Source organism: Homo sapiens, chromosome 8 (genome assembly GCF_000001405.40).
Source record: "Homo sapiens chromosome 8, GRCh38.p14 Primary Assembly".
NCBI lineage: Eukaryota > Metazoa > Chordata > Mammalia > Primates > Hominidae > Homo > Homo sapiens.
Window position 1 is genome coordinate 54,906,966 of NC_000008.11, and position 1,020,300 is coordinate 55,927,265.

The 1,020,300-nt window shown below is 40.4% G+C and overlaps 4 protein-coding genes, 6 long non-coding RNA genes, 1 other non-coding gene and 2 pseudogenes across 29 annotated transcripts in view, besides 54 other annotated features; 7 read left to right on the forward strand and 6 right to left on the reverse strand.

Moving 5' to 3' along the window:
- Nucleotides 94,451-94,651: a silencer, noted in NCBI's record as "peak7023 fragment used in MPRA reporter construct". NCBI's record gives its function as "represses an SCP1 promoter by STARR-seq MPRAs in K562 erythroleukemia cells {active_cell/tissue: K562}" and the evidence as "EXISTENCE:reporter gene assay evidence [ECO:0000049][PMID:32103011]".
- Nucleotides 103,981-104,481: an enhancer, noted in NCBI's record as "H3K4me1 hESC enhancer chr8:55923506-55924006 (GRCh37/hg19 assembly coordinates)". NCBI's record gives its function as "activates a minimal SCP1, AML or CMV promoter by ChIP-STARR-seq in primed H9 embryonic stem cells {active_cell/tissue: H9 hESC(primed)}" and the evidence as "EXISTENCE:reporter gene assay evidence [ECO:0000049][PMID:30033119]".
- Nucleotides 143,334-143,833: an enhancer, noted in NCBI's record as "H3K4me1 hESC enhancer chr8:55962859-55963358 (GRCh37/hg19 assembly coordinates)". NCBI's record gives its function as "activates a minimal SCP1, AML or CMV promoter by ChIP-STARR-seq in naive H9 embryonic stem cells {active_cell/tissue: H9 hESC(naive)}" and the evidence as "EXISTENCE:reporter gene assay evidence [ECO:0000049][PMID:30033119]".
- Nucleotides 151,391-159,215, reverse strand: LOC107986886 (uncharacterized). 3 transcript variants are annotated; one of them, XR_001745709.1, is made up of 4 exons: nt 159,124-159,215; nt 158,905-159,006; nt 154,583-154,648; nt 151,391-151,523 (listed from the first exon to the last, which is right to left on the reverse strand). It is a non-coding gene; the product is annotated as an uncharacterized LOC107986886 (long non-coding RNA). The 3 variants fall into 3 exon arrangements; XR_001745711.1 differs by having other exon boundaries at nt 159,099-159,169; XR_001745710.1 differs by lacking the exon at nt 151,391-151,523 and adding an exon at nt 152,652-152,736.
- LOC107986887 (uncharacterized) lies at nt 152,649-168,089 on the forward strand. Its single transcript, XR_001745712.1, has 3 exons — nt 152,649-152,727; nt 155,848-156,022; nt 168,058-168,089. It is a non-coding gene; the product is annotated as an uncharacterized LOC107986887 (long non-coding RNA).
- Nucleotides 171,760-172,586: an enhancer, noted in NCBI's record as "NANOG-H3K27ac hESC enhancer chr8:55991285-55992111 (GRCh37/hg19 assembly coordinates)". NCBI's record gives its function as "activates a minimal SCP1, AML or CMV promoter by ChIP-STARR-seq in naive H9 embryonic stem cells {active_cell/tissue: H9 hESC(naive)}" and the evidence as "EXISTENCE:reporter gene assay evidence [ECO:0000049][PMID:30033119]".
- Nucleotides 194,137-194,306: a silencer, noted in NCBI's record as "silent region_19200". NCBI's record gives its function as "represses an Ori minimal core promoter by ATAC-STARR-seq in GM12878 lymphoblastoid cells {active_cell/tissue: GM12878}" and the evidence as "EXISTENCE:reporter gene assay evidence [ECO:0000049][PMID:35858748]".
- Nucleotides 194,718-195,385: an enhancer, noted in NCBI's record as "H3K27ac hESC enhancer chr8:56014243-56014910 (GRCh37/hg19 assembly coordinates)". NCBI's record gives its function as "activates a minimal SCP1, AML or CMV promoter by ChIP-STARR-seq in naive H9 embryonic stem cells {active_cell/tissue: H9 hESC(naive)}" and the evidence as "EXISTENCE:reporter gene assay evidence [ECO:0000049][PMID:30033119]".
- Nucleotides 195,063-635,089, forward strand: XKR4 (XK related 4). Its single transcript, NM_052898.2, has 3 exons — nt 195,063-196,329; nt 450,713-450,912; nt 616,316-635,089. Exons 1-3 carry the CDS (start codon nt 195,524-195,526, stop codon nt 617,260-617,262), a joined length of 1,953 nt encoding a protein of 650 aa, NP_443130.1. The 5' UTR covers nt 195,063-195,523; the 3' UTR covers nt 617,263-635,089.
- Nucleotides 196,054-196,719: an enhancer, noted in NCBI's record as "H3K4me1 hESC enhancer chr8:56015579-56016244 (GRCh37/hg19 assembly coordinates)". NCBI's record gives its function as "activates a minimal SCP1, AML or CMV promoter by ChIP-STARR-seq in naive H9 embryonic stem cells {active_cell/tissue: H9 hESC(naive)}" and the evidence as "EXISTENCE:reporter gene assay evidence [ECO:0000049][PMID:30033119]".
- Nucleotides 221,264-222,156: an enhancer, noted in NCBI's record as "OCT4-NANOG hESC enhancer chr8:56040789-56041681 (GRCh37/hg19 assembly coordinates)". NCBI's record gives its function as "activates a minimal SCP1, AML or CMV promoter by ChIP-STARR-seq in naive H9 embryonic stem cells {active_cell/tissue: H9 hESC(naive)}" and the evidence as "EXISTENCE:reporter gene assay evidence [ECO:0000049][PMID:30033119]".
- Nucleotides 234,508-235,009: an enhancer, noted in NCBI's record as "H3K4me1 hESC enhancer chr8:56054033-56054534 (GRCh37/hg19 assembly coordinates)". NCBI's record gives its function as "activates a minimal SCP1, AML or CMV promoter by ChIP-STARR-seq in naive H9 embryonic stem cells {active_cell/tissue: H9 hESC(naive)}" and the evidence as "EXISTENCE:reporter gene assay evidence [ECO:0000049][PMID:30033119]".
- Nucleotides 235,010-235,509: an enhancer, noted in NCBI's record as "H3K4me1 hESC enhancer chr8:56054535-56055034 (GRCh37/hg19 assembly coordinates)". NCBI's record gives its function as "activates a minimal SCP1, AML or CMV promoter by ChIP-STARR-seq in naive H9 embryonic stem cells {active_cell/tissue: H9 hESC(naive)}" and the evidence as "EXISTENCE:reporter gene assay evidence [ECO:0000049][PMID:30033119]".
- On the forward strand, nt 254,490-257,486 carry LOC105375844 (uncharacterized). The gene is made up of 2 exons (NR_188097.1): nt 254,490-254,679; nt 257,153-257,486. It is a non-coding gene; the product is annotated as an uncharacterized LOC105375844 (long non-coding RNA).
- Nucleotides 263,353-263,538: a silencer, noted in NCBI's record as "fragment chr8:56082878-56083063 (GRCh37/hg19 assembly coordinates)". NCBI's record gives its function as "represses an EF-1alpha promoter that drives an FKBP-Casp9 reporter gene in an ReSE screen in K562 erythroleukemia cells {active_cell/tissue: K562}" and the evidence as "EXISTENCE:reporter gene assay evidence [ECO:0000049][PMID:32094911]".
- Nucleotides 305,404-305,698: a silencer, noted in NCBI's record as "tiled region #131; K562 Repressive non-DNase unmatched - State 24:Quies". NCBI's record gives its function as "represses a minimal TATA promoter and a strong SV40 promoter by Sharpr-MPRA in K562 cells {active_cell/tissue: K562}" and the evidence as "EXISTENCE:reporter gene assay evidence [ECO:0000049][PMID:27701403]".
- Nucleotides 351,448-352,647: an enhancer, noted in NCBI's record as "BRD4-independent group 4 enhancer chr8:56170973-56172172 (GRCh37/hg19 assembly coordinates)". NCBI's record gives its function as "activates an origin of replication core promoter dependent on BRD2, P300/CBP, MED14 and CDK7 cofactors, and independent of BRD4, by STARR-seq in HCT116 cells {active_cell/tissue: HCT116}" and the evidence as "EXISTENCE:reporter gene assay evidence [ECO:0000049][PMID:35650434]".
- Nucleotides 406,563-407,064: an enhancer, noted in NCBI's record as "NANOG hESC enhancer chr8:56226088-56226589 (GRCh37/hg19 assembly coordinates)". NCBI's record gives its function as "activates a minimal SCP1, AML or CMV promoter by ChIP-STARR-seq in primed H9 embryonic stem cells {active_cell/tissue: H9 hESC(primed)}" and the evidence as "EXISTENCE:reporter gene assay evidence [ECO:0000049][PMID:30033119]".
- Nucleotides 456,892-457,586: an enhancer, noted in NCBI's record as "H3K4me1 hESC enhancer chr8:56276417-56277111 (GRCh37/hg19 assembly coordinates)". NCBI's record gives its function as "activates a minimal SCP1, AML or CMV promoter by ChIP-STARR-seq in naive H9 embryonic stem cells {active_cell/tissue: H9 hESC(naive)}" and the evidence as "EXISTENCE:reporter gene assay evidence [ECO:0000049][PMID:30033119]".
- Nucleotides 458,281-458,975: an enhancer, noted in NCBI's record as "H3K4me1 hESC enhancer chr8:56277806-56278500 (GRCh37/hg19 assembly coordinates)". NCBI's record gives its function as "activates a minimal SCP1, AML or CMV promoter by ChIP-STARR-seq in primed H9 embryonic stem cells {active_cell/tissue: H9 hESC(primed)}" and the evidence as "EXISTENCE:reporter gene assay evidence [ECO:0000049][PMID:30033119]".
- Nucleotides 460,928-461,429: an enhancer, noted in NCBI's record as "H3K4me1 hESC enhancer chr8:56280453-56280954 (GRCh37/hg19 assembly coordinates)". NCBI's record gives its function as "activates a minimal SCP1, AML or CMV promoter by ChIP-STARR-seq in primed H9 embryonic stem cells {active_cell/tissue: H9 hESC(primed)}" and the evidence as "EXISTENCE:reporter gene assay evidence [ECO:0000049][PMID:30033119]".
- Nucleotides 465,511-466,137: an enhancer, noted in NCBI's record as "OCT4-NANOG-H3K27ac hESC enhancer chr8:56285036-56285662 (GRCh37/hg19 assembly coordinates)". NCBI's record gives its function as "activates a minimal SCP1, AML or CMV promoter by ChIP-STARR-seq in naive and primed H9 embryonic stem cells {active_cell/tissue: H9 hESC(naive and primed)}" and the evidence as "EXISTENCE:reporter gene assay evidence [ECO:0000049][PMID:30033119]".
- Nucleotides 466,138-466,763: an enhancer, noted in NCBI's record as "OCT4-NANOG-H3K27ac hESC enhancer chr8:56285663-56286288 (GRCh37/hg19 assembly coordinates)". NCBI's record gives its function as "activates a minimal SCP1, AML or CMV promoter by ChIP-STARR-seq in naive and primed H9 embryonic stem cells {active_cell/tissue: H9 hESC(naive and primed)}" and the evidence as "EXISTENCE:reporter gene assay evidence [ECO:0000049][PMID:30033119]".
- On the reverse strand, nt 542,232-548,356 carry SBF1P1 (SET binding factor 1 pseudogene 1; annotated as a pseudogene). The gene has a single exon (NR_027765.2). The product of NR_027765.2 is annotated as an SET binding factor 1 pseudogene 1 (transcript).
- Nucleotides 546,757-547,140: a silencer, noted in NCBI's record as "fragment chr8:56366282-56366665 (GRCh37/hg19 assembly coordinates)". NCBI's record gives its function as "represses an EF-1alpha promoter that drives an FKBP-Casp9 reporter gene in an ReSE screen in phorbol 12-myristate 13-acetate-treated (for megakaryocytic differentiation) K562 erythroleukemia cells {active_cell/tissue: K562(+PMA)}" and the evidence as "EXISTENCE:reporter gene assay evidence [ECO:0000049][PMID:32094911]".
- Nucleotides 610,222-614,013, reverse strand: XKR4-AS1 (XKR4 antisense RNA 1). The gene is made up of 2 exons (NR_134323.1): nt 613,970-614,013; nt 610,222-610,821 (listed from the first exon to the last, which is right to left on the reverse strand). It is a non-coding gene; the product is annotated as an XKR4 antisense RNA 1 (long non-coding RNA).
- Nucleotides 611,111-611,240: an enhancer, noted in NCBI's record as "active region_27373". NCBI's record gives its function as "activates an Ori minimal core promoter by ATAC-STARR-seq in GM12878 lymphoblastoid cells {active_cell/tissue: GM12878}" and the evidence as "EXISTENCE:reporter gene assay evidence [ECO:0000049][PMID:35858748]".
- Nucleotides 611,251-611,300: an enhancer, noted in NCBI's record as "active region_27374". NCBI's record gives its function as "activates an Ori minimal core promoter by ATAC-STARR-seq in GM12878 lymphoblastoid cells {active_cell/tissue: GM12878}" and the evidence as "EXISTENCE:reporter gene assay evidence [ECO:0000049][PMID:35858748]".
- Nucleotides 614,032-614,121: an enhancer, noted in NCBI's record as "active region_27375". NCBI's record gives its function as "activates an Ori minimal core promoter by ATAC-STARR-seq in GM12878 lymphoblastoid cells {active_cell/tissue: GM12878}" and the evidence as "EXISTENCE:reporter gene assay evidence [ECO:0000049][PMID:35858748]".
- A 140,414-nt stretch (nt 635,090-775,503) lies between the features above and the next one.
- On the forward strand, nt 775,504-776,056 carry LOC105375845 (uncharacterized). The gene is made up of 2 exons (XR_928904.2): nt 775,504-775,744; nt 775,846-776,056. It is a non-coding gene; the product is annotated as an uncharacterized LOC105375845 (long non-coding RNA).
- A 12,296-nt stretch (nt 776,057-788,352) lies between these two features.
- LOC105375846 (uncharacterized) lies at nt 788,353-823,390 on the reverse strand. 2 transcript variants are annotated; one of them, XR_001745917.2, is made up of 4 exons: nt 818,405-823,390; nt 818,151-818,294; nt 797,155-797,283; nt 788,353-789,869 (listed from the first exon to the last, which is right to left on the reverse strand). It is a non-coding gene; the product is annotated as an uncharacterized LOC105375846 (long non-coding RNA). The 2 variants fall into 2 exon arrangements; XR_001745916.2 differs by having other exon boundaries at nt 818,151-823,390.
- Nucleotides 823,391-831,792: 8,402 nt separating this feature from the next.
- Nucleotides 831,793-866,413, reverse strand: TMEM68 (transmembrane protein 68). Of its 9 annotated transcripts, none has more exons than NM_001286657.2 (8): nt 866,304-866,413; nt 856,971-857,015; nt 855,670-856,063; nt 849,279-849,446; nt 843,999-844,192; nt 838,096-838,156; nt 836,516-836,655; nt 831,793-833,253 (listed from the first exon to the last, which is right to left on the reverse strand). In NM_001286657.2, the coding sequence occupies exons 3-8, from the start codon at nt 855,992-855,994 to the stop codon at nt 833,167-833,169; spliced, it is 975 nt and encodes a 324-aa protein (NP_001273586.1). In that variant the 5' UTR covers nt 855,995-856,063; nt 856,971-857,015; nt 866,304-866,413; the 3' UTR covers nt 831,793-833,166. The 9 variants fall into 9 exon arrangements, 8 of the variants coding, with proteins under 8 accessions (NP_001273586.1, NP_001350105.1, NP_001350106.1 ...); NM_001363176.1 differs by having other exon boundaries at nt 866,262-866,413; NR_156454.1 differs by lacking the exon at nt 838,096-838,156.
- Nucleotides 838,267-838,377, forward strand: RNA5SP265 (RNA, 5S ribosomal pseudogene 265; annotated as a pseudogene).
- Nucleotides 865,315-865,818: an enhancer, noted in NCBI's record as "NANOG-H3K27ac hESC enhancer chr8:56684839-56685342 (GRCh37/hg19 assembly coordinates)". NCBI's record gives its function as "activates a minimal SCP1, AML or CMV promoter by ChIP-STARR-seq in primed H9 embryonic stem cells {active_cell/tissue: H9 hESC(primed)}" and the evidence as "EXISTENCE:reporter gene assay evidence [ECO:0000049][PMID:30033119]".
- Nucleotides 866,040-866,169: a silencer, noted in NCBI's record as "silent region_19201". NCBI's record gives its function as "represses an Ori minimal core promoter by ATAC-STARR-seq in GM12878 lymphoblastoid cells {active_cell/tissue: GM12878}" and the evidence as "EXISTENCE:reporter gene assay evidence [ECO:0000049][PMID:35858748]".
- Nucleotides 866,260-866,449: a silencer, noted in NCBI's record as "silent region_19202". NCBI's record gives its function as "represses an Ori minimal core promoter by ATAC-STARR-seq in GM12878 lymphoblastoid cells {active_cell/tissue: GM12878}" and the evidence as "EXISTENCE:reporter gene assay evidence [ECO:0000049][PMID:35858748]".
- Nucleotides 866,481-919,480, forward strand: TGS1 (trimethylguanosine synthase 1). 5 transcript variants are annotated; one of them, NM_024831.8, is made up of 13 exons: nt 866,481-866,754; nt 875,783-875,847; nt 878,754-878,926; nt 879,273-880,095; nt 883,217-883,334; nt 885,733-885,819; nt 889,013-889,187; nt 891,949-892,255; nt 895,492-895,641; nt 897,928-898,071; nt 903,916-904,132; nt 906,075-906,153; nt 917,616-919,480. In NM_024831.8, exons 1-13 carry the CDS (start codon nt 866,654-866,656, stop codon nt 917,736-917,738), a joined length of 2,562 nt encoding a protein of 853 aa, NP_079107.6. In that variant the 5' UTR covers nt 866,481-866,653; the 3' UTR covers nt 917,739-919,480. The 5 variants fall into 5 exon arrangements, with proteins under 5 accessions (NP_079107.6, XP_006716548.1, NP_001350113.1 ...); XM_006716485.3 differs by lacking the exon at nt 903,916-904,132 and having other exon boundaries at nt 906,090-906,153; NM_001363184.2 differs by lacking the exon at nt 875,783-875,847.
- Nucleotides 866,590-866,919: an enhancer, noted in NCBI's record as "active region_27376". NCBI's record gives its function as "activates an Ori minimal core promoter by ATAC-STARR-seq in GM12878 lymphoblastoid cells {active_cell/tissue: GM12878}" and the evidence as "EXISTENCE:reporter gene assay evidence [ECO:0000049][PMID:35858748]".
- Nucleotides 910,832-911,032: a silencer, noted in NCBI's record as "peak7024 fragment used in MPRA reporter construct". NCBI's record gives its function as "represses an SCP1 promoter by STARR-seq MPRAs in K562 erythroleukemia cells {active_cell/tissue: K562}" and the evidence as "EXISTENCE:reporter gene assay evidence [ECO:0000049][PMID:32103011]".
- Nucleotides 911,890-911,939: an enhancer, noted in NCBI's record as "active region_27377". NCBI's record gives its function as "activates an Ori minimal core promoter by ATAC-STARR-seq in GM12878 lymphoblastoid cells {active_cell/tissue: GM12878}" and the evidence as "EXISTENCE:reporter gene assay evidence [ECO:0000049][PMID:35858748]".
- Nucleotides 935,465-935,759: a silencer, noted in NCBI's record as "tiled region #11739; HepG2 Repressive DNase matched - State 23:Low". NCBI's record gives its function as "represses a minimal TATA promoter and a strong SV40 promoter by Sharpr-MPRA in HepG2 cells {active_cell/tissue: HepG2}" and the evidence as "EXISTENCE:reporter gene assay evidence [ECO:0000049][PMID:27701403]".
- Nucleotides 936,425-936,719: a silencer, noted in NCBI's record as "tiled region #4705; HepG2 Repressive non-DNase unmatched - State 3:PromF". NCBI's record gives its function as "represses a minimal TATA promoter and a strong SV40 promoter by Sharpr-MPRA in HepG2 cells {active_cell/tissue: HepG2}" and the evidence as "EXISTENCE:reporter gene assay evidence [ECO:0000049][PMID:27701403]".
- Nucleotides 937,524-937,583: an enhancer, noted in NCBI's record as "active region_27378". NCBI's record gives its function as "activates an Ori minimal core promoter by ATAC-STARR-seq in GM12878 lymphoblastoid cells {active_cell/tissue: GM12878}" and the evidence as "EXISTENCE:reporter gene assay evidence [ECO:0000049][PMID:35858748]".
- Nucleotides 937,924-938,003: an enhancer, noted in NCBI's record as "active region_27379". NCBI's record gives its function as "activates an Ori minimal core promoter by ATAC-STARR-seq in GM12878 lymphoblastoid cells {active_cell/tissue: GM12878}" and the evidence as "EXISTENCE:reporter gene assay evidence [ECO:0000049][PMID:35858748]".
- Nucleotides 940,381-941,212: an enhancer, noted in NCBI's record as "NANOG-H3K27ac-H3K4me1 hESC enhancer chr8:56759905-56760736 (GRCh37/hg19 assembly coordinates)". NCBI's record gives its function as "activates a minimal SCP1, AML or CMV promoter by ChIP-STARR-seq in primed H9 embryonic stem cells {active_cell/tissue: H9 hESC(primed)}" and the evidence as "EXISTENCE:reporter gene assay evidence [ECO:0000049][PMID:30033119]".
- Nucleotides 940,381-941,433: a biological region, named in NCBI's record as "CRISPRi-validated cis-regulatory element chr8.1663". NCBI's record gives its function as "regulatory_interactions: LYN".
- Nucleotides 940,874-941,433: a transcriptional cis regulatory region, noted in NCBI's record as "candidate enhancer chr8.1663 targeted for multiplex CRISPR interference". NCBI's record gives its function as "positively regulates LYN gene expression with high confidence in K562 cells {active_cell/tissue: K562}" and the evidence as "EXISTENCE:mutant phenotype evidence [ECO:0000015][PMID:30612741]".
- Nucleotides 968,067-968,176: an enhancer, noted in NCBI's record as "active region_27380". NCBI's record gives its function as "activates an Ori minimal core promoter by ATAC-STARR-seq in GM12878 lymphoblastoid cells {active_cell/tissue: GM12878}" and the evidence as "EXISTENCE:reporter gene assay evidence [ECO:0000049][PMID:35858748]".
- Nucleotides 971,964-972,053: an enhancer, noted in NCBI's record as "active region_27381". NCBI's record gives its function as "activates an Ori minimal core promoter by ATAC-STARR-seq in GM12878 lymphoblastoid cells {active_cell/tissue: GM12878}" and the evidence as "EXISTENCE:reporter gene assay evidence [ECO:0000049][PMID:35858748]".
- Nucleotides 972,614-972,673: an enhancer, noted in NCBI's record as "active region_27382". NCBI's record gives its function as "activates an Ori minimal core promoter by ATAC-STARR-seq in GM12878 lymphoblastoid cells {active_cell/tissue: GM12878}" and the evidence as "EXISTENCE:reporter gene assay evidence [ECO:0000049][PMID:35858748]".
- Nucleotides 972,824-972,883: a silencer, noted in NCBI's record as "silent region_19203". NCBI's record gives its function as "represses an Ori minimal core promoter by ATAC-STARR-seq in GM12878 lymphoblastoid cells {active_cell/tissue: GM12878}" and the evidence as "EXISTENCE:reporter gene assay evidence [ECO:0000049][PMID:35858748]".
- The window catches only part of LYN (LYN proto-oncogene, Src family tyrosine kinase), a 134,335-nt gene continuing 86,904 nt past the window's right edge, over nt 972,870-1,020,300 (forward strand). For all 3 annotated transcript variants that reach the window (NM_002350.4, NM_001111097.3, XM_011517529.4), the window contains exon 1: nt 972,870-973,138. The gene's annotated coding sequence lies outside the window, so the exon portion shown is untranslated. The remainder of the gene's footprint in view (nt 973,139-1,020,300) is intronic.
- Nucleotides 972,904-973,073: a silencer, noted in NCBI's record as "silent region_19204". NCBI's record gives its function as "represses an Ori minimal core promoter by ATAC-STARR-seq in GM12878 lymphoblastoid cells {active_cell/tissue: GM12878}" and the evidence as "EXISTENCE:reporter gene assay evidence [ECO:0000049][PMID:35858748]".
- Nucleotides 973,154-973,443: a silencer, noted in NCBI's record as "silent region_19205". NCBI's record gives its function as "represses an Ori minimal core promoter by ATAC-STARR-seq in GM12878 lymphoblastoid cells {active_cell/tissue: GM12878}" and the evidence as "EXISTENCE:reporter gene assay evidence [ECO:0000049][PMID:35858748]".
- Nucleotides 973,474-973,653: a silencer, noted in NCBI's record as "silent region_19206". NCBI's record gives its function as "represses an Ori minimal core promoter by ATAC-STARR-seq in GM12878 lymphoblastoid cells {active_cell/tissue: GM12878}" and the evidence as "EXISTENCE:reporter gene assay evidence [ECO:0000049][PMID:35858748]".
- Nucleotides 974,853-974,962: an enhancer, noted in NCBI's record as "active region_27383". NCBI's record gives its function as "activates an Ori minimal core promoter by ATAC-STARR-seq in GM12878 lymphoblastoid cells {active_cell/tissue: GM12878}" and the evidence as "EXISTENCE:reporter gene assay evidence [ECO:0000049][PMID:35858748]".
- Nucleotides 978,499-978,778: an enhancer, noted in NCBI's record as "active region_27384". NCBI's record gives its function as "activates an Ori minimal core promoter by ATAC-STARR-seq in GM12878 lymphoblastoid cells {active_cell/tissue: GM12878}" and the evidence as "EXISTENCE:reporter gene assay evidence [ECO:0000049][PMID:35858748]".
- Nucleotides 978,499-978,899: a biological region, named in NCBI's record as "Sharpr-MPRA regulatory region 4485".
- Nucleotides 978,605-978,899: a silencer, noted in NCBI's record as "tiled region #4485; K562 Repressive DNase matched - State 5:Enh". NCBI's record gives its function as "represses a minimal TATA promoter and a strong SV40 promoter by Sharpr-MPRA in K562 cells {active_cell/tissue: K562}" and the evidence as "EXISTENCE:reporter gene assay evidence [ECO:0000049][PMID:27701403]".
- Nucleotides 981,385-981,514: an enhancer, noted in NCBI's record as "active region_27385". NCBI's record gives its function as "activates an Ori minimal core promoter by ATAC-STARR-seq in GM12878 lymphoblastoid cells {active_cell/tissue: GM12878}" and the evidence as "EXISTENCE:reporter gene assay evidence [ECO:0000049][PMID:35858748]".
- Nucleotides 981,525-981,584: an enhancer, noted in NCBI's record as "active region_27386". NCBI's record gives its function as "activates an Ori minimal core promoter by ATAC-STARR-seq in GM12878 lymphoblastoid cells {active_cell/tissue: GM12878}" and the evidence as "EXISTENCE:reporter gene assay evidence [ECO:0000049][PMID:35858748]".
- Nucleotides 984,519-984,568: a silencer, noted in NCBI's record as "silent region_19207". NCBI's record gives its function as "represses an Ori minimal core promoter by ATAC-STARR-seq in GM12878 lymphoblastoid cells {active_cell/tissue: GM12878}" and the evidence as "EXISTENCE:reporter gene assay evidence [ECO:0000049][PMID:35858748]".
- SNORA1B (small nucleolar RNA, H/ACA box 1B) lies at nt 995,758-995,890 on the reverse strand. Its single transcript, NR_145767.1, has one exon. It is a non-coding gene; the product is annotated as a small nucleolar RNA, H/ACA box 1B (small nucleolar RNA).
- Nucleotides 1,007,106-1,007,606: an enhancer, noted in NCBI's record as "H3K4me1 hESC enhancer chr8:56826630-56827130 (GRCh37/hg19 assembly coordinates)". NCBI's record gives its function as "activates a minimal SCP1, AML or CMV promoter by ChIP-STARR-seq in primed H9 embryonic stem cells {active_cell/tissue: H9 hESC(primed)}" and the evidence as "EXISTENCE:reporter gene assay evidence [ECO:0000049][PMID:30033119]".
- Nucleotides 1,007,607-1,008,107: an enhancer, noted in NCBI's record as "H3K4me1 hESC enhancer chr8:56827131-56827631 (GRCh37/hg19 assembly coordinates)". NCBI's record gives its function as "activates a minimal SCP1, AML or CMV promoter by ChIP-STARR-seq in primed H9 embryonic stem cells {active_cell/tissue: H9 hESC(primed)}" and the evidence as "EXISTENCE:reporter gene assay evidence [ECO:0000049][PMID:30033119]".
- Nucleotides 1,012,548-1,012,647: an enhancer, noted in NCBI's record as "active region_27387". NCBI's record gives its function as "activates an Ori minimal core promoter by ATAC-STARR-seq in GM12878 lymphoblastoid cells {active_cell/tissue: GM12878}" and the evidence as "EXISTENCE:reporter gene assay evidence [ECO:0000049][PMID:35858748]".
- Nucleotides 1,012,685-1,012,979: a silencer, noted in NCBI's record as "tiled region #838; K562 Repressive non-DNase unmatched - State 5:Enh". NCBI's record gives its function as "represses a minimal TATA promoter and a strong SV40 promoter by Sharpr-MPRA in K562 cells {active_cell/tissue: K562}" and the evidence as "EXISTENCE:reporter gene assay evidence [ECO:0000049][PMID:27701403]".

Below are 1,020,300 nucleotides of genomic sequence, written 5' to 3' on the forward strand. Positions count from 1 at the left end.
AAGCTAAGAGTTATTACAGAAGAGTCAAAAAGTTAAAAGAAAAGTTTATAAACTAAAAAAGTTACAGTAAGCTAAGGTTAATTTATTAAAGAAAAATATTTTAAAGTTAATTTATTGTAGCCTAAGTGTACAGTGTTTATAAATCTACAGTAGTGCACAGTAATGTCCAAGTCCTTCACATTCATTCACCACTCACTCAAGGACTCACCCAGAGCAACTTCCATCCTGCAAGCTGCATTCATCATAAGTGTCCTATGCAGGTGCACCATTTTTAATCTTTTAACTGTATTTTATTGTACCTTTTCTATGTTTAAATACACAAATGTTTACCATTGTGTTACAGTTGCCTGCAGTCCAGTGTGTGCGGGGTTGTAGCCTAGGAGCAATGGGCTGTACCCTATAGCCTAAGAGTGTAGTAGGCTCTACTATCTAGGTCTGTGTAAGTGCACTGTATGATGTTCACACAATGACACACAAAAAAGCCTAAAAATGCATTTCTCAGAACATATTTCCTTGTCAAGTAACCTATGACTGTACAAACAACCTACAAATACAGCTTTTTTTTTTTTTTGAGACTGAGTTTTGCTCTTTTGCCCAGGCTGGCTGGACTTCAGTGGCATGATCTCGGCTCACTGCAACCTCCACCTCCCGGGTTCAAGCCATTCTTCTGTCTCAGCCTCCCAAGTAGCTGGGATTACAGGTGCACCACCATGCCAGGCTAATTTTTGTATTTTTAGTAAAGATGGGGTTTTGCCATATTGGCCAGGCTGGTCTCAAACTCCTGACCTCTAGTGATCTACCCGCCTTGGCTTCCTAAAGTTCTAGGATTACAGGAGTGAGCCACCGCGCCTGGCCAAATACAGCTTTGTTTAGACTTTATAATAATTGTCAGCTCCCAGTCCTTGCATATTATGACTTGATCTCATGCTTTCTCCTTTCTCATTTCTCCCATTTCTTCCATGTATTTAGGGAAAAAGATTGATCTGGACTCCACCACAACTTCAAATTGAGGCGCACTCCCCAGGCTTATGGAAACAAACACCATCAATGTGAGTTGGACACAGACCAGATATGACATCGTCCACATGGTCTTTTATGGCACTTGGATCTCAAAGAGATGGCCCTGCAAATTATAGGAAGTAGAACACAAACAAAAGTGATATAGCTTTTGCTTATTAATTGAATATCACCCAAGAATATTTGAGAATGCTCCTGACTCATGGAGAAATACTAATTAATTTATGAGTATTGTCACCCTGCCAAGGGACAGTCTCCGTTAATAGTTAACCTTCACTTCTTGTTTCTTCTGCTTTCACTACCAAATATGTGTTTTTGTGTTGCTGTTTTGCTTTAAATTTCCTTTTCTTCACAAAAAAATGATGTCTTCATGACTCCACATACTGTTATAAATTATATTTTTAACTCATATTGGTCTTACAGCACCCAGAAAAGGCACCTCTCAAAGACCACTCCCATGGTGGCTGGAGGTCTGAGCCCCTGAACCTCTCAGACTTTAAAGATGAGATGATTCATTTTAATTCTATTTTTTCATAGTCACCGGAGACCGAGACACTTTTTAAAGCTAATTTCTACAGCACCAGAGTTCTTGCTCATAATGGGAAAGAGATTATGGGAGAAATGAATGTGTTACTGGGTTTATGATCTTGTCCTGTCCTACTGACCAGCAATCAGAATTCTTCACAGATCATTGACTTTTTTTTTTTTTTTTTTTGAGGAAAACAAATTCCTGTGAGTTCTGGACATTGAGGACCAGAATTGTATTTTACATTACTAAGTAAGAAATATCCAGAATTATCTGCTTTGTAAAGTCTGTTAAATATTATTTATGGAGCAGGTCTTGGGTTTAGATGTTAAGCATTTGAATACACAAATGGACGCCTTGCTGGTTTTGTGGGTCGGCTGATAAGAGCTATTAGTGACACTCGTAGTTAGCGAGTTTCTTCAGTGTTGAAGGGCTTACATCAATTAGGCTGCATAAGCATCACCCAGGGTATTTGTTACAATTCCAGTTTCCAGGCCCTATGTCTTGGAAGCTGCATTTTTTAAACAAATGCAATACATGCACACATATCATTGGAACAACTGAGCTTGCCTCTCCAGGTCAACTTTAAATGAAAAATGTCTGTTGACTGTCTACTCCTGTAGTACCTGGCAACTCTGAGACAGAAATAATCAGAAGTTATCCAGTGTTTAAACTGGAAGGGTTCATTTGTTTTTCTGTTTTTTTTCAGAATATAAGGAAAAATATGATCATAATATAGCAACTGCTTTTGAAATCTTCATTATCTAGATATTCAATACTGTTAATTTAATTACAAGTTCTACTAATCCATTTAAAAATGTATATTTTTGCCAATTGGGAATTAATGAAACAATTAAGAAATTACTATATTGTTTCTCTTAGGCAAGGCTTAGAAACAAAATCATCAAGGCTCAAGTTTCTGCAGTGCAGTGAAATGATCTTCAGGAATCAGAATTGATCACAATCTGCTGTCCAAATTTGAATACATTGATCAATGACTTTTTTTTTTAAATAATCCTATATTTTATTTACAGATGCATATTATATATATTTTTGTTTGTTATATTACTTTTAATTTTTTTCACATTTAAGTGTTTTCTACAAAACATACAAAGATAGTTAATGAGATGTGAACTATGATAAAAAATACAGGTATTGAACAAACACTGAATCTGTTTACACATAGGACCTAATATTTATCAACTCTGGATGATTATGGTTACAAAGAAGAAATATACATTCATAATTTTTGTAACATAAATATAACACCAAACAAAAAATGGAAAGTAATACTTAGGGAAATAGGAGGCTACTTGTTTATGTGTATGATAATCTTATCTTCCACAGTGGAGATTAAAATACTTGAAGCCGATAGTTGAAAGTACTGCAACTTCTTCAGTTTTTCAGATTTGACTTTATAAGTACAGAATAACTTAGGATAATTTAGGAACTAATATTTCTTGTAATAAAAAATATTCAAACTTCAGCAATATCTTTAGTTTTACTTCTATTCATTGTTCCTCAAAGTCAAGTAAAAAAAATGTAATGATTTTATTAAGAACAGGTTTATAAGACGACACTATTTTATTCTCTAGATTACCTCTCTCTATCCATCCATAAATAGGCAGAGCCAGACACCTGAAATGGTTTTCTCCAAACTGAAAATATTAATTACTTGGAGAGAGGGAAACATGTTAGTAATTGTTATTTTTTAAAATTTGAATTTGTATGGTAAGAATAAAAATATTTGCAAAAAAATAATGTAACCAGGACCAGGCACGGTGGTTTTTTGAAATTTCATATTTCCTCCAGGTGAAAGCCTGCTCGTCCTTAAATTGTTCTTGAACTTTTTCCACTTCGTTTGTGTTCTTTTTAAAATCCCTTGTCTCATACTTTCTGTTTCTGCCATGTTGTATTTTATTGCCTTAAATATTTTGTAATATAATTATTGTACTATTTTTTCTTTTTTTTTGGTATTTGAGACAGAGTCTTGCTCTGTCACCCAGGCTGGAGTGCAGTGACGCCATCTTAGCTCATTGCAGCCTCAATCTCCTGGGCTCCAGCGGCCCTCCTGCTTCAGCCTCCCAAAGTGCTGTGATGACAGGCATGATCAATGACTTTTTAATGTATCAACAAGATAGTAAGCTGATCTGGAATCTGGACCAATGGAAATGAGATTGATGACTCTTACATGATTAAGACAAACATAATATCCTCCCAGCTATTGTCAAATATTCCTTTTAATAAGGCATAAGATTTCTTATTGCTTTTGAAGCTCATTTCCTCAGGGAAAAAGCAAATGTTATCTGGCTAAAGTTCTTAACCTGCAAATATAGCAGGAAGTCCATGTAGGCTCTCCTCTCTGGGTCTAAACCAGTAGTCTAGCACATTCTGAAGAACCAGGATGATTGTTTTATAGTAATTGAGTTCTCCCCTGGTGCTCAGAGAACTTTGTAAGTGATGGGGGCATGGGGGTTCATGGGGCATGAAAGCTCATATTCATGAATTTAAGTTGTATTAATTGGAATTTAAGGAAGACTCACCAGTGTTTTATGAGATAAAATATTATACTGACTCAAAAAATACGGAGGGCAGTTTGTTTTCTTCTTTCTCCCAGGAGGTGGGATCAATATGCTTTAAGTAGCAGAGAAGTCTGTGCACTCCTTCCTCCTCCACACCATACCTGTTCACCCAAGTTAGGAAGTGGGCTTGTATTGGTTTTGGCGGTATTCTCATTCTCCCGCTGTCTTTCTCTCTCAGCTCCCTGCATACGGAATGTTGTTTGCTACAGACCTCCAGACCTGGACTGTCCAGTATGGTAGCCACTAACCACAGGTGGCTCTTTACATGAACATTAACTAAAATACCATGAAATTTAAAATTCTGTTCCTCAGTCCTATTAGCCACAGTTCAACAGCCACAGAACACAGATCCAGAACATTCGTATCAGTGCAGAAAGTTCTATTGGGCAGTACTGATCCAGACTCACATGTAGTTTTCTGCCCACCAGACTACCCAGATTTGGCCCAGGCAAATTGAGCCTGCTTGAAGTGGCTTGCAAGAGCCATTGGTGAATATCCAGGAACTTTGCAGGCCAGTTAGTAATGCACTGGTAGCTCAAAATTGGCCATGGTGGGAGCATCTATACCATGGGAATGGTCTCAATTAGAGTTTTTTTTTATTTTTATAGAGATAGGATCTTGCTCTGTTGCCCAGGCTAGACTGCAGTGGTGCAATTATAGCCAACTGCATGCAGCCTCCACCTCCTAAGTTCAAGTGATCCTTCTGCCTCAGCCTCCCAAGCAGCTGGGACTACAGGTACACACCACTATGCCTGGCTAATTATTTTCCTTTTTAATTTTATTTTTTATATGGACTGGGTCTTGCTACGTTGCCCAGGCTGATCTCTAGCTCTGGCCTCAAGTGATCCTCTCACCTTGGCCTCTCAAAGTGCTGGGACTACAGGCGTTAGCCACCATGCCTGGACATTTTTTTTTTTTTTTTTTAATAAGAGGCCATTAACTATTACACCACTACATGACAATGTTTATTTTAAGCACTTACAAGGAAGAAACAACCCAGAAAGTTGATGCCCTTACCATGGGGCTGCTCAGGTGACATCCTTAGCAGGGCCACCATCCTCATACTAGTGGATATTAAAACCTGGGGTAGCATAGGTAGCATAGCTTATAGGAAGAAGTAGGGAGTTGCAGTGCTCAAAGAGATTGCGTTATGAGTGTTCTAGTTCGTAAATAGTCTTAGTAGCTTCTGTCCTACTTTTCAGCTACATCATATTACTCTGTTACAATAGTACTCTAGAAGAGCACCCATGCTATATTAATATAACACAAGTTGCATTTGTCAATTTAAATTTCCTGGTACTTAAAACAAGTGAAATTAATTTAGTAACATATATATTTTAACCAAATACATCCACATCATTATTATTTTAATACATAATCAATATTAAATAGTGTTAAAGGAGACATTTTACATTCTTACTTTTTCACAGAAAGTGCATGTCTTTATGCCCATAGTGCAGAGCAATTCAAGTTAAACACATTTCAAGTGCCCAACAGTCACATGTGGGTAGTATTAGACAGCACAGCTCTAAGTGAAAAGGATAAAACAGTTTAATAATTGGCGAGGTAGGACTGGTAGAACTTGGAGAGTGATTAGATGTGGGAGAGACTGTACATCTAGACTAGAGAGAAGCCAAAGGGAACACTCGGGAGAGGCAAATGGCTATCCCATGGCAACCTCATTCATTTCCATGGCTTAAGCTCTACGGAGGCACAGAATGCTCCCATCTTCAGGTCTGGCTATGCGCCTGCATCCCGTATGCACACTGTCTTACATGTGCGACCAGAATCATTATCTTTACCTGTAGAGCTGCTGTCCCCCGACTTCAATCTTGTCAAACATTACAGGCTAAGACCCCCAGCTGCCGTCCCTCTTGCCACCTGAAATCTGCAGTTATTTTGCCTCCATGATATCTTCCAGGTACCCACCCTCTAGTGCTGTCTTGGTACAGAAGGCATCACACTGGCCCAAACTGGTCTAGTATCTGAGTAGCTCCCAGCTAGTCACGCTGTTTTCTCAATGCATTCCCTTTCCTATCATCCTTCGCCCTGCTGCAAGTTTCCATGCCAAACGGCATCACTGGTCCTGTGGCCACACGTTAGGTAGAGAATAAGATCAAACTTCATGTAACATCACATGACTTTCAAGGCTCTTACTCCCCCCATCTCTTCTCTAGGACTCCTCCTTCACTCTTCTCGCTGCTGAAACTCTTACTGGCTCTGCCCTGCACCCTGGACTTCTCACTCTGTGTTCACTGATTTACATGTTCTCATATCTGTGCCTCCAAATCGTCCAACTGCTACTTCTCAACAGAGCCACTCTTCCTTAGAAAACCATCACTCAGGCAGGGCGCGGTGGCTCACGCCTGTAATCCCAGCACTTTGGAAGGCCGAGGGGGGCAGATCACGAGGTCAGGAGATCAAGACCATCCTGGCTAACACGGTGAAACCCCGTCTCTACTAAAAATACAAAAAATTAGCCGGGCGTGGCGGCAGGCGCCTGTAGTACCAGCTACTCCGGAGGCTGAGGCAGGAGAATGGCGTCAACCCGGGAGGCGGAGCTTGCAGTGAGCCGAGATCCCGCCACTACACTCCAGCCCAACGACAGAGCGAGACTCCGTCTCAAAAAAAAAAAAAAAAAATCCATCACTAAACGACCTTCCGCCTGGGGATGGGTAAAACAACCCTTATGCGGGTTCAACACCTGCACATGAGCGTCACTGCCCTCACACCATGGCATTGCTATCATTCTCATACGCGTCTGTCTCCTCCACCCCACCCCGGGACTGTGCTCAGCCCCAGCATGCTGTCGACCATCAGTGTATACTTGCTGCCCAGCTGCTTTGGGAGCTTTGCCAGATTTTCCTGGGTAGACCTTCCACAACATTCCTCCGGGGCATTGTTTGGTTCCTGTGATGTCTGGGGTGTACCTCTGGTTCGACCTGTCAAATCCTGTGCACTCTGTTTGTTCCAAGTTGTTTGCTCTGTGCCCACAGGGATCCTCCCTTCAGTTGTACTCCCAGCTTTGGGTCTGCAGAGTCTGGCTCACACCTGTAACCCCAGCACTTTGGGAGGCCGATGTGGGAGGATCACTTGAGGCCAGGAGTTGGAGACCAGCCTGGGCAACAGAGCAAGACCCCGTTTCTACACATTTTTTTTTTTTAAATTAGCCAGGTATAGTGATATATGCCTGTAGCACAGCTACTTGGAAGGCTGAGGTGGGAGGCTTGCTTGAGGCCAGGAGTTCAAGGCTGCAGTCAGTGAGCTATGATGATTGTGCCACTACACTCCAGCCTGGGTGACAGAGCAAGACCTTATCTCAAAAAAAAAAAAAAAAAAAAAAAAAGAAGAAAAGAAAAGGAAAAGGAAAGAAAGGAAAAAAAGAAAAGAAAAGAAACATGTTTGGGTCGCTTTTGCTGATGTGCCATAAGACAGGAAATGCAGGAGGGAATGTTTTCTAATTACCAGGGTTATTCCCTTTTAGTGCTGCCTACCGTGGCTCTATGCCTGGATACAGTAGGCCACTCCGAGAGCTCCCTCACCAACCTTTCAGCCCCCTCATTGCAAGGAATGCATTGAAAAAACACCATTTCGAATCTGCCAGTCATTTTTACCTTTCAACTTCAAAGTACTTCTCTTCTATCAACTCCTAGGACCATGCCTTATCTTTGAGTTGTTCTGAAAACTTTTTTTAAAAGCAAATATACATTTTAATATGATATTTGTCCCCCAAATGGGGGACCAAGTTATTGAATACCCTCCTTCCAGAGGAAACCAAGGCTGAGACATCAAGGGCTCCCACTTTGGCATTCGAGAGATTTCTGGAGCTCATGGGTCCCTTTAGCAAAGCCTACAGCTTTAGAAAACTTGCTATAAAAGGACTTGGTGTCCTGAACCCAGCCTACCAGGGCTGGCAGGCTGTTGCTGTTTCCCTGCCTGCATTCCACTGCACATTAAACCACGTACTGAAACTGATAAATACCAGGAAGTGCTATTGAACCGAAGGGAAGGCTATTTAACTCCGTTCCAAAGCTATATGTAATATTTATGAGGAGGACAACTTTAGCCCTACACTCAGAAAATCTCTGCTCAGAAAATTACCTATAACTATTGACCATAGCCCTAAAAATTTATGGATTGGTGCTTTTTAATATTATTTGAATAATTTTAACTGATAGCATATTTAATGTTTGTTCTTGTGCTTGAACAGAAGCTAACCATATGAAGTTTGCTAGTTACACTAAAAATTTGCCTTCCCTTTTATGGGTTTTGTGCACTTTGCAATAAGAAAATCAGAACATTATTTTTCTCTTATCAACATATGTCATTGCAGGCATGACACCTCTTCGTTAGATATATTGATTTTAGATTTAACCACCTCTCCCCTATCTTTTTTTATTCCTCTTTTCTCAAGACTATGCAAAATTGTGTTTTTTCAATAGCATTATGTTCTTTTTGGCATTTGAGAAGTATTTTATATAATGACTGCATCAAATGTCACAATATTTGGAATTGAGCCCTTTCATTATATCATTCAATATGGAAAGCTTATGAGAAGAGCTGCAGGAACTCATTTAAAAATAAATATCCTGAAGATATTTTTCCTATCACCTGTGAACCAAAATAACTGTCAGCATTGTGTCTTGTCCTTAGCTCCACTCCCTCTTTAATTTATTTTGACGATCTCTCCATCAGTCATCTTGCAGGTATTGCACATAGCCACTTTCAGACGAGTCTTGTTTTAAGCCTTTGTTTTCACTGTGTGGATTAAACATCACCGTGGGATCTGGGCGAATCCATGAGATCCTGGAAGGAGGGGGTGCATATCGTGACTGGGGTGCGTGGTGGCATGATTCAGAGCGTCCTGAATGTTCAAGGGTGCTGCCGGAAAAAGACGAAAAAATCCACAATTAAGACGAAAAAATCCACAATTGCCTCATGAATTGCCATTGCATTTTTTTTTCTCTTTTCAACATTGTATTCAGGCAAGAAGATTACTGTATGCACCATTCCAGACCAATAGAATCACTCAAGACAGAGAAAATGACAGTGTTTTTCCCACTGGCACCCCTCCATCTATTGCCTTTTTCTAGTTCTGAAGACTGTGGCAACTTTGAAGAATGACAAATTATCATTAGCAGCATCCCCAGCATTAGCTCCACATCATTACCTCAGATATTTATTAATCAGATATTTATCAAGATGCTACTGAAATATAAAAATAGAAAACATGACTTCTGCCTTCTATGTGGGCTCAATCTCTTTGGAGAGATAAGACACGGGCGCCTTTGCCAACATAATAGCATAATAAAAATGTGGTAATTATAGTTAAAATCATTATCGCCATGTAGTGTTGACTTGTGTTTTCTTACATGGATAAGGCTGAGCATCTTTGCATAGGTAGCCATTTCCACTTTTTAAATTGAAAGAGCATTTTTCAGCTTATTTTTCTATAGCACCATTGGCCTATTTTCCCCTCTATTTTTTGATACTCTTTATATATTTAAGGGATATAACCTTTATTGTGAGATAAGTTACAAATACTTTCCCTAGTTATTATTTTTAATTTGTAAATTATTTTTATGACAGTGTGATTATTTCAACTATATTCAGTCTTACTTGAGAACTATCAGTTTGGTTGTACTTAAGGTTAGGATGCAACCTAGATGATCCTGACAAGATGAGACAAGTTGTTTTTAAAAACTTAAAATTTGTTATCAACACTGGAGAGCCCTTGAAGACTGAAAAGGGAGGTGACCTGGTGGACACAGGGATTGGGTACAGGGTAGACTGAAGGGGAACTGGGCAGGGAGGCAGGTAGGAACTGTTTTTCTTGCTCTTGGAGGGCAGAGGAAGATGCGTGCCCACTGTGCTCTTCTGAGACAGTGGAGGCTGGCCGGAAAACATAGCTCTCACGTACTTGACAGGGACCAGTTGGGAAGATCAGTCATTGCTGACTGGGGACACCCTTGTCATGGAATGCTGAGGGCAGAGGAGGCTACTGACTTAGGCAGAGTTTGGCTGGGCCAAGACCCCTCCCTGCTCCACTCCTGTCCTGGAGCTGGGCACAGTGTCCATCTGCAACTTTCCTGCCCTTGAGCCCATGCACTGCTGCCCTTGGTAATTAGCGGAGCCTGAAATTCAGTCAGCCAAGGCATGTGCGTAGGTTGCAGTCTAGAACCTTGACTCTCCTTTCTCCCTCCCTCCCTTTTCCCCACAGCTCTCCCAGGCTTGACAGCTCTTTTAGGAATGCAAGCTCAAAGGCCACCACCCCCTTTGGAATAGCCACTGGCTATTCTTGGAAAGGCAGAGGACTCTAGCATCTTTAGCAGACCTCTAACCAACCAGCAACAGCCATGTCTCTATTCAAAACCCAAAAGAGCTGATTATCTTTCAATCTTCCCATTATAAAGTTACTCACCCTTCTCCCTCTTAAAGAAAAGTAACTGAGTGTCTTCTGGAAAGGACTTATTCTCTGTCCCTTCCTTCATCATCATGGGGCAGCATGTAGGAAACTAGAACAATACGGTCACTGGTTTAGAGCTGAATTCCCTTTGGGAGTCAAGCCCTCTTTCAACAGAGTGGGAAAGACATGTAAATTTAATGTCTAGGAGAAACCCTCTGTGTGTCTTCGTCTCGCTCTCCATATGCATACATATCCACACATACCATACCTGTGTATACATATATGTATGTGCATGTGTGTGTTATTCCTTCTTTTTTTCTTTTTATGGTTTTGGGAGTTTGAGGATTTCTCTTTCTCCAAGAATAAGCTGTTGGTAAATATTCTATCCCTTCTCTGTGACTTCAGTTTATCTCTGCATTAGCTAAGCACATACATTCCCCGTGCTCTCATCACACATGGCCAGTTGCCAGTTTAAATGAAGTGTTTTAGTATAATTTTGGAAGACAGTCATGCACCACTTAACCACAGAGATATGTTTGAGAAGTGTGTTGTTAGGAGATTTTGTCCATATGCAAACATCACAGAGTGCACTTTCATAAACCTAGATGGTTGAGCCTACTACACACCTAGGTTATACGGTAAAGCCTGTGGCTCCTAGGCTACAAACCTGCACAGCATGTGACTCTACTGTATACTGTAGGCAATTGGAACACAATAGCATTTGTGTATCTGAACCCAGCTAAACCTGAAACAGATATAGTAAAAAATAGGGTATTATAATCTTATGCGACCTCCCTTGTATATGCAGCTTGTTGTTGACCAAAACATCATTATACAGTGCATGACTATATCTGTTCAATCTTTTGGCTTGAAATCTCAGAAGGCCCACCCCAAAAGGGATTCCTCTGTTCAAATCCACTGACTAACCAGGTTAGACTAATGAGGCTGTCTTGTGTTACTGAATGAAAATGCTTTACCTATAAACTATCATTTCAGAAAGAAAATGATGAAATTCAGATATTTTCTTTTTTTCAGTTTAAATAAGATATAAAGGGAAGGAGCTAGCTAGGCATTTTGTGAATGTGAAGTCCTTCTGGGATTTTGAAGTCATCCTTGATCAGATTTTAACACAGAGAGAGAGAGGAGCTGAAAGTTCACATCTGAAAGGGATGACTACTTCATAATACATTTTGGTTTTCTGATGAGAATTTATCTGCTGGAAATAGACACAGTTGAAGCAAAGTAAAAGCCTATTGTGACTTAGGAGGAGGGCCATTTTGGTTCTGTTCAGGCTTTGTTTCCCTGGTTGCATGTAAGATGAGAATCATTACTAATCTAAAAGGAGAAAAAGTGAATACTACTACTAGAAATTGAAAAAAAAATCACTCCTATCATGCCTATCAAACAGTGTGACACCAGTACTCAGAAGGGAGGTGAGTCAAATTCATTAAGTGCTCTCTGGCTTAAAAACCTATTATGTAAATTAAAGAGCGTAATATCCATTCCAATCAAAACAGCAGAGGCTTAAAAATAGCTCATAAAACAAATATTTATCCAAAAATGCAAGAAAGTTTCTACCCATAAACTGATACCAATATTATTAGCTGTTCTTAAACAGTGAAGGGAGTTTATTTGATCTCAAATCAGATTTGTAAGTCATAATGCCCAGGTTTCTTAGACTTGACTTTCTGGTACACGTTCCATGCATAGATTTCAACTGAGCTCCTTGAACTTGCCTTTCAGTGCATGGCTCTAGTAACCCGCAATACCTCTGTTCTGCTCCTGACCCTGCAGGAACCTTCCCTCTGCTGGTCTTGGGAAACCTTGGCCTGCGTACGTGCAACCCAGCCCTCAGCCATGGACTAAGGCTCATCACACAGATTCAGGGGTCACCTCTATGCAGTTCTCTCCTGTTGGGGTCCTGCTCTGTGGATTTCAGCCTCTTGAGATGCTCCAATGCTGATCTCTGCCTCCACAGCTCAGCAAACATCTTGCTTAGCGTGGACTCCGCCCCTTGTGCCATGTTAAGATGTGGTTCCAGGCAGAGAATGGGAACAAGAGGCACAACTCGGAATTTCTCCCTCTCGGGGACTGCGGTTCCCTCTACTTGTTGACCCAGGCTGCATCATTCAGTCCTATTTTATACTTGTTCTGGTGGGGACACAAGTGCGGTTCCAGGTTAAAATAGAATAATTTTCCCACATATTAGCTCTTTTCACACTATTGCCTGATGTCTAGGCATTATCAGATGTATTATAGGGTGTCCTGGAGTTTTTTATGATGTACTCTAAATTATATTTTGATATTGATCATAACTAGAAAATCATATAAGGGTATTCTAGATCATGCTATGGATGGCTAATTTATAACATAGCACTATTATATTAAGGTATACACTGCATGTACATCTGTGTTTCGATTTGTGTTGACATTGGTAGAACTTGCCTTACACTTGCTAAATGAACAAATCTCAGGGATGGACTCATGTAGATGATGTAGCTTGGTCAAGTAAAGGCCAAATGGCCTTATAGTTTGCCATACGGAGGTTTTATAATGGACTGATTAGAGAAAAGTTGAGGGAGAATTGAGTTTCTATGTGCTACAATGGTGCTAGAGTCTGAATGTCTGTGTTCCCCCAAAGTTCTACTGTTGAAGCCCTATCTCCCAAGGTGATGGTATGAGAAGGTGGGGCTTTGGGCGAGGTGATTAGGTTATGAAGATAGAGTCCTCATTAATGGGATTAGTGAATTCACCCCTTCTAGTTGGTGAGGACACAGCAACAAGTGTGCCGTCTATGAACCAGAATGCTGGCCCTCGCCAAACATTAAATCTGCTGGCATGCTAATCTTGGGCTTCTCAGCCTTCAGAAAAGTTTGTGGGAAATAAGTTTATGTTGTTTATAAACCACCCATTCTAGGCAAGGATACAAGGTAATATAAATATGTCAAACTGAAAAGAACCTGCACCCCAATAGTTTGTACACTGGGAAGTCATGATTTATATTCAGAAAGCAGTATTATCAATCCCATTAAATATGTGTAGATAATTTGAGTTGTATTTTCTCAACTTTAGTGTTGTTTTCATTTAATTTGTAAATTTGGTTTTGGTTTAGAGTAATATCAGAACTATTAATAGAAGCACAAGCAATTTATTTATACCTTATGTTTTATGTGTGCATGTTTAAGGAACATTATAACAAAAATAATTAAAGTAACACTAAGGAGTCCATATAAGTTTGTTTTTGTTATTGTTTGGTTTTGACTTTTGTAGAGATGAATACATGACCTAGATTTGAGCAGTGCTACATGGTATCATGATATGGAGTTCATTTTTGTTTTCTACCCTAGTCTGCAATCAAGGTGTCTGTCATTTTTGTTTGTGCCAAAATCTACATGAGATGAATATGGGAAGGGCATTGCACTGAAGTTAACCCTGGATTTCAGACCAGATGTACTGCCACGGAATTGATCTTTCAGGCCTGTGTCTCCCTGACCATGCAAGAAGAACATCACCATTCCCTTCCCATCCTATTGTTTCCAATTAAATACATTCTGCCAGAAACATTTGTCAACTGTAAAACTCTGTGAAAATACTTGAGGCACCTTCTTAGTAGTGCGTTGTGATAACAGCAATAAATTATTTCTTAGAAGGCTTTCAGTGATGTTTCAATCCATATGGAGTATTTAACCTTTTTAAATATGGTTTAACCTGCACCCTGATAGTACTTCATTACCTGTATATCTATACGCTTAAGACAATACTTTATTCATATTTTCTTATAGATGAAAACATCATTATGTATTTTTTGATCCAAAATAACAGATATTGGCTATTATTTTGTGTAAACAGAACAAAAGTTTACAAAAATCACAAAAAGAGATGCTGATGGGAAAAAGCAGTTTAAAACATAAAGAAGACTCAGAGATTAAAAAGAAAGAGATTCAGAGAGGATTAATGCCGGTGCAGGAAAGATACAGAATATTACGAAGCAGATAAAAGTTAATACTCCAGATTTGTACAGATTAAAGCTGACATTATTTATTAGACAACTGTCTTCAATCAAATGCCCAGGACACATAAGTTCATAAGCACTACTGATGTCATTGATAACTTTCTGTGTTCAAGCTCCTAAGAGCAACTGTGCTTTTCTGGTGATTTGGCATGAGGTTCTTGGCCAGCATTGATATATAACCCCAGTCATTCAGAATTGAGTGGTAACAATCTTCCTCAGAAACATAAAGTACCCCAAGATTCCAGATTTCTAATGCCAAATTCTTGGTTTATTCATTATTTTTATACCCACATATACAATAATTTTAAAACACTTTTAATTTTGTAACAACATTGATGAATTTTTACTAAAAACCCAAGATACAGTCAGCCCTCCATCTCCGCAGGTTCCACGCTTATCCATGAATTCAAGCAATTGTAAATTGAAAACACTCCAAAATTACACCAATAAAAAGTAGCAATACAGCAATAAAAATAATACAAATTAAAAGACCAGTACAGTATAACAGCTGTTTACATTGTATTAGGTATTATAAGTAATCTAGAGATTATTTAAAGTTTACAAGAAGACGTGCATTGCTTATATGCAAATACTACACATATAAGCACACAGTTTTATATCAGAGACTTGAGCATCCATGAATTTTGGTATCCTCCAGTGTCCTGGAATCAATCCCCCATGGATACTGAGGGATGTCTGTACCCAGTTCTAACATCACACTGGATGCTTATAAGCATATATGGAGTGTTTCCATGTGGCAGGCAATGTGCTGCCTACTGGGAATCTATTGACAAATAAACTATGAGTTCTATCTTAAGAACACAGGGCACAATGGATGGGAACAAATATCTAGGAAAATATTTAGAATATTGTATGTTAAATTTAATGCTAGGAGAACCATTTAAACAGATAGCACAATGAAAAAGAGATTAAATGTATTTGGGGTAAGTAGAGAAGGATTCACTGAAGAGAAAATTTCTGAGCTGGGTTTTGAAGTATGAATGGAAGTTTTCTGTGCAGATAAGCAGAAATCATTTTAGCAGAGAGAACAGCATATGCAAAAGCAAAGAGGCTTGAAGTCACATTGCACTTTCAAAAAACTAGGGGCATTATAAAACTCCTGAGTTTTTAAGAAAGGGACAGTGACACACAAGAGAATAAAGGCAGAAGCCAGATCCTGTTAAGGAGCCTAGGTTTTATTCGAGGGTCATAAGTCATGATAGCATAGAAGTTTTGCTGGGGGTAGGCTGAGGGAGGACAGTGTGGAGTCCTGTTTTCAGGGAAAAGGAGCAAGAAGAGGAAGGTCTGCTAAGAGGACTGTAGCACCTACTAGGTTCATATTCGTACCTCAACCAAGAAGAGGAAGAAAGGGAAGATGATAGCTAGAACAGGGAACAGAGGCTTAGTGGGTGTTTGTTTTATTTAAAAATGGGAGAAACTTGAGCTTTGGGAAGGGAAGCAGAAGGGAGGAATTGAGAATCCTTTCAGTTATGGCAACAAGGCAGATGAGCGAATGCATTCCTGCCCTGGACACATGCGTGGCTTCTGAGCAGATACCCAGGGAAGTGTGAGCATCAGTGCAGAGATGCAGTGGTGGGCCTGGGGCTGAGAAAGAGGGCAGCATGCAGGGTCTGCCTGCAGAAGGAATGGTGGCTCCTCTTAGCAGCACTCTGCCCTTTGACCTTGGAGGTAGCGCCAGAAAAGAAGTCTTGTCTCTGCTTGGGCCTCTTAGTGGAGGCTAAAATAAAAATTAGGTCTGCACAAATGTGTGTAGGGTGTGCTTCCCCTCTCTTATTCTTAACCTATTTAATAAATAAATAAACTGAGCACTATTTTTAAAATAGGGAGATTTGAAACAATTAAAATTACAAGAAATAAAAATATATCCACTGAAATTTAGACCCACTGAAAAATATACCCAAGAAATTTCAATATTCTTGAAAGACAGAGTTGAAGACATTATGAGAATGCAGCAGAATGCTAAAAACACTCTGTTACCAAAATGCAAAGAGACTACCAATCAAAAGCAAAGCAAAGCAAAGCATAACAAAACAAAACAAAGCTGAATAGGTCTCAAACAACTGTATGGATATTCAAAAACATACATAAATAATTCGTGGATCCAAAACTCAATGGAAATATGAAGTATGAAAAACTAAACAACAAAACGCACAACAAACATAAAATCTTTTTAGATGCATCAAATTTCCTTTGAAGGAAATAAATTGTCCTCAGTGTATATTTTCAAAAAGAAAAAAGATTAAAAATGAATGACCTCACCATTCAATTAAAGAAGTTAGAAAGAAATAAAACACCATAAATTTAAAAAAGATGAAGGAAGAAAATCATAAAGAAAAATCAGAAAATAATTTTTAAAACTCAAGAATAGCGTCGGTAAATCCAAAAACTAGTTCGATAAAAGAATTAATAAAGTAGACATGCCTCTGGACAGAAAATAAATGGAAGAAACTACATAAACTTATAATATATATATATAATTTATATGTAATATATATACATTTCATATATATGTATGTATAAAACATGTACATTTATATAAATCTAAGTATAAAATTCTAAGTAAAATATTTACCAACTTTAGTTAGTAATTTAGTAATAGTGTCAATAATATGTTATGGTGCCAACAATATGAATAATATGACATGAACAAGCTGGCTGTATTCCAATAATGCTGTATAATTATACAGGCCTTGAAAGGCCATCCCTACAGTTCTGTAGGACCAGAAAATGCTGATGGGAAACCCAAAACTTTGAGGTCATCCCACAGCTGGCTATTTGACTCTGTCTCACTCATTTCCGAAATTTCCCTGCTGAGAAAATGTAGGAAAAAGAAATAGATTTCATGATTTCCTTTGGGAATCACTTGACAAAGGGAGAACATATATTTTTGGACAACTTATTGGAGACTCCTGACAGGTCATCTGGCTAGAGGGGGAAGTGGGAACTGAGGCTCCGAGTTCCAGAAGAGTTTTGTGGGTTTTTTTTTTTTTTTTTTTTGACAGGTCTGGAGTGCAGAGGTGTGATCATAGGTCACTGTAGCCTCAAATTCCTGTGCTCAAGTGATCCTCCCACCTCAGCAACCCAAGTAGTTGAGACTATAGTCTCACACCACCATGCCTCGTTAATGAAAAAAAAAAAAAAAATTCTTTGTAGAGATTGAGTTTTGCTATGTTTCTAGGGCTGATCTTGAACTCCTGGATTCAAGTGATCCTCCTGCCTTAGCCTCCTGAGTAGCTGGAATTACAGGTGTGAGCCACTATGCCTAGCCTCAAGAAGAGTATTTAATGCAGCTTCTTATATGGTATTTTTGTAGACCTATAAAATCCTACTATGAGTAGACTGCTGTGGTGTAAGAAAAAAAAGCCAGCGTTGACATTGCTGGAATTTACAACAATCCTGTATCCCATCTGGTTGGCAATGAGGACTACTGAAGTTATTGAGTTGGTAGAGAATCAGCATCAAACACAGGTTTCTTCTTTACACGAGTGTCTAAAAAAATGCTGCATAGGCTCAATAAAATTCAACATTCACTCATGTTAAAACCACCACCACAACAAAACCTTAGCAGCTAGCAATCCCCAGGGAATGTTCTCAACTTAATAAAGGATATCTACCAAAAATCAGCAGTAAACAATGAGAAAAGGAAATAACAATTAAAAGAATATACATCAGAATAGAATAGGAAAAATAGAATTGTCTGTATTCACAGACAATATGATTGTCTACATAGAAAGTCCAAAAGAATTTTATGCAAACAAGTAGGTTTAGAAATCATTCTGGATTTAAGATTCATTTTTAAAGATAAACTACATTCTTGTATGCCTGCAACCACTAATTAAAATATAATAAGTGAAAAGGAAAAGTATCAGATTATAGGAATAAGTTCTACAAAAGATGTGAAGAAAAATAAAACTATTTAAAAAACAAAATTGTGAGGAAAAATATGGTGGATAGGAGACAGGACTAACTTGCAGCTCCCACTTGGATGGACAGAGCAGCATGTGGAGACCCACATAATGAACTTTCACTCCAAGAACTACTGCAGGAACATATCAGGAAAGCTGAGAGAATCCACAGACTCTTTGAAGGAGGTGGATTGCTTCTGCAGGCTCCATGGGACCACAAAGGAACTGTGAATCTGCTTTGCTTTCTCAGCCAGAGGCTGGTAGCCTGTGGCAAGTGCTCAGCCCTGGTCACCAGCTGCCTGGAAATAAACTCAGTCCTGTTGGTGGGGGAGCACAGTGGGAGTGAGACTGGCCTTTCAGACTGAGGGCTGCATGGGAGGTGGGCGAGGCCTGTGGCCGCTGGCTTTCTCCTACTTCCCTGGTGACCTGTGTGACGCAGCACAGACATCCATAACCCCCCTGGGAACATAACTTCATTGACCTGGGAACCACAGCCCCATCTCCCACAACTGTAGCAAACCCCACCTAAGGAGAGCCTGAACTCAGACATGCCTAACCCTGACGCCACCTAATGGTTTTTCTCTATCCACCCTGGTAGCTGAAGTCCAAGGACATAACCTCATGGGAGCTCTAGGGCCCCACCCACTGCCTGATCCTGCCTATACAACCACAGCTGATACACTCTTGAAAGTGCCACCTCCTGGTTGGAGGCCAATCAACACAAAACCAGCATACCTAACAAAAATACAGTCAAGGACCCTCACAGAGTCCACTTCATTCCTCTCCTACCTCCACTGCAGTAGGTGCTGGTATCTATGACTGAGAGACCTGAAGATGGATCACATCACAGAACTCTTGGCAGACACTCCTCAGTACCAGCCTGGAGCCCAGTGGCTCCATTGGGTGGCTAGATCTAGAAGAGAAATAACAATCACTGCAGTTCAGCTCTCAGGAAGCCCCATTCCCAGGGGAAAGGGGAGAGCACTACATCAAGAGAGCACCCTGTGGGAAAAAAGAATCTGAACAGCAGCCTGTGAGTCCTAGACCTTCCCTCTGACACAGTCTACCCAAATGAGAAGGAACCAGAAAAACAATTCTGGTAAGAAGACAAAACAAGGTTCTTTAATACCCCAAAAGATCACACTAGCTCACCAGCAATGAATCCAAACCAAGACAAAATTGTTATATTGCCCCAAAACAAATTCAGAAGGTGGATTATTAAGCTAATCAAGGAGGCACCAGAGAAAGGTGAAGCCCAGCTTAAAGAAATGTTTTTAAAAAATGATACAGGATAAGAGTGAAAAAATCTCCAGTGAAATAGACAGCACAAATAAAAAACAATCACAACTTCTGGAAATCAAGGACACACCTAGAGAAATACAAAATGCACTGGAAAGTCTCAGCAATAGAATCAAACAAGCAGAAGAAAGAAATTCAGAGCTTGAAGACAAAGTTTTTGGATCAAAGCCTCCAAGAAGATTGGGATTATGTTCAACAGCCAAACCTAAGAAAAATTGCTGTTCCTGAGAAAGAAGAGAACTCTAAATGTTTAGAAAACATATTTGAGGGAATAATCGAGGAAGACTTCCCCAGCCTCGTTAGAGATCTAGGCATTCAAATACAAGAAGCTCAGAGAACACCTGGGAAATTCTTTGCAAAAAGACAATCACCTAGGCACAGAGTCATCAGGTTATCTAAAGCCAAGACAAAGGAAAGAATCTTAAGAGCTGTGAGGCAAAAGCATCAGATGAAATATAAAGGAAAACCTATCAGATTAACAGCATATTTTTCAACAGAAACACTATAAGCTAGAAGAGATTGGAGTCCTATCTTTAGGCTCCTTAAATAAAATGATTATCAGCCAAGAATTTTGTATCCAGTGAAACTAAGCTTCTTAAAAGAAGGAAAGATGCAATCTTTCTTAGGCAATCAAATGCTGAGAAAATTCACCACTACCTAGCCAGCACTACAAGAACTGCTAAAAGGAGCTCTAAATCTTGAAACAAATTCTAGAAATACACCAAAATAGAATGTTCTTAAAGCATAAATCTCACAGGAACTATATAACAATAACACAATGAAAAAAACCCAAGGTATTCAGGCAACAAATAGCATGATGAATAGAACAGTGCCTCTTATCTCAATACTAACATTGAATGTAAATGGCCTAAATGTTCCATTTAAAAGATATACAGTATGGCAGAATGAATAAGAATTCACCAACCAAGCATTTGCTTTCTTCAAGACTCACCTGACACATAAGGAGTCACATAAACTTAAGGTAAAGGGGTGATAAAAGATATTCCATGCAAATGGACACCAAAAGTGAGAAGAAGTAGCTATTCTTATATCAGACAAAACAAACTTTAAAACAATAGCAGTTAAAAAAACAAAGAGATACATTATAGAATGATAAAAGGACTAGTCCGAAAGGAAAATATCACAATCCTAAATACATATGCACCTAACACTGGAGCTCCTAAATTTATAAAACAATTACTACTAGACCTAAGAAATGAGATAGATGGCAGCACAATAATAGTGGGAATTTCAATATTCCACTGACAGCACTAGACAGGTGGTCAAGACAGAAAGTCAACAAAGAAACAAGGAACTTAAACTCTACTCTAGAACAAATGGACTTAACAGATATATACAGAATATTCTACCCAACAACTACAGAATATACATTCTATTCATCAGCACATGGAACATTCTCCAAGATAGACCATATGATAGGCCACAAAACAAGTCTCAATAAATTTAAGAAAATCAAAATTATAGCAAGTACTCTCTCAGACCACAGTGGAATAAAATTGGAAACAACTCAAAAAGGAACCCTCAAAACCATGCAAATACACGAAAATTAAATAACCTGCACCTGAATGATCATTGGGTCAAAACCGAAATCAAGACTGAAATTTAAAAATTCTTTTAAGTAAGTGATAATAGTGACACAACCTATCAAAACCCCTGGGGTACAGCAAAAGTGGTGCTAGGAGGAAAGTTCATAGCATTAAATGCCCACATCAAAAAGTCTAAAAGAGCACAAAATAGACAATCTAAGGTCACTTCTCAAGGAACTAGAGAAACAAGAACAAACCAAACCCAAACCAGCAGAAGAAAGGAAATAACAAAGATCAGAGCAGAGCTAAATGAAATTGAAACAAACAAAAAATACAAAAAGTAAATGAAACAAACAGCTGGTTATTTGAAAAGATAAATTAAATTGATAAACCAATGGCAAGATTAACTAAGAAAAGAAGAGAGAAGGTCCAAATAAGCTCACTTAGAAATGAAATGGGAGATATTACAACTGATACAACAGAAATACAAAAGATCATTCAAGGCTGCTATGAACACTTTAATGTGCATAAACTAGAAAACCTAGAAGAGATGGATAAATTCCTGGAAATATACAACCCTCCTAGATTAAAGTGGGAAGATACTGAAACTCTGAATGAACAATAACAAGCAGTGAGATTGAAATGGTAATTTAAAAATTGCCAATAACAATAACAAAAAGTCCGGGACCAGAAGAATTCACAGCTGAATTCTGTCAGATATTCAAAGAAGAATTGGCACCAATCCTATTGACACTATTCCAAAAGATAGGGAAAGAGGGAATCCTCCCTAAATCATTCTATGAAGCCAGTATCACCCTAATACCAAAACTTGGAAAGGACATAACAAAAATAGAAAACTACAGACCAATGTCTCTGATGAACATAGATGCAAAAATCCTCAACAAAATACTAGCTAACTGAATCCAACAGCATATCAAAAAGATAATCCTTTGTGATCAAGTGAGTTTCATGCCATGGATGCAGGGATGGTTTAACATGCACAAGTTAATAAATGTAACCATGTAAACAGAATTAAAAACAAAAATCACATGATCATCTCAATAGATGCAGAAAAAGCATTTGACAAAATCCAGCATCCCTTTATGATTAAAACCAATAGCAAAATTGGCATAGAAGAGACATAACTTAATGTAATAAAAGCCATCTATGACAAACCCACAGCCAACCATATACTGAATGGGGAAAAGTTGAAAGCATTCCCCCTGAGAACTGGAGCAAGACAAGGATGCCCACTTTTACCCCTTCTATTCAACATAGTACTAGAAATCTTAGCCAGAGCAATCAGACAAAAGAAAGAAAGAAATGACATCTAAATCAGTAAACAGGAAGTCAAACTGTCGTTACCTGTTGATAACATGATCGTATACCTCGAAAACGCTAAAGACTCATCCAAAAATTTCCTAAAACTGGTAAATGAATTCAGCAAAGTTTCAGGATACAAAATTCAATGTACACAAATCAGTAGCCAAACAACATCAACAAATGCATCAACAGCGACCACGCTAAGAATAAAATCAAGAACTCAATCCCTTTTACAATAGCTGCAAACAAAACAAAACAAAACAAAAAAAAAACAAAAAGCAAAAAACACTTAGGAATATAGCCAACCAAGGAGGTGAAACACCTCTATGAGGAAAACAACAAAACACTGCTGAAAGAAATAATAGATCACACAAACAGATGGAAACATATCCTATGCTCATGGATGGGTAGAATCAATATTGTGAAAATGACCATACTGCCAAAACAATCTACAAATTCAATGCAATTCACTTCAAAATAACATAATAATTCTTTACAGAACTAGAAAAAACAATCCTAAAATTCATATGGAACCAAAAAAAAAAAAAAAAAAGTCTGCATAGCCAAAGCAAGACTAAGCCAAAAGAACAAATCTGGAGACATTACATTACCCAACTTCAAACTATACTATAATATAAGGCCACAGTCACCAAAACGTCATGGTATTGGTATAAAAATAGGCACATAGACCAATGGAACAGAATAGAGAACCCAGAAATAAAGCCGAATACTTACAGTCAACTGATCTTCGACAAAGCAAATAAAAACAAAAAGTGGGGAAAGGACACCCTATTCCACAAGTGGTGCTGGGATAATTGGCTAACCACATGCAGAAGAATGAAACTGGGTCCTCTTCTCTCACCCTATATAAAAATCAACTCAAGATGGATCAAAGACTTTAATCTAAGACCTGAAACCATAAAAATTCTAGAAGACAACATTGGAAAAACCCTTCTAGACACTGGCCTAGGCAAAGACTTCATGACCAAGAACCCAAAGCAAATGCAACAAAAACAAAGATAAATAGATAGGACTTAATTAAACCAAAAATTCCATCAAAATGTGGGCTAAGGACATACATAGACAATTTTCAAAAGAAGATATACAAATGGCCAAGAAACATATGAAAACATACTAAACATCATTAATGATCAGGGAAATGCAAATCAAAACTGCAGCGCCATACCACTTCACTCCTGCAAAAATGGCCATAATCAAAAATTAAAAAAAAATAGTAGATGTTGGCATGGATGCAGTGAAAAGGAAACACTTCTACACTGCTGGTGGGAATGTAAACTAGTACAACCACTAAGAAAAACAGCATGGAGATTCCTTAAAGAACTAAAAGCAGAATTACCATTTGATCCAGCAATCCCACTCCTGGGTATCTGCCCAGAGGAAAATAAGTCATTATACAAAAGATACTTGCACACACATGTTTATAGCAGCTAAATTTGCAATTGCAAAAATATGGAACCATTCCAAATGCCATCAATCAAAGAGTGGATAAAGAAAATGTTATACACACACACACACACACACACACACACACATATATATACACACACACATCCAATGGAATATTGCTCAGCTGTAAAAAGGAACTAATGGCATTTGCAGAAATCTGGATGGAATTGGAGACCATTATTATAAGTGAGGTAACTGAGAAATGGAAAACCAAACATCATATGTTTCCACTCAGAAGTGGGAGCTAAGGATAAGGACACAAAGGCACAAGAAGGATACAATAGACTTTGGGGACTCAGGGGAAAGGGCGGGAATGAGGTGAGGTTTAAAAGACTACAAATTGGGTACAGTGTACACTGCTCTGGTGATGGGTGCACCAAAATCTCGAAAATCACCGCTAAAGAATTTATTCATGTAACCAAACACCACTTGTTCCCCAAAAACCTATTGAAATAATTAAAAAACAATAAAATTACAGACCAATAAACTTTATGAATAGAAAAAAATACAAAATTATGCTTAAATATATACAGAATAATACTGTTTTCACAGATGAGATAACTTAATACTCATATTAATTTAATAATAGCTATGATTTTAATAAAACACCAAGAAGACTATCAATCTATCTTTCTCTCTCTTCCTCCTTTCTTCTGATTTCTCCCTCCCTCCCTTCCTTCTTTCTCTTTTACTTTCTTTTCTCTTTGTAGAACTTGGCCAGTTGATTCTAGAATTTATGCAAAGTAATCAAAGACCAAAGAATAGCTAAGACAATATTGGAGAATACCTGAGAACAACCCTCCTAGATAGCAATATGCATTTTAAAGTTTAGTAGTTAAGGCCCATGGTATAGACTCAGGTTTAACCAAAAAGAATGAGGCAAAATAAAGGGCTGAACATAAACCCAGGAGTGTAACAGAAGTGGCAACACAAATCAGTGGTTGTGGATGAATTTTCAACAAGTGGGACTTGATTATCAACACTTAGAAGAAGATAAAATCTGATCACTACCTAACACCTGTCAAATTCAACAAGTGGATGTCCATTAGCCTATGGTTGTCACCTTATTCGTACTATGAGTTTCTCTATAACAAACTTAGTGCCTAAATATATATGTTATAATCTAACTTACCACTTAAAAAAGTAAAAGCCTAATTTAAGAAAATACTTTTTGTAACAAATAGCTGGGTTTCTGCTAATCACAGACAGCCAAGCTTCAGCCAATCACAGGCAGCAAAGTCATCACACTGTGCCCAAATAACGTAAATGCCTAACTGTGGCCAATCAGGTGATTTATCTGTTTTGTATCTGAGCTTAACCTATAAAAGCTCACCACTCACACCACTGGGAAGAATTATCTAACTTCTTCTGGTTCTGGGTGCTGTTCAACTCATGAATCATTCTTTTCTCAAATAAACTATGTTAAATTTCATTTCTCTAAAGCTTTTCTTTTAACAAACTATATACCAAAATCACACTTCTGTGAAATACTAAAATGTGAAAAATAAAAATTTAGAAGTATTAGAAGAAAATATAATAGAATATTTATATTTATTATAAGGAAAGATAGCTTAATCAAGACACAAAGATTTTAATGAATAGACATATTAAAATAAAAAAACTTCTGTATAATAAAATAGAACATACTAGAAATGAAAACATAAATCTCTGAAAAAGATACCTGCAATTTATGTAGATGAAATATTACTATGCAAGTTAAACTTACACAATTCATACAGCAAATAAGATATTAGTATCCTCATAAGAAAAAGTGAAAACCCTGATAGGCAAATGGTTAATGGATATGACCAGGTAATTCACAGAAGAGGAAAACCAAGTGCAAGCACTGAGGAGGATTTTTCAGTCTTGATACTGGACTGATAGAACAGGTAGGACCCTAGGACAAATAAGAAAGGAAAATGAGGGTGATGGAAGACAAATATTGAAGTAACTGACATTATGACATAGGTTAGTTAGGGAATGAAATGAAACCAGCAGAACTGATTAAAGGCTAATTGAAAAAAAATAAGGAGATAAATATTGTCAATGAGCAGGTGTAGAGGAGGTGAGGAAATGAGCAGCCAGCTCTGTTTGGCCCATAATGAGAGAATGAATTCTTACTACTTAAGATTTCAGAGGTTTGAGATCCCTTATGATGACCAAGCCCAGAGTTTGCCCATGAAGGCAGTAAGTGAAGATGAGTGAAGGTCATTGGGCAAGAGGAGATCAAGAGGTGGATGGGTCCATAGAACACTGGAATTGCTGGAATGAGAGACAGTTTTGGCATAAAGACTGTAGTGCTTAAAAATTCACCATTTTATTTAACCCCAGTTTAATTTCCACTATAAACTAGTAACAGAAAAATAAGAATGTAAAATCTTTGTCTTTGACAGATCAAAATTATCCTGTGTATTGACCACTAAGTTAATCTAATCAGAAAACTGTGTTATTCTACTTCCCTTGAGAATACAAAAAATAATGTAAAAATATCAGTCTCTTTATTTGGAGGAGATAGAATATTGGTAGTAATCCAGCAACTCTCACCCTAAGATTAGTGGATCTTCATACATTTTCTCTTTATTCTCTATAAAGTGCTTGATTACTAATTGATCATCCACCATTTCTTAGTTCTGCACTTCTGAAGAAAAATACCTCCAGGAAAAACATTACTTTTCTTCCTTCCTCATATATCCTGCTCATGATAAGATTAAGTGGTTACCCAAGTTTTGGTTTCCTTCGGTACACTTTGCATGCTGTTCTCAACTCCCGAGACTTAAAAATCAATTCTAAATCATTCTCTGTGGCCCTATGAGCTCATGCTGGCTGCATGCTGAGTATTTAGAGTCTGTAATAATTGATGGGGCTTCTAGTTTTCCTTTAAGATACACTACCTGTCTTCCTCCACAAGCTCTCATGTGTCATCTTACTTAGTTATGCATGTCCCAACAGCTGACAAGCAATGATATGCTTAGTGGAACTTTAAACAGAGCATGGATGCTTTTGAAAACACTGTATATCGTTGACAGCAGCTCTGCTTAAAATTCCTCAGTACCTCTTACAGCAGTGGAGTTCAGAGTACCTGGCTGAGACTCGGGGTACCTGAATTCCCATCCTGGCTGGCCATTCACTAGCTCTGCATCCAGGGGCAACTCAGACTCCCAGCCCTTTAGTTTCTCCATCTATTAAAGTTTCCTAAAACCTTCAAAAATAAGAGAGTTATTTGAATTGTGTCAGTGTTGTATTTTTAAGACGTTAAAGGAAATCAATACAAGTCAAATGCATGCAAAAATATTCACAAGCTGCCAAAAAGGGGAGTAAAAGTCACATTTTAAATCAATTGGTGCACTAAACGTTACATTGTTCATTCAGCATTCCCAGGGTGCTTGTTTTAATCACAGGTGGATGCTTTCAGAGTTGGAATAGTGCAGCCAGTCAGGCTGCAGCAGTTCACATTGCATCCTGGATTTTTAAAAAGGCACAGTGTTTTAAAACTTAAAATAATTAACTGCAGTGGCTGGGCGCAGTGACTCACGCCTGTAATCCCAGTACTTTGGGAGGCTGAGGCGGGCGGATCACCTGAGGTCAGGAGTTCGAGACCAGCCTGGCCAAAATGGTGAAACCCCATCAAAAATAAAAAAAAATTAGTGGGGCGTGGTGGTGGACGCCTGCTACTCGGGAGGCTAAGGCAGGAGAATTGCTTGAACCCGAGAGGTGGAGGTTGCAGTGAGCCGAGATCACTCCACTGCCCTCCAGCCTGGGCAACAGAGCGAGATTCCGTCTCAAAAATAAATAAATAAATATTAATTAACTGCAGGCTGACTACACCACTTTGTGATAGGTTAAACATATCAGGGACATTTAATGAGGAGCTACTATTTTAACTTCTTGTATTATTCCCGATTAATTCTGTATTGATCTTCAGTAATAAGCAGAATTTAATTCTCTCTCTAAAATAGTGAAGTAAAAACAACATATTAAGATAGAACTGCATTCAGGTCTATGATTTCCAATGTGTCTAATCCTTATTATTATTGTCATTTTATATATTTATTTATTTGAGACAGAGTTTCCCTCTTGCTGTCCAGGCTGGGGTGCAGTGGCAAGATCTCGGCTCACTGCAACCTCCACCTCCAGGGTTCAAGCAATTCTCCTGCCTCAGCCTCCCCAGTAGCTGGGATTACAGGTGCCCGCCACCGTGCCCAGCTAATTTTTTTTTATTTTCAGTAGAGATGGAGTTTCACCATGTTGGTCAGGCTGGTCTCGAATTTCTGACCTCAGGTGATCTGCCCACCTCAGCCTCCAAAGTGCTGGGTATTAACAGGCCTGAGCCACCGTGCCTGGCCTATTGTCATTTAAAATAAATCTTTGTCTTCCTTAAAGAAAATGATTAAAGTCTAGGCTTACTAGTAGGTTTTCATTTAGTATTATTTAGGCTTGTTACAATTAACTTCCGTTTCTCAAAGCAAGTGTTTGCGTGGGGGTGGGGGAATAGTAATTTCCAAAGAATTATATTGATTTCAAGGATCTTATAAGTTAGGAGGTTTGGGGTTACAGTCTTATCATTCTCAATAGACTTCCTTATCAGAAGGCATCAGTGTTCACTGAAGAAAGAGAAGTGAACATTCAAAGTGTTCACTTCTGAGTGACAAACCAGGAAGGGAGAAATATGGTGAAAATGGCTGCAATTTTCAAACTGCTTGTTATACTTTCCAGAATTTCAGACTGGAGTCTGCCTACACTTTAAATCATGAGATATAAAAGAATGAAGCCCCGTAGAAAATATTATTTCCATGTATTAGTTTCTATTTCAATTTAAAAGTAGCTCAGCTTGTTCAGATTGGAGTCCAAATATAAACGGGTGTGTAATCTCAACACATGCTGCCACTCGAAAACATTTACTTTGTACAACATCAAGATGAACACTCTGCCTCATCCTGACTGAATATTATAAAATATAAATCAAAATACTGTTTGAACCTACTTCAGCAGTATTTAGAAAGAAATTCTAATTTATTTATCATCAAAATCCAATAGTGATTGGAACACTATGAGCAAGAAACATACTTGGTATCGCCCATACGTCTTAATACTACTTGGCACTCAAGAAATTTTTGTATAAATGAATCTTCATTCATGGTTTTACGATGCATGTTAATACACACCCAAAGGCAAGGAATACAGGGATTATAGAATCTCATATTTCCTGAGAATTACCTTTCAATTTTCACCTATAAAAGCCAAATAAAACATTAGCTCGGAGGTTTTGTGGATGCGACATGTGAAATTCTCCCCTCCTCTGCTGTAACTCTGTATCTTCCATGGCATTCGTCTGCTTTAATTCTGGTCTGCACATTAGATATCAATGTAAGAAGGTGTTACACAAAGGATTGATTCAACAGTAAAAAGAACTTTGAGACATGATTATATTAATGCACAGGCCCAGGAACGTGACACAGAAAAGCCTTTGGGTAGAGATCAGCAAGTGATGTTTCCACTGTCATCCAAGTGGTCTTTTCTAATTGTTCATTCATATTACAGGACATTAGCCAGTTTCTGTCTCTTGGGAGTGTGCTTTCTTGCCAATTAAACAATAAACCCTAAGCCTGTTTGTATACATTGGTCACCCTGGGTAGGGTGATATCCCACATGAATAAAATGTATCACTATTTATCCAGGCTGAAATATCGAGATGATCATGCTGCTCCATTTTCAGAATCTAGCTTTCTATTTCAGGTACTCCATGTGGCTCTTGACTTTAATAATATAGTCATGCTCTGAGGGTTCACAAACAGTAAGGTGGATCATAAACATTTTTTCAAAGAATGTGATTAATTTTGAAAAGTGTGCATTTATTTTTGCCAGCAATTTTTTTCTGACTCATCTAGTTCTTGGCATTCACCTCTAGGATTTCGGCAGACAATGTCGTTTATTATCCAGAGAAAGAGACATTTCTTTTTTCTGACTGTGTGTATTTTGAACATCATACTTAATTATTTACCATCTAATGTAAAGAATCACTCTCCCTGTTAGGATTTCCATGATATGGGGTAAGCGATAGTAGCCATTGACCATCATTCAACTTTATGGTAACCACATCAAATTTTTAGTAAGGCTGCATAAAATCTGCTTCTTACATGTTTTTATTTTCATATATTGTGTTTCTTTTGTATGGCTCCTTTCAAATGTGTCATGGTGCACATATTTGTGATATAATACCATTCTATATTAAAAATGGAAGGCTTTGAAGTCATGCTTTTACTTTTTAATTTTCTTATTTTAAGTTGGTAAATGCAGCCGTATATCCAATGCAACTGTTCAGAATAGACTGTGGCTTATCCAGAAAGGAGAGTGATTATTCTCTCACAAAGTGTAGGCCTCAGGTAGGGTGGCCCAAGCCTCCATGAAGCCATTGGATCCCCAACTTCTCTCTAGTTATTGGTTCTACCACCTTTAGGGTGAGAACCACAATCCTGCACTCTGAAGAAAGATGCCATTTCTCTGCCATCATCAGTTTCAAGCAGAAAGAAGGCAAAGAAAGGGAAAAGAGGAGAAAGTGTCTATGCCAGCTAGTCTGCTCTCATTCAGAAGCCTCCCCAGTAGCCCTGCTCCTCCAGTTGTTTGTGTTTATATCTCTTCAGCCAGGACTGCTCCCACAAAAATCCTCAACTTGCAAAGGAGGCCAGGGAATGTAAATATTTTCCTGCACATATTACCACCCCAAGCAAACTCAGGTGATATAGGAAAATAAAAGTAAGTAGGCAACAAGCAGTCAACTGATTTATCCAGAAACACTAAATAAAGTTAGGATGGACAATCAATAGAGTATATCAGTGGATGCATCTTCATAAATCTTTTATCTTTTGGAATAAAGAAGATCTAAGTAAATGGAAAGTGATGACAAATATACTGCAGCTATAAAATTGTTTCATGTTGATAAGAAGTGAAGTGTTGAGTGGGAAAAGAGCCAACTGCATGCAGTCATGTGCTCTTTTCCAGACCCTTGGCATTCCAATCAGCAATGCTGAGATGAACACCTTTGTTATCTACGCGTGAGGTCAGAGTGACCATTTGAAATGTGACACTGAATACTGAAGGTTATTTAGACCAAAATTATGGATTGTTTTGTAACCAGACCCCTTGAGATTTTAGTGCCCTAGCATGTATAGTGACTAAAATCATAAAAATTCTTGATTAGGCCCTTGCTTGCTTATACATGTAAACCACTCACTTTTTGCACAGCATCCCTTGTTCCCACAATATAATTATAAACTACTGATACATTGTTTCTTTGTCAAGCAAAATAAATAAATAAATAAATAACTTCAGGGTCACAAAAAATTTTGCAGAAGAAATAAATGTCTTTAAGGACTTGTGACCAGCTGCTGATGCCCAGAAGTCTGGCTGCTCAAGATGTTATCTGAGACTAAAAAAACAGACTTTCCCCTCAGTTTCCAGAAACTGAAACTCCCCCTCCCTTACTCCCTAGCCACATGAAAACTCCTTACTTCATCGCTTTATTAAAATGTATCAGAGCGATCTTACTCTCACACCTTCTAGCTTTGGCCAAATCAAATAAACCTTTCTCTATCTCCAAGCACTGTGTCTCAATGTTTGGCTTCAAACACACATCGAATACACAAACCTAAATTTGGGGTTCTATGACAGTGTTACCAAAATCAACTGTCTGAGTTGGGGCAGAGTTTCTTTTTCATTTGTTTTTCTTCTTTTTGTAGCTTATTTAGCATGTTAATTATCATTAGAATGTTAAGGGTTTAATTTTTTTAAGAATTGTCATAAAGTTTACAGGAAATAAACATGTTCTCCCTTATATATTTCAACCAGATGATTTGTTCCTGGTGAAACTGTCGTAAAGAAAGGCCAAACCTCTACCTTCTCTCACTGAAAGTCATATCAATCTTATTTCAATCTTAATATTTATTTGACTTAACTAGGGAAAAAAAATGGTAGTTTCTCTTATAAAACCAAATTTCCAACTACAGCGTAAATTTACCTAATTGTCTGGGACTACCAAAAGCTTTCAAGATACATAGATAAAGCCATAAAAATTTTATGTGTTTCTTTCCCACATTTGTGTGCTTATTATTTACATAAGTTTGTTTAAACCTATTGCATCAAATAGTTCATTATAAAAACTTCTATTATATATTACATCTTATAAAATGTTGATTATTTTCTACCTCCTAATGAAAATAAATTCATGATTATTTCATACAATGAAAATGAAAAACAAATTTCTATGTTGATTTGAAAGTGTGTGAGAGAATCCTTTTTCAGAATTGTTTTAGGGAAATGGAGCAAAAGAGTGAAAGCAGCTGAACTGGATGATGCCAGAAAAGCTACTCATTCTCTCTGCCTCGGTTTCCTTATCTGTCATGCTTTGCTCATGGAGTGGAGTGAGAAGAAACTGAACTCTAGGGTGCCTGGCAGAGAGACTGGCACTGGAAAGTACCTGGCGGCCATTAGCGTCTTCATTTGTCTGAGCCTGCCCTTCCCAGCGCTCCATAAATTGCCCTGTGTTCTTGGACCCACTCACACTTTCTTCCCTACACTAATCTCTACTCCAACCCCGACCAGCTTCCAGATGCTTTGCTGATGTGCTGTGTTCACTGTTAACGCGACTCCCCATCTTGTCAACCCCCATTCCTCTCCCCTCTGTTTATCCAGAATGCATTCTTCTCTCAGGGCACCTGCAAGACCCGCTCCTGCCCAAGAGTTCCTCCCATGATCTCGTGCACAGGCCCATTTTACCCTTTGCTGAACTCTCATAACACAACATGTCTTTACTACTCGTTTTGGCACTTAAATGCTGGCAGTGAGGTTTAAAGTGCCGCAGCAAATATACAACGCAATATGAAGGGGAAAAACTCTTTATGTAACAAAATTTCCTCTGCATTGACTCCTATGAACAATATTTACACATGTGAATTATTATTATTTCAAACTTTAGGACTAAACAGGCACGTGATATGATAAATGAGGAGAGTCCACGAATCCCTGTGTCATGCGGCAGTCCCTGTGGTGAGTGACCGACTCTGTTGGAATGACATGAGAATCTACAGCACAGAAAATTAAAAATTTGAAAAAGGACTCATATTTGATAGGTTTCTTTTAAAAATATTAATTTTAATCACATGTTAGGTTATTGAGAGAATTTGAAAGAGTTCACTGAACCAGATAAGAAAACACAGTGTTAGATCGCTGCCCACCGTGGTGTGATTTGCCATTTTAACCCAGACAGATAAAAAAGTAACATAACCAAGAGATGTAGAAGGAAACCTGTGGTCGGAACATTTGGAATGACTTCTCAGACATTTGGGTTTGTAGCAAAACCAGAATTATCTAAGAAAACTTATTTTGCAACATTCTGCCAAATCCCAAATGCCAGAGAATCTTGGCAGACTCCTTGATAATTCAGTCTAGCTCTCAAAATCATTTTCCAGAGACCAAGTTTTGTGATGCTATATGCAAGAGGAGTGTTGAAAGGAAGCAAAACTGCTCAGATACCATCCTTTTTTAGAAAAATGCCAGCAACCAAATATGCTTTGAATTCCACTATGGGAAGATTCTTGTTCATAGTGCCTTTCTATTCACTTTGGTTTTGTGTCATTTCACAGTTGCATGTTGAGGGCATGGTGCTATAATTAAAGTTTCTTTTCTATTACCTCACCTATGTTGAAGAGGGGAATTACGCTACGGAAAATACTGTTCAGTATTGCATATTGATTTGTTACATTTAAATGAATACATGTAGTATATCATTAACAGATCAGAGCCTTTAAGGAATATCTTGCATTTCCTTCTTTTATGACATTTTAATTTTTATTGACAGTGAAATGAAATTAATTGCTGTAGTCAATGTAATAGAAAATCTTCATGTAGCTGAATTTCATTGTTTCATAGGTAAGGGGTTAAAAATCTAAGGAATACAGAAAATTTTAATTTTTAGATTAGGACCAAATCTAAAAATATGACTCAGTAACTTTAGAGTTAATTTGGAAATGTCATGTGAGCTTGGGGCTTGGAAAATAACTTATTTCTTAGCAATCTCACTAAAATGGCCTATTTCTTTGACCAATAGCAGTGCTCATGTGAAATCATCCAATATACCACCTTCTTTGGGGTTATTTTCCAGATAAGGAACCCATTTCTTTCAGAGTAGCTAATTCCATTTTGAGGAACAGGAAAGAACCCAAAGGCTCTTGGAATATCTTACTATTGCAAGTAAGCAAAGACTTTTTAAAATGTCTAAGGTAATACGAAAAGCCAGCTGAAACCTGCTGCGCTTCTCCAAGATGTGCATATTGACCACCAGTTTTTTTTTTTAAGTGATTATCATCAATGGTAACAAGTTGAGTTTGTGTCTATGAAAAGCCAAAGACTCAAAATGATACTCAAATAAAAGTTTAAAGTCTGTAAGTGCTGGTTTTAATGCAATGGGAGGGAATATAACACGACACTTATTTTAATGAACTTTAACTAGGCATTGGCACACTTTGAGTGTTTTATTGTTTCTATCAAGTGTATGTCGGTTTATAAATTACTTTATATATTTTTCTTTCCCTGCAAGTAGAAATGTCAAGACAGAAAATTTTGAGTAATCTGAGTGGTTCTGGAGAAAGAAAAACTGCCTTAAGAGTAAAAAGAACAAATGATCTCCTGGTGGTCAACACTATAACAGGGTGGAAGGAGTCCCACAGTGAGTGGCAAACTGATAGATAAGCCACAGGTCATACAAGACACTGTACACATAAATCACTGCACAGACTCTCTCCCTCTGTCTCATCTCTTGAGAGAGAAAATTTCAGGATTTAAAAAAATAATCCCACTAATTATAGCAAAATACTAATAAGACATACATCAATTTGCAATATTGGTGACCCATCAGGTCAATATAAGATATTGACGGGATGATGAATTGTGAAACTTGAAAGTACATCATTTTGGAGAAAGGTTGCATTTAAACGAAACTGAAACCTGTGTGAAAGGCATGAGCTTTAAAAGTTCTACAGAGGTAACACTCAAAGCTTATCTATAAAATGGGGGCGTGTTTGAAGACCACAGGAAAGAGAACTTGCAAATGCCATTTCACTGGTAAGATTGCTAAAAACGGAGGAAGGCAGAGAATATTGTTCTAGCCCTCGGAAGGTGTAGGAATAAATATCAGGTATAAATACGGTGCCAGATCGGCCCAGGCAGGCACTGTTTCAGGTTCTTGCCAGGCAAGGCAGAGTCTGGAGCTGGTGCATCCTGGGTGCCAGTCTGCCACTCACTGCATCCCCAAGAGTCCCACCCCACTCTTGTATTATTTGCTCAGAGGCCTTTCTTCTTTTTTCTCACCCCTCTCTGCCTTGCTACCCTCCACGTTTCTTCTCACCATCCTCCTCCCCCACAACTGAACACTCTTCTTTATTTCATTATGTTCTTTTAAAATTTAGGGGAAGCTTACGAGACAGTATCCACTTGATTTGAGCCTTTTTTTGTGGTTAATGCGTATAAATTTAAGGCATGCTAGTACAGTTTTGTTACTTAGATATATTGTACAGTGGTGAAGTCTGGGCCTTCAGTGGAGCCATCACCTGAATAGTGTAAATTGTACCCAATAAGTAATTTCTCATCCCTCACTTCCTCTCACTCTCCACCCTTCCTAGGCTCCAATGTTGATCATTCCATGCTCCATGTCTACATGTGCACACTATTTAGTCCTCACTTATAAATGAAATGCAGATTTTCTGGGTTCTTCTGGAGACATAGATTTTCCAGCCACTGTTCCCTGCGTCAGCTTCTCATTGGATAGTTAGCCTAGACTATTTTGGAATTTAGAAAAATGGGCAAAGCAGGGCTCCTTCTGTCTGGAGGAATCATGCCCCGCATGCCACTTCCGACTGCCTTTTCATGTGGCTGGCTCATGCCTATTCCAGATTCATAAGGGCAATCTTAATATCCTAGGACCTGCAACTGTGGGTGACTCCCACCACTTCTGTGGCCAGTGATTTAACGTCTCTGAGACTTACATCCTTCTCGTTAGAAACTCAGGGACCTTATTATAATACTGTTACTGCAGCATAACCCCAATTCTTTCAGGAAGCTCAAAAACCTGTGAAACTAACCTGTGATCCCACCTGTGCTTGCTTAGAGAAAGGAAGGCCAATGCCCATAACCACGAACCAGCCACGAGATGAGCTGAGCTCAGCAGTGGTGCCTTGACCTGAATTCTTGCTTCATTACCATGCTAAGATCTCTGCCCAGTGGGAAGAAGCATACCTTTGACATAGGGTTTTTCTTGGCAACTTTGCCAGCCAGAGACCTCTGGCTGATGATGCCCCTGCCCAGGTCTCACTTGGCCCCAAGTTCACCACAGGAGGTGCCCTGCTCACTTGGCCCACCAGGCCGCACCTGACTTGTGCCCCAGCACGGATTCCATGGCCACTGTGACTGCATGCTCAGCCCCTGGCTGGAGGGGGTGTGTGGGTGAGTAAATGCAGGGTCCAGCTGGCCACTCCAAGCACTGGCATAGGAGTGGACTCCATGCAAAGCTTGTGGCTGGACCAGGTGTGTCGCAAGTGACTCCTCTGGCAGACTTTGGTGTCCAGATGAGGGGAACGTGGTGGCACCCAAACAGGGAAGCCCATGACCCTGAAGCCGCAGAGCAGCTCTTTCGGTGTGCTATTACCTTTTTTTTTTCTTATGGTCTCTTTAATGTAATTTATTTATTTATTTATTTATTTTACTTTAAGTTTTAGGGTATACACAACGTGCAGGTTAGTTACATATGTCTACATGTGCCATGTTGGTGTGCTGCACCCATTAACTTGTCATTTAACATTAGGTGTATCTCCTAATGCTATCCCTCCCCCCTCCCCCCACCCCACAACAGTCCCTGGTGTGTGATGTTCCCCTTCCTGTGTCCAGGTGTTCTCATTGTTCAATTCCCACCTATGAGTGAGAACATGCGGTGTTTGGTTTTCTGTCCTTGCAATAGTTTGCTGAGAATGATGGTTTCCAGCTTTATCCATGTCCCTACAAAGGATATCTGCAGACCGATGGTTGGAAGTATGTTAACAGCTCTATCAGTTCTGTTGCCCTGCTCCAGCCCATGGCTCCTGGGCTGGCTCAGTCCTGCCACTGCTTCCCCTCTTGTGGGGTGGCTGCCCTCCAGTGGCAGAAGGTGGAGGGCCACAGTGTTACAGCTTTCTTTGTATCTGCATCTGTTGAGTCCCGAGTTCTTGTCTCGCATCCAACAAGAATGAGGTTATGCTGAGAATTGAAGGGTGAGGAGGACAGAGAAGAATTTTACGGAGCAATGAAACAGCTCTCGGTGGAGAGGGGACGTGAGGGTAGTGCCCCACCTGAAGTCAGGTGGTCTTTCTCCCAGTGTGGCTGGGTCCAGGGCTTTTATGGGCTCAGTATGGGGTATTGTGGGCTGATTAGTTTGTGAATATGCAAAAAAGGCTAAAACAAAGGCACCATTCAAAGATGGGCACAACAGTGTAAAAAACCAATGAGGGAAGGGCAGGTTTATGTAAAATTGGTGAAGGGTGGGGATCAATCAGAGGAAAATGTGCCAAACGAGAAGAGAGGTTATCAATTTGGTCTGTGGATTCATCTGAGACTTATACTTGGCTTTTGGGCTTTAAACTGTCTTTGGTTTGAAGGCGGGGATTCACCAGGGACCCACCCCTATCTGCCTAGGGATTTGTCTGCCTCCTGCCACTATCACCTTGCTGGGCACAAAAAGTGTTGAGTGCACAAGAAATGATATAACTGCACAGACTTGGCTGGGCACAGTGGCTCACACCTATAATCCCAGCACTTCGGGAGGCTCAGGTGGGTAGATCACTTGAGGTCAGGAGTTCAAGACCAGCCTGGCCAACATGATGAAACCCCATCTCTACTGAAAAAAAAATTACAAAAATTAGCCAGGCATTGTGGCACATTCCTGTAATCCCAGCTACTCAGGAGACTAAGGCAGGAGAATTGCTTGAACCTGTGAACCTGGGAGGTGGAGGTTGCAGTGAGCTGAAATCATGACACTGTACTCCACCCTGGGGGACAGAGTGAGACTCTGTCTCAAAAAACAAAACAAAACAAAAACACCCAAACTCCACAAACTCCAGCCCCTCCTGGAAGAACCCCCCTTTCCCCAGGAATCCCTGCCCTAGTCTCCACCTATCTGCCCTAAGACCCTAAGAGCCCTTAAAATCCCCCTTTGCCCTTTCTCCCAGGGGAAGCAAGAGCTCCCCTTCTCCATTTCTTCATCAAGGAATTGAGTTTCTGCTCTGCTTTGCTGAACCTGGTCTTGTTCTATTGGTGTGAACTACACAGACCAGGGTCAAGCGACTCCCCTGAAGGGTGGGTAGCAATACTACCATTAGCAATGAGTACTATGCGTGAGTACACACTGTGTGCCTGGAGGTGTACTAGATGCTTTACATATGTTATTTCATTCCCTTCTCCTAACTTTCACAGGTAAGTATAATTATTCTCATTTTACAGACATGGCAACTGAAGAGACTCTGAATGAGTTTCATAGAGTCAAAAGTCAAATGATGACCAAACACCAATCTGACTCCAAAATACTTGCTTCTGCTGCTCCACCTCATAGCTGCCCTCCAATGACCACTGTGTGCAGAACACAGCAGCACAGTTTGTTCAAACTGTAGATCAAAGCCAGTTCATTTTAAAAATGACACTGTGATGGAAGGAAATCACAAAAAATAGCCAAGTGTATCACATATAGTATTTTTTTACAAAATTTTATTCATTTATGAATGTGTGTGAATAGGATTACAACATAAAAGAGCTTCTCATTATTGTCACGGTAAAAAATGTTTGAAAATTGTTGCTATTGTGTTTGTCAACAGTACCAGTAGTCTCCAAAAAAATAAAAGCAAAACACACACACACAAAATCAGTGGTATTAACATGATCCAATGGGTTCCGGTAAGACATCATTAGCATTTCTATTTATTAAATTTGTTTTTACTGTTAAAAATATGAAAGAAATTAAGTTTGACAAATACATGAGGGTGGGCACTATCTGCATTTTGTATCTGTGTTTCATAAAATATGAAAAGTTAAGATAAATTGTGCATTTTATAATGCACTTTCAATTAAATTAACTCTCACAAAATGGACAGATGGCTAAAAAGGAATCTTGCAAAGAAACTATGGTGAAAGTTAATGTCAGGCACAGTAAGAAATAAAAGCATTACTACTCATTCCATACCTGATATTTGTGGGCCATACTACTAGGTAAAAGCAAATGGAAATTTGACACAAAGTCATGCCAAAAAAGCACCATAAATTGTGAAGAGTGTTCAGAAAATGGAATTACGTCCACTATCCTTAACAATAAATTTTTTCTTAAAGTAGACATAATACCTTTTGATATTAACAAAAAATGGTATGGAGCCATCCCATCAACATATGCAAGGCATTTAACAACTGAGCCTGTAGATTATGAAAACAAATGTCAGCATATGTTTATGAAGTCTCAATTATGCAATACACAATTTGTATTTTATGAAACTTCACCAAACTTTATAATAAAGGTTTAAGACTTCATCTTGATTTTTTTTATTTTTATTTTTTTACTAATAGCAGAAGACATAAAGCCACATATGCTTGGAGAAACATTTACTCTTCCTGGTTATAGCAGTAACAGTAGCTAAAGTGACAAATGGGTAACAATATGAAAACAAAGTATATTCTTTTGCAAGATACATATATTATTGGAGTATACGTAGAAAATATTGCTTAAAATGGAAAAAGCATGTATTAAAATAAATTATCCAATTTTGGACAAATGCTTACTATAGGGTTAGATGGAAGTATATGCAAATGTTTCTAATATGTTATAGCTATGATAGTCAATAGCCTGTAAAGAAACTATGAAAGGTAATAAAAACCACTTTTTTTGTGGACTGCTAAAGGAAAGAGGTAACAGAAAACATAAGAAATAAATGATACCTTTAATTAAAATAATATTTTGTGGAAAAGATGTGTCATTGCCAATGAAGAAATTGCTTTCACATGAATAAAAAAACAGAATATCATGACAAGGTTATAGAGCTAGAACCTCTTATAATATTTTATCACTAAATTTTTCATAGGCTCATTATTACAGCAAAGAAGCTGAACCCAGGAATGTGCAAAGTTCTACACGACAGTTAAACTTTAAAATACGACCCTTAAAACATGGTAGACTATTTACAATATTTGGTAATGAAATGGGGAGTGATCATTAAAATATCTTTAACATAGGATTCCCTTATTTTTTCATGGAAAAGTACTTAAAGTAGTGACTGAACTCAAAGATGTTACTTTTTTATTTACAAAAAAATGGCATTTCAAAGTTGCAAACATTTTCTATGATAAGTTACAGATCAGTATTATGCTACCAAGCACAATTTAAAAAATGCATTTAATTATTATCTCGAGATTAAGGTGACTTAAAAAAAGATACAAAATTTTACTACTTTTCAAAGAAGCTCATGCCATAAAGAGAGAATTTTGAAAATGGATATCAGGAAATATTTTCTCCTTTATATTATTTGTAAAAAACAATACATGTGCTACCTATAAAAATATTTGTATAGGCTGGGCGAGGGGGCTTGCACCTGTAATCCCAGTGCTCTGGGAAGCTGAGGTGGATGGCTTCAAGCCAGCAGTTCAAGACCAGTCTGGACAACATAGTGAGACCCCGTCTCTACAAATTTTAAAAATCAGTTGGGTGTGGCGAGTGTGCCTGTAGTCCCAGATACTCAAGAAGCTAAGGTGAGAGAATTGCTTGAGCTCAGGAGTTTGACATTATAGTGAGTGATGATTGTGCCCACTGCCACTCCAGCCTGGGAGATAGAGTGAGATTCTTTTCATGAAGCACCTTCCTCAACTGTGATGGTCTAAACCCAAGTATCTAAGTAAGCAGAAATTAAGGCCAGGCGTGGTGGCTCATGCCTGTAATCCCAGCACTTTGGGAAGCTGAGGCGGGACGGTCACTTGAGGTCAGGAGATTGAGACCAGCCTGGCCAAGATGGTGAAACCCCATCTCTACTAAAAATACAAAAATTAGCCAAGTGTGGTGGCACACACCTGTAATCCCAGCTACTTGGGAGGCTGAGGCAGGAGAATCGCTTGAACCTGGGAGGCAAAAGTTGCAGTAAGCTGAGATTGCGCCACTGCACTCCAGCTTGGGAGACAGAGCCACTCCGTCTCAAAAAATAAATAAATAAAATAAATAGTAACAAATAAATAAATAAATAGAAACTAAAACCAACACTTCAAACTGATGTAACAAAAACATGTTGAAAATATTGAGCTATTATTTATAATAATATGAGTTGTGGTTTCAAATAGACCAAAAATGTGAAGGTCTTACCAATGGAGAGATTTATTCCCAATGCATTGACTCAGCACAGATTTTCCGGATCAGTGGCTGACTGTCCTCCACACTGTGACTGCAGGAGCCTAGGCTTCCTCCATCCCAAGGCTCCACCACCCACTGTGGTTTTGCATCATCTGTATCCAGCCAGTGGAAACAGAAAGAAAGGAGGAAAACACTGGCTTCTTAAAAGCTTTGCCCTGGAGATAGTACATCCATTGGATGAAATGTTGTGGAATAGGATACTCATGCTTTTTCAAAGCATCATTCCACAATTTAATCATTAATAAATTGCAGTGCTTTACAATGGAGAGACCCAGTGGATTCCACCTTAACCAAGTGAACAAATTTGATGTTACCAGTTGTAGGACAAATGACACATGTGACTCTTGCCAAAAATGTTGACCTGAATCAGGAATAAAATCAGACAAATCCAGTTTGTGGGACATTCTACAAAACAACTGGTCTTGATTCTGAAAATATCAATTTCCATGAGAGGCAGAAAATGGTGCAGGGGACCATTTTAGATTAAACAGATGAAACTGACATGGCAATAAAAGCAGCACATGGTCTTTGTTTGGATACTGAATTTTCAAAAACTGAGTTATGAAGGCTATTTAGAGATAATTGGGAAAATTTAAGTATATACTATATACTAGATAATGTTATTGTATCAGTGTCAAATGTGTTGGGTATGAAAATGGTATTGTGTTTATATAGGAAAGTGTTATTAGATACATACTGAAATATTTTGAGGTAAAACGTCATGATGTCTATAATTTATTTTTAAATGATTACCAAAAATTATGTAAGTATGTATACACGTATTATATTTGCATATGTCTAGCTAGCTAACTATGTGGAAAGATAAAGCAAATATTGAAAAATGTTACAATTGGTGAATCTACATATAAGGTGTATGGAGGTTCACTCTAGTAGTCTGAATTATCTGTAGATTTGAAATTTTTCAAAGGAAATAGTAAAGAAAAAAGCATATTCTTTTAGAACAATATTACTATTATTGTAGATGCTCACTTGCTTGACACATGTACATAATGGTTAATTTCATTATTATCATTGACCTTTACAGAATGCAAGGTCATATTTGCACTTACTACTAAGTATTCTGCTTACATGTATAAATTAAAAACCTTAGGGAAGGAAGCTGTCAGAATAGAGAAAGAGGAAGAGAAAGAGAGATAAATTTTAGTTAAATGAGTATCTTCCAGATAGACATAGAAATATGTAAAAGGGAACATATAACTAACATAACATATCATTTCTATGATATTTCAAATCTCAACACACAGCACATTGGCTGTGATTTCAAAATGACTCTGTGTTTTTTTGGCTAATGACTAATGAAAACTGCCCCAAAGCAAGTAGTATATGGCATAGGAAGGCAGATGGCCGCATAAAATTTAGGCACAGGTAATAAATCTAGTGTTGATAGGAAAAATTACTTGTAATCACCAAAAATAATAGTAAAGAGTTATCTAAGACTAGTTGAATTTGTGTGTACATCTGGGATGATTTTCTTTTTCTTACAGCTTTGGCTTAAAGACATGGCCATGGAGGAAGAGCTAGCCTTTCCAGCTGTAGACATGAAGGAGTGGGTGGCCAGAGGATGCACCCGCCTGGGGAGGGGTTGGCCTTTGAGGCTGCAGTAAGCTCCTAAGTCTCTCCCCAGTTGTTGTTTGTAATGCATCTCATCTCAGGTGAAGACAGTCAATTGCAGAAGCCTCTCTAGGACACCTTGATTTCAAAATACTTCATCATATCACTATTTTAGAGATTAGTGGTTTCAATTTTATTTCCCTGCTTACTATTGTAGAAAAGCAGCATTTTGCGTTAAACACACTTTAAAAACCTATAATTTTTTCACCACAAATGCCTACTATCTAATGATTATTTGTTTTGGAAACTTAATGCTAAATAAAGAAGAGGTATTTAGAACAAATGGAGAGAATTTTGACAACATAATTTGCAACACTTTAGATGAAACAATGTATGTACATACCAGTTTGTGCACTGTAGACAAAAGGAAGGAGTCTTTGTGGCCCATGGAAAATATACGTTTGTATGTCTGCTTGGGAGAATGTTGATTGAGAATACTACACAGGGCTGGCTGGCCAATGGACTTCAGAGCCAGACCATCAGTGACAGTGCATAGTGAGGGGTTTTGTGGCATTTAATGCCACAAAGAGTTGATGCAACCGTGATAAAATATTTCTGACATGCTGACTAAGGAGCATACACTGTCTAACTGTGTGTTGTCATCTAGAAGACATGATAAATGATCATTATTGTCCCGTGTGAAAAGTGTTAATGCATTGTGATTGGAAGGGTGGAACCTCTTTCTCAGACCACATTAATTGGAGGTGACAGCAATTACCTCCCCGACCATCTATTCCACATGCCTCTAATTTAGAACAAAAAGTACAAATATAAAAAGTACAAGTTTTCTTATTTTTATTCATAAAGTTCTAGAGCTAGCGAAGAAACTGTAACTACCCAAATAGAAGCAATGTTTTAGTTTTAAACAGAAAGCTGAATTAGAATATAGATTTGGGCTTTGGGGAAGCATCTAAAATATTGACAATGTATAAAGTCATTAAAGAACACTGAATAGGGTAACTCAATCTAGAAATATTCTTTATAAAGTTTTGAACATCTGTGTGGAAGTTTGGAAGTTTTTGGGGAAGCAAATATAATTGCACTCATTATCATATTTCAAGGAAACATACCCTTGACAAAATACTTTCCAATATTAATTCTAGATCCAGGAAATAACAATTATCTGTGAATAAGGCTTTTTTTTTAGTATTTGCATTAGCAGTGACCTTTAGGTTGCCTTGCATTAAGTTTTTTCCCATTAAGTTCTTTCTTTACAGATGTGCTTTGCTTGGCGAGCGTCCATACAGAGGTATAATCTCTTTCCCAGGATAAAGGCACCTTCATTCCCTATTCGAGGAACGTGATCATTCGTGTAAAATAAAACTCAAGTGTTCTAGCATAAAGGAACATTTCAGAAAAGGAGAGATTAGTAGAAATAACAGAAGACAGTTGTGAATGTAAATTCTTATATCCCAGCTTACTTAGAATTCAATTTCTTTAACAAAGGCAATTAAAAATAATTTATTTAAAACCATATTGTAATATATATAGAAGATTAATTTTTAAAATGAGTTTATTTTAAAATATTTTGCTAATTATATTTTAAGTGAAGATTTTTTAAATGGGTGTTTTTTTTCTTGATGGTTCCTATATGTTGGTGTTTGAGCTAACATTATTGTAAACGAGTAAATTGTAGATTGTTTTACTGAAATGTCAAGTCTTGGAAATTACAATCTACATAAAGTACCTGTGAAGACACTATAAATTCTCTTTGAACAATTAAATTGACAACTTAAAATACCATAAACATTATATTCACAAGGGAATACACAATTCACAATGGGAAAAAGAGTCAAAACCAAGTCTGCTGATACAAAAGTAAAACCAGAAAATTCTTTAAGAAGCATAAATAAAAATAAATAAGAAAAAAATTAGTTCAATAACTAATATGAAAAAAATTGATAGTATTAGGAAGAAAATCTAAGAAAGAACTTGCAGCTAACGCTAAAATAATACTCTAACATTTATCCTCCCAACTTCTTAATTTGCTCCCAGTGTAATAGAAGAGTTCTCAACTTTTTTTTTTTTTTTTAATTTTAGACTGTGGTCAATTTAATTGGGAAAATCTACTTCACAGTTCCTACTTTTCAGGAAAAAAGAAGTTAGAGATAACAATTAGTATCAGAGTACAGCAATTATTTCAGAAATTATTTATAAATCCGCTTCAGCAGTAGAAATAAGGTTTTTGAACTGCAGACTATATATATCTTAAGGCTAATTATTGGAAAATCTTAGGCTAAAATATTGTTGAAGAAAGTTGACATTGCTTCCATTGGTGAATTTTAAACAAATAATCCATAGTCATCTAGATTATTAAATTAAAACAATTGAAAACTGTAATTAAAAAGTAACAGCAAATCCTGACCAACATAAGACGGTATTGACAATACCCTCACTGACCATCCCCTGGAACCTGTTGAAAATTTACTAACTATACATGCTCTAACCAACCCAATGAACTTCGACAGATCAATAAATCTAAATTTTTCCATCCAAACTACCCATTTTTCTTATAAGTAATTACACCTGAGATGTACTTTTCTTTGGTCATTGAGTTTTTACATTATAACATTAGCATATGGAAGGAATGAAGTGGGAGAGAGAAAATGAGAAAAGGTAACATTTTAATTATCTTGCTTTACTTAGGGTCCCCTAGGAAGCAGATCCCAAGATGGGATCAGAAGTGCAAGAGACCTTTTCAAGAAGGAAGCAGGAAGAGGTAAGGAAGGCTTTCATACTATAACATAGGAAGGAGGGAGGGAAGGATTCAGTGGAGAGAGATTTGAACTGCAGCAGAGTTCTGACAGAGATTTTTCCAGGCCAACAGGGAACCCTCAAGCCAAAGTTATGGCTTCACGTAGTCTCATGTCTCAGCAGAACAGGACTGCCTCAGTACCCTACCATGCCCAGTCCGAGCTGAGAGTAGCCAGCAGGAAGTGTGGCCACAGAGTGGTGGATCCAGAAGGCAGCAGCAGAGGCCAACACACAACTGTGTCCCCTGCAGCAGGAAACCTAAGTGCTGCATTTTCATTCTCACTGCAGTTCCCTGTCTTAAACTGCACAGATTCACTTCTCCATGCAGGTTTGGGAGTAGCTCCTCTATAATTCCTATGGGCTTCTTTTCCTGAGAGGAAACTTGGAAAAGGAAGCTTAGTGGGAGGACCTATAGCTTCTGCGGTTGCAGTTGATCTGGGCGCTACAACTAGTTGTAATCCTTACTATCCTGCACTAATCATCTAGATTTTTCTTACCCTAGCTATCACTTTGTGGCTTACCTGGTGATGTGACTCAAACCTTTATTTCTCAAGGGTTTGAGCCCTTGGCCATCATACACTTCTCAGGCTGAAGTTACTGCTCATGTACATTCATAGTTATTGTGGGGCAAGGGAGTATCTAGAGACACTCAAGTAGATCATGTAGGCTCCACACGTATTATCCCCATGTGTAAAGCGCTATCTATGTTAGGAGTGCCACCTCCTCCTGCAGATCAGAATGGTAATGCCTACCACAGTGATGACTGTCTTTCTTGTCTACAAAACCCTGGGCATAAAGGGTCAAAGTTCCCTGGCAACAGCCATAACTTGCAATTCAATAAGACCATTAAGTGTCCTCTGGAAAGAATGTGCCCCCCAGGGGGCCAAGAACTCCAGCCCAGAGCTGTGGGAATTATAAGTATGAAGCCCCCCAAGTGGATCACTGAGAACAATGGCAAGTAGACCCATAAAGTCTCCCTATTGGGAAACATAAAGGTTTCTAATTTGATGCATCTACCGTATTGTGAAGGATAAGAGTTGCCATTAAGCTGTCAACTCAGCTTTCTTTAGAAGACCATTTCAGTGCTCTGTGAAGCTGGCTGCTTTCAGATGGTGTAGCATGTGATATGACCAGTGGATCCTGTGGTCATGGGACCATGCTTACCTCTTTTGCTGCAAAATGATAGATTAATTCCCTGGATGAATGCTATGATGTGTGGGAGGTGTGCTCATGGATCAGGCCTCATGTAAGCCCCAGACAGTGATATTGGCTGAAAATATGCAGGCAAGAAAGCCAGACCCAAACCCTGAATGGGTCTTTATCTGTGTGAAGATGAATTTCTGCCCTTTGAAGACAGAAAGGGCCCAATGTAGGTGACTTGCTCAAGTGGCTGGCTTTCTCCTTGAATAATATTATTTGGTATCAGGGACAGGGCATTGATCTGTCTTGCTGACAATGAGACCTTCAAAGGCATAAGTAGCTAGATCAGCCTTGGTAAGTGAGAGTCCAGGCTACTGGGCCCATATACAACTTCCATCTCTGCCCCCATGGTGACCCTTTTCATGTATCATTGTGCTAGTTCTATGAGTTCCAGGTGCCAATAACAAATGGCTTCAGCCAAATGGCTGCATCGTTTTGACTACTTAACTGTTCAATGACTCTTCTGGCAGATGCTTTCTGCAGTATGTTAATATGTGATATGATAATCTTCACTCTTGGTGGCCACTCTCAGACATCTGTCTACATGCCTCTACCCAGACCTCCTTATCACAGTTCCCTCTTTTTCCTCCCCAGATCAGGCCACTGACCACTATCCAGTCATCTGGATATGATTTTTTTTCTTGGATCACTTCTCTTTCCACCTAAAGTTGTCTGTCAGTTCAGAAGATTTTTTTCCTCTCTATTGTCTTTTAAGTCCCCTTCTCTGTGTGGTGGTGGTGAAGTCTCCATCATTTTAGGTGAGTACTCATTCTCGGTGGACCTATTCATGAACTGAGATTGGCCCTCTCCTCCTTCACATTTGGTCATGTGAGGATACCCACACCCCATCTGACTACAGGTGTGAGTTGGGGAACACAATGGGTAACTGGGTAATGTGGGCATCTAGGCTACCTGCTCTGGATGCTTACTCATGCCCTTCTGTCCTACTCAGGCTCAATCTCAGATGCACCATATCCATTGTACCATCAAATCCTACTGGGCACATATGGCTTTATGACATGCTGGGTCTCACAGAACCCTGCTCACATTGAGCAGTTCTGCACAATGGTTTGTTGATGCCCCATGGGCAAGTCTTCTGCCTCTGGCAGGATCCAGGAATACTCCAGCTTCTCAAAAACTATATAATTTTCTGCTGCTAATGGCATTGCCTTGCTCCAGCATCCCAGAGGCTACATTCTTATTCTCACCCTGGGACTTGCGTTGGCTGTGTACTGCATCTCTCCCCACAACTGACATGGACCAAGTCATAAGACTGCTTTGAGCACAGGCCAGACTTACTACAGAGCCCTTTTCTGCTCTGAGTCCTTTCAAATTTGGCAGCATTTTGTGTCTCCTGTATATGGGCTGGAGTAATATTCTCAGATGTGGAATGTATTGTGTTCAGAGCCCTCAGAGGACAACTGGGCCTTGGGTTTCCTTCTTTGTGGTAGGAGATGCAGGATACAGCAATTTTTCTTTAGCTTTGAATAGGATATCACTCCTTGTCCCAACCCCCAAATGCTGAAAGCTTCAATCAATTGGTAAGTCTCTCAATAGATGATAATCTATAAAGATTATTGTTCTCTGTACACATGTCTTACTAAGGCTTCTAGCACATTAAAGCATAACAGGCCAGGTGTGGTGGCTTATGCCTGTAATCCCAGCACTGTGGGAGGCCGAAGTAGGCAGATCACGAGGTCAGGAGATTGGGACCATCCTGGCCAACATAATACAAAAAATTAGCTGGGCATAGTGGCACATGCCTGCAGTCCCAGCTACTCAGGAGGCTGAGGCAGGGGAATCGCTTGAACCTGAGAGCTGGAAATTGCAGTGAGCTGAAATCGCACCACTGTACTCCAGCCTGGTGACAGGGCAAGACTCTGTCTCAAAAAAAAAAAAAAAAAGTATAATAGAGGACAGGAAAGCAAGCAAATAAAACCCCAAAGCAAACTTTAAATGAATATTTTTGCTCAATCTATGTGAGTGTAAGAAATTTTTAATTTTCTTTCCTTTTCAAAATGAAAAAGAATGCACCTGTAAAATCAATGGTGGCATACTGTGTACCTGAGGCCTTATTCATCTGATCCAGCAATGACATCATGTCCAGCACAGCAACTGGATCAGGGTTGCTACTTGGGAGAAGTTATGGTAGTTAAGATTTATTCTCTGAGAGCCATCAGATTTCTGCAGAGGCCAGACTGGCAAATTAAATGAAGATATGATAGAAGCCACCTGTATTAGTTTCCCGAAGCTGTCATAACAAACTACCACAAATTTGGTGGCTCAAAACAATACAAATTTATTCTCTCACGTATCAGGAAGCCAGAAGTCCAAAATTAGTTTGTCGTCAGGGCCATACTTTCTCTGGAGGTTCAACTGGAAGATTCTGCCTTTGCTGCTTCTGCTTCTGGCGGTTGCTGGCTTCCCTGCAAGGTGTGTGCTCACATTTTTCTGCTCCATCTTCATTCACATCACCTTCCCCTTACTCTGACTCTTCTGCTCTCCTATCTGCTATAAGGACATTGTCATCAGGTTAGGACCCGCCTGGATATTTCTGGATGAACCACATCTAAAGATCCTTAACTTAAATATATCTGCAAAGACCCTTTTTCCAAACAAGGTCAAATTCACAGAGTCCAGGGATTTAGATGTAGACCTATCTTTCTGGAGGCCATCATTTAACCCACAACACCACCACTCTTGCATCTTTGAGATCCTGAAGGAAGGCACTAATCTGTCATTCCCCCTAGAGCACAATATTACTTTCGATTTGCTATCCTGGCTAGAGTCTGGAAAAGGGCAGTTTCAGAGGATTCTCCTTCTCCTTTCTCACTATAGTAGCCAAGGACCCAGTGTGAGAATTATTCCAGTTGTTCATTATATAAATTCTAGTTACACATTTGGGAACTTGGGAAATGACCATTGGGCCTATGTGGGCTGGACTTTATCTCATCAGTTAATCCCTCACCCCCACCAAAAGTTCCCATTCGAAAAGGGACCATGATGACACATTGGATCTTCAGTTATAACATTAGTTGAGACCCATTTTCAGGTAGTGTTCCAAATGTCTGACTGTCCATTCACCTTCCCTCAGTGTACATCACCCAAGCCAGTGCACATAAGTCTCTGGGACAGACTGAGAGCATCATTAGAATATATACGTTTTGTAGTGTTTTAAGATCCTTCTTCCTAGGGGCCTGGACACTTCTTCAGTCAATAGATTCTAGATCTGAATGTTCACTGAGACCTGGGAACTGAGAAAGAGGTTGTGATTTTTTGGGGGGCAACTGCCCTCAGCCTTCTTCTCCCCATTCTTGTCTGTTTGGGTTGCAGATGCCAAGTAACATCATAGTTGATGGCCCTTCCCCTTCTATTTTATCTCTGTGGAATCATTCCTCTATTAACAAGATCTACAACCCCCGGAGGCCAATCCCAATGGGGTACCATCTGTTGTTGCTAGTCACGGCAATTGTGAACCCCTGGCTTCAGGTGGTTAAGTTCTGCCACCAGGTCTGTATAATTTGGAAGTGCCATCATTCCCATGCATGTGAAGAGCTGGCCTAGGACAGCCTCTCCTACTGTCTTGCCTGGTGCAGAAGAGCCACCACTGAGCTTCTCAGTGATGGTGGTGCCATTCTCACCAGTACATTCCCTATGGCCTTAGTGAAAAATGTCCTCTGAGTCCTTTTGTGGAGTGTAATCCCCTGGTAAGTCTTATAGCTTCACATAAAATATCCAACCAACCCCTATCTCCACCTGAGCTTTTTAGTCCTTACCCTACCACCTGACAGGGTACCTTGGGCATTTCCCTTTGCTCAGCATTGGCCACCGCCTTTTATAAGCTTCTAAGAGCCTCCATCACAGTGAGTCTTCCCATTCCCCTCATCCTCGCCAGGATATCAAATTTCATGCCCCAAGAAAGTTTCTTTATATTAATAGATTCTTGCTTATGCAAGTCCATCCTCCTTTCCCTTCAAGAGCTTTCCTAGTACCCAGCCAGATAAAATGTCTTTGTGGCGTTGCGCTTCATGTTTTCCCCAAACCTGAATCATCTCACCTACAAAGACAGTCCCCTGCACATGACTTTTTCCCTGAATACCACCAGTGAAATGTTTAATAATTAAGCCACTAACTTATGCCAGGAACTAGTGGGACCACACCAACTGGTCAGGCTGGCATCCTCTGCACCCAGTGGGCTGGGAGTGAGCTTGTCCCACATCCTGAGCTCATAGACTATCTCCCTGGACCACTCCTAGTACACTTTCTGTTAGTCTATGTCTCTCAGAAGGCAGGCACAGACAGGATTATTCATACAAGAGATTTATTAAAAGAAGGAGTGGAAAGAGGTGGAGTTGTTTCCGGACTATGCAGCAGGTCTGGCACCTATGGAAGGAGAGAGAAAGGAAAGGAGATTGCAGTGCAGTTCCAAGAAAGTTTTGGCCAAGCCCTGAGAGAACACCCATGAGCCCCAGAATTGCCCCTTAGAGGATAACCCCGTCAACATGAGACAGATTCCAGAGGCTGGCAGAGGGACCAGAAGGTCAGTAAGCTATGTCCTGCAGAGGTGTGTGCCGCATATTTTCATGACTGCCTTATGCATTACTAAAATAAGAATGAGTGAGAAGCATAATTTTGTAGTGGAACAAAACTGAATTTGAATCCTTTGCTTTTTAACTTTGAACAGGTTCTTTTAACTTTTTCTGAGTCTTGATTTTTTTTCAGCTGTAAAAATGGAGATATTACTACCTCTTTCTTAGTGTTGTGGCACGTATAAAACATGATGATTTATATAAAGCCCTTAGCACATGATATGGTTTGGCTGTGTCCCCACCCAAATCTCATGCTGAATTTTAGTTCTCATAATCCCCACATGCCGTGGGAGGGAGCCAATGGGAGGTAATTTAATCATGGGAGCGGTTACCCTCATACTGTTCTCGTGATAGTGAGTGAGTTCTCACAAGATCTGATGGTTTTATAAGGGGCTTTTCCCTTCCTTCGCTCTGTCCTTCTCCTTGCTGCTGCCATGTGAAGAAGGATGTGTTTGTGTGTTTGCTTTCCCTTTCACCATAATTGTAAGTTTCCTGAGGTCTCACCAGCCATGCTGAACTGTGAGTCACTTAAACCTCTTTCCTTTAGAAGTTATCCAGTCTCAGGTATGTCTTTATTAGCAGCATGAGAACACACTAATACAGCATGGTTTCTGGTACATAAATGTTAGTTCCTCTAAGTTTTGGGATACAAGAGCCTTTACACTGTCTGAACAGCTGGCTGTTTCCTACTTCTGCTGTAGAATGTGCAAAATGCAGTCAATCATGACAAAAGGAAACTCCTTATAATTTGTATGAGGAACACAGATAGACTTACTAAGTAAGTCCGTCTATATTAGTCAAAATAGTATATAAAATATTAATAATGCCATAGAATGCAGACAAACAATGTCAGTTAAACATTACTTTAGAATCTATAATTACTAATACAATAACTTTAATAACATTTATGACAAAGAAGAAATGGTGTACGCTATATGTTTTGGAGTTTCTTAGTAGCTAGCTCTTTTGAAAGTCACAACCCATTTCTCGTAACTCTCAAAATAATGTTCAAAGGAAACAATGACTTTGTCATAGATGAGTAATTCGTTCTCATTTAGTGGTTAATTTAAGAAATTGCAGTTTCATGCTACTTATTGTGAATTTAATGTTAAATTGTAGATTAACTTTTTTATCTTTGGCCCAGTTGCTTCTATTATCATGAATGTGAATTCTAAATATTTATTTGAAAATGTCTCCTTTAAATTAGGTTGATCATTTTATGACTATTCAATTTTGAAAATTTTATATTATCAACCATTATGCTATAGAAATCAATACTTCCATAAGAGAAAAATTAATCCTTTCATACGGAGAAAAAACCAAGAAGGTAAACATGATGCATAAATACTGCTTTTTAAATAATAAGGAAGTGTAATGGAAAATATAATGAGAATTCATTTAAAACAATGACTAATTGTGTTTACTGGTATCTAATGACTAGGAATTGTTATACCAAAGTCTGAGTCTCTCAGTTGAATTATGTTGTAGGGAAAAAAAATGTGAACAGAATCCACATAGTCTAGATTTTTCTAAGTGAAGAGTCATCTAGACTGACAAAAAAATCTGTTCTTTTTTTATTGGTTAAAGAAAGAAAAAATAGCTTTGAGGGCAAAAATGAAGGTAGTAGTTATACTATTCTACCTGCTGTGTCTCTGGTGCTTTCCTTAGAGAAGCTGTAGTGATGCAGACAGGAGTCAATCATGGTTAAGGATTCCTCTTCCCATTCCACAGTCACCCTTCTAGGTGCTCTCTGACTGGTAAACTTTATACCAGACAGCAGGTTTCTGGGATGGGCAAGGAGAAGTTAGACTGGATGCCAAATTGGTCATGTCCCTCTGGCCTCAGGCACCCCTGGATCATGCAGTGGTTGGCAATGACCAGTCTGACTCCTCTCCTCGCTCCCACCTGGTCCCCTTATGCCTCCCACACACTCACCCACGTGCCTGCCTACATGTGTACCAGCCAACAGAGTGTGGGGGTGATTATCTGAATACATCAGCCTAAAACACAGCAACTAAAAGATTCATTTTTAGTTAGAAAGTTGGAAAAATACCAATCTAATTAATTACTTAAATTTTCTTTGAGAATTTAAAATTGTGTTGTTATAGCAGTAGCAGAATGAACCCAGGATTAAGAGATTGAGCCTCCATGTCGTCTTACAATTATTGTGTAGGAATTATGATCAGCTTTTTCACAATATTTTGGGGACCTAATGAATCAGATGCAACTAACCTTATACTTGGGGATAAACATCTCACATCTCCTCTCTACCTTAAAATCCATCTGCTTTATTACCTGTATCATTCTGCTTATGTCCCAAACGTCTATAGCACACTTCTCCCCCAGTCTAACCTTCTGATCCCTTCAGTGTGCCCTCACTGGAGGCAAGTTGGTGCATGAAAATGATTATAATGGTGATGAGATACGGATCCCCTCAGCTTTCAAACAGCATGGGGCCAAAATCTTTAGGCTGGTCCTATCCGGTGTGAGAATTGTACATTTTATTCAATATGCTGACAAATTCTGACATATTATTAATATATGTGTGAAGGCATGGAGAAGCATTGTCCTACATTTGCCCATGACCTTTTTCCTCTCTGCCTCCTCCAGAGCTCCACCCCTTCTGATCCTGACCCCCTCTAGCTTGCATCTTCAGTCTGTACTCTGTGCCCTTTCCCTAGGGACACAGCCTGATCAGGTTTGCCCAGTCTAGCATCCCCAAAGCAAAATGAGCACATACAGATGCTGCTGCCCCTTTCAAACTTCCTAAATTACCTGTAACAACACATAGAATGAAAAACAGCAAGAAAACCCTATCTTTAGTTAAACTTGGGGGTGCCTGTAAACTTAAATCACAATAATTGAGGAAGGGTCACCAAAAGTTGAAAGGAAGATGAGTAAGAGTTGAGAGGATGCCTATGGCTAGAGATCTCAGACAAACTTTCTCAAGAACAGTTTTCTACTCAGTTTTCTAAAGCAAGTGTTGTATCCTAAAAGAAAAAAAAAACCCTAGATATATAGATAAAGATATAGATATATTCCTTCTTCAAGGCAATGACAAATTGGTTCACAAATTGGTTGTAGCATTTTCCTCAGGCCCATTTTGGCAAGGAGGGTGGAAAAAGAAGTGGGGTAGGCACGCCATATTTTTAGGAAGCAGTCTGTTGGTGAGGGGAGAGGAGAAGGGCTCTCCATGGAGAGTAGCTCTGTCACCACTGGTCTTGTAGCCTGGGGAGAAGTGAAGGGCTGGATACTTCATTCACTTACAAAAAATTCAGTCATGAGGAATTTCACTGTGTGCCAAGGAGGATTCCGGACAGCCTTAAAAACAGCCCTGGCCCACTCATCATCTAAACTTCCCACCTGTACTGGTCCAGGAAGAACTATTTCCCATTCAAAATTCTTCTACTCTGAATAGAACACACCAAATAATATTTTTAAAAAAGGAAACAAGACAAGAAATAGGAAAAATAAATTGAAGGTGAAGATCGCTTAGAAAAATACTGGATGGAAACAGTGAAAATCTTGCCCAAACATGTTTTTATATATAAATTCAAAAATTCGATAGAGTAAATTTACTATAAGATATAAATCAAAGCAGAAATTTATTACAGCATATTAAATGGCTTCTAGAAGAAGAGAACTACTACTTCTTCTGGGTCCTGAAACATTGTACCACTCCTGGGTAAGAACTCACCTCAGAGAGGAAGCCCCAAGCAGTGCTATGGTCCCTGCCTGTGCTCTGGTCCCCACCAGCAGATGAATACCCATGTCCTTCCTGATACTCAAGGTGCTGGTCACTAGACATTGAGCTGCTACAGGAAATCTCTACAGCACTCTCACACTTGCCAGCAGAAATAGCAGAAGCAAGGCCCCCATCTCACCTCTGCCACCCAGGAGCGTGCATCTCATTCATCAGACCTGAGTCTTCTGGAATCCTGGCTGTAAAGGAGTCTGCAAATTAGAGCCTTTAGCTTTTCAGCCACTGCAATACAGGGCAACAGTTAAAAGGAAAGTAGATAGGGTCAACCTGCCATATCTATCAGAAAATACTTAAGGATAATACTAAGGTAAATAATAGAACCAGTGAAATACGGGTGGTGTAAGAGAGTAAAGAGAGTGGATAATGTATAAATACATGAATCCTATCTTTGCTTATGTCAGGTAATAGATATCTAACACAATGCTTTTCAGGGCCACAAAGAAAAGAATGTGCACAATGCAGCATGTAGATGGGCCCTGCCTACTGCCCTGTTACCCATGACATGTCTATAAGCCATTGTGTAATATGCTGCGAAATACATTGAGGAGGTCTCTTCTAAAGAATAAGAGAATTGGCTGGGCGCGGTGGCTCATGTCTGTAATCCCAGCACTTTGGAAGGCCGAGGCAGGTGGATCACGAGGTCAGGAGATCGAGACAATCCTGGCTAACATGGTGGATCACGAGGTCAGGAGATCGAGACAATCCTGGCTAACATGGTGAAACCCTCTCTACTAAAAATACAAAAAAATAGCTGGGCGTGGCAGCAGGCACCTGTAGTCCCAGCTACTTGGGAGGCTGAGGCAGGAGAATTGCTTGAACTCGGGAGGTAGAGGTTGCAGTAAGCCAAGATCGCATCATTGCACTCCAGCCTAGGCAACAAGAGCAAAACTCCATCTCAAAACAAGACAAAAAAAAAAAAAAAGGCATGAAACAGCTTTATGTGTACCAATACCAAATGGTATCTGACATATACATTAAGTAAATGCAGCCAAGTAAAAATAATTTGTGTTAAAATGAAGACACGTCATGGCATACATATGTTTTGAATGTTGGGGAACCTGTGCTGGTGACCTCCATCTCCTCCAGGTTCATGCTTCTTACTTCTCTGCCCCTGTGGCTCTTCTGGGAGGTTGACAGATGGGTTACATCACTGAGCTCTCCTGCTTTCTGGTTTCCTGTTAACCTCCACAAATACGGACCACCGAGAAAAGATTGGAGGGGGTGAGAAGAAGGAATCCAGGGACTTACTACCCACTCAGCTTTGCTCCTTCCCTATGGATCATGATGAATTGCTTATGGAGAATGTATGGCCTCTTATCTAGTTACCAGATCTAAGCCAGGTTCTGGATATAAAGCCTTTTGCTTGGAGGATCAACTGAGATATGACTCTGTATATGGTTTCTTCTCTCAAGACTTCTCCCAGAGGCAACTTGACCATTTATCAGGGTGACTGCCCTAGGAAAAGGGAAATAACTAGATTATTGAGGGATTATTGTTATTGGATTTAAATGATTGCTAATAACCAGAGACCAGAAATACCCATATGGTAGACTAGTCAAAATGGGACCTTATGGAAGTCAAGTAATAGATGACATACTGGCTTGAGTCTGTCTCAGAGAGGGTCTGTGGGCTTATTCTGTGGTTATTTCCCCAATGTCTGAATATATAGTGGGAACAGATATACTTAGGAACTGGCAACATGTTCAAGCTGATTCTCTGGCCACAGGAGTGAAGCTGATGTGAAGGGCCAATCTGAAGCTGCCTTTAGTTCCAAGATGATAATCTGTTAGAATTTGAATGTGTTCCCCAAAAGTTCATATGTTAGAAACTTGGCCCCCAATGCAGCAGAGTTGAAAGGTAGGATCTTTAAGAGGTGATTGGGTCATGAGGGCTCTCCCCTCCTGCTTGCATTAATTTGTAGATTAATGGTTAATGGGATACCATGGGAATAAGTTAGTTATTATAAAAGTTAGTCTGTTATAAAAGCCAGGTTGGTTCCCTCCTGTGTGCCCCACACCATGGCATGCTTGCACCACCTGAGGACTCTGCAGAGTCACCACCAGCAAAAAGGCCCTCACCAGATGTGGCCATTGACCTTGGACTTCCCAGCCCCCAGAACTGTAAGAAATAGATTTATCTTTTTCCATTTTTTTGGCCTAATTTATATTTATTTATTTATTTACATAGTAGTTGTACAAATTTTGGGGGTACATGTGATATTTTGATATGTATAAACAATGTGCAATAATCAAATTATGGTAACTGGGATATTCATCACCTCAAACATTTATAATTTCTCTGTGTAGGGAATATTACAATTCTTCTAGCTATTTTGAAATATATGATGAATTCTGGTTAAATACAATTTCTTTACTGTACTGCTGAATTAGAACTTATTCCTTCTATGTAACTGTGTTTTGTACACCTTAGTGAACCTTTCCCTAATGTATGCTTCTAGTGCCTTTGTCAAAAATAAACTGGCTGTAGGTGAATTGAATTATTTCTGTGTTTTCTATTCTATTCCATTGGTCTATGTGTACCATGCTGTTTTGATTACTGTAGCCTTGTAGTATAGTTTGAGGCTGGGTAGTGTGATGCCTCCAGTTTTGTTCTTTTTGCTCAGGATTGACTCCTGTGTCTCTGTTATAGCAGTGCTGCTGGCAGCCCTAAATCAACCCTAACTCGGGTGTGACTGCAGGAGTTTTTTATGCATCTTACAACTTGTAATCAGTTTTACCCTACTCTGAACTGTATCACATGATACCCTCAGCTTCCATCACTACCTAACAAGAATTACCATGTGTCCTCATTTTTAGCAAAAATAAATTGCATGCATTGAGAAGAATTTGAAAGCTTATTAGTGAAGGTTCAGGGATCATCTGTATGCTACAGCATATGAACTGTAAACACTGGTGTTGGCACGGTGAGATGAAATTGATAAGCTTTGGAATGGGTTGTGGTTGAAATCCTCTCTTTAAAAGATTCTTACAGATAGAAATTAAAAGCTGCTATTAACCACCTTGGTATTTCTATATTGATCTTTCTGTTAATTCTGAAAAAAACAAAAATCAAAAAACCCACAAACCATATTTGCTTAACAGAATTTTACTCTCACATTCAAAGACATGTGACTATACCTGTGTTATTTCTATAATGTGTTCTTGATCAGTTACACACATTCACTCTGCGTGCAGTGGACAGGACGGGTGAGACAGGTGCCAGTTGAACATCTGCAAGAGCGTGCTGGGTGTTATCTGGACCAGATGGCCATCCAGCATGGGCAGAAGCACGCAAGCCTTCACCTCTCCCAAGCAGCAGTGCTTTGATGTGAAGTTAAGGGTACACAAAGGTGAAGGGAGTTGAAGATCCTTGGCTGTATCAACAAAGAGATACTGCCTGATTGTAGTCAAGGTGAGCTGTCATTGCCAAACAACTGCTGGCCACAAATGGCTTTTATTCCCAGTTTTATAGTGAGTGTGGAGGGGGCAAGAGAAGGGGAAGGATGCTTTTTTTACACAAACACTTTTGGTGATACTGCTTTATATATTTTAAAAACTTATCCTTTAAAAAAAGTAAACTCTATGATAACATGTAGTTAAAGAGCTTAAATAACTAGCTTCTTACAGATGTCCCCAAATTGTGTATTATTATTATTTCAGATGATATATTATTTAAAGAAAAGGATCCACACACAAAGCAGAAGCTTCCTTATTTACTCAAATTAAACAACCTAACATTAATCCTTTAAAATTTAATGAGATATGTAATCGCCCACATTATGACATGTCTTGGGGAATGCTCCATGTGCACTTGAAAACGCTGCTCTTGTTGGGTGTGGCGTCTCTTGCAAGCAACTAGATTAAGAGAGTTTATAGGGTTGTTCAAATCTTCTATTTTTTTTGGTCTAATTGTTTTATCAATTACTGACAGACAAGTGTTCAAATATTCCACCATAATTGAATTTTACTATATTTCTGCCTTTAGTTATCTCAATTTTAATGCATTTATTTTGAACCTCTATTATTTGCTAATAACACATCTAGGATTATGTCTTCCTAGTGAATTGGCATCTTACCTCTGATAATATTTCTTCTCTTGAAGTCTACTTTGATGTTAAATTGGCCACATCAATTTCTTGTGCTCAGTGCTTCACAGACTCGAGTCTTACTTTGGGCTTTTTGTGCGCATCGCACCCAGAGAGTTGACTATGCATTTGTGGTCTGTATTCAAGGACTTTTGAGATTTTGAAATTAACCAACTGGATACACACTACATTTGGCTAATACTCTAAAATGTTTGGCAGACTATGTGTTCTTGATGCTTTATACATTTCAACAAATGTCCACATTATTTCAAATAATAGTAGCAACAATAAAATATAATGAGGTAGCCCTAGTAAAATAGGATTTTGATTTTTCAGATTTTGATTTATCAGTGTCATTCTCTTATCTGTGGCAACAAGTTGCATAAGGTAAGTTTTGGGGAAGAATCAGGGAGAAGCACGAGGCAAACAGATTGGGCCTCATAAAGTCTCAGTCATTTCCAAAGTGCAGGAGTGATGTGTGTCGCTTCACTGTCTTCCTCTTAAATATATTTGTGAACCAACAGACTCACTCTTTTAATGCCAGCAATTTCCTAAACAAAAACAACTTTTTATTCACCCACGTAAGATACTAGATTTTTTGGAAACCAAAGGAGAGAAACCTAAAGCCACAACAGTAGTTTCAAAGGCATCAATTGTAATGTTCCCTCAAATTACCTTGTCAAGCTCTTGGACTGATTTGTCTTAGAAGTTAAATACTTAGAATGCTTTGAAATGGAAACAAAACCATAATTCCTTGCCTCTTTGTATTTGTTGAATGTGTGTAATATCCTATTGCAAAACTCGATTCAAAATGCTTGCAATAAAATATTTTGTTTGTCATATTCAGAGCAGCAAGCTAAAGGTAACAGTCACAGAGCTTGGTCTGGTGACTTAAGCTATCATTTAAGGTGCTAAGGACACCCTTTCCAGAAAGTCCAGGAAGCCTAAGCCTACCTGTTTCGTGTGGAGTAGGGAGTGCTCTGTGCAGGTGTCTGAAGACTTGTTTCCGAGATTTACCACTTAGCACATGTTTGTGAGCTTGTGCAAGTCATTTATACCTATTGAATGATGTCTTTACCTGTGACATAGTGGTAAACATACCTGCCTTATAGGCTTGTGTAGGATCATGTTAGGGGAACTGTAAATAATTCAGTATGACTAGATCATGGGGTTGGTTTAGGGGAGAGGGGAGCAAAGAGGCTAGGACAGAAAACAGAGACCAGATGACAAAAGACACAGAAAACCATGGGAGGGACCTAGGACTTTATTCAGCAGGTTTTGCATGAGTTAGATGTTTATAACTGAACTGTGCATCTTTTAATATTATGTTTTATTCTCAATTAACCTGTTCACTTCTTTGTGAAGTCTCTAAGTAAACAGCATCTTCAGGTATCCTTAGGGAAAATCACACTTTATTTCAAATAAACTTCACCTCTAGCAAAGACACTACTTGATAACATTTCAACCAAGGACAAAAACTAAATAGTCACACTGAATGAACATTGCCTAAAATACATGTGGTCAAATTCATCACAGGCATTAATAGAAGACCAAAATTTACATGGGGCAATCTAGACCTGTACTGTACAATATGATGGCCACTGATCACATGTGGGTGTTGAGCACTTGAACTGTGGCTAGTCCAGATTGAGATGTACTCTGAGTGTAAAATACACCACAGATTCCAAGTGCTTAGTATGAAAAAACATAAACGTAAAATCTGTCATTAATAACTTTATACTGATTATAAGTTGAATGAGAATATTTTTGAATACTGCATTAAATAAAATGTATTATTATAATTAATTTCACCTGTTTCTTTTACTTACTAGGAAATGTAAAGTGGCATATGTGGCTCCCATTCCATTTCTATGAGAACACATTGTTCTGGATCATTCTGGAGCGGTGCTGGAAACAGGCAATATCTCAGTACCATTCTTTTCACTTCAGATACTTTCTGAAGAATAAATAAAGGTACTTGAAAACAAAAGTTATGTATATTTTTATAATTCATGGAGCAAGTGCAGTCTATATTGAAGGCCATGTGTATAAGTATCTTTTTGTGTTTGTGTTTGAAAGAAATAGATACTGGAGGTCGGGCGCTGTGGCTCATGTCTGTAATCCCAGCAATTTGGAAGGCCAATGAGGGTGGATCACCTGAAGCGAGGAGTTTAAGACCAGCCTGGCCAACCTGGTGAAACCCTGTCTCTATTAAAAATACAAACATAGCCAGGTGTGGTGGTAGGCGTTTGTAATCCCAGCTACTCGGGAGGCTGAGGCAGGAGAATCACTTGAGCCTGGGAGGTGGAGGTTGCAGTGAGCCGAGACCATGCCACTGCACTGCAGCCTGCGGGACACAGTGAGACTCTCTCTCAAAAAGAAAAAAAAAAGAGAGAGAGAGAAAAGAGAAAAGAAGAGAAGAGAAGAGAAAAGAAGAAAAGAGGAAAAGCAAAGAGACACTGGGAAATCACCGTGGAGTCTAATGAACTTCCCCACTAAAGCTTGAGCCCTGAGATGACCTTTGTAGTTTGCTGGGAGCAGGATTTCTGTGCTGCAGTGCAGGTCCCAGAAGACTTTCTTTGGATAATACAGGTACATAAGATGACAGTACGAACAGATGGGAAAAGAAGGCCACAAAAATAGTTGGCCTGCAAGACACAGATGCCAAAAATGGAGACATCTGCCACTGCCATCAAGGAAAATGTTAAAAAACATTTGCATTCTCTTACTTGTTGTGTTTGTATGTCTCCTTTATTTGCAAAGTCCTGGAGGACAGAAACCATACATGGGCCCAGCATGTTGTTCCATACAGACAGGAATTTGATCACTCCTTTTCAAAGATAAACTCTTAGCATAATCTGGGTTTGCTCTGTTACAACAGTGTTAATGATATGTACTACTGCAGAAGAATCCTAATTTTTAAACAAATTTTAGCTGCTAAGTCTCAGCATTGAAGATTTTACATATAATGAAAAATTTACCTCTTGTGAAGTTTTATGAAATGATGTATGAACTGTAAGGTTATTATTAACTTTATGTTAGTTATATAAATTAGTTACATAATGACAGTAAGTTATTACTAAGTGTAAGAGAGCAGGAGACTGCTAGCAGAGTCAAACTTCAAAGTTATCCCAGTTCAATCCATTTTCACTTATGTAAACATGCAAAAGATCATTACCATAGTTCCAAATTGGCTGTTATGTGTTCCAGACATATAATCCCAAAGAGGTACTGAAGTTGGATTTTGCCTTTTGACAAAAATATCTGCCACCTTGGTTGACGTGCTAAAAATGAATGCACAGTTCAAGTGTTTGAGATGCTGAAGATAATCCTCTGATTACATCAAAATTGCTCTGCAAGTACAGAAAGAGTAAGCAGATTAGATCCTGATCCATTTGTCCTGGCGATAAAGAAAAAGAGCAAGGAAAAAAAAAATGCTAAGTCTCTCCTTTGAAGGTTTACAAGCCTATATCTAAGTACATCTTGTTGTTGTTTTTCTTTATAAGAATAGAAAGAAAACTTCTTTATCAGTTGTTAAGTGCCAAAGTGGGTAGGATGATGAAACAAACAGAAAACATTAATCTGCAGGCCCACCTGCCAATTTCACCTTCATCTTCCTGCAAAAGATGAACACATTTTAGTCAGTTTTAAAATGAGTAAATCTAAAAAGCTTCTGCACAACAAAGGAAACAATTAATGGAGTAAAGAGACAGCCCACAGATTGGGAGAAAATCTTTGCAAATCATATTTCGGGAAAGTGGCTGATGTGCAAAATATACAGGGCACTCAAACTACTCAATAACAACAAAACAAGATCCTATTAAAAATGGGCAAAAGACTTAAAAAGACATTTCCCAAAAGAAGACATACAAATGACCAATGGATATATAAAAAATACTCAACATCTCTAATCATCAAAGAAATGCAAATTAAAACCACAGTGAGATATCACCTCACTCCTGTTAGATTTGCTATTGTCAAAAAGATGAAAGATAACAAGTGTTGGTGAGAATGTGAACAATAGGGAACCCTTGAACACTGTTGGTGGGAATGTAAGTTGGTACAGCCATTTTGGAAAACAGTATGTAGGTTCCTCAAAAAAAATAAAATTAGAATTACCCTATGACCCAGCAATCCTACTGCTGGGTATATATCCAAAGGAATTAAAGTCAGCATGTCCAAGAGATATCTACACTCTCATGTTTATTGCAGCACTGTTTACAATAGCCAAGAGAGGAAAACAACCTATTTCCATCAACCAATGAATAGATAAAGAAAATATGATACACACAATAGAAAACTACAAGGAATTCTGCCATTTGCAACAACGTGGGTAAACCTAGAGGACATTATCTTAAGTGAAATAAGCCAGGCACAGAGCGAACAAATACCATATGCTCTCACTTATATATGAAATCCAAAAAGTCAAACTCACAGAAGTAGAGAGAGAATGGTGGTTACCAGTAACGGGAAGGGTGAGTGGTGGTGGGGTTGGGGGTGGACAGGGAAAGGGGTGATTTAGGTTAACAGGTACAAAGTTTCAGTCAGATAGGGGCAATATGTTCTGGTGATCTGTTGCACAGCATGGCGACTATAGTTAACAATAATGTATATTTCAAAACAGCTAAAAGAGGGGATTTGAAATGTTCTCACTCCAAAGAAATGATAAATATTTGAGGTAATAGATATGTTAATTAGCCCGATATGATTATTTCACAATATAGACATGTATCAAAACATTATGTCATACCCCATGAATATATCAGTTTATAACAAAATATGACAATAATTACTTGTCAATTAAAAATAAAATAAAACAATAAAAAGCTTGCTTATGGGGGTCTCAGTGGCAGGCCCACAGGAACGGCTGGAACTTGGTAATTAACTGCTGCTTCTGGATCCTCAGCAAAAGACAGTAGTGATTCAAAACCATGTTCAAAGAGGAGAGTTCCTGGAATAATAATAATAATTCAACCCTGAAGGTTTTCACAGCTGTTGTGTGAATTGGGCATTGCTGCTCTCTTGAGCTGTTAAGTATGTCAGATTTTCTTATGAAAAACACAGAGGGTCCCACTGCATGGAATGTTCAGGTCTGAAGAGCTTAATAATAATCACACTCATTGGTTCTATGCCCACCCCACAGGGGTAATTAGCTAATTGTCTGTGAAGCCCTTTGAAATGAATATGCTCAGAGTCAGAAGTTGAGATACATGCTTGAACTTGAACGGATGTCAGGAATATTAGATTTTTATGTCAGTCCAATAGCACCAGACATAAAATAACATACATTAATGCATTATCTATTTAGGTACATGATCATCCTTCCCACCCATAAAAGCTGTTTTTTTTCTCCTTGCCTATTTATATAAGGGACTATTGTTTTCAAACTGCCATTATTAATATTGAATTTCCTACAAAATATATTGTTTAACAGTCTTTAATTTTTTAAACATGTTTTATTTTTATCCCTTCCTTCCTTCCTTCCTTCCTTCCTTCCTTCCTTCCTTCCTTCCTTCCTTCCTTTCTTTCTGTCTTTCTTTCTTTCTTTCTTCTTTTTTTTTTTGAGACAGGATCTTGTTGTGTCACCCAGGCTGGATTGCAATGACAAAATCATAGCTTACTGCAGCCATGAACTCCCAGGCTCAAGCATTCCTCCCAATTCAGCCTCCTGAGTAGCTAAGACAACAGGTGCACCACCAAAACAGGCTAGTTTTTTTTTATTTTTTGTAGAGACAGAGCCTTGTTGTGTTGCTCAGGCTGGTCTCCTGGGCTCAAAAGATCCTCCCACCTCTGTCTACCAAAGTGCTGGGAATACAGGTGTGAGCCACCACACCTGGGCTTTAACTTTTGAATATATACTTGTTGACTTGATCTTCTTCTGACATTAAAAAACAGCAAGGTAATTTTGATAGATTTGTTTAAAACATACAATAAACGAGACAAATATGAATGACTAAAAATGGTGCCATAGAAAATCTTCAGCTATTTTTTTTTTTTTTTTGAGATGGAGTTTCACTCTTGTTGCCCAGGCTGGAGTTCAATGGCGCCATCTCAGCTCACTGCAACCTCTGCCTCCCAGGTTGAAGTGATTTTTCTGCCTCAGCCTCCTGAGTAGTTGGAATTACAGGCACGTGCCACCATGCCCAGCTAATTTTGTCTTCTTTTTTTTTTTTTTTTTTTTTTTTTTAGTAGAGATGGGGTTTCTCCATGTTGGTCAGACTGGTCTTGAACTCCTGACCTCAGGTGATCCACCCGCCTCGGCCTCCCAAAGTGCTGGGATTACAAGTGTGAGCCACTGCGCCTGGCCTCTTTAGCTATTTTTAACTCAATTTTTCTTTGGGCAGATGCATAGATCCACTGAATATTTTAACTGAAAGATGCTTGATGATCAGTCAACGAAATCTTTCATTTTCCATAAGTTAACTGTTTGCCTCTTGGTTGCTTCCGAGTTTCTTGAGCTTCCAAGGTCTACCTTGGTCATAAGCCCTGAGTCACAAGGGCGAGTCTCCAGCTCCCTCACACACCATTCCGTGGGCCTGACTCAGCCATTTTCTGGCCTCTAGCCTCGGAACCCAGCTCTTGCAGCTGTAGCCCTCTGTGTGCACAGCTTTGCCCCACAAGGACACACCCCACTTCCTTCATCCTAAACCCCCTGATTAAAAGCCTGACTGTGATGATTTGGGATGACAGAAGAAAAACAGATCATGACAATCTATTTCAAACTAAGTTTTTGAGACTCATCCTCAAATTCCTGGACCATTTCCACCAAGCCTCACTTCTCTATCTCAGTACTAAGCTTAACTAAACATAACCATTAAAGTGCCTCTCCTGAGTGGAGGAAAGAGCAGAGAAATCCTCTCCCAAAGAGCAATGATATCCTCCTCCTAGGCCACTGAGCCCTATATCTAGCCAGGCTTAAAAATACAGTATCAATGTGACATATTCCTTCCCATGACCTTCAGATGAGAAGTCTGGAGATGCACAGACTTTTGCCCAACACCACTCAGCCAGGGAGCTGTGCAGCTGGCTTGCAACTGGATTTCCAGGTTCCCACCCAAGTGCATATCTTACATTGCAGCAGACCAACTGCAAAATGAAACAAGAACACCTTAACTGAGGGTAAATATCAGAGTGTCCACAAAGGGGGCACTATTAAACCATAGGTATCAGGAAGCCCAGTTGTGCCCTGGCCCGATATTGACTTGCAGCCTGTCTGGGGACCATATCTTGGTGGTTTGTGTTGCTCCAATGGCATTCTAAAATAGAGGATATGTTCAGTGTTACTTCGGCTACAGCATTTTATTGCCTCCAAAATAGAAGATGCCCATCTGGGAGCACCTGATGTTATGAAGAGCAAGGGAACAAGCGCAGAATAATATTAAAGCCACAGGGTTCTAGCCAGAGGCAGACCAATGCTTCTGGGCTTACCATTTGGACAGTCATAGAGGCAATTTATATCACAGCCATTCAGCAACTACTGCATTATCTTTCCCAGCTCTGTTCTTTCTCAGAACAAAAATTGTATAATTGAAACAGTAGGTATTTTACCACAACCCCTGGGTCATAATTTGAATAATAGATGTTTATCGTAAGGAATTTTTCACCCTCTCATCTGCTGAGATTTGTTCTCATAAAGTACAGATGGTGACAATGGAAGCAGGACAGGGTGAGGTTAAAGTGAACCGAGAGGGACTCTGGTTATAGGCTCCACAATTCCAGATCAAGTGATGGCTGTGGAGTAAGCACAGCCTTATGCATTGAGGACCCAGATTTGAGGTCTGCACTCATTAGTTTTGGGCAAGATTCTTAACCGCAAAGAGCATCAATTTTCAAATCTGTAAATTAGGATTAGTTTAACTAATGCCTACTTATAAAATTGTTGTAAGGATTACGTGAGCCAAGAGGTATAAAGACACCAAGTAAACTGGCAAACATTCCTCAAATGTTAGCTACCACCAGCGTCTTTTATCTCAAGTCTGAGAATTATAGGCCAAATAGGAGGAGACTACAATCTGATAAAGTCTAAACTTATAATGAGAACATGTATGTGGAGGGCTCATTATCTATTGATGAAGATTTGCAAAGATGATTGTTAAAGAAATATTCAGTTACTTGACATAGAATACCAAAGAAAATTTTTTTCAAAAATTTAATTTTTAAATAAAAGTTCTATGATGCACTTAAACTTCTTAAAGGAACAAATGGCTTAGTCACCTGAAATCAAGGCAGATAGTTTTTGCCCAAATTCAGTAGGTGTTTTGATATAAGCAAAGTTAAAATCTAACTTCGGTCTGTGATATGAGAATGTATAGCTCTATTTTTGATGTTTCTTTTCATTCTACAAATCATTCAAATACGTGATTGGTGTCCTTTGGAATTTTTGTAATCAAATACTTGGTTAATGTCACAGACATTTAATTGCATGTTAAGTGGTTTATTAGTCTGTCTTTGTTTGAGTATTTACAACTCAGGAACTGGGAAACTGAAGTTGCTTAGAAAAGTTACTGACTCATGTCACAGTGACAGCTACCTGGTGAGCCATGATCTTTCTGTCTGGCTTCTTTTACTTATCATATTTTCAAAGTTCATCCATGTTGTAGCATGTATGAGTTCTTCATTTCCATTGTATGGATATGCCACATTTTATTTATCTGTTCATCAATTGATTGACATTTGCATTGTTTCCATCTTTTGACTGTTATAAAGAATGCTGCTATAAATATTCGTGTAAAGGATTTTGCATAAACACATGTTTTCAATTATCTTGGGTATATACATAGAAAGAGAATTGTCAGGTCAATGGTAAATGCTACATTAAACTTTTTGGAGGACTACTAGACTGTTTTCCACAGTGGCTACAACATTTTACATTCTCAGCCACAGTGTACAAGGGCTTCAGTTTCTCCACATTCACATCTAGAGTTGTTATTTGACTTTTTAATTTTACCCATCATAGTGAGCATGAACTAGTATCTCATTGCAGTTTTGAATTACACTGTCCTGATGGCTAAGGATGTTGAACATCTTTTCATGTGCTTTTTGGCCATCTGAATATCTCCTTAGGGGAATTTCTACTCAACTCCTTTGCCATGTTTTAATTGGGTTATTTGTTTTTTCACTGACTAGTAAGAGTTCTTTATGTATTCTAGATACAAGTCCCTTCTCAGGTACATAATTTGCAAATATTTTCTCCCATTCTTTGGGTTGCCTTTTCACATTCTGAATGGTTTCATTTAAAGTACAAAAGTTTCTAATTTTGATGGTATCCATTTTTTTTCTTTCTTTTCATGTATTTAGTGTCATTTAACAAACAATTGACTAATTCAAAGTCATGGAGATCTATGTCTATGTTTTTTTCTTAGAGCTTTATAGTTTTAGCCCCTACATTTAGGTCTTTGATCCATGGACATAACTTCATTATTATGTAATGGATATACTATTGTCCCAGTAATATTTGTTGAAGATAATTTTCTTTTCTCATTGAATTGTCTTGGCAGCATTATCAATAATTAGTTGACTATACATATGAGAGTTTTTTTCTGTATTCTTAATTCTACCCCACTGCTCTATATATCTATCCTCATTCCAGTACCACATTGTTTTAGTTTCTATAACTTTATAGTAAGTTTTAAATTTTGGAAGTGTGAGTCCTCAAACTTTGTTCTTCTTCTTCAAGCTTGTTTTGGCTATTCTGATCTCTTGAATTTCTATGTACATTTTAAGATCAGCTTGTCAATTTTTGCAAAGAAACCAGGTGGGATTTTGATAGAGATTACACTGAATCTGTGGATTAGTTTGGGTAGTATTGTCATCTTATCAAATTTAAGTATTCTGATCCATGAATGTAGGTATCTTCCCATTTACTTGGATTTTCACTACTATTTTCAACATGTTTTGTACTTTTCAAAGTATAAATTTTGTACTTTTTTTGTTAAATACATTCCAAAGTATTTTATGATCTTTGATGTTATTGTAGTTAGATTTTTAAATATCATTTTTGTATTGTTCATTACAAGAATATAAAAATATAATTGATAATAAATGGATTCCCGGGCAAGATGGCTGAATAGGAACAGCTCTGGTCTGCAGCTCCCAGCGAGACCAACACAGAAGGCTGGTGATTTCTGCATTTCCAACTGAGGTACCCAGTTCATCTCATTGGGACTACTGGTTAGACAGTGGGTGCAGCTCACAGAGGACAAGCAGAAGCAGGGAGGGGTGCTGCTTCATCTGGGAAGTGCAAGGGGTTGGGTAACTCCCTCCCCTAGCCCAGGGAAGCCATGAGGGGCTGTGCCATGAGGGATAGTGCTATCTGGGCCAGATACTATGCTTTTCCCACAGTCTTCACAACCTGCAGACCAGGAGATTCCCTTGGGTGCCTACACCACCAGGGCCCTGGGTTTCCAGCACAAAACTTGGGGATTAATTGGGCAGACACCGAGCTAGCTGCAGGAGATTTTTTCATACCCCAGTGGCACCTGGAATGCCAGGGAGACAGAAATGTTCACTCCCATGGAAAGGGGGCTGAAGCCAGGGAGCCAAGTGGTCTTGCTCAGCAGATCCCACCCCCATGGAGCCCAACAAGCTAAGATCCACTGGCTTGAAATTCTTGCTGCCAGCACAGCAGTCTGAAGTTGACCTGGGATGCTCGAGCTTGGTGAGGGGAGGGGCGTCTGCCGTTACTGAGGCTTGAGTAGGCAGTTTTCCCCTCACAGTGTAAACAAAACTGGGAAGTTTGAACTGGGTGCAGAACCCACCACGGCACAGCAAAACCACTGTAGCCAGACTGCCTCTATAGATTCCTCCTCTCTGGGCAGGGCATCTCTGAAAGAAATGCATCAGACTCAGTCAGGGGCTTATAGATAAAACTCCCATCTCCTTGGGACAGAGCACCTGGGGGAAGGGGTGGCTGTGGGCACAGCTTCAGCAGACTTAAGTATTCCTGCCTGCCAGCTCTGAAGAGAGCAGCAGATCTCCCAGTATAGTGCTTGAGCTCTGCTAAGGGACAGGCTGCCTCCTCAAGTGGGTCCCTGACCCCCATGCCACCTGATTGGGAGACATCTCCAAGCAGGGGTCGACAGACACCTCATACAGGACAGCTCCGGCTGGCATCTGGTGGGTGCCCCTCTGGGACAAAGCTTCCAGAGGAAGGAGCAGGCAGCAATCTTTGCCATTCTGCAGCCTCCGCTGGTGATACCAAGGCAAACAGGGTCTGGAGTGGCCCTACAGCGAACTCCAGCAGAACTGAAGCAAAGGAGCCTGTTAGAAGGAAAACTAACAAACAGAAAGCAATAGCATCAACATCAACAAAAAGGATGCCCATGCAAAAACCCCATCTGAAGTTCACCAATTGCAAAGACCAAAGGTAGATAAATCCATGAATATGCGGAAAAAACAGCGCAAAAAGGCTGAAAATTCCCAAAACAAGAATGTCTTGTCTCCTCCAAAGGATCACAACTCCTCACCAGCAAGGGAATAAAACTGAATGGAGAATGAGTTTGACAAATTGACAGAAGTAGGCTTCAGAAGGTGGGTAATAACAAACTCCTCTGAGCTAAAGGAGCATGTTGTAACACGATGCAAGGAAGCTAAGGACCTTGATAAAAGGTTCCAGGAACTGCTAACTAGAATAACCAGTTTAGAGAAGAACATAAATTAGCTAATGGAGCTGAAAAACACAGCATAAGAACTTTGTGAAACATACACAAGTATCAACAGCTGAATTGATCAAGTGGAAGAAAACATGTCAGAGATTGAAGATCAACTTAATGAAATAAAGTATGAAGACAAGATTAGAGAAAAAAGAATGAAAAGGAAAGAACAAAGCCTCCAAGAAACATGGGACTATGTGAAAAGACCAAATCTATGTTTGATTGGTGTACCCGAAAGTGACAGGGAGAATGGAACCACGTTGGAAAATACACTTTAGGACACTATCCAGGAGAACTTCCCAACCTAGCAAGACAGGCCAACATTCAAATTCAGGAAATACAGAGAACAGCACAAAGATACTCCTTGAGAAGAGCAACCCCAAGACACATAGTCGTCAGATTCACCAAGGTTGAAATGAAGGAAAAAATGTTAAGGGCAGCCAGAGAGAAAGGTCGGGTTACCCACAAAGGGAAGCCCATCAGATTAACAGTGGGTCTCTCTGCAGAAACCCTACAAGCCAGAAGAGAGTGGGGGCCAATATTCAAAATTCTTAAAGAAAAGACTTTTCAGGCCAGAATTTCATATCCAGCCAAACTAAGCTTCAAAAGTGAAGGAGAAATAAAATACTTTACAGACAAGCAAATGCTGAGGGATTTTGTCATGATCAGGCCTGCCTTACAAGAGCTCCTGAAGGAAGCACTAAATGTAGAAAGGAAAAACTGGTACCAACCACTGCAAAAACATACCAAAATGCAAAACCATTCACAGTATGAAAAAACTGCATCAAGTAATGGGCAAAATAAACAGCTAGCATCATAATGACAGGACCAAATTCACACATAACAATATTAACCTTAAGTATAAATGGGCTAAATGCCCCAATTAAAAGACACACACTGGCAAATGGGATAAAGAGTCAAGACCCATTGGTGTACTGTATTCAGGGACCCATCTCATGTGCAAAGACACATAAGCTCAAAATAAAGTGATGGAGGAATATTTACCAAGCAAATGGAAAGGAAAAAAAAACAGGGGTTGCATCCTAGTCTCTGATAAAGCAGACTTTAAACCAACAAAGATCGGCATTTAAAAAAGACAAAGAAGGGCATTACATAATGGTAAAGGGATCAATGCAACAAGAAGAGCTAACTATCCTAAATATATATGCACCCAATGCAGAAGCATCCAGATTCATAAAGCAAGTTCTTAAAGACCTACGAAGAGACTTAGACTGCCACACAATAATAGTGGGAGATTTTAACACCCCACTGTCAGATCAATGAGACAAAAAATTAACAAGGATATTCAGGACTTGAAATCACCTTTGGACCAAGAGGACCTAATAGACATCTACAGAATTCTCCACCCCAAATCAACAAAATGTACATTCTTCTCAGCACCACATTGCACTTATTCTAAAATTGACCACATACTTGGAAGTAAAACACTCCCAGCAAATGCAAAAGGACAAAAATCATAACAAACAGTCTCTCAGACCACAGTGCAACTAAATTAGAACTCAAAATTAAGAAACTCACTAAAAACCACACAACTACAACCTGCTCCTGAATAACTACCAGGTAAATATGAAATTAAGGCAGAAAAAAATAAGTTCTTTGAAACCAATGAGAACAAAGAGACAACGTACCAAAAATTTCTGGGACACGGTGAAAGCAGTGTTTAGAGGGAAATTTATAGCACTGAATGCTCATTTCAGAAAGTGGGAAAGACCTAAAATCAATGCCCTAACATCACAATTAAAAGAACTAGTGAAGCAAGAGCAAACAAATTCAAAAGCTAGCAGAAGAGAAGAAATAACTAAGATCAGACCAGAACTGAAAGAGATAGAGATATGAGAAAACCCTCCAAAAAAAATCAATGAATCTAGAAGCCAGTGTTTTGAAAGGATTAACAAAATAGATATACTGCAAGCCAGACTAATAAAGAAGAAAAGAGAGAAGAATCAAATAGACGCAATAAAAAATGATAAAGGAGATATCACCACAGATCCCACAGAAATACAAACTGCCATCAGAGAATACTATAACCACCTCTATGCAAATAAACTAGAAAATCTAGAAGAAATGGATACATTCCTGGACACATACATTTTCCCAAGACTAAACCAGGAAGAAGTTGAATCCCTGAATAGACCAATAATAAGTTCTGAAATTGAGGCAATAATTAATAGCCTGCCAACCAAAAGGAGTCCAGGACCAGACAGATACACAGCCAAATTTTACCAGAGGTACAAAGAGGAGCTGATACCATTTCTTCTGAAACTATTCCAAACAATAGAAAAAGAGGGACTCCTCCCTAACTTATTTTATAAGGCCAGGATCATCCTGATACCAAAACCTGGCAGAGACACAATAAAAAAAAGAAAATTTCAGGCAATATCACTGATGAACATTGATGTGAAAATCTTCAGTAAAATACTGGCAAACCGAATCCAGCAGCACATTAAAAGCTTATCTGGCTGGGTGCAGTGGCTCATGCCTGTAATCCCAGCACTTTGGGAGGCTGAGGTGGGCCGATCATGAGGTCAGGAGTTTGAGACCAGCCTGACCAACATGATGAAATCCCATCTCTACTAAAAATACAAAAATTAGCTGGGCGTGCATGTCTGTAATCCCAGCAACTCAGGAGGCTGAGGCAGGAGAACTGCTTGAACCCAGGAGGTGGAGGTTGCAGTGAGCCAAAATTGTTCCACTGCAGTCCAGCCTGGGCGACAGAGTGAGACTCCATCTCCAAAAAAAAACAGGCTTAAGCACCACGATCAAGTCAGCTTCGTCCCTGTTTCAACATATGCAAAACAAAAAACATAATCCATCACATAAACAGAACCAATGACAAAAACCACATGTGTATCTCATTAGATGCAGAAAAGGCTTTTGATAAAATTCAACATCACTTCATGCTAAAAACACTCAATAAACTAGGCATTAATAGAACGTATCTCAAAATAATAAGAGCTATTTATGACAAACCCATAGCCAATATCATGTTGAATGGGCAAAAGCTGGAACCATTACCTTTGACAACTGCCACAAGACAAGGATGCCTTCTCTCACCACTCGTATTCAACATAGTATTGGAAGTTCTGGCCAGAGCAATCAAGCAAGAGAAAGAAATAAAAGGTATTCAAATAGGAAGAGAGGTTCTACTATAAAGACACATGCACACGTATGTTAATTGCAACACTAGTCACAATAGCAAAGACTTGGAACCAACCCAAATGCCCATCAATAATAGATTGAAGAAAGAAAATGTGGCACATAAACACCATGGAATACTATGCAGCTGTAAAAAAGAATGAGTCCATGTCCTTTTCAGGGACATGGATGAAGCTGGAAACCTTTATTCTCAGCATACTAACATGGGAACAATAAACCAAACACCACATGTTCTCACTCATAACTGGGAGTTGAACAATGAGAACACATGGGCACAGGGAGGGGAACATCACACACTGGGGCCTGTCAGGGGGTGGGGAGCAAAGGGAAGGATAGCATTAGGAGAAATACCTAATGTAGATGATGGGTTGACGGGTGCAGCAAACCACTATGGCACATGTATACCTATGCAACAAACCTGCACGTTCTGCACATGTATCCCAGAACTTAAAGTATAATTTAAAAAGAAAGAAATGATAAATGTTTGAAATGATGGATGTGCTAATTTCCATGATTTGATCACTATACTTTGTATGTATCAAAATATCACTGTGGGGTGAGGTGGGTGGATTGCTTAAGATCATGAGTTTGAGACCAGCCTGGGCCACATGGTGAAACCCTGCCTCTATTAAAACTACAAAAATTAGCCTGGTGTGGTGGCATGTGTCTGTAGTCCCAGCTACTTTGGAGGCTGAGGTAGGAGGATGGCTTGAGCCTGGGAGGCAGAGGTTGCAGTGAGCTGAGATCATGGCACTGCACTCCAGCCTGGGCGATAGAGCCAGACCTTGTTTCAAAAACAAACAAACAAACAAACAATCACTATGTACTCCATAAATATGTACAATTATTATGTATTAATTAACATACATAAAATATAGAGCTTATGATGGGATACAGAGAGGAAATTGAATTGAGAACTGGGGGGGATAAAGGAAAAAGGCAATAATTATATTTAAAAATTTAAAAAGTGGGGTTTAACATGGATAAATGATGATAGCTTGCTAAGAAATTAATATTATAAACTCAATTCTGTACATCTGAGGTTAAAAAAGAAGTCTCTGCTAGTAATTCTCTGAGCTATACCACTTTTGGAAATAATTACACTTTTATTTAAATATTATAGTTTGGTTAAGTTGTCTATACATACATAAAATAAATGTAATATTTTTGCTTCAATCTTGAATAAAATTTGTTTTCAATGAGAAAAAGAAATATGATTGATATTTTTGTATTGGTCTTATATTCTGAAACCTTGCTGACTTAATTTATTAGTTATAATGCTTTTAAAAAATATTATTAGATTAAACATGATAAGATTAATCATATTAAAATTTAAATGTCAATGGCATTTAGTATGTTGTACAGCCACCAGTTCTGTCAAGTTCCAAAATATTTTCTTTCACCACAAAAGAAAATCCATAAATGTCCCACAAGCAGTCACTTCCTTTTCCATTCTACTTGTAGCAGCTGACAACCATCAATCAGCTTTCTGTATCTACGGATTTATCTCTTCTGAATATTTCATAAATATGGAATCAGTTGACCATAGGTGTATGGGCTTATTCCTGGACTTTCTATTCTATTTTTTTGACTATATATTTATCCTTATGCCAGTACCATACTGTTTTGATTACCGTAACTTTGAGGTAAGTTTGAAATAAAGAATTGCGAGTCCTTTAGTTTTGTTCTTTCCAAGATTCTCATGACTTCATAGTTCCATGTCTTGCATTTAAGTCTTTAATCCATTTTAATTGGATTTTTGCATGTGGCAAGAGGCATTTCCCTTTGCAATTCCATATGAATTTAAAGATCAGCTTTTTTATTTCTGCCAATTAAATAGAAGAAAATTTCCTTCTATTCCTAGTTTTCTGAATTTTTCTTTTCTTCAGAAAAGGATGTTAAGTTTTGTCAAGTGCTTTTTCTGCATCAATTGAGATGTTATTTTCTTCATTCTATTAATGTGGTATATTCATAGATGTTTTATGTTTTGACTCACTCCTGTATTCCTGAAATAAATTCCCCTTGGCCATGGTGTATAATACTTTTACTGTTACGTTGGATTTGGTTTTCTAGTATTTTCTTGAGGTTTTTTGTATCCATATTTATAAGGAATATTTATCTGTAGTTTTCCTGTGGTGTTTAGTCTGGCTTTGGTATTGGAGTAATACTGGTTTCAAAGAATAAGTAAGAACTGTTTCCTCCTCTTCTATTGCCTTTGTATGTAAAAAACTTGAGAAGTGTTGGTGATAATTCTTTAAATCGTTGGTAGAATTCACCAATGAAGCAAACTGGCTTGGACCTTTTCTGTTTGGAAGTTTTTGATTACTGATTCCTTTACTTTTTTATTATTTGCTTAGTAGTCACCAGTTTACAACAAACACCCAAATCTGTAACAATCTAGTTTGAATTGACACCAACATAGTTTCTTCACTCCTATGTAAGGTCCATCCCCCTTATATTGTTATTATCATAAATTATATCTCTGTATATTATATGGGTATTAACATATATTACTGTTTTATGTCAACAAAATGTACTATTTTACTAATTTGTCTTTTTAGGAAATAAAAATAATTTAAAAACAAAAATACAATAATACTGACTTTAATGTTTACATATATAGTACCTTTTCCAGAGTTTTTAATTTTTGTATGTGGCTTGGAGTTACTGTCATACTGTACTTTCATTTCAGTCTGAAGGACCTTTTTATTCCTTACCTTTTGTAAAGTAGGCCTACTGGTAAAGCACTCCCTCAATTTTTGTTTCTTTAGGTGTGTCCTAGTTTCTCTCTCACTTTTTAAAGATAGTTTTACCAGATATAAAATTCTTGGCTGACAGTTTTTTCTTTCAGCACTTAAAAGTTACATCCCACTGCCTTCTGGCCTCCATATTGTCTCATGAAAAATTGACTAACAGTCTTATTTAGAATGTCATGTGCATAAGTCTCTTCTCTCTTGCTGCTTTCAAAATTCACCTTTGGCTTTGGCGTTTGACAATTTGGTTACAATATGTCTCTGTGTGAATCTCTTTGCATTTTTCTTTCTTTGAGTTTAATAAGCTGGTTGGATTTGTAATTTCATGTCTCTTATAAAACTTCATGAGTTTTTATCCATTATTTTTTCAGATTTTTTTTCTGCTTCTTTTTCTTTGTCCTCTCCTTCTGGGATTCCTACTATGCAAATGTTGGTATCCTTGATGGTGTCACAGATGTGTCTTAGTTTCATTCTTTTTTTCTTTCTTCTACACTGACTGCATAATTTCAATTGATCCATCTCCAAGTTTGCTGATTCTTTTTTCTGCCCATTTAAAATGTGCTATTAAAATTCTCTAGTGAGTTTTCAATATGTTGTTATGTTTTTTAGTTCCAGAATTTCTGTTTGGTTCCTTTTTATAATTTCTATCTCTTTATTGATATTCTCTGTTGAAATGTCATTCTCCTAGTTCCCTTTAGTATTTTGTTCATAAATTATTTAGCTTTTGAATATATTTAAGGTCATTGATTATAGTATTTATTTGCCTAATAAGTCAAGTATCTGTGCTTCTTTAGGGATAGTTTCTGCTCAGTTCTTCTGTGAGCAGAAACTTCTGTGGGCTATAGTTCCTTATTTGTTTTCATGCTTCATAGTTTTTTGTTGAAAACTGGAAATTTTGATTATTATAAAGTCATAATTCTAGAAATCAGATCACATTCTTCTCCTTCTTAGAGTTTGTTTTTGTCGCTTTCTGTGCACTGTAGCTATCTGTTTGATTAGTGAGTCTTCTGTACTATTATTATGAATTTTGTTTTATTTGTCATGTGTGCTCTCTGAAGTCTTAGTTCCATTAGCTTGTGTTCAACTCATATTTTGACAGAGATTTTTATAACTATCAGGAGGAAGCAGAAGGAAGAAAGGAAGGAAGGAAGGCAGGGAAGAAGGAAGAAAGGAAGGAAGGAAGGAAAAAAGAAAGTAAGGAAGGGAGGAAGGGAAGAAGGAAGGAAGGAAGATGGGAGAAGGGAAGGAATGGAGGGAGAGAGGAAGGAAGGGAAGGGAGGAAGGGAGGAAGGAAGGAAGAAAGAAGGAAAGAAGAAAGAAAGAAAGGAAAGAAAGAAAGAGAAAGAAAGAAGGGAAGGAAAGAGAAGAGGGAGAAGGAGGGAGGGAACAAGCGAAAAAAAAAACCCTCTCTCAATATTTGCTGACTGGCTCTGTGTTGGAACACTCCTTCAGTGCTTTTTCAGGCTGTTCACAACTCTTTCTCAGCCTTCACTTCCTGCTAGAACTGAGTCCAAAGATCAGCCAGAGATAAAAGCTTAGGGTCTACTCAGGTCTTTTATGAGCATGAATCCTGACTAAGACATGTGCGTGGCTTTCTAAATTCCCCAGTATATATGAGCTCTTTGAATTCACCAATTTCTTTAAGAAAATTTTCTTATATTTTTCTCTTAGGCTTTTGGCGCTATATTTTTTCCCTCAACTGTAATCTTTTGCCCCGGGTGACAGCAATTGCTCATTTTCCTTACAATTTTTTCAAGGGGATGCCCACTTCTTTTCTTCTCTTAGTGAGCTCTGAGTTGGGAAAAGCAAGGGAAAAGGCTTTGCCTCATTCCTTAATATAGCCTCCAGACAGATTAGAACAACCACAATTTTTTTTTGCCATTCCAAGATGGCCAAATAGGAACAGCTCCATTCTGCAGCTCCCAGCGTGCTTGACGCAGAATACGGGTGATTTCTGCATTTCCAACTGAGGTACCTGGTTTGTCTCATTGGGACTGCTTGGACGGTGGGTGCAGCCCACGGAGGGCAAGCTGAAGCAGGGCAGGGCATCACCTCACCCGGGAAGTGCAAGGAGTTAGGGGATTTCCCTTTCCTAGCCAAGGGAAGCCATGACAGATGGTACCTGGAAAAACAGGACACTCCTGACCAAATACTGTGCTTTTCTAATGGTCTTAGCAAACGGCACACCAGGAGATTGTATCTCGTGCCTGGCTCAGTGGGTCCTGCGCCCAAAGAGCCTTGCTCACTGCTAGGGCAGCAGTCTGAGATTGACCTGTGAGGCAGCAGCCTGGCAGGGGGAGGGGCGTCCGCCATTGCTGAGGCTTGAGTAGGTAAACAAATCAGCCAGGAAGCTTGAACTGGGCAGAGCCCACCGCAGCTCAGCAAGGCCTGCTGCCTCGGTAGACTCCACCTCTGGGGCCAGGGCATAGCTGAACAAAAGGCAGCAGAAACTTCTGCAGACTTGAACCTCACTGTCTGACAGTTCTGAAGAGAGCAGTGGTTCTCCCAGCATGGTGTTTGAGATTGGAGAACAGACAGATTGCCTCCTCAAGTGGGTCCCTGACCCCCCATGTAGCCTAACTGGGAGACACCTCCCAGTAGTGGCTGACTGACACCTCATACAGGTGGGTTACCCACAAAGGAAAGCCCATCAGACTAACAGTGGATCTCTCAGCAGAAACTCTACAAGCCAGAAGAGAGTGGGGGCCAATATTCAACATTCTTAAAGAAAAGAATTTTCAACCCAGAATTTCATATCCAGCCAAACTAAACTTCATAAGTGAAGGAGAAATAAAATACTTTACAGACAAGCAAATGCTGAGAGATTTTGTCACGACCAGGCCTGTCTTAAAGAGCTCCTGAAGGAAGCACTAAACATGGAAAGGAACAACCGATACCAGCCACTGCAAAAACACACCAAATTGTAAAGACCATCGATGCTAGGAAGAAACTGCATCAAGTAACGGGCAAAATAACCAGCTAACATCATAATGACAGGATCAAATTCACACATAACAATATTAACCTAAAATGTAAATGGGCTAAATGCCCCAATTAAAAGACACAGACTGGCAAATTGGATAAAGAGTCAAGACCCATCAGTGTGCTGTATTCAGGGACCCAACTCATGTGCAGAGACACACATAGGCTCAAAATAAAGGGATGGAGGAAGATCTACTAAAAAAATGGAAAGCAAACACACACACACACACACAAAACAAAACAAAAAACAGGGGTTGCAATCCTAGTCTCTGATAAAACAGACTTTAAACCAACAAAGATCAAAAGAGACAAAGAAGGCCATTACATAATGGTAAAGGGATCAATTCAACAAGAAGAGCTAACTATCCGAAATATATATGCACCCCATACAGGAGCACTCAGATTCATAAAGCAAGTCCTTAGAGACCTACAAAGAGACTTAGGCTCCCACACAATAATAATGGGAGACTTTAACACCCCACTGTCAATATTAGACAGATCAATGAGACAGAAAGTTAACAAGGATATCCAGGACTTGTACTCAGCTCTGCACCAAGCAGACCTAATGGACATCTACAGAACTCTCAAACCCAAATCAACAGAATATACATTCTTCTCAGCACCACATCACACTTATTTCAAAATTCACCACATAATTAGAAGTAAAGCACTCCTCAGCAAATGTAAAAGAACAGAAATCACAACAAACTGTCTCTCAGACCACAAATTAGAACTCAGGATTAAGAAACTCACTCAAAACCGCACAACTACATGGAAACTGAACAACCTGCTCCTGAATGACTACTGGGTAAATAATGAAATGAAGGCAGAAATAAAGATGTTCTTTGAAACCAATGAGAACAAAGACACAACATACCAGAATCTCTGGGACACATTTAAAGCAGTGTGCAGAGGGAAATTTATAGCACTAAATACCCACAAGAGAAAGCAGGAAAGATCTAAAATCGACACCCTGACATCACAATTAAAAGAGCTAGAGAAGCAAGAGCAAACACATTCAAAAGCTAGCAGAAGGCAAGAAATAACTAAGATCAGAGCAGACCTGAAGGAGATAGAGACACAAAAACCCTTCAAAAAATCAATGAATCCATGAGCTGGTTTTTTGAAAGATCAACAAAATTGATAGAACGCTAGCAAGACTAATAAAGAAGAAAAGAGAGAAGAATCAAAAAGGTGCAATAAAAAATGATAAAGGGGATATCACCACCGATCCCACAGAAATACAAACTACCATCAGAGAATACTATAAACACCTCTACACAAATAAACTAGAAAATCTAGAAGAAATGGATAAATTCCTGGACACATATAACCTCCCAAGACTAAACCAGGAAGAAGTTGAATCTCTGAATAGACCAATAACAGTTCTGAAATTAAGGCAATAATTAATAGCCTACCAACCAAAAAAAGTCCAGGACCAGATAGATTCACAGCCAAATTGTACCAGAGGTACAAAGAGGAGCTGGTACCATTCCTTCTGAAACTATTCCAATCAATAGAAAAAGAGGGAATCCTCCCTAACTCATTTTATGAGGCTAGCATCATCCTGATACCAAAGCCTGGCAGAGACACAACAAAAAAAGAGAATTTTAGACCAATATCCCTGATGAACATCGATGCAAAAATCCTCAATACAATACTGGCAAACCAAATCCAGCAGCACATAAAAAGCCTATCCACCACGATCAAGTCAGCTTCATTCCTGGGATGCAAGGCTGGTTTGATATACTCAAATCAATAAATGTAATCTATCACATAAACAGAACCAAAGACAAAAACCACATGATTATCTCAATGGATGCAGAAAAGGCCTTCAACTAAATTCAACTGCACTTCATGCTAAAAACTCTCAATAAACTAGGTATGGATGGAATGTATCTCAAAATATTAAGAGGTATTTATGACAAACCCACAGCCAATATCATACTGAATTGGCAAAAACTGGAAGCATTCCCTTTGAAAACGGACACAAGACAGGGACGCCCTCTCTCACCACTCCTATTCAACATAGTGTTGGAAGTGCTGGCCAGGGCAGTCAGGCAACAGAAAGAAAAAAAGGGTATTGAATTAGGAAAAGAGGAAGTTAAATTGTCCCTGTTTGCAGAGGACATGATTGTACATTTAGAAAACTCATCGTCTCAGCCCAAAATCTCCTTAAGCTGATAAGCAACTTCAGCAAAGTCTCAGGATACAAAATTAATGTGCAAAAATCACAAGCATTCCTATACACCAACAACAGACAAACAGAGAGCTAAATCATGAGTGAACTCCAATTCACAATTGCTACAAAGAGAATAAAATACCTAGGAATCCAACTTACAAGGGATGTGAAGGACCTCTTCAAGTAGAACTACAAACCACTGCTCAATGAAATAAAAGAGGACACCAACAAATAGAAGAACATTCCATGCTCATGGATAGGAAGAATCAATATCATGAAAATGGCCATACTGCCCAAGGTAATTTATAGATTCAATGCCATCCCCATCAAGCTACCAATGACTTTCTTCACAGAATCGGAAAAAACTACTTTAAATTTCATATAGAACCAAAAAAGAGCCCGCATTGCCAAGACAATCCTAAGCCAAAAGAACAAAGCTGGAGGCATCACACTACCTGATTTCAAACTATACCAAAAGGCTACAGTGACCAAAACAGCTTGGTACTGGTACCAAAACAGATATATAGATCAACGGAACAGAACAGAGGCCTCAGAAACAACACCACACATCTACAACTGTCTGATCTTGGACAAACCTGACAAAAACAAGAAATGGGGAAAGGATTCCCTGTTTAATAAGTGGTGCTGGGAAAACTGGCTAGCTGAAACTGTAGAAAGCTGAAACTGGATCCCTTCCCTTCCTTACACCTTATACAAAAATTAATTCAAAATGGATTAAAGACTTAAACGTAAGTCCTAAAACTATAAAAACCCTAGAAGAAACATAGGCAATACCATTCAGGACATAGGCATGGGCAAGGACTTCATGACTAAAACGCCAGAAGCAATGGCAACAAAAGCCAAAATAGACAAATGAAATCTATTTAAGCTAAAGAGTTTCTGCACAGCAAAAGAAACGACCATTAGAGTGAACAGGCAACCTGCAGAATGGGAGAAAATTTTTGCAATCTACCCATCTGACAAAGGGCTAATATCCAGAATCTACAAAGAACTTAAACAAATTTATAAGAAAAAAACAACCTCATCAAAAAGTGGGCAAACGATATGAACAGACACTTCTCAAAAGAAGACATTTATGCAGCCAACAGACACATGAAAAAAATTCTCATCATCACTGGTCATTAGAGAAATGCAAATCAAAACCACAATGAGATACCATCTCACCCCAGTTAGAATGGTGATCATTAAAAGTCAGGAAACAACAGATGCTGGAGAGGATGTGGAGAAATAGGAACACTTTTACACTGTTGGTGGGATTGTAAACTAGTTCAACCATTGTGGAAGACAGTGTGGCGATTCCTCAAGGATCTAGAGCTAGAAATACCATTTGACCCAGCCATCCCATTACTGGGTATATACCCAAAGGATTATAAATCATGCTACTATAAAGACACATGCACACGTATGTTTATTGCAGCACTATTCACAATAGCAAACACTTGGAACCAACCCAAATGTCCATCAATGATAGACTGGATTAAGAAAATGTGGCACATATACACCATGGAATACTATGCAGCCATAAAAAAGGATGAGTTCATGCCCTTGTAGAGACATGGATGAAGCTGGAAACCATCATTCTCAGCAAACTATCCCAAGGACAGAAAACCAAACACCGCATATTCTCACTCATAGGTGGGAATTGAACAATGAGAACACTTGGACACAGGGTGGGGAACATCACACACTGGGGCCTGTCATTGGGTGGTGGGGTGGGGGAGGGATAGCATTAGGAGAAATACCTAATGTAAACGACAAGTTAATGGGTGCAGCAAGCCAACATGGCACATGTATACATATGTAACAAACCTGCATGTTTTGCACATGTACCCTAGAACTTAAAGTATAAAAAAAAAAAAAAAGAACAAACACAATATTTAAGAAGAAAGTCTGCTATGCTCCCTCCAGAACCAGGAACCAGGGTCCCACACTGGGAATCTGAATTGCCATCTTAAAGATTGTCACTGAGCCGGGATCTTGGATAGAGAAAGAACAAGCAAAATACTGTGAAGCTTTATTATCACTTTTAAATTGCTTTATTACCACTTTTAAATTACTTTTTCTTGATTCAGCATTTACTTAGTTGCTATGAACTTTTTACTGTTTTTTAGAGCTATGACAAAGTTGGTTCTGAGAGTTTTTGCTTGATTTTTTGATGTTCCTGTGAAGGGATAGAACCTTTGAGCTATCTACTCTACCAGTTTTGCTATAATAACATCACTCTTCTAATCATTTTTTTAAATGGGATTGCTTAGAATCCTGTATATAAATGCATTTCATATACATATGGAGATGATTTTGTTTCTTCCTTTCCAATCCAGGTATTTTTTTTTCCTTGCCATATTTCCCTGGCTGAAGCCCCAGCACAATAGTAAATAGAACTAGTGAGAGCAGACATTCTTATCATGTTACTGATCTTAGGGGAAATGCTTTCAGTCTTTCACTATTAGATATGCTGCTTGCTATGGGTTTTTCATAGATGTCTTTTATAAAGTTGAGAAAGTTTCCTTTTATTCCTAGTTTGTTGAATTTTTTGTTTATTTTTGTTCTTGATATTGTTTTTTAATCAAGAGTGTTGGATCTTGTCAAGTCCCTTTTCTATTGATATGGGGCATTCCATTAATTCATACATTGAGTTGACCATGTGTGTCTTAACCAGTTTAGGCTGCTATGACAGAACACCATGGACTGGATGGCTTAAACAACAGAAATTAGTTCCTGAAAATTCTCGGAAATGTGAGGCTAGAAAGCCCAAGATTAAGGCACTGTTAGATCCAGTGTCTGTCCAGCGTCTGGTGAGGGCACTCTTCCTGGTTTGCAAATGGCCATCTTCTTGTTGCATCCTCACATGGTGGTTGGGGTGGGAGGGTTGGGGGAGAGAGAGAGAGAGGAAACAAACTATCTCCTGTCTTATTTTTAATAAAGGCACTAATCTCATTTATAAAGGCTCTACCCTCATGACCTAATTATCTCCCAAAAATTCTACCTGTTAGTACCATCACACTGGGGGCTAATTTTTTTTTTTTTTTTTTTGAGACAGTTTAGCTCTGTAACCCAGGCTGGAGTACAGTGACGTGATCTCAGCTCACTGCAACTTCCACCTCCCAGGTTCAAGCGATTCTCCTGCCTCAGCCTCCAGAGTAGCTGGGACTAGAGGCACGCACCACTATACCCGGCTAATTTTTGTATTTTTTGGTAGAAACGGGGTTTCGCCATATTGGCCAGGCTGGTCTCAAACTTCTGACCTCAAGTGATCCACTAGCTTGGCCTCCCAAAGTCCTGGGATTACAGGCTTGAGCCACTGCACCCCACCTGGGGGTTAATATTTTAACATATGAATGGCGGGCACAAACGTTCAGTCCATAGCAATGTGGTTTCTGTTCTTTATTCTGTTGATATGGGGCATTCTATTAATTCATTTTCAAATGTTAAAAGAGGCTTGCATTCCTGTGATAAATCCCACTTGGTCATGGTGTATAATTTTTTTTTTTTTTTTTTTTGAGACGGAGTCTCGCTCTGTTGCCAGGCTGGAGTGCTGTAGCAGATCTCGGTTTATTGCAAGCTCCGCCTCCTGGTTTCACGCCATTCTTCTGCCTCAGCCTCCCGAGTAACTGGGACTACAGACGCCCGCCACCACGCCCGGCTAATTTTTTGTATTTTTAGTAGAGTCGGGGTTTCACTCTGTTAGCCAGGATGGTCTCGATCTCCTGACCTCGTGATCCGCCCTCCTCGGCCTCCCAAAGTGCTGAGATTACAAGAGTGAGCCACTGCGCCCAGCCTAATTTTTCAATATATTGCCAAATTTAGTTTGCTACTGTTTTGTGGAGTTTTGTATCTATATTTACAAGGGAAATTGGTCTATAGTTTTATTTTGTTGGGACATCTTTCTCTGTTTTGGCATCAGGGTAATATTGGGCTCATAGGATGGGTTGGGAAGTGTTTCTTCCTCTTTTAATTTTTTTGGAAGTGCTTATTATGTATATGTGTTAATTCTTATTTAAATATATGGTAAAATTCATCACTGAAGCCATCTGGACCTGGCATTTTCTTTGTGAGCAGTGTGGTGTTTTTTGTTTGTTTTGTTTTAGTTGCAAATTCAATTTCTTGTTATGGTACTGTTCAATATTCTCTTTCTTCTTGAGTTAGTTCAGTAGTTTGTGTCTTTCTAAGAATTTGTCAGTTTTATTAAAGTTACCTAAATTGCACCATGCAATTGTTCTTAATAACCCCTTATAATCCTTTTTGTTTCTATAAGGTCATTTTTCTTTTATTTCTGATTTTAGTAGTTTGAGTCTTCTGTCTTTTTTTGCTTGATGGATTAGTCTATTTGGCCTGCCATAACAAAATACCAGACTGGGGACTTAACCAAAATTAACTTTCTCACAGCTCTAGAGGCTAGGAAGTCCAAGGTTAAGAGTCCACCTGATGTGGTTCTTAGGGAGGGCTCTCTTCCTGGCTTGTAGAGGGCTGCCTTCTTGCCGCACTCACACAGGGCCTTTCCTTGGTGCATGTGTGGGAAAACTGAGGTCTTTGATGTCTCTTCTTCTTAAAAGGACAGTAATTCTATTAGAGCAGAGTTTCACCCTTGTGACCTCATTTAACCTCAATTATCCCCATGTAGGCCCTGTCTCCAAATACAGGTACAGTCACATTAGGAGTTAGGGCTTCAACACGTGAATTTTGGCGTCTCATGATTCAGTCGGTAGTACTTGGTCAGTCCAGCTGAAGTTTTATCAATTTTGTTGACCTTTGCAAAAAAACAAAACAAAAACAAAAAACCCTGGTTGTGTTGATTTTCTGTATTGCTTTAACTCCTACTTTTATATTCATTTATTTTGTATACATTTTTGAATAATAGCCACTATGCCAAAGTTTGGGAATATACATGAAGAAGTCGTATATTTTGCCCTCATGGAATGCATTGTCTTCTGCACTAGTTTCACATTTTAGCATGAATAAGTATCTTCTTGTAAGATTATTCGAAACTGAGTTGATCATTTATAGATATATTCTTTTAGTAGCTGGGCTGGCCGATACCGTGTAGTTAATGTTACCACTGCATCAAACACCAGCTGAAATGGAGTGTGCCACGGAGGAGGTTTTAATGTGCTAAATGCATTTTCACTAAAATACGAAAAGTGATCCCTAAGAAGTTGCTTTGTTTCTCCCTGAATATCTTGAACAGCACTTTTATTGATCTGTTTCTAATTTTAGATCCTTCAAATGGGCCAGCTTAGTAGACACTTGTCACTTGGACACAAATGTGTAGATATGGTTCAAGTGAGCTATAGGAGATTAAACTTGGGATAGGTGATCAGTTGGCAGGATTATAAGGTCATGGACAATCATCTAACTTTTGTGGATCTCCGATTTCTCCTCTTTTTATAAGCAAGCTTCAATTTAAACTACTCTATATGTGTGATTTTCAAATTTCCAATGTTGTGAGGCCTTAGTTTGGATGGAAACACACTCTAATTCATTGTCTAATGTAATCATTTTATTCTTTCAAAGTTTCGCAGAGACTAAAATACTAGAAAGGTCAAAGCAAAAAACTGATGTCTGTAACAAGGAAAAAGCAGCTCAGTGCTGCCCGAAGAAGTGAAATCACGTTTTAGTAAAATAAACATTACTCTTAATAAAATTAAGTTTAATTAATAACTGAAATGGAATTGGTAATGCTGAACTTGCCTACCTTTAAGTACCTAGGTAGAACCAGAAATCTCAGATGGTATGAATAATTACAGCTGTAAACATTTGCACACTTATTGTGTGCTGGGGTTCATTAACACTCTGTATGTATCTTCTCTTATCTTTCTCATATTTACACTGGGAGATAGGCACTACTGCTATGTCTTTCTTTTCTAGAGGATAATGGAGGCTGAGAGACATTAGACAACTTGCATAATGTTCCACAGGTGATCACTGCTGTCGGGGGAAAAGGAACCCAAGTCTTTTCTTTGTTTGAGACAGAGTCTCTCTCTGACACCCAAGCTGGAGTGCAATGGTGCTATCTCAGCTCACTGCAACCTCTGCCTCCCAGGTTCAACGGATTCTCCCGCCTCAGCCTCCCGAGTAGCTAGGACTACAGGCACCTGCCACCACACCCAGCTAATTTTTGTATTTTTAGTAGAGATGGGGTTTCACCATGTTGGCCAGGCTGGTCTCGAACTCCTGAAGTCAAGTGATCTGCCTGCCTCAGCCTCCCAAAGTGCTGGGATTATAGGCGTGAGCCACCACACTCAGCTGGAACCCAAGTCTTTCTTCCAGCAAAGTGGGTAATCTCAGCTCAGTCACACTTAGGTTTCCTATTTTTATAGAAGTGAAAAGTAAGCCCTAGAAAGCTGCTTTAGCAAGGCCAAGGAAAAGGTTATCTTTGTGATGAAAAGTTTGCTTTTTTTGAAAATGACCCAGATTTCACTCCTCATGCTTTATTGCTCACACTGTTCTACTGAAAAATACCATTATTTCTTTAATTTGCCTTTTTAAATCACATGTGGTTTCATCATGCCATCCTTATGGAAAACACGACATTTATCACATCTGATAGTTGCATGCACATGGACATGCATGCACAAACACCCAGACCCACACCCTCACTTAGGGACCCTCATGGAGGCTCTTCCATGCCACATACACAGCTGGAAACATGGGAAATGACAGACTTTCAACATATATAGTTTCTATTTATAGTGTTGGAACTAATGAGAGTGCTTCAAACTAAGATTTAAACCTAAAGTCACGGACAAAGAGTTTTGTGTGTCATCAAATCATATGGTAAAATCAATGACTCAAAGGTCTCGAATTTGTTGTAGCTCAGTGTTTCACTGAATATGAAAACTAATTTGGTCAAGAAGCCTCTCCTTTCATTGCTACTGGGCAGTGCCCAGGGTTGGACGCTGTTGCTGAGGAATAGGCCATACTGTAGAGTCCTCACCAGCCACTGGGCAGAGGAGGCTTTGCAAGAAGGAAGAAGAGGAGGGAAACTGGGTGATACTTTTTAAGATTTGCTGACTTTAGCTTGTATTTTTGTTCTTCTGAATTATGGTTATAGCTTGGTGTGAGCATTCCAAGGTATTATTTTATAGGCAACTTACTTCTGCAAGGAATCAGATAATTGCTTTTTCTTTTTTTTTTTTTTTTTTTTTTTTTTTGCACATGTCTTAAATCCCTTTGTGGCTGTAAGAGGGAAAAGATGACCAGGTGCCTTGTCTTAAAGAGGACAGTCCTTTGTTTTCATACTTTCTCTTCCAACCTGTTCTATGGGATTCTCCCCACAGATGCTTATTTTTCTCAGCTGAAAGCATCCTTCTTCCCAAACCTCACTTTATTTGCCCTCTGCTGATGCTTCTCCAGCTTCTTTCCTTTCCTTCCAGCTCTCTTACCAAGAACCAGTTCTTACAGTTCTGTGTCTCTTCACTCAGGGCCAGCACAGTGGTAGTTGGGAACACAGACTTCACAGAGAGGGCGCCTCAGTTCAATCCTAGCTTCACCACTAAACCACTCTGTGTCACACATATGTAATATATTTTTAATTTATAAAACAAAGATGAAAACAGTACCAACATCCCAGAGTTTCTGTGAAGTTGAGCCATATAAAACACATAGAGCCATATAAAACACAGCATTGCAGCACGTGCCTGGCACTTAGTCAATGCTCGTCGTAACCTTGCTCTCCATCCTATGCTGATGGAGATATGTAGGAGACACAAATATAACCCCTAACACACAGAATCATTTAAGATGGGTGCCTCATTTCCTTCATTTAGAAAACGAGCTGATAATTCCTGTCTATATCAGAGCTATTTTCAGCGTTTGAGCTGCACCAGTTTACAATTCCTTCACCTTCTGATGGTAAATGAATTCTTCACAATTGTTGCCATATTCTTTAGGAAATAGCTCACTGCTTCATTAATCAAAATAGAATAACACTGGCCTAAATGAGACTCTACGCCTTCAAAATGTAAGTGTCTTCCTCTGCAATTTCTGGTAGGATGTTTGAAAATGACCTTGCGCTCCAGAGAAACATGTCAAAGTCCCAGAGGGACACTTTTCCTTGGGTTAAGTAGTCATCACTTTGCCCTGAGGCCACAGGTGCTTCAAAATTCAAAGAGGAATTCTCCTTTTGAAGATAATATGTTGCTCTAAGAAAGATTGCATGTCTAAGCAATTTCTTTCCTGGTGTGTTATAACTGATTAGAATTAAATTACATCAAGGGCAGTTAAGGAATTCACAGTGAATAACAGACTGACCAACTTATGCCAATTTATTAGATAAAACTGTGCAGAGTACAAATGTTATTTTCTTTCTCTTTTCCTATCTTAACAGACATCTTAGTCTCCCTCTTCAGAAGTGGCAGTTTATTACAAGAGTCCTGGCTTTCAGCCTGAGAACCACAGGTGTAAATAGCAAATGCAAGTCAGCCATAGGGTGTAGCAGTATCCAAGAGTCAACATATCCTTACACTGGCCTACTATTTTAGTAACTGCTAAGGACGTTACTGGCCTGCAGCAACATTATGGATGCATTTCCAAACTCCTGTCTTACCAGACTTACCAACCTGGCTGGTGGTTTCTGATGAAAGAAATGACTAAAATTCGAAGACGGGCTGTAGTTCGAGATCTGTCATACCTCAGAGTGAAGGAGCTCAGAAAAAAACTTTGTCTTCTAAGCTCTCTGAGTTGATGGGCTTTAAAATGCCACTTGATGGGCTTTAAATTGTAATCTTCTGCTCCTGAACTGATCTCATAATATCTAAGTGACTCTGAGCATGTAAATTGTGTGCCTCTGGGAGTTGGAGCTGCACTTCCAAGCCTGGGGAAACAGTGGGGACATAGCTCCACTGTGCTGTATCTAAATCCCAATAAAGGCAGACTGAGAGCAAGGAGACAAGGAGCCATACAAAATTGCCATACCTTTTTTCTCGGGCTTTACCAAGACTTCAAAATAAGCATTTATCTTGCAGAAATATTGACAAGGCAGGGCGCGGTGGCTCACTCCTGTAATCCTAGCACTTTGGGAGACCCAGGGGGGTGGATTGGTTGAGCTCAGGAGTTTGAGACCCGCCTGGGCAACATGGCCCAACTACTCTGGAGGCTTGGGTGGGAGGATTGATTGAACCTAGGAGATGGAGGTTGCAGTGAGCCGAGATCTCTCACTGGTGCACCCCAGCCTGGGCAACAGAGTGAGATCCTGTCTCAAAAAAAGAAATGATTGGGCTTAGTGTTTTTGTCAGATTCAAATTTGACAGAAGAAAAATTAATTGTATTGAGTTCTTCCATCATTCCAGGCACACTTTGTATGTATTAAACATTTAAATTTGGAAAGAATTATATAATTTAGGTGCCATCATCTTCTTTTTGTAAATGAGGAAACTCAGGAACAATTAAGTTAAATACCTTGCTCTTGGTGATAAAGTATAGCTAGAAGATTAAAAACCAAGGTTTGAACCCCAACCTTAAACCTAATCCTAAACACAACCTTAACCCCAGACCTAAGCCTAAATCTGAACAACTCTAGCCCTAACTTTAACCCAAATCCACTTTCTCCAAAAGCCACACACTGAAACACTATGCTATAATAAACTATTACATGCTGATCAATAGTATTTGGAAACTAGTGGAATTGTTTAATACAAAATAAAATGCATGAAACTACTATTTGGTGAAAATTATAAGATAATTATATTAAATAGATTGATGAACTCCATGAATGACCAAATATTCTGGCTTTGGGCTAGTAAGTTAAGAAAGATATTTATTTTTATTTATTTGTATATTTTTTTAAAAACCAGTCATTTACCCTGACAGAAGAAAGATATTTAAAAGGTATATTTGTCATTTTTGCCCAAGTTCCAGGTAGCTATCAAGTAAAAAATGTTCCCAAGACTAGAAGCTGAAGCATTTTTAAGGGTAATCAAAATGGGATTTTCATTTTGAAAGTTGCATTGGCATTCAAAAAAGTATTCTTATTTTTAATAAGACTTATCCTGCCTCAAAGACGCTAGTAAACAGCAACTATATTTTACCATTGAAATGACTGCTGTCAAAATATTAAATTAGTTATAAAACAGTCCAGCTACTGGGAACATAAATATCAGGTCTGTTGTACCCCAAAGATTAGCAAGGTACAAAAGAGAATGGAAAACATCAACATTCAAATGTATTTGCCATGGATGGAAGGCTCATTTAGAAAATGATAAATTCTTCCCCCTTGTGAGCCAAACACCAGCTGTAGGGGCAATGGAAATTAAATTTCACATTCAGTTTTATATTCAAAGACGGTAACAATGAAAATCAAATTCCGGATCCACAAATAGGTGAGGTAAGTCAGGCAAAGTGATTGCAGAATAATACATTCTGCTGTCCATTTTCAGGATTTTGCCCCAGGAGCATTTAGAATAGTTCTTATACATCACATAGGTGCTTAATACCTACTTGTCAACTGAATGAAGGAAAAAAGTCATCATGGCTGATCTATGTATTTGAATGGATGAAGAGAGAGAGAGACTTCAATATACAGATGAACCATACATATCACATAATTTTACCTTAGCTGCATCTTTGAAGAGCATGAAGAGAGGATAATACACTTTTCATGTGTTTAGTTTTATTCTTAACTGAAAGAGACATAAGTTGCTTCAACTCATTAAAGAGTCTAAACATGTCAAAAATCACTTCCGATAAAAATTTCTGTTCAAAATAAAATTTCTTTAGGAGTAATAACTGGAGGCTGAATCTATGAACTGTAACCATTTATGTAAATTGACCAGATTATTTAAGTTGACAAGATATTTTGGTAGAGAAGGAAAAGAGGAATGCAAAACAGCAAGTTGCGGCCTTTTCCAGTCTGTTCCCTTATAACAGTAGAGGCCACTACTGAGCGTGGTCTTCTGAAAGTACTCAGCGCTAATTCAACGCAGTCACCATTGCTCGTCTTTTCTTTCATGGGGACTGAATAGTAAGATTTACCATGTATTTCAAGTTGGGCTAGCTGCTTCATAGAAATATGTGACAGAATGCATAAAAGATCATGTCACTCTCTTAAATCCATTCATTGGCCTCTTGTGTCCTCAGAATAAAATCTTACATTCTTCATAGTGACTTCCAAGACTCTCTCAGAATCTCCCCACCCCTGATTTATTACACTACATCATTTTCTGTCATTTTCTCTCTTAATCACATCTTCAGTCAATATGTTTTGCTCATAATATTTGGTTCCATTTCTTTTTGCTTATCACCATTTATAACCATGGATCCATAGGTATGTTTATTTGTTCAGTGCCTTTTCTTCCATTTGACCAGGAAGACAAATGATTTAGAATGTGTGCTTGTTAAATAAATGAAGGAATAACTCTCAACTTCAAGGACACTTGGAATGTTTTTGGGGGTTAAAACTATAAGCATGAAGCAGAGAATTATACAAAAGAAGAATATAAAATATGCAACATTCTCTGACCATATTGTATTATTGTGAGCGATCTACAGCAGAGTCTTTGGAGAAGGTCTGGGTGGGCATTAGACCTGAATGGGTATTTTAAAAACTGATGGAGAGAGGTTGTTTAAATTGGGAAATGACATGGGTAAAAGCTCAGACGTAGGAAAGATAATTGCCTGTGAGGGAGCCAGTAGGGGAAGGAGAGTCGACCAAAACAGAGAAAATAGATTTGACCAGGTCAACATTTGAGGTGTCAGAGCACTTATGTCAGATGACGCTCCTGAGCCCTGACTTTGCCCAGGATGTGAACTTCAGCACAGGCATGATGGGGTACAAGTTGTACACAATTACCAGAACTTTATGAACTCCTCTGAGTAATGCACTCAAGACACCATAAGCTAATAAAAATGTGAGAGCAGCTGAGGCCAGGGCCTCTCAGACAATGGGAGAGCCCTCAGCCAACTCTTTTTTTTTAGATTCATTGTGTAATAAAAACTAAAAAAATACAAATAATCTTACAAAAATTTTGATATATTTTGCTATGCTCATTTAACATAAAACAGTACCAAAAATTTGCAATGTAGTGTAATTGTGCTAGTCACAAAATAGGAGATTTTGGAAAAAAAGAATACACTATTGAGGATGCAGTTTAAAATAAAATAAAAGCTTAAATTTGTATAATGAACATCTTTGTATAGCGTCAACCGAAGAATACTTTAAAAGTCTGAATTCGAGGCTGCACTATTTGCGTGTGCCTGGCACTGTCCATGGTGCTGAGCATAGCACGAGGAGCAAGGAGGAGGCTCCTCACAGAGCTTATGGGCTGACTGGAAGAGAGGTGGGCCTCCTCTTGGAACTTATGAAGTCATTCAAGGCCCAGTAACCAACACTGAACTAGAAAGAAAGTGGTCAAACTTTAATAAATGTTGGAGGAAAAAAACCATTAAAAATGTAAATCAAAGTGGCTCTATGGTAGGCTAGGGCTGTTGATAAAAAATGGCAGTATTAGAAGAGAGACTTATGGGCACAGATTATAAGTCAGGTTATATATTAATATGAGTTTAGGGTGATGGTAAGGTAAACAAGTGAGAAACTACTTAAGGTTTTAAACATATGAAACTAAAGAATAATGGGCAGACGAGAGCTGGGGTTACCACGTGAGAGTTCTAGTTGGGAAAATAATTACAGGTGCAAAAAAGGGCATGGGGGACAGATTTGGCATGAGGATTTTAAAAAGAATTAAACACAGTGCTCATATTTATCTTAATTCTTCCCCTTCTCCTAAAAAAGAAACAGAACCTCAGTTAAGGATGAACTAAATCATAAATTGAGACTGCATGTAGGTAACACTGGAATCACAAAAAAAAAAAAGAAAAAAAAATGGAGTCAATGATGGCTACACTGAGACGTTTCCCAAAAGTTCACTTTCAGTCTTCACCAAGCCCAGGGCCTCCACTCCTCTTCCCCTACATGACTCTCCTCTGGCTGAAGTCAATGTGGCTAGTTCCTCCCTGCAGCTGTATGCTTGCTAAGAATAGTTTGATCACTGTGTGCATATGTTGAGAAATAGCTACAGAGACAATTAGCAATTTAGTGTTTTGGATTAAATATTGCCCTATTTTCTCAGTTATCTTTTCAAAAGTAAATACTCCTTGATGTTGAGATATACTAAGTGATTAACATCTTGGTGGAAATTAACTTTTCAGTTTTTTTTTTTTAATTTTAAAGTATTTAATTGACAAATACAGACTGTGGACAACATGGTGATTTGATATATGTATACATTGTGTAATGATGATCAGAATCAAATTAATGAACACATCTTCCACCACCCATGCTGTACGCTAGAGCTCCCGATCTCATTCATCTTATGTCTGATTAAAATTTTTCTTTTTGATGGTAGAAATTTTTGTGCAGACAGGATATTTGGGTTGGTGTGAGACCCCATGGAAAAGATGAGTGGAGTAAGGATGACAAATGTAGTGCACCCATGTGAACACTGAGCCCACCCAATTCACCACCGAGGCAGCCACATTCAATAGGATGTTTATAAACAGATCATCTGAAGGACAGGATCTGAAGCATCCAAGGCCAGCCTGCCAACAGCACCTCTGCGGACTCTAACCACTGCAGACAGGGATGTCGGCCCAGCGCATTGCAGCCCTCACAGGAAGCAATCCCATTCCAGAGCTCCTCTCACACCCACTGTGCTGATGGGCCTGGCTCACAGGCTCCATTCTCTGCTTCTGAAACCATTCCTTTCTAAGACATTGGAGTTGGATTCCCTAGGGCATGCAGCCCAACTTAACTCCTCCCTACAGTGGCATTAACTTACATCAGAGCTGCACAGTGCTGAGTTACAGTATTGGCCACACCTCATTTTACCATCAGGACTAGCCTCAGAAGGACAATAGTTTAGATTCTTTCAACATTCACTGAAGGCCCCACACTTGATTATGAGGCTCTCCTTGCATGCCAGGTTCGGAGCTAACCTGGGGATAAGGGATAAGCAGACAGAGCCCACTTCTGTGGCCTGAGGGTTCTGACTGTAAGCCCAGGGCTCCTGCATAAACCATGGCATCTGCCCAGGTGGACTGGGAAGGACCTCTCTAGATAAACAGATAACTTGTTTGGCATGCTGTTCAAAAGGCTTTATAAGTAAATTAATCTTCTTTACGTGAACAAACAGTGTATGCCTCCAGAGCCAAATTGGTACTGAATTTAGTGATTAAACAACACTATCTTTTCTTACTGAGCACTTCACATTTTGTGAGTTCTCTCAAAGTTTGAGTTGTTGCTCAGTATTCTGGACAAGAAAAGGAACAGATCCTTCTATTGCATCCAGGGGCCTTTTAATAAACATCACCACTGTAAAGCATTGTCATCTTGGCTGCTCCTCATCTGGAGTGCCCCTGAATGCACAGGTTTTTCTGTGGCCATGAAGGAATGCAATGTCTCTTTTGTCTTTAGGCTGTAGCTTTGGATAGACAGATTCCTTTTTTCCTTTAGATGTGTATTTTTTCCCCTTCAACTAAAATGTTTTGGGCTATCACGGGTATTTCTCCTGGGTTATTTTCATATGAGTTACCTACTTGAGAGTTACTAAAACAGTCATTCTGAAATACAGTTGTTTATTTCTCCTCCCTGAAAAAAAAAATTCCTTTTAAGAAACCAAACTTTAATATAACATCAATATGACAATGCAACAAATAACTTCTTAAATATAAAAAAATCATAAATCACTCTTTTCTTTACATCTGAAAGATAATAAATTAAAATATAACCTTCCCTCTTCCCCACTCCCCCCAAAAAATGGCACAAGAATATTTATTTTTTTCTTTGCTCCTCAAATTTGTCTTTTAGTAGTTGAGAGCAGATGAAATCTTTTATCACTATATTTAGACGTCAACCAGGCAGGTTGCTGCCATGGTAACTGCTGCACAAAGAAATGCTAGCAAGGGAGGGGCTTGTGGGCTCTAAGGAGGTACTTACTTAGTGCCAACCGAGAGAGAGTAAAGATGCTACCTGATCAAGGCTTCCAGCAGCTCCTCTACCCACCTGTACCCACCTGCCTGGCTGCATATGCCAGCTGCTTCTGCATCCACCTGCAATAGGGCAGGCAGGACTTCTGAACACCACCGCCGCCTCTGTGCAGCTAATGTCTGTAAAATAGGGAAAGATGGTACAAAGGAGTCCCTGCACTCCAGGACCCCCACCCCACATCCAGGTTACTCTCTAATCCCCAACAGTGCTGCCTTGGCTTTAAGCAATCCGACTCACCTTGAATCTCAGGATAACTCTAGACGCCCACTCTGTAATAAGAGATCAAATAAGTATATTGCTTTGCATGTTTATCTCATGTTATTTCAGCACACCTACCGCATGGTAAGAATTCACAGGGCTGGCCGGTTGTGGTGGCTCATGCCTGTAATCCCAGCCCTTTGGGAGGCCGAGGCGGGTGGATCACGAGGTCACGAGATTGAGACCATCCTGGCTAACACGGTGAAACCCCGTTTCTACTAAAAATACAAAAAAATTACCCGGGCGTGGTGGCGGGTGCCTGTAGTCCCAGCAACTCGGGAGGCTGAGGCAGGAGAATGGCGTGAACCCGGGAGGTGGAGCTTGCAGTGAGCCGAGATCGCGCCACTGCACTCCAGCCTGGGCAACAGAGCAAGACTCCGTCTCAAAAAAAGAAAAAAGAATTCACAGGGCCAACAAATTCTTAATTAGGGCTTGCCTTTTTCCCAACACTGCGTTAGGCACTAGAAATAGAAAAGAAAAGAAAAAAAAGACAGGCACGGTTATTCTTTTCTTGGAGCTTAAATTCACTAAGAGAGAAACACGATAAAACACAATAATAAACAGCAGTAATCAACATATAGTAGACATACATTTTAAAATGCCATATTTCTAAGTGATGTGAAGATTCCAGAGAGGCAGTTGTCATCGGAAGGGGCCGGTTGTTGGGTGGAGAGCCAGGAAGGGTGGCTCTGAAAGGCTGAAATGAATTGAGACTTGAATGGCGGGAGATTAGCCATACCAGATATGGAGAAAGGGCAATGAGGGGAGGTCAGTAGGTGGAGAGATGCGCCTGCCTGTTCCACAAAACAAGCCCAGTGCGGCGGGAGTTAGGGAGTTCCCGGCACAAACAAATTCGCCCTTGTCTAGTCACCCCCTGCCTGCTCTTCTGGAGCGCACTTGGCTTCAGGCAGCCCTTCAACAGCTCTGGGCGTCCCCAGGAGGTGGTCTTCCGTGAGATCTAAAAGAAAGAGCTCACGTCTACCGGAAAAGTGTCCATTTTCCTGACTTCCTGAGAGCTCCAGCTCATTGCAAGTGAGACAGAAGCCCAGAGAGGCTCTTGTCCTTGGAGACTGAAAGACGCAGCTGAAGTGGTTGCAGCTCCTACAGGGCAAGGAAAAAGGAGATGCTTGATCAAGGGCTGCATTCTGGCTTTGCAGCCGCCTCCCAGGGACTCTTGTGGCATCCGCTGCAGCCTCATTTCCTGCCCGCCCGTAGGCACCAGACTGCCTCAGCCTGAGTGCTGGGGCTGCCACAGTGACCCTTATGCTGATGCCAGAGTGATTTGGAAAAACTCTCGGCTTCTGTCATTCTTGTGTGGCTGTCTTCTTTCTCTAGGGCTCAGGAAATCTGGGCCATAGGCAGCACCCCTGGCTTCACATCCACCTTCACTCTCCAGCCTTTGACCTTGCCTGGAGCACCCCCACTTTCGCTTCCTTTGGGAGGAATTATTTCTTTCTTGTCCAAGAGCCTCCTTAGTTTCTCATGTGGTGGTACCTACCCCTATCAATCTTCCACAGTACAGAGAAGCCTCAGAACAGACCCAGCATGGGTTCAAGCTCGTTCTTTTAAAGAGCATTTACGTGTTAATCTGTCACCGGTGCCCCTCTCCCCAGCACTATTCAGGAATGCTTGTGTGGATTGGACAGATTTCCATCGTGTTTCTCAGAAAGGAGTAAGAAAGCCAGTGGTTTTCCTTTTCTGGATGGTAGGGCTTTCTCTTCTTGTTTGATTACAACAGGATTTACAAGATCTAGGTGACAGTACATTATCCTTCTATCCAGCAGAGTGGGCTTACATAGAATAGAGGAGTCTTTTAGTAAAACGTGTTTTACTGACAAAAGAAAAGGTTTCTCAAGCCTTCACCCAGTTTCTACCTAGCCTGGTGGCAAATGCTGGAAAAGGAGAAGATGCAGAATGCATAGGAATGTGGGGGGTGGTACCAAAGACAAGCCTTTTCTTAGACTTGCCACTTGGCCCTATTCTGTGTCTAGTGGAGAATAGGAATTAGAAACCAAAGAATTGATGTTCTTTAAAAAGAAGATAAGGCACGTAGGCAGGGCACATATGGAGCTATAGTTGTGGAAATATGCTTTTCGGTCTGAAATATAACTTATTTTATTTCATGTGAACTTACTATTAAAATGGGGGAAGTGGATCTACCTCTTTGAGAAACTGACCTTGAAATAGTAGGAAATTTATTATTCCTCACATATTCATGGGAACTTTGGAAAGAGTCAAGACATTTGGCAACCTGCTCAGGAGATATTATGGGATGCCTACCAAGTGGAGGATACTGTGCTAAGACTTTGGAGTGGTTGAGCCCAAGCAAGGGCAGAGCGTTGTTACTTCTTCACTCACCTAACTGCACATTTATTGAGCGCCACTGGGTAATTTACCTCTGACGGTTTTTGCTTCTGTTCATATCTGTGTTATTAACACTTTCTCCAGGGTTTCTTGTGAAAAATAAATGGGATAAAGTTGTTTAGCAATACTTGTTAACAGGTAAGAGATTGGTAAACAGTTATTTCTCTATCCTTTGCCACACTTAGAATAAAATAATAAATTCTTTGTGTGGCATTTATGACCCTTTTTAAAACCAACCCACATACCTATCTGGTCTTATTTCCCAGGACTTCCATGTCTGGAGCGCCTATGAGAACAGTGTACTAGTTTGCTGGAGCTGCCATAACCAAGTTCAGTACAAACCTATTACCTCCCAGCTCTGGAGGCCAGGAGTCCAAAATCAAGGTGTTGGCAGGAGTCCAAAATCAAGGTGAGGGCTGTGAGGGCAAGATCTGTTCCAGGCCTGTCTCCTTGGCTTGTAGATGGCCATATTTTGTATGCATCTTTCTTGTTTAAAATTCCTTTCTGTATAAGCCCACCAGACATACTGAATAAGGGCCCACACTAATGGCATTATTTTAATGTAACTAATCACATCCGCAACAACACTATTTCCAAATAAGGCAACACTCTGAGGTACTGGGGGTTAGGACGGCAGCATGTGAGTTTGGGAGGGAGACAGTTTAGCCCATGACAAGGGGTCTTGTTTTTCTTGCAGAATCGGAACTCACCCTGTTCTCCTCTCCACTCTTGCTCTCTCTGGTCTCCTAAAATCCTTTCCTAGTGAAATTTGTCTCCTCCTGCAAGTCAAATTAAATGTTCACATCCTCTGTGGAGCTTCTTCTGATTTCTTTAACTGAAATTCACTGACTGCTTTTGAATCACACATGCAATTATTTTACCTTATTTAAAAAATAATTTTATTTTAGTGATTATTTTCTATATCACTTCTTGTATAGTACAATTCAGTTAATAAATATTTTAATAAATGAAATTATTTGTGAAGATGTTTCTTCTTCCTAACTGGGCCGTAAACTCTTAAATTAAGACATCATGTTTATACTTTTCATAACGAATATATTTTTTTAAACACAGATCCTTGTACGCAGGGGAGAAGAACAGAGACAATACTCATGTGGGAAAGAGGAAGAGCCTTTGGGGAAGGCCTCATTTAGACAAGGCTGCAGAGGATGGCTTTTCCTTGGTAGACACTTCAAGGTCCTCTACCTGTTAGCTTTGAAAGTTGGTTCCAACCGCAAATGGAGAGTAGTTTTATCTAAAGATAAATGCATGCATGGGATTGATGGAAAAAATCAGAACATCGATGTATTAACTCACAGTGAGAAATGAACTGTCATAAACACTGAAGGGCAGTGTCTTCTGATTATCTCCTATGGAAAACCAGATATAATCAAAAGTTTGCTGGATGAGCCTGGAGTCAGACCAAGGGAAAATCAATAAAGGATTTGAATATTTAATGGTATCAGTTTAAGATAGTCTGACAAATTCATCTCCATGGTGTCAGCTGCCAATGGAATAACATTCTTGAGTCTATCGGCTAAATGAGCAGGCACTAGCAATGTATGAATCTTGAGCTATTCTTCCTCTTTGTGTAATACGATTATTCTGAGTTTTATAATCTGAGATCACACCTTCCTTTTAATAACCAAATTTAAAATACTTTATGGCTTCCCTATGGCGTGACTATAAACAATTCAGCCACCTCTCAAATATTTCTGAGAATTTCTTGTCCTGCTTGTCATTTATTATCTCTCACTCTAAACTACTCCCAAGTTGCCTTGTTAGTCACTGCTTGCCATCTTATTACTATCCCTGTATGTTGCTTTAGCTAGCACTAGTTCAGTACCATCACTGTATCCTTCCTCTTTCTCCCTTACAAGAGGGTCACTTGACTGTACTCGTTAACTAGTTTGCAGGAAATCTGCAGGGAATTTCAAAACAGGAAAGGAAAAAATAATCAACCAGATATCACCGCTCCCAAAGAGCACTGGCCATGGTCCATCACAGACTATCCGTTAGTGGCAATTTCTCTACCACCATGTTGTTGAAACTCCTATCCTACTCAAATTAGAGGCCTCTTTTCTATCTTCTCTCTTGCTCTCTTCAGCCCCAAAGTTCTCAAACTGCCCTCTCCAACCCATATGGAAAAACAATAGCAAAATTCCTTCTCTAGAGAAAAATCCCAACCACATTCTATGATGGTGCTATCATTTCCAGAAAATGTTTATTAAATGCTTACTGTGTACCAAATACTATGGAGGGGGAAGAACAAATATGGCCCATGTTCTTAGGAAGTATTCATAAACAATTTTACAAATGAGTGCATTATTACAAAGTGAGGTTAGTGTTCTGAGAAAAGAAACATGGCACTTGGGAACATTTAACAATGGCATCTGGGCACAAGCGACTCCTCTGGCAGGGAGTCATGAAATACTAATCAGTGGACAAGCAGGATTAAAAGGTAGAGAGAGGGGCAGGTGGAGAGGCACAGCCCCCAGGCAGAGAAAGGCACTGCATGGGAAGGTGCCTGGATCACATGGGAAGCTAAGAAGTCTAATGTGACTAAGAGCAGAGGGGCAGAGGAGAAAGGTGTGAGCCCAAACAGTGAGGCCAGTGGCAGAGGCAGAGAGGCCAGACCATGTAGGAATTTAGAGGCCTGCTAAAGCTTAGATTTGAGTTTTGAAAAAATAAAAATAAAAAAGTCACTCTACCTGCAGCATGGAGAATGAGCTGGAGGTGGACCAGAGTCTGTACAAGAAGATAATCCAATTAAGAGATGATGGATGTTAGAATTAGGAACAACTACCAACCAAAGTGGAGAGATGAGGAAGGATTTGACAATTATTAAGGGGAGAATATCAATAGGAATCAGTGATGGATTAGAGATTATCAGTAAAAGAGAGAAAAGCCACAGACATGATCCCTAGACTTGAAATTGCACATCTGAAAAGATGAAAGTATCGTTAAATTGAAATAGGAAATTTTCAGAGAAGAGCAGAATTTAGAGGCTAAAATTGTGGGGTGAGTGTTGGTCATGTTGAGTTTGACATGCCTCTGAGACATCCAAGTAGAGTTTTTGGCTGGATATGCTGACTGGAGCTCAGGAGTGGGATCTGGGCTATACTTATTTAAGCAATATTTGGCTTAAAGAGGTAGTTAAGGGTAGATGAGATTGTCTAGGAAGATAGTACAAAGAGTCAAGGGGAGCTGAGAAGAGCAGAGGGTCTAAATGTGAGCTGTAAGAACCAGCACAGTTCATGAACAACTTGTCCACCAGAAGCTCTCTATAAAGCACAAGCAAAGCAAAAGGACAGTGTTTAGATAGTGATGTGTGAAAAAGAAAGGTTTTGGTTATCATTTATGTAATTTAGTTGGGGGAGTTTAAATGAAGATGGCAATAATAAGGTTGATAGACATGGATTATACTAGAGAGAGAATAATTGATGACTTCAGGTCTCTGAGGCTTAAAACACTGGTGCAGGGATTACCCGTGGATAGCAGAGGGAGTCTGCTGAAACACGGCAGGAACAAAGTGGGTGTTTCCTCCAATTTTGAGACAGAGTCTTGCTGTGTCTCCCAGGCTGGAGTGCAGCAGCACAATCTCCTCTCACTGCAACCTCTGCCTCCTGGGCTCAAGCGATCCTCCCACCTCAGACTCCTGAGTACCTGAGACTACAGACACATGCCACCATGCCCAGCTGATTTTTGTATCTTTTGTAGAGACAGAGTTTTGCCATGTTGCCCAGGCTGGTCTCGAACTCTGGGGCTCAAGTGATCCTCCCATCTCAGCCTCCCAAAGTGTTGGGATTATAGGCATGAGCCACCATGCCTAGTTGAATGTGGGTGTTTCTAGACACAGGTTCGGTGACAGGTTTGGACAGTGAAGAGTGTTTCAAATGATAGCTTCAGCTTTTTCTAAGTAGAAGGTTAAGTGTTCGCTTAGTGAGAGAGTTGTTAGGTTAAGTTGTAGGTTGGAGGAAAGTGGAAACATTCTGAAGTGGTCATTGGAATTGGTGGAGAGATGCAGTGTGGTGAGTCCAGGTTCAGCTGGTGGTCCTCAGCCTGCAGTGACACCACCGTGTGCTTTGCAGTGTTCTTGCAGCGGTGGTGAAGGTGAAGAGTAGATGGGAAGAAAGCAGATAGAAGGGTTAATCCAGGTTTTCTCCAGAAGGCTATGATGAAAAGAAGGAAAAGACAGTTCAGATATTGGCAAAACTGTCTCTAAAAGGAGGACTATGGAATCAAAGTTGGATAAAGATGGAAACAAGGAGAGCGGAAGGGAAAGTTGGGTGACTAGGACACAGCTGAGGCTTTCTTGAAGGCCCACTGTAGCCAAAACACCACATACTAGGAAAAAGTAGCAAGGCCATGAAAGGCAAGGCAGCTCTGGCAGTATGTGGAATACTCAGGGGTGGATCAGTTTCAAGGGGTGAGTAGTCCAGGGAGTGACTCTGAGAATGTTGGCTGACGTGGAGAGAAGAAAATCTTTTTGCAGAAAGAAGTCAAAGTACTGAAAGGCTGAGGCATTGGATGGGCCATGGTAATGAGAGCAGAAGTGCAATTAAGGTTCTCATGATCTCATCCTATCTTTCCAAACTAAATCCTGCACCATACCTCAAACCAAAAGAGTCCATAGGCATGTTTTTCCAATCTGAAGATGAGCTTTTTCCTAACTTGTTTCCATCCTGAGTGGTTTTTTCCGTGACATCAAACATATAATATATTTTCCAACACCAATTCTCCAGTTCTCAGACACTAGCTGTTATGGACCGAATGTTTGTGCCCCTTTGCCAATTCATACATTGAAACCCTAACCCTCAGTGTAGCTGTATGTAGAGTAAAAAAACTTATTAAAGATGGGACTCTGATCTGATAGGATTAGTGTCCTTATAAGAAGAAGCACCAGAGATATCTCTCTTTCTCTCTTTCTCTGTCTCTGTCTCTCTCTCTCTCTCTCTTCCCTGCATGCATGCACCAAAGAAAGCCCACGTGAAGACACAGGGACAAGGCAGCCGTCTGCAAGCCAGGAAGTGAGTCCTCACCAGAAACCAACCCTGCTGGCACCTTCATCTTAGACTTCAAGCATCCAGAGCTATGAGGAAATATATTGCTTTTTATTTAAGCCACCCAGTCTATGGTATTTTGTTATGAAAGCTCAAGTAGAATAATACACTAATTATCCAGAGCTAGTGCAGACCCCACAGGTTAGCAGATTCAGCTGAAGATTGCCCTTGCCTTAGATATCAGCTCCCAAGTGTACCTGCCCTTCTGTCTGTCATGGCTATAAGTCCAAAGGCTCCCATGATCCTTCTTCATTTTCATAATTCATTACAGCAACCCACAGAATGCAGGGAAATACTTACAATTACTGGTTTATTAGGAAAGATACAATTCAGAGCACTCGAATGGAAGAGAAACAGCGGGCAAGGGGAGTGGGGAGTCCATGCAGAGCTCTTGTGACCTCTCCAAGCATGTCACCTTAACAGTACCTCATGCATTCCCCAAGGGAGAGGCTCTCTGTACCATCATTTCAGGAGTTTTATGGAGGTTGCATTACATAAACATGATTGAGTAAATCATTAGCCATTGGTGATTCAATCTTCAGCCCCTCTGTCATCCCCAGAGGTTGAGGAATGGGCTGACAATTTCAATTCTTTAATTGCACTTTGGTTTTTCTGGTGACCAGCTTCCATCCTAACACTATGTAGGGGCCCACGAAGAGTCACCTCATTAGCATAAACTCAGGTATGGTTGATAGGGGCTTGATAGGAACTTATTCCTACGATTCTTGTCTTACAAGAGGTTCTATCATCCTTATCACTCTGGAAATTTCAAGGATTTTAGGAGCTCTGTGCCAGGAACTAGGGACAAAGACCAAATATTTATTTTCTGTTATGCAATACACACTCTTTGGATGCTGACATGGCTACAGACAGCTCTAGAAATAGCAGCCACAGCTTCTGCTGCTGTCTTCATGGATGGCCATACCCTCTTCTTTTTGACCAAGCAGACATTCTGTCAATGTTCAGCTGCAATCAAACCATACTGGTGTAACAGCCATCATCTCTTTCCAAGATGACTTTCTGGATTTCTTTTCCAATTCATTATATCTTGATTTTAATCTTCAACTCTCAGAATTCTTTTATTGCCAAATTCTTCAGGGATACTTCATGGTAGACTTCATATACCCAATAAATAATGTATTGAGTGGGTAAGTCCCACAAGAGCACAGAAATAAATAAAAAGATTAAATGGCTACTTTTTGGTTACTTTTTATAATTGTTCTCTGTTTGAATGTTTCATATTAATATGTAGAGAGGAAGTTCATTAATTTTTATTTTGTGTTGCTTAAATGATTCTGTGTGATATCTATAAGTGCACCTATTTGACTACTACTTTCCATATCTAATGCTCACTTTTCTGTGCTCAAAGATAAGCTGCCATAGGTCTGATTGTCACCTGCTATCAGTGTCTTGGCAAGTACATACAATACTGTATTCTGGGATAAAACAAACTACTCAAGAAGCCACAATTAATCTCGAAATTATTTAAATGAAATGATAAACCATTACCATAGAAATGTTCCAAATTGATAAAGTGTTTTTGGACTTACTACCTGATGCCTTTAAAACATACATTGAGTACCTTCCCTTGCCTAAAGCATCAGGTTTGTAATATTAACTTTGTCTTATGAATAATGACATATACACAAAAAAAAGCTTCAGGTGATTTTCTCAGGGTGTTTTAAAGTTTAGAAAGGAATTTGGGTTTTTCCTTTTTCTTCTTTTGGAGAAGAGTGGTTAATTTACTAAAGAATACTAAGGTTGTTATACATTATATATTTCAGAGTGAAACCCATTATAAATGGCATAACAGCAGCACTTGTTCATAAGATATTGTAAATAGCCTTTTCTAAAACTCGGAAGGATCTTAGTTTTATTATTAAATCAAATCACATAGTTTTATAGATGAGAAAGTTAGGTCACCGAGAGCAGCCTAGATTGAAATTCACACTGGGCTCCCCTAGACCGACAGCTCCCTCCTCTTCCCAGAATGATAAACGGCCTTGGAAGCAACAAATCAACATGAAGCGGGCAATGCCAGTTGTATTCCCACTTCTTCGCCTTATATTTTACTAGCAAACTGCTCAAAATTTCTTTTTCAGAAATAATGTATGGCTTTCAAACTAAGTTGAGCTGCCACACAGAGCCCAGAGATTCTACACTTGATATTTTTTATTACAAGCATTTGCAGCTGGGAATCATGGTGACACCATGGCAAGCAGTATGTCTTGAAGTCACGCAGATAGAAAGCAGCAGGACCTAGTGGAGGAATAATGAGCTCTGGGGTCAGGCAGAGCATCCCTCAGAGTTGTGACTTGGTCACCGTGAGACTCTTGGTTGCTCAGAGTCCTGACTGGACGAATCACTTAACCCCTTTGAGGCTTAACTTACTCATCTGTCAAATGAGAAATAAGTTGCAGGGTTATGTAAGGACTAAATGTACAGTGTCTAACACAGTCAACACAGTCGAAGACGCTGAATAATTGAAAACTCTTAAAGTTGTTTCTGTATTTTTGGTCGTTTACTAAGTGACCAAATTTTCAAATTTCGGCAAATTATTTAATCTCTCTGAGACTGTAGGCTCATTGGCAAAGTAGAAAAATAATATCAATCTTACAGGATCGTCATGAGAATTAAATGATAAAAATACATATAATAGCCTTCAATATATATTTCTTCATTTTTTTCTGCCTGCTTTTCTCCTGCCAATAATGTGTCTGGTTAATCTCAATTAGTGATGAGTTTAGATTGAATTTTCAATGAAGAACTTAATGGCAAGGGTGTCTATGTCTTCATTTTAGGTGGTACGTCATTGACCCTTACACTCTAAAAGTCAGAACCACTAATGGATTGAGTTGTGGTTTCCTTGATTTTGGGAAGCACCTCTTCCAAGAGGTTTCTGATGAAAGGTTCTTGCATTAATCATTGAAACTCTTAACTCTGTGGAGAGTTGGTGATGTTTGCCCTGGAAAAGCTTACACATCCACTAGTATGTAAAATGTTCATAATATAAGTTTTCAAGTTTATCTCACAAAGAGAAGAGGCTGGAGCTTATGACTCAGCCCCCAGTCTGGAGTCAGCTGGTTTTCCTAGAATGAAAGTTTGGCCACGCGTCTTTCAGGGTGCAGAGAAAGATTTTGTCCTTGTTAACCGTGATGTAAACTCTGGCAGGTGAATGTGTTTAGATCAGAAGCAGTTGCCTTTGCACTTTTGCAAACAGTGGATGTGAAAAAGGGCAAGGTCTTGACTGGCACTTGGAAAATATTACTGTGAGAAAGGCACCAGTGGATACAAAAGAACTGCTATTTCTTTTTTTTTGTTTGAGACAAAGTCTCACTCTGTCACCCAGGCTGGAGTGCAGTGGTGGGATCTCGGCTCACTGCAACTTCAGCCTCCCAAGTTCAAGCAATTCTTTGCCTCCACCTCCTGAGTAGCTGGGATTACAAGGCACCCACCAACATGCCTGGCTAATTTTTGTATTTTTAGTAGAGAAGGGGTTTCACCATCTTGCCCAGGCTAGTCTTGAACTCCTGACCTCGTGATCCACCTGCCTCGGCCTCACAAAGTGCTGGGATTACAGGCGTGAGCCACTTCACCTGGCCAAGAACTGCTATTTCTGACTCAGACCTGCCCATAAATGAAAGAATATTTGCTGGTTACACTAAAAATTACAGGTGATTTCTTCTTCTTTTTCTCCTTCTTAAAAAATCTTTCTTATAAAAATTACTAATTTGTTCATACTTTTCTAAAACAGATTTGGGAGAGAAGTGATACAGCCAAGCATTTTTGTTGTTATTGTTGTCAGAGAGCATCATAACTGTTTCCACTGTATAGCAAATAAAAAAGCTTGGACTAGACTCAGCATAACAGACAATGCTGGAGTCAGCAGAACTTGATTTTATTTTGGAACTTACTTATTGGGAGAATTTGGAAAAAGAAAATAATGCATTCACTCCAGCAACAACAAAAGTTAAATTCTGAGACAGATTGTGAAATTAAATCGGATGATCCATGCTTGTAATACTTATCACAAAACCTAGCATCGTGTACAGAACAGACTATTCCTGCATCTCATCTTGTTTAATTAGAAAACACAATTGGAAGTTCAGGTATGCCTGGATACTTATTAAATCCATTTAATACTGTTCTCAAAAGATCCTAGTGTCATCCAATTGCAAACAACAAACTGCTTACCTCTTATGGATTTTATAATTTTTCATACTTACTCTGCATTATTTCCATGGTATGATAACCTGATCTGCTGGTGTTTATGAGTATGTACATTGTTATCTAATTTTTAATTATATAGCTTTAATTTTATTACTTTTTTCAGAGGAAGTGTATCAGTGTCATCTGTTTATAACCAATTAAGTTATGGACTATGTGCCATTAGCAACCTTGAATAAGTCTTGATAGTTTAATAATTCTTATAAACAACAGATATTCCAGAGTCTGGCATGAAGTACTTTATGAACCACAGGACCAACAAAAGCTTTCACTGACTCTACTACAATATCATAAGTGAAGAAGTTGTATTTTGTGGTATACAATTATATCTTCTTCTGTTTTAAGTAATTAGTTTGATATTAAAAGTATCCGATTAATTCAGAACATCCAAACCAGTGAGAGCAATGATTATGTAAATGAAGCATAAACAATTAAAAATGAAAAATCATGAGTGTCTGGATCTAAAGGCTTTCAAAACACTGGGTGTGTTCTAGAACCAGTTCATCTTCAGAGCAGTGTCTAGGAGGGTAAAGTTAAGTAGAAAATCACATTGTAGACTTCTCAGTTTAATCTTCATCTAAGTGATACTCAACTGCCTAACAACAAAAGAATAGGTGTGCTCATTATCATTTAGATGCTGTTTTACCAAAACATTAATTTAGATTTCAATCCCCTTTTCAATTAAAAATTCAGGAAAGCAAAAATGTAAATGCCTTGCCACGGACACACCAATATTGGAAATTAGGTGAGACAGATGCCCTGCCACCTATCTTGTATCTAGTCAGATGTTAGTTATTAAGACTATGTGAACATTTTCTCTTGTTAGAAAGTCCTGCTACATTTTCCTCTGCTACTCAAAAATAAAAATAAGTTTAGAGAATATTGTCTGATCAAAATAACAGCCGGGCACAGTGGCTCACATCTGTAATCCCAGCACTCTGGGAGGCTGAGGCAGGTCGATCACCTGAGGTCAGGAACTCGAGACCAGCCTGACCAATATGGCGAAACCCCTTCTCTACTAAAAATACAAAAATTAGCTGGGCATGGTGGAGGGTGCCTGTAGTCCCAGCTATTCAGGAGGCTGAGACAGGAGAATGGCGTGAGCTGCGATCATGTCATTGCATTCCAGCCTGGGCGACAGAGCAAGACTCCGTCTCAAAAATAAATAAATAAATAAATAAATAAATAAATAAATAAATAAAATAAAATAAAACAAACATTTTTATTTACTAGAACCATTTCTTTTTGGCTTTTAAGTTATTGTCTGGGGGCCAGGTGTGGTGGCTCACGCCTGTAATCCCAGCACTTTGGGAGGCCGAGGCGGGTGGATCACTTGAAGTCTGGAGTTCAAGACCAGCCTGACCAACATGGTGAAATCCTGTCTCCACTAAAAATGCAAAAATTACCTGGGCGTGGTGGCACATGTCTGTAATCCCAGCAACTTGGGAGGCTGAGGCAAGAGAATTGCATGGACCCAGGAGGCGGCGGTTGCATGCTGCACTGCCCAGATAAATACTTGATTGAAACAAAGAGAAAATGTATTTCCTTTTTCTGGATTTTTTGGCTCTCACAGTTGTTATATTTATTTTACATTTATTGTTACCTGATATAATTTTGTCAGAAGACACATGGTAAATATTCCTAAAGTTTCAAGGAGAGCCAGTACAAGAATGTGAAAAATCTAGACTAGGTACAAGAACATGACTTGGGGAGTGGGGAACGTTGGCATCTGGAAAGATGGAGTAGGAATACTTTTCCATATTCCTGCCGCTTAGCGCAACTGAAAACCCTGGACCGTGTATGCAGAACAACCACAGGAAGGTTCTGAAAGATGGAGATGGAAGACCAACAGGGACATGGGGACACTGGGGCCTGAGGAACAACCCTGCGTTTTTTATTTGCCTCACATATCAGGCTGAATAGTGGACAGGCTAACACCTGGAAAGGCCAACCCTCCAAATAAAATTTCCGCTCCCTCCAGACAAATGACAAGGAAAGGGCAGCCTACAAAGACAGAAAAGCTTTCAAACAATGACCACTCTACTCCAGCCAAACACCATAGAAACAAATGGGTCTGCTTCTTCACTCCCTGCCACCAAAAGCTGAATGGACAGGCCATATTTCCACACTCCCCAGACCATAATAACTTTCCCAAATGCCCTGAGCAGAGTGATATCAGAGAAGAAGGAGGAGAAAGCCAAAACTCTCATCCCCACTGGAGGGTAATGAGGTCCCTTTTCCACAAGATGACAATGAAGACCACATTGGGATCCTGGACTTCCAATTCACTGGCAGTAATGAGGTACCCTTCCTTCCCCTATCAGAAGAGGATCAGTGAAGTGTCAGGACCTTCACCACCACTCAGGGGCAGCAAGGATACTCCTCCCCACAGTGTGAGCGGAGGCCACATGGGGCACAATGACAAAGCACTCCTGCCACTCCCAGCCAGGGTGGTATCTGTGGGGACCCAACAAGGGGCAGTAGCTCCTATCCCACCGAGTTGTAGTGAGGATCACTCCCACTCCAGGATCAATACAGGTCAAGTGGGGAAACTGTACTTCCACCCCCTACCTGGCAGTCATGACACAGTGACCCCCACCCCCACTCCTATTAGAGTAGTATCAGAAAAGTCCACATAAAACAAAGGATTTAAATAAGATCCAGAGTTTTAGAACATAATACCCAAAGTATTATGTAATTAGAAATCACTCATTATGCTAAGAATCAACTTAAATGAGAAAAAGCAATCAATAGACCAAAAACACCAACATGGCAGAGATGTTAGAATTATCTGGCAAGCATTTTATTGTATTATTTTTATTTTTATTTTTATTTTTACTTTTTGAGACAGGGCCTTGCTGCCACCCAGTGACATGAATGCAGTGGCATGATTATAGCTCACTGCAGCCTCAACCTCCTGGGCTCAAGCAATCCTTCCATCTTAGCCTCTGGAGTAGCTGGGACTACAGGTACACATTATACCTGGTTACTTTTTGTATTTTCTGTAGAGATGTGGTCTTGCTTTGTTGCCCAGGCTGGTCTCAAACTCCTAGGCAATTCTAGGTCTCAAACTCCTAAAGCAATCATCCTGCTTCAGCCTCCCAAAGTGCTGGGACTACAGGTGTGAGTCACTATGCCCAGCCTGACAAGGATTTTAAAGCACCCATGGTGAAAATGATCCAATGAGCAATTATAAACAACCTTGAAATTAATGAAAATATAGAAAATCTCAGCAAATAAATACAAAAAAGAAGACCAAATGGAAATTTTAGCACTTAGAAAATACAGTTACCAAAATACAAAACTCAATGAATGAACTCAAGAGCAGAATGGAGGAAAGAATCAGTGAACTGGAAGACAGAACAAGAGAAACTACCCAAGCTGAATAACAGAAGGAAATAGACAGGAAAAAAAAAAAAAGTTCACAGCCTTAGGGACCTGAAGAACCATAATAATAAAGATCTAATGCTTATGTCATTAGAGTCCCTGGAGGAAAGTAGCTAAAAATATTTGCAGAAAATAATGGCTGAAAATTCACCAAATTTGGCAAAAGACATATGCCTATAGATTTAAGAAGCTATATGATCCAAACAGGGTAAATCCAAAGAAATTTATATAAAGGCACATTATCGTCAAAGTTCTAAAAAGCAAAAATAAAGAAAAACACTTGAAAGAAGTTAGAGAGAAAGAAAAGCTTACATTTAGAAAAAAAAGCAATTTGAACAACAGCAGATTTCTTATTAGAAAACATGGAGCCCAGATGAAGAAGCACAATATTTTTAAGAGCTGAAATAAAAGAAGTGTCAACTAGAATTCTATAGCCAGTGAAAATGTCCTCCAGGAATGAAGGGGAAGTCAAGTCATTGTCAGATGAAGGAAAAATGAGATAATTTCTTGCTCACATACCTACCTTAAAAGAATGGGGAAAGAAGTTCTCTAAACGGAAAGGAAATAATAAAAGAGAGACTCTTGAAACATTAGGACAGAAGAAAGAACAAGATAAAGAGAAAATATATGAATGAATATTAATTTTCTTCTTTCTGACTTATGTTTGAAAGTTGAAACAAACATTATAACACTGACGAATGTGATTCTCAATGTACGTAGAGGAAATACATAAACAATTATAAATGGGAGAATAAAGAGATGGATTTCTACACATCACTCAAGCTGGTTGCCTCAGGAGACTGAAATAAGCCATATATACACATGCACAAACACACTCACACACATACACAAATATGTGATATATAAACCACTGAAAATCTTTGTATACAAACTTATATAAAGAGATACACTCAAAAAATCTATAGATAAATAGAATTACTGGAATTATAAAAATAAATTCAAATAACTCAAAAAAGATAAGAAAAGGAAACACAGAAACACAAAACAGAAAGAACAGATAACAAAAAATAAAATGGCAGATGTAAGCCCTATAATGCCAATAACTCCATTAAATGCATCAATTCAAGGACAGAGATTGGTAAATTTAATTTTTAAAAAACCATGACCTAACCATATTCTGTCTACAAAAAACTCTCTTCAAATATAATGATCTAGATAGGTTAAAATAAAAGGGTGAAAAAAGGTATACCATCAAAACACTAATCAATATTAAGCAGGGTGGGTATATTAATATCAGATAATGTAGACTTCAGGTCAAGGATAATTACAGGGACATTGAGGGCCATTACATAAGATCACTTCTTGATCTATCCACCAAGAAGCATAGCAATCCTGGTGTATCCACCAAACAATAGAACTGCAAAATATGTGAAGCCAGAACTGATACAATGAAAGGAGAAATAGACAAATCCACAATTATATGTGGAGACATCAACATCCTTCTTTCAATTACTGACAGAGCAGCTAGACAGAAAATCCAAGGATAAAGAAGAATAACACAGCAGCTGACATTAATAGAACATGTTACCTAACAACAGAATAGATATTCTTTTCAAGTGCCCCAGGAACATATACTAAGATAAAACATATCCTGAGTCATGAAATAAACCACAACAAATTTAAAAGAATTTAAATCATTCAGAGTGGACTGTGTGACCACAATGGAACCAAACTAGAAATCAAAAGCAGAAAGTAACAGGAAAATCTCCAAACACTAAACAACACACCTCTAAATAAGCCATGAGTCAATGAGAAAGCCTGAGGGGAAAAATGAAAATTACATTTAAATGAATGGAAATTAAAATACAGACTATCAAAACTTTCAGAACACAGGTAAAGCAATGCTGAAGGAAATTTGCAGCACTAAATGCTTACATTAGAAGAGAAAAATTTTAATCCAATAATCTAAGCTTTTACCTCAATAAACTATAAATATAAGATCAAAATGATCCCAAGGAAGCAGAAAGAAATAAATTATAAAAAAGCATGTATCAATGAAGTTAAAAACAGAAAAAAATCAATAGAGGAAATCAATGAAACAAGAACCTGGTTCTTTGAAAAATTGATAAAATTGTCAAATCTTTCACAAGCTTGACAAAGAAATAAAAGATAGAAGACAATTACTAACTCAGGAATGAAGCATAGGATATCATTGCAGACCTTACGTACATTTAATAAGGAAATGCTACGCACAACCTCACAAATGTAAACTTGACAACTTAGATGAAGTGAATCAATTTCTCAAAAAGCGGGAACTATCACAAATCACCCAATATGAACTATATCATCTAAATGGTCCCAAAGTTATTAAGAAATTTATATCCTTAGGGCCGGGCGTGGTGGCTCATGCCTGTAATCCCAGCAGTTTGGGAGGCTGAGGCGGGAGGATCACAAGGTCAGGAGATCGAGACCATCCTGGCTAACATGGTGAAACCCCGTCTCTACTAAAAAATACAAAAATTAGCCGGGCGTGGTGGCAGGCACTTGTATTTCCAGCTACTCCAGAGGCTGAGGTAGGAGAATGGCGTGAACCCGGGAGGCGGAGCTCACAGTGAGCCGAGATCGCGCCACTGCACTCCAGCCTAGGCGACAGAGTGAGACTCCGTCTCAAAAAAAAAAAAAAAAAAAAAAAAAAGAAAAGAAATTTATATCTGTAATTTAAAACTTTTCAAAGATTATGGATGGTTTCACTAAAGAATTCTTTGAAGCATTTAGGGAGAATTGGCATCGGTGCTACACAATATTTTCCAGAAATAGAAGGAACACTTGCCAATTCATTTTATTGAAGGCAATACAGAAACCAGACAAAGATAGCACAAAACAAAACTACAAACAAATACCCCTCATAAGTATAGACACAAAAATACTTAACGAAATATTAATTAATTTAATTCAGTGATACAACTATTTATACATACCTTAACCAAAATACGTTTATTCCAGGGATGCAATACTGGTTCATTAATCAAAAGTCAATGTAGTCCATCATATAAACATAAAAATCACATAATTCTATCAATCGATGAATCATTTAACAAAATTCAGTACTTATTTGTGGTTAAAATCTCAGAATATGGGAGCATCAGAGTAAATAAAAATTAAATAAAAAATAAAAAAGAAGAAAATCTCAGAACACTACGAATAGATTGGATGTTCCTCAACTTGACAAAGAATACCTACAAAAAACCCACAACTAATATGGTATTAATGGTGAAAAATGGAATACTTTGTCTTTAAAATAGAAAAGAAGCAAGAATGACTAGCTCTATCACTGTTATTGAAATAGTACTAGAAGTTCTAGCCACTGCAATAAGGCAATAAAAAGAAACAAAGGCATGCAAATTGGAAAGGAAGAGGCAAAAATTATATTTGCTGATGATGTGATTGTATGTGTAGAAAATCCCCCCAAAATCTATTAAAAAAAACAAATATTTTAGAACTAATAATTTAATTCAGCAAGGTGACAGGATATGAGATCAACATACAAAAATCAGTTGTATTTCTCTATACCACATGTCTACAATGGAAATGTGGACACTGAAATTAAAAATATGATAACATTTATGATCCCTAAAATATAAAGTGGGGAAAAACTTATATGTAAATCTAACAAAGCATATAAAAGACTTTTATGTTGAACACTACAAAAAGCTGATAAAAAGAAATCAAAGAATATCTAAATAAATGAAAAGTAATATCTGTTCATAAACCAGAAGGCCCACATAATATCAATTCACCCTAAGTTGATATACAAGTTTAATGTAATTTCTATCAAAATAACAGTAAGATATTTTGTAGACATAGAAAGTTATTCCAAAATAATATGTGGGAAGGCAAAAGAGCTGGAATAATTAAAACAATTTTGAAAAATAAGAATGAAGTAGGAAGAATAAGTCTATCAACTTATTATATAGTTATAGTGATCAAGACTGGGTGGCATTGATGGAGGGATAGACATATAGATTAACAGCACAAATTAGAAAACACAGAAAAATCCCTACACAAATATGCCTAACCGATCTTTGACAAGGGTTTAAAAGTGATTTAATGGAGGAAGGAAAGTCTTTTCAACAAATAGCACTGGAGCAATGAGACATTTATAGCAAAAAAGAAATAAACTTCAGCTTAAACCTACCACCTATGCAAAGCAAATTAACAAAAAAAAAACGGAAAATGTTCAAGATGGATTATAGGTTTAAATGCAAAATATAATAAAACAATAATATGTTTAGAAGAAAACAAGAGAAAAACTTCAGGGCCTATTGTTCACCAAGAGTTCTGAGACACAAAGAACACAATTCATAAAAGAGAAAAAAATAATAAATTGGACTTCGTTAAAATTAAAAACATTTGCTCTGCAAAAGACCCTTTTAAGATGACAAAAAGACAAGCTATGGACTGTGCAAACCACATACCTGTCAAAAGAGTCATCTCTAGATTATATTTTTTTAATTCTCAAAGCTCAATAGTAAAAAACAAAAAAACCCAATCCAGTTAGAAAATAAGCAAAAAGCATAAAGAGACATTTCACTAAAGAAGTTATAGAGAGAGCAAATAAGCACATTAAAAGATGTTTTGCATTAGGAAAATGCAAATTAAAACCACAATGAGGTATCACTGCACACCTGTTAGAAAAACTACAGTTTAAAAATAATTGATAATACCAAATGTCTGGGAGACACGACACAGAGAAACGCAATCTCTCATTCATTGCTTGTGGGAATGTAAGATGGTAGAGCCACATTAAAAATTAGCTCAGCAGTTTTTTAAAAGAAACTAAACGTACACTTAAAATTGCCCTTCTGGACATTTATTAAAGAGAAATAAAAACTTAGGTCCACACAAAAACCCATGCCTGATTGTTCATAGTAGCTTTATTTGAAATAGCCCCAGAGTAGAAAGAAGAAAAATGTCCTATAATAGGGGAATAGTTAAACAAACCTATACCATGGAATACTACTTGGCAAAAGAGAAGAATGGACAAAAATGAAAAGGAATGGAACAACTTGGATAGACCTCGAGAATATTATGCTGATTTTTAAAATCCAATATAAAAAACTGCATATTTGCTATATGATTCCGTTTACATAACATTCTTACAGTGACAAAAATTGGACTTCAGAGATGAAGAAAATATTAATTCCAGGAGACAGAGATGGTGAGGAGGACGGCAAGGGATGGAATCATTGTGCATCTTGATTTCCACAGTAGTTACAGAATCTACACATGTGATAACATGACATAGAACTAGGCACATACTTTATATCATTGTTAGTTTCCTAGTTTTGACCTTGTGCTCTATGTAAGAGGGAGTCAACGAGAGAAACTGGGTGAAGGGTACACAAGTCCTCTCTGTATTATCTTTGCAATTTCCTATGAATCCATAGCTATTTCAGAACAAAACATTTAGAAAAGTTCCTAATTTGGCTGTGATATTCTATGGAACTCACAATCTATATTGACATCCTGTGCTTCAGAATCAAAGGACTTTTAAAGTATATATATATATATATATATATTTATTTTTTTAAGTGAGGGGGTTGTTCAATCAGGTGTTAATTTGGGTCATTGCCTTCTAGGTTCTTATCCCATTAACTTGGAAATGATCAATAAAGTACTACTTGGGCTGACGACTTTGAGAAGCAACACGTACCTGTCTTTATTATTTTAAAACGCAGAATAAAGCAACAATGGACATGTTTAGTCATTCTATAAATAAAACACTTCCTCTTCCTTTTAATGGAGACAGATGGATCGAGGCCCTGCTGAGTGACCATTAAGGGAAGCACTGTCTGTGAGGTCTCTAACTAGCTGTATTGAAAATGATAAATGATCCTAGAGGCTAGTATTATCTCGTTGACATTTTTCTCAAAGCACTACTTTTTTCTGTATGTTTAAAAATTTGTGAAAAGCCATCTATTACTCCTAGATTTAATTCTAATTAAATTGGAATTCATTTGGTTTTTGTTTTAGAATTAGCATAACTTAAAGCAAGTTAAATTTTTTCACACTTAAAGCTTTTCTAATAATGCATAGCTAAATGTGACTTTGCAAATTGCTCTACTTTCACATCCTTCAGCATCCTTCAGTGCTACTTTCTAGTGCCAGGGTGGCTCAGATCATAAAACTAGAAAAGACCTCACCCACCATCTGGTCCAGAGGTCTGGAATTGGCAGCCAATAGGTATGTTATCTCTTGGAACTTGACTTCTTTATTTTCCTGAAATGTGAATGTCTTTAGATTGGGCATGGGGTCTCCCATGGGCCACAGCTCATGCCAGCATCTCTGGGTTACCTCCACTGTTTTTCCCACGACCCCTTTCCTTGGTTGGAATTTGATTGTGAAATGCTTCCTCCTTCTTCAATACTCCCACAGATGGAGAAGCAGGGTATATTTTATCAAGGTCACATAGCTAATTCACTGCAAAACTCATAACATGCCCGTGTCTCAGTCTCGTTCTGCACTTACTCTAATGCCCTCTATACCCCAGAGACATTTTTTTAAAGGGGTTGTGGGGCAGGGCTGGTCCTGAAGAGACAGCCAGAAACCTCACATGTACAGAAGGATTTCTTTGTGTCCAAAAATGCTTGAAGGTGCAGCTCAGCACAAGACCCAGGCTGAGTACAGAGTGAGTTCTTGTTGCTTAATGTGGATCAGACCTGACGGGAGACACAGCCTGCCTCTCCACCAGCTTCCTCCCACCTCCAACCCCAGTTCAAATTGATTTTGTGCTTCCTGTTTTTCTGTGCTTGACAAAGGAAGCAAAAGTAACATGCTGTCAGTGGGTAGTTGCCAAAAAGCAAAGTGGCCCAAATCACCCCCTTCAAATTTCCAACTACAGTTCAAAGTTGTCGTGCAAGCAGCCACTGCAATTTGCTAATAAAATGCTAAATCATTAAGGTCTTCTTATTTGTCTACTGATTGTTTAAGTGGGATGTTATGACAGAGAAGTATTGGTGCTAGTAGTATCGACCCACCTACAGGGTGTTCTTAAGCAGGCAACTCCACCATAGGCATTCCACTAACTCTGATATATTGCCTGTCATAGCCATTTCATCGTGACCCTTGACAGTCTTTTAGGAACTTTAGCGTTCTGGAAAAATTGAGAAAATAGAGACTTTCATATAAAAATAACATTAATAATTATGTATTAAGTGGTTTCCCTGAGCCAGGTAAGATGCTAGGATTTTGGCCTATATTATTTCTAACACAGCAATGCTACACATAGGGATTGTTATCTTGCTTGTACATTTGGTGAAAATTGGGCTCTGAAAGGTGAAGTCACTCTTCTAAACTCTCATGACTGGTAGTGGCTTTGTCAGAATTTGAACCTAGTCCATCTGAGTTGGAGTCCATGCTCTTAAATATATTGGTACATTGCTTAAGAAATAACTCAAACTTACTTGATCATATTTCTGGTATCAGACTTCTGGGGTGTCAGATAAGGAACGATGGCTGAGTGAGTGAGTTGGAGAGTTCCAGCCTTCGCTAAAGCCAGTTCTCCTCCCATTGGTAACAAGGCAAAGGACACTGGGAATGGAGTGAGTCCAGCAGAGCAGCGTCCCCCTGTGATGTAGAAAAAAACACCCATGATTCATGCACATGCTTGGCACTACCCAGAGCCCAATGCACACTGCTGGTGGTCTAGATACACTTGCTGACCCTCCAGCCCAAGCCTCCAGGGAGGCTGAACAGAGGAGAATGGGGAATATTGGCATTAGGAAGGTTACTTTGACACATGGTAAAACACATAGTGTTAAAAAATAATAGTCAAGTTTTTTAAAAGGTTAAGTAAATTACAGAATGGTTTTTAAATTGAGATCCATGGAGATGTCTCACCAGACAGAAGGCTGGAGAAAGAGACAGGAAGAAGAGTAGAGGGAACTGGAGTGACAACACATGGGGTCCCCACTGGCTTTGAGCAAAGAGGCATTTGTCTGTCATTATACATTCGAGAAAATGTATAAGCTTTGTCCAATAAAGAGAGTATTCTATGTGGGAAAAACCCTGAAATAGGAGTTGAATTGGCCTGAAATATCTGGAAACCAATCTGAAATGTTCAACTTAATTAAATTAAATTACTTTAATTTAATTTAATAACTAGAAAATCATTTTAGAAAAATTTATATTTCTTGACGATTCAGGTCTCTTCTTCTCTGATGTGGTTGAAATGTGCCCCTCAAAATTCATGTGTTGGAAATTTAATCCCCAGTGCAACAGTGTTGGCAGATGGGGCCTAATAAGAGATGATAAGGTCACGAAGGCTCTGCCTTTATGAATGGATAAATGTCATTGCCATGGGAATGGGTTAGTTATCTCGACAGTGAGATTGTTGAAAAAGTGAGTTCTACCCACTCTTGCTCTCTTGCTATCTGGAGTGCATGTTCTCCTGCTGCCTTCCTCCATTGGAAGACACAGCATGAAGGCCCTCACCAGATCCTGGCAACTTGATGCTGGACTTCCCAGCCTCCAGACTGTGAGGCATACATTTATTTTATTTATAAATTATCCAGTCTGTGATATTCTCTTATAGTGACACAAAATAGACTAAGACATACACACTCTCTCTCACTATTCATTTAGAAAGTAGGATTATTTGACACTAAAACTATCCTGACTATAGACCTCCTTCTAGATTTCACCTTGTCAGCAGAGCTTGATGCACTGTAACCACATGCTAACTCTCCATTCATGCATTTCATGGATTAGCTTTCTGTCAAAGGGCCAGCCATTATATTCCACTGAGCAATTACTAACAACATTCCTTCTGTCATCAGGGACTAATAGTTTTCTTGCTGCCTTTGCTCTGAGCTTCAAAAAGCCTCTCTTATTTTCATGGATTTTTTTTTCCCACCCACAATACCTTTTTCTTATCCATGTCTTCATTCATTAATCCTTCTTATGCATGACTCATTTTCCCTGTGTACAAGACAGCTCTCTTGGCTGCTTCTACGCCAATTGTTTTTTCACTAAGCTTTGGGTTCATTTCAAAGTCTTTCTAAATACCTGTTCCCCTTTCTTTCCCTTTTCATTTCCTCTTAACATTATTTACTTAAAGCATTTAAAAATGAAATTTCAAAGCCCTTCCCCAGACTTGGCTCTCATCAGCTGTGTTCCCTAGAGAAGAACAAGGTATCATCAAAAATTAGATAGAAAATCTAGCATTGTTTATATTTCAGTTCAAGGAACATTTGTTGAATCCTCCTACTTAAGTCACATGCATAGTACATAGAATCGCATAATTAAAATAAATTCTCAGTGCCAGAAACTCTCCGGTCCAGCCTCTGTATTCCCATAACCTTTGTCCTGGCGACTTGCTCTCAGCATATAAGCATGCCTCTCCCATACACACATACACACACATACACACACACACACACCCCTGAACCACACTCACATACAATTGATGCTGTCAGCTTCACAACCAAGCTTTTTAAAATGAAATATTATATTTCCTGTCTTCACCCCTTCAACTCCTATTAAATGTTCTAATCCATTGCAACTTTCTCCATCTGTTAACATACCACCCATACTACTCCTACTTTTTAAAAAATATAACCCACTATTAAAAATCCTCTCTGATTATTCACCCTGCACTTGCATGTATTTATTTGTAAGTCTGCTTTCCTTAGCAGACTGATGCCCATGAGGACAAGCATTACATTTAACTTTGACTTAAATCCTGATTAATTACTGTTTAAATTGCTATTAACTGTGTTTAACTTATAAAAACAGCGATTTTGGTTCAACCTACTATTTATGTGTTCTTAGCACGAAATACAGTGAGTGGTACAAAGCTTAAGTTCAATAAATACTCAATAACCGAATTAATAAATAAAATATCCATAATTTATAGACTTGCAGAGTAGCTGTTGCAAACTTCAAAACTTACATTTATTTTTCCAAATGTATCTTTTCTTAAATATTTTCTTCTCAAAAGCTTCAAGAACCAAAATATATTTTACTAAAAGGAAAACCTATATATATATTAGAATCTAATATATTGTAAACCTTATTCTGTAAGTGTATAAGAAATCACATTATAGATTTTAGAAATAAAACATTTAACTAACATTGTTATTATATTACAATTATTAACATCATAGTAAAAATTTGGAACTTATATTATTTTTTATGAAAATTGTTTCAACTTTCTTTCAGTGTGTTTCCTTAAATGAAAAGATAATACTATAATTGAGAAGTAAAGTTTACATTTAGAACAATAACCTATAAGTCTGTTTCTTATCACAGGGCAGTGTTTAAGAATCAGGTGACACTGATTTCTAGCCATTTTCCTGAGTTGGAGAGTTTACTTTACCTTAAAATTTTATCTTTGGAAACATTTGAGGCACAAAGATCTTTTCTCTAATCAGAAACCACATCCAAAAAAAGGTAGAAAGGTATTCTACCTTTCATTCTTTCTAGAAAATGCATTTCATTTTTCCTTTGCCTGAGTTAATAATGTTTTTCCAATTCTCTTTTTAATGGCTTGATCGTGATCCCGGACATTATTTTTGTTGCTCTTATAATTTTTTGTCCTGGAGGGTGTTGAACTGGGCAAATTATATCATATCATCCTTTATATTATCAAATCAAATGTATTATTTAAGTAAGCTAGAAGAGTTGAAGGAAAGTGTATTCAGTACAGATAGCTGGAGACATAGGAAGCCTTTATATCAAGCAGGAAAATTATGGCTCAGACATTCACCATGTAAGCATGGAAGCCAAAGTCCACCCTGGGACTGCACTCCTATTCGCCTGAGAAAGCCTGGGAAGTGCAATGGAACAAGTGTCACTACTTGTGCATCCTTGTGGGGGAAGGACACGCTCAGGTGGATTTGTTTGCCTGTCTTCTGTGAAAGCCTATTGGAAACAGAGGGTACAGCAGTCCTAGCAAAAGGAGAATTCCAATAACAGAGGGAAGGAAACAAATCATTATTGTTCAGAAACAGTGTTGTATACACCTTTACATATCCATTTGTATACAGTATTGGATACAATTAGGTAACCTATGGAAGGCTCAAAATTCTGTTTTTCCAAGAAAAGTCCAAATGACAGTGCTAACTAGATGGAAAAATGTTTATAATGGTGCAAATATCACATTGGCTGATTCATTTCAAAGAAAGAACTCAACTTTCTAAAAGGGAAAATGCTCATGTAGAATTGTGTGCTAGAAAAACAAAATAGTTTGAAGCCAGATGAGGTAGATTAGAATTGAATTTTGCAACTTTGGGCAAATTGCCTGAGTCTTGGGACATGGCTTCCTCAAATGGAAATCAAAATAAGAATTTATGCTTTTAACAATGGATAGATCAACTAGAAAGAAAATTAATAAGGAAATACTGGACTTGAATTGCACTTTTGTCTAAATGGACCCAACATACATTAGTGGAACTTTCCATGAGCAGCAGCAGAATACACATTTTTCTCTAGGCACGTGGATTCTTCTCCAGGATAGACCATATGTTAGGCCACAAAACAAATTTTAATAAATTTAAGGAATTGAAATAATATCCAGGATCATTTCAGATCATAATGGAATGAAACTAGAAATCTACAGCAAGAAGAATCTTGAAAAACTTACAAGTATGTATAAATTAAACAACAACCTCCTAAATGGCCAATAGGTCAAAGAGGAAATCAAAAGGAAAATTTAAAAATATCTTGAGACAAATGACAATGAAAACACAACATACCAAGACCTATGGGATGCAACAAAAGCTTAGCTGTTCTAAGAAGAGCAATAAATGTCTACACTTGAAAAAGAAAAGAGATCCCAAGTATATATTCTAACACTAAGCCTTGAGGATGTAGAAAAAGAGCAAACTAAGCCCAAAATTAGCAGAAGGAAGGAACTAATAAAAATCAGAACAGAAGTAAATCAAATAAAGAAAAGAAAAACCACAGAAAGAATCTATAAAACTAAGGGTTACTTTAAAAAAATAAACTAAATGTAAAAACTTTTAGCTACTTTAAGAAGAAAAGAAGACTCAAAAATAAAATAAAAAAATGAAAGTGAAGTTACAACAGACACCTCAGAAATAAAAAGGATCCTAAGAGACTATTATGAACAATTATATTCCAACAAATTGGGTAATCTAGGGGAAATAGATAAATTCCTAGAAAATACAACTTACTAAAATTGAGTCAAGAAGAAATAAAAAGCCTGAATAGACCAATAACAAATAAAGAGATTGAAGAAGTAAGCAAAAACTGCCCAAAGAAAAGCCCAGGACCAGATGGCTTCCCTGCTGAATTCTGCCAAATATTCAAAAAAAGAGTTACTACTAATACTTCATAAATTCTTCCAAAACTACAGCTAGAGGAAATACTTCCTAACACATTTCATGAGGCCAAAATCACCTTGGTACCTAAGCCAGACAAAGATATCACAAGAAAAGAAAACTATATGCCAATTTCTCTGATGAACATTGATGCAAAAATCCTTGATAAAATATGAACACTGAATTCAACAACATATCAGAAAGATTATATATCATGACCAAGTGGGATTTATCTCTGGCATGCAAGTCTGGCTTAACATACACAATCAATCAAGGTGATACATCACATTAGTAGAATGAAAGATAACCACATGATCATCTCAATTGACATGGAAAAAGCATTCAACAAAGTCCAACATTCTTTCTTGATTAAAAACTCTCAATAAGTTAAGTACAGAAGGAAAGCTCCTCAACAAAATAAAGGGCATTTATTTTAACTCCCACAGCTAACATCAGCGGGGAAAAACTGAAAGTTTCTCCACTAAGATCTGGTACAAGGCAAGGGTGCCCACTTTTACTACTATTTAGCATATTACCATAAATACTGACAAAGGCAATCAGTCAAGAAAAAGAAATAAAAGGCATACAGAACTGAAATTATCTCTATTTGCAGATGATGTGATTCTATATGTAAAAAAACCCAAAGATTTTACCAAAAAAATCCTGTCAGAACTAGTAAGAGACTTCAGTAAAGCTAAAGGATACAAAATCAACATACAAAAATCTGTAGTGCTTTCACACACAAATAATGACCTAGCTGAAAAGAAATCAAGAAAACAATCCCCTTTATGATAGCATGAAAAATACTTGCGAAAAATTTAACCAAGGTGAAAGATTTGTAACTATAAACTGTGAACTATAAAACATTCATGAAAAACATTGCAAAGACACAATAAATAGAAAGATATCCAAAACCCATGGGGTGGAAGAATTAATATTGCTAAAATATCCATACTACCCAAAGCAAGACATAGATTCAACACAATTGCTATCAAAATCTCAACAACCTTCTTCACAGAAACAGAAGAAAATCCTAAAATTCATATGGAAACATAAAAGACCCCAAATAGCCAAAACTACGTTGAGCAAAAAGAACAAAGCTGGAGGCATTACACTTCCTGATTTAAAATTATATTACAAAGCTAAAGTAATTAAAACAGCATGGTACTGGCATAAAAACAGAAACACAGACCAATGGAACAGAATAGAGAGTCCAGAAATAAATCCAAACACACATGGTCAACTAATTTTTGATAAATCACCATCAAGAGGACATAATGAGGGAAGAACAGTCTTTTCTATAAATGGTGCTGGGAAAACTGGATTTTTCACATGCAAAGGAATGTAATTAGAATCTCATCTTACATGATATGCAAAAATCAGCTCAAAATGGATAAAAGCTCTAAATGCAAGACCAGAAACTATAAAATTCCCAGAAGAGAACACAGGGGAAAAGCTCCTGGACATTGGCCTTGGCAATGATTTTCTGGATATCACACTAAATGCTCAGGCCACTAAAGGAAAAATAAATAAATGGGACTATATCAAACTAAAAACTTTTCTACAGCCAAAAAACAATTAACAAAATGAAATGGCAGCTTACAGATTGGAAAAAAACAAATATGCAACCCATACATCTGATAAAGGGTTAATATCCAAAATATGTAAAGAACTCATACAACTCAATAATAGAAAAGCTAATAACCTAATTAAAAAATGGGCAAAAGACCTGCATAGACCTTTCTTCAAGGAAAACATGAAAATCACCAACAGGTATATGAAAAGGTCCTCTACATAATTAATTATCAGGGAAATGGAAATCAAAACTACTGAGATAACACCTCACGCCCATCAGGATGGCTATTATCAAAAAGTCAAAAGACAATAAATGTTGGCGAGGGTGTGGAGAAAGAGGAACTCTTGTACACCACTGGTGGGATTATAGATTGGTACATTCTACATTGGGAATGTAGAATGTAGATTGGTACAGCCATTATTAGAAATAGAACTACCATGAGCCAGCAGTCTTTCTTTGGGGCATATACACAAAGGAAATGAAATCACCATCTCATAAAGATATCTGCACTCTTATGTTCATTGCAGCATTATTCACAGTAGCCAAGATATGGAAACAATCTAAGTGTCCGTCAATGAACGAATGGGTTAAAACACCTGTGGTATATACATACCATGAAATATTATTCAGCCCTAAAAAAAGAATGAGATCTTGCCATTTGCCACAACATGGATGAACTTGGCATTATGCTAAATGAAATGTTAGACCAAAAAAATGCATAATCTCACTCATGTGGAATTGTTTTAAAAAAATTCAAACCTACAGAGCTGGAGAGAGAACAAAACAGTGGTTACCAGGGGCAGAGTGTCGGGAAGAAATGGGAGATGCAGGTCAGAGGATACAAAGTAATAGGAACATAGAATGAGCAAATCCAGAGATGTAATGTACAAAATGAGGACTAGAGCTAATAAAATTGTACTGTATTTGGGTTTCATGCTAAATGAATACATTTTAGCTACTCGTGCCACAAGAACAACAAAAAAGAGGTAAGAGTTGATAAATATGTAAATTGGAGTAACTATATGAGTTGATAAATATGTAAATTGGAGTAGCTATATGAACTGATAAATATGTAAATTGGGATAAATATATGAATTGTTAATATGTAAATGTTTGACTCTAGTAACATTTTTACCATCTATATGTATCCATAACATCATGTTGTATACCTTAAATGTACACAATAAAACTTACTTTAAAAAATTTAAAAATAGCATGATTGTTACATTCAGCAGTATTTGATGTTCAACATGCAGCCATTTGGACTTTCTAAAGTTTAGTTAAATAATAAACCACTTGAAACATGGGAGAAAAAAGAATTCATGCTTCTCAGGGGGTATTGTGAACATTGAGCCTTTGAAAGTGTTTTGTATGAATGAAATCTGGAACTAATGTTAATGACCTTAGCTTCTACTTTCAGAGAGGTAGTTAGCAAGCTACAGCATAGTTGCCTGCTTTTTAGCCCTCTGGCAGCTGCCTTGTATTTGCTCACTGGGCCTTGAAAGAAGGTCATCAAAGCAGAAAGACTGGGGTGAAGCCAGACCTTACTTTGAATCCTGGCTCCATTACTGACACGTTGAGTAACCCTTAGAAAGTTATTTATTGGGAAGGTAGTGTGTGTGGTGGTCAAGTGAATTGAGTATGTGTTTCGAATTTCATCTCTGTCACTTAGCAGTCTTGTAACCTTGGGGATGTTGTTCAACCTCAATTAATATACTTGTTAAATGCAGATAACAATGTATATATTTCTCTTAGTATTGAGAGGAATGATAATAATTCGATATTCATAGCCACATCTGATGGAGACTCATAAAAGAGAGTTCATTTGTGTTTTTGAAATGAATCAATAAGTTTTATCCTTAAAACTCACCAGACAATCTGGTGTGTAGGGACGTTGGGAGGAGGACTTTTAGCAAATAGGTAGACTTGGAAATCTTCCCCCATATGTGAGAAAAGCAAACTGTCTCATGAAGGGTCAAATGTTTCTGCAGAGCTCAGGACACTAATTCCCACACTACATTCCCGTACCACATGGACTGACTATGACTATGAAATAAACTTAAGAAGGAATAATGCTTTAAACATAGTCTCCTGTACACCCGTAAATATGGGTTGTCTTTGGAGACTCTGGTGACTGCCTTTATGGTGCACAATTCACATTGTTAAGACACAAGGCAGAGGTTCTAGCAACTGTAAACCCTGTAGATCCTTCTCAGTCTCCAAAAAAGGGCAGGGGATGAGACATGTTCACATACAATGAGATGAAAAGCCAAACATCAGAGAATTGAACTCTGCCATCTGGGGCCTATTTCACATTTGTCATGAAATCCGGGCACGGATCAATTAATGACAGGCAGCAATACCAGTTGTGAAAGGTGATGCAGCGTCATAAATAACATGGTTTGGGGCAGAAAGAACCGGAGCTGCAAGCTGTCTTCTGCCTGGAGATTCAATTCTATTTTTCCATATTCTATTTGTGACCAAAAACACAAGAAAGATGTTGGAAGCCCAGCTAAAACTTCTTATGACTGGAAGCACATGCTACCAGAGCATCTGTCTCTCTCTTTATTATAGCGAGTCATCAGTCTTCCACTGGGTGAGACCTAACCAATCCCTCTCCTTACAGACATTTAGGTTATAATAATAATAAAAATAAATAACTATTATTATCCATAGAGAGCTTCATAGTTTGAAAAGTCCTCTTTTATATATTAGCTCATCTACTTCTCACAATAATCCCAGTGAATAAATGCTATGCGTTATAGGACAAAAACATTTGGCTGGAATTCTAAAATAAATTCTTGGTTAGCTGTCTACAATCATCACATATGTTGAAGGAGATGATCTCATAGAATTATCCAGGCAAAGGAAGACTCTAATACTATGCAAAGCTTCAGTTCCAAATCATTTTACTATGGCAAAAAAAAAAAAAAAGGCTGGACAAAAGGTAAGATTTCTTTCTTCTTTTAAATCACTTTCCCCTGATCTTATGCTTGTTCCCACCCACTTGATCATGCAGAGATAAAGTCACCTTTTCCTAAGTGTGAGGGTGATGAGCTGTAAGAGAGAAAAACATTCCAAAATGGAAAAAGGAGACCTAAACAAGATCAAGAAGTAAATAGATAATCTAGAGCCATCAGTTTCACAGAAAAGAGAAAAGCAACAACTCTGTTCTCTGTCCCAAAGCTCCACCTCTGGCTTACTACCCAGGGGTGTCATTTGCGTGATATTTCTCAGCAGTTCTCCTCTACAGAAAGGAGAAGATGGAGGAGATTTTGCACTCCACTCATGAAGGATCCAAGTGATGCAATGTCCCACTCAAGAAGGGAGAAATGAGATTGCCATACTAGCAGAAAAAATCTTTTCTTCGTCCCTCTGAGGCCAGTTTTCCAAACTAGCCTCTGCTTCTTTGTATTCATGTCATAACAATTGACATTGACTCTTCACACCTCTGAAAGGTATGCTTCTGGTTAAGATGTGGAAAAAGATGAGACTTTCATTCCCTTGATAACAAGCAGTAAAACCTGGGCAAAATTTTGAGGGTGTTTTCGACAGGGTTAGCAAGGAATGGTGAATGCAAGTGAGCCTCGATGCACCAAATTAGAAATTACCTCTAAACAGATAAGCCAAAACCAGTGGCAGATTGCATAAATAGGACCAGGTACCTAATATAGTTATTGTCAGGCAGAAAGGTTAATTAGCTGTAGATAGAGAGGCATTGTAGAAATTAGGAAAAAACAGCTAAGCCTTAGACCACAGTGTAGGCTGGCAACACTGATACTTTTTTTTAATTTTTGATAAAAATTGTAGACCTATAAATTCAAAGAGCTGAAATAATTATTCAGGAGGAATAACTACCATATGACAGAGGGAGAGAGATTTCTAAAATAAAAAGACAATTAAAAAAAACCAAAAAAACATTAAAATAGCAAGAGAAAATAACACGTTGCTTAGAGATAATCAACAATAAGAATTATAACTGATTCCTTATCAGAAACAATGTAAGTCAGAAGATAATAAAGTGACATCTCTATAGTGTTATAAGAAAAAAAGATAACAACCCAAAATTCTATTATATTATTCCAGAAGAATAGTCTTCAAACATTAAGGTGCAATAAAAATATTTTCAAATAAATGAAAGCTGTGAGAATTTGTCACCAGTATATTTGCACTTTAAGAAAGGCTAAAGGAAATCCAGTTGTCTCTTGGTATATGTGGGGGATTGGGTACAGGACCCCTCTCTATAAAAAAAAACTGTGCATACTCAAGCCCCACAGTCAGCTCTACAGAACTCACAGTTAAGTAGAGTCTGCCCACTGTATGCTGATTTCACATTCTGCTAATACTGTATTTTTGATTTACTTTTTGTTGAAAAGAATCTGTGTATAAGTGGGCCTGTGCAGTTCAAACCCACGTCATTCAGGGTCAACTGCATTTCAGAAGAAAGAAGTTATACCATAAAGAAACTTGACTCTATAGGAAGAAATGTATATATGTATTAGGTAAATACAAAAAAATAATTTTTGCTTTTTATATTTATGTTAAATACCACTTAATTTTTTTATAGAAAAATAAGCAAAAATAATAATATATCAGTGGGTTATAATGTGTAGAAGACAAAAATTGACAGCAGTCCAAAGGATAGAAGGAGTGTAGATTAAAGTACAGCATTGTATTATTTTACAGAAAGTAGTATAATATTATTTTAAGGTTGATTGTGACAAGTTCAACGTATCTATAATAACTGCTAGAGAAACACTAAAAGTAGAATAAAGAGGCATACCTAAAAAGTCAATAAATAGAAGACACAGAATACTAAAAAATACTTAAAAAGGTCCAAAATAAGGCAGGAAAGGAGGAACAAAGAAACAAATAATGGATGGGACAACCAGATAAGAAATTTAAAAAAAAATAGCTTTAAATAAAACCTTATCAAAAATAAATTAAATGTAAATGAACTAAATGCTATCACTAAAATTCAGAGATTTTCAGACTGGATAAAAACATAGCATATTATGTTTATAGTTTCAAATATAAAGACAAGTTGAAAGTGAAAGATGAAAAATGATATAAAATATAAAGCACTGAACACAAGAAATTGATGTGGCCAAATTAACATCAGGGTAGACTTCAAGACAAGAAATATTATCAGAGATAAGTTGCCCATTTCATAAAAATAGAGGCCAATTCACTAGGAAGACATAATCCTGAATGTGTTTTTAACCAATAATAGAGGTTCAAAATAAATGCACTAAAATTGAGAGAACTAAAGGCAGAAATATAGTCAAATTCAATTATCATGGAATATTATAACACTTCTCTGTAACCAATTGATAAAACAATTAGGCCAAAAAAATCAGTAAAAATATAGAAGATGTGAACAACACTATCAGCTGTCGTAACCTAATTGCCTTGTAGAAGACGCTCCACCCAAGAGCAGCCTTTTCAAGTGTGCATGAAGAATTCCCCAAGATATGCCATAGAGTGGGCTATTAAATATCTCATTAATTTTTTTTTTTTTTGAGATGGAGTCTTGCTCTGTTGCCAGGCTGGAGTGCAGTGGTGCGGTATCTGCTCACTGCAACCTCTGACTCCCTGGTTCAAGCAATTCTCCTGCCTCAGCCTCCTGAGTAGCTGGGATTATAGGCACGTACCACCATGCCCAGCTAATTTTTGTATTTTTAGTAGAGACGGGGTTTCACCATGTCGGCCAGGATGATCTCGATCTCCTGACCTCATAATCCGCCCACCGCAACCTCCCAAAGTGCTAGGATTACAGGTGTAAGCCACTGTGCCCAGCCCTCATTAAATTTTAAAGGATTGAAGTGATATGTATTCAAAACCGTTAACAACAAAATGTTGTGAAATTCCGCCTACAATTAGAAATTGAGCAATGAATACTCTTCAAGGAAGAAATCACAGAGAAATCAGAAAATACTTTGAATGGTGGTATGAACATAGCATATCAAAATTTATAGGCTGCAGCTAAGTCAGTATTCAGAAAAAAAAGTATTTGTTGGATTTTTATATTAGAAAACAGAACTGTTTTAAAGTCAATGACTGTGCTTCCATATTAAGAAACCAAGAAAAAAAGCAAATTAAACCCAAAGGAAGTAGAAAAAAATAAAATAATAAAGAGGAGAGTAATAATCGATGAAATAGAAAACAAACAATAGAGGAAACCAACAGAACCAATAAGTGGTTCCTTGAAAATGTTATTAAAATTGTTAGATGACTAGCAATGCTGTTCAAAAAACATAAAAGTGACCAGTTACCAATATTAGGAATAAAATGGAGGATATAAGTATTGATCATACAAACAATAGGGAAGCATATTATAAACACCTTTATGCCATTAAAATTTACTGGTTACATGACATGGACAAACTTCTTGAAAGACATATGAAGAAACAGAAAATGTGAATAACTATCTGTTAAATAAATTGAATTGATGATTAAAAACCTTCCCATAAAGAAAATCTCTAAGCTCAAATGTCTGCCATGAATAATAGCAAGCTTAGACAAACTCTTTTAGAAAAGAGGAGAAATTATTTCTTCCCAACTTATTTAATGATATTAAAATAGCTTGACAACAAAAACATGACAAGGAGCATTATAAGAAAGGAAAATTAGGCCGGGCACGGTGGCTCACGCCTGTAATCCCAGCACTTTGGGAGGCCGAGGCAGGAAGATCACAAGGTCAGGAGATCGAGACCATCCTGGCTAACATGGTGAAACCCCGTCTCTACTAAAAATACAAAAAATTAGCTGGGCGCGGTGGCGGGCACCTGTAGTCCCAGCTACCCGGGAGGCTGAGGCAGGAGAATAGTGTGAACCCAGGAGGCGGAGCTTGCAGTGAGCCGAGATCGCGCCACTGCACTCTAGCCTGGGCGACAGAGCGAGACTGCGTCTCAAAAAAAAAAAGAAAGGAAAATTAAAGACTAATATTCCTAATGAACCTAGACATAAAAAGCTTTTACCTAGTATTAGCGATTATGCTAAATTATATTTAAATATATAATGTAATTAGTATATATAATGTAATTATATGTAAGTTATGTAAGTATATATAAGTATTTATATAAATTTAAATATAGTTATATATTTTTAAGTACATATAAGTACAAATTATTGAATTAGTATAATTTAAGTTATACTAAATATATATGAGAGGACTTCAAACACTTTGTGGAAAATGGAATTAAAAGACGAAAACAAGAAATGCAAAGTTTATTTTTCAATATAATCTCCATCAAGTTCAAGACAATTTTGTAAGTGATGATACCAGCCATTTAAGTCATCCCTAAATAACTGAGAGTCCTGAAAATTTAACCATGTCAATGCAGTCTTTTTTATATTATTAACTGAAGAAAAATAGTTGCCCTTTAAAGATATTTTTAAGATTAGGAAATAAAGGGAAGTCAGAAGGAGTCAAATTAGGACTGTAACATGGACACCTAATGATTTCTGACCAAAACTCTCACAAAATTGCCCTTTGATTAGAGGAATTGCAGGAATACCATTTTGGTGGAGAACTCTCTGGTAAAGCTTTCCCTGCCCTTTTTTTTTTTTTTTTTTTTTTTTTGCTAAAGCTTTGGCTTTCCCAAAATACTGTCATAATAAGCCAATATTATCATCCTTCAGCCCTCCAGAGAGTCAAGAAGCAAAATGCCTTGAACATCCCAAAAGCTATTGCCATGATTTTCGCTCTTGACTGGTCCACTTTGGCTTTGACTGGACCACTGCCACCTCTTGATAGTCATTGCTTTGATTGTACTTTGTCTTCAGGATCATACTGATAAAGCCATATTTTATCTCGTGTTAAAATTATTCAAAGAAATGCTTCAGGACTTTAGTCCCGCTTGTTTAAAATTTTCATTGAAAGCTCTGCTCTTGTCTGCAACTGACCTGGGCACAACAGTTTTGGCACCTGTTGGTGGAAAGTTTACTCAACTTTAAGTTTTCAGTCAGAATTGTGTAAGCTGAACCAATTGAGATGTCTGTGGTGTTGGCTATTGTTTGTGCAGATAATAATCAGGTTTTTTTTTAGTTAAGGCACAAGCAAGATTAATTTTCCCACACAAATTGATGTGGCTGGTCTGCTGCTGTAGGCTTCATCTTCAACATTATCTCATCCTTTTTTAAAATGAGTTATCCATATGTAAACTGCTAATCTGGGGGACAGACATTATCCGCATAAACTTTTTATAAAGCGTCAATAATTTCAGCATACTTCCACCAGAACGTCGTCATAAATTGGATGTTTATTTCTGTTTCAATTTTAGCAGAATCAATATGGTTTTGATAGGGGCTCTTTTAAAACTGATGTCTTATCCTTAGTTCCTCAAACTAGATCTGTTCAGATATGGTATAATATGATAGTAGTATATTTTAGTGCAAAAAGTAATTGAAATCCATGTATAGTTTTTTGCATAATATATATTTTCCATGAACATTTTGAAGACTCTTCACGTGTGTGTGCGTATGTGTGTATGGACAGTGGGGAGGAAGAGAGAGAGTATGAGGAATTGCTTTATGCAATTATGGAGATTGACAAGTTCCAAGATCTGTAACTGGCCAGCTGGAGATCCATAAAAACTGATGATGTAGTTTCAGTCCAAGTTTGGAGGCAAGAAAATCCAATATCCCAGCCTGAAGACAGTGAGGCAAGAGGAGTTACCTCTTGCTCTTTGAATGGTCAGCTCTTTTGTTCTATTCAGAGCTTCAGTGGATTGAATAAGGCCCACCCACATTAGAGAGAAAAATCTGTTTTTATTTTATCTACTGATTCAACTGTTAATCTTATCCAGAAACACCCTCATAAACTCACTCAGAATAATGTTTGACCAAATATCTGGGTGCCCTATGGGCCTGTCAAGTTGACACACAAAATTAATCATCACGCTCCCTAAGATCAGGAACAAGACAAAAATATTCCCCTTTCACCACTTCTGTTCAACACATAATGGAGTTACTAGCCTGTGCAATTACATAAGAGAAAGAAATAAATGGCATAAAGATTGGGGAAGAAAAGTAAAGTTGTCTTTATTTACAGATGACATGATTATGTATGTAGAAAACTCAAGTAAATCTACCCCAAAATAAAAAAGCTATTAGACTTAATAATTAAAGTTTTTGAGGTAATGAGATGTAAGATCAATATACAAAACTCAATTGTACTTCTATATACTAGCAGCAAACAATTGGTGAATGAGATTCAAATAAAACCATTCACATAACAGCATCAAGGAACATAAAACAGGAAACAAATAATCAAATGTGTATTAAACCTTTACTCTAAAAACTATAAAACATTTCTGAGATAAATTACAGTAGACATAAATAAAAAGACATAGCATATTTATTGATGGGAAGACGTAAACTCTCCCCAAACTGACCTATAGTTTCAAATAAATCTCAAATCAAATTAAAATAGCAGCAAGTACATTTTTGGTGAAGTTTATAAACTGGCTACCAAATTTATATGTAAAAGCAAAGGAGCTAGAATAGCCAAAACAATCTTGAAGAAAAAGTTGAAGTCCTTACACTACTTGATTGCAAGATTTACCATAAAGCTATGGTAATTGATAAAATTTATTATTGGTGAAACAATAGGCAAATATATCAGTGGAACATAATAGATCCCACAAATATTCTCACTTATAGTTACCTTATTTTCACAAAAGCATCAACAATTCAATGGGGAAATTTTTTTCAAAAAATTCTTTTAGAACTGGTTAACCAATTGAATAAAAGTGAACTTTGACAGGTACATCACACTTTAATAGAAAATTTATTCAATAAAAATCATAACAATTAACTCAATAAAATGCAATTTTGAAGGCAACTAGGCATCAATATAGGATAATATATTTATGACCTTTTGGTAGGCAAGGATTTATTCTAACACAATGAAAAAGCAAAGGATGTCAGCAAGATGGCCAACTAGAGATACCTGCCATTTGTTCTCCCCACTTAGCCACAAAAAAAGGACCAAAAGCAACAAATAAACAGCTAAAATTTGACTGGAGTATTGAAGGGAAAGAGCTGGAGTACAGTGGGGTAGTGAAGAGGCACCTGTGGTGATTGGAAGTTTAGGAAGGCAGAATGGAGGCACTTGGCCTCTGAAGCCCCATCTTCCCCATCCAGATTAGATCTGCCTGGAATCAGGAGGGACTTCCTGTTTTGGGGAAAAGGTAAGCACAAGATCCCCGGTGACCCCCATTACCACCAAAAACACTTACAGTCCTTACAACAGAAGAAACCCAGTCCTTGCAAGCCCTGAGCCCAGTTTGGAGAACTGTCAGGAATTCATGCAGCTGCATTGCCGCAGATTAAGAGCACAAGATATGCACTCCCCACCCCCTACACAACCCTTGTGAGTCAAGCTGTTGCAGCATGGTACCATCATGAGACCAGAGCCACCTCTGGAGTGCATCATGCTGTGGAGACCAGTAGCCACTGCACTGGGGCTCCATCTTCATTCCACCAAGCCCACAGAGGTGGTGGAACACCACAATTCCAGCTGTGTGGAGCCTGGGCCCAGGATTGGCTGTGACTCTGGTCCGGCACAGCAGAGAAACCAACCCCTGCTTCTTCCCTTCCCACTAGAGGAATAGATTGGCAGTACTGTTGAAGGCAAACCCACCTTTGAGTTGGCCAAACTGCTTCTTGCCCTTTCTCAAGATGGAGAGGCCCCCAAGCCTCCAAGCAGCTGATAGGTTCCCAGGCCAGAGGAACAGCTATGCACTCATGCTCAGAACCTGAGAAACAGACCTGCAGAATCCCCACCAAGCACAGCCTGCTCAATGGGCCTGCACCTATAATCAGGGACTAAGAAACAGTCCCACAGGCCCCAGGCCAGCCAAGTAGTCAAGAGTTTAAACTACTGCAAGGACAAAAAACCAAACACCGCATGTTCTCACTCATAGGTGGGAATTGAACAATGAGAACACTTGGACACAGGAAGGGGAACATCACACACCGGAGCCTGTCATGGTGTGGAAGGAGGGCGGAGGGATAGCATTAGGAGAAATACCTAATGTAAATCACGAGTTAATGGGTGTAGCACACCAACATGGCACATGTATACATATGTAACAAACCTGCATATTGTGCACACGTACCCTAGAACTTAAAGTATAATTAAAAAAAAAAAAAGAGTTTACAACTTGAATGTGAGAAACAGCCCCATGGGCCACTCCTGGTGGGTAAGTCCCAGACCAGTCAAGCAGCCTTGTTGCAATGTCACAAGCCTGATGCAGGGCCTTGTGCCCACAGACACCACCCCTAAGACCACCCAAGCAGCCTTGCACCAAGATCTCAGGCCAAAGAAGAAGAGCTGTTCCTAGCAGGTATGCCTTCCACATGCTTGCGTTCCTAATCAGAGTAACAAGCCTGAGGCCACAACCCCAGCAAGTCAGATCCCAAATTGGTAGATGCACTGTTAGCCTCTGAACACCACGATATGAGAAATATCTCAGCAAGCACCCCCGACAAAGCTGTACTACCATCACTACAAACTCTCTTAGCCTAGGCTACTGAAAACCTCACAAATTCCATCAGTGTGGATTACAACTGAAGAAAGTAAATGGAGAATGAACTACTCCATTCACTTAGAAGCAAATCCAGTTCATTCTACTAAATTGACACCCTAAGACTCATTCATAGGAATAAGTCTTTCTCCATGAAACCTACTTCATAAAATTGGAAGAGGCAACTTCTCTACCAGATACATAAAAATCAGTGTAGGGCACATCAAACAGGAATAAGGAAGGAAACATGATACTCCAAAGGGAAACAATAATTCTCCAATAACAGCCCCCAATCATGAGAAAATATATGACACACCAGAAAACAGACTTCAAAAAAAATCTTAAGGACACTCAGTGAGATACAAGAGAATACAGATAGACAATTCAACAAAATCAGGAATACAATTCAGATTTGAATAGGAAATTAAAAAAATATATATCATTAGAAAGAACCAAACAGAAATTCTAGAACTAAACAATTCAATGAATGAAATTTAAAAAAAATACAATTGCAAGCTTCAACAACATACTAGACCAAGTGAAAGAAAGAATTTCTGAAGTTGAAAGCAGATCTTTTGAAGTAACACAGACAGTCAAAGAAAGAAAAGAATAAAGAATAAAAAAGAATTTAAAAGGCTACAGGTTTTATGGGACATCAGTAAGTGAAAAAATGTTTGTGTTATGGGCATTCAGAAGAAAAAGAGAAGGTGAGGAAAAGGTATGTAATGAAATCATAGCAAAAATATCCCCAAGTCCTGAGAGAGAGATGGACATCCAGGCAAAGGAAGTTCAAAGAACTGCAAATAGTTTCAATGCAAACAGGTCCCCATTCAGGCAGAGTATGGTCAAGCTGTGGAAAGTCAAATACAAAGAATTCTAAAAGCAGCAAGACAAAAGTATCAAGTCAAACCTAAGGGAATTCTCATTAGACTAGCGGCTAATTTCTCAGCAGGAACCTTACAGGCAAGGAGAGAATGCAATATTTCAAAGTATTGAAAGAAAAAAAAAGCTGCCAGTTAAGCATATTATGGCCAGCAAAGCTGTCTTTCAAAAGTGAAGGGGAAATAAGTATTTTCACAGACAAGCAGAAACTAAGGGAATGTATTACTCTTAGACCAGACCTGGAAGAAATTCCCAGGAGAGTTTTACTTCTGAAAGTGAAAATTCAATACCATTGTGAAAAAACACACAAAACCATGAACCTCACAAGTAGAGCCAATACACAAAGGAGAAAGAGAAAGGAATAAAATGTTATCACTACAGAAAACCACCCAACCTCAAAAATAAGCAATAAGACAGGAATCAAGGAAAAAAAGACATACAAAACAATCAACAAAATGACAGGGGTAATTCCTCAAACATCAATAATAATCTTGAATGCAAATGAGTTACCTTCCTTATTTAAAAGACATAGACTGGCTGAATGGATTAAAAACACAAGACCCACCTACATGCTGCCTACAAGAAACTCACCTCATCTCCAAAGACACACAAAAACTGAAAGTGAATGGATGGAAAAAAAATCCCATGTAAATTTTAACCAAAAATGAGCAGGACTAGCTATATTTATATCAGACAAAGCAGAATTCAAGTCAAAGGTATAAAAAGAGACAAAGAAGGACATATAACAATAAAGGGATCAATTCAGCAAGAGAATATAACAATAGTAAATATTTATGCACTCAACAATGGAGCACCCAGATATATAAAGCAAATATTATTAGATCTAAAGGGAGAAATAGGCCCCCAAATAATAGTAGTTCTGGACTTCAACACCCCACACTGAGCACTGGACAGATCATGTAGACAGAAAATCAACAAAGAAACAATGGATTTAAACTGCACCACAGACCAAATGGAATTAACATTTACAGGACATTTTACCCAACAGCTGCAGAATATGCATTCTTTTCATCAGCACATAGACTGGCCATATATTAGGACCCAAGGCAAATCTTAACATATTTTTCAAAGTCAAAAATCATATCTGACCACAATGGAATAAAATTAGACATCAATAACAAGTGAAACTTCAAAATTATACAAATACATGGAAATTGAACAACATAATTCTGAACAAACAGTGGGTAAAGGAAGAAATTAAGAATAAAATTTAAAATAGAAACACAATATACCAAAACCAATGGCGCAGCAGAAGCAGTATTAAGAGGCAAGTTTATAGCAATATATGTTTACATAAAAAAACTAGAAAGATTTTCAACAAACAATCTAAATCATTAAGTTGTTCACTGCAAGGAACTACGTATTAGTCAGGGTTCTCTAGAGAGACAGAACCTAGAAGAACAAAGCAAGCCCAAAATTAGTAGAAGGAAATAAATAATAAAAACCAGAGCAGAAATAAATGAAATTGAGACTTAAAAAACAATACAAAAAGATCAACAAAACAAAAAGTTGTTTTATTATGCCTGGCATGATAGCTTGCACCTGAAATCTTAGCTACTCAGAAAGCTGAGGTAGGAGAAAAGCTTTAAGCCAGGAGTTTGAGACTAGACTGGGCAACATAGCAAGACCCCATCTCTTTAAAAAGTTGTTTTTACGAAAAAATAAACAAAATTGACAAACCATGAACTAGACTAAGAAAAAAGAGGAAAAACATAAATAGATAAAATCAAAAATGAAAAAGTTGTCACAACAGATACCACAGAAATACAAAGGATCATTACGAACTAGTATGAATAAGCCAATAAATTTGAAAATCTGGAGGAAATTGGTAAGCTTCGGTACACATATAACCTATCAAGACTGAAGCAAGAGGCAATAGAAAACCTGAAAGAGATGGAATCAGTAATAAAAAGTGTCCCAACAAAGAAAAGTCCAGGACTGGATGGCTTCACCACTGAATTCTGTTGAAGATTTAAAGAGGAATTAATACCAATACTTCTCAAACTATTCCAATAAATTGAAGGGGAAATAATTCTCCCTAATTCCATGAGCTAGCATTACCCTGATACCAAAATCAGACAATGACACAAGAAAAAAAGAAAACTACATGCTGATGTCTCTGATGAACACTGATGCAAAAATACTCAAGATAACACTAGCAAACAGCAACTAACAACACATAAAAAAGATAGTACACCATGATCAAGTGGGATTTATTCCAGAAATGCAGGGGGATTCATTATCTGCCAATCAATAAACATCATACATTACATCAAAAAAATGAAGAGTAAACACCATATGATCATCACAATAGATCTAGAAAAACATTTGATGAAATTCAACATTCATTCATGATAAAAACTTTCAACAAATTAGGTGTATAATAATAAAGGCATAATAGAGGCCATATGTGACAAACCCACAGCTAACATCATACTAAATGGGGGAAATCACGAAGTTTTTCTTCTAGGAACTGGAACAAAATAAGGATGCCCACTCTCACTACCTTAATCAAATGGTAATGAAAGTCCTTTCCAGAGCAATTAGGCAAGACAAAGAAATAAAAGCCATCCAAATTGGAAAAAAGGAAGTCAAATTGTCCCTGTTTGTAGATGACATGATCTTATATATAGAAAAACTTAGACTCGACCAAAAACTCATACAACTCAGCAGCAAATTCAGTAGTTGCAGTATCCAAAATTCATATACAAAAATCAGTACTGTTTCTATATACAAACGATGAACTAGCTGAAAAAAAATCAAGAAGGCAATCCCATTTACAATAGCTACAAATAAAATAAAATAAAATAAAATGCCTAGAAATAAATTTAACTAAGGAGGTGAAAGATTTCTATAAGGAAAATCACAAAACACTGATGAAAGAAATTGAAGAGAGTACAAACAAATGGAAAGACATCCATGCTCCTGAATTAGAAGAATTAATTTTGTTAAAATAACAATACTACACAATAAAATCTACAGATTCATTGTAATTCCTATCAAAATACCAGTGATATTATTCATGGAAATAGAAAAATAAACAAATTGTATAGAATCACAAAAGAACCTGAATATCCAAAGCAATCATGAGCAAAAAGAACAAAACTGGAGACATCACACTACCTGATTTCAAAATTTACTACAAAGCTATAGTAATCAAAATAGCCATGGTGTTGCCATAAAAACAGACACACAGACCAATGGAATGGAATAGAGAACCCAGAAATCAACCAACCTATCTACAGCCAACTAATTTTTGACAAAGTTACCAAGAACACTCATGGGGAAAGGACAGTCTCTTCAATAAATGGAGCTGGGAAAACTGGATATCCATATGCAGAAGAATAAATCTAGACCCCTACCTCTCATGCTATATAAATATCAACTCAAAATAGATCAAAGAACTAAATGTAAGAACTGAAACTTAAAACTACTAGTAGAGGCCGGGCGTGGTGGCTCACGCCTTTAATTCCAGCACTTTGGAAGGCTAAGGTGGGCGGATCACCAGGTAAAGAGATCAAGACCATCCTGGCCAACATGGTGAAACCCTATCTCTACTAAAAATGCAAAAATTAGCTGGGCATGGTGGCACACACCTGTAGTCCCAGCTACTTGGGAGGCTGAGGCAGGAGAATAACTTGAACCAGGGAGGCAGAGGTTGCAGTGAGCTGAAATGGCGCCATTGAACTCCAGCCTGGGTGACAGAGCAAGACTCCATCTAAAAAAAAACTGCTAGTAGAAAATGTAGGGGACATGCTTCAGGATATTGTTCCAAGGAAAGATTTTATGAATGAGAGCTCAAAAGCACAGGCAACACAAGCAAAAACAAATAAATGGGATTATATCAAACTACAAGCTTCTACACAGCAAAGAAAACAATCAAGAAAATGAAAAGACAACCTACAGAATGGGAGAACATATTTGCAAACACTCATCTGACAGGGAATTAATATCCAGAATGTGAAAGAAACATAAATATCTTAACAACAATAACAATGGTGGCAGCCAAGATGGCCGAATAGGAACAGCTCTGGTCTACAGCTCCCAGTGTGAGCAACGCAGAAGATGGGTGATTTCTGCATTTCCATCTGAGGTACTGGGTTCATCTCACTAGGGAGTGCCAGACAGTGGGCGCAGGACAGTGGGTGCGGCACACTGTGCGTGAGCTGAAGCAGGGCGAGGCATTGCCTCACTCGGGAAGTGCAAGGAGTCAGGGAGTTCCCTTTCCTACTCAAAGAAAGGGGTGACAGACGACGGGCTTAAAAAATGGCGCACCAGGAGATTATATCCCGCACATGACTTGGAGGGTCCTATGCTCATGGAGTCTCACTGATTGCTAGCACAGCAGTCTGAGATCAAACTGCAAGGCAGCAGCAAGGCTGGGGGAGGGGTGCCCGCCATTGCCCAGGCTTGCTTAGGTAAACAAAGCAGCTGGGAAGCTCAAACTGGGTGGATCCCACCACAGCTCAAGGAGGCCTGCCTGCCTCTGTAGGCTCCACCTCTGGGGGCAGGGCACAGACAAACAAAAAGACAGCAGTAACCTCTGCAGACTTAAATGTCCCTCTCTGACAGCTTTGAAGAGACCAGTGGTTCTCCTAGCACGCAGCTGGAGATCTGAGAACGGGCAGACTGCCTCCTCAAGTGGGTCCCTGACCCCTGACCCCCAAGCAGCCTAACTGGGAGCCACACCCCAGTAGGGGCAGACTGACACCTCACAGGGCCGGGTACTCCTCTGAGACAGAACTTCCAGAGGAACAATCAGACAGCAGCATTCACGGTTCACAAAAATCCACTGTTATGCAGCCACGGCACTGATACCCAGGAAAACAGGGTCTGGAGTGGACCTCTAGCAAACTCCAACAGACCTGCAGCTGAGGGTCCTGTCTGTTAGAAGGAAAACTAACAAACAGAAAGCACATCCACACCAAAAACCCATCTGTACATCACCATCATCAAAGACCAAAAGTAGATAAAACCACAAAGATGGGGAAAAAACAGAGCAGAAAAAATGGAAACTCTAAAAAGCACAGTGCCTCTCCTCCTCCAAAGGAATGCAGCTCCTCACCAGCAATGGAACAAAGCTGGACGGAGAATGACTTTGACTAGTTGAGAGAAGAAGGCTTCAGACGATCAAACTACTCTGAGCTACAGGAGGAAATTTAAACCAAAGGCAAAGAAGTTAAAAACTTTGAAAAAAATTTAGACGAAGGTATAACTAGAATAACCAATACAGAGAAGTGCTTAAAGGAGCGGATGAAGCTGAAAGCCAAGGCTCGAGAACTACGTGAAGAATGCAGAAGCCTCAGGAGCCAATGCGATCAACTGGAAGAAAGGGTATCAGTGACGGAAGATGAAATGAATGAAATGAAACGAGAAGGGACGTTTAGAGAAAAAATAAATAAAAAGAAATGAACAAAGCCTCCAAGAAATATGGGACTATGTGAAAAGACCAAATCTACATCTGATTGGTGTACCTGAAAGCGATGGGGAGAATGGAACCAAGTTGGAAAACACTCTGCAGGATATTATCCAGGAGAACTTCCCCAATCTAGCAAGGCAGGCCAACATTCAGATTCAGGAAATACAGAGAATGCCACAAAGATACTCCTCAAGAAGAGCAACTCCAAGACACATAATTGTCAGATTCACCAAAGTTGAAATGAAGGAAAAAATGTTAAGGGCAGCCAGAGAGAAAGGCCGGGTTACCCACAAAGGGAAGCCCATCAGACTAACAGCAGATCTCTCGGCAGAAACTCTATAAGCCAGAAGAGAGTAGGGGCCAATATTCAACATTCTTAAAGAAAAGAATTTTCAACCCAGAATTTCATATCCAGCCAAACTAAGCTTCACAAGTGAAGGAGAAATAGAATACTTTACAGAGAAGCATATGCTGAGAGATTTTGTCACCACCAGGCCTGCCCTAAAAGAGCTCCTGAAGGAAGCATTAAACATGGAAAGGAACAACTGGTACCAGCCACTGCAAAATCATGCCAAAATGTACAGACCATCAAGACTAGGAAGAAACTGCATCAACTAACGAGCAAAATCACCAGCTAACATCATAATGACAGGATCAAATTCACACATAACAATATTAACTTTAAATGTAAATGGACTAAATGCTCCAATTAAAAGACACAGACTGGCAAATTGGATAAAGAGTCAAGACCCATCAGTGTGCTGTATTCAGGAAACCCATCTCATGTGCAGAAACATACATAGGCTCAAAATGAAAGGATGGAGGAAGATCTACCAAGCAAATGGAAGACAAAAAAAGGCAGGGGTTGCAATCCTGGTCTCTGATAAAACAGACTTTAAACCAACAAAGATCAAAAGAGACAAAGAAGGCCATTACATAATGGTAAAGGGATCAATTCAACAAGAAGAGCTAACTATCCTAAATATATATGCACCCAATACAGGAGCACCCAGATTCATAAAGCAAGTTCTGAGTGATCTACAAAGAGACTTAGACTCCCACACAATAATAATGGGAGACTTTAACACCCCACTGTCAACATTAGACAGATCAATGAGACAGAAAGTTAACAAGGATACCCAGGAATTGAACTCAGCTCTGCAGCAAGCAGACCTAATAGACATCTGCAGAACTCTCCACTCCAAATCAACAGAATGTACATTCTTTTCAGCACCACACCACACCTATTCCAAAAGTGACCACATAGTTGGAAGTAAAGCACTCCTCAGAAAATGTAAAAGAACAGAAATTATAACAAACTGTCTCTCAGACCACAGTGTAATCAAACTAGAACTCAGGATTAAGAAACTCACTCAAAACTGCTCAACTACATGGAAACTGAACAACCTGCTCCTGAATGACTACTGGGTACACAACAAAATGAAAGCAGAAATAAAGATGTTCTTTGAAACCAACGAGAACAAAGACACAATACACCAGAATCTCTGGGACATATTCAAAGCAGTGTGTAGAGGGAAATTTATAGCACTAAATGCCCACAAGAGAAAGCAGGAAAGATCCCAAATTGACATCCTAACATCACAATTAAAAGAACTAGAAGAGCAAGAGCAAACACACTCAAAAGCTAGCACAAGGCAAGAAATAACTAAAATCAGAGCAGAACTGAAGGAAATAGAGACACAAAAAACCCTTCAAAAAATTAATGAATCCAGGAGGTGGTTTTTTGAAAGGATCAACAAAATTGATAGACCACTAGCAAGACTAAAAGAAAAAAAGACAGAAGAATCAAATAGACGCAATAAAAAATGATAAAGGGGATATCACCACCAATCCCACAGAAATACAAACTACCATCAGAGAATACTACAAACACCTCTACACAAATAAACTAGAAAATCTAGAAGAAATGGATAAATTCCTCGACACATACACCCTCCCAAGGCTAAACCAGGAAGAAGTTGAATCTCTGAATAGACCAATAACAGGCTCTGAAATTGTGGCAATAATCAATAGCTTACCAACCAAAAAGAGTCCAGGACCAGATGGATTCACAGCCGAATTCTACCAGAGGTACAAGGAGGAGCTGGTACCATTCCTTCTGAAACTATTCCAATCAACAGAAAAAGAGGGAATTCTCCCTAACTCATTTTATGAGGCCAGCATCATCCTGATACCAAAGCCTGGCAGAGACACAACCAAAAAAGAGAATTTTAAACCAATATCCTTGATGAACATTGATGCAAAAATCCTCAATAAAATACTGGCAAACTGAATCCAGCAGCACATCAAAAAGCTTATCCACCATGATCAAGTGGGCTTCATCCCTGGGATGCAAGGCTGGTTCAATATATGCAAATCAATAAATGTAATCCAGCATATAAACAGAACCAATGACAAAAACCACATGATTATCTCAATAGATGCAGAAAAGGCCTTTGACAAAATTCAACAATGCTTCATGCTAAAAACTCTCAGTAAATTAGGTATTGACGGGACGTATCTCAAAATAATAAGAGCTATCTATGACAAACCCAAAGCCAATATCATACTGAATGGGCAAAAACTGGAAGCATTCCCTTTGAAAACGGGCACAAGACAGGGATGCCCTCTCTCACCACTCCTATTCAACATAGTGTTGGAAGTTCTGGCCAGGGCAATTAGGCAGGAGAAGGAAATAAAGGGTATTCAATTAGGAAAAGAGGAAGTCAAATTGTCCCTGTTTGCAGATGACATGATTGTATATCTAGAAAACCCCATTGTCTCAGCCCAAAATCTCCTGAAGCTGATAAGCAACTTCAGCAAAGTCTCAGGACACAAAATCAATGTACAAAAATCACAAGCATTCTTATATACCAATAACAGACAGAGAGCCAAATCATGAGTGAACTCCCATTCACAATTGCTTCAAAGAGAATAAAATACCTAGGAATCCAACTTACAAGGGATGTGAAGGACCTCTTCAAGGAGAACTACAAACCACTGCTCAAGGAAATAAAAGAGGATACAAACAAATGGAAGAACATTCCATGTTCATGGGTAGGAAGAATCAATACCGTTAAAATGGCCGTACTGCCCAAGGTAATTTATAGATTCAATGCCATCCCCATCAAGCTACCAATGACTTTCCTCACAGAATTGGAAAAAACTACTTTAAAGTTCATATGGAACCAAAAAAGAGCCTGCATCGCCAAGTCAATCCTAAGCCAAAAGAACAAAGCTGGAGGCATCATGCTACCTGACTTCAAACTATACCACAAGGCTACAGTAACCAAAACAGCATGGTACTGGCACCAAAACAGAGATATAGATCAATGGAACAGAACAGAGCCCTCAGAAATAACGCCACATATCTACAACTATCTGATCTTTGACAAACCTGACAAAAACAAGCAATGGGGAAAGGATTCCCTATTTAATAAATGGTGCTGGGAAAACTGGCTAGCCATATGTAGAAAGCTGAAACTGGGTCCCTTCCTTACACCTTATACAAAAATTAATTCAAGATGGATTAAAGACTTAAATGTTAGACCTAAAACCATAAAAACCCTAGAGGAAAACCTAGGCAATACCATTCAGGACATAGGCATGGGCAAGGACTTCATGTCTAAAACACCAAAAGCAATGGCAACAAAAGCCAAAATTGACAAATGGGATCTAATTAAACTAAAGAGCTTCTGCACAGCAAAAGAAACTACCATCAGAGTGAACAGGCAACCTACAAAATGGGAGAAAATTTTCGCAAACTACTCATCTGACAAAGGGATAATATCCAGAATCTACAATGAATTCAAACAAATTTACAAGAAAAACACAAACAACCCCATCAAAAAGTGGGCGAAGGACATGAACAGACACTTTGCAAAAGAAGACATTTATGCAGCCAAAAAACACATGAAAAAATGCTCACCATCACTGGCTATCAGAGAAATGCAAATCAAAACCACAATGAGATACCATCTCACACCAGTTAGAATGGTGATCATTAAAAAGTCAGGAAACAACAGGTTCTGGAGAGGATGTGGAGAAATAGGAACACTTTTACTCTGTTAGTGGGACTGTAAACTAGTTCAACCATTGTGGAAGTCAGTGTGGCGATTCCTCAGGGATCTAGAACTAGAAATACCATTTGACCCAGCCATCCCATTACTGGGTATATACACAAAGGATTATAAATCATGCTGCTATAAAGACACATGCACACATACGTTTATTGGGACACTATTCACAATAGCAAAGACTTGGAACCAACCCAAATGTCCAACAATGATAGACTGGATTAAGAAAATGTGGCACATATACACCAGGGAATACTATTCAGCCATAAAAAATGGTGAGTTCATGTCCTTTGTAGGGACATGGATGAAATTGGAAATCATCATTCTCAGTAAACTATCGCAAGGACAAAAAACCAAACACCGCATGTTCTCACTCATAGCTGGGAATTGAACAATGAGAACACTTGGACACAGGAAGTGGAACATCACAATCTGGGGACTCTTGTGGGGTGGGGGGAGGGGGGAGGGATAGCATTAGGAGATATACCTAATGCTAAATGACGAGTTAATGGGTGCAGCACACCAGCATGGCACATGTATACATATGTAACTAACCTGCACATTGTGCACATGTACCCTAAAACTTAAAGTATAATAATAAAAAAAGACATACATGTGGCCAAGATGCATATGAAAAAAAGCTCAATATCACTCATCATTAGTGAAATGCAAATCAAAAACACAATGAAATACCATCTTATACCAGTCAAAGTGGCTATTAATGAAAAATTTTTAAAAAACAGATGCTGGCGAGGTTTTGGAGGAAAGGAACGCTTATATATTGCCAGTGGGAGTGTCAATTAGTTCAACCATTATGAAAAGCAGTGTGGCAATTTCTCAAAGAATTGAAAGCAGAACTACCATTTGACCCAGCAATCCTATTTCTGGATATATGCCCAAAGGAATATGAATCGTTCAATCATAAAAACACATACATGTGTATGTTCCTTGCTGTACTATTCACAATAGCAAAAGACGTGGCAGCAACCTAAATGCCACATTGTCTCTTTATCAAGTCTAAATGGTAGACTTGATAAAGAAGATAAAGGATAGCCATAAAAAAGAGCAAGATTATGTCCTTTGCAGGAACATGGATGGAGCTGGCGGCCATTATCCTTAGCAAGCTAATGCAGGAACAGAAAACCAAATATTGCATATTCTCACTTATAAGTGGGAGCTAAATGATGAGAAGACAAGGACACAAAGAGGGGAACAAAAGACACTGGGGCCTGCTTGAGGGTGGAGGATAGGAAAAGGGAGAGGATCAGAGAAAATAACTATTGAGTACTAGGCATAGTACCTGTGTAACAAAATAATCTGTACAACAAACTCCCATGACACGAGTTTATCTGTATAAAAACCTGCACATGTACCCTTGAACCTAAAACAACAGTTTAAAAAAAGAGGAAAAAAAAAGAAATCATTATTCATGAGAGAAAGATAAAATCACAAGGAGATATATTTTTATTCTACTAGAATAGCTAATTAAAAGGGCTAACATCACTAAATGTGGAGGAATTAGAACTTTCATACATTATTAGGGTGAATGTACAATGGTACAACCATTTTGAAAAGCAATTTGCCAAATCTTTACAAATGTAAACACGGAACTCTCCTATAACAAAGCAATACCACATTCCCATATCTGCAGGAAAATGCTTGTGTAATAATGTTCATAGCAGCTCTCTTCATAATTTCCTATAACTGAAAACAACACAAATGTCCATCAGTAAGAGAATGGAGAAATATATGATGCATTCCTACAAATAAATACTTGTCAGTAATAAAAACAGCCAATAACCAACAACATGGATACATCTCAAAAACATAATCTGTTCAAATAAAAAATACATAAATAGAGTATGTGCTATAGGATTTCATTCATGTGTAGTTTAAAGAACGGGTAAAACTAATTTACAGTGGCAGACATCAGAATAGTGGTTGCCTCTTATTGGGGAGAGGATTAGTGAAGAAGAGGAAAAAAGGGTTTTCTAAGTCAACATTCTTCATCTCAAACAGGGTGTTGAGCACCTGGGTACATGCATTTGTCAAAACTCATGAACTATAAAATTAAGATTGATGCACGTAATTGTGCAGTAAATTATGATGACATTAAGGGAAGAGAAAAAAACACACTTAGACCATCTACTAGGTCAGAAAACCATCCTCATCTCTGTTATCTTGAGTTATGCTCACCTGCATCAACCAACAAAGCCCAGCAGATGAAATTAAATATTGTGTACTGGATTTCAACACTGTTCATAAAATAGAATAACAGCAACATAAGTGGCTTAAATTTGTCATCATCTCATAAATGTTTAGTCGTATTCATTAAATAACTCTTTTGAATCTTTCTAACTAATTTAGAAAAATGTAAATTACAAGACATGCACAAAGCTTCTTCCCTCTCATATTTTCCTTTTGCTCAGCCTTGGCAAAAGTGTTCCATTCTAAGGCCTGATGTTGAGAGGTGAAGCCGGCTGGGCTTCTGGGTTGGGTGGGGACTTGGAGAACTTTTCTGTACAGCTAAAGGATTGTAAACACACCAATCAGCACTCTGTCAAAACGGACCAATCAGCTCTCTTTAAAAAAGGACCAATCAGCTCTCTGTAAAATAGACCAATCAGCTCTCTGTAAAATGGACCAATCAGCAGGATGTGGGTGGGGCCAGATAAGGGAATAAAAGCAGGCCACCCACGCCCACAGGGGCAAACTGCTGGGTGGTCTTCCATGTCTTGGGAGCTTTGTTGTTTTGCTATTCACAATAAATCTTGCTGCTGCTTGCTCTTTGGGTCCGCACTACCTTTATGAGCTGTAGCACTCACCGCCTAAGGTCTGTAGCTTCACTTTTGAAGCCAGCGAGACCACAAACCCAGCAGAAAGAAGAAACTCCTGACACATCTGAACCAGAAGGAACAAACTCCGGACACACCATCTTTAAGAACTGTAACACTCACCGTGAAGGTTGGTGGCTTCATTCCAGAAGTCAGCGAGACCAAGAACCTACCAATTCCAGACACAATGTGAGCTGGGGTCACTGGCTGGTAGCTGAAGGTCAAGTCGGCTTCCACTGGAATTCATCCAGCTGTTTTCTCCTGGAAAGAGGAAATAAGCTAACGCTGACACTAGCCCATCTTCATTTCAGTTTCAGGAGCCAACTGAACACAGCCGTGGACTGTAGCCACCACATCTGCAATATGTCCAAAGCACTAAACCCCAGAGCGTAATGACACCTCTGCAGTAGCCAATACCCCTAGTACATTTTTGTAAATGTCCCCCTAGCAAACGGGCTATTCCAGAACCAGACAATACTGCCATCAAGATCTGTATGTCATTATTAGCTGGACAAGAGAACAGAGACAGTGGCTATGTCTGTTGTCTAGCAGGAGGAAGCAAATAGAGAAAAGGGAGGAGAAGAAAGATAAAGGGATTTTAGTTTTTGTTTATACCAGTTATCAAGACTCTATCACCAGTGATTTTATTTTATTTTAGGAAAGTCTAAAATAAAGGCCAGGGCTGCTCTTGAACAACTGGCCTCAAGGGCTCCACCTGCTTTGGCCTCCCAAGGTGCTGAAATTAGCAGAATGAGCCACCATGCTTTGGGCACACCAGTGATTTTAAAAATGCATTTGGCGGCGGGGCGGGGGGCAGGTGGCTCACGCTTGTAATCCCAGCACTTTGGGAGGCCAAGGCGGGCGGATGACGAGGTCAGGAGATAGAGACTATCCTGGCTAACGCGGTGAAACCCTGTCTCTACTTAAAAAAAAAATATATAAAAATTAACTGGGCGCCGTGGCGGGCGCCTATAGTCCCAGCTACTCGGGAGGCTGAGGCAGGAGAATGGCGTGAAACCGGGAGGCGGAGCTTCCAGTGAGCCGAGATTGCGCCACTGCACTCCAGCCTGGGCGAAAAAGCGAGACTCCGTCTCAAAAAAAAAAAAAAAAAAAAGAATGCATTTGGGGCAAGTTAACCATAAATAGGTTAACTACAGAATTAAGATTTCCTCAACTGTACTGACCATCTCCTCTGCAGGAGAATGCCTCCTGAAACTGTGTTTCTAACTACCTTTAGAAACTTTAAATACTGCCAACACTGGCGCTAGGGTCTTCCCTGAGGCTTTTTCATTCTCTTTAGCATCCTTAATACATATTTAAAGAACACTCTTTTAACCTTTCTCTTTAGCAGTTCCATTCCGGATGCTTCGCTCCTGAATTGAATAACTCGTCTAGGACAACCTTTCCGTCTGTGAGCATTTGTAATAGAACGTTTTCCAAGCAACACCAATGCCTGCGTCCTTCGGTAAGGGAGCTAAAAAGAAAGAGTACCGCTGTTTCATTCACCTGTGTCCCAGAGCCGCTGCTCAGAATCTCTCTCTGCCTCTCCAAGGGCAACCTGCTTGTCCTCAGAGGGATCCTCCTCCCTGTTGTACTCAGGATGTACACATCCAGGACTGCAGCCACTTTTGCTGCTTGAGAGACCTAAGTGAGACTGCTTTACCCCACCCGTGAGCAAGCTTCTCTCTCAAAACTTTACCTCTTAAATAAAAATGGATCCATGAGCTGTGCAGCTGCTCCAGCTTGGGGCTCCTGTGTGACCCAGCAAATAACCAAACTCAACTTTGGTTTGCTGAGCACTGTCAGGCATTCATCATTCTCAGGAAAAGGGACTCAGATAGGATCCCAAATCTTTGATTGCCTAACATAGCCAAAGCCCAATAAAATCCTGGGAAAAATAAATGCAAGAGGACACTAACGGCAAAAGCACATTCTGCAGGACTGAGTTCTAGCTTTGGGCCTAAATTCTAGCTCGGCTCTAACCATTGTGAGTTTGAGTGATATATAACTAGACTAGGGAGGACAAATTAGTGAGCTGCATGCTCTGGGACCTCCTGAAACACCCCTGGCAGACACTGATGATCCATAGTGACCCAGATGTGGCCTCAGAATCCTTCCCGACACAGCACTTTTTGGTACCGGAGAGGAAACCTATCTACAACCTTGCACTAGATTAAGCGTAGACCTAAGAAGCCTGTCCATTGGCCTCTGTCCTAGTCTTTGTTCTTTCTTGTCTTTGGAGGGTGGGCAGGTGTTGTAATGAAGGAGGTCTCTTCTCTCCAAACGAGAGGCATTCTAAATCCCCTTGTAGCCCTAGAAGAGAATTCTTAGAAATTCTTAAAATTAGGGATACAAAAGGGCCTGAGATTCACCAAACAATTCTCCAAGTAGAAACAAGACTTTTTAATGCTTTACCCCAAACTGTGTTCTGGATCCATTTCAGATTGCTTCCTCTCTCGGCTAGCACTGGCAGGAAGGGTCATAGTGGGAGGGAGGATTGGAGTCTCCACTCATGTTCAAATGTGTAACTAATTGTAGGGATTTGCATTGCCATTGTTACATGAAAAAATATTGTTATATCTTCATTTTAAAGATTAGAAATCAGAGGCAAAGGTCTTGAGGTCATAGAGCCAGCAGGGGTCAGAGCTGGACTGAAAAATGCCCATGGCCGGGTGAGGTGGCTCACACCTGTAATCCCAGCTTCTTGGGAGGCTGAGGAGTGAGAATCCCTTGAACCTGGTTGCAGTGAGCCAAGATCCTGGCACTGCTCTCCAGCCTAGGTGATGCAGCAAGACTGTCTTAAAAAAAAAAAAAAAGCCCATGGTGCGGGTCCCTTGCTTCAACCTTCTCCTAGGTAGTCCCCTTGACAAGAGGACTAGGAATCAACAATGTCTGTGGATCACAATAGGACTGGGCTTAACAGTAAACTGAATGATAATGTGGGCTAATGAAAAAGCCCACCACCTCCTCACCACTGCTCCTTCCGCACAACCTCCCCTCACATACATCTGCCTCAGCCCCAGTGCCCTGGTCCCTGGCACTCTACAATAAAGAATTCATCGTTTTGGAGTAATCATAGCTTCCACTGGCCATTCTTTTTTTCCCGTCAAGATACCCCTGAAAAGAATACACTTCCTTCATCACTCTCACCTTAGCATGGTAGTAGGCTGACAGAAGGCTTTTCTCTAGCACAAAACTTACCCCAGCTTTAGGGATGCACTAGCTACCTTGTTAGAAAAAAGGAGAGTATCTCCTACAAAGGCAGAAGGAAGCTTGGACTTGACAGCTGGACAGAAAGAGCTCCACCCCCTAATACTCACTCAGGTGTGGTCATCCCCCTGTGGTTTCACTTTTCTTGTTTTCAGTTAGCCATAGTTAACTGCCGTCTGAAAATATTACATACAATAAGATACTTTGGGAGAGAGAGAGAGACCACATTCACATAACTTTTATTAAGTATATTGTATTATTATAAGTGTTCTATTTTATTATTAGTTACTGTTGTTCATCTCTGCTATAGTTTGGATGTTTGTCAAGTAAACCTCATGTTGAAATGTGATTCCGTATGTTGGAGGTGGGGCCTGATGGGAGGTGTTTTGTTCCTGGGTGTGGACCCTTCATGAACAGACGGATGCCCTCCTTGGGAGTGGGAAGACAGTTAATTGTCTCTCCGTTAATTCTCAAGAGAGCTGATTTTTAAAAAGAGGCCGGCCCCTCCCTACCCTCTCTTGCTTCCTTTCTTCATGGGATCTGCATATGCCAGCTCTCCTTCCCCTTCTGCCATGAATGGAAGCAGTCAAATAAACCTCTTTTCTTTATAAATCGCCCAGCCTCATTTATTCCTTTACAGCAGCACACATGGACTAAGACAGTTCTTCCTGTGCCTAATTTACAAATTAAACTTTATTATCCATATGTATGTGTAAGGACAAACATAGTGGACATGGCATTTGGTACTATCTATGGTTTCAGGCACCCACTGGGGGGTCATAGAATGCATCCCCCATGCTTAAGAGGGGCTTCCTGGACTAACAGCCTGGCCTTTTCTAGATGAGCACAGATTGGCCCAGGGCAAGGAAGATGACTCATAGATTCTACTAAGTCTTGAATCTACTTGTCCATTTTAGCTCTCCTCCGTGGTGGGGAGTGGGTAGTCCTCCTCAGAAAACAAAGGCTTTCCAGAAGACAAACTTCCAAGCTTGTTACCTGAGTTTAACCCATCCTTTTTCTTATGCTTTCTGGCTAAAGTGCTAACAAATCTCATTTTCATATTGATTTACTTGGCAGAAAGTTCATTATGAACACTGATAAGCCAGAAATTCAAGGAAAAAAAACTCAGCCTCTTCCATTATTAATTAAAAAGAAAAAAAATTGGCTGAGTGTGGTTGCTCACATTGATAATCCCGGCACTTTGGGAGGCTGAGGCAGGAATTATCACTTGAGGCCAGGAGTTCAAGACCAGACTGGGCAACATAGTGAGACCCTGTCTCTGCAAAAATAAAATATTTAAAAAAAAATGAGAAAGAAATAAACAAATTTTAAAAACAGAGCCGACTCTGGTGCTGAAATCATTCCTAATTCTCAGGTGACAAAGGGCCTGGATGCAGTCTGGGGACATATCAAATGAAGGTGCGTGCAAGTGACACTAAAGCTCCAGGACGTGATGCAGATGTCCGCATAACTGGCTGGGACAAAGAGCGCATCTGAGCCTCTGCAACTCTCTCATCTCAGGACCTCTCAGACCCCTTGGAAGAGGAAAGGTGAGTCTCACATCCTGTTATATTAAACCTATTAGCGTTACTCACATGACACTATCATTCTCTTCAGGTTCTGACAGGAAGGAAATCTTTGTAAAATGTGATATTTATGGGTCAGCTACTTTCTTCCTTTTTTGAGACCCCGAGTATTTTCCACTGCTTCAGCTACCTGAGCATAGGCCAAGGAGCAGGCTGGGTGAACATGGGGAGTGTTGGCTGTCCGGGCAGAGTCAGGTATTGTGATGGATGAGCCTTGGCTCCTGTTCCTTGGAGTTAAACGCTCCTATCTTGTTATATCTGTTCTCTTTCCACCCTCCTGCTCTGTCAGTAATTCCTGTGCTGTGCCCGTGATAGGTGTGCAGGTCTGTGACCATTTTCTGAAGTTGTTTTCTTGATCTTCTTTCCCCATTTATTACTAATCAGTTCCAAAATCCTTCAAGATTTTCTTTGCTACCGAGAGATGTTTACCTTGACAACCACATTTTCAGGCTATATCTCCAAAAATAGATTTACAAAGGAAGAAGACAGAGAGACCAAGGCTAGCAAAGGGCTTCTTACACTGCTGAAGATATTTTTAAATGTCAAATCGCCAATGGACAAGCTACTAGAGAAGGAGGCCGGGAAGGAACATCAAGGGGCTTTAGGGGGGCTTGGTGGAGGCCACAGAGAACAGCAGGTGGAGGGGCAGGACCAGGATCTGAATCCCGAAGACCTGAGCTTCCCATTCTGAAAACAGAGCTCAATAATAACCTGCCCTACTTTTGTCAGAAAGCATCGTGTTAATTATTATTACTGGCACAGCCTATGGAACCATACTTCTTTTTTCTCATCTGTATGTTTACAGTGCTCTAGAAGAAAGAGTCTAATTTGATATTTATTGCCATCTTTTAAATAACAGATGATGAGAGATAATATCATATTTCAAAACTAAAAAGAGGGTGAACTTGAGCATCATGACAACATCCAAAGCACTTATTACATTTTACTCCTTTCCATCTCTGAATATCCTGTGGACAGAGGGCAAGAATAATAAAAAGTAAACTATCTGACTAGATTGGACATTTTCTTAAATTGCGGTTCCAACCATGTCGCTTTCCTGCTCAAAACCCTGCAAGCTGAAATCCCTTCATACAGGACTAAGCCCTCCCGTTCAGCTTTTTATTTTACATCCTAATTGGATGACTTTATAGGTTCCCAAGTTTACTCTGCCCCCTCCCAACTTCAAAATCTTCACCTGTCAAAACCCTGCTAATTCTTCAAGGTCCATCTCCAAATCCCTTCTTGATTCCTTCTCCTTGATATAAATTCTATCTCTCTCTGTTCCCTTAGGGCATTTGTGGGTTTTGTGTGTGCATTCGTGTGTGTGTGTGTGTGTGCACTGAATCCACTGTGCATTATAGTAACAATTATTTGTACCAGGTATGCCGGTGTCCGAGTGTAGGTGCCTTCCTAAGGGACAGGTGGATTTGTTCATTATTTGGCTGCCTCTTCAATTCCTAACACTGTTGGTTGTGCAGTGTTCCCAGTATTAAATGCCTGCTTACTGAGTCCATTTGTCAAATTATAACTGAATGGGGACCTCATCCCTCCACGTACCCCACTTCAAAGTTAGGAATTATCAGTTAATAACTTGGAAACTATATGTTTCATGTTTGAAGAACAGAATATTAATTCTGAATGGATGCACAAAACATCCTGTCATTTTTCTATTTGGAGCAGTCACCACCCTGACCCAGCCTAGATCGTGACTTTTAATGCTCTGACTTTATGTTTTAATAGCCCCATCTCTTTCTATTTTAAAGTCTGAGATATTCCATATTAAAAAAAATCTGGGACAACTAGAGAGAATTGAATTTGGGCATAATGGAAAAGGACTTGGTAAGTCCTCCTTATGCAAAATTTAACTGAATTGGAGTTATCCCAGATATCTATCAGTGTCTTTTATACTCAAAGAAACTGCCACCGACTCTGTTACTAAATATGTGCAGCAGGAAGGCTGAAAGACCAATGTGACCAGCTGTCCTTTCTGCAGTGCATTTGAATGAAGGCTGTTCTTTCCTGAGCAGCTGTAGATGCTGTTTGCTGAGCGTGTTGCTATTTTTGATACTGCCTTCTTCAAAAGAAGAAAAAGGAAAGAAAGAAAGGAAAAGTCACACCATCTTTGACAGCCCCATACCCAGCTGCTCTCTGTGCACCTTCCCCAGGCTTGGGACTATAAATCAGCAAATATTCCTAGATTTTCTGTTCCATTTTCAGCTCACTTTATAGCGATTGCTACTAATTGAATCTATGGTCGTACATTTGTCTCACATCTGGATCAGCTGAGAAGTTGTAAGCAATGTTTCAGTAGAGCCGGCTCACTGGCTGCATTCCAGGGCTTCATTTTTTTGTTCCCATCTAGCAGCTTATTAACGGGTATTGGTTTCTGGGTGACACTGGTTAAACTGCCCAAAAAGATTCATGTGAAGTCTGGAGGCGAATCTGTCTCCTGGCCACATGGCTGCAGGTTCCAGCATTCTGTCAGCATTTAGATCTTCTCCAGCTTGACGCTTCACTTGACCTGGCAGAACCTGCACAGGCAAGGCCACCATCTTGATTGATCTCTCTGCGCTGTGGTCTACTGATTAGACAACTTGCCTCTTGGGAAGCAGAGTACAATGACTGCTTCCAGATCTTTATTAGCAAAGGAAATCTTTGGCTTTCTGCAGCTGCGTGTGTACCCTCTATTCCCCACAGCTCACTCCCCTATTGTGCTGACTGGCCAGTCTAACATAATTGCTTGCAGAATCCTCCTGGCTCTAGACATTTATACCTCTGGCCTACATTAACAGATGTTAGAGAACATGCACTCCTGCCCTCCAAACCCTCCAGCATCACTAGGGTACCTTGTTCAGCAGGGCCCACTACCCCTCAGCAAAGCAGCTCAGGCCTTCCAGCTGTGACCTTCTTAGCCAGCTTCAATATTCTTCTCATCTGTCAAGGACTTCCTACAAGAAAACAAGGCCTCTCTAGTATTTCCCAGTAAACAGTGCTCAATGGAAAACATTCTAAATTATTCGTATGAAACTTATAAACTGACCACAGTGTAACTGAAATAAACATACAAGATCCTTCAAAGGAAATCCTACTCCTTCACCTCTTCATGGTGAGGTCTCTGTGGGGTAGGGGCTCATGGTGAGGTCTCTTTGGGGTAGGGGCACAGGCGTGGCTCTGAAACTTGGTGTCCTGAGCTTATCACCAGCCTCTGTCTATTGTGAGCTCACAATCTTTGGAAGCTATTCGTCTTCTCTCTTTCAGTTAAGTCATCTGTACAAGAATAATAATAGTACGTACATTGTGGAGTTGGTACGAGAAATAAATGATTTAATATATGTGCATATTATACAAATAAATATAAATTAATTAAGCTATGGAAAATTCTCATTTACATAAACAATTTGTATGTAGTTTATAAAAATCTACTAAATCCATAGTTTTCAGAGTGTTTTAGCTGGCCAAGATGTTGCCAGCACTACCAGATGAATTGCTTTGATCAGTTTTTATGATCCTCCCTCCCCTTCCTGGTTGTGATCATGATAAAGATTTTTTGAAATCCTTGTCTTTCCTCAGCAGCTTAAAGGTCAAGGAAAAAATTATGTAAAATAGTTAGGCAGCCTCTTCCACCTATGGTTTTAAAATATCAAAGGCAGATTGTCTACCTTTGTGAGCCAATTTCTGTATATGCAATAGTTGTTACTAAAATATTAGTGTGCAGAAAGACATACATTTCAATCAGATTTTAGTGAGCATTTGCAAATGCACTTAAATATGCTGGAGTCTACCATTGTCTTCGTGTGCTTGCCATAAGTCAAATCAATGAGTTACACATCAGCATTTCTCCTTTGAATGGTGGTAGAAAAGCATATTTCTTATATTTTGTGAACACAAATCAACTAGACTGTCGTGATTGCTTAGGCCAAGAAAACAATCACTCATGTTTATTAAATGCCAGAACTATGCTGAAATGTTAATGAAGAAAGAACTGAGTCTGTACAAACAAGAATACATAGCACTGTTCTTTGAGATAAGTGTTTGTATTAGTGGAAAGTTACAATTTAGTGGGGCCACATGATTTACAACAATCATAATTTTATCAGTGAAGTAACTGAAGCCCAAAAAGATGAAGACCACAAAGCTAATTGTCCTTTAACCAAGTTCCTTCCTTTCAACTGCACTGCTCAAGTCAACAAAACAGCTCTCAAATAGAAAATACAGCCAGTGTGAAGTGCTCAAAATAGACATCTGTAATCCTTATTAGGTGCTTGCCAAAATCTCAAATATATTAGATGAGTAAATAGAGTGCAAAGCCTGAAGGTGATGAAGTAACTTCTACTTTAAATCTGATCTATTTAAAAATCTCTGTTTTTCTCAGGGGGAAAAGAAAATCTCTGGCCAGGTTTCCGTGGCTCATGCCTGTAATCCCAGCACTTTGGGAGGCCGAGGTAGACAGATCACTTGAGGTCAGGAGTTCGAGGCCAGCCTGGCCAACATGGTGAAACATCGTCTCTACTAAAAATACAAAAATTAGCAGGGTATAGTGGTGGGCACTTGTAATCCCAGCTACGCGGGAGGCTGAGGCAGGAGAATTACTTAAACCAAGGAGGCAGAGGTTGCAGTGAGCCGAGATTGCGCCATTGCACTCCACACTGGGTGACAAGAGCAAAACTCTGTCTCAAAAAAAAAAAAAAAAGACTGGTTGTCTTACCTGGCCAGAGCACCAAGATCTACATTGTTGGGCTTTACTCACATTCTTTAATAGCATTTCACAGTAGGAGAAGCAGGAAAAATTAAAATGTAGAAATTGGTCCTGCATTGCCTCATGTTGCTAATTTGATGTGATTCACTAAGCTGCTGTTTGGACTGCACTTTAAATGAGATCAAAACTCACCTTCAGGATTTCAGGCTTATCCTCAAAACCCCCACCACTAAATAACTTTCTAAAATGATCTGAATGGTTTATGTTATGGCTTTTGGTATAGGGTATGAGGAAGATAATAAATACTTCTCAGGCAGTATTTCTGTACAAACCTCAAGCTAGCGGTAAGAAGAAAAACAGAGAATCTTTATCTATGTCTGAATGTGCAGCATATTAAAATATTTTGTCACTTGAGTATTTTTCCCCTACAGCTTGTGGATGTTTGCTTTTTTAAAGTAGAAATTATAGAAATATCCAGGGAGAAAACACAGTTCACAGTTCCTTCTTTGCAATACATATTTGCGTTTTTGTCTTGGAGTGAAGCCATCTTATAATTTATATAGTCTTCATCTATTGATATACTTTCACTTTCTACCTCTGGGATTTCTATCTTTCATCACTATATTAAATCAATTGAATGAAGATTCTTTTGATTCTAAGAACTTACTCTAACTTATAATAAGTTCATATTAGCTCAACTCAAAAAAAAGGAAATTTGTTGGTTTGGGCCTATGGGAAAGCCAGAGGTAGACTGTGGCTCAAGCAAGGCTGGATCTACAAACTGAAACAATGTGGACAGTTTCTCTCTCTCAATTATAATTTCTTTTTTTCATAATTTCTTCTGCATGTTGGCCTGATTACCTCTTCGTGAAGATGTGCTTACTCTATTTTAGCAGGATGAAGGGCAAGGTGGAACCTCAGATTTACATGCCAACTTGGTATCACTGGTAGGAAGAGACTCTCTCTTTCCTTTCTACAAATAGCAGTCCAGGGAATGGGCTCTGAATGGCCTTCTTGAGTCAGATCCCCAGTAGATTAACATGTGCTGCCAAAGGCATGGGTGACTGTTACACATGCAGCCTGGGTCACATGCCCACCCTTCAGATAGAGGTTGCAAGTGGGGCACCATCGCTGGTATTTCCATCAGAACCTCAAGGAATGGGTAAGGAGTTCTGCAAACAAAAGGGAGTGCCGAAAGCAGAAGAAAAGATAGGTGAAAATGTGCTAGGCAGACCCAAAACAGTAACTGGCGTGTTCGGCACACTTAGCTTTGGCTTTTTTAGCAGGGTTGGCCTAAAGATGAGACACATGACCCCAGTAGGCATGCTACACTGCTGCTAGTGACCAACCCACCATCTGAGGGGCATCGCCTTCTTCAGCACCTCAAGTGTTCTTTACTCTTGTCCCTTATACAAGCTCCCACTTTATTCTCTGCAGGAGTACGGGGCAGCTTTCCTGCCAAGGGCCAGGAAGTAGACCGCTGAGGTGTGCCAAAGGCGATACAATGGCTGCTGGGAAACATGTATAGTTATCAGAGCACAGGCTTTGGTATCAGAAAGGACACACATTCAAATTGTAACGAAGAAACAGGTTAGTTGCTTTCCACATGAGAGTCCAATTAACAAGAGCCAGGTCTGATACAAAATAAGTGAATTCATTCTGAAGTTAGCTTGGGGAAGGGGCACAAAATGTTCCGCCTTTAAATGTGCCACTCCACCTCTGGAGCAGAAAGCAGGCACTTATATAAGGTTGCGAAGAAAATGAGTAAGGACAGGGGTACACCTGCTAGCTTGGTGTCTTATCTACTGGGCAGTTGAGGTGGTGCCTTCCTGGGCAGAAGGAAGCTGTAAAAGTGTTCACACGGGCATGCTTTCCATGAGCCCTCCTGATGGATGAAAGTTCCGAGGCAACCCCATGGAGGTGAGAGTTCCATGGCGGCTGTGCTTTAGTCCAAGAAGAGATCTGTCTTGGAGCACACAGAACTTGACCTGTATGGAATGTCTGTGACGGGGCAGGTAAAAGGCTATACTTGCATTTCTGAAGGGCTAAGTAGGAAACAGGGAGCCCAGGAATACGAAAAGAAGAGGGAGAGGAAAAAAAAAAAGCCACCTCTAGAACAATGGGGGCACTACGTTACAAAACCCCAGCTTGACAATTTAGCAATTTTGTGACTGATTTTTCTGAGCCTCAGTTTCTATCTCATTGAGTTGTCAGATCTGGTTGAAATATTATTTGTAAAGCATATAGCATAGCACCTGGTGACAGGTAAGCTCTTAATAAACAGTAGCCACCATTATTATCAAAGATATTATTATTATTTCCCTCCTTCCACTTCTCAAGCTAGGAATAAAGAGCAGCAATTTGGGATGATGGAGCCCTCTTGAATTAGGAGCTGCCTAGTACAATGACATACACAATGTGATATAGGTGCACAAAGCTTTTTCATACAATAGCTTTGTATTCTCTCATTTAGCCTTCAAAGCCCCCACTGAGCTGGATGCCATTAATATCTAGTTTTCAGGTGAGGAAGATGACGCCCAGTGGGACTGTGATTTTATTAGGTCACATAACTGGTAAGTCACAGAGACAGGATTCAAACGTAGGCTTTCTGAATCCAGATTTTGTTCTCTCTTAATTATACCACACTGTAAAGACCTATTTTTCTGAGAGCCCAGCGTGTGCCCTGCTAATCAGATGGCATAATGGGCAAGAACAGGGCCCGAGAAGACCTGGAGAATTCTCATTGGGTCACCAAGGTTTTGAACGCTTTTACCAGGGATGGTTCCAGAAGGTGATAATAGCTGGCAAGCTGTGACCTGTTGGAGGGAAGAGAGGAGAGAAAAGTTAAGAAGAAGGAAAAGAAGCAGAGTGGAAGAAAGAAAGGGATTAAGGTTGGGGTGAGGAAAATTAAAATCTAACTGATTAGAACTAGCAAAAAGCCAAAGTAATTTTTTAAACCTTAATGTACTTTTTGATTAAAGAAAATCTTTGCTCAAAGGCAAGTATTACTTAGACAGCCTAAGAAAGGAAAACAAATGATAATGCCCATTATTTTTGAAATGAATTATAAGATTTGTCTGTGAATCTTTTAGATTTTAACCCTTGGGATGTGATATCCTTAGGGATTTCAATAAACACAGACTTATTTCACTTATTTATTTCATCCTCCTTTCCATATAAAATCCCCCAATTTTAATTTATATATCCTGTTACTCAAAGTATCATCCTCTAAAACACTCTTTATCCAATATTGACATGGAGATTTCATTTTTAATTACTATTCTAAACCCAATTTTCAGCTTCTCTGTTTTTCTCTGATATTTTCACCTTCTTTCAGGAAAGTCTTGAAGCTGTCTTGAAGAGAATGGCAAACACGTAGAGATGAGGCATGCAATATACACTTGAGATCTATAAAACGCCGAAAGATGCATCTATACGATGAAATCACAAACCTGTCATCTGATCTCTTCATTTTTATTCATCTAATTTTTATCTTTTGAGTTTCAGCCATTCTCTTCCCTACATGTGCAGGCAAAAGTCAGAGAGTATGCATGTATGAACAAAAGAAATGTCATAGAGGCTTCAGTCAGCCATTCCTTTGAGCAAAACTGTGCTGGGAGGAGGAAGGCAAGACTGAGGCCTTGGACCTCTGCAGCAAGCAGTTCTACGATAACATGGGAGCGGAGGCCCTGGCTTACGTAATTTCAAAGTAAATAGAGACTAAAAGTGAACTTCCGGTTTCCGATCCAGGAGGTAAGAAGCTTGGAAATCATTTCATTCATCTACCCAGCAAGAAAAAAAGCTGAGTGAATGAAAACTAACAACTTTCTTAGATCCATCAGATAACTAAGATCACAGGACAACCCTCCGCTCTTCAAATTAGAGAGGCAGACGGGCAGATGGGGAGGATCAGGACTTAGTGGCACAGGAGCCCAAACGCAGAAACCCTCAGGGGAACCAGAACCGGAGTTAGAATTGACTAATTGCTGGAGGCTCAGTGCAGACAACGCTGAGGGTTAAAAGCTCCAGGGGGACCCAGTCATGGATGGAAGGAGCCCACACTTTTTTGAGTTTTACCTCCTTCTAGGAGCCCTAGCAGGTTCTCATGGTGAAGATGAGAGAAAATTCCCCTCATGTCTCCATGGGCGGGGTGGGAGTGGATGGGCTGAGGGGGTTGGGGGTGCTTTTGAAAAACTCCAGAGCACTCTGTCCTTATAAGTTCTGCCCTCAGGAGACACAAGCCTGGGAGCCTGGCTGAACTGGGGGAAGGGAAACACAACTCCAGGCCTCTCTTGCCTGCCTCTTCTCACCCAGGGGAAAACAAAACAAAATAAACAAGACAAAACTGAGAAGCACTTGTGAAGATCATACCCCAGGGACACAGGCTCAGGAAAAGACTGAGACCCAGTCCTTAGGATTAGCAAAACTAAAACATATCAGGAGAGACAAATGTTCCAATAAAGTTTCTTTTGTTTCTAGGATTTAAAATCCATTCATACTTGCTCAAATATAATGAAAAAGTCTTCTTTGAAAGGAAGCAGAGAGGTCTTATAAGAACTCGGTGTAACGGGGCAGGGGGTCAGGGGGGGGGGTGGGGGAAGTGTCTCTGAGGCCAGATAAAGGGCACTACTGGAGCCTACATGGCCTGTGCCCTCAGCCTCCCCTCTGTGACTCTCCCTCCCTGTCACCCTCACTCCCTCCTCTGAGCCTCACTGGCCTCCTGGCTGTGATGCCAATATGCTGGGGGGCCCTCTAGCTTAAAGCATTGGCAGGGACTCCCTCTGCCTGAATTGTTCCTCCCCATCTATTAGCATGACTCACTGCTTCTCCATTCAGGCCTTTACTCAAATGTCACCTCACGAGCGTTGACAGAGGCCTTCCTTAAGGATCTGATGATGTTCCTTGTTCCTAGCTCCCTTACCCAGCTTTATCTGTCCTCAGAGCCCTTATTAGCACCCACTTGAACAGTAGCCCCTGCTAACCCACGGTGGGTTTGTTCCAAGAGCCCAGTGGATGTCTGACCAAACCCTATGTACACTATGTTTTTTCTTATACATACATGCCTATGATAAAGCTTAAATTGTACCTTAGGCACAGGAAGAGATGAACAACAACAAATAATAATAAAATAGAACAATGACAGCAGGTTCTCAAATAATGTCATTTTGTTCAATGTTGTTTTATTGATGATTTTAAAAAATCAGCTCCTGGCCGGATGCTGTGGCTCACCCCTGTAATCCCGGCACTTTGTGGGGCAGAAGCAGGTGGATTACTTGAGGTCAGGAGTTCAAGACCAGCCTGGCCAACATGGTGAAACCCCGTCTCTACTAAAAAAACAAAAATTGGCTGGGTGCAGTGGCACATGCCTGTAATCCCAGCTACTCAGGAGCTTGAGGCAGGAGAATCATTTGAACCCGGGAGGCGGAGGTTGCAGTGAGACAAGATGGTACCACTGGACTCCAGCCTGGGCGACAGAGTGAGACTTTGCCTCAAAATAAATAAACAAATAATAAATAAAAACATCATTTCCTGCCAGATCCACTGCATGGATGGAGTTTGCATGTTCTCCTCATGTCTGCCTGGTTTTTTGCCAGGTTCTCCAGTTTGCTCCCACATCCCAAAGCTGTGCCCTTTAGGACAACTGGCATGTCTACATGGTCCCAGTGTGAGTGAGTGTGGGTGTATGTGTGAGTGAGTGTGGATATGGGCGAATGCAGTTGTGTGTGAGTGCACCTTTGTTGCGGGAAGTCAGGGACCCCAAATGGAGGGACTGGCTGAAGCCATGGCAGAAGAACATGGATTGTGAAGATTTCATGGACATTTATTTGTTCCCCAAATTAATACTCTTATAATTTCTTATGCCTGTCTTTACTGCAATCTCTAAACATAAATTATGAAGATTTCATGGACACTTATCACTTCCCCAATCAATACCCTTGTGATTTCCTATGCCTGTCTTTACTTTAGTCTCTTAATCCTGTCAGGTGAGGAGGATGTATGTCACCTCAGGACCCTGTGATAACTGCGTTAACTGCACAAATTGTAGAGCATGTGTATTTGAACAATATGAAATCTGGGCACCTTGAAAAAAGAACAGGATAACAGCAATGTTCAGGAAATAAGAGAGATAACCTTAAACTCTGACTGCCAGTGAGCCGGGTGGAACAGAGCCATATTTCTCTTCTTTCACAAGCAAATGGGAGAAATATTGCTGAATTCTTTTTCTCAGCAAGGAACATCCCTGAGAAAGAGAATGCGCCCCTGAGGGTAGGTCTCTAAAATGGCCCCCTTGGGTGTGGCGATCTTCTATGGTTGAAACTGTAGGGATGAAATAAACCCCAGTCTCCCATAGCACTCCCAGGCTTATTAGGAAGAGGAAATTCCAGCCTAATAAATTTTGGTCAGACCGGTTGCTCTCAAACCCTGTCTCCTGATAAGATGTTATCAATGACAATGGTGCCTGAAACTTCATTAGCAATTTTAATTTCACCCCGGTCCTGTGGCCGTGTGATCTCACCCTGCCTCCATTTGCCTTGTGATATTCTATTAACTCGTGAAGTACGTGATGTCTGTGACCCACACCCTATTCGTACGCTCCCTCCCCTTTTGAAAATCCCTAATAAAAACTTGCTGGTTTTGCGGCTTGTGGGGCATCATGGAACCTACCGACATGTGATGTCTCCCCCGGACGCCCAGCTTTAAAATTGCTGTCTTTTGTACTCTGTCCCTTTATTTCTCAACCCAGCTGATGCTTAGGGAAAATAGAAAAGAATCTATGTGACATATTGGGGGTGAATTTTGCCCGATATCTGGCTGAATTTCCCCCGTGAAATACTGGGGGTGAATTTTGCCTGATATCTGGCTGAATTTCCCCCTATACACCTTGCGATGAGATGGCACCCTATCCAGGGCTGGTTCCTACCTTGCACCCTGAGCGGTTGATAGGTTTAGCCACCTGCCACCCTGAACTGCAATAAGTGGGTTGAAAAATAAATGAATGAATACAAATGGTTACCATGTAAAAATATTGTAAAAAGTATACAATAATCATGCAAATACACAACAATATACAATGCTGGACGAAAGCAAGCCACCATGTTTATGATAGTTTTTTTTTCTTTTTTTTGACAGAGTCTCGCTCTGTCACCCAGGCTGGAGTGCAGTGGTGCGATCTCGGCTCACTGCAGGCTCTGCCTCCCAGGTTCATGCCATTCTCCTGCCTCAGCGTCCTGAGTAGCTGGGACTACAGGTGCCTGACACTACACCCAACTAATTTTTTTCTTTCTTTTTTTTTTTTTTTAAGGAGAGATGGGGTTTCACCGTGTTAGCCAGGATAGTCTCGATCTCCTGACCTCGTCATCTGCCAGCCTCGGCCTCCCAAAGTGTTGGGATTACAGGTGTGAGCCACGATGCCCGGCCTTGTGATGGTTTTTGAACTGCACGATGTGAGGAGGTGCTCCTAACAATTTTTTCTTCACAAACATTTATTCCTTGATTTAACTCACCACCACTTTGACCTCTGTTGCTCACTAATTCACCAAAAATTGAGTAAATCATTTTCTTATTTGTTATTAATCATTCTTTTTTTTTTTTTTTTTTTTTTTTTGAGACAGAGTCTCGCTCTGTCGCCCAGGCCGGACTGCGGACTGCAGTGGCACAATCTCGGCTCACTGCAAGCTCCGCTTCCCGGGTTCACGCCATTCTCCTGCCTCAGCCTCCCGAGTAGCTGGGACTACAGGCGCCTGCCACCGCGCCCGGCTAATTTTTTGTATTTTTAGTAGAGACGGGGTTTCACCTTGTTAGCCAGGATGGTCTCGATCTCCTGACCTCATGATCCACCTGCCTCGGCCTCCCAAAGTGCTGGGATTACAGGCGTGAGCCACCGCACCCAGCCTTAATCATTCTTAAATGTATGTACAGCTCACATTTATTTCAATGTTTAATATTAGAAGTGTTCTGGGTCACTACTTAGTTTGGTGACTTTTTTAACCAGTAATGTGTTGTAGCAACTGAACTCTTGCTTATGTCATTTGCCATGGGGAAAATGGTTTTCTTATAATTAATTTTGCTCCAACAGCTATTGTAATAAACATGTAAATGGTCTCTGTCTCTCTCAAAATATCTTCCTGTACTGTACTCATCCTTCTGCTTATGAAAGGGTGAAATGATCAAATGCTTACCTGATGAGATGAAGTGAGGTGAGCGTTATAGGCATTGTGATGCAGTGTTAGGCTACTGTTGACCTTCTGCTTTGAGTGATTCTGGTTCCTCGAGCCTTGACAACGTCAATGGATGAATGTCAGGATCAGGCGATGTTGATGGTGGGGAATCCTCAATAGTAGAAGGTTTTTTGGTTGAAACTTTCTGGAAGAACACTGTAATCAGAAGGTGTTGTCTCTTTTTAACTCATCAAAGTGTTTCTGCAGAGGTTTTAATCCTTCATTGATCATATGGGTGACTTTAATGCTGTGTTCCATTTAAGAATCATATTCCACAATTTTGTCCTTTAGAGTCTGTGCAACTCAAAACACTTTGGCAAATTTTGGTAATTTTCATATTGCTGGTTCAGCTTCAGTTCTTCTTTATCTTCCTTTTCCTCTGCAGAGGACTCAACAAGTTCTTCCAATTCTTCATTTGTTAATGCTTCTCAGTGGCCTTCAATATGTTCTTTCATGCTTCCAAGCATGTTGGCAAATCTTTCTTCACCAACTTGTCTTGCTTCACGAATGGTCTTCCTAATTTCTCTGATGCTCCCCAGAAAGCCTTTTAAATTATTCAGGTCAGCACTCCATAAGTCTGTCCAGTAGCCATTTACAGCTTCTGGTTGTAATCCATTCATTGCAGCTTTGATAAATGCTGTTGCATCAGCACTGCATTATGTTCAGATTGGTGTTTGCATTAATTGCTGATCATGTGTGATCAAATATCAGGCAGTTGTATATTGACTTGACAAATCAAATGATGCCCAGGTAAATGAGCTGAAGCAATAAGATTGTATTTGGAGGTAAAAATATGACCTTGACTTTTCATTTTCACAGCAAACAGATTCAGGATGGCCAAGTGCGTTGTCTATTATTAATAGGACTTAAATTTCAACCCTTCCTCTTCCAAGTATTTTGTCATTTCTGGGATGAAGCATTGGTGGAACCATTCCATAAACAAGATGGCTGTCACCCACACTTTCTGATTATGTTGCCAGAACACAGAGACATAATTTTTGTTTTTTGAGAACACAAGGGTTTCTTGTTCTGTACACTATGCTTGGCTTTGTTATATGCCCTGCATCATTGCTACACAGCAGCAGAATTGATCTGTCCTGCCATGTTTTATGCCCCAGTGTCTCTGTTGTAGGTCCTCTTAGGCGTTTTCTTCCAGAAGAGCCAGTTGAAGCCTTGCTTTGGATGCTAGTCTTTCTTCTTAATCAACTCTTCATTGTCAGACACAGACTTTCCTGTAATTTTTATAGTTTTCAGTTTAAGCCCATTCCTGAATCTGTGTAACCATCCCTTACTCTCTATGTAACCATTCCTTACTTTTAATAAATGGCTTGGTGTCACTCCTTTTCAAGGACCCCTTGCTGAAGGCTTCACATAGGCTCAGTGCTTTCTGGAGCACATATTGCCATCAATTGGAACATGTTTTATCTTCATGTATTCTACTCTCAAAATTACAACCATAACAGGCCCATTGCCCGATGCACGTGGCAAATCAATATACCAAGTCATGGGGTTGCTGCAGAAAAAGAAGTTTAATTATAGGGTCACTGAATGAGGAGTTGGAGAAAACTTCAAGTCCGTCTGCCTGAGGAGTTTGGCACTAGGGTTGTTAAGGATTTTGGAGTGGGCTGAAGTGTGGAGATTGTTGGCTGGCCGAAGAGGACAGGGTGAAGTCATGGGACAGGGAGAGGAAGAAATTGTATGCTCATGATGTTTCCTTCCTTTGTGGGGATCTGCAGACTGGGTGGCATTCGCAGTTTTGCTACAATTTGGGATCCAAAAAACATCTTAAGCAATTCTTAAAAGCTTTATGAGTCTAACATAAGAAATCCTATCTAGCTTACACAGAACTCTTATGATTCTAATGTCAGAGATCCTACCTATAGGAACAATGGAAATGCAAATGGTATCTACTGGGCCAAAGGGCAGCTTGATTAATGCTTAATTATAACTATACTATTAATTATACTTCTGTCCAGAATTTTTGTTAACCCTGTGAGGATGGCTTCAAAATTTAATGCCTTTTCTATCTTAACAAAGCACTTATCAGACACTGTGGCTGTAACTTTTGCAGTTGAAGTATGACAACAAAATTAGCACAAATTTCTTTTGCCTCCTTTATAATTTCACAGATAGAAGATTTGCTCTTACTGTAAATCCTAGCAACCTCAGCATACAATTTTTTTTCTTGGCTTATTAAATTGAGAACTTTCACCTTTTCACTTAAAAAAAAAAGCAATTTAGGGCTCCTCTTTGGCATATTGGAATAGCCAGCCTCACTACTCTTTTGCTTTAAGGCCACTATTAAGTAAAATAAAGGTGACTTGAACACAAGCACTGCAATATTGTGACGGTCTATCTTATTACTGAGAAGGCTTCTGAGTGACTCACGGGCAGGGACTGTCTACAGCACAGATGTGCTGGACAAAGGCAGGATTCGTGTCCAGGGTGGATGGAGTGAGAGGACGCCAGACTTTGTCACACTACTGAGAATGGTGTGCAGTTTAAAATGTATTAATTGTTTTTCTGAAATTTTCCATCTAATATTTTCAGGGGTTGACTGGGTGTAATTGAAACGTCAGAAAGCCAAATCGTGGATGAGGAGGGACTGCTGTATATGCCTTTCTGTTTATTTGTTTTCTCTTTTCACCCTAGAATGGTTCACAGTAGACTCTTAGTAACTATTTGTGAAGTATTTGTGGAATAATTAAACAAATGGGTAAGCAAAGGCAGGTTTTAAGGGATACCAGAGTCTATCACCCCAAAATATGCCTCTTTGGCATATGAATTGTTTTGAGTGAAAGGCCATTGAGAACCAGCAGAGGAAGGAAAGATTCTAAAAACAGCATCTTCCTTTTGGAAAGGAAATTTACATTTATAAAGGAAATTTTCATTTTTAGAGAGATCTGCCTCTCTGCACTGGGAAGAGGGAAACTCTTAACAACTCTTAAGGATGAAGAAGGCACAGACTTAAATCAGCATAACAAAACTTACTAAACAACCCTGGTACCAGGGCACGGCAGATCACACCTGTAATCCTAGCACTTTGGTAGGCCAGGGCAGGTGGATCACCTGAGGTCAGGAGTTCAAGACCAGCCTGGTCAATATGGTAAAACCACGTCTCCACTAAGAGTACAAAAAAAAATTAGCCGGGCATGGTGGAGGGGCACCTGTAATCCCAGCTACTCGAGAGGCTGAGGCAAGAGAATTGCTTGAACCTGGGAGGTGGAGGTTGCGGTGAGCCGAGGTCGTGCCACTGCACTCCAGCATGGGCAACAGAGTGAGACTCCATCTCAAAAAATCAAAACAAAACGAAACAAAAAACAACTGTGGTTTGCCTTACTTTTCCTGGTCACCTTCCCATAGCTTGCTTCTTCCTCATCCAGAGGCTGCAAACCCCTTTTCCTTTAGCCTAAGATGGTAGATAAGCCTAAGTTCTAAACACCCCCTTTGAGCTACTCATCTCTGGGTACTGTCGTGTGTCACATGCATGATGTGCATGTTAATGAACTTCTATTGTTTTTCTCTTGTTAATCTATCTTTGCCCTGTCTGATTCAGTATAGAACCCTAGGTGGAGAATCTAAAATGGGTAAAGGAAAAGATTTTTCCTACCATACAGTACCAAGTCGGCTGTAGAGATGAGCTTGGATCTTACTGCTGCCTTTTAGCTTTGAGAAAGAAAAAAGCCTTTTATCTGAGGAATGCAAGCCCCTCTAAATTATCAGGCCCAGAGAGGCATTTAAAATGTAAAAGCGGTTATGTCTCACTTTCCCTGTGCTTAATAGTTACCTCTGGAAGCCACTTGCTTTGCAGGCTCTAAACTGATGCCTCGTAGCCATAAAATGCCACATACCCTGTAGTTCAACAATGTATAGCCAGTCACTAACCAGTGTTATTTCTGCAAACCTAAGAGAAGTCCTGGTGAACAGCTTTTGTAATCACTCTCATGAGTCATCCTTTAGTTCTTTAATGACTTGATCCTCGCTTTTGTTCTCTGGAGCACTCCCCAAGGCAACTTGGAAATGTGTCCTGGACTGCAGTCCTTAACCTTTGCGCTTGAATAAACTCTCTTTCAACTACATTCTGACCTTTTTGATTACCTTAGGTTGACATCTTCTCTCTGTGTGTTTGCTTAATTTCTCTTGTTCTCCCACCTAGCTTCTGACTCACTGCTCCCTATGACATTGGGGAGCAATCACCTAAAGACCTGCACTCAGCCTCAGCTCTGATGTTAGATCCACTGAAATGTTTATCTCCACCTGCTACTTTCCTAAGTCTCTTAGTTCAGGGTCATTACTTGTCCAGCAGGAGTTTTTCTTAGTTCTGGGTTTTCGTTTTTGGGGGGTGCGGGTGGAGGAATGAGGTATCACAGACTCTGTACCTACTTCTTATAGGTTGGGATTCTTCTGGAGGGAGTATGGAAGGAGAAGGAATGCACTTGAAACATGTCTTGTCAAGGTAAGATTTCAGTCAAAGGAAGGAACTAATATTTACTTGTGGAGCCCCTGCTAACTGCCAAGCACTGAGCTCAGCATATGGAAAGCAATTCACTCAACCTTTCTATCCACTTTCCAAGCTAGATATTATTCTCACCATTTTCACAGAGAGGTGCTTGTGGGAAAAGAGAGAGAGCTCTCTGGGGTCTCTTCTTAAAAGAGTACTAGTCCGTCACATCAGAGCCAATCCTCCTGACTTCATCTAACCCTAATCACCTCCCAAAGGCCCTACCTCCAAATACGGTCACATTCGGCATTAGGGCTTCAATACATGAATTGGAGTGGGGGTGGTATAAACACTTGGTCCGTAAGATAGGCCAATCCAAATAAAATAAGAAAGATAATTAATATGAAGATACCATTAGAGTGACCACCTACCTCCTGAGAGTCTGTTTCCTGCTTGAATCCATATGACTTCTGAAGGACCTGGCACCCAAAAAGGCAGACTTGGGAACTCAAATGGAGACTTCAAAACTGAAGGAGATCTTTTGTATAATGCCACTCAATTTAAAATTTTCCAATAGCGCTTTCTGCATAGACAAAATATGAACTGCTGTTCAAACCCAAAATGTTCCTCCAGGTAATTCAGCTGCTCTCCTTGCTCCAGTGTGGTCCACAAATCCTTATTGACTGTCATACAAAAGGTTTATGAACCAGGAAGAAAGCCTATAGCTCAAGAAGCATCTCATTGATAGGAAACATAAAGTGGGGATTTTCTCTTGTCCTGAAATATCCAAATAATCCATCCAAAAAGATGAAATAATAAATCTCTCACTTGAGCTCTTCGCTTTGCTTTTATCTTCAGATTTACTTCTCAATTGTCTCATCCTGGTACAACCAGCTCAGAATCAGACACTAATCTGTGTATGAATGATATACAGCAGGACAGGGAAGGGAATGAGCATTTTTCAAACACCTGCTCTCCACCACACTTTATACATATTTCGTTGTAGAACTACCGAAACCCTAAAGAAAGTGTGTCCATAATGGGTATACATAGGTGAGAAAACTGAGGCTCAGAGAGATGCAGCTGTTTGTCTGAACAATCCCTGGTTAGTCAGAATGCCAGCTGCGAAACCAGGGATCATGTGCCGGCATTTTTGCTACCTGAGCTGTTTCCCAGAAGCCTGTAACATTGAAATCGGCAGGATTTTAGTCACTCAAAATAGGTTGTAGTCTCTTAACAAGCCTTTGCAAAGCTTTAAAATTCCTCTAGGTCAGGATGCCAGAACAGTGCTTATTAGATCTCCCTCATCCAAAGGCTGAGAGAGATGGTTGTGGAGCTTCACCCATCATTTGCTCGTTATCATTGAGACTCCCAGGACTTAGGAGTGCATTTTGGTCCTTCAGGGATACTAAAGGTCCCCTGTGAGAGGCCGCTTTCCATCTCCTTGGCAAGATGCTTCTGTGCAGGCTTTTGGCATTCTGCTGCCTTGCAGTTGAAGCCTCTACTTCCTTTCTCACTACAGACGGTCCCAACTTACTATGGTTTGACGGTTTGACTTTACCATGGTGCAAAAGCGATATGCATTCAGTAGAAGTGGTGTGATAGATACTCTCTCACGATGCTGGTAGCATAGCCAGAGAGCTCCCAGTCAAACACATGGTCACGAGGGTGAACAGCTGATGCTCTAGAGTGTGCTGTGCTGCTGGATGACTTTCCCCAACTGTAGGCTAGAAGTGTTCTGAGCACGCTTACAGAAGGCTGGGCTCAGCTATGGTGTTCAGTAGGTTAGGTGTGTTAAATGCATTTTTAACTTAATGATATCTTCAACTTATGATGGTTTTATCTGATATAACCCCACTGTAAGGTGAGGAACATCTGTGGTCTGAACTACACTTTGAAAGAAGGTATATATTGTCCCTGGATTTTTACTAGCAATTTCTATATTCCTCAGTATCTTCCATTCACCTACATAATGCACTCAACCAATATCTTAAAGAAGTCACATATTTATTCCTGCAGCAAAATTTTATACCAAACAAATAATATTTATAAAAATTAAAACATAATAAAGTTCTTCACAAGAATCCCAAATCTTTTTCTTCTATCACCTCACAGCACCTAAGAAAACTAGGAGCAGAGAGCAGGTTTTCAATGAGTATCCACTGTGTGTGTGTGCCTTGGGGAAAGTCTTAGACGACAACCAATTATTTCTTCAGTGTGTTGGATGAATCACAGAAATAGCAATTTAGTTCATTTTCAAGACATAAGCAGGATAATTGGGTTTCAGATGAAGTGAGGATTAGTCCTTACAATTAGGGAACGTATTTGCTAACCGCCTCTTGGATTTACAGTGGGTTGTACCGATGGCCAGCAAGTTTTTCTCTCTCCCCGACATGGGTCGCTGGTGGAGTGTGAAAGCAATGGACTCCTTGTTATGAAGCTTTACCCATGAATCTGCTTTTGGGTTTTCCAGCATTTATTCTTCATGTACTTCTCCTTTTTTTTCCCCTCAAGTAAAAGCTTATTTTATTTCTCACATTTCTTCACCTGAAATTATAAGCATATTATTATTATTTTATGAAGCATGTCAAAACAATACACTAATAGCATTGTAGTGTTTAAGGCTCTTTAGTATATAACCTATTTATAGGCAATAATAAGTAGCTTTGCTAGAATAATGAGTAAATAAAGAAAAAATGAAGACACATGCTGGCAGTTTGCCATCTTTGTACATTTTCTATATTTGCAAGCTAGTTCATGGGCAATTCTTTGAATTAAGAAATTGTCCTTACATCTAGTAGCTGATTGTCCATATGGCTTTTAATAAGATGATATGAAGGAGTGATGATTATATGTGGACACATCCTTTTTTCTCCCAGGAATTTTTTACTGGATTTATATGGAGAAACATGGCATTGTGTTAAATTAATATAGTTAAAAGCTGAACTGGATGTGGTGATGACCTTTCCTCCTTCTCTTTCCAAAAGTTCCCAGCTGTGGACTTTGAGTGGGAGTAACATTATTCTCTGCTGTAAGGGTGAGCCTTGGCTTAGTCCAATGGCTGTGTTTCTTCTGTCTGAAATTTGTCATGGATGAACATACATTGCAATTTGGGCCAATAAGACAGATGTTTACTAGGGACTCTGGAAAATTCATTCTTTGGAGGCTGTCAGAAGAGAGATAATTTCTTTCTCTGGATAGTGTGCTATGGGATTTGAGGTTGAAGCTGCTGCAGCTATGTTGCTGGCCAGAGGGGGTCATCCTGGAGATGATGATCCCACGCAGAGGAAGCCGATGCTGAGAGACTTTGGGGGAAAGAAAGGCTGATCGTAATGACCCGGGAAGCTCTGGATTCAGTCTCTCCTGAGTTAGATCTGCTATTCTTTAGTTATGTTAATCAATATATTACCAGTGTTGCTTAAACCAGATTGAATCATACTTTCTATTTCTGGCAACCAAAGCATGCCAACAAATGTAACTTTCCAGCTACCCAAGCAAGAGAATCCTGCATCTACTTCACATTGATGGTAGTTTTTAAAGAGCCGTCTCCCCGCCCCCACTTTTATTTTTTGATTTTTCTATGCCAGAAAAGCCTTAATTCATTTTTTTTTTTTTTTTTTTTTTTTTTTTTGTAGAGACGGAGACTCACTATGTTGCTCAGGCTGGTCTGAAACTCCTGGCCTCAAGCCATCCTCTCACCTTAACCTCTCAAAGTGTTACAATTAGAGGTGTGAGCCACCACACCTGGTGGCTTTAACTTTATTCAAATTTTCAAAAGTAATTTAACCAAGATGCTCTATGGAGTTCCTCACCTGCCTCTTAAATGAGTTTGAGATTCAATTTTTCAATCAGAGTTTATTGACCACATACTATGTAAGTAGCCATCACCCTTTCTTCCAAAAGAGCACTTCCATTTTTATGCAGCTAAATATATGAACTACTGATTTGGTCTAACCTCATCCTGATGATTACAGAATTGAGCCTAAAGGAGGCTAAGTGATTTGTTTGAGGTCTCCTGGTAAATTTCAGAGTTGAAATGAAACTCCTGGTTTCTTGATCCATGATTCAGTGGCCTTTTGTTAGATTCTACTGCCTTCTCACATTGATTGTCACTACTTTCGATAATAATTATGATATTATTATTTTTTTCCAGGCTTTAATATCCAAATCAGTTTGGTCTGCAAAAATTGAATCAGAAAGCTAACAAGAACTGACTTTCCTATGAAATTTCTAGCACTTCCTATTTTCAGACAAGCTAGAAATACCCCGTGAACAGCCTTTCTCATGAGATTTGGCATCTGCCTCTTGCTATGATCAGAAATAAAAAGTGTAGAAGTTGGAGAAAATTAACTAGAAAAATACACCTGAAATGTCTTGGGTCTACATACACATGGGAATTTTCAAATATCAGACCCAGGTCCTAACACTGCTCAAACTCTGTTGATTTTTCCCTATAGACCAAAGGTTTGTCTGGACTTGTCGTGTTTTCACAGTGATCATTTTCCTATTTCGAAGCGCTATATGTTGTGATAATAATAATTTCAGAATTGAGATGAAAATTCTTTTTTTGCTTTTAACAATCAGATTCAGAAATGATTATTTACTGATCATCTCCTGTTAAGTTGTGACCTTTCTCCCAAAAGAAAACTACAGGGTCCACTTGGACATTGATCTTGGAAGTTTCTCTGTGTCCTGAATGGTAATAATGCAAGTGGCCCCTGATAGGATCCGAGAAGACAAATAAAGACATAAAATCAGCCCTTCAGAAATATAATTTCCTTACTTACTGCTGCAGTAGGGACTGGAATGGATTTTAACTCCAATCCCAGGAGTGCAGTCGGGTTACTTAGTATCAGTGTTCATTATACTAAACCACTTTGTGATCCACTATGTGCTTTGTTTCATTCCTGTGCCTTTCATTAGTTGTGTGTAACATAATTCTCTTTGATGCCATATTTGATTTTCATGTGTAAATAAGCCCTGCCTAATCTATTTGTTTTCCTTTAGTGGCTGTGTTGCTTATTGGGGTGGAGGATTCACCCTCTACCTCATCTGTCCTTTGTCTGATGAGTGTACTCATCTGGGGCGGATCAGCATGGGAAATGTATCCTAATCTTAAAACTCACTCAAAATATGTTGTTTTTATTGTGATCAAGTAGTGAGGGTAGTCACTTCCATCTCTTATATTAGAGACTGTCCTTGGAGACTACAGTCCCAGGCTTTCAGAGAGCAATGCCCAAGTTGCTTATATAAATGGAATGTTGGAAAAATCAACTGAACGAATAACTATAAATATTTTATTTGAAAAGAAAAGAGGAAGTATAAACTGAAGAATGGGGTATCCCATTTTAACAAAGAGAAAAAACATTTCTCTTTCTGCCGTGGAGTGCAGTGGTGCCACCTCGCCTCACTGCAACCTCCGCCTCTGGGGTTCAAGCGATTTTCCCACCTCAGCTTCTCAAGTAGCTAGGATTACAGGTGTCCACCGTCACTCCCAGCTAATTTTTGTATTTTTAGTAGAAACGGGGTTTCACCATCTTGGCCAGGCTGGTCTCGAACTCCTGAACTCAAGTGATCCACCCATCTCTCAAAGTGCTGGGATTGCAGGCATGAGCCACCATGCCCGGTCTCTCTTTCTGCTTTCTAAACTTTCTAATATGTCATATGAATATTTTATATAGGAGATTCTGGATAGGCAGATATATAGGTAGACAGGTGGATAGATAGATAAATGGATATACACATATATGCGTGCATGTACTTAATTATGAGGTATTTTTAGTATGTAGATTACTCTGAAACATTCATTAAGTCAGGAAACAAATAGGAGATTTTTTAAAGCATTAAGGTAAAAAAGATCTGTAGAGAAATTTAAAAAATTATACAGACAAATATTTATTAAGTGAATCCTAATAACTTTGATTCTATCTCTTTTGGCCATCATCACGCTACAAGAAAGTTGTTACCCTGTTGTCTATAATAGTTAAATGATGGACAGGATGCAACAAGATACTGAGTCTTGTTCAGTTGAGTCTTTTCCAACAATGCACACTTGAATACATCCACTCTAGATATATTAGAGTTGTTCCTGATATAATTAAAAACAAACACTGCTCAAAGTTTCCTGATGGTCAAATCATGTCAGTCATCTCTTCTATGGTGTAGGCACCTGCAATGAACCCTCACAGTGTGATTTCAGTATAATGAGCTTAGTAGTGCGGCTGAGTGCTTTGTTTTAAAATCCTCAAAATACAAGTTTGGTTTGCTCATCAGTTTCATCTGACTGATTTACTTAGTTGGTAAGCACGATCAGAGCCAAATCCTGCCCTAAGAGTTTATGTGTCCTGTCACTGTGGACCAAGAGGGAGCAACACTGTCCTGATACCCCAGGGGCTCTGGTTAGCAGCCAACTGTGTGGTGATTGACCCAGTGTTTCTGAGTGACGATCACTGTCCTCTTTCCCACATTCACCTTCTTTTACAAGTCTCTCTGTTCATGATTTCAACACTACTGGACACATAACCATCCCCAAGGATGGCTTGGCAAGGATCCTTTGGTATAACCAGGAAACACCAGGGCTTCCAGCTTATCCTGCTTATCAACAGTGACATTTTCAGGATTCAAATGCAACACAAAATGGGTCTAGAGTGGACTTAACTCAGGCATCTGAAGCTCATCTCTATTGACTCCAGACTCTATTGATCCTAGAACCTCATGGCAGTGAAGACAGGTCTTGACCCTCCTCACTTCACCCTGGTCTCTGATTCTCTTCTTTCCTAATGAAGTATCTTTTATACTAAAACCTATGACCTATAGATAAAAAGCTGTAGACATCCCCATTTTCTTGATTCAGGGAAGCCATTTGACTTCGTCACGTTCCAAAGATAAGAAACTGAATCCAATATTCAGAAGAACAAAGTCTGACTGACCTTAGTGCCTTTGACCTTGATGACACCCACAGTTTAAACAGCACCAGACTCTGTGAATGAAGCATGTGCCAATATCATGTATAATCCACTTATTCAAAAACATACTTGTGTTGAATACATGATGTGACATTTGCTCTGTAACTACCCCCTGGATGTTGGAATTCTCGGGGAGGCTGTACTGGGCGGGCAGTCCACACAATATTCACTATGTATCCACAGCATGCTTCAGCAAACCAAATTTCTCATTTGAATCTGCCTTCTGAGAGTTATTTCATCAAAACCATATTTCTCCTTGCACTTGTTCCTATGTGAAGCAGACAGTTACACCTAACCTTTGTAAATTTAGAAAATAAAAATTGCATTTGAGTAGAAAAAGCATTTGGTAGGCTTTTCAGGCTATTTAACTTAATTATTTCCATTAATCCTCTGTATATTTCTAATGTATTTACACATTTCCTTAAGAGTTTTACAGCATCTCAAATAATATCATTGCATTTTGGTGGATGTTTTACTAAATAATGTCTGTTTGTTATCACCTTAAACAATTTGTCATGATTCAATTTAATTCAATTGAAATCAAATTCTCCTGAAATTGTTTATGTAAAAGATTATCAAATATTTTATCCATCCTGACAAGTGGTTTATTATAGTTCTACAATTTATGGGTAACACACACTAGAGGCTTGGGGAAGCAGGGAAGCAGCAGGAACATTAAAACATTAAATACCTGTTATAATTCTGTCTGGGTGTTGAGTGTTTTTGCTTGTTTTGGTTAGGTTTGAGGATTTTTTTTTTTGAAAGTACAGTATAAGCTTGAGTATGACAGAAAAGAGAATTATCCCAGCATTGTACATTTTCATTTTTATGTTTTATCTTTTTATCAGAATGATTAAAACCAATTTCAATCTACATCTAATTTGCAAAGAAGAAAAGTTGAACTGCAAAGCCACTGGGTTTTTCAATATCTTCCAGTTTTAGACAAACAATAGGGAGTTTCCATTTCCGCTGCTTTCTGCATCTTCATATTTTCCAAGGCATGCATGAATCACCTCCGTTTGTTATAATGCACTTTCTCAAGGAACTTTGGAACTTAATTAGGAAAAAGGAGCTCAGCAGCGGCTGGAGCAGGGCCCAGTTCTCTCCAGACTTCAAAGGGAGCTCCTGCTGGGAAGGTGATTCAGGAGTAGGAAAGAAGAGGTGAGCATGGGGTCTCTGGACCCTCTGGAGCTGCTCTCTCCACTACCTTTGAATGAACGAAGCCCTGGGAGCCAATCTAGAAGCAGATTAAGGATAGTGAGGATCAAGTGCTGTGGGACAGAATTTGCTCACATCAATACCAGAGACATTGATGTTAGAGCAATTCAGATTTTGATGGGCCCATTTTTCCCTCATCATCTTTTTACACCTTGAATATATCCCTTTAGGTGGACGGTTTTGGAAATTCTCTTCTCTCCATGTACTTATCTTCTTGTGAAATTAATTACACATAATTCACTAAATGTGCCATGCATGATTTCATGCACATGTCTCTACTCTGCTTCCCTGCTGAATTCCTGCTAATTCTTTAGGAGCCCTCATCACACATCATCTCCTCTGCAAAGCTGTCCCTGATTCCAGAGTTAATTATACACTACTTGAATTCTTGTTTTATGTTATATGTATCGCTAATATACTTTTCATGTTATATTATTGGTATGCATGTTTATTTGCCAAGGTAGAGCAAAAGCTTTTTGAAAGAGTGATCTACATCTTCTCCGCATTTTTTTTTTTAATTTGAGACGGAGTCTGGCTCTGTAACCCAGGCTGGAGTGCAGTGGCACGATCTCAGCTCACTGCAACCTCCACCTTCTGGGTTCAAGAGATTCTACTGGCTCAGCCTCCTGAGTAGCTGGGATTACAGGCGCCCGCCACCATGCCCAGCTAATTTTTTTGTATTTTTAGTAGAGATGGGGTTTCACCATGTTGGCCAGGCTGGTCTGGAACTCCTGACCTTGGGTGATCTACCCACCTCAGCCTCCCAAAGTGCTGGGATTACAGGTTTGAGCCACTGCGCCTGGCAATCTTCTCCACTTTTTATACTCACCCATCGGGTACCAGAATGAAATTGTGATTGGCTGGATCTTAAAGTCCAGCGTCATTTAAGGCACCGCTATGCTCACTCCCTGCAGCTGTCTACACTTAGAAAGTGTGCCCTCCGTGTTTGTTGCATTAATGAAGTAATTAATTTGAAAACTTTTGGCCACACTCTTGATACTTGAGATCTGTGCTACATGTGTGATGATCAGTTTGCGGTCAACTAAGAGAGATGCTCGGCTCTAGGAATAATAGACCTTAACAGACAGAGCTACTGCATCTTCTCTGGTTTTCCAGAAAATCCCCCTGGAGTAGGCGCTGCATGAATATAAATAGCGGGGTCCACAAAACACCAATGCACCCTCCATATGTTCATTCACACAGAGACCCACAGGCTTGGAGGACATGTCACATGTTAGGCAGCTAGCAAGTAGCAAAGAAGGGACCAGTGCAGAGGGAACTTGACAAGAATTGGTGGCAGTCGGGATTTCTGATGTGACATGAAGCCAATAAAGCTTTGATTACTACTTATTCCCTCTGTTCCTTATCACTAGGCACAATTTAGCCTTTCATCTTTCTATATCTCCTTCTTTATTAAATAGAACTGGCAGAGGGCAACCTGGATCTCTTTGTTGTAAACCATAATGCCTTTACCTTTACCCTTTGTAGAATTCCTTGATGCCAATTGTGGGGAAAGAACCTTCCTTGCCTCTTCCAGTTTCTGGTAGTTCCTGGCATTCCTTGGCTTGTGGTGACATCCCTCCTACTGCTGCCTTTGTTTCACATCATTTCCTCCCTTGTGTATCTGTGTGCCCTTTTCTGTCTCTTATAAGGACACTGTCATTAGATTTTTTAGGTCCTACCCTATTAATACCAGGATGATTTTATCTCAATCTTTTCCTTAATTATATCTGCAAAGACTCTGTTTCCAAGTAAGGTTACTTTTTGTTGTTGTCGTTTTTTGAGGTGGAGTCTCGCTCTGTTGCCCAGGCTGGAGTGCAGTGGTGTGATCATGGCTCACAGCAACCTCCGCCTCTTGGGTTTAAGTGATTTTCCTGCCTTAGCCTCCTGAGTAGCTGGGATTACAGGCATGCACCAGCACACCTGGCTAATTTTTGTAGTTTTAGTAGAGACAGGGTTTCACCATGTTGGCCAGGCAGGTCTTGAACTCCTGACTTCAGATGATCTACCTGCCTTGGCCTCCCAAAGTGCTGGGATTACAGACGTGAGTCACTCACTGTGCCTGGCCTAAATAAGGTCACATTCTAACCTTCCAAGTGGACATGAATTTGGGGAGACACTCTTTAAGCCACTACAATGGAAAAAAAGTGTCTCTAAAAGTGGCTTGAAAGGTGGCCCCTGTCCAAAGAAGGCACATGGTGCACACTGCATGCCCTTCCCACCAGGCTGCCCATCCTCAGCCACTCTCCACTGCCAGCAAACCTGAGCTGGGGGGTCAGTCACCTGGCCACCTGTGAGTGAGTATATTCCTGATCCAGTGTCTTCTCCCAATACATCCTTTATTCTGCCCTCCCAGGCATATGTGAACACCTGGAATAATGGAATCCAGTGTGCAGAAAAGCCCTGCCTTGTGCCATTCCTGCATCTGGAAGAGGAGCACCCAGAAGCAGGAGGGGATGCCCTTGTCTGTGGTTCCATGCTATCTAGTCCTGGGCTGGTTGTGCCATGCTATGCCCACTCCCTCTATTTGCCTCATTTGGTCATTTCTGCAAGTTCATCTCTTTATTAAAACACATCGTGTTCTTTCCATTCCTCCTTCTATCCCTCTTCTGAATTCCCACTGATCTCTCACAGAAATCTTTCCTCTTTCTTGTCTTACTCCCTCTCCCCATCTCATGTGCATTTTATTTCTTAGCCCTTTACATCCCCAAAGCCCTAAAGTTAAAAATACTAGTGATATATCTGCATCAACAAAAAGGAAAACTATAAATTTTGAAGTAAAATCAGAAGAAAGAACCTGAACCATCAGCTTTTAATGCCCCTGAGAACAGGAGGCTGTCCACTCTGTCCCCCAGGTGAATGAATATCAGAAAGACTTTTTTTCAAATTTCCTCCTCCCAGAAAGAGAGGAAAATGTGTTTTTCTGATTAGTGACAATGGAAAAAGCCTCTTCCTGGTTCTGTCTCCTCCAGCCCCTTATCTAAGGGAAACACCCTTGGGTAAGAGTTCAGTCTTCTCTACACATCCCCCTGCAGACAAGTCGTGCAAAGCCAGAGCCAGGGACCAAGATTAGGAAGTTTAGTGCAGATGGATGGAAGCCACACTACCCAATGCACCTTAAAAAAAACATTGAAGCTGATATTTTGACCTACAGATGTGTGAAACTTGTTTCTGGTTCTCAATTGATTTGGAACTCAGAAGACTAGAATGGGATGCTTGTAACTCTTACCTGCAAACCACAATAATTGAAATTGGAAAAAGCAATCCCATTGGCCTATCTGTAAATTTTCAAAATAAAATAATATGTGTTCCACCATTATAGAGAGCAGGCACCATATTTTTTTTTTATTAATTTGGGCAGGATTGTGCTGTCCATTATGGTAGCCACCAGCCACACATGGCTACTGAGCGTTTGAAATGCATGGCATGGATTAAGAGGTGCTGTAAAAGTCACATACACAACAGATTACAATAACTTGGTTAATAAAAAGTAAAATATCTCAGTAATTTTTATGTGGATTATATCCTTAACATAGCAATATTTTTGACATAAGGGCTCAAATAAAATGTATTATTGAAATTTTTAAAAAAGAAGTGGGAAGGTCTCCTTCAATATATTTACAAAACCCTCCTAGGTGTTTTTTCCTAAAAGTTGATGAATTTATTGGTGTAAAGTTGCTTATAATATGTCCCTATCATACACGTGTGTACTTTCAGCTCTATGCAACTTATCACATGTGCAGGCTTGTGTCTTCCCCACCAGTCCAGAGGCAGAACATTCTCACCATGACAGGATCTTTTTGTAGCCATCTCCTCCATCCTTAACTCCTGGTAAGCACTAATTTCTTCGTCGTTTCTGTATTTTTATCACTTGAAGAATATTCTCTAAGGTTATACCACAGTATATAACTTTTTTTTTTTTTTTAGACAGAGTCTTGCTCTGTCACTAGGCTGGAGTGCAGTGGCGCAATCTCGGCTCAAAGCAACCTCCGACTACCTGTTCAAGTGATTCTCCTTCCTCAGCCTTCTGAGTAGCTGGGATTACAGGCACGTGCCACCACGCCCAGCTAAATTTTGTATTTTTGGTAGAGATGGAGTTTCACCATGTTGGCCAGAATGATCTTGATCTCCTGACCTCGTGATCTGCCCATGTCGGCCTCCCAAAGTGTTGGGATTACAGGTGTAAAAACCACACCCGGCCCACAGTATGTAACTTTGAACTGCTGAGTAGTATTTCACAGTGTGAATGTACTGCAGTTTGCTTAACCATTCACCCATTGAAAGGTGTCTGGATTGTTCTGTGTTTTTTTTTTTAGGATAATTACGAATAAAACTGCCATGAACATTCCTTTTCGTGAAAATGTAAATTTTCATTTCTCCAAGATAAATGCCCGAGGCTGCAATTGCTGAGCCCTATGGTCATTCCATGACATATTACCTTTTAAATTCTAGTGGAATTTGAAGTGACAGCCTCTCTTTCACACTGGATATTGATAATTTTTGTTTTCTCTTTTTCTTGCTTTTAACTTTATTGATTTTATTAATCATTTCCAAGTACCAGTTTTTCCAATTTTAAAAAACGACAAATTTTAGAGTAGTTTTAGATTTACAGAAAACTAACAAAGATGGTACTGAGTCCCCATATACCTCTCATTGAGTTTCCCCATTCATGACATCTCACATTACTATGGCACATTTGTCACAACTTAGAAATCCACATTGGTACAATACTTTTAACTACCTCATAGGCTTCATTCACATTGCACTGCTTCATTCACTAATGTCAGCTCCAGGATCCCATCCAGGACACAACATGACATTCAGTCATCACATCTCCTTTGGCTCCTCTTGGCAGTGACAGTTTTTCAGATTTTCTTTATGTTCAGTGACCTCGACAGCCTTAAGAAATACTGGTCAGGTGTTTTGCAGGATGTCTCTCAATTTATGTTTCTCTTTTGTTTTCCTTATGTTTAGACTGGGGTCATAAGTTTTGGGGAAGAAAACCACAGAAATGAAGTGTCCTCATTCCATGTTGACAGCGGCCATCCCTTTTGATGTTGATCTTGATCACCCCGCTAAGGGAATGTTTGCAATATTCTCCAAATAAAGTTATTCTTCCTCTTCCCACACTTTATTCTTTGGCAGCAAGCTGCTAAGCGCAGGCCACAATAAGAGGGGCCTGGTGGGAAGAATTAAGTTCCTTCTTCTGAAGGGCTCATTTACTTTTCCATTATCTTACTTTTCTCTCAAGTACCAGCTTCTAATAGAAATAAAACTCTCTTGATAAATCTTAATTTTTTAATAATAAGTGTCAGTATGGAAATGATATGTTTTCTGCTTTTCTATTGCAAATTTACGTTTCAGCGCTGTCAGGGTTAAACAGGTTTTATTGGCTGTCTTGGGGATTTAATCACCATTTATCATTTGTTCCTATTGGAAAATGATGTCAATCTTTTGATTGACATCAAATCTAAACCTGTGTTCAATCTTTCAATTGACTTCAAATCTAAACCTGTGTTCCCAGCATTTGAGATACTTCATTTTGGACCCTAACCTACATTCTTTGTGGTTTTTTCCTTTACTTAGTTGATATTGCTATGCCAATATGGAAATTAAAATTTTGGGACAACTCAACCCCCTCAATTCCTCTAATGACAATTGTTGGTACTTGTATCTCTTAGCACTAACCTGCTCCTTCTTCAACTAACTTTTAAACTTTAGTCTTTTAACATTGCCCTCACTTTTTCTGAACAGTCATTTTTGCTGATTTTTTGAGTAGCATTTCGGCAGTCTCTATGCTGTTCAAGCTTTAGCATTTCAAAAGCAACAATTATAGTTCTAACAATCCTCAGAAGAGCTGCAGAGTATTTGTCTGGGAAAGCTTTTTCTAGAATATTTATTAAATGTCTGTTAATATGCCAGACACTGTGTTAGGCTCTGGGCATGGAGTATACATGAGAGATTAGTGGACTATCATAAATCAGAAAGGTTTTATACAAAGTCGCCCTTTAATTCTCCACTCTGCTACCATAATGCATATTTCAAAACACAAAACCAGGCATGCCACTCTTTTATTTTAAATGCTTCAAGAGTCTCTGTAGTTTTGGGAGAAAAACATTACATCCTCTTAACTTATCCCATAGGAATTGTGGTATTGGGCAGTCTTTCAAACTCTCAAAGTCTTATTTGACTCTCTCTCTCTCTCCTTCTTTAAATAGTAGTAGTAGATCTGTCTGGGTTTATTTCACAAACGTGTAATGAGGCTTTAGTAAGGCAATGTATTTGAAAAACATAGGGCATAACATAATTTTATTTCCTCTTGGTTGTAAGCTTTTAATCTCATAGTTTAACATTACATTACAGAGCCATGTGTTATTCCCTTTATTAAATGGATATCTGGAAAGTTAATTACAAAAACGGATTTTGCAGCCTGGGCAACATATTGAGACCTCATCTCTACAAAAAATTAAAAAACAAAAATAGCTGGGTGTGGTAGCACACACTTGTAGTACCATCTACTTGGGAAGCTGAAGTGGGAGAATCACATGAGCCCAGGAGGTTGAGGCTGCAGAGAACTATGATCATGCCACTGCACTCTAGCTTGAATGATAGCTGAGACTCCATCTTAAAAATACATAAATATTTTTGACTATTTCCTACCATCCTCCCTGATCCCCCTGATTTGACACACAATTCTCTCAGCTAGATTCTTGTCTTCTTACTGGTCTTTCTGTTTTCACCCTTGCTTCCCTACCCTCAGCAGAGCAGTCAGTGATCCTTTTAAAAAGCATGCCAGATCACACTATTCAACTACTCACTGACTGCTCCTCAGAGCTGGCTACATAACTTGTGGGGCCCAGTGCAAACTAAAATGCAGGACCCCAGCCAGGGTCAGGGAAATAAATCCCCCTTCCCATTGACCTCCACCCCAACCCACAGTGGCTAAGCAATTTCTAAGAGAGTGTGGTCTTTACCTGGACATGATCAGCACCTGGATCCCAGGTGGGTGACAGGCCCCAACTTAGTCTTTGGCTGAATGCACCTGGTGCTGCCAGCCCAGGGAGGAGAGAGTCACCCTTTCTCATCCTGAAATGTCATGGGGCACATGCTTGACTCTGACACCCACACTTCTATGCCCAAGCCCCCACTGGGGTGGTGGGCAATAGCACAGAGGGAGTAGCCAGGCAGGCTACTCCAGGAGGTAGTTAGTAAGCATCTGGAGTCCATCCTAGGAAGACAGGGAGCCAGGAGCATATGTGAGCTGAGGCTCCAGGTCCCTGGCACATGCTCTGTCATCCCATTGCACTTCACTTACAAAACACACATTCAAAGATAAAATGTTGGAGACATGAGAGCACTGAAGCATGAGGACATTCTGAGCATGGAGCCCTGTGTACCTGCTCTGGTTGCACACCCATGAAGCCAGCCCTGGCTTATAGTTGTCCAATATCTTGTCATCTTGCACACATGAAAAGGAGAGTTTTTGTATTAGCATACAAGGTCCTACATAATCTGACCCCCAGACAATCGGTTTTTCTCTAACCCTATTTCTGACTCCTTAGCTACTCTTTTCATCCACTCCAGCTACACTGTTCTCCTTACTAGTTCTCAAACACACCAGGAAAGCTACTGCCCCAGGGTGGTTGCATGTGCTGTTCTTTATTCCTGGAATGTTTTTTTCCAAGTAGCCATAAGTCTTGTTTCATTTTCTTTACACCTTCACTTCATATCCTCCTTTGGCTATCCTTATTGTGAGTGGGGTACTCTCCTCCCTTCATTCAGATACCTAATTCCTACCTCTAGGCCACCTTCAAGGCGGTCTTGCTCTGTTACCTGCCTACCTAGGGCCTTATAATTCTGATTTCCAATCCAAGATTCCACCTCACTTTGTGGTGACAAACATGGGGAAACAGGATAACTTCTCCATTCTGCAGAGAGCCTACACACTTCCCACTGAACTCTGAACTTATCCTAGTAGACGCCAACACAGAAGCCACACCAGAATATGCATTACTGCTAACATCTGACTGGGCCTCACTATGTTGCCTAGGCTAGTCTTAAACTCCTGGCCTCAGGCAATCCTCTTGCCTTGACCTCCCAAAGTTCTAGGATCATAGGTGTGAGCCACCACACCTGGCTTCAAAAATGTAATTTGAAGTATTTTCTGGCAGATGAGACAAGGGGTCTAAGAAAAAGATATAGTCAAGGATGACGACCCTATTTTGGCTTGAGAAACTTAAAGAACAAAATTGTCATTAAAGGAAATGAGGAAGAAGCAGCAGATTTTGAAGGGGGAAGATCTGGAGTTCAGTTTTGGATGTTTTAAATTTGAGATGCCTAGAGGCATCCAAGTAGAGATGTTGAGAAAGCAGTTGGGTGTATTCTGGGATCCAGGGGGTTTCCAGCCTGGGGAAATAAATACAGGAGTCACCAGCATATAGGTGTAATTTTAAACATGACATTTTATGAAAGTATCAAGAGAGTGAGAATAGGTAGTGATATGGTTTGGCTGTGTCCCCACCCAAATCTCATCTTGAATTGTAGTTCCCATAATCCCCATGTGTCATTGGAGGGACCTGGTGGGAGGTAACTGAATCACAGGGGCAGTTACCTCCATGCTGTTTTTGTGATAGTGAGTGAGTTCCCATGAGATCTGATGGTTTTAAAAAAGGCTTTTCCCCTGCTTAACTCAGCACTTCTCCTTGCTGTCGCCATGTGAAGAAGGACATGTTTGCTTCTCCTTCTGTCATGATTGTAAGTTTTCTGAGGCCCCCCTAGCCCTGCAGAACTGTGAGTCAATTAAACCTCTTTCCTTTATAAGTTACCCAGTCTCAGGTATGTCCTTATAGCAGTGTGAGAATGGACTAATACACGTAGAGAAAGATATGAAGACTGAACCAGCTTAAAGGTAGGAGAAATGAGAAGAAATTAGCAAGGGACCCAGAATTAGCAAAGAAGTAGACTTCAAAACGGGAAAACCCCAGAGTGTGTGATATAGTGAAAGCCAAGGGAAGAGCAGATTTCACTGAGAAGAGAAGGTTCTACCATGTCAAATGCCACTAGGGGGTCAAGGAAGGTGAGACTGAAATGTTCAGTAAGGTGGCAATAGGCTGCCAGCGACTTGGTAAGAACAGTTCCAGTGGAGCAATTGTTGGTTTATTTGAATGTGTTCAAGAGAGGATCGAAGAACAGGAATTGAAGAAAGCAAGTTTAGGCAACTTTAGAGAGCTTTGTTGCAAAAGGTTTCAGGGAAGTGCAGTGGTGACTAGAAAGGGAATTGGAATCAAAAGTTTTGTTTTGCTTTGTTTTTTAACTAGTGGATACATAGGAGTGTGTTTGTACACTGATGTACAGGAGAGAGGGAACATTGATAATTGAAGCAATGAGTGTGGAATTGAGCTCTTGAGCAGTAAGAGGGGTGGGGGCTGGTGAACAGCAAGGGAGTTGGCCTTGTAGAGCAGGAGGCTGAGTGGTACACGTGCTGGCAGGTGGGCAGAGAAGGTGCTGAACGCTTGTGTGGGTTCTGCTCTGGTCGCTTCATCTTTCTCAGTGAAATAGGAAGCAGAGTCATCAGGGGAGAGTAAGAATGGGGAAGGAGGTGTTTAAAGCTTGAGAAAGGAAAATATAAAAAGACATAATTTAAAAGAGCAGGAATGCAAATGGACTGGGAAGATGAGGTGTGACTGTGGAGCAGCCTTTGGGTCCACTTCAGGGTAAAGGTCCAGGATAGAAAGAAGTGCAGTGTGCAGGGCCACGCCCCTTCTCCAGCTACAGCCAGTTACACAGGGTCAGGCCTGATGTAGGTGGAGAACAGAGTTTAACCAGGGCTGGTGTTTTGTCGAGTAAGAGGGACAACAGAGATGAGGAAGTGTGTGAGAGGTGCCTATCATGATTGAGCATGGAATTTACATCGTGTAAGAAGAAAGGGGGGGCATGAAGGGGTTAAGGGACATGAAAAGGAGGTAGAAAACAGGTCCAGGGGTACAGGAGAGAGTGAGCTCATGAGTTAGGAGGGGTTAATCAGAGTGTGAGGTATGTAAAGTGGAGATTATGAAGCTGTTGAGTAATGCTAAGGTTTAGGTTATACCAGCTGTCTCCAACCCTTTTGGAAGTAGGGACCGGTTTTGTGGAAGACAATTTTTCCACTGGGGTTGTTGGGGGGATGGTTTTGGGATGAAACTGTTCCACCTCAGATCATCAGGCATTTGTTAGATTCGCACAAGGAGGACACAACCTAGATCCCTTCAATGTGCAGTTCACAATAGGGGTCGCACTCCCATGAGAATCTAACGCCTCCACGGATCTGACAGGCGGCGGAGCTCAGGTGGTAATTTCACCCTGCCTGCCACAGCTCACCTCCTGCTGTGTGGCCCAGTTCCTAACAGGCCACTGACCTATACCAGTTTATGGCCCAGGAATTGGGGACCCCTGGGTTATACAATGAGAATAAATCTCTCAGATTGGATGGAAGACAAAATCATTGATGGAGAGATCACATTTCTGATAGGCCAGGAATCTGTAAGAAACAACAACTGATTGTGATGCAGGTAGTCCAAGGACTGTGTTTTGAGGAACTCTAGTTTTAAGTAGAGATGGAGAGCCAAACACAAAAGTTTAGAAGCCAGAAGACATGAGGGGGCTGGAAGAAACAGGAAAGATATTAACAGAATGTTGTGTGTGGAGTGTGCTGGACACAGCGTTAAACAGTTCACATGCCTCCTTGTTATTAGTATTAGTATTTGTTTCTGGCAACAAGACCAAATTCTAGAGATCATTATTGTCTCTATTTAACAAACGATGAGCATGAGGGACAGGCAAGTTAAATAACATGCACAAAGATAAGTCCAAACTCTGAACTTGCAACCATTATGTCCACCTGCCTTGACAGGTGCAATGATTATGATAGAGCAGTTAATATTAAAATCTATATCCTAAAATGTGATTACTAGACTTATGAGATTAGAGACTCTTGAGAACAGTATTGTATACAAAGCCCTGTAATATACATGATCTCATCTAATCCTCATATTAATCCTGTGTATTAATTTGCTAGGGTCATGGGGCCAGTAATTAGCAAAGCCTGGATGTGAAGCTCATCCTCTGACCTCCTGCTTGTAAACTCCTGCCACTAACTACCCGTCACCATTACTTTCCAGATATGGTTCAGACAGCAACCTTAAAGAGACTTTTGAATAAATGTATTGATAAAGAAACCGTTACTAGTTATTTCTTTTTAGAACCTAACATAAAAAGTTTCATAATTCCTGTGTTTCCATGGGAACATTCGTTAGCACAGAATGCAGCATTCTTCCTGTCATGGAATGTTCTTTCTATAAATTCATGCATTCACTCAACTAATATTTATTGAGCAAATAGTCTGTGCATGTGCTGTGCCAGGTGCAGAGGATACAGTCGAATAAGAAACATCCTGTTTTAGGGGAACCTTTAGTCAGCCCCAGGTCTTCAGCACCTCAGATACTCTGCAGGGCCTTTTCATGCCTGGTGTAATTTAAGACACTGCATTTGACCTAGAATACACTCCATCCCTTAGGACCCAGTTACCTAAGAGATCATTTCTCTCCCTAGTGGTTTGGCAGAGAGTAAGATCAGCAGTAGCACCCTGGAGATGGAATCTTAGATTTGGACTCCGGAGAAATAGAATCAGGGTGTTTTCCAAAAAAGGATTCTTCTACTCCAAGAAGACCCAATTTTAAAGCTGGATTTAAAAATATACCCGCTTGCCTGGCATACTAAGCATCTTAGTGGGACTGTGTTGCCCCTCAGCCATCACTTGGCTATTCCTTTCGCTAGAAATACCGGATTTGTACATGCCATGTAATCGTGTAGAGACTCTATGACTCAACACCCTCCTGCCAAAATGTCAGGTCAAGGCCAACCAAGGGAGGGTCCTGGGCACCAGTCTGTGAGAATAAAAGGCAATGAATCCAGAGCGTGGGGCAAATTCCACTTTATCCAGGTTGGTGATGACACAGCCCTTGATACGTAGCACACAATGCGTGAGGCGGCTCTTTCCACGTGCAGAGAAATCCGTGCACTTCTATTTCATAATGTTACTCATTAAGAATGGCACTGTGTACTAGTTCGAACTCACCTGGCGCCTACCAGAGAGAAGCGGGGGTGGGTGGGGGGTGTCATGGTTTGCCTCCTGATTTAGAAGATCCAACTGGTGCTCCTAGTGGCAGTGTAACTCGTGTTGCCTCACTTACCTCCCAAGTATGTGAGTCACAGTATAATTTAAGAATTACACTCTCTATTTCTTACATTTGCAAAAGCTAAGTGAGACAAATCAAAGCTTAAGTTTCCTTATTAAAAAAATGAAGATCCTATATTTTATTGAGGTTTTAAAAATCTCTTAAAACCACAACATATTTTGTATTCTCCTTGAATCACTCCGATCACAGATTTAATTTTTCGAGTCATTTCTGGAGTTGTGGGACCACACAGCTAGTTTGCAATCCCTATAGCTTTAAGAGAAGGTATTTCTAGTTTTGGAGTAAGGAGTAAGGGAGGTGGCGCCTGCTCCGGGCTCCGCCACTCCCCGCCCGCGGGCCGGGGGTGGGGTGGCACTCGGTTTCCCGCGGCTGCCGGCCGCGCCCCGCGCCGCCGCCAGGGGTGCTGCGCTTCCCACCTGCCGCAGGACGCCTCGAGGGCCGGTGCGGTGCCCACTGGGCTGCCGCTCCTCCCGGCTCAGAGCTTTCCAGCCGCCGAGAACGTGCGAGGGACCCCGGCGTCGGGCAGGGGCCTGGGCCGCGAAGGGCGGGAGCGCCTCCGCACCTGCCTGAGCTCAGGCACCCCCGCCCGCCGGAGAAGCCGGGAGCCCTCGGAATGCCGGCTGCCTCCACCGAGGGCGCTGGCTCGGGGCTCCCAGCGGACCCGCCCGCCCTCAGCTGCCGGCGCGGCACCAGGCTCCGCGCTCCGAGCCCCGTACGCCTTTCTCTCCCCTGCACTCTCTGGCAAGGCCGGGCACGCCCACTGCCGCTGCTGGCCTCCGAGCCCGGGCGCCCGAGTTACACCCATTCTCCCCACCATCGTCGGCCAGAGCCGCGCTCCCAGCCCTTCTCCAGGTGCTGGCGGCTCCGACCGGAATACAAAGAGGCCTGCTCCTCCCTGGCCCTTGCTGCCGCCACACCCGTCCGTGCCCACTCTCCGCCGTCCTCCGCGAGGGCTGCACGCAGGGACCCCTCCTCTCAGCGCGCTCCTCCCCCTCCCCCAGTGTCGCTCAAATCCACCCAGCGTTCCGAAATCCCGGGAGTGGGGGCCTTCGACTGTCACCCTCAGGCCCCCTTGGCCGCTCCTCCCGGCCCTTGGGACCCGCCAGGGCAGTCCCCCAACCCCCGCCCGCCGCTCCTCTCGGTCCCGGCCCCTCCTCCGGGTCCCTCCTCCTCCCTCGCCCCTCCCGAGCCAGGGTGGGAGCGACGGCAGCTGGAAGAGAAGGGATGAGGTCATCCTCTCCCTCGGAGTCAGCTGGTGGAGGAGAGGAAGCGGGAGGAGGGAGCGCGCGCGAGGGGAGGAGAGGAATGTGCAGGTCCGAGGAGCGCCGCGGCGGCCGCTGCTGCTCCTGCTGCTGGCGGCGGCGGCGGCTCGGGCGGCAGCAGCGAAGCCGGGACGGCGAGGAGCGCGGGCGGCGGGCAGGGGCGCGCGCGGGGCGCCGCGAGCAGCTTGGCTCCGCGCAGGCAGCCAGGCGGCGCTCCTGCCGGCCCCAGGCGCGCCGCTAGCCCGGCCCAGCGCCCAGCCCGGCGGGCGGCGGGCGGCGGCGGACGGCAGGCGAGCCGACGCAGGAGCAGGAGGAGGGGGAGCCGCACCGCCTGGGAGGGAAGCCGGGGCGAGGCGAGGAGGTGGCGGGAGGAGGAGACAGCGGGGAAAGGTGTCAGATAAAGGAGGGCTCTCCTCCGGTGTGGAGGCATCATGGCCGCTAAATCAGACGGGAGGCTGAAAATGAAGAAAAGCAGCGACGTGGCGTTCACCCCGCTGCAGAACTCGGACCACTCGGGCTCGGTGCAGGGATTGGCTCCAGGCTTGCCGTCGGGGTCGGGAGCCGAGGACGAGGAGGCGGCCGGGGGCGGCTGCTGCCCGGACGGCGGCGGCTGCTCGCGCTGCTGCTGCTGCTGCGCCGGGAGTGGCGGCTCCGCGGGCTCGGGCGGCTCCGGCGGCGTCGCCGGCCCGGGCGGCGGCGGGGCGGGCTCGGCTGCGCTGTGCCTGCGCCTGGGCAGGGAGCAGCGGCGCTACTCACTGTGGGACTGCCTCTGGATCCTGGCCGCCGTGGCCGTGTACTTCGCGGACGTGGGCACAGACGTCTGGCTCGCCGTGGACTACTACCTGCGCGGCCAGCGCTGGTGGTTCGGGCTCACGCTCTTCTTCGTGGTGCTCGGCTCTCTGTCGGTGCAAGTGTTCAGCTTCCGCTGGTTTGTGCACGATTTCAGCACCGAGGACAGCGCCACGGCCGCTGCTGCCTCCAGCTGCCCGCAGCCTGGAGCCGATTGCAAGACGGTGGTCGGCGGTGGGTCTGCAGCCGGGGAAGGCGAGGCTCGTCCTTCCACGCCGCAAAGGCAAGCATCTAACGCCAGCAAGAGCAACATCGCCGCGGCCAACAGCGGCAGCAACAGCAGCGGGGCTACCCGGGCCAGTGGCAAGCACAGGTCTGCGTCCTGCTCCTTCTGCATCTGGCTCCTGCAGTCACTCATCCACATCTTGCAGCTCGGGCAAATCTGGAGGTACTGTAATGGGTGGGGGAAAAGGGAGGCTTGCTGCTGCTACTACATCCCCACTGCTTTGCTTTTGCACGGAAATCTTTCAGGGTTGCTTTGGTAGTAACCCTAGTCACACTCTTCCAGTTTTTTGGGTTTCTTTTGAACTGGGGCTTGCATTTTTAAAATTTGCAATCTCAGTCTAGGGTGGGAGGGAAGTGAGAAGCAAGGGAAGGACAGCAAAGTGGTTTCGATCACCTCATCCCTTCTGTCTTCCCACTCTGCCTTACTGGCTTCTTGCTCTTGGCATGCCACAACCCCCCTCCCCGCTTCCCCATTTTTAGTGATATTGTTTCAGTGAGTAGGAGAGGATTCCTGTCACATCTTCTAAAATTCCTTTATTATTATATTGAATTTGAGGTGTGTGTTGCCATTTGGATGGTTTCTTTTGTTCCCTGGGGAAAAAAAATTGCTAATTCTAGTGAAATGGGAGTTGCTGCTGCTCAAAAGTACCCACATATTAATGATCACTGCTGGAGAAGTGCTTTACTCAAAGTAAAGATCCTAATAGGCAAATGACTTTGTATATATATATATATATATATATATATATATATATATATATATCCCCGAGCATGATTCAGTAAGCTTTATGGGGCCCAGATTTACTTTTAGAGTGCCCTTTCTGATTATCTTGCAATATCTCCATATCTAATTTCTCATATAATTACAAGCCTTTGGAAAAGGGGTGGGGCACCATGTTAACTTTAGTTGTACTTGGTATCTTCGTTGGCTACTTTGCTGCTTGTCATCTGATCTACCAAGTCTTTTTACACAGGGATCACTTCAGTTATAAACTGGAATACAAGGCTAAACTTGGGCAGAGGGAAACCACCACTTGAACAGTCACTGCATGGACTTAGGAGCAGAATGAAATAGTATGCTCAGGAATACATTCTTTTGACTTTTATATGCTACTAGCAGATTTCGAAGCAATATTTTACATCTATAAAAATTACTTATATGGAAGTCTATAGATTCTAACATGTCAGAGCTTTTTTGGTTTTAAAATAACTTAGTAAACAGGTGGTATAAGCGAAATGAGGACAATTCCTAGAAAGTACACCAATATGGGACTACACTCTGTGGTACTGGTGCTCTTTTTCAATTTTATTTGTGGCTATTTTTGTGATAAAAGATGTGAGTTCTTGACTATGCCGAAGTATCACCTGTGGAAACAAGTTAGAGGATTTGTGGACTAGAACCACAAACTTCTTTTTATTTATGATGAACAACCATATGTTCACCTGAGAAGAGCAAGTGTGGTGATTTCACAACCTTTCCTGGGACCAGAGCTTTGTAAAGCAGACTGAACATTGCCATAGATGGTGACCTTCCAGATTGTGAAACATTTTTTTTCAAGCACACACTTTCTGAAAAAGTGATATTTGATATGTAGTCAGACAAATTGATGTTGGAACCTTCATACATATTTTGGACTCAAAGTAACTTTTTGAAATTCTAGTTAAATATGATAGCTATATTTCCCATGGATGACTATTGGGAAGACTTATAGCTTGATGCTCTTCAAGTATGATGAAGGACTTAAGTGCTTAATTTACTTACTGAAATTACTGACTGGCTAGGATGCATCTGATTAGCATTTCTAATCTGATAATTTGGTAAATTAAGCTTAACATTCCATTTGTTAACTTTTTCAAACTTTATCAAGATTTGGAAATCACTTAATTTTAACCACCTTTCAAGTTTCTAGACTTATGTAAATAATTCAAATACTTCTCTATCCTGTTAACTGAAAAACTGTAATTTTTTTTACAGATTGATTCTTTATGAAAAATCTGATATTAAATTCTGTGAACCGAGGAAGTCCTTTTAATTATAGTTGTGTTTACTATACCTTCTAAACCAAACATCTCCCCAATTGAAAAATGATTCTTAATTTTCTAGGGGAATAATATACAGAATGTGAGAAATAATTAGGAAAAGATATGAGCCTAAAAACATGTCAGAGAGACCATAGCCACTGGGCCAACTTATCATACAGAAAAGTTATTTCAGAGGTAGGGAGTGGGGGCGGGGAGAGAAGGGATGGAAGGGTAAGGTTTGAATGTAGAAAGAAAACCGCAGGCTGTCAGACAAATGTATTAACTGACCCAGACTTGGAGAAACTGTGGTCACACATGGCTCCTTTTAGTTAAGCATTTCTATAGTATTTTCCTTAGAGGCTTTAAAGTTAATACTGATAATGCATGATCATCTAGGAGGAATATTGTAGTTGGAAATATTATCAGATATAATATTCTGGAAATATTTGTCAACATTTTCAGAATAATGTGTGTAGTAGATAAGTTTGAATTATCATCTAATCTAACTATTCTCAGATTCTGATTAAAATATTTGGGGGATGCCAGAGTAATCTGGTGAAAGCGTGATCTAAGACTAATCAGCATCATTTTCTGTTTATGAAGTATATTTTTCAAAAAAACAAAACTTTAGCCTAATGTAGGAAGTTGGAAAGGGATAAGAAAGCTTATGGAACTTAACACTCAGATGCGCTCTAATATGTTTCTATTTCTCTGAGTGTTGAACATTCATGTGGAACTTTGGGGGAGTAGACGCATCTTTGCTAATAAGCCGACGAAGTGCAACTCATCTCAGATTTTTCTATTAGACTCACTATGATTCCTTAAATTAGAAGCATCCCTGTGCCTCTTCTAGCTTTTCTTTTCAATACATTATACACAAATATTGCAGAAACACCAGAGTACTGAGTGGTTCAAAGCACAGAGGTCATTATTCATGTTTTAACATGCTACTTTCTGGGATCAATAAAATAGATTTTAGCTAGGTTGGTAACTGCTTCTTGTGTTTCCATGAAATTCTAATTATTTTAGGGAAGGACCAGATTCTAAAAGCTTTCTCTAAATACAGTCTTTTGAAATAACATCAAAGCATTTGCTTGTTTAGAAATAGCCATTGAAACATTGTGGGTAAGATTTGCATGTATTTATACATATGTTACAATGCAACTGCTAAAAGCAATGATACATATTCATTTTAATTAAAGTTTACTAATGGGAAATTAATGGCAGCTTTTAAAGTCGCAGGAGGTGAGCTTGGGAAAGAGCTATTTGAAATAATAAAGTGAATTTTTGCTACCATGTGAAAAGAGCAATTATGACTTTAAAGGAACTGTGCCTGTGAATGAATGCGAAAGTACTTTCCTTTCTTATTTTTCTCATATGATTCCAGAAATTACTAAGAGTGCAGTTTAGCCAGTGGGAATCACAAATTCCCTAAGAGAACAGTTTTTAGTCCTCATGCTTTTGATCAATTGCCTCCAAATGTCTTTTTCCTTCAGAAATTATGAAGTTTACTCTTAAAACTCTACCTGAATTTCTCCTATGTATGTATGTACATAGTTAATTATTTTCCAGAAAATATGCACATTGTAAATAATGAGTCAGTGGATGGTAGAGTGGGGAGCATTTTCACTATTCTTACTCTTCTGGGTTTTGTTTTTGAGTCTCCATCATGAGAGTCATCTGGGAAAAATGTGAGGAAAATGCAGTTTTTTCTGCTCTTGTCATGCTTGCTATTCCAGAAGGCACTGATTGTGTCCCATGTTCAAATAAGTTGGGAAAATGACAGATTAAACAAAGTTAAACAGCTCTCTCTACAGCAGGACTTCTCAGAGCCTTTTATAAGCTAAGGTACAGTTATCAGTTAAGTTTTTAAAGTCACATCTATTAAACATTCTTATAATGATGCATGCAAAGCACTTGGATAAATATGCCATTCTTAAAACTGGCCAAACAAAAATAATAACAATTTTATTGGCACTTTAAAAATATACAAATGTTTTTTTCTACTTTTTATGTCATCTACATTTTAAAATAACCTAAAAGAAAATTATTAGTATCTGTATATGTGAGACAACTGTCTCAGAGAGGTTAAGTAAGCGGCTTAACCTCTTAATAGGGTCACCCAACTATTATGTAGTGTAGTTAGGATTAAAAACGGGGCCCATTTTACCATACAGTCTATGCTTTTTCTGGCTGAACTGGCTACCTCCAAATGCCAACTTGGATAATGATGACAACAATGTATAAAAATAACAATTTACCTTCACTGTGGATGGCAAAGTGGGAAAGGGAGCTGCAGTTTAGATGGATTAGGGGATCTTTCCAATAACACACTGGTAGTTAAACAGTAAAACAGAGACTTGAGCTTAGCTCTTTGAACTCCCAGTTCATTGCCTAACTTACTATACCATTTGGACATACTGAGGTTGTTTTATTAAATCCCAGCTAAGGAACATGATCTCGTAGTAGTTTTAATGATTACATGGCATAATGTATGTGAATATGTGAAAAGTTAATTACAAATGATAAAGAGGTTCTAGAGATAAAGAATGGGTAGAAAAACTAAGGAGGATATAGGTTACACCTTTGACTATTAAAAAAGGTGGTCTTCAATTCTGAGTTAGTCCTGAATTCTGATATAGATTAGGCAAGATTGGTGCCATTTGCTGAGTTTATCAAATGGTTATTTTCTGCATATATGTGTTTCCTCTCTATACATATAAATTAATTAGTCATTCAACACACACTGAGCACCTGCTATGTGCAAGGCACTGTGCTTGTTACTAATTATTCCAAGATGAATAACATATATATATTTCAAGGAATCTACTCTCTAATAGGGAAGACAGAAAAGTCAGTAGACCATCTCAATAGAAGAAAATAAGCACGATAGAAACAGGAAACGCAAACTGCCTTGATGGTTCAGGTAAGACTCTCTGGAAGAGGGGATATCTGAGCAAAGGTTTGAGGGATGAGAAAAATCTGCTTTCTGAGTAAAGTGGGACATTGACTTTAGAGCCCTGGATGCAATGTGTAAAGGCAGAGAGGCAAGAAAGAACAAGGCAGGTTAAGTGCATGCTCTACATATGGAGTGAGGGAGGGAGAGTAGCTAGAGATGAGATGAAGAACTAGTTGGGCCAGATAATGAAAGGAATTTAGATTGTATTTTGAAGGCATGAAGGAGTCATGAAGGATTATAGGGGGTGAGGACTGTTAAGAAAAGTGTTAAAACACTGTTTTATTCAAAGGAATGGCAGAAAGTTGAAAGCTTCAGAGGCTATGTCATTATTCATCTCTGACTCAGTCATGTCTCTGTCATTCATGGAAATCTATTGGCTTCACAGGCTTTGAGTTTGGATGTCATTGGGACATATAAATAGACCCATCATAATGGGAGAGTCATTTTTCAGAAAAACAAGTTGGTTGAAAGTTTTAATTGTATTTATATTAAAATAATATTAAAGTAAATTATTGGCAAAACTTTCTTTGGTGTTACTATTTGAAGAGTTATTTTCTTAGGATACAGTGGTTTTTACCTTATTGAAAGTTAGTTCTTCTGATCCATAGAAATATATTCCTTATGTTTATTAGTCACATTTAACTGTCCAGAGAGCTTCTATGTTCTATTTCTTATTTGACCCTTTGAATGATCTTGGAGGTAGCACTTCTATTTTGCAGATGTGGAAATTGAGAGAGAGAATTTTAATTGTTTTCCTCCTTGGGTCATATATTTCTGGACAGATTTTAAGCTAGAACTCAATACTGATATGGGAGGGGTGAAAGCAACATGGAAAATGGCTGATGGTACTGAGGATGATGAGGTAGAAGAGAAGCCCGAAAACTTGAGAGCTCCATAGTAAGTGCTGAACTGTTGTAACCTGGAAGAGGCATTGGACTTTTGTGTAGGCCCCCTGGGACAAAATGGGTGGGACCTATAGGAAGAGATTTTGAATTGATGGAAGGAAGAAGTTTTTTAGTAGTCGAAGATATTTGCAGATCAACTGGGCTTCCTTAGAAGCAGTGAGTTTCCCATCACTGGAGTGTCGAAGCATAGTCAGGAAAATTAGGTAGAGATGTGGTAGAGAGACTAACTCTCATACAGAGGGTTGTACCAGAAGATCATCTTCCAGCTCTGAGATTTTGTGATAATCTCCATCATAACATGCTGCTCCAAACATATTAGACTAACCTTTGCTTTTTTGTGGATGAAAGAAGTAGAATGAATTTTCGTGCAACACTATAATTGTGCCACTTTAAAATCTATTCGTTGGTTTATAGACTCAGTATCTTCCCTGGAGCATCACAAATCCATATGCCACCCCTGAGTGCTGGCTTTGGCATCAAGATCTCTGAGTTAGCTGACAGGTATAAATCCACACACAATCAGACAGCTCCTTGTGCATTTACCTGGGTTTCTGTATGAATTGGAATAATTTATGTATAAATCTCTGTGGTGGGTATATCTCTGTGATGTCTTTGCAATAACTAGTGCAAAGATTGTAAATTTTTTCCATTCACTTGAACTATGAAGTGTTTACTTCACAAGGGTAAATATTTTTATACTTATTACTCCCCAACCGACTAACTTAACAGAACAGTTGAATGTGTAGCATCTGTATACATGTATACTATCAGTTTTGAACAATGTCCACAAATCCTTGGAGCAATAGCTTTGAAAGTCTTTGCTCAATCTCTTACAAAATGTTTCTTCATGATTGAGTATCCAAGCACACAACTTGCTAGTAAATATATTTTATATGTTACAGTTTGAATGATATAGTCCACCTATGAATTTAAGTAACACAATCACTGTCTAACAAATAATGTACTGATTCTCCTTCACATGGACTTACTGGCTAATCTGATTAGTACATTTCTTTACTTACTTTAGAAATTTGTATGGAACAACTAACTGGACCTATGGAAGCAAGACCAGAGATTAGAGTTGGATTTATTATTCTTATGCATTTTCACATAAAAGGCTCAGTATGGTGCTAGTCAGGAGGGAATGTTTTATCAGGTGTGATCTTGCAATGTGTAATTGTTGTTGGAATTTAGGGAAAATTATATTTAATAATACTCTATAAGAAATATTCTCTTAAATGGCATTGCATGATTCTGACCACCATAACAAGTGACCTCATCCCAACAACATGATGGTGTCCTTGGTAAGTGACAGCATGGCTGGTCAGGAAGGAAGACCATGGCAAGTTCTCATGAAGTTAGTCTAGTGGTTGTGGAACTTAAGGTAAAAGAATACATACTCAGTGAATATCTGCTGATCTGTGAATAGAACCCAGGCACTATTCTTTCTTCTTGATGAAGGTGTAGCTAAACTTACTACTTAGTGGCTTCTCTGAGATTCTAATGGTGTGGTGAATCAGAAAAGGTGCAATGTCATCTGGGAAGGATAGGAAAAATTACCCCAGCTCTTTTTTTAGATTACTAGTGTTGGGAAAATAGGGGTAAATTTTGTGAATCGCTAGTTACACTCTGAGAAAAATGCAGCTGGAAGCCCAGCTTTGTATTCCTGGTTTTGCTGATAGAATAGTCAGGGTGGAGAAGCTATCTGATAGGTATTTTTCATTGAATTCTTACCTATACTTGACTATCTGAAAATATACTTATATATGGAAGAATTTTTGGTATTTTTTATGCTTCAGTCTACTCAAAACGTTTGCAGCCTCCACTGTTACTACCACCACCATCATCACTGTAATTCTTATCATCATAAAACATCAATTCTACATCTAGTATATGTATAGAACTGATATAGATTGCTGATTGTAGGAGAAACTAGAGAAAGATTAAAAGGAAAATCCCTGAGGTGGTCTGAGTGACACCATTAGGTCTTTTTTAACCCTAAAATAGACGGAGAGGGTCATAGTTAGAATGTCAGTGATAAAGCTTATTTAAAGAGGCATCTGTCCTTTTGGGAATTGGACTAAATATGGGGTATCAGAAGAAATGATTTGGTCTCCAATAGCAGCAGATTCCAGGCAGGCTACCTGACTGCTCTGGGTCATGTGCCATTGTGGGTGCAGATGACACATACGGCCCAGCTCCTGGAGCCTCATAGACTAGATCTTCTTTTGGTTTCCTCCTTCTGGGTCTTAATTTTCTATCTGTATGATGCGATTGGTTAAAAATAATATCCTAGGTTCTTTCCAGGTCTAAAGTTCTGATTCTGCTCTTATTATACATTCTTTTCACTTGCCTAGTACCTAGGGTATATGCACTAGAATGTCTACAGGTGTTCTAAGACCACTGTTGTAGGCTTTCTCTGTTTATGTAAGTCCAAGGGGATATACAAGGGACTTTCCAGGGTTGATAATATTAGTGTCTAAACTCCCAGGAACTGGCATGGTTCATACATAGAGAGTCTTAAGCGTATTTACATAATGCAATTAACCTTATGTCATTTCCAAATTTTAGCTATAATCAAATAAAACAATTTTCATTAAAAACACATATCTACATATTCGAAATGATGTCAAAAGTCTTCCGTGTCACTGATTCTAAGATATATACCATATAGACTGGAGAAGCCAAAATTGCCATCTAGATTTCATGTGGTGAGGTATGCATAGCTGGAGTGCTGTGATTAACAAATAAGAACAACGCTTCACAGGCTTGAAAGAACTATCCATTATGTCAATGAGAAAAATGGTTGCCAGAGCTAGATTTGCTTTTAAATTAAAAGCTTGTCCTGGGTCACACTGTCACTGATTTAATATTCTGAAAATTGGATTTAAAATTGGATTTAAAACAAAGATATGACATCCAGGCCTATCCTTGTTAAAAATAGGGGTATGGTGCACTCTGCTAGAAGAACAGAGCATTGCATTAGCCTTCCCTGAGAACTCCCTGGGGATAGGAATTCCCTGGATTCTAGGTTCTTAGAAATCTGATGTGAAGCTGAACGATTTTTAACCCCATGCCAACATTTCAGATTTAAAATTTTTAAAAACCTTAAGCATCCGTTTTAAAATTATCTGAACAAAGTATGTCAAACTATTTTCTCATCTTTATGATTCATAAGTAGGCTGTTTGAATCAGTTCTACTTCTTTTGTTTAATTTATACACATGCCATATTTCCCTGTTGGGGAATCCTTTTATATAAACAGAGCAGTGGGCATTGTGTGGGGTGAGTAACGATGAGTCAAATAGAGAATCATGCACATATAGAAGTAGGATCTATAGGGAACACCACTTGAAAAAGACTTGAGATGACTGGTTTGACTTCCCCTCAAGTCCATTCTATTTAAGAAGGACAGAGTTGCCTTTCTGAATCACCAATCTGACAGATTTCATCCATGTGAAAGCAGTCTGACTTCTTTTATCTGCAGTACAGGTAATAGTCATGAATAAAGATCTCAGTCTGGGGCTGAATTCTTTACTTTTCAGGTTTTTTTTTTTTTTTTTTTTTTTTTTAGGGAGCAGAGAGTCAATAATCAAAGCAAAGGTAGCAATCGTAGCAATAACATCAACTAAATGATTCCCTATAACTTCTATCATTAGTTCATGGCATAGTCACTGTATCAGTGTGACGGTAACAATGAGGAAATGATCCTTTAGTGAGGCAAGGAAAGGATTTGTAAAGGCTTTTTTTGTTTTGATAGACTTCCAGCTCATTAATTAACTTCCTGTTTTGCAAGAGTAAAATTAATAACAATCCATTTTTAAAATGTAGGCTAATTCCAGAAGACTGTCCCAAACAGTTTATAATACCTGAATTTGTTATTATAACATAAATTAAGAGGCATGTCTCAATAAAGTTTTGTATTTCCAGGAAATCTACTACTCGTAAGAGTGGCAGTCACAAATACATACCTTGTGGGATTTTCTTCCTGATGGGGTGATGGCTAGGTTTGAAAACTTGAGTTCTAGAGGGGTGTGGGTTTCCTTACCTCATCCTAAGGAAAGCACCAATATTAGTTGAGTTCTTACTTCTGAAAAGTCATAAAGAGTTACAATTATTTAAGGATATAATATCTACCTACTTTGAAATAAGGTTGGGATCAAATGAGAAAGAGGGAGGAAGCCTGAAGGTTTTATCTAACAAGCATGTCCAAATACTCTAGAAAATATCACTGTGTTGCCTTCTCTAATCTGCTAATAGGAAAGTAGCATGTTGTCCATAAGGCATGCATCTGTTAGCTAGTGGAAGAAAAATTTAGCCCTGAGAGAAATGAACAAAAAGAAATAATTTTATTCCACAATCAGAGAGCAGATTTTCAGTTCTTAGAAGGAGTAGGAAAATCGTACTGACCTCCATTATGAGATACATCACAGCTAAGCTTAAAGCAGGGCTTCGCCAGCCAGGCCAAGCTCCTCTTAGATGAGTTTTTTCCAGGGGCAAAGAAAGAAAAACTTGAGTTGTGATAATGGTCAGGTTTATGAGGTCAACTTGATATATATTTATTTAATTTTTATAGATTAACTGGGTGCATGTACAGTTGTTTTACATGGATACATTGTATAGTGGTGAAGTCTGGGCTTTTAGTGTACCTGTCACCCAAAGAGTGAACATTGTACCCAATAGGTGGCATTTCATTCCTCGTGCCCCTTCCACCCTCCCACCTTTTGGAGTCTCCAGTGTCTGTTATTCCACTCTGTATGTCCATGTGTACCCATTGTTTAGCTCCTACTTAGAAGTGAGAAGATGTGTTTTTTGACTTTCTGTTTATGTCATTTCACTTAGGATAATGACCTCCAGTTCCATCCAGTTGCTGCAAAAGTCATGATTTTACTCTTTTTAGTGGCTGTATAGTATTCCATGGCATCTATGTATTACATTTTCTTTATCCAGTCTGCTACTGATGGGCATTTAGGTTGATTCTATACCTTTGCTATTGTGAATGGTGCTGCAGTGAACATACACACACATTTGTTTTTATGATAGAACGATTTATATTCCTTTGGGTATATATCCAGAAATGGGATTGCTGGATCAAATGGTAGTTCTATTTTTAGCTCTTTGAGGGATTGCCACACTGCTTTCCACAATGTTTGAACTAATTTAGACTCCTGCCAGCAGTGTATGAAAGCGTTCCCTTTTCTCTGCAACCTCACAGGCGTCTGTTATTTTTTGACTTTTTGATAATAGCCATTCTAACTGGTGTAAGATGGTACTCTTGTGATTTTAATTTGCATTTCTCTGATGATTAGTTGTGTTGAGCATTTTTTTCATATGTCTGTTGGCTGCTTATATATCTTCTTTTGAAAAATGTATTGAGAGCACCAGTGGGGTCAGCAGTTTGTGCATGTTTGACTGAGAATTTTATGTTATCAGAAGTGTACAGGAAGTCAGAGTCCAGAGGGTGAAGGCCAAAGCACATCATCACAAATGGGGCCAAAACACATCATCCCAACCCTGGGAATCCAAGCAAAGGCCAGAAATAAGCTTACTAATTGAAGAGGTGGGTGAGAATCTGAAATCAAGGACATCAAGACAGTAAACCATGCCCATGCTTCAAAATGTAAAACTGAAGAGAAATTTGTTTGATTTATATTCACAATAGATCTACTTCTGTTCCAACTGAGGGGAGGGCAGAGAGCTGGGACTGCAGGCAGGTTCTCACTCAGGGACGTCAACTGCCTGCAAGCTCATGAGCAACTCATCTGCTAAACCACTGCCTGGTCACTAAGATCAGTTGCTGAGAATAAAATGACTGAAATAAGCAACCAGTGTTAGCCCCTTTATTCATGGACTCCACAAACATCTGCTTAGGGTCATAGTAAGGAAAATGCATTAAAATAATATGTTTTCAAAAAGTCTACTCACTAGGAAAGCAGCCTAGTCATGGGCATCCCCCCTAAATCTCTTTGTGATGATGCGCCAAGGACAGAGCTGTGGGCTTGTTACTGAAGGTGGAATCTGCAAACCCAAACTGTCAGCATCTCTTGGAAGCTTCTCAGACGTGCAGAATCTCAGGCCCACCCTAGCCCTGCCAAATTGCCACCAGCATTGTAGCAAGATGCCCAGGTGATTAGTATGCACATTAGAGTTTGAAAAGCATGGAGCAACTACTGCTGCTACAGAGGAGGGAAATTTCAGCTCAAATGGTCAGAAAGGCTAATGTGAGCTGGACATTTATGGGAAATATGGTTGCTCCAGATATTTGTAACTGGCTTTCTCACCAAACACCTAGTATGAGCTAGGTTATATAGCAAGTGTAGTATAGCAAGGGTTGTTGCTTGGAAACTTAACAGTGATAGGTGCATACACACACACACACACACACACAAATGAATCTCCTTATAGACAATGCTTTAAGCAAAATGTGAAATGTTTTGAATGGCAAAAGAAGTGAAAGATTGAAGTCTTTATTGAAAGTCCATTATTTGCTGGGTGTGGTGGCTCACACCTGTAATCCCAGCACTTTGGGAGGACACGCTGGGCGGATCATGAGGTCAAGAGATCGAGACCATCCTGGCCAACATGGTGAAACCTCATCTCTACTCAAAATACAAGAATTAGCTGGGCATGGTGGTACGCACCTGTAGTCCCAGCTACTCTGGAGGCTAAGGCAAGAGAATTGCTTGAACCTGAAGGTGGAGGTTGCAGTGAGCCGAGATCATGCCACTGTACTCCAGCCTGGTGACAGAGCTTCATCTCACACACACACACAAAAAGTCCATTATTTTATGGTTTTATGTTGCAGAACCAATCTCTAAGAAGATAATTAAGCACATTGACTGCCTACCTCTCACAGTTTTATGCAGTACTCAGACCTTATGTCATTTGGGCTTTAGGACTGGAGTCATCAAAGTGGACAGGAGGTGGTGAGAGAGGGACCAGGCCTTCACAACAGTGGTGGATGCTGAGGGAACCATTGGCTTCAGAGTAACCAGACACCAAGAATAGAGAGTGAAGAGCTCTGACCAAGACATGATAGTGGTTGTCTTTGCTCAGAGAAGTGGAGTGGGCTGGTTCTGGGCTTATTTTTATATTTTTCTGAAAAAGAAGTAGTGAGGGTGGACAAAGTTTGTGTATGCTGGCTGGATGGAAGGGATAGTGGAGAGCGAGGCTGGGTTTCTGAACATTCCTCTGCCTTAGCTTTTAATCTCCTAGACTGAAGAGCCTCTGTATCTACACGGAGAAAGAACTGAGATAGGAACTGAGGAAAATTGAACTGGGACTCCAGGTGTGAAGGACTAATCCCCAGCCAGGAGTTAGCTGCATATTTAAATAAAACAATACAGAAAGAGTTCTGGTGAACAACCTGCTCCCTGCACTTCCCCTCCTCACAGTGACCCCTGAGGCCCACAAGGCACAGGTTTACTGTAAGGAGAAATAGGATGGCTCAGTTTGATGGCATGCTTCACCATTTGTCTTCCTACGTGAGAAATGTAACGTTCAACAATATGACAAGACATGTCAGTGTCTATAGTTTAGAATAAAGGGATAATGAGAATGATGCCTTATAAAATGCATATTTGTGTAGACATGTTATTGATTTCCTTATTTCACATTAAACAAGATAGAAATGGATGACCTTCCCAGAAATGCCTCTTTTCAAAGTAATAGTTTTCTGATTTCCCTTTCATGTAAGAGCTGGTGTTGCTATGCTGTCACTTTTCTTGCTAGGGTTCCCTCCCCCATCTATGTGCTGGGAGGTGATTTTTTGGTTCAGTGTTCTTAAATGTTTCCATGGAGAGTTACTAAGGTAATTTTTTTAAGTCTCCTCTTTCAGTAGGTGTGGTCACCCCACATGGCTTTCCATATGCTTGCTACTACCCACCTGTGTCCGCTGAGCACTTGAAATGGGCTGGTCCCTATTGAGATGTGTTCTAAGTGTCAAATACCCAAGGGATCTTAAAAGACTTGATGTGAAGAAAAAAGATAATATCTATCGTATTATTTTTATTCTGATTTCACGTTGAACCAATAATGTTTTGGATATACCAGGTTAAATAAAAAATATATGATAAAAGTTAATTTTACTGGTTGTTTTTTACTTTATAAATATGGCTACCAGAAAATTAGAATTGTGTATGTGGCTTGCATTATTCTATTCTATTGGACATTGCTGAGCTAGATGATGTCAGATCTTTTTGAGGAGTGAGAAGAGGGAAATCCAAAGTGAAATATTTCAAAATACTAGATAAGAATTTACTAGAAGTTACCAGGGAAAGGGCAGTGAGTTATTTTGCTGCTGAGGCAGGTTTACTTAATGGATTTTGCAAATAAGATTAGCTGCTGGTAAAAATGGACTCTTTAGGAGACAAAATCCCTAATATGAGTAAAGCTCATTGCCTTCCCTGCTTCCTGCCTTGCTTAAGGCCGAGCAACATGCTGTGCTTATTTGGTGGATTAATAAATAGTACTTGATGATGATGATAAGGAGTAAATCTTTGTAAGTGCCATTGTAGCTTGCCATGCACATTCATTCTGTTAAACCATCCGATCTTCTCATCAGGCTCCCAGGGTAGGTATTATTGCTATTCTCATCTGAGGATGAACCAGCTGAGGTTCAGAGAGGGCAAGAGACTTGCTCAAGTGCACACAGCTACCAAGTAGCAAGTACCTGGGCTCACTTTCATGACTTTTGTTTCCGAATCTCATGCTTTTCCCACTATATCTTACTATTCCAAGGTTAATCCAAGACTCACCTGGAGAAGCATTTCTTGACCTTTCAGACTGTGCTAAAAATGGTAATGAGTTCAATGTTACCATAATATCAATGAGAACTAATTAAGACCAATTATGGGATTTTCTGCTGACCACCAGGGTGACCACCAGCTGTTGGACTCAAATTTGAGTCTTCACTTAGTGCTGTTAAATTCTCAGCTATAAAATGTTGGGTGGGAGTGAAATCAGATCATTTCCGGATCTTTTCTAGTTCTGCAGTTCTATGAAAACTGGCACCTAAACCGAGAATATCAATTCTTTTTATATACCTTATTGAATATCTGCGTGTGGACTGATATTCACATTTTATTGACCTGGGCTAGATTTCTGATAAACTATTCCTGGGATTGATGTGTCACACAGATTTCAAACACGGAGACTATAGGTCAGTTTTATCTAAAATGTGTCAAATTCATTTGATACCTACTGGTAAAATACATATTATTTCCATTGGGAAATGCGTAGTACTAAAGAATGCTAAGTATATTCCATTCCCATGTGAATAGTACATCATTAGCTTGTATTTATATCCTCATTTTGTATGTAGTCATGCTTTGCATATACTAGCAGCATTCTACCCCACATATGTTCATGAATTATGAATTCTACTACAAGCATTCAAGGCAAAGCTCCTCTGTCAGTCACATCTCTCTCTCTCTGAGGCCACTAGGATTTATATCTATGTGACATACTTCAAACTGACCTCCTAAGACCTATCTCAGAGGACCAACTCTAACAGTCCAGCATAGGCAAGTGCTAGAAGATTCATCACTCTCAAATGCATGCAATTCAAAATTTTCAGTATCAGATACAGCTAGTCTTTGTATAAACAATGCCAAACGTTCATTTCTAAAAATCAAAAGAATTCCCTTGTTCCCGTTCAAAAGATGCTTCTCAAAAGTGAATATGACTTGCGTTGAAAGGGCTCACCAACTTTATTCTGGTCCTTATTTTAATTTCTTTGTAGCATTCCATGAATAATTGTGCAGTATCATTTTTCTTTTAGTTAAATGATTTTATTGCAAAGTATGTTTTTTTTTGGAGAGACTAGGTGATTTCTAAATATGTTTTTCGAAGTTCATGGCACAAAAATTTGTTCTAATTTACTTAGATTTTTGATACTAATATGCTGTAAGAAACATGAAAATCTATAGCACTTTTTTTTCATGATTTTCTTCCATATATACATGTGATCATGTAGTTATATAGGTTAGGATGTGTGGGTAAAAGCAGACATGATTTAATTAAACTCAGATACTGTGGAGTGAAAATGCCTTCACTCATTCATTTAATAAATATTTACCAAGCATTCACTCTAAGCAGGCTCTGAGCACGCACACGTTATTAAAATGTGCTCTCTGACTTCAAGGAATTCACTGTCCTGCAAGAGTCTGCCATTTATAACTGTTTATATCCCAAAGGTGCCCTGCATTATCAGCAAGGGCAGAGAGAATGTAGTCTGGGAAGGGACTCCCATACTGGGAAGTCCCTCCCAGAAGAGACTCTCAGACTGGGAAGTCCCTCCCAGAAGAGACTCTTAGACTGGGAAGTCCCTCCCAGAAGGGACTCCTGCTGGGAAGGTTTCACAGAGGTAGGAGCTTTTAAGTGGGACTTAAGAGAATGTTAAGCAGAAAAAAAAAGGAATGGGCAAAGATATCTTCTGCTGTGTTGTGTAGAGGGCTGAAATGGAAGGGGAGAGGGAGAGAAGGACAGCAGATGAGAAGGGGGTTTGGGGCCAAACTAACCAGCAACTTGGGCGCTCTCTTAAGGAATCCGAAGTTGACTGTGTTGGGGAATGCGCAGCAATGAGTGTCAGGGGAGGCTCACAGGCCACACTCAGACATGTATTTTCAAACAGTTTCCTTTTCAAAGTGGGAAAGAATCAATTGCAGTTTGAAAGTACTGGAGAAAGAAGTTTCCTGTACTCTTCAGAGGTGGGGAAAAGGAAGTGTGAGTGAGGGGTGGACTTGAAAAATCTTCTGAGCTTTAAAAGGCTCCATAATGAGTGGAGTGAAAGCATTTAAGTGGGCTTGGCTGAGTTCTTACTAAAGATTCTGGTAGTGCTGGTTAAGAACTCTACTTAATGAATTATTGGAAAAGGCATAAACATAAACAGAGTTGGGAGCATGTTAAATAAAGATGCTCTGTAAATGCAGGCTGGGCAATTAAAAAAGATTTACCAGAGTAAAGCTTAATACAGTATAGTGGATAATTAATGAGCCTGTGACAACTCAGTAATAACTACCCTGAACTTTTACAATGGTGCATGAACATGTGTGCAAGTCAGAAGGAGGGTTTGTTTTCACAGTCAGCTCCAGTTAGCTAGGAAATTTCTCGACAGAAGTTAATTAGGGATTCCTGGTAATGGAGCCTGCTGCTTAACCAACCTCCTGTGCCAAAGGTAACTGACTTTGCCATTCATTCATGGGTTTCTTGTTGAGCCTAAAGGGAGTTTGGTTGTAAATTTGATTCTCCCTTTTCTCAGTTCCCTAAGCTCTCACTGTAGCACATGTTTTGAGTTTAAGTAGGGCTTACCTTTCTTACTTTAAGAAATGAACTTCTGTTTGTTTTATAGGCGGGTGAACTCCACCCTGGAAAGACCTCTGTTGGTGAGCTATAGGTGCCTGACTGGTCCAGGAAATTCAAATTATTAGGATGTGGTGAATTCTCTGTCTTTGATACTTTGGGAACATGGGTTAGAAACTGCTCAGTAAATATTCTTAAGAAAATGGTACTTTTGAGACCCCTGTCACCTTTTATTTCAGTATATCTTCATTTGGGAAGTTTTCGGTTTACAGAAGAATTGAATGGAAAGTACCGAAAGTTCCCATATGCCCTCTTCCCCTTCTCCCACCCACCATTTCCAGTTTCCCCTATTATTAACATCTTGCATTAGTATGGTACGTTTGTTACAACTGATGGAAAATATTGATATATTATCATGAACTAAAGTCTATAGTTTACATTAGGGTTCATTTGTTGTGTTTTAAATACTTGTATGATGACATGTATTTATCATGACGTATCATACAGAATAGTTTCATTGTCCGAAACCTTCCTTGTGCTCTGCCTAATTCACCTTCCCTCCATCCCCACAAACTCCTGGCAATGACTGGTGTTTTTACTGTCTGAAGTTGTGCCTTTTCTAAAATGTCGTGTAGTTGGAATCATATAGTATGTAGCCTTTGCAGATTGTCTTCTTTCACTTAGCAGTATGCATTTAGGATTCCTCCATATCTTTTATGGCTTGATAGCTCATTTGTTTTTAATGCTGAATAATATTCTGTTGTCTGGATGTACTACAGTTTATTTATCACTTCACCTATTGAAGGACATCTTGGTTGCTTCCAAATTGTGGCAATTATGAGCAAGGCTGCTATAAACATCTGTATGCAGGGTTTTGTGTGGACATAAGTTTTCAATTTATTTGGGTAGATACCAAGTAGCATGATTGCTGGATTATATGGGAAGAGTGCATTTAGTTTTGTAAGCAACTACCAAACTGTCTTCCAGAGTGGCTGTACCGTTTCACATTCCCACACTTACCAATTTCTGAGCACCTACCCTGTGCCAAATGACCCTATGTTGGGCAACAGAGTAGTGAACCAGGGCACACGATGTTATTCTAGAAAGAGTTAAGATACCGTGAACTTGTCCAAGTTACAGACACACTAAAATTAGGGAGTAGTTTGCTGTTTAGAATTTATGCTTTATAGTACAGATCACATAATTATGCTTGATGAGAAATGGATAAAATAATAAAAATTTAAATTACTGTAAAAGATTGTATTTATTCTAGTGATTAGGTAGTTCTGTGGAATTATTCTGCTGGACATGTAGACATTGAGTTCTGGTACCAACTCTCTAGATTCACATGGGGGAAATAAAAAACTATTGGAACAAAACTTGTCTTTGTACCTTGGGAATTAGTGATTTTTGTGGGTTTTTAAACTTGCTCAGTATAATTATTACTTTACAAATGTAATTATGAGGTAAATAATTTTTATGTTACAGAAAAAAGGCACGGCACAAATACAACATTACACACACACACACACACACACACACACACCCCTTTGACATACTTTGGAGCTCTGCCTGAGAGTTGGACAGTTGCCCTGGGGTGGCAGCCTGATTCACTCACCTCTGCTCCGCTTGGGCTCTGCCTCTAATGGACCTGAATGGAGAATGTATGTATAAATGGCAGAAAATCTTCTTTTTAAAAAATATTTTAAAAGGCCTTGCCAGAATCTATAAATTGTTATAGTATTAGCTAGGATTGAGCTGAATTATTTTTATAATTTTTAAAAGCAGATAATGAATTAAAAATTTCATCCTCATTTGTTTGACTAAAGCCAACAAATAAGATGGCCATGTTAATAATTTTTGGCCTAAATTATATAGTCAGATAATTTTCTTGTTTACTTTGTACTGTATAGAAACAACTTTGGTGTCAAATGTCAGTGTCACATGTCAAAGTAGTAGAAATGTCTTTTCATTTTGCATAAAAATTTGTTTCATCTGTGTTCCCAAATTTGTTAATATATCTTAAACCTTTTTGGTTTTAAAATTTTATACAAATATCTGTGAAACTGAAAATTTTACATGATGCATTATGACTATTTTAATAAGGCTGAGAATGACACTAAAACCTTATTAAATTAATTAAACATAATCAGTATTCTATCTGGTTGACGCCTCTTAGCTTTGAAAGGGATTGAGACTTTTACCTCTCAGGAGTGAAAATAATTTGTAAGTCTGTTGATTAGAATGGAATGACTTGTGAATAGTCAGTATGTGAGCATGTCTTTCTGTTTTTGGAATTAGCACGTGTTAAAGAATCACGTTTTCGTGTGCTTCAAAGGAAAAACAAAGTTCTACCTGATTTAGAGATGAATGCTCTGAAATTCCACTGGACAAACGTGAGATGCAATAACAATTGAATGAAATATTGTTCAAATGAACTCTATTCTAAATGCTGTGACTTGCAGCAAAGTGCCTGCCCTTTTTTTTTTCCTTCTGTTTAAGAAATGATTAATTAAACCTGTAGTCACCTGAGGAGTTTACTGTGGTCACATGGAGGGGGTCTTCCAGCGAATGAGAGGAAAGTGAACTGGAAGGATGGGTGAAGACGGAATGGCAGGGTGTGGATTGAGCTTCATGGGGTGTGTGTACAAGCTCCTCTCTGAACCCACTTGTACCTGACATTTATCTGTTGGCTTGCACTTCTTTCCTAATACCTTCCACTTACTGTGGAACAGGGTTATTGATTCAGATTGACTCTTGGTTTTATTAGCCTCACACTGGTTAGTTTCTTTTCTAAATTCTGCCACTTTCTGAAATGTGCTCCTCATGGAAAGAGAAACACTTTAATTTGCTCACAGTAGTATCCCCAGCATGTGGTATGGTATATGGTCCATGTCATTTAATACATATTTATTGATTGAATGAATGAAATGGAAATCAGCAAATTATTAGAGGACTTTATATTCATTCCCATGAAAACTGAGTAAATTCCTCATTTCTAGATACTCTGTTTTACTTGTGAACCTCATCCACAGAAATGAAAAGGCATATGATGCCCAGGACGTTCCCATGAAGCATGCCCCTGGCCTCCTTGTTGAGTTTAGCAGCTGGCATCAGGCCAGTGGGTGGAAGGAGTGGATTTCTGCAGTCAGCACTCCCTTTGAGCCCAGAGCATAGGCTCAGGAATCTCAGAACCCTTCAGTCCATGATGACACTGCATTGTCTAAGTCTGCCTGTTGGTTCCCTTCGAGAACATCTCAGGAGCAGCTATCCACTGAGAAAATGGGAGTACCTTCCATCCCAGACTCAGGACAGGCCTGGCCCTTAACAAGTAGCTTTGGTCCTGCTGGTTTCACTGCTCCTTCTCAGAAGCAGCCTCGGACACGTGCCTCTATGTAATATCCTCCTGCTGTGTGTGTGTCCCACAGGGGACACCCCCGCACCTCCAAGTGACAGCCATGATTTATTGATTTATCAGTGTGCTGATCCCATTCTTGTTTTCTCTTAAGGACTGAGAGCAAACAAGTGATGAAATTTGCACCATTTTTTTAGACTCTGAAACTACAATTTACAGTTAACAATTCTCATTGGACAAAAATCAATGGCAAGAGTAATCCTAGCATCCCCCTAATCTTGACCTGCCTGCATGTCACCATAAACTGTTTTTAGGTATAGCAATCCCATGAGATCTACTTTTTTGTTTTGCCACTATCTTTAAAACAAGGTGAGTTTTCTTGTCTTAAATGTGGCCCATACCCTCTCTCTGCCCTCCTCAAAGCTGTCATCTTAACACCATGCAGATTTACAAATGCCTCCCCTAACTTCCCCTGATTTCTCCTGCCTGACTTGGAATGCTGGCTCAGACTTTCCCAAGCTGGCGACGCTGCTCACTCTCCATGTGGTTCCTTCTGCTGTGCTCCTTGGCCATTCATCTACTTGCTTGCTCCTATCACCACAGCCTCTTCTCAGCTCTTTGTGGAACCTTCTTTAGTAGAGCAAAACTACATTCCTTCTCCCCAGCCTCTGGTTCATACAGAGTAAACAGCATTGTTCCCTGAAGGCGGGACAAAAGGAGCTGTGGTGGTTTCCCTTTTCAAGGTTCCTTTTAGTTTGTTTCTGAGCAGCAGCGCTGCTGTAAGATTTAAAGCTCATGATTGTTTATTATTATTACTGTAATATGGTATCTCCTCGCATTCAGTTGGTGTCATTTTTAATCTTTTCCATTAACTTTTAAAGCTACATTTTTAAAATCACAATTCCTTCTGTAACATCAGAGTAAGCGTTGAGCTTCAGAGGAGCTTTCAGCATCTCAATAATTTAGTGACATTTGGCCATGGTTTTTGCTGTTTTCTCAGACATACATGCCATCCAAACCATTTTCAATATCCTTTTATTTTATTTTTTATTCTTTTTAGATACAGCATTTTGCTCTGTCACCCAGGCTGTAGAGCAGTGGCATAATCATAGCTCACTGCAACCTTGAATTCCTGGCCTCAAGCAATCCTCCCACCTTAGCCTCCCAAAGTCAATATCCTCATTTTTACTTGGAAAGCTAGATGGAGATTTCTAAGTGCAATATAAGATAACCATCATTTTATTCAAAGGTGATTAGTCTATCCATGCTTGAAATATTACATTTGATAATTCATCAGAGTATTTAATAAAGTTCTATCAAGTGCTAGGCAGCCAATTGTGGCAACATCTAGCCTCTGCTAATTCTATGAAGGTATTTTAAACTCATAAGTTTTAACATGAAGCTGTTTTCCTACAAAATGCTGTTGATGGTAGAAGTAAGTATAACAGATCTTACCTATTTTTAAAAAATCCATTTTAGCAAGTGCTTCTCATAGGGTTATAGATCGTAAGAAGTTCTATTTGCAGTTATTATTATTAACTTGCTGGTTTTTCTTTTCTTTTTTCTTTTTTTCTTGAGATGGAGTTTCGCCCTTGTCACCCAGGCTGGAGTGTAGTGACACGATCTCAGCTCACCGCAAACTCCGCCTCCTGGGTTCAAGCGATTGATTCTCCTGCCTCGGCCTCCCGAGTAGCTGGGATTACAGGCATGCGTCACCACACCCGGCTAATTTTGTATTTTTAGTAGAGATGGGGTTTCTCCATGTTGGTCAGGCTGGTCTCAAACTCCCGACCTCAGGTGATCCGCCCGCCTTGGTCTCCCAAAGTCCTGGGATTACAGGCATGAGCCACCATGCCCAGCCTTGGTTTTTTATTTCTTCACAAACATTGCCCATTAATATGGTAAAATCCTTTTACAAAATAAGTAAAGGAAAAGCCATAAACAGTCCAAAGACATCGCAAACTGGAAAAATTTATTTGCAATATATTAAACACAAAAGCCTATTTTCCCTAGCATCAAATTTCTTACCAATTAATAAGAAAAAATGGCCAACAACTCGTTTTAAAAAATGAGCAAAGAATATGCAAAGACAATTCCCAGAAAAAAAAAATCAACATACAAAAAGATGAACAAGTTCATTTATGAGTAAATAAATCTGTCCTTGTTTTAAAATTCTGTTTGTATCTGCTCAATATCTAAAATCTGCCTCTCTTGAAACCAAATACAAGGCCCTTCTAAGTGTGAGCCCTGTGTTACTACACAGGTTGTATGTCCTTGAATTGGGCCCTGTTTGTAGTCCTCACCTGGAGAGGTGGAGAATTTTGTATTCCTTTTTTTTATGAGCAGTTATTATAGATTGGCTCACTGGACACCCACACCAACTCACTTCTGGTGCATCTTATGTGATAGAAACTGAAAGCTACAGAAATAAATTAATTAATAAAAGAAAGAAGGAAGGAAGAGAGTGAGGGAGGAGGAAAGAAAAAAAAGTTTCAGCCCTTTCATGCAGCTAGAGAACCCATTTCTACCAAAAACTTGTATTGGTGGTAACTTGGAATGATGAAGTGAGCAAGTTAAGGTAATGGCTGTGTGCTGGGAAATGTTTTGTTCTTCTGGGGAAACAGTGACGGAGATTCTAATGTCTTGTCCCTGTTGTCCTCCTTTGAGCAGCAGGTCATAGCTCCAGTAGAGCTGCTGGAAGTAAAGTCTCCATTGTTGTTCATCATTGTCCAGCTGCATTGCTCCTGGCCATGGGGCATCGAGGCTTGGTTCTGCAATCCCTCCAGAAATTCTTTAAGTCATATAATATCTTGTAATAAATCTTTCTCTACTTAAACCAGCTGGAGTGGATGCAAAAAATACAATTTAGAAGGCAAAATTGTGCTTTGGCAGTCATAGGGTAGAGGTGGAATATGATGGGGAGAACAGAGGTACATAAAGAAATAAGCCCATCACAACCCAGAGAAGTTCCATAAAAAGTTCCCATCAGACTTTCAGTTCTAGCTACTTCACTGCTGAAAAATACAGTTTGTCAATTACAGCTAAATTTGCTTTGGGGTCTCCCTACTGGAATCCCATAAAATGCTATTTTTAGGCATTCACTCATTCATTTAGTCAAATAGCATGTATCAATCAAGTGCTTCACCAGGTTAACCACGATTAGAGAATTCAAGTGACTTTGATTTATGCAATGTCTTTTCCTTAAAATGTACAAAAGCCCAAGTAATAACTTGCTATTTTCAAAAAATCTTAAACAGGAATCCTTTTTATAAAACAAAGAGAGTTCACAGGTAAACAGGATGTGGTTTCTGACCTTCAGGGAAATTTCATCCAGTTGGATAAACAGATCAGAAAACTAATCATACATAGCAAGTGATGAGTCCTGTGCTAGTGGGTTGCATGGAGTACTGTGGGAAGACAGTGGCATGCAAGAAACTGGTTAACAAACTCAAGATTTCTCCACTTTTCACCTATTCTCGTATGAGCCAGCTAAAATGCCCCCCAAAAGAAGTGTTAAAACCTACTGAAGGCTATCATTTGCTATCATTTAAGTTTAGGTGCCTAACTCTTTTTTTTTTTTTTCATTTTTTTTAATTTTGAGACAGAGTCTCACTCTGTCGGCCAGACTGGAGTGCAGTGGCATGATCTCGGCTCACTGCAACCTCCGCCTCCTGGGCTTAAGCAATTCTCCTGCCTCAGCCTCCAGAGTAGCTGAGATTACAGGCATGCACCACCATGCCCGGCTAATATTTGTATTTTTAGTAGAGATGGGGTTTCACCATGTTGGCCAGGCTGGTCTCAAACTCCTGAACTCAGGTAATCTGCCCTCCTTGGCCTCCCAAAGTGCTGGGATTACAGGCGTGAGCCACCATGCCCAGCCTGGTGCCTAACTCTTTTTTTTTTTTAATTTTATTTTATTATTATTATACTTTAAGTTTTAGGGTACATGTGCACAACGTGCAGGTTTGTTACATATGTAAACATGTGCCATGTTGGTGTGCTGCACCCATGAACTCGTCATTTAGCTTAGGTATATCTCCTAATGCTATCCCTCCCCCCTCCCCCACCCCACAACAGTCCCCAGTGTGTGATGTTCCCCTTCCTGTGTCCATGTGTTCTCATTGTTCAGTTCCCACCTATGAGTGAGAACATGTGGTGTTTGGTTTTCTGTCCTTGCGATAGTTTGCTGAGAATGATGGTTTCCAGTTACAACCATGTTCCTACAAAGGACATGAACTCATCATTTTTTATGGCTGCATAGTATTCCATGGTGTATATGTGCCACATTTTCTTAATCCAGTCTATTATTGTTGGACATTTGGGTTGGTTCCAAGTCTTTGCTATTGTGAATAGTCTCGCAATACACATACGTGTGCATGTGTCTTTATAGCAGCATGATTTATAATCCCTTGGGTATATACCCAGTAATGGGATGGCTGGGTCAAATGGTATTTCTAGTTCTAGATCCCTGAGGAATCGCCACACTGACTTCCACAATGGTTGAACTAGTTTACAGTCCCACCAACAGTGTAAAAGTGTTCCTATTTCTTGACATCCTCTCCAGGATGTCAAGAACAGGAAACCTGTTGTTTCCTGACTTTTTAATGATCGCCATTCTAACTGGTGTGAGATGATATCTCATTGTAGTGCCTAACTCTTAAGCAGGGCCAGTGCTCTACTAGAACTTCTGTAGTCTCAGCTCTCATGCACATAGAAGTGCAAGCATCCCACTGAGAGGTAACTGAAGACACTCACAGGCTGCTGAGCTGGCCTTGACTTGGCTTCAGCCAAGAATGGTCATTCATGTGTCTCTGGATGAAGACACAGGGATGCAGAGTGACTTAGTCAAGTCTGACTTTGAGGCAAGCCTTCAAAGTCAGTATTCAGTTACTTCATCTTGTAAAAGCACCACACTTCATGTGACAAAGTAAGTGAAAAAGTAGCTGAGTCTGTCTTGGATGACTGTTTAAACTCATTTAAACATGTCGGAAAAAAACACAAAAACCAGCAAACCAAACGTACCATGATTGCTGACATTTCAGCTCTTTATGTTTGACCTGTGCAACAAACAGACAGATTCTTGTTTTCTCATTCTGGAGAAAGCTTATGGGAGGTTTCTCTCCAAGACAATGAATGACACAGGTAATCAAAGTGCAAATGGCACCTGCTGTCATCCATGCAGCAGTACTGTTATTCAGGATGTTGAAATGCAGATGCTTAGTCAGGAGGTGGATTGAGGATTGGAATTTGGGAGAGATGGATACCAACATTTTGTTTATAGGATCGTCTAACCAACAATGGTGATAGGCTCTCAATCTTCATCAGCACAACCACAGGAGACCTGGAAGCTTCTACAAATATTCTCACATGCCAGCTGAATTTAGAAGACTTTTGACTCAGAATAAGGTAATATTAAACTTACAGTGAGAACAATATTTTTCATAAAGTTTTTGAGACAGCACGAACATCTGTTGAGTTTTGAAAATGGAGAGAGAACCCAAAGATTTCAGGTTAGAGGAAAATATAGTTTTTTCTTTCTGGTTACAAGGCTGGTTACCCATACGATATTCTGAGTCAAGAAAAGAATTTTCTAAGACAAAGAAATAATGCCCTCAAAGGACTTCTTTCCTGTAGGCAAATTCCAATGAAAAAAATTCTCCTATCCGTTCTCACTCCTGCAGGTCGGGTGCCGGGAGGTAAAACTGCCTTGCACTCTGAGCTGAACCTCCTGATGAGGAGAGGTGGGGTTACAGTTACATTTCAGTTTTACAAACCATTCTCTTTACTAACCTGCAATAGTTTGACCTCATTTGTGTAGATCTTAACTCCTTGACTGTGGCTTGTTTAATGGATTTAGTAACATGGAAACCCAAGTAAGAGCCATTTTGCTGAAGTGTGGTGGCAGAGGCCAGATTTTTGAGAGTGGTGGACAGACTCGGGGTGAGAAAGTTGACCCTGAGGACCAGAAGAGGGGATGGAGAGGAATATAGGTCCAGGAAGGTAGGAGTCTTCAGTTTACTTTTTCTTTAGGGCCTTATTGTTATATTTTACATGAGAGAGTCTGGAACATGTTTGAATATAGTTGAAAAGGGTGAGGGAGGTGGTGGGAGAGGGAGAGGAAGATTAAAATTGACATGGATGATACTGGAGACTGAGTTTTATTCTACCTGTAGGGTTTCTGAGACACAGAGAGGAGCGGTGTTAAGAGCACGTGTGGAAGAAATGGTCTGTGTTGGGTGGAGAAAGGAGGAGACAGGTGCAGATTCAGGGATTGCTGTCCATCTGGTCACTTCCATTATCTTTGAATTAGGAGGCAAGGCTATCCGCGGAGGTGTGGGGTGTGGGTAGAGCAGGATTACAAGTTTGAAGGAATGATGGTTGAAATCATCACTTAAGAGAATGGAATAATAAGCTGACTAGAGAAACTTTTCAGCTCCAATCAGCTGTTTTGATATATCAGGTACTATTATTGGCATCAAAGATATAGCAACTTACATTCCAGAGAGGAAATACAGATATACTCAAAAAAGCTAATAAATAGGTAATATGTCAGGTGTTATCTGCTACAAAAAAAGTAATAAAGCAGAAGGAAAAGAGAACAGGGAGAAGGGTTCCATTTTATACAGAGTGTTCTGCTAAGGTGACATTTGAGCAGAAAGCTGAAGCAAGTGAGGAAGTCAGCTATGCAGAAACCTGAGACAGGAGCATTCCAGGTAGCAGTAACACACCTGGTACAGTGACAAAAGCAAAGGGGCTGTGTGCCTGGAGCACAGGGAGCAAGTGGCATCAGAGGAGGAAGGAGGGACAAGCAGGGAGCCATGCCCTGGAAGTCTTGTCAGCCAAGGTGAGGACTTCGGATTTTAATTTGGGCAATTGGGAAACTCAGATTTACTCTATCTGCCTCATACCAGCCCCTTTGGACAGAGCCTCAGTTTGCAATGTCTGTGCACCTGGTTCCTGGCTTTGCCTTCACAGTGTTCCTAGATGCCAATCTGTTAGGTCAGGTTGACCAGATGACTAGGCCCCCATTATCTATGAGGGGGTTCATGTAAGTTGTAGTGTATATGTGCACGTGTGTGTGTGTGTGGACATGACACAAGTTTCTTTGGTAAAGGAAGTAAAAGCCCTGACAATCTGAACATAATCTATTGACCTTTCACGGCCTTGCTACTCCAAGTTTGACCTCACCTTCTTGTTAGAAATGCAGACTCTTGCGGTGGCTCACGTCTGTAATCCCAGCACTTTGGGAGGCCAAGGTGGGCGGATCACCTGAGGTCGGGAGTTTGAGACCAGCTTGACCGACGTGGAGAAACCCCATCTCTACTAAAAACACAAAATTAGCCAGGCATGATGGTGCACGCCGGTAATCCCAGCTACTCAGGAGGCTGAGGCAGGAGAATCACTTGAACCCGGGAGGCGGAGGTTGAGGTGAGCTGAGATCACACCATTGCACTCCAGCCTGGGCAACAAGAGCGAAATGGCTGTCTCAAAAACAACAACAACAACAACAACAAATGCAGACTCTTGAGCCACGCCTCAAATCCATTACATCACAATCAGATTTTGCATTTTAATGTGTTCCTCAGGTGATTCATATGCACTTTAAACTTGAGAAGCCTGACTTTAGAGATCCTCAAAGAAAACAGGAAGGTTTTCCTCCTGCATTTAAGTTCATTTTTCAGGGATCCTTCTCATTCTAAACACATTCTAACAGGCCTTCTCTACTTTCTCTGAATGAAGTGGAAACATTTCTATGATTACTTTGTTACACAGTGGAGCATACATCTAATTATTTGTGTAGTGGGAAATCATTCCTTTCTCTCTTGCCTATTCTCAAGATCCAGATCCTTTTGTCTTTCTAGATAAGAGTCCTCTCGCCTTGCAGTTTGAATCTCTTCAGCACATTAGATGCCTCGCATTAGCATCCCCTGAACTGAGTGGAGTTAAATAACTCAGTGCGCGATTGACATGCTCATCACAAGGCCTTTGTAAAAGATATCCCAGCATCTTCTTGATATTGAGTTCAGTAAAGGAAGTAAAAGCCCTGACAATCTGAACATAACTTTTTTCTGTTTCTTTTCTTTTTTTTTTGAGATAGAGTATTGCTCTACCGTCCAGGCTGGAGTGCAGTGGTATGATCACAGCTCACTGCAGCCAAAGCTGCATAGCCAGGACTGCAGGCATTGGGCCACCATGCCCAGCCTCCCTAATATTTGTTACAGTGAGCATGCTGTTTACACATGGCCTGTGCACAGTCTTAATGAGAGCCATTCTGGGGATAAAATGATCAGATGTCTGCCCTAGAGGAGCAGTTTCATATGGCAGGTGTAGCGCAGAGCCCGAAGGGTGTGGCACTACCAGATCATTGGTCAGGCCATGGGAATGTCCAGGTAACCAGCAGTCAGCAGTCATTATAGATGGGCAGAGTTTGGGAACATGGCCTGACAACAATGGGTTCAATTTATTGAGCTTGTATCATGCACCAGGCAGTGTGCTTCACATTAACGATCTCCTTTAATTCTCACAGTCACTACAGAATATGCACTGTTGTTCCATTTTACTAAGAGGTTGAAAGAGAAGTTAAGGGGCCTGCCCACTATCATATAATTAACAGGGAATGCTAATTTTCCAATCCATGTGTATAGTTGTCCCCCCTTATCCACAAGGAATACACTTGAAGACCCCTTGAAAGTGTGGATAGTACCAAACCGTATATATACTGTTTTTCCCTATATGTACATACCTATGATAAAGTTTAAATTAGCCACTGTAAGAGATTAACAATAATAACTAAAAATTAAATAAAACATTTATAACAATATACTGTAATAAAAGTTGTGAATGTGATCTCTCTCTGTGGCTCTCAAAATATCTTACTGTACTGTACCACAGGTAAGTGAAACCATGTACAGTGAAACCGAAGATATGGAGAGACTACTGTGCCTGACTCCAGGGCCATATTATTAACCTCTGCACTAGAATCCCGTGTCAGAAATTGAGCTCGTCAGACCATTAACTTCAAGGTGGTGTGGCTGCTGGGTCCTAACGTACTTGCCTGGTGAGGAGTTCCTAAGTGGGAAAGCCTGGGTGTAAAGGAGGAGTGGTGCATCCAGGATGTTCTCAGAATAGAATTCTACTAAAAGGAATGGGCGTCCGAGGCCCAGGATCAGGTGAGTTACTCAAACCAGGGTGTCCCATCTGTGCTCAGCTCCCTGTGCCATGTGATGGGGGGCCATTCTCCGATTTGTGAGGACAGCTGGAAGCACATGATCATCAGGTAAGCTTAGTCCTGGCTAGGGTGGGTTGAGCCAGTGGGTGACAAGTGACTATGTGACCAGGTTGGTCCTTGAAAGATGACTGAGGTTTGGACACCTTTGCGGGGTGGAGATGAGAGGAAAGAGAGAGAAATGCATTTTTGCCTGAGCAAAAAGGGGCCTTGTTTGTCTTGTTCATTTCATTTATCTAAATTCATGTTCAAGAAAAATACGAACAATTAATGGAAAACAGCCACAAACTTATGGAAAAGCAGATAGTGGAATACACAAGAAATTTTTAAGAGTCTACAATAAAGGGTAAGTGTGAGTTTGGAAAGAAAACTTTTTAAACTGCTCTGGCTAAAAACTGCTGGGCCAAGACCTGGAAACAGCAGGGATGCATCTCATCTTGCACAGGAATGTGGATAAATAGGTTTCAATGCATAAGACATGTGAGTCTACCCAAGGCACACACATGCAGTTTCCATCAAATTCCACACACTCGGTTCTGTTGGAAATAAGCATGTCATCTGTGTGATTCAGTTCAATGGTTGGTCTAATGGATTAGGATGAAATGCTGCTTCATGAATAGGAATTGGGTGCTGAGGTATCTCGTGTCTGTGAATAAGGTGAGAGTGACTGATTCTTGCAGTGGTTGATACTGGCGATTACCAAGTAATAAGTTAACACTCCAGAGCCTAGGGAATATAAGTAGTGTGAATTAATATGACAACAATAGTTTGCATAGGAAGACTGAGAATGTGCTAACTAGCCAAAGTTGCTGAAATCTTAATTAGGTATTTTGATACATAATGAAGGATATTTGCTCACCTCAGTAACTGTCATCAATTAAAAGAGATGGACAGGGAGAATTACATTGCACTTAATTTTATCTGAATATTTAATCACCAATAATGGAGATGAAAATTTATGAGATATTTTGACATTCTGGGAAATACAGCAAAGTTAATATTGTTAGAAGCTTCTCAGCTGTGCATTGCTCAGAAGTGAAAACGTCCATAACAGCTATAGAGACTGGGGAGATTCACAAATTCAACTTTTTAGATCATTTGGAAGAATTTTCTCTCCAGACAGATTTTTTTTCCTAAAACAATTTGTCAATTGTTTTTAATTACTAAATTTCAAAGTAAAGACTGTTTATAACAGCTAATTACAGAAAATAATCATGTCCTCACAATGCTAAATTTATATCTACCATATATTAATATTTGCTCCCAAATGGCAACTGCCCAGGTCAGCTGAGCTCACCCGAAATTCTAGAAGAGAAAGCAGGTGAAGATCAGAGTAGTGGATGCTATTTGGAGTGGGACCTTCCTTTCTTTTCTGTTTTTCAAAGTTAATTTGATTTATCAAAAAATATTTATGTGATTATGAGAAGCTATTTGTGTGTGCTCATGTAGATGACAGTAGCCTGTATATAATTTGTGAGGGTAAAGAAAGCAAAATGTAAAAAGAAGAGATGTATACATTCATGTGCCAATGCTCCTTTCATGTAAAACCTAGGAAAGGACAAAAAAGAAGGCAGAGAAAAAGTCAAAATAATGTTAACTACGTTCATTCATGCATTCACTCTCTCTCTGTTCATTCTTCCCAGCATGGCAATGAGCTCCATTTTCCTGGGTGTCTCTTACATAGTGGGAAGAGAGACATGGGGTGGTCAGAAGACCTGGCTTCTGCCTTTATCACTGCCATTTATTAGCTGCATGACTCTGAGGAAGTTACAATCTCTGAGTTGCAGTTTCTTCATTTGTATGTGGAGTAATAATATCTGTAACCCTGCCTTGGTGGGCTCTTGCACCAAATGAAGCAAGTTGTTTTGTGAAACTTCATTTAGCTTATACCCTTTGTTAAAATGCACACATATACTGAGTGCTGTTCACCACATTGAGCAGATTCAGTGGATGATGTCATTTAATTCTCGCAACCCAAGCCCTAATAAGCAGACAGAGAATATGGGGTACAGAGTACTTTGAGGGCACAGAGCTAGTAAATGGAGAAGCTGGATTTTTTTTTTTTTAGTTTTTTGACAACATGCATAGTAGGAAATACATTTTACAGTCTGAATCAGTAGAGGTAGATATGATAAATATATGCATACCTGTATCTACACATATATGTATGAATGGAAAAACAAAAATTTCAGAAACAGTGTAATGGCAAAAGCCGCAATTACATTTGTACCAACCTAATATACATGTAAGTCTACACACATACATGGCTTGAAAGTAATGCCAAAAATCACAATTACATTTGCACCACCCTAATATATACAAATATATTCTAAATTGAATATATTCTGTTCTATATTATTTCTTTTTTATGATAACATACTAAATGGATTATACAAATCAATTGTGATGCACAGTTTTTAAAACACTTATCTAAAGCCTACACTCTTTAACCACTATGTTGTAATCCTTCTATTTAGAGCAGATCTTTATACATAGTAGATATGCAATATATATTTGTTGGATGTTGTATGAATAGGGACAGAAAGAATGAAATCTAAGGGTCCCCCCAAATCATATCTGAATCGGTGGCTTCACTCTTTGTCCATCTGTAATGTTAACTCTTTTCCCTCAGTTGATGACAAGGAGCACAGTCCAACATGTCCATTGCTTTCTGTATTGCTTTCTGCTTTCTCTGTCATCGGAGCTGTCTACTGAGGAAAAGCCAAGGACAGATGGCTCCCTGGATAGAGGAGTCTTCAAAAAACAGGGAGAGTAAAGTCAAAGCTGAGATTTTCCAGTTTATGCCCATTACACCTTGTACACCTCCTCTGGGCACCTTCCTGACCCCTGACCCAGCAGGCCGGTGCACTCACACCCTTCCTGCATGTTGACCACTTCCTCTCTCTGGTCTTTGGAAGTGGAACAGCTCTGAAGAAAACATTGGATATAAATATTTTCTTTTTCTCTGAGATTTCCTTTCAACATGCTCACTTTTTTTTTTTTTTTGTTTTTTTGAGACAGAGTCTCGCTCTGTCCCCAGGCTGGAGTGCAGTGGCACGATCTTGGCTCACTGCAACCTCCGCCTCCCGGGTTCAAGTGATGCTCCCACCTCAGTCTCCCAAGTAGCTGGGATTACAGGTGCACACCACCATACCTGGCTAATTTTTGTATTTTTAGTAGAAACAGGGTTTCACCATGTTGGCCAGGCTGGCCTCAATCTCCTGACCTTGTGATCCGCCCCCCTTCGCCTCCCAAAGTGCTGGGATTACACGTGTGAGCCACTGTGCCTGGCCCATGCTCACTAATTTGTCTTTACTGCAAACAATTTACAATATACTCACCATTATTTTATAATCAAGACACATTGTTGGATGTGCCTGGGGTGAGCAGGGAATTATTTTGGCAGCAGCAGATGCACTTCCTTCACAGAGAACAGTCTCAACTTGACAAATACTTGGGGTTGAATGAATGACTCTTCAAGTATTTCCTCAGTTTCATGACTGCTTTTTAAGCATTTTAAACAAAGATCATATCCTTTAATTTTTTTCCTCACACCAGCAAACTGTTATGCACATGAGAGTTTTGAGTAAGTAGTAGTATGTGGGTAATAGTGTATTGAATATAATATCAACGCTCCACGAATAGTCTAAATGCCTTTAATGACTGTGTTATCAGAAAGCTTGGCCAGCAGTCAAACAATAATAATTGGAAGAGTTAAAACATATAGATTTCGATCTTTTTTGCTCCCTAATAACAAATGAATTGTACATCCTCTTTTTACTGTGGGTAAACCTGATGTGTTTTAACAAATTGGTTATGCTTCTTTAGTGATGGAGACTTTAAAATGGTAGATATAAAAAAAGTGAGAAAGTCTGTTAAATCATTTTAGCTTAAGTTTAAACAACTTTAGCTCTTAAAATACTTCCAAAAAACACTCTTGGGCTTCCCACATGTATTACAGTTTTAAATTAACAACAACTGGCATATCCAGAAAAGAATATGTAAAAAAGAAAGCATTCAAAGGCACCCATCTTTGAGGCATAGAGAGAGAGCTAATTACAATATAGCATGAATAAGTGCCTGTTATCTCTGCTGAGGACAGAACTGGAATGAATATATGGCCTTAACTCCAGAAAACCGATAATGTTAGACATTTCTGAAAACAATAGTTTTTAGATTCTGGAGCTGAACTTATAGTGTAAGCATTTTATGTCTAGTAATCTCCTAGACTCCCAGGTCAACTCCTGGGAAGATAGCCCAATAATCTGCTAGAAAAAAGGTTAGAAGACCTTCTACAAAGTCAAAAGAAAGTTGGAGGTGGGAATGGGTTAGGGATGTGAGTAGAGAGAGGAGGGGAAAAAAAAAAGAAAACTTGTGAAATTCCTTGGAGGCCTTTCAACCTCTCCCTAAAGATTTTAAAATTTACCTTTAAAGTGATTACCTCAATTGTCCATTATTTACCAGTCAATTATTATATATTGAGCACCTGCTGTGATCAAGGCATTTAGTTAAATCCAAGAGGAATCTAAAGAATAGCAGGTTTCCTCAAGGTCTTTTAGGGATTATTATATAATTGGAAAGGAAAATATAAAAATATCTGAAATTAATAATCTGAATAACTTATAACCCAAAGCTAAAAATGTTAAGAGGTTTAGATGCTTCACAGAAGAGAACTTTTTTTTTTTTTTTTTTTTGAAATAGGGGCTTGCTCTGTTGCCCAGGCTGGAGTGCAGTGGCACACTGCAGTCTCAAACTCCTGGGCTCAAGTGATCTTCCTGCTTCAACCTCTCAAGTAGCTGGGACTACAGGTGCATGCCACCACACCTGGCTAATTTTTATTTATTTATTTTTTTTGTAGAAACAAGGTCTCATTCTTCTGCCCAGGCTGGTCTCAAACTCCTGATCTCAAGTGATCCTCCCACCTTGGCCTTCCAAAGTGCTAGGATTACAGATGTGAGCTTGCCCTTCACAGAAAATTATAAAAGACCCAACCTTGGAATGAAAGAAAAATTTGGATAGTAACAATAATAACTTTATTATCTAGTATAAAGGGCACACCCAACTGTATTATTTGTATTAAAAAGATTGTTCTGGTATCTTGAAAGTGTGGCTGTTTTTACATGTCTAATTAATAATCTCACACAGTGAAGGAGCTGTCTCATTACCTTCTTGAAGCCCGCCATGACTTTGGCGTTCTACAATGTATACCAAGGAGGGATGACTAATTCCAAAGCAAATGTCCGTTCATGCTCAGTCCAGAGGGTTCCTTTTTTTTTGTTCTCAGGCTGTCTCACCAGTTACTCCTTTATTGATATTTAGCTCATTTATGTAAGTTTGCCAGCTCAAGAGAGATAATAGGTGAGGGAGAACTTGAAGTCAATGGAGGCCACAAGGCTTTTGGATCATCTGTTGATACCAAAACCCAATTTATTCTACCCCTCCAATAACGAAACCAAGAGCATGTGCTCTGGGAAGAGGAAAGAGAGAGGAGCTGGGCAAAGTGGAGAAATGCGAGAAGTTTTTAAAGTCAGCTCACAGGAAAGTATTTAGAGAATCATCTCAGAAAAAAATAGAATAGATACAAATGAAGTCTTTCTTAGATGCTCTAGAAATATATTAATATAACAGTGGTTGCTAAAGAGCACTTAAATATTTCTAAAGCATGATGTCTAAAAATTGAAGCTAAGTGCCACCAAGCAAGGGATGTGCTTCTAATTAAAGGTAACTGTCAATTTGTGTTTCTTTTTATGAAATGAGGCCTACATTCAGCTCATTTATTTATTCAACAAATATTGTTGAGGGTCTACCATGCACTGGTCACTGTACTAAGGGAAGGTGATAGAGTTTCTAGATGGAGATGCAGGGTTGAGGGAGGTGGTTCTTTTGCTTGCTTCATTTTGCTCACTTTTTATTTTTTTGGAGATGAGAGTAAATTGATGTTGGTTATGAAGGACCCCATGTAAAAAGATTAAGTTGAATATGCAGGGATGAGAGAAGATAACTGTCTAATTAAGTCCTAGAAGAGAGTGGAGGGATCAAGGTTGAGAACACAGATTCAGTGACCACCCTTAAGTAAGAAATGACGTGGCTCGTCTGTCTGAGATCTTTAAATTCTGTGCTTAATCTGTGCACAGTAAGGAGTGAAAGTGTACATGGTACCTGTGTATATTTTTTTCATATTGGGACAAGATTCTATAAACTCAAATTTGAATTCTCCTACAGCTGTCTGGCTTCAAACTCTGTTTCATCCTATTAAAAAGGGGGCAGTAATATCAGTCCCATATTTGTCCCAGGGGGATCCCACGTGCTGATGAGAAGGGACTTGCAATAAGGAAATGTAAGAAGTGCTGGCTTAGGCCGGGTGCAGTGGCTCATGCCTCTAATCCCAGCATTTTGGGAGGCCAGGGCAGGTGGATCATGAGGTCAGGAGTTCAAGACCAGCCTGGCCAACATGGTAAAACCCTATCTCTACTAAAAATACAAAAATTATCTGGATGCGGTGGCGGCAGGCCCCGGTAATCCCAGCTACTTGGGAGGCTGAGGCAGGAGGATTGCTTGAAACTTTTAGTGAGCCACTGTACTCCAGGCTGGGTGACAGAGCAAGACTCCGTCTCAAAAAAAAAAAAAAAGAGTGCTGGCTTAGCACCTTTGGCCCTAACGGAAATAGGGTTCTCCTAAAACAGATGACTCAGAGAACATCCTTGACATCAATGCCGTATTCAGAATGAAGATCTTGAAAAGCAGACATGTAATGTTAAAAAGAGAATAGTAGCTGTTTTTTTTTTTAACAATGCTTAATTTCTTTGAGAGAATACTGAACTCCTGAAACATCCAATTCCTCATTTGCAAAATGGGAGTAATGATGATTGCTGCCTCAAAAGGTTTGTGTGAGCATTTCACCAGCAGATGTATTTAAAGTATGCCTGGCAGAGAGTATTTAGGAATGCTTAGCTATTATTTATCTCATCCTCATCAATAAAAAACAATGATAAAACCTTTTTACTTAATTAAATATGTACACCATTAAGCACATATCCTTAATTTACCAAGTTTTATGTAATTAATATATTTACAAATCATTGCTTTTCCACTTTAATTAGCTAACAGTTAATTTCTAAGGTACCAAAAATTGAGACTCTTACTGAGAAAGATTCTCATCCTATTTTATTTATTAAATTAGAAAAACAGTACCTCTTAAGAGTTTACCAGGTGAATTTCTTTTAGATGAAAATTCTCCCTCAGTTATTCCTGGGTTGGTATCTTGACTGAGTGTCTTTTCTTCTTTATTTATCTCAAAGGTGAGTTCCATCTGCAGACTCTAATAAATAATGATTAGTTTCAAATCATAGATTCCATTTTAACTCTTAGGAAGGGAAGTGTGACAATTCAGGAATGTGGTGTTCATGGAAGTCTGTGAAAACTTTGTGTTTGGGTCCATTCGTTTGTTCACACACTGTTTAAGACTTTTGTCTCCTGATGCCACATGTGACAGAGAAACTTCTTCATTTTGCTCATGACAAGATGCTCCTGTTGCTGGGGTCCCACAGGGGTCTCAGTGCCTGCAGATCTCAGTTTAAGGAATGGCTTCAGCCCAAGAGCTTAGGGCACAGTTCCCCAGGCTCTTACCAACACCATGATGCAGTTATTCTTCGCTAATAAAAGGTGGGCTAGAAAATGCATTGCTCTGGGGTTTTCAACTTCTGAGTTTGTTGTTGTTCATATTGGAATGGACATAAGCTTATGCCTGCAGGGATGTCTGGTGTATCAGATGTCTGGAGTGTTGCTCCAGCAGCTCCCAGAGCATGGCCTGAGGGTGCTTGGCCCTGGGCTGGCTGTGGATTCGTGGGCCCATCCTGCGTTATGCTTGAGGCAGGACCTCAGCTTGGTGATGAAGGGCGCCTTGCCCATCAACTGTGGCCTATTTTTAGAAGAGTAATCTCTGTCAACTAAGAAAATAAAACTAGGATCATTAGGCTGTCTGAGAGACCTTTCAGATGAACTGTAGATGTTCATTTGTCCATTTTTATTGTGTTGTGACAAGCATTTTTTAATAAACAGTTTTATTGAAATATAACTCACATACCACACAATTCACCAATTTAAAGTGTACATTTCAGTACTTTTAGTATGTCCACTGCGTGTGAAAACATCACCACAATCAATTTTGTAACACTTTTGTACCCCACAGAAGAAACTCTGTACCCATTAGCAATCAGTCCCCATTCCCCTCCCACCCACGCCTTCCCAGCCCTAAGCAACCACTAATCTTTCTATTTCTATAAATTGTGCGGCAAACATTTTATTTTAAACTCCGCACTGGGACCGCCCTGCCTAGCAGCCTGGCTGTCGCAGGACCGCCTCCCTCCTCCTCTGCCTCCAGCCCCCTCTCCAGACGCATCTCCTGGAGGTATTCTTCTTCTCTTCCCCTGTGTCCTGTCCCTCCCGTGCCCCTCAACTGTGGCCGCTCTGGCATCGCTGTGGGCCACAGTGGGGAGGTCGGATTTCTCCTCTGCCCTCCTCCTCCTCACCTTCCGTCTCTACTGGGGCCCCAAATCCCATCTTCCTCAGGGACTTTAGGGTCACACGAGTCAGAAACCTATGAAAACCGATGCAATCAAAGGAGAGAAGAGTGGGGGAAGGCCAGGGGAACCCCAGTGCAGGGACTTGGCAGTGGGGGTTGATTCTCGTCACCCTCTGCATCCGAGTGGGCCTGAGCTCTACTTTCTGTCTCTCTTGGTGCTTCTGCTTCTCTCTCTCTCTCTCTCTCTCTCTCTGTGTGTGTGTGTGTGTGTCTCTCTCTGTGGACTGGCGTCTTCTGGTCCTCTTCCTCCCAGTCCATAAGTAATAGTCCCTAAAACAGCTTGACACAGATTCAAATCCCTGAATCTCAATTATAAGCTCCCAGAAAAGAAAATGAGTTGACTTGGACTGAATTGGGGCTTTGAATCAAGCAGCTCTAAGGGGCATAGAGGGGTGGGGGGTCCCGTGCTCACTGCATAGTCCGCAGGAGCTCTACCTCCAAGTGGGAGCCACACGCCTGCAGGGTTCAGAGCAGACCCTTCCCCAGGCCCCGCCTCTCTATTTCCAGGGGTGATAAAGCCATCTCTGGGCTGGCTTAAGAGACTGAGGGCTGAACTCAGAGCCCTGCCACCCCCAACAGCCTTGCAGCCTCCCTGGTGACTTTCTGGGCTGCTGGGGAGTCTTAACTATTCTCTCCTCCCTACCTCCATTCTTTCCCCCACAGGGAGCCCACTGGCCTCACTGCTGCTCTCCTGAGCGCTTTGTCTTCTCCTGCTGATCTGCTGGTCAAACGGCAGAACTTCATGTCATTGAAACTTGCTCTTAGACCTCTCCTCGTAGGAGAAGTTGCCATTCTCCTGGATAAGGAAAGGGTATAGTACACACTGGTCTCTTCAGAGTACTGGCTGCCTGCCCTCTTTCCTACTTCCTCATCCTGATTAACGGTCTGTCCTGCCTCTTGGCAACCCGTTGGCGCTCCTTAAGTTGTCTGTGGCCCACTTGATCCTCCCAGGTCCTCCTGAAAAGCAGGCCCCAGGGCCTCCAAACCACATGCAGGCCAAGAACATGTTCAAAATGAAGAGATTTCTATATTTTAAAATATAAATGCTTACTCAATTATATTTTAAAACTTTTTATTTCAAGTGTACCATAGCTTAGATTTGGAAAGTTGACCTCTAGAAATCTAAACACAAGAAATAACAAAGTGGGACCAAAAGTGTATTAATTCTTAGTACTCAATAAACTTTAAAAAAAAATTTCCAGTTTTGGTAAATAAATCCAGCAATCTTCTAGACTTTGAAGCTAAACAATTGGGACTGACATTTTCTGTGGCTGTCATTGTTGCTGTTTAGTAAGCTTTTATTGCATGTATGCGTGATGTGTAACATACGTGCACAAACAAACACAGTGAAATGCAGCTCCAGGAGCATCTACAGAATGAACCCTCTCATATCACCAGCATGTGGACGAAGGAGCAGCGCCTGAAGGCCCCTTTGATGCCCCTGCTAGGCAGCGGTCCCTTGTGGGTGACCATGAGCATGGCTTCTAATACTCTGAATTCATTTGCCTTTTTTTTTTAGCTTCACATGAATGGTATTATACAAGATATATTCATTTTTGTCTGACTTCTTTCACTCAAAGTTGAACTGAAGAGACACATTCCTGTTGTACGTTGTTATGGTTCACTTATTCTCATTGCTGTGTAGTATTCCATCTTGCAGATTTGCCAAATCACTCTATTATTGCTTCATGTTTAGAAATTTATTTCCAATTTGGGCTGTTAAAAACAGTGCTGCTCTGATCATTTGAATGCATTTCTTTGTTGAACACATGCACACATTTCTCTGGGTATATACTTGGGAGTGGAACTGCTGGGTCCTAAAGTGTGTATGTGCAGACACTGCCCAATAATTTTTCAAGTTGTTTTGCCTTTTAATAATGATTTTAAAGTATAAAAAATTATCTCACATCTGATAAAATTTTGATTTTTCCCAAAAGAGCTAACATAATTCTTTATGTTGTTTTACCTCTTAATAATGATTTAAAAGTATAAAAAATTATCTAACTTCTGATAAAATTTTGATTTTCCCCAAAAGAGCCAACATCTGTGTAATGCAATAACTACATTTTTTCTACTTCTAGAAGAAAAGGAATCATTATTCAGAGAAGGAAATGGCACAGAAGAGATTATAATTTTTCGATTAAAAGGGGCCATCAAGGTCTTATAGGACACTGAGATATGAAACACACACACTTGGTGGTGTGCCCGTAGTCACAACATGAAGGACAGTCAGGAAAGGATGTGCCTCCAAGTCCCAAGAATGACCCATGTGCTTTTCTTTGTTATTCAATTCTACAGACAAGTGTGGGTTCTTCTGCGGGCATGTCAGTACACTAAGCAATGTGCGAATTTCCGGTAAATACAGCAAAGAGCCTTGTGGCGTAGGAGCCTCCCCTTAGTGGAAAACCAAATCTCTACACACAGTAATTTTGCTGGAGTGAATTTTGGCTCTTACCAGACTTCTATCTCTAACAGGTAATCTATCATTTACAACAACTTGGCCCCTTTCTCTCTGCTTTTTATTACTTCTCCCCTAATTCAAATCCTCATTACTTCAGAGCTGAATTATCGCAGCAGACTTTTGGCTAGGTTCCTCATTTATAACTTCTGCCCTCTCTAATCTATCTCAGCCTATTTCTGATCAGATTAGTCTTTATAAAACAACACATTCATTTTGCATCTCTTCTTGTCAATATTATTTAACAGGAGTTTCACACCCAAATCCCTAGGGGACCTGGTAATGCAAATGTGTAAAGGCCAGATAATGGCCTTTGCAATGTTAAACATCTAGAGAATTATGCTTTCTTTAATTTTCATTGAAACCCAGGGATGTCTTGGTCTGGGTTTCATTTCCTGATTTGACAAAGTCTGTATGGAAAACAAAAAAAATTTACTTTAAAAAAAAAATTCTATAATAAGAAAGCCAACAGCACAAGCCCACCTAGAAATAGTGCTTGAAACCCAGGGAAAACCCATTTAAAGAGAGCCGTCTGCAGCTATTCAGCTCCAGGCAACCGTTGCCATGATGGATTTTGGCCTAGTGCTGTTAGATCTTCCAATTTTTCAAAAGAAATTGGAAAGCCAGATTTTTCTGTGAAATTTCCTGATATTTAAATTTTGGCATCTAATCCAATTTTTTTTGGATAAAACTTGTAAGTCATAGACAAAACAAAACAACATAAAAAAGAGGTTCGGTATGTGAAGTGTGGTTCTCGAGCTGCCTGTTTGAGCTCTGCCCTGTGTAAGATGCCTTAAATGCATTCACATAATCCCAACAGTCCTGACATGGGAAGCTAGGCCACCCTCCCTATTCACAGTATTACCACTATTTTATTTTATTTTATTTTATTTTATTTTATTATTATTTTTTGAGACAGAATTTCCCATTGTCACCCAGGCTGGAGTGCAGTGGCGCAATCTTGGCTCACTGCAACCACCACCTCCAGGGTTCAAGCGATTCTCCTGCCTCAGCCTCCCAAGTAGCTGGGATTGTGGGTGCCTGCCACCATGCCCGACTGATTTTTGTATTTTTAGTAGAAACAGAGTTTCATCATGTTGGCCAAGCTGGTCTCAAACCCCCGGCCTCCAGGGATCCGCCCGCCTTGGGCTCTCAAAGTGCTGGGATTATAGGTGTGAGCCACCACACCTGGCCTAGTACCACTATTTTTTATTCTCCCCAACATGTACTTCTGCAGGCAGATTGGATCACCCCTTCATAGAACACGCCTACTCATTCCTGTGGTCATCACGTTGGTCATTTAAACATTTTAATCCACTCACACGCTCTGCAGACATCTACTCCATGTCCTTCTCTTCTTGAATGCTCCTCTGACATTCTACTCCACCTATGAAGCCATTCTTAATACTTCAGTATACATTGATTTATTCTTTTTCTGAACAGAGTGTATTTAAAATCACTGCCACTACAGTTAATACCTAAAATTTTTTCTCAAAAAAAAAAATGTAATTTCCCTAAGAGGATTGCAATGTTTTAGATTCATTCTGTAGTGCTCCTCCTCCCAGAAATATTTGGCATAATTTGGGGCACTGGAGAGAGTGTCCAATATCTGGCCGATTTATACAAAATGTGAGATGGCATCTACAGCGCATCAAAATGATCCAAATATTTTTGCAACTTTTTGAATAGTTGCAATATATACATACTTTTTAACTCAAGCTGTTTTATTTGCTATTCAAGAACCTAAAAGAGATTTAAATAGTCTGGATTTTGAAATAAACTTCTCTAATTACATGTATGCTCATGAAAGTACATTTCTATTGTCCTTAAGAACAAGAGCTATCTGTTTACATCTTTTCATCTCATAAATTTTGTGTGCAGTAGATGCAAAATGAATGCATAGCAGCCCGCCAGTTCACTCCAGTATCTCATGGGGAGATTTGAGTGGTTTCATGTTTGGAAACAGATCTATCTGTGAAGTAAAGACATATCACTCATTTTGATTTGGAAAAAATGTTTTAGGTTCATGTGGTAATGTAGACATTATCTTTGGCTTATGTTTATTGATTGGGTGAGATGTGAAGGAAAACTGATGCTTTGCAAATGGGAATTATGAAATGACATTGTAACCTGAGTCATCATAGAACATGAAATGTGATCTAAGGCCACACTATTTTTGCTATACCTTTTATGTTTCATAATTTGACTTGACTACTAGTGTTCTAAGAGGTCTGAAAGATGTGTTCCTTACCTACTTTAAAATCAAGCTTGAAATTACCAAAGAAAAGCCGAGACTGCCTGGGAACCTTCCTAAACCGCTGACATGAGCTTGGCAGAGATGACTGACGGGAAGGACTGTTCAGAGTTGGGGACAAGAAGGGACCTGTTTTCCAAGAAGTTAAGGAAAGACTTTCTAAAAGAATGTTCTTACATATAAGTATAATGAGGTGGAAATTAGTTTCCACCATGACAAATACCATTCTTTTACAAAGTACCATATTTTCTAGAAGAGTGCTTTCCACTGCAGAACTTTCTGCAGTGATAGAACTGATCTGTGTCTGTGCTGTCTGACATGTGTCTATTTGCACACTTGAAATGTGGCAACGTGGCAATTGTGATTGAGAAATTGAATTTTTAATTTTAACTCACTTAAATGTAAATAGTCACATGTGGCTAGTGGCTACTGTATTGGACACAACATGCTGGAGGAAACTGTATCTTTTTCATGTCTTTTAAAGGGGCTTAAAATAATTTTTTGCTCTGCTGTCTGGGTCAAAGACCCCAAATATTTTCACTGAGGGCATTTGCTTTTTAATTTCTCAAGGTGAAACGTTTTTAGGAAGAAATAGGGTGTGGGCAGTGCAAATGAAAGGTGGGACTGGCCCAGCTTCAGGGATGTACCACCTTCTGCTGTCCCTTGATACAGATGCCCTTTGGGTAGGGGAGGGGGCAGCTGCTTCTGCCCACGCTGGAGCTCCCTTCTGGAGAGATGCACATAGCAGCCGATGTTGCAGTTTAGAGGTAATCATTCCACAGAAGGGAAGCCATGCAATATCCAACACAATGAAATGCTGTTTTTGAAAATAATTTGGGCACTTTATTAAAGCCAAAGGCCATATGATATGATAGGTCACAGTATTCAACATATTCATACTTATCACTAAAATAGGTTCTGGAGATCTTTAAAGTCAAGCATTTGTTTTTCAGTGTATTTTATTCCAGTAAATGTGAGAAACAGGTATATAAGAAAATCAAGCTTCAATTAACATGTGCTGTGACTCAAACAAAAGAAAGGAAAGCTTTACTTAGAAAAAAAATAACTCTTCAGAAAATAACAGAAAATGTGAACTGTCAGTTAATACAACAGCCAGTAGCCATAAGCAAGAGATTGGGAAAGCCTTGGGCCACTTAGGTGGACCAGCCTCAAGAGTGAGCTGAGAATGCTGAAATCACATTAAAGAGAGGAAAGTCTCTCCTATTTTTAAAGACACTTAGGGAGGAGAGCTAATAACCTCTTTCAGTAATTATGCCTTTTAATTATGAAGCACAAACTATTTTGTGCTGAAGCTCATGATTCAGATTCTAGTTCACATGCTTTTGAGGGGCCTCCTTGCCTCCTGGTGGGGTAGTTCCTGTCCGAGGAGGCAAGAGGCTTGTGGCCTGCTTGTCCCTTTCCCAGGCCTCTAAATCTGTCTCTTTGGCTTGAAATGTAGTGCGTATTAGAGCACTGGCATCGAGATTTGGGGAGAATTTCTATGAATGGATGCATGTGATGGCAGGCCCATAAATTACCAATGATGCACGAGAAGTAAAATCTCATCTTTGAAGCTTTGGTCCTGTGGGCCTATTTTGTCCATTTTATGATTGTCCATCACAAATATGACATTGTGCCAAAAGAGAAAAATGTAACCAGATGAATGACATAAACCAAGAAAAAGAAGGCTATGACATCTGTGAGCCAAGATGTCTGTTCTTTATGGATCCATAGCTGTCTCTGTCTCTGGGGGACAAGACTCTTGGACTCTCAGTGGGGACAGGGGCTGGGACTTCTGGTGGCCTTGGTCTCTCATTCCTCATTTCTCTAACCTGTAAAAAAAGGAGGTGGCATTGAATTACAAGTGCACTGGTCCATTTTACAAAATTGCAAAAAATGCATGAACACCGAGTGCTCAAGTGGTTCCATAAATACAGAGCTCTGATATCTGAATTTTAAGATGGAAACATTTCACAAAGGCATATAGCTTCCTTTTCTTAAAAATTACCATAGCTCCAGCCTGGACAACATGGTGTAACCCCGTCTCTACTAAAAATACAAAAATTAGCTGAGCGTGGTGGTGCACACCTGTAGTCCCAGCTACTTGGGAGGCTGAGGCACAAGAATCACTTGAACCCAGGAGGCGGAGGTTGCAGTGATCCTAGATCACACCACTGCACTCCAGTGTGGGTAACAGAGGAAGACCCTGTCTAAAAAAAAATATATATATATATACCATAGCTTAGGTTGACCAGTAAATGACAATATGACAATCCAATCCCTATCTCCTTGATGAGGACTGTGCCTCATGTTCAGACCTAGAATGCAATGAGGGCTTTTTCTTTTCAGTTATTGTTAAGTTATCGGGTCAAATAATGTAAAATGCATGTCAGAGCATGAGGTATTTAAATTCTGGCCTCTTTATTTTCCCCAGCAAACCATGTTATATTTTATCCGATTTAATTACTTTAGGATTATAATTTATTATTTGTCTTTGAAATAATTAAAGATTTTTTTCTTTTCTTTATTTCCTTAAACAATTAACAGCCAACTCTAAACCCATGAAGTGGTCAATTAGCTCAAGTGGAAATTAAAATTTGGCGCATCTATTTTAAGGTCGATGTTGTTTTATTTCCCAGAGCTGGACTGCAGACTTCCTTGGCTCTGTCACAGAAAGCGTCCTTAGCAGAGAATGGGTTTCTCTTCCTACTGAGGTGCTTCCCCACTATGAATTATTAAAGACTTGAGGATGAAAGTGTTATTGAAGACAAAAGTACAAATAAGCCAAGTGCACCCATGTCTTAATTAGATGACATTGAAGAAATGCTGCTCAGGAAACACATTTACTTTTTTTTTTCCTTTACTTCTAAGGTGTAGCCCTATTTAATCTTTGCCTAGAAACAAGTTTGTAATGAATGTATTTGGATAACGGGCAGCATGGCTTGGCCTGAGCCTTGCAAGCAGAGCTGCTGGCTGTGTCTCTGCCATTCGAGAGTCTATGGCTTCTTTATAACTTGCTAGACCCATCCAGCTATCCTGATTGTCCCTCATATTATCTAACTAATTGTTTCCATCATTTACTTTAGTCAACTAGTTCTCTCTTTCAGTTGACTCCCTTTTTCTAGGTGCTAGGGAACATGAAAAAATATAATACTAGAGCTGCCTTACGCTGTGACGTAGGAGAATCTGAAGGGAGGTCGGGGTGGGGACAGGAGCAGGAGATGATGCATTTGAAAGGCTTAAAACACACAAGTAGGAGAGCAAGAGAAACAAAAGAAAAGAAGTGGGCCTGGATGGGGTGGTGGGGAGCCTTTGGCATCGAGAAAAAGTTTAAATTTATACATTACATAATGTTCATCAGAGTTTCTTGGCAGCACGGGGATGGTTTTTGATAACTAACAGGGTGATCGTTCTCAGAATGGTTGTCAAATGGGAAGAGCGTTTCAGAAGATGCCCCAAGCTCTGGCCTTTGGAGTATTTATAGCTTAGCTGAGCCCATAGCCGGACAGCAGCCAGCAGGCTGGGATTAGGAAAAAACTAGCTGATATATTTGAGTCTAGTTGTTTGTTAACTATTGCAGAAGCAGGTGCTGCCTTAAGATGTACCTCATGAGCACCTTTCCTAGGAGCATGTGGTGCTGGATCTAAGGAAACTTGCCTATCAAAAATCATAGTGAGGGCCTTGGCTATTTATGGATAACCAATCCATACAAGGGGAAACCATATTGACACATTCTTTATATTGGAAAGGCTTGCCTTCAAAGGTGCACCACGGTTCAAGGGGAAAACCTGCTCTTCAAGCTCAAAGATTTAGATCCAAGTACTGGCCATTCTACTCCTAGATGTATCATCCCAGACAAATCAGCCTAAAGCTTCTATTTTTCATCTGTAAAATGTGGGACAATATTACCTGGATTATGCATTACTGCTCTAAGATTATATAAACACCATTTCATGGGTTATTTGCTAAAATTGTTGTTGATCTACATAACTAGGTCTTCAAGTTAATCAGAGCAATAGTTTAAACACTGAACATTGCTAGGTAACTGTAACTGTATTTCTGTGCCATTTTTTTCTCTTCTTGTTTTGGTTCAGTTTACATTAAAATCTGTGCTTATAAGTAAAACACAGCAGATTTATTGCAGGCTGATGCTGGTATGTTTTAGTATATGGGTTGCTAAAGAAGAAAGTAGGAGGAAGAAAGTTGTTAGCAGAGGGTTAGATTTAACTATTCCAGACTACGTAGATAAAATATAATTTGAGCATGCAACGATTATAGTATGGTTCTTGTAAAGATATCACTCATACTTAGGAAGTCGTGCATGACCCTTCATAACTCTCCCATTCCTCAGCTCACCCCCGGAACCCTGCCAGGGCCCTCTGCTCCCTATAACTGCACCTGTCCGTCCTTCTTCCCTTTTTCTGCTCAGCAAACTCCTCCTCACCCTGGAAAATCCAGTTCAGATGTTACCAGACAATTTTTTTTGTGTGGACATGCATAACCCCTTCTAAGCATCTCTTATATAACATTTATGACATGTCACAGCCATTTATGTGTTTTTATACCCCAGTAAAGTTCAAGCTCCATGGGTAGATGATGGTGTCTTTCTCATGGTGGTCTCCACAATACTGGTGCATAGTAAGTGCCAAAAGTCATTGGAAAAAAAGAAGGCATATATGGAAGAATGGAGAGTGAATGAACACATTTGTCTACATTTATGTCAGCAAGACAGCTAACATTTCTCCCTGCACCATTCCGTCTAACCTTTTTAAGAAACAGATGCTTTAGCCAAGGTATGATTGGTTGGAAATCCATCTCTAATTTTGGCAATTACTCAACTTGCACTCAGTATTTAAAGGAAGTTGAATAACAGCAGTGTATTAGTACTTTTTGTCAGTGTAAGATTGTCTTTTATTTATCATCTCTCAAGCTATAGGTAATACACACCCCAAATCATCTCCAGACAGTTAAGGCAATATTAGCAACATACGAATATTTAAAGAACAAGAATAGCACCACTATCTTGTTAAATCTAGAATTTATACTTTCATTTCTGGCCTGCCAAGCAAACTTCACAGGACATTATCTGACCTTAACAATTATCTGATCTAACACTGACAGTAAAAGAAGCTGAGGCTATGGGAAAAACAGCAGGAATACAAGGTGAATTTCTATCACCAACTTCATCTGAAGCATAAGACATGCTGCCAATTGTACCGCAAACTTCTGTCTCTCCTCATTGTCTCATACATGACATGACTACAAAATGATCAGTGAATAAGCTGCACATAGAAATTCAAGCATTATGCTGCATTCCCAGCACAAATATCTAGCTATATGACAAAAAATAGATTATCATAATCTATTATAGTAGAGTGTACTTAAGAAACATTTATATATTGTTTTTTATAAGTATAAAAGTAATACATATTTCTTGTAAACACTGAAAAATCTAGAAAGGCATGAAAAAAGAAATGTTAAATTGCTGTATGCGCTCCCCTCACTATCAATAATTTTGTGTATTTCTATTGAAATGCAGAGACAGAGACAGGTCTACAGAATTGCATGCTACTATTTTCACTAACACTTCATTATCCTCATATCATTAAATAGTTATCAAAAACATTATTTTAATGCCTTATTAATATTCCAATGAGTGAATTCACCAAAATTTATTTGACCAATTTAGCCATTTCCCTAACATCGTCACTATCTTTACTGTCAAAATACAATGAAGAATCTTGCAAGTATTTCTTTCTTGGTATTTTTATTTCATTAAATTAAATTCCTAGAAATGTAATTGCTGGGTGACAATATGAGGATTTTTAAGGCTTCTGATTTATAATGGCAAATTGCCCATCTTATCTGCGTTTTCTAAGAGCAGCAAGATCCACTTAAATGAGAATAATTTCTACCCTTCCAATAGAAGAAAAGTAGTTTTGAAATTACCCTTACCTAGAAAACTTCCAAAGAAAAGGGAATATTAGCAAAATAAGGTGCTTCTAACATGAACTATGTTTATGAAAGAGGACTCTAGATCAGATTCACCAGAGGTTAATGAGGTACTAGCTTTGATAGTTTTATTATCTTTACATTTCCATACTGTTTAAAGTTAGATGATAGATTCTATGTAATTTTAAAGGATTCTCCAGAGAGTTTTAAGGCCTGATTTGAAATCCAATAAGATGTTCATTATATACCATATATCTTTGCTTTACAGAAAAATGGCAGGTTTTATACAGAACCATTAATGAGGTAAAAATTAAGAAAATAATGCACAGGTTATGAAAATTTTTTTGTCTTCAAAGAATGATAAATGAATGGTCAGTCATTTACATTCTAAATTATTAATTCTTATAAAGGGTTGATTACTTTTTAATTGATTCTTTCCAACTTTCATGTAATTTAAATTATATACCAAATCTAGCAATGGTACTCATCCAAACAAAAAATGAGAAAAGCTGATAATACTAATGCTTTGTGAAGCTGGAAACACCAAGATAACTGATTAAAAAGTAGAGGGAAAAAAATCAACTGATTTGTTTTGCTCTAATACAGTTCAGTCATTTCAGTATTCAGATAATAGGAGATGACATAACGTTTTGGACTGAGATACTGAAATCCAATTTAAGCTCATCCCTTAACTACATTTGAGCCTAGGCAAGTTACTTCATGGCTAGCACCTCAATTACTCACCTGTGAAGTGTGAGCATTAAATGATGCAGTGTAGCTCTAGGGTCTAACTTGAAGTCTGGTACCTGTTCTTTATAGTATGAACCCAGGGCTTTGGGGTTAAAATGGAGAAGCACTAGAGGCCATAGCTTCTATTCCAGGGGATGTCATTGGACTAGTTCTTTCTGGAGCTCCCATAGGAGGATCCAGGCTCACGCTGGGTTGACCTTAGTGTGCTTCCTTGTTTGGGAATGATCCAGACTCAAGGTCCACACTTGCCACACACACACTCTAGCATCAAGGTGACCTTTTTTGAGGGCCTCCCAGTTTTAAAATTGGACGAGTTGTTTGTGTTTACTCAACTTACAAACAATTCTTGGTCCAACTGAGTTATAGAAAAGCTTTTGCTGGAGCAAACATCAAAAAATAGACATTTTTGGTGTTTTTACCTTCTAGTTTTTCTCCCGAGGGAAGATATAAGAGAGAATGAATTAGTTATTTCTCAAAGCATTGGACTCTTAATGGAAGAAAATATTCAAAGACTATTCCATGACCTTGTGACCTTCGAAGAACATATACACCAACATTTCAGCCTGCCAGAGAAAAGAAGAGGAGGAAATTAGCATTGCTGTTTCTAGGAGAACTACCTTCACAAATATGTGTCCACTACAATGATAAAAATAAAATCAATGTGGGACAAGTTGAATCACATGTTTCTTCATACTTTATGATACGTGATGAACCCTGAGAATATGCCTTAAGAGTTCCAATACAAAAGTAACATGCTTGGATTAAGAAGAATTCCTTTCTCTTTGAAAGGCTTACTTTGATGACAAATCTTAACTGTTAAGTGCCCAGTGCTGATATCCTCCTGGGCATGGAGACAGAGATCAAGTGCTTGGTACAGACAAATCAAAGATTTCCTCTGCCACTAGCTGATATGCTCATGCTTTCTTGATACTATGCGAATCCACTTGGAAAAAAGAAAGCAAGACTTGTTAATGCAGGAAGATATTAGACATACAGGCAAATCAAAGATAGAGGGGAATTGATAAAGCATGTTGGCTTAGAGTATAATTTTGATGCGATGTATTCCCAGGAAAAGTAAACACATTGATAAACTCATTGCTCTTGATCTTCCTACACAGTTTCTATTGACATTTCTTTCAGCTCCAGGCACAGATTAGAGAGTATATGGCCCATTGATTGCATTTAGGACTCTTAATGACAGGAAAGAAGATTGAATTCCTCTCCCTATATACATAGGGAAGATTAGTAGCATTTCTGATCTTAACACATTCTTGGATTTGCAAATCTGTTTTCGGAATCTGTTACTAATTCAATAATTATTTCAGGGGATGCTTTTATTGTAATCCTTAAAAAGTTGAAAAATGTTATGCTATATATGACAATTTAAGTTATAGTTTTGAGCCTCTATACAAATAAAATTTTGAGAAAGCTGTTTGAAAAAGGCTCACATCGTTCTTGTGTTGTGATGCTTTCCATATAATATCAATCATATGTTTTACAAACTTGAAGCCTAGCGAGAGTTGATATTCTTATTTAGAGAACATTTTCTATTTAAATTTAATTTTCTACTTTTACTTAGTTTTTAAAAGTTAAATATTCCCAAGAAAAATGTACTTAATGCCAGTGACATCAGTTATTAGATTCCACCAAACCATGTCCAATGTTGGATAGGAGACAGTTAACCTGCACCCATTTGCCTTTCCTGGGCTTTAGACTTTGACAACATTCTTTGTATATTCTTGGTACTGGGCAAAATCCTCTGAAAAGCTTTCCAGGGAGATATACTGGGGCCAGAGACCTATTTATCACAACCCTGCACTTTAATAGAGACAAGAAGCTCATTCCCATCATTAGGTTATTAGCAGCTGCAAATAGCCTAAATTCACTTAAAAAGTGTTCATAGAAAGTGGTTATAATTAATTAAAATCAGCTTGTTTATTGAGAAGAGAAATAAGTCAATTAAATAGAGATTTGGGAGTATGTATTGACTGGGAAGGATCACTATAAAATTTATATTCACACAGCCCATAAAATGTCGCTGGTGTACGACGTGAGGACCAAATCAGGGAACGTCAGTATAAACATGGCAGAATGGGCACATGGGTCTTTGTAGCAGTTCAAGGAGCTCTTTCCTCCATCCCAGGAAAACAGATGACTTCTCTTCTTCACCCTTTCTGCAGACCAGAAGTTGATTCTCTAGAGAAATTGATTCAGAGGCTTTGGACATGAGTCCAAAACAGAGTAGGGTTTGAGGTGTCAGTCTGAAAACACATTGAATATAATGCTGCGCGCTGATCTCCAAGATCCCTGCCCTCTTCCCACATTGCTGCTCCCAGACAGCTGCAGCAGCTGTGTACCCCTCATCCTTTTCAGAAGAAAATGAACAACGCTGGTGAAAATACAACCACATACTCTTCAATGTGAGCAGACAGCTAACGATGACCAGAAGGTAGAACATCCTCGATGCGAAGCACAGACCAGAACAAATTAAAAAATGAAAGAATTATTAGAAATAACATAATATGGGAGTAGAAGATTTCAAAATAGATATACATTTTAAAAGATATTACATATGATGTAAAATAACAGGATGTTGTAAAAACAGGAACGTCAGAAAATAATAAAGTGCTCTTGGGAATTTAAGATAAGGTAGAAGTGTGAAAAAAAAAAAAAGAAGTCGAGGATTTGGAAGAAGTTAATGAATTTCCTAGAAAGTAGAACAAAAAGATAAAGGCATTAAGAGAGAGAGAGAGAAAAAAAAATCTAAAGTTCTAAATTAAAAGGGACCATCAAACACCCAGCCTAATAAACAAGGAAGAATGCATATACCCACCCGAATCAAAAATATTAGAATATCGGGGACAAAGACTAAATACAAGTGTTGGGAAAAGATGAGTCACCCACAGTGAATAGCTTTCAACCCTGGCATCAACAGCAGATAACAGGAAACAGCAGAGATATACTCTAAAATTCTGAGGGGAATATGATTTTCAATATGAAATTCTATATTTAGCCAATTTATCCATCAAACATAAGAGCAAAATAAAGACACTTTCAGACATGCAAGAACTCACACACAAAAAAATATCACTCAAAAACCTATCTTAAGACACTGCTAGAGACTGTGATTCTGCCAAATTAAGAATTTAACTGAGAGTGAGTAAGACATATGAGATACAAGAAACCGCTTCAAACCCAGGAAGGTGGCCTTTAGGAGGAGATAGTGTTGATGGGAACTGGGAAGTGTGACTGTGGGAGAGGAGCTTCCGCAGGGAAAACAAGGCTTAGACTGTTTAGTATTGTTTCTGTGTATTTGGTGGGGGGCGGGGAGGAATCTTGCTAGGTATTTGGCAGATCTGTTGGAACACTCAGGGAAAAAAATAGCAATAAATGTAAGAAAAAAACATGAAAATATGCAATAATTTTGAATCCAAATGACCGCGTAAAGACTCGTAAGGACTTGCAGTCAACAGTGAGCTCAAGGTAAGACGCTGCGCGCATAGTCACGGCGTAAGATGGCGAGGTGGGGGTGGGGAGAGGGAGGAAGGGCGGGGGTGGGGTGGGGTGTGTAAGTCAGATCTTTGCCTTCTGTAACAGGTGTTCACTAATAGTTCATTCTGTAACTGTGTCTAAGTTTCATAAGACAACAAATAGAAACATAAAGAGTTTGGCGATAACTGAAGAAATGCCTAAAAAGGGTTAAAAGTGCTTGGGGTATGGGATTGGGCATCCTAACTAGAAAAGAATGGAGTGTGGGCTTGTTTTTTTTCCCCCATTGTAAGTCTCTTAATACTATTTCATTTTAAAAAATAAGTTTAAACGTTAATAAAAGTTAAAAAGTTCTTAAGAAATGAAAGATGGGAAAAGGGATGTATGCTTTAAGTGTTCAGGGAGCCAAAATCCTGTGACATGCCCCCTGGGCCAGCATGTAAGGTTCACCTGTAGGAAGATTACACCAACAACACGTTTCCGTAAACTTTCTGCATAAACAAGTCTCTGAGAAAATTGTTAACAATTGGATGAAACTGGTATCCAAAATACAGTAACAGTCCATAAAATATGAAGCAGAGGAACACACCTTGTCTTCTGATTTGGCGCTCAGTAAATATGTACATAATCACTTTTCATTGTGTTTGAAGTTTCATGCTGTATGTTAGTGTCTGCTGTGAAAGCTTCTATAACAACTTTCCATGACCCAGTTGTCCTATGGAATTGTAGAACAAACCACCACCTACATGTCTGACTTAAGGCAAATCACGAACCTTTATGATTTTTAAAAATCTGTTGACTAACATTGATTGTATCGTACATTATTTATAGAGATATTTATGAATAGGTTTAAAAATAGAAGTGGAGGAAGCTTCAAAGTGGAACTTATTCAGTTATTGTAAAATTGGAATAATGTGTATTGAAGGAATCTCTTTTTCTTAGGAATAAAGAAATTATGATAAAGAGATAGCATCATCTAAATAACACTAGATAACATGATAAGAGGGAGATGTGGTCTGTTTTGTTATTTAGAACATTATTTCAACTCTTAATGTGTGCTTATCTTCTGCAAGATGAGAAAAGCTTATAATACCTCTAAACGTTTTTGGAAATACTTTTTTTTTTTAAAGAATTTTGCCTTTTAAAAAAACTTTTAGGTTCAAGGGTACATGTGCAGGTTTGTGGTACAGGTAAATTGTGTGTCATGGGGGTTGGGTATACAGATTATTTCATCACCCAGGTAATAAGCATAGTACCTGATGGGTAGTTTTTTTTATTCTCACCCTCTTCCCACCCTGCACCCTCAAGTAGGCCCCAATGTCTGTTGTTGCCTTCCTTGTGTTCATATGTACTCAATGTTTAGCTCCCACTTACAAGTGAGAACATGCAGTATTTGGTTTTCTGTTCCTGCATTAGTTTGCATAGGATAATGGCCTCTAGCCCCATCCATGTTGCTGCAAAGGACATGATCTCTCTCTCTTTTTTATGGCTGTGTAGTATTCCATGGTGTCTATGTACATTTTCTTTATCCAATCCACTGTTGATGGGCATTGATTTCATGTCTTTGCTATTGTGAATAGCAATGCAATGAACATACGTGTGCATGTGTCTTTATGGTAGAATGATTTATATTCCTTTGAAAATATACCCAGTAATGGGATTGCTGGGTTGAATGGTAATTCTGTTTTAAGTTCTTTGAGAAATCACCCAACTGCTCTCCACAATGGCTGAACTCCTCACTGGCAGTTTGTAAGCCTTCCCTTTTCTCTGCAGCCTTGCCAGCATCTGTTAGTTTTTGACTTTTTAATAGCCATTCTGACTAGTGTGAGATGGTATCCCATGGTGGTTTTGATTTGCATTTCTCTAAAGATTAGTGACGTTGAGGATTTTTAAATGTTTGTTGCTAGTGTGTATGTCTTCTTCTGAAAAGTGTCTGTTCATGCCTTTGACTACTTTTTAATGAGGTTATTTTTTGCTTTTTGATTAGTTTAAGTTCCTTATAGATTCTGGATGTTAGACCTTTGCTGGATGCATAGTTTGCAAATATTTTCTCCATTCTATAGGTTGTCTGTTTACTCTGTTGGTAGTTTCTTTTACTGTGCAGAAGCTCGTTAGTTTAATTAGGTCCCATTTGTCATGTTTTGTTTTTGTTGCAATTGCTTTTGGCAATTTTGTCATGAAATCTTTGCCATATCCTATGTCCAGAATAGTGTTTTCTAGGTTATTTTATAGGGTTTTTATAGTTCTGTGTTATACATTTAAGTTTTTAATCCACCTTGAGGTGATTTTTGTATATGGTACAAGGAAGGGGTTCCGTTTCAATCTTCGGCATATGGCTAGCCAGTTATTCCATTTACCTTTCCACATTGCTTGTTTTTGTTAACTTTGTTGAAGATCAGATGGTTGTAGATGTGTGGCATTATTTCTGAGCTCTCTATTCTGTTCCATTGGTGTATGTGTCTGTTTTTGTACCAATACCATGCTGTTTTGGTTACTGTAGCCTTGTAGTGTATGTCGAAGTCAGGTAATGTGATGTCTCCAGCTTTGTTCTTTCTGCTTAGAATTACCTCGGACATTCTGGCTCTTTTTTGGTTTCATATGAATTTTAAACGTTTTTTTCCAATTCTGTGAAGAGTATCATTGGTAGTTTGATAGGAATAGCATGGATCTGTAAGTTTCTTTAGGCAGTATGGCCATTTAAACAAGATTGATTCATTCTGTTCATGAGTATGGCATGTTTTCCATTTGTTTGTGTCACCTCTGACTATTTTGAGCAGTATTTTGTATCTCCACAATTCTCATTGTAGAGATATTTCACCACCCTGGTTAGCTATATTTATAGGTATTTTATTCTTTTATTGGTAGAAGTAGTCTTTTAATCCACAAACATTTATTGAATGTCAACTCTATGCCATACATTTCAAAGCACTTGGGATATGTCGATGAACAAAGCAAACATCCCTGCCCTCACAGAGCTTAAATTCTAGCAGACAAGACAAATACTAAGCAAAATAAATGAGTCAAGTATACACACACACATTTTATATTACAAGGCAATACGTGCTATAAAAACAGAAAGATGAGTATGACGGGGTTGTAGGGAACATCCAATTTGAATATTATGAAATGGCATCTGTATCTTTTGAGCAAAAACTTGGGGTCATGTTGCCCTATATAAGAACAGTTTAAAGGGAATGATGAAAAAGTCTGAAGGCACGTGAGTAAGTGAGAACATGGGATGAGGAATGACTTGTAAACATCAAGTACAAATGACCCTATAAAACAATTTTCGTGCCAACCTGAACATCAAAAAAAGGCAAGATAAGATTCCATTTGTCTGTTGGTTTAAGATGGGAAAAATAATAGTTGGTAGAAGTAACCCATGAAGTTGAAACTGAAGAAGGAATGAGATCTAGAGCACAGAGAAAAGGACTAGCTAGAGATACATGCGAGGCTAGTTCATCTGTGGTCCTGGCTGCATAGCATCGCATATAGACTCAAGTAGTGATGTGGTAGGAAAGTTGACATGATGCTAGGGATGGTTCTTCTCTGATCACTTCTTGTCATGAGATTATTGGATAAAAGTCAGGATGTGGGGAGGTGCTATTGATCTGAGCAAAGAAAAGAATGTAGAAAAGAAATGATGTAGGAATGTAGAAAAGAAATGATGTAGGAATGTAGAGAATTGTCTAGGAAAGTAGGGAATTAGTGCACTAAGGAAGTATGCATGATTGGAAGCATAAGGGTGTAGTCATGAGTGGGAGTCAAGGGTGTAACATGAGACCATTGGCGTGGTTGTATTTTTACTCCAGCCATATTCAGCTCATGGGTGCAGCCCTGAACTAGGCAGAAAGTTGAGTTTATTTAAGATGTGGTGTTTTCAAGTGAGAATGCAGCATTGTGTATGCAAGGAGTGTTTAAATTAGTTGCCATGTAATTTGCAATATAAGCTGGAAAGGAGGGGAGGAAAGGTGAGAGACAGTGAGGAGGGAGTAGGATCAGTGGATCAGGAGGGTTAGAATTAGAGGTCTGTAGGCATGAACTAGAAGTAAAAGAGGCAGGGGTAATTTAGTGGGATGGTGGGCCTAAGATTTCAGATTGGTTGCTAACTGCAGCTTTTGGCAAGGACAAGGTCTAGGGTGAGTCCAAAGGCCAGAGTAGGCAGGGTGTTATAATTTCACGAAACACAGTTCCTGGCAGAGCCTTCCTTACTCCCTCAGAGGGATTCACATGCCTCACTCTGTTTCCGTAATTCCCTATGAGTATGCATTGTATTTCATTTTCATTGTTGTTATATTCGGTTGAACCACACAAAATGGCCAATGTTTGACTGTTTTGCCTGTAAAAAGGGCAGATTCATGTGGCTCAACCTAATGTTTGTACTAGTCTGAGCTGCTTAAGAATAGGGACTGTTACATTTCTCTATTTCTAGCCCTTATCACAGTGTCTCTGGTATAACTGGAATTCATTAAATATTTGCTGAATAAATAAATAAATGCAATTCCATTAATAAAATTCACACAAAAAAGTTTGAAGGCAACATCTGGTGTATTTCGGTGGGTGGAGTTTTTCAAAGCATACTGGAGATTTAAAGGAAAGACAAGGGTGCTTTCTGGAGACATTGGTGATTGTTGAGTAGGTGTGATGGCTTCTTTAATCCAAATCAGACCTGTGTTCTGAGCTTCGGCTTTGGTGGTTATCTCTTCCATTGAGTATTGCCAGCACCTGGACCTGCACAGGAAGTGCTTCCCATGGTGGCTCTGAATGTGGGCTGGGGGTTCCATCCTTCACAGCACGTGGCCATGCACAGGAGCAGCAGCCATCTTTCTACACAGTCATAGATACCACACAGGTGCAATAAAACCGGAAGCTCTCCTTTCTGCTTTAACAGACACAGTTATTTCACTCGCAGACATCTTTCCCAGAAAAAAAAGAGATGCAGATTTAGACTTATTCAAATGTGTTCATAGCATTTTTCTGTGTAATGGGATTGGTTGGTCCCCTCCTTACATCACAGTGACTGTCATAATTCCCTGCTTCTCTCTGAGGTCCCAAGGGAAACTAGAGTCTTTGAGCACCTGCTGGGCTGGGCAGTGATGGGTCCTTTATAGCCACCATCTGAAAAAACAGAAAAGGGCAGGATGAGCAGCGCTCAAAACCTCCCACTACTGCTGCTGTCTGTCCGGTCCTAGACAAGTTGTCTGCATTTGTTAGATGTGGACGAATAGTAGTACCAACTTCTAATGTTGCAGTGGGGATTGGGTAAGTGAATACTTGGACGGTGTTTAGAAGTACCTGGTACCTGCCTACTGGTCACTGAGCAATTCCTCCAGGCAGGTGCCACCCATGGCCACTTACTGCACATACATTCATCACTAAATTCTTTTCTCCACTTCACAGGTTACAAAACTGTGCTTAGCAAAGTTAAGTATCTGAGGTCTTAAAAACCAGTGCATTTCTGTCAGCTCCTCTTTAAAATCCTGTAGTGCTTCCTGTATTTTTGATCAATTCTTTCACAAACTGGCCTGTGCATTTTCTGCAATCTCTGTTTGCTACCACCACAGGCCTTTGATTTGCAGAAGAGCTGGTGGTGCCATATTATTTCAAGGCTTTAGATAGAAGTGTATTCATGATCTCACCTTTATCTATTGGTCATCCTTGTCTAAATAATTCCTACCTGTCTTTCAAAGCTCACCTTGATCACCACCTTCTCCAGGAAGCCCTTCCTAACCTAACTCCATGTCTGACTGTGACTCTTTTCCTCTCCACTCCTGGAGAACCTTGTTCATTTTCTCCTCATGATGTTCATCACAGTCTACTGTGGTCCCTAGAGTACACACCGAGTGCCTCCGACAGGCTGTAAGGGCTTCAAGAATACAACCCACACCTTATTTGTCTCTGTGTCCTTGACATCCAGCACTGTCCAGCACTGTGCAGAGTAGCAGCAATAAGCGTCTTTTAAAATAAGTGAGTTAATGGTGAAGCCTACTGATCTTTGCCATGAGATAGACCTAAATGTTACTATCTCCTGCACAACTTGTAACTGAATGAACTATGTTTCTTAAATTCTTAAGACCACAACTTCTTCATTTGCAAAATGAAATAATAATATCTTCTTTATAAAAGTGTTGTGAGGATTAAATAAGACAATGTATCTAAGTGCTTTACTCAAAGCATGGTACATACTAGTCGTTGAATAAATGATATTATTGTTAATGATTGTTACTTTTAAAGCCAGGGTTCCAAAATCCCTGTTCTTTCCACTACAATTGAAAGTCCCTCCTTGAAAACAAGGTAAGCACACAGAAAGCATAGTCAGTGTTGTGGTCTCAATAGTACAATTTAGGGTATTACTGTGTGAAATTGAACTACCCTTTCAATATTTAAACTACTTGGTTAGAAATGTCCAAAGTCTATGCTAGGTTCTTTTTTCTAATGAAAAAAACTGTACTATATATGCACATATGAAATAGTTATTCTTAGCTGAATTCTACAGAATATCTGAATAGTATGTATCCCTGAACATATATATGGGGCATAATTTTAAAAATATAATAGCCTAAAGTGTTACAAAATACATATTATACAAATATATAATATTGTAAAATGCTTTACATTTTTTATTAATGTCACCATGCAGAGAAAGATCAGAGTTCACATCATTTCTAGTCTTGGCCTTGCCTGTCACGAGGCAAAATTCTTTATGTTGTAATTTCAGTGACAGTAGAATGTCTCTCTCCCTAAAATAAATCCACTCCCCTCCTGTTACATACACATACCTGCTGGGACATCTAAAGCTTAATTCTTTGAACTTAAGCCTCTGATCTCTGTTAACATGAAGATAACCCTGGAAAGAGAAGGCTTTTACTTATTATTAGCTACTTGCTTTTAAGTGTGAGTGGCTTTCAGATCCTTCTATTAAAATAGATCGCATTTAGGTAAGGGCTGCAGGAAGAGAGGATGAGGCCCTGTGGGCCTGAGAGAAAATACAGAAGCAAGTAAATGGCAAAAGAGGCAGCTCCAGTTTTGTTGGTGAGCTGCGTGGTTCCATATAGAATTTCACTTCAATGTAGACTTCTAAATATTCCCAGTTTATTCCTGTGGACTCTGTGTTTTTTTGTTCCATAGCTCAGATAAACATGTTACATAATTTGCATTATTTTAAATAATTATAAATATTAGAATGGGCATGGTGGCTCACACCTGTAATCCCAGCACTTTGGGAGGCTGGGGTGGGCTGATCACCTGAGTTCAGGAGTTCAAGACCAGACTGGCCAACATGATGAAACCCTGTCTCTACAAAAATACAAAAATTAGCCAAGCATGATGGCAGGTGCCCATAATCCCAGCTACTTGGGAGGCTGAGGCAGGAGAATCGGTTGAACTCAGGAGGCATAGGTTGCAGTGAGCTGCGATCGTGCCACTGCACTCCAGCCTGGGCAATAGAACAAGACTCCGTCTCAAAAATAAATCAATAAATGAAATATAAATAAATAAATATTATATAAAGAATGTTAATTAGTACCAATAATGATCATGTGTGCTCTTTAAACTAGAATGGGAAAACATACTTAGAAGTGCTCAGTTCATTAATGCCTGCGTGCATATGCTAGCATGGAAGCAGAAAAAATATTTGCACACACATCCCTCGCACACATGCACACAACTGTTTCAGGAGGCTCCTTTGCCCTTATCTGTGACCCACATTAAGACCTCCACCTTCTCTTTTCAGCAGACCACAGCCCCAGACCAGCCCTACAGGAGTTTGCTCCAAGCGCCACTGGCCTGGCCCAGCACACAGGTTGCCTCGTCCGCCGCCTCCCCACAGCACCTTTCCTGAATTCTGTCGGCATTGAGACCCATCTCCTCTTTCTCTGTCTCTCTTTGCCTGACCCTCGTCCATTCTCCTAGTGGGCAGGATGCTGTCAGCTATTGCTATTTGGAGGGTGAGATGACCCCTGAGTAGAAATAACTCCTATAAGTTCAGAGGTTCAGCCTTTAACAAACTCACATTCCTGTTTGACTGACAGATCTCCCAGAAAGGAAAATAAAAGCACCTTGAGGACAGAGCTGGAAGTAGTCTACCTGGGTATTCTCCACAGCTGCAAGCTCAATGTCCTGAGCTTGCTGGTACTCAGAAAATGTTTAGGAACTTCTTTTTACATTGAGGGTAGTGCTTATGGGCAAAATGAATGCCCATGGGCCTAGCCCTGAGATGGCTGGACAGCAAGAAAGGAGAAAGGACAGCATGGGCAATTTTCCACACATGTTTTAAGTTTACAGGGGGAAAGAGACCAAGAGAATAAGATCAAGTCAAATCAAACCCATGTATAATAATACCATTACCAATTGTTTTCTTATTTTATGTTTTATTCTGATTCCTTCTAACAAAAGTTCACACACACATACACACACACACACACACACACACACGTTCAGCAGAGCTCAGGTTGAAAATAAGTGCCAGTCCTTATACCAAAAAGTAGTATGCTGTGCTTTGAAATTCCTGAAAGCTCATTTGCTGCCTCACCCTCCCTCTCCCCATGTCCTATAGACCCTGTGTTCCGGATCCATCCTTTGAATTCACTCGGAGGCAAGGTGGTCATTTCTTATCAAAAGGCGAAATCTACAAAATTATGGCCCAGTGGCAGAAAGGAAGTAGAATGGGCAGCCCTAGGAAGTAGGATGGGCAGGTCCCATAGAACATGGGACAATGAAAATTCAGTATGCTTGTTCCTCCCAATAGTTCCTTTTTGAATGCAGAGACAAAGTTAACTCAACTGGTCTTTACTGGAATTAGAATGCTGATTGGTGAGTCTCTCAATGTGAGACTAATGACATGTTAGAGGTGTGTTAATGAATTTATGTAAAGGGAGACAAAAGAGGAACCAGGGCTAATCAAAATGCCAGCTATTTTAAGATCTTTGACCATGTAATGACCTTCATACATATTATGCACCATTAGTATTCATGACAATTATAGCTTTTTAATTTTCTCGGTGTTATAAAACATTAATCATCTGTACCAGCAAATAAGATATTTTTGCCTGAATAGTTCATATAAAATTTTGGCAATGCTAAACTTGCAAAGTATCATGAAATATATTTCAAAAAGGGCCGCAAACTGAAACTAATCCACAAAACTCTCACTAAATTCTAATCATTGACAATTTGTGGTGTCATAATCAACATCAGCGAAGAGGGGTTTCAAACTCTTAGTGACTTAAAATCTTCATCTCTTCATCTGAAAATTCATGAAATAAATACAAAAAATTAGCTGGGTGTGGTGGCGGGTGCCTGTAGTCCCAGCTATGTGGGAGGCTGAGGGAGGAGAATGGTGTGAATCCGGGAGGCGGAGCTTGCAGTGAGCCGAGATTGTGCCACTGCACTCCAGCCTGGGCGACAGAGCAAGACTCCGTCTCAAAAAAAAAAAAAAGAAAAAAAAAGAAAAAGAAAATTCATGAAATATGGTATTTGAAGGTCAAAGAGGTTTATGGGAAAATAGGATGTCAATGCTTATATATCCTGAGAAAAAGTAACCACTTGCCTACAAATAAAATGAATCCAGATACTTTCTACCTTTGCTGTGTGTGTATCTTTGCTACTCAGGGTCAAGTGTGATGTTGTCAGAAATGACTTTGGCATTACTCTGAACAAGCTTAATGGGAGCAGGAAAACATACATGTAGTGAGGCCTGTGGATCTGGCTGCCTCTCACATGCAAATGAGGTGGGGGAGGGAGGAAGTAATGATACTGGGGTTTCCCAAATTGTGGCCCAATAAATATTAAATCAGCAATAAAAAATTGCTCAATTCAACTGTATCTATTATATTTGGTTATAGAAGGTATATTCTTTTCTTTTGCCATGATGCACAGCGACTCTGATAATCCTGAGGGATAACTGAACTCTGAATCTACAGAGAAGTTCCAGCACCATCCTTCTGCTGACAGAGCACAAGGAGACAGTCTGGTTGGAAGGGGAACAGTCATCTCTGCTGAGTCTTTAAAGGGAAATATTTTATCTGTTCATTTAAAAAATATGTGTTAAGCACCTACTATGTGTCACACAGTATCCTAGCACTGTGGATACAGCAGCAAAAGCAAACAAACAATAGACAAAAGTGTCTGCCTTAATGGAGCTCACATTCTAATGGAAGGAAACAGAATGAAACACCTTAATAGAAAAGCACATAGTATGTATGATGATGATATGCACTCTGAAGAAAAAATAAAGCAGAGAGTGGCATGAGGAGTTTTGGGTATGCTGTTGGAATAATTTAAATCTCCCTGAGAACATGATGGTAGTGAATTATGTGATATGTGGGAATATGCAGGCAGGGGGATCTCAGACAGATAACATCGCATGTTCAAGGGCAGCAAGAAGGTCAATGTGTCTGGAGTGAGCAGTGGGTGAAGAGAAGGAGATAAGGATGGGACCAAACCCAGTACCATCTGGTGGACTAGAGCACAGATTATCTTTTGCTTTGAATGATATATGAAGCCATTGGAGACTTTTGAGCAGATTCATGATCAGATTTAGATTTTAAAAGGCTCATTTGGGCTAAGTGTTGAGAACAGACTTCAAGAAGGTGAGACATTTAAAGCTTTCAAGGGAGAGAGGATGGAAACTTAGACTAGGATGGAAGGGGCAAAAGTGGTGGAAGGTGACCTAATTCTGGATATATTCTGAAGGTAGTAGCATCAGCAGATTTCTTACTGGACTGGATGTGGGAAGTGGAAGGAAGACAGTTGAATTGGGATGATGCCATGGCTTGAGCAAATGGCAGAATTGAGTAGTTACTTAATGTGAAGGGGAAGACTCTGGAAAGGATGAGTTTTTTGGAGAGGTATATTATAAGTTCTGTACTTGGGTATACTAAGACTGAGATGTTTGTCACACTTCTTTCATGAGATTCAGCGAAGCTGTGTGTCCTGGCCTCCTTGCAGTGAGTCTGGGTTTGTGACTGAGCTCTAGCCAATAAAAAGTGAGCACAAGTATTATGTGTCACATCCAGGCTCAGCTGTGAAGACCTCATGAGTATGATGCTCCAAGCTCTTTCCCCATCCTTAGAGGATTGCTGAAAGGAGAAGGCAGAACCGTAGGACGAAAAGAACCCAGGACCCCAAATAACCAGGTGCAAAGCCACCTGCCAACAAGGAATGATTGCGATAGACTTCGGAAGCAAGACATGAATTTTTGTTGCATATGACCACTGAGATTCAGTAGTTTATCTGCATATAACCACTGAGATTCAGTAGTTTATCTGAGACAGAAATTAGTGTTGCACTAACTAGTACAGTGTCCAGATTGGACATATACTTTTGGGAGTCACCAACTAACAGATGAGTGTTAGAGTCATACAAATGGATGTAATCCCCAAGGTAATGAACACTGATTGAAAAGAAAAGAGGTGCAATGATTGAGCTTGGGGGACTCCAACATTTAGAGACCAAAGAGATGGGGCTGAACCAGCATAGAAGCCAGAGGAGTGGCCAGGGAAGTAGGGCAACCAGGCAAGTGTGATATCCAGAAAACCACTTAAAGCAAGAATTTCAAGGAGTAACCAACTGTAAAATGAAGCTGATGGGTCAAATCAGGTAATAAATTGGTCATTTCATTATGAGAAATATAGGTACTTTTGGGAGATGATTTTATGGTAGAATAAAATACAACCATGAAAATTGGGAAACTCTTAGATTCTTTAAAAATAATAATCATTGTTTAAGAAGAGAATCGTACAGAAAGTCTGTTGTTCTAAATGATAGTCCAGTGAAATATTTATCATTCACTCTCTGAATCTGGAACTCTTCTATTGGCCAAACATTCCCTTTTTCTTCATTTCTGGACAAGTGGGACCCTGAGTAGAAGAGCTGTTTCCATTTCCCTTGCTGTTTTTGGTTTGTGTGTGGTGGTGTTTTTCATCAAAAACGTAGAGGACAGAATGGATGTTTTAAGTTGGGGAGCAGGAGATGAGTGAATCCAATATCATCTGTCAAATCCTTCATCCTGTTTTGTTTCATTCTAAAGTACATGAGAGGCTGAAGGATTATTACCTTATAATAATTTTAAAATGCATCCTATGTTCCCACTTCTGTGCACTTTTCTCTGTTCCTGTGCTTTGAGTATCGGGTAAGTCACTCTGGAAATGTCACTCGCATTAAAATGAATGGTTTTGATCCTCACCTTGGAAAGAACAGATGTCTACTTCCCCTGCCTCATTTCATCTGTTTGCTTTAGTTTTTCACTCTCTTGTTGTTTTTAATTCTGAAGCCTATCCAATGTATCTTCTTCTATCAAAACTGTGGTAAAAATTCTATCAGCTCATCCTTATACTTTTAGAGATGTTTCAAATCTCCTGCTCAGCTTCTCCTTGCTGGTCAGACTCTCTCCCTTCATTATGAGCAAGAAATGCCGGGACTGTCTGCCTTTATGTTACAAATGCAGGTATGGTAATTCACTCCAAGTGTATATGCTGAATATTCTGAATCTACCAGCTTGTCTGTGTCCTGTTAACTGATTAACCAGTCATGTGGAATAGTCCTAGCAAACTGCAGGCCTATGAAAAATCCACTTCACATTTGATAGATCACGTCTTGATGAACATTTCAGAAATTGATAGGTTTATTTGTTTCAAATCATGTTCTTTTAAAAATACTTTCTGGTCCAATTTTTATCTTTCTAGACATGTTGCATACTAAATTCTGAAAGGGTAAGCAATCAGGTTTTTAACACGTGCCCTTTAAAATATTGACATGATTCAATACTTTCATATTTCGTATTCAATTGTTCTTAGCCATTTGCAAGTGTCTTCATATGTAGTTTGAAACATTAGAAAACTTGTCTATCTTATTTCCCTTACCTCTGTGCTGGGTGGCTCGTAGTTCTTTAAGCCTTTCTGCCAGTGGTGGTTTCTAACTAGACTGTTGCCACTGAACGCTGCAGGGAGGAAGGTGGGAAGGGCAGGTAAAATGGCAGTAATGCCCATCCGTGGTTTCATCCCTTTTCAAAGATTGAATCTGAACAGTAAATGCCAAACCCAATATGAAAGTCATCAGTTTAGAGTTACAGAAGGGTATCGACTCAATGTTTTCTCCAGGTCCTGTGTGTTTTTACCTCTCACTTCCAACATAATGCCAGGTGGGCAAGGACCCAGCATCTTATCCTGGATTATGTAGGGGTACCAGGTTGGCCCTTCCACAAAACCATCATGACAGCATGGACACCTGGATCAGGACAGTCCTTTCTCTCTTGTTGTCAGAAACACAGTAGTGTGCAAAAAGATTTCATTTTTTCCCCACGTTCCATCTAACTGTATTTTATTATTTCAAAGAAAGTGGTATTAAACTCTTTCGTTAATTAAATCAAAATTGAAAGTTGTAAAGCCACAGTGGAACTATCTCCTATTCAGAATTTAAGTGTACAACTTTGAATAAGGATATTTGTATAGATAAGAAATCCCAACTAGAAAGGAGTCATCGTGTGCAAGGAATTCCTACTCTGCTCCTAAACAGCATTGATTCTTGTAAGAATAACCAGAATTTGCTAACACTTCTTGAGCCTAGTTTAACTTTTATTAATCTGCCATTTTATAATGTTGCATATATCTTGAGTTATTAAAATAACTTAGTTATTTCATAGTTCAACAAAACAGGCAATAGTTCTCCTTCCTGCTTCAAATTTGTATTCATATTCATATTCTTTATGTACTTCAACCAAAAGTTCACAGCATGTTCTAAACATACCACTTTTGGATTATGCATGATGAGCTAGTCAAGTTTGTAAGAGAGTGTGATGGGCAGAATAACGGGCCCCCCAAATATATTCGTATCCTAATGCCTGGAACCTGTGAACACGTTAGCTTATAAAGCAAAGGGGACTCCATGATGCAGATGAAAATAAGGTTGTGAATCAACTGACTTTCGATCAGGGAGATTATCCTGGATTATGTAGGGGTGTGTTGTCATCATAATAGTCCTAAAAGTGCAAGAGGGAGGCAGGAATGGGGAGTCACAGGCATGCTGTGGAGATGGAGGTATGGGGACATGAGCCAAGGAATGTGGTGGCCCCAGGCAGCAGGCAAGGACAAGAAGACAGATTCTCCCCAGAGCCTGCAGAAGGAACATAGACCCGCTGCTTGATTTTAGCCCAGTGAGACCTGTGTCTGAGAACTGACCTACAGAGCTGTAAGCAAAGTAAATTGTAGGGCTTTAAGTCCCTAAATTTGTGGTAGCTTGTTACAGCACCAATAAGAAATTAATGCAGATATGCATGAGACATATGTATTCATCACCTTCTCTGATTATTGATTACACCCATTTTAACCTGGCAGGCATAACGACTGTCATGATGGGCTTGACTGAAACATTTCAGTCAGCAAACCAAAGATGGATCACTTAGGCCCCACAGTTTGAGTTTCTGGGATAAAGTTTTCCTCTGACTTTCCGGACACGGGCGGGAGCTTGGAACTTGGCAAGGGGTGAGCTGCACGGCTCCTAGTCTGCCCGTCCAACCTCAGAAGGTCAAAGTCTCTCCCCCTCCCTTCTTCTTTAACATGGAACTTTCTGCTTCCTGTCAGTATTATCTGATAATTTCCTGCCAACTCCCCTGTGGTATTTTTGGTATCAGATTATTACATACCTTCTGGAAATTAATATTTCCTGGGAATAGCCAATATACTTACTTCCTAGATTTATATTGCTTTCTACAGATAAGAGCAGAAAATGGGTCAAAATACTTACACATACACACTGTACCGTGAAGAAGAGCTCAGGAAATAGTGAAGATGATTTTCAGTACCTACAATCGAGAAAATAAAAATACATTTCTGAGTAATTAAGAAATATTTGTGAGGTGTTAATGCTGACATTGTATTTAATGGTGAGGCGTTTGATAGAAAATGTGTCCTTACCATCATCTGTTACAGCGTCTGGTGGGAGACACAATGGAGAGAAGGGAAGAGATGAGGCTTGGGGACAGGCAAGCTGGTGCTTGAACCCCACATCTAGCACTCAGCCATAGACTTTTGGAAAGCTTCTCACCAGCTCAGGGCCTCTGTGGGCTCACCTACAACATGGATATGGCAGGTCTTCATACGTCTCCGTGTCATTTTACCTGGTGACCAGCTTAGGTCTCCCTGGCCTTTATTTTGAGCCTTATACCTCTGGAGAGTTGCCTAATGGGACTTGGTTCCTCGTCTGTATGTTCTTAGCACCTAAAACACATTTCCAAGATGAATCCCTTCACCCTTCCTCCCACAAGTTGTCTTTTGCTTTGTTTTCCCTATCTCTGTTGGGCAGCCTGCCAACACTGACAGCCTACACTGTCAGCCACAGACCCAGGCATTGCCCTGCATTTTTCCTCCCCTTCGCCTGACAGCCTGGTCATAAGCCAAGTTTATGTCGCCTTCCAGTATCCCCGAGCTACATTCCCTGTTCTCCATCTGTGCCTCCCGAGTCCAGATCCCCATCGTCCATCACCTGCACTATGGCCACTGCTTCCCGGCTGTCCTTCTTGCCCCACTGCCAGGCTTTGCAATCCATTCCTCCAGAGGGGTCTTTCTGATAGACGTGTTCTATCATTAAAATTCTTCCCTGGCCGAGGCAGGCAGATCACTTAAGGTCAGGAGTTTGAGACCAGCCTGGCCAACATGGTGAAACCTCATCTCTACTAAAAATACAAAAATTAGCTGGGCGTGGTGCCGCATTCCTGTAATCCTAGCTACTCACAAGGCTGAGGCATGAGAATCACTTGAACCCAGGTTGTCGGGGGTGGCTGCAGTGAGCCAAGATCATGCCACTGCACTGGTCGACAGAGCAAGACTCTCTCTCAAAAAAAAAAAAAAGTCCCCGTTTTCCTTCACTTACAGGATATAGGCCTTAGGAAGCTACTCACCTTTTCTCTGCCTCAGTTTCCTCATCTCTGAAATGGAGATCATCATGCTTTATTTTTAAGTAGGTAATATATCTCATGGTACAAAAATCCATCCAGTGTGAAAAATTTTGCACCTACTCTTGCCCCACCCATCCAATTGCTCCCCTGCTCCAAATTGGTAAAAAATGTTATATTTTCTTCTACATCCTTTCAAAATTAATAAAATATATGCATATACACACCCATATGCATATAAATACATATATACAATTTTCTAAAATTCCCCCTTTCCTATAGTATAAAACAAAGACAGAGTGAAAAGCATTTAGAAAAAGAAGCAAACTTGTGCCTAAGTATAAGGTGGATAGCCAAATTGAAAACAGCACAGGTATTTAAAAAACACATGTATGACATTACCAAATTTATCAGGTTTACAGTCTGTCTGTTCATACAGACAAAAAAGAAATGTTCTTGCATGATTATCATAGCCACAAAGACCATGACACATTTTCAGATGTCTGCAATGGAAAATCTGGGAGTAAAATGGCTTTTGTTAGGGTATCAGTGATTTACGGGAAATGCTCAAGGTTTCATTTATCTTGGGAATGAGAGCTAGACGTATGACCCCTTGAGTTTCTATTGGTTGGTTGATCTGGTTTCGTTTCAGTGTTCCATGTGATAGTGTTTTCTTTTCCTCTGACTGTAGAACATGCTTGCTCATCATGGTAGCAGGGAAAAATGTCAGTGTTGCTTGCACACAAATTTTGTAGCTGGAGTGAGTATTGTTGTTATTTGTGTTATAGGAAATGCTCACTTCTTAACCTCTTTTGTCCTGGAGCATAGAATTACTGCAAATGCTCACCCCTGGGAGCTGTCCTGCCCCCGATCTCCCACACAAACACTCAGCTGATAGGCAGACACATTAGCACTTAAGAGTCCCCTTGGCAGGCCCCCTTTCCAGCATTGTGCTGACAATTGGATGGGTACTGCACGCACACTAAAGTCCGCTCCCAGCATGGCACAGGGGCTCCCATCAACACTTTTTTTTTTTTAATTATTGTTGGTATGACCTTATTCCTTCCTACTTCTTTAACCTACTTTCCAAATACTCCCCTTCCTCCATTGTCTTGCACTTCATGCAACATCAATACAAAAATATATATAGTTTATTTTAAAAATGTTTCTTTAGCATTCTGTTTCTGAAAGAACGTATAGCTTTAGAACACATGATACTGTTTCATGCTTTACACCTTTGATTGTGTTGTCCTCTATTCTCCACCCTTCCTCCAACACCTTTTCTGGTCTCCTTATGGAGGAGCTGATTTTTATTCTGACAGTGTTTTCCTCATCTCTGAAACCCCACTGCCTAGCACAGTGCCAGGCACATTGTGAAAAAAGTGTTGAACTCACATAGGTCAATTACAAGGCTAGACACAATAGCCTTTCCCAAGTATACTTGGCTTGTCGGCAGTACCACCAATTAAGAATGCAAATGCTGTCCTACACTGCATTTCTTACTTATCTCCAGCATCAAAGGAATTTGAACAATTTGGCTGGTGGGCACAAGGGAAGGTTATGCCTCACTGTATATATAATCATTTACACACTTAGTGCTCTCAAAAATGTGTCATTCTTTCACAACTCAAATTTTGCATGAAGTATTTATAAAAGATAAAGAAATTGACATATTTTAAGAAAATATTGCAAGAATTACGGATGTGAGCATTTGAAGCATCATTATACATTAAAAATCCATAAAGTTTTCAGAGATACTGCTATTTTGGTGTAGCATCAAATCATTGTTCTAATAAGGAACACTTTTGAACTATGAAATATTATTGGTATCTAGAGTTCGGTGCAGATAATACAATTAAAATGTTTTTATATGATCATTTAAAAAAAAAGAATGCAAATGCTTAGTTTAATGACAAGTTTCCTGTTTCATGGCAGACTTTTTTTTTAAACAATGGGAACACTGAAAAAATATCTTCTAAATTTCTCGCATAAATCCATCATCCTAAGATGTCAAGAGATCTGGCTTTTGTAGGTCAGTTTCTATTTAGAGTAAAAGCAGTTGTTTAAATGGACCTTGACTCCACCTAAAAGAAGAGTATAGCTGTTTTTTCTGCATCCTGCATTGCACATCTCACAAAGAACTAAAGGATGTTGCTTGGACTAGAGGAAAAGGATGGGGACTACATCTTCTGTATTTTGGAGCATCCGGGGCTTCACAAAGTGCTTGTCATAAGGCATTTAACAGTGCTTGATGAATATCTAATTGAACATTTCTATTATAAAAAAAAAATACAGCAACCACCTGGTGATGTTAGGTTAATTCCTACTACCCTTCGTCCATAGCTGAATGGCTCTTTGTTGTAATGTGTTGGATGGTACGTAGGTAAAGATGGGAAGGCCTGGGGCTTTGACTTTTTTCAGTCCTACTTTTTGGGTGGTTGAAGTAGTAACTGTCACTAGTCTCTCCCAGTTGACAGGATAATCCTGCACCACTTAGAGACAATTCAGGGATGGTTTGTCATTCAAGAGGCTTAAGGTGGGACTGATTCGGTGGCACCAGAAACATCTCATGGAGCAGCGTGTGTCACAGCATGACTGTCTCAGCCAACGATCCCATATCATGGCCTGTTTGTCTCAGGTTGCTCTCTAGGATCTCATTAGGGATCTCAAGTTCCTCTCCAGATGAGAAGACAATCAAAGGAGATGTGATGGAGGTCAGCTACCACTGAAAGAAAGGAATTCCACTGGTAGATTTCAGAATTTTACACATGTACACACACTATAATGTTAAATGGTATAATTCAAAATAAGACCTCATAAGATGCTGTTGCATTTGGCTCAGAGTACACCCAAAGACAGCATTTTGAAACTTATCATCATTCACGTGAGATTTGTCAGGAAACTCAGGGAATATTGTGCCACTGTGAATAAGTAGAGATTTAGAACCAAAGTTTCACCTAATGGCTAAAGAGGTTTCAAAGATATTTTAATGAGAAGCTTAGGTTTTGTAACTGAAAGATTCAACAGAAATTGGCTTTGACAGAAAGCAGTTTTATATTCAATATTCTGGTTGCTATGGAGTCCATTTGGGCAGATTATGAGTAATATAAGAATAATATAAACTTCAGCTTCCAAAGACCTGATGCCCTGGTTAAGAGATGCAGTCACTTGACAAGTGAATGTTGACTAAATTTTTAAATGCCCAGTTTTATAATTGAATATTCCTGCTGAAATAATCAAGATTTATGCTTGGTCATTCAGTGACTGAAGAAACCTTATTTAGGCACTTTACTACATGTCTAGAATTATGTCAAATGTTAGTTCCACAAAGAATTGCATCCATTCAGAGTCTGAGCTTTCTTAATGGCTAGGCCAGTGTCATGGAAATAGAGGCACCAAAAAACATGAGCACCGTCAGAATAAAAATAAAATGCACTAAGCTTGATTATGCTCTATTTTAGGTTTTGTCTGTAAAGAAGTGATCTGCTTTTGTGTTATTTATAGAGAAGACCATATCAGTGTGTAATAATACTTAAAATAAATAGTAAATAAATAAAATAATCATGTATCCACTATGTGAGTGGTGCATAAAGTTCTAGGGAAAGTGCACATTTAGATGTTTGGGATGTAAGACCCATCAGACTAGTTATTGTTGTTAGAAGAAATATGTTAAGTCATATAATGGTCAGTTTGCACTCTATAGAATGAAAATATTAATATCCATAAAAATATGACACTTTTTTCTCTATTTGGCAGATAGAGAGTTGAGGCTGTCTTCTAAAGCTTGAGATAAACACACATCCTCTTTCTAGGTTACCTACTGAAATAAATCATAGATACGCAGGTGACCTGTGACAAAGTGCAGATCTATATTGTCAGAATGAAAGAACAATTTGTGCACAATCACTAATATTTATATCTGGCATGTGGAACTTACATTGCATCATTTTTCAAGGTGTTGAGAAGTATGTATTCTATAAATGCAGCATCCAGGGTTGGGGCTGAGCACTGCGACATGGATTAGATCCACTTGTCACTGAAAGAGTTCACTGTGGGGTTCGCTCTGCTAGCCTTGCACCCTGTGCACGGTCCCCAGCCGCTGCCTCCAGAGACATGTTGAAAGGTAGAGTGCTCCACTCCATTGTGCACATCCTACTCACATGGCTGGGCACTGGGGTGTGAGTGTGTGTGCGTGTGTGTGTGTGTGCATATGTAGGAAAACTTTCCAGTTAAATCTTAATGTCCGGTCTTTGGAACACAGAATAAAGTCGCTCTTTCTAAAAGCAATTCATTTTATTTATAGTAGGCACCAGACACGCACAAGACATTGTTACTCTAGACCTTCATAAATGTCCAGTTTCTCAAATGTGGACAGGGTTCTGACTTCGACCTTATTTCTGTTGAGAATCATGTGTTTCTTGTTCAGATTCCTCATGGTACACCTTGGTATACTTTTTACATCTATTAAAATTTCTCCCACAAAATAGCTAATTTTTTTCTCATACATAAATAATGAACTAATGATTGCATGAGAATCATGTGCCCAGGATGATGGTGATAGGGTGAGCTGTGGAAGTGTTGATCAGTTATCTTACTCCGTGGCTCATTCGCTTTTACACACCAATATCTATCTCCAGCAAATGACCACGAGGCAAATTTGTGCGCAGCCAAATCACAAAAGTACCCCATATAATTTGCCTAGTAATTTTCAGATAAACACAAGCAGAAGTGTTAAATCCATAAATGTGAGTGGTCTACCCTTCTTCTTCTTCTTTTTTTTTTTTTCCAGACAGAGTCTTGCTCTGTTACCCAGGCTGGAGTGTAGTGGCACGATCTAAGCTCACTGCAACCTCCGCCTCCCAGGTTCAAGCAATTCTCCCACCTCAGCTTCCCAAGTAGCTGGGATTACAGGTGTGTGCCACCATACCTGGCTAACTTTTGTATTTTTAGTAGAAACAGGGTTTCACCATGTTGGCCAGGCTGGTCTCAAACTCCTGACCTCAGGCCATCTGCCCACCTCGGCCTCCCAAAGTGCTGGGATTACAGGCGTGAGCCACCATGCCTGACCACTTCTTAACTATAAGACAATTTGACTCTAGGGACTCCTAATAACACAGTTAAGTACTGGGCTCCCACCCAGGGGACATCTCAGGCACAGCTGAGTTTTGGGGAAGAATCTGAGTGTAGCAGCACATAAGAATATCAGGAAGAGGATTGTGTGCCCACCTTTTAATCTCTTCATAGGGCTGACCCATGCACAGTTCTCCTGTGGGCTTTGAAAGTTTGTTCCCCAACTTGAGTTAGCTGTGTGTGTCACAGAGTGAGCAGGCCTGTGAGCCCTGGCAGACATACTCCTGCTGGGAGGAAACATGTTCTCTTTGTCATTCCTCGTAGGCAGCCTTCACTAACACCAACTAGGGAGATGTCATTGTTCTGAAGTTATAAATGTCACATTGCTTCTTTCCCAGAGGATTTGATTTTATAGCATGGCTATTGTGGACTTTGAGATGGTTCCAATTTGTTTGGCATTTGTCATGGTTGTTCTTCATCTCCTGAAAGCTATTTTTTTTTAAAGTGTGATGTCCTTACTTTCCCTGCTCAACTCCAGTCCCCTTTCCTCAAATGCCACTGGCCAGAGCTGTGTAGGCAGCCAAGGATCAATGTCCTGCCAGGACCAGCCTTGACTCACTTAAGGACACCTCAGTGCCCTGTGGAGGTGCTCCAAAATTTATATTATTAAGGATTGAAACAAACCCCTTTAATAATGGTGATTTCTCAGGAGAGAAGCCACTGTCAGCAATTTCTGCATTGCCCTCTGGTTTTTCCAAGGTCGCTCACATTCTTGTGCTTGTGTGCATACAAATGGACAAAGCGATAAGAAGCATTAGAAGCCTTCTAGGAAAATTGCTACAAAGCAGAGAATGTTATTCCTTACACTTAATTGTAGAAGTGGACAGTCATATAGTTTAATCCTCTCATTGTCTTGGTGAAGTAATCGCTGAGATACATTAAATAACCTAGTTGAGTGAGCTTTGAAGACCAGCTATACCAGCTATTGTGTGATCTTGGGCTGACAGCTTAAACTGTGCCAGACTCTCCCCGTCTGTAAAATGAAAATGGTGATATCACCTAATTCACTGAGCTGTTATGAAGGTTAAAAGGGTTACTGAACGTCAAACGTTCAGTACAATGCCTATCATATTTTAAAAAGTGTTTTCTATAATAACTATTATTACTAAAACAGATCTCCTGACCCCACCCAGCAGAGGGCTTCTTCTATCATTCTATCATGTGTTCTCCTGGCAAAATAAAACCAAAACCTGTCTTTGTACTGTGGTGGAAGAGAGACCCCTGAGCTGACCATCAGAACTAGACCCCATGGTTTCTAGTCCTAGCTCGACACTAACTAGTTGTGTGACCTCAGAAAATTAACCCAACTTCTTTTGACCTCCATTTCCTCATTTGCAACATAAAAACCAGAGTTGGAAAAACCTTTTGGAACTCTTCCATCTCTAACAGTTCTGGTCTGCATAGACAAAAATGGCCCCGCTTATACGTCCTATCTTGCTTCCTACTGTTGGTTGTCACCATGGCCCCAACTACCTTGGTGTTCCCCAAAGAATAATCCAAGACACTCCTCTCAGTAGCAGAGAATTCAGAATGTTTACTTTTTGGCATCTTGTTGGTGGGGTATGGCATAGTTAAGTGGATTTATCTGAGGACTAGGGAAATATGAATGATAGTGAGAACCTGTTCTTTGTGTTCCCAGAAAAAATTAGACAAGAGGAAGAGGGCTTAAATATGGCAGGAGGAGCTAGACATCATGAAATCAGAGATTGATTGGTATGGAGTCATAAAATATCAAAGTTTACTAGTAGAAAAAAATCCTGACAATAAAAACTGAATTGAATTACCAAACAATATTTGGAATATCTACCTTAGAAACTTTAAAATAAAGCAGGCTAATTTTTCTGAGATGGTTTAACTACAACTCTGTCCAATGACAGGAGCATGACAACATTCCACCTATTCATTCACTCACTCATCCTGCATTGAGTGAGTGACTGCTGTATGCCAGTGCCGACATGCAAGACTTCTCAAAATTTCTTTCAGTTCTAACGTTCTCAGGTTTTAGCAAGAGGGGTATTGTTTTGCCCCAAAACAGGCCATCTCTCACATTTTCAGACTGGTATCCATTTGTGGCTTTTGTGCTGGGCCGTTGATCATTAGAAAGTAATCTGTAGCCTGAAAATGATTGATTTTTAAATAGCCGAAGTGTATTAATCAGCTTTTTGTACAGATTGAAGGAGTATGTTTCAGCTTTGCATCCTTATCTGTAAATGCCAAAAGCACAACTAGCTTGAGGTAGAGTATTTATTCTCTATGTTCTCGCTGAGAAATTGTCTAAGTCGATTTTTGTTGCCTAGATAATAATACAGCTTTACTTTGGTTTCTTGGAGTGCAGCAATAGTACAGAATGGATTATAAGAAACAGTGCACTGTGACTGGCATAATGGAATATTGTCAGAAGACTATCAGTTTTACCCTTTTTTATTTATCTTCTGTGTTATTCCCACTAATATCACATTATAATAAAATTACATATTTGAATATAATCATATTTTCTTTTCAATGAAAGCTGGAAAATTTAGAGAAGTATTTATAGAAGAGTTTCTTCCTCTAGCAGAACCTAGAATAACAAGCTCTCCTAGAAGACCTTAATTATACTCATTCTTTTTGTGCAGTGACATTTAAACACAATGTTATTATAATTATATGCATAATAAGCTATATCTTGATGTCAACACATGGATTATAAACCCTTCTATTTGAATTAAATACTGGTTCAAATTAACTAAATCATCTTAGGTTAGATAGTTGAAAAGATTCATGAGTCGGAGGTAGTTTATAATGACCATCAATAGCAGCACACATTTCAGCATTTGTTGACCATTAATCAGTCAGGGATTATCTGTAAAGGCACAGCTGCATGGAGTGGTGTGTGAATATACCTTTACATGAATGAGCATAAATTGGATGGATATGCAGCTGCTGTATCCAAGTCTTCGTCAAGGAAAATGAATATGCAATGTTGATAGCTCTAATGAATTTTATTTTAGAGAGGTAAAACACCAACTTTATTTGAGAGATAACTCATTCCCTATGTATCTTCTCTGCTAATATAGCTCAGGGGTGTCAGTGTGGCGAAAGGAACTTGGGAGACATTTTTCTAGCGTCACCAGGTATATTCATACAAAAATACGTATTCTTTTTTTTTCTTTGAGACGAAGTCTCACTCTGTCACCCAGGCTGGAGTGCAATGGTGCGATCTTGGTTCACTGCAACCTCCGCCTCCTGGTTCAAATGATTCTCCTGCCTCAGCCTCCCGAGCAGCTGGGATTACAGGCACCCGCCACCACACTTGGCTAATTTTTTGTATTTTTAGTAGAGACGGGGTTTCACCATGTTAGCCAGGCTGGCCTTGAACTCCTGACCTCGAGTGTTCCACCCGCCTTGGCCTCCCAAAGTGCTGGGATTACAGGTATAAGCCACCGCACCTGGCCCCAAAATAGGTATTTTTTAAAAATTATTTCTTTCTCACTAGGCTTTCTTGTCTAACAAAAGAGATTCACTTTTCTCTCAAATACGGAGGAGTTACTTGACACAGATCACAACAGACTTGCTAATGAGTAGTATGAATGAATGATGCCAATGATGGTATCAATGCAAATTGATTGAGGAATCCATTGAATTAAAACATTAAAGTTAGACTTAAAGTCCTATTGGCAGATCTTCTATGAATAGATCCAAGCTCCTACTATGTCTCGAGAGTAAATTTGCAATTACAAGAAAATGAACCAAGTCTTATTTAGGACACCTACTCTGGTTTCTGATGTTGTTTTGGTACTTAAGCTTAAATGTCAAATAAGCATCTAGATTCTCCAGCTCATCCTTTGTGAGAATTAATTGGTTGGGTCTAATATCATCGTTTCTTTCTCTGTGTGTGTCTCATTCTGACCCTAACAACAGTGTCATCTCCTTGCATCCCACAGGTGTTCTCTATGTGTCACTCTGATAACTATTCCACAAACTTTTCTACATCCTCCCCTCATATCTCTACATTTTACACTCCTCCCTTCTCTCTTTTCTCCTCAGCCCCTTCCCTTCTTTACTGTCCTCCTTCCTTTCATCCTTCCAGAAACATGTATTATTTTTATTGAAATATCTTAGCCAAGCTGAGGGACCACTACGGATATGCAGTAGGCATTTGATAGACATTCGTGGAGCAGGTAAGTGAATAATTTGTATGCATTTTAGAAGGGTCATGTGGACAGCAGCATGAAGGTTGAGGCAGTAATCCTATTAGAAGCCTGCTGCATCCCTGCAGGCAGGAGATGATGACAGTGACTTTGGGGATAGAGGAAAGGAAAAAGGTGAAAGAAGAGGAAGTCAGCTGGTAGAATGAAGAGGACTTCGAGGTTGACTTCATGAAGGTCAGCTGTAAAATACAGCTATGGAGCACCGAGAAGATAAGCATTTTTGTGCTGGGAAATTTAAGACCAATCAGCTTAAAAATCTTCTCCCATGTGAATCCTTTTTGAACTCCCTCAGACTGAATTAATTGCTCCCTTATCTTGATTTCCATAATGCTATATGTTATTAAAATATTTGTTTTTGTTGATTTTCAGCATCTAAAAGTTATGATCTCCCAAAGGCCAAGGCTGTACCTGACTCTGTGTTGTTCCCTCCTCATGTATTCCATGACTTACTTGCTATCCATTATTCTTTTTTGAAGTGTCTACTCAGATCTTTTGCTATCTTTTATCAAATTTTTCGTTTTCTTATTGTTCTAGTTTAAAAATTCATTATGAATTTTGAAAGTTAGTTGTTTTTTTTTAATTGAATATGTGGCTTATAAATGTTACCTTCCAGCCTGTGGCTTGCCTTCTCATTCCCATAACATTCTCTTTCACAGAGGAAAAGTTTTAAATTTTGGTAAAGTCCAGTTTATCAATTTTTTTCTTTTATGGATCACACTTTGGGTGCATTTCTTTTATGGATTACACTTTGGTGCATTTCTTTTATGGATCACACTTGGTGCATTTGCAAAAATAAAGATAATACAGATTTTTCTACTATATTTTCTTCTAAAAGTTTCATAGTTTTATGTTTTAGATTTAGTCTATAATCTTTATTGTTAGTGTTTGTACATGAGGTGAGGTAAGTGTCAAGGTTTATGTTTTTACATTTGGATGTCTAGGGTTTCTTTTTGTTGAAAAGGCTTCCATTTCTTAATTGAATTGCTACTTTACCTTTGTCAAAAATTGATTGACTATATTTGTGCACATCTATTTTTGGGATCTCTGTTCTGTTTTACAGCTCTATGTGTCTATGGCTTTACCAATACCACATAGTTTTGATTACTGTAGATTAATAGTATGTTATAAAATTGTGTAATATGAATCTTTCAACTTTGTTATTTTGAAATATTGGCTTGACTATGCTAGACCTTTTGCCTTTCATATAAAGTTTACAATCAACTTAACATATACAAAAAATTATCCTGAGATTTGATTGGAATTGTGTAGATCTGTAGATGAGTTTGGGAAAAATTGAGGTCCTAATTATATCTCCCTAATTGTGTCTCCCAATCCATGAACATGGTATCTCTCTCCATTTATTTGTCTTAAAACGTTTGTAATGAGCATTTTGGTAGTTTATGTCTTTCAGGAATTGATTGATTTTATCTGCATTGTCAAATTTATGAGGAGAGAATTGTTCCTAGTATCCCATTATTATCCTTTTAATGTCTATGGGGTTAATATTGATTTTCTTTTTTTATCCCCAAGATTAGTAATTTCTGATTAGAGTTTATCAATTTTATTGATCTAAGAATCAGCTTTAGCTTCATAGATTTAAAAATACATATCTTTCTATTTTCAATTTCATTGATTTCTGCTCTAATATGTATTATTGCCTTTCTTCTGCTTGCTTTGGATTGGAATTGATCTTTTTTCCTCTGGTTTCCTATGGTAAAAGCTTAGGTTAATGGTTCAAGACTTTTCTTCTTTTGAAAATGTAATCATCAATGCTACTTTTCTCTTATCACTTTTCTCTAATGCTGCTTTAGCTGTGCCCATAAATTTTTATGATGTATGTTCATTGTTCATTTTCATTCAATTCAAAATATTTTAAAGTTTATTTTGACACTTCCTCATTGATCCATGGGTTATTTACAAGTATACTGCTTAATTTTCAAATTCTTAGGAATTTTTCTTATATCTCTCTGTTACTGATTTAGAGTTTAATCCCATTATGACCTGAGAACATGCTTTGTATGATTTCTATTATTTTAAATGTGTCAAGATTTGTTTTATGCCACAGGATGTGGTTTATTAGGGTGAATGGTCCCAGTGCACTTGAGAATGTCTATTCTGCTGCTATTGGGTGGAATGAGCCATAAAGGTCAGTTAGATCAAATTGGCAGTTAGTGTTGTTCAAATCATCTATATCCTTACTTATTCTCTGCCTACTTACTGTATTAATTACTGGGAGAGGAGTGTTGAAGTCTCTTAAGTACAGCTGGGATTTGCCTATTTCTCTTTTCAGTCCTATTAGTGTTCTCTTTATGTAATTTGAATCTCTATTAGGTGTGTACACATTGAGGATGGCTACCTTTCCCCTCCCCCTGCCAGCTCCATCAAGGATGCTTTCTCAGGATTCTTATCAAACTTTCCCGAATGCCTAATAGGGTTCATGGAGAGAAAGCTGACCAGAGTGTGAACACGTTTATTCTGCATCTACAGGGCTTCTCCCTTTTTGATAGCCCATATTTAGCCTATAGCAATATATTAAAAAAAAATTTAGCTGAATCTTCTTAACAGCTTACATGGAGTGTTTGCAATGCTGGGTTTTGTTGGTCCCTGTAGATACCTTTCTGACCCCAGATGCATCTTGGTTGGTTGCTGTCCATCCTTAGTGTTCTCATGGGATTAAGAAAAGTTGTTAATATACTGTTTATTTACCCTTTTCCTTATTGTAAGGGTGGGAGTGATACTTTCAACATCTCTAAGCTGAAACTAGATGTCTCGCAGATAATTTTGAGATTTGAAAATCTCTGTGTTTTTCTTGTTGCCACCATATTACTCAGCGCAACTTGTGCTTTTTGCCCTTTTGCTTCTCTTGTTGTAGGAATCAGAGTCCCCTGAAGCCCTTTGCTGGGAGAATTTTACTTACATCTTTCTGGACATTACCAAGCCTTGACTTTTCACAATGGAAGTTGTGTATTTTTCTGCTGTTTTCTTTCATGTGTATCTGCTCTGTGTGTCTGCACAATTACATTGGCTCTTCTTTGGAAACAAACTTCGTATACATCTCTGTGCCACGCTGGGTTTCACTGTTAAGTACGTGTTAAATAAGGGTGGTGATGATCTCAGTGATAATTTTGGTAAACATTAGTCACCTTTACAACCTCCAAAAAATTACTTCTCCAATGTCAACCTTAACTCTTATGTCTTCTAATCAGGATGTCTGTTGTGTTTAGGTAATATAAATTATTATTCTCGGGTGTAGATCTATTTTTTTCTTTTTTAAGGCTAAATAATTATTAGTCACAGCATAGTAATATGCAACCAAAGGGTTATTTAATTCCCAAAAGTTATGAATATCAATATCTTAATATTCAATAGTGAACATGCCCAACAATGAATGCCAATCATTAATTACAGTTCGTCTAACCTTATACCATTTGAGGTTCAGTTTAAAATTATTAAATAAAAAATGCACACAGCCAAACAATAGTTTCTGCACATAAACTGATCTGAGCCATTGTATTTTTAAGCAGTAACACAAAGTAAATTTATTTTTTAATAGCTTGGTTTGATGAAAAGGGATCAGAGAAATATGGCAATTCTGTTTTTATTGCTTGAGGCAATCTCATTTGCAAAATCATTTCAAATCAAAGTTCATCTATCACTATGTAAACGACATGGAATAATTTTTTCAGTATTGATATGTTTCAGTTGAGAAATCCCACTTCAACCACTGGCATTGAGGCAATAATTCCTGTTGAAAGGTCACCTTCTCATGCTTTATTTCTTCTTAACTTCTTTACACTACTGATGTGCATGTATTCCTTTTCAATAAACTATTTTTCTTATCAGCTGGATTTTCTGATGGACAGAAACAGAAAATAACCATAATTTGAACGCTCTTTTAATAATTGAGAGACAATCCAGGAGCTAATAAAAGGCCTTCTTGCTAGCATACCTGTTAATATAATATTTAGACTAATAGTAATGAAACAAGCTTGAACTTTTTATGAAAAGCAGTTGTAAATATTCAAGTATTATTTGGAATTCTGGAACATTTGGGCTCCAGGGCTTGCCATCACTTTCTATAGCTAGGTAAAAGGTACCTGTTTTAAATACTTAGTTCTGGGAAGAGAACTATGTGCCTCATGGCTCTAGCTGAAATTGCAGATTATTCACTCATTAATGGACAGTGGGAATTTCTCAGAAGAGAGTATAAGAGAGTTTGATTCCACCTAGATTGCCTAGTTGGCCCTCAACTACCCTACCACTTTTGATCATTCTGGGGACTTCATGCAGTCAAATTATTGTTAATTTCATGTGACCCTCTTAGACTCAAAAAAGGCCAGTGGTGTTGTTGATATACCAAAACCTAAAATTGATCATAAAAAATCATTTGTAATTGCCAAACTATATTTTGGGGAAAGAAAATACTTCATATTTACATTGAAATAAGGGTCATTCTAAGGTTTTAGACATTCAAAGTCTAAAACAGTGTGGTACAGGCAAGCTGCAAACACAGTCATTCAGTTTTCCCACCCTTCTGGCTGCAAACCAATTCATCTCCCAGAATAATGTGAAAGATCAACAAGTTTGACCCTCGTATCAAAACTGCTAATTTGTATTTTTCCTAAAGGGCAGAGAAATAATAGTTTAGATTTAAAAGGTCTTCTCTTCTGATTCTTGCACATACATAGGCCCCATTTATTTTAACAAAATGCTTAATTAAGCCAAAAAGATGACCATATCAGTAAAAATTTGAAAACAATATTTGCCTTTAAAAATTCAAATAGAGGCCGGGCGCTGTGGCTCATGCCTGTAATTGCAGCACTTTGGGAGGCCAAGGAGGGCGGATCACGAGGTCAGGAGATCGAGACCATCCTGGCTAACATGGTGAAACCCCGTCTCTACTAAAAATAAAAAAAAAATAGCCGGGCATGGTGGCAGGCGCTTGTAGCCCCAGCTACTCAGGAGGCTGAGGCAAGAGAATGGCATGAACCCAGGAGGCAGAGTTTGCAGTGAGCCGAGACGGTGCCACTGCACTCCAGCCTGGGGGACAGAGTGAGACTCCGTCTCAAAAATAAATAAATAAATAAATAATTAAAAAATTCAAATAGAGATGAACCCCTGACATAATCAACTGTGTATTCTTTTATATAGAATATATACTTTTTTTTCCACACTCAGATGTGCTTAATAATATATCCTGTTTTTCTTGAAGGAAAATATGATCCCCCAGATTAAGTAATAATAGTAATGAAATAAAAGATTGTTATATTTGTAATCAGTAATTATGCAATCACCAAATAAGTGGCTGGTATCTAGGGAACAAGCAATTATATGAGCTATGATTACTAAAGAAGTAATTATGATGGAAGATAAACCTCTCTTAGTTGCGCTATTTTTTTTTTCTGAAGACTGGCATTTACATAATGGTTCCTAATCCACAGAGAATATTTGTTTAGGTCTGAGAGAATGTGTATCTGTCATGCACAGTTTAGTACAGGAACCCTTGCCTTTCACAGCCTTGACATTCTCAATTTCAGCTCTTCATTAGTGGTTTGAAGGACAGTGGCTTCCTGTAACTTTTCTATGGCATGAATTTGAATCACTTGCTGTAGTGTTTCTGCGGGGGAATCTAGACTGCCAGGCACCACACTCCAGTGTTACTCAGGTCCGACATGTAGAGTCTCTTCTCTAGTGGGAAAATCTCTGTTTCCAGGACCAAAAAAAAAAAAAAAAAAAAGAAGAAGAATACCTGCTATTGATAGTGACACAATTAAGGAAATATAGTGAACACATAGATACACTAAAAAGTGGGGAGAATTATAGACTGAAGTTGTTGTAATGAATTTGGAAATTCTTAAGATTCTGAGATCATGATGTCGTAATTAGGAAGGGGCTTTAATGAACTTGGTTGACAGGTGAGTCAAGTCGACCAGTGTCCCCTTCTCAGGAATCTGACCATCAAGACTTGGTTTTAACTGGCACAATGTGACATAAGAACTTTACTTTAGAAATAATAGCACTTAAAAAATTATATTTGGCAAAAATACCTTCATTTCAGGTTATTGTTATTGTTTTCTATTTGTCTCTGTTTGGGGATGTTTTATGTTTTCTTAGCTCATTGGTAATTCTATGTGTTTATTCATGCTGCACATATAGAGAATAAGAGCTATGGTAGGCAGAGAAATTGAGATAAGACAAGATCACCAATCGCTGAAAACATATGATAGATCAAAAGTTGCAAGCAGGTCTCATGAAACATGTCCAGGAGTTAATTTATTTTTTGTAAGCAATTTCTTGCATTTAAAGTGACGATTAATTATATAAACCATTTCTTTTGCAAACATTTAAAGATTGAGTTTTCTCTATGTACTTGGAAATTTAAGTGCTTTTTTTCAGAATGTGCATCCTTTTTTGCCTTTTCCAATGAAGACAAAAATCAAAATAACTTTTGCCTAGTGCCGGTATCATTTTTTAACCTGTTAAAGTAATGCTGTTAATTCTGTTTTATAATATAAGACATATTTTTAAGTAGACACTTGGGTTTGAATTCATAGGAACTTAGAGGAGTATATAGTTGAGTTACAACTAGAATTAAATCTATGAAACACCTCTTGCAACTAATCTTTTAAAGTTGTTTAGTAGTGTTTCATGAGTAATAGTCATGTTTATTGTCTTACTCTTCTAAGTCTTAACCATGAAATGAAGTCGATTTGATTTATTCTTAATTTTCCTTTATAATGGTGGGAATTGAATTTACCAAATTCAGAGTAATTACTTATTTCTCCTAAAAAGACAAAACAACCTCTCAACTTTGAGGTCTTATAATAATCCACAATTTGTCCAAAGTAATCCTTAGTCATTAAAAGAAGCCAAATAGTAAGAATAAGACCTCAAGTTGAGACTATACCCTCTTCCAAGACAGTCGTTCAACAGCTCCTGTCTCGTGCATCCTCTTAAGTTTAAAGACAGGAACGTTTTCTGAAGTGTCTCCTTTGAAAACAGAAACCTGAATTCCTGATATTAACCAAGTAAGTTGATACCTATACAAGAGTAAAGTGAAATACTCAAGAGTTTTTGGGTCTAGGGTCAAACTGCTAGGGTTTAAATTCCTGTTCCAGCACTTTCAAGATGGGTGACAAAATCATGAAGATGCTTAGTAATTGTGTGAGTTGGGCATGTTACTTAACCCTGCTAAGCCTCAGTTCCCCCATCTATAAAATGGCAATAATAATCAAAATACCTACTAATAGAGTTGTTGGGAGGATAAGCAAGATAATGCAAGTTAAAGTCCTTAATACAGAATCTATCCATAACAAGTGTTCAGTTAAAGTCGGTTATTATTATTTATTCAGCTGGAAGATATGGAATGCCTGCTCTGTGGTAGGTGATAGGATTCACAAATCTCTTCTGTCATCTAGATCGGGAACTAGAATCTAAACACACAAGTGTAATTTGAGGTCCAAGCTGAGATAAACAGGATTGGAGTCTTGAACTTCTCTCTCTGCCCTACTACATCCTGGGCTCCTAAGTTGAAGAGTTAATTGTGATTTCGATAGGTTTAGGGTGCCTGTTAAATTTATTTTCATTTATTTCCATTTTTTTTCCTGAGGATAAGCATACCTTGTTATATAGTAAAAGAGCCTAGCATACTCTGAAAAAGGTAGAACTTTGCCTGTCAGCTGACAATCTTTTTAAAACTTCCTTTCAAAGATGTAGTTCTGAAACTTCTTAAGAAACGTCTGCCGAGGCACAGCTAATGTATGAGTACGATCATGCCTCAATGAACGGCGGGGATACATTCTGAGAAATGCATCGGTAAGCGGTTTCATCACTGGGAATGTCACAGAGTGCACTTTCACAAACCTGGATGGTAGCACCTCCTACACGCCTAGGCTATGTGATAGAACCTGTTGCTCCTAGGCTACAAACCTGTATCATGTGTTATTGTACTGAATACTGTAGGCAGTTGTAACGCTGTGGTACTTGAGCATCTAAACATAGAAAAGGTAATATGTTGTGCTATAACATCACAATGGCTAGACTGTCACTAGGTGACAGGAATTTTTTAGCTTCCACTATAATCTTATGGGACCACTATGGTAAGTGAGGTCTGCTGTTGACCAAAACATCGTTATGCTGCACATTACTGTATTTGTATTTGTCAGCACTTTTGTTTCCTGTTCTTTATAAAGTCTCCTTTCTGCCACCATTTGTTCTATGCTGAGTTGGTATCAGTGTGAATCTCATATTAGGAAAAGGAGAGGGAATTAGAAAGAGGTGTTCACATAGCCTAAAAACTCACACGACAGGCACTTCTGTCACATTTCAACTAAGCCATATGCTTTATTCCTTAAAGAACTTTGGTTCTGTTAGTCAGAAAGGTATTCCTGAATTGAAATAAAAATTCTGAATCACCAACTCACTTGCCCGGAGACAAACCTACCGGGAGTATATTGCTAGACTGAATCCACCTGAAACATTGGCTTTAATCTGCGTGTGTGTTTAAACCATTTTGAGATGACTTTTTACTGGAGCATGTCTATGAATGGAGCCTGTGAAGGTTTGTCCTCTGTTTGTGCAGTTTCTTTTCCTAAGCATGTGGGAGCAGAAGTGGGGCTGGAATGGCTGGGCTTGGAGGAGGAAGGACCATCAAGCCCTGTGCTTCACCAAGTAAAATTGTCTGTGCCTAACGATACAGGGCAAACAATTACTAGGCTTCAGTGACTTATAGTAAGACAAGGGCAATAAGGGCAATTCCTTGCCAGTGGTCATAGCTCTATGATTAGAAAAAGAAATATTTCTTTTCAGAAAGTGTGAGGTAGAGAAAGAGGCCTTGGTTTAATTCAACAGTTCTTTATCACAGTTTTTCAAAAAATTTCCCTCACTAGACCCAGCCACTCTTTACAAATGTACATTCCTGGGCCAACTACAAAAGTAGGGAATCAGACTGCCTGAGAGATGGTCCTCTGAATTTCTATGTTTAAGAAGAACTCAGTTGATTCTATGATCACTTAACTTTAGGAGACACTGCTATGTGGGCTTAGATAAAAATAAGGGAATAAAAATGTATTTGAAAAGGCATAATAATTTTAGAAAGGTAACGTGTGGTATGCTGAACAGACAGGGGCCATCACTTGTTTTAAAGTATGTTGCGTTCTGGACCAGCAGCAAAAAGAGAGGAATGCCAGGGTCCAGAGGGCCTCCGCTTTATGGAAACTCGTACATGACGTGCAGCCTTGAAAATCCGAAAATGGTTATTTTTGAAAATATTGAAAACAGTGTGTTTTCAGTCTTTGAAACCATATAGTATAGGATTAGCCTTTTCCTTCTCTCACTTCGTCTTATGTGGACTAGGCTTGCTGATAATGCCAACCTTTTCGTTTTAGCAAAGGGCTTCCATGGATAACTAAAATGAGCCAGAACCAGTTGGATCCACAGGGCTTCCCATCTTTCCTAGGATTTGGTGATGGAGTTTGCCTTAGTCTGTAGCTCTGTGGAAAAACTCCCTTCTGTGCTTTAGAGCCTGGGTGAATAGGAGGACTTCTGAGGGATCCTTCTCCAAGCTATTCATGAGTCTGGAGAGTCTTCCATGCACAGGATAAAGACCACCTCCACCTCCTCCTCCAGCCATCCAAACCCTCCTGGCTTTGCCACCTGCTTGGACTGCTCCTCTCTCCTCCCAAATCGTGCAACCATCTTGAAATGCATTCTACAGCAGGGATTGCAGAGTGGCCAGCCTTCTCTATGGTAATAATATGTGTTCAATTTATATTTACTGGTTTAGTCTTTCGATTTTATCTGAAACCAGATCTATGGCATTAGACTTTTAGACCTTCATTTGTCCACTTTGGCCAGTAGAGCTCTTCTGTGCCCAGGGCCTGACTTTTACTAAAGATCATGATCTGCTCTCTAATGATCTTCCCACTCTTCACAAGTGTTCACTGAAATGGTCTGATGGATATGGCTTTAATGTCTATGTAAATAGTCATTAAGTCGTTCAGCCATTATGTAAAGACACACTGTGACATTTAGACTAGGACACGCTTCCATTTCCCAGTTTCTTTCTCTCCTTCTCTTTTTTTCTTTTAGTACAATTCTTTTTTTTTTTTTTGGGAGTTTCAGAAAGTGTTTTTAATAGTAAAATTTTAGAATAGTCTGAAGATTTTTTCCTTTAATTTTACAATTTTACTATTACATTCTTGACAAAGAATCAGAAGAACATTCCCACTTTTTGACTTTAATATCCACAGCTGCCATTCCTAAAAGTATCACTCTATGGCCTTCAAAAATGCCAGCTACTTTTCTCCCTCCTGGAATCTTTAATACATCTTGAAACTCTAGTCACTTTCTTATCGTTTGTGATGACGTAATGACTTGCTCAGCAGATGTATAATTTATTAACTTTGAGAGAGTTCTGCCTTAAAAGTGTTACTTTTGTGGTTCTGCTGCTGTGTCTATGTACTTGTTGACAATTTACAACTAATGAATTTATTTAGGAAGCAATAAATCTCAAAAATGATTACTTTTCACTACTATATACTTTTGTTTTTATGCTCCAAGTCACTTCTGACTATAATGGTTTGTGGAATGGCTAGCACAGGATTTCAACAAAGTTAAGGGACTTAATACAATTCTTACAAAGTCCCTTAACTTTGTTGAAATCCTGTGCTAGCCATTCCACAAACCATTATAGTCAGAAGTGACTTGGAGCATAAAACTACTAAGATAGAAGGGATATTTTCCCCCTCAAATATTAAAAAAATGGCCACACTGATGTTTATATAACAAAATTTGGGGCTATTTTGAATGATTGGGAGTTGCACCAATTATTGAAAGTGAATGTTTTGTTTATGCAATTTTTTTATACCTACTTATTTTGCAGTTAGGCAGAAAAATAAAGCCTAATGGCTTGAAAAGAAAGTCCAACTTTTTCCGTACTGGATCAAAATTAATCTGAAATACAGAGCCATGTGAATAACAGGAGACTCGGGTTATTGAGGCAGACCCTGAGGGAGAATTCCAGATTTTTCCTGTTGTCAGGTGCAGACCAACACAGCAGCTGGGACTGTATGGGTACATTGTGCACATGTAAAATAAAGCAGTGATTCCTCTGTCCATCTTTAATCTCGGGGTCATTATTCTGGTTAGATTTGTGGGGCAAATGGGGGTGAGAACACATGAAAATGAACAAACTTGTATGTAGGAAGCTCCATTTGATTGAGGAAAACTATGGAATTACAGTGAGGCTGGGCCTTTATGGGAGCGTTGTAGGGTGGAAGAGGCTGTGGGGGCTTTCCATCCCCGTGTGGGAGTGGGAACTCCACTGAGTGAGGCTGTGTGGATGTGTGACCAGCAGGGCCACAGTGTCATGGCTGTCCCCACCCCACCCCAAGGGCCTTTTTTTGTTTCTCCTCCTTCATTCTTCCCTTCCCCTCCTTTCCTCTTTGTGAGATGACAGAAGGCAGTGGTGATGGGAGTGTCCGTATCACAGGAGACCTTAGGTCTTCGGATGAAAAAAATTCAATTATATCGGACTGGGTTAGAACTGCACTTCCCATTTTCCCCCCATTACCCGTCGAACTGTGTGTTGCCTGAGAAGAATGATTTGCTTTCTCTGTGCCCCTTTCTTCTTTTTAACCTTCGTGCTTGCATGAGGATTGATCAGTAGATGTTTTTTCTGTTTCTACACTTCTCAGTCCCTTTCATGCCTTCTCTCTGTGGTTCCCTTGTTTTTCGCTTGCTCCAGTCCTTCTTCCCTCCCCAGGTCTCTCCGCCACCCCACTGCATGCATCTTTCCTTCACTGCTCACTTACAGAGCTGCTGGGATGTTTCCCACCTGTCGTCAGTCCCTCCCTGCCCTGACCTCTCTCTATCCGGCTGAGGCTGGGTCTCTCACTGCCACACATCTTTAGAGCTGCTGTGCTAGGGTGGCTGGGGCCCCCTTCTGGGCCTACAGCTGCTCTCTGGGGTCCATGCGCCTGTGCTCACCTTCCTGATAGATCCCTTCGGGAGCAAGTTATTTGAGTTGTCCCCACTGTCGGGGTTAACAAATGCTGCTCATCTGCAGAAATGAGAGTCCCCATGCTAAAAATAATCTGAAGCAATACAGGAGAGATTGAAGCCTGGCTGTGTGGTTTGCTTAGGACCCCGTGGGGTGAAGCCCCCTCAGGTCCCCAGATCCCCTGCCACAGTCACACAGGCTGGTGCTGAATGGTGCCTCCACCAGTGTTTGGGAGCTCTGGGTATGAGATGGCTGAGGATCAGAGGCTGTGCTTGTGACCATTTGGCCAGCTACCAGGCCACTCTGCCCTCCTGCCTCATAGCCGACCTTGCAGAGTGGCTGGGAATGTGAGGCCTCTTCACTGGCCTTGTTTTCCTGTCCCCTGGGGCCCTGCCGTAGCCTTCCCTAGCACTTAGCCTGAAACCACAGAGCTCCCTGCCTGGGTCCCCCTCCTGTCCACCTTTCAGTCTGTGCCCCAGGCAGTGGTCAGGGCCTGCTCCATCAGTGAGCCACTCTCTTTGAGTACCTAAGTAACTAAATGCCAGGTTGGATTTCTCTGATGAGTCAGAGAAAGAGTGGTTTCTTAGCCCACAGGGCATGGTCTAGCTGTCCTGCAAATTGAGAGTGTGGCGCTGCCAGCAACCACTGAAATGATATGTCTTTTAGCCATGGAGACGTTCCTGAAATATTTTTGTCAGCTCCCATGAACCCTGACTACGACTGGCCAGGCCTCCCTCTCTGGCTGCTTCAGGGAGATCTCAAGGCTGACCCACTTAGAGGACCTCACAGCCAAGGCAAGTAAGGCTCCCTTCTCTCCAGCCAGGATTCAGGCTTAGGTGCCTTCTACCCATATACCACGATTGCAGGACATTATTCTTGCCTTAGCTACTCTGTGGGTGCCAATCAAAGTTACAGAAAGAGACTCGTAGCACACTTTAAGGCAGCGGTCTTCAAACAGGTATAAATATACCGTTGGAAAAAAATGATGGCTCTCAACAGGATATGTGGGCTCAGACTTTTCAGATCATTTGCTTCCTTATATATTGTGCTAAAATTAATCTCCACAGTGCTCCCTTCCTGCTAAGGCTTTCACAGTCAGTCTTTCTCACTTTATGAGAAAGAGATGCACCCATTTGGAGCCCTCTAATAGCCCTGGGGTAGCAAAAACCTCTCAGGTGTCAAACAAAGGAATGATTCAAATATTGATGAAAGAAGTCAGTGGTATTAGTGAGTGGGAGGCAATCTGTGGCTAACAAATCCTTTTACAAGCTAGCTGGTTTCTAATTCTTTGCTTTTCATAAAATTAAAGGAGGGCCTAATCAAGTTGCCAGGTGATAGATGAGTAAAAAAATTATATTCCATGATAGATGTCTACGTGACTGGGAACGTATAATTTGGAAAGAGTACAGTGAATTGAATAGATCTCTAAAAAGAAACTGCTTCTGTTCCCATCTATTTATGCGAACAAGATTTTTTAGTATTTAATTCTAAAAATAAAAAGGGAGGGAAGAAATAGAGTCGATACTGTCCCTTGTTTATTTCAGCAACAAATAATTTTCACCGACAAGTCCATGAACTAACTGGAAAAAAAGCAGTATCTATCTCATATTAGATTCATTTACCATCAGATTTTACTATTAATGTTAATAATTATCTATCAAAAATATAACGTTTATGTTTTTGATGAATTGTACACTAATAATAATATAACAAAAATAAAATTTAACACTGAGAGTTCTATGATCATCTCTTTTACATTTTCATTTTAGTTTGTATACATACCTTTTATTTCAGGCAAGTATAATTGCATGATCAATTAGTTTTTTAAATAAAATATACTATTATATATAACATATATTTTAGTATAATATATAGCCTAAATATAAATAATTTATTATTAGCCTGAAATACAGTATAGGAAGTACAATGGAAATAAAAACTCAAGGAGAAAATGGAGTTATAAAAAATATCTAGTTTTTTAAAAACCGTTTACATATTTTTAAAATGAACAATTTAAACTCCCAAATTGCTCAGATATTTGGAAACCATTGCAAAATTAAAATTGTAGAAGTTAAAATTGAAAATGATGTCAATTATATGTCCTTTACAATTTTTAAAACTTAAGCACTTTTAGGTTTCTACTTTAAATATCAGAGGAGGTGTTTAGTTTTGCATATACAAACAAATATTTGAAGACTGCTATTTATGTTAGCCGCCATGGTTTCTAAACAAGGCTGCCCATCAAAGCACCTAGAGGTATTTTCACATTTTACCAATACCACAGCTCAGGCCACGCCCCAAACCTGCCAAATCAGTCTCTCACCAGATGGCTTAGGAATTTATGGTTTTATAGATGTCTCCGGGAAAGTCAGTGCCATCTGCTGCTTTATGGCACCAGAGGGACACAGCATGCTCCTGTCGGAAACTGTTGCAGAGGGACTCTTCTCTAGCTCTCAGAGCTGAGGGTGGTGTCCTCATGCTGCAGGTCAGGCAGAGAGAAGCCACTCAGTCAAGAGACAGTTTCCCTCTACTTCTTTATAGTAAATATAGCAAATCCCACAGGAACATGTGGGTGGTTGTGCTTCCTTTTTTTTTTTTTTTTTTTTGTTGAGATGGAGTTTCGCTCTTGTTGCCCAGGCTGGAGTGCAATGGTGCGATCTTGGCTAACCATAACCTCCACCTCCCAGGTTCAAGCAATTCTCCTGTCTCAGCCTCCTGAGTAGCTGGGATTACAGGCATTCACCACCATGCGCAGCTAATTTTTTGTATTTTTAGTAGAGATGGGGTTTCTCCATGTCGGTCAGGCTGGTCTTGAACTCCTGGCCTCAGGTGATCTGCCCGCCTCAGCCTCCCAAAGTGCTGGGATTACAGGCATGAGCCACAGCACCTGGCCTGTTGTACTTTCACTAAGGATTTTGAATCCAGATTTGGAAAGTTTGTAATGGAATATCTTTAAAACATTGCATTATTATCTAACAAACTAAGAAAATCAGATTGTAGGTTTGCAAGAGAAAATGTCATATGGGGATTAAGACATGGTTTGCTTAAATAATGTTAAGTGCTGGGGAAATTTAGGAAACAATTGAATTAGCTGAATAAAGGAAAGAATCCAAAAAAAGCACCAGTGCTATTAATATTTAGATTTTCATTCTATTAAAAGAATAAGAATGAATTAGAAAGAGGGAGAGTGAATTAGAATCTTTTAGGACAGCATAAAATGGATAAAATGGACGAAATGAAGGATGACCCTCTTTTTGGTGCTCTCTGGGTGTCTGCCTCTGCTTGCACACAGTGAATGTTATGTGATTGGACGGACGCTAGAAGAAGAAAGGTAGCGTTGGCTCAACAGAGGACTTCCGGCTCCTTCACCTATAGCCATTTCTGGTATGAATGATGATGCAAGCTCAGTAACTAGTAACACAGCCCATAATGGAGACAAGTGGGGAGAGAAAAACAATTCATATTCCCTTACAATAATCTGCTAGTTATGGATGTCAGGAGGGAGAATTGAGGACCTGATGGTTTACACTGCAGTTTGAGGGGCTATGATAATGCCACTGATGCTTTGGGGTAATACCATAAAAGCTGTAACAACTCTTGATGATTCAGCTCAACAATCGTCTCAGCCATTTCCATATATCTATAATCTGATTCTCTCCTGCTTTGTGATTCTTTGAATGGGTTGTCTCCACACACCTCTATATTAGGTGATACATTGCTGGTATATTAATACCATTTAGTAGGATGCGTCCTTAACCACATCAGCTGTTAATGAGCTGCTTGTTAAGGAACTGCTTGCGAAAAGTGGATTTTTGCTACTTCATGGACAAAAAGTATTCACTTTGTGATATCTTTAATGTGATTACATGAATGGATAAAATAAGCTCCATATGAGCTTTCTATTTTAAACTTTAAAATGAAATCTGTCTAACACCAAAGCGCTGGGTTCAGCTAAATTTTTTTTTTTTTTTTGAGACAGAGTCTCGCTCTGTCACCCAGGCTGGAGTGCAGTGGCACAATCTCGGCTCACTGCAACCTCCGCCTCCTGGGTTCACGCCATTCTCCTGCCTCAGCCTCCCAAGTAGCTGGGACTACAGGCACCCGCCACCACGCCTGGCTAGTTTTTTGTATTTTTAGTAGAGACAGGGTTTCATTGTGTTAGCCAGGATGGTCTTGATCTCCTGACCTCGTGATCCACCTGCCTCAGCCTCCGAAAGTGCTGGGATTACAGGCGTGAGCCACCACACCCAACCGGGTTCAGCTTATTTTTAAAAACAAAGTTTCATGACTAAAATTCCTGATTAAAATTACAGTAAAAAATTTTCACTGAAGTTGTGCCTAATTGTATGTTGGGCCTGAGAATTGTGGTACCATAAATAAATAAATAAATGCCCAGACTGAAGGCCTCTACACTGGCCAAGTAAAATGTTTTAATGAAAATCAAAGGTCTTGCTTACTTGGCAATGTCAGGCCCTGATGCTCTGGATCTGTTCTTCATGAAGCGCAGGAACATCTCTATCACGGCTGCCATTGATTCCAATTTGGCAGCCAACAAATTCAGGGCAGAATTCCTCTGCCTGTGCAGATCAACCAGGTTGGGTCTCCGTGGCCTGAGACCAAATAATATAATATCTGCGCTACCCTGATGGGGATTTTATCAAAGTAATGACTGGTTGTGACAATGACATCTACTCAACCTGGGTAACTTGTAGTGTGACGCCAAATCTAAAACATACCTTCCTGAATGTCAATAGCCTTTTTTATGGAATATGGTATGGATGATCAAAAACCAGTATAAACAGTAAAAGAGCAACTTTAAACTGATAATAAGGCATTAATTATTGATGGTCTAAGTCAAGAAAAGTTATAAATATAATGTTATAAATAGGTGCATATTTTTATATGTTATAATAAAATGTATATATAAATATATGTTAATATATTTATTTGTATAACTGTAACTCATATGGGTGCTTTCATATAAGTTGGGAAATGGATTCTTACTTTTGGATACACTTGTCATCAGTTAGAAAATTATAGTAAAATACTGATTTTGCTAGAAAAATTATGTTCATATCTTAGAAAATGTTAGAAGAAATACTAGTATCTGCCAGAAATTTGTTATAATAAATAACAATCATTACAATGTGAATGGCATTCTTATAGCTGTATAATATACAACCCTGTAATAGTGGGTGATAGCCAGAATCCTTTTATGACATTAGGACAAGCATAACAAACACACACTGACCCCCCACTTTGTTATAGTGAGAGATGCTATTATCTTGATGTCTACAGAAAATATAATTTAGCCTTAACTTTAGCAAACTGACAATCTAAGTTTGAACCAGCTATAAACCCCCCATCTTCCTGCATTTGGAAAGGATATGCAAAACAATTTTTTAAAAGATTCAGCTCACGTATAAGGAAGTGATTAAAAACTTATCTCAATGTGGACAACAAGGTTAAGGCAATAAATGCACTTGTAGTACTTACAGTTTGTATTTAGGAAGTTCTTACATATTAACGCAGCATTGTAAAGTGGCTCATTACAGAGCTAGAGGTGATGTACAGTGATAGAAGGTCAAAGGCACTTCCCAAAACAACAGTGGACTGGGTCAGACTTTGTTTACAAAAAAGAAAAAAAAATGGTAAAACTAGAGAGGGGAATATCAGAATTCAGCTATCCCTAGATTGCTAAACTGCATAATTTCCTTTCTGTGATATCAGATTACAGTTAGGGACAGGAGATAATGAATCAAGTGCTTAGCATTGTGTGTAGTTCATAGATAATTGTTAGTTTTTGTCATCATTTCCTTTTATTTAAAGCACCCATTAATAACTTACATCATTTAGGTACTGTGCGCTTTCTAAAATAATTCTGCATATGGTTATTTTAGTTCATCTTTACCACAGACCTATCTGTAAGTTATCTTTAGGTCCCCATTGTGCAGATGAGGGGGAACAGAGGCTCAGGGATATTAACCACCTGCGCAGAGTTTCAGAGTTCATAAGTAACAGGATCTGAGCACTGAGTCTTTGGACTGTTAATTTGACTCTCTCTACCACATGCCAACTCTTCTGATCACAGCTATGGATCACTAACATTAGAGAAAATAAACAAACAACTCCTCTAGCTTGATCAGTGGTCCCTTTAGTGTTGTACTGTAAGATAGCCACATAATAGTAGCAGCTAACATTTATCCAAGGCTTATTACGTGACAGATACTGTGTTATGCACTTTATTTGCATTGTTTTTTAATTTTCTCAGTATCCTGTTGGGTAGGTACTATTATTTTCTCCATTTTTCAGATGAAGAAACCAAAGCTTAAAAAGGTTAAATTTCTTGCCTGAGGTCAGGTAGCTGGCAAGGTGTAGAACCTTGTAGCAGTTATAACCTCTGATTCCAAAGCCCTCAACTCCAAACTGCATCACTATGTCATCCACATCAGACAGTACCATGTGGGTAAATCTGTATCCTTTTTTCTTTTTTGAGACGGAGTCTGGTTCTGTCACCTAGGCTGGAGTGTAGTGGCACAATCTCGGCTCACAGCTGCAACCTCTGCCTCCTGGGTTCAAGTGAATCCCCTGCCTCAGCCTCCTAAGTAAATGGGATTACAGGCGCCCACCACAACGCCCAGCTAATTTTTGTATTTTTAGTAGAGACGGGGTTTCACCATGTTGGCCAGGCTGTCCTTGAACTCCTGACTTCACGTGATCCACCTGCCTCGGCCTCCCAAAGTGCTGGGATTACAGGCGTGAGCCACTGCGCCCGGCCAGTCTATATCCTTTTACAGTTCCAATAAAACATGGTGAGGGTAAAGGTAGCCAGACATGTGATTACAAATACAGTTACATATTCAGAACTTTTGGTGGATAATTTAGGCAATCCTACAATTTATACTTCATCTATTTGCTAAGAAAATTAAGTATAAACATAATATTAGTAAAATGTTTATGGAAATAGAAGTGACCATAGCTTTTCCAAGCACTTAAGACATATGAGTTAAAAAATCACTGTATCCAATAAGTCAGGTTATTCTCTAATTCAGATTTGCAATAATATGTTGACACAGTAGTATGATGTAGTGTGATTTTTACTGTTACAAAAAGAAAGCCTTGCTATGAAAGTCTTACGGGAGAGAGGTATCTGTGGCTGCTTGACTATACATGAGATAATTACCTTCTGGACTTCTGTAGCATATGCCAGCAGAAACAGTAATGTTTTAATATTTTAATAATGGCTAAACAGGTTACACATTTGGTAATAAACTAAGAACTTTATGTTTGTAGACAGTTGCTATTAGCTGTATTAGTATTGAATCATAGTTAACAATGGGCTAACTGAATCATACTAAAATATCCTTTCTATTTATATTAACTAATAATGTAGGTACTACTTATTTGAGAAGCATTTCCTGCCAGTGGAAACATCATATTAATTTCTTGGGGATTTTGTTATTGTTGTGGTTATCTGTTGTTTTTTTAAGGATATGTATTGGCTCCAGCACAGATAATTAAACAAATGTGAATTTAAAAATAAATCAAGTTTATAAAATTGACTTTATGTCTGCTAGTTGAAAGCCTTGAAGAAATCAAGATTAATCAGTACTCTGTCTTTTCAATATATATCTGCAGAGCCTAGAATAAGGCAGGCAAATAAAGAGGTACTGAAAAATATTGTGGCTGCAGTTGAATTGAGAAGACAATGCATCTGAAAAATTGTCATGTCACTGGGACATTTCTATGCCAACAATAGGTATGGTGACAGCCCATGCTGTGATAATGCAAGCTTAGTTTAACCTGCACAGTAAGGAGACTACTCTGTTATATTTATATATCCCTGTCCTCTCTAGACTGGAGAGTAATTTAAAATTTGTCATTTTTCTCGTAGCATTTCTGGGAAAATTGAGACCCAGAGAATGTCTGGAATTCATCAGGGAGGACACAGGTGCTATGTGGTGGGCAGCCCCCTCCTGTCTCCACTTTGACCTCTTACCCTGTCTCTAGAATGCTTGCTATTTCTATGGCTAAAATTTGTGACTTAAGTGGGGAGCTTTGTAACCATAAGCTATAAGAACTGAAGTTTTAGACCTGTTTCTGGAATTTTCCAGTGTTCTGTGTGAAGTGAGGGATGGCTGCATGGCCCAATTGAAAGCCAATGTTCTGATGGCCCTGGATAAGTACTGAAATCGCATGCACATTCCTGCTGAATTGGTACAGCCTCTTGTTGCCTACAAAGTTGAGCATTTATAGGAAAGGATGGTTTCCAATCAATATCTTGTGTCCATATAGGGCATCTATTTGTGTTGTTTGAGAAATGTGTTATTAAATCAGGTGTCCTCTATTAAAAAGGAGTGTCTTTCTTCGGTTGCTAAAACTGAGATATGGTTTATTTATTTACAAAATGGAGGCCATGATATTAGCTTTATTACCCGCATTAAAGAAGAGTAACTGCTCAAGAATTTTCCCACTCAGGCAAATGGTGTGAAGAGGAAAGAACTGGTGCCAACAACTGCTCAGATTCTAATAAGGACAAAATCCTAACAAGGAAGTTGGCTCCAAATTTGAAGGGCACTTGATAGCTTGGACCTGCCTTTTAAAAGTTGGTGAATACATCATCAGTCGGGGGTATGAGGGACCTGAGGGTTCGATATGTCATTACAGCCAGTTGGCTCGTGGCCTTACCAGAAGTGAAATGATTTATGGAACCAGAGTGGGATAACTACCGAGGGAGGCTGGGAGTTGCCTCGGGAGGTTTATAAAAAGGGCGAAGCAACGTAGTTTCTAGGCTGGAGTCATGCCCTGAAAGGATGCCCTCACCAAGGGGCCCCTCCACAAACGTGGAATTCATCTTCAGTGCCTTCCAGACAATTCCAGGCCAACAATTAACATTTCAGGGTTTGCCAAGGAGCGTTAGTTTCCTGCTCAGCATTTGGCTTACTATAAGGCTCTTTAGGTGTGTTTTCCAAAGTTTTGTCATCGTGGCTCACCTGGAAATGATGACCAGCACTTACAGCTGAAGGTCTGGGGTTTGCTGGGCTCCATGCCCTGTGCTGGGATCTCAGCATACTTGTGACTTGTAACTTTCGAGATATTGGAGTACTTTCATTTGGCTAAGATTTAAGTCTGCTTCTAAGCAAAGGCCAGGCAGACTAAAATGAATCATCGTTGATGAAGATTTGAAAAACAAAATGAGACCATTTCTAAAGTCAAAGGCTCAAAGGCAAACTTATTTTTCAAGGTCCAAAAGAGCAACCTTTAGACATGGAGATTTCCAAGCTCATTGCAAAGTCTGCAGAGCAGCCCTGCTGGCTCGTACACCCTGACCTTTAGGGAGAGCCTGTGGATCCAGCCACAGCTGGAGGGTTGGTTACACTTCACTGAACGAAGTTGCAGGCATTTGAAAGACCGAGGAGACTGCTTCACTGAGTGCTTGTTCCCTGTGTAGCAAGGTACAAACAATTTCAGGCTTGGTAAAATGTGGGGTAAGGAGCTTGGCACAGAATAGCTACCAGGGTGTCGGATAAAATGACAGACATGTGTGCCCAGCACAACTGGCACCAGCTGTGATTCATTGTCTGTAATAATAAAGCACTGGCCCGCCAAGCACGGCGCCTGTAACTTGGCTTTGCACTATTGCGCCTGCCATGCTGTCCTCGCTTCTCTGCCCTTCCCTGCCAACCCAGTCCCCAACTGCATCTTCACACACCTCACAGCTGCATCTGCTGGGGAAGGGTTCGCAAAGGTGGGCACGAAGACGACATGGCACAGATGAATAAGAGTTGGCTTTATTGCACCTAGTTACTTTCAGGGGAGCCATGAGCTATCCCTGTGTTTCCCAAGTTCCCTGAAGATAAAGATTACTGCAGGGGTGGTTAGATTTCATAAGAGAGACCTCATCTCAGACCTATTGAATGAGGATGATGTAAGATAGGCTTGGTAGCCTGTGTGTACGATAAGCTTCCAGGTCCTTCTTACTGGGGAGGTTTGAAGAAGATTGTGGCAGGGGCAGCAGTGCTCAGCCTGGGCTGGAGTTAGAACCACCTGGGGAACCTGACTCAGCACCACGTCCAGGCCATACTCAGACAAGTTAACTCACAGGCTTTGGTAATGGGGTCCCAGCACTGCTATCTTTTAAACTCCCCAGGTCACTGGAGGAATGTGTAGCCAACACTGAAAACCACTAAGCTGCAGAAAATGACTCATAAAGGGGTTTCTGGCTCTCGGGAAAATCTGGGTCTTAACAAGCACTCACGTAACTTTTGTGTCCAGAGCACTTTGCAGGGCACTATGGAGATATGTGGCCTTATTTTAAGTAACAGAAAGAACCTCACCTTTCTGGAGCCTTTGATTCACTGGAAGAGATGTGTACATAAAGTGAATCCATAGTAGTTTTGGGTGTTTGTTTTGCTTTTTGTTTTTTGTTTGTTCGTTTTTAGACAGGGTCTTGCTCTGTCCCCTAGGCTGGAGTACAGTGGTGTAATCATAGCTCACTGCAGCCTCAACCTCCCGGACTCAAGCAGCCCTCCCACCGCAGTCTCTGGAGTAGCTGGGACTATACCAAGTGCCAACATACCCTGCTAATTTATTGTTTTGTAGAGACAGTTCTCGCAACGTTGCCCAGGCTGGTCTTGAACTCCTGGCTTCAAGTAATCCTCCCACCTCAGCCTCCTAAAATAAATCCAAAGTTATTGACCAACAAATCACAACGACAAGCAGCATTAAAAATGGAATTAAATGGAATGGACCAAACTTTATGTCGCCATTTAGCCACCGAAATACTTACATTATATATAATTTTTTCTTTTAAATAATTGTGATAAAAATCTTCACACATCTATATGTAATTCTCTGATATTTTGGATAAATTCTGAAGCACAAAAGTTCCTTGACAAAGAGTATAAATATTTGTGAGTGTTGATAAATATTGCCAGATGTCACCCACAAAGGCTGTGCCAGTTTATACCCACGTAGCCCATGTCTGCAACTCTTTTCTACACAAGAGGTCGTCAATAAAAAATGAAACACATGAACAAAAAACCTGGATAATGTAAATCTGAGGATACAGAGAGTAGAGAAAGATTGGAATTTGGAGTGGGTTAAGGAAGGGAAAATTCTTGGAAAGAATATTTTGAGCTGGAATTTCAAACATATAACTTCTCATCCCTGAGAATAATTTATAAAAAATGTAAAAGTACATTTTCTATACTTTTTTTAGTTTCTGGTAATAATAGAAATGACAAAATGGAAGAGAATAAGAATGACTCGGTGATACATTTTCACATTTTGATAGTAGATACAAAAAGCTCTGAGACACTCCCAACAGGGGCACTGTTAGATGACATGGAAGGCAGCTGGGTGGGCCCTTGGTGCCTGGCTAGGCACTGACTCAGATCATGTGTCAGGCGTAATTCGTGTTCCTAATTGCTGCCGACGAACTGTGAAGACAGTTCCCCAGGAGGCTTTCCAGAAGTGCTGTGATTAATGCTAGCACAGCTGGAAAAGTGAAAAACACCCATTTGATTTTGTGCTTTCTTATATTTACTAAAACATAAACAGCAAAATAAAATTTTCCTTATTTTGAGTAAAGGAGATGGTTATTAGGCCAGCCTTTTCTAAGAAGCAAAAATCTTTCTTGCCTAGCTGATCATGTTTTACAATTTTCATGTCATACAACATGCACATTGTACTTTCTGACATTTTATTTTGTTTTGTACTTAAACTATTTGACATGTATTTGTTGTCATAAAATTAGACTCAAATTTGTTGTCATAAAATTAGACTCAAATTTAGAGGCAGAGACTGTTCCTTCTATTCTGTTTTTATAACGAGAGGCTGCATAAAGACTTGGGAAATAAATGAACAAATGTACTTAGGATGACAACAAACCGGAAACAGCAAATTCAGAAAAAAAAGAAGTGCAGCATTATTTTCTTGGGGATACTGGCCAAAGAATGTTTCCTATAACATCTTTTTAAAAAACTAATTATTAGTGAAAAATGTGACCTAGAAAAATCAACATTGTTTAATTTCCATTCTTTTGCAGTATCATTTACTCAATAATTTTAAGAAGGTAGTAAAGCCACAGTAAAGTTTTATATTTGATAAAACATTAGATGTGGGAATTCAAGTAAGTCATTTTTCTCTGGAGCATCTCATGATGAGAAAATGTACGTCCCATATGGTCTTACTGTGTCCGGAATTGGTTCCCTCCGGTGGGTTCTTGGTCTCACTGACTTCAAGAATGAAGTCGCGGACCCTCGTGGTGAGTGTTAGGGTTCTTAAAGATGGTGTGTCCAGAGTTTGTTCCTTCAGATGTTCAGATGTGTCCGGAGTTTCTTCCTTCTGGTGGGTTCGTGGTCTCGCTGACTTCAGGAGTCAAGCCACAGACCTTTGCAGTGAGTGTTACAGCTCTTAAAGGTGGCGCGTCTGGAGTTGTTTGTTCCTACCGGTGGGTTCGTAGTCTCTCTGGCTTCAGGAGTGAAGCTGCAGACCTTCGCAGTTGAGTGTCACAGCTCATAAAGGCAGTGCGGACCCAAAGCGTGAGCAGCAGCAAGATTTATTGCGAAGAGCAAAAGAACAAACCTTCCACACCATGGAAGGGGGCCGGAGCGGGTTGCCACTGGGGCTGGGTGGCCAGCTTTTATTCCCTTATTTGGCCCCACCCACGTCCTGCTGATTGGTCCATTTTACAGAGTGCTGATTGGTCCGTTTTTACAGAGGGCTGATTGGTGCATTTACAAACTGTTAGCTGGACACAGAGTGCTGATTGGTGTGCTTACAATCCTCTAGCTAAACAGAAAAGTTCTCCCAGTCCCCACCCACCCAGGAGCCCACCTGGCTTCACCTCTCATTAGGGCATATATTAATAAAAATAACTTATGAAGCATGTAAAATTTCCTTCATCCACAGCACACACAAAATGAAAAACATTCTTTTTCCTTTTGCTCATCTACATTTATTGAATATCTGCTCTGAGCCAGAGATGAAAAAAAATAAACCTACAATTATGATAAAGAAAACCCCAACTTCTCAAAAAGAGAAACTATCAGATAAATCACAAATATTGCCCCTGAAAAAGTTAGACTGTTCACCTTAGCAGGCATTTGATTTTTGACATACTTACGATTTTGCAGAAACATTAATTTTTGGTTAAAAATATGCAGTTTTGAAGACCATTTTTTTTCGTGGTCAGGAGTAAAGATTTAGATTTGAACTGGTGAAAGAAATCCCATATAGTTATTGCAGAAAGAATGTAAATTTTACTAAAGATGCCAAGGCTTAGAATTACAGAGCATTCTTGCAGGAATGGGAATTGGAAACCCTCTCATTCAGCTGAATAACTGACACATATTAGAAGACCACCCTGCCCCGCGGCATAGTCTGCTTAATCAGGGAGAATCCAGCTGAGTCCTGTGATCCACTTGGCATTTCTACTAGCAATAGAGGCTTGGAAGAGAAATTTCACTCTCCCCAAATTCCCAAACTGAAAGCACGCTGAGCAGGGAAGGAGAGGTCCTGCCCCAGATGGCATGGTGCTCTGCTGTCCCGTTCTCGTCTCCCCTGCCTCACTGGTAAGGACTGTACTTCTTTGCAGCTTCCAAGCTAGCTAGCTGGAATTTATCATCTAGCATGCATGGGTCCTGGGGGCAGGGTGGGGCAGTGGCTGACCGGTGACCTGCCCAACACCCCTGTTCCTCCCACAGTGGGACATTTGTGTCCAGAGCCTATCTACAAATAGAGATTCAGGATGCTGTGTCAATCTCACATTCTCTGTGACCATGCCTTTCCTCAAGCATCTCCCCAACCCTAATTATTCCATTCATTCCCTGCACAGGAGATTGTATCATACTGTACATGTGTGTACTGGGCTTTCTTTTATGTGTGACACACTTGTCAGCCCCATTACATTTTCAGTTCTGTCATAGCAGGGATCTTTATTACCTTGTCATTATCATCCCTAGCCCCAATCCTTCCTCAATTACTGTCCATTCTCTTGCAAAATGTGAATGTCACACCTTATACACACACACACATGCGCGCGCACACACACACACGCGCACACACACACACGTCTTTTGCTCCTATTGAATTTTAGTAAATGGGACACCAATCCTTGTTCATCTTCTCATAAAGAAGAGGAGGAAGAGGAAGAAAAAGAGGAATACAGGGGGAGGGGGAGAGGGAGTGGGGAGGGAGAATCAATTTGGGCCATGTGATTAAATCTAAGAAACCAGAGAGGTTGATTTTAGGGTGTCTAGACCTCACCTCCAGCACGTTCCCCAGGCCCTCTCTTCTTCCTCAACTCCCCTTGTTACAACTGCTTCAGGAAACCATGTCATAAATGTTTGGAGACGACATTTGACCCACAAACTTCCAGCTACCTTGTTTTAGCAGAATGATAGTAGCCTGTGGGCTATAGTGATCCTCTGGTCTAATGTGGGATGTTTTTTATTATTATGTTTATTGTGTATATTTAAGGTGCACATCATGATGTTTTGACAGACATATTCATAAATGACTACTACAGTCAAATAATTAACATATTCTTCATCTCACAGAGTTACCTTTTTGTATGTGGTCAGAGCACCTAAAATCTATTCTTGTTAGCAAATTTCCAGTATGTAATATTATTAACTAGAGTCCTAGTGCTGTATTTTAGTTAAAGAAACTCAAGTCCATAAAACCCAATTCGCTTGTTCTGTGACATGCCTAGTAGCAGAGATATGATGAAAATTCCTCACATTTAGTATTTTTTCCCAATACACCTCTTAGCCATAAGAGAAAATACCTTTAAGTGAAGGGGGTTTCTAATTGTGTTATTTTAGATCCAGTGATTAAGTGGGAATAAAGTTTCTCATTGTTATAGTTTGTTTTCTTTTTTCTTTTCTTTTTTTTTTGAGACTGAGTCTTGCTGTATCACCCAGGCAGTGGTGCGATCTCCGTTCACTGCAACCTCTGCCTCCCGGGTTCAAGTGATTCTCCTGCCTCAGCCTCCCAAGTAGCTAGGAGTACAGGCGCCCACCACCACACCCAGCTAATTTTTGTATTTTTAGTAGAGACGGGATTTCACCATATTGGCCAGGCTGATCTTGAACTCCTGACTCTGTGATCTGCCTGCCTCAGCCTCCCAAAGTGCTAGGATTACAGGCATGAGCCACCACACCCAGCCTAGTTTGTTTTCTTTTGTGAGAGAAACCTTAAAACCCTACCGTGTGGACCCCCGCAGTTTGTCCCCTGCAAGCCTGGCCTGTGCTGATGCATGTGAATGGACAAGCTGCTCTTGGATCAGTCCCAAGCTAATAAGTAAAAAGATCCTTCCAGTGGATGGACACATATCAAAGGTTGTATGTAGAGGATGAAGAGAAGTTTTGCCTTATTTGATAAACTGTAATTCAACACTGTCATTGGTTTTCTTGGTCTTTTTTTCTCTCATGTTTCAAATTAATATCTTCCCAAAAGATCTCCTGTGGCTCATAGGCAACCAGGTTTGCGCTGAATAACCGGCTGAGTAGCTGCAGAAAGCCATCCCAAGCCAGTAAATTCCAGCTCTGACCTCACTCAATTCCACACAATGAACGTGGCCCCAAAGAGGGAGAGCAGTGTGTTTATGTGTGTGTGTGTGTGTGTGTGTGTTATTCTTCTCTCACCTGCTCAGCCCCCACTTGCTAGAGGCATGCACTGAGCTCAGTGCTTTACACATGGGCTCCCACACTTGCTGTCCTCGTTCCCATTTTGCAGACGAGGAGACTCAGCACAGAGATAAATCAATTAATCTGCTCGTCACTTAGAGTCTCACCCTAGCTAGTGATGGGTCTGGAATTTAAACACAGACAGTCTGACTCCAGAGCCCGTGCGCTTAATTCCACGCTGTGCATCCTCCACCTGATTTTATTAAGACACGTTTTTTAAGGTAGAGAGTATTGTGGGGAGGGCAGGGTTAAGGATAGCAATCATAACTGGTGTTGGCAGAGTTCTTCCACACACTGCTGTGGTGTGCTCCGCGGACGTGCCGTGGGGAAGCCAACTTTCTCAGGAGGTCCCATTGTGGTCCATGTCCCACACATGGTTTGTGAGGTTGATGTGGCTGTGAGGCCAGGTGCGTGTTGCTGCAAGGAGCTGCTCATCTGCTCTGCCGGCCAGGAGGCCCATCCTCTTCTTTTCACATCACAACACACATCCCATCCCTTTCCAGAGAGAGACCAGAAGAGGCTTGAGTGCCTGCTGGCCTTCTAAGTAAGATTTAAATGGACAGACCAGTATGAGAACCCATGCCTTTTTCTGATTTTGAACGTATATTTTTTCCTCTAGACATGAGTCCAAGTATTTGGGGCCCAAGAAGACAGAATCTTTGGGAGTACTTGTTTTTTGCAGACCTAGTTATGGAAAGATCCTAAAATTTTCCCAAAGATTGAATGATGAACTCATATTGGTGTCCAGGCCAGGAAACACAGACTTCATCTTTTCTAGAGTTTTATGCCTTCATCCTCTCCATTTTTTTTTTTTTTTTTGAGACAGTTTCGCTTTTGTTGCCCAGGCTGAAGTGCAGTGGCGTGATCTTGGCTCACTGTAACCTCCGCCTACTGGGTTCAAATGATTCTCCTGCCTCAGCCTCCTGAGAAGCTGGGATTACAGGTGCTCGCCACCACGCCTGGCTAATTTTGTATTTTTAGTAGAGATGGGGTTTCATCATGTTGCCCAGGCTGGTCTCGAACTCCTGACCTCAAATGATCCACCTGCCTCAGCCTCCCAAAGTTCTGGAATTACAGGCATGAACCACCACATCCAGCCCATCCTCTCCAATCTTTAATTCTGGTCTTGTAATTTGCATTTGTCTAGGTAGTTACCACACCTATGTGTGATCAAGATTAACTGCTGTGGTAAATGTAAATATTTTTTATGACAGTTTTCAGATCTTTTTCATAGTTTTCATCTTTCTCCCATGAATAAAATGGCAGGTTTGTAAATGATTATAAAAAGAAGAAAAACTATTTTGTTTTTCCGTATTGTTGAGGGATTTGAAGAAGCCCCATTTTCTGGGGTGACACCCAAGTTTTGTTGTCTCATGGCCACAGAGATCAAGGACGTGGACACACACAGGGTGAGGTTTAGAGCAGAAATGTAATAAGTGAAAGAAAGACAATAGCTCTTTGCTACAGAGAGGGGTGGGTCCCAGAAAAATGGGTTGCCAATTCACAGTTTGGATACAGAGGCTTTTATAAGAAATTGACAGGGGGCAGGGTGTCTCATTTGCATAAGGTGTGCATTTCTGGTAGTTCCACCCTTTCCTCCTAGTGCACACATAGGTTCTTAGCTTGAGTTACTCCATGCTACTTTGTTCCCCTGACTGCACATATGTCAGGGGATGAAATTTTCCATTGTGGGCTTGTCTGGGCAAGTATCCTGTGTAGTCTTTCTTAGCTATGCAGCTGTGGGGATATCTTAATCAAGGCCCTGGTCATGTTCCCTTATCTGTGCCTGCAACTTGATTTTTCAGGCTGTTCTTTTGTTTGAAAGAATTTAACCAAGGACCCACCTTAACTGCCTGCCTGATTGGTTTCTTCCTTTCTCCTCTCTCACATTCAAATTGTGTTCTTAAACTATTAGTCAGTTAGAGACAATTTAGATAGAAGGTCCTAAAGCATTCAAATATCATTTATAGTACATCTACATTTATTTACTCAGAAGCTTTAAGTATTGCCATTTTGTTCTTTATATTTCAAAGAAGAGGAAAATTTCATTGTCCCCCCTTTAATCAGATTCAGACTTGGAGATTAAGTCAAGCACTTTGTCAAAATGACCATTGCACACATCAAGATTTGAAATACAACTTCTTTGACAGGTGTCTGCCAGGAATGTCCTACGTTAGGAAGGGAGTACTCAATATTTCCAACTCAAATTAGGTCTTTACTATGGTATGTCACTATATGAATTTCACTTTTTAAAATTACTGTTTCTCTGTCTTTTAATAATTACCATAAGACAGTTTTATTTAATTACTCCATGGGAAAGAATGTGGGCATGGGTTTTCAATTTTTAAGAATTTGTGCTTCCTTTTTCACTCGGGTAAAATAAAGCCATTTAGAGTTACGTTTAAAGTATATCCTGCCCAAATACTAACCTACTGGTTTCAGTTATAGACATGAAAAAATAGTTTTCCACAAGTATTCTTCATTGTCTTTGTCATTGAAAAAGAGTTAAACTCTGTAAAATATTTGAAGAGATTTATTCTCAAGCAAATATGAGGACCATGGCCCATGACAGAGCCCCAGAGGATCCTGAGAACATGTGCCCAAGGTGGTCAGGGTACATCTTGGTTTTATACATTTTAGGGAGACATAAGACATCAGTCAATACATGTAAGATGTGCATGGGTTTGGTCTAACTTGGAATGAGGTGGTGGAGGCCCCAAGGGGGTGGAGGGGCAGGGAGCTTCCAGGTCATAGGTGGATTCAAAGACTTTCTGATTGGCAATTGGTGTTTATCTAAAGACCTGGAATCAATAGAAGGGAGTGTCTGGGTGAAAAAAAAAAAAGGCAGAGGGGTGGGGTTGCAGAGACCAAGGTTCTTATTATGCAGATGAAGCCTCCAGGTGGCAGGCTTCAGAGGCAATAGATTGTAAATGTTTCTTATTAGACTTTAAAAGGTACCATACACTTAGTTAATTCTCTCCTGGATCAGGAAAAAGACATGGAAAATGAAGAAGATTCTCTGTGGAATGTAGATTTTCCCCACAGGAGATAGCTTTGCAGGGCCATTTCAAAGTAGGTCAAAGAAATACATTTTGGAGTAAAATACTTTGATTTTATTCAAGATCTGCTCTCTGTCATGTTGGTATCTTATTGCTGGAAAGAGTCTGTTTGGTCAGTCTTAAGGTGTCTGTGTTAATGTTAATGCTGGTCAGCTGTGCCTAAATTCCAAGCGGAGGGAGGTATAATGAGGCATATCCTACCATCTATTCCCATCATGGCCTAAACTAGTACTTCAGGTTTACTTTAAAATGCCATTGGCTGAGGAGAGGGCCAAAGGCATTTAAAGGCAGCTGGTTGGGAAGCTTAGAATTTTATTTTTGGTTTACACCTTTTTGTTTTGTCCTTAAAAATTCAGAGGCTACTACTATGAGTGCTATTCATGGAATTCAGACAGAAGCAAATCTCGTTACAGCAAAACTCTGCAAAGGATGATGCATTCCTGGGTTTTCTCCATTCTGAGCACCAGCCTTGACCAAATCGTTGGGTGGTGTTCATCCAGTTTTTGTAACAGAATAGCTATACATTAAAGAGTATAGGAATTATTTTAAAATATTAGAATTATTTATTAAAGAATATTGGAATACCAACATAAAATTTATTGAAAAGGATTGATTGCACACTGTGAGATAAAGGTATTATTATCTTTAAAGCAAAATTAGGAATGCTTCTGTTCTCAAGATATTGGAATATCAGGACACTCGTAAGTCTGGGTCTGTTTAGTAAATGCTACCAGTCTGTTCCTTTAACCATAAACGTCTAGAAGCTAGGAATGCCTAACTTTCTGAGAATGCAGCTAAGCAAGTCCCAGCCTCATTTTCCTAACCCTCAGTTAAGATGGAGTTGCTTTGGCTCGAACACCTCTGACAAAATCAGTCTCCCTGAAAATTCAGAGACTGGGGTTTTCGAAGCATAATTTGGTGGGTAGGGGTCAGAGGGTGAGGAGTGTTGATTGTTGGGTCGGAGATGAAATTATAGGGAGTCGAAGCTGTCCTCTTGCACTAAGTCAGTTCCTAGGTTGGAGCTGCAAGACCAGATGAGCCAGTTTATCAATCTGGGTGGCATCAGCTGATCCATGGAGTGCAGGGTCTGAAAAGTATCTCGAGTACCAATCTTAGGTTTTACAATAGTGATGTAACCTCTAGGAGCAATTGGGAAAGTTTAGAATCTTGCAGTCTCTAGCTGCATAACTCCTAAATCATAATTTCTAATGTTGTGACTAATTTGTTAGTTAGACTATCTTTAAAGGTAGTCTGGCTCCCAGGCAAGAAGGGGGTTTGTTTTGGGAAAGGGCTGCTGTCATCTTTGTTTCAAAATTAAACGATAAACTAAGTTCCTCCCAAGGTAGTTCAGCCTATGCCCAGGAATGAACAAGGACATTTTGGAGGTTAGAAGTAAGATGGACTCAGGTCAGATCTCTTTCACTATCGTAATTTTCTGTTATAATTTTTGCAAAGGCAGTTTCAATAGAGTCAATAACAGTTTACTATTAATACTTCTTTTTTTCTTTCTTTCTTTTTTTTTTTTTTTTTTTTTTTTTTTGAGACGAGTCTCCTGTTGCCCAGGCTGGAGTGCAGTGGTGCAATCTCCGCCCACTGCAAGCTCCGCCTCCCGGGCTCAAGCAATTCTCCTGTTTGAGTCTCCAGAGTAGTTGGGATTACAGGCGTGCGCCACCACACCTGGCTAATTTTTGTATTTTCAGTAGAGACAGGGTTTCACCATGTTGGCCTGGCTGGTCTCGAATTCCTGCCCTCTAGTGATTTGCCTGTCTCAGCCTCCTAAAGTTGCCAGGATTGCAGGCATGAGCCACCGCACCCAGCTGTTTAGTACTTATTATTTACTTTGTCAGTTCAGACAAAGTAAAATAAAAATTTAAGTAACTAAAGCACAATTCAGTAAATTTAAAAAGCCCTGGTACCTGTATGCATATTGTGAATAAAAATGCTAGATCGTAAACATGCTGAGGGCAATACCATTTCTAAGCTCATCCAAGTCAATCATGCTGCCTTATTTAACTTTGTAATTTTCACAGTGCTTAACTTAGTGTCTAGTACTATTTTATTTTCTGTTTTTTACATAATTCTTAGCTCAATACCCTACTATAGTGAGTATTGTACATATGGTGATAAAGAAGGAATAAATGAATGAGAAGATTAATTTGTCCTGAATGTCCAGCTATCACTGATCACATTTATACAGGTACATGGACATCACCAAAATATATTGAGTAGTGATGGTTTTTCATTTTAAAACACCACAGATTCATTTAGGAAAGCCCCTCAATCTCATTGAAATTGAAGTTTTGCATCCCTGTAATGACCGTGGTAATCTAGAGTTTAATTCTCTGGCCCAGGGGTGGAGTGGGCAGGGTTGCACTGACCCCAAAGTCCCCTGTTTACCTGTGGGTACCTAAGGGGAGGGGTGAAAGGAGGAGGAACTACCCTCCACTTTGCTGTGTGAAGGAGCTTTTTGCTTGTCTCTGGGACCAGTAATAAAACAAAACAAAGCATCATTTTTTTATGTCTTTCTTGATGTATGAGAGAATTTTCATTTATGAAATACACATATAAAAGAAGAAAATATGCCAGAAATTATTCTTTCTCCAGGGTATGTGTCTTTAGCAACATAGAATAGTAAATTGTGATTCTACCATCAGTTCATATTTCCTATATTGTGAATTTTTAACATCTTTATCATTTGCCTTTTAAACTTACTTGGGTTTAGAGTATGGTTAAAAAAAAAAAAAAATCCTAAAGCCCAGACCAAGTTTGTTATTTTTTCCCTTACTCTTCATTTAGCTGCTGAGTATTATCACATGTGATAGATCATAACTCGTCATTCATCCCCTGTGACATTAGGGGGAACCCTGTAGGGCTTACTACTGAGGTCATAACTTGCCCAAACATGTATAGGTTGTATGCCTAAACTAGTCCAGCAAAGCTCCTTGGGTGCATATAGCATAATAAAGCTTTTTCTGGAATAAGTAGTTAAGAATTATTTCAATCTTAAAATATTTTTCCCAAGGAATAGAAAAAAGACAGCACACCTTACAGACAATTCATTATATGGTAAGAAACTACACAACATCAGTATGAGAAAGAAAAATTTCAGACCAATTGCACTCATGGATACAGAAGTTAAATTGCCAGACAAAATACTAGCAAACTGAATCCAACTAGGATCAAATTGGATTCATCTTTAGAACACAAGAATAATTTAATGTTAGAAAACCTATAAATGTATTTCACCATAACAATAGACAAAAATGTTAAAAAATCTGATTTTTAGATTTTTAGGTTAAAAGCCTTTGTTTAATAATCGTCTTATTTGATGCAGGAAAAAAATAATAAAATTCAACAACTAATTATAATTAAACTTTCTCAGAAACTAGGACAAGAACATATTTCTTTAAACTGAGAAAGGACCTCTACCTATAACAAACATTATTCTTAGTAGTAAGACATTAGAAATATTTCCTTTAAAATCAACAGCAAGACAAAAATGCCCACTAGTGCTGATTTTGTTTTGAGGTATTGAATGATGCAAGAACACAAAATAAATAATGATGGCGATTGAAAAGAAACTGTTTTCTTGTAGATGGCATGATTGTCTACATAGAAAACTGCCCTCTCCCCACAAAAACATAGCACTTACCACTTTATTAGAATCTAAACACATAAGTTACTAAAGAAAAATACATATGATGAAAATAAACCAGACAATTGTGGAAAAATCTTATAAGTCATTGAACATTTTTATAGAGGAATTAATTAAGTGGATATATACTATATTCATGGATAGGAAAATTAAAAATCATGCATTATCAATTCTCTACAAATTGATCAAGGAAAATGTAATCCAGATCCATAGAGTACTTTCACAGGAATGTGACAAATTGATTCTAAAATGTATATGGAAGGGAAATGGGGGCAAAAAAGCAAGTATTGCCAAAACTCTCCTGGAGAAGCAAATGAGGTGGCACATGCCCTGCTTGCTATCAAGCCCTAGTGACCAAGGAATTAAAATTGAGCAATATAGAGTAATATTTTTATGAACTTAGGGTAGAGAAGGATTTTTAAAATATAATAAAAATTGTTAGCCACAGACCGGGCATGGTGGCTCACGCCTGTAATCCCAGCACTTTGAGAGGCCAAGGCGGGCTGATCACCTGAGGTCAGGAGTTCGAGACCAGCCTGTCCAACATGGAGAAACCCCATCTCTACTAAAAATACAAAATTAGCTGGGTGTGGTGGCACATGCCTGTAATCCCAGCTACTCGGGAGGCTGAGGCAGAAGAATAGCTTGAACCTGGGAGGCAGAGGTTGCAGTGAGCTGAGATTGTACCATTGCACTCCAGCCTGGGTGATAAGAGCGAAATTGCATCTCAAAAAAAAAAAAAAAATTATTAGCCACAAAACGTTGATGAGTTCAACAGCATTAAAATTAAGAAGTTCTATTTATAAAAAAAAAAACTATAAAGATAATGGAAAAGCAAGTCATGAGCTGGAGTAAGATATTTGCCATATATATAAATAAGAAAGCATTAGAATTGCAAATAAATAAATATTTTTGACAAAAAATACTGAAAAGAAATATGCAAAAAAGACATGGATAGTCCTTGCCAGGCGCAGTGGCTTACGCCTATAATCTCAGCACTTTGGGAGGGTGAGGTGGGTGGATCACGAGGTCAGGAGATCGAGACCATCCTGGCCAACATGGTGAAACACTGTCTCTATTGAAAATACAAAAACTTAGCCGGGCGTGGTGGCGGGCACCTGTAGTCCCAGCTACTCGGGAGGCTGAGCCAGGAGAATGGCATGAACCCGGGAGGCAGAGCTTGCAGTGAGCCAAGATCGCGCCACTGCACTCCAGCCTGGGCAACAGAGCGAGACTCTGTCTCAAAAAAAAAAAAAAAAAAGACATGGATAGTCCTTTCACTGAAAAAATAAATAAATGGCTGGTAAACATATGAAAATATGCTAAACTACATTAGTAATCTGAGAAATTCAAATTTAAACTACAAAGTGACACCACTTTATATCCTCCGGATTGGCAAAAACTAAGAAGTCTGATAATACTGAGCACTGGAGGAGATTGGAAGCCATAAGATCTCCTACATACTGCCAGTAAGAGTGTGAATTGGTACACCATGTTAGAAAATAATCTGGCTTTATCTCATGAAGTTGAACATGTGACCTAGCCAATGCATTCCTGAGGGAATATATAGCCCAGAGATACTCTTGCACTGATGTGGTATATTCAAAGCATGGACTATTACTCAAAAGAAAAAATGAGTCATTGACAACTAAAAAGAGTTGTGGATACAGGCTCGTTGCTGAAGTTCAGGTAAGTATAATATCCTTTTTTACAGAGTTCAAAATACATAGGAAGACAGATTAGATAGATAGATAGATAGATAGATAGATAGATAGATAGATAGATAGATACACACAGATAAATGCATTCTCAGAAGACTGCTTTGCAATGGCAATAAAATCATAAATATGAATCAGGATGGTAGTTACTTCTAATGGGGGAAAAAGTAAGAAGAGCAAAGGTAAACATATAAGAAGACTTTGTTCTATCCAGTACTTCAATGGCAAAAACAAACAACAATGATAGTAGAAGGTCTTTTATAATTCTTCTCTGTGCCTCTCTCCTTTCCTTTTTGACTGGATGTTTCAAAGCTGTTTGTCTCAAAAAAATAATAGGAGATGGAGAAAGGGAACTGTGGGCCAGCATTCAACAAATGTTATCTCATTTACTCTTCACAAGAACCAGTAAGCTACATATTACTTTACTTACTGCAAAGATACAAAAACTAAAGCCAAAAACGAATAATTATCTGCACAATGTCTTACAGCTATAAAAGCTGAGGTTTGAATTCACATCAGTATTATAAAAGTCCACTTTTGTAACAAGTGATATAATTATGTCATGTGATATGTGGTTATTATCCTTTAAAACCAAAGGACATTTTTTCCCTAGAAAAAGGAAGCATTTCAGTTTGCACTTAGCAAGAAACTCAATTCTTTATGAAACATAGTATGAGGCTAAATGCTCTAAAATTTAAGTGAGGGTTATCCACATATCAGAAGAGACTGAGATACTGTCTAATATACATTTGTCCTGCACAGGTTTTGAGTGATAAAAATAAACAAAAATTACCACCAGAATTAAATTTAAAGGTTAAAAACTGGTCTCCAAATCATTGCAAACAATCCCTTTTAAGTTATAAGAAATAGGAAGATTTTTACATCTATTGTGAAAATGGATTTTAAAATAGTTCCAATGTGTATGGGCCCATAGGCCTTGTTTTTCCTTATGATATAAACTTTCATACAGAACATTTCAGTGTTCAGTCACAAGGCACCTTTATAGCAAGCTATCATATTCTTTGAAGTAAGTATAAATTTGAACAAACAGTAGATAATGATTCTACAGTTTTGGAGATGTTGTTACATTTCTCCAAAAAAGAGCATTCCTCTCATCTGCTCAGAATCATTACTCGGCTTATGAAGAGCTGTTAGTGTTCTGTAGGAATTGTTCTCACATCTGAGACGCACACAAGAGCAGGCATTTGAAACACCTCCAAGGTTCAGATAGATATTTGTCTCGAAGGCCCACCCAGCAAAATTTTAGATCCTCAAATCAAATTCTAGAAGCAGTCTTTTTTTTTTTTTGTAAGATAGAAGGGCCTTTATTCTTTATTCTGGCATAAACGTCTGAAAAAAAGGATAGTCATGAATCCCTTGTTAGAGTTGGGTTTCTGTGAGCCATTCTCCAAGCAATCAGGTGCTCAGTTCTCATCATCTCTCAGTAATTACAGGAAATGGCAGTAATGCCTAAGGTACCTGTCAAAAGCATTGTTGTTTGCCGGGCCCTTAAGTAGTAAATGAAAGCTGATTCATTCATGGACCTGCGATGGATCTTTGTTCCTTTCCCATTCAGAATCTGCTCTTCCCACTTCACTCTGGATGTTTGCAGTTCATGCTGAGAGTAGCAATTCATTCTTGGCAAAGGCTCCCCTATGGCTTGGATTACACAGCTCTTGTGTAACTGAGCTCTGCACAGGAGCATGGCAGGTTGGGGTGGGGCGGGGGAAGTGAGTCGTACTGGTTTTCAGTCTGTGCCAGTTCTCTTAAAATTGATCTGCTTACCAAGGGGCTCCAAAAACTAAAATACCTCAGTTATTTTGTCTGGACTCTGAGAAGGATGTCTCTGCATAATGAATGATATGCTCTCTTCAGTCAATTTCTGATGAATCAGAAATGGACCTCAAGTCTTGCAAACCAACAACCTCTCCCCATCCCTTCTTAGAGCAAACCAGTGTTGACTCCCAGTGAAATAAATTTTTTTTAAAAATCCAAATCTGAGGCTCATATAAATGTAAGCTATTGTATAGATGTTTGCTTTTTTATAATCTTTACTCTTCCCTTTGCTTTGGTGACAAGGGCTCAGAAATAAAGTTAAACTTTTTACATATCTTCTGTTTTATGGGAGCTTTAAGGAAAGAGAAAAACTGGAAATTTCTCCTATGCATTTGTTTCACATATATATACTCCAAAAATTTTCTAGGATTCCATGTTTAGGCAATGGATTTTTTATGGGCACTAATCTGGAATTTTGTAAGAATAAGATTTCGTGATCTATTGCACTGTGATAACCATAGTTAAAAATAATATATTGTATGTTTCAAAATTGCTAACGAATAGATTTTTAATATTCTCACTGCAAAAACAATGAGAAATTGGTGAGGTGATAGATATGTCAATTAGGTTTACTGAATCTTTCTATAATGTATGCATAGATAAAAATATCACTTTGCATCCCCCATAAATATACATAATTATTATTTATCAATTAAAAATAAATAATTTTTTAAATGTATGATAGCATCGAAAACTACAGATTTCATTTTTTGGCCTGTGTAATCAAATGAATAGAATAAACAAATGATTAAGTGTAACGAATGTAAATGCTCTGAAAATGGGCAATTATATTCCACAAGGGAAAGGAAGCAAGTCAGTCTTTTTTGGACACTAAACATCTTATATAAATGCTGCAACGCCAATGAAAGTGAACATAAATATTTAATTTTCTTGAAATATAAAACAAATTTCAAAATGTTTAAAAGGATATAGCATTGTCTGTTCTAGCACCAACTAGGCTTCATGACTAAAGCCCACAGCTCCTGAGCCTGTAGTCATCAAGCCTGGCTCTAGAGGAAGTGGGGCAGGTCCCAGTGTGACTGAAATGGACTCCATAGACTCTCAAAGCTCTCCCACTGGGGCCTTCCCACTGAACTGCACACATTTTTGCTCTCAAACCCAGCCAGTTTGGTTTGAACTCCGACCACCTTCTAGGTCTTACTGTCTCCTTTTTCCCCAGAAGCTGAGCCCTCCATTCTCTTCCCCCAGTATCTGGTTCTAGCATTACCACTTACTGAGTAGGTGATCTTGAAATAGTTAATCTCCATTTTAATCTTTAATCATAATCTTTTAAATGAGGACATTAATATATAGGATTGTTATAAGGATTAAATCTAAAGTACTTAATACAGTGACTTGCATATAGCAGGCTCCACGTTCGTGGTAGATACTATGCTAATGGTTCAATGTGGCCAGACCTTTCCTTACCTGCAATCCATGTCCAATGATTATCTCTTTCAAGAGATACTTATTGTTCCTCCCATCTCCTCATTGGCTTATATGTTTTGAGAATCATTGCCAGCCAAGATTTGATTTGAGTGGCCTTGGAACACTAGAATTTGCAAGGCTGGCCGGCCAATGTGGAGCCCAGCCCTGCTGGTTGGAGTAGTCCTTCTGGAAGAGTCTTCTAGGTTTTTTCTTACTTTTATTGCCTGTCAACCTATGGATAAAACAATACAAAAATTATATAAGATAAGCCGACAATGTGTTTTATGAACCTGGGACACAGATGAATTATGTCAACCTAATCTCTAAAGAGGTGTGGTAAAATAGAAAAGGATAAAGCAACAATAATGACAGTCTTTGTCGCTAAGAAAGTCAATGAGACTGTCTCATTTTATGCTGTAAGGTCCCCACAGGCTTCATTTGCTCTCCTGAGCAGCCCCTCCCTTGAGAGCAGGGTGTGGCGGTTTCCTGGCCCACACACTGAAGGCCCTGGTTTGCACCCTGATGTTTCTGATGGTCAAAGCCAAGGTGATCATCACCTTAGGGCTCAGATGTCCTTGGGGGAACTTTGTGGTGCTCAGACTACACGTTGGTGACCCTCTTTGCATTGGCACTATCGTTCTTTGGCTGAGCTCAGGAAGTTCCCTCTCCCACCCCCATCGCTCTCTTCAGCAACCTCCCCAGTGCAGTGATGGGGAGGGAGACACAAGCTCTTCCAGGGTGCTCTAGTGCCACAGTGCCTCACTGGACTCGCTCGCTGTCTTACAGCCCCTTCTCCAGAGGGTCTCACCGGACAAGCTTTCCTCTGTCAGCTGGGATTTGGGTGACACCAATGGTTGGACACTGGCCCACTCCAGCCACCAACCCCAGCTGTCAGTTCATGAGGAAAGAGGAGGGTGAATCCACCTGTCTCACCAGAGGTAGGACTAGACACAGAGTAGATTCTCTACTCTATATTTGTTGAATTGGAATGAGTGAATTCTTCCTTACAACTAATCTGTCCCAGGAGACTGAGTCCATGGGCCCTGCATATTTCCTGTCCCAGAGAGTGCCCCCTGCCCACTTAGTAACCCTGAGATGTGGGTGCATCCTCTTCTCCACCTTCCCGTCCTTGCTTAAGACTTTTGTCCTGGTACTGTTAGTTGTAGCATGTGTAGTCTCTGTCTTCTCAGATGTTTTCTTAGATCATGTTTTTCAAACTCATTTAAACCATGACCCAGGGAAACAAAAATTTAATGAAATACTCACCTTTCCTGTGGGCGATGTTCTCTAATATTTCTGCATTCTGCTCTGCTCTACTTTTCTAGTCTATTTTATTCTGTCCTATTGCACTTTTAAAACACTGGCCACAGCTCACTGAATTGATTTTTAAACTCCTGAATAGGTCACTGTTCACAGTTTTAAAAAAATACTATATGAAGACCATATTCCAATAAAGCCACTGACATTCAGCCATGACATGCCACAGTCTCCTTAGTGAGGAAGCTTTTGTCCACCTCACAGTCTTCTCAGTTACTGAATCTAAAGTAGATCATTACTATGATTCTTTGTTAATTCCCTTCATAACATTAACAGCAATCCACACGTATTTTATTCATTTGTCTATGTCCTTATTTCTGCCTCTTCAAAATGAAAGATCCATAAAGGTAGAACTTTGTCTTATTCACGATTGTGTTCCCAGCACAAATTCTCTGGTACATCCATGTTGAATGATGGAATGAGTGAATGAAACCCTTACTACACATGTATATACAAGGAAGTTTGGTTCTCTGAGGACATTTTGATTCTCTGTCAATTTTGTGTAAATGATTATAGCTAATATATTTAAAGGAGGGGATTTTTTTTTTAAAGAATATAAGGTCATTCACACCACAGAAAGGGCAGGAGTCAGGCAGCTTCCAGAGTCAAAGTGGTAGATGTAGGGGACTATGTCATTAGGGCAACATCATGAGGTTGAGTTGGCTCCAGTCACTGTTCAGATTCCCAGAAAAGAGCATCTGACTGGCTGCTCTTTATCTCATGGCCCTCTCTTGTCCAGGAGAGGAAAGAGCACCTGACTGAGGTCAAGACTGCAAGCATGAGGAGGCAAAGTTAGGTCCTCAAAGAAAAACCCTGATGCTATCAGCACAGGTAAGGCTGCACAGGCAGAACCAATGGGTGTCAACTACGCATGTCTTTATGTCTGTCATTCTTGCAACAGTTAAATTATAGCCCGGGTCTGATGTTCGCATAACTGACATAAGATTTCTTAGTCTTCTAACCCTTCCCTTCTCCAGATCTATAGATGCCTCCCATGGAAGACCTCTCTAGTACTCTGGTTTTGTATTAGAATTATTCTGAATCTATTTATCCAAAAATTAGTTAATATCCTGTTTTGTGTTCAGTAATATATGGGACACTGTGGAAACTTACAAGATAAAAATGTGACTTCGTACCCTACTCCAGTTTACAGTCCACATGGAGTTCAGACATTTGACACTTTAAGAAAGTGATATAAAATAGGATTGTATCAAAATTTGTAAAGTAAATAATTGCATTTCTTTCATTCTGCATTTCTAGAAAGTAGCTAAAATTTTTCCAATGCATTTCTAGAAAGTAGTTGAAATTCCTCTAAATGTTTGGAGTAGTTATAATGAAAAATATGATTGCTCACCTTCACTGTAAACATCCTTAAACAACTGCTTGAGTTGTTAGTTGATTGAATATAGGGATAAAAGAAATAAAAATGTTTAGAGTGAAGGCTAGATTTTTGTCATGGGTACTTAAGCAGAAAGATATTGTTACCTTTCGCCGGAGGGCAACAGATTTTTGGGGCTGAAGAGAGATAGTTGGGTTTTGGACATGGTAGGATTAAGCTGAGTGATTCTTCACCAAACTTCTCTTTATTCTTTCTGCTAGTGAGCAGAAAGAATAGACCTAGTAGAAAGAATAGACTTGCTCACAAGCAGAAAAGAAAAGGAATCAGAGGAGAGAAAGACAGCTCTAAAATAAATTACTGCATTTGCAGAAAAATATTTAAACCTATTTGTCTTACATTTAGTGAGATGGAAAGAACATTGCATAACTAAATGTGCATAAATATATACATCTGCTTTTTCTACATTTTCTTTTTCCCTCCTCTCTCCCTTTTCATTTTTGCCTCCTTCCTCTAAGAATTATATTCTTTTATTCTGTCAGGTACTGATTATCCTATTTCTTTTTATTTCACACTGGTTCTCATTTTCCCTGAGATATTAAATTTCTACCTTTTAAAATTAGTTCCAATTAATCGAGTCCAGTTTAGCAAATCTTAGAATTAAGAATATGGATAATTGTCAAACAATATAGATAATTGCGGTTGTGTCTTGAAAGGAAGTTTACCTTTCATTGAAGCAATTTTAGAATTTGCAAACGGATATATTAAGATAGAAAATTAAATGATGTTTGGCTCTTGTGTAGTCTACAGAACAGACTCAATGATTTTGTCATAAGACTTAGTTCACTCTCAACTTTGTCACTTACTTTTAATTATTCTTGACTCTCCACAATTGACTGAAGCTATAAACTCCTTTAAAAATAGAACTTCCAAAAGTGTGCTGTATGGAACTTTAATTTCATGAGAATTTGATGTTCAATATTTCGGGATAAAAAAGAATGGCCTAATGAAGTACTGGGTTAAACAAATTTGGCAAATTTCATTTCTCAAGTGTGTTGAGGGTTACTGAGAGATGTGTTATGTAGAACTTCCTAAACTCATTTAACTTTACATTCTTTTTTCCTACAAAGAATCCTAAATGTTTATTATCCCATGGTAAACATTTTGGAAAATGCTAGATTATATTATCTAAATGTTGCTTTATGGCATTTCTTGTTCTATAGAAACATTGGTTTCAAATAATGGCATTTACTGTGCGTGATTTCAGAAGCACTAAAGGGGTTAAAAGACGTTAAGAATAAGAATTAGGTGTTTTCTGTTACTAATTAATGAACGATACATATGTTGATTTGGGTATATGGCATTGTGAATTAAGTAAAATAATTTTAAAGCTTATTAGTACATTATAAATACTTAGAATAAAACATAATATAAAACTTACATTCCCTGTGCTTTCCTTAAGCTATTCAAGTAAATACCTGTGTCTCACTTCGTATTTATGCAACATAACGTCACACAGTATGACTATGCATAATCCCGATTTTACAAACTTGAGTGACTCTTTTACTGCTTCATGTGGCTATTTTTAATTTTGGTAGGATATAATGTTTCAATTCACAATGTACATTTTTAAAAGATGATGACTAACTCTACAAGATAAACAGTTACTTACAGATAAATATATGCATTGTATGGCACAATTGTAATATTTAGAAATTACGCTTTAGGTGGGATAGATTATATAAAGAGTTAACATGGTGTTCTTTGCCTATTAGCCATTTTGCATTGCCCACAGTCTAAATGGGCTATATAATAGAATCATTGCTATCATTGACCCCATCATGGTGCTCAGCGACCAATGGTCCTATTAATGACATTCCATGCCTGGAAATATCTATGGAACCATTCTCCTCCTATGGAGACAGATGGTGGGTTTAACAGTGACCCACAAGGCCAGCCTAGTCGTCTGTTTTCATTTTAGTCATAATTCATCCAGAGCCAGATGCAGAACTATGCATGAAACCATCACATTCTTAGTGAATGCCCACATGAACGTATGCACATCAAGTTTGTTTGAATGCAATGAGTGGTTGTTTTGAATAAGATGACATTGCCCTGCATGGTGCTGACGATTGTTTCCTAGAGAATTTTAGAGACAGGCGCCAACCAGTGAGTGAAACTAGATACTCCACATAAAATGTACTATTATAATGTCTCAAGTGTTTTAGTTTGTTTGCTTTTGTTGAGTAGGAAAGTTTGTTTTGTTCTGTAAGAAGTGAAGAGTATAGGAGGCATTTGGTGACCAGATTTGGCCAGGATCATGAAGGCCAAAGTTTTAGGACCCTTGCCTCTGTCTGGCCCAGACAACACCGTCCCTGACCAGGGTGCCCACTTTGCATCCACAGCGACTGTGGTCCACATGAATGCCTGGGCCAAAATGATCAATGAGTCAGCATTTAAAAAGAAAAAATCCTTCAAAATGTGACCAAGAACCTCAAAGTCCATACTCTGATGAGCTAAGTCAATCATATCTTTAAATACAAAGATTAACAAAACAGAATTTATTTGAAGATTCATGAAAGGAAACAGGAAATGCCGGAAATGTGGTTTAATGAACTTCAAAATAAAAGCAAGAGTATAAATCTTTTCTCAGGTCTATAAGAATTGTGTGCATTAATTCATGGAGGAAAGAAAATGCACTCTCAGTAGGTGATTGAACATATAAATTAGGCTGAAGGAGAAACTTTGCTATGCGTGAAGTTAAAGGCATGGTAAAAGAGGTCTTTCACACTGCCTGTGACCTATGACATGATTGCTGACTCAGAGAACAAAGCATTTTTACACTCAATGTCCAGGAGAATGGTGGTGGGGCTGGAGGTAGGGACAAGACGTATCCATCCTGTTAAGTGAAAAAATCTATCTTCCCAACCCATTTTTTAGAAATCCCTCCGAGATTCCTCCTTCCTCCTTAGAACTCCTGAGGTCCAACAAGCCATCCAGTGTGACCTGTCCTACTTTCTAAACACCTCCCAACTCTACCTTTCCTCCTCATCCCCACTGTCACTAAACTAGTTCATGCCTTCATTGTTCTTGCCCAGACTGCTGAAATCACCTTCTAACAGATCTTACCCTCCCACCTTCCTTTAATACCTCTTGTTTGAAGAATCTTACCACTGACAGCAGAGTATCTTCCTCAAACACGAGTCTTATCCCATTATCCTGTTACCCAGGAGCCTTTACCAGCTATCCATCACTGTTGAGATGAAAGTCAGGAGCCTGAGCAAAATATGCGAGGACCTTGATCAGCTTGCCCTTCCTATCTGGCTGCTTCCCAAAAGGCACCCACAACCTGGCTCACTCTTACTTACCTGTGTACTCCCAGGCATGCTCTCATTCAAGAAGTCCTCTGGAATACTGCAACACCACCCCCACCCCCTTGTGTGTGGTGGCAACCCCCACCTTCTGCCAGTGCACCCTGAGCACAGAGTCCTCGTGGCGTTTAGCACATGCCATTGTGGCTGTTGGTTTTCTCATCTGCGTTGTTCCCTACCCTATGAGCAACTCTGCCATTTGGCAGGCCTCAACTAATTATAGATGTTATTATCATAGCTGAAAGATGTGATGATCCCACTACATTGTGCACAAAGACTCAAAAAGACTTGAAAATCTTTACTTAGTCAACAGATACAATTTCCAGATCATGGTTTCATTCTATAAAGAACCACTGAGGGACCAAGGCAGGCCCAAGACTGAGGGTGGTACCAACACTTGCTCACTACCCTCCCAATGACGTTGCTTGGTAAGAGTTGCCATTACTTTCTCAGATGAGGAGGAGGAGGTGCTCATCCAGCCTGAGGTTGAATCAATGCACCAACCAGTTGTGTCTGAGTCCAAGCCCAGGCGCTCTCCACTTCCATTCAAAGATAATCACTGTCTCTTCCTTAAAATGTGGCAGTAAAATTAATTGCTTGAACTAATAAGACTTGAAAGGGCCCTGGCTGAGCTGCCTGACTCATGGTTACATTGGGACAGTTGGGTGACACTTCTGCAGAGACAGCCTGAGACCAGGTGGAGACAGATAGAGGAAAGGGGTGCAAGTGCTGAGAGCACAGATCCGCCACAGCCACCCCTGTGTGAGTGGGACATTCAATGCAGCCCAGGGACTGCTCCCTGCTGTGCATGGGCATGACCAAGAATGTGCAGCTCAGGCTGTTCTATGAATCCATGGCTTTTGTTGGTTCTCTGTATGCCACATAATATCATTACCGTTTTTTGTTTTTTGTGTTTTTTTGAGATAGAGTCTTGCTATGTCATCCAGGACGGAGGGCAGTGGTGTGATCTTGGCTCACTGCAGCCTCTGCCTCCTGGGCTCCAGCAATTCTCCTGCCTCAGCCTCCAGAGAAGCTGGGATTACGGACACGCACCACCACGCCCAGCTAATTTTTGTATTTTTAGTAGAGACGGGGTTTCATCATGTTGGCCAGGCTGGTCTCAAACTCCTGACCTCAGTCCAGGTGATCCACCCACCTTGGCCTCACAAAGTGCTGGGATTACAAGCGTGAGCCAGTGCACCCGGCCATGTCATTACTGTTTTTAGCAGAGCTGCCACGTGGGAACTGAGACCATCACAATAGAGACAGAGGCATGCATAGCTTTGAATATGGCATATTTCACGATGCAGTCCTTAAGTACGATTTGCTAAACATATTAGATATCAAAAAGAACCACTTAATAAAAAATAACTACTATTCATCTAAAGAGGATGAATCTACAAGAAATCATTTTTAAGGAAAGTCAGATTTTAACTTAGAATCCTTGAAGAATGTCTTTTATTTATTATGTATTATTTATTTGACTTATTACAAGTTCTCATTCTCAGAAGCCTTAGGCACGTATGTGAAATATAAATGGAATAATTAAATCCAATAGCTAAAATCCCCACAAAGAAAAAAAAAATCAATGTAATGTTACTATTTGCAATTTAATTGAAGAAATCACTTAAAACATGTAGCAATTTAAGGAATTTAATAAGACCTTCACCCGCTTCTACAAAATGAGGAGGCAATCTACTGCTGGCCTCCTTCTGTTCTTCTTTATGTAGTAGCGCCATGTCTATATTCTTCATAGCTCACCACAGTTGTAATTACTTTGTTTTCCTTTTGCATGGTTCATTAAATATGTGTTGAAATGTATGTATATGTGTGTATGTACACACACACACACACACACACACACACATTCTCTCTTCTATTTCTATCTCTAAAATATGATTCTGGATTAGGGAATTTATTAAAAGAAAAGCCTCTGAAAAACTCTGATCACGGGGTTCCCTTCCATTCAACTGATGTTTTTCTAAAGAACTTGAAAAACAAACAAACAAAACAAAACAAAACAACAACAACAAAAATACTCCTTTGCAAAGGGAGCTGCTGTCCCTGACTGGAGCATGTTGTCATATGTCCGTGACCAGGTTCCCAAACCCAGCCTACCTGCTCTAGCAGGCTTCTAGTGGGGCTGCTTAAATCCATCCTGTTTGTAAGGCAGGCAGCAGGCAGCCATGGAGCCTGCCCACTCTCTGAAAGGGGCCGGCTGACAGCACTACCCATCCGCCCTGTGTCGATTTCCACACGGCACCTCAGACCAATGCTCCTGGACAGGACCAGAGGTTGTGGAGCAAAAGAGGATAGTGAAGGAAAGAGACAGCTGGGAGACGCAGAGCTGACGCAGGTGAGGCACATCCCTCAGCTGGCGCTCCCTTCCCGGAAACCTGATTGTCTCCGTCAGTCGTTTCAGGCTTCGTGGTATCTAGAGCAGCACTGGACTATTCCGTGCAGGGCTCAGGGCCTGGAACACAGGAAGTGCTCCATGCGCAGTTGTATGGCTGGATGGATGGAGGATGAATAGTGCATGGGTGGATATAATTAAGAAAGGAAAGAATTGAACATTATTTCTTTCATGTAAAAACTTCTGATTCCTCCTGAGTTTCTCCACTTTCACTTGTCTCCTTCACTGTCTGCTTCCTTCCCTTCTGTCACGGATGTATTACTGTCTCCAGTCCTTGGTCCCTTGTGTGTCTCTCTTCTTGCGTCTACTACATTTATGTGGGTTTTCCCATAGGATCACCTTGGCCCCCCTACAGAAGCTTAGTCCTGCATTGCCAACTCCAGCTGGACATTCTCACTTATGCATCTACCATATCCTCAAAGCCGGTATAACTATTGTTAAGTTAATTAGCTTTTTTTTTTTTTTTTTCTAATTCCTTCTCCAGATTTTCCTGGTGCCTGTGTAACTCATGCCCCTTTTGAGCACCTGGCTCGAGGCCTTGGCATCGTCTTTGCTCTGCTCCTCCGTTGCCTGGTGTCCTTTGTTGCGGGCCTTCCTGCCATTTCTCTCACTCTATGTGGGTTGTGTTGCAATCATTTTCTAAGCACACTTCCTGACTCCATTTTCTTCCCACTGAAGTTGATACTATCCACTAAAGAACAATTAATTTTCTCAGATTACTTCTCTGTTCATGTTACTCCCTGATTTAAAAATCTCCAGTGACTCGTTATGGCTTAAGGCAGTGGTTTCCCAGAATGTTAGATATGATAGAGCAGTAAATAAAACAATTAGAAAAAAAATCAAAACTAGAAAAAACTAGGGAGGGGAATCACTTTTATTTCTCCTACTACAGACATGTTTTAAATTACCATCTATGGTGGCAATGATTATGTTTAGAAAGAGACACTTTTTTTTTTTTTTTTGAGACAGGGTTTCTCTCCCATCACCCAGCCTTGAGTGCAGTGGTGCAAGCTCAGCTCACTACAACCTCTGCCTCCTGGGCACAAGCAATCCTCCTGCCTCTGCCTCAGCCTCCCGAGTAGCTGGGACTATGGCATGTGCCACCATGCCTGGCTAATTTTCATATTTTTAGTAGAGACAGGGTTTCACCATGTTGGCCAGGCTGGTCTCGAACTCCTGTCCTCAAGTGATCCGCCCACCTCGGCCTCCCAAAGTGCTGGGATTATAGGCATGAGCCACCGTGCCCAGCTGGATGAGACATTTTAATCTTGAAAAGTAGGAATGAAAATCTCATAATAGAGGAAAAACTGGAAATAATAGAATAATAATAATAACTGGAAATAATGCTTTTATGAAAAGCTCAAACCACTGGTCACCTTTATCTCCTTGTTCTGGTTCCTTGACTGGTGACAACATCTCTGTGCTACACAGAGATCCCGCCAAGCCACTGGTGCTCGGAGTAGGAGAGAGCTTCAACAAGCACTCACGGTCCTTTCATCCATCCATCCTTCCACACTCATCTCTCCTCCTGCCTTCAGCTGCTCAGTCTGATTGTGTCTGAGCTCTGGGGATTTTGCTTAAGAGGCATGTGACACATTGCCTGGTCTCTTTGGGCCTTTCCTTCCTGCTCTTTAAAATGAAGAGTTCGAAACTGACGTTAATGAGGTTTCTTCCGTTGCTAAAGTCTGTATTCAAATTGATTGATTCGTTTATCTAATTAAAGGTGGTATCTATATGTGCACTTAAATCTAGCTTTCTGTCTCATAAACTCAAAATTAAAATATTGAGGCTTATAGGCAAGCATTTATCATCTGAATATGAGGAATGAACTGAAGTACGTACGCAATTGAAACCTTTCCTTATTTACATGTAGTTAGCTTGACATCAGGGAACACCCTGAGTAAAGTAGGAAAATACTCATTTCATACATATTGCTTTAGTGTATGTGTGTGGAACATATTATAATAGAATATCTGCCCTTCCATTTCACTTAGCTATGAAGGCACCAGTGATTTAACGTATACTGTTGTTTTTGCTTTTATCTTATTTTATTTTGATACAGGGTCTCACTCAATTGCCCAGGCTGGGCAGTGATCATGGCTCACTGCTTGTTTTTATCCCCAGCCTGCCCCATCCTTCCCACACAACTAAGATGGGGTTCAAATTGAAGTAGCACAGACAAAAAAAGGGGAAAGGGATGATCGATCATATTTTTTTTTTCAAAGGAATTACCAGGCTTGGGATGTTTAATCTTGGCAGATGGATGCAGTCTCATGAGCCTGTTTTGCAGATTTCCAGTGCTATCTGGGCAGAGCCAAATGAAAAATAAATGCAGGGGAACATGGACACAGGTTCTAGAGTGGGCAATCCCTCCTGCAGAGTGGAAGTCCTTACAAATCCTGTAAACTCCACTCCAGTCTCTTAAATTGGAGAGATTCCCTACCACTCTGTGTACATGAAGAGCAGAGAGTTTAGAGAGCTTGAGATGCTTGGCTGTAATCTATTCATGTGCACATTTCCCACCTGAGGGCCAATTATCATCTCAGATTCATTTAGTTGTGACTGAGAGCTTCATAAACACTTCTTTGATATTGACATCATATGAAACTGATAGATGGGCTCCTAAAAGAAAGACATGGGTGGTTCAAAATGGAATCTTATCTCAATCCTGTCATTCTGACCACAGATCACATCTTGCCCCTCAGGAGTCATTTTCCGTTGGGTTGTACATCCAAGTCCCCTGGCTCTTGTGGCCAAGGGGAGGGACCTCTGGATAGCTCTCTTCAAATAGGAAAGTGGAATTCTCACTTTTGGGGTGGGCAGGCAACTTGCCGGACATTAGTGATGCTTGACCAAGTGCCAGGAAGAGGCCATTAGCTGGGTGCACTGCTGAGAAGAGCCCATTAGCACCCAGCTGCCAGGCCACAGTTTGGAACTTGGAGCAAGCTATATATTCACAGCTTAGAAATTGTGATTCTCTCAGTGTCCTACAGATGGCTTGGAAAGCGTGCAAAGATGAATCATACTCTATAATCATTTTGAAACTTTTTCCCCAAGATATCAAAGAGACAGAAGAAAAATTAAAATTGTGGTCAGTTTCCTGGACATTTTATACACTTGCGGCTGCTTTGGAAACATCAAATTTTTTAAATTTTTATGAACATACAAAAAATCATGTAGAACTTGAAAATTGCCTGAATTTTTCCCACAGTGGCACTTTGTTAAATGCAAAACCCATTTTTCAAAAATTACTCATGAGCTAAATAAAAAATAACAATTATAATGTATCAAACTCTCAGGATGATTTTCCTCCCTATTCTTAAGACAGCATCTGTTTTGCCCTCCAAGTCTTAGGTATTCCCACATTTCCAATGAGGAGATCAGGGACCAACCAGGGTGTGTTTATGAGCTCTCTGCAGCCTGGCCCACCTTCATTGTCTGATTCTTTCTGCTGTGCATTTTGGTCTCTTCCACTCTCTCTGTTCTGGCTCTGTGTGACCCTTGCTCTCTTAATAGCCTCTGTTCTTGCCTCCTTTGCAAGCTATGTTAATCTATGTATTTGCTGCCCACTGTAAGTGGGCATGGACTAGAATGAAGGATGGTGTATCTGCGTGGGAGGAAGTAGGTATCTGGAGGGCTGGATGACTGGTTTGAGGTCACTTTACACTCTGTGTTTTGATCCAGGCAACTGATTGTAAATTAAAGTCACTCAATTGAAAGGGGGAATTCATTATAAGGACACAGAGCTGCCTCACAGAAATCCAGGGAAAGCTACAACGCCTGGCTTCAGAAAGGGAGGAACTGGAGCATTTTTGTTGATCTCTGCAGCAATAATTCAGAGTTTCACCCCAGTTTTCTACAATGAATAAAATTTATCTATACTCCTCATGTCTTCTGGTTTTTGTCCTTTGTCCTTTTACTAACATAGTCTCTTATGTCATTCTAAATTCCCACTGGGGCCATCTGATCTTTTTTTTTTTTTAAACCAGGTCAAAGTTATGGTCAGGCCAGAGATAGCTACCTTTCAGGTCAGGGAACAGCACTTGGTCCCATCACCTGGAAGGGCATGGCCTCATGCCTGCACAGGCTTGCAAAGGAAGTGGGTTCATTGCAAAGGTGTGGGCATGCCAGGCACACAGAGCATGTCTTATCACATGGCCAGGGGCCATGAGGCCTGCCACACTGAGGTGGACCTGATTGTTCAGTCACACTGCATATTTGTCATGGGGGATGGGGACACCCCCAAAGTATGCAAATGCCTGAACTGTGATTTTAAGGAAAATGCAAAATCATGAAGTCTGACATTTTCGGGAACTTTTCCCACATTTGCTTTAGCCTTTCATTTCCTTAAACCCATTGAAACACCCTCCTTTAATATTGGATTAAGAAAATGCAGCAAGCACATACCTGTTGCTAACACACTGAATAAAGCATGAAAAAAAGCAGAAGCAGAAGATTATATTTCAGAGATTGTGATTATTACATTTATGGACTTAGAGATGAAAGATAACAATCAGATAATAAAATTTGTCCTAAATAGGAACCCCAGAATACATGTGTCAGAGCCAGAAGGAGCTCATGGGTCAGTACCAAAGCCAATACCATTATCGATTCCCTGAAGTCCGAATTAATAGCACACAGGATTTAGGAAACTGTGGTCAAGATAGATATTAGCAAAATGTGATTCCTGTGGACCAGGGAGACAGAAGCCTTTATTACCCACAGAGATGCAGCTTTCAATTTCACACTGCTGTAATTTTAACAGCCTGGAGCTGCTCAGACCTGAAAATACTGTCAGCCTTATACCCACCCTATAGATTTGGATATTCTCCTCCAAAAAGAAATTGTTCCTTTTGTACTTAAAGTAGTGCAAAATCAGATTTTTGCAAAAATACATTGTTTTCCATCCTTGTTCATTTATGGCTACCTCGAACATATTTTTCACTAAAAATAAACTTGAATTTTGAACTAAAATTGTTAATAGAAATAGAAAATGCATAGCTTTTTAGATCACCCCAAATTGAGTATCTTTGGGGGCCGAGTCTGAAGGCTGCTTCTGAATTTAAACATCTCCTGTCTGAAGCAGACATTACTAAATGTCTCATACTGAAATCACTCTACATTACACCTCTCACAAAACCTTATTACTTCCAAATTCAAACTCTTGTTAAAATTTGCATCACTCCAGTAGTTATATATCAGTAGGAACACTGGCAATGTTGAGTGATTTTAAGGTAATTGAAGCATATTTATTTTAATAGGCATTGTAATCTGGCAGGCAGTGAAGCAAACACAGGAATATTGTAGCAAATAGGGATACTGAATGGCTCATCATCAAGAATACAATAATCAAACGCATTAAAGACACACAGTGAAAACCAGGTGTGAGGCTCTAGGGAAGCCTCTCAGGACATAGCGCAGACCCCTATGGCTGTGGAGGCTTCAGAGCAGGGTGACCGGGAACATGAGCTCTGCATCCCGGCTCCTTGGCCCTGCCTTTAATACCTGTGTGTTCAATGGGCAAGGGCATCAGCTGCCACACTAGTTTCCTGTGGCCGCCATAACAAATTATACAAACTGGGTGGCTTGAAACAATAACAACTTATTCTTTCACAGCTCAGGAGGCCAGAAGTATAAAATGAAGGATTGGCAGGGTTGGTTGCTGGAGCCTCTGAGGGAGAATCTGTTCCATGCTTTGCTCCCACCTTCTAAGGCTGCTGGCAGTCCTGGTGCTCGTTGGCATCACCCAGTCTCTGTCTCCATCCTCACATGGCCTTCTCCTCTGTACCTGTGTTCTCTCCTCTTCGAATAATGATTCTGGCCATTGGATTTAGGGCCCACCCTGATCCAGCGTGATCTCAGCTTCATCCTGACACTAATTACATCTGCAAAAACCCTATTTTCAAATAAGGTTACTTTCTAAGGTTCCTGGTGGACATGAATTTTGAGAGGATCATGATTCAAACCACTACAGTTGCCTCAAATGTAAAATATGGATGCAAAAAATATCTGCCTCGTAGGTTGTTGAAATGTAGCACTTAATGAAAATAAAGTGCTTAGAACAGTATTTGGTATGTTGTAAGCAGTGTATGTGTTTTAACTATTGTATTAGTAAGTTAAAAGATCACACTACATAAATATGTTTGTTTTTATTTGGCAAAGAATCATTTGCAGGTATGTTTACAAGAACATTACCTTTCCCCACCACACCAACTGTCTCCCTACCTCCCTCTCCTTGACCTACAAACTATCCACCTTTAACAAAAAAGAGAGTTCAGACCTGAAGGCAAAGCTTGGCATGAAATGACGCTGCAGCAATAGAAAGGAAAATGTAAGCCAAACCAGTGCCCAGCCTGATCCTGGGTGATAGAGGACAGAGAATCTGTCAAAAAAGCCCATGACTGCTGGGTGCCAAGTTACAAATTGGCAAGCTTTGTTGGGCCTAGATAACCAACTCACTTTAATTAAATTGCCTCTGATTGAGCTTTGGGCCATGATTTTTCATACTGAGTTTGGCTCTGTGGTGAGCCAGCTCAGGCCTCTCTGCATTAAATTGTTCAGAGGTGTCTTTATCTGACCATATTTAGAACCCCAAAGCTTGCCTTGTTCCAGGCCTGCTTGGCTGGTGTAGTCATCACACCTGGTTTGCACTGATCCTAAAGTGTAACATGTTCCCAGCCTACAGGCTCAGGGTGGCCCTTGCAGGACACAGTGAGTCAGGGCAGGTGGAGAAAAATAAACACCAGTGTGGAACTAATGAGGTTCAGGTGGGAGCCAAAGAAGCCCAGATCCTGGCAAAACAAAGAGAGGTGAGTGATGCTTTGCTGCCTTTTTTCTTCTCCTTACCTTTGAATGGAAAATGGTATTAAAGGGAGGCCTCATGAGGCTGCATACAGTCCAGCCCTGGCCTGGATCTCCAGTGGTTCCTGGCCTTGTACCTCCTGGTCTGCATGAAGGAGCATTTCATGCCTCAGAGATAATCGATTCAACCTGACTCCAGTGCAATCCAGGTGAGGCTGAGACCTTTCCAAATGCAGGTGTGAAGGGAATCACCTGTGCTTGCTTCCCAGAGGAAAAACAGTCAAGAGGCTGGCCCACAGAGCTGTCCTTAGTGGACTCCCTGCCATCAAATGCTGCATGACCGATAAACCTCCCCCTGAAGCCATGGGTGACCAGACTCAATTGTCTAAAGTCAATTCAGCACCCTTGATAGACCTCTGTCATCACACCTGCCCCAGTCAGGCCCTCTACCCTCCTGCATCTCTCGCCCCAGCTCCTCCCCATTTCCTGAGCAACAGGCCCTTTTCTCCTGTTTCTCTTTGAATGTGTCTTCCCCACATCTCACCTGAAATATTGCTATTTGTCTTCTGAGAAGCCAGGCCACGTTTTCATGCCTTGGAGAGGGAGCCAAGGAAAAGGCTGGAGGGAAACCAAGCCACTTTGACCCACCTTGTCTGGACTCTCTCTCCCTCTTTCTGGTGTTTTCAGTCACTATTCCTACCATCTCATTTAATTATCATGGTCTTCAAAACCTTCTGGCAAGCTATCATCTATTTATTGTTGAAAAGCGGGAAATGAATTTCTCCCATGTCCCCTCTGGTTGTGCTTCTTCTTCAAGGTCTAGTTCAATTGTTCCTCTGATTTGAAGTCGACTTCCACTCTCTAAGGCAGAGGTAGTTTTAGTTTCCTCCTCTGAGTCCACATAACTTTATAGAAAACTTTGTGATCATATATCACTCTCCTTCGCGGAGATGAATTCCTTGGGGAGGTGAGTGGGTGCAACAGAGAATACAGTTGACCTTTAAAAAACATGAGGGTTAGGGGCATCAACCCCCCACAAAGTCAAAAATTCACATGTATCATTTGCCTCCCCAAAAACTTAAATAGCTTACTGTTGATTAGAAGCCTTACCAATAACATAAACAGTGGATTAACATATAATTTGTACATTGTATGTATTATATACTGTATTCTTACAATAAAGTCAGTTAGAGAAAAGATAATGTTACTAAGAAAATCATACAGAAGAGAAAATATACTTGCTATTCATTGAGTGGAAGTGGATTATCATAAAGTTCTTCATGCTCATTATCTTATCTTGAGAAGGTGAAGGAAGAGGAGGGTCTCAGGGGTGGCAGAGGCAGAAGAAATCCACATATAAATTGACCCATGCAGTTCAAGCACATGTTGTTCAAGGATCAACTTCTGCATATCTCCACTACTTTCACATCTTGATTATGAGCAGAGGGTCTAATGTATAGTAGAAGAACTAATACAAGGACTAAAGGGGATGAACACTGTGTGATGAACATGATATTTGTTAATTGATTTTATCCTGATGTAGTATGTGAAAATCCATCAAGTATAAAAGACATAATCATTTCATTTTCTGTTACTTCACCTGATTTATGACTGACTCCTTGTGCTTCTAGACTGGTGGAAAATTAGCCTGTCACCATCTGTCTTCTCCCCTCCTCCATCCCCAGGGTAGTGCCTAGCTGAAGAGCTTAGGTAAGAAAAAAAAGGAAGAGGGAAAGAGACAGAAAGAGAGAGAAAGAAGGAAGGAAGGAAGGAAAAAAAGAAAAGAAACAAACAGAAGTCTTGGTCACACATTTCCTCTGAGACAGTGATATAAAAAAAATAAGATTTGAAGGAGCTGGAGATGAAAATGAGAATTAATTTGTAGGCAAAGCAACCCCAAAGTACAATAGCATAAATAGACATTTATCTCTCTCTCTCTCTCTCATAACACAATCCAAAAGTAGATAGGCCACCCAGCCACATGTACAGCTATGCGCCAAGAGGCCAATGATACCATTCTAAGCATGCAGCTTTCATCTCTAGGCCCAAGGCTGCTGGTTTAGCTGCACCATCTTCCAGCCAGCAGGGAGAGGGAAGCAGAATTCAGGAAAAGCATGGCTAAGTGGAAGTGGATCATCATAAAGGTGTTCATCCTTATCCTCTTGTTTGAGTAGGCTGAGGAGGAGGAGGAAAAGGAAGGTTGGTCTTGCTGTCTTAGGTGGCAGAGGCAGAAGAAAATCCAGATATAATTGACCTATATAGTTCAAACCCTTGTTGTTCAAGGGTCACCTATATATGCCAGGAGGGGTCAAAGCCCCTGACCTGGAGTTACACATACCCTAAACCTGATCTGGAGTTACACATACCATTTTTGCCCACTTCCCTGTGCCCTCATCTAAATATGGCCACACCTAGCTGCAAGAGAGGCTGGGATGTAGGGACAGGAGCCAGCCACCAACTGCCCAGCGAAAACCCAGGAGGAAGTGCAGTTCTGTTATTAAAAGGAGAAGGAGAGAATTAAAAGTGGGTCCCAGTCAGCAGTCTGCCACATACAGAGAAAAATTAAAACAACATAAATTAAAACCTCAAATTTCATCCATCCATGTTAGCAACAAAGTGATTCTTATTTTAATAAGTGAGGTTCAGAAACATGAATAATTTATCTAGGTTCATATAGGTAGTAAATAAGTAAATGGTGGAGTTACAACTCAGTTCTCTATCTATCTGACTTTAAAACCTATGCATTTCCCCTAAACTCCACTAGTTGCTGACACATTTTATTCACACATGAGTGAATAAAATTTAAGTTCATCTTTCCATTTCCCTGGTTAACTGGCAGGTTTTATTTTTTCATATTAACCCATATAAAAAACTGTAATAATTTGGGCTCTGTTTTAACATCCTTTGTTCTCCACAATGATTTAATTTATTGTTGCAGTGATGTTTGAGATATCAATAAATTTTTAGGATATTGGAACCTGGAAAACACTATTAGCTTCACCATTCTGTGTTAGGTAGAGATGTCATGAATTTGTGTCACTTTATACATGAAGTATCTTGTTGTTTGGTCACGGGTGATAGCTCAAATTGTGTTCAGATAGAAAAGGAAGGCAACAGATCAATATCAATAAAGCCTGTGCTCAACCATATGATACTTTTTTATATGCAAAAGACATACTGCCTGCAGCCCAGAGCAATTTAGAAATGCCTCTTGCTCACTGAAAACCAAGTAGCATCTTTGCACTGACTTTTAAGCTCTGGAGAATAGGAACATGTCTTTGTCTGCATAACTTACTGCACTACCTTTTGTCTCTGTGCCACTCTCCTTCTGCTGCCCCACCTGGCTTCTGTTGAATTGATTGTGTTCCTCTTCCCCTCTCAGCCTTTCTATATAGACATTCTTCTAATATTCTGCCCTGTAACTGTTCTCATGTGAGGTGTTCCCATTCACTCCCATTTCTACAATAATTTGGAAAAATAACCAAGTTTATACATCTGGTCATGACCCTTCTTGGTATATTATAATCATCTCTTGACATCCCTTCTTCAATTATTCAACCCAAATTCCCATTCCATCCCGCAGCTTTCAAAAGTGGCCTCCTACACACCAGTTGCATGGTAGTTGATACTTCAAGGCAGCTCTTGAGAAGGAGAACTCTTGCAAACCATTTCCTCAAAGTGCTTCTTATTCACACTTGACCTAATGGTCTCTCCCCAGACCTCAGCACCCTCTGCCACCACCAGGCTGAACTAAGTACCCTGCTTCTGTGAGTGTGTATATCTACCTATATCTGTATCAGTGAACCTAGAGTATATCACTGTGTGCATGTTTCTGTCTACCTGCTAAACTGTTAAGATTTTTAAGGCAGGGGTCATGTTCTTGTCCCCAGCATCTGGCACAGTGCCTGAAACATAGTTGATGTGCAGGCAACTTTGAACTGAATTAATCATATCCTTTTCTAACAATGAATTCTCACAAGCCAGCCAATTAGAATACATTTATGAAATGCCCCAAATAGTAAAAGGATATATTTATTTAAAAAAATATAAAAACACAGATCAAATACATAAGAAGCTAAATGAAAGATATTAGACATCAAAGCTAACATTCAAGTACTAAACAACCTATATGTTCTAAGATATATAGTCCATGTGTTTTTAAAAAAATACATTTACAGACATAATGCTGAAGGACTTTGTCACTTATATTGATGAATTACGGGACAGTTTAACTAGCATCTGAAGGAGTATCTGAACCTGACATGGCAGAGAGATAGGAAAGGCTCAAGAGCCAGAGAGAACATGATCAAGTGGAATGGGAGATTAAAACTTTAGTTTTCCAGGAATCATTTGAGCCTCATTATCCTACAGAGGACAATACGGAAAATAAACCTTATTTTCCCCACAAGGAGCATGAGCCTATAAGGAATATTAGTAGATTCCAGGGCACACAGGCAAGGGAATAGCCTCACATCTCTGGAAGTCCATTGCTAAAAAAAGAGAGAGAAAGAGCTTTTCATAAGTAAATTATCATTTCACAAGATAACATACTAACTTTATGGCCGTGACATTTTCCAAGATACATGTGACTCATGTGACTCAGAAATGAAGAAATGATTGAGTTGCACATGGTGAGGAAAGCAACTCCAATATGAGAGACCGTCCTTATTTCCAGTGTTATACTCTGGTTTGTAGGAAAGGTAAGGTATTCTGGAAACCATCTGAAGAGGACTACTTGGCCCTGTCTTATAACAGATGACTTCACATGGTAATCAGACTGAGTCTTCAGCCAGCAGGGCCAAGCAGCCTGTCTATTTTAAGAATAAAGGCTTCAAACTTTCTGTGCTCACATCTACTTTAAAAAAAGAAACCTTCAAAACTAGTGTATTTGACTTTGCTTAACCTCAGACATTTGAGTGCACAGTAGATTTTTTATTCCTAGCCCATCAAGTGTTTGTTATTGGAACTTTCAACCCGTGCATTCATGGACTCAGTCATTTATTCTTTCAACAATAATTTATTGAGCAACTTGTATATTCCTGTTTCTCTTCCCTCATAGATCCCTATCCTCATGAAACACTCAGTGTTTTTTCTGCCCTACAGCAACCTTTGTGGTCCTGGCATTGCAGCTGTTCTCACTTTTCTTTAAGTTGCAGGAGCATTTTAATCATTAAAGTGAATAAGAGTTATTTTTTAAGCCCTGAAAAGCTAGACTTTCTCTGTCTTCACTGCAGTCCATCAGCCCAGGCACATGACCAATCCCTGGGGTATTGGCCTAGGGACTCCTGGGACAGCAGTAAGTGATGCAAGGAGCCTTCAGTGTACCTGGCACTGATATGTATGTTGTTTCCTGCCTAAAGGAGGATTTCTGGCCTTCTGATAAGCCAAATTTGGCTTCATACCTTTTTCTTTCCAAATCTCAATACTAGAATTTCAGGGTTTCAATCATTCCCCTAGGTCTCCTTCATTATTTCTCATATATGGCTTAAGGAATGTGATGTGAATACCTTTCCTTCCTGCCTACCTTGATGTTTCAGATTTCCAGAGGTGGATTTTAATCTGATGAGATAATGTTCATAAAGTGCTTAACATCTAACAGGTAGTGATACTCAGTGAATGATATCTATTAGACCTAGACTATAATAATGATGACAAGTGTACAGATTAAACTCTGCACATAAACCTAGCTCTGTGTAGCAACAGCAAGATGACAATAATAATAATAATAATGTTATGGGTATAGCTGTGTTTATAAATCTGTACATGCTAAACTTTTAGTTATTATTTCTTCTTGAAATGTAAATAATTTTAAAATAATAAACCCTTTTATTCTGAATGGTTTAAGTGCCAGAAGATTTTACCTATGAATGCAGCTCATATTCATTCATATATTCACTATTAAATAAATACTTGCCTCATTCCTGCTTCCCCTCAACTTAATCACATCTGAATCTTTTTTAGTCCCCCATAAGGTTTCAAAAGCTTTGTTCTTGTCCTGATTAGCATGTGTTTCTTCAGAGACACCACTTTGGAGTGGAAGTCAGCACCAGCATCTCCTTGGCAATCTTCTCTCCTGACAGTGTAATTTAAGGTTATGAGTACAAAGGGTCTGGTGGGAACCCGTCTACAGCAGCCTTATCTCAGCTCCATCCCTGCCACATCAGCGTTTATCATCTTCCTGAGTCTCTGAGGGAGACAGACTGGAACTCAGGATTTGGATCACCTGTGACAAAGGAAATGCGAGGAGGTAACAAGGCACTGCAAGAAGGAAGCATAGACAAGATTCTGAATCACTTTGTTCAAAATTGGATATAGAGTAAATAACAGTATTTTAAGATGTTTGCTAAAAATCAAGTAAATGCAAACAGAATAATTGATGAGATGCCATTATCACTTTCAAAATGGCATCGATTAAAAAAATAAGCACTCAGAAGGTTGGTGAGTGGGCAACAGAAGGGACGTGTGCCCACCCCACAGCGGGATGTTGAGTTAGCCCCTGGCTTTAGAAGGCAGTTGGCAGGGAGCCGCAGAGGAGGCATGTGTGCAGAGCTACGTCTCGGATCTAGTCTGCGGGCATTACCAGAGATGTGTCCAGAGAGTTCTACAGAGAGCTGTCTGTTACATGAGGGAAACTATGATGTGAAGTTTTTAAAAGTCCAAAAATAAGAAGTGGATCAGATAAATAATGGCACATCTGAGTCGTGTAAACTATGAAATCACCAAAGTCATGTTTAATAAAACTAATACCTGGGGGTAAAGCAACTTATAAGACAATAGGCCTATTTTTGTTGTATTCCTTTTTTCACTACATTTATTTTTTAGAGCAGTTTTATGTTCACAGCAAAATTGAAGAGCAAGTACAGAGGTTTCCCATATACCATCTACCCCTGCACATGCACAGCCTCCCCACTTATCAACATCCTCCAGAGGAATACATTTGTTACAGTTGACTAACCTGAATTGACACATCATTATCACCCAGAGTCCATAGTTTACCTTAGGTTCACTCTTCGTGGTGTACATTGTTCTGGTTTGGACAAATGTACAATGCCATGTATCCACCATTGTAGTATCTTACAGAATAGTCTCACTGCCTAAAAATCCTCTGTGCTCTACCCATTCATCCTTCCCTCCCTTGAAAACCACTGATCTCTTTATAGTCTCCACAGTTTTGCCTTTTTCAGTATTTTACAGGATGTAACCTTTTCAGATTGGCTTTCTTTAACTATTAATATGCATCTAAGTTTCCTCCCCATCTTTTCATCGGTTGCTTCCAAGTTTTAGCAATTATGAATAGAGCTGCTATAAACATCTGTGTACAAGTTTTTGTGTGGACATAAGTTTTCAATTCATTTCGGTAAATACCAAGGAACTCAATTGCTGGGCCGTTGGTGAGAGTGTGCTTAGCCTTGTAAAAAACTACCAAACTATCTTCCAAAGTGGCTTTAACATTTTGCATTCCCACCAGCAATAAATGAGAGTTCCTGTTGCTCAATATGTGCATTTTAATTGCAATTCTGTAAGGCTCTAGAGAGAAGTAGGCAAAGTCCAGGCCCTGCAGTCAAAAAACTTGAGTTCCAGACACAGCTCTGCCAAGGGACAACTGGAAGAGGAAGGTGACGGTCGGATCTCCCTGCATGGTAGCGATGAAGGATAACCTAGACAGTGCGTGCAAGTGCATTCACAGCACCTGCCGCACACAATAAACACTAAATAAACACAACAGTAATTATTCTATGTGCGTGTGCATGCTCATTTAGGAAAAAGTAGTCAGTGGCTACTTTTGAAAAAACCAAATATCCAATATTCTGGTTCTTATTTTTCTTCTTTGAGTATTTTATAGCTTTTTAGACATTTTTATTTTAGGTTCAGGGGAACATGTGCAGGTATGTTATACAGGTAAATTGTATGTCACAGGGGCTTAGTATACAGATTATTTCATCATGCAGGTAATAAGCTTAGTAACAGATAAGTAGTTTTTCTATCCTCTCCCTCCTCTCACCCTCCAGCCTCAAGTAGACCCCATGTCTCTTGTTCCTTTCTTTGTGTCTACGTGTACTCAATGTTTAGCTGCCACTTATAAGCGAGAACATGTGGTATTTGGTTTTCTGTTACTGCGTTAGTTCACTCAGGATAATGGCCTCCAGCTCCATCCATGTTGCTGCATAGGACATGATCACATTCTTTTTTATGGCTGTGTAGCATTCCATGGTGTATATGTACCACATTTCCTTTATTCAGTCTACCATTGATGGGCATTTAGGTTAATTCTATGTTTTTGCTATTGTGAATAGTACTGTGATGAACATACATGTGCATGTGTCTTTATGGTAGAAATATTTATATTCCTTTGCGTATATACCTAATAATGGGATTGCTGGATCAAATGGTAGTTCTGTTTTAAGTTGTTTGAGAAATCGACACTGCTTTCCATAATGGCAGAACTAATGTACATTCCACCAGCAGTGTATAAGCATTCCCTTTTCTCCGCAATCACACCAGCATCTGTTATTTTTTGACTTTTTAATAATATCCATTCTGACTGATGTGAGATGACATCACATTGTGGTTTTGATTTTCATTTGTCTAATGATAGTGATGTTGAGCATTTTTTCATATGCTCGCTGGCTGCATGTATATCTTCTTTTGAAAAGTGTCTGTTCATGTCCTTTGCCAACATTTTTTTTTTTTTTTTTTTTTGAGATAGAGTCTCACTGTTGTCGCCTGGGCTGGAGTGTAATAGCGCGATCTTGGCTCACTGCAATCTCTGCCTCCCGGGTTCCAGCAATTCTCCTGCCTCAGCCTCCTGAGTAGCTGAGATTATAGGCACCTGCCACCATGCCTGGCTAATTTTTATATTTTTTAGTAGAGATTTTATATTTTTCACCATGTTGGCAAGGCTGGTCTCGAACTCCTGACCTCAGATGATCCACCCACCTCAGCCTCCCAAAGTGCTGGGATTACAGGCATGAGCCACCATGCCCGGCCCTTTGCCTACTTTTTAATGGGCTTGTTTTTTGCTTGCTAGTTGGTTTAAGTTCCTCATAGATTCTGGTATTAGACCTTTGATGGATGCATAGTTTGCAAAAATTTTCTCACATTCTGTAGGTTGTTTACTCTGTTTCTTTTGCTGTGCAGAAGCTCATTCATATTCTTTTTGTAGCGGGGGAAAATTACATATATATTTAATAATCCTATATTAATATAATATGTATATTTAAATAATCCTACTGTGTGGTATAGCAGCTTAAATAAAGGGTCCATACCTTTCCCTGCTAACTGTCTCTGGCTCTCACATAATCTTTAGCTCACTGATTGCATCGCTGTTTTCTTTGCTGTCCTCTTTTCCCTGGTCTTGTTGCCTGTATAGTATCTCTACTTGGATGTCAAACTTGCCAAGTGCAAAGCAGAATTCTTAAATTTTCCACAGAAGCCTGCTGCTCCAAGAGTCTCCCCATGTCAGTGAGGAACTGAGGACCCCTGTTAGAATCAGTCTGAGAGTTTTGATGTCTTTGATTCCAATCTGTCTCTCACTTCACATTCAACCCATCATCAGCTCCAGTTAACTGTGTCTTAGAAATGCCTCCCAATGTAGGCTGGGTGCCATGGCTCATGCTGGTAATCCCACCACTTTAGGAGGCTGAGGTGGGTGGATTACTTGAAGCCAGGAGTTCAAGACCAACTTGGGCAACATGGCAAAACCCTGTCTCTACTAAATAAATAAATAAATAAAATTAGCTGGGCGTGGTGGCGCATGCCTGTAATCCCAGCTATTCAGGAGGCTGAGGCACAAGAACCGCTTGAACCCAGGAGGCAGAGATTGCAGTGAGCCAAGATTGTGTCACTGAACTATAGCCTGGGTGACAGAGTGAGACTCTGTCCTTCTCCCCTTTCATAGCCTCTGCCTTTGTGTTTTTATTTAGGGATGGTGCCTACTTTGTTTTTTGCTGCATCCCTAACACCCAACACCATATCTTGTGTATACTGCTGAATTGAAGAAATCACAAGGGTCTGAAAGAGGACTTAGAGCAAAGTTGGTATGGATAGGAATCTTCTGCTCCTCAGTGCCTCAGGGGCAGTGGACACAATCTGAGGGCAGCCACTAGGGAAGCATAGATAGCAAGGAGAGAGAGAGAAGAGCTTATCACAAGGCAGTATGATGTGGCTTCACCAGTGTATCACCAGCCAGAACATAATTTGGGGAAAGGGATTAAAGAACATCTTGGTCTCATCTATTTGTGATCACTTGTACCTACAGACAAATTGAATGTACTGATCAGCCATGTCAGCCGAGTGGCTTATAGAACAGAAAGTTTCCTCATTCTAAGCCCTTGAAAATCTCTCTTCTACTTACTAAGTATATAACTAATAGCATGCACGTTTTCCTTTGTTTTTCAATCTGGGATGGATAAAGCAGATTTCTCCAAAAACTATTGAGAGTCATGGGTATTCTGTAAGGTTTTGGGGTCTCAAAAAGAAAGACCCCATTAAAGTCTTTTTTTTTTTTTAGTTTACTTTGAGGGGCTTTGGATTCCATTTTCAGCTTCATCAATGACTCAGAGTCGTTCTTTGAATCAATCACTCAACCTTTTAGCCACAAAACTTCCTCATTTGTAACAGGAGAATAATGAGAGCTGCCACAGGTAAGCTCCCAGAGAGTCGTGGAGATCCCTCTTTATTCACTGTGCTCTGGATTTCTTCGAGGAAAATCCCTGGGGGCCGGCTGAGTACAGACCTGCAGAAAGAGAGATAAGATGTCTTAGTGTCTGGAGAAGTCATGACAAAGCCAAGCCAGGAGGAAAAGGGAAAGACAAGTGTACTCCCTTAGGAAACCAGAGCTAAGGTAAACCATCCCAAGTATTGTTTCTTTTTCTTCTTCTTCCTCATGTTCCAATATTTTTAAGCCAAAGAGGAGAAATTAGGTTAACATGAATAGCAGGGGGAGTTCTGAAAGTGAAAATGCACCTCCAATTGTCAGATGAAGCCCAAGGTTCCAGTGGTAAGTGTGGGCAGGAAGACGGAGAAGCTATGAGCTGGAAAGTTTCCTATAATCATCTAGGAGAAGGCCCCTTTTTCCTGCCCCTTAAACTGCCTCCCAAATTGCCTGACCTCAGCTTTGCTATAGGACTTCTTAAAGGAATTATTTTAAATTATTTAATAGACTTTATATGACATTGGTTTTCAAAGTACTTGTATAAACATTAGCTCTTTTGATTTTTACAAATCCTTATTTTGAGCAAAACCATCGTCATCATCATTAATTTACCAATAAAGAAACTGAGTTTTAGAGGGATTAAATGACTTATTTGAGCCCATATGACCAACAGGTGATATAGCCAATAGAAAGCTGGATCTTACAACTATGAGTCCTATATTCTCTTGATACAAAAAATGTTGCTAAACATGCAGGGAGATGGTGCTTGAACTCCCGAGTCACCTTCATGATCTCATTCCCTTTCTTGACATTTTCTGCCAGACTTAAGATCTGGTTTCTTCTGCAGTTCACAATTACAATCACAGTGCTTTATCCTTTCTCTTACGAGTTCCAGAGCCCTACTGGGCTACTCTTTCAGTAACCAGTACAGAACCACTTACATTATTAATTTTAATTTTTCTTTTTCTTTCTTTCTTTCTTTCTTTTTTTTTTTTTTTTTTTGAGACAGAGTCTTGCTCTGTCTCCAGGCTGGAGTGCAGTGGCACAGTCTCGGCTCACTGCAACCTCTGCCTCCCAGGTTCAAGCAATTCTCCTGCCTCAGCCTCCTAAGTAACTGGGACTACAGGTGCGTGCCACTACACCCAGCTAATTTTTTGTATTTTTAGTAGAGATGGGGTTTCATTGTGTTAGCCAGGATGGTCTCGATCTCCTGACCTCGTGATCCACCCACCTTGACCTCCCAAAGTGCTGGGATTACAGGCGTGAGCCACCATGCCCAGCCTATTTTTTCTTATTCACCCCCACCAAAGATCCAATGGAGAGAGGCTGGAAGCCTCTTCCTGGAACATTTATCATTCATCACAAGGAACCCAGTTTCTAATAATATTTTTAGTTTCTTTTTCATAGGCATACAATACTATATAGGCTTTCTAAATAGCTGATTCATCCCCACCAAAGTGCATTCATCCTCTGTTCTGTAATTTAGTTTCTGCCATTTGACATTCATGCAAGCATGTAATTGCCTCTACCTGCATCATAGCTCAGCATTAGCAGACGTGTAAGCCAAGTCTGAAAGTCAGATTGCATTACACACAGCTTGTACCTCCATGTTTCTCAGTCAGTGATAAATATTTTATCATATATCAAAACAATACGTAACACTAGTAGTGTTTATACAGGGCCTTGTGTTTATAAATGGCCCTTCTACTTCTCAAAGTACTCATATATTCACTCTGCTTCATTTATCTTCAGAGGTTTTCTAACTTTTTTTTTGCATGTTTCATAGGGCCACATGAATGTAAATAATGTAAATATTCTTATATAAGCAGATTTATGTTTCAGCATATTTTCAAACTTAATATTCTTTCATGTAAGTTAAACTTTTTTTTTCTGTATTTCTCGGCTTTTCCCTGTCTGGGGTCTCCTGCCTGCAGGCTGGAGTCTCAGAGTGTCCCAGGGCAATGTGACATCCCGTAGACTTGTGACTTGTTTTTTTCCTTATTCTACTTCACTGTCATGTCTCAGTGGAGACATAAAGACGGGCCTTCTGGGACCTTGATTTGGCAAAGGAAGATGGAATCCTCACCATCTATCCTTCGCAGATTCCTTTGGCAGAATTTCTCTCTCTTTCTCTCTGTAGTCAATTCATTAACAATTTTTGTTGATCTTTAAGTATGGTTCCTAAGTCATGGTTAAAACAGGCAATATCCCTGCTTTCATGAAGTTCTTATTCTGGTCAGATACTGTTTGGCTATAGCAAAATGAAGCCCTCTCAAAGCAACTTAAGCAAAAAAAGATCATTGTTGAAAGGGGTATTTCCTGCAATTCAAGGACACGAATATAAACAGTACTCATGAAGAGCTAAAACCTGAAATTGGGAAGTCACTGGAGACAAAGCAATGACTCTCTCGCCCTCTGCTCCTTTTGCTGGAGCCACCTGGGGTTTATGTCTTCTCTTTTGGAGGGTGTTTAGCAACATCAGTCTCCTTTCTGTAGACGCTTTATCTACTCAAGTTACAAGGTCAATATAGTTGCCTAGGCTCAACTTCATGTGACCTCCTAGTCGAATCTGAATTGCCAGTTCTCATGATCGACCCTGTCCACCCAATGGGTTGACTCCCTTTTCATCAGGAGTTCATCCCTGGGCCAAGTGCATGGTGCTGCTTACATGCTTTATGGATTTACGGTTTCAAATTGTCATTCAAGTTTTAAGCTTTGGAAACTTTCTAGTAATAGATTATGTTCTTTCCAGTTGTTTGGCAGCTCCATCAAATGCAGCATCAGTTGAAGATGCACCAAAAAATATTCACAAAGACCTATGTAAAGGTCAATTAGAAAGATTTTGTTTTCAATAAGCCAATGAGGTAGCCATACTCAAATTTAGAGTCTTATTTAGGATTGTCTAGTATTCTGTGGAATTAATGTGTCAACTCTTGTCATTCTTACTTCACATCCATATTGACTACTTTCATTTATATAGAGAATTACACAGTGTTAAATAGCACCATTTGATTTGCGGTACTCTAATGTATAAGAATGTGAGTAGGAAACTGAAACTTCAGTAACCAGGAAACTACTTACTTATTTTTTTTTAGTGCCCTGTGAAGCACAGAAATTATCTGAAAAATTAAGTGTACATCTTTTTTCCTAGCATTAGGAAGTTGTGTCAGCCTTTTCTTATCCACTAAAATCTTAATGGAATTTAAGCTAATATACATTGTTCAAAGTCATTTGTAAGTTTTATAATTCTTTCAGGAAAAGGATCTTAGGTTCCTGATGGTTTCACTAGAAAGTTGCTATGGCTTCCTAAGAAGTGAACTTCCGAGACAGCTAAAGGATAGCTTTAAGTGAATCTAAGAACACATTTTCTTTTCAAAAGGGCTGCAGCAGGTCAGTTTCCAAATATAAAGTCAAAATTATCAAATTATCTCTCTTCTGACAATAACATAATAGAATGAAGCACATTTATTGTAAAGAAGCCCATAGATCCTCAGAAATATCTAAAAAAGCAGGTCATACAGTGCTCCTTTGATTTATTTACTTATTTTTTACATTCTAGCTCTGGCTGCCCTGATTCTGGACCTTTGGATGTCTAATTTAGGGCTTCATAAGAGGCTTTTCTCTAAGGGAGCTGGCTGTGTTCCCTAACTCCTACAAGGACATTTGGAATCACCTTGTGTGGTCCTGACCCATGCTTCTCATTTCAGCTCATCCTGTACATCCTACCTGGCCTAACTGGCTGTGAACTCTCCTGAATTAATAAGATATTTAATAGAGGCAATTTTGCCATTTGCACTTTCTAATATCTAAGACATTCTTTGGCTGCTCATCATCTTATTTGAAATGGAAAAAAATGTACTAGCAACTGTGAATGTCAATTTTAGAATGTTCAATTAAAATAGAAGTGAAGACAACACTTAAAATATACTAGGAAATTTACTCATACTTTTTGAATAATTCAAATAATCAATGATTCTTTACCTTAAAACCATGGAAAACCCTGTTGTTAGGCACTTAGACAGCAAATTGGTGTTAGACCATTTTCAGTGGTCAACATAATTCATCCTTATCTATGGGAGAACCATGTATTCACAGAATACACACAATTTATAAAGCACACTTTGAGAGTGCTAGGAATCCAACAGGGACGAAGTACACCCTCAAGAAGCTGTAGGTATAGGTGTACGTATAGATATATGTGTGGTATAGGTATAGTATAGGCATAGGCGTAGACGTAAGTACAGTTACAGGTGTAGTGTAGATATAGGTGTATGTGTAGGTATAGATATGCGTGTAGGTGTATATTTAAGTATCGGTGTAGGTGTAGGTATAATAGAGGTAAGGTATAGACATTGGCATAGGTAAGAATACAGTCCTTTTCTGTAACCTGTTTTTACCAATGTTATTACTTTTCAGGTGTCATCCAGAACTATGAAAATCGCCCACATTCATTTAAGGTCAAGATTAACGGAGTCAGAGACAGCTTTCAGCTGCTGAATTTTAGAGGAGTTGCTGAATTTCAAATTGCATATAAGTGGCAGTTGGCTCTTTTGCAGGTTTATATAAAATTTTGTCTGCTGCCACTGCCTGCCTATTAACTTTTTTTAAACATAAAGACCATTGAAAGATAATTAGTTATGTGACTGGGATAGAATGGGTCCTATAGATCCATATAGCTTTGGAAAATAGTAAGTAGCTATTTCCTATGAAAGATTTGGAAGCTTAATGAATAAAAATATCCAGAATTTTTTTTAAGTCAAAACTCTAAATCTCTAAACCATGAAGGAAGTTCATTTCCTTTTAAGACAGTAGGTGTGGAGGATCATAATGAACATGAAGTTGTGATTCTAATACCGTTGTCGCTTATGCCTCTTTTGAAATACAGTAATGAGATAGCATTCATTTTGCTTTATGACTCCGCAAATGTTTGGCTTGAGCCACCAGTGAAACACTATGCCAACATAATTTATCGGTCTCTAAAACAAATACATTAACCTTTTCATTCTCAAGCCTGCCTTACTCTAATATCTGGTAACTTTTTATCATGCATTTGTTTTATTTGTCATTATTGGCCAAGATAGCAATTGTTTCACAGCATATTATACTGACTGGCCAATCCCATGAGTACCAGAGCATTTGTATTTCTACAGAAGTATCAGTTTCTTCTCAAATGGAAAATGCTTATTTGTCCCACCTTGGATTAGAATGGATAAAGCTTTGTAAAAATGTTATTCACCCTCCAATGGATTTAAATTATGTGCATTTGTAGAAAACTTCTCTAACCAGATTCAGTGTGTCCCAATGGTTTAAGAAAGAGGGTTTTTCAGGGTGGCAGCAACTGTATACTAAGCATAAGAAAAGCAAAATTTGTCTATGATGTCTTCATTTCAGTTAGATTCTTGCCATCAAGTTGGGCAAGTCTGCTGAAACCTCCTATTTAAAAAATGCAGATGTGAAACTGTATAAACCATTGCCTTTTATCTCCTAAAATTGAAGGATCTCAAACATGTACACTGAGAGGCAAGGACTATTTTTGTTTTATTGTGTATTTTGACTGCCTGCTCTTGGAACAAAGCAGACACTTAAATGTCTGCTGAATACACGGGTAGCTGGCTGGGGAGGAGGGCAACCAACACAAGACGCCGCCCGACCTTGATTCATTTGCCATAGATGGGAAATTAGGAGTTGGTGCAAATAATAATCTGAAATGCATAAAATTTGTCAGTCCACATTCTTATGCATAAACTGACTCAGGTTTTGCTTTGACAGAACTGGGCCATCCCCAGGATACACTGCCTCGATGGCCATATGTAAATGAGGACATGCATTGTTTATGCCAGAAGGTGTGTAGTTTACTGCTTTCTGATGTGTCAGTCCATGGGAAAGCCTCAAAAGAAAGAGACCCTGCTCAAAGTCTGTGAGGAGCTGGGACTTAGCTTGATTCTTTGTCCAGTGGGAGAGGCAGAGGCAGAAGGAATGGCAGAGAATGAAGGTTGATCAAAATCAGAAAGAGTACAGACCAAATGAGATATGCATGGGCTATTTCTGGGGCTCGTTGCCTTCAGCTTGTCCTGCCTTATGCTATATTCAGGCAGGGGATGGAACATAGGGAAGAAAAGTCATCTTGGCCTCCAGCTTTCCAAAAACCAGGGAGAGTAGGATATGATACCGGAAAGCACAGGGAGTGGAAAGAACACAAATCAAATGCATTTGCTTGATTTTACCTGCTTTGTTGAAGAGTTTTGTATGTAGAAACAGAAACTGTTTTGAAAATGGAGCATTTGGGTGATCTGAAAATTTTACTTACTATGCTATGCCTTTTCCTTCCGACGTAAATATTCTCTTCCTTCCTCAGCTCCATGGTAGTAAAAAAAAAAATATGACTAAAACTTTTCACCACCATGGAAGCCAAATGCAATTAAATGGCGACATGCCTCTGTGTTGCTTTCCTGATATGCTTCTTTACAAAGACGATGGATTTAATACCATTTATCTACATAGATGGCAGGGAAGCCACACTTTTTTTTGTAATCTTCATCTATAATTTCTACTGGGTTTATTTTTATAGCTACAATTAAAGTGGCAATAGAATAATATCCAACCCCATAATTTTTCCAACGAACCATTGTGAAAAATGAAAGGCTAGCAGTTCTGTAATATTTCTTTTCCAGCACTGCATAGATTGTGTCTTGTTCCAAGATTCTTACCTTAAGGATTTATGATGAACTTTAATGCAGGCAGCAAGTCACATTTTATTTAGAGAAGATCAAAGCCAAGGAGGCAAAGGGGTTATTGTTTTTGTGACAGTGTTGTGGGGTTCAGAGCTGGTCTCTCACAGATTATTTCATATTTTCTTTTCTTTTTTTTTTTTTTTTTTTTGAGACAGGGTCTCACTCTGTTGCCCAGGTTGGGATGCAGTGGCATGATCATGGCTTACTGCAGCCTCCACCTCCCATGCTCAAGCAATCCTCCCTAGTAGCTGGGACTGTAAGTGCACGTCACCATGCCTCAGGAATTTCTGTGTTTCTTGTGGAGGCAGAGTTTCACCACATTGCCCAGTCTGGTCTCAAACTCCTGAGTGTAAGCGCTTCACCTGCCTGGCCCCCCAAAGTGCTGGAATTATAGGCGCGAGCCACTGTGCCTGGCCTGTCGCCTATTTTCTTGTACACCTTGCCTCTCCTCTCTGTCTTGTGCTTGGTCGTATTTTTCTCTTCAACAAATGAGAGCGCTTGCTGTAGTGAAGTTGTTACATTCACATAGATTAATTCTTTAATCGAGCCTTTCTTCTTATGTTGTGTCAAAAAGAAAGAGAGAGATATATATAGAGAGAGAGATAAGGTATGCTCTTTCTGTTCTCACAGCCCTTCTCTTCCATTCCAAATAAGAAAAATGATTATTCACTTGTACGGTGCTGTGAGAATGGACCTGAACACATTTTAAACACACTGTAACTGTTTGTTCCAAGCAAATAATCACTGTATGTAATCCTGTCACAATTGGTGCTCTCTTATCCATGGCCCACGGTTGTCATGGATTGGGCGTGTGGCAGTTCAGAGAGTACAGGATAAAGCACAAACTTCAAGTGCTTTTCTTTTTCTAGGCAAAATCTATAAATGACCTTTTTCAGTGTCTTGCTAAACAATCTCATGGAACTCGTGATCCTTTTTTTGACTAGAAAGGAATGTTCACGGTTTGATAAAGGAAGCGTCGATCTCAGAACTGCACCTAGACAGTCTCGTTCCTGATGCTAGAAAGGCACTGAGCAGAGGGTCAGGTTGTGCCTGGAGGCTGGGGAACGATATGCCAAACTGTTCGGGGAACCCTAGAACCGCATGCTCTCTAGAGTCAGCCTGTCATTTCACCTCCCCACATGCAGTGGCCTCTGCCTCAGGGAATGAAGCCCAGGCTCAACCTGATTTCCCACAGGTTCGAACTGACTTATTTGTGGGTTAAAAACTTCCTGACTACCAAAGACTCCTCTTTCTATTTCTCCCCACTGGCCCCCAATATTGAAAGATTTTGTCTACTCATGAATTATATTCTGAAATCATGATACACTTTCCCTGTTAGCGGATGTCATGCACGACAACCAAGCTGATGCTTTCCGGATGCTATGAAAGAATCAGCATTGCCACACCCAGTGCACCGAATTTAAGCTAAAGCCAAGCAAAACAAATAGGCTTTTAATTATTCTGCACAACTTCCTTGAGTATCAGTGCAAAATTTCCAGTAAATACCTGTATGTCTCCACAATTACATTCATGAGCTTTTTAGAGAAAACTCTTATCTATGAACATGTTCTCTTTTCTGGCTCTGGATGGTAGAGTGCCTGGGGTTTGGAAATCTGTCAGACCTGACTTAGAATTTTACTAGCGGTGTGGCCTTAGATAAGTTATTTTACTTCTCAGAGCCTACAGTCAGAAATAAAGAAAAAACATAGAAAGTGCCTACAACAGTATACAATGAGGAGTCAATGAATGCAGTATTTTAAAAATTAGGTACTTACTGTCTGCTAGCTATCATCATAATTTCCCACACAATTTCCAGCATTTATCCCAATAACTTTTTATTTTCATCCAATTACCAAATTAATATAATAAATAATTTATTGTGAATTTCATGAAGGCGAAGACTGGGTCTTTTGTCTTTGGATTCTCAGCACTTAGAGTGATGCTTAGGCATAAAGAAAGTGATCAGGGTATGCTTAGTGTATAAATGAACAACCAAATCTAAAAACTGATGTTAAATAATAATAATTATATTTATATATCTGCACACATACAAATGTACAAGAATTGTAATTAAACATAAAAGTAAGCCCCTCGAGAAAAACTACACAAATAGGAGACAGTTAACCTTAAGAGATTAGCAAGGAGCTCTTTGTTTAAGTTTGTGAAGTCATAAATTACATGAGCTGTGATAGACAAATTGCCTGTGGTCAGAGCTGGTGCGATACAAATGAGTGTCCGTTGTCTGCCAGGCAGAGTTGTAGGTGCTGAAGATGGTAGACAAAGGGTATGTTTCCTGCCCATAATGAGCTTACAGAAGAATAGTACAAGAGACACATCGTCCAATCATTCCAACAGAGGGAGATTTGTGCAATGATAGAGGTGTGTCTAGGATGCCGGGGTGCGTCAAGCCCTGGAGTAGAAAAGGGATGCCCCTTTTCTAGGGGTTGTATCTAGGCAGAGTTAAAAGGATTAATAGCTCAGGGGAGCTGAAGGATGAGCTGAGGCTGAGGAAGGCAGGGTAAAAGTATTCCAGGAAAAGGATACTTCACAAAATTAGGTGGAGACTTCATAGAGTCTTATGTTGCTAGAAGGTAAAGTGTGAGGCTGAGAATGAAGGAAGTTGAGACTGAGGACTTGGGTCTTATGGATCTTATTGAAGAACTTGAACTTTATTCTGAACTTTCACTGGTACCTTGAAAAAATTTAAACCAAAGAATGGCATGGCCAGATTGCATTTTGTATGAATCCCCTTGGTGGCTGTATGGAGAATGGATTTGAGAAAGATGAGACTGGGTTCTGGGAAACTATTCAGTGGCTGCATTTGCAATTAGTCCAGGAAACTGGAAACCAAGGCATTGAAGTTGGGATGGAAAGGAGATAGTAATTTGGGAAACATTTAGGAAACAATATCAGCAGAAGTTGGTAATTAATGGGATGTTAGAGTTGAGCTGAGGGAAGAGTCTAAGTTCTTCATTTGCATGACTAGATGTAAGGGTATTTTCTCCATTGAGAGAGAGAATGCTGATGGAGGAATGGGATTTCAGAGGTAGGGGGATGAGGCAAGTCTGAGATGCCTACTAAATGCTAAAGGTGGTGGAGCTGAAACCTCAAAGGTAAGATTTAAAATAGAGTCTCAGTCAGGTCATCTGCACCTGGAAGATGAGAAGTTTTACTTCTGAGATGGTTCTGTGGCATAAACCACGCCTGGGTTGACATGGTGTCTTAGTCCATTTGGCTGTATAACAAAATTTCTTAGGCTGGGTAACGCATAAATAACAGAAATATATTGCTCACACTTCTGGAGGCTGGGAAGTTCAAAATCAAGGGTCCAGCAGATGTGGTGTCTGGTGAGGGCCCATTCTTCATAAATGGCACCTACTTGCTGCATCCTTTCCACCTCTTTTGTAAGGGTACTGATCCCATTCATGAGGGTGGAGCCCTCCTGACTTAATCACTCCCAAAGCCTTCATCTCTTAATACCATCACATTGCGTATTAGGTTCCAACATAGGAATTTTGGGGGAACACCAACATTCAGACCATGCACACAGCTTCATAATGTAAGGAGGAAGCTGATCCAAACAGGAGCAGATTAAAGCCCATATATAGCTTCATTACATATTCTAAGGCTTCCTTAAGAATTAGACAGAGTCAACTCACGAAGTCTGAAATAAAGGACAGGGCATCAAGTGAGTTCATATAATAAATATATATCCACAGTTGAAAATTTAAAAATAGATATTTCTAAAGAGAAAGATGGAGGCAGAAATGAAAAAAGAGAGCAGAGTGGAGGAGAAAGAGAAGAAAGAGCAATTCAGAGAGAGGAAGGGACGAGGGGAGAAAATGAGAGAGAGAGAGAGAGAAAGAGAGAGAAAGGGCATGTACTTAAGAGAAGAAAAAGAGTTCCTGCTCCTGGGAATTTCAAAGCAATCCTGGCCACTCATCTGCAATCTGGAATGAAAACCCTATAGCAGTATGTTTCCTTTCTGCTTTAAGTTCAAAAACTTAAACTTTTATGCAAATATATGCAGAATCAATATTATATGTGTATACTAAATACTCATGGGTTTGCATTTTAAACTTTCAGGAGTATGTTTAGTTATGTGACACTTTATTAATATTGAACTGATACTGTGGCTTTTCACTCTCAAATAAAGGAAACACATTTCCAGGGTTTGAAAAGAGGAAAACGATTGATTTTTGCATTCCGGTGTTTTCTATGAGCCCCTCCAACATCTAAAATGTATCTCAGGTCATATTTGTTTTCTTCATACACAAATTCTGTTCTCTCCTCTGAGGTTGCCTTTCTGTTGGCTTCTTCCTGCCCCCAGTGGGAATCCAGCAGGAGCCACACAAGATGAAACAGTCAGTGAAATAGCTCAGACCGTGGGCTCTGGACTGGATTCCAGCCCCAGTGCTGAGTCCTGAGCTGGTGACCCCAGGCACCTCATCTAACAGCTGTGTCTCAGTTATGTTACTGAAAAAAACAGGGTACCTATGACTGGTGAGCAACAAACAACTCTCCATGAGAATGCAGGTTTTGCTCAGTGGTTTTATTACTTGGCACAAGGAAGGGGGACACTGGGTATATCCTCCAAAGCAGTGTCTTCCCGAGGGAAAGCGACAGACAGGTTTTACAGAGCAATGGGGAGGGAAGAGAGGTTTGGGTGCATCCTCACGTGTAGAGGAGGAGCCCAGTTGCTCAGATGCAGTGAGTGATTAGGCCTGCACATGGATCACAGGGAGGCTTTAGCAAGGTAAAGAGGAACGTTCACTTGGGTTCATCTATAAATTGCTGGGGTCTGTCAGAAGCTGTTTCTAAAACCACTGCATGACAGAAGGCTGTAAAACAGGCTGATTGCTCAAGTCAATTAAATTCCTATAATCCCTGGAGACCCTCCCTGCCTTCCTACAGTTATGAGAAACCTAAAGCGGGAATGACATCAATGTCCACCTCACAGAGCTGTCCGGTGAAATGGGAAAAATTTCAGCAAAGCACTTAGTCTGATGTCTGGTAATGGGTCAACACTCCATACTGAGCAATCATTATTATTATTTAAACAGATTTGATTATTTTTTAATTAAAAGCATCATCATTTAATAGCTTGCTAATGATCATTTGTATTGTTATTCTTATTTAAGGATTAAATCTGCACTCCCGTGGGGCATAGGCCTCTAGCATTGCTGTCACTTCCTTGCTGTCCCCTCCAAGCCCCAAACTCAAAAGTTCAGGACCTGTGGCCCCAGAAAGAGAATGTGCAGCCACCGGGGAGTTGGAAAAGCTGGGCAAAACCAAGATTGGTTTTAGGATCTTCTCAGATTTAAGAATACTCCTTCTTTTGGATGGATGGTGGCTTGAATGTCTTCATCACAAGAGACTGAATTTCAGGACACAGAAGAAAGACAGGCTCAAGGCAGGGGAAGCTCAGGCATTCGTGTCCCTGCCTGCAGGGAAAATGCCTGGGACTCTTTAAGCCACCATGTTCTACAACACAGTGCATGAGGTAAGAGAAGGTGAACTTCATACTGGCCAAGCACTGCTGCACTGCAGATCATAGCACCGGCATCCACTGCGCGGGGACGCACCTGGGGTGGGCCTCGCAGCTTTAGATCCATGATTCTGGGTTCAGGTTGTTCTTGAGAATTTAGCCATTGTAACCCTTGGCTTCCGTGTTTGTGAAATGGTGGTGAAATTACCTAGTTTGATCATGAAGATTAAATTAGATAATGTATGTAAAGGACTTAATATCGGGCATTAACAAACATGATAGGAATGGCAGCTACTAGTGCGATATGAGTTGATTTCGTTCTCCTACCCTATGATGGATCAGTTGCTGAGGTACAGAGAATGACGGAGAGTGCCCAAGGTTACAGCGATTGAAGAAGTGGTGAGGTTGGGGTTTGCCCTTCGTTGTAACTGACTCCAGAGCCCACACTCCACAGCTCTGAGAGGCTGGAGTGCATGGGGACCCTCGCTTGATGTGGGGACCCTGGCTTGATGTGCGTGAGGGTGAAGCACATTCCTGGAGCAGAGGGAAGTGATTCATCTCTCCCGAGGCTCTTGCACTGTAATGATGTAAATTATTAGCCCTATTGATCTACCTATCTGGTCATTTTATGGCACTTTTCAGTGGAGAACCGAAAGGCTTATGCTAATTAATAGTCCTGAATCCTAACAGACTTTATTACATTTAGAAATGGGAAATTCTAATTAAACTTAATGAATCTAATTTCCTTCTGGCCTTTATTCAAATTCACTGAGACCTGCCCTAGCCGTCCTATCTAAAATTTCCACACCACACACTCACCCACCCACCCACTGCCCCTCCCCACCCCTTGTGTATAAAACTTCCTGTGGCTCTTCTCTTCTTTCTGTGTTCACCTTAACACTTATCACTATCCAGGATTCTCTGCAATTACTCCTCTATCTCACTTGCTGTCTATCTCCCCTACTAGGTGTACTTCATGAGGGCTTGCATTTTGGATTTTTTCACTGGCTGTATCATCAACACCTAAAGCAGTACCAGGCACAGTGGGCGCTTAAAGAATACTTGCAGAATATATGGACAAATGAATCCCTATTCTTTCCCCTACAGCTGTTCACTCTTTAACCTGACTCTCTCAGAGATCCAAAATTCTCCAGCTAGTTGAACTACCTCCCCTTTTTTATAATTTGCTTCTAAAATCCCTCATGGTGTTTCATTTCTGTTCCATCACCTATTGTGACCTCAATTAAACAAGTAAATAGACAAAATGGATCTGTTTGCCCTAGAGGTATTGAATTGATTTCTATGAAAGGTATGGAAAAGGCTATTTAGTATTTCCACCACCCTACTGAAGCAGTATTGTTGTCTGGTGTAAATATCCGAGGTTCGTTGCCTCACGCCAAGGAAATCAAGGACATGGACACACATGGAGTGAGGTTTAGAGTGCAGGTTTACTAGGCAAAAGAAAAAGAAAAAAAGAGAATAGCTCACTCTCTTGTGAGAGAGAGGGGCCTGCAAGTGGGTCTTCCAGCTGGTGGCGGAGTGCACAGGGTTTTATAGACAGGCTTGAGGAGGTGGTGTCTGATTTACACAGGGCCCAAAGATTGGTTGGACCAGGTGTCACATTTGCATAGTGCATAGGGAAGCTGGCCACCCCACCCTAATTTTATTATGCAAATGAAATCTTTGCCTGACTGGTGCCATGTAGTCTGCTCCAGACTGCACATGTGGTTGGCAAGGAAAAGGGAAGATGGAGCCGCCATTTTGAACATGCCTGGTCCCAGGTAGCCTTTTCCTATTGGCACAGCTGCCAGCATTCACCTGTGCAAGCTTCTAGCTTGTCTATGTCTGCAGCTTGATTTTACAGGCTGCTCCTTGTTAGAAAAGAAAATGATTTGGGGGCTGCTTTTCATTAAAAGCAAAACTTTATCAAGGACTTCCTTACCCTCACAATCTGTCTAAATAATTTCTTCTTAACTCCTATATCACTACCTGGGAAGGTGAGATGTTAGGGGAACCATATTTTATTAAAGGGAAGAAAAGGAGAGGAAAGAAGACACACAGAAGAAAAATTAGTAGACTAGGAATCAGGGTGCCTGGGTTCTAATGCTGGCAGTTGCTAATCACGTGACCTTGGGAAAGCATTGAACCTTTCCAGAACTAAGCTTCCTCTTCTGGAAAAGAAATGGGTCAGACAAGATACCCCCAAATTCTTCAAAGACCTAATATCCTAGACCTAGCCATATATAGATCTAACTAGCTCTAACATTCTGTGACTCAAGATAACTTAAAATATGTTTTCTAACATCAGAAACACTTTCAGATCTTAGTTTATGCTATGGTTTTTAAAAATATTATTTTCTTTTCTTGGGTGTAAGCATTGATCCAACAAGGTTTAGGTCAAAGATCTTTCATTTTGAATTCCTTTGCGCCCAAGCCAACCCATCATTTTTTGAAGAGTAATAGAAACAAAACTGTCAGGATTTTCAAAATTGATGGAAGGTGGCCTTTGGCAGTCTTTTGAATTTGCTCTCTAGGCTCATGCAAAACATGCAAAATAAAGCTTCAAGCTTTCTTTGAAAATGAAATTGGTTTGAAACTAATAGGGATTTGGAAACAGACAGCTGAGCAGATTTCCTTCTGTAAATATCACGTGAGTTCTCCATGGGGCATGGAAATTCGAGGAATTTAAAAATAGTCTTTGGTCATTAATAGATCGAAGTGTTACTTCTGGAATATGAGAAGGTGATATTAAGTTCTCATCTAAGAAAGAAAAGGGAAGATTTGGCTTTTTTTTTTAAAAAAAAGTATATTCATATAAAGTATCTTTTTGTAGACTGTAAGCAGTATCTTTATCCACGTCCTGGAAGAGAGATGGTTATTAATCTTAATAAAATGAGAGGTCATGAGAGCATTAAGTTGAGAAATTTCAATGAATAAGGTTGAGACGAACTTTTCCCAGATATCATCTGAAAACTGCCTTAGATAAGTTTTAAAATGAGTCTGACTTTGCATAATAATGGAGAATATAGATGTAAATATTTTATGGACATTAACAAATAGGTAGGATATTGATAAATTAATTCTTTAATGAAACATGTTAAGTATAATGGCTCTGACATTTATTAAGTACCTTCTGTGAACTAGTTATTTATATAAATTGCCAGAATTAATCCACGTAACAAACGTGTGAGGGAGATATGATTTTTCCATTAATCTTAGAGGAAACAGGCTCAGAAAGATCTGAACATTTGCTTAAGACAAAATATCTAATAAGTGGTTATTATGGACTGAATGTTTGTGTCCCTGAAAAAATTCACATGTTGAAGCCTTACCCCCATTGTGATGGAATTAGGAGGTGGGAGACTTTTGGAAGTGATGAGGTTTAGTTAAGGGCAGGAAGGTAGAGCCCCAGTGATGGGATTAGTGTCCTTAAAGAAGATAACGGAAAGATCAGAGCTTTCTCTCACATGCACTGAGGAAAGGCCATGTAGGGACATAGTGAGAAGACAACCGTCTGTAAACCAGCAAGAGAGGCCTCTCCAGGAATCAAGTCAACCAGGACCTTGGTCTTGAACTTCCCGGCTTCCAGAGCTGAGAGAGGTAAACGTCTCTTGTTTAAGCCACACACCCTGTGGTGCTTTATTATTGCAGCCCAAGCTGACTATGACAGTGGTAGAGCTGGCATTAGATGCCCACTCTTAGATTTCAAAGTCCATGCCAACGAGGATGTGAGATCAAGAAACTGTCATGGGCTGGAGGCGTCCCGTAGGCTAGATGGATGCACCAAAGGATTGTGGATCACTGTGGTCCACGGGGCAAGAGCATAATGTGGTGAAATCTTTTCCTACAAGAATAGAAACCCTGAAGGCAGGGAGATACCTTCCCAAGTCTCTCACTTCCCCACACGCCCTGCACAGCATTGGCCTCTGAGTCCTGCAGCTTTTTCTCTGTCCCTCTGACCACCCTGCTCTTTCTGCCTCAGTTCAGTTCAGCCCCCTCTCTCCACTGGGCTTCCTGCCTTCAGTCTTGCCCCTTTAGTCCATCATAACCCAGGAGTGATCTCCTTAAAACTCTTAAAACTAGAAATGACTTATGTTACTTTCCTGCTTTAAACCTTTCTATGGCACATGGAGTGTCACTACCCCATGTGGGGAGCATTAGTGTCCCACTCTAAGGAGAACGTATGGATGTGTGACACCACCGTGGCCGTTGTTGCCATCACAAGGTGGTGCCAAGGGCTGTAATCTGTGCCCTGGTCATGGCCCATGAGGTGAGGTCCTAAGTGCACCCCATGTTGTCTTCTTTGTGTGATCTGATGCCATTCTTCTCATTCTCTTCCCTGCACTTTTCCTTAGGGTCAGCCAGATCTGGTAAGTAGGTATGCTCTTCTAGGGATAAAGGCAGAAATAAATACAAAACTAGAGCACTCAGATTTTGAAGCTGAAATAGCATGCGTATGTAAATAATGCATATTTGAAGTAATCACTGTAATGCTATTTATAGCACACCTTTTCACCCAAGGATGGCAAAACAGTTTACAAATATTCTCTTTCTAGTCCTTACTGTATTCCAATATATTGTGCTATATGTGCAATTTTGAGCTATGAATTTCTTTCTTTCACCTTACAAACAATATCTGGGTAATTTGTTGAGTCATTTAACATAGGGTCAACACTTGGGAATCAACGTCTTTTTGAATGCAGACTAAAACACAGCACTTGGCTGAAACAAACGTCTGAGTACTGCAGTCATCAAGCCACACTCAGGGTTGCAGAAATGCATTGAAGAACTTTTAGGGCCACTTCTCATTCTCTTGATTGAAATTAGGAAAATGGTCATTGCAGGTGTATTGAAGGCCAAGGGAGCCTCCATACGTGAGTTGTTTTAAAGGCACATTTCTTCACCATCCAGAACAGGACCCATGGCTGAGGCACAGTACTCCAAAGCACTACATAATGTCTCCCAAATCTCCCTTGCTCATCTTACTGCTGCTATGCTGGCCTCCTTCCATTACTAGAATATGCTGGGCATGGTCTGGACTCAGGGCCTTGGCACCTGCTGTTCTCACTGGCTGGAGGCTCTTCCCCTGCATGTCATCCCAGCTCCCTCCTCACTCCACTTTGGTCTAAAGCAGAATCCTTAATTATCCTTGCCTCCCATCACCCTGCTTTCTATTTCTCCTTTGCCTTTATCAGTATGTGGCAGATTTTATGTTTATTGGTTTATTGTTTTTCTTTCTTTTCCATAATACACACTCCATGAGAACAGAAATTTTGCCTATTTTGTTCACTGTTGTATCTACTAGTGCCTAGAACAGTGCCTGAAACATAGAAGTCCTTAGGAAATATTTGATGTAAGCAAATAGATGAACAAGCTGTCCCTGGCTAACATCTGTAGGGTTACTAGAACAATCAGTATGATTATTCACAACTGTGTTTCACTGGCTCTTCTCCAGATAAACTGGTAAAGTCAATGTCTAAGCCACATTTCGTACCTTAGTATGTGAAACTATGAATTTCCATGAGGTTTGTAATTTTAACTAAGAAATCATGTAAAGGGAAGATACTTTCATGGTTTGCAAGTTGTCCTTAAGGCAGAAACCCTCACACAAAGCAATTAATTAGCATGCAGAATAGAAAACCCTGAATTGAGAATTGCAATGCATCAATATGGTCATTATACATCATTCCTCTTAATATGATTTGTTTCTGTCTACACAAAACATAGACAGAATGTATATTCCTATATATAACACACATGCTTTGTATTTGCTTTTGAAGACAGATTGCTTTTAAGACTTGGGGATATATGGGAAGAATCTCAGTCTTTCCAAATTCCAAACCAAAAAAGTCTCTTCTAGCTGCTAGATGCCAGATAGTTCTGTCTGCTACAGCCAGGTTTCCACAGGCCATATGCATCATCTTAAATTATGACTTTGAAGCATTTCTTTTGACCACTGTGTTCGCAATCATCCTAAGATGTCTGCTTGTGTATTTTTCTGCAAGCCATCTTCCACCCTTATCCTGTCAAGGAGAAGCTATTGAAGCTAGTAGGGTATCACTACAAGCAGATGGATTTTATTCCAGAATCCCATTCCTGGTGAAGATGCACCATCATCAGGACCACTAGCAGTGTCCTCTCTGCAGAGTGTTTTCCAACTGGTCAGGAAATAAAGACTAGGAAATATGTGTCTACAACTGCTTCAAAATGTGCATTTGACACATGTCTGTTTCAGGGCTGAAGTCAGTTTTGGCTTCATGCCAGCTGAAGGCAACTATGAATTATTCCAGAAGGTTAAGATCCCCATGTGGCTCCAAGGCTGGCCTGAAAACGAACCCATTCCAAACTTGGTCCCTCAGCAGTGGGATCCCGAAGGCCAGAGCTGGGTTTGGCAGATGGGGTGAGTTTCTCAGAGACAGAAGTAGGGAAGATAAGTAGGGTGTAAAAACCATGTTCAACCTAAGAGTAAGAAAGGGAGGGGGCTGGGCATAGTGGCTCATTCCTGTAATCCCAGCAATTTGGGAGGCCAAGGCAGGAGGATTGCTTGAGCCTAGGAGCCTAGGAGCCTGGGAAAAATAGCAAGACCCTGTCTCTATAAAAATTCCTGGCTGGGCACGATGGCTCTTGCCTGTAATCCCAGCATTTTGGGGGGGTCAAGGCGGGCAGATCATGAGGTCAAGAGATCAAGACCATCCTGGTCAACATGGTGAAACCATGTCTCTACTAAAAAAAAAAATACAAAAATTAGCTGGGTGTGGTGGCATGCACCTGTAGTCCCAGCTACTTGGGAGGCTGAGGCAGGAGAATCGCTTGAACCTGGGAGGCAGAGGTTGCAGTGAGCTGAGATCATGCCACTGCACTCCAGCCTGGCTGGAGTGAAACTCCATCTCAAAAAATAAATAAATATATAATAAAAAATTTAAAAATTCTTAAATATAGGCATGTAGTCCCAGCTACTTGAGGGCCTGAGGTGGGAGGATTGCTTGAGCCTGGGAGGTTGAGGTTGCAGTGAGCTATGATTGTGTCACTGCACTCCAGCCTCAGTGACAGAGTGAGATCCTATCTCAAGAAAAGAAATGGAAACTTTCAAGTCTGATGATTCGGTGTGATGGGGCAACATGGGAGCAGGTATGAGGCAAAGCTGACAAGGAGTGATGTGAGCGCAGTACAGTGGGGCTTTCTAGGGGTATGGAGCAACCCCTGTGTTTCCATGGCTGCGTCCTCCAGTTGCCTCTGTCTTAGTGCATTGCATGGCACCATCCTCCAGCTGTCTCTGTCTTAGTGCATTGCATGGCACCCCATGGGTTTGACTTAAAGGTCCACAGTCAGAATGGACACAGATTTAATCTGCGAAGAGGGTAATAGAGCAGAAAGAGTGCCCGTGACATTTGCTAATGACAGCACACAGAGAAGGAGAGGCATCCAGCCCTTTTGAAAGAAGATAGAAACTCAATATACTCGTGGAAAAGTTGAAGACTAGTCAGTTGCAACCAGAATGGAATACAAGATGTACATGGAGAGGGAGGGAAAAGCAACCTGTTCAAGTATGAGATCAAAAATGAGAGGTTTTGTGATTTTCTGGACGGCATGGCTGTGTTTTGCTGTTAAAGAATTAAGAAGGAAGCTGAGATTCTGTCTTGGGGCAAGAACCAGAACAGCCCTCTATTCCTCACCCTGAGTGTCCTGGGTGGATCTGATCCTCTTAAAGAGACCCCTCCTCTGAGTTTGTCTAATAGAAAGCAGAGACAAAAAGTGTATATCCTGTATAAATATCATTAGCATCGCATGCCTGTGGGATAGAGTGCATGTTATGTGGTGGTAGTGGCCAAGAGGCATTACAGGACTTGTGTCCCCTAATGATGGCCAAAATGAATTCACGACCTCTCCTCCCATTATGCAATGACAAGATCAAAGATCAGGTAATATTTTAATAATTACTGGAACAAGAAAGATGGAGAAATCTGATGGGGTTGGTGCAGGAAGCATTTTGGAAGTTTTAGTATAACCAGAGCATGAGGATGGTGAGGATATCAAGTAGGTGTGGGAGGTGAAGGGGAGCTAGCAGAAAATCAATGGAGCTAATTCAGAGGCTTAGACAAAAGTGAAATATAATAAGGAATATCCAAACTAGAGAAAAAAAAACCTATGGGTTACTATATGGTGGGCATCTGGTGACCATCCAGTGTTACAAATAAACTAAATTCCAGTCTAGTAAGTAACATTTATGTGACACTGTTGAGGCTGTAAAGAATGTCTGCATATAATGTAAACTGCTTTTTCCAGCAACCCTGTGGAGTAAGTGTAGTGTTATTATCCTCACTTCACAGGCGAGGAAGTGAGACCCAGAAAACTTAAATGACTGTCTCAAGGCCACAGAACAGGTCTTAGTTGGCATAATGCACACCTAGCTGCTGAAACAGACAATTCCCAAAGCAAAGGGACTTATTAATAGAGTTGTATGCTTGCAATCCACCAGTAAAATTAAGTACAGCATAAGGAAGAGGTTTCAGGCATTAAATTGTAACCAAAGTGTTAAGGGTTGTGATAGTTTGGTGGGTTTAGGGTTTTATTCCTATTATCTTTTTTTTCATTTTTGCAATAGAGTTGCATTATTTTTATAATGACTATAATAATTTTACAATTGACAAAAGATTTATAATTTGATAGAAGATCCTCTGATTACTCTCTGAACTTAAGGATAGACTCATCTAAGAGCTTCTTCCATCCTGCACCTCACGTCCAATTATTTCTTAGACAGTAGAAGTGCTCTGTAGGAAGAAGAGAAATCTCATAAGATGTTTGCTGACCTGCTGAATAGTTTGTGGTGATGTATAAACTGAGCCAACCCTATTTCTCTTTTAAATGGTGTTAATTTAGAAAAACAAGTTCTGGCTAAGGGATAAAAGAGGACATATGGAAATGAAAGATTAAGCGATTAATTGAGGAGAAAAAGCTGTGCAGTTGGGCTCTGTCCTATATTGGATGTTCATTACGCCAACTAATGGATAATATATAATTATGAAAAGACATTGTCGGAACAGCACCCAAGTCTATTGATTTTGCCATCATGAGTACATTATGCTCTATCTTCACGAGATTAAAACGAATGGAGAGGGTAACAAGATTCTCTATGAATTAGAGTCATTCATTTTCATTTCGAGAAAGGGAAGTTTGCTATATTTTCAGCATTTTAATTGAGATCTAGCAGATGAGAACTTTACAAGGCAATAATTTTAAACAGAATTTATTTCTATCTTAACAGTAAATTGGTATAATGATACCAATGTTAGTCTCAAGGTAAAATGTTGAAGAGATTTAGCACCATAGAGGAAAGACAGCTTGCAACTGATGTTGATACTGCTAATTGTGCTAGCCAGTCTCGTGTATTTTAATACATGGTAGGTAAAAATGCCGCATTACATAATTAGGTTTTTAAAATTCAGCAGATATTTACTACATATCTACCAAAAGCAAGGCCCTATTTTATAGGTAATAAAAAGAATTTTAGTATATGTTCCTTCCCTTCAAAAAAGATAGTTAGGAAGACAATTAATAATAATAATAGCAACAGCATCAACGTTTGTTGGGCACTTAAAATGAACCTAGCTTTGAGTGCATTGTTTTTACTGGCATTAAATCACTTAATCCCCGCAAGATCCCTGTAAGTGCCATATTTCTATTCCTATTTTATTAGATGAGGAGATGGAGGTGGAGAGTGTTTATCTAGCTTTGTCAGATAAGCAGTGGTTCTACATAAATGAATTTCCAGGTAACTGAAGAAATATTCAAAGCCCCTACATCTATATGTTCTAAATAGACTTCTACATGTTTTAATCATTTTGGATGAACTTGTGCTAAAGTGTGTGCAAAAGTTCCACCTTAAACAGGATTCTGGAAATCTTTCCTTAATGACTTAGGCCACTTATGGAGTACCTCAGATGTTTCCTTTTAACTTGGTGATTTGGGGGCTACAGCTTCTACTGTGCGTGGTGCACAGTAGGATTGACAGGAACCAAAATAGTTAGAATTTTATGTAAAATAAGAGTAAATTATCTCTAAATAAAGCCCAGATGAATTTTCTTTAGACAATGTAATACATTTTTTTAAATAAACTTCCTGTATTTTGGGCATTAGGGCTTTTAGTCATTTGTTTATTTTGTGGTCTCTCTTTCTCACTCTCTCTTTTTTTTTTGTTCTAAGCTGTGTTTTGAGGAGTTAGCTTGTGGAATAAGAGAGTTGATACCATTGCATATGTTGCAAGAAAGAAACAATACTTTTTTTTTGTATAATTGGTGTAGGATCACTAAATCCATACCATAGTTTATAAATTGTTTAATCTGAAATTGTTAATATGGTTCAGAAAGACTTCAATTTTTGGTTCCATGATAAAAATATACATTTATATGCATGTGGTATTATCAGAGTTGTTGAAGGTGTGTGAACACTCCTTTCCCAGAATACTGCATATTTTAGTGAGTGGAGAAAGAATGAAGGGAGGAGGGATTATAAAGAGTTGTCATGCATACACTATGTCATGGTAAATAACAGCTCAGAGCCAAGTGTTGAGAAACTGGCCTTCCTTAAAAAGTTAGCACCCGATCAGAGCTACCATTAGTCTTTAAGAATCAATTCCGCTGCCCAAAAGCTCAGACTGAGTTGACAAAACCTCAAAGGAATCCTGGAATATGGAACCTGTATGTTCTGTCCACTGGGGAGATTTGTATCTTTTTTCATGTTAATAATGGCATTGAGGGACCCTATATATGTTGGTAAATTAGTAAGCATGGAAACTTCAGTTATAGAAATGCCAGTAAATAAGTTCAGAATAGATCAGGGAAGAGGTTAACTATGGTAGGTTGATGATGCAACTGTGCCATGCTTTTGGAAGTGTTATTTTGGAGTCATTGGCATTGCTGTCAAAATCCTTACATGTCATTTAACAGTAGGCCAAATGTGAATTAAGCATCCTCACTACGTCACAGGCCATTTAGGTGTATTCCACAGAGGATGGAACCCTTCTTGTGGGGTGTGTTCCCTGCACTCTGGTTATTCCTTGAGAAGGATGAATGCCACATGCCTAGGGGGTGGTAAAGGGAGTTTGTGCATCAGATACATATTGGAGTGAATCACCTCTGAAGTCCACCTTGCTTCTCTGCAGGTCCTTGCTGTGTGCCTGGCACTGCTATGACTCACTGTCTTCCCCTTTATCATTGTCCCCACCTCCCACATTTACCTCTACTGAGGTCTTGGCTGCTAGTGACCTCCTAGTCATCCTTCAAGTGTCATCTCAAATGCTTCCAGTCTTGGCATCCTCCCCACTCTCCCAGGAAGGGTTAGGAGTTTCCTTCACGAACTGCCTCAGTGTGTCAGACCCAGCTCTGGAGTGTTGATCACCTCGTGTTGTTGTCTATCTGATGATTCCCATTGTGAACATCTCACAAAGGGCACCATGTGTTAACAGACTTATATTTCTGGGGTGTAACATAGTGTTTAGAACATTACAGGTACTTATGCAATACTGTTGGAGTTTGATTCTACTCCTCTGAGAGTGTATGTCCCAAACATACCTACATTGGGTAATGTAAGCTAAACTGCTTTAACAAGAAGCTCCCAAATCATTCAGTGCTGAAGAGTATGAAAACTTATCCTCACAGGTAGCAGAGGTGCTCCATTTTGGTGATAGCTCTCTTTGCAAAGTCATTCATTTCTTCTTCCACGCATGACTTTCAGGTTACTCTGCACATGGCTATCTCAGCCAGGAAAGAGGGGTGAAAGGCATATAAAATAGAATCCATGCTCAGCCTTAAGACCCCTGCCTGCAGGGCTCTGGTTAAGAGTGAGCTGCAATACTTCAACTCATTTCCATTGGCCAGAACATCAACCTCTGACCATACCTAAGAGCTAGGGAGGCTGAGCATGGGCTCTGCTTGTGCTCAAGAAGAACGAAGAACATGCATGTTGGTGGACAGTTGCCATCTTCTCCTCCTCCAGACTTCCCCTTTTTTTTTAAATCATGACCATCTTCCCCATCATTTGGCTTCAAAACATTACAATTATGTTTGCCTTCTAACTCTTCTTTCTCACCTCCCACCTAGAAAGTCTGAAGGTCCTCTTTCAACGTGTGGAATCTCTTTTCCTCTCCGTGGCTTCCTTTATAGTTCAACAGAACATAATACCTTAAAGTGAATCATTAATTAATAGTAAGCTAAAAAGAATGAGAAAGGCAGAAAGCAGAGTGGCTATTACTAAATAAATTTGACCCTAGGGGAAATAAAATCATGGAAGGCAAGGTTAAGTGCACATATCTTTAACTACTTGTTTTGTTTTGAGGATTTCGAAAAGTAGTAATTAAGAGAGAAGGCAGAGAAGGAAAAAACTGGAAATAAAGGAAGACCAACCAAATAGAAAAGAAGCAAAGAATATGCAGAGCCTGCTGTAGCAAGGGAGTCAGTCACCATCCCCTGAGTTTGGCAGAGACTCACTTATCACAGGCAGAGGGCTGGAAAGCTTTATAGCGGAGAAACAAATGGCTCCAGGTGTGCCCTGATGGCGGCTGATGGCCAGGGGCAGCTGGAGGCAGCTAACTAGAAACAGGACATCCTGTGTGAGTGGTTGGGGTGTGTATTTGGCTTTCTTTGGTTGGTCTTAAGTGGGAACTGTGGACAAAACTCAGGGACACAGTCAGTTATTAATCAATTCCCAGCCATTTGGGGCTGATTGTTTCAGCAGTTTTTGTTTAGCTTCCTGGACTGTCTCTAGAGAGCAATCTGACCTCCTGCAAGTCTCACTTACAGCAGGCTGGCTTCCTGGGTTGCTTATTGTATATAAAGGGACAGTTTCCTGGCAAGATGCTACAGATTGTGGGTCAAAATTCTGTTTTTTATATGGTCTAGCCTTGTCCATTTGTATCTTCAGTCTCTCAAGACAATAATGTGAATGAAGAATTTTCTGTTTTATACATAAAGGTGGTGGTGGCAGTGGATGGTGGAGAGTTGGGTGCACAAGTGTTTAGGGAGAGTTTGATCCTAACAGGTACAATGAAAAGAACAAAGAATAAGAAATGATTCTATGCATGACAAGCAACTACTGAAGTGGCTAGGGCTTCTTCATACAGGCATAGATCAAGCTCCATTGCTATCAGAGCAAGAACACAATGGAAGGCTTTTGATCTTTATTAAAAAATAAAATTCAGAGTAAGCTGGTAACTCAACATTAACAAGCAATTGGATAATAAGTAAAGTTTAGAATGGTGTGAGCAGCACCTTAAAGATGTTGCTGGGTAAAGCCACCGTGTCATGAGATAGCCCCATAAAAACAGCCATGGCAAAAGAAAGGTGTTCAACAGAATGTGTGGGCCCTCCATTTGTCACAGAGCAAATGGCAGTCCCCAATTTTCAGTCTAAGCCTGCTCCTCAGGATACAGGCTTAGAACCTCTTTGACACGGCCTCAGCACTTCATACCATATTTCTGTTTATTGCCTGTCTGCCAGCCTGCCCCCAGATCTGCCTTGGAGATCTCTGACTGAATGTCTTCCCTGCCAGTATGTTCAGTGCCTGCATGCCTCTCTCACAGAGTAACTAACCCCAAAGTGTGTTAAATCAGCATACACAGCAAGTGTGACTTTCTACATAAACATTCTCAGACCCTTAAAACTTGCTACCAATGACATCTCTGTTTAGCTACCATTGTGGCAAATAGTTAATTAATTTATTCTGTCCTTTAAAGAAGAATTCCAAGAATTATGTTTTAGAGTAAATTTTAATTAGCTGTAGAATGACTTCCTTTCCTCTAATAAATTATTCATGTCTGGAGATATTTCAACTATTGGGTATAAACTTCTCGGATAAACACCACTGCCTACATTGGAACAATTAACTGAATTTTCAACAAAAGTGTCTAGAATGCCTCAGCCTGTCTCTAAGGGTGTGATGTGGTGATGTAATTCCATTCAATGGAAGAAAACATTACAAGATCTGTTAGCTTCATTTTTCCCTCTAGTAAAATAGGAATAGCATAGAATGGAGATAATGTAGTTTGGAGAAAAGAGGACTGTGTGTGTGTGTGTGTGTGTGTGTGTGTGTGTGTGTGTGTATGTTGCTGCACCCTCACTGACTAAATGTGCTCTTGTTAGATTTGTCACGAGTCACTACTGAAACCATCTTTGCAAAATTATGACTGACACACTGAAAGAGATCTAACTTAACTGACTCCATCTTGCTTCTAACCTCCAAGCTGTCCTTATTCATTCCTAGGCGTAGGCTGAACTAACTTTGGGAGAAGTTTAGTTTATAGTTTAAACAAAGATGGTAACAGCTCTTTCCCAAAGCAGACCTCCTTCTTGCCTGGGGACTAGATTGCCTTTGTAAGACTAACATTAGCCACAAGATTAGAAATTATGGTTTAGGAGTCATGTAGCTTGAGTGTACAAGATTCTGACCCTCCCTAAACTTCTCCTGAGATCAGTGCTTGAGATATTTTGCAGACCCTGCACTTGATGGATCAGCTGGCTCCACTCAGATCAATAAACTGGCTCATCCAATCTTGTGGCCCCCACCCTGGAACTGACTGAGCACAAGAAGACAGCTCCGACTCCCTATGATTTCATCCCTGACCAATCAGCACTCCTGGCTCACTGGCCTCCCCCCACTCGCCAAGTTATCCTTAAAAACGCTGCCCCTCAAATACTCTGGGAGACTGATTTGAGTAATAATAAAACTCTGGTCTCCCACACAGCCAGCTCTGCTTAAATTACTCTTTCTCTATAGCAATTCCTGTCTTGATGAATCGGTTCTGTCTAGGCAGCAGGCAAGGTGAACCCCTTGGGTGGTTACACTACCATCTAGTGGGGCTAAAAGGAGAGGGTAGATATGAAGCCTTCTGATTCTGAACTTTTGCTTTTAAATGGAAGAATACAGGAATGAGGCTTATTTGTCCAGAGTCATTTCATTCACTGTCTTCATGCATAAGATCTTCAGCAAACTGAAATCAGGGCATTGAGCAAGTTCAGGACCTGAAGCAAGATAAAGATGATTACCAAAATCAATAATCCAGAAATGTGAAAAACCAAGTTATGTCAGTGTCTCTATCACTAATAATATATGACTAGTGCTATATTACTTACTAGGGCTGCCATAACAAATACCACAGGTGAGGAGTCTTCAACAACAGAAATTTCTTTTCTCACAGTTCTGCAGGCCAAAGCCCAAGATCAAGGGGCCAGCAAGATTGGTTTCTCTTGAGGCCTCTCTCCTTAGCTTGCAGACAGCAGCCTTCTCCCTATATCCTCATATGGTCATCTCTGTGTGTGCATATTTGTTGAATATATCTGTGGGTCCAAATTTCCCTTTTTTTTTTTTTTGAGACTGAGTCTCGCTCTGTCACCCAGCCTGGAGTGCAGTGGCATGATCTTGGCTTACTGCAGCCTCCGCCTCCCGGGTTCAAGCAATTCTCCTGCCCCAGGCTCCTGAGTAGCTGGGACTACAGGCTCGCACCACCACACCCAGCTAATGTTTGTATTTTCAGTAGAGACGGGGTCTCACCATGTTGACTAGGCTGGTCTCGAACTCCTGGCCTCAAGTGATCTGCCTGCCTCGTCCTTTCAAAGTACTAGGATTACAGGCATGAGCCACCGTGCCTGGCCAAATTTCTTCTTTTTCTAAGGACTCCGTCATTCATACTGGGGACCTTATTTTAACTTAATCACCTCTTCAGAGGCCCTGTCTCCAAATACAGTGACATTCTCAGGTACTGTTGGTTAGAACTTAAACATGGGGAAGTGGGGCGGATAGGCAACAGTTCAGTCCATGACAGTGCCAACTGCAGTCAAGCAGGCTCCTTTATCATGTGCTTGAGTGGAAAACAGGACTCCTGTATTGAAACTAATCTGGGATTACATCTTATTTCCTAGGAAAATATTAGAAAACTGGAATTTGAAAATCTTATTTTAAATTTAATGAGAAGTTTATGTATTTTGCAGAAGATTATTCCTAAAAAATGAAACATCTGTACAAAATATTTAGAAAGTAGATACGGTATTTTTGTTCTAAAGAAAATATTTCCATTTCAAAAGTAAAATATTCATCATTTCAAATTTCTATTTTAATAGATAATTAATAGGAGCAAAATGTCTAATAATGGTTTTTAAAGCATGTGATTAAAATATAATATTCTTATAAGTCTATCTTATATCCTATTGTTACAGAAAAAAGTGTAAATGGATTTTATAGTAATAGATATAAGGAATAATTTAGCTAATATAGTTGAAACAAAAGGGAATACAAGAGTGAAATTTGCTTTTCAGTTACATAGGGAAAAGAATTAAATCACATGGATATCTTTGACTCCTCCAAGATACTGTATAATAAATATATTCATTTTTGGCTGAACAGGATAAATAGCATTGTTGGTTTGGGTGTAATTAAGCTAGAGAATATCAGGGAAGGGTCTCAGTGATGTTCAACCCCACGACCTTTCTTCATAACTGGATCATCCTAAGAATAAATACATCCCCCATTGCAGAATCTAGATCTGCAACATTGATATTTTGCCATAAAATACTTTTTGTTATTTCAAGAAGATATTGCCTATACTCCTCATTAATTTCTTCTTGAACAATTTACTCAGCCAAGAAAAAATTTCCAAAGGGTCCACTGGTTTATAAAGTTCTTACCACATTTATCTAGCTTATACTAATTAGTCCAGGTCACCTGGAATAAGTGTTGATCCTAAGTATAAGGCTTTTCCTCTGTCAGATTCCCCTCAGAACACCTTGTCCTCACTAGAGGACCATGAGCCGGGACTGTCCCACCTGGGCCAGCCTTGCTAAGATCTCCTCCAAATAGAACTTCTGCTTTTCTTCTCCGCCCTGTTGTGATGCTAAAGGTTATTCATGTTAACATTTTGATGCCTTGTTTACATATTAACTCTTCCAAATCTTTCTTAACAGCGCTTCAAATAGTGTGATTGTTAAGGCTCCGGGTAAATTAGTAAAAACAATTTCTTCTTACTAGAGAGACTGAAATCGTTATACACAGTGCATCCCTAGTAATAGAACTACACTTCACACAGCATTTAAAATGTCATTCTTTTCCTGGGTCTCTTAGATTGTATTTAACACAACACCCTCGATGACTCGTTTATTTAAAGACATTGGTTTGGGGATGAACAGTAGAAAGCTGAAGGGACTTTCACCCAGAGAAACAAAGCTGCTCAGCAATAAACTCTACTCCCTCTGAAACAGCAGATTTTGGACAAAATTATTCCAATGATCTGACAAATGCATAAGAAAGTTGAATGCCTTTCTAACTCCCTTTGCTCAAGTAGTCGCTGTCAATACAACAATAGCGATAACCACTGAAGGAATGAGAGCTTTGTGAAGAAATTAATAATCACCCCTCCATCTCTACATTTTTGAGAAGGTAGCTTGAATGCTAGGAAACCACAATGCAATTCTTCACATTAATTTGTAGATAGAGATGCAAGGGTAAAATCTGAAGTAATTTCTGTTTCCTATCATTCCTTAGAACCCCACAATTTCTGAGAATCCTGCTATGAAACAGACAACAATTTTTCTTACTGTTTTCCAAATAAGTGATTACAGAGAAATTTGATTTATACTATTTCAGTAAATATTGGGCACATTAATTACTGTTTTTGAAATGTCAAGACAGAAAGAAATCATCGACTATTATTCTATTTTGCAATAATTCAAAAAAAGGGCAATTTCATTTTTTTTGCAAATTCCAGAGAGGCATCAACATATGAAGTGGAAAGAGAAAGAACAAAATAAATCCAGTCAGACAAACGAAAAGATAAATTCAATTTTAGGTAAAGCCATGCAAACTGTGGTTGTGTCATGGAATATTTGTTTATGTGGAACTATTGGAGGGATTAAACCTATAAGGACTGGGTTTCATCAGCTGTGTTTGTGTATAGCTGAGTCTGACAGCACTTAGGAGAAGAGAGTTAAAAGCCAAGTTGGATCATTGAGCAATGAGTGACAGAATGACTGCTTCCCAGGATTTATGTACCAGCTCCTGCCCTTAAGAGGACTGTAGGCTCCCACTGAGGTCAATATGAACTATGGACATGAGACCCTGTTCAATTATGTGCATCTCTCAGCTATCATGATATGTTCACCATCCATCATTTATAAATCCATGATGCTAAGGTGCTACTAACAAAGGTGCTGAATAAATAATAAATGGAATACAATAGCATATTCACTGATATACTGTTTGATAACAGGCAGAGCTATTTTATATGTATATACACATACAAGTTGAGTATCTCTTATCTAAAATGCTTGGGACCAAAAGTGTTTCCATTTTTGAATTTTTTCAGATTTTGGGATATTTCCATAAACATAATGAGATATCTTGGGGATGGGACTCAAGTCTAAGCATGAAATTCATTTCTACTTTATGTACACCTTATACACATAGCCTGAAGTTAATTTTATATAATATTTTTAATAATTTTGTGTATGAAATAAAGTTTTGACTGCAACCCACCATATTAGGTCAGGTGTGGAATTTTCTACTTTCTAGGTGTGTCGATGCTCAAAAACTCAGATGTTGGAGCATTTTGCATTCTCGATTTTTGAATGAGAGATGCTCAACCTGTACTTACATACACATATCTCCTCAAACACTTCTGGGTTGTGGAATAAGACTACAGAGGGAGGCCCATGTGCCATGTCTAAACACTTAAAAGTCAAAAATGAATCTTACAAATTGCTAAATGAAATATATTCTATTGTGTTTATTCTCCTACTTTGATAAATATACCTTCAAAATGTCAAAATAAAAAAATATGTGAATATTTATCATTATTGCTTATATAGGTCTGAAAGTGAGTGAAATATCAATTGTGACTGGACTTAATTATTAATGCAGGAGTCCTAAGCATTGGGCTATGGATCAGCAGCACCTGCTAAGTAATAAAACAAAGCATACATCCAGTCAGGTGCAATGGCTTACATCTATAATCCCAGCACTTTGGGAGGGTGAGGTGGGTGCATCACTTGAGTCCAGGAGTTCAAGACCAGCCTGGCCAACGTGGCAAAACCCTGTCCCTACTAAAAATCGAAAAAAATTAGCCAGGCATGGTGATGCACACCTGTAATCCCAGCTTCTCGGGAAGCTGGGGCACAAGAATCGTTCCAACCCTGGAGACGGAGGTTGCAGTGAGCCAAGATCCTGCCACTGCACTTCAGTCTGGGTAACAGAGCAAGATCCTGTCTAAAAAAAAAAAAAAAAAAGCATACATCATTCACAAATTATTATCTATTTATTGTAAATATTTGTCTTTATTTCCAAAAACCTCTAATATGTTGCTATAATCAATATCTTCACACAATTTTTGTCCTAAAGATAGTAATGTTAAATTAGGAAGTTTTCTTGGGTGTCGTTGTAATTTTTAAATTGTTTTTTACTAATTTCAGTTTATAAAAACTTCACTTGACTGAGGAAGTACCAACTGGAATTGTCACTGACATTTTTAAAGCAATACTTAGATTCAGAACTCAAGTTCATATTTGAATATTACAATAGATTACATATAATAAGTTGTCATAATTTTATAAAATATTACAAAATATTTTAATTTCATTATATAACTCAACATCACAAAGTACAATTTTCACCACCTCTAGAGGCAATAGCCAAAATCATATGTAAAAATTGGCCTGCACTTCTTTCCTGTTATAGCTACAACTGCATATATAACAATTTAATTGTGTAATGAACTGTTTAGTATTTCAAAGTCTTCTCCAGCTTCTGTGGGCAACTCTTGAGATACTATGCTAACTCATGCGCACCTCAGGGAACCACAGATTGCAACATGAAGAGAAGCAAAAAAACAAAAACAAAAACAAAAACCCAGACATTCACTAGCTTTTGGGAAATAATTATTATTTGAGAACCTATTGTGTCCAAAAAGATGAATTCATTTTTCTTTTCTCTTACCTAAGTGATTCCACAGCTTATATAATCACTGTACATCAAAGAAGTTCAACTCTGATGACAAAGTATCACAAAACTGCAAGGCATTTGGCTGTGATCTCAGACAGGAGATCCCATCGCTGGTAACCAGTGACGTAGGTTGGGGAAGTGTCCTCACTTCAAGCTTTCAAGTGAAGCTTGAAAAGTGTTAACCGTGAGTGTGTTTGTGAACTGTGGGGCTCAGCTCCAGCTTCTCTTTGCAATGTCTAGGGTGCTGTAAGAGACACTGACTCTACACCATGGTTCTCCACCCACAGTGTATCTGTAAATTCCCAAATGATGCTGAGGTGGGAGCACTTTCAGTGGCTCCACTCTCGGCTTGGCAGAGGGCACTTGCATTGCTCCAACTGCGATGTGCTCTTTTGCTCACTTTTTAAATTGCCAGCTGTTGTTTAGGTGAATCTGTGATCCTCTCCTCTATTTTGTTATACATCAGAAGTGGAAAAGGGTAGCAAATTATATAGTTTAGTAGAGCAAATATAGTTTCAACTCAACTGTCATGCTTTGCTGGTTTGAAAGCTTCCTCTGAATCAAGAGCCTTTACTTTCCATGTGGACCACCTCTTCCAATGCTCGTAGAGTGAGCCAGTATGGTGCTCTGGGGACAGCTGTTCGCCTCAGCCCGTCAGCCAGGGCACACAGTCTTCATCATGAAGTCGTGCTCATTTCCTCCAGAATGGGGCCATGTCTTGGAGTGTTGTTCCCAGAAAGACATATCTCTTAGAGACCAGCAGAGATGACTAGGTATGAGTGCAATAGATGTGAACAGCTGTGCTTTTTTGCAGAATAAAGCCATACATTTGCTCTTCTCTTAAATGTAAACCAATGATCATGCGAGGCTGAGATGAATAAGGGTTGACAAAGCTTTCTACATTGTTCTCGAAGAGATACACCAAATTTCTAAAGGTAACAACATCATTAATGATGACCAAATAATCTCCCTTTGGCCTTGTAATGTGTTTGTGTTTCATTCAAATGCAAGCTATCTGATATTAAAAGATTGCCCACTTTTCAAATTAAAATGAAGCCATTTTATGAAGGTCTGTGTCAGGAGAGCACAGAAAAGCGTTCCAATATCCCTGACCAAACGTTGTGTTGCAAGCCTGGGTAAGAATGAGCCAAATTGTTTTTATGTTTGTCAGAGCCATTGTTTCTCTTTCCTTTGGCTCAAAAGGGAGTTTGTTTGTTAGGCGCCCACTGAGCCATCAGATCTGCAACTGAGAATGCTGTCAAGATTCAGTAAATGTGCAAATGGGAAAACCCACTAGGTAAACTAGGTTAACTCAGGTTGTGCTGTTACTTAAACACAAAAGTGTAGTAGCAAACACCCTGCTGTCAATCATCTTGTAAATAACTACATTATTACAAGACTAGGAAAGGTGCTTCTGCAGCCCTCTAGTCCTATGTGCATCTATCCCCCTCATCTTTCCATGATGATGAGACCATATAAATAAGAAGCACAGCTTAAGCCTACAGTTTGCTTGACTATTTCTAATTGTTTTCAATGAGTGGACAGATAAATATACTCACTCTTTACTTTGGCATAACCATTTATAATCCTTAAGGAGTTAAATTCATTTTAAACTAATAGGATATATGGATTTTTAAAAAATACTTGATTTTAGATGTGAAAACATAAATTATTCAGAGACCATTTAATGATAATATGAGGTATCAATGGCCTTACTGAAATCAATAAGAGTTTAGAAAACAAGACTAAATGCCCATTCTATACGTTAAAATACTCTAATATATATAGGTATGAAGACTGTAAAATTTTATCCTAAAAATCCATCCACTTCCTGTTAAACAACAAAATTAAATCTTCCAATGAACAGTTCTAGGTTGTTCGAAGAAGACTTTATTCTGTATCTGAACTAACAGTTTTGTTAAAATGTACTATACAACGAACTACTTGTTCTACCAAGTTCTTTTCTCTGGGAAGAAAGACAGGTCTTTCACAGTGGTTCAGGTTTCAAATGACAATAGACACTAATGGAAAAGTAACATCCTTATTTGCCCCTAGAAAAAAATCAGGGAACTTCCTTGGGTTTTAGTCTTTCCCTCTGCAGGAGCTGGGCATTGACTTTTCTGAGATAATTTCAATATTAATTATTCACGTATTTTAAATAAATTACTAGTGATATTTCATAGCAATACTGGTGCACCTTAAATAATGATCCTCTGACCTCAACTGAGTTGGGTTGCCACAATTAAGTAGTTCATCAAATAGTCACACATATCTTTAAGAGAGGTTGGTTTTGTTATTCTGCAAAATTATTGGTTGATCAGCACCACACACCTCATGTATCTTATCCTGAAGGAATTCATGTGCATAGGGAGAGGGAAGAGGAGGGACTCAAGGTCAAAATGGGAAATGGGAAGTCCCTACAGTTAAATAAGAAAAAATACTGATTTCAGATGAAAAACGTAGAAACATGCATGCCACTCACATTGACCTATGACCTCACAGTCAATGTCAAGTTCATCAACCTGTAAGAAAGGAGGGAAATACAGACTGCATGGAGAAAACTTCTTGTTGTAACTCATTCCACATTTGAGAGTGCTGGGGAACCCTGAGGGAAGTATCTTTTCATTGAAATGCTTTAAGTAATTTCTCTCGCTGTTTATATTCTGGGGTCTTGACATGTTCTGTCAAAAAATCCCCAAATGAAATCCTTAGTATGATTTTTTCCCCCATATACCAGGAAAGACTGCTTCACAACTTTACATCCCCAAACACCAAGCACAGCTTTCAGACTGTGTATTAACAATTCTGAATTGCTCTTTCTTGGCTAAACCTGCATTATTCCCAATGAAAATTGGCAAAGTAACTGTAGGACTCACCTAACATCTTCCTTGGCTTATGTGCTTCCTGCTGGAGCTCGGTCAGTGGAAGCAACAAAGTAACCCTGATGTCAGCTCTGTGAAGTGATTAGGCAGTCAAGTGGGTGTTCCGATGAGATGGGACAGAGAGATTCTGGTCCAAAACTCACTTGAGGGAAAGAACTCTAGCCATAGTTCTTCAATAGAGCAGGGTATTATCCTGGTTCCTTTAATGATAATACAGTCATGTACTGCAAAATGGCATCTCATTTGACTACGGACCTCATATACAACAGCAGTCCCATAGCTTATAATGGAGCCAAAAATTCCTATTGCCTTGTGACATCATGGCCATCATATGGTCACAGCACAATGCATAATTCCTGTGTTTGTGGTGTATCTTAGTCAATTTTCTGTTGCTATAAAGGAATACCTGAGACTGGGTGATTTATGAAGAAAAGAGGTTCATTTGGCTCATGAACTGCAGGCTATATAAGAAGCATGGGTGCCAGCATCTGCTTCTGATGATCATCTCAGCAAGTTTTAAACCATGGTCAAAGTGGAAGAGGGGAGCAGGCATCACATGGTGCTAGATGGAGCAATAGATAGAGAGGAGAGGGATGCCACACTCTTTGAATCAACCAGTTCTCCTGTGAACCAATAGAGCAAGAACTCATTCATTACTCTGAGGATGGCACCAAGCCATTCATGAGGGATCTGCCCCCATGACCCAGCCACCTCCCACTTGTCCTACCTCCAACATTGGGGATCAAATTTTGACACGAGATTTGGAGGGAATGAATATCCAAACTATATTGAGTGACATTGGTATAAACAAACCTACTGCTCTGCCAGTTATACAAAACTGTATAGTAATGGCCTAGGCTTTCACATTCACTCACCACTCACTCACTGACTCTTCCAGAGCAGTTTCCAGTCCTTCAAGTTCCATTCATTGTAAAATTACTATTGTCATGGTACTATGAATGTATGATATATAAGCATACCATTTTTTAATCTTTTATATCATATTTTTACTCTACCTTTCTTATATTGAGACATATTCAGATACACAAATACTTACCATGGTGTTACAATTCCCTAAAGTATTGAGTTCAGTCACATGCTGTACAGGTGTGTAGCCTAGGAGCAATAGGCCATACCATATAGCCTAGGTGTGTAGTAGGCTCTACTATCTAGTTTTGCATAAGTACACTCTATGATGTTCACATAATGATGAAATTGCCTAATGATGCAATTCTCAGAACATATCATCATCGTTAAGTGATGCATGACTGTAATAATTTATTGTGTTATTATCATATGCCTGGCATGGTGCTAAGTGCTTTATTTTTTCATGACAGCTGGATGACTTGAAGAAGTAGCTATGGAATAGTGGACATAGACTGAGAAGGCCCAATTTTAAATACCAGCTCCGTCACCAGCTGCTCTGTGGCCCAAGGCAATTCCAGACTTCTCTGAAACTCAGGATCTTGTCTGTCAACTTTGTACATTAACACTTCCCTCACAAGACTGTGATGTAGATGACAAATTCCTTAGTTTATGTGAAAGTGATTTATAAACTGTAAAGTAGTAGCCAAATGTCAGCAGTGACTTTGATTAAAATTATGCAGCAAATGAGCACTCGAATAGAAACCACCATTCTGACAGCCAGGGCTATTTTTGTGGAGGAGAATGCTACTGATCTTTTTCTGAAGCTGAAAAAGCATTCCAGAATCTTCTTCTTGAGAAATAAACTCCAATAAAATTATAATTAACAAAATATTTGTTTTTGCACATCCAAATGCACATATATTTCTCTATTCAGAATAAAGAAAACTGTAGTTTCATCAGATGCTCTCCTGGAAGCCTGTGAATAACTCACAGTTATTTTCCTTGGGTCTGATGTGAGGCCAGCTCATTTCACAATGATGCTACTGGGACATTACCAAGAAAGAGCAAGTGGACAAAGGAAGCAATTGCCCTTTGGTAAGTTTTTAAACTAGATAACCAAATTGTGATTCTGTGACGTGATCCCTCCTTCCTTCCAGCTCTGCCATGACTACACATTGAAGGATGGATCACAGAAGTCTAATATAATTGACTCATGGGTGCAACATGCCTTCTCTTCTCCTCTTTGGTACTATGCCTAGAAACCTATTTATCATTTGTTTTTCTAATAATAAAGAGAGACACAGAGGCTTGATTTATGACGAGATGATGGCCAAGGTGTTAGGTTTCTTTGTAGGTAATATCTTCTTATTTCTTATGTGAGAAAATACAGAAATTATATCAATAAATTTACTAGGTTATATAATGTGAACTCTCATTAATATTTGTAAATGTTATTTTATTAAATTTTAATGATTCATTAGTTTGTTTCTAAACAACAAATATTTATTTTCTCACAATTTCCATGGGCCCGAAATTCAGGAGCAACTTAGTTGGGTGATTCTGGCTCAGAATCTCCCATGAGATGGGTGAAATCATCTGGGGCTGCAGTCACCTGAAGGCTTGACTGGGGTTGGAGGATACCCTTCCAAGATGGCCCAACTCGTATGGCTACTGACAAAAAGCCTGGGTTCCATGCTGGCTGTTGGCAAGAGGCCTCAGTTGCCCACCACATGAGCATCTCCATAGGTCTACTTGAGTGTCCTTGTGACATGGCAGCTGGCTTTCTCCAGAACAGGTGATTGAGAGAGAGAGAGCCCAATAAGGAAACCACAATGCCTTTTATGTCCTAGTCATGGGACATAGTGATGTGTCCTATGATGTGACACACACCCTGAGCCTGTCCCTCCCACCACATTCCATTCATTAGAAGCAAGTCACGAGTCCCACCTACACTAAAGGGAAGGGGAATTAGTCTCCACCTTCTGAGGGAGGATTGCCAAAGAATATGTAGACATATGTTTATTGCATCAGCCTCAACTCCTTTTCACTCACAATCTACATCTGATCCATGAGGGAGGCCTGTTGGTTATACCCTCAGAAAAAAACCTAGAACCCTACCCTCTGCCAGTAATTCAAATGCTACTCCTAAGTCACTGCAATCTCTCGCTTTGCTGCCCCAAACGCTCAGGCTCTTTTAAATACAGCAGTCAGATTGATCCTGTTAAAAACCAGCTCAGATCATATCACACTGCTGTTCACAACCCATCTCCCTCAGAGTAGAAGCCCAAGATCTTACAATGGTTTGTAAGGGCTTTACTACTTGCTATGTCTTTAAACAAATCTACTTTTTCTCAATTCTCTAATTTTTTTAATGTCAGCTGATTGGATCTCCACACTTAAGTAGTACATCAAGTAGGCACACATACCCATTATGTAAAGTGGGGTATGATTCTACAAAATGATCAGTTGTCAGGGACTTGAATATCATGGAATGGATGTGAGTAGGGAGGTGCAAGAGGAGGGACTCAAGGTCTATGATGGGAAGTGGGAAATTCCTAAAGTTAAGAGATGAATGGGAAAAATAAATCTTTATTTCAGGTGAAAACTTAGCAACAGACAGTATAGAGTGAATGAATGAAGAATTGAATTAATGAAATGGTAGATATGCATGACAGAGGAGAGAAGGAGGGAAGGAGGGAGGAAAGGAGGAGGGAAAGCACAGAGAATAGGTGGAAACAATTTAAAAAATGATATATTTAGAGCAAGGCTTGCTAATACCTTTTAATTGAATTGAAACAGGAAGAGAACTCCTCGAAGAGTTTTCGCGCCCCTTCTTCCAGTACTTCCATACTGTACACATTGCTTCCACCTCTCTGTTAGGGGTGTTCAGGATCTCCAAGTTGTCTGAGTTTATCTGGTCTTGGGGATGCATGGAGATGGCTTTGTCTGGCTCAGTCAGTCTATAGCCAAGTTCTATGGGCCCATAGGGGCAACTGTTTCTGAACGTGTTTATCAACCCCTATACCCCTCCCCCAAAACAGCCATCCTTGATGTCAACCTATTACACCTCTCTTACCTATTCACAGCAGTTTGATGGTGACATTGCCTCATTCAGGACACTAAGAAGCAAATCTGAGTTTATTTTCTAATGCAGTTGAAAGCAGGCTCACAGGAATTCTACAGACATCAATTTCTCACCTACTGTGTGTATAAGTCTATCTGCCGAGCTGCACAGAATCGGCTGTACCTGGCTTGGGAACAGCAGTCACATTTGTTGCCAAGTAAAAGAAAGAATTCTCATCAATGTTGTCAAAGAGCCCCAGTGCAAAACAAAGAGGGTCTCCTCCCTCAAAATGACAATTGTGAAATGAGTGGCTCTGAAAATACAGAGAAAAAGAATGGAGATCTTCTCAGACATAATGAGATCATCTGAGAAGGTCAGAAGATGGTGAGATGGGAGTTGGGCTGTGAAGAGAAATGTGGAGTTTATGAAAATGGGAAGAGAGAAGAGGCAACCCAGAGAATGCACTTAGCCTTCAGGGCTACTGTTGGACACCGCAGGGTCCGTTCTTCCCCTTCCTCATGTGAATGTCAAGAACAGACACCCTTCGAAGGCATTGTACCAAGGGGCAGCCTCTTTGGTCTGGAGTACTGGGTGGGAGGGCTCAATGTCTGGCTTCCTAGGGGATACGGGGGCATGCATATTGTTTTTTGAGGAGCTAGCCCACAGTGAGGCAGCAGTGAGCGTCCCTGGAGAGGGAGCGCCCTCCAGCAGCAGGGCTGTTGGAGGTCCCAGGGCAGGCAGCTGTCAGCCAGTGTTGTTCTGGAAACAGATTTACATGCCTTTCTCACAGCATGCCTTCAGCCAAAAGCTGCTGACAGCAGGGAGGCTGTGCCCTTTTCCTCTTTTTATGGGATCTCATAGCTTTTAAGTTCATTCCTTTAGTGCACACACCTTATTGGGAAACCCTTGAATGTGATGGGCACTCACCTCCCATCAAATGGGGAATGTGTCTTTAAAATACCAAGAATTAAAAATATTTAGAGCTAGATGTTAAAAGGTCTACTTTCTAATGAAAGATACATAAAGTGATCAGCTACAGATTTTTGCTCAGGATTGAATTAAAGCCTTTTTTAAGTATATTAATTCTAGTTATTCCATACCTGTAAAATGTGAAAATTAGGCAAACCAGATCTGGTTGGTTAGAAGCTCTCTGTTTGGTTTTCTGTAGACCATTGAAACTATAGAAGAGAAAGTTATACTTTGAGGTTGGAAATTTAAATGTCAAAATGAGTTATATCAAATAATTATTGGGTGGGGGGGGGGAACCTTCAATAATACAGGAAGAAATTTAAATTAAAAAAAATACAAAAACAAATCACCAAACACTTTCAACCACCGACAAATCAAAATAAAGATTAGAAGTGCCAAAAGTTGGAGCACAAGCTATATATTTAGTAATGTGTTACTGGTTGCTGGAGAATTTGAAAAAAGCAACCTCATATGGGAGCTATTACACTCAAGATCATATTTAGAAAATCAATTTAAATCTAAGCACATTTGCATATTAGAGGCTTCACATGTGTCTATTAACACTATGACTGACATGCTATGCTGGTGAGCGTACCCATTAGGAATCCCAATATCCAAGATGTTTCAGCTTCTCCTAAGAGGCCTTAGGATCCCAGCCAGGGAACCCAGAGCAAAACAGAATCTTGAACCTAATGAGAGATGGAATCTTGGAAATGAGTGCTGCATTGCACCATTGTGCCATCAGACCCTGCTGTCCTGACAAAGCCGGCAGCACATCACTCCAGAGGCTTTCTTTGCAGATTTGCAGGTAACTCACCCTTTGTGGGGAGGGGATCAGCCTCTCAGCCCTCCTTTTCCTTCCTGTCTTCGCCATCCCCGTTCTCCCTAAGGGGCTTACACAAAATGCCATTCCTTTGGGGCTTTGCTCTGGGGAACTAGGTGTGCTGTTGAAGATAAGTATGTTGTTTGCTAACAATCTGCAAGCAAAAATTTTAAAAAGAAGGTTTCCTTGAGTGCTGCCTACCCTAGTTAGCAGGAATAAAGGAACTCTGACTATTAGAACCTGACAGAATTTACTTTGCACAAGACATATCCCCATCTTCCTTTCCTCCTCTAAATCTAATATGGCAAGCTTGTCCAACCCATGGCCTGACACAAATTTGTAAACTGTCTTAAAACATTATTTTTTGTGTGATTTTTTTGTTTTTGTTAGCTCATCAGCTATCATTAGTGTTAGTGTATTTTATATGTGGCCCAAGACAATTCTTCTTCCAATGTGGCCCAGGGAAGCCAAAAGATTGGATACCCCTAGAGTATGGGGAAGCGTATCAGTTTTCAGAGGCAATGTGTCTCCACCAAGGGGACATTCAGTATTCAGTCACATACAAAGATTGCAATTCGGCTTTCAAGGGCTTGGGGAAAGAGCTCTGTTGTTTGTGAAGATTACAATGCCTAGTGACTTAATTTTAGGCTTTGCTGTTTTGCAGTAATTTTAAAAAGTTGCTAAAGATGTTGCCAGAAAAGTAAGGGGTGTAAAATTCATTTAATTCACTTAAGAACTTTATGCTTAAAATTTTTTAAACAGTAGCTTCTACAATGGCTCCTGAAAGTACTTTCTGGAATGAAACCAGATATTTTAATTCACTTGTAAATGTAATTTCAGGTTCATCCTACTAGTATGCCAGATAATAATGAATCTTATACTTGGAGAATATTTAAGCTCAGTACAGAGCAAAGTGTTTTTAAAGCAAATATTCATTGCTTTCTCCAACTGCCATATTTATCTATTGTATTTTTAATACTTTTTTTAATTTGGAGAAAATTAGAGATCGGCATGCATTTGTAAGAAATAATACAGAGAGATCATTGTATGCTTTACCCAGTTTCCCCAAAGGTAACATCTTGCAAAACTTGAGGACAATAATCCAACACAAGGGTCCCTCATGTTATTCCTTGATAGCCACACTCAATTCCCTCCATTCTTACCCCCAGTTTGAACCATGGCAATAACAAATCTGTTCTCTTTGCAAGAATGTTGTATCAATGGAATCATGTAGCACATAACCTTTTGGAATTGGCTGTTTTTATTTTTTTCATTGAGCATGGTTATCTGGACATCCCACCAGGACGTTGCATGGATCGGCAGTTTGCTCTATTATTGCCAAGTAGTGCACCATGGTATAGATGTACCCATCAGTTTTTTGTCATTTACCTGTTCAAAGACACAAGGGTAGTTTCCAGTTTTTTACTATTATGAATAAAGCTGTCATAAACATTTATGTATATTAGTATGAACATAAATTTTTATTTCTCTGGGACACCTTCCTAAGAGTGCTATGGCTAGGTTAAATGGAAGTTGCAGGTTTAGTTTTATAGGAAATTGCCAGGCCAGTTGAGGTGGCTCACGCCTGCAATCCCCAGCACTTTGGGAGACCAAGGAGGGTGGATCACTTGAGGTCAGGAGTTTGAGACCAGGCTGCCCAATGTGGTGAAACTCCATCTCTACAAAATACAAAAATTAGCTGGTCGTGGTGGTGGGTTCCTGTAATCCTAGCTACTTGGGAGGCTGAGGCAGTAGAACTGCTTGAACCCAGGAGGCAGAGGTTGCAGTGAGCCGAGATAGTGCCATTGCCTTCCAGCCTGGGAGGCAGAGTGAGATTCTGTCTCAAAAAAAAAAAAAGAAAAGAAAGAAAGAAGGAAGGAAGGAAGGAAGGAAGGAAGGAGAGAGAAAGGAAGAAAGAAAGAGAAAGAAAGAAAGAAAGAAAGAAAGAAAGAAAGAAAGAAAGAAAGAAAGAAAGAAAGGAAGGAAGGAAAAGAAAAGAAAAGAAAGAGAAAGAAAGAAAGAAAGAGAAAGAAAGAAAGAAAGAGAGAGAAAGAGAAAGAAAGAAAGAAAGAAAAAGAAAGAAAGAAAGAGAGAAAGAAAGAGAAAGAGAGGGAGGGGGAGAGAGAGAGAGAAAGAAAGGAAAGAAAGAAAGGAAGGAAGGAAGGAAGAGAAAGAAAGAAGGAAAGAAAGAAAGAAAGAAAGAAAGAAAGAAAGAAAGAAAGAAAGAAAGAAAGAAACTGCCAAATTATTGTCCAGAATAGCTGTGCCATTTTTTATTCCCGCTTATAATGTATGACTGGTTAAATTTTTTGCATCCTCACTGGTATTTGGCATTGTCATTGTTTTTTAATTTTAGTCATTTTGGTAAGTGTTTAGTGATACCTCATTGTGGTTTTAATTCATTTTCCTAGTGACCAATAATATTGAATTTTTGTGTGTGATGTTAATTCTTTAATTTAATTTTTTTTTTTTTTTTTGAGATGGAGTCTCACCCTGTCACCCGGGCTAGAGTGCAGTGGTGCGATCTTGGCTCACTGCAACCTCTGCTTCCCGGGTTCAATTGATTCTCTTGCCTCAGCCTCCGGAGTAGCTGGGACTATAGGCGCCAGCCACCACGACTGGCTAATTTTTGTATTTTTAGTAGGAATGGGGTTTCACCATGCTGCCCAAGCTGGTCTCGAACTCCTGAGCTCAAGTGATTTGCCCAGCTTGGCCTCCCAAAGTGCTGGGATTACAGGCACGAGCCACTTTATTTTATTTTATTTTAAGTTCTGGGATACATGTGCAGGATATGCAGGTTTGTTACATAGGTAAATGTGTTCCATGGTGGTTTGTTGCACCTATCGACCTGTCACCTAGGTATTAAGCCCAACATGCATTAGCTATTTTTCCCAGTGCTCTCCCTCCCCCTGCACCACCCCCAACAGGCCCCAGTGTGTGGTGTTCCCCTCCCTGTATCCATGAATATTGAACATTTTAAAAATGTACTTATTTGTCATCTGTATATCCTCCTTGGTGAAAATTCTCTTCATGTTTTTGCCCAAGTACTAATGGTAATGTCTATTTTATTTTTTTACCATTGAGTAAGAAAATTTATATATTCTAGATACTATTCCTTTGTAAAATATGTGGTTTTAAATATTTTTTCCCAGACTGTGGGAAAAACAGACTTTGTCTCTTTAATGGGGTCTTTTGCAGAGCAAAAGTTTTTAATTTTTATGTCACCTAATTTGTTAATATCCTTTATGAATTATGCTTTTGGTGTCAAATCTAAGAACTTTGCTCTAGATCTCAAAGATTTTCTCCCATTTTTTTCCTAAAAGTTTAATCATTTCATGTTTTACTGGGATCCATTGTAAATTAACTTGTATATAAAATGTGAGATTTAGGTTAAGGTTCCTGCTTTTGCCTATAGGTGTCTGATTGTTCCAAGCACTATTTATTGAAAATGCTATTTTTCCTCTGTTGGATTTCTTTTATATCTTTGTCAAAAATCAGTTGGTGATATATGTGTAGGTCCATTTCTAGATTCCATATTCTTTTCCATTATCTCTGTGTCTACTCTTGGCCGATACCACCCAGTCTTGATTACTATAGATGTATAATAAGTCTTGAAATTGTGTGGACTGATTCTTCTCATGTTATTCTTCATCGAAACTGTTTTGGCTATTCTAGTTCCTTTGCCTGTCCTTATAAATTTTAGAACAATCTTGTCTATGTCTACAAACAATCTTGCTGGAACTTTTACAGAAATTTTGTTAAAACTGTATGTCAATCTGGAAATAACTGCCATCTTTACTATGCTGACTCTCCCAATCCACCAATGTGGTATATCTTTCAGTTTATTTAGATCTTTGATTTCTTTCACCAGCATCTTGTAGTTTTCAGCATATAGTTTTGTACATTGTATTAGGTTTACACATAACTATTTCATTGATTTGAGTGACTGTAAGAGGTAATAATGTTAGTCTCAGCTCCCTGGTGTTCATTACATGTATGTAGAAATACAACTGAGTTTTTTATGTTATCATACATCTTGCAATTTTGCTGAATTGGCTTACTAGTTCTAGGAGGGTTGTTGTTATTTGTAGATTCTTTGGGATTTTCTATGTAGACAATCATGTCATCTGCAAATAGGGACAAAGTTTTTTGTAGATACTCCTTATCAAGCTGAGGAAGTACTTCTTTATTCTTACTTTTCTGAGGTATTTTTTAAAATCATAAATGAATGTAGAATTTTGTCAAATGCTTTTTATGAATAATTTGATATGATCATGTGATTCTTCCTTCATGGCCTATTAAGGTGGATTACATTGATTTTCAAATATTGAAACAAACTTGCATCTCTGACATAAACCCCATTTGTTATGGTATATAATTTTTATATGTATTGCTTAATTCTATTTGTGAATATTTTGTTAAAGATTCTTTAGTCTATATTCATGAGGGATGTTGGCCTATAGTTTTTCCTTTTGTGCTGTGTCTGTCTAGTTTTGACATTAGGGTAATACTAGCTTTATAAAATGAACTGGGAAGGGTTCTCTTCTATATTTTGGAAGAGTGTATAGAGTTTATGTTAATTATTCAAACCAAGCCAATAAAACCATTTAGACCTGGAGATTTTTGCGGGGAGAGTCTTTAAATTATGAATTCAATTTTTCTTAAAGTTATAGGGGTATTCAAGTTATCTATTTCATATGGGTGAGTTATAGTGGTTTGTGTTTTTTTAAGTAGTTTGTTTCATCTTAGTTGTCAGATTTATATGTACAGAATTGTTCATACCATTCTCTTTTATGGATTTGATGTCTGTGGGGTCTGTAGTCATGTCACCTGTTTCATTCTGGATACTGGTAATGTGTGTTCTCTCTTTTTTTACCCAAACTTGATAAAGATTGGCCAATTTTATTAATCTTTTCAAAAAACAAGCAATTGGTTGCTCTATTTTACTGTTTTTTAATTTCATTGATTTCTGCTCTAATCTTTATTATTTCCTTCCTTCTACTTGCTTTGAATTCATTTACCTCTTTCTTTCTAGGTTCTAGAGGTAGGGGCATGAATTGTTAATTTGAGACTCTTCTTTTCTAATGTGAGTGTTTAGTTCTACTAATTTTCCTCTCAGTACTGTGTTAACTATGTGTCATAAATTTGGAAATATTGTATTTTCATTTTCATTCAGTTTTGTATATATTTTTTAATTTCTTTTGAAACTTCCTCTTTGGTCCATGGGTTACTTAGCAGTGTGTTGTTTGGTGTCCATGTGTTTGGAGGTTTCCCTGTCTTTCTGTTATAGGGTTCTAGCTGATTCTATTACATTCAGAGGACATACTCATTAGTGTTGCCAACTGCCATTTTTTCCATTGTATTTTAAAATCCATATAGTTTGGCCAGGTGCGGTGGCTCACACCTCTAATCCCAGCATTGTAGGAAGCCGAGGCAGGCAGATCACCTGAGGTCAGGAGTTTGAGACCAGCCTGCTCAACATGGTGAAACACCATCTCTACTAAAAATACAAAAATTAGCTGGGAGTGATGGTGGGTGCCTGTAATTCCAGCTACTTGGGAGGCTGAGGCAGGAGAATCACTTGAACCCAAGAGGCAAAGGTTGCAGTGAGCCGAGATTGCAGCTCCAGCCTGGGTGACAAGAGTGAAACTCCATCTCAAAAAATAAAATAAAGTAAAATAAAATCCATATAGTTTAATATAAGCTCTTTTATAAGAAGAAGGAACAAGTGCGAAATTATAAATGTTCAGTTGTAATCATTTAAAAAATATTTCTTATAAAATTAGTGTAAGAAGTTCTTTTTTGAACATGATTAGCTACATTATGGGGAAATAATTCTAAATGACATCACATACATTTTATCATTTATATCTGCTTAAGTTTTGAGAAACACTTTATATATTATTAAAATAAATGCTTTTTATGATTTGATTTTAGTAAAATCATGATGTAATTTTAGTAAAATTGCAGATATTCTATCAGGAAGAAACTGTAAAAGCTTTACCCATTTTTAAGGAAAATATTCTATTCTAAGCCATTTTCCTAAAGAAAATGTTTATACGCTAATTTTGTTTCTTTGCATAGATGGGTACTTATAGGATTCAAAGATAAATTTGAGCTTACAATATTGATTTGACTCATTCTGTCATAATTAATTTGATATAGTGAATCTAGACTCATAGTTAGGAAATAAAATACTTAGAAAAAATAACCATCCAGTCTTGATTTATTTATATCTGCATTTAAGCTGTTTATTCCAGTTACCATCAAAGTAACTTTTCAAATAGGTCATTAACATCTACGTTTTGATATCTTGAAACATTAACCCATTGAAATACTTCACGCCCAAGACACTGGAAAACGGGAATATAAACATTTGGATCCACTGGAATATTTTCAAAGCCTTCTATCAACTTACCTTGCTACATCTTCAACTTTGTTTCTTATTATCCACCATTATGATTTTACAATTCTGATAATTGTCTCCTACCTCACGATTTGTTCATTTCTGTTAGTTTGCTTCTCATTCTTAGAATTCCCTCCCAAGCCCTCTCTATCATCCTCATAAAGACTTAATTTAAATTTTATCTTCTCTAAGAAGCTCTTGAACAGGGACAGGTATTCTTTACAAGGCCACTTGATTGGGTAAATATACACCAACTACTCCCATCTTGATCAAGTGTGTTTTCCTTCATGACATTATCACTTCTCAAGGTATCCGTGTTCCTACCACCTTTTCAGCACACACGCTAATCTCCTCCACCTTACCTCAGTAGTGATGGTGTCTTCCCTGGGCTAAAGGGATGTAGTCGAGGTGGGAGACACTGAGAAAAGCCTTGGTGCACAGGTTATCATATCTCCAACTGGAACGTTAATAGACAACATCTCGTGATTGGCAATCCTCAATGGATGGCATCAAGAGGGGCAATTAACTGCTGACTCTTTGTTCACACAACATCCTGATATGCTTTATTCTTGCTTCCTTACTCCCTCACTGTCTCCAGACCTGTTCCATCTTTTTATCCAGTATCTTAAGATTTGGCAAATTTATTTGTCTAATATTCCTTTAGCATACTTCTATCAGTTAGACACCTGCTTTGGTTACTTAATAGGTGAGTGTTTGCAGCCTTTGTTTCTGGCTGTGCAATCGATGACTCAAGTCTGTCTTAATACCATGGGGGAAAGACGAAGACCTCAGGATATGAGTAGGGAAATTCATGCAAAACCTGTTGAAAATATTACCCAATGAATCCAGTGTCCCTTTGCACATTAAGTTGTCAATACAAAAGTATTGAACTCATATATTTCTCTCATTTTCTTTCTCCTTATTGTTCTTTCTCCATGCCAAATCAACAAGACCAGTTGAGATAATTCATGATAAAAATAATCTACAAAAATACGCATTTTATTATCATTATTCACATATTAATACTGCTAACACTCAGTGTAAGACACGAGGCTAGCTGTAAAGGGAAGGAATCGAGAGGTGATTCTGCCACGAGTTCTCTTCCTCCATTGCTTTCAAGCTCCACATAGGAGGGAAGAGGAGATGAAAATAAATTTCTGTGACAGAAGGTAGTAATGAATGACATGAGAAAGACGGAAAAGTATTATGAGAAGGCACAGAAAAAGGGGATCATTTCCAGCTGAGGACATCAGAGAATATTTCTTCTAGGAGATAGATTCTGATGCTTGTACTTTAGTATTATTAATAAGACTGAGACATTTAGAGATAGGGAAGAGGTATTCCACAGTGAAGAAAGATTGAATTGTTCTTTTGATACATAGTAACTGGGCACTTACTATGTGCTGGTAGCAGGGACAAAGAAATAACAACAATATGTTAAATGATTATTGCATGAAACTGTAAATAATTCAATTTAGCTAGAACAATGGTTTGAACAAAGGCATGGTGGGAAATATGGAATAAAAGTTGTATGTGTGTAAAATAAGATTATTGAGATAAGAATAAGGCACTTACTGATCTGACCCTTTGCAGGGTGTGTTTCCTTGGCACTTACTGAATTTCAAGCTTCTTTTTGGCTAGGACTGTGTCTCCTAAGCGTATTTTTCAAAAAGGATAATAAAATTGCTCAATAGAGCATAAATACTAATTATCTGTCTACTCTTGACGAGCTTATAAATGGGGGGTAGATTTACTGACCACATGTATTCACTTTATGTTTGAGTGTTTTAGTTAATGTTTTATTCCATTTTTATTATTTTGTACTCCACAAATCTATTAATACTGATTGAATAGCATAAAATGAAGATAGTATTTCATAGACTAACAGTTCACCTGTTGTAGCAGAGAAATTCAAAATAATGATGACATAGATAAACAGAAGTTTATTTTTCTCATGCAGAAGTTGGGATCAATGGTCTAAAGCTGGTATGGGGCTGGGCTGTCCTCAGGGGTCCAGGTTCCTTACATTTTGTTGCTCTAACATCCTGGTCACACCTCCACCATGTGATGTTGAAGGTGACTGCTCTGTCCAACAGCAACATACCAGGAATCCAGCATGAGGGGAAGGAGGGAGAGGTGGGGGCATATTCTTTCCTTTTAAGGAAATGCTGTTGCACGTATCACTTCCATTTTCATTCCCTGGTTTAGAAGTTAGTCACACAGCCACCCTCAGCTACTGCTAGTGAGGCTGCAAAATGGAGTCTTTGACTGAACGTCCATATGGCCAGCTAAAATGTGGCATCCCACTATTAAAAGAAAAGGGTAGACTGGAGATTGGGCAGGAGCTAATGGTTTCCTTCATAATTACCTGTTAAGATTCTGAACAAGTAATTTAATTAATTACCTTTTCAAAAGCCTTTTGCACCTTTTTCCATCCTCCAATTTGCCAATACTATTTTTTTTCTTATGGAGAAAACAAATACAGATACCACACAGAAACCAAGCTTTGCAATCCAATTCCAGTGCAAATTTAGAGAATTAATGAACAACAAGGAACCAATTATGCATAAGTAAAAAGGTCATAGTTGAGCTCCTGTTGAGATTAGAAGAAGGAAGTAACAGTTTTAGATGGAAAGAAACTGCCCAAGACTATGCAGGACCAGAGGAGACCCTAAGATTGGAGAAGTCAAGCAGGACTGCTGAGATAAAGTTGGCAATTTTCATACTCACCACAACTGTTGTTTTGTACCAAAACATGTATGTGTTTATGAATGTAGGTAGATGTTCAAAAGAAATAACAAAATTGTATATTATACAAGAAAGAATAAGGGCCATCAGTTAATACATTTGGGTTCTTATTTCTATTTTTAATATTTAGTTGTGTGACCCTGAACAAAATGCTTAACGATTGAGGGTCTCTATTTCTTCATCCATAAAATAGAGATGTTGACTTAGATTTATAAGCAATAGAAAACACATTTCAAAAGCCTATTCTGTGCTAGACTACATTCCAGACATGTAAGTAAATGCTTCAAGGAGCTCACAGTGTCTTGGGCTGGAGGATTGGTGTCTACTCATAAACAGACAATTCCAACATGCTGATCAACACAGCATCAGGAAATGATACCCAAGAGCTTGGGGAGCACATTTAAAAGAGGCTTCAGACTAGAAACGTGAGATTTGATGAATGAGTAATACTGGATTAAAATTTCATTAGCTCAAGGTCCAATACGAGGTTAAATTTGGCGATCAAATTAGAAAGTGCATAAAATGTTCAGTTAAGGCAAGATGGGTTAGAATGGAGCTGTTTCTGCATAAAATATTTGTTAAAAATCAATATATACCAGGTACTCAATGGAGGTTGAAACAGGCAAGATTCCTGCCTTTGAAAACCTACAACATATAATCTAGAATTTAGGATTTTTGAGATTTGGCACAGGGTGGCATATAATCTGGCCATGACCTACTGAGATAAAAAAGCTCATCCTTACAGGGGAAAGGTTACAGTTTCTGCTTTATTGGGAAAGTTATACAAATAAAGAAAAGAGACTGGGAATGTTGTCATAACTTTTTAACACATAAGTTTTTAAAAAATATTTCTCTAATGAAGACATATGACTACTTAGGTACATAGATAATCAAGTAGTTCAAGATACGCCCAAAGGGGGCTCTCTCTAAAGGTACTTTACTCCCAGATCCTATCAACTGAAGCTTTGGGGAAGATGGACCTATTGGCTTTCTTTTCTTTATATATTCATTGTTAAAGCACCTAAAATTTATTTGCAATCTTATTAACCAACTTACACATATTTACTATAGTAAATTAGAAGAAAACAAGCAATAAGAACAAGGAAAATGAAATCATGTAAAGTTCCATCAGCAATTTCATCATCCAATTATAATATTACTTTGTATATACTCAGAATTTTTCTAAACATTGCATATGATTAGTTACATTTACAGTCGATTTTTCTGGCCTTTACCCAGCAAGTTTTTAAATAAAATATTTTATACTGGAAGAATTTCTACAACACCTTTTAATTTTAGCTCTTACGTACCAAAAATAATGATGACAGAATCTCTCACATTTGCTCAACAGTTACAAAACTGGAAATCAAAGAATCCTAGAACTTCCTTTTTAACTTTCTTTTGTAAAATAATGTAAAAACTTACAGAAAAATTCCAGGAATAACACACAGATCACCTATAACCTTTACTCAAAATTCAGCAAATTGAATACATTGCCTGTGTTAGTCCGTTTGCATTGCTATAAAGGAATATCTGAGACTGGATAATTATAAAGAAAAGAATTTTATCTGGCTTACAGCTCTGCAGGCTCTACAAGCATGGCACCAGCATTACTTCTGATGAGGACCTCAGGAAGCTTCCAGTCATGGCAGAAGGCAAAAAGGAGGCGGCATATCACATGGAGAAAGAAGGAGCAAGAGAAGGAGAGGAGGGGGAGGTCCTAGATCTCCTGTGAACTCATTACTGGAGGGAGGGCAGCAAGCCATTAATGTGGGATCGGCCCCCATGATTCAGCACTTCCCACCAGGCCCCATCTCCAACATTAGGGATCACATTTCAACATGATATTTGGAGGGGACAAACGTCCAACCTATATCATTGCCACATTTGCTCTACCATTTTCTCTTCTGTCTGTCCCTCTGTGTGCATGCACACACATGTATATGTATGTACATATATAAACATATATATGTCATGCAAATATAAACACATATATGTGTGTAAAATTTTTTCTGAGCTATTCGAGAATAGGTTGAATACACCATGCCCATTTACCCTTTAATAATTCAGTGTGTATTTCTAAGGAACAAGGTTATTCTCTATTGGAACAGTCGTGTAGTTATCAAACTCAGGGCATTCGCACTGACACAAGACCTTTATCTGATTTACAGTCCACATTCTATGTTGTCAATTGTCTGGCCCTTCCTTACAACATCTTTTGCCTTTCAAACAGGGTCCAGCCCAGGACCATGTGTTGCATTTCATCTTCATGTCTCTTTCGTTTTCGTCAGTCTGGAATAGGTTTATTTCTCTTTCATTACATTGACATTTTGGAGAACACCAGCCAGTCGTTTTATAGAGTGACTCTCAAGATGGATTTGTCTGGCCCTGCTAATTTTAATAAGTAGGTGATAATAAGCACCCTCCAGGACAAAGTGGAGATATTTCTGGCAGCCTGAGGAGCACAAGGCTGAGAGAACAAGAGGGAGCTTGTCACAGATGAGGAAATGAACAAGGCTCCGTGTGACCTCCTCACCACTTGTGGAATTGAAGGGCTGAGGGAGAAGCCAACAGTGAGACCAGGCAGGCCAGCCAGGGTCAGGTGCTGAAGGGTTTAGACCGTGAACTTGATTCTGAAAGCATTGGGGATCACTGGGGAATTTCAGTCAAGGACATAATAATGTTTGTTTCTGAGAAAGACAATGTCTTAAAGATAATTTAGTGACGATCTGAGAGCACAGCAGAGTGAGTAAGAATTCTGTTAAAATTATTGTGATGTGGACTGCAGGAAGACTTGGGGTGAAAAGATGCAACATATTGGGATAAATGTTGTAGAAAATAGAACGACTTGGTGACTTGGTATACAGAGTGAAGAACAGGAAGGGCCAGGGTGACAGCTGGAATTCTGTTGTGTGCGCTGAATGTCAGGTGCCTGATCCTCTAAGGCTGGAGGTGGGATATAGGGAAAGCAGCTCTGAGTCAGAAGAGGCTGAACACTGTTTTGGACATGGTACATTCGAGGTCTCTGTGGGACATCCAAGGGTTGCTGTGTTCCAGGACCTGAGGAGGGAGATTTGTACCGGAGATACAGATTTAGATGTCACCAACTCACACTCACTGAAACCATGGGCTGGAGGAGCTCCCCAGGAGAGGGAGGCCTTCTGGGAGGGGAGGGAGCATGACTAAGGACACAAGACTGTCTGGAGGTGTCAAAGCCCCCGCTGTAGGTGGAGAACCACGAATTCATGGATACCAAGAGCTGATAGGACAACTCTTCCAGCAGCACATTATTGTTCAGGCATGTGAAAGGTGAAGCAGGTGGTTCAGTCGAACCAGGGGTGCAGGAAAGGCATTGACATTATTGATAAGGGAGTCGCTGAAATGATGGATGACAGACTCTATGCTGTGTGTTGAAGGAGGGAAAGATAGATGAGCCTGAAAGATGAGTGTTGGGACCTGGAAGTCTCCATGGGTTAAATGACAGATGCAGGAGCTGAATCTGAGTGAAAATGAAGGCATTATAAACAGCAGGTGGAAATCAGAAATGGGAATGTTTGCGGCTTCAGAATTTCTTAAGTTTATTTCTGGGTGATGACTAGTTCAGGGACAGGTGACAGACAGGAGCTGAGGTGGAGTGAAGGTGGGAGTCCTCGAGGGCAAGGAGATAGAGTGGGCAGGCATCTAAGCCTCAGATGCATTGTCCTCATGGGCATGAAAGCATCTGGATGGAGATGGGTCGTGGAATAGAAAGTGAGTCTATGGGCACTGAGGCTGCAGTGGAGGATGGAAATGAGGGTAGACAGAGGGCTTACACAAGGGGGAGGAGCAAGCATGCGGAAATAGCCCTAAAGGGAGAGAGTCTGCTGGCCACCTTCAGGGCAGCTTTACTAAATGTGGGGGAATAAGGTGCTTCCATCGTGGGGATGCAAGACAAGAGTCAGGCAGGATGATCGCCCCAACAAAGGTGAAGCCATCATTGGAGAAGAACATCTGGAGAACTGGGTTTTCAGAAGGCAGCTTTTGGTCTGGAAAGGAAGGAACAATGAAGGCTCTACACTATAAGGCTAAGAGTAAAGGAGGATTATATTTTAATTTAAGAATAATAGTGATGAAATGAGGTCCAAACTGGTGTTTCTCACTGTTCTCATCAGACACTTTATTTTTTTATTTATTTTTTATTATTATGATACTTTAAGTTTTAGGGTACATGTGCACAATGTGCAGGTTTGTTACATATGTATACATGTACCATGCTGGTGTGCTGCACCCATTAACTGGTCATTTAGCATTAGGTGTATCTCCTAATGCTATCCCTCCCCCCTCCCCCCACCCCACAACAGACCCCGGAGTGTGATGTTCCCCTTCCTGTGTCCATGTGTTCTCATTGTTCAATTCCCACCCAGGAGTGAGAACATGCGGTGTTTGGTTTTTTGTCCTTGGGATAGTTTGCTGAGAATGATGGTTTCCAGCTTCATCCATGTCCCTACAAAGGACATGAACTCTTCATTTTTTATGGCTGCATAGTATTCCCTGGTGTATATGTGCCACATTTTCTTAATCCAGTATATCGTTGTTGGACATTTGGGTTGGTTCCAAGTCTTTGCTATTGTGAATAGTGCCGCAATAAACATACATGTGCATGTGTCTTTATAGCAGCATGATTTATAATCCTTTGGGTATATACCCAGTAATGAGATGGCTGGGTCAAATGGTATTTCTAGTTCAAGATCCCTGAGGAATCGCCACACTGACTTCCACAATGGTGGAACTAGTTTACAGTCCCAGCAGCAGTGTAAAAGTGTTCCTATTTCTCCACATCCTCTCCAGCACCTGTTGTTTCCTGACTTTTTAATGATCACCATTCTAACTGGTGTGAGATGGTATCTCATTGTGGTTTTGATTTGCATTTCTCTGATGGCCAGTGATGATGAACATTTTTTCATGTGTCTTTTGGCTGCATAAATGTCTTCTTTTGAGAAGTGTCTGTTCATATCCTTTGCCCACTTTTTGATGGGGTTGTTTGTTTTTTTCTTGTAAATTGTTTGAGTTCATCGTAGATTCTGGATATTAGCCCTTTGTCAGATAAGCAGTTTGCAAAAATTTTCTCCCATTTTGTAGGTTGCCTGTTCACTCTGATGGTAGTTTCTTTTGCTGTGCAGAAGATCTTTAGTTTAATTAGATCCCATTTGTCAATTATGGCTTTTGTTGCCATTGCTTTTGGTGTTTTAGACATGAAGTCCTTGCCCATGCCTATGTCCTGAATGGTATTGCCTAGGTTTTCTTCTAGGGTTTTTATGGTTTTAGGTCTAACATTTAAGTCTTTAATCCATCTTGAATTAATTTTTGTATAAGGTGTAAGGAAGGGATCCAGTTTCAGCTTTCTACATATGGCCAGCCAGTTTTCCCAGCACCATTTATTAAATAGGGAATCCTTTCCCCATTTCTTGTTTTTGTCAGGTTTGTCAAAGATCAGATGGTTGTAGATATGTGGCATTATTTCTGAGGGCTCTGTTCTGTTCCATTGATCTATATCTCTGTTTTGGTACCAGTACCATGCTGTTTTGGTTACTGTAGCCTTGTAGTATAGTTTGAAGTCAGGTAGCATGATGCCTCCAGCTTTGTTCTTTTGGCTTAGGATTGACTTGACAATGTGGGCTCTTTTTTGATTCCATATGAACTTTCAAGTAGTTTTTTCCAATTCTGTGAAGAAAGTCATTGGTAGCTTGATGGGGATGGCATTGAATCTATAAATTACCTTGGGCAGTATGGCCATTTTCATGATATTGATTCTTCCTACCCATGAGCATGGAATGTTCTTCCATTTGTTTGTATCCTCTTTTATTTCCTTGAGCAGTGGTTTGTAGTTGTCCTTGAAGAGGTCCTTCACATCCCTTGTAAGTTGGATTCCTAGGTATTTTATTCTCTTTGAAGCAATTGTGAATGGGAGTTCACTCATGATTTGGCTCTCTGTTTGTCTGTTAGTGGTGTATAAGAATGCTTGTGATTTTTGTACAATGATTTTGTATCCTGAGACTTTGCTGAAGTTGCTTATCAGCTTAAGGAGATTTTGGGCTGAGATGATGGGATTTTCTAAATATACAATCATGCCATCTGCAAACAGGGACAATTTGACTTCCTCTTTTCCTAATTGAATACCCTTTATTTCCTTCTCCTGCCTGATTGCCCTGGCCAGCACTTCCAACACTATGTTGAATAGGAGTGGTGAGAGAAGGCATCCATGTCTTGTGCCCGTTTTCAAAGGGAATGCTTCCAGTTTTTGCCCATTCAGTATGATATTGGCTGTGGGTTTGTCATAGATAGATCTTATTATTTTGAGATAGGTCCCATGAATACCTAATTTATTGAGAGTTTTTAGCATGAAGCGTTGTTGAATTTTGTCAAAGGACTTTTCTGCATCTATTGATATAATCCTGTGGTTTTTGTCTTTGGTTCTGTTTTTATGCTGGATTACATTTATTGATTTGTGTATGTTGAAACAGGCTTGCATCCCAGGGATGAAGCCCACTTGATCATGGTGGATAAGCTTTTTGATGTGCTGCTGGATTCGGTTTGCCAGTATTTTATTGAGGATTTTTGCATCAATGTTCATCAAGGATATTGGTCTAAAATTCTCTTTTTTGGTTGTGTCTCTGCCAGGCTTTGGTATCAGGATGATGCTGGCCTCATAAAATGAGTTAAGGAGGATTCCCTCTTTTTCTATTGATTGGAATAGTTTCAGAAGGAATGGTACCAGCTCCTCGTTGTACCTCTGGTAGAATTTGGCTATGAATCCATCTGGTCCTGGACTTTTTTTGGTTGGTAAGCTATTGATTATTGCCACAATTTCAGAGCCTGTTATTGGTCTATTCAGAGATTCAACTTCTTCCTGGTTTAGTCTTGGGAGGGTGTATGTGTCGAGGAATTTATCCATTTCTTCTAGATTTTCTAGTTTATTTGCGTAGACGTGTTTGTAGTATTCTCTGATGGTAGTTTGTATTTCTGTGGGATCGGTGGTGATATCCCCTTTATCATTTTTTATTGCATCTATTTGATTCTTCTCTCTTTTCTTCTTTCTTAGTCTTGCTAGTGGTCTATCAATTTTGTTGATCTTTTCAAAAAACCAGCTCCTGGATTCATTGATTTTTTGAAGGGTTTTTTGTGTCTCTATTTCCTTCAGTTCTTCTCTGATCTTAGTTATTTCTTGCCTTCTGCTAGCTTTTGAATGTGTTTGCTTCTTGCTTTTCTAGTTCTTTTAATTGTGACGTTAGGGTGTCGATTTTGGATCTTTCCTGCTTTCTCTTGTGGGCATTTAGTGCTATAAATTTCCCTCTACACACTGCTTTGAATGTGTCCCAGAGATTCTGGTATGTTGTGTCTTTGTTCTCATTGGTTTCAAAGAACATCGTTATTTCTGCCTTCATTTCGTTATGTACCCAGTAGTCATTCAGGAGCAGGTTTCAGTTTCCATGTAGTTGAGCGGTTTTGAGTGAGTTTCTTAATCCTGAGTTCTAGTTTGATTGCGCTGTGGTCTGAGAGACAGTTTGTTATAATTTGTGTTCTTTTACATTTGCTGAGGAGTGCTTTACTTCCAACTATGTGGTCAATTTTGGAATAGGTGTGGTGTGGTGCTGAGAAGAATGTATATTCTGTTGATTTGGGGTGGAGAGTTCTGTAGATGTCTTTTAGGTCCACTTGGTGCAGAGCTGAGTTCAATTCCTGGGTATCCTTGTTAATTTTCTGTTTAGTAGATCTGTCTAATGTTGACAGTGGGGTGTTAAAGTCTCCCATTATTATTGTGTGGGAGTCTAAGTCTCTTTGTAGGTCACTAAGGACTTGCTTTATGAATCTTGGTGCTTCTGTATTGGGTGCATATATATTTAGGATAGATAGCTCTTCTTGTTGAATTGATCCTTTACCATTATGTAATGGCCTTCTTTGTCTCTTTTGATCTTTGTTGGTTTAAGGTCTGTTTTATCAGAGACTAGGATTGCAACCCCTGCCTTTTTTTGTTTTCTATTTGCTTGGTAGCTCTTCCTCCATCCCTTTATTTTGAGCCTATGTGCAGACACTTTATTACCAGAGGCAGAAATGATAAGCTTCATCATAACAGAAAAGAGATAATAACAATAAGATTATTAAACACTTGAAGAAAATAACTGAATTCAAAAATACTTATTTATATTAATGTAAGACTATGAAACAGATTACAATCAGAAATGATGGGAGAGAGAGGCACCCAGATTGGGCTCAGCCAGTGGCGATGGGACTACAGGGGAAAGGTCTAGAACCCACTGTTCTGTATAGCAGCCACTGGCCTTACATAGCTATACAAACTTACATTTTAATTAATGATCATTAAAATTCAATTCCTTGCAACACTACATGCCAAAGATTCAATAGCCACAGGTGGATGTGGCTACTATATTGGGCAGGTCCAATACCAGACATCTCTGTCATTACAGAAAGTGCTGATGGCGTTGTGCCAGCAGGGGAATCTCATATGTGGCAGGGTGGGCCCCAGTTCTCCTGGAGTGAGTATTCCTGGACACCTGATTGCTCTAGGGACCCAGAGAAAGGAGGGGGTCACCGGAAGGCTACAGAGAGACTTCTCATCTCTTACTCCCAAATTAGCCTAAAAAGGTCAAGCTTTTCTGCTTGTTAGAGTGAAGCAAATACTGGACTGGAAGGCAGAAGATTCAGTCAAGTTCATACGTGCCTTGAGTATGTCACTTAGCATGTCTGATTTTTAGACTTTATCTATGTAAATTGGGCATAATAATATTAATACTTCACAATGGCAATGAGGATTAAATTTGACATATTTTATAAAATTACTGATTAGCTTAACAAACACAGCACTGTATAAATATTAGGACTGATGCTGGTGATGTTGGGGAAATTAGCCTAATGAGGTTCTAGCAGTTCTCATTCCCAACCCACCAAGCTCAATGCCCTTCCAATCACTGAAGGAAAAATATATGACTTGTATATTGATCCATGAAATGATCTTACCATTGCCCCTCAATAAAAATAAAACTCTTTCCTACCCCCAATTAGATATCAAAAGCTTTAAATTCTTAATTTTAATGGTAGATGTACCATGTAAGTAAAAGTTAGTTTCAGTGTATTCAACCAAGAAATGTAGGTAAATTGTTTAGTTTTCTCTCTTCTGATTAAGAGAAACTAACAAAAGGGGCTGAAGGGATCAGGTGAAAGATAAGATTTAGATGATGCTTGGAGAAGGCAAATTTTACAAACCACAATTTTGTTTAAAGTGGGGTGTATTTACCTGCTCCTAAACAGAGATGAAAAAAACTGTGCATTTTTGTCCAAAAGCTGTGCATGTGGGCCGATAAACTGAACATGGTTTATAAACATTGAAATGGGTGGTAGGCTGTTTTCATTTAAGGAAATGCTTATTGAAGCTTCATTGTACTTTGCTATTTAGCATCTCCTGCAGGTAGCTATCCAGCTTTCAAGTACAGAGACACAGCAAAAAAGGTCAATGTAACTAAGACTAAGAAAAGCAGCTCCTAAAACAGTACAAAAAGGGTCCATATGGAATCATGACATGGTGATTTGTCCATTTTCATGCTGCTGATAAAGTATACCTGAGACTGGACAATGTACGAAAGAAAGAGATTTAATTAGACTTACAGTTCCATGTGGCTGGGGAAGCCTCACTATCATGGCGGAAGGCAAGGAGGAACAAGTCACATCACATGGATGGCAGCAGGAAATAAAGAGCTTGTGCAAGAAAACTCCCACTTATAGTAGCCATCAGATCTCATGAGATTTACTCACTATCATGAGAACAACATAAAGACCTGCCCCCATTATTCAGTTACCTCCCACCAGGTCCCTCACACAGCACGTGGGAATTCAAGATGAGATTTGGGTGGGGACGCAGCCTGACCTTATCACATGGTATAAAAGGTAATGGATTCATATAAGTGCTCAACTGATTTTTGGCAAAGGTACAAAGGCAATTCAATGACAGAAAGATAGCCTTGGAGATGGAGCAATTGGTGGTAAGATGGATTTCCATATGCAAAATCCAAATTCTCTTGAATTACTATTTAAGGTGTGAGAGCAATTGGACATCCATATGCAGAAAAAAAAAAAAAGAGCCTCAACCTAAGCCTCACACCTATACACAAATTAGATCAATACAGATCACAGACTTAAATGTACATTTTAAACCTATACACTTTTAGAAAAAAAAATAGGAGAAAATATTTGAGACCTAGGACTAGGCAATGAGTTCTTAGATTTGACACCAAAAGCATGATTCAGAAAAGGAAAATTGATAAATTGGACTACATCAAAATTAAAAACATTTGCTCTGTGGAAGACTCTGCTAAGGGGATGAAAAGACATGCTGCGGACTGCGAGAAAATATTTGCAGACCAGATACCCAACAAAGGACTAGTTCCTAGAAGTTACAAAGAACTCCCAAACTCAACAGTCAAAAAACAAACAACCTAAGTACAAATTGGGCAAAAGACAAGAAGAAACATTTTACTAAACAGCATATACAGGAGGGGTGCAGTGGCTCACACCTGTAATAATCTCCCAATACTTTGGGAGGCCAAGGAGTGAGGATCACTTGAGCCCAGGAGTTCAAGACCAGCCTGAGCAATATAGGGAGACACTATCTTTACAAACAATAATTTTAAAAATTAGCCAGACATGGTGGCACATGTCTGGTCCCAGCTACTTGGGAGGCTGAGGTGGAAGGATCGCTTGAGCCTGGGAGGTTGAGGCTGTAGTGAGCTGTGATTGTACCACTGCATTCCAGCCTGGGTGACAATGAGGCCTTGTCTCCAAAAGAAAAAAGAGAATCTATAGATGGGTAGTAAGCTCATGAAAAAATGTGCAACATCTTCAGAAATTAGGGGAGTACAAATTAAAACCAAAGTGAGATATCAACATACACCTATCAAAATGGCTAAAATTAAGAACAGTGACAGCAGCAGTTGCTGGCAAGGATGTGAAGAATCCAGATCACTTATACATTGCTGGTGGGAATGGAGAATGGTAGAGCCACTCTAGCAAACAGCTTGGTAGTTTGTTATAAAACTAAACTAAATACAGTTATCATATGTATTAGTCCATTCTCACACTGCTATAAAGATACTACCAGAGGGCCAGGCATGGTATCTCATGCCTGTAATCCCAGCACTTTGGGAGGCTGAGGCGGGCAGATCACGAGGTCAGGAGTTCAAGGCCAGCCTGGCCAACATGGTGAAACCCCGTCTCTACTAAAAATACAAAAATTAGCTGGGCATGGTGGCATGTGCCTGTAGTCCCAGTTACTCGGGAGGCTGAGGCAGGAGAATTGCTTGAACCCGGGAGGCATAGGTTGCAGTGAGCCGAGATCGTGCCATTGTGATCCAGCCTGGGCAACGCAGCAAGACTCCATCTCAAAAAACAAAAATGAAAATAAATAAATAAAGATACTACCAGAGACTGGGTAATTTATAAAGGAAAGAGGTTTAATTGACTCACAGTTCTGCCTGGCTGGGGAGGCCTAAGGAAACTTACAATCATGGTGGAAGGCAAAACAGTCACCTTTTTCACAAGGCAGCAGGAGAGAGAGTGTGTGTGAAGGAGGAACTGTCAAAAACTTATAAAACCATCAGATGTCATGAGAACTCACTATCACAAGAACAGCATGGGGGAAACTGCCCCCAGGATCCAATCACCTCCCACCAGGTCCCTCCCTTGACACGTGGATATTATGGGGATTACAATTTGCTATGAGATTTGGGTGGGGACACAGAGACAAACCATATCACCATACAATCTAACAATCTGAATCTTGAGTATTTATATCAGAAAAATGAAAATTTGTGTTCATATAAAATCCTGTACCTGAATGTTCATAGTGGCTTTATTTGAAATAATCCAGAAACTGGAATCAGCCCAGACATCCTTCAACAGGTGAATAATGCCCCTCTCAAAGATGTCCACATCATGATCCCTGGAACGTGTGAATATGCTATAGTATATGGCAATGGCAAATTAAAGTTGCATGGAATTAAGATTGCTTATCAGCTGTCCTGGAAATGGAGAGATTCTCCTGGATTTTCTGAGTGGTACCAGTGGAAGCTGAAGAGAGGAGGTTGGAATGTTGCAAGTTCAGAAAAGGCCTACCCTGTTTTTGCTGGTTTTAAAGAGGGAGGAAGAGGCCATAAGCCAAGGAATGCAGCAGCCTCTGGAAGCTGGAAAGGGCAAGGGAATGGATTCCTCCCTAGAGCCTCCAGGAAGAAACACAGCCCTGCCAACTCCTTCATTTTCACCCAGTGACACCAACACAAAAAGTTGTAAGTCACTTAGTGTGTGGAAATTCATTACAGCAGCAATCAAAAACTAATACACATACCATGGCACACTACTTAGCAATAGAAAAAGCACCAACACTCACAACAGATTGGATGAATCTCCAGAGAATTATACTGGGTGAAAAAACCCAGCCCTGAAAGATTACATACTATTTGATTCCACTTAAATCTCATATTTAATATGACAACATTTCAGAAATGGAGGAAAGATTTAGGGGTTGCAAAGAGTTTAGAATGGGAATGGAAGAGAAAGTGTGAGAGGGAATAGATGTCATTATAAAAGGGCAATATGGTATTTGTAGTAATGGAACTTTTCAGTATCTTGACTATAGTGGTGTATACGTGAACATAAATGTGTGATAAAATTGTATAGAATTTAATACACACAAGCACACAAATAAGTACAAGTGAAATGAGAGAAATATAAGTAAGATTGGTGGAGTGTTATCATGTCAATACTCTAGTTGAGATATTATATTATAGTTTTGCAAAATGTTACCATTAGGGAAAATAAGGCAAAGTGTACAAGAGATCTCTGTATCACTTCTTGCAGCTGCATGTGAATCAACAATTATCTCAGTACAATTTTTAATAAAGAATATTGTAGGAAATTGTTATCTTGCTGCTTATTATAGCCACGACTATGGATTGCCTTAGTTAAAACCTAGAATGTAGGGACAAAGCTATCTAATTCGCTTGGTACACTAGCTCCCTTGCCATCATTTGCTGCTAATCATTTAGAGGCTTTTCATTAATGATGATGATATGTCTGAATGTGCCTTATAGCAGAGAATGTTAACCTATTTATGAGGATCCTTAATTCAGGGGGTCCTTCATTCATCTGGAAACTCTAGTCAATATTTGTGTGTGCATGTGTGTCTGTGTGTGTGTGTGCATGTTTTTGAAGAAAACATGTATAACTTTCTAAAGGGCTCCATTACCCCCTCTAAAAAAAGAAGAAAAAGAAAAACACCAAGAGCCAAACTCCTTAGAAACACACTAAGTGTGAACTTAAAAATATATTTCTTTGGAGTGATTTAAAATAATGCTATGCACAACTGCGTCAATATTTTTAAATCGGAGAAAATATGCATGGTCTTTGGTAGAATGGGCTCCGGGGTCAGACTTCCAAGTGCGTGACCTTCAGCAAAGTCCTTATCCTTTCTAAGCCCCAGTTTTCTCATCTATAAAATGGGAAAAATAATACTTCCTATTTTATAGAACATTGTGAGTTTCAAATGAAACAATGTATATGTCATTTAGCATAGCACCTGACACGTGATAAGCACTCCATAAATATTAGCTTATTTCTGTTTACTATTGTGTTTAAAATGGGAAGATCTAAAGATTCAAATTATTCTTTTCAAAGTATCTTTTCAATATAATGGAATAAATGGCATATAATTTTGTAGAAGGGGCACTGGTGTTAGTAGACTTGTTCTGCCATTGGTTCCCTGAGTAAGTTTGGACAAGTCACACTCTCTCTGAGCCTCCACCATAACATAAGAGGGCTAAAAGTTTGGGTGTAAAAAGACGCTTGAATTAACTCAACAGACATTTATGGGAGTTCTTTATATGGTTTTCAGGTTGAGTTCCTCAGAAGCCGACCCTGAGTGGGAGATTCGTGAGAAAAGGTTTATTCCGGAATGCTCAGGAAAAACTTGGAGGAATAAAGAAGTGGGACAGGAAGGGGAAGAAAGGAAAGCAAAGACCCACAGAGGGTGTTATAGGGTCAATCCTTCAGAAAGCTCTAGAGAGACCACTAAGTCACCCTCAGCATCATCTCCACCTGGGAACTAGGGTGCTTATATCCCCACTGCAGCTGGTTATTATTTAAGGGCAGTCCACACTCGCATGAATTCCCAGGCACTACCTGCTCCATGTGTGAGCCAGCTGAGCAAATTCCAGCTGCCTGAGGGCAGCCTTCTGGCAAAGATTTGCAACAGTTGGCATTTTGGGAGTGAAAGCCCACAGGGAGCTCATGTGCCTCGAATTGGTAAAGGGACCCAAGGGAAAACCAGCAGAGCAATGACAGCATATGCAAGCTCTCAGAGCCTTCCTCTGCCTTCATGGATGACACTCACAGTGTCATGGGGAAACACATGAGCAGCCACACAATTGCTAAAGAACTCCCAGGAGAGGGCCTCAGTTCAGCCTGGAGTGTCAGAGAGGGGCTCAGAGGGCCCCCAGGAGCAAATGAAGACAGAGAAATAATTAGTCAAGCAAAATAGGGAAGTGGTGAGAGGGTCCAGCCAGCTGAAGAGAGCATGATACTCAAGGAATTAAAATAAGCCCAGTGTAACCAGATCAAAGGAGCGGGGCAGCTGGAGATGTGGCTAGAAGGTGAGGGGAACCCAGATCATGCAGTGAATCAGGTGAGTTAATTTGTAGGCTCTTAGGGTCTAACACAGTTTGTTACAGACAAGTATCATAGCTAAGAAAAGGGTACAAATTTCTTAATATACAATGGAAATGATAGCCTAGTTTCCTATTAGCATCCCCAGGTTATAGAGAAAAAAGTCATTGGGGACATATCATCATTTTTAAAGAATTGAAGTTGGGTAGATTTAAAATTCTTTTTATTTCCTTTGCATGCTGGAAGGTAAAAGAAAAGTCATATAGAACCTAAAATAACTGAAACTGTCTCTGTAATTTAGCAAAAAAAAAAAAAAAAAAAAAAGAAAAGAAAAAGAAAAGAAAAAACTAAACACAAGAAGAGCTTCTGCAGTTGATTATGTCAATAAAACCCTGGCTTCTCCTTGGTCTGCAGTCCAGAGTCATCTACCAGCTACTGAATTAAAAATTAAATCAGTAGATTCTGGTTAAATTTGCTCTGAAACAGCCTGTTCTAGCACCATTTAATTTCATGGTCAAATGAGGATAATTATTCTAAAAAGCTTCCAGCCATGAGGTTCTTGTGATTTTTTAGTTAAAAATGTGGCCACTTTGAACCCTGTTCTGTGATTTTTAGATGTGGATACAATGAAGTTTTTGCCTTTATTCACTCTGACTCTGTTTTTTTTTTTAATGAGAAAAATCAGCACTTTCCATCTGAAAATAGGAGATTAGACCAGGATATTTCTATCAATAGAGGTTACTAAACCATTTCCTCAAGTTAATAAAATATAATAACAAAAATTCATAGTTGCCAACTTATAATGACACCTTTGTCTTTTTCAAGGTTCATGGAATGAGAACTTTAAGTAATGAATTTGATATTTGTTTCCTTTATTTATATAGCCAATTACAAAGGCAGAATAAGAAGGCATATTTAAGAAGTTGATACAAACCCCACACTATGGTTATTTTTGCCACCTCGGAGATTCTTATCCTGGGATCCCAATTTAGCACTTTTGGTGAGATTTAAACAATAAGTCTCTAAATAGTCAAAACTGCAGGCACTTTAGGGAATGATCATTGGAATTTAGCATGAATACCAAAATTCTTTATGTTGGAATGTCGGTAGAACAATAGTCCATCATTGATGTAATTAACGCCCATCAAGATCTTATTTAGAAGTATTCTCTTTTCATGAATTTTATGAGCATCTATTTTATTTGATGGTATTCTTTTCCTCTTTTGGGTTTAATTTAAATTTTTCTCATAAAACTGTCTCTAATCACTAGAATCCAAAGACAGCTATATAATCTAAGACCCTTTCTATCATCTTCTATTCATAGATGGCGTCAAGACAAGGAGAAAGAGACTGGACCCAGGTTGTTGTGGATCTTAGATGTGGACTCTGTCTCCTCCCTAGGATAGTTCTGAACTAGATTCTTTAAACAAGACAAAACATTTGATTAGTTTTTTCTTAAGGAACTTCATATGACACAGTTGTTTGGTTACATTATTCTGCTTCCTTTCTCTGGTTTTATAGCATTTTAATTGCTGTTTTAATCCTGTGTTTTATATAAAGCATCTATAATTCCCTTGGTGGATAGAAACCATAGAAGTAAAAAGTGTTATTATTATGCATTTCCCAGTCTGTTAGTGCTTTGATAGATTCCCTAATTCACTCTTCAAAAAAAAATTGCTATATACATTGTGTTCTTTTTACAACATTACTATCATGAGTAGGAGGAATATTTTAGGGTAGGATAAACAGTAATTGGCAAGGAGCTATAACATTGATTTGTACAAGCTTCATGTCCAATCCATTCTGAGGATGCTATTAGAGTAATGGGTGAAATGAAGGGAGTGCTGATTTGCTAAATTTACTTCGGGAAAAGATCAAAGTGGTGCTAGGGCTTTGGAGGCACTGCCCCTGGCAGTTTCCTGAGGTGCACTCTGGCCCTTGTGGAAGAAAGAGCACAAGTTACCCAGCGGCAGCATGCATGGTCTTTGGCCAAAAGAGGCCCAAGATGCTGAGAGAGAGAGCAGGGTACTCTGGAAGCCACTAGATGGGGGTGTCTACTTGTTCAGTCTGGGCAAATACCCCATCAACCAGCTGGCATGAAAGAAATAAAGGTTAAAATGAGGGTAAATTCCATATTCCTCAATGCCATTCTTTTACAGAAAGTGAACTGTGTTGAATGTCAAAAGCAACTTCGAGTCACCTGCTGCCTCCAGTGATTTGGCCTGGGAGGATAGCCACTGAGATCTTCTCATGCTGGGGTTTTGGGGGCTCTCGTTTGAAAGCAGCATTCCTCTGGGAAACCAATGAATACAGAATAACGAATTAGAATGGAGGTGAGGTAATTCACCAAGTTTTTCTGCAGAGTTATGAGTGTTTCTGACCTAGTCATTTAAACCCTGGACACCCACAGTTTCCTACCTTTTCAACGAACAGACTAATCTTTGTCCATCACAGCTACCAATAATAATGATAACTTATGATTTTATAAGCAATCTCCAAATGTGATCAGTCCTAAAATAAATGTATCTGAGCAGGAGGAGGGGCAGCAGAAGCAGCTACAATTTCAGGATTCATCCAGCACCAGATGGAAATTCCATCCTTTGGTTAAAATTCTTCTAAGACCTTGGCTGGCTTGTGAACTTGGCAGACCCAATTATTATAGCAATTAAGATTTTAAAATGTGAGTCAAATTATGAGCCAAACTCGTGCCAAAAGCTGGCAGACAGACACCCTGAATTTAGGTCAGGGATGTTGTTCCCTGTACCAGTGGTAATTCAATTACATCCCAGCCCCAGGCATGCAAGTTCCAACCCCAGGAGACCTGGTAGTCATAATAGGTCTTCTCTGGGCTAAAGAAACCCTGGGATGCCCATTCTGCCTGAGGCCCCCCCATCGCTGGGGCACCGACCTCAAGGAACAGCAGGAGAGGCCACCATTTGTCCCGACATTCAGCTCCCGGGGAAACCGCCGTGCTGAGACAAACACCTGTGAGGGCCAAATCTGCTTTGCTATATTTATTACAAAAAGACTCCTGGAGGACTGGCTGGTATTCTGATAAGAACTTGAAGGAGAAATACTTTTCTTTAAGAGTTAGAATTTTTTGACCACAATATTTGATTTTTAGCATTAAGTATTCTGAATTTAAACTACTAAAGAGAGAAAGAATGCGTGTGCACATTAGGGCAATTGGTAACAGGCTCCCAAAGTCTGGGAGCTAATCCCACCTCCCCGACCTAACTCTTGTGAGAGTCATTTCACACTCTGAACCTCAATTTTCCCATCCGCAAAATGGTGAGGATAAACTACATTCAAGAAGGGAAGGCCATTTCTTCTGCAGTGGCAGCTCAGTGTGGAGAAGGCTCTGTGGTTGGAGAGGTCCACATGGAATGTGTATCCAGAGGGACTGTGTTGGAGCCATGCTGACTGCAAGGACAGGAGTGGAGAGAGGGCAAAAACGCTGTGCATTTGCCGTTCCTAAACTAGGTGATTTCACGGTGTCATTTTCATTACAAATGATCTTTAAAACTATACATGCATTTCCTGAGTGTTCAAGTGAGAGAGCAGGTCCAGGTTAGAGCAATGTGTCAACTTGATACCTGAGTGGAATGGGACAGGGAGACCTATTTTAAATGACAGATACTAATTTTATTAGCAGGTAGCTTTAGCACTCATTCATGGACCAGCTGTTGTGTACACAGCACTATTCTGAGCTGCAAGGACACAGAGATAAGTAAGCCAGGCACTAAATGTCAGGTGTTCGGAGTCCAGCGGTTCCAGGGGAATTTTTGTAAATGCAATAAGTGGTTGGGTTTTCCGCCCAGCCTTGGTCAGTGTCCGTGAGGAGCATGTTCTTATTAATATTGCAAAATAAGTAAATAAGATGTGTGGCAGCGCCTAACCTGCTCTCTGGAGGACCTTCTGGAGAGGGCTGTTGCTGGCACTCCCACGCTGAGGCTGTGCCATTCCCAGGAGAGACTCAGCACCCGTTTGAATGGGAATAACTTGCCTGTAGTCCTAGCTAATTGGGATGGTGAGGGAGAAGGATTGCTTGGGTCCAGGAGTTCAAGGCCACAGTGAACTATGATCATGCCATTGTACTCCAGCCTGAGTGACAGAGCAAGACCCTGTCTCTAAAAACATAAAACCAAATGGAAAGAACTTTTTATGCTACAAAACCACCTCATTATGCCCATGCCTCGTCAGTCTAGAAAACCCCCAAGGTGTGTTTAATCAATGTTCTGTGAAAAGGAGAGAGTGGCTACCTATTCAAGAAACACTGGAGTTTTTAATGCACTTTCCATATTTTCCATGCTCTTCTCCAAGTAAAAACCTTAACACAGGAACATGATAGCATCTCTCTGAAAATCCTAAAAATTGTATGGACCCTCATGATTTAGTGTGATTTGAGCTAAAGGCAAGAAGACTCACTAATGAATCTCACAGAGTCCCTGCTACTCTGGGACTTAGATCTTAGCTGGTGGCTAGAAGAAGCCAAAAACAATCACCTACACCGTAAAAAATCATTGCAACATGAATTCAAAATTCAAATGAATGGAGTCTTAGCACCATAAAGGATTTTTCTAATTTCAGATGAACCCATTCAATGTGGCCCCCTCCAAAGTAACAGTGACAGCTCACGCTAATAATTTACAGTCTCTAAAGCACGTTCACAGCCATTTTATCTTATTTTGAAAATCTGTTGAGGGATGTTTCCTACCAAAACACCAAATCTTCCACATCTTGTGACCAGTAGCACCGATTCTCAGGCTGTGAAAAATAGGACAGTCACATCCGATCTCCAGCCTCACCGTGGTCCATCCCACTCTCCTCATTCATGATTCCTGGTATGTAGCGAGAAAGCCAAGGATGAGACAAATAGTTTTGGTTCAGGATTAAAGTCATGAGTTGTCTAGATATACTCCTTTTGTCAAAGGTGATTATAGCATAGATCTATTTAGGACAGAATCTTTGTTAAGAATATTTATGATTTACAGATGACATTGGAAGAAAATCACACATTGATTTTGGTTTAGAAAGATGGTTTACAGAACACAGTAGTGTTCTGAGACTATGTGATTGAGCTAACCCATCCAAATGTCCAGTTCCTCCCTTTTCCTCTGCCCCTTCCTCTGGCCTGCCCCACCACATCCCTAGATTGCAGCAAACCTATCTGAAAACCCAGTTTCCCCTTTACCTGGTTCCTTCCTCCGATCCACTCCACCCTTTCTCTACCGCAACCCCCAAGCATATTTGAGATGACTCAGAGGCATTATGGTTTGGACTGAATTAAAATGATGGAAACATAAAGGAATTCTTACACTGCTTGTATCTAATGAATTTCCCTGGTGCAAATTCAATATTAAATGCAGATTGAAGCTAAAATGGTCCTTAAGGGAATAACAGAAGTATATCGGATGTTAAAGGGACTTTTAATTAAAAGGAATAGCTGGCTGGGAAGCTTTTAATAAATATTTATTTTCAGTGGCTCAAAAAATAAGTCTCCCAGAGGAGGGCACCTACTACCTCTACTACCCTCTAAAATAAGAATTGTTTTTTATGCCAAAGTGTACATAGACATCTGTTCTGGAAACTTAACAGACTAGGAAAAAAAACAAAATTATAGTAATCATTAGCTTGCTTATTTCTGAAAGATTTTATAATCACTCATGTGAAATATTTACCTAAATTACTTGGCATTCTATCATAGATGATGAGTGAACAAAATAATTACTTATATCTAAAGTAGCATTGAATTAGTCTGAGTTTTGCATCTAATGTCCCCGAAATGATTGATCACAGGTAAACAAATAAAAAGCCCCTCCCCCCATTGGTTGTTATTTTTCTAACTTCAGATTTATTGTGTCTTTTTGAGGCTGGGGTTTTAGTCTATGTTTTTTGGGGTAAAGCTTTGATAAATTAAAATACCTCCTCACATTTCATTTTCATTAGAAAAAATAACTCATACTGCATCTGAGAAAGCAGGATTCATAAAATAAAGAGTTTTCATGCTAAATATTAACATTGGCTCTGATTTATTTATGGATAAGAGACAGTACTGTGGCATTTTCAGCTCAGCCCCAGCCTTCCAGCCAGTTGTCATGTCAGACCTCAGTCCATGCTAGGCCCAGGCAGTGATGGAGGGCTCAGTATCTGGAGGTCACCCCATTACTGTGAGTGACAGAGAACCACTGTGGACAACTCAGGCAGGACGTGGTCAACAAAAGCATGATGTCAAGAAAATACTGTGGAAATCACCCAGCAATACAGAGAGTTGATGATTGGCATAGGGGTCCTCATGACATAGGAGGTCCTAACATCAGGGGCTGAGACTCAGGAGCAGAATTCTGAGCCCAAGGAAGATGGCTTCAATCTAAGTGTAGTTGGAGAATCCAGAAAAAATAAAAATAAAAACCACTAAGAAAACAGATAGGAAGCCAGGTCATGAAATGGTAGTACCACACTGTAATTCATTCACAGGAACCAAGTAATAATCCAGTTTATTAGAACCAATGTTCAAGGTTGGACTGAAACCAGTAGAAAGTTAGCTTAATGCTAAGTTGCCTCAATTGTTGGCTTGAATCAATGTCTTCTGACACTAGATCATTTTAGGGTTACTGGGAGACAGGCAGGATGATCATTTATCTTGCAAGTATCTTCCTAAAAATTACCCTGACTGGCCTGAATCATTAGCCCATATCTTCCATTTTATAAAAATCATGACAAATAGGTACTATAAGAGCAGATAATCCTGAGGGAAGTCAAAAGTAGCATTATAAATATCTCAAACATCAATAAATGGTTGTTATGGAGTATTATAAAAATGCAGTGAAGTCTTTCTGTTCATGTCAATGAGAGTTTGTTGAACACCTACTATCAACTAGAAGAAGTACAGGAGGATTTGATGGCACAAACCAAACAATTTTGACCTCAGTGCCTCTTCTCTGTTCTCATTAGCAGTTTGTCCCAAACTCGACCAAACCAAAGTATATCTCTCCATGGCATAGACCCAATCCAGGGAGAAAGCAAAATGCAATTTTGCTTTGGGCTTGCATCACCTTTTTGTTAAATGAGATTAATGCTTGCTACCTGGAAACATTCATTGAGAACCTACTACCCTAACATTACAATGAATTTTTGGAGTACAAAGATGAATACAGAATGGTTACTGTATTGAAACAGCTAACAGTTCAAGTGGGAAAACATACACGCAGAACATTAGAAACAAACATACCTGCCCCCATCAGGCACGCAACCTCCAGAGCAGTGTTTCATATAAGACAGTGCTTCCAACTTTGCAGGAAAAGAGTTGTTATAAGTTTCTCTATTATCAGATGTGACAAATTAACAAGTAGGGCCATGTAGATCCACAACAAGAAAGAGTATTTGAAGACCTAAACAATTAATTTCAATATTAAAATTCAATAGTACAGGATAGCAATGTTCTAGTACAGTACCTATTGTCAAAGCAAAAGAGAGGTGCCTCCCATGAAATCATAAGTTGACTTTTGTTCATTTTCTTCTCTTTGTGGCAGCTTGTTCTCTCTGCAACTAATTTTTTCCATGGAAAACTATTAAGGTCATTGTGACATCCTGTGAAAAAGAAAAGAGAGAAATACACTGACAAAAATTCATAATCAAGTCAGATCAAAAGAACTCTTATATTACTTTTTTTTCCCTGTGATATTTTTCTTTAAAAAAATCAAAAGAAAAGTAAAACCTAGATCTACAAGTTGTGACTTGATACCTACAAGTAAGGTATAGTTTGCGATTTGTGGTTCTTTGGTAGATTTTAAATGGTTTACTACAGAAATGCAAAAGCATTATTCTTTGACCATTAACATAACATGAAATAAAAGGATCTAAATTCATTTCATGTATCAAATATGTCACTCTTTTGATGCACATACCATTGAACTCCAAAAGGTTATTGCAGTGAAGTCATTTGCGATGTTTCTAAAGGCCATTCCATTGTAAGGATAAAAAAATGAAGCAGTTATTTTCTAATTTACATTGATTCATGGGCAAGAAACTGTAACGTGCTGCTGGCCTTCAAAGATGAATATGTTGCAATCTTGTTTCTGGAAGAGCTTACAGTCAGAGGACACAACTATGAAATTCAAGGCACATCATAAAAAATGCTATAAAATATAATGCACATATTAATAATATAACAAAGTATGAAGGACCTACATTAGGCAAAAGCTATTTTCATCTCCTTTAGTCTTTACAATTCTAGGAAGTAAGTTATTTTTATTTTAGACATAAAGAAAAGTTACTTGGTGAGATGAAATAATTTTTCCTTGTTTTCTCAGTTAGGCAGTGGTAGAAATGAAATTCATGTGCATCTGATTGCAGGATCCATAATCTGTACTTTTTAGCAAAGAGTGTGGTCAAGAGGAGGGAGCATTAATTGAAGATGTAGAATAAGGGTGAACCTTAGCAGTAGCCGTTATGTCTTTCTCTCCCAGTTTCTTGCTGGAAAGGTGAAACTTACTTCTCTGTCCTCTCTCATTTTAGCACTTATTTTTCTTGCACCATCTCTTGCAGAACACAAGGGCTTAATAATTCAGCAGCCAGTGCGTTCAATGTGTTATATTACGTTAGGCAGGCTAGAAAGCCTTACTCTGTATTGATCTGAAAAACAGTCATTGAAAAGCAGTGCTCTAACAGTGCAAAACAACAGAGCTGACAGTTGGTTCAAACAATGAGTACTTTTAGTGAGAGGAAAAAAGTCAGAACTTGCTTGACTTCTGTACAACCTCAAGACCTCACCTGTTAGGCTCAGAACTTGCCCTGATAATATGTAGGAGTTAAAGTACTTACCTACCCTTAACTTCCTATCTGAAGGAAGGAAGAGATTTAAGTTCAATGTAAATTAACTCACTCATCACCAACAAAAGATACCCAATTGACGCTGAACCAACCAAGCTCTGAGTAGTAGCTTGTTTTGGAAAAGGGTAGAAGGGGGAGAAAGTTTCTGCTATTAGCATAAATACTATGAAAGCTCACGGTATTTGGCCTTCTTTTCACAAAAGTAGAAATGTTTTATCCAGATGTTAAATTAGGGGCATTATATTAGGTCTGCCTCAGATCCTAACATGATTTGTGGGGAGCATATCCTTCTTTTTTCATCTCCACTAAATATTGCTTGATTCCATTATGCCTGATTCTGGCAGTCTGCATGTATAACAGATACCAAATCATTTGTCAAACCCCAACTCAGTAGTAACCCTTTCTATAAAGTCAGACTCGGTTCCTTCACTGGCATGAGACACACCTTTCTTTGTGTTAGAAACATCAGAAACTACGACAGAAGGCTTCTGTCGTAGTTTTTTATGTATTGGTGTGTCTCCCTCTAAATTTAAGGTAGCCACAAACTCCTTGAATGAAAGGACCATTAATCTGTCTTCTCTTTCCTTCACTTAACTCTTTACCTCCCCCAAACATCCTTCTTTGCATAGAAGAGAAGAGCCAGATTGGAATCCCTCAGCCTCCCACCACCACACCTGCATCTTATCTCTGCTTGCCTCTCTTGTGCCCTGATAGAAACGAGGAGGTAAGCTTCCTTGCATCTAGGTCCAAACATTCTGCCTGGCTTTATTTTTGGTCATTGCCTCCTCCTGCCTTCTTATAACACCTAAACCACTGACTATCCCTCTTCTATTTTGCAGATTCGAGTTCTCTCTTCCAATAAATTCTTTGTCATTAGTTTCAACCCAGTTCCTCTCTCTGTTATTAAACTAAACAAAACAAAATCTTCCCTCAGCAGGCTCCTTAATCACCAGCTCCTCAGCCCTGTCTCTCTGGTCTTCTTTACAACATGAATTACTGAAAGTGTTGTCTACACTTATTGGTGCCATTTCTTAACCTTGACTTTCTGCTCAGCCTACCCCTCCCATGAACTACTTCATCAAAACAAAGCTGTTCTCACGGAGGGTGTTACTGAGTTCCAGGACTCATCTGCACCTGAGACTATAGACCCTGGCCTTGACTCTGGGACAGCATACTCTGTGCTTTCTCCTCTTCATAGTCTGTCTTCCTTGTAGACTCATCCTTCCCTACCTACTCATTAGAATTTTTACCTTAAATGGTGGATATTTTAAAAATGTATAAACTAGATGAAGGGCATCTAGCATTCAGCATATATTTGTGAACCCACCACCTATTAAAAACATATCTTGGGCCGGGCATGGTGGCTCATGCCTGTAATCCCAGCACTTCGGGAGGCCAAGGCAGGTGGATCATGAGGTCAAGAGATCAAGAACATCCTGGCCAACGTGGTGAAACCCCGTCTCTACTAAAAATACAAAAGTTAGCTGGGCGTGGTGGCACGCGCCTGTAGTCCCAGCTACTTGAGAGGCTGAGGCAGGAGAATCTCTCGAACACAGGAGGCGGAGGTTGCAGCGAGCCGAGATCATGCCACTACACTCCAGCCTGGTGACAGAGCGAGACTCCATCTCGAAAAACAAACAAACAAACAAACAAAAAATAACTTATCTTTACAATCTTTGACATCCTTCCTGACTTTCCCCAATTCCACCTTGCTTGTCTCCTCAGTGATAACCACTATTCTAAATTTTGTGTTCTTTATTCTTACACCATTCTTTATAGGTTTACCACATGCTTTTATCCCTAAGTAATTGCTTAATTTAGCATGTTTTTCAAATTTTGTATAAATGGATTCACGTTGCAAGTAGTCTTTCTTAACTCGCTTTTTCACTCGAGTATGTTTCTAAATCTCATTCACGTTCTTATTTATAGCTGTAGTTTCTCTATCTTTACCTGTATATAGTAATTCTTATGTCCATATGTATTTGAATGTGTCATCATTATGATTTATTTATTCATTCCGCTGTTGTTGAAAATTTTCCTGTTTCAAGTCATTTGCTAGTAAAAACAGCAACTATGAACATTATCATACATGCCATCTCTTACAAATGTTCAAACATTTCTGTGGAACAGACTTTTGCTTGAAATTGTGAAACCATAAGGCAGAAGCATTTCTAAATTTGCCTGATATTTTAAAATTATTTTCCAAAGAATTTTAACAATTTATACTCCTACCATTAGAGAAGACGAGTTCTCTTGCTCTATAATCTTACCAAACATGATATGGCCAGATATTTGTTTAAGTTTTACCAGTCAGATGAGTATAGAGTAGTATCTCATTAAGATCTTAATTTATACTTCCCTGCTAGAGTACGTGATATGTCTTTACATTATATTTGCATTTTATTTTTGTTCATTGATTTTGCTAACACTGTCATTTATCTTCTATTCTTTTTGTTGTAATATAGGAACAATCATATTATCTTTCAAAAATGGCAACTCTGTTTTCTATTGTCAATATTTACATCTTGTTTCTTTTTCTTGCATTCTTCCCGTGAGGACTTCCCGTATGTTGTTGAATAAATGTTGTAAAAATAGTCATCTTGTATTTTTTTCTCATATTAAAAAGAAATATTTCAACGTTTTGCCATTCAGTATGATGTTTTCTGTAAGGATTTTGCACTTACCATATATTAGCTTAAGAAATTTCTTTTATAGTTCTAGCTTGCTAAAATACTTTAAATCATGAATGGATGTTACATTATAACTAGTGATTTTTCTGCATTTATTGAGATGAGTATATAATTTTGCTTTTTAACATATATGTGGTAAATATTACTACTATTAATTTATGTGTGGTAAAATTCACTTTTTTTGGTGTAGAGTTCTATGAGTTTTGACAAAGGCACACAGCCCTATACTCATCATTGCAATGAAGATACAGAACAGTTCCATCTCCCAAATATTCAGTAGTGCTACCCCTTTGCGGTCAATCCTAACCCCAACTCTTGCCCTTGGCAATCACTGACCTGTTTTTTTCTCTCTATAGTTTCACCTTTTCCAGAATGTCATATAAATGGAATCATACAATATGCAGCTTTTGAGACAGGCTTTTTTCACTGGAAACTTGAGATTTGAGATTTAGCCATGTTATTGTGTTTATAAGTCCTCTGTTCCTTTTTATTGCTAAGTAGTATTCTATTGTGTGGATGTACCATTTGTCTATCCATTCACCAGTTAAAGGACATTTGGGTTGTTTCCAGGTTTGGGTAATTTTGAATAAAAACCTCTGTAAATGTGTATGTGCAGGTTTGTATATAATTCTGTTTATTTCTCCTGTGTAAATACCAAGAAGTGGGATTTCTCAGTATGAGACTGTGGAACATTGTTCTATGTGTCCTTAATGCTTTGTTCATTTCAGCCCCCTCTCCAAGTCTTTTTTTGTCTTTGTTCTTCACATTGGATCATTTCTATTGATCTGTCTTCAAGTTCACTGACTTCTCTATTATCACTATTCCACTATTGTCTAGCCATTTTTTTTAAATTTGAGATATTGTGTTTTTAAGTTTAATATTTCCATTTAGTTCACTTTTTATTCCTCTGCTTTCATTCCTCTGCTAGGAATGTCAACCTTTTCATTTACTTAAATGTGTTTGCCTTTATCTTATATAGTACAGTTATAATAGTCATTTTAATATTTTTGATAATTCTAACATCTGGGTTATCTTAGGGTTGACATTTTTTATTGTCTTTTTTTGAGACAAGGTCTTGCTCTGTCACCCAGGCCAGAGTGCAGTGGTGCAAATGCTGCTCACTGCAGCCTCAACCTCCTGAACTCAAGCAATCCTCCCACCTCAGCCTCATGAGTAGCTGGGCCTACAGGGGCAAGCCATCATGCCTGGCTACTTTTTTAATGTTTTGTAGAGACAGGGTCTTGCTACATTGTCCAGACTGGTCTCAAAATCACAGGCTCAAGCAATCCACCCACCTTGGCCTCCCAAAGTGCTGGGATTAAGTGTGAGCCACCGCACCCAGCATTTATTTTCTTTGCCCTTAAGAAGTGGCCACATTTTCCTGGTTCTTGAATGTCATGTAACTTTAGATCATATCCTAGACACTGTGTACTGGTCCTGTTATTATCCTCTGAAGTACACATGTTCTCATTATTATACAAACATGCCATTTTCCTCTGACCACGAAGTTTTGCTCAGTGCTCTATTGACCTAATGCCTTTCCCTTTATCTCTTCATTTCTACTTATGGCTTAACTCACTGTAGGGGAAAACTATCATTTATTAAGTTCCTGATATGCATTTGATTTTGTGTTAGAATGCAGTGTTCCAATTAAGGGATATGTGTATGTCTAATTTCTGTAGGAAGAGGCTGAGACTAGGGGACAGGAAATAACTTTTCCAAGATCACATAGATATTAAGAGTCAGCACCAGGTTTCAAACTCAGCAAACTCTGATTCAAAAATCCATTCCTTTACCACTACCTCTCCCAACTTCATGAAACCTTCCCTTCCCATATCAAACTTTAAAATAACTTTGCCTCCTATACAAATATTTTACCACCTTTCTCATCACATAATTCTACAGGGTCACTGATTGTTTAATGTATATCTAATTCATTCAGTAAGAATTAAGGATCCTTGACAGTCAAAACTGAGTCTTCTATTTCTTTTACATACCTTTCAAAAGATGGACCATGTATTTTATGTGCCACAAAATTTATGTGCCACAAAGTAGATGTTAAGTAAATGCATATCAAAGAGATTTTAAAAAATAAATAAAAACCTAGTTAAAGGGTAAAATATGAGGCGTAATTTTAGCACAAAGAATAGACCATTTGGAAGATGTTAGTGTTGCTGTGCTATAATCAGAAAACAAAAATGGAGAAGAAACTGTTTTAATTAACCCTCCTATACATTTGCCTATAGATGTATTCTGAGCTTAATGGATTGGGCTTAATTATCTATACTGCACTAACCTTTGAATGGGCGTCAGGGCTTTCTCACCTCAGGGATTTCTTCCACTCATCTCTTGAATTTCCAAGCAGGGGGGCAGAAAGATGAGTTGTGACCCCAAATCTTCCACTGATTTACTGTATTGGCATGAGCAAATAATTTACCCTGCGGGGTCTTCAGTTAATTTTAAAACTAAAATGAGGAAAACAACTCTTAAATGTCTCCTTTGAATTTGAATGTAAATAAAATATGCTAAACCTAAAGAGCTTTGAAGACTTCTAAGAAAAGCTTTACATAAGCTTCCTTTATTTCTATTTTAAATATTATTTTTTCTTTCCTAAATAATTTTAAGAAGATTCAAGAAGAGGTGACAAGATGTCAAGATATGGCTCACTCCCCCATCATTGTTAGACATAATTTCCTGTCTTCCTGGCCCCAAATGTTATCACTGTGAGGAACAATTGTTTAAAAATTGTCTATGTAAGAGACACTATACAAATGGATTCTATGGGGAAATTTTTACAAAAGAATAAGACCTGGTAATTCCTCTCTAAGAAATTGATATATAGTTGAGGAGATAAAACTTGTTCAGACAGAAAGGAAACTGTTATATAAGGTGGAATATAAATTTCAAATCAGTAGCATAAATGTGCCAGGGTTTATGCAATAGAGATAAGGATGAAGTATGGATTAAGCCAATTGTTTAGCCTGTGATTTTGAATGCCAAACCGAAGAATGTGGGCTTGATCCTGTAGACAACAGAGGCACTGAGGACTTCTGAATTGCGAATGACCTGATAATGAGGGGTATTTTGGAAGATAAATACAGAGGAAAGAATACCGGAGACAGGCAGACCTGTTAGTATACTGCAATTGTTCAGGCAAAAAAATCATATACACCTGGGTGGGGATGTTGGCGATTGTAATAATCACCATTTGTTTAATGCCTACTATGCCAGGCCCTGTCATGAGTGCTTGACATAAATTCTAGTTCTCACAATAACCAGGCATGATCAGTGTTGTTGTTTTATCTTGCAGATGAAGAGTTTCAAAGTGCTTATGTGATTTGTTTAACGAGATTATAAATTAAGTCTCTCTGGTTTGTAAGATATACTACACAATATTCCCCTCAACTGATTTTTTTTCCTTTTTTTTTTTTTTTTTTTGGAAACAGAGTTTTGCTCTGTCACCCAGGTTGGAGTGCAGTGGCCCAATCTCGGCTCACTGCAACCTCCACCTCCTGGACTCAAGTGATCCTCCCACCTCAGCCTCCTGAGTAGCTGGGACTACAGGCGTGCACCACTGTGCCTGGATAATTTTTGTACTTTTTATGGAGATGAGGCTTCACCATGTTGCCCAAGCTGGTTTCAAACTCCTTGGCTCAAGCGATCTGCTCACCTCGGCCTCCCAAAGTGCTGAGATTACAGGTGTGAGCCACCACATCCAGCCTACAACTGGTTTAAAAGTTGTGAAAGTTAGGCGGATTTGAGTTATGAGCTTAGGCAGCAAGATTATATTTGAGTTTTTATGCCTAATTAATTTGACTTTTCAAGGAGAAGACGGCCTAAAGAAGCCAGAAAATAAATGTGGCCAGTGGTCAAATGTGGGATCACAAGATGATTTTGAGGGACAATGAGGAAACCTCTCTCCCTTGCTTCTTTATGCTTGAAGTCATCTTATTCGAGAAAAAGACCTCGGAGGCTGGTAGCCTCAAGAGCAGAAACACAATCACTTAAGATCGTTGCAAGGCGTTTATGAAACATGTCAGATCATTCCAAATGCTTTTGTCTAGCTTGTCCAGAAATCAAAGCATAAGGTCAGTAGGCACCTAAATGAGAGGAACAGGGAAATCATTAGCTTCATAATCATTGTAAACAATTTATAATCATTAACATTACCTCACAATTTGGTTAGAAGTGACCTTTTAAAGTCAGGGCACTTTTATTGAAGTCGCTAGGTTTTCTCCCCCATTTAGAAAAATAAAATGTTTATAATATATGCTCAAAATTCATCTCTTCCTTTGAAGAAAGCCAAAAAAAAAAAAACTTTTTGTTTGGATGGCATCTTTTATGCTATCCCCAAATCAAGAGTGTGAAGGAAAGTAGGTGCTCATAAAGTACACAAACTACTCAAATACCCTGTTTAAGGCAGTTTCTCTTTCAATTTCTAACCATATCATTTATTCATTGCTGGAGATGGCACAGAGGTCAAACTAGAGTTAAAATAAGCCTAATGCATAATAATTCTAATTATTATAGTTCTAAATTGCTTCAAGGTTGTATTTTGCTGGAGCCATACTTGAATGAGACCTTGCAATCAAATAGTATTTGTGTCTTTTAATACATATAAGTATAGCATGTCTTTTCAGTGATTGTCTTAATGTTAATTAACATTCTTTGGTCATAAAGAACCATATTTGACAGAAGAATTTAGCAAAATATCTGGGTAAAAAGAAATGTTCTCTAGAATAGCTTTGACTTTTGTGACATTTTACATGGAGAAAAATAAAGTCTGTCCAACCTTTCAACCAGAACAAATAAGATGCTAGTTGCCAAATTCACATGGATAACTCTAGCAGCAAAAAATTAGATACAGCTTTGTGATAAAAATGCTAGTATCTAGTGGTGATGATGTCAACCAAATCTTAGAAAAGTTCACATTCTTATGGTTATTTGTATTAGTCTTTTCCAACACTGCTATGAAAAAATACCCGAGACTGCATAATTTATAAAGAAAGAGGGGAAATGCCAGATGCTTATAAAACCATCAGATCTCATGAGACTCACTCACTATCAAGAGAACAGCATGGGGGAAACCACCCTCATGATCCGATTACCTCCACCTGGTCCTGCCCTTGACACGTGGAGGTTACAATTCAAGATGAGATTTTGGGTGGGGACTCAGTCAAACCATATCACTATTGATTGAATTTTTCATATGTGGGCTTCAAGTTAAAGGCCCATACATAATATTACTGAAACAGTACATGGTGAATAAGGAAGAGGCAGCCCCTGTCTTCAGGTAGTCCACCTTCACCAAAACATAACATCAGTGTCCCAAACATGAGATACCATGCAAGTGCTATATAATTATTCCTAATGGATCATTGTCTTGAGATGCATCTCCTCACTCCCCACATCCTGTCCTTTGGAAAGTGTGGTCACTTTGACCTTCTGAAGGCCTTCAGCCCATCTAATTCCTTTCAACCTCACTACCATGACCTCTTACTTGAAGAGCACAACAGCTTCACCTGTGTTTCCTGCAATCCAATCTCCTCAGAGTAGCAATTAGATGGGTTCACATTGCACAGAGAGCAGAGCCCAGCCCCTGGCTCCCTCCAGTTTCAATTGCTGTCGCTCATAGTGATGCCACCGCATGACCTTTTTTCTAGTCTTTGAATGTGCCTCACTCAACCCAGATTTAGCCCCTTGTGCTTGCACTGCCTGCAGCTCCCTTCCCTGAATCTTCACAGGGTTGGCAGTGCCATTTCTTTCGGATCTCAGCTTTACTACCCCCTCCTCAGAGAACCTGTCCTTAACTACCCAATCTAATTTACCACCAACACCCACCATGTTTTCTTTTCTTCATAGAAATTATCAATTATCTTGTTGGTGTGTTTGCTCATGGTCTCTCCTCCACTACCTCGCAGACACCCTGGCACAAGGGTCCCTGATTCTCTTGTCCACTGCTCTGTCTCCAGTGCCTAGATCAGTTCCTGGAACAAGGTGGCCCCTCAGTGAATATGCATTGAATCTTCATAACAATCCTGATTTAATAGTGTTGTGTTTTCTTTTCAACCGTGAAACTTGAGTTCCTAAATCTCATGCCCCTGCCCCTGCCCCAGGATAGTAGAACTCAGAGTTGATATATTTAAATTTTGTGAAGAAAAATAGAATGAGGAAAAAGTTGAGAAAAAGGGAGACTACAGTTCCAAATTAGCCTATAGAGTCTTAAGCTTGTTTAACCCAATGCCCACAGCTGCATGTAGCCCAGGACGGCTCTGCATTGCTGCCCAACACAAATTCGTAAACTTTCTTCAAACATGAGATTTTTTTTTTTGCACTTTTTTTTTTTTAGCTCATCAGGTATCGTCAGTGTTAGTATATTTCATGTAAGGCCCACAACAATTTTTCTTCTTCCAATGTGGCCCAGGGAAGCCAAAAGATTGAACACCCCTGGTCTACATAAATATTCTACATGGACTAAGTTTCAGCAATAAAAGTAATACACTAAATAAAAGGGAACATAATCACATTTGACATGTCTTAACTTAGTAATTAGAGATTCTAAATACCTAGTTCTTGTTTACTGGCGTGTACTTCCTAGGCTTTCTGTAGGAACTCCTTCCCTTGTTCCTTCTCTAAAATGTATTGAGGTTTCCAAGTTCCATATGTTATAAGGCTTTGTTTAATCCACTCATGCAAATAAATCCTATTGTTTTATCATCAAGAAGTATACAAGAACATTGCTGTGTGTTTCCCTGTCTATGCCCACTTTCGACTACCAAAAGCACAATCACCCCAGTACATGAGGCAGCATGATGTAATGGAAGATACTAGGCATAGAGGTTTGGTTTAAATATGAGTCTACCACTCTCTTGTTTTCATTTAATCTCTCCAAGCTTCAGGCTCCATATGGAAAATAAGAATAATAACTAATTCTCAGGGTTAATTCTAGGATTATGTGAACAAATATATATAAAGGGACTTTATGAATTGGGTGTGGTTATAAATATAAGGAGTGTCATCATCATCAGTATTATCGTCAGCAGCAGCACTATCACCATCACCATATTTGAGCTGGATCAGACATTACTGGTGATTTTTAATTGACATATAATATTTATCTTCTACCAGAACCAGTCTCAAAAACCAATAAGGCAGTGTAGGTAAGCAGTTAAAAGCATGGGCATGATAATCAAACCTACTTGAGTCTAAAGCCCAGCTGTGCCACTTACTAGGTAGGGGACTTCTCTCCAGTGACCCAATCTCACTAAGACTCAGTTTCCTCACCTGAAAAATTAGAAAAATAAAATTATCTCTACCCCAGTAGCAAGAAATGTGGATTAAATGAAAAAATGCCCAGAAGGGAGTAATATATCTGACACATGGTAAGCAATCAATTATCACTTGTGTAAGTAGTGAATTCCCACAGAGTAAAAAATGGAAAAAACATGCTGTTTTATTAAAAAAAAATACATTGTTGTCCAGAGTAAATTAATTACCTTTAAATCCTCTTAATGTCATGGATTTGAAGGGTTGCTTCTTCTACCCAAAACAACTGAATTCAGCAGTAATGAAGTTATGCTCACTTGCAGCTTTCTACTGAAATCCTAAACTTCCTGGAATCTTCACCTACATATCCCCAAGTCATCCACATCCAAGCACCTTCCATGAGTCTCCATGATAAGGCTCATTCCCTTCCTCCCCAGAAGTCGTGAGTGTTCATGGCATGAAGTACTTCTTCCCTCAGAAACTCACCAATCTTGCTGACCAGGACAAGATGGCAAGAGTGGGGAAAGGACTGCAGTATTGGCTCACATGTGACTGGCTACAATGATCTGCATTTTGTACAAGTTGTGAGTCCATGGAATCATTTGCTTGCTGTACAATCTTTTTTTATTGTGGTATATATACATAATATAAAATTTAATTTTATATTTTAATCATTTTAATCATTTTCAAGTATACAGTTCAGTGCTATTAAGTATATTCACACTATTGTGCAAATATCACCACCATCCATTGCCAGAACTTTTCCATCACCCCAAACTGAAACTGTACGCATGAAACCATAACTCCCCATTGCCTCCAGCCCCTGGTGTGTTGTTTCTATTTTTATTTGCCTGAAGATACTTTCTAATTTTCCTTGTGATTTCTTCCTTGGGCCATTGATTATTTAACAGTATGTTGTTTAATTTCTACATATTTGTGAATTTTCCAGTTTTTCTACTGCCATTGATTTCTAGTTTTATTCCATTGTGATTAGAAAAGATGCTTTGTATAATTTCAGTCCTTTTAAATTTATTGAGACTTGTTTTGTGTCCTAACATATGGTCTGTTCTAGAGAATATCTCATGTGCATTTGAAAAGAATGTGTATTCTACCGTTGTTGGGTGGAGTTCAATAGATGTATTTCAGTCTAATTGGGCATATATTGTTCAAATCTTCTATTTCCTTGTTCATCTTTTTTTTAGTGCTCTATCCATTACTGAAGGTCAGGTATTGAAGTCTCCAACTATTATTGTAGGAATGTCAACTTCTCCTTTACATTCTGTCAATGCTGCAGATATTTAGGAAGTCTGATGCTTGAGGCATATACGTTGTAATTGTTAAATCTGTTTGATAAATTGACCCTTTATCATTACATAAGGTCCTTTTCTGTACCTTATAACAGTTTTATACTTAAAGTCTATAATATTTTGTATGATATTAGTTTGCCATCCCTACCCTCTTTTGGTTACTGTATGAATGAAATATCTTCTATTCTTTCACTTTCAATCTATTCTTAGATATAAGATATGTGTCTTACAGACAGCATGTAATTGGGTGCTGGTTTCTAAATCCATTCTACTAATCTGTGTCTTTTGATTGGGAGAGTTTAATCTATTTATATTCAAAATAATTACCGATAAGGAAGGACTTACTATTATCATTTTGTTGTTTTCTGTATGTCTTTTAGCTATAGCGTCCATTATTTCCTCTATTACTGCCCTCCTTAGTATTTAGTTGATTTTTTGTGGTGACATGTTTTGATCACCTTCTCGTTTCCTTTTGTGTATAGTCTATAGATTTTCTTTTTTTGGTTACCATAGGGATTACATATAACATCCTAAAGTTATAACAAAACTTTAATTTCAATCACACACAAAAACTACTCTTTTACAACTGTACTCATTCACTTTTTATTATGGATGTCACAAATTATATCTTCATATAGCATATACCCACTAACATACATTCATGTTATTTTTATGGATCTACCTTTTAAATCCTGCAGAAAAATAAAAGCTGGAGTTACCAAACAAATTATAATTTTTTTATATTTATTCATGTATTTACCTTTACCAGAAAACTTTATGCTTTCATCTGGCATCAAGTTACCATCTTGCATCCTTTCACCTCAATTTGAAGGACTCCCTTAAAATTTCTTGTAGGACATATCTAGTTGCAAGGAACTTCTTCAGCTTTTGTTTACCTAGTAGTGTCTTAATTTCTCCCACATTTTGAAAGGACAGTGTTGCCAGATATGGAATTCTTAGTTGACAGTTTTTTCCCCCTTTCAGTTCTTTAAATATATCATCCCACTGCCATCTGTCTGCAAGGTTTCAGCTAAGAAAAGTGTTAATTATCTTATTGAGTATAATGTGTCTTGCTATGGGTTTAAGTTTATCATAGTTGGAGTTCATTCAGCTGTTTGTATTTGTATACACGTATCTTTCCTGAAATTCAGGAAGTTTTTGGCCATTATTTCCTCAAGTAATCCCTCTATTCCTTTCTCTCTCTTTCATTTTTTTTTTTACTGGAACTTCCATAATATGTATGTTAGTTTGCTTGATGATGTCTCATAAGTCCCTCAGGCTCTATTTACTTTTTTTCTTCTTTTTTTTTTTCCTCAGACTTGACAATTTCAAATGACCTGAATTCAAGTTTGCTGATTTATTCTACCTGTTTTGAGTCTGCTGTTGAACCCTCTGGTGAATTTTTCAATTCATTTATTATATTTTTTAGCTCCAGGATTTCTCTTTTTAAAAATTTTATTTCTTTCTTGATATTCTAATTTTGTTGATACATTGTTTTCCTGAGTTTTTCTTTTTAGTTCTTTGTCCATGTTCTCTTTTAGCTCTTTGAGCATATATAAGATAGTTATTTTAAAGTCTTGTTTAGTAAGTCTGATGCCTGTGTTTCTTCGGGGTTGGTTTCTGGAGATTTATTTTGTGCCATTGAATTGGCCATGTTTGTCCATGTCTTTGTATGCCTTCTGATTTTGTTGAAAATTGGGCATTTGAACAAATAGCCACCCCTCTATCTTTGCAAACTGGCTCTATGGAGGGGAAGACCTTCATTAATCAGCTCAAACTGAAGACTTAAAGTCTTCTCAGGACTTTTCTGGGCATGCCTCTACCTTGGGCCTATGAGTGTGCTTTATTCTGATTCCCCCATATACATGGCTGCTTTTAAAAATCTTAATTTCCCTAGGAGTTTCACCCCTTTTCTTTCTCATGACCTTAGCTGTTCTATTGTATTTCTCAATCAGTAATCTCTGGCCTCAGGTATCTGTGGGTGTGTAGTCCCCTTGCGATTTTCTTGAGTTATAACAATAGCCTCCAATGGCTTTCTCTAGCCTGAAATTCAAGCTGTGCCACTTTTGGAAGTCTGAGTGCTGAGTTAGGTGACACAGAGACCATTATCTGAAGATGTCCCCAGACAAGGTAGAATGTTACAAATTTGGTCTGATTCACACTCCTGGTTTGTAGAAAGGAGCTGGGGACTGGAGCACTGCTTTCCCCAGACTGTATTGCACCACATCAAGGAGGGGATGGGGCAAAGGTGAGTAAAAATGTCATGAAATGTTGTAGCATTTTAAATTTAGTTTTCTCTTAATGAGGAGATTGGTTGCTGTATATCTTTGACTGATTTACAGTGCTCCTATAAAATTATTTTAGCCACTCTAGTTGTTTACTTAATGTTCACCTGAGAGAACAAGGATCTGGAGTTTCCTAGTGTACCATGTTTCTGACATCACTATACAATTTTAATAGAGAAAAATGAAAGAAGGAAATGAAAGACCTACTAATTAAACAAACCTAAGTTATAAACATAGAGGACATTACCTCATAGATGTCAGAGAGGACTGAATAACCTAGAATGGTGAAGCTCAAGTGTTTGGTAATCACTATGAAGTGATTACATAGAAGAACAGAAGTGTCTGCTGCTACATATGGGGTAAATGACTTCACAAATACATTTATGGAAGTCCTTAGCATGTCTGGAGGATATAAATTAAATCAGGAGAACTGGCATAAGTGCACATATTAATAAGACATAATTGGAGCTTAGGGCTGGGTCATGATAACATCTCCATCTATAACAGTTTCTCAATCTGTGGCCCTCAGAGCAGCAGGATCACCAAATTCTTGATTTTTATCCCTGGTCTACTGTTTCATAAATTCTGGGAGAAGGCTCAGCACTTAGTGTTTTAACCAGCCCTCCAGGTGCCTCTGATGTATACTCAAGGTTGATCTGAACAAACTTGCAGCAATATTCCTGGACCCCTCTCTTCACTCCCAACTTCATGCCGTCATAAAGACCAACCTCATATACCTGTGCATTTCAGAATTTTAAAGTAATTTTAATAAAGCAACTGATGACCTGATGGCCTGAGATGTGTATGGGTGCAGGTGTACACATACAGATAATGTGTGGGCCATTGCTAGAATTACTGTCTTCCACAGGAGGAAGTCACACTAAAAAACAAAATTTCCCTCAGACACATGTCTGAAGGACTGGGGTTATGTGACCTCTAGTCCTGTGTGAAAATCAAGCACTTGGAGCTAATTTTCCTGGGTCCTTTGCTAATGTAGATACTGTTCCTGGATGACTTCATACTGTTTCTGGGTCCTTCATCCATAGGCTTTGGATCAGCTCTTTAGAGATGGATAGCAGTGTACAAGAAAAGCCTCAGCCTATGAAACTGCTCCATGTATGGCAGGGTCAGTTCTACTGCTATTAACTCTGGAAAAATTTTAGACAACATAGGGCCTGGATTGTAGACATGACCTGGGTCTAAACTCAGATGGCTGCTGTCAGTACCTGATAATGTTTTCATCTATGAATAAAACCATGAAGCAAGCCCAGAGGCAATAAAGTTAACAACTATATTAAGGAAACCCAAGAAGCAGAAATCTAAATTCACTAAACAAATTATTTGTGGGGTGCATATATTTCCAAAGAATCATTTACTTCACAAAATGACTTATTATAGAATTATTTGAAGTAGAGAGCTTCTTTGAAGTACTATGCAGCAGTTTAAAAAAAAATCTTTATGTGAATTAGACATACACATGGCAATATCTATAGATCTTAAAAACATGACACTGCGAGAAAAAAATAAAGGAAAATATTTTTAACAAAATATCATTTAATAAAAAATGCATGCCAATAGAACAAATGCAAAAACAAATGCCAATAATGTCAATGTCTTAGAGTGTGATGCATGCAATTATCATGTAAAGCAGCAATCCCACTTATAGTTATTTATTCCAGTGAAAGGAAACCTATGTTCACACAAAATCCTGTATTTGAATATTTGTAGCAGTATATTCATAATTGCAAAAGCCTGGAGACAATCCAAATGTCCTACAAAGGGTGAGTGGATAAACAAACTTGTACATTTATGCAAGAAAACTACTTGGCAATAAAAAGAAATGAATGATTGATACATGCAACAGCTTGGGTAGATCTCAAAGACATTATGCCGAATGAAAAAAATCTAATCTCAAAATGTTATACACCATATAATTCCATTTATATAACATTCTTGAACTGTCAAAGTGTAGTGATGGAAAACAGATCTGTGGTTGTCAGGGTTAGTGTTGGTGGTGGTTAGAACCATAAATGGGTAGCATAATTGAGTTAATTTTGGATTATCTGCATCCTAACTGCAGTGTTAGTTACATGAATCCACATATGTTATAAAAAATTTTATGCAACTCTATACCAAAAAAAAAAAAAAAAAAGAAAAGAAAAACAGAGTACTTATAAAAGTGGGTGATATGGTTTGGCTGTGTCTCCACCCAAATCTCATCTTAAATTGTAACTCCCACAATTCCCATGTGTCGTGGGAGGAACCTGGTGAGAGGTGATTGAATTATGGGGGCGGGTCTTTTCTGGGCTATTCTTGTGATAGTTAATGGGTCTCACAAGATCTGATGGGTTTATCACGGGTTTCCACTTTTGCTTCTTCCTCATTTTGTCTTGCCGTCACCATGTAAGAAGTGCCTTTTGCCTCCCGCCACAATTCTGAGGCCTCCCCAGCCATGTGGAACTTTAAGTCCAATTAAACCTCTTTTTCTTCCCAGTTTTGGATATGTCTTTATCAGCAACATGAAAACAGACTAATACACTGGGCAAAAGTCAAAATAAGGTCTGTAACTTAGTTAATAGCATTGTTCCAATGTCAATGTCAATACCTTGGTTTTGATCATTGTGCTATGGTTATGTAGGATGTTATCACTGGGAAAAGCTGAGTCACATGAGAACTCTATATACTATTTTTTTCAATTTCTATGTAAGCCTAAAACTACTTCTAAATGAAACGATTTTTTAAAGAACAAATGACAACTAAAATAATGCATATTAAACACATTTTAATGGTTGCCTGGGGGAGAAAGGGAAGGCAGATTAGAGGGGGAGGGAGAAAGATATTCCAGAGTATATTTAAATATTTGATTTACAATTTTGGGGGGTACACTACAATTCTCTATTATTAAACCATCAGCACCATGAGGTCAAGAACTGGTTTCTCCCAGTGACTAGCCTAGTGGTGTGCATGCATCAGGCGCACACGAACCTTTATTCTATTATTAAACAAATGAGCTCCTGAACATGTATTTATTTCATAGCTGAACTCCATAAAGCAAATAATCCTAAACTTGCAAGGGTTTTTTTGGTGGAAATCTTGACATTTTAGGAATACTTACTTTAAATATTACGCTTTATATTTGGGTCTGAAACATTTCTGTGTGCCGCAGTTACATCCTGGCCAGCCTTTACCCAACAGTGGATGTGACTGCCATCTATATATTCAGAAATTCAGTGGGAAACAGCAGATGGGGAGCCAATTTGGTCTCATCACTAAAAAGGGCCCTAGTGTCTCCTACTACCAAAATTTGCCTTTTATCAGAAAAGAAATTATAGTCCCTAGAAATATCAACATGGGGGTTTCTGGAACCCAAGCTGGACCCTTGAAGAGAGTGCCCCATTAATCAAGTCATGGGGTTTTGTTTGTTTGTTTTGCTCACCAGTTTTTATATTTTCTTTATCCTCCTTTCCACCTTAAGAGGGTCTGCATGCAATTTAATATTTCTTTATGATATTTTATGAATCAGGGCCATGTTTCTCAACTAGTAATTGCAGTCCTTTCATGTGTAATGAAGGCTGCTCAGAAATGCAGCAAGCTGTATTTTCTCTTCCTTGTTGCCAGTTTATGCCTGGGAAGGGTGAAAACATCTAGGAGGGTATATCATATTAACAACTGAGGTGGAGGAAAGACAGAGGCCAGTGAAAGAGAAAGAACGACAAAGGGAAACGATGAAAGAATTGTATGCAGTGGCAGGGGCAATGGTAAGATAAACAGCTATTTTAATAAATTAGTAAATATGAAGGGAGTGGCTGTGAAAAAATTACATAATCTGAAAACATCACTGAAATACCTAGAATAAAGGCTTTTTAAAGGAATACCCTTTGCTAGCTTGTCTCAGCTCTGAATCCTGTGGTCCTTTTGAGAACAGGATAAGTAGTTTTCTTATTCTTGACAGGAAAGGCAGAATATTTTCCTCACTATGTTATGAGAAAGTCATAATATGTGACATTTGGTTACCTTGCTGCCATATTCAATATGAAGGGTCTTCCTTTTGCTATGAACAGCATGTCTCCCATATTGTCTCTTGCCTAAGCTGACTGGAATCAAAAACTGATTACAGAAATAGGCCAATTTGGCCTGCCCTGTACGACAAAGCTAATTGAACAATAAGAAAAAAATGTAAAACTTTTGTCAGGCATTGTGAAAAGGGAAGGTCACATGGATATTAGAGAAATCTTCTCTTTAAAAAAGAATCTGTTTTTTAAAATGCTAATTGCTTTCCCAAATTGTGTTTTAAAATTTGCATCTTTTATTTGGGCAACTGTTGTTTTCCTAGATCCCCCTCCCACACAATCCTTGGTGAGAAAAATAAAGTTATTGATTCACTTATGGTAAACGTCTTACCCTGGGTCCCTCCAAAGCCCAGCCTGTGACAAGAGCTAGTGTGCATGTGCTGTATTTTGGGTTGTGGTTCCAGGGCACCAGAGTAGGAGCCAAGAAAGCGGCAATGGCTAGCCCAGGGTGCAATGGCAAGCTGGTCACCACTGTGGGGCATGGGAGCTGGACACATGGAGACAGGATAGAGGGGGGCATTTATCCAATAACTCCTCCCATCCTTCCTGGTCAAGGGGTGCCCCATCACATGTTGACACCCTCTTATTTACACATTGTTTCTGACAAGTCCTGGGACAAAAAGTGGGAGCAAACACTGCAACTCAACAAGATGTGGTCAGGTTATACCTGTGCAAAGCCAATGACATTGGCAGTGGCTGGAGTACAGCTGAACTGGGAGGCTGGCCGCAATACAGTAAAGAGAACCGAGAGGACACAATCATCAGCACTTGAAGCCTGAAGCTCCTCAACCAAATTAAGCTTTAGGGGTTGATTTTTGGATATTTTGGATTTACATAGACAATTTAAAAATGCTCAAGAAAAATCATACTTGATTGTTTGGATTCCAGACAAAGCTAACATTTCTTAGGCCAGTAAGATTGCTCCAGATGAAGTTGAGCAATAAGTAAATTGAACTGTTTAATGCAGCTGTTGACCAGTAGATAGTTTGGTGTTAGGACTCACAGCAGGATTCCTTCTAGAAACCAGAACTATAAAGGCTGTTCAGAATGAAATAGTATATCAAGTTCAACTGCATATTGAGGGAACTAGATAGTTCTGACTCAAATAAAATTTTAATAGAAGAACAGAAGGCAATTTAGGCATGAGTAACTGACAAATTTTCCTGGACTGGAAACGCGAGGCTGTTTGATAACATAGGATGCTGTGGCCATGGGGCTGGCTGTGTCTGAAGGGCATGAACTTTGGAGGCCAACACAAATGGCATCTATGCTCAGCTCCACTTCTCATTAGCTGTGGAAACTTTACACGTGATCTAACCCCCCTACAGTGAAGACTCCTCATGGGTCAAAAAGAGTAAGTAGCACCACTTTCATAAGGCTTCCGAGAAGGCTAAGAAAACATATATAAAGCATTTTACCAATTAAGCACATATTTTAGGCAGAAACACTGTTAATTTCCTTTGCCTGATCATGCGTGTTCATTCCGGAAAGCTGACTGGCAGAAGCAAACCTTACAGCTGCCCACATACACAGTCATGCCTCACTTTGATGCATTCCTTCGACTGCCCCTCAGTCACCATTCATAGCCAAGTGGGAAGTTTGAATCTGGGTGACATGGCACCTTCTTTTTCTTTAATGTTAGCAAGTTTAAATTTAATACTAGGCTTTCATAAAACAGGAGGACGTAGGCAGTCCTTCGTTATCTGTGCAGCATGCTAAAAATTGTGTGCTAGACAGTAAATTAGAAAAAACTGCCCTATAAATTTCAATTAATCTTACTTTAGTTTTAATATTTAATATGTCATCATGAATCACATTTCCACAAACCACACTGGAAGTTCAGAAAAAGAATATAGGAATGTGTTAGATTTTTACTATTATGTTTTTTCCAAAAAAAACAACAACAAAAATGCTATTCCCTAAATAAAGCATGAAATCGGTTGGATTTTCCTCTATGACCTGAAAAAGAAAATCAAGTCTTATTGTCCACTGGTGTTGCTAAATTGAATCCAAAGCATGACATATAACTTCAGTTCATAAATGAACAGAATGGTTCAAATTATATCCTAAAAGAATACGTGTACATGCCCATTCTGTATTGATTTATTTTGTGATTAAAAACAATTGGCTAGGAGGCACTGGTTGATAGTAAAATATGATATGGCACAAAAGGAAGGTCTGTATAGCACAATGCTCAAAGACAAGAACAAAAGAAATGGTTTAAAGTCCTTTATATTTGAATGCATACATAGTTAACTGTAAGCTCACAGCCAACAGAGATGCATTTTTAGCTGAGGTTGTGTGGTGTTTGGTGGTGGCATTGGTTCTTGACACATTGTGCATATGTGCATGTGTGTGTATGTTAGAACCTCATAATTCAACTTTAAGTTTCAATTAATGAATTTACATTTAGAATGATGAGTTGGATAGGCACAAAGGAGAGATAAACTATGTACAACAGAATCACCAGCCTAAGGAGCTTGTAATCAAGTGAGACAGTTAAGACTAAATAGCATATGAAGTAATTTGAGCAAATACCTGTTGCACTGGCTTCTGCTCACCAAAGAGCAGATGTCACTAACTGACACCAGTGATCCCAAAGGCCAGCTCAGGATCCTTCCCAGCGCAGTCACCTCCAGTGGGTCACAGTTAGGATGCACAACAAAATCTATTTCTCATTCATGAATTAGGGATCACTCCTCGGCATCAAGACTTTTCATTCCGAGTGAGTTCAGTAGAATCTCAGGGGACAAGAGTCACTGTGGTAGGAAGAGCAGTTAGGGAAAGCTTGAGCTAAACCTGAAGGAATGGTTCTTGGATTTGGTCATGCCTTTTGTATAAGGGGTAGTCTCTACCAAGGGAGGAAGCAGTAGGGACATGAAGGACCAGGGAGAGCAGCCTGCATGGGTCACACATGTGTCACCGCGCAGAGATAACCTGTGAAGCTGGACCTGATAATCGACAACCTGAAGAACTCAAAAGAAGAATCAAGACACAGTGGGAAAATTAGGAACCATTCTGGGGTGTTTGAGCATGGAACTCATGTAATACCAATGGTACTTTTGGAGGATTTATGTCTAGAGAAAGAAGCACATCATTGGGGGTGCTGCGGGGAACCTGTGATACAACTGAGATCAGGATTTGAGTGCAAGAGGTTTATTTAAAGGTGGTCCCAGGAAGTACTAGTCAGAGAATAGGGAAGGGGAACACACAGAGAAACTAGTGTGTTCATAAGCAGGTCACCTTTGTGGGCAGCTGGGACCCAAGCCCACTGGGACTCCTCTGTGAGGCAGTGGTCAGAACCCTTCAGAATTACATTACCTGGCAGGTGGGCAGCAGGGGTATTGATGCTCCCATTCCCACTTTTCATTGGCAGAGGGCTGCTCCCAGGGCATTGGCTCTCCAGTCCTTTTAGGCTGCCCTGCATGAGGTCTACAACAAAACCCTCAGGATGTACCAGAGTGTGAGTGCTACAGGACCACAGGCAGAGACATGTCTCAGGGTACCTGTGCCAGGAAGGCGCCCTGGATTCTCTGTGTTTCCTTCTGTCCCTTTCCAGTAAGGATATTTCTGACTACTCTGCAATGAAGAACTTTCTGAAGACATCTGTGTCATTTCCACCAGCACACCCACCAAAAAAAGATGACCAAAGAGCATGTAGGTTTAGACATCATGGAAACCTTATCTTCAAGTTAATTTCAAACCGATGCCATTTAATTTCCTCCTAACCCCATAGGTGGACAACAGGCCGGCTTTCAAACTCTTGGCCTTGGGAAGGAAGAGACCTCCTGAACATTCACACCTCCCTGAGAGAAGCTGGATCCTTGGCCCCTGGGGCCGCCTGATGTATTTAAGCATGGTGCCTTTTGAAGTAAAACCCTCTCGGTGGGCACTGAACCCACTCATAGTAAGGATGCACAGGAAGACATTAAGGCTGGCACTGTAAGTGAGGGCAGTCTCATCTTGTCTTATGGCTTTAAATACCCTAACATCTCCCAAATAATCCCTTAGACTGGACCTGAATTCCAATGCATGCATCCAACTGTCTACTCAAGATCTCTGCTTGAATATTTAAAAAGCATGTCAAACTTAAACTGTCCAAAGCTCATCATGATCTGTGGATCTCGCATCTAAGTTGCCCCATCTCTGTAAATGGCAACTCTATCTTTCCAGGAGCTCAGGGCAAACATCTTGGAGTCAGCATTGCCTCCTCTTTCTCTCACACCCCATGTCTTCCATGAGTATTACAAATAACGTGTAACATGGTCACAAATCCCACTGGCTTTAACTTCAAAATAAATACCCAGAATCTACCCAGTTCCTCACTGCTATTGTGCAGGTCCTAACAACCATCATCACTTGCCAGGTTATTGCAACAGCCTGCCTCTGACTCTACACTCGCTCCCCTTCATGCCATTCTCAGCACAGCTGCTGGAAGTCCTCATGAGATGTTGGCCTCACTGTGCTCCTCCCCTTTTTAAGCCCTCTAATTGCTTCCCATCTCACTCGCACAGTCCACACAGTGCCCACCATGCCCTATGTGATCAGACCGTCCCACTGCCTCTCTGCTCTGATCTCCCACTGCCCCCCACCGATCTGCTCCACCACTCATCTCCCTGATGCTCCTGGAATGGACCACACACACTGCCACCTCAACGCCTCCTGTTCATTCTGCCTGGAATGTTCTTCCAGATTTTAAACGAAGAGGGCTTGCTTCCTCTTCCTCCTTTGGACTTTGACCCAGGTTTCACCTCTCTAGTATATTTCCCTGCCACACATCTGAACTTGCAAGCCCCGTGAAACTCCTTACTTTCCTTCCTGTCTTACTTCATTATTGGCACTTAGCATAAACTTGTATATTTTATCTTGTACTTGTTTATTGCTTATCTTCCCCATCTAAAATGTAAGTCCCTATTTCATTTGCTGCTGTATTCCCTCGAGAGGAGTGTTGATCTCCAAGTAGGTGCTCAACAAATACTTGTTGAATGAAAGAGTAGAATGAATCAATTGTTTTAGTCAAAGGAGACTTTCCTTTTGGAAACACTGAACTTTTGTCTGTAGGCACAATGCCTAGGTAAAATTCTTTATAGTACCTAGCTTGGAAAGTGATCTCAGAAACTTTTCTCGAGAAGGGCTCTGCATGCTGCTAGATGCTTTGTATGGAGGATCATCCAACTCCTGCCATGGTTAGCACATTGTTTTCAACAGCCCATTTACCAAATTCTTACACCCAGTTGTGGTATGATGATTTTCCCTGGGGTGCTAAAAACAGTTGAGAGCAAATATTGCTGAACCAATAAGATAAGAAAAATTATGGTTCTTATGATGGTGAAAGCTTTTCGCCCTTTCCTGGACTCATCTTCATGAGCTGCTCTGTGCTATATTCCACGGAAGCCATTTCCAGAAACATTCCCACCACAGGCATGGGCAGGCTGTTGGCACAGGGAGCTCAGATGCTTTCCTCCTATTGAATTGGTCTCACAGCCTCTGAAATGTTGGCCCATGAAGCCTTTCGGCATTCCACTCTCAGAAATTAGCTGCCCACATGAAACAGTGATAAACTGTAGACCAAACCTGCCAATGTACGCTGGGAGCAGACAAACATTGTCTGCTCTCCTCCCAGAATCTTGCTGCAGAGGGCACAGTTAATGGCCCCTGCAGACTGGGCTCATGCAGAGAAGGGGCATTGCTGCTTTCAAGAAAGTCCTCCTATTCACAACCACTAAAGTATTTCAGACTCAATCTAGCCAGACCTTGGGTTCTTTTATTCTCCATCTTTGCACAACACTGTATTTTATGTTTTCTAATTCTGACAAGATTCTGGAGAGACACAGCTTGAATTTCTTCTTCCCCTAGAATGGATGAATGAATGAATAAATAATACAATTATAATGAGACAATAATGTGCACAATAACACACTGCCTTAAAAAGAACACAAAATGATTGCATTTGGACCTAAACCTCTGAAAGCGTTCAGATGAGATGGGGTGTGGCAGGTGAAGGTTGTGTGGCTGTAGATGCTGTAAGCATCGAAGCTCTTGGAAGTTGGCACTTTGCTGGTGAAATCAATCCCTGTGATGTGCACTGCTTCTGGACACTTCAGACAGGACCTCAGGGCCACCAGAAACACACAACACCCCAAGTTGTTATACCCCCACTCTCTCTCTCCCCTCCATACTTGGCTGCCCAATGGATGTGACGGGTCAGGCACCCTAGGCCTATGGATTTTTCAGTTATCTTTTAAAACTATAAACATCCATAAATCTGCTAAAGTGAAGCAGTAAAATGCTATAAGGTAGTGCTGTGACTTTAAAAAGAATGAACCACTGCACAAACACATGCACACAGACACTCGGTGCTTTCCTTATTTATCATAAAATCACTTGAACAGGGCTTAGGACAAAGGTTCTGATTCTATCACGATCACTGCTTCCTGAGTTGTGAGAACAAATATTCTGTTAACCCTGTCTGTTTTTTTTTTTTTTAATGTGGCTAATAATTTCTGCCAGTAGCCTCTTAATCATTTGAAGACTTGGATCACAGTCACCATGTCAATATTATGTCAAATAGTAACCACTGCTCTATTTACTTCAAGCCACTCTTCTCCATTTGAATACACATTTTACTGTTAAAATATTTGCATGTAGGAGCTCTACAGAAGAATAATTTGGGGAGAAATGCTGCTTTTGTTAGGTACAGTTGCTATGAGGCGATGCGAGTGCATAGAGAACCTTCCTTCCAAGTTCAGCAACTTCCTCTCCTATTTCAGCCGGACTCACCAAGTTGCCCAAGAGGCCCTGGCCATAGTGCCTACTACAGGAGAAATTATTTAATAGAGAAAAAACTTCTATTACTTCCTCCTCTAGGTCTAAGGAAATGCCTGAAGAGTAACTACTCATGTAAAAAATATCTTCATGAGAGATATGTATAAAATTTAAGCAAAACATATCCCATAGATAAATCTTGTTTTCACATAATAATAAAAAGGAGACCAGGTGCAGTGGCTTATGCCTATAATCCCAGCACTTTGGGAGGCCAAGGTGGGCAGATCACAGCAATTTGGGAGGCCATGGCAGGTGGATCACTTGAGGTCAGGAGTTCAAGACAAGCCTCGCCAACATGGTGAAACCCTGTCTCTACTAAAAATACAAAAGTTAGCTGGGTGTGGTGGTGCACACCACACCTACTTGGTGTAATCCCCACTACTTGGGAGGCTGAGGCAGGAGAATCACTTGAACTCGGGAGGCAGAGGTTGCAGTGAGCCAAGACCATGCCACTGCACTCCAGCCTGGGTGACAGAGTGAGACTCCATCTCAAAAAAAGAAAAAAAAAAGAATAAAAGAATAAAAAGGAAATAAATAAAAATAAGCCTTTATGAAATACAAGATGCTGAATAAGTATGACTGTACTTTGTGTAAGCTTACAATGCCATACGCCATGATGTGTAGCCACTGAAATATGATCTTCTTTGAGGGCCAAAATTAATTCTCCTTATTTCTATCTAGGAAGGAGATGGAGGCAATCAAAGTGCAGCTCATGGGTCAAGTGTATGCAGAGAAACCTAAAGCCTCATTAGTCTGAGAGTCAGTGTTGCCCTTGGGAAGAAAAATTAAAGTGTGCTTAAAAAGGAAAAAGTGGTCAGGTTCAAGGATTTCTTGGAAGGCCCTGTGCATATTCCCCATCTCTCTTTTCCTGCTGTGAATGTTCGTAACATCAGCATGAGCGGGACATTACATGCACACTCATTGCTTTGGGAGAAGTTTGGTGCCTCTGGTGAGAGGTGGTGTGCTTGGGGCACTGAGACAATGACAATGAAGAGTGGAGTGTGGGTCACAGCCTGCTCTGGTACTCTCAGGGTGGAAGACAGCCCCAACTGTCCCCTATGACCATGACCCCTAATGCCTGTGTCAAATAGAAGGTTATCCAATTCATTCACTTTTTTTTTGAGACAAATACTGCATCATTTCACTTATATCCAGAGAAGATATCTAGAGTAGTCAAATCCCGAGAAGACAAAGTAGAATGGTGTTTGTCAGGGGCTGGGGAAAGAGGAGGAATGGAGAATCGTTGTTTAGTGAGTATAGAATTTACATTTTCTTTTTCTTTTTTTTTTTTTTTCTTTTTTGAGACAGAGTCTTGCTCTGTCACCTAGGCTGGAGTGCAGTGGCACAATCTTGGCTCACTGCAACCTCCACCTCCTGGGTTCAAGTGATTCTCCTGCCTCAGCCTTCCGAGTAGCAGGGATTACAGGCATGCACTACCACACTCGGCTAATTTTTTATATTTTTAGTAGAGACTGGCTTCACCATGTTGGCCAGGATATTCTCAAACTCCTGACCTCAAGTGATCCACCTGCCATGGCCTCCCAAATTGCTGGGATTAGAGGCGTGAGCCACCACACTCAGCCCCGCTTCATTCTTTCTCCCTCAATTCACATAGTTTTTTCTTCCTTTGGATGATTAGTGGGAAATAAAGTCTAATCTTGAAACAAGAGCCACTAGGAAAATGTTCTACCATAGAATGTAGGCCAGAATTTTAAGTTATTGTTACTATTATTCACCACAGAATGGAGAAGGCAGAAGCCTAATATCCTGGTACTAAAACAAGGTGGTGTTGTGAGTGTCCTTGTTGCTTAGCTTACCCATCTTAGGATGACAAGTCATACAATTTTCTTAAGAGTAACAAAAACAGAAACCTGTTGAGGTTATGTGTGTGTGTGTGTGTGTGTGTGTGTGTGTGTGTGTGTGTTTAGAAAGCTTTGTAGCCAGGCAACAGAAGAAAATATCACTTGCTGGAATCACTGTTTAGTAATGTTGTTTATTTAAAGATCTTCTGCACAGATTTCACTCTGTATTTTTCAGACAGTAAAAATAACAACTGATAACAGCCAAACTGTTTAATGTACAAAAGATAGCAAAATAAAATTCAATATTAGAATATATTTGCATAGTATCATCATAGGTATTAATGATTTCTTATTCAGCTATGGATATATCAGCAGTTAATGTAACACTCGGTCAAATCTTATTTAGGGATTGAAATATTTATCTTACATATGAACTGTCTGAAACATGACTCACATACATCCCATTTCCCCACAAGTAATGTAAGGATTATGTCAATTATTTCAATTTTAGATTAAATATGTACTAGCTATGTGATCTTTGACATACCAGATGTTTGAGATTTCCCTGCCAAGCTTGTCACTTAGGCCATATTATGTTTCAGTCTGAACTTAGTGACATAGGAGGCTGTGGTTTGAGTCCATGGTGCTGTTTAGCACTTGGAAAATACTGATGAAAAGGAGCTGAGAATTTAAATGCAATTTACATGTTCAGAATCTCACTGGACTTGATTTTGTGCCTGTGTTGTGGAGGGGATGGGTTACATATAGGTGTCCGTGTGCATGGTGTAGTGGGGAGTTATGCATGTGTGTTTTCATGCACATCTTCAAAAATGCTAAGGAAATCACAAAGTCAAGATGTTGTTGGATTGAGATTATGTGGATAAAGTCAGTGCAGAATTCTTGGTGACCTTTGTGATGTAAACAAAACTATATCTTCCCTTAGCATGCTTCCCAGGGCAATAAATAATAAGACTGACCATATGAGAAAATGAATCAGTCATATGGTAAGGAAAGCAAGTGTCTTGTAAAATGTGTTTACCTCTGAAGAGGAGGCAGAACACATTGACATTTCAGAGAGGGCTTTTATCGGGAACATCTCCCATTAGCACTAATGAGAGCTGGGTATTTAATCCACTGTTCTCTCATGCTCATGGCATATTTCATCCTTGATGGCAAGGCCTTGAAACTTTTTTCTGCCTTTAATGATACTCTGTGGTAGTTATGCTAAATTTTTAGCTGTGTATATGGCTTTCTGTGACTTCTCTCTGCCATCTGTATAAATATCTAAGTGGAACTGAAGCTTTTCATTACTGTGAACTTCCCTGACCAACCTCTTTAGAGATATTTTCTTACAACCATGCAGAATCCTCAAAAGGAAAACCTTAGTGAGCCCCAACCTCCACCCTACCTAGCCCCCAGCCTGGATTCCCTGGATTTCAGGAAGCCCAGAAATCAGCTTGTTTCTCAGTAGGATGGTGACATCTTCGTCTTCTCCTCTGGAAGGTCAGTCGAAGCCCAGATACTGATTAACAGACTGATCTAACCCAATGTGACAAAACACCATGCCGGATAACATGCCTAGAGAAAATGACAAGGACCGAAGACGTTAAATCACCTCAGTTATGAGGGGGGAAAAGACCAGCAATCTAGAGGAATCCAGAACATCAAGAGCCACTGTTCATGGCAGCGTGCTTGTCATGAGTGAGGCATGTGTGTGCCAGGCACATCCTCCCATCTAATCCCCACACAGCCTGTGAGGGAGGGACAGCCATCCCTGCCTTCTCAAGGGGTAATTCTGGCTCACAGGATATCGTCTATGAGAACCAGAAGGAAATAATATTTTCTAGATACAATCAGCACAGTTTCCAAGGAGACAAGACTGCTTGGCTTTTCTCTTCAAGTGTGCAAAGGGTCATTTTCCAGGGACTGGCTGTCAGCCATCCTCCTCTCCCCAGTGTCAGAAGTGGACATGGGGTTACAATATAGGACATGAGGTTACAATACAATCCAGGAAGGACCTGGATAGACTGGATGAATAGAGATAATGGATAGGTAGATGATAGAGGGAGAGAGAGACAGACAAACATACACACACACACACACACACACACACACACAGAGAGAGAGATGATAGATAAAAGAGACAGAAAGATACAGAAATAGGTAGAGATCTAGATAGAGTAACAGAGACAGACAGACAAGTAGATAGAGATGTTTACATAGAGATATAGACAGATATACAGATAGAGAGATAGAGATGGATACAGATAGACATATAGAACTAGATAAATACAGATAGACAGAGAGAAAGAGATGAAAGAGAGAGTGGTTTCCACAGACTTTGAGTTCTCTGATACAAGCTGACCCACACAAATCAGAGTCTCAAGATGTCTTGGAGCCCAGGTAGCTGAAAGGAAAATCCAAAGATTAAGGTATCATTGCTACTTTGATTTTACTCCTGAAAAAAATCAACTTATTTTTACTGACATCTAATATTTACTTATTGCTTACTAGGTAATTTATGTACATCATCTCATCTTATTTTTAATTAGTCATTTTTTAACAGGATGGAAACCTAAAGTTTAGAAATTAGAAAGTAATTCCCCAGAGTTCTGGAACTGACAGAGCCATGATTGTTCAGAACTGAAGTCCTTAACCTCTGCACCTATTGTCTCTCAGCAAAAAAGTACGTAGAAGACTGGGAAATGCAGTAAATACCATCTGAGCGTTTTTGCTATGGTGAATTCCAGAATAATGCAAGCTGGACAGATGTAATGTATGATCATGGAACCTGGTATTGGGATATCGGGGACCTTGGCCCAGCTTCCATCTCTCAGCCATATCACCTTGGACATCTGATCCCTACATCCCTCCAGCTTCTGCATCCTCTGATTCCAAGCTAGAATATTATAGTATAAAATATGTGGTAGGAATTTGTCAGTGATTTTGTTACCACGGTCCGTGTTAAATAAGCCAAATTTGAGGATCAGCGCCTGAAAAATAAACACATTAAAATTGAAAATGACGTTCAGGCAAATCACAGAATAATAAATACAAGAGGCTAATACACACCAACGAATGTTAAACCTTAATAAGAATAAAAGTCACTAATCGAACATGCATTTTGTCCACCCATATAATTGGCAATTTTAATGATAATACATAAGGGTTTAAGAAAATAAGGACACTTATCACTACCAATTAGTACAGTCTTTCTAGAGAACAATTTTACAATATATATCAAAAGCTTAAAAAATATGAAAGCTATTTCAGCACTTTAGCTACATGAAAGTTTATTACAGCATTGTTTATGAATTTCAAAAATAACAATGACACATGATCCCACCACTGAGAGATCATCACTTTAATATTTTGGTGTTAAATGTCCTAAATTTTATTCTGTGTGTACACACACACACATACACACACACACTTAAAATTATTAATGGGATACATTGGCTATACTATTTTAACCTGCCTTTTGCCTTAACAATATACAATGAATGGATGTGTTATAATTTGTTTAATACCTTATCATTGGGCATTTGGGTTTTAACCATTTTTTGTACTATAAATAACACAATGCTGTATATCCTCATAGCTAATCCTGAGTGAATTTGTGCGTGCTCTTTGCCTATAGTTATTTTCAAAGAGCAAGAGCATGTGCAGGACACCAGCCTGGCACTTCACATGACCCACCCGCCCCTACTTCCTAAGGGCAGGACTTCCAGGCTGGTAGATGGAACCTTAATCTAGAATATTTTCCTGTGTCATTCTTTGTAAGCTGGACCCATCAAGGAGTTGCTATGTTGTATGGAGGTCTTTCCTCCATCAAAAATTCAGGCATTTTAAAACTCCCCATCTAAAAGTAAAGTTTGATACGAGCTATATAGCACAGATGAACCTTGAGGACATTATGCTAAATTAAATAAGCCAGTCACAAAAAGACCAATACTGTATGATTCCACTTATATCCAGAGAAGATATCCAGAGTAGTTAAATCCAGAGATTCATCCAGAGTTAAATCCAGAGAAGAGAGAAAGTAGAATGGTAGTTGCCAGGGGCTGGGGAAGGAGGGGAATGGAGAATTGTTTAGTGGATATAGAGATTATGTTTTCTTTTCTTTTTCTTTTCTTTTTTTTTTTTTTTTTTTGAGACAGAGTCTTGCTCTGTCACCCTGGCTGGAGTGCAGTGGCACGATCTCGGTTCACTGCAACCTCTGCCTCCCAGGTTCAAGTGATTCTCCTGCCTCAGCCTCCTGAGTAGCTGGGATTACATGCGTGCGCCACCACACCTGGCTAATTTTTTATGTTTTTGGTAGAGATGGGGTTTCACCATGTTGGCAAGGCTGGTCTCGAACTCCTGACCTCAAGTGATCCACCCACCTTGGCCTCCCAAAGTGCTGGGATTACAGGCATGAGCCACCATGCCCAGCCAGTGTTTCCATTTTCTAAGGTGAACGGACTTCTGAAGATGGGTGGTGGTGATGTTTGCACAGCAATGTGATGGCACTTCACACTCCTGAACTGCACACTTAAAATAATTAGGACGGTAAATTTTATGTTATATATAGTTTACCAAAATTAAAACAAAAAAACTCCCCATTCAGGACCTGAAAATAGCTTTTATTTTTTTTTGTCATCCTTGGTTTATAGATGTTTGAACTCTGTATGTGCAGTATTAGAAGGTTTGATTTTGTGTCTTATTATGTGAAACTCTGTGAAACCTAATACTGGTTGTTTTATTCTATTGGAAGAAACCTGTCACCAGGATCAGATTAACTGTGAGCTCAAGGTGCTATAAAAACAAACGTCTCATTGTACCAGAAGAGTTCAAGTCCCTGGGGAGCATGTTTGTAGCTTTTTAGCCTATAGAAACAAACAGCTGGGAGTATACATAGCCTTCTCCCAGAAAAAAACTGGAAAGAAAGTAGCTCAGGGAGGCATTTGTGGGAGTTCTACTGACCATGGAGGTCCTGAATTTAAACCTTCTGTTAGAATTGCAAGGAAGTGGAGCATTTATTCATTAATTTGTTCACTCCCTGCAAACACTGTCTGTGCTTTCTTCACAAGATAGCCAACTCTTACATCTTCACACAGCCAACATCACTGGCCCCCCTGATCAAAGCCAGCATCTTTTCTCACCTGGATTATTGCACTAGTCTTCCGGCCAATGCCCCTACTTTTCTCCTGGCCCTACTATCCTTTATTTTCCATACAATAACCAACTTTGTTAAAATGCAAGTCAGATTCCCTACTTTTCCATTCAAATCTCTCCAGTGACTTCCTGTTTCCCTTGGACAAAAACATAAAATTGCAAATATTGCATGTGTTCAATACATACTCATTGAATCCATAAAAGGATGCATGTTAATTGAGTGCTTATTAATCATCAGAAACTGAGCCAGATGTTTCTTTATAGGGGTACAAAGACAAATGACATTCTTTCCTCTCTGGGAGTTTATATTCTAGAATATGAGATGAACTCACAGATGAATACATACAAAAATAATGTTATTTTTCCCTAGTTAAAGTCTGAGTAAAGATAATTTGGGCTCAAACAATGGAATGGCCAGTTTTACCCGGGTGGGGAGAGAGGCCAAGGGAGAGGGAATTCTTGAGTATTATAAAATAGTAGAGATTCCAGCGTGATAAGGAATGTGTAGAGGCATTCCAGGGCAGGAGAACCACATGAGCAAAGGCACGAGGTGTGGATTCATCTCCAAGGAGCAGGGAGTGTTTCAATGAGTGTGGGAACATAGAATATGGGATAGGGCATAGAGGCCAAAGGTTAGGAAGAAAGGTTAAAACTAAAAGTTTTAAACTTAAATGCCTTCATTTGCATTGATTGACTTTACTGTTTTGTCTTCTAGGCAGTGGGGAGTCATTGAGGTTTGGGTGATGGAAATTGGATTCAATGTATGTCACAGACAGGTCACACTAGAAGCAATGGGAAGAATCCATTAGCGTTTTCAAAGTCAATCAATAAATAGTAAGAACTAGCATTTACTGAATGCTTACTATCTATTAATACCAAGCTCTGTGCTGAGTCCTTCACTTTTATTACATTTAATTCTCAGGTCAACCTATGTGATTGGTACTGTGATTTTCCCCCTTTAAAGATGGACATATTAAGGCAGAGAGATTTTAAGCCCAAAGTCATACCATTAGTAGATTAAAGAACCAAAATAGAAACCCAAAGAATCTGACTTTAGTAAAGGGAGAGGAAAAGAAATATATTAAAGAGATAAAAGCTCCAGAATATAGTTACCAGATGTAAGTAGTAAAGGCCGAAAATGCCCCCTAGATTTAGCTTAATGGATGGACAACTTAATGGATGGAAGTGTCTCCCCAGTATAGCAAATGGGACAAATTTAGAAAGAAGTCTAACAAGGTGTTTTGAATATGTTTGCTTTTATATGATTGCAGGAAATCTGGAAAGTAGATGGGGACATGGGTTTGAATCTCAGGTGAGGGTTGGAGTTTGAGATGCAGACTTGGAAATCATTAAACAGGGGAGGAGAAGTCATGGAGTGAACAAGATCAAACACTGATAGAAAAGTGTTAGGGTTGAATCGTGTCCTCCCTTACAGATACTGAAGTCCTAACCTCATACCTGTGAATGTGACCTTATTTTGGAAATAGAATAAGATCTTTGTCATGATCAAGTGAAGATGAGATCATTGGGGTGACTCCTAATCAGTATGACTGTGTAGTTATATAAAGAAGAAATTTAGACACAGAAACAGACACACACACAGGGAGAATGCCCTGTGAAGAAGACAGAAATTGGGATGATGCCTCTACAAGCTGAGGAATGCCAAAGATTGCCAGCAAACCACCAGAAACTACTGAAGGGTGGCATGCAACAGATGCTTCCTTACAGACTTCAGGAGGAATGAACTCTGATGACACCCTGATTTCAGACTTCCAGTCTTCAGAACCGTGAGATAATAAATTTCTGTGATTTAAACCACAGTCTGTCACACTCTGTTAAAGCAGCTCTAGGAAACTAATACAAACAGGTTGCATATTCATGGAGTATTCAAGGATGATTGGTGATGATCGAATGGAGACTATTTATTCAAAAATGTGCCTGGCAGTCAGAGAATCAGGAAAGGCTATTCCAGGGCTATTCCAAGCATAAGCATGTGAACAGCCATGGAGGTAGAAGAAAGGAAACACCAGCAGTTGGCACTGAGCTCATCACAAGCTGCAGCCGTGCAGCGGTGGGAGAAAGAGATCTGCCCATGAAAGTCCCTGTAAAGTGCACGATAGCAAGCTTCACCTTAGAGTTCATACAGAGCAGCCAAAGGTTCAAGGGAATGATTAAAGCCATTTTGTGTTTTAAAATGGTATGTTCTGCAAATATGGTGACAATGGCAACATCATTCTTTAGTCTACCAAAATTATCGAATTAAAATAGGCAGAGCAACTAGGTTGATAAAACTGAAGAATTGTGGATGATAAAACAGTGTTGAGATACCCCCATAATTACCTAGAGACAAATTAGTGACAACATGTAAGAGCCAATGTGATATCAAAACCATGCAGGAGAAAGCAGAGGGAAGACCTTGAGAACCAGATACTCCCTGAGAAGTGCCCTGAACCAAGCTCAGAGTAGGAGGAGAGATATGGAGGGAGGGTGTTCTCAATGATCCAATGCAGGGGTGAGTCCAAGGAGGCCACAGTGCAACCAAATCTGATGCTACTGGAGCAGGCTGGGTCCTTTAATCCCATTAACTAAGAAACTGAAGGCCTTTCCCAAACAAGCCTCCATACTGAGGAGAATCTGCTGGGAATAGATTCCAAACTGAGTAGGACAGGGACAACCGCAAAAGATGAGAGAGAATGTCCAAATAAAAGGGGGGAGGAGCAGAGGCAGCTGATAGCAGAAAGTAACAAGTGATTCTGTTTACCACTTCATGAGAACACCAGAAGAGTGTGTTAGAGCTGTAAAACCAGCTCAGCTATCCTGGCCCACTCATCCCTCCTAAAAGTATAGGAAACTAAATTAACTTTTAAAACTTAGCAACAAGAAAATTATCAATTATTACAATGAAAAGAAAGTAAGAAAACTAATGATGTTTCTATAGACAATGAAACAAAAAAAAAACACACATGCACAAAATGGATAAAAATCATAAGCAAATACCTCTAAATGAGCTGAAAGAAAATTTTAAAATTGTAAAAGCTATGAAGAACAATATAAATCAGAATTAGAAAAATTCATAAAAGAAATAAGTAGAAAAAAGTAATATTTGACACAAAGGATGATGGATAGGACTCATCAGTATAGAATTTTTTTTTTTTTTTTGAGATGGAGTTTCATTCTTGTTGCCCAGGATGGAGCGCAATGACATGATCTCGGCTCACTGCAACCTCCGCCTCCTGGGTTCAAGTGATTCTCCCGTCTCAGCCTCCCAAGTAGCTGGGATTACAGGCATGTGCCACCACACCCAGCTAATTTTTGTATTTTTAGTAGAGAGGGGGTTTCATCATATTGGTCAGGCTGGTCTTGAACTCCTGACCTCAGGTGGTCCGCCCACCTCAGCCTCCCAAAGTGCTGGGATTACAGGTGTGAGCCACCATGCCCAGCCTAGAATTTTATATTTAAAAAAAAAAGCAGGACAGACATGAAAACTCAACTGGAAGGGATATGGCACTATACACACACCACAGTGAGAAGATGAATAGAAGACGGAGAGGAGGAAAAATCAAGAAGAAATTTGAGATTAGAAGGATTCAAAAGAAACTGTTAGACACAGAATAAAGCAGATATAGCATATATAATCAAGAGGAGGCATCCAAGAAGAAAGACAAAGCAATGGATTAGAAAAAATACTGAATGCTATCATTCAAGAAAAATTAAAACTACACATGGAAACCTGAAGCTATATAATGAAGATACATATCACATTCTTCAGAAAATGGATGCAGAACAGCCGATATCAAGGTACATTCTAATAAAACCATAGATCTCTAAAAAGAAACAAAATATGCTTGGGACTTCAAAGCAAAAAGATCAAGTAGCTTATAAGAGAATGAATGTCAGATTTCTATCAGACTTTTCCATAAGAACACTAGGCTAGTAAACAACGAAATGACAGATTTAAAGGGCTCAAATAAATAAATGGCAGATCTTGGGCCTTGCATGGAATATGCATGAATTCTATATCCATCCAACCTAAGCTTTCGGTGAAAAGCTTGCCTGGATTTTCTGCACCTGCACTTCCTTGCTGTATCTCTGCTATCCTTCGCTCTTGGCATCTGAGAATCTTTGCACTAGGTAAATGCAGTTCATTCACAGACTCTAAAAGTAGGTACCAATCTCCAACTAAAACTGTGAAACTTTTGGGTCTGTGTAACCAAAAGAACCTATACTCACCCAAGGCAAGATTGAGAACTACATACTGTTATAAATATGCAAGAGCTCAGGAAATATTATCCCTATGTACCTTTCTTGAGGGATCTACCAGACAGCAAGCTCCAGACAACCAAATACTGTAGAGACATTGGCAAGAGAGCTGGAGAAGTATTCTAACAAGTAAGTAAAGAAGGATGATGGACTCTGAATATCACCATTTTGCAACCTTGATTGCAATATCATCAGTATATGGTAAGATCATAAAATAGAACAACTAATTCTGATGTGCTTCCTGATGAAAGTACACAATATCACCTGCCAAAAGCAGTCGAACTTGAAGCTGATCAAAATTCTAACACTAATTACCCATTTGCAGAAAACACAAAGGATAGATATGTTAACCACACCATGCAAATACAATCATTAAAATCAAGACAAAGAAAATATGCAAGAAATTTAAAAGGACATGGAAGGATAATCCATGTTGTAAAAAAGACTTAAGATACATATCAAATAATCATCTTATGTGGATCCTGTTTGGACTGCATTTCAAACAAACTTAAAAAATTGTGATAATCAGGAAAATATGAACATTGAGTATTTGATACTGTTAAGAAATTACTATATTTGTAAATGTGATCACAATATTGGTTTTAAAATTATTTTAAATAAAATACTTATAGATGAAATAATGTGATGCCCGGGGTTTGCTTTAAAATAATTTGGTGACAGGACGTAAGTGGAGGTGCAAATAAAAAAGATTGGCAATATGTTGATAACTCCAGTTGACCCTTGAACAATACAAGTTTGAACTGTGCAGGTCTACTTACAGGCAAATTTTATTCCATCTCTACCAACCCTGAGACAGCAAAACCAACCCCTCCTCTTCCTCCTCAGCCTATTCAATGTAAAGATGATGACGATGAAGGCATTTATGATCCACTTCAACTTAATAGATAGTTAATAATTTTCTTTTCCTTATGATTTTAATATTTTCTTTTCTCTTTATTATAGGAATACAGTATATAATGCATATAGAAAATATGTGTTGATAGACTGTTTATGTTATCAGTAAGGCTTCCAATCAACTATAGGCTATTAGTGAAGTGGAGAGTCAAAAATTATATGCAGATTTTCAACTACATTGATATCCCAACCCTCATTGTTCAAGGATCAACTGTACTTACACTGAGTGAAAGGGTATAGTGGATGCATTACTTTATTTTTTTCTCCTTTTGTATATGTTGGGAATTTGCAATAATAAAAAGTGATTTTTTAAGGCATAAGAAGGTTTATATGCACATATATTTTGGTATTTCAGGCTTTCATTCTGTCCTAGGAGAAATCCCCTCATGAACACCGTTAAGCACATAAAGAAACTGACAAAAAAGAATGTATGTAGATCTTTAAAGTAGCAAACCCATTCTCCACCTGAATTTCCACCACATTCCACCTCACGCTTCTTCATATTGCAATTGAGCAGAAGGTCTTTATGAGGACTAAAATTGCAGTGACTTCTCAAAGTGAGCATTTACAAATATGGGTACTCTTAAGCAGTTAACTTTGGACTTTAACTCATAAGCCCCCGAGGTAATTGTTTCTTGTGCTTGCTTGCATATGGTGGCTTGCAGAAAAGAACAACCCTGGAGTTTGAATTATAAACTATCATCACTCATCTCTTTCTTATTCTCCATGTTTTCTTTCTAGATATTTCCACACAATATACTTAGGTATTCGAAGCCGACAGAGTGGGGAGAATGACAGATGGAGGTTTTACTGGAAAATGGTATATGAGTATGCGGATGTGAGTATGCTGCATTTGCTAGCCACCTTTCTGGAAAGTGCTCCACAGCTGGTCCTGCAGCTCTGCATTATCGTACAGACTCATAGCTTACAGGCCCTCCAAGGTAAGGGCTTGCAATTTGGTTTCTGAATTTGGGGAAAGATTGACTGGCTACTTTTGTCACAATCCGAGGAACTGTCCTAATGCCCTTTGTTGACACAGGCCTGTGATGTGTCTGCTGTTTTACATGTGTTTCGTGAATGATGCATGATGTTTTCCTACCATTGCTTCTCATGACTGATTAATTGAAAGACAGCGCATTTTTGCTCTCCAGCTGTCCTCTTAGTAGGAAAAAAAAAATCTTTATGATTTTACACTTGGTCGATGTGGGGATAGAGTCAGTCAACTGAGGCTTTCTGGTTTTTATAATGGTATAATTTCCAAAAGTTGCAAAGAAAGCAGTAACTCTCTCTCTCTGTCTCTAATATACATATGTGTGTATGCATGTATGTGTGTGTGTATATATGGTATTAGAGTAATTCCTACTATTTCCTTTTGATGTTGAGAGAGAGAGAGAGACAATGAGAAAAAGGAGATTAAAAGGAAATGGTACAGATTACCCTAATATTTAAAGAAAGAAGGTCATAAAGGAAAAAAAAAATTTGTGAATGTTTATTAATATTTATATACTATGAAGTTTTATAAAACGGATATTATTATCAGATTAATATCTTTGTGCTTTCTCATATTTGATGATCTCATCAGTAGGACTATTCCAGTTACAGCAGAGCTGCCAGGCATTTCTTTAAAGCCTGCTGCTCAAATCCTTTCTAGAATAAGGCAGCAAGAAGATTAGACAGACTGGTGGGTAAGCAGGTGAATACATGGGCACATGGATGATGGATAAGAGGGCATTTTCTAAGGAAAGCATTTCCTATTAATTTGTCAATCCTGTAACTAAATAGATGCTGTTACACAGTTAACGTATTGTAAGGTGCTCGTTTTGTTTGGATCTCAGCAGGGCCTCTGTGCGCCCCTCTGGGCACATGCTGCTCCCTTGTGCTGGGTCATGCTCCAATTTGAGTTTTGTTCTGGTTGGTCCGGGGAATCTCCTCACTGTCCTTATAACTTTTTATGGCATGGAGCATGCTAGTTTAAGCTGAGTGCTTTAATTTGGGGGACAGAATCAGGGTGCATGTTACCTGTATAGGAAAAGGAAGAGAAAATGTGTATTGGTAGCTGGTGACCCATTTATTCATAGATTCCTGGCCCAACCCTAGTTTCACACTAGAATAGCTTTGGTCCAAGAAGTTTGAGAAGAAGGTCAAAGAGATCCACAATGTATGTTTCTCAATTGCTAGACAGCAAATTGGAGGAAGAGGAAAGTGGAGTCTTTGCACAGAAAAAGAGAAAAGCACGGAGAAGGCAGAAGGCCGTGTGAATTAGTTGTGGATGACTGTTTTTCGTTGCGTCTGGTGGTTGAAGACCATGAGCTGGGCATGCAGAGGCCTGGGCTCTGGCTGTCTCACTACCTCACTATAAAACCTCTCACAGCCACTTAATCTCTCTGGGCCCCAGGTTGCTCAAATGTAAAGGTCGCAAGTTAAACTGGATGATTTCCAAACTCCCTGACAGCTCTATTCTATCTTTGAATCAATGAATTCCCAATAGGCATATAATGCCAGGTATATGTTTTAGGAAATGATCTGTAAACCAGAATACAAATGAAATTGAAAGGCAACATCAAACTAAATCTCTGTCATGAATTTAGTGCTCATCTCCAGAACAACTTGGCAACTCCTTAGTATAATTATACAATTGGGAACTCTCTAGAGGGAGAAAATCCAGGAGCACACGTGGAGGGTTGCAAGTCACCTTCTGGTGGCCTGAGGTCACTGAGTATCTCTACTAGTTTTCTAAAAGATTTGGAAAATTATGGAGAGATTTTTCTTCCAAAGATGATGGAGATAGAGAAGGGAAGGTGAGAGAGGGATCTGAGAAAATGAGGTCACATTTTCAGTTTAAGGACGATACATAAAATTGTACAGAAAAAAAAAATGAGGAAAATGCAATCCTTAGTCTTCATCAGATTATTTATCCTAAACATAGGAACCAAGAGTTAAGTTGCGTTTTTTGAGTCTTTGGCTCTTTCCTCACATCTAGTGTCCCCAGCTAACCGATTAAGCTTGACACATATACGTCAGGTGTACCACAGGCGTTGAATGCCAGACCTCGTCCTTAGCCAAGGCAAGCCTTGCTGTCAAGTTTCAGAATGGCGTAGGGAAACTAGGTTCTGTTTCACTCCAAAGGTGGCCAAAAGACAGGTTGATCCAAATATCACTAAGAATCAATGCAAGTCATTGAGTCAAGAGGAGGAATAAGCCCACTATGTTGATCTTATTGCTACTGATTTTTTAACAAGGCAGGTGGGTAGATGGTTGTGTTACAAAACAAAGAGTGAAAATATCTGACAGTAAAAAACGACAGACCCTCCAGCCAACGAAGACCAGCCCAGGCAACACTCTGTGATTCCTTTTGCATTTTGAAGAGAAACCTGAAACCTGTCTTCAGAGGGACAGCTTCTAAATACCCCTCTGCTGATAGATGATCCCACTTACAAACAAACCAGCTGATAAATTAAATTGATGTGAGTTCTAAGAACAGAGCTGTTCCCCTTTAGGAAAAGAAAAATAAATGTGATAACCTAGTTTGACATGTATTTTCATACATCTTCAATGGTTAAATAAAATTATTGGGATTTACATGTGAAAACACAGCCCTCTGCTATGAATGTAAATAATCAATAGGCATGAAATCTGTAAAGGATTTGCAGATAGCTGTGAATCAAAATATCTAAAACATTCTTATTTAGCAGGGAGAGAATGGTCACTCTGTATGTGACTGTCTAAAATTACTATTTTTTAGGATAGAAGGAAAATTGATCTTTAAACCCAATTTCAACCATCCACCACTCTCTGCAGTGCTTTTAAAAAATAAGAAAAATCAGACAAGAAATATGACATTTTATAACTGTTATTAGGTATTGTATTCTCTTCGTGGAAGCTGGGTAGCCCTAGAACACTGTCAGCTGCTTCTCCTTCCTTATGTAGTCACTCAGTCAGAGGAGCCTCCTCATGCTGGAGGCTGACAGGCCCAGGGAGAACTGTTGGAGCATAATTGTTTCTCCATTTGCACTGGCCCAAGAGGCACAGTTTGGCATCTGTTCAGAGAGCAGGAATCAGGGCAAAGCTGAGTCTCAAACCTGAATATGCAGCTCTTCACGCTCCACAGTCACATTGGACATATTACAGGGCAGCAGCTACTCTCCACGGGATCTGGGATGTCCCAGAGCCAGCTCCCCGCGGAGTATAAGATACACACCAGGAGGCCCGACTGCATGCACGGCTGTACCTGCACAGGTAGTGCTCACTGTACTTCCAGAGAGTTTCCAGTTTACAGGTCGTTATGGTTTTCCAATCCCAATCCCTTATCCTCACTAGGAGAGAGGCGGAGAGGGGAGAGGGACGTTGAGAGGGGGAGAGGAGGGCAGGCAGGAAGGAAAGTGGGATGGGGAGAAGGAGGGAGGGAGACCCCACTCGACCGCGGAGATGGACCATGGCATTTCTGTTAGTGTCCACATGGAGGGTGCTGCTCTCTACCTGTTTAGTGAGGGTGCCAAAGATGCTGAGGAAGATGTGGTCCGAGGCCTGTCAGTTGTATCTTCCAGCAAAATCTCACTCATTCGTTTCACCTCATTTCTACTGTGCTACCCTGGCCGGACCATGTGCACTCCCACCCAGACCCCTGTGGATAGCCCACAGCTTCATCCTCACCCGTGCCCTCTTCCTTCCCTTCTCCTTGGAGCAGTCCTAGAGCCGCTTAGACTCTAATCTAAACTACTTCAGTGTTCCCCTTGGCACTCATTAAAATTAAACAAGATTCCTGAGCAAGTTCCAAGGCCTTTGTGTCACAGCCTTCTCCTCATTAGTCACTGCTCTGCAACCACGCTGCGCTCCTCTCTGTTCTGAAAATGTTCCCATTTCTCTCCCACCTCCAGGCCTTTGCACCTGCTATTAACCTCTCCAGAATATTCTCGTCCCCTCACTCTTAGCCTGTCTAGTTCTTACTCGTCCTGCAGAATTCAGTTTAACCTCCTCAGAGTATCCGGTCCTAACTGCTCGTTCACATTTTTATTTCCACATTAGTATTTCCTCAAGGTGTCCTGAACTTCAGCCCCTGATCTCAGGCAATTTTCTTATCGTTGTTAAGCCTCAATTTGCCCATGAATACTGAGGGATAATAATAGTGCTAATTCATAGGATTGTAGAGATTAAATGAGAGAGTACACACAAAGGATTCGGCAGACCCTTGGCCCATTGCATAGGGCTTCTTAGGCTTGATCTTGCAGAAATCTACCAGGGAATCTTATGGAAAAGCAAATTCTCACTGAGTAGGTCTCAGGTGGGGCCTGAGTTTTAGAACAGGGAAATAACAGGTGAAGAATTTGAGGCATGTGAAAACGGGAAAAATAGTTCAAATTTGAGCTCATGAACCCTGAATTAAGGGGTGTGTGTTAGAAAGGAAGTGCAAGAAACATCGTGAAGAGAGAATGGTCAGGTCTTTTGACAGACAGAGCATGGACCAAAAGAGACCGAAGCTTGAGTCCATTTGACTGAGAGAGAACCTGGTGACAATAAAATCAAGCAGGTCAGCAGGAGCAGCCACTTAGGGGGAGAGCATTTTAGACATTTTAAGCCTGAAATGGTGGAGGACAATCAAGTTAAAAAGTCTTGAGACTGCAGAAACAAAGACAGCTTAAGATAAGTCACCCAGAATTTCAGACCTCCATGTCTGTCTAAATGACGCCAGCAAAGGTAGAAGGTTCATGGTCAGAGTTACCCCATCTGGACTTTTCAATGACCCCAAGAACCTGTAAAATGAGCAGTCAGTTTTAGTTTTGTGATTGTCATATTATGAATAGTTTATTTTGGTTGCACAGACCCAGCCTCCCATGATAGGCAGAGAAAATACCAGTTCATGTACAGACAACTGTCCACAGCCTTCCTCAGCAATACAGCCTTGCTGTATCAGAGCTCCCTGGGGTCAAAGGGTGTGCTCCCCAGAGCAGCCCAGAACACCATGTAGAATCACGGCACATAGCGGATGCTCTCAATGAGGGTGTATAAACCACAGCCCAGGCTAAGTACAGCACAGTCACCTGGCTGCACAGGGGAAACATTGTGCGGAAATAATGCTTCCTTGTAGAGGAACCATCTAAGTAAAACAAACAAACAAATATCTGGCCTTCACTAGATGAATTGTTTGAGTGCCAATCCACCAACCTAAATGTTTCCACTTTTTCCAGAAGGCTTTAGTTCTTTGTTTCCCATTGCTACCTTATCACTAATGGAAAATCTCATCCTACACCCTAAGTGTATTTAGCTGGGGTGTGCTGAGTGAGTTACCAACAAATGCCGTCCCACAGGCCATGTGCCCAGGAAAGCTTTACTGAACAAAAACGAAAAACACCGACTTCTCATTCCTTCATATTCTAGAAGAATATGAAAAAAACTCCTTTTGCCAACAGTTTATCCTGAATACTTCGTGAAAGGAAAAGGGAAACAGGGAGCTGGAAGGGGTTTCTAATTATTCCTCTCCTGTCTTGCATCCTATGAGGCTCCACAGGAAGTCAGAAGTAAAGTTGTCCTCAAATATCCGGCAAACACTGTTACCTGCTAACTAGGGTAACCAAGAAATACCTGAATTGTGAAAAACACCTCATTTGTCCTCTCCTGTTGAGCACTCTTGAGACCTAACACTGGCTTGCAACTTGCCCCACCTCATCGCGAAGCAGGTGGAGACAGGTCCCAGCCTGTCTCCAGCCGCATTTAAATGACCTGGGTTAGAGAAAATCCCAGTCACCCCTGTGCCCAACGCCTTCCTCCTTTGCCCCGTACCACTGTCTTCTAATGTGCTTGCCCCTACCTCTGGATTCTGCAGAGGGGGAAGAGTGCAGGCGAGAGTGCCAGTCTGTGAGGGGTCTAGGCTCCAGGTCCCTCTGGATCTGCCTACTCTGCAGTTGCTATTATCGTAGTTAATTAAAACATTTATTGAAAGCTTGTTTGTGCATGATGGTGTGTGAAGCTCTGTGCAACATTTGTACTAAAGAAGTTCACTTTTTACTAAAAGTTTATAATGTGACGCTATAAACAACACGACAGAACATATTTAGAAACACCCATTTATCTGGGTGCATTCCAGACTGAGTGGTGCCATTTTGTAGAAGGATCAATAATTTGGTTTAATTAGGTTAATTAGTTTAAAATGAGAGGGGGGCTTACAGCACTTCCAGCTCACCTGCTCCGGGAAGGGGCCAGGCAGCCTCTGCCTGAGCAGCCGTGTGTCCATTGTCAGACAGTTCTGATGGACTGAATCACACAGTTCCGATCAGACAGTTCTGACGTCCTTAATGGTACTGGAAGGAGCAGGAAGGCAGCATCAAGGACATCTGGTCCCCTCCTCTATCTGACGCGCGAGTCTTTGCTCAAATCCAACTTTGCCCAGCACATTCCACCCCCGGGCCCACCGCCTCAGCTGGAAGGATGCTCATCATCGCGAGACTCCTACGGGATGAGCCCTCCTCTCCAGCTCTGCTCAGGCCACGCCCTGCTCCTTCTGTAGCGTGTTCTCCCCGATGCCCCTCAGGACACTGAATATTCATGCCAAGCAGGTTGCTTTTAGTCCCCAGGCAGGGTTGTCTGAAGTTGAGCTATGCATTCTGCCAGAGTCAAGCTGGTGTCTGAAACTGTTTTTCTCAATGTCCTTCTTATTGTTCGTTTGGTTGGCTGGGTTTTTGTTTTGTTTTGTTTTGTTTTGTTGGGGTTTTTTTTGTTTTCTGAGACAGAGTCTTGCTCTGTTGCTTAGGCTGGAATGCAGTGGTGCGATCTTGGCTCACTGCAACCTCTGCCTCCCGAATTCAATCAATTCTCCTGCCTCAGCCTCCTGAGTAGCTGGAATTACAGGCCCCCGCCACCACGCCCGACTAATTTTGTATTTTTAGTAGAGATGGGATTTCTCCATGTTGGCCAGGCTGGTCTCCTGACCTCTGGTAATCTGCCCACCTCGGCCACCCAAAGTGCTGGGATTACAGGCGTGAGCCACCACACCCGACCAATTTGTCCTTTTTATTGTAAACTTAGGTTTGCATTACATAATTTAGTTAGGTTAATTAGTTTAACTTAGTTTAATTAGTATTATTAATAGATAAACTGATGAAATATAGTGTGAAAGAGAGTTGTTTCTATGAAATTTATGTTGACAGCTTTTGAAAACTTGGGTAGGACCAGGGCAAAGTGGTGTGTTTAATCCAGTTGCATCACAGCCTCAGGACCCCTGGGAGGACCTTTTGGCTGCCCTGGGATGTGGAGCATGAGGCTGCAGCCGGCTCCACTCTTCCGCAGCCTGCTGTGCGCGCTGGCTGCCGCTGGCCCTTCACGCACGACGTTCACTAGGGTGGCACGCACAGTCTTCCAGTGGGTCCAAACCACTGAGCTTTGTTGTAGTATGGCAGATCATTAGCTGCTGGATTTTGCTTTTTGTGATGATGTATCAAGTAGCATACCACCCCAGACCAGGAAAGTAGAACATGTTAGATAATTTTAAAGAAGGGGGCTGGACGCGGTGACTCACGCCTGTAATCCCAGCACTTTGGGAGGCCAAGGCGGGCGGATCACCTGAGGTTGGGAGTTCGAGAACACCCTGACCAACGTGGAGAAACCCCGGCTCTACTAAAATTACAAAAAAATTAGCCGGGCATGGTGGCGCATGCCTGTAATCCCAGCTACTTGGGAGGCTGAGGCAGGAGAATCGCTTGAACCCGGGAGGCGGAGGTTGCGGTGGGCCGAGATCACACCATTGCACTCCAGCCTGGGCAACAAGAGTGAAACTTCGTCTCAAAAAAAAAAAAAAAAAAAAGGGATTTAGATCGAGGAATGGGCGGCACAGGTGCTGGGAGGGTGAGAGGATGAAAAGTGATGCTCATGAAATCAGGAGATTCGTAACTGAAGGAAGAAGCTCTTATCTGTAGGGCTAGAGGACTGAAGGAAGAGGGCTCAGACCTCTAGGGAAGGGTACTGCCTGAGGAGTGCTGGGTGACAGAAGGGGTGCAACCTCGCAGCTGTGGGGACAGCCATGGAGCCAGCCAGGCAGCGAGGGAGTGGGGCGCACCTGGAACATTCCGGCTGCGGAGGGCACAGGCCGGCTGCTGCTGCCTCCCCTGGGCTGGGACGAGGCTGGGGCCAGGAATGCCAAAAGCAGCGGCTGGCTGGAGACAGGCGCTGTGGAGGCCCAGTGATAATAGGATGCTGATATGCAGAGGAAACCAGAAAGTCTCTTCTCCTCTCCTCCTACCTTCCAACCTCCCACCAGTGCCACCTATTGGCAGAACCCACCGGGCAGCCAGCCAGTCAGGGAGTCCAGAACAGGGTCTGCAGAGTCCCCCCTTTCGGGTGGAGGGAGCTGGCACACACTTCCCATTCTGTTTTGTGACTTGCGTCTGCTCCCAGCTGAGAAACTTGATAACGAAGCTTGTTAAAGCTATTTCTGAGTAACAGTTGGAGGTGAAGGCCTGAAAGGCTATGGTATGAGACAAAAGCAGGCGCTCTAGATCATGGAGGTTGTGTCATGAAAACGCCCAGGCAGCCGAGTCTGGCAACTGACATGTCCTTCCTTAAATGCGTGACCACAGACCTCACGTGGCCACTCAACCTTGTCCAGCAAGCCTACCTTATGTCCCCCTTGAAATTCCGTTTCCTGCTCCAAAATGAACTGCTTCCTACTTTCTCTGGTGGCCTCATATTCCAATGGTCTGACTCCAGTATTCTTAACCTGATTTCAGTAAGAAAATAGAGGCAATAAAACAAGAGCTATTTTATTTTCTCACCCATATGTCCTGCCTTTCCTCTGAGAATATGCTGGCTCCCAGCTAAAGTCCTTCTCTTCTACCCTGGAGTCCACTACCACCTGCTCAATCACCCTGTTCTTGGAATTACCCTCTCTCTCCCTATTCTGCATTATCAGTTTTTCCTCACTCCTGCATCACTGCCATCATCACACAAACAAACATGCTGTAATCAAGAAAACATGGACCCACGCCACCACCCACTACCACATTACTTTCTTGCTCTTCACAAACTGCTTGAAAAATTCATCTTATCCTCTGTCTCCTCTTCCTCACTTCCTATCCTCTGTTTTTGTTTCCTAATTTTTAAACATTGTTTTCAAGTGTAACATAGATACAGAAAAGTACACAGTTGTGAGAAACTACTCCCAAGGTCAAAGGAAGAGCGTTTTCAGCATCACAGAAGCCCTGCTCTTACCCCCTCCTTCCCTGTGTGCCCACCGTTCTACATGTGATCACTATTTGAAAAAATTAGTTTTGCAAGTTTTTGACCTTTATATAAATAGAAACATACATTATTGTGTGTGTGTGTGTGTGTGTTTCTGGATTCTTTCATTCAGTGTTGTGCTTGTGAGATATGATTCCACGTAACTGTAACCCATTCATTTCATTGCTCTACAATAATTTATTGTAAGAATAAATCTCTGTCCATTTTGTGGTTGTTGATGTACACTGGTTTGTTTTCAGCTTAGGAGTAATATGGTTAATGTTACTATTGAATATTTTTAATGTGTCTTTAATACATGTGCACACCTATTACTTCTGGGTTCATACCTAAGAGTGAAATTGCTGAGTCATGGGGTACAGACAGACACACTGAATGTGAGTAGATGATGCCAAAGAGTTTTCCAAAGTGCTGGGACCAATTTATATTCCTACCAGCAGTGTGTGTCTTGAGATTGCTCCAAATCCACTCCAAAACGTGGCATTTTGAGTCCTCTGAATTTTACCCATGGGTTAGTATCTCAACGTGACTTTAATTTGCATCTCCTGATAATAATCAAACTGAAAAGTATCTTTCATTCTTCTTTTTCCTCACCCCCGATCCAGTCCATCAGCAAGTCCTGTGTGCTCCACCTCCAAAACACATCCCAAATCCGACCACCCTTTGCTGCCTCCGCTGATAACACTCTCTCCAAACACCAGCTCAGTTACCCTTCTCCAGTGAACTGGTACCCCCCTTCACCTTTTCCCACAGCCTACTTGCCACACAGCAGCCATAGCGATGCGTTTTGTTTTGTTTTTGTTTTTGTTTTTTGTTTTTTTGAGACAGAGTCTCACTTTGTCACCCAGGCTGGAGTGCAGTGGCACAATCTCGGCTCACTGCAACCTCTGCCTCCCAGGTTCAAGCGATTCCCGTGCCTCAGCCTCCCAAGTAGCTGAGACTACAGGCACACACCACCACACCCAGCTAATTTTTGTATTTTTAGTAAAGACGGTGTTTCACCATGTTGGCCAGGCTGGTCTTGAACTCCCGACCTCAGGTGATCCACCCGCCTCCCAAAGTGCTGGGATTACAGGTGTGAGCCATGGTGCCTGGCCCACAATGATCTTTCTATCACTTCACTGCTCTCGTTAAAACTCCCTGGGGACTTCTTGCTGCAATTAAATGAAGTACAAACTGGTGACAGGCATGTGACAAGGCCCCTGCTGTGGAGCCTCCAAGTCTCCCCACTCTCCCACTGGCTCGTGTGAGTCCTGCAGCTCTGGCTGGCCGTCCTCTGTCTCTGAGACAGGCCCTGGCTGCTGCCCCATCAAGGACCCTGCATTTGCTGGACCATTGCCCTTTCACTCTCCCAGGTCTTCACATAGCTCATCCCTTTCCAATCAGGATGGGGCTCCAACATCACTCCTAAAACACACAGCTCTCCCCCTTCCCACAGACGCCCCCATCTACTTACTCTGCGTGATTTTCTCTTTGGACTTCTGAAATTCTATTCATCCCTATGTTTTATTATTATTCTCATCACCTTTACTAGAGTGTGAGCACCATGAAGCAAGAAGTATAGGAAAAGGCCTATAACATGGAAGGCACTCAAAAGTCCTCTGACTGAAGAATGCTGACAGATTTTTACCATCTTCAGAAGCTACTTCAGTTTGTATTGGCTTTTCAGTTGGACTAGCCAATACAGACTGCTCACAAGTTCCTGTGGAATGTCACAGTGTTATTTTACATAAAGGAAAGGACACAATATAAGTTCCCCTCCTTCAAATGCTGTATTTGTAAAACTTTTACATATTTGGAATTTTTAAAATATTTACTTTTATTCCCTATTACACATATTATTAAAGATAAAATAGAAAACCCAAGTATGCATGAAGGAGAAGGTATAAATCACCTTCCTGCCACTCAGAAATGAAAATCTTGGCTGGTTATGGTGGCTCACACCTATAATCCTAGCACTTTGGGAGTCCAAGGCAGGAGGATTGCTTGAGGCCAGGAGTTTGAGACCAGCCTGAGCAACACAGCAAGACCCCATCTCTACAAAAGAGAAAAGAAATTAGCCAGGTGTGGTGGTGCATTCATGTAGTCCCAGTTACTTGAGAGGCTAAGGTGGGAGGATCCCTTGAAGCTGCAGTGAGCTGAGAGCATGCCACTGCACTCCAGCCTAGGGCACAAGCATGATGCTGAGAAAGGAAAGGGAAGGGAAGGGAAGGGGAGGGGAGGGGAGGGGAGGGGAGGGGAGGGGAGGGAAAGGAAGGGAAGGGAAAGGAAGGGAAGGGAAGGGAAAGGAGGAACGGGAGGGAAAGGGAGAGGAGGGGAGGACAGAGAGAGAGAAAGAAAAGAAAAGAAAGAAAAGGGAAGGAGAGGGAAGGAAGGAGAAAGAGAGAGAGAAAGAAAGGGAAGGAAGGGAGGGAGGGAGGGAGGGAGGGAAAGAGAATAAAAATCTTGCCCCTAAGAAATAATTAAGAATTATATTTTGTTGCTTATCTGTGTAAACTTATTTAATGTTTTAATATATATTACATTAAAATAGAATCAATATTGGATACCAGTTTGTGTCCTTTTTTAATAATACATCACAAACATATATTCATAATAATATATATAGTTCTTCATTTTTAATGACCACATAACATACCAATATATGGATTATCCTTTTCTTTTTGAGTCATTTTCTACTTCTGAAACCATAAGTTATTATATATATTTGCTATAATAAATAATGCTATGATAAACACTTTAAGAACTAAATCTCAGCTAGCTTCAGTGGCACACGTCTGCAGTCCCAGCTACTCAGGAGGCTGAGGCAGGAGGATTACTTGAGCCACAGAGTTCAAGGCTACAGTGAGCTATGATTGTACCAGTGTACTCCAGTCTGGGTGAAAGAGCGAGACCCCCATCTGTAGGAAAAACAACAACAACAACAACAACACTAAATCTTTGCAGCAAGCCTTAATTATTTCTTAAAAATAAATAGCTAAAAGTGGAACTGCTGGATTCAAAGGCAAGCAGGCTTTCAAAGTTTTTTATTATATAATGTCAAATTGGTCATTTTGATGACTATGAAGAGCTCTGTAACATCTCAAGTTTCTGACACAAATGCTCAGGAAGTCAGTGAGGTCAATAAAGGTGACAAAGGCTGAGAATGGGGCAAATCCGTTGAGATTTAGGAAAGAGCTCTTAATAGTGCCCCATCTGAATGTAAAGGGCATAATTCTCAGAAGTGTTCTAATTTCTTCCCTTGTTACTTTATTGTATCCACCTTCATAATAAGCTTTATTAAATCTATTAAGTAGCAGTAGTTCATTAGTAATGAAACAAAATTGTAAGAGCAGCTTCATCTTCATCAGAGACTTGATTTGAACCAAAATTATAAGGAGAGTAGACATAAGCTCCTCAAAACACTTCCCAAAAGTCTGACCAATGAGAAGTTGTGAAGAGCCAAACTTATAAAAATTAGGAGCAGCAGCCCCTACATAGGAGAGTTGTGATTTTTTTCTTTGTCTTTCTAAATATATTACATTTATCCAATAGCACTTAGTGCTAAGCCCTCAGGGTATAAAAGAAAGATGACAGCTCCTCCCTGCCAGGAGCTGGAAAATTCCGTCGAGATGCAAAAACAAGCGTGGCAGCATGATGGGGGCAGCACTCCAGGGCACTTGCACATTCCTTCCCAACACAGTGGAACCACCATACTCAGCACAGAGCAGGCGATCCTGGGTGTTTGTTGAATAGAAGCAAGAATGGACGCCTGGTATGTGACAAAGCCCTATGCTAGGCAAGACAGATACAAAGACACAGCCCCCTGCTCTCCAAAATTTCAGTCTAATGGAAAAGAGAGACCAAAACCTTATTAGAAGTCAATGTGCTGTGTCCTAGTGGTGGTCACTTTGAGGTCCTTTGGTGACACAGAGCAATCTCGTATGCAAAATGGTACAAGGGAAGTAGCAATGCCATGCTATTGATGTTTGAAGGAGGAGGACATCAGGGAGTGTAGAATCAGGAAAGTTTTTGTGAAAATAGTGGCTTTGAGCTGGGCCACAAATTATGCCCAATACTTTGTCAGGAAAAATGATATTCTGTAAGGAAAAGATAGCAATGTGAACAAAACCAGACTGGGGATGCCATATGTGCCCGTGTCTGTGCAGCAATGCTGGTGATCAGTCTCCACAAAGCAATGGAATTGCTGATGTTATTGGCAGCACGTAATTAGATTTATTCCCAACACTTGAAAGAGGTGTTGGGTATCAGAGTAAATCCTTGCATATATACTTTTAAAGTACCACAACCTATTTTCCTGTATTTCTGACTTTTGAGTCTGTCTTTGCATTGTTCAATACTTGGGATACTTGGGAATATCAGTAAATAGATCAATAAAATAGTAAACCACTAGTCTGCTTAATCAATACATTTATGGAGTTCAATTTTAAAGACTCATCACCAACAACTTCATAAGGAAAGAATCACAAAACTCACTGGTGTGTTGGCCATATGGCTCCACTTTATTTAAAAGTACTGGCAGAATAAATGATGGTTGTCGTGGAGGTAATGATATTATTGATCTCTTTATTTCACATTCAGTAGTCTCTTGAGTCATGGTACCACCCCAAGTTATACTTAGAAGAACAGAAAGAAGTTTCTTCTACTTATCATTGATTCAAGTGCTTGAAATCAGCTCTATGGTATATCAACCCCCAGCACAGCTGTGAATAGCTTTGAAGTTGAATCATTTTGAACATAATATGAAATAAGGGGCCTGACTATTTTTAGGTTCTACTTAATTATCTCCAATAATCAAGCACAAATCTTGGTATTTTTCCACTCAGTATTTCTCCTCTCTCCTGCCTCTCCTTCCCTCTGAGGTGTGGTGAGCACACAGACATGTTCAGGCACAGGGAGAGGAGCGGGGTCATGGATGTGGTGGACAGTGTAATTAGTCACGTGCTATGGCTATGGGAAGAGGAGAGCTGGAGGAAAGATCTAGAGCAGTCAGTTCAATCCTGTTTGGAACAAAGAAGCATCAATAAGGAGCTGTCTGCAAGGAATGGTGCCCCAAACACTGGCTGCTTGTTGGCCTTTCCTGTGGTGTCTTCATTTGCCAACCTCTAACCTCCCCAAATTTCAGTAATGTGTTAGCACTTCACACCTTAGAGGAAACAGAAGCCCACATTTATCTGCCATTCACCTGACCTTTAGCCAGTGTGGGAACTTAGAGCTGACGTTTGCTTTGACTGAATATCAACACACTGTAATTATTATTTCTAAACACTAAAAATAACCATGTGAATGGTAATCAGAATGCTTGCTGAGCAAGGACAAAAGGAAAGACGGGTAAGGTCAACTTAATAAAAAATTCAAAAGTGTTTTACTATGGTACTTTCCCAGATAGCTTTTTTTTTTTTTTTTCTAGAAAGCCACAGACAGTTATAGGATCAGGATTTTGTGGCCCAATTTGGATTGGGTAGGTGGGTGGGTAAGGGAAGCTCCCACAACCTCTTAAATAGTTTTCACATCATGATGTGTATATTCTAGGGTATAAATATATTTTGCATTTATTCAGCAGATTGCTATTAGACTGATTTTAAAAGTATTCCTCAGAGAGGTAAGCTAATATTTTCTTGATGACTCAGCAGAACTTAAAAACCAGGATCACTTCCTACTGAGGGATTTTAAAACAGCTTTTTTCCCCCCAGGGTACTGCTCATACACAGGAGGGTATATGTGTGGAATAGAGACAGCCCTGCAAACTGTCAGAGCAGATGCAAGGGGGTTGGGAAGGAGAAGCTGATTCAATTGGTATGTAAACGTTTGTTAGGATAAAATCACATGGAGATTCACTCTTCAAAGCTCACAATGAGCCCTGATTGCAGAAGGACAGGGCCTGCTGAGCTCTGCCTGGCTAAGGTTTTGTCAGCACTTTCATTGTGATCTTAAATTTCCACAGCTCATAACTCAGCTGTAGAAAAAGTCTCAGAGACTACAAGACTAACAAGACTCGAAAACTACAAAAACTTTTGGGGTTTTTTTTAGATGGAGACTCACCCTGTCGTCTAGTCGGGAGTACAGTGGCGCGATCTTGGCTCACTGCACCCGCCACCTCCGGGGTTCAAGGGATTCTCCTGCCTCAGCCTCCTGAGTAGCTGGGATTACAGGCATGCACCACCACACCCAGCTAATGTTTGTATTTTTAGTAGAGATGGGGTTTCACCATGTTGGCCAGGCTGGTCTCAAACTCCTGACCTCAAGTGATCTACCCGCCTTGGCCTCCCAAAGTACTAGGATTACAGGCATGAACCACCGCACCTGGCCAACACTCCAAAAATATTTTAAACATCCATAGTATTACCGGTTCAAATGCTTGGGCAATTTGATGGGGCATGAACTTCCCTACACTAGGGTTGAAAAGTGGGAGTTTCCAGCATAGAGCCTTCAATGAAGGGGCACCTCCAGATATTTGTTATCTAAAACATTGAGTTAAAATTCATATTTTAAAAAATCTAAAATATATCCTCTATGATGTCAATGGAAAACAGGTATTTTTAACAAAGACTTTTGGAATAAATGGTAGAATAAGTAATTGCAAAACACTTTGTCACATCTTTTTAAAGAAATCAACACAGAAAAGCTGTTACAAAAACTATGTGAAGTAAGTTTTATTTTTTTTTTTAATGTTTTGTGAACACAGGAGATCTCTCTTTCAAATTCAGTTTGGCCAGGAAGTTTGATAGCAAAGGGAGTGAGTATTGAACCTTTCAGAATGAGTGCAGTGATTTCAAGTGTACAAATGCTTGGAGGGGAGATCAGATAAGAGCAGGTCAGGAAGTCGGAGAAGTGCGAGGTCTCTTACTCAGGCCAAGTGCGGTAGCACAGCCAAACCAGGAACAGGAGGGAATGATGTGAACTTGATCCTGAAACCCAAGGGTCCTGAAAAATCACTCCTTGTTCTCATCCAGCTACACACCTCCCAAAGACAGGCTGCAGTGTCTTCATCAAGACCTGAAGGAAATCTTCATTATTTAGTGTATATTACAAAATATAATAATGTATCACATTATTACGATAAACATGCAGTGGGCACCTATCCATGGCAGGCGCTGACTTGAATACTAGAAAGTGAGCATGACTAACACCATTCACCCTTGAAGGGCTTACAGCCTCATAAGGGGGAGCAGCATATGAATAAGTGCTTAAGTGGTCCTGGGTAGGCCCAGAGGTCAGTGGACACCCAAAGAGAGAAGTGACCGGTTCCACCTGGAGAGAGTGAGAGAGGATTTGCACACACTGTACCTCAAGCTGAGTTGATAGTTGAAGCAGGGAAAAATAGAAGAGACAACCTAGGGAGAGCTCATTGGAGAAGGCCAAGCGCAGAACTGGTAAAGTGAACCACCATTTAAGGGCCATAGTGGAGAAAGAGCCAGAGAAGAAAATAAGAGAGAGGTGGGTGTATTGGAATCATGTCTATTCCTTAACAGTCCTGCAACAGGAAGAGCATGGGGATGGGGAGTTTCCAAAGAAATGCCCTTGAGGGACCTGTGGAGATGAGAGCTGAAAAGAGCCTGATGGGTCTGACAATTCAGAGACCACAGGGGCACACAGCAGAACACATCAGTGCGAAGTTTAGGAAATAAATGAAGAATGCAAATTAGAGGAGAGGGCATCGTGGTAGCAAGGGTAGAATTTCTAGACTATAAAGGAAAGAATAAAACTAGTGAAGTGGCCCAGAGCACACGTTTTAGGACAGAGACATAAACCGAATGTGACTGTGGTGATGGAGCTGTGAAAAGCTGGTCATGGGAGATGCAGCAGGAGCACTTTTCCTGCCTCTTCCAGCAGTTTGCAGTAACAAGGGTGATGCCCCCAGCAACCAGCAATGGGTGGAGCTGCAACCAGGGCCTGTGCTCCAAGTTCCATCCCACCGGGAAAGGACCTCAGTTTGGAGGAATTCCATTGCCAGTGATCTTTGCTGTCTTCACACAGCGTGTGGCCTTGAGTGTGTGACTTCACGACACTGAGCCTTGGCTTTTCTGATTGGAAAATAATTTTAAAGATCTAAATTGCAGTGTTGTGTTAGAACAGAATAAAATAAACAATGTAAAGCACCTAAGCCATCTGACAACGGAGCGTGCACCACCTGCCCATGTCCTCCTCTGGCCTCCTCCTTGCCTGCCTCCAATGGATAAGGGGAAGAGCGCCCTCAGCCTCTGTCTAAATTTATCAGAAAAGAGTTCCCTCATTCACATTCTGTTTCTCTCCTAAATGGATGTGGACCAATTTAAACTCGTTTCACCTAACCTTGAGGTGAAATGTTACCTCTTCCTGCCCAAGGTCTTGGTCTGGGCTGAGCTCCTTGCCCTCTAGAGCCAGAGCTGACTGCACCTGCTGGCTCCTGTCCTCTCACCCAGGCTGCCCCCAAGGCCTGAAACCTCACGAATCTTCCAGCAAACAGCACTTAGACTTTGCTCTGTCCACTCACCTATATTTTTAGCACAGAATACTTTTAGCCTTGACATTTTTGAAAATAATATTTATGAGGAAATAAGATACATTTTCTTCTTTTTCTTTTTTTTTTTAAATATATTTTTTAAGTTCCAGGGTACACGTGCAGGATGTGCAGGTTTTTATACAGGTAGCAATGTGTGCCATGGTGGTTTGCTGCACCTGTCAACCCATCACCTAGGTATTAAGCCCCGCATGCGTTAGCTCTTTTCCCTGATGCGATCCCCCACACCCTCCCCTAACAGGCCCCAGTGTGTGTTGTTCCCTGCCATGTGTCCACGTGTTCTCATTGTTCAGCTCCCACTTATAAGTGAGAACATGCGGTGTTTGGTTTTCTGTTCCTATATTAGTTTGTTGAGAATAATGGCTTCCAGCTTCATCCATGACCCTACAAAGGACACAATCTCTTTCCTTTTTATGGCTGCATAGTATTACATGGTGTGTATGTACCACATTTTCTCTAACCGTTCTATCATTAATGGGCATTTGGGTTGATTCCATGTCTTTGCTATTGTGAATAGTCCTGCAGTGAACATACATGTGCATGTATCTTTGCAATATAATGATTTATATTCCTTTGGGTATATACCTAGTAATGGGATTGCTGGGTAAAATGGTATTTCTGGTTCTAGGTCTTTGAGGAATCACCACACTGTCTTCCACATGGTTGAACTAATTTACATTCCCACCAACAACGTAAAAGCATTCCTATTTCTCTGCAACCTCACCAGTATCTGCTATTTCTTGACTTTTTAATCATCATCATTCTGATTGGCATGAGATAGTATCTCATTGTGGTATTGATTTGCCTTTCTCTAATGATCAGTGATGTTGAGCTTTTTTTAAGTTTATTGGCCACATGTATGTCTTTTTTTGAGAAGTGTCTGTTCATGTTCTTTGCCCACTTTTTAATGGGGTTGTTTGTTTTTTTCTTGTAAATTTGCTTAAGTTCTTTGTAGATTCTGGATATTAGACTTTTGTCAGATGGATAGACATCAACTTCAATCCATTAAATGTGAAAACTAATCTTTTTTCTCACAAGCTCATCTGTATCATATGTGTGGAGATATTTCCTACAGTTCTGGGAAAGTATAGGATTCCTAAAACTGGTGGCCATATTTTAATGATGTTAGAGGCAGTCTGCACTGAGTGCATATCATTAATTCTAATAAATGAGTCATCAAAAGTCATTATATTTCTTTCTATTTTCTCATCTCTCACCCTCTCTCTCTCTCTCTCTGTCTCTCTGTCTCTACCTCTCTCTCCATACCCCTCTCCATACACACACACAAACACACACTCACACACACACACACACACACAGAGAGAGAGAGAGAGACGGACCCACAAATATACCTGGTGTAACAGGCACAGACTTTCTCAAGCTGTAACACAATATTTGCGAGTTATAATGCCTGATGACAATGGCACTTGTCCCCGCCACCACCACCACCTGGAAAATGAAAGAAGTCTGCAGGTTGCCTCCTCCAGTGAGTTTTGAGGCTCTCAATGGAAACTTGAGTCAAAAAACCCTTGCTGGAAATCTTGTCTCCACCACTTAGTAACTTTCACCTGTGGTGCACTCCTCTACTTCTCTGCATCTGCTTCCTTATCAAAGGAGTGGGGATAGTAACCCATACCTCATAGGCAGGCACCTGGGAGAATTTGCTGAGACAATGTGAAGGGTGGATGCTCTGTCTCATACCTGATATTGGCAGGTACCCAAGAAGTATCTTTTCCTCTTTGTCACATAGGGAATATTTAGCTCTGATGTGTTAGTACAGATTTCAAAGGAACAGACCATTTACAATCCACAGTATCTACCTTACAGCCAAGGCAGCGCTAGCAAATAATCTCAGAAAATGAGTGAGGAATACCTCACTGCTTTTTCCCTTAAGGAGCAACAAAAGAAAGAGGAAAAGAGGGAAACAGGGGAGAGAGAAAGGGAGGAAGGAAGAAGGAAAGGAAAGGAGAGAAGGAGGAAGGAAAAAACCTGAACAACTTGAAATAGGAAAAGTCAGAGAAAAACCCCAGAACACCGTGAGTTGGTTTTGCCTGCATGTCGTGAGGCCACCTTGATGTTCCCTCCCTTGCTACTTGTAAGGACATCTATAGGCTGTGCCTGCGCCTTGTGAATACAGGAGAAAATATGAACAGTAATCTGATATAATCAGACCCCAGAAAGGCACTTCTGGAAACACTAATTAGATTTTCTTCAACCTTGTTTAATTTAGTGAGTTCTAGGAGAAGATCACACCTCTCCTAACACTCATAAAGAGAATTTGTGAGGAAGATTGTGTGCGCGTAATACCTATTCGATGCTCGAGGCAACCTGTTGCCATAGTACCAATCAGATGCTGTCTTCATCGGGGGAATAGAAATTAAAAGTAACAGGGCTTGAGTACAAATGTTTTTGTTTGTCCCCATGAACAGTGTGAATGTTGGGAAAAGGAGATCTGGTCTTGTTGTTATTTTCTGGTTTTGAAACAAGACTACATTAACATGTGTAGAATATGAAATAGTACAATGAATTTAGAGAAACAAAGAATTCCCAAAGAAGTGCATTATTCTTATAAATTTACACTATCAAAGGATGTGGAAATGCCAAAAAAGCAAGTTCTTAATGGTCAGAGTCAGCAGTGTCATCTCAGAGCCAAAGAGAGCTGTCAGTGGCTAATAACGTGCAAATGCAAGATTCGTCTGAATGCTAACTGGCTATTTTTATTGCCTTAGAATTCTGATCTTATATTAAGAGCTATAAAATATCCATTGTGCTTTGGGGAACATCTGTGCATCTGGGTCTCATAATAAAAGAAATATTGAAAATCAAGAGAGGTAGCTTGCTATGGAGAAAAACAAGAGTACGATTAACATGAAATTCAGGAAAGTGGTTGCCTGTGGGAATGAGGCGGAGGGAGGAAGAAGTTTCATAGACATTGGTAATATTTAATTTCTTAAGTGGAAGGGCATTTTATTCTGTTCAAAACTGCACATAGAAATTGCCTATACTCACAATAAAAACTTACATAAAAAGGTGGAGAGAGAGACAGAAATGGAGAATGGGAAGTCAATGGACAGAAGGCAGTGGATTCAAGCCCTGACTCTATGATTCTCTAGCTAAGGGAATGAGCGCATGTCTTACCTTGGCAGAGACTCAGTTTTCTCATCATCTAATATTTTAATACAAATATTAAATGGTCCCAACACCCCCTTCTAGCTTGAACACTAGCCAACTCTATGTATATCACATGGAATACAATATTGCCAAATGAATCATGTTGGGGAAATACTGTCTTTTCTTCATGTAAAAACAAAAACTCCCACAGTCACCATCCAGTCATCCATAACAGCTTACTAGCTGTGTGTGAGTTACTCTCTTATTCCAGGTGAACCCTCATGAGTAACCCTGCTGTTCTTTGAGCAGAATTTTGGAGCTTCTTTTTAGAAGGAAGATATCATTAAGTCAGTGATAGGGCTTACAGTCTGGGGGTCAGATATCCTGCTGGTGGCCGGGAAGAAGACTCCACACTCTTCTCTCTGTCAGCTCATCATGTCAGCTCCTCTGAATGCAAAATATCAACATAATGCACTCAAGAGGCATGTCATTATTTCTTGCTCATCAATTGTGCATCAAATGCTGTCAGGTGCTTCATAGTCCATCCCCCAATACCAAAAAATTACCAAATTTACCAAATTACAAAAAAATACCTCTACTTTTCAGGACTAGGATACTCACCATACCAATTAGAAATGTTTCAAAGAAATGCTCTTTTTAGTTTGCAACATCAGGAAGCTAGAAACATCCTCTTTCCTCATGCATTCAACGCGTTTTTGCAGAATGCCTACTGTGGGCAAGTCCCATGCTGGCTACCGGTTTCTACTTAATTTCTCAGAGCACAGACATGAGATGTGATTACAACAAATGCGCTCTGGGGCATTGCAGCATTTCCCGGGTGCTGGTGTTCACTTGTTCTTCAGATTTGTATGTCCAAGGAGAGCAGATAGAACCAGGCTGCTGTCACCCTGCTTCTGGTTTTGTTGCAGGCTGGGGTCCAGCGGAATCAGGATGCACTTTGTTTGGCCCCAACCAGCTCCTCACTCCACCCGGAGCATAGGGTTCCAGGGCATCTTCGGGTGGGTCCTGGGGCAGAGGCCCTCCCCTCCAGAGGCTGTGGGAGAACCGACCATCCAGGCTGGTGCACCAAGCTCTGAAAACTGGAACAGATTTCTCAGCCTTTCTGAGACTTCATTTATTTCTCTGAAATGGGAAACTACCTCAAGTGTTATGAGCACTGTCAACACTTCTTATAGCTTATTATGACATCATGCACGTTAAGGCATTGAGCTCAAAGCCAGGCACTTAATTCTGACTCAAAAACACATTTGTGCTTCCTCTTCCTGTTCTAACATAATTAAACACACAGTCCCGTGGCAAAGGGAAATTGCCTGTCCCTGCTGTCTGAATGCTCCATTGGTTCTGATGAGAGACTGACTTGAGAAACATTGGCAACATCTGTTTCTCTCAAATATGTGCTAGCATCCTTGAGAAATCATAGGTTTTAGGCACACACTTAAATGAAGGGGAATAAGGTTGGGCACCAAATGTGCTGTGGCATCCTGGGAAAAAAATCAGAAGACCGAAGTCAACAGGAAGCAAATCTGAAAGCAATTCTGCCATGTTTCCTATCATAACCCCCTTCAAAAAGAGTTTAGTGTAAGGAGTGCAAGAGTGCAAGACACTCTCATAATAACCAAAATTATCCAGCAAAGACATGTTCATTTTAAATGTTGAAAGAGAAAGGAAACCCCTCAGGAAATTAAGTTTGAGTTCCATGACATCTTTCTTCTTATGCAGACATTGAGACAACAACAAGAACATTCAGTCTGTTTGAGCTTTCAGCTACTGTATTTTTCCATTTCATTCATTCTTAGTTATTTTTAATGTTTTCAATTTATTCAGAGAACTAATAAGTGATTTATTATGGGAAACTAAGTAGGGTTTACACCCAAATGCCAAGAGAGAAACTAAATTCTATCCACTAAGTCACCAAAAGAAGTGCCTCTTATCAACTCACCCTGTGTGTTTCTAGGACAGGAACCTGCTACTGATTTCGCAGATGTATCTTTGTTGTCTCTAGTAACTGCTCTGTGCTTAGCACCTACTGTTAATTCACGCAGTTGACCTATAACCAAACACTGAAAAGGTGATGTATGCATTTGATAAAAGAGTCAAACTAGGTCATCTCTGAATCTCAGATTGAAAGTAAGTAAAACCATGTTTATTTCAGTTTATAAAATGTTTTATTAATACTCTATCTTCTTTGGTGGATCTAATATTTAGGTAACAGTTTTCCTTTAAAACAATTTCACATCTAAGAATAAATTAGATGCTGATGCATTAAATGTCCGCTTCAAGAGACTTGGCAATATATACATTATATATAGTCAAAAATAAAGTCAGGAATAAAAAATCCAGATTTATTGGAGATGATGAAAAGTAATTATTTTCATTTCAAGATGAAAAAATTAAAATTAAATATGATGTATTTCAGATCTTAGCTTTTATATTTTACCATTCTATTGTCGATTCCAAATTATTTTCCTTCGCCTCTTTCTTTTAACTGAGAAAACTTTTATCTTTGTTGCCAAGGCACATAATTTGGAATCAACAAGGTGTTTAAGTTTCTAAATATGAGAGATGGGATTTATTAGGGAAATTGGCTCACACAATTATGGAGGCTAAAAGGTCCCACTCTAGGCTGTCTGCAAGCTGAAGAACCAGGAAAGTGGACAGTGTAGCTCAGCCAGGGCCAAAGGCCTGAGAACCTTGAGGGACCATTGGTGCAAGTCCTGGAGTTGAAAGGCCATGGAATCTGGACTTTTGATGTCCGAGGGGAGGAGAAGGGTGTCCCAGCCTCAGAAAAGGCAGTGAATTGACCTTTCCACTGCCTTTTTGTTCTATCTGGACCCCCAGCCAATTGGGTGGAAGCCACCCACATTGAGAGCAGATCTCCACCACTGAGACCATGGACCGACGTGCTGTTCTCCTCCAGAAACACCCTCATAGACATACCAGGAAATAATGCTTTGCCAGCTATCCAGATATCCCTTAATTAAGTCAAGTTGCCACCTAAGATTATGACATCGCACTGTAGCATCATTTCATAGAAACACTTCCCCCTCTATCACATCTCTTTCTATACCCACACATGGAATGTGTATTCTTATTCTCATTTCCCAAATTGAGGGTGCGGGGGCACTGAGATCCAGGAGGTTAAATGCCAGGACTAAGGGGAGAGGCCACATCAGGATCAGAAAGAGACCTTATGTTTTGTCTTCCAGTTATGTTGTGTTTCTATTCTAAAGCTTCTCCCAAAAAATTAAATCTTATGCAAATTTTAAATACTACAATTAAAGGAAAGAGTTATGTTTGAAGGCTTTATAACATTGTAATTGGAGATGCCTTTGTCAAATTTTCCCATTTTAAATGGCCAGGAAAAACAATAATTATTTTTCTGATGCTGAGGTTTTATATCTTAGTAGAAGAACTTAAACTATGACTTGTATTCAAGTCTAACAGGAATAGAGGTAATGAATGAAAGTAGTCATTGACCTGGGACAAGATCACTTTGAACATGACACTATTATACAAAGTGTAATATTTATTTTTAAACAACCACTTTTCAAAAGCAGTTGTGCATACATTCCAAAGAATAAAATGCTAGCTACTAGGTTTTGAGAAGCAGAATAAAATATGATACTGAATTACTGAAGGGTGATAAATTTGGGCCGATATGGCTGAGGTGGTTTGTTTTAGAGTTTATAGCAATAAAGGTAATCAGGTGATTCTTAATGTTGCCAGAGTACTGCAGTGGAACTACTAAAGGAAGGAGAAAGGGAGGGTATTTAAAAAGTTCAGATCTTTGATTCTGGAAAATCTCAACTAGGTATTAATTCTATTGATAACTGATAAGCATCTTAAGGGGGGGAAATTCGTCTGTTAAAAAGTCTGTTACAGAAGGTTGGGTGGATGCCCAAATAATACCAAGCTTTATCAGCTTATATTCTGGAGAGTAGTTCCATTTATCAATACTTGATTTCTTTTTAGCATCTGGTTTTTTTTTAACTATTCAGGATTTTAGGTATACGGTCTCATTAATTTCCAAAATATTCTTATGGATAGGTGAATTACAGGGAGAGTCCAATGTGTAGATATCTATGTACCACAGACCCAGGCACATTTGGGTGAGTAAATGAATGAACACATGTTCAAACTAAAACAGACTGAGGCCGGGCGTGGTGTAATCCCAGCACTTTGGGAGGCTGAGGCGGGTGGATCATTTGAAGTTAGGAGTTTGAGACCAGCCTGGCCCACAGTGTGAAACCCCGTTTCTACTAAAAATACAAAAATTAGCCGGGTGTGGTGGTGCACTCCTGTAATCCCAGCTACTCAGAAGGCTGAGGCAGGAGAATCGCTTGAACCTGGGAGGCAGAAGTTGCAGTAAGCTGAGATCTCGCCACTGCACTCCAGCCTGGATGACAGAGGGAGACTCCGTCTCAAAAAATAACAATGAAAAATGAATAAATAAATAAAAGAGACTGAAAGCACAGTTGCATTTGATGCGGCCTTTGCAAAGACCTAGCCTTTGATCTACCTAATTACATCTCTGACCTGAAGAGGTTTCTTATACATCCCAAGTCTCATGTGCAGTTTCTGATTCTCAGTACATATAGCAAAGAGCAACAGGAACTGCTGGGGGCCTAGAAGAAGGACAAGGAGAAGGAGAGGAAATCACTCAGCTGAGTATACGGGGAACCGTTAAGTTAATCCTGGTTTAGGCATTCTGATTATGTAGAAGAGCAGGAATTTGGGTGTTTGGCTTTTAATTTTTTGGAATTTTTAGGCAAATTCGCATTATAATTTGAAATTTGCTAAAATGATTGACAGATATTAAATGGTTAACATTTCTGAAATGATCCAATTTTTCTAATAATTAGAACAGTGTTCTAATTGTTCATGTATTAATTTCATTTAATCCTCCCAGTGGCCTTTAAAGTTCCATTATTATCCCAATCTTATATCTGAGTCTGCTTAGAAGATTGGGTAGATCCTTTATTATCCCAATGTCACTTATAAGGAAACAGAGGTGCAGAAAAATAACTTGTCTAAGGTTATAGGAAGAAAAAGGACAGAACCAGGATTCATATTCAGACAATCTGGCTCCCGAGACACAGCATATGTACCCTTCTACACAATACGGCAAATCATGTTTACTCAGAAATAGTCCCACGTTCTGGCTTATATTTTAATATATTATTAGTAAGGGGAGGCATCAAGTGAGAATTTGGAAGCTTAATCTGCAAGTCTCCCTTTTGAGTTGTCCTAGGTATCGTCGCATCATTTTTGGACACACAGAATGTGATTGCAGAAAAGGGAGACACTAGAGGTGAGGACTTTTCGAGAGAAGGAAACAGCACATGGCAAAGCACAGGACGTGTTTCAGGAAGGACAATCTGTCCTGTGTGCCTACAGGTGGTGAATGAGGGTCAAGACAGGAGCTCGGAGGCTAAGTTTGGAAGAATGTGTTGGAGTCGGGTCTTCCTTCAGGCAGGAAAAGGCATGAGCAAAACCAGGAAAAACATTTTTTCACTTTCTGCAGGAAAGGAAAATGTGTGCTGGGAAAAATGTGTAAGATAGCAAATGTGTTATTTATTTTTTATTATTTTATTGACTGTGTTTAACTTGTCAGATTATGGTTAGAGTAAGAATGGCTGCAGGCTTGGAACAAAAATGTCCTAGAAATAGTAGCCTACTAACTTACCATCTGAACTGCTGAAATATTTTTACCAGGGGAGAAAAAAAATAGCCAAACGTTAGATTGAGAAATGGCAGTTCCAAGCAAGGACTCTCCTTTTTTTGCTGTGTTTGTTTTTAACCGAATCATTGGCTAGAATCACTCAAAAAGCTAAGTTTATTCTGACTGGGGGAGAAGGTCCCTGAACACAGTGAGGTGGAGACATTGACCTACAAATTAATAAACAGGGAATTAGGAATAATGATAGTAAATGTAAGCTGTCAAGAAAACCAACCCAAGCCAGTAGCTGAGAGCAAATCCAATGTGCCTCTAAAAGCATCCATCAGTCTCCAATGTGTGTTTATAAGGCAATCATTCTGACTCTTTAGCAAATACACTCAACTTACAAATTTCAAATATTTTTGGCACCCAAAACAGGTTCCATGGATGAGCTCAGTGATTTATTCTCATGGCTAAAAATACAGCAGGGACTCCTCTTTGAGAATGGCCATCGTAACTAGTGACCATTCTTTTGAATGGCCTTAATACAACAATAGTGTAGCCTCTTTTTTTCAAAGTAGGTATAATTTTTGGAAAATGTCAAGAAAATACAGATTTAAGTCAGGTAAAGAAGGATGCTCTACATTGGCAATATGCTCTAAGGGCAGCTAAAATTTGTGATTATAAAGAAAGATATAGGAGTCATTGACAACATCATATGCTGGTTCTGAAGGCCTTACTATTCCTCTCAGGCCCTGCCTACTCTCCGCCTCATCTTTCTTGTTTTCCCATCACACCCCACTTGACAAATACCACCTATGCAAAGGCTGCGGACAGGCTTCAGAACTCCAGCCTGTGTGGACATCTACTTACTGTTTCCTGGGGCTCACCCTGCGCTCCTCCCATTTTCGTCTGGCACATCCTCCCCTTCAAGAATTTGCACATATATCACCTCCTTTCTGTGAAGCTGTCTCTGAGCCTCCGCACATACCTTACTCTTCCCTTCCCCGCTAAGCCATATGCTTCTGAAAGTCAAGCATCATGCTTTATTTATCTTCAGCTGTATCTATAGCTTCTACAGAGTACCTAGCCCATAAGTATTCAATATCTACTGAATAAGTGAATGAAATAATTTAATTCCAGAGACAGCTCAGCAAAGTAACATCATGGAATAGAGTAGATAGAGCAGGCTTCCAAGAAAATTGCTTTGAAATATCGGTCATTAGAGATTTCATGTGTACATTTTGGTATATTTGTTTTAAAAAATTGGATCCATCTTTGGAGTCTCACCTTTTAGAAAGTACATAGCACATTAGAAATACATTGCACTCATATGCAAATATTTTGCTTAACCTGTTAGAAAGAACCATGAGGAGAGACATTCCATTATACCAACAAAAAGAACACCAAACAAAAAGAACTGGCAATTAAAGTGATAGGAATAAAAATGTGTTTTATGGCTCCTAATTCTTTGTGTTGTCTTTATTTTTTTTCTGTTAATTGCTTAGATATTTCATATGTATAATTTTAAAAATCCTTTTAAAATCATTTTATCCAAAGTGTATTTAAAATGAGTCTGAAGGCAGAAGACAGAGTCTGAAGCCCTGTGAAATGGAATACACCTGTGCCTAATGAAATGTCAAGACATCAAAATGCTTATCCATTTTGTAGGACGAGGAGACAGCAAATAATCACCACCATGATCTGAAACATCCATGATGTTTCATTTAGTAATATTCACATCCTCGGGGAGCCCTTCCTGGGATCAGGGGAGAGTCTTGCATCACCACCTCGTGAGTTCCTGGGTCCCTCGCGGAGTCTTCCCCAGAGTCCACTGCATGCATGATATCCACACGGGATGCAGCAAGCCTGAGAGTCCCTGCAAAGGGAGTTCTGGCCCTGATCTTTTATCGTGGCTGCTTGCTTCCAGTAGTTATTTAGCACACCCCACAAAGTACTGATGAAAGCCATTTTTATAAAAGTCTTACCTAATGGTTTGGATATGGCTGAGCCAGAAAGACGTTCATTCAAATAACCGCCAGGCAGATTGACACCTGTTGCAATGTGTTCCCGCGTTCCTAATTGAGGATTCAATAAGAAGTTTCTGTAGGTTAAAGTTCTACCCAGTATTGCCAAAATGGAGATTGGGAAGGTATTTCCACACCTGCTGCCATTGAAACAATTTGCTTTTAATATATCATGGAATGTAGTAGCGAAGAGGAGATAAGTCTGCAGCTGGAAAAATGAAGCCTCTGGATCCCTGCATTGTACAATGGGAAGTGGGAGTACAGGCCAGTGGACTTAATGCACCTCGTTTTAAATTGACAGGACTAGCTTTTCTAACACATTTATTTTCTTTTGTTTTTAAACAGATTTTCATCTAGGAAGAAACTTCATTATAACATTTATTATGTATCTTAGTCCCTCACTTCTAAAAAATCCAGATCTGATACATTGTATCATATAACAAATGTCTATTGCTTGTGCAGTTATTAACAATACTATATGTTGCATAAAATACTATGCAAGTCACAGACACTTTATATCTTAGTCTTAATGTGGCAGCTTTCTAGTTATTTTAGCTGGGCTCTCTTTGTCTCTTTCCCTGATCTCCCCAGTAAGCTTCCAGGTCCGCTTCTGTAGTATCACACCTGGCTGTTAGCCTCTGCTAATTACCAGCTGATTGCTGTACTGTTTTTGACAACACCCTGTGCATAAAGTACCCTATGGTCTGATCTGATTAAAGTTGTAAGGCATTGCTTGTCTTTGAGGCTGCTCTGACTCCAGGAGCACTCTTCTCAGCCCTCTGGGCTGTCCTTGGCTCTCTGTAAAACCTCCTGGGGATCTGCCATTTCACTCTTGCTGTGACTATCGTGGATCACCTTCTTTATTGCTCACCACCAAGATCTACATTGGTTTTGACAGTGCCCTTAGGCATGAACTTCCACATTCTCTGTTACAGATAAAGTTTGTCCCCTTTGGCAGAGATGCTGGAGCTCTTTCTTCTTATGCCTTGCCTCTTTCCCTAGGCAGAATCTGTGTACTACTTCCCTAGGGCTAGGGCTGTGGTCAGCAACCTGCTTCTCCCACAATGACTCCCCTGCTCCATTAACTGGGGCTCTGGGTAGGAAGGGTAGACCCTAGTCTTCTCAGCTTGCTCCTCCCCAGAAGGACATAGACCTTCTGCCCTCTGAGTGAGCTGGGGCTAGGGAGACCAGGGCCCAGTATTCTCAGCCAGCTGCCTTGCTACTACAAGTGGGAGACTGGTGGGAGAGGGGAACCACATCCTCTTGGCTGTACCCACATGCAACCCAAAACTGGGAGTAATGAGACAGGCCAATAGCCTGTCCCTCTCAGGGTGAACTGTAGCTCTAGACTGAGAGCCAAGAGGAGATGGAGCCCCATCTCTGTTCCCACTCAGAATGGAACTTCTGTCACACTGAGCTGAGAGATGGGAGGGTGATATGAGCAGGTCGTGACTTAAGTGTCACTGTGTCTTATTGTTCTCACAGAGATTTAGTAGATTTTCTTGAATAGATGCTTCACTACTTGGTGTTGTAAGTTAGGACAATTATCAGATTTTAACAGTAATTTTTTAAAAAATAATTTTCAGTAGTTAAATGGTTGTTTCACTAGGGAGGGGGTCTGCTGGGCTCCTAACTCTGCCATTTAGGAAGTCAATCTCTTTCTACTTTTAAATGTTTGCAACCAGGGCAGCCTAAACATTTACCTTCTTTTCATTGCAGGTTCAGAACAATGTCATTTAATATTAACCAATTTGTTGTTTTCTAAATTATAGGTATCCTGGCATCTCAACAAGATAATTTCCTTTTAAGGCCAAAAATGTCTTATTCATAATGACATATTCTCAAAAGGCTGTTTCTGGAATAAAAAAGAGCAACTTTTTACTCTTAAATTTTTACTATTGACAGATGTCTTGATCCATTCAGGCTACTATAAAAATATACCATAGACTGGATAGCTTATAAATAGCAGAAATTTATTTTTCACAGTTCCAGAGGCTGGGAAGTTCAAGATGAAAGCACAGCAGTTTCAGTGTATGGTGAGGCTGGTTCCTCATTCATAAGTGGTGCCTTCTTGCTTTGTCCTCCTGTGGCAGAGAGCAGAAAGAGGGGAAGCAAGCTCCCTCATGTCTCTTTGTATAAGGGCACTCATCTCATTTATGAGGGCGTTACCTCCATGACCTAATCACCTCCCAAAGGCCCCACTTCCTAGGAATTAGGACTTCCACGTATGAGTTTGAGAGGACACAACCATTCAGTCCTTAGCAATGGACTTCCTTAGCTACATCCAACTCATAGGACAATTAAAGGATAGTGAGCTCTACTAATTCCCTATTCAGATCTGTTATCCTCGGCTTACACTCAAGCATTTAATGACACGTAATTGATGATCTCTCCACTAAGACTTCTGTTATGGGTTGAATTGTGACACCACAAAATATGCCTGAGTCTTATGCCTCAGCACCTCAGAATGGGACCTTATTCACAAATAGGTTCCTTGCAGATATAATTAGCTAAGATGAGGTGATCAGGGTGGGGGATCATAATTTAATATAACAGGTCTTCTTTTAAAAAGGGGCAATTTGGACACATGAACACGAACATGCACACACAGGGAGAGAGACACGTGAAGACTGTTGTCTCGCTGCCACCAGCTAGGGAAATACCAGAAGCTGGGAAGGAGGCCTGAAACAGATCCTTCTCCAGCACTTCCAAAGAGTGCGTGGCCCTGCAGGCACCTTGGTACTGGACTTCCAGCCTCCAGAACTGTGAGACAATAAATTTCTGTTGTTGAAGTCACACAGTCTGTGGTATTTGGTTACAGTAGCCCCAGAAAACTAATATATTCTCAGCCTGATAGGAAATGATTTCTTGCTAGCTAATATGTCACTCCAAGTTTCCTGTAACCTATGCAGAATTTATATAATGTTCAGAAGGCCCCAGATTATTATAAAACTAATATTTTACAATAAAGAGCAATATAAGATGAAGACTACATACTGGCTAATGGATTATATTTGTCTCGTGGAATCCATCAGAAAATGATTGGAAGAAGTGCATTTTAATATGAAATTTCAAGGGAAGATGGAATAAATCAATGGCAAATAGTGAAGAAGGAATACAGATATACCATCCACGTGAGAAAAATAAAGTCAGAGCTAGATTGTTATCTCCTGTAGCCTCTACTCCAGAGTCTCGCAATCATTTACTCATTTAACAAATATTTATTGAGTACCCCCAGTTTGCCAGACTCTTGTAGTCTCAGTGCTTATTAAACATCTGTGGAAATGAAGTGAAGTTATAAGCCTGTCTTTAAGTCCCTGGCAACACACTCCCTTCTCTGCTTAGTTACTGCTATTTTCAGGTACTTGGAAACACATCCGTGTCCTCAGGTTCCTAGTGCCTACTGGAGCCCACACAGCTAATATTTCTCTTTCCCCCTCTCTGACCCAAGACTCACGTCAATGTTCCTGCCCAGGGCTGATTCTAGGTTCTAATTGTTATATGGATGTTGTTCAGAGGCCTCTGAAATGCCCCTCAGTCCTAAGGGGAAATGCTAACGGGAAAAAACAAACTTTAACAAATGGAAACTGGCCCGTGGTTATCTCAATTTCCAGTAAGTTTGTCTGTAAGGCCAAAAGATAAACTTAACAACACATTTGTGAGCATGTGGAGGCTTCTGGCTAAGGTTTATTTAAAAACAAAAAGAAAATCTATTTCTTTCTCTAGTTAACTTCTTGACCTTAGATTTCTAGTGATGTTCCTGTGAATCTCATCAAAAAACTGAGGAAGTTAGGTTAATGGTATCATTTGCCAATTTCAATTTAACATTTATGATTAGCAATGGAAAGCCTAATAAATACAATTTTTATATCAGAAAGGAATTACAGTCTTTGTCCTTTATATTTGCTCTTTCATTAGAAGACTCTGAAAAGGGTTTTTTACAAAGTAAATGCTGCATTTTTGTTCCATCAACATACATCATAGTTTACATCAATTGATTGTTTTTCTCTAACATATAGGAAACCTTAATGTTGTAAGTACCTGTAAAACCGACTCTTAGTAACTTTCTCCCTCCATTAGAAGCTGTATTTGCCTAAGTTTAGACTGTGGGCAGCAGGGCTAGAATCTCATTTTGCTAAAGCTCAGTACTGGGCACTTTGGTGTTAGTGTTTGAATCACTTTCTCACATACTGATTATAAAACGAGGTTTTGCTTTCTCCCTGCTGCTGTTTTTCATGCACCATCTTCTGGCCCTGAATCACCTGGCACTGGTTTCTTCCCTGTACCTGGGCAGTGGCCTTGACAATGACTTTGTTCGCTGTACATTGCCAAGTGCACTGGGAGATTTACTTACCTGAGAGAGACCCAGAATATAGTTTTAGAAAAAAGAGACTTCAAAGCCATTCTCATCTCCTTCTTATCCTGCTACCAAATTGTTAAATGTAAAAATAAATTTCAGTTTTATAATTGGCAAGTTATATGGTGAGTTTGATTAAATGCTTTACTCTAAGGAATCAAAAACTTTTACAACATTCTCTGCTGACATATGAAACACAAAAAAAATGGTTTGCATTCCTTACAATAAGAGAAACTGGATCAAAACTACACTAAGATATTCCTGTAACATTGACAGAGGTCCGAATGTCTCACAACATTCTCTTTCTGGGAGGCAGTGAAGAAACAGGAGCTCCCATGTATGGCTGATGGGATGCCACATGACCCCATGGAGTCATACCTCAGAAAGTTACAGGTGCATTCTTCCCTGGCCCGGAAACCCTTCTCAGAGTCTACCCTAAAGATACACCTCCCACAAATGAAGTGATATTTACACAAGTTTATTCATTGTAGCTTTATTATAACAACAAAAATTGGAATCAGCCCAAATGTCCACCACTAAGGAACTAGTTGAATAAATTCTTATATAGCTACACAGTGGAGCATAATGTACGTTTAAAAAGAAAAGAAAAAGAGAAAGAAATCTGTGTTCCAATTGGAGCAATTTCTAGGATATATTGTTAAAAACTGCAAAATTCAAAGAAAAATATGTATGGTATATATCCTTTATGTGAAGAAAAATACACATACACACACATTCTTATGTTTGCAAAAGCAAACACTAAAAGGGTAAACCAAAATAAAGAATATACAAAAGAATAGGAAGTAGGAATGAAAGGATACTTCTCTAAATATACTTTGTTATATAAATTTGACTTTAGAAATATATATTTTCCATATTCAAAACATAAAAAACAAAATATAACTATACCTAAAATATTAAAATAAGCATATGAATTTATCTATAGGCCAAGTTAATGACATAACTACAAAGAAATGACTTGTTTCAAATGTTTTAAACCAGTGTTTTGGCTATACTAACTTAGTGAGACATATTCTAAAGAAAAATAGAGACGCAAAGAAGATCTTACACTTTAATAGTCAATTTTGTAGTTGTAATATTACTATCGATCATTTTGTAACTCTCCTATATAGGGTGTAGGATGGTGGAAATAAGTAATTTTGTTAATGTTGTTAGGAACCAAGGCTATCAGTGTAAAATGAAGGAGTTACAAGCATAAGATGAAAGAAGGTAAGTAAAAAGCTCATTAGTATAGTTCAAGTTTAACTTGTCAGGATGAGCTCATGATTTTTTTCCTGAAGCTTTGTGTTTTGTATGGATGTCCTCTAAAAAGGCATGGAAAAAATGACAACCCAACTGCAATGAACACACCAATAGTCCTGATTGTCAAATGCAGGCATCACTCACTACTGAGAGAGGGCTCCTTGGAGGAATGGTGGGTTCCCAGGCCAGGGGAGGAAATACACAGGCTGAGACTGGAGCATCTTACTGTCCCAGAAAGCAAAGAGGCTACCAAAGACTCATAGGTCACATTAAAAGAAAACCAAAGCCAACACAAAGGGACTTTGGCCAAAGATGAGACAATGTTTTTTAAAAAGACAATTAATTAATTGACTGGAACACATTAAATATATTTTTTAAAAAGTACATTCGAGTTACTATTAAAAATTAAAAGAGGCCGAGCATGGTGGTTCACGCCTATAATCCCAGCACTTTGGGAGGCTGAGGCGGGTAGATTGCTTGAGGCTAGGAGTTTGAGACCAGCCTGGACAATATAGCCAAACCCTATTTCTACAAAAAGTACAAAAATTAGCCAGGTGTGGTGGCGCATGCCTATAGTCCCAGCTATTCAGGAGGCTGAGGTAGAAGGATCATTTGAGCCTAAGAAGCAGAGGTTACAGTGAGCTGAGATTGAACCACTGCACTCCAGCCTGGGCAAAAGAGCCAGACCCTTTCTCAAATAAATAAATAAATATCAATGAATAAACAAGGAAAAGTTCAAAAGAGGGGAAGAGTGGACCTTATTCAACATTTTGGAATTAACTAGGGTACCAACTTTTTACTCCGAAAGTTGGCAATTAAAAGTTAAGAAGTAAGCATTTATCTTGCCTTTCCTGTAAGCACTGAATGCAGGGTAACCAAATTCCCCTGTTGATGAGGGGAAGTTCTTATTAAAAAAAAATTCAGCCAATAAATCTGGAAAGAATAATAGAATTAGAAGCATCATCATTTTAAAATGCCAAATAAAATAATGGATTTAGCAAGGATCATTAAATGGATGAAGCCATTTGATGAAAGATTGATGAGAAACTTCTTGATGTGAAGATCAGACTGTCTTCGAATCATAAAAAGTGAGACAAGGTGTCATATGTCTCCTAAAATAATGCACTATGAAGGAGACATCAACATCTCTTCTTCAGAAAATAACAAAAATATAATTGAGTTACATTTCACCACAAAGAATCAAGCAGAAAATCGTAAAATATGGGATTTCTAAAGGATAATTGGTCTCATTTCTCTTCTGAAGTACATAAGAATAGAATGACATATGGCTGGAATATACTTCTTAAGAAGGAAGGAAGGAAGGAAGGAAGGAAGGAAGGAAGGAAGGAAGGAAGGAAGGAAGAAAGGAAGGAAATAAGTGAAACAATTGTGGCAAAAATATTCATAATAGTTGAAGCTATATGATGGCTATATGGGGGCTTATTATACTAACCTTTCTGCTTTTGTTTGGTTTGAAATCTTAGTAAAAAGTTAAGAAAATGTTTTGTTATATGAAATATAGAAATCTGGGAGCAATTTGGCCTGCTCAACCATCCACAATACAGTTGTAGGCAGCATGATAACTGGCAAGGAAGTTAGGGCCAGAAGTCATCAAGCTGGCTACTAGTTTCAGCTGAAAATCCTAAACATAGAAGTTGAGTTGGTAATAATAAACAAACGTCCCTTTTAAAGACATTGAGTCATCTTAAAGCACTACCCATAAAACATAAATGCCTCCTTTTTCCAAGTAAATAAATGAGATCCAGAATTTTCTCTTCTTTCAAAAAGTCGAGATTGTGCCCATGAGCCTGTCTGAGTAATTCCCTTCTGCCCAAGACAGTTCATCACCAAGTGGAGCTCTAGAATGATGCCTTTATAGGAACAATGAGGATTAACGATGAAAGCAGACCCTGACCATGAGAAGTTTAACTGGAAATGTAGAACAAATGCAATAAATCGATGTAAGAAAACAAAAATAATCTCTCAATTTGGTAGCCAAAATGATAAAACTCAACTGCTTTTTTGAAGCCCAAGAAAACCTAATTCTCAAAAGAAAACCAAACCAATTTTTACATTCACTATTAATTTTAACTAGCTCACCTTCATTCAGTCTCTCTTGGATATTAGTTATGCGCTATCGATATAAGAATGAAGATTGGCATCTTCATTGATGATTCAATGATGTCTGCAAGGAGCTTACTGCCTAATTAGGTATGTAGTCATCTGAGTAACTAACTAGAGGAGGTCCTTAGTATTTGAGGAAAATTAATGCCAAAGAAGAACAAGTTACAATAGCTCTCATAAGAGCCAAACCTCATAGAGCTAAAAAAGTTATCTTTATTTTGAAAAATAAAACTAAGCATTATGAAAATACATTTGTTTTATTATATTTAATAAGACATGGTTTTGACTTACACCGTACACTGATTCATAGAACAAATAATTACACATTGATGGAGGGTATGGGCATCATCTTATCAACAGTTTATATACTGGCATGGCGAAATATCTTTCACTTCCTCTTTGGCTTTCACAGCATGCTCATAAAGAGAGTTATTTAAACACACACACAAGTTTCACCAGCTATTCCATAAGCATTTCTTACTCAATTCTCTTCAAATCATTCTCTCTAGGAGGAGCTACCATGACATTAATTATCACTTTTAGATTTTTTCTTCAATTATCTGGCCTTCATACACTGATTTTCACTTTTCTTGCTTGTGATTTAGAGTTCCCCAGCATCACCAGCATCGGTTTAATCAACTTCATGAAATTCTCCATCTTTTCATCTTCATTTTGTAATCACTTTGCATTGAAATGCCATCCAAAAATCAGCTAGGCTTTCCAGCAGATACTACCAAGATAGTATTAGTCAGGGAGGCATGATTGAGGGAGCTAATTGTGTAAGTGGTCAATTTATTGATAATATTTTACTTCTCTGTGGAGTGCTATAATTATAATGCCTGGGATTATGAATATTCAGGTAATGAGACCTCTTGAATAATCAAAGCAATAGTGTGCAATCTTTCCACCTCAGGGAGGTAGCGAATCACTGAGGAGCTTTATGAAGTGATTTTGGGAGAAGGAAAGGAAAGTTAGGAATTGTTCGAGGAAACTCCTCAAATAATTGTGACAAGCACCTCTTCCCATGAGAACCACTGAGGAAGATGGGGCACATGCTCTGGGAGCTCAAGTTGATTGGATCGGGGCTCACGCTGCATTCCCATGGAGAAAGCAGCACATGAATGGACAGTTTGCAAGCAGAGAATGGAGGCAGAGAGAGTCCAGGAAAGGCATGACCATGAAGTAGAAAAGTGAGGAATTGATTGAGAAATCATAAGTCATGTGGCGTCATGAGAGCACAGGATGTGTACCAGGGTGCAGTCAAACAGAAGGCTGGGGAAGCAGATGGACCCAGCCCACAGGCCATCTAGAGAGACAGAATAAGGAGTCTGGAATTCATAGATAGGTGATGGGAAATCAGTGAGGGTCTTTGAGAGGAGAATGGCCTGTCATTCACCTGCAGAAAGATGGTCATTCACCAGAATGTGTGGGACAAGTGGGCTGGAAAAGCAAGTGATGAGGACGGAGAACAAGTTGGGAGGCTTTTAGGTAGATGGGGCCCATCTTGCCTACACTAGGTCTAGGTGGAAAGCTGGAAGCTGAGCCATCATCCAGGAGGTATGACCTAAGGAACAGTGAAAAAACTGCCTTAAATCTTAGTCTGTTCTGGCGGCTACAACAAATCACCATGGACTGGGTGGCTTCAACAACAGACATTTATTTCTCACAGTTCTCAAGACTGGACAGTCCATGGTATTGAAAAACCCACTGTCTGCTGAGGGCCCACTTTCTGGTTTACAGGCAGCCTTCTCACTATATCCTCACATGGAGGAGAGCAGAGAGAGAGGAAGTGGGTTCCCTCCTGTCTCTTTTTATAAGGAGAGTCATCCCATTCATGGGGGTCCTTCCTCACGTCCTGACCACCTCCTAATACCATGGGGGTATTAGGGTTTTAACACAGGAATTTCAAAAGGACACATTCAGTTCATAACATGCCCTTCCACAAAATGTTTTACCACTGACCCTGATAATAGTGCTGCTCATTTTTACACGACTCAATCTTTCTGGGGGCTCAAGGCCTCTTCTGAGATGCGTGTGCTGTTTGGCTGGGGAAGAGCCCCAGTGGCAAAGCTCTGCCTTATTTTCACTTCTTTATCACCTGGACTGGGTAGATGCCCTGCAAACATTTTGTTGGGACAGAGGGCAAGGGGAAGGTTTTTTTGTGTTTTTTTTTTGTTTGGTTTTTTTTTTTTTTTTTTTGCAGAGGATGAAATCAATGTCACGGAAAACTTGGGGTAATTGGGGATCAATTTGAGAGCTTCAGCTGGCTAAAGGGAAGAGAGGAATGTCACCAGAGTCCCCAAGGGATGGGAGAGAAAAAGAACAGCCCAGAAGAAAGGACCTGAAGAAAAGTTCCATCTATTTCACAGTCATAGTTAGAGCCGGCATCTCTATCCTCTGTTTCATTTCTCACTCCTGGATATTGACTTTAGGACAGGGAGGTAAAGCGGAACTGGAAATATTTGTGTGGTGATTTCTTCAAAGGAGAATGGATTCTGAATGCAAATGTTGGTGTTAATATTGGCATTCCAGCCTTGTTTGTTTTTTAAAATAAATTAGTGAGGCTTAACAGTACTTTAAAAACTAAAATCATGCTTTAAAGACTTTACATGTATTTACCTTTGGATTTTCCAACTATTGTAATGGGCTAAATTGTATTCAGTATAAAATAAAGCATGAAATCTACCAGGAAATCTCTTTGAATATATTTTCCCATGTCTGACAATAACCACTGTCACACTTTCATTTGCAGGGCAGTAGTTTGCATAGAACAGTGTAAGATAAAACAAATTTAGGTTAATTTTCAAAGCCAGTCTTTTTATTCAAAGATGAGTATTTCTCCACATTTTCTCTACGATTGACTGGCCTAATTCTATGTCTGCACAAAAAAGCAGAAAACAAGGCAATATTCCAGGTAACTCAAAAGAAAATTAACTTTTTGCCTCAATTATTCTCTTTAATTTCAAGGGAAAAATCTTTGAGAGGAAGTTTTGTGGACATTCACTGTACTTCTTTGGCAGACTCTGTGTTTGCGTAAATAATATGAGTAGTATTTAAACTTTCTCTTGCCGCAATTATTCTTTCCTCTATTGTGTAATCTCAGTGGAAAAGTTTTCAGGAAACAATGCAGGGAAAGCCAGAGCCCTTCTCACTGCTTTATTCAAAAGATTGCCAGCTCCTACCTGGGAGCAGCACAACCACATTAAAACAAGCATCTGTCTGCTGTGGGTTAGGTTGGGGCTTGGAAGCTTGTGACCTGAAAGCAACAGGTGGCCAAGTGGCACAGTCAGGAACAACCAGGTTGAATACTGTTAGTGGGCTGTGACCTTGCCTCCACTGGAGCTGTGCCCTTAACGAAGTTCAATGTTTTTTTTTTTTCTAGGAACTACTTCCTGCCACTGCACCCCACCACACATGCACACACACATGGGTGCACACACAGGAATGCAAGCAAGTGCACACGACTCCCAAGCCCGTGGGTGCATTCTAAGTCCCATTGTCACAGTCAGCTCATTTTCAGCTAAGCCCTTCATCAATGGTCTTCCAGCTTCACTGCAAGTCCTTAAAAACCTCGGTGTCTTGGTCCAGTTTCAGATGCTGATTCAGACCTTAGCAGATTCTAGGTAGGACTCACGGGCTACTCAGTGGGAGCCTGCAGCCACTCATCATCCCTGAGGGTGGGAACCATCCAAGGGCTCCTCCAGTCACACCTCTCAGGGGTTAATCTCTTTGACATCCCCCATGTATGTGTCACAGCATTATTTGAAATCAGCCCAACCCAAACTGTCCCCTGGCTTTAGTGAAAATCTATCTAGTCTTTTTAAAGAAATGTGATAACAGATACAAAATTTGTTTTTATATACAGAATAAAACCCTGATATCCCCACCAGGGATATGCGCACTTTCAGAGGATGGAAGGGATAAAACTTTCCTCTCCTTTTCAAAACCTCCCTCTATCTCCAAAAGGGCTGCCTACAGCAAAAAGCGTTCCCAGAAGTAGACCTGACCCCACACCTGCTCACCCCAGAGCAACTTTAGAGAGGGAGGTGAGGAGGACTGCCATGGGCCACCAAGCACCCTCGCCATGCACCTTTGCCCCATCCCTACCCACCCAAATGAGGGAGTCATCGGAAGTTAAAGGTTCTTGTTTAGATATTGGTCCAGGGTTGTCATTCTGCAGATATCATTTTATATATTTATGAATTTCTACAGCAGTCTAAAATAGCATGCTATTTAAAAATACATCAGAATAGCTCCGTTCTTTGTTGGTAGGATTAAAAAATAAGGAGAGAGCATCCTTCGGTGAAAGGAGGATGAGTTCCTCCACACGGTGGAGGAGGGCGTGTTCATCTTTGCTTGGGCATTAATTGGCTCTGCGGCTTTAGTTCAATCACTTCACCTCTCTGGACCTTCACCTTTAAAATAAAGACACTGAGTACCAATCAAGCATCAGATTAATAACATCCAGGAGGAGACAAGAAGGAACTGGAAATGAGTGAAACCAGACAGGGTTGTGAGGAAACAGGACTTGATAGCAAAACTGAAGACATTTATATTTAAAATGTTAAAGCCAAATAAAACATGTTGACAAATTCATTGCAAGGGCAGCCAATGTGACCGTTTCCCTGGAGAGTTTTTAAGATTCTCGTTGCTTTCGAATATTATCATCTGAAAAAATAATGTTTTAGTGCATGTGGAGCTCTACAGATATCATGTGGTTTTCTGCAAAAGTTTTGATGTCTGTTGAATTTCATAATATTTCAAATTCAAAAGTTTAGTATTCATCATGGCAATATTTTAGTACACCACAGCACTGTATTTCTCATTCCTCTGAATACCTCTAAGGAAGATTTTCTGGAAGTAGCGAGTGTTGTTCTTTAGGTTTATCACAAAGAAAAAGATTTATTTCTAGTGGGATTGGAGCCTCTCTTCTGACACTGACTTCCAGTGGGGAGTCTGGACTTTCTACAATATTTGTCCCAACAGGACTGCATGCCAGAGCCACCCCACACTCTCCAGGCTTAGCATTTTCTGCGCTCATTATGTCCACATGTACAGAAGATGAATGTCTGCTATGGAAGGAGGCAGAAAGTACCAAAGGAAAAGATAATTCACCCTAAAGTACTACCAACACTTACAGTCACTCTTTCTGGAATGCGCCAGTAGCTAAACAATAGGTTTGTGAGCTAACTTCTTCCTGATGATAGCTCAGCGGTTACAATAACTGTGTGAGCAGAATAGTCCCCATAATCTTGATTTCTACCTGATTTTATTAAACCTTTCTTGCTGTTTCTCTCTGTCATTTAAAATGCATGTTCCTATTCCCATCCCTAACCACATGTGTGGAAATGCACTAGAAACCCTGGGTTCTTAGAATAAGGGCACAGACAGGAATCCAAGTCTGTAATCCCACTTGGCCTCGACAAGGAAACTGTTCACAGCTCTGACATGGGCGCTCGTGCCAATGCAGCCATTGGGAGGGCAGCCTGGCTGGATAATGGCAAGGAACAGACCGAAGGCTTTGTCTGATCTTTCTTCTACATAGGAGGGCTGGGCAAGGCGAGTTAACCTAAGAACAGAAGAGAAGAGGGGAGTGGTCAGAAGTAGGCACGGGAGTCCATCGTGGAGACTTGGTGAGGCTATGAGGATGCAGGCACAAAACCTCCAGGACAGGAGCAGCCTGCTCGCTCACACCTTGGAAGGGAGAATCAGGGAGCTTCAGTATCTCCAGGTTCTGCCCCTCGGGTTTCTCCCACTGCCCCCAACATGCTAAGTGTATGCTGCTCTTCCTTAAAAACTTGCACTCAAGGGCATCTCTGATGCATCCATACCTTTGTCTTTCTCAGCACAGTTCAGAAAGGTGGAAATCTCAAAACACCTATAAAAACTAAAGGAGAATGAAGAGAACTTTGTCTTAGAGAACACAACCACACATAAGTCCACTTTCCAAATGACAGGTTTTAGATCCTGAGGAAACTAACAGGGGTAGCAACATCTGTTAGACCTAAAATCCTCTAGCTCATGATGGGTGCCACTCCTAAGATTCACATGGCACCCCACCATCATCAGACTCCCCATCCCCTAGAAATGTTCTGCCAAAATATTGTCTCTCTCTGAGAAATGCTGAAAAATGTCTAGTTCAGATCTACATACCCATACCTCCCAGGTTCTGGTGTCTGGTGTCCTGACGTGTCTGAGGTGGATCCTCCGAGGCAAGGAATCGTTAGACCATATGGAGAAGCACCTAGCAGTACAGGAACCCAAGTCCCTGCTGAATCATTTTCTCTTTGAGGCTGACACACAGTGAGAGGAGGAATCCCCATGGGGCGGTAATGAGGGAGTCCAAGTGGCTTGAGGAGAAGATGGCAGAGAGACAGCCTGAGCAAGGACAGCTGAGTCAGCTTCTCCCCACACTTCCAAATCCAATGATCTAATCTAAACCCAAAAGGTCTCCATTCCCACAGGGAATGAAAAGCTCTAGAATCCTATAAGTGAAGTCAGCAATGGGCTGCTGAATAACACAGACCCAGATATGTTCACAGACTGCTTCCAAAATCTGGGGTGGTCGTGCCTTGCCTTCCCTCTTCCACGTTGTATTCATAAGATTGCCTGCCTGTCTGCTGCCCTGTTTCTTAAGAGCCTCTCTCTCCAGGAAGACTACTGAAGGCCTTAGTATCATGAATGTGCTCAGAGAATTTGAGTTCACATCTTAAAGGCAGACACAGTGGGAGAAGCCACAAATGGATGATGTATTAACTCAGACATACACACCTAGCACTTGACTCATAGGTACATGCTGCTCATGCTGTTCCTTGTGGATGCTGTACCTGACTAGGTCAAGTCCAGGTGACTGCCCCAGGGAAAGCATGGTATCTGGGTCAGTAACCGTGGAGACACGCAGGCGCCAGCATTTGCACACTGACTCCCCACTTTGGAACTGCAGACATTGGTCTGATGCTTTGTGCTCCACTTGTTCCACCTGCAACCTTAGAGGACATGCCGGCTGAGCTGGCATTTGTTGTGGCTGTCCTGAGGACAGCTCCCTTTGTGATTGAAATGGTCCATTTCCTGCCATCTGGTATCCCAGAGCACACAAGGAGTGGGAGGCATGATGGTTATCATGAATCTTCAGGAGAGGAAAGGAAAGTGAGTCTATGTGAATGACTCAGTTCCTGGAAGTTCACTAAAGCAGCTTCCTTGCACCAGCTAAGGCTGAGGACAAAGGGAGAGATGCAATCACTCAATTTTCCAGCCGGTGGCTAGTGGACCTGCTGGAGGGCTGTCCACAGCTGCGGCTATAGCTCCAGCTGAGGCTCCTGCAATCCTACCTGCAGAACCTCCTTGGGGATTAGCATGATCTGCGTTCCACAGACAAGCAAGCTGAAGCTCAGCAAAGGCAGGCTGCTTGCCAACACCCTCAGAGCTAAGGGGAGAAGTTAGGATTCAAGCCTGGGTCCATCTGGGGCCAAAGGCCAGGTCCTTTCCATTAAGGCAGCCATTCACAAGTGTTTTGTGATCAGGATCCTCTTTTCACTCAAAGATCCCTGAAGGACCCGAAAAGGCCTTTGTTTGTGTTGGTTACACCTATCAATTATCATTACGATGTGGTGATATCATATCTAATCTAATATTATATTAGAAATTAAAACAGGAATTATAAGTACATATTTACTAATTCATTTGAAATTAGCAGTAATAAATTAGCATTACATGTTAACAAAAGTAAACTACTTTATGTAAAATAACTTGACTATTGATACAAAAAAATTAATGAGAAGGACATCATTTTGTATTTTCGCGAATCTTTTTCACGTCTGGCTAATAATAGATGATTCTTGTATCTCCTTCTGTATTCAATCTGTTGCAATAGCAGTAGGTAGCCTCTAGAAAACTCCAGCGGATAAGTCATGGAAAAATGTCTTAGAATTATTATAAAAACAGTTTTTACTTCAAAGACCCTTGGGAAAGGTATGAGGGACCTCAGAGGTCTACTGGCCACACTTTGGGAACTACTGCACTAGGGTACCTGCCCCTGCGTGGAGGATAGAGATTGGAACTGCTCTGTGCTGAGCCCTGGCTGTGTTTGCTCTGGGGCCACCTTCACCCATGCAGACCAAACACTTAGAACATGAACCACTGTGCAAATAGGTCTTAGTGACGTTGCTTTAAGGAACTCAGGATTGAGGTTTCCTTCAAGGACAAGATACCTTCTCACTGGCCAATGTGGGACCAAAAGAGTAGCCCTGTCACTCCTATGGTGTTCACAAGGCCACACTTCTTAGAAAGTGGGGTTAGCACCCTGTGGGAGGCCACATGCACATCCTTCCATACCAGAACTGACCCAGCCATAAGCCCCATCCATTTCTGCAGCTTGTATTCAAAATGATGAGAGACTTTTACTATGATTCAAATTGTTGCTGTAATTTTCACTGTGAAAATATGGACCAGTGCATGTCGTGGGGCAAAACTGTGGGCACTTCCTTCCTTTGTCTTGATCAGGGTTAAGCAGAGTGAGGGCAGCATTCAGGATAATGCCCATCAGAGTGAATCTTCCAGCAAGAGAAGCAGACAAGGGCCACGGGCAGGTTCACAAGCTGGAGCCAGATGAATGGATATGAAAACTAGGCAGGGAAAACACAGCAAATAGAAAGGGAGAGTGGGCCCACAGACCTGCCTAAGTCAGGGTGTGCAGCCACACTCAGAAAACAGACCTCTTTCAGCTCCGTCCAGGTCAGGAGCATCACAAATCAGAATCAGAAAGGGCCAGGAGCAGGCTGGGGTTTGGTTCCCATCCTACGACACTCTTCACAGCCACAGGAGGCTTCTCAGATATCATCGCGGACCTGGTTGTAGGTTGCTTTACCTAGACACCATTCTGTCCCTGCAGAATCTAACCTCATTTCTATAATAGAGTACTTGTACCTATTCAACTTTATCAGTAATTAAACTAAATTTTGTTGATTTAAAAAATGGTATGTCATATCAGCTTCAAGCATCTGCAGATTTCTATGTACATCTTTTTTAAATCACAGTTTTCATTAACTTTGCAAATTTTGCCTTTAGGGTCAAAAAGGATCTCTTACCAGCCAATTACTTGGGCTTTTAAATAGTTTTCCTAACATTTTATTTTCTCGCTTTATAGCTAGGCTACTTCTGTGAGAAAGATCTATAAATTAAGTAAGATAAGTGAATTGGAAGTAACTTTTTCAAACTATGTTTTTTAGGCACCTGTCAGTGAAGGACAAATAAAAAATAAATAGACTTACCTTTAGAAAAATATCACCCGAATGCAGACAACCATTAGCCTTTTGGCAGTCAGCCATCACGTTATGGCCACCAATTAAGAAATTAAAAGGTTGCAGTTCCATTTTTCTCGTCACTGTATTAATCACTCAAGTCTGTATTGAGCATCCACTGTAAGCAAGGCTGGGGAAAGCAAGATGCCTGTCGATACAGTTTAACCTTCCCAGTCTTCTGAGGGTTCAAAACATGCTGTCAGAGCTTCCACTAGCCTCTCCCCACCAACTTTCTTCTCTGTTCTTCCTCTTTTTCTTTTCCTCCCTCTCTCCCTCACTTATTCAACAAACATTTTGTAAGTAACTTTAGTAGTTAGCAACAATTTTCTTCTCAATAAAAAGCTTTATGGTGTTCACTGATGAGACCTGGCAAGTATCACATCCCGGAAGCTCATAGAACGCCAGGGCACACCTGGCTGCACCCCTTCCAACCTGACCTGAATATCGACCCTGCATCACTCGCTCTTCTCAGGCCTCTTTATGACCTCAACCTGCTATAGCCTTGGAGAAAGAGAAGAGCAGAGGGAAGGCCCAGGAGTAGTTTCTGAAAGAGTCTACATGTAGATGTGTATGTGTGCTTTTTTTATTACCTTAAACTCTGTTTTGCAGCATCCTCAGAGTATTCAAAATACGAACACTGTTTCTCTTGGTATCTGTTAACATTACGAGGGATAAATGTGTATGTAAGGAGATAGATTAGATAGATGGGTGGATAGATAGGAAAGAGAGATAGGTAGATAGATGACAGATGACAGATAGATAGGTAGATAATAGATAAGGTAGATAATCACATGACACATAGAGTCACTGAATTTTATAATAAAAAATATTAGAGCACAATCCCTTTGTTCCTTGATTACAGATCAGGAAATGAACCCAAAGGCTTATTTAGGAACCATGATCAGCAGCAACCTTGTCCAAAGCCACCTGTATGTTGAACTCCACTTCTGCCTTGTGTTTTAGGGGGCAATGGTAGCGTCATTTCCCCAGGAGCTTCCAGTCTGAAGAAAGAACAAGCAGACAAACATCCATTTCCATGCTCACTACAGAAAGATCGTTGTGTTCATTCATCTCGCTAACCCACTTGTTATTTTAATTTCTGTGATCTATAAATAGTAAGTCCAACAGTTCACATGCCTGAATCTGCTAAGTCTGAGCATGCCCTGTTTCTCAATATTAAGGATTTGAACAAAGCTCTTAATTTGTACTACTCTGGATTGCTGCTTGTCTTGCTGGCTGCTTTTTGTAGAATATCAAAAGAAAATAGATATCTAGGGGCCAGGAGAACCACAGTAACTCTTGCCAAGGCATTCACCTGTCCATCATGGTGGAGGTACAAAGTGTGTTTGGATTCCACTTCGCTCGCTGGGTTTATTAATGGTAACTCCTGCCTGACAAAGCGACAAGCACGGATTACGTCTTTGATGCTGCGTTGCGCTGCGGCTTTATGTGATTTGACATCTTTGCAAAATGCCTGTCTTGCCACAACGAAAAAAATGTCTGGTACAATTTGTGCAAGAACTTGATGCCTTAATACACTAGATGATTTAGACATTCTTTTAAAGTGTTTCTCTGCTTCATGGGAATGAAGAGCAATTTTCCTGAGACACCAGTGCTAACCCAGCTCTCTTAACACCCGTCGGGCCAGAGGAGAAACCCTCCCATCCTCTGTGGAAGTCAAGTCGTCAGTATTGTCACAGTTGAATTGGACACATGTAGCGAAGAATCAGGCCTGGCAGCCTGGATGGGCAAGCTGAGAGGGGCCAGAGAGAGGACATGGAAATCTAATAGCAGCAGACAGGAGAGCTGCTACCCACATTGGGATTTGCTCCCTGGAAAGCTTAAATTATAGTGATGTTGGCAACTGTCCACATAGCTGCTGCCTTTCATTATTTGCTTTCTGAAAACTTCAAAAGTCTCATCACCTTGTTTATGGTGAGGAGAGCCGAGAGACGCAGCAGGTCAATCACCTCTTGGCTTCCAAGATTCTATCAGTGCAGAGAAACAGCTTAAGAGAGAACAACATTAAAACTTGTCACATGTATGGCATTTGACTCTAAGCAGGGAACAGCCTGCCCTGATTAGCTGGTGAGGAATCCGCAGATTCCATTGATGGTAGCACACTCTTGATACTCTTCAATTCCCAAATTTATTTGATTTTGAAATTTCTTCAACTCCCTTTGATAGTCCAGACTCTAGGAGTCTAGAGAAGGAAGTGAGTTGAGAACACACTTAGTCCAAAAGAGTATGACCTTATCAAAACAGAGACATTTTACAATGATCATTTCACTGCTGCCACTTCAGTGTTCAGAGGCCTCTGTTAAAGGAGAATGTGTGTGATGGAAATAGGCCTCCAAGGCATCTCTGCTGACTTCCTTCTCTGTAAGTGAGCCCTTCCACCTGCATGCAGAAGGGACCAACATCTGGACCCCACAGGAGTGAGCAGCCTCAATGTTATGTGATTCCAAACCATCAGTAAAACACATGTAGATTTTATAGTCTCAACCAATTTGCAATTGATCAGTTGACCCTGATCAATGATGAGATGTCTCTGTTCCTCCTCAGCCTCTGAGTGTATGAAATCTGATCTGAGACATGGCCTTTGGATAAAGTGATTTAACAGTAATAAGACTTGTAAAATTTATTTAATTAATATGATAATGAGGGCAATCAGGGAATTAATGGGAAAGTTTAACTTTGGTTGATCTATATGGTGCAGTTATTGAAGCCTAAGTGCTCCCTAGTTGCATCTTTTCTTCCAGCCTTTCCATTCCATATCAGAAATAGGGGTTAAAAAAGTAATAGTCCCTACCACCTATCAGCATTAACTGTGCTCAGAGCTACACTCAAAGCACCTTATTCAATCCTCGCATCACCTCTATGAGGTAGATGCTGTCACCATCTCATTGCACAGATGAGTCTAGGCCTCACAAGGGCTAAGTGCCCTGCCCACAATCCCACAGATCATATACATAAATATATACATGCAACTGCCAGAAAGGCCCGGGTCTGCCTGGCCCCGGAACCAAGGTCTTACCTACTTCCTGTTCTCCTGCCAAAGAAGCTTCATGTAGATGTCAGCATGTGTGTCAACAACCACTTGATCCCAGCTCCCTCTTTTGGGAGCTCTGTGATTTAGGGCAAATTATTTAATGCTTCTGAGCCTCATTTGCCCTAGCTATAAATTAGGAACAATAACACATGCCCATTGTTATAAAGGCCAATGTCTTTGGCCTTTTGGCCACAAATGTCTAATATGTTATCTGATGCATATGAATCACTCAGTGTCTACTATAGGAAAGAGTGAGAGAATGAATGAAAAAGTGAGACTCTAAGGCCTTTTACTTCTTTAGAGAGTCAGTACAGAAGGCAGGAAGACAGGGAATCATTATTAGCTAACATATTCAATAAGTACATTGTTGGAACTATCCAATACCTTATAGGGGTTCTTAGTAGAAAAGGATTCACATGTTTTTGTCCTTGTTACCCATGTCTAAATCCTGGAGCCAGGAAACCAGAAACATGGCCAAGGACAGCGATCCTTCTTTTTGCCTCTCCAGCCAGCAAACCCCATCATGGCTCATCAGAGGTTTCTGTGGAGTCCTAAGGTGGCTGCAGGACTCCAAATGAACAATCTCAAAATCACAGGGAGCCTGGGGTGTCAGGGAGGCAGCCTCCCGACACAGGCCATGGCCAGAAAGAACTTGGGGCCAGCCTCGCATAGAGAGGACTTAGGTTTTTAAAATGCAGAGGAACAGAGGAAGAACATGTCGGGTGTGAAGCGGGGCTTTCGCACTGCTTCCCAGGAATCACCGCCCCATGGAGGGAGGAGAAGGAACTCCAGGCATTTGATTATGGAGTTACAGTGGTCATTAAAGCAATTTTCAGTATCCCACTTGAGAATTACGGACTTAGAAGAGCTGCAGTGTCACCTACAGGGTCCCGCTGTCCACGCTGCCTCCGCCGGAGTGATGAACCTGTCTGTTGCACATTCACGGGCCTGATGAACTGAGAGGCAGCTCCATGCAGTGAGCAGAGCTGGCCCTCGGGTCAGATGCCCCGGGCTCAACATCGGCTCCACCGGCTCCACCGCACTCTTTTCCCCCTGACACCCGGGGAAGTCTCTGAGCCTCTCCAGGGTTCTTGTGAGGTCTAAGTAAGATCACATTTGTGGAGCACTGGGCACTAGAGGTGCTCACGGAAAAGACCGTTCCTAAGAAGGTCAAGCATTTCAAAGGCTGCTTTCTTCTTGTTAAATATTTCAGTTAAGCAGTCTCATTGAATTTTCTTCCATATGGGGATTTTTGCTTTTATTTTTGCTTTTACACTTTCAGAAGGGAGTATCATTGTGTCCATTCTTTCATGGGAGACAAAACATAAGCAAAGAAAGGCCTTAAAGAGACCATGAAACTAGGGCAACGGATTTCATTTCATGAGGTATTTATTGCAAGTCCATGTGTCACTAACCTGAAGATGTGATCCTACTTTCAAAGGTATGCCCACCACTTTTCTTGTCAGTGAGTGAAGACAGGTGGAGCGACATCCCAGTGCTGTTCCAATGCCTGCCCACAAATGTATGTGTCCCTGCAGTAAGCCCCTATCACACAGGGGAAAAGCAGGCAATTAGTAAAAAAGGGATGAGAGGTTACAGAAGAGCCTTCAGGGAAGGTTAAACAGTTTTGAGTGCCAAGTATATACCACCAGCTCTTTTATCTCATTAATCCTCCTAACGACCCTTGGAAGTTGGTATGATCATCCTGATTTTTCTTCCAATAGGAATGTTGCCCAGAGTTTGCCCAAATTTACACTGCTAGGAAGTGGCAGACCTAGAACAAACAGGAAACAAAAGACAAAGCATGACTCAATCAAAAAAATGCTGGCTCAGAAGTTAAGAGTCCTGGCTTCACTACTCAATAATTCTGTATCATATCTCAAGATGTGGCCCAGGGAACCGCAGCAGGATGAGGAAGACTAGGTGTGGGACAGCCCCCCAGTGGGTGGTGCAGGCCCCAAAGGAACAGACACAACCCAGAGGGGCTGGAAGTCCAGAGCGTCAGGCAGAAGGGCTTCCGGACTATGTGGACACAATGGTCCTGAAAAAGCCCTGAGGTCTCCTGGCAGGTGGCAAAGATTGGCAACCAGGCAATGAGCAACCCAAGCTTGTAGGCTATTGGAAGGTAGCAGGGCCCCAGGCTCAAAGATGGAGCCACAAGCCGGGTGCGGTGGTTCGCGCCTGTAATCCCAGGACTTTGGGAGGTTGAGGCGGGCAGATCACGGGGTCAGGAGTTCGAGACAAGCCTGGCCAATATGGTGAAACCCTGTCCCTACCAAATATACAAAAATTAGCAGGGCATGGTGGCGTGCGCCTGTAGTCCCAGCTACTCAGGAGGCTGAGGTAGAAGAATCCCTTGAACCCGGGAAGCAGAGGTTGCAGTGAGCCGAGATCGTGCCACTGCACTCCAGCCTGGACGACAGAGCAAGACTCCGTCTCAAAAAAAAAAAAAAAAAAAGGAGCCACAGCACCAGGAGGGGAGTGGACAGGGGTCCAGGAGGCTCTGGTGTCTAGGAAGGACTAAGATGCTGGACATAGGACCATGAGGCACAGAAACAAGACAGACACATGGTTGCCAAAGCTGTGAACCAATTCTCAGGCATAAAGCCAAAGCCATGTGTAAACCCTGTGTTGGAGAGGCGTTACAGGCCTGGCAGGCAGCAAGCAGGCACCTGCCTGCCCTAGCTCTACACTAGAGTTTCTTAAATCCCTCCCCTCTAAGGCACATTTCACCTGAGCGAGTGAGACCGAGCTTGTGGGTGGTGAGAAGAAACTTCAACTGTGGGAGCTGTGGGCTTTTATAAGGACATCCAGACATTTCTGACCCCAGGACTTTGGGTAAATTATTTAACCAGAGTGAGCTTCAGTCAGTAAATGAAGAGGCATAATGTGATGATTTCAGTGGCAGCTTGTTGTAAGAATCTGTAAGTGGTAAGACTCAACAAGCGTAGAGACTGAAATGGGATTTGCCTGCAGAGGTCAGTGGAACATGAAACAGTTTTTTTTTTTTCTTTTTTGACACTGCCTAACCTACAGTGTTTAATTTTACGTGAACTCTTAACTTTGATTTGCCTGTCCTAAAATTGGGGATAAAGGAATGAGTTCTTTAGGCATGCTAAAGTTTAAACTAAATATAGCACTCCTATGCTTAGATGGCATACATGGCATAAACACTGAAAATAAAAATCTATGGCCCTAGGATCTCTTTTTAAAAAACCTATAGGAGAAAATAAATAGCTTCTGTTGAATTCCAACAGACAAAGAACAGAGGGTAAGGAAATTCTGATTGCTGAGAAAGTGGAGAAAGCACAGCTGCAGAAGAAACTAAAACTTAAATACTTTTGCTGTAGCAGCCTTTCTGCCTTTAATCTCTTTAATTGACTGCTCCCAGCTACACAGAAGCACATCTTCATCTGTCTGAAATAAATTGTGAGAACAGTCTGACTGGAGCAGGGAGATGATGGAGAATTGCTGTATTTCTGTTTGCCATGGCTAGTTGATTCCTCTCTGTCATTTGCCTTTAAAAAAAAAAAAAGCCTTTTGAAATGGAAATGGTAAAAGTTCTCCCTCTTTCCTGAAGCCCTCTCCTCCCATTTCTTGACTCACCCCCCTTCTGGCTGCATCTCTCAGACAACACCCCATCCTCCACTGCTGCTCGCTGCCAGAAGGTACTCCAATCGGCCTCATCCTTGTCTCCTCCCTTCTCCACTGATTTCCGGGTCCATCCACTGGCTGTGATGGCTTTCCAAGCATGTCTGCATGCTTGGACTGCAGCCCTGATCTCTCCCTGGGCCATGAGCCCCTATTGGGCAGTCAAGGGTATTTCCATACAGGTGACCTGCAGGAGCCTCACACATGTACAAGAACTAAGTCTATAATTGGGTTATAATCCTCAGCTCCAAAGCAGCTACCAGAGTCTCTCCTTCCCTGGGCTTCCACTGGACAGACGCTCCACCAGCCTCTCAGACACCCAGGCTAGTAACCAGGGCCCTTTGTGGACTCACATTCATCCCCCTGTACATGCACACTGTCACCAGGCCTTGAAGCACCGTGCCTCTGCTCCCCATCCGTCCCCATTTGCCCCTGCCTGCCTCTCCCCCGGGACCCTGATGGGCCTCCCTGCCCCAATCTCTCTTACCTAAATCCACCTCCTGACATCCAGGTTTCCTCCCTGTAACACAGGTGTCTCATGACACTCTTCTCTAAAATTTAAAAGTAGTACCTGTGGTCTGCAGAATAAAATCCACCCACCTTTGTTTGGATTCAAACCCACTTTGCTACAAACTGTGTTCTAGGCTGTTCCCCAACCTGGGCTCCATAGAGTGCACACTGTGGGCATGCTGCTCCCCACCCTTCCCAAGACAGATTGAGCCCCTCCAGACCCTCATGTCACTGTGCATTCTTCACTCGTGCCTCTGCCAGGAAGGCCTGCCATCTTCTCACACGCTCTGACTTACAACCAAATCTTTCTCCCTTGCACTTCTGCATCACATTGCCTTTACCCCTATTTAGTAATTATTTCACGTGGTCTTGTACTAACATTAGTTAGCACAAGGGGGCTGCAAGTTTCTTGAGTAGTGAATGGTGGTTTAGGAGGCAGCCCTGCAGAAGAACCCTGGGAACAAAGCCCAAGTCTACCACTAATGAGCCCTGCCTGGACTCTTGGGCAAGAGACCTCATCCCTGTCACCTCACTTTCCTGACCTGAGAGATGAGGATCATAACTGATTTGACCTCATCAAATTCTTGTGAGGATTGAATGTCCTCATATTTGTATAGTGTGTAGCACAGAGCCTGGCACATTTACGTGCTCAGTGAGCGTGAGCTTTGATTTTTAAAAAATTATCATTGTTATTATTCCTCAACAGTCAACAAGCACTCAGTGAGTTTTCAAAATTGAATTCTTCCAAGAAAAGGTGGTCAAATCCAAGAACTCGAGTCACACGCAGAGAATCTAAGAATGATGTGAGGTTGGAATGTTTCTGCTGGCTCTTCAACTGACCACTTGCCTAACCCTGATTCCCAAAACACGTTGTGGAAAAGAGATGAGTGACCCAAGCCCATTGACTCTGTGGGAATGAGGTCAGACTCGTAAAGGAGGCCAGCATTCTCCTCCCCTCCCCTGACAATCAGCGTCTGTCTTCCAGCTGAGTGCAGTGGAATTCGCGAGAGTGCCTTTGCCCTGTCACCAAGGTGGCGAAGTGGCCCAGGTGCAGTAATAATCACTCTCAGTGGGCGCCTGAGCCCCTCAGGCCCAGCACTGCCTGACAGCGCTCTGCTGCAGCCACCCATGAAGGACAGTGACGAGAAATCCTGTCAGCTAAAGACAACTAAGTGCTTTCCTGAAAAAGAAAAGCATCCCTTAAAGATGCTCATCTGAGGAGATTCACATTTAGTCTACCCAAAATCATGTATGGAAACTATTCAAGGAAACATTATGCCACTTTTTAACCTCTTTATGGCAGTTGAAAATTTCATAGAGCACAGAATGGAAGTATTTCTCAGATCTGTGGCTGGCAGCAGGAAAGGGGCATCAGGGTGGACGCTGATTTCCATGGGGTCCTGGAGAGATCCCTGGACTGGTCACTGAGGGGAAGAAGAAAGGAGACAGGAGGGAGAGCTGGCTCGTTTGTGGACTGAGCCCAAAACCAACCGTTTACCAAGCCCCGGTGCTCATCCATGCACTGCGAAAATGTGAACTCATCTCTCTCTAAAGCTGCAGTGGGAGGGGACAACTCTGAGATTTCTAAAGCTCTTTTCAGCCACAAAGTTGTGATTCTATTAGCCATCATGCCAGTTCATAGCTCTAAATAAATAAAGGGGAAAATATGGCTTTGCTTATTTAAATTTTTTTTAAAGCCAAAATCCTTGAAGTGACAATGGCAGAGTCAAGGCTGACATCCAGGGTCCCAACTCCCAGTCCAGTATTCCCTTATTCCCAACATTTGCACCCGGCGCTGCGGTTTGCTTGATGCACACTGCCCCTTCCTTCAGTCTTACCAGGCCATGTGACTCCCATGAAACAGAAACATTTTCAAGCCCTCCAAAATTTATTCACAAAAGGATATGTAAAACAATGGAAACAAAAAGTCCTTGAATACCTTCTTGCTAGTCAGCCTGATTCAAATAGGAGAATTTCAGCTCTGGCAGCATCAAGTGTGTTAAGAACAGGAGAACACTCTGAGCTGCTCTCACGTTTCTGTTCCCACCATGTGTGTGCAATTCCCGAGGAGCCTCACTAAAGTTGGCTACACCAAATGATTTCCTGCCATTCCTGATGAACAATGGAGGGAGGAGAATCATTTGTCCTTTAAGCTGTCCTAGAAGGCTAAGAAGAAATTTCTGGAGCTGTCCAATATGGCTTTGATGAGAAAGTAATTAAAGTCGCCAGCAGAACGATCCTCATGTTTAAGTCAGATAACAATGTCATTGACAGCAACGTTCTGCTCTGAAGGGCAGGGATGGAAGACAAATGAAACCAGATTTACCCTGAGTAGTTTTATTGACATCCTTCTTGTGTCCAGTTACTAATATTTAGTCCACAATTATGCATATATGACATTGTTTTACTGATTATTTCCTCCTTTTTGTGAGAAGAAATGAAGACAAAGAAATTAGTTGCTCTATTGATCCTACGACAGACATATCTTCACTTTTCTTTTCTTTTTCTTTTTTAAATGGAGTCTCACTCTGTCATCTAGGCTGGAGTGCAGTGGTGCAATCTTGGCTCACTGCAACCTCCACCTCACGGGCTCAAGCAATTCTCCTGCTGCTTCAGCCCTCTGAGTAGCTGGAATTACAGGTGCGCACCACCATGCTTGGCTAATTTTTGTATTTTTAATGGAGACGGGGTTTCACCAGATTGGCCAGGCTGGTCTCGAACTGCTGACCTCAAGCGATCCACCTGCCTTGGCCTCCCAAAGTGCTGAGATTACAGGCATGAGCCACTGCTCCCGGCAGTATCTCTTCCATGACAATATTTACTTAAAGTTTCTTTCTATTATTACTTCCTTTTTCGTGGCAGCAAAAGAGCATCCTTTAAATGTCCTTTAATATAACTAAACAAGTTTTTTAAATCTCTGGTTCTGTTTAAGTTCTTTAAAACTTGGTCTGATTTTTTCTTGATGTGTATAATAACCAGAGAGATGCATTTTGCCACTCAAGCGATATTGATGTAGCTCAGGCTCACAGGTCTCACTTAATCCAATCAGTCTCACCGCTTTCCCCTCCTTCCTGTAGCAGTTATATTTTATGTGAGAGGTAACCATAACAAAGTAGTAAGGAACAAGAGTATAAAAGTATAACTTCAAGTAAAACATTGCTTTGCTACTTATTAGTTAACAGTCTGTTAATTGCCAATGAAGACAATCTCATTTTCTATAGACTTTCAAATGATATGTACCCATTGTTACATAAACTGTATTCTTTTGATAATCAAAATATAGAGATTTGCATTAATTTATGATCACATGTTATAAAATTCCTTCATCATAAAGAAATAATGAAGCCATGTCATTTATTCAAGGTTTAACTGTGTCTTCTACAGTAAGAAAGAGAAACCTCAAGCAGAGATTATACTTGGAAGTCAGTTATTAATATGTTAAAAATGTGTGAATAATCAAGGGAAATGATTAGAATATTAAATAGAGGCCTTGTCTAACATCAAGTTGCCTAACTGTTCCTTGGTCTTCAAAGGCAACATTTATTCACATATTTACTAATCAGATATTTAGTCAGCTTTTGCTTCTTGCAAGGCGCATTCCTGGAACCTACAGGAATTCAAAAAGTAATAGCATTGAGTTTCTGTTCTCCAAAAGTTTTATAGACTAGCAGAAGAAATGACGAGTGGCCTAAGAGAGAGCACCCAATAAGATGGAAGCCACAGTTTGTTTCATATGTAATAGATTATGAATTGTATATATTAGATATATAGTATATAATATATGTAAGATATATAATCTATGTAGATTATATATAGAGATCTCTATGTTGAGATTATATATAATATATATATAATCTCAGATGTACTATATTCTATTTAAGTCCAGCCCACAACTAAGGAAAGGACATTTCACAAGTGCATAAAGACCAGGAAGTGGAGATCACTAGGGACCATTTAAGAGGCAGCTGACCACATATACGTTATTTTTCCTGTTTAAATGCTAAGATTCACTGTTGTGCCTAGAGTGATCCATGCAATTTTCCGAGCCATCTTTAATGAAAAGTCTAATAAGGATGCTGGAAAGAGGACAAGAGTGCTGTGTGTCTCTTCCTCTGCCTTCTATCTATTATTAAGGAATAATAATTTTTCCTCCAGCATCTCAAAGTAGACGCCACATTTTCTACACATTCATTTAACTCACAAAGCTCCAGACCAGGCCTTTAATTTCTGTGCCATCAGAAAGTAATGTGGTATTGGAGTGCCTCCAGGACAGAGACCTAGGTGTGCAGGATAGCTGTACATATCTGTTCTTGTTTCTTGTTCAGAACATTTAGTCCTGTCAAAACAGGCAGAGTACATCTTACATCACTAACAATAGTCTGTGATCATGCAGAGGAAAGAAAAGAAATCTTAAAGACAGCTTGACAAAGTGATGTCAGACTATAGGTACTGCCTTTTCAAAGTCATGATTTTATCTGAGATTATTCAGATCAGAAATCAAGGGAGAGTTTTATCCTTCAGAATGTCTGATTACCCTGTTAGGTTCATATAAGGCAGGGAGGGCAAGGGCACCTCACTTGGACAGGGGAGGGTTAAGCTTAGACATTGGCAGAGACTGGAAGAAAGAATATATTAATCCATCAGAAAAACCATGGCTGTAAAAAGTAATGATTATGTCAGAAGCTAAATACATAACAGCAAAGTTATCTTCATGTAATGTAGGAAAAGATACAGATCCTTAGACCTCACCTCACATTCAGCAAGCGTTTATTGAGCTCCTGTTGTGGGCCGGGTGCTGAGTCTTTGGATAGAGAAAAAAAAATCTGAATGTATGTTAATGAACTATTGCTGCAGGAAACCCATGTCTCCTTTTGTATTTGCAAACGATTAAACTCCTTCGAAGCCACTGTTACAGAAGAATTCCTGGTCTCCATTATTTTTATTTTCTAATTTTCAAACAATTAAAACCTCATTAGAAAATTGTTTTAGGACAGGGTGATTATAGGGTGAAAAATACATAGATTATGCAGTCATAGAAACTAGATCATTGTCTTGCGAGTTAAAAACTGTAGACTTGGGCATAAGGCTTCAATTCATAGAGTTATACGAATTAAACAACACAACTCTTGACAGTCTTCTACTGCGGTGCCTGGCGTAAAGTAGCCTTATGGTATATGGATGCCCTCATTATTATTGATAATCATCATGCTAATCAAAACAATGGTCACCTGGTGACTCAGAGGAACGGCAGAGTTGAAGCTACTGCAGTAGAAGCAATATGATTTTGTCTTTAGGAGTAAGTATAGCACTAAGCAATATGAGGTCATATTTTTCCACTCCCGCCATAATTTTTAAGTTTGTAATTAAAGACCTGGTCTGGAGCCCTGAAAGTTAAATGAATGCTTAGAACTAGGAGAACTCTCTAAAGGGAGGCACTGGAAGTGATTAAAGGGCTAAAAAATGGAGCAACGAGAAAAGTCCATAGGTAATAAAGCTACAGAGTATGGAAAAGAGAAAGCTCTGAGGCTTCTAACTTGGGAAACGTAAGACTGGTTGTTCTTCATTTTATTTCGGTGATGTTATAGAAGAAACGTCTGGATTAGCATAGAAAGTTTCAGGATCTTTGCAAACATATTTAGGCCATGAGTCTAAATTACATGCTCACCATGTAATCTTACCCTACCAGTTCCATACCCTGTGTGAACCATAGCTTCACAGTCTCATTCGCTGGAATAATAGTGACTGCAGGGTGCTCAAGGATCTGGCCAGATATTACTTGGCTGAGATCAGTTTTGCTGATAGAAAGTCAGTCGACATCAATATGCTAAGGTGATCGGAGGTGGATTGTTCTGGGCTGCAGGAAGAGCTTGACTCATTGCAGAAGGCCAGCCTGGCTGGAGGATCACAAGCAGGGGGGTGAAAAGAAGAGGACGATGGCAGGGGACAGTGGCCAGGGCCCATCAGTCAGCTCATTTCCATCAATGGCGTTTAGCTATATTGTATCTAGCCAAAAGCTTCCAATCTGATTGTAGCCAGAAATGTATTTTACCTGATACCACAGCGATTCTCTATGAATTTAAGCCGTATGCCCAAGTCTACAGTTTTTAACTCACAAGACAATGATCTAGTTTCTATGACTGCATAATCTATGCATTTAATCCCATAATCACTCTGTTCTTAAAACAATTTTCTAATGAAGTTTTAATTGTTTCAAAATTAGAAAATAAAATAATATTCAAACCTGCTCTGAATATTAGAGTCCCCTGGGGCGGGGTTACATATCACATTGCCCAGACCACACCCAGACCAATTATATCAGTACCTCTGAAGGTGGGAGCCAGGCATCAGAGGTGTTAAAGGTCCCCAGGTGATTTAATGAGCAGCGAAGGCTGAGAACCATTGTCGTCGTGGGTACTAGAGAGGCTTAAGTGAAGAAGCCCCACAAGTGAACTCTAGTTTCTCTCTTCCCTAAATACAGCTTTTAGAAGGCATGTGGGTTTTCCCAAGCGGGCAGTTTAGGAATGGAGTAGATGATGCCTTACAGCCCATTCTGCACCCAGCCACGGTTTAGGAGAGAAGTTTTTCTTTTCTTTTCTTTACATGCTGTCTAAATGGCCAAGCATTTCATAAATTGGTTAATTCGGTTCACACAAGTCTATTCAAAAGGGTACAGTCGAATCTGATGTTCTCTGGCACAAGGTAGACAAAAACAGTTGCATATAGTTGCTTAGATTTTTCTGTTTTCAAATTTTGGATAGAATGCAGATCCACATATAGATTTAGAGGCCGGAGGAGAAAACAAATTAATTGCAAACTGGTCATCACTCTAACAGACTGACAGCACTCCAACTTTCAAAAAAGTGTAGCTGTAGGGTATTATCATTTTGCTGGATGTATGTGAATCACAAAAGTAGAACAACATATCCGATTTCAATTTAAAAGTGTTGCTTTTCATCTTCAATTACTTGTTTTTAGTTTCTGTTCAGAGGTATCATCATTATCTGTTAACCGCATAACGAATGTTCATGCACTACCTTTTATGAGCAAACTGTAGAAAAAGTACAGCACTCTGGGGACCTAGTATGATCTAGTTGGGGAGATCATCACCACAGTTTTCTGCAAGGCAGATGCTGAATGGAATTTGAGTGGTATTGGCTACACCAAGAAGAAAGACAGGAATCTATCAGGAGCTCGTGTCATTCCTATTTTGGGAGCCCACAGAAGGTGTCTTAAGGTGGATCCCCTGAGAAAGAGACAGCGATTTGGGTGCAGAAAATTTACTGAGGTGTGCTCTCAGAAACAACACAGTGAGGGTGGAGGAGGCAGGACAGGACCAGAGGAGCTAGATGGCAATGTTCTTGCTACAGAGGCCTCAGCCCATCCCCCTGAGAGGGAAGCCTTTCAACTGTCCCTTATTAAGGCAAGGGGGTGAGACTTCCTATCTACACCTCGAGTGGCCATTGGATTAGACACAGGCTGTACTCATGGAGGGGGTGTGGATAGCCGTGGCAGGGCAGATCCCTGAGAGGGCATTCAGCTTACAGCCATCAGCAGCAACAGCATTTCAAGCCTGACAGGAGCTCCTGATGGTTCTCTGCAAACACTTTCCCATCTCAGTGAATGGCAAATCCATTCTTCTAGTTGTTCAGGCTAAAACCCTTTCTGCTATTCTAGATTTCTCTGTATGTTTTACATGCACATCTCTTCCATCAGCAAATCCTGCTGGTTTTAACTTAAAAATAGGTCCAGAATTCAGCATGCGTCTCACCCCCTCCGCTGCCCTCATCCTGATCCTATAACTTTGCTCAGGTCCTGGTAGCCTGAGGTACTGGTCTAACCGGCCTCCCCTCTTCTGCCCTGTCCCCTCAGTCCATTTTCAACACAGCAGCCCAAATGATTCTGTGAAAACACAAAGCCAGTTCATCTCACTCCTCTATTCAAAATCCTTCAACATCGTCCCAGATCTTCTCGGACCCTCCATGACCCACCATTCAGTGAGGCACAGGCTCAGTGATAGCGGCTGTTTCCTCTGCCTGGAAGGCCCTTCCTGACACCTGTCCAGCTCCTGCCCTTTTTCAGGCAGTGGCTTGAAAGTCGCCTTCTCATCACGACCTTCCTGCCCGTACTGCTCTCTGATGCTTCTGCTCTCCAATTTGCCCTGCTTTTTTTTTTTTAATTAGCATTTACTTCTACCCATTTTCCCATACTTTTGTTCTTTAGATTTGATTATTGACTGTATTTCCCAGTAGAATATGAGCTCCATCAGGACAGGCAGCGCTTTCTCCTGCTGCAGTTACCGGTTATCTCCAATTACTTACAGCGGTGTCTGACATATGTTCCAGCCTCGAATAAAGAGCATGAAAACCAAGAAGAGGGCCAGGCACGGTGGCTCACGGCTGTAATCCCAGCACTTTGGGAGGCTCAGGCAGGTGGATCACCTGAGGTCAGGAGTTCAAGACCAGCCTGGCCAACATGGTGAAACCCCGTCTCTACTAAAAATACAAAAAATTAGCCGGAGTGGTGGTGGGTGCCTGTAATCCCAGCTATTCAAGAGGCTGAGGCATGAGAATCGCTTGAACCCTGGAGGCAGAGATTGCAGTGAGCCAAGATCACACCATTGCACTCCAGCCTGGGCAACAAGAGCGAAACTCCATCTGGGAGGTCTTCCATGACACAACACCTCATTGGTATTCCAATGTATTGGGCTTATCTTTTAAATCTGACTGTTCTAGACTCCATGATTCAATACGAACTACTAGTTCTAACCGTTTTCACTTTCATGTTTTGTTGTTACTACTGAAATTGTATTCAAATATTTTTAATACATGAGGTAATTGAACTATCTCCCTGAGGCTTTTAACAGGAGTGATACATTCTTAAGTAGATAATGAATCAATAACATGATCTCCTGAGACCTAGTTAGGGTCCTGCTACTTAGCAAATTAATAATGAATTGATTCATTCCTCAGCAGTGTCCAGATTCTCAGTCTCTTCAATAACTGACCATTCTTTTCATCACTTAAGCTTCAAGAAAGTTTTTGTTTGGGTTTTGTTCAGCTTGGTTGTCATTGCTTACTCGGGATACTTAAGAAAATTGGATGGGTAGAGTGGAGAAAATTTTGGAACTATTACTCTCTATTTTTCATTAGCTGCTTCTTCCAATTTCTTCCTTCTGTATCCAACTCTTAAACAACAATGATGACAGCTGGTAACACAATGATAAAAGGACTTTGACGTTAACAGTGAAATTCTTGCTGTTTGATTTCTGAAATAAGGATCACTCCAACAATTGTTATAAAAAGCCTTGGTATATTCAGTCAAGTACTATGACAAACATAGAAAGCACTTGGTTTGTTTTGTTTTGATGTGGTTTGGGCTTTTTTTTTATTTGGATTTGTTGCTACTGTCTTATAGATTAAATCTTTCTCTCTAAGAAAGCAAAAGAACAATGAGCTGAGTCAACCCCAGTGAAAAGATTGTGCATAAAAGGAAGCCATGCTATCTTTCTAGTCTAGAACAACAAAAACAAATATCCAGAAAGATGTTTAGAAAGTTCCTTTGGCTGTTAAAGGACTATAAATCATGCTGCTATAAAGACACATGCACACGTATGTTTATTGTGGCATTATTCACAATAGCAAAGACTTGGAACCAACCCAAATGTCCAACAATGATAGAATGGATTAAGAAAATGTGGCACATATACACCATGGAATACTATGCAGCCATAAAAAATGATGAGTTCATGTCTTTGGAGGGACATGGATGAAATTGGAAATCATCATTCTCAGTAAACTATCGCAAGAACAAAAAACCAAACACCGCATATTCTCACTCATAGGTCGGAATTGAACAATGAGAACACATGGACACAGGAAGGGGAACATCGCACTCCGGGGACTGTTGTGGGGTGGGGGGAGGGGGGAGGGACAGCATGGGGAGATATACCTAATGCTAGATGACGAGTTAGTGGGTGCAGCGCACCAGCATGGTACATGTATACATATGTAACTAACCTGCACATTGTGCACGTGTACCCTAAAACTTAAAGTATAATAATAATAAATAGATAAATAAATAAATAAATAAATAAATAAAAAAGAAAGATCCTTTGGCTGTTGTTGCTCAGATAGTATGATAAACTACACTTTTCTATTTGGTTATCTTTATAGATTGTGATTACTCTTCATTCCTTGTGGTTCAGTGACTAAATCTGATGAATAAAGTTGAAAAATGTAAGGCAGTGGTAAATAGGTTTCTGGAATAACCTAGCAAGTGCTATGCTACTTTCACTTTATAACATGCTTCCCAAAATAACAAGTAGGTAAGTGAAATTGACTTTTTATTCAAGCTTTTAGACAGAATTGAATTCAAGCCCTTGCTTTATTTCTCTCTTCTAATAATAATAGTGATTCTAAAAACACTTCCGCTTGTAAAGTGTTCTGAGGTTTATCAAGTGCTTTCACATATGTTATCCTCTTTGATTCTCACAATAACTTTTTAAAGAGATTAGGCAATCAAACCTCTGGTAGATTAAGCAAATTTCCCAGGGTCACAAAACGATTAATGATGGAGCTAAAAGAAAGATGAAAACTTATCTTTGAAGTTTAAGTCCAGGGATCTTCCCACCTTGCCATACGGTTTACTTGCTGGAGGCAAGTTCATAGAAAAAGAAACTGGATCCAACCAATGGGCCATGGAGCTGACCTGCAAATGTCAGCTCTCCCTGAAGCCTAATGCAGCAACAACAAATAATTCTGACACTAAGAGGAGACATCCAGGCATCGCACCTTGGCATCTCTCTCTCTCTCTCTCTCTGTCTTTCCAGGGACACGTCAACAGACAACAGGCCTGCATGCAATAACAGTCATTGAAAATTAGCTGATGGTAGTTATTTAACAAATTTAGGGTATAAGGACAGACACTGAATAATTTGGGCTACACGCCTGGGTTTTAGACTGAGACTTGACAACAGGCTAAATTGCAATTCCTCCCTCAGTTTGTTACAATAACCAAGTTCAGTCTTAATTGACATCTGTGTGTATAGTGAGTAAATACTGATTTCAGTAATTGTATTTAAATTGAACTGAGTCTTTGGAAGAAAGAATGAGACACTAGGGAAGCAGCTGCAGGTGGCAAATGGTAGGGCTCAGAACAAAACGTCCTTGGTTCCAGCCCCACCTTTGTCTTCGCTAATTCAGTAAGCTCCTGGGAGCCATTTGTCTTCTCACCTTTCTGCACTTACACCAAGGAGAAGCTGTATTGATGTATGTATTAATGTCCCATGAGCTTTAAGGCATAAAACAAAAGAATAACTATGGCCTATATGTGCTGAACATATACAAGACTAAAATATTAGTGGTTCCATGAATTGAGACCATACTAAATAAAATTACATAACATTGGGACTTTTTCAATTCATAAATAAAATTGGCAGTGAAAAAACATTACTAGCTAGTAGAATTGGCAGATATTCATCACCTACAATGTGAGGAATTCTATGCTAAAAGATATAAAAAATATAAAGTTGAAAAGTACACAGCTCTTACTTCCAATGCATCACAATAATATACACACTGCACAAATAAAGGCATAATTTTACAAATGCAATACATACAGTAGACATATAGTGTTGTGTATATGGGTAGAGCACTGGGGATTTAAAGGAAGGAGAGAATGCAATAATGGGAGTGGGGAGGCTGAGGGAGGACCTCACAAACAGTAGAGGATTTGATTTGGTCCGTGAGATGAATATTGCAACATGTACTGGCTGCGGAAGTATATTCGAGACTGAAGGATGTTCTAAAGCAAAGCTAGTGAGGCAGGAAAGCAGAACAGCAAGTAGTCTACATCGAATCCCAGGGAACACAGCAGTGCAAGAGCAGCTGAGAAAGGTAGGCTGGAATCACGTGAAAGGTGGAGAATGCCAGACGGGTGGTTTATTATTAACGCCTCAGACTTTGGGGATAGCATGAGAAACTTCAAGCACTGGAATGATAGCATCAGAGTTGCACTTCAGGAAATTTAATTCTGCAGCAAAGCATAAAATTGGAATAGGAAAAAAACTTGAGGTAAAGAGATCAGTGAAGACAGCATTGCATTCGTTTAATAAGAAGTAACAAGATCTAAATGGGAGGGGTGGCAATGGGAGAGGGGAAGATAAATGGGTGATGGATTGCCTGTCTCTGTGACATCAATACAGATATGAATGTCTTTGAGCTCTATGGAACTGGCAGGTAATAGGCTTATTTAGAAATGACATTAAGTCTAAGACAATGCCCCATGTCAACATGTACATTAATAATATGCATAATCTATTAAATCAACAACAACACACATCTTGAAAGTTATCGTAAAGCCAAATCTTGACACTTTTTTTTTTTTTGAGACAAAGTCTTGCTCTGTTGCCCAGGCTGGAGTGCAGTGGCACGATTTTGGCTTACTGCAACCTCTACCTCCCAGGTTCAAGCGATTCTCATGCCTCAGCCTCCTGAGTAGATAGGATTACAGGCGCCTGCCACCAAGCCCAGCTAATTTTTGTGTTTTAGTAGAGAAGGGGTTTCACCATGTTGGCCAGGCTGGTCTCAAACTCCTGACCTCGGGTGATCCACCTGCCTCGGCCTCCCAAAGTGCTGGGATTATAGGCGTGAGCCACCGCACCCGCCAGTACATAATTTTTAAAAATAGTAGCCAGTTAAGTCAAAAGATGCTTTATTTGCCTCTGTTATGCAATAAAAACGTGGCCCCTGCTTATTCTGAAGTGTGAGCCATCTTTCCTTGTCTGGCTTACTCTATTACTTGATCTGTTACTTGATCTTAAAGGTCAGTTTTCACATCACTTTCTTTGGGAAGCCATGACTATCCCTCAGATTAAGTGCTCCTTCTATGCACGACAGTATGAGCCTCAACTTATGTTATTTCTTGCTGACTAGAACAATTTCTTCATTAGACTATAAACTCCATGATGTCTGGGCATTTGTCCAATTTGTTCTCAAACCCGGCACCAGTCTCAGTGCTTGGCACATAGGAAGTGCTTAATTAACATTTCACTGAAGTAGTAAGTGCTTTCTATTGCAAGACAGATCTTTGAAATGCACCATTCTTGTCAGACCCAGTCAAACTCACAGGTTCTGTCTCATGAGATCAGCAGGAAAGCATTGCCACAGAGGGTCAGGAATAGATTCTCCATGAATCAGTTCACTTGAAAGACAAGAGGTGTTAGTTTGTGTGGATGGGAGCAAACCTTTCCTTTAGTAACTCCATTATCAAGAGCATCCCCACAGTCCCTACATAATCCAAACGCACACCTGGGCCATCCCAGGAGCACAGCTTGAGGGAGCTTATCTGTAGGAGCACATGCAACTGACTGGCAATTAATTTGATTTTGCACCTGCTTCAGATCACCTCGGGGCATTGCCCTGTACCCCAGGAATCAGTTTCTTCAAAGTACAACTTTCAAAAATGTAGGCTTGCCTCTCAAACAACTACCCATATTTCCATGACCAAAAGTCATATTTACATCCTCTATGCGTTACAAAAAGTACTTGTTTTAGACACACAGGCAGGGTGCCAAGTAGACCATAACCATAATTGTTATAGTCAACATTTTTTATAGTTAACATGAGCCAGAATGTGGACTTAACGCTTTCTAGACATCATCTCAGTCTATTCACGCAATGATTCTATCAGTTGGTACTATCATTATGCACATTTTACAGGCAAGAAAACAGAAGCACAGAGAATTTAAGAACCTTTCCAGGGTCTGCTTTTAATATTTTCAGAGATAAATACAAGGCATCTAATAAAAGGCACTGCTAAATATCAACCTGTCAGGCACTAGCAGCCAACAACTGGCAGGTTCTTCTGCCACGAACACTGAGGTTTGTTTCAACCACACGTCAGTATCACAAAGAGAATATCCACAAGGGAAAACAACCTCCTTGTGTGTAATTCACTTTGGGGAAGCTTTGACTCTTCTATTCACTGCCAAATTCCTTGAACCTGGCACGTGTTAGGAATGAAATAGGTATTTGTTGATGAATAGAGTTCAGTCCCTGTGAATGGGACTTCATTACTTCCTGAACTTCAGCGTCACTCTCAGTCACTCCACCCTGTTGCCTATTGCAGATCACAAAGCAGTGGACCACAGACATTTTCATTTTCCCCTTGGCCTCTGGCATAGAGTTTTACATTTAATTAGCTGCCACGGTTTAAAAAAATGGCATACTTTACGTAAAAATGTGGATTTCCTAATTCCCATAAAAAACTGGAACATCTAAATCTCTGCCTGTATTCTGTAATGGTGACAGCTGTGGTGAGCTGTGACTGCCCTCTAATGAGCACACTCAGTTTGCCCCAGTCCTCATCAAGCCCTATTGTCTTAACTCCACATAGAGGCCCTCAATAATAGAGTCACATATGGTCTTACAACCTAGTGGCCTCACTGAATGATATTCTTTTCTGATCCCTGGAGGCACACAGTTGGCTTAGACCTAGAGTAACTAAGATTCCAGCCTAGAGTTAGGTCTTCCATGATTTCAAAGAGCCACAAAAAATGTAGCATCAATGCCAATTCTGGGATTTGAATGCTCACCTGGAGGTTGGCCCCTCACCGTTTGGGAATTTAGTCTTCCTTAGAATCTGTTCTTGCCCCGTTGTTTGTTTCATTCAACGCACTCTCGTCTAGCCTCTCTCATCATCTCGATGACAACTACTACCCTCAGGCTGATAATTATTAGATTGAGATCTCCAGCCTTGATCCTTCTGAGCCTCAGGCTATCACATGCTACTTCCTTTAACATCTTCACCTTTAACTCTTACAGTCACCTCCCAAATGAGTATGTTCAAAGCAGAAAGTGCCCATTCTTCCATCATTTCCTCCCCTGTATCTTCTATCTGTTGGAGTTAGCCCCTCCGTTACCCACGTGAGAAACCTGGGTGGTCCCATAATCTTCCCCCTCTGAGCTCACTGCATTCAAACCCTGATCCCTGATGACTGTGTCAAGCTCATTATCTCTTCTCCATTTGCCTTGCCACTTCCTGGTGTGGGCCTCATACCTCTCAGCTGATCCTCTGTAACAGCCATTCTCTCTGTTCAAGGCTTCTTCAAATCCACCCTGCATGGAGACATCAGAGCAATCAAGCTACAAATTAAATGTAATTGAGTGACCCAGCTACTTAAATGCCATCAGCGGCTTTCCTTTTTCACTCAGTCTAGCACGGGGGCTCTCAGGGGAAGCACCTCCCTCTCTACCCCATCTTCAGACTGGATTCTCACATTTTACTTCCCTCCTCGTTCCTCACCAACACCATACTGCTTTCAGTTCCCTGGGTAAATCATAAATGGGTGACTGGAGCTATCTCTGGGGTGATATAAACACTAAATAGGCAGAGACTTTTGTAAGGAAAACACTTCTTCACAAACATGGAAATGGAAGTCTATACTTGAGTTGAAAAGAATTTAACTTTTCAAACTTAGATATGGACAATTGCACAGAGTTTCTTTTGCTTTAGTGATGCTAGCTCAATTCCTTTTCTCCCCACTGCCTTTGCCTGGTTAATTGCTACTACTGAGTATTTATGACTCTGCTCAAGTATTTTCTTCTCCTGAAGCCTTTCCTAAAACTCATGGCATGCTCACTTGCGCTCTCTCTCTCTCTCTGTCACACATACACACACACACACTCAGAGGCTGGGTTTGGGTTTGGTGCCCTTACTGTACATTCCTTTAAGGTTCTGTCCATACATTTATCACGGAACTTAATAAGTCATATTTAATTATCTTTTTGCATTTATATCTCCCTCACTTAACTTGTACATGCTTAAGAATAAAGGCTGTGTGTTATTCTTCTTTGATCCCCAGAACCAAGCAGAGTAGTTCAAAACTGCTAAACGAATGAATGAATAAATAAGCAAGCAAATGATGACACCAGAAAACATATACACGAGTCAGGCATTAAAAATAGGCTCTGATATTTAGGATAAATTGAGCCGGAGGCAACTCAACCACCAGTTTGAAATTAGATGATATTTTTGCCACCACTAATCATGAAACCAACCCAAACTATGCTAAGAAGTTAAGCAGTTGAATACATTTTGTATTTGTCTAAATGTCCTAGTATAGGCAACAGAATAGTGTTCCTCAATCAGAGAGATAAAATTGATTTTTAAATATTGACTGACTTTCTGTAAATTCATAGATGATGTAATAACATTGTGGAATAATGATTTCCTACCACTGCCTACAGTTGCTATTCACAGCAAATTATTTACCAGAATTTCCAGGTAATAAAAGTGAATCAGGTCAGTGCCACATATAAAATATGGTAATTGCTAGTAACGGTCTCTTAGATTATTACTGTAGTACTACATTTTGCATTATATAAACATGTATTGGATAATAGCAGCATTATTGAATTTGATGTTCAGCAGTTATCTAAAAACACTTATAAATGATGCTCTACTATACATAGAATAGACGTCCAATAACTGGAAGAAGTTTTCTCAAAGTAAAAGTATATTAGATGATTATTCCCAGAAAAGTTAAAAAATAAAAGGATGTGTTAACTCTAAAGTATCTATGTTTAGAGCTGGGTGAGTATGTCAAAGTTGATATATTTTTATGGTATTAATTGAAACCAATTCTTTAAAAAAAATTTTTTTAATAGAGACAAGGTCTCACTATGTTGCCCAGGCTGGTCTCAAACACCTGGCCTCAAGCAATCCCCCTGCCTCGACCTCCCAAAGTGCTGGGATTATAGGCATGAACCACCACATCTGACCCTGGAACCAGTTATTAATTAAAATTTTGGTTACTGGCACATATATAACACAAGGGGAACAAATTCTCACCATTTCTCTAAAATTAAGACAACAGAAAGAGCTATTTGTAATACACACTCTGAATAGTAAGCTCTGTGTAATTGTCCATATTTAATTTTAGAAAGACTTGTTCTTTCAAACTAAATAGTAGACTTTTATTTCAAGAGCAAATCTGCCTCAACAGATGTCTTACTTCCAACAGTGTCTAGCTACTTAATGGTTATATCATTCCAAGTATATCATTTGTTTATTTATCCAACAAATGTTTATTAATCCTTTGTTTCCCAGTGTGTAAAGGTGAAAAAGAGGCAGACACCACTCTCTTATAGTTTATAATCATTACCCTAATCTGCAGATGAGCTCATTGAGACCAACACTCAGGGTCTCACGATGAGGCTACTACAGGCAGTCTCCAAGTACAGATTATCATTTGCGTAGTTAAAATTTAATTAAATTGTATTGAGACAAATAGAATGTTATATAACTTTTTTCAGTCTATGGGAACTGGATGTGATTTATACAACTTTATGTGCTTTAAAAATATTTGTAGGACTTCTGCATCCAGGAAGATGTAGTATACATGCATATCCTATTTTTTTCACTAAGTAAAACTAAAAACCCTGGACATTATATATAAAGCAAACATAAGAAAACTCTGAACAGTATAGAGATTAGCAAGACCAGACAGGGACTTTTGGCGCCCAATGATCAACATAGCAAAGAGTTCCCTGAGTTTTCTTTTTGCCTCATATGTTTCAGATTTGGGGATGACGTCTGGCAACCTGGTAATCCCATCAATCAAAAAGCCCCCAAAAAGCCTGCGCTCTCTAGCCAAATGACCAGGTAGAGAGACATCCCAGCAAGACAGTAGACTTTTAGACAGTTGCCACTCTACTCCAGCCAAACACCACAGAAAACACTTCCCACCCTCATTTACACCGCCAAGGCTAAGCAAGGAGCTGACTTCCACCCTGGTCAGGCTATAACGAGTCATCCCAAACCGCACCGGAGTGGTGTTAGAGAAGAAGTCCGGACTTTCATCCCTGCTAGGCAGCGAGTCTGCTTTTCTCAACTCCCCCGTGTGTCACATGAGACTGCATGGGGAGCCTGAACTTCCACGCCCATCCAGTGGAAACCAGGGAGCCCCCCTACTTCAGTGTAGAGTCAGCAAAACCTGTGCAGGACTTCTATGCCAAAATTATAAAGCACTGACGAAAGAAAGTGAAAGGGATCTAAGTAAATAAGGAGACATACCATGTTCATTAATTTTAAGACTCAACATAGCAAAGTCGTCAATTCTTCCCAAATGGATGTGGGTTTAATGCAATTCCTATCAAAATCTCAGCAATAGTGTTTCTAGATAAAGACAAAATTATTCTAACATTTACATGGAAAAGCAAGTGAACTAGAATAGCTCAAACAATTCTGGATGAAAAGAACAAACTAGTAGGAATCAATTTCAATATAGCTACGTAATCAAGACCCTGTGGTATTGCTGAAGAAACAGACACATAGATCAATGGAACTAACACAATATACCCACAAATATATAGACACACAATATACCCACAAATATATCAAACTGATGTTTTGTGAAGATGTGATGGCAATTTAATATAATAAAAATAGTCTTTCCAACAAATGGTGCTGGAGCAACTGGACATTCATAGGCAATAACAAACAAAAACCTTCAGCCTAAATCTCACTTCTTATACAAGAATTAATTCAAAATGGATAACAGACTTCAGTGTACAACATAAAACTACAAAACCTTTAGAAGATAATACTGATGAAAACCTTGGGGATCTAGAGCAAAGAGTTTTAAACTTCATAGCAAAAGCAAGGTTGATAACAAAAAAAAAAGAAAAGAAATATTGAGGTCGGGTGCGGTGGCTCATGCCTGTAATCCCAGAACTTTGGGAGCCAAGGCAGGAGAATTGCTTGAGGCCAGCAGTTCAAGACCAGCCTGGGCAACATAGCAAGACCTCATCTGTATGAAAAAAAAAATGTTTTAAATTAGCCAGGTGTGGTGACATGCACCTGTCATACCAGCTACTCTGGAGGCTAAGCTAGTGGGGCACTGAGGTAGAAGGATCACTTGAACCCAAGAGTTCAAGGTTACAGCGAGCAGAGCACAGCACTGCATTTCAGACTGGGTGACAGACCAAGACCCTGTCTTTCTGGAAAAAAAAAAAGAAAAGAAAAAGAAAGAAAGAAAAAGAAAAATTGCTAAATTGGGCTTTACAAAACTTTTAAACTTTTGCTCTGCAGAAGACACTGTTAAGGGGAGAAACAAGCTATACTACAGACTGGGAGAATATATTTACAAACCACACATCTGACGAATGACTCATATCTAGAAAATATAAAGAGCTCTCAAAACTCAACAATAAAAAAACCCAAATAATCTAGCTGGGACATGGGCAAATGATATGAAGAGACATTTCACCAAAGAGGATATATAGATTGCAATAAGCATATGAAAAGATGCTCCAAAATCATTAGCTTTTAGGGAAATGCAAATTAAAGCTACAATGAAATATTACTACTTACCTATTATAATGGTTAAAATAAAAAATAGAGATAACATCAAATGCTGGTGAGGATGCAGAGAAAATGAATTCCGCACCACCCCACACACATTGCTGATGGGAATTAAAAATGATATAGCCACTCTGGAAAATAGTTTGGCAATTTCTTTAAAAATGAAACATTAAAATAGCATATGACCAAGCCATTGCACTCCTGGACACTTATGCTAGAGAAATTAAAAATATGTCCACACAAAAACCTGTGCATCAAAAGTCATAGCAGCTTTATTTGTAATACCCCAAACTGGAAACAATCTACATTTCCTTCAACCGGTGCATTAATAAACAAACTGATGATTCAATTTATATAACATTCTTGGAATGCTAGATTATACAAATACTGAGCAGACGATTGGTTGCCAGAGGGTAAATATGGGGTAAGGATGGAGGGAGGTGTTGTGGCTGAAAACGGTGATGGAAATATTCTGCTTCCTGATTGTATCAATATTAATACTCCAGCTGTGCTATCCTACTATAGCTTTGTAAGAGGTCACTATGTTAGTGCTAGGACTGTCTTAGCAAAGTATCATAGATGGTGGCTCAAACAACAGAAATTTATATCTCACTGTTCTGGAGTGTGGAAGTCTGAGATGAAGGTGTAGGTAAGGTTGGTTTCTTCTGAGGCCTCTCTCCTTGGCTTGTAGCTGCCTGTCTTCTGGTGTCTTCACATGTCTTCATTCTGTATCAGTCCTATAGGATTAGGACTCACCCTTGTGACCTAATTTTAACTTAATTACCTCTTTAAAGCCTCAGGCTTCAAATAGAGTCACATTCTGAGGTACTGGGATTTCAACACACGAATGTGGGGCAACAGACACAATTCAGTTCAATTCAGCCCCTAGCAGTTACCATGGGCAGGGAGGCGAACTGAGTAAAGGGTATACAGGATCTCTCCATATTATTTCTTACAACTGCATGTGAACTCACAATTATCTCAAAATGAAAAGCTTCTTTAGAAAAAGATTTGTAAAGGAGTTTGATTAACTAATAAGTCAAATGTAGTGGAAGTGGCTGGACCTTAACTGGAGAAGTAATTAGAATGTGCTCACATTGAAGTTTAGTCTTTTCCCTGAGATAAAACAAAATGTCAGAAGAGGGAAAAAATATCTAAGTGCCTCTGTTTGCTTTATGTATAGAGAGAAGCTTTTTAGTGATGTTAATAGACATAATTTATTTAATTCCCAAAACATCATTAGGCTGTACAACTCCATGTATACATTGAATGAGAATTTATTTCACATTAAAGGGAATTCAGAATCAAAGTTCAAAATGCTTTTAAATGCCAGTATTTAATAATATCAGTAACTACAACTAAAGATCAATTATCTTCACCTTCAGTTTTTCCAAAAAAAAGAGATTTCAGAAAGCAGATTATCTTTAGCTTGAAAACTCATGTTGTTCCTAGTAATTTGAGCATCAAATGTATAAACCTGTGTTTATGTTATCGCAGCCGATTCTTTGTTAGCATTTATCAAAAACATAAGACAGATAGTGTGTACAACTTCTCAATTTCTCAGGGTATTTGACTACTATCACTACATGCAGTCATCTGAAATCAGACGTTTCAGTTCCTAGCATAAATACATTTTATGTATATTTTTGTCATCCGATACTACCTTCTGTATTTTTTCTCAACTGTCTTCTTGAAGAAGCTAACAACCTATTCAAGAAAAATTCACCCTTATCAGATAAGACTCATTTGTTGGGGTTACTCAACTGAACTATTCTAGCATCTGATTCTTTCTTCATGGACTGGAAGAGCAAACCCATTGATCATTAATCCAATCCTGCTCACATAATATTACGGGTTATAGCATTTAGCTCTTCCTAGCATCTGATTCTTTCTTCATGGACTGGAAAAGCAAACCCATTGATAGTTAATCCAATCATGCTCACATAATATTGTGGGTTATAGCATTTAGCTCTTTCTATAATTTCAAATGCCTTCTCTCTGTGGTTGTAAATTTTATCCAGGAGAAGGCTCACTGCAATCTGAGCATTGGCTTGTGTGTGTGCTGGGTGGCTGGGGCAGGAGGAGGGTTATTCACTGTTGCAATGTGTAGTGAACTCAGAAGCCAGGCCACCTGGGTTGGAATCCTGGCTCCACCGTTTACTAGCTATGTGACTTTGGGCAACTATTTTAACCTCTCTGCATTTGTCTCCTTAGCTGAAAAATGAGGGCAATTGTAGCACTTACCTCCGAGGGGTTTTCTGAAGATTAAATATTTGTAAAGTTCTTTAAATGGCACCTGGCAGGAAGTAAATGCTGTGCCAGTGCAGGCCTTTAGTGCCCCTGTGCTGCAGTAAACAGCCTCCTCCCTGTATGATCCTTGCATCGCCAGTTTGCCTTTGTCTTCCATTAGAAAAAGACAGATAGTGAGAGCAAGGCGGTCTTCATAGGAATTGCAGTGATCTTTACCATAGGTGAGTGGTGGATCATTGAACATATCTACACATTAAATATTGCTTTGTAAATATGAAAACGTTTTGAAGAAAGAAATCTGAGGTTTGCAGAAAATTCCATTTACCAGAGGAATTATGTTAGTCATATTCCTATTGCTCCCATTTCTTCTGGGAGGCCTTCTTGTCTGCCTTCCTGAACCTTATTTTCATTAACTTTTTCCCAAAAAAGTCTACGCTTGGCCCTCTAAAATCTAGGCTCTTTCCCTGCTTGATCTTACCTTTCCTTCTACACTAGAGGAGAGGAAAGGAAAGGAAGATCATGGAATGCATGTTTCAATGTGGGGCCTTCTGTGGCCACCAAAGGCCTTTCTGAGTAAAGTAGCAGGTGGGGTAGGGTCTTCACTCATGTCCTGCTCTCGTGATCATGGCCTGCCCTCTGTGTCCAGCCTTCAAGGTGGCAAACTGGCTTGTAAAGGAGTATCACTTTTGTGTAGTTTACTTTATATATTTTAAAATTTAAACCTGAAATTCAAATTCACTTTTTAAAAATTCATATGACACTTTTTTCACAGTAACAATTTTTTTCCCAGCCCAAGAATTATTTCTTATCATTCAAAATACCAAGACCAAAATATATCACAGAGGAAAAGAGCTAACTATCTAAATGCAATTGGTTTATAATTTCTTAAATACTAGTTAACAAACAAGCTGTGCCTTGGAACTATAACACACCAAGGAGAGAATGTGTTTTCATTAATGGCATAAAGTAATAGTGAGCCTATACAGAAGTCGCTAAATGATGACATTACACATAGGATTTAGTTCTGTGCATTATAATTGTGACCAAACAATAGTTAATATAGGAAGAGATAATAATAATAAATCATTAACTTGGGCTCTGTTTACTTTTTTATACTCTCATTTTCAAGATTACTGATTTAAGTGTAGTTTTCTTTTTATGGGTCTACCAATGGTCATTTGTACATAAAGAGAAGTTTCACTTTCTATGAGTCTATTTCACCCAAGAAAAAAGGCATTGTCACCTCTTCAAAGGGAAAAACATTCCTTAAACAAATGAAACCTTTGAAAAGGCAAGTATAACCAAAAAGATCGAAGAGGAGAGAAGGGAGCTAATTGTCTTGTTATGTACGATAGACACAGCAAGTGTGTATTAAATGAGTATTAGGAGGAAGGGTTGCAGAGCAAGAATCTAGTTCTTTGCCTATAATCCCAGCACTTAGAGAAGCTGAGGTGGGAAGATTGCTTGAGCCTAGGAGTTTGAGACCAGGCTGGACAACATAGGGAGATCCCATCTCTACAAAAAATTAAAATAAAAAACATTAACTGGGCGTGGCACACAGGCTTGTAGTCCGAGCTACTCAGGAGACTGAGGTGGAAGGATTGCTTCATAGCCGAGGAGACTGAGGTTGCAGTGAGCTGTGATCACACCACTGCACTCCAGCCTGGGCAACAGAGCAAGACCCTGTCTCAAAAAATAAATAAATAAATTAGCTATCACCAGAGAAAAATCAAGTTCAAGATAAGGTGCTTCACTCTTTATTTTTAAAAGTTTACTTATTAAAAAATAAGTGCATATGTAAAATGTGGAATATGACCACCTATATATACATTAGAGAAAATTAACAATGACCCAGAATGTAAATCTACAGCATATTTTCTCTCTGTTCTCTAAAACTTGTAACCTAATTGAATTAGCTACGAAGGGAGTCTTTGTAGTTTAACCTTATTCGTAGATTTGAATTAGTCTTACCAAAAAGAATTAAATTCAACATTGAAAATATTTTATGTAAAAATTTAATATGAGTTTGAAAACCTTCATCTTGATTGTTCTTACTTGATACCAATCGTGTGTGTGTGTGTGTGTGTGTGTGTGTGTGTATGCAGAAATGGCAATCAAGACTGTTTAGATATTAGTTAATTGGATAAAATCCAATCACAGAATACAAGCCAGATTGAAAATGAGAGTCCATCATGGGATTGGTGATATGGAGACAAAAGCTACACCTCATTAACATGCACAGAATAAACAGTCCTGAGATTTTAGTTTTATCATTATTATTTATCATACAATGTTTGCAAACAGAGTCTCCTGTGGATATGCTGGACTTCTGTGAGTAAATCTGTTAATGGTAATGGGATTTCCACCCACTCAGTGTGGTAAAGATTAATACCACTGTGTTTCGACTTTGCTGCTTTTTTATTTGTTAGTGGACAAACAATTTACTTCAGAGCTCCTTCACACAGTTACACTGTGCCTGCTGATTGCCCCAGAGCTGTCCTTGTCTGTCTTCAAAGGCTACACAGGGGCACACATGGCCAGCTCTCCCTTCCCTGCTGTGCCACGTGGGGTTCACCCTGCAGCCCATCATGCAACTCCTTACTCCACAAAAATCAGCAATGCTTGGGTGTGGAGTTCACTACACACACACAAGCATGCCTGCAGTCACTTCTGAAAGTCTAAGAAATGTTCATGCTTTTGGAAACAGGGCCACTCATACACACACAATGGAAACAGAGGTCTTGGCTGGTCAAAAGATGCCCCCACTTGTCTACCAGATTGTGCATGAATACAGCTTTTGTGTCAGCTGCTCAGGGCTTTCCAAAGCTGCATGCATTTTGTCCAGGTTAAAACATTCAGTCCGCTTATAGGGCTAATATATTAGCTTGCTGATACATTTACTAGGATTAGTTTGAATCGTTGCTCCTTATTACCCATTGTGCCCTAGACCAAAGGCGGAGTCTCTTCCCTTAGAATTGAGTACAATGAAGGAAAACATCCATGAGGGGCAGAAAGGAGACAAGTTTGAAGCTTAGGGCATCTCTCAGACCCTGTGAGTACCCTAAGGGTACTCACAAAGATCAGCATAAAGGGTCCAGCATATGACTGCAGTGGTAGGAAAGGAACTTCAAGGCCAATTTCACCCTTTTTATAGCTTTTTATAGCCCTTTTTATAGCTTTGCCTACAGCTAGACCTAATAGGCAACCTCTTTTTTTTTTTATTTTTTTATTTTTTTTTAATTTTGAGATGTGGTCTTGCTCTTTCTCTCAAGAAAGAGTGCAGTGGCATGAACACAGCTAACTGCAGCCTCAACCTCCCGGGCTCAAGCAATGCCCCTTCCTCACCCTCCTGAATAGTGGGACCCCAGGCATATGCCACCACACCTAATTTTTTAAAAAATTTTTATTGTGATAAGGTCTTGCCACGTTGCCCAGGCTGGTCTTGAACTCCTGGGCTCAAGCGATCCTCCTTCCTGGGCTTCTCAAGGTGTTAGGATTATAGTAACTTCAATCTAATCAAAAGATATACTCAGATATAAGTTAGCTGCCCTGAAACCCTCCACAGGATTTTCAAAGGACTGCTAGTGTTCCATCTGAAGACGGAAAGACACATTCCCTGCAACATTTTCTGCACAGTGAGCTGCCCCAAACAAGCTGCCCTGTTGCAAATCACCTTTCAGTACAGCATATTTTTTCTCAAACGCTGCATATTTATTAAGCACACCATTTTTCCTGCGTATGGAATTCTGTTCTCTCTCAATGTTAATCTTTAATGTACAAGCCATCTTATGATTGGGTTTCAAAGTGAACCATATAATATATTCAATGAGGAACATTTTTCTTATTAAGACTAATTAACAGGTTCTCGATTCCCACAAATGCCTAGGTGCTTTACAGTGATTCTCTTTTCAATGACAATATTTAGCCAACCAAAATTTAACCCTTGAGAGTCCTTCATTACCACAGTCAATTAAGGAGTGAGTCACTGATGTTACATCTCTGCTAAGAATAGTCTGCAGATGTGCTTTTAAGGAAAGAGGAATTTAAAAATAAATGTATTTGACAAGTTCCTGATCAGATGCCTATATTTACCTCAACCAAATTAGAATGGTGTTGCACAGAAGTTGAAGTTTATCCTGGAAAATTCCTAACATGTGTTCAGGTTTGACCTCAGAAGTCTTTTTCCATTACTTCGGAAAAACATTTGGACTTCCTTGGGCCATGCTTTTTCTTATAACTCAAAGAGGACTTTTCTTCCTGTGGTCTTTTGGCCTCCAACCTCACAGACTGACAATTTATTGTGAAGTAAATGTCATCAGAAATAGCTCGGTGTCATGTCTCTGTGAAAGGAGAGCCTCGCTGGCACCAGGCACGGGATTCAGGGGCAACCACCATGCAAATCACTTCTCTTCTTGGAGCCTCCACTTCCCCTTCTCAAAGCCAAAGTGTTGGACTTGATTATCTTTATGGACCTTTTGAGCTTCAAGAGTTGATTGATCCAAATATCACAGAGGGCCCGGTAGCTGGTTCCCTGAGCCCAAAGTCTCTACATTCTGAGGGGGGTCTCAGACACACATTGTATATGCACAGCATGTTTTGTTACTTCCATTGTTAGTTCTGCCCGATCGAGTTTTCTAAACAAGGAAATCTATGTTATGAAAGGTACGGGATTTGCCGTTCCTATTCAGAATTCAACACAGAGATTGAATATGTGTTCTTCATAGTAAACTAATTTTTAAATGTTTTTGTTAAGGAAATAAGTTCTGCATAAAAGTATTAATAATCTCATATCCAAACTGAATCAAGAGATGACTTTAGCAAACTGCTTATTCAATTTTCTTTTATATCTTTTTTATTTTATTCTTTTTAATTTATTTTTATTTTTCACCATGTTGGCAAGGCTGATCTCGAACTCCTGACCTCAAGTCATCTATGTTCCTTGGCCTCAAAATGCTGGGATTACAGGCATGAGCCACTGTGCCTGGCCTCAATTTTCAATATTAAGGGAGGAGGTTTCTACCCCAAATCAGATTTAGAAGTTTACATGTGATTTTTGAATCAGGGTTAAGTAGAGATACAGCTGACAGTCTAGGGATTCTGACCTACTCTCAAGGGTTTACAACATGAGTCCAAGGCTTCCCTCACTCTAATTACGTTCCTAGCTACCTACATGGTCAGTGTTAGAGTCCTGTGGTTAAAAACCTCACCAGTTTCCCAAAAATCATATGGATCTGAGAATGTGAATGATATAAGGAGACGTAGCAAACACTCATTGAGTGCTCACTGTGTAAGCTGCACAATGCTAGTTACTCTACATACATAGTTTTATTTATTGGGAGGAAGTGTTGCATACTGGTATAGATATGGGCTCTGAAATCAGACTGTTCTTGTTTTGCATGTGGCTCACAGACTGGCAATGGTGATTTAGATATGTGAACAACAAGAATAAGAAATTTCTAAAAGGAAACATTGAGTGAGCTGCAAAAAGCAGAAAAAGCAGCAGTGTAAATAATCATGGCCATCTTTTAAAGAAACTAGGGAATTGGGTGAGACCCCAGCTACACCCCTTCAAGGGAGTTAGGGCCTGTGCAGGTCCTCCAAACAAACAAACAAAAAAAAAAAAGAAGAAGAAGAAGAAGAAGAAAGAAAGTAGGAACAGGCAGAAACAAGATGAATAGATTAAAACTGAAAAGGTTCTGGAAGCAATCATGAAGGAAGACGTAACAGCCAGAGTTCCTGTAAGAGCAAGAGAGGGTGGCTTGAGAATGACTCAATGAGCAGGGCTCTAGGAACACATTACCAGACAAAAAAAAAAGTTAACTAAGTCCCAATTCAATTCAAAGGGGAACACCTAGAGAAATGCACTGAAATAGCCTTGCATGCTCAGGGATAATGACTCATAATAGGCTTCTTCCTGGCCTGAAGATTATGAAAATATGGAAATAAGAGATAAAACACAAAGAGAGGATTGTGGTAGCTCATGCCTGTAATCCAAGCACTTTGGGAGGCCGAGGCGGGCAGATCACAAGGTCAGGAGTTCGAAACCAGCCTGGCCAACATGGTGAAACCCCGTCTCTATTAAAAAAAAATACAAAAATGAGCCGGGCGTGGTGGTGAGCACCTGTAATCCCAGCTACTCAGGAGGCTGAGGAAGGAGAATTGCTTCAACCTGAGAGGTGGAGGTAGCAGTGAGCCGAGATTGTGCCACTGCACTCCAGCCTAGGTGACAGAGCAAGACTCCATCTTGAAAAAAAAAAAAAAAAAGAGAGAGAGACTTATAAAAGAAGATGCCAAGAAATGAGACTGCCTAAGTCAATTTAAAGAAGAAATTGGTGATCTTCTATGCCTGACAATATGGCTTATTATATAAAGAAAGAAAACCCTCTGGTATGAAAACTCATAAAATGTTATATAAAATATATCTTAAAATATTGAGACATAGCTGAGTTGGCAGGAATATAAGGACAAGAGAGGCTATAAACAACAGGAAAGCACTATCTGGAGCAACAAGTATGATGCTAGCTTTCACTTGGAGAGCATCTGTTCATTTCTATTGACAGAGAAACTGAGTTTTAATGAGCCCAAGTAATGCAGGAGACCAATCTGAAATACCCACATAAAGCCAGAACCTCAAAGTGTGGGAAAACTAGGACGGGGGTGAGGGGTTGGAAATGAAGGAAACAGTCTTGCATAGGGACCTTGCGTAATTCAGCCTAGACTCTGAGTACAGAAGTAAATAAGATTAAAATGTCTTTTGTGAGAATTTCCAACTACCTGCTCACTCTGACATGGACATGTGTCTTAAGTTCACATTGCTTGTGTGACCTTAGAATCTTCAAGCTAAAAAAGTAATTGAATGTACCATGGGTTGATTTTTATCCCCAAGCACTCATCAGAAGCAAACAAATACTCTTTGAAAAATGCACATTAAATCCATGCCTCAAATAATGCCCACGTATAAAGTCCCAAAGAAGATGCGCTCCTTCCCAATCAAAATTCTCTAAACAGGGAATTCTCTAAAGAGACAAAATTCTCTAAAGGGAACAGACCACCATGAGTGTGAGGCAGAAGACCTCAGCAACAGATTGGCAAAGTCAGCAGATACTGGATCTATTAGATTCAAATATAAAATAAGTATTTTAAATAAAGAAATGAAAGCATGGTGCAAGAATAAGAGGCAATCAGGTAGAGTAGGGACAAATACAATTTCTGAAAGCAAAACATTGAAAAACTAAAATAAAATTTGTATGTGTAGATTAAACAGCAGATTAGATATAGCCAAAGAAGTAATAGGTGAAGGGGAAGAGAAATCTGAAGAAATGCAGCACAAAGAGACAAAGACATATAAAATTATTTTTAATGTCAAAATACATAGATGATAGAGTAAAAAGGGTTAACATATATTTAATTGTACTTCCAGAAAAATAAAATAAAGGAAATTAGAGATAGGCTATATTTGAAGAGGTAACAGCTAAGAATTTTTTAGAGTTGATTAAAGATGTCTATCTTCATACTCAAGAAGCCTAATTAATCTTAACAAGAATAAATCAAGTTAATCCTTAAGTAGACATAGTAGCGTGAAGCTGCAGGACGCCAAAAAACCAAAGATAAATAGAGGAATATAGGGAGCTGTAGGATGCAGAGAAGGATGAAGCCAGATTTTTACAAAGAAATGAGTTTTGTTACTAACAGCTAGGCTCTCAAGAACAGAAATGGAAGTTAGATGATGTCAGAATAGTATCTTCAAAGTGTGGAGAAATTTTAAAAAACTATCAGCCTAGAAGTGTGTATCCAGAATATAGTATGTTTTAGTTACAAGAGTGAAATATATTTTCATAAAACAGAACAGAAAATTTAATATTAACAGACCTTTACTAAAGAAACATAAAATATGTTGAACTCCAAGTAGAATGATTCTATAAAAAAGGTAGAAGATGCAAGAAGGAATTCAGTGGGTGCAAGGATGAGAGAAGATTACTGTGTAGGTAAATCTAAGCAAAGAGTAATGGTATTAAAACAATTTTAAAAAGTCTAATTTAGGGAGAGTTAGAATTTAAAATAGATATAAATTCCTCCAAAAATAATAGCATATTAATCTGGACAGAATGATCAGACTTAAAAGGAGTTATGATGTGGGAATTATTTGGGAGGTGGGCAAATATTCTGATTTAGACCTTAGGTTAAATATGCACATGAAGATTTCTAAGACAATCTCTAAAAGAATACAAATAGAGTGTATAACTTCCAAACTAGCAGCAAAAAAAAATGGAATGAGGGATACATTAATCAATCAAAGGGATGACAAGAAGAGCAGAAAACAAGAGCCCAAAAGAGTGGGCAAATATAAAATGTAAATTATATAGTAGAGATAGATATAAATATATTGAAAATAACAATGATTGTAAAGGAACTATAATCACAATTAAAACATGAGAGCAATTAGGCTCTTTCTACATCTACAATAACAATAATAATGATCCTAAAACCTAAGGATTCAAAAAGATTAAAAGGTAAAAATATGATTAAAAAAGATAGCTGGTACAATTATTCAAGTATCAGGAATAAATAGAAGCTGTCAAATACAACACAGCTAGTCACGGTGGCTCATGCCTGTAATCCCAATACTTTGCAGAGCTGTGGCAGGAAGATTGCTTGAGCCCAGAAGCTTGATCCCAAAAGCTTGATACCAGCCTGGACAACACAATGACACCTCATCTCTACAAAAAAAAAAAAAAAAATGTTTAAAATTAGCCAGGCATGCTAATGCATGCCTGTAGTCCTAGCTACTCTGGAAGCTGAGGTGGGAGGATCACTTAAGCTTGGGAGGTTGAGGATGCAGTGAACTGTGATTGGACTACTGCACTACAGCCTGGGTGACAGGGTAAGACCCTGTCTCAAGAAAAAACATAAAAAAATAAAGTACAGCACATTGTCAGTGATAGAAGGTAATTACAATTAAAAATAAATAAATCACCAGGAAAATATAACAGTTCTAAACTTACAGGCATTTAATAATATACCAACAAAATATAAAAGGCAAAGATTTTCAGAAATATGAGGAGAAATTGACATATTTTAACACAGCTCTCAGTAAATAATAGATTAGTAGATAAAAATGAGGAAGTATATAGAATATTTGAAAAATGCATTTTTTAAGCTTGATCTAACAATGGACATATGGGGAACATTGCACTCGACTCCATAATACATGTTATTCTAGAGTAATGCATGGATCATTTATGACAACAGACCAAATTCTGGACCCTAAACCAAGTCTCAATATATTTCAGAGTTGGTTTCACACAGATACATTTCTTTGACTACAACATTCTGAAGTTATAAATTAATTAAAAAAATATAACTTAATAAGCATTGGTCAGTTAAAAGGCATAATTCTCAACACAAACAGAAATCATGAATCGAAGTATAGAGCATAATGTAAATTGAAAAATAATTTGGATGAAATGCAATAAAAGCATGATATATTATTACTTATGAGGTATAGCTAAAACAGTGTTTAGAAGAAAACAATAAGTTTAAAAATAATATATTGGAAAAAGAAGAAAGACTCAAAGTTAGTGAGTTTGGTATCAAATTAGGAAGTTAAAATAGAAAATAATAAGCCCAAAGAAAATAGAAAAAAATGAGATTATAATTATGAAAACAGAAATAAGTAAAATGGAAAGACACAATACAAAAGATTAACAAAAATTTTTTTCTTTGAAAATAATAACAAATTGATCAATACCTAACAATGATGATCAAAAATTTAAGAGGAAAGCACAAATTTTAAAAAGAAATAAAAAGGGGCATTAATATATTTGCTGAAGAAAAGATATTACTAATAACTTTATGCCTAAAAATTTGAAAACTTGGTTGAATTGGACAAAGTTCTGGAAAAATACGTATTATAAAAGCTGATTCAAAATGAAATAGATACCACTTTATACTCAGTAGGATGGCTAAGACCAAAAAGATAGACCCTAACAAGTGTTGAGAAGGATGTGAACACATTGGAACCATAAAATATCAATGCTGGGAGTGTCACCTGGTGCAGTTGTTTTGGAAAACAGTTTGAAACACAGTTCCTCAAAAAGCTAAACACAGAGGCACCACACGAGCCAGCAATCCCATTCCTAGATATACGCCCAAGAGATTTGAACACATACGTTTCAGAAAAATTTGTACATTAAAGTGCATTATTCATAACAGCCAAAAATAGAAAAAACCAAGCATCTGTGGATTGATGAGTGAATGAATCAAACATAGTATAGCCATGCAACAAAATATTACTTAGCCTTAGAAAGGAATGAAGTACTGATAAATGCCACATGGATAAACCAGGAAACCATCATGCTAAGTGAAAGAAACCAGACACAAAATATCAAACGTTATATGATTCCATTTATATGAATTGTCCAGAATAGGAAAATCCAAGACACAGAAGGTAGATTAGTGGTTGCAATGGGCTAGAGAGAAAGAGGCGTGGGGAGTGACTGCTAATAGAAATGTGGTTTTTTTTGCAGGGGGTGATGAAAATGTTCTGGAATTTGGACAACACTGAATTGTACACTTTAAATAGGTGAATGTAATAGTATATAAAATATATCTCAATTAAAAAGGGCAATGGAAAGCCTAAATGTTCCATAATCACAAGAACATTAATCACTACATTCAAATCTTTCTAAAAAGACATCAGTCTCATTTGGTTTTACAAGTGAATTCTATAAACTTTAACAGACTTTTTATAGGTAAGAAAGTGAATACTACACAACTAATTTATCATGCTAGTATAACACTGATATATAAAACAGCAAAGGAATTCTAAGAAATAAAAATTATAGGACATGTTTCCTATGAACATGGACACAGAAATTATAAATAAGTATTAATAAACTGAATACTGCAATGTACAATAAGAGCCAAAGGCCAGTATCAGGTTAATACTTTTGAATATATATTACTATATAATATCCACATTAACAAATTAATGGAGGCACATCTCAATAGATGCAGAAAAACTTCTGATAAAATTCAACAACCATGAGTGATTTTTTTTTTTAATTCCACAGCAAAGGTCCTGTTCAATGATTGAGGTTGTTTAAAAAATCCTTAAGAGCAAGAGACATAGGGATTAGGAAGAAAGAAACAATACTGTTTGTTTGTAGATTTATAATCAGTTACATTAAAAAAAAAAAAAAAAAAAAAAAAAACAGAAGGAGGGGAGCAGTGGCTCACACCTGTAAGCCCAGCACTTTGGGAGGCCGAGGCAGATGGATCATGAGGTCAGGAGATCGAAACCATCCTGGCCAACAAGGTGAAACCCCGTCTCTACTAAAATACAAAAAAGAGCCGGGCATGGTGGCCTGTGCCTGTAGTCCCAGCTACTCGGGAGACTGAGGCAAGGGAATCACTTGAATCCAGGAGGCGGAGGTTTCAGTGAGCTGAGATTGTGCCACTGCACTCTAGCCTGGTGACAGAGTAAAACTCCGTCTCAAAAAAAAAAAAAAAGAAAGAAAAGAAAAAAAAAGAAAAAATCAAAATGGGCCAGGCACAGGGGCTCACACCTGTAATTCCAACACTTTGAGAAGCCAAGGAGGGCAGATCACTTGAGCTCAGGAATTTGAGACCAGCTTGGCCAACATGGCAAAGCCCTGTCTCTACCAAAAATATGAAAATTAGCCAGGCATAATGGCACACACCTGTAGTACCAGCTACTCAGGAGGCTGAGGCACAAGAATCACTTGAACCTGGGAGGTGGAGGTTGCAGGGAGCTGAGATAGCACCACTGTACTCCAGCCTGGGCAACAGAGCCAGACTGTCTCCAAAAACAAAAAACAAAACAAAACAAAAAAGACTCCTGCCTCATAATACAAAACAAAAGTAATTTCAGATGAATGAGGAAATAAAATATGAAAAGCAAAATGTTAAAACCATTAAGAGAAAGTATAGGAAGCGAACTCAGGATATGGATTAATCTCTCTTAAAATTACAGAAAATGAAAACCATACAGAGAGTTATTAATAAATTCAACTACATTAAAAATGAGTACTTTTTCTTTCATCAAAAGACTTCACAAAACAGGAAAGAGAAGTAGATAAACAGTAGATATTTCCAGGAAATATAATTGGCAAAGGATTAGTATCCAGAATATGTAAAGAACTTTTAATAATCAATTAAAAAGGTGAATGATTTGGGCATTTCACAGAAGAGGAAATACAAATTACTAATAAACTTTGCAAAAATGTGCTCCAGCATTTCAGCAATCATGGGAATATACATCAAAATCATTTTCAGCAAGTTGAAAATTTAAAAGTTACACAATGCCAAGGGTTGGTTAGTATGAGTAGTGACAGGGACTCTTGCGTACTGCTAATGGGAATGTATGTTACTTTATGTATTTTATGTACTATCACTTTAGAAAATAATTTGGCATCATCTATTAAAGTTTAATATACACAGCCCCAAAACTCAGCAATTCTTTTTCTATGCATATGCACTAGAGAATTCTTACACACACATCACTATATAAATACAAGATGATTCATAGCAGCATTATCTATAATTATGTATGGCAAAACAACCTAGATGTCCATTGATTGTAAAAAGGAAAAATAAAAATTGTGATATAGTCATATCATGAAATCCTATACTGCCATGAAAATGAATAAACCACAGCTATATTGACATGTATGAATTTTGTTTTTTTGTTTTTGTTTTTGTTTTTGTTTTGAAACAGAGTCTCCCTCTGTCGCCCAGGCTGGAGTGCAGTGGTGCGATCTCGGCTCACTGCAAGCTCCGCCTCCCGGGTTCATGCCATTCTCCTGCCTCAGCCTCCCTAGTAACTGGGACTACAGGTGCCCACCACCACACCTGGCTAATTTTTTGTATTTTTAGTAGAGACGGCGTTTCACTGTGTTAGCCAGGATGGTCTCGATCTCCTGACCTCGTGATCCACCTGCCTCAGCCTCCCAAAGTGCTGGGATTACAGGTGTGAGCCACCATGCCCGGCCACATGTGTGAATGTTTAAAACACAATGTTGGGTGGGAGAGGCAAATTACAGAAGGGCACTATACTTTGATTATTTTATATGTATTTAATTTTATATAAAGTGACTATATGAATATGTCTGCCCCATTAATATGAGAGTTTTCCTGAACTAAGGAAAACTCGCAAAATATTTTCTCCCTAAGAGAAAAGGCCCTAGAAATCAGAGTTTAAAATTTCTGGCCTGAAATTATGTCTGCTAGGGTAAGTTTTTAGACCATGAACAGATAAAAGTGGTTTCTCAGAGCATGTGCTGTCTAGGGCGGGAGATTAGGGTGGGATCCTTCCCACTCAGCCTGCTGATTGGGCACTATTGCCCCTAGTCAAATCAGAAGATACAATCTGTCCCTCCTCCGCCACACACAAAAAGCCTTTGAGAGAATGAGAAAAACAATTGTAAGAGTAACGGTTACCACAGTAAGAGTAGCAACAAGGTTATTTCAGGCATTGTTATTCATGTACACAGGTGTTCAGTACGAAGCCTTGCTAAATAGGCTGCCATGCTGTCAGCAATGCCAGCTGCATAAGCCAAATCTCCTAACAGAAAAGGCCTCCGACTGCATACTTCTGAGAATCTTCCAAAGAAAAATCTCCTTGTGCTGTGTGAGCCATTTCTGTCTGAAGGGCTGATTGATGGAGTGAGCCAATGAGAGATTACTGTTCCCAACCTGTAGCCTGTGTGCTGCTGCACTTTGTCCTCCTGCCTCACTCCACTCCAATACTTAGCTCAGCCCCCACCCTGAAACTATAGCGTTATTCCCAGGAAGGCAGAAAAAATCTATGCTGAAAGTTCAACTCAACCATCACGTGGAGGTACCTGGCCCAGCGCAAACTAACCTTGGAGCTTTTATCCACATGTTACAATGTGCATAACATGGGCTCAACCTCAGCAGGCACAGCCATTCTGCCAGGGTTTTGGCGCTGGGAGACGAATCAAAAACTTTAACTGACTGATTTCTTTTTTTTTTGACACAGAATCTCACTTTGTAGCCCAAGCTAAATTGCAGTGGTGCAATCTCAGCTCACTGCAACCTCCATCTCCAGGGTTCAAGTGATTCTCCAGCCTCAGCCTCCCGAGTAGCTGGGATTACAGGTGCACGCCACCAGTCCTGGCCAATTTTTTTGTTGCTGTATTTTAGTAGAGATGAGGTTTCACCATGTTGCCCAGGCTGGTCTTGAACTCCTGAGCTCAGGAGATCTGCCCACCTCGGCCTCCCAAAGTGCTGGGATTACAGGCGTGAGCTACTGTGCCCGGCTAACTGACCAATTTCAAGAGGGGATCAGTAGTAGTTCCATTGCGACCAGCTTGCCCAATAAAGTTTAGGGGACAGTGGCTTTATGTTTTCACCATCAGACAAATACCTACACAATGACAAGCAAAACCTTTGCCAGGCAGTATCTTCTGAAAGAGATTCCTGCAGTTATCCAAGGAAATAGCCACTTAGGTCAATGGACGTTTGCAGAGTGGAAGATAGTCTTCAAAGAGCAAACCCTTACAGAAAAGCAATAGTGCCTGCCCCAAATGTATGTTTATTGTCAAAAACCTCAATCCCTCTTTTTAGAAAAATTGGATAGGGAAAAATTCATTAACCCTAGAGAAGTAACTTAGTCCTATCTTTCACCCGATTTTTGTTTGAAATGATGGTATAGCCTACCTGATTGGGAAAAAAAAAAAAAAAAGCAGAGGTTAGGAGTGAGGAATGAAGCAACTAATAGTAAAAATACACAGATCTAGATGGTGAACCAGTGATCTGGACAGGACCTTTATGATCTGCCAGCCAAGAAACCATCAAAGCTAACTGTAGGAATGTGCTGATAATTAAAAGGTAGGTGAGCACAAAAGAATATTAGAAACCATTCTATGTGGCAAGACTGAAAAGAGGATATGACTTCTTAATAAATTAGATAGAAAGTGAGAGCCAAATCCATGCATCATTCCAAAGTTGAGATCACAGAAGGTAGATGCACCCTAGGGCTCTTGGTAGATGGACACTACGGCTCCCCTGAGAGGGGAGAAAGGGAAGATAACACACACAGACTAGCTTTTCAAAAAGGTTGGCTAAGAAAGAAAGGAAAGACCCCACATAATAACAGGGGTGGAAGTAAAGTTTCCATTCAACAAGTGTTTTGATTCTTTTACACTGTTTTGTACAGCTATGTTAGTGTCACTATCTACTATTATCATTATTCTTTCATTAAGAGTTTGTGGAGTACCATGAAATGATATCTGTCCACTACTGTATAATAGACAGCCCTGTAGTCCTCCCTTCACAGAAAAGAAACCGCTAATCACCAGCAGTTCTGTTAAAGATTGCAATAAAATTCAGGCAAGACATTTTTTCTTGAGAACTTCATTTTTAGAGTACTGTATTTTCTAACCTGTAGAATTTTAAGGGACAGCCCATAAATTCCTTTTCTTTCTAGCTGAAGAATTAGAAGTCTGAGACTGGGGAATTTGAGACTTCTTTAAGTCAGTTTTGATGCTTGGTTTATTAAACCATTCGTTTTAAAGGAACGTAACATTAACCTCTCACAGTAAATTGTGTCTGTCAAATACTTTGATATGATGTCAGTTGGCGAGTGAATGACACTGAGCCCCCACCCTCACTCCTGAGATTGAGTCAGCCCCAGTTACAAAGCTTGCTGGCAAGCAAACTGCCTGTCAAGTTTGCTAAAAAGAACAGCAAAAGTGGGAACAGCCAAGCTTGTACAATTTTGCAGTTTCTTTCTTTCTTTGGTATATTTTTAGGTTGCCAGGAATCGATTTCCTCTTCTATGCTTTATAAGTTTCTATTCATAAGCCTGGCAATTTATTAAACTTCATTTTATTCATATAAAATAGTCACTGCTCTGGAAAAGAGTGACTCAATAAAGCGCTCTTCTTCCCATACACCTGGACTTCTAGCCAGAGAACAAGATGCGGTGTGCACAAGTACCAATCAATGAAATGAAAAACACTTTATGAAAAACAAAGCTTAGTCTTGAAAATCTGAACATTTATTTTACAAGTCGCTGATTGAAGGGATTTTTGCAATCAAAATGAATCCAGGCAAACCCATGCTACTGGATTTTGATTAATTAAGCCAAAATCTGCACATCTGCGTAATGTCTAGCTCATAAGTGAGATGGTTTTAATCAGTGAGGAAAATGTGGTTTGGGGAAGAGGCTGCAGGTGGAGTTTGCTAACTAGCACATTTTATTTATTTTTCTCTTAGTGGGTTTCTACTCTTTAGTAAGGTTATTATAATCCTTGGTTTTCTGGTTTCCTGCCCACTATTTATCTCTCCCACTAAAGATCTCCCACATGCCCTGCATAACAATAATCAACTAAAATGCAGTAGTCAACCTGGTAGGCTGAAGCTTTGCTTCATAGAACAGGGATGAAGCTAGAAACCACATTTTGTGCATTATGTCTATTCCTAGCTTCGTAAAGAACCATGGTGAACCAGTCAAGACAGCCATGTATACAAATAAAGAAAATTATTACAAATAAAGAAAAATAAAGAGAGTGTTACTGGAAGGATAAGCAACTGCCTGTAGCTCTGTGATTGAGGCCTTACATATCTAAAAGAGCATTTTGCATTGAACTCTTCCAGTAGCCCTAAAATCCAATGTTATGACTTATTATATAAATAGTAAATGACTTGAACTTTTAGTCATGGTGGTATTAAGAGATTAGCAAATCCTCTCAGGTTAAAAAAAAAAACATATAAAATTGTCGAAAATTGACCAAAGGTGATAACAAATTGAGATATTTATTCTAGATTTATTTATTTATTTATTTATTTATTTTATTTTGCATTCATTCTCTCTTTATATAGACTCTGGTTCTAGAAACAATTCGCCTGCAGCCAGCTGGCTGGACTATTTACAGGCCCATTGCGGGCTGTACTTTGGCCACCTCCCGGCACGGTGCTCAGCTGTGACGCCGAAATAAGTTAGGGCTGGCCGGGCGGTGCGGGGCAGGGACTAGGGCTGTACACACAAGTGCTGGGGGCTCGGGGCCTCACTACTGCCGAGGGCCGGGCCGGGGCTGTAAACATGGCCAGGGCTGCCCTGCCCACCCCTAGTGGTCGGTAACGACTGGAAGCAGAGCAGCCAGGCAAGGTCGGGAGGCTCAGGCGTCCGACAGTCAGCTCTGGATCCGGTCCACCCACTGCTGGGCTGAGGGCACGTCCTGGGCACAAAAGTCGTAAACGCGAGGAGTTGTCTTCACGTCAAAGAAGGCCTTCTCATCCACGCTCTTAGGGGCACCCATGGTGGCCATGCCAGGTGCCACAGCCTCCACCTCCACCTCCACCAGGTCGATGACACCCTTGCACTCAGTGTCCACACGGTGGTCGTAGTAGCGTAGCTGGTGCTTGGTCTTGTCTAACATGAACCAGCGGGCCTTCCAGGGCTTCATGAAGGCCCCCTTCTTGTACAGAGTGCCCTCGTAGGACCTGTTCTCACTCTCAGCTGTCTGGAACTGGCTGTAAGGGTGCTGGTGCTGCCGCAGGCAGCCTGGCGGGAGCCAGATGCGGTCGAGCCTCTATTCTGGTCACTCTCCAGGCTGAGGCTCAAGGTGGAGCCCACGGGTTCCTCCTGCAGGTACATACCCAGCGAGCAGCGGTGGTGAGGTGCGGTGGACACTAGGAGGGAGCTAGGGGTGCCACGTCCATCTGGCCGGGCTTCAAGGCGCCATGCAGCCTTCACGCGGTCCCAGGTGTCCTTCCAGCGCTTAGCGGGTCGGCTCAGCTCTGTCTCCAACCTCTGCAGGCGTGAGATGGCGTCAGGCTGGGCTCGGGGGCAGCTGTGGTAGCAGGGCCACACCACACAGCACCTGCTCTGGGGAGCGCCTCCGTCAAACCGTTCTTCCTCAGGGGCTCAGGGGGTTCCCCGAGCCAGTTCCCAGTCATAGGGAGGGCCCTCGGCCAGCATCTCCTCAGCGCAGAAGTCCTACACTTTCAGGTTGGACACGTTGCTGTAGGGCCGCAGGACCTCTGTGTCCTCGGGTGCATTCATGTAGTTGTGGAACATGGCTGTCCTCTTGCTCATCCGGTCCACACAGAGACCTGCAAGGCAGCTGGCTCCTGCGCTGCCCCTTCTCCTCGTACAGCAGCCCCAGCTCAATGTGCTCATAGTCAGAGTCCAGTAGGAAGGTCTAGAAACAGCGGGACACGTGGTGGTAGCCGAGGAACTTGAGATAGAACTGGCTGAACTCAAACTCCATGGGGAACTGCAGGTGGAGCTGGTGTAGGCAGTCCAAGAACTACAGGAAGATAGTGTGAAGCCGCTGCTCTGTCCAGCCAGAATGTGGGCTCCCCCGTGGCTGAAGCGATGACTGAAGGACAGCCACTCCTTCTCCACCAGCAGGTGGAACCCCTCCAGCGTTCAGTAGAAGGGGTCTGAGAACAGCTGCACCAAGGATACCACATGGGTGGTGATGTCCCAGCCGTCCTCCAGGCCCATCAGCACGGAGGAACTTGAGTCCAGGAGCTCCCCCCTCCCAGCACCGACACCTGCAGCAGCTTGTGGATCTGAATCAGCCACTCTGAGTCCTCCAGCAAGCGCAGGAAGGAGACTAGGCTGGGCTCAGCAGTAGGGCAGCCCAGGACACATGCCTTCAGCAGCTTTTTGAAGCTAGCCTTCACCTGCCGCGCCTGGAATACCTTAATGGGCACCAGCTCTCACTGCTGCAAGGGGTCCGGCCGCACATTCTTGAGCTGGCCTTTGTCCCCGAGGATGTAGAGGGCTGCTTGCTGTGGCCACAGGAAGCCCGGGTCGGGGGCCGGGGGACACCCGTTGGCCTGGGGTGGGGCCATCGCCTCTCTGCCAGCTAGCTGGGAGCCCACATTGGCACCAAGCCCACTGCTGCGCCCACAGGTCCAGACACTGCCCCCACTTACCTCGGGGTGCAGTCAGTCTGGATGCCGCCGCCATGGGGTTAGACAGAGTGGTGACCCTGGCTCTGGGGCTGCCAATGTGACTCCCCACGTGGGCTGAGGAGAAGCCGCTAAGTGTGTTGCGTCCGGACGCACTGGAGTAGCGGGGCATGGAGCTGACAACAGCCTGCAGGTACTTCTCCTGCTCCAGGCTACTCGAGTCTGCCTGGAACTGGCCTGGAGAAGGTGCGTTCTGGGCCTTAAAGAGTCCGACTACACCTATGCCGTACAGGCCCCCAGAATGCAGCAGTACTGCCTTGGACCGCCGGATGCGCCAGCAGACAACGGTGAAGCGGTTCTGGCGGTAGCAGTAGGACACGCGCTGCAGGGCGTTGTCCTGGACACTCTGGGGCACGATCAGCAGCCCCGGGTACCTGCGGTAGATGGCATGCATGCGGTTGACCAGAGAAATGCGGAAGGATTCAGACTTGGCCCGGCTCAGGCGGCTGCTCAGGGGGCCCAGGCCAAGGCACTGATAGTCGCGGCAGCAAGCCCTTTCCACCAGGAGGCTGCTCATGGTCATGCCGTCCGAGGGCTTCAAGGCTGAGGACGGGGTCAGTGTGCTGGGCTCCAGCTCTTCCGACACTGAGATCTCCTCCTCCTGGTCCTCAGAGGGCGGCTGGCTCCAGTGCTCCTAGCTGAGTTGGGGTTGTACTTCTTGCGAGTGACATGCTGCCGCCCGATGGTCTTCTTGACGTTCTTAACCAGGTTCCAGGACAGGGTTCTGAGGGAAGGACCCTTGTTCTTGGTGACTCGGGGTGGCTGGCCGGGTGTGTAGGTAGAGCCCAGGGTGAAGGAGAAGGTGGCCCTGACATCCGGTGTGTACCGCAGCTTATGCAGCTGCTTGCAGAAGAGCTCGGCACTGTCAGACCCCACCTCCTCATCAAAGGCCATTTTCAGCAGCTGGAATGTGCAGGAGCGCAGCTGCAGCCCGTCCTGCAATAGCTGATCCAAAGGGGTCTGGATGCTGATGCATTTCTCCTTGGTCAGCGCGGCCACCGGGAAGGAGCGGAACACCACCTTCTCCCCCACCAGGGGGTCTGTGAGCATCCCCGTGAAGATGACCCGGTACGTAGTGAGGAAGAGGGCGCCCTCAGCTGGGAGCAGTGCTGGCCACCCCGCACTGCCCGCCCTCGCACCCTCCTCACGCCCATCCGGTGGCAGGTAGATGCGCAGGCCATCCAGCACACACTCCTCACCAGACAGCAGGTGCAGCCTCAATAGCTTGGGTTTCTAGATGGGCATCAGCCTCCGGTTCTCCCGCTGCACCGCCTCCAGGGTCTTAATGTTTATCTGGACGATGTCTGGCACCATGACATGCAGCCCCTTGAGGTGGTCACTGGTGACCCCACTCTCTGTGCAGACCTTGTCCACAAAGCGGTTGATGAAGTGGACCACAGCCCCAGCTACATTGCAGGTCTCTCTGTCCTCAAAGCCGCTCCCCGTGTCATAGCTCTCAGCCACACTGCCAGCCATGCTGTTGGGGACCAGGCTGTTGCTGGTGCTCTCCAGGTCACCCAGCTCCTGAAGCAGGCGGCTCTTGCTGCTGTCCAGAGGCAGCAGGAGGTAGCTCACGCAGTTGGTATAGTGGATGGCCTGGCTGAACACTGTGCTCTCCTCCTTCTGCATCAGCTCCTGCTGCTTCTCACCGCTCAGGGATGGCCACAGGCACCACTGCTCAGAAGCCACTTCTAGGGCAGAGTGCTCTCTCATCCTCCTGGGAAGGTGCCTCCCCAACCTCCTGGGCTGGGGCCTGATCCTCGGTGGGCTCCAGGTAAAGGACCCAGATATGAGTCTGCATGTCCCAGTAGAACACGGCCTCCCAGAACTGTGGCATGCTCCACACCACGTGCTCCTGCACAGAGCTGTAAGAGAACTACCTTACCCCTTGGCTCCGCTTCCAGGAAGGCTGTGACCAGAGGCAGCAGAGCAGCCGAGATGCCATGCTTGTCCAGAGAAGTGCAGTCCTGCAGGCAGCAGTTCATCATACTGATGACAAAGTCAAACTGCTGGTGGTCCAGGACCACCCAGTTCTGTTGCACATGCAGGTACAGTTCCCGGGTGAGGCAGTGGCAGGCAGCTCACCACTTCAGGGCCCTCAGCACAGCTAGGAGCAGCTTCTTGGCCTCAAGCATCTTCCCCTCAAACACGTGGGAGATGCAGTTGCCCACGACCTCCAGCTGCCCTGGGCTCTTGACCTGCAGCCTGCTGCACCCATCCAGTAGGGCAGTCATGCGGGGCCCTGAGGGCCCTGTGGTCCTCCTCCCAGCCTTCATGGCTAGGGGTGCACCTTGCATCTTGGCCTCAGCCTGGTCCACGATCCACTGCATGGCGCCCTCATCCAGCCAGGGGAAGGGCCGGGGCGCCCATCTCAGGTGGCTGCTGTCACCCGGCCTCTGCATGTTGTGCATCGCCAAGTCTGGGTACAGGTTCTTGTTCTTGCAGAGCTGCTCTACCAGTTCTTGGATGTGATGCAGGACTCATTGGGGGTGGTTCTCATCCACCCACCTCTGTGCCACATCGTGGGCCACCAGCTCATCAAACAGGTCCGTGGGGCAGTACGGGACCCCACACTCCAACACAAAGAGAGCAAAGGCCATGCCCTCCAGCACATTCATCAGGAAATCGTCCTCCACCAGCCCACACTGGCCCAGGAAGGCTGCCTTATGGAAGCGGATGACAGGCTCCGGGTGAATGCACACGACGTGCAGGCACCAGAGATAGCCCTGCAGCAGCTGATGGAAGAGCCGCAGCTCTTTGTCCTGCATATTCAAGGAGGAGGGGGACGTCATGGGTGGAGGGAAGGCGAGGTCAACCAACTCCAGCTCCGGGTCCAGGACCATTCTTAGAACACTGTGCGTCTGACTCTGCAGTGGCTCTAGCAAGGGTGGAATGTGCACACACTCAGGGATGGTCACCGTCTCTCCATCCAGATCAGCTACAATCACGTCTAGCAGCTCCTGGGTCTCTGCCTGGAAGGCCGCATTGACCCCGATTATGAAGGGCGTGGGTGTGCTGAGGGCCTCCAGCAGCTGGGCCGGCAGGATGGGCACATAGGTGAAGCTGTATCTGAGAGGAAACAGCAATGCCAGGAGGCTCCTGCAGGCATCGGTGAGCTGCTGGTAGCTCCGGGACAGGAAGAGAACCTCGTGCTCCATGAGGGTGGCACAGACCAAAGACAGTACGTTGGTGATGCCCAGCTGGCGGAAGAGCAGGCCACGCTGCAGCTGCTGATGGGCAGGGAGTCGGCCAGTGGAGTCTGGATGACCTGCCGGTCACCAGCCCCCAAATAAATCGTCCTCTACTAGCCCCCAGCCAGGGGCACGGTGCACGTCAGCAGGTTCCCAATTACGTTCCCTGGGAACACATTCAGGCCCTCCACGTGGACGGCATAGATGAGGCCGAGGCTGTTCCTGAACACCTCCGCATGGTCAAGTCGCGACACAGGTACCAGCGTCTTTGGGGCAAACATCTGGGCAGATGGGCAGGCTCTGTGGGCGACAGGTGCGTAAGGCCTCCCTCATCCTCCTCTTCCTCCCACTCAGTGGCATCCTTAGCGCGTGTCGTTTCCTGCTCCCAGAAGGTCAAGCAGCACAGTAGTGGCGCCCGGAGTTGATGTCGGTGAGGACAGCAACAAAGAAGGTCGGTGGATTCCTCTCGGGACACATCTGCCACCCGCTGGACTGGCAAAACAGCTGGGGGAATGGGTTGGCCTCCCAGTCCTTCTCCGGGAAGAACTGCAGAATCTGGCCCTGGCCTTTCCCACTCCCGCGCGGGTGCGGCCTGAATGCCACCAGCAGGAAGTAGTCTGTGATCCGCGCCATGGGGAGGGACGCTGGGCGGGCTCCGCGGCTCGGGGACTCGAGGGCTGCGCGCTCATGGCCCGGGCCTGGCCCTGGACCGCACACCCGGGACACCCCGGGTTCGCTCCGCGGCGGCCGCAGCGGCTGCGGCTGCGGCGGCGGCCCGGGCTCCAGACACCATCTTCTCAGCCAGCTGGCCCGCCTGGCTGTTCTTGAAAATGTTATAGAGCTTCAGGTAAAGGCAGCAGGAATCTGTGGCCCTCTTCGCAAAGACTACCTCCATCCTTCCTCCCCCTCAGTCAGTAAGAACAGTAATTTTACCAACCTGAAGTTCAACACGGAATTCATAAACTTTGGTGCTAGAGGGGGCTGGCTCAATTGGGCAATAGGTCAAAATACTATAGCCTTCCTCGCTAAAAGTGGAAACTCAGTAGGAAACAAAAAAAGAAAGAAGACTTGTAGCTTTTCCAGCTCAAGTTTACAATCACAGTTACAAGTGGTAGACCAATAAGAAATTGAATAGCGAGATCCTGGATATGATACAACCACAGTAGGATTAGATAAGATCACCACACATTTCTGGCCTGCAGATAACCAATGCATTTGTGCAGGTGAGACTCAAGAAAGCCAGGTGGGAAAGTAAGGCCATGGCAGACTTGAGAATGGGAGGACTCTGAATGTGCTTCCTGACCCACACAAAGATCAGTCATCAGGAGGTAGGAGCTTTATGGGTTCAAGGTGCTTGAGAAAAATCTGGCCAAATCTTGACTGATCTCTGAGTTATGCAGACAAAGGGACAACCTCAATAGCTACATGTCATGGGGAAGAAAGATTATACAGTTTAAATCTATGGAAATTACTTAATCAACAACAACATCCTCAGAAAAATTAGTCAGAATTCAGAGTTGCCATAATATATTATCTAAAATTTCCATTTTGGGGCAAAACAATTACTAAGCATGCAAATAATTAGGAAAGTGTGATCCATACTCAGGAAAAAAAGGAATCAATAGAGATTGACTCAGAGTAGCAGCTGGGTGCAGTGGCTCACACCTGTAATCCCAGCACTTTGGAAGGCCAAGGCGGGCGGATCACCTGAGGTAGGGATTTCGAGACCAGCCTGACCAACATGGAGAAACCCTGTCTCTACTAAAAATACAAAATTAGCCTGGCTTGGTGGCATGTGCTTGTCATCCCAGCTACTGGAGAGGCTGAGGCAGGAGAATCACTTGAACCCAGCGGGCAGAGGTTGCGGTGAGCTGAGGTTGCGCCATTGTACTCCAGCCTGGGCAACAAGAGCGAAACTCTGTCTTGAAAAGAAAAAAAAGAAGAAAGAAAGAAAAAGAAAAAAAGAAATTGACTCAGAGTAGACCTAGATGATATATGTGGCAAACAAATAATTAATGAAACGCATGATGTCTATGATTCCATAAATAATCTTTAGAGAGAAATAGAACCCAAATATTGGAAGTGAAAAAGAACCAAATAGAAATTCCAGAGTTGAAAAGTATTTTCAATATGAAGATTTTGCTTGTTATATCAACAGCAAATTTGAGATGAGGGGAGAAAGAAGCAGTAAACTGAAATATAGTTCAGTAGAAATATCTCAATCTGAAAAGTACAGACAATTTTTTTTGAATAAACATAGCATCAAAGGCATGTAGGGCAATGTTAAGCCTACCAACATATGTGAAATAAGGGTCTCAGAAGTAAAAAAGAGAAGGGAAGGGGAAAATAATTTATGTGAAAAAATAATAGATAAAATCCTCCAAAATTTGATGAAAGGCTGTCTACAAATATTAAAAGCTCCACAAACCTCAAATAGGATAAACATATCAGAATTCACACCTAGACACATCATAATCAATGACTGAAATAGAAATACAAAGAGAAAATCTTGAAAAAAGAAAAAAATGACTCATCAGATATGGAAAAAAATATGATTAATAGCTGACTTATCATTATAAACAGTGAAGACCAGGAAGCAGTAAAATGACATATTCAAGTGCTGAATTTTTTTTCCTTTTCTTTTTTTTTTTTTTGAGACTGAGTCTTGCTCTGTCACCCAGACTGGAGTGCAGTGGCACGATCTCTGCTCATTGCAAGTTCTGCCTCGCAGGTTCACGCCATTCTCCTGCCTCAGCCTCCTGAATAGCTGGGACTACAGGCGCCCACCACCACGCCCAGCTAATTTTTTGTATTTTTAGTAGAGATGGGGTTTCACCATGTTAGGCAGGATGGTCTCAATCTCCTGACCTTGTGATCTGCCCGCTTTGGCCTCCCAAAGTGCTGGGATTATAGGCGTGAGCCACCGTGCCTGGCTTTGCTGAATATTTTTAACTGTCAACCAAGAATTCTGTGTCCATCAAAACTATTCCCCAAAAAATAAAAGCAAAATAAACACATTTCCAAGTAAATGAAAACTGAGAAAATGCATTACTAGAAGATTTGACCTAGAAGCAGCACTAAAGGAAGAACTTTAGGCTTAACAAAATATTCCCAGCAGCTTAGGCTTAATAAAACATTCCCAGACAGAAACTAAAGTTCACGGGGAGAAATGAAGAGCACTGGAAGTGATAAAATGTAGGTAGATTGAAAGACCCCCTTTTCCACTTACTTTCCTTTTGAAAATAGACATTTTAAACAATTATTATAAAACTTTATTGTTAAAGTTTTACATATTCATACACACACAGTTAGGTTTATGGATATGTGTGTGTATTTATTTATGACGGTAATAATCAAAAAAGAGGAAAGAAATGGAATTATATTAAAGTTGCTGTATTTTACTGGAATTATGTTAGCATTAACCTGAGGTAGAACTACACACAAAAAAACCATAAAACGTTACTGTGAGAAATTTAAAGATCTAAATGAAAGGAGATATACCATGCTCACTGATTGAAAAACATTATTGTTAATATGACAGTCCTCCCCAGATTGATCTACAGCTGAAACTCAATCCATACGAAAATTCCAGGAGCATTTTTTCATAGACATAGACAAGCCAATCCAAAAAAAAATTATTTGGCAATGCAAAATACTTAGAATAGCCTAAACAGTTTTGAATAAGAAATACAAATTTGGTAAATGTATATTTGAAATGAGATAGTTCCCTTGACCCCTTCATGAGTCTTGTGAAGGGGTTGGCTTGTTTACTCAGCCCACAGGTCTCAACCCCTCATGGGAGGGGAAGCATGCAGGTGAGCAGGTGCAGAGGCTAGGATGAGTGCTTCTGGGCAACCAGCAGGAGCAGAACTCCATATGGTCCCGTGGCAGTGTCTAGGAGTTACCCATGACCCCTGGAGTTACAGTATGCCCTTTTAGTTTTGCTATCCGTGGATGGCTTAAGTATTAGACAGCTCAGTGGAGGGCCACTGTGACAGCCTTTTGCACCCACACCTGGGACCTTGTCCAGCATCCAGGAGGAGTCAGGTTGCATGAATGAATTGAAGGATGGTAAATGCAGAAGATTTTATTGCCAATGAAAGTGGCTCTCAGTGGGATGGGGAGCTGGAAAGGGAATGGAGTGGGAAAGTGGTCTTCCCCTGGCGTTCAGCCGGGAATGTCCCCAGACAAACTCTTCTCTGAGGTCCTACTGTCAAGCTGTCCCTCTGAAGTCAAGCTGCTTCTCACTGACATCAAGCTGCTGCTTCTCTTCTCTCCTTTTCTGCTGCACTGCTTTGCCCCTCTGCCAGTGGAGCCTAGGGTTTATATGGGTGCAGGATGGGGAGCAGGGCAGGCCAGGGTGGTTTTGGAAAAGGCAACATTCAAGGGGGAAAACAGAAATGCACATTCTCACTTTGGGTCACAGGTCCAGGCTTGAGGGGGAGACCTCACCAGCGACCCCACCCTTTTCTACCTAGTACCTCCTACTCATATCACACTGACTAATTTTGATACTAACCATAAAGCTACAGTAATCAAGAGTGTAATGATATTGGAGTAATAAAGACAGAGAAATAAATCAAAGGAACAGAATATAGAGTCCAGAAATAAACTCTTACCTTTATGGTCAATTGAGTTTTAACAAAGAGGCCAAGACAATTCATTAGAAAAGGAGAGTAATTTCAACAAATGATGCTAAAACAATTAAATATTCATGAGAAAAAAAATGATCATAAACCCTTGGCTTATATTAGACATAAAAACTACTCCAAAATAGAACATAGACCTAAATGTAAGTAAGAGCTAAAACTATAAAACTTTAGAATAAAACATAGAAGAAAATCTTTCTGGCCTTAATTTAGGCAAAATTTTACTTGATTGGATACCAAAAGTGTGACTCATTAAATAATATAATTGGAAATTGAACTTCATAAAAATTTTAAAAATCTGCTTTTCAAATGCCAACTTTAGAAAAATAAAGAAAACCATAGACTGAAATAAGATATTTGAAAATAACATATCTAATAAAGGACTTGTGTCCAGAATATATCAATAACTCTTACAACTCAATAATATAACAAACAATTCAATAAAAATAGATAAAATGTTTGAACAGACATTTCACTAAAAAAAACCAAAAACACATACACAGAAATTGCTCACAAGCTCATGAAAAGATACTAAACATCTTTTAGTAACTAGGGAAAAGTAAATTAAAAGCGCACACCCACTATAATGACTGCAATAAAAAAGATTGACAATACCAGGTGTTGGCATGAATGTGAAGAAACTAGAACTCTTAGCCATTGCTAGTGATGAAGTAAAATGGTACAGTCACTTTAGAAAACAGTTTGATGGGGTTTTTTAAAGTTAAATATTAATAATATTAATGTATGACCCACTAATTCCATTCCCAGGTAACTTCTCAAGAGAAATGAAATATGTCTACACACAGTTTTGTCCACAAATATTTCTAGCAGAATTATTCATAATAGCCAAATGCTGAAAAAAAAAAAAACCAAATGTCCATCAACTGGTGAATGCATAAACAAAATATAGTATATTTATACAACTGGATACTATTCAGCAATACAAAAGAATAACAACTGATAGATACAACAATAAAATGAACCTCAAAAATCTGGCAAATAAAGGAAACCGTACGCAAAGACTACCTATTGTATTATTCCAATTCTAAAATTCTAAATAATAAAAAAGGCAAAACCACAGTAACAGAAAGCAGATCAGTGGCTATCTGAAATGGGATGGGAGTGAGAATTGACTGCAAACAGGCATGAGGGATTTTGGAGTGATAGAATATTCTCAAATCGGATTATGACACTGGTTGTGCCACTGAATAAATTTGCTCAAAATCATTGAACCATATGCTTAAAACAAGTGGATATTATGGCTTTAAATTATGCATCAATAAGGCTGTTTTAGAAACCAATAGATATTTATCAAAGAAAATAAAAACAAAAAGTATGGGAGGGTGGAGCCAAGATGGCTGAATAGGAACAGCTTCAGTCTACAGCTCCCAGCATGAGTGACACAGAAGATGGATGATTTCTGCATTTCCAACTGAGGTATCGGGTTCATCTCACTAGGGAGTGCCAGACAGTGGGTGCAGGACAGTGGGCGCAGCGCACCAAGCATGAGCCGAAGCAGGGTGAGGCATCGCCTCACCCGGGAAGCACAAGGGGTCAGGGAATTCCCTTTCCTAGTCAAAGAAAGGGGTGACAGATGGCACCTGGAAAATCGGGTCACTCCCACCCTAATACTGTGTTTTTCCAATGGGCTTATCAAACGGCACACCAGGAAATTATATCCCTCACATGGCTTGGAGGTTCCTACGCCCACAGAGCCTTGCTCATTGCTAGCACAGCAGTCTGAAATCAAACTGCAAGGTGGCAGCGAGGCTGGGGGAGGGGCACCCGCCATTGCTCAGGCTTGAGTAGGTAAACAAAGTGGCCTGGAAGCTTGAACTGGGTGAGCCCACCACAGCTCAAGGAGGCCTGCCTCTGTAGGCTCCACCTCTGGGACAGGGCACAGACAAACAAAAGACAGCAATAACCTCTGCAGACTTAAATGTCCCTGTCTGACTGCTTTGAAGAGAGTAGTGGTTCTCTCAGCACGCAGCTTGAGATCTGAGAACGGGCAGCCTGCCTCCTCAAGTGGGTCCCTGAACCCGGAGTAGCCTAACTGGAAGGCACCCCCCAGTAGGGGCGGACTGACACCTCACAAAGCCAGGTACTCCTGTGAGACAAAACTTCCAGAGGAACGATCAGGCAGCAGCATTTGCAATTCACCAATATCTACTGTTCTGCAGCCTTCGCTGCTGATACCCAGGCAAACAGGGTCTGGAGTGGACCTCCAGTAAACTGCAACAGACCTGCAGCTGAGGGTCCTGACTGTTAGAAGGAAAACTAACAAACAGAAAGGACATCCACACCAAAAACCCAACTGTACATCACTATCATAAAAGACCAAAGGTAGATAAAACCACAAAGATGGGGGAAAAAACAGAGCAGAAAAACCAGAAACTCTAAAAATCAGAGTGCCTCTCCTTCTCCAAAGGAACACAGCTCCTCACCAGCAACGGAACAAAGCTGGACAGAGAATGATTTTGATGAGTTGAGAGAGGAAGGCTTCAGAACATCAAACTACTCTGAGCTAAAGGAGGAAGTTCGAACAAATGGCAAATAAGTTAAAAACTTTGAAAAAAATTAGACGAATGGATAACTAGAATAACCAATGCAGAGAAGTCCTTCAAGGACCTGATGGAGCTGAAAACCAAGGCACGAGAACTATGTGACGAATGCACAAGCCTCAGTAACTGATGCGATCAACTGAAAGAAAGGGTATCAGTGATGGAAGATGAAATGAATGATATGAAGCATGAAGAGAAGTTTAGAGAAAAAAGAATACAAAGAAACAAACAAAGCCTCCAAGAAATATGGGACTATGTCAAAAGACCTAATCTACATCTACTTGGTGTACCTGAAAGTGACGGGGAGAATGGAACCAAGTTGGAAAACACTCTGCAGAATATTATCCAGGAGAACTTCCCCAATCTAGCAAGGCAGGTCAACATTCAAATTCAGAAAATACAGAGAATGTCACAAAGATACTCCTCGAGAAGAGCAACTCCAAGACACATAATTGTCAGATTCACCAAAGTTGAAATGAAGGAAAAAATGTTAAGGGCAGCCAGAGAGAAAGGTCGGGTTACCCACAAAGGGAAGCCCATCAGACTAACAGCTGATAGCTTGGCAGAAACTCTACAAACCAGAAGAGAGTGGGGGCCAATATTCAACATTCTTAAAGAAAAGAATTTTCAACCCAGAATTTCATATCCAGCCAAACTAAGCTTCATAAGTGAAGGAGAAATAAAATACTTTACAGACAAGCAAATGCTGAGAGATTTTGTCACCACCAGGCCTGCCCTAAAAGAGCTCCTGAAGGAAGCATTAAACATGGAAAGGAACAACCGGTACCAGCCACTGCAAAAATATGCCAAATTGTAAAGACCATCAAGGCTAGGAAGAAACTGCATCAACTAACGAGCAAAATAACCAGCTAACATCATAATGACGGGATCAAATTCACACATAACAATACTAACCTTAAATGTAAATGGGCTAAATGCTCCAATTAAAAGCCACAGACTGGCAAATTGGGTAAAGAGTCAAGACCCATCGGTGTGCTGTATTCAGGAAACCCATCTCACGTGCAGAGACACACATAGGCTCAAAATAAAGGCATGGAGGAAGATCTACCAAGTAAATGGAAAACAAAAAAAGGCAGGGGTTGCAATCCTAGTCTCAGGTAAAACAGACTTTAAACCAACAAAGATCAAAAGAGACAAAGAAGGCCATTACATAATGGTAAAGGGATCAATTCAAAAAGAAGAACTAACTATCCTAAATATATATGCACCCAATACAGGAGCACCCAGATTCATAAAGCAAGTCCTTAGTGACCTACAAAGAGACTTACACTCCCACACTATAATAATGCGAGACTTTAACACCCCACTGTCAACATTAGACAGATCAACGAGACAGAAAGTTAATGAGGATATCCAGGAATTGAACTCAGCTCTACACCAAGCAGACCTAATAGACATCTACAGAACTCTCCACCCCAAATCAACAGAATATACATTCTTTTCAGCACTACACCACACCTATTCCAAAATTGACCACATAGTTGGAAGTAAAGCACTCCTCAGCAAATGTAAAAGAACACAAATTATAACCAACTGTCTCTCAGACCATAGTGCAATCAAACTGGAACTCAGGATTAAGAAACTCACTCAAAACTGCTCAACTACATGGAAACTGAACAACCTGCTCCTGAATGACTACGGGGTACATAACGAAATGAAGGCAGAAATAAAGATGTTCTTTGAAACCAACGAGAACAAAGACACAACATACCAGAATCTCTGGGACACATTCAAAGCAGTGTGTAGAGGGAAATTTATAGCACTAAATGCCCACAAGAGAAAGTAGGAAAGATCGAAAATTGACACCCTAACATCACAATTAAAAGAACTAGAGAAGCAAGAGCAAACACGTTCAAAAGCTAGCAGAAGGCAAGAAATAACTAATATCAGAGCAGAACTGAAGGAAATAGAGAAATAAAAAACTGTTCAAAAAATCAATGAATCCAGGAGCTGGTTTTTTGAAAAGATCAACAAAATTGATAGACCGCTAGCAAGACTAATAAAGAAGAAAAGAGAGAAGAATCAAATAGACGCAATAAAAAATGATAAAGGGGATATCACCACCAATCCCACAGAAATACAAACTACCATCAGAGAATACTATAAACACCTCTACACAAATAAACTAGAAAATCTAGAAGAAATGGATAAATTCCTCGACACATACACTCTCCCAAGACTAAACCAGGAGGAAGTTGAATCTCTGAATAGACCAATAACAGGCTCTGAAATTGAGGCAATAATTAATAGCTTACCAACCAAAAAAAGTCCAGGACCAGATGGATTCACAGCAAAATTCTACCAGAGATACAATGAGAAGATGGTACCATTCCTTCTGAAACTATTCCAATCTATAGAAAAAGAGGGAATCCTCCCTAACTCATTTTATGTGGCCAGGATCATCCTGATACCAAAGCCTGGCAGAGACACAACAAAAAAAGAGAATTTTAGACCAATATCCTTGATGAACATTGATGCAAAAATCCTCAATAAAATACTGACAAACCAAATCCAGCAACACATCAAAAAGCTTATCCACCATGATCAAGTGGGCTTCATCCCTGGGATGCAAGGCTGGTTCAACATACACAAATCAATAAACGTAATCCAGCATATAAACAGAACCAAAGACAAAAACCACATGATTATCTCAATAGATGCAGAAAACGCCTTTCACAAAATTCAATAACGCTTCATGCTAAAAACTCTCAATAAATTATGTATTGATGGGACGTATCTCAAAATAATAAGAGCTATCTATGACAAACCCACAGCCAATATCATACTGAATGGGCAAAAACTGGAAGCATTGAAACTTGTGCCTTTGAAAACTGGCACAAGACAGGGATGCCCTCTCTCACTACTCCTATTCAACATGGTGCTGGAAGTTCAGGCCAGGGCAATCAGGCAGGAGAAGGAAATAAAGGGTATTCAATTAGGAAAAGAGGAAGTCAAATTGTCCCTGTTTGCAGATGACATGATTGTATATTTAGAAAACCCCATTTTCTCAGCCCAAAATCTCCTTAAGCTGATAAGCAACTTCAGCAAAGTCTCAGGATACAAAATCAATGTACAAAAATCAAAAGCATTCTTATACACCAAAAACAGACAAACAGAGAGCCAAATCATGAGTGAACTCCCATTCACAATTGCTTCAAAGAGAATAAAATACCTAGGAATCCAACTTACAAGGGATGTGAAGGACCTCTTCAAGGAGAACTACAAACCACTGCTCAGTGAAATAAAAGAGGATACAAACAAATGGAAGAACATTCCATGCTCATGGGTAGGAAGAATCAATAACATGAAAATGGCCATACTGCCCAAGGTAATTTATAGTTTCAGTGCCATCCCCATCAAGCTACCAATGACTTTCTTCACAGAATTGGAAAAAACTACTTTAAAGTTCATATGGAACCAAAAAGAAGCCTGCATTGCCAAGTCAATCCTAAGCCAAAAGAACAAAGCTAGAGGCATCATGCTACCTGACTTCAAACTATACTACAAGGCTACAGTAACCAAAACAGCATGGTACTGGTACCAAAACAGAGATATAGACCAAAGGAACATAACAGAGTCCCAGAAATAATGCCGCATATCTACAACCATCTGATCTTTGAAAAACCTGAGAAAAACAAGCAATGGGGAAAGGATTCCCTATTTAATAAATGGTGCTGGAAAAACTGGCTAGCCATATGTAGAAAGCTGAAACTGGATCCCTTCCTTACACCTTATACAAAAATTAACTCAAGATGGATTAAAGACTTAAATGTTAGACCTAAAACCATAAAAACCCTAGAAGAAAACCTAGGCAATACCATTCAGGACATAGGCATGGGCAAGGACTTCATGTCTAAAACACCAAAAGCAATGGCAACAAAAGCCAAAATTGACAAATGGGATCTAATTAAACTAAAGAGCTTCTGCACAGCAAAAGAAACCACCATCAGAGTGAACAGGCAACCTACAGAATGGGAGGAAATTTTTGCAACCTACTCATCTGACAAAGGGCTAATATCCAGAATCTACAATGAACTCAAACAAATTTACAAGAAAAAAACAAACAACCCCATCAAAAAGTGGGCAAAGGATATGAACAGACACTTCTCAAAAGAAAACATTTATGCAGCCAAAAGACACATGAAAAAATGCTCATCATCACTGGCCATCAGAGAAATGCAAATCAAAACCACAATGAGATACCATCTCACACCAGTTAGAATGGTGATCATTAAAAAGTCAGGAAACAACAGGTGCTGGAGAGGATGTGGAGAAATAGGAACACTTTTCCACTGTTGGTGGGACTGTAAACTAGTTCAACCATTGTGGAAGTCAGTGTGGCGATTCCTCAGGGATCTAGAACTAGAAATACCATTTGACCCAGCCATCTCATTACTGGGTATATACCCAAAGGATTATAAATCATGCTGCTATAAAGACACATGCATATGTATGTTTATTGCGGCACTATTCACAATAGCAAAGACTTTGAACCAACCCAAATGTCCATCAATGATAGACTGGATGAAGAAAATGTGGCACATACACCCTGGAATACTATGCAGCCATAAAAAATGATGAGTTCATGTCCTTTGTAGGGACATGGATGAAGCTGGAAACCATCATTCTCAGCAAACTATTGCAAGGACTAAAAACCAAACACCTCGTGTTCTCACTCATAGGTGGGAATTGAACAATGAGAACACATGGACACAGGAAGGTGAACATCTCACACCGGGGACTGTTATGGAGTGGGGGGAGGGGGAAGGGATAGCATTAGGTGATATACCTAATGCTAAATGACAAGTTAATGAGTGCAGCACACCAACATGGCACATGTATACATATGTAACAAACCTGCACATTGTGCACATGTACCCTAAAACTTAAAAGTATAATTAAAAAAATATATATGGATAAGCACATTTCTTTACCATCTTACTATCCATATAATCAGTTGCCACTTTGGTTTAACTCTTTCCATGTAATATATGATGTATCAGAATGAGTTGAATCAATCCACTATGATTGGAGTTTTAGGTTGTTTCTGGTCTTTTATCAGTAAGTGATTCTAAAATAAACATCCTTATACATTTATTTTTTGTTTGGATATCTGATTAATACCTCAGGATAAATTCTCAAGATTGGGCTAAGTTATTTGATTAAAAAATTTATTAGTTTTTGATTTTGCAAAACAAATTACCACAGACTCAGCAGCTTAAAACAACACATGTTTGTGACCTCACAGTTTCTGTGGGTCAGGGACCTAGTCAGGGCTTGGCTGGGTTTTCCACTCTGTGTCTCACAAGGCTGCATTCAAGGTGTCAGCCAGGGCTGCAATCTCATCTGGGCACAGGGTCCTTCCCAAGCTCCCTGTGGCTGGCAGAATGCAGGTCCCTGTGGGTACAGAACTGTCAGCTCCTAGAGCTCAGTCACCATTCTCTGCCTTGTAGCCATCTCCACAATAGGAAAATGTGTGTCTCCAAGGCCAACAGGACAGCATCTGTTCCTGCTTGGTGTCACTTGCCTCCAGACTCTTTTTTAAAGAGCTCATTTGGTTAGACCAGCCCCACTGAGGATAATCTTCCTTTTGGTTAACTCAAAGTCAAATGATTAGGCACTTTCATTACATTTGCAAAATCTCTTAACCTTTGCCATATTCTGTAACACAAGCACAGGAGTGCTATCCCTTCATATCCACAGTCTCTCCCTCACTCAAGGGGAGTGGATTGCACATGTGTGTTTACTGAGTTGGGAGTTGGCGAGGGTTGGGACTGGGGGCCATCTTAGAAATCTCCCTCCCACAAAGAATTTGCAAATTTATTAAGATTTATGATTTAAATTGCCAGATTTTCTGAAGAACGTTTATACTCCACCGGTAAAGTGCTAATTTCCCCAACACTGGGTATTATCATTATGCTTAATCTTTGCCAAAGACAGGCAAATGTTGTTGGCTTGGAACCACTGGGCAAAGATTGTGACAGTGAGAGAACAAGTATTGAATTCTTTGATTAATAGTAAGATTATTATGGCCTTTGGCAAGTTTTGCTTTTCTTTTGCAAATGACCAGTCCATTTATGTGGTTGTTTTCCTCTAAGGGTAATTATCTGTTACTTGTTTTTTAATAACCTCATGTTGAATATTCAGAATATTAACTATTTATGGTTTCTATAGTATTTTCTTTCAGTGTCTTAAAAATTGGGTTACAGAGACTTATGCCATGTAAAAATTTTTAACTTTCATAATCAGATCTATTAACATTTATGGTTTCTTTTTTATGCTTTAACATATTTTTGCACTGTTTATTTCTAAAAAGAGAGAACCATATAAATCAAATAGGATTTCCAGTTTCCATCACAGAAGACAGGAACTATAGAGTGGGAAATCTTGTACAAAGATGTTTCTCATAATGCATTGCCCATCCATCTTCTGATTGTTATGTAAACCAATTCTTAACCTAAGGTATCCAGCCAGAGAGATGAATGTATCATTCCTCTAAATGACTTGGTCGTGGGAAATATACCACATCATTCTGTTAGCTTTCAGGACGCAGCGTGTCAACTTCAATTATTTTTTTCATTTCTTGTCTTGGACTGTCAGTTTACAGCTCTGAGTATTTGAAAACAGACAGAAGTATGAAGCCAACTTTTTCTAGAGTATTTAGTTTTAATCTTGAGTTTTATCCCCATCTCTGAGCACTATTTCCATGTTATATCTAATTTTTTTTCTTAATATGGGACCTAAAACATGTCTTATTTAAAAAAAATACATTGGATAATCAAGAAAGTATGCCTTTTAGGCAAGATCTCTTCTCCCTGCTGTATTAAAAAATAATGATGAAATATTTCTGTGACAGAAACAAAATCACTTTATATCTATTAAAAAGTTGGTTCAAATCTCTCCTTTTTTATAGATGAATGAATCATAATATAAGGATATAAGTTTCTTAAACCTTCCTTGAAGTCTCAGGCATTAAATGTCCTCATCTATAAAACGAAAAAGTGAAACAAGCTGATCTCTAAGGTCCAGTGAAATCTAACACTCTGATTCGTCTTGATGTTTGACTTGAGGTTTTCTGCTTATATTCTTTCTTTGCCCTTTTCAAATTCCCAGTCTAAAATCTTGCCTTCAAGGTTTTTCCTCTTTTCATTTTCAGATTCTGACTATGCATTCTTGTAAAACATTCCATTGTCACTTCCAAGTCAAATATTCAAAACCAAACTCTTGCTATCCCTCTCGAACTACTTGGTTTCCATATTTATTGGATTTGTACCACAGTCCTTGGTATGCAGGCATGAAAAAAGGAATAATTTTTCATCATCCTTCCCTCGCCCCATAGCTAATCAGTATCTAAGGACAGAATATTTCTCAACTGCAACATCTGTCTCCCTGCCTTTTTCCAATTCCTCCAAACACATTAGTTCTGAGCTGCAGTGTGTCCCTCCAGGACTCAATGTTGAAAATTCTTTATCTTCTTCAACTTTCCTGATACGGTAACTCCACAACACTGTAGCCAGGTTGACATTCCTATGGTTCCCTATTTTTTGTTAGATTAAGAACAATGGCAATGAAACCCCTCTACAATATGTCTCAGTCTGGCTTTTCACACTTCTTTTTGTCTTCCCCATGCTTATGCCCAGTGTCTTAGCCTCCCAAGATCCTTGCTATTAATATTTCCTCATTACACACTATATTTTGCCATTTCCTGCCTTTTAGGGTTGATTTTGAATTTCTATTTTCAGTGTTTAAAGTTTCTGTAAATGTTGGGATATTGACTTTAGCTAAAACAAACAAAAAATAACAAGTAATCACTTTAAATCTGTATCCTACTTCCAAGAAACAATATTTTCATTGGTGCCAAAATAATATATTCCATGTTAGCATAATATAGCAGAACTTAAAAAAAATTAAAAATCTATGTAGAAGACAATGAGGATAGAGTGTGTTAGAGCTGTACGGAATCTTGGGAGGCTCTATTCCAATCTCCAACTTCTAAGGATCAGGGAAGCCAGTAGCCTGACTATAAGCTATGAGCTAACTAGGAACAAATCTTGTACTAAAGATTTGAATGGTTTTCTATTGCTCAGGAAACTACCGAACTCTGCCCTTTAACAGGACCTGGTCAATCATTCACTCAACAAACAGGTTTTAAGTGCCTGCAATGTATCATGTACTGGGTCCTAAGAGGTGAAATATTTAAAATGGCCCCGCTTTCTAGGAATGCAGTCTTGGAGAAGGAATTACACATGGACAAATAAGTGCAATAAGAAGTGCCATGATAGAAATGGTGCATTGTAGACACAAAGGAGGAGGTACTCAGCTCTATCTGATGTAATGGGGGAAAGTAAAGGTTTTCATAGATAAAGTAACCCTATCGGCTTAATATAAAAAGATAAGTAATGTTCACAAGGGTGGACTAGCAAGGAACCATTATTACCGAAGGCACAGAAGCATGCGTCAGATAATAATATTGGGGGGAAATGCAAACAATTTAGAATTCTAGAAGTTAAGGTACAAGACGAGGTGATATGGTTTTTGGCTGTGTCCCCACCCAAATCTCATCTTTAATTGTAGCTCTCATAATTCCCTCATGTTGTGGGAGGGACCCAATGGGAGATAAATGAATCATGGGAGCAATTTCCCCCATACTGTTCTCATGGTAGTGAATAAGTCTCACAAGATCTGATGGTTTTATAAGTGGAAACCCCTTTCACTTGGCTCTCATTCTCTTCTCTTGTCTGCCGCCACGTGAGACATGTCACCATGATTGTGAGGCCTCCCCACTCATGTGGAAGTGGGAGTCCATTAAACCTCTTTCTTCTTACGTTGCCAAGTCTCAGGTATGTCTTTATCAGCAGTGTGAAAACAGACTAATACACAAGATATATCAAAATCAAATTTTTTAAAGCAAGGCAAGCCCCCAGTTGTGAAGGGACTTACATGTCTTACAAAGAAGTTTGGAACAATAACTATCATTATCATTATTATTAGTGAGTATGTGTCAGCTTCTCATTATAATTTATGGATCCTTCCTACTGATCACTTTCTATGATCACTATAATAAGTAATTTACTTTGACAGACAAGGAAACTGAGGATCAATGATTAACTCACCTAAAGCAACATGGCTATTAAATATTTCAGCCAAGATTCAAACTCAGGTCCACCTGATTTCAAAGCTAGACATGAATCACACTATAATCCTCACCTTGAGTCTGTAGACAATGTGGCACCATCAGGACATTTTAAATAAAGAAGAAATGTGAATAGACTTTTGTCCTGGAAAGGTCTGGCAACAATATAGAGTTGCACCATCCAGTACAGTAGCCACTAGCCACATTGAAAATTAAATAACTATTTAATAATTGAGAATTCAGTCCTTGAGGGCAGCAGCCACATTTAAAGTGTTCAGTACCTACGTGTCTGGTGGCAGCTGTGTTGGACAGTACATGTGAACAGTTCCATCCTCACAGAAAGTTCTATCAGGCAGTACAGGTAGACAGGAAAAGTAAAGAGTTTTGTGAGGTGGGGTGAGGAAAGTAAAGAGACTATTACCTAGGACAAGTAGGAAAGGATTAGAGACAAAATAAAGCACTAAGAGCAATGAGTTAAGCCTGTGTTTCCCAAAGTGTGACTGCCCACCCTTTTCCCCTCAACCAGCAGCATCAGCACGGTGTGGAAATTTGTTAGAAGTGCGCATCCATGCAGAATCTGAAACTCGGAGTTGGGGCCCGGCCATCTGTGTTGTACCAAGCCCTCCCAGGGATTCTGGTGTTCACTAACATGTGAAGGCCATGGATTTAGAGGAAGGAACAGAGCTGTAAAGCATGGTACAGAAATATAGACAATTTGGAGGCCAGATGCAAACATGGATGATATGGTTTGAATGTTTGTCCTCTCCAAATCTCATGCTGAAATGTGATGCCCAGTGTTGGAGGTGGGGCCTGGTGGGAGGTGATTGGATCATGGGGCAGATCCCTCATGAATGGTTAACACCATCCCCTTGGTGATGAGTAAGTTCTTGCTCAGTGAGTTCTGGGACCTTCCCCACCCCCTCTTGCTCCTGCTCTTGCAATGTGATGTGCCAGCTCTCCCTTTGCCTTCTGCCATGACTGGAAACTTCCTGAGGCCTCCCCAGAAGCAGATGCTGGCACCACACTTCCTGTACAGCCTGCAGAACTGTGAGACAATTAAACCTCTTTTCTTTATAAATTACCCAACTTTAGGTATTTCTTGATAGCAATGAGAGAACAGACACAAACACAGTGGTGCATACAGGAGAATAAATCTAGGATAACTCCTGGTGGGTTGATGAATAAAAGAGAGATGTTCAGAGGGAAATGATAATGAATTTGAGTTTGAATTCCTAAGGGACATTCGAGTATCATGATCCTGTTCAGTGTCAGCCTGGAAATCAGGAGAAAGTTCTGGGATAAAGATACAGTTTTAGGGTCACTGGGATTAGATGGTAGATTAGCTAGGAATGGAGGGGATAGGTAGCTCTCAATTTTTTTCCTGCATAAATGATAATCATCTGTGTGTCTGTAAAGGATGAAGGGTATATCTGGACTTAGATACAATTCTCCACATGCTAGTTCCTTTTCTCTCTGATTCAAGGAGTCATTTCAAAATGCAAATTCAGTCAGATAGATGTGAATATGTTCTATTTTTAAAAATAAGTGATGAACATGCATTGTTATGCTGACTATTATTAGTATGTATAACTTGTCAAACAAGATACCCAGAATCCTAAAGTGTACAGAGGGAAACGAGACCAGGTCTAAGGGCTGACCCCAGTTCAGTGAGTGTTGGAGTGTGGCTGCAGCAGAGGAACCAGCAACAAGGGGGAGAAAAATGGTCAGAGAGAGGGATGGGGTCCTGCAACTCCAGAGAGGAGCACTTCGTAGACAAGGTGATGCGCACTGTCATATTCCAGAGAGATTTGTAAGACGAAACCTCGGATTTCGCTATTCTGAGGTCACCACTGAACTTTATTCAAAGTCATTTCTATTATTAGGGATAAATTGGCTGATCACCTCAAGAAGATTGGAGTATTCTGAAGAATAATGGGGGGTGAGGAAACGGAGGCACCACAGGTAGATTTATGCTTTGCACTATTACTTGGTTACAGAAGCGTTGTCTTATGTTCTCGGCATCTTACAGAGATTTTAGTGAAACAGGTCTTCTAATTTTTATACTTTCCCTACCCAGGGCCTCAGCATAAGTATGGCATAAAGGGGCTAGCATACTATGAATACGATTACCCCACCCACTAATATTGATCCATTGGTCCTGGACAATGAGCTCACCTTAGTCCTCCATTCACCCAATTGGATTGATTCCCTTCTAGAATCCACTCTCTCCTCCAGTCTTCCTTGGCCTGCCTCATACACTTTAGTGACCTCTCCAAATCCTTAGAGTAAATATAGCTTCAGCTTTAAAGCTGGGACCTTCTCTGCAAAAAATACCTTCTGTATAGTTCCTTATAATTGACCTGGCCTAAATTAATCCTCACACCCATCCTGTGAAGGAAGTAGGAAAGTGTTATTGTTCTTGTTTAGTGGGTGAAAATTGAGGTTCTGTGATAGCCAATATCTTCTCCCCTCCTAAGTCACAAAGCAACAACCCTATCTTATTTATTTTACTAATTTATTCATTCCACATTTTTCCATGAAGGATTTCAGGTACAGGGCATCTGAAAAATAATAAGTAGAATGTCAAGATAACTTGATAAAGTAACATAGATATTCAGCTGCTAAATCTCCACATAATTGGTATAGCTGAGCTTTAAATTTTGTTCTAAGGTTTTTGGCAGCCAAACAGAAAGGCAGACACTGTCAATTATGCAGTTCCTATTTTCAAAAAGGAATAAGTGTGCCAGTTTCTCAGAGGCACCAAAGTACATCCTTGTCTTAGTTCTAAAAGAAACTTCAGAACCATGTCTTTGCATATGGACCATTTCTATAAACAAGTGTAGTGAAACACATCTTATATTGGCTATAATGGTTTACTTTGGTAAAATTTCACTTAAACCCAAAGTTACAACAGATTCTCTTTCCTTCCTTCCTTCCTTCTTTCCTCCCTTCTTTCCTTCTTTTCTTTTCTTTTTCTTCCTTCCTGTCTCTCTCCCCACCCCACCTTCCTCCCTCCTTCCCTCCCTCCCTCTCTCTGTCTTTCCTTCTTTCTTTCAATGAGATATTGTTCTGTCATCCAGGCTAGAGTGCAGTGGCACGATCATAGCTCATTGCAACCTCCAACACCTGGGCTCCAGTGATCTCCTGCCTCAGGCTCTCCAGTAGCTAGGACTATAGGAGCACATCACCACACCCAACTGATTTTATTTAATTTTATTTTTATAGAGACGTGGTCTCGCTATGTTACCCAGGCTGGTCTTGAACTCCTGGCTCAAGGGATCTTCCCACCTCTGTCTCTCAACACACTGGGATTACAGGCATCAGCCACCATTCCTAGCCTAAAACAGACTTATCAACAGAAGCACACTTACTAACTTACTGATCACTGATGGACAGTTACCACAAAGACATAAAACTTTACATATTGGGCTGAATTGAATTTTTATAGTTGTGACTAAATTCTTTGCACCAATTAGCACATATTCCTGGAGTATGCTCTCTCTATAGAGAGTTAAAAATCAGGTAGCCTTTCTAACTCTCTACATATTTGTATACACACTGTGCACACACATATACACACAAAGTCTACCATCTTAAAAGAAAAAAGTATAAATATTTTTCTAGAAAAATCTGTTTCTGAGTTTTCAGGAAATACTCATTGGCTTCAGTGAAATGTCATCTAGTATTTTAAGATACTCCTGGAACAAATAGATACTCAGATGATTAGAATATAGACAAAAATTGGGGGCATTTAAGTTATTATTGGAGCAGATGCTGAGTATCCATCTCCCCTGACTCTCAGGCACTGATGATCACTAACATTTTTAATTAATCACAAATCCCTATGGATGCTAATGAGGCTCTGCCAAAATGGTCCTTTCCCTCACACAGAGTGCTGGAGGAACCATGCACCCAATGCTTTATTCCCGTATCTCATTAGGTAATCTATATCTGGACACCCAGGCACCACATTATCAGAGTGTTCTTCTAAAACTGAATGTTTGTATGCAGAAAACCAGTCTGTTAAAATGCATTAATGAACACCTGCTGGCCTTAGAGTCCTGAGCAAGGAACTGTTCCAGAATATTAAAGAAACAAAGTCATTCGCTCTGTCTTCAAGGAGTTTAAATCCTGTTGGAGAGACAAAATATACTGACATGTTATACAACTAAAAACAATAACCTAAGAACTTATAAATACATGCAAAATAATACAATAAATAGTCAGTGATACTAAATAGTACACGGATACCAAGGCAGTAGGTAAGGGAAATGACTGCTGATAAAATGGAGAGTAAAGTGGTGACCTCTGCCCCCATCAGTTCATACAAAAGTAATGTGAAATGGCACCCAGATGCAGAGAGCAATGTTAGGTAGAATAATAGCCGCACTATATGTGATGGCCCAGGGTTGTGGGCAGGTGAGCCAAATTACACAACATACAGGGGAATTCCATGCCTGAAAATGTGGATTGTCTTATTTCAGACCAGCGATTCATAAATGTTTTTTGCTTATTTTGTTGTTGTTGTTGTTGTTGTTGTTGTTGTTAGGCTATTTGGGGTGATGGGGGAAGGTCTTGCTCTGTCATCCAGGCTGGAGAGCAATGGTGTGATCAGATCTCACTGCAGCCTCAATCTCCCAAGCTCAAGCAATCCTCCTACCTCAGCCTACTGAATAGCTGGGACTATAGGTGTGCACCACCATGCTCACTTATTTATTTATTTATTTATTTATTTATTTATTTATTTATTTGAGATGGAGTCTCACTCTGTTATCTAGGCTGGAGTGCAGTGGCATGATCTTGGCTCACTGCAACCTCCACCTCCCACGTTCAAACAGTTCTCTACCTCAGCCTCCCAAGTAGCTGGGATTATAGGCGCACACCACCACGCCCAGCTAATTTTTGTATTTTTAGTAGAGACAGGATTTCACTTTCTTGGCCAGGCTGATCTTGAACTCCTGACCTTGTGATCCACCCTCCTCAGCCTCCCAAAGTGCTGGGATTACAGGCATGAGCCACCACACCCAGCCTCACACTCACTATTTTTCTAATTTTCTGTAGACACAGGGTTTTGCCAATTGCTTGGGCTGGTCTTGAACTCCTTGGCTCAAGTGATCCATTCACTTCAGCCTTCCAAAGTGCTGGGATTACAGGTGTTAGCCACCGCACCTGGCTACCTCATAAATAATGAGCTCTTAGTTCACTTAGGGTACTTGAAAAACATGCTGATATCGGGATCACTCACAGACAGTCTAATTCTGTGGGTAGTAGGTAGAGCCTCAGAAAGTACATTTTCACAGTTCTCCCAAGGATAGAGTTAGTCTAAGGACCCCAACATGAGGCCCACTGCCTAATGCACTAACCCAAGACCCAGTCATGTGTGACATGAAGGAAAAGCCAGTATCAGAATTCACAGGGCGCCTGACTGTCTTTAGGAAGCAGTACCTGGGAAGGGATAGGAATTCTAGAATGCTCCCCCCAGAGGTCAAAATGCCACTCAGGCAGGAAACGGATATGGTTTTAATCAGTGAAATTGCATGTTAGAAATAAACACATCTGAGCCAAGATGGCCGAATAGGAACAGCTCCAATCTACAGCTCCCAGCGTGAGCGACACAGAAGATGGGTGATTTCTGCATTTCCATCTGAAGTACTGGGTTCATCTCACTAGGGAGTGCCAGACAGTGGGTGCAGCACACTGAGCAAGCTGAAGCAGGGCGAGGCATTGCCTCACTCAGGAAGTGCAAGGGGTCAGGGAGTTCCCTTTCCTAGTCAAAGAAAGGGGTGACAGACGGCACCTGGAAAATCAGGTCACTCCCACCCTAATACTGCGCTTTTCCAACAGGCTTAAAAAATGACACACCAGGAGATTATATCCCGCACCTGGCTCAGAGGGTCCTATGCCCATGGAGTCTGCTCAGATTGCTAGCACAGCAGTCTGAGATCAAACTGCAAGATGGTAGCGAGGCTGGGGGAGGGGCACCTGCCATTACCCAGGCTTGATTAGGTAAACAAAGCAGCCGGGAAGCTCGAACTGGGTGGAGCCCACCACAGCTCAAGGAGGCCTGCCTGCCTCTGTAGAGTCCACCTCTGGGGGCAGGGCACAGACAAACAAAAAGACAGCAGTAACCTCTGCAGACAAAAATGTCCCTGTCTGACAGCTTTGAAGAGAGTATTGGTTCTCCCAGCACGCAGCTTGAGATCTGAGAATGGGCAGACTTCCTCCTCAAGTGGGTCCCTGACCCCGAGCAGCCTAACTGGGAGGCACTGCCTGGTAGGGGCAGACTGACACCTCACACAGCCGGATACTCCTCTGAGACAAAACTTCCAGAGGAACGAGGCAGCAGCATTTGCAGTTCACCAAGATCCGCTGTCCTACAGCCACCACTGTTCTGCAGCCACCACTGCTGATACCCAGGCAAACAGGGTCTGGAGTGGACCTCTAGCAAACTCCAACAGACCTGCAGCTGAGGGTCCTGTCTGTTAGAAGGAAAACTAACAAACAGAAAGTACATCCACACCAAAAACCCTTCTGTACGTCAACATCAACAAAGACCAAAAGTAGATAAAACCACAAAGATGGGGAAAAAACAGAGCAGAAAAACTGGAAACTCTAAAAAGCAGAGCGCCTCTCTTCCTCCAAAGGAATGCAGCTCCTCACTAGCAATGGAACAAAGCTGGACGGAGAATGACTTTGACAAGATGAGAGAAGAAGGCTTCAGATGATCAAACTACTCCGAGCTACAGGAGGAAATTCAAACCAATGGCAAAGAAGTTAAAAACGGTGAAAAAAAATTAGATGAATGGATAACTAGGATAACCAACGCAGAGAGTCCTTAAAGGAGCTGATGGAGCTGAAAGCCAAGGCTCGAGAACTACGTGAAGAATGCAAAAGCCTCAGGAGCTGATGCGATCAACTGGGAGAAAGGGTATCAGTGACGGAAGATGAAATGAATGAAATGAAGTGAGAAGGGAAGTTTAGAGAAAAAAGAATACAAAGAAACAAACAAAGCCTCCAAGAAATAAGGGACTATGTGAAAAGACCAAATCTATGTCTGACTGGTTTACTTGAAAGTGATGGGGAGAATGCAACCAAGTTGGGAAACACCATGCAGGATATTATCCAGGAGAACTTCCCCAATCTAGCAAGGCAGGTCAACATTCAGATTCAGAAAATACAGAGAACGCCACAAAGATACTCCTCGAGAAGAGCAACTCCAAGACACATAATTGTCAGATTCACCAAAGTTGAAGGAAAAAATGTTAAGGGCAGCCAGAGAGAAAGGCCGGGTTACCCAAAAAGGGAAGCCCATCAGACTAACAGCGGATCTCTTGGCAGAAACTCTACAAACCAGAAGAGAGTGGGGGCCAATATTCAACATTCTTAAAAAAAGAATTTTCAACCCAGAATTTCATATCCAGCCAAACTAAGCTTCATAAGTGAAGGAGAAATAAAATACTTTACAGACAAGCAAATGCTGAGAGATTTTGTCACCACCAGGCCTGCCCTAAAAGAGCTCCTGAAGGAAGCACTAAACATGGAAAGGAACAACCGGTACCAGCCACTGCAAAAACATGCCAAAATGTAAAGACCATCAAGGCTAGGAAGAAACTGCATCAACTAATGAGCAAAATAACCAGCTAACATCATAATGACAGGACCAACTCCACACATAACAATATTAACTTTAAATGTAAATGGGCTAAATGCTCCAATTAAAAGACACAGACTGGCAAATTGGATAAAGAGTCAAGACCCATCAGTGTGCTGTATTCAGGAAAACCATCTCATGTGCAGAGACACACATAGGCTCAAAATAAAAGGATGGAGGAAGATCTACCAAGCAAATGGAAAACAAAAAAAGGCAGGGGTTGCAATCCTAGTCTCTGATAAAACAGACTTTAAACCAACAGAGATCAAAAGAGACAAAGAAGGCCATTACATAATGGTAAAGGGATCAATTCAACAAGAAGAGCTAACTATCCTAAATATATATGCACCCAATACAGGAGCACCCAGATTCATAAAGCAAGTCCTTAGTGACATACAAAGAGACTTAGACTCCCACACAATAATAATGGGAGACTTTAACACCCCACTGTCAACATTAGACAGATCAACTAAACAGAAAGTTAACAAGGATACCCAGGAATTGAACTCAGCTCTGCACCACGCGGACCTAATAGACATCTACAGAACTCTCCACCCCAAATCAACAGAATATACATTCTTTTCAGCACCACACCACACCTATTCCAAAAGTGATCACATGCTTGGAAGTAAAGCACTCCTCAGCAAATATAAAAGACAGAAATTATAACAAACTGTCTCTCAGACCACAGTGCAATCAAACTAGAACTCAGGATTAAGAAACTCACTCAAAACTGCTCAACTACATGGAAACTGAATAACCTGCTCCTGAATGACTTCTGGGTACATAACAAAATGAAGGCAGAAATAAAGATGTTCTTTGAAACCAACGAGAACAAAGACACAACATACCAGAATCTCTGGGACACAATCAAAGCAGTGTGTAGAGGGAAATTTATAGCACTAAATGCCCACAACAGAAAGCAGGAAAGATCCAAAATTGACACCCTAACATCAAAATTAAAAGAATTAGAAAAGCAAGAGCAAACACATTCAAAAGCTAGCAGAAGGCAAGAAATAACTAAAATCAGAGGAGAACTGAAGGAAATAGAGACACAAAAAACCCTTCAAAAAATTAATGAATCCAGGAGATTGTTTTTTGAAAAGATCAACAAAATCGATAGACCACTAGCAAGACTAATAAAGAAGAAAAGAGAGAAGAATCAAATAGGCGCAATAAAAATGATAAAGGGGATATCACCACCAATCCCACAGAAATACAAACTACCATCAGAGAATACTATAAACACCTCTACACAAATAAACTAGAAAATCTGGAAGAAATGGATAAATTCCTCAACAAACACACTCTCCCAAGACTAAACCAAGAAGAAGTTGACTCTCTGAATAGACCAATAACAGGCTCTGAAAATTGTGGCAATAATCAATAGCTTACCAAGCAAAGAAAAGTCCAGGACCAGACGGATTCACTGCCGAATTTTACCAGAGGTACAAGGAGGAGCTGTTACCAGTCCTTCTGAAACTATTCCAATCAATAGAAAAAGAGGGAATCCTCCCTAACTCATTTTATGAGGCCAGCATCATACTGATACCAAAGCCTGGCAGAGACACCAACAAAAAAGAGAATTTTAGACCAATATCCTTGATGAACATTGATGCAAAAATCCTCAATAAAATACTGGCAAACCGAATCCAGCAGCACATCAAAAAGCTTATCCACCACAATCAAGTGGGCTTCATCCCTGGGATGCAAGGCTGTTTCAACATACGCAAATCAATAAATGTAATCCAGCATATAAACAGAACCAAAGACAAAAACCACATGATTATCTCAATAGATGCAGAAAACGCCTTTGACAAAATTCAATAACGCTTCATGCTAAAAACTCTCAATTAATTAGGTATTGTTGGGACGTATCTCAAAATTATAAGAGCTATCTATGACAAACCCACAGCCAATATCATACTGAATGGGCAAAAATTGGAAGCATTCCCTTTGAAAACTGGCACAAGACAGGGATGCCCTCTCTCACTACTCCTATTCAACATGGTGCTGGAAGTTCTGGCCAGGGCAATCAGGCAGGAGAAGGAAATAAAGGGTATTCAATTAGGAAAAGAGGAAGTCAAATTGTCCCTGTTTGCAGATGACATGATTGTATATTTAGAAAACCCCATCGTCTCAGCCCAAAATCTCCTTAAGCTGATAAGCAACTTCAGCAAAGACTCAGGATACAAAATCAATGTACAAAAATCAAAAGCATTCTTATACACCAAAAACAGACAGAGAGCCAAATCATGAGTGAACTCCCATTCACAATTGCTTCAAAGAGAATAAAATACCTAGGAATCCAACTTACAAGGGATGTGAAGGACCTCTTCAAGGAGAACTACAAACCACTGCTCTATGAAATAAAAGAGGATACAAAGAAATGGAAGAACATTCCATGCTCATGGGTAGGAAGAATCCATATCATGAAAATGGACATACTGCACAAGGTAATTTATAGATTCAATGCCATCCCCATCAAGCTACCAATGACTTTCTTCACAGAATTGGAAAAAACTACTTTCAAGTTCATATGGAACCAAAAAAGAGCCCACATTGCCAAGTCAATCCTAAGCCAAAAGAACAAAGCCAGAGGCATCACACTACCTGACTTCAAACTATACTACAAGGCTACAGTAAACAAAACAGCATGGTACTGGTACAAAACAGATATAAGATCAACAAAACAGAACAGAGCCCTTAGAAATAATGCCACATATCTACAACCATCTGACTTTGACAAACCTGAGAAAAACAAGCAATGGGGAAAGGATTCCCTATTTAATAAATGGTGCTGGGAAAACTGGCTAGCCATATGTAGAAAGCTGAAACTGGATCCCTTCCTTACACCTTATACAAAAATGAATTCAAGATGGATTAAAGACTTACATGTTAGACCTAAAACCATAAAAACCCTAGAAGAAAACCTAGGCAATACCATTCAGGACATAGGCATGGGCAAGGACTTCATGTCTAAAACATCAAAAGCAATGGCAACAAAAGCCAAAATTGACAATGGGATCTAATTAAACTAAAGAGCTTCTGCACAGCAAAAGAAACTACCATCAGAGTGAACAGGCAACCTACAGAATGGGAGAAAATTTTTGCAACCTACTCATCTGACAAAGGGCTAATATCCAGAATCTACAATGAACTCAAATCAATTTACAAGAAAAAAACAAACAACCCCATCAAAAAGTGGGCAAAGGATATGAACACACACTTCTCAAAAGAAGACATTTATGCAGCCAAAAGACACATGAAAAAATGCTCATCATCACTGGCCATCAGAGAAATTCAAATCAAAACCACAATGAGATACCATCTCACACCAGTTAGAATGGAAATCATTAAAAAGTCAGGAAACAACAGGTCCTGTAAAGGATGTGGAGAAATAGGAACACTTTTCCACTGTTGGTGGGACTGTAATCTAGTTCAACCATTGTGGAAGTCAGTGTGGCGATTCCTCAGGGAACTAGAAGTAGAAATACCATTTGACCCAGCCATCCCATTACTGAGTATATACCCAAAGGATTATAAATCATGTTGCTATAAAGACACATGCACACGTATGTTTATTGCGGCACTATTCACAATAGCAAAGACTTGGAACCAACCCAAATGTCCAACAATGATAGACTGGATTAAGAAAATGTGGCACATATACACCATGGAATACTATGCAGCCATAAAAAATGATGAGTTCATGTCCTTTGTAGGGACATGGATGAAGCTGGAAACCATCATTCTCAGCAAACTATTGCAAGGACAAAAAACCAAACACCGTATGTTCTCACTCATAGGTGGGAATTAAACAATGAGAACACATGGACACAGGAAGGGGAACATCACACTCTGGGGACTGTTATGGGGTCGGGGCATGGGGGAGGGATAGCATTAGGAGATATACCTAATGCTAAATGACGAGTTAATGGGTGCAGCACACCAACATGGCACATGTATACATATGTAACAAACCTGCACATTGTGCACATGTACACTAAAACTTAAAGTATAATAATGATAAAATTAAAAATAAATAAATAAATAAACACAACTGCAAACCTGAATAGAAAAGTATTATTCGATGATTCATTTACTACCCAGTAGACTTTACTGGATGATTATATGTTGGATTTTGTAAAAAATAATTGAACTAAACTCTTTGAACTTAGAAAGGAGTCCAATATACACTCAAAGGGTTATAATAAAATGGAATTGTTTGCATGAAATTTGCTAACTGATAATTTTCATTGAATGTATTTTGGATTTCCAAAACAGAATTTTTATTTTTCATTATTTAGCAGGCCTCAATTAGATATGTTTATTTTCTTAGGTTAAAGACTATAATAATTTCTGAGAAACCTTATGCCATGCTATTATCAATTATATTTTTAAAGGCTTTTCAAATTTGAGATCTTCTTACCCTAGGCACTTTGCAAATGAATCATTGTTAGCCCTGTTCATAATAAACTGAGAAAATTACTCAAATTCTCTAAGTAAATGAATATGAGTGCAAATTGACTGTAGGCTCACTCATTCAGGTGGTGGTAGACATTCATCCTACATCCTCAGGGCTTAGTGTTCTGTATTGTTTGGGAAAAAAATGGGTGTATAATTAGGAACCCGGATTCCAGACATTAATCTGATCAATTTTTTCAGACCACATCTTTCACCCAGCATCATCACTTCTTATTATATTTCTATAATTTCAACTACAAACTTTTTCTAAACTAAGAAGATTTAGTATGAGCTTCCTTATAGTATAGCCCTAAGGTAGCTTTGCAACTGTTATTTAGGAAATGAAAATAAAATGTGGTCATCCAAGAATTTTAAAAATAAGCAAAAATGCAAAGCCAAAAAGGCACATGTTAATGTTAAGAGAGTGGTATGAAACATTAAATTTGGCTAGAAATAAGGTTTTCGTTGCAAGAAGTAATGAGAAATGGGGCTGGAAAACTGAATTGAGCCAAGATATGAAGGATTTAACAGCCAATTTGATCCCCTCACTCATGGGTGATCACGGATGCCAGGTGGAAACACTTGAAAACTAAACAACACCCTTCAAAAATAATACATAGGTAAAAAATGAAGTCTCAAGGGAAACTTTTTAAATACACTGTACTGAATAAAAACAAAAATACAACATATAAAAATGTATGGGACACAGGTATAGCAGTGCTGAGAGGGTAATACTAAATGCATCCATTAGAAAAGTGAAAAGCCTCTCCCTTAAACAAAAAAAAAAGTAGAAAGGGAACAGCAAAATTAATGCAAAACAGGAGGGAGGAAAATAATAAAGGTAAGAGAAGACAGCAATGTAAGTGAAAACAGAAAAATAGAGAAAATGAAATGAAATGAAATGAAAATGAAAAGCTGGTTCTTTGAAAAGATCAATAAAATTGACAAACCTCTCACGAGACTGACAAAGAAAAAGGAGAGAAGACAAAATATGCATATCAGGAATGAAATAAGAAACATCACTACAGACCATACAATATCCAGAGTGAAGCAAGAGAATACCAGGAATAACACTACTCTCATAAAGCACTTAGGTGAAACGAACCAATTCCTTAAAACACATAAGCTACCCCAACTCACCCAGCATGAAAGAGATGACTTGAATAGCCCCATATCTATGAAGAATATTGAATTAATAATTTTAAAACTCCTTAAAAGAACTCTCCAGGCCAAGAAAGCTTTACTGGAAAATTCTACCAAATGTTTAAATAATTAATAGTAATCTACACAATCATCCAGAGCATAGAAAAGGAAGAAACATTTTCCAATTATTTTTATGAAACTCATATTACCCTGACTCTACATGTAAAACAATGCAAAAAGAAAACTCCAGATTAATATCTCTCATGAACATAGATGCAAAAACCATTGACAAAATATTTGCAAACTAGAATTCCACAACATTTAAAAGAGAATGATACACCATAACCAAGCAGGGTTTGTACTAAGGATACAGTCTGATTCAATATTTGAAAATCAATCAATGTAATCCACCTGATTAACATGCCAAAGAAGAAAAATTACATGACATGATGTTTAATTTTATGTGTCCACTTGACTGGACCACAGGGTGTGCAGTTATTTGGTTAAATATTGTTCTGTGTGTGTCTGTAAGGGTGCTTTTGGGTGAGATTGACATTTGAATCATTAGATTGAGTAAAGAAGGCTGTCCTCCCCAGTGTGGGTGGGCCTCCTTCAACCCACTGAAGGCCTGAATAGAAAAGAAAGATTAAGTAAGAAAGAATTCTTTCTCTTTGCCTGTCTTGTCACTGGGCCATTGATCTTCTCCTGTCTTCAGACTTGGACTTGGACTGGAACCTACATCACTGGCGCTTCTATTTCTCTGGCTTTCAGTCCCAGACTGGGACTATACCATCAGCTCTCCTGGATCTGACTTCTCAGCCTCCATGATTGTATGAGCTGATTCCTTATCATTTCTGTTTCTCTGGAGAATCCTCTCTAACACATATGATCATATCAACTGAGGCAGAAAAAGCACTTGACAAAATTCAACATCCATTCATGATAAAAATTCTCAGAAATCTAGGAAGAGAGGAGAACATCCTCAACTTGATAAATCTACAAAAACCTACAGTTTACAATGTACTTTATGATTGAAGACTATATGCTTTTTCTGTAAGGTCAGGAGCAAAGCAAGATGTCCTCTGTGGCCACTGTTATTCAACATACTACTGGAAGTTCTAGACACTGCAATAAGGCAAGAAAAGGAAATAAAAAGCATATACTTTGAAATGGAGGAAATAAAACTATCCCTGTTTGCAGACAGCATGCTTATCTGAACAAAAAATCCCAAGGAATATACAAAAACAAACAAAAAACTAGAACTAAAAAGTTCAGCAAGCTCATAGAATATAAGATAAACATAGAAAACTGAATTATATTTCTACTTGTTATCAATAAACATATGGACTCTGAAATGTAAAATATAATACTATTTACAGTCACTCAGAAACAAAGGAAATACTTAGGTCTAAGCATTTTGTATTTTTAGTAGAGATGGGGTTTCACCATGTTGGCCAGGCTGGTCTCAAACTCCTTACCTCCTGCCCCCCTCAGCCTCCAAAAGTGATCCGTCTGCCTTGGCCTCCGAAAGTGCTGGGATTACAGGCGTGAACCACCGTACCCGGCCTAAGTGTTTCTTTTTCTACTGGTTATAGAGCTGGCTACTGTACTCCTTCTGGTTTCTCTCCATTGGGGTGGTCAGTTGCCCACTGGGGCACAGGAAAGGGGTTGGCTTCTGTTGAGGGCCCCAGGAGCTAAGTATAAGGATGTTCTGGGATTGGAAAAACCAGTGCTGATCATAATCTCAAAAGACTCAATCTGAATGCCATAAGCCCAAAAACATAATTCTGGAAAATGTAATTTTAATTTTGTTCTTAAAAAGCATTTATTTACATTCTTAAAAGGGAATTTAAGAAACATAAAACATGAAAGAATACTACTTCATAGGCCACTTTATACAGTAAAATAGATACATATAAATAATCACATATAAATTTTTGCAAGCATAAACACCCAGGAATTCTAATGACAGTCACACAGGTATAAGAGCTATGAAGAGATGAACCATAAAAAAATCTGTCAGAAAGTGAGGTATAAGTGCGCATCACTTTGGTGCATAATTGTGTGCACCCAGCTTTATAGCTACAGTCGTCTGAAATATTAATATCATGACAGAAAACCTAAGTCTTTTGACCAGATCTATCAAAAACCTCAGTGAGTCACCCCTGCATATGCAGTCACCCAAAGAGCTGAGCTGTCAAGAAATAGTATCTTTTACAACCACAGATGCACAAAAAGAAGATCTCTACATTTATTGAGGAAGTTTTAATGTTCTTATATACAAAGTCAACAATTGTGATAATGTACTTTCCTGAAGTCAAATTTGCAAAAATTGCATGAAACAAATTAGAACTCTCTAAAAGTCTCTGCACAATTATACCTCCAGCATCAGAAATAACACAAAGATGATATATATGGCATAGCCAGTTGGCATTATGTGTGAAGGGGCAGAAGTCATACACAATTGAATAGTTTGGCAGGAGAGATTTCTTGTATTTTTTGCCTGTGTTTTCACTTGATCTTTGAAACACTCACTGCACTTGTATTTGGATAGTGGTTGGGGCCTACAAATTTTGTAGGTATATGCTACCCATTTGAAAGTCTGGTCGCTGCTCAGCAATTAAGCAATTTTCCACCTTCACAGCACCAATAATAATTAGCTTTTAAACTTTTATCTTTCACCATTAAGTACCTTCATACACTTAACTTATCACAGTCTTTTTGTGAGGGAGCAATTTCACAGATCTCTTTTATTGTGTTGTAAGGAATACGGTAAGAAGGAATGAAATTCAGTTTCCCCAATACCAAATTTGTACTAGTCAGGGTTCTCCAGAGAACTAGAACCAATAGAATATGTATATAGAGATATGAGAGGGGATTTATTAGGGAAATTGGCTCACACAATTCTGATGACTAAGAAGTCCCATGACAGACTGTCTGCAAGCTGGAGACCATGGGATGGCTGCAGGATGGCTGAATCCAACTCAGATGGCCTCAGAGCCAGGAAATCCAATGATGTCACTCTCAGTCCAAGGCCAAAAGCCTCTGGACCTGGGGGACAGGTGGTGTAAGTCTTAGAGTCTGAAGGCCAGTGAGCCTGGAGTTCTGATGTTCAAGACAGCAGGAGAAAAGTCTGCCCCAACTCTCAGAGAAAGACCAATTCACATTCTTTATTTGTTCTCTATGAGCCCACAGTCAGTTGGCTGGTGCCCACCAAAATTCAGGGCAGGTCTTTCTCCACATAGTCCACTCAGACTCACACACTAATTGCCTCTGGAAACACCCTCACAGACACACCCAAAATAATGCATTTACTGGGTTTCTAGACATGCTTTCTTTTTTTTTTTTTCTTGAGACAGAGTCTTACTCTGTCACCCAGGCTTGGAGCACAGCGGAACAATCCTGGCTCACTACAACCTCTGCCTCCCAGGGTCAAGCGATTCTCATGCCTCAGCTTCCCGAGTAAGTGGGATTACAGGTATGCATCACCATGCCCAGATAACTTTTTTGTATTTTTAGTAGAGATGGGGTTTCACCATGTTGGCCAGGCTGGTCTTGAACTCCTGGCCTCATGTGATCCACCTGCCTCAGCCTCCCAAAGTGCTGGGATTGATTACAGGCGTAAGCCACTACCTAGTTACTCCTTAATCCAGTCAAAATGACACCTAAAATTAAATTCACGAGTCCTCCCATTGTCAGCCTGGCACCCCTACACATTGTCTTAAAACATACTTCACTTCCAAGTAAAGCCAATAGCAGATAATAGTTCCGCTTAACATGATGCCACCATCCCAAATACAACCAAAAATGCACTAATCCCTTCCACAGAACTCTGCTTTCAGGATTTCCAACTCTGGAATTTTAATCATTCAGGATTGTACATGGGGAATTTTAGACATTAAGAATTTTAGACATTAGTGCTTTTGATCATTCTGTATTTCAACATACGGGATTATGGCCTTTGGGACTGTCTTTCAGGATTATGATCAGCAGCAGATTGTAACATGTAAAAAGTCACGGACAATGAGTTACTCCTACACACCTATTAGAATGGCAGAAATCCAAAATACTGACACCACCAAATACTGATGAGGATGCGGGGCAACAGGAACTCTTATTCACTGCTAAGGGATGTAAAATGATGCAGCCACTTTGGAAAAACTAAACATGCTCTTATCATATGATCCAGGAATCACATTCCTAGATATTTACTCAAGTTAGTTAAAAATGTAAACTCCTACAAAAATGTGCACACAAATGTTTACAACAACTTTATTCATAATTGCCAAACCTGGAAGCAACTAGGATGTCCTTTGATAGATAAATAGATAAACTGTGGTACATCCAGACAATAGAATATTATTCAGCACTAAAAAGAAATGAGCTATCAAGCCACAGAAAGACTTGGAGGAATTTTAAACGTATTGTACTAAGTGACAGAAGCCAATCTGAAAAGACTTCATATTGCGGAATTTCAACTATATGATATTCTGGAAAAGAATGGAGAGAATAAAAAGACCAATGGTGGCCGGGCGCGGTGGCTCACGCCTGTAATCCCAGCACTTTGGGAGGCCGAGGCGGGCGGATCACGAGGTCAGGAGATCGAGACCATCCCGGCTAAAACGGTGAAACCCCGTCTCTACTAAAAATACAAAAAATTAGCCGGGGTAGTGGCGGGCGCCTGTAGTCCCAGCTACTTGGGAGGCTGAGGCAGGAGAATGGCGTGAACCCGGGAGGCGGAGCTTGCAGTGAGCCGAGATCCCGCCACTGCACTCCAGCCTGGGCGACAGAGCGAGACTCCGTTTCAAAAAAAAAAAAAAAAAAAAAAAAAAGACCAATGGTTGCTGGAGGTTAGGGGGCTGACAAGGATGAATAGATGGGACACAAAAGATTCTCAGAGCAGTAAAACCACTCTGTATGATACTACAATGGTGGATACATGGCATTATACATTTGTCCAAACCCATAGGATTTACAACACGAAGAGTAAACCCTAATGTAAACAGTAGGCTTTCGTTAAAAATAATGTATTCATATTGGCTCATCAATGTACTGCATCGGTAACAAATGCATCACAATAATTAATGCAAGATGTTAATAATAAGGGAAACTGGCAGAATAAGGCTATGGAAACTCCCTGTACTTTCTACTCAATTTTCTTATAAACCTAATACCGCTCTAAAAAATAGTCTATTAATTTTTTAAAGATGTAACTTAATAGTAACCATGTTACCCTTTCAAAAACTGTTTGTCAATTTTGCTACAAAAGAGAATTTCAAGTATTTATCTGTTAAGAACAATAGTTACAACAAAAACATGGAGATATTTTTGCAAATTAAAAACCCGTGGAGAGATAAGTTTGGAAACAAACCTAGGACTTAAAAGATGAAGTCCTGGCTCCTCATGTTGTGTTACTTTAGGTAAGTCAGTTACCCTCTTAGACCTCAGTCTAACACTTTTGTTATTTAAAAAAAAAGGATTATTATGATGCATCAAATATTTTATACTAGATCTATTCACTTAATATATTTATGTTTAAGTATCTCGTAAGTAAAATGAATTATTTAAACATTTTCAAATTCTACATAATTCCTAGATATATGTCACCCATGAATATAAACATATATTTTAAATTATATGAACTAGGTAAGTCATCAACATGAAAATCAAGTCAAAATCAATTACACATTAAATTGGTTACAGTATGTATCTTTAACTTACCACCACCATCTATCTTCAAATCACTTTATGCCACTTGATGTATAAAAACTTTATAATAGTATACTTCTGCTTTCCCCTCCCAGCCTTTGTGCTATTGCCATCATACATTTACATGTGTTATAAACCCCCATGGTACATTATAATTGTTTTTGCCTAAATAGTTATGTTTTACATAAATTGAAAGTTTGGAGATCCATTTTATATTTACCTAATCTTTACCATTTCTGACACTCTTTATTACTTTGCATACATCCAAGTTTGCTTCTAATATGCTTTCCCTACAACATAAACTGTCTATAATATTTCTTATGAGATCATTTATAGTGCCAATCTATGGTGACCTAGGTAAAGAATATGCGGTACCTATACCCATGGAATACTATGCAGCCATAAAAAAGAATAAAATGATGTAAAATGATGTTCTTTGCAGCGACATGGATGCAGCTGAAGGTCATTATCCTAAGTGAATTACCACAGGAACAAAAAAACAAATACCAAATGTTCTTACTTAAAAGTAGGAGTTAAACAATGGGTGCTCATGGACATAATACTACTAGGGGAGAGAGGGAAGGAGAGGGGCAAGGGTTGAAAAACTCACCATTGGGTACTATGCTTAGTACATGATGACAGGATCAATTGTACCCCGAAATTCAGCATCACGCAATATACCCAGGTAACAAACCTGCAGATGTACCCTCTAAATCTAAAAGTTGTAACTATTAAAACCAGAAAACCTCACTTCTCACCCCCAAAAAATATAAAATTAAAAATAAAAGACGCTGTTTCATTGTCTCCTGGCTTGCATTGTTTATAATGTCAGCAGTCATCTTTGTTCCTGTGTACGTGACATGTTTTTTTTAATTACTTTTTTACTCTGACTACTTTTAAGATTTTTTTCTCTATCACATCTTTCTAGCAATTTAATACAAAGTACTTTGGAGTATGTATAGTGTGTGTGTGTGCGCACGCGCATGCTTGTGGTTTGTTTTTTCTGCTTGTGGTTTGTTGAGAACCTTGGTTTACAGTTTCCTCAAATTTAGAAATGTTTCAGCCATTATTTCTTCCAATATTTTTTCTGCCCCCCCCCCACCTTTATGACATTCCAGTTACACAAGTGATAGACAGTTTGCTATTGTTTCATAGCTTACTGAGGCTCAGATGGGTTTTTCCAGCCTTTTTCTCTCTGTGCTTCAGTCTAGATGGTTTCTATTCCTATGTATTCAAGCTCACTGACTTTATCTTATGAGGTCTAATATTCTGTTCTTCCAATCCAGTGTATTTTTTATTTCTGATATAACATTTTTCACCTTTAAAGTTTCATTTGGCTCTATTTTATATCTTTTCTTTCCTCATGATGTCCATGTTTTCTTCTACATTCATGAGCACATTTATAATAGCAGTTTTTAAATTAACACTTGCTAATTCCATCATCTTTATTATTTCAGGTTATGTTTCTATCGGCTGATTTTTCTCTGGGTTATTGGTCACATTTTTCTGTAGCTTTACATTGTCCATGATTTTTTATTGGATGTGGCATATTTGGAATTTGAATTTTGTTGTCTTCTTTGAAAGAGTGTTGAATTTTGTCCTGGCAGGCAATTAACTTACCTGTGGATGAGCTTGATGTTTTGGGGGCCTCTTAAAACACTGGTAGGGCACATCTGGAGTATCTTTTATTCTAAGGCTAGTTTAGCTCTACTTTTTAAGACATAGCCTTCTGGGGTCTTTTCTGAATGCTCCAGGTGTTCAATGGGCTCTTTTATGTCTTTGGGGGTTTGTTTGTTTGTTTGTTTGTTTGTTTGTTTTTTATTGCTGGGGAGAGGAGGGGGAACAGAGTCTCGCTGTGTTGCCCAGGCTGGCCTGAGACTCCTAGGTTCAAGTGATCCTCCCACCTCAGCCTCTTGAGTAGCTAGGATTACGGGCACACACCACAGCCCTGGCTTCTTTTATTTTGGATGGTCAAAACGTACAGTATCACAACCGTATGTAAGCTCTGAGAATTGTTCCGTTTACAACTCCCCAGGAGTCTATTTTTGCCTAGTTTATGCATACATGGCAGAGCATTCAACAAAAAACTCAAGAGGATGCCGATGCAGGTTTCTGGAACTTTCTCTTTGCACCACTCCCTGCTCTCCGGTATTCTTCCCCACAAAGTTCAGCCATCTCAGCTCTCCTGAACACTGACATCTGCCTTTTTCAGAGTAATGCTCTACTTGAATTCCCCTTCCCTGTGCCACAGTTTAGAAGGTGTCTCCAGGCAAAGAGCCAGGGCAATTGCTGGTCTCACCTAATTTATTTTCTTTCTATTTAAGATACAGGCCTGTTCTGTTGTTCAGTATCTGAAATTGTTGTCTGTTATATTTTTTCCAGTTGTCTAGTTGTTTATGGAAAGGAAAAAAATTCAGAACCGGATAATTTGTCCATGCTTTATATATTTAGTAGGAGTTTCAAGAATGTCTTTATAATGGGCCAGATTGTCTCAAAAATTACAAGTATATTAAACACTAAATATGTATATGTTTCTTCTTAACCCCAAAATACTAAGCCATGATTTTATTTCTCTTAAACATTTCTATATTTAATTCTGAATTTTACTGGGTTTAAAAGATTCTCACCCATTAAGGAAAACAGTCACCATCCCCATTAACTGAACCACAACACTGATTGTACTGATTGTGTTCTAGGCAGTCCTGAGGGGACTCACTGAGTACTCTTTGTGATTGCCATGTCCATGATGCCATCGCTTAGAAGAAGTGCCACTTGGCCCACATTCCTGAATGCAAGATAAACACATTAATTCTTCTGTCTACTCACAGCAGTGCTCAACTCCAACTCCAGTTGATCGTTTGATCAGATTCTTCATTTGTTTGGTTCCTAAGATATAGACATGTCTTTCTTTCTGTCTTAAAAGGCCTTTAAATTCCATGGAATCCTGCATTTTTTTCAGTCTCGTGATTTACAGATGATGTATTGCTATTCAGTTGAATTTTAGATCTCTCTCCTGGCATTATCAAACTTGCAGCCATAACATCTGAGGTCACTCTCTCAGCACCAGGGGCCTTGTGAATCTGTGAGCACTGTGCCAGCACAGCCTTACAAAGCTGTGGCTCAGACAGGGCAGATGTGATCCTCAGTAGCAGGGCAATTGTAACTATGCCAACAATGACTCTTTGGGTCTGGGGGAAAGTTTCTGTCTATCCACAGTGGACTCTAGAGGATAGTGTGGGCCAAGTGGATATAGTATTGGTTCATTCAGAAAAATACAAACTTCTCTAGGTATCTCAAGCTAGAAAGTGATTTAAATTAAGGAATTAAGAGACAAAATGTGGGAGCTAAAGGAGCAAAAATTGGGAAAGTTGGTGGTTTCCAAAGATGAGAAACATCAGAAAATCATAGCATCCTACCAGGAGTAATGCCCATCTAATTCCTCATTTCTCTTCCCTGATACAGCATGTGAGCTCCAGAAAGCCTGGGTTTTGCTAGCTATTTCCTCTGCAGGCATCTATGCTCACCTCCAGAGGTACTAGAACTGCTGGCACTATTGCAATAGTCTGTAGTCACCTGCCTCTGCCATAAGCAGGGTAGTTTCTATCTTCTTCCCACATTTAATTTGTTATGAGTGCCTCCCATTGCCAACAAGGAATCCCAACTGAGCACAAAATCTGGCAAATGCAGTTTGCAGGTTTCCAGCCACAGTGGCTTAGGGAAGAGTATAAAAGAGCAAGTATGGGTCTGTAGCTATAGCTACATTAAAGCTATGGCTTTAATGACTCTATTTTTGAAAAGCCTGACACATAGGAAACTCTCAAAAAATAACTGTGGTTTCTGTTATTTTTATTTAATAAGCAGTGGCATGAAAAGTCAACCTATATCTGGGCTAACCATACAGGAACAGACTGTAAAGATGACTGTGCCCTTTACCCAATAGTGCTACCCATCCACACAGTTCTCCTTTTTCCATTTCAGGAATGGATAAAACAATGATTGTATTGATTTCCTGCTCACTGTGGTATTAATTGCTTGTGGTCCCCAAACACAATGTAAGTTAGTAATCTTCGTATCCATCCATTTGTTATAGGATTTTTGGGGTGTCACTTCACCAGCTGGAAATCTCTGTGGCTAGTGGTGCCTTTGCCCGAGTTTTGCTCTGTCCCACTGGGCTCATTCTGCCCATTTGGCCTGTCAGGCTGCGTTTGGCTCATGCTACTGGCCTAGATCCCACGCCTGCCAAGGGCAAGCCAGGCACAGAGCAGCGAGGGGTGTATGAGTGGAGTGTGGGGTCCAGGCATGCTAGCTGCTGCTGCAGGGTGGGCAGCTCCAGGTGCCAACACAGGCACTGGCTCCCTGTGAGGGCACAGCTGGACCAGGCACACCACAAGCAGCACCCACAGCTGGCACTAGGGAACATAGTGGTGCCCACAAGCTTGGAGATGCCAGGAACCACAGGGCTCCAAAGAGGGAGTCACAGCCCTGGCTTGGGGAGTTCCCAGGTTTGGGCTCCCCAAAGAGCCACAGCTCTCCTCTTCTTTTCTTCACCCACAACATGGCAAGCAAGAGGCATGTTTCAGCCCTGTTTGTGTTACAGCTCTTTTAGCCCCGCCATTCAATGGGTCCCAAGTTCTTGTCCTGCATCCAGGAAGAATGAGGTATGCAGAGAAGTGGAGGGCGAGCAAGACGAAGAGGAGTTTTATTAAGTGATAGAACAGCTCAGAGGAGACCCAAAGTGGGTAGCTCCTCTCTGCAGCCAGGGTGTCCAACGAGTGTTCAGCTCTCAGCAGAGAGGGTAACTCCTCTCTGTGAGCAGGTCATCCTATCATCGTTTCAGTTCTCAGCAGAGAGTGCCGCTCCTCTCTATAGCTGGTTGTCTGTCCTTTCTCCATCCTCTCTTTGAGTCTGGCTGAGTCTGGGGTTTTTATGGACCTCAGACGGGAGGAAGTGCATGCTGATTGGTCCATGCACAGCCATGGGTGGCCATGGGCAGGCCCAGGGAAAAGCACTACAAGTTCCCCCTCTGGTCTGCAGGACTGACTGCCCTGCCCCCAGGCTTCATGACCTCCCCAGCTGGAAGGTGGGGCATCACCAGGCACATGCCCACTTCCACCCAGGAACCTGTCTGTCTCCTGCCACTGTTCATGGCTCCCAGGCTGTTCATGCTGAGGGGTGCTGGCAGGCCAGCACCAGGCTGTCCTCAATACCTGCTTGGCCTCCCTCCCACGCTTGTCAGTGCCCAAAGTCCAGAGCGGGCTGAGGTAGCAGGGAGCTGGCATGTCAGTGCTGCCTCGAGCATGTGCACACCCAGCCAGGCTTACCAGTGCCTAGACTTGGCCCAGACTTGTCCCCTACTTTGCTCTGAGATTGGAGTGGGCACTGACCACAGGGAGAAGCCAGGCAGTGAGAGCAGGTGCTTCTGAGCCTGCTGCAGGTAGCGAGGGCCTTCCTGGACCCCCAAGAGCACAGAGATGCCTGGGTCTGGAGCTGCAGCAGAGTGGCTACAGCTGCACCCAAGGAGCTCCCGCCCCACCCACTCAGAAGGAGCAGGGCTTCCACTTGTCCCAGCTCCTGCTGGCTCCATGGAGCATGAACCCCCAGCTGTGCTTCCTCACAGCCTGTGGCAGGTGTTCCAGGTTCTTGCTGTGCCCCTCTCTACCCATTCCTCCGTGCCCTACCACATTGGCACGCAGCTCAGCCCAGCCCCATCACAGTGGCTTCCAGGGTCGTGGGCTCCAGGGGGCCTCCCAGGGGTGGATTTGAGGATTGTCTCCTTCCCCCCCAGGCCCTCCCCACAGTGGCGGTGGATGATAGTAGTGACGTAGGGCCAGGGTCTGGAGGAGCAGAGGCTCTGGGCAAGGGAGTGGGTCCCACCCAGCTGCGAGAGGTTGGATTGGGGGCAGCTCAGTCGACTGCCTTAGGGATGCAAAGCACAGGAGACCCACCACTGCCACTACTGCTCCCGCAGCTGCTTCTGCTGCCACTGCTACTGCCTCTTCGCTGCAGCTGGTGGCCACTCCAGATGGCCTGCAGCTGCCATCACATTCACAGTGAAAGAAGTTTTTTACCAAATGTATATATTCACACACCTCAAAAGCACCATATGAGAAATATTTTAGAAAAATTGCCTCAAGCATAACATCAAGGTCAAATTAACTTGAGACTATGAAGTCAGCAATGTTTGCTTAGAAATTAATTCAGTCATTCAGTCAAAGCTCACCTGCTGGCTGTTGCCAAGAGGGCTTTGACGATATGGTCTGTAAGGAAGTGGGACACCGTAGGCATTTGATATATGTTAAGTAATAGTAATGAGGGCAATAAGTACTCGCATACTGAGTGGAGGGAGCTGTTCGGGTTAAGAAGAATGCTTCTAAGCTCTAATGCTTAATGGATAAAGATTAGGACTCTGGAAACCTTTCTATAGTCAACAGAATCATTGTCTCTTATTCACCCTGGCTGCCAATTCCTGGACCAGGGTCTGATAATGCAAATATCTCTTTAAATAGCAGTCTAAAAGAAAACTCATATTGTGTTTCTTTAAAACAAAAAAAAAATTACCATTTGAGCCAACCAGATACCTGGGCTTAAATTCTGATTCTGTCCCTTACAAAAGGAGAGATCTTAAGACAGCCAACCTCTCAGAGCTTCAGTTTACTCATCTAAAAATTAGGGCATTGATAATACATTTTTAAGATTGCACAGTGCTTCTCACATAAGTAATGGGTATTCTTATAAAACCAATCTGCAATTACAGGCAACTTTGGACAAATTTCTTCTTTAAGAAACTACAGTGAAAACCTAGATTCCCTCCCAACTCCCCTGCAAAAACTATGTAGGCTTTTGAATGTGATTTTATATTTGAATCTCTATATGTTATATATCCTACAAGTGCACCTCAGACAAAACACTGCATATCTAATTCTGGTTGAGGTGAGCAATTCATTTTCCTAGTTCAACATTTCTCAAATATTTGACATATTTTCATAAATTATAATCCCATCATTAGAAAGTACCATTTAACAGATCAGAATTTATTCAATATATCTGAATAGTTCTAGGGGAAAATAACTGTGTCAAATATCCATACCAGCCTACCCAATCTGTCCCTTCAGTAGTGATCTCCACCAGAAAAATGAAGCCTGTAAGATCCTGCCCAGGAGCTCCCTAATCCTACACCTCAATGTCCGGTAAATACATCCATCCTGTGTGCATTCAGGAGAGATTCATGCTGCAATACACTTTCGTCCATGAAAATGTCTCTTCTCTTCACTGATCTATGAGAAATATTTTTGAGCTGTAAAAGCAAACTCCTGAACCGTATTTCCCAGATGTCTATTTAACAAACTGCCATTTCCCTATTACGCTAAGCACTTAAACTCAACACTAAAAGTCAAATAAGAGATTGAATATAAATGTATATGTGCTGATCAAAATACAATAATGAAAAAGGCTCTGATAAGGACTCTACAAAATTTGTGGGAGGATTTGTTTGTGTGTGTTTTTAATATGTTTTTAAATGGGCCATCATAACAGGCAGCTTATTGATTATATTTTTTTGACGTTTATAAAGTTGGGAAAATAATAACCAATAATTATTGAATGTTTATTATATGTGTCTGTTCTAACCTTTTGCTTTATTAACTTATTTACCCTCAAAACAATCCAGTGAAATAAGTCCCATTGTTATCTTTATTGTCTTCCCAAGAAGACCCCACTTCAGAAAATGTGAACTTCATTCTTCTAGTTGTTCAGGCAAGACCTTTGGCATCATCCTTGAGTCTTCTTGTTCACACCCCACATTCAATCCAAATTCAAGTAAACAAATGCAAGTGTCAAAGACAAATGTGCAATGTATATTTCTCCTATTTCGAGCCTGCTGGATTATTCCAATGACCTTACTGACCTCCTTGCACTAGCCCTTGTCCCTGCAGTCTAGTGACCACACAACAGCCTGGGATTCTTGTGAGATCCAAGCCGGATCCTGTCACCTCTCTTCTCAAGAGCCCCTAATACCTTCCCACCTCACACCGAGTGAACCCCAAAGTCCTCATGCTCTCCTGCAAGACCCTACACCAGTGGCCCGGGATCTCCCAGACTCAGATCCCCATCCCCGCTGCTGTTCCACACTCAGCCCTCTGGTCACACCCACTCCAGGCTGGCCCCGAGGATTAGGGAGGGAGCCAGAACAGGGGTGCAGGGCCTGGCTTTGCAGGGCTCCGCTTGGGGTTTAAGACTACTCTTTGTTGCTGTCTTGATATTCTTAATAATAAAATATCTCTGAATGTGTGTTTGCTAAGAAAAGACCAAAAGAGCCTCAGCTGGGGACCACACACCTCAGCCTCCCATGGCCTAACCTCCAAGGATGGGCTCTGGCAGCCGCTGCGCCCTAAGGCCCACCTGTCTAACTGGACTAACCCGGTCCCACTGCTAGGGAAGACGGATCCCCATGGTCGCCTTCCGTCCCAGAGTGAACCTGGACAGGGCATGCAGGGGGTCAGGTCATGTGCAGAGGGTCAGGATCGTGCATGTCCCTGGCACCTCTGCTTGGCCCGTGCAGCAGGCTTTGTCACCAGTCCTGTCCAGGCACCGAGCGCATCCTAGCAGGAAGGTTACAGTCTCCAGGGGTCACCTGGCTGCTGTGAAACGGGGTGATGCAGGGCCGGGCACAGTGGCTCACCCCTGTAATCCCAGCACTTTGGGAGGCCGAGGTGGGAGGATCACTTGAGGTCAGAATTTTGGACCAGCCTGGATAACATGGCCATCTCTACAAAAAAATACAAAAATTATCTGGGGCCAGTAGCGTGTACCTGTAGTCCCAGCTACTCAGGCGGCTGAGTCAGGAGGATCGCTTGAGGCCAGGAGGTCAAGGGTGCAGTGAGCTCTGATCCTGCCACTGCACTCCACCCTGGGCAACAGAATGAGACCCTGAGAGAGACAGAGACAGAGAGAGACAGAGACAGAGAGAGAGAGAAGCTCACTACTTTATGTCTATATCCCTAGCATTGGATACTTGCAATGGAAATTCATCCAAATTTTCTGAAAAACTGAGTTTCCACTTTGTAGATGAGGAAATTGGGACTCAGAGAAGCGAAAGGACTTGACTTTCTAGGATCCATCCACTCCCAGGCAGTCTGCCTCAGGGGCAAGATATTCAAGGCCGTAAATAAAGCCAATTTATCTGCTGACATTTCAATCAAACATAAGATGAAATCCTCCTTTTTTCATTTGGTCTTCTCCTGGTTACTTGAGGAAACGTTAACAAATATCTTCAGAATCCAGAAAGAATGTCGACTGACTTCTAGATAGTAATCTTATAGAAACTATAGGCACCAAAGTTAAACATTAAATGTGAAAATATGAAACCCACAGGCTATGCTAAGATAATGTATGGGGAAGCACTATGAAATTTGACATTAAGGTGACATTATCATTATTTTAAATGCCTGGAGCATAGAGGTCCTTTAAAGAAAGGGGTTATTAACATGTTCCTTAAATCAATGCAACTTTTCTCTCAATACTATTTATCCCACTGTTTGAAAATCATTTCCCACCTACCATGTGACACACATCAGATAGTCCTTGGGACCCCAAGGACAGAGTTATTCCACTCCAGAGGGCTTCATTTTTGCAAAAATAATGACTGGCAAATATCTTTTCTGGTGTTATTTTAGAAAATTTACAAGTTAGGAACCTGAAAAGTGTTCCAGAAGTGTGGTCTGTTAACAGGCAGAGAGAACTTGTTCTCCTCACATCTGCAGTGACCTATTGTGAGATGGCCCCTGGGACTGATCACGCCACTGAACTGAGACTTGCAAAGATGATGAAAAGAATTCAAGGCAACTGACTACAGCAGCTTGGCAGAGAGAGCCGTCACACACTAATAATACTAATTTGGTCTTTATTTTTATATTTACACAGCAGTCGGCTGAATATCCAGCTGTTGCGCTGTCTTTAGCAAACAGTTCTCCTTTCTGATTTTGCTTTGTTTTGTTTGGGCTATCACTGTAATTCAGGATGGAGCCTGGAGATTTTCCTCCAGTATGTGAATTTCTCAATCCCTAGGTGTGCCCTCCTTGTGTCTATATGAAACAGAGTATGCATACCTCTTGAAAGTAAGAGGAAAGAAAATAATAGCCAGTGTCAAAAATGTTATCACATTCATTTTCTTCTTTCAACTCTTCCATCTTCCTTCTCTAGAGCTTGAGAGCAAAGGTGAGAGGAAATGGTTTTACTGCCTGAAAGGTGTCCTCGAAATGCTCTGTGCTGCAGGGAGGAAGGGCACGATGAGGAGCAAGCTACTCAGAAGTTCTGGGAAAAGCATCTGCTCCTTCAAATTGGGCCAAAAAAAAAAAAAAAAAAAAAAAACAATGTAACAAGAACATTGCAGCAACAAGGAAAAAATAATCATAATCCTTGAATTCCCCTTGTTTTCCTGGCTTTATTTTTTCTCCATATTTCTGCAAGTGTAAGATATCTTCACCAGTATTGAAAGCCATATTCTTTTCTCAAAGGTCCAGATGACCTATTTTTCTCCCTGAGATTGTCATCAAAGATAGGTGAATGTCATTATGATGCTTATTTTACCACATTGACAAGATCCACCCATTATTCTCTAAGCACTTATTAAGCAGCATGTTAGACATACAGCTAAAAGACAAAGTAGACAACAGTCCTTCTCATCTAGGATCTTACAGTCTAGCTCACCACAGGAGACCCTTATGGAAATTACTAAACCACCCTCCTCTGTCCTCTTCCAACCCTAATCTAGGAAAATTGTATGACACCATCACTATTCCCTCTCATGGGAAGACTGATCACTTATGGGGGCAAAGAGAAGACGGAAACCAACATTTGCTGAACCTTCTGGTGTCTGACAGGGACACGCTAGGTGCTTTTGTATTTACAATCTCATTTAACCCTGCAAAACCCCTAAAAAATTAATGTTGCTATCCCTATTCCACAAATGAGAATGCTGAAGCTCTGCATGCCACGGAGCTATAGGTAGAACCAGCATTCAACTCTAGTTCTAAACCCAGGTTCAAAATACAGCCTTTGCCATTATACACACATGCCTACAAGTAACTAAGAATGGCTCTTCACCCAAAAGATATGTGCTGGCAAGCTGATAGATAGAAACAGGAGAGATGCAAGATAGAGTTACTTGAGTTTCAAATTTACATAACTCTGGAGCCCTGGCAGGTAATCAGTTAAGTAGAACAGACAGGTGTAATACTGTAGAGAATGCCGAGGCTTGTGGCAGATTGGAGGGACTAGTCAATGTAAAGCAACAAATTCAATTTTTTAAAAAACTTTATAGAAACCTAAATGTATCTGGTGCCAAATTAGTACTCAGCGACAGTGTACAACTTCCGCTTGAACTGTTAAGTTTATTAGAAATAGCTCCTGATTGTTTTTATTGTAGTAAAATACATGCAAAATAAAATTTATGGTTTGATATTATGTATATTTTACATAACATGTTAACCATTTTTAAGTGTACGGTTCAATGGCATTGAGTACATTCACACTGTTGTGAGACATTCACTACCATCCATCTCCAGAAATGTTTCGTCTTCCCAAACTGAAATTCTGTACCCATCAAACACTAACTGTTAATTCTCCCCTCACCTCCAGCCCCTGGCAACCACCATTCAACTTTCTATCTCTATGAATATGACTACTCTAGGTGCCTCATAGAAGTGGAATCATGCCATATTTGTCTTTTTGTGACTGACTTATTTCACTTGTTGTAATGTTTTCAAGGTTCATCCATGTAGCATGTGTCAGAATTTCCTTCCTTTTTAAGACTGAATAATTTTCTATTGTGTATGTTGTAAATACATACATATATATATATATATGTAACATTTTGTTTATCCATTCATCCATCAGTAAACATTTGGGTTGTTTCCACTTTTTGGCTATTGTGAGTAATGCTGTTATGAACATGGGTGAACAAATATCTTTTTGAGTCCCTGCTTTCAGTTCTTTTGGGTATACAGTCATCCCTCAGTATCCACGGGGGACTGGTCCCAGGACCCCCTGGGATAGCAGAATCCACAAACGCTCAAGTCTCTTATATAAAATGGTGTAGTATTTGCATATAACCTATAGCACATCTTCCCATATACTCTAAGTCATCTTTAAATTACTTACAATGTACAATACAGCGTAAATGCTATGTAAGGAGTTGGTATAACATATTGTTTAGGGGATAATGACAAGAAAATAAAAGTCTGTACATTTTGAGTACAGAGACAACCATCCTCTTTTTTCAAATATTTTTGATCCATGAATCTTTTCAATTTGAAAAATATATTTTTTCAATGTTTTTCAAATATATTTGAATCCATGGATGCAGAACCCATGGGCAAAGAGGGCTGACTATGTATCCAGAAATGGAATTGCCAGATCATGTGGTAATTCTATGTTTAATTGCTTGGAGAACTGACATACTGTTTTTCATACGGGATGCACCATTTAACATTCCCACCAACAGTACACAAGTGTTCCTATTTCTTCACATTCTCACCAACACCTGCTATTTTCTTTTTTTTTTTAAGTAATAGCCATACTAATAGGTATGAAATATGAAATTATATCTCATTGTGGTTTTAATTGGTATTTCTCTAATCCTTAGTGATGTTGAGTATCTTTTCATGTGCTTATTGGCCATCTGTGTAACCTCTTTGAAGAAATATCTGTTCAAATTCCTTTGCCCATTTCTAAATTGAATTTTGGGGTGGGGAGGTTGTTATTGAGTTATAGTTTTTTTTTAATATATCTTTATCAGACATATGGTTTACAAATATTTTTCCCATTCTATGACTGTCTTTTTACTCTGTTGATAGTATCCTTTGATGTACAAAGATTTACATTTTGATGAAGTCCAATTTATTTTTTTCTTTTGTTGCCTATACTTTTGGTGTCATACCCAAGAAATCACTGCCAAATCAAATATCATAAAGCTTTTCCTCTATATTTTCTTCTAAGAATTTTCTACTTTTAGTTTTTACATTTAGGCTTTTGATCCATTTTAGGTAATTTTTGCATGTGGTGTAAGGTAAGAGTCCACCCTTTTTGCATATGTTTTCCCAGACCATTTGTTGAAAAGACTTTCCTTTCCCCATTGAATGTCTTGGCAATCTTGTCAAAAATCGTTTGACCATCTATGTGGGGGTATATTTCTGGGCTCACTCTTCTATTTCATTGGTCTATTTGTCTGTCTTTCTGTCAGTACTACACTGTTTTGATTACTGTAGCTTTGTAGTAAGCTTTCAAATCAGAAATTGTGATTCAAATTTTTTTTTCAAGATTATTTTTGCTTTTCTGGGACCTCTGTGATTCCATACGAATTTTAGGATGGATTTTTCTATTTTTGTAAAAAATGTCATTGTGATAGGTATTTCTCTGAGTCTGTAGATCACTTTGGGTAGTATTGACATCTTAACAATATTAAGACTTCTAACCCATGAAAACAGGATATCTTTCCACTTATTTATGGCTTCTTTCATTTCCTTTAGCAACATTTTGTAGTTTTCAATATACATACCTTTTGCTTCTTTGGTTAATTTATAAGTATTTTATTCTTTTTCAAGCTATTATAAATGAAATTTTTTCTTAATTTCCTTTTCATGTTTCCATTACATGTATTGCAAATATATTCATGTTGTCCACTGTTAGCATATAGAAGCACAACTGATTTTATATTTATTTTTTATCCTGCAACTTTGCAATATTGACTTATTAGTTCTGTCATGTTTTTTGTGGAATCTTTAGAATTGTCTACAAATTATGTTATCTATTCAGAGATAATTTTAATTCTTCTTTTCTCATTTGCATGTCTTTTATTTCATTTTCTTGCCTAATTGCTCTGACTGGGACTTTTAATACTACTTTGAAGAGAAGTTGCAAAAGTGGGCATCCTTGTCTTTTTCTTGACCTTAGAAGAAAAGCTTTCAGTCTTTTACCATCAAGTATTTTTTTAGCTGTGGGCTTTTCGTTTATGGCCTTTATTATGATGAGGTAGTTTCCTTCTATTCTTAGTTTGTTGAGTTTTTTTAATCTTGAAATAGTGTTAAATTTTGTCAAATGCTTTTTTTGCATCTATTGAGATGATAATGTGGTGTGTTTTCCCCCTCCATTCTGTTAATGTGCTGTATTACATTAATTAATTTTTATATCTTAAATCATCCTTGTATTTCAGGAATAAATCCTACTTGGTCATGGTACAAAATCCGTTTAATATGCTACTGAATGCAGTTTGCCAGTATTTTGTTGAGGATTTTTGCATCAATGTTCATAAGGGATATTGGTTTGTAGTTTTCTTTTTTGTTGTTGTTGTTGTTTTTGTTTTGTTTTGTTTTGTTTTGTTTTGTTTTGTTTTGTTTGAGACAGAGTCTCACTCTGTCGCCCAGGCTGGAGTGCAGTGATGCGATCTCAGCTCACTGCAACCTCCACCTCCCTGGCTCAAGCAATTCCCCTGTCTCAGCCTCCCAAGTAGCTAGGATTACAGGCACACCCCACCACACCTGGCTAATTTTTTTTTTTTTTTAGTAGAGATGGGGTTTCACCATGTTGGCCAGACTGGTCTCCAACTCCTGATCTCAGGCAATCTGCCCACCTCAGCCTCCCAAAGTGTTGGGATTACAGGCGTGAGCCACCGTTCCCAGCTGTAGTTTTCTTTACTTGTAGTGTTTCTATCTGGCTTTGGTATAAAGGTAATTCTTGAATGAAGTAGGAATTGTTCCCTTCTTTTCAGTATTTTGAGAGTATTTGAGAAGGATTTATGGTAATTCCTCTTTAAATATTTGGTAAAATTTACCAGGGAATCCATCAGATCCCTGGGCTTTTCTTTGTTAGATGGTTTTGCCTAACAGATGTTATCTCCTTACTAGTGATAGGTCTGTTCAAATTTTTTATTTCTTTATGATTCAGTCTTGGTAGATTTTGTATTTCTAGGAATTTGTCCACTTCTTTTAGATTACCCAATTCTAATTGGCATACAACTCTTCATAGTATTCTCTTATAATTCTTTTTACTTCTGTAAAATTCGTAGTGATGTCCCAACTTTTGCTACTGATTTTAATAATTGAGGTTCTTTTTTTTTCTTAATCTAGCTAAAGATTTTGTCAATTTTGTTGATCCTTTTAAAGAACTAACTTTTGGTTTTCTTGATTTTCTCTATTGTTTTTCTATTCTCTATTTTATTTCTGCTCTAATTATTATTATTTCCTTTCTCCGGCAAGCTTTGTGTTTAGTTTGTTCTACTTTTTATAGTTTTTTAAGGTGTAAAGCTAGATTATTGATTTGAGACCTTATTTTTCAATGTGAGCATTTATATCTATAGATGTTTTAGCTTAGCATTGCTTTGCTGCATCTATTAGTTTTTGCTGCATCTATTAGTTTTTGCTGCGTTGTTTTTTCATTTTTATTTGTCTCAAGATATTTTATAATTTCCCTTGTGATTTCTTCTTTGACCCACTGGTTAAGAGTATGTTGTTTAAGCCTGGGCAACATAGCAAGACTTCATCTCTACTAAATAAAATAAAATAAAATAAAATAGCCAGGCATGATGGCACACACCCATAGTCCCAGCTACCTGAGAAGCTGATATAGGAGGATCCCTTGAGCCCAGGAGTTCCAGGTTGCAGTGAGCTATGATTGCACCATGATACTCCTGCCTGGGCAACAGAACAAGACCCCATCTCAAAAACAAACAAATTTTTAAAAAATAAAAATAAAGAGTATGTAGTTTAATTTCCATGTATTTGTGAATTTTACAGATTTCCCTCTGCTATTTATTTCTAGTTTCATCTCATTGTGATCCGAAAAGATACTTTCTATAATTTCAGTCCTTTGAAATGGTTTAGGACCTGTTTTGTGGCCTAATGTATGGTCTATCCTGGAGAATGTTGCATGTGTGCTTAAGAAAAATGTATTTTCTGCTGAAGTCCTCTATTTCCTTATTAATCTTCTTTTTGGTTGAACAACCTGATTTTTAAAAACAGGAAAACTAAAACAGATACTAAGATACATGAAGTAATTTGTTTTAAATCAGGCCATGTCCATCATGACACCAAATAATCTTCCTATATCAAAATATATATTTGAACTTTTAAAGCAACTTTTTCAAGAGCTGTCATATGTGGTCATACAGGTTCTGCACTGCTCAACATAAATGTGTGCAAATGCTTTAACTTCTAACTGGCAGTAGCCACCATTTTATAACTCTGAAGTAATTGAAAGACAGAATGAGATTCCCCTTGCAAAACACAGCCTGTATCCTTTCAGAGGTTTTTTGTGTTTGTGTGCCCCCTCTCCCACGAATGCATGAAATGCAAATTAAACAACAGGTGTTTTCTCTCAGTCCACAGGGCATCTGGGAGGACTTAGGACAGTGGGTGATGTAAGGAGAGGACTCCTGAATCAGTCTGGCATCTCTACTAACTAGAGATCAAATAGATAGGCCTGAAAGGCTCACAGCAAAAATCAGATACCAGCCACAAGGTTTCCCACTCAAGACCTCAGCCAGAAGGAAAAGCTGCAGATCAGGCACACACTATAGACCTGTACTGCAGTGCCTTGATCAGTCACTACCCCCAGCAGCAGCACTGACTTCATGTATGCCTTCCTTTCTCTTAGTGTCTTATTAAGAGCCTGGCTGAAGCCCTAGGAAGGTCAACACCCCATCTTCCACCTTGCACCATCTTTGTTTAAGATCTCATCTTGTTAATAGTGTAGAGATAATTTAATGTGCATACCAGTCCATTATCTGCCCATTACCTACTTCCCCTTTCCCTAACTAATATCTGAGAAAAGCTGATTTTGTGCCTGCTTGACTCAGACATGAAGTCCATTCTGCCCTCATTGTGTTTCAACTCAGAGATGAAAAGTCCATACAGACCTACTGTGTATACGAGTTGGTTTAGATTTCTGATGAAGTATATAATGCAAGCAATAGACTGTGAATGCAGCATTTATTGCACTCCATGGAAAATGCAGTGACTATGCTGGTTCACTGCTGACAGAATATTCCACAAGGACAATTACTACTTTCTTTTATCCAATGACAAGAATTATTTAACTCATTAAATTTTTTTTTCACTTTGGCTTCTTGGAAGCTCAGTTAATATTAGCTTAGGGTTGTGGTGTCACTTTTTTTTCTTATTCTCTGTCAATCATTTACTGAGATATGTTTCTTTATGATTATCTGGTTCAAGTCTTTTCTACAAGTTTATCATTCAGAATAAGCTTAATGGGGACTATTGGCCTCAGAATGATCACATGATTGTCACAGCCATTGGACCACATATATAACAGCATTGCCAAATTTTTCAGTTCCTTGTATTGTACTAACCCCAAAAGTCTGAGACATGTATAAACCCAGAGTTTTTATTGAGAACTTAGACTTGGCTTCTTTAATACTATCAAAGCACCCCTATACATATATTTATAAAAGCTGAAAATAATTGATTCTCATCCATTTTCTTTTTTTTTATTATTACTGTTGGATTTTTTTTTATTATACTTTAAGTTTTAGGGTACATGTGCACAATGTGCAGGTTAGTTACATATGTATACATGTGCCATGTTGTTGTGCTGCACCCAGTAACTCATCATTTAACATCAGGTATATCTCCCAATGCTATCCCTAACCCCTCCCCGCACCCTACAACAGGCCCCAATGTGTGATGCTCCCCTTCCTGTGTCCATGTGTTATTGTTCAATTCCCACCTATGAGTGAGAACATGTGGTATTTGGTTTTTTGTCCTTGCGATAGTTTGCTGAGAATGATGGTTTCCAGTTTCATCCATGTCCCTGCAAAGGACATGAACTCATCATTTTTTATGGCTGCATAGTATTCCATGGTGTATATGTGCCACATTTTCTTAATCCAGTCTATCCTTGTTGGACATTTGGGTTGGTTCCAAGTCTTTGCTATTGTGAATAATGCCGCAATAAACATACGTGTGCATGTGTCTTTATAGCGGCATGATTTATAATCCTTTGGGTATATACCCAGTAATGGGATGACTGAGTCAAATGGTATTTCTAGTTCTAGATCCCTGAGGAATTGCCATACTGACTTCCACAATGGTTGAACTAGTTTACAGTCCCACCAACAGTGTAAAAGTGTTCCTATTTCTGCACGATTCTCATCCATTTTCAAAGATTTAGAAAGAGCCTTGAATGTGGAATTGGTCATTTCCATTTAAAAGTCTCTGTCTTGAGAAATTACTGTTCTTTTATTGCTAGCTAGCATACAAATTCCTAATTGAAAAACCTTTACAAGCAGTGATGGCATGAATTGAACTTACTTCTGTCCTATTAGGGACATGTCTTGGTCAGGAAAGGAATGCACGTTGGATTCTTAATGATTTGTGTTTTATACGGTCTGTCCTCAAGGGCTATTTCAGTCCCCAGGATGCTAATAAGCAGTCCCTGATCCAGGTCATTTGTATTTTTTTATCAGCAAAAACAGCATCCAAGCCATACCTCAATTTAGAACATCTCTAAATTCAATTCTGTTCAATTCAATACAACTTATCAAATAATTATCAATTGTGCTAGGCATTTTCTGTTTCTGGAAGTGCAGCAATGAATAGATCTCAGTCCCTACCCTCATGAATGCCACAAAAGAGAAAGACTGACAAGTAGCTTGACAATTAAGTCACACAGAGGAGAAGCTTCTTTCTGGCCACCAGTGGGGAGAGGACAGGATAGGTTTCTCAAAGGAGATGGCTCAAGCAAGCATCACAGACTTGTCAGCCTGGAAGGATGATGGAGACTAGACCCAGATACAGTTCAGAGAACACAAGAGGTTCAAGAGAGAAGGAGGTGGAGGCCCTGAGCATTCCCAGGGGCTAGTCTGGGGCAACCCAAGGTGGGCATTCAGTAAGTGTTTACTGAATTGAACAACTGAGTATAAAGAAATCAGAAAAGAACACAACAGTGTGAAAATGAATGGAGTCATCGCTGCTTATTCATCAGGGTCACCGAACTCAGGCTACAGACTGCCTGGGACAGGGGATTCGTGTACTGACTTGACTTTGAGGTGAGTCTTAGTATAAAGCAACCCTCCATTTTTCCAATGAAAGGAGAACATATAAAACAGTTTTGAAGCCAACTTAAGTATATAAACTTTTGGAACTGGAGATGAAATAGCTGAATGTCAATGTATACTATTTAATTCATTATCTTAGTCACAAATACGAATCAAATAATATATGGATTGAAAAAGTTTACTTCTTTCCTTCATCATCATTTTTCAGTCTTCTAGAAGGCATAGTTGGGGAGCACTGCCTCTGTCCTCCGCTGCCTGTTGAATACGTAGCACTGCTCTGAACAGGTGTGTGAGGCACCTACTAGAGACAACACCTGACCAAGGTTCTTTCTTGCCATTTATGATCTTCAGAACTACTCACTATGTTGCTTTAAGAGGTTGATTTGTAAGATCCAAAACTTAATTGTGAACTCATACTTCCAGGAATGCTTCTTAAACTGAATTAAATTTCTGTACTTCCTTTTTCATTTCCATCTTGTCCTTTGTTTCACTGGTTCTGTCAGTAAATTTCTATAATCAGCCCAAACATGCAATGATTTAGGTCACTTCAAATATGTAGGCCTTCCCAAACAGAATTTTGTTATTTAAAAAATACAGTAATTATCAGAGCACCTCAAAATTTGGCAGGTCTGCTAAAAGGTGACTCCTGTTCCTAGGAGTGTGTATGGGGAAGAATCTCTCTATAATCATCCATGACAAATATGGAAGTAATTTACATTAGCTGGTGAAAGGCTTATTTATCTCTAAAAATAAGGTTATACTAGAAAAGATTGGCTGGACTGGCTTTGGTACTCCTGAACCTGGAAGCTGGCTATCACACGCCAAGTTTCTAAAGGCTGCCAAAGTGCCAGCCATTTCATCCTCTAAGAACCCTAGACTAGAGGGATCCTTAATAGGTCTGATCATCTGTTCTTTCGGCAAGAAAGGCATCTCTCACAGCCAGCGCTTTTCTAAAAGAAAGTTCATAGTGCTCCTGGTTAACCAAGACTGTGAGGTTCTTTCCTTTGGGCTTTGTTTTCTGAATGATGGAGGTAATACCTAGTATTTGTAAAACTCTACACTTTACAAAGCACTTCCACAGCCTCTCTCTCCCCTACTCCCAGCACAGTCCTTGGAGTTAAGAGCAGAACCTACTTGGGCTTCAGGTGACACACCCACACCCAGCAGGCAGAATGGCCCCTGTGTCTCCCCTCCCAGGGGCAGGAGAGACACCCACAGGCTGAGTCCTCAGGGAAGGTCAATACTGCAAGAAGGCCAGGCAGAAGGCCTAGGTGGCAGAGAGGATGGAAAGGGACAAAACGGCTTCCTGAGCCAGGATCCCAGGAGTCCTCCAGGTGGGCAAAGGAGTCCTTCAGGTGGAGAAAGGAGACCCTGAGACCAGGAGAGAGAGGAAGGGGGTCTCCAGGCAGAAGGTGGACGAGAAGCGGGAAGGCGCAATTCTGGAAGGACTTGGTATGTCATTTATCTTGTGGGGACATAAATAGGGAGTCCTTGAAGGGTTTTCAGCTGGGGAGATATTTGATCAGATTTCCATCATAGACAGTTCATTTTAATTACAAACTAAAAACCCCACGGGAGGGAGAGGGGTTACCAGGAGGACAGATAGGAGGCTTCATCTGATGGAGTCCTAAACTCAGGGATGGGCAGATGGGAATGAAGAGGAGTCCACTCTCCCAAAGCCCTGCAGGGCCCCAGTGTGACCCCCTCCCACCCCACATCTGATCCTAAATCCTAAACTGTGTCAGCTGAGATCAAGCTGCTGCTCCGGAAAAAGAGCAGCAAGTTACTCTCCTCTCCAAGGTGATCTTCATCATATTATTAGATGCTCTCATAGTCTGTCTTCCCCAGGAAAAACTTTTTCCTTTTTCAAAAGCCCTGAGCATCTCCCAGAGACAGCATGTAAAGGAGCATGCCAAGTGATGCCCTAAGAGTTGCAGGAGCAATGGCCCAGGTCCCGTGCCCTGCGATGAGAAGGGTGACTGAGAAGGCTGGGCCACTTCTGAGCCCTTGGGGTCCTCACACGGTGGGCTTTCTCCCAGCCAGTCCAACCATTAGAGCAGAGAATGCTACCCATCCATGTCCTCAGGGTATTGAGTTGTTTTTTGTAAATCACCTAGAAAGGCACTGCTGGGCTTGAAAGCACAATTTATTGCTGCATTATTAAATGGTCCCAGCAGCAAGCCACGTTCTTTTTATTGACAGAGTAAAAATGAAGCAACCCAGGGGGTGGGACGCTGGAAAATAGGACAGAAGCCGTGGTTCCAGTCCCTTCCCACCCCAGACACACAGAAAAAGTCCTTTTCCTGCTCCCCCTGAACCCCGCAGGCCAAGGAACCAATTCTATATTCAAGATCCTTAGAGAAAGCTACTGTGTGTAAAAGGTGAGGTATTTTTAAAGGGCATCAATTTCTGCCAGAAATTATTTGCGGAATGAAGCCAGGAAACATAAGCAATCAAAAGCAGACAAAGGAAGTGTCCGTTGAGGTCCCAGGACCTCAGAAGGGTTTGGACAGGCATTCCCTCTACCTTCTGCCTTCCCCCAACCAGCCCCTTGCCCCCAAGTCCTTCCCTTTCTGCCTCCTTTTCAGCATCGGGAGGAACCCCCACATATAGGGACCCTATATTATGAGCTGGGCCATGCCCTCCTTTCTTGTACACAATTCAGGAAAATCCTGAGGAAGGAAGCCACTAAAACCTGCTTCTGTCTCAGATTTCTCTGCAAATCCTGGAACAGCTTCGACTTCGCCCTTCCTTTTTTCCAACAAAGTGGACTCTATTGCATAGGCCTTTAAGCCAATAATATTAAGTACACATTCTGCACAGGTAAATAATGGCCAGTATTTTTCCTCATACTTTGAGCTGATTTTTGAAAATATTATCCTGTCAAAAGCATTTCTTTTATATCTCTAAGGAAGAAAAAAATATTTATTCTGTAGCTCGTACCTTTTATTGTATTCTTTCTCTGTCATGCTATTCTATTCAAACCAACATCCTCCAATAAAATTTCCTTCAATCCCGGGGCATTGAAATGCTCCAGAGGGGGAGTGGAGTGGGGAGGGCAAAACTGCAAGCAAAGCTAGGATTCAGAATGACCAATTATATTTATAGAGAAGCTTTTCTGTTCATAAAGTGCTCTAACAGACACATGGTGTCACTGATTCTCACTCACTCAAATCCATGAAAAATGGGTGAAGTCAAGTGACTCACCCAGAGGCACGCAGCTCCAGAAGTGACCTCTGCATCCTCTAGAGCTCCACAGAAATTGCTTCCCCACCCTCACTGCCATCTTCACCCAAGTATTGAGATAACTCCCGCCTCTGTCTGGAGGGTCCCCTTCCCTCTGGCACACTCTGCCCACTCAGGGATCGTACACGCACCTTGCCACGTGGCTGCCAAAGGTGCAACTGCCTCAGGTGCCACTGCCTCAGGATGATACCTGAGTCCCTTTGTCTGGGATATCATGACCACAGCCTCCTGCCTCCTCTGGCCAGCCCTCCTCAGCCCTGCCTCAGACACACCCAGGCCAGCCTCAGCCACACCTGCAAGCTTTGGCCTGTGCCCATCTCTTCTTGAGCTTCCTTTCCCCTCCTGGACCAAGCCTTAGTACACGGGTTCTCTCTTCTCTACACTGCTCACTATGCTGTAAATATGTATGTTGCAAATATATGTCTGTCTTCCATACTGATTTTTCAGTTCCTCTAGGGAACGATGTTTGTGTCTTTAGTGCCTGGCACTTAGTAGGTGTTCAATAAACATTTATGAGAGGAAAGAATTGAGAGAGGGATGGAGAGAGGAGGAAAAAGTGGGGAGGATATGAGTCTGGGCCTTCTGAGTGCAACCCACAGGTCACTGGAACACAGCTACCAATACACCCCTCCATGGATGGGCACGCCAGTGTGTTCTCTCTGGGGTCTCTCCTTGAGAAACTCTCCCACCACAGGTGTTCTTTCTGCCTTCCTCTCTACCTGGTAGGCAGAGACTCGTTTAAGCAGACTCCCAGCTCTCCTACCAGAAAAGGGCTTCAGGTCTCAAGGTTCACAAATGCAAATATTGGTGCCACCTTGTGTGATCATGAACATCCCACACCAGCACCGCCTCTACTTGTGCCACCTACCCCAACACCTACTGCCAAAGCATATCTTGTGCTCCTTAGTTTCATTCACCCTGGTCCCAGTGTGAGGCAGTGTGAGTGTCACCATTTCTCATCTTCTGGGCCCCCTTCCAAGTCCACGAAGCATGAATAACTCTGAATGTGGGTGAGTGGATAGTAGTTCTCCTTAGAATTCACACTTGATTACAGACCCCAGGGATGCAGACTCACTCTCCCAGGGATGCACTCATTACACATTCCCCTAAATAGGCCAGTAACTGTCAATATTAGTGATGCTTGCGGATGTTTTGTGGCATGTGGGCCATCGAATTCACATGCATGGCAGACTACAAAGGCACCTTAGGGACATCTAGGAAGGAGAACAGCTAAATTTCCATCTCAGAGGCTTTGGCCAGCATGGTCAGGGGTGAGGCTGGGTAGAAGAGCTGCCCTTCCCACAAATAGGGGCAGAATGAAGCACCCAGAGGACCAGCCTGAACCTATCATGCCTGTTCACTCTGCAAGTGCTTGCCTGCTGTCCTGGAAATAATCAGGAAGTGTATCGAGATGTGGCATCTGCGGTCCTTAACAGATACCCACAGGTGGAAAGAGTCCCTTTTCAAGAGGTTTATTCATGTCCATACTCCACCTTGTGTATAGGAGGTACTGACACCAGGAGGTTCCATAGGTTTGTTTGGTTGTTTGGCTGGCCACCGTGCCTCTGGGCTTTCATGCAGACAGCACCACCTATGCCCATACTGTAACCATCTAAAAAAGTTTCTTTGAGTTACCAGGTTTCACAATTGGCCTAAAATGTTTCCATGCATATAGGAAAAAGTGTAAGGACTTCGAAGTCAGAAAAATGTGGGTGTAAATCCTGCTTCTGTTACATGTTAGAAATGTGTCCACCAGTGAAATGAGTGAGGGGCCAGGAAACTGAGGCCCATGGGCCACATCCAGCCCACCTCCTATTTTTTCATCTGTTTAGGTATTTATGGCTGTGTTCTCTCAATAACAGCCAAGCCAAATGCTTGTGACAGAGACCCATATGGCTGACAAAGCCCAAAATATATATCTGGGCCTCTACAGAAAAAGTGTGCCACCCCTGGGTAAGATTATTTCACTTCTCTAATCCTCAGTTTTTTCATCTGTAAAATGGACAAAAAATTTACATTGAAGAAGTAGTGCTGTGAGAAATAAATGAGAAAAAGTCAGACACATAGCAATGCTTGCTTGCTACATGCTGGGATTCTTTTTTTTTTTTTTTTTTTTTGAGAAGGAGTCTCACTCACTCTTGTCACCCAGGCTGGAGTGCAGTGGCATGATCTTGGCTCACTGCAACCTCCGCCTCCTAGGTTCAAGTGATGCTCCTGCCTCAGCCTCCCGAGTAGCTGGGATTACAGGCATGTGCCATCATGCCAGGCTAATTTTTGTATTTTTAATAGAGACGGGGTTTCACCACGTTGGCCAGACTGGTCTCGAACTCCTGACCTCAAGTGATCCGCCCGCCTCGGCCTCCCAAAGCATGCTGGGATCATTAAATGCAGATTAACCTTGCTGTTTTCTAGCCATGTCATTCATGGACAGGTAAGAAAGGGACACAGCTTGTCTTCCTGTCTCCATCCGTGTTTCCCTCTTCATTTCTCGCCTGCCCCTGAAAGTAGAAAAGCAACAAAAAAACAAACAAAAAAATCATTCAGTGTCTTTTTTTTTAAACGTGGGATGGAAAATAAACTTACCCTAAACAAAAACTTAATTCTATTGGGCATCTCAGGTTACTTATTGTATCATCATTTTATTTTTAGTGTAAAATTAATCACGCAATATGTAGTACTGAACAAAGAAGAGGGCCTTCTTGCTTTCTCCCATTTACAGAATTTTTTTCTCAGAGAAAGTATTGTTTAGATAGTTTCAAATTCCCACACTTAAAATATTTGTCTTCTTGAGAAATTTTAATAAAAAACTAAATTTTATAATGGAATGGAGCTATGTGAGATTATCTGAGATATGTTTTCCCAACCAGAAGGAAATAATCTTCCATATTTGTCAAGAAGGAGGAGAGACACTTTGCTTCTCCCAACAACTTCCTCCAACTCTTTTTATATTAAAACTTTTTTTAATTTCAATTCGTTGTTTTCCTTATCATCTCCTCAGCAGACTCACAATTTGCCTTGCAAAGAAGTAGAAATCCTCCAAATGGATTACCAAAAGAAAGTATATCCCTACCAAAACTAAACATATTAAAGCATTTAAATATTTTTAATCAGAACTATTACAAGGTTTAAAACAGAGATAAAATGGCTTCAGTGCAGGGATACTGAGAAAGCCCTAGACCCGGTGGAGCTTGTATTACCTTCCTTCCCTTCACTGCACTCAGCAAAGATCTGAGCATAGAGGTTGTCGTGTTTTTTTTTCAATTATTACCTTCCTTCAACTAGGTTAATTAGCTATGATTCCAGCCAAGAGGTTCTACTGCTTTTATACTTGTAACTAAAAGACAATCTCTAAACACACTGCAGAAATGGGAAACCATTCTGGCTCTGGATATTCATTTTGTGACCTGCTACTCTTAGATCACATGATTCAACTCAAGTATGGAACTGTCTTTCCTCAGGCAAAAATCCAAGAAGACTAGGAGGCCTCTTTTAGATCAGAAAGTGCAAAGAGGAGAAAAGCATGGCTTTCCTCCCAGGTGCTTGTGCCTCTGATCCATTTTGTGAAAAGAATCCAAAATTGATCCTTTGGCCTTGGCACCAATATGGTTGCTACAGTCCTACAGGAATTAGTGTGAGGCAAACCTATTAGGGAGCAGTTGCCTAAAGAGGGGGCAAGAGTTAAAGACCTCCAGGTCCTCCACAGCCTGCCATGTACCCCGTGAGTGTGAACTGTGGGAGATTTGAGATGTCCCTGCACTTGTAAGTCTCATGCTCTGGTTGTTGGTGAAGGTAACCATACCAATCCATTGTGGTGGATGGAGCTTTGGAAGCAGGACTTCTGATGCCTGTTCTCATTGCTAATTACATGAGTGTGGGCAAGTCATTTAACCTCTCTTTGGTTCTGTTTGCCTGTTTGCAAAAAACAATACTTGCCTCAAAGTGTTCTTATGACACTTATATTGCACAAAGGCTGTAGTTGCCTAACATATCACTGTGCACAAAGCAAGGGCCCAACAAATGCTTGTTCCTTCTTAATTTGTCTATGATTATGAGCCTCATATGCACTAAAGAAACTATAAAATTTCTTGACTGCAAGAAATCAATATTATACTGCCATCTAAAATTCAGTATTGTGTTTGTTAGTTGGTTGGTTTACTTAGAAATTATGCCTTTAGGTGAAAAAATTATGGTGAGAGTGTGAGGAGAAGATATATGTGTAATGAATGGTCATGTGATCATCTCACCTCTATAGTAGGGTTATGTTGTAAATCATCCATTCTTAAAACTACTTGTGAGAAGATACTTTAAATTTCCTCTAAAAAATGTTGAAATCAACAGAAAGGACGAAGAAATGGGGAGAGAAAAAGGGAAGTCAAGATGTTTGCAATGATGTTGGGAAGACAGGGAAATGATATGAGAAAAGCTACTGTATGGCAAATGTACTCATTCATTAAAAAGTCAAAAAAACAACAGATGTTGACAAGGATGTGGAGAAAAGGGAATGCTTATACACTGTTGGTGGGAATGTAAATCAGTACAACCTTTATGGAAAACAGTATGGAGATTTCTCAAAGAACTAAAATTAGAACTATCATTCCATCCAGCATTCTCACTACTGGGTACATACCCAAAGGGAAGGAAATGATTATACTGAAAAGACACCTGCACTTGTATGTTGATCGTGGCACTATACACAATAGCAAAAATATGGAGTCAGCCTAAGTGTCCATCAAAGGAGGATTGGATTAAAAAAAATATGGTACATGTACACCATGGAAATACCATGCAGGCATAAAAAAGACTGAAATCATGTTTTTTTGCAGCAACATAGATGGAACTGGGAGCCACTATCCTAAGTGAAATAACTCAGAAAGAGGAGGTCAAATACCGCATGTTCTCACTCACAAGTGGGAGCTAAACAATGGGTACATGTGGACATATGGAGTGGAATAATAGACATTGGAGACTCCAAAAGGTGGGAGAGTGGAGGGGGGTGAGGGCTGAAAAATTACCTCTCAGGCACAATGTTTACTATTTGAGTGATGGGTACACATAGAAGCCCAGACTTTACCACAATACAACATAGGCATGCAAGAAATCTGTACTTGTGCTCTGTCGATATATACAAATGAAAAAATTAAAGTTTTTTTTTAAATGACAGGGGAAAATGCACTAATTTAGGAAGTTAATAGGCAAGCAGAGAGACAGGTGCTGGGGATACCGTGGTGAGCCACAGGCTGCACACCCTCCCTCCTGGAGTCACATCCGTCAGTACCCACGCAGATACAGAGCTACAGCAGTCATGCCAAGGTATGTTAGGACCAATGCAGGGTGTTAGGGGCTAGAAAAGGTTTCCCAAAGGAATGAATGATGCTTCAACTGAAAATTGAGGAATGAGTGGGAATTCATTGGAGAGAGAGGCTTTTCAAGGGCGAGCACAGCATTTTCTATCTGTGGGAAGAGAATGCGGCTTTACGTAGCATTTGAGAAACGGAGAGATGGCAGTGTGGCTGGAGCACAGAGAGGCAGGTACAAGACAAGGCAGGAGAGCTCCGGTGGGCCCAGAGAGCTGCCAGGTCGGGCCTTCCAAGCTGTCCTGAGAGAGTCCCAGCCATCAGCACAGCTGTTCTGACTCTGGAAATAAAGAGAAAGAAGTCAATGAGAGCCCTTTAGTTGATTCCGTATGAAGGATGCATTTGTTGTTTTATTCTCTCTGCTTTTTTGTATGTTTGTAAATGTTCATGATAGTAAATTTTTAAGTTAGAACAAAAAAAAAGAGCCCTTCTCACCAGCTGCAATTTGGTTGTGAATGTGGGCCAGTGACCAGAAGTTTCTCTGAGAGTGCAAACTTTGGCTTGCCTGTCACAGGGGAAGGTTATGGCCTCCTTAGAGAGAAAGAAAAAGACAGGCTCATTCTCTTCGTGGAAGAATCAAAGAATTCGAGCACTTGGTTAATTTACTGAGCCTCTTCCATCTAGAGAATTAGGCTGTACATCCTACGAAGCGTGCTCTGGGGATTTCCACGAATTCTTGTTTACACCCAGACCACAAACAACACAACAGGAGTTCAGATTTTATTACACAGTGATTTGGCATTTGCAGCTGAAACTGAAATTGCAAAGAAGCAGAAGAGAGGAACAATAAAGAACCATGCAAATCTTTTGAACACTTCACTCTCTCTGTGGTTCTGGCTCTACATTTGGAATACTCTTTCTTTTTTTCCTTCCGTCCTTCCTTCTTTTCCCTCTAAGTGTCAATTCTGAATATATGTTAAGCACTTTGCAATGCTCAAGGGGACAGAAAGATAAACAAGTATTTATCCCCGCCTAAAAGACCCTCTGTAGTGAGAAATACACTAATTAAACAAGCACAAAATGAAGCATAATTATAAAGTGGGATCCATGCTCTTAAGGAACAGGAATTGTGTTCTTTCCACGAGAAAGCAAATGTTGTCACCTACAGCCAGATTGCTTCCAGGTATTTCATCGTAGGCCCGTGGGGTTTCAGGTCTCACAGTCAGACACACAGTTCTGGGGCTCAGAAAGGCTGGGAGTCCAGATGGGCATTTGCTGTCTGCTGGATTCAAGACATGGAGTGACTGAGGTCACCCAGAAAAAGGCTGAGAAGGGAAGAGAACTGAGGACTGCATCCCAAGCAATGCCAGTAGCTAAAGGACAACCAGACCAAAATGGGGCAACAAGAAACAACAGGAGGGAAAACAGGAGACACGTCTGAAATAAAGAAGAGGAGAGAGAAAAAAATCACACCAATGGTGTTTCTTGGGTTAAAGGAGGCTTGTTACATGTTTGTAAGATCTGGGGAAGGCGCTCTTATAGAGGAGGAGATGGAATCCAGAGAAAGGCAGGTTAACTGTTAGCGCCCTTGTTTAGGAAGTAGGAGAGTTCGCTTTGGAGAAGGACAATTTTCACCCAAGATAAATGGGAGGCAGGAGAGAGGGAAGATAACCTCTCAAAGTGAGAATCAATTTCTTTTCTATAAAATAAGATTATTGCACTAGGTAAGCTCTAAGGTCTTATCACCTATTTTCACATTTTAAGAGATAATATATAATCCCTTTTAGTCCCCTGTAGCTGTTTTTATAGCTTGATCTTAGAAGCAAGTTTTCATGAGTGATATACTATTCATTATTTTGAAAGAAAAGACTGACAGACCCATTATATATTTTTTCCTGGGGCCACTGAAGGAATCGTCATATTTTAGTATGATGATCCTGAAAAAATACATTGTTCAATGTCACTTATATATTCCTGCCTAGCAATGTAACCATGAAGAAGCAGCAGGTAAACCCAAAATTAGGAACACCTTTTTTTTTCTTTTTTTCTTATTTTCAAGTACTATACTCTTCAAACAATGTCAGTGTCATAAAGTCAAAGAAAGTATTTGGAAATAATCCAGATTAAAGAAAACTGAATTAATACAACAGCCAAATGTAGTACCTGATTCTAGACTTGATCCTGTATAGGGGAGAAAAATTTTGGAATGGACATTGTTAATGTCAATTGGTGAAACTAGAATACTGATAGTGGATTTTTTTAAAGTACTGTGTCAATGTTAAATTGATTGAAGTTGATAACTTTATGTGGTTATGTAAGAGAATGCCCCTATTCATAGGAAATAAACACTGGCATATTTTAGGATAAAGGACCATAATGTATGCATTTAATCGCAAATGGGTGAGAGAGAGAGACAGAGACAGAGAGAGGGCAATGATAAAGTCAGTTGACAATTAGGGCAAATGAAATATAGATGTTCAATATAATATTTCTAGTCTTATAATTTTTCTGTAAGTTTGAAATTATTTTCAAATAACAACTTAAAATACACATTAATAGCTAAAGGAGTGCTCAGAGTCCTGTGTTCCAGCACTGTGCCACTGCATATCAGAAGCTCCAGAGAACTCTAAGAATAAGGCCATGCCTTGCTGAGGAAGTCTGTCTTGGCATTGGAAAAAACTGAGCTCGTATTATTTGTATAAAGAGCAAAAGAACTAAGTGTTCTGTGGCAGTTGTGAATTTGTGAAGTTGTAAGGGTCTTAACTTGTATATGACCCCATATTTTCTGTTCAGCATATATTTGTCTTATAAAAATCAATTGTTAAACAGAAGAAAAAGTAAATAATAATCAAAGGAAGCCCCAGCACGGTGGCTCACGCCTAAAATCCTAGCACTTTGGGAGGCCAAGGCAGGAGGATCACTTGAAGCAAGGAGTTCGAGACCAGCCTGACCAACATGGTGAAACCCCCTCTCTACTAAAAATACAAAACTTAGCCAGGCGTGGTGGCACATGCCTATGGTCCCAGCTACTCAGGAGGCTGGGGCATGAGGATGGGTTGAACCCAGGAGGTGACGGCTACAGTAAGCTGAGATCGTGCCACTGCACTCCAGCCAGAGTGAGACTCTGTCTCAAAAAATCATCATCATCATCATCAACAAAGGAAGAAGAGAAATTCTCATTGCTAAAGCAGAGAATTCATAAAGAGGGTATCACAGGGACATGAAATTTCCCTTTGGTATAGATTTTTTAAATTGTAAGATATAGAGAGAGCAAAGCTGATAGAAAGCCTTCATTTTTCTACGGCTACAGTATCATCTTAACAAGTTCCTGGAGTGTCAAACGCAGGCTGAATTACTCTTTTAGGACACGCAATAAAAGGGGTAGAGATTACAGGGTAATTTGAAGGAGGCTAATGTTTCTATTCTTTTAAATCTGACAACAGATCATATCATCATTTCATGATACTGTGTACTTAAAGTTTTCTTACTATTTTTTCACTGCTTTGGAAAGCAGCCTTAAGTAACGTCTTCCTGTGCAAACTGGTAGAACCATTCTGACCACCCCGTTAACAACCCCGCTTTGGTTGGCGCGAGCCTGACCGGCGGTGCAGTTATCTTCCTGAAGGCGGCGCTGTGCCCCAGCTGTGCTGAAGGAGGCCGGCGTGAAGGAAGGGGAGGGGCGTTCCCGGGCAGAAACCCAGCTGGGCGCCGCGTTTAAAAGCACAAAGGGAGCATAGTCTAGTGAGAAGCTACACGTTTGCAAGTGGTACACATAAGAAGAGAGATATGAGCGGCTTCTATGCCCTACAAAAGCGTCGAAATTAAAAAAGGCACAATCTTTTGTTCTTAAATCCCCAAGTGATAATAAAGATGTTCGCATAGTCATTATCCCATTACCTTTTATTTCGCATTTCTCTCACCTTCTTTTGTCATTTTTTAAACTTTTTCTCCTTCCCCCTCTTTCACTCCAGAATTTGTTTTATAATTGATGTCGATGTTTTCTGTTGCTTAGAAATTAAATTATCAGAAACTCCTTTGTATACTGGTCTCTGACCTATAAATAGCACCACAGCTGCCTGTGACTTACAGCAATTAAAGATTTTTGTGCTAGCCAGAAAAAGAAAAGAAAAGAAAAACCTGAAGGTCCCAGTGTAGCATGTCTAGTTGTTCTGCTGGCTTTATTGGGAGGAAATATGAGAAATGGCTCTTAGAAAATATTTTCCTTATCAATAATTGTTCTTTGGAGTTCACCTTACTCAACGAGGATGTATCAGAAATAATTATTGGGGTTGAATGTATTTCCTGTCAATTAGTGTGGTCTTTTTCCACAAGAGTACTTTCTTTTCATTTTTCAAGGATCATAGACAACAGCTCTTCCCTATAAAAATATTTTTGAATAAAAAGTACCATTTCCATTATAAGATCTTGGCAATCAACATATCTTCTATTATATCCAAAAGAAGAGAAAGGCTTTAATGGGGCCTGGTTATGATTAATAATAGATTTGGTGAAGAAAAAGCCAGCCAGACTTTAAAATAGATGAGACCATTCTTAGTCTTGGTGAGTCTTGGTTCAGCTCATTAGGGAAGCCAGCTGCGATGCAGATTGGCATACCATTTCTGTGACAGAGGAATTTCCCATAAGAGCTCTCTCCTAAAGGAGGCCAGTGTGTTTTTAGGTGAGCCCTGGCCACATCTGGACGATAGAGATGAACTGTGCCATACAGGAGGTGGAACAAGAGTAGAGGAAAACAATACAAATGACTTTTAACATTTGGAAGCCTACTTTTAGAGGGAATACCAACCAAATGGGACCAATAAAATGATAAAATAAGAGGAGTGATTGAAAAATAATTTCAGCACAATCTTTAATCTATGAAGAGCTAAGAGATGGAAGACAGGGAACGGACATGTCTTCTTTTGTGGGAAAGGCAATAAGGAACAGATAAAGGCTGTAGGAAGAGTGCCAGATTGCACTAGGACAAACTGTGCACCAGGTATCACAAGAAACATTGCCAAGGATGTTGTACACACACCTTTTATTTTTAAGAATGCATAAACTGTCTTTTGTGAATAAACTAAATTTAATCCTGCTTACAAGCAGAAAGATAAACCAGGTAGTCCCTAATTTCTTGTGATCACATATCCCCTTCAATCATGGAATCACAAAGCTGACAGGGAGCTTTGGAGATCACACACTTTATAAATGAGGACACCCATTTTGACAATAGTCCAAGGTCATGAGGGTAGTAAGTGGCAAAGTTGAAGCAACAACCCAGTTCTGACAGCCTCCGGTCCATGGTTATTTTCCCACTTCACAAAATTACCTCCTTAGTCCATTTACACCAAATACAGAAAGTTAAACTCCATCCCATTTCCAGGTCTCACACCCATGCTGGGTTTGAGTAGCATTCCTATTAGCTTCATGACTTCTCCATATGGGTGAGCCTTAGAGAAGACAGATACGAGGATCCCCATCTGAGTTAAAACCCAAAGAAAATCCTGGCTTACATGGTGAAACCCCGTCTCTACTAAAAATATAAAAAATTAGCCAGGCATGGTAGTGGGCGCCTGTAGTCCCAGCTACTGGGGAGGCTGAGGCAGGAGAATGGCGTGAACCCAGGAGGCGGAGCTTGCAGTGAGCAGAGATGGTGCCACTGCACTCCAGTCTGGGCAACAGAGCGAGACTCTGTCTCAAAAAAAAAAAAAAAAAGAAATTAAGAGTCTTTGCTGAGGTCAAAGCCAGCCTTCCCCAAGCCCCCAGCTCTGTGTGACTTCCAGGGGGCATTGCTGCAACTGATTTCTGACACACTGTCTTCCTGTTTGCCTTTGTAGGTTTCACAGCGGCAGCTTCCCTCGTGTCCCTGGCCTGGGCCTTGGCCTCCTACCAGAAGGCCCTCCGGGACTCTCGAGATGACAAGAAGCCCATCAGCTACATGGCCGTCATCATCCAGTTCTGCTGGCACTTCTTCACCATCGCCGCCAGGGTCATCACGTTTGCCCTCTTTGCCTCGGTTTTCCAGCTGTACTTTGGGATCTTCATCGTCCTTCACTGGTGCATCATGACCTTCTGGATCGTCCACTGTGAGACAGAATTCTGTATCACCAAATGGGAAGAGATTGTGTTCGACATGGTGGTGGGGATTATCTATATCTTCAGTTGGTTCAATGTCAAGGAAGGCAGGACACGCTGCAGGCTATTCATTTACTATTTTGTGATCCTTTTGGAAAATACAGCCTTGAGTGCCCTCTGGTACCTCTACAAGGCTCCCCAGATTGCAGACGCATTTGCCATTCCAGCGCTGTGTGTGGTGTTCAGCAGCTTTTTAACTGGCGTTGTTTTTATGCTGATGTATTATGCCTTCTTTCATCCCAATGGACCCAGATTCGGGCAGTCACCAAGTTGTGCTTGTGAGGACCCAGCCGCTGCCTTCACTTTGCCCCCAGACGTGGCCACAAGCACCCTACGGTCCATCTCCAACAACCGCAGTGTTGTCAGCGACCGCGATCAGAAATTCGCAGAGCGGGATGGGTGTGTACCTGTCTTTCAAGTGAGGCCCACTGCCCCATCCACCCCATCATCTCGCCCACCACGGATTGAAGAATCAGTCATTAAAATTGACTTGTTCAGGAATAGGTACCCAGCATGGGAGAGACATGTTTTGGACCGAAGCCTCCGAAAGGCTATTTTAGCTTTTGAATGTTCCCCATCTCCTCCAAGGCTGCAGTACAAAGATGATGCCCTTATTCAGGAGCGGTTGGAGTACGAAACCACTTTATAAAGCAAAAGGAGTTGCAGGACCCACAACATCCAGATGAAGGGGTGACAGCAGGGCTGTGGCCATAATGACACTTCATCCTAGAGCAGGGCAGTGAGCCGTGAAGTTCCTAGTGGGACCGTCATCACCATTATCATTTGATCCTGTCGGCTGGGGGCGGCTGGTCTCCTTCCAAAGCAGCTGCACCCGAGAGTCTCTGACTCCACCTGAAAGAATGACGCTGGCTTAATAGGACTCTCCATTGCTACCAAACTCCTCCTGCACGGTCTTGGGTGCACCCACCAGAGGGTACTACTATTATGGAAAAATTTTGCCTCCAATCATTAGGGTGTCTTGATGGCGTTAACTGATCTTTCCATAAAAATAGATTCAGTCATACACACATACACACACTAACACACATAAGTTACACCAGTCCTCTGTCAAAAAAGCTTAGGTGACTTTTCTTGATGCAAAGCTCTGATTCCCACAGGAATATAAAAACAAAGAAAGAGGGAAACATCCCTCGAGAAAAAAAATAGTATTGCTTAGAAAAGAAACCATTTTCTCATTTGGAAATCCATACCATGTGTGAAAATCCTATCCAACGGACAGCAAACCCAAATGTTGTCTACACATGTGTTAGCATTGATGGAGTGGTTCATTTTCTACACATTTCAGGATTTGTTTTATATTTTAAATTTTCAGTTGCGAACATCCTTTTTGACAGAAATCCTATGCAGCCCATGTACGGCTTTCAACAAGACCAAGGAGCTCAATAACTTCATGATGTAAATTAAATAGTAATCATGATTCAGTATTCAATTGCAAAAATGTAACAGGTACACAAAGAGGAAGTGGGGAAAAAGGCAAAATGAGAGTCTGATTCCCAGGCATGTGCAGCGCCCATTGGGACATAACGGCAGTGCGGCGCGAGCCAGAGGAATGGGCTGGAACCGGATCTGTTTCCAGACGCAGAATGAGTGGCTCTGTGTGACCATAGGCAGATGCTGACTCTGGAAGACTCCGTGCCACTCCTTTCTAGTGCCAAACACCATCCAACCACAGGACTGACGTGGAAGCCCCAAACAACTGAGAATGAGTGGCATGAGCCCCCTAAAAGCAGGCGAGAGAACGAGCAATCAAGTTCTCCACTGTGTACAGACTTTTCCTCCCCCCAATCCAAGGTCAAAGTGATGTGTCTTTTAGAGGCTTTGGGACACTTTTTAGTAAGTATGAGCAGACAAATGCAATGAATATGCTATGAAAAAACCCTTCTGAACTGAGAGAGGGCTTATCACTATATCCAGCTAAGATTTGTATTTGAATCATCTGTAAAGTCGCACTCTTACAACAAGCTTCTGGGTTTTAAATACCTCCGTACAGCAAGTAAACGTTCCCCGCTTTCTGTTCTCAGTGTCCTCGGTCATGGTGCTTTTCGTTGCATTAAAAGTGCCGGTCAAACTTTGATAGTATTTTTTTATAGTTGGTGCAGAGTGGAATAACTCATGGATTATTTCAATATTTTTGTAATAAAAAATATAGGGTATACACATAGGCATCATCACATTTTTTATAGACCTGGAATCGTTTAAAATACTTTAAGCATCATAATTACTTGGGATGTCAGAAACTGGTCCACAAATTCCATCAGCCTGCCTCAGCAGATTGAAAACATTTGTCTCTTGCAAGATCACCCTACTTTGCAAGTTGGTGCCCCCAGGAACCTGGCCAGGGGTGCTATCAGAATATCAGGTGAAGAGAGAATCAGCTTAAATAGAAAGGGCTTGTCAAGACTGGCCAATGTTTCCCAGGAAATCAAAGATGTAAATGATTACTTTCATCCATCCATTATAACAAACCTGACCACAGTGGAAGCTGTCTTAAACTTCCTTCCCTGGTTTTATATTAACCCAACTGATAGATTAAGTATTAGTCAAACCACTAAAAAAGAAAAAGAAAAAAGTTTAACTTAATTATTCGGTTATTTGGATCTAATTCACACAAAGTAGTCCAGTTCTCTAGCCACCACCTGTAATGGGTGTGTCATCCAGAGACTGTGTCCCCACGATGACATCCACAGGAAGTAACAGAGGGCTCAACCTAGGACTTCTTTTGGTACAAAGCCCCAAATCAATTTTTTTAAAAAATAGACAATTTTTATAAGTAGACATACTTCCTAGTACTCCATGATTTGATCCTCCAAGCAAGATTTCCACTAAAAAATACTAATCTTTTGTTGGGATGTGGAAAGATTACCTAGTCACCAGTAAAGGCCCAGGAAAAGGCTCTTCTTGTCAGCACATGGTGAAAACATTCCATCCCCACTGGAGAAGGAAAAAACGATTTTGGCAAATTCTTCACTTTTGTGCAGAACCTTGAGTTATTAGCTTCATTGTTTCCAAGACAACTTTTAACTGATGATCTTTGGAAATTGAGTTTCTCAGTTGAACTGTACCTTTGATTCTATGAGTAAATCACAGATTACAGTCTAATAGAGTCAATCAATCAACACAAACCCAACAGGCCCCATCATGCTTCAATCATGTAAGTTCTAAGTTATTTCTCAACTTGATCCCTCATTCAACATGTTAAGAGTCAGAATGAATACTATGTCAATGAAAAATGATGTACTGTGCTTTGACTTGGAGGTGAGATTGGCAGTCAGGAGAATGTAAGGAGGTTGAATTTTTCAGTGATTTCCCAAATACTGTAAATACTCTGTTATCCGACATATTTGGAGATTATGATGTTTTAATTAGGCATGAATTCTTGTTAAGGAAAGAACATATCCATGATGTGATGAATTACAACCTTTCAAAAGATTACAAGAGCAAAACAAGAGATAAATCATGATTTAGCCTTGCTTCCATGATTCAGGAAGCACTACACTGCCATCAGACTGTTGTGGTAATAACAACTTTTACTTGTTTTCTAGATGCACAGATAACAGAGAGTTTAAAGTATTCAGATTTAAAGAGACATCATCAGTGTACAAAGAAACAAAGTTTCATTTTTGTATTTATATTTTAATTCTAACATTTCCTTTTCAATCTGCCATTAAACCCTCCGCAGACAGTAACTGGAGAATCCCAAAGGAAAAAATTGGAAATGCTGGGTTCCTTATCTGCAGGCTCCTTTCTGTGTCTGAGTCCACTTTGATTCCATTTAAGAGGGAGATCTGCTCTTACTCACTTTTTGCATAGGATCAGGAAATTTTCTAAAGGAACAACATTGTAATTTGTTTTACTTTTAAACTTGCATTTCTAAATATGAAACCATGTTTAATGAATATATATAATGTGTGTGTGTGTATCTTAACCATAGTGACACTTTAAGTGTTTGTGTGAAAGAAAAGGAAATAATTTTTCCATGTAAGTCAAAGTTTAGTCTCCCAAAATGACTATGTCCTTTAAATCCTCTTTGCTTATTTACTTAACTACATACTGTCTAGTTCAATAGCACTGACTTTGCAGACACTTAGTTACTACTCATTTGTGATAAACGCTGTTAACCCAACAAATATAATAAATTCTCTTACTGACATGGCAAGAATATATAATTCAAGTATTAGCAAAAGATAATCTGAGGATAAAAGTAAAATGAAGTATTTTATGGTTAATTTCTAAATGCCCAATTTATTTTGCTCTATGAGTAAAGGAAGTGATTGCACAGAACAATTAAAAGTGAATGAGAATAGTTGAAAACTCAATGGCTGTTTTTTAAAAATGATATGTGCCTTTTAAGTGTGTTTGTGTACATACATATATGTATATATACGTACCTATATATGTATGTACACACACACACACACACACTTTCCAACTAAAGTAACAGAGATGAAAAGGATAAAGTATATACTGCTTTTGAATGTATATAAAGTGGTATGTTATGCATATAAATTGTACATAAACTTTTTAGAAAAGAAGCATTTTCCTGCTCCTTTTTCAAAACCAACCCAAGCTTACAGTCCATCTATAAGACCAACACACTTACGAACTTCAGTTGGAAATACCTAAATATAATTCAGCACTTCTTAGCTCGAATGAGTTTTATCACTTCTTAAGGATCTCATCTTTTAAACAGCTGAATAAAATAGTTCTGTGTCACTTCAAAGTTTCTTTCTCTGAACAGATTGAATTGAGCAAAGAGAACCTCTTCTGTCCTTACCAGGATTGTGTAAGGTTACACATTTGCTTTTAAATATACCAAATGCCGTTGATTGGAAACAAGTTCTGACACAATGTTTAGACAAGAATCCAGAGATTTTTTCTAATGAACCATTTTCTAGACTAAATATATGCTCCCTTGCATTTTCCACATATCTTTGCCATTAGCCATTGCTGTTTCTATATAAAGCTTGGATGAGATGCCTGCATTTTTATGTGCTAAGGAGAATTCCTTAAAGCCTTTTTAAAAATAGCTCATACTGTCATTCAGATTATAGCTCAGAGGATGGTTGAAGCGCATGGTGAAAACACAGGAGGACTGGGGTGGTCATTCCTATAATTTCAGTGACAGATGCAGATCAACGTTCCTTTGTCTCGGCAATCCAATGTCATTTTTGAAAACAATCAAAAAGATCGCTTGTGTCAGCTTCTGACTCATAACACTCCTCCCACCTGATGCTCCAGTGTTTCAAAATGGCCAAGGATGGGCGATTCCGCTCTATCCCCCATTTCTGAGACTCTTGTCTGGACCTGTAACAGGCCGTGAAATGCCCTGAGCATTCGAGTGGCATCCCTTCTCCTCACATAGGCACCTGGGTGGCAGCATCAGACCACTGAAGTTGTTGTGTTGACATATGTCTTATCTAGTTGCTGTCCTAAAAATGGGCATGTGGCAAGACTCTCAATCTACAGCCTCGACAGTATCATTACTCATTCTAAAGTAAAACTGCAGAATATGGGTGGAATTGTATAAAAACATAATGAGCCATTTAATTTTGCTAATTGAAGCAATTAGTCTAACATGCAAGCAGCCTGCTCTCACAGCAGAGAGCCACATGGAAGAAGTGCCAAATAGCCATTTGCATTTATATATATATATTGCAGGCAGTGACCTGGCCCCCAAATGTAAAGCTTTTGTCAACCTTGAGGCCTATATTCTGCTAAACAAGAGATGACTTAATGTCCTTGAAATATTTTCGTAATATACTGACAGCCTAATGTCAGAAACGAGCTGCCTAAATCAAGTTTTGCTTTTGGTTATTTCACTTCCCCATAGACTTTCTTATGGTTCCATCTCCCACATTGAGAGTAGCTCACCACGATGGATGGTTTACTGCGCACCTAGTGCTGGACTAAGAGCTGTATCTATGTGGTTTCATTTAGTCCTCACTGCCATCTGTGAGTTAAGCATCATTTACAGATGACAAAATCTGTAAATGGCTTAGAGATGTCAAGCAATTTGCCCAAAGGTCCCACAGCTAGGAAACAGTGGGGCTGAGGGTTGAGCACAGCTTTCAACAACTGCGACTTCTGGGAGCCCAGTGACTCTTCCCACAAAATCTAGTCCTGATTTGGCAAGTCTTCAGAAGAAACAGAATCATGGTCTGATGATCAAATTTTTCCAAGAAAATTTTATTTAAAAGTCAAAGATGTCCTTCAAAATGAACAGTTAAAAATGTAAAAGTCGATGTAAAATGGAAGTCTCTATCACCTGTAACTAAATTTTACCTTAACTCTAACTCATAGTAGGCAGATAAATGCTATTCTTCCATTCCAGGCAACTGTCCCCCTCCTATGGCTCCACTATGTATTCAATTAAGTGATAAATATAAATTAACCTGATGCCATGTCTCTTGTATTTTATATGTGTATGCTGTTTTCATCCAATTAAGCAGACTGAAAAAAAACTAAACCCCATTACTTACTTTGGCATTTTGACAAGATAGAGAGAGAGGAAAAGAAAGAGGGAGGGAGAGAGGGAGGGAAGGAAGAAGGAAGGAAGGAAGGAAGGAAGGAAGGAAGGAAGGAAGGAAGGAAGGAAGGAAGGAAGGAAGGAGATTTAACAAGTCTTTGAAGTGATATTTTCAAATTATAAGGTAATTCTGTTTCACTGCCATAATTTTTCCCTAAATTTTATTTAATATCTTGCAGGTCACAAACTTTAATATTTAAGAGGATTATTAAACCACTAGCTTGAACAATCATATAAGTCTAGGAACCTTATTTTAGTGTTAGATGCCAATAATACTGCAAGTGTCAACCAAATATTTGTTGAATTGAATTATAAAATAATTGATGTGTTCTTTCCCTTCTCACTTTAGATATAGCATGTCTGAAGGTCTGCAAGATGACAGAGTTGTAACCCATTCAATGATATTGTTGCCTAGTAAGCTGTGTGTGTGTTGTTTGAACTGATACTAAAAAGGTAGCTGATAATAAACCAAAAATTTTCTCAACCCTGGTGTTTATTTTTAAAAAATCTTCAATGATCAATATGAATGTAGTGTATTAAAATACAAGTAACTATCTTCCTACTTTGATTTAAGAGATCTTTATGAATTTATATAAAATTAGAAGTCACTGATTTTTATAGGAAATAGCATGTAAAATAAATCTAAGTATTGCTTTATCACTTTATTTTATAGATGAGACAACTGAGATCCAAAAAGAACAGGTAATTTTTGTGATCAGGATTACACAATACACTTTTTTTTTTCCCTGAGTCATTTATTCAACAAGTTTGACCTCTACAACTCATTTGGCTAGGCAATGCACAGTCAAGCACAAAAGGAAAGTTGCACTGGAATAGCTCATAGTCTGGCTATTAGCAGCACAATCATAGTTTTCTGACGCCAGCTCTTACTCTTTTCTACTCTACCACACTGTTTCTTCTCTTCTCAATATCTATATTTAATTCCATATTGAAGCAAGAAAGAAACACAGCTTTTCTAAGACTATGCAGTCATGTGTCACTTAAGGATGGGGATATGTTCTGAGATATGCATCGTCAGGCAATTTTGTCATTGTGTGATGGAGTGTGCTTACACAAGCTTAGATGGTAGAGCCTACCATGCTCCTAGGCTATATGGTAGAGCCTATTGTCCCTAGGCTACAAACCTGTACAGCATGCTACTGTACCGAATACTGTAGGCAACTGTAACACCATGGTAAGTACTTGTGTATTTAAATATAGAAAAGTTAACAGTAAAAAATATAGTATTATTGTCTTATGGGATCGCTGTCATATGTGCAGTCTATTATTGACCAAAATGCCATTGTGTGGCATGTGAGCCTTACAATATACAATTAACATATGAAATAATGATGATGAACATAAAGTAACAATACAAATACAAAAAAAAAACTAGATGACTGCTTATAAAGAGAAAAGTAATTTTATAATTTGTTTATATGACTCTCCAACACTAGATATTTTTAAATTGATATCACAACACACAAAAAAATTGAAATACTCTCTTGGTGCATAGTATTTGATTGAAAACAATCATTTTTGGATAAACTTTGAAGCGATTCTTGAGAACTTATTTCAAGAAAAGGCATGAAATTAGGGAGACTCCAAAGTGAAGAGTTTTCCAATAGGTGACTTCTCTGATTTTTCAAGAAAGCATTCTTCACTAACTGTATTTCTCCAGCATACTGGTTATTTAGGAATAACAAATTTCTGGACATAAACATGAGCTGTTTCTCTAAAGCCTTTCCTCCAATGCCCAGAAGAGCAGCACTGTGCTGCGTGACAATTTCAGGAGTCAGGAGTCAGGAGTCAGGACAGTCAGCCCCAGCTTCCTGGGGAAACCCACACTGGCTTTGGACCCGATTGCATTCTCTCCTGAGTGATTGGCTTCCCACATATATAAGCAGCAGATTGTTAAAGATCACTATTAACTTGTATAACTAATTTTCCTTATGTGAAATAATTCTGGTCAGGGAATATATAAACCCATTGGCCCTCTAAGGAGTAGAAGAAAAGAGAGAAGAAAGTATATTAACTTTTATGAGTACAGAATAATTCAAGTTCCTTAGCGAGTCACATTATGCATTAATAAAAGAGTTGACCTAATAAATGTTACAAGGTACCATGATCTCTAGGTTCATGCCACCATTACCACATTCCTTACTACAATTATTGCTATTTTAGTCATTGGACCAGACAAAATGAAGCATATAATTACTGATATAATATTTGCTAAGCAAAAATCTTGTTTAACGAAAAAAATCAATACCAAAACTAATTAATCAAAATATTAAGCAAATATTACCAGCACAGTACTGACACAAAATTTTCTCTTGTGCTAGTAATTGAAGTATGTCATCTACCCTGTTATTAGAATTTCAGAAAATAGGCCGGGCGCAGTGGCTCACGCCTGTAATCCCAACACTTTGGGAGGCTGAGGCGGGCGGATCACAAGGTCAGGAGATCGAGACCATCCTGGCTAACACAGTGAAACCCCCATCTCTACTAAAACTACAAAAAAATTAGCCAGGCATGGTGGCGGGCGCCTGTGGTCCCAGCTACTCGGGAGGCTGAGGCAGGAGAATGGCATGAACCCAGGAGGCAGAGCTTGCAGTGAGCCAAGATCGTGCCACTGCACTCCAGCCTGGGTGACAGAGCAAGACTCCGTCTCAAAAAAAAAAAAAAAAAAAAAAAAGAATTTCAGAAAATATAAAGTTTTATGTTTTTATTATATTTCCATCTACCAAATTGTTGACCTTCTCCTCCTCTCCATTGCTTAATTTATATTAAAACAGATTTAATCAAATTATTACTTAAGTACTACAAATGTTATCAGATGGAGATGTGGTTAAGCTAATTTAATTTACCTATTCTAGTGGCATTCTGGTATGGAGCTGTATCAAATCAACACTTTTAATTATTTCACATTAATTCATCAAGAAGTTCCAAAACACTACTAAATGTGTTGAAAATATAGTTTGAGTTTCTATGATTGTAATCAAAATTCCTATTTTGATCGCACACCAGTAGAACGCATCTTAACACCAGCATTGCCATTGTGAGTCTAGAAAATGAGCACTTTGTGTGTTGAGCGCTGTTGCATTCACTTAGCAATTAACCTTTGACCTGTGGTTTTCTGCTGAGCCCCTTGTGATTTTTTTTATTCTATTCAAATTGGGAGCAATAACACACCTTAACATAACCAAAAAAAGGAGACCTGTCAGCTAGTGAAAGAATTGTCATTTTATATCATTCTTTCAAAAAATTAAAATATTCAACTTCCCTTATTAACCTTTCTAATGCATTGTACATAAAAGAGGAAATGGATTTCTGAAATATATTTTGAAAGCCTGGGGTGAAACATTTTCCACGGTCTGAATCGGAAGCTTGGGGCTCTGTGGAAAGATGTAAATCCCTCCTGCTGTAAGAGGAGGGAAGGCAGCAGTGAGCTGTCACTCAGAAATACAGTCACCACTGTCACAAAGCTGCCTATTGCTGATGCTATCGATTCCCTTCTTTTTCTACAGAAACATCTTGGAGCTTGTCAAGCTTTACTGGAGGTGATTTGCAGTTAATTAATTCAACAGACACTTTAATCTTGCAAATTCTTGACTTGTAATATTGTAACCAAGCTCCTGCAAGGGAACATTAATCAGTTAGTGAAAAAGGAGCACTTCCGTTCAGCCGTAGTACCATGACGTGCACAGGCCTGAAGAGAAATACCTCTGTGAAGTGGAGCGCTAGTGAATTCCTGCTACCTGCTTCTTATGGCTCACGCTATGAATATTCACCTGCTTCATTTGTTTTTTCCAGTAAACGCTGTTTTGAAAAAAAAGAAAAATATTCCCGGGGGCTTGCATAGCTCAGAGAACGGAGTACTGGGTCGTGGAGACTTGCTTTAAATGGATTCAAATCCACATGTTTGGAAATGAAAATAATGCACTGTCATCTGTTGAATAATTGATCTGTCTGAGTACAGTTGCTGCTTTTATTTCATTTCTTGAGACTACCATTGTCAGCATTGTAATAACCAATTTATAAAAATTGAGTTTTTATTCAGTTTCAGAGGTAAAATCTGCATGGGTGCAGCTACTGAATAATTTGATTCCTGCCTTCTTAGGTGGTGACATTAGCAGTTCCAAACCGAGATCCATTTCTATGTGGAATTGGCTATCCTGTTGCTTCTCAGGCCCTGCAAAACCTTGGTTACGAGCTCAAAGATCACGAATCTGATATTCTTTTTTTTTTTTTTTTTTTTTTTTTTTTGAGACAGAGTCTCGCTCTGTCGCAGGGGCTGGAGTGCAGTGGCACAATCTCGGCTCACTGCAAGCTCTGCCTCCCAGGTTCACACCATCCTTCTGCCTCAGCCTTCTGAGTAGGTGGGACTACAGGCGCCTGTCACCACGCCCGGCTAATTTTTTTGTATTTTTTAGTAGAGATGGGGTTTCACCGTGTTAGCCAGAATGGTCTCGATCTCCTGACCTCGTGATCTGCCCTCCTTGGCCTCCCAAAGTGCTGGGATTACAGGCGTGAGCCACCACACCCGGCCCCGATATTCTTAATGACTAAATTTTCACATAGAGGTAAACAGATCATCTCTTAATTTAATACATGGTTCTTTCTCCCTTGCTTCTGGGTTTTGTTTTTTTTTTTTCAAAGAAAGATTTGAGCTACGAGATAAGAATGAAGTTACCAGAAGTTATCAGGTCATAGTTTCAGAGTATGCAAGAGAGTCGGGCCTTCATATGTTCTTGTAAAGTTTTCTGTCTAATCTTTTGGTATAACAATTTTAGGAGTTCACCCTAGATGAAAGAGTGGAAGTCATCAGATTTGTCAATAAGCAGTCTAGAGGAAAAATGAGAAGAGGAAGAAGCAGGGATTCTTTTTCTTGTGTTTTGAAGATGTTTCTCCTCCCAAAGCTATCACCTTGGTAGTTATCACCAAGATGTATAATAGCAAGCACTACTGAATGATCTTCCCAGTTATCAGCACTAGCATCACGGCGAGTCAGTTTTCAGAACTAGCTCTTGGCGCAAGCCCTGAAATAAAATGGGGACAAAAAGTGGTCTACCACCATGTGACTTATTTTCTTTTTTTTTTTAATTTTATTATTATTATACTTTAAGTTTTAGGGTACATGTGCACAACGTGCAGGTTTGTTACATATGTATACATGTGCCATGTTGGTGTGCTGTACCTATTAACTCGTCATTTAGCATCAGGTATATCTCCTAATGCTATCCCTCCCCCCTCCCCCCACCCCACAACACTCCCCGGTGTGTGATGTTCCCCTTCCTGTGCACGTGACTTATTTTCAATTGCCCAGCAATGAAAACTAACAAGTTAAAGAAAATGTTCATTTTCTGAACCCCAGAGCCCACATAGGTACAAAGATACTCTGTAATGTACAATGAGGTGGCCAATCGTGGGAATATAGGAGCAATAAATAGTCCTCTTAAGCAAGGTTCATGGGTAAGAGTTACTCTAGCAGGATTGGGTGTTGGGTCAGAGGGTATCTATTAATGTAGAGGCCCAAGTATGGTGATGAAGAGAAAACCTGTCAGTGGCTCATCCATAGTATTTGCCTTTTCACAGAGCAGAGAAGTTCAAAATAGTCACAGCCAGTCCATAACTATAACAACAGACATGTCCACTTTGGAAAGGCTAGGGCCTGACGAAAGTGGGAAAACAGAGATGTCAGTGGTGTCATGTCTAAGAGTGACTCTGTCATTAGGGGAACCCACCCCCTGTGATAGTTCTCCTTGACCACTGGTCCCTATGGGCTCTGCAGGAGAGCTTCTCGTGGGTTCTAAGATAAGGTATTCCAAGGTATTGTAAGTTACCCTTGTTTGTAGAACATGAACCACTTAACCATCCCTCCTTTTAACAGCAATGAGATTCAGGGTTACCATGGCCTTACTCATCTTCCCATTGTAAATATATCACAATGTCACAAGAGCCTCTGTGTCCAAACACACTAAACTGGGTTTACAAGCATTAGAATCTTTCACTCATATTGTGAATCTCAATTCTGCCAGTCACCTAGTCTGTGTATCTGTTCCCAAACTGGAAAAAATAATTCTTGAGAGAATAATTTTCAGAATAATGGAGGTGGAAAGAAATGAACAGTTAAGCAATTTTTCAACATAGACAAAACCACTGGACCATTGATAGCCCTCAAGCTCTGATTCTTCCTCCTGACTAAGTTTCTTTTCTTTGGGGGGCTTTCAACATCTGAATTTTCCAGATGATTGCGGAACCATCGTCACTAAACCAAAGTAGACAAGGAGTTATTAAAAAATAAAGACTGTCCACATGACTGCAAATATCCTGATGAAAAGTGGCCAAGTAGATCACTCAAGTGGTAAATTTGGTCTTCATGATATCAAACATACGGATATTTGGAAAAGTCGAGATGTTTGAATCATACAGTTTTCCGTCTGGGTGTCTGGTGTTTCTGGATAGACAGACTGCTCCGGTGTTGTAAGTAATGGAATTGAACTTTCTTGCGCCGTAAGCAATTGCTGGTCATATTCTGCTGCTAAAAGTCTCTTTGTTGTGCCAAGAGAAATAATGCAGAACAAATGTTATTTAATTTTTATTTACTTTCAGCAAACACATGAATGAAAGAGGTCAGGTAGGCTGTCCTGGGCATTCTGGGCCTGGCTGCGGCACACCCTCCTTCACTTGGCCCCTGCCAGGCAAGAAACTTTCTATTCAGTCTTTGCTATCTTTCATAAATTGTATCATTGCTCTTCTGCTGTTCATATCATCTTAGTTATTCACAAAGTCTACTTGATAAAATGGCTCAAGGGAAATACAAGTTTCTTAAGTTTTTATTCTTCAAATAGAAGTTTTAATTTTAAGCATTCCTTATGATATTTTTTAAGCCTAAAAACCATTCAAATTGCTTGACAAAATTATTTCATGGTGAATTTTATAAGGTTGATAGAAGTAAAAGCTATTTTTCCCAAAACAAACAAAATACCATACATAGTTTTTTGGGTTTGGTTTGTTGATGTCATGCCAATTTCCAAGCACCAACTGGTTACCACAAACATGGGAATATTTAGTGATATCTTTGTAGTCATCGTTAAAATTCCTGGGAAAAAAAGAAAAAGTTTACGTCAAAGGAAAATTCACCTCCCACAAGGAAAGTCTGAGATGTTCATCCTGACATTTGCGTTCCTGATTATTTGTGGACATTTCTTCATTGTGACTGTAGGAAGCTGAGCTTGTTTCTCCTAATTTGACACTGGGTTGGTGAGCATTGTCTCAAATTTTGTGCTTGCCTCATTTATGGTCCTGAAGCTTAGCAGAAAAACAGACAAGCTATTCAGACCAGTTTTCTTTAAGAGCACTTATGTTGCAGAACATGATACAAATGATTCACCGTGAGCAGGCACACAGAGTACGGAAAGGTATTCAACTATGCAAAGATATTGAGGGGATTTCCAGAGAAAACTTAAATGTTTTGAAGATTTGTAGGTAGGGTTTTGATTGTGTCACATTCTACACTCAGTGCCAAGTTAGAATGTCTTTATGGGGAAGGCAATAAAGTTACTTGTTGGGTCCTTCCTTCCCTTACAAACAGAATGTTTTTATGAAATCAAATGGATCCTCCACTTTGTGTAGTAAGGACCCCCCAGGCCCCACAACATCATCACTGTGAGTCCTATCGCAGATGTGTGTACCAGCCCAATTCAGTTTTGCTTTTCTTTTTCCCTAAGATTTTTACTTCACCAAATCCCATTTCAAATCTTTTTACCTTCATGTTACCAACAGGATGTTTAGTTGAATCAGCAACAAAGACGTGACAACCTATTGTCCTCCACAAAAGCATGAGTCATTTTATTCAGTGATCTTTGGTAGTACGATAATCAATGGAATTTATGGTGTCGTAGAAAACCAAAAATCCATGTTGAATATAGTGACTGTCTTAAATATACTTAAATATGTTATTCTACAAAACAATATCCTTTTACACTATGGGATGGATTCCTTTCTGGATGCAGGGATGGGAGGGTCTATGGGTCAGTGACTGGGACAAAGGAACTGGGAATCTCTGCACAACTGAGCCCTAATCCCTGGTCCATCTCTCCAGCCTCAGAAACTCACCCTCAGCCTCATTTTCCCCATATGCAAAAGAGAGATATTTATTTACCTACCTCATAGGGGTGTTGTGGAGATTAGCTAGATTTGCTAAAGTGCTTGTAGGTTAGAAAGTGCTGTCATTCCTGAGAACTGGCATTAACAGAAGAGAGCTGTGTGCAGCACGGAGGAAGTGGAGTCTGAGGAATACAACAGCAACAACTCACCAAGCAGAGAATACAATGGTTCTTCATCACTATATAAAACTAACACTTTTCCTTCAAAGGTCTATGTATAATTTTCTTCAATGATTAGCTTTTTAATGAGACAACTCCTTTCATCCAGACATTCAGATGCTTTATATAAGTTGGCAATTTTCCTGTTAACCAAACTGAATTTTATTAAATGTTTATTAAAATGCACCCAGAAAACTTGTCTCCTCCTGATGCCTGAGGGGTTTGCATGCCTGATCCCAAGCTGCATTTTTTCAGAATGCGTGCATGATGCCCCAGTTCTGTACTCATGATCACCAGGTGGCGTTCTGAAATCCACTACTGGGGAAAGATTTTTAACAGATATTAGTGAGATTAGAGTTGGTGTCATTTCCATTGAGTATCCTCTTCACCCCTAAGATGACACATCTTTACAACACAATAAAAGAACGTAAAGCCTTATTTCCACCTGTAACTCCTGAATTGATTCATTTTCACGTTATAACTACATTTCAAATATTTCGGAGAAGTTTTTACACAGGGCTTCAGCTATATACTGATATACATATGCTTACATGTGCTTAGGTGGGAATTCTACTAAAGGATAAAGGACACAGTGTGAAAACAACATCAGAGAATATCCTGTACAACTTCCCCAAAAGTGACAAGTTTTCTTGTACTTAAAAATTTAATCCTGATAAGAACTAATGTGAAATAACATCATTTTGGTTTATAAATATTTGTAATTTTTGAGACATAGAGGCAATATCATGATATAGGAATACATTCATAAAACTAGACTAGCAAAGCAGATAATGTTTTCATGATATGGCTTCATGAGGCAAAGTTGTTGTACATCAATATTATCATTGTGCCCTTATTTAAGGATTATATTCCATTGTGAAAAAAATGTGCACACTCTTAAAAACACAAAATGGGTTTCAGAAAGTTTACCTTGAGAAGTGGGTTTGAAATCATCTTGTGCTTGGAGCTGACATAAGATACGCACTCAATATAATCTCTTCTGGATTCTAAAATCTAATTGGCAGTGATATTTCAAAGCCTTAACATTTCAAGGTGGTTAATTAATATCTAATGCATGGTATTAAACTTTCTGAAGCATGAATTTAACCTAGGCAATTATCTGATTCATTTTTTTTAAAGTTTGTGCTGCCAAACCAGACTGAAGTATTGTTTTTCTGGACTAATACTATGAGAATAGTAAGTGAGTCAAAAAATAATTGGGACTGTCCTTTTTCCCCTGCCCACTTCCTAGTATCAATACTCCCCCAACCAGAAATGCAGCAGAATATCCTTTTTGCTATAAAGGAAAATACTGTGTTTTTATTTGTTTTTGCAGAAGAAAACTGGTGTTGCCTATTTGGACTAGATGTAGGGGCCTGGAAGAAGGAAGTGGCAGATTCACAGGTGGGGTGACCAGGATGGGAGGAAAATAGTGGGGCGAGTATGTCATGGGGAGATTTTGCCACAAAGATACAAAACAGAATTGAAGTGTGTTAGAGCTGGACAACCCTTTGAAATGACAGAGTCTAGATTCTTCACCAAACAGATGAAAAGACAAGTAGAGACAACATGTACTTGAGATATAAGCTATACATCTCATCACTGGAAGAAAGGAGACTTCAGCCTCTTTTCAAGGCTTTCCAGACCACATGGAACTCTCCAGAGCCCTCCTTGAAAGTTTTTAGAAAAACTACCATTTTCAGCAAAGATTCATGTGATTATGCTGCTGAGGACCAGTCATTCTGTAAACATCACATATGTGATGCTTTGTAAATGTATTAATTGTGGTCAATTTTCATGGATATTTCCCATTAACATTGTATTCCATGAACAAGTGATAGAAAACATATGGAAATTCTCTTTTGATCAAAAGGAGTGTCTCCCAATTAGTTTACGTGTGTTAGTATTGCTGACATATTATTATCATCACAAAATTCCTTTTATATCTAGATGGTATCAAATAAGAAAAAAATGCATCATTTGGTCAATTGCTTATTGAAGATCCCAGCTGAAGCCTTTCTTTGGTAAAGAGCGCAGAAAGAGACCATAGCTATTCTTGGATGAGAACCTTGCCTCTACTAAATAGTTTCTGCTTTTCCTCTCTGTAGCCAGACAGCTCAATAGCCTAGGGAGAGTCGATGAAGGATATGCAAATTACATTTTTCCCATTCTCAGAACAAAGACAGCAACCAATGAGCCAGAGGTTTCTTCTCTCTTTGAAACCAAATAGCACGCTGAATTTAGGGCTATGACAAAAATGTTGTTAAAGCAAGAGCAAAATCATCCTTCCTATGGATTCTTTTCTCAGTGTTTACTTAATTCTTTTTGCAGTTTGGATTGGAGTTTCTAGTAATGATAATTAATGCCATTTTACATGATAGCTTCAATGCAGAAATGGTGTGAGCCTGAGTTACAAATGACATGACTAGGGATACAAACTTCGTCTGTACTAACATCCTACCAAGCAGATTGGAAACAAATACTACTACCACTAATATTCTGATGTAATTAATAACATCTAATAGAAAAATAGAAACATCGTGCTTAGCATGAAACCATTGCACAATATAAACCTGCTCCCAAATGGCAAGGATTTTTGCTACCAATATTTGTTCTTAATTCTCCAGTTATTTTAAGTAAATAAGTTTCACATCTAACTACCTCAGCTACTGTTGTTTTATTTAGAAACATGAAACCATGCACTTTGTAATCAATAAGTCTTTTGTTTAACATTTCAAAAGGATATTTGGTGCAAAGCAATTTTCAAAAATTTGTACATGATATACACCACCCAACCTCAGGAGGTTGTACTTAATTTTGTTTGTTTGTTTCTAAGGTTGGTTTTGGGTAAAATCCTCATTTCCACTCAACATCAAGATAAGCTGCTCTATATTTGCTTAATTTGCCTTAAACATTTTGTGCTCCTTTCCCTGTTCAATTTTTTTGTTTTGTTTTAAATCTATCTCTGAAAAAAAAATGGAACAGGTGGCAGGTGAACAGCAAATGGAAGAGAATGGACCAGTAATTTCTCAGTCCCCTGTTGTCAACTATCTGCATGACATTCTGATTGTGCAAAAATGCCATTCCTGTGCTTCCCCCTCCATTACAGAATAAGGTCCGAGAGACCCCACGAGTGTGCGTAGGGAACGGTGTAGACATTTCCCCCAGTATGAGCACAGTGCCTGGACCTGAATGATCATCTTGGCAGTTCTTGTGCTTTTACTTTGTAAACATTGTACAAATGTATTTGGAATTTTATTTGAAATGGAGACTTAAACTAGTTATTAAATTTGTTTCCTTCCTGTAAATATATATATTCAAATTCCATGTATCCAAACATCCCTTTAGCGTTCAGATTGTAAGTGTGTCTTTATTCGCGGGAGGCCACTGTCAGCAGGCAGTGACCCCCAGTGCCCTAGTTTGAAGCACAGTGTGTGGAGTATTTGATGTACTACAGTACCATAGTTATTTTGGTCTGTTAAGTAAGTTGCAATTTGTGATGAAATGAAGTGGAAAGTAGTACTTCATAATGAACAAATTTCCTTGGTTACATGGTTTTTCTTGTAAAACTTAAAGAAAAAAAAAGAAAACTTGAAATTTTATATATTTGGATTTTGTAGTTTTTTTTTTTTATTTAATGCAACACAAGGTACCAAAATCATTAAATAAAGTACACTGTGGTCATTTTAACAGAAGTCTGTGTTCCTGATTCTGTCTAAGTCTAGGAAGAGGGCAGGACACCATAGGTGTTGGATGGGAAGGGAAAGGAGGCGGCCATGTACACAGGCATGTTCCCAAGGCAACACGATGTAAGTCTGAAATAAGCAAAGCTGAGTTCTGTCAAATTTAAAATACATTAAAAATTAAGTTATATCTCTTTTTAGTAGATGTTTTATTTATTTATTTTATTTCTGAGAAGTCCTAAAGGGTATTCCTCTAGAGCTACTATAAAAGCAAAGAGATTTTCAGATCACAAAGGAGCTTAAAAATCCAAATAAATTGTTCAATTATTAATGAACAGAAAAAGTGTCAATGGACAAAAGTACTTTTTTTTTTTTTTTTTTGAGACAGGGTCTTGTTCTGTCACGCAGTCTGGAGTACAGTGGCACCACCATAACTTGCTACAGCCACAAACTCCTGGGCTCAAGTGATCCTCCCACCTCAGCCTCTTGAGCAGCTGGGACTACAGGTACACACCACCACATCTGGCTAACTTTTTATTTTTGTAGGCACAGGGACTTGTTATGTTGCCAGGGCTGATCTCAAACTCCTGGCCTCAAGAGATTCTCCCACTCTGGCCTTCAAATGTGCTGGGATTACAGGCGTGAGCCACTGCACCTGGCTCAAAAGTACTTTTTAAAAAGATTATGTGTCTAAATGTTTGCCTTTTCTAAAAATCAGTGCTATATGTTATGTAATTGTTTTTCTTAAAATATTATATTTTCATTTTAAAGAGTTTTTCTATTTTCTATGCAGTTGGTAAGCATTCTACTGGTTTATAAAAGCCTTCTTTCATAAAATGTTAAATAATAACTGTACCATAAGAACTGACTATATATGTAGAGACTTCTATGGATAACAACTATTAATAGAAACAGATAAGGAAATGATCAGAAGAAACAAAGAAATGAAAAAAAGTCAATCATTCACTCATTATTTTTTACAGTCAATTATTAAGGTCTCCTTTTTTCCTGATTATAATAGTAACACGTTAAATGCACAAACACTAGAAACTCACCATTGCAATGCACTTCTAGTCTTTTTTGAAAGCATTTGTATTTTTATTCTATTAATTTAATTAACTTTTTTAAAAATCACAGCTATGTGCCATGCATGGTATTAGTATTGTAAATATGAATAAAACACATTTTCTTCTTAAAGTATACAGTCTAGTGCGGAAGCAGTTCAGATACACTAATTATGGTGTTATTTGGTGATGCAAAAGTAGAGACATTCATAGATTATGATGAGCGCATCTGACATAGTCTGCAAGGGGTCAGGGTGGAAGAGGGAGCCACACCAAGAAAGGAGCCTGGCCCCAAACCAGAGGATGGAGCAGAGTCCCCACCCCACCCTCACTGAACCAAAATGGACATGAACAAAATATAAACTTCTACTGGGTTGAGCCACTGATGTTTGGGGTTGTTTGTTATAGCAGTTAGGCTTTTATAACTTTTACAGAGCACTCCATGGACCAGAGAAATATAAAGAACTCAAATTGGAATATGATTAGCTCAATTCTCTCTACCTGAGGTCCAAAAACAAAAAGAAAAAAGAAATGGCTATGCATTTTTCATGTTCTCTACAGTGAGTAGATATTGTGATTGTAATCTGAAAACAAATAAAATTTATGTTTAAGGGTAATTTTAAAAAAAAAAAGCATACCAAAATCCTGAATTTGAAAACTTAATTTAGTAAGGAATGCAATTTGCCCCTAATAAATCTAGAAACATGATAAAGTTCCAAGCAAATCCACAAAGGTCTTTTATAAAGCTTTGCAGAATGGTTTTAAACTTTATATGGGACCAGGCACAGTGGACCATGCCAGTAATTCCAGCATTTTGAAAGGCCAAAGAGAGAGAATCTCTTGAGGCCAGGAGTTTAAGACCAGCCTGGGCATCATAATGATACCCTGACACTACAAAATAAAAAATTTTTTTAAAACTTAGCCAGGCATGGTGGCATGCCCTCTAGTCCCAGCTACTCAGAAGGCTGAGGTGAGAGATCACTGAGGCTCAGGAGATCAAGGCTACAGTGATCTGTTATGGTGCCACTGCATTCCAGCCTAGGTGACAAAGAGAGAGACCACTTGCCCTCCCAACTGTTTTAAGTAATAGTAACCACAAGAGTGTGCTACCAGCACAGGAATGTATAAATCAATAACCCCCCCCCCAAAAAAAAGCCCAGAAATAGAGTCTACACATATTAAACAAGTGAATTTAGTATATGATAATTTAAAATCAGTGAAAAAATAATGGCCTCTTCATTAGAAGGTCTTGGGATAACAGACTCACCACTAAGAACATCTTCTTACCCAAAAATAAGATCCTATGAGCTGAGTGCAGTGGATCATGCCTGTAGTCTCAGCTACTCAGGAGAAGGCTCAGGCAGGAGTACCCCCTAAGCACAGGAGTTCAAGGACAGCCTGGGCAACATAGTGAGACCCAGTCTCTAAAAACAAACAAAAACAAGTGCTGTGGGAAATCTGGGACCCCGAATGGAGGGATCAGCTGAAGCCACGGCAGAAGAACATAAATTGTGAAGATTTCATGGACACCTGTTAGTTACTCAAATTAATACTTTTATAGTTTCTTATGCCTGTCTTTACTGCAATCTCTGAACATAAATTGTGAAGATTTCATGGATATTTATCACTTCCCCAATCAATACCCTCATAATTTCCTATGCTTGTCTTTATTTTAATCTCTTAATCCCGTCATCTTCGTAAGCTGAGGATGTATGTCGCTTCAGGACCCTGGGATGATTGCGTCATCTGCACAAATTGTAAAGCATGTGTGTTTGAACAATATGAAATCCGGGCACCTTGAAAAGAACAGGATAACAGAGATTTTCAGGGAACAAGAGAGATAACCATAAAGTCTGACTGCCTGCGGGGCCAGGCAGAACAGAGTCATATCTCTCTTCTTTCAGAAAGCGAATAGGAGAAATATCACTGAATTCTTTTCTCAGCAAGGAATAACCCTGGGAAACTAATGCATTCCCAGGGGGAGGTCTCTAAAATGGCTGCTCTGGGAGTGTCTGTCTTATGCAGTTGTAGATAAGGGATGAAATATGCCCTGGTCTCCTGCAGCACCCCCAGGCTCGTTAGGATTGGGAAACTCCAGACTGGCGAAATTCTAGTCAGACCGGTTTTCTGCTCTCAAACCCCGTTTCCTGTTAAGATGTTTATCAATGACAATGTGTGCCCAGTGGGACATGGACCTTCATCAGTAATTCTAGTTTCGCCCTGGCCTTGTGATCTCACTCTGCCTCTCTGCCCTTATGATATTTCATTGCCTTTGAAGCACGTGATCTCTGTGATCCACTCCCTATTTGTACACCCTCCCCTTTTGAAATCTATAATAACAATGTGCTGGTTTTGCGGCTCAGGGGGGATCATGGAACCTGCCGACATGTGATGTCACCCCCGGAGACCCAGCTGTAAAATTTCTTTCTTTTGTACTCTTTCTCTTTATTTCTCAGACTGGCCAACACTTAGGGAAAATAGAAAAGAACCTATGTTGAAATATTGGGGGCTGGTTCCCCCAATAAACAAGATCGTATTGACAAAAGATATAATTGTAAAAAAGTACAGCTACAAAAACAGTATATTAATATCATCTCAAGGTGAGAAATATTTTCTAAATTTTATTTAAAATTTAAAACAGAGAGAAAAATTATAATCAAAAAGAAACACGAAGCTCCAAAAAGCAACTGATAAAAATAGTGAACCTCACTAGACTGAAAAAAATCTCCTAAAATGTATATACAAAGCTGTTTATAACAGAGAAAGCTGGAAATACCTGAAAAACAAACAATATGCAATTAAACTAGAGTACATCTTCACAATGAAACACCCTATAACAATTAAAAATAACAAATACTAAGGTAACTTTATTGCATTAAATAAAAATATTAATTATTAATAATTCATTTTGAAAGTAAAGAACAAAGAAATAAGTGTCTTGGTAAACCATAAATAAAAAAAAAGTAATATAATTAAGATCCCAAGCAAATAGGCAAAGAATATTTGAAGCGAAGAGAATTAGCTGTAGCTGAATGCATAGCTATCTGAGAATATTCTTGTCTGATACACCAGTTAATCAGTGAGTAAGAAATTGGCAGCTATGGTAGGTGTGAATTGAATTTATCTGACAGATTTTTGAAAAAAGGGTAACCACCTATGGGAATAACTGGAAATTCCTCTGACAGATTTGTACCTAGAAATCACATTTATAAGGCATGATTTGGTCTGGAGAGACTTGAGGAAATGGCTGAGTTTTTCAGACAATCAAAGTGAGTACTCACAAAAAGAGGAGAAAATGGGAAATGATCACCTTGAATCAGTGTGCAGGAAACCGGGGTTGCTGAAGGAGTCTTGCAAAGAAAGCACTTGTGGTTATGCAGGAGTGTCAAAGGTATATCAGTGCCTACTGCATGGAGCAGGATCTCAGTTGAATTAATAGGGAATCCAAAGCCAACAGTCACCTAAACTGTTTAATTGAATCAGTGCTGTCTTTAAAATCCTTCTACGCATTTCCCTGCAATGCTCACATATGACCAAACCTGCCAAGTGCCTTGTCCCACCCTGTCCATTCACATAATAAATGCCCTTGCTGTATTTCCACCTCCAGAAAAAATAACAGCCATAAACTCAGGCCCTCCTCCTAAAAATCAAAATCCATCTGTATGTACAACCATTCTTGCCAAATTTAATATATTTAAGGTTAAATCCCTAGATATTTGGGACTTCCATCAACAATATTTCATGTGTCAGTCAGTGGGAATCCAAAATAATTTCCTGAGGAAAATTTTTACTCTGCATGTCAGGGTAAAGAGAGAGAAACATTACATTCAGACACAATCTTTTGAATCCATAAAAAGATAACAGCCTTAACTCAAGTGCAATGAGCAGCTGAAGCATACAGATCTCACCAAAACATGCTGATGGATATTCCTACCTGTGTTCCAAATTTTTGTCATAGAATATAACCTTATATTCTCTATCACACAATTACTATCTAAAGTTGTCGTAAGTAATTCACATTAAGGAGTCTCTAAGTGGCATGTGGTCCATATGTGTCCCTGTAGCAGAAATCACAAATGTCATATCTGCAGGGGCCAGGTAGGTAATGTAATTGAGGAAAGACTGGGGCAACCTGGAGACCACAGCCAGGTTGGCCCTGTGGCACTAGGTCTTCTCACAGTTCAAGAGAAGCCAAAAATAAAAATGGATTTTTAACTATGAAAACTAATGTTTCATGTTTTCCAGTAATTCAAATAATTACTTTTTTTAAAAAAAATTACATATTACAAACAATGTCTACTGACCAGATGTGGACCTATGGGCAACTGCTTATGATCTTTCTAGGTCTAGATTTTATTTTTTATTTTTGTAAAAACCAGATAGCTTGTCAACCTGGATCCCATCATCTTCCCCCAAAACAATTGCTTTGGGTGTTATGCCACTGGCTTATATTAAAGGACTTTTTACAAATCCGAGCTCACATGTGTTAAATTTGTTCTGTGGATCTTGTTAAGAGTCTTGTTCTCTGTAGTCACATGCTGCCCTCTTTATGAAAACCCATAGAAGAAGCGTCTTTCAGATGTCAGTACCAAAGATAGTCATAACCCTCCGTAGCATTTCTATCTCATAAATACAGTGAATCGAGTGTTTCCTTTTTGCATCAACCCATAAAAATCTCAGAGTAGCCTACCTCTAGAAAAATGTAAATGCATGTGTGTGTGTGTGCACGCGTGTGCACCCATGCATCCTACAGACTTGTTTTTTTAAGCCTTACATTTTTGTTCTCCACTGCCAACTCCACTCTGAAAATTCCTTGTTTTATGGTATGCCAGTATCTTTGAAATCTGCTTCAAATTGGTTTATTTTGACAACTATTATTTATCAATAAAAGATAAAATAGCTAAATCTTAAGAAACTGTTTATTTTGAAAATTAGAAGCATATGAATAAGCAAATTAAAAAACTAAATAAATTAATATTGTTCATCATCAGCCCTGAACCATCTCCCTAACGCCACACAGATAACTTTAGTTGTTTACCAGACTTCAGTACCCAAACATGCCATAGATGCTTGAAATTCAACATTAAGAAATTCAACATAAAGAAATAAAACCACTATCATTCCGTTTCTCTTTATTAATTACACATCATGGTAAATGGCACATCCAGCTGGCAAGCCCAGTGCTGTCTTCAACTATTCCCACCCTTTCCTCTCCAATAGCCCATCTGCCACCAAGTCCTGTGGATTATGGCATCGAAATGTCTTAAATCTTATCCCAACTTTTCTACTTCACACCTTTGTCATTTCTCACCTTAAACTACTAGATTGACTCATATTTCTCACTTGGACAGTACTAACTCAACTTTTATTTGAGTTCTCTGTCCCAACTATCTCCCTCAAGCTTCAGATGCCTGAACAGTTTTTGTTTGTTTTTGTTTATTTGTTTTGAGAAAGGGTATTGTTCTGTCACCCAGGCTAGAGAGCAGTGGTGCAATCACAGCCCATTGTAACTTCCTGGGCTCCAGCAATCCTCCCTCCTCCGCCTCCCAAAGTGCTGGGATTACAGGTGTGAGCCACTGCACCTGGCACCTGGGCAGTTTTTAAATATTTTGTAGAGATCTTTTAAAAACATGTAACTGAAATGCCTGGGCCTCACCTGTGATGGTTAATATTGAGTGTCAACTTGATTGGATTGAAGGATGCAAAGTATTGTTCCTGGGTGTGTCTGTGAGAGTGTTGCCAAAGGAGATTAACATTTGAGTCAGTGGACTGGGAGAGGCAGATCTACCCTCAATCTGGGTGGGCACCATCTAATCAGCTGCCAGTGCAGCTAGAACAAAGCAGGCAGGAGAAGATGGAAGAGCAGACTTGCTGAGTCTTCCGGCTTTCATCTTTCTCCCATGCTGGATGTTTCCTGCCCTTGAACATCAGACTCCAAGCTCTTCAACTTTTGTATTCTTGGACTTACACCAGTGGTTTGCCAGGGACTCTCGGGCCTTTGGCCACAGACTGAAGGCTGCATTGTTGGCTTCCCTACTTTTGGAGTTTTGGGACTCAGACTGATCCACCACTGGCTTCCTTTGCTACTCAGCTTGCAGGCGGCCTATTGTGGGACTTTACCTTGTGATCGTGTGAGTCAAGTCTCCTTAATAAACTCCCTTTCATACAAACATATATCCTATTAGTTCTGTCCCTCTAGAGAACCCTAATACATCACCAATCTATGATTATGGAGTGAGTAAATAAATAGGTGAATGAAGAACAAAGAGGTGAATTAGGCCACTTTCAATCATCTTACATGGTCAGACCCAAATCTTACCCGTCATGCAGCTGTCCAGAAACCCCACAGCTATACAGCACTGTGTGCAGACAGGCCATGGGGAAGCAAGTTACAGGCCAGAGCAGAATCCTGAGAGGTTCACAGCAATCCCTGGGGAGCAGAATCCAAACAGGGTCAGAGAGGTGCATCCTGACACCACACAGTGAAGAGAGGACAGGCTGCTCTCAGTGGGGTGGACAGGAGTCACACTGCAAAAGTAAGCTGGGGGCTTGGACACAGACACCTCCTGATAAGCTGGAGGATGAACACACATCAGAAGAAGCTCCTTGGGACTGGAGGGGTAGAGGGAATCTAGAGAAGGGTGGGATTGCCCACTAAGCTCAAGACTGAATGGGCAGAGAAAGTGGATGGGTTAAAAAATTAGCCACAGTTAGAGGCAAAGCTTGACTCCTTCCCAAGAAACTGACTCAAGACCACTTCCCTTGGTGGTTTTCCTCAGAGCCATCCATTTCAGTCTTAGAAGAACAGAGACTGTTAGGTGCAGAAATGACTCTTCCCTGCTTGAGGGGTTCTTCAGTTTCTTTGGGGAGACATACTTCTTCCTAACCCTCCCTAGGATCAAACCAAGAGGATTGGTTGAGCAGGTGTTTGGTCGACCAGGACCTATCTCTGTATTTTGAATTCCATTCAAGGCAACAAGCAGGACCAGGGCTTCTGGTGGTAAGCACTTGTTAAGCTGGGCCACTCTGATCCTGCACAGCAGTGTTGGAAGGAGAGGAGTGAAAACTTGTCAAAAATCCCCTTTGCCTCAACCACATCCTAATCCATAAAATTAAGAGAAACATCATCAATCACAGAATCCCATTCTAGAAGTCCATGTGCCCAGCAACATCATTCTATCCTCCTTATATACCATGCGGAAAATGGGCGACAGTGCATTGCAGTGAACAGTGCTCCAATAAAGAATGAGCCTCCCCATGTAGACCAAAGGAACAGAATAGAGAGCCCAGAAGTAAGGCCGCACATCCACGGCCATCTTATCTTTGACAAAGCTGACAAAAACAAGCAATGAGGAAAAGACTCACTATTCAATAAATGGTGCTGGGATAACTGGCTAGCCACATGCAGAAGATTGAAGCTGGACCCTTATACAAAGATCAACTTAAGATTAATTAAAGACTTAAATATAAAACCTAAAACTATAAAAACCCGGAAGACAAACTAGGCAATACCATCCTGGACATAAGAATGGGCTAAGATTTCATGACAAAGACACCAAAAGCAATTGCAACAAAAGCAAAAATTGACAAATGGAATCTAATTAAACTTAAGAGCTTCTGCACAGCAAAAGAAACTATCAACAGGGTAAACAGACAAACTACAGAACAGGAAAAAATATTTGCAAACTATGCATCTGACAAAGTTCTAATATCCAAAACCTATAAGGAACTTAAAGAAATTTACAAGAGAAAAATTTTAAAACACTATTAAAAAGTGGGCAAAGGATATGAACAGACCCTTTTCAAAAGAAGACATACATGTGGCCAACAAGCCTATGAAGAAAAGCTCAATATCACTGATTATTAGAGAAATGCAAATCAAGACAATGAGATACCATCTCACATCAGTCTGAATGACTATTACTAAAAAGTCAAAAATAACAGATGCTGGCGAGGTTGCAGAGAAAAGGGAACCCTTAAACACTGTTAGTGGGGGTGTAAATTAGTTCGACCATTGTGGAAAGCAGCACGGAAATTCCTCAAAGAGCTAAAAGCAGAACTACCAACCAACCCGCAATTTCATTACTGGGTATATACCCAGAAAAATATAAATCATTCTACCACAAAGACACATGCACGTGAATATTTATTGCAGCACTATTCACAATAGCAAAGACATGGAATCAACCTAAATGCCTATCAGTGACACAGATTGGATAAAGAAAATGTGGTACATATGTACTATGGAGTACTATGTAGCCATAAAAAATAGAGATATTATGTCTTTTGTGGAAACATGGATGGAGCTGGAAGCTATTATCTTTAGCAGACTACCACAGGAACAGAAAACTGAATACTGCATGTTCTCACTTAAAAGTGGGAGCTAAATGATAAGAACTTATGAACACAAAGAAGGAAACAACAGACACTAGGATCTTCCTTGAGGGTGGGAGGAGGGAGAGGATCAGAAAAGATAACTATTGGGTACTGGGCTTAACACCTGGGTGATGAAATAATATATACAACAAATCCCCATGACCCATGTTTACCTATATAACAAACCTTCACACATACCACCAAACCTAAAATAAAAGTTAAAAATTAAAAAAAATTAAAAATTAAGTACACAATTTTTTTAAAAAAAAAAGAATAGGCCTCCCTAATTAGCTCCATTTCTCTGCCTTCGACTGACTCCTTCAGTCACTCCAGTCTGGCCTCCATGCTCCTGTGATGCTTCTCATCAAGGTCCTCACAGACCTTTCTAAGACAAAGTCCAGGGGATACTTTACTTCTATTTTATTTGACCTGTCATTAGCATGTGACAGCCAGATATCCAGAGGTTATCCTCCACTCCTCCCTCTCTTTCACCTCCCCCCAACATCCAATCAATTACCAAATGGGTCTAGCTTCTTAGTATCTCTCAATTCTACCCATTTCTTCCCATCTCTGTCATCTCCTCCTGGATTGCTACAACCCTTCCAGGTATTGGGTACCATTGCCACCTTTCTTGCCCTATTCCAGTCCATCTCACATAGAAACCAGAACAGTCGTTCTAAAATGCAAATATAACCAAGTTGTTACCAAGTGCTTCATCAGTGGCCTTAAAATAAACTTCAGACTCCCACAGCTGAGAAGGCCCAGCATAGTCCCGACATGGGAAACTCTTTCAGGTTCATCTCTCATGATATTCTTTCTCAACTCTATGTGCTAACTACAAAAAAAATTATTTGAGTTTCTCAAACAGCTCTCTGCCTGGAACTCTTCCTGCTCTTTGCCTCTGATTTTTGACCACCCTTAAACCTCAGCTTCTCTGCCTTCTCCTCCCAGGGGCTCCTAGTGCTGCCCCACATCCTGTCCTTCAGAGCACTTATTCTCATAATTGCCTATTTTCATGTTTTCTCCCTAACAGGTATATTAGCACAATGACAGCTTGAGCTACATGTGTCTTATTGACCATTGCATGCCCACTGCCTCACAAAGGGCTAACATGTAGAATATAAAGAATTTCAATACCAGGTGGTTGATTTTTATTTTTAATCTTTTTCAGGGTATGCTAGTAAGATCATGACAACACAGACAGATTGGTCAGCATTTAGATTTGGGTTAACAAGAAATAGGGTCTATTCTTACATGGGCTGAATTTTTTTCCTACCTTGAAGTTTAAAAAACTTGGACCTCCAGAGTGTTCACAAATATGATCATCATGTATGAATGTCTCTCTTAGTCAGTTTGAGCTGCTGTAGCAAAATGCTATGGATTGGGTAGCTTAAACAACAGACATTTATTTCTCACAGTTCTGGGGGCTGGGAAGTCCAAGATTATGATGCTGGCAGATTTAGTGCCTTGTGGGAGCTCTCTTCCTGGTTTGTAGACAGCTGCCTTCTCGCTGTCTCTTCATATGGCTTTTCCTCTGCACATGTGCATGGAGAGAGGGAGTAAGCTCTCTGGTCTCTTCTTATAAGTGTACTAGTCCCATCACGAGGGCAGCACCCCCATAAACTCATCTAAACCTAATCACCTCCCTAAGGCCCCATCTCCAAATATCATTACATTGGGGGTCCAGGCTTCAACATATGAATTGATGTGGGGGGACTATAATTTAGTCCATAGCAATTTATAACAGCCTTCCAACCACAAATCTGAAATTTTGTCTCCTTTTAACTGAACCTAATTGGATAATATTTTTACAGAGGATTTCTTAAGATTAATACTTCTTGGGAGCACAGCACTAATCAACAGTTGCTAAAAAATTAAAGTCTTTGTTAATTTCTGAGATAATGAATTCAATTGTTAAACTTGTCTTTAACAAGAAAAGAAATTTAGGGCAATTAGGAAGTAAGAAAGTCTTTGCCAAAAACAGCAATTGATTAAAAAAGAAAAGAAAAGTAAAAGAATGCCCTGAAACTGTTGCAGCAGGTATAGATACTATATTTTAGAGTAGCGGATCCAAAATGTTTCAAACAAGATCTATATTGTTTTTTTCATATTCTTTTCTGTTTCTACAGCATATGCATTTCAGCATCTAATCAACTTAATGCAGCCACACTTGGCAAACAACAGCCCTTATACTCTATTTATAAAGTGACTCTCACAATAATTTTAAACAGACTCAAATACTCAGTGACCTTTTGGAAAATATACTCTAACTGACTTAGATAAGATGAATGCTGATGATTGCCATTTTTCATGAGAACCAACGTTGGAAGAAGTACCAGGGAGTTCAGAGAACCACAGCAGGGAGTTGGAAACCCAATGGCATCTGTGGCTTGCTGTGGCCTTCATGTGTGTTGCTGATCCTAATGATAAAGCATGCAGAGAGAAGTTTTAGAAATAAACCCTCACAATACTCCATCTCAACATATCTGTAAAACACCTGCAAGACTGACTTGCTCTGCTGCCTCTTTGTGACTACACCTGACTTTTGCCAGAATAAGTCACCTGCCAGCTTCCTCCCAGTCTTACCAAACTGCCTTGTCTTGAGCATGATCAAACCTGGCCTAGTGATGCCTAAACTCAACCAAGAATTCTCTGCTCCCCAGTAATTTTTATGCCTAAGTTCCTTTAGACACCACACCACTTGGTAAGGTGAGGGGTGGTCTAGACAAGATGAAGGTCAAGACAAGGTGGGGAACTGGGGAAAGGGCACAAAAAGCCATAAACAATCGAAGTCTAGTTCAACCTTCTCCTTTTCCTTTCTTCCCTTATTCTCAATCCCCTACTGCCAGCTCTGTTTCATTGATGTGTGTTATGGGTGGAATTATGTCCCTCCAAAATTAATATGTTGAAGTCCTCACCCCTAGTACCTCAGAATATGACTGTAGTTGGAGACAGAACCTTTAAAGAAGTGACTAAGTTGAACTGGAGTTGTTAGGGTGGGCCCTAAACCAATATGACTGGTGCCCTTATCAGAGGAAATTTGCACACAAAAAGAGACACCAGGGTTGCTCATGAACAGAGGAAAGACCATGTGAGAACACACCAAGAAGATGGTCATCTACAAGCCAAGGAGACAGACCTCACAAGAAACCAACACTGTGGACTCCTTGATCTTGGACTTCCAGCCTCCAGAACTGTGAGAAAATAAATTTCTGTTGTTTAAGCCACACAATCATAATGCTTTTATTATGACAGCCTGAGCAAACTAACACAATATGTTTAATCAAATCCTACTACATTACTGTATGTTTTCTCTTATTTTTTCCTATTGAACAGCTTTCAATCAGGTTTTTTCAATTCTCATGGACCCACCCCATTGCAAGCAGAGAATGACAGCATACACAAAGACACTGAGGCATGAGAGTGGATGGGTTCGGGAAACTACAGGTGGCTCGGAGGCAGCACTGTGATAAGAGGAATCAAGGCATCCTGGAAGCCCTCAAATTTGCAAGAGCCTGTAAAGACCCCAGAAAGTTTGCAGCATTTGATTATCAAATATGATGTTGTTCCCCCTGCATTCATACAAGCGCAGTTTATGTCAATTACACATGTACACGTTTGCAGTCGTTGTTTAGAAAGAGATTGTGATCTAAGGCATTTCACCAGCAGAATTCATTAAGTTAAATATCTTTATAGCTTTCCTTTAGAACAAATTCAAGGAACAAAATATGCACATGAATTCAGTATGAGAGCATTTATCATCACATTGTCAACAGACAAAATTATAACAAATTTAGTTTAAAATATTAATTGGCTATTATTTGTGACTCCAGCATTGGGCAACACCTCATTCTGTAAAATAGAATGAGTGTTCTGATCAGCTGAGCAGAGGAGGTTGATTTTATAGACAAAGGGGCTGAGGAAAACTGAAAGCAGATTGGTCATTTCAGTATTACTTTCCTTATAAAGGTGAAAGCAGAGGATACTTCCTTATCTTGCCAGCTAAAACTAGCCTGTCTGGGGATTTGGCTATTATCTCTCTCCTGATTTCTTGGAAGTTCACGTAAACAACTTAGTTTCAGATTGGTGGCATGGAGCTTCAGCCAGAGTGGCTTTGGTTTAGTCTGCTGGGCCTAGTGCAGGAGCTCAGTCCAAACCAAAGGCCTCCTAAAACTTTCACTTAACACCATGCACTCTTATGAATGCACATCTCTGATCCTCAGTCAGACTAACTGGTTCAAAAACAAATCTCAATAATCAGAAGCCTAGCATTTCCTATCATTAATGAGACACATAGAGAGGGGTAAATATCTAAATTTTTAAAGTAGTTAATAGGTCAATTGACTTATATGTCGGTGGTAAGTAATGGTTAAAAAAAATAAACAACTCAATCACGTGAAAACAAATTAGTTTTTTAAACGGACAAATAACTTGATATTTCTCAAAAGGCATACAAATGGCCAACAGGTTCATGAAAAAAATGTTTCACATCCTTAATCATTAGGGAAATGCAAATTAAAGCCACAATAAGACATCACCTCACACTTGTTAGGATGGCCATTATCAAAAAGACAAAAGATAACAAGTGTTGGTGAAGATGTAGAGAAAAGGGAAATTTATATATGTGAGAATGTAAATTAGTACAGCCATTATGAAATACAGTAAGGATGTTACCCAAAAAATTAAAAATAGAACTACCATATGATTCAACAATCCCACTACTGATTATATATCCAAAAGAAATAAAATCAATATGTCGAAGAAATAGCCACACTCCCATGTTTATTGCAGCATTATTTATAATAGCTAAAACATAAAAGCAACTCAAGTGCCCATCACTGGATGAATGGAGATAGACAAATAAAATGGAATATTATGCAGCCTTTAAAAAGGGAGACACTATCATTTATGACAACATGGATGAACCTGGAGGATATTGTGTTAAGTGAAAGAAGCCAGACACAGAAAGACAAATACTGTATGACCTCACTTATATTTGGAATCTAGAAAAGTGGAAGTCAAAAGAAGAGAGTAGAATGATGGTTACTGGGATGAGGGAAGAAATAGATGTTGGTCAAAGGGTATAAAGTTTAAGTTATGCAGGATGAATAAGTTCTGAAGACAATGTACAGCATGGTAACTATAATTAATATTACTATACTGTACACTTGAAATTTTCTAAGAGAGTAGATCTTAAATGTTCTCACCATTAAAAAAATTATAACTGTGTGAGGTGATGGATATGCTAACTAGCTTGACTGTGGTTATCATTTCATGTTTTCAGGAAACAAAGTACCACAATTAGCTCTAGTAGTGGAAAAGTTGAGTAGATCAATAACAATAGAAGAAATTGAAAAGGAAATCAAAAATAGGAAAAAATACGATTTTCCAGGTGACCTCCTTTGCAGATTTCAGAAATATGGAATTTCTGTGTCTTTTTTAATGTGGTTCCATAACATGGAAAAATAAGGAAATTCTAATTTATTCTAGGAAGATGGTACAACCCTCACCTAAAAATTGCTCATATATAGCATACACACAGAAACTATAACTATCTTTTCTATGAATACTAGATACAACAATTCTATAAAATTGCTATTCAATCCAATGCAGAAGTACACCTTATTTATTTATGTATTTATGTATGTATTTATTTTTGAGACAGAGTCTTGCTGTGTCACCCAGGCTGGACTGCGGTGGTGCGATCTTGACTCACTGCAACGTCCACCTTCCAGGTTCAAGCGATTCTCCTGTCTCAGCCTCCCGAGTATGTGGGATTACAGGCGTATGCCACCATGCCTGGCAATGTTTTTGTATTTTTAGTAGAGATGGGGGTTTTGCTGTGTTGGCCAGGCTGGTCTTGAACTCCTAGCCTCAAGTAATCCACCTGCCTTGGCCTCCCAAAGTGCTGGGATTACAGGCATGAGCCACCACGCCCAGCCTATTTAATTTTAAAGTAAGATTAATTCAAGGAATGCAAAGATTTCTCAACATTACATAATATTCACTGACAGATTAAAGAAAAGTTACATTGTCTTTTCAATAAGTGCTAAAAAGAAGATGTTAGTAAATTTGGCACATACAAAACACAACTCTTTGAATAACCTAGGAATAGAAAGAAATGTCCTTAATCAATTACAGAGTAGGCAGAAAATACAAAAGTTTAGCTCACAATGTACCTATTCTAACATGTTTCTAAGAAATGGCAAGTTCAACAATGACCTATGCCAGGGTCCTTTGTAGCTGGCATGTAACCTAGCTCTGCCAAGCAGAAGCACCCATGTGAGATATTCAAAATTAAGCAATTTAACTCAGGGGCCTTGTAAGAAGAGCTCAGATATTTGGCAATTGGAGTGATAGAGGCACCTGGCTCTCCTGAATCAGCTGCAATAAAGTTTCTGAATGCATTCCTTGACATCACAGTTCTAAATGATGGGGTGTGGTGGTGCTTCCATTATAAAAGTCCGGTGATGTGACTGGGGCTTTCTCCTGGCTTTATCATCCCAGACTGCATTGTTTCTGTGTATGGGGCATCCCAGTCCTGTTTTCAGGCCCACGTAGAAATACTACGAGCTACCTAAAATCCTTCTAAACTAGTTAGAGTGAGTAAAACTAAGAACCCTCACTAGTATATGATATTTACCAGCAAGAGATATTTACCAGCAAACATATTAATTATGAAACATTAGAATAATTTCTATTCATAAATGAACACATCAAGGACAGCTCACTATCTTAATGATATTCAAGATTATTTTACATATTCCAGACAGTGCAATAAGAGAAGAAAAATAAATGAGATGTATTATATTATAAATCCATAAATATATTTGAAACTATCATTATTGGCATGTGACAAATTTCACCTAGACAATATTAAGAAAGCCAGTTGAAAAGCTATTAGAATTAGTGGCCAGGTGCAGTGGGTCACACTTCGGGAGGCCAAGGTGGGCGGATAGCTTGAGCTCAGGAATTCAAGACCAGCCTGAGCAACATGACAAAACCCCATCGCTACAAAAAAAATACAGATGTTAGCCACACATGGTGGCACGCATCTGTGGTCTCAACTATTTGGGAGGCTGATGTGGAAGGATTGCTTCAGCCTGGGAGGCAGGGGTTGCAGTGAGCCAAGATCGCTTCACTGCACTCCAGTCTGGGTGACGGAGTGAGACTCCATCTCAAAAAAAAAAACCTATTAGAATTAGTAAGAGACTTAGTAAGGTGACAGGTACAAGAGAAACACTGTGCTATGAATCGGAGAAAAATACTTTTAAATACAACAGAAATTTAAAAATTCTCATTCAAGTAACAACAAAAATATTTATCTCCACATTATATAGTAATAAACAAGAAAGCATAAAGCTTTTCAAAAAGAACATTTTTTAAATGACCTGAATAAATGTGGTTACATGTGCATTTTTAACATTGTAAATTATCATATCTCTCCAAACTAATCTATTCATTTAATTCAATCACAGTAAAAACCTAAATCAGCTTGCTTTGTGGGCAGCTGTTTTTTTTTTTTTTTCTTTGAAAGAGTCTTGCTCTGTCACCCAGGCTGGAGTTCAGTGGCCCAGTCTCGGCTCACTGCAACCTCCGCCTCCCGAGTTCAAGTGATTCTCCTGCCTTAGCCTCCTGAGTAGCTGGGATTACAGGCGCCCGCCACCACGCCCGGCTAATTCTTGTATTTTTAATAGAGACAGGGTTTCACCATGTTGGCCAGGCTGGTGTCGAACTCCTGACCTCAGGAGATCCACCGGCCTCGGCCCCCCAAATTGTTGGGATTACAGGCATGAGCTACCGTGCCCGGCCTTTTTTTTTTTAATGGCCAGAAATTCTTTGTTGTTGTTTCTCCCATCAAGGGGCAGCAGCCCATGTTCCCTATCCTTGGATCTCAGAAGAGGGGATGTGCTGCGCTGGGGGGAAACACACTTGTCTGGGCTGCCTGGATTCCTCAGAACTAGCAGGAGGAAAGACTAAGTCTGCTGGTCCGAGGAGACTACAGCCACTCCTCCCCTAGGGGCTCAGGCCCAGGGAGATCAGAGTTCTGTCCTTGAGTCCCTGACTGGAGTTGTTGGAGTTCCTGCAGGAAGTCCCTATTCGGTGAGCCGGGAGGGGTCAGTGTCAGGACTGAAGAGGCACTATGGCCAAAGTCGGCCACAGTCAGGTGTGTTGGGTTGTGGGGAATACTTCTTGGGACCAAGCTGTCTAGCCTCCCTGGCTCCAGCAGGGGAAAAGCACAGCCTGGAGCTGTAGAGATTGCTGCCACCCTTCTCCCACCCTGAGAGCTTAGCGTGTTAGGCAGCTAGCAGTCCCAGTGTTGGCTGCCGCCCCTCCCGCAAGGAGCTCAGATGGCTTAGACAGCAGGCAGCTGCAGCTGTGGTGATGGCCGCCCATTCCCCAGGAACTCAGCTTAGGCAGATTCTAGCCGAGTGGCTGTTGAGAATCTGCGCATGTCTGTGGTTGGGACCCTCAGCCTCGGTGGCACGGGCTCACAAGTGGGATCTTTTAATCCGTGGGTTGCACAGTTCTGTGGAAAAAGCACAGTTTCCCAGCCTAGGTAGCACGCTCACTCACCGACTCCCTTGGCTGGGGGATAGGGGCTCCCCTGCCCATGTGGTTCTCAGGTGGGCTGCCGCACCACACTGCTCTTCCTTCTTCTCCTTGGGTCACACTAGCCGCCTAGTCAGTCCTGGTGACAGAACGCGGATACTTCAGTTGCCGGTGCAGGATTCACACTCTGTTTTGGTTCTTTTCAATGGCAGCCTACAATTACTGCTGCTTCTAGTCGGCCATCTTGGCCCCGCCCCCTCTGATTTAATTTTTTAAGTACATACATATAGGTCTACCCAGATTGGGTCTTTCAAGGAACTGATTCATTTTATCTAAGTTCTCAAATTTGCAGGCATAAAGTTGTCCAAAATATTCTTTTATTGTCCTTTTAATGTCCAAGGGATTTGTAGTGATGTCTCTTTTTTTATTTCTGATGCTAATAATTTGTGTCCTCTCCTTTTTTTTTTTTTAGCTAGCCTGGCTAGAAGCTTATTAATCTTTTCAAAGAAAGAGCTTTAGATTTTGTTGAATTTTTTCTATTGATTTTCTGTTTCTAATTTTACTGATTTCAGCTCTATATTTTCTCGTTTCTTTCCTACTTTGGAGTAATTTGCTCTTCTTTTAGGGAATTATTGATTTTACATTTTTCTTCTGTTCTAATATACGCATCCAATGCTATAAATTTCTCTCTAAGCACTGCTTTCATTGCGTCTCACAAATGTCAACAAATTGCTTTCATTTTCAGTTAGTTCAAAATATTTTTAAATTTCTCTTGAGATTTCTTCATTGATTCATGTTATTTAGAAGTGTATTGCTTAAACTCCAAGTATTTTGGAATTTTCCAGACATTTTTTCTGTTCTGATTCCTAGTTTTGTTAACTGCATGAGAGCAGATGTCGTGTGATTTCTTTTCTATTAAATTTGTTAAGGTGTGTTTTATGATGCAAAATGTGGTCTATTTGGGTGAATGTTTCATGTGAGCTCAAGAATAATGTGTATTGTCCTGCTGTTGGATGAAGTTCTCTATAGATGTCAATTATACCCAGTTGATTGATGGTGTTGTTGAATTTAACTACATAATTACTGATTTTTGCCTGCTGGGATTTGTCCATTTCTGATAGAATGGTGTTGAAGTCTCTGATTATGACAGTGGATTCATCAATTTCTCCTTGCAGTTCTGTTTCTGTGTCACATTTTTGTGCTCTGTTTTCAGGCACATACATATTAAAAATTTTTATGCCTTCTTGGAGAACTGACCCCTTTATCATTATGTAATGCCTCACTCTATCTCTGATAAATTTCCTTGCTCTGAAGACCTATTATTAATCTATAAGTGTCATTGTATTTAAAACGGGCTTCTTGTAGACAACATATGCTTAGGTCATATTTGTCACTGTTTTATATTTTTTGTCCTTGTTATTTCTATTTTTGTCTCCTATTCTTTTTCTACCTTTTGTAGTTTTCTTTGTTTGTTTTGTTTTTGAGAAACAGTCTCACTCTGTCGCCCAGGCTGGAGTGCAGTGGCGTGCTCCTGGCTCACTGCAACCTCCACCTCCCAGGGTCAAGCAATTCTTCTGCCTCAGCCACCCGAGTAGCTGGGATTACAGGTGCCCGCCACCACACCTGGCTAATTTTTGTATTTTTAGTAGAGACAGGGTTTCACCATGTTGGCCAGTCTGGTCTCAAACTCCTGACCTCAGGTGATCCACCTGTCTCGGCCTCCCAAAGTGCTGGGATTACAGGCATGAGACACTGCACCCGGCCTGTAGTTTTTATTAAGCATTTTTTAAATAATTTCATTCTCTCTCTCTCTCTCTCATCTTTCTTATCATATTAGATTAGTTATACTTCTTTTTATAAAAATTTCTTTAGCAATTGCCCTAGAATTTGCAATATACATTTATAATAAAAAAATTGCAATATACTTTTACAACTTTCAAGAACCATTATACCACTTCTTATATAGTGCAAGTACCTTATAATAAGAAAATAACCCTAAGTCCCTTCTCCTATCCTTTGGATCATAACTGTCATTCATTTTGCTTATATTTAAATATATATGTGTATATATATTTATTTAGATACATATATGTATATATATTTATATAATATATATCAAATACAGTGTAGAATGTTGCCATTATTATTTTAAATTAACTGTTATTTGTTAGGTCAACTGAAAATAAGAAAACAAAAGTTTTTACTTTATCTTTAATTATTCCTTCTCTCATGCTCTTTCTTTATGCAGAACCCAGTTTCTGACCTATATCATTTTCCTTCTCTGTAAAGAATTGCTTTTAACATTTCTTGTGAGGCAGGCTTACCGGCAACAAATTCTTTCAATTTTTGTGTTTCTGGAAAAGTCTTTGTTTTTCCTTCATTTTTGAAGGATGATTTCTCTTTAAATATTTCACTTCACTTCCTTCTCTCCTGCATGATTTCCGAAGAGAAGTCAGTCAGTTCTTATCTTTGCTCCTCTATAGGTGTAAGGTGATTTCTTCCTTCTGATTTCTTTTAGAATTTTTTCTTAATCTTTGATTTTCTGTAATTTGAATATAATATGCTTTTGACTTTTTTTTTTTTGGCTTTCATCCTACGTGATTTTCTCTAGGCTTCCTAAGTCTGTGGTTTGGTGTCTGACATTAATTTTGGGAAATTCTCAGTCATTATTGTTACAAATACTTCTTCTCTTCCTGGCTATATTTCTTCTTCTAGTATTTTCATTAAACGTTTTTAAACTTTTGTAGTTGTCCCAGTCCTTAAATATCTTTTTCCTTTTTTTTTTTTCTTTGCTTTCAGTTTGGGCACTTTCTCTTGAGAGATGCTCAAGCTCAGAGATTCCTTCCTCAACCATGTTCAGTCTGCTCATAAGCCCATAGAAGCATTCTTCATTTCTGTTACATTTTCTGATCTCCAGCATTTCTTTTCAGTTTTTACTTAGAATATTCATCTCTCTGCTTACATTGCCTATCTGTTCTTGCATGCCATCTACTTTATTCATCAATGTCCTTAGCATATTAATCATAATTCTAGATTCCTGATCTAATAATTTCAATACCCCTGTCACATCTGAGTAAGGTTCTCATGCTTGTTATCTCTTCAGCCTGTTTTTGCCTTTTAATATGGCTTGTAATTTTTTCTTTTTTTCCAAACACTCAGACTTCAATGAGATGGAATTTTTTCTTAATAGCAGACACGTTGTACTCAGTAAAAGGAACTGCTATAAATAGGCCTTTAGTAATGTGTAGGTAAGGTGAGAGGAGGGACTGGAAAGCATACTATAGTCCTATGATTCAATTTCAGTCTTTTAGCGGGCTTGTGCCTCCGGACTATGAACTTCACAAGTGCTTCCCCCTCCCCGCTTACCCCTACTCCCCCATCCACCACCCCAGTAGGTGAGACAGGATGGCAGAGTAGGCTGAAGTTGGGAATTTTCCTTCTTCCAGGTGGAAAGCTAGAGGGAGCTGAAGTTGGATACTGTTCAGGAGAAAAAACCAAGGATGTGGCCAAAGATTAGTCACCATTTAAACAGAAGACAGGGCCTATCATCCAAGACAATGGAAGAATGAGCCCAAAGGCAACTGAGAATTCATCAGGGCTGCTACTCCCTTCACATACCCAGAGTGCCCAAAGCCCCAGTGTGCATGTGGTCACTGCAGGGAGCCCTTGTTAGGGCGATGCTCAGCAGATTCACGGCAGCCTGGCTACCCCTGTGACTTCAGGCTAATAGACTCACCAGTGTCCAATTCTAGCTCTGGGGAACTTCAGACACATGACCCAGGCACACAACCACCTTGGAGGTGGGCACCACACAGAATGCCAAAGCCATGGGGACAAGGTTGCCAATCCCATAGGTCCAGAAAGCAGGACCCCTGCTCCAGGGGCCTGGAAGGCAAATTATCAAATTAAAGAAAATTATTCTCACACTTTACCAGGTGTGAGAATAATTACTCTGGTAAAATAGTTTCTTCTGAGGGTAGACCTTGTTGAGAACAACAGACTACTCTGATATATTTTCAACTAGTTCCTTTTATCCTCCCTCTGCTGGAAGCGTAAGCAGATTTTTCTCCAATATTCACTGTGAGAACCTGGTGAAAGTAAAGATTCTCACACTTTAAGATTTTGGACTTACTTGGGATTTGTCACTGTTTTCTTTTCTATTTCTCCATTTTGGAATGGGAATGTCTATCCTATACCTGTGTCATTAATATATTTTGGAAGCATATGTTTGATTTCATGTGTTCAGAGCTGGAGAGCAATTTGCCTCAGAATGAAGTGTAGCTTGAGTCTCACTTATATCTGATTTAGATAATATTTAGATAAAACTTTGGACTTCAGGTTTTTGAGTTGATAATTGGAATGGCTTAAAACTTTGGGGACTATTGTGATGGAATGAACATATTTTTCATGTAGGAAGAACATAAATTTGGAGAGGCCAGGAGCAGAATGTTATGGGCTGAATATTTGTGTCTCCTCAAAATTCATGTATTGAAATCCTAATCACCAAGGTAATGCTATTTGGAAGTGGGACGTTTAGGAGGTGATTCTGTTATAAAGGTATAGCCCTCATTAATGAGATTAGTGCCCTTGTAAAAGAGTCTCAAGAGAGACCCACGCTCCTTCCACCATGTGAGAATATAAAGGGGAAGATGGCCATCTATGAACCAGGAAGTGGGCTTTCATGAGACATTGAATCTGCTATTGCCTTGATCTTGGACTTCCCAGCCTCTAGAACTATCAGAAATAAATTTCTGTTATTTAGAAGCCACCCAGTCTAGGGTATTTTGTTACAGCAACCTGAATGGACTAAGACAAATATTTTTCTTCTTCCACAAGGAAAGTTAAAACTTGCTGAAGTTGAATATTTCTCTTTCCCCAGGTCAGTTAGGCTCTGATAAAATCCCAGCAGTGTAGGCTCTGGTAAAATAGTTTCTTCTGAGGGTAGACCTTGTTGAGAACAACAGACTACTCTGATATATTTTTAAATAGTTCCTTTTATCCTCCCTCTGCCGGAAGTGTAAGCAGTTTTTTCTCCAATATTCACTGTGAGAACCTGGTCAAGCTCCTGGAGGAAAAACTCAACAACAGTATGGGGCCCCCAGTGACTGAACCCACACCCCTGGAGTTTTTATCTCTCAGACTTGTCCATGCTGAGCCTCCTGTGATTGATCAATTACAATTCAGTTTCCCAACCCTGGTCATGGTTCCTGTGGATGTTCTTGTTCTGGTGAATTGTTATTCTCTTTATCTTCCTGTCTGTCTTTCCAATTCTAAAGGCAGCAATTTGTCCTGTGATATCGTTTCTCTTACAAATTCATGAAGAGTTTTTAATTTTTCAGTTTGTTCAGCTTTTTACTTATTGGTAGGACAGAGTGGCAACTTCCAGACTTCTTACATGCCAGACTGGAAACCGGAAGTCTCTGAATTGGTTTTAATATGTGTCTTAGTCTACTTATGCTGCTACAACATAATATCTGAGAATGTGTGATTTATAAAGAACACAAATTTATTTCTCACAGTTCTAGATGCTGACAAGTTAAGATAAAGTTACTAGCATTGAAATCGCCTTTGCAGAATTATAAGAAATGAGAGGAATCTAGCATGACTAACTCAATCTTGCTTCTAACTTCACAGGCTAAATTGTTTTTTGCTCATTCTAGTGTGGAGCTGAAGATACCTATGAGAGGAATTTAGTTTATAGTTAAACTTTGAGGTGAAGAAAACTGACCCCTCTCCTTGTTCAGAGATTGAAGCCACATTCATAAGACAAGCTTAGAATTATGGGAGTGGCTTGAACTTTGCTAAAGAATAGGCATAGTTAAACAAGAACTTGCCAATGCTTAGCTTGCCTTTCTATAAGTTGTTTTCTGCCTCAGATCATTTATCTGGAGGTCACAAGACTTATAACTTCCCCAACTACTCCTATAGATAACACCATAATTGTAAAACCTGAACCATCAGTCTTTGAGATATTATTCAGATTTAGTATTTCAGCAAACCTAGAGATGCCACCTTGTTCTGAGATCCCCTCCAAGAAACTGACTCAGCTGCATGAAGACAGTTCAGACACCTCTGTGATTTGATCCCCAGCCAATCAATTGTTTCAGTTCCTTAGCCCCCTGCCTGCCAAAGTAACCTTAAAATCCCTAGCCTCTGAATTCAGAGAGGTAGATTTGAGAAATACCCCCTGTTCTTCTGTTTGGCTGGCAGATAATTATTAAACTCATTCTTTGCAGCAATACTGCTGTTTTCAGTGTATTGGCTTTTCTGGGAAGCAGGCAAGAAGAACCTATCAGGCTTTGACACTAACCTATACATCCAACAAATGACAAATATCCAGAATTGACAAAGAACTTAAACAAATCGAAAAAGACAAACAATTCCATCAAAAAGTGGGCTAAGGACATGAACAGACAATTCTCAAAAGACAATATACAAATGGCCAACAAGCATATGGAAAAATGCTCAACATCACTAATGATCAGGGAAATGCAAATCAAAACCACAATGCGATACCACCTTACTCCTGCAAGAATGGCCATAATCAAAAAATAATAGATGTTGGCGTGGATGCAGTGAAAAGGGAACACTTTTACACTATTGGTAGGAATGTAAACTAGTACAACCACTATGGGAAACAGTGTGGAGATTCCTTAAAGAACTAAAAGTACATCTACCATTTTATCCAGCAATCCCACTACTAAGTATCTACCCAGAGTAAAAGAAGTCAGTATACAAAAAAGATACTTGCACACACGTTTATAGCAGCACAATCCGCAATTGCAAAAATATGGAGCCAACTCAAATGGCCATCAGTCAATGAATAGATAAAATATGATTTTATATGTGTGTGTGTGTGTGTGTGTGTGTGTGTCATGGAATACTACTGAGCCTTTACAAGGAATGAAATAATGGCATTCACAGCAATCTAGATAGAATTGGAGATTATTATTATTCTAAGTGAAGTAACTCAGGAATGGGAAACCAAACATCATATGTTGTCACTCATATGTGGAAGCTAAGCTATGAAGACACAAAGGCATAAGAATGATACACTGGACTTTGGGGACTCAGGGGAAAGGGTGGGGTGTGGTGAGGGATAGAAGACTACACATTGGATACAGTGTACACTGCTCAGGTGATGGGTGCACCAAAACCTCAGAAATCACCACTAAAAAACTTATTCATGTGACCAAACACCACCTGTTCCCCAAAAAACCTATTGAAATAAAAAAAGTCATTAAAAAAAATCAGTGGTGAAAGGTGGCAATTTATATGTTTCTCTGAACCCGTGAGAAATAACTACAATATAATAAAAATTTTATGTTAAAATCAGAGAAATATTTAGATAAAAATTTAATAATTGCATGGCTTGAAATCTATCAAGTTGGGTAACATTGGTGGGAAAAAGGGAATTTAATACTGATAATTCTTAGTTCTTATTTCAAAGTTATTTTATAATAAAATATAAACATAATGAATAATATTTGTATGGAGAAAAAAGAGACTACCTTAGTATCTGTCAGTAGAAGTCCATTTGACACTTCTCAGCTCAAAGTATTAAATGGTTTTTTGCAAAGGAGAAGCAGAAATAATGAACCATTATACATGTGTATAAAAGAAAGTGAAAAACATCCCCTCCTGGACACAGAAAAGGAAACTGCCTGCAACTTCCTCACAGTTGGGACACAGTTGTAGTATAATTTCCCAGGAAAGTGGTTTATGCTATTTAGGCTACAATTATATTGTTGCTATTGAACCAATACAGAACAGTTCTAGCTACAAGTCACCTGACTATATCACAGTTAGACTACTCAGCTCTCAGAGCCCCTTCTCCTTCTATCAGACATCCGTCAGAAAACATTAATAAATTAACAACAGTCTGAGCTCTTATTCCACAATTTAAGACCCATTCCTCCCAAATCTGACCCTTTTTCAAAAATAGAAAGAAAGAAGCAAGGATGAGCACTTCCCTTGCTCTTGGTGCTCCTGCTGCGGACTTACTAGACAGTTTTACATTTTAATAGGATTTACAGGTTTATAGATCTTTCTCCCCTGAGTCAGCATCAGCTCCTAGGACTGGTTCTTGGCACATACCACATATTTGTTGAATGAACAAACGGAAAAATAAATGGAAAGATGAGAACTAATTTGCACATCTGATAGTCTCCCATATATAATTTGAAAGGAACTCCAAATGTAACAAGTTTACAGTTTTTAAGGAGAGTTTGAGTTGCAGGAGTTCCCTTACACTGTGTTGCAAGGACCTTTGCATTTTGTTATGTCATGAGAGGTAGCTTCCGGGAATTAATTTTACAAATTAATTCAGAGATAGAAGAGCCACAGGAAAGAGTCATACTAACTATAAATGTAGAAGAATCAAATTAGGGTAGAAAAATGAAATCATTTCACAGGGACTTCCTCTAACTAGGTTGGTTCTACAGCCTCCCCCAACTCTCTCTGCTAACAGAAAGAGGAACTCACAACTTGGCTATGCAATCGCATTACCTCACACTGCCGTGATGGTCCAGGGATGGACCCAGGGCCAAAGCCAGGGCAGCAGACTGCATCCCAGCCTCATTCAAACTGGCACTTTCTCCTTGGCCATGGCTGTGAGACTGTTCGGTGAGAAGCTTCTGGCAGCTATGCTCTAAGAAGACAGTCCACTTTCATAAAGAAGCAGAGAAGTGAACTAGAGAGCTTTGTGTCAATGTTGCGCCTCCACTTCTAGTAAATTGCAAAAATACCACAGTCCTTTCATGTTAAATGAGCCCTCGATCAGCTACATAATCTGCAGGGCCAAGTGCACAATGAAATTGGGGAGTCCCTTGTCCAAAAGCAGGAAAAACATGCCCTTAAATACTATTAAAACATAACGTATTTTCCTTTCTTCTGCGGTCTTCTGACTCGCCAAGTGTTTGTTGTTGCTCTTGTTGTTAACTAGCTCTTGCAGGCCGTGAGGATACTGACTGGCCAGCCCTGAACGTCATGCTCCTAGGGCCAAGACTTGGTGCACCTGAAGCTCTCCATGACAGGGGTCTGAGCCAGGAGTTTCCCCTTCCCAATGTGGACAGGGGGCCCCCAAAGGCATTGCACTTCCCCTCCAGGCCCACAGAGGTACCTAAATGAGAGATGGGCAACACCTTCGCTCCCTGACAACTCACACCATGATCCCAGCCTGGAACTACCCAAGGCCATGTGTAACCCAACCCTCCTGGTACTTCACCCAGGCTGGCCTGCAGCTGAGGGCCACAGAGGGTGGCTAGGTTACCCAAGGCCATGTGTTACCCAGCTGAGGGCCACAGAGGGTGGCTAGGGTTGGAAAGAGGGGTGCCAGATAAAATATGGACACTCAGCTAAATTTGAATTTCAGATAAACAACATAATTTTTTAGTATATCCCGTACAATATTTGGGACATATATTATTTGAAAACTATTTACTGTTTATCTGAAATTCAAATATAATTGGGCATCCTGTCTTGTTCTTTGCTTTTGTTTGTTTTTGCTAAATCTGGCAACCCTAGACCTGGGCACCAGAGGCTGGAGAAGTAGTCGGTGGAGAACCCATGCAGCCGGGGGAAGGAGACCTGTGAGCAGAAGCACCGAGCCTCTGGTCCATGCTCCCTTGTCCCATCAGACTTCACTTACACATTCAGAGATAAAATTATTAAGAACATCAAAATGGCAAGCACAGAGCATTAAACCCCAAGTGCAAGGCCTCTCTGAGCTGAGTTCCCTGCCCCCGGATACCCCATTCCCTCCTGCAGCTACCTGAGTCACACCACATGACACCTCCCCAGTGAGCCATCAGAACTCCTTTCCTACATAAGCCAAGCTGGTCTGAGACTATTTCTGCTACTTGTTCACAAGAAGATTCTGATTAACACACCAAGATTCATATTTGTAAACTGAAAGGCTAAAGTTATGCATTTACGGAGGCAATGGAACTGGTAACATCTACAGTTTCATGATAAATTTTTATTCCCTGCCCTAGGGAAAATATTTCTTCCTAAGCCACCTGGATCTCTACTGTACTCAAGAAATATTGAAAAATTCTTACTCACCCTTATTTCTTTTCCAATCTCCATGCAGAATATCACCCTCCTGTCTTGCCAATAATAAATGTCATCATTAATTAGGCCAAGTTTATTAAATTATATTTGTATTACCTCCTTGAGAATTTTTTCATGTGATTTAAAGGACTTCCTCCTAGTCTCATCAGTAACAAATTATCTCTGAAGGTGATTTTCCCATTTTCATTTCTCTGTCAAAGCCTAAGTGTACACCCTATTTGTGGTATACATCATTCTTGCACAAAATATAGATTCTGCCACAATGTCATCTACAGGAATTTGCAGGTGGAAAGGCTGCCTCTCCCATAGTTCATCCCTTCAGGGATAACTGATTATGAAGGAAAATACTGGGCTGAACTAATTTATCAACGTAAGCAACATATAATGCTAAGTGGAAAATTCTGCCATAAAAGAAGGGGGATTTTTCCCAGTTCATTGTCCAAGGGAATAGCATTATTGACTACTCAATAATTGTCCTTTGATTGCTTATCTCCATTCTTAAGATGGATTTCTAGACTGTCGAAATCAACATACCCCCCTAAAGTTTATAAGGGAGCTCAATATTGCCGACCTTGAGCCTTACTGGTCACATAGCACTAATGACAAACAAGGGGAATTAGGCAGTGGAAAAGAAGAAAAGAGCTCTTCATTTCCTTGATTTAATTCCCTGGGGACTAAGGACTGATATTGAAACTATAAGAAAATAATCAGTAACGTCAGATTAAGCACATTAATAAACCATCTCCAATAAATTTGATAGCTCTATTTTTAAGATTAGCAAAATTTGTGAATAACAAGAAGACAACAGATGTTCTCGTTTGAAAGTTCATTAGTATATCAAATATAACAACTTTACAAAATGTACTTTCAAAAATTATGACATTAATTAATGATACCATCAATCATTGAAAGATACTGAAATGACCATGGCTCTACCACCAAAAACAATTGGATGACTCATTAATTTGAAGAAAAAAATTAGTTGTGTTTTTTAATATGCTATTTCTGGATCATTGTTTAGGTTTTTTTATTAGGGAACATTCATACCAGCCACCTCAACATTCTTCTCAAATGATCACTGGTGTATATTATCCGTCTGTTTTTCAACCTGGCTAGACAGTTTCATCAACTAACATTTTCCCTTGATTTTCAGTTGCACTCCACTTAGTGGGGATAGTTAACGAGTTGCTGGACAAGTCCATCTTTACTTTAAAAGGAGGAAAAAAACCTGTATCTTAGCTCAGACTGCTGTAATAAAATATCATAGACAAGGTGGTTTAAACCAGGGGTCCCCAACCCTGGTGCCTTGTATCAGTTCATGGCCTGTTAGGAACTGGGCTGCACAGCAGGAGGTGAGCAACAAGCAAGTGAGCATTACCACCTGAGCTCTGCCTCCTATCAGACCAGCAGCAGCATTAGATTCTCATGGGAGCATGAACCCTGTTGTGAAGTGTGCATGCAAGGTATCTAGGTTGCGCACTCCTTATAAGAATCTAATGGCTGATGATCTGTCACTGTCTCCCATCGCCTGCAGATGGGACCATCTAGTTACCAAAAAACAAGCTCAGGGCTCCCACTGATTCTACATTACAGTGAGTTGTATAGTTATTTCATTATATGTTACAATGTAATAATAATAGAAATAAAGTGCACGATGAATGTAATGTGCTTTAATCATCCTGAAACCACCCCCCAAACCCCCACAGTCTGTGGAAAAATTGTTTTCCACAAAAACAGTCCCTGGTACCAAAAAGGTTGGGGATCACTGGTTTAAACAAAAGACATTTACTTCTCATGGTTCTGGAGGCTGGGAAGTCCAAAGTCCAAGATCAAGGGCCAGCCAGTTTGGTCTTTGGTGAGAACCCCCTTCCTTGTTTGCTCACAGCCACCTTCAGACTCTATCCTCATATGGGGGAGAGAAAAAAAAGCTATTAGGTTGGTGCAAAAGTAATTGCTGTTTCAGACCTTGAATTTTATTTATTTATTTGTTATTTTTTTATTTTTTTTATTTTTGAGACAGAGTCTTTCTCTGTCACCCAGGCTGGAATGCAGTGGAGCAATCTCAGCTCACTGCAGCCTCTACCTCCCGGGTTCAAGTGATTCTCCTCCCTCAGCCTCCTGAGTAGCTGGAACTACAGGTGCACGCCATTATGCCCAACTAATATTTATAATTTTAGTAGAAGTAGGGTTTTACCATGTTGGCCAGCCTGGTCTCAAACTCCTGACCTCAGGTGATCCACCCACCTCAGCCTCCCAAAGTGCTAGGACTACAGGCATGAGCCACCATGCCCAGCCCAGACCCTGAATTTTAAATCATTATAGCTGGGCTCAAACACATCTTTATTAAATAAAACAGGAATAATTATAATCAACACATTTTTGCCAATGAGAAATAAGTTTGTTTACTCCTGTAGCATAAACATTCATGCTTTCTGATTCAACAAACTCTTGGAAAGCATTTTCTACATCCTGCAGGTTGTGGAAGCATTTTCCCTGCAAAAAGTTGTCAAGATGCTTGAAAAAGCGAGAGTCGGTTGGCAAGAAATCAGGTGAATATGGAGGGTGAGGCAAAACTTCATAGCCCAATTTGTTCAACTTTTGAAGCATTGGCTGTGCAAGGTGCAGTTGGGCGCTGTCATGGAGAAGAATTGGGCCCCTTCTGTTGACCAATGCCAGCTGCAGGTGTTGTAGTTTTTTATGCATATCTTCAATTTGCTGAGCATACTTCTTAGATGTAATGGTTTTGCCGGGATTCAGAAAGCTGCAGTGGATCAGACCAGCAGCAGGCCACCGAAGAGTGATGGTGACCTTTTTTTGGTGCAAGTTTGGGTTTGGGAAGTGGCTCTCTTGGCAGAAACTCTACAAGCCAGAAGAGAGTGGGGGCCAATTTTCAACATTCTTAAAGAAAAGAATTTTCAACCCAGAATTTCATATCCACCCAAACTAAGCTTCATAAGTAAAGGAGAAATAAAATCCTTTACAGACAAGCAAATGCTAATTTTGTCACCACCAGGCCTGCCTTACAAGATCTCCTGAAGGAAGCACTAAATATGGAAAGAAACAACTGGTACCAGCCACTGCAAAAACATGCCAAATTGTAAAGACCATCGATGCTATGAAGAAACTGCATCAACTAACAGGCAAAATAACCAGCTAACATCATAATGACAGGATCAAATTCACACACAACAATATTAACCTTAAATGTAAATGGGCTAAATGCCTCAACTAAAAGGCACACACTGGCAAATTGGAGAAAGAGTCACAACCCAATAGTGTGCTGTATTCAGGAGACCCACCTCACATGCAAAGACCCAAATAAGCTCAAAATAAAAGGATGGAGGAAGATCTACCAAGCAAATGGAAAGCAAAAAAAGCAGCAGTTGCAATCCCAGTCTCTGATAAAACAGGCATTAAACCAACGAAGATCAAAAGAGACAAAGAAGGACATTACATAATGGTAAAGGGATCAATTCAGCAAGAAGAGCTAACTATCCTAAATATATATGCACCCAATTCAGGAGCACCCAATATAGGAACACCCAGATTCATAAAGCAAGTCCTTAGAGTACTACAGAGAGACTTAGACTCCCACACAATAATTAATGGGAGACTTTAACACCCCACTGTCAATATTAGACAGATCAACGAGACAGAAGGTTAACAAGGATATCCAGGACTTGAACTAGCTCTGCACCAAGCAGACTTGATAGACGTCTACAGAACTCTCCACCCCAAATCAACAGACTCAGACTATACATTCTTCTCAGCACCACATTGTATTTATTCTAAAATTGACCATGTAATTGGAAGTAAAGCACTCCTCAGCAAATGTAAAAGAACAGAAATCACAACAAACTGTCTCTCAGACCACAGTGCAATCAAATTAGAACTCAGGATTAAGAAACTCACTCAAAACCACAGAACTACATGGAAACTAAACAACCTGCTCCTGAATGACTACTGGGTAAATAACGAAATGAAGGCAGAAATAAAGATGTTCTTTGAAACCAATGAGAACAAAGACACAACATACCAGAATCTCTGGGACACATTTAAAGCAGTGTGCAAAAGGAAATTTATAGCACTAAATGACCACAAGAGAAAGCAGGAAGATCTAAAATCGACAGCTAACATCACAATTAAAATAACTACAGAAGCAACAGCAAACAAATTGAAAAGCTAGCAGAAGGCAAGAAATAACTAAGATCAGAGCAGAACTGAAAAAGATAGAGATAAAAAAAAACCTTTCAAAAAAATCAATAAATTTAGGAAACGATTTTTTGAAAAGATCAATAAAATAGACCACTAGCTACACTACTAAAGAATTAAAGAGAGAAGAATCAAATAGACACAATAAAACATGATAAAGGGGATATCACCACTGATCACACAGAAATACAAACTACCATCAGAAAATATTATAAACACCTCTATGCAAATAAACTAGAAAATCTAGAAGAAATGGATAAATTCCTGGACACATACACCCTCCCAAGACTAAACCAGGAAGAAGTTGAATCTCTGAATAGACCAATAACAGGCTCTGAAATTGAGGCAATAATTAAGAGCCTACCAACCAAAAAAAGTCCAGGACCAGACAGATCACAGCCGAATTTACCAGAGGTACAAAGAGGAGCTGGTACCATTCCTTCTGAAACTCTTCCAATCAATAGAAAAAGAGGGAATCCTCCCTAACTCATTTTATGAGGCCAACATCATCCTGATACCAAAGCCAGGCAGAGACACAACAAAAAAGAGAATTTTAGACCAATATCCTTGATGAACATTGATGCAAAAATCCTCAATAAAATACTGGCAAACCGAATCCAGCAGCACATCAAAAAGCTTATCTACCATGATCAAGTCGGCTTCATCCGTGGGATGCAAGGCTGGTTCAACATATGCAAATCAATAAATGTAATCCATCGTATAAACAGAACCAAAGACAAAAACCACATGATTATCTCAATAGATGCAGAAAAGGCCTTCGACAAAATTCAACAGCCCTTCACTCTAAAAACTCTCAATAAACTAGTTATTGATGGGACGTATCTCGAAATAATAAGAGCTATTTATGACAAACCCACAGCCAATATCACACTGAATGGGCAAAAACTGGAAGCATTCCCTTTGAAAACTGGAACAAGACAAGGATACCCTCTCTCACCACTCCTATTCAACATAGTGTTAGAAGTTCTGGCCAGGGAAATCAGGCAAGAGAAAGAAATAAAGGGTATTCAACTAGGAAAAGAGGAAGTCAAAATGTCCCTGTTTGCAGATGACATGATTGAATCTTTAGAAAGCTCTGGCCGGGCATGGTTTCTCATGCCTGTAATCCCAGCACTTTGGGAGGCCGAGGTGGGTGGATCACAAGGTCTGGAGATCGAGACCATCCTGGCTAACATCGTGAAACCCCATCTCTACTAAAAAATTACAGAAAAATTAGGGCCATGGTGGCAGGTGCCTATAGTCCCAGCTACTCAGGAGGCTGAGGCAGGAGAAAGGCATGAACCCAGGAGGTGGAGCTTGCAGGGAGCCAAGATTGCACCACTGCACTCCAGCCTGGGTGACAGGGCGAGACTCTGTTCTCAAAAAAAAAAAAGAAAAGGAAAGAAAACCCCATTGTCTCAGCTCAAAATCTTCTTAAGCTGATAAGCAACTTCAGCAAAGTCTCAGGGGACAAAATCAATGTGCAAAAATCACAAGCATTCCTATACAGCAATAGCAGACACACAGAGAGCCAAATCATGAGTGAACTCCCATTCACAATTGCTACAAAGACAATAAAATACCTAGGAATCCAACTTACATGGGATGTGAAGGACCTCTTCAAGGAGAACTACAAACCACTGCTCAAGGAAACAAAAGAGGAAACAAACAAATGGAGGAACATTCCACGCTCATAGATAGGAAGAATCAATATCATGAAAATAGCCATACTACCCAAGGTAATTTATAGATTCAATGCCATCCCCATCAAGCTACCAATGACTTTCTTCACAGAATTGGAAAAAACTACTTTCAAGTTCATATGGAATCAAAAAAGAGCCCGCATTGCCAAGAAAATCCTAAGCAAAATGAACAAAGCTGGAGGCATCATGCTACCTGACTTCAAACTATACTATAGTGCTACAGTAACCAAAACAGCATGGTACTGGTACCAAAACAGATAAATAGACCAAGGGAACAGAACAGAGGCCTCAGAAATAACACCACACATCTACAACCATCTGATCTCTGACAAACTTGACAAAAACAAGGAATGGTGAAAGGATTTCCTATTTAATAAATGGTGCTGGGAAAACTGGCTAGCTATATGTAGAAAGCTGAAACTGGATCCCTTCCTTACACCTTATACAAAAATTAATTCAAGATGGATTTAAGACTTTAATGTTAGACCTAAAACTATAAAAACCTTAGAAGAAAACCTAGGCAATACCATTCAGGACATAGGCATGGGCAAGGACTTCATGACTAAAACACCAAAAGCAATGGCAACAAAATCCAAAATTGACAAATGGGATCTAATTAATCTAAAGAGCTTCTGCATGGCAAAAGAACCTACCATCAGAGTGAACAGTCAACCTACAGAATGGGAGAAAATTTTTGCAATCTACTCATCTGACAAAGGGCTAATATCCAAAATCTACAAAGAACTTAAACAAATTTACAAGAATAAAAACAACCCCATCAAAAAGTGGGCAAAGGGTATGAACAAACACTTCTCAAAAGAAGACACCTATGCAGCCAAGAGACACATGAAAAAATTCTCATCACTGGTCATCAGAGAAATGCAAATCAAAACCACAATGAGACACCATGTAACGCCAGTTAGAATGGTAATTATTAAAAAGTCAGGAAACATCAGATGCTGGAGAGGATGTGGAGAAATAGGAACGCTTTTACACTGTTGGTGGGAGTGTAAATTAGTTCAGCCATTGTGGAAGACAGTGTGGTGATTCCTCAAGGATCTAGAACTAGAAATACCATTTGACCCAGCAATCTCATTACTGGGTATATACCCAAAGGATTATAAATCATGCTACTATAAAGACACATACACACATATGTTTATTGCGGCACTATTCATATCATTCTCAGCAAACTATCACAAGGACAGACAACCAAACACTACATGTTCTCACATGTTCTACATGTTCTCACAGGTGGGAATTAAACAATGAGATCACTTAGACACAGGGTGGGGAACATAACACACCGAGGCCTGTTTGGGGGGTGGGGGCCTGGGGGAGGGATAGCATTAGGAGAAATACCTTATGTAAATGATGAGTTTGTGCAGCAAACCAACATGGCACATGTATACCTATGTATCAAACCTGTACATTGTGCTCATGTACCCTAGAACTTAAAGTATAATAAAATAAATAAATAAATAAATAAATAAATAAATAAATAAATAAAAAGTTGTTAATATGAGCAGCAATACATTGGATAACACAAGGTTCAGGATTTCTCGGACTATAGAATTTTGAAGCACCTGGACAAAGCCCTTGTAGAAATGATTTCTCCAGAATTATGTAGTGAATGTAGTGAATGTAGTGAATGTAGTGAATTCTCCAGAATTATGTAGTGATTTCTCCAGAATTATGTAGTGAATTTCAACCAATCTAATGCCTGTCTTCTTTGTCATTTAGATCCTGAATATCCATGTGCTTACACGGGATATTCCCATTATTTCCAATATATATATATTTCCATATATTTCCATATATATCCCATTATTTCCAAACTATCAACATCAAAGGAAGATTGGGCATAGAATCCTCCTGTTTTATTCTTCAGAAAAAAACTAGGAGTCTAAAAATTATTATTATGTTTTTTTCTCTATCCTTTCCCATGAGTGGTTCTTGGGTTTCTTTCAAATTTTTTCTGGATTTTCCAACCATTTATAAAAAAGGCTCAGAATGCTTATGTAAGTAGGTATCTTAATCACCCCAAGTCAATAAATATGAGCTTTGAGATACATTATTCTCATTTTGTGTGTAATGTTTTTGTACTTAATAGAGAACTCTGTTCTTGGCTTGAATATTTCACTGAGAGTCTAAAAATAAGTTATTTTTTAGATCCTTTTCTTTCTTATGATTAAAATTGGTGTTTCCAAACACTTCATGCTCTGTCTCCACACATTAATTTCACATTATCTCTTCCTAAGAGTTTAACATAGGCTTGGTTTTGTTGTCCTAAGAATTCTTGATACCAGGCAGTATGTGACCAACTGGGGAGGGGGACACAGGGAGGAAGGGGAGGCTCAGGTGGGGAAGAAGGTAGTCCTATTTGCAGTATTTAATTTAATCTTCATTAAAAAAATATTATTATAACCATTTTGCTGATGGTGAAACAGACCCATAGAGGCTCAGTGACTTGGCCAATACTAGGCAGATAAGAAGCAGCAGAACCCCCATTCACATCCAGGGTTGCCTTATTCTAAAGCCTGTGTTCAGACTGCTCAATCCTGCTTTTTCTCAAGCACCTATCACTGGTCAAAAATCTGGAGAGCTGATTTCTTCAACCAACCTATATGGCTCTAACTTGTAAGAGGGGGGAAACCGTAATACTTGACAAAGAAGGAAATCTCTCTTTCTAATCAGGGGCCTATTAGGGAGCAAAATGAGCAACCAAAAACTGCTTGATGAAGGGATAGCTCTGGAATCAGAATGGTGCGATGGAACCTAGCCTGCCCTCAGACTTGATGCTTCTATAACCTGATCTGAGACCACTCACTTAATGCTGAAGACACATGGCCCCAAACTTCATCCTCAACTCTCTGTACTAGGTGCATCCAACCCAGGGTTGCTAAGTCTAAGAAAACTGCTTATGGGGCAACCTAGTGGACATGTTTGTGTCACCTAATAGTCTGTCTGGTTCCATTCTGCTGGGGGAAGAGGACCCTCTCCTACACTTTTCCAGGCACAAAGTCTTTTGGAAGTGATTTGGCATGGAAAAAGACCTTCATGTTTCCTACCCTCATGGCACTAACAGTCAAATGGAACAGAGACCATTAGAAAAAAAAATTCATATGATTACTGCCAGGAAAGAGTAATCACCAAATGCTATAAAAATTCATGACTGAGAAATTTAACCTGAAGTGAGCTGGTTTGAATAGAAAAGCTAAGAGGTTTGAATGGAAAAGCTAAGAGAGTCTCTGCTGAATGGTTATTGTGGGTCCCTCATGAGCCCTGCTCTCGGTGTTCATGGTGTTGCATGCTTGGCCACCCATTCACTTGACTCTGGGCTTGGCTCTATGACTACTTTGGCCAACAGGACATTAGTGTGATAGAAGCAGAGGCATTCATGCACACTGGAGCTTGTCCTCTGGGGACAGCCCCAGCTTCTTAAAACCCCAAGGAAGAGGAATAGGACCTCTCAATCTCCAGTCATGACTAGTTGTAAACATACCAGCAACTCTGGCAAGTGGGGGCCAAGCCAAATGTATTTGATCTAGAAAAATTAAAAAATACCCGTTTCCTTTTGTCCCAATATTATGGAACAAAATTATATTTGTCACATTTATAATCAACTTCCACTTAAACATCTAATTCCATGAAACAATTTGATTGAATCTGTGTTCTTTGCAAACAAAATACTCCAAATAAAACACACTCTTTTTAAAAAAGGTCAAACTGCCCCTTCTGATCCTGTGATCACATCGACAATTCTACCAAGAAGTTTATGATGAGTTCAGGAGCAAAGCTTCTAGTTAGCACTAAACAGCTTTCCAACAGCAGGTGGAGCATTCACCTCAAAGATAAAAGAAGCATAACGGGAGGAAGGATACTGTCAGGGCCATATAGAAAAGCTGTTTCTACTCTTATTCAGCATGTTCCATTTCCAATGCTATTCTAGTCTTTAAAGGAAAAATTAAACTCACTTATTCCTGTGCTTCTAAATTCCTAAGCTTTGTTCCATGAGCTTAGTCCAAGGAAAAAATGACAGAGAACATCAGCTATAAGTGAGAAGTGTACAGCAGCTTGGTAGACACAGATATGCTATGGATGGTGACTATGCTCTGTATGGTTTCTGTATTCATTTCCTACAGTTGCTGCAACAAATTGCCACACACTTGGCTTCAAACTGCATAAATTTATTATTTTACAGTTCTGGAGGTCAGAAACCTAAAATAAATCTTAAAGAGCTAAAATCAAGGTGTGGGCAGGGCTGGTTCCTTCTGGGGGTTCCAGGGGAGAATCCGTTCTGACTCTTCCAGCTTTGGGAAGCCACCTGCACTTCTTGGCTCAGCTCATGGCCTTCTTTGCATCCTCCCAACCGCTTACCTCCATCAGTGTACCTCTGCTACCTACTCTGGTCTCCTGCCTCCCTCCTATAAAGACCTTTGTGATTACACTTGGCCCATCTGAAGAATGTAGGGCAATCTCCCCACCTCAAAATTCTTAACCACATCTGCAAAGTCCCTTTTGCCATATAAGATAGCATATTCACATGTTCTGGGGATTAGAACATGGACATCCTTGGGGGCCACTATTCAACATACCTGGGTTTCCAATACCCACCCTAGTATAGATACAACTGAATAAAATTAAATAATTTTACCCAGCTTCATGAGTGTAGAGAAATAAAGCTAGCCCAAGGAGTTCACATCATCGATAAGGAACTTATCCCACCTGTGTTCTGTGATAAAAATTCTATGCAAATGTATTGCACTTTTATTCCCAAGAACAGCTATTGGAACAATTTTAGAGACTTATGAGAATGAGTACCTGGTCTACAATGACTCAAGATGATGAAGATATTTCAAATGAGTCCACAAGTCTCTCGAATATGTCCACTGTATAAAAGATATACTGGTAGCTGTCAAACTAGACACTTCAGCAGCCTCTAGAAACAGAATAGTTGATAAGGACTACGACTAAAGAAGATTTGTCTCCAATTATTGACCACAATGATTTTTGTCATCCATGACTTCTCTAAATAAGTAAAAACATTGCCCTACGTACTTTATTATTACAGGCAGCCACTTTATTTTCATTACAATAAATATTTACTTGGCTACCTTATCCTGTTGGAAAAATTGTGACTTCTGAGAACTCAGGAAAACTAGAATCTATTTAGGGTTTACTCTGTACAAGTCCCCATGCCTAGACAGGTGCCATGGGGAATATGAGGATGAATGGGGGCTGTCCAGAGGCTCAGAGTCTTGTGGAAGAGACAAATGCAAAACACAAAAATACAAGCAAATCTAATGCAAGGTTTCTGTGATCTGCAGTATAATAAACACATTAACAAATGCAACAAGAAGGCTGGAAGAAAATTAATGACTGAGGAATCTGGGATATACTATTAGAAGAGCAATATTTTGTGCAAGGCCTTAGGGCTAAGAAATATCTTTAAAAGGAGTATAATTTTGACAGATGGAAAAGATATGGCTTTTAGAGGTTCACTAAGGTGAAAAACTGTAAAAAATCAGTTTCCTTTTAGTGGCATTGATATTGTTAAGGTATAACCCAAAGCTCCTTATTTACAAACCAGGGTAATAACTTTCTTTCCAAAAAATTCTGCTTGCTTAATTGCCAAGAAACATGATAGGCAATAGGCTTTGGTTGATTTAAAATAGTGGTTTCCTTTCTTTTCTTCCCCCATCAGGAACTTTTGTTCAAACAAATTCTATTCAAATGCCAAAAGCCTCCTTCCAGTGCCTGCCCGGCATCCACCTCTCCTCACTGCAGCTCCCAAAGGAGCTCCCTGAAGCAGTTTGTAAACTCTGAATATAAATAAAAACGTGCTGCACAGCTCGATGCTCAGACACAAACACTAACATTGCCTTGCTTGTGGATAGAAACATTCCCCAGAGCTCACACCCAGAGTGCGTTTCTGAAAACAGCATGTGTCACAGAAGGTAGCAAATGTGGTGTCACTGTTTCAGCAAAAAGGAGCTCTTCCTGGAATGTACATCTTATACTCTAATGAGTTATTTGCTCTTCGGACTGAATTTTGAGATAATCAGGGTTACAGTGGCCTCCTTCTATCCCAAGTTGATCAGTTAGGGTCGGCTTGCATCAATCGCTTGGAACGCAAGTCAGAGAGCAAAGCATTGTTTTCCCTTTCAGGGTGTCCTATCAGAATCAAGCAGCCCTAGCTGCTTCCGGCAGAGAAATTGTTGAAAATTCAGTGGGCATGGGAAAGAAATGCAGCCAATGGCAGCCATTGTAAAGAAGCGGGTATTAAACATCTCTGCCAGAGCACACTAATGGAATTAGAAGCAATTTCAAGAAGATGAAGCACTTGTCTTGCCTACAAAGATACCTTGGAAAAATAAATGCCTGGGCTGCCTTCTCCAGCCTTCATGCAAGTGAGCAGAACCCTGAGCTAATGCCATTCAGTCTGTTTCAGCTGTCCAGAGCTCTACAACACGACAGGAGGTCTTTGTACCATTGTCAAAAAACATGTCAAAAACACTGAAGCTGCAAGGAATAGTTTGTGCCTACTTTTTCTCCTCTAAAAATATCTGAGTTTATATCTACCTAGAATTCCCTGTGCATGGAGAGCCCTTTAGTTAATATTTTCATCAAATGCATTTCTTCCAGGTCTTTCCCCAGTCTCACGGCACACGTGGCCTTTCTCCGCCCCATGTTCCCTGCTTTCTCCTCTCACTCCTGCCTCCAGAGAATACACAGTTCTCCTTTATTCATTCATCTCTGTCTCATTTCCTTTTGCCACCTCCAGAGCCTTCGGCATCAAAATACTCTTTTGTGCCTCTCTGATCCTTGCAACTATACAAGACCTTTTAGTCTTTCTTCCTCCCTAAAATATTCCCTCATGTCATTGCCTTCTCCACTCCAGCCACCTCACCCAACAGCCATCTCCCTTTCCCTCTCCATCCCCTCTTTCTCCTCACCAATGACCCCCTAGTCCTCAAATACAATCGTCTCTCAGTGCGCACCCTCCTTGAGCTCTGCCTGAGTAGATTCAGCTGATATCCACCTCTTCTCTCTTGGATCTGGAGATGTAGTATTCTCCTGGTTCTCATTTTTACTTCTGAGACCCTGGTCTCTGTGTACCGCTTCTCACTGTCCTCCTAAACCCTTAATGTAGGTATTTCTAAGATCTCTCTCCTTGGATATTTCTTCTTAAAAAATAACCTATCTAGTATCTACCCAAAAGAAAAGAAATCATTATATTAAAAAGACACCTGTACTCATATGTCTATTGCAACACTATTCACAAAAACAAAATCATGGAACCAACCTAAGTGTCCATCAGCAGTTGACTGGATAAAGAAAATGTGGTATATATATATATATCTTGTGGAATACTACACAGCCTTAAAAAAGGAATCATATCCATTGCAGCAACATAGCTGGAAGGGGAGGCCATTATCTTAAGTGGGCCAACTCAGAAACAGAAAACCAAATATCACATGTCCTCACTCATAAGTGGGAGCTAAACAGTGGGCACACATGGACATAAAGATGGAAATAATAGACACTGGGAACTCTAAAAGTGGGGAAGGCAGGAGAGGGGTGAGGGTCAAAAAAATACCTATTGAGTACAATGTTCCGAATACAAATACTACCAAATACAAATAGTATTTGGGTAATGGGTCTATGAGAAGCCCAGTCCCCACCAGTATGCAATATACTCATGTAACAAACATGCATATGTACCTCCTGAATGTAGAAGATTAAACTAAAAAAAATAATTTAAATCATGACTGGGCTATCTCCAAGACAAACCCAAGGAATGGTGTCCCAACCTTCCCAGACAAAGCGTTTCCTTGGTTTTGGTTGGACGAGGTGCTCTGAGCTTGTCACAGGAGCCAGGGTGTGAGGGCAGGGAAAAGATGAGTGGCTTCCTTGTTCAGTGCTCCACTTACCCCTCAGATTTGCCCTGGTCCTTCCCCATTTCTTCAGTGCTTTGTTTTAAAATATTTTGTCCAGTATAATTTATTATTTTCAGAAGAAATCTTGAACTGAGTAAACTAGCCTGCCATTACTAGAAATAAAATTTCACTTAGAGCACTTATCAATTTAAAATTAATTTTATATAAATTTGCAAGAAAAAACACCAAACAATCCTATTAAAAATTGAGCAAAGGACATGAACAGACAATTCTCAAAAGAAGACATTGATATAGCCAACAAACATGAAAAAAAGCTCGACATCACTGATGATTAAAGAAATGCAAATCAAAACCACAATGAGATACCATCTCGCGCCAGTCAGAATGGGGATTATTAAAAAGTCCAGAAACAACAGATGCTGACAAGGTTGTGGAGAAAAAGGAACACTTTTACACTGTTGATGGGAGTGTAAATTAGTTCAATCATCGTGGAAGACAGTGTGGTGATTCCCCAAAGATCTAGAGGCAGAACTACCATTTGAACCAGCAATCCCATTACTGGGTAGATACTTAAAGGAATAGAAATCATTTTATTATAAAGATGCATACATGTGTATGTTCACTGCAGCACTATTCACAATAGCAAAGACATGGAATCAACCCAAATGCCCATCAATGATAGACTGGATAAAGAAAATGTGGTATATATACACCATGGAATACTATGCAGCTGTAAAAAGGAATGAGATCATGCCCTTTACAGAGACATGGATGGAGCCAGAATCCATTATCCTCAGGAAACTAATGCAGGAACAGGAAACAAAACCCCACCTCTTCTCGCTTATAAATGGGAACCGAATGATGAGAACACATGGACACATGGTGGGGAACAACACACACTGAGGCCTGTCAATGGGGAGGTAGGTGGAGGGACAGTATCAGGAAGACTAGGTAAGGGATGCTGGGCTTAATACCTAGGTGATGGGTTGATGTGTGCAGCAAACCACCGTGGCACATATTTACCTATGTAACAAACCTGCACATCCTGCACATGTACCCTGGAACTTAAAATAAAAGTTGAAAAAAATTAGTTTTATAATTATTGATTTATAAGCAATATTTTCCATTGGAGTAATTTGAAGACATGGGTTATATTCCCTCTAACTTGGCATTTTCCATAGTACCTGAAATAAAATATTGCACCTGCTAGGTGCTCAGTGAAAACAGTCTAAGTAAAGAATAAACTAGTGTGACCTTCACTCTAGTTTGGAACTACAGCTCTAGTCCAGGCAACCTGAATAAATGTTTAGATTCACCAAAACAGCAGCAAATTAAACCAGAACCAAAAGCATATCAGCATTTGGACTTTGACCAAACTAGCCACCCTCTCCGTAAGATAAAGAAATTTAGCATTTGGATTTTAAAAAGTGACTGACTGAAATTGCACAGCAATTATAGGAAAAAAACCCAGAAACTTTGGAAAAATAAGGACCACTTTTCACCCACCTCCTTTCAAGACATGCCCTTTGCATAGAGGGTGCTCCCCTAGGCAGGGCCTCCACCTCTGTGGTTGAGACCTTATTAGATTGTCAGGGTTTCCACAATAAAAGCCACAAACTGAGTGGTTTAAAGAACAAAAATAGACTGTCTCCCGGTTCTGGAGGCCAGGAGTCTGAGATCAGGGTGTCATTAGGGTGGTTCCCGCCGAGGGCAGGGAGGAAGAATCTGTTCCCCACCTCTCCCCTGGCTTCTGGTGGTCTCTGACACTCTTTGGTGTTCCTTGCCTTGTAAAAGCATCACCCTGATTCCTGCCTTCATCTTCACAGGGCGTACTGCCTGTGTGTGTACACGTCTGTCTCTGAATTTCCCCTTCTTATAAGAACACAAGTAGTTTTGGAATTGGGGCCCACCCTCCTCTAGTATGACCTCATCTTAATCAATTACATCAGCAACAACCCTATTTCCAAATAAAGTCACATTCGGAGGTACTGGGGGATAGGACTTCAGCCCATGCCTTTTGTGAGGAGACGATACAATTCAACCCATGAAGACACCTATAATGTCTACAAAAGACTTTTTAAAATCTATCTCAAGCCTGGCACTTGAAACCTTTTTTTTTTTTTCACTACAAGATTCGCATGTGCTTAAAGCCAATAGTGCCTGGGGCTCAGAGAGAGTTGTAGTGTTTCGTATGGGAGTCCCAGACTACTGAGCCTATGCAGGGATAACACATGGTCCCCAGACCTGCAGGGCCTCCACACTCTTGGCTTACCAGAAGAATCTTCGGGGAACATTCCCACTCTTCCACTCCTTCAGTGACATTAAGAACCATATCTCCTCTCCTTACAGCCAAGAAAAAGAAATTAGGGCCTGATTCAGTTGCGTCATATCAAAAATTGACACGCTGCTGTACAGACCACCAACATTTTTGTAAACTGGGCTGCTCAGTGTGAGGCACAAAAAAAGGCATGTTGCAGTGTTCTCTGCAATCACTGGGTACAGCATGCCGGGTCCAAAGGCAAGAAGAACCCGAGATCTAGGCAACAATGACTTATCTCCTTGCCTCAATAACTAACTGGAAAGGAGGTACATTCTGCGGAAGACTGACCACTGCATCCAGGCAAACAGCAAGCACATTGGAGACTTGTTTTTTGCTGTGAGCATGATTTTCGTCTGAATTGTGTGATTCAGTTATCTCAAAGTCTGAGCATTGCTGGATGAGATAACAACTGGCATCCAGACCTATATAGAACACTAAGAAAAGACAGATGGGGAACCAAAGTGCAGTGAAGCCTCGGAACCAAGCTCCAAACACTTCTGAGGGCCGTGTCTCCAAGGCTTCCCTGTTGGATGCACTATGACAGCTTAAGGCCTGTCACAGTCTGGCCTTCATCCACTTGATTCTCTGCTCCTGCCCCCATATTCTCCTCTGCAGAACTCATCCCGTCCCTGACCAGGACCTGCACTTTGATATGCTTTTGCTCCTGCTCTTCACTCCCTGGAAGGCCTTCCACTCTTCTCCCAGCATCTCCACTGCTCTGTCTGCCTAACATTGCAGACTTATCCTAAGGACAATCTTTCAAACTCCTCCTAGGTAGATACTTCCTCAACACTCCTGCACAAACACACTGTTTTTCCTTTGAAGTCCAAGTACTTTGTTGACATGGATCATGACACATAATTGCTCACAGCTTGATCTTATTAAATAAAGTGTGAACACTCAGTAATATTTGAACAGAACTGGACAACTAGAAAAAATGAATGCATTCTTAACAACCACCTTACTTTTCACAGACTGCAGAGGAAAATTTCAAGAGCTGGTTCCAGGCTCTGCAACCCTAAATGGATTTGCAACCCAAACATAGGGCCAGAGCATCACATCCGCTGAGCTCGCTAGCATGCTACAGCGTATGATATGCAGTACTTGCACTTTTTTGTAAAAGGTCCTATCTTGTTTTGTGCAGAGAACCAGTCTACCTGTGATCATTTTATCACTGAAGTCACTATTTTAATAACATACTAAATGTCTCAGTTTTTGCACACATTTCTACATAGGCAGGTACTTGTTTTCTCCTCAAATCCTTTTCAGAAAGAAGCGTGCTGACATTTCTTACACATCAGCTGCAATTGTTTTTAAGTATTCACTCACTATATTTACAAGTTTGCAGCTGCAGTAAAACCTGCATGCTTTGGGATTTTTCAGATTGCTTCCCATACTTAATCATTGCGCAAGATGTAAAAGCGGCACCTGGTTTTAGAATTGTAAATATCTTAGTGAATGTGATTTTAGGAACAAGGAAAGAACATATTTAGGCTTAGTGGAAGTACCTAGATGATATCATTACCTTAGATAAAACTGTTCTTAATAGAGAGATTATAATTTCTCTGAGGTCTAAGAAATCTTACAAATTCTCTGTGCCAGGGAATGTTCTTCTGTTCTCCTCCCCAGAAGCATCTTCCTGTAGAGACAGATGCAGACAGACGGCTGGTGTGGGAGACTGCAGACTGGGGTGTTAGAACCAGCACACAGCAGGAGCTGCATGACGTAGAGATGACACTGAGTCTGGGTCTAAAATTCCTTATAAACAAATCAGGAGTTTCACTTGACATCCTTAAGGTTATGTGACAGGGTCTGTTAGAAGGTGCCTAGATGTTGTTTGGAAAACTAGAAGCCAATACTTGAAAGCAATAAAATAAAGAGATAATGACTGATTTTTCTAAACCTTCGTCATGAAAATTGAAATGTATATTACATTTATTCTTTCCATGCTTTACATGAGAAATTGTGTTATTAATAAGGATATGAAACATCAGTCTTCCTGTCACTGACAGCTTTTCTATAGCATAGGTTTACATTTCATGTTGTGATATTGCAGTGAATCATTAAAGTTTGGGAAGTAAAAGGCTTAAAACCTTAATATAGTTATACTTGCATTTTTTTCATTTATTCACTAGGATACTTGAAATGACAGGAAAAGGCTTTACTTTTATTTTGATATTTTAAAAACTTCGCTATTTCTGTGTAAATTTGTGGGCATTTTTTAATCTTGTTTCATTGACAAGTATTCAGTAGAGATTGAACTTTGGGCCTTCTCCTTTAGCTGAGGAAAAGGCCCTTTTTGACTCCTTTTAGCAGCGTCACTGACATTGTCTTTTGGGGCTCATTCAGCTCGTGGGGACCAAGGACATTTTATAATAGCAAGGCCTGCAGTGGTAATTTTTTCCTGTGAACTCTAAGGGAGTGAGGACAGCTATTTTTGTCCCCAGATATGTTAAAGTTGCAGTTAGAAAGGAGATGGCAGCTCACTGCTGAATGAGATGATAGGATGACCAGTAAGGAGGATGAGTCCACAGCCTTCCTATACATGGCTTTATTCCTTAGCAGCATTCAACTCTCCTGTTGTGTTTCTGAATTTCTTTGGCAAACATTTTCCAGGTTGTAGGACCAATATACAGATATTTCCATCTTTTATGAAAGTAGACTATAGGAAACTTCTGTAAAATAAGGGTGTGTTTAAGTTTCTTTATGAAAATCCTGTGATTAAAATTACTTATTCATATGCCCTTGATCTCAAATTTAATTAGCTCTGAATGAGCTAGGCTTAGGTATTCCAAAGGAAAACTCAAATCTCCTTTAATATTTCCATTACGTTTCCACAACTCTTCACGAATGTCTCAGGTGCATGGCTGTGCTATATACATCTCAGGTGACACAGATGTGTTATACACACCACAGGTGGTACATGGCTGCGTTTATACACACCTCAGGTGCATGACTATGCTTACACACATCTCAGGTGACACAGAGTGTTATACACACCTCAGGTGACATGGCTGTGTTTATACACACACAGTGCTCTACACACCTCAGGTGACACAACTGTGCTATACACACCTCAGGTAACACAGCTGTGTTATATACACCACAGGTGGTGCATGGCTGTGTTTATACACATCTCAGGTGACACAACTCTTTTATATACACCTCAGGTGCATGGCTGTGTTATACACACCTCAGGTGTCTGGCTATATTTATATACATCTCAGGTGACACAACTGTGTTATACATACCTCGGATGACATGGCTGTGTTTATATACATCTCAGGTGACACAACTGTTTTATATGCACCTCAGGTGACATGGCTGTGTTATAAACACCTCAGGTGACATGGCTGGTTTATACACACTTCAGGTGACATGGCTGTACCTCAGATGACTTGGCTGTGTTATACAGAACTTCAGGTGACATGGCTGTGTTATATACACCTCAGGTGGCATGGCCATACCTCAGGTGACATGGCTGTACCTCAGATGACATGGCTGTTTTATACACACCTCAGGTGACATGGCTGTGTTATACACACCTCAGGTGACACGGCTGTACCTTAGGTGACATAGCTGTGTTATACAAGGCTTGGATGACATGAACCTTTGACCTTGCTGACAAACAGCAAAGGAGAACCAAAGGAACTGGCAAAAGTCAGGGCAAATGAAAAAAAAAAAACCTATTCTTCATAGAAAATGATATTTATGTATCACAAGTTATTTAGTAGACAATATTAACATTATAATAGTAATAGTGTCATTATGGGACATTTTCTCTGCAGGACTCTGAGCACTGAACACTCTTGGCAGGTTTCTGAGGCCAGATTGCCTGAGTTCAAATCCTGGCTCCACCACTTATTCTCTGAGCAAATGTGAGCTAGTTCATTATCATCTCTGTGTCTTCTTTCATCATCAGTTAATGGGGATATGAGTAATCCTGACCTCACAGGATGTTATGGACTTTGAGGGGACACAAGTTCTCACCCCCAGTGCCTCAGAATGTGACTGCATTTGGAGACAGGGCCCTTACAGAGGTGATTAGGTTAAAATGAGGCCATTAGAATGGGCCCTGATCCAATATGACTGGGGTCCTTAGAAGAAGCGGAAATTGGGACACATTGAGGGACATCAGGGATGTGCACACACACACACAAAAGGCCATATGATGACACAGGAAGAAGGCAGCCATCTGCAAGCTAAGGAGAGAGGCTTCCGGAGAAACCGATCCTGCTGGTCTGTTGGTCTTGGACTTCTAGCCTCCAGAACTATGAGAAATACATTTCTGCTGTTTAAGCCACCCAATCTGTGATATTTTTCTATGATACAGGATTATCATGAGGTTAATAAGGGTTCATGAGTCTCACCATTACTATATTTGTAGGATTTGTTTTCTTGTCCATATCTTAAATTTGTCATGAACATCAGCTAAAAGTCTACTAATTATATCATTCTGCTCTACCAAAAGCGAGCCATTTGCCATCTCTGCAAGCCATTTGCTACCTTTTTTGTTTATTTTTTTTGAGACAGAGTCTCACTCTGTCACCCAGGCTGGAGTGCAGTGGTATGATCTCGGCTCACTGTAACCTCCACCTCCCAGGTTCAAGCAATTCTCATGCCTCAGCCTCCTGAGTAGCTGGGACTATAGGTGCCCACCATCATGCCTGGCTAATTTTTGCATTTTTAGTAGAGATGGGATTTTGCCATGTTGGCCTGGCTGGTCTTGAAATCCCGACCTCAGGTGATCCACCTGCCTTGACCTCCCAAAGTGTTGGGATTACAAGTGTGAGCCACCGTGCTTGGCCTGATTTGCCATCTTTGAGTCTCAGTTTCTACATCCATAAAATGGGGAGACTGCCTTTTGTGATCTCTAAGAAAATCATGTTGATCTAAAAATCAGTGATTTAAAAATGGATTCCGGTTTGATGGAAGAAGCTACTGTGTCCAGCAGCAAGCAGTGAGGCCTGAGCTTCTGGGAAGACAAGCAGGGGGAGGATGGTCCTGGGGACTCACCAGCACACTTTGGAGGCGCCAGTCCAGCCTGGGTCCAGGTGAGGTGAGGAGGAGAAGCTGTAGCAGGACTTTTGCTGCTAAGCCGAAGGAAGGACAAAAACCAAAACCAAAAATATATAACGTGGGAGTGGGTGGAGTGCATAAGACTTCATTAGACAATCCCTGAAAGACATCAAATATCACAAAGGAACCCTAGCCAAAGGAAAAAAAGAGGATTGGAAATTGTTTCAGGAGCCATAGCCCAACAAAATGTTGGGAAAAAAGGACGTAGAATAGACAGAGGCAAGAGAACGCAGAGAACAGATGGCAAAAGTAGAGCATTTTATAAATAGCCACGTGCAATGCAGACTGTTAACAGCCAATATACTTAACTCGGGCCACAGATCTTGACTTCTTCCTGGAATAAGATACGTATTTTTGGAAAACGGGGCATAAGAAATTGGCTCATGTGAAAGAAAGCTGTATGCATTTGTTTTACACTTTAGCACATTTTAAACTGCCTTTCACGTAAATAGAAAATAATTAACACAGATATATATCATCCAAGTAATAAGCATGACATGGCAGAGATTAAATTTTTTTATCCAGATTTAACCTTTGGAAGATAAACATGGGCTCCGAGCTGCACCCTCAGTTATTCTTCATCAATTTTAATTTAGAAGGTATCTGTCTCCTCTTAGCTGTCTGAAAATATTATCCAATATTTTTGGTGTAAAGTGAGTATGCATTTGGGATACATAATGCATAATGCTTGCCCCCGTAGCCAGCTGTCAGAGGGATTCACTTGCAAACTTCTACTCCATCACTGTGGAGAGAAATATAAAGTTATCTCTAGAACTAACGATCATTGGTTGGGGAAACTGTGACTCCAGGGACACCTCATTCTTCTCCCTTCACTACTCAAAGTGCTATTGCTGCCAAACAGAAATGAAGCCAAGTTCTAGCTCTCTCCAGATGGTAGAGGATGTTTTATCAATGGAAACAATGAAAAGCCTAGGGAAAGTGGGGTGCAATTCTTATAAAATGTATGGGTTACCATTACTAATTTGGGTAAAGAAAAAAACTGTTCTAAAGTTCTACTGTTATGCTTCAACTCCTGCTAACTTACTGAGTAGGCTTTAAATGAAGGAGAAACAACAAAATTTTCAGATCTGGTACATTTTCCTTTTTTTTTTTTTTTTTTTTTTTTTGAGGTGGAGTCTTGCTCTGTCACCCAGGCTGGAGTGCAGTGGAGCGATCTCGGGTCACTGCAAGTTCTGCCTCCCAGGTTCACATCATTCTTCTGCCTCAGCCTCCCGAGTAGCTGGGACTACAGGTGCCTGCCACCATGCCCGGCTAATTTTGTTTTTATATTTTCAGTAGATAGGGGGTTTCGCAGTGTTAGCCAGGATGTTCTCAATCTCCTGACCTTGTGATCCACCTGCCTCAGCCTCCCAAAGTGCTGGGATTACAGGCGTGAGCCACTTCACCCAGCCGGTACATTTTCTTTTAATGTGGACTTTCTGTGAAAAGTTTAAAAGGGAAGGACTAGGAAGAACTGAAGTTTCCCGCACCTTTACTTCAAAAACAAAATCCCTCTGCTAATGATTTTAGAAGGAGTGATGCATAACGTAGTGGAAAGAAGATTCAACTGACAGACAGGAGACAGGTCTTGTCTTGACTTTGCCACCAACTAATTCTATGATGTTAGCCAGGTCACTTAAATTCCAACAAATTCAATTTCCTCTTCTATCAAGTAACAAGTTAATCTTTAAAATGTCTTCCAACTCTAACAGTCTTGATTCTGGGCAACAGGATGTTAGTCCTTAGCTATATATCCCTCCTTCCATTTTAGCTCACATTGCTATAACAAAAATACCATAGACTGGGTGTCTAAAATAATAAACATTTATTTCTGCAGGTCTGGAGGCTGGGAAGTCCAAGATCAAGGCACTCACAAATTTGGTGTCTGGTGAGGGCCCACTTCCTGGTTCACAGATGGTAATCTCCTTGTGTCCTCACATGATGGAAGGTGCAAGAGAGCTCTGAGGGTCTCTTTTAAAAGGACACTAAACCCATTCATGTAGGCTCCACTTCTATGGCGTAATCACCTCCCAAAGGCCGCATCTCCTTATACCATCTCACTGGGGGTTAGGGTCACAACATACAAATTCTGGAGAACACAAACCTTCAATCCATAATACCTTCCAAGTTTCTCCCTTCTTGGTTAACTGCCTGAGCTCTGCACCAGATAATGCAAAATACAGCCACTTTTCTACCCATGAGTGAATTACTGCTTAAAAACAGATGACAAGTCCTTTTGTCCAGAAGCTCAAAGTGAAGTTATCCATATGTTTAATATGTACACATCTATGTCATCTGTGAAAAGTTAAGTTTCAGGAAAGAACTGTGGAATAAATGTGCAAAACCAATGAGGAAAATTCTTCTAAAAACCAAGAACAATGGGAGTAATCTAGTCCCTCCAAGGAGTTAAATATGGTATAAAGCTATAATAATTAATAAACCATACTGATGTATAAATAGAAAGGAAAATTGGAACAGAAGAGAGAGTCTAGAAATAAATCCACATACAGAGGAGCATTTAGTATAGAAAAAAGGAAGCTTTGCATATCAGTGGAGGCAAGGAGGATATATCCGTAAACAAGTAGCTATTGGGAAAAAATAAACTGGATCTCTAACTCCCTCTTGACACCAAAATTAACTCCAGATACCTGAAAGATCTCAATATTTTTTAAAAAGAAAAACAAAATAAAAACCTTTATAAGAGCATTAGAGGAGCTCTTGGGAGAGTGTTTCAATGTAGGAAAGACTCAAAATCCAGAAGCCCATGTAAAAAGGGAAGAAGAAATTTGACTACATAAAACATTTTTTAAATGTCTGCATGAAAAAAACTCATAAAGTCAAAAAATGGATGATATTTCTAAGTCTACTACCCTCAAGTAAGCAAAATGACCTTGCCTTGTGGTAGAGTTGCAGCTCATGGAGTTGAGTTCAAATTAGGCTGGGGGCTCTGCTAGTTCTGAGCAAGTGTCTGATCCTCAAGTTCCCCATCTCTAACATGGGCATGAAAAATGGCTCCTTCTTCGAGGTTTTCATCAAGATTACATGCAGCAGTACCTGACATGGAATGTTCACAGCCATGCAGAGTAACTACTAGGAGTTCAGTTCCTGCAGGTGGTCTTTGCTCTACCTCTCAATTTCAGTACAGCGCAATGAGAAATGCTTTGAAAGTACAGAAAAACAGAAGTCACGCCCAGCGGGGAAATCAAGAAAGGATCCTGAGCATGAAGCATAGGACCAACAATCAGAGAATGAAACCACACGACATAGGCAAGCCCAAGTCCCACGGAGAGCACATCACATCTCCAAACAGGTGCCATGGAGGACACTGTGAGACACAGCAGGTTAGCACTCAAGACAGTCCCCCAATTCACCCATGAGGCATACCATCAGCACATCTCTATTTGTAAATGGAAATTCTTTGCCCCTGTAGTCTATATTTGGTTTTGGAATTGTGCAAATTGGTAGACTCATCACAGAAAGATCAGTGCCGACCAGATGCCAGCTATGTGATTCATCAGCTTTCTGTAATCCCAGCATATTAGAGCTGGAATAATAAAGAAAAATGACTACCATTTATTTAGCATCTATTCTCTGCCGGGCACTATGCCGGGCATACCTATCCACATGCAGTCAAATATTTATGAAGCACTTCTCAGGGCTCGTTGCTGTCACAGGAGCTGGAGAGAATCATACCTGACACTGCCCCTGACTGTAGCTCTCAGAGCTCAGCAGGGTATATGGGCCAGCAGTAAAATGTGATGAGTGCTGAGGGGACACAAAGAGGGCACCTAGCCATGCCTGGGGCTCAGCCAACACTTTCAAGGGGCAGTGCCTCAATGCTGGGGGCTGAAGGAGGAAGAGGACAATGGAGGAAATAAGATGACCTCAACAGAGGGAGTGACAGCTGAAAGGGAGTGTCTTCAATTTATTTAATGTAGTTGCTGCCTCAACATCCATTTTTAAGCCAGGCATAAGTTGTCTAAAACTCAGTTGTACTCTGCCACTTTTGTCTACTTTCCTTTCTTTTATTTATTTATTTATTTATGTAATAAGAGAGTGCATAGAGCTGACCTGCCACGTTTGACCTAGTTAAAACATCCCCTCCCCATGTGGTTGTTTGTGACATGGCCCTCTTGTTCCTCATCCCACTGACCCAAAACACAACATATCCCACAGCTACTGACCATGATACAACCTAATGGTCAATGCCAGAGTCATGTAAATAAGTTCCCCCTCATGTACATATTTTTTTAAGTAGCCAATCCACACCCCTCTTGGGAAGCCTAAGAAATAATCCCCATGAACCTTAATAAAGCTTAATACAGGCTCAATGAAGGCATAGTTCCACAGGTTCTCCTCTCTCTCTCTCTCTCCACCACTAGTTGAGCTCCCTGCCACCTCCAGATTTCTCGTCTGCCTCCAATCAACACCTCTGACCTTGCTGGGACCTGCGAGTAATAAATTTCTTCTGTTTCATGAATTTTGGATTCACTTCCTCATTGTGTCTCACCTGACACACAATTACCAAACAACTTTCCTCCTGGCCAGGGCAGAGCTAAAGCTTATGGCCACTCTCCAGAAAGCAACCTCAAGACCAAATTAGAAACAGAAAAAAAGTCCTAACAACAGGAATCACAACAGGAAGCACAGTAGGTCAAGGAAATCAAAGTCCCTTAGTCTGGCGAGAGCCGTGAGTTCAGGGTTGGTGGGAAGAAATGAGGCCTCAGAGGTCAGGAAGCCTGGCTCCATCTAAAGGTCACTGGGGAGTTACTGAAATGTTGGAATCAGGAAAGGGGCATGTTTAAAGTTGGGTTTTGGAAAGACCTCTTTGGGCCTTCCAAAAGTGGAAAATGAAATGGATGGACAGAAGCAGCCTTGGAGGGTGGGGAGAAGTGGGTGTCCTGGAGACAGCAGAGATGGGGTTTGTGAGGAAGAGGGAGGAGTCACAGTTAAGGCCAGGGCCTGCCTCCTTCCTCCTGCCCTGGACCTAGTCTAGGGGCACTATTTAAGAACTACCAGCTTTGGAATCTGACAGAGGAGGCTCAAATCTCATCTTCACCATCCTCAAAGTGACCTCAGGCAGGTTCTTTTTTGTTATTTTTTTATTTTTGAGATGGAATTTTGCTCTTGTTGCCTAGGCTAGAGTGCAGTGGCGTGATCTCGGCTCACCGCAACCTCCGCCTCCCGGGTTCAAGCGATTCTCCTGCCTCCACCTCCTGGGTTCAAGCGATTCTCCTGCTTCAGCCTTCCGAGTAGCTGGAATTATAGGAATGTGTCACCAAGTCCAGCTAATTTTTTTTGTATTTTTAGTAGAGACAGGGTTTCATCATATTGGTCAGGCTGGTCTTGAACTCCTGACCTCAGGTGATCTGCCTGCCTTGGCATCCCAAAGTTCTGGGATTACAGAACTTTGAGCCACCGCGCCTGGGCAGGTTCTTAAAGCTTAGACGAGTTCCTAAAATTGATAATACTTTTAGTATTGTGCTATATCATAGTTCCTCTCACTATTAAACACATAGCAAACATCCAATAAATGATGGTCATCATTATATTTATTAATCAAAACTATGCACATATGTTTTAAAATCAATATACATTTAAATACTCCAAATATGATTTATATTCATATCATTCTACATATTACATGTATTAGGAAGTATACTAATTACAATAAAATTGGCAGCTTTGAAAGGAAAACAGCAGTCACAGGGGTCCCGTGGGTGTGGGTTGAAGGAAGCACGTGCTCCCTTGTCCAGGTGTTAGTGGGCGGGAGAGACCAAGGTTTGGTGCTGAGAATGTCTCCGAGCACTGCAGCCACCACTTTCCACAACCTCTCCAGCATCTGTTCCCCACCTCATTTTCTTCCCAGTTCCACCCCTCAGCCGGTCATTTATAGGTGGATGCCTCATATTACCTCTCTCATAAGACCATGTTCTGGGACTGCACAAATAGTTCTGGTCCCCTGGGCCTCTCCATGCCACAGTGGTAATGCAGTGGGGGCACAGAAATGGGCTCAGCTGGAGGTCCCACGACCTCCTCCTTCCTTCACTCTTTAAGCCTCTGTTTCCTGATCTGTAAATGTGGCCAGTAATGACCTCATAAGACGGTACTGAGCACTAACCACAAAGCTCCAAAAGCCATTCTGGGAACATAGTGAGTATTCAGCAAACGTTAACTAGTCTCACTTGAAAAAAAAAAAAAAACCAGGTATCTACTTATGCCTGTAGTCCCAGCATTTTTGGAGGCTGAGGCACGAGATCACTTGAGACCAGGAACTCAAGACCAGCCTGGGCACCATAGCAAGACCCCCATCTCTACAAAGAAGGTGAAAATAAAATTAGCCAGGTGTTGTGGCTCGCCCAGTAGCTAGCAGTCTTAGCTATTGGGGGGTCTGAGGCTGGAGGATCACCTGAGTCCAGGAGCTCAAGGCTGCCATGAAGTGTGATGCCACTGCACTACAGCCTGAATAACCGAGCAAGACCCTATCTGTAAAAAATAAAATAAAATAAAATAAAATAAAATATCTAATCTCCAACTTTAACAGCTTTATATTTCAGAAGAACGAGGCACTGAGCTTTTATTATGCATTTTAAAAATGGAAATAACTTAATGCTGATATTAATTATCTACGGAATGAAGTAAAGGAATTTTCCCTCCACGTTAACTGGAACTTTCCACTCCACGCAAAGCATAATGAATTTAGCCTTTACTCTCCAGCCTGCAGTGATGCTGAGAGCTCTGGCTTCAAAGGAACAAACCGAGTCCTCATCACAGCTCTGTCCGTGGCTAACAGCTCTTTCTGAGTCTCAGCCGATACCATCTTTCAAGTGAGGGATGTGAACTAAAACGGTCACACGTGCAAGGCCACACAGCCCTAGCACACAATGGGGGCTCTGTACGTCCTTCCTGAGGAAGCAGGCAAATCTCAATGTGTAGATTTAAACAGCGAGACACAGAGAAGTGAAGTGATTGAGACAAAATCAAGGAGCTCTCAGTAACAAGGCCAGGATGAAAATTCATGATCCAATCTTTGGTTTCCTCTTTGGCCCTGTCTTTAACTAACTCACCAATTCTTTACTCTAAAACCCATAGTCAGAAGAAAATGGAAACAGGACAATGCATTTCCTTTGGCATCAATTGCTTTTTTATCTCCAAGCACCATTTAGTTCTGTTTCCATAGCTCCTGGACATTGACGTTTTGATCTGAAGTAGATCTTAACTCTCTGTTCCTTTTCTAAACCAAATGCAAAGTAACAATTTCATGGCTCCGGTCTTTCTTTATCATCTGAAATAAGCCCTTGAAGACCACTGCAGTGAAGCCATGCTATTTTTTAACAATATTGTGTTTAGTGATTTGAAAACTCTTCATTGAGACAGTTTTGGCAGTGTTCATTTTTTATTTCTTTGAGCTCTAACTCATTCTCCCCCTGCTTCTGATCATTCTCATAGCTGTCTCAGGCCTCCTCCTTTGCAGGTCTTTTGTGTTTTGTAGGCATCCCACCAGATTGTTCATTTCTCTTCCTGCCTAGATGGGTTTCTGCAGCTTCTTTATACCATTGTTAAGAACACTAGTAGTTTTATTTCTATAGTTGTGTTTTCTCTAACTTTGTAAATTTTTTTGATAAATGTGGTTTTGCTTTGTCACTCTGAAATGATGAATGGACCAGGATGAGATGTTATTTCCCTAACAAAACAACTTACCTTTTTTTCCGGGATTTGTTTGGAAATCCATGAACAACATCCATAAAGCAATAAAAGAGAAATTAAATTAAGTAGTTCCACTATTTAGGCATTTTTGTTTTATTTTTATATTTATTATTCTCATTTCCAATGTGCTAAAAATTAAGTGTTTACCTGTTGCTGAAACAAAATCATTCATGATTACACTAGATTCTTTTTCACTTAATTATTATTTTTGGATTGCTAGAATCTCTCTTGAAATAAACAGGAAGTGAGGCCCAAACTTCTGCTGCAACTGGATGACACAGAGGCTTCTTATCCCAACCTGCCACCTGGACACCTTAACAGAATCAAAAGCCATGAGCATGGGGTTGTGGCCAGTTTTTATGAAGTTCTGCTGGGAGCCAACACCCTCTCTGGGAGACCATCCTGGGGAGTGGATATGTCAAGAAGGATCCCTAATTTTCTGAGATAAGGAAAACAAGAGTACTAGCAAGTTTGGTTTGGGGCAAAGGTAAATTGTTTGGCGCATGTTGAGATTGGGAGCTTGTGGGACAGCCAAGCATGGAAAGTTGAGTGTAAGAGCATGGAGTTGAGGACAGAGTTGTGGGTGGAACATATGGACATACCATCAACCATGATACAGAAGATAAGGGAAACAACAGGCAGACAGATGCCCGGAGGTGGAGCAGACCCATGACAACACTCTGAGGACCATCAATATTGCTTTGAGGAATGAATATGGAAATAAGAATAACCAATGAAAATCTAAAAGGATGAATCTGAGAAGTCGAGGTAAAATCAGAAGAAGAATGTATCAAAAAGAAAAGCAGAAGAAAGTGAGTCAAGAAAGAAGGCATTAAGAATGAAAAATGCAACAGAGAGAAAATAAGGACTGAAAAGTATCAACTGGTATTTTTATTGAAATATAATTCACATAGCATAAAATTTACTCTTTTTTTTTTGAGACACGGTCTCACTCTGTCACCCAGGCTGGAGCACAGTGGCGAGTGGCATGGTCTTGGCTCACTGCAACCTCTGCCTCCCAGGTTCAAGCAATTCTCCTGCCTCAGCCTCCTGAGTAGCTAGGATTACAGGCGTGTGCCACCACACCTGGCTAATTTTTGTATTTTTTCAGTAGAGACGGGATTTCACCATGTTGGCCAGGCTGGTCTCAAACTCCTGACCTCAAGTGATCTGCCTGCCTCTGCCTCCCAAGTGCTGGGATTATAGGGGTGAACCACCATGCTCAGCAAAATTCACTCTTTTAAAGTTTACCATTCAGTGACTTTTTCTATATTCACAATGTTGTATAACCATCACCACAATCTAATTCCTGACTATTTTCATCACTCCAAAAGAAAACCCATACCCATTTACAGTCACTTCCCATCCCCTCCCCTATCCCACCACCCCACCTCCCTGCAAAGCTGCTGGCAACCACTAATTTATTTTCTGTCTCTGGATTTGCCTGTTTGGGATATTTTATGTAAATGTAGTCATACACTATGTGACCTTTTGCATCTGGCTTCATTCCTTTAGCATATTTTCAGGATCCATCCATGTTGTAGTGTATATCAGTACTTCATTCCTTTTTATGGTTGAATAATATTCCATTGCATAACAACTTATTTTTACAGTTGTTATAGTGTATTTGCTCGGTTATATTCAAGAAGGTGTGAAACCCCTCCCGAGGGTATAAAAGAGAAAAGTAGGGAAGTTTATTCCTCTTCCCTGAGTTCTGTTTCAGCTACCTGCTACAGAAAGCTCTGCTCTCCACTGCCTACGTGGAGACGGGGTCAACAAAGCAGTTGTCAGCCATCACATCCAATAGGAGCATACATAGAGCCCATAGGAGGATTCAGAGACTTCTGAGGGCACATATCATATGTACCCTTTATGGTTTCTCATTTTTGTATTGTTTAGACATTATTCTGTCAATGGTTTTTTATTATTATTTTTTAAGTTCTAGGGTACATGTGCACAACGTGCAGGTTTGTTACATAGGTATACATGTGCCATGTTGGTTTGCTGCACTCATCAACTCGTTATTTACATTAGGTATTTCTCATAATGCTATCCCTCCCCCAGCCCCCCACCCCACAAGAGGCACCGGTGTGTGATGTTCCCCACCCTGTGTCCAAGTGTTCTCATTGTTCAATTCCCACCTATGAGTGAGAACATGCAGTGTTTGGTTTTCTGTCCTTGTGATAGTTTGCTGAGAATGATGGTTTCCAGCTTCATCTATGTCCCTGCAAAGGACATGAACTCATCCTTTTCTGTCAATGGTTTTTTTAGGTTCTTTTCAGTTTGAATTTATTACGAATAAAACTGCTATGAAAATTCAAATACATGTCTTTTTGTGGACATTTAATTTCTCTGGTAAGTACCTAACAGTAGAATTGTTGGGTCACAGATAGTGGTATGCTTAATTTTATAAGAAATTGGTGCATAGTTTTCCAAAGTCGTTGCATAATTTTTTCCTCCCACAGCAATACAGGAGTTCTAGATCCTCCAGATCCTTACCAACACTTGGTATCACTGGTTTTTAAAATTTTAGTAAAGTGGTATCTTGTTGTGGTTTTAATTTGCATTTATCTAATAACTAGTGATGTTTGATTATCTTTTTGTTTGCTTATTGAACATTTGTAGTCTTCATTTATGTATCTGTTCAAGTTTTTGGTCATTTTTTAAAAAAATAATTATCTTATTTTTGAGTTCTAGGCATGAGACCTTTGTTATACATATGCATTGTGAATATTTTCTCCCAATCTATGGTTTGCCTTTTTATTGATTTAATGGTGTCCCTTGAAGAGCAGAAATTTTTAATTTCGATAAAGTCCAATTTGTACATTTTTTTCTTTTATTCTTGGAGTGTTTTGTGTCTAAAAAATATTTGCCTATCCCAAAATGATGAAAATGTTTGCCTATCTTTTTCTCTTTGTTTAGCTTCTATATTTAGGGCAATGATACATGTCAAATTAATTTCTGTACATAGTGTGAGACATGGGTTGCAGTGCATTTCTTAAAAATTTCGTTAAACCAGCTCTAATTGCTGAAAATATTCTTTTTCCACATTTATTACTTTGGCACTACTGTTGAAAGTCAGTTGATCATATATATGTGAATCTATTTGTGGAATCCACTCTGTATGTGTATTCTAACACCAATAGTAAGGCTTGAAATCAAGTAGCTTAGATCCTTCTACTTCGTTATTCTTTTTCAAAATTATTGTGCACTTACAAACAGATGTTAGAATCAGTTTGTGAATTTCTACCTTCCCCACAAAATAAAGCATTCTGGGACTTTCAAAATCGGGATTATGTTGAATTGATGGATCAATTTGGGGAAATTTTGCATCTTATCAATATTGAGTTTTCCAAAACATGAACATGGTATACCTCTCCATGTACATAGGTCTGTTTAAATTTCTCCTAGCAACGTTTTATAATTTTCAGTATAGTGGTCTTACACATGTAATGTACATTGACTTTTGGGAGTATTTGATTCTACTATGAAAGATGAAAATGTTTGTAGTTGGTAACATTGGCAAAAACTTTAAACATTAGCAAAAACTTTTAAAGTGTTTTAAGTATAGATAGCATAATAAGCAAAATCTTTGTTAGAACAGACAATTCACAAGAGGTATTATACAAGATAAGTAGTTACAAAGTAAAGCATGTGCGTACCCAATGTAAGAAGAAAAGGATGGAAGGTGCAAAACATGCCTAACATTCATGAGGCACCAGGATACTAAATATTCATGATACACCAAATGTCATGGAGGTGTATTCAGGATACACCTCAGATAAATATTCAGGAATTATTAAATATGTATGAGACATATGCAGTGCTAAATATACAAACAGCACAAACTATTCAGGATACATTAAATATTCATGAACACTCAATATTCAAAAGGTCTTGATTTACCACCCATTAATGACATCCATTTTGGCCCCAAGAAAAACAAAACCCATGGCTGTTCAGCAAACTAATAGCAAGTTAAAACTGTGGCCAGGTTTTCTTGTGCCTGCATCTCTCCAACAGAGCAAGCATGTGTTACTAGCCCAGGACACCTTCTGTCTTTTCCCCTCTTGCTCAAACTTCAGCTCTTGTCCCTCTAATCATATCAGAGGGGAAGGCTGATTAAGCAACAGGAGAGACAGGACAAGTGAACATAGCATGGCCCAGGATCCAGACAATATGGTTCTTCTACTTACTTGCCTCCTCACCAAAGTATATTAAAATACCCCAGATCTTTCTCCTTGATTTTTTGGTTTATGTTATTAATTAACTAAACAAAGCATGTGATTTGGGTTTTAACCTAATGTTTTAATTTGGCCTGTGAACACTTGTTTTGTGATGTCTAGGACAGCATCAGAGTCATTTCCCAAAAGACAGTATATCTTTTGCTAACTTATTCCTAAGTGTTTCCTGGGTTTTGATGCTATTATAAAAGTAGTTTGTTATTTCATTTTCCAATTACTTGGTGCCAGTACATAGAAATACAGCTAGTTTTTATACATTGATTTGTGTCCTGTGACATTGTAAAATTCACTTATTAATTCTAGAAATTATTTTGAATTTTTGTTAGATCTTTTTAAGGATTTTCTATGTATATAATTATGTTATCTGTAAAGATGGTATTACTTTTTACTTTCTAATCTATGTCTTTTTTATTTCCTGCCTTATTTCACTGTCTAGTCATTAGTTTTAAATAGAAATGAGTAGAGTGCACATCCTCACCTTGCTTCCTGTCTTAAGGGGAAAGTGTTCAATATATCACCACTAAGATGTTAGCCATATCAAATTGAGAAATATATTTTCTGCTGTGACGTGGCAGAGAACATTTCTCATGAATGGGTGTTAAATTGTATCAAGTGCCTTTTCTGCATCTATTAAAATGAGCTTGTAGCATTTCTTTTTTATTCTATTAATATGATGAGTTGATTGGTATTTTTCAGTGTTGAATCACCTTTCCATTCCACACTTCATGATGTATTATCATTTTATATATTGCTAGAGTACACATGTTAAAATTCTGTCAAGGATTTCCACCTCTAAAATCATGGAGAATATTGGTCTGTAATTTTCTTTGCTGTAGTGTGTTTGTCAGATTTTGGTATCAGGCTTGCATCATTTAAGCTGAATCTTATATGAAAAGTAGAAGTTCTTCAGGCTTATGAGGAGAGTATGAACATCCCTGACACCTTAAGAACACCTACTATATTACAGTCATCTGACTTGCAATATCTCCACCTAATTCCTCACAAAAATCCTATGAGGACTCTATTGGTATCTACCTTTAATACATGAGGAAAATGGGACGTAGAGAAGACAGGCAGTTTATCCAGTGTTACCCAGTCAATGAGGGGTGAAAGCTGGTTGTCAGACTTCAGAGCCAACATTCTCCTCCTATGACATGCTTCTTCCTCAGCTTTATCCTCCCAACAAGCCTTTGAGGCAAGTTTCTGAGGCTCAGGATGGCAAATTACCTGATCAAGTACCCAGTGTGTAGGTGTTTGACCCAGGTCCTTTTGTCTTCAGAAATAGATGACATCAAAAATAATCAGTATCTGGCCTGGTACAGTAGCTCACGTCTGTAATCCCAACAGTTTGAGAGGCCAAGGTGGGTGGATCACTTGAGGTCAGGAGTTCGAGGCCATCCTGGCCAACATGGTGAAACCCCATCTCTACTAAAAATACAAAAATTAGCAGGAGAATCGTTTGAACCTGGGAGTCAGAGGTTGCAGTGAGCCAAGATCGCACCACTGCACTCCAGCCTGGACGACAGAGCGAGTCCGCCTCAAAAAACATAAATAAATAAAAATTAGCCAGGTGTGGTGGCACATGCCTGTAATCCCAGCTACACAGGAGGCTGAGGCAGGAGAATCGCTTGAACCTGAGAGGTGGAGGTTGCAGTGAGCAGAAATCGCACCACAGCACTCCAGTCTGGGCAACAAGAGCGAAACTCCATCTCAAGAAAATAATAATAATAATAATCATTATCAAATGAAGCCCACTTCTACTCCATGCTCTAGTCAAAATAATTATTTCTTTATCAATTTATAAAAACATGTTCACATCTGTGACTTGAGTGAAATTCCAGAAACTCTTTGCACCTATTGCCACTGATACATTATGAAGGCAAAATACATCCCGGGGATGTTTTCTTAACTACATTGTTAGTACTGTAGATGGGTAAAATTAATGCAGCCGATGTCATTTCATTTTTTTTCTTTCATTATTTGTAATCATCCTGATGGTTGAGTAATACAGAGTATAGTCTAGACAGCAGCTGCAAAACATGCACACACATATACACACTCCAGAACATGTGGCTTCATTAAGGAAGTAATCAATACTCATCAGCATTCATTGCCCACTTATCACTGGGACATATTCTAGGAAGGCAGGAATTATCCTGCTCTCTCCATATCCATTTTTTGAGAAACTTCTTACTAAGCACACCAACTGAGGACATAGAAAAGGATAAAATATTACAGTAGAGTGGAAGGTCATGCCCTGTCTACTAATAGCATCAGGCTAAAAGATTCCCTACTGGGGGTAATAAAATGAAGAAAGATGAGAGGTTTATTAATTGAATCTCTTCCAGGATGTGAGTACAGCTGCCTCTTGGTGATGAACTTGACTTCTCTGTTGCCTGTGATGCTCCAAACAAAGAATGATTACTAGGTGTCACCTGGCACTAAGTTTAAAGCAGACAGTAAACCTTGATTAACCAGAAACATAAACCTATCAGAACTTTTTATAGCTTATGACTTCAGGGGAAAAGCATGGGTCATAGGGAAACTCAATTATTTTAAGATTTACTCAAAGAATGTGCGTGTCATGCCCTGGAGTCAGGGCAGACTCAACTGTATTTCCTATGCGTTGTCCAAAAGAAACCAGGGCAGGGGTCTGGATGTTATGATGTTCTCAAGGCATAACAATACTTTCAACCTCCAAAGAAAGATTTCATTTTGTTCAAAATATTAAAGTTGCTGAGTTGCTGAGGCAGAGAGGTTGAAACACACATTTTTGGATAGATGTTACAGCAACAAAAAGCATTCAGACTTTCCCATTAAGTAAGGAAATAATTTCATCAAAACATCTCAGTTCTTCCACTTTCTGCCCATTATCTCCCAAAGGAAAATAAAATGTCTATGTAGATGAAAGATTAGCAGTGCTAAGTGAGTGGTGGCCTTTATTTCACTGTGGGTAGAGCTTGTGCTGAGGAAGTCTCCTCTCTCCTCCTCCTTCTCCAGTTATCATAGTCCATCAGGACTCTGGTACCACTGCTGGTTTACAGTCAACATTTTCAATATTGCTTTGATGGAGCTGTATTGATTATATATCATCTACTTATTTGTGACAAACACCTTCTGAGCACGCACTCTGAACATAGAGAGCAAAACACAGAGAAGTTCACCATGCAAATGAGGATATAGGTTTACGGTGAGATACTCTCCAATTCACTGGGACGGGCAAGGACAGAGTACTTGGGGTGCACAGAAGTTGTGCAAATTCACAGTACCCTTGGGGTTGGGAATCAGGTGTGCTCAGGGAACATTTCATAAAAAGTCATTTGGGCTCAGAATTGGTCACCAGCCTACCCCAGCCCCACTCTCATCAGGCAAAGTCACCTTGCCTTTGTGTTCCTCAATTTCCTACTCTAGGCAGATGGTGAGATTATTTACATGCATTGTCACCCCTTTTTACCATTTTACCTCTTTTCAATGGAAATGTCTTCCTGGAATAGGAAGAATGTAGGCATGATGATGTCCCTACTGTAGTGGGGAAACCCTGCAGGCCACAGGCTAATAATACAACAATCAATGCTGGGGCTGCCTTTTGGTCAGTTTCCCTCCAGCATTAAAAGAATCCAGGAACTTAGGGACATTTCAGAGGCCTGCTTAGAGGGGACAAAACAGACAAAATAGTAACTCCTCACATTGGTCTGTAAATAGATTCACAGGATGTAAAACAGGACATGCCTTAGAAAGTTATCAGTTTCGTGGGGCCCCCTGATAAAACACAGACTCTGCCCCCATGGCGCTATCTTCTAGAAAAGCTGCATATTTTTAGTTTTAGATACTAGTTTATGCAATTTGTTAAAACCCCTGCCTTCTCGGTGTTACATAAGATTGGCTTTGGGGGTACTTCAGGGGCTCTACCAGAGGGAATCTTAAATCAATTTACATACGTGAAAGATAAATGGGAAAAAATGTATTGGAGGCACTGGTGGGAGCTGAAGTTGAGGTGAGGGTTGAGGGACAGAGGTTGGTATCATTCCATTGTCAGGACATTTGCACTTACTGTTCCCATTTCCTGTGGTGCCCTTCTCTTGGGTCTCATCAAGGCTGGTGCCTTCATACCCTGGGATTCACCTTAAATGGTACTGATATGAACAGGAGGCAGCGAAATACAGGGTAGAAGAGGAGGGTTCCCTGGCAAAGGCCCTACCCTCAAGCCTGGAAACCCATGGCCCTAAATGAGAACAGACATTCCTGTTTTCATGCCCAAATATTCCCTTTTGGCCCACCACACCCCTTATGCTGTACCCATACAAACCTCAAACCCAAGGCTCCACAAGCAGAAGAGTGGCAGAGTGGCAGAGTGGCAGAGAAGGAGAGAAGGGAAGGAGCATCTGAACATTGAGAGGAGTTTGGCTGGGGAAGGTCAGAGAGGAGTTTGGCCACAAGACAGCCAAACTCCAGGGAAAAATCATCTTCCCACTCCATCCGCTTTCCAGCTCCCCACCCATCCAGCTGAAAGCCACCTCCATAACTCAATAAAATTCCTGCATTCACCATCCTTCAAGTTGGTTTGACCTGATTCTTCCTGGACTCCATAAAAGGACCTGGGTACCAAGAGGGCAGGGTATAAAAAGATGTCACCCTGACTCTCCACTGAGCTTGTTAACACTTAGCTGTACACAGATGGCAACTGCTGAAAGAGCATTAATTGTAACACACCCCTAGATGCTACCGTCAGGCTGGAACCCAAAAGCACTCAATGTGGCTCCTGCAGCTGCCTGTGTGCATGCTCCCCCTTCCATAAGAGGTTTGATCAAAGGGTCCATACCCCTGTCACAAGACCCCTGAGGGGATCAAGGAACTCTCTCATCTCAGTACCTCCTCAAAGGAGCCTTCCCTTACCATCACCATACGAGTTAGGTTACAAAAATAGCCTTCCCTGACTACCAGCACTCTCCCTGTATCCAGAAATTATTCCTTCCCAGCACCTTGTGTCAACCACATCATTATTGTATAATGATCTTGATTGAGGGGGCTAAGTTGCTTTTGCTGTGTGTCTCCCATTAGATTGTAAATTCCATGGGGTCAGGCATATTATCAGTCTCCTTCACTGCTAAAAGCCAGTATCTTGTAAAGTGCCTGGCACATGGTAGAGACTGAATCAGTACTTGACAAATGAGCATGTATTAGTGTGTTCTCACAATGCTATAAAGAACTACCTGAGGCTGGCATGGTGGCTCACACCTGTAATCCCAACACTTTGGGAGGCCCAGGTAGGTGGATTGCTTGAGGCCAGGAGTTTGAGACCAGCCTGGCCAACATGGTAAAATCCCATCTTTTAAAAAAATAATTTAAATAAAAATTTTTAAGAAGAACTACCTGAGACTGGTCAATTTACAAAGAAAAGAGGTTTAACTGGCCCATGGTTCTGCAGGCTGTATAGGAAACATGGCAGGGAGGCCACAGGAAACTTGCAATCATGGTGGAAGGTGAAGGGGAAGCAGGCATGTCTTACATAGCTGGCAGGAGGAATGGGGAGGGGTGCTACATACTTTTTAAACAACCAGATCTTGGCAAAACTTTATCATAAGAGAGCACTAGGGCAATGGTGCTAAACCATTAGACACAGCCCCCATGATGCAATCGCCTCCCACCAGGCCACTCCTCCAACACTGGGGATTATAATTCAACATGAAATTTGGGCAAGGACACAAATCCAAACTATAACAGAGTATCAGTTCAAGGAAACAGTCCAGGGCTTGGGAGGAGAAGATTTAGGGCCCTGTCCAGCATGGTGAAGCTGGCACAGCAAACTGAGTTCATTTCACATAAATGGATTTCTAAACCAAAATGTAACTCCATCACTCACTGCTCTTTATGCTCCGAAATAAAGATGACATAAATGTTAGCCAAAAGGAGCAATGCAAGACATTGTTCAAACTGGTGTTTTGAAGAGGAAGTGAGGCCCTTTCTTCATACACATTTCATCTCTACTGGTTGGTTACAGCTACTGAACCCATGTTTTTATTTTTGTAGAACATTTAATGATAACCTGAGTCTGCTAAGTACAATATAAATACAAAATTATACTGAATCTAAGGGATGAGACGATTATTATAATTTAAGAACCATGATAAAATAAAATGAACATGGCATTAAAGAACTACAACTGAAGTTATTTTAGAGATAATACCACTGGGACTAATGAAGGTTAAACTTTAATTCTGTTAGAAGGACAACTTTTGAAACCCTGGAGCAAACACTTATCTATTAATACACACATTGCTGAAGGGAGTGAAATACAGTTAAAGGGGCCTTCCTTTAAGAAGATACAAGTGTTGCCTTACACTTGAAAATAAGAGCTCCCAAAAAGCTTCCTTTTGTCAGTCTCCTCTTTGGTGCAAGCACCTGGCTCCCATTTAGATAAATGAGAGGAATGTATGCTCAGCCAAAGGCTGTCTGCATCTCTGTGAATCAACATTCTGGACACTCTGCTTTTAAGTTGGCTTTTTTGAATGTTCGCTTACATATAAAATGTGGTGTGGTGTGGGAAGGGGGAAGCATTATGATATATTCAGCTGATTCCTCGGCTTCAAAGTGATTAAGTGAACTGAAACTAATTCAGGGCTCCACTTTACATTTTTGGCAAATGAGCAAATATGCAGATTCATACCAAACAGATGTATCAGCCAGTTACCCCAGTAGCAGTTCAGAAGCCAAGGGTCATTGAGTTAGTGTTCCAATTAGTGAGGACATCGTAACAAGTATATAATTATTCTGCAACCTGTTGAGTTTTCATCTGTTATCAATTTCATTGCATTTAAGCCCAATTCAGACTGAACTTGCAGTGAACTCAGTCATTTAAAATAGAGATCTTGGATTGGCACAACTTTTGCGTCTGGCATGTGTTTTGAGGTGGTCAGGAAACTGCCTTTGAAATGGTGAAAATTTGCATTCAAATGGTCTCTCTGATTGATTAGAACGCTTTGTTGGCACTGTGATTGTGATTGTAGTAGTACTTTTCCAATATCACCATAGTAAATTGCTTCCAATGAAAAATGTGAATCCCAAATGGGAGGTGGTAGGGAGCCTGATAGATACCTTCCTTGTATTATTACTCAGTTCATTCGTTCAGCTACTCAGTCCATCCCAGAGCCCTAGGCCCTGTGCTGAGAGCACAAAAGTGCTAAGATGTGGTTTCTGTGGCTGTGGAATTTTTTTATTTTGAGACAGAGTCTTATTCTGTCACCAAGGCTGGGGTGCAGTGGCATGATCATAACTCACTACAGGCTTGAACTCCTGGGCTCAAGAGATCCTCCTGCCTTAACCTCCTGAGTAACTAGGACTACAGGTGTGCATCATCACATTTGGCTAATTTATTTATTTAGTTGTTTTGTAGAGACAGGGTCTCACCATGTTGCCCAGGCTGGTCTCAAATTCCTGGCCTCAAACAATATTCCCTCTTGCCTTGGCCTCCCAAAGCCCTGGGATTACAGGCATGAACCACTTCACCTAGCTGTTTGTGGAATTTCTAATAGGAGAAGTAGAGAAATCCAGGTAAATTATAGCATAATGTGGGGAGCATTAGAGTGGGAGAATGAACTGGATATTCTGAAAACACTGAAGATTCAGCAACCAATTACGCCTGGGAGGTCAAGAAGACTTCCCGGAAGAGGGGATATTTGAGTTGAGTCTTGAAGGGTGAATAAAATTTTCCTGGAAAAAAGGTAATGGCAAGAAAGAGGATCTCCAAGTTAAAGAGGCACATGCAAGGGCATGGCCTTATGAAAGGGTGGGATATGTTACAGAAATAATGAGAGTTTATTGGCAAATATTAGAAATTGTAAAAACATGATACTAGAGCAAAGGTTCTGAAACTTCTTGGTTTATTGCAGCCTTCAGTCCTCAGTTTTCTCATGGCACCCCTGGAGTCAAAAGAAATACCTAAAAGTTCCATTTATTGAGTAGTTAGGTTCAAATAACATGTAAATCCCAACAAAGCTTATTTTGGGGATATATTTCAGTTGGGCACTGCACAGCTTCTCAAACCTTTGAATCAGAACGGACACAGCCACCCTCACTTCCCGTTCCACATTGACTTTCTTTTTTTCTTTTCTTTTTTTTTCCTTTTTTTGAGACGGAGTCTCCCTCTGTCGCCCAGGCTGGAGTGCAGTGGCACGATCTCGGCTCACTGCAAGTTCCGCCTTCCAGGTTCATGCCATTCTCCTGCCTCAGCCTCCCGAGTAGCTGGGACTACAGGTGCCTGCCACTATGCCCGGCTCATTTTTTATACTTTTAGTAGAGACGGGGTTTCACTGTGTTAGCCAGGATGGTCTTGATCTCCTGACCTCACAATCCTCCCACGTCCACCTCCCAAAGTGCTAGGATTGCAGGCGTGAGCCACTGTGCCTGGCCTTTTTTTTTTTTTTTTTTTTTTGAGGTGGAGTCTTGCTCTGTCACCCAGGCTGGAGTGAAATGGTGCTATCTCAACTCACTGCAACCTCCGCCTCCCGGGTTCAAGTGATTCTCCAGCCTCAGCCTCCCGAGCAGCTGGGATTACAGGCATGCACCACCACACTTGGCTAATTTTTGTATCTTTAGTAGAAGGGTTTCATCATATTGGCCAGGCTGGTATCGAACTCCTGACTTCAAGTGATCTGCCCACCTCGACCTCCCAAAGTACTGGAATTACAGGCATGAGCCACTGCGCCGCGGCCTATGTTCCACATTGACTTTCATGTAGTACTTGCTTTCCATCAGAGACACTGCCAAAATTCCAGCTTCCCAAAGATATTACTTCAACAGAATGTATCACTATCTAATGTTGAAACTGTAACCTACCCTTGTCTAACAGTACCTAGTTTTGAGTACCCTGAACTCAAAAATATAAAATATCCTGACATGCTCCTGTGATTTTCTTGTGGTAACCTTCTTGAGGGCACCTTGGCACTCAGTTTGGGAACCATCAAGCTACTGAATATGTTGTCAAATTCTAAAAGACTTTATGTATCAGGAGGCATTTCTGAAATAAACTGTGAAATGTCCATGACAATGAAGACATAATCAGCCAATAACATCACTGAACTAAATTTCTAAAGGTAATTTGAAAATATGTAGAAGACACAGGCAGATAGATATTTTCTCTTCCCATCCCTGACACATAACAAAGTAAACCGAGGTTCTTTTATTTCTTACTCCCAAAATGCACTGGCTCCTAGACTAGCCAGACAAACTTAAAGTCTAGCATAAATGAATCTTCACTAGTCTATTTGCATGGTTCCAATCAAATGAGCTCTCATGAGCATGCACTTTTAAAAATAGAAAACTTGCCCACAGATGTTCATAGCAGCATTATTCCTAATAGCCAAAAAGTAGAAACAACCCAATAGTCCATCAAATGGACACACCCACCTCACTGGCGCTCCAGGAAGTGAAGGCAGTAGCCAACATGACTGATGAAAATCTCTTCTGCTATTTCAATTTCCTGACTTTGACATTGTTCTATAGCCATATACGATCTTACATGGATAAACAAATTCTAGTATAGACATACAGTGGAATATTCTTCAGTCATGGAAATAAATCAAATACTGAAAAATGCTACAACTTGAAAGAGCCTTGAAAGCATTGTGCTAAGTGAAAGAAGCCAGGCACAAAAGATCACATAGTGTTTGATCCTATTTGTTTTCAATGCCCAGCATAAACAAATCCATAGAGATTGAAATGCTCCAGGCGCTGGAGGGACGAAGAACTAAGAATGGACTGCTACTGGGCAAGGGCTTTCTTTTTGGAATAATAAAAATATTCTGGGATTAGACAGTGGTAATCATTGTACAACTTTGAGACTATACTAAAAGGCACTGAACTATAGTTTTTAAAAGGGTGAATTCTATGCAATGTGAATTATATCTCAAGGGAAAAAATACAGATGGCATCAGTTGCCCAAACCCTCACTTTCCACTCCAGCTTCCTCAAAGTCAAGGATTCTCTGCTGTCTAGATGAGGCTGAAATAAGTGTGATATTTGTTTTCCCTCTTGGACATGACAGCTGCTAGACACATCCTCCAGGATACAAGACCAAATTTTTTAGGGGCTCCAAATGTATCAGGGCTTGTATCCTGGAGGATGTCGTGAGGGGCCTTGAGATGATTCAAGGCACAACAGTGGCTGCTCTGACCGTGTATCGTCATCGTGCTCCCCTCCCTTCATGTCTTGTCCCCTCACAGCCTCCCCAGGACCTCCTATGTAGTGAGGACACTCACTGGCGCTCCAGGAAGTGAAGGTAGTAGCCAACATGACTGATGAAAATCTCTTCTGCTATTTCAATTTCCTGACTTTGACACTGTTCTATAGCCATGTAGGATCTTACCACTAGGGGAAAAAGGCAAAGGGTACAGGGGACCTCTCTGTACTAACTTTGCAATTTCTTGTGAATCTACAGCTATTCCAAAATAAAAATATTAAAGACATGTAAGTAAGTACTCGGTTATTTGATTCGAATATGCATTGTATCTGCCACTGATTGCTGTTAAAAATGAGGTTCTAGAATATAGTCCTTGCTTGCTTTACCAAAGAGAGTTCTGGAACATTCCACCACAAAAATGAGCTCATCCTGCACATTTTTTGTTAAGGCTATCCCCAGATATTTCCTATGCTTGAATAAATTTTGGATTCTCATGGCTCATCCAAATTGCATTGAATTCTATACTTCTAGAATGTTCTGAGGACTAAGTTCTAGACACTATTAAGTATTAAAAATATAACAATGTGGGTCTTACTAGGTGCAAACAGAAAAAAAAGTTTTATCATATACAGTGGACCCTGGAACAATGCATAGGTTAGGAGCACTGACCCCCATTTAAAGTCAAAAATTCACAAATGACTGACTCCCCAAAAACTTAACTACTAGTAGACTATTGTTGACTGAAAACTTTAATGACAACAGAAACAGTCAAGTAACACGTATTTTGCATGTTATATGTATTGTATACGGTATTCTTTTTTTTTTTTTTTTTTTTTTTTTTTTGAGACGGAGTGTCGCTCTGTCGCCCAAGCTGGAGTGCAGTGGCGGGATCTCGGCTCACTCCAAGTTCCACCTCCCAGGTTCATGCCATTCTCCTGCCTCAGCCTCCCGAGTAGCTGGGACTACAGGTGCCCACCACCATGCCTGGCTAATTTTTTGTATTTTTAGTAGAGACGGAGTTTCACCGTGTTAGCCAGGATTGCATACTGTATTCCTAAAATAAACTGAGCTAGACAAAAGAAAATGTTATCAAGAAAATCAGAAGGAAGAGAAAATATGTTCATTAAGTGGAAGTGGATCATCATAAAGGTCTTCATCCTCACTGTCTTCACTTTGAGCAGGAAGGAAGAGGAAGAGGAGGGGTTGGTCTTTGTTGTCTCAGGGGTGGTAGAAGCGGAAGAGGTGAAAAGGAGGTGGAGCTGGTGTGGTAGCTCCTACACATAATCCCAGCTACTCAGGAGGCTGAAGTGGGAGGATTGCTTGAGACCACGAGTTTGAGTCTGCAGTGAGCTCTCATAGCACCACCACACTCCATCCTGGGTGATAGATACCCCTACCTCTAAACAAACAAACTAAAAAAAAAAAAAATGACAAGCAAAGAAAAGGAGGTGGAAGTACAGGCAGGAGAGACAGGCACACTTAGTGGAACTTTTCCTGAAAAAAATCTGAATATAAGTGAACCCATGAAGTTCAAACGCATGTTGTTCAAAAGTCAGCTGTAATGTGAAAAGGGCTATCATAGAAATAGTTGCAAAGTATCATGAGAGCAAGGAAAGAAGTGACTGATTCTTCTTCAGCAGGTGAGAGAGCAGTCACAAAAGAAGAAATAGTTGACCTATGACTGAGGAATGAGCTTGCATTCCATGGGAGGGGAAATGGAAAAAAGAAGCCCAGGCAGAGGAGAGCAGAAAGCCAAAGGCACCATCATCAATCAAGATTTTTTTTTATTTTCAGGATGAATTTATTGGGCCAGGCATGGTGGCTCACACCTATAATCCCAGCAGTTTGGGAGGCAGAGGTGAGCAGATTGCTTGAGCTCAGGAGTTCATTTGAGACCATCATAGGAAACATAGTGAGACCCTGTCTCTACAAAAAAAAAAATTAAAAATTAGCCTGGTGTGGTAGCACATACCTGTAGTCCCACCTACTTAGGGAGCTGAGGTGGGAGGATCACTTGAGACTGGGAGGTAGAGGCTACAGTGAGCTATGATCACACCACTAGAATGCATCCAGCCTAGGTGAAAGAGCAAGGCACTGTCTCTAAAAAATAAAATAAAAATTTTAAAAAGATGAATTTATTTTTTAACTAGATTCTATTTCCTGTTAGAAGTAACTTCCATATAGTGCTTGCAAGAGAACTTTCCAAGATGGCTGAATAGGAACAGCTCTGGTCTACAGGTCCCAGCATGAGTGACACAGAAGACAGGTGATTTCTGCTTTTCCAACTGAGGTACCGGGTTCATCTCATTGAGACTGGTTGGACAGTGGGTGCAGCCCATGGAGTGTAAGCCAAAGCAGGGTGGGGCATCACCTCACCCAGGAAGCGCAGGGGGTTGGGGAATTCCCTTTCCTAGCCAAGGGAAGCCATGACAGACGGTACCTGGAAAATCAGGACACTCCCGCCCTAATACTGAGCTTTTCCAACGGTCTTAGCAAATGGCACACGAGACTATATCCCGTGCCTGGCTCAGTGGGTCCCATGCCAACAGAGCCTTGATCACTGCTAGCACAGCAGTCTGAGATCGAACTGCAAGGTGGCAGCAAGGCTGGGCGAGGGGCCTCCACCATTGCTGAGGCTTGACTAGAAAACAAAGCGGCCAGGAAGCTCCAACTGGGTGGAGCCCACTGCAGCTCAATGAGGCCTGCCTGCATCTGTAGACTCCACCTCTGGGGGCAGGGCATAGCTGAACAAAAGACAGCAGAAATTTCTGCAGACTTAAACGTCCCTGTCTGACAAGTTTCAAGAGAGCAGTTGTTCTCCCAGCATGGAGTTTGAAATCTGAGAACAGACAGACTGCCTCCTCAGGTGGGTCCCTGACCACCAAGTAGCTTAACTGGGAGACACCTCCCAGTAGGGGCCGACTGATACCTCATATAGTCAAGTGTCCCTCTGAGATGAAGCTTCCAGAGGAAGGATCAGGCAGCAACATTTGCTATTCTGCAATATTTGCTGTTCTGCAGCCTCCGCCAGTGATACCCAGGCAAACAGGGTCTGGAGTCCAGCAAACTCCATCAGACCTGCAGCTGAGGAACCTGACTGTTAGAAGGAAAACTAACAAACAGAATGGAATAGCATCAACATCAACAAGAAGGACATCCACACCAAAACCCCATCTGTAGGTCACCATCATCAAAGACCAAAGGTAGATAAAACCACAAAGATGGGGAGAAACCAGAGCAGAAAAGCTGAAAGTTCTAAAAACCAGAGTGCCTCTTCTCCTCCAAAGGATTGCAGCTCCTCACCAGCAAAGGAACAAAGCTGGACAGAGAATGACTTTGATGAGTTGACAGAAGTAGGCTTCAGAAGATTGGTAATAACAAACTTCTCTGAACTAAAGGAGGATGTTCGAACCCATCACAAGGAAGCTAAAAACCTTGGAAAAAAGATTAGATGAATGCCTAACTAGAATAAACAGTGTAGAGAAGACCTTAAATGACCTGATGGAGCTGAAAACCATGGCACAAGAACTACGTGACACATGCATAAGCTTCAGTAGCCAATTTGATCAAGTGGAAGAGAGGGTATCAGTGATTGAAGATCAAATTAATGAAATAAAGCAAGAAGACAAGGTTAGAGAAAAAAGAGTAAAAAGAAATGAACAAAGCCTCCAAGAAACCTGAGACTATGTGAAAAGACCAAATCTACATTTCATTGGTGTACCTGAAAGTACTGGGGAGAATGGAACCAAGTTGGGAAAAACACTCTTCAGGATATTATCCAGCAGAACTTCCCTGACCTAGAAAGACAGGCCAACATTCAAATTCAGGAAATACAGAGAACATGACAAAGATACTCCTCGAGAAGAGCAACCCCAAGACACATAGTTGTCAGATGCACCAAGGTTGAAATGAAGGAAAAAATGTTAACGGCAGCCAGAGAGAAAGGTCGGGTTCCCAAAAAAGAGTAGCCCATCAGACTAACAGGGGATGTTTTGGCAGAAACTCTACAAGCCAGAAGAGAGTGGGGGCCAATTTTTAACATTCTTAAAGAAAAGAATTTTCAACCCAGAATTTCATATCCACCAAAACTAAGCTTCATAAGTGAAGGAGAAATAAAATCCTTTACAGACAGCAAATGCTGAGAGATTTTATCACCACTAGGCCTACCTTACAAGAGCTCCTGAAGGAAGCACTAAACATGGAAAGGAACAACTGGTACCAGCCACTGCAAAAACATGCCAAATTATAAAGACCATTGATGCTTAGAAGAAACTGCATCAACTAACAAGCAAAATAACCAGCTAACACCATAATGACAGGATCAAATTCACACATAACAATATTAACCTTAAATGTAAATGGGCTAAATGCCCCAATTAAAAGACACAGACTGGCAAATTGGATAAAGAGTCAAGATCCATTAGTGTGCTGTATTCAGGACACCCATCTCACATGCAGAGACATACATAGGCTCAAAATAAAGGGAGGGAGGAAGATATACCAAGCAAATGTAAAGCAAAAAAAAGCAGGGGTTGGAATCCTAGTCTCTGATAAAACAGACTTTAAACCAACAAAGATCAAAAGAGACAAAGAAGGCCATTACACAATGGTAAATGGATCAATTCAACAAGAATAGCTAACTATCCTAAATATATATGCACCCAATACAGGAGCACCCAGATTCATAAAGCAAGTCCTTAGAGACCTACAAAGAGACTTAGAGACTTAGATTCCCACACAATAATAATGGGAGACTTTAATACCCCACTCTCAACATCAGACAGATCAACGAGACAGAAAGTTAACAAGGATATCCAGGACTTGAACTCAGCTCTGCATCAAGTGGACCTGATAGACATCTACAGAACTATCCACCCCAAATCAAAAGAATATACATTCTTCTCAGCACCACATCACACTTATTCCAAAATTGACCACATAGTTGGAAGTAAAGCACTCCTCACCAAATGTAAAAGAACAGATATCACAACAAACTGTCTCTCAGACCACAGTGCAATCAAATTAGAACTCAGGATTAAGAAACTCACTAAAAACTGCACAACTACATGGAAACTGAAAAACCTGCTCCTGAATGACTACTGGGTAAATAACGAAATGAAGGCAGAAATAAAGATGTTCTTTGGAAACAATGAGAACAAAGGCACAATGTACCAGAATCGCTAGGACACATTTAAAGCAGTGTGTAGAGGAAAATTTATAGCACTAAATGCCCACAAGAGAAAGCAGGAAGATCTAAAATCAACACCCTAACATCACAATTAAAAGAACTAGAGAAGCAAGAGCAAACAAATTCAAAAGCTAACACAAGGCGAGAAATAACTAAGATCAGAGCAGAACTGAAGGAAATAGAGACACAAAAAAACCCTTAAAAAAATCAATGAATCCAGGAGGTGGTTTTTTGAAAAAATCAACAAATTAGATAGAGTGCTAGCAAGATTAATAAAGAAGAAAAGAGAGAAGAATCAAATAGAGGCAATAAAAAATGATAAAGGGGATAACAACATTGATCCCACAGAAATACAAACTACCATCAGAGAATACTATAAACACCTCTATGCAAATAAACTAGAAAATCTAGAAGAAATGGATAAATTCCTGGACACGTACACCCTCCCAAGACTAAACCAGGAAGAAGTTGAATCTCTGAATAGACCAATAACAGGCTCTGAAATTGAGGCAATAATTAAGAGCCTACCAACCAAAAAAAGTCCAGGACCGGATAGATTCACAGCCGAATTCTACCAGAGGTACAAAGAGGAGCTTGTACCATTTCTTCTGAAACTATTCCAATCAATAGAAAAAGAGGGAATCCTCCCTAACTCATTTTATGAGGCCAGCATCATCCTGATACCAAAGCCTGGCAGAGACACAACAAAAAAAGAGAATTTTAGACCAATATCCCTGATGAACAATGCAAAAATCCTCAATAAAATACTGGCAAACCAAATCCAGCAGCACATCAAAAAGCTTATCCACCACGATCAAGTGGGCTTCATCTGTGGGATGCAAGACTGGTTCAACATATAAAAATCAATAAACATAATCCAGCATATGAACAGAAGCAATGACAAAAACCACATGATTATCTCAATAAATGCAGAAAAGGCCTTCAACAAAATCCAAAAGTCCTTCATGCTAAAAACTCTCAATAAATTAGTTATTGATGGAACATATCTCAAAATAATAAGAGCTATTTATGACAAACCTACAGCCAATATCACACAGAATGGGCAAAAACTGGAAGCATTCCCTTTGAAAACTGGCATAAGACAGGGATGCCCTCTCTTGCCACTCCTATTTAACATAGCGTTGGAAGTTCTGGCCAGGGCAATCAGGCAGGAGAAGGAAAGAAAGGGTATTCAGTTAGGAAAAGAGGAAGCCAAATTGTTCCTGTTTGCAGATGACATGAATGTATCTTTAGAAAACCCCATCGTCTCAGCCGAAAATCTCCTTAAGCTGATAAGCAACTTCAGCAAAGTCTCAGGATACAAAAACAATGTGCAAAAATCACAAGCATTCCTATACACCAACAACAGACAAACAGAGAGCCAAATCATCAGCAAACTCCCATTCACAATTGCTTCAAAGAGAATAAAATACCTAGGAATCCAACTTACAAGGGATGTGAAGGACCTCTTCAAGGAGAACTACAAATCATTGCTCAATGAAATAAAAGAGGACACAAACAAATGGAAGAACATTCCACACTCATGAATAGGAAGAATCAATATCGTGAAAATGGCCATACTGCCCAACGTAATTTATAGATTCAATGCCATCCACATCAAGCTACCAATGCCTTTCTTCACAGAATTGGAAAAAACTACTTTCAAGTTCATATGGAACCAAAAAAGAGCCCACATCGCCAAGTCAATCCTAAGCCAAAAGAACAAAGCTGGAGGCATCACACTACCTGACTTCAAACTATACCACAAGGCTACAGTAACCAAAACAGCATGGTACTGGTACCAAAACAGAGATATAGATCAATGGAACAGAACAGAGCCCTCAGAAATAATGCCACATATCTACAGCCATCTGATCTTTGACAAACCTGACAAAAACAAGAAATGGTGAAAGGATTCCCTATTTAATAAATGGTGCTGGGAAAACTGGCTAGCCATATGTAGAAAGCTGAAACTGGATCCCTTCCTTACACCTTATACAAAAATTAATTCAAGATGGATTAAAGACTTAAATGGTAGACCTAAAACCATAAAAACCCTAGAAGAAAACCTAGGCAATACCATTCAGGACATAGGCATGGGCAAGGACTTCATGACTAAAACATCAAAAGCAATGGCAACAAAAGCCAAAATTGACAAATGGGATCTAATTAAACTAAAGAGCTTCTGCACAACAAAAGAAACTACCATCAGAGTGAACTGGCAACCTACAGAATGGCAGAAAATTTTTGCAACCTACTCATCTGACAAAGGGCTAATATCCAGAATCTACAATGAACTCAAACAAATTTACAAGAAAAAATCAAACATCTCCATCAAAAATTGGGCAAAGCATATGAACAGACACTTCTAAAAAGAAGACATTTATGCAGCCAAAAAACACATGAAAAAATGCTCATCATCAGTGGCCATCAGAGAAATTCAAATCAAAACCACAATGAGATACCATCTCACACCAGTTAGAATGGCGATCATTAAAAAGTCAGGAAACAACAGGTGCTGGAGAGGATGTGGAGAAATAGCAACACTTTTACATTGTTGGTGGGAGTGTAAACTAGTTCAACCATTGTGGAAGACAGTGTGGCAATTCCTCCAGGATCTAGAACTAGAAATACCATTTGACCCAGCCATCCCATTACTGGGTATATACTCAAAGGATTATAAATCATGCTACTATAAAGACACATGCACACGTATGTTTATTGCAGCACTATTCACAATAGCAAAGACTTGGAACCAACCCAAATGTCCATCAATGATAGACTGGATTAAGAAAATGTGGCACATATACACCATGGAATACTATGCAGCCATAAAAAATGATGAGTTCATGTCCTTTGTAGGGACATGGATGAAGGGGAAACCAATGTAAACGACCAGTTATTGGGTGCAGCACACCAACATGGTACATGTATACATATGTAACAAACCTGCATGTTGTGCACATGTACCCTAGAACTTAAAGTATAATTAAAAAAAAGAAGTAACTTGCATATCGCACAACAGACAAACAAACAAAAAACAGTACAGAAGGATTCAAAGAGAAAAATAAAAGTTTTTCCTTTCTTAGCTCCCCCCACAACTCCCAACCCTACATCCTAAGGATAAATGATTCAAAAATGTCCTATATATTAACAGTAAGAGGACCACCCACAAATAATAGGATTCTTCCTTAAATATTGTTCTGAGACTTGCATTCATAGCAACATATCTTTTATATCTTTACATACATATAGAGGCAGTCAGGTCATCTTCTCTCTTTTTAAAGGTGGCAAAAATAAAGCTGTATAATAATCTTTTTATTGAGACAGAGTTTCTTTCTTGTTATCTAAGCTGGAGTGCAATGACGTGGTCTTGGCTCACTGCAACCTCCGCCTCCTAGGTTCAAGCGATTCTCTTGCCTCCGCCTCCCATGTAGCTGGGATTATAGGTGCCCACCACCACATCCGGCTAATTTTTTTGTATTTTTAGTAGAGATGAGGTTTCACCATGTTGGCCAGGCTGGTCTCGAACTCCTGACCTCAGTTGATCCACCCGCCTCGGCCTCCCAAAGTGGTGGGATTACAGATGTGAGCCACGGCACTCAGCCTAATAATTTATTTAAACAGCCCCTTACTAATTGATCCATCAGAGCTTTTAAGCAGGGACAAACTTGATCAGCCTCTTTCAAAAACAAATTCTGTGAAATATCAAAAAAGAAAGAGCATATTGAACAGGTTGTTTTAACAAGTTACAATAAACCATGATGCTAACATCTTCACTCTATGTGCCTCACTTCACACCTGCAGTCACAAATTACAGTCCCACAACCCTAGAATGAGGACTTTAGGACTCTATTCCTCTTTCTTCCACATACTTGTAATATTTCAGAAAAGCTTCTCGATATTTTGGGGTCTTTACTGCACCATCTGGGGAGAAGAGATAAGATTGTTTTTATTGGCTAGGAGTCCTTCATAAAGCATTTTTATTCTTCAGTAAAGAACTGGAGAGAAGCCCTACAAATGTAAAGAATGTGGCAAAGCTTTTAGACGGTCCAGAAGCCTGAATGAACATAAGAATATTCATACTGGAGAGAAACCCTACACATGTCAAGAATGTGGCAAAACTTTTAACCAATCCTCCAGCCTTATTATACACAGGAGCATTCATTTTGAACAAAAACTTTACAAATGTGAAGAATGTGGCAAAGCCTTTACTCAGTCCTCATCCCTCAATAAACATAGGAGAATTCATACTGTTGAAAAACCCTACACATGTGAAGAATGTGGCAAGGCCTTTTATAGGTCCTCAAACCTTATTGAACATAAGAATATCATGCTGGAGAGAAACCCTACAACTGTGAAGAATGTGTCAAGGCCTTTTGTAGATCCTCACACCTTACTAAACATAAAAGAATTCACTCTGGGCAAAAACCCTGCACGTGTGAAGAATGTGGCAAAGCTTTTACTTGGTCCTCAACCCTTACTGCACACAGTAGAATCATACAGAAACTCTCAGACTCCAAATGGTCCTGCAACGGGAATATCGACCTATTTTCCTCCCTTCTGGACAGCCATGTCCCTACACATTTCCTTTGAACACTGCAAGTTAAACCTTCTGGGAGAACATGGAGGAAATCTTTTTCTGACAAAGAGCAAGAGAATGAGACAGTGATGAGTTCTTTATCTCATGTCAGCAGGAAGTAGTTACAGAAGACCCACAGTGCCCCTAGACTCAAAGATTTTTAGAGTCTCAATCTATTGAGGAGGCAGTTTTAGAGTAGTCAGTTAGTTAGATGGGAGCAGGAAAAAAAAGACCCCCTGGGGGAGAAAAATCTCATGGTCCAAAGACAACCCAAAAGATGTATGCTAAATTTGATCAGAGAGGAGCGGAAACACCTATGAAGAAAGTGTACCCTGAAACATCCCTTAAGACACCCAGTAATTGCTCCTACTGTGGTTAAACTGTCAGAATGTAGCTAGCTACATGCTGATAAAAAGGGGGAAAGGGCAAAAGGACAATTCCTAAGAGATATGCAGGCACAATAAGCACAGATTTGACTGCTATATGATTTTTCTAGGGTGGTAGTAATGAGCAATGCTACCATTAAGACTCATTGGTCATTGGAACTCATACATGTACATCAGCTGACAGTAAGGAAGCATCTCACAGACCTGGGCAGAAACTCAGTGGGAATAAAAGAAGAGATTTACCAGGAAGCAGGAAACTAGACAAAGGAAGACACTTAAGACAGAGGTGGGAATTTTTTTTAAGTCTATGATAATAAAAACTGCAACATGTAACTCTCAAGGCTGTTTCCAGCTGGGCCAGCCCACTCCTCTTTTGGTGTGTACTTTATTGTCCATTAATAAACTCTTTGCTTGCTTCAAAAAAAAAAAGTAGATGGAAAGCAAGGCATTTTACAAGTTCATTCAATTGCTGAATTATCTCTAAGTATTGTTCCGCAAATACTGCATAGTTGTGTATTCTCAAAGCTTATTTTTAAATGATCTATCTGCTGGCAATGCAATCAGGTTCTTCTTCAATTTTGTTGTAAGCCAAGAATTGGAAACCACGTGACTTAAAAAGGAATCGCTAACCACTCAGTGGAGCCCATCACTTTCTTAAGCCCACACCATCATTTTAAATGAGCCCTCTGTTCCACGATTTTAACACTACTGGGCAATACTCTATGGTAAAATCTGGGGCCCGGGCGCCATGGCTCATGCCTGTAATCCCAACACTTTGGGAGGCCGAGGTGGGTGAATCATGAGGTCAGGAGATCGAGACAATCCTGGCCAACATGGTGAAACCCCGTCTCTACTAAAAATACAAAAGTTAGCCACGTGTGGTGGCACGCGCCTATAGTCCCAGCTACTCAGGAGGCTAAGGCAGGAGAATCGTTTGAACCCGGGAGGCAGAGGTTGCAGTGAGTCGAGATTGTGCCACTGCTCTCCAGCCTGGGCAACAGAAAAAAAAAAATTGGGCTGAGGGGAAAGGCATACCTGTCTTCTGTAAAGTAGGAAAGGGAGCTGTTATGAAAGGGAAATAGGAGAAACACCTTGACCACAGTGGCATTTTCAGACAGATCAATTAATCTGCAAGTTGGTGATCTTCAAATTGATTGATAAAACTCTCCATGCTCACAAAGCAGGGAACACCTTTTGCAGAGCCACATCCCCAATTCTCTGGGTTGTGTAGCCACTGGGTGAGGAGAGGGAGAAGTACTGAGCCACAAGGCTGGCACCTGTTGGAGAAAGTGGCCAGTGAGAAATTCCTGTGGCAAGCAGGCGGCTGAAGGACATTTAAGAACAGGGCCAATGATCAATGTTAAATAAGTTGGGATTTTCTGTCCGTAAATTACCCCTGTCTCCCCATGCCTTGCTAACCACAAGTGAATCACAAGAATGGGTTTGTGGAAATTAGCCAAAGAAAGTGAGTTCCCCTTTCAGACAGCACATGGCAGAGAACAGAATAGCAGAAGGAGAGAGACAGGGAGAGGTTCAAGAACCCCACTAAAGCAGAAACTCTGAGCCGGAACTGACTGTGGGAACAAAAGCCTTCAGGAACCATGAAACCCCTGAGGAAGACATTGGATTTCACCCAGCAGGTGAAGCAAAAGTTTGTATTAATTTTGTCTTGATCTCAGAAGACAAGATGATCTCAGCTAAGAGCTGAATTACTGAGGACAAATTAGTGTCTGGAACAAGGGGCAGAAGCCAAACAAAGTACTGTAGCCACTGGGTTCTTGCCAACACCTAAACCAAGGACTTGGCTCTAAGATATGTGCTCAAAACTCTGCTCTCTGTTTTACCCTTGGTGACCTGGAGATGTCAGTGCCCTCTCTAGGGCTCAGAGTCTTTATCTGTAAACTAAAGATATTGGCTACACCCAGCTCATTCATTCCTTGTGAAGATTAAGTACGATCAAGTATGCGGCATGTAGCTCACAGTCCCTGTCAGCTGCCGTAACTGTTAGTAACTACTGGTTCTATTCTTTTGTCCTCTGCTAAAATAGCAAATGTCCAGATTTTCTTTACACATCTTCTACAATTCACCACTCATTCATTCAACAAAGATTCATTAAATGCCTTTTATGTGCAGAGCACAAGGAGAACAAAAATTTGTTTATGTATTATTGTTTTTATTTACTTATTATTACATTTATATCTTCATTCCTAATAGATTTTGAGTCAAAAAGTACGTACCAGGACAATTAAAAATTTTACTCCACAGTTGAAAAAAAAATCATAGCAAAGTAAGAATTGGTGTTACATAATGAGATAAAAATTAAAAAGCTAATATATAGATATTAGACCATAATGGTCTACATGACTAGTTATTGAAAGTGGGCTGTGCTGAACTGCCTAATTACCAAAGCAAAGCCAAAAACATGACAGTTACAAAATCTACATTAACCATAAGGTGGTACAAATGTTATTTATTGGACAGGCTACAGCTACCAATAGTTGTGAGACCCAAGGGAAGTTATCCCAGGTAACAGTGAATGAGGTACTATGATGGAGTGATACAGTGGATGACATCCTGAAGAGTATTTCTACAACTACAACAATATTGCATTTCTGTTTAATGACTACCATAAGATGATTAAGATAAAAAGGAAACTGGAGACTTCTTCAGGGACCCAATAGAGAGTAAGAGAGATGAATCCTGGCCAAAAAGGAGGGTTAAGCATTATGATTTATGATTGCTCCCATTCCAGGCAGGGTCCTGTCCACATGGACAGTGGAAAGCAGGGAAGGAGGGGTTGTATCACAGCCACCGTGCCTCAGAAAATTGGATGCTGTCTCTACACAATTGCTCTTCCCAAGGCCTCTGAGGACTTTACACCAGAACACATTTTGGTAAAAATGATTCTGTGATCTGGCTTGGTCCCAGGTAGATTTAGAATGTGGACAGCTTGGGCTCACGATTCAGGAGCAGCACCACTTATTTCATTGCAGACATCTTTGCCCCATTCCAGAGATTGGAATTTTACAGTTCCAGGGTGGGGCTGGGGCCTTGACATTTTTAAGGAACTCCCCAGTGATTCCTTGCTGATAACCCATGGACCACATTTTGGGAAATTTAGAAAGGATGGATGAATCCTTCTTTCTGCCTAAAATATAGCTACAGAGAGAAGTAAGTTATGGTCATTTGCTGGCAAGAGCCCAGAGGACATACTCTTGCTGCAAGTTTCTAAAAGAAATATATTTGAATAATCTTATAAAAATTAAGAATATAACCAGACTTCTGTCAGACTAGTAGATGGACAAGGAGGAATATTCCCAGGTTAGAGCCAACATTTCTTCAAACAGAATTCTGTGCCTGCTTCAAGGCTGGGTCCAGAAATCCACACTGGAGGACATCATTGGTATCACTGAAAAAAAAATTAAAGCACTTATGAACTGCTCATCATTGCCTTTTAAAAATATCTCAATGATTCACCCATGAAACAACTAATTTTAAACTCTCTTGATGAAGCTTCCAGGGCAGAATTAGTTGGAAAATGCACCCCTGGGCATCTGAATGAGCTGAGCCCCTATACCTAATTGTTGGTTATCAGCTAGCTGAATTTCGAAGGGCATTTTTCCATAAATGCTGGTCTAAAAGGTTTTAGAATCTCTGGTTTTAAGTCATTCTTTCTGACATTACTTACAGAGCAGGCCCACTTTGAGACTTTTATTTGTGATTATAAACCCACATGTTCAGCAAACGGGACCACGGGTGTGTGATCCTAACGCATCTAAAAACAGTTCAAATCATTAATGTACATTTTTTATGAGGCGCGACAGGGGAGCAAAATACACCCCTCTTTTAAACTGCTTATACTTACCTAACCTCTCAGTATACTGTTCTTCCTGCTGATTTTGAACCTCACAGTGTACTAATTTACAAGTTTTGTGCACACGTCAGTAACTGGGATGTATACTCAATTCCTTTCATCTGATTCTGACCAACTCTTTTTTTATTATTTTTTCTTTCCTTTGCACTACTGGAAAGCTAGATTGTGACTGATTTATGTTCAAGATCAAAGGCAACGAAAACTGTGAACAATCTAGTCCTTGATCTACTTCTCCATACCAACAGTCAACAGTGGAATAAGCTCTCAAAGCTCACTTAGCAGCCTGAGAAACCAAACTGGCAATTCGTCGAGGGACAACTGGTACCTGCAGATGGACTGTTCCAAATGTCTCATTAATTTAGGGGGGTAAAGAATTTTCCCGTTTGAATATGGGACAGACTAGCATGTTCTTAGGTGGAATCATATGAAAGAGAATGGCCAGGAAGTCGGGGTCCAAGATTCTCCCCGCACTGCTTGACCACAATAGCTCTGGTTTTACCTGTTTTCTTTGGCTAGTCTTTAAAAAGTTGTCTTGTAAAAGGTTTAAATATAACCTAGAGACCTTATCCTGGGTCTATCCAGAGAGGACACTCCGTTAGAGTTACTACAAATAAACAAAATAATCCATTATAATAGACCATGAGGAATTCAGGTGGCAAGAAGTATTCATCAGGTGTTTTAATTAACTTTAGTATCTAATTAACTATATTAATGAGGACGCATTATCAGACCCAATAAGTTCAGGCTATTTTGTTCCCTGGGTTATAAAACCAGAATAAGACCAGAATAAAAAATTCTAGATTTCTCCAATTTTGCTCACAAAATTTATAAACAGGTATCTTTCCCCATTATTGTGACATTAATCTCATTTCCAATGTCCAACTTAGAGGCTCTCACATGGAATTTGTTAATAGTGGAGTTTGGGGCAAGTGATAGATTTAAAATATAATCAGTGATGGGCTCTTCCAAATTCTATTTCATATGACACCTCATAACCAGGTCAATTTGGGAATCTGTTTTATTTGTCTCTTTGTTCTCTCATTTTTAAGTTAACAAAGAGTCCTTGTCAAGCAAAATTTGGAGGAAAAAGATTTACAATTTTCCCAGCTGTGAAAGTGATAAAGCCAGTTTAATTTGTCCACAATTTGTTGAAAATAAGAGAAACTTATCAAAGATTTTGAGGTTTAGCTTCAAGATCTTCAAACAGTAAAAAGTTAGCAATAAAATTAGAAGGCACCTCATTTCACCTCACTCTCTACAATCCCTAATCTTATTGGTCACATTTGTAGAACATACAGTTAGACGATGAGATAAAATTGACCACTCAGGCCAAGCGTGTGTCCCAGGGAGGGGAATAAGTAGGAAGACACTAACCGTTTTGTCTTTAACACTAGCTTCAGGGTAGAAATCAGATTTATCCTGTGCTATCCTGCAGATATAAGGTTTTTTCCCCCCAAAGAAATATGGTTAATGTGATTGAAGAAAAATAATATGGTCATTTAAATTTTATTATATTTTTATAATAAAAAGGAGAGTGATGTGCTAGTGAAACCCTATGAGGTGTATACTATCTCATATACAAAAAATCATGGGCTCAAAGGTGTTAAAAAAATCAGTTTGCTGGCCAGGCATGGTGGCTCACGCCTGTAACCCCAGCACTTTGGGAGGCCAAGGGTGGATCATGAGGTCAGGAGTTCGAGATCAGCATGGCCAAGATGGTGAAACCCTGTCCCTACTAGAAATACAAAAATTAACCAGGCGCAGTGGCAGATGCCTGTAATCCCAGTTACTGGGGAGGCTGAGGCAGGAGAATCACTTGAACTCGGGAGGCAGAGGTTGCAGTGAGCTGAGATCACTCTGCTGCACTCCAGCCTGGGCGACAGAGAGAGACTCCATCTCCAAAAAAAAAAAAAAAAAAAATCAGTTTGCTTTGAATTTTAGAGTTAGAATGTACCTTTGAAGTAAGCAAGTCTAACCAACCACTGAATGCAGAAAGTGCATCTCCAACTGTGGTTATTTACTCAGTTTGAATACTTTCTATGATTCTAGAAAGCTCATTTTATTTTTGACGATACTAATTATTACAAAGTTCTTTCTCATATGAAGGTAAAATCCAATTCTCCATGAATTTCTCAATGGGCCTTAGTTCTGTGCCTTGTAACTCACAGAATAAATCCAACCCCTTTACACATATAACTCTTAGAATTTTTGAGGTTTCCATTTTCATTGATGGCTTTCACCCCATTATAATTCTAGTCATCCTTTTATGGAGACATTCCAATTCATAAGGAGCTCTCTAAAAATAATAATCAGGCCAGGGGCGGTGGCTCATGCCAGTAATCCCAGCACTTTGGGAGGCCGCAGCAGGAGGATCACTTGAGTCCAGGAGTTCCAGGCTGCAGTGAGCTAAGATCATGCTGCTGCACTCCAGCCTGGGCAATAGAACAAGACTCCATCTCTTAAAAAAATAATAAAATTTTTAAAATTAAAAAGAAACATTTAAGTAATGATCACAATGGATCCAGCCTTTTCGATGTAATAGTAAGTGTACAACGTGAAACCAGCAGATCCCTTAACCCAGACAATATCACTGGTCGTAATGAACCCCACTTTGGTATTGCTTTTTTTTTTTTTTGAGACGGAGGCTCGCTCTGTAGCCCAGGCTGGAGTGCAGTGGCTCAATCTCAGATCACTGCAAGCTCCACCTCCCGAGTTCACACCATTCTCCTGCCTCAGCCTCCCGAGTAGCTGGGACTACAGGCGCCTGCCAACATGCCCGGCTAATTTTTTGTATTTTTAGTAGAGACGGGGTTTCACCGTGTTAGCCAGGATGGTCTCAATCTCCTGACCTCGTGATCCGCGCGTCTCGGCCTCCCAAAGTGCTGGGATTACAGGCATGTGCCACCGCGCCCGGCCGCTTTTTTTTTTTTTTTTTTTTTTTGAGACAGAGTCTGGCTGTCTCCCAGGCTGGAGTGCAGTGACGCGATCTTGGCTCACTGCAACCTCCACTTCCTGGGTTCGAGTGATTCTCTTGCCTCAGCCTCTTGAGTAGCTGAGATTACAGGCATGCGCCAGCACGCCCCGCTAATTTTTGTATTTTTTGTAGAGAAGGGGTTTCCCCATGTTGGCTAGGCTGGTCTCAAACTCCTGACCTCAAGTAATCTGCCTACATCAGCCTCTCAAAGTGCTGGGATTACAGGCATGAGCCACCGCGCCCAGCCTTGTGTTGTACTTTTTAGAAAAACTATTTACATCCTACAACCTCTACATCTTTCTTATGTGAACTATGTTTAAGTTACCATTAAGCAATTGATTTCTTAACAGAGTTCACAACAGTTATTCTGTTACTCTCTCATTTGTATTAGTGATAAATGTAATGTGTCAAGATATTTTTATTTTAAAACTTGACCATGTCATCTAACATATAAGTTATTCAAAACCTTTTCATCCACATTTTTATACGCTTTCTACATGCTTACCTAATTCAATGATAAAAATATTGATAAGATGACTTATAGAAGCTTCCTAAATTAATTATCATTAACAAATGGCCTTTAGAGACCAGTTATTGTCTCCACCTGAGGGTATGTAAGCTTGCCCATATGCCTGTTCTAAAAATGCAAGCTTTATGATCCTGTTATGGCGAGGCCAAAGATAGGAGAGGATTGCCATTGAAAAGTTTGATTTAACTTAGTAATTCCACAATGAATCCATATACTATAATGTCACATTGTATCCCACAAAGATACACAATTGTTATTTGTCAATTAAAAATAAAATTTAAAAAACAAAAAGATAGTTTGTTACTCAAAGTTCCCAGGAAGAGGCGGCTCACCACGCCAGGCAGGCCACCGGGCAGTAACCAGCTGTCAGAAGGCAGCAGGAGCCAGAGGAGCACATGGGAAAAGCCTTTATTGTGATTTTTCTAGGGCAGGAATGGATGAGGCAGAACTAGCAGCTGAACCGGTTTAGAATTACATTGTTTGTATAATGTCAGCGGGCTCTGGGGTATAGGGATATCCACTAGTTGTCTGGTGCCTGGCTCTGGGTGCTTCAGGGCAGAGGGCGAGAGTCCCAGGCTGCAGAAGTCTGCTGATAGGAGAGAGGTGGGCACGTAAATCAGAACTGATTGATTTGCATCTCCAAGACAGGTGCGCAGGCAAATTGTTTGCTATGGCTAAGAATTAGTTAGCCCTGGGAGGGGCAGCCTCTCTCCATGGTCAGTGAGGCCCCAAATGCCAAAGAAAAAAAAAAAGCAGAAAATAAGAAAATATAGTTAATATGATGTCCCCAACGTATCTGTAAGGATAGTGCCCTGCTGTGACCTAATTATGGTGTGCCTGTGGCATTTACTGAGCCATCTGTCTAAGCTTTTCTCACTTATTAAGAATGCAGATTTCCAAGACACACTCTAGAGCTGCTGAGGCTAAAAACCTGCAGGGAAGCAGGGAGTGGACAGTGTGCATGCAGCAAGCAAACCAATCTCCTGTAAGGCCCCTTAGCACGAACAGCCGCCAGGGAACCACAGGCCTCGGGCAGCTTCCATGCTGCAGGAATGGCTCTGCAGAATGCCTCCTTCCTGAAACAGATTTTCTAGTTCCTCAGGCAAGGGAATTTGACTTTCAATTGCCTGACATTTCTTATTAAAACCTTTCCTGACAAGCTAGAATATCATGCTTACAAGCTGTAGTGCTATGGTACGTTTTCCAGGTTTCCAGGCAGGGACGTGCACTAAGAAACCTGCCAACAGTCTGAATATTCATCTGTGCTCTCAGCCAGCAGAACTGCTGACACAAGGGTTACAACTGGGATGGTTCTGCCTGTAAGAATCTGAAAGGACAGGACGTGTTTAGAACCTCTCAAATTTCTCTACTTACTGACCCCTTCATCTATGTAGACACAGCCCTGCAAAAACACAGCCAAAGGCATCAAGGACAAACTCAAATTGTCGCATGCCTTCTCTCTTCCGAGTAACTTCTATAAAAATCTGGAAAGGCAGAAAACAATAGGCAGAATAAAAACCATGAACATCCTCACTTATGGCTCATTCTGGAGCTGATTCACTGACTTGCTGGCCACTGTCAGAAAGGAAGGCAGGGATAGACTACATGCGTGTACACAGTAAGGCTGGGGGCAGCCTAACTGGTGTTTCCTACTGGTGACGTCACCTCCCACCTAAAATCTTGGTAGTATTGAGGCTTTGGTGAATATCATGTCTACATTTCTTTTTCTTCCTAAACTCATAAACCTGGAAATCTGGGGTGAGGATGCCCATTGAAAACTCCTCATAAGGTCTCCCTCCCCTCCCCACTCTCCAACCAAAGTGGCAGCAGAATGCTCCCAACTGTGAAAGATGCAAAAATGCTATCCTACTGTTCGGGGAGCAGGGCAAGAGGAGATAAAAAAGTGTACAACTCACTAAGTTAACTTCTTTGATTTCCCAGAGCCAAGATGGACCTCACACCAGAAAACAACACTGCATGTAGCTTTGACAAGCTCTAAGAAAAGCGAGGTTCAAATTCCACCTGGCCCACTAGTTGGGTAACCTCAGGTGAGCTATTCATCTCCTGGAGTCTATGTTTCCACATCTGAGGAGCCAGAACACACATGATACCCACCTCAGAGGGTGTCATGAGGGACACAGGAAGTCAGGCGTGTGAAAGCACTTCACAAAGTGCCCAGCACCCATGGGGTCCTCTCATCTCACAGGGGACGAAGGACTTCATTGCCTGCCCTGTGATGGGGGCCGAAGGCACAGAGGACTCTTTATAATGGCACATGAGCTGCAGGACCCATAGGGAACCGATCCCTCTGCTGCCTCCCTTTCACACACACCTCCAAAAAAAATGTTCTAGTGAAAATAGTGGAGTTTCAATCTGCAGTGAAAGAAACCCAAGAAGTTCATGTACTCCATTGGCCCCGCTCCACGAAAGCGGAGACCTTGTCTTTCCTGCTCAGCACTGCAGCTCACTGTTGAGCCCATCTTCTCAGTGTCAATGCTCAGAACATCACCAGTCGGTGAGCATGACTTTCTGCTAGTGTTATCAACCATGTCCTTTATTTTCTGGGTTCTGATGCTTTGGCTTCTAGGGCCTTGCTGACCCAGAAGGTACTGCCCTTTCCAGGGTAGCCAATTCCTAGAGTGGGGAAACAACTCACCTGGGAGCTCATCTTTCAAATGCAAAGCAACCAATCCAGACTCTACTCCCACCACCTCCTTCATTGCCCTCTCACACTCTGGGCCACTATTTCCCTTCTCTAATTATCCTAAGGCCAGGTACCAGACAACCAGGAACAGCCCCTATGCCCCAGAGCCCACTGAAATTATTTAAGCCAACCAATTCTAAGCCTGTTTACCCTGCCTCACCTGTTCTGGCTCATGGAAACTATAATAAAGGCTCTTGCACATTTTTTCACTCCCTCTGCCACCTGACCAACCCTGGTGCTTCCCCATCCTCCCTTTGGCCCCATGGAATGGTGTGCCTCTTCCTCTTGGGAACTGTGAGTAACAAACTATCTTTTCAATGGCAGTCGTCTTTTGAGCCATTGGTCTTGCCATACCTAAATAAGAATAAAACCTATATTAAAACAGCTGGGCATTGAGAGTTCAAACAAGAAAAATATATCCCCTCATGGTATTTTAAAATCAGAGCCACTTTAAGCAGCCGACCAGGCAATCAGTTACCCGGAACTAATTTCTAGAGACATGACAGCATCCCTAGAATAACTCACAAGTTCAGTGTGGGGCAATCCAGGATTCCCCACATGGCAGAATATAAACCTGCCCCACTTCCTCTGAAATATTAGGCTGGTACAAAAGTAATTGCGGTTTTGGACCACGAATTTTAAATCATTATAACAAGGCTCAAACACATCTTTATTAATCAAAATAGGAGCCATAACAACCAAAACATTTTTCCCAACGAGAAATAAGTTTGTTTATTCCTGTAGCTTAAAAGTCCATGCTTCAGGATTCAATGAAATCTTGGAAAGCATTTTCTTCATCCTGCTGGTTGTGGACCCCTGCAAAACGTTGTCAAGGTGCTTGAAGAAGTGGTAGGTGGTTGGCGAGAGGTCAGGTGAATATGGTGGATAAGGCAAAATGTCATAGCCCAATTCATTCAACTTTTGAAGTGTTGGTTGTGTGACTTGCAGTCAGGCGTTGTCATGGAGAAGAATTGGGCCCTTTCTGTTGAACAATGCCAGCTGCAGGCATTGCAGTTTTCGGTGCATCTCATCGATTTGCTGAGCATACTTCTCAGATGTAAGGGCTTTGCTAGAATTCAGAAAGCTGTAGTGGATCAGACCAGGAGCAGACCACCAAATAGTGACAGTGTCTTTTTTTGGTGCAAGTTTGGCTTTCGGAAGTGCTTTAGAGCTTTTTCTCAGTACAGCCACTGAGCCTGTCATCGCTGATTGTCATATAAATTCCACTTTTTCTGCACGTCACAATCCGATCAAGAAATGGTTCATTGTTGCATAGAATAAGAGAAGGTGACACTTCAAAATGATAATTCTCTTTTATTTTCGCTCAGCTCATGAGGCACGCACTTATCGAGCTTTTTCACCTTTCCAATTTGCTTTAAATGACAAACAACTATAGAATGGTCAATGTTGAGTTCTTTGGCAACTTCTCCTGTAGTTGTAACAGAATCAGGTTCAATGATTTCTCTCAATTGGTCATTGTCAACTTCTTATGGCCCTTCACTAAGCTCCTCATCTTCAAGGCTCTGGTCTCCTTTGAAAAACTTCTTGAACCACCACTGCAGTATATGTTCGTTAGCAGTTCCTGGGCCAATGCATTGTTGATGTTGCAAGTTGTCTCTGTTGCTTTATGACCCATTTCGAACTCGAACAAGAAAATCGCTCAAATTTGCTTTTTGTCAAACATCGTTTCCAAAGTCTAAAATAAAGAGCAAGTAATAAGTCATTAGCAAAAAGCATAAAGAGAGAAGTGCCCATTAAAATGATGTATAACATAACCACATTTATTTAAGAATGTATTCCAATATCAAACAACAAATTCCAACAATGCAAAAACTGCAATTACTTTTGCACTCACCTAATACATTCCTGTAGCAGACCTGCAGGTCAGCCCATAAGCACTGAGGCTGTTTGACACACACATACGGTCACTGCACAAGGAAACCACAGTCATGAAGACACCCTGAGGCCGGACAGCTGAAAAAGGCAAAAGATAGCAAAGACCTTAGAAATGCGAAAATCAATGGTATAGACAAAATTTGTGTTCCACAAAATTCATATGTGAAAACCTAATGCCAATGTGGTGGTATTTGTAGCTGGGCCCTTTGGGAGGTAGCTTGGTAGTGAGGATGAAGCCTTCAGGTATGGGATTAGTGTTCTTATAAGAAGGGACAGGAGAGCTTCCTGGCTCTCTTTCCACCATGTGAAGATACAATAAGTCAGCAGTTTGCAACCTGGAAGAGGGCCCTCGGCAGAACCTGACCCTGCAGGCACCCTGATCTCAGACTTCCAGCCTCCAGAACCATGAGAGATAAATTCCTGTTGTGTATAAGCCCCCCAGGCTATGTACTTTGTGATAGCAGCCCAAACTGCCAAAGACAATCAATTGTGCATAGCCTGGTGCTTTCAGTGAAGACCACGACTGATTTTTCTCTCCAAAATGTAAACCCTTTAGTGTGATGATCAAGAAGTCTTCTGATTCAGAGAAATTGCAGGAAAAGTGTCTCCAATGTTTTCTGGATTTATGACCTTAAAAAAGATACTCAAATTTAGAGTTTCAGCTTCTTCAACTATAAAATAGGAATGCTAATATCTTTTTTCCAAGGTTGCTGTGAAGATTAACAAAAAGGAATTTAAAGCACCAGGCAAATGACAGGTATTGTTATTGTTATTATAATTATTATTTATCTCTCTGTGGCCCATTTCCATACCAGGGAACAGCATTCAGATTAGTAATCTGGCTTACAGAAACACTGATACCATGATGCAAAGCACCTTGTATGTCACACACAAATATTCACATCTCTGCTGCAGATCAATAAATTAACTTTCTGGTGCACACTGGACTCTTGTGAGTTTGTTAAGCTGGTCAGTTCTAAAACACTAGTAAAACAAAACTTAATTTGCTGTAACATTGAGGTAGACTCTACCATGGGACTGCCATCTGGTGAGGCCCTTTCTAAGCGGCTGGCTGCCAGAGCTGTCCTGCCCTGATGGTTCTGCCACATGCTCGTGTTCTAACTGCAGCATGCACAGGATAGGAGAGTGAGAATTTCAGACAAAGCCATTGTGCTCCCATCTTTCCTCATAATGCACAAAATATTTGGTGAGATCAAGTGAAGCAAATTATTACAATCGCTTCCCTTAAATAACTTTAAATGTAGGATACCATTTGATTCTAGCATGAACTTTATGGACATAGAGAGGACAGTGAATCATAAAAAGAAAACCTAAAACTTCCTACAAATAACAACTATAAACTCTAGATGAAATATAAAAGCAACTACCTGAAGGTAGAAAAGAACAAACAAAGGCAGGAACATAGTAGAAGGGGATGGACACATGGAAGATGGGAAGACACGGAATGAGATTCCCATTTTTATGATTGTTAGCCTTGAGGAGAGGTATCAATCTATACCACGTGGGGTGGCTAAACCAGGGAGTTAAAAAACAATTTTAAGTATTACTAGCTTGAAGAAAAAGATAGCTGAGATTGGGAAGAAACAGTAGTTGGAAAATGAGAAGGGAAATATCAGAAAGGAGAGAGCCAGAGAGGCAAATTCTGTCCAAATCCCTTGACAACCTCTGAATCACACTTGCACAGCCCAGCTCCAGGTTAGAGCAGAACAGGGAAGACAGAGTTTGCAGTTTGAGTTTATTAAGTTAACTGCCTGTACAAACAAAACAACAACACTTTTTGTGATAGCATAACAGAATCCAGAATCTATATAATAGATCATTTACAATATCCAGGGCACATTCCAAAATTCTCTGATATACAAACAAACAGGAAAATGTGACCTATACTTAAAAGAAAAGACAATCAGCAGATACTAACTCTGAGATAAGCCAAAGGTTAGAATTCGCAAAGATTTTAAAGCAGCTGCAATGACTATATTCTACGACGCAGAAGAAAATATACCCATAAGTGATGCAAAGAGAGAATATCTTGGCAGCAAAATAGAAAACATAAAAGAAAAAGAAGGGAATAACAAATCTAGGACAAAAGTATAATACCTGAAATTCAAAATTCATGGGATGGGTTTAACAATAGGTTGAAGATGTCAGAATAAACAAGAAAATAAAATAGAAATCATCCATCTGAAAAACAGAGAAAAAAGATATTTTTAAAAGAGAGCAGAACCTCAGTGAACTGTGAAATACCCAGATAAAAACAGCATCTAGCAGTTCATCAATATTGGTGGTGACAAGTAATTATTCCAATGTGATCGATTAGTCAATGTCCCAAAGATGAGACTAATTCCTCATTCACTTCTAGCTGTAAAAACTCTGGATGACCTTGTTAGATATAGTGCAAGACACCCATAAATTTGCAGTTGTACTGAGAAATCAGGTCATAATGGATATATAAGCTTGGAAATGCAGAACATGCGAAAGTTAGAGAATATATCACTTCTTGGGAATACATAAAGCTTCAGGAACTAAAAGTCTTGTGAAAGACATGGACTTAAAAGTCTCATTTATATAAAAAGGGAAACTGACTTACAAAAAAAGCACTGAGCCTCGTTCATGTTTAAAAGTCTTGGCCTGCACAACGAATGCTGGGTCCTAACCAAGAATCAATTTCTTGAAAACTGTATCCTGCAACCTCAGCTAGTCTGAGGAGGTGTTTTCTTTGTTGTTGTTGTTTTGTCTATTAGGTCTTATAAAACTCTCTGCAATCCTAAGGAATACAATCACAGGAAGATAAAATCAATCAATCAATTTATCCATCCATGGCATTAGCACATTTGTAACTGGTATTAGTAAATATAATCAGTTTTGTAATTGTTGCTACACTGCTGTGCTTTTTTTTTTTTGCTTTTTAATGTGTGTGAAGTATTAGATAGATTAGATTTGTAATTTTATTTGATGTTTAGAAGGGTTTGATTAAGTTTGCAATCAATGCTTAAGCATTTGGGTAATTCATTTCTTAAATGTATAAGTTTTGACTTATTCATTTTAAGAGCATGTAACTATGTAGAGGAATATTAATTCTTTATGCTTAATGTTTGAAGGAATGTTAATTGTTTTAAAAATGTACAATATCAATAAAATGGACATTAAATAAAATATAATTAACTGTTGGTGTTCTTTACAAATCTCCTTAAGCTGATAAGCAACTTCAGCAAAGTCTCAAGATAGAAAATCAATGTGCAAAAATCACAAGCATTCTTATACACCAATAACAGACAAACAGAGAGCCAAATCATAAGTGAACTCCCATTCACAATTGCTTCAAAGAGAATAAAACATCTAGGAATCCAACTTACAAGGGATGTGAAGGACCTCTTCAAGGAGAACTACAAATCACTGCTCAATGAAATAAAAGAGGATACAAACAAATGGAAGAACATTCCATGCTCATGGGTAGGAAGAATAAATATCATGAAAATGGCGATACTGCCCAAGGTAATTTATAGATTCAATGCCATCCCCATCAAGCTACCAATGACTTTCCTCACAGAATTGGAAAAAACTACTTTAAAGTTCATATGGAACCAAAAAAGAGCCCACGTTGCCAAGTCAATCCTAAGCCAAAAGAACAAAGCTGGAGGCATCACACTACCTGACTTCAAACTATACTACAAGGCTACAGTAACCCAAAGAGCATGGTACTGGTACCAAAACAGAGACATAGACCAATGGAACAGAACAGAGCCCTCAGAAATAATGCCGCATATCTAAACCATCTGATCTTTGACAAACCTGACAAAAATGAGCAATGGGGAAAGGATTCCCTATTTAATAAATGGTGCTGGGAAAACTGACTAGCCATATGTAGAAAGCTGAAACTGGATCCCTCCCTTACACCTTATACAAAAATTAATTCAAGATGGATTAAAGACTTAAATGTTAGACCTAAAACCATAAAAACCCTAGAAGAAAACCTAGGCAATACCATTCAGGACATAGGCATGGGCAAGGACTTCATGTCTAAAATACCAAAAGCAATGGCAACACAAACCAAAATTGACAAATGGAATCTAATTAAACTAAAGAGCTTCTGCACAGCAAAATAAACTATCATCAGAGTGAACAGGCAACCTACAGAATGGGAGAAAATTTTTGCAATCTACTCATCTGACAAAGGGCTAATATCCAGAATCTACAATGAACTCAAACAAATTTACAAGAAAAAAACAAACAACCCCATCAAAAAGTGGGCGAAGGACATGAACAGACACTTCTCAAAAGAAGACATTTATGCAGCCAAAAAACACATGAGAAAATGCTCATCATCACTGGTCATCAGAGAAATGCAAATCAAAACCACAATGAGATACCATCTCACACCAGTTAGAATGGTGATCATTAAAAAGTCAGGAAACAACAGGTGCTGGAGAGGATGTGGAGAAATAGGAATACTTTTACACTGTTGCTGGGACTGTAAACTAGTTCAACCATTGTGGAAGTCAGTGTGGCGATTCCTCAGGGATCCAGAACTAGAAATACCATTTGACCCAGCCATCCCATTACTGGTTATATACCCAAAGGATTATAAATCTTACTGCTATAAAGACACATGCACAAGTATGTTTATTGTGGCACTATTCACAATAGCAAAGACTTGGAACCAACCCAAATGTCCAACAATGATAGACTGGATTAAGAAAATATGGCACATATACACCATGGAATACTATGAAGCCATAAAAAAGGATGAGTTCATGTCCTTTGTAGGGACGTGGATGAAGCTGGAAACCATCATTCTCAGCAAACTATTGCAAGGACAAAAAAACAAACACCGCATGTTCTCACTCATAGGTGAGAATTGAACAATGAGAACACATGGACACAGGAAGGGGAACATCACACACTGGGGACTGTTGTGGGGTAGGAGGAGGGGGAAGGGATAGCATTAGGGGATATACCTAATGCTAAATGACAAGTTAATGGGTGCAGCACACCAACATGGCACATGTATACATATGTAACAAACCTGCACATTGTGCACATGTACCCTAAAACTTAAAGTATAATAATAATTAAAAAAAGAAAAAGAAAAGAAAGGACAGGTCCTTCTCTTGAAAAAAAAAAGTATAATATCAATAAAATGGACATTAAATAAAATACAACTAGCTGTTGGTGCTCTTTACAATTTTAGGTGATTTTGTTCATGGAGAGAGATCTAGTCAACAATTTTAAATAAAGTTCTATAGCAAATGCAAACAAATCCTAGAAGAAAATCAATATTTTATGCATATGTTCATAATATCATGTTGTATACTACTCAAATTCCAACTTAAATAATCTCCAACTTTAGTGTTCTAAATTCCATTTTCAGGAAATCAGATTTAATCCTATTCTGACAAAAGTAATAATATAATATTGTCTCAACAACTACAGCTACAGATCAAGAAAAAGGTCATTTTTGCATTCCTGGCTGAGATTCATGCCCCACAAAAAACACATTTGATGTTTGATCATTTTTCTTTTGAGTGGCCATATCTAACCTCATCTGTTAGGCTGGCAAAAGACCTACATACAAGGAAATAGCCAGGTTTCAGTGAAAATAAATACCAAAACATGAAGGCCAAAAAGACAGATCCTTCAAACTAGCTGCAAATGGTATTTGTCCCTACACATAACTTTTTTTTAAAAAAAGTTATTTTACCTTTATTTACCAGTTGGCAGAATAATGAGCTAATTAGTTTCCTAGCAGTATCCAAAAATGATTAATAAGTGAGAATTTTTTAGCATCATAAACTTATCAATTTTAAGATGGCATATACATATATTAACTTACTGCAATAATTATTCTTTTTGATTGTCAAATTGCCCTTTCTAAGCATCTCTTATGTCCTTTGGAGATGACCCTAGTAATGTTTTAAATTGGGGTAAAATATACATGGCATAAAATTTGCTATTTTAACCATTTTTAAGTGTACAGTCCAGTGGCACAAAGTACATTCATATAGTTGTTGCACCCATCGCTATTAACACCTCCCATTCCTACCTCCACACAACTCTTGGTAATCACCCCTCTGCGTTCTCTCTCTATGAATTTGACTAGTCTAGGTGCCTCATATAAGTAGACTCGTACAGTGTTTATCTTTGTGTGACTGGGTGATTTCACTTAGCACAATGTCCTCAAGGTTCATCCATGTTGTAGCACATCAGAATTTCCTCCCTTTTTATGGTAGAATGATATTCATCATAGTGTTACTGAAAGTGAAAAACTAGAAGGCATGTTTGCTAAATTCTAAATAGCTAATTCATTAAATTATGGTACAGCCATATAATGGAATGTTGTTATCCAAATCTAAAATAATAACGAACATCAATATCTACTGTAAAGAAAATGCCTATGTTATTTTTTAATTTTTTGGGGGGGTTAGGGGTACCTGTGCAGATTTGTTATATAGGTAAATTGCATGTCACAGGGGTTTGGTGCACAGATTATTTTGTTACCCAGGTAATAAGCATAGTGCCTGATGGATAGTTTTTTTATCCTTTCCTTCCTCCCACCCTCCAGCCTCAAGAGGGTCCCAATGTGTTTTTCCCTTCTTTGTGTCCATACGTACCCAAGGTTTAGCTCCCACTTATATGTGAGAACATGCAGTATTTAGTTTTCTGTTTCTGTGTTAGTTTCACTTAGGATTATGGCCTCCAGCTCTCTCCACGATGCTGTAAAGGACATGATTTCATAATCCCATTCTTTTTTTGGCTGTGTGGTATTCCATGGCATATGTATACCACACTTTCTTTATTCAGTCTAGCATTGATGGGCCTTTAGGTTGATTCTATGTCTTTGCTATTGTGAATAGTGCTGCAACAAAATATGTATTCATGTATTTTTATGGCAGAATGGTTTATATTCCTTTGGGAATATACCCATTAATGGGATTGCTGGATCAAATGGTAATTCTGTTTTAAATTCTTTGAGAAATTGCCACACTGCTTTCCACAATGGCTGAAATAATCTACTTTCCCATCAATGGTGTATAAGCATTCCTTTTTCTCCACAGCCCTGCCAGCATGTTACTTTTTGACTTTTTAATAATAGCCATTCTGACTGGTGTGAGATGGTATCTTATTGTAGTTTTGATTTGCATTTCTGTAATGATTACTGATATTGAGCATTTTTTCATATGCTTGTTGACCATGTGTAGGTCTTCTTTTGAGAAGTGTCTGCTCATGTCCTTTGCCCATGTTTTAATGGGGTTGCTTGTTTTTTGCTTGTTGATTTGTTTAAGTTACTTACAGTTTCCGGATATTAGACCTTTGTCAGATGCATAGTTTGCAAATATTTTCTCCCATTCTGTAGTTCATCTTTTACTCTGTTGTTAGTTTCTTTTGTGGTCCAAAAGCTCTTTCATTTAATTAGGTCCCTGTCAATTTTTTTGTTGTTGCAATTGCTTTCAGAGTCTTCATCACAAAACCATCTCCAGAGTCTATGTCCAGAATGGTGTTTCCTAGGTTATCTTCCAGGGTTTTTATAGTTTCAGGTTTTACATTTAAGTCTTTAATCCATTTTCAGTTGATTTTTGCATATGGTGTTAGGAAGGGGTCTAGCTTCAATCTTCCACATATGCCTAGCCAGTTATCCCAGCATCATTTATTGAACAGGGAGTCCTTTCCCCACTGCTCATTCTTGTTGACTTTGTTGAAGATCAGATTGTTGTAAGAGTGTGCCTTTACTTCTGGGCTCTTTATTCTGTGCCATTGGTCTATGTGTCTGCATTTGTACCAGTACCATGCTTTTTTTTTTGTTACTGTAGCCTTGTGGTATAATTTGAAGTCAGTTTGAAATCAGGTAATGTGATGCCTGAAGCTTTGTTCTTTTTACTTAGGATTGCCTTGGCTATTTCAGCTCTTTTTTGGTTCCACACGAATTTTTAAATAGTTTTTTCTAAATCTGCAAAGAATGTCATTGGTAATCAGATAGGGATGGCACTGAATCTGTAAATTGCTTTGGGAAGCATGGCCACTTTAACAATATTGATTCTTCCTATCCATGAGTATGAAATGTTTTTCCATTTGTTTGCGTCAGCTCTCATTTCTTTGAGCAGTGTTTTGTAATTCTCATTGTACAGATCTTTCACCTCCCTGATTAGCTGTATTCCTGGGCATTTTACTCATTTTGTGGCTATTGTGAATGAGATTGCATTTTTGTTTTGTTGAGACACGGTCTTGCTCTGTCACCCAGGTTGGAGCACAGAGTGATCGTGGCTCACTGCAGCCTCAAGCTCCTGGGCCCAAGTGATCCTCCCACCTCAACCTCCCAAATAGCTGGAACTACAGGTGTGTGTCACCATGCATAGCTAACTTTTATATTTTTAGGAACAAGTTCTTGCTACGTTCAGCCTAGGCTGGTCTCAAACTCTTGGGTTCTAGTGATCCTCCTGCCTTGGCTTGCCAAAGTGCTGGGATTACAGGCCTGAGCCACTGCACCTGGCCTGGGATTGTGTTTTTGATTTGGCTCTCAGCTTGGACGTTGTTGGTGTATAGAAATGCTACTAATTTTTATCCATTTGTTTTGTACCCTGAAACTTTGCTGAAGTTGTTAACCAGACCTAGGAGCTTTTGGGGAGGGACCATGGAGTTTTCTGGGTATAGAATCATATTGTCTGCAAAGAGAGATAGTTTGACTTCCTCTATTCCTAGTTGAATGCCTTTTATTTATTTCTCTTGGTCAACTGCTCTGGCTAGGGCTTCCAATACTATGTTGAATAAGAGTAGTGACAGTAGGCATCCTTGTCTTGTTCTGGTTCTCAAGGGGAATGGTTCCAGCTCTTGCCAGTTCAGTAAGATGTCAGCTGTGGGTTTGTCCTAGATAGCTCTTATTATTTTCAGGTATGTTCCTTCAAGGCCTAATTTGTTGAGGGTTTTAACATGATGGGATGTTGAAAATTTTATTAAAAGCCTTTTCTGCATCCATTGAGATAATCACATGGTTTTTGTTTTTAGTTCTGATTATGTGTTGAATAACATTTATTGATTTGCATATGTTGAACCAACCTTTCTTCCCAGGGATAAGCCTACTTGATCATGATGGATTCACTTTTTGATATGCTGCTGAATTCAGTTTGCTAGTATTTTATTGAGGATTTTTGCATCTATGTTCATCAATGATATTGGCCTGAAGTTTTCCTTTTTTGTTGTGTCTCTACCATGTTTTCATATCAGAATGATGCTGGCCTCATAGAATGAACTAGGGTGGAGTCCTTCCTCCTTGATTTTTTGGAATAGCTTCAGTAAGAATAATACCAGCTTTTTTTTTTTTTTGAGTCAGAATCTCTCTCTGTTGGCCAAGCTGGAGTGCAATGGCACATTCTCGGCTCACTGCAACCTCTGCCTCCTGGGCTTAAATGATTCACCTGCCTCAGTCTCCTGAGTAGCTGAGATTACAGGCACGACCCACTGTGCCCAGCTAAGTTTTGTATTTTCAGTAGAAACGGGCTTTTGCCATGTCAGCCAGGCTGTTCTCAAACTCCTGGCCTCAAACGATACACCCTCCTCAGCCTCCCAAAGTGCTCCAGGCATGAACCACTGCACCTGGTCACCAGCTCTTCTTTACACAGCTGATAGAAGTTGGCTATGAAACTCTCTGGTCTTGGGCTTCTTGTTGGCAGGATTTTTATTACTAATTCAATGTCAGAACTCATTATTGGTCTGTTCAGGGATTTAATTTATTCCTGGTTCAATCTTGGGAGGTTGTATGTTTCCAGGAATTTATACATTTTTTCTAGGTTTTCTAGTTTGTGAGCATAGAGGTGTTCATAGTCATCTGCGAGATTTTTTTGTATTTTTGTGGTCGGTGGTAATATCCTCTTTGACATTTCTACATGTGTTTTTTCAGATCTTCTCTTTTTTCTTTATTAATCTAGCTAGTTATCTATCAATCTTCTTTATCCATTCAAATAACAAAGTCCTGGATTCATTGATCTTTTGTATGCATCTCAATTTCCTTCAGTTCAGCTCTGATTTTGGTTAATTTTTTTGGCTTCTGCTAGCTTTGGGGTTGGTTTGATTTTGGTCTCCAGTTCTTCTGGTGTGTTGTTATATTGTTAATTTGAGATCTTTCTAACTTTTTAATATGGGCCTTTAGCACCATTAACTTCCCTCTTAAAATTGCTTCAGCTGTGTCCCAGTGATTCTGGTACGTTGTATCTTTGCTCTCATTATTTTCAAAGGATTTCTTGATTTCTGCCTTAATTTCATTGTTTACCCAAAAGTCATTCAGGAGCAGGTTATTTAATTTCCATGTAACTGGTTTTGATCAATTTTCTTAATGTTGATTTCTATTTTTATTGTGGTCTGAGAGTGTGTTTGGTATGATTTTGCTTTTTGAATTTGCCAAGGATTGTTTTATGGCCAATTGTGTAGCTGATTTTAGAGTATGTGCCATGTGCAGATAAGAAGAATGTATATTCTTTTGTTTTTGAGTGAGAGTTCTGTACATGTCTGTTAGGCCCATTTGGTCAAATGTCAAGTTCAGATCCCTAATATCTTTGTTAGTTTTCTACCTCAATTATCTGTCTAATACTGTCAGTAGGGTGTCAAAACCTCCCACAATTATAGTGTCATTATCTGTCTCTTTGTAGGTCTCTGAGAACTTGCTTTATGAATCTGGTTGCTTCAGTATTGGGTGCACATATATTTAGAATAGTTAGGTCTTCTTGTTGAATTGAACCATTTACCATTATGTAATGCCCTTCTTTGTCTTTTTTATCATTGCTGGTTTGAAGTCTGCAATTAGAATAGCAACCCCTGCTTTTTTCTGTTTTCCATTCTCTTGGTAGATTTTTCTCCATCTTGCTATGTTTAGTTTATGGGTGTCATTGCATGTGAGGCAGGTCTCTTATAGGCAGCATAGAATTGGGTCTTGCTTCTGTATCCAACTTGCCAGTCTGTTGCATTTTACGTGGGGCATTTAGCCCATTACATTCAAATTTAATATTGATATGTGCAGATTTGATCCTGTCATCATGTTGTTAGCTGGTTTTTATGCAGACTTCATTGTGTGGCTACTCTATAGTGTCAGTGGTCTATGTTCCTAAATGTGTTTTTGTGGTGGCTGGTGACAGTCTTTCTTTTCCATATTTAACACTCCCTCAAGGACCTCTTGTAAGGTAGGTCTGGTGGTAACAAATTCCATTTGCATCTGTTTGTCTGAAAAGGATCTTATTTCTCCTTCACTTATGAAGCTTAGTTGGCTGGATATGAAATCCTTGGTTGGAATTTCTTTTCTTTAAGAATGCTGAATGTGGGACCCCAATCTCTTTTGGCTTATAAGGTTTCTGCTGAAAAGTCTGCTGTTAGCCCAATAGGGTTCCCTTTGTGAGTTACCTACCCCTTCTCTCTAGCTGCCTTTAACATTTTTTCTTTCATTTCAATCTTGGAGCATCTGATGACTGTGTGTCTTGGGAATGGTCATCTCGTATAATATCTCCCAGGGATTATCTGCTCTTCCTGGATTTGAATGTTGACCTCTCTAGCAAAGTTGGGAGAAATCTTCATGGAAGATATCCTCAAATATGTTTTCCAAGTTGCTTGCTTTCTGTCCCTCTCTTTCAGGGACACCAAGGAGACATGAATTGGGTCTCTTTACATAATCCTATATTTCTCAGAGGTTTTTTTTCATTCTTCTTTATTGTTTTTTTCTTTATTTTTGTCTGACTGCGTTATTTTGGAGAACTAGTCTTCAAGCTCTGAGATTCTTTCCTCAGCTTGGTCAAGCCTGCTGTTAATACTTGCAATTGTACTACAAAATTCTTAAAGTGAGTTTTTTGGCTCTATCAGTTTAGTTTGATTCTTTCTTAAAATGGCCGTTTTATCCTTTATCACCTGTATCGCTTTATTGGATTGCTTGGATTCCTTGGATTGGCTTTCAACTTTCTCCTGGATGTCAATGATCTTTGTTCCTATACATATTCTGATTTTATTTCTGATACTTCAGCCATTTCAGCCTAGTTAAGAACAATTCCTTAAGAACTAGTACAGAGGTAAGAAGACACTGTCTTTTAGAGTTGCTAAAGTTCTTGCACTGGTTCTTTCTCATCTATGTGGACTGATGTTCCTTCAGTCTTTGAGGTTGCTGTCCTTTGGATGGTCTGTTTAAAAATTTTGTCTCTTTTGATGCCATCAGGGGCTTGATCATGGTGTAAGGTAGGCTCAGTCAACTGGCTTCAATTCTAGACCACTCCTGGATCTTGGAGGAGCCCCCCTTCCAATTTCTGTCTCCATGCCTGAGTTTCTTTTGTTGGGTGTTCTGGTCCACAGAGTTCCCTCAGACAGGGGCCACATTTGGCAGAAAGGCCATATCCTTGCCAGGTCAGCCCTAATTGACTATTGAAGTGCTTTACAGGGGAACACACGGTTGTACCTGCCTGCAGAGTTCAAGCAGAAGCAGGACCACTGGGCTGGAAACTACAGTGGGTGTGGCCCATCTGGCTATAAAAGGCAGGGTTTGGTGGAGTTGCCTGCCCTGGACTTCATGTGTTTCCAGGGCAACACAAGGCTGTGCCTCTCAGAAAATTCAGGCAGAAATAGGACCACTGGGCTAGAAGATCTAATAGGTGTTGCTCACCCGGCTACCAGTGGTGAGAGTGAGTGGGGTTGACCACCCTGCAGTCCAGGTGCTTCCTGGGACAAGAGGCTGCACCCACTGACTGAGTTCACACAGAAACAGGACCACTGGGATGGAAGCTGTAGCAGGCATTGCCTACCTTGCTGCCGGTGGCAGGGCGGTGGGGTTGCCCACTCTGCAATCTGGGTGCTTCCTGGGACAACAGGAAGCTGCTCCTGCCAGCTGAGTTCACACAGAAGTGGGAATGCTGGGCCTGGAGCTCTAGCCGGTATTGTCTGCCTGGCTACCTGTAGCAGTCATGGGTGGAGTCACATGACCTGCCATTCAGGTGCTTCCTGGTACAACAGGAGGCTGTGCCCTCCAGCTGAATTCACACAGAAGCAGGACTACTGGGCTGGGAGCTCTACATATGATGCCTGCCTGGCTATCAGTGACAGGGGCGGGTTCACTGCTGTGTGGGTGCTTCCTGGGACAGCAGGAGGCTGCAGCTGCTGGCTGAGTTGAGGCAGCTATGGGACTCCTGGGCCAGAATCTGGTGCCAAGCCTTGTCCAATGAGGGGGTGTTGAGCAATCATACTGCTCCCAGGCATCATGACTATGGCCTCTATTGAATCTATGGCTCTGGTGCTGATCTGCTCCAGGGCCCAAGGCTTGCAGAGGTCCCCCTGTACTCACGAGTTGCTCCCACAAAACATTTGGGTTGCTCACTGCCTCACTCTAGAAGCATGGTGGGAGTATGGGAGTAGGGGGCAGGGTGATTATCTCATTCCCAGTGTTTCACAGGTCCCTGCAGACAGTGTGAATCCCGAGGGAAGATCTCAGTCATTTGCCCTTTCCCATGTTAGAGAGGTTCTCCTGGCTCCAAGCTGACCCAGAAAGGCTGGTGCACAGCTTTGCTCCTCTCTGCTCTCTATGTCCCCCTTCTGCCTTGATGGATCCCAAAGTGTTTTCTCAGATGATCCACCTGCAGAGTCAGTGTTTACTTGCCCTTTTGTTTTCTCTCCTTGAGAGTAGCACACATGAGCGCTTCTAGTCCATTATCTTTAAGTTTCCACATTGTTTAAGGATTACAAAACAATATGTATAATATAATCATATTTTTATATATGCATAGAAAAATATGGAAAGCACACATCAAAGTGTTAATAAGAATGTCAGCAATTGGAGAAGCAGGGAGCATTAGGCTCTCATTCTCTCACAATAACACTAAGTTAACAACAATAAACAGACCAGAACACCTTCATGAGAACTTTGGAGACCAGACAAGAATATTATAGCACCCTGACGAACATAAAACCAATAAGGAATTCCAGCAAAAAAGGATAGGAACATTTTGTACACCCATCCTTGTCATTTCCCGATCCAGCCTAGCATAGCACAACCAAGAGAAAACCTCCCACACCAAGGATTCTTCCTCAGGACCGAAACAAAAGGGTAGACCAAACATCCACAGCTCTGGTTAATCTGAGGGATGCCTGAAGAACTGCTATCTGTCTTGCCTGACTCAGATCACTGATGGGACCGGCGACTTTGGAAGCTGCTGAGGACAGGATAACCATGATGTGTTAGAGGAGCAGTTCCTCAAGCAGACACAAGGCAAAGAAAGATACTACAGGCTTCTGAGAAAAAGCAGAGATATGCTTCTTAGGGAACTGTAGATGACAAAAAGTACACACAAACGCAGAGAAGATACATCCTCAGAAAAGGTTTGAAAGGTCCTAGAGAGAGTCTGTATTAGGGTTGATCAGTCAAGGTCTTCTCCTACATGAAGTCAGTTCATAGAGACTTGGAGAAGTCACGTTTGTTTGTTTGTTTGTTTGTTTGTTTGTTTGTTTCAAATACCGAAGTCTTTTTTTTTATTATTATACTTTAAGTTATAGGGCACATGTGTACAACATGCAGGTTTGTTACACATGTATACATGTGCCATGTTGGTGTGCTGCACCCATTAACTCGTCATTTAACATTAGGTATATCTCCTAATGCTATCCCTCCCCCCTCCCCCCACCCCACAACAGGCCACAGTGTGTGATGTTCCCCTTCCTGTGTCCATGTGTTCTCATCATTCAATTCCCGCCTATGAGTGAGAACATGTGGTACTTGGTTTTTTGTCCTTGTGATAGTTTGCTGAGAATGATGGTTTCCAGCTTCATCCATGTCCCTACAAAAGACATGAACTCATCCTTTTTTATGGCTGCATAGTATTCCATGGTGTATATGTGCCACATTTTCTTAATCCAGTCTATCATTGTTGGACATTTGGGTTGGTTCCAAGTCTTTGCTATTGTGAATAGTGCCACAATAAACATACGTGTGCATATGTCTTTATAGTAGCATGATTTATAATCCTTTGGGTATATACCCAGTAATGGGATGGCTGGGTCAAATGGTATTTCTAGTTCTAGATCCCTGATGAATCGCCACACTGACTTCCACAATGGTTGAACTAGTTTACAGTCCCACCAACAGTGTAAAAGTGTTCCTCTTTCTGCACATCCTCTCCAGCACCTGTTGTTACCTGACTTTTTGATGATCACCATTCTAACTGGTGTGAGATGGTATCTCATTGTGGTTTTGATTTGAATTTCTCTGATGGCCAGTGATGATGAGCATTTTTTCATGTGTCTGTTGGCTGCATAGACGTCTTCTTTTGAGAAGTGTCTGTTCATATCCTTTGCCCACTTTTTGATGGGGCTGTTTATTTTTTTTCTTATAGATTTCTTTGAGTTCATTGTAGATTCTGGATATTAGCCCTTTGTCAGATGGGTAGATTGCAAAAATTTTCTCCTATCCTGTAGGTTGCCTGTTCACTCTGATGGTGGTTTCTTTTGCTGTGCAGAAGCTCTTTAGTTTAATTAGATCCCATTTGTCAATTTTGGCTTTTGTTGCCATTGCTTTTGGTGTTTTAGACATGAAATCCTTGTCCATACCTATGTCCTGAATGGTATTGCCTAGGTTTTCTTCTAGGGTTTTTATGGTTTTAGGTCTAACATTTAAGTCTTTAATCCATCTTGAATTAATTTTTATATAAGGTGTAAGGAAGGGATCCAGTTTCAGCTTTCTACATGTGGCTAGCCAGTTTTCCCAGCACCATTTATTAAATAGGGAATCCTTTCCCCATTGCTTGTTTTTGTCAGGTTTGTCAAAGATCAGATGGTTGTAGATACGAGGCGTTATTTCTGAGGGCTCTGTTCTGTTCCATTGGTCTATGTCTCTGTTTTGGTACCAGTACCATGCTGTTTTCATTACTGTAGCCTTGTAGTATAGTTTGAAGTCAGGTAGTGTGATGCCTCCAGCTTTGTTCTTTTGGCTTAGGATTGACTTGGCAATGCGGGCTCTTTTTTGGTATCACATGAACTTTAAAGTAGTTTTTTCCATTTCTGTGAAGAAACTCATTGGTAGCTTGATGGGGATGGCATTGAATATACAAATTACCTTGGGCAGTATGGCCTTTTTCACAATATTGATTCTTCCTACCCATGAACATGGAATGTTCTTCCATTTGTTTGTATCCTCTTTTATTTCATTGAGCAGTGGTTTGTAGTTCTCCTTGAAGAGGTCCTTCACATCCCTTGTAAGTTGGATTCCTAGGTATTTTATTCTCTTTGAAGCAATTGTGAATGGGAGTTTGCTGATGATTTGGCTCTCTGTTTGTCTGTTATTGGTGTATAAGAATGCTTGTGATTTTTGCACACTGATTTCGTATCCTGAGATTTTGCTGAAGTTGCCTATCAGCTTAAGGAGATTTTGGGCTAAGATGATGGGGTTTTCTAGATATACAATCATGTCATCTGCAAACAGGGACAATTTGACTTCCTCTTTTCCTAATTGAATACCCTTTCTTTCCTTCTCCTGCCTGATTGCCCTGGCCAGAACTTCCAACACTATGCTGAATAGGAGTGGTGAGAGAGGGCATCCCTGTCTTGTGCCAGTTTTCAAAGGGTATGCTTCCAGTTTTTGTCCATTCAGTATGACATTGGCTGTGGGTTTGTCATAGATAGTTCTTATTATTTTGAGATATGTCCCATCAATACCTAATTTATTGAGAGTTTTTAGCATGAAGTGTTGTTGAATTTTGTCAAAGGACTTTTCTGCATCTATTGAGATAATCATATGGTTTTTGTCATTGGTTCTGTTTATATGCTGGATTATGTTTATTGATTTTCATATGTTGAACCAGCCTTGCATCCCAGGGATGAAGCCCACTTGATCATGGTGGATAAGCTTCTTGATGTGCTGCTGGATTTGGTTTGCCAGTATTTTATTGAGGATTTTTGCATCAATGTTCATCAGGGATATTGATCTAAAATTCTTTTTTGTTGTGTCTCTGCCAGGCTTTGGTATCAGGATGGTGCTGGCCTCATAAAATGAGTTAGGGAAGATTCCTTCTTTTTCTATTGATTGGAATAGTTTCAGAAGGAATGGTATAAGCCCCTCCTTGTACCTCTGGTAGAATTCGGCTGTGAATCCATCTGGTCCTGGACTTTTTTTGTTGGTAAGCTATTAATTATTGCCTCAATTTCAGAGCCTGTTATTGGTCTATTAAGAGATTCAACTTCTTCCTGGTTTAGTCTTAGGAGGGTGTATTTGTCCAGGAATTTGTCCATTTCTTCTAGATTTTCTAGTTTATTTGCATAGAGGTGTTTATAGTAGTCTCTGATGGTAGTTTGTATTTCTGTGGGATCTGTGGTGATATCCCCTTTATCATTTTTTATTGTCTATTTGATTCTTCTCTCTTTTCTTCTTTATTAGTCTTGCTAGCAGTCTATAGATATTGTTGATCTTTTCAAAAAACCAGCTCCTGGATTCACTGATTTTTTGAGGGGTTTTTTGTGTCTCTATTTCCTTCAGTTCTGCTCTGATCTTAGTTATTTCTTGCCTTCTGCTAGCTTTTGAATGTGTTTGCTCTTGCTTTTCTAGTTCTTTTAATTGTGATGTTAGGGTGTCAATTTTAGGTCTTTCCTGCTTTCTCTTGTGGGCATTTAGTGCTATAAATTTCCCTTTACACACTGCTTTGAATGTGTCCCAGAGATTCTGGTATATTGTGTCTTTGTTCTCACTGGTTTCAAAGAACATCTTTATTTCTGCCTTCATTTTGTTATGTACCCAGTAGTCATTCAGGAGCAGGTTGTTCAGTTTCCATGTAGTTGAGCAGTTTTGAGTGAGTCAAATACCCAAGTCTTAATCCCTTTTCCCCCATTCCCCACCAAAGATCACAAGGCATACAAAAAGAAACATGAGAAATATGGAATATGGCCCAATCCAAGGAATAAAATGAAAGTCCAGAAACCAACCCTAAAGAAACATATATCCATGAGATGTCTGACAAAGAATGTAAAATTACTGTCATCAGATACTCAATGAGCCAAAAGAGAACACAGCTAGACAACTTAATAAAATCAGTAAAATGATGCATAAACAAAATGAGAATATCAAATTTTAAAAAGTATTTAAAAATACCAAAAGGGAGTTTCAGATTTGCAAGATTAAAAAGTTCTGGAGATCTGTTTGACAACAACGTGAATGTGTTTATTAGTACTAAACCATACACTTAAAAATGGTAAAGATGGTAAATTTTATGTTGTGTGTTTTTGAATAAAAAGTGAATATAAATTTTTAAATATTGATAAGATTTCTCTCTGGATCATGGAATTAAATGTATACTTTATTTTTACTTTATAATTTTTTGTATTGTCTGAATTCATTTCTATTAATTTGTATTATTTTAATACAAAAAATAAAGCTATGTTTATTTTGAGAAAGAGTTTAATAAAGAAAAAATAGAAATGAAAAAATGGAAAAATAAAAGCAAGGCTCCAGGGCAAAGATGCTGATAGATTTGATGGATTCATTGGGTTGGATGTTTAAGCTGAATTGATGGGCTCTGGCCACCTGATTCTCATGCTGTAAATAAAGACTCCTCTCGAAGAAGGGAATACATTATGAATGAGGCAGCCACTCCAATTTTTTAATATTATGCAGTTTCAGCAAGTTTATCAACACCTGAGAACAACCCTTTGGTTCCCAGGTTTAGACCAGAAATTCTAATTATAGCTACACATTAGAAACATTTGCAACCTTAAAAAAAATCCTTACCCTGCCAAGATTATGATTTAACTAATTGGGGGTAGAGCCCGGGCATATTATATTTTAACCATCCCACGTGATTCTAATATGTAACCAGGGTTGAGAAATAATGATCTAGCCTGGGCACCTTGGCTCATGCCTGTAATCCCAGCACTTTGGGAGGCCAAGGTGGGAGGATTGCTTGAATCCAGGAGTTCAAGACCAGCCTGGGCAATATAGTGAGACACTGTCTCTACAAAAAAAATTGCAGAATTAGCTGGGCATGGTGGTGCATGCCCGTGGTCCCAGCTACTTGGGAAGTGGAGGCAGGAGAATCGCTTGAGCCCAGAAGTTTGAGGCTGCAGTGAGCCATGATTGAACCACTGCACTCCAGCCTAGGCAACAGCATGAGACCTTGTCTCTTTAAAAAAAAAAAAAATCACCCCTACCAAGGTATTAAAAAAAAAAAATCTAAGCCCAGAATGAGAATTCTTGCTCTGGAATTAGCTACTATATGCCCTCGGACTGAGGTTCTCAAACATGGAGAACATGTTAGAAATGCAGATTCCTTGGCTGTAACCCAGACATTCTGATTTAGGAGGATAAGGTCTAGGAATCTGAATTATTTTTTACTTTTATTTTAGGTTGGGAGTACATGTCCAGGTTTGTTACACAGGTAAACTCCTATCACAGAAGTTTATTGTACAGCTTATGTTGTCACACAGGTCCTAAGCATAGTACCCAATAGTTATTTTTTCTGCTCATCTCCCTCCTCCTACCCTCCACCCTCAAGCAGGCCCCAGTGTCTGTTGTTCCCCTTTTTGTGTTTGTTTGCAGGGTCTCATCATCCAGCTCCCACTTATAAGTAAGAACATGTGGTATTTGGTTTTCTGTTCCTGTGTTTGTTTGCTAAGGATAACGGCCTCCAGCACCATCCATGTTCCAGCAAAAGACATAATCTCATTCTCTTTTACAGCCACATAGTATTCCATGGTATAAATGTACCACATTTTCTTTATACAATCTGTCATTGATAGGCCTTTATTTTTTGGTAGAGGAATCTGAATTTTTAACAATCACATCCCAGGTAATCCTGGTAAACATAACACAATAGCTACTGGGCTAGAAAAAGGCCTTCTAAGAAAGGACTGTACAGCTCACAACATACTTACAGTAAACAGTTTAGTATGCCTGGAATTAGTGCAGTCCCTAAAAAGAGACCATCCGAAGTATTTGTACCAAGATACTAATACTGAAAAATATTTAGATTTCAAGAAACTACTCCAGCAGAGGCAATAACAACACTGCCCACAGAGTGCCATAGGATGGATGTTTTTTATTTTATTATGCAAGCAAATAACTTAAGGATACTAGAGCAAGCTGGCCCCAGAATACCACAATGAGTGGAAGAGTTGCTACTAACCAGAACACTGCCTTCTAGTATAAAGAAAATGCCTTGCTTGTTCCAGCTGCTACTCAAATAGAGTGGTTTCCCCTTTTAACGACTCTTCTCTGTTACCTCCAAAAGGCTAACAAGCTAAGAAAGAAAGCAATAGTCCTATGACCTAATGAAAAACTTGAAATATGCTAAGAATTGGATGAGGAGTAGGTTAGAAACTCATTTCTTAGGAAATTCTTCTTCTAGAATCTTTCAGTGCTGAGTCTTTTCTGGAAAAACAGCTTTAAAAGAAAATTATGGTATACTGGCTTCCCAGTGTACTCCATTGACCCAAGCTCCTGTTAGTTTCCATCAAGAACACTCAGAGGAGAAGATGGCCAAGTAGGAATAGCTCCGGTCTGCAGCTCCCAGCATGATCAATGCAGAAGACAGGTGATTTCTGCATTTCCAACTGAGGTACTGGGTTCACCTCACTGAGACTAGTTGGACAGTGGGTGCAGCCCATGGAGGGTGAGCTGAAGCAATGCAAGACATCACCTCACCCACGAAGCACAATGGGTCAGGGGATTTCCCTTTCCTAGCCAAGAGAAGCTGTACCTTCACCGAAGACAGTACCTGGAAAAATGGGATGCTCCTGCCCAAATACTACACTTTTCCAACAGTCTTAGCAAACAGCACACCAGGAGATTATATCCCATGCATGGATTGGTGGGCCCCATGCCCACAGAGCCTTGCTCACTGCTAGTACAGCGGTCTGAGATCAACCTGCCAGGCAGCAGCCTGGCAGGGGGAGAGGCATCTGCCATTGCTGAGGCTTGAATAGGTAAACAAAGCAGCCACGAAGCTCAAACTGGGTGGAGCCCACCACAGCTCAGCAAGGCCTCTGCCTCTGTAGACTCCACCTCCGGGGGCAGGGCATAGCTGAAAAAAAGGCAGCAGAAAATTCTGCAGGCTTAAACGTCCCTGTCTGACAGCTCTGAAGAGAGCAGTGGTTCTCCTAGCATGGTGTTTGAGCTCAGAGAACGAACAGACTGCCTCCTCAAGTGGGTCTCTGACTTCCACATAGCCTAACTGGGAGACACCTCCCAGTAGGGGCTGACTGACGCCTCATATAGGCGGGTGCCCCTCTGGGACAAAGCTTCCAGAGAAAGGATAAGGCAGAAATATTTGCTGTTCTGCAGCCTCCGCTGGTGATACTCAGGCAAACAGGGTCTGGACTGGACCTCTAGCAAACTCCAACAGACCTGCAGCTGAGGGACCTGACTGTAAGAAGGAAAACTAACAAACAGAAAGGAATAGCATCAACATCAACAAAAAGGACATCCACACCAAAACCCCATCTGTAGGTCACCAACATCAAAGACCAAAGGTAGATAAAACCACAAAGATGGGGAGAAACTGAGCAGAAAAGCTGAAAATTCTAAAAACCAAAGCACCTCTTCTCCTCCAAAGGATCGTAGCTCCTTGCCAGCAGCAAAACAAAGCTGGGCAGAGAATGACTTTGACGAGCTGACAGAAGTAGGCTTCAGAAGGTCAGTAATAACAAACTTCTCCAAGCTAAAGAAGGATGTTTGAACCCAATGCAAGGAAGCTAAAAACCTTGAAAAAAGATTAGATGAATGGCTAACTAGAATAAACAGTGTAGAGAAGACCTTAAATGACCTGAAGGAGCTGGAGCTGAAAACCATGGTACGAGAACTACATGATGCATGCACAAGCTTCGATGGCCAATTCAATCAAGTGGAAGAGAGGGTATCAGTGATTGAAGATCAAATTAATGAAATAAAGCAAGAAGACAAGGTTAGAGAAAAAAGAGTAAAAAGAAACCAACAAAGCCTCCAAGAAATATGGGACTATGTGAAGAGACCAAATCTATGTTTGATTGGTGTACCTGAAAGTAATGGGAAGAATGGAACCAAGTTGAAAAACACTCTTCAGGATATTATCCAGCAGAACTTCCCCAACCTAGCAAGACAGGACAACATTCAAATTTAGGAAATACAGAGAACACCACAAACATACTCCTCGAGAAGAGCAACCCTAAGACCCATAATTTTCAGATTCTCCAAGGTTGAAATGAAGGAAAAGATGTTAAGGGCAGCCAGAGAGAAAGGTCAGGTTACCCACAAAGAGAAGCCCATCAGACTAACAACGGATCTCTTGGCAGAAACTCTACAAGCCAGAGAAAGAGTGGGGGCCAATATTCAACATTCTTAAAGAAAAGAATTTTCAACCCAGAATTTCATATCCAGCCAAACTAAGCTTCATAAGTGGAGGAGAAATAAAATCCTTTACAGACAAGCAAATGCTGAGAGATTTTGTCACCACCAGGCCTGCCTTACAAGAGCTCCTGAAGGAAGCACTAAACATGGAAAGGAACAACCGGTACCAGCCACTGCAAAAACATGCCAAATTGTAAAGCCCATCGATGCTAGGAAGAAACTGCATCAACTAACAGGCAAAATAACCAGCTAACATCATAACGACAGGATCAAGTTCACACATAACAATATTAATCTTAAATGTAAAAGGCTAAATGCCCCAATTAAAAGACACAGACTGGCACATTGGATAAAGAGTCAAGACCCATCTGTGTGCTGTATTCAGGAGACCCATCTCACGTGCAGAGACACACATAGGCTCAAAATAAAGGGATGGAGGAAGATCTACCAAGTAAATGGAAAGCAAAAAAGAAAGAGCAGGGGTTGCAATCCTAGTCTCTGATAAAACAGACTTCAAACCAACAAAGATCAAAAGAGATAAAGAAGGCCATTACATAATGGTAAAGGGATCAATTCAACAAGAAGAGCTAATTATCCTAAATATATATGCATCCAATTCAGGAGCACCAAGATTCATAAAGCAAGTCCTTAGAGACCTACAAAGAAACTTAGACTCCCAAACAATAATAATGGGAGACTTTAACACCCCACCGTCAATATTAGACACATCAACAAGACAGAAGGTTAGCAAGGATATTCAGGACTTGAACTCAGCTCTTCATCAAGCAGACCTAATAGACATCTACAGAATTCCCCACCCCAAATCAACAGAATATGAATTCTTCTAAGCACCACATCACACTTATTCTACAATTGACCACATAATTGGAAGTAAAGCACTCCTCAGCAAATGTAAAAGAATAGAAATCACAACAGACTGTCTCTCAGACCACAGTGCAATCAAATTAGAGCTCAGGATTAAGAAACTCACTCAAAACTGCACAACTACATGGAAACTGAACAACCTGCTCCTGAATGACTACTGGGTAAATACGAAATGAAGGCGGAAATAAAGATGTTCTTTGAAACCAATGAGAACAAAGACACAACATACCAGAATTGCTGGGACACATTTAAAGCAGTGTGTAGAGGGAAATTTATAGCACTAAATGCCCATAAGAGAAAGCAGAAAAGATCTAAAATCAACACCTAACAACACAATTAAAAGAACTAGCAAAGCAAGAGCAAACAAATTGAAAAGCTAGCAGAAGGCAAGAAATAACTAAGATCAGAGCAGAACTGAAACCCACAGAGACACAAAAAAAACCCTTCAAAAAATCAATGAATCCAGGAGCTGGTTTTTTGAAAAGATCAACAAAATTGATAGACCACTAGCTAAACTACTAAAGAAGAAAAGAGAGAAGAATCAAATAGACACAATAAAAAATGATAAAGGGGATATCACCACCGATCCCACAGAAATACAAACTACCATCAGAGAATACTATAAACACCTCTATGCAAATAAACTAGAAAATCTAGAAGAAATGGATAAATTCCAAGACACATACACCCTCCCAAGACTAAAACAAGAAGAAGTTGAATCTCTGAATAGACCAATAGTAGGCTCTGAAATTGAGGCAATAATTAATAGCCTACCAACCAAAAAAAGTCCAGACCAGACGGATTCACAGCTGAATTCTATCAGAGGTACAAAGAGGAGCTGGTACCGTTCCTTCTGAAACTATTCCAATCAATAGAAAAAGAGGGACTCCTCCCTAACTCATTTTATGAGGCCAGCATCATCCTGATACAAAAGCCTGGCAGAGACACACACAAAAAAGAGAATTTTAGACCAATATCCCTGATGAATATCGATGCAAAAATCCTCAATAAAATACTGGCAAACCGAATCCAGCAGCACATCATGAAGTTTGTCCACCACGATCAGGCTGGCTCCAACCCTGGGATGCAAGGCTGGTTCAACATACACAAATCAATAAACATAATCCATCACATAAACTGAACCAATGACAAAAACCATATGATTATCTCAATAGAGGCAGAAAAGACCTTCGACAAAATTCAACAACACTTCGTGCTAAAAACTCTTAATAAACTAGGTATTGCTGGAACATATCTCAAAATAAAAAGAGCTATTTGTGAGAAACCCACAGCCAATGTCATACCGAATGGGCAAAAACTGGAAGCATTCCCTTTGAAAACCAGCACTAGACAGGAATGCCCTCTCTCACCACTCCTATTCAAAATAGTGTTGGAAGTTCTGGCCAGGGCAATCAGGCAGGAGAAGGAAAGAAAGGGTATTCAATTAGGAAAAGAGGAAGTCAAATTGACCCTGTTTGCAGATGACATGATTGTATATTTAGAAAACCCCATTGTCTCAGCCCAAAGTCTCCTTAAGCTGATAAACAACCCTCAGAAAAGTCTCAGGATACAAAATCAGTGTGCAAAAATCACAAGCATTCCTATACACCAATAACAGACAAACAGAGAGCCAAATCATAAGTGAACTCCCATTCACAATTGCTACAAAGAGAATAAAATACCGAGGAATCCAATTTACAAGGGATGTCAAGGACCTCTTCCAGGAGAATTACAAACCACTGCTCAATGAAATAAAAGAGGACACAAACAAATGGAAGAACATTCCATGCTTATGGATAGGAAGAATCAATATCGTGAAAATGGCCATACGGCCCAAATTAATTTATAGATTCAATGCCATCCCCATCAAGCTACCAATGACTTTCTTCACAAAATTGGAAAAAACTACTTTAAAGTTCATATGGAACCAAAAAAGAGTCCAGATTGCCAAGACAATCCTAAGCAAAAAGAACAAAGCTGGAGGCATCATGCTACCTGACTTCAAACAATACTACAAGGCTACAGTAACCAAATCAGCATGGTACTGGTACCAAAACAGATATATAGGCCAAGGGAACAGAACAGAGGCCTCAGAAATGACACCACACATCTACAACCATCTGATCTTTGACAAACCTGACAAAAACAAGAAATAGGGAAAGGATTCCCTATTTAATAAATGGTGTAGGGAAAACTGGCTAGTCATATGTAGAAAGCTGAAACTGGATCCCTTCCTTAAACCTTATACAAAAATTAATTCAAGATGGATTAAACACTTAAATGTTAGACCTAAAACCATAAAAACCCTAGAAGAAAACCTAGGTAAAACCATTCAGGAGATAGGCATGGGCAAGGACTTCATGACTAAAACACCAAAAGTGAGGGCAACAAAAGCCAAAATTAACAAATGGGATCTGATTAAACTAAAGAGCTTCTGCACAGCAAAAGAAACTATCATCAGAGTGAACAGGCAACCTACAGAATGGGAGAAAATTTTTGCAATCTACCCATCTGACAAAGGGCTAATATCCAGAAGAACTTAAACAGATTTACAAGAAAAAAACAAACAACCCCATCAAAAAGTGGGCAAAGGATATGAACAGACACTTCTCAAAAGAAGACATTTGTGCAGCCATCAGACACATGAAAAAAATGCTCATCATCACTGGCCATCAGAGAAATGCAAATCAAAACCACAATAAGATACCATCTCACACCAGTTAGAATGGTGATCATTAAAAAGTCAGGAAACTACAGATGCTGGAAAGGATGTGGAGAAACAGGAGCGTTTGTACACTGTTGGTGTGAGTGTAAACTAGAGTTCAACCATTGTGGAAGACAGTGTGGTGATTCCTCAAGGATCTAGAACTAGAAATACCATTTGACCCAGCGATCCCATTACTGGATATATACCCGAAGGATTATAAATCATGCTACTATAAAGACACATGCACGTGTATGTTTATTGTGACACTATTCACAATAGCAAAGACTTGGAACCAACCCAAATGGCCATCAATGATAGACTGGATTAAGAAAATGTGGCACATATACACCATGGAATACTATGCAGCCATAAAAAAGAATGAGTTCATGTCCTTTGCAGGGACATGGATGCAGCTGGAAACCATCATTCTGAGCAAACTATCACAAGGACAGAAAACCAAACACCGCATGTTCTCACTCATAGGTGGGAATTGAACAGTAAGAACACCTGGACACAGGATGGGGAACATCACATACCAGGGCCTGTGTTGGGGTGGGGGGCTGGGGTAGGAATAGCATTAGGAGAAATACCTAATATAAATGATGAGTTGATGGGTGCAGCAAACGAACATGGCACATGTATACCTATGTAACAAACCTGCACTTTGTGCACATGTACCCTAGAACTTAAAGCATAATAAATAAATAAATAATAAAAATAAATTGCTGATTCATTAACAAGAAAAAAAGAAAACTCAGAGGGAAAAATGAGGAAGATATGGTGAAAGAAGCAGGAAATCTCGAGAGTGTCTAGAAAATTAAAAAGATTTCATATTGATGGCGGCAACTAGCCACACACATTCATATTTTAGGTGGTAAATAAGTGGAATGGTGGTCCACAATGGAGAGGTATAGTTCCCTTTCCTTCCTCCAACCTCAGGCACAAACATATCACAAAGCTGAAGCTTTCTGATTCCTTTGATTGTCTAAAATCAAAATTAAAAGAAATCATCAGGATAACAACATGAGCTGTGCTGGACCTTTTCCTGGTCCCTTCTTTGCTTTTGGGAGGTCATGTTCGGTCCATCTGAGGGACAGTGAGGGAATGTTTCCTTGAGGTTAGATGTCCAGCATGTGAGTCTCTAATATTTTCTTTTTCTTTTTTTTTTCTACTGAGACAAAGTCTCACTCTGTCACCCAGGCTGGAGTGCAGCAGCTCAGTCACAGCTCACTGTAGCCTCAAACTCCTGAGCTCAAGTGATCCTCCCACCTCAGCCTCAAGTAGTGGGAATTACAGGCTCACACCACTTTGACCACTAACAGGTGAGTCTCTAACATTTTTAGCTCAAATTCCAACTCTGCCATTTCCCAATGTGTGACCTTGGGAAACTTGCTAATCCTCTGTAAATCTCAGGTCTGTCATCTATAAAACGGGACTATGGACAGATCACAGCAGTTTTAATGTGAGGATTCAATAAGATCATACATGTTAAACTGCTATCATGGTGCCTACATCAAAACAGCCACAGGACGCTTAGGGTGTCACTTCGCCAGCTGGAAACCTCTGTGGCCCACAGTGCCTCTGCTTGTTCTGTTTGTTTGTTTGTTTGTTTTTTTGTTTTACTTTAAGTTCTGGGATACATGTGCAGAAAGTGCAGGTTTGTTACATAGGTATACATGTGCCATGGTGGTTTGCTGCACCCATCAACCCGTCATCTACATTAGATATTTCTCCAAATGCTATCCTTCCCCCCCAACCCCCTACCCCCTGACAGCCCCCAGTGTGTGATGTTCCCTCCCTTTGTCCACATGTTCTCATTGTTCAACTCCCACTTACGAATGAGAACATGTGGTGTTTGGTTTTCTGTTCTTGTATTAGTTTGCTGAGAATGATGGTTTCCAGCTTCATCCATATCCCTGCAAAGGACATGAACTCATCCTTTTTTATGGCTGCATAGTATTCCATGGTGTATATGTGCCACATTTTCTTTATCCAATCTATCATTGATGGCCATTTGGGTTGGTTCCAAGTCTTTGCTATTGTGAACAGTGCCACAATAAACATACGTGTGCATGTGTCTTTATAGTAGAATGATTTATAATCCTTCGGGTATATACCCAGTAATGGGATTGCTGGGTCAAATGGTATTTGTTTGTTGTTGTTGTTGTTGTTTTCTTTTGAGATGGAGTTTCGCTCTTGTTGCCCAGGCTGAAGTTCAGTGCCACAATCTCGGCTCACCACAACCTCCTCCTCCTGGGTTTAAGCAATTGTCCTGCCTCAGCCTCCCAAGTAGCTGGGATTACAGGCATGTGCCACCACGCCCGGCTAATTTTGTATATTTAATAGAGACAGGGTTTCTCCATGTTAGTCAGGTTGGTCTCGAACTCCCAACCTCAAGTGATCCGCCTGCCTCGGCCTCCCAAAGTGCAGGGATTACAGGCATAAGCCACCATGCCCAGCCTTCAAATGGTATTTCTAGTTCTAGATCCTTGAGGAATTGCCACACTGTCTTCCACAATGGTTGAACTAATTCACACTCATACCAACAGTGTAAAAGTGTTCCTATTTCTCCACATCCTCTCCAGCATCTGTTGTTTCCTGACTTTTTAATGACCGCCATTCTGACTGACATGAGATGGTATCTCATTGTGGTTTTGATTTGCATTCCTCTAATGACCAGTAATGAGCATTTTTTCATGTTTGTTGGCTGCATAAATGCCTTATTTTGAGAATTGTCTGTTCATATCCTTCAACCACTTTTTGATGGGGTTGTTTTTTTCTTGTGAATTTGTTTAAGTTATTTGCAGATTCTGAATATTAGCCCTTTGTCAGACGGATAGATTGCAAAAATTTTCTCCCATTCTGTAGGTTGCCTGTTCACTCTGATGATAGTTTCTTTTGCTGTGCAGAAGCTCTTTAGTTTAATTAGATCCCATTTGTCAGTTTTGGCTTTTGTTGCCATTGCTTTTGGTGTTTTGGTCATGAAGTCTTTGCCCATGCCTATGTTCTAAATGGTATTGTCTAGGTTTTCTTCCAAGGTTTTTATGGTTTTAGGTCTTACATTTAAGTCTTTAATCCATCTTGAGTTAATTGTTGTGTAAGGTTTAAGGAAGGGATCCAGTTTCAGCTTTCTACATGTGGCTAGACAGTTTTCCCAGCACCATTTATTAAATAGGAAATCCTTTCCCCATTGCTCGTTTTTGTCAGGTTTGTCAAAGATCAGATGGTTGTAGATGTGTGGTGTTATTTCTGAGGCCTCTGTTCTGTTCCCTTGGTCTATATATCTGTTTTGGTAAAAATACCATGCGTTTTGGTTACTGTAGCCTTGTAGTGTAGTTTGAAGTCAGGTAGCATGATGCTTTTGATTGTGTCCACTGGGCTCATTCTGCCCATTCTGCCTGGCAGGCTGCACTCGGCTCCTGCTACCAGCCTGGATCTCACGCCTGCCAAGGGCATGGAGTGGCAAGGGGTGTGCGAGGGAGCAAGTGCAGGTTCTGGTCACTGCACACAGCCAGGTGCACCTGCTGCAGTGGGGTGGACAGCTCCAGACTCCGGCTCAGGTGCCAGCTGTGTGTAAGGCTGTGGCTAGACTAGCTGTACCACAAGCGGCTTCCACTGTGGGCACTGGGGAATGCTCTGGCACCCAAGAGCTCGGAGATGCCAGGAACTACAGAGCCCCAAATAGGGTGTTACAGTGTGTCAGAGCCCAGTCTCAGGGAGCCCTAAGGTCTGGACTCCTAGAATGGCTGCAGCTCTTTTCTCCTTCTTGCCACCTGCAGCATTATCATTGGCCAGAGAATGATATTTTCTATAAAGATTTGCCTCAGGAGGTGGGATCTGTACCCACCAGGGTCCCAGCAAATGTCACACTCAAAAGGAGTGATGGAAGAGAAATCAATGACGGGTCTCTTTACCAGGGTGTGGGCAGGGTTAAGAGTAACCAAAGAAAACAAGTAAAGCACCTTCAGGCTTGTAGCAGAAATCATTACCACCCGGAGGCCTGAAGGGGCCAAAGGAAAAAGTGTCCCCACCTCTAAGAAAGGGTCGCCAGCAAGAGGTGTGGCTTAACAGAAATTCAGAGACTCATGGCTGGGCACAGAGGAGCCGGGGGTGAGGGGGAATGAATCAGCTGACCTTCCTCTCCTACCACACCCCAATCTCCTGCTGATGCATTCTATTGGTCAAAATGGTCAAAACTCCTCCAGAAGCCAGGGAAAGGGAGTGGCTTTCCAGAACAGAGTTCAGGCAGGGAAGTGTGGAGTACGAGACAAATGGAGGGTCTGGCAGAGGTGCGGGCATTCTCCTTGACAGAAGACAGGCACCCTTCTTCACTAAAATAAGATGAGTGGAAAATGTCTGAGTAGAGACAGAGACATTCGAGGGTGGTAGGATAGGAAGCTGAGTGAGTTCAAACATGAGGAAGGGATGGAGGGGAACATCATAGAAGTTAAAGAGTTTGTATCAGCTACGACAGCATCCCCATACTGGACCTAGTGTTGAAATGCCACAGCAAACTCAAGGGGTGTTCAAGGAAAGCACAGTGACACTGGGTATCTTTCAGACACCACATGAATTACAAGCTTGATATAGTTGACAGTTTCAATGTCAGATCATGCTATTTCCTTTCAATGGCATTATATCTTTGCAAGGCTGAGTTTTCTACAATTGTTGAGAAAGCAAGTGCCATGGGAAAATCAATGAGAACAAGAAATGACAGCGGGGCATCCAATCATATTCCAAGGTCTGAGAATTCGTGTGTAGCCCAACAGGCACACACAACCCATTGTGTTATTTCAGAATAAAATTAAAAATAGTAATTTTTTCCAATTGATATGTAGTATTTTTTCAAATGGCTACTAAGTTGTTCAGGTATGAATACGTATTAAGTTGTTTAGACCTAACTATTTCATGAAAGGAGTTGTTAGGTTTTTGTTTTTTTGGCCTAGGGGTCCCATGAAAAATTTACTGAGATGCTAATGATACTGTGAAATCAGCAAGTTTGGAAACCTCAGAACTAAGGTGTTTTCAACTACACTAGGGGAAAAAAAAGCTCTACTCTTTTCAACAAATGGTGCTAGGAGAATTGGCTATCCATATGCAAAAGAATGAAGCTGAGCCTGCACTTATACTATATGCAAAACTTAACTCAAAATGGATCGAAGATTTAAACGTGATAGCTGAAACTATAAAACCCTTGGAAAAAAATCATTGGGAGAAAGAATCATGACATTGGAATTGGAAATAATTTCTTGGCTACAACACTAAATACACAGGCAACACAAAGAAAAAATATATAGGATTCCATTAAAATAAAAATTTGTGCATCAGAAGACACTAACAACAGACTAAAAAGGCAACCCAAAAGAGGGAAAATATATTTGCAAATAATATATCTTTTAAGGAGTTAATATCTAGAATACATAAAGAACTCCCACAACTCAACAACAACAAAGAACCTAACGATCCAACTCAAAAATGGGTAAAGGACTTGGATATTTCTCCAAAGATATGCAAATAGTCCTTAAGCACATGAATAGAGTTCAACATCACTAGGCATTAGGGAAATGCAAATCAAAACCACATGTGATGGCACCTTCAATCTTACTACTTCCATGTTAGTGGGCTATTATCCAAAAACAGAAAGTTAGAATTGTTGGAGAGGATATGGAGAAATTTGCTCATTGCTGGTGAGAAAGTGAAATGACGCAGCCACTATGGAAGATAATATAGTGGTTATTCAAAAAACTAAACAAATCCCAGCACTTTGGGAGTCCAAGGCAGGCAGATCACAAGGTCAGAAGTTCGAGACCAGCCTGACCAACACGGTGAAACCCTGTCTCTACTAAAAATACAAAAATTAGCCAGGCATGGTGGTGGGTGCCTGTAATCCCAGCTGCTCAGGAGGCTGAGGAAGGAGAATCACTTGAACCCGGGAGGCAGAGGTTGCAGTGAGCCAAGATCATGCCACTGCACTCCAGCCTGGGTGACAGAGTGAGACTCCACTTCAAAAAAAACAAAAAAAAAATTTAAACATAGGGTTACCATATGATCCACTAATTACAATTCTAGGTATATATGCAAAAGGGTTGAAAACAGGGACTCAAAGAGATATCTGTACACCGATGTTCATAGCAATATTATTCACAGTAGCCAAAAGATGGAGGCAACCCAAGTGTCCATTGACAAGTAAATGGATAACAAAATGTTATATATATATATTTTTATATATATATATTTTTATATATATATTTATATATATATATATTTATATATATAGGAATTGGCAATAATTTCAATAATATAGTGATATATATATATATACACACACACACATACACAATGGAATATTATTCAGCCTTAAAAAGAAATAAAATTTGATGCATGCTACAACATGGATAAACCTTTAAAACATTATGCTAAGTAAAATAAGTCAGACACAAAAGAACAACTGTTGCATGATTACACTTACATGAGACACCTAGAACAGTCAAATTCATAGAGACAGAAAGTAGAATGATGGTTACTAGGAGCCGAGGGGAGGGAGGAATGTAGAGTTATTAATTAATGGATAGGATTCCATTTGAGATGATGGAAATGTTCTGGGGATGGATAGTGGTGATGATTGCACAATGTGAATGTACTTAATGCCACTCACTTGTACACTTAAGATGGGTTAAAATGGTAAATTTAATACAAAATATATTTTACCACAATCTAAAACAAATTTTAAAAAGATCATAGCATATGCCATTTGGCAACTATCACAGTAATAATTGATTCAGACAAGAATCATCAATAGATGCTAATATTCATGGATAAAAGCTTAATGAAGAACAGAAAGTACAGTATCAAAGTGTCTCCCTACAGGATAATAATTTATAAAAGACAAAATAGTGACTTTACAGTGGACCAACCAGGCAGACACTCTCTCAACTAAGTGATCAAAGTTAGCCTCACTAATAATGGAAGCATATCTGTTCCTCCTGATATGCTGCACTGAGAAGAACACAACAGAACTCCACATCACTGGTACTTCTGCCAAAAAGCATAATCTGAATCTCATTATGAGGAAATAATCAACAACTTATGAATCACAATAAGAAGTAAAAAGAAAACCTTTACTCAACTGGCTTACTACAGCACGTGTAATTTCTTCTTTTGCTGTGAGATAGGATGACTCTAGGTTTATCTGATTTAGCATTTCATCATTTGTTTTTGTTTCTGTTCATTTTTTGCTCTGCCATCCTTTACTTTTCAGGTTAGCTCCCATGATTGCAAGATGGTGGCCATGGTTCCGACATTATGTCCAGACATAACAATGGGCATGGGAGACAATAAGATATTTTTCATATTTATCACTTTTAATCAGTGAAGAAAACTTTTCCTAAAAGCCCGTAATATAGGTACTAATGTGGTTTGGCTGTGTCCCTACTGAAATCTCATCTCACATGTTGTGGGAGGGACCCAGCGGGAGCAAGTCTTTCCTGTGCTGTTCTCATGATAGTGAATACCTCTCATGAGATGTGATGGTTTTATAAGGGGGAGTTTTCGTGCCCAAGCTTTCTCTTTTCCTGGGGCCATCCATGTAAGATGTGACTTGCTCCTCCTTGCCTTCTGCCATAATTGTGAGGCCTCCACAGCCACATGGAACTGTAAGTCCACCAAACTTCTTTCTTTTGTAAATTGCCCAGTCTCAGCTATGTCTTTACCAGCAGCATGAAAACAAAATAACACAGTGAATTGGTACCAGTACAGTGGGGCACTGCTGCAAAGATACCCAAAAATGTGGAGGCAATTTGGAACTGGGTAACAGGCAGAGGTTGGAAAAGTTTGAAGGGCTCATAAAAAGAAAGGAAAGTGTGGGAAAGTTTGGAACCCCCTAGAGACTTGTTAAATGGCTTTGACCAAAATGCTGACAATGATATGGACAATGAAATCCAGGCTGAAGTGGTCTCAGATGGAGATGAGGAACTTGTTGGGAAATGGAGCAAAGGTGACTCTTGTTATGTTTTAGTAAAGAGACTGGAAGCATTTTGCCCCTGCCCTAGAGATTTGTGGAACTTTGAACTTGAGAGGATATCTGGTGGAAGAAATTTCTAAGTGGTAAAGCATTCAAGAGGTGACTTGGGTGTTGTTAAAGGCATTCCATTTTAAAAGGGAAACCGAGCATTATAGTTTGGAAAATTCGCAGCCTGACAATGCAATAGAAAAGAAAATACAATTTTCTGAGGAGAAATTCAAGCTGGCTGTAGAAATTTGCATAAGTAACAAGGAGCCGAATGTTATTCATCAAGAAAATGGGGAAAATGTCTCAGGGCAAGTCAGAGACCTTTGGAGCAGGCCCTCACATCACAGGCCGAGACCTAGGAGGAAAAAATGGATTCACGGGCTAGGCCCAGAGTTCCTCTGCTGTGTTCAGTCTAGAGACTTGGTGCCCTGTGTCCCAGCCACTCCAGTGACTAAAAGGGTCCAAGGTACAGCTCAGGCTGTAGCTTCATAGGGTGAAAGCCCCAAGCCTTGGCAGTTTCCACGTGGTGTTGAGCCTGTAGGTGCACAGAAGTCATGAATTGAGGTTTGGGAGCCTCCACCTAGATTTCAGAGGATGTATAGAAATACCTGGATGCCCAGGCAGAATTTGCTACAGGGGCAGGGCCCTCATGGAGAACTTCTGCTAGGCAGTGCAGAAAGGAAATGTGGGGTCAGAGCCCTGACAAAGAGTCCCTACTTGAGCACTGTCTAGTGGAGATTTGAGAAGAGGGCCACTGTCCTCTAGATCCCAGACTGATAGATCCACTGACAGCTTGCACCATGCCCCTGGAAAAGCCACAAACACTCAACACCAGCCCATAAAAGCAGCCAGGAGTGGGGCTATTCCCTGCAAAGCCACAGGGGTGGAGCTGCCCAAGGCTGTGAGAGCCTACCTATTGCATTAGCATGACCTGGATGTGAGACATGGAGTCAAAGAAGATCATTTTGGAGCTTTAAGATTTGACTGTCCCACTGGATTTTGGACTTGCATGGGGCCTGTAGCCCCTTTGTTTTGGCCAATTTCTCCCATTTGGAACAAGAACATTTACACAATGCCTATACCCCCATTGTATCTAGGAAGTAACTAACTTGCTTTTGATTTTACAGGCTCATAGGCAGAAGGGACTTGCCTTGTCTCAGATGAGACTTTGGACTGTGAGTTAATGCTGAAACGAGTTAAGTCTTTGTGGGACTGTTGGGAAGGCATGATTGGTTTTGAAATATGAGGATATGAGATTTGGGAGGGGCCAGGGGCAGAATGATGTGGTTTGGCTGTGTGACCACCCAAAGAAAATCTTGAATTCCCACATGTGAGAGGGACCTGGTGGGAAGTAATTGAATCGTGGGGGCAGGTCTTTCTCATGCTGTTCTCTTGATAGTGAATACATCTCATGAAATCTGATGGTTTTATAAGGGGGAGTTTCCCTGTACATGCTCTCTTCCCTTGTCTGCTGCCATGTGAGACATCCCTTTCACCTTCTGCCATGATTGTGAGGTCTCCCCAGCCATGTGAAACTATAAGTCCATTAAACATCTTTCATTTGTAAATTGCCCAGTCTCGAGTATGTCTTTATCAGCAGCATGAAAATGGACTAATACATGTACCCTCCTGGGACTTTGGCCAAAACAATCACATGCCAACCCCTAAACAAATCACTAAGGAAGAGAAAGAGATTGCCAGGACTAGCCCTGGAGTACTCAGGAGCTCCCTGCAAGCCATGGAGAAGGATGGACACCCAAACCAAAGTGTGGCTCTTCAACAAAGAAGATGAACAAAAGACCTCCATTGTTAAGGCCAGCTGCAACACAGAGTGTGAGATGATTTAGTTATATGGACATTGAAGGGGACTGCTATGGTTTTAATGTGTCCCGCACATTAGGTTTCATGTATTGAAACTTAATCCCCAATGTAACAATGTTAAAAGGTGAAATTAAGAGGTGATTAATGGTCTTATTATGGATGGATTCTGTTATTATGGGTGTGAATTTATAATCTCAGAAGTGGGTTCCTGATGAAAGTACAGGTTTGGGCCCCTTCCCCTCTCCCTCTCACATGCACTCTCTTGCCCTTCCACCTTCTGCCATGAAATGACACAGCACAAGGTCCCTCACCAGATGCCAGCACCATGCTCTTGGACTTTCCAGCCTCCAGAACCTTGAGCCAAAAAGTCCCTGCTATTGTTTATAAATTACCCAGTCAGTGGTAGTCTTCTTATTGCAGCAGAAAACAGACTAAGAAAAGGACCCAGAGTCACAGTGAGGGGAGGGCTAAGGAGGAGCAATTACATGTAGGGGTCAGAGATGGCAGCAGCAAAGACACATGAAGGATGCTGTTAGTGGAGGGAGGAACCTGAAATAAATTTTGGGTTTTTCTTTTTGTTCAGATGATTATAACAGCATCAAAGTGGAAAAAAACATGGCAAGATGAAGTGTATAAATACTCTTATAACCCATCTATTTTATGAAAACTAAAGACATCTTCAATTTAGTAAGTGGGAAAGGGAAATGAGAGAATTTATTTTCAAATAGTGTGACTTGGGTGGATGAGACAAAATAAAGATTTTCCAGGAGACTATGAATGGAATGTGGCTTTTATGTAGTAAACACTCCCCTGGATTTACAATCTCCCTGTCTAGCATATTATAGTGCTTTACCACTTTGAGTCTCAAGAAACTTAATCAATACCACTGTTGCCTAAATTGAAGGCCAATTATTCTTTTTCAGTCTTGAACACACATGAACTACAACTGTTTAGCATCTGCTTATTTCCAGAAGTTATTTCACACAGATTTCACAAAATCTATTTAATTGTATCCTGGAACACTTAGAGGACACCTCTTTATGGCATTTCATGAAGGCAGTACTAATCAATAAAAATGAACAATTCCTAGATTTTATTTGCAAAAAAATACAATACATTTTACAGAGAGGTTCTTTTTGTTATATCTATATTCTAGGTTCAGTGTAGTCTTCAACACTGATCATTAAAAAAGTCAAGTTCTCTATTGATTCATCAATAGAGAAAAGCATTTCTGAACTGATTCTAATTTCCTAGCTAGCAGGTCTTGTTGCTTGGAATTTAAATACATTTGGGCATTTTTATGAATCAATTAAATTGCTTTTTAATATAAATTCATCAAAATATTTTTATCACAAGAAAATGTTTTAATTTTTTAATACACTTTAATTTGTTTATTCACTTATCCAACAAATATTTATAACTTGGCATGTATTATGGAAGGAACCAAGGGCACAATGGTCAGTGATTCAAACCACTGCCAGTATTAACAATATGGAATGTACTCAGTGTATACGCTAGGCACTGTGCCAAGTGTGTAACAACAGTTTTTTTATACAACCACCCTATCTGGTGGTTAATATTACCATCATCTCCAATGTACAGATAGGGAAACTAGGACTTAGGAGAGGTGAGATAAGTTATCTAAGCTATTACAGCTAAGAAATGGAAGAGGCAAAAGGCAAGACCCAAGCCCAGTTTGGCTGTCTCTAGAACCCAAGCTCTTAAACCACAGTGCTATAGTGCTTCTGGCAGATTATGTGTGTTAAGGAATCACAAATGTGATAAATGAAAGAGGATAGAAGGCACCCATCCTTGCGGGAGGGTAAAGAAGACCCTCATGGATGTGACATTTTAGCTGAACAGGAGTAGGCCAAGAAAACCTGGAGGGGTTGAGGGGATTGTACAACCAAGCAGAGGAAAAGTATGTGCAAGGTGCAGAGAAACTAAGAGAAAAACATTTTGTATGGCTGAAACCTACTGATGAGAGGAGGGTGAGAGGCAAGTAGTAAGACTTAGGCTTAACAAGCAAACTTTGTTAATGTTAGGCCATTCTTGCATTGCTGTAAAGGAACACCTGAGACTGGGTAATTTATAAAGAAAAGAGGTTTAATTGGTTTACAGTTCTGCAGGCTGCATAAGCATGGTGCCGGAATCTGCTCAGCTTCTGGGGAGGCCCCAGGGAGCTTTTACTCATGGCAGAAGGGGAAGTGGGAGCAGGCATGTCACATGGCCAGAGCAGGAGCAAGAGAAAGGAGTGGGGAATATGCCAAACATCTTTAAACAACCAGCTCTCATAAGAACTCACTATCACAAAGAAAGCACCAAGGGGATGGTCCTAAACCATTCATGAGAAATCCACCCCCATGATCCAGTCACTTCCTACCAGGACCCTCCTTCAGCATTGGAGATTATATTTTAATATGAGATTTAGGGGAGACAAATATCCAAACTGTATCTGTTAGTAATAGAGGACTTCATTCTAAATGCAAAGGCACACAATCACACCACCTAAATACCACTTTCCTCTATTCTATTTTCTTGCATATTTTTGACATTTTCATTAAATTTTTCAATGTTTTAAATTATAAATTGAATACATGTAAAATAATTTTCTTCAATTTTTAATGTATCAAATTCAAAAAGAGACATGACTCGGGTTACTGGACTGTTTTTTTGGTTAAAATGTCTTCATTTTTTTTTTTTTTTTTGAGACAGTCTCACTCTGTAGCCCGGCTGGAGTACAGTGGTGAGATCTCAGCTCACTGCAGCCTCCACCTCCTGGTTTCAAGCGATTCTCCTGCCTCAGCCTCTCAAGTAGCTGGGACTACAGGCATACACCACCCCACCCCACTAATTTCTTTGTATTTTTAGTAGAGACAGGGTTTCACCATGTTGGCCAGGCTGGTCTCAAACTCCTGACCTCAAGTGATCCACCCGCCTTGGCCTCCCAAAGTGCTGGGATTACAGGCATGAGCAACTGTGCCCAGCCTCCTTTAATGATTTCTAATCATTCTTCTTGATTAAGGACCTTCAATGGGAAAGTATGTTTTCACTAGCTTTGCAGATGTATTTGAGTAGGAAGAGGATTCTAGCATTTTCAGCTACTTGAAAGGCATAGACTTTATCATCAGTGGATGCTCTGTTTCGGGAGTTTAGGTTTTTGTTTTTTTTAAGTTGGGGCTCTCACTTTTGCCCAAGCTGGTGTTCAGTGTCATGATCCCAGCTCACTGCAGCCTCAAATTCCTGGGCTGAAGTGATCCTCTCTTGCATCAGCCTCCCCAGTAGCTAGGACTATAGGCATGTGCCACCATGCCCGGCTGATTTTTTTTTCTTTTTTTTTTTTTTAGACATGGGGTCTCACTATATTGCCCAAACTGGTCTCAAACTCCTGGCCTTAAGCAATCCTCACGCCTTAGTCTCCCAAAGCACTGAGATTACAGGTATGAGCCACCATGGCCTGACATTTTGTTTTACTGTCTACACTTTGACAACTGGCTAGCAGGTAGGGCCCCAGCTCCTGGAAGGGACACTGAGACCAATAGTCTGTCCATCTTTGCGACTCAGAACTTGTGCTTCCACTTTCAAGAGGTAGCTCCTTGACGGCACTTGCTTCTAATAGAGATCTGTTGCATCAAAATTAAAATTCTAATACAGACACAAGAGCAAACTTTTGCATCATTTGAAAGCAATCAGCACATGGAGAACATCTGCAGCTTTTTCACTGGTATTTGCAGTTCCCCAGATATCTGAACTTCGAGGAAAGAATGGTGGTTCTTGAATCTGCTAAAGCAGCCACTCTACATAATTTTCAGGTTTTTCTTAAGTTTCATTTTGTATATTGCTAAGGTGTTTTTCTTCACTTGTGAAAAAGTATGCCTTGATCTCTTAAAATGTTAGCATGCTGGGGGAAAAACCACATATGAACAATGATGCCTTGGATGTTATATTGACACCATTCCTCTATTTGCCAATTGCACATGAGCTAATATACCTTGAGGAAACACACATGGTGGTGGTGTAGGCTGTGCTGATTAAAATCTTATAAAACAAACCAGGTGTGGTGGCTCATGCCTGTAGTTCCAGCTACCCCAGAGGCTAAAGTGGGACGATTGCTTGAGCTCAGGAGTTAGAAACCAGCCTAGGCAACATAGCAAGCCCTGTCCCTGAAAAACAAAATGTATACAATAAATAAGCAGCCATTTTACAGAATATGAAACCTTAACACATGAGTTGAACTAGTTTGAATTGTGACAGAAAATCCCAAATAACAGTGGCTTCAAAACATTAGAAGTTTATCTTTCTTTCACTTCAAATAAGCGCATGTCTTGGACCCTTCAATCATGATGCATTGCTGCCCTAAGTCAGGCTATGGTTCCTGCCACGGCTCGTAGTCCCACTTGCATTGTAGTCCAGACTTCAAGAAGGAGGGCAGGCAGAAGGCAGTCGCCCTCTCTTTGAAGACTTTCTGGAATTTTGCACACAAGACTTTATCTTATATCTCAATGGCCAATACTTACTGACACAACCAAATCCAATCGCAAGAGAGGGTGGTGGCAATGTGCCCAGCTAAAAATTAAGCTTCCTACTAATGAGGAGAAAGAAAGGACGTTGTGATGCAAAAAGCACCCCTTGCCCCAGCCACCTTGATGAAAGCACAAGGTGAGAACACTTACCCAGATGACTGTGGGCTTGCAGCCTGAGCCTAACTCTCAGACTAAAGGAGGCGGGGTTCAAGATGTGGAAATGTTGAGGAAGGGAATCCTTGGAAATAAGAGGTTTTGCTTGCCCTGGGAAGCGTGATAAACTAAGGCACACGATCCGCTACAACTCTAGCCTGAGTTAAACTGAACAAGGAAGGGAAATGAAGTCCAGTTCTTAATTCAGAACCCAGAGGTTTGCAGGTGGTCAAAGTCAGTTCCCATGAGGCCCTTGAGAGATTTGAGTTGAATGAGGGAACTGTTACCAATGGAGCCATGGGAAATTTTAAGAGGACAAAACTGGGCCCTGGATAGGAGGCATGTCCTGAGAGCAGGAGAACACTCAGCAGGAGCCCAGACCAAGCTGAGCCATTTCCACAAATCAAGATGTACACACAGCACTGGGTGGGTTAGGTCCCTGCCCCAACCCCAGAGATGTACTTGGATTTTATAACGGAAGTAACAGGAAAAATAGAAGTCTCTAGGGCAAGTTTTTTTTTTTATTTTTGATTAGAACAAATTCTTCCTGTTAAGTCCTATTTAGTAGATTTCTAAAATACAAAAGTGAAGGCTGCTCTTTGTGATGAATGAGTCCAAAGGTATGGAAAGAAAACTATTGATTATACCTGCACCTCACCCTGTATGAGCCTCCGAGGTATGCAATTAGCTGCCTGACATGCAAACATCTTCCCCTCCCTCTCCTCATATGTACGCAAGCATATTCAAATATATACATGCATGTAGATGGCACTGTTGTCTTCTGGAGTTTCTTGGGGGTATGTTTTGTTTTATAAAAATAGGATTTGATTGTAAATATTGTCTTGAAACCTGCTTTAAAAAATATGTCTTGAACACTCACCCAAATGAATGAATACAGAGTTGATTCATCCTTTCTAACGTGTAATGTTCCATAATATATTTACCCTTTACTGGCGGACTGTCAGGAACTCATTCCACAGTTAACTATATTAGGACATCTCTTTTCAACAAAAGAGGCCTGAAGATAAACTCCAAGTACTAAGTTAGTATGTGAACCTCAGAAACATTAAAATTCTCCATGTCTCCCTTAGTTTGGGAGTCATAAGAAGATCCAGTATTCCACTGAGAATCTGAGAAGAGAAAAATACAGGTTGGTACAAAAGTAATTGCAGTTTTTGCCTTTACTTTTAATGACAAAAACCGCAATTACTTTTGGACCAACATACACTATCAAGGCATCAAAGGATGTGAAAGTATTAATTATATGACAGTAAACTATTTAAAAATTTTGAACTATAAGAACATCAACAAAATGCCAAAGAGGACAGCACATTGCTGTCAATCTTTTCATGGAAGTAAACATCAAGTTAATTAAAATGACAATTGGCCGAGGGTGGCTCAGGCTTGTAGTCTCAGCACCTTGGGAGGTCAAGTCAGGAAGATCATTTGAGGACAGGAGTTTGAGACCACCCTAGCCAACACAGCAAGACCCCATCTCTATTTAATTTGAAATAAAATAAGATGACAATTTTGCTGTTAGTCTGCATAGAAATCTTTGTGTTGTTAACCAAGAAGAGAAAAATCACCTAAAAGCCATATCTCCAGGACAGAAATTTAAAAGATACATTTAAAAATCACTAGACATTGGCCTGACTTGGTGGTTCACGCCTGTAATCCCAGCACTTTGGGAGGCTGAAGCTGGCGGATCATTTGAGCTCAGGAGTTTGAGACCAGCCTGCCCAGTATGGTGAAACCGTGTCTCTACTAAAAATACAAAAATTAGCCAAGTGTTGTGGAAGATGCCTATAATCCCAGCTACTCGGGAGGCTGAGACAAGAGAATCACTTGAACCCAGGAGGCAGAGGTTGTAGCAAGTCAAGATTGCACCACTGCACTCCAGCCTGGGTGACAGAATGAGACTCCGTCTCAAAAAAAAAAAAAAATATATATATATATATATATTTATCACTAGACATTTCTATAAGTAAATAATAAGCCTTCACTACCTGGGGCTCTTGTGACTCATGACCCAAGGCTGTGCTGTGCTGTAGGTGTGTCAGGCTCTCTTAATGATGCTCATTCATAACCATCTCCCTCCATTTCAGTGGGTGCCACACTGACCAGCAGCTAGACCTTCCCTTGTAGTATCAGGCCACCCTGTTCCAAGGCCTGGACAACCTTCTCTAGTAGCCTGATGATGCTTCTACAGCTTAATTTTAAACACCGAAAATCAGTGAGGATCCCAATGCATTGAAAACAGACAACACCTGTGAAGTACTCATCACATGCCAGGCACTGCTTCAAAGCACAGTACATGTCTTCCTTTTTGAAATCCTCATAACAATTCTACAAAGTCTTGTTAAGCGTCTATTATGTGCCAAAGCATTTCTATATGCATGGAGGATGCAAAGGAAATTTAGAGAGTCACAGCTCTGAAGAGGTTTATATTCTACTTAGGAAGCCAAGATCAAAGAACAAAACAAAAACAGAGCAGGACAAGCTGGCACAATATTTAATTAAATGATGTGGTGGTGGCTAAACGTGCAAAAGGAGCTTGGAGAAATGAAAGCTTCAAAGGGCTAGAGCTGTCTTTTCAGTATGAAATGTCTATAAATTCTGTTGTGGACAGAATTAAATGATTTTGCTAAAGATCCATTATTCCTCATTTAATGTTTCAGTTTAGATTTTAAAATAAAGCAAGAAATGCTAGAATGATAAAGTTAAGAGAAAGCATAACTATTGTCTAGATGATTCTTAGCATACCTTTTGATTAGCCCATGTGAATCTGCTGACCTGCTTTCCTTTCCTGATAAGAACATGACGAGGATTAGGAAAACACACGTTTTCTTCAGCCCCCCAGTTGCTGGTGCCCATATGAGACTGTCTGTCCATTTTCCAACCAGTTAACAGTCATTTATATTATTCTTGATCCATTTAAGAGTTAACAGTCATGTATATTATTCTTAATCCATTTAAGTTCAGGATCTCAACTTTCTCCCTGCCTCTGAACTTTGTGCCAGAAGTATAGCTTTATAAATCCTTGCTGTTCAGATTTATTAATTTATAAATTCACAGCACCAAAACCATATTTTGTGGAAGATTGACTTTGTTTGGAATCTCTGTTAGGAGTAAATGGCAAGCTGTCTCTTTTTTCTCTGTATTTCCAGATGGATTTGATATGGAAGGGAGTTTCACACTGGTCCATCATGCAGTTGTGGACCAGAGTAAATTCACTGGGAGGTGTTGGCCTAAAATCCTCCTCTTGCTTTTGGCTCATCTAGGTATTGCACATTTAAGAAGACAGAGGCTGACACTGATTATATAAGCGTGTTTTTAAAAAAGTTATTTTCTTCATAACTTTAAAAGCAGGGTCTCTTTTAATAACGAAAGATAGTCAAAATTCTGAGATCCTTGGGGAGATTTACTCAGAAAACTGATGAGCATGTGTTTGCCTGTTCCTCATAAAACCCACTCTTTTCTGTAAAGCAGTGCATTTAGATCCTCTACAACACAGAATCTGAGGTGAGGATTAGGGTGCTAATACTTTCTTTGAGAAATGTAAGCCCAGGGCAGTCAGTGAAGGTGAAGTAAAAAGAAGTGTGAGGCAAGTGGAGCTGAACCACAATGCGATGGAGTGTGTTAGTAGCATTGCAGGGCCTACTGCTTCCATTCAGTGTCAGACAAACACTGCAGGCTGCTCTGCAGCACATTCACTCATCACACATGATTTTCCAGAAGGGTTGCAGAAAGGAACTGCATTTCAGTTCACAGCAGAGAGAAAGGAGGGGAATGTGGGCGCCAGCTTCCACTTATCTCTTGTTTTGCCATTGCCAATGTTCAACATTATAGGATTCTTCACAAGGGTGGTGGAATGAAGAATCCTACAACACAGAACAGGTGCACAAGGACAGTAATGTCAGAAGCAGATTGCTTGGATTCCCACATTCCCTTGGTTACTGCACATTTTCTAAGTTCAGGAATCTAGACTTTCCATTGATTATGCAAGCTATCCAATGTCCTTACAAAAAGTCTTCTGCTTATGTTAACTAGAATTGGTTTCTGTTGTTTGCAACCAAGAACCCAGACAGATTCAGCATACTTAAACAAGGAAAAAAGCAAACCCAGGAGGAAGTAACGGAATTCAAGAAAGAGTAGTAACAAAAATAATATGTTTCCTGCAGTGACATTTGGCTTCCCCATACGTGCTCAACTCTATCAATAAGCATTAGAGAGGAGCTGTGTGCACTCAGGTTCAATGTTGTTTCTTTGTCACCTGGAGTCAAAGTGGAGACCACACACTGGAATATGATCATGTGGAGCAGACAGATACAGGGGAAGGCAACGTGAAGACAGAGGCAGAGATTGGGGGGATGTGGCCACAAGCTAAGGCAGCTGGGCAATGGCCAAAAGCTAGAAGAAGCAAAGAACCATTCTTCCCTAGAGCAGCCTTGCCAACACCTTGATTTTGGACTTCTAGCCTAGAGAATTTCTAGCCTAAAGAATAAATTTCTGTCGTTTGAAGCCATCCAGTTTATGGTCCTTCATTATGGTGGCCCTAGGCAACTAAGACACCCATCAATCCTACTCCCAGGTAGTTACCCAAGTGAAATAATAACCTATGTTCACCTAAAACTTGTAGGCAAATATTTATAGAAGTTTTACTCATAATAGCCAAAAACTGGAAAAACTCCAATGTCTTTTTACTGCGGAATGCTTAAACACACTGATAGCTTTGTACAATGAAATACTGCTCAGCAAGAAAGGAACAAACTAGTGAGGCCCTAACAGCATGGATGAATCTCAAATGTATTATGGTAAGTAAAAGAAGCCAGACCCAAAATGCTACATATCATATGACTCCATTTATATGACATTCTGGAAAAGGCAAACTTTGGGGTTGGCAAACAGAAGAGTGGTTACTAGGGGATGGAGTTGGAGAAGCGTTGACTGCAGAAGTGCCTCTGAGGAATTTTGAGGGTGGATGATGCAACAGTTCCCTATCTCGCTTGTGGTGGTGATAGGTTCATGCTGATGCATTCAAAACCTATAGAACTTACATCAAAAAGAATGAATTATATTGTATGTAAACTAAAAATATGTTTAAAAAATTTTTAAAGAGTACCCTGATAAGTTATTATGCAGAAGCTGCTACCAAGTACTCAGGAAGATCACTCGGATGTGCAGTCCGCAGGTCAAGGGGAAACTTGTTTTGCTTCAGAAAGATCATTGAGGAGCAGATACATTATTTTTACTGTCATTTAATGACATCAACCAAAAATATTTATTCAGGGATAACGTTTACTTGAGACACGCTAAAAAGTAGATAAAAGGTTCTTAGAAGGAACAGTCCTGACTGGGCGTGGTGGCTCTCACCTATAATCCCAGCACTTTGGAAAGCTGAGCCAGGAGAATCACATAAGGCCAGGAGTTTGAGACCAGACTGGGCAACATATCCTGGACAACATAGCAACATAGTAAAGACCAGCCTGTCTCTACAAAAATTAAATAAACAAACAGTCTCTGCTCTTAAGGCACTAAAACCCTAAAGAAAACTAATATGAGGTAGAACACAAATATGTCATTATGACAAGCTGAAGGAAATGTGATCTCAAAATTTGCTCCTTATTTTTTACTTCTGTGCATTTTATAGCTTTTCTTTCCTTCTCTCTTTTTTCTCTCTTTTTCTTTTTTTCTTTCTGTCTCCTTTTTTAAGAAAAAAGTGTACTTCACAGTATTTTTTTAAAAGAGCTTAGAGTAACAGAAAAGAGAATGAAAGAGAGGAGATTTTATAAATTAAGAAAATTCAAGTAAAGGAGGAAATTTAAAAAACACACCCTCCTACCCAGAATGGACAGCAGTCAGTGGAATGTGAAAACTGCTGAGGATCTCACTTGACCAAAAAGAACAAACAAATAAAATATGCAATTTATAAATCTTGACATGCCTTGAAGTCAATTATATCCCTCAGTCAATAGAGGAAGATAAATTTAAATTGTTATTCTAACTCAACTGTGAAAGAACTGATTGGAAAGGTGAAAATTGATGAGATCTTAAACAGAAAGCTAAGTGAGGGAATTTTGAGTATAGTCCCTTCTGACTTTAGATAAAAATAGGCACAAATCTATATCTGGAGGGTCTAAAAAGAAAGACGACTTGAAAGGAATGAGGGATTCAAAACATAAGTTCTCACAATATCAGCACCAAGTATGGAGAAATGGAAAGGCATATATCAAAACCTATGTAGTTATATAAGTTGCCCACTGGTAATCTCAGTGTTTAATAGAACATTTATGAAACACGGAAGAAAATGGCAAATGTCCAACAAGTTCCAAAATGGAACATGGAACTCTAGATCAGCATTCTGAAGCACCAAACGAGGCAATGATGCCAAGGACAATGTGTTAGGGCTCTCCAGAGAAACAAAACCAACAGGAGAGAGAGAGACAGAAATAGAGAGAGAAAGGGAGAGATTTATTATGAAGAACTAGGTCATGTCATTACAGGGGCTGGGAAGTTCCACAGTCCACCATCGGCCAGCTAGAGACCCAGGATTACCTGTTGTGTAGCTCCAGTCTGAGCTAGAGGCCTGAGAACCGGCAGAATTGATGGTGTAAGTCCCAGTCCAAGTACAGGAGAAGACCGATGTCCTGGCTTGACAGCAGTCAGGCAGAGAGAACAATGCTCCCTTACCCCACCTTTTGTCCTATTCAGGCCTCAGTGGCTTCGAGGAGGCCCACCCACTCTGGGGAGGGACAACTGCCTTGCTCAGTCTACAGATTCACGTGTTAATCTCATCCAGAAAGACCCTCACAGACACACCTAGAATAACGTTTGACCTAACATCTGGGCACCTAATGGCTCAGTCAAGTTGACACTTAAAATTAACCATCACAGACAATAAAAGAGCCTTTTTAAACATCAAGAAGAGGAGAGGGACAGACTCATGCTTGGTGGCACGGTGACGACCAGTATGCGATAGGAAGGGAGACAGATCTGGGGCAGGCAGAGAGGGCTGAAGCTGGAGTCTCCCCTGGGTTCCCAACTACTGACAGGACCATGCGTAAGTTCTTTAACCTTTGGGAGCCCATTTCTGTTTCTGTATAGAAATGTAATCATCCCACATATTTTGCAATAGAAATGATCACTTCTACTTCATAGGATTACTAGAAAGGGGTCATGTCTATAAAGAACTTAGCATATTAAGGTACCCATGAAGTAAGTAGATACTAAAGTTTTCATAACAGAGCATTAAATAACAAACTTAAAACATTTAAAGACAAATGAACATTTAATAACAGAGCAAAACAACTTACTTTTAATTTAGATTTCATCATCTTCATCAGAAAATGGGACTGGGCAGCTGGGCATGGTGGCTCACACCTGTAATCCCAGCACTTTGGGAGGCCAAGATGAGAGGATTGCTTGAGACCAGGAGTTTTAGACCAACCTGGCCAAATAGTGAGACCCCCACCTAAAAATATCTTTAAATAAATTTTAAAAATTTTAAATTAAAAAAGAAAATGGGGCTGGGTGCAGTGGCTCACTCTTGTAATCCCAGTACTTTGGGAGGCTGAGGTGGGAGGATTCCTTGAGGCCAGGAGTTCAAGATCAGTCTGGTCAACATATTGAGACCTGTCTCAAAAAAAATTGAAAATATTTTTTAAAATAAATATATAATTTTTGAAATTAAAAAAGAAAATAGAGCCAGGCACAGTGGCTCATACCTATAATCCCAGCACTTTGGGAGGCAAGGCAGGATGAGTACTTGAGGCCAGGAGTTTAAGATCAGCCTGGGCAACATAGTAAGACCCCATCTCTACCAAAAAAAAATAAAAATTAGCTGGATGTGAAGGCACATGCCTGCAGTCCCAGCTACTTAGAAGGCTGAGGCAGGAGAATTACTTGAGTCCAGGAGTTCAAGGCTGCAGTGAGCCAGGATGATGCCACTGCACTCCAGCCTGGATGACAGAGCAAGACTCTGTCTCTAAAAAAATAAAAACAATAAAGAAAAAAAGTCTTAAAGCCGGGCACGGTGGCTCATGCCTGTAATCCCAACACTTTCAAAGGCCAAGGCAAGCAGATCACTTGAGGCCGGGAGTTCGAGACAAGCCTGGCCAACATGGTGAAACCCTGTCTCTACTAAAAATACAAAAATTACCTGGGCATGGTGGCTGGCGCCTGTAGCACCAGCTACCTGGGAGGCTGAAATAGAAGAATTGCTTGATCCAGGAGGCAGAGGTTGCGGTGAGCCGACATTGTGTGACTACATACTGCCTGGGCAACAGAAAGAGACTCTGTCTCAAAGTAAAATAAATAAAATAAAATAAAATAAAATAAAATAGGCTTAAAACTAGAAAAGTATTATAAACCTTCTTGAAAGGATTTGATGCTTAAGATACATTTGTAAAACATGATAATTTCTTATTGCTTTAGATATTTTCAAGTCTCCAGGTCCCAATGAAATAAACTTATAATTTACTAATATCCCAGGAACACTGGGCAGCAGTCCAGGGATCAAATTTCCAAGGGGAACTTCCATAATTTTCAAAAATGGGCAGAGGTGGATTCCGAGAACATAAGAACAATTAAGAAAGAAAATGCAGATATTGAGTGCCAAGTGAGTCATTTTAACATGTAGAAACCCTGCTTAGAATACTTCTAGCTCTGTTGATCAAGCAGATGGTTTAATCACTTAAGGAAGGAAGAGGTGATCAGCTAAAACCAGCATCAACTCGCTATGGAGTTATATATACCATACTCATCTCACTTCTTTTTTTGGAGGATGTTAAATTAATAGCAGATCTGGGAGAACCATATGCCAAATCAGGAAGCCTGGGAGCAGACAATGTTCGTGGCTCCAGCTGGTGGGCGGGCAGTCGATCCACAGGTACCTGAGGTTGAAGGTGAAGGATAAAGAAGGGACTCAGGATAGGGGACTCCATGTTCAGAACTAGGGTATGTGGAGCCTGGGTCAAAGCTGGAAATGGGGTACACTCACAGAGCTGGGCAAGCAGCCTGACAGGTTTCTGAGATGGAGATTAGCATGCAGAGGGTTACGGGCTCTTGATCATGAGGGAGTGAAGGAGGAGATGTTGAACTCGGAGGAAATGTTGAACTAGAGGCCTCTACCTCCTGATCCCATGGGGAGGTCTGGAGTGGGGTGGACTTTTAAGGATGTCTTAAATTAAGGAAAGAGCCAGGCCTTTGCTCTGCTCCCCATGGACCAGTCGCTGGGATATGAACTGCATGCCTAGGGAGTGCTGTGCCCTTGGGTAATGCTGCAGCCCCTCAGCAGAGAGCACGGTCAGGGAATCTGCCCAGCTCTGAGCCTGCAGCAGCTGGGGGCAGGAGCTCCTAGCCCTTTAGGGGATTGGTGTGCCTGATGCTGGATCTCCACAACACCCAGGAAGGTCATCTACAGCCCTCCTAGGCCACCAGCACAACTAGAATTAGAAGCAGCATTGGTAGTGGTGGAAAAGTCACAGCCTTTTGCAGAGATCAGCTCTTTGCTAGCAAGTTGTTCAACCTCTTTGAGCTTCAAGTTCCTTCTGTGTTTACAGAACACTTAGGGTGAGGATTAAAAGGCATAACACATAAAGCACCTAGCAATGAGCCTAGCATACGTCAGGTGCTTAACGAATGTTAGTTTTCTTCCCCCAGACTCTAAAAAGGGTAGAACCTGCAAGTGGAAATCAGGTGACTTGGGAAATAGAGAGAAGCAGGATACAGGGGCTTGAAATCAGGTTGGGGCAAATAACATTCAAAGGAAATCTCTACTGGCAGGATGAAGGGGCCATACCAACCCTTTTACTAACAGCTTGGAGTGAGCTCAAGAGGACATGTGCATATGAATCTTTAGATGAACCAAAACTTTAAGAAACATCACAATCAAAAGCAAGATGTTAAAATAAATACATAAATTATATTCAAGAAAAGAAATTTCAGCATGTTGGACGGTAAGAGTCAGAGAGATCACTACAGCTTGAAATGATAGGGTGAAAAAGAATATAAAACATAACCCAGAAAAAGTGAAGTGCTTAATATAGGTCCAACAGTTAAGCTGCACATTCTCGCACACATATACACACACACGGAAGTGAATAATAATAGCTGAAATGTACTGAGTACCAAGTGCTTCTCATGAGCCTGGCCCTGCACTTTGTGCTTTGTGCATCATGCAGCTAGATAGCATAAAGCACTAAATCCTTTACATCAGGGGTCCTCAGTCCCCATTCGCTGGCCTGATAGGAACTGGCTGCACAGCAGGAGATAAGCAGCGGGCTCCACCACCTGAGCTCCGCCTCCTGTCAGATCAGCAGCGGCATTAGATTCTCGTAGCAGCTCGAACCCTATCGTGAACTGCGCATGCAAGGGATCGGGGTTGTGTCTCCTTATAAGAATCTAATGCCTGATGATCTGAATGATCTGAGGTGGAACAGTTTTATCCCAAGACCATCCCCCACTCCTCCCACCACAAACAGCCCCCCAGTCTGTGGAAAAACTGTCTTCCACAAAACTGGTCCCTGGTGCCAGAAAGGTTGGGGACTGTTGCTTTACATAGATGACTTCATTAATCCTCTCAGCAAATCTGAAACAGGAACTTTTATTACCCTTGCTTTTCATAGAAGTGACCTGTGGCTTGGAGGGTAAGTCATTCTGCCCAAGGTCACACAACTTGGAGGAGGTGAAGCTAGGAAACTATCTGGGAACCTTGAAATGCAAAGCTCACACACACAATCACCACACCATGCTACCACCATCATGTCAGAGGGAAAGAAAACTAATACATAACAACTAAATGTTATACCATTTGATAGCCACATTAGTCAGGACATGTGTAATTAAAAAAAAAAAAACAACCTTCAATCCAAAAAGGTTTAAACAAGACAGAAATGCATTGGCTCACATAGCTAGAAGTCAGGGTATAAAAAGGCCTAGAGGGTTGACTTATCTCTAGGCCTTATCTAGACTCAGTAGGTTCAAATCCCAATGGCCTTATCTCTATTTCCCTGAAATCTCTCTGCCTGGCCTCCTGTGGTAATGCAAGCTTCATCCCACGTTGGGGATGACATGTCCACAGCGGATCCAGGGCTCACATCCACGTGCAATAAATCCAGAGAAAGAAAGGGTCATTTCCAGGAGTTCACCCAGAAAAGGGAGGAAAAGCTTTCCTAGAAGGGTCCAGCCCAGCTCTACTTCCATCTCCTGGGCCAAAATTATTTGTTAATGAGTCAAAGGCACAAGATCGCCTTTTGATCAATCAGGCCACCCTTGGAATTGCAAGTGGAGCCAGCATTTCTTGAGACACACAGGGTTCCTGGAGAAGGGGCAAATACCTGCAAAAAAGTAGGGTTTGTTAGGAAGAAGAAAAGAAAAGAATGACTCTGGGTTAGACAATCAACAATATCTAGTACAATTCTCAGAGAAATGAAATCTCATTCCCCTTTTGCAGGTGACCTACGGGTTTAAAACGGTTCTTGTGAAAAGATCTGAGATTCTTTTTTTTTTTTTTTTGAGATGGCATCTCGCTCTATCCCCCAGACTAGAGTGCACTGGCATGATCTCAGCTCACTGCAACCTTCACCTCTCAGGTTCCAGCGATTCTCCCGCCTCAGCCTCCTGAGTAGCTGGGATTACAGGTGCCCAAAACCACACCTGGCTAATTTTTTGTATTTTTAGTAAAGATGGGGTTTCACCATGTTGGCCAGGCTGGCCTCGAACTCCTGACCTCGTATGATCTGCCCACTTCAGCCTCCCAAAATGCAGGGATTACAGGAGTGAGCCACTGTGCCTGGCCTAAGAGCTGGAATTTTTATCTTGACTATAGACTTCATATGAGCCAATTGTGTCAGGTGATTAGTGCAATCTTGAGTTCATTAAAAAGAACAGCCAGGTCAAGAAAAGACATAGAGTTATTGTATTCAGTACCAGTCCAGTCATATTGGGACTATGGTATCAACTCCAGATACTGCATTTTAAGAGGACTGTCAAACACAGATCATAGAAGAGGTGGAAGTATAACATAGTCATAAGTGGCCAGACACGGTGGCTCACGCCTGTAATCCCGGCACTTTTGGAAGCTGAGGTGGGTGAATCACCTGAGGTCAGGAGTTCGAGACCAGCCTGAACAACATGGAGAAACCCCATCTCTACTAAAAATACAAAGTTAGCCGGGCACGGTGGCACACGCCTGTAGTCCCAGCTACTCAGGAGGCCGAGGTAGGAGAATCGCTTGAACCTGGAAGTCAGAGGTTGTGGTGAGCCGAGATCACGCCATTGCACTCCAGCCTGAACAACAAGAGCCAAATTCCATCTCAAAACAAACAAACAAAAAACACATAGTCATAAGTGTGGGGACTCAGTAGGTTCAAGTCCCAAGTCTGCTCTTCTGCCCTTGTATGGACTTTAGAAAATTGTGTAAACTCTAAACTTCAGTTTCCTCATCTGTAAAATGGAGATATAGCTAATACCTACCTTGCAGAGTTGCTAGGAAAGTTAAGTAAGACAGAAACCTATGAATTCCCACAAGTACAATGTTTACTTGGTGATCATAGTCTCCAGACTCTAGCTTCTGCTGAATTCATTCAATTCAACAATTTCTTTGAATGCACATGCAGCCTCAGCTACTCAGGGAGCTGAGGAACAAGGATCTCTTTAGCTCCAGAGTTTGAGGCCATCATCTTTAAAAAAAAAAAAAAAAAAAAAAAAAAGAATTGCCTGGAAGTCCTATGTGTGCTGTCTGGGCTGTGCCTCTAGCCCAGCTAGACATAAATCCTGGCCCCTTTCCTTGATTTCCTCAGAAAACAAACAAATCCCATATCCCTAACCCCCTAAAATCCCACTCACATCAGTGGTGAGTGGTCTTACTAAAATATGGGGGAGATGAACAGGGTTTACTTCTAGGAAACTTTAACACCTTAACATTAAATATTGGGCATTCTTGTTTTCCTTTTTCATAAAATAAATGCATTATCATAAATTCAAGCAGTATAGAGTGTGCAAAGAAAAAAGTAAAAGTTTCTCTCCCACTATTCCCATTCCCCAGACTAACCACTGATAATATTTTTCGTGTATTTCTCCAGAAATGTTGTATACACAACAAACACGAACATGTATTATTAGATATGTCTTTAAAGAAGGGGAGAAAAACACTTCATTATTTTGTAACATGAACTTTAGGCTTCAGCCTTGAGAACTGATCCCTGTATTCCTCAAGGAGAAAAAGCACGCACAGCAGTCAATCAAATACCTACACCGATTTCTTCCAGCCTTGGGCAGAACATTTCAGTCCTTTCAGCTCTATTACCAAATTCCGTTTCAAGTCAGGCCTCCCTTTGCAAATCTAGGCTCTCAACCTGGCAACGGCTGCAAGTAAAGGTCCTGGGACAAACTTCTCCAAGAGCCCGCCCTTCCCGGACTCCATCCGGCTGCGCGGGGCAGAGTTCTGCATTGCAGAGGCCGGGCTGTGGGGACCCAGGCCAGCACCACTCAGGGAGCAGCTTGGTGGGCCCCGTTCCCGGGTGTGAGGGCAGGAAAACTGGCTGAGGAGTCGGCACTAGAAGCCTTGACAGGGGGCGGGCTCCAGGTCCAGCCTTGTCGGAGTTGACCGAGGGCTTAGGCCAGAGATGAGGAAGAAGGACCCAGAAGGTCCCGGGCGGGCACAGAGGCAGCGCCCAGGGAGGTACGCGCTGGCCGATGAAGCCAGTGGGTTGTCAGGCGCTGTTATGGTTTGGCTGTGTCGCCTCCCAACTCTCATCTTGAATTGTAACTCCCATAATTCCTTCGCGCTGTAGGAGGGAACCGATTGGAGATAATTGAATCATGGGGTCGGTTTCCCCCATACTGTTCTAGTGGTAGTGAGTAAGTCTTAGGAGATCTGATGGTTTTATAAGGGGAAACACCTTTCGCTTGGTTCTGTTTTCTCTCTTGTCTGCTGCCATGTGAAACCTGCCTTTAGCCTTCTGCCATGATTGTGAGGCCTCCCCAGCCACGTGGAACTGAGTTCATTAAACTTCTTTTCCTTTGTAAAGTAACCAGTCTTGGGTATGTCTTTATCAGCATCATGAAAACTGACTAATACAGGTGCCAAATTAAATATTAACAGGGAAGCCAGAGATGTGACAGAAGGCAGGAGAAAAGGAGGCTGTATTCTGTAGAAGCTGCGCTGGAAACGTCTTCCAGAACAGGACCCATTGTCACCCAGTTTGCCTATGTCCCTTACTCTCTCTACCTCGATTTTGTAGGACACCCCCCATTCTCCCATTCACATTTCAAGAAACAAATTAAGAAAAAAACACATCTTCTCATCTAAGAAGGAAGGGATGTGGGTTGGCAAATGCGAAGACCCTGCTCAGATCCCAACACTCAGTGTTTATAGTTTTCGCAGTTTGAACTTCATGTGTATGGAAGTACAAATTTTAAAAAGACTCTTGGTTATTATATTGAATCTGGGGTTGCTCCTTCAGAGCGCAGGAATCTAGAAAGTATTCTCTCTATCTCATTGCTACCACGAAATTCCTCCCGTTTCAGAACTGAATTTTTTTTTTTTTTTTTTTTTTTTTTTGTCACCGTGGGTTCGTCTGGTCCCTGCTGTCTTTTTTCCTCTCCACCCTTATGTCATTCACCTCGACCCTTTCCTTGACTTTTTATCCACTGGTACCTTTTCATTACCAAGTTCACTTTCAGTCCTCTGGAAGAAATCAAAACATTTGTGTGATGTCGAATTAAGTTTGGCCTAAAGGCTTCTCCGTACATAGCAAATTACAACTTAACTTAGTGTGGAAACTGACTGAATCCAAGCCTGGAGTGTGCGTCTCAGCCAGTCCCAGGCAGCCAGCTCTTCCAACTGTGTTCCAGTAAGACAGACACCAAGCTGACCGATCATCATGAATCTGGCTGTCTCCCTACCTCACTTCAGTTTTGCGCATATCACGTTTTTCCCTCTGGCTATTAATATAATCCCCACATATGGTGGGGTGGGGCGTTCTGAACCATTTTTGGTCCAAACTGTTTCCCAATTTCTGAATGGCAATTAAAGCCGATTAAGATCTGCAAAACTAGGTTTATTGTAATTTTGTCTTTCAACAGTTTTTGCCATCTAAAATGTCTATTCTAGTCACACCATTTCATAAAAGTAGAAGGGCAGGAAAAAAACAGTATGGCAGATCCTTAAAAAAATTAAAATTTCCATATGATCCAGCGATCCGACTTCTGGGCATATACCTAAAGAATTGAAAGCAGGGTCTTGAAGAGATATTCACACACCCATCTTCATAGCAAGATTATTCACATTAGCCAAAAGGTAAAAGCAATCTAGGTATCCATCAACAGATGAATGAATAAAGAAAATGTCGTATATCAGTACAATGGAATATTATTCAGCCTTAAAAAAGAATGAAATTCTTACACATGCTACAACATGGATGAGCCTGGAGGACATTAAGTGAAATAAGCCAGTCACAGAAAGACAAACGCTATATGATTCCACTTATATGAGGCACCTAAAGTAGTCAAACTCTCAGAAGTAAAAACAGAATGATGGTTCCCAGGGTTAGAGGAAGGGGAGAATGGAAAGTTAGTGTTCAATGGGCATGGAGTTTCAGTTTTGCAAGGTGAAAAATTTCTACAGATAACACTACTAAACCATATGCTTAAAAATGGCAAAGGTGGCAAGTTTTATATTATGTGTATTTTACACCCTTTTTTTTCAAAAAAGAAAAGAAAAGTAGAAGACCAGTGGAAGGCTCCCAGGTAAGACAATGACTCTGACTGGGGAAAGGCATGAGGATTCCTAAAAGGTTGCACTTAGGTAGGCCTCAGCCCCACCAACAATGTCCTGGTTACTCTCCCAACTTCCTTTCCCTCTGCCACTTCCTTCTGCTAGAAGAGAGCGTTGCTGGAGTGCCTGCACAGTGGTGTGTGGTCATCTCCATCTGTCTGCCACACCACCCTCAAGTGCCGCTCTCATGCTCTATCTCCCTTGTGAGATCTTCTTTCTGTTTTCCTCCTGAACCACTGGGGCTTCTCCTCTTCCCCGCCCTTAAGCAAACTCATGATTGTCACTGCTTCTTCTAGCTGGTCCCCAGATTTAAGTCTCCAGAGTAAATCTGCTGAGCTGAAAATGAGCTCCAACCACCTACAGACATCTCCTCTTGAAGGCTCACAAACAAGACACCTGCAACTCAGCACATGCATGTGGCTTCAGTTCTCCTCGCTGTATTCATCATGTCTTCTTTTTATTTTTTATTTTTTGCTGTATTTTGATGCCTTGACATACTGGGGTCTTGCTGACCCTGGAGGCATTTTTCCTCTGAGGGTCACCTAAATCCTGGAGATACCAAACAACTCATCCTAGAGCACACCCTTCAAGTGCAAACCTATCAACTCATAGTGCCACCACCTCCTCTAGCAGGCTCTTACTCAGGACTACTATTCCCCTGCCATAATCACCCAGGGCCAACTACAAGACAACGAGGGTTAGCCCGGTGCCCCATAGCGCACTGAAATAATTCAAACCAGCCAATCCTAAGCCTGCTTACTCTGCCTCACCTGTTCCTTCCCTCAAAAATCATAATATGGTTTCCTTCCCTCAAAAACCATAAGACTATGGACTCTTGCCCATAGTCCCCATCCTCCCTCTGCCTCCTGATAGACCCTGGTGCTTCTCGGGCATCCTCCCCTGGTGTGGCGTCCTTCCTCCTCTTGGGATCTACAAGTATATCAAGCTCTTTTTAATGGTAATCATCTTCTGATCTGTTGGCCTCACCACATCTGAATAGTAATATAACTACATTTTAAAGCATCCTCATCAGTTTCTCCTCCTCCTATAATGCCTTTTTCCACAAATGGCAGTTGTAAGAGCTATCTAGAGTCATCCTCTGTCACCTTTTGTAATTTGTACCATTTCTACCTTTTTAGCCTCTCTCTCATGTGCTCCTCCTTTCTCTACTTACTGCAACTGTCTAGATCTAGATTCTAAGCATCTTTCACCTGGATTGCCAATTCTAAAAATAATTAAAGAGGAATTAAGCTACAATTTCCCCCACATGACTCAATATTATTATGATCTTAGTTAAGATTTTATAATTTAAATGACTGTTGGAATGTTAGAAAGGACTTTGTGAATCCTGTACACCCTGAAAAGCACAGGTTTAAAAAATATTCTTCCAAAGGATGAGTTTGCAGCTCCCGGTGCACTTATACCCAACAGATTAATTCATAATCTCTGCTCCCTCTTAAAACTCCAGAAAAATGACAGTAATGAAATGTTTTTAAAAGTATAGAATGAAAGGTAAAGAGAATGGGAGATGTCAGTGGAAGTGCCATGTCCAAAAATTGGGGGAAAAAGGGTGATACAGCATCAGGGAAAACTCATCCTTAAATGCCCTAGAGAGTGATGTCCACAGAGAGCACCCTGAGTCCCACAGCAGAAACCTAAAGATCAGGACTAGGGCTCCAAGTGCCTTAGAAAGCAGGGTTGGGGAGTGTGGCCAGAGAGTGGGATTCATCAAGTCCTGGGAAGGAAAAATTTGGTTTACATCCTAGGGAAAGTGAATCAGAGAGGCTCTTGTTTGGACATTTGACACAGCAGCAAGGAGGGAGACACATCGTTCTGAAAATTGCGAGTTAATTGCAAATTTATTTTCCACATACTGAGACTACTCCCCAGTCCCTACTCTTCACTTGGCATAAATAACCTACCATTCCAATGTTTTCAGTTTGTAACCTCTTATTTTGGATGTTTTTACAAAATATGTACTATTTTTGAATACATGTATTGCATAACTCATTATGTTCCTTATTCTTTTTTTGTTCAAAGGGCCATTCATATTGCTTTGTTTACATCTAGACAGTTTCTTCTGTTTTGCAATATCATATGTACACATGCACATTTTTAGAACACAGACAATCAGGTTAGCATCACCTCTGCTCTACTGTGAACAACACTGTAATGAACTTACTCTTCTATGTCCCCTTACAGAACTGTGTGAGAATTTTTTGGAGTATCTGTCTGGGAGTGAAACTGCTGGGTCCCTAGGTACACACATGCATAATACAATTGGGTACTAGCACGTTGCTCTGTAGAACTGCCGGAGTACCTAAGGTTCCTATATTCCACATCACTACAATCCTGCCCATTCTCCACCTTTCTAATTTTTGCCAGTCACAAATAATATATCATTATTGGTTAAATTTGCATCTTTGGTGTTAACTAAAAGATTTAAACATCTCTTCTTATGCTTTTGGCCTCTTGTATTTCCTCTTCTATAAACTGTCTTTTGTTTTGATATTTGTTTTTTTCTTTTCTTTTCCTTTTTTTTTTTTTTTTTTTTTTTTGGGACAGGGTCTCACTCTGTCACCCAGGCTGGAGTGCAGAGACATGATCACGGCTCACTGCAGCCTCGACCTCCCAGGCTCAGGTGATCTTCCCACCTCAGCCTCCCAAACAGCTGTGACTACAGGTATGCACCACCACACTCGGTTATTTTCTATATTTTTACTAGAGACGGGGTTTCACCGTGTTGTGCAGGCTGGTCTTGAACTCACTCCTGGGCTCAAGTGATCCTCCCACCTTGGCCTTCCAAAGCGCTGGGATTATAGGCATGAGCCAGTGCCCCCTGGCCTGTTTTTTTCTTATTTTGATTTGTTGAAGTTTCTTGGATGTGAAGGTACTGGCCCTTTGTCAATTTCAGACATTGTAAATAACTTCTCTCAGTCTGTTAACGTCATCCTTAATTTTGTTGTGAGCAAAACCATCTTTTTTTTTGTCTTATGCTATAACTTTTTGAGGTTTTGTTTAAGAAGTCCCTTCCTACATTTTAAAAATTAACTTGTACTGTTCACATTTAGCTCTTTAATCCATATAGAGTTCACCTTTGTAAGTGATGTGAGGTAGGAATCAATTTTAGTTTTCTTCATATTTCTGCCAACACCATTTACCCAACACCATTTACCAAATAATCAGTTTTTCCCATTGATTTATGGTGTCTTTTATTTTACCTTGAGTACCCACGTGCACATACATCTTTCTGTGATCTTCCTATTCTTTCTCGTGTTTGCTTGACTGTTCTTAGGCCAACATCTTAGCATTTGGCCAAAGTTCATTTGACTTTACCTTGACCCAAGAGTAAATAACTGAACACCTATCTGGCATCTCATGAATTTGTGTGTGACATTTTAGATTAAAACCTAATCAATACAATAACATTAAGCAATAACAAAGGTATTCATATTTTTATTGAAATATGGTATAGATTACATATAATAAAATACATAGGTCTTAATTGCACAGCTTGATAACTTTCTAGACATGCATAAATCCTTTTAAGCCATACCCAAATCAACATAGAGAATATTTTCAACATCCCAGAAGGCTACACCCATATTCTTGCACTCAATAAACTCTAAAGGTAACCATCATTCTGACATCTGTCACTGTAGATTGGTTTTGTCTGTTCTTGATTTTCACATACATGGCTCATACAATTTTCAGCCTTTTCATTTCTGACTTCTTTCATTTATCAATAGGTCTGTGATATTTATCCATGTTGGTGCATAAAGCAATAGTTTATTTTTTTCCACTGCTTGATTGTATAAGTATACTAAAATGTCCTTATACATTCTCCTATTGAGAGACACTACTGTTGATAGGCAGTTTGGGGATTTTATACTAAACTGCTATGAACACACCTATTGGAGGACATAAGCCCTCCTTTCCTATTTCATGCAATGTGTGAATGTTCAGCTTTAGTAGATGCTATCAGTGGGTTTTTGATTCAGATATTGTCAATATAAAATAAATGTAGGTAACTATTTTAAATGTAACCAGGACTGAAAGTTTTCTTTAAGTGCATTGTGAGTGGAAATATAAGTGTATATTTTTATTGTAAGAGTAAAAGCACTTGATTTATGAATAACAACTATTATAAAGAACTTTAAAATAGTTAAACAAGGAAATCAATTGACAGCTAAGGAGAATGTTAAGAGACAGCACATCCACTAGAAAATTTTAGGAAAAACTTTTTCATAATTTGAGTCAAAAATGTTTATAAATATGTAAAATAAACATCAAAGTATATTGTCTTATCCTTATAGATTATTTAGTGTATAGGTACCATAACATTAAACAAAGTAACCTCTGGGAAATCAATTTGTCTAGGTTAACCAGCTAAGAAATAAATCTTACAGGAAAGAAACATATTTGCAAAACATTTACAACTTGTAAAAGTGAATTAAAAACAGACTGTCAACTTTACAACCTTAAAATTGTATGAAGAGAAAAACTCCAAAATCACTTTTAACAATGCTATGTATAATCGACTTCACTTTAACATGAAAATGCAGATTATGTTTCTCTGGCAGAAATACCGTATAAATGATGTTGTTTTCTTTCTAGCATGTCACATCACATCAGGAGGCATATAATGTTGGTTTGTGTCATTAGTCGTGGTGGTAACTTTGATCACTTGATTAAGATGTCATCCACCAGGTTTCTTCCCTATGAAATTATTTTTTTCCTTTTATAATGAATAAGTACTTTATGGAGAGATTCTTTGAAGCTATGTGTATATCTGTTTCTCATCAAACTGTCACTAGTTTCTTTGTTCTTCACTGTACAGGGCACAGGAAAAAACTCATAAGTCTTCCAAAGTGAGAAAGCTGCAGCCCCAGAGGGTAGCCACCCTCACATGACTCGACATGCTGAAGGGGGCAACCTTTTTGTCTTAATCTTGATACTGGGAGACAGAAAGAAAATTATCTTAGGATATGTAAACACAAATTGGCCTTAACTAGGGTTTTGGTTGGGTTGGGTTTGCTTTTGGGGAAGGTGGTAACATGGAGCAAATTGACATATTACATGTGGTCTCAAAAAAACCCAGGCTGAGAAATCAAAGTTGTTCCAGATGGTAGTGTCCTCAGGCAATTGGCAGTAGCTAATCATCCATGGTGGAAAACAAACTTCAACTACACCTATCAGAATTCCTATAGACAAAGCTCCAAGGTAAGCTCACATTCAAAAGCATAAATCACTGAAGGAAACAAAGTATCATGGATTTCTCAACCATAACAATATTGGGCAGGATAATTCACTGTGTGGTGCAGTGCTGTGCATTATAGGATGTTTACCAGCATCCTTGACCTATACAGAGTAGACATAAGAACTACCCTCCCACCTCCCCAGCTGTGACAACCAAAATGTCGCCAGACTTGTCTAAATGTCCCCTGGAGGGCAAAATCAAACAGGTTCAGAGGCAATGAATTAGAGCAATGAGATAAAACTCACAGTGGAATCAGACATTCAAAAACTTCAGATTTGGGGGTTTTCTGCATATTAAATTCAATAAGTGAGATGTTTCTACTAATTTAAAAGGGGCTTTGAAATGTAATCTGGGTCAGCAGTCCCCAACATTTTTGGCACCAGGGACCAGTTTTGTGGAAGATAATTTTTCCACGGACAGGGGCGTGGGGGTTGGGGGGATTTGGCATGAAACTGTTCCACCTCAGATCATCAGGCATTAGTTAGATTGTCATAAGGAATGCACAACCTAGATCCCTTACCCACAGAGTTCACAGTAGGGTTTGCACTCCTATGAGAATCTAATGCCACCAGGGATCTGACAGGTGGAGCCCAGGCCGTAATGCTCGCTGACCTGCTGCTCACTTCCTGCTGTGCAGCTAGGTTCCTAACAGGCCACAGACCAATACCGGTCCATAGCCGAGGGATTGGGGACTCCTGATCCTGGAGCCTTATTCTGAAGGCTTCTGTGTATACACGTTAAATACATTTGTATCCCTTTTCTCCTATTAACCAGTCTGCCTCATGTTAGTGATTGTTCAATGTTTAGGGGGCCAAGGGCCTTGACCCCCACAGTTATGGTGCAGTAAGCAGGGTCACCAAAGTTGCTCTGTTCTGAAAGCCACAATGAAGAGAACCCAAGAATCTAAAAACTGGCAAAAAGGTAAGAATTTTTTACCAGTTCGTCTCCCAGACTCTCTCAGTGTAATCTGGTTGAGTGGACAGTAAAAATCCATTTGTCTCCTCTGCAAGGTTTTGATTAATGGGAAAAAAGGTTTTGTGTGACTTGTCCTGGGGGTTAGCTACTCTGATGTACTTTTTGGTACTTTGTGTTATGGATATTCACATTGTCTAATTCGTTTTCTCCCAGAAATAGTATTTTCTTTTGTCTGTCCTTCTGTGTTGTCCATAAAGAGAGGTACCAGATAAAGTTCCCCATTGTCTTGTTTTATGTCTTCGAGAGCTAGATTTGTGACCAATCTAGATCTGTGACCACTCTCTCTTGGTCTCTACCATCCAGGGTATCTGATTTCCAGGTCATGTCAAGTGGCCAGCCTGAAAATGGCTGGGATCTTGAGATTTTTTTTGTTCTGAATGTGCCAAGCTCTTGGGAGAGTATGTCATAAGAAGTCCTATCCATAAGGGGATTTTGTCATCTCAATTTTTGTTGCCTAGTGAGTACTGAGAAAGTACAATTCAGGAGGCTCTACCCTGTGTCACAGATTAACGGGTCTATGAGTGGTGGCCTCCTCACAAATTTGTGGGTTACTGGAGGCAAACACAATCCTTGACTGTCTGTGGCAACAATTGTTTTGCTATCTTAGCCTCTTTCTGGAAAATGGCATCCTTGGGATTGCTTCTTCTCTGAAGAGGCTGCTGGATTGGGTCACTATTGAAATTAAGTTCACCATGGAAAATCCAATGGCCAAAAGATGGATCCTGTAAATTACACTGCTAAGTTAAAAAAAAAAATGAGACCTCTAATTCCAAACAATTGATGAAAAGATAAAAATCAAATAAAGGTGTCATAGCTAGTCTTAAAAAATATCTTCACTAATTAAAGAGCAAAAATATAATCTAAAACAAAATTACACTTAAACTGCCCACTTTGGATTCCATGTAGGATTAATAATCAAGGTTGCTCCATTTGAAGTCCAGTAGTTAAAATTCCCACTGTAGCCTGGGTACAGTTCCTGATAAGAGAATCAGTCGCTTCTGGTTTTCATTTATTGATCCTTTTCCCTTACATAAACAGCTTTTGATTTCCTGCCTGATTCCATCTTTGGAGCACCTGGGGCTTTGGGGCCATTGTGAGTAGACATTCAGCTGAGAAGCTGAGACCCTAGAGAATATGGCTGAACAGAAATGTAAGTTATACCCCATTTATGGCTAGTGAAACTTTCCTTTCTTTTAGCTATCTTTGGGATGGTTCTGGATCTTGTGCAAAAGCCAGAAGTATCATCTATTTGTCCTGGCTAAAATCTGGTAATAAGAGATTTGGGGCTGGGCATGGTGGCTCATGTCTCTAATCCCAACTGTTTGAGAGACCAAGGCAGAAGGATTGTTCGCTTCATACTGTCTTTATTAGGTCTTATGATTGTTTGAGAAACTAAGTCTCCTCTCTATCAAGTGGTAGGATTTTTGCTTTTTGAGTTATTTAAATTTTCACTTTGGCTAAATGAATGGTTTATTTTACAGTTGTGTGAGTTTATTTTGTGATATCATGTGTTTTAAACCTTTGATATTTTACAAACTCTCCAAAATCAAACTTCAAATTCTAAATTGGTTTTTTTTAAACCACAAATGAACTTTTTGACCATTAGGGCCCCTGAAAGACCAAGAGAGACATATTTGGCTTATTTGGTACATAAAATCATATAGGAAACATTGTCAGATATGAAATTGTGCTTAACTTGCTTTGGGTTTTATTTATGTAAATGTCTTATTAACATGTGTTCCAAAATTGTAAGAGATTCCTGCAATTCTGATATGTCTTAGTATATATTATCCATAGTAATTATGATTATTACATTAAATTGTTGTATACCACAGAAATAACCAAATCTCTTTGTCAATTGTGTCTTTAACCATGGCTGTTCTAAGACTTTTGTCTTCCACAGACAATTTTTGTTTTACTCTGATTCTTCTCAAAAAGCAGTCTATAATCAACTACAATCCAAAATCTGTTTTTTCTTTAAGGAAAATTATGGAAGAAATCTTACAAGTACTCTTAAATACAGGTTTCTGATAACTTCAAAGATCATACCATTGAACTAGGGAAAAAGACCTCCAGGACTCTAACTTAAATGTTGATGAGGATTGTTGATGATGAGGATCACTAACCCAACACTAAGCAGACAAGAGTTATTACATGGGGTTGAACTAATACAAGACTGAAATAATTTTTTATGTCTTTTTTTGAAACATTGCTAATTCTTTTTGTTTTGTTTTTCAGAGTGAAGAAAACTTTTTTCTTTTGAGCTATTTATAGCTTATGGCAAATTGGGTAAAGTATAGTTTTGTGAGCAAAATTTGAATCATTTTTCTTTCTCTCTCTGCCTGCTTTCTCCAGAATTTGGAAACTGTGATTTTTTTTTTTTTTTTTTTTGGATAATGGAATTATTGAGTATATTTGTGAGTGTTCTTAATTTATGGCAATATAGTTATATATTACATAAGCTCAACATAGTTGAATATTGCATAAGTTCAATAGAATCTGTTTTCATTTCTAACAGGACACAGCTGGAGACGCTGGTTATTTTACCAAGGCTTTCAGTGGATTAGCAGATTTTCAGACATATCAGACTGCTTTGAGGAATTAAGGCTGACATTATAGAGCTGGTAAAAAGCCCCTTGGAAAGACTGGCCTCGTATCTTGTCTATGCAATTCCTTTACAAAGTTCCTGATCTGTGATATGTAAAGAATGTTACTTTCTGAAAGTCTCAGGCACCCCAAATTATCTTGGGACCTTGGGAAGAGAGGAATTGAGCCCATTCATACAGGTATCTGCAGACACAGATAAATCTTTGACTTGGCTCCGGAAGCTTTCAAAAGTCTAATCTGAGATTTCTTAGGAAAAAAAGTTGCAGCAAAGCCAATTTTAAAAGAGCCTAACAGGCCGGCCGCGGTGGCTTCACGCCTGTAATACCAACACTTTGGGAGGCCAAGGCGAGCGGATCACGAGGTCAGGAGATCGAGCCCATCCTGGCTAACACGGTGAAACCCCGTCTTTACTAAAAATACAAAACAATTGGCCGGGCGAGGTGGCGGGCACCTGTAGTCAGCTACTCGGGAGGCTGAGGCAAGAGAATGGCGTGAGCCCGGGAGGCGGAGCTTGCAGTTGCCGAGATCACACCACTGCACTCCATCCTGGGCGACAGAGCGAGACTCCGTCTAAAAAAAAAAAAAAAAAGCCTAACAGAGCCAATAAGTATTCTTGCTGTGGCTCACACCTGTAATCCCAGCGCTTTGGGAGGACAAGATGGGAGGATTACTTGAGCCCGGGAGTTTGAGACAAGCGTGGGTGAAATAACAAGATCTTGTCTCTGCAAAAAAAAAAAAAATTTAGTAGGCTGGGCATGGTGACGTGGTCCTATAGTCCCAGCCACTCAGGAGGCTGAGGTGGGAGGATCCCTTGAGCCCAGGAGTTTGAAGCAGCAGTGTGCTCTGATTGTGCCATGACACTCCAGCCTGGGTGACAAAAGAAGGCCTTGTCTCTAAAAAATATATATTTTTTAAAATTGCATTTTATACAAATAATCAGGCCAAGTATAATAAAACTAAAACTTATTTTTGCAAATAAATTAGTCCTGCTATGATTTATCCTTGGTAAAAATGGCAACTGAGGAGAGAAAATTATATTTCAGAAGAAAATTATAGTACACCCATTATTAGATTCTAGCCTTGTCCATCATTTCTGGGTTTTTATTATCTGCCTATGATTTGATCTGAATCCCGAATTCTTTCCTGGCTACAAGTCTCCAAACTACTGGTTTCACATTTTTCTTCCATTTTTCTGACTTGGACTCAATGAAATTGCTACTACCATTTTCTTGAGGCCCTGCAAGCTGAAGCTCATACCGTGTGATACAAACAAGAAAAACTAGTCAAATTGCCACTACCTTTTTCCAGTTTGACTGAAGATGCTTTGAGTCCAACATTTGGACACCTCAATTGACTGCCCTCCAGATTCTAAGGAAACTGGCTTATAGATTGTAGTCAACATTAACCTTTGTTTTTATTCTGTTTGAAAGACTAACTTCAATGACACACATGCTTAATGGAACTGGCCTATTCCCAGAAATGGGAGACTGGTTTAATGGGATCCTTTACCATTCAGCTTTTAACTCAATTTTTCTCTCCACAGCCACCAACTCAGCTTTTAGTGTGTGACACTTCTAGGGAAGTTTCAGACAGAGGAATATTGGGGCTCAGAAACTGAACAACCCAAAATATGGCATTTTGACATGCTAGACTGAAGAGGCCTCAAAGTCCCTCTGACGTTACACACCCTCAACCATACCACTGTCTCTCCCAAAACATAGGCCATTATCTGCCTAAGATCCAGACCCTCCAAAAAGAACAGTAATTTTTTCTTCCCCTCCTCATAAGACCAAGAATGTAATCAGAACCTGTTGTGCCAGGATGTTATATACACTTCTGAACCTCAATGGGAAATTGGGGCTTCATTCTGAAGGGTCCCATGTATATACACATTAAATAAACTTTTATGCCTTTTCTCCTATTAACAAAAATAAATAATCTAAAAACAAGAGACTATACATTCCGATCAAGCAGAATTTTTCTGAAAAAAGCAAAAGAATAGAAATATAAAAGCAAAATATAATACTGAAATTATAAACTCAATAGATATGTTAAATAGAATGGACACTGCTGAAGCAAAAACTAGTAAACTAGGTTATATAGCAGAAGAAACTGCTCAGAGTGAAGCACTGAGGAAAAAAAATGGAAAATATGAAGAGGAAATAAAGGAGCATGGAGGGGAGAGTGAGAAGGTTTAACCTATGTCTACTCATTTCTGGAAGAAGATAAAAGAAAAGAAAAGAAATAGATGCTTAAAAATATTTGATTAATGCAAAACAAGACAACGGAAAAGAAATTAAGGAATATAAAACAGGAGGGAAAATTTAAAGGAAGAAAGTAAGTTTACATACATAAGCCCAAATATACCAGTAATTATGTTAAATTTAAATGAATAAAATGAAATACATCAGTTACAAAAAAAGACAAATTGTTAGACAGAACTACAAAACAAAACCTAACTATATTGCTTTCAAGTAACACAACATTAATATAAGAATATAAGACAGCTGAATGTTAAATAATGAAATAAGAAGTAAACACTAACCAAAAGAAAGCTGGTATAGTTATACTAATAGCAAAGTTGATTTTAAGGCAAGAAATACAACTAGAGATAAAGTGCTCTTTCATAGTGATAAGAAAAAACACTTCATCAGAAAGGTATACAAATTCTCAATATGAATACACTAAAAACATAGCTCCTAAATACATAAAGCAAAATGGAGCTAAAATGAGAAATAAACCAATAGAAACAGGAAATTGGAACAGCACAGTTAACAAAGTTAATGACATATATAGAACATAGAACTAAATGACATATAGAACACTTCATTCAATTTACTCTTTCATTCAAGACTGAAAGAGTAAAAATTATTTGTAAGGGCCCATAGAATATCTGACAATATTTGCCATACGCTGGACCATAATATAAATCTCAAATGATTGAAATCATTCAAGTATGTTCGTTGATCACAGTGGAATTAAACTAGAAGCCAACTAAAAACAAAGAACAACAACAACAAAACGCAGACACGGGCACACACCTGTAGTCTTAACTGCTCTGGAGGATGATCTGAGCCCAGGAGTTTAAATATAGCCTGGGCAACTCTCTGAGAAAAAACAAACAATAATAACCCAACAACAAATTAAAAAAAAAAAAAACAGAAAATTCTTAAAGGTATGGAAATTAAGCAATATACTTCTAAGTTACTCCAGTATCAAAGAAGGAAATAAAGCAAAGAAGAGAGACTATTATAAGAATTATGTATATTTTTAATTGAATGATTTAAAAAATGGCATCAAAATTTATGAGATACAGTTAAAGCAGTGCTTAGAAAGAGATGTATGACTTTAAATGACTATATTATTGAATCAACCTATCTTAATACTAAAAAATGCTTACCATGTAAAATATATACACATGCCATGAACATAAATATCCAAGCGCTCTGTTGATTCTTTGTTATCTGTGTTTTTCTAATACTTTTTCATCTCCAGAGCTTCTACTCATGGTTAAGTGTTCACCTCTAGCCTGAGGAAAATTGAGTACAAATTAAACATGTCTAATCTGAAATTTTCACTAAATTCCTTTTTAATTTTAAATATGATTGTCTAAAACATTAAATACTCATCACAGATAACTTTTGCCATTAAACGGTATAGTTCTTAACTAGAAATGTCCATGTTTCCTATTAATCTTGATATCATGTTTGTGATTGCTAAATGTATTGTCTATGAAGAAAATGCCTTAAAAAACTTGTAACAAAAACATTTCTAATACTTTGATGTCAGAAAACACTTCAGTAAAATGGTAACACATTTTCAAAAGCCGATGGCATAAGAATACAGCCAATGAAAAGATACTTTTTTTTTTTTAAACTGTATTTTTGACTTCAAACATTTTATTGATATTTCATTGGGTTTCAATCTTTCTATGTGTGGCTAAAAGACATCAGTGAATACGAACTAGCATTTTTGTGCTTTATGTCTTTATTGAATAGATTCAAATATGAAGACATTGTTGGTGAAAAAACAAAAAACAAACATATAGTGGACAAGAAATAATAGTCACCACAATCATCTTACTTTTTCAACCTAATGCATTTATGAATAATACATAAGCAATTTTTACAGTTTCAATTTAAGCTTACAATCATTTTTTATTCTACCATACTGTCAAATACTTGTGAAAATAAATAAAAATACAATACAAAAAAAAAAGAAAGAGATGTATGGCTTCAAATGCATATATTAGAAAAGAAAAAAGGCTGAAAAATCAATAATCCAAGTGTCCACCTTAAAAAGTTATAAAGACAACAAATTAAATGTAAACAAAGCAGATAAAAAGAAAATTATAGATAAGAGCAGAAACTATTGAAGGAAAAAAACATAAATAGGAAGAAAAACAACAATAGCAAAAACTCTGAAAAGGACAATGAAACTAAATTTTCTACAGCAGGGATTGGCAAGCAACAGCTTATGGGCCAAATCCAACTCAATACCTGTTTCAAACACTTGTTTTTTTATGGTTCACGAATCAAGAATGGTTTTTACATTTTTCGGTGTTTTGGGGAGGAAATCAGAAGGAAAATATATTGTAGCACATGAAATTCAAATTTCTGTATCCATAATGTAGTTTTATTGGAACTCATGCTTATTTGTCTACATATTGTCTATGGCTGTTTACATGACACAATAGCAGAGTGGTCACAACAGAGACTGTAATGTCTAAAATATTTTCTATCTGGCTCTTTATAGTTTTTTGACCCCTGACATATACCAGTGCATGAGTACATATACTTAAAAACAACCTGCTGATTAATAACTTGAAAAATAAATAAACAACCAATCAGTTTACAGACTTTGAACTTCACTGTATCAGTTAGGGTTATAGTCCACAGCACTTAAAATATTAACTGTAAAGGACCACCTTTATAGAAAAAGCTTGACAGCCCCTGTTCTGTGGTATCAAGGCAAAAAGAGAAAGAAAAAGAGAGATTGAGACAGAGACAGAGAGACAAAAACATTCCAAGACAGAAAGAATGAGAAAGCATAAATTACTAATACTAGGAATGAAAAAGAGGAATATCACTACAAATCTTATATCATGAACAGCTTCATGATAATAAATCAAAACTTTAGAAAAAATGGACAGATTTCTAGATAAATATCTTCTCAAACTTATCAAGAAGAAACAGAAAATGTCACCAAGATGAAAAACCACATCCATTACAGAAAGTAAACTTGTAAGTAAAAACTTTCCAGAAAAAAAAAAAAACACTCCAAGGGTAGATTGCCTCACTGGTAAATTCTTCTGTTTGTTTATGGGAAAAAATCAGTGATAGAGAAAATCTTCCAAATTATAGTAAGGGAGGAGACCACCTCTCATATTTTCTTATGCCAAATTTCTGCCTCCAAAGAAAGAAGAAGTAAAAACTAAAAGGTAGAAATGAAATCCACAAGCAGACAGCTCGGCACCACACCCTGGGCCTGGTAGTTAAAGATCGACCCCTGACCTAATTGGTTATGTTATCTATAGATTACAGACATTGTATAGAAAAGCACTGTGAAAATCCCTGTCCTGTTCTGTTCCGTTCTAATTACCGGTGCATGCAGCCCCCAGTCATGTACCCCCTGCTTGCTCAATGGATCACAACCCCCTCATGTGGACCCCCTTAGAGTTGCGAGCCCTTAAAAGGGACAGGAATTGCTTACTCAGGGAGCTCGGTTGCTGGAGACGTGAGTCTTGTGGAAGCTCCTGGCCGAATAAAGCCCTTCCTTCTTTAACTCCTTGTCTGAGGAATTTTGTCTGCAGCTTGTCCTGCTACATTTCTTCGTTCTCTGACTGGGAAGTGAGGTGATTAATGGACGGCCGAGGCAGCCCCTTAGGCGGCTTAGGCCTGCCCTGTGGAACATCCCTGTGGGGGACTCCAGCCAGCTTGAGCTACATGGATCCTGAAAGCCCTCCCGGGTAGGCAATTGCCCTGGTGGAACGCCTCGCCAGAGCAGCGCGTGGCAGGCCCTTGTGGAGGATCAACACCATGGCTGAACACCGGGAAGGAAATGGCCCTTGGAGTCCGGACATCTGAAACTTGGTAAGACTAGTCTTTGGAACTTGCCCACTCCATTTAAGTGGAAGCGTGGCCTGATCACCTACGGCATGCCCATACCACCACTTGGGTTTTTGTGTTTGACTTGACTTGGATTGCTTGATACTTTAGTTTTGGTTTTGACCTGGCTTGGATTTCTTGATACTCTGATTTTGGTTTGATTCTGGTTTGGTGTAAACTGTAAAAGTGTGTGTGTGCCCTTTTTACACATTCTTTGTTTTGTGGTGTGTGTGTGGTGTGAGCATGGTGTTCTGTCTTGAAGAAGCATGGGTCAGGCACAAAGTAAGCCCACCCCACTAGGAACTATGTTAAAAAATGTCAAGAAAGGATTTCAGGGAGACTATGCAGTACTGTGACACCAGGAAAACTTAAAACTTTGTGTAAGATAGACTGGCTGGCATTAGAGGTGGGTTGGCCATCAGAAGGAAGCCTGGACAGGTCCCTTGTTTCAAAAGTATGGCACAAGGTAACCTGTAAGCCAAGGCACCCAAACCAGTTCCTGTACATAGAAAATCAATGAGAGAAAGAAAAAATGAAAGAGAGAGATATACAAGTAGTTTAAAAAAAAACAACAACAGCGTACCCTATTCCTTTAAAAGCCAAGGTAAATTTAAAACCTATAATTGATAATTGAAGGTATTCTCCATAACCCTATAACACTCCAATACCACTATGTTGTCAGTGTAAACAAGGGCATATCCCAAAAGCACTGAGGCCTTCCTATCAAATATCCTCAACCCAGTAATCCGTAGATGGCCCAAATGCATTCAATCTGTAGAGGCAACTGCTTTGCTAACAGAAAAAAGTAAAAAAATAACTTTTAGAGGAAACCTCATTGTGAGCACACCTTACCAGTTCAGAAGTATCCTAAAGAAAAAAAAAAAAAGTATGATTTAACATTAACCACTGAAAATTCCCTTAACCCAGCAGGTTTCCTAACAGGGGATCTAAATCTTTTTTTTTTTAATTTTTATTTATTTTATTTATTAATTAATTAATTCATTTTTAAATTATACTTTAAGTTTTAGGGTACATGTGCACATTGTGCAGGTTAGTTACATATGTATACATGTGCCATGCTGGTGCGCTGCACCCACTAACTCGTCATCTAGCATTAGGTATATCTCCCAATGCTATCCCTTCCCCCTACCCCCACTCCACCACAGTCCCCAGAGTGTGATATTCCCCTTCCTGTGTCCATGTGATCTCATTGTTCAATTCCCACCTATGAGTGAGAATATGTGGTGTTTGGTTTTTTGTTCTTGTGATAGTTTACTGAGAATGATGATTTTGTTGTGTTGGTTGTAGTGTTGGAAGTTCTGGCCAGGGCAATTAGGCAAGAGAAGGAAATAAAGGGTATTCAATTAGGAAAAGAGGAAGTCAAATTGTCCCTGTTTGCAGATGACATGATTGTATATCTAGAAAACCCCATTGTCTCAGCCCAAAATCTCCTTAAGCTGATAAGCAATTTCAGCAAAGTCTCAGGATACAATATCAATGTACAAAAATCACAAGCATTCTTATACACCAACAACAGACAAACAGAGAGCCAAATCATGAGTGAACTCCCATTCACAATTGCTTCAAAGAGAATAAAATACCTAGGAATCCAACTTACAAGGGATGTGAAGGACCTCTTCAAGGAGAACTACAAACCACTGCTCAATGAAATAAAAGAGGATACAAACAAATGAAAGAACATTCCATGCTCATGGGCAGGAAGAATCAATATCGTGAAAATGGCCATACTGCCCAAGGTAATTTACAGATTCAATGCCATCCCCATCAAGCTACCAATGCCTTTCTTCACAGAATTGGAAAAAACTACTTTAAAGTTCATATGGAACCAAAAAAGAGCCCGCATAGCCAAGAAAATCCTAAGCAAAAAGAACAAAGCTGGAGGCATCACACTACCTGACTTCAAACTATACTACAAGGCTACAGTAACCAAAACAGCATGGTACTGGTACCAAAACAGAGACATAGATCAATGGAACAGAACAGAGCCCTCAGAAATAACGCCGCATATCTACAACCATCTGATCTTTGACAAACCTGACAAAAACAAGCAATGGGAAAGGATTCCCTATTTAATAAATGGTGCTGGGAAAACTGGCTAGCCATATGTAGAAAGCTGAAACTGGATCCCTTCATTATACCTTATACAAAAATCAATTCAAGATGGATTAAAGACTTAAACGGTAGACCTAAAACCATAAAAACCCTAGAAGAAAACCTAGGCATGACCATTCAGGACATAGGCATGGGCAAGGACTTCATGTCTAAAACACCAAAAGCAATGGCAACAAAAGACAAAATTGACAAATGGGATCTAATTAAACTAAAGAGCTTCTGCACAGCAAAAGAAACTATCATCAGAGTGAACAGGCAACCTACAGAATGGGAGAAAATTTTCGCAACCTACTCATCTGACAAAGGGCTAATATCCAGAATCTACAATGAACTCAAACAAATTTACAAGAAAAAAACAAACAACCCCATCAAAAAGTGGGCGAAGGACATGAACAGACACTTCTCAAAAGAAGACATTTATGCAGCCAAAAAACACATGAAAAAATGCTCATCATCACTGGCCATCAGAGAAATGCAAATCAAAACCACAACGAGATACCATCTCACACCAGTTAGAATGGCAATCATTAAAAAGTCAGGAAACAACAGGTGCTGGAGAGGATGTGGAGAAATAGGAACACTTTTACACTGTTGGTGGGACTGTAAACTAGTTCCACCATTGTGGAAGTCAGTATGGCAATTCCTCAGGGATCTAGAACTAGAAATACCATTTGACCCAGCCATCCCATTACTGGGTATATACCCAAAGGACTATAAATCATGCTGCTATAAAGACACATGCACACATATGTTTATTGCGGCATTATTCGCAATAGCAAAGACTTGTAACCAAGCCAAATGTCCAACAATGATAGACTGGATTAAGAAAATGTGGCACATACACACCCTGGAATACTATGCAGCCATAAAAAATGATGAGTTCATGTCCTTTGTAGGGACATGGGGATCTAAATCTTAACTACCATACAAAGGTCTGACCAGACCTAGGAGGAACTCCCTTCAGGACAGGATGATCGATGGTTCCTCCCAGGTAATTGAAGGGGAAAAAAAGCCATCTATACCAATTCTAAGTTAATTTAGACAAAACAAGGTCTTATTAATAGCAAAGGATAATTAAAATCCCAAACTTACAAGGTTTTCAACAAAAGTAAAGTTTGCTAAAAAGTAACAGTGTAACATGTATTATACTAACTTCTAATCTTGTGGCCTTAGACGGTCTAGTCCACAGACATAAAAGAAGTTCACTTTGAAAAAGAATGGTTATCATCTTCAGAAGAAAAAAAGGGAAAAAAAGGGCAGGGCAGAATTTATGTAAAAAGAGTGTTATATGATAAATTCTTGTCCTGAAATAAATTAACTGGTAGTTTAAAGAAAGAAATGTTTGTAATAAGTCATAAAGTAGAGACATGTCGAAGAATTGTCTGAGAAAGTCATGAAAGAGAAAAATGTTATAAAAAAAATTTATGCAAGAAATGTTGTATAATTTAAAAGTAACTAGGCCTCCTAACTGTGAAACTACTGGGGGAAAAAAAAACAGTTTATGTGCAAGGTATATAAGGAAAGTAAAATACACCTTTGGTAAAAGGATTATAAGGAGGCATAAAAATGTAAATTTTTACCTACATTAAGAGGTTAAAAAAATTGTTTTGAAGGTTTAAGCAAGTTTTAAAACGTTAATTATAAAAAAAATTCTGTGTGTAAACATATTAGCTAAAGTTAAAAAGGTATCATCCAGTTTTTCTGTGAACTGGACATTAAAGTAAAAACACAATGGGTTTTTCTTAAAGCACTAACCTGATCTTTAACAAAGATTATAAAAGGTTTAAAAGAGTTTATAAAAATCTTACGTTATGGTCCAACATTAAAAATTGAATAAACATGTATACAAAGTTTTACTAAAACTAAGTTTAACATTAATAGCACAGTAATAGAAAGGTGAAATTTAGCTTATCTGGTATAAAAATCATACAAGAAGCATTATTAAATATAAAATGGTGTTTGGCTTTCTTTGGTCGAAAAACTAATAAAAATAGGTGCTAAAGAAAATTTCTCAGTAAAAAGGCACCAAAGACTATAAAGTCCACTGTTGGCCAGGCACCGTGGCTCAAACCTGTAATCCCAGAACTTTGGGAAGCTGAGGTGGGTGGATCACAAGGTCAAGAGATCAAGACCATCCTGGCCAACATGGTGAAATCCTGTCTCTGCTAAAAATACAGAAATTATCTAGGTGTGGTGGTGCATGCCTGTAGTCCCAGCTACTCGGGCGGCTAAGGCAGGAAAATCACTTCAGCCCGGGAGGCAGAGGGTGCAATGAGCCAAGATCGCGTCACTGCACTCCAGCCTGGTGACACAGTGAGACTCCATCTCAAAAAAAATTAATTTAAAAAAAATAAAGTCCACTGTTGAAGTCCCCACATTTAAAACAAAAAGTCAATTCCTTAGAAATTATATACTTGGTTTATCTTCCACTTTCTGTTCCCTCAAAACTAAAAGTCTTTTAGCACAGGTACCACCCCTAGAATTTCCAGTAAACCAGCACCAGCCTGAAGATCACCTTCTTATCAAAGGGTGGAAAGAAGAAAAACTCGAGCCAGCCTGGGAAGAACCCTACCTTGTGCTGCTAACCACTGAGACTGCTATTCGTACAGCAGAAAAGGGATGGACTCATCACATCCAAGTCAAAGTGCCACCCCCTCCAGAGTCATGGGCCACAGTCCCAGAGGAAAACCCTACCAAACTAAAGCTAAGAAAAATTTAACTCTTTCATCTATTCTATTACTCTTTCTTCTTTCCTCGCTCTATTGCTGACCGTCTGGTTATTAACATAACCAAGTCAATTTCACCTCAAACTATTGCATTTAATGCTTGCCTTGTTATATGCTGTAGGGACTTGCCAAGTCAAAGACAGCTCTCTATTTCAAAAAAGTACCTCTGTCTCTCCTGACTCTCCTCAGACTGGGCATTAGTAAATTAGAACCATTTAATCTGAGGAAATTTCGGTAAAGACTCCAGTGTCAACCAGGAGTCTTACCCCCCAATGTAGAGCTTTTATGCCGTAGTTAGTCCAACATTCTGTGGACCACTAAAGAGCAAGGATGGACTGCCCCAACAGGTTTTTGTAATTTCCTAAAATCATACATTCATTTTACTAGAGGATCATAGAAGTTAAGGACTTAAAACAAACTTTGGCAATTAAGACAGCATACCAAGATGCAAATGCCTGGTTGGAATGGGTCAAATATTCCATCCGCATGTTAAACAAAAGCAATAGTTATGCTTATGCACATGGCAGGCCAGAGGACCAGATTGTCCCCTTTCCACTAAGGTGATCCTCCAGTCGACCAGGTGTGGGCTGCATGGTAGCTGTTTTCCAGGATTCTATGGCCTGGAGTAATAAGTCGTGCCAAGTTCTCTCTGCTATATCCCAAAGTCCAGCACCCTGCGAGTCCGCACCTGAGGGCCATCCAGCCTCCATCTCCCAACACTAAGTTCACTTCATGTCTCTCATGACAAGGAGGAAACTTAGCATTCCTTGGAGACCTGAAAGGATGCAGTGAGCTTAAAAATTTTCAAGAGCTTATCAACCAGTCAGCCTTTGTTCATCCCTGAGCTGCTGTATGGTGGTGTTGTGGTGGACCTTTACTAGGCACTCTGCCAAATAACTGGAGTGTCACTTGTACTTTAGTCCAATTGGCTATCCCTTTCACCCTGGCATTTCATCAACCAGAAGGAGGAAAAATAAGACATCGTAAAACGAGAGAAGCCCCTTATAGGTCTTTCGACTCTCACGTGCATTTAGACACAATTAGAGTCCCACGGGGAATACCAGATCAGTTTAAAGCTTGAAATCAAATAGCTGCAGGATTTGAGTCAATATTTTGGTAGGTGACAGTTAATAAAAATATAAACTGGATAAACCACATCTATTACAACCAACAGCAATAAGCTTTTCATGAGTTAAAAGAAAAACTCATGTCGGCCCCAGCCCTGGGGCTACCTGACCTGACAAAACCCTTTATAGCCTATGTGTCAAAAAGAGAAAAAATGGCAGTTAGAGTTTTAACCCAGACTGTGGGGCCCTGGCCAAGGCAACTGGCCTATCTCTCAAAACAACTAGATGGGGTTTCCAAAGGTTGGCCCTCATGTCTAAGGGCCTCGGCAGCAACCGACCCTGTTTGCACAAGAAGCAGATAAACTAACCCTTAGGCAAAACCTGAATATAAAGGCCCCCCTATGCTGTGGTAACTTTAATGACTACCAAAGGACATCATTGGTTAACAAATGCTAGATTAGCCAAGTACCAAAGCTTGCTATGTGAAAATCCCCGCATAACTATTGAAGTTTGCAACACCCTAAGCCCCGCCACCTTGTTCCTGGTATCAGAGAGCCCAGTTGAACATAACTGTGTAGAGGTGTTGGACTCAGTTTATTCCAGCAGGCCCAACGTCTGAAACCGTCCATGAACTTCAGTAGACTGTGAGCAGTACGTGGACGGGAGCAGCTTTGCCAACCACTCCAAAGTGACTCCAAAGAAGACGACAAGCCCTGCTCCAGTCACGCCCAGAAGCTGACTGGTCGACGCATGGCCAAAGCATGAGAAAACTCATCGCAGGACTCATTTTCCTTATAATTTGGACTTGTACAGTAAGGACTTTAACTGACCTTCCTCAGACTGAGGACTGTTCCCAGTGTATACATCAAGTCACTGAGGTAGGACAAAAAGTTGCTACAGTCCTATTATTTTATGATTATTATAAGTGTACCAGACTCTAAAAAAAAACTTGTTTGTATAATACATACCTATGCAAGGTGTGTAGCCCAGGAAATGACCAACCTGATGTGTGTTATGACCCATCTGAGCCTCCCATGACCACAGTTTTTGAAATAAGATTAAAGACTAAGGACTGGTGAGGGCTCATAAATGATATGAGTAAAGTGTTGGCTACAACAAAAGAAAAAGAGGTGCCCAAACAAGTCACCTTGAAGTTTGATGCCTGTGCTGTCATTAATAGTAACAAGTTAAAAATAGGATATGGTTCTCTTAATCAAGAAAAAGGCTATATGGCAAAAAATAAGTACATTTGTCATAAATTAAGACTATGATAAATGTAGATACTGGTCTTGTGTCACTTAGGCTACTTAGATAAAAAATAAAAAACATCCTGTCCACCTTCAGAAAGGGAAAAGTGGCCCTTCCCGTACCAGTGGTCAGTGTAACCCCTTAGAACTAGTAATAAACAACCCCCTTGATCCTCGCTGGAAAAAAGGAGAGCATGTAACCCTAGGAATCAATAAGGCTAGACTGGATCCTCGAGTAAATATCATAGTTTGAGGAGACATTTATAAATGCTCTCCTGAGCCAGTATTTCAAACCTTCTATGATAAACTGAATGTGCCAGTACCAGAAATTCCAGGAAAAAGAAGAAATTTGTTTTTGCAATTAGTTGAGCATGTAGCCCAGTCTCTCAATGTCACTTCACGTTAAGTATGTAGAACTATAATAAGAGATCAATGGCCATGGGAAGCCCGAGAATTAGTACCTACATACCCAATTCCTGATGAATTCCCAGCTCAAAAAAATCACCCTGATAATTTCTAGGTCCTAAAAGCCTCAATCATTAGACAATACTGTATAGCAAGATTGGGGAAGGACTTCACGCTTCCTGTAGGACGACTTAGCTGCCTTAGGCAAAAACTGTATAATAATACTACAAAAACAGCCACCTAGTGGAGTTCAAACCACACTAAGAAAAATCCGTTTAGTAAATTCCCAAAGTTGCAAACTGTGTGAACCCACCCGGAGTCCCACCGGAACTGGACAGCCCCCACTGGATTATACTGGATATGTGGGCATAGAGCTTGCACCAAATTACCCGACCAGTGGGCAGGTAGTTGTGTTATTGGCACTATTAAACCATCTTTCTTCTTACTGCCCATAAAGACAGGCAAACTCCTAGGCTTCCCTGTCTGTGCTTCCTGTAAAAAGAGAAACATAGCTATAAAAAATTAAAACCATAATAAATGGCCCCCTGAGAGAATCATACAATATTATAGGCCTGGTACTTAGGCACAAGATGGCTCGTGGGGATACCCAACCCCCATTTACATGCTCAACTGAATCATACGATTACAAGCTGTCTTAGAAATAATCAATAATAAGACTAGCAGAGCCTTGACTATTCAGGCCTGGCAAGAAACTCAGATGAGAAATGCTATCTATCAAAATAGATTGGCTCTCAACTACTTGCTAGCAGCTGAAGGAGAGGTCTGTAGAAAATTTAACCTTACTAATTGCTGTCTACACATAGATGATCAAGGCCAAGTAGTTAAAGACATAGTTAGAAATATGACAAAACTGGCACGTTTGCCCGTGTAAGTGTGGCATGGATTTGATCCTGAGACCATGTTTAGAAAATGGTGCCCAGCGCTAAAAAATTTAAAACTCTTATACTAGGAGTTATAACAGTAATAGAAACCTGCTCACTGCTCCCTAGTTTGCTTCCTGTACTTCTTCAAATGATAAAAAGCTTCATTGCTACCTTAGTTCACCAAAATGCTTCAGCACAAGTGTACTATATGAATCACTATTGATCTGTCTTGCAAGAAGACATAGGTAGCAAAAATGAAAGTGAGAACTCCCACTATTGAGAGTCTCAAAGGGGGGGAATAAGGGAGGAGACCACCCCTCATATTGTCTTATGCCCAATTTCTGCCTCCAAAGAAAGAAGAAGTAAAAACTAAAAGGCAGAAATGAAATCCACAAGCAGACAGCCCGGCACCACACCCTGGGCCTGGTAGTTAAAGATCAACCCCTGACCTAAGTGGTTATGTTATCTATAGATTACAGACATTGTATAGAAAAGTACTGTGAAAATCCCTGACCTGTTCTGTTCTGTTCTAATTACCAGTGCATGCAGCTCCCAGTCACCTACCCCCTGCTTGCTCAATCAATCACAACCCTCTCATGTGGACCCCCTTAGGGTTATGAGCCCTTAAAAAGGACAGGAATTGCTCACTCAAGGAGCTCGACTGTTGGAGAAGCAAGTCTTGCTGAAGCTCCCGGCCAAATAAAGCCCTTCCTTCTTTAACTCGATGTCTGAGGAGTTTTCTCTGCAGCTTGTCTGCTACAATAGAAAAGCTCGTTTTTATATTTTTATAAAATAATATTGATACTAAAATCTGATAAAACATGAAAAGAAAAAATACAGTCAGAGGTACATATGCATTATAGTTACATTGAGATAAATTATATATTTCACAATTTAAACATTTAAAGACTAAAAAAACAAAGGAATAAATTTTCAGGTTAAAAGAATCTATCAAATACTCATTTCATGTTAGAGAAGAGGTAATAATAGGATAAGCAAATAGTTGTTAGAGCCAATTAAATGGGATGACCAACACAGAACTGTTTCGTAGATATTGAATTGAGGTTTAAGATCATCATGGCAGACAAGAGGCAAGACTAGATTGCAGCTCTGGACAGAGCAGTGTGTGGGGGCCTGCATTGTGAATTTTAGCTCCAGATCAACCGCAAGAACAAACCAGCAATCCCAAGAGGACCCACACACCCTCTGAAGGAGGCGGACTGCTCCTGCAGGACCTGGGACACCCCCCCCAAACTATGAGTGCCCCAACCGTGGAAGTGGGCACACTTCCCACTGGAGAAGTCGAAGGTCTTTACCTGCAGAAGTTTCTGACTTTACCTGGAGCTGAGTCAATTTGGAGAGCTGAGCAAAATACAGGGATAGAGGAAGCAGCAGATAGGCCCTGTGGGGGGAGCTCACTGGGTCCCCTAGCAGGCCAGTCCTGCCTGGCACCACAGGGATCCAATGGGAGAGGAGCAGAGGGTAAAACTACGCAGGAACAAGTAAATCTCTAGCTTAACTTCGTAAAAATTTGAACGGGGTGAGAAGCCTCCTGGCCAGAACTCAGGGGAAGGCAAAAATCCAGTGGGCAGACTCCACAGCAGGAGAAGAACCAAGCCCTTTTCTTTCACAGCTAGGAAGCAGGTAGCCTGGGGCAGGTTTTCAAGCCCATAATAGCTCTCCACCTGGAAATGAACTGGGGGCTATTGATGGGGGGTGGGGGTGGGGCGCAGTGAGAATGAGACCAGCCCTTCAGTTTGTGTGGGAGCTGGGTGAGGCCTGGAACTGCTGGCTTTCCCTACAACCTGCCTGACTCAGCAGAGGCAGCCATAATCCTCCTAGGTACACAACTCCAGTGACCTGGGAATCTCATCCCTATTCTTCACAGCAGCTGCAGGAAGACCTGCCCAAGGAAAGTCTGACCTCAAAATTAGCCCCACCCCCACCTGATGATGGTCCTTTCCTACCCACCCTGGTAGCGGAAGACAAACGGCATATAATCTTGGGAGTTCTATGGCCCCACCCACCACCAGTTCCTCCCCATGCTACTGCAGCTGATGTTCTCTGGAAAGTGCCACCTCCTGGCAGGAGGCCAACCAGCACAAAAATAGAGCATTAAACCACCAAAGCTAAGAACCCTCAGGGAGTCCATTGCACCCCTTCCACCTGCCATCTCTACCAGAACAGGCACTGATATCCATGGCCGAGAGACCCATAGATGGTTCACATCACAAGATTCTATGCAGACAATCCCCAATACCAGCCCGGACCAGGTATACTCACTGGGTGGGTGGCTAGACTCATAAGAGAGACAACAATCCCTGCAGTTCAGCTCACAGGATGCCACATCTATAGGAAAAGAGGGAGAGTGCTACATCAAGGGAACACCACTTGGGACAAAAGAATCTGAACAACAGCCTTCAGCCCTAGACCTTCTCTCTGACAGAGCCTACCCAAATGAGAAGGAACCAGAAAACCAACTCTGGTAATATGACAAAACAAGGCTCTTCAACACCCCAAAAAAATCATACCAGTTCACCAACAATGGATCCAAACCAAGAAGAAATCCCTGATTTACCTGAAAAAGAATCCAGGAGGTTAGTTATTAAGCTAATCAGAGAAGGACCACAGAAAGGTGAAGCCCAATGCAAGGAAATCCAAAAAATGATACAAGAAGTGAAGGGAGAAATATTCAAGGAAATAGGTCACTTAAAGAAAAAACAATAAAAAATTCAGGAAACCTTGGACACACTTTTAGAAATGCAAAATGCTCTGGAAAGTCTCAGCAGTAGAATTGAACAAGTAGAAGAAAGAAATTCAGAGCTCAAAGACGAGGTCTTCGAATTAACCCAATCCAACCAAGACAAAGAAAAAAAATAAGAAAACATGGACAAAGCCTCCAAGAAGTCTGGGATTATGTTAAATGACCAAATCTAAGAATAATCGGTGTTACTGTGGAAGAAGAGAATTCTAAAAGTTTGGAAAACACATTTGGGGGAATAATCAAGGAAAACTTCCTCAGCCTTGCTAGAGACCTAGACATCCAAATACAAGAAGCACAAAGAACACCTGGGAAATTGATCACAAAAAGATCTTCACCTAGGCATATTTTCATCAGGTTATCCAAAGCTAAGATGAAGGAAGGAATCTTAAGAGCTGTGAGACAGAAGAACCAGGTAACCTATAAAGGAAAACCTATCAGATTAACAGCAGATTTATCAGCAGAAACTCTACAAGCTATTAGGGATTGGGGCCCTATCTTTAGCCTCCTCAAACAAAACAATTATCAGCCAAGAATTTTTTATCCAGTGAAAGAAACTAAGCATCATGTGTGAAGGAAAGATACAGTCTTTTTCAGACAAACAAATGCTGAAAAAATTCACCATTCCCAAGCCACCACTACAAGAACTGCTAAAAGGAGCTCTAAATCTTGAAACAAATCCTGGAAACACATGAAAACAGAACCTCTTTAAAGCATAAATCACACAGGAACTATAAAACAAAAATACAAGTTAAAAAGCAAGAACAAAAAAAAAAGTACGCAGGCAACAAAGAGCATGATGAATGCAATGGTACCTCACATTTCAATACCAATATTGAATGTAAATGGCCTAAATGCTCCACTTAAAAGACGCAGAACCACAGAATGGATAAGAACTCACCAACCAACCATCTGCTGCCTTCAGGAGACTCACCTAACACATAAGGACTCACATAAACTTAAAGTAAAGGGGTGGAAAAAGGCATTTCATGCAAATAGACACCAAAAGTGAGCAGGGGTGGCTATTCTTATATCAGACAAAACAAACTTTAAAGTAACAGCAGTTAAAAGAGACAAAGAGGGATGTTATATAATGGTAAAAAGGCCTTCTCCAACAGGAAAACATCATAATTCTAAACATATATGTACCTAAAACTGGAGCTCCCAAGTTTATAAAACAATTACTAATAGACTTAAGAAATGAGATAGACAGCAATGCAATAATAATGGACTTCAATGCTCCACTGACAGCACTGGACAGGTCATCAAGACAGAAAGTCAACAAATAAATAATGGATTTAAACTATGCCTTGGAACAAATGGACTTAACAGATATATACACAACATTTCATCCAGCAACTGCAGAATGCAAATTTTATTCAACAGCACATGGAACTTTCTCCAAGATAACCATATGATAGGTCATAAAACGAGCCTCAATGAATTTAAGAAAATTGAAATTATATCAAGCATTCTCTCAGACCACACTGGAATAAAACTGGAAATCAACTCCAAAAGGAACCTTCAAAATCATGCAAATACATGGAAATTAAATAACCTGCTCCTGAATGAGCATTGGGTCACAAACAAAATCAAAATGAAAATTTAAAAATTCGGCTGGGTGTGGTGACTCATGCCTGTCATCCCAGCACTTTGGGAGGCCAAAGTGAGTGGATCACCTGAGGTCAGGAGTTCAAGACCAGCCTGTCCAACATAGTGAAACCCCATCTCTACTAAAAATACAAAAATTAGCTGGGCATGGTGGTGTGCGCCTGTAATCCCAGCTACTTGGGAGGCTAAGGCATGAGAATCACTTGAACCTGGGAGGCAGAGGTTGCAGTGAGCTGAGATTGCGCCACTGCACTCCAGCCTGGGTGAAACAGCAAAATTCCGTCTCAAAAAAAAAAAAAAAAAAAAAAAAAAAAAAAAAAAAATTCTTCAAACTGAACGACAATAATGACCCAGCCTGTCAAAACCTCTAGGATACAGCAAAGGAGGTTCTAAGAGGAAAGTTCATAGCCCTAAATGCCTACATCAAAAACTCTGAAAGAGTACAAACTGACACTCTAAGGTTAACACCCAAGGAACTAGAGAAACAAGAACAAACCAAACCCAAACCTATCAGAAGAAAGGAAATAACCAAGGTCAGAGCAGAACTAAATGAATTGAAACAGAATTAAAAACAAAAATCACATGATCATTTCAATAGATGCAGAAGAAGCATTTGACGAAATCCAGCATCTCTTCACGATTAATACTCTCAGCAAAATCAGCGTACAAGGGACATACCTTAATGTACTAAAAGCCATCTATGACAAACCCACAGCCGACATAATACTGAATGGGGAAAAGTTGAAAGCATTCCCTCTGAGAATTAGAACAAGACAAAGGTGCCAACTGTCACCACTCTTCTTCAACATAGTACTGGAATTCCTAGCCAGAGCAATCAGACAAGAGAAAGAAATAAAGGGCAACCAAATTGGCAAAGAGGAAGTCAAACTGTCACTGTTTGCTGAAGATTTGATCGTTTACCTTGAAAACCATAAGGATTCCTTCAGAAAGCTCCTACAAATGATAAAAGAATTCAGCAAAGTTTCCAGATACAAGATTAATGTACACAAATCAGTAGCTCTTCTATACACAAACAGTGACCAAGCAGAGATCAAATCAAGAACTCAACCCCTTTTATAATAACTGCAAAAAAATAAAATAAAATACTTAGGAATATACCTAACCAAGGAGTCAAAAGACCTTTACAAGGAAAGCTACAAAACACTGCTAAAAGAAATCATAGATGACACAAACAAATAGAAACATATCTCATGCTCATGGATAGGTAGAATCAATATTGTGAAAATGGCCCTACTGCCAAAAGCAATCTAAAAATTCAATGCAATTCCCTTCAAAATACCACCATCATTCTTCACAGAATTAGAAAAAAACAATTCTAAAGTTCATATGGAACCAAAAAAGAGCCCACATAGCCAAAGCAAGACTAAGCAAAAAGAACAAATCTGGAGGCATCACACTACCTGATTTCAAACTATACTATACTATAAGGCCATAGTCACCAAAACAGCATAGTAGTTGTACAAAAATAGGCACATGGGCCAATGAAACAAAAATAGAGAACCAAGAAATAAACCTGAATACTTACAGCCCACTGATCTTCGAGAAAGTAAACAAAAATATAAAGTGGGGAAAGGACACCCTTTTCAACAAATGGTGCTGGGGCAATTGGCTAGCCACATGCAGGAGCATGAAACTGGATCCTCATCTCTCACCTTATACAAAAATCAACTCAAGATGGATTAAGGACTTAAAACTAAGACCTGAAACTATAAAAATTCTAGAAGATAACATTGGAAAAACCCTTCTACACATTGGCTTAGGCAAGGATTTCATGACCAAGAACCCAAAAGCAAATGCAATAAAAGCAAAGATAAATAGCTGGGACCTAATAAAACTAAAGAGCTTTTGCACGGCAAAAGGAACAGTCAGCAGAGTAAACAGACAACCCACAGAGTGGGAGAAAATTTTCACAATCTATACATCTGACAAAGGACTAATATCTAGAATCTACAACAAACTCAAACAAATCAGTAGGAAAAAAACAAACAATCCCATCAGAAAGTGGGCTAAGGACATGAATAGACAATTCCCAAAAGAAGATATACAAATGGCCAACAAACATATGAAAAAATGCTCAGCATCACTAATGATCAGGGAAATGCAAATCAAAACCACAATGCAATACCACATCTCTCCTGCAAGAATGGCCATAATCAAAAAATAAAAAAACAGTAGATTTTGGGATGGATGCGGTGAAGAGGGAACACTTCTACACTACTGGTGGGAATGTAAACTAGTACAGCCGCTATGGAATACAGTGTGGAGATTCCTTAAAGAACTAAAAGTAGAATTACCATTCAATCCAACAATCCCACTACTGGGTATCTACCCAGAAGAAAAGAAGTATTATTCAAAAACACACTTGCACGTGCATGTTTATAGCAGCACAATTCACAATTGCAAAATCATGGAACCAACCCAAATGCCCATCAATCAATGAGTGGTTAAAGAAATAGTGATATATATATATATATATATGTATATGTCACATATATATATCACATATATATCACATATATATCACATATATGTCACATATATATGTCACATATATATGTCACATATATATCACATATATATGTCACATATATATGTCACATATATATCACATATATATGTGACATATATATCACATATATATGTCACATATATATCACATATATATATCACATATATGTCACATATATATGTCACATATATATCACATATATATCACATATATGTCACATATATATCGCATATATATGTCACATATATATCACATATATATCACATATATATATCATATATATGATGGAATATTATGCAGCCATAAAAAGGAATGAATTGCCAGCATTTGCAGTGACCTCGACGAGATTGGAGACTATTATTCTAAGTGAAGTAACTCAGGAATGGAAAACCAAATATTGTATGTTCTCACTGATATGTGGGAGCTAAGCTATGAGGACACAAAGGCATAAGAATGATATGATGGACTTTGGGGACTTGAGGGGAAGAATGGGAGGGGGGCAAGGGATAAAAGACTACAAATATGATGCAGTGTATACTGCTGGAGTAATAGGGGCAACAAAAGCTCACAAATCACCACTAAAGAATTTACTCATATAACCGAATACCACCTGTACCCCAATAACTTATGAAAAATTTTTTAAAAAGAAAAAAAACTGCTTCATAGATATTCAGTTGAAATCTAAATTAATATGATAAAGTCTCTCAGAGTACCAAAATAACCCTAATACCACAGCCAGCCTGATGTGTAGACGTTAATATGTGCAATATGGAAGAGATTTATAAGTTCACATCTTATTATTTTAGTTACATTCACACAAATAGGCATCATCTCTGAACATAAAAATATGGCTGAGCATGGTGGCTCATGCCTATAATTCCTGTGCAGGCTGAGGCAGGAGGATCGTTTGAGACCAGGAGTTCAAGATCAGCCTGGGCAATATAGCAAGACTCTGTCTCTACAATAAATAAATAAATTAATTTTAAAAAATTAATTAGCCAAATGTGGTGGCTCTACAGCTGGAGTGCCTTACCCTAAAAAATAAACGAAAAAAAAAAATGCGGTGGCACATGCCCATATTACTGGCTACTCAGAAAGATGAGGTGGGAGGATCCCTTGAGGCCAGGAGTTCAAGACTACAGTGAGCTATAATTGTGCCACTGGTCCCCAGCCTGGATGATGGAGCAAGAGCCTGTTCTAAGAAAATAAAAATATAAATACATAAGTAAATAAAAAATAATCATATAAAACTAATTATGTGTGTCTTCATCATGTCTATTCAACAAATTCTAGGAAATTCTAGTCAGAGCTAATGAGGCAAGCATGAGAAAGAAAATGTATCCCAATTGGAAAAGAAGAAGTAAAATTGTTAACAAAAATGGGTTCCAATCCAGACCCCAAAAGAGGGGTCTTGGTTCTTGCACAAGAAAGAATTTGAGGCAAGTCCATAGAGTGAAGTGAAAGCAAGTTTATTAAGAAAGTACAGAAACAAAAGAATGTCTTCTCCATAGACAGAGCAGCAGCATGGGCTGCTCAACTGAGTATAGTTATAGTTATTTCTTGGTTATATGCTAAACAAGGGGTGAATTATTCATGAGTTTTCCAGAAAGGGGTGGAGGATTCTTGGAACTGAGGGTTCTTCCCCTTTTTAAACCATATTGGTAGCTTCCAGACATTGCCATGGCATTTGTGAATTGTCATGGTGCTGGTGGGAGTGTCTTTTAGCATGCTAATGCATTATAATTAGTGTATAATGAGCAGTGAGGATGACCAGAGGTCACTTTCATTGCCATCTTGGTTTTGGTGGCAGCTTTTCTGCCATATTCTGTTTTATCAGCAGGGTATTTGTGGTCTGTATCTTGTGATACCAGTCCTGCCAACCTATCTCATCCTGTAGCTAAGAATGCTTAACCTCCTAGGAATGCAGCCTAGCAGCTCAGATCCTCATTTTACCCACCCCCTATTCAAGATGAAGTCACTCTGGTTCAAACGCCTCTGCCATATCCCACCCCAGCTTTTAAAAGGGGACCCTTAAAGGGTTGTAGAGGGATAAAGATCCATCTTCTGTGAATTCTTCAGGTTGAATAGGGGCAATGATATTCCTGCCTAACTACCAGGGTCCCTTGTATTCAGGGTAGAGAGGAGCTCAGTCAGCATCAACATGGTGAGAGCCATTCATAACTCTGAGTCTTTACAAAAGGTGACATCTGGAAGATGAATATATGTTCCATTTAAGAAAATTTTAGCAAGCTTATCCTGCATTCTTACACAAAGAGTACAACAGCAATATATTCCACAACAGTAAAGCAAAATAAGTAAAATTATCCCAAAGTAAACTAAATAAGGCTTTCCATGAGCTGGACAATTGATGGAACCATGCTGATACAGAGTGACTAGCTGACTCTAGTATGTGCCCAGAATTAGATTATTGATCCGATTTTTACATTTCCCATCCCTCTTATTTCCTCTGAGCTGCAGCCAGAGATCACTGGTTGGTTCACAGGAATAAGCAGGGTCAGTCTAAATTTCAGAAAATCTCAAAATGGATGAGACTAGAATCTAATAAAAAATGTACCATAGTTTTTGAAACATAATTTTTCTCTCTCCAGTCCCCACTTTTATTAAAAACAAAGTGCAATAGGATGGATTTGTTTGCAAAATAAGTTTTAGTTTTATTATACTTAGCCTGATTATTTGTACAAGGTGCAGCAAGAATAATTACTTTCCACATAGGATCTTTTTGAATTGCCTTTGAAGGAACTTTGTTCCGTAAGGAATCTCATATTGGACATTTGAAGCCTTGAGCCCAGCGATGAGTTTCTCTCTGCCTGCAAATACCTATATGAATTGGATAAATTCCTCTCCTCTTGAGGTCTCAAGATAACCTGGGGCTCCTGGGCCTGTCAGAAAAAATTCTTTACTTACCACAGGTCAAGAATCCTGTACAGGGAATGCATAGGCAAGGTATGAAGCTAGTTTTTCCAAGGGGCTTTTATTAGCTCTATAAGTCAACTTTGATTCCTTAGAGCAGGATGTTTATATGTGAAAGCATGCCATTCCAGTCAAAGCCTTGGTAAGAAAAAAAACAAAAACAATTTCTCCAATTGTGTCCTATTACAAAAGAAAACAGATTCTTATTGTACTTTTGCAAATAACTATATCATCATACAAATACTCACAAATAGTTTCCAAATTCTGGAAAAATCAGGTGGAGAGAGATATGCTCCAAAATTTATTTATAGGAGTATACTTTACTTAACTGCTAAAAGCCATAAATAGCTAAAAAGAAAAAAGTTTTCTTGACTCTGAAAACCAAAACAGAAAGGATCAGCAATGTTTTAAACAAAAAGTCATAAAAAGATTACTTTGGCCTTTTATTAGTTTAGCCTATGCAGTTAATTCCTGTTTTGCTCGACATTTGTGAACACATTCGTTTTCCAAGAGAATCTTGGAAGTTCTTTCCTCTTTATTTTAATAGCACACTTTCCAAAATTATCACAGACTATGTTTAGGAGTACTCATGAGAGTGGTATCGCTAATTATAAACTGTCTTTTGAAGGAGGATCAAAATAAGAAAACAATTGTCTATGGATGACAAGAAGTCTTAGGGCAGTCACAATCAAAGACAAAATTGATAAGAAAATTTGGTTACTTCTGTGGTACACAACAATTTAACATAACAATTATATTTATTCCTCAAAACATATACCAAGTCATATCAGAATTACAGGGGTTTCTCATAATTTTGGAACACATACCAATAACATACTTATACAAATGCAACCTAAAGAAAACCAAACACCATTTCATATTTGACAATGCTACCTGTATGATTTTAATATACCAAAATAATCCAAATATGTCATTTTTGGACTTTAGGGGACTTAGTATCTATAAGGTTAATTAGGTAAGAAAAAGACATCACTTAGAATTTGATTTTGGAAAGTTTGTCAAGTATCAAAGTTTTAAAATACTTGTAAAATAAAATTTCATGTCACCATTAGTCATTTAATTAGCCAAAATGATAACTGAAAAATTTTTTAAAGGCAAAAACCTGTATTCATTGATAAAAGGAAGACTTCATTTTCCAGACAATCTGTCTCTTTTCTCCCTTCTTTTTCTTGTAGTTTATTCAAAAGGCAAACAGAAATCTTTCATTATCTTTTAATATTACATGAAAATTTTGTTTGAGAGAAAGCCAAATTTCACCTTTGCATTAGAGTACTATCAATGTCAAATCCAAATCTTAATAAAACCTTATAGACAAAGTATTCAACCTTAATCAGTTTGACCATGAGGTAAGAGTCTCATAAACCTTTTAACAATTTTCTGTTAAACAGCAGATCTGGCCAGGCGTGGTGGCTCTATATTTGTAATCTCAGCACTTTGGGAGTCTGAATGGGCAGGTTGCTTGTGCCCAGAAGTTCAAGGCCAGCCTAGGCAAAATGACAAAGCCCTGTCTCTATGAAAAATACAAAAAATTAGCTGAGGCCAGGCACAGTGGCCATGCCTATAATCCAACTACTTTGAGAGGTCAAGGTGAGTGGATTCCTTAGCCTAGGAGTTGGAGACCTGCATGGGAAACATGACAAAACCCCATCTCTACAAAAAAAATGCAAAAATTAGCCAGGCATGGAGGTGCACACCTGTAGTTCCAGCTACTAGGGAGGCTAAGGAGGGAGAATCACTTTAGCCCAAGAGGTGGCGGCTGCAGAGGGCTGTGATCGTGCCACTGCACTCTGGTCTGGGTGATACAGTGAGACCCTGCCTCCAGAAAAAAAAAAAAAAAAGAGAGAAAGAGTAGATCAATATTCTAAGAAAACCCTGTTGTGCTTTTATTTTGATGTTCAATTTATTTAAAAATTGAATAATATTCCTTTAACTTTAGTCAATAGGTTCACATACAGAATTTTTTTACAAGATTAACTTCTCACAAACCTTCCACATCTTGCTCAACTGTTTAGTTCTAGACTAACTTTCTAAACTAGGCACACACAAAAATTCCATATTCCCATGCCTTTTTAAAATCTTGTACTAAAACACATTTTACTTTCCTTACACACCTTGCATGTAAAACTATTTTGCTAGTAGTCTCAATTATATATGTTTCAGTATTAACTCTTAGCAACTTCTATGTTGGTAAAAACTCTGGCAAGTAAGTGATTTTATTTATGTACCAGATGTGGAGCCTAGGACACCAGACAGAAGTACAGATAAGGTCTGAGTCTTTCCAGCATAGTTAGGGGGCATAGCTAACTCCACATGTCCCCTGCCTTATCTGGAATTTAGTGGCTCCAAGGCAAGTAATTTGAACAATTATCAAATTAAAGAAGTAGTTTATGACATTAAGGCATTTATCAAATCTAATATGTGACCTAATTTAGACCAACTGTCTAAATTTTGAAAACATTTTTACTTTACTAATAATCTTTAAAAGTGTCTTTATTTCCTAAAGATTACTAAAGTCACATGAACTAAAAGGCATTAAAGTCTTTATTTTTCTGAGAAAATCTTTGATACATAAGTGCTTATTTTTAAGCCAATTAATCAGAGCTCTCATATATAAACATCACACACATAATACATAAAAATACAGAAACAGAAGAGAATCCAGTACTTGTAAAATTTTTCATTTCCCAGTTTTTACATTTTTTAATTAGATTACTGGCTTCTGGGTAGAGCCCTCCGACAAACAGGGCCAGGAAGCATGCAGTTTCTATGGCCAAATAAGAAGGCACAGCTGGAAGGCAAAAACAGATTGCTGAAAATTGAGGGTTCAATTCTTACACCAGGTCCTGGATACCAAAAAGAGGGACTTCAGCTCATCCTCCATGGGGATCTTACTTTTCAGTGGCAGTGGGTAGGGATGTATCCATACCTTCTATGTGGCGAAGAGCATGCTTCCCTGATCCAAACAGGCAAAAAGCCGAGTATCCCCCCATAATTGCCACTAGCCATCCCTAAAAGTATATTTCCTACCTAGTTATTACCATTAAAGCTCTCTCATAATGCACAGTAATTTCTGATACCCATCAACATCAAAGATGTCAGGTAACTCAATGCAAAACAGAACAGAACCTTAGATTTTGAGAGGGATCCATCCACTTTCACTTCTTGGGGTTCCATGAGGAAATCAGAAGTTTTTCCAAAATGGAGTCTGTGGCTCCTCCTCTGCTTTTCCCCAGGAGTCCCAGGCTGTTAGAAATTATCTTAGGTCCTCTCATTTGGGTGTCAACAGTGGCAAGAAGATAAAATGGAGAAAAACAATTCAGTCAACTGAGAAGAAAATAGCTTTTTTTTTCAGAAAAACAAGATTCAACTGGGGCGTGGGGGTGGTGGGGAGCCATAAAGACCTTTTAAATATATGTATAGCTTGGATAATCTGCTTTAACTTAAGCTGACGTTTAACCAGATCTCTTATTACTAGACTCTAGTAAGGACCTACAGCCAGTATTTCTGGCTTTTGAACTTTATTAAAGGTAGCTTCCTAGGTGAAACAATAAGCCTTAACTAAGTTTATGACTTAACCATGAGTGTATGAGGTATTTTCAAAGAGGTGGTAAGCAGTTTTTACAAGATCTAGAGTCTTCAAAGGTAGCTCAGAGAAAGGAAAATTCAAGCTGGAAAGTCAGAAGTTGTTCATGAAGGTGAGGAGAATCAACAAATGGCAAAGATCACACAAATATCAAACAGAAAGTACATTCTCTAAGCTGGGAATTGAACCCAAGTCACCATTGTGAAATGGCAAAGCCTTAGCTTCTGAGCTACAGCACTGGACAGTGTTTATTGCCCTTCCTAGAAGGAACCTAGAGCAGCCAATTTTGAGCTTACAAAGGTTTTTAAGAGCCCAAGATACTAGGTTCATGCAAAAGTAATTGTGGTTTTGGCCAAAATTTTCAGTGGCCTATAATTTTTAGGCCAACTGTTGACATGAACCCCAAAATTTTCACCCTCTAGATAGTGGAGACCAAGAGAAAGTATCCCCATATACTCACAAGGTCAAGCTCCCAAGGACATAAAACAAGACGAGAAGGAAACTTTACCTACTTTTTGTTTCAGGAATCTGCAACAAACTTTGTAACTGGTCAGTTTGCTGGTACAGCTTAAATAGAAGGCTTATAGGTAACCCCTTTTATAACAGAACTACACACAAAGACAAATTCATAGTGCAAAGTACACCAGATTTGCTACAGCCTAAGACTAGTCTCACAAATCCTTTTTCCCATTAATCAAAATTTTATAGAGGAGATAAATAGTGATTTTTACCATTCATTCAACCTGTTTGCACAGAAAGAGTGAGAGAGAAAACGAGAGAGAGAGAGAGATATTGAGAGGCCAGAAGTCTGACTGGTAAAAAATTCTTATGCTTTTGCCAGCATGCCAGGTTTCTGGGTTCCCTTTCCCTGAGTGGTCCTAGCGACCCTGCTCGCTGCACCATGGCCATGTGGGCCAAGCCACATCACTAAGGAAAAACATATTTTTCTGTTTCATGGAACCATAGGCAAAAGCCTCTCAATTTTGCAAGATGCTGCCCAATGGGCTGCATGGGGGAACCAAATTAACATTTTTTTAATCCCAGCCAGAACAAAATACATATGACAAAACATAGACACTTAGCCACTCCACTCAGCACCCAATATAGACCTGGCAAGGTTCAAACTTGCCCCCATTGGTACCCCATTATCTTTAATCCACTCAAAGTGGGGTGGAATGATCTCCACCGACCGGGAGTTTCAACTTTTGGTATCTGAGAAAGATGGAAGAGTGGACAGTCACCCTGAGTAACAGAAAAGATAGGAAAGTGAAAGGAGAGAAAGGGAGAAAAGCATTGCCTGCAGCAGGGTAGGGAAGGCGAGCAGCCCAAAGGGGTCAGAGAAAACCCACCCCTCATAGCGACACTGAATCAAATGTTCAGGCAGCTCCTTGTCAGTCACAAAGGGATCTTTTCCAGTGGTCACATCAGCTCTCGTTTTCCCCTCTGGGGAGAAAAAAGATCCTCATGTCCCATGATCAAGTATATGCCTAATCCTGTCACCTACAGCCACTAGCAAAGAGCATAAGGCAGATTAATTCAAAGAGAAAAGCAATTAGCATCCCATAGTGACAAATTTATTTTATTTTATTATTTTATTTTATTGAGACTGAGTTTTGCTCTTGTTGCCCAGTCTGGAGTGCAATGGTGCAATCTCGGCTCACTGCAACCTCCGCCTCCTGGGTTCAAGTGATTCTCCTGCCTCAGTCTTCCAAGTACCTGGGATTATAGGTATGTGCCACAGGCCCAGCTAATTTTGTAATTTTAGTAGAGACAGGGTTTCATCATGTTGGTCAGGCTGGTCTCGAACTCCTGACCCTAGGTGATCCACCTGCCTTGGCCTCCCAAAGTGCTGGGATTACAGGCATGAGTCACCACAACCAGCCCCAAATTTATTTTGAACCAAGAAGGACTTTACTGAGGGGAGTGGCGGGGGGGCCTCTAACCCATTAAATCTTAGGAAGGACTCTAACTTCCTAAGTTGGCAGTCTAACCTAATTTCAGACAAGCATCTTTGCCCTTTACTAAGAGGGACTTTAAACCCCCTGTTTCTTAGGAGGGACTCTAACCCTTTTAAGTTGGGCCTCTAACCTAATTCCATTCTCTACCCAGGATTAAAATACCCAACCATTTAGACCAGGTAAGGTGGCTCACACCTGTAATCACAACAATTTAGGAGGCTGACACAGGTGGATCACCTGAGGGCAGGAGTTTGAGATCAGCCTGGCCAACATGAAGAAACCCTGTCTCTACTAAAAATGCAAAAATTAGCCAGACGTGGTGGCACTTGCCTGTAATCCCAGCTACTCGGAAGGCTGAGGCAGGAGAATCACTTGAACCCAGAAGGTGGAGGTTGCAGTGAGCCAAGATTGCACCATTTCACTCCAGCCTGGGCAACAGAGTGAAACTCCATCTCAAAAAAAATCAAACAAAATATCCCATCACTTAATCCAAAGTTGGCCAATTGGGGCTGCAGTCTATTTCCCTTTTTTTTTTTTTTTTTAAGACAGGGTCTCACTCTGTCACCCAGGCTGGAGTGTAGTGGCACAATCTCAGCTCACTGCAATATCCACTTCCCAGTCTCAAGTGATCCTCCCACCTCAGCCTCCTGAGTGGCTGGGACTGCAGGCACGCCCCACCACACCTGGCTATTTTCTTGTATTTGTGATAGAGATGTGGTTTTTGACATGTTGCCCAGACTGTTCTCAAACTCGTGAGCTCAGGCGATACACCCATCTTGGCCTCCCAAAATGCTGGGATTACAGACATGAGCCACTGTGCCCAGCACTGCAGTCTATTTCCTTTGGGTTGGGGGTTTCTCCAGGATCATCCTTTTGCAGTTCACTAGAAAGATGTTACCAGAAAGGAGTCCCAATCCAGACCCCAAGAGAGGGGTCTTGGATCTTGTACAAGAAAGAATTTGGGGCAAGTCCATAGAGCAAAGTGAAAGCAAGTTTATTAAGAAAGTAAGGAAACAAAAGAATGGCTACTCCATAGACAGAGCAGTGGCATGGGCTGCTGAACTGAGTATACTTAACGATTATCTCTTGAATATATTCTAAACAAGGGTGGATTATTCATGAGTTTTCACAGAAAGGGGTGGGGAGTTCCCAGAACTGAGGGTTCTTCCCCATTTTAGACCATATAAGGTAGCTTCCAGACATCGCCATGGCATTTGTAAACCGTCATGGTGCTGGTGGGACAATTTTATCCTGGGTAAAGGATGGGATTTTAGCATACTAATGCATTATAATTAGTGTACAATAAACATGAGGACAACCAGAGGTCACTTTCATTGCCATCTTGGTTTTGGTGGGTTTGGGCTGGCTTCTTTACCATATCCTGTTTTACTGGCAGGGTCTTTATGACCTGTATCTTGTCACACCAGTCCTGCCAACCTCCTATATCATCCTGTGACTAAGAATGCCTAACCTCCAGGGAATGCAGCCCAGCAGCTCACATCCTCAATTTACCTGTCCCCTATTCAAAATGGAGTCACTCTGGTTCAAATGCCTCTGACAAAATTATCTTTGTTCACAGATAACATTATATTAAAAGTTACAAATCTGCAGATTACACACACACACACACACACACACTGTTATAGCTAATATACAAACCACACACACACACACACACACACACACACAAACTGTTACAGTTAATATACGAACAAACTTGGCAAAGTTGATGATATAAAATTAACACAGAAATCAGTTGTGGCTGGGTGTGGTGGCTCATGCCTGTAATCCCAGCTCTTTGGGAGGCCAAGGCAGGAGGATCACTTGAGGCCAGGAGTTTGAGACCAGCTTGAGCAACACAGCAAGACTGACTCCACCTTTACAAAAAATTTAAAAATTAGCCAGTTGTGGTGGCATGCACCTGTGGTCCCAGCTGTTTGGGAGGATAATGTGGGAGGATTACTTGAGTCCAGGAGGTCAAAACTGCAGTGAGCCATGATTGTGTATTGTGCCATCACACTCCAGCATGGGTGACAGAGCAAGACCCTGTCTCAAAAGAGAGAGAGAGAAAAAAAGAGAGAGTGAGAGAGAGAAAGAAAGAAAGAAAGAGAAAGAGAGAGAGAGGGAAGGAAGAAGGAAGGAAGGAAGAAAGGAAGGAAGGAAGAAACTAGATATTCCATTTACAATAGCATAAAAAAGGATACAATATTTAGGAATAGACTTTACCAAGGAGACAACAGACTCGTATGCTAAAAACTACAAAACACTGCTTGAAGAAATCAAAGATGTAAATAAATGAAAAGATATCCCATGTTTATGGATTGAAAGGCTTAATATTAAGATGGCAATACTATCCAAAGCAATCCACAGATTCAATGCAATCTCTATCAAAATCCAAATGGCTTGCATTTTGGTTTTGCAGAAATAGAAAAACCCATGTTAAAATTCAAGAGACACCAAATAGCCAAAACAATATGGGGGGAAATGTGGTGCGGGGGGGAAGAAGTGTTCGAGTATTAAAAACAAAGTTGGAAGACTCATACTTCCTCAGTTCCAAACTTACTACAAAACTACAGTAATCAAGTCAGTATAGTATTGACACAAGAACATAGAGACCAATGGAATAAAATAAACAGCCCAGAGCCAGGTGTGGTGGATCACGCCTATAATCCCAACACTTTGGGAGGCCGAGGCGGGTGAATTACCTGAGGTCGGGAGCTCGAAATCAGCCTGACCAACATGGAGAAACCCCATCTCTTCTAAAAATACAAAATTAGCCGGGTGTGGTGGCACATACCTGTAATCCCAGCTACTCAGGAGGCTAAGGCAAGAGAATCGCTTGAATCCAGGAGGCGGAGGTTGTGGTGAGCCGAGATCACACTATTGCACTCCAGCCTAGGCAACAAGAGCGAAACTCCATTTCAAAAAAAAAAAAAAAAAAAGGATAAACAGCCCAGAAATAAACCCTTGCATATATGCTCAGTCGAATGCCAAAATCATTCAGTGTGGAAAATATAGTGTTTTCAACAAATGGTGCTGGGAAAACTGGATATTCACCAGGAAAATAAAAAAACTGGATCTTTATTTTACATCATATACAAAAATTAGCTGAAATGAATTAAAGACCTAAATGTAACAGCTAAACTTAAAACCTCTCAGAAGAAAACATAGGGGAAAATCTTAATAAAATTGAATTTGGCAATTATTTCTTGGATATGACATCAGAAGCATAGGCCCAAAAAAGAGAGAGAGAGAAGAAGAAGGAGAAATAGCTAAATTGGATCTCATTACAATTAAAAACTTTTATTAATCAAGGGACATTATTGAAGTATAAAAATACAACCTACAAAGAGGAGGAAAATATGTGCAAATTATATATCTGATAAAAGATTAATATCCAGAATATATAAAGAACTCCAAAACCTCAACATCAACAACAAAACAATCCAATCCAAAAATGGACTAAGGGCTTGAATAGATATTTCTCCAAAGAAGATATGCAAATGGCCACTAAACACATGAAAACATGCTCAACATCACTAATCATTAGGGAAATGCAAATCAAAACCACAGTGAGATACCACTTCACCACTAGTCATAGGGTGGCTATTGTCAAAAAAAATTGAAAATAACAAGTGTTAGTAAAGGTGCATCGCTGATGGGAATGTAAAATGATGCAGTCTCTGTGGAAGTTTGCTGTGTGAGCACAAAAGTATCTGAGACAGGTCTCAATCAATTTAGAAAGTTAATTTTGCCAAGGTTAAGGATGCACCCATGAACAGCCTCAGGAGGTCCTGATGACATGTGTTCAAGGCGGTTGGGGTACAATTTGCTTTTATACATTTTAGGGAGACAAAATACAATCAATCAATACATGTAAGATTTACATTGATTTGATCTGGAAGGTCAGGACAACTAGAAGTTGGAATCGGGGGGGTCATATGTAGATTATTAATTTTTCTGATGGCAATTTGTTAAAAGAGTTATTATCAAGGGGCCTCAGAAATTTATTTTTGGTTTACAGGTGGTTCCTACAAAAACTTAAATGTGGAATTGCCATATGAGACAGCAGTCCCACTTCTAGGTATATACCCAAAAGAATTAAAAGCAGAGACTCAGACACGTTTGTACACCAATCACCCCAAACATTCATCAACAAAATGTGGTGTGTATCTGTGTGTGTGTGTGTGTGTGTGTGTGTGTGTGTGTGTGTGTGTGTGTGTGTTTCAGCCCCATCCCCATCCCTACCTCAGGAGAAGGGAGAGGAGCTACAGATTGAGTTTAATCACCAATGGCCAATGAGTCAACGAATCATGCCCCAATTATATTTGAGGGAAAATACTTGTAAGTGATAAATAAGTGAGAAATGTTGTAATAAATACAGGTGGCCAGGCACGGTGGCTCACAGTTGTAATCCCAGCACTTTGGGAGGCTAAGGGGGGCATATCACTTGAGCTTAAGGGCTAGAGACCAGCCTGGGTAATATGATGAAACCCCATCTCTATAAAAAATACAAAAATTAGCCTGGGGGTTCAGCACATGCCTGTAGTCTCAGCTACTCAGGAGGCTGAGGTGGGCAGATCACCTGAGCCTGGGGAGGTCGAGGCTGCAATGAGCCGTGGTCACACCACTGCACTCCAGCCTGGGCAAGTGAGATCCTGCCTCAAAAAAAAAAAAAAAGAAAGAAAGAAAGAAAAACTAAGGGTATGGACATAAAAGTGGAAACAACAACAGACACTGGGGACTACTACAGGGGAGAGGGAAAAAGGCTAAGGGCTGATATACTATCTGTTGGGTCCTAGGTACTAGGATGAGATCATTCATACCCTAAACCTCAGAGTCATGCAGTCACACATTATACCCATGTAACAAACCTGCACATGTACCCTCTGAATTTAAAAGTTGAAATTATTTTTAAAAGCCTAGGGGTGGGGGTGGGGGGGCACGATACTGAAATTGGAATGCTCTTTCTTATAGAATGCCGACTACTACCAGCCTGGCCAACATGAAAACCCCATCTCTATTAAACATACAAAAATTAGCCAGGCGTGGTGGCGCACACCTGTAATCCCAGCTACTTGGGAGGCTGACACATGAGAATTGCTTGAACCCAGGAAGCTGCAGTGAGCCGAGATCACACCACTGCCCGCAGCAGAGTGAGACCCTGTCTCAAGAAAAAAGAAAAAAAGAAAAAAAAGAATGCCAACTAGTAAATATAGGATATGAGAAAATCACACTCTTGAATCCCTAGTAATAATTTATTCACACAAGAATCAATTCAAAAGATGCTAAAACAAGTTAACTAGTTAAGGTTTGATGAGGAACAGCTACATGCAGTTATGTGCTACATAGTAACGTTTCAGTCAACAGTGGTCCCATAAGATTATAATACCTTATTTTTACTGTACCTTTTCTAAGTTTAGCTGTGTTTAGATACACAAAATACTATTGTGTTGCAATTGCCTACAGTATTCAGTAGTCACATGCTGTACAAGTTTGTAGGCTAGGAGCAACAGGCTATACCATACAGCCTATTTGTGTAGTAGGCTATACATTTAGCTTTGGGTAAGTATACTTTATGATGTTCACACAATGACAAAATCGCCTAACGATGCATTTCTAGAATATATTCCCATCATTAAGCAATGCATGACTGTAGACAGTCTCAAAGAATCTCAAAATAAGCTTCCTTATTACAAAGGGAAAAAAATAACAACTACAGGGAAGGAACCTGGTGAATGCCATCTCAGCCAAGTGATCAAAGTTATTGCCACTAATGACACAAACCAACATATGTGCCACCTGATGTGACGCCCTGGACAGAGCTGCAGCATCATTCATGTTGTATTTCTAAAATAATGCATAGTCTGAATCAACTTGTAATGAAATGTGAGGCAAAAACAAAATGAGGGCTTATCTGCAAAATAAATGGTCCCCCCTCTCCAAAAAGGTCACTATCATTGAAGACAAAGAAGGGCTGAAGAATCATTCCAGATTAAAGGTGACTAAAGAAATAGGAAAACTAAATGCAATGTGTGATCCTTCCTTGGATGAATCAGGAAGAAAGATTGATATAAATTATATTACTGAGACAACTGGTGAAATTTAAATACAGTCTATAGATAATAGTATTATATCAATCAAGATTTTCCTGATTTTTTTTATCATTGTCTTGTGGTTCTGTAAATGGATGATCTCACAGTCCAGGTAACAGTAAGGGGCATGGTATTTGCAATTTACTATCAGATGATCTAGGAGAAAAAGTATAGATACATATGTGGAGACAGCGAGGGCAACAGGAGTGTGAAAAGAATAAAACAAATGTGACATGTTACCTTGGTGAATCTGGGTGAAGAGTGTATGGGAGTACTCTGCACTATAATTGCAACTTTTCTGTAAGCTTCGAATTGTTTCAGAATGAAAGTTTTTAAAAATGAGCAAGAAAAACTTCCCATAAGTGCGCCATGTTTACACTTCTGGAGAGAGGCTCTTCATACTTGCATCAGGTTCTGACTGTGAACACTCCTCAAAAAAGGGTCAAGACACATGAATAGAAGTGATAAGAAGGGAAAGAAAAATTATGAAAAAAAACTGATACACCTTCTTCCCATTACTTATATTTCTTTTGTTTTAATTTTTTTTTTTTTTTTTTTTTTTGAGACAGGGTGTCATTCTGTTGCTGAGGCTGGAGTGCAGTGGCACAATCATGGCTCACTGCAGCCCTGACCTCTCCAGGCTCAACCTTCCACCTCAGCCTCCCAGGTAGCTGTAACTGCAGGTGTGCACTACCATACCCAGCCGATTTTTGTGCGTTTTCTTGTAGAGACAGGATTTCACCCAGGCTGGTCTTGAATTCCTGGGCTCAAGTGACCCAGTTGCCTCAGCCTCCCAAAGTGTTAGGATGACAGGTGTGAGCCACTGAACCCAGCTTAATTTAAAAACAAAAAAATTTTATTTGATAAGAGGTCTTGTTATGTTGTCCAGGTGGTCTCAAACTCCTGGCCTCAAGCAATCCTCCCAAAGTGCTGGGATTATAGGTGTGTGCCATCATGCCCAGCCATATTTCTATATTTAGTCATATTCTCTGACTCTTATAAATGGGAATTAAACTCAAATAGCAAAGATAAAGATCTGAAGCAATGATGTTAGTCTGAATATCAGGGTTTTAAAAAAAGGTTTTAATTAAAGCAGTAAAACTTAAATATTGTAAAAATAATAGCTTTTGCCACATTAGCAATAAATGCTGTTCTTTCTTTAGTCTTTATTAATAGAACCATGGGCTTGCTCTATCACTCAGGCTGTGCAGTGGCACAATTGCGACTCACTGCAGCCTCGAACTCCTGGGCTCAAGCAATTCTCCCGCCTCAGCCTTCCAAGTAGCTGGGACTACAGGTTCATGACACCACTCCTGGCTAACTTCAGTCTTTAAAACTCAATAGTTGACCCAAAACAAATTTCTCATTCATTTTATATCATTTATTCATTCATTCTGAAATATTTCATCAATTTTGAACCAAACACTGCTCACTGGTGGGGGGAGGAAACTGCAAGTAATCATTAATTGACTCTTCTCATTGACCACAAAATTAAAATATATTTATTACACTGGAAAGTGAAGTTTCTTCATTGTGGCTAGATCAAAGAATATGATTATAGGTGAGAAATGTGTAAAGAGTACAACAAAAAAATCAATTTAAAATGACTATTTAGGGTGGGCGCAGTGGCTCACACCTGTAATCCCAGCACTTCGGGAGGCTGAGGTGGGCGGATCACTTGAGGTCAGCAGTTCAAGACCAGCCTGGCCAACATGGTAAAACCCTGTCTCTACTAAAAACACAAAAATTAGCCAGGTGTAGTGGTACACTCATGTAATCCCAGCTACTCAGGAGGCTCCTTCAGAAGACAGAAGGAGCATTGCTTGAACCTGGGAGGCGGAGGTTGCAGTGAGCCAAGATGGTGCCACTGCACTCCAGCCTGGGAAACAGACACAGCGAGACTCCATCTCAGAAAAAAAAAAAAAAAGATTTTTAAAATGTCACATGTAATTTCTCAAGAAAATTAACTGCAACTCAGGTTTATTTTCACATTGTTTAATTTTATGTACATTTCACATATCATAAATACACACAATACAAAAAGCTATACAAAAACCCTACTAATTCAACATTTAAAAAAGGGAGAGGGAGATACTGCATTTGATTTCTGACACTTTTCTGTTTAAATAATACTTAAATTCAGTTTTCAAGAAGACAACAAATTGAAAATCATTAATTTTTCAGAGGGCTTTGTGTTCACATAAATTCATCATTCAGGCTGGGCATGGTGGCTCACACCTGTAATCCCAGCAAGTTGGGAGGCTGAGGCAGGTGGATCACCTGAGGTCAGGAGTTCAAGACCAGCCTGGCCAACATGGCAAAACCCCATCTCTAAATAAAAACAAAACAAAACATAAATAAATTCATCATTCAAGTATATTTTTATTGAAGCAATAAACCACTTCACTGGCTGTAGAGTCAAACTGGGTAAGCCTCAATATTGAGCAAAAGTAGAGAACTCTTGCTTTCCTCAGCCTAGAATCAGCTTCTAACACACGAAATGCAGAGCACAACAGTGATTTTTAAGCTGGCATTATTAAGACCACAGTATAGGGCTGACAATGCACAGCACACCCTATATTGTTTGCCTATAGACTCTTGTTAAAAATATCATACTAAAAATAATAATTAGAAATTTTATTTTTCCTAATTTTTTATTCAATTTAAAAAATAATACATCTTTTTCATTGTGCTTGGCAACTGGACATGACATAATTTAAACACACAATGGAGAAAATATATACATAACTGCTAAAGGATTTTGACATTGTTTAAATTAATTATTTTATTATTTTGGTTCAACAGTTATCAATCACAGTAAATATAAATAACAAAATAATATCATTCATCATACGATCATGTTTTTAAAAAGTGAATTGTTGAGGCACAAAAACATTACGTGACTTGCCCAAGGTCATGAAGGGAATGAGGGGCAGACAACAGCATGTTTTTTCTAACTTAAACAACTATACTAACCCCTAGCTTATACCATCTTTCAAAATCAGCTCAGGGCGACAGATACAGAAATTTAACGCATTATCCAGGAATGTTTGTTTAACCTAAACTGCTGTTATTAATAAACTTAAGAATCTATATGTTTAGCATAAATTGTTAGGAATTTACAAATAAGACATCTTTTTCTGAATTACTAGGTGTGTAATTTGTTAGTATTTGACACAATTGCAAAAACAAAATTGACTATTTTAAAGAAACGAATTCTGTGAAAGATGCTTATTAACATGATTTTTTTAAAAAATACTAATTATAGGACCTACAAAATTCAGAAGACAGTACCTTAGATACAAACATTTAATATAAATGTACTAAATCATCTTCTAGTTGACCCTTTGTTATCAATGAAAACGTTCTAACAAAGCACTCATAATGTTTCCTGGTATTCTTTGGTGCTTATCAATCAAAGCTTGAACAGCATTCTTCGTCTATTAAGAAAACAAAAGAAAAGCTATTGTTAGTAGATCTTAATATAGACTGATTTATCTCCCATTACCCCTCAGAATTAATGATTTCCTTCTCAGTACACCTGAAGCTTATATATTTCTCTTTTTTATAGAGATGGGGTTTCACTATGTTTCCCAGGCTGTTCTCGAACTCCTGGGGCTCAAGCAATTCTCCCACCTTGGCCTTCCAATGTGCTGGGATTACAGGCATGGGCCACTGTGCCTGGCTGCAGCATATTTCTTATACTTATTTTATTAAGCCTTCAATTATAGTTGTTGTCCACGTGTCTATTTTCTATATCAGACTGTAAGCTCCTTAAGATACATCTTAGAATTTCTCCAGCATTAAGCACAGCAACACCTTGCACATGATAAACACTAAAGGGGACTTAAAGAGGAAAAAAAATAGAAAAATTTCGAGTAGGCAAATGGAAGACTTAGTCCTTTCCAGCTATTAGTAAATTCTAATGTATATTTTCTTTTATCACCATACATACTGAACAATTATATCAGGGTCTCACTGTGTTGCTCAGGCTGGTCTCGAACTCCTGGACTCAAGGGATCCTCCTGCCTTGGCCTCCCAAAGTGCTGGGATTACAGGCATGAGTCATCATGAACTATGTATTTACATACATATATACTTCCTTTTCTAGACTTTAACCTTTAAAGAAAATAAACACTAGGCCAAAGATGTATTATAAAAATACGCCCCTTTGGCTGGGCGTGGTGGCTCACACCTGTAATCCCAGCACTTTGGGAGGCTGAGGTGGGTGGATCACCTGAGATCAAGAGTTCGAGAGCAGCCTGACCAACATGGTGAAACCCCGTCTCTACTAAAAATACAAAATTAGCAGGTGTGGTGGCACATGCCTGTAATCCCAGCTACTTGGGAGGCTGAGGCAGGAGAATCGCTTGAACACAGGAGGCGGAGGTTGCAGTGAGCCAAGATCGCGCCATTGCACTGTAGCCTGGGCAACAAGAGTGAAACTCTGTCTCAAAACAAAACAAAACAAAAAACACCCCTCTAAACCACAGTTTTCATACCTGTAAAATGAGAACTACTTCATACAGTTATAAGGATTAAATGAAACTGAAGGGACATCTTCAGGTACTTAACACAGTGACTGCCACAGAGGTTGTGTTCCGTGATGTGTATTAAGTGTATCTCTAGAATTTTATTTATTCATTCGAAAAATATTAGATGCTTTGGAAATTATAATATTAGTGAAACAAATCTCTAATCTCAAGGAGCTCATAACTTAAAACGAAGAATCAAGTACAAAGTAACTAAAATGTGAGATCATTGGTGATGCATACCATCTGAAGTGTGAAAAGAAAGTGTTCAGAAGTTCAGACCTGAGAGCCCACTGGGTAGGCAGTGAGCAGGGGAGGACACATGAACAGGGTATTGTTTGGTGCGGGTCTCCAGGGACCCATAATATTCCAATAATGGTAAAGGAAGGAGCATGAGAAGAAAAGAGTCCAGGAAAACCACTGTGTAAGGAATGGTGAGTTAGCCAGTTTTACTGGAGTTTCAGGTATTCAAAAGCTGGGTAAGGTAAGGCTTTAAAATTAATTTCAATTAAATCATGAAGGGAGTTAAATACCAAGTAAAAAAGCATAGACTTTGAGTATATAAAGTAAAAATGTATAGACTTGTACCAAGTAAAAAAGTACAAACTGGTGGGGCATGCCTGTAATTCCAGCTATTTGGGAGGCTGAGATACGACAATCACTTGAATCTGGGAGACGGAGGTTGCATTGAGTCGAGACTGCACCACTGCACTGCAGCCAGGGTTACAGAGTAAGACTGTCTCAAAAAGGAAAGAAAGAAAAGAGGGAAATCCTATCACGTGATACAACATAGATGAACCTTGAGGACATTATGTTAACTGAAATAAGTCAATGACAAAAAGACAAATACCGTATGATTTCACTCATATGAGGTATCTAAAGTGGTCAAAGTCTTAGAAAAGTAGAATGGTGGTTGCTAGGAGCTGGAGGAAGGGGAAATGGGAAGTTGGTGTTCAACAGGTATAGTCCGTTTTGCAAGATGAAAAAATTCTAGAGACCTGTTGCTCAATAATGTGAATGTACTTAACAGTACTGAACTGTATGCTTAAAAATGGTTAAGATAGTACATGTATGTGTTTTTACCATAATTTGTTTTACTATGTTTTACCATATTATGTGTTTACCATATGTTTTACCATAATGTTTTTACCATAATTTATATTTTAAAATATAAATCAGACTATATATATACCAAAGACTATATAAAAGTCATAATCAAAATATAATCATCCCATTTTATTTTTTGAGAGACAGTGTCTCACTCTGTTGCCCAGGCTGGAGTGCAGTGGCACAATCATAGTTCACTGTAACCTTGACCTCCTGGCTTCATGATATCCTCCTACCTCAGCCTCCCAAGGTGCCGGGATTACAAGTGTGAGCCACCAAGCATGGCCCATTCATCCCATTTTCTAAGTGATTCAGTTAACATAACATTTATTGCATTTAACAAGAATGGGGTAAAAAAGAAAAAAAGGAGAACATGACATTTGTAGGGTTTTTTTTTTTTTGTAGTTTTATACTCTCTGAAAGTATAATTATGAGGCAGGCAGGCTTTTCTCCTCTTTATCCTCCTTCATCTCTTTGCAAAAACTAACATTACTGACCATTCCCACTTTTTACTAAAACCTCACCTGCTGACTTCTGTCACACAAATTTACTTGTTCTCTTACCTCTCTGCCAGTTCTCTTTCAGTCAGCTCTGGCACTTCTTCGTTGGCCTTCTCCTTCAGTGCTACATCTCCTGAAGTCTGTTCTCAGCACTTTTCTTTCTTTCTCACCTGCCTTGTAAAGCTCATGGCTTAAGTAACTGTCTCAGTGCAAATGACTGAAATCTCCATCATCAATTCTGACTTTCTCCCAAACTCCAGTCCAATATTTCCAAAAACCTATGCATAGGAATATATTCCTATCCTACAAGTTACCATAAATTCTATCACTGGCCCCCACCCACTAAATGTCTGTAGCACTCCCCTCACGGCCCCAACTCCTGCCTGTAGTGACAATAAGTCTCCAGGGATTAGCAAATGTTCCCTAGGGTATACAATCACCTCTGGTTGAGAACCACTGACCTAGACATGCTTGTAGAATATAAAAATAAATCAATGAGATTCAAAATATAATAATTGAAAATAAAAATCTGTCCTAAAACTAAAAAAGAAAAAGCAATTTACCTTTTCAGCTAATTCTTCCGCTGTTATCTGTGGGTCATACGGAATGGGGTCGCCTAAATAGGTCCGTAACTTCACTGGAAAACCTCCATACATTGGAGCAAATGGATAGCGGAATTTTTCATAAAGCCACCTAAATAACCCTGTTTTAGAGTAAATACAATCATTTTAACTTGTTAAGTATTCTGACCATGTAACTGTAAACTTTCAAATTAATTATGTAGGACTTACAGGAAGGTGGCAAAAAGTATCACTTCTTGGCAATTAATACAATTTTTTTAAAAAGAAGAGCTTTTCATCAATTTTAACAAATATATCACACCAATGCAAGATATTAATAATAGGAGAAACTAGGGGATGGTGAGAAGATTTATGAGAACTCTCTGTACTTTCTATAAACATAAAAATGCCCCCCAAAAAAGTTTATTAATTATTTTTTAAAATGAGCTTTTAAAGTACAGGAATTAAACAAAAATAAGTAAACAATGAATAAATAAAAATAAAATACAGTAATTTTAAAAGGCAAACAAGTTACTATTATTGCAAAACAAAGGCTAAACTGCTACCAAACTACTAGAGGTGAAAAAGTCTATAGAGTCTCACAAATAAGTAACTTAGATAAATAAAAGACCAAAAAAAGGAAGAATAAATTTATGTAAATATGAGACTATAATGCAAAATAAACTAGGTAAAGACAAAATAATATTATGAATTAGGAAAAACACATCAAAGCAAATAACTACTAATACTAATGACCAAACATGAAATTTACCAGGATTAAATAAAAGTGGTAGTAATATAAAAACAAACTGACAGACTAAATTTTTTTTTTTTTTTTTTTTTTTTGAGACGGAGTCTCGCTCTGTCGCCCAGGCTGGAGTGCAGTGGCACGATCTCGGCTCACTGCAAGCTCCTCCTCCCTGGTTCACGCCATTCTCCTGCCTCAGCCTCCTGAGTAGCTGGGACTATAGGTGCCCGCCACCACACCTAGCTAATTTTGTTTGTATTTTTAGTAGAGACGGGGTTTCACCACGTTAGCCAGGATGGTCTCAATCTCCTGACCTTGTGATCCACCCACCTCGGCCTCCCAAAGTGCTAGGATTACAGGCATGAGCCACCGCTCCCGGCCGCTACAAAATATTTTTAAAAACAACAAGAAGTGACAAATAAACCAAAGCAAATGCTATTTCCTTAGGTAGTTAATCTTAGTTCAATATCATATTTTCATCCATTTTTAAAGCTGTAACTTCTGGGGTGAGTTAAAAAGATTGTTGGGATAGTTTGTAAATGTATTCTAAACCTTGTCACCATGGTTTAAAACAATAAACTAGCTAATTCACTGTGAAGTTTTTAAAAGCCCATTTGAAGAACTTCAGTGTGTATATGTACTCTCAACAAAAATTCAGCATTAAGAACTGTCATTACGTAGAACTAGTTATCATTTGGACTTTAAACAGAAAAACGTCTAAATAGTATATCCATTTTCTAAAGATAATAATTCAAAAGGTTTCCTTGTAGGGTTCAACAGCCCAAATATTTTAAAAATTACATTGTAATTTAAAACCATACAAATCAGAACTTACTTGTTCCTCCAAGTGATCTAAATCCTTCTCGAATATTTTGTGTAAACATAGGAATAATGGGCTAAAGAAAAGGAGAATTTGAATTAAAAAGTAAATAAATTAATCCATTCAATGTCTCCATTAGAGTAACTAATGCAAACTTTTTTTTTTTAAGAAAGAGAAAAGGCACCTATGGCCATGCCACCCTGAACATGCCCAATCTCGTCTGATCCCAGAAGCTAAGCAGGGTCGGGTCTCGTTAGTATTGGCATGGGAGAAAGAGAAAAGGGGTACAAATTCATTAGCATGGGGGCGTGAGGGGATCACAAAGTGATTATGCAAACTTTTGAGGGCCTGTTTGATATTATGAAAATAAAATATTTTTAAAATAAAAGCACACGATTAGTCTATCAACTAAATTCAACTTGATCATTTGTAAAAATAGAAATTGGAAACACTACCCTCCAGTGGTAATATATAATATTTCATTGACCAGTTTTCCTAACATTTCACATAAAACCTTGAAACTCAAAATAGAGATTACAGTAATCATTAATTTCACTAAATAAAATGAATGTGGTAAACTGAATTGTCTTTAGTGGGCTACTGAATAGTACGCTCACTGGAGAAAAGTTGCAAGCAGGGATTCTAAGGGTAATTTTTCGGGGGGAGTTGGGGACAGAGTCTCACTCTGTGGCTCAGGCTGGATTGCAGTGGCGTGATCACGGCTCACTGCAGTCTCAACCTCCCAGGTTCAAGCAATCCTCCAACCTTAGTTTCCCAAAGTGTTAGGATTACAGGCGTGAGCCACTGCACCTGGCTCCAAAGGGAAATTTATGTATATTTAAATGACAAGTTTTGGCAAGATGCTGTCGTGGAATTGGTAAAATTTTTTGTGAGTCTATTAAATCTAAAATACTCAACATCAATGAAAAGTAACTATAAGACTCAACCACACAGACAAAAAGGAAAAGCACATATATTAAAGAATTTGGCCAGGTGCGGTGGCTTGTGCCTGTAATCCCAGCACTTTGGGAGGCCAAGACAGGTGGATCACTTGAGCCCAGGAGTTCGAGACCAGCCTGGGCAACATGGCAAAACCCTGTCTCTACAAAAAAATGTAAAAATTATCCAGTTGCGGTGGTACGTGCCTGTAGTCTCAGTTACCTGGGAGGCTGAGGTGGGAGGATTGTTTAAGACCAGGAGGCAGAGGTTGCAGTGAACCAAGATCACACCACTGCACTCCAGTAAGGGCAATAGAGCGAGACACTGTCTCCCAAAAAAAAAAAAAAAAAAAAAAAAGAATTCTCCATAATTGATTGTAGAGAATTTCTGCTAATAAGTTCATGATTTTTATTCTCCAAAAATATCAATGATTCAGTATATTTTTAATAATGAAAACCTTAAATACATATAAAATAATGAAGTATTGATATGTAAAGAGGTTATGCCACTGTGAATACTAAAATAGATAAAAAATTGAATGAAACACTTAAAAATATACATAATATACTGAATTAAATGATGTTTCAGAATAGATAAAATTTTGGTTGGGGGAGTATTACATTACTTACAGTCAACCATGAGTAAATGCCTAATATAAAATTACCTGCTTAATAGGTGAGATATTTAAATAAGCTTAAAAGTTATTCCTACTAAGCTTTGGAAAACAGTAAAATACAGTGGACTAAAGGAAAGAGACTACAGGCAAAGCCTTCATAAAACCTACTACTTCACATATAACTAACCAATCATTTGTTATATCTCTCCTCTCGCCAGAAGGAAGACGCCTAATATACTGCAAGGACATTGTTTTGTTCACTGTTGTATAGCACCTAGAACTGTGCCTGGAATCCACTAGGTGCTAACAGAAAGTGAGATGGAGGAATTAAACAAACAGTGAGTAAACAGAGCAAAGAGACAATGCTTCTAAATGAATTAATTTGTATTCTCTGAATACAAAAGTCAGAAATAGACAGCAGCAATCTCAAAATCAGTTAGGAAAAGGGGAGAAGTTAGGTAAAGAAAAGAAGCGCAGTCAGGGCCGGGCATGGTGGCTCATGCCTGTAATCCCAGCACTTTGGGAGGCCAAGGCAGGTGGATCACTTGAGGTCAGGAGTTCAAGACCAGCCTGGCCAACATGGTGAACCCCATCTCTACTAAAAATACAAAAATCAGCCAGGCGTGGTGGCCAGCGTCTGTAACCCACCTACTCGGGAGGCTGAGGCAGGAGAATCACCTGAACCCGGGAGGTGGAGGCCGCAATGAGCAGAGATCACGCCATTGCACTCCAGCCTGGGTGACAGAGCAAGACTCTGTCTCAAAAAAATTAAAAGTAAAAAAGAGCAGTCAAATGAAGAAATTAAAATTTGATGGAGTTAACTCATAAAGCTAAAACACAAGAAGATAAAGAAGACAAAATACACTGAATTATTTATACATATAAGTAAATATAGTTTATTTGCTTGTTTTTGTAGAGATGGGTTCTTGCTTTGTTGCTCAGGCTAGTCTTGAACTGGTTTCAAGGGATCCTCCTGCCTCAGCCTCCCAAAGTGCTGGGATTACAGGCATGAGCCTCCATACCTGGCCTTTAATTATTATTATTATTATTATTTTGGTAGCTTCCACAATACTCAGACACTGAATTCTTCAGTAAAAAATTCAGACTGTTATCTGGAAATCACTACTAGTTTTGTAAAATAAAACTAGTTTTGTAAAATAAAATATTAGTATGGCTGAAATCCTAATGTTTTAAATAGTTATAAAATGTCTTTATAGTTGAGAACCTAAAATGTCCAAGAAGAAACAGAAATATTTCAGCTCATGCATATACCATTTGCCACTTCCAACCAGTATGGCTGGATTTATATCTACTGACTGGCATGATCCCAGAATTCTGTATTGATGTATGCATTTAAAGACTTTCCTGTTGAAATATCATTCCTTAAATAGCTACCTCTCTAGAAGCTGGACATTTCTAGGGCCCACTAAATAAAAGAAAGCTTACCCTAGCAGGCTCAGTATTCCTCACTATAGTCTGGGAATATGGTTTCTACACTGGCACGCAAGCTTTCATCCTTAAAGCCACAAGCATTACTTTATCCCAACTTGATCTTGCAATATAATTATTAATTCCTCTTATTTAAGGTGGAGTCTTGCTCTGTCGTCCAGGCTGGAGTGCAGTGGCATGATCTAGGCTCACTGTAACCTCCGCCTCCTGGGTTTTTAAGCAACTCTCCTGCCTCAGCCTCCCATGTAGCTGGGATTACAGGCATGTGCCACCACACCCGACTAACTTTTTTGTGTGTTTTTATTAAAGACAGAGTTTGACCATGTTGGCCAGGCTGGTCTGGATCTCCTAACCTCAAGTGATCTGCCCACCTCAGCCTTCATTCCTTCTTTCATGCATACTTTGTACATGAAGGAGTTGCATCAGCAACCTAGAATTCAATTGCTTACATATATAAATGTGTGTCTGTATGTAATGTATGTGCATGCATGTGTGCAAGGGAGAGAGGGAGGGAGGGGAGGGAGGAAGGGGGGGAGAGAGAGAGAGAGAATATATATGTATAATTTTTTTATTTTTTGAAGCAGAGCCTTACTGTCGCCCAAGCTGGAACACAATGGTGCGATCTCGGCTCACTGCAACCTCTGCCTCCCAGGCTCCAGTCATCCTCCAACCTCAGCCATCTGAGTAGCTAAGACCATGCCCAGCTAATTTTTGTACTTTTAGCAGAGATGAGGTTTCACCATGTTGCCCAGGCTGGTCTCGAACTCCTGGCCTCAAGTGATCCTCCTGCCTTGGCCTCCGAAAGTGCTGGGATGACAGGCATGAACCCACATGTCCAGCTGAGAATGTACATTTTTAAAAACTATTACTGGGGTCTTGACATCTTAACTCTGTCACTAAAAATGTGGGAGACATTGTGAAAGTTACTTACCATGTTTAAGCCTCACTTTCTTCATGCATCAAATGGGAATAAATAATAATTATCTCTATCTCAAAGTTTTTATGGATAAAGTGAGATAATTCATATAATTTTATTGAAACAAAATATTTTCTTTTATATCTGCTATTTACTTTACAATTACAGTAAATGGACTAGTTATCTCCTCAACTTATGTAGACATGAAGTTATCTAAAAGTTCTTACCAAAGTTGTAAGTCTCAAGAATTCACAAACCAGGGTGATTTGTATTATATCAAAAAGTCTGTCACTTTCGAATAAACCTTAATATTTTCTACCAATATTTTGTGAACTTGCCTTGACAATCAGGCTTTTTCCCCTTTAATTTCTATTACTATGTTACAATTTAAATGTGGTTAATCCTGTAACAATAGCCTTAAATTTTGTTCACAGCTTATAATTTTGTGAGGCCTATTAAGGGATTTTCCAGAGGGGATACTTGTGCCACTTACAACTATACATATATACACATATATATTACTGAAAGACTTCCCTCACGTATCTGGGAAGCCCCTTCAGTCTTAGACGTCAGCAGACTCACTGTGCAATGTAGTCAGGAATGGCAACAGTACCGGTTGCCTCGAGTTCTGAACTGTGTGCTCTGCTCTACTGCTGCCTTGCTGAATGACCAGATCCCTTCCATCCCTCCATCTCTCTGTGCCTGAGTCTCCTCATCTGCAACATTGGAATAATTATATGCATCACCTCCTTACTGAATAGGAGTATAAGATAAAGTGTTTAAAAGTGCTATGAGATGTTGGGGTGGCACAATATTTATCAAACTTATAAGATTTCTGTTTGTTTTTAAACTTATAAAAAGGTATTTCTTAAACTTTCTAAAGTTTTATATAAAAATCTCAATTAAATTATCTAGTTTATTTAAATTAATTATCTGGAAACTCGAGGATTAGAAAGAGTTATTTTCTCTGCATCATTTATCTCTTTCAGTCCTTCTTCCAAGCAATATGTTGCCGAAAATGTAAACTTAAGGATGAGGAATTGGAATCCCATGGCATATTTATGTGATTTTAAATCTATTTTTGTCATCTTTATCTTAAACTTTTGAAAAAACAATTCTTTCAAAATATAAACTTGAAAGTTGAACCATCTTTGATTAGGATTTTAGTTTTTATCATTGTTTTCATATACATTATATTGATTATTCTTAATTTTTGTATAACTGCATATATCCTTTTGTATTCTATATTATTCATATAGTCTAGGTTTTTGTTTTCTATGTCAGTGCTTAAGACTGGGAAATAAGTAAAATGTGCCATAATTCATTTTCTATACAACTAAAAAACTAAGTTACTGACAATATTCTCTAACTGGCCTGGAAAAAGAACAATACTCTATCAAACGTAATTTCTTTTTCTGACAATCAGAATTAAAATAAACAGAAAACGAAGCAGAAACTTTCCATAGGTAATAGATAAGTGTTTCATAGGCTAAAGTACAATATGGAGACCAAAAGGCTGAGAAATACTTTCCGAAGGCAAAGTAAAAGAACAAAATGACATTCAAATTCTCCAGTCTTTTTTTTTTTTTTTTCTGAGACAGTCTCACTCTGTCACCCAGGCTGGAGTGCAGTGGTGCGATCTCAGCTCACTGCAACCACTACCTCCTGGGTTCAAGCAATTCTCCTCCCTCAGCCTCCCGAGTAGCTGGGATTACAGGCATGCACCACCATGCCTGGCTAATTTTTGTATTTTTAGTACAGATGGGGTTTCATCATGTTGGCCAGGCTGGTCTCAAACTCCTGACCTCATGATACATCCACCTCGGCCTCCCAAAGTGCTGAGATTACAGGCGTGAGCTACCACACTCGGCCTACATACTAATTTTTAAGGTATTGCAGCGAAAGTGTCTAAGTTCTTATACAATTTGGCTCATTACTTAACCATTTATTTTAAATTTGACTAAGCTTTACTTCAATAATTAATTTTATATAACTCACCACTTTTGCATCAATTGCAACCTGAGCAAAGCCTCTGCGATGACCCCATACGATGTTATAAGTTTCATCACTAATTAGGGCTTCTCGAACTCCACCTGGTGAGATAGCTAACAAGTGGCCACTCCTCAGAATTTCAACACATTTTTCTCTTGGTCCATGTAGAGCACAAAACACATCCAGTAATAAACTAAACCCTGTAAGAAACATGAGTATGAAGTTACAACATAAGTATTTCTTGTTTAATTCTTCAAAAGAAAAATCTTCACAAACTACATAGTGTACTATTTATACTTAAATCAGTAAACTTTTTTACTTGTTAAAATCAACAAAAACTCTAAAGGTTAACTTAAGCTTGATATTAAGCTTCTCTGGCTCAAATTCTTAAGTAAAACTCACAACAATCTTGACAAACAGGTATTCTTCTCCCCACTTTACAAATGAGAAAACTTGGGCTTACAGAATAATAGCTTGCTCAAAGTCACACATCTAAGAAGTGGCAGGGCAGAGATTCCAGAGATAGGATTCTAATGGGATTCAGAAATGATATCCCATCAGCAATCAGAAATCTAATCTTCCATTAACCCTATAAAAAAGAGAATCACTCAGGAGAATGTGAATCAAACTACGCTTAGCTCTTCCAAAACTGGCAAGACCATGATCAAATCTATTTAAATTAAAAGTTAGATAATGCTAATTCTATAATTAAATTTTTAAAATAGCAAACATCATTAAGAGATTTTAATAAAGTGAGAGTGCTTGACTCAAGAGCAGCTAATTCCAAGTCTTAATATTATACAGCTTTTCAAATTACAACTGTTTATGGATGAAAGAAATAATCCTGTTAGTAATTAAATATTTTAATCAAATCCCATACTGGAACTTCTGAGGACTGATGTTAGTATACATTATTCCCTGAGAATGGGAAATATAGCGATGCATTTGATGTTAAAAACTACGCAGACTGGTCAGGCACGGTGGCTCACGCCTGTAATACCAGCACTTTGGGAGAAAGAGGCAGGTGGATCACTTGCGGTCAGGAGTTCAAGACCAGCCTGGCCAATGTGGTGAAACCCTGCCTCTACTAAAAATACAAAAATCAGCCTGGCATGGTGGCACGTGCCTGTAATCCAGCTACTCAGGAGGCTGGGGCAGGAGAATGGCTTCAACTCAGGAGGGGGAGGTTGCAGTGAGCCAAAATTGTGTCACTGCACTGCAGCCTGGGCAACAGAGCAAGACTCTGTCTCAAAGAAAAAAAACAAAAAACACTATGCAGACCAACCAAACTTCTCATTAAAGATCTGAGGCAAGTTTATAAATAGCATTAAGATTAAAATAATTGTCAGACCGGGTGTGGTGGTTCACACCTGTAATCCCAGCACTTTGGGAAGATGAGCGGGCAGACCACCTGAGGTCAGGAGTTTGAGACCAGCCTGGCCAACATGGCAAAACCCCATCTCTACTAAAAATACAAAAATTAGCCGGGCATGGTGGCGCACGCTTGTAATCCCAGCTACTCAGGAGGCTGAGGCAGGGAGAATTGCTTTAACCCGTGAGGCGGAGGTTGCAGTGAGCAAAGATCAAGCCACTGCACTCCAACCTGGGCAACAGAGCAAGACTGTCTCAAAAAAAGTAAAAGAAAAGAAAATAATTGTCACCCCACATTATATTAAATGTTCACTGATTCAACTAGATGCATTCTCATAATGAATGAATGAACAGGGAAGGATTCATACATAATAGGATAAAATATAGGATCCCTTTTTTTTTTTTTTTTTTTTGGAAACAGGGCCTTGCTCTGTCACCCAGGCTGGAATGCAGGGGCACAATAGTAGCTCACTACGGCCTTGCTCTACTGGGCTCAAGCGATCCTCTCACTCAGCCTCCCAAGTAGCTGAGACTCCAGGCACTGTGCCACCATGCCTGGCTGATTTTTTTATTTTTATTTTTAGCAGAAACGAGGTCTTGCTATGTTGCCCAGGGTGGTTTCAATCTTCTGAGCTCCAGCAATCCTACTGCCTTAGCCTCACCAAGTGCTGGAATTACAGGTGTGAGCCATGGCACCCACCCTAAAATCTCTCTTGTGCTGAGAATTATAATGATTTTATTCCTTCAGAAAGCAAAGAAAGACTTAAGGTCTTAGTGTCTTAAGGTCTTTAATGATCTTTATGATCATTAAAAAGATCATAAAGAGGAAAATTTTTTGAAAAAGGCAAATGCTAAAAATATTCACATTTTATTATTGCTAAAAACGAAAAAAGTAGAAGCAACCTAATGCTCCATTAGAGAAAAACAGTTAAGTAAATGTTCTAGTCATACACTAAACGTTTTTCTTATAAAACATGGTAAAAATATTAATGCTAACATTAAATCTTAAAAAAAAACCCCACAAAACTGTTTGCCTATGTTACTGTAAGTAAAAAAATGAAGTAAAATAAATCAAAATGAAAACATTATGTTAAGATGGTAAGATTATAATGATGTTCTGTTTTTTAGTTTCCAAATCTACTATAGTGATCATGTTAGTTTTTAACAGAAAACATAGCCATAAACAATATGTTTATACACAAATGGCTTTTTAGTGACACATGGATACCCAAAGCATTAACTGTTTATAGGCACTGAAGTAGATCATTACTTAATTCACTGTTTGGTTGTGTTTGTCTGGTTGATGTGTCAGCTTTTGCTTTTATACCAGAGAACATACTAACAACTCTCTTGGCTTGTTTCTGGTGATTCAGTGACAGAAGAAAATAAGATTTAATCTCAATGAGTTTACTCAAGAATGATTTTTGAAAAACTCTAAACCATTTGGTTAATTAATCTTTTTTTAAAAAAAATATAAGGTCGGCTAGACGCAGTGCCTCACGCCTGCAATCTCAGTACTTTGGGAGGCCAAGGCGGGCGGATCACCTGAGGTCAGGAGTTCGAGACCAGTCTGGCCAACATGATGAAACTCCATCTCTACTAAAAGTACAAAAATTAGCCAGGTATGGTGGCAGGCGCCAGTAATCCCAGCTACTAGGGAGGCTGAGGCAGGAGAATCACTTGAACCTGAGGGGCGGAGGCTGCAGTGAGTCGCGATCGCACCATTGCACTCCAGCCTGGACAACAAGAGCGAGATTCCTTCTCAAAATGAATAAATATGTATATACACACACACACACATACACACATATGGCCAGCTAGGCATGGTGGCTCGTGCCTATAATACCAGCACTTTGGGAGGGTGAGGCGGGAGGATCACCTGAGGTCAGGAGTTCAAGACCAACCTGGACAACATGGTGAAACCCTTCTCTACTAAAAATACAAAAATTAGCCAGGTGTGGTGGCGGGCATCTGCAATCCCAACTACTTGGGAGGCTGAGGTACAAGAATCGGTTGAACTACTTGGGAGGCTGAGGTACGAGAATCAGAGGTTGCAATGAGCCGAGATTATGCCACTGCACTCTAGCCCAGGTGACAGAGCAAGACTCTGTCTCGAATATATATATATATATATATATACACACACACACACACACACACACACATACATACACACACACACGTGTATATATATATTTACATATACTTATATTATATATATAATACATACATATTATATATTTATATTATATAAAATACATATATTATGTAATATATATTTATATTATATATAAAATACATACATTATATAATATATATTTATATTATATATAAAATACATATATTATGTAATATATATTATATATGAAATACATACTTATATATATATTATATATAAAATACATACTTATATATATATTATATATAAAATACATACATTATATATTTATATTATATATAAAATACATATATAATATATATTTATATTATATATAAAATACATATATTATGTAATATATATTTATATTATATATAAAATATATAGTATATATTTATATTATATATAAAATACATATATTATATATTATATATTTATATATATTTATATATATTTATACACACACACACACACACACACACACACACACATAGCCTTTATAAACAGATTTTTTTAAATGTAGTCTTCACGGCTGGGTGCAGTGGCTCGCACTTGTAATCCCAAAACTTTTGAAGGCCACAGTGGGAGGATCACTTGAGGCCAGGAATTTGAGACCAGCCTGGGCAACATAGCAAGACCCCATATCTAAATAAATAAACAAATATAAATAATGTAGTACTCAATCTTATTGTTATAAATCTTATCAGGCAAGTTACACATGATAAGAGACATGATGTATGTACTTTTTAGGGTAGTATAATATTACATGAAGACAAAATATATCTTTTTTTTTTTTTTGAGACGGAGTCTTACTCTGTTGCCCAGGCTGGAGTATAGTGGCATGATGTCAGCTCACTGTAACCTCTGCCTTCCGGGTTCAAGTGATTCTCTTGCCTCAGCTTCCCGAGTAGCTGAGCCTACAGAAGGCCTATTAGCCACCATACTGGACTACTTTTTGTATTTTTAGTAGAGACGGGGTTTCACCATGTTGGCCAGGCTGGTTTTGAACTCCTGACCTCAGGTGATTTGCCCACCTCGTCCTCCCAAAGTGCTGGGATTATAGGCATGAGCCACTGTGCCCAGCCAAGACAAAATATATCATGACTTTTTTTTTTTTTTTACTAATTTTAATTTGCTATCAAACTGAGAGTTATCAAACTCTAATTATAACAAAATTAAACTCCAAAAATCAGTATTTCATGAAAAAATTCATTATGTGAAAAATCAACTATGCGCTAAATCAAAATATAAATTGGCAAAAATCACAATTTGCTTTTTAAAAGTTACAGTTCAAGATACAACTTAAAAAAATAACAATACCTGCTTATAAAGGAAAAAGTTACTAATTGAGAATATTCAGACTTCACCACTACACAATATATGCATATAAGAAAGCTGCACTTATACCCCTTTAATATATAAAAATATATTTTTTTAAAAAGGAAAATTTAAAATTATTTTTTAAAAACATTATATTGTATGCCATAAATACAATTTTCACTTAAAAATAAACAATTTTAAAATGTATAAAATAAAAAATGAGCTAACATTTTTGGCCACAATGTCTTTATTTTTAGATATATTGCCTAAAAAGGATAATTAGATATTCCCATATTAGAGTTCCAAGAGTGTTATACACACCCTAAAAGGCAAAAAGCTTTTTCAAATGACGTTAGAGAGCTCAGGATAGAGACGACCACATAACTTGGTTTTGTTAATAAAACATTTTTACATTACTATCTACAGTGAAAGTTTACCTGGAATTTTAAAGACAAAGTGATCAGCTACTACTCGGCAAGTTCTGCCTTTGTGTATAAATATTTTAGCCATGAAATAGTAAAAATCTATAGGAATAGCTCCATGATAAAAAATTATAAGTGCTGGTCCATCTTCTGGTATTTTTTCCATTCCATGAACTTCATAACCTGTTTGAATGACAAAATGCAAATACTTAAAATATATTCATTAATTCGTTTACAGTAAAGGATGGTTGGTAGCTCAGTCTTTTCTCACAAAAGTACACTAGTCTTCCTGGTTCTCTTCCCCTTTCCCCCTTCTTCCCTCTCTTTCCTCTTCTCTTTCTTTCTTGAACAAATCAGTCCTACAGCCATTAGGTGGGCCACAGTGAAGCAGACAACCTGTGTGGAGAGGTAGCCTGGAGTGTTGGCGCCAGACACTAAGGAAGGCACTCACACAGGTGGTGCGGAGTGGGGAGTCAGAACCAGAGCAGAGTCACGAGGGCACTGCACAGAAGAGAGCCTATCACAGGTTGGGGGGCTGCTGAGGGGGAAGAGAGGAGGCAAGGGTCACGGAAGCTTGGGAGTCAGAGCCTGAGTGAAATGGGGGCATCCACAACCAGCAAGCAGCCTGGCAGGAGGGGCCAGAGCCCGAGACAGGTGGCCTGGTGTAGGGCATCACAGCCTGAGCAGCTGGACAGGGCACTGTACAGAGTGGTGGCCTGGCACAAGCAGGGACAGGGCATCCATGAGTTGTAGGGGAAGGCAGCAATGATGGGAGATGGGTTACACACAGGGGGACTGATCAAATGAGTCAACATAGTAAGAATAACGGGAGCCAGGTTTCACTGTTAGAGGAGGGGGTTGAAAACATTAAAAATACTGTACAGTATTACTAGTAAGAGAAACTCTGTAGCCACAAGGGAACATCACTCCCACCCTACTGATGAGAAAAAGCCTGAAGTACAAATCTTTTTTTCTTAAGCATGTCAGAGAACAGAGGTCACAAGGCAACCAGGCGAACTGAACTTCAAAGGGTGATAAACCCCTCTAAGGAAAGACAAAAACTGAGAATGGGAGGAAGAGGCAGATGCCATAAAAGAGGGTAAGAAGAAGTGACATATTACAAAATACTTAAAGTCCCACGGTAGGCTAGTATTGAATGTAGAATCTCTGGAAGCCCCAGATAGTCACTCTCTAACTCTTCTCCACAGACCTCAGTGTGTGCTCACAAGAAAGATTAGGGGTGAAGCTGGAGAGTAAAGAGAGCCCCTGCTAATGGTACAGGGAACAAAACCCCACTCACTTCCTGGAAGTTTATCTCATAGAAGAAAACCTGTCAGGCGCTGGGAAAGGGGCAGGAAACCCTTTCACTCCCTCTAAGAAAAGGGTATATGCAAAAGGCATGTAATGCTGGGAGGGGCAGAACTCCACTCCCCTGCCCCACACACTCCTCCACCCTCACCAGCCCAGTGTCAGGCAAAAGTCCACTATTCTAGAGAAGGGGAAGAAGCAAAATATCTACCACTGGGCAGCGGGGGTGGGTGGCAGGAAAGTCTAAGGGGCCCAGAGTCCTTAAGTGACATAAAGCAGATATCTACCACGGGGGCAGTGGCAGCAAATTTGCTTCCATCACAAAACCCCCAACACAGGGAAAAGGGAAAGGAACACAGAAAGCCTCACCCCTAAGCCCCAGGAATACAGAGCCCCATAAGATTTTAGCTAAACCTGAAAACTGAGGAGTGCTATACCCCAGCACCAGGGGGAATGAGGGCAGGGGCATGAACAAGGGGTGTGAGGAGTCCCCAAGTACCCCCATGTGGAGTTATAAGCAAAGGCGACCTTTTCCTGGGGTCGCAGGAGGGGCGTGAAGAGACTCTTCCTGTGGCAAAGGCATACAGGACTGAAGGTGGAGCAGAAACAACCAAAAAATCCCTCTACTTCAGGCCCTACACTATGCACAAGATAACAGTAGGAGTCTGAAGTCTGTGCTGAACTGAAGGTAGCTGTAGCGCAGCAATAAAAGCCAAATCCAGTTCACTCAGTAGATTGAATCCACCTCCAACCGACCACCAATGGCCTGACAGATTCTTAGTCATAAATCCTATTTATGAGCCCAATTCTCAGTCATAAATACTATTTACCTCAGTTGTCATTCTTTTACAAACAATGGCCAGAATTCAATAAAAAATATGACATAAAATAGCAAGAAAAAAACCCACTGTCAAGAGCTAAAACAATTAACACACCCAAATGTTGAAACTATCAGATGGAAACTATAAAATAACTATGATTAAGTTAAAGGGGAATGCAGTGGCTCACGCCTGTAATCCCAACACTTTGGGAGACTGAGATGGTAGGACTTTTGAGCCCAAGAGTTAGAGATCAGCCTGGGCAACATGGCAAGACCCACCTCTGCAAAAATGTAAAAAAATTAATTGGGCATGGTGGCATGTGCCTGTAGTCTCAGTTACTTGGGAGGCTGAGGTGGGATGATTGCTTGAGCCCAGAAGTTGAAAGCTGTAGTGAGCTATGATCGTGCCACTGCACTCCAGGCTGGGTGACAGTGCGAGACCCTGACTCTAAAAATAAAAATAAATAAATAAACGCAAAGGATCTAGTGGAAAAGGTGGATACATGCACAATCAGATTAGGAATTTCAGCAGAAAGATGGAAACTATAAAAAAATAGAGTCAAATAGAAAGGCTGTAAACTTAAATGAGCTCTAAAGATTTGATATTAGTAACATAACAATGTTAATTTTCCAATTTTAATGGGTTTACTGAGGTTAAGTATGAGAACATCCTTATTTGCAGAAGCCATCAAGTAAGTTACAACTTCCCTGAGATAACATGACCTACAGTAAATTTAAAAATGAGTCATAAAATAATTCATCAATAAAAGCAAAAAAAGTAGGCCAGGTGTGATGGCTCAAGCCTGTAATGCCAGTTCTTTGGGAGGCCAAGGCAGGAGGATTGCTTGAGGCTAGGAGTTTAAGATCAGCCTGGGCAAATCAGTGAAATCCCTGTCTCTACAAAAAAAAAAAAAAAAAATTAAGTAAATACAGTCCGGGCACAGTGGCTCGTGCCTATAATACCAGCACTTTGGGAGGGTGAGGCGGGAGGATCACCTGAGGTCAGGAGTTCAAGACCAGCCTGGCCAACATGGTGAAACCCCATCTCTACTAAAAATACAAAAATTAGCCAGGTGTGGTGGCATGTGCCTATAGTCCCAGCTACTCGGGCGGCTCAGGCAGGAGAATCGCTCGAACTTGGGAGGCGGAGGTTGCAGTGAACTGAGCTCACACCACTGCACTCCAGCCTGGGACACAAGAGTGAGACTCTGTCTCAAAAATAAATAAATAAATATAAATAAAACTAAAAAATACATATTTTTAAAACAGGAAAAATTATTAGTGACTGAATGTAAAATAAAATACCATTTACACTGTTATATATACACAGATATCATAATGCTGTAAACTTTAAGTTCATTCACAAACATAAGACTTCATTTTTATGTATTTAAACAATTCTTTAGAAATTTCCTCATTCTATTCATGAAAAAAACAAACATGATTTTGTACAATCTTATTACATGTGGGGGAAAAACTTTAATCACAGATTTGAACTAGACTACAAGAAAATCTCTGTCCTGTAGAAGCGAGATCAGAGGCTCATGCCATCCCTGCCCCTTCCTTCCACACTGCAAGCCCTATTTTATGTCTCTGTAAACAGAAGAAAGGGTTTCAGTAGTGGGAGTAAATGACAGGATGAAAGGTGGTGGACCTGGAGAAGGGATGACATCTGGAAGCTTCCTGCTAACACAGCCTCAGTTCCAGGCTGGCTGTTTTTTCTCCTCCCTTAGCTAACATTACCTGCCTGCTGTTCTCTATATGGCTACCAAGGCCAACAAATTTACTTCTTACAGCAACGCTGTGCTGTTGGCAGTTAGTAGGGAATAGAAAAGACTTAAGTAAGATCCAACTATGCCTCAGAGGAAAATCACAGAAGTTGGGAAGTCAGGATATTCTAAGGAGTGAATAAAATGGTGATCATGGCACTAGCCATAAGATCCACATTCCCTTCCCATGTCACCACTGTCAGACACACCATTACAGACCACAGCCTCCACGGGTCCTGGCAAAAAGAAAAAAGTGAGCATCCAGAGATCAAGGGCAGAATCAGGCTCAAAGAAAAAGCGTGAAAAAGAAGGAAATCTAGAGTGGTTGTAATAGGAAAGGAAAGTAAGTTCTTAGGGCCATATTCCTCCACATAGAACAGCTGTCTCAAGAAAGGCTGCCACTTGTATAGAAGACAAAAGTAAAGTCCAGAATATGGAAATCTGAAAATATTAGTCTGTTTCTTTCCTTAAGTGTATTCCTGTCTGATCAGCTACGAAATAAACATTCAAAAAATAAAGACTTCAGTCTAAATTCCAGAGCAGAAAATACATTTCTAAAGTAGTTTATAAGGTCTTCACAAAACAGATTAAATTAAGTATGATAACTGTGATTCTAGTATGAAATAAGCTACTCAAATGGACTTGAGAATGTTTTGAAAAATAATTTAATGATATTCCAAGATTTTGTATGTTTCCATATTATATCATTTCTTTCCAATTACATAATTCTAACTCAAGTAATTCAATTTACTTTAAGCTCTACAAAACAGTCACTGAGTTTGAGGATCAACTGTCCCATCAAATACATTTTCTGAGCAATAAAGAAACTCCTTTGAAGGATTCTATACAGAATATTACCAAGGTTCTCTCTGGTTTTACAGAGTATTTTTTTAAATAATAAACAATTGAACTACTCACATAATACCAAACCACCTGGTTGAAAGCAGAAAAATCCAACTAATCAAATATTTAAAAAAAATAGTTTACTATAGTGCCAGTAAACCTTAAAACCTAGGGCTATTTAACTGTGTCACTCTTAGAGCAGATGTGATCATACTACTCCCTGCTGAGAAAGTATCAGTGCATTACCACTCTAGTCCAACATTTTCAAGCCCCTTGAGGCCCCAATTGCCTATAAAGTGACATTACATTATTTCATGTATCATATGAACTAACTGTGGCTCCCAGAGTACTTTTCCACCTTTGTGCTTCTGCTCACATGGTTGCTATTACTTGGAGCACTTCCAGTTCATGTTTCCCTGTCTAGCAGTAGAAATCTTACTGGACTTTAACTCCTCCTCCCTCAAGACTCTACACTCAGTCCCCAAGTTCTGTTTATTTTACCTCCAAGAGCTCTCTCAAATGTATACTCCCAGGTATCTGGGGTTGTAACCTGGCCCTATTCCTAGTATACCTTGGGCAAATAACAACCTCTCTGTGCCTCAGTTTCCTCATGAGTATAATCGGGGTACCACATAGACTCCATTATGTTAATGAGATTTAAAGCAGTTAATTTATATTAAGCAATTGACAGTGTCTGGCATAGGTAGGTGCTCAAAAAAAATTTGTAGGTTCGTTAAGTATGTATGTAGTATTAAAATGAAAATACATTAGTCTAATAAGCATGTCACTGGTGATTTCTGCTAATAGCAGCCTAATAGTTCAGTGATATATATCCTCAAGTGTCTTTTAAAGTCTGTGCTTCCTTCCATGTCCTTCTATGAAACCACTGTGATGCTCAACAACATAATACAGAAAGCCAATGTTTGTTACCTGCCTATTGAATCTTCAGTATTTTTGTGTAGTCTAAAAACAAAAGAGACCAACAAACTAGATATTGTTGGAATAATGAAGTAAAAGTTGGTAGAGTGAAACACTAACCACTTAAAAATAGGCCACCAGAAGGCAATTTTCATGATGGCCAAACAAAGAAGAACCACCAATCATTAAGTATACAACATCAAAATTTCTCGAGTAATAAAGAAAAGAATGACTATCCTGGAGAGAAATCTATTGCTATCTTATTTATTCAGAAAGACACACCAACCTCAGGAATGAATCAACAGAAAATGCATAAATTTTGGTATGCAAATTATATTTAATGTAATATTATTTAATATTTCATTTTTTTAAATCCACACTGGTAGAGTCAAACTTATTTTGAACAGAAGTAAATGCTAAATAATTGAAGCATTTTTAAAGCAGTTTTCTACAGCTTTATTTAGTCTCTTACTCTTTTAGATGTTTTAAATATAAATTTTCTTATTTCAACTTATAGTCTACAGTGCTGCGTGGTTCTTTGTTTAATGGAAACCAACGTCTATGGGAAAACTCATTTTAAGAAAGACACATACATATGCACAATGCATGCAAACAGGTAACAGGGAATAGTAAATATCACTTCTATTATATTTTTCAGTATCTTCTCAATCAATAAAATGGAATGGTAACACAGTTCCAATGCAGCACACATGAATGGCAACACAAAGGTGAAAGTATCCTTGCTTACCATGCCAAACGGCTGCATGTCCATCCCACAGAGTTGCCACTGTTTTCCTTGCACCATCCCATAAATTATGAGAGTAGGCTTCTTTCAATACATTCTTTCTCTTATAAATGTGTAAGAAAATAATAGTAAGGTAGAGAAGAAAGATAGTAAAGTAAGGAAGTATTAAAAGTATTAGTGGTGTAAAAACCCACAAGAGATAGTTTGCAAAATTCAAATAGTCCTCCAACTGCTCCACACCAAACCATTCTTCGAGTATGTGAATCAGACAAATCATATAGGGCACAGAATCCTGTCCTACACCACAGGTTTGATTTTTGTCTATCATTTTTCTTCAGGTGAAAATGACAAATTCAGTTTCTTTCTTCATTGCCATAGCAGGTCGCTAATTTTGACACTAGAAGGGAAAAATAATCCAGTATTATTTTCTCCACAGCTATAAAGTTAAATGTTTTACTCTACTTAAATAGCATATAGAGTCATTTCTTAATACCCAAAATGAGTAGATGGTTAATGGTTAACTTTGTTGCAGATTTAAATGTGAAAATTATAAGGTTTCATCTGTCTGCTCATGAAGTATGTCGTGTTTAGCTTTTGAAATAATTCACTATAATTGAGAGAAGAAAATAAAGCTATAATTAAGAGAAGAAAATAAAGCTGATGAGGAATATAATTTCAGATTGATTTTAATAATTTGACTCACATCTTAATTGGATCATGTTGAAAAATTAGATCTTAAACCAGGTCACATTGAGATAATTTTTTTTTCTTCTTTGAGATGGAGTCTCACCCTTTTGCTCGGGCTGGAGTACAGTGGCACGATCTCAGTCACTGAAACCTCTGCCTCCCAGGTTCAGGTAATCCTCCTGCCTCAGCATCCCGAGCAGCTGGGACTACAGGCATGTGCCACCATGCCTGGCTAATTTTTGTATTTTTAGTAGAGACAGGGTTTCACTATGTTGGCCAGGCTGGTCCCAAACTCCTGACCTCAAGTGGTCCACCCACCTCAGCCTCCCAAAGTGCTGAGATTACAGGCATCAGCCACCATGCCCAGCCATATTGAGATAACTCTGCACAAAAGAAAACATCAATATCTACCTAATTCAGTAAAAGTAACCCAATTCTTTACGAAATGATTACATACATTAATGGATATTGTTTTTTTATAGAGAAACAGATTTACAAAAGTTCATTATGCAATAAAAATTTATCAGTACTGTTTTTATCTTAAATCTTAAATGACTGAAAATATAGCTGTATAATTATTTTACAAATTCACTCTCTAAAACAGTCATTGGACTTACCAGAAGTTAGATAAATATCTTGTCCCAAACTTCAATGTCTCTATTCTGGAAAGCACAGTAAACAAATGTAAGAAATAAATTACTAAGAAAAAAAAAGATAATCATTAATACCTAGAGTTAGCATTTCTATAAAATAAACAGCAAGAGACATTCATAAATGTTTAAGAAATATGATTATAGGCCCACACTGGTATATTACAATTAAAAAGTACACTCATGCTACCATTGCTTTGGTGAAGACAACTCTACACTGTTTAGTGCCACTATATAGAGCCCCACCTAAGAATTTATTTTAAACAAAGTTTTCAAAAGCTTTGTTTCTTAGGAGAAAAAGTATGAAGATATATAACTGACTATGATTCTTTTTAGTAACTTTGCCAGATAACCTGAAGGTGAAACATAACATTCAATTATACAATTATATTAGCCCTATGATAATATTTTCCTACAAAAGATTTCCTTTCTCCATACTTTGATTGTATTCTTAGAACTATTTTATCATTATTCCATACTATATAATCTTACTGAAAATTATCTCAAGTCCTTTGTAGCTGAGGCAAAAAATGAATAAATGAAAGCAAAGGATGAAAGGAGAGGAGGAGATGTACATATAAGAAAAATGTATTGTTTTTATTCTAAGATTATCTTGCTAACTGGCTTATTAGGAGGGCAGGCACTGACTTGTTCTCCCAGGAATGAAACATTTCATCTAACTTCCTTGTAACCAATAGCATTTACTTGTGAGAAATCTGGTCTGTTATGGTTACAGGAGATGAACATAGCAAACATTGAGCCCACAACTTGGGCTTTATTTACATCATCATCTAATCAATCCATATAAAAAGTCAAATCACCAGCTGGGCGCAGTGGCTCACTCTTGTAATCCCAGCACTTTGGGAGGCCAAGGCAGGTGGATCACCTGAGGTCGGGGGTTTGAGACCAGCCTGACCAACATGGTGAAACTCCATCTCTACTAAAAATATAAAATTAGCTGGGAGTGGTGGTGCACGCCTGTAGTCCCAGCTACTCGGGAGGCTGAGGCAGGAGAAACGCTTGAACCTGGGAGGCGGAGGTTGCAGCGAGCCGAGATTGCACCATTGCACTCCAGCCTGGACAACAAGAGTGAAACTCCGTCTCAAAAAATAAAAATAAAAAAAGTCAAATCACTATAATTTACCCATGTTTGATCATTTAGAATGCAACATAGCAACCATCCATCAGAACTACTAAAAAGGTCTTCCTTATACTTAACTTCCCCGTAACTTTTCCCTACTGGACCTAGTTTTGTACCACAGACCCTCTTCCATTAAACAACCTTGTAAGTTTAAAAACAGCTGCCATGAGCCACAAAATTCCTTCTCCAGTCAGAATCCTTAATTCTTTCAACTACTTCTCAGCCCCTGGTTTCTTAAGCTTTCAGCACTCAAGACCACTCCGAGTTGCTGACTCCAGTTATCTGATACTGACAACACCATGTACGGTAACCCCTGTGCCTCCGTTTGCTAAAACCTATAAAACTAGGATAATAATCCTAACTACCTCATGAGATTACTGTGATTACATGGGCTAATCTGTGTAAAGAGCCTAGAATACCTTACATGTAATCAGTGTTACATGTTTGCTATCGCTATCATTCATAGAATCACAGCAGCTTTTTTGGTAACTCGATCATACTGACTCATTCAGCTAAAAATATGCTACTATTTTCTACATCTCTACAAACTACACTTGAAAAAAACCTTTTTGAGCCCAGCAAAGATTATACATCTCATCTGCTTATTAACTTTCATGAGGTGGGCTAAGACATAGCCTATCCTTTCAGTCTGTTTCGGGAACACAGTGGATGACATGAATGGGCTTAGGAGCCAGACTGAACATACTGGAATACTGGCTTTACAATCTTAAGCAAGTTACACCTCTCTGTGTCTCATTGTTTCTCTGAAAATGAAGATGATAAATCATTCTATAAAGACCTATTTAGCACCTATGTACCCTAATATGTACCACCCATTTCCTCAGCAGCAAATAAAGCAAAGTCTACAACCTCAAGTGACTTACATCCTAGAGGGGGAAGATAGACAGTAAACAAAGAACTAGTAAATACATGCTAGGTCAGATGATGACAGGTGCTAGGGAGAAAGATAAACAGCAGTGTAAGAAGAATATGGAGTTCTATGTCAGGCACGGGAGTAGGGGAAAGGAGGAGGTTGCTATGTTATATAAGGCATTCTGGGAAGACTTCTCTAAAAGATATTTTTCAGCAGAAACCTGAGGGAGGAAGGAAGGAAGCAAACTTCCTAGCTAAATGAACAGCAAGTGCAAAATATGTGCACTTGGTGTGGCCTGAGGAGCAGCAAGGATGCCAGGCTGAGAAAGTGACAGGGAGGGCACTTGGAAATGGACCAGAGAGGCAACACTGTAGAGCTTTCTATGCACGCTTTTTTTTTTTTTTTTTTTTTGAGATGGAGTCTGGCTCTGTTGCCCAGGCTGGAGTGCAGTGGCGTGATCTCCACTCACTGCAATCTCCGCCTCCCGGGTTCACACCATTCTCCTGCCTCAGCCTCCCGAGTAGTTGGGACTAAAGGTGCCCGCCACCACGCCCGGCTAATTTTTTGTATTTTCAGTAGAGACAGGGTTTCACCATGTTAGCCAGGATGGTCTCGATCTCCTGAACTTGTGATCCGCCCGCCTCGGCCTCCCAAAGTGCTGGGATTACAGGCATGAGCCACCGTGCCCGGCCTCTATGCACGCTTTTATCTAAGTGAGATGGAGAAGGCATCAGAGGGCACTGAGCAGAAGGGTGAGGTTGCCTGGCTTGGGTTTTAAGTGGCTGCTGTGTTGAGAATATACTACACAGGCAGCAAATAGGAATATTTGCAATAAGTGATGAAAGTGGCTTACATACATGTGGCAGAGGGAAGGCAGTAGGAAATGGTCAGTTTCTGGATATATTTTGAAGATAATGCCAACAGGATTTGCTAATAAATTGACGTAGAATCTGAGATAATTATATGGTGTTTTGGCAACCTGAGTTTGTATCCTGGGAGGCTCTGCCACTTACCATGTGACCTAGCAAGTACTTAAATATCTTTCTGCCTCAGTTTCTTCATTTGTAAAATAAAAATAGCATCTACCTAATAAGACTATCGTGAAGATTACGTGTAAAAAAACCTAGCAAGTACTTAAATATCTTTCTGCCTCAGTTTCTTCATTTGTAAAATAAAAATAGCATCTACCTAATAAGACTATCGTGAAGATTACGTGTAAAAAAACTCTTAGAAGAGTGCTTTCTACCATATAAGCATTAACTATTGCTATCATCATTATTATTCACTTATAAGCATTAACTATTGCTTATAAGCATCTAAGCATAGTTAATGCTTATCACATATAAGCATTAACTATTGCTATCATCATTATTATTCGCTTGCTTGTGAAAAAATAAGAGTTGCAGGAAGAACAGGTTTGAGGGTGGGATGGAGATCAGGAATTCCATTTTAAACATGTTAAGTTTAAGATGTCTATTGGACATCCAAGTGAAGACATTAAGTAGGCAGCCGGACATCAGCAGTTTAGCAGGAAGATCAGGAGGAGGATACAGGGTATAAGTGGATGGCCCTGATATAAATCTAGGAATTGGTAGCATATAGACAATATTTAAAACCATGGAACTAGAGAAGATCCCTCCAGGGAACGAATATAGAGTAAAAAAGAATTTCTGGCCAGGCACAGTGGCTCACACCTGTAAACCCAGCACTTTGGGAGGCCGAGGCGGGAGGATCACCTGAGGTTAGGAGTTCGAGACCAGCCTGACCAACATGGAGAAACCCCGTCTCTACCAAAAATACAAAATTAGCCGGGCGTGGTGTCGCACGCCTATAGTCCCAACTACTTGGGAGGCTGAGGCAGGAGAATCGCTTGGACCTGGGAGGCGGAGGTGCAGTGAGCCGAGATCATGCCACTGCACTCCAGCCTGGGCAACAACAGCGAAACTCAGTCTCAAAAAAAAAAAAGAATTTCCAGGACTGAGTCTTGAGGCACCCAACATTTTAGAAGTTGGGAAGACAATGGCAAGCCAGCCTCCTCCTTGCAGAAGCAGTATCCTGGAAGTAAGAGCTTCAAGAAGGAAGGCATATTCTGCTGTTTTAAATGCTGTTGACAGGCCTAGTAAGGTAAGAGATCACTTCCTTCCTGTAGGAGACAGCTTTAAAAAAAAAAAAAAAATGATAATTGATCACTGGATTTTACAACACAAAGGAAACTGGCAAACCCTGGTAAGAGCTGTTTTTGTATAGTAGGAAACAAAACACTTTGGACAGGAGAGGACAGAAGCAGCTCCCCTTTACCCTTGAAGTTCAAGAATGAATGGGAGAAAATGAATTGGAAACAGCAAATATAAAAACTCACAAAGGAGGAAAGAAACAGGTGGGTATCTAGAAGGGAACACAGGTGAGTTGTTCCTTGCTGCTGCTGCTGCAGCTGTTGCTTTAAGACAGAGGCCAGGCATGGTAACTCACACCTGTAATCTCAGCACTTTGGGAGACTGAGGCAAGAGGATCGCTTGAAACCAGAAGTTCAAGACCAGCCAGGCAATATAGTAAAAACTCATCTCTAAAAAAAAAATTTAGGCCAGGTGCGGTGGCTCACACCTGTAATCCCAACACTTTGGGAGGCCAAGTAGGGGCAGATCACTTGAGGCCAGGAGTTCAAGACCAGCCTGGGCAACACAGTGAAACCCCATCTCTACTAAAAATGCAAAAATTAGCCAGGTGTGGTGATGCATTCCTGTAATCTCAGCTACTCGGGAGGCTGATGCACAAGAATGGCTTGAACCCAGGAGGTGGAGAGTGCAGTGAGCCGAGATCATGCCACTGCACTCCAGCCTGGACAACAGAGTGAGACTCTGCTCAAAAAGAAAAAAAAATTAAAAATTAGCCGGGCATGGTGACATGTACCAATGATCCCAGCCACTTGGGAGGCTGAAGGGGGAGGATCACTTGAGCCTGGGAGGTAGAAGCTGCAGTGAGTAATGATCAAGCCACTGCACTCCAGCCTCAGTGAAAGAGCAAGAGACTCTGTCTTTAAAAAAAAAAAAAAAAAAAAAAAGGGCCAGGCACAGTGGTTCATGCCTGTAATCCCAGCACTTTGGGAGGCCAAGGCGGGTGGATCACTTCAGGTCAGGAGTTTGAGACCAGCCTGGCCAACATGGTAATGCCGTCTCTACTAAAAACACAAAAATTAGCCAGGCATCATGGTGCATACCTGTAGTCTCAGCTACTTGGGAGGCTGAGGCACTAGAATTGCTTGAACCCGGGAGGCAGAGGTTATATAAGCCGAGATTCTGACAGTGCACTCCAGCCTCAGGGACAGAATGAGAATCCCATCTCAAAAAAAAAAAAAAAAAAAGATAGGAGAAAATACACCCATGTTCAATGTCAACGATAATTCATCAATGGGAGTGAGAAACAGATGATGTAGGAGAGGAGATAATTGTTAGAGCTCTGTCCTTGACTAGGCCAAAGGGGACAGGATACAATGTACAAGTGGATGGCCCTGAGAAGTTTGTGCCAGATACTATTCTAAATATATCAGTAAATAAAATAGTTATCTAAGAAAACATACGAAAAACACTTACTTTCTGGCACATAGTAGGCACCTAACAAATGCTGGCTAAATATACAACTGAACTGTGTTCGTCTAAAACTTTTTTTTTTTGAGACAGAGTCTCACTCTGTCACCCAGGCTGGACTGCAGTGGCTCGATTTCAGCTCACTGCAACCTCCACCTCCCAGGCTCAAGCAGTTCTCATACCTCAGCCTCCCGTGTAGCTGGGACTACAGGCAAGCACCACTGCACCCAGCTAATTTTTGTATTTTTAGTAGAGATGGGGTTTTGCCATGTTGGCCAGGCTTGTCTGGAACTCCTGGCCTCAAGTGATCCGCCCGCCTCCACCTTCCAAAGTGCTCGGATTGCAGGCGTGAGCCACCCTGCTTGGCCTCATCTAAATCTTTAACAGAAATCTGGATCAAAACAGTATCCTAAAACCTGCTACTAGAGAACTATCAGAGGAATTTGAATAAAATGCCTTTCAGTAGATAAAATGTAGCACTTACTTTTGATAATATGACAAAGTGTCTTTAAATCTCAATGCAACCCCTTAATTGTGCAGATAACAAAAAAAGTAAACACAGAAAGCCAAGTTTGCTTGCTTAAAATTACTAAATTAATTCAGTAAAAGCCAAGAACTAAAATTAAAATCTAGTCATCTTACCTCCTGGTCTGGCTTCCAACACACTTTCTTTGATATATCTCTCTTTTTCTCTCTTGACAGAAAGAAAATATTAAGATTGCAATTTCTGTCTTCCCTATACTTCTGCCTGGCCCTTCCCCTTCCCCCTGAATTTACCTGGGGGTGTAACTGACTTCTTATCACTTTATTTTAATCCAAGAAAAATGACATGGGCCAGGGTGGCTCACGCCTGTGATTCCAACAGTTTTCGAGGCCAAGGTGGAAGGACTGCTTGAGTTCAGGAGTTTGAGACCAGCCTGGGGGCAACATACTGAGACCTTGTCTCTACCAAAAAAAGGTTCGCCAGGCATGGTGGCACGTTCCTGTAAGTTGCAGCTACTTGGAAGGCCAAGGCAGGAGGACTGCTTGAGCCCGTGGAGTGAAGACTGCAGTAAGCTATAATGATCACACCACTATACTCCAGCCTGGGCAACTGAGCAAGACCCTGTCTCGGGGGCAGGGGGGAACTCTATGTACTAGAAGATGTTTTGGGGGAAATACAATATTTTAGTTCTCAAAATTCCAGGTTATTTTCTACAGCCCCCTGCTCCTAAAAATCTAAAATAAACACAGTCTAATGCATCACATATAAAGTATCTTAATTTCCCTATCTGGAAATCACGTAACTTTTGTAAAAACAAGTAGACAAGGCCACGCGCGGTGGCTCATGCCTGTAATCCCAGCACTTTGCGAAGCAGCGGCAGGAGGATCACCTGAGGTCGGGAGTTCGAGACCAGCCTGACCAATGTGGAGAAACCCTGTTTCTACAAAAAATACAAAATTATCCAGGTGTGGTGGCGCATGCCTGTAAACCCAGCTACTCAGGAGGCTGAGGCAGAAAATCGCTTGAACCCAGGAGGCGGAAGTTGCGGTGAGCCAAGATCGCACCATTGCACTCCAGCCTAGGCAACAAAAATGAATCTCCGTCTCCAAAAAAAAAAAAAAGTTGACAAGCTCAAATATCACCATATTGACATTGATGGTGAGGATATGGACCTTACAGATGTTTAAAATCAGAGTATTTCAAAAACTAATAAATCAGAACAGAGAACTTTTTGGCTTTCAATAAAACCTTAAGAAAGTGTATCTATTTTAGGCTGGGCTCAGTGGCTCATGCCTATAATCCTAACACTTTGGGAGGCTGAGGCAGGCAAATCACTTGAACCCAAGAATTCAAGACCAGTCTGGGCAATATGGCAAAACCTTGTCTCTACAAAACACACACACACACACACACACACAAAATTAGGCAGGCATGGTGGCATGCCTGTAGCCCCAGCTACTCGGGGGGCTGAGGTAGGAGGATTGCTTGAGCCTGGGAGGTAGAGGTTGCTGTGAGCCGCGATCGCGCCACTACACTACAGCCTGGGTGACAGAGCAAGATCCTGTCTCAAAAAAAATAAATAAATAAATAAATAAAGTATATCTATTTTGAACACCCATTACCAGTACTTTTCCATTTTACTTTTAGTATATAAGTCACATTGAGAACATTCTGAAAATGCCAATTAAAAGATATAGTCACTGAAAAACAAGTTTTCCTGTTTCCTTTCTGCATATTTAATAATGGTTTAACAGAGATACAGCACTGTTTTACTGAATAGGACTTCTACTTCAAACCATGAATAAAGCTGCAATTTAGTATTTGTCAAGATAGCTGGTAAATCTAATCCTTTTAGCTTTAATACTTTTTTTATTTCAAGCTTTAAACTCGAGGTTCTGATACAAATTACCCTTCAAGACTTTTCTTTAATCCTAGAATGCCCAACTTCTAGCTAAAATCTTCCACTCTGTTTCATAATTACTGTTCTACCCTTATTATCGTAACCCAGCTACTCATCCCAATAATGCTGCACATCTATACTGGTATATCTGTAACCGTGCAGCACTCTTACCTTCTTGAACCAACAAAATCAGCCTATCTCCGACCTCAAAGTAGGGCAGCAGTAAGGAGGTGGGAATAAACATTTGAAAATGAATATTTCCACTAACTAGTAAATGTGGCCAAAATACTATTGAAAATACCATTCAAAATGCATGAATTTTAGCTCAGTTTTTATATAGTTCTGAAGAAGTACCAATACTATTTTGGCATTTCGTAGCACCAACCACGTCCGAAGCGCTCCAACTTTCAAGTCTGAGCTTGTCTCTGAAGAAGTTGCCCGTGCAGCCTCCATGAATACCACACACCAAATACTAACTGCTTTTTAACAGATCCAGCAACGCTGCTGTTTCCATTTTCTCCATCCTATTTATGCCCACATGAACTTTTTTCTTATTAGATAATTAGTAACTTGAAGGCAGAGACCTGTTTTACAGGCTGCAAACCCCAGGGACCGAGACAGCACTTAACGCCTACAAGGTCCAAACCGACGCCAACGATTAAGCGCACAAAGGAAAGGTGTAATATACATCATTTCGTTTAGTCCTCCCTGCAGCCTCATGTAGTAGTTACTATTAATCAACCCCATTTCACAGGTGATCAAAGGTAAGCTCAGAAAGGTGAAGTTGCCTGCCCAGGTCACAAGGTAGGACCAGGATTCCAAGCCTGATCGGTCTGGATACGAACGCTCTACCCACGCGGCTTTCCCCCTACACTCTCGGGATCACCACACACTTCCCCTTGGCTTTTACACCGGAGGCTCGACCTGGGTCCCGGAACCAGCGAAGCCACTGGGCAAGCCTAGAGGCCTCTACAGAGGCTAGAGACGCCTCGCCCCACCAGATGCATTAGGATGAAACGCGCCGAACCGAAGGTTTAGAGCGCCAGGGGAGAAGAGGGGCGGGGAGAGCAGGCTCTTTGACCCAGAGGAGGGAGGATCTCCACACCCGGCCACTCTGGCGCTGGGGCGCAACACTGAGGCCGGCGGGAAGCCGAGCCTGCCCGCGAAGAGACTGGGGATTCCGAGGCGGCTCCTGGGAGACCGGACGCGCGCGGCCTCCGCCGCTCCCAGTCCCGCCAGACCCGATGCCGGGCTGGAGAAGCGCGGGGGCCGACGCACCTCGGATAGGCGGGGGCAGGGGCAGGGGCAGCTCTCCTTTACCCTAGAGCGGCGACAGAAGCTCTTCGGGGGATCAGTGGCCAAGGGGGCGGACAGATTTGCACGGCGGATTCCTCCGAAGCAACCCGTGTGAAAGAAGCCAAGCGGCGGCTGCAGCCCGGGCCGCGATGGGGGTGACACCGCCCGTGGTCCCGCCCCTTCCCGTGGCCCCTCGGAGCCACTTCCGGCGGCAGCGTCCGGGCTAGTTCCCGGCGCGAGCGGCCGCGGGCCAGTTTCTATCTCCTCATCCAGGGCTTGCGGGCGAGGCCTGTTTTAAGTCTCCAGTAACCGAGCGGAGGCCCGGCAGGCGCGACCCGGGCTGCGTACGTCAGAGCTGCCTCCGAAGTGGTAAAATGTGCTGCGAGAAGTGGAGCCGCGTGGCGGAAATGTTTCTCTTCATTGAGGAGCGGGAGGATTGTAAGATACTGTGCCTTTGCTCCAGGGCATTTGTGGAGTAAGTAGAAAAGAGAATCTCTTCATGTTCTAGCACAGTCATTACCCAGAAATGTAGGTATTGCAAACGTGGTTGTAATTGATCCCTGAAAGCAGCCAGAACATCTGACCCTTGGGCACGGTGATGTTTAAGAAAAACAAAACCCTCAGACATGACGGAGTGGTCGCCCACTGCCATTATTTTTATGTGAAGGACTACATCTACTTGGTAGGCTGCTATGAAAAAATGTCGTAGGTGCTATATGTCATCTCATATTTGTAAATCGAGGGGACATTTAAAAATTGGGGGAAAGCGACATGTAAAATGAAATCTCTAGTAGATATGATGTCATAAAGTGAAAGTTTAAAGTTGAGTGACTTGCTTTGGTTAACGTCTTTTTTTAAACCTAAAAATCTACTTAAGCCCAAATGCACATAATTAAAACTTCAAACTAGTTGAGATAAAAGACTTAACCATATTTACATCAGTTTTTGTGATATCTTTATTTTGGGGAAATCTTTGAATCAGGTAAAAATTGCCCCACATGAAAAATAGCTAGTATGCAGGAATAATACCGCCAAGAGACTTGAATTCTAGGAATTGTTTCCTTTATATTAAATGCGTGAGTTAAACCACTTGAACCTTTTTTTCATCTCTATAACGGGTATATTTAATCTCACATGCTTATTTTGTTAGAGTTAAATCCTTGTGGAAGTGAATTTTATGTGATAGACTTTTAATATAGTTTAATATAGTAGGATTTAAGTTTGAAGGAATTCATTTTTCTCGTGTAATTTTGTGGAGTAATTTGAAAACGCAAAAAGAAGTTAAACTTGTTAAATTTAATGTAAAAAGTATTGTCGCCTTTTTAGTCAGGCATGCATGTAGTCATACAATCATTCAGAAAATGTTTTTTGTGCTCTTGTATATCAAGTATGCTGGTAGGCACTGAGGTACAAGACATTCTGTCCTTACATGTATTGAGTTTACTTCCTAGCAGAGAAGATCAATATTAAGATAACTGGTTACATTATTACTTGGTTGATTATAGTTATAAGTGCTATGAGAGAGAAGTGCAGGATGCTGTGAAAACAAATAACTTTCCAAGGGTCACAGAGGTTTCTTTGAGGAAGTAGCTTTTGGAAAGAGGTCTAAGGGGGATAAATTGGGGTGAGTTTCAGTGGGAGAAAGCGTTCTCTGCAGGCTGAACTCAGTAAAGGCCTTGAGGGAGCAAAAGAAAGCCTGGGAAACTGAACAAAATGGCTGGGAGGGAGGGCACGGTGGTGCACACCTGTAATCCCACCACTTTAGGAGGCCGAGGAGTGAGGATCACTTGAGCCCGGAAGTTGGAGACTAGCCTGGGCAACATAACAACACCTCATCTGTACTGAAATTTTTTTTTAAAATTAGCCAGCTGTGGTGGCACATGCTTGTAGTCCCAGCTACTCTGGAGGCTTGGGCCAGATGCTCTCTTGAGCCCAGGAGATCCAGGCTGCAGTTAGCCATTGTCGTGCCTGGATGACAGAGCAAGACTCTGTCCCGAAAAAAAAAAAGAAAAGAAAAGAAAGAAAAGAAAAAAAACTGGGAAAGAAAGAAGATAGGGTGTGCACAGTAGGCAGGGTCAAAACCCGCAGGACTTTGTAGACTATAGGAAAACCTTAAGCTGGGGAATGACATGATCAGATTTGCATATTTAAAATACTACTCAGGCGGCAGTGTGGAGGATTGTTTGGAGGAAGAGAACCACTTAAGACCATTGTTTAGGCAAGAGATTATAGTGACTTGGATTAGGATAAATGGCAGCAGAAATGGAGAAAGAAAGAAAGATGGGAGAAAACTTGCTGGGGGTGGGGACTGAATTGTATTGCTGCCTTTCACTGAGGTAGGGATCACTGGAGAATCATGAATTTTATTTTGGGTCAACGGAGAAGAGATTATGAGTTTGATTTTATACATTTTGATTTGGGGGTATCTATGAGATAACCAAGAGTAGATGGTATAAGCAGTTAGATATATTGATTTGGAGCGCTGGAGAAGTCTGGGCTAGTTTTAAAAACTTGAGCCATTTAGCCTTAGATAGTGATTGAACCCATGAATGAAGGGTGGGGGAGGGGGACCCACCTTTGAGGAATTCCAGCACTTTTTAAAGACAAGAAGAGATGGATTAACTAGGAAACAGACAAGCCTAAGTACACTGTCACCAAGTGTTTCAGTGAAGGTGTAATCAACATTGGAAAGCTGCCAAAATATCAAGCAAAATGAGGACTAAAAGTATCCACTAGAATTGACTAAATCCCTTGGATCGATTGACTGTAGCAGGAAGAACCGCAGACAAAACCCCTCAGACACCAGGTTAAAGAAGGAAGGGGTTTATTCGGCCAGGAGCATCGGCAAGACTCCTGTCTCAAGAGCCGAGCAACCCGAGCGAGCAATTCCTGTCCCTTTTAAGGGCTCACAACTCTAAGGGGGTCTGCATGAGAGGATCGTGATTGATTGAGCAAGCAAGGGGTACGTGACTGGGGGCTGCGTACACCACTAATTAGAAAGGAACCGAACTGGACAGGGGTCTTCACGGTGTCTTTTTTTTTTTTTTTTTTTTTGAGACAGAGTCTCGCTTTGTTGCCCAGGCCAGAGTGCAGTGGCGAGATCTCTGCTCACTGCAAGCTCCACCCCCTGGGTTCACGCCATTCTCCTGCCTCAGCCCACCAAGTAGCTGGGAATACAGGCGCCCGCCACAATGTCCAGCTAATTTTTTGTGTATTTAATAGAGACGGGGTTTCACTGTGTTAGCCAGGATGGTCTCTGTCTCCTGACCTCTGATCCACCCGCCTTGGCCTCCCAAAGTGCTGGGATTACAGGCGTGAGCCACTGTGCCCGGCCCAGTGCCTTTTTTATGCAAATAACCGATTAGGTCAGGGGTGGATCAGTAACTACCAGGCCCAGGGTGTGGCGCCGGGCTGTCTGCTTATGGATTTCATTTCTGCCTTTTAGTTTTTACTTCTTTCTTTGGAGGCAGAAATTGGGCATAAGACAATATGAGGGGTGGTCTCCTCCCTTAGATGACTTATTAAGTGCCACCACTAATTGTTCTACATTTTGTACTGACAGAGACTCTCCTTAACCAGACTTTACACAGGCTCTGAGTGAGCTCTCCTTTTGATTAGGCCTTGTCATTTGGGACTTGTCTTCAACCTGTCTGGTCCAGTTTTAACAAGAATCCTTCTAAGTCCATTAGTTTTTTTGTTTGTTGGTTTTTTTTTGGTGGTGGCGGGGTGGTTCTTGGGTGTTTTTTTTGTTTTGTTTTTTGGGTTTTGGGAGGTTTATTTTGAGACTGGGTCTCACTTTGTCACCCAGGCTGGAGTGCAATGGTACAATCACAGCTCACTGCAGCCTCAACTTCCCTGGCTCAAGCAATCCTCCTACCTTAGCCTCCTGAATAGCTGGGACCACAGCTATGCACCACCATACCTGCCTGATTTTTTTATTTTTTGTAGAGACAGGGATCTCACCTTGTTGCCCACACTGGTCTGGAATGCCTGGGTACAAACAGTTTTCCCACCTCAGCCTCCCAAAGTGCTGGGATTACAGGTGTTTTTTTTTTTTTTTAGCCAGAATCCTGCTAAGTCCATGTAGCAAGATCTTCCCACCCTTCGTATCTGATCGCTCTGGCCTGCCCTCAGCAAGAATACTGTTGGTATAGCAACAATCCCCCCATGCTGGATGTCTCCCCTTAGTAATTTTCCATCCACTGACCACGCCCCCTGAATTTTGCCCATTGGCTATCTTCAGCTGTCTTTGCTATATTTGAAGTTGAGCAAAATTTCTCTCCATTGCCATTATCTTTTTTTTTTTCTCTTTTGAGACAGAGTCTCACTCTGTCGCCCAGGCTGGAGTGCAGTGGCATGATCTCGGCTCACTGCAACCTCTGCCTCCCAGATTCAAGCAATTCTCGTGCCTCAGCTTCCCAAGTAGCTGGGATTACAGGAGTGCACCACCATACCCGGCTAATTTCTGTATTTTCAGTAGAGATGAGGTTTTACCTTGGAGGCTGGTCTCGAACTCCTGACATCAAGTGATCTGCCCGCCTTGGCCTCCCAAAGTGCTGGGATTACATGCGTGTGGCTACCATTATGTTGATTACTATCGCAATTATCCTAAATAAAGCCTTTCTTTACCATTTTAACAAATGTCAGAATAATTTAAATTTTTTTTTTTTTTAATTTAAGCCTTCTAGCAGCCCCCTGAGGTATGTCTTGTTATCCTCACTTATTCAAGTAGAAAATTGAGTCTTGGCTGGTTGTGGTGGTTGACATCAGTAATCCAAGTACTTCAGGAGGTTGAGACAGGCAAATCGCTTGAGCCCAGAAGTTCAAGACCAGTCTGGGCAACATGGCGAAACCCCATCTCTACTAAAAATACAAAAAATTAGCCAGGCATGGTGGGGCACTCCTGTAGTCCCAGCTATTCTGGAGGCTGAGTCCAGGAGGTGGAGGCTGCAGTGAGCCATGATCGTACCACTGCACTCCAATCCGGGTGACAGAATGAGACCCTGTCTCAGAGTCTCAGTAGTGGCCTAAAAAAAATCACATAGCCAGTAAATGGCAGCCTTAGAATTCTACCGCACATCTGTATGACATGAGAGCCTTTCTACTATGCTACCAGTTGGCATAGAACATGATTTCATTGAATCTCCCTCATTAAGGTATTTAAGTAGTCTAAAGTCACTAGAACAACTGATGTTCTGTTCAGACACTTTAACATTAATATAGATTCGTGGAGATAGAGGACTATTCTGGAAACTGAAGAGCCTATATTTCCCTCTGATCATACTCATGTGACAGTGTCTGATGGTGATCTCTAGTCTTTCATATATGATACAACGAAATTGTTTGATATGTTTTCCCCCCAACAGGTTCCTGAGTCAGAATTTAAAAGAGTAGTGACCTTATAGACAGCATATCTGTGTGCTTTTACAAAACTCAGCTGTGTGGCCTTAGGCAAGTCACATATTATTTCTGTGATCCCCTTTTAACCTTTCAGAAAGGGCTTCCTTTCCATTTTACTACTTGAAAATGAAGCTGATTCACAGTCCCTTTGCAAAAGAGGAATTGCTACTTGTACTTCAGATATTGCTAAGAATCTTATATTCAGCATTTATTTCAGCCGCCCGAGTGTCAGGTGCTGCAATAGAAAGATGACTTAGGCATCATAGTGATGATTGCTATATTCAGAGGTATGAGGATAAGAATTCAGGTGGCTGCTTAGGGCTCTAAGGAGAGCAGTATCTTAGTGGGATTACTACAATCCAGGTTGGGTCTTCTGCTTTACAATTCAAGTCAGTAGTTAAGATTTATTTAGTCCTTACGTGTGCCAGGTCCAGAAATTACAACAAATCTTCTATTTTTGAGGCCATCAATTCATCCAGAGTCATTATGCTCTGTGGATTAAGGTACACTAATCAAACTCAAAGACAGCTTTATAGAGACTACTTAGCAAGTATAATGGAAATTCTTCAAATGCCAGGCATTAGAAATACATCATTCCCGGTGATGAATGCTCTTGGAGATACTTGAAAGTTTTAAGTAAGAAACAGTTTTCATAAAAATATAACAGCTGGTAATCTCTTGTTGCTGATCTTTCTGCCTCAAATTATCAGCAGCCTTGGAACATACGGTAATAACCTTGGACATCTGATTTACCTCTCACCCATGAGGAAAGGCCTTTCTGCCTCTTTCTCAGGACCTGACCTGTTAAGCTGGGCCCATCCTCCAGAAGGCTTACAGGCTAGCACTGTGGTGGGACCAAAAAGCTCACTAGAAAAAAATACCTGGCTCTTTGTAGGAGATGCAGGCCAGGAAAGGAAAGTCACCTTGCAGTCAGTGGCAGCCCAGGCTACATGCTTAATTCACGGCCCACAGTATGATCGGGTACTGATGCTACTTTTAGGAAGCCCTCCTTCTAAAAGAGAAGAAAGAATATAAGTTATGAAATATAAAAAGTTGAGAAGATTTCTCAACTCACACCTCTAGAAAATAATACACAATTGGATTTGAATCAGAATGACTTTTAAAACACTATTTAATGACCATCTTATCAATTCCATTGAATTTCATCTTTTTGAACTGAAACATGTATGCTTTTCATTACAAATAATTTCATATGTATTCTTTTTTTTCCTTTTTTTTTTTTTCTTTAAGACAGAGTCTTGCTCTGTCGCCCAGGCTGGAGTGCAGTGGCAACCTCCACCCTCTGGGTTCAAGCAGTTCTCATGCCTCAGCCTCCCAGGTAGCCAGGACTACAGGCCCACACTACCACACCCAGCTAATTTTTGTATTTTTAGTAGAGACAGGGTTTCACCATGTGTGCCAGACTGGTCTCAAATTCCTAGCCTCAAGTGAGCCACCCACCTCAGCCTCCCAAAGTGCTAGGATTATAGGCATGAGCCACCATGTCTGGCATGGCTTTTTTTTTTTTTTTCTTTTTTTTTTTGAGTCAGAGATTCGCTCTGCTGCTGAGGCTGGAGTGCAGTAGTATGATCATTGCTTACTGCAGCCTCAGCCTTCTGGGCTCAGGTGATTCTCCCAGCTCAGCCTCCCATATAGCTAGAACCATAGGTGTGCACTACTACACCTGACTAATTTTTTTTGTTTTTTCTAGAGGTGGGGTCTGACCTTGCATAACCTGGGTCTGTCTGATGTTTCATCAGGAATAGTTGGGTCATGCCTTAGCAGGAGTGCCACAGAAATGATGCTATGCCCAGCTCTGTGTGGCCTCAGGAGGCACTTTTTGTAGACAGTATACCATCATGGGTGATGTTGCTGAATGCCAGGTTTTCTACTGTAAAGTCACAATAGTTCCCTTTGTATTAATCAGTATTTTGTGGGGGCATATTCCAGTGTTATATCAGTATCCTGTTTTCCAGTAAACCCACAAGCCTTGGCCTTCATTGATAACTTCCCCCTGAATCAGCTACCTCTGTGAAGGATGCCAAGGAGTAGTTCTTGTCTTCTTCGCTCCTACTGCATTTATTAGTTAGTATTCTGTAAGGAGCGCTTTCCCTTCTCTCCCCATGTATTTATTCATTTATGTTAACATGGAATCTAGATTCTTAGTTTACTAACAGGTTATATTCCATTGCTAACATTAATTTGGTGCTGATATTGTCTCTGATTTGGCCAGAGTTCCCAGTGGGGAACTCTTTGAAGTGGCTCCTGTGTCCTTTTGGTATTTCTAGTGTTGAGTGCTTCCTAATCTTCTGGCATAAGATGACCCAGGTTTATCTTTTACAGTTCATGCTCCAACCTGGAATTGTCATTTCTCCGGGCAACTTGGTTCCTTTCGTGGAAAATAGTATTTAGAAACCAAAAGCTGGCTGCTCATTGTGCTTATTGCTCCTGTGCCCTCTTAGTAGAGAGAGTTGAGCAGTGTTATATATGTGTGTTTTACACGCATACATGAATGTGTCTGTGTATATATACACACATATGTAACACTTTTAAAAACTATTTTTATGTCTGCTGTGTATATAAACTTAAATGCCATGAGTTTATAACAGTACTTCTAATGTTGGCCCAACACCTGAGGGTTCTTTCTAGCCTTCCTTCCTATCAGATAATGTCTTGAGCCCACCTTGCTTTTAAATAACCTTCTTCATTTCTATTTAAAAAAAAACCAAAAATTTTTTATTTAAAAACATTAAAATAAATTTTAAAATAATAAAGTAAATAAGTAACCTTCAACAAGGGGAATCTTGGCTAACATTATCTTCAACACATTTACATATTTGCTCATTATAACCAACTTGCAACCAACCATACTGGTCCTCTCCTCCACCTGACACTTCAGTGCCTCATATCTTTAGGTGCTGGCGGGCAGACCAGTGATGCCCCCTGTGCAGCTCCTGCTTCCCACCCCCAGTGCCCATGTTCCTGGGGACCAGTTGCTGCCAAAGCACATTTGCACGTCACCCCCTTGCCTGTTCATCATCCTGCTGAGTCACCACCTACTTTACATTTAATATAGTATCTCCAAAAAAGAAGCAAGAGGATGTGAAATAGAGCAAGTACACTAGAATTTTATTTAGTTAAATTTATTGTAGCTCCATTAGAAAAGTTATGTTAGCTTCCACTTGCAATTGGCCTTCTTGTGGCAGTTACAGTGGAGTTTATTACAGCTGAATTTATAGTCAGGAAGATATTAAAAGCAGAGTCTTCCACTTTTTCTTAAGTATTCTGTTAGGTTTATTTTGGTAACCTTTGCTCAGACCATGAATACCTTGTCTACTGTTCACAATGGATAGTTTGTCTTATTAGCAAATGGATTAGTGTCTGCATATTGATTTATATGTATGTAAGCTAAATCTCTCCACTGTTATTCACAACAAAATTTAGAGAACACCCCATTGTTTATGTATCATAAGGAATATCAGATGTCCAGAAGAACTTACACTTTATTTATTTATTTATTTATTTATTTATTTATTTATTTATTTATTTATTTTGAGATAGATTTTTGCTCTTGTCGCCCAGGCTAGAGTGCAGTGGTGTGATCTCAGCTCACTGCAACCTCTGTCTCCCGGATTTAAGCAATTCTCCTGCCTCAGCCTCCCTAGTAGCTGGGATTGTAGGCGCCTGCCACCACGCCCAGCTAATTTGTGTTTTCGATAGAGATGGGGTTTCATCATGTTGGCCAGGCTGGTCTCAAACTCCTGACCTCAGGTGATCTGCCCACTTCAGCCTCCCAAAGTGCTGGGATTACAGGTGGGAGCCACTGTGCCCAGCCTTAATTTTAGTAACTAGCAGTTATAGTAATAAATGCTACCATGTATTAAGCATTGTGCTAAATATTTTACATATACTATCAGTCCTTACAACAACTCCATGACAAATGTATTATTGCCTCTACATTATAAGTGAGGGAAATGTATTAGCAGATTGCTTTTCTGTTTCATAAGCTTTTTATTAATTAATCTATGATGGCTCGAGATTTCTTTCCCTCTAAACTGATGGCTTAATTCATTTCAATATGAACTGCTTAATCTGCTTCGCAGGGATCGAAAATTGTACAATTTGGGATTAAAAGGCTATTACATCAGAGACAGTGGCAACAATTCAGGTAATATAGTATAAAATTCTATAAACCTTTTTTGCTGAAATTAGCCATAATGTGTTAATTTATGTATAATTTGTTATAATATTGTATTGATTTGTTAGCATAAAATATAAATGCCAAATAATTCTGTAATCAGACAATTTTTATTTTCTTTTATAACATGGTTCTGGAATCTCTATGAAAGCAGATCTTTTATTTTTCTATAGCTCCTGTGCTGACTTAATGTAGCCTCTTTTGCTGTGTGTAGTGTTCCTTCCTGAGTTGCCACCATTAGATAAGAGCAACCTGGAATTTAAAGCTTTGAAAAGTAGGGAATATGTGGTTTCTGGCTGGACGTGGTAGCTCATGCCTATAATCCCAGCATTTTGGGAGGCCAAGGCAAGCAGATCACTTGAGGTCAGGAGTACGAGACCAGCCTGGCCAACATGGTAAAACCCCATCTCTAATAAAAATACAAAAATTATCCAGGTATGGTGGTGGGCACCTATAATCCCAGCTACTCAGGAGGCTGAGGCAAGAAAATCCCTTGAACCCAGGAGGCAGAGTTTGCAGTGAGCTGAGATTGTGCCACTGCACTCCAGCCTGGGCAACAGAGTGAGACTCCATCTCCAATTTAGAATATGTAAATTCTAATCATAATACACTTCATGAGAAGTGTATTATGTAGGTAAATGCTGCAGGATAAAAAAATGCTACGGGATAAAAATTCCAGGTGAACATCTATAGTCTTTTGCCTGAAGTAAAGAGACTGTCATCTTGGTTAACTTTCCCAAGTAACAAATATAATTTATACTGTACATTGAGCCTCACTTTGATGTCTCAAACTTCCCTACTGCATTTGTCCTTCCACATAGACCTTTTGTGTTCCTAGACACAGAGAAAATTACAGCGTGGAGTTAGAAGCCAAAGTCAGCCCAAGTACAGTGTCATAGTTACCTTCGGAAACCCTTTAACTCTCATGGCGATGGAACAAATTACTGTTTCTTCAGTTGATCACTGGATGGAATGTTTGGTTTGTGTTTCAGTGCTATGCTATACAAATAAAGTTCCTATAACACTAGGCTCCTCGAGCATAAGAAAATATGCATACAATGAAAGGAACATAAAACTTAGCTTACTCATTTTCTCCATTTTGCTGTCTCCTGAGCTTTCGTAAGTATATTTGAATGGAGTAGTGAGTGGAATCCCCTTCATTATTTAGAAAGGTATCTTTCTCCCTCTTGTAGCAGAATTTGCACACAAGAGATTTCTCTTTATCAGTCTTCATTTTGGCTATATAAGATTTACTGTTCTGTTGCCTGAGACCATCAAGCTGGAGTGCAGCCCAATGCTAATTGAGTGTGCTAATACATAAAATGATTTTTTGTTATCTCACATTTTAAAGTTAATAGAGCACTTGAATGGCATATGTTCAATTAATGGTATAATTACTATTAGATAACCATATTGGTGTAAAGTAAAACTTACTTTGTTGTAATAAATGGTTTTTCTATAAGAATTAGATTCAGAGAGCTTGAAAAAAATCTTCCAGTTTAGGGGATTTCAAACCTTTCTCTTTTTGAGAGAGAGAGAGGGTCTTGCTCTGTTGTCTGAGTGGTGATCGCTTAAGCATTCCTCTCACCTCAGCCTCCCAAGTAGCAGGAACTACAGGCACCACCACACCAGGGTAGTTTGTTTTTTGGTTTTTGGTTTTGTTTGTAGTGACAGGGTCTTGCTGTGTTGCTCGGGCTTATCTCAAACTCCTGGCCTCAAGCAGCCTCTCAAAATGCTGGGATTAGAGCCATAAGCCACTGTGCCCAACCCCAGGATTTCAAACTTCTAATAGCAGAATCCTTTTGTTAAATCAGCTCTTCCACAGAATCCCGGAACCTAAATCCCAGTTGTATTGAAGTGTCTGTGAGGGGCATGAAGACATGCTTCTCACCCGCTCTTGTTAATACCTCCTAAAATAACTTCACAAATCATGATTTTTAAATTCACTGTCTTAGTTCAGTAATTTTGCAGATAAAGAATGTGAACATATAAGTATTTTCTCCACGTACCAGGGTTACATGGCCTGTTCTGTCTTCCTTCCATCCTCAGTATTTTGCACAGTGCCCAACATAGAGCAGATGCTCAATAAGAGTAAGTTAAATGGGCAGCTGGATGAATAGTGGCAGGCAGAGCCCAATAAGAAATTGATTCTTCCGTTGATTCTTCATTGGCTTTTTTTGTTACTACTCCATATTACTGTCAATTGGTGTTTTTTGTTTTTTGTTTTTTGTTTTTTTTTTGAGACAGAGTCTCGCTCTCTCACCCAGGCTGGGGTGCAGTGGCACAATCTTGGCTCACTGCAACCTCTGTCTCCCAGGTTCAAACAATTATCCTGCCTCAGCCTCCTGAGTAGCTGGAATTACAGCCTGGGCCCAGCTAATTTTTATATTTTTGGTAGAGACGGGTTTTCACCATGTTGGCCAGGCTGGTCTCAAACTCCTGACCTCAAGTGATCCGCCTGCCTCAGCCTCCGAAAGTGCTGGGATTACAGGTGTGAGCCACCGTGCCCAGCATACCGTCAATTGTTTTTTTGTTTGTTTGTTTTCTTTTTTCCTTTAAAAATTGTAACTTTGCAGGCCAGGCAAGGTGGCATGCAACTGTAATCCTAGCTGCTTGTGAGGCTGAGGCAAGAGGACTGACTGAGCCCGGGAGTTCAGAGCTTTTTAGTGCATTATGATCACACCTGCAGATAGCCCTTATACTCCAACCTGGGCAGTGTTGTGAGACCCCCATCTCTAAAAAATAAAAAAAATTGTAACATTTGCATACCTTTATTTTGGGCGGGTCACTCTGGATCTCAGGTTTTTTTAAATGAGAATAAGAAAACCTGCCTCTTAAGTTTTCCTTAAAACTAAGCTAATAAATGGTGTCTATAGGAGACCAGGCGACAGAAGAAGAGGAAGGTGGTTATTCCTGTGGTACTGCAGAATCACATGACAGCAAAGGCATAGGCCTGGATGAAAGTGAACTTGATTCTGAGGCTGAACTCATGAGAAGTATGGGATTGCCACTTCAATTTGGTAGGATAACTGCACATAAGGATTTTGAGGTAAATATTAATTTACTTTTATTATTTCTCTCTCTTCGTTTTCTTTATAAAATATCGCAAGGAATTACTTTTTATCAGATTATATGCATTCACGATCAGCGCTCTCTACCTCTTTTTAAATGTATGTATTTATAAATTAACCAGAACTGAAAGTTGTAATATGTCCCAAGTGTGACTGTTCCTCCTCTTGGAAACTTAGATAGTATATCACTTGTTTGTGGAGCTAAAAGCCCATAGTGGGGCTTTAGAGTATTTTGTTTAATTTAATGTCAAAATAGACTTGGATTCTACTTTCTTTTATAGTTCATAAAGTGCATTTTATATTCAAGTTATTTATCTGATATAGGTATCTATGAATACTAGAAATAAAGTTAAAATAAAAAAGAAAAAACATCAAAAGAAATACTTAGATGAAATTGTGCAAGAATCTTGGAGAAAAGAATATGAAGAAGACGACATTTTGGCTTCAGATGATCCATCTTCAATTGAACAGTATGAGAACACCAGAACATATGAACTTCAAAGCAAAAAAGATACTGAGACAGAAAATCCTCCAGTTGAAAACACATTATCTCCAAAGCTAGAAATTACAGAGAAATGGGAAAAGTATTGGAATGAATATGGAGGAGGACTATTGTGGCAAAGTTGGCAAGAAAAACATCCGGGTCAAGCACTATCTTCTGAACCTTGGAACTTTCCTGATACAAAGGAAGAATGGGAGCAACATTATAGTCAACTTTATTGGTATTATTTGGAACAATTTCAGTATTGGGAAGCTCAGGGTTGGACTTTTGATGCCTCGCAAAGCTGTGATACAGATACTTACACATCTAAAACAGAAGCTGATGACAAGAACGATGAAAAATGCATGAAAGTTGACTTAGTATCTTTTCCATCTTCACCTATTATGGTTGATAATGATAGCTCTGGTACAAGTGATAAGGATCATAGTGAAATACTTGATGGAATTAGTAACATAAAACTGAATTCAGAGGAAGTAACACAGAGCCAATTAGATTCCTGTACAAGTCATGATGGTCATCAACAGCTAAGTGAAGTTAGTAGCAAAAGAGAGTGCCCTGCTTCCGGCCAAAGTGAACCACGTAATGGAGGAACCAATGAGGAAAGCAACTCATCGGGGAATACAAACACAGACCCACCAGCTGAGGGTAAGATTAACCAAGATTTATTCTGCCATGTAATGGTTAGCAAAATGAATTCATTTAGCAAAATAACTACTAATCCTTTATTGTAGAGTTAAATAATACCAAGTACATTTCATATAATAATGAAATGATTTAATCCATCCTGTTTTCATATCACAAGTTATCCTTTTCTATTAATAAGAATATTTGCATGCAGTTCTCAAAAGTATCATTCCTTCTCTTGTACTTTGGTGGCTAATGAAGGAAAATGTGGAATCTCTTGAGAAATCTAATATAAAGTGAGCTTGGAACTTTTAGTTTTCCACAGCAAATGAATTTATAAGAGGCATGTTAGAAAGCAATTGAGAATGTACATTTGACATTAGGCAAATGTCTTATGAGTCATATGTGGAATTCACTTAGGACAAGTGAAGTCTTGCTGTGAAAAAAAGATCTCAATGGGGCACAATATTAATTTATAACTGGAATGGTTAATTTCAGGATTCTCATCAATAAAATATCCAGGATAAGGAACTTGATTGATTCCTGAATAACTGATCCAAAAAAAGCTAATTGTGCAAACTGGTGCCACTCAGGACTAGAGAATGCCAATGAGAAGTGTTTTGAAAGGAGTTAATCTGAGTACGGTGCGATGAGAATGTTTACTTTGCATTGCTGTAAAGGAATACCTGAGACTGAGGAATGTTTAAAGAAAAGAGGTTTATTTTGGCTCACAGTTTTGCAGGCTGTACAGGAAGCATAGTCTCAGCATCAACTCCTGGTGAGGGCCTCAGGAACCTTCCAATTATGGCAGAAGGTGAAAGGGGCATAGGCATGCCACATGGCAAGAGAGAGAGCAAGAGAGAGGGGGGAGGTCCCAGGCTCTTGTTAGCAATCAGATATTGCAGTAACTCATTACCATGGGGAGGCACCAAGCCATTCATGAAGGATCTGCCCCATGACCCAAACACTTCCCACCAGACCCCACTTCCAACATTAGGGATCACATTTAAACATGAGGTTTAGAGGGGACAAACATCCAAACCCTATCAGTGCTCTTGCTGGGGAGAGGCTTCTGCCAATTAACAGCACCAGGAAAATGGGAGAGGAGGAAATTTCTGTGACATCTGCATATCCTGAAGTTTTGGCATCCTGATGTTACATGCTGAAGACATCTAGTGTAGAGGAACTTTCTTCTCAGCCTTACTCTTTTGTGAAACAAATGGTTTTGACCTTTTACTTAACAATCAGATTTGCTTTGCTTATCTCAGATTGCTGATAATACTTCATCCAGCTGACAGTTTCTAAAGAGCTCTGTCAACTTGCTTTTTTTCTCTATATTCTTAGATTCTTATAAGTGGAGCCTACCTCAGTATAATATTCTCATTCCTTTCTATTTTGGTGATACATTTTCATCCTTTTTTTTTTTTTTTTTTTGAGATGGAGTCTCACTCTGTCACCCAAGCTGGAGTGCAGTGGCACTATCTCAGCTCACTGCAAGGTCCGCCTCCGGGGCTCAAGCAATTCTCCAGCCTCAGCCTCCCGAGTAGCTGGGACTACAGGTGTGTGCCACCACATACAGTTAATTTTTTTATTTTTTTATTTTTAGTAGATACGGGGTTTCACCGTGTTGGCCAGGCTGGTTTCAAACTCCTGACCTCAAGTGATCCTCCCGCCTCAGCCTCCCAAAGTGCATAGGCGTGAGCCACCATGCACAGCCATCCTTTTTTATCTGAAGATTTTATATTAGTATTCTGATACTCTTCTATACTCTCCTGATACCTTTCTGTACATATTTTGACCATAAAGTTTATAATATACATATTGGGCATTGTTTTGGCCTCTGACTTACAGTCTCATTTACCCTCTTTGGTTCTCCTCCCTCATCTGCCTGCTTTTTTCTTTGGCAGACACAGTAAGTCTCACAGTCTCTGCCTTCTGTTGCTTGTTCCCTTACTTACGTTTATAGATTGTCCATTTCTGTAATAACTCCAGTTTGTCTGCCATCAGGATGAATTTGAGGGTTTTAGATTTTGATTTGTTTTAGATCCTCCCTTGAGTTCAAAATTTAAGGTATAGGTTATGCTTCTATGTAAGTATGTTTTCTACTCTTTGTGGTTGGTGCTTTTCTGAAAGAGTCAAAGCTTCCCACTGTCTACCCTGCAGACATCTTTTTCCTCCTGGTCTCAGCCACCCACTTTCTTCCAGTCTGACAAAATAGAGAACAAAGACAGATTTGTGCCTCAGTTTTTGTCACCATAAGTTAAAGAACTCTTCTTAAAGATAGTATTGTCTTTGTTACTCTCATTATTAATGTTACTTTCATACTATATTAAAGGCAAATGAAGAGAAATTCTTCTTAATCAATGTGATTATGCCCCCTTTACGGTCATTTCAATTAAAATTCCATAAGAATGTGACTGCTAACAGCTATCACAAAGGCAGCTTTGTGGGTTAATTTGTATAGATTTGGGCAGCTATGAAGAAGTAGTTTTAGTTTGTTGTGTTTTTTTTTAAGTAGTTAGATCATGAACATTTTTAAACCTGTTAAAAAACTTTATACAAATTAAATTTAATAGAGTTTAACTGAGCAAAGAACGATTCTCGAATCAGGCAGCCCCAAGAGCCAGAATAGGTTCAGAGCAACTCCAGGGCTGCCACATGATTGGGATAACATTTATGGACAGAAAAAGAAAAATGATGTACAACGTACAGAAGGTGGAAGTGAGGTACACAAACAGCTGGATTGGTTACAGCCCAGCTTTTGCCTTACTTGAACACCATTTGAATAGTTGGCTGCCTGTGATTAGCCAAAACTGTGCTTGATACAAGAGTAGGTTACAGTCTTTTTATACCACCAGTTAGGTTACAGTTCACTACATGTGGAAAAACCTTTAAGCTGAGCTTAAAATGTATACATGGACAGTTTTAGGCTAAATTTAATTTAACAAACCTTATAGTTAAGATTTTTAAAATGCTCAGACTCTGCATGTAGACACAAACAGGTAGATGTGAGCTGGCACTTTGATGCACATGTACAGTTCATTGTAGAAAAGGTGCTAAAATATTTTCATTGGCTTTGCAAATAGCAGAAAAGTTGTCAAACCAAGGGGGAAAAGCTACTGCAATATTTCTGCCTCTTTAGATTCACAGAAGTCTTCAGGAGCAAACACAAGCAAAGACAGACCACATGCCAGTGGTACTGATGGAGATGAAAGTGAGGAAGACCCACCTGAGCATAAGCCAAGCAAACTGAAGAGGAGGTAAGTTACATGAGACCCCTCTCACCAGAGCGTGTTAGAGTAAGCATTTGTATGCATAAGCCAGTGGTTATTAAATGATTGTTATGTTCACAACACCAGTAATCATGTAAGAAGAGGCAGGATCTACTGGTAAGATTCTGAGCCTTTGGACCTGGACCTGTGGTTAAGGCCGAACTCTGCCACTCACAAACTCTAAGTACATTTCTTTTTTTTTTTTTTTAAGACATGGTCTCGCTTTATTGCTCAGGCTGGAGTACATGGTATGATCATAGCTCACTATGATCTTGAACTCCTCAGCTCAATTGAACTTGAACTCCTCAGCTCAATTGATCCTTCTGCCTTGAGTAGCTGGGACTACAGGCATGTGCCACCACTCCTGGTTAATTTTTTAAAATTTTTTATAGAGACAGGGTCTCGCTATGTTGCCCAGGCTGATCTCAAACTTCTGGCCTCAAGCGATCCACTTGCCTTGGCCTTCCAAAGCACTGGGATTACAGGTGTGAGCCACCACACCCGGCCTAAGTACATTTCTTAATTTCTCATCTATAAGATTGGACTGATGCCTTTTTTGTGATTATTGGGTAGACAGGAGCTAGCATGTAATATATCTGACACTTAGTAGCTATCAATGGATCATAACTTTTAACTAATAATTAAATTCATATCTTCTCTCTCTCTCTCTCTCTCTCACCAGTTCTAATGTTTTTCAAAAGTCTGGATATATTTTATCCCAGATTTGTATTGCTGAAAAAGACCTCAAGGTCATGCTCTCATTGTATAGATAGGAACACTGAGGCAAACAGGAATGAGTACCTTGCTCAGTTTTCTTCACAGCAATGGCAGCTCTAAAGCCAGAGCCCAGATCAACTCTACTCGAAGCAGTGCAATTTCTGTTTACCACTGTGAAAGTTGTAAGAGTCAAAACAGAGTCACTTGTGTCAGACACTGGTAAAATGTAGCCAGGGAAGGCCATGAAAGACTCTCATGCACTATTTGCTTGATAACAGGAACTGTCACAAGAAATTTTTCCAAGCCAAAGCATCACACAAAGACAGATAGCTGCTTATACAGGAACATGTGCCTGACACAGTCTCACAAGCCCAATTCGAAACTGCAGAGGCCTAACCATAACTCTCAGTTTACAAGTTTATCTCTGCCCAGAAGTGGCAGTGGTTGTGCCACTCCTGAAGCAGTCCTTTGTTGTAATTTGTAAGTTATTCCTGAATTTGTAGCCTTCAGTCTTCCACCTAACAACCACTGGCTCTCCTAATCAAAACTCACCAGCTGTTTGTTGTAAGATGCTGCCAGCACCAGTGAACTAACTTTCTAAACAACGTGCGTGACCTCTCTCCTCAGTGAAACTCTAACCTTTTCCTCTCTTCTTTGGACATTTCATGAGGCCACCTCATTCTGTGCTTATGTCCCAAACTGCAGTTCTGTTTTTGTGTTTTATAACCAAATAAAAGTTCTTTTTTTTGGTATTCATCTCTACATTTTTTTCTTGAAGGTTTATACACTTGTACACATAATTAAACACGTAGAGAATAATGTAAGGTGGGATGTAGTCAGATGCTAACACTGTAAGTAACAAGGAAAGAATGGATCGTTACTGAACTTGGAAGTTAGCTGGACACTTCATTTCTTTGACTGGATATGGGGTGCTCCACGTAAGACACTTGTACTCCATATAGCTTCTGGAAAAACAAGCGTGCCTCTACTGTGCTACCTCTGTATGGTAGACATTGCTTGTTAACTCCCCAGTTCCTGCTAGTTACTGGAGGCAAAGATCATGTGTGTTCAATGAGCGTAACTTATTTTGAAGGACAAACTTTGTAAGAATTATTTCTCACCATTTTCCTTTACTTGGAATTACGGCCAGGGATGGTCACTGGTTACTAAAAGATCTCTAGTAGGTGGATTCTCCTGGGTTACCTAATATCACTTGTATCACAACCTTATTCTTTTTAGTAATTTTTTTCTTTTAAAATTTTTTTGGATTGTATTGATACTTATCAAACGTTTCCTTGTTTGTTTTTAAGGGAAACCTCTGGAGAAATCACTTTAGGAGATTAATTTAAGGCTGCAGCTTTTACTGATGTTTTTCCAAAGGAAAATTGAGAGATTATATTTGTACCATACCTAGGAATAGAAATCATTACTTGACATGAATTAAGACTGGAATACTTATTGCTGTGTTCCAAATGCTCCTGGGTACTTACCTTATTTGGAAAATTCTAATTAAAGTATTTTTTTTCCTGGTTTCCTGGATTTGTGAACTATGGTTGACTATGGTGTTGGGAAGTTTGCATGGGTCAATTATATTGCCTTTTTTATATTTATCTGAACTAGTGGGCTCTGGTGGTAATGGCTTATCACTGTTTACCTTTTCTTTATTTAGCCATGAACTGGACATTGATGAAAACCCAGCTTCAGACTTTGATGACAGTGGTTCCCTTCTAGGATTCAAGTATGGCTCAGGACAAAAGTAATTATTCATAAAAGCTATTGTTTTCCAGAAGTCCTAACCACTTCAACTATCTTAGAGCACTCTGATACTCAGATAACTAATAAATGATCATGTGTTGAGATGTTATCATTAAATCACTTCTTGTTAGAATTGTGGTAGAGATATCCCTGTACATTTGATGTGTTCATATGCTTTAACTCAGTTGCACTTTATAGCAATCCAGTGTTGTTATTCCATTTCATAGATAAAGCAACTGCAGCTCACAGAGGCTTTGACTTTACTGGAGAGGGAATTTAGGCCCAGCTCTTGTGACTTCTAAGCATGGTTCTCTTCTCACCTAGTGTCTCACATGTGTACATCTGAAGACCATAGCAAACATGCCATGAAACGTTGAAATCTGCAATAACCTCTTTTTCTATTATGAAAGAGTAAAATTAAAACAAACCAAATAACAAGTAAAAAGTAAAAAATATTTTCTTCCAGTCGTTCTCAAATGTAGGCAGTGTTTTAAAGAGTTTGGCACTTTGAGAGGCTGGGCAATATAGGGAGACCCCATCTCTACAACACATTTAAAAATTAGCTGGGTTTAGTGGTGCATGCTTGTGTTTCCAGCTCCTCAGGAGGCTGAGATGGGAGGATCACTTCAGCCCGGGAGGTTGAGGGTGCTGTGATCCATGATAATGTCACTGCACTCCAGCCTGGGTAACAGAGTGAGACTCTCAAAAAAAAGAGTTTGGCATACGTCCCTCCAAATTTACTGTTGTGTGCTATGACTACATACATGTACACACATTTTTTGTTTGTTTTGTTTTGTTTTTTGAGACAGAGTCTCACTCTGTCACCCAGGTTGCAGCACAGTGGTGCGATCTCGGCCCACTGCGACATCCGCCTCCTGGGTTCAAGTGATTCTCCTGCCTCAGCCCCCCAAGTAGCTGGGACTACAGGCATGCACCACCATGCCCTGCTAATTTATTTATTTATTTATTTATTTATTTATTTATTTATTTATTTTTTAATTTTTTATTTTTTTTAGTAGAGACAGGGTTGCACCATATTGGCCAGGCTGGTCTCAAACTCCTGACCTCAGGTGATCCGCCCACCTTGGCCTCCCAAAGTGCTGGGATTACAGGCGTGAGCCACCGCGCCTCACCACGTACACACATTTTGCTTCTCTTTGTGTAAAACAGAAAAATTAGGTCATATTATACATACTCTCCAGTTTGCTTTTCTCCCTCAACAATGTACCATAGACACTCTTTCTTGTTGGTAGAAACATTTAGCTAATTCTGTAAATGAGGGCATTGTGTTTTATCAGTTATCCTAATTAACAACATCTAAATTGTTTCCTAAGATCTAAGCATAATGCCCTAGAAGGTCCCTCCAGATTATTACATGTGCCTGCCTGCCTTCCTTCCTTAGGGTCTCGCTCTGTAACACAGGCAGGAGTGCAGTGCTGTTTTAAGTTTTTTCATGGAGATGGGGTCTTGCTATGTTACCCAGGCTGGTCTTAAACTCTTGGCCTCAAGTGATCCTCCCATCTCAGCCTCCTAGAGTGCAGGGATTGCAGGCATGAGCCACCACGCCCAGTCCATTTATTCCTTCTTATTGCTGAATAGAATTCCAATGTATGGATGTACCAAAATTTGCTCAACCATGCAACAATTGAAGGGCATTTGGATTATTTGTGGCATTTTGCTGTTACAAATAAAGCAACAGTGCAGGTGCAGTGGCTCACACCTGTAATCCCAGCACTTTGGGAAGCTGAGGTAAGAAGATTGCCTGAAGCCAGAGGTTGAGACTAGCCTGGGTAACATAGCAAGGCAGAAAATAAAAAAATAAAATGAAATTTCAAAAGTAAACAAAGCTGCTGTGAACATTTGTGTATAAAAGACATAAGATTTCTCTGGGATTAAATGCCCAAGCATTAAATATAAAGGAACATGGGTAGTTGTGTTAGAACAACTAGAGATTTTATCGTACATGACATGAAGACTAAACTGAGTAGGTAAAGCCTGCTAAAGACAGCTTACACCAGTAATCTAAACCATGACTGGGTTCTTTGATGTTTCTAAGGGTTGAGATTTCAGGTCCTACTTATCTGTTTCATAAGTTGTGAAATTTAAGTAGATACCTACACATTATGAAATCAGCAAGAAAGGGACACGAGGAATGTCTCAAAATTGAATTGAATTCAAATTAGTTCAGAAGTACATGTTGACTCTTGTAGTTTCTAAAGATTATCAGTTTTTCTCCCTTAGGTGTTTCAAGGCAATTATAGTTAATATAATCAATAGTTCATATAATCATTTAAGGCTAAGATCATAAAGTTTAGCATGTAAAAAGGTTTTTAAATTCCTGGCAGGATGTATTACTATGCACATGTAATTTTATTGAGGAATCCTTGGGTAGATTTTGATAGTATACACTTGTAGAAATCTATTTCTTTTCTTGCCTGAGACTTAACTACTTAACTACTCTTCTATTTAGAGCACCCAATTCTACTTAAAAGAGAAGGATAAAATATCCTGTTTATTAAAAGAAGTTTATAATATGGCTACAAAGTGAGACCTGATATTTAAACCCAGACTATTCTGGATTTTATAAATGCTAAAGTGTACGTGACACTCTTAAGTCCCTAACAGTTTGTCGGAGAGGGAGTTAATTGAGGCTTAATATAATCAAAGGAGGCTTCATAGCAGATACATATCTTTTAGGACTGGAAAATTTCAGATGGTTAAATCAGGCATTCTCTAATTATTTTGATACGAAGGGTTCGCTTCTTTTGTAAGCTCAGATTGATTTAGATAATTCAAATGTATCCAGAAATGTGTTAAAGAGCTTTGACATCACCCCACCTTGAAAATATTTATATATTTATATTTCCCTAACAAGGGGATAGGGTTTTCGTTTGTTTGTTTGTTTGTTTTACTATTTATTTATTGCAGTCTACTATGTAATTTCTACTTTCTCCTCTATATTAGGTATGTTGCACTTCCCAACTTTGGTGTTACACATTTGCTTTAGAATTAACATGAAAGTTAGACCATCAACTCTTCTGCAAGTTGAACTTGATTTTATCATTTTCATAATTTTAAAAAGGGAATTAAAATGGTGTAAAAATGAGTGAAAATGTTAGTTTCATCCTCTTTTCCTATAAGGAAATATAATCCTAGAATTTAAGTTGTGAATAACTTCTTTTGATCTGTCACAGATATGGTGGAATCCCAAATTTCAGTCATCGGCAGGTCAGGTATTTAGAGAAGAATGTGAAGCTTAAGTCTAAGTACCTAGACATGCGCAGACAAATAAAGATGAAAAACAAACACATCTTCTTTACCAAAGAGTCAGAAAAACCATTTTTCAAGAAAAGCAAAATTCTGAGTAAGGTATGTATAAATTTTGTTGCATATTTGTAGATAGAATCATGTTTTGTAAGTTTGACCTCTTAAAATTGTTGTATTCAAATAGGAAGCTTGTTTCTACCAGGTATCAAGGTACATAATTTTTTTTTTTTTTACTTGCTTCTTGAAGGCATATATTATGTAAACTAAATCTGAAAAAAGGCAAGTTGAGGTAGGGTGAAAAGGAAGTGTTTGAAAGCTACAAAGTACTAGTGTCTGAGATTATTTAAAAAACGCAGCCGTCAGGCGTGGTGGCTCACACCTGTAATCCCAGCAATTTGGGAGGCTGAGGCAGGTGGATCACCTGAGGTCGGGAGTACCAGACAAACCTGACCAACATGGAAAACCCTGTCTCTACTAAAAATACAAAATTAGCTGAGCATGGTGGCGCTTGCCTGAAATCCCAGCTACTTGGGAAGCTGAGGCAGGAGAATCGCCTGAACCCGGGAGGCGAAGGTTGCAGTGAGCCGAGATCGCGCCTTTTCACTTCAACTTGGGCAACAAGAGCAAAACTCCATCTCAAAAAAAAACACGCAACCTTGGCCGGGCATGGTGGCTTACACCTGTAATCCCAGCACTTAGGGAGGCTGAGGCGGATGGATCACCTGAGGTCAGGAGTTCGAGACCAGCCTGGCCAACATGGTGAAACCCCATCTCTACTAAAAATATAAAAATTAGCCAGGCATGATGGCGGGTGCCTGTAATCCCAGCTACTCGGGAGGCTGAGGCAGGAGAATTGCTTGAAATTTGGGAGTGGAGGTTGCAGTGAGCTGAGATTGTGCCATTGCACTCTAGGCTGGGAGACAGAGTAAGACTGTCTCAAAAAAAAAACACAACCTTGCCTATGTAGTAACAGACAAGAACAAGGAACAATTTCTCATCTGTTTTAGGCTAGGTAGGTGTATTAGTCTGTTTTCGGGCTGCTAATAAAGACATACCCAAGACTGGATAATTTTTGAAGGAAAGAGGTTTAATTGACTCACAGTTCTGCAGGGCTGGGGAGGCCTCAGAAAACTTAAAATTATGGTGGAAAGGGAAGCAAACAACTCCTTCTTCACATGGCAGCTAGAGAGAGAAATGAGTGCCCAGCAAAGGGGGAAGCACCTTATAAAACCATCAGATCTCATAAGAACTAACTCACCATCACAAGAAGAGAGTGGGAGAAACTGCCCCCATGATTCAACTATCTTTACCTGATTCCTCCCACAACACGTGGGGATTATGGGAACTATGATTCAAGATAAGATTTGGGTGGGGACACAGCCAAACCATACCAGTAGGATCCTAATAGTCCAAATTCTGATACAGCTTTATATTATAAGCTTTAATTCTGAGTTCTTCCAGAAGTGATCAGTCACAGTTTACACCTTGTAACAAGTTCACCCTGATAGCATGAAACACAGGCCAATTTATTGATTCACATTATTACCTGAAATATTCATATATTGGACTTTGCTATACCTGCCATCCAAGTACCTGGGAAACAAAAGTAGTTAGAAAATTGCTTGGTGTGATGAATTACCTTTCTATATTCTAAGGGGTAAAAAACACTTTCTAATGAGCAGAACCTTCATGTCAATCACATCTCCAGCAGCTCTTCAGGACAGTAGACCATAATCTTAGACTCCATGATGTCTCTGTCTCTGTTGTTCGTTTTTTAAGGCTAGTCAGATGACTCTTTTTCCCCTCAATACAGTGTCCTCCCTAACTTCAGCATACTTGTAAAATATGCTACATATATATAGCTGGTTTTATTTTGTATTACATTTCAGGTTGGTTGGCTGCTGGTGATGTTTTAATAAATATGTTCGTGGTGCTAGTTATATCTGAAACAGACTGCCTAGTATTAGTCCAGTCAGTGCCATAGGACTTTCCGTAATGTGTTGGATATAATAGCCCCTATGCATTCATCTATAGATGAGTGCAGAAACAGCTACTAAGCATTGCTGAGGAAAAAAGATATGTAACTGTTGTGTCTAACTTAGATACCTAATTTATTTATAGGCACATTTCTTTAGAGGAAGATTCTGGGTTGTTGCCCATCATGTCTACCACTTCATTCTAATTTACTCACTCTCAGGAAGGTCATGAAGACAAGATAGGAAGAATATTCTTGTTACAGAAGATGCAAAGAAGTATATGATCTGATGCTGAGCCTTGTTTACATTCCAAAGAACAAACATTTGCTGGGACATATCTTACTGGCTCTACTGTTGCATTAAAAGGCAACTTTGATTTTTTTCCAAGGTAGACTGCTTCTATTCTTACAGAAGAATTGGCCCTAAATCTTTTTAGGGTTCGTCTTTGATGCTAAGTAACATTTACATAGATTGTAGCTTGACCATTGCAGAAAGGTCTATATAATTTGAAAAACTAAAATTAATGATTCAGTAGTAAGTAGGTACATTTGTAATGTAGCTGTAGCACAGTTAAATTGTTAAGAACCCTTATGGAAAAGCCACTGGGACAGTTTGGCTTTATCCTCTTAGTATTTATTGATAGCAGGAAGTATTTAATCTGATATTTTTTTCCTTTTAAAGAAAACTTTTAATAAGGTCATGGCATGCCCAGATAGCATTCTGATTAGGTCAGAATTACTTACTATTAAGCTTGTGTGATGCAGTCTGCTTTTCAGAGCCAATAATTTTGACACAGCTTTTCAGTCAAGTCACAAATTGTAATAGGTAGGAAGATTCTGTGTAGTTTGGAATTAATTCCTGCTCATGATGTCATCTTAAAATTTAAGGTAGAAAAATTCCTCACATGGGTTAATAAACCAATGGATGAAGAAGCATCACAGGAATCATCTTCTCATGACAATGTGCACGACGCTTCCACAAGTAGTGATTCAGAGGAACAAGACATGTCTGTTAAAAAAGGTGATGACCTACTGGAGACTAATAATCCAGAACCTGAAAAGTGTCAGAGCGTATCTTCAGCTGGTGAACTTGAAACAGAAAACTATGAAAGAGACAGCTTGCTAGCAACTGTTCCAGATGAGCAGGATTGTGTTACTCAAGAAGTGCCAGACTCCCGCCAGGCAGAAACTGAAGGTAACACTAAATATGCTTCAACTTGCTAATGGATTTAGATAAAATTTTTTTTGTTAATATGTTTTTTCTTAGTTTTCACTTGTGAATCTTCTGTACCTAAGGAGTCACTGCTACTTATTTTTAAGTGAGAGAAGGCATATTAAGTGTACATGTTCTAACTGGCTATGACTTAGCACCCACAGCACTCCTCACTCTTGGCTGAGTGAACATGATCAAGTAGAAAAGGAAAGACTGTTGGGAGCATTGTGTCTGCAGACCACTGTCTGCAGTTCAACTTGGCCTCTGCTGGTACTCAGTTCCATGGGCTAAAGGTGACCATCCTTTGCCTTCTTCGTATGTGGTGTAGCTTTGGTTTACTTCTTCCTTTTTTTGTGTGAGACAGGGTCTCATTCTGTTGCCCAGGCTGGAGTGCAGTGGCACAATCACAGCTCACTACATCCTTGACCCCCAGGGTTCAAGCAGTCCTCCCACCTCAGCTTGAGTAGCTGGGACTACATGTGCATACCACCATGCCTGCTTAATTATTTAATTTTTTTTGTAGAGACACAGGGTCTCACTATATTGCTGAGGCTGGTTGCCAAAGGCTCAAGCAGTCCTCCCACCTTTGCCTCCCAAAGTGCTGGGATTACAGACATGAGCCACCATGCTCAGGCTGGTTTCCTTTTGGTGTGTTTTTGTGTGTTTGTGTGTGTGTGGTTGATGATGGTCATGTGTTTTTGATGGCACGTTAATATAAAAAGTATTCAGAGCAGTTGGCTCTAATGAATAAACTGAGTAACATTTTCAATTTATGCACTTTTGTATTCGAATTTTTATAGCAAAAGTTCTTATATAGTTTAATAATGGTATTATGAAACCATTATATTTATTGTGATCCTTCATCATATTTCTTTATTACTATGGAAAATAACTTATTTGAGTCTTGATTTTTTTTTTCTTAGTGCAAGTGTGGGTGTATGTGTATGTGTGATCTTTTTATCACATATTTCTTTACATTCTAAACAGCATACCTACAGTAGTTTACATTTATTTTATTATCAATGTTATAATAACCGATGTTCATATGACATTTGTAGGTTTGTGAAATGCTTTTATGTGTCTTATTCTCATTTAATCTGTAAGGTAGCCAGGGAAGTAGGTGGAATTATTTTCCATTCTGTAAATACAGAAAGTAAAGCTGAGAGAAATTTAAAAATTAGCCCAAGTAAGTGGCATAGCTAGGACTCATTACCAGCTTCTCCAATTGCTAAGTCCCATTTTCCTGCACTATCCCACTTCCATAAACACCAATTCTCATGATGCTGGTTATTTTTACCTGGGGTAGTACCACCTTCACAAGGGCATTTGGAAGATGCTGGTTGTTAGAATGACATTTGGAATTCTGGCATTTAGTACTCAGTTACTTAATGTTAGGTCATGTACAGGATGGTCTTGCACAACAAAGAATTATTCCACCCACAATGTCATTATACCCCCTGTTGACAAATAATCACCTTACTTTGCTATTGGTAACACTTGTTTGGGGATGGGGAGATCTGACCTTACTGAATCATGATGACACTTTTTACTATTTACAATGATCAGATGAACATATTAGGACATAGCCCTATCCTTGAGGACCATTTGAGTGTGTAATGGAGTCTTATTCTTTGTTAGCCATCACCTCTTGTTTTTATACTTAACTGTGAAAAAAGTCTCATCTTTCTATGTTGTTGCTTCTAATTTGCTGAAGACTGAAACCAAATAACCAAACTGATAAAAATTATTTAAGGAAAAAATCACTCTCTGAATGAATGAGATCCTTTTCCGTGGAATGGAGCTAGTGACCCTTGTTTCAGTTTCTCAGATGCCATGTGACTTCAATGTGGCTGACAGCTAGAGCCTAATCTAGTCCTTGATAGAAAGGAAATGTTTAGATTTCTATAATTCACCACATAAAGCAGTGTCTTGGCTAACAGAAGTAATAACTTTTATGTCTATAGCAGTATTTCTACATATGTCCTGTCACTGCTGTGAATTAAGTTAGTAAAACACCACTCACTAACTCATTCATTCATTCTTTATTTTTTAGACAGAGTCTTGCTCTGTTGCCCAGGCTGGAGTGCAATGGCGCATTCTCAGCTCACTGCAACCTCCGCCTCCCAGGTTCAAGCGATTCTTCTGCCTGAGCCTCCCGAGTAGCTGGGATTAGAGGCACCTGCCACCGTGCCCAGCTAATTTTTGTATTTTTTTTTAGTAGAGATGGGGTTTCACCATGTTGGTCAGGCTGATCTTGAACTCCTGACCTCAGTGATCCACCTGCCTCAGGCTCCCAAAGTGCTGGGATTATAGGCATGAACCACTGCGCCCAGCCCCATCGTTCTTTTTTTTTTTTTTTTTTTTTTTTGAGACAGAGTCTTGCTCTGTTGCCCAGGCTGGAGTGCAGTGGTGCAATCTCAGCTCACTGCAAGCTCCGCCTCCCGGGTTCACGCCATTCTTCTGTCTCAGCCTCCCAAGTAGCTGGGATTACAGGCACCTACCACCACGCCTAGCTGATTTTTGCATTTTTAGTAGAGATGGGATTTCACCATGTTGGTCAGGCTTGTCTTGAACTTCTGACCTGCCTCAGCCTCCCAAAGTGCTGGGATTACAGGTGTGAGCCACCTCGCTCAGCCCACTCATTCCTTTTATAGGAATTAATAATTGGAGTTTAGGCCAGGCACAGTGGCTCATGCCTGTAATCCCAGCACTTTGGGAGGCCAAGGCGGGTGGATCACAAGCTCGGGAGATCAAGACCATCCTGACTAACACGGTGAAACCCCGTCTCTACTAAAATACAAAAAAATTAGCCGGGCGTGGTGACGGGCGCCTGTAGTCCCAGCTACTCGGGAGGCTGAGGCAGGAGAATGGTGTGAACCCGGGAGGCGGAGCTTGCAGTGAGCCAAGATCGTGCCACTGCACTCCAGCATGGGTGACAGAGCCAGACTTCGTCTCTAAATAAATAAATAAATGAATGAATGAATGGAGCTTAAAGACCCTCGGTTACTTTCCCAAGCTTACAAAGCCAATAAGTAGCAAAATGCTGGTGGTGATTGAAGCCAGTGGCGTTTCCATCAGGCTCTCCTGTTTCTCTGGGCGTGTCATTATATACATGTTCTGCTTGTAATTATTTGATGTGGCTTCATTTTTAGATAAACTCACCTGTGATACTAATTTTTTTCTTAGTGAGCATCTATATTCTTTGTATTTTATTTTAGCTGAAGTGAAAAAGAAGAAGAACAAGAAGAAGAACAAAAAGGTGAATGGTCTGCCTCCTGAAATAGCTGCTGTTCCTGAGCTGGCAAAATACTGGGCCCAGAGGTACAGGCTCTTCTCCCGTTTTGATGATGGGATTAAGTTGGACAGAGGTAAAGTATATATGTATTTTTTAGCTTTATTTTGAAACCACTTCAAACTTAAAAAGAAAGTTATAAGAATAATACAGGGAATGTTCATATCCCCTTTACCCAGATTCAGCTATTTTCAACATTTTGCCCCGTTTACGTTCTCATTCTCTCTCCATATGTATGTGTGTGTATCTTTTTCTGATCAGTACTTAACACACATCATGCTCATACTTCTTAATACTTTAGTGTATATTTGCTAAGGACAAGTATATTTTTGTTTAAAATAGTGAATTATCAACTTAACATTGTTCCAATATTTTAATCTACAGTTTATACTCTAATTTCATTAATTGTCCTAATCTTGTCCTTTATCACGTTTTTTTTTTCCTTCCAGTATAGGATCATGTATCATTGCGTTTATTTTTCAAGTTCTTTAGTTGCCTTTAATGTGGAATGTTTCCTTAGCCTTTTTTGTCTTTCATGACTGACATTTTTCAAAGGATCAATGGCCATTTATTTTATAGGATGCCCTTCAATTTGGGGGGGTGTGTGTGTGTGTGTGTGTATTTTTAAAATTTCAGACTTGGGTTTAATCTGTATTTGTAGCACGTTAGGATAGATAGCAAAAGCAATTGATAAATTATTAAACAGAAAACCTGATGAAGAAATATCTAGTGCAGAAGGATACAATTTAATGAATTAACTTCGCAAATTTTGAATTCTTTCTCCAGCTTTCCTGCTGTGATCTGCAACAGCTTACTTAACTCAGTCTTGCAGACTGATGCTCGTTTTCATATTGGGGTTACCTAAATATTGGTTTTTATTAACTATCAAAATCAGAAGTTCTTGATCTATGATGGAATTTCAGGGGTTCTCTGACCCTTTTAAAACAATTTGCAAAATGCTGTGTATTGGAAAAAGTACGTAGGAATTTGTAAGGAGAAATAAGGCTGGAAAACACTTGCAATTCTATAAAAGTGTATATTCTTATTTTTCCAGTATTGAAGAGCCATTTAAAGTTTTGGTAAGGGGAGACAACAGGAAAATTAACGCACATTATTTTTATTTATTTATTTTTCTTTTCTTTTCTTTTTATTTTTTCTTTTCTTTTTTTTTTTATTTTTTTTAGACAGGGTCTCACTCTGTCACCCACGCTGGAGTACAGTGGCACAATCTTGGCTCAGCAACCTCCACCTCCCAGGCTAAAGCAATCCTTATGCCTCCGCCTCCTAAGTAGCTGGGATTACAAGCAAGCACTACCATGCTTGGCTAATGTTTTGTAGAGACAGGGTTTTGCCATGTTGCCCAGGCTGCTCTCAAACTCCTGTGCTCAAGTGATCCACCACGCCCAGCCCAGCACATCATTTTGTTCAGATAATTGTCTTTCTGAAAAATGTAAATTTTTTCTACTAGGAAAGAAGGAGGTCAGTATTCTCTTTACTCTAGAGTGGACACAGGACCTCATTTCTGACAATGATGAGGGCTCTGCTATTCCTCCTGTACTTCTGCAACCCTATGGCCTTTTGCCATCCAGTTCCTTGCTTTTTCCGACCCTTTAAAAGCATGCAGTTTTGGCCAGGCATGGTGGCTCATGCCTGTAATCCCAGCACTTTGGGAGGCTGAGGCAGGCAAATCACTTGAGGCCAGGAGTTCAAGACCAGCCTGGCTAACATGGCAAAACTCTGTCTCTCCTAAAAATACAAAAATTGGCTGGGCATGGTAGCGTGTGCCTGTAGTCCCAACTACTCAGGAGGCTGAAGCATGAGAATTGCTTGAACCCAGGAGGCGGAAGTTGCAATGAGCCAAGATCATGCCGTTGCACTCCAGCCTGGGCAACAGAGCAAGACACTGTCTCCAAAAAAAAATGGAGTTTTTTCTGGAGTGTCCAATACAAATCCAGGCTATTGCTTCAACCTTAGGAGTGAAATAATTGGGAAACTCAGCGGAGTGTGGGGGAGCTAGCCAATTAGAGCAGCTAGTTCTCTATTTTCCACAGGAGTCAGTAGTTAAAGCCTCAAAGAGAAACATCAAAATTGTAAATTCAGTTATTGGAAAGATGGAGGTATACAGTATTACAAAAGAATTAGGTTAAGAATTGAGGTCATCATTTCTGTGGAAATTGGGAATGGTACTGCTTTTTATAACAAGCTTTGAATTTTTTTCTTTAAAACTGGGTGATTTATAATTTTTTAAAAAGGGAAACTAAGCTTTTTAAAAGTATGTAAGATATAGTAATGTTTGCTATGTTTATGCTTGCCTTGGCTTCTTGAAATTGAACATGCTAACACAAATACTCTTCCTTTGCAGAGGGCTGGTTTTCAGTTACACCCGAGAAGATTGCTGAACACATTGCTGGCCGTGTTAGTCAGTCCTTCAAGTGTGACGTTGTAGTAGACGCATTCTGTGGAGTTGGAGGAAATACCATTCAGTTTGCCTTAACAGGAATGAGAGGTAATTAGCCATCAATGGAAGTGAACTATTTTATGTCCAGTTAATTCAGTAAATGTTTCCATTTTGCTACAGCCTATCTTACTGAGATTTAATATATAATTAATAATTTAATATGAAATGATATAAAATAATAGCTAGCATATATTAAGCATATACTTTGTATTGCATACTGGTGTAAATGCTTCCTACAGTTGACCCTTGGACAATACAGGTTTGAACTGTATGAGTCCACTTACACCCAGATTTTTTTCAGTAAATATATTGGAAAATGTTCTGGAGATTTGTGACAAAAAAAAGAAACTCGCAGATGAATCCCTTGTAACCTAGATACATCGAAATAATTTAAAAGGTAGGAATGTCATGAATGCATGAAACATAGGTAGATACTAGTTTGTTTTATCATTTACTACCATAAAATATGCACAAATCTGTTATAAAAAGTTAAAATTTGAGTGGGCGTGGTGATTCATGCCCATAATTCTAGCAATTTGGGAGTTAGAGGCAGGAGGATCACTTGAGGCCAGGAGTTTGAGACCAACCTGGTCTCTAGAAAAAATTTTAAAAATTGGCCAGGCGTAGTGGCTTACCCCTGTAATCCCGGCACTTTGGTAGGCCAAGGTAGGCGGATCACCTGAGGTCAGGAGTTCGACACCAGCCTGGCCAACATGGTGAAACCCCGTCTACTAAAATTACAAAAATTAGCTGGGCATGGTGGCATGCATCTGTAATCCCAGCTACAGGAGGCTGAGGCAGGAGACTCGCTTGAACCTAGGAGGCAGAGGTTGCAGTGAGCCGAGATCATGCCACTGCACTCCAGCCTGGGCAACAGAGTGAGACTCCATCTTAAAAAAAAAAAAAAAAAAAAAAATTTAAAAATTAGCCAGGCGTGGTGGTGTGTGCCTATAGTCCCAGCTACTCAGGCTGAGATGAGAGGATGACCTGAGCCCAGAAATTGCAGGCTGCAGTGAGCTGTGATTGCACCACTGTGCTCTAGCTCGGGCAACAGAGTGAGACCTAGGCTCTTAAAAAAATTTGTAGGCCGGGCACGGTGGCTCATGCCTGTAATCCCAGCACTTTAGGAGGCCGAGGCAGGCTGATCACCTGAGGTGGGGAGTTCAAGACCAGCCTGACCAACATGGAGAGACCCCGTCTCTCCTAAAAATACAAAAATTAGCCGGGCATGGTAGCGTGTGCCTGTAGTCCCAGCTACTCAGGAGGCTGAGACAAGAGAATCGCATGAACCCGGGAGGTGGAGGTTGCAGTGAGCCGAGATCATGCCAGCTGCATTCCAGCCTGGGCAACAGAGCGAGACTCCACCTCAAAAAAAAAAAAAAAAAAAAAGACAAAAGAAAAAAAAAAACCTACCTTATCAATAAATATAGTACTGTAAATGTAGTTTCCTTATGATTTACTTAGTAACAATTTTTTCTCTGTTTCTTTATTTTAGTAATACTACATATAATACATACAATGTACAAAATATGTGTTAATTAACTGTTTACATTATAGGTGAGGCTTCAGGTCAACAGTAGGCTATTAAAAGTTAAGTTTGGGGAGTCCAAAATTATACAGATTTTTGACTTCACAAGAGATCAGGGCTCCTAATGTCTGTCTTAAGGGCCAACTATATGTATTAATTTATGTAATCAACAATCTTGTGAATTATGTCTTACTGTCTGTGTTTCACAGATAAACTGAGACATAAAGAGATGAAATAACTTGCCCAAGATTATACTGGCACACCTAATAACTTGAAGCCAAGGTCATAGTATTTTATAAAACCAAAAATACCAAAACAGGAGAGTATTGAACAGTGGACAGGGACTTTGGCACTCACTATCTTTATGACTTTGGACATCATTTAACCTTTATTTATTTATTTATTTAATTTTTTTTTTTCTTTTTTTTTGAGACGGGGTCTCACTCTGTCGCCCAGGCTGGAGTGCAGTGGCGCGGATCTCGGCTCACTGCAAACTCCGCCTCCCGAGTGCATGCCATTCTCCTGCCTCAGCCTCCCACGTAGCTGGGACTACAGGCGCCCACCACCACACCCAGCTAATTTTTTGTATTTTTAGTAGAAACAGGGTTTCACCATGTTAGCCAGGATGGTCTTGATCTCCTGACCTCATGATCCTCCCGCCTCAGCCTCGCAAAGTGCTGGGATTACAGGCGTGAGCCACCACGCCCGGCCATTTAACCTTAATTTAAAGGAGACCTTGAATTTAGATGACCTCTGTGACACCTTTCAAAAAGCTTTAAATTTCAGAGACTAAATATTATTTAAATATTACCTCATCGTCATATAATATTTGTTGCTTGACTTTGGGATCACAAGAAAGAAAACCCCTCCCACTGTGTAACTGCCAGTAACTGTGTCAAGTAGGTAATCTGCTTTTCCCCAGGGAAAGAAATGGGTTGAAGAAGTTGAACATTCTGCCCAAACTGATATAGCTGGGTCATAAAGCAGGGGTTTTTTTTTTTTTGCTTTTTTCTTGTTTGTTTTGTTTTTGAGACAGGGTCTCACTATATCACCCAGGCTAAAGTGTAGTGGCATGATCAGGACTAACTGCAGCCTTGACTTCCCGGGCTCAAGTGATCCTCCCATCTCAGCCTCCCAAGTAGCTGAGACTACAGGCACGTGCCAGTATGCCCTGCTAATTTTTTTTTTAATTTTTGTATAGACAGGATCTTGCTATATTCCCCAGGCTGGTCTTAAACCCCTGGCTTTAAGCAATCCTCCCCTTGGCCTCTAAAAGTGCTGGAATTACAGGCATGAGCCACCACACTGAGACAAGAAGCAGAGTTTTCATTTAGTTTTCATTCTGAAGATGCATATTTTTAAATATCTTCATATTATACCTATCAATGATAGTTTCATTTCAACAGATTTCTACTGAATCTTACTAATTTATATGAAGTTAATGTTAAGTAGGAAAGCGTAATATGATTTTGGAAAGCACGTAGTAGCTGTAGAAAAAACAGACTCAGTCCTTGCTCGGTCTAGTCAGAGAAACTGACTTTAATCAAATTGCACTGAAAATGATCTTATCGCCTTACCATTACATAGATTTTTAAGGTCAGTGCTGATGAAATGTGGCCCGTTTTAATACTCCTATGCTCCAAGGCATGATATTTGCTAACTTTACATGGTCTCCTGATAGCCTAGAGACAAGCTACTTTCATATTTACGAGAGTAGTGGTTATTTTCCTTTTTCCTTGAATTCACTATTTACTATCAAAGTTCTTCTCAGACTTTGCCAGATAAGCCATTCCTATGGGCTAAAATCAATATTTATTGCCTAAAAAATGATTTTTCCTTAAAAGTTGTAAAATGTATCTTCATTTTGGCCTTACATCGTAACACGATGATTAAAACACCTGCTCCCTGATAAAGTAGCAAAGAAATCTGAAAATTTTCTCAGATTACTCAAACCGTCTATATGTAGATATATAGTTCTTTCTTTTTCTTTTTTTCTTTTTTTTTTTTTTTGAGATGGAGTCTCACTCTGTCGCCCAGGTTGGAGTGCAGTGGCACATTCTCAGCTCACTACAACCTTCACCTCCTGGGTTCAAGTGATTCTTCTGCCTCAGCCTCCCATATAGCTGGGACTGCAGGGGCCTGCCACCACGCCCAGCTAATTTTTTTATTTTTAGTAGAGATGGGGTTTCACCATGTTGGCCAGGGTGGTCTCGAACTCCTGACCTCAGGTGATCCACCCAACCTCGGCCTCCCAAAGTGCTGGGATTACAGGCATGAGCCACCACCCCTAGCCTGTAGTGGGGTCCCATAATTTGCCCCCCAAACCAGAAGTGGTAATTCACAGGTGTTCCATGAATGGCAGTTATCAATACTCCTCCTAGTATCCCCGTAGGATAGTTGAGCTAATGACATTATGGCAAGGAATTCAAAACAGTTAAAGTATAATTGACTTAGTGTGTTTGTGTATACATATGTAAGTATACACATATAATCAATTACACTTAACTGTTTTGAGTTCCCTATCATAATGTATGTTCATGTGTGCTTATATACACATTCATATAATCAATTATGCTTGAACTGTATGTGTATTTATACATTTACATATATACGCAACATACATACAAAAAGATGGCATTGCATATAGTTGAGGTTATTCCTTTGTGCCAGATTTATTTCCACTCAGATATTTGCTGTCTGTGCATAACTAAAGGGTTAGGGAATCTGTAAAGTTTTGCATATTGCTGTTGTTAAAGATATCTTTCCCTTTTGTATGTGTTCCAGTAGTTTAGCAACAGTACTGCGTGGTAGAACTCTTTGTGATGACTTATATGTTCTATATCTGTGCTGTCCAATATGATAGCCAGCTAGTAGCCACATGTGGCTATTAAGCTGTCGAGGTGTGCTAGTGTGGCTGAGGATTAACATTTGTCAGCATTTTTTTTTTTTTTGCAGTTGTGGGGTGCAGGTGTTTCGCTCTGTCACCCAAGCTGGAGTGCAGTGGCACAGTCTCAGCTCACTGCAATCTCCTCCTCCCAGGCCCAAGTGATTCACTTAAACCTCCTGAGTAGCTGGGACTGCTGGCACATGCCACCCCACCTGGCTAATTTTTTGTGTTTTTGATAGAGATGGGGTTTCGAACTCCTGAGCTCAAGGGGTCCACCCGCCTCAGCCTCCCAAAGTGCTGGGATTACAGGCATGAGCCACCGTGCCCAGCCAGCATTTCTTTTATGTGATAGATTGAATGCTTCCATTCTTATTAGGCCTAAAAACAAAGTCTGCCTCCAAAAGAAATACAGATGAAAATAGGATTAACTGAATCGATTTGATGTTGAAAGTCACTTTTTCTTTTGAATTTTTAGTATCATCAGCATATCTTTCCATCTGTCTCTGAACTATAAATGTAACAGACTGAGCAACTGAAAAGAATTTTTTCTCTTACAAATGTGAATGTTTATTTAGAACAGGAAAAACACCATTATAAATGTATGATTTTGCAATATGTTATAATTGGTGCTTATATTTATTGTTCAAGTGATTTAGCACATTATTTCTCAAAAATGTTAACAAATTTGGAAACTAGCATTTTCTGGAAAACAATTTCCATGACAACCACGCCGTAAGCGTAACGGTTACACTTAGCCCTTTCAAATGAAGAATACTGCCATTAACACAGTAGTGCACATGCAAGTATACTGAGTAGTTTACTGCAAAACATGGATAGGCTAAAATTAAATTATGTCTATGTTGCTAATTATAAAATTGGAATAAAGTAAATGAAAGTCCATTTGGTGAAAACATAATATCTGTTTCCTCTACCTAAAATGTCTCATTAAACATTATCGGCAGGTGTTTTTACATTTCTTCTTCATCACTTGGCTACATAAGTTTGTAAAAATGTGTTTTATTTTGGTTTTCCTTAGAAGTTGTCGAATTTCTGTTCATTTTGGGCATTGCTACATTTTGAAGAAGTTTGTCTTTTCCAAAACCTAGCATTACAGGCTGTCCATACAGTCAGTGACCTTTTCCTACTCAGGCTGTAGCACAGCACAATGGTGGCCACATATTTGGCACTCAGTAGATATTTTGTGGCAAGTATTGCCACTTGGTTAGGAAAAGCTGTAGAATGAGACAAGAAAGCCAAGTCCTTCAGTCACATTTTCTTGGTACAACACAGTGAATCTTTCTAATTTAAATAAAAAATTTAAACTGAAGTCTGTATCTCGGGTATATGTGGCCAAATGTCTCCTCCTCTTTATAAAGAGTTCTTATACAGAAGATGACAGACTATTCGAAAGACAAACTATCCTATATAAGTAATAATCAGTGTCAATTAACTCATTTTTTTCTTTTCCCACTTTTAGTGATTGCCATTGATATCGATCCTGTTAAGATTGCCCTTGCTCGCAATAATGCAGAAGTTTATGGGATAGCAGATAAGATAGAGTTCATCTGTGGAGATTTCTTGCTGCTGGCTTCTTTTTTAAAGGCTGATGTTGTGTTCCTCAGCCCACCTTGGGGAGGGCCAGACTATGCCACTGCAGAGACCTTTGACATTAGAACAATGATGTCTCCTGATGGATATCCTTTGGAAGTCTTAAGAGTTTACTGAAACAATGATTGTGGAGAGAAAGGAGCATGAGAGTGAGAGAGGGAGTGTGGGTGGGTGGGCAGGGTGGCTCACATTTGTAATCCTAGCACATTGGGAGGCTGAGGCAGGTGGATCACCTGAGGTCAGGAGTTCGAGACCAGCCTGGCCAACATGGTGAAACCCCGTCTCTACTAAAAGTACAAAAATTAGCTGGGCATGGTGGCACATGCCTGTAATCCAGCTACTCGGGAGGCCGAAGCACGAGAATCACTTGAACCCAGGAGGCAGAGGTTGCAGTGATCTGAGATCGCGCCACTGCACTCCACCCTGGGTGACAGAGCGGGACTCTGTCTCAAAAGAGAGAGAGAGATTGGCCAGGCACGGTGGCTCACACCTGTAATCCCAGCACTTTGGGAGGCCGAGGCAGGTGGATCACGAGGTCAGGAGATCGAGACCATCCTGGCTAACACGGTGAAACCTCATCTCTACTAAAAATACAAAAAATTAGCCGGGCATGGTGGCACGCGCCTGTACTCCCAGCAACTCAGGAGGCTGAGGCAGGAGAATCGCTTGGACCAGGGAGGCCGAGGTTGCAGTGAGCTGAGATTGCGCCACTGCACTCCAGCCTGGGCAACGGAGCGAGACTCCATTTCAAAAAATAGGGAGAGAGAGAAATTAGTGAAGAGAGGGAGTATTACCTAACAGCATTTGATAAATTCTAGTTTATTTTACATAAAAAGCAGGTATGTAAAAATTATGTGGGGATCGATCTCCAAAAGTAATGACAAATATGAGGTCATATTTCCGTTGCTTGCTATTCAATTTTACCATTATAAAACAAGGACTAGAACACATACATTGGACTTATTGTCTTGTGAATTGGGAATTTCCTGAAAAAGTATCCCTGGAGTTTGTCGGTAACCATTCTGTAACTCTTCAATTCACACTGATGCTGGCTAATTTGCTGTGTATCTTCACATTTTTCCTGTTACTCTTCCAAGACGTCGAAGCAAACCCTTATTTCATAGAGTAACGTTTGTTATTTGTCACTTTCGCCACCTGCCTCTCCACCGTAATCATCTGTTTGACTCTTAACAGGAAAGATATTTCTAAATTGCTATTAAAATTTAGAGTGTACTCCGGGATATGCTGGGTCACGCCTGTACTCCTGGCACTTTGGGAGGCCAAGGCGGGCAAATCATTTGAGGTCAGGAGTTCAAGACCAGCCTGGCCAACATGGCTGAACCCCATCTCTACTAAAAATACAAAAATTAGCTGGGCATGGTGGTGGGCACCTGTAATCTCAGCTACTCAGGAGGCTGAGGCAGGAGAATAGCTTGAACCTGCCACTGCACTCCAGCCTGGGTGACAGAGCAAGACTCTGTCTCAAAAAAAAAAAAAAAAAAAATTACAGTGTAAATTAGCTGGGCATGTGGTGGTACATGCCTGTAATCCTGTAGTCCCAGGTACTCGGGAGGCTGAGGCATGAGGATCTCTTGAACCCAGGAGGAGGTTGCAGTGAATTGAGATTACGCTACTGCACTCCAGCCTGGGCAGCAGAGCCAGACCCTGTCTCAAAAATAAATAAGCAGAGCCAGACTCTGTCTCAAAAATAATAAAATTAAAAATTAAAAAATAAAATTTAGAGTGTAGACTGCAATGGCCATGGTTACTTTATTCTGACTCTTGCCTAGTACCTACCACTAGGATAATTGAAATCGATTCAACTGTCAGTCTTTGAATTATGGAGACAATATTTTGCTGAATTACAAAATTTTGTATGTAATTCTCTTTTAGGTTCCATTAGAGGGTTTAAGTTTTTGCCTTTTAGTTACATTTTGAAATACATTTGAGTTATGATAAGTAAAACACATCTCTTTCTGATTAGAAATTAGCTGCTGTTTTCATTATTTTTCCTTAACTGCTGTCCACCTTTGAAATTTTCAGACTTTCTAAGAAGATCACTAATAATATTGTTTATTTTCTTCCAAGAAATGCTGATATTGACCAGGTAAGCCATTACTGAAAAACTTCCATGAGTGTCTGTCTTAACTGTTACAAGTACGGTAAAAGATACAGGACATATCCTTACCAGAGAATGTGTTTATGAGAAGTCCCTGACTCACTGACTATTCTTAGAAAGCTGGAAGTATCTGGAAGTTAGATCCATGTCTATTACATCGTCTTCATTTCCATAGCTCCTGGCATACATAGACACAAATAGAGCACTCTAGGCTTTGACTAGACATATTGAAAGGATGATTGAATGTGTTGTGCTTCAAATGCTGCATAGTTAAACTAGCCTTTTTTTATTTGTTTCAGCCTGGGCAACAAAGTGAGACTGTCTCAAAAAAAATAGAGAGATTTGATGATATCTTCATTTCATGTTTTTGTTGATTTTTCTACAAACACTTACTACATATCTGCTTTGTGCCAGATACTCTTGAAAATCTTTTATCTTTCATATTCTGAATTTCACTGTAATGTTGCTAACTGGGTTTTTCCTTTCTCTCTTATTTGATACTATCAGAACTAGCCCTAGTATTCTGATGTTTTTTGTGTTTTTTATTCAGGAGATGCTATCTCCATTATTTCTTCAACTATGTTCTCATTGTCTTTTTTCCTTTCTCTGGGACATCTATTATAAGAGAATGTTAGTCTTTCCTATCTATATTTTCTAGTGTTTGTCGCTTCCTTTTTCCTTCTACATTACCTCTATCAGGTTTTCCAACTCAGGCATTTCTATTCTATTATGAAGTCCAATTTATCTTTCTTCATTGTGTTGCCTGTGCTTTAGAGTTTTATAGTTTTTGCTGAGTAGCGCTTTTTTTGTTGTTGTTTTTGTTTTTGTTTTTCTTTTGAGACCATATCGCTCTATCACCCAGGCTGGAGTGCAATGGCCCAAACACGGCTCACTGCAGCCTCAACTAACTGGGCTCAAGCAGTCCTCCCACCTCAGCCTGCTGAGTAGCTGGGACCACAGGTACACAGCACCATGCCCAGCTAGTTTTTTTATTTTTTATAGAGATGAGGTCTCACCATGTTGCCCACACTGGTCTCAAAATTAAAGGCTCAAGCAATCCTCCTGCCTCAGCCTCCCTAAGTGCTGGGATTATAGGTGTGAGCCACCACGCGCAGCTGAGTAGCTTTTTAAAAAAACTACTGATACTGTAATCCACTGGGAAAGATTCTCTGTTTTCTAGGATGAGGCCCGAAAGTTAATTTTTAAACTGCCCAAAGTGGTTGTAATGTTCTCCAGAGTTGAGATTCTCTGGGTTAAAAGAAGAGTAAATGAAATTAACAAGCCTGAGCTCTTATTGTTAAGCAATGAAATTAGATCTTGCTGCCTTTCATCCGTTTATGATCCATTGTGTCTAAACATTAGGCCTCCCAAAATATTAATAGTATGTGTTATACCAGTTATAAGAAAAAGGGGCTGGGTGTGATGGCTCAGACCTGTAATCCCAGCACTTTGGGAGGCCAAGGCAGGCAGATCGCTTGAGGCCAGGAGTTGACCAGCCTGGCCAACATGGCAAAACCCCGTCTCTACTTAAAAAAAAAAAAAAAATATATATATATATATATATATATGTACACACACATACACACAAATTAGCCGGGCATGGTGGCGGCGTGCCTGTAATCCCAGCTACTCGGGAGGCAGAGGTTGCAGTGAGCCGAGATTGCGCCACTGCACTCCAGCCTGGGTGACAGAGTGAGACTGTCTAAAAAAAAAAAGAAAGAAAGAAAAACGAACCATCTCTTTGCTTCATGAGTTTTCTGAATTAAAGTTCATATTAAACACCAGGTATTTTATATCTACTTCTCATATGATTCAGAGCTGCTTTCTAGACTGCCAGATAAGGTTGAGCCTAACAATTCCATAATTTCTGTTTTTCTCATATATGAATATTATGCTCTACATCGTCTCATCAGAGACGATGTGATCCTTATATTAAATGTAGACAGCCTCATTTGAGTACTTGAATAACGAGAGGAAATTCACTGTTTATCATGCAATTTATGCTGATTAACTTTTTCTAGTTACATTAACACTTTCACAAAGAGAAAGTTAACTTTTTAATTTGTGTTTTTGGTTTATTTCAAAAACTTTCCAGAATTGGAGTTGGTGATTCATGTTTTTTTGCCTCTAGAGGGAGTAATGACACTAGGGAATAATGAAACCAAGAAAGACTGATGAGATTTCAAGTGTATTAATTTTTTTTGCTATCAAATTTTGATCAGATTACAGTGGGAAATCAACTTTTTTTTAATGAAGAAAATGTATCCGTATGTAGGACCTTTTTAATGAGAGGAGACAGTACTAAAAATTGAGAGAAATCACAGTTGCAAAGAAAATTAACTTTTTTTTGTTAAGGAACTTTTAGAATGTTACAACAACCTGAATTTGCAAATGGTTTGGGATCCCAAGTGTGTCACTGTCTGCTGTTTGAAACTCAGGCTGCATTTTTCTCATATGAAGGACAGTTAATTTCCCATCCAGGGAGATTGTACTCTTAGATAATATTTATATCATCCTAAACAGCATGGATTCAATACAAATACAACTTATCTCAAATATTTCCATGTAAGAGGTGATGCTAATTGTTTCCTGTATCTAGTGAAATGTTTTCCTAGGTCCCTTATTACCTCAATCTTCTATTCCTTTTTTCTATTTGGAGATGATTCCAAGACATGCATTTCTTGCTAAGAACTGAGTAATTTAGAAAAATATCTTTTTGTGAGAGGCTCTTTGGAGGTAAGGTATATACCTTACTCTTGAAATTGCTGTTGAAACCCAAGGACTAATTTTTATTTATTTATTTATTTATTTATTTATTTTATTTATTTATTTATGGAGATAGGGTTTCTCTCTGTCACGCAGACTGGAGTGCAGTAGCAGTAGCATGATCATAGCTCACTGCAACCTCAAATTCCTGGGCTCAAGTGATCCTCCTGCCTCAGCCTTCTAAAGTGCTGGGATCTCAAATCCAATTCAAAAAGCCCAGAGTAAGCATATTTTATCTGCTTGATGCCTGTATCTTGCCATGCTTTCCTTTCTTTCTTTCCTTGGACAGCCAGAGAATTCCAGCTAATTCTAGCTTTGGATCTACCATGCTTCACAAACATGAAAGGTTTCTCTCTTAAGTGGTAAACCTATTGAACATATTAATAGATGGAAATCTCTGAACAGACAAGGACTTAGTCCTTCCCAAAGGAAGATGCAGGCAGCAATTATCAAACACCACCTTTGTGTGAAATCCTTGTGGGTGGAATCTCTGACATAAGGAGTCTTGTCTCTTAGCCCAAGGCAGGAATGAAGAGAGGAAGTCTGCTGGTCTGTTTGATATGGCAGCTTCTCATCCTTGTTTAATTTTATAATTAGACATAAAACATCTAGTCTCAGAAAAGCAATAGCGTTTGTACTTTTCAGGTAAGATAAGTTAAGTTACTTATCTTTGTCATGGTATGTATCTTACCAATACAGAGAGCAGGGCAACATTAAGCAACATCCCTAAGAATTATGTTTAAAAAATGAACTGTATCATGTTAATTCCTGGCCTTTGTCTGGCAGACATACTCCACCCTTCCATGGCTTCCCCAGGCACATGTCATGTAACATTTGGGCAAGGCAAATCCTACCTTTTTTGTTTCCTCATAAAGCGGAGAAGTTTACAAATTAACTAATACTTAAATAAATGCTAAGTATAAAATTGATGTTAGATTTAATAATGGAATTCATCTCTATTTTATTTATTTTTTTTTTTTTTGAGACAGAGTCTTGCTCTGTTGCCCAGGCCAGAGTGCAGTGGTGCGATCTCGGCTTACTGCAACCTCTGCCTGCCTCCCGGGTTCAAGCGATTCTCCTGCCTCAGCCTCCCAAGTAGTTGGGACTGCAGGCGCACACCACCACGCCCAGCTAATTTTTGTATTTTTAGTAGAGACAGGGTTTCACCACGTTGGCCAGGATGGTCTCGATCTCTTGACCTCGTGATCTGCCCGCCTTGGCCTCCCAAAGTGCTGGGATTACAGGCATGAGCCACCACGCCTGGCCCTCATCTCTCCTTAGTTGGCAGAGTACTTGAGGCTCCAATTGTCTTTTTATATTTTGTTCTCTGATGTCTAGGAAGGGAAATGTTCCTCATTGTAACAGTCACTTCTAATACTTTATTTTGGTAGGTAGGTAAGTAGATAGATAGATAGGTCGATAGGAATGAGGTACTTATTTATAGGTAATATTTCTAAAACTTACCATATATAAGAATAGAGTTGTAAGTATTTGAATAATGTATTTGAATTTGAATAAATATGAAAAACTATTAGGTAATATTGTTATGTGGAAAATGTTTTAAATATAACTAAATTCAGTTTATTAGCATTTGTAGTGGTTTTGGCTAAATACAATAAAAATTTATCACAGATTTCTTTGCAAATATTCTAAGTAGTTATAGTATCTGTGTATTTAATAAATAGAAGATTGGGTCCTAACTGGTTTCTAAATACTAGATTTTTTTAATTTGTGTCAAATTTTTCTGAATTAAGTTAATATAGTGGAAATCTAATCTAATGGTAGCTCTCTCGTAGAGGTAGAGAACATTAGTCCAGGTTTAGGAACCAGAAGCATGAGAGAATAAAAAGAAGGCTAAGAACTGGATTGGGCTTCTGGTACATGTTGGAATAGTAGACTCCAAACTAGTTACTTGAAAATAGCCTTTACAACTCAGAGCACTCACAAGTGCATTCATCCTACTACACTAACAATACCCTGCATTCATACACTATACATCTACAGCATAGGAGCTGGCACACACACTTAGGGTGTACAGTGTCCTCTTAGCCATTTCATTGACTCATCATGACATTCTGGAGCAGTGTGTCTCTGGAGCACCTGATTTCATTGAAGGCTATGGAGGTATGGTGATTTGCCTGGTCATTCTGCCACACAGCGACAGTCTTATTACACCTTGCTGTCTCCCACTGACACAATGTTCATTACCAAGAAGAAACAGATTTATCTGTTATCACAATATTAGCTCACCATGAGATTGGAGCAATAAGTAGAATTTGACTCTTTCAGTAACTGGTTACCAATTTTTTTTTTGAGACAGGGCCAGGCTGGAGGGCAGTGGTGTGATCACTGCTCTCTGCAGCCTCCCAGACTGAAACAATTCTCCCACCTCGGTCTCCCGAGTACCTGGGACTACAGGTGTGCACCACCACACCCAGCTAATATTTATATTTTTTTGTAGAGATGGGGTTTCACCATGTTGGCCAGCTATTCTTCACCTCAGCATCCCAAAGTGCTGGGATTACAGGTGTCAGCCACCACGCCCAGCCTGATTCCCAGTTTTCTAGACCAACTCTGTTCTTGGTGAAATCAGTGCTTAATCATACACTGCAATTCAGGATAAATATATGATCAGTTCCTAATATTTACTAGCCAGCTTTTCCCTTGGGAAGTTTGCTGCTGCACAATTAGAGCAGAATCGTTTGTTCTTAAACCATATATATTGTCATGCTCTAGAGGGGTTGTGGAACTGATTGGCCTCATAGTTGACTTGGGAAGACACAAATGCAGCTTTGCTGAAATGCTTCTAAATATAGCTTGTATCTCCTTCACTACTGTGGGTAACTTTTCTCCGTAAATGATGGAGATAGAAATTAGAGGGATATCCAGCTCTTCTGGGCCACACATAGTGCTACCTGCCAGTCCTGTGCTGATAGCCTGTGCTTTCTGTAATTTGTTGAATTGAACAGTCTTCATGTTTCCAGTATCTGGTTCTGAGAATGAGTGAAGGACAGAGCTTAGTGAACTGGTTGTTTTTGGGTTTTGGTGGGGTTTTTTTCTTCTTTGGAGACAGAGCCTCGCTCTGTCCACAAGGCTGCAGTACAGTGACATGATCACAGCTCACTGCAGCCTCAACCTCCCAAGCTAAAACAATCCTACCTCAGCCTTCAGAGTAGCTGGAACCATATGCATGGGCCACCATGCCTGGCTAATTTTTTTATTTTTTGTAGAGACAGGGTTTCACCATGTTGCCCAGGTTGGACTTCTAGGCTAAAGCAATCTTTCTACTTCAGCCTCCCAAAGTTCTGGGATTACGGGCATGAGCCACCGTGCCCGGCCTGGTAGCCTCCTCTTAGGACACCAGTGTAGGTTAGCTTGTGATGCCTGGGAGATTTTTTTTTTTTTTTTTTTTTTTTTGAGATGGAGTTTTGCTCTTGTTGCCCAGGCTGGAGTGCAATGGCCTGATCTCAGCTCACCACAACCTCCACTTCCCGGGTTCAAGCAATTCTCCTACCTCAGCCTCCCAAGTAGCTGGGATTACAGGCATATGCCACTATGCCCGGCTAATTTTTTTTTTTTTTAGTAGAGACGGGGTTTCTCCATGTTGGTCAGGCTGGTCTCGAACTCCCGACCTCAGGTGATCTGCCTGCCTCAGCCTCCCAAAGTTCTGGGATTACAGGTGTGAGCCACTGTGCCTGGCTGCCTGGGAGAATTTTTTTGACCTGCCACCAGGTGCTCCTGTTGATGATGGTGGCTTTAAGATTTATTTACGGAAGCATAGAAATCTCATTTCTGTTTACCATGTGCAGAGAAATGGAACTAATTTAATGAATATTTTTAAGTTTGAATGATGCCTGATTTTCTGCTGACTAAAAAATATTTTCTTCTTTCACCTCCCAGAGAACTTTTAATTACCAGAAATGTTTTGCCAACTTTGTTTTATTTTCATGTGGTTATTAGTTGGATCTAGCAAAAGAAAAGAGGGACAAAAATAACTAGTGGCAAAGCACTTTCTTGGCCTGTGTGACATTAGGTTTGTAGTCACAGCCAGTATTTCAGATGCTTGCTGCTGCTAGCATTGTATTTGACACAGATCTGAAGGCCACATAAAATGCTCTTTATTTTTACCTGGTACAATTATCTTCTAACCACATTTCTGCGTATCATAGATATAATCTCTTCCATGTAGTAATAGGGCATTTTTCAGCGCTCTGATGTTTCTGTGTCTTTCTTGTAATAAAGTGTATCTGTCATTAGTAATTATTATCTATTCTTCCAGTAGGATGCAGTTGGGAGGTTATTTTCTCTCATTCGGTTATCGTGCACTTTTACTTTAAATCCAGTTTCTCTTGAAAAAATGCAGTTTTGCTCCAGGCGCAGTGGCTTAAGCCTGTAATCCCAACACTTTGAGAGGCCGAGGCGGGCGGATCACCTGAGGTCAGGAGTTTTGAGACCAGCCTGGCCAACATCGTGAAACCCTGTCTCTACTAAAAATACAGAAATTAGCCAGGTGCGCCAGTAATCCCAGCTACTCGGCAGGCTGAGGCAGGAGAATCGCTTGAACCCAGGAGGCAGAGGTTGCAGTGAGCCGAGATCATGCCACTGCACTCCAGCCTGGGCGGTAGAGCCAGACTCGTCTCAAAAAACAAAACAAAACAAAAAAAAAGTGCAGTTTTGAATGTTTACCTTTTTATTTGATGCTTAAATCTTCTGTGCTTTAACACCTTCATTGTGATCTTTTCTGTTTCTCCTTTGCCAGTCCCCAAAGAACAGCTTTACTGCCTGATGTCAAATCTAGTCAAGAGTTCAGTCCTTAATTCTAGTTCTGGTCCAAATTAATTGGGATTTATTTTGGTAAAATTAATATATTTAGGTAATATGCCAAAAATGTGGAAAGTAATCCAGAGCTGCTAATCTTTATCTGTTTGTACCTGCCGTTCTCCCTCTCTCTGTCCTTCCTACCCTCTCTTCCTCTCACAATTTACTAAATTCTAAGAAAGCGGAGGGAACCAAATAATATTTTGTCAGCTAAACCTTCTAGTGAAAAATAAGGACAGCTAGAAATTAATGGCATTCATTAAATTTGCCTGAAGCAAAGTTATTTGCTTGAACTACTAAATTTATAAGTCTTTCCAACTCCAAAATTCTAACTTTTAACATATATGTAGTTGTGAAAATGTGAAAACGTACAAAAAGGCTAAAGTTAGAAATTATTCGTAATCAGAACACTTGAAAGTAACATGTTAAGTTTTTAAAAAAAAATTGTTTCTAAACACTAAGTACATAAGAGTTTTCTCACTATATTTTGTCACATAGATACACCACCTTCTCCATTATCAGGAACAATATTTGTTTTATTTGTCCGTCATCTGACTCTCCCAGCCAGAATGTAAAATTCATGGAGGTGGGGATTTCTTGTTTGTTTTTTGCTATACTGCACTGCCTAGAACAGATACCTATAAGCTCTCAATAATAGTTATTGAGTAAAGTAATTTATGAACTGTTTTGCACAGACTTCAGAACTCATGATTTCTGAGAAAACCCCCATCTTACCTCCGTTTTTTATTTTAATCCCAAGCACCCACATCTAGACAACCCTCTGAAAGGTATTAAGAAAAACAAAACTACCCTACCTTCTCAGAAATTGGTTTTTATGGAATTCTATTTATGGCTTATATAAGAAATAATAACCATCGGCCAGGCACGGTGGTTCACGCCTGTAATCCCAGCACTTTGGGAGGCCGAGGTGGGTGGATCACGAGGTCAGGAGATCGAGACCACCCTGGCTAACACGGTGAAACCCTGTCTCTACTAAAAATACAAAAAATTAGCCGGGTGTGGTGGCGGGCGCCTGTAGTCCCAGCTACTCGGGAGGCTGAGGCAGGAGAATGGCATGAACCCAGGAGGCAGAGCTTGCAGTACTAGCCGAGATCACGCCACTGCACTCCAGCCTAGGCAGCAGAGCGAGACTCCATCTCAAAAAATAATAATAATAATAACTATATTTATAGTACCTTTATTTTTTTTTTCAAGTAAACTTCAGAAATGGTTTTTCTTTTCTTTAAAATGCTCTTTTAGGGAGATAGACAGTATTCATATTTTCGGATTTAGAAAGCCAAAAAAAGCCTATTTTAATGGCTTTCTTAACAACAACAATATTGGCTTTTTTTTCTTTCTTTCTTTTTTTTTTTGAGGCAGAGTCTCACTCTGTCGCCCAGGCTGGAGTGCAGTGGTGCGATCTCAGCTCACTGCAAGCTCCGCCTCCTGAATTCACGCCATTCTCCTGCCTCAGCCTCCCGAATAGCTGGGACTACAGGCGCCCGCCACCACCCCCAGCAAATTTTTTTGTATTTTTAGTAGAGACGGGGTTTTACCTTGTTTGCCAGGATGGTCTCGATCTCCTGACCTCGTGATCCACCCTCCTCGACCTCCCAAAGTGCTGGGATTACAGGCATGAGCCACAGCGCCCGGCCTAAAAATGGCTTTTTAAATTAATGCAGCAAATTATTGGTAGAACTGGGGATTTTTAAGTTATTTGTTAAAGGGCACAGCAGAAATGCTACATTTGAGTTATATCTCAACTCAAAGAAAAATTATTGTGAAAAAATGATAAACTGTTCAAAATGCCTTTTATTGGCTAAAGACAAAATACCTTTTTTTTTTTTCCCCCTTTCTTGTAAAAAAACCAGACTGGCATAAAGATACCAAAATAGAATTTAAAACATTTATTCCTAATAATTGCTACTCTGAGACTACTTTGCTATTTTTAAATTTCTAGTTTTACTTTAAGTATTCCTTACAAAAAAAAATAGTGGGGGGGGTGCTTTTAATCATTATAAGGAATACTGTATTTGACTTATTTTCACATAATAAGGTACCATAGAATGACTGGTTGCTTCTTCCCTATTTCTGTGTCTGACTTTTTACATACTCACTGGAAATGCACAATAAATCTTCCCTTCTACCAGAAGCTGGGGTGGTATGCATAATACCACTGAGATTACATTCTCTCAACCCTTAAAACCAAACCAGACTGACTGCCTCTCTTTACAAAATACACAACTATAATTTTGCTGATTACAGTTACAGAAAATGCTTGTTTCTCGTTGTTTATGCCTGTCCCTAATACTTTGGGTGTCCTTTTTTCTATTGCTGTGTCTTCTATTCTCTGATTGCCAGGACTCTCCACTGCATTCTCTCTTCTCTTGATCTTTCCTCTTACTGCCCTGAAAAACTGATCTCTGGTGAAGTAATCATGAGTTAGAAAGTAACGTATTTGCTATTTAAAAGATTTCTGAGAGGTTGGGTGAAGAAAGTACTGAACCAAAACAAAACCTTATCTGTATAAGAACTTAGGGTAAAACATTTCTAGTTTACAATGTACCAAGGTGAGTGCAAGCATTACTGTCTTGGAACAAAAGAATCTTTAGCAGCTAACTGCCCCATCCCCCTGTCAAATGCTGGTCATTTGGCTAGCATCCTTTTGATGCTAACTGTGGAAGTGGGGAGGGAGCAATGCTTTCAGCTTCCTAATAAAGGAGTTAGTCACTATATTCTAGTAGACCTCATAAAGAGCAATATATTTTTACCACAATTGTTGTAGAAAGCATTTAAAATACACAAAAGGGCAACAGGTAGAAGAAGTGATCCAAGGTGGGAGAAAAGAAAGGAGACCAGTGAGAGAAGGAAAAGTCACTAGAGGCTAGACTCCTCATGAGAGTAGGGATCCTGGCCTGGATCAGAGCTAGGATTATGTAGCAGGAACTCAGTAAATACTGTTGAATGAATGAGAGAGAGGGTGAGATGCAGATGGTAAGATGAACAGGACAAAGGCTTTCAGGAAAGGGAAATAATCTTTAAATATTTTTGTTAAGAAATAAACCTGGGGAGGAGGAGGAAGGAAGGTGAGAAAAATAGTAATAATATTTTAAAAATAAACCTAGGCCGGGCACGGTGGCTTGTAATCCCAGCACTTTGGGAGGCCGGGCCGAGCGGATCACCAGGTCAGGAGTTCGAGACCAGCCTGGCCAACTTGGTGAAACACCATTTCTACTAAAAAAAATACAAAAATTAGCTGGGCATGGTGGCATGTGCCTGTAATTCCAGATGCTCAGGAGGCTGAGGCAGGAGAATTGCTTGAACCCGGGAGGCGGAGGTTGCAGTGAGCCGAGATCGTGCCACTGAACTGCAGCCTGGGCGACAGAGTAGGACTCTATCTCAAAAAACAAAATAAATAAATAAATAACATGACTTTGGGAGGCAGAGGTGAGAGGAATGCTTAAGACCAGGAATTCAAGACAAGCTTGGGCAACACAGTGAGACCCTGCCTCTAATGTTTAAAAATAAAAATAAAAATTTTTAATAAACCGGATGTTTGGGAAGGATTTGTTCATTTTTTTCTTCCTTTGAGTTCTTTAGCTATGGCATTGGAGAGTTCAAGTCCTATACAACAGCATAGCACCATGAACTTTCCCATAATATCAAAAGGATCTGAAACAACAAGTATTCCCACCTCCAAATATTGCATCGATGCCTGGGAAGTAGCAGTGAACATTTGAGATGCCTCATTATTCAAAGGACTTAAAAGCCAGAGTCTTCCTATTATTTGATAAAGCAGTACAAGTGAAAGACTTTTGAAATTATGCTTAGGTGTGTGTGTGACTTTCTTCTGTTCATCTTTTTAGGTGGCATCCTTAGCTGGGCCTGGAGGGCAAGTGGAAATAGAACAGAACTTCCTTAACAACAAATTGAAGACAATCACTGCATATTTTGGTGACCTAATTCGAAGACCAGCCTCTGAAACCTAACTATGCAGCAGTGCGAGGACAAAAGATCATGGAGTGGTCAAAATATTCAGATGAGACATTTGGCATGTCTTCCTTTATTCACTGATATTTTCTACCCATGGTCTTATATCACCGTATGAAATGGAAACTTACAGGACTTAAATATCAGTGAAATATTTTGAGATCTTTGAATAATTCCTTTAGAGGAATTATACAAAATTAATATATATGAGTCCTTTGTAATTTATTTTTTTTTGAGACAGGATCTCACTTTTACCGCCCAGGCTGGAGTGCAGTGCCATGATCACAGCTCACTGCAGGTTCAGCCTTCTGAGTTCAAGCAATCCTTCTGTCTCAGTCTCCTCAGTAGCTGGGGCTTTAGGTGGGCACTGCCACACCGTACTAATTTTTGTATTTTTTGTAGAGACGAGGTCCCACCATGTTGCCCAGGCTGGTGTCAAACTCCTGGGCTCAGTCAGTCCCCCCATCTCACCCTCCCCAAGTGCTGGAATTACAGGCGTGAGCTACTGTGCCCAGCCTTACGGACATCCTTTTGAATTATCTTTTTCACTCATAGAATATGAATACATTTATTTAGACTTTTTCTAGAACTTTCCTGTTTTCATGTCTTTGCTTCATCTGGAATTGGCTTAACACCCTTTTATAAAGTTTGTGTTTGTAAAATTTCCATTGTGACATCAATACGCAATATATTTTGTAATATAGGAGTTTCTATTTTTTTATTAAAATGGCAATGAAAGCAAGAGGGATATGTGTTGCTTAATTATTCATCTAAAAAGTTTGTTCAGTCATTTTTACAAGTAGGCAAAAAAATAGTGACATACAACACTTGTCCATTGAAGGTTAGACCTGGGACTTCTATATTTTAATAATATGAGCGTGTTAAACATTAAACAGAACATGATACTGGCTGGGATAAGATTAGAGAATTGAAACAAATTTGGGGAATTTCCAATAAATACTAGAAAATTAGACTAGAAAAATAGCTGTTATATAAATAACTTTGTTGGAATATGCTAATTTTAGTGTCTTGAAAGTTTACAATTTATCTGATTGCTCTGCAGTACAGTAGCAACTGAGCTGATCAATAAAGGTGAAATTACTTTTTCATTAATTCGCAATTTCAAAATCTGTCCAAATGTTCTTGGTTTTTAAACTTTATGTAGCATTCTTTTTTTTTTTTTTAGACAGAGTCTTGCTCTGTCGCCCAGGCTGGAGTGCAATGGCGTGATCTCAGCTTACTGCAACCTCCACCTCCTACCTCAGCCTCCCGAGTAGCTGGGACTACAGGCACCTGCCACCACATCCAGCTAATTTTTTATATTTTTAGTAGCTATGGGGTTTCACCGTGTTAGCCAGGATGGTCTCGATCTCCTGACCTTGTGATCCAACCACCTCAGCCTCCCGTAGTTCTGGGATTACAGGCGTGAGCCACCGCGCCTGGCTTTATGTAGCATTCTTAAAGTCACTAGGGAGATGGCAGGTGAAGTAAAGGCAGATTTCCAAAATCACTAATTTTTTTTAGTTTTTTGTCACTTAACCTTTCTTGCATATACTTCTTTCCACAGCTCATTTTCTTACTTGTATATTAATAAAGCTAACTCATCTTCCTGAATATACATGATTTTACATGAGAAGAGCAGGAAGCTTAGGCTTGGTTAGCTAAAACTAAGATATTGCTGCCCACTAATCACACAGGGATAAAACTAATAGACTGTTAAGATTGTCAGTACTCAATAGGATTTAAGAAGTGTTCTAGTCTATTGTGTGAATCAGGTTCCAAAAAATCTTAAATACATAAAATGGATAAAAAGGCTGGGCGCCGTGGCTCACGCCTGTAATCCCAGCACTTTGAGAAACCCAGGTGGGCGGATCACCTGAGGTCAGTAGTTCCAGACCAGCCTGGCCAGCATAGTGAAACCCCGCCTCTACTAAAAATACAAAAATTAGCCAGGCATGGTGGCACATACATGTAATCCCAGCTACTCAGGAGGCTGAGGCAGGAGAATCGCTTGAACCCAGGAGGCAGAGGTTGCAGGGGAGCCGAGATTGTGCCACTGCACTCCTGCCTGGACAACAGAGTGAGACTGTCTCAAAAAAAATAAAATTGTTAAAGTACTCCCACATTTTCATTCCCCTGTGAGACCCCTATCTCAAAAAATAAGTACATAACCATAATTGGTTAATGTTTACAGCAATTCTCATATATTTGTACCATGTCTATTAAAAATGATAGTACAGATTGATATGTATGTATTTGGAGATGGGGGCTCACGCCTGTAATCCCAACACTTTGGGAGCCCGAGGTGGGCAGATCAACTGAGGTCAGGAGTTCAAGACCAGCCTGACCAGTGAAACCCCGTCTCTACTAAAAATACAAAAATTACAGTGGTGGCGCAAGCCTGTAATCCCAGCTACTCAGGAGGCTGAGGCAGGAGAAATTCTTGAACCCGGGAGGCGGAGGTTGCAGTGAGCCAAGACTGCGCCACGGCACTCCAGCCTGGGTGACAGAGCAAGATTCTGTCCCAAATAAAAATGCTTTTGATTTTTGTGTCTTTCAGTCATCTTACTGACCTCGTTTAATAATTCTAGTAATTTTTGTTACCCCCTCCCTCCACCCCATAGTTTAGTTTGTTTGTTTTTGAGACTGAGCCTCACTCTATCGCCCAGGCTGGAGTGCAGTGGCGCGATCTCGGCTCACTGCAAGCTCCACCTCCCAGGTTCACGCCATTCTCCTGCCTCAGCCTCCCGAGTAGCTGGGACTACAACGCCATTCTCCTGCCTCAGCCTCCCGAGTAGCTGGGACTACAGGCGCCCGCCACTGCGCCTGGCTAATGTTTTGTATTTTTAGTAGAGACAGGGTTTCACCGTGGTCTCGATCTCCCGACCTCGTGATCCGCCCGCCTCGGCCTCCAAAAGTGCTGGGATTACAGGTGTGAGCCACAGCACCCGGCCCCCCACCCCCCGCCCCATAGTTTTTTGTTGTTTTTTTTTTTTTGAGACGGAGTCTAGCTCTGTTGCCCAGGCTAGAGTGCAGTAGTGCCATCTCGGCTCACTGCAAGCTCCGCCTCCCGGGTTCACGCCATTCTCCTGCCTCAGCCTCCCGAGTAGCTGGGACTACAGGAGCCCGCCACCACACCCAGCTAATTTTTTTGTATTTTTGGTAGAGACGGGGTTTCACTGTGTTAGCCGGGCTGGTCTCGATCTCCTGACCTCGTGATCCGCCCGCCTCGGCCTCCCAAAGTGCTGGGATTACAGGTGTGGGCCATCGCGCCCGGCCACTCCCATAGTTTTTAATTGATAACACACTTTGATTTTCTAAATAAGCAGTCATGACATCTACACATGAGTTTTTCTCTTTGCTAAAATGTAAGCCTCTTAATTTTTATCCTTTTCCTGTTGCATTGGTTAGGATTGCCAGGAATATTGTAATAACAGCACTTGTTCCTTTTTATTTTGCAGTGAGAGGTTAGAAGCATTTCTATTAAATGTTATGTAGTTCACATCAAAATTAAGATATTGCCTCTCCTATTTTTTTTTTTATGTTAGGCTTCCTCAATCGGGTTCTACTTTCTTATTTAATGTAGGAAAGTCTAAGTTACTTTAAAATTTTCAAATTATTTAAACCTATTTGTGTTCCTTTAAATCCGACTGTACATAATGTATTAAATAGTTCACTACTGGATTTCATTTGATACATTTGCTTTGTTTTGTTTTGTTTACGTTTGCTTTTGAGCACCTTGCCTGGTTTTGGCATCCAAGTTAAACTATTCTGGCAGAATGCTTTAGTAAGTCTTTCATTATTTTCTTCCCCTCCCCCCCCCCCTTTTTTTTTTATAATTTTCATTTCACAGGTACATGTGCAGGTTTGTTACATGGATATATTACCTGATGTTGAGATTTGGGCTTCTACTGATCCCATCACCCAAATAGTGAATATAGTGCTCAATAGAGTTCTGTGTCCTAAATAACATTGGCAATGTCTGTTCACTGAACTCTTGGTGGGACTGCATGAAGATTGGGCCTGGTAACTTTCTGAGCAACATGTTTTGATTGCAGCTTTTTTTTTTTTTTTTTTTTTTTTTTTTTTGAGATGGAGTCTTCCTCTTTCGCCCAGGCGGGACTTCCGTGGCGCTATCTCGGCTCACTGCTAGCTCCACCTCCCGGGTTCACGCCATTCTCCTGCCTCAGCCTCCCGAGTAGCTGGGACTACAGGCACCCGCCACCACGCCCGGCTAATTTTTTTTGTATTTTTAGTAGAGACGGGGTTTCACCGTGTTAGCCAAGATGGTCTCGATCTCCTGACCTCGTGATCCTCCCGCCTCGGCCTCCCAAAGTGCTGGGATTACAAGCGTGAGCCACCGGGTCTGGCTTTTTTTTTTTTTTTTTTTAAGACAGGGTCTTGCTCTGTCACTCAGGCTAGAGTGCAGTGGTGCAGTCACAAGTAACTGAGTCACTGCAGCCTCGACCTCCTAGGCACAAATAATCCTCCACCTCAGCCTTCAGAGTAGCTGGGACCATACGCACATGCCACCATGTCCAGCTAATTGCTAATTTTTTTTTTTTTTTTTTTGGTAGAGACAGGGTCTCACTATGTTGCCCAGGCTAGGAGTGTAGCTTTTTTTTTTTTTTAACTTTTTCTTTCTATTTATTTATTTATTCTGATTTAGTCAAATGCCAGCATTTTCTTTAATACTTTCTTTTTTTTTTTTTTTTTTTTGAGATGGAGTCTCTCTTTGTCACCCAGGCTAGAGTGCAGTGGTGTGATCTCAGTTCACTACAGCCTCCACCTCCCAGGTTCAAGCAATTCTCATGCCTCAGCCTCCCAAGTAGCTGGGGCTACAGGTGTGTGCCACCACGCCCAGCTAGTTTTTTGTAGTTTTAGTAGAGATGGGGTTTCACCATGTTAGACAGGATGGTCTTGAACTCCTGGCCTCAAGTGATCCACCGGCCTTGGCTAAAGTGCTGGGATTACAAGCATGAGCCACCATGCCTACCCAGAAAATAGCTGTTTATTTAGATTTTGACTTAATATAAAGTTAATACATTATCTCATACTTGCTTTAATTCTTTTTTTAACTTTTCATTTTTGAATAATTTCTGACTTATAAAAAAGTCTGAAAAATAGTACACAGAATATCTCCAACTACTCAGAAGTAGACGCAGTAGTTATCTGCTGCCATCATCATGTTGCCATGTCTGTGTCAATATATACTGTTGTTTACTTAATTTTTAAACTTAAAAGTGATTTGTAAAGGAATTACAAATACTGCCATAAATAAGAAATCACTCTCTTAATATTTGCATATTAATATGAAAAATGTTCATTAATTTGTTATCTAAAAGAACACTGCAGGCCAGGCGCAGTGGCTCACACCTGTAATCCCAGCACTTCGGGAGGCTAAAGCAGGTGGATCACCTGAGGTCAGGAGTTCGAAGCCAGCCTGTCCAGTATGGTGAAACCCCGTCTCTACTAAAAATACAAAAATTAGCTGGGCATGGTGGCACGCGCCTATAGTCCTAGCTACTCGGGAGGCTGAGACAGGAGAATTGCTTGAACTAGGAGGTGGAGGTTGCAGTGAGCCGAGATCACACCACTGCACTCCAGCCTGGGCAACAGAACCGCCTCCGTCTCAAAAAAAAAAAAAAAAAAGAACAGTGCATACCACACTTCAGGGAAACTTGGAATGGGCGATGGACAATAAAGATAAAGACCCATATTGTTCCCTCCAGGAGCCGTGTACATGAAAAGTCTGCCCTTTGAACTGTATGGTACATTATCATAGGAGACTGTAGAAAGTTTCCAGGTTAAAAGGTTGGGATAAGACATTCCAAGGAAGGAAACAGATTTAGAAGGCACAAAGGCAAATGAAGGCTGAGCATATGTGGGCATCAGTAAATGCTGAATTCACTGAGAAGTCACCGAAGTTATGGCTGATGAGATAGCAGGGTCTCCTGTGCTGAGCGGAGGAGTGAGTACTGGCTGCCTCCTGAAGGCAGTGGGAGGCTTTCAGGCTTTGAAAGCTTGGTGAAGCCTAAGGGCTCCAAGTCAGAAAAAAAAATAAAATTAGGCCGGGCACAGTGGCTCACGCCTGTAATCCCAGCACTTTGGGAGGCCGAGGTGGGTGGATCACGAGATCAGGAGTTCAAGACCAACCTGGCCAAGATGGTGAAACCCCATCTCTACTAAAAATACAAAAGAATTAGCCAGGCGTGGTGGCAGGTCCCTGTAATCTCAGCTACTCGGGAGGCTGAGGCATAGAATTGCTTGAACCCAGGAGGCGGAGGTTGCAGTGAGCCGAGATCTCGTCACTGCACTCCAGCCTGGGCGACAGAGCGAGACTCTGTCTCAAAAAAAAAAAATGCTTTTAAATGCATAGAATAAGGCCAGGCACGGTGGCTTATGCCTGTAATCCTAGCACTTTGGGAGGCCGAGGTGGGCGGATCACTTGAGGTCAGGAGTTCAAAACCAGCCTGGCCAACACAGTGAAACCCTGTCTCTACTAAAAATACAAAAAAAAAAAAAAAAAATTAGCCGGGCATAGTGGTGGACGCCTGTAATCCCAGCTATTCGGGAGGCTGAGGCAGGAGAATTGCTTGAACCTGGGAGGCAGAGTTTGCAGTGAGCCGAGATCATGCCATTGCACTCCAGCTGGGGTGACAGAGCAAGACTCCATCTCAAATAAAATAAAATAAGTAATAAATAAATGCATAGAATAAAAGCCTAGAGGCCAGGCGCAGTGGCTCACATCTGTAATCCCAGCACTTTGGGAGGCCGAGGCGGGCGGATCATGAGGTCAGGAGTTCGAGACCAGCCTGACCAACATGGTGAAACCCCATCTCTACTAAAAATACAAAAATTAGCCAGGCGTGGTGACAGGTGCCTGTAATCCCACCTATTTGGGAGGCTGAGGCAGGAGAATGGCTTGAACCCGAGAGGCAGAGGTTGCAGTGAGCAGAGATCACGCCATTGCCCTCCAGGCTGGGTGACAGAGTGAGACTCCGTCTCAAAAATAAATAAATAAATAAGAATAAAAAGCCTTAGCTATGAAAATGTCAAGAAAATGTGTGGTATAATAAATGTGTGCTTTTTCATTAACACATTAAATAACATCTACTGGAGGGTCTACTAGTACTACAATTTCAGTGGTGGTATTACAGCAGCTAGAATATTACCCTAAAATATCTACCTTTCTGTCAGTGGCAAAGCAGAGATACTGCTAAAAGCTGCTTTTTTGTTTGATGTGTTGACATCCACGTTCACAGACAGCCTAAATTCTGTCCATGATCCTCTTAGTGGTTTGCAGTTTCCAGGTAAAGAGCCCCCTCTTAGAGAGGTCACTCTAACACAAAAGAATTAGACCAGAGGAGAAGCAGGGAGACCATATGCACCCTGAGGGGTGCTCAGCCAGCCCTGGGGAAGGAGGGGAGGGGCAGATTTGAGAGAGGTTCTGGAGGCAGAGCTCACAGGAGAGAGGCAGATTTGAGAGAGGTTCTGGAGGCAGAGCTCACAGGAGAGGGGCAGATTTGAGAGAAGTTCTGGAGGCAGAGCTCACAGGAGAGAGGCAGATTTGAGAGAGGTTCTGGAGGCAGAGCTCACAGGAGAGGGGCAGATTTGAGAGAGGTTCTGGAGGCCGAGCTCACTGGAGAGGGGCAGATTTGAGAGAGGTTCTGGAGGCAGAGCTCACAGGAGAGGGGCAGATTTGAGAGAGGTTCTGGAGGCAGAGCTCACAGGAGAGGGGCAGATTTGAGAGAGGTTCTGGAGGCAGAGCTCACAGGAGAGGGGCAGATTTGAGAGAGGTTCTGGAGGCAGAGCTCACAGGAGAGGGGCAGATTAGCATCAGCCCCATGGGCAATGCATTACTCTTCCCAACCCATTATCAGTTTCTTGAAACCTGGTAAAACAAAGCTATCTTTTCAGCAAGAGAAAATAGGTTGATTCTCAAGCTTTGAATGGGATAGGCATTCTGTAATTAAGTGAGGTGCCTAGTGAAAATACTAAAGAATATTAATGGAGGCCCCGGGCACAGTGGCTGACACATATAATCCCAGCACTTTGGGAGGCTGAGAGGGTCAGATCACTTGAGGTCAGGAGTCTGAGACCAGCCTGGCCAACATAGTGAAAACCCATCTCTACCAAAAATATAAAAATTAGCTGGGTGTGGTGGCACCTGCCAGTAGTCCCAGCTACTCAGCAGGCTGAGGCAGGACAATTGCTTGAACCGGGGAGGCAGAAGTTGCAGTGAGCCGAGATCCCGCCACTGCACTCCAGCGTGGGCGACAGAGTAAGACTCCATCTCAAAAAAAAAAAAAAGAATATTAATGGGAATCATCTATATCTGCACTGTTTGATAGGGATATAATGTGAGCCATAAATGTAACTTTGAATTTTCTTTTTTTTTTTAAATGTAAAAATCAATGGTTTGTTTTTTTTTTAATACTTTAAGTTCTAGGGTACATGTGCACAACATGCAAGTTTGTTACATATGCATAAACATGTCATGTTGGTGTGTTTGGTATGCTGCACCCTGAGTTTTCAAGTAGTCACATTTAAAAAATTAAATAAGTGAAATTAATTTTAATAATATATTTAACTCTACCCAAAATATCATTTCAACATGAAATCAGTATAAACAATTATTAATGAGAGATTTTACTGTTCTTTTTAAATAAATTTTTGATATCCACTATTTTTTTTTTTTTGGTGTTTTTTGTTCTTTTTTTTAGGCAGATTCTCTCTCCGTTGCACAGGCTGGAGTGCAATGGCGTGGTCTGGGCTCACTGCAACCTCCGCCTTCCAGGTTCAAGCCATTCTTCTGCCCTCTGCCTCCCAAGTAGCTGGCATTACAGGCGTGCACCACTATACCCGGCTAGTTTTTTTTGTTTTGTTTTGGTTTGGTTTTTTATTTTTAGTAGAGACGGGGTTTCGCCATGTTGGCCAGGCTGCTCTCAAACTCCTGACCTCAGGTGATCTGCCCGCCTCAGCCCCCCAAAATGCTGGGATTACAGGCGTGAGCTACCGCGACAGGGCTTTTTTTTTTTTTTTTTTTTGAGACAGCGTCTCCATCTGTCACCCAGCTGGAGTGCAGTGGCACAATCTTGGCTCACTGCAACCTCTGCCTCTCAGGTTCAAGCGATTCTCCTGCCTCAGCCTCCTGAGTAGCTGGGATTACAGGCAAGCACCACCACGCCCGGTTAATTTTTGTATTTTTAGTAGAGACAGGGTTTTGCCATGTTTGGCCAGGCTGGTCTCGAACTCCTGACCTCAGGTGATCTTCCTTCCTCGGCTTCCCAAAGTGCTAGGATTACAGACGTGAGCCATCACATCCAGCCAATATGCGCTATGTATTTTAAACTTACAGCACATCTCAATTTATACCAGCTACATTTCATATTTTCACCAGCCACATGTAGCTATTTGCTAAAGAATTCCATTTAGATAATGCAGATCTAGATTTCTGGAGAACAAAAAGCATGCTATTTTGCATTTTGAGGCTTTTGCTACTTTATAATTAAAGCTACAATGCTTAGGAATTTGGACTTCATCCTTGGGTGATAGGGAACCACAGGACTTTAACCCAGAAAGTGAAATTACCAAATTTGCATTTTACAGCATGGAGGATGAAACACTAAATCCTCCTTAGACCTAGGAATATGAAGATCAGTCTTTTCCTGTATTTAAAGTAAGAGTTTAGGAAGTTCTAAATTAAGGTTGCAACAATGCCCAATTTACTCCAGTCCCAATTGAAATTAATTCATGATTTTTTTAATCCTTCAAATAATTGAGAATTATGTAACTGACATTTAAAATAGTAAATGTATATGCTAAAGGTTTTGTTAAACAGTAGTTTCCCCATTACCTGTGGTTTCACTTTCCACAGTTTCAGTCTCCGTCAATTGAGGTCAGAACATAGGTGAGTACAGTACAATAAGATACTTTGAGAGAGCGACCACATTCTCAAAACTTTTATTACAGTATGTGTTATAATTGTTCTATTTTATTATTAGCTATTGCTCTTGATCTCATCCAGTTCATAACTTATAAATTAAACTTTATCATAGATGTGTATGTAAAGGAGAAAAACATAGTATATATAGGGCTCAGTACTATCCAAGGTTTCAGGCATCCACTATGGTTCTTGGAACTTATCTCCCACAGATAAGGGGGACTACTGTAATTGTTACAGCCATTTCTTTTTGGATGTAGACTGGATGTGGGTCTTGGATGAATGAGCAAATGCTAGTCTATTATGATAAAAATCATTCACCCACTCACTGGCCATGCTATCACAAGTGCCTTTTGCAAAAGCTATGCAAGATGGCTGAGAGCTCTTTAAAGCTCACTTCCAAACCAAGCCTGTGGTCACAGCTGGAGGATCCAAGTAGGTATCTTTCATTCTCATGCAGTTTCTTGTCTGGTGTCCCTGGCATCTGTCTGTTGCCTTGTCCCTACTCGACTCTCCACAGTGATGCATTGATCAGACTGGCTACCGAGCTGTCTATTTCCAGTTAGCCTCCAGACACTGACTTGATCCATCCTGGCCTCTTGGTCTTTAGCCCTTGGTCCAGTCCAGCCTCAGTCCGACAGCCCAAATGTTCCATGGAGAGGTACAGCTAAGTAAATTTTATTACCTCCATTCAGTGCAGTGTTATGTAGTCCTTACACAGTATGACTATTAAGACTATGAAAACAAGACTGGGCATGGTGGCTCACTCCTGTAATATTAGCACTTTGAGAGGCCGAGGTGAGAGGATAGTTTGAGCCCGGGAGTTTGAGACCAGCCTGGGCAACATAGCAAGACTTTGCCTTTACAAAAAAATCAAAAATTGTCTGGGCATCCTGGCTCACACCTGTGGTCCCAGTTATTTGGGAGGCTGAGGTGGGAGGATCGCTTGAGCCCCACAGGTCGAGGCTGCAGTGAGCTGTGACCACACCACTGTCCTTCGGTCTTGGCAATAAAGTGAGACCTGGTCTCAAAAAAAAAAAGATTGTGAAAACAACATGCTTTTTTTTTTCGAAATGTTTACAGTTCAAAAGAATCTCTAAGGCATATTCTATGGCACGAAGTAGAGCACTCTATGGCCCCTTTCTTATGTCTGGCTACCACCTCATGCTTGACCAGAGCGGGTCCTGTGATTACTGTCTGCTCAGTTTTGTAGGGGCCAGCACATCTATATTGTCCTACTCTGTCCTTGGTTACCTCAGACAAACATGAGAGGCCCCAGGGGAGCCAAGAGTGGTCTGAAAAGGGTAATTTCAAGGTCTACCCGTTAGGACCCCAGCACACTCAGGCAATTTGTGCTCTTTGTGCCCCACTGCAGACTTACTACGTGTATACATGTCCACAAAAGTTAACACCTATGCTAGGAAAGATACTGTTCCTTGGAATAGCCCTATACTCTTGTCTTGGAGAAAATGCAGACCAGTTTGAAACAACTGTGGCTCATCTCCCCAGAACTGACTTTCACACAAAGGGCTTTTAATTTTTTTTAATTTCTTATCAGATTGCTAGTGATAGTAGCACCATCTGGTGTCAAAGTTCTCTCTAGAGAGAAATGTTTTCTAGTTGCATTTTACCAGACAACTATAACAGGTAGGACACCATCTGATTTGAGATTTTGTATTATATGAAAATAAAACCATCACACAGTATATATAATATGAAACGAAGCATAGAAAAAATGGACAAAATACTACACAGGGTATGAAAGGTAGATATTTGAACTGTCATCAGATATTCATTACTGCTTCTTAGTAATTCCATTTATGAGACATTAAAATGTAATTCGCATTTTATCAATTATTTTTTGAATTTTGCATCATTTTGAAAAATATCTTCTAAAATCTTTACTAATTAATGGATGACTTAAGTAAATGATATCTTTAATGTAAAGCATAGGCCGGGCACGGTGGCTCACGCCTGTAATCCCAGCACTTTGGGAGGCCAAGATGGGCAGATCATTAGAGTCCAAGAGTTTGAGACCAGCCTAGGCAACATGGGGAGAGCTCATCTCTTCAAAAAATACTATAAAAAAATCAGCCAAGCCTGGCCAGGCGCAGTGGCTCACGCCTGTAATCCCAACACTTTGAGAGGCCAAGGTGGGGATGGATCACCTGAGGTCAGGAGTTCGAGACCAGCCTGACCAATGTGATGAAATCCCATCTCTACTAAATACAAAAAAATTAGCCAGGCATGGTGGTGCATGCCTGTAGTCCCAGCTACTTGGGAGGCTGGGGCAGGAGAATCGCTTGAACCCGGTAGGCGGAGGTTGCAGTGATCCGAGATTGCGCCATTGCGCTCCAGCCTGGGCAACAAGAGCGAAACTCTGTCTCAAACAAACAAACAAAAAAAATTAGCCAAGCCTGATGGTGCACGCCTGTAGTCCCAGCTACTCGGGAGGCTGAGGTGGGAGAATCACCTGAGCACTGGAGGTCAAGTCTGCAGTGAGACATAATTGCATCACTGCACTCCTGCCTGGGTGAGAAAGTAAGACCCTGTCTCTAAATAAATAAATATGGCCTGGTGCAGTGGCTCACGCCTGTAATCCCAGCACTTTGAGAGGCCGAGGCAGGTGGATCACCTGAGGTCAGGAGCTCAAGACCAGCCTGGCTATCATGGCAAAACCCCGTCTCTAATAAAAATACAAAAATTAGCTGAGTGGTGGTGCACGCCTGTAATCCCAGCTCCTTGGGAGGCTGAGGTAGGAGAATCGCTTGAACCCGGGAGATGGAGGTTGCAGTGAGCTGAGATCGTGCCACTGCACTCCAGTCTGGGAGATAGAGCGAGACTCCATCTCAAAAAATAAATGAATAAAAAATAAATAAATAAATAAATAATGATAAATAAATAAAGAGCTAGTTAGTAAGTATGGTAGCCAGGATTCATACCGACGTACTCTGTCTCCAGAATCACTATGACTTCTGCCCAAATGAGACTTGAACTGATGACCCTCTATGCCTTAGACCTAAGGGATACAGAGGTGAGTCTAGAAATGAGTCTCTCTCTCTCTGTGCCTTGGTTTCCCCATCTGAAAAATAAAGATAATGACACCTGTCTCATAAATGGTCATAAGGATTACGTGATTAATGTTTGTAAAGTGCTCTGTGTGTCTGGCACCTGGTAAGCACTCGCTAAGTATTAGCCATTATAAAGAAAAAATGAGGGATCAAAGACAGTTGCAAGAATGCTAATAAGAAACCTTCCATTTTCATTATGTGAAAACTACCTTCTTAAGAATTTTATGATTTCTTTTTGCAAATTAGTATTTAGAGGCATTCTATTAGAGTTGTGGTGTCTTAGAATGTGGTGAATGGGAGAGAACAACCGGGAACGGTGGCTCATGCCTGTAATCCCAGCACTTTGGGAGGCCGAAGCAGGCAGATCACTTGAGGTCAGGAGTTTGAGACCAGCTGGCCAACATGGTGAAACCCTGTCTCTATGAAAAATTTGAAAATTAGCTGGGCAGGCCAGGCGTGGTGGCTCACACCTGTAATCCCAGCACTTTGGGAGGCCGAGGCAGGTGGATCACGTGAGGTCAGGAGTTCCAGACCAGCCTGGCCAACATGGTCTCTACTAAAAATACAAAAATTATACCAGCGTGGTGGCACGTGCTTGTAATCCCAGCTACTTGGGAGGCTGAGGTAACAGAATTGCTTGAACCCAGGAGGCAGAGGTTGCAGTGAGCTGTAGATCCTACCATTGCACTCCAGCCTCAGCAACAAGATCGAAACTCCGTCTCAAAAAAAAAAAAAAATTAGCCAGGCATGGTGGTGGGTGCCCATAGTCCCAGCTACTTGGGAGGCTGAGGCAGGAGAATTGCTTCAACCCAGGAGGCGGAGGTTGCAGTGAGCCAAGACTGCACCACTGCACTCCAGCCTGGGGGATAGAGCGATACTGTCTCAAAAAAAAACAAACAGATGAAAGGTGGAGAACAAGAAAACCAAGAGAAAAGGTAAAAAATTGAGTTACTGTGTTTTGTTATTTTGAATCCTAAAACCTTCACCTTCCTGATCACATTGTTTTAATCATAAACACTTCTTGATATTGGGCTTGGGGCTTTAAGACTGTAATTTGATCCAGTTTGGGCACTTACTCTATGATTTTCGATAATTCATTCAGGGTCTCTGACACTTTGCTCATGAAAATATAATCGGCCGGGCGCAGTAGCTCACGCCTGTAATCCCAGCACTTTGGGAGGCCGAGGCGGGCAGATCACGAGGTCAGGAGGTCGAGACCATGCTGGCTAACACGGTGAAACCCCGTCTCTACTAAAAATACAAAAAGTAGCTGGATGTGGTGGCGGGCGCCTGTAGTCCCAGCTACTGGGGAGGCTGAGGCAGGAGAATGGCATGAACCCGGGAGGCGGAGCTTGCAGTGAGCCGAGATTGTGCCACTGCACCCCAGCCTGGGTGACAGAGCAAGACTCTGTCTCAAAAAAAAAAGAAAAGAAAATAGAATCAACAATTCCCGGCCAGGCGTGGTGGCTCATGCTTATAATTGCAGCACTTTGGGCGGCCAAGGTAGGCAGATCACGAGATCAGAAGTTCAAGACCAACCTGGCCAACACAGTGAAACCCCATCTTTACTAAAAATACAAAAATTAGGCCAGGAGCAGTGGCTCACACCTGTAATCCCAGCACTTTGGGAGGCCAAGGTGGGCGGATCACGAGGTCAAGAGATTGAGATCATCCTGGCCAACATGGCGAAACCCCATCTCTACTAAAAGTACAAAAATTAGCTGGGCATGGTGGCACACGCCTGTAGTCCCAGCTACTTGGGAGGCTGAGGCAGAAGAATCGCTTGAACCCGGGAGGTGGAGGTTGCAGTGAGTCAAGATCGCACCACTGCACTCTAGCCTAGCGACAGAGTGAGACTCCGTCAAAAAAAACAAAAAAAAAATCCCACTTTACAAAATAATCAGGAGGATAAATTAAGAGATTGTGTAGTATGGTGCTTAAAAACTTTAGAGTCATCAGCCAGGCGTGGTGACTCACGCCTATAATCCCAGCACCTTGGGAGACCGAGGCGAGTGGATCACTTGAGGTCATAAGTTCAAGACCAGCCTGGTCAACATGGTGAAAGACCATCTGTACTAAAAATACAAAAATTAGCCAGGTGTGGTGGCACATGCTTGTAATCCCAGCTACTTGGGAGGCTAAGGTGGAAGGATCGCTTGAACTTGGGAGGCAGAGGTTGCAGTGAGCCAAGATCGCTCCACCGCACTCCAGCCTGGGTGACAGAATAAGACTCTATCAAAAACAAACAAACAAACAACTTTAGAGTCATTAATACCTGTGTTTGTGGTTCAGTGTCTCCCTGAATCTCCTCTGCTTAAACCGTGACATGGTAATGATGCTGTACTGGCATGGAAGTGCTAAGAAAACACAGCTTATTGTTCCTGTTACTTCCTAAACAACTTTTAAGAAATGGGGGCTGGGAGCGGTGGCTCACGCCTGTAATCCCAGCACTTTGGGAGGCCGAGGCGGGCGGATCATGAGGTCAGGAATTTGAGACCAGCATGGCCAACACGGTGAAACCCCGACTCTATTAAAGATACAAAAAATTAGCTGGGTGTGGTGGCATGCACCTGTAATCTCAGCTATTCAGGAGGCTGAGGAAGGAGAATCGCTTGAACCTGGGAGATGGAGGTTGCAGTGAGCCGAGATCGCGCCATTGCACTCTAGCCGGAGCAACAGGGCGAGACTCTTTCTCAAAAAAAAAAAAAAAAAAATAAGAAAAGAAAAGAAATGGGACTCAGTGCAGAGCCAATATGAAGGGCAGTTAAGGGCCCCATCCATGGGCTTGTTCATGAATAGCTCCCCTGCCTAGGAAGCCTGCTAGTTTCCACTGTACATTCAGGGTGGACAAGCTCCAGCTGTGGTCACCGTATCATGTCCTCAAGTAGAAATGTTAAAACATTCATTGGTATGTACTGCTGCTTTTTTAGTTTCACTACCGGAAAAGCCTGCTTGGATGGAAAGATTTCATTTGCTATGCTTTCTGCCTTTGCGTCTGGGTAGCATTGTAGGCAGGTGTTCTTTCACTCAAAACATGTTGTGGCCCTTGTTGAAAGCTGTCATGCAACAGGCCAGTGCAGCCAGGGCACCCAGCAGGTCCAGACTCACCCATGGCCATCGCCAGTCTCTAGAAATACTTACAACAAGAAGCTTCACCCTGTGGCTGGCATGCCATATCTTATATACCTTGCACCAAGCAACCGTCCTTCCATTTCTTGTAACTAAGCAGAGCATAGCAGTAAATTTTTCAAATTTCTCATTTCTAAGTCAGGGATTAGCCAACTATGGCCCACAGTCTGAGTCATTGCCCAACAGTTTTTTTAGATGGCCAGCAAGTTAAGAATGGTTTTCACATTTATAAAAGATTGAGGCCGGGCGTGGTGGCTCACACCTGTAATCCCAGCATTTTGGGAGGCCAAGGCAGGTGGATCACCTGAAGTCAGGAGTTCGAGACCAGCCTGGCCAACGTGGCGAAACCCTGTCTCTACTAAAAATACAAAAATTAGTCGGATGTGGTGGCACATGCCTGTAATCTCAGCTACTTGGGAAGCTGAGGCAGGAGAATTGCTTGAACCCAGGAGGCGGAGGTTGCAGTGAGCCATGATTGCTCCATTGCACTCTAGCCTGGGCAAAAAGAGCAAAACTTCATCGCAAAAAATAAAAATTAAAAAAATAAAATAAAAAGACCGAGTCCAGGTGTGGTGGCTCACGCATGTAATCCCAGCACTTTGGGAGGCCAAGGGAGGGGAGGGGGTGGATCACGAGATCAGGAGTTCGAGACCAGCCTGACCAACATGATGAAACCCCGTCTCTACTAAAACTACAAAGATTAGGCGGGCATGGTGGTGCATGCCTGTAATCCCAGCTACTCGGAAGGCTAAGGCAGGAGAATCGCTTGAACCCAGGAGGCAGAGGTTGCAGTGAGCCAAGATCATGCCACTGCACTTCAGCCTGGGACAGAACAAGACTCTGTCTCAAAATAAATAAATAAATAAAAGTAAAATAAAATAAATAAATGTCCACTGAGCACTCTTTTGAGTCAAGAGTTGAAAATGGCCTAGATACCCCAAAGCCATGATTTTTTTTTTTTTTTTTAATAATCTTACCCATTCAGGCCAGGCGTGGTGGCTCATGCCTATAATCCCAGCACTTTGGGAAGCTGAGACAGGCAGATGGATCACTTGAGGCCAGGAGTTCGAGACCAGCCTGGCCAACATGGTGAAACCCTGTTTCTTCTAAAAATACAAAAATTAGCTGGGTCTGGTGGTGGGTGCCTGTAGTCCCAGCTACCTGGGAGGCTGAGGCAGAAGAATCGCTTGAACCCAGGAGGTGGAGGTTGCAGGGAGCCAAGATCGCGTCATTGCACTCTAGTCTGGGCAATAGAGCCAGACTCCATCTCAAAAACAAAAACAAGGGCCAGGTGCGGTGGCTCATGCCTGTAATCCCAGCACTTTGGGAGGCCGAGGCGGGCGGATCACGAGGTCAGGAGATCAAGACCATCCTGGCTAACACGGTGAAACCCCGTCTCTACTAAAAAATACAAATAATTAGCTGGGCATGGTGGCGGGCGCCTGTAGTCCCAGCTACTCAGGAGGCTGAGGCAGGAGAATGGTGTGAACCCGGGAGGCGGAGCTTGCAGTGAGCCGAGATGGCGCCACTGCACTCCAGTCTGGGCGACAGAGCAAGACTTGGTCTCAAAAAATAAATAAATAAATAAATAAATAAATAAAATAAAAATAACAACAATAATAATCTTACCCATTTAAAGTTTGAGAATAGGTTGAGATCATTTTGGCCCCAGGACCTCTAATATTAACTTTACTGGATAAAACTGTGTGGGTTGGGTTTTGGGAGAGCACCAACTATCCTAAGGGAAACTTCTGAGGGAACCAGCTAGTAGATGGCTCAATTAGTCTTTCACCCCTATACCCAGGTCGGACGATGGATTTGCACGACAGCACTGCAACGGACCTCCACCAGAGTGTCCTCTGGCTTCGCCCTCCTCAGGCACAGTTCACCATCTTTGGGGTCCTAACACGTGCACCTGTGCTTCACTCCCCCATACCAATTTCCCAACAAAACCATGGATTTTTAAATAGACTGTGGTTCATCCACGTGGAGCAATACTATGTAGAAGTACTGTAGAGATGCTATGTAAAACTCAGTGGAGAACTTCTGTGCAGTCATAACAACAATCTGGCAGAAATGAATTTCTGAATATATCAATCTATTGGTCCCCAGTTTAAGGGCCACCTCCTCTATTAAGAGGTTCCACGCCTCTCCTACCCCTCGGTTCAGCATTTGTAGTCTGTGGCTGTAGTTACCACAGCCCATTCGTGGGCAAAAATCTCCACAGCCCACGGGGCCTCCTCATTCCAAAGGAATAAGGGAGGGAGAGAGGGAAAAGATAAAAATAATTAAGTTGCAATAAATGTATTGTTTTTCACAAGAGAAGTAGTTTATTCAAATGATGATTTAAATATTTTTATTCAATTTGAATATTTAATACAATATCCTGTAGACGTAAAAATAAACCAGGATTTATTGAATTTATTTAACTAGAAGATAGCCAAATTTGTAGCACTAGTACAAATAGCTCTAACTTATAGTCAGCCTGTCATCAAAAGCACCCAAGAAGGATTGCATGTTTGGCTCTTTCTGTAAGAAAACTCCCCTGACAGCATCTAAACCTCTGGTTTGGTAACGATTATGCGCTGAATTCTGTCTCCCCAAACATTCATATGTTGAAATCCTGACCCTCAGGACCTCAGAATGTGACTGTATTTGGAGATAGGGTCTTTAGAGAGGTAATTAAGTTAAAATGGGGTAATGAGGTGAGCACTAATCCCATATAAGTGATGTCCTTATAAGGAGAGGAAATTTGGATACAGGGGGAGCTACTGGGGCACACAGAGGAAAGACCCTGTGAAGACAGAGAAAAGATGGCCGTCTACAAGCCAAGGACGGAAGTGTCAGGAGAAACCAATCCTGCTAACACGTTCAGCTGAGACTTCTGGCCTCCAGAACTGTGAGAAAATTAATATCTGATGTTTAAACCACCCCGTCTGTGCTACTTTATTACGGCACTCCTAGCAGACTAACGCAGTAATTAATCATTTGCTAAGGAGAGACCTCTTCCATTCTTCTTTCATAATTTGACATGAGTGCCATTAAAAACTTCGAATGTGTTTTGTGTGGTTTTTCCCAACTAGATGGTAAGGTTCTTGACGGTGCTGAACATAAACCAATTAGCTCAGTGTCTTGAGTAGAACTCACTAGATGTTTATTGATTAAATTTAATGACAAGATGTGTAGCCTGGTTCTGTGAAAAAGAAGAAGTGAGAAAAGAGGGGAAAGTTAGTTGGGGGTAGACACTGACATTTCTATGTGAGTGCTCCTTTCAGTTAATATTTAATGAAAGATTGAAATGGTGCTTTAAGGGTTTACAAAGTGACGTTCATAGACCTGATCTCATTCACGCTTCACAACGCCGTCATTGGCTACATTTTGCTGAGGAGGAAACTGAGCTCAGAGCTGTTGCCTCCCGGGCGCGGTCACACAGGACCAGAGGCGCCTTAGAACTAGGGCATAGGCTGGCTCCTCTGTGGGATTCAAATGCTCTCCTGCTAAACCGCATTCACTGAGCTCACCCCCGCTCTCCTTAAACACCAAGTTGAAGAGGACTCACAAATCGTGCACTCTCAACTAAGCCCTTTGTAAGACTCCGGACCTCGGGCTAGCACAGGAGAGAGGTCGCTGCAATTAAAATACAAAGTATGTGCATGTTTTTAAGTTCAGGTAAAGAAATTAAGCTCTGGTACGGATATTGTGCACTTACTGCAAGTTCTCAGAGTTTCTCGGGGCAGTTTTTCTTTTTCCATTCGCGGTTTTCCGGCCACGGTCAGGGTGGCTGTGCACTTAGTTACTTGGCTGAAACGTTCTCACTTCTCTCTTCCCCGGGCTTCCTCCTGAGTGACCAGCTGGCTAACAGCTGGCCCGTTCTCAGTAGACCTGCTAAGGCGCTCTTTATGCGAAGGCCAGGGGGCGGGCAGCCCCCAGCTCTACTGGGTCCCTCCCGCCTTTCTTTGGGGCTGCAAGCCCTCTTTTCTCTCATCACAAACTCAGTAAACAAATGAGAGTAGCTGCTAAACACTTGAAGTCAGAAAGGATTTATATGCCAATAAAGGGATTTTTTTTCTCCAATAGTTAAGTGTTTGGGAAAATAAAATTAGATCTCAGCCTCCGTGGAAGCCCCCACACCCACCCGAGACACTGAGAAGACCTAGCACCACTTCCCTCCCCACTCAGGGTTGGGTGATGCAAACTAAAAACAATGCTGAAGACAGAGAACACTCTAAATATAACTGCCCAAGGGGTTCACGTTGCCCGCTGCCTAGACAGAGCCGATTCATCAAGATAGGGGAATTGCAATAGAGAAAGAGTAATTCACGCAGAGCTGGCTGTGCGGGAGATCGGAGTTTTATTATTACTCAAATCAGTCTCCCTGAGCATTCAGCGACCAGAATTTTTAAGGATAACTTGGTAGGTGGAGGGAAGCCAGTGAGCCAGGAGTGCTGATTGGTCAGGGATGAAATCACAGGGAGACGAATCTGTGTTCCTGCACTGAGTCAGTTCCTGCGTAGGGGCCACAAGATCAGAGGAGCCAGTTTATCAGTCTGGGTGGTGCCAGCTGATCCATCAAGTGCAGGGTCTGCAAAATATCTCAAGCACTGATCTCAGGAGCAGTTTAGGGAGGGTCAGAATCTTGTAGCCTCCAGCTGCAAGACTCCTAAACCATAATTTCTAATCCTGTGACTAATGTTAGTCTTGCAAAGGCAATCTAGTCCCCAGGCAAGAAGGAGGTCTGCTTTGGGAAAGGGCTGTTGCCGTCTTTGTTTAAACTATAGATCACAGTCAGGAGTTCCAGAACAGCCTGGCCAACATGGTGAAACCCCCTCTCTACTAAAAATACAAAAAAATAGCCGGGCGTGGTGATGTGCGCCTGTAATCCCAGCTACTCAGGAGGCTGAGGCAGAATTGCCTGAACCCAGGAGGTGGAGGTTGCAGTGAACCGAGATTGTGCCACTGCACTCCAGCCTGGGCGACACAGCAAGACTCTTCAAAAAAAGAACAAAAACAAACAAAAAAAAACCGCCGGGCCCAGTGGCTCATGCCTGTAATCCTAGCACTTTGGCAGGCAGAGGCGGGTGGATTTCCTGAGCTCAGGAGTTTGAGTCCAGCCTAGGCAACATGGCAAAACCCTGTCTCTACTAAAAATTAAAAAAAAGTTGCCGGGTGTGGTGGTGCATGCTTGTACTCCTAGCTATTCGGGAGGCTGATTCAGGATAATGGCTTGAACCTGGGAGGTGGAGGGCGCAGTGAGCTGAGATCATGCCACTGCACTCCAGCCTGGACGACAGAGTGAGACTCTGTCTCCAAATAAATAAATAAACAAACTATAAACTACAAACTAAGTTTCTCCCAAAGTTGGTTCAGCCAATGCCCAGGAATGAACAAAGACAGCTTGGAGGTTAGAAGCAAGATGGAGTCGGTTAAGTTAGATCTCTTTCATTGTCTCAGTTATAATTTTGCAAAGGCGGTTTCATAACCTTCAGGAAGATAGCTGATGCTTTTAAAGAACTTTCAAATTCGTTGCCCCCCACCCCTCATTGCATTGTTTTGTCTTGTTTCTAATTTGGATGACCTTGTGGTTATTATTAAATTACCTTTTGGCTGGGCGCAGTGCCTCATGCTTGTAATCCCAGCACTTTGGGAGGCTAAAGCTGGAAGATTGCTTGATCTCAGGAGTTCAAGACTAGCCTGGTCAACATGGCGAAATCCTGTCTCTACAAAAAATACAAAAACTAGCCAGGCATTGTCCCAGCTATTCAGGAGGCTAAGGTGGGAGGATCCCCTGAGCCCGGGAGGTTGGGGCTGCAGTGAGCTATGACTGCACCACTGCACTCCAGCCTGGGTGACAGTGAGAGACCCTGTCTCAAAAAAAAAATAAATAAAAATAAAAAATAAATTACCTTTTAGATGTCCAGCTTCAGTCACTAGCACCTGATCTTAAGTACCTTGCATCTTAAAACAAAAATCCAAAACTGCTCCTCAACTTCTAGCTTAGAAGTTTCTACTATATTCTGTAATTACCCTACCTTTATCTTTCCAACCTCACCAAAAATATGTTATGTACCTCTCTAGGTATATCTGCAATGCAACAGCACACCTACCTTATTTTTACTTTATCTAAGGTGCATTTTTTTTTTTTTTTTTGAGACAGAGCCTTTCTCTGTCGCCCAGGCTAGCGTGCAGTGGTGTGATCCCGGCTCACTGCAACCTCTGCCTCCCAGGTTCAAGCAATTCTCCTGCCTTAGCCTCCTGAGTAGCTGGGATTACAGGTGTAAGCCACCATGCCCGGCTAACTTTTTTTATATGTTTAGTAGAGTCACGGTTTCACCATGCTGGCCAAGCTGGTCTCAAACTTCTGATCTAAAGTGATCCAGCTGCCTCAGCCTCTCAAAGTGCTGGGATTACAGGTGTGAGCCACCACACCCGGCCCTAACGTGCACATTTAACCCTAAAACTCTCCGGGCCCTTCTGTTGGTGGATGAAGTGCTGTCGTCCACCCAGATAGAGCGAGAGTCATCTTTGTGTCCCCAACGCCTAGCAAGGTATCTAGAACAAAGTTGACCTCATGAAAGGCACTGAGTGAATGAAGTCCTCTGAGCAAGAAATCAAAGTGTCTGTGGGCTGTAAAAAATGATCCCATATCCCTTTCCATTAAGCATCTGTCTCCATGTGCAGATGTAGAATATTTTACCGATAAGAAGTGGACGCTTTTTTGCATAATTAAAGTAAAACCTATATACATCTACACATATACGTGAAATGTGTAGCAATATGTTTTAACAAAGGGGTAATTACACAGTCTGAATTCTTTTTTTTTTTTTTTTTTTTTTTTTTTTGAGACGGAGTCTGGTTCTGTCCCTCTGTCCAGGCTGGAGTGCAGTGACGCAATCTCTGCTCACTGCAGCCTCCGCCTTCCGGGTTCACTCCATTCTCCTGCCTCAGCCTCCCGAGTAGCTGGGACTACAGGCGCCCGCCACCACGCCCGGCTAATATTTTTGTATTTTTAGTAGAGACGGGGTTTCACCATGTTAGCCAGCGTGGTCTCGATCTCCTGACCTCGTGATCCGCCCACCTCGGCCTTCCAAAGTGCTGGGATTACAGGCGTGAGCCACCGCGCCCGGCCCACAGTCTGAATTCTTAATCTCCCCGCCTCAGGCTGAGTCATGAGGAATCGGGGCAGGGTTGGAGAGATAGTGAGGAGGAAGATAGTGGCTCCAACTGCCATACACTCTCCAGAGAACCCTGTGATGGCTTCAAGGGACAGGGTGGGGGCCCCAGGAGATAAGTGTAGGTTTCTGAATGCCTTTCATGCAGCTTCTCTTCCTTCCAGTCATCTCATTGATTGCTGTTTTTGGTCTCAGACCATAGGAAGATTTCAAAGGGAAACCCCAGTGGGATATCACGGTATCCCGGCCATCCCTGCCAGCTTCCCATTGTAACTCGCTTAACGAGGCTCTGTTGTTCCCCGTGAATGTGAACTCAGGGGAGTTCTGCGGAACGAACAGAGGAGAAAAACTCCACAAACCAAGGGAAGCTTCTCCTGGGGAGAAGGGCAGGGCATTGTCGGAACCTGAGCTCTTCTCTGAGGTTTGCAGGAAAGCTCACTGACAGACCTGCATGCAAGTCCCGGTGCTGAAGTCAAAAGGGCAGGAGGTCTCCATTTGCTCTGCTAGCGACTGGGGGCTTTTCGCTGGATTGGAACTTCTGAGCAAGCTGCCTCAGTTCTAAATTGCTGTTTTCCAAAAAAGTGCTCTCATCCCAAGGCCTGCTCCCCAGAAGCACTTTAAATGGCTGTTTACAGTTTATGACGTTTTCAAATGCCTGGTCTGCAATGAAGTTTGGACAAAAGGATTTTCTTTCTAGGATTATATTTTTTGTTTGTTTTGTTTTTATACACTAAATTACCTGTGAGCCTATTTTTGATTACCGGGGGAGGTGTCAAAAGCTTTGCTCAAACAATTGATTAGTATAATTATTTCCTTTATTGTTGGTGACAATAATCCTAGGTGTTTTGCAATTGCCAGGTCACCCTGTGTTCATTCACACTGAATGGTCCAGAAAAGCCCAGGGGGCTGCTCTGCCCTTCAAGAGGGTTTCTTTTATTGTAATTATTATTATTATTGTGGTTTTTTTTGTTTTTTTTTGAGACAGAGTCTCACTCTGTCACCCAGGCTGGAGTGCAGTGGCACAATCTCAGCTCACTGCAACCTCTGCCGCCCGGGTTCAAGTGATTCTCCTGCCTCAGCCTCCCCAGTAGCTGGGATTACAGGGGTCCACCACCACGCCTGGCTAATTTTTGTATTTTTAGTAAAGACGGGGTTTCACCATATTGGCCAGGCTGGTCTCGAACTCCTGACCTTGTGATCCACCTGCCTCGGCCTCGCAAAATGCTGAGATTACAGGTGTCAGCCACCGCACTTATTATAATTATTGATCTTATTATGTATTATTATATATATTATTGATCTACCTTTGATGATTATAATTATTGATCTACCTTTCTCTTTTCTTTCCAGTGGTTTGTAGCATACTCTGAATTATTTGTGCCACATTGAGCAGCAGTCCCGGCATGTGGCTTCTATTGGCTTTGTGTTACTATTAAGCTTGCTGTTTCTGGGTCTTTATCTTCCATCAATTACCATTTATTTTATTCCCCTTTCCCTCCATGTTCCTCTATTTCCATGTCCCACTTATCTGATCTCCTGGAAGGGCATTGATTTGGCTGCTCTCCTGGGCTTCCACTGAAAATGCTGGAAGAGCCCCAAGTAGGCAGGGGCCAGGAAACCTCCAATGAGGCTCAGAATCCAGTGTGTCTCTCTGGGATTCCCTCCTCATCCACCCAGCATGTCTGCAGCCCGAGGCTGCTTCTCTCTACATTATTTGAAGTATTCCCATGAAAAGTTCATACAATGAACTCCCAAGATTTACTCAGCACAACACAGCAGCCTGGCATTTATAAAACAAAAAGGAGGGCAACCAAAGGAGGAACTACTTAAAGAGTAATTACAGGCCAGGACGCAGAGGTCATGCCTTTAATTCCAGAGTTTTGGGACGCTGTGGTGCGTGGATCACTTGAACCCAGGAGTTGGAGGCCGCAGTGAGCTATGATCATGCCACTGCACTCCAGCCTTGAGCAAGACCTCGTCAAAAATAAAACGTAACTACAGTCCAAAGAACCAGGTTTCTGATAGTACTAATGACATAGTCTCTGCTTTCTGCTTCCAGAAGAGGAGCTGGAAGCTCAGGGTTACAAGGGTGGTCACCTCTGCCCCTGGAATAGCCTGCCTGTAAGGACAGCTAAAGCCACATGCAGCTAAGGGCAACATGTGGCCAGTCCAAGACAAAAACACACACTCAGGGCCGGGCACTGTGGCTCATGCCTGTAATCCCAGCACTTTGGGAGGCCAAGGCGGGCAGATCACCTGAGGTCGGGAGTTTGAGACCAGCCTGACCAACATGGAGAAACCCCGTTTCTACTAAAAATACCAAAAAAATTAGCCGGGTGTGGTGGTGCATGCCTGTAATCCCAGCTACTTGGGAGGCTAAGGCAGGAGAATTGCTTGAACCCAGGAGGCAGAGTTGCAGTGAGCCAAGATCACACCATTGCACTCCAGCCTGGGCAACAAGATTGAAACTCCATCTCAAAAAAGAAAAAAAAAAAGAAAGCACACACTCGATTTGAAGTAATGGTACAAAAAATGAGTGTAAAATATATGAATATTAATAATTCCTAGCCAGGCATGGTAGCTCATGCTTGTAATCCCAATACTTTGAGAGGCTGAGGCAGGAGGATCGCTTGAGCCCAGGAGTTCGAGATTAGCCTGGGCAACATAGTGGGACTCCATCTCTACCAAAAAAAAATTATTATTATATTAATAACACATTTCATAATAATATTTTAGGTGTTTGGGGGTAAATATATGGTACAATGAAAGTAGCTTCTTTTCCTTTTTTTTTTTTTTTTTTTTTTGAGATGGAGTCTCTCCGTGTTGCCCAGGCTGGAGTGCAATGGCACAACCTGGGCTCACTGCAACCTCAGCCTGCCGGGTTCAAGCAATTCTCCTGCCTCAGCCTCCCAAGGAGCTGGGACTACACGTGCATGCCACCATGCCCGGCTAGTTTTTTGTATTTTTTAGTAGAGACGGGGTTTCACCATGCTGGCCAGGCTGGTCTCGAACTCCTGACCTTGTGATCCGCTCACCTCAGCCTCCCAAAGTGCTGGGATTACAGGCCTGAGCCACCGTGCCCGGCCCGCGCTTCTTTTCCGTTTTTTTTTTTTTTTTTTTGGAGATGGAGTTTCACTCTTGTTCCCCAGACTGGAATACAATGGTGTGATCTCAGCTCATCACAACCTCTGCCTCTCAGGTTCAAGCAATTCTCCTGCCTCAGCCTCCCTAGTAGCTGGGGTTACAGATATGCATCACCACGCCCAGCTAATTTTTTTTTTTTTTTGTATTTTTAGTAGAGATGGGGTTTCTCCATGTTAGTCAGGCTGGTCTCAAACTCTCGATCTTAGATGATCCGCCCGCCTCAGCCTCCCAAAGTGCTGGGATTACAGGCATGAGCCACCGCTCCCGGCCACTTCTTTTCCTTTTTTAACATGGCTATTAGAACATGAAAAATGAACCAGCCTAGGCAACATACTGAGACCCTGTATCTACAAAAAATTAAAAATTTGCCAGGCGAGGTGGCACATGCCTGTATTCCCAGCTACTTTGGAGGCTGAGGTGGGAGAATCACTTGAGCCCAGGAGTTCAAGGCTGCAGTGAGCTATGATTACACTACTGTACTCCAGCCTGGCAGCCAGGGTGACAGAGCAAGACCCTGTCTCAAAAAAATAAAAGAAAAGAACATGAAAAATGGCATGTGTGGCTGGTGATATATTTCTGTTGGATGTTGCTGCTCAAACAATGGCCTTATCTCCTGCCTGGCCTTCTTCAGCAATGTGCCTACTTCCTGGAACCACAGGGACAAAAATCCTCTGATTGCGCCCCCCACCTCCCGATCTGTTCTACTCTTCATTTGGAGGCAGTCACCTCATTCACAGCCAATCAGATAGACGGCAGTGATCAGCTACAATCTACAAGGGAGGAATGGTCTGCCCCTTACAGGCCGGCTTCACTGTTCCATAATCTCCAAAGCCCTACCATGAGGATTGTAACATCTCCTTCCCCCACTCAAACTCCATATCCCTTTCAGGTCTTTTCTGAGGAAAATGCAACATCCAGGATGATTGTTTATTGCTGGATAGTTAAGGACCCCATTCTACCTACATAGCCTGTGCGTGTCTACGTAGAAGAGCCACAGGGCCTCGGAACATCCTTCGGCACAGAGCTTAGGAGAGCAATGGCGACCTCAAGGAGCAGGCATCTCGGCTCTAGCCTTGTCTGGATTTCTGTCTAAGTTGTACTGTTTTCATTTTTCAAAGTATTTTTAGAGACAGGGTCTCACTCTCTCGCCCAGGCTGGAGTGCAGTGGCTGGATCATAGCTCACTGCAGCCTCAAACTCCCAGGCTTAAGCAATCCTCCCACCTCAGTCTCCCAAAGAGCTGAGATTACAGGCACAAGCCTCCACATCTGGGCTATCTAATTCATATTTTTTTGGTGCATATAAAGGAGGAAAATTAACTTCATATTCTTTTGGTGCCCATAAAGTGTAATCTTTTTACTATGACTTGCCCATGGGATAAGATTTTCTCTACCTTTTAGGGGGTTAGAATGCCTGATGATAAGAGACAGAGAGATAACTGACATGCTGTTAGGACAACAAGCTCCTCTTAGGATGCATCTACATGATGCTGAATAGCTGGGCGTCTGGGAACATCTGAATGGTCCATTATGTCTACCAAAAAATCTGATTAAATATTTCCTTGCCGGGTGTAGTGGCTCATGCCTATAATTCCAGCACTTTGGGAGGCCAAGGCGGGTAGGTCACCTGAGGTCAGGAGTTTGAGACCAGCCTGGCCAACATGGTGAAACCCTGTCTCTACTAAAAAAAACAAAAATTAGCCAGGCATGGTGGTGGGTGCCTGTAATCCCAGCTACTTGGGAAGCTAAGGCAGGAGAATTGCTCAAACCTGGGAGGCAGAGGGTGCAGTGAGCCAAGATCATGCCATTGCACTCCAGCCTGGGCAACAAGAGCGAAACTCCATCTCCAAAAAAAAGCTTTCTTTTTAAAATTATTTATTTATTTATTATTCTTTTCTAGAGAGGAGATCTCCCTATGTTACCCAGGCTGGTCTCGAACTCCTGGGCTCAAGTGATCCACCCGCCTTGACCTCCCAAAATGCTGGGATTATAAGCGTGAGCCACCACATCTGGCCTGATTAAATGTTTTAACTTTTCATTTACCTATTTGGACCTGGTATAAAGACAGCTGTAGATTTATTAAAGCAGTATAGTCTGAAAAGACTGTAGGAAACTAGATTTATACCGACCACAGACAGCGCAGCACAGGCCGAGGCAGTTCCTGGTCATAGAAGCGTGAGGAAACAGACAGCAACACCCAAATACAGATGGCTCCTGATAATTGACCGGCTCCTTTCCAAGTGGCCAAAAGTTATTTCCGGAATGGAGCACAAAGCAAACCATCTGCTAAGGTTTTGGGAGAGGCTGCAGTTGGTCATACATGGAGAAGAACACAGCATCCAATCCAGAGCCCTCTCCCCGCCACCTCCTTTATTAAAGGGCTCTCACACTTGGGGCCATTATGTACCTGTTCTAATCACCCAGGGCCAGGGACCAAACAACTATGGAACAGCCCATATTCCCCAGGCCCCTGAAATCATCCAAGCCAGCCAATCCTAAGCCTGCTTACCCTGCAGGGCCCTTCCATGGAGAGCGCAGTAAAGTGGATTAGGCCCAGCTCAAGTTCAGCCACAGGACCTACCAGAAGTCTCCCAACCCCCAGGCTGACAGCAGGGTGGGGGTGGGGTAGGGGTGGGGTAGGGGTGGGGTGGGGATGTGGAATCTCCAGGAAAATGTGGAAGTCTCTTGGAGGAACTGGTTCCTCAATGGGGAGCCTGCAGGATGGCTGCAGTGACAGAGGGAGGTCTGCCAGCCAGCCCTCTCTTGCCCTGTGTGTCTTCAGGACATGCTACCTTGCTGTCTGTTTTCAGTCACCACAGGGCTGTAGCTTTTCCCCAAAAATTGTTTCAAGGAATAGTGTCTCACATTCCTAGTTATATAATCACACACATCCTGCAACAGTTAGACAAGGCAAATTAGACAAAGATCATAACACCTCTCAAGTAGCTGTTTAATTTTGCAAAGTCTTGAAGACAGTGAAGCTTTTCCAATATTTTTTAAAACCTGTATCCCAGGTGTAAAGTTCTATTTTGAAATGATTGAAAGGCCAAACTGAAATTTATTTTTTGTAGAGACAAGATCTCACTATGTTGCCTTGCCCAGGCTGGTCTCAAACTTCTGGGCTCAAGTGATCCTCCTGCCTCAGCCTCCCAAAGCACTAGGATTACAAGCGTGAGCCACCGTGCCCAGCCTGAACTGACCTTTGTAAACATAAACCATGCCTTGCCAGGTCAGACAGGTGGACATCTCCCTCACTGACAGGGTCTGTCCCTGGTGGCTGCATTCCCTTCTCCTTTGGTCTGCCCCTCAGCACACTTCACATGTGGGGCAAAACCCAAGGGATAGAAGAATAAGCCATAAAATACAAAAATATATGTATGCTGAAACAACATACCTTCATTCTAGATATTCTTTTTTTTTTTAAGTAGAGACAGGGTCTTGGTATGTTGTCCAGGCTGGTCTTGAACTCCTGGGCTCAAGAGATCCTCCTGCCTCAGCATACCAAAGTGCTAGGATTACAGGCGTGAGCCCGCTTGCCTGGCCTAGATTTTCTGATTGTTAAATTCGAGGTAATGCTTTCCCTCTCTTGCTTCCCACCTTCTATTTCCCTTCTTTCTGCCCCTCCCTACTTTGCTCATGGCCCGTGCACCTGCACAGGCTGCCTGGTGAGTAACCCAGCTTTGGCCTCACCTTCAAATATTCTTGCATCTCCGCACTCTTTAACTTCCTACATAGTTCATTATGGTTCTACCTTCCATGAATGCCTCTAAAGTGACAAAATCATCTATCCACACCCCGCCCCTCATACAACATTCCATTCATCAGTTTCTGTCATTCTTGGTATCTCTGAGGGTGGCACAAGGGCCCCTGATTAGCTGTCTTCCGTGTCCCAACCTATGGTCATCTTTGAACAGTAACCGACCAGGGAGCAGGGTCCCAGCCAGATGGCTTTCTGACCCCAGGGCTTCCTTTTCTTTCCCATTCAGCTTGGGGGTGTCCTTCCTTCTTCTCCCCCTTCTCCCTCAGTCCACAACCATCCTCAAGACCCATAGAGGATTGGTCACTGGGAACGGAACATGATGTCCCTCCCTGGGCACACCTTCCCTTCCTCCTTCTGTCAGCCTCAAAGCTGGTCTCATGGCAGCCCTCCCTGCTCCACGGAGATTCTGTTCCATAGCATATGCAAGAGACGCCACTGCAGCTCCTGTGATACGATGACCAGATGTGACAGAAAGTCCCAATTAAAATGTTTCTTTTAAAATTTTATTTATGGGCAGGTGTGGTGGCTCACACCTGTAATCCCAGAATTTTGGGAGGCCAAGGCAGGCAGATCATCTTAGTTCAGAGGTTCGAGACCAGCCTGGCCAACATGGAGAAACTCCGTCTCTACCAAAAATATAAAAATTAGCTGAGTGTGGTGGCACATGCCTGTAGTCCCAGCTAGTGGGAGGCTGAGGCAGGAGAATCACTTGAACCTGGGAGGCAGAGGTTGCAGTGATCCGAGATTGTGACACTGCACTCCAGCCTAGGCGACAGTGAAACTCCATCTCCAAAAGAAAATCATAACAATAATAAAATAAAATTTTTATTTATTTATCTATTTATTTGTTGAGACAGGGTTTTACTCTATTGCCCAGGTTAGCATGATCATAGCTCAATGCAGCCTCAAACTCCTAGGCTCACTAATGTAAAATTTTCTGTTTGCCAAATGCTAACTCTCATTTGAGAAATTATGGCCACTTGTCCAGTACAGAACAGAATGAAAGGCTGCTATTAACACCCATAAGATTAAATCTGATTTTGTACTTTTTAGGGTCTAAGTAAATGTCCAGTGGCAAAAGAAGAAAGAGGGAGAATCAGAGTTACGACAGTTTTACAATTTGACCTCTTGTACTTGCTAGAGACTTTGTTTTTTTTTTGTTTTTTGTTTTTTTTTTTTTTTTGGAGACGGAGTTCTGCTCTTGTTGCCCAGGCTGGAGTGCAATGGCACAATCTCGGCTCACTGCAACCTCTGCCTCCCGGGTTCAAGTCATTCTCCTGCCTCAGCCTCCTGAGTAACTGGGACTACAGGCATGCTCCACCACACCCGGCTAATTTTGTATTTTTAGTAGAGACGGGGTGTCTCCATGTTGGTCAGGCTGGTCTCGAACTCCCAACCTTAGATGATCTGCCCACCTCGGCCTCCCAAAGTGCTGGGATTACAGGCGTGAGCCACCTCGCCCAGCCTAGAGAATCTTGAAAAACTAAGTAGACTGTGATTTAGGAGAAAACCCCAAGCTGTGACACCAAACTGTCCACCACATGAACAGAGAGAACAGAAACTGGTCAGGAGCTAACCACACAGAGTGAACAGCAAGACCTTTTTTTTTTTTTTTTTTTTTAGACAGAGGCTTGCTCTGTTGCCCAGGCTAAAGTGCAGAGGCGCAATCTCGGCTCAGTGCAACCTCCGTCTCCTGGGTTCAGGCGATTCTCCTGCCTCAGCTTCCCGAGTAACTGAGACTGCAGGAGCATGCCACCATGCTAGGCGAATTTTTTTTTTGAGACGGAGTCTCGCTCTTTCGCCCAGGCTGGAGTGCAGTGGTGCGATCTCCGCTCACTGCAAGCTCCGCCTCCCGGGTTCACGCCATTCTCCTGCCTCAGCCTCCCAAGTAGCTGGGAGCATAGGAGCCCGCCATCACGCCCGGCTAATTTTTTTTTTTTTTGTATTTTTAGTAGAGACGGGGTTTCACCATGTTAGCCAGGATGGTCTCGATCTCCTGACCTCGTGATCCACCCGCCTCGGCCTCCCAAAGTGATGGGATTACAGGCATGAGCCATCGTGCCCGGCCTCGGCTAATTTTTATATTTTTCAGTAGAGACGAAGCTTCACCGTGTTAGCCGGGATGGTCTCAATCTCCTGACCTCATGATGTGCCCACCTCGGCCTCCCAAAGTGCTGAGATTACAGGTGTGAGCCACTGCCCCTGGCCTGACCTTTTCGTTTTCTCACTGATGCATTCACTCTTTTGTTCAACCCTTATTGAGTTCACGCTATGTGTTTGAAAGTTCTGAGCCCTTGGGGAATGCAGAGTGAACAAGACATTCTCCTTGCCCTCCAGAAGTTAAATATAGCAGAGAAAGTGGGTACAGTCGGAAATTATTCTCTCTCTTGTTTCTTTTCTTTTTTTCTTTTCTTTTTTTTTTTGAGATGGAGTCTTACTCTGTTGCCCGGTTAATTTTCGTATTTTTAGTAGAGATGGGGTTTTGCCATGTTGGCAAGGCTGGTCTCGAACTCCTGACCTCAGGTGATCCGCCCGCCTTGGCCTCCCAAAGTGCTGGGATTACAGGCATGAGTGATCATGCCTGGCAGTTGGCTAATTTTTCTTTTTTGGCGCAATCTCAGCTCATTGCAACCTCTTCCTCCCGGTTTCAAGCGATTCTCTTGCCTCAGCCTCCTGAGTAGCTGGGATTACAGGCAAGCCCCACCACACCCAGCTAATTTTTGTATTTTTAGTAGAGACATGGCTTCACCATGTTGGTCAGGCTGGTCTCGAACTCCTGGCCTTGTGATCTGCCCGCCTCGGCCTCCCAAAGTGCTAGGATTACAGGCTTGAGCTACCACGCCTGCCCTAATTTAAAAAATTTTTTTGCAGAGCTGGGGTCTCGCTATGTTGACCAAGGTGGTCTCAAACTCCTGGACTCAAGTGGTTCTCCCACCTTGGCCTCCCAGAACACATTACAAGCATAAGCCACTGCACCTAGCCAAAAAACTCTTTGTCTCCTGATCTGTTGCCCTCATTATACCTAAATAAAAATGAAACCTGGCCAGGTGCAGTTGATCACAACTATAATCCCAGCACTTTAGGAGGCTGAGGTGAGAGGATTGCTTGAGTCCAGGAGTTGGAGACCAGCCTGGGCAACATGGCAAAACCCCATCTCTACAAAAAACACAAAAATTAGCCAGGCATGGTGGAGTATGCCTTGGAGTCCCAGCTACTCAGGAGGCTGAGGCTAGAAGATCACTTGAGCCTGGGAGGCAGAGGCTGCAGTGAGCCATGATTGTGCTACTGCACTCCAGCCTAGGTGACAGACGGAGACTCTGTCTCTAAATAAATAAATAAATAAATCCTATTTTAAAACGCTATCACCCTTTAATACTTTCTACACAATTCCTACAAAACCACAGAACAAGGATAAAAATTGGGTAATTAACACTGATGTATTACTTCCATCTAATCTTCAGATACCCTTTAGGTTTTGCCAGTTGTCCCAACCATGTCCTTTAGAGCAAGACTTCCAGATCAGAGTCAGGCATTGCATTGAGCGAAGATCTCTTCAGTATCATTTAGACTAGGACAGTTCCTGGGACCTTTGGAAGATTACAGGTCAGTTATTTCGAAGAAAGTCCCTCACTCAGGCCTGTCTGATGCTTCTTCTTATGATTGACTCAGGCTCTGCTTCCTTGGTGATGCCATGTCTTTCTGTGTGTCCTAGAAGATGGTAGCAATACCAGTTTGTCTGATGATTATTTTGACCCCTTGAAATTGATGTCGGCCAGGTTTTTCCACTGAATGGTTAACTCTTTTCCCCTTTATAACTAAGTATTTTCTGAAGAGAAGCTTTGAAAGTAGGTAAGTATTCTGTTCCTCATCAAGCTTCCCATTTAAATGTCAGCACAGGCCAGGCGCGGTGGCTCATGCATGTAATCCCAGCACTTTGGGAGGCCAAGACAGGCAGATCATTGGAGACCAGGAGTTGGAGACCAGCCTGGGCAACATAGCGAGACCCCTGTCTCTACTGAAAATAAAAAAAAATTAGCCAGGCATGGTGCTGCGTGCCTGCAATCCCATCTACTCCAGAGACTGAGGCATGAGAATCTCTTGAACCTGGGAGGTGGAGGTTGCAGTGAGCCAAGATCACGCCACTGTACTCCAGCCTGGGCGACAGAGCAAAACTCTGTCTCTAAATAAATAAATAAATAGAAGTAAATGTCAGCATAGACTTATGATTTGTATTTTCTTCTACAGGTTACACTCCATTATAATTTGCTACTTACATTATTTTATAATTTAACCAAAGCTGGTTAAATTGACCCAGCTTTGGCAAGTGGGAGCTTTTTTAGGGTAGCCCTGGTATGCTTTTGGGACTGTTCCCATCATGTTTTGAGTCCTCACTTTCAGCCTCAACTGGGTGTTCCAAGCTCATCTTGTACCTTCCTGGCCCCAGCCCTAGCATTGGCCTCTTCCCCAGGGAGTCCTGTATCTTCTTAGAAGTCAAGACCTGGGCACTGGGTGTTCATTTTGATTGAGGTGCAACATCTCCTAGGGCCTCCTTGTGAGCAGAGGGAGGGTGTGTCTGTACATGCACTACATTTACAGTTGTGTCTCCATCTGTGTATTTTTATCCTGGAAGAAGGACATGATAGGGGAGATGCTGCCACTGGATTTGGAATCCTGTGCATTTAGTTCTTTCCTGGTTTTTTGTCTGTTTATGGGTTGGTTGGCATATTGGTTTCTAGGGCTGCCACAGCAAAGTATCGCAGACTGGGCCATTTCTCCAAATACGGTCACATTCCAAGGTACCGGGGGTTAGACTTCAACATAGGAATTTTAGTCAGACATTACTCAGCTTATAACATTTGGTTTACCAGAAAAATCAGCACGCAATTTGGCAAAAGTCTGTGTGTTCTAAATCCAGAGGATCTAGGCTTAAAAGAAGCAAACAATAACAAAAATTAAGAAACAAACAAGATTATGATTCCCACCCACCCCGATGAGTGGGGAGCCCAGTCTAAACTGTGCAGTGGGTCGAGCTCACCCTCAATTCATGACCTCTTTCCCTTCCAGGACATCCTCAGGCCAGCGGCAGCTTTATTTACCATGGTATGTATAATGTGCTTATAGTCAACTTATAATTTAAAATTTTACTTTTAGCCAGGCACGGTAGCTCACACCTATAATCCCAGAACGTTGGGAGGCTGAGGCAGGCAGATGGCTTGAGCTCAGGAGTTTGAGACCAGCCTGGGCAACTGAAAATAAAAAAATTAATTGGGCATGGTGGTGCACACCTGTAGTCCTGGCTACCTGGGGGGCTGAGGTGGGATGATTGCTTGAGCCCAGGAGGTAGATGTTGCAGTGAGCCATGATCACACCACTGCACTTCAGCCTGGGCAAAAGAGTGAAACCCTGTCTCAAAAAATATAAATAAATAAATAAATAAATTTAATATCCTGAAAAGTGTCCTCTTATAATTTGTTAATTTATTAAAAATTTATTACTTTGACCCTCAAGCTAAGCAGATACAGTACTGAGAGAGTTCAAGTTCTCAAAAATTGTCTTCTTTGTTTCACAGTATTGCCAGTTCTACATTTAATCCAAAGTTTCACTTTTAAAAAAAACATTTAAACCAGATCAGAAACAAAATTTCTTCTTCATTTATTTTCATCTGACTTTTTTTAGAAACTAGTATTCATTAGACTGAAACTTGTCAGCAACCTCAAAGTCAACCAGAAAGTTATTTTTAGAAAAAAAATTATCTTCTAATGAATTTATAGCTTGATTTGATGGTTAACCAGATACTTTGTTTCTTTTCTTTCCTAGTCTCTCTTTTCTCCTTGTGTCACGGTGTTTGAAAAAGACCAAAGAGTATTCCCTCCCGCTTGGGTTTCTGTATCCTAAGGAGGCAGTATGTAGTGTAGAGACTGTTACCCTATAACATTATATTATATAATGTTATAAAGGCAGCTGCAGAGGTGTCTTGTTTGGGGATGTCACCACATTCATTTGCATTTCACACTGGATAACACAAGTGTGCAAGTGTGTTATTTGATCTTCTGGCCAAAGCTAATTTTTGTTTGTCAGGACAGATTTTTCACAAAGTTTCTGTGCATCAGGTCAGCTGACCAAGCTGGGGGTGGGGTGGGATGGGGGAGTGCTCAGTCGATGAGCTGGGCTGTGAGCTGGGCTGTGAGCTGCACTCTCACCTGCCAGCTGTGTTGTTAGCGGCAAGTTGCTCAATCTCACCGACATTCCATTTCCTCTGCTACAAAACGGGGATCATTTCTACCTGTCAGAGCACTTGGCACACAGCAAACACTTAACAATAACTTCACGTTGAATAAATATGGGAATGAAAAAGAGATAATGTATGCAAATACTTGGGCACCTTGCCTCTAGGATGCACCAGGTCTTCTTGCTGTGTCCTCACTTGGCAGAAAGAGGGAGGGACAGAGCTCTGAGGTCTCTTTCTTTTCTTTTCTTTCTTCCTTTTTTTTTTTCTGAAGCAAGGTCTTGTTCTGTCACCCAGGTAGGAGAGCAGTGGCATAATCACAGCTCACTGCAGCCTCGACCTCCTGGGCTCAAGCAATCCTCCTGCCTCATTTTATGATTTTGCTAAAGAGACAAGGTCTCATTATGTTGCCCAGGCTGGGCTTGAACTCCTGGGATCAAGTAATCCTTCCGCCTCGGCCTCCCAAAGTACTGGGATTACAGGAGTGAGCCACTGCACCTAGTGAGGTCTCTTTCATCAGGGCACAAATCCCATTGATGAGGGCTCCACCCTCATTACCTAATTACCTTCCCAGACCCCACCTCCTAATACCATTACACTGGGATTAGGATTTCAATATATGAGCTTTGAGACAACACAAACATTCAGTCCATAACAATAGATAAAAGATAAAGTAACTGCTATAAGAGCATAAGGTAGAAATTGGAGGAACTACAGTCCATTTCCTGTGGACAAACACTCCCCTATCCTTATCCTGATATGATAAGTCACACAGCTGTCATTCTTTCTTTTTATTTCATTTTGCACATAGGGCTGATGTGGAGTTGTGGAGCCGGACTCTTTGTCCTGCAGTTGTATTTGCATTTCCTCCCCCCATCAGTGAGCTGCCCCTCACCTGCCATGGCTGGAAGACAAAGTCTGAGTGGACAACACTCCACCCAAGATGGGCAGCGAGTGCCATCCCACGTGAATAGAAGGGCATTTCCTTCCCTTCTGGAGTTCCTTGAGTATGAGTTATATTGAGTATTATTCCACGCAGACTGGAGGCATTCAGACTCTGAGGCTGAATTAGACACAGTAGGAATGGTTTGAAAGGTTGAAAACAGAATGCAAAGTTCTTTTCTCTACCCAAGTGAACCATTCCTTGCAAGTCCCTGTATTTTCTCCTCTTCCCTTCTACCTCCTCTCCTTCTCCTTGGAGAAGTTCCCATGAGCCAAGCTACGTTAAGTCCTTTATGTGTAGTATCTAATTTAATCCTCAGGCCAGTCTTATGAACCCCAACCCCATGAAATCCAAACCCTCAATGCCCAGGAATAGTGCAACCCTAGTGATGCCCCACGATGATTCTGATAATCAGTCCCCTCCCTGCCCCTGCCAGCCACCAGCAGTGACTCTCCACTGCTCATTAAATGGCATGTCAACTCCTTGCCTCCATATCGAAGATTCTGCACAATCTGGCCTCCCACCTGTCACCTTTATTTTCTAATTTCACCTCAATCCTTTCCCATGGCTGGCCCACTTTTCAAAACTTCTTTCCCAGACATTACACTCCACACACACACACACACACACACACACACACATCCTTACACACATACACTGGTATCTGCATGCACTCAAACCTACATATACTCATATAACACCTCCCACATACATCCTTGCATGCCAACACTCCTGCATGCACACATACAAACACCCTTACACACAACACAGCCCTGCACACACACACTCTTACCCACACAGGTATTCTACATACACCTGTGTGTGTATATATATATCCCTGTATGCACACTCCATACACACAGCTCTGCACACGTACCTGTATTTGCACACAAAATACCATATACCTACACACATACAAATACCATCCCTACACCCCTAAACACACACTCTACATACACACACATACCTGTACAGATACACACAAACACACACACACAAATATGCCAATATTTGTTTGCGTAAGGATGAAAAATGGAAGAAACTAGGGCCAAATATTATCATTTAACAATCCCAGTGACTAAGGGAAATCTTTCTTTGTTAAATTGTTTGTTTCTTTTTCTTTTTTAAAGAGTTGTTTGGCAATAAATGTACACTGAAAGGAAAAAGATTGTTTGAGCTAAGGTAATTGGGAAGCATTTATGCAGAGGAGACATTTTAGGCTCCCTAAATAAGATGGTGTAAACCGATATTAAAAAAACAAAAAAGAGGCTGGGCACAGTGGCTCACATCTGTAATCCCAGCACTTTGGGAGGCCAAGGTGGGCAGATCACTTGAGGTCAGTAGTTTGAGACCAGCCTGGCGAAACCTTGTCTGTACTAAAAAAAAAATTAGCCAGGTGTGGTGGCGTGTGCCTGTAATCCCAGCTACTTGGGAGGCTGAGGCAGGAAAATCACTTGAACCTGGGAGGTGGAGGTTGCAGTGAGCCAAGATCTCAACACAGCGCTTCAGCCTGGGCAACAGAATGAGATTCCCTTTCAAAAAAAAAAAAAAAAGAAAGAGAAGAGGGAAGGGGAGGGGAGAGGGAGGGGAGGGAAGAGGAGGGGAGGGGAGGGGAGGGAAGAAAGCAGCCCAGCACAATGGCTCACACCTGTAATCCCAGCATTTCACAGGAGGATCACTTGAAGCCAGGAGTTTGAGACCAGTCTGGGCAACATAGGGAGACACTGTCTCTACAAAAAAACAAAACAGCAGCAAATTAAATTAAATTAAATTAAATTAAAAGTAAACAAAAACAGCTGGGTGTGGTAGTGCACACCTGTAGTCCCAGCTACTCAGGAGGCTAAGCCAGACGATCGCTTGAGCCCAGGAGTTGGAGGCTGCAGTGAGCTATGATTGCACCACTGCACTTCAGTCTGGGCAACAGAGCAAAGTCCTGTCTCTGAAAAAAAAGAAAAAAAAAAAAAGAGGAAGATAACAGATGTATGTGTTCTTCATTTTATTTTATTTTTTTTAAAGGATTCAGAAAACTGAATGCATGGAATTTGTTTTGCTTTATCACAATGTGAAAGTGTTGCCATTCCTTTTCATGTGAAGCTGCTCTTATTATTATTATTAGATTACTGATGAGTTTTTGCAATGTATCACTTTTGTATGGCTCAAGGCTAAAGAGGTTTTTCAATAGAGCGAGTGCTACCCCGACTTTGCCAAACAATGGTAAAATATATCAATTTAATCAAGAGACATCTTCCTCATATCATTTATTATCATCTACTTAAGAAGGGGTAATTACGAGAGTTTCTGAGAGTTCTGAGATAAGGCTTGACTGGATGCTGTGTATACTTTCTGAGTTATCATTGCATAGAATTAACTTCTCACTTCAAAAAGAATTATAGCAGACACCTTTATATTTGGACAAATATAACTTGTTATCCTCAAATCTATGTGTTTAATATTTGTGAAGAGAAAAGTACCATGCACAATAAAACCATTTCCGACGTGTCAAGTTTTATAGTGAGTCACGGGTCTGTCTACTCAGATAAATGCAACAGGACATCCTGTAGTCACTGTGCAGTTTTTCCAATGCTTCTAATTTTTTCTTTTGGCCCTGTATGAGATGCAAAGGCAACCACATTTTAGCCAAAGACTAAAACGTTATAATTATAGTTGCAATTTTGCACAAAAAGAAAGAATTTTAAACGCACTGTTGAAGGATACTATTTCTGATAAAATCCCCACAAACTAGATTTTTATTTTAGAGTACAAATCCTCTTTTTATTGATTTTTTGTTCATTTGTACTCTCCTCACCTCTCAGTCCCACTCTTTATTACTATTATTTTTGAGATAGAGTCTCACTCTGTCACCCAGAATGGAGTGCAGTGGCATGATCTTGGCTTATTGCAACCTCTGCCTCCTGGGTTCAAGCAATTCTCCTGCCTCAGCCTTCTGAGTAGCTGCAACTACAGGTGCGCACCACCACGCCTGGCTAATTTTTGTATTTTTAGTAGAGATGGGGTTTCACCATGTTGGCCAGGCTGGTCTCAAACTCCTAACCTCAGGTGATCTACCCGCCTTGGCTTCCCAAAGTGCTGGGATTACAGGAGTGAGCCACCGCATCTGGCCTCACACCCACTCTTGACATTGGTTTTGGCTATTACTTTTTGTTTTTAATGGGAAAATAGGTACTTCTCTAAAAAGCTAAAAGGTATATACTTTTGTTTTGGTAACATGCTATTTTACTCAGAGTTCTCATATCGATTTTGATATGATTTTCTGTTTCTTCCCAATAGAATGGTGAGAGAATCATCAGATAAATAGGCAACAGCTTACTGGGCTACCAGCCAAAATGGTAGAGGATTTGCAAGAATAGGACAAAAGTCAGCTAATATGTATAGAAAGAAGAAATAATTAACAAATTAATGAATTATTATTTTGGTTTTGCTTAAAGAATTAAATTTGTGGTTTCTTTAGCTAGTGATGATGATAGAGACTTAATAGTCTTAACAATTAGGTTTCACTTCACTTTCACAAGTGTTCTCAAATTTCTTAAGCATTTTATTTCATACCAGAAAGTTACATTCACCACTCTAATCCATAGGACAAAGGATGAATGCGTAATCAGTTCACTGTGATTAAACATTTGACTGTTGATATTAATATATTACACAAAGGCAATACATGAATTTGAGAATTATTTTTTCCTGACAATTACTGGCTGTGTGATATTTGGCAAGTTACTTCTCTGAGCTTTACTTCCTCATCTGCAACCTAGGAATTAACAATACCAATTACAAATCATTGTGTGAGAAGAAAATACAACAACATAGAGCAAGTATTGTGGTTGGCACGTAATGAGAAAAAGCAAGCATGTGGTAACTGGAGGATCATGAGCTCTGGGGTCAAAAAGGCATTGGTGGCTCACGCCTGTAAACCCAGCACTTTAGAAGGCCAAGGTGGCAGGACAGCTTGAGCCCAGGAGCTTGAGACCAGCCTGAGCAACATAGCAAGACCCTGCCTCTACAAAAATTAGCCATGCATGGTGGCACATGCATGTAGTCCTAGCTACTTAGGCACCTGAGCAGGAGGACTGCTTGAGCCAAGGAGTTGAAGGTTGCAGCAAACCAGTCATCATGCCACTGCACTCCAGCCTGTACAACAGGGCAAGATCCTGTGTCTCTTTCTTTTTTTTTTTTTTTTTTTTTTTTGAGACAGGGTCTCACTCTGTCACCCAGGCTGGAGTGCAGTGGCATGATCACAGCTCACTGCAGCCTCGCCCTCCCAGGCTCAAGTAGTTCTCCCACCTCAGCCTCCTGGGTAGCTGGACTGCAGGTGCACGCCAATATGCCTAGCTAATTTTTTGTATTTTTAGTAGAGACAGGGTTTCACCATGTTGCCAAGGCTGGGATCCTGTCACTTAAAAAAAAAAAAAAAATGCTGGCGTGGTGGCTCACGCCTCTAATCCCAGCACTTTGGGAGGCCGAGGCAGGTGGATCACGAGGTCAGGAGTTCGAGACCAGCCTGACCAATGTGCTGAAACCCTGTCTCTACTAAAATACAAAAATGAGCGAGGCATGGTGGCACACACCTGTAATCCCAGCTACTCGGGAGGCTGAGACAGGAGAATTGCTTGAATGCAGGAGGGGGAGGTTGCAGTGAGCCGAGATCTCACCATTGTACTCCAGCCTGGGTGACAGGGCGAGACTCCGTCTCAAAAAAAAAAAAAAAGGCTATATTCCATCCCAGAACAACAGATTTGCTAGTTTAATGATATCAGATGAGGATATTTTACATCTCTGCACCTCAGTTTCTTTATAGTGAGAAGAAACAAAAAATGAGCATGTGAAGCACCCAGTATCCACCTAGCTGTGGTGGCAGCTGCTGTGTTCCTTCTCCTGCACTTTCTTAGCTCTCTGATTCTCTAGCTATGACATTAAAGTGAAAAATGGCAACAAAACAACTATTTTTATTGGAAAGAAAAAAATAAGTTGTAGTATTATCATACAGAGATTATTTCAGTCTGTGAGAGGAACCACAGTATCCCCCCAAATAAATCATAGCTTCAAACAGATGAAGCTTATATTAAAAAGAGGTGACATCTAAGAGCTTTGTGTGGCAAATGCAGAATAATTATGTACAGAAAGGGTCTCTGATATTTGTAGCTTCCTTTTTTTCCTTTCCTTTCTTTCTTTCTTTCTTTTTCTTTTCTTTCTTTCTTTTTTTTTTTCTTCAGGGTCTTGCTCTGACACCCAGGCTAGAGTGCAGTGGTGTGACATCAGCTCACTGCAACCTCCACTTCCTGGACTCAAGTGATCCTCCCACCTCAGCCGCCCAAGTAGCTTGCACTACAGGCCTGTGCCACCACACCTGGCTAATTTTTCTATTTTTAGTAGACATGGGTTTTGCCATAGTGCCCAGGCTGGTCTTGAACTTCTGGGCTTAAGGGATCCTCCCACCTCGGCCTCCTGAGTACAAATACTGGGATTACAGACGTGAACCACACAGCCTGGCTGATATTTGTAGCTTTCACTTACTTCCATTTTATCACCAACCCTATAGCTAGTTATTAGCCATTCAACATTGTTTATGTTGGCTAGGCCACCGTTCGATTAGTACAATGCCAGGCATGCAAAATGTGTAAATTAATGAAAAAGCTGGAAACAATCCAATTTTCTGAAAACATGTAGTGTCTTGGAATTCTCTGCTTCTTGACAGAAGAGCTTTGCCAATTACTGCCTCGGACTTAAAACCTACTGCTCAGAAACTTAGTCTGAAGCCTCCAGCTATTTCCAATAGAGCCTTCTCAGGGGTCCCCATTTCTTATTCCTGTTTCCACACTTAAGTGACACATGTATCATCATACGTGGATGTATATGTGTATATCTATATATACATACATAGTACGGCCTCTTTAATTTATTTTAATACATTGTCCTAAAATTTGAATTTTTTCCCCTCAATCTGTGTTTAGCATAAGGTATTTGATTACTATAGCTTATTTGATTAGTTCTCAATCCTTTCCTGAACCCATCTCTCTGGGACACCTTTCTCTTAGGGTTGAAAACTGGGTACTGCCAAAGGGATAAGTTAAAATTGAAAAATACTCTCTTACAACAGTTTGCACTTTATCAGAAATGTGCCTTATTCAGCCATATATTTTAGCAGTATTCTAAGTTTTCAGGTTCAGATCACAAAATATTCTTCAAGGAACTTCAGAAGATTTCATATTAGTTTTCTAGTCCCTGTAAGATTTTCTTTTGTTTAGCATGGGTATCTAGTTGGAATGGCTCATAAAGGATGGTGGAGGTTTAAGTTTCTTCATCCTGGCAAGCTTCTTACCCCTTTTTTTGTATGCAGATGCCCCTCAAGTGTTTTTCCTTATTGAAAAGCAGCCTCCGAATTGGCCTAAGCAAAATTACTGCTTTACACTGCCCAGTTCATTGCTCCAGGGCATGGTGAATCATTTTCTTAGGTAAAATGCCCTGAACTGGCAACGAAAGTCCTCACACTCAGTGCTCCTCTAAGAAGTATAGCATTTGAGACCTGGAGGTTACTACAGATGCCATCCGGACCAACCCCACCTCTTAAAAATGAGCAAATCTGGGTTTCACAGATAATACATGGTGGAGCTAGGGCCAGCACTGACATCTTATAATTCCCATACAATATTCTTTTACTCAGAGAAAGGTTATTTTTGTGGCTAACTGACACCCTAGAGAACTTAGCCTTTAATCAATTTATAAAACCATAAAATTATTTTGTTTATAAAATTAATCTTTAATACATTGAAAAATGCATTCATCTAACAGACATTCACTGGACACCTTTGTGCCTGGCACCGAGCCAGGCACATGAATGTAAAGGTGGGCAAGGGTCTGTCCTCAACTTTAAAAGCTCAGGATCCTCTTGGATGTGCCTGTGAAACCCTGACTTGGGATGTGGCCATGTGCATGTGCATGTGAGATAAAGAGATGACAGATGAGGTGGCTCATCTTTGAACGATGGCACAGAGACTGTTGGGAAGCACCCTGGTTCTGGCTCAGGAGGCCTGAATTGAGGCGCAGCCCCTCACTCACCAGCTATGTGACCTTGAGCAAGTCTTATCATTTTATCCGTAAAATGAGGTACAGAGTAGCCACACTGGTATGGCTTTGAGGATTAAATGACATACATGTAATGCCCCTTGGATGATACCTATCACACAATAAATGTTAGTTACTTTCTCCCTTGTTGAAAAACTGGGTGGAAATCACATCCACCCTCTCGGCCTTGTAGATTTATCAAAATTATTGAAATTATACATTCTAAAATAATTTGTAAAATATTAGTCTCTTTTACCCCAATATTATTACAACCACCATCTTACTCCTTGTTTCTTTCCAGCCCAAGCATTCCAACCACTTAAACAAAATCCATCTGTGTGGCCCCAACTAGCCTTAAAGCCCACCAAGACCAGAAAAATAAGAGGTAGGAGTTTAAACCAAGTCAGAAGTTGTGTTTCTATGTTCCTGACCGTATCTCTATTGGTCCAGTCAATTTTTCATTTACTAAGCTCCAACACAGATTACATAGTAATTGAATTTCATCATCAGTCTACTTTTGTCAAGATTTTATTTTTGTTTTATTTCTCAGGGAGCTTATTCAAAGATTGGCCTATATTTATAATAAAAATACATTTAGCATTAAGTACAATACTTTTGTACTATGTTGAACCATGTACATTTGCCAATGTTCAATTATTTTTAACCTGTAAAAATGACAGTTGTGGTGCTTGCCCTGAGCCGAATGAGCTCAGTCCCTGAGGCATGTCATGGAAGCTCTTGGAATCTCAGGTTCTCGTGCCCAACCATAGAAGCTGGCACGAATGTGTTCCATTCCTGGAGCTTACAAGAAGAACACTGACCCCATTCCCTACATCATAAAAGGCCCTGCTCTGCGTAGGCCCTCCTGTCAGGAGAGAAGTCTGTGGATTTGTGTTCTTCTGGAGCTCATGAACCTTCCCAGGCCATGCTCTATGCACCACAAACCCCAAAGTCCCTGCCCATGTGTTCATGGGCAGACCAGGTATTTTGTAGATGAGATTAACATTTAATTCAGTAAATATTAAGCAAGGCAGATTACCCTGCATAACGTGCGTGGGTACAATCCAATCAGCTAAAGGTTTTAAGAGAAAAAGACTGAGGTTCTGTGAAGAAGAGGGAATTCCGTCAGTAGACTGCCTCTGAACTTGAGTTGCCACATCAACTCAGCCTTGGGTCTCCAGCGTGCTAGCTTGCCTGGTAGATTCCAGACTCACTACCCCCAAAATCACATGAGTCAATTCCTTAGAATAAATCTCTCTCTTCTGAATAGAGATATCTCCTATGGATTCTGTTTCTCTGGAGAGCCTTGACCAATAAAAAGGTACATTTAAGGCTGGGGGCAGTGGCTCATGCCTGTAATCCCAGCACTTTGGGAGGCCAAGGCAGGCAGATCACTTGAGCCCAGGAGATGCAGACTAGCCTGGGCAACATGGTGAAACCCAGTTTCTGCAAAAAATACAAAAATTAGCTGGGCCTAGTGATGTGTGACATGCACCTGTAGTCCCAGCTACTTGGGAGGCTGAGGTGGGAGAATCACTTAAGCCCAGGAGGTTGAGGCCGCAGTGAGCAGTGATTGCACCACTGTACTCCAGCCTGGGCAATGGGCGTGAGACTCCATCTCAAAAAAAAAAAAAAAAAAAAAGGGTACATTTGTCCAAGTAGAAGGATAGACCATATTTTATTTAATACTTTGTCACTTGAAGGCCAGGTGCGATGGCTCATGCCTGTACCCAGCATTTTGGGAGGCCGAGGCAGGTGGATAACCTGAGGTCAGGAGTTCAAGGTCAGCCTGGTCAACATGGTGAAACCCTGTCTCTACTAAAAATACAAAAATTAGCAGGACATGGTGGCAGGCGCCTGTAATCCCAGCTACTCGGGAGGCTGAGGCAGGAGAATCGGACCCAGGAGGTGGAGGTTGCAGTGAGCTGAGATCATGCAAGAGTGAAACTCCGTCTCACAAAACAAAACAAAACAAACAAACAACAACAACAAAACCTTTGCCACTTGATATACACAGATGAGACACATGGTACTTGGACCTCCATTTTTACTCTCAACAAATCGCCCCGCAAGTATTAGGGTTGAGCCTGAATATTTCCACAGTTCCCACTTTATGGAATACACAGGACGTATGTATGAGTGCTCTCAAGGTAGCTAACATCCCAGAAAGCTCCAGAAGAATCTGTACAATGGAAGGAGATGAGGAGAGGGAGTGTGGCAGCACAGCAGAAAGGCCATAGGCCTGGCCAGCTAAGCCCACAGTCAGATCTTGACTCGATCACTCACTAGCTGTGAGTAACCTGTGTGATCTCGGAAAACTTTCTTAACCCTTCTGTGACTCAGTTGCATTGAAAGTAAGACAGGGTTAATAGCATGTTCCTCAAAGATTACTGTGAGAATTATGTGTGTGTATAAAATGTACAGAAGTGACTTGCCCAGCCCGTGAGGCAGATTGAAGACTCAATCACCATTAGGTTTTTCACCACAAACCAAGCAAAATATTGCCTCTCTGGGTTCCGACACAGTAGGCGTTTCCCCTTACACCATACTAACCTTTCATTTAGCAAACTCGCTCTGAGTACCTTCTGCTTACGTGCACTGCACTTAATGCTTAGGGTAACAAACAATAATAAAAATGAAACCAAACAGACAGGCCCAGATCCTCATTCAGGAGTTCACCATCTGGTATTAAGAACTCTGTGTAGATAAATAACAATACTAGAATAAAGGTATAAACTGACAAGTGTCAACAAGAACTAGACATCACTTTCCATGGGATTTCTTTCTTTCTTTTTTTTTTTTTTGGAGTCAGAGTCTCGCTCTGTCACCCAGGCTGGAGTGCAGTGACATGATCTTGGCTCACTGCAACCTCCGCCTCCTGGGTTCAAGTGATTCTCCTGCCTCAGCCTCCTGAGTAGCCCTCCTGAGTGGCTGGGATTACAGGCATGCACCACCAAGCCCAACTAAATTTTGTATTTTTTGGTAGAGACGGAGTTTCACCATGTTGGCCAGACTGGTCTCGAACTCCTGACCTCAAGTGATCCACCTGCCTCAGCCTCCCAAAGTGGTGGGATTATAGGTGTGAGCCACAGCGCCTGGCCTTTTGTATTTTTTGTAGAGATGGAGTTTCACCATATTGCCCAGGCTGGTCTCCAATTCCTGAGCTCAAGGAATCCTCCTGCCTCTGCCTCCCGAAGTGCTGAGATTACAGGTGTAAGTCATTGTGCCTGACCTTTCTGTGGGATTTCAAGGAAGGAAGAGATATGCTGTGTCTGCTGAAGGCCTCCTTGGTGAGGTGGCATTTACACTGTCCTTGAAAGATGGGTAAGACCCAGCTGTGTGAGGATGGAGGTCAAGAAAGGCAGTGAGTGAAAACAAAGGCATAAAGGTGTCTGTCGTTGTGGCCGGAGCCACCCCAAAATACTCTCAATATCGTGTATACTCATAGTATTAGCCAACCTCCTACTCCTGCTTCCACCTCCTCCTCCACCTCATGCCATCACTTTTCTCCTTAGATTGGGAACACTGGGCCACTTGGCTACCTTCCCAGCACCTGTGTGAGCTAGATGTGGGTCATTTTATAGATGAGCAAACAGAGTCCTGTTGAGTAGTTTTTCCAGTAATCACAGGTACAGAAAGAACCTCTTCTGACATCCTTGGGTCATGTAAGCAAGCAATTCAGGTTCAAAATCATATGAGTTCAGTCAAAACTCTCCTGCTGGGTTGGAAGGTAAATGAATACAGCTCCCTTTCTGACTTTATGAGTGCAAGTTTTTCCACTTGTAACTTTGCATCCTGTCCACAATCTGATTTGAAGAATCCCTAACTAAGAACCAAATACCATATGTCATAGGACAGTTGTATTTTTTAGGATAGTGGTATTCTTGGAGCTTAAGAATAACTAATCGAGATAAACAGGACTTCCGTGGGACAGACACACATAAACCATTCAGATCAACGAAAGGACGTGCCCGGAGTCAGAGAAAACCGTAGCCTACCCTGGGATGAGCTTTACTTTGTAGAGTGTGGCTGAGATTTTACTGAGTCACCTGGAGCAATGCTCTGCATTTTCTGGACTTTTCTGGAGGTGGAAGTAAGGAATGGAAAGTGACTATAATGAAGCCATCAAGGTGTCCTTAGCACTGTTGCTGGGCACATGCTATCACTAGCTTATGGGTCTGGGAAAACCAGCCAATGAGGTTCATATTAAAGCATACCTACACCTCTTTACCCATAATTCAAGCTGTCTTACGGGGTATGAACATCCAGCATTTCTGAATTTAGTTTGGGGTGACGGTGAAGTAACAACCAGCTTGGTGGCTCTGAGAGGTCCTATTGATTTCTGTGAAATATCTCTTGTCTTACAGCAATGCTGGCCACATACAAGAAGTGGTAATAACTACATCATACTATGAGGCTTGAGCACTAGGAGGGATTCAGCCAATGCCACCTGCCAAGCCAAAAACTAGAAGCAGCATTTGAAGCTGCGTTTATTCAAAGGCAACATAGATAGACAGGCCGGGTGCAGTGGCGCATACCTGTAGTCCCAGCATTTTGGGAGGCCAAGACAGGTGGCTCATTTAAGGTCAGGAGTTAGAGACCAGCCTGGCCAACATGGTGAAACCCCATCTCTACTAAAAATACAAAAATTAGCTGTGTATGGTGGTGCATGCCTGTAATCCCAGCTACTCTGAGGCTGAGGCTGTAGAGTCACTTGAGCCTGAGAGGTGAGGTGAGGGTTACAGAGAACCAAGAGCACTCCCCACTGAGTAACAGAGTGAGACTCCATCTCAAAAACAAAAAAAACACACACAAAAAAACCCATAGACAGAAACTGAACATCCAAGATGGCCACCAAACCAGACGCATACATACATGAAAACAACATAACATCAAACAAGGCAGACAATGTTACCAGAACATAAAATCATTATTAGTATTACACAAACATCCTCATCTGGCTCCATCACCATCTGATGGCTGTTACCAAACTGTTTTTGTAGAATTGAATATGGGACCCCATCTTGTTCCTGGCACACAGGGGGTGATGAGTGAATGGAAACATAGTCTGGCTCACATGGCCAAGGAATAAATGGGAGGCAATGGCCTTGACTGGGCCCTGAAGGGTCCCCGATGGTTCATCATGAAAGGTTACTTTGGACAAGCTCCATCCCCACAGAGTGATGTAAAGCTCAATGAAGGAGGCTGGGTTTGCTGTCATACTGGGAAAGGAGTGCAGGCACCCACATTTGTCACTTCCATGCTCACGATTTAAACTATTTCACTGTCAGCCAGATGCAGTGGCTCACACTTGTAATCCCAACACTTTGGGAGGCCAAGGCGGGCAGATCACCTGAGGTCAGGAGTTCGAGACCAGCCTGGCCAACATTGTGAAACCCTGTCTCTACTAAAGATACAAAATTAGCCAAGAATGGTGGTGCGCACCTGTAATCCCAGCTACTCGGGAGGCTGAGGCAGGAGAATTGCTTGAACCTGGGAGGCAGAAGTTGCAGTGAGCTGAGATCATGCCATTGCACTCTAGCCTGGGCAAAAAGAGTGAAACTCCATCTCAAAAAATAATAATTGTAATCCCAGCACTTTGGGAGGCCAAGGCAGGCGGGTCACAAAGTCCGGAGTTAGAGACCATCTTGGCTAACACGGTGAAACCCTGTCTCTACTAAAAATACAAAAAAATTGCCTGGGCGTGGTGGCACACGCCTGTAATCCCAGGTACTTGGGAGGCTGAGGCAGGAGAATCCCTTGAACCCGGGAGGTGGAGGTTGCAGTGAGCCAAGAGGGTGCCATTGCACTCCAGCCCGGGTGACACAGTGAGACTCCATCTCAAAAAATAAATAAACACACACACACACAAAACTATTTTGCTGTGATGCCTATGCCAGTGGCCAAGGCAGCAGCACATCAGCGAGCACAGTTCCAGGAGATCTGCTGGTGCCAGGTGGCAGTGATGCATGACATTCCTGCCCACTCTCAGCTGTCTTACGGTGTATGAACATTCAGCTTTTCTGAATTTAGTTTAGGGTGATGATGAAACAACGGCTAGCTTGGTGGCTCTGAGAGGTCTCTATTCACATCAATAGCTGTGTCTTCTGCTTGACAGCTGGTCCCAGGTGCAGCTTTCAGCAAATCCATCACCTGGGTATATGATCTGGGACAAAAATACACTTAGCTCCTTCATGGAGATTGACAGTGACATCACTGTGCTACAAGGAGCTTTGTGAGACTGGGTTCAGCTCAAAAAGTTGCCAAACCTACTTGACCATAAATACTTTCTCCATGTCAGACCTGTTTTTTTTTTTTTTTTTTTTTGAGACGGAGGCTCACTCTATCACCCAGGCTGGAGTGCAGTGGTGCGATCTCTGCTCACTGCAAGCTCTGCCTCCCGGGTTCACGCCATTCTCCTGCCTCAGCCTCCCGAGTAGTTGGGACTACAGGTGCCCATCACCATGCCCGGCTAATTTTTTTTTATATTTTTAGTAGAGATGGGGTTTCACTGTGTTAGCCAGGATGGTCTCGATCTCCTGACCTCGTGATCTGCCCGCCTCGGCCTCCCAAAGTGCTGGGATTACAGGCGTGAGCCACTGTGCCTGGCCTGTAATACCGGTTAACATTGGATAAGTATTTAAGAAAAAATCTACCTTGTGGCAATTTATGTATAAATAATATTTCATATAGTTGTTAAAATTTTTTTGTAGCCTAAAATAATTCTTAGCAATTTTTGTTTTTCTTTATTAATTCCTTGTATCTATAATCACTTGTGCTAAAGTCACCCATTTTCCCCAGTAATACAGGTTTAATATTCTCAATCCTTACCACTTTACCCTCACACAGAGGCATATATCCATGCTACTTTTTTTTTTTTTTTTTTTTTTTGAGACCGAGTCTCACTCTGTTGTCCAGGCTGGAGTGCAGTGGCGTGATCTTGGCTCACTGCAACCTCCACCTCCTGGGTTCAAGCAATTCTCTTGCCTCAGCCTCCCGAGTAACTAGGACTACAGGTGTGAGCCACCACACCCAGCTAATTTTTGTATTTTTAGTAGAGACAGGGTTTCACCATGTTGGCCAGGCTGGTCTCAAACTCCTGATCTCAGGTGATCCACCCACGTCAGCCTCCCAAAGTGCTGGGATTATAGGTTTGAGCCACTGCCCCTGGCCACATGCTACTCTCTTAAAGACAGAGGACCTGGGGGCATGAGGGCTTGAGGAAGGTGGACGTTGTTCAGAGAGGTGAGCTCCAGGCTAGGGGAGGGCGGAGCACACTCCACCAGTGGTTCCCAAACTTGGCTGCTCATTGGAACCACCTGGCAAGGTTTTCAGTCTCTGATAATTGGGGTTCCCCTCACCATCCCCATCCCCCAAAGACTTTGATTTAACTGGTCTAGGTAGGGCCTGGGCATGGAGATATTTTAGCAGCTCAGGTGATTCTAATGTGCCCCCAGGGTTGAGCACCACTACTCTGTATTATTTGCTACTTGGTAGTTAGGTCTGTGGCCAAGTTGGCAAGAGTTAGGTGGAAGAATACTAGAAGAGGCAGCAGGGGCAGCCCACACAGTGGCAGTGGGATGGGTTGCAGCACAGATGATTTGGTGGACCAACATGAACAGGTGAGCAGCATGACCAATCCTGGCCTCAAGCACCATGACCACGCATGAGATGATGATGGCGGTGCTAATGAAGAAGTTCCTAGAGGTCAGATATTTCATTTTCCCACAGTGGATGATGGGATGCTCTTGTATGCTGCGTCCCATTATTTGTGGTAGTTATGTTCTATAGTCACTGTGAACACTGAATTAGCGAATACCGAGTCACTGCTTCTTAGGTTCCTGTGAGTCTCTGGACACAACATTTTCATTACATTATGATTAATACATAACCTTATATGGTGTGTGTTTCTGTTTAATGGACACCTTATTTAATATATGGCTGATTCATTACATTGAGTTCACAACCAATAGCACAGTAGCTCCTGCCTGCAGGACGGTTCTCCAGTGGGCACGCCACAGCCTCTGGTGCTTAGCAACAACAGACAGCACTTTAGCAAGCTCTACGCTTCGGGCCATTTATTTTTATTTTTATTTTTTTTAATTTTTTTATTGTGGGGGGGGTCTCACGATATTGCCTAGGATGGTCTTGAACTCCTGAGCTCGAGCAATCCTCCCACCTCGGCCTCCCAAAGTGCTGGGATTACAGGCATGAGCCACTGAGCTCAGTCGCTTGGGGGCCATTTTAAACAGCAAAATCACCAACAAAAAGCACAGAAGTGTGGAAAGCATAAACTAAATGGACAGCAAAAAGAATACAAGAAGGCAGAGCATCGCCTTGTTCCACTATAGCTGGGAGGGTGTGCGTGGGGCAACTCAAGATTTTTACTGCTCTGGGATGTGCATATCTATGAGTGACTGGGAAAACACCTCAAGTATTGATTTTGAGATTACAAATACATTTTAGCAAGTAGATAAGTTCACAAATATGATATCTGCAAAAATGAGGATACACTGTACATAACGTATTTACAATACCGCCTTCTCTTGCCCCGCCCATCGTATTCCTTCCTTTCTTCAAAGGCCCATCTATCCTGTCAAGGAGCCTTAATTGATTTGCACCCTGCCTCTGATCACTGCCTTCTGTGCTCAATTTAGAGAAAACTGGTGAGATAAATCAGTCATCAATCAATTAACCAATCAATCAATACTAATGAACTATTTTAAAGCACCCAACATAATTTCTGGGAGGTAGAGTGGGGAATAGATAAATATAAAAGGCAGTGCCTTCCCAAAAGGAGTTTACCAGTAGTTGAGGAGACAAGCCTAACATGGGCAAACAATGCTAAAAAGTACCTAGGTCTAGTTTAAAATAATGTTGCACACCATACATGCTACAGATGCTTTAAAAAGTTGCCTATCAATAGGAGCTTTAAATAAAACTTTCCTGAGAAATAGAACTTTCATGGGACATTAAGAAGGAAAGACAGATATGGAGAATGATTGAATGAAGTATTCAGCAAGTATAAATGCAGCCTAAGAAGTGGAAATTAGCATCGTATCGTTTTTTTCCAAATAAGAATGAAGAGATGAACTTAGTGAGGACAATTTTGTGAGGAGTTAGGGAGTTGGGGATCTGGTTGCAAGCTCAGGTAAGCCTGATGATGCTTTGTTCCTTACCCTGAGAGACATTTTACCAAAAACACTGACAGACATTCCTGATAGATTAACCAATACCAAACGTTTTTGAATCCTATTCTTATTTGCCACACACGTTTAGTCAGGATCTCAAGGATTCATCAGTAGCAGCAGAAACTTTAATGTAGGGTTAATATATTTGAGAGGTCATTCTTAAGAAAAGTCTAGGCAATAGGCCCTCAGGTAGTGAATTATTCTGTAGGATTCATTGTTTTTTGTTTCATTTTGTTTTGTTTTGTTCTTTTTTCATTTTTCTATTTTTCTCCATAGGATTCTTGATAGGTTTCAATCACACACCTTCCCATGGGTATTTCCATGGGCAACCCACCCCTTCTCTTCAGCAGTAAACTAACAACTACATACCAGTGAACATCACAGGTATAAACCACCTTTCTTCTTTTAAGGAATTAGTATGCAAACTTTAGTACTCTTTTCCTAGTAACAAATAACTGCTGTATCAGATTGTGTCACAAGGCAGCTGCTTTGACTTATTGCTCTGTAGCTGGGGTCAGCCTCTTCAGAACATTGTTAATGAGAGAAAGGAAGTGCTTTGGGCAGTGTCTGGCCCATCAGGCCCTCTGTAAATGTTTGCTATTAATGCAATGCTGAGATCCCAGTGAACAGAATCTGGCTTAGAAGAAGTGGGTATCCACGGTGCCCGAGCCTAATCTTACATCTTGGATTTGTAAGTGGCATTTATTGAGTTGAACATGAGCTTGAGCACGCGGTCACACATTCTTTCAGCAAACACTGGTTAGGCACCAGCTGCTACGTGCAAGCACTGCCCTACATGCTGGGACGCAGCTGTAGTAGGAATGAAATAACGCCAGCATTCCTGCATGCGGGCAGTGCGGGCCCTGTACAGAAAGGTACACGAGATAGGCATCCTCACATCCATTGTCCTGGGAGGAAACTGAGGCTTTGAGAAACGGAGAACTTGCCGGGCCATTTGACTCTACGTCATCCCCTCCCCCATCAATGCCCTGAACAGCCTCCTGTACACCCTTAAGGAACTTACTTTGTAATGATTATTAAGAACTCAGCGAGACCCCGAGCATCACCTCGGCATATCGCATCCTTTCTCTAGAGAACCCCTAATGTTGGAAGGGATCAGAGCGCACCTCCTCCGCTCCTGGGAGCACCCCCTTCCTAATAATACCTTGGGGATGGGTCGGAAGGAAAGGAAAGGAGACGCGAGAGGTGTAGTCGATGTGCCTGCGAAGCCCAGGCTCCTCTGGAGATCCTTCCGTCCGTCCCTACAGGAGAAGGCTGGCCCGGGCTGCTCCACTCCCCGGAGCTGCAGACTGAGTCGCCAGGTTTCTGTGCCTTCAAAGCCCTGCGCGACGGCCACACCAAACACCCAAACCTTGGGCAGGGACCAAACGGTCACTTCCCCGCCCTCCGGGCTCAATATGCAAATCCGAGCACCAGGAAGTAGCTGGGACCTCTCGGCCGAGCCCAGAGACAGCCAGTTCCTCTCCCGCCGCGCCGGGCCGCGCTGCCGCTCGCTCCCCGGCCGTGGCGCCTCCGGGCCAGACGCGCTGCAGCCTCCAGCCCGCGGCAAGCGGGGCGGCCGCGCCACCCCCGGCCCCGCGCCAGCAGCCCCTCGCCGCGCGTCCAGCGTTCCCGGCCAGCAGCCTCCCCATACGCAGGTCCTGCTGGGCCGCCCCGTCGCGCCCCCCACTCTGAACTCAAGTCACCGTGGAGCTCCGCCGCCCCGAAACTTTCACCGCGAGCGGGTGAGTCCTCTGCGCGAGCCCAGGGGTGGGCGCGGGCACGCGGGCAGTGGGTGCAGGGGCCGCGGCTGTGCCACCAGCCGGAGTCCCGGGCGCAGGGTAGACTCGGGGCCGGGGGCATCGGCGCGGCCCGCGGCGGCTTCCTGGCCGCACCGCCTCTGGGCTCCGGCGGCGAAGGCTCTTAGATGTCTTCAGCCGACGGGTGACCGGGCCCGGGGGAGCCAGGGCGCGGGGACTGAGGCTCCGCAGGTGTCCGCCGCGGAGCCGCGCAGGGGAGCGGTGGGAGGTGCGGGCGCGGGGGCGGGCTCACCGCGTGTCCTTCCCGGTGAGGGCCCGAGGGCCGGCTGCTGTCCCTGCTCCGGCCGCTTCTCGCACACAGTGGGGAAGCCGCTGCCCTTGCGGAGCGGGCGCGCGGCGGGGATACTGGAGAGGACTCCTCGGATTGTGCAATCTGATCTCCCCTCTGGACCCTGGGTCTCCTGGCAGTGGGAGATGGGGCTCGGCCGGCGCCCTCTCGAGGCCCGCGGACAGTTGCCCTCCCTGGTGGCCCCGGGCAGGAGCGTGACGTCGAGGGGCTGCAGCGGAGGCTGGAACTCACCCTCCCGCTGCGGCGCCTCTCGGCCTGCCGAGGAGCAGTCCGGTGCTTTTGCCGGCTGAGAGGAAGCGAGAGTTATTTTAAGAATTCAGGGGTTGCCTTTCCTTCGCCTTGGGGGAAGGGCGTAAGAGTCAGTTCCCACTTTCCTGCATTCTCTGGGCCCATGGTGGCATCTTTTGCTTGCGGTGCATTCGTAACTTTCCAACAGCCTGCCTGTCATGTGGATTAGCGGTTGTGTTTTTGTATATCCGAGTGTGTTAATTATCCCAAATTCGCCCTTCTTCGCCAGCTCAGAATCTAGGCCTTGCACTTTTCTGGCTGTATATTTAGGGGACCGATTATTGAAATTCCCTGTTTGAGTTTCTTCATCTTTGAGAGAGCATATATACCTCAGGGGCTGTTTAGTACACACAAAGCCCCTAGTACGTACCAAGCATTTCATAAACGATGTTACTGTTATTTATTGCAGTGAATTCTATTCATATAAATGAGGCTTCTTGGTTCTTTGCAGCTTGGTGATGTTGAAGCTAAGACTACCATGTCAGATTTAGCCATCTGACCTTATTAGTAAATCTGCTTAATAAATACATGAGGGATTTGCTGTCCCAAAGCAGGGCCCAGTAGTCTGACTTTCCCTAAAGAACTAGCCAATAAACTGGTGGGCTACAGGGATGTTTTCTCTGTACAGCCAACACCTAAAGCCATGCCCTGGGGAATAGGCACTGCAAGAACCCAGGCCTTACTAAGCCCTTCTCTGTAAGAGTAAGCTTTGTTGGGAAAGGGTGGGATCCAGTTAGTCCCTCCATTCTCATTTGGAGGTAAGCAGGTAAGCGCTTTGAGGCCTGAATAAATTTCACTGGATCATAGAGTCTTTGGTGACTGGGCCTCTTTGGATGTAAATGTGTGGCCCTTTTGCTGAGTGAAGGATAGAGGGCAGCAGATGTAAGGGGAGAGAAAGTAGGAGCCAGGAACCTTGAGTTTTGGCCTCTTCCATCATTTAATATGCTGTGATTTGGGATAAGCCACTTGGGCCATTTATTCAGCCAAGATTTCCTTTATAGCAGCAGCCAGAGTTATATTGATTTGTCTGCAGGTTGATAGTCTGTATTAACCATTACAGTGGAAGCTCCATGAAAACTGCTTCATCTGTCTTGTCCAAAATGATAGCCCCAGTGCCTGGTACATAGTAGGTGCTCAGTTCGAGATTACTTGGAAGAAGGAATGAAGGCCTCCTGTGAGCTTGCCCTATGCAAAACTGAGGACATAGGGAGATGAAGAAATAGAGCTGGTCCCTAAGGTGTTTGAAGCCTACTGGCCCTTTCTGTTGTGGTTTCTAAAACGGGGATTTGAGAGGCTTTGTTGACTGTAAAGTTACCCAGCACTGAGTTACCCACATTTAGTGTGGGTAACTAAATGAGAGTCTCCACTCAGCACCGCTCTTCTCTACTTATTACTGGAAGAGAGGTCCTGATGTGGGGTGGTTAAGATGTTTCCTGCAAAGGTAGTTGGCCCAATCCAGAAGACCTACATTATTTTAGAGTCATTGGTGTTACAAAGGTAGGTCGAAACTTTGTAATCCCGCCCCTGCCCTCCAATAGCTTTCTTTTAGCAGAAAAGTGGTCCAGCACTGTTCAATGACTTTGAAAGCCTTTTACTTCTATCTGCAATATTTGTTTTTAGATAAATCACCAAAAACATCTGAGATTCCAGTTGGTTCACATGACTATGTGGAGTTGTAACTTAACAAAATTAAATCATATTATTCATGTACAAACCCATACTAACTTTATAAATAAGGACACCATGTATACATGCCCACAGCAGGGAACATTGTTATAAGCTCACTCCTACTGATGATCTCAGTGATGCATGGATGAGTGTTAACATTGAAAGGCCACCACAATCATTAGTCAGGACATTGATCAATGTCACATTGATAGCAGAGATAGCCTCAGACCTTTACTGGCTCTTCCTAGTGATGATGGTGAAGGTGTTAGCACCTTTCATTTGTTCAGGGCTCTGAAGTCTTCCTGAACTCTAATTTCATTTGAACCTCTTGTGGCTCCTATAGGATGGAGAGGGACAGATACAGAAAAAGATTCAGGGGGTTGTCTAAGGTCACAGGCTTGGTTAAGCGGTACCATTAGGAGTAGTAGGTATGTTTTTTGGCTCTTTCTACTTGTCCACCTTTGGACTTGTAGTGTGTGCTCAATTACAAATGCCTCTCAACTTATGATGAGGCTGTGTCCCAATAAACCCAATCGTAAGTTGAAAATACTGAAAGTAGAAGATGCATTTAATACACTTAACCTACTAAACATTATAGATTAGCCTAACCTACCTTAAACATGGTCGAAACACTCACATTAGCCTACTGTTGGACAAAATCATCTGACACAAAGCCCATTTGATAATAAAGTGTTGAATAGCTCATGTAATTTATTGAATACTGTATTAAAAGTGAAAAATGAAATGGTTGTATGGGTACTTGAAGTACAGTTTTTATTGAATGCCTAATGCTTTTGCACCATCGTAAAGTTGAAAAATCATTAAGTTGCAGACCATCTGTGCTTAAAAGCAAATAAATAGGTCATTTAACAAACATTTTAAAAGTGAAATCATGAGTTAATTTTCTTTTATCACTTGGTAATTGTCTGAACTAAGTGGCTAACTGCTCAGGACATAGCAGATGCACCATCAAGCTGGGCACTTCAAGCTGTCTTCTAGAAATGAATTTCTGTGCTTTTTAGCACTGCTTTTTGCTTGGGGGTGGGAAAGGGTGGTCTCCAGTAACTGCTAAGATGACACCTATACTGGCTGCTGTCCGAGCAGCCCTAGTGACTGTCTTGGGGGCAATCAGTTGCTTAATGGTTAATACAGAAGTACCTGAGTAATACTTTGCAAAAGGACTTTCCCCGACCTGTGCTGGGAGTGTCTCCCTGTAAACTTTGCCAACCTCCTGGTTGTTTTATCAGTGAGAGCATCATTTAAGTGAAAATATAAATTAAGGAGACAGGGCTCATAGGACGCACATTAAAACACCTGATCATTTTGAGCACCTGCTGTGTGCAAGGCACTGTTCTAGGCCAACAGTATAGATATACATTGCCTCCCATCTTTTAAGGCTGATAATGAAGAGAAGAACATGGAAGAGGAAGTTGTTGGGTTTTTTTTTTCCAGTCAGAAATACTGAAAGATTTCTTACAGCTGTCTGGTTTCCTGATACTTAAATTGTGAAACTTTAAGTTCACTCCATTATCATTTCTAAAATTTATTTTGAATAAGTTCCCTTTCGGGGGAGATACCCATGTGTAGAGAATGGTATGGAAATCTGCCAATGGAGGGATTAGAAATTTTGTCAGTTTAAAGACTTGGACCTTTTGAGATTTTTGTTGTTGTTGTTTTGTTTGTTCTTCTTTTCTGAGATGAAGGCTCACTCTGTCGCCCAGCCTGGAGTGCAGTGGTGCAATCTCAGCTCACGGCAATCTCCGCCTCCTGGGTTCAAGCAATCCTCCCTGCCTCAGCCTTCTGAGTAGTTGGGATTACTTACAAGCATGTGCCACCACACCCAGCTAATTTTTGTATTTCCTGTAGAAATGGGGTTTCATCATGTTGGCCAGGCTGGTCTTGAACTCCTGACCCCAAGTGATCTGCCCGTCTCGTCCTCACAAAATGCTGGGATTACAGGTGTGAGCCACTGCGCCTGGCCTTTCTGGGGTATATTTGGCTTAAGTTAGTTGGAAGGGCTCTCTTTATTTTTTATTCTGCCTCCCACTGAAGAGACAGAGTTCGCTCTTGTCACCCAGGCTGGAGTGCTTTGGCGTGATCCCAGTTCACTGCACCTCCATCTCCTGGATTCAAGTGATTCTCCTGCCTCAGCCTCCCTAGTAGCTGTGATTACAGGCGCCCGCCACCATGCCTGGCTAATTTTTGTATTTTTAGTAGAGATGGGTTTCACCATGTTGGCCAGGGTGGTCTTGAACTCCTGACCTTAGGTGAGCCCGCCTCGGCCTCCCAAAATGCTGGGATTACAGGTGTGAGCCACCGTGCCTGGCCCTGTCTTGTAATTTAGAAGAGCAAGTTTAAATACTTGGGATGATGTATTAAAAAGCCTCATCCATGCTGACAAGAGCAGGGCCTGTAGTAGCCTTTGTTGTTTATCCCCTTCATCCTGTTCTGTACTTCATTTTCTCTCATTACTGAATTAGCTGGCAGCATTCCTTATTTGCCACAGAGCTATTTCTTAAAAGCTGTACTTACACTCAGGATACAGTTTTCCTTGGTATAGAACTCTTCCATGGCATTGCTCTTTCACTGAGCTTTATTAACCCTCAGGCTTCCAGTACCCCTTCTTCTGCTCTCCCCACTTCATTCCCTATCATCTTACAAAGGCTTCTTCAACCAGGAATTGGCATGAGCTGACCGTGTATGGGAAGAGATTGTCAGTTAACCTCATTATTGTAAATGCTCAGTGTTCAGAATGCTGCTACTTAAATGACATCCTATAGAACTGCATGAATCGGGATACATTTAAATAATCCAGTTAAGTGGCTGTTTCTTGATGGTTGAGGCTCTGCTTTTGGGTTGTAGAACACTGGGAAGAAGTCTTCACAGCTCAGATAGTTTTTTAGTTGGTCTCATTTCCTTTCTACAGTCCATGCTTCAGGCAAAGTTACATATTGCCTGCCTGCCCACACCTTTCTGTGAGCATCTGAAATCTTGCTCACTCCTCTTTATTGACACCAGACCATACTGGTTGGAAGCTTCTTTCCAGTCCCCGCTTTCCTCCCTCCATTGGTAAAACATCTGGTGGGGAGGTCTTCGTGTGGTCTTTGGGCCTACCCTTGGGCGCTGGTACAGTGAGACTGGAGAGATGGGTGTGTATTCATTCTGCCTCCCACTGAAGCAATGACGTCTTCTTGGTGTTTGGGTCTCTGGGTGCCCCCACTCTTCCTGTAAATGTTAACCCCCACGGAGGTGAGGGGAATGGAGAAGCTTATCTCAGAGAGGCTCTCTGGAGAGGGAGGACCACTTCTGCTTTCCAGGGGGAAGCTGTGTCACGGAGAGCAGAACTGTAGCCCGATGCTGGAGAGAAAAGGCCCCAGAGGAGGCAGGCAAGGAAGTGATACTTCCTCCACCCCAGGCCCCTGGGTCATTTGCCTGCAGCCCCACCTTCCTTACCACCCAATGCTGCGTTTTCCTCGGGGTTCTTTCTACCCTCTGCTGCCCTCTGCATTTTCGGTTTGCCCTTAAGTGAGGGGTGGGGCGGGGTGGGAGAGAGGAGCAGTCTAGAGTCTTAAGGGCAGAGCCTGCTTTGCGAAGCCCACCCTGGCCATGCCTGACTTTTTCAGCAACGGAAAAATGTACATTTTGAAATTCCCCGTCATGGAAAGTGTTATGAAACTCTTGGGTAGACGTTTCGAAATCTTTTAATGTTCAGGCTACATAATAATTTTTAAATACTAACTATAATAATTCAGGACTATTTTAAAAATTGTTAAATTCCTTGTTAAATTCTTGGGATAGAACAGTGGCTGTCAAACATCTTTTTTTTTTTTTTTTTGAGATGGAGTCTCGCTCTGTCGCCCAGGCTGTAGTACAATGGTGCAATCTCCACTCACTGCAACCCCTCCTCCCAGGTTCAAGCGATTCTGCTGCCTCAGCCTCCCGAGTAGCTGGGATTACAGGCATGCACCAATGCACCACCATGCCCGGCTAATTTTTGTATTTTTAGTAGAGACAGGGTTTCATCATGTTGGCCAGCCTGGTCTCGAACACCTGACCTCAGGTGATCTGCCTGCCTCGGCCTCCCAAAGTGCTGGGATTACAGGCATGAGCCACGCGCCCAGCCTGTCAAACTTATTTGACCACAACCCATAGCAAGAAACATTTTACCTTGTGCTCAAATACACATATCTGTAGGCAAAACAAAATAGAAAAAGGAAAATACAATCTGGTGGAACAGCCCCTCCCCTTAACTTGCAGGGGAATGTGGCCTGGAGCAGCTTTTCTGAGGTAGGATTGGCCAGCTCCATCAGAGTTTGTTTGTTCTGATGCATAATAGATATACATAGTTTCAGGGCACATGTGATAATTTAATACATCATATAATTTGTAAAGATTAAATCAGTATTTGCGATAGCCATCACCTTAAATATTTGTTTTCTTTTTAAATGCTGAATCTTTTGAATTCTTCTAGCTGTTTTGAAATGCACAATAGTTAATGGTGAACTCTAGTCACCCTACCAGGTCTTATTTCTTCTATCAAACAGTATATTTGTATCCATTAATCAACATATTTTCATCCCCCCTTCCAACGTACAGAGATGGGCAGTCCAATAGGGAGGTTTATTAAACAAACACAAATTAAGTCACATTCATATAATGGGATACTTTGTAAATATCTTAAAAGATAAAACATTCAATTACAGTTACTAATATGAAAAATTTTTTTTCAAAAGCTGAACACGGCCAGGCGGCCAGGCGCAGTGGCCCTTGCCTGTAATCCCAGCACTCTGGGAGCATGAGGCAGGAGGATTGCTTGAGCTCAGGAGCTCGAAATCAGCCTGTGCAATTTGTCTCAAACAAACAAACAATAGCAAAAGAGCTGAACACAAACTAGTAGATGACATGATACCATTTCTGAAATAAAATATTCATATATGGACACATCATCTATAAACTGCATTTCAAACAATTTTTATACTAAGATCTTAATAGTGATTATTTCTGGGTGACAGTTGAGTGCTGTTTTTACTTCTGTACGTCTTTATATTTAAAAGAATGAGCATCCCATATATACATAAATATATATATAAATCCCACATATAAATATATACATAAATCCCATATAAAAATATAAATATATATATATATATATACACACACACACACACACACACACACACATATATATATATTTTTTTTTTCCTGAGACAGAGTCTTGCTCTGTCACCCAGGCTGGACTGTGATGGTGTGATCTCGGCTCACTGCAACCTCCACCTCCCGGGTTCAAGTGATTCCTGTGCTTCAGCCTCCTGAGTAGCTGGAATTACAGGCACACACCACCATGCCCAGCTACTTTTTGTATTTTTAGTACAGACAGGGCTTTGCTGTGTTGGCCAGGCTGGTCTCGAACTTCTGGCCTCAAGTTATCCGGCTGCCTCAGCCTCCCGAAATCCGGGGATTACAGGCATAAGTCATTGCGCCTGGCTCCTTATATGATTTTAAAACGGCAGGATATAAGGAGCAATGGAATGAAGCCAGTGGGACTGCAGAAGGCAGGTGGAAGCAGACAGGGAACTTTGGAGCTAGAGTGACTTGAAGGACGCTTGATGGATATAATTGTAAGAGTCCTGTCTCAGGAGAGCTGATGCGCTGTAAATGTTGTAAATAGAACATTTTCTTAAAGAACCTTCCACTGCTATGTTTAGTATTCAGTTTAGCAAACTTTTCCTGGGTAGCTACTGGGAGTCCCGCACAGTGTTAGGAGTTGGGGTACACACCTGCCATGTTGGTGGAAATCCTGAAGGGAGTGGGCCACACACCCTGGAAGAAGGGGCTTTCCTGAGGAAGGACAGCCTGACTATGCAGGGGTCATTCCACATTACCAGAGCTTGTTCCAGAGAGGCAGTGGGAGGCTCCACAGGCAGGCTTGGAGGGTGCTTGGCCCTAATACTAAATGTTGGACTTCATGGCATTAACGAAGGGGAATCACTGGAGCCTTTTAGTATGAAGCTAATCTTTTTGTCCATCACAGGCAACTTCTTGCCTACACTCTTTTACAATATGGCATTTATGACATAGCCAAGAGCGAAGACACGTTGAACACTGACTTAATGCTTTGAGTAGGTGGAGAGTTGAATGACTCAAGGCTACTTCTCTAGAGATTAATTTGAAGCTAGAAAGTAACATTTATTTCTGTTTTCTGTGACAGCAATAGGCTTCAGCTTGTAATCGTCATCTGCAAGTAGGTACTTGACACCTCCCCTAAGTGACCTGGAGAGTGACAGATACAGTAATGGGCACAATCCTTGGTTTTTTGTTTTGTTTTGTTTTTGAGACAGAGTCTCACTCTGTCATCCAGGCTGGAGTGCAGTGGTACGATCTCACTCACCAGGGATTTGGCCACCACGCCTGGCCGAATCCCTGGTTTTAAGCAAAATTTTAATATGGAGTTTATGGTTGTTGGTATAATGAAATGCGGCACCATAGCAGTTGATTTTTGTCTTTCAGAACCACACTGGCTTTTTGTATTATTTCAAATTTGATAGATGCCCAATGTATGTAACAAAAATTTTCCCTCACGTGTATTTCTTTCTTTATTTATTTGTATGTTTTGAGATGGGGTCTCACTCTGTCGCCCAGGCTGAAGTGCAGTGGTGCTATCTCGGCTCACTGCAACCTCCACCTCCCAGGCCCAAGCCATCCTCTCACCTCAGTACTGGGTAGCTAGGATTACAGGCCCCGCCACCAGGCCTGCGTAATTTTTTTGTTTTTTGGGAGGCCAAGGCAGGAGGATAATTTGAGCTCAGGAGTTTGAGACCAGGCTGTAACCCCAGGCAGGAGTACAGTGGTGCAGTCATAGCTCACTGCACCCTTGACCTCCTGGGCTCAAGCCATCTTCCCACTTCAGCCTCCAAGTAGCTGGGACTACAGGTGTGTGCCACTATGCCTGGCTTATTTTTTGTAGAGATGGGGTTTGGCCATGTTGGCCAGCCTGGTGTCAAACTCCTAAGCTCAAGGGATCCACCTGCCTCAGCCTCCCAAAGTGCTGTGCTGGGATTACAGGCGTGAGCCACCACACCCAGCCCAAGTATATTTATCGAGTGCTGTATGTCATGATAGTGGGTGGTTTGGGGGAATACCAACATAAATAAGTGGGAGGTTTCTATCCTAGAGGAGTTTATTGTGCTCTGTTCTCTCTGGATTGTTCACAAACCAGAATGCCGATCAAAGACTTTGCTAGGGTTGTGGGTGGGCGACTTGCTCAGGAGATCCCTGGCACCCAAATGAGTGCCCAGAAATCACTCTGAATGGTCAAAAGTAAGGCAGGGCAGGGCGGTAGAGCACAGGGTGTCGAATTAATTTCATGTGGGGGCTGAAATCCCAGGTCTGTCCCTTCCTAACTGTGGGCTGCTGCTGGCAAGGTGCTGGCCTTGCTAGCCTCAGAGTCCTCATGTTTAAACCTCAGCAGTTTGTTGTGAGTGTTCTAGGTTACAGTGGATTCCAAACTAGCCACAAGTGAAGCACATGGCTAAATGGTAGTCATTGGTATTGTTATCAAAAGCAAGTTGCTTAGCTGGGTGAAGTGGCTCATGCCTATAATCCCAGCACTTTGGGAGCCTGAGACAGGTGGATTGCTTGAAGCCAGGAGTTCAAGGCCAGCCTGGGCAATAAAGTGAGAACCTGCCTCTATAGACAAAAAAAAAAAAAAAAAAAAAGAATAAATAAAAACAAATAAAAATTACTCAGAGTGCAGTGATGTAATCCTATAGTCTCAACTACTCAGGAGACTGAGGCAGGAGGATTGCTTGAGCCCAGGAGATTGAGGCTGCAGTGAGCAATGATTACACCACCACACTCCATCCTGGGTGACAGAGCGACAGCCTGTCTGTAAAATAATAATAACAATAATAAAAAGAAAGTTGCTTAGGATGGCTACTATAAAAAATGAGAAATCATGATGAAATCATGTCATGTTAAAAAAGAACACAACAACAAAAATCAGAAAATAATAAGTGGTGCCAAGGATGTGGAGAAATTGGAATCCTGTGCTTTGTTGGTGGGAGTGTAAAATGCTACAGCTATGATGGAAAATCATATGGTAGTTCCTCAAAAAATTAGACATAGAATTGCCATATGATGCAGCAATGCTGCTTCTGGGTATATACCCCAAATAACTGAATGTGGGGTCTCAGAGATGTTTGTACACTTGTGTTCATAGTAGCATTATTCACAATAGCCAAGAATTAGAAGTAACTCATGTTCATCAATGGATGAAATAAAATGTGGTTTATATGTACATTGGAATTTTTTTTTTTTTTTTTTGAAACAGGGTTTTACTCTGTCACCCGGGCTAGAGTGTGGTGGCACCATTACAGCTCACTATAGACTTGACTTCCTGGGCTCAGGTGATCCTCCCACCTCAGCCTCTTGAGTAGCTGAGACTACAGGTGCATGCCACCATGCCTGGCTAGTTTTTTGTATTTTTTGTAGAGATAAGGTTTTGCCATGTTGTCCAGGCTAATCTTGAACTCCTGGGCTCAAGCAATCTACCTGCTGTGGCCTCCCAAAGTGCTGGGATTGCAGGCATGAACCACCGTGCCCAGCCATACAATGGAATGTTATTCAGCCTTTAAAAAAAGGAAATGCTGGCTGGGTGCGGTGGCTCATGCCTGTAATCCCAGCACTTTGGGAGGCCAAGGTGGGCGGATCACCTGAGGTCGGCAGTTTGACACCAGCCTGACCAACATGGAGAAACCCCATCTCTACTAAAAATACAAAATTAGTCGAACATGGTGGTGCATGCCTGTAATCCTGGCTACTTGGGAGGCTGAGGCAGAAGAATCACTTGAACCCGGGAGGCAGAGGTTGCAGTGAGTCGAGATCCCGCGACTGCACTCCAGCCAGGGCAACAAGAGCGAAACTCCGGCTCAAAAAAAAAAAAAAGGAAATGCTGACACATGATACAACAAGGACAAAACTTGAGGACATCATGCTAAGTGAAATAAGCCAGACACAAAAAGACAAATACTGTATGAGTCCACTAATGTGAGGTTCCTCAAATAGTCAAATTCATAGAGACAGAAAATAGAATGGTGTCTTCCAGGGGCTTGATGGGGGAGGGAATGGGAAGTTACTGCTTAATGGGTACAGAGTTTCAGTTTTGCAAGATGAAAAGAGTTCTGGAGATGGATGGTGTGATGGTTATACAAGAATATGAATGTACTTAATGCCACTGAGTTATATACTTAAAATAGTTACGATACAAGTTTTATATTGTGTTTATTTTACCACAACTTTAAAGAATGAAAAAAAAGTTGCTTGATGAGCAGATACGTGTACAAATAGACAGAGGTGTCCTTGAGGATATTTCATTAAGTTTGATAAATTGCCCTTCTTCTGGCTGGGTATTTACCTACCAAGCAGACGGGTGTTCACTTTTTTGGCAGAGAGAGGACAGGATCTTTACTCTTCGTCATTTAATACATGGCCACGTGGATTGCTGGCTGACAGTATATTGAAATGGCTGTGATGTGGGAGAGGGAATGATAATGGAGAAATTTACAAAGGCAGAGATTGTGGATTACAAAGTAAGGAGAAACTTCTAACCATCAAAGCTGCCTGCATGGGTCCTGGAGAAGGGTCCTTCTCCATCATTAAATGTTTGTCAGCAAAGGCTAAGAGATTCTTACAAGACCTTTTAGAAAAGGTTGCATTAAGGCCAGGGCGCAGTGGCGCACACCTGTAATCCCAGCATTTTAGAAGGCCGAGGCAGATGGATCACGAGGTCAGGAGTTCAAGACCAGCCTGGTCAACAAAGTGAAACCCCATCTCTTCTAAAAATCCAAAAATAGCCAGGTGTGGTGGCACACACCTGTAGTCCCAGCTACTTGGGAGGCTGAGGCAGGAGAATCACTTGAACCTAGGAGGTGGAGTTTGCATTGAGCTGAGACCACGCCGTTGGACTCCTGCCTGGGCGACAGAGCAAGACTCCATCTCAAAAAAATAAATACATAAAAAAGTTGCATTAGATGGCTGTAAAAGGTGCTTCCTGATTTGATGATACAGTTATATTAATATTTCTAGCCATGCACTCATTAACTCCAAATTACATAATAAGAAAGTATCTTTCTTTTTTTTGAGGCAGGGTCTTGCTCTGTCACCCAAGATGGAGTGCAGTGATACCATCATAGTTCATTGCAGCCTTGAACTCCTGGGCTCAAATGATCCTCCCATCTCGAGATCCCAAAGTCCTGGGATTACGAGCATGAGCCATTGTGCCTTGCCAAAGAAAGAATATTTCTGACACAGTTCTTTCTAACAGGATTCGAGGGAATTTTTTAAAAAGTTTTCCCAATGCAGGAGTGTGTGTGTATGTGTGTGTATGTGTGTTTAAAATTTAAGTATAACACTTACATAGAAAAGTGCAGAAAACAGAAGAATCTAGCTGAATGCAAAGCCTTGTGTAACCACCCCCATGATCAAAAAGCAGAATGATGTTGACCCTCCCCCAAGCAGTACTCCCCTGAAAGGCATCTGCCATTCTACTTCTAGTTTTTGTTTAGTTTCCAGTGTAGGCTTCTAAACAATAAAGTGTAGGGAATTGAAAAGCAGTACAAAGCCATTTGGTTTGGCAAATAAACAGATTTTCAAGCTGTGGGTTTGGCTACCACCGGCATCTCTCTGTGTGTGGAATTTACTTGCAATTCAACTGGAGAGCAAGACCTCGTCCTGTTTTACCCTGGCGATTCAGTTGCTAAAATTCTCACACATGAGTTTGATCTGAGCCTTATTTAAATACCTTTTTATTCATCCATTAATTAGTAAAATTAGCTGGCATAAGCTATATATAGCTGGTTTTTCTGCACAGCCAAGTCAATTTATAAATGCAAATATGTGGGTGTGATAAGGGTGGTTTCCACTGACCCACATGTAATCAAACATCCTGTTATATGACACAGTGCCAGTCTGTGCATAGGCATTTGAAAGTACTAACTGGGTTTGTGAATTCAGTGATGCTGTTCTTCAATAAAATAAAGACTCATTTTTCTGATGTTAAGGAACACAGCACCTTTGTTACTGACTGTTATTTCAACTTCTGTTTCATGTAGTTTTGATATTTATTTTTGTTGGGGGTGACAGAGAGAGGCATAATTGACCTGTGGCATTTGTTAATCCATGAAGTCATGCTTCACTTATGCATCATTCAGAAAACACTTCTTGGATACTCACTACTCATGAATATGCATGCATATGACTTGCAGTCAAAGCCATGAGTTCTCAATAGCAAAACTGTTCCAGATATACTCAGAGAGTTAAAATGTTTAAAAAACTTTTTTTTAAAGAAAATTTTCCTTTTATTTTTGTTGTTTTGTTTTGTTTTTTTTTAGAAGCAAGATCTCACTATGTTGCCCAGGCTAGAGTGCACTGGCCATTCACAGGCACGATTATCACTCACACACTATGGTCCTGAGATCCTGGGCTGAAGTGATCCTCCTGCCTCAGCTTCTCGAGTAGCTGGGACTAGAGGCATGTGCCACTGCACCTGGCTTAGAGTATAAATTTTTGTGTCACACAAGATATGAAGAACATGCACAGGCACTGGACCCATCTGTGGGTTCATCTTTCTGTGGGACCCACTAAGGGACCCATCTTTCTGTGAAAAAGTCACAAGTGAAGTCCTGGCCATGCAAGGAATAACCATACCCCAAGAGATCATGCTGAGCCTGTAGTTTGCCTGTCTGCATCCCCCAACCCCCCCAGCTTATTTTTATTTTATTTTTTACTTTTTATTATTTTAGACAGGGTCTTGTTCTGTTGCTGAGGCTGGAGTGCAGTGGCATGGTCATGGCTCCTGCAGCCTCCACCTCCTGGGCTTAAGTGATCCTCCCTCCTCAGCCTCCTGAGTAGCTGGGACTAGAGGTGCATGCCACTGTGCCAGATTAACTTTCTTAATTTTTTTTTTTTTGAGACAGTGGTCACTCTGTCACCCAAACTTAAGTGCAGTGGCTCAATCTTGGCTCACTGCAGCCTCAACCTCCTGGGCTCCAGGGATCCTCCCACCTTAGCCTCCCAAGTAGCTGAGACTACAGGCATGTGCCACTACACCTGGCTAATTTTTTTTTTTTTTTTGACGGAGTCTTGTTCTGTTGCCCAGGCTGGAGTTCATTGGCGCTATCTTGGCTCACTGCAACCTCTGCCTCGTGGGTTCAAGCTATTCTCCTTCTTCAGCCTCCTGTGTAGCTATTATTACAGGCACCTGCCACCATACCCAGCTAATTTTTTTGTATTTTTAGTAGAGACGGGGTTTTGCCGTGTTGGCCAGGCTGGTCTCAAACTCCTGATCTCAGGTGATCCACCCGCCTCAGCCTCCCAAAGTTCTGGGATTACAGGCGTGAGCCACCATGCCTGGCCTGCCTGGCTAATTTTTGTATTTTTTGTAGAGATGGGGTTTTGCCATGTTGCCCAGGCTGGTTTCAATCTCCTGTGCTCAAGTGATCCATCCATGTGCTTCAGCCTCCCAAAGTGCTGGGATTACAGGTGTGAGCCACAGTGCCAAGCCTAAAATTTTTTGTATAGTTGGGGATCTCACTATGTTGCCCAGGCTGGTCTTGAACTCCTGGTCTCAAGCGATCTTCCCACCTGCTTCAGCCTCCCAAAGTGCTGGGATTACAGACGTGAACCACTGCAGCCAGCCCCAAAACCTCCAGTTTATTTCCTCCAGCCACAGTTCCTGATGCTTGGCATCTCTGCGTTTTAACTGCTTGTCTCTGTTAGCAACTGCTGGATGCTACAGAGGATTTGAACAAAGAGTGAATCCTGAGAATGGAGGGAATATTGGACTAAGGAGACTGACCAGAGCAGAACAGTTTCCAAGTGAAGAAGTGAGTCCCTTAGTTGGAAATAAAGTAGGAAGAGATGGGGAAATAACTTGGCTGGATTCCTTACTAATCTTGGTGAATAATATAGGTATGGATTAGTAACACTGTAGTAGCTAATGAAAAATATTCCAGGTTGTGAACTTTGGGGTGTCTGAGGAGCAGCATGATGTCGTAGTCATAAACTGAGAGTCATGAATTGGTTTCTGGGCTGGGTGTGGTGGCTCACACCTGTAGTCACAGCACTTGGGGAGGCCAAGGCAGGAGGATCACTTGAGGCCAGGAATTCAAGACCAGGCTGGGCATCATAGTGAGACCTCATCTCTACAATTTTTTTTTTAAAGGAATTGGCTTCTAGTCAATGCTTTGTCAAATACCAGTCTTGGGACATTAGATGAAGCTCCTTCATCTAATGTTTTTCTAATACATAAAACAGTAATAACAGATTTTTGTTTGGTATCTCATCCAGTTGTTGCAAGGATTAAACGGGGTAATGTACCTGGGAGTTCCTTGAAGAGTCTAATTTTCTACCCAGTTTTGGCTGTTGTTTTGGATTAAACTGTACTACCCCGAGCCTTTTCTTGATTTTGGAGGATCCCTACCCACTCCCTACTCATGGTACCCCTGGCCTGTTCTGGTAGATTCACTCATGCATCATCACCAGTCCTGTGGGGAAGTGGAAATTTGGTGTACATACCAGGTGCACTTTCATTCTTCTCAAAATGTTATGACAAATAGCAAAGAGAACACCTTTTCTTTTATCATTAGCTCATCCTTAAGCATCTCGTTAGGGGTAAAGCAATTAAAAAAAAAAAACAAGTTTTAGCTAGACGTGGTGGCATGCCCCTGTCATCCTAGCTGCTCTGGAGGCTGAAGTGAGTGGGTCCCTTGAGTCCAGGAGTTGGAGGCTGCAGTGAGCTATGATTATGCCACTGCACTCCAGCCTGGGTAGCAGAGCAAGACTCTCATCTCTGAAAAAAAAAGAAAAGAAAAAGAAACAACAACATCAAACAAAGAAACAAAAGCAAGTTTATAAATAAAGAAACAGAATAGCAGGGACATGGATGCAGCTGGAAACCATCATTCTCAGCAAACTAACATAAGAACAGAAAACCAAACACGGCATGTTCTTACTCATAAGTGGGAGCTGAACAATGAGAACACATGGACACAGGGAGGGGAACATCACACACCGGGGCCTGTCGGGGGGTGGGGGGCCTAAGGGAGAGATGGCATTAGGAGAAATACCTAATGTAGATGACGGGATGGTGGGTACAGCAAACCACCATGGCTCATGTATACCTATGTAACAAACCTGCATGTTCGGCACATGTATCTTAGAAATTAGAGTATAATAAAAAAATTTTAAAAAAAAGAAACATAGAATAAAAACCATACCTAATTTAGTAAGAGAGGCATTCCCCCCAAGCTCCTCACGTTTATTTATTTATTTATTTAGAGACAGAGCCTCGCTCTGTTAACCAGGTTGGAGTGCAGTGGCGTGATCTCGGCTCCCCGCAACCTCTGCCTTCCGGGTTCAAGCAATTCTCCCTACCTCAGCCTCCTGAGTTGCTGGGACTACAGGTGCCCGCCATCACCCCCAGCTAATTTTTGTATTTTTAGTAGAGACGGGGTTTTGCCATGTTGGCCAGGTTAATCTCAAACTCCTGACCTTAGGTGATCCGCCTGCCTTGGCCTCCCAAAGTGCTGGAATTACAGGCATGAGCCACTGCACCCGGCCTAAACTTCATTTAAATGATGAGGAAATAACTGCAATGGAATGAGCTGGTTGGAGAACGATGTTACTCACCCGAACGCTGGCTTTATGCAGTTTCAACATCCACAGGTATCTTCTGATTGATCGCATTACAGTCTTGACCTAATTTCTCCTGATAAGGAGCTGAAAATCAAGCAACAGTACATTAGAACTTTGATTCATGTGACGCCTATCATGCCATATAAATGAAAATTCAGAGTTTAGATTAAGAACAGTAAAGCTTTCTCTGTTGTACCTTAAAAGGTACTTCCCTCCTCCTCATAATAATAAGCTACATGCTTCTGGAAGTTTTACCAAGACTTGAGATCAGGAGGGAGCATTCTGACGCTGAGCACACCTCTGACTTTGCACATGGTGGTTTCGAGGGGTTGACAGCAGAAGATCTCCAGAGTCTAGTAACAGTTCTGTCTTACTGTTCAAATTTGCCTTTTCTACCTCAATTTCTCCTCCATTTTAACAGAAAACCTACTACTACTACTTCATATGTATCTAAAATATTTCAAAATCTTTAGTAATGGGATATAAGCACTCTTAGCCATCAGAATAACTTTTAAGGTCAGGTGCAGTTGCTCACACCTGTAATGCTAGCACTTTGGGAGGCCGAGGCAGGAAGATCACTTGAGCGCAGAAGTTTGAGACCATCCTAGGCAACATAGTGAGACCTCATCTCTATAGGAAATTAAAAAAATTAGCCAAGAGTGGTGGCATGGGCCTGTATTCCCAGCTACTCAGGAGGCTGAGTTGGGAGGATTGCTTGAGCCTGAGAGGTGGAGGCTGCAGTGAGTCGAGATCGCGCCACTGTACTCCAGCCTGCGTGACAGTGAGGCCCTGTCTCACAAACAACAACAACAACAACAAAAACTTTTAAAGATTAGTAAGCAATTTTTTTCTTTGGAAAAAATTAAAATGAAAATAGACGATTTTAAGAAAACTTTTTATGTTTTTTAAATCAACTTTAAAATTTTGCTATATAGCTCTATGAATTTTAATACATGTGCAGATTCACTGAATTATTTTCATAATGAGAATACAGAAAAGTTCTGTGACACCCTCCCCCCAAAAAAAAACTTTCTTGTGCCACCCCCAGCCCAATGCCTGGCAACTGCTGACCTGTTGTCTGTCCCCATTGTTTTGTGTTTTCTGTAATGTCATATAAATAGATTCATACTGTATGTGATCGTTTTATTGTCTTTTATAATAACAGCTTTATTTTTACTTTTAATTTTGTTTTGAGACAGAGTCTCCCTCTGTCACCCAGGCTGGAGTGCAGTGGCACACTCTTGGCTCACTGCAACCTCCGCCTTCCGTGTTCAAGCAATCCTCCCATCTCAGCCTCCCAAGTAGCTGAGACCACAGGCACGTGCAACCATGCCTGGCTAATTTTTGTATTTTTGGTAGAGACAAAGTCTCACCATGTTGCCCAGGCTGGTCTTGAACTCCTGGACTCAAGTGATTCACCTGCCTTGGCCTCCCATAGTGTTGAGATTACAGGTGTGAGCCACCCACACCCAGCTGAATAATAGTTTTATTGAGATATAATTCACATATTGTATAATTCACTCAAAGTATACAATTCAGTGATTTTTAGTATGTTCACAGAGTTGTGCAATCATCACCACAATCAATTTTAGAACATTTTTATTACACAAAAAGAAATTCTGTATCCTTTAGCCCTCACTACTCTCTTCCCCTTGTCCTAGGCAGTCACTAATCTATTTCTAGCTCTATAATAAATTTTAGGAAACTGGTTTTAATGATTTCCTTTTTTTAAATAGACAGTTTCTTGCTCTGATGCCTGGAGTGCAGTGGCACAATCACGATCACTGTAGCCTCTGATCTTCTGGGCTCACGCAATCCTCCTGCCTCAGCCTCCTGTGTAGCTGGGACCACAGGTGTACACCACTGTGCTGGGCTAATTTTTTTTATTTTTTGTAAGGATGAGGTCTCCATATATTGCCCAAAGTGTTGGGATTACAGGCATGAGACACTGTACCCAGCTAAGTTTCTTTCTTAGTTGGAAGAGTTTTACAATGATGCCAGCACAGTTACTACCTGTTTTACTTTTGTATCAGGCAATAATTACCTTTCACAGAAAATATAGTAAGAATAGCAATCCTTTATTAAATATTTGTCCTCTGTTAGGTAGTCAATTCCTTAAAAGGTGTAATATTGATATTCTTGTTATTGATAAGGAAACAGATGCTTGGGGATAATAAATATTATGCTCACTTAACTACTAAGTAAATGGAACCCAAGTCAGCCGGACCCCTAAACTGATGTGTTTGTTTTATTTAACTTTGAAAGGTTATTTTTTAAAAAATCACAGTTGTAATATGTGGAACATAATGTCCTTGACTTTAGTTTATCAAGCAGACTTTATACATTAACATAAATGTAAACGCAGGAATAAGACCACTTCTGGGAAATGTATAATAAATATAATGCAGAGAACATTTATTGAGTGCACACGGTATGTCATTCGTTCTTCTAAACACTCGTCAAGATTGTATTCAACCAATCCTTATAACAAGTGTGTGAAGTTGGTACAGTTATCATCCCTTTTCTTTTCTTTTCTTTTTTCTTTTCTTTTTTGAGATGGGGTCTTACACAGTTACCCAGGCTGGAGTGCAATGGCACGATCTCAGTTCACTGCAACCTCTGCCTCCTGGGTTCAAGTGATTCTCCTGTCTCAGCTTCCCAAGTAGCTGGGATTGCAGGCACACGCCACCATGCCCAGATAATTTTTTGTATTTTAGTAGAGATGGGGTTTCACCGTGTTGCCTAGGCTGGTCTGAGCTCAGGCAATCCACCCGCCTCGGCCTCCCAAAGTGCTAGGATTACAGGCATGAGCCACCGTGCCCAGCCTTATCATCCCTTTTCTGCAGATAAGTAAAGATGAATTACCTTGCCAATGTCATGTCACTGTACGAGGTGGAGCTGAACTTGGGCCTAGGATGTTTAGCTCAAGCTTAACTACTGCTCCAGGAATCTAATGCGCTGCCACTCGAACTTCAGGAAGACAAGAGCTCAGACACTGAAAACCAGTCAGCAAGGCCAAAACAAGAGAGCCCCCAGTTCTGCCAACTTGGTGCAATTTTTACTATAACCATAGCTGGGAAAAATGAAGAAGAAAAAAATTCACTGGAGTTGCAATGAATATTTAAACATTGCGTCAAGTTTAAAGCATGATGAGTGTCAAGCCAGTTGAGTTTTCTGCATTAACTTCAGCTGACAACTCAGTTTATATCTATTATAAATGTCACTATTTGTTGGGGGAAAAATAATCTTCCTCTTTTTTATTTTTAATTTTTTTTAGGGATAGGATTTCATTGTGTTGCCCAGGCTGAAGTACAGTGATGTGATCATTGCTCTCTGCAGCCTTGAACTCCTTGGCTCAAGTGGTCCTCCTGCCTCAGCTTCCTGAGTAGCTGAGACTTCAGAGTCACATCACCATGCCCAGCTAATTTTTTTTTTTTTTTTTTTTTGGTGGAGATAGGACCTTACTATGGTGCCCAGGCTAGTCTCAAACTCGTGGCCTCAAATGGTCCTCCAGTCTTGGCCTCCCAAAGTATTGGGATTATAAGTGTGAGCCATTGTGCCCAGTTTAATTTTCTTCTTTTGCCAAAGCAAAGCTAATAATTTTTTTATAGCTAAGATTTAATTATGTTTGGATTAAACCTTCTCTTCAGTATGTATCTCATACTTTTCTTTTGCTAAATACTTATCTAGCTTGCATTTTTTTCCACATTAAGGAGAATAGCTCTTGGAAATCTTATATTCTCCTAACTCTTTATCTTAAAATGCTGCCACAAAATCTTAGACATTGAAAAGTTATTAAGGTTCTAGTTGAGAGTTTACTAACAACAAAAAGAAGGATAATTGGCAAAGAAGACGTGGATTGAGTGAGCCACATAGCCCCTTTCCTGTTCTGGTTTCTTGGTGGCATTTGCAGCAGTGCCTCTATGATGCCTGAGCAAAACTGGTTTATTGGGAAGTGATGTAAACCATACTGCCAGTGCTTTTGCTCAGCACTTGGGCACTTCGTGGCCGTGTGTCTCATATGATGTTCATAATGCTTTTTTTTCCCTCTCCTTCCCCCCGTAATACTTTATGAATAGATGTTTCCACTTCTGAATAGTTCTCCGATTAGAATAGCAGTTACAAAATGGGTAAGACTTCACCTCGTCCTTTAAAACAGGAAAATTGATAGAATTCCTCCACCTCCTTTCATTACTGAGGCTGTCAGATGATTCTTTAAGCAAAACCCCAGTGTTCTCTTGTCTGATGAAGTCAGTGTAAGTGATGGTATTTTTACATTGACTTTAATATGAAAGGAACTGTTTAATTGAACGGTTTCATCTCAAGGCCAGGCTTTAGACTCCTTCTTGGGCTCATGCATGGGATCCTTCTTTTGCACACCTGTGGCCTCCCTGGAACTACTTCTGGTGGTTTCCCTGGACTTAGTATCCCCCAAACCTGGCAGCCCAGGGCCTAGTGACAGGCAGAGGAATGTATTGCTCTTGCTCTGTGGGGTCAGGTAGGGCCGGGGGAGGTCCTGCATGAATATTTTCAGTGCTGATTCAGAAAGAGCATTGGGCATACACTTCAGGAAACCCTACCTGGAAGCTACAGCAGCACTGCTCTATCCTAGACTGACCACTTCAGATATTTCCAACGCGGAGCTGGATGTGGCTAGGAACCGGCTCCCAGCTGAATAGCTTGTGCTGAGTCATTATCAAGTTGCATTTCCTGGCTCAACCAAAGATAAGCAGGGAAGAACCTAAATGAAAAATGACTTTCAGACTGTGATTTGGGTTAGTATACCACCTCAGGGCAGCAATGGAGTCATGACTGCACAGACACGGGAAAGGATCTGGTTGCAGAAACCAAGTGAGTCAGTGATGATGTATCATCATTCTAAAAAACGTACCTGTACTTTCTTTTTTTTTTGAGACGAGTTTCACTCTTATTGCCCAGACTGGACTGCAATGGTGCGATCTTGGCTTACCACAACCTCTGTCTCCTGGGTTCAAGCAATTCTCCCACCTCAGCCTCCCGAGTAGCTGGGATTGCAGGCATGTGCCACCACTGCTTGGCTAATTTTGTATTTTTAGTAGAGACAGGGTTTCTACATGTTGGTCAGGCTGGTCTCGAACTCCCAACCTCAGGTGATCTGCCCATTTTTGCCTCCCAAAGTGCTGGGATGATAGGCGTGAGCCATTGCGCCTGGCCGTAACAGTGTACTTTCTTTCTTTCTTTTTTTTTTTTTTGAGATGGAATTTCGCTCTGTAGCCCAGATTGGAGTGCAGTGGCGTGAATTCAGCTCACTGCAACTTCCGCCTCCCAGGTTCAAGCAATTCTCCTGCCTCAGCCTCCTGAGTAGCTGGAATTACAGGTGCGCTCCACAACGCCCAGCTAATTTTTTTTTTCTAGAAGTTGAATTGTACAAAGTACACTTATATTTTGACACCTGATCCAAAACACAGTCATGTACCACATTACAATGTTTCAATCAATATATAGCATACAAAAAAAAAACAACAACAACAGTAGTCCTATGAGATAAGAGCTGAAAATTCCTTATTACTTAAATGTTATTTTGAAAGTCAACATTTTTCTTCTACATATTTTACTCATAAGCATGGCAAAATGTTACAGGTCTCATTGTCACCACTGCAATATGCATACTGTGATGGAAGCATAACCTATCTCAATTTAGCCACATTAACTATTTTTGGACACCTTGATCAACAGTGCCCATTCTCATCTAGCATGAGGCTTTTTTTTTTTGGAGACGGAGTCTCTCTTTGTTGCCCAGGCTGGAGTGCAGCGGCGCAATCTCCACTCACTGCAACCTCCGCCTCTTGGGTTCCAGCGATTCTCCTGCCTCAGCCTCCCGAGTAGCTGGGACTACAGGTGTGTGCCACCACACCCAGCTAATTTTGTATTTTTTAGTACAGACAGGGTTTCACCATATCGGCCAGGCTGGTCTCGAACTCCTGACTTCGCGATCCGCCCACTTCAGCCTCCCACAGTGCTGGGATTACATGCGTGAGCCACTGCGCCCGGCCTACGCCCAGCTAATTTTTATATATTTGGTAGAGACGGGATTTCACCATGTTGGCCAGGCTGGTCTCGAACTCCTCACCTCAAGTGATTCGCCCACCTCAGCCTCCCAAAGTGCTGGGATTACAGGCGTGAGCCACCGTGCTGGGCCTTGTACTTTCTTGAATGGGAAGTTGTCTTCATGGTGAGCAGCTCTTCTTTGAGGTGTTTATTTGAAGTATTCAAAAGAACAGAGAGATTCCAGTAGGGAACAATGAAAATATTAAGGCTTCTATATCATGCCCTGTGAGGGAAAGTAGACAAAGATGAAATAAACTTCAACAAGAGACTAAAAAACTACTTGAGTGTTTTTGATTACCAACTTTTCATGAGCTGAATAGTTTGAAAATTTGCTGCTTTTCTAAGTTTTCCCTTTAAGATCAGGGATAAATCATTTCCTGGAAGGATATTTTTCACTGTAAGCTCTTTCTGTTTCTATGTTGATAATCTAATCTGAATAATTAAGTTTTATTGAGACCTTCCTTTTGAAAGTAACTTGTTACCTATGTATGATTAACCTGGCTATTATTCTAAATGTAGAATTTAAAGTGTTTTATCCATGGTAGCTCACACCTGTAATCCCAGCACTATGGGAGGCCAAGGTAGGAGGATTACTTGAGCCCAGGAGTTTGACACCAGCCTGGGCAACATAGAGAGACCCTATCTTTACAGAAAATAAAAAGAAATTAGTCAGGCATGGTGGCATGGCCCTGTAGTCCCAGCTAGCTACTTGGGAGGCTGAGATGGGAGGATCCGCTTGAGCCTCGGAGGTTGCAGCTGCACTGGGCTGTGATTGTGCCATTACAACAGAGTAAGACAGAGTCTCAAAAAAAAAGTGTTTTATCATTTATGTAGAGCTTGGAGTTTCAAACATAAAGTAGAATTACTTTATCACTTGTAAAAAATGTGTTCTCTGAAAGTTGATAAACAATGAGGTAGAATGACTCCTGAAATTAAAAAAAATAATAGCAGGACTTTAATAGATAAATCTGAAATAAGTACGATGAACAATTTTTTAAATAAAATATACCCTGAAGCTAATACTTTGTAAATACCAACATTTTCTTTATGGCTATAGTGTAACCAAATTCAGGAGTAAGTAACTCAATTATTTGGCTGTCGGGTTGATGGAATGAAAATAAATTTCTTAGAATATGATATGAAATATGATATGAAATTCAACTTTACTAAACTTTACTGAACACCAGCAAATGTATTTACAATCCTGGGTTCTATTTGTCAATCACAGACCACCCTTTTTTCTGAGCATTTTTTCTGTTCTGAGTTCACATATGGGGTTAGGTTGGCAGTGGATAAATTCCAGTCCCCACCCTTTAATAGGGCATGGAATTATGATGCCACACAAAATAATTTCTGTATGTGTTACCCTGCAGATCATGCACCTATAAAAGATAAAGAAATGGCCAGGTGCGGTGGCTCATGCCTGTAATCCCAGCTACTCGGGAGGCTGAGGCAGGAGAATTGCTTGAGCCCGGGAGGTGGAGTTTGCAGTGAGCCGAGATTGCACCACTGCTCTCCAGCCTTGTAACAGAGCGAGACTCCATCTCAAAAAAGAAAAAAAAGAAGATAAACATAAAAGGTTTCCATTGCTATGATTTCAATTCTAGGGTGGAGCTCAGGGTTTGGCAAGGTTCCCTACATTATTAGACTGCGCATTTTACCCTTTTTCAAAAGCAGGTAAGGTTGTAGTGTAGAGTGTGGCTAGTGATTCTCAACCCTGGCTGCTCATTAGAATCAATGGGGAGCATTTAAACCTCCCCATGCCCAAGCTGTTCCCTAACCAATGAAATGGGAATGGTGGGGGCCTAAGCATCAGTATTTTTTAGAGTTCCCCAGGTGATTCTGCTTGTGTACCAAGGATGAGAATCATTTTACTAGATTCAGCTATGTGGGAATCTTTCGGCTATTTTAGAAAACATGGTGACCTGGCTGGGTGTGGTGGCTCGTGCCTGTCATCCCAGCACTTTGGGAGGCTGAGGCAGGCGGATCACCTGAGGTCAGGAGTTCAAGGCCAGCCTGGCCAACATGGTGAAACCACATCTCTACTAAAAATACAAAAAATTAGCCAGGCGTGGTGGCAGGCACCTGTGATTCCAGCTACTCCGGAGGCTGAGCAGGAGAATTACTTCAACCCGGGAGGTGGAGATTGCAGTGAGCCGATAGTGCCATTGCACTCCAGCCTGGGCAACAAGAGTGAAACTCCGTCTCAAAAAAAAAGAAAGAAAGAAAGAAAGAAAGAAAGACAAAAGAAAACATGGTGGTCAGTGAATTAAGGTGGCCCAGTTAATATCCAGTCAGTTCCCACCTGAATGTCAGATGTCCTGGAGTGCTGAGATGTGTCCAGAATTGCTAGCTACCCAGCTAGAAAAGCTACCGCAAGGTCATCTCGGGAAAAGGGAACCACAAATGTCCCAGTTAAGAGGATGGATAGTTTCCCAGGGTTGGAGTCCTTTCTTTTCCTAGTCACCCCCAAACACTTAAGAGGCCTATGGGATGGGCAGGGGAGCAGGGAGAGCCTCACTCCTCTCCCATCTGTTGGGAGAGCCTCACTCACCAAAACAGCGTTGCCTTGTCTGTGTCATATGCATCATGTGAGTGCATGAAGTCCCTTGCTCCAGGGACTTCCCATTAGGCCTGGAGTGTCTCCCATGCAAAGAGCCCGCTCCTCTGTTCCTGGGACACACCTCTGGCAGTCCCAGAGGTTGCCCATTCATCTTGACTTCTGGAAAGAAGCCTATAGTGAGAAAGGAGCATGTAGTCAGAAACCACCAAGTGCAGCATAGTTCTACATAACTCACAGCATTCAGTAGTTTTGTGTTGTTGCTTTTCTTTCTTTTTCCATACAGTAGTTCATCTGATATGTGCAGTTACGCAGCACCTGTTAAGTCAGAGGGCTGGGATGGTGAGGTCGCCCTGTAAACTCTGGGCAAATTACTCCATTTCTGAGCCATCTTTTGCCATCTGTTAGAATTTCTGATCAGGATTTAATCGGGGTTGGTTGTGAAAGAGTATATGAACATGCTTTGATAAAGAAGAAAATAAGTGGGCCAGGCACAGTGGCTCATGCCTGTAATACCAGTACTTTGGGAGGCTGAGGTGGGAGGATTGCTTGAGGCCAAGAATTCGTTTTTTTTGTTTTGTTTTGTTTTGTTTTGTTTTGTTTTTGACAGAGTTTCAATCTGTCGCCCAGACTGGAGTGAAATCACACCCAGCAATGGCGTGATTTCGGTTCACTGCAACTTCCACCTCCTGGCTTCAAGTGATTCACCTTCAGCCTCCCAAGTAGCTGGGATTACATGTGCCCACCACCACGCCCAGCTAATTTTTGTATTTTTAGTAGAGACAGAGTTTCACCATGTTGCCCAGGCTAGTCTTGAACTCCTCACCTCAGGTAATCCACCTGTCTCAGCCTCCCAAAGTACTGGGATTACAGGCGTGAGCCATCACGCCTGGCCGAGGTCAAGAATTTGAGATCAGCTTGGGCAACGTAGCAAGACCCAGTCTCTACCAAAAAAAAGAAAAAGAAAAAAAAAAGAGAGAGAGAGGAGAGAGAGAGAGAAATAAATGAAATGTATCCCAGTTGAACAACAGTTGAGCTGAGGTGTAAGCCTCCAGATGAAGGAAGAAGGAGCAGCCCTCCTGTAAGCTGAGAGCCCTGTCCTTAATAACCCTGTCCTATTGAGAATGATTTTTCCTCTTCCTGGATCATGAATGCTTGCTCAGTGAGCCATTGCCATCCCTTGCAAAACAGACTGACCAAATGCTGGCAAGGATCAGGGAGACGAGTATAAACAGGTATAGCCACTTGCAGGAAACCCTTTGGTCATTTCTTAGAAAATCTACATACATCTACCTCATGACCAAGGAATTCCACTTCTAGATATTAATCCAAGAGAAAGAAAAACATAGGTCCACAAAAAGACATGTCCAGTTCTATATATGGCAGCTTTATTCATAATATTATGCAACCCTGGAAATATCTCAGATGTTCATTATCAGAAGAGTGGTTCAAAACATTTTGATATATTCATAAAATGGGGTATTACTCAACCAAAAAAATGAGACACTGATATATTCAACACTGATTGAATCTCAAAAACTTTTTTTTCACCTATAACGTATTCTATGATAAACATTATTTTCAATAAAATAAGTCAAACAGATAAGAATATGCACTTCATTTCTGTGAAGTTCAGGAACAGGGTCATGAGAGGGGATGCCTTAGAAAGGAGCACCATGGGCCTGTGAGGTGTCAAGGAAGCTCTGTGTCTGGTTTTGGAAGGTGGTTACGTGGGCACATACATCTACCAGAACTGATGTCAGCACAGTTAGGATCTTTACCTTTCATTGTAGGTGCTTTTTTTTTGGTGGAAAATCAAACTTAGTTGGGCATAGTGGCTCACGCCTGTAATCCCAGGACTTTGAGAGACCCACGTGGAAGGATTGCTTGAGCCCAGGAGTTCAAGACCAGCCTAGGCAACATAGGGAGACCCTGTTTCTACAAAAATAAAAAAATTAACAGGACGTGGTGGTGCACGCCTGTGGTCCCAGCTACTAGGGAGGCTGAGGTGGGAGGATTGCTTGGGCCTGGGAGGTCGAGGCTGCAGTGAGCTGTAATAGGGCCACTGCACTCCAGCCTGGGTGACAGAGTGAGACCCTGTTTCACATAAATAAGTAAGTAGTTTAAATAAATAAATAAATACAAATTTTTAAAAATGTATATCTAAATAAGAGACAGGGCTTAATTACTATTGCAAACATTTTATTACCTTAGCAGATTGTAAGGGTTGAAACCAAAACTTCAAGTTTTACTTGTTTAGAAACTCCAACAGTTCTAATGAATAAAGAGGATTATAAAATCCTGGGAAGGATTAGCATATGCTGCTTGAGGTCACACTGCTCGTTAGCCATACCATGGATGATTTGCAGGCAACCCGTTTTTTCCTCCTAAGCTTGAAAGCTAAAAATAGAATTAAAGGTGATAAGGGCATCAATTCCCAGACAGCTAAGCTGTTTAAACCATTTATTTATTTATTTATTTATTTATTTATTTATTTATTTGAGACAGAGTCTCACTGTGTCACCCAGGCTGGAGTGCAGTGGTGCAATCTCGACTCACTGCAACCTCTGCCTCCCAGGTTCGAGTGATTCTCCTGCTGTGGCCTCCCAAGTAGCTGGGATTACAGGCACCCCCCACCGCGACCTGCTAATTTTTGTATTTTTCGTAGAGACAGGGTTTCACCATGTTGACCAGGCTGGTCTCGAACTCCTAATCTCAGGTGATCCGCCCACCTCAGCCTCCCAAAGTGTTGGGATTCCAGGCCTGAGCCACCGTGCCAAGGCTGTTTAAACCTTTTATAATTGCACATTCCTTTTTAGATATAATTTTCTTTCTTTTTTACTTATACAATATTAAGAGGTGCAAGTGCAGTTTTGTTACACGGATATATTGCAGAGTGGTGAAGTCTGGGCTTTTAGTGTAACCATCATCTGAGTAGCACACATTGTACCCACTAAGTAATTTCTCTCTCACCCCTTTCCCATCCTCTTACCCTCCAAAGTCTCCATTGCCTGTCATTCCACATTCTGTGTCCATGTGTGCAGATTATTTAGCTCCCACTTATAAGTGAGAACATGCAGTATTTGACTTTATAAATTGTTTTACTTAAGATAATGGCCTCCTCTTCCATCTATGTTGCTGCAAAATACATAATTTTATTCTTTTTTATGGCTGCAAAATACATAATTTTATTCTTTTTTGTGGCTGAATGGTATTCCATTGTGTATGTATATATATATATATATATATACACACACACACACACACACACACACACACACACACACACACCCCACATTTTCTTTACTTTTATTTCTTCATTTATTTTTATTTCAAACACTAGTGTCAAGGGCTTTCAGTAGATCATGGCGAATTTGCTTCTCTGCTAAGTAGGAAACCCTGACCCAGAAGCAGGTGGGTCTAGGACCCAGAATCCAGGTTCCCCATGAATGTGTGCCACGTGATGGGCCAGGGTGCGACTGCATTTCCAGCTGCACCCTGTTTCCCAGGAGGAGGGCCTCTCTGCACTGGACCCCAGTCCTGGCATTGGGGAGAGTAGTCCTCTAGTGGGGACAGTGGGGACCAGCCATCCAGGGCCAACAAGGCCCATGGAGGCTCTGTGGCGCTGCCATAGGTTCCACCTGAGTGGGATTCTGACTTGGACATGTTCAGTCATAATCCCACAGATGGCAGATTCGCCCCATTGGCTCCTCAGCACATTTTCTTTATCTAGTCATCCGCTGATGGACATTTAGGTTGGTTGCATATCTTTGCTATTCTGAATAGTGCTCCAATAAACATACAAGCACTTGTTCTTTTTAATGTAATGATATCTTTTCTTTTGAGTAGATACCCAGCAGTGAGATTGCTGCATCAATGGTAGTTCCAGTTTTCATTATTTGAGAAATCTCCATACTGTTTTCCACAGTAGTTGTACTAATTTGTATTCCCACCAATAGTGTATAAGCATTGCCTTTTGTCTGCAACCTCACCAATATCTATTGACTTCTTGTTTTTCCACTTTTGAATAATAGCCATTCTGAGTGGTGTAAGATGAAGTCTCATTGTGGTTTTAATTTGCATTTTTCTGATGATTGGTGTTAATGATTAGTGATGTTGAGGATTTTTTTCATATGCTTGCTGGCTATTTGTATGTATTTTTTTTGAAAAATATGTATTCATGTTCTTTGCCCACTTTTTAATGGGGTTGTTTGTGTGTGTGTGTGTGTGTCTTTTTTTTTTTTTTTTTGAGTTGTTTGAGTTTCTTGTAAATTCTGCATATTAGTCCTCTGTCGAAGGCATAGTTTGCATATACTTTCTCCCATTCTGCAGGTTGTCGGTTCATTCCTGTTGAGTATTTCTTTTGCTGTGCAAAGCTTTTTAGTTTAAGTAAGTCTCATTTGTCTACTTTTGTTTTTGTTGCCTGTGCTTTTGAGGTCTTAGTCATGAATTCTTTGCCTAGACCAATGTCCAGAAGTGTTTTCCCTAGATTTTCTTCTAGTATTTTTATGCTTTCATGTCATACATTTAAGTCTTTAATTCATCTTGAGTTGATTTTTGTATATGGTAAGAGATATGGAGTCCAGTTTCATTCTTCCGCATATGGCAACCAGTTTTTGTAGCACCATTTATTGAAAAGGGTATCCTTTTCCCAGTGTATGTTTTTGTTGACTTTGTCAAAGATCAGTTGGCCGTAGATTTATAGCTTTATTCCTGGGTTCTCTATTCTGTCCCATTGATCTGTGTATCTATTTTTATGCCAGTACCATGCTGTTTTGGTGACTATATCCTTGCAGAATAATTTGAAGTCAAGTAATATGATGCCTCTAGCTTTGCTCCTTCTGGACAAGATTGCTTTGGTATTTGTGCTCTCTTTTGGTTCCATATGAATTTTGGGGTTGTTAGACATAATTTCTAAGATATATTCAGGTTTCACTTTTGTTCTTTAATTTTATGTATTTTCTTCCCAATAAGGCTATAAGCTTAAGTCAAAAATTGTTTTGCTTATAGCTGAAGAGTCCCTGCTTTCAGCCTGCCTTGTGATTTTCATCTTGTTGCAGTTGAATTAGGTTTGTGGCACCTCTGCTTTTTGTAGTTTTCGTATCAACACCTTGGTTTTTGGCTTTTTACTAATTTTGTTTTTTTTTTTTTTTGAGACAGAGTCTCGCTCTGACGCCCAGGCTGGAGTGCAGTGGTGCAGTCTTGGCTCACTGCAACCTCCGCTTCCCGGGTTCAAGCGATTCTCCTGCCTCAGCCTACCAGGTAGCTGGGCCTACAGGCGCCCACCTCCATGTCCGGCTAATTTATATATATATACATACATATATATATATATATACATACACGTATATATACGTATATATATACACATACATATATATACGTGTATATATATGTACATATATATACACGTATATATATATATATACACACACACATATATATATACACGTGTATATATATATACATATACATATATATATACGTGTGTGTGTGTATATATATATATATATATATATATATATTTTTTTTTTTTTTTTAGTAGAGACAGGGTTTCACCATGCTGGTCAGGCTGCTCTTGAACTCCTGGCCTCAAGTGATCTGCCCACCTTGACCTCCCAAAGTGTTGGGATTACGGGCGTGAGCCACCGCACCCAACCGGTTTTTTACTAAATTTTAAAAATTACAAGGTTAAAATACAATGAAATACTCAAGGAATTGCGTGAACCATCTCTTTTGTACAGACTGAGATGACTCTCCTGGTGACCCTGAACTCGTAGGGGCAGCAGGTGGAAATGTACATTCACTACTTGGTGGAAAGAAGTCTGAATTGGGGAAGTATTTATACATATGTGAAATTCCATTGTACTAGGGTGTCCTGTATTTTATCTGGTAACCCTGGGGGCAGTCCTATGAGCTGCGGGGCACCTGCCCTGGAGACTGAGGCAGGGAGTCAAAGCGACATGAGATTGGGGATAGGTTTTGCATGTCCGTGGAAAGGGCTTGCTGATGAATTTGATTTGAAGATTGAGAAACAGAGGAATCAAGGGCGACTTCTTGGTTTTAAACTTCAGCACCTGGTGCCCTTTACTGAGATGGAGAAGATGGGAGGGGAGTGGGTTTCAAGTGTGTTGTGATATGGACAGGTCTTATTGATGGGGTGTGGTGGGCGTCCAAATGGAGATGTGGAAGTTTGATTCTGAGTGAGCTCAATATCGTCGTGGTGTGTTCTACCACGTCCCTTCTAGCCCTTTCCGCGCTTTCTCCCATCTAGTGTTTCCCTGCTCAAATGGAAGGAGAGAGGAACAACTTAGAGCACAGTGTGACTGGGGCAAGCTACCTTAGAGATAATCATTTAAACACCAGCTAGACTGCTGCAAGAAAAGAAATGATGGTAAAAATAAATGTACTCCAAAGGAATTTGACTAAAGAATATTTCACCGTGTAACACATTTCTGTGTGCCCCTTTTGCAATGTATCATTAAGGATGCATTGCTAGGCATAATGAAACAAAATGTTTTTCGTAATGAAGTGGTTATTTTGCAATGAAAGCCAGTCAAGGAAAGAAATCAGGCTTGAATACTCCTAGTCACAACCTTTATAAAATCTAACGTTATGGTTAGACTATACCATGCCTGCGCTTAAGTAGTTTTTGAAATTTTAACCCAAATAAGAAATTCTTGGCTGGGCATGGTGGCTTATGCCTGTAATCCCGCACTTTGGGAGGTCGAGGCAAGCGGATCACCTGAGGTCCAGGAGTTCGAGACCAGCCTGGCCAACGTGGCGAAACCCCGTAGCTACTAAAAATACAAAAAATTAACTGGGCATCGTGGCACATGCCTGTAATCCCAGCTACTCAGGAGGCTGAGGCAGGAGACTCTCTTGAACCTGGGAGGCAGAGGTTGCAGTGAGCCGAGATTATGCCACTGCATTCCAGTCTGGGTGACAGAGTGAGACTCCATCTGAAAAAAAAAAACAAAACAAAACAAAACAGAGAAGAAATTCCTTCATTATAAGGAAAAAAGAAATGCACATAAGCACAGTTACAATATTATATTTCCTGATTAAAAATATGTATTCTTTTAATGGACTACAAATATTATAATTTTTCTTAAAATGGCCCGTGTGTAAAAAGTTTATTCCCCTTTACTTTACTTTTATATAGTAATGAAATTTCATAATTAAATCTATATTTTGTATTATCAATATTTAACCACTAGAAGAATTGATGATGCTACTTATTAAAAATGACAAGTGATGTAATAGAGTTAGTGGGATGTCTGCCTGTTGAAACCATTTTACTAGGTAAGTATTTTTATTACAAAGGGGTTGGATATAAACTGGCCTCATATCCAAAAACCTTTTTGCAAAAATCAAAACTGGATATATCCTGTGTTCGCTTCCTTTTCCCTGGGCCCCTCTGTTAAAATCTTTTAGCAAAAAGATTTTACCAAATAATTCACATTGAAATATAAATAGTTTTAAAGTTTGCTATGTTGCTTTCTTTCCAAAGGTATTCAGATTTTAGTAGGGGACAAAAGTGTCCCCTAAGTCAAGTGAGTATAAGAATTACCTATATTGTTTGCTACAAATGCAAATATCCACAGCCTCCTTGTAAAGTCTCATTCAGGGGCTGCCTACTGCAGGGCCCAAGAATCTATATTTTTAACAAATACTCTGGTCATTCTTGGGACTAGCAAATCTAGAAAACACCAACTTGAATAAAACGATTAAAGTTGTGCTTGCTGAATTTCAACTACATTAAAGGTACCAGTGCTGGAGGAGATTTTTGAGGGGTTGAGGAGAAATAATTACACATAAATTATTTTATTAATGAAATGATTCAGCAAAGTGTAAACGCCCGTAATGGGCTTGGCAGTGTCCTGGGGCTGAAGGTACTGAGTAGAATAGGACGTGAGACAAGTGCTCTACTTGAAATAAGCACAGACGTGGAAGAAGGGATGTGTAGTTTTGTCTGGGGATTCGGCACAGTTTTTATGGAGGATGTGGTCTGTGAAATGGCTGATTTGAAACATGAAGGAGGCTGCTTATGGGATGGGTTATTCTGGGAAGCAAGCAAGTGCGAGGGCACCAGAAGGTATGAAGGGCCTTGGAGTACTGGGCTTTCTTATGGCTGCGAGAGAGGATGAGTTGGAATGAGATGAGCAGCTTATGAAACCAGGAAGACAGGTTATTGTGGAGGAGTGACTTGCTAAGCTCTATCAGATGAGCAATGAGCAGTGAGGAAACAGGGGAGAGATGAAATCATGGCTGCTTTTGGAAAGATAAGTGGACTAGCATGCAGCATGGAGAATGGAGAGGTGGAGGGTTGTTGTTGGTGTGTGTGTGTGTGTGCACGTATGACAGAGAGAGAAAGAAGAGGGAATATGAATGGCATGGGAAATAAGAGAAAGGCAGGCCAGGTCAGAGGGTTTTTAGGATGGCCTGTGAGGTGTAGGAGGGTCTGGAGGTCGGCCGTGGAGTGGAGAAGAGATTGAGGACTCAGGCACTAATCTAAGGGGAAGGGGGACACTGTATTCTAAGGGGGCCAGTCCTGCTGCTCCCTGTAAGCACTTTATGTATTTGACATGAAATATACTGAGATGGCCCCCATACTTTAGGGTGCAAATGCTCCCCTAAAGTGAGAGTGGAAGAAGAAAAAAGGAGAAGGCACTTATTTGCTCATGTGAGCCGTGTACAGTTCCTTCAGAGCTCAGAGAGGCACTATGCAGTGAATCAAGCCAGGTCAGCTGCTGGGACTAGGGGCCTGGGTAGGTCACAGCCCTGCCGGCCATCCACATGCCTTCCAGGAACACCCCAATCTCTGGAACCTTTCCTGAGGCCTCCATTTTCAGGAATTTTGTTAGGAATCCAGATAACAGAATGGCCATAGTGGTGATTATGTTCCTTCTACCTCCTTTTCATCAGCCTCGCTCACCTTACCCTTCCAGACATGAGAAAACAGTTTCACTACAATATCCAGTAGATTTACCTAATTGGTAAAATAAGAAAGGCCAAGGAAGTTGCTCTTCTCTTCACTCCCACCCCTCCTGTTCATTTTGTTTGTAACAATAGAGCCAAGTTTCAAACAAATGTAGAAAAGGTGAGCAATGCTAATGATGTGTTTCAGATGGGATTCAGGGACAACTCAACTTGAAATTGTCTCTTAGCCATCTGTTTGTGTGCCTGGGGTTTCACCTGCTTTGAATTAGGGTAATTTAATAATTGTGAATTAGACTGGGAGAGTACAAATGGTTTTGTTAATTAGATTAAAACGTTACATTTTATAATACTTACTGTATTAACCATGGGCTGATGACGCTGCTTGTACCCTGTGTTAAAGCCTTATCTATTATCTGCTCTTTCTTTTGAAAATCTCTTTTATTTCAGTTTCCATCGCTGTGTTGCAGCTGTCCAACCTCTCTGGCATTCTAGAATGGATGCTGCCTGCCTTCCATATTCCAACGCATAAGGTTCTTTGCCTGATGTCTTGTGAACATACACACCGCAATTCCAGATACCATTAAGCCTCTGCTATCCAGGTTTATTTATATTAACTATAGTTTGTTTAAATATATTTTATTAAACTCTTTAAAAAAATACTTCTGTGAAACCAGAACCAAACAAAGAAGTATTTGAGGTCCTGGATCTTTAAATTTTGTGATCTTGGGCCTGGCTCATGCCTGTAATCCCAACACTTTCGGAAGCCAAGGCAGGCGGATCACCTGAGGTCAGGAGTTTGAGACCAGCCTGGTCAACATGGTGAAACCCCGTCTCTACTAAAAATACAAAAAATTAGCTGGGCATGGTGGCGGATGCCTGTAATCCCAGCTACTTTGGAGGCTGAGGCAGGAGAATCTCTTGAACCCAGGAGGCGGAGGTTGCAGTGAGCTGAGATTGTGCCATTGCACTCCAGCCTGGGCGAGAAGAGCAAGACTCCGTCTCAAAAAATAATAAAAAATTAAGAAAAATAAGTAAATTCTCCTTACATATAAAACATATGAAGCAGTGCTGCCAAAGAGAGAGAGAGAAAGAGAAGGAAAGAGAGAGAGAAGAGAGAAAGAGAGCGAGCGAGCGAGAGACATCGAGGATAAGAGAGAACAAAGATGATGATTTCTGAAAAAAAGGAATGGATATTCAATAAGCCTGTACTTACTATCACCATAAGCTCTAAGATATGACATGAGTATGTTTCTATTTTAATACCTCTAAACTCACAATTAATGGCATCTTAATATTTTAAAGGGTAGCCATTGTTTTAAAAGCATATAAAATAATGGTATAAAAATTAGAGCTATCTTAAGTTCAGTAAATATAGAACTTTGAGTAAGTCAATTTGATAATTCCCCTTTATGGTAAATTATCTCATGATAGTTTCATGTTTAACTAAATCTTCAGAAAAAATTTTTATTGAGATGATCATTGGCTAAAAAAAATGGTGGTATTTGATTGGTTTTAAAGAGACACTTATTTTGTTTTTTGAGGGGAAAGTGAATATTGAGAAAAAATAGTGACTGTGTTCAATGTTACGCTTTTAACATCAGTAAACTGCAACTGACAAGGCTGTTTCCTATTACCTACTGTTAAATGGCCCTGTTTTCTAACTTAAAAATGGTGCTTCTAAGGCTAAACCTTCAATTTCTTCTGGACTTTGTCAGGTTACTTTGGGTGATTTTGAAAGATTTCCATACATAATACTGCTCTGGAAGGGTGCGTGCGAATATGGTTCACAAAAGCAGTGAAGACATGTATCTACACCGAGGACAGCATGTGAGCTACACTGCAACAACTGTTTTAGATGGCCAGCCTGTGTTTGACGATGATCCCTGAGTGCCAGATGTGAAGGAAAATATAAATCCCTCACCATGTCCTGAATTCCACAATGCCTCTCCCTCCTCCCCTGGGAGTGGAGCCAGGCTGACCTCTCTCTGGCTCCATACTGGAAATGTGTGTGGCAATGGCAGCATTGCCCTTTACCCCATGCCCAATACTGCAATGGCACCTTAGGCTGTGTGTGTGTCAGACAGAAAAATAAAACATCAGATTTTTGTTAATTTTGGGTGATGAGTGAGGTCAGGGATAGTTATTATTTTGAGACTGCTATTTTTTTTTCTCTTTTTTAAAAACAGATGGGGCTGGGCACAATGGCTCATACCTGTAATCCCAGCACTTTGGGAGGCTGAGGGAGGTGGATTATTTGAGGCCAGGAGTTCAAGACCACCCTGGCCAACACGGTGAAACCCCGTCTCTACTAAAAATACAAAAATTAGCCAGGCGCCGTGGTGCATGCCAGTAATCCCAGCTACTCAGGAGGCTGAGGCACAAGAATCACCTGAACCCAGGAGACGAGGCTGCAGTGAGCCAAGATCACACTATTGCACATCAGCCTGGGTGATAGAGTGAGATTCTGTCTAAAAAAAAAAAAAAAGAGAGAGAGAGAGAAAGATGGGATCTTGCGCTGTCACCCAGGCTGGAGTGCAGTGGTGTGATTGTAGGTCACTGCAGCCTTGAACTCCTAGGCTCATGTGATCGTCCCGCCTCAGCCTCCCAAGTAGCTGGGACTACAGGCATACACCACCACACCCAGCTAATTTTAGTTTTTTGTAGAGATAGGGTCTTGCTATGTTGCCCAGGCTGGTCTTGAACTTTTGGACTAAACTGATCCTCCTGCCTCAGCCTCTCACAGTGCTGGGATTATAGGCATGAACCACCAAAAACTGCAGTTTAAAAGTGTTTATATCCTGGATACACTAACAGCATTTTGTCCAACTTGTGGAGTGGAGGGAGTAGGGAAGGGGAGGATAGTGCTAATGAACTGTGACAGGGGCTAGCAAGAAAGAAAGAAAAAGAGTTCCCTAAGTAAGCTCCTACTGGGTGTCCTCCACTCACATGGAGACAGGGCCCTGCCTTTTAGGCACTTACTCTTCCAGTGTCTATTGCATAATATGTTCAGGAAGGATCCCAGATTCAAAGATTTATAGAATTAGAGTTAAAAGGGATAGATATCTTGTTTGACCCTGAAAAAATTAAGGAATATGCTTGAGATATTCAATGGCAGAGGCTGGAATAGATTTTCCCAAATCTCCTGATGTGAAGTTCTGTGTTTGTCAAACATGACTGTGTAAAAAGATTAATTTAAACTTAATGACATGTTGTATTCATAGAAGTTCTTTGGGTTTCTGTGGAAACCTCCTCTTGCTAGCTTAAGCAGAAATGGGGGATTTATTGGAAGGAAGCTGAGATATTGCACCAAACTGCACAAAATTGAATGAAGAGCTGACTAAGCAAGGCTGCACTGAGAAGGAACCAGGGTGGTCTGGGCTGTGGTAGCGGCAGCAGCAGCTTGCAGATCTCCCAGCGCTGATGCTGGCTCGACTCAGACAGGTCTCCACTCTCTGCTGTCTGTCTCTGGCTCAGACAGGACACTTTGTGTGGCTGTTTCCTTCCACAAGGCCTCAGTGGGAGCAAGCCAGCCTCCCACAGGCCTCTGAGACAGACCACCCCATTCCTCCCTCTCCTGTTAACCTGCCTTTATTTCCTTAATTGCACTTATCACCATGCAGAAGCCTATGTGTTTGTTCCCCTGTGGAGATGTAAAAACACTGATGCCCAGGCCTAACTCCCAGAGACTCTGATTGAACTGGTCTGGGCTATGGAGCCGGGACATTTGCATTTTTCTTACAAGCTCTAATGTGCAGCCAGGATTAAGAATCATTGCCTTCTGCATCAACAGGACAAATACAAAATGTGCAGCAAAATATATGTTTAAGTGAATCAAGAAGACAGATCTAGAAACGATTGTTAAGGAATAATAATGCATTTTGTCCATCACCACACATAAGTGATGTTGACCAGAGCCCTCCCAGATTGAGTGGTGCCAGGTGTTCGGGGTTGTCTCGGTTAATCCTTACTATGGCCTTGCGGGGTAGGGGGCAGTGTCCTCATTGTCCAAATGAGTCACTGAGGCTGAGGGATTCAGGCTCAGTGTATGCCCACAGTTCTTTGGCAAACCCCACCACTGGGCCAGCCAACTACACGGGGATTCTGATCGGGTCCTGATGGGTGCCCATGATGGGCTGTGCAAAAGTGGTGGTGAGATTTCTCCACCTTCACGGAGGTGGTACCCAGGGGAGGTGGACTTCAGCAGCGAGAATGGGCTGGGTGCAGTGGCTCACAGCTGTAATCCCAGTGCTTTGGGAGTTCGAGGCAGGAGAATTGCATGAGCTCAGTTGTTCGAGACCATGGGAGACCCTGTCTCTACAAAAAAAAAAAAAAAAAAAAAAAAGTGATAGTAGTCAGACATTCCCGACAGGCAGGACTGTTGAATGTTGGTCTGTGTTACCAGGAGATAACACATTTTAAGCAGAAATAATAGGGGAGAAAGAGGATCTCAATTATTTCAAGAAAAGCAGGACTTGCTGGGCTTTCAGGGCTAATTAAAGGAAATAGGAAAAGTGAACATGTGTGAGAATCTAAACCTAACAGTTGTTTATTGAAAAGAAGAGAAAGAGTGGAGAGGGAAATGAAGTTTTGATTTTTGCCTTTTTAGGAAATTGGGATATAATTTAGTGTTCGTACTTTAAGTTAGTGTAGAGTTTGAGTGAGAAGAATGAGGAACATAAATATGAATGCTCTGTTAATATAGTGCTTTTCATAGAAATAATGGAATAGAATACGCTTCACTGCCGGGTCTGGAAACCCTCCCTCTGTCAGGGTGATTTAGAAATTGACTGATTTTACCATGGAGGGATGGGATGGGCCACAGGCTGGGGTTTGAAGAAAGAATCTATAATCCTTTTGGTCTTAACTATTAGGCAAATTTAGCTTCCTGGTCTCAGAAAGAAAAAACACACCCACAAAAAGAAAAACCCATGCCCGTGGGAACAAGTAACTTCCTCCTCCTGGGGCTGCTTGAAAACCCTAATCTTCCTCTCACCAGGCCAAGTCCCTTCCCTTCTCAGCGGGAGGCCAGCTGGGGCATCCAAAAAGCCACAACGGGCCCTGGGGAGGGAGAATGCACCCGTCTGGGTGAGCAGTTGAACGTGCATTGGCTGAGGTGTGAGGCTCGGGAAATGGCTCTCCAGGCAAAGACGCTGCTTGGAGGCAACTTTATAATTCTTTGTACCTGGGAAAGTGAAGGGTTGGGCGGGGGGAGTGGGGGTGGGAGCTTTGTCACGTGACCCCACTCTTTGCTTCTTTGTCTGTCCTCCAACTTAACATGGCTTGAGGCTGAAAAACAGAATTCCTCATTTTTTACTCAGTGACAAAATCAGAGAAAAAAGTCAATGCCAATTGAAAAAGACATCTGCAAACATAGAACTGTTTTTTCTGCCAAATATGTGAGCATGGGCTGTAAATATAGTAAAATAATTCAGCAGATTAATTGTGGGAAGGCCAGTGTGAGTTGGGGAAGAATCTGAAACCTGGACCACTAGAATTCCAGTAAAGTGAAGAGAGGGATAGAATTGAGGTAGAGCTGGGGGACTTGGGGACGCATCAGACATTATCTGGAGTGCTGTGAAAATTACACCGCTTTCTTTGTTAGCAGGATTCCCATTCATAAAGCCTCTTTAGCAATTTTTGTTTAACAATTTTGTTTGTGCAGAATGTCACAGCAACATTTCTTAAGTGTGATCATGTCACTATAACCTGGCTTTCCTTGTTTTGGAGGACGGGGGCGGATAATGGGAAGTAACGCATTGTTTACTTGCTCTGAGAGAGCATTTAACATATGCTATTTCATTTAATCCTCATGGTGACCCCTGATGGAGGACTGTTATCTACCCTTCACAGATGAGGAAAATGAAGTTTAATGAAGTAACTTGCTTATGTTTATATGTCTGTTAATAAATGGAAGAACAAGGATAGACCCAATTTCCCCTCATTCCAAAGTCCTTTGCTGCTTTACTTCAGGAAATTTTTTTTTTGAGACAGTATCTCACTCTGTTGCCCAGGCTGGAGGGCAGTGGCATAAATCTTGGCTCACTGCAAGCTCCGCCCCTCCCCCCCTTGCCCTTCCCCACCACCCCCCCACCGGGTTCCAGCAATTCTCCTGCCTCAGCCTCAGCGGGATTATAGGCATGTGCTACCACGCCTGGCTAATTTTTGTATTTTTAGTAGAGACAGGGTTTCACCATGTTGGCTAGGCTGGTCTTGAACTCCTGACCTCAGGTGATCTGCCCGCCTTAGCCTCCCAAAGTGCTGGGATTACAGGCGTGAACCACCGCACCCAGCCAGGAAGATTTTTAAGTAAAAGATTTTCAGCCCACATTCTTTGAATGATCACAGATTATCAGATAATGGGGGACATTTTGTTTGTTTTCATCGTCTAGATACGTCTGAAACGAAAACAATTTTGGGAGTTAACATTTATTAATCATCTATTATAAACCAAATACATTGTAGCTAATAATTAAAATATATTCTATTACGGAATTGCTGCTGACCACAAACTATGGAATAAGCACGTGGAATTTCTAAGTTCACTTTAATTCAACAACTGGTGCTTTGTTGCTGACTTGGTAACCAGGTGGCCCACTGTGTATGTTTTATTGAAGCAAGTTGTCTGCAAAGAAGCGGGATAGACAGGGTCTGTCCTCAAGGGGTTTACAGTCTATCGAGGAGAGAGCTATACACGTACTAACTGATAGACACCTCTAGAGTTACATAACAGACATAAAGTTGTACATAACAGACATAAAGTTGTACTATAAGAGATGTCCTGGGGCTTGGGACGAAATTCCAAATTGATTGTGGAGAGAAGAAATCTGAGGGGAGAAGGATGTGGGCTGCTGGAGACCAGGCAAGATGGGTTTTGAGTTACGTTTGGAAGACAGGTGAGATTTGCATAAATGGGTAGGAGTGCATGAGCCAAGATGAAAAGGCAGGTGATGCCACCGTGCCAATTAGGAGTCTAACATTTGGAGTAACACAGGTGATGGTGAGGCAGGTTGAGGCCAGCCTGGGAGAGGCAGGGAGGGGCAGGTTGAATATTTCAGGTTTTGTCCTGTTGGCAGGAGTGTTGATAGCAGTATTACAAATGATGGTATATTAGTAATAATAATGTTTAAAATGTATTGAGCATTTACTCCACTGGATACTCTTTATTCCACAGATATTTACAGAGCATTTACAAGTGCCGAACAATGTTTCTTGCACTGATAATACAAGGGTGTGCAAAACTGACAGGAATCCCTGCTCTCATGGAGCTTACAGTAACAGAGGAGCGATGGACAGATGATAAAATAGGTACATTCTTCCGTGGGTGCTGTAGGGAAGCATAAGGAAAGGAGTGGGTGGAGAATGAATGGATAAGGGAGATCACAGTTTCATTTTTATTTTTTCTTTGGGCAGAGTCTCACTCTCACTCAGTCTGGAGTGCAGTGGCATAAACACAGCTCGCTACAGCCTCAACCTCCCAGACACAAGCAATTCTCTCACCTCAGCCTCCTGAGTAGCTGGGCCTACAGGCATGTGCCACCACGCCCAGCTAATGTGTTTAAATTTTTTATAGAGAGGGGGTCTCACTGTGTTACCCAGACTAGCCTCAAACTCCTGGGCTCAAGCGATTCTCCTGCCTCAGCCTCCCCAAGTGCTGGGATTATAGGCATGAGCCACCACACCTGGCTGACATCACAATTTTAAAGCCTGGTTCTATGTGTGCCAGTGTATTAATTTATCTAATCAGGTAAATAATAGGTAGAAGACAGTCTCCGAAGAATTATAAACGTAGGCTGGGTGTGGTGACTCATGCCTATAATCCCAGCACTTTGGGAGGCCGAGGCGGGTGAATTCTCAAGAGTTCAAGACCAGCCTGGCCAACATGGTGAAACCCCATTTCAACTAAAAATACAAAATTAGCCGGGAGTGGTGGCACACGCCTGTAATCCCAGCTATTGGGGGAGCTGAGGCAGGTGAATCACTTGAACCTGGCAGGCGGAGGCTGCAGTGAGCTGAGATTGTGCCACTGCACTCCAGCCTGGGCAAAAAGAGCGAAATTCCATCAAAAAAAAAAAAGAATTTTGAATATGAAGTAACATGAAAATAGAATTCATAAAGATGAGTGTAGCAAAACGGGAGGGTGCCAGCTGGGAGGCAACCTCAGCAACCTGGGATGGTTAGACGTAGCAGGGCTGTTGTAGCAATTAATATTAGGTAGGGTTTAGTAGAGAAAGGAGACCAATATAGGGAAAAGAAATCAAAACTCACTATCTGCTCCATGCCTTTCCGAGCCTAGAATCCAAGTGCAATTATATCGCAAAACTGACAGGGCTTGAGGGAGGGTGGACCTAATGAGTAAAATGTGAAGCGAAAGTGACAGGATGACTGAGGGTTTGAGCCTCGGGTGACTGGAATGGTGAGAAAAAACAATTTTCAGTAAGGAAGATGGAAATTCAATAGAATTGTCTGTCATACTATTTAAGTAATTTAAAAATTTTTTGAAACGAATTGGGGGTGGCCTCTAAGGTACTGATCCTTTCTGAGAGTCAGTAGTTTCTCCTAATGGCAGTGCGGGCAATGTGAGAGATAAAGCAGGTGGGTCCCGGTGCCAGGAGAACTGCTTCCCCTTCCCAGCACATCTGCTCAGTTTCCGCCTCTCTGTCAAGCTACACCTGCTCTGTCCTAACCTGCCATCCACTGCTTCCCACTTCCAAAAATTTCTTGCTTACAGATTCCCAAATATGCTTGCTTCACAGCATTCTGAGTGTCTATAATTTTTTCAAGGCAACCCGACAGCAGAAAAAATACAGGAGAGTTTCAGTTAGTGAATATTTAGGTCAAACAACTTTTTTTTTTGAGACAGGGTCTTGCTCTGTCCCCACAGGCTGGAGTCAGTGGCACAATCTCAGCTCACTGCAACCTCCGCCTCCTGGGTTCAAGCGATTCTCCTGCCTCGGCCTCTTGAGTAGCTGGGATTACAGGCGCCTGCTGCCATACCCACCTGATTTTTGTATTTTTAGTAGAGATGAGGTTTCACCATGTTGGCCAGGCTGGTCTCGAACTCCTGACCTCAAGTGATTTGCCTACCTCGGCCTCCCAATTGTTGGGATTAGAGGCGTGAGCCACCGCGCCCGGCCAAGATCAAACAACTTAATAAATGTTTGTTATAATGACTTAGTGCCATTTGAAAAAAAAAAATACACATACATTGAAAGAAAAATATGTTTTTATATTATTCTTAAATGACCACAGTTATTCTCAAATGGGATGTGTACACCCTGCCGCACAACTTCTCCAACCTTAGAATCATATTGGACACCCACATTCTCACTTTCTGGTGGTACTTGTTTTTTCTTTTTCTTTCTTTTTTTTTTTTATTATAGCAACCACAGAAAACCCAGTTTTACAAATATATGCTGCTGTTGAAAGGAAGATAGCATGATCTAATGTTGAAACAGCACTACCTTGAGTGAGTACCTCTCACGATGTGTGAGAGATGTCATTGTGTTTCCCTTGAAAATTTGAAATATCCCAGGGCACCTCTGTGACTTCACCATGGCACCGGGAGGGCCTCAAAACACAGTTTGGGAATCATGGTACAGGCCTGTTCTATACCATCTGTTTTCCTTCTCAATTTTATGGCACTTCTTGGCATCCTCATTTTTTTTTTTCTTTTTTTGAGATGGAGTCTTGCTCTATGATCCAGGCTGGAGTGCAATGGTGTAATCTTGACTCACTGCAACCTCCATCTCCTGGGTTCAAGTAATTCTCCTGCCTCAGCCTCCCTAGTGGCTGGGATTACAGGCGTCCACCCACCATGCCCGGCTTATTTTTGTATTTTTAGTAGAAACGGGGTTTCACCATGTTGGCCAGGCTGGTCTTGAACTCCTGACCTCACGTAATCCACCCCCCTTGGCCTCCCAAAGTGCTGAGATTACACGCATGAGCCACCGCGCCCAGCTGCATCCTCATTTTTAAGAAAATAACTGGATCCAGCCATGACCTTCCATTTCCTCTTTTTCACCTTTAAACTCCTAGAGTGAGTTTACAGTGACTCTCCAGTTCACTTCTAGTATCATATACTGCAGATATGTCACTTGGTAAGTCACTGCTTTGGCTTCAAGCTTAGTCCAAAGAATGGTTTCCCTTTTGTTTGTTTTGAGATGGAGTCTCTCTGTTGCCCAGGCTGCAGTGCGGTGGTGCGATCGTGGCTCACTGCAGCCTCCGCCTCCCAGGTTCAAGCGATTTTCCTGCCTCAGCCTCCCAAGTAGCTGGGATTATAGACACCCACCACCACACCTGGCTAATTTTTATATTTTTAGTAGAGATGGGATTTCACCATGTTGGCCAAACTGGGGTGATCCGCTTGCTTCAGCCTTCCAAAGTGTTGGGATTACAGGCGTGAGCCACCGTGCCCGGCCTCTTTTTTTGTTTGTTTTGAGACAGGTTCTTACTCTGTTGCCCAGGCTAGGGTGCAGTGGTGCAATCACCGTTCACTGCCCCCTCAAACTCCTGGGCTCAGGCAATCCTCCCACATCAGCCTCTGGAGTAGCTGGGACCACAGGCGTACACCACCATGCCTGGCTAATTTTTAAATTTTCTTTTGTAGAGACGAGTCTCATTATGTTGCCCAGGCTGGTCTCGTACTCCTGGCTCAAGCAGTCCTCCCGCCTCACCTCTGAAAGTGCTGGGATTACAGGTCCGAGCCACTGCGCTCCACCAGAATGTTTTCCAATTCTCATTCCACCATATTTCTTTTGCGTTTAAAATCCTTGGCTAGGTTCAAATTATTGCCTGGCTTTTGACCTTCATACTTTACCACAAGCTCATGAATATGCCAGGCCTTAAGGGAGAAGGGCTTTCTATGTCTTTGTCTTCTGTGAACCCATTTAAACTCCACCACAGCCATGCGGGGATGGGCGTTATTATTACCTTTTTCATGGGTGAGGAAGCAGGCCGCCCGTGACACCAAGGCATCAGAATGGAACGGAAACACCATCTAGAGGTGCTGCCTGTCCACAGTTATGGCCAGGTTCCTGAGGACACCCTGGACGCTGGTGACTGGTATAAATAAGTGTCTTGCTGTGTTTGATTTTTAATTTTTACAACTATATTTTTATAAAAGTAAATCATTATAGCTCATTGTGGACACTTTAGCAATGAAGAAAAAGAAAAACCAACTCACCACAGAAGCATACAAGTGTTTATGTAAAAATTTTTGATTCAGTTTAATTTGATTTTAATATTGCTTCCAAACATTTTTATTATGTAATCATAATGTATATAAAACTTTTTATCTTGTTTTATAAAAATTAAATTATAAGCATTTTTTATTTAATTACACAATTATTTTAGCCATCCTTAAGAAATCTTTATCACTTTCAAGGTGATTCTTGCACATAATTTAAAAACCAAATAACTACAAAGCTTTAACATAAAACAGCAGATTCCTGCCCTACCTTCCTGAAGCCTCTCCCACGTAGATTTACCCCCCAGATCCAACCACTTCCTTATCTTCAACTCAGTGGCTCTATTATATCCATTGAATGGCATCATGCAGTTTGTGTACCTGCTGCCCATCCTGTGTTTACTTAATTGAGTTACTGAATGGTTGATTGAGAGCAATGGTTCTGCAGGATTAGTAAACGCTGATAAAGGCCTGTTGACTATGCATGTATAGATGTGTAAGTTCAGAGCTACATTATCAGATGTACTTTGCCTTGCCATTTTATAAGCCTAATTTAACTGTGCATTTCTTTTATCATAAATGGCTATGGGCGTATTAGGAGTGATGACTTTATTATTAAACATTAATAGATCTCCCAGCTCTTATCAGTTATTTTCTGAACCTAAAATTGAAGAAGTTTGGGAATTAAGCCAAGAAGATCTAATGAAATTCTATTGTATTTTAAACCATAATTATTAAGACACAGCAGGTAACGGCCTGCCCTTGATAATTGTAAAGACTATTGGGTGTTAAGAAGAAGCACATTATGTGGATACATGCAACTTCTTGTAGAAATATTTTCAGGCAGCCCTCTTTTTAAAAATGGAGGATCCCTTTTCAGAAATACTGATTCCCAAGCATGTGGGCTGGTGTCTGTGCTGCCACAATATACTTTTAAAAAAATTAATAGACTTTATTTTTTAGAGCAGTTTTACATTTGTCTGTTTTTTACTGCTCCTTGTGGAGCCCGGCTAACTCCTAGGCAGTGCGCCCAGAGCTGCAGTTTTAGATTCAGATAAATTAGGCAGAAATTACAGATAATTGCCATCTAGCCATCACTGACTTCCCACCCTCAACCAGCTTATTATTAACATATAATTAACTCCTGTAATGAACATGTTACATTAGTGTGGTACATTTGTTATCACTGATAAGCCAATGTTGATACATTAATTAAAATCTACAGTTTTCATTAGGATTCACTCTTGGTGTAGTACATTTCATGGATTTTGACAAGTGTATAATGACATGTATTCACCATTACAGTCATATAGAATAGTTTCACTGCCTTAAAAATCCCCCATTCTTCACATGTTTATTCCTCTATTCCCGAAACC

Bases quoted from the DNA above. Each gene is read 5' to 3' on its own strand.
- XKR4 (NM_052898.2), top strand. From the start codon at position 195,524: ATGGCCGCTAAATCAGACGGGAGGCTGAAAATGAAGAAAAGCAGCGAC. The intron at 196,330-450,712 runs GTACTGTAATGG...TTTTCTTTCTAG, and splicing joins CAGCTCGGGCAAATCTGGAG to ATATTTCCACACAATATACT. The intron at 450,913-616,315 runs GTAAGGGCTTGC...TTGCCTTTGTAG, and splicing joins TAGCTTACAGGCCCTCCAAG to GTTTCACAGCGGCAGCTTCC.
- TMEM68 (NM_001286657.2), bottom strand. From the start codon at position 855,994: ATGATAGACAAAAATCAAACCTGTGGTGTAGGACAGGATTCTGTGCCC. The intron at 849,447-855,669 runs GTAAGCAAGGAT...TCATTCAAACAG, and splicing joins ACATGCAGCCGTTTGGCATG to GTTATGAAGTTCATGGAATG. The intron at 836,656-838,095 runs GTAAGTTCTGAT...ACTCTAAAACAG, and splicing joins TAGATCACTTGGAGGAACAA to GGTTATTTAGGTGGCTTTAT.
- TGS1 (NM_024831.8), top strand. From the start codon at position 866,654: ATGTGCTGCGAGAAGTGGAGCCGCGTGGCGGAAATGTTTCTCTTCATT. The intron at 895,642-897,927 runs GTAAAGTATATA...CTTCCTTTGCAG, and splicing joins TGGGATTAAGTTGGACAGAG to AGGGCTGGTTTTCAGTTACA. The intron at 906,154-917,615 runs GTAAGCCATTAC...TCATCTTTTTAG, and splicing joins GAAATGCTGATATTGACCAG to GTGGCATCCTTAGCTGGGCC.